Source organism: Typopeltis vanoorti, chromosome 4 (assembly GCF_054136105.1).
Source record: "Typopeltis vanoorti isolate ZY-2024b chromosome 4, IOZ_Tvanoo_1.0, whole genome shotgun sequence".
NCBI classification, from domain to species: domain Eukaryota; kingdom Metazoa; phylum Arthropoda; class Arachnida; order Uropygi; family Thelyphonidae; genus Typopeltis; species Typopeltis vanoorti.
Genome location: NC_143552.1, coordinates 76,035,011 through 77,145,912, shown reverse-complemented (window position 1 = coordinate 77,145,912; position 1,110,902 = coordinate 76,035,011). Strand labels below are relative to the sequence as shown.

Below are 1,110,902 nucleotides of genomic sequence, written 5' to 3'. Positions count from 1 at the left end.
TAAGTGTGTTATTACAATTTTCCACATCTTATTTGTGCGAATTCGGATTTTCGGCTTTGACCGATATAAAAACGAAAAAAAGATCCAAACTTTGAAATTTGGATCACGAAATGAGAGTACCATTACCATTTATATGCCCAAATATAAATGAAGTTATCAAAAAAAAAAAAAAAACATGCTCAAATTTCGCATTAAATGTAACTTATCATTAAATAAACATTTTGTTTACTTTGTAATGCAATTTCATTTTATATTTTATTGCAAATTATTATTGTATGCTATTTTTACAAAATATATTATAGGTACATGAATTAATTAACCAAGTAAAATTCTTTTAAATTTATCTTATTATTAGTATGCCACCAAATTTTAAAATTACTAAAAGTGTACCGTGACGAAAAAAAGGTTGAGAATCATTGGTGTAAGCGTTGCCGCATGGGGGAGGAGATGAACACTAGGTTGCGGCCAGAAATACCCAGGGGGTGGGGATCACTACATTCACTGCATATTTGAAAGGGTCATTGGTAAGAAAGAGATCTAGGGTATTTGGGGAGTGATTCGAGTTATCTGCTATTCTGTTTGGCTTGTGAACAAATCTGAGGTGACTGGAGAAAATCAGCAAAACGTTAATTTTCTCCAGTCCCACACTCCAAACAGTGAAATCATCCTCCTAGGTGATTTTAATGTCCATAACATCAACTTGCTTTCCTCTCCTAGTTGTAAAGATCCTACATGCAGAGATGCTGAAACATTTGCCATTACTAACGACTTACACAAATTGTTCACAAGCCGACCAGAATACCATATAACCTGAATCACTCCCCAAATACCCTAGATCTCTTCCTTACCAATAACCCCTCCAAATATGCAGTGAATGTGGTGAGCCCCCCCTCCCCAGGTAATTCTGACCACAACCTAGTGCTCATCTCCTCCCCATTCAACAAGGCTCACACAGTCATACCCACACATATAACAGTGCCAAATAGGACAGCCTCAGAGACTATTATGTTTCATTCCCATTGTTGGACTATTGTTTCTGGTTTTCCAATCAAAACATATGCACCGAACGTATCACCAAAGTAATACTGACTGGCATGGATTCAGAATCTTAACCGGCAAAAAACAAGAAGCGGGAAACGTGCAGCCTGTCCAAACGGCAGCCATGCCTTTTGGTCTCTTGCCAAAGCAATTTGTCATAACTTTTCCCTGCACTATTTCACCCCATCATACCAAGATTGCTCAATTGCAACATCACCACAGAAAACGTTATTCTCCTAGCTTCACACTTTGCTTCCAATGCATGCATAACTGACAATGGCAAACTCCCTCCCCAGTCACTCCAACTGTCCAACATACAGTGCCCCTGTATCCTTTTGCCAGAAAGATATCATAAACCTGTTGTCTAAATTAGACACAAAAAGGGCTTCTGTTCCTGATAGCTTTCCACAAATTGTCCTGAAGGTCTGTGCACCAGAACTGACTCCTCTGCTGTCTGTACATACTCTCTTACTCAACTGGTATATATAGCCCAAAGCCTGGAAATTGGCCTATATTCAACCTATTCCTAAAAAGGGTGAAAAATCACTGCCATTTAATTACGCCCTATCTCACTCACCTCAATCCTATCTAAAGTGATGGAGAAAAAACCATCAATTCTCACTCCTACTCTACCTTAAAGTTACCCAGCTATTAAGACCACAGTACAGATTATGTCGATGCCGATGAACAGGTAATCTTCTCTCATATATCACCCATCTTTGGAAAAATTCCAGGGAGAAATTTGGCGAATCCCAAGTAGTTGCACTTGATATCTCTAAAGCCTTGATCCGAGTCTGGCACAAAGCTTTACTAAGCAAACTTCAATCATTTCGACTGTCTCAGTCATCTGCAGATGGATTGCCACCTTTCTGTCTGTATGCACACTATGTGTGATGGTGCACGGCTCCCTATCCTCTCACCATCCAACTAATACAGGGGCCCCCACAAGGTTCAGTTCTCTCACTGACTCGCTTCCTTCTGTATATCAGTTACCTACTTCAGTTGACCTCTAACTCAAAGTAGTTTTGTATCTGACAGCACATTTCACTGCTCCTTTTCATTTCATAAACCTTACCCTACATAACTCACAGAACATTAATCACAACTTCCCTTACTTCTGACCAAGCCATCCTCCCTTCAACGATAATAAAACCCAGTTCTGTCTCATTTACCACAAAAAAAAATTTTTTTTCCCCAGTATCATTTTTAATAACACTCAAATTCCTAGACAAGATGAGATTTCTTTCCATGGAATTACCTTGACATTAAGCCTCTCCTGGCATAAACATATCATAAACATTGCATTCTCAAAAAATAATTCCAAAAAAATAGGATTGCTCTTTCGCTCAAGACGTTACTTTCCTCTAAACAGCTGTTAACCTTACACAAATCACAAATCTGTCCAGCTATAGAATACTGTTCTCATATTTGGAGTGAAGCTCTTAAAAGCTCCTTCAAAATGCTTGACTAAATACAGAGAAGAGCAATTAGTCTGATAAATGATCCATCTCTCACCAATTCACTTTCACAAAGATGTTTAGTCTCTGCAGTTTTTATTTATAGAATATATATATTCTATAAATATCTCCATATAAAATATTCATCCACAGCAGCATCAATAATTCCCCCATTCTGTACTAAGCATAGCTACCGCCCATCCTCCTTTCACCTCGAAACCCACAGAACAAGTTTCTTTTCCTCTTGCTACTGCTATAATGTGGAACACTCTTTCCTCTGATGTATTCCCCAAGAAATACAATATACAGACTTTTAAATCAAATGTCAACAACTCCCTCATCTCCCAACCCACTACCCATATATGGTACTAAAGTACTATAGGTTGATCAGTCAACCTCTCGTATATGAGTGCAACATTAAAAAAATAAAATGATGAATAATTCCCCAGGTTCATTGCGCGATCAATCTCTCCTGCTTAGTAACCAAACAGTCTATCTTGATTTTCGGCAAATTGTCTACGATTCCTTATCTCAAAAACACACCCACAATGCTCTACGCAAACCAAACACACCACGTGATGTCCCCGACAGAAGGGACCCCCAGCGAAATTCCAAATTCAAAAAACTCTACCTTCATCTGAATACAACACATATCGACGTCACGATTCCTTATTTTATCTTGATCTGGTCAGAAGTGTCCCACCAATCACGATACAATTCCTTATCCACTAATATATCTTCCTTTCCATTCAAAACAATAACGTCACTTATTTACAAATACAAATGACGTCACTTATTTACAACTAAGAAATTACGTCACTTATGTTCATCTGATAACAAATATCATTCACGTCACGATTCCTTATCTTATCTTATCTTGATCTAGTTAAAAGTGTCCCACCAATCACGACAGGAATTCCTATCCACGAATATATCATCATTTCCATTCAAAACAATAACGTCACTTATTTACAAGTAACAAATGACGTCACTTATCTACATCTGAAAACAACATACCATACATCCAGGACACGATTCCTTATTTTATCTTGATCTTGTTCAAAGTGCCTCACCAATCACGACACGAATCCTTCTCTAATCATCACCCATAATTCCATACGCGAACAAAACAAACAACGTGACGTCACACACACAGATGGTCCCCAGAAAAGTTCCAAACATTCCAAACTCATGACGTTCACAAGCAATGACGTCATCATCTGAACAACCAATCACGTCACGATTCCTTATCTAATCTTAACTTTTGTCACTAGTGGCTGGTCTGCTACTCACGTGGTGCCATATCAATAAATTACAGTTACTATTATAATATGATAGTGTGTTAATAAAAGTTGCCTCAATAAGATATTTTTTTTGCCCATAACTATGTCTGAATTTAAAGTTAAAAAAAGAAAAATAGATCAAGAAGGCAGAACTTTTCAAGAAAAATGGGAGAGGGCATATTTCTTTGTGGAAGTAAAAAATATTCCAACATGTTTGATATGTAGACAAAGTGTCGCCATGGTGAAAGAATATAACCTAAAACGCCATTATGAAATAAACCCTAAGAGCTGTGATAAATATACAGAAAAGATGCATGATGACAAATTTAAAGTTTTAAAAAATGAACGGAAGTTTTTACAGAGGATATTTTCGAATGTCATCATAACAAGTGATGCTGCTGTTAAATGTAGTTACCTCATAAGTGAAAAAATTGCTCTGGGTTCAAAACCTTTTACTGATGGAAAATTTATTAAAAATTGTATTTTAAGTGCAGTCAAAATCATATGCCCGGAAAAAAAGCAAGCATTTCAAAACATAAGCCTACCAGGAAATACAGTTGTGGAGCATATTGAATCATCGATAATTCAATGCTTTCTTGGATGAATTGGATTCACAATACAGCAGTTTGCTATATTATACGGAGGTTAGGTGGTTTTGTCGTGACATCGTTTTAAAAAGTTTTTTGAACTCTTAATAAAAGAATACGAAACTTACTTCATCCAAAGGAAAATTGATTCCTCAGCTCACCGAGGAAGATTGGTGCAAAGACATCCTTTTTAGTTCACATAACAAGCCACTTAAACACTTTGAATACTGCTCTGATGGACGTGAACAGTTGATATGTCATATGTATGATTCAATTAAGTATTTATGGCAAAACATTATCTTTGGCAAAGAATAATTTAGCCCACTTTCCTACACTTAAATCGATTTCTCAAAATAATAATGATGCTGAAAAGTACATTCCTCAAAAATTGTATTTGAAACAAGACTTTCTGATTTCAACCAGTTTGAAAATCAATTATTATTACTCAAGTTCACCTTTTTAAATTAATATTGAAATGTTGACGAAGATTTACAAATGGAAGTAATTGAACTCCAGTGCAATACTGAACTAAAAAATACGAAGTTGGCATACCAAATTTTTATAAATACCTTAGCAGTAAATATCCCCAAAATAAAATTTATTGTGCAAAAATGTTGTCAATCTTTGAAAGCACCTATGTATGTGAGCAATTATTTTCAATTATGAAACTTAATAAGTCAAAGTTCCGACGGATAAAAGATTAAATGCAATACTTCACATTGCAACACGAAACGAAAACGCAGATATTCACATGTTAGTACAGAGGAAAAGATGTCAGGTTTCAGGATCAAAGTCAAATAAAAAAAAAAAAGAAGTCGTGCATAAAAATCTTTATTTTTGTAAGTCAAAATTATGTATTTAAATAATTTTCTTAAAAGTATGAATAAAACGTAATTGAATTTATATTTTCTTAAAAAAAATCAGCTAACGCCTATGTTGTACCGGTATAGGGAGTAGGCGGGTCTGTTTACCCTATCTAACTTTTGGAAACTGAGTGGGCAATTCAATCTCCACTGGCCAATCAGAGAGATAGCTGGTCCAAGACCATCACTGATTCATCGGTATGCAGTGAAGAAGGCGGCAAGCTAATGCCGCCATCTCGTGGTCTCTAACCCTAACACAATATTTTTAATGTCTGAAAATAGTGTTGGATCGATTTTTTTTAATTTTTTGGGACGAAAACCCGAGTTTCCGGGAGAAAAAAACCCGCTGGCAGTGCCAGAGATCAACTAACTCGGGAACCGGCCGAAAAAAAAGGCTTAGAAAAATTTCCTCTAGTCAACGACTAGATTTGAATCACCATCCTTTCTTCGTCCGTTGAAGCGCTGTAGAGTGCAAAGGCCACTTCTACTGAGTTTATTTGTATCAACAACAGCAGCTGTATACATTTAAAAATAAATATATATACAGCTATTTACAATTTGTACATAGGCTGCTAATTCTATTAGGCATTTTCATTTACTCGTTACAATATACTTATGACAACTGTTTTACAATCACTGTTTAAATACGATACAACATGTCACATGGTCAATTTCTATTTTCCTTATTGTCCTATTGAATTGTTTGAGCTAGTATGTTTGTTAGTATGTTATTTTGTTGGTATATGTTACATAATGATTTCAGTCTATTTATAAGTTCCATCATCAGATCAGTCTATTCACGTTTATATATACATATATATATACATATACATCTACATACATATATACATATATGTATATACCTCCATATACATACATATATATGTTAGCATTGACATTTTCCATATGTACAATTCGTTATACATATATCTTCATTCTATATCTTTGTTCACATATTTTGGATGATTATTTTATTAACTTAATTTAAATACACATCTTATTCTTAGAGCCTGTGTAGCTCAGTAGAAGTGGCGTTTGCACTCTACAGCGCTTGACCGCACGAAGAAAGGGTTTGGTGGTTCAAATCTAGTCGCCGACTAGAGGAAATTTTTCTAAGCCTTTTTTCGACCGGTTCCCGAGTTAGTCGATCTCTGGCACGGGCAAGCGGGTTTTTCCTCCCGGAAACTCGGGTTTTTCGTTCCGTAAACTCAAGAAAATCGACCGCAGAACCCACATTATTTTCAGACATTAAATATATTGTGTTAAGGTTAGGGACCACGAGATGGGGGCACATTTGAGCCGTCTCTCTTCACTGTGTACTGCTTAATTAGTGATAGCCTTGGACCATCTATCTCCGATTGGTACCAGTGGAGATTGAACTGCCCACTCAGTCTCCAAAAGTTAGATAGGGCTAAATGGCCTCGCCTACTCCCGTATACGGGAATAAAAAGGCGTTAGCTGATTTTTTTTTTTTTGTTCTTATTCTTAAAATACATACATTGCTTATGTTTTTATTTACATTTATATATTTGGTAAAATATATTTTGGTAGAGATACTACCAAAATATATTGCATATATTTTGGTAGTATCTCTATACCTCATGCAGATTTTTTTTTTTTTTTTGTAGGCACTCTTATTTTTTACAAAATGAATTCCATATTGCTTTAACATTATATTGTTTGCGAGGTAAATCTGTAATTTCTTATATACAAAAGTTTTCTGAATTGCAGAATTAGTTACAGGTCTATAAATGGATAACATATAACAAGCGCCTCCGTAGCGCAATTGGAAGAACGACGGTATATTGCGCCCTTCGATTGGAATAGGCCTAAGTTCGTTTCTCGTCGCGACGGGAGGAATCTTTATCTGGTCGATTTCAATCGATGGTGAGTTAGCCGATCTCATACGGAGGTAGCAGGGTTTTTTCTCCCGGAAACTCGGGTTTTTCATCCCGCATACATACAAATCGGCCCTTCAGAACACACGCAATTTACAGACAAAAATTACTAGTTGTGGTGTTGGAAGTGGGCGGTAGATGGCGTTGATTCGTAGTAGAGGTAAGGTGTAGAGACAGTTGAAGATGTCCTCCCGCGATGAGTCTTCGGACTCCTTGGAGGTATCAGGAATAATAATAATAATAATAATATCCTATTAACATTTTGGGTTATTATCATGTTATGAACTTATGTTATCTGCATTTCTTACAATTGACATTTCTACCATCCTTGTGTCTGTATATACAATAACATATACATATTTCTGGTAATATATCTTAATCTACATATTTATTACTCGAATAGTATTGACTTATCTTAAGGAGTAATTGCTATTTACATTTACATTTTTTCTTTTTTTCCCCCCTTACACAATTAGATATACATATATATATATATATATACAGCATTCTTATCCCTTATATATAGGCGTACCTATATATTATTATTAATATTTTTATTATTTTTTTAAACTTTTATTTATTTATTTATTTTAATTATTATATATATATATATATATATATATATATATATATATATATATATATATATATATATATATATATATATATATATATATATATATATATTTTCTATTTATTTATTTTTATTTTATTTTTTTTATTAGATTTGATATCTTGTTGTCATTATTCCTCTCATTGTGGCGAAGGGGCCTACGTTAACAGCACCTTTGTCAGGGATTATGCTTTTTGTTCACATAGTAGGTTATCATTTTTGTTTACCACTAACTACGTGGGTTCCATTATCGATATAAGTTTTATTTTTCCTTCTTCTTCTTCAATTAGGCCGAGTTTCCTCCATTGCTGTGTTGTTATGCTTTTGGTTTGTGTAGTGTTTATGATAATTTCCTTTAAATAATTGTTAATTTTTGCTGGTATGTCTGGTCTGGTGTCTCTTCCGTGTATTTTGTCACATCTGTGGGATCATATTGCATACATTGTTATTATTATGATTATTAGTTCTGTTTTTTTTCATTTTTTGGTCTTCCAACCAAAATAATGTGTTTTCAGAGAATGGTTGTGTCTTATGTAGGAATTTCTGTATGGTGTTCCATACTGTGGACGTTTTGCTACAGAACATCATAATATGATATATTGTTTCTTGGTCGGGACAGAAATGACACTTCGCCGGGCCTTGTAATGGGATTTTTTTTGCTACACACCACATTTTTGTGGGGAGACAGGCATGATGTACTTTATAGAAGAATGTTTTGTATTTTGGTGATATTGGAAGTCGGAAAACTTTGCTAAGCACCGGACTTAGCCTAATTTCTCCTCTTCTTATTTCCCTGTGTTGGGGAGGTGGGAATGTCACTTGACTTAATGTTTTATATAGTTTTCTTGGTTTGATTGTCAGTAAGGTTTGGGTATCTGAGTGTTTCAATATATATGTGTACCCTTCGGCTATTTCTTTGAACATTCTCGGGCTTGGTTTTTTTATATCTGGAAGTGAGCTTATAGATCTATGCGGCAAACACTTTTGTAAGAATGTTGCCACATAGGCATGATAGGTTTTTGTGTGTGCTCGGGCTGTTGTTATTGCCCTGCCGATGAGAGTTTTCAGATGGATGTTTAGCAATGCTAAACCTCCAGCTTCAGCTTCATGGAAGAGGGTTGATCTGCGCATGGGTTCATACTGAGAGCACCAGAGGTATGTAGCGCAGAGCCTATGTATTTTTTCGGCCCACCTTCCGTGATACAGGGTGTTGTGTATCTTGTACCACAGGCGAGATGTTAGGTAGATGTTGCAAACCCGGGCCCTTCCTCTGACGGACAGCTGTCTAGGGTGCATTGCATTAATTTTCTTCTTTATGCCGTCATGGAGTTCTTTCCACTGTTCTTCGTGTGATTCTGAGCTTCCGATGTTGATGCCCAGAACCGGTATGTAATTATTGACATGTATTCCTGAAGGAACCCATGGTTGGTTTTCTCACTTTCCAATTATTATGCAGTTGGATTTTGCCAGATTCACATTCAGTGCTGAGGCTTTGCTGAAGTCTTTTATTATTTTGAGTGTTGTGTCCAAGGATTTTTGTGTTCCTAGTGTTAAAGTGACGTCATCAGCATATGCCAAAATTTTGACGTCACTTTCTTTGTGTATATGTGTTCCTTTGATATTGTTGTTTGTGTTAATGGCTATAATGAGTGGTTCTAGGGCTAGAACAAATAGTGCCATGGATAGTGTGTCTCCGAGCCGGATGGAACATTTTATTGGTAAAGAGGCTGAGAAATATTTATTAATGATCAGCCTACTTTCCGCGTTTCTGTACAAAAGCTTAATCGTTTCTTTCCAGTTTGCTCCAACTCCTATTCGGTCTAGTGTTTCAAACAGGTATTGGTGACTAACTGTGTCAAATGCCTTTTCAATATCTAGCCCCATTACAATACATGGATTTTCTGTGAGGCTGTAATAATCGCAAATGCATTGGAGGTGCATTATTGTGTCAAGAATATTTCTTCCTTTCACTGCACATGATTGTGCTGGTGAGATAAGTTTATGGAGGTGCTTTTGTATTCGGTTTGTAAATATTTTAGATATTATTTTGTAATCAGTATTCAGTAGGGTTATGCCTCTCCAGTTTTTTATGGCTTGTAACTTCTGTTGATCCCCAACCTTTGGTAGTAGTACAATGTGTCCTGTGTTGAATTTTGCTAGCGTTGTCTGTGTAGTAATCATCGTGTTGATCATTTTACTAAAAATATGTTCAAATTTTGGGAAGTATTCTTTATAGAATTCGCCTGTTAGTCCGTCATCACCTGGTGATTTGTTATCCGGGAGCTGTTTCACTATAAGACAGCATTCTGCTAAGGTGATTGGTGCGTCGATCTCCTCAGCCTCCTGCTGGGTAATTTTGGAGAGGAGTGAAAGGAATCTTGTTCTTTCTTCCTGGCTGCTGGGTTTTTCTTGAAATAGTGAAGAAAAGTATTTTTGAACACCACAAATTATTTCGGAGTCTTTGTTTAGAGTTTGGCCTTCGTATGTTATGGTTTTTATTCTCTGTTTTGCGATCCATTGTTTCTCAAACAGCCATGCTGTCGAGGTCTTCCCTTCATCATTTTCAATTATTTTGAGACCAGCACGTAGCCAGGCTCCTTCTATTTCCTGAATCTGTTTCACTGTTATGCGGTTTTCAATTTCTTCTATTTCTGTTCTGATGTTTTCATTATTTCTGTCATGGTGGTGATAAAATTTTCATAAATTCTTTGTGTCAGCGTTCTGTTTGTTCCTTTGTTGCTGCTATTTTATTCTACTAATTTTGATTGCTGTTTGTTTTGTCATGTGTTTAAATTTCTCTCAGGCTGTTACAGCATTTTCTATGGATTCTATTTCCTCAACTATTTTCTCTATGTTATTGTTGAATTCATCGTCATCTTTAAGGTGTTTATTAAATTTCCATAGGGGGAAATTTCTGTCTACTGAGCTACACCTTGTTATATTTAAAAAATTTTAAAGGTGGTGTAAGTGTTTATGAGTCGTAAAAGGCCCAGCAGCAAAGGAGCCTTTGTTAGAGCCTTTCTTTTTTTAGTTTATGTTTTGGTTCACAGAATAATTTTGAATACAGCCTACATTTCATATACATCTAATTGACTGGCAGTTTGATGCATTTCAGTATGAGACCCTTGTCTTAATTATTATTATTATTATATCGGGCAACTCCAAGGAGTCGACACTCTCATCGAGGGAGGCCCGAACATCATGTTAAGAACAACTATTCGACATTCACACAGTAACTATCACACCTCGCCTTGAACTCATTCACGGTCGTAGCACCCAGAACAGACTTTGGCAGCTTATTCCACTCATTCGCCACTCTCCAAGTAAAAAACCTACCTCTAACAGCTGCTAACCACATTCTTGCCCAGCTTCCATGGATGGCCCCTAGTCCTCGCACAACCAGTCCTATTCTCAAAATTATCTTCTGGATTAATCTTATAGAAACCCTTCAGTAATTTGAATGTCTCAATCATATCACCCCTTTTCCGCCTATCGACCAATTTTTGCAACCCACAAATCTTCAACCTGTTATCATAAGGTTCATTCCACAGACCTGCTATCATCTTGGTCACTCGCCTCTGGATCCTCTCCACCTCCTCCCTATCAAGAAGAAACCCTGGCGCCCATATATGGGCACAGTAGTCTAGATGGGGTTTTATGAAGGTTCGATACAGAGGAACAATAACTCGTTTGTCTCTGCTTGTTAAAATATTTGTCAGAAGCCAAGTGCTTTGATGAGCTGATTTAGCCACTTTTGCAATGTGCCATCTAAACTTCAATTCCCTATCCAACAACACTCCCCAATCCCCGGCCTCATCAATCTCCTGGAGTACGGTTCCACCAATGTGATATACTGCTGCTATTCTTTTCACCCCAAAATGCATAACCTTACACTTTGCCACTTTAAATTGACATCCATTTTCCCTATCCCAGTCCTACAAACTTTCCAAATCACCCTGTAAAATTTTAAACATCCTGTGCACTCACAATTGCTCTACCCAAATTTGCATCATCAGCAAACAAGTGAACACTTCCTCTCAGATCCTTTCCTATATCAATGATGATCCTAAATTGAAAAGTAGTGGTTCAAGAACAGAACCCTGTGGCACACAACTAGTCACAAGCCATCTTTTGAACTCAATTTCTGAATAAACCACTTTCTGGTATCTCTCCTTCAATCACCCTCCTATCCATATCAACAACCCCATATCCATCACCATCTGCTCCAGTTTACTGATTAGAGTTCCATGTGGTATCCTGTCAAACGTCTTTGCAAGGTCCAGTAGAATCACTGTAATCCCAATACCCTTATCCAGTTCTGCTGTCACTGTGTTATAAAACGTGATCAAGTTACTGAAGCATGATCTACCCTTCACAAAACCATGTTGTCCCCCATACAATATCCCATTTTCATCTATCCAATCCTGTGTTCTTTTTTCGACTAATTTCTCCAAACCCTTGACAACCATTCCTGATATGCAATTAGTGGGTAATTTGCAACAGCAGTCTTGGAATCTCCTTTATGCAGTGGAACTATTTTCCCCTCTTTCTACCACCTCAGGACTCACCCAGACCTGAGACTCAAATTCAACAAAATGGTCAAGGGTACTGACAATTCTTTAGCTGCTTCACGTACGACACGAGCTGGTATACCATCCAATCCCACAGATGTACTGACATTGAGGTTATGCAATAGACTACTCACCTCCACTTCATTCACCACAATTCCCGTATAATCTATTGGTTTATTCATTTCTGCAATGTCACACCACCTGTATGATATAGTCTTGCAAAGTGCTCACTCAGTAACTCAACTGTATCAACTGATTCGGTTACCTCCCTACCCTCAGCATTCTTTAAAACCGTTCTGCCATATACATTTTTTCTTTTACTTGGAACATATTGAAAAACTGTTTAGGAATCTCTTTAGCCTGCATGGCCAATGTTCTTTCGTAATCCTTTTTTCTTTTCTTACCACACTCATTACCCTTCTGGTCTGCGCTTTATACTGTTCATGTGCCAGCCAGTCACCTTTTTCCTTAAATTCCCTCCATAGTTGTTTCTTTTTTTGCAGCTCAAGTATAATGGTGATATTCATCCATTTAACCGCTACTTGATTTATTATTCGGACTCTAGGTATACAGTCAGCCATTGCTTCATGCAAATACTTCTTAACTGCCTCCCATGCACAAACAGCATCTAGCCCTTGCAGTTATCAATGCCATGGCATTGAACCAATCAAACTGCTAAGCTTGTCATAGTTACCAGCCTGATAATTCCATATGTATCCTGTCTTAATTGTAAATTCCACACCTTAGCCACCTCCCGAGTCAAGACCCTATGATCACTCTCACCAATTTATGGCAATGTGGTCATATTTGTTACAGCCAAATCCTCAGATGCAATTACTAGGTCAAACACTCTCTGACCCCTAGTATTTTCCATTACATGGTGTCGCAGATGGTTATCCCTTAATAACCGCATAAAATCCAATTCCTTTCTCCTGTGTGTTTTCTTTTCACTCCAATCAATGCGACCATGGTCGAAATCTCCATAATAATTACCCTCCTTCCACTCATTTCTTCTATTTGCTTGTGCATACTGTCACCACCATCTTTTCCATCATCTGGTCTATAGCAGAGCAGCACCCAATTGTATATTTTGTTCTGACAATCTCACACCAAATGGCCTCAAATGTGCTCTTTTCTCTATCCTGCAATTCAACTTCTATTCTACTTGGCTGCAGCTCATCAGCTATCATCAACAATACTCCTCTCCCCATTTTGTTCTCCCTGTCATTCCTAAACACACTATACCCATCCCATTCAATCCCACTAGCTATATCATCTACAGTCAGCCATGTTTCACTAATACCAATAACCTGTGTTCTGGAAGTGCCAATTATGGCGAAAAATTCTTCCTTCTTGTTTCTAATACTCCTAACATTAGTGTACATGAATTTCAGACCTCCATTATCTCCATCCCTACCTTGATGTCTTATACTAACTATCCCATTCTGATTTGTTGTCTTTATTCGCTTGGGCATATTATACTCATTCATACACTCAACTGTCTCCCTAAAGTCTGCATATCTACTCCCCCCCCTTAATAAAACTAGTTTCCCTGATTCTGCGCATCCACTTCATTCAACAGCACTTTTTCAAGTCTCCTTACACCGAATCCATTCAAATGAAGCCATCCACCTTATATAGATCCTTTCGCCCATCGAACTCACTCCACACATCCACAAATTCCACACCACTCGTCATATATAACCCACGCATAAAGTCATTTGCAATTATTGCCCTCCTTTTAAAACTTCACTGTCATACCGCAGAAAAGACTAATCATCCTAACTCTCTCTCTTTTCTTTTGCTACCTCAAACAATTCATTCAGGTCCTCTATTATTTCCATTTTATCTCCTTTCAAATCATTCGTACCTGCCACAACAATCGTTTCTTTCATCCTTTCCTTTTGCTCTCTAATAGAGTCAGTTATGTCCTTGATTGTCGCACCAGGCTGGTACGATTTTGTGAAATCCTCTACTAACACACCGCGTACTAACGAATCTAAATACAGCACTCTCTCCTTCATTTTGTTTACGTTCACACTCATACTCTTATTTTTTCCTATCTTACTTTTTTTATTGGCTGGTACACTCAGTAGACTTTTGTTCATACGCTCTAGCTGCCGCTTTGCTCTTTGTATCGCTCTGCTCAACAACGCAATCTCACTCATTGCATCTATCTCATCTTTTTTATTTTCTGTTAAACCATTAATTTGCTCTGTATTAATATAACCATTCACACTTTCTAAATTCACGCCCTCACAGTTCTCTAGTACAACCTTGCCATTTCTTGTTATATCACTATTTTCTTCATTCTGAAGTTTGACAAAAATATCACACTCACGACCTGAAATACACTTTAATTCCTCATTTTTCTTACATTTTCTACACACATTTACTCCTTTATTATCATCTAACCATACTCCAGGCTGTATGTTTGGCGTTAGTCACCAGCCATGATGATGGAGTCTGTGATGCCGAGAATGGAGTCCACGTCAGATACCAGCATTACATTGCTGGTATCTGACGTGGATTCCATTCTGTGAATTATATACAGCATAGATTTTGATATTACTAGCATTGTTGGTATGAACTTCAATGCTTGTTATCCCTAGGTTCTTGGTTTGGAGGATTGGTCAGAACATTGTGGCTTAGGTAGTTTTTAACGTATATAGCTGTTCCTCCTCCACTGCTGGTGAGTCTATATGTTTTGTACATAATATAGTTCCGTAATTTGGGATTATTAGCTGGCCTGAGATGAGTTTCATTTATCAGTATTGTCACGATTCTGTCTGTGAGAGAACTCTTGCATCTCCAGAATTTTGTTATTGAGTCCGTTGGCATTCCATGCAGTGATCATAAGAGTTGGGATGGAATTTTCTTTTATTCATTATTGAGGGCTGTCAGAATTGAGTGGGTACCTTGTAGGAATCTTTTCGTGGAGGACGGCGAAGGATTCGTCAAACTGAATTCTTGTAACATGGTAGCTAGTGAGGCAGTTAGTACTGATGTTAGATTTGAACTTATATGGTCATGAGATGGAGTAGCCTTTGTTTGTGCTGCCTCTGCATAAGTTTTAAGCATTTGTTTCCTTTCTTGAGTTGTCGAGCTGGAGATAATTTGGACTGGGGTGTGACTTGCATGGCTGTCTTGAGCATCGTTGAAATGTGTTGGAATGGTAGTTTTTCCTGACCCTTGGTTATTTGGGTGTGTAATGCATCCCTTGTAGTTAGGGGGCGAGGTCCCCCACAATTGGCGCATTTAGCTGGAGTGGATCTTGGTTTTGTACATATGACGGTCTGATGGCCCTCACCACATTTTAAACACCTGTAATGTGCCTTGCAAAGTTTTTGGGCATGGCCAAACCTTTGGCACTGCCCAGCTGTCGACTTCTGCCTTAGTGGTTCATTAGAATTTCTGAGGCCACATATCGTTGTCAGTTCATAAATCTCTTTCTGTGTCTTATCAATTTCTACGAGTACCAGTGGCATTAGCCGTTTATCTGCCCTGAGCATCCTGCTCACTTTCACTGGTGTTAGGGTCCGACGCATAAGATCAGCAGTGATTTCTTCACAGGTGACACCCTCAGTCACTCTGCGAAGCACTACCTTGAGATTCTTCTCACTGGGTAAAGCAAAAGTGTGATATGGAAGACTTGTTGTCCATTAATCTTGTCAGCTGTCTGTAGTCAGTGACTGAGGCTGGCTGGATTTTGAATCCAGCTTGATTTTTAGCCCAGGAATATGCGATTTTATGTTCCCTAAGGGCTGATGTGACAGTGGTCCATTTATCCTTGTCCCTTAGGATTACTGGTGGAACCTTTTTGGTGTCTCTCGGGACTTCTAATGTTGGTATGTCTTCATCCATCTGGTCTTCTATAGTTCTTCTTTTGTTGGAGTGCTCCCCTTGAGAGATGTTTTGACAGGGGGAATTTGGTGACAGAGCAGCAATGAGTTCATCTTGTGAGCTCTCATTCTCCTCCTCTGCCTCCTGATCATTAGAGTGAATACATTGTTTTATAAATCCTGGCCCGTCAGATTCTAACTTGCCAATTATGAGTTTGAGTACCTCTAGGGACTGCTCCTTATTAAGGATCTGGATCTGTTTTTTGATGTTTTCCATGTCAAATTGGAGATTTCCTGCCAGCAGAAATTGGTTAATAGCAGTATAAATAATCCCGCAGGGCCAGGAGCCTGCCAGCAAAGTATCCTGTAGACCTAGACGGACTATTAGCAGTGTATAATCCCGCAGGGCTTGAAGCCTGCCAGCAAGTGTCCTGTAGACCTAGACGGACTATTAGCAGTGTATAATCCCGCAGGGCTTGAAGCCTGCCAGCAAGTGTCCTGTAGACTGAGTTGGTCTACTAACAAAGTCTTGTTAGAATTTACTAATTGGGGAAAAGGAGTATCAATATCTCACTTGGCCACAGTTTAGAAACCTACCTCCCTATAAAACCTTAATTCCACCACTGGTCCTCATTGCAGGTGGGGCCTGCCAGCCATTTGACCTCTTGCACATTTCATGCAGAGGAGGAGACAGTAGGAATCACACTGTGGTAGTACCAGTGCAATGTGAGATTACTGAGAAACCTTGTATGCAATGTAATCCGGCTCAGCCCTAAAATAACACGTCCGTTCTCATCAAATCCTCATCATTCTCTGGGTTGTGGTCTGATTGTTCACCAATAATGTTTCGTATCTCACAGAAATAATGTGCGCAACGATCCATCCCCCAAAGAGCAGTGTCAAGCGTAAGCGAATATTGGCGAGTCTACCTGCAATTGGCGCACTCATCTGCAGTGTATTTGTTTCGTGTTACCATAATTGAAAAAATATAATTCTTTTCATATTTTCAACAGTGACACTCATCATTATTCAGCCTTGTATCTATAATAAATAAATATGTTATTTTAACAAAATAAAATAAGATTTGCAAAAAATAGTTTTCACCCTTTCGTATCTCACAGAAATAATATGCAATCATACGATACACTACACAAAGTGTAGTCAGATTCACAAGTTACGTGCAATTAGAAGTGCAAACGAATATCGGCGAGTCTGGCTGCGATTGGTTGAACATGATAATTCTGACACTGCGTTAGATAGCAGTGTATCTGTTTCGAAATCTAAAGCGTTAATCGAACAATTCCAATTATTAACTATTCAATCAAGCTGTAACCTTTAACATGTTATATTGCATTTATATAATGTTGTAAGCATTGTTATTTATAAACACAAATTTAATTTTTTCATTTTTTCCTTGGGGGGGGGGGGGTGCTGCAGTGTCGCAGTGCTTATGTACGGGCCGCCACTGATAAAAATACGACTTCTGCATTACTTCAACCTTGGTATCACTTCTGGGTCTGACTCCTACTGACAAGACCTCAATAAAGGTCAAAACTAGTCTGGATACTGGCCCTTCCCATAATGCATAGCATTATACATGTCTACAAGGATGTGCATTGCATGATATTGCAGGAATGAAGAACCCAACAGCTTATATGGGAATTGTGGTGAATGAAGTGGAGGTGAATAGTCTATTACAAAACCTTAATGTGAATAATCTATTGGATTGGATTGGATTGGATGCTATACCAGCTTGTGTCATACATTAAGTGGCTAAAGAATTGTCAGTGCCCTTGACCATTTTGTTTAATTTGAGTCTCGGGTCTGGGTTAGTCATGAGGGGGTGAAAAGAGGGGAAAATAGTTCCACTGCATAAAGGAGGTTCCAAGACTGCTGTTGCAAATTACCAACTGATCAGCATATCAGGAGTCGTTGTCAAAGTCTTGGAGAATGTAGTCAAGAGGAAAATACAGGAATGGATAGATGAAAATAGGATACTGTATTGTGGACAGCATGGTTTTGTGAAGGGTAAATCAAGCCTCAGTAACTTGATCACGTTTAATAACACAGTGACAACTGAACTGGATAAGGGTAATGGGTTTACAGTGATTCTGCTGGACCTTGCTAAGGACTTTGACAGGATACCACATGGAATTCTAATCACTAAACTGCAGCATATGGGAATGGATAGGAGGGTGGTTGATGGAGAGATATCACAGAGTAGAGTCCAAAAGAAGACCTGTGATTAGTGGTGTGCTGCAGAGGTCTGTTCTTGGACCATTACTACTTAATTTGTTCATTAACGATATAGGAAAGGATCTGAGAGGAACTGTTCATTTGTTTGCTGATGATGTCTAATCTTTTCACCCCAAAACATTTTGGGGTGAAAAGATTAGCAGCAGTATACCACATTGGAGGAACTGTACTCCAGGAGATTGACAAGGCCAGGGATTTGGGAGTGTTGGTAGATAGGGAGTTGAAGTTTATGGGGCACATTGCAAAAGTGGCTAAATCAGCTCATCAAATCACTTGGCTTCTGACAAACACTTTAACAAGCAGAGACAAAGAAGTTATTGTTCCTCTGCATCGAGCCTTGATAAAACCCCATCTTGACTACTGTGGCCAGATTTGGGTGCCAGGGTTTCTTCTTGATGGGGAGGAGGTGGAGAGGATCCAGAGACGAGTGACCAAGATGATAGCAGGTCTATGGAATGTACTTTATGAGAACAGGTTGAAGATTTGTGGGTTGCAGAAATTGGTTGATAGGCAGAAAAGGAATGATATGATTGAGACATTCAAATTACTGAAGGGTTTCTATAAGATTAATTCAGAGGATATTTTTGAGAACAGGACTGGTGGTGGGAGGACTAGGGGCCATTCATGGAAACTGGGCAAGAGTGTGGTTAGCAAGGGTGTTAGAGCTAGGTTTTTTACTTGGAGTGGTGAATGAGTGGAATAAGCTGCCAGTCTGTTGTGGGTGCCATGACTGTGAATGAGTTCAAGGTGAAGTATGATAGATACTGTATGAATTAAGGTAACTCCAAAGAGCCCTTAGACTCGATGAGTCTAAAGGCTCTTTGAAGTTGCCTGTCATAATAATAATAATAATAATTATGGGATAATAAGAAAATTGATGTGAAGTCAGTATCTATATACAAGTAGCCCAGTCGTGAAGTGACCTCATGTGCAAAGTTTGCTTACACTTGGATAAAGGATGAAGCCAAGAATATAATTTCTTGGCATCTTTATATTTCCTGGCTATGTCAGTGGCGTCCGGTGAAAATTTTAAGTGGGGATGCTGCATATGCAAAATTTAAAAAAAAATAATAAAAAAATAAAAAATTATTTTTTTGCTAATTAGTAACCAATTTATTAATAAATAAATTTACGTATTAAAAAATTGCTTTATTATTAAAAATATTTCATCCTCACCACGAACAAACACCTATAATAAAAGTTTCATAGCTCACAGAAATAACGCAAGGATACAATTTATCTGTAAGCGACACTGCCCAAATGAGCAGTGTCGGAATCACTTGCAACGAGAAGTGTAAACGAATATTGGCGAGTCTAGCTACAATTGGTGTGATAATTCTCCCACTGCGTTAGAGCGCAGTGCATTTGTTTCATGTAACGATAATTGAAAAAATATAATTCTTTTTCATAGTTTCAACAGTGACACTCATCATAATTCAGCCTTGTATCTATGATAAATAAATAACTATGTTATTTTAACAAAAAATAAGATTTACAAAAAATAGTTCACCCTCATCATGAACACGCACCAATAATAAAAGTTTTGTATCTCACAGAAATAACGCATGTGAGTATACAATATACTGCCCAAACGAGCAGTGTCGGAATCACTTGTAACGTGCAATGAGAAGCACAAACAAATATCAGCGTATCGGCGCAAACGAATATATAATGTTGTAAGCATTGTTATTGTTTATAAATACAAACAAAAATTTAATTTTTTCATTGGGGTGCTGCAGTGTCTATGTACGAGCCGCCACTGGCTTATGTATAACCAATGTACACTACTGAGAGGATGCAAGGCATGATTCGATGTCATTAATCTTCATTATTAATATCAAGTGCATTCAAATCAGATAGTATCCAGTCACTTATCAGTTGTGTACTTGATTACAGAGATGGTCTTTGCACTGATTGCTGTTACAGTGTTGTCTCCATTGACTTTGGTTGACTAGTTTCAGACAATCAAACTTTTAAGACTTCTGAACTCAAATTTCATCTGCGTTGAGAATTCTTTGGTGTTTGTAGTATTCTTTCTAGTACAATAATGCAAATTTGTAAATTTCCTGGCATTTGCGAATGTGATTTAAAAAAAAAAAATGCAAAACTCAAACATGGAGTGGTGAGCTTTTTTTTTTTTTTTTTTAAATGTTGGACCCATACACGAGAGGTTGGTTGGTCAACGTATAGTGTGTTAGTACTGTGTGCACAACGAGAATTGGGAAACGAAATTGTTCACATTGGATTTGAAGGCCTGTGCATTGTATTCACTGGGAAACACATGAGAGGGATGGCTGTTCTGCAATACAGCAGTGGTAAGAATGAAGGAGGAAGAAAAACTTGTTCTATGAGTATGGAGTTTGACTGTGAAAGAAATGTTGGGTGGAAACTTTTATATATTACTGCTGCCTACAGTATACTCCTGTAGCATACTGTTGATCACTTGTCTTCTGGTACTATTCCTTCATATGCTATATGGATATCTGTTCAGTCACCTCTTTTATCCCTATCACCAGCTTCATATAATCCCTTAACAGATCCAAAATAGGGACTCTATGCAGTATTTTGTCAAGTCCCTGTGCCAGTCTAGCAGTATCATCATGTAGCCCTTTCTATTATTCAACTCAACTGTCACTTCTATTACAGAAAGTGAATAAATTTCTAAAGCAAGACCTGCCCTTCACAAAACTGTGATGACATTCCCTCCCCCAACCACAGAGCTTCCTGTTTCTGTCTACACATTTCTGAATTCTACTTTTCCAATACCTTAACCAAACATTCCTAATATGCTATTAGTCCATAGATTTGAAAGTCCAATTTCTACTGTATTTGGAGAAATAACTGTCTCCAGTTATTTCTCCAAGTTATTTCTCCAGTTATCAAAACTAGGAAATGATTATCTTCAATCACTGAAGTTCATTCCTACAGTAGCTTTTTTTTTTTTTTAACCTTACAATATTTATTGTAATTATATAAGCCTTATTGATGTAAACTTTTTTTCCCCTACAATTTTCTTTGAAATAACTATTTTCTTGAACAGTTGCATAAAACAATTAGTACTAACTCGATGCCATATCATTAAACTTTTACCTATTTAAGTACTTCTGCTGTTCAAAGAAAAATAATTAGTTTGCCAATTTTAAGTATTATACTTAATTTTCTCAAATTACATTATTATAATACTAGCCTTCCATGGAGTCAACACATATCACAGGAGGCAAATGCTACACACAAGTCCAATCAAACTGTGCTTTAAACTCATTCACAATTTATCTGCATTCACCAAAATGTCTGACAATGCATTCTACTGACCAACTATTCTCCATACAAAGAACTTACAGCTTTCAGGTATGTCCCCCCCCCCCATTGTTCTATCCCCTTCTCCATTCTGTGAAAAAGTTTTTCCACATTAACCTTGTAACAATCCTTGACCAACTTATATGTATCAATCATATCCCCCCTGCCCTCTTCCTCCTATTCAGAAGGTTTTGCAAATTACATTCCTTCAACTTGTCCTTATATCCCACATTCCAATGCCTAGATATGACCTTAGTCTTCTCTGGACACTTTCCAATAAACCCTCATTACCATGAAAATCAAGGGACCAATCTGTGCACATAATCCAAAGCCTGATTAAGGCCTTGTATAATGGAACTAGAACCTTTTTATTTCAACAAGTTAAGGTCTTCCACAACATTGCCATAATCTGATGAGATGTATTCACAACTTGTGCAATGTGAGCTCTGAAATTTAGATACTTGTCCACCACCCTCCAAAGTCCCTTATCTCCTTGGCTTCCTTCAAAATTTCCCCACCAAGTGTATACTTAGAATCCAGTTGTTGCTTTCCAAATTTCAGAACCTTACACTTTGTGACATTGCTTTGACAGTTCCATACTGTTGCCACTCATACAATTTATTCAAGTCCTCCTGTATGGCCACATCTGCTTAATTCCTCATCACTGTCCCCAGTTTTGCATTATCTGAAAACAGCTGTCATTAACTACCCAACCAGCCAGGATGTGTATGCATGTCAAAGTTACCATGGATATGAAGTGCATATTAAAATTATAATACCATTGATGTTACATTGAAATATATGGTGGATACAAAGTGTATGAGGAGTGATGTATTTTATCCATATTGATGGTGAATGTGGTTAATATACAAATTAAATAACAATGGTACCAAAACCCTGCAGCACACTACCAGTGACTTTCCTCTTTTGAAATAGTAGTGCCCCCCCACCCACATAACTTGCTGATACCTATCTACTAGCCATTCACCTATCCAACTCACCAGTCTATCATCCAATCTCATCTACTTCAGTTTAGTGAATAACTTATGGTGTGGCAATCTATCAAAAGCCTTTGCAAAATATGTATACCAATGTGTATGCATCTCCCTTGTTGAATACATTCGTCACCTTGTTATAGTAAATAACAAAGTGACAAGTTTGTAAAATGCAACCTCCCTTTAACAAACCCAAGTAGAACAATTTTGCCTTCCTTCCTGGAACCTGTGATGTTACAAGGAGTTAGGCTGATGCTAACTCCTTGCAACATTTCCTTAAGACGTGTGGTGATATGTAATCAAGTCCTATTACCTTATTGACATCTATCTTACTTAACTTCTTGCATACCTCTTGTTTACTCACCATTAAGTCTTCTCTCATTTCATTCTCTACACTTGAGCTTCTGATTTCACACTAAGGATGAAACATCCTAATGATCTGTTCACAGAAAAACTCAACTATGTCTTCTAATCTCCCACTTTCATCCAGTAACATCACCTTACCATAATCATTCTTTCTACTTGCCACATATTGAAAAAAACTCAAGTTTTTCTTGGCCTGATTTGCTTGTACTGCACTTTTGTTGTCCTTACCAACTGAGTCACTCTCCTGGCCTGCTCTTTATACTCTTACCTTTTCACTAAGTGAAGGTATTTATACATTTCATCACCACCTTCCACATTCCCTGGCCTTTAGCAAAATCCAATTAAATATATCTTCCTGTCAACCTCCACCTCAAAACAACTGCCACTATTTCCTTCTTTCATGTCAACCTTGTGTGGACATAATTCCCCTGCTATCATCAGCAGCACTTCCCCCCCCCTCCCTTTTTGTCCTTTCTATCATGGCAAAAGACACTATATCTTTTCATTTCTATTCTTGTTAGGATATCACCTTCATTCACCCATGTTTCAGTTATTCCAATGACTTGGGGGTGAATAAACTATTAGGGAAACAATTTCCATCTCCTTTATTTTGGTACTCCTGGCATTTGCAAATAAAGACTGCAGTTCGATTTTAAGTCTGTAACTGATACATTACATGTAACATCTATCTCTTAAATTTCCTCAATATTTCTCATTTCTCAGAAACTTAGCATTGAACACATGCTAAAAAAGCGAGCTTTCTGCATTACAACAGATTAACAAGATCTCCAAGATGAATTATCACTATATCTAACAACTTCACCATGAATGGCTACCCTCGGAGACTCGTCCACAAGATACTTTTTCTCTGACCCCCCCCCCCCCCCACACAAAGACAACGAGACAACACACAGTATATTTCTACAATCGTCATTCCATACGTGGGGACAGTTTCTAATAAGGTTGCAAGACTCCTCAAACCCCATAGAATAAGAGTGACATTTAAACCTACAGAAATGATTAGGCAACTCTTAAGATCTCCAAAAGATAGCCATCCTTTCTTCAAATATTCTGGAGTTTACAACATACCCTGCTCGTGTGGTTTAAATTACATCGGCCAAACTTCAAGAAGCCTTGAGATTAGACAAAGGGAGCACATTGGAGATGTTAATAACAATAGAGAAGAAAAATTTAATTTATCCTTTCATTTCTCAAGAACTAACCATATCATAAAGTGGGATAAAAGCTCCATTCCTTACATGGAAGAGGATTTCCGCTCCCAAATTATTAAAGAAGCCGCAACGGTTGCTTGTTCTGTACAAAATCTTAACAGGAACCAAGGATTTATCTTGCCCAAGATCTGGAAGACCCTCATTAGATCTCTAAACATACAAGAACTGAATTATAGTGCCAATTATAGAACATTCCTAAATAACAAGTGAGATCATACACTCGCTATGCATGTATTGTACGCATTATGTTTTGTCAAATATAATTGGAATCGGCTGATTTATAGTCTGTAACAGTTTTTAGCTTTAAGTGCCTTATATCAGTTATGTACCCAGAAGATGCCAACAGCCTCAGTTGGTGAAACTAGTTGGTATAACATAGTTGTTCTAAAAAATACTTGATCAATAAATCCAAATAGAAGTCATTTCCACAGTTTAAACTGTCAACTAAATGTATGTTTAAGAATATCTCTCTTGAATTTACATTAAACATAATGTTACTACATAACTTATTCACTGATTCATGTCATGAATATACATGCACAAAAAGGAGAAATATCTAAGTGAATCACTGTTCCATTTTTTAATATAATAATAATGCAAATTGTTATTACACACAAGTCCAATCAAACTGTGCTTTAAACTCATTCACAATTTATCTGCATTCACCAAAATGATGCAATGAAATTTCTGTGAAACAGGAAAGCAGATTATTTTTCTTTCTCTAAGAAAAATAATTTTATAAGTGGACTTTATTTGATTTCATAGCTTTCACACACGTATAAAAATGATTACAACAATAGGTATCAAAATGTAAAACCACTTGCCATAAGAATCTTCTTCATAAACTAGGCTATGCAGTTCCTTAACATTGCGACCAAAAGGTGTAACTTTCCATAAGCTTTATAATGAAATAACAATTCAGTTATATACAACATTTTCTACAATGTAACTATGTATAACAAACTTTTAACTTCAAAAAATATTCAAAAGCACTGAAAAGATTTGCCATATACTTTAGGAATAGCAACAAAATTTTCCAGGCTGTCCACTATATTTGCTCTTATTACAGGCTACAGATAAAAGTAAATGTAATATTTTTTAATATCACAGAATTTCATATGAATGACAAATATATGTGGAAAATTTTTGATAACAATCTGAAAGTTCATTAAAAAAAATATATATATCAACACTGAATTGTATAAAACAACTACATTTCAAGGTGATTTATCCACATAAAAATATTTCTTATTCATGACTAGAAAACAATGTAATTCAGCAAAATTCTTATATTGATATAGTATTATTAATATACACAGCTGACTTCCATTATAGCAAACACCATCATAAGCTACTGAAAATTCTGAATCAAGTTTCACAAATACAACACTATTCTAAAGGACATTCACTACAGCAGAGCTTAATCCAAGTATTAAATTAATAAAAATCAACTCTTAACAATAAGCTTAATCAAACATTAAGAGCATTTTTAAAGATACAGATTACATATTAATTCTTTGCCTCTGAAAATCTATTTAGCTAGAATTGAATAACAATCATGCTCCATGCTTTTTCCTTATAAACTTGATTTTTTAAATGACTTATTTTTTAAGAATGTTATTATATAACTACAAAAATTTTTTTAAAAATTGATTTTCAAGTTATGACATGTTCAAAAGTATTAGTCTTCATAATTCAATATTTTTTATTATTCTTTACTATTTCATTGAGGTTAAACACAGTAAAATGAATCATAACATTTAAACAATTATTTTAAGTAATGTTTCTTTTACTGCTCCCCCCCCCCCCCAATACACACTTATTTTATAATATATAATTTATCAGTTAAAATGTAACTATCTATACTATATAACTAATAATAAATAATATACTAAAAAGAAATAAAATTAATTAATAGGCAGTTCAGCACAACAAAACACCAATGGCATTAATACAAACTTAAGGCTATACAGAAGTATATGAATCCATATCTACAGTGGTTCACCGCCCCCCCCCCCCCTCAAGTGCTACTGTATATGGAGATTAAAATGCAGATGTAAAGAGACTTATAGGCAGGCATTTACATTATAATCGCTATAAAGGTAAAACTCCCATGCATAGTGTGTAATTATACACAGGAGCTTGGAGCTTGACATTTTTTAAAAAAATTTATTATTATTAGTTTTTATACAGTGCAGTAGCTATGATGTAGTGTTTACTAGTTATTGAAATAATTTATTTTTTTGTGGGAGAGGGGAGAGAGGACAAGATAGGCTACTGAGCATAACATAAGGAGAAGGTTCAATTTTTTACATCCAGTATATTACTGGACTGTAGAAAATACTAGAATGATAATATATTTATATACACCTATGTAATATATAAAATGATGAATGAAAGAATAAAGTAAACTAAACATGAGAAAGTTTCTATATATGTACTCTGCATGCTTAATAAACAAATAGAGAATATCAAAGCAACATCATGAAATTAAAATGTTATGAAACTTATGTAACTACATCCTATGCAATAGTGTAGAAGTTGGCAAATGACACATTATGGCATTAATGAGGAGGGGATGAAGAGAGAGAGAGAGAGCAATCCAATGCCTTGCCAAATCCATGGTACACATAATTAAAAGCAGAAACTACTGGACTCCCATGTATAAATGAAATCTACTTTTTAAATATAGGTATGTAATTTTATATTATGAACTATGTAATTATCTTTGCTACAAATTTCTTTTTCTGTCTAAATATGTAAAATAATTTTGTGTCCCTAGCGCTTTCAAATATTTATATTTTAGATGGATATTTCAGAGTTAAAAATGATCAAATTTATTTAGAAAGATCTTCCCAAAAGCAAGAAAAGAATGTGGAAATTACATCGTTTCAAGCAATGAGAACAAGAAAAAAACAAAAACAAAATGTATCTAGAAAAATAGATAAAATTTATATGACAGGAATGAATTTCAAGCAACATTTAAACACAGTAAGCACTTGATATCCTTTAAAGAATAATGACATACAGAAATGTCTTTATTTATCTGGAAAGGCTTTTCTGTATGAAATATGATCTATTATTATCACAAAAGCAACAAACTACAATGTTATCAACATAGTAACAAGAAGCAAAAAAAAAATTATACTAGGTTGAGGGATGGATGAGAACAAATAAGGATGTGGCTAGGAAGAATGTACAATACTTTTTTGTACAGCTGATGGCACTAAGTTTCAAAAAATAATTACAGCAAATTTTATGAACAATAGTATAAAATATTTTTGAAGTCCAAAATATATGTAAGTCATATGGCACTTAAGTTGGCATCTAAATTTCAATTTAGCTACATGAGAATCAAAATTTTGTTGACACACGCTTTATGTAAAAATATTGTAATAACGTATTTCCTAATGATACAGCCAACTCTTGTTATAGAAAACCTTTGTAAGGAATGCAAACGCTTGTAATTTCTGTAGCCTGTAAATGTAATCACATGACCAACATCATGGTATGAATTGTTATACTTATCTGTAACTGATAGTGTTATCACAGAAATGGCGATAATCACAAAGAGAACATTTATCAAAACTTAATAATAATGTGCAAGCAGGCAAGAACTTGTGGTACTAAATGTGAGTCAAATAATCTGGAAATCCTACTTCATTTATCTGGATTCTGCTCTAAACATGGTACTTTTCATGCCACTTCAAGCTTCCAATAAGCAAGAGTAGGGGAGTAGTGGTTTCACACCAGGCAAGAAAAAAATCATCTACCACCTAACAGGAAGACAGGTGTGTGTGTGTGCACGCGCGCGCATGCACACACGACAGTGCAATTCAAAGCTGCAGCTTATTAGCTGGAGAATGGCAATCCTATCCACTCAGCAAACTAGGCTGAGCGGTGTGTTGTATACGCAAATAAAGCCAAAGCATGGTTTATAACTGGTAACTGAATAAGATAAGAGAGTAAATTGCATTAGAAATCCCACTTTCCCCAATCCAGTGTGATTTGAACTGATATGAATCACTACCACTATGTTTACTGGGGCCTGAAGTAGCTAAGAAAAAAAATACAATGTTTGGTAGAGAGTTCCTGGATTAACGAACACTTCAACACAAAAAAACTTTTTGCATTTTTTGTACAAAAAATACAAACATATAAAAATATATTTTTTTTTTAAAATGAAAATCTCTAAAAATTAATATTACTAATTAACAATGATGGCTGAATGAACAGTGTGTCTGTGCTCCAATTAACATGCTGTGGGTATGAATGTTTGAAAGTCTTGGTACATTTTTTTTTTTTTTTTTTTTTTTTTTTTTGCCCAGTGTGAGACTATCACCATCTTGCTAAATCGAGGCCTAAAATAACTTGAAAATTAGCATGTTTTCAATTCCAAACCAAGAATTAATTTTTTTTTTTTACTCTTATCCACTCAAAGTATACTAATGCACTATAGGTTTACAACCTTTCGTGGATGAGATTGTTTTTTTTTTTTTTTTTTTTTTTTTTTTAATCTATTCACTGACTACTTCTTAGTAAGTGACCTTTAATTAGTAAATGTGCATAATTATCAGATATCAATTACACAGTATTCATGTTACAGCTAAAGACCAGATCTCATGTCAAGATTATCTGGTTTTTGGTCATTTTAAGCCAGGATGAGTGGATGTTGCAGTATAATCAATGCTAAAGAGTGTGACTTGCTCTTTATCAAGCTAACATTATCTAGGTCACATAGCTAAAGTCAGTCATAGCATTAATGTAGGTGACAACTTTTTTTTGGGCATGAATCGTTTGTATCTGTCAAACTCAGAGATCAGTGTTAGTTTCCCTGTTGCATTCCAACATCTGGTTAGGATAATTGATTAGTAATTTGGAATGTCTTCTAAATATATTGTTCAAATATAAATGTTTCTATGATGCATTTAGCAGTTTACGTTCTGCAAATTGACATGGCAATTGAGCATATTCACCCAGTGACAAAATATTGTGAAATAACTATGCAGAGGACACTGACATGTAGAAGTAGGGAGATTTTGTTCCGTTGTATAAGGCTTTGATTAGGCCACACATGGACTATTGTGCCCAGATTTGGTCACCGGGTTTTCAGAAGGATGAAGAGATGTTGGAAAGGGTCCAAAGGCGACTGACTAAGGTAGTTTCTGACCTCTGGAATGTTGAGTATGAGGAAAGATTGAGAAGATGTAATTTGCAGTCTGGTGGAGAGGAGGAAGAGGGGAGACATGATAGAGACCTACAAGTTGGTAAGGGGTTGTTATAAGATCAATGGTGAAGAAGTTCTATAAGGAAACTGTATAAAGAGGGTGTGAGAGGCAGGTTTTTTTCGTGCAGAGTTGTGAATGATTAGAATGCCCTGCCTGAGAGTGTGGTGTCTGCAAGGAATTTGAGTGTGTTTAAGACACGGTATGATGAGGTGTGTGTGTGTGTGTGTGTGTGTGTGTGTGTGTGTGTGTGTGTGTGTGTGTGTGTGTGTGTGTGTGTGTGTGTGTGTGTGATAAAAGGACCTCCCAGATGAGTCTTTGACTCCATGAAGTCTTGGGGTAATAATAATAATAGCTCACAGGAAATGAAAGGACCATGTCACTGAAGTTTTAAAAGATATCTAATAGCCTATTCTATAGCATGCAAGGCAGCAGACTGCATGAACAGCTAAAGAGACTGTTCCAATATTATATTAAATATGACAATATCAGTGTTTCATGCTAAGGAATAGTCACAGCAAAGCATGCAGAATGATAATAGAATTAAAGAAAAAAAAATAGTAAGGTAGATGTTTCAAAGGAATCATGTGTGAAGAATAACAAAATTTATTAGCTCTTATATATTTCTTTTTATATTTCAAAGATATCAACAAGGAGAGAAAATCGGTTGAGTGCACTGACATCATGTAGCATGCATATACTTACCTCTGTCTTGGTCACAGCTGACTAAACAGTGAATGCACTTGAGTTCAAGGGAAATAAGTGTTAGTTTTTGCAATTCAAATTGATTACCAATTATTCCAAAAATTTGTTCCTTGGAACTTTACGACACTGTCCGAATATCCTCAGCCATCCTTATTGCACGGCTATCTTAAAGTTTTCGAAATAATCATGTTCACTTACTCTCGCTCATGAATGCATGCACACATATTTAAATAATGAACAAGTTAACGAGATATGAATAGAACGAGTTATGTATCCCAGCATTTTGAATTACAAAAATCTAACACTGTTTCCCTTGAACTGTAATGGTGCATTTTTCTATTTACTCACCTGTGATCAAGAGATATGAGCAAGTAAACACATGCTATGTGACTCTTATCAAATTTTTTTTCTCTCTCTGATGACATCCTTGTAACAATGAAAAACTATATAGGAGCTTAAAAATTCCATTATTCTTGTATTACCATTATGAATTACATAGGATATAAATGTGTTACTCGTTTTTCACTTCACATAAAATGAAATTGAGTCACATGCAAAATACTGATGTCTGCAAAGACAGGTTTGGTTATTTAAATCTATGGTGTTTTCTGAAATGAATAGTACAGAGTAAACTTGACAGGCATGCAATCACAGGCTGACAGTATATTTTATTATGATCAAGATCATTTAACTAAGTTGTTACTAGCATTAAAGAAATCCGAGGAAGTAGCTCAAAGAACTGCTTAACAATTTTGTATTTTTGGTGTACTAGCTGTAACACAGACAATGAAAGAGAATTTGTCAACAGTGTAAACGAATTGGAATTATGTGGAGAAGTTAAGCTATACTATGCTAGTTAAGTTCATACTAAACCTTTTCATAATCAGTTCCAAGGAAGTGACATGGCAAGTATATTTGTCTACATAGACAGACACACTGATCCCCCCCCCGCCTCCCCCCAATTTCATTTTAATATCTCCCAATAAGGAGTTCTGAAAACAGTTATAACGGCTTGTACCCTAATAACTGTGTTAGAGACGTTACATTTTTAATCAAATAAAAAATATTTTATTTTGTTCAATGTGCAGATACTTGTCAGCTAGCAAAATCTAGCAGGTGAATGCACTTGTGGAGCCTGTAAAATATATGAAAACCAGAAAATATTTCAAAGATATATTTGGGTATTTGAAGATGATCAGATTAGGCATGTCTAGAAAATCAAGAAGCATGGACTGAGGCAACTGAAGAACACATCACTGATGAAGCAATTAACAAAACAGACACGAGGGAAAAAAAGAAGGCATATGCTATCCTCAGTGTAAAGAATACAGAATTTACTTCAAGTGTCCACTAGAAAACAATTAAGTTTTCAAAATACCTACTTTGCCACCAACGAAGTTTTAAGGGAAGAAATAATTTAAAAAAGTCAATTTGCATTTCCTAGAGACCAAGGTTATGAAGATTGCAAATTGTAAACTTTCAAGTGTCCTCTGTAATAAGTATTACAGGGACACCTGAAGACAACAAATAATCATTCTGTTCAGTTTGTTTTTGAATTATATTGGATTATTCATTCAAACACTTTTTCCCCCCCCCCTTGAAATATGCCAGCAATTATTTAGGTGTAACATTCAAATGTTAGCTGGGAAAAAATGCAGCAACTTCACTCTTTAATAATGATTTGGGGATAAGCCAAAATAGATACTGGCCTGAAGTTTGGCTAATGACAAGAACATTCAGATGAATGTTCAAAATGTCTTCCAGTTATATTATTTTGAACTTGCTTAGGATAACGCTCAAAAGAGCCAAATAATGTTGCCAATAGCCAATTTTGGTCTTTATCTATAACATAAATAACACACTGCTGTGTACTTATTTCTACAGTCATCTTAGATGCAGGAAATGAATTTTTTTTTTTTTTTTTTTTAAAAAGTATACTATATTACTGTTCTGTATATCTCATACTGAAACAGGAATCCTTTGGCAATGCTTATATATCAAGTTTATCATATAGCATCTGTACAGGAACTGAAACAGTAACATGAAAATTTTGATAGTATAACTGTGTGATGGACAATAGAAGTAGGATAATAAAATTCAATACAAAAAAGAACAATGATACAGAAGCAAGCATCTGATCAGAACCTGTTAGTAATTTTCTGTAACTCTTGATTTAACAGTTATTTCACATGTTGCAAATTTTAGAAACAAGGTTTTTTGTTTGTTTGTTTAATTAGCAGATGGCAAAAAATTAAATGAAATTTATTCTTTCATTAAATAAGCTAAAATTTATTGAACCACTATTTTTTATTTTTTGACATAACAACAAGCGATGAGGAGAGATTTTTCAAGCTAATTACTAATTATTAATAAAAAAAAATTTCCCTTATCTGAAAATATTTAAGTTATATTAGATATATGAAATAAAAGTATTAAAGTATTTGTTTTAGATTCATAAAAATGGCAAAAAAAAGTTCATTTATAAATGATACACAAAATTACCATATAATGATAACATATGTTATTTCTTTTGTCTTTTCTTCCAGAAACATTTAGTGTGCCACTTGTAAAAAAAGCCGGCAAGTAACCTAGATGTCAGCCATATTCTAAACCACCACATAAAGAACAAAGGCACTTGATTTCGATGCAACTATAATTTCATTGCAGTTCGAGTTCAGATGATGCTGGAGATAAATGAGGACTTGTATTGCTTGATCTTATACAGAACTGTTTTAATGTGTTCTCCAAAACAGCTTGCTTTCCAGAAAAGTACGATGATACTGCATTGTTAAACAAGAGTAACAAATTCTGCATTACTTTGACCTGAAAAAAGTCAATTTAATAAAGGAATGCTGTTAAAGTACCAAATAGATTTATATATATATATATATATATATATATTTTTTTTTTTATTACATGAAAGCAAGATTGGAATGTTAAAGGGAATTTGGAATCTGATTTCATGGAAATCCTCTCCTTATTTAAATGACAAATTCTCTAAAGACAAAGGAAACAAATTCTTTGGCAAAATTTATTTTTTATTTATACTATTATTATTTTCCATTAAGGATAATTGTTACCCTTCATGAGTAAAAATTTAAAACATTAGTTTTTGAATTCTGGATTATCATTCCAGTTAACAATACTTTTTCAAAATTGTTTTAAAGTTATTTACTTAAAATACTTAAAACACTTTTCAGCACAGCAAATGTAGTTTAGCATGATCCACTGGTCATTTTATCATTTATAATGACTAATTTATCAAACAATTCTTTCCCAAACATCTCTTGACAAGGATCTAGAACTAACCACCTTCCAACTAATTTGAATAAATAATTTTTATTTATTATTATTATCACCATCTCCATGGAGTCCAGAGACTCATCGCAGGAGACCACAAATCTTAAAAACAGAAACTTATCATGTCCCCTTTTTTCTGCCTATCATCTTTATCGACTATTGCTCTTCCCAGTTTTGCATCATCAGCAAACAACTGAATATCCTCTCTTAAATCTTTCCCTGTGTCATGGATATACAAATTAAAGAGTAGTGACCCTGGTACCAAATCCTCAGACACTTCACTAATCACCATCATTCTCCTAGACTCTACTCCACTCTAGGGGGGATGGTTGACTGACACACCAGAGAGTAGTATATCAGTCAGCCATTCCCCTATCCATACTACTGGCCTCATATCTTCCTATCCTCTTCAGTTTTTGTAATAGTTTTTCATGTGGTATTCTGTTAAATGCCATGGCAAAGTGTTGAGCAGTATCATGGTGTAGCCATTACCTTTATCCAATTCTAATGTCACTTTCTTATAAAATTTTCTATTTAAAATACTTTAAAATTTAAAGGGACTGTTTAAGGATTAAAGCCAGATAACTGTGAAGAGACTACCAGATAGCCTGTATGGCATAAGAATTGGACAGGGCTTCTGACCCAACATCCAATGCTAATCTTCATATGTAATACTTTATTATGTATGCATTTGGATGGGTTAGCAATGCGGAGCTTAGCAGACCAAACTACACTCCGTATTTGACTTAAACCACACACTAATATGATAATACAATATGAAAGAAATGAAATAATTCCAGTTCCTGATGAAAAGAGCCTTGTTTTCATCAGGGTACCAATGCACAGAGAACTGAAAATACCATCGGTGTAAGAAGTATCAACAAAAATAGGTTGATAGAGCTAGCGCAGTAATACCTCAAGAACAGAGCATTTACCATAATAAAATATGAGAACAAAAGGAAGGAAGCACCTCACTTATTTCATTAATTCCCCTAACTTTTAACTAACAATTCAGCCTACAAACTATTCACTAAAAACAACCTTGTCTAAATAAGGATATATAATGCAGACTCCAAATTGCCATATTATTAAAAGAACAAACATTGGAGTGAATTACAAATATATTCAGAATATCTATAGCTTTTTAAGACTTCACAAAAGTACCTAAGGGCTTATAAAATATTCCAATTCCCATGGACTGCATGACAGAAATTGAGTTCAGGAAAAAAAAAAAAAGAAAAAAAGAAAAAAAAAAACCATTGGCCTAAACACCCATCCCTTTCATCAACCACAAGAATAAGACACATGCAAACACAAATGTCTCCAACTTAGAAAATTTTTTTTTTATCAAGATGCATCAAAAAATCTATGGAAGTTATTCATATCTATGATTTCCTTAACAGCAAGCAAGGATTATTTTCTTGACCTCCATGAAATCAACTCATTGTGAGAAATCATGGCTGGTCAAATACATAGTCTATTGTAGCACTCCTTAAACTTAACCACCAGTTGCACTTTATCCAACTTCTCAGGTAATGCATTACATGCTCCTACCACTCTCAATGCAAAAAAAGAAAAAACTTACTTATTACCATTTTACTCATGATCTCCTTTTGTAAGTTACAGAGATGCCCTTTGTCCTTGCGGACAAATCTCTCCAGTTTTAATCCAACAAAAATCTCAACCATAACCCTCTGCCCTTGTCTTTTATCCATAAAACTCTAGTCTGCATGCTCACACTCTATCCTCATAACCAACATTGTACAGTCCAGATATTATTTTTTTTATCAGTCTCTGTACTCACTCCAAGGCTACTTCATCCCCTTCAAATGCTATGACTAGATCTGAGCCCAGAAATCCAGATGTGGCCTGATTAAAGCTTTATACAATGGGATCACCCTTTTATCACTTTTGGTCAATATTCTCCTCAATATTGCAGCAATTCACTGCAATGTCTTCACAACCTTTGCAATATGTCCTTTAAATTTTTCTACAATCATCTCAAGATCCCTTGCTTCCTCTACATCTTCCAGTATAATTCCACGAAGTGAGTGAAGCATTCAATCTGTGGATCCCAAATTTCAAAGCCTTGTGTTTAACTGCATTAAGCTGACATGCCCATTCATTTGCACACTTTTCCATCTTATTTGAATCCTCCTGAAGAGCCAAAACATCATCACTATAATGTTCACATCTCTCTGCAGTCCCCCGACAATATTACTGACAAAGATTGAACAGCAAGTCCAAGTACTGAAACCTGTGGGATTCCACTTGTAATGTTTTTTATTCCAAGATCCCCCCCCCCACACACACACATATACAATTTTCTGATATCTATCAGAAAGCCAGTTACCAATCTACTGCACTAACCTGATATCCAAACTCATATATTGCAACTTAAAAACCAATTTGTCATGTGGCACCCTGTCAAATGTATTTGAAAAAACAAAAATAATGACAATGTATGCTTTATCCTCATCAGCTGCTGTTGTTACTGTATTGTAAAATAACCAGACTAAAACAAGAGCACCTCTTAACAAATCCATGCTGGCCTGCATAAATAATATTGCCCTAATCTGCATATGAGTTCTTACCAATTTATCCAAAATATTAATAGCTACAGAAGAAATACAAACAGCACCTCCATTCTACTATGACCTTTATGCAATGGCACATCTTACCCTCCTTCCACTCTCCAGAAACTTTTGTTATAAGACTTCCACTCCTGTTACAAAACTTTCATTAAACAGTCAATTAATGGCAAATCTCCCCCCCACCCACACACCTTACTGTACTTAGTATTCAAATTATGTCAATGATCATCTGAAAATATGTGAGAACAGATGACACATGCTCTGTTTACATGTATCTTTCAGATAACACTATACTATATGTATGTATTTTGTATATACATAATTAGATCCTGAGGAAGTGACCAGAATATACAGTAGTGAAGCTAGTCAGTCACTTCATCAATATCATCTTATGGTTTGGAATTTGCAATTATACAAATAAATCCAAATTTAGAATATAAAGGTTGGTCTTGCTTTAGTACTTTGTTCACATTTTATGATACAGTGGCAGCAAAATCAGACAAGGGAAATAGATATACCATAAATACTTCTGGATTTTGATAAGACAAGTGACAAGATTCCACAAGGGAAACAATCATACAAACTCATGTCAAAAGACAAAGTGGCTAACTCTACAAAGAGTGATGTATAGACGAATTGACTTTAAGAAAGCGAGGGTGATCAGTGGAGTAATGGAAGATTCTGTGCTTGAACCACTACAATTCAATTTCTTGTAAATGACACTGGTGTTGGTCTGGAGAGAACATCCAATTATATGCTCATGATGCAAAGTTGAGTCTGGTGATAAGGTATATATATCACATCCTTACATGATGACATGAGCAAATGCATTGTGTGAGCAATGTTAATGCACCAGTTTAATACTGCCAAATATAAGGTTAAGCATTTTGAACCGAAGACATCGCAAACTCTGTATTATATTAATGGGAATATGCTAGAAGTGGCTAATGAAACCAGAGGAATGATGGTGGACATTGAGGTGAAATTTAGAAGCTACACTGTTATTGTGGCTAAGTCATCAGAATGCATAACTGAAATGTTGAAGAGAAGACTAGCCAGTTAAAACAAACTATTCTTCCACTTAACAAGGGTTTGATAATACCACACTACTCAGATATAGTTATCTAAGATCCATGGAGATGAAGAAACAGCTGAAAGAACTGTGTAATGAAGAAACTATCAAGCTTGTGTAATTTGTATATGATGACAGACAGAACATGGCCTGTAAAGCTTGAGAAACAGAAGTAAGAGACGATACATTGGGAATTTTACAGCTCATGGAGGGGGGGGGGGAATTTGGCATTATCCCTCACAGTTAAATAAGAGTGTGGTCAAGAAGCATATGAAGTTCAGGTTCTTCTCATGGTGTGAGTGAATGGAACATTTCAGTGAATATTTTCGAGGAGAGGTAAAACAGGTAAATGGTACCTAAGTGATGCGTGATATATGAACTCAACTCATGGCAGGGCCAGCATAATAAGTCTGATAAAGAAACAACATGTACATATACAGGGGCTGGACAAAATAATGGAAACACTTGTTATACATAATTCTTCATTAATATGGTATTGGACCATCTTTTGCCTTTAGTACATCCCAAATTCTTCTTAAAATGGACTCAAGTTTTTATTGGTTGCTGGTGGAATTTTGTACCATTCTTCTTGAAGAAGATCTTCAAGTTGCTTAAAGAATTGGAGGTGGGAATTTGTTTCTTATCCTAGTATCCAAAACTGACCAGAGTTGTTTAATAATGTTCAAAGCTGATGATTGTGCTGGCCAGAGAAGATGAAGTTCACCTTCGTGCTTTTCAGACCATGACTGCACAAACCTAAGCTGTGCAATTGGGGGAGTGTGGTCTCAGAATAGTGCACTGTTGTTTGGAAATAATGATTGGATCATGACATACACCTGATTACCCAAAATGTCCAATAATCACTTACAGTAATTCTGCCATGAAGTGTAATAATGGGATCAACTGAATACCACAATATTGTAATCCAAGACTGTGCTTTACTGTTGCTTTCTCATCTAGATTTTATTATTCCTTGGGTGTTTTCCAAACATAAATTCATCCCAATTTTGGAAACAGTGTAAAGATCAACTCATCTGATCACATTTCCACTTTTCTAATGTTCAGATTGACACCACTATTTACGCATCTGAGAATTTTTATTCAGTAATCAGAGAGAGAGAGAGAGAGAGAGAGATTGGAATCTATAAGTCAGGAATGCCAGTCAGAAAAGGATGAATCGTTTGGAGCATCATGTATGGAGATTTGAGGATTTGGGGTGTGCAGAGTAGAGTGCCAGAGGAGTATTTGCCTGGTGGAATGATAGAGAGTGATGGAACTGGTAATGAAGAGGGATGAAAATATGGAGGAGATGATAGTAATGGTTGGAATGAATGACTTGAGAGGTAGCATAAATCACGTAGTGTGAGATTAGTGCAGCGAGAATGTGTAGGAAAAGAGGTCATTATGTATAGCGAGAATGTGTAGGAAAAGAGATCATTATGGGGGAATATGTGGATGCGTGGAGTATGTTTGAGGATAGAAGATAGTTATATGCAAGAGACGGATTACATCTGAATGCAGAAGGATGCAAGCATTTGGAGAGACTGTTGTTTTCTAGGTAAGTGAATGTATTGGGGCAGGGAAACTAGAACTGCACAAATGGAATGTAACAGGGTGTATACTATATTACAGAGTCAGGTGAAGTATGATGGGAGTAATAATAGCTAAAGCTGGGAATGCACTGGTTTTTCTATATGCAAATGCTAAGACCATTAGAAATAAAGGTTACTGGTATAAGTGAAACTAGGTTAAATGAGGAGCAGGATAGGGAGGGTAAATGTGGCAGTGGAGTGTTACTCATAAGAGATAAATTCCACACTCTCGGGGTGGAGAATCAGTAGAAATAACACTAATGGCTTTGAGAGTATATGGTGTGAAATAGAGGCTTATAAGACAAGATATTTAGTGGGATGTAGCTGCAGACCAGAAAAATATAGTCTAAGCAAATTAGTATAGCGATAGAAACTAGGCACAGGAAACAGCATGCAGTAATAAGGAACTGAATTTTTTAATTTCTTGAGGGCCAACTGTCTCAAATCACAAATCAAATCAAAACAGAAATAATAATTTATGGAATTATAAGGCAGGCAACTATCATAGACTTAGAAACCAGATTGCAGTAGTAGATGGATGAAAGAATAATTTAAAGGAAGAAGGGTCATTAGTGCACGGATGATAATTAAAAGTTGTTGACAGCAATGGCAGATTGTATACTTCGAGAGAAGAATATAAAGCAATTTGGAGTCAAATGGATGACAAGAGAAATTAAAACAGAATTGCAGAAGAAAAAAAAGATTATGGAAGACATAAAGAGAGAGAGGTGTGGAGAAGGGCTCAGGCTAGGAAAGTGACTAGTATTGTAAGGAGAAAAATTTGAATGTGAGAGGAGACTGGTGCTGCAATCAAAGAAGAATCCCAAGGAGATTTTTTTTTTGCTATGTGGCGAGTTGGAGGAAAAATGATAGTAGAGGATGGAGATGGTAATTGGGTGATCAAAGCAGATGTTATAAGTGAGCTGTTTATTGGTGTATTTCCATCCTGGTATAGCTGGCTTTATTCCTAGAAGGATAATGAGTGATGAAGTGTTAGAAGTGAAAGAAGAGGATGTATTCCGAATACTGAGTACACTAAATGATAATAAGGCAGGGGGGGGGCTAGATGGAATTTCACCACATGTTTTATGATAATGTGCAATGGCATTCTATCACCACCAAGGGTGATAGATGGAAGAAATAGGCCTGTTTGTATTTCTTCTGTTGCCCTAAGATTTTGGAGAAATTGTAAGAACTTGTATACAGCATTAGGCAGATTAAAGCAATACTATTTATGCAGGCCAACATAGAGTTATTGATGGGCACTCTTGTTTTAGTAATTTGATTGCATTTTATAGCAGAGTAACAAGAACAGTAGATAAGAGTAAAGTACAGATTATTCTTTTAAGATTACTAGGGTGCCACATAAAAGTTGATATTTAAGTTGCTACACATGGGTTTGTATTGGTTCTATGAAAAATATTAGAGAGTTGTATATGGGGAAGCAGTATCAAAAAGTAAGAAGGTTATGAGTGGTGTTCCTCAGGGTTCAATACTGGAACCACTGCTGTTCAATCTTTATGTCAATGATAATGTCACAGGACTACAGGGAGATGTTCAGCTATTTGCAGATGATGATGTGAAGCTTGAGAAGGTTATTAGTAATAGTGCTGATGTTTTGGCTCTTCAAGAGGATTTGAATAGGCTGGAAAGGTGGAGAAACGAATGGGGGATAACAGTTTAATGCATCTAAATGTAAGGTTTTAAAATTTGGGATCCACAGATGGAATGCTCTATACTCACTTGGTTGGGTTATACTGAAAGAAGTGGAGGAAGCAAAGGATCCCAGGGTGATTGTGGATAGAGATTCAAAGTTACAAGGACAGTGACAACAAGAAATAAAGGTGTGCTTATCCTATTGTAGAAAGCTTTGATCAGACTACATCAGGATTTCTGTGCTCAGATCTTGTCGCTAGGATCTGAAGGGGATGATGAAACCTTGGATAACTACAGAGATGAATAACAAAAATGACATCAGGACTGTATTGATTATGAGGACAGACTGAAGGCATTGGCAGATGACCAAACTTTGCAGTTGGCATGACTGCAAAGTTAGGTTGATAGAAGAGAAAGGAGACGTGATCGAGACTTTTAAACTGTTGAAGGGTTAATATCACGTTAGAACTGAGGAGATTTTTCATATGGTGGAACAAGGAGAATGGGTCATCCCTGGAAGATGCAAAAGGGAGTGGGGAGTAAAAGGGGTAAGAAATAAGTTTTTTGCATGGAGAGTGTTAGTAATGCATGGAATATATTGCCTGAGAGGGTAGTAAATGTGCAGAGAGTGGATGAGTTTAAGAAGTGGTATGAGAGACTGTTGACCTCCCATGACGAGTCCCGTGATTCATGGAAGTCACTAAAATAATAATGATATTTTTCTGAATTTCCAACCATCATTTTCAGAGGAACCTCTGTAGCCCAGTTGGTATAGACAAAGCCGCTTGGTTGGAAAGACCTGGGTCCATGATATGAGGAACCTTTACCTGGTCTCTTTCGATGAAAGGTGAGTTTAGCCAGTCTCACATAGAGGTAGAGTTTTATTTTTCACCCTGAAACTCTAGTTTTTCTCCCCCCCCCAGAACAGACCAACCAGCCCATCAACACACACAGATTACAGTCAGGAATCCTTAAGACCCAGCCATAGGTCTGATTCGTCAGCTATGCCAGTCCCAAACCCAGAGAAAATTTGCGGGGATTGAGATGGTGCCATACCTCCCCATAAAAGGAGCTCACAGTCGTTGTATCATCATACAAAATAAAATTTGCAGAGCACAAATCATAAATGTAGAAAACACATGGGACTTAACTGGGTTGCAAAAACAATTAAAATTTGTAAATGAAACTAACTAATGTCCTACCAATGTGCCCACCACTTGAGGACAGATAAAAATGAAGTTAATTCAGAAGTCAAATATGATCTTAGAATGATAGTCTCCCAAATCTTTGGCAAATTAATGCAGCCATGCTTGTTATGGTTGAGAGGAATACTTCACAGCTGATGCTGATTCTAAAATTAATCTCTCAGACCTATAGGAACTCCCATGCAGCACCATAAAAAAAAATAGATCTTGTTCGTCTGTACATGTCAGGACTAGCAAGTCATTTAATCCTGCATGAAGGACTATCCAGAGAATGGCTTGCCAATTCTGACATGCTATGCAGATGAACAAGATCTAGTTTTTGTATTCAAGGTATATATTAATAGATCAACTAGTCTGTCCAAATTAGAAGTTGCAAGCACAAGGAACTTCATACACTCCAAGATGTGAAAGAGAATGAAACTGATCCTGAATAAGCTAGTTGGTTTGAAAGCTAGGTAAGCTAGGTTTGAAAGTGCCATGGAGATTATATTTGCAGAAAACCTTAGCTATTTTCCCAATATACTCTGAATATAAGAGATGGGAAGTTTTGTCATCCTGTGTTTGTCAGCCACAGGAGATTGGGGAGCATGCAGTATTTTATCTATTTTAGAGGGGGGGGGGGGTTGTAGTTACTGGCTAAAAGTGTTGTGAAGGTGAGTTAGCTGGTCTCATACAGAGGAACATCAAGGGTCTTTGTCAACAAATCTAAGTTCAGTAGTAAAGGAGCTGTGTCATTTGAGCAAATAAGCCTGACCAAGTGTGTAAGTATTACTAGGATACCATACTTTTGGGACAGGTGATGTGATTATTCATATAACAACATCTAGTGTGTGTGTGGGTGGGTGGGTGGCTGTGTTGAATTTTTTCATTGAATAAAAGACCGATGATACTTGACTCTAACCAAGGTGTTCCATTAAAATTTCAGGATTTGTGAAGTGCTCCGTCGTAGGAAAAGTTTAAGAAATGCTGGTCTAGACATATTAAATACACTTTTTAGTGCACTTAAATAGCTAACATTTTAATGCTGTTTGTTTCTTTTTATACAGCAAAGTATATTTTAGAATGTTAGCTATTTAAGTGCACTAAAAAGTGTATTTAATATGTCTAGACCAGCATTTCTCAAACTTTTCCTATGACGGAGGACTTCACAAATCCTGAAATTCTAATGGAACACCTTTGTTAGAGTCGAGTATCATCGGTCTTTTATTCAATGTAAAGCTAAGCGTACACTATCGGCAAAGCAGGCTGTATTGCAGCGCAAAAATGTGACAGCTCACACTATAGGCATGCTAGGCTGCAGTGCATCGCACTGACCTTGCTTGTGACAACACATTTCCTAAAATAGATACCTCCATACTTCACTCGTGCTCGGAGGTGTCAACAACCACAGGCAGCTGAGTCAAGGCCAGTGCGTGGTGGCCTTAATAGCACAATCCACAAGCAAAGTGAGGAGCACCTGATTTTCAAACATGTTTAAACTTGTCGAAGCATTTAAAAACCATTCCAGGCACATATTAATTTTGATAATTTTTCACGGAACACTTATTCACTTTCTGCGGAACATAGTTTGGGAAACGCTAGTCTAGACTATGAGGACAAAGAGCAAACACTATTTACATAGCATAGTGAAACTGTTAGTTTATGTGCAGCTGTTCATTTTCTTGAAATTGGCTGCTATTTTTATTCAGGTTATTTTCCATGAAAAATAACCTGAATAAATAGCAACTTTCTATAATTCAAATATGTGAAGGAATGAGGCTTACGAAGGTCAAGCATCTCTGTCAATAGTGTACTGGCAAACAGTGAAGTAATATCAGAGCTGAATATGTCTGAATTGTTCAGGTTAATATTTTTTATTAAGATTTTAAAGTGAACAGAACTTTTGATAAATGAGAGAGAGTTGGCTTGTGATGGGGATAAAGGGATTCTTGCTAGTTGTTTGGAAAGTTTTGAAGTGGGATTGTCTGTTATCAACTAGTGAAGGAGGATACTGGATTTTTGACAACTTATATATCCAAGGATATTTGACATGGTAAGGTCTTTTGTTGACAATTTCTTTACGGTCTAAAATTCTCAAAAGAAAAAGTCTATAAATAATTTTTTTTTTTTTTAAAATCATACACTTTCTTTTGAGATATATTTGGCTCCTGATTTGTTATCTGTCATGCAAAGGAGAACTTAAGGTTGGTATTTTATTTTATTTTTTTTACTGTGATTCATAATGACAGTAGAATTACCTTATCTCCTTTAGTTATGATTTGGAGGTTTGGATTTTAGAATGAATTCTAGTCAGGTCCAGATAAATATTGTTATATTTGTGGTATGTGGGTTGTAGATAACACATTCAACACTGGTCATGATGTCTAGAACAGGTACTGGTCTAACAGTTATGACAAAATTATGACTGACTATGGGCATTAATAGTGTCTTCTATAAGCAGCAGCAGCAGCAATAAATTCATGTAAGTGATTCTGTTGATGGAAGTTTTTTTTTGTCACTTGGCTATGCTACTAATTATATATTTGGTTTAATTCTTTATCCAAGTGTGAGCAAACAAAGTTTGTGCCTGAAGTATTTTCAGGACTGGGGCAACTCGTGGCAAAGGTGGTATAACTTCTCATCACTTGCCTTAATATCCCATAATGCAAAGCACATCTCCTTGAGGACATGTATAATGCTATGCGTTAAGGGAAGGGTAACTACCGAGACCGGTTTCAATCTTTGAGGTCTCATCAGTGGGAGACTTGGATAATGGATTAAACCAAATATATAATTGGTAGCACAGCCAAGTGAAAAAAACTTCCATCAACTTATCTCTAATCCAGAGAATTTTAATAATAAGGTGTGGCACTTTTTGGCAACTGGTATATTGAAATATGATTTCTCCATTACTTCAACCTTAGTATCACCACCTCTGTGTCTGGCTCCCACTGATGAGACCTCAATAAAGTCGAAATTGGTCTGGGTCGTGATCCTTCCCTTAATGCATAGCATTATACGTCTGCAAGGAGATGTGCTTTGCATTATGGGATACTAAGGCAAGTGATAAGAAGTTATACCACCTTTGACACGAACTGCCCCGGTCTTGAAAATACTTCAAGCACAAACTTTGTTTGTTTGTTTGCACTTGGATTAAAGGATTAAACCAAATATATAATTGAAGTGATTCTGTTATAGTTACAGTCCTGGATGTGTTTTACTGTTGGAGGGCTTAAAATATTTTCAAGTAACAGTTTGGACTTTGAATTCTTTAGTGTCTGCAGTGTTGGAGATGGTGTATACACATCACCACAGAAGAGGATTTAGTATTTCAGTTAGTTCGCCTTGTAATGAAGTGATAGCAGCATTGATTTTTGCAAGCTCAATGTGGGTGTTTTGTTCACGGATTAATGCTCAGGTGACTGACATGTAGATATATTTTGCTAAAGCAGAATAAAATTCCTGTTTTGAATTTTAGAGACAATTAGGAATGGTATTGGTTTCCTGTCATCTTTTAAGGAAGTCAAGATTGTTGTCATACCAATTTTTGTTTCCAATAACCTAATTAATATGCTTTTTGTGCTATTGGTGTAGAATTTGAATACACATACAGGAAAATAATTTATCAAACTTACTAATAAACAGAAAAACAGGAGATTATCAGTAAATTATGCATTTAATATGGAGATGGGCTAGACATATTGCAAGATATAATATAAAATTGTTAAGACTGAGGAATGCAAAATAGAATAAATAGAGAAAACTTGGGGGGGGGGGATTTCTTTGTCTAGCAGCAGACGAGATCCAAGTTGAGAAGACTACAGTAGCGAACAAATTAACCCGAACACTCACATTTTCAAGAAAAATTTTAATTTTGCAAGAAAATTGCAAGACTAACTATTGCTTGATATAATGCCCCATTGACACCATATAACTGTAGCGTATTGAATAGCTTCTCTCTTGGCACCTTGTCACATGCCTTTTCCAAATCGACAAAACTTAAATACAGATCTTTGTTATATTCCCATGCTTTCTCGACTATTTGTCGTAAAGTGAAGATCTGATCCTGACAGCCTCTATTTGGCCTGAATCCAGCTTGTTCTTCACCAAGCTTTATTTCCATAATTCTTCTTAACCGTTTCTCAAGTATACTTGCATAGATCTTGCCAGAAACACTCAGTAGGGAAATACCTCTGTAATTCTCACATTCAGTTTTATTTCCCTTTTTATATATGGGTACTATAAGAGCTCTACTCCAATCATCGGGAATTCGTCCCTCTGTCCAGGCTTTCTGAATTATGCAATGCAGCCACTGTAAGACTCTTATACCACCATGCTTCAACATTTCTGGTCAAATATCATCTACTCCTGCTGCCTTTCCACATTTCAAGCCTTTGATGGCTTTTCTACTTCAAGTATGGATATGTATTCCTGACTGCATGCCTGGTCAGTGTTTTTTTTTTTTTTTTTATCACTGCTTGTTTCATTTAGCAAATTTTCAAAGTAATTACTCCATACTTCATGGAAATCTTTTTCTCCCGTTTTCATTTCACCTTTATCATCTCTAACTCCTTTTACAGCACTCTTTCCTCCATTCCTAAGCTTCTTCAACAACCTCCACAATATTTTGCCACCTTCTTGATATTTATTTTCTATGTTCTTGCCAAAGTCCTCCCATGACTTTTGTTTAGCTAGTTTTACACAGTGTTTAGTATTCTTGCATTTGTCTCTGTATTCTCTAAGAGCACAAGCTGACTTATTTGCCAGGAACTTTTGATATGCTTTCTTCTTTATCTTCACTGCATCTTTAACTTATTGTGTCCACCATGGAGTTCTGATTTTTCTATCCTTGCAGACAACCTCACCACATGCCTCTCTAGCTGACTCAATCAGGGCTTTTTTCAAGGCTTGCCACTGAATCTCCAAGGTTTGATTACTGTTCTCAAACTCTTTCATTTTTTCTTCAATAATCTTTGTGTATTTTAGTCTACAGTTCACATGCTCAACTTTTATTTGCTTGAAAACTTTCTTACATATTATTCTTTTCAATATGAAATTCAATTTTATTCTGCTCAAGACTAAATAGTGATCACTTCCAATTTCAAATCCTTTGTACACTCTGCTGTCCTGCACCAGGGAGAAAACATCACTATCAACAATAACATAGTCAATGAGACTTTTCTTATTCCTTGCCTCTTTTCTCCATGTGAATTTGTGCACATTTTTATGTTGAACATGGTGTTAGTAATAACCAGTCCATGTCCTGAGCAGAAATCCAAAATATTTGCCATTATTATTAGCTTTGCTCTTTTCCACAAATTTTCCTAAAATATTTTTGTATGTCTCACAATCATTTCCTACTCTGCTATTTAGATCCCCAACAAGGACCAACTTTTCCTTTTTCATTGTGTCAGTTGCTTTTTCTGAAGCCTCAAAAAATTCCTCCACTTCTACCTTAGTAGAACCTTCTGTGGGACCATAGCCACAAATAAGTCTCATTGTCCAATTCCCCATTCTCATATTTGCCCACATTACTCTACTTGAGACTGCCTGCCATTCAAGAAGATTAGCCTCGCATTTTGTGTTGAATACTATGGCTACTCCTTCTTTTCCTTGATTGTCATTGCCTGAATATAACATTTTGTATTTATTGCTCAGAAAGATCTCACCAGTTTTTGTCTTTTTTGTTTCAGTCACCTCTATTATGTCATGTCGATCTGGTACTTATCTAATTCCTCAGCTAGCTCCATTTCTTTGCCATTCAGGCTTCTTATGTTGATAGTACTGATCTTTAACTCTGTGATGTTGAGTTGGGGTGTGTTTTCAGATTTGTTCCAGTAGCTGACTTTTCGCTGTTCGCCCTGGTTCCCTGGCGAAAACAACGGGGGCCTTGTTTAACCGGGCGACGCCCCAGTTGGCATGAAATTTTGTCATGTTGTACCATCATTTTTTATTTTGGTTTAACCAATAAGAATACAATTTGGTTGGCTAAATCCCAAATTGCCAGCCCATCCTCATTTGTTCAGTATCCAAGTAGATACCCAACAGGGTGCACCACGAGAAGGTGAGGATTGGACATTAGGTCAGAAGCCCTGGTCGGTTCTCTGCATTCCTTTAAAGGCTACGTGGAGATCTCCTCTCAGTTATACAGCTTTGACCCTAAAGCACCCCTCTGCTGGAACATAGTTTTTTAATTGTTTTCTTAACCATCAGGAGAACCTGCCAATCACTCTAACTCTTTTGAATGAAGAAGGGTGACACTTTCCTAATGGCTTTTCACCTGTTGCACAGATGATTAGAAAAACTGATAAATTTATACTGGTATTGCATGTCATGTTTCTTACTTCTGTTATCAAAAAGTGTATCAATGGTATCATTACTTTGCTGGAACTTTGTTAGGGCCACTGAAACAACTGAGGATGAAAGATTCATCCTTTCCTTCATGCTCACACAGTGATCAGAATACATTATGCAAATTATGGAGACAACTACCTGTTAGAGTAAAACTTCAGTTTAATATAAACCACAATGAGCACTCGATGTTTCGAACTTCACATTAGGGTCATCATCTGGAGTATATACACATATATACAAAGAAACAAGCTGCATTACAATCTACATGGCATGCTAAAGTTATTGACCAACCGGTACAACTATTGGCCTGACCTCTGGTGAAAAAAAAAAAACTTACTACATCAAATCTAGAGTCCTATTATTATTATCAATTAGGTTACAAAATTTAATTAAGCTGGAGAACAACATGTTTATAGAAAGGAAAAAATTAATAAATAAAAATAAAACTATTACTTGTATAAGTATACATATAGATTACAGTAAACTGGTATGAGTAGTGGCCAATAAAAGCTGAAAAATTGCTTAAAGTCAGGGTTTGCTGGAAACTAAGTGGGCTGAATGTGTACCATCCAAATTCTTGGGATTTTTATGCCACCATTATTGTTAAGATTGAGGTGGTTAATCAAAATTTCACAGGCTTCTTTAAATTTCCATTCATACCAGGTTTTTGTATGATGTGATGTGCAAGTACTTTTCCAATCAATTTGGTGTAGGATGTTAAGAGCATGATCTGAGAGGCCTGCTTCATCAAAATTGTTAAATATAATGTGTCATTTGTGCTCTTTTTTTTTTTTATTTTTTATTTTTTTTTTTTTTACAGATAGAGATTGTACGTCCAGTTTCTCCAATATAAGGTAAGTTACAGGTGCAATAAACTCAATGATGTGCCAATGGGGGGAAGGATCCTTAAAGGAGTTGAATATGTTTTTTAATTTTAAAGGTGGTTTAAAAGCAGAATTAAGATTGTAATGGTGTAAGATTCTATTAATTTTTTCTGATAACCCTTTAATGTATGGAATAGCTATGGTTTTACTGTAATCTATATTATTTTTTTATAAAGTTTTATAAAGAACTTTATTAATAGTATTTTTGCTATAGCCATTATTTATAAATGTATTGCTAATAATTTTTAATTCTTGTTTAAGTGCTTGTTCATTAGAGCAAATTGTTATAGCTCTGTTTTTGAGGGAGTTAATGACTCCAAATTTTTGCGAAGGGTGGTGATATGAGTTAGAATGTATATATATTGGCTGGTATGTGTAGGCTTGCAGTGAACAGTGAAGGATAGACAGCCTGAGGAAAGATGTGTGACTAGCATATCCAGGAAAGGGAGCGAGTTCTGATTTTCAATTTCAATAGTAAATTGTATGTGCTCATGTTGTTTGTTGAAGTGGCTAAGGAATGTGTTTGAAGTTTGGCGACCTTGTGGCCAGATAACAAAAACATCGTCAACGTATCTAAACCAAACTGTAGGTTTCAGAGTAGAGGAATTAAGGGCATGTTGCTCAAATGCTCACATATAAAAGTTAACAATTGGGGGGGGGGGGAGTGAGCCCATTGCCGTACCTTCTTTTCACGCAAGGATTCATTTTTGAGTGGTTTTCTGTTCAGTGCCATCCATCCATCCATCCACACACACACACACACACACACACACACACACACACACACACACACACACACACACACACACACACACACAAAATATAACACATGAAAAACTTATTTTTCAGCACTAAATGAATGTATCATCATTTACAACTGGCATAATAATTTTCAGTGACTCAGGTCACATCACTGGTTGTTTCTTCAAAGATATTTTAGGATAGAATGATTTATACACAAAATAGTATCTTTGAAAATGGAACACAGGAAAATGGAATAGGACTAAACATTCCACAGACAACTCTTAAAATAAAGAATTATAATTCACTGACATTATACAATTTTTAAATAGAATAATTTTAGAGAAATGCTTGAGTGGTTTTCTGTTCAGTGCCAGCCAGCCAGCCACAGCCACACACACAAAATATAACACATGAAAAACTTATTTTTCAGCACTGAATAAATGTATTGTCATTTACAGCATAATAAGAGGCATAAACATATTTTCAGTGAACTCAGGTTACATCACTGGTTATAAAGTAAAATAACTTTTTTTAGTGCAACTTTTGGCTCATAGAGGTAGGGGAGTTATAATTTGCAACAGCTTGAGAGGAAACAGGATCTAAAATTCTTGAAAATGGCATTATGTAATGTATGGGTAATCTCCAGTAATGATAGTTTCAATTAAGTTTAAAAAATTGTTGATTCTAAAAAGCCAACAGCAAAGACATATGAATTTTAATATTCATGGGTGTGCTAGTTTCTAGCACACCCATGCATAGGGGACATCTAAAGAGGTTTTTTCCCTCTCCCCCAAAGGTAGATATTTTAAAATAATCCGTTAAATAAATATCTTACCTTATTTTCTTCTAATAGTTTTGCCTTTGCACGGATATCAGAACACATATTATCATATTTTTTCTTGTGAAAATCAAACTGTTTTTGTGCAGTTTCTAGCTTCATAGGATCTTTGCTTGAATTTGTAACATTCTCCAAATCATTTCTGTATGCATCATATTCTAATCTAAAAAGTTTAAAATAACTTTTTTTTTTATTTGGAATTTAAAGTTATTAAAATCTGTATCAAGAAAACTAAAAAGAGTGGAAATAATTCTTCTATCATATTTAATACCGAGCAGTCATTCAACATGTTCCATGAAACCAATGAGGTATGCTAATGTTCAATGGAAATTAACTGAAATGCTTCATGTCTAATAAATGAATTAATAATACAATTCCAATTTTATAACAAGGAATACAAGAGATATGGAATCATCCTTGTTCTAGTTAAGCTGATGTAGATTGCCCTTGTCTCTTAAAATAATCTTGCAAAGGAAACATGATGAGGTGCTGTTTCCTATTTAATAAAATGATCAGCACCATGGCATGTTAAAACTGTACAAAGATACACCAATTAGTTCTGACGATGAAAGTGCTGAATTCTATGCTGAAAACACAAAAATGAATAATAATATAGGAATATATGGAAAAATATTATAGAACAAATTAATATTTTATCTGGTTGTTTTATTTAAGATAAAAAAATCATAGGGCTACAGAACAATCTTACAACAGAAATAAACAAACAAAAAAAATGATAGAGCACTGTATAACCATACTTAATTTATCCAACTACAGTTATCAGAACAGCGGTTCGATAAACAGCAGATTACTATATTTGGGTTTTATGCACTATAAAATTGTCCATTAAAAGTGTTTTTGATACTATTTTTTTCCAAGGAACACAACTCCCAGCTGTTCGAGAAAGATTAAAAAATTCCCCTCTTCACTAACCCATGCACAGCATTGCTTTGCATTTGATATTTTGAGAACTCTAATGCACAAGGATGATAAAAAATAAATTTCAGATGCATTCAATTCCCGTTTGCTTCATCAACATCATCAAATTCCTGACATGTACCCTCAAAGGGTGTACAGGATATGATAGTATTACATGAAAAATTTACATCATTACTAACTTCCTATCTACAATTTTCCTCTAAATCAGTCTGTTACTTGTCAAGACTCTAAGGCACTTTTGTACCGTATCAATCCACCTATACTTTGGTCTTCCTCTGGGTTGTTTTCCTGCCAAACTGGTGGAGAACACTTGTTTTGCTAATCTTTCCTCGCCCATTCTATTTAAGTGACCATACCTCCTGAGATCAACTCTGCTAACGCATTCCTGGATGCTGACAATGTCAAGTTCTTTTCCTAATATCTTCGTTTTTAATATGATATTGCCATTGATGCCATCTGTTCACGCCTCTAATCTTTCTCAGGACTCTCATATCTACGGTCTCTAGTCTTTGGTCAAGTGTTTTACTTCTGACCCAGCTCTCAGATCTATAAGTTAAAACTGGTTTGAACACTGTCTTGTATACAGCTAATTTAGTGTTCTGACTAATTTCTCTCTTCTTCCATATGAATTTATTCAATTGAATTCCTACCATACCAGCTTTGTTGATTCTGGCCATAATAATATTAAAAAAATTGTTGCTTCCTGTGGGTTACGATAAGAAATACAATAAAAGGCTAACATGAAATAAAACATTACTAAAATAGAATATGTGTGAACAGTTACAACATAAGTTGAAAATGGAAACCACATGTGGTGTGAGAGCTGGCACAGGTTAGCTATTGTTCAGTAATGTGTGCAAGATAGTGGGCTGAAAAATAAGTCTCACCTGCAAAAAGATCTAATGAGCGATTTCTAAATATCACATAGGATCATTCCTTGGTTCCCATTGAGTGTGCCTTATGAACAGATGACCATAGCAGATTCTTTTATGTTGCAAGAAGTAAAGTTCTCTTCTGTGTAAGGCATGGAGCTCTTTTCCCATTCAAAGTTATGATGAGCATGGGAGAAGTGAAAAGCTAGGCCTGAGGTATCTTCTCTGTTATTATTGATGTATCCAATATGCTTGTTATATCTAATTTCCAAATTTCTAAGTGTATGTTTATGTGAAAAAGGCCACAAGAACATGTGTGGTTAGGTGAATTCAATAAGCTTCGTATAGTCAAAATGGGCTTAAAAGCGGCATAAGAGTCAAATCTCATGACTCTTATGTCATGAGATTTGAGGAGACTGGTGATTTTGAGAGAAAGTCTACCAGTATATAAGGGATGGAAACAGAAGTTCTGTACAGAATGTGTACAGAACTTCTGTTTCCATTTTTTGGGATTTGGTTGCAGGGCATGAATAAAGAATAGCATGTTTTATACCATTTTCGTATCTGTTCCCTCCTGACACCTCCCAACTTTTCAGGCATTATCTATACTCCAATTATTTCAAACAGAATAGGAAAATTTACAAGCAGAAATCTGGCCTTGCAATGAGAACCCCTCTGCCTCCTTCATGGAAAACTTGAAAAAACATTTCCTCACATCTACAAACAAAAAAAGGCCTTCAATTTGGTGGAAATACACAGATGATGTCTTTATTATTTGGAAATATAGTGTTGCTGAGCTGCCTGATTTTCTTTCATCTATCAACTCCTTCCACCAAAAAATAAATTCACTTTGGAAGTTGAAAATGATGGAAAACTACCTTTTCTTAGTTGTCTTAATTTTGAAAAAAAACCAAAGGAGGTTTCTTTTTAAGAGTATACTGAAAGCCCACTCATACAGATCATTATGCATTCTATTATAGTATACTGAAATACCCCACTCATGAAGAAATATTAGGACCACAAAATTCTAATATTCTCTACAGAACTTCTGTTTCCAGACTTTCTCTCTAGATTGCCAGACTCCTCAGATCTCATGATGTAAGAGTGGCTTTCAAGCCCATTTTGACTATATGAAGTTTATAGCATTTGCCTAAAAACCACAACCCTTTCTACAAACATTCTGGAGTTAATAATATTGTGATCTTTCTAGAGAGATCGGGCAGACATCTAGACTATTTGAAATTAGATAGAATGAGCATATTAGAGATGTTAATAACAACAGAGAAGACAGCTTTGACCTAGTTTTCACTTTTCCTATACTCATCATTGAAACATAAAAGAATCTATGGTCATCCATTCACAAGGTACATAATAAGGCCCAAAGAATGATTCTATGTGATATTGGGAAATTGCTCATTAGATTTTTCTGTGCATCAGACCAATTTTTTAGCCAACTATCTTGCATGCATCACTGAACAAAGCCAAACCCATGCCAGCTCCCATGCTCCATGCAGTTTCCATTTTTATCAGATATTTGTTGCTTCAAGTAGGTTATGATAAAAAAAAATACAATAAAAGGCTAACATGAACTAAAGCATTAATGAAATACAGAACATGTAGAAACTATTACAATATAAGCCTTTTATTGTATTTTTTTTTTTTTTTAATCTTAACCTACACGAAGCAACAAATATTTGTGGTGAAACTAGTCAGTTATCATTTTTCCATATTCTTATGACCAAATAAATAGAATGCATGGATTTCTCCTTAATTTTCTTCCTATCCATGCTACTATAAATAAATCATCTTGCATGTAGGATAATAATATTGGGTTGTTGCAAATGAAACGGCCGATTTTAAGGATGATTGAAAAATAAGAGAATAAAAAGAAGAAGAATACCTGTTTAATCAAAGTAATCTCCAGCAGCATCAATGCATTGTTGCCAACATGTGGCAAGGTTATTTATACCACATTTGTAAAACTCAGTGTCTCTGGAAGTGATGAAGTCCTCCACTACCCGATAAATTGATGCGTTGTTGGCAAAGCATTTCTTGGACAAAAAATAGCTCAAGTGCCAGAAAAAATGGTAATCTGTTGGGGAAATGTCAGGAGAGTATGGAGGATGTGGCACAATTTTGTATCCCAAATTGTTGATTTGCTATATGGTTGACACTGCTGTATGTGATCGACATTATCCTGAAGCAATAGGACTCCATGTCTATTCACAAGTGCTGGTTGCTTAAGGCACAATTTGTCTTAACTCCCAACCACTGCGACGAACATGTACGATTGTCGTAGAATATCCACTTCTCATCCACAGTCACAATTCATTGCAGGAACCTTTCTTCTTTACTTCTTAAGAGAGAACAGCACACTTCTAAAAGCCTGATGAAAACAATAGTGAGTTCGTGAGGCACCCACTTGTCGAGCTTCCTTACTTTTCCTATTATTGCCAAGTGCTGTGAAACAGTTGAGAAGTGTACATTTAGTGTCTGGGCGATCTCTCGTACAGTTTGTCGTGGATCTGATTCGATTAAATCCTTTAATTCATTCAAATCAATGGAGGAAGGACGATGGCCAAGGGGTTCATTTTGTAGCCTCAAATCTCCTGAGCAAAATTTTGCAAACCAATGGAGAGTGGATCTCTCATTAGTTGTTCCTCCACCGAATGCTTTATTGATGTTTTTTACTGCAGCCGCTGCAGAATTTCCATTTAAACTTGTAAAAGTATAGCAACCTTCATTGACTGGATTCCATGATTGATTTGATCTCAGTAGTATTCAATGTTTAATGCTCATTGAATGAAACAAATACTACAATTGCATCACCCACGTGTGACACTGTCACATGACATAAAAATTTGTATATATCTCAGCGCTTGCTTTCTTCAGCAACCACTAGAAACCTGACAGTCATTCAACAACCATTTCATTTGCAACAACCCAATAATAATAATAAAAGAAATAATAAAGTAACATGTAATTGATTCCAACATATATTCCTATCAACAAAATTTCTTCTTTATTACTTTCTACAAAGAATAAACTGTCTTCTCTATCTTTGGCTGCTGTTTACCAAATACCTTGCGAATGCGTGGTCTCTTATTTTGGACAAACTGGCCATTCTTTGGAAAAAAGAATAAAAGGACATCAATATTATATTGATTATAACAAACCTCTGAAGTTTGGTCTGGCACAGTACAGTATTGACTCTACACATAGTGTCCAGTGGTAAAGCAGTTCTCCTCCATAGATGCAGATTCGAATATGAACGCTTATTCAAAGAAAGTTGTGACACTATCTTATGCCGACCTAAGTTAAATAGAAATGACTGTATGTTTCTCTCAAAAATCTGGGAGACTTTTATCTTATGTAAAAAACCATTTATCTTAATAGATTAAATTTGTTATTTCTATTATTTCCTAGCACGTGGTAACAATTTTATTTTAATAGGTGATCCGCCAAACGTTTTGCTTGTATTCCATTCCTATTACTGACACTGAAGATGTACTATTAATTTTAGTATGAAATATCCGTCCTTTTACTAATTAAAGCTATCACTGTGATTTTTACGTGTTATTTTATTATTTAATTACTATGCCACAGGTTCCACTAAAAAATCAAAATAATAAAAGAAAATAATTCACGTAATGGTGAAAACTTGGAATGCTGTTTACAATTAAAAATCAACTTATTATGCAAACATGAGATGGTGTTGGTGGTGGTAGTATCTTAAAATTGTGTTTGTGCTTAATTCTAATTAAAAATATCTATCTTGTATTTGAATAAATGCAGAATAATAAAAATGTTCAAGGTAAAATGAGCAACCAGTGAATTGTCACCTATAGTATTGGTGACACTTCATTGGTTAGATATTGGTTAAGATAAACATTCTGGCTAGAATTTAACAGTCTGGTTATAATTTGAATTTAAAGGAATAAAAGGAGGGAAGCTGTTCTATAATCTGATGGTATGTATGTATACAACTGTGCAAGTTTACCATGTCACATACAGCTCATATGCATAATTTTTTCACTAAGTAATTTATTAAATTAAGCATGTTCAATCAGTTTTACATTTTCCAGACCTATGTTTACCTTATGTACTATATAAACTAATGCAAGGTATTAATAATAACAATAATCATGTGCTCTACACCCCAGGGAGAAAGTTACCATAACAAACAAATGCAATTTTAGATAACTATCAGAGAGAGAACTTACCTGACTGATTCCAGATGCCTTATAGTAAGTAGTGTATCCTCCATTGTCTTATTACATAACGTGTTTAATCCACTCAAAAAGAAATTTAAGGCATCTAACAAAAGTTGCCCATTTTTTATTATACGAGTTTGTGATACAGCATTATAAGTAAACTCTTTTTCTAAAGCAGGTGTTTTATGGGATAGATCAGAAAATGCCAATCCCAAATCACTCTGGCATTCAAGCAAAGAACTGAACTGAGTTGTAAAGTTTTGAACCATTTTCATAAGATTTAGGTAGCTTCTGTGGCTGTTACGGATATACTCAATTTCTGCTTGCAAAGTAGCATCTACAGTTTTTGAACTCTGTAAAGGATTACAAAATTGCTTTAAGTTATACAATACAATTATATTAATTATACATATTTTTTTAATCTAGAAAATATTCCAAAAAAAAGAATGAGTTCAAAATGAAACAAACATTCTGGAGGGTCCTGAAATGCAGAGCTGTCTTAATATAACTATAGGTTCATACTAGTTTTGAAATGGGTCACTTAGAGAGTTATGTCACACATAAAGTAATTGTGCTTCATAGAAAACTAATGATAAATAAAACTTATGTTAGCTTTGAGTAATATTTCTCTTATACACCAACAGCTCAAAGAAGTTTTACAAAGTTCATCTTTCTGAACTGATATCAAAATTGGAGATGTTAATGTCAGCTCTTTGCTTTATGCGGATGATGTTATACTTCTAAATAAATCCGCTACAAGTCTGTAGTAATTAATTGGTTTGATTTTTAGGGATTGTAAGATTTCTTCATTTGTTTTGTGGTCCCACTTGGTATATCCAGCTGTTTTTCTGAGGAACTTCATTTCTGTTGTTTGAATTCGTTTTTCATCTTTCCTTTTCATGGTCCATGTTTCGCTTCCATATAGTAGAGTTGGTTTTGACAAGACATTATATAGTCTGATTCTAGTGTGTTTTTGTACCAGGGATGGCTTAAATATACTATTTATTATGCCATTTACTTTGACAAAGTTTGATATTTTAGTGTCTATGTCTTTTTCTTCTTTGTATGATAGATCACATCCCAAGTATCTGAAAGTGTTTACTTGTTCTAGTATTGTATTATCTATCACTATTTTACTTCTTATTGGGTTTTCTCCTTTGAATGCCATTATTTTTGTTTTTTCTTTGGATATTGTCATATTATATTGCTTTGAGATATCATTTAATGATTTTAATGATCTTTGTAAGTCATCTTCTGATGTAGCTAATACTATTTGATCATCTGCAAATAGTAGTGTATCTATCTTCATTTGCGGGGTCATTTGTATACCAAATGGGTTATGCTGTTTCCAGATTGTTAATATTTCATTTATATATATATTGAAAAGCAGAGGTGAGAGGGTACATCCTTGTCGTACTCCTCTTGATATATCTTTCCATTCTGAGGTGTGTTCTAATTTAACTGCTATTTTATTTCCTGTATATATTTCTTGAATAGATTGTAAAAGTTGGTTTGGTATGTTTAAATTGGTTAATATTTTAAACAATTTTTGTCGACTAATTTTGTCAAATGCTTTTTCATAATCAATAAACGCCACATGAGTTTCTTTTTGAAATTCTCTTCTCTTTTCTATTAATAATTTTAAAGTAAAAATTGGATCTATGCAGGATCGGCCTTTTCGGAAGCCATTTTGTTCTTCTAGTAATTTGTTTTCTACAATGCTGCTTAGTTTCTCTTTTAATATTCCTGCATATATTTTATATCCTGTATTCAGCAGGCTAATTCCCCTATAATTATTGCAATTGTCTTTATTTCCTTTTTTATAGATTGGGATGACCAGTGCTTTTTTCCAAGAGTTAGGGGTTTTTCCGGACATCCTAACCATATTAAAAAATTTCAAAAGTCTTTCATTAAATTTTTCACCTGCATTTTTGTATAGTTCTATATTTATATTGTCTTCTCCTGGCATTTTCCTATTTTTCATCTTCTTTATTATATTTTTCAGTTCTAAACATTGTGATATTTTCTATTAGGTCATTCTTTGTCTTATAAAATTTTAATTCATTGTTCTCATCTGTCCAGAGATTTTGGAAATAGGTCACCCATTTTTCTAAATCTATTGTTTGTATTTTTATCTTTTCTTTTATTTCTTTATTCATGTATTTTATTACTTTATAGGTTTTGGTTTGTGGCTTAAATAAATCCTTTTCTAGTTCTGTTATGAAATTGTTCCATCTTTCTCTATGTTTTTTCCTCTTCTCGTTTTGCAATTGCACTATTTCTTTTATACTCTATTTCTGTTTCTATTGTTTTGGAATTTAGCCATTTCTGGTAACTGTCCTTTTTGGTTTTTATTATATTTTCTATTTCTTTGTTCCAGTCTCATAGTGCTCTTTTTCTAATCCATTTGTGCTTTATTCCTAAGGTTTCTGTTGCTGCTTTTGTGAGAATCTGTTTCAAATTTTCCCATTCATCTTCTATGCCACTTGATTCATGTGTGGTTTCTGTTTTTAAGTTTGTGCATTTTTGATATTGTAGTCTAACTTGAGGATCCTGTAATGAAGAAATTTTGTAGCTCGGCTGGTAAGAATTTTCAATTCTATGTGTTTTTAGCCACTTTGGTTTAAAACGAATTTTTGCTGATACCATATAATGATCAGAGTTTAATTCAAAGCCTCGATATGCTCTTACATCTAAAATTAACTCCGCTAATTTAAAATTTGTGATAACGTAGTCAATTACTGATTTGTATCCTCTGGCTGACCAAGTATACTTATGTATTTCCTTGTGTTTAAACATTGAATTCATTATTCTCATATTATTATAAATGACAAAATCGCGCAATCTGCGACCATTTTGATTACATGTATCTTCGCCAAATTTACCTATGTTTGTTTTGTATTTTTTGTTTCCTATTCTGGCATTTAAATCTCCTGCTAGCAGTAAATAGTCAGTTTTGTTTGTTTTATCTATGGCATTCTGTAATTCTTTATAAAATATATTACTGTCTTCTTCTTTTCCCTCTTCTGGTGCATATGCACCAATTATTGTTATGTGGCCTCTTAATGTCTCGAGTCTAATTTCTATTAGTCTTTCATTCAAATAGTTGTAATATACAATATTGTTCTTTAGGGATTTATGTACCATAATCATTATACCTGCTTTTGCTCTTTCTTCTTTTTTTACCCCACTGTAGATTTGTATATAGTTGTTTGTTTCTTTTGTACCTTTTTGTTTTTTCTTTGTTTCTGTTACTATACATATCTTTATGTTAGCTTGGTTTAGTTGTTTATCAAGTTCTTCTTCTTTGTGTGCAATGCTTCTCACATTCCATGTTGCAATCTTCATTATGTGTTCCTTTTTCCAATTTCGTTTACCGTTTCCTGGGTTGTGGTCTTTTCCCTGACAGTCCGTCCGGCTTTTCTTTGCATGAAACTTGAAAGTATTTTGAATTTCCCCAGGGCAGGTTACTAACCTATCGCTGGGTAAGTCCAGTGGTAGGGCTGCTACCTAACGCCTCTGGACAGGCAGATCTAACAGCATTTACTCTGTTAGGGTGTTAAGGTTATACCGCCCATACTTGGTCGCCAGTGCCTCGTTTGTACTTTTAGAACAGGATGGACCACGGGAAGGTGAGGTTGACATTTGAGTGGGAGAGGCTATGTATTGCGCTTCACCACCCCTTCCACCCCGATTGTACTAAAGTATATTCTACCCATAATGTTTCATAGTATAAACATCATGAAGAGTGAAAAAATAAATTAATTTATTGAACTTACTAATATTCACTAGTTTTGTATACTCAGCATCATCAGAGCACAAATTATAACTGTGACAAGCGCTCTACACTAAAACATTAGAAACTATTCTATCTTTAACTGAACACAGAACTAATGTCCTAACAAGGCACCCTCTATAGGCTGGTCAACAGTAAATTTAATTTAAAGAGGTCAAGCTATCTAGTCACATAATAACTCTCTCTCTCCCAGATCTTTGACAAATTAATGCAACCATACTTGTTGGCAGGGGACGGGTTCTTCATAGCAGATGTTGATTGCTGATTCTAAAAATAGTCTTTTGGACCTATAATGACTTTTGTATAAAACCAATGTCTTCTTCCATTTAATCCTATATGAAGGAATATTCAAAGCATGGTCTGCTAATCCTGACTAGCCCTGAAGATGATTGTGGATGTAATTTTTGTGTTCTTTAAGGCAGATGTCTATCGATCTAACAGCCTGTGGATCTACCAGGCAATGGAGCAGTCCTTTATCACAACTATGCTAAAAGGGATAATGTGATTTTTTTTTAATTAAAGGATTATTAATTTGATATACCTGTATGCATTCTGTTAAGGTAATAATAGTAAATAAACTTGGTTTGACTTAATTGAGATGATATATAATTAGAACTGCCAAACATAAGGAACCGATAACTGAATGTAGAAATACATATACAAGAGAGCCGAAAAAATGTGAATAAAAAAATAACAAAACATAAATTACACAAACTATGAATTCAAAAGAACTAAAAATAAAAATATGGCAAAAAAAAAAAAAAAAAACTTTAATATATACACAGCAAGCCAACAACATGATGGATACTGGCAATTTTTGTTTTAAAATGGTTATCAGAAGAAGATAGCAGAAAATCGATTATTTAAATTAAATGGTCAGCACCTGCCATGATGCTGGCTTATTGTATATATAAAACAGGTTTTCTTTTTGTTATCTATTTAGCTTTTTTTTTTATGAGTTCTTTTAAACTCAGAGTTTGCATAGTTCATTTTTTTTTTTTGTTATTGGTTTTATTCACTTTTTTTTTTTAAATCTGATATATATATTTCTATGCTCAAGGTTTATTGTCCTTATGTTCAGCACTTCTAATTATATGTGTCATCTCAGCTCTGATCAAGTCCTGAACCAAGTTATTTACCATCTTTACCTTCAAACAATGCACACAGGTAGGTAAAATTAATAATTCTTTAAATAAATTGCATTATATCTCTTTTAGCCTAATTGTGATAAAAGGGCTGCTCTACTGTCAAAATAGTTTGCTTTTAAATTTAATTTAATATAAAATTTCATTTATTTCTCTATGCAAACACAAAACAAAAAGTTTTGTTTTCTCCAAAAAGAACTTCAACTTTTAAGAAGAACCCTGTTTTTGGAAATTGTTGAGGTAAAAGGTAGAATAATAAATCATGAAACTATTCTGAAACCTATTGGAATACCATAGACTATTTGATGTGAAAAAATAAAAATGTCACATTACAAAATTCTGAATTTCCTTTAATAAATGAATCCAAAGAATATATCTCATAATTTAAAAAATAAAGTAATAAAGTAAGGAAATCTGATTGTACATATTTCAAATATTTCAATGTCATTTTGGCAACTGTATTTGGGAATGGGAGACAAAAAAAAAAAAAAAAAAAAAACTGCAACAGCACTGTTTGTCAACATTCAACAGCTCATAAAAATGCAGACTATTGCAATAACTACTTGTCTCGTCCGATTCAAAGATCAGGAAACATGCTATAATTATAAAACTGTAGTTTTTGTGATTTATGCATAAATCATCTTCAACTAGGCCAACAGATTCCCATAACAGAAAACTTTTTAATGATTTTTTTCCTTTAAATTATTGGAAATAGGATAACATTATTTTCAGTTCTGTCAAACATCAAAAACATATACAAAAACATGTATACGTTGTTTAGACTTTACAAAAAGTCGAAACAATGAAACCATCATCATCATCAACTTTCTGCCATTTACCCTCAAGGGGTGTACAGGATATAATAGTACTACATGAAAAATTTATATCATTACTAACTTCCGACCTACAATTTTCTGCTAAATCAATCTGTTACCTGTCAAAGCTACAACATTATCAGATATTATATTTATATATCTATCTTCTAAGGCACTTTTTACCATATCAATCCACCTATATCTTGGTCTTCCAATGGGTCTTTTTCCTGCCAACCTGACAGAGAACACTTGTTTGGCTAATCTTTCCCATTCCGTTTAAGTGACCATACCACCTGAGATTAACTCTTTTTTAGCCATTATTATTAGCTTTGCTCTTTTCTCCAAATTTTCCCAAAATATTTTTGTATATCTCACAATCATTTCCTACTCTGCTATTTAGATCCTCCAACAAGGACCACCTTTTCCATTGTGTCAGTTGCTTTTTCTAAAGCCTCAAAAAATTCCTCCAATTCTACCTTAGGAGAACCTACTGTGGGACCATAGGCACAAATAAGTCTCATTGTCCAGTTCCCCATTCTCATATTTGTCCACATCACTCTACTTGAAATTGCCTGCCATTCAAGAAGATTAGCCTCGTATTTAGTGTTGAATATTATGGCTATTCCTTCTTTTCCTTGATTGTCATTGCTTGAATATAAAATTTTGTATTTATTGCTCAGAAATAGCTCACCAGTTTTGGTCTTTTTTGTTTCAGTCACCCCTATTATGTTGATCTGGTACTTGTCTAATTCCTCAGCTAGCTCCATATCTTTGCCATTCAGGCTTCTTATGTTGACAGTACCAATCTTCAATTCTGGTGATATTGAGTTGGGGTGTGTTTTAGGATTTGTTCCAGTAGCTGACTTTTCGCTGGTCGCCCTGGTTCCCTGGCTAAAACAAAGGGGGGGGGCCTTGTTTAACTGGGCGACGCCCCAGCCAGCATGAAATTTTGTCATATTGTACCATCATTTTCTATATTGGTTTAACCAATAAGAATACAATTTGGTCGGCTAAATCCCAAATTGCCAGCCCATCCTCGTTTGTTCAGTCTCCAGGTAGATACCCAACAGGGTGCACCACGAGAAGGTGAGGATTGGATATTAGGTCAGAAGCCCTGGTCAGTTCTCCGCATTCCTTTAAAGGCTATGTACAGGTCTCCTCTTAGTTATACAGCTTTGACCTTTAAGCACCCCTGTATCCTATGTTATCCTTTCATGTTAAAATTTCTTTTCTGCTTATTTCCATCATAATTTCATATATAAAAAAAGGCCTAAGTTCGATTCTCGTCATCATGGGAGGAATCCTAAAATGGACGTTTTCAATCAAAGGTGAGTTAGCTGATCTCATACGGAGGTAGCAGGGTTTTTTCTCTCGGGTTTTTTCCCAGAAACTCGGGTTTTTCATCCCACATACAGACAAATCGGCCCTTCAGAACACACGCAATTTACAGACAAAAAAAAAAATACTAGCCGTGGTGGTGGTAGTGGCCAGTAGACGGTGCTGATGATTGGTGGTAGAGGAGAGATGTACAATAGGTGTCCTCCCGCAATGAGTCTTCGGACTCCTTGGAGGTGTCATGAATAATAATTATAATAATAATAATAAAATGAAGAAAGCATGTCTTCTCCAAGCAAGAATGGCCAGCAAAGAATGTAAGGACTAGATTGAAATAAAATTCTCTCACAATACAAATCACAGCACAGTAATTTATTCTAATATTAAGTTTTATTTTTAAACTAGCTTATTCTTATAGCTGATGCAGTAAATCTCACCCCGAGGATCAATGAAATAGATAACTGAGAGGAGACAACCACACAGTCAAAAGAAATGTAAAGATTTAACCTACTTTTGATAACTGTATTCTATGTTGGCTGAAACTATATACTGGTATATACAGTACAAGAATAAAACATAAAATATATCATGTCGGTCACATCACATTGGGGAACCAGAGTGAACAATAAAAAGCTACAGGAACACCACTAATCTCTGATGACTAAAGAAGGGTACCATCAACATAAGAAGTGAGTTAGGTTAGCAGAAGAGAAGTATCATGTTGACATAAGTGGTGTTAGTGAGGACAAAAAGACCAAAATCCTTTAAAAGAATAAGTATTATGATTTACTCAGGCATGGTAGGGAGAGAGTACCTATAGCAATGAACACTAAATAAAAATATAAACTTCTTGAACATGCACTAATATTAGGTGATGTGGGCAAATTCTGAATTGCAAATCAGATAATATGCTTAAGTGGTCATGGTTAGTTCTAGCAAGAAAGAAGTAAAGAATATGAGTAATTAGACAGGTCAGTTGATATAAAGGAAAATAATCTTTCTTGATGGAGACCTAAACAACAGAGTAGGAAAAGAATCAAACAGAAAAATGTTGTGGGAAATTTGGAGAAAAAGGCAAAGTTAATAATAATGACAGGTACTTGCTAGATTTCTGCCCAAGCCATTTTCTAACTCAGCATTTCCCAAACTATGTTCCGCAGAAAGTAAATAAGTGTTCCATGAAAAATTATCAAAATTAATATGAGCCTGGAATGGTTTTAAATGCTGCGACAAGTTTAAACATGTTTGAAAATCAGGAGCTCCTCACTTTGCATGTGGATTGTACTATTAAGGCCAGCACGTGCTGGCTTTGACTCAGCCACCCGCGGTTGTCAACACCTCCGAGTGCGAGTGAAGTATGGAGGTATCTATTCTAGGAAACGTGCAGTCACAAGCAAGGCAAGTTCGATGCAATGCGCTGCGGTCCGGCATGCCTGTAGTTTGCACTATTGCATTTTTGCAATGTGATACAGCCTACTGCAGGGATAGTGCGCACTTCGCTTTACTGAATATGAGACCAATGATTCTTGACCCTAACCAAGGTGTTCCGTTAAAATTCCAGAATTTGTGAAGTGTTCTGTCATAGGAAAAGTTTGAGAAACCCTGCCCTAACTAGTCATTAATATCATCATGTTTCAGTATTAAAATGTACATAAATTTATAAGGAAAGAACACACATAAAATAATGTTCAAAGCTACAAGAATGTACAGGAAATTTGAAATAAAGAAAGCCTGTATCTTCCAAAACATCTAGCGTGATATCAAGGTATGAATATCCCACTGAAAAGAAAAACATGTACTCAAGTTCTTGAAAGACTCAAACACACAAATATTACTGAAGAAAAAGAAAAGTCAGAAAACAAACTATATTTAGAGACAGTGTCAAAAATCTAAACTTTCATTACCTGGTGAAACACCACCACTCTGCTTTTTGGAGGTTGGAAGTGGCCTTTGCCTTGTTTCATCCCCAGAGTAGGATTTCCAGTTTCTGTCCCCCCTTTCTTCTTGCATGCAGTTTGGAAGATGACCCTGCTGGGCATACTCATTACATCATTATCATTTTAAACTAGGGAGTCAGTTTCTGCAGGCTGGCTGCCAGATAATGCATGGGACTGGATCTGATGGTAATGCAGCTGTTGGAGGCTTCCTGATCAGCTAGTGAATAATCCTGCTGTCGCTTCCCTGTCAGGTCATGCTTGGAGGGAGACCAGGTTAATGGTATGCAGAGGATAATGTCCAAGGTTACATTTGGACTGGAGTCTGAGCACTCTCTGTGTGAGTTATGTACACGAGTCACACACCCCAGCTGCATGCCACTTCTCTTTGTTTTCTGAATCAACCACCCTACTCATGAAAATCAATAACAAAAATAGTAGTTTCAATTGGAGATACAAAAAAAATCTAAAAATATGAAAAATATACCAAAAAAAATTTAAACAAGTAACAAAAATACACCTTAACCTACCCAAAATGATACCAAAACTTTTTCCAATAAAACACTTCTATATTCATTTCACCAACATTTGAGGCATTAATACAAAGAGTGACATAGATCACCACTTAAAGACATCAAAACCTGATCATTTTCCCAACAGAACCTCAGCTGGCATCTTCCATGACCACAGTCCACCTCAGCTATCTCAACTACATGCTACATGATGCATTTTGCAAAAAGGACGGAGGGATGTCGGATTTTGTGAAATCTGACATCTCCTGTCAAAGGCTATCCAACTTAGAATCCCCACTTTTTGATCTACTCTGGCTCAAGATTTCATTACCTCATTTAGCAAATGAAGGCTATTACTGCTCTCCTAACTGTGAAAATCCTGCTACCCTTTTGACAATCGATTACTAAAAATTGATTTTTACAAATTAATTACCCAAATTGAGATTGTCCTCGGGTGCTTAAGGGTCAAAGTTGTATAACTGAGAGGAGACCTCCACATAGCCTTTAAAGGAATGCGGAGAACTGACCAGGGCTTCTGACCTTCTCGTGGTGCACCCTGTTGGATATCTACTTGGATATTGAATGAATGAGGATGGGCTGGCAATTTGGGATTTAGCCAACCAAATTGTATTCTTATTGGTTAAACCAAAATAAAAAATGATGGTACAACATGACAAAATTTCATGCCAGCTGGGGCGTTGCCCGGTTAAACAAGGCCCCCGTTGTTTTAGCCGGGGAACCAGGGCGAAGAGCGAAAAGTCAGCTACTGGAACAAATCTGAAAACAAACCCCAACTCCACATCATCAGAGTTAAAGATTGGTACTATCAACATAAGAAACCTGAATGGCAAAGAAATGGAGCTAGCTGAGGAATTAGATAAGTACCAGATCGACATAATAGGGGTGACTGAAACAAAAAAGACAAAAACTGGTGAGATCTTTCTGAGCAATAAATACAAAATGTTATATTCAGGCAATGACAATCAAGGAAAAGAAGGAGTAGCCATAGTATTCAACACAAAATACGAGGCTAATCTTCTTGAATGGCAGTCAGTCTCAAGTAGAGTGATGTGGGCAAATATGAGAATGGGGAACTGGACAATGAGACTTATTTGTGCCTATGGTCCCACAGAAGGTTCTACTAAGGTAGAAGTGGAGGAATTTTTTGAGGCTTCAGAAAAAGCAACAGACACAATGAAAGAGGAAAAGTTGGTCCTTGTTGGGGATCTAAATAGCAGAGTAGGAAATGATTGTGAGATATACAAAAATATTTTGGGAAAATTTGGAGAAAAGAGCAAAGCTAATAATAATGGCAAATATCTGTTGGATTTCTGCTCAGGACATGGACTGGTTATTACTAACACCATGTTCCAACATAAAAATGTGCACAAATTCACATGGAGAGAAGAGGCTAGGAATAAGAAAAGTCTCATTGACTATGTTATTGTTGATAGTGATGTTTTCTCCCTGGTGCAGGACACCAGAGTGTACAGAGGATTTGAAATTGGAAGCGATCACTATTTAGTCTTGAGCAGGATAAAATTGAATTTCGTATTGAAAAGAATAACATGTAAGAAAGTTTTAAAGAGAATAAAAGTTGAGCAGCTCTCAGATGTGAACTGTAGACTAAAATACACAAAGATTATTGAAGAAAAAATGAAAGTTTGAGAACAGCAACCAAACCTTGGAGATTCAGTGGCAAACTCTGAAGAAAACATTGATTGATTCTGCCAGAGAGGCATGTGGTGAGGTTGTCTGTAAGGATAAACAAATCAGAACTCCCTGGTGGACACAGGAAGTTAAAGAGGCAGTGAACGAAAAGAAGAAAGCATATCAAAAGTTCCTGTCAAATAAGTCACCTTTTGCTCTTAGAGAATATAGAGACAAATGCAAGAATGCTAAACACTGTGTAAAACTAGCTAAACAAAAGTTATGGGAGGACTTTGGCAAGAATATAGAAAATAAATATCAAGAAGGTGGTAAGATATTCTGGAGGTTGTTGAAGAAGCTTAAAAATGGAGGAAAGAGTGCTGTAAAAGGAGTTAGAGATGATAAAGGTGAAATGAAAACGGGAGAAAAAGATTTCCATGAAGTATGGAGTAATTACTTTGAAAATTTGCTAAATGAAACAAGCAGTGACTACAGCACAGTGGTAAAAAACACTGACCAGGCATGCAGGCAGGAATACATATCCATACTTGAAGTAGAAAAAGCCATCAAAGGCAGCTGAAGTAGATGATATTTGAACAGAAATGTTGAAGTATGGTGGTATAAGAGTCTTACAGTGGCTGCACTGCATAGTCCAGGAAGCTTGGACAGAGGGAGAAATTCCCGATGATTGGAGTAGAGCTCTCATAGTACCAATATATAAAAAGGGAAATAAAACTGAATGGGAAAATTACAGAGGTATTTCCCTACTGAGTGTTCTTGGCAAGATCTATACAAGGATACTGGAGAAACGGTTGAGAAGAATTGTGGAAGAAAAATTTGGTGAAGAACAAGCTAGATTCAGGCCAAACAGAAGCTGTCAGGATCAGATCTTCACTTTACGACAAATAGTCGAGAAAGCATGGGAATATAACAAAGAGCTGTATTTTAGTTTTGTCGATTTGGAAAAGGTATATGACAAGGTGCCAAGAGAGAAGCTATTCAATACGCTGCAGTTATATGGTGTTAATGGGGCATTATATCAAGCAATACTTAGTCTTTATTTGAGTTGTAAGTCAGCAGCTAGAATTGAAGGAAGTACAGGAAGATGGTTTAATGTTAAATCTGGTGTGAGACAAGGATGTACATTATCTCCTCTGTTATTCATTATCTCTATAGATCACATTATGAAGGAAAGTGGTATTAAACATGACATCAAAATTAGAGATGTTAATGTCAGCTCTTTGCTTTATGCGGATGATGATGTACTTCTAAATAAATCCGCTATGTCTGCAAGATTCTCTGACTAAATTGAATAGCTGTTGCAATAGATATGGTATGAAGGTCAGCAATAAAAAGACAAAGACAATGAAAATAGGCAAAATCATTGAAAATGTCAACTGTGTTGTGAATAGAGAACCTGTGGAACAAGTAAAACATTTCAGCTACTTAGGCACGATTTTTACTGAAGATGGTAAATTAAATATAGAAATAGACAACAGAATCAGCAAAGCTGGTATGGTGGGAAGTCAACTGAATAAATTCATATGGAATAAGAGAGAAATTAGTTGGAACACTAAATTAGCTGTATACAAGATAGTGTTCAAATCAGTTTTAACTTATGGATCTGAGAGCTGGGTCAGAAGTAAAACACTTGACCAAAGATTAGAGACCGCAGATATGAGAGTCCTGAGAAAGATTAGAGGCGTGAACAGATGGCATCAATGGCAATATCATATAAAAAACGAGGATATTAGGAAAAAACTTAACATTGTCAGCATCCAGGAATGCATTAGCAATGCTAATCTCAGGTGGTATGGTCACTTAAACAGAATGGGCGAGGAAAGATTAGCAAAACAAGTGTTCTCTGCCAGGTTGCCAGGAAAACGACCCAGAGGAAGACCAAGATATAGGTGGATTGATATGGTACAAAGTGCCTTAGGCGATAGAAATATAAGATCTGATAATGTTGGAGTACTGACAAGTAACAGACTGATTTGCAGGAAAATTGTAGATAGGAAGTTGGTAATGATATAATTTTTTCATGTAGTACTATCATATCGCGTACACCCCTTGAGGGTACATGGCAGGAATTTGATGATGATGATGATGAGATTGTCCTCCTTGGTGACTTGAATGTCCATAACACACTGGCTCCCCTATGCCAACTTTACAGATCAAGCTGGAAGGGGAGATCAATCATTTGCCATCAGTCATGATCTAACACAAATAGCCAATCTACCAACCAGAATACAAGACAATCCTCATCATTCTTTCAACATTCTTAACCAACTCACCCTCCAAATATACCATGGATGTCTGCTCTCCCCTTGGCAACTCAGATCACAATCTTATTCAAGTCTCTTTCTCCACAGTTCATCCTCCTCCCAGCCAATCTCAGACCTGTATCCTATGGAACTCTAATTGTGCCAACTGTGATGACCTCTGGAATTTTTATGTTGCCTTTCCATGGTCAAATTACTGATCTCACTCTCATGATCCAAACACCTTCACTGAACTAGTAACCGAAATAATCATCACTGGAATGAGAGCCTTCATTTCCCCACTCCACTGTAAACTCCCAACCTGTATCCAAGCCATGGTTCTCAAATAAATTTGCCTCTGTCATCCATAATGAAAATGTAGCTTATGTTCAATGATGGCTTAAATTACAAACTCTAGCTTCTCATTTAGCTTATACAACAGCCAGAAACATGTGAAAAAGTTATCAATGATTCCAAAGCAGGCTTCATTAGAATGAAATGCAATAAACTTGCCTCCTGTTCAATTGGCAGTCAAGCCTTCTGGTCCCTTGCTAAAAGATGTTGGGTGTAACTTCTGTGTTCCATGTTGCCACTTCTCTTGCAAGCTGATAGTACATGGTACTAAGGTAACCTCACTCAAGTAAAAGGAAGACCTCTTGGCATCAGTTTTTTCCTCCGACTCCTGCTTAGATGACCAAAGCAAATCACCTCCTGTACTTCCACAAACTGCTAACTGCATACCTCCTCTGAACGTTCATCAAAAGGACATCAGAAAAACCCTCATTAATCTTGACACCAATAAAGCTCCTGGTCCAGATAGTATTCCTCCAGTTATGCTCCAGAATTGACATCAATCCTGTATCATCTATATAAACTTTTGCATTCTACTCCATCTATCCAACAGCATGGAAGCAATCCCACATCTACCCTATTCCCAAAAATGGAGACAAAAATCAGCCATCTAACTATCGTCTCATTGTTCTCTCACCTCAGTACTTTCAAAAGCAATGGAGAAGATTATCAATAACCAGCTTCTTCCTTGCCTGGAGACTCAATTGGCGATCACCAATATGGATTCCATCATTCTCATTCCACAGCCGACCTCCTAGCTAATTTCACCCACCTTTGGAATCAGACTATGGAAATATTTGGAGAAACTCATGTTATCACTGTTAATATTTCTAAGCTACGTGATGGTGTCTGGCACCTAGGCCTCCTGAACAAGCTGGCATATTATGGCCTCCCCTTCTACACTGTGATAGGATCGTCAGATTCCTCACTGGTCATTCGGTGTGTGTCATGGTAGATGGCTTCCTCTCATCAGATTTCTCCATCAGTGTTGGAATGCCCCAGGGTTCTGTGCTCTCATCCACATTCTTCCTTCTTTTCATTAATGACCCCCCCTGTCTCTGACTTAAAATTTTATTCACTGCTTCACTGATGACAGTACTCTTCATTCATCTTCCTCATTTGTTAAAGCCTGCAGTTACCCTAATGTTAGCTGCCTCAAGATCTTCCATAACCAGTCACTTGAACACTGGCTTCCTCAATATCCTCAGACAAAGTGAAGACAACTTCGTAAATTTCAATGCTAAAAACACTTGAGCCTGTCTAACTCATCCCCTCTCATTTTTGATAATGTTCCAGTTTCCTTTCAAGATCAACTTTCTCTTCTTGGGTTGACTATCACATCCAGTTTATTCTGGCAGAAACATATTACTTACATAGCCTCCTTAGCCTCTAAAAAAGTTTTTTTTTTTTTTTCCCATTCTAAACATTACTTCTCTTCCCTTCCATTCTAAACATTACTTCTCTTCCTCTCAACTCCTAATACTTTATAAGTCTCAGATCTATCCAACTTTGGAGTGCTGTTCCCACATTTGGGGTGGAGCATCCAAGACCTCTCAAGAATTCTTGATGATATTCAGAAGAGGGCAATCCATTTAATAGATTACCCTTCCCTTAAAGACTCCCTTCAGTCACTTTATCATAGGTGCTCTGTTTTAGCAGTGCCTGTTCAATAGGGCATTGCTCCTCTGAATTCGTTGCTACCATTTCTCCACTTTCTTCTAACCATAGAGGAACTAGAGCAGCCACTGGCCTGGCCAATACCCATACACTGTCCAGCTTCAAATACACTGAACATCTTCTCATCAGCTTCCTTCATTCCACTCACTTCTATTCTTTGGAACAATTCTTCCCCCCCCCCATACTGATCTTCCCACTGAGTACAACCTCCCACTCTAAGAAACATATCAACAGTCAACATTTTCTCTTTATTCACTTCCCCACACATGACACCACAGCGTTATAGGTCTTATGTCCTTTCATGTGTGGAGTCAACTAAAAACTGAGGTAATTACTTTGAAAAACTATTAAATAAAGTAACAAATAATAGAAGAATAGTAGAAATATTCAAGAGGAATGCAAATCAGAACTACATATTAATACTTGAGGTAACAAAAAAAATTAAAACACATTGCTGAAATAAAATAATATCCAGTGTGAAATGGTGAGGTATAAGTCTTGCAATGGCTGCAATGCATAATCTAGAATGTTTGGTCAAAAGGTCAAAATCCCAGATGACAGAAGTAGAACTCTCATCATGCCAACTTATTAAAAAAAAGGGATATAAAACTGAATGCAAAAGTTAGAGGATTTCCTTAATGAGTGCTCTAGGAAAGATTTATATAATAATATGAGGGAGGAAAAAAAAAGGAAGAAAGAAAGAAATCAAAACCGAAAAACTGCTGAAGACAAAACTGGCAAAGAGCAAGTTGGATTTGGACAAAATGGAGATCAAGAATTTTTTACTTTACAATAAATAGTTCCAAAATAAATAAATATATCATTGAGTACAATACTGATTTCTGTTTAAATGCTATTGTTCAAAAAAAAAAATAAATAAATAAAAAAGCAAATGATAAATTACTAGGAAAAACCTGTTCAAAACATGAACATGGTATACACAGCCAATATCGTCAATTTCACTACAGCACACGCCATTATAACAAACTATAATTTGTTATAATGTGCTATTCTAAAAAAAAAAAAAAAAATTCTCTATAGTAAACCATCCACTATAAGGAACTATTTCTGTTATCCCTGCAAATTTGCTATCACGGGAATTGACTATATACAGTTATACATAAGTTGTAAATCAGCAGTCGAAAATTAAGCATAACATAGTTTTGTGTTAAAATTTGTAAGGCATGGTTGCATGACATTCCGTTGTTATCTATCATCTGCATGGAGCACAATCATTAATGAAAGGAGTATTAAATCGGATCTTTATAAGGAGATAAGAAGATGAGTTATCCACTTAAATTAATCTCTTGCATCTTCAAGAGTCTTTAGCTAAATGAAAGAATTGCCATGACAAACATGGTATGAAAATCATCAATAAAAAGGCATGTAGGAAAATAGAAAAAAAAACTGCATTCTCAGTAATAAGCTACAGAATAGATTACATAGGATTTTTGTTACATAGGCACAATTTTTAATGAAAAGGGTAAGTTAAATATAGACATACAAGGATGGTCTGAAAAATTCTTGGACTAACAATGAAAAAATGAATTTATAATTTCAAAATTATATTTTTCAACATAATCTCCCTTAAGACTAATACATTTATTCCAGCGATGCTCAAGCACATTATCCCGTCCCTGTAGTAGTTCTCAGTAAGATCTACAAAATACCCCTGTACAGCTGCTATCACCTCTTGATTCAAAGAAAAACGCTGACCAGCAAGGAAGAGTTTTAATTTTGGGAAGAAACAGAAGTCAGAGGGAGCCAAATCTGGTAAATAGGGTGGATGTTAATTTTCCCATTGCCAAAACACCTTTGTGGGCAGATGCAGCATTCTGATGAAAGATGATTTTTTCCTTCTGCAAACCGGGTCTTTTCTTATGAATTTTTTCTTCTAGCCTGGTTAATAGATTGGAATAATATTCCCTGGTTATTGTTTTACTTTTTTTCAAGATAATTAATAAACAAAATGCCTTTAGTATCCCAAAACACCGATGCCATGACCATTCCTGCTGATGGAACTGACTGTCTTCTTTGGCTCCAAACAACTGGCTTCTGTCCACTGTTTTGACCGCTGTTTGGATTATGGTGTGTAATGGTGAATCCAAGCCTCATCCATAGTAATAAATCAACGCACAAAATCAGTTTTTATTCTTGTTAAAACGTTCCAAGCACTGTTCAGAGATTTTCATGCGAGTGCGTTTTTGATCTGCTGTGAGCAAGCGCGCCGCCCATCTTGCGCAAAGATTTTTCATTTGCAATTCTTCATGCAAAATATATCCTAAACATTCTTTTGAAATGCCTATAGTCTCAACAATTTCACACACTTTGACATGCCGGTCATCCAATACCATATCATACACTTGATCAATGATTAAGTCATTGGTGTTGTTATACTAATAATAATAAGAATAATAACAAAAATCACAATAATTGTATACTCACTTTTCCAATTTTTTCGAAGATGCTCTGTCGAGTACACTTATAGGTTGCAATACCCCATTGTTTTAATAGATCCAACTTAAAGGGAGATGTCCTGAGCACTATATGTTCATTACCATTTATAGGAAATAAATCTGGATGACTTGTTTCTTGGGATAGTTCTAAAATAAGAGCATCAGGCAATCAGCTCAGTTTCTAATGATCACTACATGAGTTAAAAACTATAATTTCAAACATTATACCAAATACATTTATTAAATTTACTGAAGAATGTAGGTTATGAGCATGACAGAATGTTATTTCAATATATTTCCTCTAGTACAATTTTTCTTTTTTAATACAGTAACAAAATAAATGAAATATTTGTTTTATGTTTTCCTTAATTTAGTGATGAGCCTATTGACCAGTTATAGACAGATAGATATAGTCTTATCAAGTGATTTTACTGAGTCCATCAAGAGAAATGACAAGTGTTTCTGTCATACACAGGCCAGCATAATTTCTACAAACTGCAGATTTTTTTTTTTAAAAAAACCTAGTTATTTTTATATTTTCAAAATGTAAAGTACAGTGAGTTAAGATAACATGTGACAATATCTGAAATCTATCATTCTAAGAATAGAATAAGAGCATGTAAAATAATGGTATTGACTAGACACCCAATACTTAATTTCATTAAATTTTTTTTATAAAAATTGGCTTAATCTCATTCAATTTATTTGTCAATGCTTTCTGCCATTAATTAAATAGTTTTGATCTTATAGCCTATCTGTACATGGGAATCACAAACAGAACATGGACCAAGTGGTTGGAAATTCAGTACAACCAGGCATCAAAATTAAGGATCTTCATTTTATACAATAGTTGTAGAAAATTATAATGCATGGATGCAAATTGTAAACAGAAGAGGAGAAGGGAACTCACTGAGTATGTATAAATGTGAGTATGTATGCAAGTACAAGCTAAATGGCATGAAGCTGAAATGTATATAATTACTACATTCAAGGGAGATCTGAGTGAATACTAGATGGTTAGGAAACAGTAACACAACCAACAGAGGTCTCATACATCTTGAATATTCATTATAGATAGGAAAGAAATCATAGTGCTTTGCTCTGTGTGCATTAAATGACTGCAGATAGATAAAGTATGAGACTTCTATAACTGGCACAGTGAGATGTTACAGGGTGATATGCAAGCCTGCTATGGACGAATGCTGCAATGTTTGGTGCAGGTAATGTCAACAGTCATGCCAGCAGCTTGCATAATCTCTTCCCCCCATCATACAAAATGGGCAAATGGCAGTCCAATGTGTGTAATACTGAGCTTACCAATGTAGAGAAAAAAATACTAGTCCATGTAAGAGCCTTTGAGTGAGACTATTTTTTTAGGGTAAAGTTAAGAGATAACTGTTTTTTTGTCAAAGTGATAGAGCAGGTTAATTTGCTTTGACATAAAGACTTTGAAAAGGCAATGCGTAAAATGTACCAGTAGCCATTTGTATATCTTGATGATGGATAGGATCCAATCAGTGGAGGGTGCTCTCCCTTGCAAAAAAGTACACATGGGACAAGCTTTGATTGAACAAGTGCACAATAAAGGCAGAGCAAGGTAAATTGATCTGCACCTCACTTTGTAAAGGATAGAGTGTGAAGGATATTTAATACTCTTTTGCACTTTTCTCTTAGTTGATGAATGTGTGCAAGGAATGTTAGCTTTCTGTCAAAGATGAGTAAGAGCTTAGCTTCTATTATTACTGGAGAAATAATTTATACTTTCTTTAACTCTGCATTTGCATGAAGAGTGTGTCTTTAGCTGAAAAAAAATTGTTACACTTTTTTTTTTCTGACAAAAGCCTGAACTCATGAAAGAGCCCATGGATAGATGAAATCAGTTACTTGAAGTTAACTTTTGATGACATTTGTGTCACAAAAATGACAGCAAATATGGAGTCAGCAACAAGAGAGCATTGCCTACTATGAGAGGAAGTGATTGAGGGTAAAGAGTATCACACTTAAGACAAAGCCTTAAAAGAGAGAGAGAGAGAGAGAGAGAGATAATGTACCTCACAGGTGTTCAGCTAGAGAAAAAGTTTTTGATAAAAACAGGAAGATTCCTTCTGAGACCTAAATTATAGAAGTCTCTTAATATGCTATATTTCCAGACTATGTCATAAGTTTTTTTTCATGTCAAAGAATACTGATACCAGATATTCTCATTTCAGGACTGAATCTCTTATACGTGTTTCTAAACAAACCATGTTGACCAATGTCTACTGAGAGCAACACTTATATTTGGAGAGAAGACTGTCACTTTCTAAATACCAGAGAAGTCTGGCATTTACCATTTTCTCCAATATCTTACAAACACATTACATTGTTCTATATATGTTCTCTTTCACATCCCACATGAACTGCAAAAGAATAGGAGGGAAGCCAATTGTAAGAATCTACTGCAGAATATGAACAGGTGGGCATACGGAAAAAAAAGGATATACTCCATTAAGATGGGAGAGGTCATTATTACAAGCTAAACAATATGGCTTCATCCAATCTTGTTGGCATTACCCCATAGTGTTGTGCCCATTTAAGTCAACAATATGAAATATGGTCTGAGGCAGTTACAATATAAGATTATCAAGGTTTATCTAACTCAGAACCCAATGGTAAATAAATGGAACATATCATAATAAGAAATCCCACTAATGGGTGAATAGGTCCAGCTTAATGCTGCACTTCCAGAGCAGCATTAAGCTGGACATGCTGAAAAGGAGTATACTGTCCCCTAGGATAGTAACTACACCATAAGCTGGACCATCTCCAGTTCTGTCCTTTATGTGTCCGGCAGAGAAACCTTGATATCACTGACACTTGGATGAAATCTATGACAGTTAAATAGGAAATCCTTAAGTTAAGGATTTCCTATTCTTTTGGCTTTAGAGACTTGTCTAATTTCCAAGAGGTTAAGGACTTACGAGGGTTGTCTGGTTTATGTTTGTCATCTGATTTTGGTAAGTATGAATAGTCACTGTCCATTTCTTCCTCTGAAAAAATATTTAATACTTTATCTGAGGTATCAAAATCAGTTGTTTAGGTTTACTTTCAGAGGATACAGAAGTTATCCATTTTTTCTGTGGGGGATTGGTTGTTTTTCTTTCAATATATCCTTGCTAAAATTTTCTTGACAAGTGGGTTCTCATTGAATGGGATTGTTTTAGGATGTGTTTCAGGAGCAAGACCATAAAAGGTTGAAACTCATGTGCTCCAAAGAGCAGCAATGAACTCATGTTCAAAAGCTCAGGCATGCTGAAATTATCAAATGATGGAATACACATTTAAGTTGCTTTTGATATTTTCTTAACTGCCACCTTCTGAGCACTTAAGGATTTCAGGACATGTTTGGCTACCTTCTTTTCCATTTACTGATATATTTTGTACTCTTTTTCTCTTTTGTATTTCTTTTTCATCCTTCACTGTTTGGTAACTTCATCCATTTTTGGTGTCACTCATGTACTGGATTCTTGGTCTCCCTTTACCATGTTTTCCCTCCATTCAAATTTTTAGTCCAATCTGAGTCCTATCATATTGGATATGACATTGGATGTGAGAGGTAAGCAAACAAAAAGAGTTGGTGGTGGCAGGAACAAGGAGAATGTAAGACAGGATATAATGAAGTTGTTGAGAAAGATAAAATATAATAGCATGATAGGAAAGGTAGTTTGTATGTTGCCCAGGTATGATAATGATGAGATGAGGAGGAGAGCAAGGATTATGAATAATATGAGATGATTGAAACATGAGGTGAATGATATAGAGGAATGTGTGAAGAGAAAGGAGTTCAGTTTGTTAATGTGTGTGGAATGAGTTTGAGGGATGAATTGAACTATATAAGAGTGATGGCTGCATCTGAATGCCAGAAAACATTCAGATGCAGAAAGGAAGGAGGGAATGAAATGGTGCTTATGAATGGAGAAAGAGAGAACCAGTGTGCAAGACAAAACAGGAAGACACAGCGTGAGAATGGTTGATGCTCAAAGTGGAGACAAATGTGTGTGTAGACAAGGATAGCCTGGGAGGTAAAGAAAACAGTTGGATTTGAAGAAGGTTATGGGATGAGTAAAGAGAAAAAGAAATAGCTCAAGGAAGGTATGGGGAAGTCGCATCTAATAAGTGATATCAATGAAACTTGTTATAGATCCAGGAAAAAGCTGTTATATTTACATACAAATGCTAGAAGCATCAGAAACAAGAGAAATTAAATGGTTACATTGATTGCATTTGTTTGCCAAAAATTGTTGGAATAAATGAAACATGGTTGGATAAGGATGACATTCTGACAGAAATAGAGATGGAAGGGTATGATGTTTGTCATGTAGATAGAGAGGGTAAAAAAGGAGGCAAAGTGCTACTAATGAGAGAGAGAGAGAGAGAGAGAGAGAGAGAGAGTTATGTCTAGAGATGCAAGGGTGATATAGTCACAGTGGTTTTTGAGGCAGTATGATGTCAGCTTAGTTGGATGATATACCTGGTAATGTGGATGGTAGTGACCATGAAATGTATAATCAAATTAGCCATGCAAATAAGAAAAGAGTATTCATTATGGGCAATTTAATTATGGTAATATACACTGGGTTAAGTAGATTGCAACTGGAAGTGAAGAAAATGAATTTCTCAAGTTTTTGAGGGACAATTACCTCAGACAGCATGTAACAGGGACACATGAGGATTGATGGTCTTGGATTTGATCATCTCATCAGAGGTTGTCATTATAAATGAGGTGTTAAATTTCCCTCCAGTTATCAAGAGCAACCATGAAGTGATTACCTGGGTAGTTGCCAGCCATATGAGGGCTTTAAGGAAATGGTATATGTGGAACTACAAAGCTGATGATTATGAGAAGCTCAGGAGGCAGCTTGCAGCTATTGCATGGAATGAGGAGTTGGGTGGAAAGGAGACCAATGTTACTTGGGTGATATCCAAGAACTGTCTAGTAGAAGCAATGCCTAAATGTATTCATGAAGGATCAGAAGGTTAAATAAGGTAGTTAGTTGTGAAATGGATGAATGAAGAGATTAAAGCATGCAATACAGAGAAAGAAGCCAATTTGAAGGTAACATAAGATGAGTGAAAAGAATCATGGAAAATGTTTAGGAATGCCTGGAAACATACATTAAAAGAAACAGCAAAGGAAATTGCAAAAAGTTATATGCTGAAGACAGAACCCAAAGAAACTGTATGAAAAGTACAAATGCAAACAATAATGTGGGAGACATAATAAAGAAGAGACTAAAGAGTATGACATTTTAAAAATGAAAATCCAGAATTAACATCTACTGGGTGCTGAAAAATTGTGATAATCACCATGAAGGAATTGAGGTAGAACCATGCAATTTACACATTATTCTACATATTCCTCATGACGTGCTATACACTTGTTATAATGTTGCTGCATTGTTTGCAATCCTCTGAGAAAAAAGTCTTTCTCTTGTTGCACAAATCAGCTCTCAGCTGCATATATGACTTCACTATCTGTGGTAAAATTTGTTCCTTTCGAGTGTTCCTTTAAATTTGTGAACAGGAAATAGTTAGATTGGGCCAAGTCTGGCAAACAGGGTGGATGAGGCAGACACTGGAAGCTCAAGTTGTGTATTGTCTGTTGGGTTTCATGAGAAGTGAGCAGGTGATTGTCCTGCAAAAGCAACACTCCTCTGCTCAGTTTCCAACAGCATTTTTTGTCAATTCCTTCAGAGCTGTTGAATAAATTGTTGCTATAACAGTTTCACTTTTTTTTGAGGTACTTGGTAAGGATTACACCATCCATTTCTATCCCAAAAGACAATGGAAAGAACCTCCTCCCCCCCCCCCTGCTGACTTGGGTTTGGAACTTCTTTGGCCATGGAGAACCTATGTGTCTCCACTCAATGGAGTGGAGACACATTCTTTGGTCTCTGGGTCATAGTGATGAAGCCATGTTTCATCAATAGTCACAATATGAGCCAAAAAATTGCAGTTGATTTCTCAAAATGACCCCAAATCACTTGAGATGACAGCATTCAAACTTTTGGGGACCCACTTCACTGAGAGTTTCTGCATGTTCAGATGCTGGTGGATAATGACCCCAACTCATTTCCTGGATATCTCTATCTTTGCAATGTTTTTGGCTGGTATTCATCTATCATGGCATGCACTGCATCGATGTTTCAGGTGTGATCACTGTGGAAGATCTTCCTGACCTGGGGGCATTTGTTGTCTCAGGATGCCCAGTTTTAAACTTGGCCACCCATATGGTAACTGTTGTATATGCTGGGGCACATCCCCTCAAGTCTCACACAAAGTTTGGTGAATCTCAGTTGCACTTTTCTTGGAGCATGAAAAACTTGATGACAGTCCACACCTCTGTGTTTGAATTTCTTCAAAACCTCTGACACGTCTTCTTATACAGGGTGTTCGGGATAAATTTGACATATTTATAATTAATTATATTTTTCCGTAAGTTACATGTATTAACACACACTTCTCTTCATTTAAAAGTTTGGACCCTTCTTCATTCATATACAAGATGTCAGAAAGGATGGATAGCTGGAACCCACCTGAATCATGGAAGAGAACAACTTGTATCATGATGATTCGTGCCCGCCATCAAAATAAGGATATTACGACTGCTGCCCAATGCTCCCTGAATACAGTAAAAACAATCAGGCATGAACTAGAGACTTGCAATGGTGACTATGAGGATGTAGCAAGAAGAAAGATCCCTAGCAGACGATCTGATTGCGTTCGTACAGCAGAATTCCTCGCAAATCTGCAGGAACATGTGTTGAAGAACCCTGGCATTGGAATTCGGGCTTTGTTCGTGGAGTTGCTAACTGTAGTCAAGCCCTGGATAACAAGGGTAGCCAATGGTAGGCCGTATGTATGGCAGCAGGATTCGGCCCCTTGCCACACCTCTGGGAAAAGTCAAAAATGGTTGTCTGAAAATTTCTACGACTTCACCAGTCCAAATGTTTGGCCTCCAAACTCCCCAGACCTTAACCCCATGGATTATTTTGTATGGGGCGCAGTTGAAAAAGACACCAATCGCACTTCCAGTAATACAAAAGCCCAGTTAATGGATAAAATTAAAACAGTTTTTGCGGCCCTTCCCAGGGAGACTGTAGCATCAGCTTGTTCGAGGTTCCGAAGCAGAATTGAAGCTGTGATCGATGCTAATGGTGGTTATTTTGAGTAAATCTTGTTGATAGTATTGTAATTAACTCTGCCTGTAATGTTTTTTTGTCAATTCATTAAATTTAATAGATACAAAGAAGATTTTCTTTTTCCTTACGAAACTGTCAAATTTATCCCGAACACCCTGTATATCCCAAAAGAAAAAAAGAACAAATTATTACAATTTGATGAAACAGGAGGATTAAAGGGTTTTAAGATATGTTCTTTCTTGTGGTTATATCGGTTGGTTTAATATCATTTTTATTCTAGTAGGTGTTTATCAGAACTATTCAGGCCCCCCCCCCCTATAAATTTCAAAATGTTACATTAGCTTAATGGAAATGAAATTAAACAACTTGCAGAAGAATGGAAAAGTACCATGTGGACATAACTGGCATTGCTGAGACAAAGGAGACAAAAAACAGATAAGATCCTACTAAATAATAAATATAGGATGTTATGTCAATAATGATCAAGGAGTAGCAACAGCATTTAACACTAAATGTGAAAATAAACTTCTTAATTGGAAGGCAATTCCAAGCAATTATGTGGGCAAACTCCAAAATAGGGAAATGGACAATGAAACTTATTAACTTATTTGTGCCTATGGAACCAAAGAGTTTTTCAGAAAGAAGAAGAATTTTTAGAGCAAGCAGTTGACATAAAAGAAAAAAGTGGTCCTTGTTGGAGTTCTAAACAGCAGATTAGGAAATTAATTCCCATCAGGAACATAGAAACATTTTGGGAAAATTTGGAGAAAAGAACAAGGCTAATAATAATAGTAAGTGCCTGCTGGTACTTACTATTACTCGTGTCTTCTCCATGTGTTCACATGGAGAAGACACAAGAAATCAGAAAAGCTTCATTCACTACGTATTTGTAGATAGAGTGATGTCTTCATGCTGGTTTGAGATACAAGAGCATACAGTGGATCTGAACTTGAAAGTGATCAACCACTTAATTTTACGTAGGATAAAAATGAATATCACATTCAAAAGAACAACATAAAAGAAAGTTGTAAAAAGAATTTGAGTTGAGCAGCTTTTACAGGTGACATGTAGACTCAACCATACAAATATTATTCAAGAAAATCTTGAAGCCTTAATGACAATTTTTTAAGAAAATATTGATAGATTCATCTAGGGAGGAATGTTGTGAAGTTGTCTGGAAGGATAGAAAAATAAAAACACCATGATGGAAACAAGAAATAATCCTGGAAAAGCAGACAGCATACCAACAGATCCTAGCAAATAAGTTGGCAGACACTTCAAAACAATACAGAGGAGAGAGAGAGAGAGAGCTAAACTACATGTAATAGCTAAACACAAGTCATAAGAAGGCTTTTATAAGAATACAGAAGTTAAATATCAGGAAGGTGGAAAAATGTTCTGGTTATTAAAAAAGCTCAGAAATGGAGGAAAGAGTACTTATTGTAAAAGGAATGAAAGATGATAAAGGCAACATGAAAACTAAAAATAACGATATTGTAGATATCTGGAGTAATTGCCAGCCTGGTTTGCTGAGTGGTTAGTGCATCTGCTCTCCAACCAATAGGCTGTAGGTCCAAATTCTGCTGTGGACACAGATGTTTGTGATTGTCTCAGTGGAAAATGAAATTCATTGCCCTGTGTAAGACCAATACCCTGTTTACTGAAAGCTAAAAAGGTCCATGTTTGGTCTCTAGAGCAGAATTTCTGGACTATGTAAAAATACATATATATATATATATATATATATATAAAATCAATAAAAATGGGGGGGGGGGAATCTTAGCCTGCCCATGATATGAATGTATGTACTACTATAGGTTTATCAATAAACCTTTCTTGGGTGGGAGCATAAAAATTACTTTTTTTTATTTTTAGAGGTACCTGTGGCATAGTATAATTATTAAAAGAACACATAAGACCACAGTAATAACTTCTAATTAATAAGGTATAGATATTGAGAAAACATATTGCCTACATTTTTGTAATAAATTTACCTGTACCTTTACCTCAACAGGTAAAGGTACAGATATTTCATACTAAAACTAATAGTACATCTTCAGTGTTACAAACAGTTATGGGAATGGAAAACAAGCAACGAACATTCAGTGGATCGCCTACTAAAATACATTGTTGCTGCATGCTAGGAAATGATAGAAAATAATATATTAATTATTATTTAAGATAATTGTTTTTTTAATGATTACATAAAATAAAAGTCTCCCAGATCTTCCAGGGAGAGAGAGACAGTCATTTCGATTTAAATTCGGTCGGTGTAAAATAGCTTCACAACTTTCTTTAAAAAGGCGTTCATATTTGAACCTGCATCTGTCTGGACTTTCTAGCGACGATGCTAATAAACTTCATTTTGAAGTTGTGACTCCATTATTTAAACGCAAATTACCTCCATGCAATTTATCAAATGCTGAAATCAAATGGCCAACTTCCTTAGGAAGAGATAATAACATATCTATTTCTAAGGCTGATAAAGGAAATGCTATTATAATCATGAATAAGGCTGACTATGAGACAAAAGTATCCAGTCTTTTAGAAGACCTCTATCTACAAAGAGATCATGCATAATCCTACAAATTCACAAATTAAACAATTAAATAAATTACTTGATGAGATTATCAGTTGAGACCCAAATTATGTGGATAAATTATGCACCTACTTTGGAAGAATTCCCTGTCTATATGATCTCCTGAAAATCCATAAAGAAGGCTGTCCAGTACAACCTATTGTGAATTGTATTGATTCTTCTACCTATCGAATTGCAAAAATCTTGTCACGTTCTTAAGTGCTCTTACTGGACATTCCACATCCTATATAAAAAAATTCAACAGATTTCCTTGAAAAAAATCAAGGATATAAAAATCAAAGAGTCTGAGTTGCTAGTCAGTTTAGACATTGTGTTCTCTGTTTATCAATATTCCATTAACCGACACAGTCAAATTATTATATGAAGATTACCCTCCAGATCAATTTGTTATCCATTCAGGTTATTTTAGTTGGAAAAACAAGATCTACAAACAAGTTAAAAGGTACTGCCATAAATAACCCTTTGTCTCCACCTGTGGCTAACTATTTTTTGAAACAATTCAAAGACACTATTTTCATCCATTCATCCTCAACCATCTCTTTGGTATCGTTATGTACAAGGGCTGTTCAATAAGTAATAAGACTAATTTTACTGTCGCGAAACCACTCATCACAATATTAATTTCTGTGGAATAAAGAAATCTTGCTGTCTGTTAACAAAAGAGGTTGATAGATGGCATATATGGGCTGATGTGCCAGAGTGTCACATGACTAAACGCAAGCCTGTTTTGGCGCGCCAACAAGCCGCGACCAGTCGCCTAAATGGAAGTGTCCTTGGAACAGCGTTATGCGATTAAATTTTGTGTGTGTTTGCAAAAATCGGCATCGGACACTTTTAACATGATACGCGAAGCTTTCCACGATGAAGCAATGTCTAGGGCAAGTGTTTTTCGCTGGCATAAAACTTTTAAGGAAGGAAGGCAAAATGTGGAAGATCTTGAACGTGAGGGAAGACCTTCAACATCCATCACAGAGACAATGATCAACACAGCAGCGATTATCATCAAGGAGGATCGCAGAATTACAGTACACCAGCTGCATGTTGTCCTGAATATCTCTGTGGGAAGTGTTCACTCAATCATGGCTGAACATTTGGGACTGAAACGTGTTTGCGCACGATGAATTCCCAAACTCTTGACACTGGAGCAAATGCAGCATCGCGTGGATGTGTGCTGTACACAGAATGGAAAGAAAGACTGAAACAAGAAGGCGACAACTTCTTAAAATGCATCATTACAGCAGATGAAGCTTGGTTGTATCACTATGACCCTACAATGAAACAACAAAGCAGTGAATGGAAGCATCCGTCTTTGCCTATCCCCAAGAAAGCAAAAACTGTAAAATCGGCTGGTAAAGTTACGACTACGAAGGCAGTGTTTACCAACACGTTGCAGAACCCGGGGATACCGTAAACGGCTCATACTATGCGGACGTTTTACAGACAATGGTACAGCACGTCAAAAGGAAGCGTCCATTGTTAAAGAATGGCTTCTTATTGCACCACGATAATGCAAGGCCACATATTGCTGGCGGTGTAGTGGACGTTTTGCAGAAGAACAACATAGATATCCTACCACACCCTCCATACAGTCCTGATCTCGCACGTGCGATTTCTGACTGTTTCCTCAGCTCAAGAAACCACCAAGAGGCCACCATTTCGAAAGCAATAAAGCATGTGTAAAAGCTGCGGAGGCGGTTTTGAAAGAACTCAAAAAAACGGACTCGTGTTTAAGAAGTGGACGCAACATTGGGACAAATGCATTGCGTCTCACAGTAGTTACTTTGCAAAAGACCATGTAAATAATGACGATTAAAGGTAATCTGTTTTCTGTATAAATATAGTCTTATAACTTATTGAACAGCCTATGTAGATGATGTTTTTGCCATTTGGTCACATACTGAAGATGAGCTTCCTACAACAGATAAATAGCCTTCACCTTCGTATCCAATTCACCATGGAAAAAGAAAATTCTAGTACTTTATGCCATTTTTGGACATCCTCCTTACTCGAACTTCTTCTGGTACCTTATCTACAAGCGTCTTTCGAAAGTCCACATTTACTGGCAGATACATTCATAAAATCTCTGCTCACCACACATCTCAAAAATTTGGCATTCTTAAATATCTAATGAGTAGAGAACATAAAGTTTGCTCTTCTCCAGAAATCTTACAACAAGAACTTTCAATCATTAAAAAGTTAATGGAATCAAATAATTACCACCCTAATCAAATCCAACAGATAACTGAATCTTATGTTCCAATACCTAAAGTTTCTTCAACAGTCCACAGAGTTCCAATCCCCTACATTCCAGGACTCTCAGAACCTAAGTAGAATTTTAAAAAAGTATCAATTGATTCCCACGTATATTCTTATCAACAAAATTTCTTCCTTATTGCCTTCTACAAAAGATAAAATGTCATCTCTATCTTTGGCTGGCGTTTACCAAATACCATGTGAATGTGATGTTTCTCATTTTGGACAAACTGGCCGTTCTGTGGAAAAAATAATTAAAGAACATCAATATTATATTGAATACAACAAACCTCAAAAATCTGGTCTAGCACAATACTGGATATTAACACTACCCATAATATCCAGTGGGATAAAGCTATTCTCCTCCATAGATGCGAGTTCAAATATGAATGCCTTTTTAAAGAAAGTTGTGAAGCTATTTTACACCAACCGAATTTAAATCAAAATGACTCTCTCTCTCTCTCTCTCTCTCTCTCAAAGATCTGGGAGACTTTTATTTTATGTAATCATTAAAAAACCAATTATCTTAAATATTAATTAATTATTATTTTCTATCATTTCCTAGTGTGCGATAACAACGTATTTTAATAGATGATCTACCGAATGTTCGTTACTTGTATTTCATTCCTATAACTGTTTGTAACACTGAAGATGTACTATTAGTTTTAGTATGAAATATCTGTACCTTATTAATTAAAAATTATTACTGTGGTCTTAAGTGTTCTTTTAATAATAAAAATTACTTTGACTGTTAAACTAAACAAGCAGCAACAGAACAGCAGTAGAAAATATTTAAAAGAAATGCAAATAGGCATACACACCAACACTTGAGGCAAAAAAGAGCCATTCAAAGCCTGAAATGTGAAAACACAGCTGGAGTAGATGATATTTGACTAAAAATGCTCAAATACAGAGGTATTAAAGTTTTCCAGTGGCTACTGCAATGTCTAATTCAGAAGGCCTGGTCAGAAAGTTGAATTCTGGATGATTGGAGTAGATCTCTCATAGTTTCCATCAATAAAAAAAGATAATACACCTGAATTAATTTGAGAATTACAGAGGAATTTCCCTAATGAGTGTTCCTAGTAAGATTTATGGAAGCATACTTGAAAAAATACTGAGAAAAATGGTGGAAGACAAACTTGTAGAAGAACAGACTGGATTCAAGCCAAACAGAAGTTGTCAATCAGATTTTCACTCTTTATGGCAAATAGTTGAGAGATCATGAGAATATAACAAGAATTTGTACTTTTACTTTTACATAACTCAAACTAGTTTAAGTTATGGATCTCAGAGATTGGTTAGAAATAAAGCACCTAATCAAAGATTAGAGACCACAGATATGAGATTTCAAAGAGAAATTAGGGGCCTGAACAGATGGCATCAAGAGCAGAATCATCATCATTATTATTCAGGCCTCCATGGAGCAAAAGACTCATTGTGGGAGGTCCTTCTTAGGAAACAGTCTATCATACCACACCTTGAACTCATTGACCATTCTTGCTCTCATCACTCTAAAAGGCAATGCATTCCAAGGTTCAACCACCCTTCCACGCAAAGAAACTACTCCTCATCCTCTTGCTCACAGTTTCCTTTCGTAACGTCCAAGGATGCCCCCCCTTGTCATCGCTCCTTCCCGTTGTTCCACCAAGCAAAAGAATCCCCCCCCCCCAATGTCCACCCTGTAACTGCCTCTCAACAGTTTAAAAGTCTCAATTCATATCACTTCTCCTTCTATCCACCAAACTCTGCAGTCCACATTCCCTCAGCCAATCCTCATAACTAATATTGTAGAGTCCTGAAACCATCTTTGTTATTCGCCTCTGTACCCTTTCCACAGTTAATTTATCCCCTTCAAATCCTGGGGACCAAATTTGAGAACAATGGTCGTGTGGTCTGATCAGGGTCTTATACAACGGAATGATAACTCTTATCTCTGCATCCTTCTCAATATGCTGGGTTACCTTCACCACCTTTGCAATATGCTCCCTGAATTTCAGTTTTCTATCAATCATCACCCAAAGATCTCTTGCTGCCCCCACTTGCTCCAGTACAGCTCCTTCAATCGAGTATGCAACCTCCCATCGATGGATCCTAAACTTCAAGACTTTACAGTTTGCTGCATTAAACCGACACTCCTATTCATTTGCCCATCTGTCTAGTTTATTCAAATCCTCTTGCAGGGCTGCCACATCTGCTCTATTACTGATAACCCTTCCCAGCTTCACATCATCTGCAAACAACTGAATATCCCTTGCAATCCATTGACAATATCATCAATATAAAGGCTGAACAATACAGGTCCCAGTACTGAGCCCTGTGGACCCCCACTTGTAACCTTCTGCCTCCTTGATATTGCCCCACCATGCATAACTCTCTGATACTTATCAGACAGCTAATCCTGAATCAGTTGACTAACCCAACATTTAAACCCATGTGCTGCAACTTAAATATCAGCTTATCATGTGGCACTCTGTCAAATGCTTTTGCAAAATCCAAAAAAAATGGCGGTGTATGCCTTTCCCTCATCAACTGCTCTTGTCACTTTATTATAAAAGGCTAGCATATTACTAAAGCAAGAGCACCCCTTAACAAATCCATGTTGATTCTCACAGATAACATTACCCTCATCCGCCCAATGCTGTATATAGTCACTCACTAATTTCTCCAAGACCTTAACAACTACTGATGACACACAAACTGGCCTATAATCAGACACTTCTAGTCTGCTACCGCCCTTATGCAATAGCACTATTTAACTTCTTTCCATTCCTTGGGTACCTTTCCAGCAGCCAGATTTTTATTAAAGAGCCAGGTCAATGGAGCTGTCAGTTCTTTAGTACATTCTCTCAAAACCCATGGTGAAATACCATCCAGTCTCACAGCTTTGCTGACATCCAGAGTACTCAGTATTTGGAACATACTATCCTCTTCCACCTCTAAACCCCAAACCTGCCCTATCCCTCTAGTATTAAAACCTTATTCTCCAGGATGAAATACTCCAATAAGGTGCTTATTGAACAACTCCATTATGTCCTCTGCATCAGTCACTCTATTCTCATTTTTATCCTGCAATGTCATTCTTCCACAATCGTTTCTCCTCCTACTGGCCACATAGCAAAAAAATTCCCTAGGATTTTCTTTGGATCTTAGTGCCAATCTCTTCTCATATTCCAGTTTTGCCTTCCTCACCATACAATTCACTCTCTTGGCCTGCGTCTTAGATTCTTTGTGCATCAGCTCTCCACCCCTCTCTCCTTATATCTCTTTTTCAACTGCAGTTCCTGTTTGATATTGTTTGTCATCCACTTTACACCAAATTGTGTCCACGTCTTCACTCATGGAATACAGCTTACAATTGCTGCTAACAAATATTCCTTCACAATTTCCCAAGTACTAATGATATCCTGGCCCTCCAGATAACTGCCCCAAGTTGATATCTAAGACTATTATAATCACCCACCTTATAATTACACATATGTTCCCTTTTCTTTAATATTCCTGCATGTCTATTCATTTTCCATGTCAAAACCACATGGTCACTCTCTCCAACTGGTGGGAGAGATGTCATCTCACTTATTATCAGCTCTTCTGGTGCTATAACCAGATCCAAAGCTCTTGAACCTCTTGTTCCTTCTATCACATGTTGCCTAAGACATCTGTCCCTCAAGAATTCTAGAAATTCCACTCCCTTATTACTTGAATCTTCCTCTTCCCAGTTTACAAAGCTACAGTGAAAATCTCCCATAACAATCATTCTTCTTGCACTTGCAAAGCTCAACTGCCTAAACATCTCCTGCTCCCCATCCTCTGTGCTCCTTGGTTTATAGTAACACTCTACTAAATATCCTGTCTTGGCGACTTCTACCTCACACCATATGCTTTCAAAACCACTAGTGTCACTGCCTTCCAAAGCCTCCGCTCTTAGAGGACATAAGTCATCGCTTATCATAAGCAGTACTCCACCACCATGTTTTTCATTTCCTATCCTGCCAAAAAATGCTCTACCCTGCTACTTCAATTCCTGTTATTACATCAACGACGTCTCCAAGATCCCAATAATCTTTGACCAGGCTGATGCTATCAGCGCCACCAATTCATCTCCTTTATTTCGGATACATCTGGCATTAGTATAAAGCATAAAAACGTCCCTGCTTCTATACCTATCATTATCCCCCCTCTAGATCAAACTGGACTCAGTGTTACCTGATGTCGTCCCCCTTCTCACAAGCGCCCATTCCCACAAGAGGCCACCCCTGCTACCATCCACCCTGGGAATTCTAGTTTCCCTGCACTGACACAGACTCAATCAGAAATCAACAATCTCTCCAGATGCCTTCATCCTTTCTCATTCAAATGCAAGCGGTGTCTCGCATACAGTTCTCTTCTGTCCTCAAATGCCCCCAAGCATCCACATATTCCAATCCTCTCTTCTGACACATTATGGCTATTATGCACAGTATTACTGCTCTTCTGCTCAGCTTGTCACTATCATACCTGGGCAACACACCACACACACAATCTTTCCTCTCCATGTTTTCTTTTGTACAACCTGAAGCAAGAATCTTAGATCTCTGGCTACCCGATTTACATTGCCTCTCAAGTCATTTGTGCCCACCACCACAATCATTTCATCCATCCTTTCACCCCCTCTTAATTGCCATAGTCACACTTTCTATCGTCCCTCCAGGCAAACACTCCTCTGGCATCCTATCTTGCACACCACAAATCATCGAATCTCCATACATAACACCTCTTACCACTCTATTCCTTGATTCTAATCCTTTCTGTGTTCTCCTACTTACCTGCTGTCCTGGCATCACTCTATCCCAGGTTGCAGCACTCCCTCACATTCTTCTCATTTCCTCTCTCTGTTTCCATTCTCTCCTCTTCTACCATTCCCATAGCTCTCTCATTCCCTCTCTTCTACTGCTCCTATTCTCTCCTCGTCTACCATTCCCATATCTCTCTCTCTCTCATTCCCTCTCTTCTACTGCTCCTATTCTCTACTCTTTTATCATTCCCATACCTCTCTCTCCTATTGTTTCTATTCTCTCCTCTTCTCTCATTCCCATAACTCTCTCTCACTCCTACTCTGATTCACCTTGTATTCATCTCTTCCATTCACCTAATCTCATCTTTCAAACTTCTCATCTCGTTCCCGAGACATTCCACCTCCTCTTTCAGCTTATCTCTCTCTCTCTCTCTTCAAGTCAGTCACTCGTACTCGCCATTCATTCTCCCAATCAAGACCATCTCCGAAAACTTCACAGTTATTCAAGCCTTCCACACTCCTGACTCTTATTTTTTCATTCATATTTCACTCTTCATTCTCTATCACACTACTCATCTCCCGACATTAATTTCCCATCCCTGACGCAACTAGGTTGGTTATCGAAATATATAATTCATTAAATTCCTCCCATTGCCTACATTTTGTGAATATACCCCCCCCCCTTTCTCTTACCCGCCACATATCCAACTCCCGGGGCACATACATGCTGCAAGCACTGCATACCACAAAATACTTTATTATATTATAAATCATATTAATCATCTATGTGGATTAAGAACGTGTGAGTAGAGTTAATTTAAGGTGTTATAGTCACTTAAATAGAATGGAAGAGAAAAGGTTAACAAAACCTTTTCTCTTCCACTTTTTTTTAGCAAAAGGCCAAAAAAACAGCTCACTTTGTTTGAAAGATTCTTTATCCATACGGTCAACTATTCTGATTTAATTTTTTTTGAATCTAAATTTTTGAATTTAATAGCACAGTCTCCACATATTTAGTTTGTTACAAAAATTTCAGGGAAGTGACATTGATTTAAGCTAATGTAACAAAAATATAAACATTAATTTTGTATTTGCATTTTTATAATTTCATGCACTTCTAGTTATTTCTTGTATATCTTCCATTATTCTCTGCATTTATACTTTTTTTTTTTTTTTTTTTAAAATCTGTTCTTTGTGTCTGGTTCTTGCAATTTTTTGTTTCTGTCATCACTGTTCTATTTCCTGCGACTTCCTGCCATTTCCATAGTGTATGCCATTACATTATTTGGCTGGAAATTCAGTTTGCAATCATTAAGGTTTTGAGCTTCTACTGTTTGTAATAGCAAGCTTAGAATATGGGACTTAGTCCAGAACTCTTTTTGGAGTTTGTTACAGTACATCATTTCATTACAGTGGCATTTACTATATTGCCTGCAGATTGCATAAAATTGACTGCACAAAATTTCAAAATTGGTGTCAAACTGCAAGATAGTTTTTTGAAAAAAGGAATCTGTTCTGAAATATAATCTGATTTATAATCTAGATAATTACATATTTTTATATTATAAAAATATTCCAGGCATATTAAATGAATTTCATTTTTGTTTAGGACATGTTTACTATAATTAAACTGAATTCTTTTACTACTGAATTAATTTACTATTGAAGTCTTAATTTTTAATATAATTTCATATAGATTTTAAAACAGCCCATTACTGATCAAAACAAAATAAATTTATAAAAATGTGCGTGTACACAAACAAGTACAAAAAAAAAAACTGAAATACCTTCCAATTCATTAATATTTAGAGAATTATCCAATTCAGACACCTCTCCTGGCAGAGAATGTGATCTTTCAAAAGATGTTCGAGATATTTCTTTCTTTTTAAAATCATCTTGCAACATATCATCAGGAAGTGAATAACGTTTAATATTTCTAATTGGGCTTTTAAATGGACTGTCAACTGAAAATGTTTCTTCTTCATTATCATTGCTTTTCATACTACAAATAGAAAAAAAAATGACAATAAATAATGATCAAGTTCTTGATGTGGGAAAAAAAAAAAAAAAAAAAATTGACATGTAAAATATACCAAGCCCATTTTTAGTAATTTCTATCTTACATTATTTGACAAAAACACACTTCCTGAGTTGAGAATCAATGTCAGCAACCGCTTGTCTTAAATCAAAAAATGGAAACCACACTTCTCTCAGAGTTCTTCAAAAAAGCTTATATAAAAATGCATGCCTTAGAAAGGGCAAGATGAAAGTAATCTTCTCTTGGTCCTCAACTGTTGCTATATACTGTGATGAGCCAACAAATCTGAGTCAGCCATAGGAATTGATCATCTGTAATAATGACACAAAGCAGACAAATGAAGGGGATGCATATGGCAGTATTGTGCTATAACAGTATTGTGCTGCAAGCGGCTATGTAGCGCCCTTCGATTAGAAAAAGGCCTAAATTCGATTCTCATCATGACGGGAGGAATCTTTATATATGGACTTTTTCAATTGATGGTGAGTTAGCCGATCTCATATGGAGGTAGCAGAGTTTTTCCTCCCGGAAACTCAGGTTTTTCATCCCGCATACGGACAAATCGGCCCTTAACACACGCAATTTACAGACAAAAATACTAGCTGTGGTTGTGGACAGTAGATGGCGTTGATGTGGGTGACTGGTGTAGAGGCTTGGTGTAGTAGTGGAGACAGAGTGTTGTATAGTAGGTGTCCACCCGTGATGAGTCTTCGGACTCCTTGGAGGTGTCACGAATAATAATAATAGAGCAGTACAGCACAACACACACAGAAATGTTATTTGGAGGATCTCAGTAGATAAATGTGAATACAGCAGTGAGACTGAACAGAATATCATGTATTATTCCCATATGTTGCAAGCGAACTGGAAGTACCTCCGACCAAGCTCTTTAAGTCTGTTCCGATGGAGCATAAAGAGCGCAAGATAATTTCATTACATAAAGGAGGCTCCAAGACAGAAAGAGCAAATTACAGACCAATCAGGATCTCAGGAATAGTAGTTATGTGAAAGTTACTTAAAAGATAACATTCAAGAATGGGTAAATATGATAAAAAAATAACATAATTTAAACAAATTAGTATGAAAACTTGTGCCTTATTACAAGGTAATAAACAAATATTTAAATGAACATATTATGTACAAAACAAATAGTAAAACAAATGTATCTTACTGAAAAGGTAATAAGCAAAAAAAAACCAAACAAACAAATTATATTTATAGACTATATACTATATATAGTATAGTCTATAAACACAAACTTTTAAAAGTGCTCAAATGGCAACTACACTCATTATTAATATGCACGATGGAAAAAGTGAAACCACAGAATTCACACAAAAGCACTGTCATCACCTCTCAAAAGGGAAGGAGTGCGCAGAATGGTTGTGATCTATGCAGAGCTGAGCAAGAAAAACTTCCTCTTTAGGATCACTGTGTAGACTGGACTGCCATAATTTAATTTCAGAGCTGATCTGGTAGAGCTGGTTATTACTCTCTCTACTCCATAATGCTTATCAATAGGATAACAGTCTGCCTGTAATCAGTGTATGGAACAGGCATGTGATGGTATCTTTGAAAATAAGTTGACCTAGCTGCAGTATTTGCAGCCTCGTTGCCCTTAATTCCAATTTAGCTTGGGATACAGGGGCACATGTCCAGTTTCTGGACCCTCCATAATTATTATTATTCTGGAACTCCATGGAGACATATGATTCAAATAAATAGATATAAATAGATAGATTACAGAGCACAAGTTGTTGTTGTTGGGCACCATACTTCTTACTACTGACAGAGCACTGTGAGTATACATAGATAATTCACCTTTAGTAGCATTTCAATTATGTGTAATTTAGTGCAAGATCTATACGGCATGTAAGACTGCATTACATACATCCTAATGCAATCCTGCCAGACATGTTCTAGCAGGATTACATTAGATGTTATGCTATGAAACAATCAGCATAGATAGTCATAAATGTAATTTTTTTTTTCACTTGGTTATAAATTAAATTAAACTTGCCAAGAAATTATATTCTTGTTTAAATTCAGAGACAAGTGATAAAGCTGTTGATAGGTCTGTGGAATGCTCACAGTAAGAATAGGTTGAAGGTGTGTGGATTGCATAGTTTTGTTGAAAGGTGGAAAAGAGGAGACAAGATAGAAAGGAAAGGAAATATATTGAAAGGAAAATTTTTAATATATGACATATAGTCAGAGAACTAATAGTAATCCATGGAAGTTGTATATGAGTGGTTAGTAAGGGTGTGTCGAATAGATTTTTTGCATGTAGAGTGGTGAATGAGTGAAGTGGATTGCCAGAATTAGTTGTGAGTGCCCTGACAGTGAATGAGTTTAAGGAGAATGAGTACAATAAGTTTAGCATGCATAAAAGTTAGTGTAGGTCTCCCACAATGAATCTCCAGACTACATGGAGACTATCCTGATGGACCTGTGTTTCACTCAGGATTTCTCCATGAGTGAAGGTCACAAACATGCCTCCAATGATCTCGATTTTGAGCCTCTCTCTTCTATGTTATACCCATAGATTTCACTAGTGGATCTTTCCATCTTGTAGGTGGTCTTCCTGCTTTTCTCTTTATTCTTGGTTGCCAGTTGAGTATTCTGTATGTCCATCTGTTATCCCTGAGTCTGGCGATGTGACCTGCCCATCTCATCTTGCTTTCATATACTACAGTTACCACATCTTTTATGCCTGATCTCTTTCTTAGTTTCGTGTTTCTAACATGTTCCATTTTGCTGATGTTACAAATCCTGCGTTCTATTGCACACTGAGTTATTCTGAGAGTTTCTTCTTCTTTTCTTGTCGTGTTCCATGTTTCTGATCCATATGTGAATGATGGAAGTATGTCACTATTAAATAGTTTTGCCTTCGCAGAGATGTCAAGATTTGGATCAGTAAGTGTTCCTTTTAGTCTGTTGAATGATAGTCATGCAGCTTTCTTTCTTTTTGCTAGTTCTTCAGATAAATCATTACTCATTTTTATTGTTTGTCCTAAATAATTGTAGGAGTCAACTTGTTCTATAGGGATGTTATGAATACATAGGTGACTGTCACTTGTGTAGATGTTTTTAATCTATTTTGTTTTTTCTAGATTCATTTCTAAGCCTATCTTACTGCTATTTGTGTATATTTTTTTCACACATTTCTTCTAGGTCTTTTGGGTTGTGGGATATCAGTACTAGATCATCAGCAAACATAAGGATTTGTAGTTTTTCACCATCTATGCTTATTCCTCCGTTTAGGTCTATTTTTTTCAGAATGTATCCTAAAGTGCTGGTAAATAGATTTGGGGAGATCACATCACCTTGACAGACCCCTCTCTTTATATCTATATTTATAGGTTGATCAAATAGGGTTATTTGTGTGGTCTGATTTTTGTTAATTTCTTTTATCATGTGGATGTAAGTAAGATCCACATTTATTTCCAGTAAGGCACTGTTGACTGCATTGTGTTCTATGGTATCAAATGCTTTTTTAAAATCAATAAAGAGGAAACATACAGGGATTCGGTATTCTTTGCATTTTTCTGTTAGTTGTGAAATGACCTGGATATGATCTATTGCGGAGAAGCCTCTTCTGAATCCTGCCTGCTCTCTACTGGAGTTGTCTTTGAGAGTGTTTTGGATTCTGTTCAGTATTACTCTGTTCATGATTTTTTATATATGTGAGAAAGTAGACAGATTGGACAATAGTGTTTTATGTCTTCCTTATTCCCTTTTTTGAATAGAAGTATGGTTTTTGAGGTCTTCCATTCCTCTGGAATCTTTCTTTCTTCAGAAGCACCACGTGAATCTGGCAACCAACGCTTTGAAAATAATTGGTCCACCTTGTTGGATTTCTTCAGCCTTAACATGATCAAGTCCTGAGGCTTTACCTTTGCTCATTTTCTTAAGGGCACGTTCTATTTCTTCTGGAAGTACATCTGGTATATTGCTTGGTTTTGGAATGATAGGTTCTGAAACTTGGCACTTAGTTGCATAGAGATCATTATAAAAATTCTGCACAATTTCTTCTATCCTTTTTCTATTAGGATGTTTTTCTCCATTTTGATCCTGTAAAGCAGATGGAATTAACTGTTTAAAATTTAAGTCTTTCTCTATTTTTTCATGCTGGTTTTTGCCTGCACTGCTTCTCTTAGTTTTTGTATTCTGAAAGCTTTGTAGTCTTCTGAAATTCTTCTTTTCCTTAGTAACTTACAGATAATTTTGTATTCTAGAAAATTTTCTTCAGTTCTTTTCTCTTTTTCAGTAGTTCTATAGTTTGAGGTGAAAGTTGTTCTCTTTTCTTTTGTTTCATAGGAATGTCTGATTTTTTCTTGCACTTGTTGAATTTATTAATAAAGTCAATATAGTCATAATTTATGTAACAGTTCTTAATAGTCCATTCAGTCTCTTCTATGTACTTCCTGAACTTGTGGTAGTTTATTTGTTGGGTTGTCTTTTGTGGTTTGATGTTGCCCTGATATGTTGTTCTTTTTTGTGGTCTATTCTTATAATGGCTCTGAGGAGTCTGTGGGTCAGAATCTATGTTGAAGTATGTTTCACCTATTGTATCAAGATTTTGTACCAGTCTTTTACAGTCTGTTAAAATGTAGTCAATCTCATTTTTTTTGTGTCTCCATTTGGTGATTGCCAAGTCCATCTTCTTCCTGGGCGTTTGTTGAAAAAAGTGTTCATGATAAAGAGTTGTTCAGCTGCAGCAAATTCAGCTAATCTCTCTCTCTCTCTCCTCTTCTATTTCTTTCTCCCAGGCCATGTGGTCCAATAAACATTTTGTTTTCTTTACCATATCCTATTTTGGCATTAAAGTCACCACCAACGAATGTGTATATTGACTTGTAATTTAATGCCTGTTCAAGGTTCATGTAAAAATTTTCTATTTCTTGATTACCAGCTACAGATGTTGGAGCATAGCAGGATATTAATTTTATTTTTATATTGTTCTCTATTCCAATTACAAGTACACCTATTCTTTCAGATATGATGTTAAGAAAGGATCGACTTGGTGAGTTTAGATTTAACAATGAAACCCACTCTGCCTCGTTTGCCATTGTTTGAGGATGCTCCAAGGAGTATCTGTGAGCCATTGTACCATCTTGCTGTCAGTTCTTTCAATCTTTTTGTTTCATTCACTAGCAGGATATCCAAGTTGATATTGGCTAGTTCTTTGATTAATAAATCTATTCTGTAGTCTCTTGCCAAAGTTCGAGTATTGAGGGTACCGATTATCATTTTTATAGATTTAAGAGGCGACCTGTTTTCATCTGTGAGATTCTTAGCACCCCTGGCCTCACTCGGTGCCTTTCTGCTGCTGTAGAAAGGTGAGTGTGGGCCGAGCAGGACTCGGGGCCATTTCTATTGTTGTAATGGCATCTTTGCTGTGGTCGCACATACACTTCTCCTAACTAGGGTTCTGAAGTGTTTGCCAGAGCTCTGTTAGTGGTGTTGGGTCCAGGTCCAATAATGGTTAGGATTCCTAACACCCCAGGGTGCACCACAGGGAGGCAGAGTTGGACTTTGCACCCCTGGAGATACCTGTATAATATAATAATAAATAAATATAATAAGTAAATATATATATAATTTATGATGTTTATATATATATATATATATATATATATATATATATATATACAGGGTATTAATATCTTTAAGATATTAATGTAATATCTTAAAGATGTTACATTAATATCTTTAAGACTTTACAATTTATACCATAATGTTCTACATTTGCTTGTGGCTTTATTCTAATTTTAACCTATACTGAGGATGGCATAATATTTTATATGAAAAACTATTTCTCATATGTTATCCATTGTTAATGCTTTATATCATGCATATTGATGAAGTGAATCTGGAAGGATGTGGGAGGTTGCCTTTATCCACATGTAACCTGTTTCTCTTTGCTTAACTTTTCATGTTTGTTGTTTGAGTTGAAATTGGGAAAGATATAAAATTATAGTAATCGATTTTTTTATTGAGCAATATACACACATGAAGAATTTTTCCCAACTCATCTGTGCTGGCTTATACTGCCACATAAACTTCCTCAAGGATACCTAGCAAAACTGTGGAAGCAAGGTTATTTTCTGGCAGACATGAAAATCTGAAGCATGACCCAGTACATTATATAGCAGCTAATCTGCATAATAAACTTTTAAAGCTCTACCTCAAAAAAAAAAGTTGTTTCTCCCCATGATATCTGATATAATTCTACATGTCTGCTAAAGGAAATATGGTCAAAGTAAAAAAAAAAAAAAAAGGTGTCTTTGCTCTGACAAACAAACTGTGAACACAACTCCCCATAGCCTGTTGGCTCTGGGAGAGTCATGCCTACTAAAAAAAACTCACTCATGAAAGCAAAGGGCAGACTAAGGTTCGAGCTATAAGACCAGTATATTTTGCTTATCAACTTGATGTTTTCTCTGCTAATTTGGTTCATGAGTAAATCTCCCTCCATATGAGACTAGCTAAATCACTTTCAATTTGAAAAGTTCTTACAAAAGTTCATAACATTCCAGATTTAATTTCAAAACTCATTCCAATTTCACCTAGAATGCGCTCCTTAGGACGATCCACGATTTGAATCAGCAGTTGGCTTTGGATATCAGATTCAAGTTTAATGCACAACACTGTTCTAACAATATCGATTATCTGGTTAAACTTATAAATGTAATATAAATGTAAAGAGTGTTATTTAATAATAATGCTCATAGTGGATATGTTTTTTTTAGACCACTACCACATTCTTAACATTTGTTAAAAATCTCTTGCTTTTTTTCATTCTCCAAAGGAAGTAAATGGCACAACTTTACTCTTATTTGTACGTAACTTATTTTAACAGTATTACAACACAAAATGAAATTATCATAAAAAAGACGTTTATTAAATGGCTTATACGTCACTGGATTTCAAATCAGCATCTTCAGAGCACAAACCAACAGATTACATTTTACACACAACAATGAGTAAATGCAACAATTCAAATTGTAATGGGCAAAAGTAGTATTACAGCTACATACAAGCTGATTTTAAAACAACAGTCTGACAAATTTTTGGCAAATTAATGCAACCATGCTTGTTCAAGTTAGGAGAATGCTTCATAGTCATGGCTAACTCTAATAACAATCTTTCTGAACTGTTACTGTACACTGGTTTTCTTCCATCTAATCCTGTTTGTAGAGGGTAACCAGACTTGCCATAATAATGGTAGTGAATACACTTTGTATACTATGTTCTCCCCAGGACCTTTTGAATGGACAAACCACCCGGCTGGTTTTACTGACCGCCTGACTAATTAATGTTATGAATTGATATGGCTAAATAATGAGCAAGAATGGAAAAATAATTTAAGACATTTTTCAATTAATAGTGATGAGAAATCGAACCGGAGAGTCTCGATACTCGTCAGACCAGCCCAATTTCTTGCATTGCAAGCCAATCTTGAGAGCTCCAGATATTCATGTTGATGCACACCAATCTGTATGTGGAAGAAGAAGACAAAAATATGGATCTCGAATACAACAGTATCGGTTGCAAAGAAGATCTTTTATGAAAGAGATACAATTTTGATGTTTGAAGGAAATAAATTGTGAAAATTGAGCGAATTCGAATTGAAGGCAAAAATCAATGTTAAAAATCTACATTTATTTTTCTTAATAATGGTTTTTGTTCGAAGATCGTGAGTCAAGTATTTAATATTTTATTTTGTAAAAGAAAATAGGCCTGTGCATCAAATATAGTTGTGATCTCGAGGAATTCTCGAAACTCTCGAGGATTATAACGTCAGTCTCGAGTGATACCAATTCCCATTCCTGGTAATTAATACTTATAAATAGTAAAATTGTGACATAACGCACATTATGTATCTCGGGTATTACTGTCAGTGCATAATTCAGTGATTTGCTCTCATTAATTTAATAACAATGATATTTTGTATTTATTAAATTACCCCATAATGAGTAAAAAGTCAAGTCAGAAAACCACACTCTTAAGTTATTTTAAGAAAGGTGAAACCGATAAGGATAGTAGCCAAAACACCAAACCAACAACAGAATCGTCGATTTCTTAGAGTCTCTTTGAAATGTAAAACGTGCGTCTAAACACTGCTTATCGGGTATTAACAGTGAGCGATTTAAAAAATTCCATTGGTTAGTGGTGAAAGATAATGGAATGATGTGTTCCACATGTATGAAATATGGAAAGAGATGACCCACAAACAAGGAAGTGACTTGGGTAACTATCAGGGGTGTAGTCCTAAAAGAAATGGTGCCAGGGCTCAACCTTGGAAACAAAAATCCAGAGCACGAAGTGGGCATTATTATTATTATTGCGACGGCTATAAGGAAGAGAGATTGCCTTGTTTTCTGAAACGAAAATGACAAGAGCAGCAAGCTGTATTTTTTGACTGAAAGCTGGAAATGCATTATAAGTCTCATTATTATAATTCTTATAATTTATTATAAGAAATTTAAAAATGTTGATAGTTTTAAAAAAAGTTTTAAAACTACACCCCTGGTAACTATGCCATGCATATGACTTTGAAAAGAAGTCTTGTGCATGGCAACAAATGTAAATTAGCAACAACATCTGAGCTCAAAGAGTCTTTTCCAAAATGTATAGTAAAGGAAACTGGAATACGGCAAATTGATAAATCAATTTCAATTTTGAATAACTTGCAGAGAGATGTTTTCTGGGAGCTTTAAGATCTATGTATTATTTAGCAAAAAATGAGTTACTACATTATTTGAACCTTGAGCACTGCAAGGCTATGGGCTGTTCCTACTTAGAACATGTTAACGTTGGTAAAAATGCACATTATACTTCAGAATGAATAATGCAAGAGCTGACTGATATTTTAGCTTCAGAAATTGGATACTGAAAAGCAGTGCCATAATGAGGGCTTGGCGAAAGAGGCGCCCACCATGGGCGTCACTAGGTTCGGGGCGCAAAACGTAAAAAATAAATAAATATAAAAGTCTGCTATTTTATATTGTATTTTTAAATTTCGTCAATACGCTGCTTTAGACACACAAATTCTGCAACACACTGCAACTGATTTTGATGGGGTTAATAGTAAGTATTTAACATATTGCATTTAGTACAATTTAACTTGGTACATTTAAATTTTTCTAAATTTTTGTCGTTTTTGGTTAGGGACACAAGTTAAACACTAGCCATAGGTGCTTCATACCCTCGTTACTGTACTGCTGAAAAATATACATTCTGCAGATTATTTCAGTGTTTATGTGATGAAACTACAGACATCTCAGTTTTAAAACAGCTGATTGTGTACATTAAATGTTTGTCAACTTAGAAAAGAGGTCAGGGTTAGTTTTATATCAACTTGTAATATCGTTGATGACGAAGTTGAGACTATAACTAACAAAGTAATTGAAACCCTTGACAGTCTAGGCTTAAAAACTTGTAATCTGGTGGGCCTAGGATCTGATGGAGCAGCTGTCATGATTGGAAAGCAAAAAAAGAATTGCAAAACTGCTCAAAGATAAAACAGATGGACTCATGGTCAACTGTCATTGTGTAAACCACCGACTGGCTCTTGCTAGTGGCCAAGCAGCTGCTGAAGTGCCTTATTTAGTCATGTTTAATAATATCTTAAGGCAACTGTTTTTCTTCTTCCAAAATTCCTCAGTCAGGATGGTTGGTTTAATCCAAATTCAAAATATACTGAACAGTCCTCATATTAAACTTAAAATGGCTAGTGACATTAGACAGCTGTCTCATGATTCTGCAATACAGTCTCTAAGAGAATGCATAGTGAATGTTATAACTGCATTGGAAAGAGAGGCCACCGAACGAAATGATATCACAGCTGAAGGTTTAAGTAAATATATCAGAACATACAATTTTGCAGCTTCACTAATGATGCTTTCAATTGTGTTACTGCCTTTATCTAACTTCTAGATCATGGCAAAGGCAAGATGTTGACTTAACTGAAATAGAGCCAGTCTTAGAAACCAGAAAACTATCCATCATGGAATTAAAAGACATTCCTGGCAGTCATTTTCAAAATCTTCATCAGCATCTTTCAGGTGAATGGTCAGACTTTCACATTGATTATTCAGATTCTAATGTTATTACGTTTAAGACTACAATATACGATAAATAGATAGTCGCAGTTATTAAACACCTAGAAGCAAAGATTTCCAGATATGCCAATCATTTCCTGCTTTTCAAGACTTTTCAATGCAGAAAGTCATGATCAATGTGAGGCTTCTGAGATTCTTTTTGATTATTATTCTAGAAATGGAAGTCCTGCAGTTTTAAACTATGAAAGTACTAAACTAGAATGGGCAGTTGCATCAAAAAATGATTAATGAACAGTCATACAAAAATCTAGATCCAAGACAAATACTGCTGAAATTAGCAACAACATCTGGGCTCAGAGTCTTTTCCAAATTTAGCAAAACTAGCTGGTGTTGTACTGGCCATACCTATGAGCACAGCTGAATGTGAAAGAGGTTTCTCTGCATTAAAAAGGATAAAAACCTGTATGAAGAATCGCATCAGTCAGACCACCCTAAATAATCAGTTGCTGATTTAACTGGAGGGACCAGATCCAACAGATTTTAATTACGAAAAAGCTGCTGACAACTGGACTTCTAAGAAAAAGAGAAGAATTAATGTATAGAATTTTAAGCTGTGAGCATTACAAGGTTTTCATTACTTAATGAGAAAATAAGAAAAATCGTAGTCTTGTTTGTTATAATAACTATATAAAATATTATCCTTGTTTCAAGTAATTTCTAATAAAATTACTATTTTAATTTATGAAAAGGGTCTTTCTTAACTCATTCAAAATTTTTGTACGCCCGCTAATGCTTCATTCCACCCGACTGGTAAAAATTTCTGGGGAGAACACTGATATCGATTGGTAGAGCCTCTGCTACTAATGGCTCAGTTAAGTAAGCTTGAGCACGGTTAATAGTTGAAAGGGGGACCAATCGTTCGATGCTGTTGACACACTCTCCCTCAATGAGTCTTTGGACTCCCTGGAGGTGTCTAATAATAATAAATAAATAAATAAATAAATAAATAAATATATATATATATATATATATATATATATATGTTCTCCAAAGTAGGTCTACTCTGGACACAGATCTTCCTGTGTCCAGAGTAGAGCAAGTCACAGGAAACTCATATACTCCAAGATATGTTAGTATTTCAAGTGCTATGGAAAGAGTTGCATCATTAGAACAATTAGCTCTAGTTCTCTGTGTAAGTGTTATTAGAATAATAATACTTGCATGATACTTCCAAGGTGTGCATAAGTTTCTCTACTTCACCAAACATGTCATTACATGGCACCTTAAATTTTGTTATTTAATAAAATAAATGAAATTAAATTAAAATAACCTAAAGAATTGTTAGGTTCAGATAAATGTAGCTTTAAACCATTTTTTGTCATTTAAATGGAATTTAGAATGATTTTATTCTGCTTCATTTGGGGAAGGGGCGCGCCAGTAGTGTCTGGCGCCTGTGTGTAAAACTTTAGTTGGCGCCCCTATTCACCCCCCCCCCTCCAATAAAAAAATCACTTAAAAAAAGTTTTTTTTAAAGTATTTCTCCTCTTTGGAGAAATACTTTAAAAAAAAACGTCGCACGCATTGCACATATGGCCGGAGCGCCCCTGGGCGGGAGGGGGAGGATTCCTTCCATCTGTTAATTGGCAGCCGCTAGCTTGCATTCGGGGCAACAATGGCAATATTAGCATTTAGAAAACCTAAAAACATGATAAGCAATACTGATCAAGCTATCAATCTCGGATTACACAATGTTCTAAACATCTCGTCTTGTTCTTATTAAATTGCGATTTCTCCGAAGAGTGAAGTTCGAATTAGTTGTTTGGAAGGGATATATAATAGGACTTAGTAAAATTTGTAATAGAAGCCGAAAACTGTACGTAATGACTTACATTACGATTTAGTACATATCCCACATACATAAAAAAATTAAAATCGAACACCACTGTACGCCGTAATTTGGAAGGCCGTTTGGAAAGCTAACTGCAAATCATTGATAACAATACCAAAGAAAACAACTTATTAAAAACATTAACCACGGAATAAAATATAAACATTTATAAACATTACGATACGTGTTGAAGCTGAAATGCATACAACACTGCCCTCTTTGGTAACATAAACGTTAATGATTTTACAACACGGAGAAATGCTGAGGAAATGTTTGAATTATTTGATTTCGTTAAAAGATATTTCATTCATTTATCAGTTTCCTAATGGGTGTGATCTCGCAACTTAATATGCAAGATCAGAAAGAGGCTCTTCTATGGGTGTGTTATTAAAATATTTCTAAAATATAATTTAAATTGTAATTCCCTATTAGCTAGCGAAATCGTTTCAGAAAAACACAACATAAAAGCGATTAAACAATTATTGTCACTGAAAAACGCATTTAAGTAAACTATATGCAAATAATAACAATAATAGTGGTGGAGGTGGGCGGTAGATGGCGTTGATGGAGATGATTCGTAGTAGAGGTTCGGTGTAGTAGTTGAGACAGTTGTAGGTGTCCTCCCGCGATGAGTCTTCGGACTCCTTGGAGGTGTCACTAATAATAATAATAATAATTTTAAGAACAATATAATAATAGCAGGCAGGAGCCTGTGTAGGTCAGTGCAGTGGCGTAGCTACGGGGGGGGGTCCTCCCGGGCGGAACTTTGAACCTTACCCTATACATCGTTTTGACTTTTTGTAATATTTTTTGTGTGTATTGAGAGGGGCGGCAATCTCATGGACCGCCCAGGGCGGCAAAAGCTCTAGCAATGCCGTGGAAAAGCATTTGCTATCTATGGCACTTCACTGCACGAAGTGCAGTCAAGTGCCGTAGATAGCAAATGCATTATTTGCCATAGATATTATTTGCCGCAGATAGCAAATTGGATTCAAATCTAATCACCAACTAGAACATTTTCTAATCCTTTTTTTCGAGTTTTCGGTTTTTCTGCAGGAAATTCAAGTTAATTGAAAATATTGTGTTTGGGTCAGGGACCACGAGATGGCGGCACTTGTTAAACATCTCTTCACTTCTTTACTGTATTTAAATTATTATTATTATTATTATGTGACACCGCCAGGGAGTCCAAAGACTCATCGAGGGAGAATGTGCCAACACATTCGAACGATTGTTCCCCCTTCTAACTACTAACCGCGCTCAAACCTGCATAACTTTTTGCGAGCCATTAGTAACAGAGGCTCTACCAATCGACCAACCTTTGTTAAATACTGTATAAAAAAATCAACTAACACCTTTTATTTCCTCCGTTTTAGACTTATATTAACTTTTGGAGACTTTGGGGTAAGTTCATTCTCTACCAGTAATTAACCAGAGATAGCTGGCCCAAGGCTATCACTAATATCATGACGTCTGGTAAAGAGGGGCAACTGACAAATGGTCCCTAACCTTAACACTGTGTTTTCTGTCTAAAAATAGTGTGGATTCTACAGTCGATTTTACTGAGTTTACGGGAAGAAAACTTGAGTTTCCGGAAAAATAAAACCTGCTTGCCCTTGCCAGAGATGAGCTAACTCGGCAACCGGTAGAAAAAAGGCTTAGTTAAAGTTCCTCTAGTGAGAGACTAGAATAGAACTTAGGACCCTTCCAGCGATCCAGCGCCGTGGATGGCACACGCCAATTCCACTAAGTTACACTTCTATTTCTTGAGCCTCCCAAGAAATAGAAGATGTATATATATGTTCAGCAAAATCTGGATACGATTCTATGAATCGTATCCAAGATTTGCTGGATACTGTTTAAATTGTATCCTGTTGAAAGAACATGGATAACAAGTGCAGTTTGGCCATGAAGCCTTTGGAAGGTGCGATAATCCTTCACGCTGAAGAGAACACTTAACTAGATTATCTCGCGTACATACTACGTTCAGTTACCGATTGCAGCAAACACAATTGTTTGTCGTTTGTCAGTAACTGGACTCTAAGTTATACAGTGTGTCCCATAAGTTCCGAAATATTATAATAATTCATTAAAAATTAGAAAAATTGGTATGTTAGAGTGCGGTTTGCACGAAAGTGAATCGAAAAAAGGAAGGTTTTTTTTTTTGAAGGGTATAAAAAATTAATTCAAATTTTCACCAACAGAGAGCGCTGTAACACATGCATTATTTGCAAATACATGCAAATGAGAGTTCTATAAAACTTAGGTGTACCGCTGGCAGGTCGTAATGAATGCGTGCAAATTACAAGTGACTAGGGCGAACAGATTTGTTTTCGTGAAAAAAAATTGTTGCAGTGATGCTTACGCACCATGAAGGACGCAGAATATTAATGATTTCACTATGCCCGTGATTTTTGCAGTTTCCCGTGCACTGATTATACCGCTTGTTGATTGTGCCGCTAGGGCATTTGCGGCACAATCAACGGAAAATGTTATTAGACTTGTCCCATAGGACTGTATGGCCAGAGTTTTCTTCATTAGAATTGGTCGAGAATAGAACATGACTAGACAAAGCACTGTCTCGCGTTATCTTGTAAGTGACGTCTCTCTTGTGCTCCTCAATGCGCAACTCAATTGACTTCTCCGTTGGGCCAAAGTAAGGTATGTCATAGTTGCACCAGATTTAGTAAACACCAGGATATTTAAGATTATGATATCTAGGTTTCGGATGGGGCACAAAGGAGCGGATTTTAGGAAGAGAAGTAAATAAAGTTGTTATGTTGTATTTTCTAAGAACCTTGGCTAATTTGACTGAGACAGAGCTTATGTATGGAATAGAAATATTACCTTTTACACTAATAGTCTCGTCATTACGGCGACCGGTAGGATTAAATAGGAATTTATCAGTAGTTTTTTGAGAATAACCATTTATTTGAAAAGTAGACTTGAGAAAATTGAGTTCTTTATTCAGTTCTATCTCACCATCAAGAAGAGAGCGAGCACGATGTCCTAGAGTAGAAATGATTCCAAGCTTCTGAGGAGGATAATGATGGAAATGACCATGGAGATATCTGTTAGTGTGTGTGTGCAGGTTTTCTGGAAATCGAGATTTTAAGTTTTTCTGTGGAACGGGTCAGTTGACGTCCAAAACGTTCAAGGAAGAGAACCATTAGCTTCAAATTAATAACATTTTCTGTTGCCATGATAAAAGGATGAAAGAATCAAAGGAAATCATTCTCAATCCCATAGATCTCAACAACAACCTGAGTTATAACCTTTCAGACTGTCATTCTGCTGTGGTCAAATACTGGCCTTCACAAGATGCTATACGCATGCATATGCCCAACAATGAAGCCAACGTGGGAACAATTTTGAATGCGCAGACTTCAACGTTATATGCACTAATTTTCCATGTTGTTTACAGTTACTTCCTCCATGTGTTTTTCACTTGTAATTTCTTTTTTCTAATGTGCACCTGATGAAGGCTGATAGAAGCTAAAACTAGTTGTGTCATACTAATAAACTTTGTTTCATTTCTCTCGAATCTAGTCATTCAATCTTTATATATATATATATATATTTATATATATATTTTTTTAAAAATAGATTTAATGACTTAAAAACCGAGATTACTTATAAAGATTTAATAAGATTAATACAACTAGTTTCGGCTTATAACAGCCTTCATCAGGTATTCTTAAAGGAAGAGAATAGTAATAAACATTGAAGTATCTAAAAACTTGAAAATACAGGTAAAATATCGCCACACATAATTGATACATAAAAAACGTTGTATTTTTTCTTATTAATCTTATTAAATCTTTATAAGTAATCTCGGTTTTTAAGTCATTAAATCTATTTTTAAAAATATATTACAACAACCGAGTTGAAGCATATAATTGCATATACAGGGTGTTCGGGATAAATTTGACATATTTATAATTAATTATATTTTTCCGTAAGTTACATGTATTAACACACACTTCTCTTCATTTAAAAGTTTGGACCCTTCTTCATTCATATACAAGATGTCAGAAAGGATGGATAGCTGGAACCCACCTGAATCATGGAAGAGAATAACTTGTATCATGATGATTCGTGCCCGCCATCAAAATAAGGATATTACGACTGCTGCCCAATGCTCCCTGAATACAGTAAAAACAATCAGGCATGAACTAGAGACTTGCAATGGTGACTACGAGGATGTAGCAAGAAGAAAGATCCCTAGCAGACGATCTGATTGCGTTCGTACAGCAGAATTCCTCGCAAATCTGCAGGAACAGGTGTTGAAGAACTCTGGCATTGGAATTCGGGCTTTGTTCGTGGAGTTGCTAACTGTAGTCAAGCCCTGGATAACAAGGGTAGCCAATGGTAGGCCGTATGTATGGCAGCAGGATTCGGCCCCTTGCCACACCTCTGGGAAAAGTCAAAAATGGTTGTCTGAAAATTTCTACGACTTCACCAGTCCAAATGTTTGGCCTCCAAACTCCCCAGAACTTAACCCCATGGATTATTTTGTATGGGGCGCAGTTGAAAAAGACACCAATCGCACTTCCAGTAATACAAAAGCCCAGTTAATGGATAAAATTAAAACAGTTTTTGCGGCCCTTCCCAGGGAGACTGTAGCATCAGCTTGTTCGAGGTTCCGAAGCAGAATTGAAGCTGTGATCGATGCTAATGGTGGTTATTTTGAGTAAATCTTGTTGATAGTATTGTAATTAACTCTGCCTGTAATGTTTTTTTGTCAATTCATTAAATTTAATAGATACAAAGAAGATTTTCTTTTTCCTTACGAAACTGTCAAATTTATCCCGAACACCCTGTATATATATATATATATATATATATATATATATATATATATATATACCAGGTGATTATAAAATAACGTCAAGTGTTCAGGGCCCTCTAGAGAGTAATGTATTGGACGAAACACACCAATATTCGGTAGACGTACACAGTGGAACATGGGAATTCGATTTAACGAAAACACAATAGTATCAAAAGTCGCCAACAGGGGAAATTTTGGCGCTGCCAAATTAATTTTAGTAGGTGTGACTAATGATGACTAAATGGCAAATGAGAGCCAGCACACATCAATTTCATGGCGTTTATTGTTAATTACAAATGAGGTTCAATATGACACCATTCTGATGTTTCAGGAACTGCATACGGTACACGCCATTTTCCACAGTGGCTCGCAACATATCGGAATTGATTTGTCTCACGTGTAACATTATTCGAACTTTCAAAGTTGGAATATCGGGTACATGTCCTTGATACACAATGCTTTTGAGAAATCCCCACAGCCAAAAGTCACAAGGATTGAGATCAGGCGATCTCGGTGGCCATGGCGTCGGAAATGCACGATTAATGATTCTTATGTCAGAGAAATGTTGTCGCAAAACACGCTGTGCCTGAAGTCCGATGTGGGTGGTGCACCATCCTGCATGAAGATGGTCGAATCGAGACATCCTCTTTGCTGCAGTTGTGGAACCACAAAGTCCTGTAGCATATTCGCATACCTTTTAGCATGGACGGAACAGGTCACTGGTCCATTTTGTCGATTTTCCTCGTAAACGTATGGACTGATGATAAAAGATGCCATAAATCCGCACCACACTGTGACTTTGGGCAAGTGTATAGGCATCTGCAGACACACGTGCGGATTAGTTGCAGCCCAAATGCGACAGCTGCGTGTGTTAATATCGCCGTTCAAATAAAAGTGCGCTTCGTCACTCCATAAAATCTGCCACGGCCATGCATCATTCACTTCCATGCGCGCTAAGAATCTCCAAGATAAGTCGATTCGTGTGGTCGCATCACCAGGGCGCAATTCTTGAACATGATTGATTTTTATGGGAGGTAAAACTTCAACATCTGATGTAGGATTTTCCACGCCGTTGTGTATGCGATATCCGTTTGCTGGGATGTTGCTCATGCACTGCTGTTACCCTCCACATTCGTCATCTCCTGTTCCACAATAGCAGTTGCAATTTGATCAACTTGTTGGATATTGATTGATTTGCATCCCCTGCCTACTTGCACTGCTAGTGTTCCAGTAGTTTCAAATTGCTGAAACAGTTTCCATAAGTTTGTTACGCTAATCAGTCCTTTTCGTAAATTTTTCATACGTTGAAAATCACGAAGACAAGCACTGGCATTATTGTTCCGCTGATAATAGAGTTTGACTAACAAAGCACGCTCATGTAAGAGGCATCGAAAAGCAGTTCGTCTACTAATGATAAGAAATCTCACAGGCTTTCCTTAAATTGCATGATCGCTCACAAGAAATGCGATAATGCAAATTAATGCATTTTACTTGGTAAACAGGCCCAAAATATTTCCTGTTGGCGATTTTTTGGTACTTTGTTTTTCGTTAAATCGAATCCCCATGTTCCACTGTGTACGACCACAGAATATTGGTGTGTTTCGTCCAAGACATTAGTCGCTAGAGGGCTCTAAACACTTGACGTTATTTTAAAATCATCTGGTATATATATATATACACCGTATATATATATATATATATATATATATATATATATATATATATATATATATATATATATATATATATATATATACAGTATGTATATACGATATATATATATATATATGATCTAATCCTGTTTCTTCCTATCTCGAGGGGGGGAGGTTGCAGCTGATTACTAGGGAGATAGTGACGCAAGGTGGTTTCTCGTTGCCTTTCTTGTCGTATATTTATGCTTGTAGCCTGTGTGTGTGGTGTTCACGGGTCTGGTTTGCCTGTTTGCGGGATGAAAAACCCCAGATAAACTGGTGGAAAAAAAACCTGCTGTCAACTCCCAAAACTGGCTAACTCGGTTATGGCTGAGGAATATCCTTAAGCGCCTCACGTCACCGATGTGAATCGAACCTAGGACACTCCTTTCCCAGGCATATGGTTGCGAAGCGCAATGCCACTCGGTTAACCGGGTGGATATACATATATATTTATATATATATATTTGTTATATATATATATATATATATATTGATAGATCACAATTATCACTACCTTAAGATAAGAGATTCACACACACACACACACACACACACACACACACACACACACACACACACACACACACACACACACACACACACACACACACACACACACACACACACACACACACACGCGCGCGCGCGATAATCGATAATTAGAAATGTCATGATCCATTGCTGGGACAAGAGTAACACTTTTATCCATCCATTCTTCCACCACTCGTATTCAGTTGGTATCATAATCACATCATATAAAGGCAAGATTGGGTTCCTTGCATCAAGAAGTCTTAACGTTTGTATAAATTATGATGGCAATGAGACAAATGTTTATCAAGAACTGCTTATTTCATATCATCCCTAATATTTAGTCAGAAAGAGAGAAATCGGAACTTCGAATGACTTTAACACCAACAAGTAATCTGATTGTGATATTACCTACTCTATTGTGCTAAAAACATGAACCGCAGAACTATTGTAAATCCTATACTGCTACATCAAGCTTTCTTATTTGATTGTCATATTCCCTACTCTATTGTGCTAAAAACATGAACCGCAGAACTATTGTAAATCCTATACTGCTACATCAAGCTTTCTTATTTGATTGTCATATTCCCAACAGCATAGAAATAAGCTTACTTTCAGCCCATTCGAAATACAATCGCGCTTACGTCGATAAGGGGTGTTGATTTGATGTTGTATATAAAAGTGTTTGAAGTGTCAAACGCGTAACGAGTTTAAATTAAAAGGGTCGTTTACTTATAAGATATCCTGAGATATACGAACCTGTATGCAAAGTTAAGTATGAGTTTAGTTTAAGGTACTTTCTTTTTATTTTGAATTTAAGAGTTTTAAACCACTGAAAATATGCGAGGTTAAAACTAAAATACATATACAATCCCTTTTCCACTATCTGTACAGTAATGCCATTAAAAAGAATCGAGCGTACCTCAGTTCCTTAATCATACTCTTAATAATTATACTTTAAGCATATAAGTATAGACAACTTATGTACGGTTAGCAGTACTACCGGCTTGACAGTATTGTAGGCCCCTGGGAAAAGCAATGCACTGGGACCCTACCCATCTACCTAAGGGAATAAAAATGTAAACGGTCAGTAAAACGAAGCCTATAGATTTATTCGAACTTTTAACAAAATCAATGTTTAAACATAAAAAACATGCTGTAAAGCGAGGGTTAATCAACACAAACATTTACGAAATTCTTTGCAAAGAACTGATTTATAATTGGCTTAAAGGCAATCGGCTTCAGGAAGTCATTTTCCATGCACATGAGTGAAAGCCAGTACAAACACTACTGCCCCTTTGTGCTGCGAAGCTGATTCTTAGTAAGTTTCAATTTTGGAAATGAACGTTCCCTAGTACTGTTTCACCGTCATACACATGAACACTTTGAGTGCAATTTCAACATTGGGAAACACGAATTTTTTAAGTTCGTCGAATTTTTTTTTCTATACAACGCAGGGAGAGTCTTACAATTTTCATCAAGAACCATGTAATATTAGTGATGCTTGCATTCATTTAGAAGGTCTCCATAATCAAGGTCCTTGTGATACACATTTGCCATATGTTTCACTTTTGTTTAGCTCATCAGAACCAATTTTTGAAGAAGGAAAACAGATTTTAAATGCATGAATAAGCTTCTGCACGATTTGTCAGGTTAGAGTTCAGAGATCCCAGAACAGGTACGAATGCTTTCATCTTGAAAAGATGATCTTCTAAAGTTCATCTTCTGATTCATCATGTCCAGTAATACGTACACTTTTTGCTTTCGTTCCCCTTTTCTTCACATCACTATAATCCGAATCTGGATATCTACTCCTTGCCTTCAGTTCACATTCATTAAATTTGTCTCTAATTCCCTGATGATACGTGTTCAGAGACTCAAGAAGACTAATGGCAACAAGTATATCCACATCTTTTGACTGCAGGACCGTACTTGTTTTGTTCACTCTTTCGAGAATGTCGTTCCAGAGAATTGTTAGAAATATCGTTTCCATCTTCTGCATTTTCTTGCTTAATCCTTATACCTATCGCCTTGCATTCACTTCCCGACGTTTCACCTTGATTGAACCAAGATGTTAACTTTGGAAGTTAACATCTTAGTGAAATAACAACTTTGGAAGTTAACAACTTCCAAAGTTGTTATTTCAATATTGCTACTGAAATAAAAATACACTTCTAATGAAGTGTATTTTTATTTCACTAATAAAAATACACTTCATTTCTGCTCAAATTTTTCCACTTGGAAAAAAAAATCTTTTTTAATTTTTATTTATAGTATAGTATGAAAAGCATTTAGTTATTGATGTATTGTGCGCCATCTCCAGTTCTCTTTCTTAGCTCAGTGTTCCAGCGAGAAGTCGAGTAATTTATACACTCTGCCAAGAGATATCTCATGAAAAATATGGCAGCATGGTGCCCCTTGGCAATTGCCCAGTGTACCCATGCCTTAAGACGGCCCTGGTTAACAGTATGATGATTATATATAAAATGTAGAATTTGAATTACCTGCAAGTAACGTTAAACAGCAGCAAAAGACAGTGTAAGTATGCATTCATTTGGAACCATTTTTAATCTCTTCGATATCCTTAATGAACTTCGTTATAATTGCATTGAACACCACTCAGTTGGAGAGCATATTTTTACACAGTTCATACTGGCAATATGCACGATATCCCACCCTACCACACCCGTGCAATTTGCCAATATCATGTCTTACTGCATTCACCACATCAAAGGGTAACCCATTCGCTTGAATTCAGATGCAGGCCTCATCTTTAGCGTCTCATAAGCTACCAAAAAAGCTCTGAGCTGTGGGCAGTCTTTCCTTTTCGTCCGAAACTGGGCGCTGCAGTGATACGAATGGGCACTCATCGAACAGTGATGGTCAGCATGCCCCACCCCTATATCCACACCTGCATGTTAGAATATGTTTGAACTATTTTTTATTTAAATATGCTCAGTCAGGGTCAAAACACGATTTCAACCTTAGCAATCATGAACATCGGACTTCATGTATAAAATATAGTTTAATAAATGACCTTTCCAAATAGGTCAATAGGCATAAAATATCTAAGCTATCTTTACGATATTACACCCGATTGGTTTCAATTCTATTGACCCACATTCTGTATTGTGTGAAGTGATATAGAAATATAATAGAATATTTATACAAGAAACTTGATACCCTAACGTTGTTTGGTATTATTGTGATGCTGTTTTATCTATCAAATAAAAAAAATCAGCTAAAGCCTTTTATACCAGTATAGGGAGAAGGCGAGGCCGTTTTAGTTCTATCTAACTTTTGGAGACAAAAGTAGACCGATTACCACTGGTAGCCATTCAGAGATAACTGGCCCAAGGCTATCACTATGTTAATCGTCACACAGTGAAGATACGGCTAAATAAGTGCCGCCATCTCGTGGTCTCTAACCATACCACAACATTTTTTAATGTCTGAAAAAGTGTGGGTTCGACGGTCGATTATCTTGAGTTTACTGGGCGAAACACCCAAGTTTCCAGGAGAAAAAAAGCAGCTTGCCCGTGCCAGAGATCGACTAACCTGGGAACCATTGAAAAAGGGTTTAGAAATTCCTCTACTTCCTCTAGTCGGCTAGATTTCAACCGAAGTCTTCATTCGTGCTGTCAAGCACCATGGAGTGCAAACGCCACTTCCACTAAATTGATTATATTTTATTTTCACAATAGCATCAATGTACATTCGGACGAACAATTTACATATATATACAATATGTGCATAGCATGCTTATTTCAGTTAAAATTTTTCATTGACATTTCATTTTCATTTACACCATGATAACATGCTCAATGTCTATTTCCACCTAAAGTCCTGTACAATGTTTTGAGCAGTTATTTTGCCATTTAGCATAAGTTACGCATTGAAATAATACTGTATTAACATCTTATCTGAAGAGATAAGTTGCTATTTACATATATAACCTCTTATTTTTATATACAACCTTTTTCATACATACACTTACATATACATACTGTATATTTGGCAGCATTTCATAATTTACATATTGGTTCAGTCTTATATCAGTAATTTATCTTAAAGATTAAATGATTGTCATATTTACAATGGCTGTTTTCATATGTACAAATACATATATATGTAATTTTAAAAATATCGTATGTTACATATTAAATTATAACAATATTGTTAACATATCTTAAGTGGGAATTACTATTAACATATTATTATTTTTATTTATTTTAACGGTGTCTCCATGGAGTTAAAAGACTCATCGCGGGAGACTTGACATTGACACACTAACCATTATTTACACAATACCTGTCATACCCTCTTCTTAACAGTGTCTCAATGGAGTTAAAAGACTCATCGCGGGAGACTTGACATTGACACACTAACCATTATTTACACAATACCTGTCATACCCTCTCCTTAAATTCATTCACAGTTGAAGCATTCACAACCACCTCTGGCAAAGCATTCGACCCATTCACAACCCTCCAACTAAAAAATCTAGCCATAACACCCTAGTTAACCACGCACATACACATTCTCCAGGGATGGCCCCTCGTTCTCTCACTTCCTGCTGTTGTCTTAAAAATATCATCAGTATCAATCCTGTAAAATCCCTTTAACAATTTAAATACCTCTATCATATCTCCTCTACTACGTCTATCAGCTAGTTTTTTGAGCCCACAGATCATCACTCTATCGTCATAGGGCACATCCCTATGACGATAGGGCACAGACCTGCAACAATCTTTGTAACCCTCCTCTGAATCCTTTCCACCACTTCCGCATCACCAAGAAACCCTGGCGACCAGATGTGTGCAGAATAGTCAAAATGTGGCCTTATTAATGCCTTATAGAGTGGAACAATAACGTTCCCTGCTTGTTAGTGTGTTCCTTAACAACCATGTAATTTGATGTGATGTTTTGGCAATCTTTGCAATATGCCCTTTAAACTTAAGTTCTCTGTCCACAATAACTCCAAAGTCTCTTGTCTCATCAACTTCTTGCAGTTCAGTTCCGTTAATATAGTAAATAGCATGCGATGTCATCCTCCCGAAGTACATCACCTTACACTTAGCCATGTTGAACTGACATCCATTTCCCTTAGTCCATACCGTCAGCCTATTTAAGTCATCCTGTAAGATATTTACATCATTTGAATTGATTATCGCTCTTCCAAATTTTGCATCATCAGTAAACAAGTGGATATTTCCATTCAAGGTATTTCCAATATCATTAATGTACAAATTAAACAATAGAGGACCAAGCACTGAGCCCTGAGGTACATCACTAGTCACTTGCCTTTTCCTGGACTCAGCTCCTTCGTAACTCACTCTTTGATATCCAAATCACCATCTTCGGATCCATACCCATTTGCTCTAATTTATGTAACAGAGTTACATGTGGAATCCTGTCAAAAGCCTTTGCAAAGTCAAGCAGTATCACTGAGTAAGGATTTCCTTTATCCAACTCTACTGTTGCTTTATTATAGAAAGTAAGCAAATTACTTAGGCAAGACCTACCCCTTCACAAAACCATGTTGCCCCTTATAAAGTATCATATTGCTGTCCACCCAGACCTGAATTCTAATTTTTACCAATTTCTCCAAAATCTTAACCACCACTCCAGATATATTGATTGGTCTATAATTTGCAACCTCAGTCTTAGAGCCTCCCTTGTGCAATGGAACTATTTCCCCCTCTTTCCACTCTATTGGCACTTTACCAGTACTGAGGCTTAAATTAAACATCGTGGTTAGAGGAGTTGTTAATTCTCTTGCACATTCTCATGACACATGGGCCGTATTGCCATCTAACCCAATGGCAGTGTTAGCATTAAGTTCTTTAATATATTAAGCACCTCAATTTCGTCTATCTCTACACTCTCATCAGTCAATGGCACATTTGACACTGCACTATCACTACCAAGATGGTACACTTTTGAGTAATGATCACAAAGAACTCAACTATTTGATTAGCTTCTGTAATTTCTCTACCATCAACACTTTTTGAAGTAATCTTTCCATGGATATTCTTCCTTTTATAGCGAAAGAACTCTTTTGGGTTTATTTTGAATTCATCAGCTAGCTTCCTCTCATAATTAGCTTTGGCTTTCCTTACCATCTCTTTGCCTGTACCTTGAATTGCTCATTGGAACGCTCATCACCTTTTTCTTTATACATCCCACACAACATTTTTTTTTATCTGCAACTCCTGTTTAATAGTATTATTCATCCATTTTTCTCCTACTTGATTTCTCCTTCTGACTCGTGGAATACAGTCTGATACAGCTTTCTTCAAATACTCCTTGAGAATCTCCCATGCACCATCAGCATCTCTCCCCTTGAAATTCTCATGCCATAGTACAACTGAAAGCTGACTTCTCAGCTTGTCATAATCACCAGCCTTGTAATTCCACATATACCCATTCTTAATAGAATATTCAGCACATCTTACAATCTCCCAGGTCAAGACCACATGATCGCTTTCCTCAAGTGTAGACATCGTAACTAAATTACTTATTGATATGTTCTCCGATGTTATGACCAGATCTAACACTGTAGAATCTCTTGTCCCTTCCATCACATGCTGTCTCTTAACAAATGTATAAACTCATTTCCTTTGTTCCTTGTGACCACATCTTCCCCCAATCTATGTCCTCAAAGCGAAAATCCCCCATAATAATTACTTGACCTTCACTCATCGTGCTAATTTGCCAATACATGCTATCTACATTCTCCCTCATTCCTCTTGTATTATAGCAACAACCAATTACACATTTCGCCTTGTTAATATCTATCTCACACCAAACAGCCTCGAATGAACTGCCCCTCTACATACCTGTCACAGTGAGGTACTTCTATCTTTTTTTTGGCTTTAATGCTTCGTCTATCATTAATAAAACCCCTCCTCCATTCTATCATCTCTGTCCTGCCTGAAAATACTGTACCTCTTACATTCAATCCCAATAACTATATATACATTTTTCTCTTCCTTATATACAAATAGATACATTTTGGCAGTATATCATACGATACATCCTAGATTAGTACAATATTATTAATTTATCTTAAGGATAAGTTGCTGTGAATATATACAATGTTTACTTCCTTTTATAGAAATAGATATACATGACTACACAAAACTATTATTATTATTATTATTATTATTATTATTAATTTTTTTTTAAAACATTTTATTATGTCTCAGTATAAATTACATACAATAATAATATTTACAATATTTACAATAAGGTTTATACAGAATTTTTGAATTTAGAATATAATTATAATAATAATAATAATTTTTTTTTTTTTTTATAACCGACTTATTTGTTTTTACAATGAAAATGATAAGGTTTACTATCACACAGAGTATATGCACACACACAATGAAAAACGTATTATATTTTCTGTACAGTACGAAAATTCGATATACAAAATGCAGAGTACATTTTATAAATATTATTATTATTATTATTATTATTCCTGATACCTCCAAGGAGTCCGAAGACTCATCGCGGGAGGACATCTTCAACTGTCTCTACACCTTACCTCTACTACGAATCAACGCCATCTACCGCCCACCTCCAACACCACCACAACTAGTAATTTTTGTCTGTAAATTGCGTGTGTTCTGAAGGGCCGATTTGTATGTATGCGGGATGAAAAACCCGAGTTTCCGGGAGAAAAAACCCTGCTACCTCCGTATGAGATCGGCTAACTCACCATCGATTGAAATCGACCAGATAAAGATTCCTCCCGTCGCGACGAGAATCGAACTTAGGCCTATTCCAATCGAAGGGCGCAATGTACCGTCGTTCTTCCAATTGCGCTACGGAGGCAAATATGAATATACATTTTTTTAAACTAGCTAAATATGGATTGGCACCAGTGTGCACGCAATTCACGATTCAATGCAGTAATGCAGCATACACACACAATTCAATAATAATAATAATAATTTTTTTTTTTTTTTTTTACATTTTATTATGTCTCAGTATAAGTTACATACAATAATAATATTTACAGTATTTACAATAAGGATTATACAGAATTTTTTTTTTTTTTTTTTTATGTCTCAGATGAATTGCATACATAGTTGCTGTTGTAATTATATCATATAATATTTATAACGCATTACAAGTGTGTATAACAGATACTTGCAAGTTAGTAATTTTCTTCCTCGAAGCTTAGCAGAGCTTATCTGAGGAAGATAATAGATGACAGAGGGTGGTGGTTTCATGGTTGTGTTCCTATAGTGGTCACAAGCCAGGTGTTGATTTTACTGTTTGTTGGTACGTGCTTGAAAGACTTCGACTGCTATTACAGTTTAACTTTTTTTTTTTTTGTGCAAATAGGGTTGGATTTAGACATGGTGTGTTTGTTTCTTTGTGTTCTTGTAGTGATAGTTTTTTGAGAGGGGGGGGGTTTGTCGTAGGTGTGTGTGTGTGTGTGTGTGTGTGTGTGTGTGTGTGTGTGTGTGTGTGTGTGTGTGTGTGTGTGTGTGTGTGTGTGTGTGTGTGTGTGTGTGTGTGTGTGTGTGTGTGTGTGGTGGGGGAGAGAGAAACAGGAATTGCTCTAATTTTCATTCTCGCTATAATATTTATATAGTGCCTATTTCAGCTCTCTGTATGTTCCTAGGTTTCTGTTGTCGAACGGCAGTTTGTTTATCATGTCAGGTACGTAGAAGTTTCGGGTGGCTTTGCCGTAGTGATTGTTGTACTTATATGTTATGTAGTTTGTTGACTGTGGTCTTGTTATTTGATATGTTGTTCTGGTTACTCTATATGTTGGGCTGTAGTAGTGCTTTAACACGACTGTGTAGTGGCATAAGTGTTTCACCTTAAATATTTTGTGTTGTGTCCGTGCTTCCTGCATAAGAGTGGGTTGTTCCCAGAATATCAGTTTTATCATTTTATCTTGAAACCATTGTAGCCTGTTAAGTCTGTAGTCTGCACAGAATGCGTATGATGTGATTGCATATCTTAAAATGTTTTCACATAATGCTTTATAGATTAGTATTTTTATGTGGTTTGGGGCAATGTCTTTTAATCTGTATAGTTTGCTTGCTATTATCCTAAGCTTGGTATGTAGGTAGTTTGTATGGCTATTCCAACTTTGATCTGCATTCGAAGTAAAGTCCAAGGTAGCGTGTTGTTTTCACCTGTGTGATGGTTGTGATTTTAGGTTCTGCACTTTGTGTATAGGAGGATGAATGTTTGATAGTGAGATATTTAGTTTCTATGGGCAGGGTTTGGGGGTTTTTGAATATCATTAGCTTTGTTTTTCCAGGGTTTATATATATGCCGTTTTCGGTTAACCAGTTAGTGATTTGATTGATGTCGTGTTGCATATTTTTGTAAGCGATTTTTGCAGTGTTGTGAATGGATACTATGGCAGTGTCGTCTGCATACTGGAAGATTTTAATTTTTAGGGGGAGTTGGCTTATGTCGTGTGTGTATATGTTAAATAGAATGGGAGATAGGACAGCTCCTTGCGGTACTCCACAGGTTACATGTACCTCTTTGCTGTGTGCTGATCCTATACGTGTGATGTGTTTCTGTTTTTCGTGTATGCTTTAAACCACTGGAGTAGACGACCTGCAATTCCGATATGGGTAAGTTTCGTTAACAAGGTTTTATGTGTTAGTGTGTCAAATGCTTTTGTTAGGTCAATGAATACCACTAATGTTATTCTGTTTTTATCCAATGCAGCGTTTATTAGATCTGTGAAGTCTTCCAGGAGTGTTGCTGTTCCTTTATTTTTTTGAAAGCCATATTGTGTTTTGGGTATGATTTGAAATTTTTCAACGTATGTGGAGAGTTTCTGATGTACAATGCGCTCCATGATTTGGTTGATTACAGGCAGCGTGGCGATAGGTCTGTAATTACTTATTATGTTTCTTTTTCCCTGTTTGTGTATGGGTGTGATTAGTGCAGTCTTCAGTGTTTCAGGTATGTGTCCCGTTTCGAAGATTTTATTTAACAGTTTTTGTATAACTGGAAGTAGGTCCGTTGAGTGTTTCTTGATGTCTTTTGGTCTGATTCCATCTATCCCCGGTCCTTTGTTAGGATTAATTTGTTGAATTGCCAGTGATAGTTCTTCTTTTGTTACTGTGGGGAACCACATCGACTGGGTTGCTCGTGGACCTAGTGGAGAATGTTCGTATGTGTGAGGAAAGGTTGTTTCTTGTAGCTTTTGGACAGAGTTCACGAAGTGCTGATTAAAGTTGTTTGCCAACTGTTTAAGGGATTTGGGGTCGCAGGCAAAGCTGTGTTTTATTGTTTCTGTGGCAGTGGTTCTGTGTATATTGTCCAGCATTTCATTAATCAGGTGCCAGGTTTCCTTCATGTCATTCTGTGCTGTTTTTAATTTGTTGCTGTAATAGTTTCTTTTTGCCGTTCGAATCTGGGTTGTTAGGAGATTCCGTTTTCTTTTGTATTCAGCTTTTAAAGCGATATTGTTCGGTGACTTCTTAAGTTGTTTCCATAGGGCATCTTTTCTTTGTATGTCTGTTAGTATGTTGTCTGTTATCCATGGATTTTGTTTCGTTTGGGGGCGTATTTTTATTTTTGTTAATGCTTTGTTGTATATTTTGTTAAATGCAAGTTTAAGATTATTATATACAGCTTCAGCAGAGTCTAAAGATGCTATCTGCATCCAGTCTGTTTTTCTGATTTCATCGTTCACTATTGCTTCGTTTACAATGCTATGATACTGTTTTGTAGTCTCAGTGATTTTTATGGGTTCTGGTTCAGTGTGTAACTGCAATGCTGTGAAATAATGGTCTGCTAGTTTGCATGTTATGACGGCTGCTGTGTGGCTGTTTGGAGGGGCCCTTATATTTATATGATCAATGCAGGTTGAGGTTGTTGTGTTTCCGATTATCTCTTCTCGTGTATATGACTGTATGGATGGGGTTATGTTATATGCCGATAATAGGTCTAGGTATTGTTCTGTGTTGTTATTTATGTTCCTAATGGTTATATTAATGTCTCCTATTATTATCAAGTATTTTGAGGTGCCTACTTTCGTGGCTGAAAGCCATCTGTTTAGTTCTTCTAGGAATTGTGTGGTGCTTAAGTTGGGTGGTCTGTATATTGCGTTTAATATCAGGGAGTTTTCTTGTTTGATGTTTTTGATTTCGATGCATAGTTTTCTGCGTATTCTAATTTATAGTTTATTTCTGTTACTTCTAGTTTATGTTTGGTAAATATTATTATACCACCGCCTCGTTTTGTTTGTCTGCAGTGTTTGTGTTGTTGGAAGTGTGGCATTTGGTAGGAGGATGCCTCTTCGTTTGTCGTAGATACTTCAGTCAGTATTAAAATGTCTATTTCGTCTATATCTTCCTTCAGATAAGCTTGCAGGGTCAGCCAGTATTTTTGAATGCTTCTGATGTTGATGTGGAGAATAGATAGTCCTTTTTTGGGGATTGTCAGTTGTTTCCATTCTGATATTGATTTCAGAATGTGGCAATTATCATGTTCCGGGGTGATTACGTCTGCTTGATGGTGTGCATTCATGTTGGTTGGGGTGCTGGTCCTTCTTTACGAGTTGTCAATATTCCTTTCAATGTGACAGCCTGTTGAGGTCATCTACGGATTTTATTTCGATTGGTTTTGAGTCTTGTGTCTTTCTAAGGAATATTTTGCTGTCTCTTATCCATATAAACTGGTAATTGTTTTCTGTTTTTACTTTCCTTGCTTGGTAGAATATTTTCTGATAGTGTGGAGTAAGGTATTCTGACAAGTATATTGGGGTGTTGTCGTGGTCTCCTTTCAGATCCTTTACTACTGGATTTTTAATCCTGCTAGCTTTTATAAGTGTAGTTTTTGTTAGGCTGTTGGTGAGTCGCACTACGACGGGAGAAGGACGGGTATTATTTTTCTCTTTTCCTTTTTTGTGGTAACCGATGCACTGACTGGATGTCTCTTGGTTCAGTGGGGGAGCCGATTTTTTGGCTTAGTTGTATTACAATGTCTCTTAGAGGTTCCGTAGCTATTTCTGGGAGACCATTGGGAGAACATATAATAATAATAATAATAATAATAATAATAATAATAATAATAATAATAATAATAATAATAATAATAATAATAATAATAATAATAATAATAATAATAATAATAATAATATTATTATTATTATTATTATTATTATTATTATTATTATTATTATTATTATTATTATTATTATTATTATTATTATTATTATTATTCCTGATAACTCCAAGGCGTCCGAAGCTCATCGCGGGAGGACACTTACAACTGTCTCAACCACTACACCAAACCTCTACTACGAATCATCTCCATCAATGCCATCTACCACCCACCTCCACCACCACAAACTTGTACACTTATATATACACATGCCCATTGTATGTGATTATTCTGTGATTATTTTTGCCTTTCAGATTGAATTGTATGGGTTTGTTTTCATGTTTTTTCTTTATGGTGGGTCTTTTATTTCCATGATTTGTATGTGTTCTTCATATTCTTCAGAGACAAGGCCTATCTGCCACCATTGGTGTTTTGTTATCTTTCTGTTTTCTGTTTATTGTGTCTGCCATGATTTCATTTAGTTGTTAGTTCAGTTTTTTGAGAATATCTGGGCATATTTCTCTTCCACAAATTTTGTCACATCGTTATGTCCAAATGGAATACATTGTTGTTATGAGTATATTTGCTTCGGTGTTTGTTATGTTTCCTTCCTTTAACCAGAATAGTGTGTATTCTGTGACGGATTCTTTGTGTTTCATGAATTTCTTAACAGTGTTCCATATTGGAGAGGTATAGGGGCAGTATAACATTATGTGTTATAGTGTTTCTGGTTCAAGGCAGAAGTAGCATTTGGCTGCGCCTTGAAGTGGAACCTTTGTATGTGTACCATATTTTTGCAGGTAGGTTTGTAGGCAAGCGTGGTGAAATTTGTAGTAAAATGTTTTTAATTTGGGGTTTATAGGTAGTCTGAATGCCTTTTTGAGTACACTGGATAATTTTAATTTACTTCTTTCAATCTCTCGGTGTTGTCGTGGTGGTACAATTTCTCGCGTGAGAGTGATATGTGCTATTTTTGGTTTGATGTTGAGGAAATCTTTTATTGCTATACGGTTGTTAATGAAGTTGTACCCTTCCGCAATTTCATGGAACATGTTTGCTCTTTTGCCATCAATTGCGGGAAGAGAACAAATTATCTGATCGGCATTAGTCTTTGCATGTAGTGTATGACATGTGCACTCCATGCTTTGTGTTCTAAGTAAGCCCTCCCTATGATTTTTGCTCTTGCATTTAAGAGTTTTTAAATGTATATTTATTAGACCAAGTCCTCCAGCTTCTATATCGTGAAATATTGCAGACCTTCGTATGGGTTCGTATTTCGACCCCAAATAAATTTTGCACATTCTCTGTGAATTTTGTCCACTTTGTTGCCATTGTAATTAATGTTAGTTACAAGGTACCATATTTTTGATAGTAAAAACTGATTACATATTTTTGCTTCGCTTCTAATTGATAGTTGTCTGGGTCTCATTTTTGAAAATTTTTTCATAATTTTGTTATGGACTACTTCCTATGGCTATGTTGGGTTTGTCTCCCATATGGTGATCCCTAAAAGAGGGAGGTGTTCATTGATTTTAATTTCGTTCAGCATGGTTGGCTTATTTACCGACCTGCTGACGAACATCGCGTGACATTTATGAAAGTTTAGTTTTGTACAGATGCCTTTTCAAAACATTTAAATATATTACAAGCAATCGTGAAGGACTCGGCTGTGGTTAGCGTTAACGTAACATTGTCGGCATAGGCTAGTACTTTATTATTATTATTCCTGACACCTCCAAGGAGTCGGAAGACTCATCGCAGGAGGACACATAAAACTGTCTCAACCACTACACCGAACCTATACTACGAATCATCTCCATCAACCGCCCAACTCCACCACCACCACTACAAATAGAATTCTATGTCTGTAAATTGCGTGTGTTCTGAAGGACCGATTTGTCTGTATGCGGGATGAAAAACCCAAGTTTCCGAGAGAAAAATCCCTGCTACCTCCGAATGAGATCGGCTAACTCACCTTCGATTGAAAATCGTCCAGATAAAGATACCTCCCGTCTCGACGAGAATCGAACTTAGGCCTGTTCCAATCGAAGGGTGCAATGTACCTTGGTTCTTCCAATTGCGCTACGGAGGCGCTTTTGTTTTTCCTTCATCTCTTATATGAGTACCCGCTATATCTGGATGTCCAGATATCGCTCGTATCACTGGCTCTAAGGAAAGATCGAAAAGATCATTGATAAACTGTCTTCCTGTGTTACTGAGCAATCAATTTTTACCTGCACAGAAGGGTAAAGGTTCTTATTTATTATTAGTCGTGATTTTGCTGTGTTGTATATGTTTGACATTAAATTTTGGAATTTCTTCCCGAAACCTGCAGCTTTATTGACTTCGTTCAGGTAGTGGTGACTAACCGAATCGAAGGCCTTTTCTATGTCGAGACTTATCAACAGGCATGGTTGATGTGTTGCTTGGTAGTGTACGTATATACATGTAATTGTCAGAATATTATCTTCTATTTTTCTATTTTTTACGCCGCAGGTTTGGGATTCTGTAGAACGGGCATGAAGAACCCGAGGTACATGATGCTGGATCATGCCTTACTTCATGTAATATACACCTGTTATATTATCTGAAGACTAGTCGTCCCTTCTTTTCTTTCCTTCTTGCTTTTCTTATTGTTCCTTCTAACCAATGCTATTAGAGTATTCCAGGGATAGGGGTGAATATTTCCTATTTTGCTATTTTATCTTATGTGGAAAGGGCCTCTGCAACCCTACCACTTTATTCTTGCAGTGACTTCGCTCCAAAGTGCTAATATGGGTGTGCCTTATAACAAAGTGCTGTATCGGCTGTCGCGCAGAATAATCAGAGCCGCATTTAGGGCATAGGCAGAGGGCAAGAAACTTACAAGAAAACTTGCGTGAAGTATATTACAGTCTCCATCAAAAGTCAGTGATGCTGTGTATGAGCAACACAGAAGGTATAAGGTTAATCTTAGAAAGGAATTTTACATAGGCGCATGGAATGTCTAGGGTCTACAGATGGAACTCTTGAGATTGTCTGTAAAGAGATGGGTAGGTATAATTTGACATCCTGGGAATTATACAGACCAGATGGAATGGAGAAAGTCATTTCAAAAGACAGGATGGTAAGCTAGTTATTTACTCAGGTGGTGACTCAAAAAATCACGGGGTAGCTGTGATACTGAAGCCAGCTCAGGCAAGAAGCCTTCTTGGTTATAACCCCATTAACGATAGGATACCCTCTATTAGACTTAAGGCTCAGCCTACCAACTATCAATTCTGGTAGTTTATGCACCCCACATGGATATGCCTAATGAAGTGAGATGAGGAATTCTATGAAAACTTACAAACTGATTTGGACTGCCTACCAAGGAGATACATACTGTACATATTAGAGGACTTAAATGCAAAAGTGGGAAAGAGTATCAGAGTCAGGCTGGAGTATGACATGTTTGGTCTAGGTGGACGTAACACCTGTGGTGAAAGACTGTCGGAATTGCCCATGCTAACAGATTAGATATTACCAATACCTGCTTCGAGAAATATCCACGACGGACCTATATTTGGACATCTAACAATGGTAGGTCAAGGCACCAGATTAAATGCATCCTGTCTCTCCAGCGGTGGAAGACAAACATCTCTAATGTGCATACTTGTCCAGGATTATGGTAGAGACCATCAGATAGTAAGACCCAAAGTAAGACTAAGTCTCCGAAAATTTCCAGGTCAGGCACATCCCACTAAATTGGATGTTAGAGTAATTCCTAGTGGATTAACAGAAGAAACATCAACTAGGTTGGATTTTTGGAGATCAATGAAGAGAACTGAACAGAAATGCTTTGGGAAGGAGAGTAGTAGTAGTCTGGTCACTTTAAAAAAAAACAAGATCAAGATCAAGATAAGATAAGGAATCGTGACATCATTGGATAATAAGAAGCTGACGTCATTGTGGGTGTCATCAAAAAATAAAAAATCACGTTTTTTTATTTTTTTTCCTCCAAAGTTATCAGTATCAGTTGGAAGTGACATCACTAAAAGATATCCGCAAATGTGGAGTTCGCTCATCTCCACTAGGCCGAGCAGACATCTTCGGGAGGAGAGAGGGATGATGTGGATTAGAGCATGTGGTGGGGGAGCATTCAGCATCAATTGAAGGTAACATGACTAAAAGAAATCCGAAAACGGTGAGCTCGCTCATCTCCCTTAGATGAGCAGACATCTTCTGGAGGAGAGCGATGGTGGGGAACCCTTGCAGGGAAGACCACTGTCAACCTCTCGACTACCCTTTCACATCCACCACATAAGGCTATTTTTTTTCCATCCCAACAATTTCGGATATCCGCAAATGACGAGATCGTTCATCTCATTGGTTATCAGTTTGAGATGACATCACTAAAAGATATCTGCAAATGGCGAGCTTGTTCATCTTCCTTTGGATGAATTCTAGCCACAGAAATAAAGTTTGCACCATAATGTCACAAAGTAAGATAAACGCACATCAACATTAAATCCAAGAGCATGCGAAAACATGTCTGTGAGTCATCTGCGCGAAATTTTCATTTTGGAAGGAATGGTCAGGGTCAAGGGTCAGGTAAATAGTACTATAAGGAAAAACAATCGAATCGAGTGTCTTTTCAGTTACTACAATTCGTTCATCCAGTGCAGCTATCGTATTGTGTTGTGTTGTGATGTTTGTGTCTAGTAAAGTAAAGTAATGAGTGAACGACAAAAGTCTTTGAAATTTTCTTTCTTCAGGAAAATAGTGTAAACTAATTATTGTGAAACATTTTTAGTTAATTACAAGTTTCGATTTTTTTTCTTTGTAAGTAATATTTCAGCAAAATAAAATAAGCATTTGTAAAACTTAAATGAAGAAATATGTGTGTTGTAGGTGTGTTTTCCACAGTGAAATTTTTACTCAGTTATTCAGTTTAGAATTTGATATTTAAATCCACAACTTTATACCTTAATGCAATTCTGTTTAATTATTGTAAAAAAATAGCTAATGTGAAATTAATGCCAGGAACATGGGAAACCTGATATTCTCTAATTAATTATTTACAAATTTGTCTAATGCTACCTATTGACATTGTTTGAGTTATCTGTAAACATTTCGTTCGCATACTCGAAAATCCTAGCTGTTAGGATTTGGTTCATTTACAGAGAGACAGCAGATAACTTTACCCAAAACATGACTTAAACTCTTAAAGTTTGGTATAGATAAAAGGTTTGTACTCTCCAGATAACAGAAATACAAATTTTACCTTTCCCCACACAAAGTAAGATAAGAATTTGGTTATTTTACAGATAGCGTGCAGATATTTTAACTCATCACGTTACCAAACTATTAAAAAAGCTTGATGTAAAAAAGAAAAGAAGGTACATTTATCTTTTCTTTTCAAATATTTATACATGATAAAAGTTTAAAAACATATACTGGTAATTGATAATTTTTTTTAAACTTGACAACACTACTTGTTTGGTGAATAAAGTACAATTGAATTGAAAAGTGACAATTTTGTTACTACATCTGTAGATACTTTCACCAGACTAGAAAAAAACAGTCGTACCAAATTCTAACAATACGACTGTTAGAATTTGGTTTACAGAGAGACATTAGACATTTTAACCCATCAAGTTACTAAACTCTTAAAAGGTTTGTTGTAGAAAATAAAAATGGTATCGTAGCATGCAGATAACAAATGAATCAACATGTACATATCAAATAACACTCACTTTGAAAGAGAAAAAATCAAAAACATTAACAACCTTAATAGCCAGACCCATTCTTCATTGAAATGATATCAAATGATGAAAACAATATTTGTATGAATTTCCAAACTTTGAAAACCTGATGAATTTCTTGGTTGCTGTGATCACAAATAGCTATTTGAAGGTAAACATTTTATTTTTCTTTACAATTGTTCATTGTTTCTTAGTTTCTTTCTTTCTTTTCATTTTGCCAACATGGGTATGAATTTCCAAACTTTGAAAAGCTGATGAATTTCTTGCTTGTTGTGATCATAAATATTTATTTAAAGGTAAACATGTTATTTTTCTTGCGAGTCAAAACTTATTTCAAAACCTTACCACTCATACATTCTAGTAATGGGGGAATTAAAAACAGAGACCATAGCAAATAACGGATTTGTAGTTTTGTGAATAAAGTACAAATGAACTGAAAAGTGACAATTTGTTACTACATCTGTAGATACCTTCACCAGACTAGAAAAAACAGTCGTGCCAAATTCTAACAATACGACTGTTAGAATTTGATTATTTTACAGATCAATAGCTGATTTTTAGCCTATCATGTTACTTAAACTCTTAAAATGCCCAAAACGTGAAAACATAACGTGTACTTTTAAATGCTTTTGGAAACATAACGAAAGATTGTGCTTTTAATAATTCTCAGAAGAATATGATATGTATTGGTTTCAAAAAATAATAAATATGTAACCCTTAATTTTACTACAGTAATAAATTCCCAACGTCAACAAATGAAAATTAACTTTCAGATGAGAGTCAGATTGTCAAAAACCACATGATGGCAATTCCACAATCAGGGGATGAACATTTGAACAACACTGCAAATTTAACAATAAGAAGATTAAGGAACAAAAAAAAAGAAAAAAGATTGCATTTTTCACTTTATTTATTATCTGTATGTTAGATTCAGTAAATACAGTTTGTAAATAATATTTCATTCAAATAAAATGTGTAAATTTAAATGAACAAATTGGGTGTCGTTGATGTGTTATACAAATTTAAATAAGACCATAGCATTCTTTTTTCTCCTTGTAAAATTTCATGCCACAAACTAACCAGAGACTTTTTTTTTAAATCCACTCAATGAAACTGTATCAATTCTTGGAAGCAAAAGGAAAATATCAAAAAATACTCGCCATTGGAAGAAAAAAATCAAAAACATTAGAGAATTTAATAGCCAGACCTGGACTAACAGATATGAGTTTTACTTCTTTGAACTATGTAAAAACCATAGTTCAACTTGTTTTGAAATTTCACATGGAGAAAAATAACATGAATCACACGTAAGCACCAGTGACATATCATACACTGTGCAAATGCTAAAGTCAACGCAAATGTTAAAGCAGAAGAATAAGAAAAACCGCTGCTCCTGGTTTTATAGGTTTAAAGTGTTAATTAACACATGTTTCTAACTCGAAAGTGCTACTATTTAATTATACTAGTCAATCTGAAGACAGGTACGTTCAAATTACCAAACTTGGATAAGTAAGATTCAAATTTTCAGTGGTGGAAGTTAGAGTGTACTGCAGTCACCAGCCAACGAAGAACAAAGGACGTCGCCATTTTAAAAGTCGCTAACGGAAAGAAAGACTAAATGTCACCGAGACAGCGAAGTTCAAGCAAAATGAGTTGTAACAAATGCAGTAAGCCATTTAGCGATGAAGGGGATTGGCCACATTGTTCTGGATGTAACAAAAAACAACACTTCCACTGTTCAGGGATCTCAGAAAGCACGTGGAAAGCAAAAGGAGCCGTGAAAGGGAACGAATGGCGATGTCAACAGTGCCGTGAAAAAACGAAGAACAAAGACCAGACACCAAAGAAAAGTAACGATGCACATCAAGGTAAGCCGCTTCCGGATTCTAAAATTACAGACAACTTTGATTCATTTAAACTCATGGTGAAAGACTTATTAGATGCACACATGGAACAAATTAACAAAAAATTCGAGGAGTATGAACATTACATACAGTTCAATAACGAGAATTCTGAAGAAATGTCAGGAACCGTGCGTGAAATAATGACGTAATTAACGGTAGCAATAGAAACGCAAGAAACTCTCCAACGCGAAAATCAAGAATTGTGGAAAGAAGTAAACACACTCTAGTGTCAAATGGAACACATGCTACAAAAAGAACTTCAAATTGAGGGAATAATGAAAGAAAATACAGAAGACTTAAGCAACATAATGCAACTGATCGGCAGCAAAATTGGAATTCATATCGCAACTACAGATATCACCTATACCAACCGAGGCTCACAAAAAATAAAGAGAGAGACCGCCACCAATCATCGCTCGTTTTACCAACAGAAATCTGAGACTCCATTCTTACAGCAAGCAAGAAAACAAGGTCGACAAAAACGATCCTAACTGATAAGAACTCCCAACACCAATCTATATAACAGAACACTGGACTCCATACTTCAAAAATCTTCTATATCAAGCAAGGAAGACAAAAACAAATAAAAACTACAAGTTCCTGTGGACAAAGAATTCGCAGATATTTCTGAGAAAGAATGAAAATACTCGAGTATACATAATCAAGAGAATCCGACTTACACAGCTTACCAATATAGAACACTAACTTTTCATATCCTTAAGAATAAGATTAGAACTTATTTAAAAACTATATAATGGAGATCTCAAACATAGGCGAACATATCCAGTCAGAAAACATAAACTTCAAGGTCTTTGACTCTTTAAAGAAATGGTCAGACAACATTTCCACCAACACCAACTTCACTATCATACATACAAACATAAGAAGTATAAAAAAAAAACACTGGCTTACATTGATAACACAGCACAATTATACCATGATAAACATAGGTGCGCTAATACTGACCGAAGATGCAATAAACGATACAGAAATTTACGCATACAACATAAATAATTATCAAACCTACAACTTATGTAGACCAAACAAAAGAGGAGGTGGCATTGTGGCATCTATCAAAGAAACATACAATGTGACAGAAAAACAAATTCACTTCGAACATGCGCAAACACTAATTTTGGAACTCACAAATAGCCACAATAGTATCAAATGCACAATAAACACAATACGCAGACCCCCAGATAATAATCCACTAGTTTTTTTCACGAGTTCGAAACAAGGCTAAGCGGCATCGAACCGTGTACAACACACAGGCTCATCCTAATAGGAGACATTAACATAAATACTCTTGACCACCCTTCTTCAACCACTAACACATATCTTGATATGCTAAGTCAGTACCACCTAAACCCTACCATTAACTCTCCAACAAGAGAAGAAATACTCAATAAATCACTAACACAATCATGCATTCATCATATCAACATACGGGCTCCCAACGTAAAAATTGCCGATCATTACTTTGTCTCAACTTCGTTTTATTACGTTCCCCCCCCCCTCCCACCACCACAAAAGTCGACAAAACTCGATCATACTAAAGAACATTGTCGATAACCAAGTAAAAAATACAGACTGGAATTCCCTTCTTAAAATAAACAAACCTGTAACATTATACGAGAATTTTCAACTAAAGTTCACAGAAATATACAAAAAAGCAACAAAACCTACACAAACGAGGCGACAAACAGACAACAATCCATGGATAAATGACGACATACTAAATACTATTATTGTAAAAGAAAATCTATGGAAAAAATCCAGTAACACACATTTACAAACTTTATACAAAAACACAAGAAATCAACTAACAACAAAAATTCGTAGGGCAAAAAGACGCTACTCCTTCCAAAAATTCATGGACTATAACGACACGACAGCATTAAGCAAACATGGACTACACTCAACGAATTAGTAACCCAAAAAAAGAAAACTTCAGCACAAGATTTTATTGCAAAAAGCTTCGGTCAGGACACAAACCAAGATGAACTAGCAGACTCATTGAATCATGCTTTCACAAACAACATCACACAACTCAAAAAAGACAAACTACCAAGGATCAACAAAAAACTACCAACACAAAGTCAACAACAAACGATGTATTTTCCATCCATAACAAAACAGGAACTGAAAGAAGCAATCATACAACGAAAACCAAAGACCACTCCAGGAATAGACATAATAAGACTCACAGACCTTATAACACACTTTGAACAAATAAATCCAATAATTTTGAGACTCCTGAACATAATATTCGACACAGGCATTATTCCACAACAACTAAAAACTGCAGTAATTACGCCAATATACAAAACGGCAAAAGAAACGATACTCAGAACTAGAGACCAATAACTACATTACCAGTCATCTCAAAAATTCTAGAAAAAATAACACACACCAGACTACAGAACTATTTACAGAAGTACAACATCATCTTACAGAACCTATACGGCTTTCAGAAAACAAAAAGCACCATTACTTTATTAGAAGACATCGCCGACACAATAAGCAAAGCTCTCTACAAAAACAAGTATGCCGTCCTTATACTGCTGGACCTAACCAAAGCATTTGACACACTTGAACATGACATACTACTCACCAAACTATACTCAATAGGTATACGAGAAACACTGCATACATGGTTCAAGAACTACCTCTCAAACAGAACACAAGTAACAAAAATAGGTACTTGTCACAGTCGGAGTATACAAGCAAAACACGGTGTTCCTCAAGGTGCCATATTATCACCCACTCTAATCATACGCCCTGAATCACTATCGATACATTGTCACACATACTGCTGCATTAGCAACACAAATACCTACCAATGTTCCGAAATCAAACCTGTAACACACGCAAAACACCTCGATCTCTATATAGATTCCCACCTTTAATGGACAAAACATATAGAATACCTACACACCAAACTCCTGATCATCGCAGCAAAACTCTTCCAAGTTAAAGACATTATTCCACCCAACATAAAAAAAATTTCCATATCACGGTATCTGCGAATCCCTACTCAGATAGGGAATAACAGTCTATGCAAATACATCAAACAGCCACCTAACAAAATTAGAAACACTACACAGTTGACAAAATCGTGTCAACAGTGATCTGGACACCTTACACGCAACAACCAATATCCGACAAGCACATGGCGATACATAGAATTCTGAGCATTAAAAACCTGAAACACTACATGACATTAACAAGAAATTACTTCAACATCACCTATCGAAACAACCTAGACACATATCATATAACACACCTACAACAACTCTCTAAATCCCCACGTGAGAACACATCAGATACCCACGCAACTCAACAATCTACCAAGAAAGTTAAAACACGTGGATAACTACAGAACATTAAAAAACGAACCTTGGAAAACATACCAACAAAGTTAAGAAACCATTAACACTAATATACACATCACAAATCACAAGCATCCAATGCTTACATTCCATACATAAACAGTAGCAACAACACAAATAGTGAAGGCTAAATCCCACTCTCTTCATAAAAGCTAACCCAAGGCTTCGAAATGGGTGGGATTAACTTGCTTCACTCATCTACAAATAATCTTCATAAGCAAATGCAGAAATTTGTATGTATAATCACTCTTTCTCAAACTTTAAAAAAAATAATAAAAATAAAATAAAAAAATAAAAAATTATATAAAAAATTCTGTACAATCTTCATTGTTAATATTAGAAGAAAATGTGTTTTAAATACATAATATAAAGGCAAAAAAGTATTATCAAAAATTTTAATTAAAATCCAATGTAGGAATTGCAGCACTTAGTGCTGAAATCTGTAAAATTATAACGCGCAATGTCATACAAGATGTTTATTGTATGTATAAATATTTTAGCAATCAAAATATATTTTTTATTAAAAAAATTATTATTATTATTTTATTCACATAATTGATACACAGACAAAACAAGATATCATAAAAAAAAAATCAGCTAACGCCTTTTTATTCCCGTATATGGTGAGTAGGCGAGGCCATTTAGCCCTATATCATATATAATAAAAATATGACTGGTGATTCAGAACAATTCAGATTCTACCCAAGAATCTAAGAATAGTCCGTCAGGTAGCATCGTAAAATATGGAATGTTCCAAGTATTGCTGTTTTTTTGTAGGTCATATGGGGTTACTTCATTGATTTTTAATTGCTGTAAATAGTTGGACAGCTTCTTTGAAGTTGCACCAAGTGCACCGATAACTATTGGAATGACTTTGGTGTGTTTAAGCCACAGTCGGCCAACTTCGATTGCTAGAACTCGATATTATTCTTATTATTATTATACAAGTACCTCCATGAAGTACGAAGACTCATCGCAGGAGACGCAATCTATCATACCTGTTTTTGAACCCATTAACAGAAAAAGTACTCACAACTGACTCATGCAACCATTCCACTCATCCACAACTCTTCAAGCAAACAATGTAGTCCTCACACCCCCTACTAACCACACCTTCTTTTAACTTCAACCAGTGACCCTGACCTTTTGTTCTTATCTATCCTATAAAACCCTTTAAGTAACTTAAATATTTCTATTATGTCCACTTTTTCTCCTGTCAACTAACTTCTGCAATCCACACACACACACACACACACACACACACACACACACACACACACACACACACACACACACACACACACACACACACACACACACACACACACACACACACACACACACACACACACACACACACACACACACACACACACACACACACACACACACACACACACACACACACACACACACACACACACACACACACAGTCTATTTTCATAGGGATCACTCCACAGCCACTCATCATCGTCACTCGCCTCTGAATTCTGTCCACTGCTTCCCTTATCTCCAAGAAACCCAGGGGACCAAACTTGAGAATGTTAATCCAGAAGCGGGTGTATCAGGACTATTCTTTTTGGCTGCAATTCGTCTGCTATCATCAGCAGTACTCTTTCCCCAATCATATCTTCTCTGAAAATACCAGTCCCCCTCACATTCAATCCCTGTAACTATAATGCAAAGAACCCTGATGATTACTGATGATGAAGTGATAGTTCCATTCTATAATTTCTAACCAGGTCTCATTTGTGGAAGAAATGACCAAAAGCAAATATATAAAACTATCGGGGGAGGATTCTGTGATGTTCAGCATGAGAAGAAATGCATTCTCTAAGGTAATATGATTGAGAGATATAAGCTGGTGAGAAGGACTTATCACATGGATACTGGAAAATTATTAGAGAGGATAATGAGTGATGGGAGAACTAGAGACCATATCTAGAATCTGTACAAAAGTCACGTGAGTAAGTAAGTGAAAAAGAGTTTTTTTTTTTTGCATGGACGTTAGTGAATAAGTAGAATGCGCTGCTGGAGTGGCTGGTGAGTGCTCTAATTCTGAATGGTTACAAGGCAACGTATGATAGTTATTGTTATACGTGAGTGTTCGATTTCCCGCGATGAATAATCAGAAAACAGTAATCTAATACTAATTTTATAATATGGAAGAAAAACATGGAACACAGAAAATAAATTTAAATGAATTCAAATAGCGGAAATTAAACTTCTAAAAAAGCTTCTGGTATAATTTATGGGATCATAAAAAATGTAGAAATTTAACGAAATCTGAATATAAAATCGTAAATTATTATAAGTGTAAATATAAAAATATATAGACCAGGTAGGTCGAATGGGCAATGTAGTAGAATTAGTAGAATGTAGTAGAATTAGCCTAGTAGTAGAATATTAGAATACTGTATTGATATAAAATAAATGAAAAAAGAAGAACTGGAAGACCAAAAAGGTATTACATTTGACTGGAAGAGGCAAATTTGCCTAGGACCATGACAGGAAGAAGAAGACATACAGAAGACATTTATTACACATTTAGCGAAATGTATTAAAAGAAAAGCTTGAGAAGTCGCAGTTATATATATATATATATATATATATGAATTTTTAACAAATTTTTTTATTTTTATTTTTTATTTTTTATGAATTTTTAACTTGGAGATATTGTATATTAGGATAACCAAGTAATTTTATAAGGTTGGTTATTTTTACTCCTAATCCCAAATAAGCAACAGTTAAGTTTGCACTTGAAATGTATTTCAAGTCTAAAGATGGTACAACACCAGCGCAACTCATTGTAAAGGTGGGTAAAGAACTGATTACTATCCTTAGTATTTCCCATAATGTAAAGCACATCTCACTTAAAGATGTATACTGCAATACATTATGTGTGGGGTCACTACCCAGACCGGTTTCAACCTTTTTTGAAGTCTCCTCAGTGAGCAGCTAGACCCTAAATACCAAAGTTTTAGTAATACAGAGCCTTATCACCTTTACCTATGCAAGTTGCTACAAGTGTTTTTATTTTTAGTAAAAATCTCTGCTTACTTGGGATTAGGAGTAAAAATAACCAAGCTTATAACATTACTTTGTTATCCTAATATATATATATATTAGGATAACATGTATATATATATATATATATATATATATATATATATATATATATATATCGAATCAAATCAAATCAACTAATGCCTTTTATTCCTTAATAGGAGTAGGCGAGGCCTTTATACCCTATCTCGCTTTTGGAGACTGAGTGGGCAGTTCAATCTCCACCAGTAGCCAATCAGAGTTAGCTGGCCCATGTCAATCAGTAATTATAGCAGCCACTGATGAAGAGGCTGACAAACAAGTGCTGCCATCTCTTGGTACCTAACCCTAACAAGATATGTCACTGTGTGCAATAATGTGGGTACTATGGTCGATTTTCTTGAGTTTACGGGACGAAAAACCCGAGTTTCCGGGAGGAAAAACCTGCTTGCCTGTGCCAGAGATCGACTAACTCGGGAACTGGTCGAAGATAGGCTTAGACAAAGTTCCTCCAGTCAGCGACTAGACTAGAACCTTGGTCTAACTTCAAGCGGCCAAGCGCAGAGGACGCAAGCGCCACGTCCACTGAGCTACACAGGCCTCTCTTTCTCTCTCTCTGTATATATACTATGTATGTTAACCGAGTCAATGATCATTCTGTCATATATATATATATATATATATATATATATATATATATATATATATATATATATATATATATATATATATATATATATATATATATATATATATATATATATATATATATATATATATATATATACATATATATATATATACTGTATATATATATATATATATATGTTTATTTAATAAGGTTAAAACACACCTTATGGTAACTTATTCTGGTAAAATACTTATAAGCTCTGTATTAATAAAATATTGATATTTCTAGCTTGGCTCCCACTGATGAGACCTCGATAGGGGTCGGTGGGGGCTGGCTTTGAGAGGATCTGCTTGTGGATAGGTTTTTGCCTGTCTCTGAGTAAGGCCACCACTGAGATTATGGCCCTGCTGGTGGTGGGGTGAGCCTGCCACTGGGTAGAGCCAACGCTGAGAAGTTCTTCTCGGTGACGGGGTGAGCCTGTCACTGAGTGGAACAACGCTGAGTTGGACTGTCTTTCGGCCACTATAGAGTGGTCTAGGGATCGTCCTAATTTTTAGAGAGGACTTGCCTTTAATATAAAGCATCATACATCTCCTCCAGGAGATGTGCTTTGCATTATGGGTAAATATTAAGATTAGTGATCAGAGCTTATTCTACTTTTACCATGATGATATATATATATATATATATATATACCAAGCTATTTTAAACCTGGCTTTACTCCATTTCCCAAGTAAGCACACAGACAAATAAGTCAAGTTTGTGCCTGCAGGTAATGCAAGTCTAGCTGACCCTGCAGGTAGCGCACGATCAAAGTAACTCATGGTAAAAGTAGAATAAGCTCTGATCACTAATCTTAATATTTACCCATAATGCAAAGCACATCTTCTGGAGGAGATGTATGATGCTTTGTATTAAATGCAAGTCCTCTCTAAAAATGAGGACAATCCCTAGACCACTCTATAGTGGCCGAAAGACAGTCCAACTCAGCGTTGTTCCACTCAGTGACAGGCTCACCCCGTCACCGAGAAGAACTTCTCAGCGTTGGCTCTACCCAGTGGCAGGCTCACCCCACCACCAGCCAGGGCCATAATCTCAGTGGTGGCCTTACTCAGAGACAGGCAAAAACCTATCCACAAGCAGATCCTCTCAAAGCCAGCCCCCACCGACCCCTATCGAGGTCTCATCAGTGGGAGCCAAGCTAGAAATATCAATATTTTATTAATACAGAGCTTATAAATATTTTACCAGAATAAGTTACCATAAGGTGTGTTTTAACCTTATTAAATAAACATATATATATATATATATATATATACAGTATATATATATATATATATATATATATATGACAGAATGATCATTGACTCGGTTAACATACATAGTTTTATGGAAAAAAATGGAATGACTAGAACCGAGATTTAATTAAAAAGGTTTTAATATAAACACACTACTAGTTTCGGCCTGTAACAGCCTTCTTCAGGTGACATTATAAAAGAAAAAACACTAAACATTGAGGGTTAAAAGACTATGAACATCATAGACAGTCTTTATACATAATTAGCAATAAAACGTTGTAGTTGTATTTGAAGCTGTTCTTTCATTTGTTGCATTATTGGGAGAGTGCGTGCTTGCTGCATCACGTGAACGCCAGTACATGATTACAGCTGAATGACTATCCGGGAGGTTGTAGCTTAAGTTGTTATTTAGATGAACAGGATTGAAGATGATATCTCTCGATTCCACAATTTTTCTCTCTATTTCGTCACTGCAACGGAAGAAGTTTGTAGATTTTTCCCAGCAGACTTTGTGACTTTGGTTATTATCATGAGGATTAGCCGAGAAGAGGATATGACTTGATAATGCACTTGCTCGCTGTCTCTTGTAAGTAATGTCTCTCATGTGTTCTTCCATACGCATTTCGACAGATTTGTCTGTCTGCCCGAAAAAAGGAATATCGCAGTCACATAATATTTTATATACGCCAGGGTATTTGAGTTGATGATGACAAGGTTTTGGGTGGCTAATTAAGGAACGGATCTTTGGAAGTGGAGTGAACAAGGTTCTGATATTGTATTTTTTTAGAACTTTTGCTAATTTATGTGAAACAGTACTTAGGTAAGGAATAGATATATTGCTTTTGAATCTATTTGTTTCTTCTGAGTGATGTCTGGGAGGATTAAGAAGGAATTTGTTAATGATTTTCTTGGAATATCCATTAACTTCGATATTCCTTATTTCGGGCAGACAGACAAATCTGTCGAAATGCGTATGGAAGAACACATGAGAGACCCTAAATACCAAGGTTTTAGTAATACAAAGCCTTATCAACTTTAATTATATAAGTTGCAACAAGGTGTATTAAGTTTTAATAAAAATCTCTGGAGGAGATATTGATGGGAATAAATTTTTAACTTGGGTATATTGTATATTAGGATAACCAAGCAATTTTATATGCTTGGTTATTTTAGCTCCTAATCCCAAGTGTGCAAACAATTAAGTTTGTGCCTGAAACAAAGTTCAAGTCTAAAGATGGTACAACACCAGGGCAGCTCATTGTAAAGGTGGTTAAAGCTTTGATCACTATTCTTAGTATTTTCCCATAATGTAAAGCACATCTCACTAGAAGATGTATATACTGCAATGCATTATGGGTGGGGTCACTACCCAGACCGGTTTCGACCTTTTTTGAGGTCTCCTCAGTGAGTAGCTAGACCCTAAATACCAAGGTTTTAGTAATACAAAGCCTTATCAACTTTAATTATATAAGTTGCAACAAGGTGTATTAAGTTTTAATAAAAATCTCTGGAGGAGATATTGATGGGAATAAATTTTTAACTTGGGTATATTGTATATTAGGATAACCAAGCAATTTTATATGCTTGGTTATTTTAGCTCCTAATCCCAAGTGTGCAAACAATTAAGTTTGTGCCTGAAACAAAGTTCAAGTCTAAAGATGGTACAACACCAGGGCAGCTCATTGTAAAGGTGGTTAAAGCTTTGATCACTATTCTTAGTATTTTCCCATAATGTAAAGCACATCTCACTAGAAGATGTATATACTGCAATGCATTATGGGTGGGGTCACTACCCAGACCGGTTTCGACCTTTTTTGAGGTCTCCTCAGTGAGTAGCTAGACCCTAAATACCAAGGTTTGAACTTGAACTTGAACTTAATTGGTTGATGGACTGAGTCCTTGACTCTTTATCCCTTCATCTGGATTTTAGATTGTGGGTGATGAGATTATTGTGGGTAATTTACCCGCTCATTGTGAGCATTGAGGCTGTATCAGCTTTCTCTTGCGATGGAGGATTTCGGTTTTTTATGTTTGAAACGATCTGAGGGCTTGTAGTCCGCTGCCTGTCGAACTAACTGATTTGGGTGATTATCCGTGATTGTGAAGAATTTCTCTGCAATGCTTGTCATGTAGGTCTTAATATCTGGAAGATTGGCTTCTTGATGTAATTGGGTGTTTCTGATGAACCATGGGGCATTAAATGCCATTCTTAGGCATTTATTCTGTATTATCTGAAGTCTGTTGATGTTGCTTTTAGTCGTGTGACCCCAGGTTGGAGAGGCATAAGTTAGTTGCGGTCTGATTACCGATTTGAAAAGTAAGATTTTGTTGCTTATGCTTAGGAAGCTGTTCCTGTTCAAAAGTGGATATAGCTGTGCTATAGTCTGACTTGCCTTAGTGGTAACACTATCCATATGTGACTTGAAGTTTAGACGTCTATCAAGATGAATTCCCAGATATTTGGTAGAATTGCGCCAAGGGATGATTTTACCAAACATTTGTATGCTTGTATTCGGTTCTGCCTTACGTCTGGTGAAAAGTACTGCAGAGCTTTTGTTTGGATTAATTGCGATACGCCACTTGGTGTACCAATCCTCCAATTCATTGACTGCTCTCTGCAGCTTGATTGTGGCCAGGTGTGGACGGAGGGATCTGGCTATAATGATTGTATCGTCGGCATACAGAGCGGTGATAGCTGGAGACAGTTTGGGGAGATCTGCCATGTATATGGAGAAGAGCAGGGGAGATAGTAGAGAGCCTTGAGGTACTCCGGCCGTGATTCTCCTCTCCGTGGATCTGATACCGTTGAGTTTTATTTTAAATTTTCTGTTGTGTAGATATGATTTGATAAGTAGCACTAGTGGCAATGGAATACCAACTTCGTGTAGTTTAAAAATTAGTCCATGATGCCATACTCTATCAAATGCCTGGGTGATGTCTAGAAAAACTGCGCCAGTGTGTTGGTGCCATTCATACCCTTGGGTTATATGTTCGATAACTCTGTAAATTTGTAGCGTTGTGGAGTGATATTTCCTAAAGCCGAATTGTTCATCTTGAATTATATGGTTCATATCTGTTGCCTCTTGAAGCCGTGTGAGAATAGCACGTTCGGCTATCTTACCTATGCATGAAAGAAGGCTGATTGGTCTGTAATTTACAGGAAACTGTGTATTTTTCCCAGGTTTGGGAATTAGGAAAACGTCGGCAATTTTCCATCGTTGTGGGAAATAATTTAGCCGGAAGATGGCATTAATGATGGCTACTAGATGCATAACCCCTTTGCGAGGAAGTAACTTGAGTACCTTATTTGTTATTCCATCTGGACCTGGAGCCTTTTTGTTATTTAGTTTTCTTAAAATCTCATATACTTCTGTTGGTGATACGGATTTGTTATTGGATTGGAATGAGGCATTTTGAGTTATTTTACGCACTTGGGTGTGAATTTTACTTATGAAATTTATATCTGTATTGATATAATTGGGGCTGCATTGTTTTTCTAAACTATCAGCAAATGCTTCAGCTTTTTCCTCGTCGTTGTAGACAACATTAGATTCACCTTGGATTGGAGGAAATGTAAAACGCTTTGAACGGAGTGATTTCATCATTTTCCATATTGATTGATCCTCTGTGTTTAATTGGAGAATTTTGTTATTCCAGAGTTGGTTACGGTGGTCCTTTAGGGCATATCGAACTTGGTTTGTTGCTCTATTGACTGCTTGTTTATCCGCTGGGTCCATTGTTCTCTGATATTGTCTTCTTAATCTGTTTTTCTCTTGGATAAGACGTTTTATATCCTGTGGAAGTTTATTTGATGGTGTACATTTGGTTATATTTGTTACCTGCGTTATAGCTGTCAGCAGTTGTTTTTCAAGAGTCTTCACTGCTTTTTCTACATCTTCAGCAGATGTTATATGCGGTATTGGACCAAGGTTTTCCTGGAAGGCTGAGGGAAGTTGTTTCCAATTTATAAATGCGGTGGTGTTTTCTGTTATATCTTGTATGGTGCCTAGTTGTAATATGATGGGGTTATGATCAGAACTTAAGTCGTTGATTGCTTGTATCTGATAGCTGTGCGCTATGTTTTTTAATATAGCTATATCTAGTACATCAGGACGACCGGTAGCTCCATAATGTGTGGGTTCAGTGGGTCCTATTACTGTTATATTTCTTGAAGTGGTGTAAGAGTTGAGTATTCTTCCATTAATATTTGAGTTTCTGCTATTCCAGACTGAGTGTTTGGCATTAAGATCTCCGGCTATAATCACTGCTCTGCCTGTATTTAGTATCACCTCTAAGTCAGATTCAAGGAGTTTTTTATTTGGGGGATTGTAGGCTGCATATATCGTAATGCTGCTTGTATTTTCCATATGTATTTCTATTCCTGTAGTTTCCATGTGTTCTGTTTGGGGTTCTGCTATTGAATTATGTTTTATGTTACTTTTCACAAAGATGGCAGTGCCTCCACCTCTAGCAAAGCATCTGTCTGTTCGGTAAGTGCTATAACTATTGATTCTGATTTTGTCACTTGGACGAAGATGTGTTTCATTTATGAGGATGATGTCTGCTTGAGTTTCTGCTGCAAACTCCTGCAGCTCCTGTAATTTGATAGATAAACCATTTGCATTCCATGAAACAATTTGTAATGATTTCGGTTTTCTTTTAGATTTATCCATTAAGAATTTCCATAAAGAGTGATTGTGTATGCCTTAAGATGATATCTTTGGCTTCTTGAGTTGGGTTGGTTTGTTGGAGTTCAGCAAGCATTTCACCTAAGTGACTTGTTATGTTCAGTAGGATAGGCTTGTTGGTTTGCTGTGACTGCTTTGGTTTTGGGTCTTTTTGGAAGGTTGATCTTGTAACTTCAGCATACGATCTTCCATCCGTTGTGGAGACTATGGTTTGATGGGAAGACGCTTGTTCTTGAAGAGGTTTACTGGTTTTGAGTTGTAATTTTTGGTTTTGAGGAAATGCTATACAGCCCCTATAGTTTGCAGGGTGTGGTCCTCCGCAGTTTGCACATTTTGCTGGAAGTGTACGAGGTTTATGGCATTCATTTGATGCATGTTTGCCACCACATTTAACGCAACGAAATTCGGCCTTGCAGCATCGTTGGGCATGCCCAATCTTCTGGCATCTATGGCACTGGGTTGTAGTTGATTTATGTTTCAATGCCTCAACTTTTATGACTAGATCACAGATGGTTTGGAGATTGTATATATGATTTTGGTCTTTGCTTATTTCTACTAGAATTAGGGGATAGGGTGTTTTATCAGCTCTCCGCATTCGGCTGACTTTAACTGGGCTAAATCCCTTAAGTTGGAGGTCTGCAGTGAGGTCTTCTATTTGTAATGTTTCAGTTACTCCCCTTAACACTACTTTTAAATTTTTTTCACTGTTGAGTGCAAAAGTGTGATATGGCAAGTTGTTGTTGTCTAGAAGTTTGGTCATTTTTCTGTAATCTGATGATGTTTTAGGTTGTATGCGAATCCCTTCTTCTGTGTTTGTGGCTTTAATGAAGGTGATATCTGAAGATTTCATTGTGGATGCAACGGACGTCCAGTGCTCCTTGGCCCTTAGGACGACTGGGGGTACCCTTTCTTTAATTACATTATCTGGTTCTATCTCCACTGTTTTGGGTGTATCTGCAGTAGAGGAGATTTTCCTTTTCTTTTTGACTGTTTGAAATTCTGTGTTGGTTTCCACAAACTGCGGAGTATTATCCTGAGATGCAGCATTCTCTGTATTCGTGGAGTGACTTGATTCTGGTTCAGTCAACATACTTCCTTCATTAGAATCATCCATCCTATCTTCTGTGACTGCTGTAGGGGGGAATGTATCTAAGAGCTTTACTTTTCCTGGCCAGTTGTCGCTCAAAAGTTTTCCTAATCTTAGGAATTCTTTGTAAACTTCTTCAAATATGCCTTCATTGAGAGGTTTTGTCATGATTAACAGAAGGCAACAACTCTATTAAAATAAAGTTTGAGAAGTGGGACCTAGAGCCCAATGTAAATATCCCGTAGATCAAGTCGATCTACCAGCAAAGGTAGTAAATGTTTCACAGAATGAAGAACACTTACCTCTATATATAAATATCCCGTAGATCAAATCGATCTACCAGCATCAGTAGCAAATATTTTACAAAATAAATAAACTTTTCTTCAGAAAATCATAACGACTATTTAAATCACTGATCACATATATAAACACTTGGCAACCGCCATTACGCCCCGCCGTTTTATATCGTGTATCATATACCAAGGTTTTAGTAATACAAAGCCTTATCAACTTTAATTATATAAGTTGCAACAAGGTGTATTAAGTTTTAATAAAAATCTCTGGAGGAGATATTGATGGGAATAAATTTTTAACTTGGGTATATTGTATATTAGGATAACCAAGCAATTTTATATGCTTGGTTATTTTAGCTCCTAATCCCAAGTGTGCAAACAATTAAGTTTGTGCCTGAAACAAAGTTCAAGTCTAAAGATGGTACAACACCAGGGCAGCTCATTGTAAAGGTGGTTAAAGCTTTGATCACTATTCTTAGTATTTTCCCATAATGTAAAGCACATCTCACTAGAAGATGTATATACTGCAATGCATTATGGGTGGGGTCACTACCCAGACCGGTTTCGACCTTTTTTGAGGTCTCCTCAGTGAGTAGCTAGACCCTAAATACCAAGGTTTTAGTAATACAAAGCCTTATCAACTTTAATTATATAAGTTGCAACAAGGTGTATTAAGTTTTAATAAAAATCTCTGGAGGAGATATTGATGGGAATAAATTTTTAACTTGGGTATATTGTATATTAGGATAACCAAGCAATTTTATATGCTTGGTTATTTTAGCTCCTAATCCCAAGTGTGCAAACAATTAAGTTTGCGCCTGAAACAAAGTTCAAGTCTAAAGATGGTACAACACCAGGGCAGCTCATTGTAAAGGTGGTTAAAGCTTTGATCAGGCGCAAACTTAATTGTTTGCACACTTGGGATTAGGAGCTAAAATAACCAAGCATATAAAATTGCTTGGTTATCCTAATATACAATATACCCAAGTTAAAAATTTATTCCCATCAATATCTCCTCCAGAGATTTTTATTAAAACTTAATACACCTTGTTGCAACTTATATAATTAAAGTTGATAAGGCTTTGTATTACTAAAACCTTGGTATTTAGGGTCTAGCTACTCACTGAGGAGACCTCAAAAAAGGTCGAAACCGGTCTGGGTAGTGACCCCACCCATAATGCATTGCAGTATATACATCTTCTAGTGAGATGTGCTTTACATTATGGGAAAATACTAAGAATAGTGATCAAAGCTTTAACCACCTTTACAATGAGCTGCCCTGGTGTTGTACCATCTTTAGACTTGAACTTTGTTTCAGGCGCAAACTTAATTGTTTGCACACTTGGGATTAGGAGCTAAAATAACCAAGCATATAAAATTGCTTGGTTATCCTAATATACAATATACCCAAGTTAAAAATTTATTCCCATCAATATCTCCTCCAGAGATTTTTATTAAAACTTAATACACCTTGTTGCAACTTATATAATTAAAGTTGATAAGGCTTTGTATTACTAAAACCTTGGTATTTAGGGTCTAGCTACTCACTGAGGAGACCTCAAAAAAGGTCGAAACCGGTCTGGGTAGTGACCCCACCCATAATGCATTGCAGTATATACATCTTCTAGTGAGATGTGCTTTACATTATGGGAAAATACTAAGAATAGTGATCAAAGCTTTAACCACCTTTACAATGAGCTGCCCTGGTGTTGTACCATCTTTAGACTTGAACTTTGTTTCAGGCGCAAACTTAATTGTTTGCACACTTGGGATTAGGAGCTAAAATAACCAAGCATATAAAATTGCTTGGTTATCCTAATATACAATATACCCAAGTTAAAAATTTATTCCCATCAATATCTCCTCCAGAGATTTTTATTAAAACTTAATACACCTTGTTGCAACTTATATAATTAAAGTTGATAAGGCTTTGTATTACTAAAACCTTGGTATTTAGGGTCTAGCTACTCACTGAGGAGACCTCAAAAAAGGTCGAAACCGGTCTGGGTAGTGACCCCACCCATAATGCATTGCAGTATATACATCTTCTAGTGAGATGTGCTTTACATTATGGGAAAATACTAAGAATAGTGATCAAAGCTTTAACCACCTTTACAATGAGCTGCCCTGGTGTTGTACCATCTTTAGACTTGAACTTTGTTTCAGGCGCAAACTTAATTGTTTGCACACTTGGGATTAGGAGCTAAAATAACCAAGCATATAAAATTGCTTGGTTATCCTAATATATATATATATATATATATATATATATATATATATATAAATTTAAATTATATATATATATAAATATATATAAATTTATATATATATAAAATATATATAAATTTAAATTATATATATATATATATATATATATATATATATATATATATATATATATATATATATATATATATATATATATATATATATATATATATATATATATATATAAATTTAAATTATATATATATATAAATATATATAAATTTATATATATATAAAATATATATAAATTTAAATTATATATATATATATATATATATATATAATTTAAATTTCTCTCTACCTTTAAATTTTGTAATGCAGGTGGAGCTTAGAGATTCTTAAAATGAAAGGTTTTAGCAGCGTGGATTTTTAAATGCTAGGTAGTGTATGGGATGTTGTTTGTAATGTGGTGTATTATTTGGTTGTAGTGCATATGTGATATGCATTTATATTTTGTAACTTGGTGCAACCTGATGTAATGTAAAAAGTGTTAAAACGTGTTAGCATGGCAAATCATATTCTCAAAGTACACAGAACTAGTATTTTCTTGACATCTATAATACTACATGTATTTCTGTCATTCAGATTACTGGAAATGTTGAAATTTCGATTTTTCGCTGCACTACCAAACATTTAATGTGCAAGACATCAATTTAAGTTCGCTCTTCAGAAGTAACCTTTTTACTTATAGTATTTTACAATACTAATTATAGTATTGTATTTCTGGTTCGTCATTAACCATGCTTACACAAATACTTAATGTTTTTAATATAATTTCTAATGCACCAATAAAACATTTGAGAGAACAATGAAAGAAAACCATAAGAAGTTCAGCGAAGTTAATTTTCATTCATTTCGAAGTGATTGTTACTACTGTATTCAGTAATGTCTACGATCCAGTTCTTGTAATATGGACACATCATCACAAGATGATGGGCTATATTGCAGTGTGGACTAGTTGGAATGGTGTATTGGATGTAGAATTGGCTCCTTTATGATGTATATGTTCGGTGATTGGTGCATTCATACATAGTTGAAAGTGGAAAAAATAACAGGTATGTACTAATATAACATTAAAACATGTTTAAACTAGATCAGCCTCTTTTGTTTATGAGATGTCAACAGAATAGCCATTTCTGTATATCATTCATGATATATAGAATATGGCCATTAGTTAAAAAAAAAAAAAAAAAAAAAAATTGGAAATCGTACCAATGTATGATTTCCTCCCTCCCACTCTATGATTCATTGTTACATGTTATGATAAACGGCTTCCTCTCATCAGATTTCTTTATCAGTGCCAGAGTATTCTCATTTATATGACCTTCTCTCTCTCTCTCCCCCTTACTTCAAATCCTGTTCATAATTTTTCTGATGACAGTACTTTTCATCCCGCATCTTCTTCATTCAGTAAATCCTGTACTACTCAAGTAATTGATACTGATCTCATCACCATTCTTACTTAAGATGAAGACAACTTACTGAACTTAAATGCTGAAAAAACTTGGGCCTATCTTATTACCAACAGGAAAGATCCTTCTTCATTCCCACTTATTTTTGATAATGTTCTGATATTCTTTCAAGCTCAGTTTTCTCTTCTTGGGATAACTGTCACATCCAGCTTATCCTGGAACAAACATATTTTGTTCAAAACACTAATCCCCCCCCCCCCCCCCAAATCCCAGATCTGGCTACCCTTGGAATATTCTTCTCACATTTGGGGTGGTGGTGCACCAAAATCCACTCCAAGAATTCTTGATGATATATGGACAGTGAAGATCCACTTAATTGGTGATCCTTCTTTTACTTACTCTTTTCAGTCTCTCATAGGTGTTCTGTTTCTGCATTGTGCCTTTTCTGTGGATAATTTCATAGCCATTGCTGTGCTGAACTGGCCATCATCATTCCTCTACTTTCTTCTAATTGTAAGAACTAAACATGTAATTCTTATTGTAATATAGGACTAATAATATCGAATAACATTAATTTTAATCATGTAAGACTAGAGTAGCCACTTGTCAACAGCCATACTGTCCGACTTAAACATACGAATAATGAACATACCATTATCTTTCTTCATTCCATCCATTTCTGTTCTTTGGAACAGTCTCTCCCATATTTTTTCCAAACGAGTTTAATCCTCAACTTTTTAAGAAACATTAATTGATTACTTCTTAACCATTTATGGCAATTTTTAAAATTTTTATTTATTTATTTATTTATTTTTTATGTTACCTCCATTCAGAAAGACTATTTGTGAACCTATAGTATATTGCGTACCATGGGTGGGCTAAGATTTTTTTATTTATCAATTTTATATATATATATTATAAAATTATTTTTTTTACAAGTCTGGAGCTTTAGAAACCAAACATGGAACCTTTTTCAAGCTCACTTTAGGTCTCCAGTAAGTGAGGCAGTGGCCTCACACTGGACAATGAAATTCATCTCCCACATAAAGACGATCACAAACATGCATGCTCACGGTGGAATTCAAACCCACATCCTTTTGGTTGGAGAGTTGGTACTAACCACTTGGCCAACCAGACTGGCAAATTGCACATTTAATAAGTTTTCTTGTAGTACAGTTAAGTATAATAAAATTAGTTTAATCCTTTATCCAAGTGAGCAAACAAAGTTTGCGCCTGAAAGTATCTTCAGGACTGGGGTAAGGTGGTACAACACCAAGGCAACTCGTTGCAAAGGTGGAGCAAGCTATCAACACTCCTATCTCAGTCTCTCCTATAATACAAAACACATCTCCTTGCGGATATGTCTAATGTTATGCATTAAAGGAAGGGCCACTACCCAGACTAGTTTCGACCTTTATTGAGGTCTCTTCAGTGGGAGCCAGGCCCAAGTGGAGATACCAGGCAGAAGCATTAGCAAGTCATCTCTACCTATAGGAGTTGCCAAATGGTGTGCCACCCTTTTTTAATAAATTACTCTGGATTTAGAGAAAGAGTGGTGTTGTACCACCTTACCCCAGTCCTGAAGATACTTTCAGGCGCAAACTTTGTTTGCTCACACTTGTATAAAGGATTAAACTAATTTTATTATACTCTAACCAAGTGAAAAATAAACTTTCAACATCTTTCTCTAAATCCAGAGTAATTTATTAAAAAAGGGTGGCACACTATTTGGCAACTCCTATAGGTAGAGATGACCTGCTAATGCTTCTGCCTGGTATCTCCACTTGGGCCTGGCTCCCACTGAAGAGACCTCAATAAAGGTCGAAACTAGTCTGGGTAGTAGCCCTTCCCTTAATGCATAACATTAGACATATCCGCAAGGAGATGTGTTTTGCATTATAGGAGAGACTGAGATAGGAGTGTTGGTAGCTTGCTCCATCTTTGCAACGAGTTGCGTTGGTGTTGTACCACCTTACCCCAGTCCTGAAGATACTTTCAGGCACAAACTTTGTTTGCTCACACTTGGATAAAGGATTAAACTAATTTTATTATACTCTAACCAAGTGAAAAATAAACTTACAACATCTTTCTCTAAATCCAGAGTAATTTATTAAAAAAGGGTGGCACACCATTTGGCAACTCCTATAGGTAGAGATGACTTGCTAATGCTTTTGCCTGGTATCTCCACTTGGGCCTGGCTCCCACTCCCACCTCAATATTCGCAGCATTATTCGCCAAGACGTGAAAGAGAGCTCCAGTTCGAAGAAGAAAGAACCTGTGCCTACCAGTCCAAAAGAGGATCCAGTTCCCGCAGCCCGAAGAAAGAGCTCCATGCTCACTTTCTACAGAAGTACCTCGGCGTTGGTAAGACCTTTTTTCTTATTATTGGCTCTTTTACCCATTCCTTCTGGTATCTCTTTGCTTGTTGTGAGGGACACCGGGCGTTCCCCCGACTTCGCCCCCCCCTTATCTCCCCCCCTTCTACAGCCAGTAGTTAGGTCTCCCCCCAACAATGCCGTTATTCTTACCCAGAACTAGAATGCTTGGCATCGAAGTCAAGCGGCTCCCAGATGAGCGGACGTTAGTGAAAGCTCTGATTGATACAGTAGGGGCAGAAAACATATACGGTTTCACACTATACTCAAAAGAAAGATTCCAAATTGTAGTCAAAAATGACCAAACAAGAAGCAAATTATTAGAGGGTTTCCCCTGTGCGGGACAAACGATCAAACCTTATTTAATAGGGAGTTTATGGGAAACGTTAAGAATAAGTAGATTTCCCTTGGAATACCTGGAGAATGACGACAACGTCAAGAAATTTTTTAGCCAGTGGGGCGATATTATTAGTATCAAAGCATTTGAACATGCTGATTACAAAGGCTGGAAAACAGGCGACGTTGAAATACAGATGGATATGAAAAAGGAAGTTCCCAACTTCATTTTAGTGAGCCAAACAAGGGTCATGGTTAACTACCCGGGTGTTAAAAGATTGTGTTTCTGATGTGACTCTGAGGGTCACCTAGGGGCAGAATGCTCAAAACTACAGTGCAGAAATTGCAAATCAACAGAGCACAAAATAGTAAACTGCACAGAAGCTTGTCTTAAATGTGGGGACTTGACCCATAAAGTGGACACATGCTCGCACAGAACACTCTCAGAAGCAGCTGGAGGGACCATAATACCGATCAGGACTATACCCCTCAGTAAACCTGAGGTATCATTAGGGAGCGATTTTCCAGAGCTCCGGCAACAGACCGAAAAAGAAACACTAGCAGAAAACACAACCTCCATGAAACCCATAACGGGTAAGACACCCAGGGCAACCTGCCACATCAAGGAAATAACAGCCAACTTCGAAACCCGCAGCAAAGAGGAAGAAGTTGTAACAACCCGCGCCCCAATAAAGCGCACAAAAGAGGCAGAAACAGAAGAGGCAAAAAAGGCTAAACAAAGCAGTCTACTCTCGTCAGAAGATGAAATGGGCAACATCCAAACTACAAACCAACGCGAAGGCACCCAGCCCCTTGAGCAGGCAGTAACAAAGACAGGAAACCTATCCCCAGTAGCAGACCAACCTGCAGAACCCCATTCACATATCTGCAGCACGGACATTTATAGCGTCACAGAAATGGAATTTCAAAACGACCTCGTTGTGGATATTCCAAACAGCTCCGATAGTGAATCACAGGTGAACATGTAGAGCAACATACAGACAACACCCCCCCCCCCCTTCCTCCAAATACCAACATGGATTTTAAAATTGCCACTTTAAACACCAACGGTTTACGCAATCCCTTCGCACAAAGCACTGTTTGGAAGCTAATGTTAAGGTACAAAATTAATATCCTCCTGATTCAAGAAACCCATTTTTATAAGCATTGGGACGTGGAGAACTTCTCGAGAAGCTACCCAGTCACCAGCTACTCGTGCTTTGGGGATGCTCGCTCGTGAGGGGTGGGGATACTAATTCGCCCCCAATCTCGGGGGGGGTTCTTCAACGTCCAGAAGGACGCCATGGGACGTCTAATAACGGTGGACTGGAAGTATGGTGGCCGTACCATCCGGCTTGTTGCAGTATACGCCCCGAACAGCCCATACCACAGAAGCGGTTTCTTCTCTGCCCTTGAAAACTACCTCTTGGGAGCAGAATACCTAATAGTAGCCAGGGACTGGAATTGTGTGGAAGACACACGTTTGGACAAAGTAGGCGGGAACGCAAACTCCGGAACCGGCGGAACCGCCGCTCTAAAAAGATGCTGTGTAAATTTTGATCTCGTCGATGTCTGGAGGAGGAATAACCCATCGAAGGTAGAAACAACGTAGTGCCGCGGCCAGATATCGATGAGACTAGATACGGTGTACGTGTCCCAAAACTTGGAACAGTATGTTCAAAGGACATGTCACAGCACACAACATGTCAACAGACCACAAATTGGTCATTTTAAAAATTACACTCCCAGAGGTTATGGAAACAGCCAGAGGTCCTTGGAGGCTTCCTCCTAGCTTTCCCAGTCTTTTAGTGACCAGCTACAGAAACTCTGTGATGAATGGACAAACATCAACTGGGACTGGGAAAACTGGCTGCACTTTAAGTGGCAGGCTAAGGAACTGTTTCAAAAATGTGGGCGCGATAGGGTCTACCAACAACGTAAATGGCTGAGGGATCTCTACAGGGAACTCGGCTGGTACCGGTCAAGTGAACGGAGCGGAGTTCCCTGCGGACATCTTATCAGACAGGTAGAAATAGAGCTGCAGCAAGAGCGGCAGAGTAGAGTCGATGACCTTGACTTTCGCACGAGACTCTATCTCAGAAATTTGGAAACACCCTCCGCCGCATTCTATAATCAACAACGGGTGGCAGCAAACGATGAAAGAACGATTTACCAGAGAAAGGCCAGATTCTAAATTCAACCCATGAAATACTCCATCACTTTCATCAGCAGTATCTCGGCATCTTCGCTGACCAGCAGGGCACGGATGACTTCAGTGAGTGGGACGTCAAACGTTTTCCTGAGCATCTTAGCACCCTGCATGACAGGCCGATAATTGCAGCTGAAATAAAAGCCACGTGCAAAACGATGAAGACAAAAAAGACCCCAGGGCCAGATGGACTGGGGATAGAATTCTATAGATCTATCTGGGACCTTGTACTGCCAGCACTAGTAAAGATCTTTAACGAATTCCTCACTTCGGGAAACATCCCCGAGGAATTCGCTAATAGCTATACAATCTTTATCCCCAAAAAAAAGACCGAGATCGGACCTTGTCAAATAACTGGCGTCCCATCTCCTTAACTAACCTAGACTATAAACTTTCACAAAAATTATCTGTACACGCATTAAGGGCGGAATAGAAAACATAATAACAAGTTCACAGGTTTATGGAATCCCAGGTAGATCTATGGAATTTAATCTCTTCCTGCTAAGAGACCTAATCAGACTGGCCAAGGGAAAAAAAATACCCCCTGGCACTTCTCTCCACCGACCTGGAAAAAGCGTTCGACAGCGTCAGCCACACGTACTTAAGGACACCCTAAAAAAAGTAGGCATAGGCCCGAGACTTCGGCGTACAATTAAACATGTACGCAGAGGCTTCGACACAACTGTCTATTAATGGGTTTCTGACAGAACCAATCCATATAAAGAGAGGGGTTAGGCAAGGCTGCCCACTAAGCCCCCTTCTCTTTTCCCTAGCATTAGAACCCCTCATCAAAAGAATAGAGAACACCCCTGCAATTAATGGTATTCCACTGCCCCAAGTCTCCAAACAGTGCAAAATAGTAGTATATGCAGATGATGTAGAGGCCACACTCAGAGACTCTGAGTCTATCTTCATCTATCTTGACATACTGCAAAACTTCAGCATAGTCAGTGGTCTCCGAGTTAATGCACAAAAAACCAAAATCAAAAATTTTGGAAATTTCCATAACACCGGACTTCCCTACGGTTTAGCGCTGCATACGCAGCCGCTAACAATACTAGGAGTTACCTTTTCTGAGTCGCTAGCTTTACCAGTTAAAAAATTACAGGAAATAAGTACGGAAAAGATAAATCTATTCAAACCGACCTTTTTCTCCTTTTATGGCAGAGCCACAGTGATAAAAACAATCATTACCCCAATGCTGATGCACACAGTCAATATCACAGGCATCACACTGCTACAAGAAAACCAATTATCCAAAAAAACTCATAGATTTCTTCTGGAATGAAAAAAAACATGAGGTTAAAAAACAATACCTGCAACTAAAATATGAAGAAGGGGGGTACGCTCTGCCTGATCTCAAAAGCTTGCTTTATGCAAATACATTCAAAACCGTACGGAAGGCCTTAAACTCAAACCATATTTCAGGCCTCCTAATTAGATATTTTATACGACTTTTCCTCCTCCTCTTTGGAACCACGGACTATGCTGGACCCCGTGCAAGGGTTGTGCCCAAGTAGTACCGCACACTAGTAAAATCACTCACAGTACTTAGAGACAAAGGAACAGAAATCCTCACACACAAACCCAAAGCAGTATACTGGGATTTCTTCCAACTCTCCAGGCATGATACACCAAACCTCGGGACAATGAAATTCTGTTTAAAAACATCAAGAATAGCTGGGGACAGCCTTTTCATCGGGATCTGGCCTGGCGAATAGCTTATGGGCGGCTCCCGGTGAAACAGGTTAAATCTAGGTACGTACCCAGTCCGTGCGATCCCTTTTGTGATGTCTGCCGGGGCGTGGAAACGGTGGAGCATTTCTTTTATTTTTGCCCACCAGCTCAATGCGTCTGGCAAAGACTGAGCACAGCACTGGGAATCCTGATGCTATCACTAGAAGAGGTCATACACCTGCAATTCCCGCCACCAGTCAACAAGACCCAAAAATTTGCCATTTTTTTAATTAACGTTTTAAAGTATCACATCTGGAAGGTACGGAAAAAATCCCAGGTACAGGACGCAAATTTAATGTACGCAGGAATAAGGAAAGGTTTCTTTTTTTATCTTCCTAAATTTCTTGTGCAAGAGAGACATCTACTAGGCGACTTTAAATTTGTGAACAAATACTGCAAACCACCGAAAATGTGCTTTCTTATACAGGGATGCATCAAGCCCTGTATATTTCTTTAGTATCTCCAAAACTCCACCTAACTCTCCCTAGGAAAAGTAACAACCACTCTGTTCTTCCTCGCCACAAAGCTTTTGCCGGCATGGTTTCCTTTACTCCAAATAAGGGGGGGTAGATCTGAGAACCCGGGCTGTGAACGCTTACTGTGAGGCGGTGCTGCTCCTTGTGAGCGGCATCTCCTGGGCCAGTCTTCTACCCTAGTCTAAGTCCCAGTGGTACCAGGTCTGTAAGTTCCTTATTTTGTTCCCTTTCAGTTCAACTGACCGGACCTTAAGTCCTTTAATTTTTATGTAATTTAAAAAAAAAAAAATGTTCTTACTGAAAATACTGTTTTCAAAACAGGTCAATGGATCTCCTTCATAGATAACTGACAAAATTATTAAGGATAAATTTATAAGTGAACTTTAGTCAAAATTTTTATGGTTAAATTTTCTTTTTTTTTGAACAGATAAATTGAGAATATGTGTCACAGACCAATTAGCTATATATGGCTAAACAGGTTGACTGAGGCCTCTTTTACCTCCTACTATCCTACTCTATCTTTCATTATTCTCCTCTCTTACTGTTTGCTGACCCTCAGCATGCTTTATTCTCCAAAAGCCTATGATGAGAGACATGAACTCCCATTCGACCTCAATGAAGGTCGAATCTAGTCTGGGTAGTGGCCCTTCCCTTAATGCATAATATTAGACATATCCGCAAGGAGATGTGTTTTGCATTATAGGAGAGACTGAGATAGGAGTGTTGGTAGCTTGCTCCACCTTTGCAACGAGTTGCCTTGGTGTTGTACCACCTTACCCCCAGTCCTGAAGATACTTTCAGGCGCAAAGTTTGTTTGCTCACACTTGGATAAAGGATTAAACTAATTTTATTATGCTCTAAACAAGTGAAAAATAAACTTTCAAAGTACAGCTAAGTATTTTTTAGGACAGTTTATATCACGATGATATAAACTGTCCTGCCTGGTTGGCCTCCAGCCAAAAGGCTGTGGGTTCGAATTCCGCCAAGGGTATGGATGTTTGTGATTGTCTGTGAAAATACTAGTGTTATTGGTGGTGGATGGTAGATCGTGTTGGTTTAGGTGATGATGGTAGTTGTGGTTCATTGTAGTTGGTGGATTTGAGTGGTGGAGATGGAGAGTTGTGGAGTAGGTGCCCCCCCCCCCCCCTTTCGACGAGTCTTTGGACTCCCTGGTGGTGTCACATAATAATAATAGTTACTTGGTTATTTATTTTTTTACCCAACTGTTACGTATATCTTATCTGATGATACTGTATTTTAAAATATATTTTATTCCAGTGATTCCAAAGCTGTTTATCGTAATTGACTGCTGTTGCTTTTTTGAGTTGAAATATTACAACTTAAGGATCCAAAGAGGAATGCTGCAAAAATTAGATTTGTATTGCATAAGCTACTGCTGTTTGCAGATTGTCTCAGTTTTGAAAACAACATGGAAAGGACTTTGTGTTAATATATTTTTGATGTATTTGTCAGTATTCATAATTGTGTGTTGGAAGGAACAGACACTGAAGTTTGATATTTTTTTTCTGTTTTTGTTGAAGTAATTCTACTAATTCTTGGATTTAGTAGAATTAATTTTTAGCCTTAGTTGCTTTTGAGTCAGAATGGAAGTGTTCTGGAACATTTGTAAATTCTCAATTGATTTGGCACTTAAGGTATGTGTTAGGAAATTTGTGTCAAAGTTCATAGAGAACTGTTCATAAACATGCACCATTCAAAACTTTAAACAGAAAGAGTGTCAAGACCTTTCCCTCTAGATTCCAGTAACATGATATTATTGGAAAAGTTTTGCTTGGAATTGGAAGTCCATCTAATAGTGCTGATGATTTAACTCTATGTATGAAGATGATATATAGATACTTGCATATCTACTAGTATTTTGGATACATAAATGTTGTAAGATTTTTTCTAACAGTAAGGTCAGACATTTTTGAAAAGTATGTGGTGTTCAAAACTAGCAGTTTAAGTGACTTTTCATATGACATCTGAAGGAAAATATTTGCCTTAATGGTATTTACATTCTTAATACAGCCAACATAGATTTCTTTGAAAAGTGGTTATACTGTTCAGTTTTGTAAAATAATATTTAGGAAAGTTTTAGTAATGTTGACTATACAGGTGATTTTTCTGCAGGACATAAATGGACTGGTGATGCACAATGTGTAGAATCTTCCAGGCAAGTTATCCCCACCTTCCAATGGCATGGCCTGTTTTTATGAGTGAGGTTTCTTTGGTATTGTGATTATTGTTGCCTTGTATGAATATCTTCGCTAGTTGGAAGACACACTGGTGTCCAAAACCTAAGAACAAACATTTTTGAAGATTACAGCTGCAAATTCAGACGAATCAGCTTGTGGCAACTTGTAACTGATGATCAAAAATGTTTGTTCTTAGGTCCAAAACCTAAGAACAAACATTTTTGAAGATTACAGCTGCAAATTCAGACGAATCAGCTTGTGGCAACTTGTAACTGATGATTTTGGGTGGAAAGTAGTACACAAAATTTTTGAATTGTATGCAGAAGTGTCATGTGGTGGCACTGAACAGGATAAAAGGCTGCACTAAGCGAATTGTTTTTGAAGGAAGCTCTTTTATGAAGAAATAAAGTTGCAAACTTGGATGTCTTGTGATGTCTCAAAGACATCACTTGGGTGATTTCATGCAGGGAAGAATTATTGGAAAACTTCAAGAAGACTGCAGAATTATTGATTTTGCCAGAGAGTTTGGAATCTCACATAACGTGGTATCCAGGCTCTGGCAGCGTTTATAACCAATGGAATGTGTTCCAGACGTTTGCTAAGAGGTGTCACCCTTGAAAGTTTTTTCCACTTGGTTAGACTATAAACAATTTAGTTTAATCCTTAATCCAAGTGTAAGCACACAGAGTTTGCGCCTGAAGTATCTTCAGGACTGAGGCAATTTGGGGTAAAGGTGGACCAAGCTCTCATCACTCCTTGTCCCAGTATCTCCCATAATGCGAAGCACATCTCCTTGCAGACATGTATAATGCTATGTCTAGGTCAAGGAGCATTTACAGGAGGTAATGGCTGATTGTATACCTAGGGTCCGAATAGTAAAACAAGTAGGGGTTAAATGGATGAATAACACCATTAAGCTTGAGCTGCAAAAAAAGAAACAACTGTGGAGGGAATTTAAAGAAAGGGGTGACCTGCAGGCACACGAACAGTATAAAGTGCAGCCCAGAAGGGTAACGAGTGTGGTAAAAACAGCAAAAGCCGATTATGAAAGGAAACCAGCTATGCAAGCAAAAGAGAATCCCAAACAGTTCATTCAATATGCTGCAAGCAAGAAAAAAACTGTACATGGCAAAATGATTTTAAGGAATGATGATGGTAAGGAGGTCACTGAACCAGTCGATATAGTGGAGTTACTGAGCGTGCACTTTGCAAAAGTATATCATCCAGGTGGTGACATTGAAAAAAATGAAGGAACCATTAGTTTATACGGGAATTGTGATAAATGAAGTGGAGGTGAATAGTCTATTACAGAACCTTAATGTGAATACATCTGTGGGATTGGATGGTATACTGGCAGGGTTCTTGCGTGGAGCGGCTAAGGAACTATCAGTGCCCTTGACCGTGTTGTTTAATCTGAGTCTCGGGTCTGGTTTAGTCCCGAAGGCATGGAAAGAGGGGAAAATAGTTTCACTGCATAAAGGAGGATCCAAGACTATGGTGGCAAATTACCGACCGATCAGCATATCAGGAGTCGTTGTCAAGGTCTTAGAGAAAGTAATCAAGGGAAAAATACAGGAATGGATTGATGAAAACGAGATACTGTACAGGGGACAGCATGGCTTTGTGAAGGGTAGATCATGCTTCAGTAACTTGCTCAAGTTTTATAACAAGGTGACGGCTGAACTGGATAAGGGTTGGGTTTACAGTGATACTGCTGGACCTGGCAAAGGCGTTTGACAGGATACCACATGGAATACTAATCCGTAAACTACAACATATGGGAATGGATATAGGGTTGGTGAGGTGGATAGGTGGTTGGTTGATGGAGAGATATCAAAGAGTAGTTTATTCAGGAGTAGAGTCTAAAAGACGGCCTGTGACTAGTGGTGTGCCACAGGGTTCTGTTCTTGGACCACTGCTGTTTAATCTGTTCATTAACGATATAGGGAAGGATCTAAGTGGAACAATTCATTTGTTCGCTGATGATGCAAAGTTGGGTAGGGCAATAGTGAATGCAGAAGATGTCAAAGTCTTGCAGGATGACTTAGATAGATTGGAGTTCTGGGCTAAGGAGAATGGATGTCAATTTAATGTGACAAAATGTAAGGTTATGCATTTTGGGGTGAAAAGATTAACAGCAGTATACCACATTGGTGGAACTGTACTCCAAGAGATTGATGAGGCCAGGGACTTGGGAGTGTTGGTGGATAGGGAGATGAAGTTTAGGGGGCACACTGCAAAAGTAGCTAAATCAGCTCATCAACTCACTTGGTTGTTGAAAAATACCTTGACAAGCAGAGACAAGCAAGTTATTGTACCTCTGTACCGAGCCTTGATAAGACCTCATCTCGACTACTGTGCCCAGATTTGATCACCTCGGTTCCTTCTTGATGGGGAGGAGGTGGAGAGGATCCAGAGGCGAGTGACTAAGATGATAACAGGTCTATGGAATGAACCATATGAGAACAGGTTGAAGATTTGTGGGTTGCAGAAACTAGTTGATAGGCGGAGGAGGGGAGATATGATCGAGACATTCAAATTGCTAAAGGGATTCTATAGGATTAATTCAGAGGATATTTTTGAGATCAGGACTGGTGGTGGGAGAACTAGGGGACAGCTATGGAAGCTGGGCAAGAGTGTGGTTAGCAGGGGTGTTAGAGCTGGGTTCTTTACTTTTACAGTGGTAAATGAGTGGAATAAGCTGCCAGAGTCTGTTGTGGGTGCTATGACAGTGAACGAGTTCAAGACAAGGTATGATAGATACTGTGAGAATGTAATTGCATAGTCGTGTGGACATGATGTTTAGGGCCTCCCTCGATGAGTCTAAGGACTCCTGAAGTCACCCGAAATAATAATAATAATAATAATAATAATAATATGCATTAAGGGAAGGGCTACTACCCAGACTGGTTTTCAACCTTTATTGAGGCCTCGTCAGTGGGAGCCAGACCCAGAAGTGGTGATACTAAGGCAGAAGCAATGGAGAAGTCATATTTACCTATATGAGTTGCCAAAAGGTGTACAACGTTATTATTAAATTACTCTGGATTTAGGGAGAGATGTTGGAAGTTTTTTCCCACTTGGTTAGACTATAATAAATTTAGTTTAATCCTTTATCCAAGTATAAGCAAACACTGTAATAAATTTAGTTTAATCCTTTATCCAAGTGTAAGCAAACTTTTTTCCCACTTGGTTAGACTATAATAAATTTAGTTTAATCCTTTATCCAAATATAAGCAAACAAAGTTTGCACCTGAAGTATCTTCAGGACTGAGGCAACTCGTAGTGTGCTTGCATTATGGGAGATGCTGGGACAAGGAGTGATGAGAGCTTGGTCCACCTTTACCATGAGTTGCTTTGTGGACATGCATAATGCTATACATTAAGGGAAGGGCCACTAACCAGACTGGTTTCGACCTAACTTTATTGAGGTCTTATCAGTGGGAGCCAGACCCAGAAGTGGTGATACTAAGGCAGAAGCAATGGAGAAGTCATATTTACCTATACGAGTTGCCAAAAGGTGTACCACCTTATTATTAAATTACTCTGGATTTAGGGAGAGATGTTGGAAGTTTTTTCCCACTTGGTTAGACTATAATAAATTTAGTTTAATGCAGGTGTTAGCAAACAAAGTTTTCACCTGATGTATCTTCAGGACTGAGGCAACTCGTGGTGTGCTTCGCATTATGGAAGACACTGGGACAAGGAGTGATGAGAGCTTGGTCCTCCTTTACCTTGAGTTGACTCAGTCTTGAAGATACTTCAGGTGCAAACTTTGTTTGCTTACACTTGGATAAAGGATTAAACTAAATTTATTATAGCATTTGCTTACACTTGGATAAAGGATTAAACTAAATTTATTATAGCATTTGCTTACACTTGGATAAAGGATTAAACTAAATTTATTATAGTCTAACAAAGTGGAAAAAAACTTCCAACATCTTTCCCTAAATCCAGAGTAATTTAATAATAAGGTGGTACACCTTTTGGCAACTCGTATAGGTAAATATGACTTCTCCATTGCTTCTGCTTTAGTATCACTACTTCTGGTTTTGGCTCTCACTGACAAGACCTCAATAAAGGTTGAAAACTGGTCTGGTTAGTGGCCCTTCCCTTAATGCATAGCATTATACATTTCCGCAAGGAGATGTGCTTTGCATTATGGGAGATACTCGGACAAGAAGTGATGAGAGCATGGTCCACCTTTACCATGAGTGTCTCAGTCCTGAAGATACTTCAGGTGCAAAGAAGTGTTTGCTTACACTTGGATAAAGGATTAAACTAAATTTATTATAGTCTAACCAAGTGGGAAAAAACTTCCAACATCTTACCCCAAATCCAGAGTAATTTAATAATAAGGTAGTACACCTTTTGGCAACTCGTATAGGTAAAAATGACTTTTCCAATGCTTCTGCCTTAGTATCACCACTTCTGGTTCCCACTGACGAGACTTCAATAAAGGTCGAAACCAGTCTAGGTTGTGGCCCATCCCTTAATGCATAGCATTACACATGTCTGCAAGGAGATGTGCTTTGCATTATGGGAGATACTGGGACAAGGAGTGATGAGAGCTTGGTCCACCTTTACCAAAAGTGCCTCAGTCCTGAAGATACTTCAGGTGCAGACTTTGTTTGCTTACACTTGGATAAAGGATTAAACTAAATTTATTATAGTCTAACCAAGTGGGAAAAAACTTCCAACATCTTTCCCCAAATCCAGAGTAATTTAATAATAAGGTGGTACACCTTTTGGCAACTCGTATAGGTAAAAATGACTTCTCCATTGCTTCTGCCTTAGTATAGAATCGCTTCTGCGGCTGGCTTCCACTGACGAGACTTCAATAAAGGTCGAAACCAGTCTGGGTGGTGACCCTTCCTTTAATGCATAGCATCATACATGTCCGCAAGGAGATGTGCTTTGCATTATGGGTGATACTGGGTCAAGGAGTGATGAGAGCTTGGTCCACCTTTACCACGAGTTGCCTCAGTCCTGAAGATACTTCAGGTGCAAACTTTGTTTGCTTTCACTTGAATAAAGGATTAAACTAAATTTATTATAGGTGTCACCCTTGCTTAACCATGGAGCGTGAAGACAGATTTTTGGTTATGACAGCAAAATGTAATTAGTGCACCAATGCAGGACAGGTTGCAAGTAAACTCTATTCAAGCATAGGTACTTGAATATCTTGACAAACTGTGGCAAGAAGTCTGCGACAAGTAGGCCTATATGCATGAAGGCCTGTAGTCTGCTCCCTTTATCCACATCTCATTCTAGAGCACGTTTTCAGTGGTATTGTATCCATAAAAAGTTGTACAAGACACCAATGGACTAATATGCTTTTAAACAGATGAGAGAGTCGTTTTAGTCTTTTCTTTGATTCTAGATGACACTTGATCTGGCGTGAAAGGGGTACTGCTTACCATCATGAGAATGTTCTTGGAAGGGATAGATACTGCAATGCTGTAGACATGGTGTGGGGAGACATTATGCTTAATGGATGCCCCGAGTTAGAATTGCCTGAAAAAGGGACTATGACTGGTGTATGATATTGCAACAAAGCTCTTAAAAACGTTCATTGTCAATCATGCGATATCGCGTGATACGAGTTCTCACCTGGTGGCCGATCACGCATTATCGCGTGGACATCACTATCAAGTTTCTAAACTAAATAAAAAAATAAAAAAAATTTGGCCACCACACGAAATTCTAATTTTCAGCTTGGCAATGAATGTGCTAATGGCATGTTCGATTGTGTGGTGCTTTAGGCAAAGAATTAATTTTTATGAATGACAATGCCCCACCACATTTGTCCATGAGCACTGGAGATACTTTTGAAGACTGAGGATATTAATTTAATCTAGTGTCCAGCACACTTCCCGGATCTCAATCCCCATAGAAAAGGTTTGGAATGCAATACGGAGAAGCATTGCTGCTTGAAATTCCTCTTCAGAAAACAAACAAGACTCTGGCAGCATTAACTCTGACAGAGGAGTTGGCCAGTTTGCCTCAAGAACTCCTGAATGCTAAGCATGGTACTACTTTGTGAGAGTTATATTGCAGTTCAGGGTGGACATTTTTCATACTGAAATGTCTCCCTGCATAGTTTTCTGTAAGCAATACACATCAATTCCTTAACTGCATCCTTAAGAAATTTGTAACTTTTGCCACAAACTTGTTGGAATTTAATTTGTATGAATTTTATAACATTTTTTATGTAATATAATTTATTAGAATGCTGGCAATAAATTTATGTCCACATTTGGCTGCAGTCATGAAAATATTTTCATATACAGGTGAAAATGTAGTTCGTCTCCTTAGCTTTTGGACACCAGTATATTAGTCTAGGTGATAAATGACTCATCGACTGGAAAAACACCACAGTGCTGCTTACTTGAAGGCTTCAAGTGGCTACTCCCATGTTTTGTCTCCAGAGTAGTCCCTAGTTTCTCTCTCTCCTTCCTCCTCCTCTCCTTTCTCGCATGCAATGCATATGATGATCTTCCTGTGCACACTGTTGCAGTATTAATAAACTAGGAAACCAGCACCTCCTTCTCTTGAGAGTATAGCAGAGGATATACAGGCTTTCAGATACTATACCTTTTTCAAGAAGGGTAGGACCTGTGCATTTGTCACTCTGCTGTGTCCCATGCCAAGGGTTATCCATCTCTCCTTCATACAATCTCCTTTGGCTTCTTTGAGTCTCTTTCTTGCCTTCCTTGGCTTCCTCTCCTGCTCTCCCAACTCTGGTGACTTGACTGTTATCTCTGAAAGTCAGTCACTTGCAGTTTAATTACCCTGACACTGAGATGATCTTCGTTGAAGATTTTGGCATCCATAATTCAGGCTGGCTTCCCTTCTCCAACTTTATAGACCATGTTCAAACTCAACTGAATTGTTTGCCATCATTTATGATTTTTTCACAAATTGTTCACCTTTCCACTAGAATTCCAAATAATCCTCATTCTCCCAACACCTGGCCCTTTTATTAACCAGGTCTCCCTCCAAATAAACTGTTGATGTTAGCTCTCCTTTTGGCAAGTTTGACCATAACTTTGTCCATCTTTCCTTTTCCATAGATTGTTCCTCCATTCATCTCAGCCCCATATCCTATGGTACTATAACAGTGTCAGTTTGGATGACCTTTGGAAATTTTCTGCCTAGTTTCCATGGTCCAGTTATTTCTTCTATTGTTCTGATCCCAGTACTTGATCCTCACTCCTCTGTTCACATCCTCCTTATACAATATCAAGGGATGGCTTCTTGTTCTACCTCAAACTCCCATTCTATAAAAAACATTTCCATGTCAGTCTGATAATAACCTGATACAAGTCTCCTTCCTGATAACTGAGATGTAAGCAAAAGCATCTCAGATATCAGGAAAGAGGCTTGTGTCAAAATGTAAACAAAACTATGTGACCTATGCAATATCTTGTGATTGATGTCACTGGATGTGACATCACTGACATGACACAGAACCACACAGAACCATTATGCATATAAATAAAAAATATCAATCAGAAAAGGACTAAATAAAAAACAACAAAAATGCCACACATTGCACACATAAACCAAAAATGAAAACATAGGGCATTTTAAAAATTTGCACAGCAAAAATAAACATGATAGAATAAAAATTACACATAGCAAACATCACAGAAAATGTTATCCATAACCAGTGCTTTTTTTGGGGGGGGAGCAGTACATAATGATATTGCATATCACCACCTTTATTGACAGTGATACTTGCCATGCTGTTATTATTATCTGACCTCCATGGAGTCAGGTGGGAAGTACTAACAATCACACACAAAAGCTCATCCAATTACACTTTAATTACCCTGATATGGTAGGAAGTCAACTGAATAAATTTATATGGAATAAGAGAGAAATTAGTCAAAACACTAAATTGTCTGTATTCAAGACAGTGTTCAAACCAATTTTAACTTATGGATCTGAGAGCCTGGTCAGAAGTAAAACACTTACCAAAGACTAGTGACTGCAGATATGAGAGTCCTGAGAAAGATTAGGGGCATGAACAGATGGCATCAATGGCAATATCATATTAAAAATGAGGTTATTAGGAAAGAACTTGACATTGTCAGCATCCAGGAATGTGTTAGCAAAGCTAATCTCAGGTGGTATGGTCACTTAAACAGAATGGGAGAGGAAAGATAAGCAAAATAAGTGTTCTCTACCAAGTTGGCAGGAAAAAGACTTAGAGAAAGACCAAGATAGGTGGATTGATAAGGTAAAAATTGCCTTAGAAGATAGAAATATAAGATCTGATAATGTTGGAGTCTTGATAGGCAACAGATTGATTTGGAGGAAAATTGTAGATAGGAAGTTAGTAATGATATAATTTTTCATGTACTACTATCATATTCTGTACACCTCTTGAGGGTACATGTCAGGAATTTTATAATGATGATGATTATCCTGGCACTGAGATGATCTTCGTTGTAGATTTCAGCACCCATAATTCAGGCTGGCTTCCCTTCTCAAATTATATAGATCATGTTTGAACTCAACCGAACTGTTTGTTGTCGCTTATGATTTAACACAAACTGATTTAATGTAACCACATTCACAATACACTCATGCAATGCATTCCACTCACCTGCCACACATTCAAATAACCTTCTCACTCCTCTGCTCATACCCTCTTTATACACTTTCAAAGAATGGCTTCATGTTCTACCCCAATCTCTCATTCTATAAAAAATTTCTTCCATGTCAACCTGATAATAACCTCTGATTAACATATCTCAATTATATAATCCCCCCCCACCTCCTATTCACAAAGCTTTGCAATTTAGATTCTTTCAATCAGTCTTCATACTCAGCATTCCGAAGACCCCTGATTACCTGTGTGAATCTTCTTTGGACCCTTTCTAACATATCTTCATTACTGTGAAAACCTGGCGACCAAATCTGTGCACAATAATCCATACGAGGCCTTATCAAGGTCTATACAGTGGAATCATAACCTCTTTATTTCTGCAAGTCAGCATCCTCCACATCATTGCCTTTATCCGATGTGAGTGGCTCCTGAATTTTAGGTCCTTGTTGACTACCACTCCCATATCCCTCATCTCTTCTACCTCCTTTAAAGTTTCCCCACAAAGTGTATACTTTGCATCCCATCGTTTGTTACCAAATTTTAAAACCTTACACTTTGCAACATTGAATTGATAATTCCACTTATTTACTCATTCATACAATTTATTCAAGTCCTGTAAGGCCATAATATCTGGTTGACTCTGCATTGCTCTCTCCAGTTTTGCATTATCTGCAAACAGCTGCATATCACCAGTTAAACCCATCCCAATATCATTGATATATATATATTGAACAACAATGACCCCAATACAGACCTCTGTGGGAAACCACTAGTGACTCTCGTCCATATTCAAAGTTGTATATGGGGGTGTGGGGGGGGTGCAGTGGCCTCCTTCAGGACACTGTGCCCTCTCCATATACAACTTTCTGATATCTATCTGACTGCCATGAAAACAATGTTTTCATCCTAATGAGGATATGTTAGAAAGGATCCATAGAAGATTAACAAAGGTAATCATTGATCTTTGGAATGTTGAGTATGAAGACAGATTGAAAGAATGTAAATTGCAAAGCCTTGTGAAGAGGGGGGGGATTGAGATATATGTATATCTCAATCATATCTGAGCTGCATATCATCAGTTAAACCCATCCCAATATCATTAATATACATATTGAACAACAATGACCCCAATACAAACCTCTGTGTGAAACCACTAGTGACCCTCCTCCTTCAGGACACTGCACCCCCATATACAACTTTCTGATATCTACCTGACTGCCAGTCACTGATCCAACTCACTAGTCTGTTATCCAATCTCATTTTTTTTCACTTTATTTAACAGGCTATTGTGTGGCAGTATGGATGTAGTATGAATGTGTGTGTGTGTGTGTATGTCATTGAAAAATCTTGACTGGAAAAACAAGACAAGAATCAACAGGAAAAAAATACCAACGATATATTCTACATGAAGGAGAATTCTAACACATGGAACAACAGAAAGAAGGAAACATCAAGTACTAGAAAGAGAAGAAACACCACCACTGCCATTGAAATCAATAGCAGCAGCAACAAGAAGAATATACAGAATACAGTATGATGAAATTAGAATATCCAGATATCAAAAAGGGATGAAGATAATTTTTTGAAACTCTTATTTCCATGTAATTTGTTACTGGAATTTGCAGAAAATTTGAGCAGAAATATTTCTGCAAATATTTCTGCTCAAATTTTTGAAAACCTACAGAAATAATAGAACAAAAAAACATAACACTATATACATTTGCTGTTGGAAGAAGTAGGGAAAAAAATGTGAGATAGTAACAATTGTAGATTTGATACCCAGATATGACAGTACCGAAGAAGTAAAGAAGGAGGGCTATGATACAAATCATTCAATATGCAGGGCATGTGGAAGAAATGGGTGTGTTAGTTTTTAGATGTGTGGAAAGCATTTGATGGCAGAAAAGACTTGTATAAGAGGGATGGCCTGCACTTGAATTCATTTAGCATCAGGAGCCTGGAAAAATGACGTATTATCATTGCATCCTCCATGGAGTCAGCACACTCATCGTGGGAGGTTCATTCAAATGACAACATATTTATCGTACTGAATCTTATAATCCTTAACACTCTTTGCATTAATAACACATTAATAACAATAATAACACATACTGACAATTCTCCATGTAAAAAATCTACTCCTCACACCTTTCTTCACCACATTTTTACATAACTTCCAGGGATAATGTCTGGTTGTTCCCCTTTCACCTTCTCCTCATTTTATAATCTCATCAGGATTAATCTGATAAATTCCTCTCACTAACTTAAATGTCTATCATATAACTCCTATCTACCAAACTCTGCAATCAACATTTTTTCAACCTCTCTCCATAGCCAGTAGTACGAAGTCCTGGTATTATGTTAGTCACTTGCCTCTGGACCCTCTTCAATGTCTCCACATCATACTAAAAACCAGGTGACCAGATTTGAGCACAATAGTCCAGGTGTATTCTGACCAGTGCTTTATACAGTGGCATAACCATTTCCTTATCCCTACATAGCTGCACTACAATGTGCAGCCTTTGCAGTACTAGCATATGCTCTCTAAACTTCTGTTAGAGTCTACTGTCAACCACTGCTCCCAAATCTCTAATCTCTTCCACTTCCTGCAGTATGGTGACATTATTATAGTATACAGCCTTATAATTCTGCACTCCAAAATGCAACACTTTGCACTTACTGATATGAAAACTACAACCCCACTCCTTTGTCCAGATAAAAGGCTATTCAAATCTTCCTGAAGAATTAACGTCAGTAGTGCAACTTATAATTCTTCTTCTTCCCAACTTTGCATCATTAGCAAACAACCGAAGATCCCCAGTCAGTCCACATGATATATCGTTTACAAACAAGTTAAACAGCAGGGATACAAGAACAGAACCCTGGGGCATGCCACCAGTTATCTTCCTTTTCTGAGACTGCTCCATTATACACAACCTGCTGTTATCATTCAGAGAGTCATTCTCCAATCCATCTAACCAATATGCTATCTGTTCCCATCCTCTATAACTTGTACACCAACTTATCATGTGGTAATCTATCAAACGCTGTTGCAAAGTCCAAGAATGTCACTGTATATGATTTTCCTTTATCCAACATACTTGTTATCTTATCATAAAATGCAAGTAAATTGTTAAAACAAGACCTATCCTTTACAGATCCATACTGACTATCATAAAGAATGCTATGTCCATCAACCCAATCCTGTATTCTATTCCTAACCAATCTCTAACACCTTAACCACAATTATACAGATTGGTCTCTAGTTGGAGACCTGTCCTAGAACCATGCTTGTGGTGTGGTACTATTTGGCCTTCTTTCCACCCCCTTAAGAACCCTACTCATTGCAAGACTTCCATTAAATAACCAGGTCAAGGGCATAGCCAACTGTTGTGCACATGTCATCCATTCCCACAGCCTTATTACTACTATCCATCAGTGTCAGCCTGCCATAATTACCATGCTCATCACTCTTCATGGATTCAATCACTTTCAACTTTTACTTCCTCCATAGCATTTTCTTTTCCAGCACAGCTTGTTTATCTCACTGTTCATCCATTTCACTCCTACTCTATTTACTCACTTAATCCTTGGAATGCAGTTATGCATTGCTTTTGTCAGATACTGCCTTATGAATTTCCATGCATTGTCAGAATCTTTTATGCCCAGCTGATATACCCAGTGTACTGATCCTGACTGACTACAGAGCTTCTTACAATCACCCACTTTATACTTCCAGATATATATATATATTCATTTCTGGCAGCAACCTTTTCTTGTTTCATCACTTCCCAAACAAGTGCCTCGTGATCACTCTCACTAACCCGTGGCAGTGTCAACACTTCATTAACAACTACTTCTTGTGAAGTTATCACCAATTCAAAAACATTAAGCCTCTAGCTGCTTCTGTCACATCCTACTTAAGATACTTATCTCTGAGAAATTCCACAAATTCACTCTCCTTGTTCTCATATACTATCTCCTCCTTCCATTCTGTATTCCTGTAATTAGTCTCCCATGATGATCATCTTCTTTTTACATGCCCAACTAATTTGCCTAAACATTTCATAATCGGTAATCTCTGCATTCCCTGGCCTATGACAGCATCCTATTTTGAATCTGTGCATGCACAGATTCAAAATAGGATGCTGTTATAGGATTCAAAAATCTGTGCATGCACTATCAACTTCCACACTTTGCAGACACAGTTCCTGTGCAATTATTAACTGCACTCCCCCCCTTCTCTTTTCACATCTCTATCCTTCCAGAAAATTATATATCCTTCTAATTCTATTCCCGACATCACATCCTCCTCAGACAATCAAGTTTTACTTATTCCAATTATTTTTGGGCAAACAGTCTCAATCAATGCAACAAACTCAGCTCTCCTGTTTCGAATACTCCTTACATTTGGGTACAAACATAACAGTCCCTGAGGCCATTCTACCAGCACCAACATTCTTTATTCTAGCTGCTGTACCACACCTCTCTTTTTGGTCTGACCACCCCCGTTTTCCTGATCCTGACTGATTTCCATTCCTTCTGTCTCATCCTCACCTTTATGCTTTCCATCACCTTGTGCTACTGCAACCACATCTTCAACATCATATCCATCTTCCTTTTGTCGTACAATCCATTTAGTTGTGCTATCCTGCTTCACAAGTAGACTCTGATAATTTGTTACATTAACTTCTTAACTCTGTGCCTTCTCGGAAGATAATAGCCCTTCTAAATGCCTAACACCAAACCCATTCAAATGCAATCCATAAACTTTAAACCATTCGAACTTTCCTTCAAATTCACTCTTCAGATTTACAAATTGAACCCACTTTGCCTTGCACAGCTAAGCCATTTCACTATTCATTATTATTATTATTATTAAGAGAAACCTCCAGGCCATCAGGAACTCATCCAAGAAATCACATACTACACACATACCAGCTATCATTCTTATTCTTGATTTCATTCATGCTGCTTGCACATAACACTTCCGGTGGCATTCCAGTCATGCACCACCCTATGAGAGAAAATTCTAGCCCTCAATCCCTTCTTAGCGGAATTCATTCTCACCTTCCAAGGATGAACTCATGTCCTTTCCCCACCCTCCATAAAATGAACAACTGAAATCCTGTATGACCCTTTCAGAAGTTTGTACGTCTCGATCACGTCTCAATCATATCGCTCTCAATTTCTCCTGTTTGCTAGTGTTTGCAGTCTACAAATTCTCAATTTGTCTTCATGATCAATATTCCACAATCCTGATGTCATTTTTCTTACATTCTCCTTTGCACACACACACACTCTCTCTACTGTATCAGAATCACCAAGGAAAAAATGAGACCAGACTTCCACACAGTAGTCCAAGTGAGGTTTTATCAAAGCCTTGTAAAGAGGCAAAAATAACATCCTTATCTTTACATGTCAAAGTTTGTTTCAACATTGCAGTTATCCTCTGAGATGTAATTGCAATTTTTGCCATATGGTCCTTGAACTTCAATTTCCTATCTGCTAAAAATTCGAAGATCCCTAGCCTGATCAATTTTGTCTAGCATAATCCTACAAATATAATATGACACTGGATATCTCATCTCACCAAAGTGCATGACTTTACATTTACTAACATTGAGCTGACCACATTTTCTCATGCCCACAATTCCAGCTTATTCAAATCATGCTACATGTACTGCATTCCTGATTACCCTGCCTATCTTTGCATTGTCAGCAAATAGCTGTATGTTGCCTGTCAAATCCTCCCCAATGTCATTAATGTACAGATTGAATAATAGTGGACCAAGGACTGATCCTTGTGGCACATCACTGATTACTTAAATCTTGCAGACTCCCGTCCCCAATTATACCACTTTTTGCTATGTCCATCACTGAAACCATTTCATGTTCCTTATTTCTGATACTTCTGGCATTTGTAAATAAACACAGTAGTTAATTTTTAGGTCTATAACCAGTCCTGTCCAAGCCACTTGTTGGTTGTGATTTCCTCATCACACCTGCCCTCACCGATCCCACCCACATCGCATTATACTCCATCTTCATATTCACTGTCACTTTCAACATCCACTCTTTCTGTGCCATGTTTTCCTGTCCACCTGGGCTCCCCTTGTTTCTCCTCTTCTTCTTCTTGCATTTCTGCTCTCTCTCTCTCTCTCTCTCTTCATCTCTTATACTACTGCTGTTTCCAATGCCAAGCAATTCTCACTCTTCAATACCACTCTCCTGATTTTTCACTTCACCTCTTATTTCTGATCTCTTGCACACATCACACACTGTATGTCTATCTAGCAACACTTTCTATAGTGCACTCATCCAAACCCATTCAAATGCAGCCCATCACACATGTATTAATTCCATTCTTCCCTCAAACACGTCATACAGATTGCTCTGTCATCCAGAGCAATGCATGTTCTATATTTAAGTTGTAAGTCAACAGTATTTAAGCAGTTTAAGTTGTAAGACAAGGATGCACATTATCTCCACTCTTATTTATCATATTTATGAATCACATTATGAAAGAAACTGATATTAAACCTGATATCAGAATCAGAGATATCAAACTTGTCTCTTTGCTTTATGCAGATGATGAAGCACTCCTAAACACATCTAGTGCGAGTCTCGAGGATTCTCTAACTAAATTGAATAATAGGTATAACAAATTTGGTATGAAAATCAGCAATAAAAAGACCAAAACTGTGAAAATAGGCAGAAAAATTGAAAAAATGAACTGCATTCTGAATGGAGAGCTTATAGAACAAGTAAAATATTTCAGCTATTTAGGCACAGTTTTTAGTGGATATGGCAGGTTAAATCTGGAAATAGACAACAGAATAAACAAAGGGAGATAAGAGAGAGAGATTAGCCAAAACACCAAACTAGCAGTATGCAAGGTTGTTCAAAGCAGTTATAAGTTATGGATCTAAGAGCTGGGTTAGAAATAAAGCACTCAGAGACTAGAGACTACAGATATGAGGGTTCTGTGAAAAATTAGAGGAGTGAATCAATGGCAGAATAATCATATTAAAAATGACAATAATAGGAAGGAACCTGACTTGTTTGCATTCAAGAGTGTGTAAGTAGAGCTAATCTAAGGTAGTATCGCCACTTAAATAGAATGTGTGAAGAATGGTTAGAAAAACAGGCATTTAATGCCAAGATGGCAGGAAAGAGATCCAGAGGAAGATCAAGGTGCAGGTGGATTAATTCAGTCAATAATGCATTAGAAGCACAAAGTGTTAAATATGACAATATTGGAGTGCTGACAAGTAATAAACTGATTTGGAGGAAAACTATGGATAGGAGGTTAATAATAATGTAAACTTAATCATGCAGTGCTGTCATAGTAGCCTGAACATCCCTTGAGGAATGATCAGGATTTGACAAAATGTTGTGGAGGCTGTTGAAATCATTTAAAAATGGAGTAAAAGAGTACTGTAAAAGGAATGAGACATGAACACTGAAGATATAGATATTCTAGATGCTTTGAAGTATTTGGAAATATTACTGACTGAAACAAAAAGTGATAGCAAACTGGTAAAATATCAGCTTTTTTTTTGATGTGGCTCCCTCACATGAAAGGTTTGTAAACCTATAGTATATTCGTACCATGGGTGAGCTAAGGTTTTTTTCCCTATTTTAATAATTTTATATATATTTTTAAAATTTATTTTTCACATAGTCTGGAAACCCTGCTCTAGAGACAAGACACGGAACTTCTTCAAAGCACTTCAGGCTCCCAATAAGTGAGGTCGTGATTTCACACTGTGTTATGATGTTCATATCTCACCTAAATACAATCATAAATATCCATGTTGGGATTTGAATCTGCAATATTTTAGTAGGAAAGTGGGTATGCTAACTACTTTCTCTTTAAATATCCATGTTTGAGAGGGAAAAAGCCATCAAAAACCTGAAATGTGGAAAGGCAATTGGAGTAGATTATATTTGACTAGAAATGCTTAAATATGAAGGTTGCAATGTATAATTCATATTGCCTGGTCACAGGATAAAATCCAGATGATTGGAATAGATCTCTGATAGTGCCCATCTTACAAACAGAAATAAAAATGAATGTGAGAATTACAGAGGACTTTCTTTACTTTACATTTCAGTTAAGATTTATGCAAGTATACTCGAGAAGAGGCCATGAAAAATTGTGGGAGGGAAATTTTGTGAAGAACAAGCTGGGTTCACACCAAATAAAGATTACCAGGATCAATTTAAGCAAACAGTTGAGAAATCATGGGAAGATAATAATATAATCTGAATTTGAGTTTTTTAGATGTGGAAAAGGCATATGATAAGTTAACAAGAGAAGGCTGTTCAGAATGCTACAATTATATGGTGTGAATGGTACATTATATTAAGCAGTACATAGCATGTATTTGAGTTTTAAATGAATAGTTGAAATTGAAGGAAGTAGAGGAAGATCGTTTGTTGTTAAACCAGGTGTAAGATAAAGATGTGCATTATCTCCACTTTATTCATTATCTATAAGAATCATAGTATGAAGGAAAGTTGCATTAGGCCTAATATCAAAATTGGACATATTCAACTTGGTTGTTTGCTTTATGCAGATGATGTACTCCTAAAGAAATCCAGTAAAAGTCTGCATGATTCCCTAACTAGATTGAGTAACATCTGTAATAAATTTTTAATGAATTAAAATAGACTATGAAAACATTAACTGCATTCTGAATGGAGAAGCAATAGAAAAAAACAAAACATTTCATCTAATTAGGCACAACTTCTAGTGAAGATGGCAAATTAAATATTGAAATTGCCAACAGAATTGGCAAAGCTGAATAAGTGTATATGGAATAAGAGAGAAATTTGCCAAAACACTAAACTAGTTGCATACACAGTGTTGAAACCAGTTTCGACTTATAGATATGAGAGCTAGGTTAGTAATAACAGTTGATCATAAGATTCGAGACAACAGATATTGAGGGATTTGAGAATCAACAGGTAAAACATGCCGGCTTGGACGTCGTACGGATCCCGGATCAACAAAGCCCATAATACCAATCAAGCGATCAGGGTTGGATCGAAAAGTAGGATACCGAAAGGAAACAAGAAACTGAAACTAACAGAACTGTTATCAGTAGGAATGTGGAATGTGCGGACACTCCGGATGTCAGGAAAATTAGAATTACTTGTGAGGAAATGAAGAGATATCGGTGTGATATATACTAAGATTGGCGAAGATGCGATGGACATCATCTGGAGAGATCCATGGATGCAAAGTAATATGGTCAGGACATGACACAAAGCAGGAGTTGGCTTTCTTCTTAACAAAAGAGCTCAAGAGGCTACAAATCAGTCATTGAACAAATCATAGTAGCAAGATTTCAGGCAAAACCATTTAACATATCAATAGTCCAGATCATAGGTTCCCAAACTTTTTCGGGCCACTGCCCACTTTGCAAAACATAAATTTTGTAATGTCCCCCCATTATAACAGTTTTCTGCGTTCAAGCCGTTTGATATTTTTGACGTAAATAGCAACTAATGATACATTACTGCTTATGCCATTAAATTTTTAAAAAGAAGTAGCCAATAGGGCCAAGAAGTAGGGGAGACAAGAGATCTGGGGTTGATGATTGATAGAAACCTGAAATTTAGGGAACGTATTGCAAAGGTAGCGAAGTTAACATAGAGGATTGCTGCAATAATGAAAAGGACACTGACCTGCAGAGATAAAACAGTTATCATTCCGTTGTATAAGACCCTGATCAGACCACACTTGGACTATTGTTCTCAGATTTGGTCCCCAGGATTTGAAGGGGATAAATTAACTGTGGAAAAGGGTATAAAGGTGGATAACAAAGATGGTTTCAGGACTGTACAATGATAGTTATGAGGATCGGCTGAGGGAATGTGGAATGCAGAGTTTGGTGGATAGAAGGAGGAGAGGTGATATGATTGAGACTTTTAAACTGTTGAGAGGTGGTTACAGGGTTGACACTGAGGAGTTCTTTCGCTTGGTTGAACAGCGGAAAGGAATGATGACAAGAGGCCATCCCTGGAAGTTACGAAAGGAAACTGCGAGCAAGTGGGTGAGGAGTGGTTTCTTTGCATGGAGGGTGGTTGAACCATGGAATGCATTACCTGATGGAGTGGTGAGAGCGAGAACGGTCAGTGAGTTTAAGGAGTGGTATGATGGACTTTGTGTTTCTTGGGGGGGGATCTCCCCTCGACGAGTCTTGATAGACTTTGTGTTTCTAAATAATAATAATAATAATAATAATAATAATAATAATTGTATATGGGGGGGACAGTAGTACATAATAGGAAGATTAGAAACAGTGTTCAGTACTGTGATGACCATTACTGTTCAATCTTTATTTTAGTGATATTTGTCATTGGACAATAAGGAAATATTCAGTTGTTTGCAGATAATGTGAGCTTGAGAGGGTTATTAGTAATAGTGCTGATGTTTTGGTTCTTCAAGAGGATTTAATTAAGCTAGAAATGAAGACAAATGGGGAATGTTAGTTTAATGTGGCTAAATGTATGGTTTTCAAATATGGGTTACCCAGATGCACATGGTTTATGTGCACTCTGTGGTCATACTTGAAGAACTAGAGGAGGCAAGTGATCTTGGGGTGATTATGGATTGGAATTTGAAGTTCCAAGAACATATTGTGAAGGTTGTTAAGCCAGCCCAGAGGATTGCCATAATATTGAAAAAGACATTGATCAGCATAGATAACTGGTGGTTCCATCATATAAAGTTCTGATCAGAGACCATATCTGGGTTACTGTACTCATGTTTCATAACCAGGGTTTGAAGAGGATGAAATAATCTTGGAGAAAAACAATATCAGGACTGTATAGTGTTTGTTTTAAGGATAAACTGAAGATATATGAACTAGAGAGTTTGAATAGAAGATAAAGAGAGAGGATATGATTTGAGATGTTGAAGCTGTTGAAAGATGTTTAATGAACTGATACTGTAAAGATTTTTCATATGACAGAATGAGCAGATGGAACAAAGCCCATCCCTTGAACAAGAGGTTAAGAAGTAAGTTTTTTGTAAGGAGAGTGGTAGTATCATGGATGAGTGTGGTTAAGGAATGGTATGATTGACTTTATTGTCTAAGGTGGACCTCCAACAATGAATCTTATGACTTCATGGAGGTTGGGAATAATAATATTATTGGTATCCTGACAGATAACAGATTAATTTGGATGAAAATGGACAATAGGAAGTTAGTAATGATGCAGCTTTTTATGTAGTACTATCGTAAGTAGAGGTTTTCTAGATATGTGTGTGGTAGACATAATAATGCTTTAAAAAACATTATGTATATTTCCATGTGTTTTTGAGACACTTGGAAGAATATTCCTGCTGTTTGACCCATTCTTGTATTAATATTTTAAATGTTGTAACTGGTTATTTTGCTTGCTATTTCAGAATGATGACATATTATAGTGAGTGAAATCTTCTTCTTTCACTATGCTTTATCCCATGTTAAGCAGAGTTGCCGTTCCCATCTTTAATCTTCTTCTTCCAGACTCTCTGGTCCAGGGCATCTTCCCAACTCCATCCTTTCTCCCTAAGATCCTCTGCCACCTTATTCCTCCATCTGAGTTTGGGCCTGCCTCTTTTCCTCCTTCCTTCCACCTCCATACGCCCCACTTGTTTACCAACATACTCCTCGCTCCTTCTCTCTCTACATGACCGAACCACCTTAGCCTGCTTTCTTGTACCTTCTTACTGATCGGTCCCACCTTGACCGTCCCTCTGATGTAGTCATTCCTTATCCTGTCCTTCTTTGTCACACCACTCATCCATCTCAACATCCGAATCTCCACCACCTCCATCTTCCTCCCCTGTGCCTTTGTTATAGGCCATGTCTCCACGCCATGGAGCATCGCCGGCCTCACCACCATCTTATACAGCTTTCCTTTCATCTTACAACTCACTCTCTTGTCGCACAGGACCCCTGCTCATCTTCCTCAAGTTCATCCAGCTGCATATTATTTGGTGCTGTATTTCCTCATCCAGGTCACCATTCCTCTCGACGACCGACCCGAGGTACTTGAATTTCTTCCCTGAAGTTAACCTTTCACCCTAGAGTCGTATGATCATATCCTCGTCACTCCCCGTTGACATATATTCGGTCTTTACCCGGTTAATTTTCATGCCTCTCTCCTCCAATACCTTTCTCCACTCTTCCAGGGTATTTTCAAGCTTCTCTCGGGATGATTCGCAGAGAACGATATCATCAGCAAACATCGTTCTCCATGGCACCTCCTTCTTGACGTCCTCCACTAGTACATCCATGACCATATCAAAGAGGTAGGGACTCAGAGCTGATCCCTGATGGAGCCCTACAACGATGGGGAACCCCTCTGTCATGCCAACACTAGATCTGACCTGAGATTTTGCTCCCTCATACATCTCCTTCACCAAGCTCACATACTTTTCCGACCCCCCCTTCTTCCTCATACACCTCCATACCTCCTGTCTAGCCACTCTGTCATACGCCTTTTTCAGGTCTAGAAACACCATATGTAGCTCCACCTGCATCTCCCTATATTTCTCTATCAATCGCCTTAGTGCAAATATTGCATCCGTTGTCCCTCTTCCTGGCATAAATCCAAACTGCTCCTCACCAATTTTTGTTTCTGAAGTGTCCTTCAATTACTCTTTTCTATATCTTCAACATGTGTGACATCAGCTTGATCCCTCTATAGTTGCCACAATCTTGAACATCTCCTTTTCCCTTGTAGATTGGGACAAGAATGCTTTTCCTCCATTCCTCTGGTATCTTTTCCTGTTGGGCTATTTTCCTTATCAGATCCCATAACATGTCTACGCCTTTGCTGCCCAAGCTTCTCGACACTTCTCCAGGTATCTGGTCCGCCCCCACAGCCTTTCCATTCTTCGCTTTTCTCAGTGCCCAATACACTTCCTCTCTGCTTATGTCCTGCACTGATCCCTCGTTTGCCTCTCCATCCTCACACCTCTCTCTCTCTCTCTTGGATTCTCCTCATTTAGTAGATTATGAAAATATTCTTCCCATCTTTCTCTGATTTTGTCCTCCTCTTGTAGTACTACTCCTGTGGCATCCTTTATCTGCTTGACTGATGTTATGTCTTTTGAGGCCTTATCTCTAGCTTTCGCTATTCTCAACAACTTAGCTTCACCGCCGTTTCTCTCCAGTTCTTCATAAACCTTTTCAACTGCCTTCTCCCTTGCTACAGCTCTTTGCACTTTTCTTCACCAATCTATATGCCTCCTTGTCGGCTCTGGTTCCAGTCATGTCCCATTTTTTCTTTGCCTCTTTCTTTTTCCTGATCTTCAATTGCACCTCCTCATTCCATCACCATGCCTCCTTATCCTCAGGTGGGCCCCCCTTTCCTGATGTTATACAGAGCACCTCTTCTCCAATTTTCTAATATTCTGACTATTTATGTCCCACCATTCTTTCACATCCTCTGGTAACTTCATTCCTTCCAATACCTTTTCTTTAAACTCATTCCTTGGCCCTTCCTCTTCCAATTTCTACCACTTTATTTTCCTATCTTTCTGCCACCATTTCTGTCTATTCTTCTTTTCCCCTTTTATATCACAGTCTACCACAACCATCCTGTGCTGTGCTGCTACACTTTCTCAGTTAATCACTTTACAGTTTTTCACCTCCCTCAGATGTTTCCTTCTTCACATAATATAGTCAATCTGACTCATCCTATCCCCGCTCTTATAAGTTATCAGGTGTCCAACTCTCTTCTTAAACCACGTGTTAGCTATAACCAGGTCGAAGGCCACAGCATGCTCTACGATTCTTTTACCTTCTCCATTTCTTTCACCACTACTCCAACCCCCGTTCACCCTTTCTTCACTACTTCATCACCTTCCTACATGCCCATTCAGATCTGCTCCGACGATCACTCTCTCTCTCACCGTCAGGGATTCCCATTACTATCTGGTCTAGTTCTCTCCAGAATGTCTCTTTCTCCTCCTCATTACAACCTACTTGTGGAGCGTGGCCACACACATTATCACAGTCATGCTTCCTCCAATCCCAAGCTTAACACTCATAATCCGATTGCTCTTCTGGCACACCTCACAGACCTCACAGACTCAGCTCCTTGTCGATGATGATTCCAACTCCATTTCTTCCATTCTCATTCACCCCACTGTAAAACAGTTTATATCCTTCCGCCAGCTCCTTGGCTTTGTTGCCCTTCCACCTTGTCTCCTGCACGCACAAGATCTTCAGCTTCCTTCTTCTCATCATGCCCACTATCTCCCTACTCTTCTCATTCATTGTACCCACATTCAGCGACCCGATTCCTACTTTACACGCTCTCTCTTTCTGTTGGACTCGCTTCTTTAGCCGAACCTGTCCTTGGTTCGGTAGCCCAAGCTCGCTTCTCACAGTCCTCCGGCGACAGAACTACACATCGCTTACGGGGGGGAGGACGCCCTAGCCATTGTCCTTTCTCCGTTATTCGACATTTCATCCCTGGTTTTGGCATGTTTTTTTTTATGGCCAAATGCCCTTCCTGATGCCAACCCTCGCCATTTATCCGGGCTTGGGACCGCCACTGAGATTATCTAACTTGCCCTCCCCAGTGGCTGGGTTACAGTGAGTGAAATAATAGGAGTTAATAAATTCTAATTTCTAGTTTCACGTATGTAATTTTTAATTATATGTGTGAAACTGTTTTTTAAAGTGTTATAATATCCTGTACTCTAGGGGTACATATTAAGAATTTTATGATCATAGGTGCTTGAATTCATCATTATTGTAGATCTGGAAAAGGCATAAGACAAGGTGGTAATAGAAAAGCTATTCAAAATTCTGAAATTATATGGTGTAAATGAAATGTTATTATGTCAAGCAATATGTAGTGTATATTTTGGGTTGCAAGCCAGCAGTTTGATTTCAAGGAGATACAGAAGGTGATTAGATGTAAAATCAGGTAACACAAGAATACACTCTACTTCCCACTGTTATTCATCACTTGTATAGATTACATTATCAGGGAAAGTGCTATTAAGACTGATATCAAAATTATAGATAATAAATTAAAGATGCCAAGAAGTTATATTTTTAGTTTAATCCTTTATCCAAGTGTAAGCAAACAAAGTTTGCAACTGAAGTATTTTCAGGACAAGGCAATTCGTATATAGAGGCTAAAGACTTCAGATCACTTTTCTTAGTATCCCATAATGCTAGGGCCTGCTCTACCAACAGTGCAACATGTGCATTTTGCACAAGGGCAACAAGTTTTTTTTTTTTTGGGTGGGGGGGGGGGGACAAAATTGGCCTAAACTATATGAAAAAAAAATCATAAAAAAGTCATTTATTCCTTCTCTGTAGAAACGAGACTTCAGGATGCCATTAGTTAAATTTTTACATAATAAAACTTCATTGTACTGTATATTTTTTAAAAATCTTAATAATTTAAAATAATGTTATTATGTTGCGGTTGATATCACACTGTCATTGTTAATATCAGACAATGTGACAATAACAGAAATATCTTGCTTTTATTTCTGATTCCATTGTGGGCTGTGAGTTGACCTTGACCTGAGGTTAAGTCTCATTTAACCATTGAGACCAAACAATCATAATGAGGTAATTGGTTAAGAGTAAGCCAATTAAAGAAATAGAATCAAAATATATAAATACGGTTGTGCAGTGATTGTTAATAACACATTTTTTGATACAGTTATTAGGATTTGGCTTTTAAAATAATTTTAGCATTCCAATATGTTCCAATAGGAAAAAGAATGCAATATTTAGAAACAAAGCAGGGCTATGCATTAATATCTAAAAACTGAAACAGCTTCTTGTACTAAAATGTAGTACAAGAGAAAATAAGCGAAAGGACTGAAACCAAAAATTCTGAGCTTCATGGCAATTACTTCTAATTGTGATCCCAGTAATGTCGATATTAGTAACAATAAGGATGAAAATGAAACTTATTTAACATCTTCCTCTTCAAAAAAATTAAGTGATGATCTTGAAATGAACATGATCCATCAAGATGGAATCCTTCCTTAAGTGATGCTGAAGGACTGGAAATCGTAATGAAAGATCTGCTGGCAAGACCAAAATAAAATTTCACTCACTGCTGAGGGATATAATGGTTGGGGACATTTGTATCTGTCCAGGCTTAAATTAGAACAGACAAACGATTCAATGCAACAAAAATTGTTAAATGCAGAGGCTCGGCACTGGAGGAGCATAATAGAATGCCTAATTGCCATTGTTCAGTTTTTATCTCAACAATGTTTGCTCTTTCAGGGAACATCTGATAAATTGTATGTTCATAATAACGGCAATTTTTTTGAAGCTTGTTGAATTAATTGCCAGATTCGATAATGCTGTCTGAACATTTACTGAGAGTATCATGTAGATTGACCCAACATTATCTTGGGAAAAACATTCAAAATGAATTGATTTCTGTCCTCTCTGGGACCATAAAAAGGAAAATAATTTCTCTGGTGTAGAATGCTAAATATTACAGCATAGTTGCAGACTGTACTCCCGACATAAATCATATTGAACAATTAACATTAATTATTAATATGGATTCAGGTGATATCAACATCCATGAGCACTTTGTTGGTTTCATTCCTGTACAAGCCACTAAAGTCTCAGTTTTAACTGATTGTATTCTTAAAAATTGTCAGATATTGAATATTCGTATCGTTAATATGCTTGGCCGTGGTTACGACAATGGATCAAAACATTCAGGAGTTCAACAATGCTTTAGGGATTTGAACTTGAGAGCTTTTTTATAGCTTGCTCTTCTCATTCTCTGAACTTGTTAATGATGCTGCTATGTCATCTAGTGAAGGGCTTTCATTTTTTGAATCCATTCTATTCAACAGAAAGATCCAGGTCCATATTGGTGGAAAAAAGAGCAGGCCTAGGTTCCTTCACAGCGGTCTCCTTCAGGGCTCTGTGTTATCCCCTTTACTTTTTAACATCTATGTGTACGACTTACCACACACCAGCTCAAGCAAGTATATGTATGCTGATGACCTAGCGATCCTACATCAATCTACCTCCTTTGCCAACCTCGAATCAAACACCTGAACATCCTGGAAGAGTACTTCAAGCGGTGGTACTTGATACCAAATCCAAAAAAAACTGTGTCCACAGTATTTCACCTGAACAATGCAGAGGCAAATTGACACCTCAACCTTTCTTTCTGTGGAAAAATGGTAGAACACGAGCCCCACCCGAAATATCTTGGAGTGAGCCTGGACAGAAGCCTAACCTATAAAAGGCACATCACCAACCTATCCAACAAAATTAAAACGAGAAACAATATAATTTCAAGGCTCGCTGGAACAACCTGGATTGTTGTGCAGAAGTCCTAACGTCGTCTGCACTAGCCCTCGCATTCTCTGCAGCAGAATATTGTGCCCCCCCCCCTCTCTGGGAAAAAAGTGCTCACACTAACATTATAGACACCCAGCTGAACTCTACCATGCGCACAATTAGTGGGACAGTGAGAAGCACCCCTCTCTCCTGGCTGCCTGTCCTATCTAACATTGCTCCACCAAACATACGGAAAAGACAAGCCTCATTTAAAGAATTTAATAAAGCAATGAGCAACCCACTCCTGCCCCTGCACCAGACGCTTATAAATTCACCTAGGCTTCGCCTAAAATCTAGAAAGCCTCTCTGGGCCATGGACGAACTCTCTTCAGTTACCCTGCCATCATCACTTGACATGTGGAGAGAATAGTGGTCCAACAATCTCCCAACAAATGGCCTCCTGGTAGAAGATCCCCATGCTCTGCAGCCTGGTTTTGCTCTTCCTAGGAAGATTTGGTCATCAATCAGCAGGATCAGAAGTAACCAGAGCAGATGTGGCTCCCTATTACATAAATGGGAGCTGTTGGACCACCTTTATTGTGATTGTTCTCCCATGGTTCAGACCATTACTCATATTGTGAACAACTGCCCAAGGTGCCAGTTTCACTTTGGTGGCCTACAGGACATCCACAAGGTGAGGCCTTGGCTTTCCAGCTGGACATTGGCCTGTAGTTGGTATGGTGGTGGTTATGGAGGAAATAGAAGATTCAAGGTCCCGTTCACCATGAAGATGTTATTCTCTTAGCCGCTCTCATAGTCCTCATCAAAGTATCAGCAGAACTCCTCCTCATGCTAGAAGATGATGATGCAAAGTGAAATGGGTTTTCTCTAATGGATCAAGATTTTCACACATCATAACTGCTCTCTAATAAAACCTTGGATACAGCTACATTTGTGTTGTGATGTGTTGAGAGAACATGCAGTCTTGTCATATTTGGTGCAGTAGGATGATAATTTTCCCTAACCTGATTATAACTTTTGCTTTTTTTTTAAAAAAAGGAATATTTGGAATGCAGTTTGTGCCTTTTATGTAATGAACTTTTACATGTTAAGATTTTCATCATTTGTTTCTGGAGATTGTGATTGTACATTTCACTTGCCAGTTTCACAAAGCCATATGCGTAAATAAATTCTTTGAAACAGTTTCGGAAATTATGTGTTTTTCTCAGCATCAACATTGCATTGGGGAATCCTTAAAAAACTATTAAAACTCCCAGGCCACTAAGTACCATCCACTGGAAATCTAGAATCAAAGCCACTTTAAGATATTATATTGACGAATTTTATGATGCATTGATAGAAATTGCTGATGACTAGTCAGTGGACAAAATGGCAAGACATGAAGCTGAAACTCTTGCCCTTAAGCTCAGAGATTTTAAATTTTTATGTTGTTTGGTTATATGGCACTATGTTTTAAATGAAATTAATGTTGCTAGTAAATTATTTGCAAAGCATAAAAATGGAATTGTCTGCTGTCATATCTACTTCAAGAAATGTTCTCCAAAGCCTTGAGAATATCAGAAATGATGAATCATTTCAAAATTTTCTTGTAGATGCTACAACATTAGCTAAAAAAAGTTGAAGCTGATCCTAATTTGAAACCATTTCTAAGTACTAGAGGAGGTTGGCAGAATTTGATTATGAAGCAAAAGATGAGCCTATTTCTGATTCCAAAATTAAATTTAAAATTAAGTTTTTCTTTCTTATTATTGATGTAGCAACGAGTTCTATCTACAAAAGATTTGGGCAGTTGGAATACCACAGTTCACATATTTTTTTATATAATATTCCTAAATTGAAATCAGGCTACAAATGAGCTTTTAAACAAATTTTATGATCTAGAAGGTATTCTAATTCATCAAGAAAATAGAGACATCGATGCCATTGAGCTATTTGATGAATTGAGAGTAGTTTCCCACTTAGTACCAGAAAACACTCTGCCAATTGAAGTGCTATGTTATATAGTTGAAAATTACTTTGCTCCTAATGTTGCAGTAGTGTTAAGAATGTTAATGTCATTAACAGTTGCAAGCGGCGAATGTAGTCTTTCAAAACTACATCTTATTAAAACTTATTTACATTCTACATTGGCCGAAACTCGATTGAAAAGTCTTGTCATGATTTCAATTGAACATGAAATCTTTCAGAAATTAGACTACACTGCCTTATTTGTGATTTTGCGAATATGAAAGCAAGAAAAGTTTTGTTTTAAAGTAGGTTTACATTTTAACAGTGAAAATGTAAATTAACTTAGGTTAAGACATGACACGTGTTCTAAAATCTAAAAAAATTATATTTACCATAGTTATGTGTTTGTGATTTAGCAGTTCTTCATTCTACATGATGTGATGAGCATTACTTACATGTAAGTTAATAGCAATACATTATAAAAACAATATTTTTTAGGTTATGTTGATAGTATTTGTGATATTAATGAATTATGGAGCATTGAAATTTCAAATTTTTCAAATAAACTCACTTTTAATAATTGCCATTTTGTTATAATTTACTTAAAATTTACAGCAGGTGCATTTACTTTGTGTAAAGTAAAATTGCTCGATTTTAATTACCCATGCAGATGCACCTTTTCAGAACAGAATTCTGCCATTAAAGGGTTAATTGTCTCTCTCTTTTTTTTAAAAAAATTGTTTATGATCATTTTTCATTAACTTATGAATTTTCATTCATATGAATGAATTTTCATTCATATGAATGAACTTATGAATTTTCATTCATTCATGCTACTATTTAGAATTTATAATCAGACATGTTGAAGTGTAGCTAACATCATGGCTTTAAAATGTCATTAAAAGAGTTTTTTAGGAGGAAGAGATGGCAAAATATGCGATTGCACAGGGCGACAAAATTCCTTGGGCTGGCCCTGCATAATCTAGAGCACATATCCTTACAGACACGAATAATGCTATGCATTATGGCAGAGATCACTATCCAGATTGGTTATGATCTTTATTGAGGTCTCATCAGTGGGAGCCAGACCCAGAGGTGATACCAAGGTTTAAGTAATGCAGAAGCCATATTTCCATATACGAGTAGCCAAAAGGTGTCACCTTCTTATTAAAATTGTTTGCTCTCAATAAAGGTTGAAACTAGACTGGGTAGTGACCCTTCCCATAATGCATAGCATTATACATGTCCATAATGATGTGTGTTGCATTATGGGATACTAAGGCAAGTGATCCGAAGTCGTTAGCCTCTATGTGCAAATTGCCTTGTTCTGAAAATACTTTAGGCACAAAGTTTGTTTGCATACACTTGGATAGAGGATTAAACCAAGAATATAATTTCTTGGCATCTTTAATTTATAGTATAACCAAGTTGAAAAGCCTCCAAAATATTGTAGATGTATATTCCTTAACTAAATTGAGTCACGGAAACTGAATTATAATGGGAGGAATGGTGAGAATCTGTGTGTTAGAGCAACAATGTTATGTTACTATGTTAATAATAGGAATGGACATTATTATGGAAATAATTATGAGGAGTGAATGATTGAAATTTTGTCCTTTCCTTCATGCTTTCATGGTGATCAGAATACATCATGCAAATTATGGAGGCCTGCTTCACCAAAATTTGGTGAAGCAGGCCTCTCAGATCATGTGCTTAACACTCTACACCAAATTGACTGGAAAAGTACTTGCTCATACAAAAACCTGAAATGAACAGAAATTTAAAGAAATCTGTGAAATTTTGATTAACTACCCCAATCTTAACAATAATGGTGGCATAAAAATCCCAAGAATTTGAATGGCACACATTCAACCCACTTACTTTCTAGCAAACCCTGACTTTAGGACTTGAAGCAATTATTCAGCTTTTATTGGCCACTATCCATACCAATTTGCTGTAATTTATATGTATACTTATATAAGTAATAATTTTATTTATTTATTTATTAGTTATTAATTTTTTCCTTTTTGTAAACATGTTGCTGTCTAGCTTAATTTAATTTTAACCTAATGGATGATAATAGGATTCTAGCTTTGATGTAGTAAGTTTTTTTTTTCTTTCACCATAGGTCAGGCCAATAGTTATAATGGTTGGTCAGTAACTTTAGCATGCCTTATAAATTATAGTGCAGCTTGTTTTTTTGTATATATCTGTATACTCCAGATGATGACCTTAATGTGAAGGTCGAAACAACCAGTATTTATTTTGGTTTATATTAAACTAAAGTTATACTCTAACATGGTAATTGTTTCCATAATTTGCATGACATATTTAAATTTTGTGTTCGTCTGGAATAAACCATTCTAGCATGTTCAAAAAATGTCTGCATGAATAAGACACTAGATAATAACAGAGATCTACAAGTTGTCCAACTGTGCCACACAGACTACAGACAAGAGTATACAAAAAAAAAAAGTATGCAAGTAGCTCAGAAACAAAATAGAATTTTTTTTCTTTGGTCAATACGTTGGTACCTCAGATTGTAGTCTGTGTGACTACAATCTGAGTGATGCAAAAAAACTACAATTTGGTGATGCAAAAATTCATCACCAAATAGAGACGATGGATGTGAAAGAGTAATCATGATGTGAGACTTTAATTATCCATTGATTGGTAGCAGTAAGGTCCCACGAGAAGAATGAAATTGAGCTTGTAAGACAACCTCTTCAGCATGTGACAGAAGGAACTTGAGATCTGAATGAATGCTGTAAGAAACGGGTGAGATCTAGATTTGTCTCTCATAGAGTGGTGTGTGATTGCCATTGGCTGTTGTGTGTTCAAGTAGTGTGAATGAATTCAATAACTATGTCAGCTGGTGCATGTAGTATGTGACCTCCCTTTATTAGTCTCTGACTCCTTGGAGGTCTCTCTTAATAATAATCTTTCTTCTTCTTCCTAACATGGATTTTAGCCCAGATGGCTTGTTCCAGTCTCATGCCATCTCTTTCTTGGTCTTCCAATTCTTCTTTTTCCTATTTTCCTATTTCTTCTTCTTTTTGTTTTATATCTGTATAATATTTTTGTTAGTCTGCTGTTGTCCATTCAATTTAAATGTTATATCCGTTTTTGTTTATACTGTCTTATTGGTTTTATCTTCAGGGATTGTAAAATTTCTTCATTTGTTTTATGGTCCCACTTGGTATATCCAACTGTTTATCTGAGAAATTTCGTTTCTGTGGTTTGAATTCATTTTTAATCTTTCCTTTTTATGGTCCATGTTTCACATCCGTATTGTGGAGTTGGTTTTGATAAGACATTATATAGTCTGATTCTATGTGTTTTTGTACTAGGGATGGCTTAAATAAATTATTTATTATGCCATTTACTTTGATAAAGTTTGATATTTCAGTGTCTATGTCTTTTTCTTCTTTGTATGATAAATCACATCCCAAGTATTTGAAAGTATTTACTTGTTTTAATATTTTATTGTCAATCACTATTTTACTTTTTATTGGGTTGTTTCTTTTGAATGCCATTATTTTTGTTTTTTCTGTAGATATTGTCATATTATATTGTTTTAAGATATCATTTAATGATTTAATAGTTTTTGTAAGTCATCTTCTGATGTAGCTCAGTATCTTCCAATGTATCTTCATTTGTGAGGTTATTTTTATACCAAATGGGTTATACTGTTTCCAGATTGTTATAATTTTATATATACACACCTTGGGGGTCCCCGCCCCTTGGCGGCTATGCCCCCCCCCCCCCCCCCCCCCCCGAGTTCCAGGCTGGTAAGCCGGTTCTCCATTGTTTTGAAACATCCAACAAATTGTTGTCTCGTGAAAGCACACACATTGTTGGAAGTGAAACGTTTCAAATTTCGGCTTATCAGCTTAACGACTTTATCGGCTTATCAGCTTAACCCAGCTCAAAACAATTAAGAGACAAAAAACGGGACATAAAATGTTTCAAATTTCGGATTATCTTTTTATATATATATATTGAAAAGCAGAAGTGAGAGGGTACATCCTTGTCATACTCTTCAAGAAATATATACCAGAAAAACAGCACTTAAATCAGAACACATCTGAGAATGGAATTCTTGAATGGATTGTAAAAGTTGGTTTGGTATATTTAAATCGGTTAATATTTGAAACAATTTTTGTCTATTAATTTTTTCAGTCTTTTTCATAATCAATAAAGGCCACGTGTGTTTCTTTTTGAAATTCTTTCTCATTTCTATTAATAATTTTAAAGTAAAAATTGGATCTATGCAGGATCGACATTTTCGGAAACCATTTTGTTCTTCTATTAGTTTGTCCTCTACAATACTGCTTAGCTTCTCTTTTAATATTCCTACATATATTTTATATCCTGTATTCAGCAGACTAATTCCCCTGTAGTTATTGCAATCTTCTTTATTTCCTTTTTTATAGACTGGCATAACTAGTGCTTTTTTCCAAGATTTAAGAATTTTTCCAGACATCCAAACCATATTAAAAAATTTCAGAAGTCTTTCATTAAATTTTTCACACATGGATTTTTGTATAGTTCCATATTTATATTGTCTTCCCCTGATGTTTTCCTATTTTTTATCTTCTTTAATGTATTTTTTCAGTTCTAACATTATAATATTTTCTGTTAGGTCATTCTTTGTTTTTTTAAAATTTTATTTCATTGTTTTCATCTGTTCAAAGATTTTGGAAATAGGTCATCCATTTTTCTCTATCTTTTGTTTGTATTTTTATCTTTTCTTTTATTTCTTTGTTCATGGTGGAAGGTTTTCCACTTTTATACCATAAATTAAAGATACCAACAAATTATATACTTGGTTTAATCCTTTATCCAAGTGTAAGCAAACAAAGTTTGCACCCTAAGTATTTTCAGGACAAGCTGTTTTTCAAAGGTTTTTCATAATCAATAAAGGCCACATGTGTTTGTTTTTATTATATTTTTATTTCTTTGTTCCAATGTTGTAGTCCTCTTTTTCTGATCCATTTGTGCTTTATTTCTAAGCTTTCTGTTGCTGTTTTTGTGAGAATTAATTTCAAATTTTCCCATTCCTCTTCTGTGTTACTTGATTCATGTGTAGTTTCTGTTTTTAAGTTTGTGCATTTTTGATATTGTCAAATATGGGGATCCTGTAATGAAGAAATTTTGTAACTCGGTTGATAAGAATCTTCACTTTTGTGCATTTTTAGCCATTTTGGTTTAAATTGAAATTTTGCTGATACTATATAATGATCACAGTTTAAGGTCTAAAATTAACTCTGCTAATTTAAAATTTGTGATAATATAGTCAATTACTGATTTGCATCCTCTGGCTGACTAGAAACTGATATTTATTTATGTTTATTTCCTTGTACTTAAACACTGAATTCATTATTCTCATAACATTATAAAATGACAAAATCTCACAGTCTGTGACCATTTTGATTACATGTATCTTCACCAAAATTTACCTATGTTTGTTTTGTATTTTTTGTTTCCTATTTTGGCATTTAAATCTCCTGCTAGTAGTAAATAGTCAGTTTTGTTTTCTTCATCTATTGCATTCTGTAATTCTTTATAAAATATATTACTGTCTTCTTCTTTCCCCTCTTCTGGTGCATATGCACCAATTATTGTTATGTGGCCTCTTAATGTCTTCAGTCCAATTTCTATTAGTCTTTCTTTCAAATAGTTATAATATACAATATTGTTCTTTAGAAATTTATGTACCATAATCATTATACCTGCTTTTATTCTTTCTTCTTTTTTTTTTTTTTTTTACCCCACTGTAGTTTGATATATAGCTGTTTCTTTTGTATCTTTTTTGATTTTTTTTGTTTTGTTTCTGTTACTATACATATCTTTATGTCAGCTTGGTTTAATTGTTGATCAAGTTCCTCTTCTTTGTAAGGGATGCTTCTCACATTCCATGTTGTGATCTTTATTATGTGTTCCTTTTTCCAATTTTGCTCCTTTTTCTGAATTGTGGTCTTTTCCCATAATCTGCCTGGCCTTTCTTTGGATGAGATTTGAAAGTATATTGAATTTCCCCAGGTCAGGTTACTAGCCTTCATCGAGTAAGTTCAGTGATAGGGCTGCTACCTAACACCTCTTGACAGGCAGATCTAACAGCATTTATTCTGTTAGGATGTTAGGGTTATACCGCCCATTGTTGTGTCCTGAATAAACTAAGAAAGAAGATTTAACATGAATTATTCAGGAACAACTTTATTTAAATATAGGCAGAGAATGTGGTGTGTTGGCTATATACTGGAAAGGTAATTTTTTTGTATATAACACTAAATTAGGAGTAAGAAATTGTATAACAAATGAAAGAAAATTGTAAGACCTAACCTGTTGTGCATAAGGGTCAGATAAAGAAATTAATTAAAGTGTTAAATTTATTTAAGAACCCCATTTCATGTGTTATAAGGTAGCAAAATCTGTAAGCCAGATTCCAAGGGTCACCTTTTGACCGTCCAGTGTTACGTATACCGGTGGGGGGGGGAGAAGTTATAAGAAAGAGAAACCAGAGCGCTTTCCAACCAAGAAAAACACAAGCGCATGTGCGATGTAATAGAGGGAGCTGGACGCCATGATGTAAACCCACGTGACCGCGTTGGCAGGCATCGCGATAGCCGAGAAACGCCGAGAAGAGAAAGAAAACAAAAGGGTCAAGCAACCCCCACTCGAGGCTTTTTTGGTTCCGGTTTCCTGATCGCTCTGACGTTTGTCCAGTCCGCACCTACGGAGAAGTTCCAGGTGGTCGTGGGAGGTATGAGGCATATGTCGTAGCATACCAAATAGGGCTAGCTATTTCCTTGGACTAGGATAACTGTGTTATGTCGTGCGACGGAAGAACCAAGCAGATGCCGTCCGTTCTGGCTAAGCTCTTAAGCCATATCGTCCTTCCCACGGAGAATCCGGCCGTACAGTTTGTGGTAGGTGACCAGACGGATAGCAGACTGAGAAGAAGCCCTGATATTCTAGACAAGGCAGAAGAAAGCATTGAGTGTCATTCCAGGAACGGTAACATAGACTCTTGTGATATATTTTTCAGTTGAGGAATTGTGTGCTTTCTAGAGAACACTTTTGTGTAGTGGACTTATTCCATGGAACTTTAAGATACTGTCTACAACTTGGCATAGGCCCATTTTGTTTGAGAACTGTCTGCCTAGAAAGGCCATGTTTATTCTATATGAATTAGTAGTAATGTGTTAGATAATATAACTAGTGACCACCTGAGTGTAGAAAGTGTGATAAGTGTTAATGAAAGCAAGTTTGTTCATGTATTTTGTTTAGTAGTATTGAACCAAAGATATTACTTGAGAATGATTCAGATTACTTAGTAGTAATGCTTACTTGTATAATTTCTTTTATTAATAAATATGTTTCTTATTACCTGCCTGACCTGATTTAGTATATGAATTCAAACAGCCACTCATAAAATTACTATCGAACTTAGCGGGAAGAACCCACGTGTATGATTAAACAAAGCGGACCACGACTGCATGTGAGAATTTAGTGGACAGAGATTAAATTTTATTATAGTTTAATTACTTTGTATCATTCTGAGAGAGCCATCCTGGATAAGAGTCTTATCTATCCTCGGTATTGGCTGGCGCAGTTAAAATATAAATTTGTCAATGCTTATCGGGTGGACTGTCTCAGAAGATATGTTAATGGTCACGTCCCATACAAGGACAAAGCCCTAAACATTAAGTAACCTACACGTGGTTAAGCTATAGAGAGGCCAAAGAACTGCTTGTTTAAAAAGGGGAGAGATTTAAGTAAAAGAAACGAAATAAGTATAGAATAAAGTTTAAAAGTTTTTACGAGAATAAAAGATTAAATTAAATAAGAATTAAAGATAAAATAAATAATAAGTTATAACAAATGGCACAGTTGATAAGATTGATATAATTAGATATAACAGAACACGATATAACACTGCCCATACTTTGTTACCAGTGCCTCGTTTGTACTTTTAGGACAGGATGAACCACGATAAGGTTAGGTTGACATTTGAGTGGAAGAGGCTATGTATTGCGCTTCACCACCCCCTTCCATCCCTCTTAATAATAATAATAACAGCTGTAACAAATTTGGCATGAAAATCAACTATAAAAAGTTGATGTCATGCTAAAAAGACTGTAAATAGGTAGGGAAGTTGAGAACATCAGTTGTATCTTAAATGGAACCTGTAGAACAATTAAAATATTTCAGCTATTTATACACAATTTTTAGTGAATATGGCAGATTAAATATAGAAATTGAAAACCAGAATAAGCTGAGCAGGTATATGTGAGTCATCTGAACAAATTGTTATTCAGTAAGAGAGAAATTATTTGAAATACTAAAATAACTGTATACCAGGCCGTGTTCAAACCAATTTTAACTTATGGGGTCTGAGAAGCATTTGATTGAAGACTAGTGACCACAGATGTGAGCGTTCTCAGAAAACGTTTGTGGAGCAAACAGATGGCATCATTGGCAAAATCATATAAAAAAAATGAAGATATTAAGAAGGAACTTGACATTGTTAGCATTCTGTAATGTGTGAGCAGAGCAACAGAACGGGAAGGGAATTTAGCAAGGATACCAGGAAAAGGATGCAGAGGAAGCCCAGGATCTAGGGAGATTGGATGCAGATTGAAATATCAAATCTGACAATACTGCAGTCCTGACAGATAGCAGATGAATTTGTAGAATAATTGTTGATGAGAATTTAGTAATGATTTAAATTTTTCATGTAGCATTATCATCATATTCTGTTTACTCCTTGAGCATACAAATTTAATAGTAATGATTGCTTTATGTTTTACAAACAAAAGACATTTTAAATGTGATTGTTTGATAATTGTAACAGTTGTTTTTATATGCTCTTTGTTTCAAAAGGATGTTGGGATTCGAAAATATCTGGGATGTAAATAATCTTTATTAAGGCCTTTTATTAAGGTATGTTATCTAAGTGCATAAGGAAATGGCAAGTTTTTTCCTCTCCAAAAAACTTTGATCATTCATCCGACATGAACGACTGACCAACTAGCCTGAGACGCACTTTGAGACACGCTAGACTATGCAGATTGGATTAACCATTGTATTAAAACTATCAAACAGTTAGGTTTCTGTTTTATTTATTAATTACAATAGGCCATTGAACTTAAAATTTTTGAGCTAAAACAAAAATTAAATGTTTTAATTTATATTTTAGGAAAGTATTTCATCTAATTTATGCAATTTGAAACTTATGGATACAACTACTGTGTTAGAGTAAAACTTTAGTTGAATATAAACCAAAATATACACTCAACATTTCAACCTTCACATTAAGGTCATCTTCTGGAGTATATGAGTGTATATATACAAAGAAACAAGCTGCACTACAATCTACGTGGCATGCTAAAGTTACTGATCAGCCGTTGAAACTATTTGCCTGACCTCTGGTGTTAAAAAAAAAAAAAAAAAAAAAAAAAAACCTCACTACATCAAAGCTAGAGTCCTCTTGTTATTATTATCTATTAGGTTACAAAGTTAAATTAAGTGGAGAGTGTTTATACAGAAAATGACAGATAAATAAACAAAACTAAAATTACTTATATAAGTATGCATATAAATTGCAACAACTGTTCCTTTACTCTAAAACCTACAGTTTGGCTTAGATACATTGAAAATGTTTTCGTTATCTGGCTGCCAAATGTTAAACACATTCCTTAGCCACCTGAACAAACAACATGAGCACATACAATTTACTATTGAAATTGAAAATCAGAATTCGCTCCCATTCCTGGATACACTACTCGCACGTCTTCCATCAGGCAGTCTATCCTTCACTGTTTACCTCAAGCCTACACACATCGGCCAATATATATATGCTAACTCATATCACCATCCTTTGAAAAAAATTTGGAGTCATCAGCACCCTCAAAAACAGAGCTATAACAATTTCCTCTAATGAAAAAGCTCTTAAACAAGAATTAAAAATTATTAGCAATACATTTATAAATAATGGATATAGCAAAAATACTATTAATAAAATTCTTCATAAAACTTCATCAAAAAGTAATATAGAATACAGTAAAACCACAACACTCCCTTACATTATCAGGAAAAATCAATAGAATCCTACATCATTATAATCTTAATACTACTTTTAAACCACCTTTAAAATAAAAAAAAACACATATTCAACACCTCTAAGGATCCTCTCCTCCCATTGGCACACCCTGGAATTTATTGCATCTATTGCACCTGTAACTTACCTTATATTGGGGAAGCTGGGTGTGCAATCCTTATCTGTAAAAAAGAACACAACGCATTAAATATAATAATTTTGGTGAAGCAGGCCTCTCAGATCATGCTCTTAACACCCTACATCAAATTGATTGGAAAAGGACTTGTTCTTTGCATCATACAAAAACTTGGTATGAACAAAAATTTAAAGAAGCCTGTGAAATTTTGACACATTCAGCCCACTTAGTTTTCAGCAAACCCTGTAAGTAATTTTTCATCTTTTGTTGGCCAGTATCCATAACAGTTGTTACAATTTATATGTATACTTATATAAGTAACTTTATTTTTATTTATTTATTTATTTATCTGTTATTTTCTGTATAAACATGTTACTCTTCACTTAATTTAACTTTGTAACCTAATAGATAATAATAATAATAACAGGACTCTAGCTTTGATGTAGTGTTTTTTTTTTTTTTTTTTTTTTTTTTTTTTTAACACCAGAGGTCAGGCAAATTGTTTTAACGGTTGATTGAGTAACTTTAGCATGCCATATAGATTGTAGTGCAGCTTGTTTCTTTGTATATATACGTATACGCCAGAAAATGACCTTAATGTGAAGGTCGAAATTTCGAGTGTATATTTTGGTTTATATTAAATTAAAGTTTTACTCTAACACGGTAGTTGTATCCATAAGTTCCATGATGTATTCTGATCACCGTATAAGCATGAAAGAAAGGATATGTCATTTACTGATTTTTAGTTGATTGGGCTGAATGTCACAATGCACAGTGAAACTCTGCATTGATTGTTCCTCTCTTCAGCAAGAAGTCCGCCAACAAAATTCCTGGGATCATGACTTTTTGGACAGTGGGAACAGTTTTGAATATTTTACACACAGGAGATTGTGGATGTTTACAGGTCATTGAGTCTTGTTTGCTCTCTAGAGTAAAGTGATGAACCCACATTTCATCTCCTATAACTAGATGGGCGACAAAATCCTCACCTTTGTTGCTGTATCTCAACAGATTCTCCAGACACATTCCCAGTGTTGCCTTGTGCTTCTCTGACAGTTGTCAGGACACCCAGTGGGTGTACATCTTTCGAAAGCCAAGGACGTCGAACAATTTCCTAAACAATGGACTTACTCAAGTTCACCACTTGTGCAATTTCACACAGTTTCAACAAAGGTGGAACAAGCTCCGAACAAGCTTGTTCCACCTTTGCCACGAGTTGCCCTGGTCCTGCACTACCTGTGGGATCAGTTAGACTTGCATCAATTGCAGGCGCAAACTTGACTTTTAGTCTGTTTGTTTACTTGGGAAATGGAGTAAAACCAGGTTTAAAATTACTTGGTATCTTTAACATATTTATACCCAAGGTAAAAATACTTCCTACATTTATATCTCCTCCAGAGATTTTTATTTAATAAGGTTAAAACACCTTATGGTAACTTGTTTTGGCGAAATACTTACAAGCTCGGTATGACTAAATCTTGGTATTTCTAGCCTAGCTCCCACTGACGAGACCTCAATAAAGGTCGAAACCGGTCTGGGTAGTGGCCCCTTGCCTTTAATACAAAACATCATATATCCCCTTCTTGGAGATGTGTTTTGGCATTAAGGGTAAATATTAAGATTAGTGATCGGAGCTTGTTCCACCTTTGCCACGAGTTGCCCTGGTCCTGCACTACCTGTGGGATCAGTTAGACTTGCATCAATTGCAGGCGCAAACTTGACTTTTAGTCTGTTTGTTTACTTGGGAAATGGAGTAAAACCAGGTTTAAAATTACTTGGTATCTTTAACATATATATATATATATATATATATAGAGAGAGAGAGAGAGAGAGAGAGAGAGAGAGAGAGAGAGAGAGAGAGAATTAATAAAAATCAGTTATATAGAGAGAGAGAGAATTAATAAAAATCAGTTACTGCAGTCACATTATGATGATCAAACATTATGAAATGCTACAAATGTCCCTAACAGTTGGTATTTAAATAAGGGGAGGAGGAAGTAGATAACTGACATTAAGGACTGGGCAGTGATCAGATTTGAAAAATTTCCATGCTTCTAAAGTATAGGAAAGATGGGCTGTTTGGTGACTGCACTTTCCATGTTGGAGAAGTCACTTGGGACTGGCTTTGATGATGATATAGTGATAATTGTATGGAAATACTGGTAATAAATTACACCTTATTTTATGGTGTTAAAAACAGCATTTTAATTATTTTAAATGTTGTTTTTAATACCATAAGTATATTTGTGATTTTTGTGGAAATTTATTGACCTAATTTTATTCTTATTTAAATCAGTATTTATCTGTATGTATATAGGGTTTTTTTTATTGCAAATTTCTTATTGGATATTGCTGAGATATTTGAATGGAAAACATCAGACTTAATATTATTGAAATATTGGAATGAAAACATTAAGCACTTGTATTAGTTATTATATTAAATACATGCATATATAACACTCACTTTATTTGGATTTTAATGAAATTCAGGATTTAGTTTAAATCAATACTAGAACACAAGGTGCCTTTTGTGATTTCTGTCCATTTTATGCTTGCTTTTGTATAAGGATTTTCTTTTTTGCAACAAACCACATTTTAAGTTGTCAATTTTACTTAACAGCGATATCATGAATAAACTATTTTTATAGATTAACAATGGACAGCGATGAAGAAGGTGAAGGAGAAAGAGAAAGGCTTTCTCTAACAGGATTCTTATTTGGTAACATCGATGAATCAGGACAGCTAGAAAATGATTTACTTGATCCTGTAAGTATCATTTTAAATATTTGCAACTTCATATGTTTTACATTAATAAACATTTTTATGAACATTATGAATTCTGATCATGAAGCTGTTGAATTTGCTATTTTTTTGCTGAAAAATTCTTATTCTTTACCATTGTAAAAATGCTGTTATCATGATGTACATGAAATTGGACTCTTCCTCGAAGAGACTTGCATGTACATTAATTTTTTGCGTATTTATAGATCATCTCATATCGAAGTTGTTTATTGTTGGCTGGTTTACGATGACCAACACAGAGCATTATTTGTGTTCTGTATTTACGCTGAAGACTTAATTTGGTTTTTCAGTGAACTGATATTTCTGAGTCCTCAAAGCTGTGTTAGTTCAGATTACTTTCTGTGATTATCAGTAAATCTCATTTTTATATTAGCAGCAGTATTGATAATACTTAGAGTTCTATCCTGTATATATGTTATGAAAAGTTAAAAGCTTCAGTGAAATTACGTAGTGCATATGTAAATGCATTAAAATTGAATTTGTTTTTAATTGAAATGTTTAAGTAAGAATGTCTGAATCTTAAGTAGTATTGTTTATTTTTGGTAACTTAGTATGTCTGTGTGATTTTTGGTGTGATTTCTGCATTATTTAAATTAGTATTTTGATAAGGTGCAATAGATAGCATAGCACATGGCACCAATGAAGAAAAACAATGGCATCCCAATCATTGCTATCTTTATTTAAGAATTTTAACTTAAGGGAGTTTGTTCAGTGTAACATCTGCGGGATGTATGCTTTTGCTGAGAGCGGCTGAAGTTTGGTTCGTTAATGATAGTTGTGGGAATGTGTGCCGAAAGTGTAAGGAAAGTGAGGATTTGAAGTGTGTCTCAGGTCGTGAGATTGATGTCATTTTTGGAAGCCAGAATGTGATAGAAAATAGTGATATGATAGGAATTTGCGATGCAATACCAGATAGCTTTGAGAGGGTTGTTGAAAGTAAGAGTGAAAGTAAAAATACAGATACCAGATAGCTTTGAGAGGGTTGTTGAAAGTAAGAGTGAAAGTAAAAATGGTTTAAAGGATAAAAAAAATGAAGAGCTAGTTGTAATGAGTAAGATAGCATGGTTGCTTGAAGTGATACATAGGGCGAAGCTGGAGCGATTGTAAAATTGTTTACCGAACGCATCAGCTAATGAAAAGCAAATGTATGATAAGAAAAATGAGAGTATGATTGGGAGTGTAAGAAAAATGAAGGAGTGAGTGTTGTACGGTGATTCATTAGTAAGAGGTGTAATAGATGAGAGTTTGTTAAAATCGTACTTACTGGGTGCAAAAATTAAGGATGTGAGTCTATTAGAGCACAAAAGCAGAGGGTGAAAGAAATGATAGTAGTAGCAGGAAATGATTTAAAAGGAGAAAAAATTGCTATGAGAGGACTTTAAGGAATTACTTGAGATAGCAAAAGAAAAGCATGAGAGAGTTAGTATACTCAGTCTGTTGCCGTGGTATGACAGAGAAGAGTTGAGAAGGAGGGCCATAATTACAAATGACTCTATGTGCAGGTTATGCAGGAGGAGTGGTGTGGAGTTTGTGGACATGTGGAGTGAGTTTGATGGGCAAAAGGATTTATATAAGATGGATGGTTTGCATCTGAATGGATTTAGTGTGCGGAGACTGGAAAAAGTGTTGCTGAATGAAGTGAAAGTGGATGTGCAGAATCAGGGAAACTACAGTTATTAAGAGGGGGGGGGATATGCAGTCTTCAGGGAGGCAGTTGAGTGTAAGAATGTGTATAATATGTCCGAGCTAGTACGAAGGACAACAAATCAGAATGGGATAGTTAGTATAAGGCATCAAGATAGGGGGTGGGACTAACGGCTTCTGCATTTCGTGTATACTAATGACAGGAGTATTAGGAACAAGAAGGACGAATTTTTGGCCTTGGTTGGCTCTTCCTGGCCACAGGTTATCGGCATTAGTGAAATATGACTGACAGAAGATGATATAGCTAGTGGGATAGAATGTGGGGGGGGGTATAGTGTGTTCAGGAGGGACAGAGAGAATAAAATGGGATGGGGGGAGTGTTGATGATAGCTGATGAACTGCAGCCAATGAGAATAGAAGTTCAACTCCAGGATAGAGAAAATAGCACATTTGAGGCTATTTGGTGTCAGATTGAGACTAGCAGAACAAAATATACAGTTGGGTGCTGCTATAGACCAGGTGATGGAATAGATGGTGGAGATAGTACATAAGCAAATGGATGCAATGAGTGGAAGGAGGGTAATTGTTATGGGGGATTTCAACTATGGTAACATTGCTTGGAAGGAGGAGAGGACACATCGTCTTCTTCTCTCTTCCATCATCTATGTGGATGATGATGAAGCCGAATGAACTCTTTCCACTTCTCTCTGTCCCGGGAGAGTCTGAACAATTTTGTCCAGTTTGGTGTCGCTTGTTGTGATTTGGTTTTCAGGTCCTCTTTTATTTTGTCTATCCATCTAATTATCGTCCGTCCTTTGGATCTTTTATCTTCCATCATTGTATTCAGGGCTTTAGATGGTAGTCTTTCTGTTCCCATTCTGGTCACATGGCCAAACCATCACATTCTTCTTTCTTGGATTTTGTTTATTATTGTTATTTCTTGTTTTAGTTGTTTCCTTATGTCTTCGTTTTTAGTCGATCCAGCAGAGATACTCCATCTAGTCGATCTAGCAGAGGACACATGGGAGGAAGGAATTGGATTTTATGTAATTATTAAGGGATAACTATCTGCGACAGCATGTATTGGAAAACACTAGCACTCTCAAACATTCGAGAGTGCTTGACCTAGTAATTGCATCTGAGAATTTGACTGTAATACGACCACCAATTAGTGGTCATATTTGATCACTATGATCAAATGTGTGTGTGATCCTATGATCACTCTCACCAATTGGTTGCCACCAATTGGTGAGAGTGATCATAGGGTCTTGACCTGGGAGGTGGCTAAATGTGTGGAATTTTCAATTATGGCAGGTTACATGTGGAATTACTGGGCTGGTAAGTATGACAAGCTACGAAGATTGCTTGGTTCAGTGCCATGGCATGTGAAACTGCAAGGACTGGATGTTGATAGTGCATGAGAGGTGGTTAAGGAGCGTTTGCAGGAGATAATGGCTGACTGTATACCTAGAGTCCGAATAGTAAATCAAGTAGGGGTTAAATGGATGAATAACATCATTAAGCTTGAGCTGCAAAAAAAGAAACAACTGGAAGGAATTTAAGGAGAAAGGTGACTTGCAGGTACACGAACGGTATAAAGCACAGGCCAGAAGGGTAATGAGTGTGGTAAGAAAAGCATAAGCGGATTATGAAAGGTAATTAGTCATGCAAGCTAAAGAGAATCCCAAACAGTTTTTTCATTATGTTGCGTAAAAGAAAAAATGTATATCGCAGAATGATTTTAAGGAATGCCGATGGTAGGGAGGTAACCAAATCAGTTGATATAGTGGAATTACTGAGCGAGCACTTTGCAAGAGTATATCATCCAGGTGGTGATATTGCAGGAATGAAGGAACCAACAGCTTATATGGGAATTGTGGTGAATGAAGTGGAGGTGAATAGTTTATTACAAAACTTTAATGTAAATACATCTGTGGGATTGGATGGTATACCAGCTTGTGTCGTACGTGAAGCAGCTAAAGAATTGTCAGTGCCATTGACAATTTTGTTTAATTTGAGTCTGGGGGTCTGGGTTAGTTCTGAGGGGGTGGAAAGAGGGGAAAAATAGTTCCACTGCATAAAGGAGGCTCCAAGACTGCTGTTGCAAATTACCGACCAATCAGCATATCAGGAGTCGTTGTCAAGAGGAAAATACAGGAATGGATAGATGAAAATGGGATACTGTACGGGGGACAGCATGGTTTTGTGAAGGGTAGATCATGCCTCAGTAACTTGTTCATGTTTTATAACACAGTGACGGCTGAACTGGATAAGGGTAATGGGTATACAGTGATTCTATTGGACCTTGCTAAGGCCTTTGACAGCATACCACAAAAGAAAGGATGATGATTTGGATAGTTTGGAGGACTGGGCTAAAGAGAATGGATGTCAATTTAATGTGGCAAAATGTAAGGTAATGCATTTTGGGATGAAAAGATTAGCAGCAGTATACCACATTGGTGGAACTGTACTCCAGGAGATTGACGAGGCCAGGGATTTGGGAGTGTTGGTGGATAGGAAGTTGAAGTTTAGGAGGCACATTGCTAAAGTGGCTAAATCAACTCATCAAATCAGTTGGTTACTGAAGAATACTTTGACGAGTAGAGACAAGCAAGTTATTGTTCCTCTGTATCGAGCCTTGATAAGACCCCATCTTGACTACTCTGCCCAGATTTGGGCGCCAGGGTTTCTTCTTGATGGGGAGGAAGTGGAGAGGGTCCAGAGGCGAGTGACCAAGATGATAGCACATCTATGAAATGAATCTTATTAGAACAGGTTGAAGATTTGTGGGTTGCAGAAATTGGTTGATAGGCAGAAAAGGGGTGATATGATTGAGACATTCAAATTACTGAAGAGTTTCTATAAGATTAATTCAGAGGATATTTTTGCAAACACTGGACTGGTGGCAGGAGGACTAGGGGGTCATCCATGGAAACTGGGCAAGAGTGTGGTTAACAAGGGTGTTAGAGCTAGGTTTTCTACTTGGAGAGTGGTGGATGAGTGGAATAAGCTACCAGAGTCTGTTGTGGGTGCCATGATTGTGAATGAGTTCAATGCAAAGTATGATAGATACTGTATGAATGATGAATAGTTGTTCTTGACATAATGTTAGGGCCTCTCTCGATGAGTCTAAGAACTCCTTGGAGTTGTCCGTAATAATAATAATGTTATACATACTTTTTCACTATTAAATATCATCAACAGAACTCAAATGAGCACTATCAGCATAAAAGAAATCAACAAAAAAAAAGTGAAACTGGCAGAAGAACTAAAGGCATACCAGGTTGACATAATTGGTGACAAAATGAAGAAAACAAAAACAAGCGAGATATCTGGGCATCCTGGTCACGAAAAGGAAGGACTAGCTTAGTATACGAAACTAAACACAAAGATTGATATTGCTTCTTGAATAGCAAGCATTGTCAGGTAGAGTGATGCAACCAAATATCAAATTGTGGAATTGAAGAATGAAATTTGTGCCCATGGTCTCATAGCAGGTTCTACTAAGGAAGAAGTGGATGGTTTTTGAGTCATTAAAGAGAGTGACACCAAGAAGAAGTTGGTTCTCATTGGGGATTTCAACAGCAGAATGTAAAATGAGCATCAGGCATACAGAAATGTTTTGGGAAAATGTGTAGAAAAGAGCAAATCTAATAATAATGGTATACACCTTGTCAATATCTTTTCAGAACATGCACTATTCATTACTAATACCATGTTCCACCATAAAAATGTGCACAAATTGATCAGGAGAGAAGACATAGGGAAGTAAAAGTCTCATTCATGTGTTATTGTTGATACTGATATCTTTATACTAATTCTGGACACAAAAGTATACAGGAGATTTGAAATAGGAAGTGATTGCCATTTAGTTTTGAGTAGGATGAAATTGAATATCATATTGAAAAGAAAAGTGTATGTGTGAGTAAGTTTTAAAAAGAATCCAAGTGGAGCTGGTTTCAGAGGTGAGCTATACTGAAATGTACACATATTATTGAAGAAAAAATGAGTTTGAAGACAGGTATCAAACCTTGGAGGCTCACTGATAAAATCTGAAGGTAACATTAATTGATTCAGCCAGGGAAATTTGAAGTTTTTTGCATCATTATCATCAATTCCCTGATATATACCCTCAAGAGGTGTTCAGGAAGCTTTCTGCAAAGAATGAAAAAATCAGAACTCCATGGGATCAAGAAGGTAGACAGTCATGGGAAAAAAAAAAGAAAACACATTGAAGATTTGTAGCAAGCAAATCAGCATGTGCTCTGAGAGAATATAGAGAAAAACGTAAAAAAGCAAAGCAGTCTGTAAAAGCAACTAAAGAAAAAAAGTTATTTGATAACAAAAATATCAGGCTACAGGTAAAATGTTCTCCAGGCCATTGAAAAAATGCTTAGAAATGGAGGAAAGATTACTGTATAAGAAATCAAAGATGATTAAATTTGATGTGAGAACTGAAGATACATCTGGAATAATTTAAAATGTCATCATCATCATCAAATTCCTGCCATGTACCCTTAAGGGGGTGTACAGGATATGATAGTACTACATGAAAAAAATTACATCGTTACTAACTTCCTATCTACAATTTTCCTCCAAATCAGTCTGTTACTTGTCAAGACTCCAACATTATCAGATCTTATATTTCTATCGTCTAAAGCACTTTGTACTGTATCAATCCACCTATATCTTGCTCTTCCTCTGGGTCGTTTTGCTGCCAACCTGGCAGAGAACACTTATTTTGCTAATCTTTCCTCGCCCATTCTGTTTAAGTGACCATACCACCTGAGATTAGCTCTGCTAACGCATTCCTGGATGCTGACAATGTCAAGTTCTTTCCTAATATCCTCGTTTTTAATATGATATTGCCATTGATGCCATCTGTTCACACCTATAATCTTTCTCAGGACTCTCATATCTGTGGTCTCTAGTCTTTGGTCAAGTGTTTTACTTCTGACCCATCTCTCAGATCCATAAGTTAAAACTGGTTTGAACATTGTCTTGTATACAGCTGATTTAGTGTTCCGACTAATTTCTCTCTTATTCCATATGAATTTATTCAATTGACTTCCCACCATATCAGCTTTGCTGATTCTGTTGTCTATTTCTATATTTAATTTACCATCTTCAGTAAAAATCGTGCCTAAATAGCTGAAATGTTTTACTTGTTCCACAGGTTCTCCATTCACAACACAATTGACATTTTCAATGATTCTGCCTATTTTCATTGTCTTTGTCTTTTTATTGCTGACCTTCATACCATATCTATTACAACAGCTATTCAATTTAGTCAGAGAATCTTGCAGACTTGTAGCAGATTTATTTAGAAGTATAACATCATCCACATAAAGCAAAGAGCTGACATTAACATCTCCAATTTTGATATCATGTTTAATACCACTTTCCTTCATAATGTGATCCATATAGATAATGAATAACAGAGGAGATAATGTACATCCTTGTCTCACACCAGATTTAACATTAAACCATCTTCCTGTACTTCCTTCAATTCTAACTGCTGACTTACAACTCAAATAAAGACTAAGTATTGCTTGATATATGTGTCCCATTGACACCATATAACTGCAGCATATTGAATAGCTTCTGTCTTGGCACCTTGTCATATGCTTTTTCCAGATCAACAAAACTTAAATATAGATCTTTATTATATTCCCATGCTTTCTCTACTATTCGTCGTAAAGTGAAGATCTGATCCCGACTGCCTCTATTTGGCCTGAATCCAGCTTGTTCTTCACCAAGCTTTTCTTCCACAATTCTTCTCAACAGTTTCTCAAGTATACTGGCATAAATCTTGTCCTGGAACACGGTAGGGAAATACCTCTGTAATTCTCACATTCAGTTTTATTTCTCTTTTTATATATGGGTACTATTAGAGCTCTACTCCAATCATCAGGAATTCTTCCCTCTGTCCAGGCTTCTGAACTATGCAGTGCAGCCACTGTAAGACTTTTATACCACCATACTTCAGAATTTCTGGTCGAATATTATCTACTCCTGCTGCCTTTCCCCATTTCAAGCCTTTGATGGCTTTTTCTACTTCAAGTATGGGTATGTATTCCTAACTGTATGCATGTTGAGTGTTTTTACCACTGTGCTATCACTGCTTGTTTCATTTAGCAATTTTTCGAATTAATTACTCCATACTTCAAGGATATCTTTTTTTCCCGTTTTCATGTCACCTTTATCATCTCTAACTGCTTTTACAGCACTCTTTCCTCAATTTCTAAGCTTCTTCAATAACCTCCAGAATATCTTACCACCTTCTTGATATTTATTTTCTATGTTCTTGCCAAAATCCTCCCATGACTTTAGTTTAGCTAATTTTACACAGTGTTTAGCTTTCTTACATTTGTCTCTGTATTCTCTAAGAGCACAAGCTGACTTATTCGCCAGGAACTTTTGATATGCTTTCTTCTTTTCCTTCACTGCCTCTTTAACTTCCTGTGTCCACCAGGGAGTTCTGATTTTTCTATCCTTGCAGACATCCTCACCACATTCCTCTCTGGCTGAGTGAATCAGGGTTTTCTTCAAGGTTTGCCACGGAATCTCCACGGTTTTGTTCTTGTTCTCAAACTCTTTCATTTTTTCTTCAATAATCTTTGTGTATTTTAGTCTACAGTTACCATCTGAGAGCTGCTCCACTTTTATCTGCTCTAAAACTTTCTTACATGTCATTCTTTTCAATATGAAATTCAATTTTATCCTGCTCAAGACTAAATAGTGATCACTTCCAATTTCAAATCCTCTGTACACTCTGGTGTCCTGCACCAGGGAGAAAACATCACTATCAACAACAACATAGTCGATGAGACTTTTCTTATTCCTTGCCTCTTCTCTCCATGTGAATTTGTGAACATTTTTATGTTGGAACATGATGTTAGTAATAACAAGTCCATGTCCTGAGTAGAAATCCAACAAATGTTTGCCATTATTATTAGCTTTGCTCTTTTCTCCAAATTTTCCCAATATATTTTTGTATGTCTGACAATCATTTCTCGCTCTGCTATTTAGATCCCCAACAAGGACCACCTTTTTCTTTTTCATTGTGTCAGATACGTTCTCTAAATCCTCAAAAAAATTCCTCCACTTCTACCTTAGTAGAACCTTCTGTGGGACCTTGTGCCTATGCAACAAATAAGTCTCATTGTTTCCCACATCACTCTACTTGAGACTGCCTGCCATTCAAGAAGATTAGCCTCATATTTAGTGTTGAATACTATGGCTACACCTTCTTTTCCTTGTCATTGCCTGAATATAACATTTTGTATTTATTGCTCAGAAAGATCTTACCAGTTTTTGTAGTTTTTGTTTCAGTCTCGCCCTATTATGTCGATATGGTTCTTATCTAATTCCTCATCTAACTCTCCATTTCTTTGCCATTCAGGCTTCTTATGTTGATAGTACTGAAATGTTTTACTGAAATTATTCCAGACTTCCTTTAATATATGACATGAAAATCTTTCTCATCTTATTTCTCATTTGGCCTGACTGGAAAGTGTATAATGGGCAGTATCTTTGATTATTATAGAGGCAGTGGTCATATGTAATGCTTTTTTTTTTTTTTTAATAATCCATTTCCTTGTGTAGTAATATTTCAGAGGAGCATTTGTTATTTTCAAAGAAAGTTGTAATTTTTCAATTACAACTTTCGTGGTAACTGACTACCCAAACGCATAGTTTGGGTAGTCAGTTCCACCGATATCCCGGACTGTTTGAAACCAGACTAATCGAGGAACTTAAATACATACAAAAAATGATAATTGGTTCCAAAAAAAATATTCTCCCTGTTTTTCAATAAATAAAACGAGACTAATAAATTCTAATGTCTTTATAGGGCTAAATGGCCTTGCCTACTCCCGTGTACGGGAATAAAAAAAGGCGTTAGCTTAGCTGATTTATCAGAAATAATTAAACAAAAAATACATGTTTTTTTTTTCATTTTTTATTCTCTAAAAATTGCAATATCGATGTCTGCACATTTTTCTTCTTTGGTTTTTTTCTCTTCATACATTTCATTGTAGCAACTAATTGAATTGTTTATCGTTCGGCAAATTGTAAGGCTACGTTCAATATTGGGATCAACTTCCATAATATGCTCTGACAAGTTTTCAACCATTCCAATAATTTTTGGTAGTTGTTCAGCTGTTAATTCTCGTGCAGACACTTCAACACAGTCGTCATTGTCTAAGTTGTCCTCCTGCTCCTCATAAGCTTGTTGTTCATCCATGTTAATAAGTGTTTCATTATCCTGTTCATTAGTGTTCGATTTAATGCACTCAATTACGTTGACTGAATCTAACTCTTTGAAACCAAATTGCTGTCCAATTTCCACTGTGTTATTAGTGACTTCAGCAAAATGAGTTTCAAAACCAATGAAATCATTTGCACAATGTGGTATGATATGTTTCCATACTGCTCTTATATTGCTTGCTGTTAATTCATGCCATGCTTCACCTATATTTTCGATAACGTTCTGATGTTGTAGCTCTTCCATAATTCCATTAAAGTAGGTGTATTTTCTCCTGTTGTAGCTTTTTTGGCTTGCGAAAAATGCGGCGCAAATAATAGGCCTTAAATGTTGCAATGACACAATGACACCGTGATCCATTGGTTGAATCACCTACGTCTTATTTAATGGAAGAAAAGTTATTTGTACATTTTCATTTAAATCACAAAGACCAGTCGAATGACTGGGGGCATTATCTAAGATCAGTAAAATCTTAAAATCTAATCCTTTTTCTCTGTTGTAGGGCAAAAATAGTTGGTGAACCAATCATAAAATTCTTGTGATCCATGCTTTCTTATTTGAATGCCACAACACTGAGAGATTATGTTTTGATACATTTTTAAGAGCTCTAGGATTTTCTGCACGGTACATAAGCATCGGTTTTAATTTGAAATCCCCTGCTGCATTTCCACCTAATAACAGTGTGAGATAGTCTTTTGAAATTTTATATCCAGGGCATGACGTTTCATTGGCTGCTATAAAAGTGCGTAACGCCAACTTTTTCCAGAATAATCCCATTTCATTAACGTTAGATATTTGTTCATCTTTGTAGCCACCTTTTTGAATGATTTGACTCAATTCCTTCGAATATCTAAAGCAGTCTCTTTATCTGCACTGGCAGATTCGCCAACAATACGATCATTGTGAGTACCAGTTTGTTGCTTAAAATGAAAAACCACCCACGAATTGCCATAAAAGTTTCACTAGTTCCCTCACCTTCGTTTTCCATGTCATCAGTAGTCCTCAAGTCATTGTAAAGACTTAATGCTTTGGCTTGAATTTCCATTTGACTAAGCAGAACTCGCTTTTGAGTTAAGTCTTCCATCCATGTGGATAATAGCCACTCCATATTTTGCATTCGAGTGCTTCTGGATTTAGTCACTATTTTTGATAAATAAGAAGCCACCTTGCGATTTGTATTGATCTTTTTTTGATAAGTTTTCAAACTGATGACTCGTCCATTCCTTTTTCAGGGCCTAATTTAGCAAAGGATGCACCTTCTTCATGACGCTTAATTTTATCGAGCTTTTGTTCTAAAGTGAGCCATTTACGTTTCTTGGTGACAGAATCACTTTCACTTTTTCTTTTTGCACTCATGTAGTTTTTTTAAATGGGATTAAAATTTAATTATCACAAATTCAACATTAAAGTTCACAAACGTCCACTGCTCACTGGTACTATACATAGCTTACACATTAAGACATTGAACATAATGCCGCGTTTACATTCTCGCCGAGTCTTGGTACATACATATACAACGGGGAACCCCTGAAAAAATTGAAATATCTTATTGCATAACTTTAAAACCGCATAAAAAAACCACACATAAAGAGACTTGACTGTATAAAGGAAAAAAAACCGAACATTTATGTATAAAAAAAATAATTTTGTGTACTAATTTTTTTAGGATTTAAAACTGGACTATAGTGAATCCGGACTGATGGAAGCCAGACTATGCGAGGTATTGCTGTACTCTATTTTTGATAGGAATTATGTGAAGAACTATTGTGGATGTCGTGCCTGGTGGAGGTGGGATTGTGTTACATGGGAAATGTTAGTCATCCACTTCACATTTCTTTACTGTATCTAAGAAAAGACAAAAGCTTCTGATTTTCTCTCTTAGGGGAAATTAATTTCTTAGTGATAATTAATTTGTTATAGGCAGATTTTGTTGTAAGCATCAAGATTAAGTAAACTTACACATTGATGAAAAAAAAAAAAAAAGGTTGGAAATAAGAATATAAGTGCAACAGTCCCTACTTGCATAAGAGTAATGTTCTGCAAACTTTACATAACTTTAATTTTATATTAGTTGGATTTATTCACCTTGCCCATTAATCACGTTCTGTTGCTTATGTACTTATACTGTACTTATAGTATGTGTATGTAGCAGTGCTAAAGGTTATTTCTCTTAGTTTCATTCATAGGATGCACCTACAAATTAGATCTCAGTATGTGATTATTAACACAAAGTAATATAATAAATTATATATGGTATGAGAAAGCAGAAAAAAAAAGAAGGTTTGATTTGACTGCTCTACCTTGCATGTAAAATTATCAAGGGATGACTGAACAGTGGTTTCTTTTTTCTCTTCATAAAGCTCTCAATATCAGTCTGAAAGCATTCGGTGATTTCTCTTTGGACTTTTTAGATGATGCAGCATTAGGATCCATCCACCAGTTGCTTTGTCCACCTTTATTGACATTAAAAACATTTTTTCTGGCACCATCCAGAAATTTTTGTCATGAAAATGTATTATGTTACAGAAGTCCACATTCAAATGTTGCTCACGCACACAGCAAGAGGAACTTATGGTAAACAATTTGAACACTTTCTTCAGCACAGTCAACTTCAGAAATTTTCAAAATATGCAGCAGGATACATTATGTACCTGATACAGAATTTTTTAAAAGATACTTATCAGATAAATACAATATAATTCTGTACTTCAGAGGTATAGGATACTGACTTACAAAATAGCAATTTTTCAGTATGGCTAGGAGTATAATCTTTTAGCATTGATTTTTCATATTTCCTCTCAATTTTTGCTGCAGATAGGTTAATTGTGAACATTCCTACTTCTAAAAGAAAGGAAATCTTAGTGCTCTGCACCTTGTGAAACATGAACACCATGTAAAAATTTGAGTGTTTATTATTATTATTATCTGAGACCTCCAGGGAGTCAAGGACTCATCTAGGGAGGCTGTAAAATACCCAACCCAGCTAATCATACCTTCCCTTAAATTCATTTACACTAGATGTACTCACTACCCCTAAGGGCAAATTATTCCGCTCACTCACTGCTCTCTGGGAGAAAAACCTAGCTCTTACCCCTTTCTTGACTGCAAATAAATTTAACTTCCATGGATGCCCCGTGTTCTCTCCTCACCTTCCATATAATGAAAAATTTCGTCAGTTGAAATGCTATAACACCCATTCAAAAGTTTATAGAACTCCATCATATCACCCCTCTTTCTCCTGTTAACCAGAGTCTGTAACCACATACTCGCAATCTGTCCTCGTAATCTAAATCCCATAATACGGATATAATCTTTGTAACTTTTCTTTGCACTCTTTCCACAGCTTCTTTATCTCCTGGGAACCCGGGAAACCAAATCTGCACACAGTAATCAAAGTGTGGTCTTATCAAAGCCTTATAAAGAGGCAAAATTACTTCCTTATCCTTATATGTCAAGGTTTGTTTCTACATAGCAATTATCCTCTGAGTTGTATTTGCAACTTTTGCTATGTGACCTTTGAACTTTAAATTCTTATCCACCAATACACGTAGATCCCCTTCCTCTTCAGTTTATTGTAGCATAACCCTGCTAATATAATATGCTGCTGGAACTCGAATTGTGCCAAAGTGCATAACTTTGCACTTATTAACATTAAACTGACAGCCATTTTCGTTTGCCCAGATTTCCAGTCTATTCAAATCATTTTGTAATTGCTGAATATCAGTAGCATCCCTGATTGCCCTGCCTCTCTTTGCATCTTCAGCAAACAATTGCAAATCAGAACTATTTTTCTCTTTATGATTTTTATTTTCATCTCTAGATTAATTCTGGTGAATTTATGCATGGTTCACTTTTCTGCTTCTGTTCCTTTTTCAAGTCATGATTGTATATTTTACTCCGGCATATACAAACACTGAAAATTATGAAAGTGTTGGAATAGAAATACAGAGTAAGCATCCATGATCAATGATAAGGAAGGTGTATGCATGCATGTACTGCATAGGCTGTCTTCCTTGCAGATCACTACTGTTAGGTGGCATGCAAGTAGCTTACATGCAGTAAGCAAAAATGTTTATAACTTGAATTATTATTTTTTTTTTTTTTCATACTCCTTTTAGAATAATTTGTGTAAGCCTGAATTTACAGTAGTCAGAGACTGCCTGTATAATATATTTTCCATTCCAGTTAACCACCACAACAAAAATAAGCATGCTGTAGCAGTTCTCTAAATGTTGTTGATTTATTCAGTAGAGAATGTTATGGCTAAGATTGTATCAATAAAAGTGATAACACTTTCACTGACTCACTTAACTGTGTTTAATGCCTATTCTGCTCTGTCCACTTTCCTCCAACTGCAACTAGTTGACTAATATCCATTCTAACTTCCAGATCACCCATTTAGTCATCATGCTGTTTATGTTCTCGGGAACAGCTGAAGGATAATAATCTAGTTACAATATTATACTAATCTACTAATTTGTTCCCTCTCTTACCACCGCCTTCCAAATTCTAATCCAGCATTGTATTAGTATGTTATAGATGTGCTCTTTGGATGAGCTTATTCATTATTTTCCAAAAACAAAAATCTGTTTTATAAGATAAGCATAGATGAGTTTCTTTGATCTTCCCCAGCATACTGAAGGTTTTAAAGTAATAAAAATGTGTCATCACTATCAGTAATTTTCTTGATATAGGTCATAATTAATTGAATAATCACATGGCAGTTTCTTATCCATATTTAATGTGGAGTTATTGATTTATTTTCATCACTGATTTTACACTGTAAGTATCAAAGCACAAAATTCACTCTCGCTTGGAGACATTATCTTTTAAAATTGAAGATTTCAGTACTCCCTTCAAATATATTTCAGATTAAGTTTTGTTAGACTCTGTGCTTTTCTTATTTATATATAATGTTATTTGAAATCATCCAGTAGTATAATTAGTGATTAGTATAATTGGCATTTAATCTTATTTCTGTCTGATGAGATATCATAGTGATATGTTTCTTGTATCACTTTATATATATAATAGTTATTTCTGTTTAGTGATAATGCATGCATATATGTTTTTTGATTCAAAGGAATCAAAACGACATCTGCATCAATTAAGTCAGCTGGGAATAGGATCATTTTTGAAAGAAATAACAGATGATGCAGAAGGATCAACACAAGAATCGCAGGGTGAACTTAGTGAAGGACAAGATACACAAAGTTCACAAAGTGATGAAGGAGGTGAGTCATTATCTTTATTAAATGTGATATAGAGCAGTAAAATAAAACTTTATTTTTTAAAAAAAATCATTAATTAGCTTTGTTTGCTGAGTTTCATTTCTTAAGATGTTATTATTTATAGCAAACTTGACTTTGCATTCCATGCTTCACCCTCACGGTAGTTTTACTATTTTTTGGATACTGTTTCTAGTCTACAGTTGAGATTAGACTTCACAGTTATAAATGAAGTGTTTATAGATTATCTTGATTTTGATTTTAAATTTAGCTTGTATCAGATATTCTTTGTATCCATGAGTGCTGGTTGAAGCTACTTTTTTTTTTGTAAAATGAGTTGGTTGAAGTACTAGCCTCGATATGCTAAGCATCAATTAATATATGGATGTGAAGCGTTCAAATTTTTTTTTTTTCTTGACTTTCACTCATAAAGAGTTGTAAATCTATAGTACATTAGTACCATAAGCAGGCTAAGGATATTTATTTATTTTTATTACATAATCCAACAACCCTGTTCGTGAGAGCAAACATTTTTTTAGTGAAAAAAAAACTTTTTTTTTTCTGTATATTTGTTTTACCACACCCTAAACAGGGTGGTGGTCTCACACCGAACAATGAAATTCACTCCTCCTAAAGAAAAGCACAACCTTCTGTACAGAATTCAAACCTTCAGTCTGTTATTTGGAAATGAGGTGTGTTAATCATTTAGCAAACCAGGCTGGCAAATGAAGTAACATGGATATGAAACATAAATTATTTGTATATTTCATCCACATGGCTGTTTGGATGGTTAATAAAATGAAACAGCACTAGGAAAACAATTATGAGGCAGCTTGATTGTTGGACAGGAGGTCTCAAAATTGATTATCCATACTTTTATCTTCTATCTGTATATTTGTTTTACCAAGTGAGGCAGTCAATATGAATAGTAAAATTTGAAAGTGAGTGATGTTGGTGGTGGGGGGGGGGGGAGCATTAGAAAACCTTTTTAATTCATGATAAGATGCCAGATAGGTAATATTGGTGAAAAGAGAAGTAATATCACAACTAACCATGGTATCAGTATTGCTTAAAATTAAATTTGGATTATAGATTTGAAATGGGTAGAATAAGCGGAGGTCGAATATTTTGCTGTTCATCTAATCTGAAGGTGGTCAATATGTAAAATGAGTTGGAGGAGGTTTTATTAAAAGCTTACACCTCTTAGTTCCCTTCTTGTCCAGATTATCAAAATCCATACATCAAATAAAAAACCTTTCCTACTCACAGTAAATGCTACTGATTGCTTCTCCTTCAGATTAGCAGAAGCAGTAAGCAAAATCTTTAACTCCTCTTATTGTTTACTCCAGACTTTAATAAACATCCGTACCACCTTGGGATTCAAATTCACAGCTTATTGGTTGGCTGAGCAGTGATACTATTCACTCAGCCACCCAGAATGGCATTGTTGTGATTACACGTTACAGTGGACTTTTGACTATTTATTTTGGTAACTTTGGATGTTTTTGGATTCATTCAGCTGCATTGTCTTATTTAAACATTCTCAATAAATATGGATTTTTCTGAATATAGTGTTGGCATGAATACTTATATTGTGTTTGGCTGGGATCCCCTGTAATTTCATGATGCAATTTATTTAATTTATTTTAAGATGTGATTTATTTAGCTAAAATTGAGAAAGTAATGTGCTTGCTTTTGCCATCTGCATAATTATGATAAATTTTTTTTTTTTTTTTTTTGTGCCTATTGAAAAATTATTTTTTAGAGTGGAATAATAAATCTCCCACTGCAGTGGATTATTCAGATATCAGTGAATTAGCTGAGGAGTCAGAGGAGCAAATGGTATTCAAGTCTGCACAAGCTACAATGAGAGCATCTTCCACAGGTACCTCAAAAATACTTTGAGATAAATCATAGATTATAATAATTGCAAATTATGATTTATTATAACTTGGTTGTATTTTAATTCTTTATATAAATTATTTCTTTTAAATTTTGCATACCTAAAAATGCATTTATTATATTAAAAAAAGTTTGAGTTCTTGCAAAAAATAGGAATATGAATTCACTTTGGAGCCATGATTATTTGGACTAAGATTCTGTTAATTTAGAAATTCATTACATACAGAGAACACCCTGTTTGTTTCAGAATTTTACCATAGCTATGTTCACTTATGCTGTACATGCATTTTTGTTGAAAAATAATTTTTGAATGTAGATGAACAATTTGTAAGTGCTAATATTATGGCAAATTACAGATTATATTTTTCATTACCTGCAAAACACACACACATACTAGTTTCACCCATGAAAGTTGCAAAACCTGTATAGAATTATCATTGCTCTGTATGGACAACAGGTTAAGGGAAAAGCAGGATCTTTTGATGTATTTCTTGAATAGCTGAATATTGGACTGAGGCAGGCTATGAGTGGAGCTTTGAAAGAATAGATCTAGATGTAATAAAAGTGAAGGAAGAGAGAAGTTGGTTTGATAGCTTTGAAGCTGGATAATAAACACATATATACTAGCAGCAGTTTGTATTCTTATCCTTAGAAGGAAATGGATGGATGAATGATGCAGACCAATTTACCTGAACATTTTCTATGAAGTTTTCAGTAGAAAACTTCATAGAGATATCTTAGACATAATTTGTGTCTTATAAGACACAAAATCTGAGTGTAATTGGATTGAATCTCTGAGAGAAAGGTCACAATTAATCCAGTTGTCCTTTTCTGGATAACATGAAACATTTTTTCTATGGAGGTTTTTGGTTCACCATCTCAGATGTATGAGCAGTATTTTAAGGTTTGGTCACTTCATAATTTGTTTTGTGTCATCACTAGGTGCAGGTGAAAAGTAGCATCTTAAGCAAAAAAAAGATACTTAATTTTTTGGAGGTTAAAGAGGCTAGTACTCAGATGTATTTGTGACAGGAAAGGCTTGAGGTGTAAGTCAGTTCAAGAAGAAAAATCATGTTTTTTTTATTTTTATTTTTTAGATCTGGATATTATTGAAAATAAAGGGAAGTAAAGTGAGATGTTTCTTTTGGGAAATAAGACTACTATGTTTTGGTACAAGTTTTTATGTACTGTGTTAGGTTTACGAGATTATCTTCATTCTGTTGAAGAATATCAAGGAGATCAGAGTTTATGGTATGGGTTATAGAAGATCTTGAAGCTTTGGATGATTATTCATTACAAAACTGAAGAAGATAAATGGAGAATACTGTCATCAATAAGCTAAATAGAGTATACTTCAGAATTGATGGGAAATTAGAGAAGAGGATGTCATTCTACCTAAGATAGTTGTTGAGCTATTCATAGCTCACCTTTGCATGTTTATTTCATTCTAACAAGTTAAGGTGGCAACATTTATTGCTTTTTTTTTTTTTTTTTTTTTTTTGGCATATATAATTTGAGTTTGCGATTTAAGTGGAGTTTGAATTTTGATGACTAATAGGCTAATATAGGGGTTATGTAAAATGTACACCCCCACCCTCTCCTTCACCAGAATCTAGTTCATCCTCACTAGGATACTGGTAATTCATTACTTAAGATTCTAATATAAGTTAAGATAATAATGAGGACTCTTAAGTCTTTACTCTTTTTTGTTAAACAGCTACTTTCAACAGTGCTCATTATATTTGTTCTCAAAATGCAGGTCTCTGTCCAATTTATTATTTAACTTAACAGCATTTTAGGTTAATCTCTTTGTAAATTACTATCTGGATATTCTTACTATTAGTTCAACTAGGTATAATTTGTGTTTTCTAACATATCATTATTTGTACCCTTCTTATTTCAGAGTTAAGCATACCCTGGTCATATGATATGTTACATTCCTTACTGCTTCATCATATAGTGAATCACTGTTTTTATTTTTTATTTACCCCCCCCCCCACTTGTAGATGCATGTAATGGTTTAATAATGTTTTTAAAGCAATCATAATATGAATGTAAATTACATAAATAAAGGATTTATTTACATTAGATATCCAAATAAAAAATTCGGAATAATTTTTGCAAATGAAAACATTGTTTTGTATAGTTTGGCTAAAGGGAATTCATCCACCAGTTTGATCATCAGTCTGCACCATTAAATATTTTTCCACCAGCAAAATGAGATTGTCATGTTACAGATAACTGTAGTATGAATTATTATCACTTTTCACTTTGCTAAGACCTTTGTCTTTGTTTTAAATAAATGTAACAACAGTAGTGTGAGGTAAGTTTGACCTGTGGCTTATCTCAGTATTAGATATGCCATCGTCAATTAAATGTAATAATTTTAATCTTAGTATCTATTATAATAAATTTAAAAGTCTTTATTTTTTTTTTTATTGGAACAGTACCCTTTACTTTTTTTTTTCTGTCATTATCAACAACAATAAATTAAAACAATAGTTATAAACAGTTTACAATTCACAGCAAAAATCATAACATAAAGATGTAGCAAGTAACAACATCGTAAACAAACAATTCACAAAAACTGTGCATTGACTGTGGGAGCAATATGTTTTGATAAACCATTGAATGTATGACTGCAGCATCACATAATTGGTCTTCTTCATAATTGAGAACTGTTGTATGAGCAAATGCAGTGTTGTATAAATGGGCATTGGTATATTTGAAAAATGTCCTCTGAACAGATTGTCATAAAGTGAAGCATCATAAGATGGGATATTTTTGTAATCTTTTTCTTACTAGAAGTTTAAAAACCGATATTTATGAGGTTAATTATTATCATTAGTATTTTGAGTGCTGACCAACAAGCTAGTTGATAATGACTGATATTAAAACTGATTTAATAATTGTTTAAAAACTTGAAGATATCATTAAATATATTTCTTATCCATTTACAGTTGACTTAGATACAAAATATATTAGAGAAAAAAAGTGCTGTGATTTTTTACATGGACAAACTATTACTAGAAAATGAAATTATTACATTGTGATGCAGTCTCTCTCTTTAAAGCCAGATAATTAGAAAAATACTTTTGAAAATATGTTTGTTGAGAAATATCCCAAACGTAAGAAGAGTAAACTTTCACATGATTCTATATCAGGGCTCAACCTTTCAGAGAGTGCGGGCTGCATTAAAAATTTCAATGAAGCCCGTGGGCCACTAAACTATACTATGGTATTTGGTATTTATATGGTATATTTATAATCTGGTATTTAGAATTGTAAGATGTTTTCCAGATTCACAAGGAACGCTGTGCATTTGATACTTTACATAAAATCCTATAAAAATAAACAAACTCAGCTTTAAGGGCGTAGGTAGGAGTCTGGTTCGTGATAAGTAAATACAATCAATACTTGAAAAAAGATAATTTAATGAAGAAAATATTAATTTTTTACAATATCAATGGGCAACTTGGCAATGTTTTTCCTTGACCAGCTTGTCGATGTTGGCATCAATGTTGGAAGTCGCTATTCGCAGAGTATTCTCGAGATGTTGGTCCATAATCTGAGTTCTTGTCTTGTACTTCACATGCTTCATTCTGAAGCAGAACTGCTCACATAAGTATGTGCTTCCTAACAAAGCGTACATCTTCAAAGCATGCCGGCAAAGATTAGGGAATGCGTCCTCAGAAATGTAGTCTTTGTGAAATGTAAGCAAGGGCACATTGAATAATTTTTCTCTCAGAGAAGAGTTGTTTTGTAGTTCAAGCACTTTGTACTGAGCCTGGCATTTTGGCAGCATTGACACTGAATGGCATTGAAAATAAATCTAAAGAAGACTGTTGGTTATGAAAATCACTAAATCTCTCTTCGAACTCACTTTGCAACATGACTAATTTTGTAGCGTATTCATCAAGAGACAAACAGTTGGACTCAGCTAGAAGCTGAAAACGAGTTAAGTCTTTTTTTGCGAGTTGTGCCCCCCAAAGTTTGAGCTTGGTCACAAAAGTTTTGATGTGATCAAACAGAGTGTGCACCAGTTGATCTTTGGATTATAGCCATGTATTTAGGTCATTCATATGCAACGAGATGTCGGTCACAATGCAAAATCTGTCATTCACTTCGGATTGTTAATTCTGCAATCGGATTCCCGTTGGTTTGCATGAACTGCTGTATTTTGCTCCTTAAGTCAAAAACTATTTTAAGAACATTCCCTCAGCTCAACCAATGCACATCACTATAATAAACCACATCGCCATTATCCATTTCGCACTCTTGGGTCAAAAACTTTTGGAATTGACGATGATTCAACCCTCTTGCCCTAATAATGTTGACGACAGTCACAATAACATTCTCAAATCCAATAGTTTTTGCACACAAATTCTCCTGGTGGATTAAACAGTGGTAATGGACGAAATCTTTTCCTTCTAGTTCCGGTTCTTTCCGTAGCAGCACAACAAACCCTTCTTTCTTTCCCACCATAGCAGGGTCACCATCAGTTACCCCCCCCCCCCCCCTCTGAGGTTGGTTAAGCTGAGGTCGAAACGCTGGAGCATTTTCTTGACAGCTTCAAGAATGTCAGTGCCTTTCATCGTTCCCTTCATAGGTATGAGCACCACCAGTTCTTCTGTCACATTGAATTGTTGATCAATGCCACGGACAAAGATAGCCAGTTGTGCTTATCCTTCCCATCTGTGCTCTCATCTAAAGCAAGTGAATATGATGTAGATTTGGACGACTATTTATTTAAAGTTCCTTCAATGTCATTGGCAAGTTCTTCGACATGTCGTGCTACAATTGCCCTAGACAAACTCTGTTTTTTAAACATTTCCTTATTATTTGGGCACAGAATATCCCCAGGAGCGATGAGACACTTTCACAAGCCCGCCGTCCAAGAAGGCTTTCAATTTTTTTTAGCTATTACATAACTTACTTTGACGCACGCTTCGCTCTCTTCCCTCTGCCTTTTGAAGTACCCTGCTGGCATTTTAAATCAATTTGGAGACGGTTCACTTTGTTCACACAAAGCCGTCCTTGAAAGTGATCGAAATTGGATGCATGCTTTGTCTCATAGTGTTGTTTTATATTGTATTCTTTTGATACTGACACCGACTCACGACAAATTAAACACTCTGGCTTATCGTCGATTGGCACAAAAAAGTACAAATTGGTCCACTTTTCATTAAAAACCTGACAAGAATCACTTGATTTACTCTTTTTACTCGTAGACGCCCTAGTGATGGAAGGTGAACCCAAAAAATGATCCAAAGTGGCGTGTAACGGTTATTATCCATTGAATATGTTTCACACTAATGAAAAAAGTCTGGCAATATAAAACCACAATAGGCTATGACTGACATGACAAACCTGCATGTGCTTATACACGAATATCACACTGTTCACGATTGACTGACTGACTGTGGATGAGATCCTCTTGTATTTATATGAAAATAACGAAGTATCGAGAACCTTCGAGATGTATCTGGAAGGCACACTAGACAGCGCAATCGAATGAACTACTGCTTCAGCCATCTACCTGCGACGTTAGTACTACTTAAGTACTGCTTGGTGCTGGTAGATGGCTGAAGAAGCATATCTATTTAATATTTATTTTTATAGGATATTATGTAAAGTATCAAATGCACAGTGTTCCTTGTGAATCTGGAAAGCATCTTACAATTCTAAATACTGCAGTATAGCTTAGTGGCCCATGGTCTTCATTGAAATTATTTTTTATTTAATCACGTTTTAATATTAAGTAGTTATTTTTTCAAAATGGCCAGCGGGCCACAGCAAAGAGCTCTGCGGGCCATGCATTGAAGACCCCCCCCCCCCCATTCTATATGTTTATGAGAATTAACCTCATATTTGATATAAGTTGAAGGGAAAAAATCACTATCCCATTCAATTCTTACAGATTTGCATCCAGAAGATTCTTTAAGATCGGCCTTATCACAATATTCTCCAAAATTTAAATATTTAAATTTAAAATGAGAATTTTATTATAAAATGGATCATTTTATAATAAAGTTGGTTTATAAAACTAACTTTTTCTAGATTAGTCTTTCATGCAGTATCTATAGATGAACTAATTTATCTCTTTTGCTATAATTTTATGAATTGGATTACTATATAAATTTGTATTTATATATTTAACATAGAAGATGGAGATGATTATGATGCTGATGAAGAAGATGAACTGACATCCAGGGATATTAAGCCAAGTGATGCTGAACTAATGCCCCCACCACCAGCTCCTCCTCCACGAACTACACATTTTTTTACTTCTGGTTCTCTAGTTACAGTTCAAGGCCTTAATCAGAATTCATCTGCTGAATTAGCTGCTGGAGATCTGAAGTCTTCACAAGAAGGATCAAACATGAATCATGAAAAAAAAGTAAAAAAACTTGACACTCCTCTGGCTGCCATGCTACCTTCGAAGTATGCAGATCTTGATGTTACACAGCTTTTTCCAGAATTTAGGCCTGGAAAGGTTATTGATTATTATTATTATAACACTATTACATTTTTAAATAATTTCATATAAATTTTTTCCCAGGAATTTCAAAGCTACTTGTTTCTCTGTAGGGAAAATTGGCTAAAGAACAGTCTGAAATTCAGAACCTTTTCATGTCATGAGAAATGTTCATTAAATATCAGATTTCCCTACTTTGATTTTGAATGAATAAGTTTATCAAATGAATGAATGAATGAAAAAGTTTACCCTCATATCTCTGGTCTCTAATCTTTGAAAAAAAAAAATCATTTTATCAAAGATTAGAGACCACAAATATGAGGGTTCTGAGAAAAATTAGGGGCCAGAACAGATGGCATCAATGGCAGAATAGTATTAAGAATGAAGATATTAGGAAGAACATTGTTTGCATTCAAGAATGTCTGAGTATGGATGACCTAAGGTCACTTAAACAGAATGGGAGAAGAAAGTTAGCAAAACAGGTGTTTGATACTAAGATGGAAGAAAAAAGATCCAGAGAAAGACTAAGGTCCATGTGGATTGATTCAGTCAGAAATGCATTAGAAGTAAGGCACTTTTGACTGATGAAATGTTAGATATGACAATATTGGAGTGCTGACAAGTAATAGACTTATTTGGAGGAAAATTGTTGATAGAAAATTAATAATAATGTAAACTTAGTCATGTAGTGCTGTGCTGTCATAGTAGCCTTGAACACCTGAACACCTCTTGAGAGTATATCAGGAAATTGATGTTGATGATGAAGTTCATCAGTAATTGGTTAAAATCTCAACCACATGTGCATAATAATTGAAAGTGGAGAAACTCAAAGAAAAGCACAAATTGAATAAAACTGTTTCATTTAAAACAAGTAAGGAAATGACTGCAGATAATCATAGAAAGGTGTTTTGTAATAGCAGAATTGAATTGTGACATCATTAATTTCACAGTCGTCAAACTTAGAGTAGATTTTGGTTTATGACATACATTTATGTTCCTGATTGTGACTTTACAAGGGTTCCACTTAAAAGCAAAATTGAAATTTGGCAATTAAAATAATCTAGTTGAAACAATCGATCTACACAAACATCTTCATGTGTACGTCCTAAATTCTACGTTCTCTTGATTTCTGTTCCCTCAGTATAGAGTGCATTGTATAATTTTGACCTGTTTTGTTTCTTTGTGATTCTTCAAATGGTCCAATTAAAAAAAAATTGGAATGCATTCATTATGTAAAAATTATGGAGGAAAAAGAAAAACACACGACGTAATTACTTAAAACTGAGACAAAATAACATTCAATGTTTCGACCTGTATATCAAAGTAATCATTAGGAATACCTTCACTCTAAAATGCAAGCTACATTATAATACACTTTAGCAAGCCAAAGCATAACTGCTCTGTTAACTACATTCCCCTAGTCTGACTTCTGATGAAGGAAAGAAAAGAGTGGAATAGATAATAATAATAAAAAAATTATTTGTTTATTTATTTATTATTATTATATATAAAATCACTCTAAAATGCAAGCTACTAAGTTTATTTTCTTAAACTTTATTAAGTTTAAGAAAATAAATAATAAAATTTAAAAAAAACATATATTAAAAGTGAAAACTACATTAGCTACTAGTTAAAATACTCTACAGTCCTATTATTTTTAGATATGCTTTTTTTTTTTTTTTTTTATCCATTGAGTTCTGCCTTCTTGCTTTTCTTTTCTATACCTGAATGCCATATGGGTTGCAGATGGGTCTCTTCCAGACTCTTGGAATTGCTAAGTCATTCTTGTTGAGATTGTTACAATGAATCAGTATCTCACAAGCTTCTTTGAATTTTCTTTAGTATCAAGTTTTGTTTTTTTTTTGCTTATGATTTGATTCTTCGTTGATTGCTGATCATAGCAGATTGTTAGGGCTCTGCTTAAGAGTGCTGATGACTCAAGTTTTTGTTTGCTGATGTGAGTCTTTGCGTATTGGCCTGTGTGTGTGTGTGTGTGTGTGTGTGTGTGTGTGTGTGTGTTGGTTTATGCTAGACCATCTTTCATGGTCTACTGTAAACCAGCTAGGATTCATCAGCAGCACCCCCCCCCCCCCAAACACCAAGTCCTAATAATTTGCTCTGATGAGCAGGCTCAAAAGAATGACTAGCAAATCATAAGCAAAGAACAGTTACAACAGGCTAACAATTAACAGGATCCTTCACAATAATACTGTCAAAGATAAAAAAAAAAAATCCATAGCCATTTCATCAATTAGGGTATTATCAGAAAAAAATAGATAACTCTGCATAAATACAATATTAAAATAACATTCAAAGCACCTACAAAATTAAAATGCTTACTTAGCTCCTCCAATGTACCTCCTTCCTCACCTTGACAACCCAGGGGTTTACAAAATCTTCAGTGCAGCTGTAATTTATCCTACATAGGGGAAAAAGAGTGAACAATTCCAATAAGTGAGGAAGAACACAAACAATACATTAAATTTCTTCATTATGTAAAAAGCAGGCCTTTCTGATCATGTATTTCAAACATGGCACAGAATTGACTGGAAAGACACCTATTCCACCAAACCAAAACTTGATAAACTTGGTACAAAAGAAATTCAGAGAAGCTTGTGAGATACTGATTCATCATCTTAATATCAATAGGAATGATAGATTACCAATTCCAAGAGTTTGGAAGATCCATCTGCAACCCATATAGCATTCAGGCTATATGGATTACAACATAAAAAACATAAACCCCAAAATAATATATAGCAAATTTTAACTAGTAGCTGATGTAGTTCCACTTTTATTTTTTCATAAAGAAAAAAAAAATTAACAACTTATTTATTTTTTTTATATACAGTCAGTCCCCAACTTATGACCACTCATCCCATTAACACATTTGCTGAATGCCATATCACTCCTACACCCATGGACCAGAGTGATATTGTCTTCAAGGCATAATTTAAGATATACTTTTTTTCTGGTTATCGCTGCTGCTAAGGATGAGAAATCCTCGAAAGACATTTGGAAGGAATATAATATCTTGCAATTGCAGCAGAAAGCAAGGTGATAGCTGAGTGTATGGAGTTAGGAAGAATCTGCTGAATCTGGAAAGTTCTGATTTTTATATGAAAAAACATTTATATTTTTTCATAAAATATAATTTCTTTTTAGGATATATGAGAGGACATAAAATTAATTAATTTTTGTTCTAGGTGTTTATCAAAACTTTCTAGACTCCCTGTACATGTTCATGCATGCACAGGGTTTAACAAAGCCTTTAAAGAGAAGTGACAAGATAGTCCTACTAACTCTAAGAGTTAGAGATTAACAGTAAAGATGTAGAGCATATGTCAGAAGCAGGAAGAAGAGGTCAAACAAAGACTTTATAAACCTAGAAGCATGGAAAGTTGCAGAAGATGAGAGAAAATGCAGAAGAGGAGAGAAAATGCAGAAGAGGAAGCCAAGTCCACAGAAAATGTTTGCAGTGAAAAAAGTGGCAGAAGCATTTGCCTCTCTTAATGAGACAGTTTGGATGTTCAACAACACCTAGAATATAAATGGATTTCAATTTTCAACTCCATATGGATTTCAATATGAAGTGACTTAGCAAAGTACAAAACAAGCTATAATTACTTGCCAAAGCAAAATTTGTGCAGAAAAGATAAGGGAAGCTTGTGAAGACTAAGTTAGCATAATGTAGAAATAATTGAAGAAGCCCACTAAGGCTATCACATCGTCCTCTGAAGATAAGATCAGACTTTCATAAGCTATCTGGTGAACCATCCTCAGAATGCTTTGTGTTTCCTGAATTTGGAGAATTTGTTGCTGATTACCTAGCCCCCCCCCCCCTCTGCCTTTTTTGATGAATTTTCCAATTAATAAAGCTGTAGCTTGAAAGAATTACTCCTGTTCCATGTGTTTCCATCTGATTATTTCACTGGTAAGTGAAATACCAGTATATTTCACTTACCAGTGAAATAATGGAGTAAGAGTAAATAAGCTCTATACACTTACGTTTCAATATTTATTATAGCACAGTACTGTACACACACACTTTGTGTTGTAATTTGTATTATTTTACTGTAAACAAAAAATTAAATTAGTTAAAAAATACAACAAAACAGGCCTATGTATTTTAGTATACAAGCATGTTTAACTGTTAACATATTTTTATGATTGATATAGTGATTTCCAACTTAACCTTTTCGACTTGCCATATAATTGTTGGAACAGAACCTGTCATAAGTTGATGACTAACGATATAATACTTTTTTTAAAAAATTATTTATTTATTGTTTATTTCTAATAATTTGTTTTTTTATTTGTTTTTATTTTTAATTATTTGTTTTTGTTTTTATATTTATTTATTTATTTTTAATCATCATCATCGAATTCCTGACATGTACCCTCAAGAGGTGTACAGGATATTATGATGCTACTACACGAAGAACTTACATCATTACTAAGTACCTATCAACAATTTTCCTTCAAATCAATCTGCTCTCTACCAAGACCCCAACATTATCAGATCTTATATTTCTGTCTTCTAAGACACTTGTTACTGTATCAATCCACCTATATCTTGGTCTTCCTCTGGGTCTTTTTCCTGCCAACCTGGCATAGAACACTTGTTTTGTTCATCTTTCCTCTTTCATTCTGTTTAAGTGACCATACCGCCTGAGATTAGCTCTGCTCACATATTTCTGGTAGCTAACAATGTCAAGTTCTTTCCTAATATCTTCATTTTTAATATGATATTGCTACTGATGCCATCTGTTCATGCCCCTTATCTTTCTCAGGATTCTCATATTTGTGGTCTCTATTCCCAGTTGGTTTGAATTATGGTCTTGTATATACAGCTAATTTAGTGTTTTGACTAATTTATCTCTTATTCCATATAATGAACACAAGCAGGTTGGAAGAACTGGAGAGAGAGAGATGGCTGGAGTGCTATGCGATAAGAGGGTGCCGATCAATCTGAAAGGCAAAATCTATAGGACAGTAGTGAGACCAGCTATGACATGCTATGGAAACTGTGGCCCTGAGGAAAAATAACATCAGCAGAATGGAGGTAGCAGAGATGAGAATGCTTAGGTGGATGTGCAGTGTGACCAGGAAGGATCGTCTGAGAAATGACTATGTGAGGGGGAACAGTGAAAGTTACGAACTTAGGAGCGAAGATACAGGAAGCAAGGTTGAGATGGTTTGGTCATGTGATGAGGAAGGAGGACGAATATGTGGGAAGAAAGGTCATGCAGATGGATTTGCAAGGAAGGAGGAAGCGTGGGTGCCCGAAGAAGACTTGAGGATGAAGAACTTGGGGGTGGTGACAGCCCAAGACAGGAGGATGTGGAGGAGACTCATCATTAACAGCGACCCCACTTAAGTGGGACAAGCTGCAGAAGAAGAAGAAGAAGAAGATAGGTTCTCCATTCGTGATGCAGTTGATATTTTAAATGTTTCTGCCTATTTTCATTGTCTTTGTCTTGTTATTGCTGATTTTCATACCAAATTTATTACAACAGTTATTCAGTTTACTAAGGGAATCATTCAGACTTGTACTGGATTTATTTAAAAGTATAACATCATCTGCATAAAGTAAAGAACTGAGATTAACATCTCCAATTTTGATATCAGGATTAATACCGCTTTCCTTCATAATTTCAGATTTCCAGATTTAACATCAAACCATCTCCCTCTACTTCCTTCAGTTCTAACTGCTAACTTACAATTCAGATAAAGACTAAGTATTGCTTGATATAATGTCCCATTGACATAATATGACAGTAGCATTTTGAATACCTTTTCTCTTGGCACCTTGTCATGTGCCTTTTGCATGCCTACAAAACTTAAATATAGATCTTTGTTATATTCCCACAATTTCTGAACTATTTGTCTTAAAGTGAAAATCTCATCTTCACAACCTCTATTTGGCCTGAAGTTTTGCTTCCACAATCTTTCTCAACTTCTTTTCAAGTATGCGTGTGCTTGCATAAATCATACCTGGATAGGATAGGTTGGCAATTTGGGACTTAGCCGAACAAATTCTATTCTTATTGGCTTAAACCACAAATAAAATGATTGTAGAAAATGACAGAATTTCATGCCAGCTGGGGCATCACCCGGTTAAACAAGGCCCCTGTTGTTTTTACCATGAAACCAGAGCAAACAAGAAAAAGTCAGCTACTGAAACAAATTCTGAAACGCATACCCCAACAAGTTTTGTAAGTTGTTTTGCAGGATGTGAGACCGAGAGCTGTTGCGGGAAGGTTGTTGCCTTCTTGATTGGCGAAACTGGAAAAGGGAAGCCAGTATGAGTTATAGACATTGAAATCCCAAAGAAAGACCTGACTATTGGAGTATTTTGACTGCAGAAAGTCGAGCTGTAGAGAGAAGATAGTTGAAGAGTTCAGAGAGTGGTTGACAAAGTTTGGAGAGCGATAGAAGGAGCATATGAAAAGGGCAGGTTGATTTGGTAGAGAAATTTTGAGTCAGAGTAGATCAAACCCAGTTCTCCGCATTCCATTAAAGGCTATATGGAGGTCTCCTTTCAGTTATACAGCTTTGACCCTTAAGCACCCCATTTTTAATCATCTGGTTTTTTTTTTTATTTTTAATCATTCCTCTTTTTCTCTCTGTCACCTCAGGTCTGGCTAGGGTAAGTGGTTACTGGAACAATTATGCTATAGTATCCTTGTGTTAAATGCTGCTGGAGAAAACTCATAATAAAAGCTTAATGATATGAAACAGAACTAGGAAATGATTAAAAGTAGTTTTTTTTTAAGTTAAGGGATATTACATCCCATATTGTTTCATATCCGAATAAGAAACTCAAAGAGTTTCATGCCGAATATAGTAAATATATAAAATTCGGCGAGTCCAAGCATAAGCAAATACCTGGATAGTGTTACAACTGACCCTTTAGGGAGTGCAACACTGAGGCAACTCATCGTAAGGGTGGAGCAAGCTCCAATCACTATTCTTGATATTTCCCCATAATGTGATACCCAGCTCCTAGGAGCTGTTTTACTGTTCTACATTATGAGTGAGAGAAGGTCACTACCTAGACCGGTTTCAACCTTTATTGAGGTCTCATCAGTGAGTAGGTAGACCTAGAAATACAAAGTTTGTAGCGAACAGAACTTACATATACCCTACTATGAGAATTGCCAAGAAGGTGTCCCAATAAATTATTAATTATATGAAGAGCCAAAGGCTTCAATTTGCTGCCATATAAACTTATTTAAGTTAAGGGATATTATAAATATGGGACGTAATATCCCTTAACTTAAATAAGTTTAGATGTCGCCGAATTGAAGCCTTTGGCTCTTCATATGATTAAAAGTAGTATTTAGTGCTTCCAGTATTTCATCTCAGTTACAGAGACACTGTCAGGGAGTACAAAATGAGATTTGTAACGTACACACACAGCAGCAGCACTAAACTAACTAAAACACATGGATGAAAGACTAGTCATAACTAAGTTGGATGCCCTCTATATTGGAAGCATTAAATACTACTTTGAATTGTTTCCTAGTGCTGTTTCACTCCAATATGCTGGCATGTTAAAGTATTAAGAAGCTTGTTTTATAGTGTGTGTGTGTGTGTGTGTGTGTGTGTGTGTGTGTGTGTGTGTGTGTGTGTGTGTGTTTATGTATTCTGATGCTGACTTTAGGACAAAATGTTTAGTGTTATTTTGTCTTAGTTTGAAGTAAAGTAATTACTCCAATACATGTATTTGTCTCTATAATTTCTACATAATGAATGCTAACCTGGAAGTCAAAATTCATTAGCATTCAGCATTCACTAGTCTGGAGGTTGTTGAAGAAGCTCAGAAATGAAAGAAAGAGTGCTGTAAAAGGAATTAGAAATAATAAATATGATATGAGAACTGGAGAAAAAGATATCCTTGAAGTATGGAGTAATTACTTAGAAAAATTGCTAAATGAAACTAGCAGTGATGACAGCACAGTGATAAACAACACTGACCAGGCATGCAACCAGGAATACATATCCATGCTTGAAGTAGAAAAAACCATCAAAAGTCTGAAATGTGGAAAGGCAGCAGGAGTAGATGATATTAGACCAGATATGCTCAAGTTTGGAGGTATCAAAGTTTTACATTGGCTACACTGCATAGTTCAGAGGGCCTGGACAGGAGGACTAATTCCAGATGATTGGAGTAGAGCTCTCATAGTGCCCATATATGAAAAGGGAAATAAAACTGATTGTGAGAATTACAGAGGTATTTCTCTACTGAGTGTTCCTGGTAAGATTTATGCCAGTATTCTTGAGAAATGGTTGAGAAGGATTGTGGAAGAGAAGCTTGGTGAGGAACAAGCTGGATTCAGGCCAAATAGAGGCTGTCAGGATCAGATATTCACTTTATGACAAATGGTTGAAAAGTCATGGGAATATAACAAAGATCTGTATTTAAGTTTTGTAGATCTGGAAAAAAGCATATGACAAGGTGCCAAGAGAGAAGCTATTCAAAAATGCTACAGTTGTATGGTGTGGATCATTATATCAAGCAATACTTAGTCTTTATTTGAGTTGTAAGTCAGCAGTTACAATTGAAGAAAGTACAGGGAGATGGTTTGATGTTGGATCTAGTGTCAGACAAGGATGTACATTATCACCTCTGTTATTCATTATCTATATGGATTACATTATGAAGGAAAGTGGTATTAAACATGATATGAGAATTGGAGATGTTAATGTCATCTCTTTGCTTTATGCAGACGGTGTTATACTTCTAAATAAATCTGCCACAAGTCTATAAGATTTCCTGACTAGATTGAATAACTGTTGTGATAGATATGGTATGAAGATCAGCAATAACAAGACAATCATCATCATCAAATTCCTGACATGTACCCTCAAGGGGATGTACAGGATATGAAGTACCACATGAAAAATTTACATCATTACTAACTTCCTTTCTACAATTTTCCTCCAAATCAGTCTGTTACTTGTCAAGACTAATATTATCAGATCTTGTATTTCTATCGTCTAAGGCACTTTGTACCATATCAATCTACCTATATCTTGGTCTTCCTCTGGGTCGTTTTCCTGCCAACCTGGCAGAGAAGACTTGGTTTGGTAATCTTTCCTCACCCATTCCGTTTAAGTGACCATACCACCTGAGATTAGCTCTGCTAATGCATTCCTGGATGCTGACAATGTCAAGTTCTTTCCTAATATCCTCGTTTTTAATATGATATTGTCATTGATGCCATCTGTTCACGCCTCTAATCTTTCTCAGGACTCTCATATCTACGGTCTCTAGTCTTTGGTCAAGTGTCTTACTTCTGACCCAGCTGTTAGATCCATAAGTTAAAACTGGTTTGAACACTCTTATATTTAGTGTTCTGACTAAATATAATTTAGTCAGAACGCTAATTTAGTGTTCTGACTAATTTCTCTCCTATTCCATATGAATTTATTCATTTGACTGCCTACCATACCAGCTTTGTTGATTCTGTTGTCTATTTCTATATTTAATTTACCATCTTCAGTAAAAATCATGCCTAAGTAGCTGAAATGTTTTACTTTTTCCACAGGTTTTCCCCGTTCACAACACAGTTGACATTTTCAACAATCCTACCTATTTTCATTGTCTTTGTCTTTTTATTGCTGACCTTCATACCATATCTATTACAACAGTTATTCAATTTAGTCAGGAAATCTTGCAAACTTGTAGCGGATTTATTTAGAAGTATAACATCGTCCGCATAAAGCAAAGAGCTGACATTAACATCTCCAATTCTGATATCAGCAAAGAGCTGACATTAACATCTCCAATTCTGATATCATGTTTAGAATTTGAGATGTTAATGTCCACTTTCCTTCATAATGTGATCCATATAGATAATGAATAACAGAGGAGATAATGTACATCCTTGTCTCACACCAGATTTAACATTAAACCATCTTGCTGTACTTCCTTCAGTTCTAACTGCTGACTTACAACTCAAATAAAGAAGTATTGCTTGATATAATGCCCCATTGACACCATATAACTGTAGCATATTGAATAGCTTCTCTCTTGGCACCTTGTCATAGCCTTTTCCAGATCGACAAAACTTAAATACAGATCTTTGTTATATTCCCATGGTTTCTCAACTATTTGTCGTAAAGTGAAGATCTGATCCTGACAGCCTCTATTTGGCTTGAATCCAGCTTGCTCTTCACCAAGCTTTTCTTCCACAATTCTTCTCAAATGTTTCTCAAGTATACTTGGATAGCTCTTGCCAGGAACACTCAGTAGACGAAGTATGGACTGGTCATGCTGCTCATACACATCATTTATGAGTAAGAGGTGATACTGCAAAGAATCTAATATATTCTGAGAGCAAGTTTCTCATTTTCTCATTTGCAGGTATTGAACTTGTGCTACCATTGTCTGTGTGCACTCTCTAAAACCAGTATATTATAGTTAAGGTAAATTTCTGATATTAGTTGTGGGACATATTATTTTCTAGTGATGCCTACTTTACTCAAGGATAACCAGTTGTGACAATACAAATATATTCTGGGCCTCATTAATCATCACCTTTCTTTTGCAGGCAACTTCCACTTCCAGTATCACTTCTTCATGAATGCATAGTGCATTTTTATTGAAAACTAGTTGGGACCACTTGTTCTAGACAGTTGTTTAACATCAGACCATTTGCTACCTACATTTTAAGCTGCCTCTTCTGTTTAGCTGCATTCCTTTCAGATCCGTCATGCGAGTCCAACATGACAGCACCCCACCTTATTTTAGCTGATATGTCAATAATACTTTGAATCTTGACATTCTTGCTGTTCTTTTTATTGGGAACATGTGAAGAACTTTGTACATCAAGCATTGTGGGATTTGTATTGCTAATATGGAGCAGTTGGGATATCCCAATTGGGATATAGTTAAGAGATCTGAGTTCAAGTTCCCTGGGCATGGTAGATCTTGAGGATTCTAATACTTGAGCACTACAAGGTTTATTGAATGAAAAGGAGGAATGGAGGGTACTGTCACTGACTATGCTATGGATAGGATTGGAATTCTGTGAGAGCAAGCCATTTATATACAAGAGGAAGAGAGTGAGTGAAAGAACAAATCCCTGGGATTGGGAAAATCTGAGGAGAGGAAACTGTCCATGACACATAGTGAGTGACCAGTGAGAAAGTTGGCATTCCAGTTGCAGAATAATTAAGGCAGCTCATAGGATGGCAGTTTAAGTAAGCCCCCTGTGCCAAACCTGATCATATACTTTTTAAATGTTGAAGGCAACCATGTGAGTTTCTCTAAATTTCTCCATGACCTGAGTCCAGAGGTGGGTAGTGACAGCAAGAAGATCAGCTGTAGATTGCAAGTGGCAGAATCCATACTGCTGGTAACTGATTAGTTGGTATGTCTGTAGGTGGTTCAAGAGTTGGTTGTTGATGACCTATATAATTTTAGAGAGAATAGAAGAGAGAGCAATTTGGACGATAGTTCGTTGGTTGACTTGGGATGCACTGGATGTGGACTTGTTTCCATGTTGTAGGATGGAGATGCTAGTTGAACAGGATAAATTGAAGAGGAAATACAGGATAGGTGTTAGTTCTGGAGCACAAATTTTTAACACAATAGGTGAGATATCATCAGAACTCAGATGCCTTGTTTATGTTCAGGTTATTAAGGATTCTTTCGATTTCCTTTTGTCGGAAGACTATGGGAGACACGAAGGGAGCCTTTCTTGGTGGAGTGGAGAGAACTTTGCCCAGGTCATCAATGCAGGATTTGGAAGAGAAGAGTGATGCCAGTAAGTTGGCCTTATCTTTAGCTAAGGTAACTACGGTACCATCAGGATGTGAGAGTGGCGGAAATCTGGGTGGATAAGTTGCGCCTGATGGCCTTGGCAAGGGACCAGAAGGAGTGTCTACCATTTGGGCAGGAGGTGAGTTCACAGCATTTGGCCGTGTTAAAGTCTCATTTGGACTTTGCAATGATTCTTTTGCAACTGTTGTGAGCTGCAGATTGGGCAGTGGGAGTTTTTGGTCTTGAGCCATTTGTGGTAAGCAGTTTTTTTATTTTTTTTTCCTTTTACAGCATTTACACACTTTTTTTGAGAGATCCAAGGCTCGGATGGTAGCTAAGAATTTGGAGTGGAATAAGGGATGAAAGCCTTTATTCCTGTGAGAATGATTTCTATTATTTGGTCTGAGCAGGTGTTCAGATCAGAACTGAAGCAGTAGTCAGACCATGGGAAGAAGCAGTGAAGTTATGGGAGATCATCTCATTTGTCTCCCTTCTAGTGCAAAGGATGTGAGACTGAGAACTTTTGGGTGAAGGTTGTTTCATGCAAAGGAGACTTATATGATGTTGTGGTCTGAGTTACCAAGAGGAGAACTGACAACCACAGTATACATGGAAGGGGAGTTTGTTAGGAAGAGGTAGTGTGTTTCTTAAATTGGAGGGGGGGGGTTGTCAGGTATTCTGGTAGGAAGATTGATGATCTGAGATAGATCATTGCTGATGGCCAACACCTCAACATCCATGCCTTCTTGATTGGTGAAACTGGAGAAGAGAAGCCAGTATGAGTTATAGACATTGAAATCCCAAAGAAACACCTGACTATTGGGGTATTTTGACTGCAGAAAGTCTAGCTGTAGAGAGAAGATAGTTGAAGAGTTCAGAGAATGGTTGATAAAGTTTGGAGAGCGATAGAGGGAGCATATGAATAGGGCAGGTTGATTTGGTAGAGAAATTTTGAGCCAGAGTAGATCAAACAGTGCGGATTCAAGTATTTGTAGTCCCTTGCATGGCCTGTTTTTATTATTATTATTATTATTATTATTTGACTTCTCCAGGGTGTCCAAGGACTCATCGAGGGAGGGCATCTGCTCTGCAACTCCACCATTCAATTACCAGTTGACTGCAACTACATCAACGGCATCTACCACTGACCACTACCATTGGCATTTCCACAGACAATTACAAACATCCATGTCCATGGCTGAATTCGAATCCATGGCCTTTTGGCTGGAGAGCAGATGCGCTATCTATTCGGCCAACCAGGCTGGCTAAAAGATAGACTTTAAAACTCAGACTATTAGCTATATATATATATATATACACATACAAATATGAATGCCGATATATATATATATATATATATCGGCATTCATATTTACTCTGTAGATAATGTTATGAAAAATAAATTAGTTTGAATGACTATAATACCGAAAATAAAAAAGAATAAAGTTTAATGCTGAGATACTAGTAGTTTTGTTGAAAATATCAACTTCTTCAGGAATCAAAGACAAAGAATTATATAAAAAATAACAGAGACATTATAAAATTACATCAACAGATCTAATATAAAAGACCGTAGTACAGTTATAAACAGGAATGCGTGCTGGAGTTCCAATTGAAGTTGACTACGTGCATGAGTTATAATGAGTGCGCCAATACCGGATAGTGGTATTGGCGCACTCATCAGAAAGATTGTAGCTAAGGCTGTTGAAAGAAAGATAATCGAATCTAAAGAAATATCCCTCGATTCATCCCTTATAAACAACAGCCTTAGCTACAATCTTTATGACGCACACATTGCCTCTGTCCAGTATTGGTGCACTCATGATAACTCACGCACGTAGTCATCTTCAATTGGAACTCCAGTACGGATTCCTGTTTAAACTGTACTACGGTCTTTTATATTTGATCTGTTGATGTAATTTTGTAATGCCTGTTTTTTATATAATTCTTTGCCTTTGATACCTGAAAAAGTTGATTTTTTCAACAAAACTAGTAGTATCTCAGCATTAAACTTTATGCTTTTTTATTCTCGGTGTTATAGTCATTCAAACTAATTTATTTTTCATATATATATATATATATATATTTGTATATATGTATATAGGTCCCCAATAATCAGGACAGTGGGTTCACACCGGGCGATGAAATTTATCTCCCACCTAAAGACAATCAAAAACATCCACGCTCGCAATGGAATTCGAACCCGCAACCTGCAGGTTGGAGAGCTGTATGCTAACCACTTGGCCAGCTGTGTTGACAAGTTACTCCTGCAGCCATAGTTGGTTTTATGAATGCACAAGTATGTCAGCCTTGTGGTGAAAAGAGATGTGTAATCTGTAGTTTGGACAGTTGATGTGGACAGTGGCTGTTGAGGTTGCCAGTTAGGGTTCTGATAGGAATAGTAGTTCCTATGACTGCAGGTGGTGGTGCATATTATTTATATTGCTGTTTAGGCCATAGATGTTGGTGAAGTGGATGTGGAAATTTTTTTTGGGGTAAGAATTAGTGTTGGTGGATTGTTTGGTTGGATTTCTGTTGTTTTTTGTGATTTTTTTTTTGGTTGGATTTTTGATGTTTTTTATAGTTGGATTTTTTTTTTTTATGGGTTTTTGAAACTATTTTGTTGTGGTACAATGTTTGAGATCTGCAGTAAAATCGCATTTCTTTGTGTTCTGGTTCATTGTGTTTGGTGAGGAACAGATAAAGAGGAAGTGGGGCATGCAGTGAAAGGTGACAGAGACTTGCAAACATACTACCCACACAGAGGGGACTCGGTTCCTGTCCATACATGGCCTCATCAGTTCCCCCTGCAGCCAGAGTATGTGGTCTCCCTCCGGTCATGAATTGGCAAAACACGGGCTTGAAGGATTTGATGCTCGCTGATTGAGAAGCCTCCAGATTCAATACCAACTGGTTCAGTCCCATGTAACCAGTGGCTGACTTGCGGAACCATTTTACTGCTGTACCCTTGAATGGAGAAAGGTCTGGACTTTATACTGTGAGATTGATATGTCAATGAGGGTATCACTCCCACTGCATGTGGGAAGAGGGGGAGAAGACAACCTTGTAAATTTCAATGCCACTAAATCTCAGTTCTGTCTGATCTCTCACAAATAAGAGTTCACATCCTTCCCCCATACCTTCAGTAATACTGAGATATCCCCAAACACAATCAAATTTCTCCTCTTAAACTGACCTGCATCTTCGATTTTTCCTGGCACAACCACATTTCAACTATAGCTTTTGCAGTCACCAATAATCTTGGTATACTTTTTTGCATAAGCCACTACTTCACAGCTGTTAACTGTATACAAAACCCGACTCCACACAGCTATGGAATATTGCTCCCATGTTTGGGATAGTGCACCAAAATCCTCTCTAAGATTGCTCAATTCCATCCAGAAGAGGGCAGTCCAGCTAATTAATTAATGATCCTTCTGTCACATATCCACTTCACACCCTCTCTCTCAGATGTTCAGTTTTTGCCTTTTGCTTCTTCTACAGATACTCTCATGGACAGTGCTCTGCTGAATTGGCCACTATTATTCCTCCACTCTCTCCTCCAATATTCTGTCAAGAGCCACTGCCAACAAACACCCCTTTTACAATCCATCTTGAAACTCACTGAACCAACTTTGCTGCCTCCTCTTTCATTCCATCTACTTCTCTCCTCTGGAACAGTCTCCCCCCCCTCCCCCACTCTGCCAAAGATTACAACCCTCAGCTATTCAAGCAAACTGTGAACACATGCCTCCTTTCTTCTATTCATCTTACTTGCACACTGTACTAATGTGCTATAGGTCTTGTGACTAAACTTTCATGTGTGGATCAGATATAAAAAGAAAATTGTGCAAGTATGTGGAATGGATTTTTTTAAAGATTTTTATTTTATTTTTAAAATCTTATTTATTTAAAAAATGTATTTACTTATTTAAAAAAAATCAGAAACCTTGCTATAGAGACCAAAAATGTAACTTTTTTTTTTTTATACGTGGAAGTTTGTTTCAGCATTGCCATTATTCTCTGATTTACATTTACAATTTTTGCTACATGGTCCCTGAACTTCAAATTTCTATCTACTAACATTCCAAGATCCCTAGCCTGATCAGTTTCTTCTAGCATAATCCCATCAGTATAATATGAAATTGGATATCGAATCATGCCGAAGTGAATCACTTTGCATTTACTGACATTGAACTGACACCCATTTTCCCATGCCCACAATTCCAGCCTATTCAAATCATTCTTTGCATCATCAGCAAATAACTCTATGTCGCCTATCAAATCCTTTCCAATATCATTAATGTACAGATCAAAAAACAGTGGACCAAGTACTGATCATTGTAGAACACCACTAGTTACCTTAAATCTTGCTGATTCACATTCCCCAGTGCACCTTCTTGATATCTGTTAGTCAGTCTTCCAATTATCCACACTAATATTTTATAATCCAAACCTATATTCTCCAATTTATGCAACAGTTTTCCATGCTGTATTCTGTCAAATGCATTAACAAAATCCAAAAGTATCATGGTGTATCCATTCCCCCTTGTCTCTCAATGGTATCATTATTATTGAATGCGAGCAAGTTGCTAAAACATAACCTTCCCTTAGTAAAGCCATGCTGATCATTGCAAATTAGACATTTGCTCTCAACCCCCTTTCGGCAAGCCCTAACCAAATTTTCCAAAATTTTCACCACCACTCCTGATATACTGATTGGACGATAGTGGGGTATATCAGTCTTTGCACCACCCTTGTGCAATGGGATTATCACACGTTCTTTCCATTCCTGCAGAATCTTCCCTGTTGTGACTCATATTAAACAGCCTTGTCAAAGGAATAGCCAGTTCAGCTGAATGCACTTTTAGCACCCATGCTGATATCCCATCAATCCCTACTGCTAAATTTTTGATTTGTGCAACAACTCTAATACCTCATGCACCTGAGTTTCTTCATTTAGTAAAGAGGTAGCAGTGAGCTCGATGTCACATATACCAGGTTGATAGCTTTTAAAAAAAAATGGGCACTCATTTGCTGAACAACCTCTTCTCCATCTGTCACCCTCACACTATCTACATTCAGAAGTGTTATTCTTTCATATTCATGCTTTGTTTTACTTGTAGCATATCACTAGAATTCTTGTAGGTTGTCTTTAGCTTGCAGAGCCAATTTCTTCTCATGCTCAGATATAGCTTTCTGTACAACAGTTGTGACTAATTCTAGCCTTCTGATTATAATTTTCATAATGGACATCATTCTTATGCACACGCTGTTCCTTCCTCAAGAGATGCGTATGAATCTCTTGCTTAAGATTACTCTTCCATTTGATTTCTATCCTATTTATTCTTCAGACTCTTGGGATACATTCTGATATTGCATCATTTAAGTATTTTTTAAATGCTTCCAATGAACTGTTGATATTCTTTCCATCCAGCAACCAATACCATTCCACCAAACTCAATATACTCCTCAGTTGATCATTGTTTCCTGCTTTGTAGTTTCAGCATGTAATCTTTTCTGAATGGAACATTCATAAACTTAGTCGCCTGCTAAGTGAATATCTCATGATCACTGTCACCAACCATGGGCAGAATAGTTACATCTCTAACTGAAACGCCATTTGACATTGTAATCAAATCTGACTCTTTTTGACCTTCTTTCTGTCACATGTTGCTTGAGAAAGTTGTCTCGCAACAGCTCAATAAATTCAGTTTCATTCTTCTCATGAGATTTTACTGCTACCCAATTAATAATTGGATAATTAAAGTCTTCTGTTATGATTGCTCTTTTTGCACCCATCATCTCTATTGGGTGATGTATTTCTTCATCACTAGCATCCGATCCATCAGGTCTGTAACACTCCACTATGTAATTGATCTTGTTAGATTCCACCTCACACCAGATGGCTTCAAACTCGCTGCCACATGAAATACTGTTAGTAGTACTACAGTCATAAGTCTCAACACTAACTGGATTCAAGTCATCCGATCATTAGCAGCATGTTCCTCCTTTACTGTCCTGTCTATCCTTCCTAAATATACTGTACCCTTTACACTCAATACCAGTTAATATGCCTGATTCTGATAGCCAGGCGTCACTAATGCCTACAATCTGAAGTCCCAACATATTGACTAAGGTAACAAACTCTGCCTCTTTGTTTCTGATATTGATAACATTCATGTATAGACATAAGAATCAGCCTGCATGTTCTTTTGTATACTCTTCTCTGCAGTCTGTATGACAGTTGTCAACTTGCAGATCTCTACCATATTTACTCGAATATAAGTTGCACATTTCTTCCCAAAATTAAAGCTAAAAAATCTTGGTGCGAGATATATGTGGGGATTTTTGGAAACTAAAGTTTTCAGGAAAACTGAAAATGGGTATGACTTACCAAATATCTCCTATTCACTATCACTACTTCTGTCCTCAAGATCGGTTTCCTTATGTGCATCATCAAAGTCATCTATCCAAATAATGTCGTCTTCTTTCCTATTATTTCAAGCAAAAATTACCAGTAATTTACAAGACTTGAGATACATAATGAACAATCCTTCACAAACTTTTTTAATTAGAAGAAATACATGTATAAACCACAGTGAAAATTATTTAATTGTAAATATTTCATCCTAAGTATCATTCACAAATGTTCTTACGAGAAGTGAAAGCAAAGCACAAAACAGACAGCAATGGTAGTCCAGTAGAGATAGAGCAGCTATGAAGACGTGCATATGATTAGTGCGATATTAACAAAAGATCGTGCAATCCAAAGACAAGCTGACAATTGTTGAGTTGAGATGTTAATTCTCTTCAACTCAAATGCAATCAAACACTTATTTCATGTAATTGAAAAATTGGACAATAGTTTTTAGTTAGATACTGTGTTTAGTGGTACAACAAATGGTTTTGCTTGAGTTTATACAGCATAGTTTCTGTGGAAAGAGTCACGTAATTCATTAGTTAGTGTCGTTTTAATTCCAGTTGTCTCTAATTGTACTATTTGTTGAGAAATATATTACACAGTGTAACTTATTCAGGATACAATAAAACTACTTGTTTTTTTTTGTGTCTACAGTATAGTGGCTGTTGGGGAGGGCATGTTGCTTACCGTGGGGAGCGAGTTACTGTCACCCGCCGTGAACTTGTTTAAACTTTTTTCATGTGTGAGGTATATGAAAAACCTTTTAATTTCTTTTTTCATAAAGTAAAATCAGTTGTATGAGTTATAAGTGAGGGCGATTTATATTAGAATAAATAAGGTATTCTTCTCTAGTTTCTTATACATGTAGACATCTTTGCACATGTTTGATGAGTCAAATCTGGACAAACACACATTCCTAATAATTTCCATGGTAATGCCCATTCCCATTATTAGCACAATTATATAACATTGTCGCTCTTACACCCATATTCTCACCATTCCTCCCACTTAATTGAGTTTACCTGACTCTCCGTGTTAGGTCCAGTAGCAGTTATTAGTTTTTCAAGATTCCTGATACCAAACAAAATTATTCATGTGTTAGGCTTACATTGTGATATCATTTTTAAAAAAATGATCTAAAATCTTATCAGCATAATGATATCCACATATATTTTATATGCTAATTTTAATAATGAAAATAGCAAAGAAAATTTTTATTATTATTACGTGACAACTCCAGGGAGTTCAAAAACTCATCGAGGGAGGGCACCTACTCTGTCTCCACCACTCAATCCAACTACAACTAACTACACCAACACGATCTACTTCCCACCACCACTAGTATTTTCACAGACAATCACAAACATCCATGCCCACGGCATGATTTGAATCCTCAGCCTTTTGACTGGAGAGCCAAAACATTGTCCATAGACAAATTATGTTAAGTTTAAACAAATTTAAAGGTCTTTGCTTATAAATCTAAACTCAGTATTCTACATTCTATATGTATGAAACCTATATTCATAGCTGTGGAACCATTAATATAGGTTCTCCACACAAGGCAAAAATTTTCTGCCATCTCTGAAACATATTGAATTTTTCAACATGTTATTGAAACAAAATTCATTCTCAAATAATAGGCACCATTTGAGAATTTATTGATGAAGATGATATACAATAATCTTTGAGGCCTTATCAAGGCTGTATTTCTTATACAATACAATAGCATCATAACCTCTTTATTTCAGCATGTCAGAGTCTTCCACATCCATTTTCTGGAAATGGAAAGTTTCCCTACCAAGTCCTTCCTTTTAGGCTTACATGGTGATCCGAATACATTTTTGAAAATTATGGAGACAACTACCGTGTTTGAGAAAACTTTAGTTTGATATGAACCAAAATCCACACTCGACGTTTCGACCTTTATATCAAGGTCGAAATATAGCGCGCGCACACACACACACACACACACACACACACATATATATATATATATATATATATATATATATATATATATATATATATATATATATACACACACACAGAGAAACAAGCTGCACTACAATCTACATGGTTTGCTAAAGTTACTGACCAACTGTTACAACAATTATTGGATTGACCTGACCTCTGGTGGAAAAAAAAAACCTTACTACATCAATGCTACCAAGTGTATACTTTACATCCCATTGTTGCTTACCAGATTTCAAAACCTTACACCCTGCAACATTGAACTGACAGTTCCGCTTACCTGCCATTCATACAATCTATTCAAGTCCCCAGTTACACTCATCTCAGTATCATTACTATACAAATTGAACAACAGTGGTCCCAATTCCGTTTCCTGCAGCACACCGCTAATGACTTTCCTCTTTCGGGACACTGCACCCCCACATACAACTTTCTTATACCTATCTGACAGCCAGTCAATGATTCTACTCAGAAGTTTGTTGTCCAATCCCATCCATTTTAATTTATTTAAGAGCTTGTCATGTGGCAGTCCATCTTGGACCATACCCTTTCCATGGCTTTTATCAGCAGTGGGTGATATCATCTTGGAGATAACTATAGATCAACAGTGACAGAATCTGCAGTGGTAGTCATCACTGATAAATTGGCAAGATTTTAAATTAGTCAAGAAGTTCTTCCTAAAAAAAAAAAAAAAAAGAGTAGTCATCTTCACCAACTTATCTCTTGAAGGTTCACAAATTAATTAATGATCACCAGTACAAATTCCATCACTTGATCTACAGTGGATCCCCTGGATAATATTACAAAGCTTTGGCACAAGCCATGGAAATGTTTGGAGAAACTACTGTGGTTGTATATTAAATTTTCAGGGCGTTTGATTAGGTGAGACATAGATGCCTCAGTCATCTTTTGCCTTTGCTATTTCTCTTATAAGTGAATTACCTCTCACTGATCTGCCTGTAGTTTTGTTTATGGTTGTACATATCATTCCTCTTTATTTGATGACAGTTGTAGTGCTCATGTATTCCAAGTGTTATCCTCTTTCCATTTCCCAGGTTGGTGAGGATGTCATTAAAATTTTCACTGCTCCTAAAACAAAATCCTTTGTTATTTCTCACAAGAAAGATGGCACTTTGCCACTACTTACCTTTGATATTATCCATATTTCCAAACAAAATTAGATATTCCCCTTCTTCTTCTTGGGCTTAGATTTTTCTTCGTTTTTGGGCTGAGTTCCTGTAAATCCTGAAATTGCTCTACTTTAAAATAGTTTTATCACATTTGGGATATTGCACCAAAAACCTCCCTAATATGCTTCATGCTGTCTGGAAAAGGGAAATTTTTTTATTAATAGATGATCCCTTCTCTCATATGAATTTACTTCATTCACTTGCTAATTAGATGATCTGTTTCTTTAGGATTTTTCTCCAGATATTTTATGGTCACTGTTCTTCTGAACTGTCCTCCATCTTCCTCCGCTTTCCTATAATGTTATAAAAATTCATTCAACTGCTGATCAGCATCCCTTACAGTTGAAAGTCAAACTTACTAAACCAATTCCCCCCCCCCCTTCCATTTTGTTCTTCTCTGTTCTTTGAATAAGTTTGACCCATAGACTATAGTGTTCAGCTGGTAGGCTCAATCTTTCATTTTAACTACTTGATGGTGTACAAATAGATCATCAGTTTGATTAATATTGTGAGCATGGTTGTTTGTGAATGTTTTCAGGTGGTAGGTAAATTTCATTGCTTTCGTCTATAGACCAGGATTTCTGGAATATCTACCAAACAGTTAGCCCACCATTGCAAGCAATTTTTGAGACTAGAGGTTGGAGTGATTAGTGGGTAAGCAGTTGACGTTTAGGAAACATATTGTGAAATTAGCCCAAACTGTCAAAGCATTACTGGATGTTGAACACACTTCAGTACTGGTTTATTAGTACTTGTACCTTATCATTTCCTTTTTTATAAGGTCTTGAAAACCGAGTCTGGACCACTGTGATCTTCATATGGGTTTTTATGGTTAAGAAAGTGGTATATGGGATCTAGAGACAGATGGCCAAGATGGAGACAGGTCTGCTTGTGGGTTACAAAATTTGGTTGATGGACAAAAAAAAAGAGGGAACATAATAGAAACATTTAAGCTACTAAGAAAAGGGCTTTATAGGATTAGATGCAAAGAAATGTTTCATTATATGGCAGAAGGGAATAGAACAAAGGGTTACCTGAAAGCTGAGTAAGAATGTCATGAGCAATGATGTGAGGTGATGTGAGGATTAGATTTTTTTTTGCCTGGCAGGTGGCAAACGAGTAGAATTTAATTACCAGAGAGAATTGTGGCTCCGTTATCAGTGAATTGGTTTCAGGAAAGGTACAATTTGGCATTGTGACGGTTACAGTGTAGTCTCATGCAATGAGGCTGAGGATTCCGCTTAGATGCCTAAATAATAATAATGTAGAAAAGTCAGGCTACCATTATGTTAAGTGATGTATATTACCTCAACTTTGATTTTGCTCTTTTTGTTTTTCCCCTCTCTTTCAGAAAGCTTCAGTTTAAAAAAAATTATTATTATTATTAGTATATTTTCAAGTTTTTTTTTTTTTTGTTTCATTTTATTGTTTTCAACATCACTGGAAGCATTTTATTGAGTTATATAATTGTTTCAGTTTTATGTTGTTTCTGTTTAAACAATCCTCCTTTGCCTGATGCTGTTAGTTTAATGAGTGTAGTATCACTATGTTACATGCATGTTTTTGCTTTGCTATTTTAATAAGTAATGTTATGTTATTTTCTTATTATATTTATTAATTACCTTTATTTATCGTTCGGAAACAACTAGAGTTATAATATTAATGTACTATATATGTATCTTTATGAGATTTTGCTGGTTTGACACATGCTGTTGATTATCTAATGCTACTCTTTTCATTTTGTTCTATGACAGTGTCAAAATCTAAATGTAAATAAAATTTTACTCATAATTTTAATGATTCATTAAATTTATTTTATTAACTTGCTCACTTCGAAATATATTTTAGGTACTTCGCTTCTCTCGTCTTTTTGGACCTGGAAAACCTTCAAGTCTTCCTCAGATTTGGCGTGGTGTGAAAAAAAGACGAAAGAAAAAGCAAAGTGATTCTGAACAGCCAGTTTCTGAGTTGCGATCATCTAAAGGATTAACTTTAGATATTTCCTATTCACCACCGTCATCTGATATGTGTGATTATGATGATGAGGTACATATCAAATATCTTTTTTATTTTAACTTATTAGCCTATTGCTTAAGCTTTTATTTTAATTTGCATTAAAAATTATATTGCACTATTTGATTTTATCTATATTTTACCAAGAGCAGCTTAATTCTTGAATTAAACAAGAATATAATTTCTTGGCATTTTTATTTAAGTTTACAACCAAGTGAAAAAACTTTCTACAATGTGCATACTTTCTTCTTATTCACTTGCAAACCCTGATGCAACAGAGGTCTTTGTCTTTTGTGTGTGTGACTTTGATATATGAAAAAAGTACATGTCCCTAGCTATATAAAGCATGAGAAATACTCCATTACAGTAAGCAAACAAAAGTTTGTTGAGTATCTTCATGACTATGCTACCTGTATATACTGTATGGCGTAAAACAAAATAGTACTGAATAACTACGATATGTGTTATGTAGTAAATGGGTTTATTAACAAAGAAATATATGTTTACACATGATGATATGTGCATCCACAACTATCGGTGGAATCTTGGTCAAATAACGCATTAATGATGTAGATTACATGCTTGAAATGGGCACCTTGTCTTTCAAGATAGGTTTTGTAGCAAATATGAAGGGTTTTCTGTCATCTTGGAGAAAAAGAATTGGGACATCTCCTGGACATATTGTGTAGTTTTATCTCTTAGTTCATCAAGGTTTGAAGGTGGTGTCATTGTGGAATACCCATTCCTTCAACACACCCCAAAATGAAGGCATCAAGTGATGTGTGATCAGGAGAACGTGAAGGTTACAGGAATTCTGTGAACCTCGAAATGAGCCTCCCAGGGAAGGGAGCCTATTCTGATAAATAGGCTCTAGAATCATGTGATGTGTGACAGGTTGCTCCATCTGTTGGAATAACTGTGCACAAAATGGAATGTTTTTTGCATGATACATCCTATACAAATTCTGGGTGAACAGAATCAACACATTCTCAATGTAGCATTCACTATTCGAGGCCATGGTTACACCACCCTCGTCAATGAAGTAGGGCCCAATTATACCATGGCTGGAAACTGCATACTATGTGGTGACCTTCTCTTGAAAAATTCAGGTCTTGAGAAACCAAGAAAACTGTAGGTTCATCTGCTTACATGACTGGCTGAACAGTATGTGCTTCATTCGAGAACCCGACATTATGGAGGAAGGACAGATCTTCATAGACATAGGCCAACATGCATGCACAGTACTCCTGCTATACAGCATAACCCATTGTTATTAAACACTGACCCATCTGAATGACATATGAAAAGGCACTCATCTCCTTAAGGATTCTCTGTAGTGATTACCTCGCTAGCTATCCCAAGTTTTACCTGTTTGGTGTTGACTGCATTTCGGAGACTGTAACACTTCTTCCAGCACATGCTCTTGATTCTCATTTGTATTAACAGTTCGCGGTCTTCCTGAATGCCCTTTGCATTGTGGCAGAACACTCCTGGTATGTTGGAACCTCTTGATTAAGACAATGATAACACTATTTTGAAATGACGAACAAACTACTCACAAGCATGTCGTATGCTTGAACATTTGTTCTATCAGCTCTGTATGAATGAAAATAATGCTCAACAATAAGTCTTTTCTTCCAACATCAACACCATTGCAGCAGCTAAATGTAATAGTGTAGACTATACACATACTCTTTTATTAATGTGCATGCATTCGAATGGCATATCTCATAGTGCGTGTAATGAAGGGGGGGTGTTGAAGTTCAGTACTTTGTTTTTTTTTGGTGCCATACCGTAAAAGGAAGAATGACTATGAAAGAATAACCTTATTGAATGTGGATGTATTAGGAAAATGTTAAATATAATAGAAATTACTGGGTTGCTGTGTGATCCTAGTGATTGGTAAGAGGAAAAGGTAACTGTTATATTAAGGTATATTCCAGATAGACCTATTAGATGAAAAAGTACAGTTCAACCTGGTAGCATACCACTGATCACTCTCTTTCTCTTCGACTTAGTACTTTCATACATCACTCATACTAGATGAGTTCACAGTATTGAAGCTATTGTAAGAACTTGATTCAAACAGCAGTGAGATTAGGTGGAATATCAGTGGGAGCACCGAAAAGATCTGCAAGAGAGTTAGCAATTTCTTCTGATGTGGTTGTTCAATTTGAGTCTCAGCATGAGTAAGATTACTAGTGATTGATAAGAGGGGAAAGGTAACTGTTATTCCATTGCGACCAGTTATACCAAGTATCTCTGGAGTGAATATACCATGATGCTTCATTTTCTCAAGGCATTTACGAGTATATCACATGGGATGGACATGCGAAATAAGCATGTGGCATGGGTATGAGTTGCTGTTATTAATAAGTATTAAAAAAAAAAAAGAATGTATATAAGTGCTAAGTCTAATAGAAGGAGAGTTATCAGTGGTGTGCCACCAGGTTCTCTACTTTGGCTATTGTTGTTTAGTTTGTATATTAATGATTGTGAAATTATTTAGAGGGTAATATTGAGTTATATGCTGAGATTGCAAAATTGAGGAGAGTTAAGGGTTATAGCTGATAAAATCTCTGCAGGCTGATTAGTTCCCTAAAATGAGAATCAATTCAGTTTTTGCCAATATGCATTTTAGATTGAGAACATTGTTAGCAAGATATTGTATTAATGGAAATTTGCCTCAAGTGGTCAACAAAGCCAGAGTCCTTGGGAGGGTTAATTTATTTACATTTGGTAACCATAGTGTTGAAGAGAACACTACCTTGTAGGAATATGTAAGGCATTGATATGGTCATATTTGGACTTCTGTGTGAGGATAAATGGAAGGAATATCTGATTATTCAACTTTTGAGAAATTGATACACTTATACATAATGTAGATATACAAGTTGGTAAGGGGGATGTTATAGTATAGCTAGTGACTACCATTTGATGCTGAGAGTCCATTATCACTAAATACAAGATATGAGAGGTAGGCATTGAGTGATATAGAAGGACCCTTCCTCAATGAGTCTGTCTTAATACTCTATGGAGCTACGTGATAATAATTTAATAGTCATATGAGGTCTAGCAAAAAAGTAATGAGATAAAATTTGTATAAAATCATGTAGGCAGTTAAGTGTCATACATTGTTGCCACCTTCAAAGTAACTTCCCCCCACTCCCTCCCACATGAAATGCATCATCAATTTCAATGTTCCTTCCATGCATTATAACAGGATTGGAAGTCCATTTCTATTAGCTCTTTTATTGCCCTTGTCAATGCTCTAGATGTTTTCTACAGTCTCAAAATTGGTATCTTTCATCTTCTTGTGCTTGAGGAAAAGAAAAAAAGTCACATGGAGACAAGTCTGACAAGTATGGTGACTGTTCCAACATTGGAATGCATTTTTTTGGCTAAATACAGTCATCCCTCGACTTATGAAACTTCGAAAGGACGTTCGAGTTACGTCCTTTCGAAGATACGTTTGTGATCCCATTAGGGAATAAATAACATTTTCGACTATATATAGAGGACCTGAACCAAAAGCGCATACCCCTTAGCACTGTGACTATAACTGCTAAGGCACTAAGTTTCTTTAATCTCTTCATCATGTTGAAGGAGAAAGCAGAACCCGATTATGACAAATTGAACGCTTCTTCCGTTTGGTTTATGAGATTCAAGCAGCGCTTTGTGCTGCATAATGTGAAAATGTATGGGAATCTGTAAATGCTAAGAATGCTGCCAAGGAGTTTGTGGAAAAATTGGATAAAATTATTACAGAGGAAAATTATTTGCCACAGCACTTATTTAATATGGATGAGACGTCCTTCTTTCAGAAAAAAATGCCTGCGTGGACATTCATTCCACAAAAAGCTGAAATCTACACCTAGTTTCAAAGCTCTTAATGCCCGTATTATGATTCTTTTACAGGTAATGTGGCTGGATATAAACTGAAACCATTTGTGATATGGCACAGTGAGAATCCACGAATCTTCAAAAACATTAAGAAGCATACTCCCAGTTCATTATCGGAGCAATAAGTCATGGATGACTCAAAAATTGTTTGAGGATGCCTTAATCGCATAACTTAATCACTGTTATGCGAGTGAAATAAAAAGCTATTGTGTGAAAGAAAATATAGAATTTAAAATTTTATTAATTCTAGATAATGCTCCAGGTCATCCGTCTTGTAAGTCTTATAGTGGTGATCTTCACCAAGTTAAAGGTCATGTTTCTCCCTCCAAACTTCATTGATTGAACCGATGGAGCAGTAAGTTCTTGCAGTGTTTAAGGGTTATTATCTACGGACAACTTTTTTACAAGCCATTTCTGCCACTGAAGGAAATGACCAGACTCTCATGCAATTCTGGAAAACGTTCAATATTAATCATGCTATTAAAAATATTGCTGTGGCTTGGTACGAAGTGACCTCTCAATGTATGAGTGGCATATGGAAAAAGACATTAAAAAGATTTGTGCATGATTTTGGAAGTTTTCAATAGTAGGCCTAGCAAACAATCTGAATATCGAAGTGAATGATGACGACATAATTCATACTCATAGAAAGTTCCCCTAAAGAGTTGACCAACGAAGAATTGGTCGAACTGGAGGAACAACAGTTGCAGAAGAGGGAAAAGGAAGAGGGGGAAAAGAGAAACAAGGAGAGGTAGTTAAACAATTCACAGTGATGGGTCTTGCAGAAATGTTCTCTGCAGTTAGCGATGTTTTCAAAATGGTTGAAAACATGGACCCCCAATGTTGAATGCTACTTATTAGTAGAAATGAAAGTACATGAGGCGTGTGCTTGCTATGAACAAATTTATGATGAAAAGAAGAAGAGGAATAAGCAAAGCACATTGGAATAGTGACACACAGTACAGTATACACACACAGTACAGTAACACACAGTACAGTTTTATAATAAGGTTTAAAAATTAAAATGACAGTATACTTATTACGGTTAAGTCCCCAACACCCTATAACCCTTTTGATTTAATGTCTCGACTTATGTCTGATTCGGCTTACGTCCTGCCTGATGGAACGGAACCCAGACGTAAGTCAAGGGATGACTGTACTTGCAAATTTACAGTGCAGAACTAGAAGGTCCATTGTTATGATGCAAGATAAAATTATTCACAGTCTCTGGATGCACCCGTAAGATGTGTTTTGCAACTGTTCAAGGATTTCTTTGTAGTAAATTTGATTGACAGTCACTCCAGGAGGTACAAATTCTTGGTGGACCACACTGTGGCTATCAAAAAAGATGACAATTGTGGTTTTCATTTTGGACTTGTTCATGCTTTCTCTCCGCTCCCAAAACATCTTTTGCCATTTAAACACTTGAGCATGTGATAAAGAATTGTTACCATACTCGCTTAATTTTATCAAACATTTCAGTAGTACTGTCATTGAGCTTAATGCACAATTTAATTGCACAATGTTGTCCAAAATTTTGCTTCTCTGTTTTTGTGACAAACACATAAGACATATGCCTACTAAAAACACATTATTTTGTGACAAACACAAATGATATACACCTACTAAAAACACATAAACTGGAGACTACAGATATGAGAGTTGTGATGAAGGTGGCATCAATGGTGATCACATGGTGGTGTGTAGTGTTTGTGGAGAGCTCCTGAACAGATAAGTGTCATTTTGAGGAATAATTGGTGAATTTGCATAGTATTTACATAGTATTGTTTACTTTTTGTATTTTAGCATGTCTGGGTGATTTTTGGGTGTTTTCTGAGTATTTTAAATAGTAAATTGATAGATACAATTATCTGTGCACCACATTTCCCCCATAAAGAGGAATACAACAAAGATGGCATCCAGGTTGCCATCTTTGTCTAAAAATTTTAATTTAAAGGATTTGATTCAGTGTACCGTTTGCGAAATGTATCCATTGAGGAGAGTGCTTGGAGTCTGGTTAAACAACGATAGTGGAGTGAATGTGTGCAGAAAGTGTAAAGAATGTGAGGATTTAAAGTGTATTTCAGGTCATGATATCGTTCTTGAAAGTGAGAATCTAGAAAATAGTGATATGCGAAGTATGAATAGTGATATTTGCAAGGTAGTACCAGATAGCTGTGAGAGTGGCATTGAAAGTGAGTATGAAGGTAAACATACAGAACGAACGAATAAATTATCGGAGAATAAAAATGATGAGACTGATGCATTGAGTGAGATCGCTCGGTTATGCAGAGCAATACACAGGGCAAATCGGCAGCTGGAGCATTTGCAAAAATGTTTACCGAGCGTACTGACTGATAAATGGCAAAAGTATGATAGAAAAAATAAGAGTAGTGAGTGTAAACAAAATGAAAGAACGAGTGTTGTATAGAGATTCCTTAGTAAGAGAGGTGTTAGTTAAGAGTTTAACAAAATCGTACGAACTTGGTGCGAATGTTAAGGATGTAAGCGAGTCGATTAGAATGCAAAAGCAGCGAGTGAAAGAATTGATAGTGGTAGCAGGTACAAATGATTTGAAAGGAAACAAAATGGCTATGAGTGAGGATGTGAAGGAATTGCTTGAGGTTGCAAAAGAGGAGAGTGAGAGAGTTAGGATGGTGAGTCTGTTGCTGTGGTATGACAGTAAAGAGTATAGAAGGAGGGCCATAATTGCAGTTGACTTTATGCGTGAATTATGCAGGTCAAGTGGTGTGGAATTTGTGGATGTGTGGAGCGAGTTCGATGGGTGAAAGGATTTATATAAGATGGATGGTTTACATTTGAATGGATTTGGTATACGGAGATTTGAAAAGATGTTGTCGAATGAAGTGGAAGTGGATGTGCAGAATCAGAAAAACTAGAGTTATTAAGGGGGGATGAGGGAAAGTAGATATGCAGACTTTAGGGAGACAGTTGAGTGTATGAATATGTGTAATATGCCCAAGCGAGTACAAAAAAAAAAAAAGAAGAATTTTTGGCCTTGGTTGGCACTTTCAGGCCACAGGTTATTGGCATTAGTGAAACATGGCTGACAGAAGATGATATAGTTAGTGGGATTGAATGTGAGGGGTATGGTGTGTTCAGGAGTGACAGGGAGATAAAATGGGGGGAGGAGTTATTGATGGGGGAGTTATTGATGATTGCTGATGAGCTACGGCCAAGGAGAATAGAAGTGGAACAGCAGGATAGAGAAAAGAGCACATTTGAGGCTATTTGGTGTGAGATTGAAACTAGCAGAACAAAATATAAAGTTGGGTGCTGCTATAGACCAGGTGATGGAATAGATGGTGGAGATAGTATGCATAAGCAAATAGAAAAAATGAGTGGAAGGAGAGTAATTATTATGGGTGATTTCAACTATAGTAACATTGATTGGAAGGAGGAGAGGACACATGGGAGGAAGGAATTGAATTTTATGCGATTATTAAGGGATAACTATCTGTGACAGTATGTAATGGAAAATACTAGGGTTCAGAGAGTGCTTGACCTAGTAATTCCATCTGAGAATATGGCTGTAATGAATATGACCACGTTGCCATCAATTGGTGAGAGTGATCATAGGGTCTTGACTTGGGAGGTGGCTAAAGGTGTGGAATTTACAATTAAGACAGGGTACATGTGGAATTATCAGGCTGGTAAATATGACAAGCTTACAAGTTTGATTGGTTCAGTGCCATGGCATGTAAAACTGCAAGGGCTAGATGTTGATAGTGCATGGGCGGTTAGGAAGTGTTTGCATGAGGTAATGGCTGACTGTATACCTAGAGTCCGAATAATAAATCAAGTAGGGGTTAAATGGATGAATAACACCATTAAGCTTGAGCTGCAAAAAAAGAAACAACTATGGAGGGAATTTAAGGAGAAAGGTTGGCCGGTATTGACCAGCAGGCACACACGAACAGTATAAAGTGCAGGCCAGAAGGGTAACGAGTGTGGTAAGAAAAGCAAAAGTGGATTATGAAAGAACATTTGCCATGCAGGCTAAAGAGAATCCCAAACAGTTTTTTTCGATATTTTGCAAGTAAAAGAAAAAATGTATATGGCAGAATGATTTTAAAGAATGCTGATGGTAGGGAGGTAACCGAATCAGTTATTATAGTTGAATTACTGAGGGAGCACTTTGCAAGAATATATCATCCAGGTGGTGACATTGCAGGAATGAATGAACCAATAGATTATATGGGAATTGTGGTGAATGAAGTGGAGGTGAGTAGTCTATTACAAAACCTCAGTGTCAATACAGCTGTGGGTTTGGATGGTATACCAGCACATGTCGTACGTGAAGCGGCTAAAGAATTGTCAGTGCCCTTGACCATTTTGTTTAATTTGAGTCTCGGGTCTGGGTTAGTCCCGAGGGGGTGGAAAGAGGAGAAAATAGTTCCACTGCATAAAGGAGATTCCAAGACTGCTGTTGTAAATTACCGACCGATTAGCATATCAGGAATCATTGTCAAGGTCTTGGAGAAATTAGTCAAGAGAAAAATACAGAATTGGTTAGATGAAAATGGGATACTGTATGGGGGACAACATGGTTTTGTGAAGGGTAGATCATGCCTCAGTAACTCTCTCACTGTTTTATAACACAGTGACGGCTGAACTGGATAAGGGTAATGGGTTTACAGTGATTCTACTGGACCTTGCTAAGGCCTTTGACAGGATACCACATGGAATTCTAATCAGTAAACTGCAGCATATGGGGATGGATATAGGGTTGGTGAGATGGATAGGAGGGTGGTTGATGGAGAGATATCAGAGAGTGGTTTATTCAGGAGTAGAGTCCAGAAGCCGGCTTGTGACTAGTGGTGTGCCAGAGGGTTCTGTTCTTGGACCACTACTTTTCAATTTGTTCATTAATGATATAAGAAAGGATCTGAGAGGAAGTGTTAACTTGTTTGCTGATGATGCAAAGTTGGGTAGAGCAATAGTGAGTGCACAGGATGTCAAAATTTTGCAAGATGATTTTAATAGGTTGCAGCACTGGGCTAAGGAAAATGGATGTTGATTTAATTTGGCAAAGTGTAAGGTTATGCGTTTTGGTGTGAAAAGATTAGCAGCAGTATATCACATTGGTAGAACCGTACTCCAGGAGATTGATGAAGTCAGGGATTTGGGAGTGTTGGTGGATAGGGAGTTGAAGTTAAGGGGGCACATCGCAAAAGTGGCTAAATCAGCTCATCAAATCACTTGGTTGCCGAAAAATACTTTAACAAGCAGAGACAAACAAGTTATTGTTCCTCTGTATCGAGCCTTGATAAGACCCCATCTAGACTACTTTGCCCAGATATGGGCATTAGGGTTTTTTCTTGATGGGGAGGAGGTGGAGAGGATCCAGAGATGAGTGACCAAGATGATAGCAGGTCTATGGAATGAACCTGAGAACAGGTTGAAGAATTGTGGGTTGCAAAAATTGGTCGGTAGGCAGAAAAGGGGTGATATGATTGAGACATTCAAATTACTGAAGGGTTTCTATAAGATTAATTCAGAAGATATTTTTGGGAATAGGACTGCTGGTGGGAGGACTGGGGGCCATACATGGAAGCTGGGCAAGAATGTGTTAGCAAGGGTGTTAGAGCTAGTTTTTTTACTTGGAGAATGGCAAATGAGTGGAATAAGCTGCCAGTCTGTTGTGGGTGCTATGACTGTGAATGAGTTCAAGGCGAGGTATGATAGATACTGTGTGAATGTCGAATAGTTGTTCTTGACATGTTAGGGCCTCCCTCGATGAGTCTGTCGACTCCTTGGAGTTGCCCGAAATAATAATAATAATGGCAGTATCATATAAAAAATGTGTATATTAGGAAAAAACTTGACATTGTTAGCATTCAGGAACGTGTTAGCAGAGCTAATCTCAGGTGGTATGTCCAGTTAAACAGAATGGGAGAGGAAAAATTAGCTAAACAAGTGTTCTTTCCAGCATGGCAGGAAAAAAACTCGGAGGAAGACTATGGTGTAGCTGGATTGATGCAGTCAAAAGTGCCTTAAAAGACAAATATAAGATCTGATATTGGAATGTTGACAGATAATAGGCTAATCTGGAATAAAATTATTAATAGGTAGCTAGTAATGATGTAACTTTTCATGTACTAAATTTATCATAAGATCCTGTACATCCCCTGAGTGTATATGTCAGGAATATGATGATGATAATGATGGGTTTACCCTACTGATGGAAAGAGCACGAGTCACTTCAACATACCACATCGTTATTCGTCTGACAGTGCTGCCAATTGTTGACAGCCAGTAAAAAAAAAGCTTTAAATTTTTGCCACATACATGTTGATCTGTACATTACTACTACTGATCATGGGTATATTTAACTTTTTTGAAGAACAGATAAGTTCTAACGACTGATGCATAGATAGTTTGTACCTGGTATTTAATGAATATTTTTTAATTCTAAGTTTTTTTTTTTCTTCTTTTAATAGTGTGACATATTGCTTTGGAAGTGGTATATCGATTCTCTCTTAGTCTGCATGTTAGTAGGGTGGTTTTTTTTTTTTTTTTTTTTTTTTTTTTGTCAGACATCTGTGTGTGTGAGGAAATGATTAGGAGGAGAGAAGGAATTTATATATATATATATATATATATATACACATACACATCTCACCCACATATGAATGGCTGCAAGATCTGTTCCATATCAGTGCTCTGTGTGTGTGGGGGGGTAAGAGGGCAATAAGAAAGGAGGAATCAGTTTACATTATTTTTTGTTAAGAACTGAAGGTTGCATTCTTTGGGGACGGTTGTACTGAACTGAGAGTTCTCTTACAAAAAATACATTTTCTAACATTTCAAGTTCCTTAGTACTGAAAAAAGAGTTTTTGCTCTCTAAAGTTCTCTGGTCTGTGAAAAGAACCAACCAGTTCGAAACAGCTGACAGGCCAGTGAAACCTTATCAAAATGGACTAATAAAAGACGAATATATAAATGCTTGGGCAGCTCCCATGTCTTTTAAGTAGTCCACACTAAGGCAACTCGTGAATGCTGAGGAATGTATTCCTGCAAGCACTGTGGTCAACTTAACGAAACTTTCATAGTTTCCACATTTAGTTTGAAATAATGTTGTTCAGCAATGTAAAATTACATAAGCAAAGTGGATATTATGTAATTTTGCATTGCTGAACTGAAGCCTTTTGGCTCTTTATTTTAGTAATTACAAACTTGAATATATGCATTTATTTGTCTTGAAGAATATAAGTCTTATATTAAATATCACGACCCTGAACAGTCTGGACTTGCTGAACATGCTCTCTCCACTAAACATAGAGTTCATTGAAAGAACACAAAAATCCTTCATAATAGTAAATTCCTCATAGAACATCTTTATAAAGAAATGTGTGAAAAATTATTTATTCCATTGCGTTAACTTAAACAGATACAATGGTCTTCATCTTTCCTCTTTATGGGAGATAGCACTTTTTAAATATGCAAATCTTTTGTAACTTTATATATTTTTTTTTTAGTTAGGAAATTATTGACCTTTTTTAATTAGTTTTCATAGTTAAGTTGGTACTTTTTAGAATTTTCTTTTATTATTTGATTGCTGTTCTGTAATTCTGTATTGAAGCTACTTATGAAACTTAAGTAGAATTTTTACAAATAAGTTTTCATGTGAGTTATCTGTTTTAATAGTTTGTTATTATTATGCCAACTCACATTATTCCAATATCAAAACAAATGGTGAAGATCTTAAAGTTTTTTCACTTGGTTATACTATAAATTAAAGATGCCCAGAAATTATATTCTTGCTTTCATCCTTTAACCAAGTATAAGCACACCAAGTTTGTGCATGAAGTAACTTCATGACTGGGCTACTTGTATATAACAGGTAATGACTTCGCATCAGTTGCCTTTAGTAGCCCATAATGCAAGGCTCATATCTTAATGGACATGTATAATGCTATGCATTATGGGAAGGACCACTACACAGACTGGTTTTGATCTTTATTGTGGTCTCCTCAGTGGGAGCCAGATCCAGCAAAGATACCAAGGTTGAAGTAATGTAGAAGTCATAAATGTCCCATATCCCATTCATGTGCCATCTCCCATCTAGGAGGTTGACTACCATGATGTGACTCATGCTTAACTACAGACATAACGACATGTAGTGAGTGCCCTATCTCTTCCACATATTGTCTTAATGATTCATAGCTGTCACTCCTTTGTGTTCACAGGGCCAGTTTGCCTGTTCTGAGGGACAAAAACACTCAAGTTTCTGGGTGAAGAAACCCTCTACTTTCATGTGAGACTAGCTAACTCACCTTTAGTCAAAAGAGACCAGATAAAGGTTCCTCACATCATGGATGGGAATTGACTGAGCTATGGAGATTCTTATATGTCCCATATACAAGTAGTCAGAAGGTGTTGCATCTTATTACAAAAATACTCTGGATTAGAGATAGGTGTTGAAACTTTTTTCACTTGGTTATACTATAAATTAATAATGCAAAGAAATTATATTCTTGGTTTCATCCTTTATCCAATTGTAAGCAAACAAAGTTTGTGCATGAAGTAACTTCATGACTGGACTACTTGCATGTAGATTCTAATGACTTCACATCAATTGCTTTAGTATCCCATAATGCAAGGCAGATATTCTTATGGACATGTATAATGCTGTGCATTATGTGAAGGGCCACTATCCATACCAGCTTTGACCTTTATTGAGGTCTCATCAGTGGGAGCCAGACCCAGAAGAGTTGGTTGCATTGTTACCAAGATTGAAGTAATGCAGAACTCATACATGTCTCATATACAAGTATGTTCCCACTGATGAGCCCTCAATATAGATCAAAACTGGTCTTGGGTAGTGGCCCTTCCCATAATGCATAGCATTATACATATCGATAAGAATACCTGCCTTGCATTATGGAATACTAAGGCGATTGATGTGAATTCATTGGCCTCTATATACAAGTAGCCCAGTTGTGAAGTTATTTCATGTGCAAAAAGTGGTGATCTATTGATATGTTTCTTGAACATGTCGATGCAGTCCTAGTGAAAAATGGAATGAGGGAAGGAGAAGGAGGATGTCAAATATGTTTAATAAGCTTCAGACAGCTGTGTAGAGATATTAACTAGAAAAACTGCTTGTGCTTTTACTTGTGTAGAAGGAAGGGGAGGAATGGTGGTGACCAGTTTAGTGAGGCAGCCTTTGCAAAAATAGATGTGGAAAAGATATAATGGAGAAATAGTGTCTGTGAGAAAGTGACTGGAGTTGGGAAGTGTTTCACACGTTTATCGTACCGATGGGACTTCTTATTATTATTTGTGTGCCGCTTCCATGGCGGGTAGGCTCAACTGACACAAAGTTATATACCATCTTAGTTGCAACTCTTTCAGTAGAATTTTATTTGAAGATAGCATTTGTGATCTGTCTTAATGACATTAAAAATTTAAAATGCAATCGAACAAACACTTATTTCATGTAATTGAAAGTTTTGACAAATGTTAGAATAATTGTTTTTAGTTAGATACTGTGTTTGGTGATACAACAAATGGTTTTGCTTGAGTCTATGCAACATAGTTTCTGTGGGAGGAGACGTGTTTCATTAGGTAGTGTTGTTTTTATCCCAGTTGTTTCTAATTGCACTATTTGTTGACGAATATATTGCATAGACTGCAAATGTCTGTGTACCTTATTCAGTGATACAATAAAACTATTTGTTTTTCTTGCGTCTGAAGTATAGTGTCTGTTGGGAAGGGCATGTTGTTCACTATGTACAGTATACACTTAGGGAGTAAAAAATGTATCTGTTCTTAACAGAAATTGAATCCTTCTATATTTTATAAAAATAATGCATCTCATGAAAGCCAACAAACTTTAAACATATGTGGGAAATCCACATGTTCTAGTGATGAATTTCCTGAGCTGCTGTCAAAAAGGAAAAAAACTTCCCCTCATGAGGTTCAAATTTTCGAAGATGTAGTAAATAATTCAGATGATTTCAATCAGGTATTGCATTTATGGAGCAGTTTCTCATCTGACGAAGAAGATATTTCACAATGCAAGGTTTCTGAATTTTATCTTTCAAACAAATGGAATCGGTAAGTAGCATGGCAGTACTGTTCAGGAGTACAGTATAGAAGATGAGTTACCACTTGATGCGGAAAATCCATCTGCAATGTACTCTGCATTTCTAACCAATGACTAGATGGAATTTATATTAATAGAAATTAACAGATATGCAGATTAGTGCTTATCTACAACTCAGGATTTTGAAACTTCAGGTAAACATGGGAATTCCAAAAAATGAATTCCCATTTCCCATATCCAAAGAAGAAATGAAGAAATTTTTTGGAATCCTATTGCTTATGAGGATAATATGTTCCCGAAATATTTGTACTGGTCGAAGAATTATATGTATACAAACTGGAGAATAAAGAATGCAAGTGCAAGGACAGATTTCTGCAGTTGCTGAAGGGGGGGGGGGAAAGGGGCCCTATCCCCCCTCCCCAAAGAAAAAGGGGAAAAAACACTAGAAAATTTTTCAAAAATCTTTTTTTTAATCGAAATACATTTTTTTATTTATGTTTTGTTGTGTCTTCTTTTTCTATACTACTTATGAATTAACGGTCACATAAGATGGGAATATCCTATAGCTCTCAGGAATCACAGCCGCTGTGAACGCAAGGCAAATGAAGTAGTGCTCAGGTGGACTGAGCTTCTTTTTTCCTGAGCTGGGCCAGAGGAGATCATGGGTATCATGTATTGGCAGTCACTGCAGATGCTCAGTCATAGGTCATATGCAATGCATAGTATGTATTCTCAAATCGTCTACTCAACTCACCCCGTCCCCTAAATCTTGAGTGCTCCTCCCCACAAGATTAAATCTTGAGTGCATCACTGCCTACCACATCCACATGAATCACCTGATGAGCATTATTAGATCATAGGATAAGCCCCTCCCAATAGTTATTTACTGAGTCAGCAATGCATAAAGTTGCTGCTTCTTATTAGTGATTTATATTTTGCAAACAAATCCCTTTCCATCTGTTCATAAGTTTTTTCAATTATGGCCATCATAAATGCAAATATGAAAGTATATAGTTTATTGGATCACGTATTCTTCACTCTGACCCCAGATATTTATAACACAATCACAGATATAATAACACAGATGTAAATTATTCATAATCCATTTTACAGTCCCGAAAGTATTTTTATTCACGCTTATTCTTTCTGTTCCTTATATCTGCTATTCTTTACATCTTTTAGCAAATCAACTATAGTAACTAATAATCAAATATATCGTTATCTTTAAATATATTTTTTTAATATATTATTGTTTCATCTATCCCCACCACAATGCAGGATTAGTTACAATTGAAGAACCCATCATGAAAGGCAAAGTGTCCGATGACATGCAGGAACAAAATTGGCAGTAATTTCGCACATTTTTCCAGATGGTTAGGTTTGCGACAAGTGAGTTACTATTGCCCTGACGTGAACACGTTAAGTGGATTGCTAATAGCATCAGCAAAAAATCCACTCACACATATAGTTAGAAATTGTACAGATGAAAAGTAGTGTCTTGAATAGAAGAGGACACCAAAGTTTTTTTGGATCTGAGCCAGCTACATGGGTGTTCAGTTTGTGCCAAGAAAGGGTAAGAATTGAGTAAGCCAGCCCAGGTGGTGAAATCTGATTTTGACCAGAGATCAGATTATCATTAAAAGTAATGGAAGAAATGAGAATTTTCTTATGGGAAATAAGACATGACTTCGTTTTGTTGGCATTGAAGTTTATTGATTAACCTCATCCAACTGGAGAATATTAAGGAGTTCACTATTTAAAACTTTGGTTTTTGGAAGGGCTTGAAGAGTTGGAACATTGGAAGGTTTATTGAATGAAGGGGAGGAGGAATGGTGTGTACTGTCATCATCAAAGTATGGTTATGATTAGAGATTTGTAATAGAATCATTATTGTACATAAAGAAAAAGAAGGTATTGGGGAAGGGAAAGCACAGAGTCCAGGTCTGGGGAGTTACTTCAGCATTGCTTGGGAAATTTGAAGAAAGAGGAAGCTATTCTGCACGATAGGCAGTGAATGACCATAGAGGAAACCAACAACTCAATTTCAAAAAGCTGAAGGCAGACAACATGATGTAACTTGGATAAGAAAGCATTTGTACCAATATCATATGCTCTGAAAATGTCGATAGACATTTTCAGAGGTTTGGAAAAACTGATGTGATCGAGTTTCTTCAATATATATAGCCTAAATATATATTTTTGTGTAAATTATTTTTGTTTTTGTAGGTTTTTCCAAATATAGAATATACAGAAACACACAAAAAATCAAAGAAACAATAGAGAAAAACTAAAATATGAAAATCTTAAGAAGGAGCATGACCACAGGACAAACACATATCATTGCTATTGAAAACAAAGATGGTACAATCACTAGGTACACAGATTGCTAAAATACATAGCATAAGGAGTGGTTTAGAAACTTCTACACGAGATTTGGTTACTTCTCTATAGATCATTTTCTTACTAATCTTTTCTGCACTCTTTTGTACACATAATCAGAAAGAAAGAACATGAACACTGTGTAATCCTGCTAGCCTGGTTGGCCAAGTGGTTAGTGTATCCATTCTTCAGCCAAAAGGCTCTGGGTTCAAATCCTGCCATGGGTATGGATGTTTGTAATTGTCTGTGAAAATACTAGTGGTGGTGGTGGTGCAAATAGATGGCATTGGTGTAGATGATGGTAGTTGTGGTTTGCTGTAGTGGATTGAGTGGTGGAAATGGAGAGCTGTGGAGTGGGTGCCCTCCCTTGACGAGTCTTTGGACTCCTTCGAGGTGTTACATAATAATAATGCACTGGCAACATCACACAGTACTGATCTGGAAGGAATCTAATTATTTCATTAAATTTGGTATGGAAGGAAGTATAAAGAACAGTTCATGACAAAAGAGAATTGATGGTTTAAAACTTTCAAAGATTTTATTGGTATATACTTGGCCTTCTCAGTAACTCACATTCACAGCCTAATGAAGAAGATTAGGCATTTAAAAAACATGCAGTTATGACAAGCTGAGGCAATAGTTTGCATCAGTGCCATGACATAAGAAGTTTGTGAGAGAGATGTTGGCAGTGAATGGGAGATGGTCAGTGGATGTTTGAAGAAAGACTATATATCCAGAATCAGGAGATAAATCAGTTAGGAGTTAAATGGAGGAATAGCATCTTTAATACTTTAGAACTTTAGCAGCTGCTTAAAAAGAAAAAGTTGTGAAAGGAATATAAAGAAAAAATGTGATCAACATACCAATGACCAGTACAAGGCACAAGCAAGAAGCATAATCTGTATGATAAGGATGGCCAAAGCTAATTATGAGAGGAAGCTAACTGATGAGACCAAAGGAAATTCTGAAGTGTTCTTTCGCTATATGGCAAGTAAAATGAAGAATTGGCTCTAGAAGGATGACTTTATAAAGTGATGATGGTAGTGAGTGATCATTTTGCAAGTGTGCATATCATTGAAGTGGTGATATTGCAGTGCCACATGGCATTGATTGATGGAAGAAGAGATGTTGAATTGAAATAAGGATTAGATGGTATGTCAGCCTATATGTCATGAGAATGTGCAAGGGAATTAGCACTTTCTCTGACCAGGCTGTTTAATTTAAGGCTCAGTACTGAGAAGTGCCAATATTTTGCTCCATACCGTGAGGCAGGCTACCTCTATGCTACACCCTGTCTACGGTACTGCCTTTATTTTGTGTAGTCTTGAGAAGCCAGTAAATTACTAGTATTTATTTTTATATTTAGGTAATTAATAGATTCACATTGCATAGAGAAATTTATTAGAGAATAACAGTATAAGAGTTATTACTTATTTAATAAGTGTGTGTGTGTGCGTGTGTGTGTGGAGGTCGGGGGGTGAGTGAGTGAAAAAGAGAGAACGAAAGAAAGAAAGAAAGGTATATGTACACAAATATCTTTTTAGAGCTTGAAAATGAAAATGGAAATTATGAATTTTGCAGTTAAGACTTATGCAACCAGAAGAATTGCAATCTGCGAACAATAAAAATGAGTTTTCTAAGCCTACGGATCAGTCTCCACATGTAGCAGAATGGCGTTATGGCCCAGCTCAACTGTGGTATGATATGCTGAATGTTCCTGAGACAGGAGATGGATTTGATTATGGTTTTAAGTTGAAAGAGGTAAAACTTCTGTGTATCATTTTAGTTGTAGCACTTTAACCTAGTACTTGCCCCTAGAACACCATAAGTTATTAAAATTTCTAATTGTGTAGCTTCTATTTTTGCTACCTTTGCTATTTATTTTTCAGTTTAAACTCATAGTTGCTTCAAGTGACCTCCAGTTATTATGGAAAGCACTACTTTCCTGTTTTCTCATGCATAGCAATATTTATTATAATGTTATGTTCATTAGATTTGAGCGATTATCATATGTTTTTTAGTTTTAACACTTTATTATTTTTATTTTTTTAATCTTGGCATCAGACTCTTAGCTCTGCTGGTGCTTGTTAGCATTTTGCAAGTCAGTAAATACAGGTCAGTAAATGTTTATCAACAGTCATTATTCACCATTGTTTACCAACAGTCATTTTCACCATACATGGTGAAAATGACATTTCACATAGCATGGTGAATAACCATCCCACACAAACAGAACTTAAAAAAAATTGAAGTCGTGAATAATATTTCATAGTTGTCAACCTTGATCCTTAAGTGACTCTATACATGTGAGATATGTAATTTTGTCAAAGGTTTGGAATTTTTTTTTTTTTAATAATAGCTCCATAAATATATGAAAATGTTTTATTGTCAGAAAACAAAATTTCTATATCTTTGATTTAAAAAAAAGCAACTTACAAATTGTACTTTGGAATTAAAGTTATTGACCAAGTCCATGACTACAGTATTTTCCTTGCTGTGAGTGTGTGTGTTTTGAGACATCCTTAGAGGATGGTCTGAGGAATGCCTGTTGCTATTTTAGTGGGATTTTGAGGGTGCAGCAATTATATTACTTAAAATTATTTTTCATTCTGATAAATTATGGAGACAGCTACCTTGTTATAGTAATAACTTCAATTTAAACCAAAATAATTACCCTACACTTTGAGCTTCATATGAAAGTCATTATCCTGGAGTGTATATATACACAGACACACAAAGAGGTAAGCAATGTTACAATACATATAGTATGCTAAAGTCATGCTAATTGGGCTGGCTATTAACACTACTGACCTCATTTCTGGTTGAAAAAGTGTTGACCATATTAGGACGACTTTAGATATTGTGTATATTGCAACATAGCTTGGCTCTTTGAAAATGCATTTATACTCCAAATGATGACTTTGATAAGAAGGTGAAAACATCAGATAATTATCAGTGGTTGTAAACAGCAGTGGTTTACAACCACTGATGTTTACAACCACTTGTTAAAGTTAAATGTTAAAGTAAACATCAGTGGTTGTCTCCATAGTTTATTAGAATGAATGCTCATCACCATGCAACTATATATTTTTTTGACTAATATACATCCATCTTGAGATGAATAACATTAATAGGATAATGTCTTTTCATAATGGGGTCTCTGTCTTAGAAAACATCATTAAATATATAACAATGCCATAGGTGCCCATTTATGGAGATCTCCACTCGTAGTAAATGGCAGTCCACCTAGTCTGTCATATAATAAGAAAGAAATGATGGTCATTCTTCAGTCTCATGCAAAAAGGCTGCAGCACAGTATTTTCAACATCAACAGTTAGTGAGGTGGGGTACAGAATTATTGTCAGATATATTTTTCTAAATTAGAGAAGTTTACCACTGTGAAAAACAGGAAAAACAAATGATCTTATTAGGAATTTGAAAAGAATGAAGATTTTTAAGAAGACGAACCTTCCTGTTATCAACTGACTCCTACCTGTATATTTGGGCAGACTGTGACTTGCGTAAGAGTTATATTCCATAAACTCTATATAACAAAACAATTTACGCAATCAGATTTAACCCATCTCCACTGTTAATCATACTTTATTGGTTATGTATTTACAGTACATGCAGTAATACATTAACATGTTAGTTTCATTCACAGAATTCACAAAACTGAATTTCAATATGTAATTATTAATGCAACATTTATGCAGAATTAAAGCAGATTATCAGAGAGACAATGTGAGAATTACAGGAAGTTGAGAGGCATTTGAATGAACATAGGGAGAAAAAGAAAATTAAGCAGTACAATAAGAAACAACAAAGCATGGAATCAGGTAAGTCAGTAAGTAATGAAAACCAGGTAAATAATGTTGTTTGTAAAAAGAAGGATGTTATTTGGTATTGTGACTCTATCATAAAACATTGTTTGATGAGCAGCTATAACTTGAAGTTTTCCTGGAGCAAAAATTAAAAATATAATGCAAGCAATTCAAAAACAGAAAAGAAAATTAAACAAGATCATAATTTAGTAGGTACTAACAACTTCATCATCAAATTCCTGACTTGTACCTTCAAGGGGTGTACAGGATATGATAGTACTACATGAAAAACCTACATCATCACTAAGTTCCTATCTACAATTTTCCTCCAAATCAGTCTGTTACTTGTCAAGACTCCAACATTATCAGATCTTATATTTCTATCATCTAAGGCACTTTGTACCATATCAATCCACCTATATCGTGGTCTTCCTCTGGGTTGTTTTCCTGCCAATTTTCTTTAATCTTTCCTCGCCCATTCTGTTTAAGTAACCATACCACCTGAGATTAGCTCTGCTAACGCATTCCTGGATGCTGACAATGTCAAGTTCTTTCCTAATATCCTCATTTTTAATATGATATTGCCGTTGATGCCATCTGTTCACACCTCTAATCTTTCTCAGGACTCTCATATCTGTGGTTTCTAGTCTTTGGTCAAGTGTTTTACTTCTGGCCCAGCTCTCAGATCCATAAGTTAAAATTGACTTGAATACTGTCTTGTATACAGCAAATTTGATGTGTTTTGGCTAATTTCTCTCTTGTTCCATATAAATTTATTAAATCGACTTACTACTATACTGGCTTTGTTGATTCTGTTGTCTATTTCCATATTTAATTTACCATCTTCAGTAAAAATTGTGCCTAATTAGCTGAAATGTTTTACTTGTTCCAATGATTCTCCGTTCACAACACAGTTGACATTTTCATTGATTCTACCTGTTTTCATTTTCTTTGTCTTTTTATTGCTGACCTTCATGCCATATCTATTACAACAGTTATTCAATTTAGTCAGGAATCTTGCAGGCTTGTAGCAGATTTATTTAGAAGTATAACATCGTCCGCATAAAGCAAAGAGCTGACATTAACATCTCCAATTCTGATACCATGTTTAATACCACTTTCCTTCATAATGTGATCCATATAGATAATGAATAACAGAGGGGGATAATTTACATCCTTGTCTCACACCAGATTTAACATTAAACCATCTTCCTGTACTTCCTTCAATTCTAACTGCTAATTTGCAACTCAAATAAAGGCTAAGTATTGCTTAATATAATGCCCCATTGACACCATATAACTGTAGCGTATTGAATAGCTTCTCTCTTGGCATCTTGTCATATGCCTTTTCCAGATCGACAAAACTTAAATACAGATCTTTGTTATATTCCCATGCTTTCTCAACTATTTGTCTCAAAGTGAAGATCTGATCCTGACAGCCTCTATTTGGCCTGAATCCAGCTTGTTCTTCACCAAGCTTTTCTTCCACAATTCTTCTCAACTGTTTCTCAAGTATACTGGCATAAATCTTGCCAGGATAACTCAGTAGGGAATTACCTCTGTAATTCTCACATTCAGTTTTATTTCCCTTTTTATATATGGGTACTATTAGAGCTCTACTCCAATCATCAGGAATTCGCCCCTCTGTCCAAGCCTTCTGAACTATGCAGTGCAGCTACTGTGAGACTTTTATACCACCATACTTCAGCATTTCTGGTTGAATATCATTTACTCCTGCTGCCTTTCCACATTTCAAGCCTTTGATGGCTTTTTTTCTACTTCAAGTATGGATATGTATTCCTGAGTACTAGCAACTTAACTAGTGATAAGTTCATTGTGAGAGGGGGGGGACATGAAAGGGTTATTGGAACAGGCAAGAATGAAGAGTGAGAAAGTAAAAATAGTAAGTATATTACCACAATATGATAAAAATGAATTAAGAAGAAGAAGAATGGCTATGATGGCAAACGATTCAATGTGTAGACTGTAGAAGGAATGAATGTGAGTTTTTCGATGTGTGGAGTGAGTTTGAGGGAAGATTAGATTTGTATAAGAGGGACGTCCTACACACCTGAATGCATTTGGTATCAGGAGTCATGAGAAACCAAAAACTGGTATGAGACCTAACGCAGAGAGTGAAGGAAACTAAATTATAATGGGAGGAATGGTGAGAATATAATGTAAGAGTGGCACTGTTATATAATTGTGATAATGACGGGAAGGGACATTATCATGGAAATGATTACGAGAGAGAACAATTTTGTCTTTGTGTTTGTTCAGTTTGGACACATCAAATGTGTGCAAAGTTGTCTACATATATGGGGCACTAGAGAAGAATAGAGATTTGCAAGTTGTCCAACTGTGTCATGCAGACTGCATACAAGAGTACACAAAAGAACATGCAAGTAGGTTATGATGTCTATATATGAATTCTACGAGTATCACAAATATAGGAGTGGAGCTTGTTGCCTTAGTCGATATGTTAGGAACTCAGATTGTAAGCATTAGTGAGATCTGGCTGTCAGAATCAGACATACTAACTGGTATTGGTGTAAAAGGTACAGTATGTTCAGGAAGGATGGGAGAGGAGGGGGGCATTCTGCTAATCATATCGGATGACTTGAATCCAATTTCTGTTGAGACCTATGATTGTAGTCTAGTAACAGCATTTCATGTAGCAGTGAATTGGAAGCCATCTGATTTGAGGTGGAATCTAACAAAGTCGATTGTTATAAATATTGTTATTATAAAGCTGTTGTTATGTAAAGATGTTGTTATAAAGCTGGTAGATTGATTGCTAATGGTGAAGAAATACATCACCAAACAGAGATGATGGGGCACAAAAAGAGTAATCATTATGGGAGACTATCCAAATATTGATTGGATAGCAGTAAAATCTCTTGATGAAGAAGAAAACTGAATTTATTGAGCTGTTGCGAGACAACTTCCTCAAGCAGCATGTGACAGAAGGTACTACAATTCAAAGAATGTTACATTTGATTATAGTGTCAGAGGGTATTTCAGTTAAAGATGTTACTATTATGCCTCTGGTTGGTGACAGTGATCATGCTGTAATCATTTGGGAAATGACTAAGTTTATGAATGTTCCATTCAGAAAAAACTACATGCTGAACTACCAAGCGGGTAGCACTCTGATCAACCGAGGAGTATATCGAGTTCAGTGAAATGGTATCGGTCGATAGATGGTAGGAATATCGACAGTGCATGGGAAGTGTTTAAAAAATACTTAAATGATGCAATATTGGAATGTGTTCCAAGAGTTTGAAGAATAAATAGGGTAGGAATCAAATGGATGCGTAATCATATTAATCAAGAGATTCATAAGAAACAGATGACGTGGAAGGAATACCATGTGCATAAGAATGATGTCTGTTATTAAAATTATAAGCAGCAGGCCAGAAGAGTCACAACTGTTGAACTGAAAGCCAAACCTGAGAATGAAAAGAAACTGGCAAGCTGAAGACAACCCACAAGAATTCTATCAATTCTGTAAGTAAAAGAGAGAATGAATATGAATGAATAATGGTGTGAGGCCGACAGATGCAGAACAGGTTGTTCAACTAATGAGTGCTGATTTTGCTAATAGCTATCAATTTGCTGCATACATTATTGAGTTCACTACTACTTCTTCACTGAATGAAGAAACTCAGAAGTATGAAGAGGCGGTATTAGAGCTGTGTTCAAACTGAATAACAATTCAGCAATAGGGACTGATGGGATATCAGCAAGGGTGTTAAAAGAGTTAGCTGAACTGGCTATTCCTTTGAACAGACTATATAATTTGAGTCTCAGAACATTGAAGATTCTGCAGGAATGGAAAGAATGTGTGGTATTTCCATTGCACAAGGATGGTGCAAAGACTGATGTATCCAACTATCGACCAATCAGTATCTCAGGAGTGGTGATGAAGATCACCACTCCTGAGATACTAGATAACCAATTTAGAAAAATTGGTTAGGGCTCGCATTCCAAAATGGGTTGATAGTGAATGTTTACTTTGCAATGAACAGCATGAGCTTACTAAGGGCAGGTTATGCTTTAGCATCCTGCTAACATTCAATAATAACGTTACCATTGAACTGGACAAGGAGAATGGATACACCATGATACTTTTGGATTTTGCTAATGCATTGACAGAATACAGCATCGAAAACTATTGCATAAATCGGAGAATATTGGTTTGGATTGTAAAATATTAGTGTGGATAAGAGGATGGCTGAATGACATATCAAAAAGTGGTACACTAGGGATGGGGGGTTAAAGGCAACTAGTGGTGTACCACAAGGATCAGTCCATGGTCCTCTGTTATTTAATCTGTCCATTAATGATATTGGGATTGATTTGACAGGCGATATGTTTATTGATGATTCAAAGGATGATTTGAATAGACTGGAATTGTGGGCATGGGAAAATGGGTATCAGTTCAATATCAGTAAATGCAAAGTCACATATTTTTGCTTGATTAGATATCCAATGTCTTATTATACTGGTAGGATTATACTAAAAGAAACTGATCAGGCTAGGGATTTTGAAGTGTCAGTAGATAGCAAGTTGAAGTTCAGGGTCATGTAGGAAATATTGCAAACAAATACAACTCAAAAGATAATTGCAATTCTGAAACAAACTTTCACATGTAAAGATAAGGATGTCATTTTACCTCTTTACCTCACTTGGACTATTGTGCTCAGGTCTAGGTTCCATTGTGATTCTGATATAGTGGAGAGAATGCAAAGGAGAGTATTAAAAATGATATCAGGATTGTGGAATACTTATTGTGAAGAGAGATTGAGAATTTGCAAACTGCAGACAAACTGCAAACTAGCAAACAGGAAGAGGAGGAATGATATGATTTAGACTTATAAACTTCTGAAGGATCATACAGGATTTCAATTGATGGAATCTTTCATTTTATGGGGGAAGGGGAAAAGGGCATGTGCGCATCCTTGGAAGCTGAAAATGAATGCCACTAAGAAGAGGGATGAGGTCTAAATTTTTCTCTCTTAGGGTGGTGTGTGATTGGAATGGATTGCCATTGGATGTTGTGTGTGCAAGCAGTGTGGATGAATTGAATAAGTATGATAGCTGGTGCATGCAGTATGTGGCCTCGCTCAATGAGTCCCTGACTTCTTGGAGGTCTCTCTTAATAATAATAATAATAATTATAAGAACTTTGGTTGAGAGAGAAACTGATTTGCTCTAAGATGATGTTCTCACTAGTGAACTTAACCATATACCCAATACCTTCTTAGACAATAGCTATTACCCACAATAGATCAAAAAATATTCATTCACATATCCTCCCTATCCAAAACAAAGCGTGTAGTATTTGGCCTCTCTCAATGAGTTCCTGACTCCCTGGAGGTCTATTGTAATAATAATAATAATAAATAGTATGAGAAAATAGAAAAAATGTTTAATTTGGTTTCTGCTATCTAAATATAACATTTTTTTGTTCGTTATTCCTTTTGAAATTATCTGGAGATGGAGCTAAACATTGGCTTTGGCTTCTTTCTTTTCATCATAAATGGTAACAGGCTAAGCATCGTCTATTTCTCTTTGGACTTTTAAACCTGCGAGGCATTAGGATCTGTCTTCTCCAGTCGCCATTCCTGCTAAAATCTAATGGAATGCAATTGTCATCTCTTTCTTCTAAAATTGTCTAGGTTCCTCCTCTGGTTCCAGAGTTTTTGCTTCTAATTCAGTGAGGTCTTCATTTGGTAATTCATCCCAAATCAATTCTTCGATATTATGTTTATCAACTTCTGATACTAGATGTTCTGTAAACCTTACTATTTTTTTTTTACTCTTCAAAAATTTCATCCTTTCCTAAGCCATGCACAAACTGGATAAATTTTTCCCAAACCAAATTAATACAATTTTGTGTAATCTTCTCCTATGATTGTGCAATGATTTGTGTAGCTTAATAAGTGTTATAGGACTTCCAGAAATCTCCAACTGTTAAGTCAGGATGTTGATTAATTTTTAACGGTATAGAGAGCACACAGACTGATAAGAAAATAACTTTATTAACTTATTGCTGATATTTTGCTGGTATTCTATCCAGCATCTTCAGAGCACAAAAACAGCTTGTTCACAGTACGTGAGACAACAACAATCCGGTATAACCATGGGACTAGTTTGAACAATTGTAACGTACAACACAAAAGACTGAAGTCCTAATTAGTAATTAGGTACCATCTACAATGAAAAAAAAAAAAAAAAAAAAGAGAGAGAAAGCAAGCAAGTATTAATTAGGTCTTAAGATGACTGCCTCCCAAATCTTTGGCAAATTTGTACAGCCATACTTGTTTAGGTTTGGAGTATGTTTCAAGGCTTCTGTTGATTCTAAGAACAATCTCTCTGACTTATAAAAACTTCTGTGCAGCACTTTTGTTTTTTTCCAATTGATTCTGTGCTCAGGGGTATCCAAGGCATTGTCTGCGTGACCTGACTTGTCATATTGTTAGTGTCAGATGTATTTTTGATCTTCACTGAGATGGGTGTCCACAGTTCTTCCTGTCTGACCATAGTAAGCTCGATCACATGAACAGGGCACTCCATAGACTCCTGGGTATGATAAAGAGGGGATTCTATCCTTGGGTGAACGGATGAGAGCTGCTAATTTGACATATGGTTTAAATTCTGGGCATAGTTGATGTTTATTGAGCATGCTAGATATCTTTTCATATGTGCCTTGAATGTATTAGATGGTGACAGTTTTGTTATAGTCTTCTGTGGTAGACAACGGGGGGATTTCTGGGAAGCATTTAGTATTTTGTCTATCTTATGGGGATTATAGCCAATGGCTAAGAAGGTGTGATGTAAGTGAGTGAGTTTAGCAGTGAGAGCCTGTCATTGGAGAAATTGCTCTAGCTCTGTGGGGTAGCGTTTTTAGGATACCATACCGTTGAGATGGTGTGATGGTGTGATCATATGGGTAAATATCTCCCTGTATGTGTGAGTTTTCTGCATACCGAAAATAGTAAGGAACCACCTGGAAGATGTGTGGTTAGTGTATCCAGGAAGGACAGACAGTCATTAACTTCCAGTTCTATTGTAAAGTAGATTTTTGGGCTTTTGCTATTTAAATGTGCTAAGAATGTATCCAATGTGTCTGGGCCATGTGGCCAAATAGCAAGCTCATCATCAACATAGCGTAGCCAAAGCCTTGGTTTGAGAGTGGCTGTATTGATGGCTAGCTTTTCTAAGTGTTCTTTGTAGAAGTTGGCTAAGGGGGGGGGGAGCCCATTGCCATCCCATCTAATTGTTTGTATATTTTCCCTTTCCATGTAAAATAACCTGCATGTACTGTGAATGTAAATAGTTCAAGTATATCAGAGGGAAAGAGTGTGATTTTAGTAAATCAAGGGTTTCAATTAACGGTGCATTTGTGAACAGTGAGGTGATATCAAAACTCAGTTATGTCTGAACTTTTTAAAGCATGGTTTTCTAAAATACATTCTAGATGGACAGAATTTTTAACAAAAGGAGGGAGAATTGTTTGTGAGAGTGGCTAGTAGCTTAGCCAAAATGTCTAGCAAGTTTGTATGTGGGACTATAATCTCCATATGGCTGTAATCCCCATAAGATAGACAAAATACAAAATGCTCCCCCAGAAATCCCCCCATCCATTGTCTACCACATAAGAGTATAACAAAACTGTCACCATCTCATACATTCAAGGCACATATGAAAAGATATCTAGCATGTGCAATAAACATCAATTATGCACCATATTTAAACCGTGTGTCAAATTAGCAACTCTCATCCGTTCACCGAAGGATAGAATCCCCTCTTTATCACATCCAGGAGTCTATGAAGTGCCCTGTTTGTGTGATTGAGCTTATTAAACTATATTTAAACTAGATTAAACTATGGGCAGACAGGAAGAGCTGTGGATATCAATCTTAGTGAACATAAAAAATACATCTGGCACTATCAATATGGCAAGTGTTATATCAATGTTCCTATCTGATTTATGCTTAATTAGTTGTTTACTTAAATCTATCCTTTCTTACCTAAAACCTTATACAGTCAAAATCCTACCGGCTGCTCTATTGTTAATTATTTATCTTTTGTGATTTATTCTCTTTGTTCACTTACTTTAATCTTACTCTTATATCTAGGATATTGGCAAATTTATATTTTGCTGTGCCAGCCAGTATCCTATAGCAGAAAAGATCCTTTCTCAGGGAGACAATACTAGAGTCTGAAGATTACTTACACAATATCTTACTTAAACTGCCGTATAGATTTAGATTATTGCAGTCGTGACCTAAATCTATTATTATATTCACTCTGTAAATCCTTCCCGCCAAAATAGGTTCTATTTTTATAAGTGGTAAGTTGGAATTGTAATCAGCCATGACTATGACTCAGGTTCAGGTACATATGACATGTTTATTGGAATATCTAAAACACAATACAAAATTCATACACTCAATTATGCTCAATACTAAATAAAACTCAAATTAAGAGGTTAACACTTTCTAAATTAATTAAATCTTATAAAGCATGCTAAACTGCATGTTGGGATAGATAGCAAATGATATGAAGTTAAGCTAAATACCTTTCAGTAGTATTATTTGCAAGAGAAAACTGACGAACATTCTAATGTTACTGAGATACTAAATTCTACTGTTCTTATCACATCAAGTTAATCCTGTCACATACAAAATTACAAAAGATCTCTTCCAAACAATTCTTCTTACTCTCAAAGGAGGTTAACTTTCTAAATAGAGACTGTCCACAGAGTTCTTTACAATACAGTTCTTAATTTAACATTCGTAAACAATCTTCTCTCTTCTAATGAACTTTCACACAAAATTAGAGTAATTGCACCTTACCGAGCTTTTTCCGCGTCGTTCTGCACACACATATGTTTGGATACTTCTCATCTATTGGCTGTCCATACGCCAACGTAGGGGTTACGCTATCTTCATTCCTTCTGCCGAAAATGGACTCAAATCTCTGCATTTCAGGAACAACTCGAGAGGACTTTTCTTCAGCGATGGCTTGATTTTGCTAGGACTGGAATTTTTACCTTCAGCTTTGCATAGAATCCTACTTCATTTTAAGAATGCTCGCAGTTCGACATCTTATCACAGACTTCATCCCCCCATACGCGAAACTGCCCGCTAACTTCCGAACCACCAAAACAGGAAAACGTTACGACCAGAGAGAATCGTCCGATATGGGCTCAACCCCTTCTATTCTTCTATAGAGTGCCCTCTTTTCTCAGTCCCCTTTTTGCACATGGCCCTTATCTTTTCACCCCTTTGGATTCATCCTTCGCTTTTATGACGCTGTTATACTTGGATTCACAGAATACATGGTAATGTAATTTTCCGAGTAAGCTATAGCCGCTAGCGTTTCGCTGTACACGTGTAGCTTTATGCATTCCAGGAATTATTACTTAGCAACTTTTTAGATGACTCACAGTAAATTTTACCTAGCTTAAGTGAGGCTTAAATTTAAATCAGATTATCTCTCTTTTTAGACATACTTAAAAATGAAATCTTAATATAATCACATCAGCTTAAATATAAGGCACTTGAAATAAAGAATGCAAATTTTACATAAAGTGAAGAAGTTTCACTTTTAATTACAGCTGATGTGCAGGTATTTCTCTTTGTCAGCAAGTTTTATATATTAGATTCCAAATGAATGATTTCTTTCCAAGATTCCTTCATTTAGGATCTAACAGAAGTCAGGGTCTAACAGACAATGCCGTGGATACCCCTGAGCACAGGATCAATTGGGAAAAAACAAAAGTACTGCACAGAAGCTTTTATAAGTCAGAGAGATTGTTCTTGGAATCAACAGAAGCCTTGAAACATACTCCAAACCTAAAGAAGTATGGCTGTATAAATTTGCCAAAGATTTGGGAGGCAGTCATCTTAAGACCTTATTAATACCTGCTTTCTTTCTCTCTCTCTCTCTCTATTTTTTCAATGTAGATGGTGCCTAATTAGGACTTTAGTTTTTTGTGTTGTGTGTTGTACGTTACACTTGTTCAAACCAGTCCCATGGTTATACCGGATTGTTGTTGTCTCACATACTGTGACAAACTGTTTTTGTGCTCTGAAGATGCTAGATAGAACACTCTCAAAATATCAGCAATAAGTTAATAGATAGCTATTTTCTTATCAGTCGGTGTTCTCATCTGTGGCGTTAAAAATTAATCAACACGTATGACGAACACATAAGCCTTTCCAGATGTTTGTTAAGCCATTATTTCTGTACGTATCTGCAAATGCCTGCATAAAATCCTTACTTAAATATGAAGTTTTAAAATTGGCAGTTGTATCTGATCTTTGAGCTGGATGAACATCTTTCTTCTTTCATATCTTCTCTGCAATATCAGTTTCTTGAAATATAAAGATAATTTCAAAGTTCCTTTTTCCTTGTGGAAACATTTTCCTTTTCCTTGAACACAAAAAGAATTCATCTCTTTCAGATTTACAGCACATTTGTTGCATAACATATCAAAAGAAACTGTCTGTTACTTCAGGAGAAACTATCACTTTTATGTAACTACAACTTAGCTTCCTTTGATAGAAATTCATTTGTTAATCTGGATAACTATTTGTTTCACCTCTTAACACTCTTTTGTACCTTTTTGACTTGAGAATTCCTTTAAACTATCTAAACTTCCAACTTTTCAGAATGTTGTCCCTGTTCTAATCAACACAACAGCTTTTCGGTTATTCCTTCTCTCTTTCAACTTCCTATTCAGAAGTACAATCTTCACACAAGTGCACTACTGCCTGACACAGTAAGCAACATGGCATGAGATGAAGGTTGCATGTTGTAAACAACACTGCAGTGCTTTAATGGTGTGAAAACATTGTTGAGAAGTTCAATATATTCTTCTCTTTATATCTTTAAGTTTACGTCACAGAAATAAAAAAATAATAATAAAAAAAACTGTAGATGAGACCTTTTTACAAATAAATATGGCATTCAAACCATTTGCGATGGGCTGTAACTATACAAAGATTTCTGTTATATGTAACATTAGTAAAGAAATTTCTGATAACAAGAAATATGCATCTTGTTTTCTTGTTATCAGAAATTTTTATTTATTCACTTATTCAAAATTGTCTGTTGCTAAAAAATAAAAAAATAATAATGTAAGATAATCTGATATTGCTAAATAGCAGATACCCTACAGCTGCTAAAGGAGATTTTTTTTCCACTTTATAATATATTTAGTATTACTTCAATTAAAAATATTCAGTTAAAAAAGTATTATATGGAAGTGAAACATGGACCATAAAAATGAAGAACAAAAAATGGATTCAACCACAAGAAATGAAATTTCTGAGAAAAACAGCTGGATATACCAAATGGGACCATAAAACAAATGAAGAAATTTTACAATCCCTAAATATAAAACAAATTAACCACTATATAAGTAAATATAAAAAAAATATATGGTTACAACATTTAATTTGAATGGACAACAGCATACTGCCAAAAATACTATACAGTATAAAATTAATGGAAAGAAGAAGAAGAATTGGTCTTCCAATTCTTCTTCTTCTTGTTCAAAGTGATGGCATGAGACTGGAACAGGCCACTTGGCCTAAAATCCATGATAGGAAAAAGAAGAAAAATATTCAGACAGTTTGGAAAAAAAAGTTGCACACATGTTGGGATATTACTGAGATAAAACTTACCTTTAATGGCTAACAAAACATTTATGTTTATACCAGACTTTTGCATTATATGTAACATATGCAATTGGTAAAAATTTCAACCAGAAAGTATGAAATTAGTTTCTGTGTGTGTGTGTGTGTGTATGTAATTATTTATTTAATTATTATTATTATTTTTTTTTTTTTTTACAAGGTGATAATAATATGCATACTGTACATTTGTTCAGTTAGCCATAATGCAGCTATATGTATAATGGCAGAGGTTAAATAAATAAATTTATGTTACTTTTTTATAAAAGACCATTTTCTGAATTTTTGTTGATAGCAAAGAGACTGCACACTAAGGATATTATGCAAAGAACACAAAAGAACGACATAAGTATGGGCAAATTGAAACTATATTAGAATAAACACAATATAAAGAAAAGAGTAGAACATTCTATTTTATACAACTGCTATTACTGATCAACTGTAATTGATAACCTGGTAACAAAAGGAAATGGGAACATTGCTAGTGTGCATAAGTTGCTTCTTGACTGGTGCCCTCAACATTCAGGAAAGGGAGTTGGGGGTTCTGGTGGGGGGGGAGACCAATTACAGACAGCTCCCATATATTGACTGTTCTGAAAAGAACTGTAACAAAAACAGATAATTTAACTTTATCCATGAGTTAAACTCTGAATTGTTATTTGACGAAACCACAAACTTTAATTATTTGTCTTATGAAACAAATGTATGTTAGATGCCTAATTTCAGTTATCCATGAAAGAAGATTATTTCAAATAAGCATCATTAGTTAGAGTTCTGATATGCTGCAAAAGCAAATGAAGAACTTGTGTCTGTGAAACTTTTTTTTTTAAGAAATAAATTTTCATAGTAGAAATTAATCAATCACTTAGCTGGATGAGAAAATGTCATAAGTACTGCATTTACCTGAGGAAAAAAAAATTTTTTTTCATCCAATTCATCCGATATATGTGTTTCAGGAATCTAAAATATGAATCAGTCCACTAAAATGTTAAATTAAAAGAACTTAAATATAGTGCATAGGAAAATAATAGTGTAAAATTGCTAATTATATGAAGAGCCAAAGGCTTCAATTCAGCGACATAAATTATTTAAGTTAAAGGGATATTACATCCCATATTGTTTCTTAGCCGAATAAGAAACTCAGAGTTTCATATCAAAAGTGGAGCAAGCTCCGATCACTATTCTTGATATTTACCCATAATGTGAACTTAGCTCCTAGAAGCTGTATTATTGTTCTACATTATGAGAGAGGGGTGCTACCCAGACCAGTTTCAACCTTTATTGAGGTCTCATCAGTGAGTAGGTAGACCTAGTTAATAATACCAAGTTTGTAGCGAACAGAACTTATATCCCTTCTATGAGAATTGCCAAGAGGTGTCCTAATAAATTACTAATTATATGAAGAGCCAAAGGCTTCAATTCGGCGACATAACGTATTTACGTTAAAGGGATATTACATCCCATATTGTTTTTTAGTCGAATAAGAAACTCAGAGTTTCACTCTTTGAGTTTCTTATTCGGATGAAATATACTGATGAAACTCTTTGAGTTTCTTATTCGGCTAAGAAACAATATGGGATGTAATATCCCTTTAACTTAAATAAGTTATGTCGCCGAATTGAAGCCTTTGGCTCTTCATATAATTAGTAATTATTAGGACACCCCTTGGCAATTCTCATAGAAGGGATGTAAGTTCTGTTTGCTACAAACTTGGTATTATTAACTAGGTCTACCTACTCACTAATGAGAGCTCAATAAAGGTTGAAACTGGTCTTGGTAGTGACCTTCTCTCATAATGTAGAACAATAATACAGCTCCTAGGAGCTAAGTTCACATTATGAGTAAATATCAAGAATAGTGATCGGAGCTTGCTCCACCTTTGATATGAGTTGCCTCGCTTGCACTACCTAAAGGGTCAGTTGCTGCAGTATCCAGGTATTTGCTTACGCTTGGAATCGCCGAACTTCATATAGTTTCTATATTCGGCATGAAACTCTTTGAGTTTCTTATTCAGCTAAGAAACAATATGGGATGTAATATCCCTTTAACTTAAATAAGTGTAAAATTAACTAAAAACACAAATAACTAGAATAATACTGTATACAATGCTCAAGTTAAAATCTGAAATTTCAGTATAAGGTACTATAAATGCATTTTAAAATTGCCAAATTTATTATCTAGAATGTCCTTTTGTATACAAAAGGGAATTCTATATAATAAATTAATTTAAATGATATTTAAATAGATTGCACTAGAAAGGAACATGCATTCCATAAATTGATGTGTTCACTGACAAATGTTATTGCCTATTGGCTTACTGCAAAATTTTACAATCATTACTAGCCAGTAAACTTGATCAGAAAGAAGAAATGGAAAAAATCATACTTTTTCTTAGGAACTGTAACGAAATGATGACAAGCATCTTCAAGAAAATATTTTTTCTTGAAAATAAAGTTACTCTGCAACTTTTCTATCAGAACAAAGAAAAGACCACTACTAATGTAGTGGTCTTTTCTTTCAACAAAATTAAGCAGGAGGAGAGGGTGATTTCATTACCAAAGTTCTACCCTTATAGGCTTTTTTGCATTCAAACTCTCAAGAAAGTTCTTGATATTTGGGCACCTAACAAACTAATATTATTTGTAGATCTTTTTTGGTTCTTTACAAAAAAAAAAATGCATGTTGTGAAAGCAATAAAATCTATTTTTATCTTCTAGTTTATTTAATTTATAATGCTCCTAACCAATGAAATACCTTATACTAGGGTGGTCTGAAATGTTCTCAGCCAAACAATGAAAAAAAGAATTTATAATTTCAAAATTATTTTTATTTTTCAACATAATCTCCCTTAAGACTAATACATTTATTCCAACAATGCTCCAGTGCCATTATCCCGTCCTTGTAGCGGTTCTCAGTAAGATCTGCAAAATATCCTCTACAGCTGCAATCATCTCTTGATTTGAAGAAAAATGCTGACCAGAGAGGAAGAGTTTTAGTTTTGGTAAGAGATAGAAGTCAGAGGGAGCAAAATCTGGGGACTAGGGTGGATGTTCCAACAATTCATAGTGCAGATCCCTTAATTTTCTCATCCAAAACACCTTTGTGGGCTCCTGATGAAAGATGATTTTTTTCTTCTGCACACCGGGTCTTTTCTCACAAATTTTTTTCGTATAGTCTGGTTAATAGATCAGAATAATATTCCCCCAGTTATTGTTATACCCTTTTCAAGATAATTAATAAACAAAATGCCTTTAGCATCCCAAAACATCGACGCCATGACCTTTTCTGCTGATGGAACTGACTTTGTCTTCTTTGACATTGAACAACCAGCTTCTGTCCACTGTTTTGACTACTGTTTGGATTCTGGTGTGTAATGGTGAATCCAGGTTTCATCCATAGTAATAAATTGACACACAAAATCAATTTTATTCTTAGAAATACGCATGGCTGAACACCAGAAAGACGTATAATACAAAAGAGAACAAAAAATGGGTCTTGCTTTCTATACCACTTCCACTGGACACGATGTACTCTGGCAAAAAACGACGATGTCATACATAGAAAACAACAGTTATATAAGAAAATTTAAAGAAGCTGCTAATATGCTAAAAAAACCCAACCCAATGCAATAAAAATCAAGATCAAGGTTTAATTCTCCATCAAGTGTGGTCAGCTTTAATAAAAAATCTACCTCAATCTGAGCTCAGACTGTATGAACAAGAACACGTGACATCGTCCAGTATTGTTCAACGTCAATAACATTTTATATCTGCATTCTGTTGAGTTTATGAATAGCCAGACGGTTATGATTTGTATTTATTAATTCTCTTGTTTTAAGTTATACTATTTACCCCCTGAAGATTTTCGTAAATCCTGTGATTTACGAAACTTGTTGGGAACTATTATTTCAGTATTTTGTATAACTGAATAATAAAAAATGTGGTGTAATCACCGAAATATATCTTTTGAAGTTTTATTCTTGTTAAAACGCTCCAAGCACTGTTTAGAGATTTTCATGCAAGTGTGTTTTTGATCTACTGTGAGCAAGTGCTGCACCCATCTTGCACAAAGCTTATTTATTTGCAATTCTTCATGCAAGATATATCATGAACGTTCTTTTGAAATGCCTATAGTCTCAACAATTTCATGTGCTTTGACTTCCCAGTCATCCAATATATATAGTGCACTTGATCAATGATTTCTGGTGGTGTTACGCTTTTTGGATGTCTTTCATGTGGATCATCTTCAAGGCTGGTACGGCCATGTTTAAACTTGACAGCCCACTTCTTAATTGTCGAAAATGAAGGAGAAGAGTGCCCATAAACTTTTATGATCTTCGAATGAATTTCTTTTGCATTAAACCTTCTTTTACAAAGAATTTTATAACCGCACAATACTCAATTTTATCCATTTCAAGGGATAGACAACACTTTTGCTTCAGACAGCTTTATAAAACAAAGTACTCGATAGATCTGTCATACGCATCAATTTCACATGGATGCTTATGACAGGTGTACCAACTTAAAAAAAAAAAAAAAAAAAAAAAAAAAATCTTGCCGATAGTGTTGCCATCTATGATTGAGACCAAGAACTTCTCAGACCATCCTTGTATTATACTTATAAGATTTACAAATGGGCATAAACACAAATACCAGACTAGGGAGAAAGGGAAATGATAGAGAAAAATTATACAGAAATAGTAATCAAATTGGAGATTTGGAGCCTTAAACAACATACTTATTATTGGGGGCAGAACGTAGGAATATAATAAGAAATAAGCTTTAAATAAGCACCAAATATTTTTTCTCTTATCATAATTAATTATATTTTTAACTATGCAAATACCAACATTCATCAGGTTCTTCATTCAAGTTACTACTGAAGATGAGTTAGCCAATCTCATATGGAGGTGACAGGGTTTTTTTGTCCTGCAAAAGAAGTAAACCAGTCAGAAACAGTCATTTAAAAGTTAATTAGAAAGCATAGATAATAGCTATCTAAGACATGGGCATATATACTATAGATTATAACACTGGAAATTTTCACAGAATTTTCAATCAAGTTCTTTGCCTGTTTTTGGTTATTGTACTGAAAATTTTATAAGCAACTAGAACTGCATAACTATAACAAATTACAATGGAATATTCTGAAGGTATTAAGTAAATGGCCTTCATGAAATTTATTACATATTATATGTAACTGTATATCGGTTTGCTTCAGTTTAATACTTTAAAAGATCCTAACTGTTAGGCATTAAGAAACAGGCATGAAAGGCATTCAAAATAAAGTAAAATATAGTATAAAAGTTAAATGTGGAAAAACTAGAATAAAACAGTTTGTCATATTTCTAGTACAAAATAAATATTCATAAATGTTTGCAAACACAAAACTAAGCCAGCACATTTTTTGTAAAGTGAAATCTGCAAAGGAAGGGAAGGTTGTAGCTTAGCAGAAGTTATAGACAATCACCAAGGAAGTGGTGGTGGTGGTAGAGAGAGAGAGAGAGAGATGAAATTACCATGGAAACTGCTTGATCTTGCATGTCTGCTGGCAAAAAGTATAAGCATCTGCTCTCTGCAGTGAAAATGAAATACTGTGTTATATTTAACTGAAAACAATAATCACAAAGGAGGTAGACATTTTTGAATATGAAAAAATCAACAAAAAAATAAAATAAAGGATGCTGAATAATAAAAATACAGTGAAATTGTTTATACTATTATCATATTATATAACAATAAAATGATTTTACTTATTCCCTTTGAGGATTAAGACATATTGAATTTATTTTATAATAATTAAGTGTTAATTACACAAATACCAACATACCATTTAATTCTGCCATTCCAAGTAAGCTATTTTTTGTTCCATGGGAGATTCTTCCATAAGTACAGTACATATGATTTTTCAGATCCTCCCCCTCTCAAAAAAATTCCAAAGAGCAGAATGTATTTCTAGCTTTCTATCACAGATTACTACCTCCTCTCTAGTTTCCTCTGATTTTTTTTTTTTTTTTTAAAGACAAATTGGATTTCATTTTCTGTTACTCACCATTTGAAATTTGTATGTCCTTGCACATTCATTTGTATATCAGAGATAGTTTTACATTTCACAAACATCAGAAATGATCAGATTATCAGGCTCATTAACAAGGTACATAATATTTAGCTTTTACAGTGAGCATTTCGTTTAATTATTGAGTAGGAAAAGGATTCACTCTTTTGTATCCACTTAGTTGGGGATAAAAATCTAAAGAGAAAATTCATTTCTGGAACTTATCTCATGTGGGGAAAGCAAATCAGTATACCTCATCTATATAGGTAGCAGCCCTGTATATAACAAAGAATGCAAATGAAGTCACTAAATGTAAGGTTGGATTACCATGTTTAGAATTTCTGCTGAAGCAGCTAAGGCTATATCTATGAGAGAAGCATATTATATGTGTTGCATGTATTCTTCTGATCCAGTTTACCTGTTTTATGTGAGATCATTGATATGACATCAGTTTTATCATCATAGCCACAAGGAAACTGATTTAATTTTGGAACATTACTAAAATGCATACAATATCCTTTGATGAATAGGATATTTCAGATTTGTTTTTGAATAAAAGTATGTTTTGGGAAATCTTACTTTAAGAACATTTGGTGCTCAAAGAGTTCATGAAATCAAATACTCAGAGTTCATCAAATAAAATATCCTCTTTCTTTTGGAAATTAGGCTATAATAATCCATTTTCACTATACTCATCATCAAATTCCTGATATGTACCCTCAAAGAATGTACAGGATACTGTTAAAATACTACATGAAAAGTTTTCATTATAACTAACTTCCTATCAACAGTTTTCCTCCAAATTAGTGTGTTATCTACTAGAACTCCAGTATTGTGAGAATTATTTATTCACCTTATCTTCCTGGCTGAGTTATTTAATTTTATATTTTATATAATTTTATAAATTGATTCAGGAGAATGAGAACTTAGCTCATATTCAATATACTAAGAAGTTTAGTATATTGAACAGCTCATGCTGTAGCACTTGAATAGTACTTTAGCATACCTCAACAACCAACAGCCAAGTATCCAATTCTTTATTGAAATGGGAAACAATAAGTGTTTATCCTTTCTTGCACTGTACTTGCTCAGTTACCAAATGGATCCTTTTTTGGTTCTGTAGAAATTAAAGATGGAAACTAAAAGCTATGTGAAAATAATGGATTAAAATTTTTGCCTTAGAATCTAAGGCATTTTCATTATGGAACACAAAGTATTTTAATAAAAGTGTCACTATAGTTTTTAAGTAAGATAGAAACAGTCAACAAATCACAAATTAAAAAAAAATATATATATATATATAGACATACAAATGTAATAAGACAATAATTAGGAATTTAAACAAGTTTAATGCAGCAATATTTCCCCTTAATGGGATAACTGAAGGCTATCTGATATGTTTAAATTCAGGCGATGTAGAAAGGCTGTGAAGCCTTTCTACATTGCCTGAAGCTGTGAAATGTCCAGACTTCTTTCCATGTTAAAAACTGTTTTAACACAGGTTTCTAATAAGAACTTATTCATGTACACTAATACTAGGAGTATTAGGAACAAGAAGGAAGAGTTTTTGGCCATGCAGGATAGGTTATAGGTATTAGTGAAACATGGCTGACTGTAGATGATATAACTGGTGGGATTGAATGTGATGGGTATAGTGTGTTCAGGAATGACAGAGAGAATAAAATGGGGGGAGGAGTATTGTTGATGATAGCTGATGAGCTCCAGCCAAGGAGAATAGAAGTTGAATTGCAGGATAGAGAAAAGAGCACATTTGAGGCCATTTGGTGTGAGATTGTGGCTAGCAGAACTAAATATACATTTGGGTGCTGCTATAGACCAGGTGATGGAAAAGATGGTGGTGACAGTATGCACAAGCAAATAGAAGAAATGGGTGGAAGGAGGGTGATTATTATGGGAGATTTCAACTATGGTCGCATTGATTGGAGTGAGGAGAGGACACACGGGAGGAAGGAACTGGATTTTATGCGGTTATTAAGGGATAACTATCTGCGACAGCATGTAATGGAAAATACTAGGGGTCAGAGAGTGCTTGACCTAGTAATTACATCTGAGGATTTGGCTGTAACAAATATGACCACATTTCCACCAATCGGTGAGAGTGATCATAGGGTCTTAACTTGGAGGTGGCTAAAGGTGTAGAATTTTCAATTAAGACAGGGTACATGTGGAATTATCGGGCTGGAAAGTATGACAAGCTTAGGAGTTTGATTGGTTCAGTGCCATGGCATATACAACTGCAAGGACTAGAAGTTGATAGTACATGGGAGGTAGTTAAGAAGTGCTTGCATGAAGCAATGGCTGACTGTATACCTAGAGTCCGAATAATAAATCAGGTAGGGGTTAAATGGATGAATAACACCATTAAGCTTGAGTTGCAAAAAAAGAAACAACTATGGAGGGAATTTAAGGAGAAGGGTGACCGGCAGGCACATGAACGGTATAAAGCGCAGGCCAGAAGGGTGACGAGTGTGGTAAGAAAAGCAAAAAAGGATTACGAAAGAACATTGGCCATGCAGGCTAAAGAGAATCCTAAACAGTTTTTTAGATATGTAGCAAGTAAAAGGAAAAATGTACATGGCAGATTGATTTTAAAGAATGCCGAGGGTAGGGAGGTAACTGAATTAGTTGAGATAGTTGAGTTACTGAGTGAGCACTTTGCAAGAGTATATCATCCAGGTGGTGACATTGCAGAAACGAATAAACCAGTAGATTATACGGGAATTGTGGTTAATGAAGTGGAGCTGAGTAGTCTATTGCATAACCTCAATGTCAATACATCTGTGGGATTGGATGGTATACGAGCTCGTGTTGTACGAGAAGCAGCTAAAGAACTGTCAGTACCCTTGACCATTTTGTTTAATTTGAGTCTCGGGTCTGGGTTAGTCCCGAGCGGATGGAAAGAGGGGAAAATAGTTCCACTGCATAAAGGTGGTTCCAAGACTGCTGTTGTAAATTACCAACCGATTAGCATATCAGGAATCATTGTCAAGGTCTTAGAGAAATTAGTCAAGAAAAGAATACAGAATTGGATAGATGAAAATGGGACATTGTATGGGGGACAACATGGTTTTGTGAAGGGTAGATCATGCCTCAGTAACTTGCTCACGTTTTATAACACAGTGACGGCTGAACTGGATAGGGGTAATGGGTTTACAGTGATACTACTGGACCTTGCCAAGGCCTTTGATAGGATACCACATGGAACCCTAATCAGTAAACTGGAGCAGATGGGTATAGATATAGGGTTGGTGAGATGGATAGGAGGGTGGTTGAAGGAGAGATATCAAAGAGTGGTTTATTCAGGAGTGGAGTCTAAAAGACGTCTTGTGACTAGTGGAGTGCCACAGGGCTCTGTTCTTGGACTACTGATTTTCAATTTGTTCATCAATGATATTGGAAAGGATCTGAGAGGAAGTGTTCACTTGTTTGCTGATGATGCAAAGTTGGGTAGAGCAATTGTGAGTGCACAGGATGTCAAAATTTTACAGGATGATTTGGATAGTTTGGAGGACTGGGCTAGGAAAAATGGATGTCAGTTTAATGTGGCAAAGTGTAAGGTTATGCACTTTGGGGTGAAAAGAATAGCAGCAGTATATCGCATTGGTGGAACCATACTCCAGGAGATTGATGAGGCCAGGGATTTGGGAGTTGGTGGATAGGTAGTTGAAGTTTAGGGGGCACATTGCAAAAGTAACTAAAACAGCTCACCAAATCACTTGGCTTCTGAAAAATACTTTAACATGAAGAGACGAACAAGTTGTTGTTCCTCTATATCGAGCCTTGATAAGACCCCATCTGGACTTCTGTGTCCAGTTATGGGCACCAGGGTTTCTTCGTGATGGGGAGGAAGTGGAGAGGGTCCAGAGATGAGTGACCAAGATGATAGCAGGTCTGTGGAATGAACCTTATGAGAATAGGTTGAAGATTTGTGGGTTGCAGAAATTGGACGATAAGTGAAGGAGGGGTGATATGATTGAGACATTCAAATTACTGAAGGGTTTTTATAAGATTGATCCAGAAGATATTTTTGAAAATATGACTGGTGGTGGGAGGACTAGGGGCCATGAATGGAAGCTGGGCAAGAGCGTGGTTGACAAGGGTGTTAGAGCTAGGTTCTTTACTTGGAGAGTGGTAAATGAGTGTAATAAGCTTCCAGAGTCTGTTGTGCATGCTACGACCGTGAATGAGTTCAAGGCAAGGTATGATAGATACTGTGTGAATGTTGAATAGTTGTTCTTGACATGATGTTAGGGCCTCCCTCGATGAGTCTGTCGACTCCTTGGAGTTTCCCGGAACAATAATAATAATAATACTCTCATTTCTGTTCTGTACAGAATAGAAATACTGTACAGCACAGAAATACTGTACAGATATCGTCCTCACAGGAATGAAGGCTTTCATCCCTTATTCACTCCAAATTTTCATCTGCCATCCAGCCTTGGTTCTCAAAAAAAGTGTGCCAATGCCTTAAAAGAAAAAAACCTCTGCTTGCCACTAATGGCTCAGGACCAAAACTCCAGCTGCCTACTCTGTATATACTGCAGCTCAAAACCATTGTAAAAGAATCATCACCAAGTTCAAGTCAGACTTTGAAAGGGCCACATGTTGCAAACATGCCTCCTGCCCAAATTGCAGTCACCTCTTGTCCCTTGCCAAGGCCATTGGATGCAATTTCTGCACGCCTAGGTTTCCACCACTCTCACATCCTAACGGTACTATATCCAACCTGGCATCACTCTTCTTTTCAAATTCCTGCATTGATGACCTGTGCAAAGTTCCTACCATCACCATCATGAATGGCTCCCTTCATGTTGTCCATAGCTTTCTGACAAAAAGAAATCTGAAGAATCCTCAATAACCTGCTCACAAACAAGGCATCTTGTCCTGATGGTATCCCACCTCTTGGGTTAAAAAAATTTCCCCCCAGAACACCTATCCTGTATCGCCTCTTCAATCTATCCTATTCAACTGGCATCTAGCCTACAATATGGAAGCAAGTCCACATCCAACCCATCCCAAAGAAAGGTGATAAAAGCCAACCAACAAACTACCATCCAATTGCTCTCACTTCTGTTCTCTTTAAAATTATGGAGATGGTCGTTAACAACCAACTCTTGAACCACCTAGTCATACTAACTAATCAGTGACCAGCAGTATGGATTCCGCATCTCGCAATCTGCAGCTGATCTTCTTGCTTTCACCATCCATCGTTGGACTCAAGCCATCGAGTCAAGGGCACCACGTGAGGAGAAACTCACGTAGTGCCCTTGACATTTCAAAGACATTGCTCAGGTTTGGCACAGGGGCCTACTCAACGAACTGCCTTCTTCACTCTGCAAGTGGATTACCAATTTTCTCACTAGGTGTCATGGTGGACAGTTTACTCTCCTGAGATTTCCATACCAATGCAAGAGTATCCCAGGGTTCCGTTCTTTCAACCACTCTCTTCTTCTTGTATATAAATGACCTGCTCTCTCAGACTTCCTATTCATAGCTTCGCTGATGACAGTACACTCCATTCCTCCTTTTCATTCGACCAACCTTGTAGTGCTGAAGTATTAGAATCCTCAAGATCTACCATGACCATTCACCTGAACTCTGATCCCTCCCACTTACCTTCAGTAATACTAAGATATCTAAACTTGATCAGATTTCCCTACTCAGTCTGACCTGCACCTGCAATCTTTTCTTGCACAGCCAGATATCAACTATAGCTTCTGCAGCTGCCAAAAAACTTGGCACACTTTTTCGCACAAGACACTGCTTCACACTTCTTCAATGCTAAATCTATACAAAGCCCAAATCTGCCCAGCCATGGAATATTGCTCCTATATTTGAGGTAGAGCACCAAAATCCTCTCTAAGATTTCTTGATTCTGTCCAGAAGAAGGCAGTCTGGCTAATTAATGATCCTTCTCTCACATACCCACTTCAATTTCCCCCTATCACAAACATTCAGTTTCCACTTTGTGCCTCTTCTACAGACACTTCCATGGACTCTATTGAACTGGCCACTATTATTTCTTCTCTCTTCTCTGAAATCATTAAAACAAGAGCCACTGGTAACCAACACCCTTTTACAATCTATCTTGAAACTCATCGAACCAACTTCTGCTTCTTCGTTCATCCCATTTACTTCTGTCCTTTGGTACAGTCTCTCAAACTCTGCCTTCCCAAAGATTACAATCTTCAGCAGTTCAAGCAAAATGTGAACATTTTGCTTGAACCTCCTTTCTTCTATTCCTCTTGCCTACACACAGCAGTAATGTGCTGTAGGTCTAGTGACCTTTTGTGTATGGATCAGATATATATATATATATATATATATATATATATATATATATATATATATATATATATATATATATATATAAATCCTCTTTATTTTCCCTACTCTCCCCCAACATGTCAGCCTTATCATCATCAGACATACACGAAGTCAAGAGACTCATCACAGGAGATTTGACACTCTCACACACACAGCTCATAACTTGACTTAAATGTATTTACTGTCTCTGCACTCACTGCACTTTCAGGCAATGCATTCCAATCACCCACCACTCTCCATGCAAAAAATATACTTTTACTATCTACTCTGGCTATTTTACTTGGCAGGGGAAACCTACAAGTAGATTGAAATCACAGTTATGGATTCCCCTTATGCTATGGATATATTAGAAATATTTTTAGGTCACCTCAGCTGCTAACACCTAAGGATCCATTTCACCATTGAGATGGAAAATAATAACTGTCTGCTCTTCCTTGGCACTCTGGTTACTAGAGGCTACCCAATGGATCTTTATATTTTCTGTCTACAGAAAACCTACCTGTATAGGAAGGTTTAATTTTTTTTTTTTTTTATTATATATATATATATCCCTTACATTTTATATATATTCTCCTTTTATAGGTTCTTTCCTCAGGCTTATATATCTGGTGTTTCACTGTGCTACATACATGAAACTAAGTTTTCATTTCTATATATATGAGGGACATCCAGAAGTTCTGTTTCTCTGACAGCCATTGGAACTTACATCAGAAAGTAAGTTCTGATGGCTGTCAGAGAAACAAAAATATACTTGCAAAAAAAAACTTTATTGGAAATTAAAGTAGACATCTTTCACTACTTTTCTACACAATTTCTGCCATTGTTCAAGCATTTATCATAATGGGGCACCAAGAGTTGCATACCTTCATCATAGAAGGTTGCTGCCTCTGACTCAAACCACGTATTGACTGCTTCTTTGACCTCGCCATTGTCTTGAAACTGCAGGCCACCAAAGAAAGATTTCAGATGTCTGAACAGGTGAAAGTCACTTGGCATGATATAAGGACTATATGGGGGATGATGGAATTGTTCCCTGCTGAAGGTGGCGAGAAGTTGTGTTATGCCGGCCATGTGTTATCATGAATCAAAACAATCCCCCTGGTAAGCATGCCACGTCGTTTATTCTGGATCGCATGTTTATTCTGGATGAAGCAGTTTCTTAAGGGTTTGGCAGTACATACTCGCGTTGATTGTGAAGCCTTGACCCAAGAAGTCTACCAACAAAATTCTTTGTCTGTCCCAAAACACAGTGCTCATGATTGTCTGAGTGTAAACTGTTGTCTTCCATTTTGTCTTGACTGGTGATGAGGGGTGCCTCCACTCCATGGACTGTTGTTTGGATTCAGGGGTTGTGTGCGACACCCAAGTCTCGTCCCCGGTGAAAAGTCTGCTCAGGAAAGCATCTTAATCCTCGTGGTAGTGTGTCAAGAATTCCGACACAGTGCCTAGCTGATTCACTTTATGTTGTTCTGTAAGCAACTTTGGCACCCAGGGTGCACACAATTTCCGATAATTCAGTTTCTCTGACACAATTTCATTTTGCATGCAGCAGGCGATTCTATTTTCTTAGACATTATAAATGCACACCAAGAAGTGCACACACACACTGCGAAAATGTCTGAAAATGGCACCAAGCCTTGCTAACAAATCAAAAACTCAGCACGCATATGCACCATTTCGATCGCATCGCTGCAGTGAAAATATTTAAAAATGGAACTTACTTTCTGGACGTCCCTCGTATTTTATTAACAAAGTGTGTGTGTGTATATATATTTATATGTATATGATATTATTTTACCTTGGGTATAATAAATGTTAAAGATACCAAGCTACTTTAAACTTGGTTTTACTCCATTTCCCGAGTAAGCAAACAGACAAACAAGTCAAGTTTGCACCTGCACGTATTGGAGGTCAAGCTGATACTCAAAGTAGTGCAAGTCAAGGCAACTCATGGTAAAAGTAGAATAAGCTCTGATCACTATTCTTAATATTTATCCTTAATGCACAGCCCATCTCCTTGAGGAGATGTATGATGCTATGAATTAAAGGCAAGGGACCACTACCCAGACCAGTTTCGACCTTTATTGAGATCTCATCAGTGGAAGCCAGGCTAGAAATACCAAGATTTTAGTAATACAGAGCTTATAAGTATTTTACCATAAGGTGTTTTAACCTTAGGGGTGCTTAAGGGTCAAAGCTGTATTACTGAGAGGAGACCTCCACATAGCCTTTAAAGGAATGCGGAGAACCGACCAGGGCTTCTGACCTAATGTCCAATCCTCACCTTCTCGTGGTGCACCCTGTTGGGTATCTACTTTGATACTGAACGAATGAGGATGGGCTGGCAATTTGGGATTTAGCCGACCAAATTGTATTCTTATTGGTTAAACCAAAATATAGAATGATGGTACAACATGACAAAATTTCATGCTGGCTGGGGCATCGCCCAGTTAAACAAGGCTCCCGTTGTTTTCGCCAAGGAACCAGGGCGAACAGCGAAAAGTCAGCTACTGGAACAAATCTGAAAACAAACCCCAATTCAACATCACCAGAGTTAAAGATCGGTACTATCAACGTAAGAAGCCTGAATGGCAAAGAAATGGAGCTAGCTGAGGAATTAGATAAATACCAGATCGACATAATAGGGGTGACTGAAACAAAAAAGACCAAATCTGGTGAGATCTTTCTGAGCAATAAATACAAAATGTTATATATTCAGGCAATGACAATCAAGGAAAAGAAGGAGTAGCCATAGTATTCAACACAAAATGCGAGGCTAATCTTCTTGAATGGCAGTCAATCTCAAGTAGAGTAATGTGGGCAAATATGAGAATGGGGAACTGGACAATGAGACTTATTTGTGCCTATGGTCCCACAGAAGGTTCTACTAAGGTAGAAGTGGAGGAATTTTTTGACGCTCTAGAAAAAGTAACTGACACTATGAAAAAGGAAAAGTTGGTCCTTGTTGGGGATCTAAATAGCAGAGTAGGAAATGACTGTGAGACATACAAAAATATTTTGGGAAAATTTGGAGAAAAGAGCAAAGCTAATAATAATGGCAAATATCTGTTGAATTTCTGCTCAGGACATGGACTGGTTATTACTAACACCATGTTCCAACATAAAAATGTGCACAAATTCACATGGAGAGAAGGGGCTAGGAATAAGAAAAGTCTCATTGACTATGTTATTGTTGATAGTGATGTTTTCTCCCTGGTGCAGGACACCAGAGTGTACAGAGGATTTGAAATTGATCACTATTTAGTCTTGAGCAGGATAAAATTGAATTTCATATTGAAAAGAATAACATGTAAGAAAGTTTTAAAGCGAATAAAAGTTCAGCAGTTCTCAGATGTGAACTGTAGACTAAAATACAGAAAGATTATTGAAAAGAAAATGAAAGAGTTTGAGAACAGGAATCAAACCTTGGAGATTCAGTGGCAAACTCTGAAGAAAACATTGATGGATTCTGCCAGAGAGGCATGTGGTGAGGTTGTGTGCAAGGATAAAAAAATCAGAACTCCCTGGTGGACACAGGAAGTTAAGGAGGCAGTGAAGGAAAAGAAGAAAGCATATCAAAAGTTCCTGGCAAATAAGTCAGCTTTTACTCTTACAGAATACAGAGACAAATGTAAGAAAGCTAAACAGTGTGTAAAACTAGCTAAACAAAAGTCATGGGAGGACTTTGGCAAGAATATAGAAAATAAATATCAAGAAGGTGGCAAAATATTCTGGAGGTTGTTGAAGAAGCTTAGGAATGTAGGAAAGAGTGCTGTAAAAGGAGTTAGAGATGATAAAGGTGACATGAAAACAGGAGAAAAAGATATCCTTGAAGTATGGAGTAATTACTTTGAAAAACTGCTAAATGAAACAAGCAGTAATGACAGCACAGTGATAAAAAACACTGACCAGGCATGCAGTCAGGAATACATATCCATACTTGAAGGAGAAAAAGCCATCAAAGGCTTGAAATGTGGAAAGGCAGCAGGAGTAAATGATATTCGACCAGAAATGCTGAAGTATGGTGGTATAAAAGTCTTACAGTGGCTGCACTGCATAGTTCAGAAAGCCTGGACAGAGGGACGAATTCCTGATGATTGGAGTAGAGCTGTGATAGTACCCATATATAAAAAGGGAAATAAAACTGAATGTGAGAATTACAGAGGTATTTCCCTACTGAGTGTTCCTGGCAAGATCTATGCAAGTATACTTGAGAAACGGTTGAGAAGAATTGTGGAAGAAAAGCTTGGTGAAGAACAAGCTGGATTCAGGCCAAATAGAGGCTGTCAGGATCAGATCTTCACTTTACGACAAATAGTCGAGAAAACATGGGAATATAACAAAGATCTGTATTGAAGTTTTGTCGATTTGGAAAAGGCATATGACAAGGTGCCAAGAGAGAAGCTATTCAATACGCTGCAGTTATATGGTGTCAATGGGGCATTATATCAAGCAATACTTAGTCTTTATCTGAGTTGTAAGTCAGCAGTTAGAATTGATGGAAGTACAGGAAGATGGTTTAATGTTAAATCTGGTGTGAGACAAGGATGTACATTATCTCCTCTGTTATTCATTATCTATATGGATCACATTATGAAGGAAAGTGGTATTAAACCTGATATCAAAATTGGGGATGTTAATGTCAGCTCTTTGCTTTATGCGGATGATATATTATACTTCTAAATAAATCCGCTACAAATCTGCAAGATTCTCTGACTAAATTGAATAGCTGTTGTAATAGATATGGTATGAAGGTCAGCAATAGAAAGACAAAGACAATGAAAATAGGCAGAATCATTGAAAATGTCAACTGTGTTGTGAATGGAGAACCTGTGGAACAAGTAAAACATTTCAGCTACTTTGGCACAATTTTTACTGAAGATGGTAAATTAAATATGGAAATAGACAACAGAATCAGCAAAGCTGGTATGGTGGGAAGTCAATTGAATAAATTCATATGGAATAAGAGAGAAATTAGTCGGAACACTAAATTAGCTGTATACAAGACAGTGTTCAAACCAGTTTTAACTTATGGATCTGAGAGCTGGGTCAGAAGTAAAACACTTGACCAAAGACTAGAGACCGCAGATATGAGAGTCCTGAGAAAGATTAGAGGCGTGAACAGATGGCATCAATGGCAATATCATATTAAAAATGAGGATATTAGGAAAGAACTTGACATTGTCAGCATCCAGGAATGCATTAGCAGAGCTAATCTAAGGTGGTATGGTCACTTAAATAGAATGGGAGAGGAAAGATTAGCAATACAAGTGTTCTCTGCCAGGTTGGCAGGAAAACGACCCAGAGGAAGACCAAGATATAGGTGGATTGATACGGTACAAAGTGCCTTAGACGATAGAAATATAAGATCTGATAATGTTGGAGTCTTGACAAGTAACAGACTGATTTGGAGGAAAATTGTAGATAGGAAGTTAGTAATGATGTAATTTTTTCATGTAGTACTGTCATATCCTGTACACCCCTTGATGGTACATGGCAGGAATTTGATGATGATGATGATGTTTTAACCTTATTAAATAAAAACCTCTGGATGAAATATAAATGTAGAAAGTATTTTACCTTGGGTATAATAAATGTTAAAGATACCAAGCTATTTTAAACCTGGTTTTACTCCATTTCCCAAGTAAGCAAACATTATTCTACTTTTTCCATGAGTTGCCTTGACTTGCACTACTTTGAGTGTCAGCTAGACTTCCAATACGTGCAGGTGCAAACATGACTTGTTTGTCTGTTTGCTTATTTGGGAAATGGAGTAAAACCAGGTTTAAAATAGCTTGGTATCTTTAACACTTATATGTGTATATATATATATAAACACAACATAAAATAAATTTGTATTAAAACAGTAGTGAGCCTTTACTTCATTCACACACACACACACACACACACAACCTTAAAATATTGGCTCCTCTGCAATGAAATACAAGATATACAAGAAGTTAACATATCTTAGAGAACTCAAACATTCACAGTAAACTTAACAAATACTACTCTGGAAAATCAGGACATAATTTTGTCAAGTTAAGGGGAAACAGCAGCAACAAATTTTCTTGCTCACAATCACACAAAATTACAATTATGTGTGATTGTGAACAAGAAGTACAGAAAATTACAATTTGTGTACTTGTTGTATCCAACAAGTACACAAATTACTTCTTTAGCATATTCAGTTAACTACTTAAAAATAAGTACCAAAAATTGCAACATTTACTTCATAAAATCCAGCTATCCAGCTGAAGTAGAAAATAATAAATGCCAGCCTGGTTGGCCGAGTGGTTAACGTATCTGCTCTCCAGCCAGAAGGCTGCGGGTTCGAATCCTGCTGTGAGCATGGATGTTTGCGAAGATACTAGTGCTGGTGGTCGGCAGTAGATGGCATTGGTGTAGATGATGAAGGTAGTTGCGGTTGGTGGAGACAGGGAGTTATAGAGCAGGTACCTTCCCTCGATGAGTTCTTGGACTCCCTGGAGGTGTTATGTAATAATAATAATATGTGGAATGTTCCAGCGTTTTTACTTAACAACTGTCATTCTACAAACAATGAATAGCTTTTCATCTAATCTTCACTCAAAAAAACCCCAAATCACAACAGTGAAGATATATAAACTTCTCAGCAGGAACGTGAACAAATAAGGAATCCACAAAATACATCCATTCATTCCTTATATTTTTCCTTATTTCTTAAAGGGAACTATTTTCAACTCTCTTCTATATTCTTTCATCCCTTCCCATTTTTTTAATGCCTCTCCACATACATATACATATATAAATCTCTCTCTCTCTCATGTGAATCAGCTGTTCGTTTTTCATATCATAGTCAAGCATATGCTGTATTCCCTCAATTGTGATTGTGTGAAATGTCACAACAGCTGGCAAATATCTCAAACAGCAAAGAGAAGTTTTTTACAGTAATGGTGGACTGGATGTCTTGTTTGCAGTGTGCTGAAGTTTCTTTTCCACTTGATTATTTCATTGCACTCAGTATGAAAAAAGTCTACAGATATTTTAATTCCAGTGGTGTAGAAAAGTATGTACATCTTGCCGATTCTTCATGCTGTTGAATAGGCTATTTCCACCGATGACTTGAACTGTGAGGCATGGTAGACTTAGCAGCCTCGCTAGTCAACTACCAGCAAAACTACTAGCACCGGTGCTATAATTCTTCTTACAGTAAATATCATTTTAACATAATTCTATCAACATAACATTTTTATGCATCTTTTATTTCATTTTCAGTCGTCTAAACTAATATTTTTCCTAAACAAAATCATGTTAAGATATTTAAACATCTTAACAAAGGTATACACACACACACACACCACTTAGTACAACCCTCCCCTCTCCCACAGCAGTTTGGTGTAATCAAAACTTTAGCATATAGATCTAGAACCATCTCCTCTGACTGCACTAGTCTCTCCACTAAAAACTAATATCACAACTAATATCACATTTGGGACATGTTTTCAGTCAATGGCTTTCTACTTCACAAAATCAACAGAGCTCTCTGCCTGATCTCCAAACTCAACTCACTACAAAATCTAGACCACAAAAAATCTATTGCCATTCCCTACATCCGTAGCACCTCAGAAAAAAAAAATTGTGTATATTTTTAAAAGCTATAGACCTCCTTCAGCCTATACCAAAGATTAGCTACTTTTATATACTCACGAAAAGATCTTCTCCGTCATGTAGATCATCTTAGTGTCTGCATTATCCCTTGTTCCTGCAAACTTACACACTTTTGACAATTGGAAGAACAGTTAATATCCATCTAGAAGAATATAGACATTCCAGGGTGATGTTATGGATACAGGTCACTGGATCCTATAGGAAAAATCTTTTTTATACAGAAGTAGATAAAAACCAGAGAGAGAGACTACTGAAGAAGAGAACCAAAAGGCTTCACTTCGCAATGAAAAATTATTCAAATTAAGACTTAATTTGAATAATTTTGCATTGCCGAAGTGAAGCCGGCTCTCTTTTTAAGTAATTTTTGGAGCCTTTTGTAATATGACACACTTTTTTTTTTTTAGCAACTCGTATCGTAAAGTACAGGTTCTGCATCACTTCATCCTGAGTATTCTTGGTCTAGCTCCCACTGACGAACCTCAAAAAAGGTCTAAACCAGTCTGGGTAGTGACCTCCCCCATAATGTATAACATCATACATCTCCTAGGAAATGTGTTTTACATTATGGGAAAATACTAAGGACAGTGATCGGAGCTTGCTCCTCATTTACTACTTCACACGGTCATGAAAGGTTGGCATACGCTTGTATCTGCTGAAGCTTTTATAGTCTCTATAAAGCTTCGGCAGATAGCTTTTAAAGTTCCAGCATGAAACTCTTGTAGTTTCTATATTCAGCTATGAAATAATGTTGGATTAAATATCCACTTAATTTGAATAATCAGAGAGACTATTTTTGAAATCCACCACAGCCCTACACCACTCTGCAAACCTAAATAAATTCATGTGTTCATTGGGCATCCACAGATGCCATATGGTCACTCCGATGCTCAGTGATGTGCCACACCAGGCCTTGCCATGTTCTGTGCTTTTCTGGAGGCTTCAACTCTCTGAAGGTCAGTCACTCTACACACACACACACACACACCATCCATCCACCTCACTGACGGTCTACCCTTTCCTCTTTTTCCAGGAACTTTACCTTCTATTACTGTCCTGAGAAGTCTCCTTCCATCCATTCAATGTGTCCAAAATATTTTAACTTTCTTCTGTCAATATTGTTAAGGAGCCTTAAAGTTCTACTGATCTTTCCTAACACTTATTCATTTGTACGCCTTTCAATATATGATATTCTCCACAGCCTTCTATAACACATCTCAAAAGAAGCTGTCCTTTTCTTATCTGACTTCTTTAGGTTCCAAATCTTGCATCCATAAGTCACTGTTGGAACAACTGCATCCGAAATCCTCAACTTTGTTTCCATGGAGATAAATCGATCCTTCCAGATTTTAGACAAGTCTCTGACTGTTGTTTAGCCATTCCTAATCTTCTGATGTCTTCTGAACAGCAGTTCTTCACATTAATAATGGATCCCAGGTACTCAAACTTTCTGACTTCCTCAGTTCTTTCTCTATTAAGGTTCACTTGTTTCTCAAGCATTTCATTGTTTGTATTTCTTTTGAGAACCAGTCTTGCTAGGATTTAGTTGAAGTCCTCTGTTATTATATTACTGATCTTGTTAACTTTATCAAAAATTTGTCCTAGTTCTTCCTTGTCATTACAGAGGAGTGCAGTATCATCAGCATATCTCAGATTACTGATCAATCTACTACCTATCCCTGTCTTGAGCTTATCGAGAATTGCTTCATGGATGATGTCATCTGCATATATAGTAAACAAGTAAGGTGAAATTAAACATCCTTGCCTAACTCCTTTTCCAACCTGAGCCAATCAGTCAATCCAACACCGTTCTTGCCATGGCTTCTTGCTCCCTGTATGAGTTGGCTATCAAAACTGATAGTGTGTCGAGGAAAACCCATTCTTTTCATTACTTCCCACAGTTTCACATGCTGTGCACAGTCAAAAGCTTTAGAGTAGTCTAAGACACACATTACCAGAGGGAGTCTAATTCTTTATATTTTTATATGATCTGTCTATGGCAAAGGATCTGATCTCTGATGCCTTTACCTTTCCTAAAACCTGCTTGTTCCTCAGGCATCTCTGCCTCAACTTTGGCCTCAATTCTTGCATGAGATATTACTATAGTTCTTGCAATCCTTCATATCGCCTCCTTATGTAGTGGTAGGAAAACCGCCTTCTTCCAGTCTCTAGGCCATGATCCTGTCTCCCATATCCTTGTAATCAATCTATGAAAGACTTATCCCTCCATCCCATGTGACCTTAATTCTGCTGAGATTCCATCTGCACCTGGAGCTTTGTTGCTGTTAAGCTGCTTAACCATTCTTTCAACTCATTTTGCATCATATTACCAAAAATCTGGGAGACCATTATTTTGAGAACTTAAAGTTTGCATTATTGCATCTTAGAGGGCACCAGTTAGGACTGTAGTCACCAAGGAGCACCATCAAGAAGCAACACAGATGGTGTGCCTTGGTGATTATGACAAAATATTGGTTAAATAATCTAATTAGCTGAATATGAGGCTTGTCCAGAAAGTAAAGCGCTGTTAAGAATTAAAACAACAACAAAAAAAAAAACTATCAAGAAGTTGGCAAGATATTCTGGAAGTTGTTGAAGAAGCTCAGAAATCGAGGAAAGATTGCTGTAAAAGGAATTACAGATGATAAAGGTGACATGAAAATTGGAGAAAAAGATATCCTCGATGTATGGAGTAATTACTTTGAAAAATTGCTAAATGAAACAATCAGTGACAGCACAATGGGTACAAAATACTCAACAGGCATGCAATCAGGAATACATATCTATACTTGAAGTAGAAAAAGCCATCAAAAAAGCCTGAAATCCTGTCGAATATCAACTCCAGCTGCCTTTCCAATGTGGAAATGCAGCTGGAGTAGATGATATTCGACAAGAAATGCTCAAGTATGGAAGTTTAAAAGGTCTTACATTGGCTACACTGCATAGTTCAGAATGCCTGGAAACAGGGACAAATTCCAGATGATTGGAGTAGATCCCTCATAATACCCATATATAAAAAGGGAAATAAAACTGAAAGTGAGAATTACAGAGGTAGTTCTCTACTGAGTGTTCCTGGTAAGATTTATGCGAGTATACATGAGAAATGGTTGAGAGGGATTGTAGAAGGGAAGCTTGGTGAAGAACAAGCTGTATTAAGGCCAAATAGAGGCTCTTAAGATCAGATTTTCACTTTACGACAAATAGTTGAGAAATCACGGTTAAATACATATAACAAATATATGTATTTAAGTTTTGTAGATCTGGAAATGGCATATGACAAGGTGCCAAGAGAGAGCTATTCAAAACGCTGCAGTTCTATGATGTCAATGGGGCATTATATCATGCAATACTTAGTCTTTATTTGAGTTGTAAGTCAGCAGCTAGAATTGAAGGAAGTACAGGAAGATGGTTTAATGTTAAATATGGTGTCAGACAAGGATGTACATTATACCCGGTGCCATTAATTATCTATATGGATCACATTATGAAGGAAAGTGGTATTATACCAGATGTCAAAATTGGAGATGTTAATGTCAGCTCTTTGCTTTATGTGGACAGTGTTATACTTCTAAATAAATCTGCTAGAAGTCTGCAAGATTCTCTGACTAAATTAAATAACTGTTGTAATAGATATGGCATGAAGGCCACCAATAGCAATACAAAGACAATGAAAATAGGCAGAAGCATTAAAAATATCAACTGCATTGAGTGAATTGAGAACCTATAGAAGTAAACCATTTCAGCTACTTAGGCACGATTTTTAGCGAAGATGGTAAATTAAATATGGAAATAGACAACAGAATCAACAAAGCTGGTATGGTAGGGAGTCAACTGAATAAATTTATATGGAATAAGAGAGAAATTAGTCAAAACACTAAATTAGCTGTATACAAGACAGTGTTCAAACCAATTTTAACTTATGGATCTGACAGCTGGGTTAGAAATAAAACACTTGACCAAAGACTAGAGACTGCAGATATGAGAGTCCTGAGAAAGATTAGGGGCATGAACAGATGGCATCAATGACAATATATTAAAAACAAGGATATTAGGAAAGCACTTGACATTGTCAGCATCCAGGAATGTGTTAGCAGAGCTATTCTCAGGTGGTATGTTCACTTAAACAGAATGGGAGAGGAAACATTAGCAAAACAAGTGTTCTCTGCCAGGTTGGCAGGAATAAGACCAAGATATAGGTTTGATATAGTAAAAAGTGCCTTAGAAGATAGAAATATAAAATCTGATAATGTTGGAGTCTTGACAGGTAACGGACTGATTTGGAGGAAAATTTGTATACAGGGAGTTAGTAATGACGTCAATTTTTCATGTAGTACTATCATAACCTGTACACCCCTTGAGGTACATGAGAGGAATTTGATGATAATGATGGGTAATAAAAAAAAACTGTTGGAGGAAAAAAAGGTTTTATTATACACTAAAATACTTACATATATACTTTATTTTTACACATAGTTGCTATTGACTCCCAAACATTGGTATCTTGGCACCAGCTTCATACCCTCAAAAAAAAAAAGTCTGCTGCCACTTAGTTCAACCACTGAGTCATGCTGTTCGTCACTTTCTCCTCTTCTTCAAAGGGCTGAGATGGAGGCCACTGCTTGATATACAGGAACAATAGGTAGTCACTATTAGTCGAAACGTTCCCACCCAAATTTCTAAATTTGCTGGACAGTTAGGTGTAGTGTGAACTTACACATTGTCATACAAAATCATGATTTCTGATGACAGCATTCCTTTTCTTTTGTTCTAAATTGCTCGTTGCATTTCTTCAGCATTTCACTATATGCATTAGCATTAATGTTCTAAATTGCTCGTTGCATTTCTTCAGCATTTCACTATATGCATTAGCATTAATTGTGGTTCCTTTCTGAAGAAAATCGACAAGCAAGATCCCTTTTAGTCCGAAGACAGTGGCCATCATTTTTTTGACCAATGGTGCCGTTTTGAATTTTTTTTTTTTTTGATTTTGGAGATGATGAATTGCGCCACTGCATTGATTGTTGTTTTCACTCGACTTTGTGTACAAAATTCACATTTTTTCACCAGTCACAATACAAGGAAAAAAAGTTCATCTCCTTCATTTTCATAATGCTCCAAATGGTCACACTAAACCTCACAACTTGTAGAATTTTTTTATCACAGCACTCATTATGAGTTATTCTTAAAAGACAAATTATAACCCGATGAAAGTCAAATGGTCAACAGCTAACTAATGAGTTACTGTATGCTACCATGCATGCATGCCCCCCCCCCCGTATCTTATTGGCCAGTAAATTCTGAACAGACCTTACTTTCTGAATGCACCTCATAAATTTGGTTAATTGGATTATCAAGTCAACATTTTGCTTTAGATATGTTTTCTTTACTAAACATCAACACAAATGATAATGTATAAGCATTCATATCAGATCATGTTACCTTACTTTTGTCATCTTAAATTCCTCTTACATTACTCTCTGCTTCATTTCTAAGCTGCTTTTTTTTTCTTTTTCTTCAATAGCTTCCAGACCACTTTGCTGCTTTCCTGATATTTATCTTCTATATTCTTAACAAAATCTTCTTGACTTGTTTACCTCTGCTTTCTTACATCTTTCCCTGTATTACATATGTTTCTCTACTTCTTTTTACATGCATTCTTTCAGAGCTGTGCTGACATAGTTGATGGAAACTTTTGATATGATTTCATCTTTTCCATAATTGTCTCTGACTTCTTGAGTACTATAAAAGTGAATTTTCTTTCCTTGCAGATGTCACCACATGACTCTGGCTGAATCAATCAATGTTTTCTTCAGAGTCTGTCAAGGATTACCTCTTGTTTTCAAACCCTTTCACTCGTGTTGATGTTTAGTAAAGAAAACATATCTAAAGCAAAATGTTGGCTTAATAATCTAATTAACTTTTCATTTTTTATCCAATAATATATATATTTTTATATATTTATCATAAACTTGAGAGGTATAAGAACATATAGCACATCAGTGTTGCATGTGTGGTACATATGAGGGGTGAGAAAAAAGAAACATTGATATACTTCTTAAAGAGCTGTAGGTTGGAATTGTTGGGAAACACATCATGAGGAAGGCTGTACTAGAGGACCAAGGTTGATGGAATTAATGAGGAAGAGGAGAAGCAGGTTCGATGAGTTTGCAGTTATACCGTAAAGGAATGTTGGGCTTTACTCTTGTTTTAACAGGCCTAACAGTAACTGGAGGAATGATGTTTGCCAATTCACTGGAGCAATGACCATGAAAGTACCTCTAGGAGAGAGAGACAGAGATGAAACATTGCGTCTGTGAGGGAAGGGTCATCTATGAGCTAAAATGCTCTCCTCTGGACAGCATCAAGAATTTTTAAGGAGGTTTTGGGTGCACTAACCCAAATGTGTGTACAGTGTTCTAAGGATAGGCAGATTTGGGATTTATATAGGGTTATTAGCTGGATGGGTGTAAAATAGCTTCTTGAGTGGAAAATAATGCCTAGCTTTGTAGAGGCTGAGGAAGCTTTGATGTGATGTGATGCGTCTTTGCCAGGAGATGCTGGAGGTAAATGTCATGCCAAGGAGAGAGAGAGAGAGCTGATCCTGTTCTGGTGATGTGTATTACTGAGGATAAAGATGAGTGAGCTGAGGTCCCTTTTCCAAGAAAATAGGCAGAACTGTGTTTTGGTGGTAGTGAAGATGCCCCACTGAAGCATGGCATGGAGATCAGTGTTTAAGGGACTGGTTGAAGATGATCTTGATGTCTTGGGACTACTTGATTTGTCAAAGGAGTTGGATGAGTGGAGAGCACTATCATCGGTAAAGCTATGGATAGGATTTGTAGTGATTGAGAATAGGTCATTTTTAAGAGAAAAAGGGAGAGAACAGATCTCTGAGGTACTTTTTGCATTGATGGCAAAGTTCAAAGAGAGGATGCCGTCCATCATGACATATAATGAGCAACTATAGAGAAAGCTGGCTATCCAGTTACAAAGGGGGGCAGGTAGATTGAAGGAAGGCAGTTTGCAAAGCAGGCCTTGATGCCAAACACGATCAAAAGCCTTGTTTATGTCAAGGGCAATACACACTTTTCTGTGAACTATTTCATGGCACATGTCCAGTGGTCAGTGATTACAGGCTAAGATATCAGCTGTGTATCTGGATTGGTGGAATCCATACTGGTGGTCGCTGATGGTGTGCTTCTAGGTAGTGAAGAAGTTGACCATCAATAACTTTTCCATTATTTGGGAGAGGATTGAAGTGATGGCAATTGGTTGGTAGTTGGATTGTAGACTTTTGTTTCTTTTTTTTTTTTTTTTTTTTTTTTTTTTTGGAATAGGTTGGATATATGTTAGTTTCCTGTGATGGAATAGGTGCCAGCTGAGTATAGAATATTGAAGAGATGATAGAGGCAGGTCTGGAGCACAACATTTGAGTACAATAGGAGAGATGTCATTGGGACCTGACAACTTTGTAGTGTTCAGATTGTTTAATATTCTTCTTATTTTTTTAGCTGAAAGGCCACAGGAGGCATAAAGTGCTCCATTACTTGTAGGTGATTGAAAGGAGGTGATTTGCCTTTGTCATCATGCAATTAGAGGAAATGAGTGATGCTAGGAGGTTGACTTTTTTTTTTTGGTGCTGGTGCCATCCAGATGAGAGATAGGCAGGAGCTCAGGTGAGCAGAAGTTGTGTCCAATGGCTTTTGCAAGGGACCAGAAGGCATGGCTACCTATCTTTTGGAAAAGAGACAAGTTTTCTGTTGGAAGTTTTTTCCCTCTTGGTTAGACTATAATAAATTTAGTTTAATCCTTTATCCAAGTGTAAGCAAACAAAGTTTGCGCCTATGAAGTTGGATTTGGATTTGCTGGCAGTTGACTTACATTTATTGCATACTTCATCACAGGCTGAGCATGGGTTCTTGCAAGCCACCTGTGGTAAGCTGCGTTTTTTTTTTTTTTTCTTCGACTGCTTTCATACATCTTCTGTTGAACCGGGGCTTGGAAAGTGGAGATGAAATGGCAGAATGATTTTGTATGCTTGAGTGTGCAGTTCACCTTTGAAAAAGCTGAACTTTGATTCTTTTTAAAACTTCATTATGTATTTTTTTTTCAATATGATATTCATTTTTATCCTGCTAAAACTATATAATGATCACTTTCTATTTCTGCTCCCCTGTGTGATCTTGTCCTGACCCAGCATGTGATGGATGATATCATCCACACACACACACATATTTGACTCGCACACAAAAGGTCACAAGACCTACATGTTCCATGTATTGGAAAAGTTGTGCACATCTTTATGTTAGAACATGGTGTTAGTGATAATCAGTGTTTTGGAAAGAAATCCAGCAGGTCAAAGTTTTTCCTCCATTATCAGTTTCACATAGCAGTGTGTTTTGTAAGATTTGTAGCAATCAAAATTTAGTATTCTCTTGCTTGCTGATTTACAGTTTGCCAAAGGTTTTTTTACTCTTGTTTATCTCTATGCAATCATTCCTTGACTTATGATGGGGGTTTCTCCAACAATTGTTGGAATTTCCATTTGTCATGCAAGCTTGCATGACAAGTGGAAAAGGTTATAAGTTAGAAATCACTGTATGTACCACAAGGATATGTTTACATGCACAGTTAACATGCATGAGCCTAAATGCTGAAATGTGTAGGTCTGCTCTTTGTTATATATTTTTTAAAACTATGTTTACTCTTAAGTTCATCAGAAGAGGCAAGAGAGGCTAGATAATTAACCACCAATTTTTCTAATTCAGGAATTGCAACAAAGCATTCTAAGCATGATGTGACAACAGGAGTGGGCATCTTTAAATATTTATACATTATCTCCAACATAGTGTGTACAGATTTTCTTTTCTGCATGATTTTTTCTGTAGCAAGCAATTGCAGCATGCATTATTTTTCTCCTTGGCTGAATCTCTCTCTCCATGTTGGGATTCATTTCTTCATACAGCCAAACTATCTTATTAACAGGCAAAATGCCTATGCTAATTTTTCACTTCAAACTTTTCTAAGCTTCCTCTTCTTGTTGTTCGATAACTTTCTGTGTTTCTAGTTCTATGTGAGATCTTCATATGAGAGCTCTTCTTCGACAGCTTCCAACAAATGTTCTGTATCGTCATTGTCAACCTCTATCTTCTTAGCTAGCTGTGCTATCTTATCACTAGTCTATTCTTAGGCTTTGACTTTGAATTCTGTGAATGTATGAACATAAATATTTTCGGCAGCTTCTTCTAACTAATCAACATTTAGTACACTCTTTTACTTCACTGCATGCTCCATCTGCAAGATATTATATCTCTTCCAGAAATCTAAGGGTTTCTTAAAGTATTTCTTAAATAATATGCCTTGAAGACAGCATTAACATTCTGATCCACAGTTCACAAGTGCGAGTTAGTATTTCGTGAATGTGTTAATGGGATGACTGTACAAGGATGGTAAGTATAAGTGGTCATCAGTAAGATCGACTGTAATTTGTTTTCATCTATATCTTTAAAGATGATTCTAAATATGATTTAGCTTCTGTCAATATGAAAGTCAAAAACAACGAAATTTTGTTTTCATTTTATTTCAAAGATATTTCATCTGAAATGTCTGTATAAAGTGAAAAAAAAAAAATCTAGTTTCATCCTTTTCATCATCATCATCAAATTCCTCCCATGTACGCTCAAGGGGTGTACAGGATATGAAAGTACTACATGAAAAACTTACATCATTACTAACTTCCTATCTACAATTTTCCTCCAAATCAGTCTGTTACCTGTCATGACTCCAACATTATCAGATCTTATATTTCTATCTTATAAGGCACTTTTTACCTTATCAATCCACCTATATCTTGGTCTTCCTCTGGGTCTTTTTCCTGCCAACCTGGCAGAGAACACTTTTTTTTGCTAATCTTTCCTTTCCCATTCTGTTTAAGTGCCCATACCACATTCGGATGCGAACAATTTCAAGTTCTTTCTTAATATCCTCATTTCTAATATGATATTGCCATTGATGCCATCGTGTTCACACCCCTAATCTTTCTCAGGACTTTCATATCTGCAGTCTCTAGTCTTTGGTGAAATGTTTTATTTCTAACCCAGCTCTCAGATCCCTAAGTTAAAATGGATTGAACACTGTCTTGTATATAGCTAATTTAGTGTTTTGACTCATTTCTCTCTTATTCCATATGAATTTATTCAGTTGACTTCCTACCATACCAGCTTTGTTGATGCTGTTGTCTATTTCCATATTTAATTTACCATCTTTACTAAAAATCATGCTTAAGTAGCTGAAATGTTTTACTTGTTCTATAGGTTCTCCATTCATAATGCAGTTGATATTTTCAGTGCTTCTACCTATTTTCATTGTCTTTTTTTTATTGCTGACTTTCATCCCATATCTATTACAATAATTATTTAATTTAGTCAGGAAATCTTGCAGACTTGTAGCAGATTTATTTAGAAGTATAACATCATCCACATAAAGCAAAGAGCTGAAATTAACATCTCCATTTTTGACATCTGGTTTAATACCATTTTCCTTCAATTTTCAAATTGAATTAATTAAAATAAACAAATTGATTTAAACCAGTTTGAAAATTGAAAATTTTCAAACTGGTTTAATTAATGGCACAGGGTATAATGTACATACTTGTCTGACACCAGATTTAATGTTAAACCATCTTCCTGTACTTCCTTCAATTCTAACTGCTGACTTAAATAGAGACTAAATAAATAAATATATAAAAAAAAACTGACTTAAATGAAGACTTAAATATTGAACTCAAATAAAGACTAAGTATTTCTTGATATAATGCCACATTGACACCATACAATTGTAGCGCTTTGAATAGCTCTTTTCTCTTGGAACCTTTTCATATGCCTTTTCCAGATCTACAAAAGTAAAATACAGATCTTTGTTATATTCCCATGATTTCTCAACTATTTGTCGTAAAGTAAAAATCTGATCCTGACTGCCTCTATTTGGCCTGAATCCAGATTGTTTTTCACCAAGCTTCCCTTCCACAATCCTTCTCAGCCATTTCTCAAGTATACTTGCATAAATCTTACCAGGAACACTCAGTAGAGAAATACCTCTGTAATTCTCACTTTCAGTTTTATTTCCCTTTTTATATATGGGTATTATGAAGGATCGACTCCAATCATCTGGAATTTGTCCCTCTGTGTAGGCCTTCTGAACTATGCAGTGCAGCCAGTGTAAGACTTTTAAACATCCATACTTGAGCATTTCTTGTTAATATCATCTACTCCAGCTACCTTTCCACATTTCAGGCTTTTGATGGCTTTTTCTACTTCACGTATATGGATATGTGTTCTTGATTGCATGCCTGTTAAGTATTTTGTACCCACTGTGCTGTCACCGATTGTTTTATTTACCAATTTTTCAAAGTAATTACTCCATACATCAAGGATATCTTTTTCTCTAGTTTTGATGTCACCTTTATCATCTCTAATTCCTTTTATAGCACTCTTTCCTCCATTTCTGAGCTTTTTCAACCTTCAGAATATCTTACCACCTTCTTGATATTTATTTTCTATGTTCTTACCAAAGTCTTCCCATGACTTTTGTTTAGCTGGTTTTACACAGTGTTTAGCTTTCTTATATTTTTCTCTGTATTCTCTAAGAGCACAAGCTGACTTATTTGCCAGGAACTTTTGATATGCTTTCTTCTTTTCCTTCACTGCCTCTTTAACTTCCTGTGTCCACAATGGAGTTGTGATTTTTCTATTCTTGCAGACAATCTCACCACACGCCTCTCTGGCTGAATCAGTCAGTGTATTCTTCAGTGCTTGCCACTGAATTTTCAATTTTGATTCCTGTTCTTAAACTCCTTCATTTTTTCTTGAGTAATGTTTGTGTATTTTAGTCTACAGTTCACATCTGAGAGCTGCTCAACTTTAATTCACTTTAAAACTTTCTTGCATGTTCTTATTTTCGCTATGGAATTCAATTTTATCTTGCTCAAGACTAATTGGTGATCACTTCCAATTTCAAATCCTCTGTGCACTCTAGTGTCCTGCACCAGTGAGAAAACATCAATATCAACAATAACATAGTCAAGGAGACTCATCTTATTTCTTGCCTCTTTTTGTCATGTGAATCATTTTCATCCTTTTTAAAATTATTATTTATGTGACACCTCCAAGAACTTATCACAGGAGGGCGCTCAACTCTACCCCGCTGCACACCTCACTGTCCCCCCCCCCCCCAGTACTTAATTCTCCATCTACACACTATGACACCACTACGATCGATTGATGCCATCTACTACCAATCATCTACAACAACAGTATCTTTTGTCTTTAAATTGTGCGTTCTTTTTTTTTTTTCCTTTTGTTTTATTTATTTTTTTCTAGTTTTAATACAAAACACACAAATTGTATGGAAAACCTTCTGCAGCATTACTTACAATAACTTCATTTTGAAGTGAAGGTGTTTATCAGCCGATTAGTGTAAACATTACACTGAGGTAGCTTCCTTTTGTTTCAAAGCACAGTGATCTCCTTTTATGTGCATTGTAAACAAAAAAAAAGTATCAACTCTGCTATTATTAAAGAAAAATGTTGATGTGTGTGTTTGTATTTTAATAATAGTGTGCAATTGAATTTCGTAAAATATTACAGTAGCCTGTTGAATGGTATGCTTATTCAATTGGTTGCTTAATGTAAAAGCTAGGTAACTGGAAATAGATCTCCATATCACTTAGAACAAATGCAGAGAATCCAAACGCATCTCATCCCTTGTTCATTCATCTTCCTTGTTGCATTCACCCCATGATTATTATTATTACGTGACACCTCCAAGGAGCCCAAAGACAAGTCGAGGGAGTGCACCTACTTCTATAACTCTCCATCTCTACCACTTAATCTGCCAACCATACTGAACCACCACTACCATTATCTACACCAGTGTTATCTACTGTTAACTGCCACCACTGACTGAATGAATGAATGAATGAGGGTGGGACTTGCAGTTTGGTACCTAGCTGCTGAAATTGTATTCTGTCTTGGCTGAAAGGATAAACGCATGAATAGTAGAACAGAATCAAAAGTCATGCCAGCTGGGACATCACCTGGTTTTACAAAGCCCCCCCCCCTGCACATTTAAAAATTCAGCCACTAGAACAAAATGAACAGAAATGTTTATAAGCCATCAATGTAAAACATTTGAAAAGAAATACAGCTAACAGGAATTTGAGAAGTATGTTGGCATAATTTGTGATACTAAGATTAAGACGACTAAAATAGGTGAAACTCTCCCAATTTCAGTTGGGACAGTTGTAAATTATGACTAATCTGTAATAAGTATTAGAAGTTAATTTCTTATTCTAAGTTATGCTGATTCATTTTAAAGATACTTATGGTTCTGACAGTGTAACTTTTAGTGTGTAGTTTATACATTTTGTATTGTGAACAGCTTACAAAGTACATAATAAAAATGACCATGTTAAATAATCTGGAAGCTCTGCTTTATAGATTAAACATTATTACTTTTTCAAGCTACTTCAGACCTCGTAATATTAAGTAAGGTAGTGGTCTCATACTGAGTAACAAAAGGTGTTTGCTGACTTAACATCAATGTCACAGTTGGGTTTAAAACCATAGCCTGTTGGATGAAAAGTGGAGACAGAGATACTCTCCATTTGCATAACCAGCTGAGTAAAATTTTTGTGTCATTGTTTATAACTTATTAATAGCAGTGACATATATTTTGGAATGATTAATTCATTTCACCTTCAGCATTAATACTGGTAGCCAGTTTTGAATTATATGAGGAATAAATCCCCAGTAAAGTACTACATACCTGAGAAATCATGATATTACACTACTGGAATCTTTTTAAACGTTATATGTAGATGCACATATACTACATATAAAATGATAATTTATGTAGTTCAAGATAACAATCTTGATTTTGTTATGGTTAACACATCATTCAGATTCAGGTTAAGGCAGTAGTAGGGTCTCAGAACTTTTCTTAAATGGCTGATCATGTTTAAAACTGCTTCTATTAATTGATGGTATAATTATGTAGTTTCAACACAGGCTAGGCTCAGACTAGTGAGGTTTAACAGTATGTATTGAATGTAATCCTGTTTATCATCAGTTTTTTCACCCCTGGTGAACAGCTAGTGTGACCAAAATAAGAAAGGTTTCATTAACATGGTATTTGATACACGCCTAGCAAAGACAGAAAGCTCAATTTACCTGGAGGAAGGCAGGAAACTGAATAGTTTGCTCTAAAGTTTGAAGGTGGTAGAGAACTAGAACTTTATCAAAATCCTGGAAATTTGTAGAAATACCTGATATATAAAAAAATAGAAACTCTGATTTCAGTTGTGGCAGAGGTTAGAGGTTGTGCGTAATTAAAAAAAAAAAAAAATTTTTTTTTAATAACTTTTGGACTGCATCATAGGTTTGATTGCCTGAGTCACTACTATTAAGGTAAGTTGTTAGAACACATGGTATGGGCTTCTTAACAGTTTTTATGATGCTCTCTTTCTGTGATGGACAATTGGCTGAAATTTTTTGCATGTGTGGATTGGCTCCGTATGGTTTTGAATCTAGACACAGAATATTTTGGGGCAACGAAAGCAGTTTTAGACATGAATACCTGTTTAAGAAAATTTCTGAAATCCTTTTACATTGTCCTGACTTTAATTGTAGTTTTTACCATGTGAAAAGTGTGGAGATACATCAATTGATACGTATTTTGTACATTTGTGCATGAATTAGCATGCTTTGCATGTGTGTATTTGTATATGTGTGTGCACCCCCATCCCCCCATAAGTCAGTTTAAAAGGATTCCTGTAGCATGATAACATATTATCGGGCATTTGTACATTCTATTATCAGTTGTTTGTATAGGTTATTCTTATACGGGTCTCCCATAACGAGTCTTCTGACTCCATTGAGCCAGAAGATTCATCACGAGAATCCTTTATAACCTTTTTACACACAGTACCTATCATACCTCTTCTTAAACTCATTCATTGTCAAGACACTCACACTAATTCTAGCTGGTAATTAGTTTACGGAATTAACAACACATACAAAGTATATTAATTAACGATAACTTTAATAAATAACTTCTATATTTCGGCAACGTCACGCTGCCATCTTCAGGAACATAAAGATATGGTATGTGCACGCAGGCACTAACAAAAGCAAATGAGGAAGAAAGCAAGAAACTAATATTGTTCCTAAAGTCCTAATGGTGCCCTCTGGTGGGCTAATTTGGTTGTCTTGGCAGTTTGGCTGAAGTTCTCAAAATGTAGGTCTCCCAAATTTGGGGTAGTTTCCTGCACCCAAATTTGCTGAGGTTAGGAACGTTTTTTAGAGCTGCTGAAGATTCCTTGAATAATCTTTTGTATTTAAACTTGCTGCGGTGTATTATTTTTGTTTTCTTCCAACGAATTCTATGGTGGGTATCTAAGGCATGGTCTGCCAGCCCAGAGCGGCTGTACTGGTGAAACCGGATGTAGTCTTTGTGTTCTGAAATCCTGATATTTGTTGTTCTGCCTGTTTGGCGAAAGTAGGACAATTTGCAGCTGCAAGGGACCTGGTATACAGCAGGTAGGTCTAGGGGAAGTGGTTGGTCTTTGGTAGAGCGGATAAGGGATGCCAACTTTTTATATGGTCTGTAACAAGAAGTAAGGTCATATTTTCTGAGGATATTGGTTATTTTCTCAGAGGTGCCCTGGATATAGGGGATGGTGATAGATTTGGTGTAATTTTTATTGTGGAGGGGGGGGAGTTGTGGTTTACTGGTTTTAGTATTTTTTGGATTTTTTTTGGGGTTATAGCCATTGGCTAAGAAAGTGTTGTGGATGTGGTTTAGTTCAGTAGTTAGGGCCTTGTCATCTGAGCAGATTAATTTTGTCCTGTTATATAGTGTTTTTATAACCCCATATTGTTGTGAGGGGGGGGATTGCTGGTGAATGTATCTGCCAGTATGGGTGGGTTTTCTGTAAACAGAGAAAAAAGATCCATCAAGCTGGCAGGTGATTAAAGTCTAGGAAGGGGAGAGTGTTGTTTTCCTCTTTTTCTAAGGTGAACTGGACTCTGGGGTGTTGGTTGTTTAAGTGTGTTAAGAAGGAGTGGAGTGAGTCTGAGCCATGTGGCCAAATAGCGAACACATCATCCACGTAACGAAGTCAAATAGTGGGCTTTTGTGGGGAGGAGTTTAAGGCTTTCTCTTCAAAGGTCTCCATAAAGAAATTGGCCAAGGGTGGGGAAAGTGGTGAACCCATGGCTGTCCCCTCTATCTGTTTGTAGAACTTTCCTTGCCAAACAAAATAGCCTGAGTTCATTGTGAACTGAAATAGGGCTGAGATATCGGGAGGAAACTTGGCTTGGATGAGCTCTAGGGTTTCTTTGAGTGGGACATTAGAGGGAGGAGACATCAAAACTGACCATTATGTCAGTGTGTTGGAGTGAGAGGTTTTCTATACTGGCTTTAAAGTGGGCTGAGTTTTTTATGTGTGATGGTGTGTTGCCAGTATAGTATGTGAGCGTTTTGGCTAAATGTTTGGCTAATTTATATGTGGCGGAATCAATGCCATCCACTATGGGACGTAATGGCACATTTTGTTTATGTATTTTTGGGAGTCCATATAATCGGGGGGTCTAGAGTTGTAAGGTTTTAGTTTGTTAGTGACTTCCACAGGCCAAGAAGTGACTTTCTTAAGGAGTCTGTGGAGAGTTCTTAAACAACCAACACCCCAGAGTCCAGTTCACCTTAGAAAAAGAGGAAAACAACACTCTCCCCTTCCTAGACTTTAATCACCTGCCAGCTTGATGAATCTTTGGTTTTCTCTGTTTACAGAAAACCCACCCATACTGGCAGATACATTCACCAGCAATCCCCCCATCCCCCCCCTCACAACAATATGGGGTTATAAAAGCACTATATAACAGAACAAAATTAATCTGCTCAGATGGCAAGGCCCTAACTACCGAACTAAACCACATCCACAACAATTTCTTAGCCAATGGCTAGAACTCCAAAAAATACTAAACCAGTAAACCACAACCCCCCCCTCCACAATAAAGATTACACCAAATCTATCACCATCCCCTACATCCAGGGCACCTCTGAGAAAATAACCAATATCCTCAGAAAATATGACCTTACTTCTTGTTACAGACCATATAAAAAGTTGGCATCCCTTATCCGCTCTACCAAAGACCAACCACTTCTCCTAGACCTACCTGCTGTATACCAGGTCCCTTGCAGCTGCAAATTGTCCTACTTTGGCCAAACAGGAAGAACAACAAATATCAGGATTTCAGAACACAGACTACATCCGGTTTCACCAGTACAGCCGCTCTGGGCTGGCAGACCATGCCTTAGATACCCACCATAGAATTTGTTGGAAGAAAACAAAAATAATACACCGCAGCAAGTTTAAATACAAAAGATTATTCAAGGAATCTTCAGCAGCTCTGAAAAACGTTCGTAACCTCAACAAATTTGGGTGCATGAAACTACCCCAAATTTGGGAGACCTACATTTTGAGAACTTCAGTCCAACTGCCAAGACAACCAAATTAGCCCGCCAGAGGGCACCATTAGGACTTTAGGAACAATATTAGTTTCTTGCTTTCTTCCTCATTTGCTTTTGTTAGTGCCTGCGTGCACATACCACATCTTTATGTTCCTGAAGATGGCAGCATGACGTTGCCGAAATATAGAAGTTATTTATTAAAGTTATCTTTAATTAATATACTTTATATGTGTTGTTAATTCCATAGACTCATTACCAGTTATGTATGACTAACGTATAAGCCTTGCTACTAATTCTAGCAATTCATTCTAATAATTCACCACTCTTCAAGGCAAAAATCTAGTCTGCACACTCTTACTGATCATGCTATGTGTCAACCCTGAATGTGTTGACATCATGTCAGTCTTATAAAACTCCTTTAATAAGTTATAAGTTTCCACCATGTCAACTCTTTTTTGCTTAACTAAATTTGCAGCTCATACACCTTCACCCTGTCCTCATAGAGGGGATTCCATAGACCTGTCACCAGCTTTGTCACTCGTCTCTGAATCATTTCCTCATCTCCTGATTCCCAAGAAACCCAGTGACTCAACCAGTGCACAGTGAGCAAGATATGGCCAAATCATAGCCTCATAACCTTCCTATCTTCATTTGTGTGTTTTTCAACATTCAAGTAATCCATTTTACTAACTTTTGCAGTATGCCCTTTGAATGTCAGCTTTGTTCACAATTACCTCTATGTCAATTTTACCTCATCAGTTTACTGCCAGTTTATTTAAATAATCCTGCAGGATATTTACATCTTTATTAACTATTGCTCTTTACAGTTTGCATCATCAGCAAACAGCTGAACATTCTCCTTTAAATCTTTCCCTGTATCATTAATATACAAATTAAAGAATAGTGCTCTGGTACAGAGCTCTGAGGCATTCCACTATTCACTCTTTCTCCTAGATTCCATACCTTATTTCTCTTTGGTGTCTGTTCCCCCTCCCCCACTTCCCACTGCATCCATGCTACCAGCTATAGAATAGATTTTCACCTCGTTATTAATTTAAAGTTGCCAATAAATTGTATTCTTGTTTAATCCTTTTATCCAGGTGTAAGCAAACAAAGTTTGCACATGAAGCATTTTCACAACAATTGCTTTAGCATTCTATAATGTAATGCACATATCCAAAATGATATGCTTCCCTTAATGCTATGCATTATGGAAAGGGCCACTACTCAGACCGGTTTCAACTTTTATTGAAGTCTCATCAGTGAGAGCTAGACCCAGAAGAGATACCAAGGTTAAAGTAATGCAAAACTCATATATTTCACATATACAAGCATAGAAAAGGTGTATGATCTTATTATTAAAATACTCTGTATTAGAGATAGTTATAGAAAACTTTTTAATAAGGTTCTCCATAGCTCACTTGATATAGACGAAGCCCTTTGGTCGGAAAGACCTGGGCTCAATTCCTGTCCATGATACGAGGAACCTCTATTTGGTTTCTTTTGACTAAAGGTTAGTTAGTCAGTCTCATATGGAGGCAGAGGTTTTTTCACCTGGAAATTAAGGTTTTTTGTCCCTCAGAACAGGCAAACTGGTCCTGTGAACACACACACACATGGATTTATAGCCATGAATACGACAGCCACAGGCCTGATACATCAACCATACGCCAATCCCAAGCCCAGATAAAATGGGAGGGGGATTGGGGAAAGCAATGGTGAATTACCCAGTAAAAATCTCACCAGAAACTCTTTGTGGCAAGAACACTTGCTTACAAAGTTACAAAGAGTTGGACATGACTGAACAGTTTAAAAAAAAAAAAAAAAGTAAAATATATGACATCAGTTTTGGTATCTATTCTGGTCTGGATGCCATTGATATGACTTCAATAAAGATCAACTGTTATGTTATACACATCTGAAAGGATGTGTGCATTGTATTATGGGATACTAAGGCAATTAAGTGAAGTCATTAGCTTTTGTATGCAAGTAGCCTAGTTATGAAGATGCTTCACTTACAAATTTTGTTTGCTTACACTTCAATAAATGATTAAACAAGAATATAATTCTTGGCCACTTTCATTTAATTCATTCAATCAGCTTCATATCCATTCCCATTTGCTCCACTTTTGTGATAGTTTTTCATGCAATATTCTGTCTAATACCTTTGCAAACTCCAACAGTATTATGGTGTAGCTATTTTCCTCATCTAATTCTACTGTTACACCAATATAAATTAAGGACTATCTTTTACAAAGCCCTTGTTGCCCACCACAGAGTATTGCATTCCTATCCGCCCACTGCTGGATTTTACCTTTAACCAACCTTTCCAATACTTTAACCACCAATTCTGAGATATTATTGGTTTGTAATTTGCTGCTTCTGTCTTTGAGCCACCTTTATGTAATGGGCCTATCTCACCCTCTTTTCATTCCTATGGAATCTTTCCAGAGGCTGAGAGATTGAACATCTTCATCAAAGGCAATGCCATCTCTCTTGAACATTTGCAGAGCACATGGGCTGACATGTCATCCATTCACACTGTTGTCCTATATTGATATTTTTTTAATATGCTGGCCACCTCCTCTTCATTTACTCCAATTCTGACATCAGTCTGCCACATCAGCAACTGCAGAATATCCACCTGAATGATATACCTTTGCAAAAGTGATCACTCAGCAACTCAGCTATTTCATTTGCTTCTGGCATCTTCTTATCATCAGCATTGATTAAAGTCATCCCTCCATAGTCATGCTTCTTTTTATTTGCTGCATAACTAAAAACTCTTTTGAATTTACTTTTGCCTTTTAGCTAATTTTCTCTAATTTGTTATTCCTTATATTATTCAAACTTAGTTGTTATTATTAATTATTATGTGAGAACCTATTGGTCAAGGACTAATTGAAGGAGGTTATATGTCACCCAAACCAGCTGTTATTATTTCCTTTAAATTCATTTACATTAGATGCACTCACCACTTTAACAAGTGAACTGTTCCACCCATTCACTGCTATGCAGGAGAAAAATTTAGTTCTTACCTCTTTCTTAAATATGAACAAACTTAGCTTTCATAGATACCTCTGAGTTCTTTCCGTATAACAATAAATTTCATCAGACAATATCGTATAATACCTATTCAGAAGTTTATAGACGTGTATCATATCACTCTCCTGTTAATCAGTCTGTCGTCCACAGACTCTCAATTTGTCTTTACAGTCTACATTCCATAATCACAATGTCACCTTTGTAACTCTTCTTTGCACCCTTTCCATGGCTTCTTTATCCTCTTGGAAAACATAGAAGACCACATCTGCACACAGTAGTCCATATGTGGTTGTATCAAGCCTTATAAAGATGCAAAATGACATTATTACATGTCAAGGCATCACAGTTATCCTCTGAGTTTATTTGCAATTTTTGCAATGTGACCTTTGAACTGCAAATTCCTATCTACCATAACACTAATATCCTTAGCCTCATCAGTTTCTTGTATCATAACCCTACTAATGTAGTATGCCATTGGAAATTTCATCACACTGAAGTGCATAATTTTACACTCACTACCATTGAACTGAAAGCTATTTGTATTTGCCCAGGTTTCCAGCTCTACAAATCATTCTGTAAATGCTGGCTATCAGTAGCATCCCTGATTGCCTTGACTATCTTTCTATCATCAGCCAACAATTGTACACCTCCTGTTAGATCATTTATAATGTTATTAATGTATAGATTGAATAACAATGGTTCAAGGATTGAAACCTGGGATACACCACTAGTCCCCTTAAACTTGGCAAATTTACGAGAGTGATCTGAAAAGTTCTTGGCCTCGACCATAGATAGCAACACTATCGACAAGATTTTTTTTTTTTCTAAGTTGGTACATCTGTCATAAGCATCCATTTGAAATTGCAAGTCATTCTATCAAGTAGTTTGTTTTATACAGCTGTCTGAAGCAAAAGTGTTGTCTGTATCCTTGAAATGGAAAAAATTGAGTATTGTGCAATTTGTAAAAGAAGGTTTAACATCAAAAGAAATTCATTTGAAGTTCATAAAAGTTTATGGGCGCTCTTCTCCTTCATTTTCGACAATTAAGAAATGGACTTCCGAGTTTAAACATGGCCGTACCAGCCTTGAAGATGATCCACGTGAAGGATGGCCAAAAAGTGTAACAACACCAGAAATCTGGTCTATTGCTAAAATTGATAATAGAGAAAAGAAGAGAATACAATTTAGAAACATATATTACATTTATTGACTTTGAAAATGCATTTGATAAAGTTAAAAATAAGAATCTTAATTAACATATTAAAAGAATGACAAACAAATACCAAATAATATTCTAAAATCATATTATAAGTATATATGACAATAATCAAATACAAATAAGATTAAATTATGACCTATCATATCCAAGAGAGAGATAAACCAAGGAGTCTGGCAGGGATATCCCCTTTCAGCAACTCTTTTAATATTTATTTAAATGAAACAATAAGAAAATGGCATAAAAATTTCCATCAAGCTATTAAACTTTCTCCTACTGTGAATTTAGACACTCTCCTTTTTACTGATGATCACACAATAATTACAAATTCTGAAGATAACTTACAGTAAGATATTTTAAATTTAAATGAAATAGCCAAAGATTATGGAATGATAATATCAACAGAAAAATCAAAAACGATGGCCTTTAAAGGATAAGATCCAATAAGGATTAAATTAGTGATAGATAACAAGATTTTAGAACAGGTGAATTCGTTTAACTACCTGGGATGTATGATTGCATATGAAAATTAAAAAGATTTAAACCTAAAAATTGCAAATTATTTAAAAATACCAGGAGTAATTAACTCTATATTTAAACCTAACCTAGTTCAAAAACAAACCAGATTAAAAGTATACAATACATTATCCCTGCCAGTCCTATTGCATGGAAGTGAAATTGGACAATAATTTCGATCAGAAAATAAATGAAATTATGAAAGAATTAAACCAGGAATCAGTAATAGAAAAAATAAAAATATATAAACATAAATGAATGGAACACGTTGAAAGAATGAAAATAGAAAAATTACTAAAACAAATTTAAAATTACAAACTGTTAGGAAAAAGCAAACCAGACATCCTCTAAAGAGATTCAACGATGACTTCTCAGGCCGGAATGGGCCACTTTAGGCCTAAATTTTTGAAAGGCGTCTTGATGATGATGATTTTTATTTATTTGTTTTAGATTAAGATGGTTATGGTAGGAAGTGATCTCTTCCTTCTAAAATGTCCCATTTCTTTTCTTCTTCTTTAAGAAGGGGAAAGAAATGGATGGCAATTGCTTCAATACTAGCAGGTTTTGTAATCTTAAAAAAAAAAAAAATTATTATGTATGTATTTATTATTATTCCTTTTATTTTATTTTTTTGTAAAGGTAATTCACATTCTGCCACTTGTTTCATGGTTGTCTCAGGGAATGAGTTTGCGAACAAGTGATTCTATGAAAATTCAGACATTTTTGGAATATACTTATTCTCTTTCAGACAAACTAAATGTTATTAACGTTGAAAGTTTTTTTCACTTGGTTATACTGTAAATTAAAGATGCCAAGAAATTCTATTCTTGGTTTCATTCTTTATCCAAGAGTTAGCAAACAAAGTTTGTGCATGAAGTAACTTCACGACTGGGCTACTTGTATATAGAGGCTGATGACTTCACATCAGTTGCCCTAGTATCCCATTTCTGGGTCTGGCTCCCACTGATAAGACCTCAATAAAAGACAAAACTGGTCTGGGTAGTGGCCTTTCCCATAATGCATAGCATTATAATATGTCTGTAAGGATATGTGCATTGCATTATGTGATACTAAAGCAATAGATGTGAAGTCATCAATCTCTATATACAAGTAGCCTGGTGATGAAGTTACTTCATGCACAAACTTTGTTTACACTTGGATAAAGGATGAAACCTAGAATATAATTTCTTGGCATCTTTAATTTATTATTGTTATTAAGAAATGTCTGTTACTAGTAAAGTTATATTCTATTAATATAGAATGTTGAATTCTGTTAATATAGAATAGAATTAATGTGATCATCAAACATTATCAAATTCCTGACATGTACCCTCAAGGGGATGTGCAGGATATGATAGTACTGCATGAAAAATTTACATCATTACTAACTTCCTATCTACAATTTTCCTCCAAATCAGTCTGTTACTTGTGAAGACTCCAACATTATCAGATCTTATATTTCTATCGTCTAAGGCACCGTATCAATCCACCTATATCTTGTTTTCCTCTGGGTCGTTTTTCTGCCAACCTGGCAGAGAACACTTGTTTTGCTAATCTTTCCTCGCCCATTCTGTTTAAGTGACCATACCATCTGAGATTAGCTCTGCTAACGCGTTCCTAGATGCTGACAATGTCAAGTTCTTTCCTAATATTCTCATTTTTAATATGGTATTGCCATTGATGATATCTGTTCGCACCTCTAATCTTTCTCAGGACTCTCATATCTGCGGTTTCTAGTCCTTGGTCAAGTGTTTTACTTCTGACCCAGCTCTCAGATCCATAAGTTAAAACTGGTTTGAACACTGTCTTGTATACAGCTAATTTAGTGTTCCGACTAATTTCTCTCTTATTCCATATGAATTTATTCAATTGACTTCCTACCATACCAGCTTTGTTGATTCTGTTGTCTATTTCCATATTTAATTTACCATCTAAATTAATAGAATTAATATAGGTGTTGCATACCCATACATGAAACAGAATTTTGTAGGATTTTTTCTCATTGTATAAGAGTTTGATTTTTATGCTTGTTTATTATGCTTCTTACTCAAGACCTATAACTAAAAGATCCTAGGATTATTTATTTATAATTATTGGAGTTTCTGTATAACAAAGTTCTTTGAGATTATTTTTTTAATTGCATATGTGATTTTTGTGTAATCTTTATCTTTGATAATTTATAAGACAGAAGAAGAGGAGGAAGTGAATATTAGCACTAAGGAACTGGAAAAACAGTGCAGCGAAGATGATGATGATAACTATGATGATGATGACTATCCAGATGATGCATATCTTATGGTAACTCAGTTACAGTGGGAAGACGATGTTATTTGGAATGGGGACGATATCAAACATAAGGTAAAGATTTTTCTGCCATTTTATTGTATTACTCCTTAAATGTCTTATATGGTAATTGTATTTATGGAAAATTCAATTACCATACAAATTTTCACACAAATTATTCATGGAAGTGAATGGCATGTTCATGGTCTGTGTATGAAAAAGGCAGATTATAAATCTTTACTAGTTATAAATAATTGAGAACCTGAATTTGTTATTCCATTTTCTGTTCTTTTTTTAGGATATAGATAGAATAAACTGATATTCACAAATGCACAACAATTTTCTCATTTTGAACATCATTCAGTATCCACAAAAAAAGAACTTAATACCAAAGATGATCATCATTGCGAACATAGTACAGATAGTGGAGGATGTCACATTTTACAAACATGACAAATTGATAACCTAAACTGTTCGATAGCTTGCGTGAAGAATGACCTTTTGAAGAACTCCCATAGTGAAAGAAATGGTGTACAAAGTCCATGATTTAGTTATATCAAAAGACTTTATCATTAGGCACATGAACAGTGCCTAATGATGAAGTGAGTTGAATATAACAGTGTTATATTCAACTCACAAAAAAGAGTTAATCACACTGCTGTCTGTGCTGGTGATGCAAAACTGTCTCCATACCGGGTATTAATATTGTTGGATGCAGCTATGAAAAAATTGCAGGGCACAAAATATCCATTTTGATGATTTGACTGTTTTGAGACAGACTCAGATAATTCTCTGAACAAGATTTGTAACTGGTAATGAAACATGGATTCGTCAGTGTTAGCCAGAATCTTAACAGTAGTCAGAAGAATGAAAACAAAGTCAAGAAGACTATCTATTAATCATCTGGAAAGGTGATTGAAACAGTCATTTGGAAGGAAGATATTGTATTTGACAATGAAAGTAGTGAATTCATCACAGTAGATACTTGGAACACTTCTTGAAGCATTTATGCAGTATCATCCAAGAAAAATTGTGAGAGAAGTTTGTTTTCTTTCATCAGGACAACATGACATCTCATGATGATCTGGTGATGATGATGACGCTGTGAATGATTGCAGCTTTAAGTGTATCAAACACACCATTTTAATCTGATTTGGCTCCATCAGACCTCTATTCCTTCCTAAATTTGGGTTGGGGGGAGGATCACCTGGCTCTTACAACTTATTGCTTAGATAATGATATCATATCTGTTTTTTAAAGATACACCTCCTTGTCTGACATAGTCAGAGCTAAGAGTGTTAACTCTCTAAAAAGGAATAGTAATATAATGTTTAGAGATTTTCTACATACATACATACATCTTACTGATGCTCCTACTCAGATTAATATGTTAAAAAAAATTCTTAGAATTAAGTCACAGGTTGGAATTCTAAATTCAAAAAGTCTTCATGTTCTCTTGAAAACTTGTCATCTAACTAAATTATATGCCTCCCTATTTCATTAACAGCTGTAGTAGACTATAATGGCTGTCTTAGTTACAAACTTGCTAAACAATTATTCATGCTATGATGGACTTTTTTCAAGTCCATCTTCTTTATATAACATACAGTATAATAGAACACATTGGATTTTAAACACACAATTTCCACTTTGTCAAGTCTCCATAGTTCAGTTGGTAAAGAAGATGCCCTTTGGTCAAAAAAACCTGGGTTTGAATCCTTTCTAAGATGCAAGAAATCATTGTAATGGCTTTTAACCTGAAGGTGAGTTAATTGGTTTCATATAGAGCAGCAGAGTTCTCTTGGAAACTCAGATTTTTCATCTAGCAAAACAGACAAACCAGCAGGAAAATATGCAATCAACAGACATAATACATTGGGTTTCAGTAAGGAAATACCATGAGTGGGCATATTACTTACTATTATAATAACGGAATTAACTCACGTAAAATATTCTTTATGTGAATTTTCATAGAATTTTTGCCTGAGTATCACAGGCATCATCAGTACAAGTAAAAAGGCTAATTAAACAATAACTGCTATATTCACAAACCACCACCTAAGTACATAAAGTTAAATTTCCTAAATTTATTAAAAAAAAAAAATTATATATATATATATATATATATATATATTCATTTATATATACTGACTATAACTGAGACTAGAATAACAATAAATTTATTCAAAACGCAACATGTTTCATCGGGTTGTCTGACTTCTTCAGGCGTGCGAACATAGAAAACAAGTAAACACTATAAGAACCATCGTATCAGATAAGATACGATGTTTCTTATAGTTATATCTTATCTGATACGATGTTTCTTATAGTGTTTACTTGCTTTCTATGTTCCCACGCCTGAAGAAGTCAGACAATCCGATGAAACATGTTGCGTTTTGAATAAATTTATTGTTATTCTAGTCTCGGTTATAGTCAGTATATATAAATATGAACATATCCCAGTACCGAGTTAATACTACAAATTGCTATATATATATATATATATATATATATATATATATATATATATATATATATATATATGTATGTATGTATGTATACAATTATAAGTTCGGAAACAATTGCTGATTTATAGAGTACTATCTCCCACAAGGGGGAAAGACATAGACCATCGAATCAGTTTAGGTTAGGGGAGTGAAGTAACGTTTCACATGTTTCTTTGTAAAGCCTTTCCATTAGGAACCGACTTTAATGAATGATTTTTGTTTTGTTCCACTGAACTCTATGTCTAGTGTTGATGGCATGCTCTGCAAGTCCAGACTGTTCAGGTTCAAGGTACTGAATATACGACTTGTGTTCGTCTAACCTGATCTGAGCAGATTTTCCTGTTTGTCTGAAATATGATAACCCACAAGAGCAGGGAATCTGGTAGACACCTGGATAGCTGAGATGTGGGAGCTTGTCCTTTGGAGACGTGAGGCATGTAGAGATTTTTCTGATGTGTCGAAAGGCCACACAAATATTTAGTGGTTTTAACACTTTAGCTATGATAGAGTAGTTATACTACTCAGATAGAGTAGTTATCAATGTGTCTGGCCGCCTGCCGCCTGCTAACAGACAGCGAATGTTTTGTTCTGTCAAAAGGTCATAATTTTGCTATTGCTCTGAATAAGGTACCCATAATAGATTTTTTTCCATAGCATGGACAAAGATATTCGATCCTTACCATGAAAAACAAGTAACAGGACAAGAATTGAGTGTGCAAAAATTGTTTTTAATGCCAAGCCTCCTTCGGCCGAACTTATTGTACGCTGAACAAAAAGCACTGAAATCACTGAAGAATAACAAGAACCTAATTATTATTAAGAAAGCTGACAAAGGGAAGGCTGTAGTCATTCAAGACAGAAGAGAATAAGATAGAAAAATGTCACTGTTACTCCACGATGTTAAATCTTGTTAAAATTGTTAATTTATTATTAGGCATTTCATTCGGGATTTAACTCAGATGCTAAATTCCCCAAAAGAAATGCTTGCACATAGATGTAAGTGATTTTGTAAATAATGTAATAATACTTTCTTAATGAAATTTTGTACGTGTTGTACTGTAAACTGTCTTACAAATAACAGACAAGAATCATAAAAGCCTTCGTAAAGGTTACACTGGAACAAGAAAGTTAAGAGCAAAGTTAACATTAGTTTAATCGGCTTATAGACATCACCCCAGGCAGCCGTGATGCGAAATCTGAGGCACACCTTGCACGTGGTGACCCATTGTCTCCTACATGGACACCCATGTAGGAGACATATTGGAGAGAGATAGCACGGAGTGCAAAAGGCTTAGGTACTGTCAGCAATTGGTGACGTAGTAGCGAGAGCACCTACGAAGGATATAAAAGATTTGTCGGCAGGAGCTCGGGGCATTTTTCTTGATTCGTGCCTCTTTCCCCTTGGTTTCTGGTTCCGGTAGAAGTCGTTCGTGCAGACGGGAAGAACAGTGATCAACGATGCCCACGCAGTCAGGTAGTGGTCCAGTCCAGGCATAGCAGCGGCACAGCTAAACAGCCAGTGAAGACCGCAGCTTAATGCAGAACCACGCGCACCCATCCGTCAGAGTAGTATCACAATATTCGGCACTGGAGTGATTCGTGAACGTAATCACTAGTTGGCAAAATCAGAGGACAACAAGTAGCAGATCAAGGAAACTAGCTGAGAGGAGTCAGCAAAGATTGATCGAGAGGAAATTCCTTCTTAGTTCACTTGGTCGGTAACGTAAAACCTTTTATTTGTCCATTGAACTGTGAACAGAGCTAGGAAGAGTTAATGTGCTAATGTAATAAGTGGTAGGACTTGCTAATATACGACAGGACTCTAGTACTTTAACCTGTGGTAAATTGTTGTAATTCTAGAAGTATATTGTAACAGATATTGTCCTTGAATCATTTTCGGTGTGTTATAATCTAATCTTTGGATATTGAGTAGTTATTCACTTGCATAGCTGTGATAAGTGAAAGAGAATAGGACAGTTTGATTTGCTGATGTCTTTTAGTGTAACTCTTTGATTGTAATTAGATCTTGTTTGATAGATTGGTTGTTACCTGCAGGAACAAAATTTTTATGTTTAGAATAACTTTGATTACTATGTACAATACCTTAGAATGAATAAACATTCTTGTTTTCTTTACCTAAGTAAATTGCCTAATTTCTCAAACCAATGCACCGCTTGCTTAAATTAGAACCTGTATAAAAAAAAATATTCAAGTGCTGGGGGAACTGGTTAGGACTGCTAATTGAAGAAAGTAATTTAAGGTCTTGTTGATTACTAGATTCCAAGATCGTGTGACAGTCTGTGTGTTAACTCTCTGACAAGGAAATTTCTCTTGTATAGGAATTAAGATGGTGCAGCTTCAGAAAATAAATTTTTCTTAATTCTGAAAGGGAGTTAACTTCAGAATTGCAACCAAGGAAAATTGGCCCTACCCTAAGGCATTCTCTTTGTAGGATTTGCACACTTGATCTATTGGAATGATAGGCCATGAAGGAATAGGTTTTAGCTAAGATACAATACTAAGTAAAGGGATGAGAAATAATATCATAACAAGTGCATAACAAAATAGTAATTAAGATAATAAAACATAAAATAAATAAATATACGCTTAAGAGAAAGAAAAGATATAACAGCGACTATTCGAACTTATAGGCCTCTCACTTCAGATCCTACCGGTAGTCAAATAAAAAGACTTAATGCTCTTATAGATAATATATCGATATTGGATGAAGATAAAAAGAAAACACTAAAAACCTCCTTTGAGTGCCCACCGAGATTATTTGGTCTTCCAAAAGTACATAAGCCAGGAATTCCATTAAGACCTGTTGTAGACTGTATAGGTTGTCCAACTTACAAAATATCAAAATTTCTGCCAAATTTACTCACTTCTTCAACACTAGAAGAACCGCTACGTATATAAAAAAATTCTTTGGATTTCAGAAATAAAATTTTCGATGTACATCTAGGCATCTCTCGATTAGTGCACCTAATGCGTTCTTTAAAACAGGGGCATTAATCGAAAGCGCACTAATCAAATATAATAACCAATGGAAAAAAGTATAATTCGTTCCTAAAATTTCTTTTTTTTTACCCTTGATTTTTTTTATAAAAGAATTAGGGTATGTCTCATGGACTACATTAAAGGAAAACTATGAAGCTGAAAGACAGTAAAACATATTCAAAATATAAATCTATTATTCTGGCGGGCATTCTGTTTCTTTTTTTCATACAACTCCTCTTCTGCAAATTTTCCTGCTTCTCTCTTCATTAGGGCCAGTCTCTAAGCATTGCTACTTAAAAGTTTCGGTTGCACAAAAAATATTTTAAGTTTGTTTCTGTGAAATCTCTTTGGGCTTGTCAGTGATTAAATTTTCTTCATATTCTTCAGGATCTTCCCGCTGTGCATCTAAATTTAGCAGGTCGGAATCACTCAGTTTCTCAGAATGAGATATAATTAACTTACATTTATTTGAAAAACCTCTAAAATCATTTGCACAAAGTGGAAGAATGTGCTTTCAAATGGATTGTATATTGTTAGCAGTAATTTCGACTTTGCAACTTTATATCCAGGCTGAGATTTCTCTGATTTAGCCAGAAAAGTCTTGGAAGGCATTGGCTTCCAAAAAAAGGCCAGTTTTATCGACATTAAATATTTGTTTGTCACAATAGCCCTCTTCTTATACAATTTTCTTCAAATCTCTGGATAATTTGCGGCCACCTCTTTATCAGCACGTGCAACTTCGCCTGTGATTAGAACATTATGTAGACTATTTCTTAAATCGCCAAGCACTAACGTGGAATTCTTCTTTTCCATCATTGATAGCCCTTTCTTTCAAGGTTGCAAAGAAACTTTATGCTTTTGATTTAATAAGGTCAGTTCTTAGCAGGATCCGTTTTTGGTTACAATCTTCGATCCGTGTACAAAGAAGTCTCTCTAATTCAATCATTATAATACTTTGTATTCAGCAGCTTTGCTTAAAATTGTTCTTATAGTTGATTCACCCATTTTTGTGTTCTTGTCTTATCTTTTCCCTGGACTCGCCTTGTTCACTTTCTTTATTATTATCAAGTTTTTCTTTCAACGAGATTACTTTTCGAATCATTTTCACAGTTTCACTTTTTTGCTCACTATTTCTTTTACTCATGATGAAAGATTGGGAAAATACTTTAAAATAAAAAAAAAAAAATGTAAGGAAAATAATTGCAAAGGAGGTACGAGATATGATCAGGAAAATGCTATGTAATTAGCAGACGACATCAATTTTGACGGTAAAAATTTGGAACATAGTACATAACGTACATGGGAGTAGTGTAGTATGCCATTAAAAATAATTTTGTAAAATGTTTTAAATCAATAACTAAATATTTCATTCTGGTGAGTGATTTTTTAAAATAGTTAGCCATAAAAAATGTATAGATAGAAAATTTTTAAAATCTGTAACATTTATTTTTAAGATGTATTTAGGCGCACTAATTGAATTTTAGAGGCGCACTAATCGAATTTGGGTATTGAAAAAAAATGACGCATTAATCAAAAACGCTCTAATCGGGGGCACATTAATCGAGGGATTACTGTATATTTATATGTTTAATTAATATATTTACAGACATTTAATTCTGTAGTCCAGGTTATTCCTGCTATTGTAAAATTAAGCTCTTGGATTTATTCATATTTGAGGGCCAGCAAATCTTTTTTTATTATACTAATTTAATAAAACCAAGAAAATGTTTTGCCCTCTTAAATATTGAAATTAGCTCTATCAGTAATGCTTTATCATCTGTCTTGTCTGCATAATTTCTTTAGCATTATTCTCTAATTTTCATCTGAATCTTACAAATGTGTTATAATATCAGTTACAACAATCCCAAATGGAAATTTGAGTTCCTTGTCATCTCTTCTAGGATGAGTACTTCTAATGTTACCAGCAACTGTTCATTCTAAGAGTGCTACCAGAATTTGCTTTGATAGCACCAAAATTCTGTTCACAGCTGAACTATCTCCTCCTAATCTTTTGTTTTCAGAACTCAGTGCTTAAGTCTTTGAATAATAATAACAGTTTGAGCAGATAAGGGCCAGATTGTGATTATACAAGATAAAATTTTACAGTATTAAGCTCTACAGTATTACAGGAAGATTTCCTTAATGCTCCATGATCATTCTACTTATTGGTCCCTCTCTTTTGATCCCACTACCAGCCATCCAGATTAATAAGCTTAATAGTCTCATCGATAATGTCTCTGGTTGGGATGATGATATTTTTAATAAAAATTGTAAGCCATTTTGTGCATTCCCCCCCCCCCCCCCCCCCAACTTCCCAAGATCCACAAATTCAGTGCTCCAATTTTGTTATTTTCCTGACATCTATAGAGTCACAAGACTTCTTGTGGGAAGTCAGCACTGGTCAGCATAAAGATCATACCACTCCTCAAAATCATCTGTAGTATGCATGTTCACTACCCTCTCAGTCAATGCATTTCATGATCTTACCACTCTCCAGGCAAAAAACCTACGTCTTACCCTTTTATTTACCACCTCCTTTTGCAACTTCCATGGATGGCTCCCTTGTTTTACCATATGAAAAACTCCTCAGTGTTAATACAATAATAATCCTTCAACAGCTTAAATGTTTCAGTTATATCCCCTGCCCCTTTATCTTCTATCCATTCAAACATTGCAGTCTGCATCTCATCAGTCTTTCCTCTTAATCAAAATTGTACAGTCCTGATATTATTTTTGTCATCCATCTCTGTACTCTCTCCAAGATTACTTCATCCCCTTCAAATCCCAGTGAACAGATCTGAGCACAGAAATCCAGATGTGGTCTGATCAAAGCTTTACACAATTGGACCAGCACACTTTTATCTCTCATGGTCAGTGTTCTCCTTAACATTGCCACATTTCTCTGTCTTCACAACCTTTGCAATATATCCTCAGAACTTCAAATCTATATTCACAATCACCCCAAGATCCCTTGCTGCTGCTACTTTTTCCAGTAACTCTACCTAGTGAGTGTGAAGCATTCCACCCGTGAATCCGAAAGTTTAAAATATTACATTTAGTTACATTAAATTGACATCCTCCATTCATTTGCCCACCTTTCTAGCTTATTAAAATCCTCTTGAAGTGCCAAAACATCAGCACTATTACTAATAACCCTCCCGAGCTTCACATCATCTGCAAACAACTGAACATCTCTCTCTCTCTCTCTCTCTCTCTGTAGTTCTGTTACAATATGATTGACATAAAGATTGAACAGCAATAGTCCTAGGACTGAACCCTCTGAAATTTTATTTGTAACCTTCCTACTCCCTGATACTGCTTCCCCATATACAACTCTGTTATCTATCAGAGAGCCAATCACCAATCCAATCGACTAATCTGATATCCAAACCCATATGCTGCAACTTAAAAATTAACTTGTCATGTGGCATCCTATTAATGCTTTGAAAAAATCCAAAAAAATAATGACAGTGTATGCTGTACTTTCATCCACTGCTCTTGTTACTCCATTGTAAAAGGTAACCAGATTGCCAAAACAAGAGTGCCCTTTAACAAATCCATGCTGGCCTGCATAAATAATATTCCCTTCATCTGTCCAATTCTGTATATGAGTGCTTACAATTTCTCCAAAATCTTAACATCTACAGAAGAAACACACACAGGCCTATAGTTTGATACCTCCATTCTGTTTCCTCCCTTATGCAATGGTAATATCTTACCTTCCTTCCACTGTCCACGAACCTGGCTCATTACAAGACTCATTAAACGGCCAAGTTAATGGCACATTCAGTTTCATAGCACATAACCTTAAAATGTGGTGAAATTCCATCTAATCCCCCTGCTTTATTGACATTTAGTGTACTCAGTATGCAGAATACTTCTAGGAATAAAGCCTGTAGTACCAGGATGAAACATTAATGAAGTGATCATTAAATAGTTTAACTACAACATTTTCTTTGGTCACCCGATTCTCCATCTCCACCTAGCAAGATAGTCTATCCACTATCATTTTTCCTGATGCTGCTGGGCACATAGTGAATAAACTCTTTGGGATTCTCCTTGAATTGCTGTGCTAGTCATTTCTCACATTGTAATTTTTCATTCCTTACAATACTAGTCACTTTTCCAGCCTGAGCCTTATATTTCTCATGCAACTGCTCTTTGCCCCCCCCCCCCCCCCGCGTGTGTGTGTGTGTGCCTTCCATAATCTCTTTTTCTTCTAAAATTACCCTTTTATTCCTTTTGTCATCCATTTGACTCCAAATTGCTTTATCTTCTTCACTCAAGGTATACAATCTGTCATTGCTGTGAACAATTTTTTTCCTAAGTATCTCCCATGAACTAACGGCCCCTCTCTTCCTTTGAATTCTTTCATCCATTGTACTGCTGCAAGTGGGTTTCTAAATCTATGATAGTTATCTGCCTTATAATTCCATTTAATTTCATTCTGTATTGATACCTCCACATGCCTGTTCATCCTCTAGGTCAGGACTGCATGGTCACTCTTACCAGTGGGGGAAGGGACAAATATGTCATCTTAATCACAATCAGATCCTTTGATGCTTTGACCAAATCCAAGGATTTTGATCCTCTTGTTCTCTCCACCACATGCTGCCTAAGACAGTTGTCCCTCAAGAAATCCAAAAATTCAGTTCCCTTATCACATGCTGTTTTCTCTGCTCAGTTTGTATCACTATAGTTTGCCCCATAATGATCACTTACTTTGCACTTGCCAAACTAATTTACCTAAACATTTCCTTCTCATCATGATCTATATTCCCTGGTCTGTAGCAACATCCCACTAAATAACTTGTCTTATAAATATCTATCTCACACCATATACTCTCAAAGTCATTAGTGTTATTTCCATTGAGATTCTCCATCCTGAGAGCACACAGTTCATCTCTTATCATAAGTAACACTCCACCACCATGTTTACCTTCCCTATCCTGCTGAAATATTCTATACCCTTTGATTTCTATTTCTGTTAAAATATCCTCCTTAGTTAACCAAATTTCACTGATACGACAACCATTGGAGAGACCGAGTCAATCAATGCAACAAACTCATTCCCTTTATTCCTAATGCTCCTAGCATATGTATACAGAAAAACCAGTGTGTTACCAGTATTGGTATAGCCATTATTACTCCCCTCATATCCCACCTGACTCTATAATACCGTATTTACTTGAATATAACTTGCGCATTTTCCCCCAGAATTAAAGTTAAAAAATTCGTGGCTCATGATATGTGTGAGGTTTTTTGGAAACTAAAGTTTTTCAGATAACAATTAAATTGACGTTTATAAATAAATTCTCAGTATTCATTATTATAATAGCTCACATTATTTATAAAACGAATGTGTTTCAATTTTAATTATCAACTTTATTTATGCAATTGGCAGCTCACTTTCATCACATGACATATTTGAATCTTTTGTGATAATGCGTCTGTAATTAAATTAAAGCAAACAGTTTCATTATTGCTTGTCCTTTTATCATTTCGGAATCACAAGATCTATGTGATTTAAAAATACTGAAAATGGTATGATTTAGCAAGAATGAAAACCCCCAGTTTATCTGTGGTTTTTCATCCCGCAAGCAGGCAAACCGGCCCAGTGAACACACACGGATTACAGTCAGGAATACTGACCCAGCCATAGGTCTGATTCATCTGACCTATGGCTAGGTCAGTATTCCTGACCAGAGCCCGGATAAAATTTGGGGGGACTGAGATGGTGCCATACCTCCCCGTAAAGGGGACTCACGGCGTGTATCATCATACGATTATTGTTATTACCAAGAATTTACTATTTGCTATCACTACTTTCGGTCTTGCATATGATTGGTGCAGTATTAACAAAAGATCAACAACAAAGGCAAGCCAACGATTGTCAAGTTGAAGTGCTGATTCTCTTCAACCAAATTCCAAAATATTTGAAACTGCCATAACAACATTCACTATCTATTTGTTAAAGTTTTAAACTTTTTTTTCATGTGTGTAAGTGTGGGAAATATGCAAAACTTTTTAATTTCTTTTTTCGTTAAGTAAATTTGAGGGTACGAGATATATGCAAGTGTGAGTTATATTCGAGTAACTACGGTATAGTGTACACCCCTCATTTCTCAAGCCACTGTTCCCACATAAGGCTATTCCTGCAACATTCTGCCTGTTCAATTCTAGTGTCCGTGTCCCAACACCCTCACTTGTCCAGAATACAGTACTCTCTGAATGTGTCCCTCTACATTCAAATGCAGAAGGATGCAGGCATGTATGCATCTCTTGCATATAGCTCTCTTCTATACTCAAATGTACTTATGCACCCACATATTCTGGATCTCATTTCCTGCACATTTTCACTGTCATCTCATTTTTTATCACTGCTCTTCTCCTCCATTTCTGCTGCACCATGTCTAACATCAACCTCAAATCTCATACTTCATGATTCATGCTCTCCTTCACACTTTCATCCCCTTCACCTGCCATTGTCACACTATCTATCATTCTGCCAGGCAAGCACTCATTTGGCTCTACTCTGCACATCCCAAATGATCAAATCTTCATACATGATACTCCAAACAGATTTTCATCCTTCTCTCACCAACATCCCCGCCTCTTACTGTTTCCAATTTCTCTCTCCTTTCTCTCCCACCCTCCCTCTCATCTTTCTATCCCTTGCTTCGACCCTCTCTTGTTTTTCTGCAGTTTCCTTTCTCTCCCACTGTCTCTCCTATTCTCTTGTCAATTAAGTCAAATTAAGTCAATTAGATTTTCATAGGCACTTGCACTGAAGCCTGCTGGCATAGCTGTCACTGTAAATGGATTCAGAACCCAGGAATTGTCCTCACTGGATTTTGGAAAATATTGCAAAAGGGTTGATTGCAAATCATGCAAGTGTTCTAAAATTACGTTAGATACTTCTTCATTTACTTTAGAATTTATTTCAGTCAAAAATTCATGCAAGGTGGGAAAACAATCAAAATTATTCTGTTCAACTGTAGAAATCCAGAATTGCAACTTCCTATCAAAAGATGCAATTTTATCTCTTGTATTAAAAATTGTAATATTCTTTCCTTTTAATGATTAGTTAATTTCATTGCACTTTGTAAAAATATCTGCCAGATACGCAAGACTCATCAACCATGAAGAATTTCTTAATAATTCAATAAAATTTTGTCCTAAATTATGTGACATGAAGAAGACCATTAACTCACTTTGAAGTTCAAAAAGCCTCAATAATGCTTTTCCTCTGGATAGCCATATCACTTCAGTATGTAATAAAAGTGCGTTATGTGCACTACCCATTTCATTGCACAAAATTTTAAATAATCTGGATTGAAGTGGTTGAGATTTTACATCGTTGATCATTTTTACGGCTTCATCCAAAATAGTTTTTAAATGTGTAGGAATTCGTTTTGTTACTAGTGCTTGTCTATGCAAAACACGATGACTTTTGGTGGCTCTTGTAGCTATTTACAGGATATGTGTTATACTACATCTTTCCTACCATTGCATGAGCACTATCTGTACAAATATCAATACACTTCTCTCAATTGATTTCCTGTTTTGTAATATAATTATTAATACAGTTGAATATATCTTCTCTGGTAGTTTTTTCTTGTAGATATTCACACATGAGTAAATCTTCTTCAATACTTTTATCAAATATGTAATGAACAAACACTAGTAATACAGCGAGTCCTGCGACATCTGTAAATTCATCCATTTGCAATGAATATTCCCTGCAAATCTAAGTCGATGAATTAGCTCTTTTCTATGTCAGCAGAAAGATCTTTGATGTGGCATGAAACAGTATCATTTGATAATTGTACTGCATCTATTTTTTTAGCAACCTGCTCGTTTAACATGCATGATACAACGGTGGTGTAGCTAGAGCTTTTGCTGCCCCTCTCAGTACATACCAAAAATACTACAAAAAGTCAAAACGATGTATAATGAAATAAATTAAAGCACTATGTTTATTTTTGAAGTAAAACTTTAATTTCAACATTCTAAGATGTTATATTTTTTGCTTTTCTGTTAGCAAAATCATTGATGACATTGGTGAAGTCTATTTCATAATAATGTAAGTAATTCTTAATTAATTTCATTAAGAAAAACTCCTCTTACAACTAGCAAAACTTACAGCAATCCTGAGGAAAATTCGTAGTAGTATTACAATATTTGGAACTGAGTTCTCGAGACTATTTTAGAATTAACTGTAAAAGTTCAAAAAGGTTCAAAGTACCGCCCAGGGTGGACCCCCCCCCCTCCGCACTCCCCTAGCTACACCACTGTGATACAATGCCTTTCACACAAGGCTTAATGAGCGTCTCACCAATTGTATGAGCTTCACCATGAAGTGCAATGTGGTAACTCACACGAAAAGACACTTATGTTGCATTTTCAGTTGTAGCAATTGTAGCCATTTGAAGTTTACATTTTTCTAGTGAGTCATGTCGTCTCTTAAAAAAAAAATGTATATCTTTTCCTTTGTAATCAGTGTGTTTCGTTTTGAAGTGACTACGAAGTTTAGCTGGAGCCAAAGAACTGTTTACTGGTATTTTATTACATAAAACACACATTGCATCAGGAGCATTTGTATTGCCAATACACGTAAATCCATAATTTAAATAACTTTCATAGTACTTCCGTTTTGGTCTGTTCTTAGGTGACTCTCGTTCTTTAATATTAGCTTTTGAAGAAACCACAGTTCGCAATTCCATATCTTCTCCAATTATATGAGTAGATGTATCAGCAGAAGTACTTGCTCCTCCTTGTGTTAAAGTTCCTGTCTTTAAACAAGAATCCATGGGTATTTTTTCAATAATATTCAAATTCTAATATTTGTCAGAGCTATAATAAAAACAAATAGAGTTGTGTTGTAAAGCTAACTTTAGTATGAAAAACAATAAAATTATAAATAAGAAATGTCTAATAATATAAAAGTAAATGAATAATGCAAAATAGTAAAAAAAGACTGCAATACACAAAAGTAAATATGAATTGTAACAATACTTGTAAGAAAAATACTAAACCGTATTGAATAATGTAAAAGCAATTGTAATAAGAATGATTTGATAAAATGTTCGGTAAAAAAAATTAAACAGTTCGAAATAAATCAGATATTAATTATAAAATTAGTTAAAAGAGTAAGAAGAATTCTTTTTTTAAAAGCCGCCTCGCCTACTCCTATATACTGGAATAAAAAGGCATTAGCTGATTTTTTTTTTCGAGGGCCCGGTCCCAACAAATTTACTCGTAAATACCTTTCCAAAATTTTTTAAAGTTCATACATTAACATAAGTATTAATTAATTATACTTATGTTAATGTATGAAAGTATAATTAATTATGGCATAATCATAAAGAGTATTAGTACACTTATGTATACTGTGTGGCATGCTGACAAATATAAATTACATTTAAATTAGTTATCAATCACTGGACTAATGAAATCTTGTAGCATGTCATAGTTTCTTCAGGCAAACATCATTAAATTAATTTGGGCTGAATTTCATTGACATATCCCATTCTGATCACCAAATATATTTATAATATTATTATAAGTACTTACAAGTGAATGCAGACTTTTTTTACAGTGTGCTGGTAATTTTCCTCTCCTTTTGTACATCCTGGAGATCTTTGTTGGCTTGAGGTGGATGACTCACTATCTGTTCCATCATAAACACCTTCAATAAGAGATTTCTTAATACTAAAATTGAACAAAGTGCCTTGTCTCTTATTCATATTAGATTTTAACTCTGTCTTCCTATTACTTTTAAAAAAATCACGGCACTCCGGTTTCTGAACAATCACTTACACGCTGCAATACGAACTTGCGAAGAAAGTATTCAGTAGTAATAGATTTGAAAACCGGATACAGACTACCTTGATCTTCAATTTCAGTGGAAAAATTTTCTTTATACTTCCTTGCTGATTGGTCACTGACATTTGCAATGCAAATGTTATTTCGTTCAGTTTTGAGAACACGCCCACCGCCCATTGTTGTAATCGGCTTGCAGGCAATTTTTATGATCGGTCATAAACGATGGTATTCTCTTTCCTGATTGTTGATAGATTTCAATGAAAATTAATGATAATTCAAGAATATTTCCATGTTTAAAAATATGCTGCTTGGTCACTGACATTTGACAGATGTCATTTCCTTCAGTTTTGAGAACAGAGGATATGACACCAATTGTTGTAATGGGCTTGCAGGTAATTTTTATGACCTGTCATAAACAGCGGTATTCCCTTTCCCAAATGTTGAAAGGTTTCGATGTGTGAAAATTAACGATACACAGATGTTATTAGGTGTTCTGGGTCTGAGCTTTCTGAATATTCACGAATATTATTCTCCTCAGAATATTTTTACTATAAAATATTTATTCATGAAAAATGCTTAGAAAACAAAAATGACAAATTCCAGAACTTCTCGCAAAACACCTATTCACCTTCCACGGAACACAGTTTGAGAAACCCTACTTTAGGTAGCCAGATTTCTGCTCGACTGGTGCCACCATGATTGCTTCAAGACCTCGAAATTGCTGTCACAGAAGAGTGGGGAAATATCCCACAAGAACTGCTTGATCCTCTTATCCGGTCCATGCAATCAAGATGTACTGCTGTTTCGGCTGTTAATGGAGACCATACACCCTATTAAAAATTAACAAAAGCATTTTTGCCTATTCTTGTTGTTATTGTTGTTAAAATTATTTCATGCTAAAATGTATAATTTGTTAAATTTGTAATAAATATCGATTATTTAAACAATATCTCATCAATTACACCCTATCCATAAGTAAGATTTATTCATGTATAAAGTACCCAATAGTTATAATTATTTGCAGAAATTTATAATTATCTGACAGAAACTAAAATATTCCCTAATTGTTTTGAGCAGTGTACTTAACGGAACACTTTGAATGATGTCCTCTCAACAATATTTCTCCCAGATGTGTGTGCTTTGGTACAGGCTTATTGACAACATTTTTGTAGTTGGAATGGTCTTCTCCTGATTAGAATATTTTATAATAAAGTAAATGAAATTCATTCCAGAATTCAATTTTAGAAAAAGAAGAAAACAACCAATTAGCCTTTTTTTGAATCTACTGAAGAATTAGTATTCTTCATCAGAGTTTTATAGGATAGATGCAGGGGAAATGTTTCAGCATTTGGCTAGAGGGAACAGAACAAGGGGTCATCCCTGGAAGTTGAATAAAGGTGTGGTCAGTGGGGGGGGAGTATGAGAACTAGATTTTTTGATTGGAGAGTGGTGAATGAGTGGAATGGGTTGCCACAGTCAGTTGTCTGTTAATAGGTTCAAGGAGAGATATGATAGATTTTTTCAATAGATTGGGTCTCCCACAGTGAGTGTTCGAACTCCATAGAGGTACCCGTATAATAATAATCATAAAGCATGCAGTTACAGCTGCAGCCTTATGACATGGTGCATTGTCCATTGTCTTGCTGAAAGAGAAATGGTCAGTTTCAAAGAAACTCCACGAAGTAGGAAGCATTGCATTGCATTGTCCAGAATGTTCAGATACCTCTCAAAATTCAGTGTTCATGGCACTACAAACAGAGGTCCAAGGCCAAACCAGGAAAAACAGGAACATACTGTTAAACTGTCACCTCTGAATTTCATAGTTGGAACTACCTACTGATAAGAGATGTTCACCGAGTATCTCCCACACCCATCCATCTACTTGGTGGGGGGGGGGGGGGGCTGATATGTTTTTTTTTTCTTTTTTTTTATGGTGCAAAGACATCAAAGGTCATGTCTTTGCACCATAGGCAGGTTACAGCAGTAGTACATATGGTAAATAGTTCGTAGGACAATCACAAATATCCATGCCCTTGGTAGGATTTGAACCTGCAGCCTCTTAGCTGGAGAGGAGATATGCTAACTACTCAGCCAACCATGCTGACACTCAGTAGAGGATGTAGTGTAGCGGGGATTCATTGCTCCATGATACAACTTTCCAAGCTTTCACATCCCATTGTACATGCTCTTTGCACCACTGAGGTGACACTGTATGAATCAGAGGTCCTATAGTATGAAACATCCTACGGTCACATTCGATGAGTGTGGTGGGTCGCTCACTACAGGTAGCATTTACAGTTGACTCCCTGCACTTCCATCTCAGTATGGCATCACTGATTGTTGACTTGGGATGACCCAATTTGCCAAACAGATAGGTATACAACATAGCATCCTATCACAACAGCTCTTTCAAGCTCCATCAGTTCCCTTCTCATAGCCATTTCACCTGGACACAGTTCCACTGACTTGTGAACATCATATTTCTCAACTTTATACCCTCTACAAACACGTGTCTTGTTCCATGGCTTAATGTACCTTGCCCATGGGGTATCCATTGACTTCTTTCCAAACAGTGTACTTCTTGGTTGGAGCAAAAAATTTCACTCTCAGAAAATAATGTTCCTTCTGGAAACACACGCACACATTTATAATTTATTTATTTATTTATATTTATATATGTTTATCTATATTTATTTATTGACTATTGAGGATGAATTTAAGAATTATGGTAGTTAAAAAATAGATGCAAAAATAGTATTTCTTTATTTATTATTATTAACAAGGAAAAAAGAATATTAATTTAATTTTATTGAAATACAAAATGGAAATAAAAGAAAAGTTTTATTTACAGAGAAGATATAAGCAGGGTGTATGTTGTAATGAATTTAAAAAATATATGTGTGTGTGTGTGTGTTTTAGATGGAGTATTATTTTCTGAGAGTGAAATTTTTTGCTACGAACCAGAATGATTTAGGAGCAAAAAAATAATTTTGCTCCTCTGGATTAAATCCTCGAAGATAGATTATTCTAGAACCTAAACATGAATTGTTTCAAGGATAGAAATATATTTGCTATTTACAAAAAAAAAAAAAAAAAATCATTCCACTCAGGAATAATTGCCTGAGGATCAAAGAGGATTCATTCTTCAGATATTTATTTCAACCTCTGTCTAATTCCATTGCTGTTAGTGGAAATAATTTCTCTTGTAAAAGAATATTAGAATGTCAAAGAAAAGTACAGTCAGGTCAGTAATAGTGCAGTTCTAAGTGGTCAGAAAAGCAGCATAGCAGAATACATAGAGCTTTATGCCCTACCACAAAAATAGATATGTTGGCAGATAACCTTACCATGTTTCACTTCTGTCAGCTAAAATATTGGCTGTGGATGCAACAGTAGCAGCATCCATCATTGGACTCATCTTTGCGCTGTGTCAGCATAATCATAGGTTAATTGAGTGTATGATGATGTGGAAATGGAAATTTTCAGGCAACATTTGGATCTTCTGATACCAGGAGCAAAGACTGCATGTCATAACTTATTTGAACATTGTTGCCAACCAAGTACATCCATTAGGATAATGTACCATATTTGAAGAATGTATTTACAGTTGTTTGTTTGTTTGTCTGCAGTCTAATTTGAGATTGTTGTGGAATGTAAGTAGTTTTAATGGGCCAGGATCCCTGGAGATCGATTTTCCACTTACCTCATGTAATCTATGTCTGAGTGAGCAGGCTGTTTTGAGTGCTAAGCTTAACAAATAAAGGAATTAAAAATATTTTAACCATAAGTATATTATGATAGAATTTTAATTTCTGCATTTTCTGCATAAGTGCTTGCTTATAAAATGTGTATCATTTTTGGACTTGTCTATAATTATATATTTATTTTTGTAGGTTTTAGCAAAATTAAATAATAAAAATAATGCTGCTGGTTGGGTTCCTTCCACTCTTAACAGAACTGCTTCAGCATTCAGTCAGCAAGGTAAGGCTTCATTATAAATTATTAGGTTGCTGCTGTGCTTGATTAAATAATATAAAACAAACATAGTGATTTTTCATATAATGGCATTTTCTCTAGTTGTATTTGGATCAGTATTGTAATATTTCCATACTTTTTTCATAACCATATTTTACAAAAAAAAAAAAAAACTACACACATTTACACAAAAATCTGTAGTTTATTTGAAGGGTGCTATATGCAGCAATAAATTTAAATTGCATTATTATTATTATTGCACCCTCCATGAAGTCAGCAGACTCATTGTGGGAGGTTCATTCAACTTACAACATATTTATCATACTGAATCTTAAAATCCTTAACACTCCTTGCATTAACAACACATTCTGGTAATGCATTCCATTCACTGACAATTCTCCATGTAAAAAATTTACTTACATCCCTCTTCACCACACTTTTACATAACTTCCAGGAATGACGTCTGGTTCTTCCCCTATCACCTTTTACTGTTTTCATTATCCCCTCTGGATTAATCTGATAAAATTCTCTCACTAACTTAAATGTCTTTATCATAACTCTCTCTCATCCTCCTATCCACCAAACTCATATACACGTTTCAAGCTACATTTAATATTTATATATAAGATAAACTACATTCAGTATTTATCACAAATATTGTGTTGCCAAAAGTATTTGATTGTCTTGAAGCATTAATGATGTAGAGAATGAAAATAGACTGTGCAAATGATGCAGGTGGTATTCTTTAAAAAGTTTTGTATATATACATATATACAGGATGAAAATGGCATTTGGAAGAAAACAAGTTCATGCTCTTGAGCTCTTTGCAGTAGCACATTTTGCTATACTGTGTTTTTAATTGGATAGTAGAACTTGGATCTGCCAGTGATACTGCAAATATTAGAAGTGTTTTATGATAATGTGAAGAGCTGTGTGTGTGTGTGTGTGTGTGTGTGTGTGTGTGTGTGTGTGTGTGTGTGTGTGTGTGTGTGTGTGTGTGTGTGTGTGGAGGGGGGAGAGAGAGGGAGATATCATGGTATGGAATTTGTTCATTGTTTCTTATTGTTACTATCTTGAATGAGGTTGTGCCTCATAAATATTCAGGTTATGAATAATTCTGTACTTAAATCATTATATAATTTTGATATAAATCAAAAGTTCTTGTCAAATAAGTCAGCTTGTGCTCTTAGAGAATACAGAGACAAATGTAAGAAAGCTAAACACTATTGTAAAACTAGCTTAACAAAAATCATGGGAAGACTTTGGTAAGAACATGGAAAACAAATAACAAGAAAGTGGCAAGATATTCTGGAGGTTGTTGAAAAAACTCAGAAATGGAGTGCTGTAAAAGGAATTAGAGATGATAAAGATGACATGAAAACTGCAGAAAAAAAAAAGATATCCTTGATGTATGGAGTAATTACTTTGAAAAATTGCTAAATGAAACAATCAGTGACAGGACAGTGATAAAAAAACACTCAACAGGCATGCAATCAGGAATACATATCCATACTTGAAGTTGAAAAAGCCATGAAAAGTCTGAAGTGTGAAAAGTCAGCTGGAGTAGAAGATATTTGACCAGAAATGCAATGGAAGTTTAAAAAGTCTTACATTGGCTACACTGCATAGTTCAGAAGGCCTGGACACAGGAACGAATTCCAGATGATTGGAGTAGAGCTCTCATAGTGCCCATATATGAAAAGGGAAATAAAACTGAATGTGAGAATTACAGAGGTATTTCTATACTGAGTGTTCCTGGTAATATTTATGCAAGTATACATGAGAAATGGTTGAGAAGGATTGTGGAAGAAAAGCTTGGTGAAGAACAATCTGGATTCAGTCCAAATGAAGGTTGATCAGATTTTCACTTTACAACAAATATTGAGGAATCAATGGAAATATAACGAAGATCTGTATTTAATTTAAGTTTTGTAGATTTGGAAAAAAGGCATATGACAAGGTGCCAAGAGAGAGAAGCTATTCAAAACACTACCGTTGTATGGTGTCATTGGGGCATCAAGCAATACATATTTGAGTTGAGTCTTTATTTGAGTTGTAAGTCAGCAGTTCGAATTGATGAAGTATAGGAAGATGGTTTAATGTTAAATCTAGTGCAAGACAAGGATGTACACTATTCCTCTGTTATTCATTATCTATATGAAGGAAAGTGGTATTAAATCTGATATCAAAATTGGAGATGTTAATCTTAGCTCTTTATTTTATGCAGAAAATGTTATACTTCTAAATAAATCCCCTACAAGTCTGCGAGATTGCCTGACTAAATTGAATACCGTTGAACATTTCAGTTGAACTAAATTGAATAATTCAACTACCTAGGTACAATTTTTAATGAAGATGTTAAATTAAATATGGAAATAGACAACAGAATCAACAAAGCTGGTATGGTAGGAAGTCAACTGATTTTATTTATGAGGAATAAGAGAGAAATTAGTCATAACCCTAAATTAGCTATATACCAGATAGTGTTCAAACCAATTTTAACTTATGTAGAGCTGGGTTAGAAATAAAACAGTTGACCGAAGACTAGAGACTGCAGATATCAGAGTCCTGAGAAAGATTAGGGGCATGAAAAGATGGCATCGATGACAATGTATTAAAAATGAGGATATTAGGAAAGAACTTGACATTGTTAGCATCCAGGAATGTGTTACAGAGCTAATCTCATATGGTATGGTCATTTAAACAGAATGGAAGAGGAAAGATTAGCCAAACAAGTGTTCTCTGCCTGGTTGGCAGAAAAAAGACCGAGAGGAAGACCAAGATCAAGGTGGATTGATACAGTAAAAAGTGCCTTAGAAGATAGAAATATAAGATCTGATAATGTTGGAGTCTTCACAGGTAACAGATTGATTTGGAGGAAAATTGTAGATAAGAATTTAGTAATGATGTAAGTTTTTCATGTAGTACTATCATATCCTGTACACCCTGTGAGGGTACATGTCAGGAATTTGATGATGATATATATATATATATATATATATATATATATATGAAGCATATATAACTTTTCAGGCAAACATCATGGGAAACTTCCATTCTTCATGTAGATATGTCTTGAGTTCTGTCAATAATACTGAATCATAAGAGCTGGCTAGTCTATTAGAGGCAAACTATCATCCTTGAATGAATAAACAGCACATTTAGCTGTGGTAAGTGACACCTGTCTTGCTAGAACAGGGCCCAATGTAAAATGCTTTAAATAGATGGACAACATCTATACATTGTTCAGCTTCATTCTTACCATTCTTACATTAAAAGAAGGTTTAATGCAAAAGAAATTCATTCGAAGCTCATAAACGTTTATGGGCACTCTTCTGCTTCATTTTTGACAATTAAGAAATGGGCTGTCAAGTTTAAACGTGGCCGTACCAGCCTTGAAGATGATCCACATGAAGGACATTCTCAAGGACAAAAAGTGTAACAACACCAGAAATCATTGATCAAGTGCACTATATATATATATATATTGGATCACTGGGGAGTCAAAGTCGTGAAATTGTTGAGACTATAGGCATTTCAAAAGAACCTGGGATATATTTTGCATGAAAAATTGCAAATAAATAAGCTTTGCTCAAGATGGGTGCCAAGCTTGCTCACAGCAGATTAAAAACACACTCACATGAAAATCTCTGAACAGTGCTTCGTGCATTTTAACAAGAATAAAACTGATTTTGTGCATCGATTTATTACTATGGATGAGACTTGGATTCACCATTACACACCAGAATTCAAAGAGCAGTCAAAACAGTGGACAGAAGCTGGTCGATCAGGAAAGGTCATGACATCAATGTTTTGGGATGCTAAAGTATTTTTTTATTAATTATCTTGAAAAGAGTAAAACAATAACCGGGGAATATTATTCTGATCTTTTAACCAGACTAGACGCAAAAATTTGTGAGAAAAGACCCAGTTTGCAGAAGAAAAAATCATCTTTCATCAGGACATTGCACCTGTCCACAAGGTGTTTTGGCAATGGGAAAATTAAGGGATCTGCACTATGAATTGTTGGAATATCCACCCTATTCCCCAGATTTCGCTCCCTCTGACTTCTATTTCTTCCCAAAACTAAAACACTTCCTCGCTGGTCAGTGTTTTTATTCGAATCAAGAATTTCAGCTGTAGAGGGATAATTTGCAGATCTTACTAGGAACCACTACAGGGACAGGATAATGGTGCTGGAGCATTGCTGGAATAAGTGTATTAGTCCTAAGGGAAATTATGTTGAAAAATAAAAGTAATTTTGAAATTATAAATTCTTTTTTTCGTTGTTATGCTAAGAACTTTTCAGACCACCCTCATAACCTCTCATCCTCTTTTTCCATTCTATTTGCCTCCTCTTCTTTCGAAGAGTCTTTCTCATTGACTTTTCAAAAGAAGAGAGGACGCAAATAGAATGGAAGAAGAGGATGAGAAGTTAAATTTCTAAGACTGAAGTTGAACCATGTATAGATATCATCCATCTACTTATGTTTTTACATGCTTAGTGGAAAGTGAATGAAAGCTAATGAACAGCATCAATGAAAATATGTATGGTAAAGGCAAACAGAATATTTATGAGAAAGTGATTAGACAGAGTTTGTGATTTGTAGGGAAAAGCGATCATCTGTTAAGCATCAAAACACACAATACTGTCCTCTTCAGGATAGCATAGTTCAGTTGTGGTTTGATGCACTATTCTAATTGTGAGAACAGTATTCTATGATTGTACAAATTTGGGATTTTGGTGTTGATGATATTCAATCCTCTATGTGACAAAAAACAAGATTTTACACAATGAAGTAAACTGACTGTTTCATGTAATTATTACAGATTTGACTAAACTGTTGCATGTTTAACATAGTTTATATTACCACTTAATGATTTTTGAATATTATATTTTTCCCTCCTTATTATTAAAACAATCGAATATCAGCAGAAATGCCACATAGGCAGTTGTTACACTAACAACAATTTATATAGTGTGCAGAGTTGCACAAGTGAGAAGTAGGTTTGTCAGTAATGCTAATTTTATTTATTTCTTTGTTTATTTTTGGACAGTGAAGATGGATATGATGTGTTTGTGCCAGAAAGGCTGGAAGTTAGCTAAACTAAGAAGAGAAAAGTGACCTTGTCTGAAGATCTAAGTATTTTCAAAAAGTAAGGAGAAGTGAAGTGAAATCTTTCTTATGAGAAATAAGAAAAGATGATGTTTTGGTGGTATATTGAAGTTCACAATGTGATGTCTTCATCCTACTGGAGAATGGCAAGGGGATTTGTTTTTAAGGCATTGGTTATGGAAGATCTCGAAATTTGTGACATTTCAGTAAGGTTTCATTTCAGTATGAAGAATATTTTTTCAAATGAAGAGGTAGAATGGAGTGTATATTATCATCAGCAAAATTTGAGATTGATGAGAGCAGACTATTGATGTATAGGCGGAAGGGTATAGATGAAAATGCAGAGTTCTGAGGTACTCTACCTTTGGAATGCATACCATAAGGTGATAGTATGATATAAATAAAGATATCTGTATACCAGTCCTAATCATTTACTCTAGAAATGACTAGAGCAATCGTGTGTTTCTACAAACCTTTTCATGACTTCTCTTTAAAGGTGTTTAATGGTAAGATTTGCTTTAAAGTAGTGGAATACATATTGCTTAGCCTTCAATTAGTTGATTATTAATGTCCTTCATTATTTTTGAGAGAACTGTGGTGATGTGAGAAAGTACTGGGATGATAGTTTAAAGGCTGAGTTATATGCTTCTCCCCTCCCCTTTTTTCTCTTGGTGTTTGCTTCAAAGCTCATGGGTTGATACCAGATCAGCAAAGATGACACAGATAATGCTCAGTTGGAAGAATACCACCATGACCATTGAAGACTTTTTATTAAAGATTCAATTCCTTCGATGTCTTTGTGGTGGAAAATTAGATGAAGCAGGTACTTAGCTATTGTTGGTATAGTGCAAAGGGGGGATGATTTTTTTTGGCCATCTGTAGAAATGTTGAAGGAAAGATAGATAACAGAAGTCTAGTTATTATTATTTATGAGAAGTGGAAGCATGAAGAGAACTTGCATTTAGAGTAGCCTTGGTGAGGGACTAGAAGACTCAACTGTTATTTGAACCAGCGAGAGAACTATTTTGTATTTAGCCTTTAAATGTCAGATTTGGATTTATTGTTTGTTTTTTTTACCTTCTGCTGCATGCAAAGCTGGAGTCTTTGACTTGAGTTACTTTTTTTAGTTTTTTTTTTCCCTCTAATTTTCACTTTTTAGATTAGTTTTTCTTCATATAATTTAGCACATTTGTTTAAGAACTAATTGCTACAGTGGACAGAAGATTTTATGATGAATGAGGGATATGGTAAGTATTACTTCAGTTATTCAGTCAGCATAATTGTTTGGATCAGGAAAGCAGAAAGTCATTTAGTCATGAAAAGTGAGTATATATCATGGCAAACAGAATATTTTGCCATGATATCTACTATTTAATATCATTGTAGTACCACAGGACATGAGACTGTAAATGGCTGGGAAAAAGGACATTCCATAGAAAAGGAAACTTTTGAGGGATAATAATTTCCTTAGTGATGTTGTCAGTGTGTTTCTTAACAGCCAAGTGATCCTTGGAGATACTTTATCCAATTTTATACTATGTCCTCTTAACTTCAATTCCCTGTCCATCATCCATATTCCTAGCATCATCATCAATTTCCTGCACTGCAATCTCATCAGCATAATACACAGTTTTCAGCCCAGATTGCATAACCTTATATTTTGTTTACATTAATCTAGTAACCATTATTCTTTGCTAACACCATGTGTCTATTCAAATCATCCTCTTTACCTTCTTTATTAAATATTCTCATTTCAATAATATTGGAAAAAACTAGATATTCTATTTCATCTCAAGCCATTCCCAATATATGCAAATAGAACAGCATTAGCCTGTGGTCTCTGGTCACCTGCTTTCTCTTTGATTTTATTCCAGTATATACTGCTCTCTGATGTCTGTCCATTGCCCATGTCATTATCTTCATGTCTGTCTATCCCTGTTTGTTCCAGTTGATTTGATAGAGTTCCATGTTGTATCCTGTCAGATGTCTTTGCAAAGTTTAGCAGTATCATTTCCATTATCCAACTTAATTGTCACTTTACTGTGGAAAGTGAGTAAATAACTAAGTCAGGACCTTCCCTTCACACCATGCTGTCCCTCCCATTAAGTACCTAATTCCTGTGCATCCATTCCTGAATTCTGTCTTTAACCAGATTTGCCAGTACTTTAACACTACCACTATTGCTGATATACTAATTCGCCTATAATTTTCTCTCTTCTTTTATCTTTGAGATTCCTTTATGCACAACTATCTTGCTCTCTTTCCACTCCCTCCCTTAAGGCTCTTCCATGGCTGACTTGCTTGAATATTTTGCTATAACACATGAACTGATATCCCATCTAATTCCATGGGTCTGTTTGCATTCAGATTTCTTAATGTCTAAATTATCTGATATCTGAATTATTTCCTATTCTGGTGGGACATTTTGGGTTAGATGATTACGTATAGCAATTACCTCAGCATTTCTTCCAGCTTGATTGGCGGAATTTGAGGAAAGAAGTCAGTTTGAGTTATGAAAATTGATGTCCCTAAAGAAGAAGACCCCACTTTTTGGCTATTTGGACTGCAGAAAATTAGGTGCCTCATAAATAAATATAGTGGTCATGTGATTATTAGAATTTATATAGCAATGAGAACAGTAATGATTGTAACAAAATGTGGTAAAGAAATTTTGAGCCAGGGCAAATCAGGAAGAGAGGATTTGCATTGTCTGATTAGTGTTCAAATATTTCTCTCTTGATGGAAAAGATCATGCAGAGTGTAATTTGGTTTAATTTTGATAGTTGTAGAAAATAGTGATTGCGAAGACCTTGCTCTGCAGACAATGGTAGGTTTGGTTTAGATGACTGCATGTGGTGGTGTATATAATTTTTGTTTGTGTTAAGGCTGTGAAAGTTGAAGTGAATGTGGAAAAAGACATTTTTGTTGACATGTTTTTAGTCGTATTTTTATTTATTATGTTCTTGCATTTTGTCTTACCAAATGCTGAACAGGTTAATGGCTGAATCTTCATCTTATGAAATAGTTACTATTTTGATATTTCGTATTCTGAGTTGGTTAGTGTTTTCTTGGCGACATATTTTTACCTGTGTTAGTATTCAGAGGATTAGGAGCTACATGCAATTCTGCAAAAAAAAAAAAAAAAACTTCAATTCTTGCTCAGAAAGGTGGTAAGGCATAGTTTAGAAAATATTCTCAGTGTTTTTGGAATGTTTGAATTTAGAATGGTCAATGATTGAATTGTAGATGTGCATATTCTACTTGTTACTTTAATACCAGCTTGGACATATCCACTGTGTTTTAGTTCCATATATTTTTCATGAAAATAGGCAGAAACATGGAGAACATAATCTGCATTCTGAATGGGAAACCTTTATACAAAGTTAAACATTGAATATTTAGGCATAATTTTTAATGAAATTGATTAATTGAATATGAAAATAGACAATATAATAAGCAAATCTGGTAAAGCTGGTATGTTCAACTAAATAAATTTATATGGAAAGAGAGAGAAATTAGTTAAAACACTCAAGTAGCTATATACAAGACAGTATTCAAAACGATTTATGAATTAACTTACAAATCTGAGAACAGGTGTAGAAATAAAACAGCTGATCAAAGACTAGAGGCCAGACATATGTTCTGAAATAAATTAGAGAAGTGAACAAATGGTATTAATGACAGAATCATATTAACAATGAAGATTATTATTATTACCTTAAGACCCCCCCCCCGGAGTCAAAGACTCATCTCAGAGGTCTCTTTCTTTGTCATACACAGAGCTCATCATACCATGCCTTAAACACATTCGAATTCTCTCGACACTACACTCTCAGGCAAGGCATTCCAATCATTCAGAACTCTGCATGCAAAAAACCTGTTGACTCCCTTGTTCATACCCTCCTTATACTTCCAGAGATGATTTCTTGTTCTCCCCTGATCTCCCACCATTTTATGAAAAATCTCTTTAACTTTGATCCTATAACAACCCCTTACCAACTTGCACTTCTCTATCATATCACCCCCTCTTCCTTCTATCCATAGACTCTGTTAACTGCATCTTTTCAATCTTTCCTCATATTCAACATTCCAGAGATCAGAAACTACCTTAGTCAGTTGCCTCTGAACCTTTCCAACATTTCTTCATTTTGAAAACCAGGTGCAAAATCTGTGCACATCAGTCTGTGTGTGTGTGTGGCCTAATCAGAGCCTTATACAATGGAAATGGAAAAAGAATCTTCTTTCTTCTACAAGTCAGTGTCCTCTGCATCATTCCCAGAGTTCATTGTGTTCTCCTCACAATTTTGGCAATGTCATATCATATCACCCCCTCTTCCTTCTATCCATAGACTCTGTTAACTGCATCTTTTCAATCTTTCCTCATATTCAACATTCCAGAGATCAGAAACTACCTTAGTCAGTTGCCTCTGAACCTTTCCAACATTTCTTCATTTTGAAAACCAGGTGCAAAATCTGTGCACATCAGTCTGTGTGTGTGTGTGTGTGTGTGTGTGTGTGTGTGTGTGTGTGTGTGTGTGTGTGTGTGTGCGCGCACGCGTGTGTGGCCTAATCAGAGCCTTATACAATGGAAATGGAAAAAGAATCTTCTTTCTTCTACAAGTCAGTGTCCTCTGCATCATTCCCAGAGTTCATTGTGTTCTCCTCACAATTTTGGCAATGTCCTCTAAATTTTAGATCCTTATCCACCATCACCCTAAGATCTCTTATTCCTCCACCAGCAACAATATATCCGTGCCAAGCATAAATTCTACATTCCATCTTTGTTTCCCAAATTTTAAAACCTTACATTTTGCAGCATTTAACTGGCATCCCCACTCTCATGCCCATTCACTCAATTTATTCAAGTCTTCTTATAAAGCCACAGCATCTGATCCACTCCTCATATTTCATCCCAACTTTGCATCATCTGCAAACAACTGAATATTCCCATCCAAATCTTCCCCAATATCATTAGCATAAAGATTAAACAGCAATGGCCTTAAAAGAGACCCCTGAAGTACACCACTAGTGACTTTCCTTTTCTGGGATATTGCTCCCCCATACACAACTTGCTGATACCTGTCATCAGATAGCTAATTGCTGATCCAATGCAGTAGTCTAATATCCGACCCCATCTGCTCTAGTTTGACTATCAACTTATCATGTTGTAAATCTATCAAAAGCCTTTGCAGAAATCTAAGTATATTACTGTGTATCTATCTCCTTTGTCCAATGAAGGTATTACTTTATTGTAATAAGTAAGTGGATTAAAACATAACCTCCCTTTAGCAAATTCATGCTGTCCATCAAAGGTAATACCATTTTTGTTAAACCAATTCTGGATCCTGGTTCTTACCAGCCTCTCCAGCACTTTATCCACAGCAGCTGACACACAGGTAGGCCTATAATTTGATGCTTGAATTTTGTCACCTCCCTTATGAACTGGCACAATCTTGCTTTCCTTCCACTATTTTGGAACTTTACCCCATGCAAGACTCATATTAAACAAATATATTGACATCAAGGCAGATGCCAACTCCCTGGCATAATTCTTCAAAATACGTAGTAATATATTATCAAGTTCTACATCCTTAGTAACATCAAGTTTGCTCAATTCCTTGTATGCCTCTTGCTCACTTACCAATAATATCTTCTCCTCCTCCTCATCAACTGCTGTCAAACTCTCCATGACATCACATTCACAAGAATGAAAGACCTTTATGAACTGTTCATTAAATATCTCAACTATATCCTCTGCAGCAGTTGTTCTTATACTGTTTTCTCCAATCAGTGTCATCCTTCCATAATCTTTTTTCTTTCTTTTTTTTTTTTGCTGGCTACATATCGAAAGAACTCCCTAGGTTTCTTTTTGGCTTTATTAAATGACTGCTGCTCATACTTTACTTTTTCTACCCTTACCAATCAAGCTTCCCTCCTTGCCTGTTCTTTGTAATCCTCATGGAATTGATTATTACTTCTCTATGCTACCTCCATAATGCCTTTATTTTTCTGTATCACATGCTTAATCTCTTCATTCATCCATTTTACACCTTCCTTATTTAACTTTCTGATGCTTGCAATACATTTAGACATTGCTTCTACTAGACAGTTCTTGAATATTACTCAAGTGGCATTTATCTCCTTTCCTACCAACTCCTCATTCCATCCTACATCTGCAAGCTATCTCCTGAGCTTCTCATAATCCCCAGCCCCTTGTAGTTCCACTTATACCCTTTCCTTATAACTTCTCCATACTTAACTTGAGCCATTTCTTTTTCTCTTTATTCATCATAGAACCTTCTTCAAATCTGTTTTCCCTTGATCACAAGTCACCCCCCCCTTCTTTTTTTTTTCTACACATGCATTCATATCCTTTTGGAGCATCAGCCTTTCTCATGCTGTGTTCCCCTGTCCACCCTGAACCTCCCTGTTTGCTTTGCATACTTGTTCTCTCATTCTCTATACTCATGCTACCTGCTTCTTCATTCATAACCAGCACTTTAATCTCTCCTTTATTACACTCCTTCTCTTTCACATCACTTCTTACTTGGATCAGATTCATGAGAAAGGTCGATGCCATTTCTCTACCTTCCAACAGCAGTCTCAACAAATGACTCACACCAAAACCATTCAAATTTAGTCCATCACTCTTATTTAGTTCAATTCATCCTTCAAACTCATTCCACATTTAGGAATGTGTGAGCATTGCTAATCTCAGGTGACATTTGCTTAAACAGAATAGGAAAGGAAAAGATTAGCAAGATATGTTTGATGCTACAGTGTCACAAAAAAAAAAAAAAACCAAGATGTGGGTGGTTGATGCAGTTAGAAGTGCCTTAAAACAAAAATATAAGATCTGACACTATTGGAGTTCTGACAAATAAAGTAATTTGGATGAAATTGTCAGTAGGAAATTAGAAATAACATACTCTTTTCATATAGCTCTATCATAGTATCCCATATACCTCTTCAGGATACCTATCAGGAATTTGATGTTGTGAGGATGAATTTTTGATATGCATACATTTTTACAAGAATGTGCCACTTCTACAGCTGATGAAGATGTGAGATTATTTATATTTCCCCAAACATTAGACATTTTTATTTATTTATTTTTGCTGTGGTCTGTTGACCAACTTAAAACTTGAGGTTTAACACATAATCATGAATTTTAATGTTTTTTAATTGCAAATAATTATTTTAAAAAATTTTATGACATTCACAAATATTGTAAATGACCATTTTTTTTTTCTTTATATCAGTCCCACATATGCAAGGTTGCACAATCCATAGCACATCATTGCTGAGTATGGGCAAGCGGTCAAAAAGAAATCTCTTACTATGTTTTTTGAATGACTGGAGGTTGTAAACTAGGGAAAAGTATATGGGCAAGACTGTTCTAGAACAATACAAGGGTATGAAAGATGGGAGGGGGGGTATGAAATTAGAGGACAGGAAGTTGGTTCGTGTGCTTGGAGCTGGACTGTGAATGTATGTTGACCAATGCCTGCTCATATAATAATGGGAGTGAGGAAAAGTAGAGAAATGGTGTCAGCTAGTTGGGTGTAACAGTGCTCATGAAAATACTTGTAGAAGAGGCATAAGGTGGAAACAGAACATCTGTTTTTATCAATTCAGCATTTTACATTTATCAGATACCTTCTGGATAACACCAACCATTTCTTGAGTGATTTTTTGGTGAACCATCCCATATCTGAGAACAGCATTATAAAATAACAATGCCTTTATATTCTAAAGTATTGTAAAGTAATTTGCTGGCCTGGTTGGCTGAGTAGTTAGCATATTCACTCTCCAACTAACATACTGAAAGTTCGAATCCCATTATGGGCATGTATATTTGTGAATTGTCTTCAGGTGGGAGATGAATATCATCACCCATTATGAGACTGCTTCCCCAATTATTGGAGGCCTGAAGTTTCTTGAAGTAGGTAGCTGCTTGTTTAATATTTAGAGCATGGTTTCTGGACACCAGGTAAAAATGCATAATAAAATACAAAAAAATTATAAATTAATAAAAATATAAAAACTTAGCACACCTTCAGTACAAAGATACTTTAAGTTTACAACCTTTTGTGGGTGGGAGTCACACAAAAAGTATGGTAGATTTGGGAGTTTTACAGTGTTAGAAGTTGTACAGGTGAGAAGCCATGTCTTGAGCAGAAAATTTCACTTAGGTTTTGTTTATTCAGAAAAGTTATAGATGAAATGCACTTCCTTGAAGAGGAGTTAGAGGCGTAATTCAGTTCTAGTAGAGATATCTGATCTTGTGTGGAGATCTGGGTGTTATGAAAGTTGGGGGGGGGTGAGGTGAGGTGCAGTATTATCAACATGTGACATCAATAAATTCCTTTCTTCTCTCTAACCCCTTGTCTGTTGTACCATAGGTCTTGGGACTTATCATATGTGGAGCCGATATTAAAAAAAAGAAGAAAAAAATGGGATGGGCAAAGTTGTGTTTTAGAAACATTGAAGTTGGCATGGTTGTCTATACCTCATTGAAATATTGCAAGGATCAGCGTGTAAGCTACTGATTATGAAAGATCTTGTAGCAGGGGATATATGGACAATGCAGGATTTGTTGAATGAAAAAAGATGAATGGCTGTTGTCAGGAGAATTCAAGGTAGGATTTCAGGTTAGTGATAGAAGGTAATTTATGTATAGGAGAAAACATGGACAGAAGTACAAAGCCTTGGGGTATTTTGGCATTGGTAGGAAGTAAGAAAGCCATCCACCATAAGCTGCAACAAATTATCAGAGAGGAAAAAAATTTGTCAACCTCGTTGCAGAATGTTAATGGTTGACCATATGGTCATAATTTGGTAAGGAGATCTTTGTGCCAAACAGATCAAAAGACTTGGAAATATCTAGAATGAAGTTGCCACATGGGTTTCACCAAACCTTTCCAAAGTTTGGGTCCATATGTGTGATTTTGACCAGAAGATCTGCTGTAGACTAAGAGTGTGTGGAATTCATATTTGTGGTCACTGATTAACTGGTGGGTTTCTAGATGGTGAAGAAGTTGAAGGTTGATAACTTTGTCTATTATTTTCGATAGAACTGAAATGAATGCAGTGTAGTAGTAATAGTTGGATGACTGGCTTTTATCTCCTTACTTTGGGATTGGTTGAATACAGGCTTATTTCTCTTTCCATGTTGAAGGAGTAATTGCCAGATAAGTATGAAAGATTATAAAGGCGATTCACAGTGAATGTGTGCACATGTTTTAAGCACAAATAGGGAAGATTGTTGAGAGTATAAAGCTTTTTATTTCAACTGAATAGGATGAATGCTCAGTATAAGATTGTTATGGGAGATTTTAACTACAGCAGTATAAATTGGGGAGAGGAAGATGCATGTAGCAATAAGGAATGGGATTTCTAGAATTCTTGAGGGACAAATGCCTTAGGCAACATGTGATAGAGGGAACAAGAGGTTCAAGAGTTTTGGATTTGGTCATAGCATCAGAAGAGTTGATAATAACTGAGATGACATCTCTCCAATCAGTTGGAGAGAGTGACCATGTGGTTTTGACTTGGAAGATGAATAGATATGCAGGAGTATCAAAGAGATGGGAACATATGTGGAATTATAAGGCAGGTGATTATAATAGTCTTAGATATCAACTTGGGGAAGTTTCATGGACGGAGGAATTGGAAGGCTGGGATATCATTAGTGCTTGGGAAATTGTGAAGGAATATTTGTTAGCAGCAATAGTAAGCTGTATTCCACAAGTGAAGAAGAGGGCACAATTTGGTGTAAAGTGGATGACAAACAATATTGAACAGGAACTGCATACGAAAAGAGGCTATGGAAGAGATATAAGGAGACAGGTGAAGAGAAGATGCATGAAGAATATAAGACACAGGCCAGGAGAGTGACTAGTGTGATAAAGAAGCAAAACTGGAATATGAGAAGAGATTTGCCCTAAGATCTAAAGAAAATATAGCTAGACAATTTTTTAGCTATGTGGTGAGTAGGAGGAGAAATGACTGTGGAAGAATAACATTTTGGGATAAAAATGGGAATAGAGTGACTGATGCAGAGGACATAGTGGAATTGTTCAATGAACACTTTATTGGAGTATTTCATCCTGGAGGAGTAAATTTTAATACTAGAGGCAGGTTTGAGGTTTAGAGGTGCAGGAGGAGAGAGTGTTCCAAATACTGAGTATTCTGGATGTCAGTAAAGCTGTGGGACTGGATAGTATTTCACCATGAGTTTTGAGAGAATATGCTGACAGCTCCTTTGACCTGGCTTTTCAATGAAAGTCTGGCTATGGGAAAGATGCCCAGGGAATGGAAGGAAGGTAGGATAGTGGCATTGCATAAGAGCGCTAGCAGATTGGAAATGTCTAATTATAGGCAAGTTTGTGTGTCATCAGTAGTTGTTAAGATCTTGGAGTGGAGAAATTAGTGAGCAACTGTATACTGATTGAACAGATGAGGGTAATGCTATCTGTGAGAGTCAACACAGATTTGTTAAGGGGCACTCTTGTTTTAGTAATATGCTAGCCTTTTATAATAAAGTTACAAGAGTAGTAGATGAGGGAAAGGCATATACTGCCATTTTCTTGGATTTAGCAAAGGCATTTGGCATGGTGTGCCACATGATAAGCTGATATTTAAGTTGCAGCACATGGGTTTGGATGTCAGGTTGGTCAACTGGATTCAGGATTGGCTGTCCGATAGATATCAGAGAGTTGTGTATGATAGGACAGTTTCAAGGAGACAGAAGGTTACAAGTGGGGTCCCACAGGGCTCAGTACTGGGACCTATATTGTTTAACCTTTATATCAGTGGATTGCAGGGAGATATTCAGTTGTTTGCAGATGATGTGAAGCTGGGAAAGGGTTATTAGTAAATAGTGCAGATGTGGTTAGCCGTGCAAGAGGATTTGAATAAGCTAGACAAATGGGCAAATGAATGGGGGTGTCAGTTTAATTCAGAAAAATATAAGGTCTTGAGGTTTGGGATACATCGATGTGACACTTCATACTCTATTGGAGGAGTTGTACTGGAGGATGTAGGGGAGATAAGAGATCTGGGGTTGATGATTGATAGAAACTTGAAATTCAGGGGACATATTGCAAAGGTGGTGACGTTAACACAGAGAATTGTTGCAATACTGAGAAGGACACTGCCTTGCAGAGATAAAAGAGTTACCATTCCATTGTATAAGACCCTGATCAGAACACACTTAGACTATTGTTCTCAGATTTAGTCCCTGGGATTTGAAGGGAATAAATTAACTGGAAAGGGTACTGAGGCAGATAACAAAGATGGTTTCAGGACTGTACAATGTCAGTTATGAGGATCGGCTGAGGGAATGTGGACTACAGAGTTTGTTAGATAGAAGAAGGAGAGGTGATATGATTGAGAGGTGGTTACAGGGTTGACACCGGGGAGTTCTTTCACTTTGTTGAACAGCGGGAAGGAGTGATGACAAGGGGGGGGCCATCCCTGGAAGTTACGAAAGGAAGCTGTGAGCAAGAGGGTGAGGAGTGGTTTCTTTGCATGGAGGGTGATTGAACTGTAGAATGCATTGCCTGATAAAGTGGTGAGAGTGAGAATGGTCAATGAGTTTAAGGAGGTATGATAGACTTTGTGTTTCCTAGGAGGGACCTCCCATGAACAGTCTTGATAGACTTTGTGTTTCCTAGGAAGGACCTCTCTCGATGAGTCTTTTGATTCCATGGAGCCTGAATAATAATAATAATAAGCTTACTGTTTAGCTCAGCATACATCTAGCTTGTAACATATTTTTGCTATGTATGTATGTAAGATTTCTGAAATAGCTATATATATAAAGCGGCTCTGATTTGTTATCCTAACTTTTATTGTGTAATCATTTTTGGTTTGTATAATTCCAGATGATATTCATAGGATTCCACAGAAAAAATAAAAATAAATAAAGAGATAAAGTTGGCCACACAGAAGTAGTCAGGAAATTTGTTCTTTTCTTTTCATTCACCTACTCAGGAAATGGGCATCCATTGATTTTATCGCTTCTTGATACAGTTATCATGACATGGATCAGCCTGATAATTTGTCTAAAATCATCACATACAAATCACTGATTTTAGTTTTGCATATATTAAGCCCAGTAAGCTTTTTGTTAAAACTCACTATCATAAAATAGTTTTTCTGCCAACTGGCCACTTGATAGAATACTGCATATCAGAAATTCAGAAGGCTTTCAGATCGGCTAGTGAACAATCATGTTGCTGACTCTTACTTTATTGTATCTTAAAGCAACCACGAAAAGCAAAGAAAAATAGTACATTAAAAAAAAAAAAAAAGCAGACCTCAGTAACATTTTCCGTTTCCATCTCACAAATATTGAGGTCTCAGTTTCCTCCATGGTGAGGATGATATCTGTCTCCAGTCTGTCATACTACACCTACTTTTTCTTACTAAAACTCAATCTTTAGCTTTTTCAGTCAGTGCTCATTTTGTGCTCCCCTTGAACTGTCATACATACCTGTACCTTTGTTTATTGATGGTGGCATTTCTGCATATGTTTGCTTGCTCTTCCTTGTATATTCAATTTTCACTGTCCTTCCTCAGGTAGTTGAAGTTTGTTTCATTGTTGAATTTTCCAATAATCATTAGCTTTTCTTCTATGCAATTATTCATTTACTATTATTTTACAGAGAGTACAATTTCAAATCCCTTCTTTTTCATCTTTTTTGGAATAGAAATGTGTTTGAGCCCTTCTATCAAATTACTCAATTGTCTATATTGCTCTACTAGTTCCACCAACCATTCCAAAGTTTAGGATTTCTTTTCTTCAAAATTTGATATCCTCCATTCAGACACTATCCTAATACCGAACACATCTTTCTCCAGAGATTTTAACTTATTGGTAATGGAAAATTTTGATCCTCCACTGATCTAGTCAGTATTTGTGAGATCCATTGATGTCATAAAACATATTCATAAGTCTCTCATAGATAATCTGACCACTCCCCAGTCTCTGTTGATCTGCTTTTCACCATTGTTCTCATTATACTGGGGATCATTTTATACTTCAGGTTATTTTCTAGACTATTCAGGTCAAAATCTTATGTTGCTTTATAGCCCTTTGTAACAACATTCACACAGCCAGCCCAGTCTAGTTTTTTGTGTTGAGTGTCATAATACCAAGTGGTGATTTTCATTATCTCTATACTTCATCTACTGTGGTCTGTTGTTTAGTTCTCACATTTGTACTGAAGGTATTGTTGATTCTGTTCTTAAGTGGAATGGAGGATAAAAGAATTTATCCTTCATTCCAATTTAAATTTTCATTGTTTATATATGCTTTCTTTTCTTCTTTTAGTAAAACTCAAAACAGATGCAATTAATTATCAATACATTCAAAAATGGTTTTGAAAAGTTAAAATGCAAGAAACTTGTATCATGTCCAAATTGAAATTATGCTTAGTCTCATGTCGAAGCCTTTTCCTGTAATTTTTGCTTAAATTCAGTTCTGCCTCTTTTGAACTTAGATGGTTCCATTGCATTACTATGAAGAGAAAAATATAATCTTTATGTTTCTCTGTTTTTCCAGTATTCTCACAATATTCATATCTCCTTTGATTCTTTTCCACAAAGAAATTAGAAAAATCTTGTCCCATCTGGATCTCTAGGTCCTGTTGATATTTTCTATGATTCTTCTAAAGGTATATGCTCTGGAATTGAATTCTTTTTTCCTGATGACAGTACATACATACTTATTTTGTTTTCATTTCACAAACTGCAACTTGCACTATATTGTATCAGCAAAACTTAAAGAATATCTACTTCTGCAATTCTCATTTTGATTTAATGTCATTGTTAACAAAACTCTCTCTCTCTCTCTTTATCATCATTAATACATGATTGTCATTATAAGAAGAATACCAAGTGGTGATTTTCAAGATCTGTGTACTTCATTTACTGTGATCTGTTGTTTCCTGTCTTCTAATCCTCACATTTGTACTGAAGATATTTTTGATACTATTTTATTGTTGAGAAGGCATTTATACTCCTTTCTACTTTAAATTTTCATCGTTTATCTAAAGTTTTTTTCCCCTTTTTTCTTTTTGTTACAATACACAGACCTTGTTCTTTCTCTTGGTCTTTTTTCATGCCCTGTTGGTATAAACAAGTGCTTTGCTAAACTTTTTTCATTCTGTTTAAGTGGCTATTAGATTAGCTCTGCTCACACATTCCTGAATGCTACCAGTGCTCCTTTGTAATATCTTTTTTTTATCATATACTTCTGCCATTGATGCCATCTGTTCACTCCCCTAATTTATCTCAGAACTCTCATATCTGTGGTCTCTAGTTTTGATCTATTAGTTCTAACCCTCTACTCTCAAATCTTTAACTTAAAACTGGTTTGAACACTGTCTTGTATACTGCTAGTTTCATGTTTTGGCTGATTTCTCTCTTATATAAATATATAAAAGAGAAATTATATAAACCTCTCATAAATTTATTCATCTGGCTCTCCCACCATGCTTGCTTTGCTTATTCTGTTTATTTTCAGATTTAATTTGTCATCTTCACTAAAAACTGTACCTAAATAGCTGAAATATTTTACTTCTATAGTTTCTTCATTAAGAATTAGATGAAGTTTTCTATTCCTGCCTAGTTTCAGTTTTTGGTCATTTTATTCCTGATTTTCATGACAAATGTGTTTCAGCTGTGATGCAATTTAGTTAGAGAAACTTGGAGACTTGCCCTAGATGTGTTGAGGAGTATATCATCATCATCATCTGCATAAAGCAGAGCTAAGTTTCATATCGCCAATTCTAATACCCAGTTTCATGTCACTTTCTCTCATAATGTGATCCATACAAATAATATATAACAATGGAGATTATCGGCATCTTTGTTTTATCTCTGATTTTACATCAAACTATCTTCTTTTACTTCCTTCAGTTCTAATTGCTGACTTACAACTTAAATATACTATCTATTGTTCTGTATAATGTTCCATTTATCCCATATAATTGTATTGTTTCGAAAAGCTTTTCTCTGGACACCTTGTCATATTACCACGATTTCTCAATTATTAGTGTTGTAAAGTGAAAATATGATCTGGCCTGAACTCAGCTTGTTCTTCTCCATGTTTTTTTTTTTTTTTTTCACACAATTTTTTTCAACCTCTTTTCAAGGATGCTTGCATAAATCTTACTAAGATCACTTGGTAGAGAAATTCCCCTGTAATTTTCACATTCAACTATTTATTTATCTATTTATTTATTATTATTTTTAATAGATAGAAACTATAAGAGCACATCCACTGCAATTATCTGGAATTTGAACCTTCTGACCAGGCTCTGTGAATTATGCAGTGTAGCCACTGCAAAACTTTTATACTTCCATATTTGAGTACTTCTGGTTGAATACAGTCTATTCCAGCTGCCTTTCCACATTTCAGTTTTTGATGGCTTTTTCCACCTCAAGCATTGATATGTATTTGTGTTTGCATTTCTCTGGAGGATTTTCTATTACAGTTCTGTCACTGCCTGTTTCATTTAACAGGCTTTTAAAGTAATTACTCCAGATATCTAGGATATATCCATATCTTCACTTTTCATGTCACCTTTATTATCTTTGATTCCTTATTACAGTACTCTTTTCTTCATTTCTAAGCATTTTCAATAACCTCTAGTATATTTTCCCCTCTTCCTGATATTTATTTTCTGTATTATTCTTACTGAAGACTTCCCATAATATTGGTTTTTACACATTTTTTTACACATTGCTTAATTTTCTTATATTTTTCTCTGCATTCTTTCAGAGCATCTACTGACTTGTCTGCAAGAAACTTTTGGCATGCTTTCTTCCTTTCCAGGACTTAACATCTTGGGTCCACTGTTGTGTTCTTATTTTTCTATCCTTGCAGATAACTTCACCATATACTTCCCCAGGATGCTGAATAAATCATTGTTTTCTTCAATTTCTGAGATTCTAGGATTTGGTTCTTGTTTTCAAACTGTTTCATTCTTTTGTTCAATAGTCTTTGTATAGTTGAGTTTGAGTCTACAGTTTATCTGTAAAAGCTGCTACAAATTTAAAATCCTCAGTACACTCTTGTATTCTGAACCAGCATGAAGATATCACTATCAACAATGACATAGTCAGTGAGGCTTTTCTTATTTCTTGCATCTTCTCTCCACTTGAACTTGTGTACATCTTTATGTTGAAACATGGCATTAATATTGACTAGTCCATAGCCTGAGCAGAAATCCAGTAGATACTTACCATTATTATTATTAGCCTTGCCCTATTCTCCAAATTTTTCCAATGTGTTTCTTTATGCCTGGTGGGTTTCATATTCTATTCTGCTGTTTAGATTTCCAGCAAGGACCACTTTTTCCATTTTCTTTGTCAGCTGCCTGCTCTAATGACTCAAAAAAATTCTTCCACTTTTTCCTTAAGAGAATCTTCTGTGTGACCAGCACAAATAAGTTTCATTCTCCAGCTCTGGGTTGCTTAAGGATCAAAGCCAAATAAATGGGAGGAGACTTCCACATTGCCTTTCAGGAATGTGGAGAACTGACTGAGACCGCTGACCTAATGTCCAATGCTCACCTTCATGTGGTGCTCCCTGTTAGTACATATCCACTGGGTACTGAGTGAATGAGGATGGGCTGGCAATTTGGAACTTAGCTGATGAAATTGTACTCTCTATTGGCTTAAACCACAAATGCATATGATGGTGCAACATGATGAGATTTCATGCTGGCCAGGATGTTACCCAGTAAAAAAAGGCTCCTCGCTGCTTTCGTCAGGGAACTAAGACAAACAGTGAAAAGTTAACTACTGGAACAAGCTCCAACTTAACATCTAGAAGAAGAAGAATAAACCCAACTTCAGATAGGAACCATCAATACAAAGAGTATTAATAGAAAGGAAACTGAATTTGCAGAAGAATTGGAAAAGTACCACGTGGACATAATTGGCATTACTGAGACAAAGAAGATAAAAGCAAGTGAGATATTACTAAATAAGTATAAGTATTTTCAGGCAATAATGATCAAGGAAAGGAAGGAGTAGCAAGCATTTAACACCAAACACAAAGATAAACTTCTTGATTGGTAGTCAATTTCAAGTAGAGTTATGTGGGAAAACTTCAAAATGGAGGCATGGATAATGAAACTTATTTGTGCCTATGGTCCCACAAAAGGTTCCCCCAAGGAAGAAGTGGAGGAGTTTTTTTTGAGTCATTAGAATAGGCAACTGATATAAAGAAATTGGAAAAAGTGGTCCTTGTTGGAGATCTGAACCAGAGTAGAAAATGAATCCCACCAGGCATATGGAAACATTTTGGAAAATTTGGAGAAAAGGGCTATGCTAATAACAATGGTAGTAGGATTTCTGCTCAGGACACAGACTAGTGATTACTAATACCATGTTTCAACATAAAGATGTGCACAAGTTCACATGGAAAGAAGACACAAGAAATATGACCTCACTGACTATGCTCTTATTGATAGTGATATCTTCATGCTCATTCAGGATACAAGAATGTACTGAGGATTTAAAATTGGAAGTAACCAGTACTTAATACTGAGTAGGATAATAATGGATATCACATTGAAAAGAACAGTTTTAAAAAGAATTAAAGTTGAGCAGCTTTTACAAGTAAATTGTAGACTCGACTATGCAAACATCATTGAAGAAAAAATTAAAAAAATTGAAAACAAGAACAAAAGTTAGAATCTCGGTGGCAAACTCTGAAGAAGTCGTTGGTTGATTCAGTTAGAGAGGTATATGGTGAAGCTGTCTGCAAGGATAGAAAAATAAGAACACCATGGTGGACACAAGAAGTTAAAGCAACAGTCCTGGAAAAGAAGAAGAAAGCATACCAAAAGTTCCTACAAATAAGTCAAAATGTCCTAAAAATGTAAGGGAGCTAAACTGTGTGTAAAAATAGCTAAACAAAAGTCATAGGAAGGTTAGAATATTGAAAATAAATATCAGGAAGGTTGCAAAATTTTCTGGAGGCTATTTGAAGATGCTTAGAATTGGAAGAAAGAGTACTGTAAAAGGAGTCAAAGATGATAAAGGTGAATGAAAACTGAACATAAGGATATCCTAAATGTCTGCAGTAATTAAAAGACTGTTAAATGAACCAAGCAATGAAAGAACCATACTAGAAAATTTTCAAGAGGAATGCAAAGAGGACTACATATCAATGCTTGAGGTAGAAAAAGCCATTAGAAACTTGAAATGTGAAAGGCAGCTGGAGTAGATGATATTTGACCATAAATGCTTAAGTCATCATCATCATCATCATGAACCATGGGCTCACAACCCGTTGGTGTTCAGTGCCTCCTTCACTATCTTCTCCTACTTTTTTTGTCCAGTGCACAGTGTTGTAGTTTCTGTAAACCCATTCCACACCAGTCCTTTATATCATCTATCCATTCTCTGTATGGTCTAACTCTTCTGTTTACACCATCCATAATACCAAACATTAATGTCTTTATCTTCCAGTCCTCGCTCATTCTGCAGATATGTTCAAATAATTGCAGCTTCTGTTGCAAAATCTTCTGCATTAGATTCTCCTTTGGTTGTATCTTCTGATAGAGCTCTTCATTTGTGATTTTCTTTACCCATCCTATTCTTAGAATCTTCCTGTAACAAGTTCTTCAAATGCCAAAATTCTTTTTCTTGATTCCTTATTTATTACCCATGTTTCAGATCCATACAGTATCCAGCTAAAGATGCATGTTTCCAGTACTTTTAGTTTTGTTTGCAGGCTGATCACTTTACTTTTCCAGATGTTATCCATGGCCTTCAGATTTGTTCTTCCCTTTGCAATCCTGATCTTTATTTCTTTTTTACAGTCCAAATCATACGTCATTTTACTTCCAAAATATGTGAATTGTTCTACATTTTCTATATCAATTCCATTAACTTGTATCTTTTGTTTCATGTTCTTCTCACCAAATACCATTGTCTTTGTTTTTTCCAAGTTCATAACAAGTCAGAATTTTTTTCCTTATCAATTTAATAGTTTCAATGTTTTTTGTAACTCTCTATTTCATCTTCTTCAATAATAACAATGTCATCTGCAAATCTCAGATTGTTAATTCTCCCATGTATTAATATTCTTTTTGCATCTCCCTTCATTTTATCCATTGCTCTTTCTAAATGTGCAACGAAAATGCTTGGTTATATTCGTTTCTCCCTGTCTAGTATCTCTGCTTATTCTAAACCATTTCCTTAAATCATCACTTATTCTAACTGCTGCAAGTGCATTTTATACACGTCTTTTAATATAGCTATTAGTTTTCTATCAATTCCATAGGATTCTAGCACTGCTAATGTCACCTTTTGATTGATACTGTCAAATGCTTTCTGAAAATCAACAAAGCCAAGTATATATGTTTTTGTTTTTTCTCCTAGCTTTCTCTGCTATTAACCGCATTGTCAAATCTGTTAAATTGTAGTTCTGTCTTTCGTAAATCCTGCTTGCTCGTCTACAAGGTATGCTTCCAATTGTGTTCTCAATCTTTTTGTCAATATCATCATCATCATCACCTTACCAAAGTGACTTGTCAAAGCAATTGTTCGATAATTTTCACATTCTAGCTTATTTCCTTTCTTGTATAATGTCACTAATATCGATTTCACCCACTCCTCTGGCATTTTTTCTTCTTTTCATACCATATTACATAGTTGGTGCATTTCTGTAATCATACTTTTGCCACTATATTTAATCATTTCTCTAGTGATGTTATCATTATCAGGACTCTTGTGTTTTAGCTGTCCTATTGCTTTTTCTACTTTTTTTCTTAAAATGTCCATATCATACTCATTACCTGGTGATATCTGCTTCAATTCTTCAATCAGTTTCCCAATGCTATCTAAACTCTAGTTTTTCTTCATATAACTCACTACAGTATCTTGTCCACTTCCAATTTTATCTTTATTCATCAATTCTTTGCCTTTTTTTCATCTTTAATTGTGGCCTGTTTTGGTTGCTGCCTTCTATTAATGGTTCTAATAATTTTGTATACCTCCCTAGTTTTATTCTCTCCATAGTGCTGTTCTATATTATTCCTTTGGGCTTTAATCATTTCATCTTATCCATTCTGACTGCTTTTTTTCACCTCATTACACTTTCTTCTATATTGCTCCTCTATTTGTTCTGATGTATCCCTTCTTATCTTCAACATTCTCTTCTCCTGTACTAACTTCAGTGTTTCCTGTCTACTTCTTCTTGATCTTCTTTCTGGTACTATTTCTTCAACGGCATCTTCTATCACCTTCATTACTCCTTTCACTCTTAAATTAGAATTTTTTTCTTTGTCCACACCTTTAAGTTTCTCTTCTCTTCTAAAACTGTTCTGTATCTTCTTCCTATTTCTGCTTCACTTATTCTTGCTGTATCTCTCTATTTCTGGTGATGGGATTTATATTTTCTTTTTAATTTCAACTTGATGTTTGTAATCACTAAACTATGATCCGAATCTATATCCACTCCTTGAAAAGATGGATAACTGATGTTATCCATCTTCTTTTAATCATGATCATATCGATCATGTTCTTGGTTTTCTCATCATTTGATCACCATGTTCATTTTCTACACTCCTTTTGCTGGAATCTTGTGTTACAGATCATCATCTAGTGGTCCACAGCAAATTCTAACATTTTTTCACCTCGTTCATTTCTTTCTCCAAAACCATATTTTCCCATGACGCTTTCCCAACTGTCATTATCTATTCCAACTTTGACATTCCAATCTCCTTCAATAATTAGTACTTCTTGCTTTGGTATTGTTTCTGTTGTCTCTGTCAGATTTTTGTAAAATAAGTCAGTATCCTCATCTGTGCTGTCAGATGTGGGTGCACATATCTGGACTATTGATATGTTAAATGGTTTTGCCTGAAATCTTGCTACTATGATTCATTCATTGACTGGTTTGTAGCCTAACAGTGCCTCTCGGGCTCTTTTGTTAAGAAGGAAGCCAACTCCTGTTTCGTGCTTGGTGTCATGTCCTGACCATATTACTTCACATCCATTGATCTCTCCAGATAATGTCCATCGCATCTTTGCCAATCCTAGTATATCATACCGATATCTCTTCATTTTCTCATGAAGTAATTCTAGTTTTACTGACATCCAATGTGTCCGTACATTCCATGTTGCTACTGATAATAGTTCTGTTAGTTTCAGTTTCTGTTTAATTTCAGCCAATGCAAATTTGGCTGTACTGCAAAATTCAGAGGACCTGATCAGAAGGTCAAATTCCCAATGATTGGAGTAGCGCTCTCATAGTACCCAAGTATTAAAAAAAAAAAAAAAATAGGGAATAAAACAGAATGTGAAAATTACAGAGGAATTTCTCTACTAAGTGTTCCAGGTATGATTTATGCAAGCATACTTGAAAAGTGATTGAGAAACATTGTCAGGATCAGATTTTCACTTTAAGAAAAATAGTTCAGAAATCGTTGGAATACGACAAGGATCTGTATTTGAGTTTTGTAGATCTGGAAAAGGCATACGACAAGGCGCCCAGAGAAAAGCTTTTTCAAACACTACAATTATGAATAGAACATCATACAGAGCATTTCCTAGTCTATATTTAAGTTGTTCGTCAGCAGTTGAATTGAAGGAGATACAAGAAGATAATTTGATGTAAAAGGGGTAAGACATGGATGCACGTTATCCTCACTCTTATTCATCATCTATATGTATCACATTATGAAAGAAAGTGGCATCAGGCCTGATATTAGAATTGGAGTCAAACTTAGCTCTTTACTTTCTGAATACAAATGATGTTGTACTCCTAAACACATGTAGTGCAAGTCTCCAGGATTCACTAACTAAATTGAATAACAGCTGTAACACATTTGGCATGAAAATTAGAATAAAAAGACCAAAACTATGAAAATAGGCAGACACATAGAAAACTTCATCTGTACTCTGAATGGAGATGCTATAGAACAAGTAAAATATTTCAGCTATTTAGACACAGTTTTAGTTAAAATGGCAAGTTAAATCTAGAAATAGACAACAGAATAAGCAAAGCTGGTATTGAAGGGGGGGGGGGGTAGCCAGCTGAATAAATTTATATGGAGAGAGAAATTAACTAAAACACCAAACTAGCAGTATACAAAACAGTGTTCAAACCAGTTTTAAGTTATGCATCTGAGAATTGGGTTAGGAATAAAGTATTTGATCAAAAACTAGAGACCACAGATATGAGGGTTCTGAGTAAAATTAGGGGAGTAAACCGATGGCATCACTGGCAGAATCGTATTAAAAATGAAGATATTAGAAAGGAACTTGACATTATTAGCATTCAAGAATGTGTCAGCAGAGCTAATCTTACATGGTATGGTCACCTAAATAGAATGGGTGAAGAAAGATTAGTAAAACAGGTGTTTGATGCCAAGATCGCAGGAAAGAGACCCAGAGGAAGACGAAGGTCTAAGTGTATTGATACAGTCAGAAGTGCCTTAGAAGCATGAAATGTTAGATATGACAATATCGGAATGCTTGCAAGTAATAGATTTATGTGAAGGAAAATTGTTGATAGAAAATTAATAATAATGTAAACTTAATCATGTAGCACTGTCATAGTAACCTGAAAACTCCTTTGGGATACATATCAGGAAATTGATGGTGATGATTGTCTAGTTCCCCATTTTTGATGTTTGTGCACATAACTCTACTTGAAATTGCCTTACAGTCAAGAAGTTTATCTTCATGTTTGGTGTTGAATGCTATTGCTACTCCTTCGTTTCCTTGATCATTAGTGCCAGAACATCCTGTACTTATTATTTAGTGAAATCGCACCTGTTTTTGTTCTTCTTTGCCTAAGTAATGCCGATTATGTCCAATTTTGTGTTACTTTTCCAGTTCTTCTGCAAGCTCAATTTCCTTTCTATTGATACTCCTTATACTGATGGTTTCTATCTTCATTTCTTCTGATGTTTAGTTTATTCTTCTTCTACACATACTGGCCACTGAATTACAAACTTTTATTTAATACCATATTGTACCTTTTTTTTAGTGACTGCCAGTATGGATTCTCTTTGAATTCATTATGCATAGGTCAGTGGGATATGGGTCAGGAACATCCTTTATTTATTGCTTCATTCAATTGCTGCACAGAGGAAGTTCTATTTGTCCATACAAGTCTTCTCAGACAATGCAGATCTCATTTCTGACAGACTTTTTTATGACCATAGTGCCTCTTAGACAAGCAGTGTGGGTTTTTTTTCCAGTAGCTGAGTTTTCACTATTCACCCTGGTTTCATGACATAAAGAGCACTGGTCTTGTTTAACTGGGTGACAGCTAGCATGAAATCTCATCATGTTTTATGTATATGTAGTTTAAGCCAACGGAGTGAATTTGAACAAGTTAAACAAGACCAGTGCTCTTTATGTCATGAAACCAGGGTGAATAGTGAAAAGTCAGCTACTGGATCAAACTCCAACTCAACATGTACACATATCAGCCACTGAATTAGAAAGCTTTATATAGATGTATGTAACTGTCACTTATGCAGTGTATATGCAAAATACTTGGTCACGTGCATCACCATGTGTTCTAGGCAACCATTTATAAATGATGCTGGTCAGCAATCATCAATAGTGTTGATCGCATTGGGAAAAACAAAGAAACTTTTGGAGTTCAATAAAGGGGACCCATGATTTTGAAAACAGTAGAGCTCACTGTTTTCTCAAAAGGTAACATATCCCATGTGTTTAATTAGTGGGAAAAACCAACTTGTTTAACTGGGTGACAGCCAGCATGAAATCTCATCATGTTGTATGTATATGTGGTTTAAGCCAACAGAGTGAATTTGGTTGGCTAAGTCCCAAAAATGCTGTCCTTGTTCGTTCAGTACCCAGTGGATACCAACTAATGAGGCGGGGGGGGGGGGAAACCACATGAAGGCGAGGATTGGACATTGGTCAGAAGGCTCGGTCAGGTCTCGGCATTCCTTAAAGGTTACATGTAGGTCTCCTCCCAGCTATCTGACTTGGACCCTTAAGCAACCCACGAGATTTCTGAAAAATAAGATGCATCATTGAAAACAGATAGTAAATAGTATTGGTCTAAGACATTTTGCATTAACCATCTCTCTCTCTCTCTCTCTCTCTCTCTCTCACACACACACACACACACACACACACACACACACACACACACACACACACACACACACACACACACACACACACACGCACGCACTCTCTCTCTCTCTCTCTCTCTCTCTCAAAGTGTATATGCTTTAAATCTTGTCATCTTCAGAGATATTAACTTTATGATTACTTTTGACAGAGTTTTCCTATTCACTAATGTCGATCCCATAAAAGAAACCTCCCAAAATAATCCAGAATTACTTTCCCCTTGATAATATCTGTATTATTTCCTTTTATCATGTGTATTAAATGTTCTGATGTTTTAATAAACTTGAATCTATTTTTGGCTTGTGTATGTTAGATGTAATTTCAGTATATAATTTGACCACTACAAATGGTCTGTTTGAAACCAAAATAGAAATAGTGAATTATGTTTGTCCTCAGTTCCAGGATTGTTGACAAATTTTAACAGAAATGAATGCTAAATACCAAATTGCATTAAATTTCACTTAGCAGTACACAATTTATCACTTTGAATAATTTTTGTTCTTAAAACTGCACATCGACATATACATTTCTTGTAGTTCTTTGTCTTCTTGATCTTGAATTATATTTAATATGTTATTTGTATAATTCTAGCTCTAGACACACTTCATAAATAACTCAAAATTGCTTGGATTGTTACAGTTTTTTAAATAATTTCTCAGTATGTATATATATATATATATATACAGTGAAATAAGAAATGTTAAGGGATTATATTTACATCCTTTTCACCACCTTTCATCTAAATTAAGGCATACAGAAGTTTGTGTACTTTTAATAGGAAATTACATTTCGTGCAAGTTACTGAATGTGTTTTATCTATGATATTCACCATCATACCTTACTCTACTCTTTCACATAGCATTTTCTAAAAGGATATGTTATTACTTCTCATTATATTGATTTTAATTATTATTTTTCTTATCCTCATCTGTTTCTATAAAAATCCTAATAAGGTCAAACGGTTGTCCATGTGCCTTTTCTATTGGTATTTTCACTAACCCAGCCTTCATTATTCTTTTATTTTTCTTTAAGCGTGACACTAGCAGTTGCTGACTGATCATTATCTGTATATTCATGTCTCCTTTATGCTTACCAAACTATTTGTAATCCTCATTAATGCCATCTACCTCTGTTCTTCAGAATGACTCTCCTTATACTGTTTTCCAAAGACTATAACTTCCAGCTGTTTCAGAAATAACATTACTTGGTTGCTACCTCTTTCACTGTATTTGTTCTCTCTCTCTCTCTCTCACACACACACACACACGGCACTGTTGTGTTATAACCTTTATGACATCATGTTTGTGGAGGATGATATTAAAAGCAAACAATAAAATGTACCATTCTCCTAAAAAGTTTGTAGTGAACACTTATAATAGTGAGTTTGCATTGTTTATGTTAGATACTAAGCATAGTTCATAGAGAAAGAAAATCTCCAGAAATATATGCAGAAATGCAATTTTTAATCATTGCAATGTGTGGTTATCCATAAGTTGGATGAAATTTTCATCCAAAGATATTCATTTGACATGTTTTGCTGTATAGTATTACTTTACCAAGCTGAAACTATTATCTTCTGCTTTTTTTAAAACGTTCAAGCATGGGTTATGTTTCATGCATGTTATGCATCAGATGGGAAATTGCTTGATATATATGTCCCTTCTGTATTGTGCAAGCAATTTTTACAAAGTTTTTAATATATATATATATATATATATATATATATATATATATTTTAAAGGGGTGCTTAAGGGTCAAAGCTGTATAACCGAGAGGAGACCTCCACATAGCCTTTAAAGGAATGAGGAGAACCGACCAGGGCTTCTGACCTAATGTCCAATCCTCACCTTCTCGTGGTGCACCCTGTTGGGTATCTACTTGGATACTGAACGGACGAGGATGGGCTGGCAATTTGGGATTTAGCCGACCAAATTGTATTCTTATTGGTTAAACCAAAATATAGAATGATGGTACAACATGACAAAATTTCATGCCGGCTGGGGCGTCGCCCGGTTAAACAAGTTGTTTTCGCCAGGGAACCAGGGCGAACAGCGAAAAGTCAGCTACTGGAACAAATCTGAAAATAAACCCCAACTCAACATCACCAGAGTTAAAGATTGGTACTATCAACGTAAGAAGCCTGAATGGCAAAGAAATGGAGCTAGCTGAGGAATTAGATAAGTACCAGATCGACATAATAGGGGTGACTGAAACAAAAAAGACCAAAACTGGTGAGATCTTTTTGAGCAATAAATACAAAATGTTATATTCAGGCAATGACAATCAAGGAAAAGAAGGAGTAGCCATAGTATTCAACACAAAATACGAGGCTAATCTTCTTGAATGGCAGTCAGGTCTCAAGTAGAGTAATGTGGGCAAATATGAAAATGGGGAACTGGACAATGAGACTTATTTGTGCCTATGGTCCCACAGAAGGTTCTACTAAGGTAGAAGTGGAGGAATTTTTTGAGGCTTTAGAAAAAGCAACTGACACAATGAAAAATGAAAAGTTGGTCCTTGTTGGGGATCTAAATAGCAGAGTAGGAAATGATTGTGAGACATACAAAAATATTTTGGGAAGATTTGGAGAAAAGAGCAAAGCTAATAATAATGGCAAATATCTGTTGGATTTCTGCTCAGGACATGGACTGGTTATTACTAACACCATGTTCCAACATAAAAATGTGCACAAATTTACATGGAGAGAAGAGGCTAGGAATAAGAAAAGTCTCATTGACTATGTTATTGTTGATAGTGATGTTTTCTCCCTGGTGCAGGACACCAGAGTGTACAGAGAATTTGAAATTGGAAGTGATCACTATTTAGTCTTGAGCAGGATAAAATTGAATTTCATATTGAAAAGAATAACATGTAAGAAAGTTTTAAAGCGAATAAAAGTTGAGCAGCTCTCAGATGTGAGCTGTAGACTAAAATACACAAAGATTATTGAAGGAAAAATGAAAGAGTTTGAGAACAGGAATGAAACCTTGGAGATTCATTGGCAAACTCTGAAGAAAACATTGATTGATTCTGCCAGATAGGCATGTGGTGAGGTTGTTTGTAAGGATAAAAAAATCAGAACTCCCTGGTGGACAGAGGAGGTTAAAGAGGCAGTGAAGGAAAAGAAGAAAGCACACCAAAAGTTCCTGTCAAATAAGTCAGCTTGTGCTCTTAGAGAATATAGAGACAAATGCAAGAATGCTAAACACTGTGTAAAACTAGCTAAACAAAAGTCATGGGAGGACTTTGGCAAGAATATAGAAAATAAATATCAAGAAGGTGGCAAAATATTCTGGAGGTTGTTGAAGAAGCTTAAGAATGGAGGAAAGAGTGCTATAAAAGGAATTAGAGATGATAAAGGTGACATGAAAACGGGAGAAAAAAAGATATCCTTGTAGTATGGAGTAATTACTTTGAAAAACTGCTAAATGAAACAAGCAGTGATGACAGCACAGTGGTAAAAAACACTGACCAGGCATGCAGTCAGGAATACATATCCATACTTGAAGTAGAAAAAGCCATCAAAGGCTTGAAATGTGGAAAGGCAGCAGGAGTAGATGATATTCGACCAGAAATGCTGAAGTATGGTGGTATAAGAGTCTTACAGTGGCTGCACTGCATAGTTCAGAAAGCCTGGACAGAGGGACGAATTCCCGATGATTGGAGTAGAGCTGTAATAGTACCCATATATAAAAAGGGAAATAAAACTCCATGTGAGAATTACAGAGGTATTTCCCTACTGAGTGTTCCTGGCAAGATCTATGCAAGTATACTTGAGAAACGGTTGAGAAGAATTGTGGAAGAAAAGCTTGGTGAAGAACAAGCTGGATTCAGGCCAAATAGAGGCTGTCAGGATCAGATCTTCACTTTACGACAAATAGTCGAGAAAGCATGGGAATATAACAAAGATCTGTATTTAAGTTTTGTTGATCTGGAAAAGGCATATGACAAGGTGCCAAGAGAGAAGCTATTCAATACGCTGCAGTTATATGGTGTCAATGGGACATTATATCAAGCAATACTTAGTCTTTATTTGAGTTGTAAGTCAGCAGTTAGAATTGAAGGAAGTACAGGAAGATGGTTTAATGTTAAATCTGGTGTGAGACAAGGATGTACATTATCCCCTCTGTTATTCATTATCTATATGGATCGCATTATGAAGGAAAGTGGTATTAAACATGATATCGAAATTGGAGATGTTAATGTCAGCTCTTTGCTTTATGCGGATGATGTTATACTTCTAAATAAATCCGCTACAAGTCTGCAAGATTCTCTGACTAAATTGAATAGCTCTTGTAATAGATATGGTATGAAGGTCAGCAATAAAAAGACATAGACAATGAAAATAGGCAGAATCATTGAAAATGTCAACTGTGTTGTGAATGGAGAACCTGTGGAACAAGTAAAACATTTCAGCTATTTAGGCATGATTTTTACTGAAGATGGTAAATTAAATATAGAAATAGACAACAGAATCAGCAAAGCTGGTATGGTGGGAAGTCAATTGAATAAATTCATATGGAATAAGAGAGAAATTAGTCGCAACACTAAATTAGCTGTATACAAGACAGTGTTCAAACCAGTTTTAACTTATGGATCTGAGAGCTGGGTCAGAAGTAAAACACTTGACCAAAGACTAGAGACTTCAGATATGAGAGTCCTGAGAAAGATTAGAGACGTGAACAGGTGGCATCAATGGCAGTATCTTATTAAAAACGAGGATATTAGGAAAGAACTTGACATTGTCAGCATCCAGGAATGCGTTAGCAGAGCTAATCTCAGGTGGTATGGTCACTTAAACAGAATGGGAGAGGAAAGATTAGCAAAACAAGTGTTCTCTGCCAGGTTGGCAGGAAAACGACCCAGAGGAAGACCAAGATATAGGTGGATTGATACGGTACAAAGTGCTTTAGACGATAGAAATATAAGAGCTGATAATATTGGAGTGTTGACAAGTAACAGACTGATTTGGAGGAAAATTGTAGATAGGAAATTAATAATGATGTAATTTTTTTCATGTAGTAGTGTCATATCCTGTACACCCCTTGAGGGTACATGGCAGGAATTTGATGATGATGATGATGATGATGATGATATATTTTAAAAAATAGATTTAATGACTAAAAACCGAGAGAACTTATAAAGATTTTAATAAGAATAATACGACTAGTTTCGGCTTATAACAGCCTTCCTCAGGTATTCTTAAAGGACAAGAATAGTAATAAACATTGAAGTATCAAAAGATCTCATGCAACTGCGTTATCCAGCCATGTTCTTTTTTCAAATAATCCTAATGATGATCAACAAAGCCACTCCATTTGCTCAGATAGATCAGAAAATATCTTTCACAGTGATGATGAGTTTGAGAGGAAAATTGTAGAATCAAGGGAAATCCTGCTGAACCCTGTCCACTTAAACAACAATCTTATAACATCCCAGATAACCACGCTGCAGTTATTCAATATTGGCGTTCACGTGAGCCTGCACGCACACTTGCAATAAACAATGGCACGCCTGTTAGAACAACTTGAAAAAATACAACGTTTTTTATATGTGTGGCAATTTTTACCTGTAATTTCCAGTTTGTTTTGATACTTCAATGTTCATTACTATTCTTGTCCTTTAAGATAATATCTGTATTATACCTGAGGAAGGCTGTTATAAGCTGAAACTAGTTGTATTATTCTTATTAAAATCTTTATAAGTTATCTCGGTTTTTAGTCATTAAATCTATTTTTTAAAATGTATCACAACAACTGAGTAAAAGCCGATTATCTCTCTCTCTCTCTCTCTCTCTCTCTCTCTCTCTCTCTCTCTCTCTCTCTCTCTCTCACACACACACACACACACACACACACACACACACACACACACACACACACACACACACACACACACACACACACACACACACACACACACACACTTATATATATATATATATGTGTAGTACCCACTCCTCAACCAGCAAGTTGCAGGTTCGAATTCTGATTGGCATGGATGTTTGTAATTGCTTTTAGGTGGAAGATGAATGACATTGTTAGTGTGAGACCACTTCCCTACTTGTTGGAGGCCTGAAACAGTTTAAAAAAGTTAGATGTTTGGTTTCTAGAGCAGAGTTTCCAAAAAATAAAAAAGTAAATAAATTAAAAAAAAAAACTGATAAAAAATTTTGAATCCACAGTGCTGATGAACCTATAGGTTTACAGTCTCTTTTAGATTGTAAAACTAAAAGAGATTGTAGGTTGGGGGAAAAAAAAATCATTTGTCTGTAACAAAATTATTTTTTTTTTTACATATATTCTTTCTCTTCCTTATATGTGCCAATTATTCTCACTTGATTTATGTCTCATTAATGTTTGTTCATGTATTTATACTTTTTGGTTTATTTAAATTGCCAAAAATAGGATTCCTCCTAATTACTGGATTTCTAATATATACCTGAAACAAATACATCCCATTTTATAGGACAGTATATAAGATAGTATATATAGCATCATTGTCTATGAAGAAGCATTGATTTTTATAGATTGATTAGATTGCTTTTAATAACATAATAAACTAATTTTTGCAACCAACAGCAAAGAATTTATCAGGATCATCATTATTTGGAAGTAGTCACAAACAGGGATCACAGCCAGGCACTTCTAAGTGTGGTAGCAAAAGTAGCTCCCAGCCTTGCTTAAGTGAGTAAATAGTTTATTATTATATAGATCACTTTATGTGCATGTTCATGTTTTGGTTAAATTGTTGTGTGCGATAATGATTTTTTTATTTTCATATTTGCAAATCGTATGAGAAAATGAGTTTTTATCATTAATCTTAGTGTAATATTACATCATTAATTCAAAAGTACAAAGAAATATTAAATGCCTTCATGGTGACCTAGAAATAAAAGAAATTGCAAATTTCAAAACAGAGAAGATTGGGGAGAATGGCACATTGATGAGGACGCATTAAATGTTACATTAATGGTACAATGTAAGACATTGGCAGGAACCATATATAAAGCACACAAAATGAAATGAAAAACAGAAATGCAAACAATAATGATAGACATAAGGAAGAACTAGCAGAGTGTGAAATTATAAAAATGAAAATCAAAAAACAATTGAATTTTGAAATGGTATGTTAGTTTCAAGTAACATTACAGAACTTTTCATAACACACTAAATATGGACGGTCTGTACCATTAAAATGAAAAATAACTTAACAATTTCATCAGCCATTCAACTTTATAATTATAATTTGATCACCTCCATTTACAAAGAGGATGGGGACATAAGTGATGAAAGTTAGTCTGCATTAGTTGGCCCAAGGGAAGAGGAGCAGTGATTGACCCAGCTGTTGTCAATATCACCTTCCTAATTGGACAGAAACCCAGTGATGTTTAGTTGGCATAAATTGATACTGTTCTCTTAGAATTATAAATTAGTAATTTAAAGAACCTACTGGGACTTAAAGAACCCTGTGTCCTAACCATTTTTAGCTCTATTTAAAAGATTGCTGTGCAGTATTTCTATGGAATATCCAAATAATTATTTTTTGTCTCTTAGTTAGCATCTTTGACAATTAATTGGAACAAAAATTTTAGTTATACATGTGGTATGGGCTCCAGAAATGGGTTGTAAGAAATCAATGTTTTTGAAAAAAATAAAAAGTTAATTTTTTATTAGTTTCTACTTATATTTACTTCTTTACTGTTCAAAATTCAACAAATTCAGTCGAAATATTGCTTAGATGTTACATAAATAATGAAAATTATAAATAAAATTTATGTGTGTTATTATTATGATGAAAATATCATTTTACATAGGGGTGTATCTCACTATAATTATCCACTATTGGCCACAAAAGTCGAGTAGTAAATTATTGAATTAGGGTATTCAGTTTTTGAAATGCGAAGCATATTACATATTTTGGGTATACATGCATTTTGGGTAATATTCAGTTACATTTTAGTATCTGCAACTAGGGTTGTCCAATATGTAAGTACAATACTACTACAATACAATCTGATGATGAATTTCAAGCATATATTATTATTTTCGGAATCTTTAATTTAGCGATGTAAACATACATCGATGGGATTCTGGGTTCACGTGCAATCAATGTATATTTACAATGATAGGACTCAAAGTGTGAAAGAACTTCATTTTGTGTTTGAAAGATTATCCATAAGGTAAAAGTCCTAAATTTCTGATTTTGAATTTAAGTTTTTGGCCTAAACGTTTTATTTTAATGGTACAGTCTGCAAATATTTGTTTCATTATGATGATTTCATGTAAGGGACATTAATTATAAACTTTTTTTTTTATATTGATCCCATACACTGAGAGTTCTAAGGACTTATAAGGACTGAAGAGTTGTTGCAGGTTGTAGCTGTTTAGAATTACTTCTTGCAGTAGGCTTTTCCTGAGGACAGAAGTGGATGGGATGAGAGAGGAAGAAGGAAAGCAGGTTTGGTGTGTTTGTGCAAACACACCAAACACAACATCCCTTTATTGTGCAGTTGCACAATAAAGGGATGTTGTGCAGAATAGAGAACAGAATATAGGACTTGAGAAATGATAGTTGCCAATTCACTGGAGCAGTGATTGTAGAAGTACCTGTAGAATAAACGCAGTGCTCAAACATTGCATTTATGAGATAGAGGCTTAAATGAATTAATCTGTAAAGTGAGGGATCATCAGTGAGCCTAATTGCTTGCCTCTAAACAGCAGCAAGGATTTTAAGAGATGTTTTAGGTCCTCTATCCCAAATATGTGAGTAGTATTCTAAGCATAGGCAGATTTTGGGATTTGTATATTGTTGAGTTGGTTGGTTGGGTGTAAAATAGCATCTTGAACAAGAGAGTCCTTTCATGGATACTGAGGAAGATATTGTTGAGATGTGTTTTGCCAGAAGAGGTTGGAGATGAATGTTAGTCCAAGCAGAGAGAGAAACCTGGTCTTGTCTGGTGAATCTGTATTACTGAGGTTAAGGGAATGCGAGCTGAGATTTCTTTTGTGAAAAAAGAGGCAAGACTGTGTTTTGGTAGCATTGAATGAAGCTTGCCCTCGCCCCATTGAAGGATAGTATATAGATCAGTGTTTAAGGCATTAGTTGTAGATGATCTTGATTTTCGGGGGGTATCTGTGCACTGCATGGTTTGTTAAATGAGTAGGATGAATGGAGAGTACTATCATCTGCAAAGCTTGGACAGGATTAGTGGTGATTGATAGTAGGTCATTTATATACATGAGAAAGATGGTAGGTGAAGACAGAGCTCTGAGGTAATCCTCCATTGGGGTGAAGCTCGAAGAGGGAAAACCGTCAACCATGACATGCAGTAAATGGCCAGAGAAGAAGAAGCTAGCAACCCAGTTATAGATAGTGGTGGATAGACCAAAGGATCACAGTTTGTTTAGCAGGTCTCAATGCCAGACATGATCAAAAGCTCTGGAAATGTCAAGAGTGACAGCACAAGTTTCACCACACCTTTCCATTGCACATGTCCAGTAGCAAGAGGTCAACAGTGGAAACAAACATCATGAAATTTCATAGTGATTTGAGCTTTGACTAGTTAAGCAAGTCTGCCACTGTCATCAGAGAACTGGGACAGACATTGAAAATTCAGCATCAACAGAATTCAAGTTAGGCACCATCACTATAACAAGTACCATTGGAAAATAAGTCATACTGACAAAAGGAATACAGATGTACCACATGGACATACTTAGTGTTATTAAGATGAAGACTGAACAGGTGATTCGGCTAAATAATAAATGTGAGATGTTATATTAAGGCAGCAGTGTTCAAGGGAAAGAAGTAGTAATGATAGCATTCAATATCAAACAAGAAATTTCAAATACAGTTATGTTGGCAAATTTCAAAATGGGGAATTGGACAATGAAACTTGTTTGTGCCTATAGTCCTAGAAGGGTCTCCTAAGGAAGAAGTGAAGAAATTTTTTGAGTCATTAGAGAAGGCAGCTGACATAAAATGGAAAAGCATGTCCTTGTTTGGTTATCTAAACAGCAAGGTAGGAAATGAATCCCAGGCATGTAGAAATATTTTGGGAAAATTTGGAGAAAAGATGAAATCTAATAATAATACAAAGCACTTGCTAGATTTCTGTTCAGAACATGAACATTATTAGCACCATTTTCAACATAAACATTTCCATAAAATCAGGAGAGATGACACAATAAAAAAGAACAGTTTTATTGTTGTTATTGATAGTGATATCTTCACACTCTTTTAGAATAAGAGTGTATAGGGGGATTTGAAATTAGAAATTATCCTTACTTAGTTTTAAGTAGGATAAAAATGAATATCGTATTGAAAAGAAATATAAGTAAGAAAGTTTTAAAAAGAATTAAAAGTTGAGCAGCTTTTACAGGTGAATTGCAGACTCATCTGTACAAACATTATTCAGGAAAAGAGGAAACAGTTCAAAAACGAGAATCAAATCTTGGAGTCTCAGCAGCAAACTGTGAAAAAAATATTGATTGATTTATCAAGGGCAGTATGTAGTGAAGTTCTCTGTAAGGACAGAAAAATCCAACCTCCATGATAGATTCAAGTTAAAGATGAAGAATTGGAACTGGCATCAGAATTGGAGATATCAGATATAGCTTTTCTGTATTATATAGGTGTTGATCTATCTAATCTCTGTGATTCCTTAACTAAATTGAATAAAGCTGTAACAAATTTGGCATGAAAATTTAGTAATAAAACAAAACAAAACTATGAAAATAAGAAGAAATATGGAAAACTCCACTACATTTTTATCGTAGAACAAAATGACATTCTCAATGGCAAATGTATAGAACAATTAAAATATTTCAGCTGTTTAGGTACAATTTTTAGTGAAGATGTTAAATTAAATTAAATTAAATATGGAAGTAGATGACCAAATAAGAAAAACTGGTGTATGATGGGAGCTAGTTGAATAAATCTATGTGGAATATGAGACATTAGCCAAAACATTAAATTAGCAATATGCAAGACATTGTTCAAACCAGTGTTAACTGATGGATCTGAGAGTTGAATTAGAAAATAAAACAGTTGATCAGAGACTTGAGACCATAGCTATTGAGAGTTCTGAGAAAAATTAGCATTAGTGGCAGAATGATTAAAATTGAAGATATTAGGAAGGGACTTGACATTGTTAGCATTCAGCTATGTGTGAGTATAGTTAATCTAAGGTGATATAGTCATTTAAACAGAATGAGAGAGGAAAGATTAGCAAAACAGTTATTTGATGGCAGGAAGAAGATCTAGAGGAAGATTTTGATCTAAGTCATCATCATCATCATACTTTTCATGGATTTAAATCTACAATGGCCTGTTCTGGCCTCAGAAGTCATCGTTGAATCTCTTTAGAGGATGTTCTAGTTTTCTTTTCCTGATTTTCTAGATCTAAGTGCATTGATGAAATCAGAATAGAAATATATATATAAGATAGAAATAGAAATATAAGATCTGACAATATTGTAGTGCTGATAAGTAAACAATTCACTACTTGGGACGAAAATTGTTGAGAGAAGATTAGGAAATTGATGATGAAATTGATATAACAGTTGATAGACTAATCAGAATTGGTTGAATAGTTCCACCCATAGATGTTTGGATAGAATTTTTTTACTTTTTTTTTTCTCCTTGGATAGAATTTAATTTTTTTCTCTCCTTCCTTCCTTTCTTTTTATTTCTCTTTCCCCTCCCCTCATATTAGTGAAATTGAGCTGACTGTTGGATGTTGAGCAGTATCAGTTTTTTTTTTGGATGAAATTAGTTGGACAGTGTGACCTGTAGCAGTTTGTCCTTAAAACTCCTTTGTTTTTCTCCAATAAACAAAGTTTTTTTTGGTATTTTTCTACAAAAAAACAAAACAAAACAAAAAAAAAACCATACAAACTATTTTTTTTATTTTCTCGACTAATTGCCTGAAAATTCTTTTGTTTCATTTCATCAGGATAATTAAATGAACAAACTAAAAAACTAGAAAACAAGTAATAACAGTTAACAACTCTAGTGGAAATATTTGAACATGATTAAACAATGGAAAGTGTGCATTCACTATTATGCTAGCTACTGGTTCATGTGTTGCTGTATACTACTAGAAGATACGAGTAGATTGAGATGAATTAATGAAGACCAAACTTGATGGGAAATCGTCCTTTTTTTTCTTTTCTTTTTTTTTTTATTTTGTACTGTAGGGGATGCTTCACCATTTCAGCTGATTCTTTGAATGCTCTTAAGAAAAAATGGTAATCTGTGTGGTATTTTTGTAAGTTGCCCTTCTATTTCATGTTGTGTTTGTTGTGCCTGATTTGTGTCTTCTGTTCTCAACATCTTTGAAATGTTCTAATCGGCATATCTCTCTCCAGATCTGCCTGTCTTTCCTATATAGCATAAACCACAGCTACAACTGATCTTGTAGGCACTTGGTTTTTTAATGTGGAGACTGATGTGGAGGTTTAGGAGAGGTTTTAGGTTCAAGAGCATTTAAAGAATCAGCTGAAATGATGAAGCATCCTCTAAAGCGCAACAAAAACAAGGAATGATTTTACATCAAGTTTGGGCTTCATTAATTCATCACAACACACTCGTATCTGCTGGGAGTATACAGCAGCCAGCTTAAATAATGAATGCACACTTTCCATTGTTTAATCATGTTCAAATATTTTAACTAGAGTTGTTAACTGCTATTACTTGTTTTCTAGTTTTTTAGTTTATTCATGTAATTATCCTGATGAAGTGAAACAAAAGAATTTTCATGCAGCTAGTCGAGAAATAAAAATATACTTTCAGTGCAATATTTTTCTTTGTGGAAAAATACTGGAATACATAATCCTAGCATGTCCTATTTCCACAGAAAACTATGCAATGATATTGTCAAAATCGTTTGAATGGTGTAACCTCTAGAGGAAGCACGTCACCTTCATTTTTGTCCAGCTAGGTTGAAATTCTCAGGGGAGGTTATGTACTGTAAGAAATGATTGAATCATCGATGTGCATTCAAAGATCTTTATGAGAAAAAAACAAATGTCCTTTGCCCTCATTTTAGTTAAGTTAAATTTCTCAGGGTATATTAAGCAACATAAACCACAATTATATTCCTAATTTGGTTATTTTACAAATTTCGTTTAGTCGACCTGAAATCAATTGAATGATATGAGCTTATACAACTTCCCTTCCTTCCCTCATTTTTGTTCGTTTGGGCCGAAATTTTCAGAGTGATGTAAGCAACTTAAGAAATAATTATATTTAAGATTTGGTCAAAATCTGTTTGGACAGGTATGCCCTTGAGACGGTCAGCAGTACAACTTTCACGTATCTGTAAAAAAAAAAGAAAAAAAAGTGGCTTTCTTGTACACACGTCCTCTTTGGTTTTGTTCCAAACAGACTGTAATTCTTAGGTAATCTTAATGTAAGAAACAAGTATATACCAGATTTAATAACCTATATCCACTGAATGTAATAAGGACACAATTGCTCCTGGTGATGGATTTGTCATATGGAATGTGATGCAGCAATTTTTCTTGTGCTAGTTCTATATTCTTCTAACACAATTGTGTATGCAGGGTACACGTGTACGCACATGCCAGAATTATCCTTGATCTGTACTGTATGGCACCACTGATCTCTACTCTCTCATAGATACTGATGGATGACTACAAAACACAGCTTTATGGACTGACTTTATGAATGTCAGTCCATTTGTATTGGTAAGCATAGTCATTATTTTCATGGTTATCTTACCAATCATAGCAACCATCATCATCATCAAATTCCTGTCATGTACCCTCAAGCAGTGTACAGGATATGATAGTACTACATGAAAAATTTACATCATTACTAACTTCCTATTTACAATTTTCCTCCAAATCAGTCTGTTACTTGTCAAGACTCCAACATTACCAGATCTTATATTTCCATTGTCTAAGGCACTTTGTACCATATCAATCCACCTATATCTTGGTCTTCCTCTGGGTTGTTCTCCTGCCAACTTGGCAGAGAACACTTGTTTTGCTAATCTTTCCTTGCCCATTCTGTTTAAGTAACCATACCGGAGATTAGCTCTGCTAACACAATCCTGGATGCCGACAATGTCAAGTTCTTTCCTAATATTCTCATTTTTAATATGATATTGCCATTGATGCCATCTGTTCACGCCTCTAATCTTTTTCAGGACTCTCATATCTGCAGTCTCTAGTCTTTGGTCAAGTGTTTTACTTCTGACCCAGCTCTCAGATCCATAAGTTAAAACTGGTTTGAACACTGTCTTGTATACAGCTAAGTGCTACTTGCTAAGCTAAGTGCCTAAGTAGCTGAAATGTTTTACTTGTTCCACAGGTTCTCCATTCACAACACAGTTGACATTTTCAACAATTTACCTATTTTCATTGTCGTTGTCTTTTTATTGCTGACCTTCATACCATATCTATTACAACAGTTATTCAATTTAGTCAGGGAATCTTGCAAACTTGTAGTGGATTTATTTAGAAGTATAACATCGTCTGCATAAAGCAAAGAGCTGACATTAACATCTCCAATTTTGATATCATGTTTAATACCACTTTCCTTCATAATGTGATCCATATAGATAATGAATAACAGAGGGGATAATGTACATCCTTGTCTCACACCAGATTTAACATTTAACCACCTTCCTGTACTTCCTTCAATTCTAACTGCTGACTTACAACTCAAATAAAAACTAAGTATTGCTTGATATAATGCCCCATTGACACCATATAACTGCAGCATATTGAATAGCTTTTTTCTTGGCACCTTGTCATATGCCTTTTCCAAATCGACAAAACTTAAATACAGATCTTTGATATATTCCCATGATTTCTCCACTATTTGTCGTAAAGTGAAGATCTGATCTTGACAGCCTCTATTTGACCTGAATCCAGCTTGTTCTTCACCAAGCTTCCACAATTCTTCTCAAGCGTTTCTCAAGTATACTTCCATATATCTTATCAGGAACACTCAGTAGGGATATACCTCTGTAATTCTCACATTCAGTTTTATTTCCCTTTTTATATATGGGTGCTATCAGAGCAGTACTCCAATCATTGGGAATTCGCCCCTCTGTCCAGGCATTCTGAACTATGCAGTGCAGCCACTGTAAGACTTTTATACCACCATACTTAAGAATTTCTGGTCGAATATCATCTACCCCTGCTGTTTTTCCACATTTTAAGCCTTTGATGTCTTTTTCTACTTCAAGTATGGATATGTATTCCTGACTGTATGCCTGTTGAGTGTTTTTTACCACTGTGCTGTCATCACTGCTTGTTTCATTTAGCAATTTTTCGAAGTAATTACTCCATACTCCAAGGATATCTTTTTCTCCTGTTTTCATGTCACCTTTATCATCTCTAACTCCTTTTACAGCACTCTTTCCTCCATTCCTAAGCTTCTTCAAAAACCTCCAGAATATTTTGCCACCTTCTTGATATTTATTTTCTATATTCTTGCCAAAGTCCTCCCATGACTTTTGTTTAGCTAGTTTTACACAGTGTTTAGCATTCTTGCATTTGTCTCTATATTCTCTAAGAGCACAAGCTGACTTATTTGACAGGAACTTTTGATATGCTTTCTTCTTTTCCTTCATTGCCTCTAACTTTCTGTGTCCACCAGGGAGTTCTGATTTTTCTATCCTTGCAGAAAACCTTACCACATGCCTCTCTGGCTGAATCAATCAGGGTTTTCTTCAAGGTTTGCCACTGAATCTCCAAGGTTTGGTTCTTGTTCTCAAACTCTCATTTTTCTCTTCAATAATCTTTGTGTATTTTAGTCTACAGTTCACATATGAGTGCTGCTCAACTTTTATTCACTTTAAAACTTTCTTACGTGTTATTCTTTTCAATATGAAATTCAATTTTATCCTGCTCAAGACTAAATAGTGATCACTTCCAATTTCAAATCATCTGTACACTCTGGTGTCCTGCACCAGGGAGAAAACATCACTATCAACAATAACATAGTCAATGAGACTTTTCTTATTCTTTGCCTCTTCTCTCCATGTGAATTTGTGCACATTTTTATGTTGGAACATGGTGTTAGTAATAACCAGTCCATGTCCTGAGCAGAAATCCAACAGGTATTTGCCATTATTATTAGCTTTGCTCTTTTCTCCAAATTTTCCCAAAATATTTTTGTATGTCTGATAATCACTTCTTACTCTGCTATTTAGATAACCAACAAGGACCAACTTTTCCTTTTTCATTGTATCAGTAAGTTTCTCTAGAGCCTCAAAAAATTCCTCCACTTCTACCTTAGTAGAACCTTCTGGGGGGGGGGGGGACTATAGGCACAAATAAGTCTCATTGTCCAGTTCACCTTTCTGATATTTGCCCAAATCAGTCTACTAGACACTGCCTGCCATTCAAGAAGATTAGCCTGTATTTTGTGTTGAATTCTATGACTACTCCTTCTTTTCCTTCATTGTCATTGCTTAAATATAGCATTTTGTATTTATTGCTCAGAAGGATCTCACCAGTTTTTGTCTTTTTTTTTGTTTCAGTCACCCCTCTTATGTCAATCTGGTACTTATGTAATTTCTCCACTGGTTCCATTTCTTTGCCATTCAGGCTTCTTATGTTGATAGTACCGATCTTTAACTCTGGTGATGTTGTGTTGGGGTGTGTTTTCAGATTTGTTCCAGTAGCTGACTTTTCACTGTTCGCCCTTGTTCCATGGCGAAAACAACGGGGGCCTTGTTTAACTGGGCGACGCTCCAGCCGGCATGAAATTTTGTCATGTTGTACCATCATTTTGTATTTTGGTTTAACCAATAGGAATACAATTTGGTTGGCTAAATCTTAAATTGCCAGCCCATCCTCGTTCGTTCAGTATCCAGGTAGATACTGAATAAACTACGAAAGAAGATTTAACATGAATTATTCAGGAACAACTTTATTTAAATATAGGCAGAGAATGTGGTGTGTTGGCTGTATATTGGAAAGGTAATTTTATGTATATAACACTAAATTAGGAGCAAGAAATTGTATAACAAATGAAAGAAAATTGTACGACCTAACCTGTTATGCATAAGGGTCAGATAAAGAAATTAATTAAAGTGTTAAATTTATTTGAGAACCCCATTTCATGTGTTATAAGGTAGCAAAACCTGTAAGCCAGAGTCCAAGGGTCAACTTTTGACCATCTAGTTTTACGTATACTGGGGGGGGGGGAGAGAAGTTATGAGAAAGAGATTTTTTTTTGTTCCGGTTTCCTGATCGCTCAGACGTTGGTCCAGTCCGCACCTACGGAGAAGTTCCAGGTGGTCGTGGGAGGTATGATTCATCTGTCATAGCATACCAAGTAGGGCTAGCTATTTCCTTGGACTAGGATAGCTGTGTTATGTCGTGCGACGGAAGATCCAAGTAGATGCCGTCCGTTCTGGCTAAGCTCTTGAGCCATATCGTCCTTCCCACGGAGAATCCAGCCGTACAGTTTGTAGTAGGGAACCAAGACGGATAGCAGACTGAGAAGAAGCCTTGATGTTCTAGACAAGGCAGAAGAAACATCGAGTATCTTTCCAGTGAAAGTAATGTAGACTCTTGTGATATATTTTTCAGTTGAGGAATTGTGTGCTTTCTAAGGAACAATTTTGTGTAGTGGACTTATTTCATGGAACTTTAAGATACTGTCTACAACTTGGCATAGGCCCATTTTGTTTGAGAACTGTCTGCCTAGAAAGGCCATGTTTATTCTGTATGAATTAGTAGTAATGTGTTAGATAATATAATTAGTGATGATGCGAGTATAGAAAGTGTGATAAGTGTTAATGAGATAATGTTAAGTTGCATATAGAGGTGGTCCAAGCAAGCTTGTTCATGTATTTTGTTTAGTAGTATTGAACCAAAGATATTACTTGGGAATGATTCAGATTACTTAGTAGTAATAATGCTTACTTGTATAATTTCTTTTATTAATAAATATGTTTCTTATTACCTGCCTGATCTGATTTAGTATATCAATTCAAACAGCCACTCATAAAATTACTATCGAACTTAGCAGGAAGAACCCACTTGTATGATTAAACAAAGCGGACCACTACTGCATGTGGTCCGCTTTGTTGAACAGAATTTAGTGAACAGAGATTAAATTTTATTATAGTTTAATTATTGTCTATCATTCTGAGAGAGCCATCCTGGTTAAGAGTCTCATCTATAATCAGTATTGGCTGGCGCAGTAAAAATATAAATTTGTTGGTGCTTATCGGGTGGACAGTCTCAGAAGATATGTTAATGGTCACATCGCATACAACAGCACTTCCCAAACTGTGGGCCGCAGCCCCCTTGGGTGCCATAGGTTTTGTTGGGGGGGGAGGGACGTGAAATAATGAAAACAAATTGAAAATGTTTTAAGACTAAGTCGATTTTTTTTATCTTAAAAGAAACGTATTTAATTTTTATTATTTATTATTTCTTTTTTTGTTATTTTTTATATTCTAATGGCAAAAATCACACATTGGTGCGGGTTCACAAATTTTTCTTCCTGCGTATTTCGGCGCTTAATGAATATTAGTAAATATATACTTATTGATATAAGTTTCATTTCAAAGCAGAAATCTAAGAATTGCAGTTTCAAATATTTCACCTGATATTGACTTTTTGTGTAGCAGTATTGAAACACATCCATCATATTAAATTGTTATTAAACTTCTTTTATGTTTTTAATTCTTACTTTGTTTATTACTAATCGTTTTTCTTTTCATGTGCTTGTACTGCAAATGTACAATAACAATATATCTATCTATATAAAAATATGAGATAATATGCCATGTCAAATGTGTATGTAAGATGCTAAAAATGTAATATTTGCATTTGATTTTTACAATATTTGCTGTGTATGTTTTGTGCAATCGAGGTGCTTGGTGAGCCATCTGGAAAGATTAGAGAGCAGAAGGAGGGTTGGTGGTGGAATAATGATGTACAAGTGGCAGTGACAGCTAAGAGGAAGGCAAAGCAGAAGTGGGATGAGTCAAGAGTGGAAGAGGACAGAGAGGTGTACAATGAGAGAAAGCAAGAAGCCAAGAGAGTTGTGGCACAGGCGAAGGCCATGGCATATCAAGATCTTTATGATCAATTAGAAACAAAGGAAGGACAGAGAAAAATTTACCAACTAGCGAAATGTAGAAATAAAGCAGCTAAGGACATCTTACATGTGAGGCAGATCAAAGATGCTGAAGGAAGAGTATTATGGAGGGATGTGGACATAAGAAACAGATGGAAAATATACTTTGAGGGACTTTTGAATGAGGAAAATGCAAGGACTCACAGAGGAGATGGGCAGCCTTCTGAGGGGATGGTGCAGAACATCAGTAGAATGGAAGTGACGGAGGCCATGAAGAGGATGAGGAATGGAAAAGCGGTGGGCACCGACAGAATTCCATTGGAGGCATGGAAGGCACTGGGGGAAGAGGGAATTGACCTGCTGTGGGACCTGTTCGTGAAAGTTTGCCAACAGGAAAATATACCCGAGGAATGGAGGTAGAGTACTCTTGTTCCCATCTACAAGGGTAAAGGGGATGCACAAGACTGTAAAAATTACAGAGGAATAAAGTTGATGTCCGACACAATGAAGATCCTAGAAAGGGTTCTTGATGGTAGATTGAGGGAGGAGGTGGAGATCGCAAAGGAACCATTTGGCTTCATGCCTGGTAGATCAAGAACAGATGCTATCTTTGGGTTACGACAGATGATGGAAAAATATCGAGAGAAACAAAGGGAGCTACATCTGGTATTTATTGATCTGGAGAAAGCATATGATAGAGTGCCAAGGCAAGAAGTCTGGAGGTGTCTTAGGGAGAAGAAGGTGCCGGAGAAATATGTCAGGTTGGTGCGGGAAATGTACAGAAATGTGAAGACGAGTGTTCGGACCTGTTTGGGACAGACAGAAAGTTTTCAAGTAACAGTTGGCTTGCATCAAGGGTCAGCATTAAGTCTGTTTAACATTGTGATGGAGGTGGTAACAGAGGAGGTGAGAGAAGATGCACCTTGCACAATGTTGTATGCAGATGACATCTTGCTGTATGTAGATTCAAGAGAAGAAGCGGAAACTAAACTGGAAAGATGGAGAAAAGTACTGGAAGAGAGAGAGGTATGAGACTGAGCAGAAGTAAGACAGAGTATATGTGTTGCACAGTGGGCGGCAGACAGGAGACAGATCTGGAGCTAGAAGGAAATGTCATCAGGAAAGTGAGAGACTTTAGATACTTAGGTTCAACAGTGGAAGAAGATGCTGAGAAGGAAGTGGGATGCAGGATACAAGTGGGTTGGAGGAACTGGAGGGAGATGGCTGGAGTGTTATGCGATAAGAGGGTGCCGATCAATCCGAAAGGCAAAATTTATAGGGCAGTAGTGAGGCCAGCTATGACATATGCTATAGAAACTGTGTCCCTGAGGAAAAATAACATCAGCAGGATGGAAGTAGCAGAGATGAGAATGCTTAGGTGGATGTGCGGTGTGACCAGAAAGGATCGTCTGAGAAATGACTATATCAGGGGAACAGTGAACGTTACGAACTTAGGAGTGAAAATACAGGAGGCAAGGTTGAGATGGTTTGGTCATGTGATGAGGAGGGAGGACGAATACATGGGAAGAAGGGTCATGCAGATGGATGTGCAAGGAAGGCGGAAGCATGGAAGGCCAAAGAAGAGATGAAGGGAGCTGGTAGAAGAGGACTTGAGGATGAAGAACTTGGATGTAGTGACAGCCCAAGACAGGAAGGTGTGGAGGAGACTCATTATAAACAGTGACCCCCCCCGTAAGTGGGAGAAGCTGTAGAAGAAGAAGAGCTGTGTATGCTTTGTATTGAATGTAAATACAATAAATATTATAATAATATATGTCTATATTACGATTTTTTTTCGAGGGGGCCGTGAAATATTTTAATTTTTCCAAAGGGGCCTTTACATCCAGAAGTTTGGGAAACACTGGCATACAAGGACAAAGCCCTGAAGATTAAGTAACCTACATGTGGTTAAACTATAGAGAGGCCAAAGTACTGCTTGTTTAAAAAGGGGAGAGATTTAAGTAAGAGAAACGAAATAAGTATAGAATAAAATTTAAAAGGGATAGATATACGAGAATAAAAGATTAAATTAAATAAGAATGAAAGATAAAAGAAGTTATAACAAATGGTACAATTGATAGGATTTATATAAATAGATATAATGAAAACACGATATAACAAATGGTGCAACCGACAGGATGTGATTCGATCCCGAAAACAAAAGTTAGAGATGATAAAGGTAACATGATATCCTTTTCCCCAGTTATCATCTCTAATTCCTTATACAGTACTCTTTCCTCCATTTTTGAGCTTCTTCAACAACCTCCAGAATATCTTGCCACCTTCTTGATATTTATTTTCAATATTCTTACCAAAGTCTTCCCATGACTTTTGTTTCAATCATAATAGATCAATCACGGTGAGTTGGTCTTTGAATTCATATCAGGCAGGCGAAAGACCAGTGAGGAAAATAGTGTAATTAGAATATTTCAGTAACATCTTATTGTGAGCCAAAATACCAACATGTCTCTGCCTACAAGTTCTAACATGGACAACGAAGAATTTTTTAGATCCATAAATTCACAGCTGGTATTCCCACAATTTTCTGGGGAAGACACTGATGATGTGGTTGCCTTCTTCGAATACATCAAAGAACTAAGAAAGATTGGCTGCTGGAGTGATTTCCAGCTACTTGTATTGCTATGCTGCAAACTGGGGGAAAGGCCAAAGCATTCATAGATCACTCTCCGTTGCTAAGGGAAGCCTTGGATTATCAACAATTCAAACAAATATTGGTCTCAGAATTTTCTAAGAAAAAAGGGAGTTCCCAGGTATTGAAGGAGCTGTATAATTGCATACAAGAGGAGGGAGAGAGTGTGTCTAATTTTCGGAACAGAATTATGTCTGTATCACAATCCATGAGGTTCTCGTTCCCAGAGGAAGAGGCCCACATGAAGTGGTTAACCTTCCAACAGTTCAGAATCGGATTATGTGATCGATTAAGAGCAGTAATATTTAAGAAAGGAGCCCAGGACCTAGATTCGTGTTTTAGCCTGGCCAGAAAAAGAGAGAGAATTTTGGATGAAATGGAGCAAGTCTCTTCTCTGGGGGAACAACTACAAAAAGAGTTAAAAGGTGAGTTAAAGAGCTTGGGGCATTCTGGATCAACTAAGAATGAAAGAAGTATAGTTGCAATTGTTGGTGGTTCAACTGAGAGAGATGATTCAGTGAAGGGAGAAGAAATAAGAATGCAAACTGTGTCTTTAGCAGAGGTGAAAGGGAAATTGCCCCTGCCTTTGGTAGAAGGTTTGATTGAGGGTATACCCTGGAAACTCTTGTTTGATACTGGGGGTCACATATCAGTAATCCCAGAAAATTTGGTTGAGGCATTTCAGGATGTAGCCTCTAATAGTTTTACTAAACTAAGTCAACCCATTAAGATCATGGGAATTGCGAAAGTTGAGCTTTCCTCAGTCTTGAAAGTGAAGGCCAGGATTTCCATATCTTGCTTCCCTATCACTGTCACGCTTGAGATGCTAGTCTTACCCGAGGTTGCTGACACTAGCAACCATGTCATACTGGGTATTGATTTTTTAGAAAATTATAACTTTGTGTGTGATTTTGCAAATGGAACACTGTCCCTGTGTGGAAAAGAGTGCATGCCAAAGTGCAGAATGCAAGATCGTGAATGGAAGAGCAAAGCCTTGAAGGTCGAATTGAAGGATTGGGAAAAGGAGTCTAGCATGTGGAGGAATAAACTGATCCAAGATAGCATTAAGAATTTAAGTTCTGAGCAGGAAAGGATACACACGATGGAGTTCTTTAAGTCTGTATTCCACAAGTATTTGAAAGTGTTCACAGAGGAGATCAGCTCGCTTTCTTGTACCAACCTGGTTCAACATGCTGTTAAAATCAATTCTGATGTGCCCGTCTATGTGAGACAATATCAGACCCCCCCCCCCCCCACACACACACTAAAGCATATGGACACACTCAAGAAATTACTCTTAGAATACGAGAAAGCTGGTATTATTGAAAAGTCAAATTCTAGATGGAATAGCCCATTTATTTTAGTAGAGAAGCCTAATGGTGGGTTAAGGTTTGTACTGGACCTGAGAGAAATCAATAAGGTCACTCAACCCATAGATTTTCCCGTGTGCAAGATTCAGGACTTGTTGATTGGCCTGGAGGGAGCTAAGTATTTCTCCAAACTAGATCTGAACTCTGGCTATTTCCAGATTCCTTTGAGGGAGGAGGACAAAAAATACTTTGCCTTCACCACAAGATGGCAGAAGTATCAGCTGTGTCGACTGCTTCAGGGAGCCAGGAACTCAGCCATGAGTTTTCAGAGCCTGATGAATTCTGTGCTATCTGATATGTTGGGAGAAGGGGTTATCTGTTTCCAGGATGATCTTCTGGTTTACTCATCTTGTGTCGAGGAGCATAAGAGACTATTAATAGAGGTCATGGAAAGACTTAACAGAGCTCAGTTATCCCTGAAGTGTTCTAAATGCCAATTTTTTCTGAGGTAGCATATTTAGGCCATGTGGTAAATGAACATGGTATAACACCCAGAGAGGAAAATGTGACTGCCATATTAAAGGCAAGAACTCCCTCAACTGTAAGGCAGGTTAGGAGGTATTTGGGAATGATCAACTTCTACAGGAAGTTCATTCCCTAATGTTCCAAACTAATGGAACCTATAGTTAAACTTACAAAGAAGGGGAGAAGATTTGAGTGGGGAAATGAACAGCAGATTGCACATCAACGCTTAAATCTGGCTCTAACTAAGTTGCCTGTCCTGACCTATCCCAAATTGGATAAAGATTTTTATATCTCCGCTGATGTTTCCAAAGATACAATCGCCTCCGTTGTAGAGCAGAAAGAGGAAGAGGGGTTTAGACCGATCACCTTTATCAGTAGGAAACTTTCATCTTCCGAGATAAATTACTCGGTAATAGAAAAGGAAGCCCTTGCTATTGTTTATGCATTAAGAAAGTTCAGGTATATGTTATTAGGACAACATCTCATCTTGCGCTCTGATCACAAACCTTTGTTGTTTATATCCTCAATGAAGGACAAAAATCAGAGAATCATTAGGTGGGCTCTGGAGTTGCAAGAATTTGACTTGGAAATAAAATACATCCCTGGCTCAGTGAACATGGTCGCTGACTATCTATCCAGATCTCTGGATATCGTACTTGATAGTGATGTCAGTGCTAAGGAAGAGGTGGTTTTCCCTATATACAAAGAAAAGTGGGGAGGAAAAAGGGGAATCAGTTCTTTGGAACAACAAGTATGGGATAAGTCTCGCATAATCGAAGAGCAAAGGAGGGATCCAGTATGGGGGGAGATTTATGAGAAAATTTTGAGAGGAGAGAAGTCCCATATTAAAGAATCCTTCAATCACACACTATACATTGATCCGAATGGTCTCATTGTCCAGATAGAGCATCACAGGGAGATGGAAGGACAAAATTGTAGTTCCAGAGAAAATGATCCCATGGGTACTATTCACCTTTCATGACTCTGATCTGGCAGGCCACCAAGGAATACATAGAACGTGGAACAGAGTTCGTGATCGTTACATATGGAAGGGTATGAGGGGAGATGTAGAATCGTATGTGACTTCTTGTCATTTGTGTCAACAGAAGTCCAGCATTATAGGTAAGGCTCCTCTCCAGTCTTTCCTAACTCCATGTGTCCCTTTCAGGCTGTAGCCATTGATATCGTGGGTCCCCTACCTATCACCAAGAAAGGAAATAGGTACATTTTAGTGGTCATAGATATGTTCTCACGATATCCAGAGGCTGTAGCAATTAAGAATCAATCTGCCCAAACAGTAGCTTATAAATTTTTCAAGCTGATTATTTCAAGATATGGGACTTCCCAGACACTTCTCTCTGACAAAGGCGCCAACTTCACAGCTGAAGTTATGTTACAGTTGTGTAAGTTGTTAAGAGTAAAGAAATTATTCACCACTCCGTATCATCCTCAAGGCAATGGAATGGTGGAAAGATTGAACAGGACTTTAAAGCTTACCTTGTCAAAGATATCCGATCTCCAAATCTCGAATTGGGATACCTTTCTGCCTCACACGTTATTCGCGTGCAGAACAGCCCTACATACCGCCATCAGAGAAGCCCCCGCAGTTATCCTCTATGGTTTTGAGCCGACATTCCCAGCTGATTTCAGGAATTCCCATGTGAATTCGGGATTTCCAGACATTGATGATTATCTCAATAGCCTTATCACTGATAATAGAATTGCGTATGAGATGGTGTACAAATCCAGCGAAGCTTGCTCACAAAGGGCAAGAAATTATGCCAACAAATTGAGGAGATACAAGGATCTGAATCCCAGCGATCTGGTCTGGTTAGAACAGAATTCCGTTAATAAAAAAGGGGGGGAGTTTGGAAGGAGCGCAACTGGACCATATGAAATTCAAGAAAAATTGTCCCCAGTGACATTTAAAATAAGAAAGAAAAAGAACAAGTGAAATCTTGGGTATACCATTCTCCATAGAATCTCCTGGGCATACCAACCTTTTTGACGAGGTCAGAAAGGTTGGTATGCCTAGGAGATTCTATGGAGAGTGTATGTAGAAAGAGAGGGTCTACAAGAGGGGATAACAGTCCTCGTCAAGGAGGAAGCCACGATGTAAATGCCCCCTCAAGAAAAGAAAAGGGTACTTATTGTCAAGGAGAGAGCAAATTTCTAGACTCAGATCGGCAGTTCTCCAGGTTCAATCAGTTTAAGCAATGCAGGGGGGGAAGGCATAGCAAACAAGCAAATGCTGACAAAAACGGAAAATGGGAGCTATAGGGATCAGAGTGAAGACAGAATACTGGAACAAATCCGATATAACCTTAGGCCCCGACAAAATGGTAAGGTAGACCACAGGAAAGGAGTTTATCCTTTAAAGATGCATGCCTCTGATAAATGGACGTCTGATGAAAAGATCCCAACAAAGGGGGTAAGTATGAGAAGGAGATCAAAAGGAGGGGGATACAGTCAGGATAAAGCACGTAACAGAGCTCGGTGCACACAATTTACAAGGTATTTTTTTAACAAGCAGTAAGTTCCTGTGGGGATGAGAGGAGAAGGAGTGGAAGGTTTATCAGATTATCAGAAAAAAAGGGAGGGGGACACCGTATATGAGAGGAAGAAGTAAGCTGTAAAAGAATTTTACAGAAGTAAAATTTTTTCTCAGATGGGAGGGACCTATGTTGTATCCTGAATAAACTAAGAAAGAAGATTTAACATGAATTATTCAGGAACAACTTTATTTAAATATAGGCAGAGAATGTGGTGTGTTGGCTATATACTGGAAAGGTAATTTTATGTATATAACACTAAATTAGGAGCAAGAAATTGTATAACAAATGAAAGAAAATTGTAAGACCTAACCTGTTATGCATAAGGTTCAGATAAAGAAATCAATTAAAGTGTTAAATTTATTTAAGAACCCCATTGCATGTGTTATAAGGTAGCAAAACCTGTAAGCCAGAGTCCAAGGGTCACCTTTTAACCGTCCAGTGTTATGTATACCAGGGGGGAAAGAAGTTTTGAGAAAGAGAAACCAGAGCGCTTTCCAAGAAAAACACAACAAGCGCACGTGCGATGTAATAGAGGGAGCTGGACGCTGTGACGTAAACCCACGTGACCACGTTGGTGTGCATCGCTATAGCCGAGAAACGCCAAGAAGAGAAAGAAAACAAAAGGGTCAAGCAATCCCCACTTGAGACTTTTTTTTGTTCCAGTTTCCTGATTGCTCGGACGTTGGTCCAGTCTGCACCTACGGAGAAGTTCCAGCTGGCCAAGTAGGGCTAGCTATTTCCTTGGACTAGGATAGTTGTGTTATGTCATGCGACGGAAGATCCAAGTAGATGCCATCCGTTCTGGCTAAGCTCCTGAGCCATATCGTCCTTCCCACGGAGAATCCGGCTGTACTGTTTGTAGTAGGGAACCAAGACAGATAGCAGACTGAGAAGAAGCCTTGATGTTCTAGATAAGGCAGAAGAAACATCGAGTATCTTTCCAGTGACAGTAACGTACACTCTTGTGATATATTTTTCAGTTGAGGAATTGTGTGCTTTCTAAGGAACAATTTTGTGTAGTGGACTTATTTCATGGAACTTTAAGATACTGTCTACAACTTGGCATAGGCCCATTTTGTTTGAGAACTGTCTGCCTAGAAAGGCCATGTTTATTCTGTATGAATTAGTAGTAATGTGTTAGATAATATAACTAGTGACCACGTGAGTGTAGAAAGTGTGATAAGTGTTAATGAGATAATTTTACATTGCATATAGAGGTGGTCCAAGCAAGCTTGTTCATGTATTTTGTTTAGTAGTATTAAACCAAAGATATTACTTGAGAATGATTCATATTACTTAGTAGTAATAATGCTTACTTGTATAATTTCTTTTATTAATAAATATGTTTCTTAATACCTGCCTGATCTGATTTAGTATATGAAATCAAACAGCTACTCATAAAATTACTATTGAACTTAGCGGGAAGAACCCACGTGTATGAATAAACAAAGCAGACCATGACTGCATGTAAGAATTTAGTGAACAGAGATTAGATTTTATTATAGTTTAATTATTGTGTATTATTCTGAGAGAGCCATCCTGGATAAGAGTCTCATCTATCCTCGGTATTGGCTGGCGCAGTAAAAATATAAATTTGTCAATGCTTATCGGGTGGACAGTCTCAGAAGATATGTTAATGGTCACGTCCCATACAAGGACAAAGCCCTAAAGATTAAGTAACCTACACGTGGTTAAACTATAGAGAGGCCAAAGAACTGCTTGTTTAAAAAGGGGAGAGATTTAAGTAAGAGAAATGAAATAAGGATAGAATAAATTTTAAAAGGGAAAGATATACGAGAATAAAATATTAAATTAAATAAGAATTAAAGATAAAATAAATAAGACGAAGAAGTTATAACAAATGGCACAGTTGATAGGATTTATATAAATAGATATAACGAAAACACGATATAACAATACCCAACAGGATGCACCACGAGAAGGTGAAGATTGGACATTAGGTCAGAAGCCCTGGTCGGTTCTCCACATTCCTTTAAAGGTTATGTGGAGGTCTCGTCTCAGTTTTACAGCTTTGACCCTTAAGCACCCCATTAATAGCAACCATGCTATTCTTATTTGCATGTAGTGTCATCTAATAGCTTTTTAGCCATACAGCTATCAGTTCACCTTTGGTAGCCTTGACAAACCAGGTGTTTGTCAAGGCTACCAAATCATCAGTTGGTAGTCTCTGTTGGAATCATTTCCATTCCTATGTTTATACACTTTTTGTCATCGGGGCCAGCAGTAGAGCACTCAGTGTTTGGCCGAACATTTTAAAATAAGAGAAAAAAAAATGTGCATAAAACTTTAATGCACAGAAATTTCATGTATGCAACAAAGTTCTGCACATCATAGTATGCAGAAAATTGAAGTTTACAAATTTCTGATTAACAGAGCACATAACATTTATTCTTCTCCTTTGCATCATCATCAAAATCCTGACATGTATCCTTAAGGGTTCTATAGGATATGATAGTACTACCTGAAAAATTTACACCATTACTAACTTCCTATCTACAATTTTCCTCCAAATCAGTCTGTTACTTGTGAAGACTCCAACATTATCAGATCTTATATTTCTCTCGTCTAAGGCACATTGTACTGTATCAATCCACCTATATCTTGGTCTTCTTCTGGGTCGTTTTCCTGCCAGCTTGGCAGAGAACACTTTTTTGCTACTCTTTCCTCGCCCATTCTGTTTAAGTGACCATACCACCTGAGATTAGCTCTGCTAACGCATTCCTGGAAGCCGACAATGTCAAGTTCTTTCCTAATATTCTTGTTTTTAATATGATATTGCCATTGATGCCATCTGTTCACGCCTCTAATCTTTCTCAGGACTCTCATATCTGCGGTCTCTAGTCTTTGGTCAAGTTTTACTTCTGACTCAGCTCTCAGATCCATAAGTTAAAACTGGTTTGAACACTGTCTTGTATACAGCTAATTTAGTGTTCCAACTAATTTCTCTCTTATTCCATATGAATTTATTCAATTGACTTCCTACCTTACCAGCTTTGTTGATTCTGTTGTCTATTTCCATATTTAATTTACCATCTTCAGTAAAAATCGTGCCTAAATAGCTGAAATGTTTTACTTGTTCCACAGGTTCCCCCGTTCACAACACAGTTGACATTTTCAACAATTTACCTATTTTCATTGTCTTTGTCTTCTTATTGCTGACCTTCATACCATATCTATTACAACAGTTATTCAATTTAGTCAGGGAATCTTGCAAACTTGTAGTGGATTTATTTAGAAGTATAACATCGTTTGCATAAAACAAAGAGCTGACATTAACATCTCCAATTCTGATATCATGTTTAATACCACTTTCCTTCATAATGTGATCCATATAAATAATGAATAACAGAGGGATAGTGTACATCCTTGTCTTGCACCAGATTTAACATTAAACCATCTTCCTATACTTCATTCAATTTGAACTGCTGACTTACAACTCAATTCAAGACTAAGTATTGCTTGATATAATGCCCCATTGACACCATATAACTGTAGCGTATTGAATAGCTTCTCTGCACCTTACACTTGGCACCTTGTCATATGCATTTTCCAGATCGACAAAACTTAAATACAGATCTTTGTTATATTCCTATGCTTTCTCGACTGTTTGTCGTAAAGTGAATATCTGATCCTGACAGATTCTATTTGGCCTGAATCCAGAATGTTTTTCACCAAGCTTCCCTTCCACAGTCCTTCTCAACCATTTCTCAAGTATACTTGCATAAATTTTACCAGGAACACTCAGTAGAGAAATACCTCTATAATTCTCACATTCAGTTTTATTTCCCTTTTTATATATGAGTACTATTAGAGCTCTACTCTAATCATCAGCAATTCTTCCCTCTTTCCAGGCCTGCTGAACTATGCAGTGCAGCCACTGTAAGACTTTTAAACCACCATACTTCAGTATTTCTGGTCAAATATCATCTACTCCTGCTGCCTTTCCACATTTCAAGCCTTTGATGACTTTTCTACTTCAAGTATGGATATGTATTCCTGACTGCATGCCTGGTCAGTGTTTTTTTATCACTGTGCTGTCATCACTGCTTGTTTCATTTAGCAAATTTTCAAAGTAATTACTCCATACTTCAAGGATATCTTTTTCTCCTGTTTTCATGTCACCTCTATCATCTTTAACTCCTTTTACAGCACTCTTTCCTCATTTCTAAACTTCTTCAACAACCTCCAGAATATCTTACCACCTTCTTGATATTTATTTTCTATGTTCTTGCCAAAGTTCTCCCATGACTTTTGTTTAGTTAGTTTTACACAGAGTTTTGCTTTTTTCCATTTGTCTCTGTATTCTCTAAGAGTAAAAGCTGACTTATTTGCCACGAACTTTTGATATGACTTCTTCTTTTCCTTCACTGTCTCTTTAACTTCCTGTGTCCACCATGGAGTGTTGATTTTTATATCCTTGCAGACAACCTCACCACATGCCTCTCTAGCTGAATCAATCTGGTTTTTCTTCAAGACTTGCCACTGAATCTCCAAGGTTTGGTTCCTGTTCTCTAACTCTTTCATTTTTTCTTCAATAATCTTTGTATATTTTAGTCTACAGTTCACATCTGAGAGCTGATTAACTTTTATTCGCTTTAAAACTTTCTTACATGTTTTTCATTTCAATATGAAATTCAATTTTATCCTGCTCAAGACTAAATAGTGATCGCTTCCAATTTCAAATGCTCTGTACGCTCTGGTGTTCTGTAATGGGGAGAAAACATCACTATCAACAATAACATAGTCAATGAGACTTTTCTTATTCCTTGCCTCTTCTCTCCATGTGAATTTGTGCACATTTTTATGTTGGAATATGGTGTTAGTAATAACCAGTCCATGTCCTGAGCAGAAATCCAACAGGTATTTGCCATTATTATTAGCTTTGCTCTTTTCTCCAAATTTTCCCAAAATATTTTTGTATATCTCACAATCATTTCCTACTCTGCTATTCAGATCCCCAACAAGTACCAAGTTTTCATTTTTCATTGTGTCAGTTGCTTTTTCTAAAGCATCAAAAAAATTCCTCCACTTCTACCTTAGTAGAACCTTCTGTGGGACCATAGGCACAAATAAGTCTCATTGTTCAGTTTCCCATTCTGATATTTGCCCACATCATTCTACTTGAGACAGCCTGCCATTCAAGAAGATTAGCCTGTATTTTGTGTTGAATTCTATGACTACTCCTTCTTTTCCTTGATTGTCATTGCCTGAATATATCATTTTGTATTTATTGCTCAGAAAGATCTCACCAGTTTTTGTCTTTTTTGTTTTAGTCACCCCTATTTTGTTGATCTGGTACTTATCTAATTCCTCAGCTAGCTCCATTTCTTTGCCATTCAGGCTTCTTATGTTGATAGTACCGATCTTTAACTCTGGTGATGTTGAGTTGGAGTGTGTTTTCAGATTTGTTCCAATAGCTGACTTTTTGCTGTTCGCCCTGGTTCCCTGGCGAAAACAACGGGGCCTTGTTTAACCGGGCAGCGCCCCAGCTGGTATGAAATTTTGTCATGTTGTACCATCATTTTTTATTTTGTTTTAACCAATAAGAATACAATTTCGTCGGCTAAATTCCAAATTGCCAGGCCATCCTCGTTCGTTCACTATCCAGGTAGATACCCAACAGGGTTCACCACGAGAAGGTGAGGATTGGACATTAGGTCAGAAGCCCTTGTCGGTTCTCCACATTCCTTTAAAGACTATGTGGAAGTCTCCTCTCAGTTATACTGCTTTGACCCTTTTCTCCTTTGCTTATCTTTTAATTTTTTAGGAAAATGACAATGTAAACTAAAATATTAATTATAAAAAACTTTAATTAATACCGTCCAATATTTTGGCAATGTTACATTGCCTTTATCAGGGATCACAAAAAGCATGATATGCACACACAGGTACCAACATTAAGCAAATGAGGCTGAATAAAGGCAACAGAAGCCGGGCCTTGAGTCCTAAAAACGGTGTCCCCTAGTGGGCTAAACTGGATTGGATTGTCTTGTCTTGGGCTGACAATCTTAAAATGTATGCTTCCCAAATTTGGGGCAGTCTCATGTACCCAAATTTGTTGAGGTTTGGAAAGTTTTACAAAGCTCTGGCAGATTCAATTAATAGTCTCTCATACATGTATTTGCTGCAGCATAAGAGAGTGGCCTTTTTCCATCATATCTTGTGGCTGGTGTCCAAAGCATGGACAGTAAGTCTTGAATGACTGTGTTGGTGGAACCGGATGTAGTCCTTGTGTTTGGATATTCTGATATTGGCTGTCCTGCCTGTTTGGCTGCAGTAGGACAGTTTACAACTGCAAGGGACCTGGTATACTCTTGATAGGTCTAGGGAATGTGGCTGGTCTTTGATGGAGCAGATAAGAGATGCCAATTTTTTATGTGGTCTGAAAATGGTTGTAAGGTTTCATTAGGATTTTTGTTAAATTTTTGGATGTGTCCCAGATATATGGAATGGTGATAAATTTAGAGTAATCTCTGCTTTGAAGAGGGAAGGGAGGGTGGGGAAGTTGCTGTTACATGGTTTTGTTATTTTTTGGATATTTTGCATGTTGTAGCTATTGGCTAAGGAAGTGTTTTGTTTAAACAGAGAAGGCCAGGGATCCATCTGGCCAGCATGTAATCAGAGTATCTAGGAATGGGAAACTGTTGTTGTTTTCCTTCTCCAAAGTAAATTGGATCCTGGGGTGTTGATTGTTTAGGTGTGTTAAGAAATTGCGAAGTGTATCCTGGCCCTGAAGCCAAATGGTCAGCACATCATCCACATAGCGTAGCCATACAGTGGATTTATATGGGGCAGAGTTTTAAGGCTTTTTCTTCAAAGGTCTCCATAAAGAAGTTGGCCAGGAGGGTGGAGAGAGTGGAAAACCCATGGCAATTCGCTCTATCTGTTTGTAGAATTTTCCTTGCCGAACTGAAATAGAGCTGAGATATCGACAGGAAATATGGCTTGGATGAGGTCTGTTATAAACCTTTGAGTGGGCAGTAGTGAAAGAGGAGGAAACATCCAAGCTGACCATTATGTCATTGTATTGGAATATGAGGTTTTCTGTACTCGCTTTAAAGTGGGCTGAGTTTTTTATGTTGGAAGGTGTGTTGCCATTATATTGTGTGAGTACTTTGGCTAATTTGTATTTGGGTGAATCAGTGCCATCCACAATGGGACATAATGGCAAATTTGTTTATGGGTTTTTGGTAGTCCATATATCTGGGGTGGGGTGGGGGGGAGATGTCTAGATTTATAAGGTTTTAGTCTAAGCTCCCACAGGCTAAGAGGTAACTTTTTAAGGAGCCTATCGGGTGTTCTGATTTGTGTGCTGGTGGGATCATAGTCTATAGGGAGGTTGGTAGAAAGATCTAGTAGTAAAGAGGTAAGCTTATCTGAGTAATCTGATTGCTTTAAAACCACAGTGGCATTTCCCTTATCCACTTTGGTAATTATCATTCTCTTGAAATACTGACTACATCCTGTCTGATGTTGGCAATATGGTCGGGAAGGCTGCAGTTACTTCATTCTACTGTGTCATTATTTCCTCTGCAGGAATTTTCTTAGGTGCTATTGCAAAGTTATGGCCACATGTGAGTGCGCTAATTGCTTCAGAGTAAGGGAAGATAGATTTTTTGCTGTGTTTAGGAGGTAGTTGAGGTTTGGAACTGAGTTCTTTTTGTAGACTTTCAAATTTCTAAATTTATTGACATCGCATTCTTTGAATTTTCTGTCTGCTGAAACATTTAAGATGTTGGAAAGGATTGTCCAAAGGTCGATGTTCAGCATTGCAACAAGCTCTTCTTCTAGCACACAGTTAGCTTTGTTGGTGTCTGCCAGAAGGAATGTGGGTGGCAGAAATCTGCTCCTGTAGAAGAGCAAAACTAGTGCATCTGTTAATGTGCAGAGCTTTCGGTGATGTAAATCAGTGTTTTAATTTAACACAATTCGGGATCACGTTATCTCGGCAGCTTTTCAAAAAGGCTAATCGGTTCAGTTATCTGGAAATCTTCAGCTTCGACTTGCTGTATTGATGGGCCTTGCATGCAATGCAATCTCTGTGGGTGATTGTAATTCTTGTAGATAAGCCTATACATTGGTTACACATAGCTTTTAATTTTTCAGGAAATGACAGTGTTTACTAGAATATTAATTATAAAAAACTTTAATTAATGCCTTCCTATATTTCGACACTGTTACATTGCTCTCATCATTATCAGATTTATTCTTCCACTTCATTTTTATAGCAAGAGCTTCTTACATTTAGAGTGTTAATGGAATTGAATATCTGCATCTCATCATATTCAAAGAATAATAGACCATTACATTTCTGTGCTAGGATACTGCAGTAGAACGCACAAAAGACAAAACTATTGCCTCTGTTTCTAGCCATTGTTTACAGGATTCTTTGTAAGCATGACGGGCCACTGTGGACAAGAGGATTAGTGAACATCAGTACTAAATTGAGTACCTTAAACCTGAAGAGAAGCGTCATCAGGACTCAAGATATCTAGAGTAATTACTTTGAAGATTTGACAGCTGTATAAGGATGTATGTATTCCATCCCTCAATGGGTTCTCAGATAAATAATAAATCAGCAATAAAAAGACTATGAAAATAGGCTGAATCATTGAAAAAATAAACTACATCTTGAATGAAGAACCAGTAGAACGTGTAAAAATATCAGCTGCTTGAGCACTTTAGTGAAGATGGGAAATTAAATATGGAATAGCAACAGAATTGGCAGAGCTAGTATTTTAGGAAATGAACTTAATACATTTTTATGTAATAAAACAGAAATTAGCAAAAGCAATAAACTAATGCAGTGTACAAGACTGTGTTTAAACCAGTTTTAACTTATGGATCTGAGAGCTGTATTAGAAATAAAACACTTGATTATAGTTGGATACCATAGATATGGGTGTTCTTAGAAAGATTAGTAGAGTAAATAGTAAATGTTGATGGAAGTTTTTTCACTTGGCTATGCTGCCAATTATATAATTGGGTTAATCCTTTATCCAAGTGTAAGTGAACAAAGTTTGCACCTGAAGTATTTTAAGGACTGGGGCAACTCGTGGTAAAGGTGGTATAAGATCTGATCACTTGCCTTAGTATCCCATAATGCAAAGCACATATCCTCATGGGTATGTATAATGCTATGCATTACGAAAAGGGTCACTACCCAGACTGGCTTTTACCGTTATTGAAGTCTCGTCAATGGGAGCCAGAAGCTCTAATCCAGACAATTTTAATAATAAGGTGTTCACATCTTTTGGCAACTGATATATGGTGATATGACTTATGCATTACTTCCACCTTAGTATCACCACCTCTGGGTCTGGCTTCCACTGACGAGACCTCAATAGAGGTCGAAACCAGTCTGGGTAGTGATCCTTTCCATAATGATTAGTATTATACACACCCATAAGGATATGTGCTTTGCATTATGGGATACTAAGGCAAGTAATCAGAACTTATACCACCTTTACCATGAGTTGCCCTAGTCCTGAAAATATTTCAGGCGCTAACTTTGTTTGCTTACACTTGGATAAAGGATTAAACCAAATATATAATTAGTAGAGTGAACAGATGTCATATTGTCCTAATACTCTTATTAAAAATCTTTTTTGCCAGGATTGCAGGAAAAAGATCCAGATGAAGATCATGATCTAAGTGGATTATAGTAAGTGGTGTCTCAGAAAACCAATATAAGATCTGATAGTATTTGAGTTCTGAACATTTTGATGTGATCAGATTGATTTGGAGAAAAATTGTCAGTAGGGAATTAGTAATGATGTAAAGTTGTTATGTAGTACTTTTCTAATAAACTGTACCTTCCCTTCCTCTTAAGGTACATACCAGAAATATAATGATGATTTTTTAAAATTATTTTTGTTGATGCTCTTTAATTATTAAATTAATTTTTATCACTATCGGCTTATGTTTAATTTAAAAAAAAAGTTCGGTATATACAGTAAAGAGAAAGGATAATGTTGCTATCCTTTAGTCAGAGGATGATTAATATGTGAGTGAGAATAGGTTTTTGATGCATTGACCAGTTACTATATTGCACAAGGGAATTCATGCATTGATGTTGAATATAATTAATTTTAAATATTATAGATACTGTATGAAGTAGTAATAATACCCTGAGACACTGGAACTCTGGGGAGTATCCAAATAATAATAATTGTAAGAGACTGATTCCATTTCTCAGTTGGTATAGATGATGTCTTCTTTGGTTGGAAAAACTTGGGTTTGAATGTCATATATAATGTGAAGAACTTTTATCAGGGATTTTCAGCTAAAGGTGGGTTAGTTGGTCTCATATGAAGGTGGTGTGGTTTTTCTTCTGGAAATCAAATTTTTCATCCAACAGACTGTCCAGAATAATGCATGAATGTATGAAAGTTATAGGTATAGATGACAAGACAGATGTGATTAATTATCCTATTATAAGCAAGTTCCTAAGAAGTCGAATTACTTGACCATAATAGAGTATGGAGCCTAACATAATATGAAGATGGAATAAATAGCAGTAATGATAATTTTCTTCCTGCAGAAAATAAGTGAACTGGCTTGATGTACACAATTCACAAACATAATATCAGTGCTACTTATAACATAATCCAGAAAATGGCTATAGAGGGATCAGTCGACAGTTCATTTGAAAATAGGAGAATGGATATTACATAAGAACTACTCAAATTCTTTGTGCAGTACTATACTTTGAGTACCACATATTTAATAAAATACCTTTATTCTCAGGTTTTAATTGTATATATATATATGTGCAGCCAACTGGGTTAACATTTTTAGAAATTTTCCCAGCATTAATAGAAATTAGATTTATTATTAAATTTAATTTATTATGTGAAATTTATTTTTTAGAATCAGAAATTCTAGAAGAGAAAGATGATACATGGTATTCTATTTTTCCCGTTGAAAATGAAGAATTGGTATATGGTTGTTGGGAAGATGATGTGATTTGGGATGCACAAGTAAGATACATTTTCTGTATTCTCTTTTCCTAAAAGCACTGAAATGAAAGAGGAATATTAACATTTTTGTTGTTGTTGTTGTCTGTTTGTTTGATATTCCTTTTGAAAAATTTTATTTTTACACAACAGCTAATGATATTTGGTATACCATATTCCAATTTGTTTGCATTAAATTAACATGGGATAGTTTTATAGTAATTTATCCCTAGACGGGGGGAATCAGCATGTGAGAATAATTGGATTTCAAGATGGAATAAAAAGAAAAATTTCAAGATAAGAACTATAAGTGTACTTGTACTAGTATACTGGAAATAACAGTTATAGTATGATTAATGAATTTCTTGCTCTGGTAACATGTTCATGCTAAATTGTGACAAACTTTTTTTGTTGTTACAGTGATACATGAGATGCTTCTCATTCTTCCTGTTTATGCATTGGTGGACATGACACAAATCATGATGATTTCTGAAATTGAAACCAAAACTGTGTAGAGGTTGTAAAAAGAATCCTGTTTATTTCAGGATATGTTAGAAACAAATAATCGAGGAGAATCCTATATATAATTAGGATATTTAAATTACTAAATGGTGTATTAATGAACTGACAATAATCAGACTTGAGCCATATAAGATTATTAGCACATATATTGGCAATAAAAGAATAGGTATAAAATGGAAATATTTTCATTGTAAAATTATTTTTCAATGTCATTATTGCCTACTTTATTGTTGAATGAATTATTTACTTACTATCACTTCCACACACTTTCTGAACATTAACATGATCTTCCTCAACTTCCAAGTTATGATGCCATGTTCCCTATTCATACTTGTAAGATACCGTTTCACTACAATAAAATTTTGTTTTGCTTGCCTGTATCAGTACAGTATCTGTGAAGGGAAGCTATTTTTCATTATGCATGGTCATTTTCATTCCATATGTCTCTAATTACACTAACTGCCACTAAATATAGCATGCCAACTAATTGTCTGTGTCATTTTATGATACTGTAAAACTACTTGTTTTTCTTTCATCTGTAGTACAGAATCTGTTGGGGAGAGGCTGTTCACTTTACATGTACCTTTTTTCATTCTAGTCTTCAGGAAGATTAGACATAGTGATCAAAAATCTGTCTATTCTTATGAATTAAAATGAATCCTATGCTTTATAAGGAAAAGACTGCATCTGGTAATCTCTAATTGTGAATTACTAAAAATTTACAATTGTGGTATTATCTCTGTCCATTAAGCTGCCTTGGTAATGGGGGGGGATGAATTACGTCATCCTCTAATCTATAGACATAGATGTGCATAATTAAAAATATGTATATGAAGGAGGGAAAGAGATTTGTTTGCAAAATTTAAATAATTAATCAATAATAAACATCACCTGTATACATTGGTAGCTTAGTGAATAGCTATAGAGAGAGAGAGAGAAAGAGCAGCTTATCCGCTGAACTAATAATGTCAGTCAGATGATTCGTCTAGGCATAGCATGAATACATGTATGTTAATGGAGCACTAAGCAAACAAATCATCTTGTACAAATTACTATGCTTGTTATGTGTATTTATTTCTATTTTTTATTTCTGTTTAGATTTATTTTTCTAAGAACTTTCTTTTATTCAGTAATGGTTATTGTGATCATTTTCACTTTTCTTTACATAGTAACATATGTAAATAATTTCTATTTTATGCAGACATTTTCTTTTAAAAACTCACAATTATTACATTATTTTACAAGTTGTAACTGGTGTTGTGTCTATGCTAATATTTTGTTAGAGATTACCAGATGCAGTCTTTTCCTTATAAAACATAGAAGGATTCATTTTAATTCATAAGAATAAACAGATTTTTAATCACTATGTCTATTCTTCCTGAAGACTAGAATAAAAAAAGAGTACATGTAAAGTGAACAGCCTCTCCCCCCAACAGATTCTGTACTACATATACAAGTAGTTTTATAGCATCATGAAATGCAGTACATAAACATTTAGTTGACATGCTATCTTTAGTGGTAGTTAGTGTAATTAGAGAAATATGGAATTTAAATGACCATGCATAATGAAAAATAGCTTCCCTTCCACAGGCTCTGTACCGATACAGGCAAGCAAAACAAAATTTTATTGTAGTGCAACAGTATCTTACTAGTATGAGTAGGGAACATGGCATCATAACTGAAATGGCAGTTGAGGAAGATCATGTTAATGTTCATAAAGTTTGTGGAAGTGATAGTGAGGAAAACAGTTCGATTGATGATAAAGCGGGCAATAATAACTTTGAAAAATAGAGTGAAATCAAGAGTAAGGTGACAAGTGGGGTTGATGATGAATAAGCGTGTGTTACTAGCGAGAGCGAATGATAGTGAAAATGTGATTCAAGATTTGAAAGTTGAGTTGGTGAAGAATAGGCAACAGATGAGGCAGATGTGGAGTGAAATGAAGAGAATTATAGCTGTGTATAAAAGATGGAAGAATACGAAAATGAATGATGTCAACATAAAAGAGGTAACAGAAAACTTACATGCCATTGTATGGGAATTCAGATATTAGAAGTGTGGTAAATGAGAAAATGAACCTTTATGTAAAATGAATAGGAACAAGTAGAATGTAAGATTGGATATCAGAGGTTATTGAGAAGGATATGAGATAAAGTGTGATAGGAAAGATAGTCAGTATGTTGCCTAGTTATATGACAGTGATGAGATGAGGTAGAGAGCAACAATTATGAATGATATGTTAACGGAAATGTGTGAAGAGAAGGGATTGCAATTTGTTAATGTATGGAATGAGTGATGGACTTTATTTGGATAGTTTTGGAAGCTGCTGGAAGGGAGAGTAATGACTACAAAGAATGAATCTGAACAAGTAAGAAGCAAAGTGAAAGAGCTGGAGAATAAGGAAGGAGAGATTGAAGCATATTTTTTGAATGAAGAAGTGGATAGTATTAGTGTAGAGAATGAGATAACAAGTGTGGAAGACAAACGGGAAGACTCAGGGTGGATGGGGGGGGGGGGGGACTGCTCGAGAAAGGTTGATGCCCAAAGACAATGTGAATGTATTTGTAGACAAGAAGGGAATGGCCTGGGATGTAGGGTAAACAGTTGGATTTGAATAAGGTTCTGGGGTGAGTAATGAGAAAAGAAATGGCTTGAGGAAGAGACGGGAAGTCACAATTAATAAGCGGTAACATTGAAACTTGTTATAGATCCAGTAACGAACTATTTTGTTTGTATACAAATGCTAGAAGTATCAGAAACAAGGGAAATGAGGTATCAGAAACAGTTATATTGATTGAGTTCATTCACCCAAAAATTGGTGGGATAAGTGAGACATGGTTGGATGAGGATGACATCCTGACAAGAATAGAGAAGGAAGTATATGAAGGATAGAATGAAAGGGTAAAAAGGAAAGTGGAGTGTTATTGATGATAGTAAAAGTTATGTTCATTCAAGGTTGTTCATTCATATGAGAGGGAAATAGTGGCAGTGGTTTTGAGGCAGTATGGTGTGAGATAGAGATAATAGAGTAAAATACTTTGTTGGATATTGCTATAGACCTGGCAATGTGGAGTATAGTGACTAGGAAATGTATAAGCCACTTAGCCAAATAAATGGGAAAAGAATGCTTTTAATTACAGCAATGTAGATTGGAATGACGAGATAGCGATGGAAATCAAGAAACTCATGAAAATGAGTTCCTTGATTTTTTTGAGGGACATTTACCCCAGGCAGTATGTAACAGAGGAAACATGGGGATTTGAGGGTCTTGGATTTGATCATCTCATCAGAGGATGTAATTATAAATAAAGTGTCAAATCTCCCTCCAGTTGATTAGAGTGACTATGAAGTGATTACCTGAGTGGTGCCTGCCATGTGAGGACTTCTATGTGGAAAGGATATATGTGGAACTACAAGGCTGGTGATTATGAGAAACTCAGGAGATGGTTTGCAGTGGCAGCACGAATGAAAAGTTGGATGGAAAGGAGATCAGTGCTGCTTAGGTGATATTTAAGAATTATTTAGTACAAGTAATGTGTAAATGTATTCCAAGTGTCAGATGGTTAAATAAGGTAGATGTGAAATGGATGAATGAAGAGATTAAGCATGCAATACAGAGAAAGAAGGCATTATAGAGGCAACATAAAATGAGTGGTAATAATCAATTCCATGAGGAGTACAGAGTACAGAGAACAGGCAAGGAGAGCAACTTATTTGGTAAAGTTAGCAATAGCTAACTGCATATGTGCAGTAGATAGCTAATGAAGCCAAAAAAAAAAAAAACCTAGCGAGTTCTTTCAATGTCTTGCCACACACACACAGAAAAAATATTATGATAGGATGACATTGATTGGAGAAAATGATACAAGGACAACTGCTGCAGAGAATATAGTTGAGATATATATATATATATATATATATATATATATATATATATAATGAGCAGTTTGTAGAGGTCTTTTATCTTTGTAAATGTGACATCATGAAGAGTTTGAGAGCAGTGGATGATGAGGAGGGGAGACTGACTGAGAGTGAACAGGAGATATATTGGGAATTGAGCAAACTTGATGTTAATAAGGTTGTGGTAATTGATGATATATTACCATGAATTTTGAAGGAATGTGCCAAAGAGTTGACATATTTGTTTAACATGAGTCTTACATTGGGCTAAGTTCCAAAGGAGCAGAAGGAAGGAAGGAAGGCAAGATTGTACTGCTTCATAAGGTACTGTTTAATTCTAGGCCAATCTGTGTGTCAGGTGTTGTGATCAAAGTATTGGAGAGGGTGGTGAGAACCAGGATTCAGAATTAGGTTGACAACAATGGTATTGTCTTTGATGGACAGCATGGATTTGCTAAAGGAAGATTATGCTTTAGTAATCTCCTTACTTATTAGAATAAGGTGACAGCTGCATTGCATAATATACTTAACTATACAATAACACGTAATACCCCAGTAAAAATAAATTTATTATGTAAATATTTCGTCTTATGTATCATAAGTTATCATCAGTACAAACAGCAAACAACAGTAAGGAATTGAATAAAGAAACAGTAGAGAGCATGTGTTAAATTGGAATCCTTCGTATAGAGTAGCAAGTTCATAGAACTCCATACTGGTGGTTACTAATTAGATTAGAGTTCCCCTTGAAGTGAAACATGTGCAGTTTATTCCTGTTGATGACCTACTTTTCTGTCATATTTGATCCTGAATTTTCACCCTTTCTTATTTTTTATTTTATAAAAAATAATGTCAGTTAGATTCATAATAATGCTTCACAGTATCAACAACACCAAGACAGGAAAAAGCACATTTATCAGACTCACTAATATTTCACTGGTTTTCTTCCCAACATCATCAGAGCACAATTATAACTGTGATGGGCACACAGCACTGAATTAAGTAATTGTTGAAAAGAGTTTAAATTTTAACTGAAAACAGAAGTAATGGTCTTACATGGTCATGGTGCCCTCTATTGGTCAGATAACCATAAAGTTAATTTAAAAGTCAGGCTATCAGGTCTTAAAATGATAGTCTCCCAGATCTTTGGTAAATTAATGGAACTATACCTGTTGATGTTGGGAGAGTGCTTTATTGCTGATGCTGATTCCAAAATTAGTTTCTCACACCTATAATGGACGACTTCTATGTAATAAAGATGTTTTCTTCCCTCTGATTCTATGTGAACAAGTATCCAGAGCATAGTTTGCCAGTCCTGACTTGCCATACAGTTGATTGTGGATGTAATTTTTGTGTTCTTCAAGGCAGATCTACCAGTTTGTCTAAAGTAGGCTAAAGTGCAAGCATGAGGAACTTTATATATTCTAGGATTCTCAAGAGGATGTAGTTGATCTTCAGGAGAATGTATGAAGGAAGCTAGCCGAATGAAAAGTTTGACAGTAGCATATTTGCAGTGAACTTAGGTTATATTTGGCTATAAAAAATGGAGGAGAGATGCATGATCAAATTGGTGAAAAAGATTCAGAATTAATATTTCCTTGAAGATTTATCATACAGTTTTCAGATATGATGTGTTGTGCTACACCCATCAAATATTCAAGTGTTTGTGTGGTGATGTATTACTAAAAATCATATTTTTCATTCATCATTCTAAAATGTTAGTTGGTTGCTCATACCTTTATACCACATAAGTCAGCATATTTCAGAAAATGTTACTAATATTTAATATAATTTTAATACCATAATAAAATTTTAATAAAATATTAAATATCAAAAAACAGTTGGAATGTTTTTAATATTTCAGTTTTAAATCTTCAGTTTTAAAGATTAAATCAGAAATACAACTAAAATTAGTCATATAATTGAGATTGAAACAAATATTTTTATCCTTTTTTTCTCTTAGCTTTACCTGGCTAATCTTTGCTGAGTTTTTAGCTTTCTCTTAGAGGGCCATGCTAGTTAATCAATAGCTGAAATCTCATTTGTGTTATATGATTCATGCTGCTGAACCTTGTTCATAAATATAAAAAAGGCTCAGAAAGTACAAGAAATAGCCTTGATGCAAGCAATAAAAGTTCTAATCAGAAAGAATCCGTGTTCTTTTCCAAACAGCACTCTATTATATAGTGAAATCTGTGGAATATTCGTAACTAAAAATTCACATATATATCACAGTAATTAAATTTTAATAATATGTAGATATTTCATCTTAAGTATCTTAAGACATCATCAGTAATTTCAGTACTGATGATGTCTTAAGATACAGACGAAATATCTGCATATTATTAAAATTTAATTACTGTGGTATACGTGTGAATTTTTAGATAGTTCCAAACAGCAGTCTCAAAATATTTGCAGAAGGCTATAGGCTACTTCCAAAGGCCAGTTTATCTACTGACCATTCCTTTTTGCTTCCAAGATGCGGAGATCATAATCCTGTTCTGTTCTGTCTTTTTAAGGAGATGCACGCTAGGCATATTTATAGAGTGAATGACAGCAAGGGTATAAAAGATTTATTGTCTAATATTTTATTTGCCACTGAGAGAGAGAAAATAAAAGCTCAGTAAAGCAACATTTAAAAATAATGTCATTCACAGTTTAAACAAAACATGTCATTATCATCAAAATTCCTCATAATGTCTTCAAAATATATATATACTCTCGTATATAAATCAAAATTTATATATCCTCGGGTGTACATGTACTATGGTAATGCTAGATGATAAGTTTACATTACTACTAACCTCTTACAGATTAGTCTTATTTGTGAGGACTCCAGTATTATCAGATCATATATTTCAGTCTTCTGTGGTACTTCTAATAGCATTGGTTCACCTCAACCCTCTCTCTCATTCCATTTTTAGCACCTACCATACCGTCTTAGATTAGCTCTGATCACACATTCATGAATGATAACAATATCAAGTTCATAATATATTTGTTTTTAGCATCATTCTGCTATTAATTTTGCCTTCTGTTAATTCCTATAATTTTATTCCTCTAACTTAATTCCTCTAACTTAACTTCAGATCTTTTCGTTTGGACACTGTCTTGTATATCACTACTTTAGTGTTCTGGCTAATTTCTCTCTTATTATATAAACATTTATTTAACTGGCTGTCCACAATACCAGTTTTGCTTACTTTTTTTTTTTTTCTATTTATTTTCTGAATATTGTAATTTTTACTAAACATTACCATCATCATGCTTTTCGAGGATTTAAGCCTTCAGTAGCCTGTTCAGGCCTTAGAAGTCATCGTTGAATCTCTTTAGTAGATGTCCTGATTTTCTTTTTCCTAATGGTTTGTAGTTTAAGGCTTGTTTTGGTAATCTTTCTGTGTTCATTCTTTCAATGTGTTCCATCCATTTATGTTTATATTTTTTAATTTTTTCTATCTATTCCTGATTCCTGGTTTAATTCTTCTCATAATTTCTTCATTTCTTTTGTGATCGAATAGAGTATACTTTGCAATTGTTCTCATAAACTTCATTTCAGCTGTTATTAATCTTTGTCTTTTTGTTTTATTATCCAGATTTCACTTCCATATACAGTAGAACTGGTGGGGCTAATGTATTATATACTTTTAATCAGGTTTGTTTTTGAACTAGGTTAGGTTTAAATATAATATTAATTACACCTGTTATTTTTAAATAATTCACAATTTTTAAGTTTATATCTTTTTAATTTTCATATGAAAATTAAAAAGATATAAACTTTTCAATTTTATGCTTTCTTTAGTATCTGTACTTAAATATTGTAAAATTTTATATACATTGGGTCTTATTTTATATAAATTATGTTCTTAATTAGAAACAAATTTGTTCCATGATTCTCTGTCTTTTTCTGACTTCTCTTTTAGCTGTGGCTCTTGTTCTTTTATATTCTATTTCATCTTCTAAGCTTTTACTGCTTAACCATTTATGGTTTGCTTCTTTTTTTTTTTGATTATTTCTTTGATTATATTGTCCCATATTTTCAGTTTTTCTTTTTATTGAATTTTTTGATCTTTCCTAAGCTTTTGTTTGCTGCTGTATTTAGTATCATTTTTATATTAAGACATTCTATTTCTTCATTTTGTTTAATTTTATCTAAATATTGGTTAATTCTTTGTTCATATAGCCATTCTATATTTGTGTCATTTAATAATCTAGTTTTATAAACAAATGTTTTTAATTTTCTTTCTGTTCTTGTTATTTGTAGCCATTTAGGTGGTAATCTTAATTTTATTTTAACGAGGAAGTGTTCACTACTTATTTCATATCCTCTGTGAACTCTAACATCTAAAGAGAACTTGGATGTCTTACTGAACATGGAAAACATCAACTGCATTACTTTGGAGAGGTGATGGAATAAATATATATTTCAGATATTTATTACCTTGTGTATTACCGGCACCTATTGAGGCTAGCTTGCCTCAATAGGTGCCGGTCGCAATCCCGGATAAATGCGAGGGTTGATGTCAGGAAGGGCATCTGGTCGGAAAACTTCAGTGCCAACTCAAACTATGATTATGAATCGAAGAGAAAATGATATAAGGGCGAGCCCAGCAGGTGGAGAGGATGTTGCGAGTGGGAACACTGAATGTTGGAAGCAAGTGACTGGAAGGGGAAGAGAGGTGGCAGACATGATGAGGAAGAGGAAGTTTGACATTTTATGTGTGCAGGAGACAAGGTGGAAAGGGGGAAAGGCAAAGGAACTGGGAGATAGATATAAATTGTTCTACTCTGGAGCGAATAATGAGGGAAGAAATGGTGTAGGAATTATGGTGTGTGGCAGAATGAAGGGTGAAGTACTGGACGTGGGTAGAAGGAACGACAGGATCATGCGAATGAAATTGGGTCTTGGAGAAGAGCGGGTGGTCGTATTATGTGTATATGCCCCGCAAGTTGGTTGTACAGCAGAGGAAAAAGATGAGTTCTGGAATGTGTTAGATGAAGAAATGAGGGAATTGGAAGAAAATGAGATGGTGATTGTTGGAGGAGAGTTGAACGGGCACATAGGAAGACAGAATAGAGACTGTGAAAGGGTGCATGGTGGCCACGGAGTGGGAATGATGAACCAGGAAGGAGAGAGGGTTGTGGACTTTGCAGTAGCGTTTGATCTGGTAATTGTGAATTTGTTTTTCTTCAAGAGGGAAGAATATTTGATAACATTTAGAAGTGGTAACAACAGCTCACAAATTGACTACATTTTGACTAGAAGAAAACATCTTAAGGTTGTGACAAATTGTAAAGTAATTCCAACAGATCAAGTAGCACAACAACACCGACTGCTGTGCGCAGACTTTAAAATAAGATCGAAGATAAGAACTTCTGGTTGCATTGGGATGAAGACAATTAAGTGGTTTCGCTTAAAAGAGGAGAGTGTTAGAGAGGATTTCGGATGGACTGGAAAGTGTACAAGATTGGTGGAAACATAATTCAAAAGTAATCCTGAGCTGTGCAATCGAAGTGCTTGGTGAGCCATCTGGAAAGATTAGAGAGCAGAAGGAGGGTTGGTGGTGGAATAATGATGTACAAGTGGCAGTGACAGCTAAGAGGAAGGCAAAGCAGAAGTGGGATGAGTCAAGAGTGGAAGAGGACAGAGAGGTGTACAAAGAGAGAAAGCAAGAAGCCAAGAGAGTTGTGGCACAGGCGAAGGCCATGGCATATTAAGATCTGTATGATCAATTAGAAACAAAGGAAGGACAGAGAAAAATTAACCAACTAGCGAAATGTAGAAATAAAGCAGCTAAGGACATCTTACATGTGAGGCAGATCAAAGATGCTGAAGGAAGAGTATTATGGAGGGATGTGGACATAAGAAACAGATGGAAAATATACTTTGAGGGACTTTTGAATGAGGAAAATGCAAGGACTCACAGAGGAGATGGGCAGCCTTCTGAGGGGATGGTGCAGAACATCAGTAGAATGGAAGTGACAGAGGCCATGAAGAGGAAAAGGAATGGAAAAGCAGTGGGCCCCCGACAGAATTCCAGTGGAAGCATGGAAGGCACTGGGGGAAGAGGGAATTGATGTGCTGTGGGACCTGTTCATGAAAGTTTGCCAACAGGAAAATATACCCGAGGAATGGAGGGAGAGTACTCTTGTTCCCATCTACAAGGGTAAAGGGGATGCACAAGACTGTAAAAATTACAGAGGAATAAAGTTGATGTCCCACACAATGAAGATCCTAGATAGGGTTCTTGATGGTAGATTGAGGGGGGGAGGTGGAGATTGCAAAGGAACAATTTGGCTTCATGCCTGGTAGATCAACAACAGATGCTATCTTTGGGTTACGACAGATGATGGAAAAATATCGAGAGAAACAATGGGAGCTACATCTGGTATTTATTGATCTGGAGAAAGCATACGATAGAGTGCCAAGGCAAGAAGTCTGGAGGTGTCTGAGGGAGAAGAAGGTGCCGGAGAAATATGTCAGGTTGGTGCGGGAAATGTACAGAAATGTGAAGACAAGTGTTCGGACCTGTTTGGGACAGACAGAAAGTTTTCAAGTAACAGTTGGCTTGCATCAAGGGTCAGCATTAAGTCCGTTTCTGTTTAATATTGTGATGGAGGGGGTAACAGAGGAGGTGAGAGAAGATGCACCTTGGACAATGTTGTATGCAGATGACATCTTGCTGTGTGTGTAGATTCAAGAGAAGAAGCGGAAACTAAACTGGAAAGATGGAGAAAAGTACTGAAAGAGAGAGGTATGAGACTGAGCAGAAGTAAGACAGAGTATATGTGTTGCGCAGTGGGCGGTGGCCAGGAGACAGATCTGGAGCTGGAAGGAAATGTCATCAGGAAGGTGAGAGACTTTAGATACTTAGGTTCAACAGTGGAAGAAGATGGAGGAGCTGAGAAGGAAGTGGGATGCAGGATACAAGTGGGTTGGAGGAACTGGAGGGAGATGGCTGGAGTGTTATGCGATAAGAGGGTACTGATCAATCTGAAAGGCAAAATTTATAGGACAGTAGTGAGGCCAGCTATGACATATGCTATAGAAACTGTGTCCCTGAGGAAAAATAACATCAGGAGGATGGAAGTAGCAGAGATGAGAATGCTTAGGTGGATGTGTGGTGTGACCAGAAAGGATCGTCTGAGAAATGACTATGTCAGGGGAACAGTGAAAGTTACGAACTTAGGAGCGAAAATACAGGAGGCAAGGTTGAGATGGTTTGGTCATGTGATGAGGAGGGAGGACGAATATGTGGGAAGAAGTGTTATGCAGATGGATGTGCAAGGAAGGCGGAAGCTTGGGTGGCCAAAGAAGAGATGGATGGAGCTGGTAGAAGAGGACTTGAAGATGAAGAACTTGGATGTGGTGACAGCCCAAGACAGGAAGGTGTGGAGGAGACTCATAACAAACAGTGACCCCACTTAAGTGGAAGAAGCTGTAGAAGAAGAAGAAGATATTTATTACCTTGTGTTTCATGATTTCTGTCTTTTCATTGCTGATTTTCACATCGGATTTGTTACAGTAATTATTCAGTTATTCTACATGCTCAAATAATCTTAAAAAATAAATAGTGTTAAATAATCTTGCAGAATTGTTCTGAATTTATTTAGGACTATAAAGTCATACTACTATGTTTAACAACTTCAAACAACTTCACTTCAGTTTTGATATTCCATATACATGATTAAGAAACAGTATGCATCCTTTTCCTCTATATGATTTTACATCAAACTATCTTCCTGCAGTTCTAACTGCTGACTTATATCTTATATATCAGTTAGGCATTGTTCTGTGTAACATCATTTTGGATCATTTTAAAAAGCCTTTCTCTTTGTGCTTTGTTGTGCTCATTCTAGATCTATGAAAATTAAATGTATATATCCTGGATTCTCATGATCTCTCAACTGTTTTTTTATGTGACCTCCTATCCATGAAAGGTTAGGTTATTTGCAACCCTATAATACTTTTGTACTGTTTGTCCATTTTTATTAATTTTATTTTTTGTATTTTTATTGATTATTTGTTGCATAGTCTGGAAATCCTGCTCTCTAGATGAAACATTTTCAAGCCAATTCAGGCCTCTAGTAAGCAGGGTGGTAGTCTCAAACTGGCAGTGAAATTCATCTCGACATATAAGAAGGGGATGGCCTGCACTTGAATAGATTTGTCATCATCTTGAAGAAATAATTTATTTGGGTGAGGTCTAATTTAGAGAGTCGGGGAAACTTAGATAAGCATGGGAGAAATGCTGATGATGTAAGTTCAGCTGAGAAATGCAAATATAATAATAATATGAATGTCAGTAAGCATTGTTATGAGTTTTGTGAAGGAATGCACTTGTAAGAGTTCAGACTTATTGCATGTCTGTGTGCATGGAGACAGGAAAGAGTAAGTTGCCCAAATTATTATTATGGGTTACTCCGTGGAGTCCTTAGACTCATTGAGGGATGAGGCCAAGCATACTGCAGATGTAAATATATGAAATAGTCAGGAAGTAGATTATTGTGTGTCTATAACGTTCCATGTAGCAGATAGTTCGAGGCGATATGGTGAAGATGTTGCTATAGACCTGGCAGTCTCTGGGATGATGAAATGCATCATCTAGTTACCCTGATGGGCACCAAATGAACAATCGTTATGGATGGCTTAAATTATGTAGGTAGAAAGAAAGCCAATGAATGATAAGAATGAAGGAGAATTTATTTGAGAATGAATGTTATATGACAACTTTTTCAAGAAGCTTGTGAAAAAAGGGACTCAGTCATTGAGTGTTAGGTTTGATTAAAACCTTAGAAGGGATCTCAGTTAAGAATATGAATGTTTTGTCACCAGTTGGCAACAGTGATCAGGCCTACTAACGCAGGAAGTAGCTCAGTATATGGATGTTCCAGTTTTAGGAGGACAGCTCACTCTCTGAATGACAGAGCTGGAAATTGTAACAAACACAGCTTATATCATTATTAAAATTAGTGATATAAAATAATAGCTATGTGTGTGTGTGTGTGTGTGTGTGTGTGTGTGTGTGTGTGTGTGTGTGTATTGCTATTATTTTATATTTATATATATGTGTATATTACAGTGAGATTATGCAGATTACAGCCAGAAATTCTGATGAATCAGCTTGTGGCAGTTTGCATAACTGATGATTTTGAGCAAAAAAGCAGATACACATTCATATTTTTGAATCACATGCAAAGGGGTCATGTGGTAGCATTCAACAGGATAAAAGGCAAAAGGCTGTGTTTGAGCAAATTCTGTTTGAAAGAAGCTGTTTTTGTAAAGGAATAAAGTTGTAAACTTGAATATCTTGTAATGTCTCAAAGACATCATCTAGATGATTTCACATGGGGAAGAATTATTGGGAAGCTTGAAGAAGACTGCAGAATTACTGATATTGACAGAGAGTTTGGAATCTTAAGCATTGTATCCAGGCGTCTGGACAATGTTTTAAACCAATGGAATGTGGTCCAGGCATTTGAAGAGGGTGACCTCATTCTACTGGGGAGATGAAGACAGTTTTTGGTTATAACAGCAAAATATAATCGACGAACCACTGCAGGTCAGCTTGCAAGTCGACTCCATTCAAGCACAGGCATGTGGATATCTTGACAAACTGTGGTAAGATGTCTGCGACAAGTAGGCCTGAATGCATGAAGGCCTGTTGTCTGTGTCCCTTTATCTGCAGCTCATCATAGAGCATGTTTTCATGGTATCATAACCATAAAAATTGGACAAGACACGAATGGGCTAATGTACTCTTTACAGATATTAGAGTTGCGTTAGTCTTTCCTCCGATTCTAGACAACACTTGAACTAGTGTGGGATAGATATGGCAGTGCTGGGGTCATGGTGTGGGGAGGCATTTATGCTTAATGGATGCACTGAGCTACAAGTGACTGGAAACGATATTGCACCAAAGTTCTTCAGTGTCATGATCAGTTGTTCTGTGGTGTTGTAGGTGAAGAATTTATTTTTATGGATGACACTGCCACACCACATTGCATGAGCCATGGAGATATTTCTGAGGACCAAGGATATTAATCAAATTCAGTGGCCAGTATGCTCCCCAGATCTCAATTTCATAGAACATGTTGGGATGCAATAGGAAGATGCATTGCTGCTCAAAATTCCCCTTCAGAAAACAAACAAGGCCTTATCCTTGCTCTGAAGGAGGAGTGGCTAATTTACCTCAAGAACTGAATCACTTGGTGCTAAGCATGATACGACATTGTGAGAGCTGCTTCACAGTTTGAGGTGGACATATTCCATACTGAAATGGTCCTCTGCATGGTTTTCTGTAAGCACTGTACATTAATTCCTGAACCATGTTCTTAGGTAATTTGTAACTTTTACCAAAAATGTATTGCAATTTAATGTGTATGAAATTTATAACACTTTTTTGTGTAATATAATTTAGTATGCTGGCAATAAGTTTGTCCACATTTAGCTTTAGTTATGAAAATTTTTTCATGTACAAGTAAAAATGTAGTTCATCCTTAGCTTTTGGACATTGTGTATTATAATAGCCTTATTTAAATATAACAAAAATATCTTAATAGCTTATGCTAATCACTTCCCAAATTTTTGATATGGACTTAAAATCTGAATGATTCAAATTCGTATACTGAAGTACTGTTTTATAGTTGTCTATGAAAAGATAGTCAGACTGTAATTGACTTTTGGGAAATATCTTCATTTGGCTCCACTGAACTCAGTGATTAATTTTATTAGCATGGTACATAAGGCTAGATTTGTCAAATTCAAGTCATTGTTCTTTATGCTCTTCATTTCTGGCTTCAGCTGATTGGTCAATGCCAAAATGGATTTGTTATTATTATTATATGGGGACCTCCATGGAGTCTGAAGACTTGTTGCAGGAGACTCACACTATCCACGTAATATATCATATTACGTGGATACTCCTTGAACCATTAACAGACAAAGCACTCACAACTTGACTCTGGCAACCCATTCCACTCATTCACAACTCTCTAAGCAAAATATCTAGTTCTCACATCCCTACTAACCACACCTGTTTTCAATGTCCAGGGATGACCTCTTGTTCTGGCACCTTTAGCCAAGTGCTGAAAGATGATCGAGGTTTCTTAGAGATAAGGCCTTATAAAGAGGAATGACAATTTCCTTCTCTCTACTTGGTAGTGTGGTCATCAGTAGCCAAATAATCTAGTGGGCTACCTTAGTAATATGCCCTCTAAACTTTAACCCTCTGTCTATCACCACCATCATTTCTAAATCTCTAACTTCATCTATTTCCTGGAGTACACTTCCATCAATATAGTGCACAGTTTGTGATTTCTTTATTCCAAAATGCATAACTTTACATTTTTTCCACATTAAACAGAAACCCATTATCTTTTGTCCATATTGATAGCCTATTTAAATTGTCCTGTAAGCACTCCACATCACCTTAATTGACTATTACTCTACCTAATTTTGCATCATCAGTAAAGAACTGAATATTTCCTTTCAGGTTATTTTTACCTCATTGATCTACAAATTAAATGATAATCATTGCATCACACAACTAGTCACATAATTTTTTTTTGCTTTGATTCTGTCCATCCATATACCACTTTTTGATATCTCTGCAGCAGTCACTCTCCTATCCCCATAACCTGTGTCATATCCATTCCCCATTTGTTCTAATTTGTGTATTTATGTGTATAACAGGAGCAATGCATAGGTGAGAAAATGTGATGTAATATGCCCTTAGCAGTAGAAAAAAAAAAGAAACCTGTTTTCAAAATGGTTTGAAGATGGTATGTAAATCGTGTTTGTAAAGATCTAATTCTATCCATTTCAATGTCCCTTTAAAGTATGGTAATGATTGAGGTTTAAATTTTATGTTGTTCTTACCCATGAAAGGTTATTAGTAAACCTATAATACATTTGTATGTGGGTGGGCTATTTATTTTTTCCATTCTTATCAGTTTTATATATTTTTTCTTAATTTTTAAAATTATTTTTACCTAGTCCAGAAACCCTGCTGTAGAGAACATTGAACTTTTTGAAGCCATCTCACGCATCCAATAAAGTGGTGATCTCACACCGGGTGATGAAATTCATCTCCCACCTAAAAACAATCACAAACATCCATATCCACAGTTGGATTCGAACCCACAACCTGTTAGTTGGACAACAGGTATGCTAGCCACTTAGCCAACCAGGCTGGTAAATTTGGAGCTGATAATAATCAGAGGTCCATTGAATGTTAACCTGGTTGTATCAGTTAACAAATGGTAGTAGATTTTATGTTATTTAGTTGCTCCGATACACTGGTGGAACTGATGAATTGATTTTCCAAATGCTCTATTTCATGGCGCATTTTCCTATTTCAGGTTTCCTATTTCAGCATTTTCTATTGCAGGTTAATCATAATGCTCTAATGCAAGAGCATTAGGATTAACCATGATTGTCCATTGAATTGTCTGTGCAACTTGTTTTTACAAACAAAGTAATCAGAATTGATAGTGAAATTAAATGGTAAATAGGTCAGTGAAATCCTCAGAAATTAATGAAGAATTTCTTGGCAGTAGAAATTTTATGTGATGTGTTTTTGGATAAAGAAATAACATTAAAGGATGTCATCCTTTCAGTGTCATTTTTTTTCCCCTCTAAAATCTGTTTTGCTTTTTTATGCAAAATCTAGAGCACCAAGTGATTTCAAAATTGATTACATAGAAGTTTAGCTAGGTGGTATGGAGGAGAACCAATGCATTTTTCTTTTGAAGTAGCATTCTACTTAATTGTCCTAGAGAAAAAGATTTTCCCTAAGAAAATCAAGAATGCATAACTTGCTAATGTTCATGTATCCCAGGAATGCACTTGGTCTAATTGTGGATGTATCTAAATTTCATTCAGACACACCTGTTTTTATATTTTGATAAATTAGTTGACATGATATACTTTGAGGGACTTTTGAATGAGGAAAATGCAAGAACTCACAGAGGAGATGGGCAGCCTTCTGAGGGAATGGTGCAGAACATCAGTAGAGTGGAGGTGACGGAGGCCATGAAGAGGATGAGGAATGGAAAATCGGTGGGCCCCCAACAGAATTCCAGTGGAGGCATGGAAGGCACTGGGGGAAGAGGGAATTGATGTGCTGTGGGATCTGTTCATGAAAGTTTGCCAACAGGAAAATATACCCGAGGAATGGAGGGAGAGTACTCTTGTCCCCATCTACAAGGGTAAAGAGGATGCACAAGACTGTAAAAATTACAGAGGAATAAAGTTGATGTCCCACACAATGAAAATCGTAGAAAGGGTTCTTGATGGTAGATTGAGGAAGGAGGTGGAGATTGCAAAGGAACAATTTGGTTTCATGCCTGGTAGATCAACAACAGATGCTATCTTTGGGTTACGTTAGATGATGGAAAAGTATCGAGAGAAACAAAGGGAGCAAGATCTGGCATTTATTGATCTGGAGAAAGCATATGATAGAGTGCCAAGGCAAGAAGTCTGGAGGTGTCTGAGGGAGAAGAGGGTTCCGGAGAAATATGTCAGGTTGGTGCGGGAAATATACAGAAATGTGAAGACGTGTTCGGACCTATCTGGGACAGACAGAAAGTAACAATTGGCTTGCATCAAGGGTCAGCATTAAGTCCATTTCTGTTTAATATTGTGATGGAGGTGGTAACAGAGGAGGTGAGAGAAGATGCACCTTGGACAATGTTGTATGCAGATGACATCTTGCTGTGTGCAGATTCAAGAGAAGAAGCAGGAACTAAACTGGAAAGATGGAGAAAAGTACTGGAAGAGAGAGGTATGAGACTGAGCAGAAGTAAGACAGAGTATATGTGTTGCACAGTGGGCGGCAGAGAGGAGACAGATCTGGAGCTGGAAGGAAATGTCATCAGGAAGGTGAGAGACTTTAGATACTTAGGTTCAACAGTGGAAGAAGATGGAGGAACTGAGAAGGAAGTGGGATGCAGGATACAAGCGGGTTGGAGGAACTGGAGGGAGATGGCTGGAGTGTTATGCGATAAGAGGGTGCCGATCAATCTGAAAGGCAAAATCTATAGGACAGTAGTGAGGCCAGCTATGACATATGCTATAGAAACTGTGGCCCTGAGGAAAAATAACATCAGCAGGATGGAAGTAGCAGAGATGAGAATGCTTAGGTGGATGTGCGGTGTGACCAGAAAGGATCGTCTGAGAAATGACTATATCAGGGGAACAGTGAACGTTACGAACTTAGGAGTGAAAATACAGGAGGCAAGGTTGAGATGGTTTGGTCATGTGATGAGGAGGGAGGACGAATACATGGGAAGAAGGGTCATGCAGATGGATGTGCAAGGAAGGTGGAAGGCCAAAGAAGAGATGAAGGGAGCTGGTAGAAGAGGACTTGAGGATGAAGAACTTGGATGTAGTGACAGCCCAAGACAGGAAGGTGTGGAGGAGACTCATTATAAACAGTGACCCCCCCGTAAGTGGGAGAAGCTGCAGAAGAAGAAGAAGAAGTTGACATGCATGTTTTGAGCAATCTTATATTAAAAAAAAATTAAGAAGAGTCTAAGATATAATTAAATGCATTAATTAATCCCCCCCCCCTCTTTCCACTCACTATTTACAGTAATGCATTTTTGATATTATGATGTGAAATTAACTTAGTGTTATAATTACTTTCACTTCTTTTTGTCTCCACAAAGAGAGTATATAAATTTGATATCTGATATAATGAATATTTTAACTAAATTCATTTTATAATATTTAAAGTTGTTGTTGTTGTAAACAGTTTGTATCCTAAGTTTATATTATCGAGGACTGCTAAAATGATGTTTTGTAGTGGTGAAAAAGAGCCTAAGATGTGAATTTGACAGTGGTAAAATTTTAAGAACATATTTCAACTAACAGGTTTGAAGAACTTATCATTCATTTGCTTAAATAGATTGAAAAACTATAATGAAGATATTTTTTCTTACCTGAAAATTTATTTTGCACGTTATTCTTCCTAGCATATAAGGAGAGTACCATTAAGTTTAACCTGTGGTTTGAAGCAAATGTATGCATTCGTATGTAGACATCCAGGAACCAGTGCATCTTGTAGTGCATCAGCTTGGAAGTTTTTGTTGTGGACACTGAAATAGGAATATTGTTTCCTATTTCAGTTTCACCATAAGGCATAAATCTAAAGAAGGTTTCTGGAATAGTCTTAAAGGAGAGACTGCAGTATAGTTTGGAGAAAGTTATAGTAACCAGACTACTTGCTGTCATTAGTAACTTGTTGCTAAGACATATTTTGAATTGAAGATAGAAGAACATAAATTCTTCTAAGGAAGAAATTTATTCAGCTTTCTATATAAGATTTCTTCATGTGATATATCCACAATTTAAAATTTCTCTTTAGTAAAATATTACTTGGGGAAAAGGAAGATATGCTATTCTGGAGTCAGAACTTAAAAATAGGTCATCATTATTATACAAATTGTCCAGTCAGAATTCTATAATAAGATTATTTTCTTTAGGGATAGAAAGATGGATGCTTGTTTTGAATTAAAGCAAGGAGTTCTCACTTGAATTGACTGCATGTGATTGTAATGTAGAACTTTGAAGTTTATTTTGCACTTGGTTAGACTATAATAAATTTAGTTTAATCCTTTATCCAAGTGAAAGCAAATAAAGTTTGCGCCTGAAAATATCTTCAGGACTGAGGTAAGGTGGTACATCCCTTGGCAACTCGTAGCAAAGGTGGACCAAGCTCTCATCACTCCTTGTGTCAGTATCTCCCGTAATGCAAAGCAACTTTCCTTGCAGACATGTATACTGCTATGCATTAAGGGAAGGGCCACTACCCAGACCGGTTTCGACCTTTATTGAGATCTCGTCAGTGGTAGACAGACCCAGAGTGGTGATACTAAGGCAGAAGCAATGGAGAGATCATATTTACCTATACGAGTTGCCACCAGTGTACCACCTTATTATTAAATTACTCTGGATTTAGAGAAAGATGTTGGAAGTTTATTTTGCACTTGGTTAGACTATAATAAATTTAGTTTAATCCTTTATCTAAGTGTAAGCAAACAAAGTTTGCACCAGAAAATATCTTCAGGACTGAGGTCAGGTGGTACATATCTTAGCAACTCGTAGCAAAGGTGGCCCAAGCTCTCATCACTCCTTGTCTCAGTATCTCCCATAATGCAAACCACATCTTGCATATTTTTGTCATCCTAAGGAAGCATAACAGTAAATTTTACTTTATTTGTCAAACTCGAGTCATATTTTTTAAAAAATTCTGAAAGTAATTCGCTTGTGTAGAAGAGAGAAAGAGTTGCTTTTATTAAATATTTTAAAATAAAATTTGTATTTGATTTAAAATGTGATAAATTTGTTTAATTTTAAAAAACAAATGCAGATAATTAGTATAAATTTTGTTAATTGAACAGTTTTTTTTCTTTTGTGTCTTATTTCTCATGAGACTAAATGTTATCATCATCATCATCATCTTCCTTATACCTTCTTTTACCTTGCGGTGTCGAGGGTCCATTGATCATCGGACCTCACTCCGTTTACAGGATAAGGTGGTCAGCCTTATGCCCCGGTGTATCCTATGGCCTGTAATGTTGAGTTCTCAAGGCCAGTTTGCCTGCATTGCGTGATGAAAAACCCCAGAATAAACTGGGGAAAAAAACCTGCTGTCCACGCCCAAGACTGGCCAACTTGGCTATGGCTGAGGAAGATTCTTCAGCTCCTCACGTCACCAACGGGAATCGAACCCAGGACACTCCTTCCCCAGGCATACGGTTGCGAAGTGCATAGCCACTAGGCTAACCAGGCGGACCTAAATGTTATCTATTATATAATTCCATTATATGGAATTATATAATAGATAACATATAATTGAATGTAATAAATGAAATAATATTGGGAAACTAATTTTCCATAATAAATAAATAAAATTTAGATACAGGAAAGAAACATATATTTTTGATATGAGCCATATTAGGTGTAGGAAAGAAAATATAAATTTATATAAATATATTTTCTTCTTTTTATAAACATAATAACTTGTTTATTATGTTTATAATAATCAGTTTATTTAATTGAATTTTTTGTAGGTCTCTACTGATCATAATATAAGTGGCTCTATTTCAAGTAAACACTGAGTTTTTGGTTGTAGTTTGTAGTGCTTAGTTTAAAAAATATCATGGATTCCTTGAAATAGACCCATTTAAAATGCAAACTGAAATTAATTTAAACATTTGAACAGATATTACAGAAGTGTCATGATAATATTCAGCTTCATTTATGTGTTGGCAGTAACAATTGGATTTTAAATTTCGCTTAGCAGCAGCTGACCCACAATAAATTTACTGTGCAGATTTTGAGCTCCCTTTTGAGTGCCATACCTAGAATTTATGGTAGTTGTGGGAAAAAAAAGGAACCAGGGATTATGTATAGATTATTCCAATAAATTAAGATTTAATGGTATTCATCTTATACAGGTTGTTTCAAAAAAGAAATATCATTTTTTTTTTTTAAATTGAAGTTCCTAGAAGTAAATAGTAAGAATTGAAATAACAAGTAAAAATGTAAGTATAATCTTAAACGCTAGTAAATCTATACTTGTTTTCCATCATTTACAATAATAAATGTACTTCTGCTCAAAATTTTCAGTGGCATTCCCCACTGCAGATGAGATTATCGTGATGACTTCCTGAATATGCTTTTTCAATTCTGCAGGTTTCTTGATTTGTTAGGGTAAGCTTTAGACTTAACGTAACCCATAGATAAAAATAAAGCGGTCCATTTTATAGGGTCTCCCTCTACCTATTCATAGTCTGGCAATGTGTTGTTTAGAAATAAAATGTTTAGTTTTGAAGTGAAGATTTAAGTTTTTGTAAACAATTATGACATATCAAAAACTAACATCTTCACTTGTTATTTTAGTTTTTACTAATTACTTTTAGGACTTTCAATAAAAAAAAATCATATTATTTATTTTTTTGGGGGCATTCTCTTTGGTCCTGTATATAAATTAAAACATAACCCCCAGATTTTACAAGTACAGTGCTCTCTGTGTTAGAGAGTGACAATTTCATGTTGAGTATAATAGAAATGTTGATGTCCAGCATTAATTCATAAGCAAAATAAACTCATTGAGTTGAGAAATACATTATAAATAGTTGTGTTATTTCTCAAATGAACTGAATAACATTCCAAACTAAGGACACCATTTAGTGTTGCATCAAAGTTTATATTCATTTGAGAATATCTAATTATAAAAGATTGTGTGAGTGAAACTGAAAGTGTATATATATATTTAAATTCACTTGCAGTTTACCATTTTATTTTTTATTGATTTTATCTAATTCAGAATTTAATATATGAATACTAACAAACTTAATTTTCTGCACTTAATAAAACGAATGTGACATTTACAATAACTGCACATCAATTGCAGTTATTGCAACTTTCTTTTGTATGTTGAGTTAGTAAGTAATGTTACTTTATCAAAGTTTGTTAAACTTAAAAAGTGGTTCAACTTATCTACCTAAACTAACATGATAACTGAATAAACATAATTTTCAAGCCTAATTTTGATTTTTAATGTTCTTGTGGGTAGGATGCACACAGAGAAAAAAAAAAGTTTAATTTTTATAAAGAAAAGATAACTAACCATATCTTGTTTAGAATTAAATAGTAATAATAATTTCCTGGTGAAATGTGCAAGGTTTGATAATGCTCACTGTAAAATTATATCACAAATGATTTGGTTTTTCAGTCTATTGTGAATTTCTGCATGATTTACATTTTGAAGATCATATTCACTCTTATTTTATATAAATAAAACAAGAGTGGATATGATCTTTTCATTTTTTGTATCCATCGTTCATATCTTTATGCTGGAAATGGTAATAATTAGTGCAATGTTTAGAAACATCTTTATTACCATTATTTTAGCTTTGTTCAAAACCTCACCTCTGTATGCTATATATATGTCTACAATATTGTAGTTTTTAAACATTCAGTGAAAAAATAATCTTTCTTTATTATCTATGTTAAAAAAAAAATCCATTATCTTTCTTGCAGGCTATGAACAAAATACCAGAACCAAAGATACTCACGCTAGATCCTAATGATGAAAATATTATCCTTGGTATTCCTGATGATCCTAATCCCAGTGATCAGACTAATTCAGAACCAGTAAAAGAGAAAAAGGTAATTTAAAAAAAAATCTTATCATTACATCATTAACATACAGTTCATTCTTATTATAACGATGCTGTTATTGTAAAATCTCTCACTATTTTGAGTGTCACATACCCATTTTTTTTTATTTGCATATCTCAGATTGAATATTATAAATGATATAGTATGTTTAAGGTTTATATACAGGTAAAACACTGCAGAAGTAAAATATTAGCTTTGAAGTGGTGGTATTATAGAAACATACATACATAATCTTATTCTGTATTAAATTCTCTGAATGAAACATTAACGATACCTACCTAATAGTGTGTGTTAGTCCTCCTCTAGCTCAAATAACAGCCTGTTGTACTCTCTGAGGCACTGACCTCACCAGATGCTGCTGGCGGGGGTTGTTGGAGGTAATTCCAGCCATGCCTGTTGCAGCATTGTCTACAAATATGCCTTACATGTCCATTCTGGGTATGCAAATCTGATGTCTCGCTCTACAGCATCCCAGAGAGATCTGATTGAATTTACATCTGGGGACCTTGGGGGGGGAACTGGATGGTCCCAAATTCATTTGGTGTTCCTCAATCGATTCCTGGGTAGTTGTGGCCCAGTGGGGTGGCACATTGTCCTGCTGAAACAGACCATCATCTGCAGGAAGCACAAAGGGCGTGAAAGTGTGTAGGTGATCAGCCTGCACATTCTGGTAGCCTGCAGTATTTAAGGACCTCCCCAGATACACTAAGGGACCTAATGTGTTGTAAAACTTGATGTAGCTTAGAAATACCAAAGCGTTTTAAATTGATTTTTACAGAGGTCAAGTCTCATGAGATAGCTACAAAAATAACCTTGTTTGTCTCTATGTATTTTATGTTAAATATTAATGTAAATAACCCTATGGAAATTGATTGTATTTACTGTTTTATTTAAAGTTTCTAGAATGTCAAAAACAAAGGCAATGCTTTGCCATCAGAACTTTGTATAATAGCTATGTATAAGAGTACAAGAAAGTTTTTGCGATTAAGTGTGTGAGAAAATTGTTTGCGAGCTCTGCACATGAACACCTTCAAAGTTAGTATCAAGGAGATCTGCTAGTTTCAGAGAAGTTTCCGCTGCCCGACAAGACAAAGAAAAATAGAGTGCATGGAGGAGAAAAAAAGAATGGGTTGGCCTTAACAAAAAGATCAAGGAGAACTGCTGATTTCTTCGGGGGGGGGGTTACAACTTTTGGTGCAAGGTCCCAAGAAGGTGAAAATAAAAGGGGACTGAGCTGAACATCGAGAGGAGAGTCCAGGTCCCATTGCCAAGAGAGGAGAGGCAAGGTCCAGTTGCCGAGAGAGCAGAGGTGAAGCGCTGTTACCGAGAGAGCAGAGGCGAAGCGCTGTTACCGAAGAAAGCCAGAGGCAGTCGGCGGAGAACCAGAAGCAGTCGGATCCAGAGGACCAGACTTTACGGCGAACCCATGCCAAAGGAAAAAATTAGGAGAACAGATGATGCCAAGTGCTGGTTGAATGTCCTAGTGTTGTAGGAAGTCAACCGAAGCCAAAAAGCCGCAGAACGGTCTTCAAGCCTGAATGCTGAAACTTTTTGCCTGAACTTTTGAGTACCGGGAAGATTGCAGTCCAAGACCCACCAATATTCCAATGAAGCGCCCCCCCCCCCCCGAAACAAGACTCTCCAGACGGAAACCTAAGGCCTGAGATGAGAGGAAAAACCATAGACTTTGATGCAGGATTTTTGGAAGGTGTCGTGACAAAGAGCCTCTGTAAGAGTGTTACATCCTTTTATGTACATTCTTTTTGTAATCTAGAAGATATGGCATAGATGGGATAAGAAATAGTAATAAGAAACTTAAATATAAAGAGCCAATAGGCTTCATTTCGGCGATATAAACATTATTTAAATTAAGGGGATATTAAATCCCACATTGTTTTAAAACCGAATAAGAATGAGTTTTATGCCAAGAATGGTGATCAGAACTTTACCACCTTTGCTGCGAGTTGCCTAGTATTGTACTACATACTAGGACTACTTTCATTAGCTCACGCTAGTAATCACTAATATTTTTATAGTTTACTATATTCAGCATAAAACTCTCTGATTCCAATCTTTGAGTTTCTTATTCGGTTTTAAAACAATGTGGGATTTAATATCCCCTTAATTTAAGTAATAAGAAATATCTATAAGAGAGTCCTGTGATTTGTTGTTAACTGGAATATAAATTGTAAGATAACTTGCCATAGCTAGCTAATCTCTTTATGAGTAAATTAGTCTCGGCAATTTGATTTTTTTAGCAGAGAAGTAACAGAATAATTATATTGTACAGTCATTTAATATTGAAAAGGGAAAGTTTGTTTCTTTATACCAAAAGTATAAGGATAGGTAGAGAGAGAGAGTAACCTCCCTATCACTTATTTAATGTACTTTATTTTTATTGTAAATAAGTGAGTTTTAATTATATGTCAATAGAGTGCTGCCTGATTGTTTATTTTACAATGCACTGTTCCTAAATAAAAGCGAACTTAAGAGCGGGAAACCAAGTAAGATAGCCGAAGCATATAATTAAGTGCAAATAGACCACGACTGTTTGTGTAAAGTTTTACTCAAGGAATTTGTGTTAGAGAAAGAGAGAGAAATCAACCGGCCTTATTACTGAGTTTTATGCCAATTAATAGATACTGGTGGTGCAGTCTTATCAAATAAATTTTCTAGTATCCATAGGCATAAAACTCGTAGTGCGAAAGGTAGATAAACTAAGTACGCAATAGTAAGATGGAATAGTGAGAATATGAAAGGAATATATATAAAATTAATAATCACAGTGGCTTATAAATAGCAAGAAATAGCACACAGTTTACAGTGTCACATAAGAAGGCTCCCCCAAACCATTACAGCCACCACCTCTTTGAACAGAGCCCTGGCATAATGGTGCTATGGCCTCATGTTGACACCACACCTGCACCTTCCCGTCAGCTCAGTACAATTGATAATGGGATTCATCAGACCACATGACTCTTTTTCACTCTGCAGAGGTCCAGTTTTGATGGTCCTGACACCAGGTGAGGTGCATGCTCAATGATGAGCTGTCAACAATGTTACACCTTTAGGGTGTTGGCTCCAATAGCCTATGGTGTGCAGGGTACGCTGCACCATTTGTTTGCTGCTGCTTGGATCTCTGACATTGAAGCTGTATGTGATTTGTGCCACCATTGCCCTGTGGTTGGGCTGTATGAGCCTGGACAGTCTATGTCGCCCCAGTCGCCAGTGGCACATGGTCGGCTACCACTTGCTTGCTGGGCACGGGTATTCCTGCTAATGGTGCACTCATGGTAAATCCTTGATATGGTTGCCCTCGAAAACCCTAGGGTTCTCACCACTTGGGCAATAGAATGATCCATTTGTCTTGTGTTGATAATATGGCTACAATTGAAGTCGCTAAGATCACATTTACCTGTGTTCATCATTTCCAGTACACTGTTGGAAAGCCCCGATGTCTGAATATTTGCTGTCTGCATTCAGTTTGGGTACATTTCACTCTGCTTGGGGGAGGGGGGGGGCATTGCCAGTGTCAACTTCCCATCACCCCTTATCTCTAATGTTTGTCCATTGAGTGTAGTCCATCCAGGCTGTGTTTAGTTGAGCTTGGCTGAATCAAACACACACTGCTATCTGGAAAAACAGTAAAAACAAGTGGTCAGGTTTTATTATATTATATTATATTAATATATTAATTATTATTTTATTATATATTAATTATATTCCGTGAAGAGTCTTCTGACTCCAAAGAGACACCCATTATAATAATAATAATAATAATAATAATAAGATATTTAAATATCTTAACAATTTCATGGTATAAATAGCACAAGAAGAAAATAAATTATTTGTTTATTTTTGCTACTGGCATTTTGCTTTATTTCTAACCAGCATCCTCAGAGCACATGTTAGTAATTCAACAAAATATCATCAGTAAGATTAGTAAATTATTTTTCTGCTGGTGTTATGATTGCACTATGAAACAGTAAGAAGCATTTCATGAATGTCATTTCATGTCAAATTTCTAGAGAGCATAATCTCTCATCCCTATTCCTATTCATATTTCCATATATACAGTCGCATCATGGTAGAGGTTGACTACCATGATGCTACTCATTGTTAACTATGGGCGAAACGACATGTGGTGAGGACCCTATCTCTTCCACATGTTGGTGTAAGTATTCATGGCTGTCGACGTGTGTGTGTGTTCACAGGACCGGTTTGCCTGTTCTGAGAGACGAAAAACCGGAGTTTCCAGGTTAACAAAACCCTCACCTCCATATGAGACTGGCTAACTCACGTTTAGTCAAAAGAGACCAGGTAAAGGTTCCTCATGTCATGGACGGGAATCGAACTTAGGTCTTTTCGACCAAAGGGCTTCGTCTATACTGATGTGCTACAGAGCCTCAATCTCTATATTATTATTATTATTATCATTATACAGGCACCTCCATAGAGTCTGAAGACTCAACGCAGGAGACCCAATTTATCCACACAATCTATCATACCTCTCCTTGACAGAAAAAGCACGAAGAACTGACTCTGATAACCCATTCTATTCATTCACAACTCTCCAAGTGAAAAATCTAAAAATCCTCATGTCCCTGCTAACCATACTTTTACACACCTTCTAGGTATTACCTCTTGTTCTTCTCCCTGTAGCTAAGTGCTGAAACATTTCCCCTGCATCTATCCTGTAAAACCCTTTAAGTAACTTAAATATTTCTATCATATCCCCTCTTTTTCACCTATGAACCAACTTCTGCAGTTAACACACCCACATGACAAGGTTCCCCAAACCATTACAGAGCCACCACCACCTCTTTGAACAGAGCCAACCTGGCACAATGGTGTCATGGCCTCATGCTGTTAACACCACACCTGCACCTTCCTGTCAGCTCAGTACAACTGATAACGGGACTCATCAGACCACACGACTCCTTTCCAATCTGCAGAGGTCTGGTTTTGATGGTCCCGATACCAGACGAGGCACAATGCCCAGTGTTGATCTGTCAACAATGTTACAGCTCATAGGAACATTCTATGGACCACTCACTATCTTGGTTGCTTGCTTCTGAATGCTCTCCACCACTTCCTCTTCCCCAAAGAAACCCAGGGGCCCAGACCTGAGCACAGTAATCCAGATGTTGACTTATCAAGGCTGTATAAAGAAGAATAACAACTTCCTTATGTCCACTTGTTAGTATGTTTTTCAATAACCAACTAATCTTATGATCTTCCTTAGCAGTATGTGTCTTATAAACTTCACCTCTCTGTCTACGACCACGCCTAAATCCCAAGCTTTATCTTTTTGCTGGAGTACAGTTCCATCAGTGTGGTACACAGCTTGTAATCTATTTTTCCCAAAATGCGTAACTTTATATTTGTCCACATTAAACAGGAACCATTACCTTTTGCCCATACTGACAGCCTATTTAAATTATCCTGCAAGTTCTCTATTGCCTTGATTCACTATAGCTCTACTTAATTTTGCATAATCATCATTAAAGAACTGAATATTTCCTTTCAGGTTATTTCCTATATCATTTATGTGCAAATTAAACAGCGCTGAACCTTGTAGCACACTAAGAGTCACCAGCTTTTGCCTGAATTCTGCTCATCTGCTATACCACTTTTTATATGTCCAGTAGCTATCCATATAATTAGTGTTATATTCATCCCCATTTGTTGCAGTTTGCATGATAGAGTTCCATGTGGTATCCTGTCAAATGTCTTTGCAATATCCAGCAAAATTGTCATAAGCAATTTCCCTTATCCAAACTCAGCTGTCACTTCATTATAAAAACTTAGGAAATTATTAGAGCATGAACAACCATTCACAAAGCCACGTTACCCTCTATCTGTCACATGTCACAACATTAACTTCACTTGTATGATATACCCTTGCAAGGTGGTTGCTAAGTAACTCAACTGTTTTATCTGCTTTTGTCACCTCGTGACTATCAGCACTCATTAAGGTTATTCTTCCTCTTACTTGCCACAGAGCAAAAGAAATTATGTAATCAAAAGAGGAAATTCCCTTGACCTGCTCAGCTAGTTTCTGCTCGTAATCTTACTTTGCCTTCCATACTATACTGGTCACCCTTCTTGCCTGACCCCCCTTGTATTGTTCATGAGTTTTCTGATCATCCTTTTCATTATTACCCAAAACTATGCCATAACACAGCTTTGAGCTTTTTTCTAAGCCTGTCATAATCACCTGCCTTGTAATTCCATATACCCCTTATTGACAGAATATTCCTCATGTTTTTCAATCTCCCCAAGTCAAGACTGTATGGGCACTTTCCCCATACAGTCTTGACTTGGAGGCAATGTGGCTTCCTTAGTTATGGATAGCTCTTCTGATCCTATGACTAGGTCCAATACTCTTGCACCTCGAGTCCCCTCCATCACATGCTGCCTCAAGTAATTATCTCTCAGTAGGTGTATAAATTTCATTTCATTCCATGTGATCTCTCTTCTTTCCAGTCTGTATCTCCATAGTTAAAGTCCCCCATAATAATCACTTGACCTGCACTCATTGTACTAATTTGCTGATGAATGTCTTCCAGATCATCCCTGGAAGACAACCATATTAATTGTATGGATCAAAATTAGTTTCACACTGATAGTGTTGCATTTGTAAGAATATGAAGGCTTTCAAGAAAACAAACTAAGAACAAATGAAGGGCAAACAAAAGAATAAAATGTTCCAGATACATTGTGCTCTTGCATTATTAACAGCTCCTGCAACGTAAAATGATGCAGAGTTGACATGACAATTGTCAGTCCACTCCCAACAACAGAGGGGTGAGAAAGAAGGAAAAATGGTGAAGGGAAGTCTGAAGAAATAGAAGCCAAAAAGGGTAAAGTGAAGATAAATGGAGAATTTTGTTAATTGTGCAGAAACATAAAATTTTTTTTAGGCACCAATCATCTGTGTATTTGAATAGTTTATACCATCATTTCATGCATTTCAAATGCAATAGGATGCAATCACCACTTCTATACTGGTAAATCTTTAGTAGATTAAGTGGGATCTGCTTGTGTAGATCCAAACCACTCAGGATTTCTCTGTTTCTGATCCATCAAGAAAATAGGCACATCTTTCAAAACTTTTTCATTATACATACAGACAAATGCTCTTCTGGTTGCTCTCTCTCTTTTTTTTTTTTTTTTTGAAATAGATCTGGTTTAACCATGTGTAATTGAAAGAGTTGCTTATTCTGCTAGTTTCTCTTGCTTTGTGGCATACTTCATCAGGAATATTGTTTATTAATTTGAAAACATATAGGAGCAGAATGATTTTTAAAACATAATAGTATTATTGTTAAAATGATAAATAAAATCATATTGATTTTGCACACACTTTATTATTGATGTGTGCTGTATAATATCCATCATTGGTAGAAAACTAACAGTGAAGTGTTTTGTTGTATATATATTTTGAGGAATCATTCCCAAAGCATTGTTTTTTGGATGGCATTGTCTATAATTAGTCATTAATTATAAATTAATTTTAAAAGTAATAGTATATGAAATAACATATAGTAAGCATATTAAATTTTTACAGGATATGGTGCGAAAATCAAGAATTTTGCTAGGAAAAGCTGGTGTTATATCAGAACCTGAACCATTAAGTCCTGTGAGTATCATGTTTTTTTTGGTTTTTTTTAAAAATCTTTTTTATGCTAGTGATAATGTATTGTGAAACCTCGTTGCATGATCATGTATGAGAAAGCCTGCCTTAGGAAACTGTAGTATACTCTCATTTACTCAGATGCGCACTTTCATGAGTAGATCATCTATACATGATTCTTTAACATTTACTGTATTTGACTAATAAAATTCTAACTATAATTCGGTCCACAAAAGATATTCCTGTGTGATTTTTCTGATAAGTGTACAAGCATACATCGAATCAGAGGTGTGTGAGTCTGTGTCTAGCTAAACGTTTGATTAGTGTATATCTTAATGTGGTAATTCAGTAATTTTTCAGATTGTATTCCTGATGAAAATGTCTTCACAATAAGAAAAATTACAGATTATTTGACTGAATGATATTCTTTCTTGCAACGTTACATGGTGATGGTCAGCATTCATTGTGCAGAATTTATGGAGACAAATACACATGTGTAGGAGCAATTACTTTATTTATAATTAAGAAAATAACACTCCTGACAGTTCAGCTTCTCTATCAAGATTATCCTGAAGGAAACGCATGAAAAGACACAAGCTACATGACACTACACATAAGTACACTAAATCTAACTGCTTTTTTTAATCTTTAAATTAGCCTGACTTTAGGGGAGTAAAAAAAAAAGATAAAATAAATAATTAAATAAAATAAAATAACAATTTTTATATATAATAAGTATAATAATATATACAGGATCAAATATATATATATATATATATTTATAGTGAAACTATATCAAGTTCATCTCTGTAGTCCTGTTATCTTAAGGTTTTCTTCTGTTACGATTCGTTCTGGATGCTTTATGTGTTGCAGATCTTCCAGACTCTTGGAAATTACTAATCCATCATTCTTATTGAGATTAGAATGATGAATCAGCATCTCGCCAGCTTTCTTGAATTTTTTTTTTTTTCAAGCCTGGTCGTGGTGTGCTTTAGGGACTTGGTGCCTCTCTAGTTAATTCTGTGGCAGGTTTGCAGTGCATAGTATGTCAGGCCATGCGCTCCAAACCTGCCATAGAATTAACTAGAGAGGCCTCATTACTGTTTTACAGTAATGAAGAAATTTAACGTGGAGTTTGTTTGTCTCATTGAAATTGTGCACCCTGTTTCCTCTATGTAGGATAAGTTGCAGGTTACACTGGATTTTCTAAATCCCTGGATGGGCAAGGTAAGGAAGGGGATCTTTGGATGAGTTGCATATACTTTTTAATTTGGCAGGAGGTTTGAGAGCCTTAATGCTGTATTTAAGTATGGCTATTGTCTTTTTGTAATTTTTTTTTTTTTTTTTTTTTTTAATCTGGAATGGCATTATTGTAAAGAATCTTGTGAACTGTTTCTTTGTTGTAGCCATTCTTTATAAAGGTTTGGCTAATAATTTCATATTCCTTCTTCAGTTCCTACTCATTGGAGCAGATTGTTAGGGCTCTATATTTGAGGATGCTGATGACCCCTAGTTGTGTTGAATGGTTGTATGAAACTGTGTGTGTATTGGCTTGTGTGTGGGGTTTACAGTAGACTGTGAAGGAAAGAAAGAAAGACAGCCTGAGGGATACTTGACAGGTGTATCTAGAAAAGGAAAGGTTACTGTTTTCTTGATTCTCAAGATTAACTGAAAAGGCACCAACTTGCAAGAGTGTGGAAGTCCCATCTGTAACCTATATGACATCCAGAATATGATTGCAGAATCTTAACATAAGAAAACCTTAAGATAACAGGACTGTAGAAATGCATTTGATGTTGTTTCACAGTAATTTTTTTTAATTTATGTATTTATTTTTAATTAATTAATTTATTTTTATTATTAATTTTTTAAATTATTTGATCCTCCATATATCCTTATACTCCTTATCATCCTTATACTCATTATATATATAAAAAATTGTTGCTTTATTTTATTTAATTATTTATTTTTTCTCAGCAGAGGTGAAGCTAGTGTAAAATTAACGGAGCAGTTAGATTTATTGTACTTATGAGTAATGTCATGTAGCTTGGGTCTTTTATGATTTCCTGATGATGATCTTCATATAGAAGTCGAAACATTGAGTTACTTTCTGAATTATAAGTAAAATAACTGCTCCAACACATTTTTGTCTCCATAAATTCTACACAATGACTGAATGATATGTACAAATATACAGTAAAAACCACTATAGTTAGAATAAGTTGTTATATTAGCAAAACATAATAAAATATATATAAATTTGGATTATCTGTTTTTTCGATTATCTGTGTTTTCAGTTATCCATGTATCCTCTCCTCCTCTATTAACTTGTAATCAAAAGTACACTCTTAGTTTCTTTTTAGATCCATATCTCAATTTATGCATGTATATTTAATTACCTTATTTGTTTACAAAATAAAATTATAATACATGCATTTTCTTTATATTAGTAGTTAACACAAGTTGATGCAAGTTAAAAACTGAAGTATGTTTTAAGGATTAAGGAATTTTCTGTGAAAGAATATGACTTGAAAGCTGAAGCATTTTTATTCAGTTTTTATTATTATTTTATTTTTTTTTCTAATTATAATCCCATCCATGTGTGGGTCTGGAAACATGTAGTACAATGTATGACTGATTCTTTTTTTTTCTTTCTTTTTTTTTAAACACACACCCTGAGTGGCCACTTTATTAGGAAAATAGATCATTCCTAAAGCCATTGAGTCATATTGCTGTAGTTTGATATATAAATCAGACAGACAGACATGCATCCCACGGTTCTGTTTTTTGTTTGATGCTTCAGAATGGATAGAAGACATGACTTAAGTGGACGTGCTGGTCCCAGTATCTCACAAACAGTATCTACTCTTCTGAGCTTTTCACACACATCAGTGTTTAGGGTGTAGTGTACTAGGAGTGGTGTAATAAGCAGATAACTTTAAGTCAGTGACAATTCTCTGGCAGAAACAGCTCATTAGTGCATGGGATCGGAGCAGAATGGCAGTTTGTGAAAAGTGACAGGAAGGCTGCAATAGCCAAATCATAGCTCAATACAATGGTGGTGGTGATGGTCAGAACAACATCCTTGAGTGCACAGTTTGTCACACACTGTCACGGATAGGGTACAGGAGCAGAGGAATATCCCAGGTCCCCAGTGCTGTTAGTTAAAAATAGGCAGATGTGATTTCAGTGGGACATGTAATCACCAACACTGGACAAATGTTGACTGGAAATGGATGACTGGAAAAATGTTGCCTGGTGTGATGTCTCAGTTTGTGCTATATTACACTGATGGCAGAACCAGAATATGGTGACAACAACATAAGGCCATGGACCTTTCCTGCTAAGTAACAACAAACTGAAGCTGGTGGCAGGACCTTATAGTGTGAGGAGTGTTTTTTGGCACACGTTAGGTCCCCTGATACCATTTGAATACCACTTGAATGCCAAAGCCTATCGTGACATCATCGCTGATCATGTTCCCTGGTACACATCATTTGTCAAATGGATATTTCCAGCAAGAGAATGTACCATGCCACAAAGCATGTAGTGAAGTGGTTTGAGGAACATGACAACAAGTTTTCTTCACATGAGAGCAGCAATGTGCCACTATCCAATCTGCAACAGTTGGGTGATGCTATTATGAAAATGTGAACAAACATTCCAGAGAAATGTTTTAGACACTTAGTTGAATCAGTTTCAATACAAGGCCATTTTTAAGGCAAATGGGGTTTTGACTCATTATGAATGCTGTTCCTAATAAAGTGGCCACCCAGTGTATACATACATGCACATATATCAGCTCCACACTTGAGAGGTCTCAAGATCTTAACACAACAGTGGCATGAGTGGGCAAGTTGATGATGATGACGATAATAAGAGAAGAATCTGTTAATGTGTTTCTTGAAGAGTTGGAGGTTGTATGAATTGGTGAAAATGGTATGGGGAAGACTGTTCCAAAGAACAGAAGTATATGGAAGGAAGAAAGAGGATAAGAAGTTGGATTGGTGAGTCTGGAGTTGAATGAGATATGGATGCTGACCATCACCTGCCAATGTTTATACATGATTAAAGGGAAGGAGTTATGATAGTGGTGGTGACCAGTTTGGTGGAGCAACATCCATGGAAATTTATTAAGAAAAGACATAATGTAGAAATGGACACTAGTTGCAGAGGATTACTAAGAGAAGGGTCATCTATTAAACAGGTAGCTCTCCCTTCTGTCAAATTTGTTGCAGCTATTATTCAGTTTAGTCAGAGAATCATGGAGACTTGCACTGGATGTGTTCAGGAATACTTCAACACTGCATAAGCAAAGAGCTAAATTTGATATCTCCATTTCTGATATCAGGTTTAATACCACTTTCTTTTAAACGCGTGGATAGGCTTATGCGTTCGTTACACATGTTGAATTGGATTTAAATGGTATTGATTCAAACACAGATTGATAAGAAAATAACTATTTATTAACTTAAAAGCTAATATTTCGCTGGTATTATATCCCGCATCTTCAGAGCACACAAACAAAGTTTGTTACAAATGCGAGACAACCACAATTCGGTGTAACAGTGGGCTAGTATAAGTAATTGCAGTGTGCAACACAAGACTGAAGTCTTAATACGGCGCCATCTAAGTTTAAAAAAAAATATATATATACATATATATATATATATATAGTAGTCCAAATAGTAGTCTTTGAAAGTTTTGAAAAATAGTAGTCCAAAGTTTGAAAAAAATAAAATAAAAATAAATATTAATTTGGTCTTAGGATGACTGTCTCCCAAATCTTTGGTAGATTTATACAACCATACTTGTTAAGGTTTGGAGTATGTTTTAAGGCTTCTGTTGATTCCAGGAACAACCGCTCTGACTTGTAGAAGCTTCTATGGAGTACTTTTGTTTTTTTCCAACTGATCCTGTATGCTGGGGTATCCAAAGCATGGTCTGCCAGACCCGACTTGCCATAACGAATGTGGACATCTGCCTCAGTGAACACAAAAAATATATCCGGCACTTTCGTTATGGAAAGTCGGGTCTGGCAGACCATGCTTTGGATACCCCAGCATACAGGATCAATTGGAAAAAAACAAAATTACTGCACAGAAGCTTCTACAAGTCAGAGCGGTTGTTCCTGGAATCAACAGAAGCCTTAAAACATACTGCAAACCTTAACAAGTATGGCTGTATAAATCTACCAAAGATTTGAGAGACAGTCATCCTAAGACCAAATTAATATTTATTTTTATTTTATTTTTTTTGAACTTTGGAGTACTATTTTTCAAAAAACTTTCAAGGACTACTATTTGGACTACTATATATATACATTTTAATTTTTTTAACTTAGATGGCAGCACATTAGGACTTTAGTCTTGTGTTGCATGCTGCAATTACTTATACTAGCCCCACTGTTACACCGAATTGTGGTTGTCTTGCATTTGTAACAAACTTTGTTTGTGTGCTCTGAAGATGCTGGATATAATACCAGCGAAATATTAGCTTTTAAGTTAATAAATAGTTATTTTCTTATCAATCTGTGTTCGCATCAATACTGTTTAAATCCAATTCAACCACTTTCTTTTATAATGTAATCCATATATATGATGAATACGAGCAGAGATAGTATGCACACTCTCTCTCTCTCTCTCTCTCTCTTGCACCTGATTTTGTATCAAGCCATCTTCCTACATTTCCTTCAATTCTAATTGTTGACTTACAACTGAAATATAGACTATGTAATGTTCTATTTACACCATATGATTATAGTGTTTTGGATAGCTTTTTGCTGGGTATCTTGTAATATGCCTTTTTCAGATTTACGAAACTAATATACAGGTTCTTGTGATATTCCCACTATTTGTTGTGCAGCAAGAAAAATAGAACATTGCATAAAGACCATATTAAGGCAACATTAAAACCTCCTACAAAATTAAAACACATGCTTAGCTTATCCAAAGATACTCTTCCTTACCTTGCCCACACAGGAGTTTACAGCATCCTGTGCACTCGTGACTTACCCTACATACATATGAACAGGATGTGCATTTCCAATAAGAAAAAAAATGAACACAAACACCAGATAAAATGTTTCATTATGATAAAACAGGCCTATCTGACCATGCTTTCCATACTTATCACAGAATTAACTGGTATCGAGTCCCTACACTGCACCAAAACTTGGTTTGAAAGAAAATGCTGGAAACTTGTGAAATGCTGATTCATCATCCTAATGTCTACAAGAATGATGTCGTAGCAATTCCAGGAGTCTAGAAGCCCCATCTACAACCCATATTGCATTGAGAAGAACATTATGCTAGAACCCCAATACAAGAAACCTTGATCAGTGGACAGAACCTAAAGATAAGAACCCTGTAGAGGTGCAATTGATGGACCAATTGCACCTCTATAGGGTGCAATTCCAGTTTTAATAAACTGGAATTGCACCCTGTAAACTTTCTAAATGTATCATTTGTTTTTTTATTTTATTAACATTAATTTTATTTAAACTTTTTTAGACATTTCCCCTCATGTTTTTCCCTTACCAGAAGTCAGGGTAGTGTCAACAGTTGACAAAGCAGATATACTATATTTTACATGCATGTAGCTTGTGTTTTGTTCATATATATTCCTGATGATGACCTTGATATAGAGATTGAAACATTGAGTGTTATTTTTCCCATTTGCAAGTAAAGTAATTGCTCTAACTTGCGTTTTTGTCCTCGTAAATTCTGTACAATGAATGGGAAGTCTTTAGTGAGAATATAGAAGACAAATATCATGAATGAGGCAAAATGCTCTGTAGACTGGTAAAAAAACTTGGGAATGGAGAAACGAGTTCTGTAAAAAAAGAATCTGAAATGATAAAGATGACATAATCACTTAAGAGAAGGATATTCTAGATGTCTGGAGTAATTACTTGGAAAGATTGTTAACAATTCTGTGCTTGACCTTGGACGACGAAATGAGAATTTTTCTTGTCTTTCTTGTTTTACATATCAGCAGGCATGCTATAAATCGTGGTGTGTGTGTGTGCTTCGATTAAAACCAAAACTGTGTAGAGGGGTAAAAAGAATGTGTCTGTTTCAGGAACCAATAATTGTGGGGGAATCCTATATTTGGTTGGTATATTTAAATTACTAAATGGCATAAATAAATGAACCAACATTAATTAATGAGACACGAACTATGCGAGAATTATTGGCATATATATGAGAGGGAAAGAGTAGGTGTGAATAGAAATGCTTGCATTAGAAATAAATGAATTACTATTAATTTACAGTTGTGGTATTATCTCTCAGTCCAGTAAGCTGCTATGAGATGGAATGGATTACATCTTATCTAATCTCTAAACATGCATATTCACATTTATGAACAAGCATGTTTATATGTTTATTTAAAAAAGTGAGCATAATGAAAAAATAAAAATTATGAGTAGAGAGAAAGAGATTTGTTTGCAAAATAGAAGTAACCGACTAATAATAAACAGTGTGTGTGTATACACCATAGCTTGATAAATTACTTTAGGGAAGGGGAGGGTGGGGATAATCTTTGAACTAATCAATGTTGATTAGATGATTCATCTAAGCATGGCATTGTGTGTACATTGATGGAGTGCTAAGCATGCAAATCAACCAGTATAGTTTGTTGTGCTTGTTATATATTTATATCTGTTTATGTTTTTTGTTTTCTAAGAATTCACTCATGATTGTTATGATCACTGTACACTTTTTTATATAGTAATAAATCCCAGAAATATCTGAGATTTATTACTCTTGAGAGCACTAGACACATTCCTTTTTTTATAAAACAGGATTCATTTTTATTCACAGATATAAATGGATTTTTATTCACATCCTTTGTTTCAGAAGACTTGAATGTAAATTTAATTAAGGTTGTAATTTCATTACATAGTTCTTATGTAGTGAAAAACATTCCCTTCCCTTCAGACACTATAATGTACAGATGCAAGCAAAACAACGTAATTGTATCACTAAATATAGTGCAGAGAGAATTAGTGCCTGTATACTATATTTAATGAAAAGAGTGATTAGCATAATTAGAGACAAATGGAATAAAAATGACTATAATGAAACCCCCCTCCCTTTCCACAGACACTAGACTCTGTAGACACAAACAAAACAAAGTAAAATACAGGCATATATAACACAGATGTTAGGTTCCATAGAAATGCTGATATTATATAAATTGCATTATGCGAGACTCAGATCACATAGAAAAAGTAAAGTTATGTTTCGAAATAATTTTTTTTTTAAATTATATAAACAACAATGACTTATCCAACAAAAATATATTATTATTTGATTCATGTAAGTTAAGAAAACATAAACTATGAAACAAATACATAGTATAAACTTATAAAAAATTACAAATTGTATGTAAACTTCATTGCACATATTGCATAAATGTTTAGCCAAAATAAAATAAAGTGCATATTTGGTTTGCCATCATTTATTAATTGTACCATTTCCTCCTCATTTAAATCTTTTTCCCCATCAATTAATTCACTGATTTCGTTTTCAACCATATTGCAAAAGCCCTCTCCACCAAAAATGTGTGTGACGTTTATTATGTGACTTAGCTCGCATCCACTGGAGGTACGAAATTTTGTTCTAGAACATCTTCAGGTCATATTTTTTTCCAGCAAGCATTCAGTGTAGAGGGTTGTAATTTCTTAATGGACAGAGAAGTAATTTTCACACAATTCAATATTGAAAACTCTTTCCATGCTTGAGGCAGTGTCATGTTTGGATTAGATTCCATTTTTTCCAAAATTAATTGGAATGTTCAACGAATATAATATGACTTAAATGTTGCTATTATTTCTTGGTTGAGTGGTTGAAAAGTGAAGTAGTATTAGGTGGCAAAAATGTTATTTTAATATTCAGATGGCTTAAATTTGTCGGGTTGCTTGGTGCGTTATTTATCTAAAATTAGTGGAATTTTGAAGAAGAAGTGACGGAGGCCATGAAGAGGATGAGGAATGGAAAATCGGTGGGCCCCGTCAGGATTCCAGTGGAGGCATCAAAGGCACTGGGGGAAGAGGGAATTGACCTGCTGTGGGATCTGTTCATGAAAGTTTGCCAACAGGAAAATATACCCGAGGAATGGAGGGAGAGTACTCTTGTCCCCATCTACAAGGGTAAAGGGGATGCACAAGACTGTAAAAATTACAGAGGAATAAAGTTAATGTCCCACACAATGAAAATCCTAGAAAGGGTTTTTTTGATGGAAGATTGATGAAGGAGGTGGAGATTGCAAAGGAACAATTTGGCTTCATGCGTGGTAGATCAACAACAGATACTATCTTTGGGTTACGGCAGATGATGGAAATGTTTCGAGAGAAACAACGGGGGCTACATCTGGCATTTATTGATCTGGAGAAAGCATATGATAGAGTGCCAAGGCAAGAAGTCTGGAGGTGTCTGAGGGAGAAGAAGGTTCTGGAGAAATATGTCAGGTTGGTGCGGGAGATGTACAGAAATGAAGACAAGTGTTCGGACCTGTCTGGGACAGACAGAAAGTTTTCAAGTAACAGTTGGCTTGCATCAAGAGTCAGCATTAAGTCCGTTTCTGTTTAATATTGTGATGGAGGTGGTAACAGAGGAGGTGAGAGAAGATGCACCTTGGACAATGTTGTATGCAGATGACATCTTGCTGTGTGCAGAATCAAGAGAAGAAGTGGGAACTAAACTGGAAAGATGGAGAAAAGTACTGGAAGAGAGAGGTAAGAGACTGAGCAGAAGTAAGACAGAGCATATGTGTTGCACAGTGGGCGGCGGCCAGGAGACAGACCTGGAAGGAAATGTCATCAGGAAGGTGAGGGAGACTTTAGATACTTAGGTTCAACAGTGGAAGAAGATGGAGGAGCTGAGAAGGAAGTGGGATGCAGGATATGAGCGGGTTGGAGGAACTGGAGGGAGATGGCTGGAGTGTTATGCAATAAGAGGGTGCTGATCATTCTGAAAGGCAAAATCTATAGGACAGTAGTAAGGCCAGCTATGACGTATACTATAGAAACTGTGGCCTTGAGGAAAAATAACATCAGCAGGATGGAAGTAGCAGAGATGAGAATGCTTAAGTGGATGTGCAGTGTGACCAGAAAGGATCGTCTGAGAAATGACTATGTGAGGGGGAAACAGTGAAAGTTACGAACTTAGGAGCGAAGATACAGGAGGCAAGGTTGAGATGGTTTGGTCATATGATGAGGAGAAAGGATGAATATGTGAGAAGAAGGGTCATGCAGATGGATGTGCAAGGAAGGAGGAAGCATGGCGGCCAAAGAAGAGATGAAGGGAGCTGGTAGAAGAGGACTTGAGGATGAAGAACTTGGATGTGGTGACAGCCCAAGACAGGTGGAAGTGGTGGAGACTCATCATCAACAGTGACCCCACTTAAGTGGGAGAAGCTGCAGAAGAAGTGGAATTTTGAAGTTGGCATTCTTGTTCGTTGTGTAACTTTCTACTTCAGGTACAACACTTGAAAAACCAATTTTCAAACATGCTGACTGTAACTTATGCCTTTTTGTTTGCCTGCCATTAAACAGGTTGTGTGGACTTGAGTCCTTTCATGGCACAAGGATTTGAGAATCAGTTAACAAACATTGGTTTTGTCACATAATCACCTGATGCATTACTACAAAACAGTAGAGTAATTCTATCTTTGGAAACTTTGAATCCAGGAGCTGATCTTTTATTTTTTGAAATATAGGTGTGTTTTGGCTTTTTTTTTTCCAATATAACCTGGATTCATCTGCATTGCACACCTGGTCTGCACTATAACCACCTTCGTCAATGATTTTTAAAAGTTCTCCTGGGTATTTCCTAGCACCTTCTACATCTGTTGACTCTGATTCTTCCTGGATTTTAAGAGGTATTATGATAAGAAAACTGCTTTTTAAAGTTTTTGAACCAACTCCTTACTGGCACAAAATCCATGCCGAGAGCTTTCTTCTGAAGAACCTTGATCAAGTTCTTTTAAATGTTTATAAACTTTGAGAGCTATTTAGTTAATAAGATTTCCATCCAAAGGAATTTTCTTTTGAGTGCAATCTTCTATCCAAATCATTAGAGATTTCTCATTTTTCCGTTAAATATCACGTACACGAGCAATGCGCTTTGCACTTACCGTTGAACCAGCAATAACACTTCCTTGGATTATATGTTCATTTTGTTTAATTGTTCAAATTGTTGATTCATTTTAATTCAGAGTCCTTGCAACAACTCCTGGTTTTTTCTCCATATTTCAACTGATCCAAGTTTTTAATTTTTTCTTTGAGAGAAATTAATTTTCTTTTCAGTGTTGTTTTTTTCCATTTCGTTTTGCAGTTTTAGTGGCCATTACTATGAAAATAAATTTTTTACATAAAAAAAAAGCATTACCTATTAGTTATGTATGTAACTCACCAGAAAATAAAGTGCTCAGCTTGAGATTAACAGAATTACGATTTTTAATGCGCTTTCCTGGCAGAAAACAAAGACAATTTTCAACAATAAATACTTTATACGGTAAGCAATCGATGTACATGTGTGCTAAAGGGTATTTCCCCTAATATAAATTTGCTACTTATAACTACATGTGCAATAATAAACACTTTATATGGTAAACAATTGATGCTACACAAAAAAAATGTGTACATGCGTGCTTAAAGGGCATTTCCCCTAATATAAATTTGCTATTTATAACTATATACTCGATACGGGTAGACACAAATTTAACTAAGATAAAATTTGATTTCAAAGTCAATCAGTGAAAAATATATGAAAAGATAAAGGGTTACTACAATTTGTAGACTGTGTTATATCGAAACAATGTTGTATACGTACCGTGCTATATGAGGGTTATCTGTACATTTTTAAGTAATTAACAGCAGGTAGCTTATATTAGCTATGAATAATAAACTAGGTCTGACTCATAGTCAAACCCAGTCTGCATGTTCTTTACTCAAGCATTGAAAAATGCTGGATTAACAGTTTAATCTGGCATATCATTAGGTGCATAATGCAAAGTCTGTATATTGTTTTGCAAACTGTAATGTGTAATGTGACTGTTGGCATAAAGAAGTTGCAAATGTTACAAACACTAATTGACTTCGAGATATCATGAATACTAAGTCCTTGTTCTTTAGGAGACACGTGTCATGAGGTATCCTTATTTCACACAAAAACACAAGGTTATAAGTAAATAATATTTATTTAAGACATATATTTCACCCCGAACAGGTGAATTACTTACTTCTGTTTATCAAAAGCCTACTTTCACTGAATGCTGCATTCAATATCAGTCTGCTCACCTTTCCTCACAGAAGACACTAGAATTATCAAAACTTTAGTATAACGTGCTCATGCTATATATATTTATGCCTCAACAATTATAGCAAGAACTCTTGAACATAAAAAAAATATATGAAACTCAATGGCTTCTCAGAAAGGATTGAACAATGTCATTTTTGATTCCTATAATCCTTAATTCTTAAGAAATTCAAAATTCTTAAGAAATACAATTTAGTGGCAACTTTTCTTCCTATCAGCAAATTATCATCGTGGTTTCCATCTTCCAAAGATAAATGCTCTCTTCTAGCTCTTCCTGGCATCTGCCCAAGTTCTTTGTGACTGTCATTGTTCTTACTTCAGACAAACTGGATGTTCAGTGGAAAAGAGGATACAAGAACTCTAATCTTATATCAGTAACAGGAAATCTGAGAAATCTGGCTTGGCACAGCATGGAACAGATACAGACCACAATATCATATGGTCTGAAACATCCTTACTTCAGTGTCGATATAAATTTGAATGTTTATTTAAAGAAAGCGCTGAGGCCTTACTTTACCATCTGAACTTAAATCGGAATAACTGCCTCTCACTATCTAAGATATGGATCAATCTTTTTCTATTCACAGATCATGAAAGTTTTTTTTTTTTTTAAATATAGGTAATAACTAATAATACAGTGTTTCCTCACTTATACCTTGCTGATAGCTTGTACTATTCAGGCCTAATCATATGGCTTTAAATAGGTATTATTTACATATTTTCTTGTGTATAAGTCCTTGGTTTCTATTTAGTCTGCTACGTGAGCAAAATAGCCTTTGAAGACTCCATGAACAATCTGAAAATATTCTCTTCTAAGTTAGATATAGAGGAAGCTTTCTAATCTACCATGTGATGTTCTGCAAGGGGGGGGGTATGTAGTATGACTTCCCTTTTATTCTTTTCTCTCTTATTTTCAACATTGTCTGCATGTTCTTTATATGGATGTCACAGTTCCTCCTAGTTTGACCCATATACACCTTTTTACAAGAACAAGAAATCTTGTATATTCCAGAATGTTTATAGAATAGAATGCTATCTTAGGGGGTGAACATAAGGAACTTTGTAAGGTATTAACTGGTTTGATGGCCATTCTAATATTGACTGATTTTAAATATTAGGCTATATTTCTTGATATGTTGCCAATCTATGGTAAGGAGACTGTGACTTTGCAGTTGATTTCTGGGACCATGGGGATTAACACAGGGGTGGTTTGGAAAATAATAATTTCTTTACTAGCTTCATTTAGAAGCCATTTTGGAAGCAATGATGAAATAGGATTTGAAGTTCTTTTAATTTCATCATTGTTGAGTATATTTAAGACTATTTTTTAAGATTCTGATAATAACTAATTTTTGTTGAGGATGATGAAAAGAGCTTGCATGTAAATACCTACTTGTATGTCTTTGTTTTCTGTAAACTCCTATATTAATCCTCCAGTGTTGTTTTTGTTGGTAAGGATAGCTAATTATGGTAATTTACTTTCATTTCCTATTTTTGATGTGAACTTGATTTTTGAATGGCGATTATTCAGAGATTTTACAAAATCTTCAAGGTCCTTCTGGGTGTGCTTCCATATAATACATATATCATTAATATATCTTCACCAGACATGTGGCTTTAGGATCATCTGCACTATAGCTTCTTCCTCACACTTTCCATATATATATATATGCATATGCATATAATTAATTTTTTAACTTGGGGATACTGTATATTAGGTATCCACCTTTACAATGAGTTGCCCTGGTGTTGTACCATCTTTAGACTTGAACTATGTTTCAAGTGCAAAACTTAATTGTTTGCATACTTGGGATTAGGAGTTAAATAACTAAGCTTATAAAATTACTTGGTAACCCTAATATATATGCATATATATATATATATATATATATATAAGTTAGTAGTGAAGAGGGGGGCAGTAGTGCTGAGCCCATTGCCAGACCACATTTTTGTTAGTAAAATTTTTCTTTCCAAGTAAAAAATAAGAATTGAAGGCAATGATGGAAGAGACATGCAATGGCAGGAAGAAATAGATCTTCAAGATTCTTCCACAGAGATGTTTGTAAATAATGAAACTATGTCTAAATTAACCAATGCGAGGTGCTACCCAAAAGTTTGGGGAATTTGAATAGCATGGTTGAACCAGTTGTAGTACAAGAGCAAGCAGTACCCTTTGTGAATCAGTATGCTAACAGCTGACAAGCTGAGCAGGTGCGTTCTTGGATTATGGGTATGCTTGGGTATGTTTTTGTAGTGTTGTGTTTTAGTTGTTCAAAAATTTTCTTCTCCAGTTGAAATGGTGAATTTTAAGGAGCAAAGCATCTGCATCAAATTTTGCTTTAATGTCAAGCAAAAAAAAAAAAAAAAAAACTGCTGCAGAAACCCATTGAATGCTTAAGGAAGCATTTGGTCATAATGTTATGAACTAAAGGGAAAACTTTTTTACAGTACTGATGCTTCAAGGACGGATGAACATCTGTTGACAAAATGAGCATTCTGGATGACAGTTGACAAGCACAACATTGGAAAATATTGCAAAGGTGTGCGAGGATATCCGTGCAAATCATAGGTGAACTATCCATGATGTTTGTGAGATCATTGGACTGTTGTCGGGACCAAACAATTCCAGACAATGCAGCCACCTACACATCACTCATTGTTTGACAGTTCCTGGCTTCCAAAAAATATGAAGTCACCCCCTATTTATCCTGACCTTGCTCCCTGACTTTTTCCTGTTCCTCAAGATGAAATTATGGCTGAAAGGGGTATCATTTTGACATGATTGAAGAGATCCAGGCAGAATCGCAGGTGCTCAACACAGTCACATACTTAAGGACTCCAGGGAGGAATAATGGAAAACCTCTGAGATTATGCAAGGGGACTTTCTTCTCTAACTGAAATGGTGGATTTTAAGAAGCAAAGAGTCTGCATCAAATGTTGCTTCAATTTCAAAAAAAAAAAAAAATAAAAACTGCTGCAGAAACCAAATGCCTGTTTGGAAAATGATACGAGCCAAAGCAAAGGAGACAACAGCCCAATGATCTCACAAACATCATGGATAGTTGTGAGATCATTGGGCTGTTGAATACCCAAAAAGGTGCTACCCAAAAATTGGTCAAATTCCCAATTTTTGGGTAGCACCTCATATCTGATGGGATTGTGTGTCTGAAAGTTTTTCTACAAAAGGTGCTGAGTTTTACAGGAAGAAATTTCAATCCAATATGAGGCTTTAGCAGCTTTGATAGGTATTGAGAAAGAAGATGCACAGGAGAGCTCCTATCATCCACTATCAGACTGAGATCAGTGTCTGCTTTATGTACTTTAGACACTCCATACAGTCTGGGAGTGATTGGTTATCTTGACTTAAGTTGTTTTTTTAGATGTTCTGTGAATTCAAATGTTTTAGAGCTGAGATTATTGATTTTTGTGTGGGATGACCAAATGCAGTGCATTTGGTAGATAAACTTTCAGGCACACAAATTACCCTCTATATATTCATATTTGTAGATTTAGGGACACAAAAACACACCTGTTCAACATGTGTGTTTTTGTGTCCCTAAATCTACAAATATGAATGCTGATCACCATGTAACCTTAAAAGAAAGTACCCTCTATACATACATATTAGCTAGTCTAGATGTAGATTTGTTGTTTACCAAAACAACAAATCTACATCTGTTTATTGTTAGCCAATTGTCAAAGAGTAGAGACCACATATATAGATGTGTTTCGAGAAAAATTTGGGGAGTGGCAACATCATATTAGAAATATGAATATTGGAATCACTTGACATTGTTAGCATTCAAGAATGTGTGAACAGACCTAATTTAAAGTAACACTTAAATAATAGTAGATGAAAGGTTTTAGCATGTTTATTTGATATCAAAATGGCATGACAGTTAACAATTAATGTGGTGAAAAATTGTAGATGGGAAGTTGGTAAAATCTAATAATGCATTACTGTCATAATATCCTGTATACCTACCTCTTTTGGATATCAAGAATTTGATTATTATATTATGTATACTATAAATTTAATGAATAAAAATTTAAGTTATAGCAAGTTATTTCCAGTTTCTTATTTGATGTTCTTTGTTTCGCCTACTTATTTCATCCACAGGAAATATATTCAGTAAGTGCATTATAAAATACTTCACTTTAAAATGAACCTATTAAAGTTACTTGTTTGTTACACTCAGTTTTGGTGACCAGTTTATTTATTTATTCATTCATATGGAGTTTCTCCCCTTTTCTCCCCCATCCCTATTGGGGCAAGTTGAGCCCCCTCGTGGGGGGTTAAGTATTTATGGCTGTAGATCCGTGTGTTCACAGGGCCAGTTTGCCTGCTTGAGGGATGAAAAACCCCAGATAAATGGAGGGAAAAATCCTGCTGTCCATGCCCAAGACCGGCTAACTTGGTTATGGCTAAGGAAGATGCTTAAGCTCCTCACGTCGGCGACGGGAATCGAACCCAGGACACCCCTTCCCCAGGCATATGGTTGTGAAGTGCAAAGCCACTAGACTAACCATGCGGACTTGGTGACTAGTGATTTTCATTGTCTGGAGTGTCATCACTACCATCTGACTTATTAGAAGCTTAAAGCTCATAATTAAATCATTTCCCCAAATATTTATTTCTTGGTTCTTGTTCAGTAACTAATGTGCTCCAGGATCTTAATTTCATGCAAACAATGAAAGTGCTTATGATGGATTGATGGCATTATTATACTTTTACCAGTTTCTTTCCCTTCAGATTATTTCATCCTAATTTTTGTTTGTTAGGGATGATAATTCTAACACTATTCTAACATTCATGATTTTTTTTTCAGCCTCCACCTCAGGCAACAGAAAAAGATCCATTTAACATATCTAATGATGAATATTACAACCCAAAAATGACTCAAGACAGTGCTCTTAAGCCAAATGTTGGTGGAAATCTTGTACAGGTAGGAGTCACACTCTTAGGATATATACTTTACTTTCAAAGACATTGGTTGATTTTAAGGCCTGATTAAAGTTTCTTTTCTATTTGGAAAGTAACGTCAAATCACAAATTTAGCAAAATCTTGGAGTTAAAGCACTCAAAAACAGAGCTATAACAATTTGCTCTAATAAACAAGCTCTTAAACATAGAATTATAACTTATTAGCAACACATTTATAATAATGGCTATAGCAAAAATACTTTCAATGAAGTTCTTCATAAAACTTCAGCAAAAAATATATATAATATACAGGGTGGCCATAAAATAACTTTCCCTCGTTGGAGGTATCTGTAGCTAAAACCAATAAATGGAATGAGACCAAATTTTATGTTGAGACTTTTGAAGGCATGGGGAGATGATTTCCACGAAAAAAAGATTTAGTACCAAAAGTTGCCGATAGGGGAAATTTTGGTGCTGGCAGAGCCGAAAACATGCGGATAATTACATTAAAGGCAGATAAAATGGAATAATAACATTTCGACAGTGTAATTTTGATATTCCACATATCAAGCTGGAATGAGTGACAGCCGCGTCACTCATTCCAGCTTGATATGTGGTGCATTACAATGATAATAAGAATAATAATAATTAAACTAAAACAACAACTTGCGAGAGACACAAAAATTAATGTAGTGATTGAACTCGCAGGAAATAATTTTTTATTCATCAGAATCAGGGTCCCCTGGACCACATACACGATTTTCAATGTGCTGACCTTTCTTGTGTACAACAAATTGCATCCGGTGTGTGACATGCTCTACAGCTGAGCATAAGGAGTCGGATTGGATGCTTATAACAGCCCTGTTTTATGTTCTCTTTCAAGACATGCTAGTTGGGAATGCAACCAACATACACAACAGATTTCAAATAGCCTCACAGCCAAAACCTCACAGGGAGCGATATCTGGGGATTGAGGCGGCCATGCCATCAGAAAGAACTGACTGATAACCCTCTCATTACTGAAATAATGAGATAAATGGCATAACAGGCACTGTACTGAACGTTCAATGTGTGGCTGTGCTCCATCCTGCATAAAAATTATGGAGTCAAAACATTGTCTTTGCTGCAATGCAGGAAAATGACAAAATTTTCCAGCATTCGTCGATAAATCTCTCCAGTAATGGAGCAGGTTACAGGACCTGTAGGGGTAATATGCTCAAAAAAGTATGGTCCTATTATGAAATCAGCTGTGAAGCCACACCACACGGTTACTTTTGGAGAATGCAGTGTTACTTGCTGGATTGCTTGGGGATGTTCAGATGCCCAAATTCTGCAGTTGTGAGTTTTGATTGATCCATTCAGATAAAAATGAGCCTCATCACCAAGGCCAGCCATTGTCGACCTCCATTTGGGCAAGAAACGTTAACGCGAAGGTCATGAGCTTATCATAATCTGCGGTAGTTAGTGCTTGCACATGACTGAACTTATACGGATCGAAGTGAAGCATTTTTTGTAATATTTTCCAGACTGTACCATAAGCCACATCAAGTTTGCGAGCAATGCACGAGCGCTTGGACCAGTACTAGTCTCTGTGTCATCGAACACCGCAGTAGCAATGTCTGTTACTGTCTCTTCTTGCACTGCTTTCTGTCCTCTGCGAGGTCTAACTCCTAGTGTTCCAGTTTCTTCAAACTTTTTAATCATAGCTCTCAGTGCTACGGCTGACTTAGGACCTGTACGAAGGTTATGAAGCCTTCTAAATTCCCGAAGGGCCGCTATGGCATTGCACTGTTTAAGGTAAAACAACTTAACAAGTAAAGCACGCTGAGGCAAGGTAGGATGCATATTGAGCACAATTTGTTAGCCATTCGAATAACTGCCTGAATGTTCCCAATCCTTTTTTAAGTGGAATTGGTGGCCCTGCTGTCATGTATGCATAGTAAAATTTGCATAATCCTTTTTACCTGTGTTTACTACAAATATTAGACTGCTTTCGACTTCACCAGTGCCAAAATTTCCCCTATCGGCGACTTTTGGTACTAAATCTTTTTTTCGCGGAAATCATCTCCCCATGCCTTCGAAAGTCTCAATATAAAATGTGATCTCATTCCGTGTATTAGTTTTAGCTACAGATACCTCCGAAGAGGGAAAGTTAATATATGTCCACCCTGTAGATTACTGTAAAACCATAGCTATCCCATACATTAAAAGGTTATCAGAAAAAAATAAATAGAATTCTACACCATTATAATATTAATGCCACTTTAAAACCACCCATAAAATTAAAAAACATATTCAACTCCTGTGATGATTCCCCCCCCCCCCTGGCTAACTTGGAGTATATTATATCTATTTCACCTATAACTTACCTTATATTAGGGAAACTGGATGTACAATCCCTATCCATAAAACAGAACATAAATGACACATTAAATTTAACAATTTTGGTGAAACAGGCCTCTCAGATCATGCTCTTAACGCCTACGCCAAATTGATTGGAAAAGTTCCTGTTCTTTACATCATACATAAACCTGGTATGAATGCAAATTTAAAGAAGCCTGTGAAATTTTGATTAACCATCCTAATCTTAGCGATAATAGTGACATAAAAATCCCAAGAATTTGGATGGCATACATTCAACTTAGTTCTTCAAGTTTTCCAGCAAACCTTGACTTTAGGACTGTAAACAATTATTTCAGCTTTTATTGGCCACGATCTATACTGTTTGGTTTAATTTATATGTATACTTAATTGAGTAACTTTGCGTGAACGTGTTACTCTCTAGCTTAATTTAATTTTGCAACCAAATAGATAATAATAATAGGACTCTAGTGTTGATATAGTAAGGTGTTTTTTTTCCACCAGAGGTCAGGCCATTAGTTTTAACAGTTGACCAAATCAATGTAACTTTATCACACGTAGATTGTAGTGCAACTTGTTTCTTTGCATATATATGTGTATACTCCAGACGATGACCTTAATGAGAAGGTTGAAGCATCTAGTGATTATTTTGGTTTATGTTAAACTGAAGTTTTTCCTCTAACAGTGTAGTTGTCTCCATAATTTTTAATAACCTGTATCATTGATTAACAACTTGAAATTAAGAGTCAAATGGTTCTGTGAAGTGCTTAAGGATCAAAGCTATATAACCGAGAGGAGACCTCCACATGGCCTTCAAAGGAATGCAGAGAACCAACCAGGGCTTTTGACCTAATGTCCAATCCTCACCTTCTCGTGGTGCACCCTGTTAGGTATCTACCCGGATACTGAATGGATGAGGATGGGCTGTCAATTTGGGATTTAGCTGTGAAGTGCTTAAGGACCAAAGCTATATAACCGAGAGGAGACCTCAACATGGCCTTCAAAGGAATGCAGAGAACCAACCAGGGCTTTTGACCTAATGTCCAATCCTCACCTTCTCGTGGTGCACCCAGTTAGGTATCTACCCGGATACTGAATGGATGAGGATGGGCTGTCAATTTGGGATTTAGCTGACCAAATTGTATTCTTATTGGCTTAAACCAAAATTTCAAATGATGGTACAACATGACAGAATTTCATGCCGACTGGGGCGTCACCCGGTTAAACAAGGCCCCTTTGTTTTCGCCAGGGAACCAGGGCAAATAGTGAAAGTCAGCTACTATTCCTCACACTCTTCTTCACCACATCTTTACACAACTTCCAGGGAAGGCCTCTTGTTCTTCCTATTTTAACATCTGCTCTTTTTATAATTCCTTCTGTATTAATCTGGTAGAATCCCTTAACTGACTTGAGGGTCTTTGTCATATTTCCTCTTTTCTTCCTATCCACTAAATTCTTTAATCCATGTTCCCTCAAATGCTCTACATAACCAACACTTCAGAGTCCCAATCACTTTGGTTACATGTCTTTGGACCCTCTCTAGTGTTTCCACATCACGATGAAAACTAGGCAGCCAAATTTGAGCACAGTAGTTAGTCTATGAGTGATCAGACCAATGCCTTATATAGAACCACCACCACCTTATCCCTATCCTACATGTTAATGTACCTTTTATCATAGCAACAATATAATGTGCAGTCTTCGCAACACTTGCAATGCTCCCATGGAACTTAGTCTGCTGTTTGTCATCGCTCCAAGATCCTGAGTTTCATCCACTTCCTGAAATACAGCTCCACCAATACATTATGTAGCCTTATATCACTGCACTCCAAAGTGTAATGCCTTGCATATATTACTATTACAATAACTATCCCACTCATCTGTCTAACCTAAAAGTCTTTTCAAATCTTCCTGTAGAGAATTAACTTCAGCATTATTCCTGATAATTCTACCTAACTTTGCATCATCAGCAAACATTTGAATCAAATAACTAAAACAGTAAGGCCCAAGAACAGAACCCTGAGAAATACTACTGGTCACCTTCCTTTTCTGACACAGCTCCATCATACACAACTTGCTGGCATCTTTCAGAAAGCCAGTTTTTGATCCATCTACCCAATTTGTTATCCAATCCCATCTTCTGCACATTATACATCAGTCTGTCATATGGTAATCTATCAAATGTCTGCAAAGTCCAAGAAAATCACTGTGTATGAATTTCCCTTATCCAATGCATTTGTCATCTCATCATAAAATGTAAGCATATTGCTAAAACAAGACCTGCCATTCACAAACCCAAAACCCATGCTGATCATCATAGAGAATTTGTCTGTCAACCCAATCCTGTATTCTAGTCCTAACCAATTTCTTCAACATTTTGCCTGCAACTGCAGATATACATATTGGTCTGTAAGTCTGAAAACTTCTGTCCTAGAACCATGCTTGTGGAGAGGTACTATTTTCATTAAATAACTAGGTCAATGGCATGGTTGACTAATTTGCACATCCTTTAAAATTTGTGGTGATATGTCATCCATTCCCATAGCCTTATTAACATCTAATTCAAGTAACACTTAATACACCTTGGATTCCATAATAAGGCATTTAAACTGTCGTTGAACAGATTCTTTTGCTTCTGTGAACTGGCAAGTATCATTCCAAAGGATCGTGTTCGGTTTCAACATCATGCTGTGCAAGAACACCAGTTGGGATTCATAGTTCCGAATATAGTATTAGTGTTCATTAATTATTTTTTCCACTGAATAGCCAGCTTCTCCAAAGTATGGTAAAATATACATTTACATGGAGTCTGATAATCATCAGCTAAAACTGTGAAAATTTGTGATGGTTGACAGGAAATTAGAAAATTTTATTAACAGTAAAAAATATAGTTATCAGATGAATTTTCTTGAAAATTTTGCTGATAGATTTCAAGATAAAGGAAGTACCCACATTCAGTATCTCCTCTATCTTCAAACCCCTATCAGCAAAATTTTAAAGTGTTTTAAAATTTAGAGAATATGTTCAGATTATAACCTATTGCTTCACAGATTTGATTGAGAGAAGCTCTTATAAAGTTGAAGACAATGAACAAGGGAAAGAACTAAAATTTTACCAGCTCTGAGAGAATGATCAGTAGATTGATAGACACCAGTGGACAAACTACAAGAGGCTGTGTGGGTAAGAAGGATGTCTAGGAATGGTACAGTCTCAAAATTCTTTTATGTGGTGCATTCATGGATGAAGATTGTTGATTTTTTTGCAAGAAAGTAGTTAGTTCATTTTTGTAATGAAGCCAAATAGAAAATTTGCATGTATGTAGCAGACCTAGAAGAAAGGTTGAAGACAAATGATGGAAAAGAAACTATTCTCTTAGATAGTCTAGATGGTAAACAGTGAAAGGATATGTAGAGGACTCCTCATGGCTATGTTTTTAGTCTGTTTATAGATCTTATTTTTTCTATCTGAAATAACCTGAATGTATGACTTCGTGTATATCTTCGCTACATCAGTAGCAAAGGCTTCTGATAAAAAGCAAATAGTTTAAGCCAAAGAGATATTTATAAATAGAAGTGATGTCAGTGCTTACCAGAATGTCAAAGTTGTATGGTACTATCTTTATCTTTCCCGAGGAAGTGTATGAAACTTTTTAAGAAATGATCTTGAACATCTGATAAGTGCACATAAGAAAAAATCTGATAAATATTTCATCACTATGTATACTTTACATGTAAGAGAGAGAGTTAATGCAGTTCACAATGGTTCTTCTTTCTGATTTTCAGGACACTATATAAATGAAGGGTCTTTATTTGAGGGATACTGTCAAAATGCATATATAGTTTTTTTACAGTGTTATTTTTCCAGCTGATAACCTCATTTAGGATGAGGTTGTGAGTTGGGACAGTAACTGTCCCAACAGTAACTTAATCTGAGCTTTGATTTGGTAATGATTGATATCTTGATTTGCAGATCTATTTCTATAGGAGGAGGAGAGCAACTTTCCTCTCATTAACTTTATCCATGAACCACTATAGCTTTTCCTTTATCAGTTTTTGAAATAATTAAATATTTTTTCTGTTTTAATGAAAGAAGACACAGAATTCAGTTTTGAATAACCTGAATGTCTGACTAAATTTGGTTGATATAGCTTGACTTGAAATAGTTTGGAAACAACTTCAGATTGAAGGCTCTTAGAATCATCACTTCAGAGACCTGACAGATTGTTTCACTCAGTGTTATGTTTAAATCTGGATATGGAATGTGATTAGATATAGTAGCAAAAAGCTTATCAATTTGAAAGATGTGGATTCAAATTTGAGATCGTTATTTGAAGCTGAAAAAAAGCTTGTCTAATGTGGGGGTGGTGGAATTGTTATCCACAAAATAGGAAAACACTGGCCTCATAACCTTATTTTTTTCAGCTCTAATTCAAAACAACCATCCTTTCACATTAAAGTTATTATTAACAAGATTACACAGGATATATCTCACAAAAAGTGCTCATATTTTAAATCCAAGTATTTTTTAAACCAAATTGTTGATATTTACTTAAACTATGATTTTGTTTTCAGAAGTTTGTGCACATATGCATCTCTACCAGGGTCAGCAACCTTTTCAGACTTGCGGGCTACATTCAACTTTTATTTTTAATAATCGGGCCACAAGTGTTTAATTAACAGAAAATAGTGAGTGAAAAAAATACATAAGTTATCAATTTTTATTATATCAATTTTAAAAAACACAGAAATATTTAAAGTACGAGATAAAGTACAGCATTCTCGTAATGACGTCTGATATTATATTCTTTCATAACAGCAACACTTTTATGACAGATAAGACAAAGGGGCTTACCCCTGTATCAATAAAGAAGTACTTGGTATTCCACTCATCATTAAACCTTTTTCCTTCATCTGCAATTTTACGTTTTCTTGAACTCATTTTTGAAATTTTTTTACAAATATATATCCTCTGAAAACAATAGTTGATGTTATTGAATTATATTAAAAGACAGACCAGGGAACATGACTGCAAAAGTGCGCCAAAATCTCGGTTGTCATCAGATGAAGTCGACTTTGTGATCCCCACTCATGATGACTCGCAGCAAGTTGCATGGGGATATCACGAAGTATAGGTATAAAATTATTTTTAATTTATTATTCATATTATAAAATGTATTATTTAAATAATTCAACATATGGGCCACATGCCATGTAAGTATTGTCAACCTTTTATGGGCCACCGAAAATGTACGTTTGGGCTGCATGCAGGCTGCCGGTTGCCAACCCCTGATCTATACCATTCTACAGTATCATGATGGCAAACAGTTCAACAAAAGCTCAGTGTATGTATGTATCATGGTATGCATAATTAGCCAGTTATTCAGGCACAAGGAGAATTTAGACAGTTATGTGACATTATAATAATAACGTCAGCCTGGTTGGCCAAGTGGTTAGCAAACCCACTTTCCAATCAACAGGTCACAGGTTCAAATCCCATCGTGGACATGGATGTTTGTGATTGTCTTTAGGTGAAAGATGAATTTCATCACCCAGTGTGAGACCACCGTTCTGCTTATTGAAGGCTTGAAGTGGCTGAAAAAAAGTTCTGTGTTTGAGCTCTAGAGCAGAGTTTCCAGAATATATAAAAATAAATTTAAAAAATTACAAAAATATATATATAAAATTGATAAAAATGAGAAAAAAATCCTTAGCGCATCCACGGTACAAATATACTATAGATTTTGTAATAAAAGTTTACAGTGATTCCATAACAAACTATTCACTATAACGAATAATGAGTGACTCAAAAGTTCTGACCAAAATCTTGTTTGATACAGTACTACATTAAAAGAAATTCACTATTGCAAACTATCCATTAACAAACTATCTTTTTCTTGTGGTTTTTATGAGTTTACTGTAGTAAGAGTTGAAAAAATATGAAAAGATGATTTGAGAATGAAGGAGAAAGAGATGAGATATTAGTAAATACATACAAGTCAACTTATTTGTGAGTGGTAAATTTTGTGGTACACAATGGCTTGGTAATGGTGGTGATTAGCAGTGTATAGTTCACCCTGTTAATCCTACCACCCCACCTGGCATTGAGTTGGGTTAGGTCTAGGAATTTTTCATTGCGATCAGTTTGCCTCTGGATGCTCCAGTTTCTCCATATACGCATAACTTACTTTGAACATATTCAATCTTCTTTTAATTTTAAAAGCACCACTATAGTATAATACCACAGATGGTCAGTAAATTCCTAATTAAAAAATAAAATAAAATTAATTAATTAAAAATAAATTAATATAACAAGTTAATAATCAGGAATTTACATAAGATTGATACAATAATATTTCCCATAAAGGAGATAATCAAAGGCCATCAGATCTGTTTAAGTTAAGTTGGTATAGAAAGACCTCATAGCTCATCTTGTATAACTGCTTTATAAGTAATCAGATAATCAAAGGCCATCAGATCTGTTTAAGTTAAGTTGGTATAGAAAGACCTCATAGCTCATCTATAACTGCTTTATAAGTAATCTAGTTTTATGTAAGAGTTTATTTTTCTTCCAAAGAACTCTATGTTTATAGGGTTCTTTGGAAGCAAGTATTTTGTGATAGCATGTTCTTCTTCAAGGCCAGACTGCTCAGGTTCATTATACTGGATATACGATTTATGTTCTCACAGTGAGTGACTGCAGATCCTTCAGACTCCAAAGTAAGATAAACCAGCAAGGGTAGACATCTAGAAAGCTGAGTGGAAAAGCTTGTGTAAGTAAAGGAAGGTAGAAATCTTCCTCACAGGATGAAAGATGAGGTCTTAGTACTTTAGCAGTACATTCAGAAATTCTTTTAATATGTAGAAGTAGAATCCGATAGATCTCCTGAAGAGATCTACCGGATTCTACTTTTTTATCAAGAAAGCTGTTAAAGGCTTTCTTGATAAAGGACTCATTAAAACCATTTTTCATAAAGTCAAGTTTGATATAATTCAATTCCTGCTGTAGAAGGTCTTCAATGGAACATATATTATGAACTCGATGTAATAAGGTCTTAATCATTCCAACGTTTTGACTGGGATGATGATGAGAAGTTGCATGAATATAATGATCAGCATGCACTTCTCTTCAAAAAAAATTGTCAACTACTGTCCAGCTAACAAAGAATTAATATATCTAAAAAGGCTAGTTGATTTTTTTTCTCCTCCTCCAAGATAAATCGAATTCTGGGGTGAAGCATATTTATTTTTGAGACAAATAGCTTCTAATTTGTTGGAGAACCATTCCATATTGCAAAAATATTATCCACATATCTGTACTGTAGTGCAGGTTTAGGAGAAATATCTTTAAAAGAGATGATCTTCAAAATGTCACATATAATAATTGGCAAGTGTAGGAGAGAGGACTATCCATGGCTGTTCCTTCAATCTTTAGATTTAATTTGTCAAACTTTTCATTTATACACTGAAATAGCCAGAGTGGATTACAAAGCCAAAATGTTTGATATTGTCTGGAGGAAAATCGTGTTTAATTAAATTCTTAGTATCTGTCAATGGAATGTTGTGAAAAGAGATACTGTATCAAGACTCATCATGATATCTGAAGGTCATGTTCTAAAAATTTGTCATCTTCTAAATGAAGATGACAAATTTTTATTTTAAAATTAAAGGAGTTCCTTGATGTGAGAAGTAGATTTTCTAGTAAATGAAAATAATGATATAGACAAATATTTAGAAACTATATGTGGAGCAGCCAATGCAATCTACTATTGGTCTTAATGGAACATCTGGCTTAAGGATCTTGGGGGAGATCATATAATTGCATGGATGAGCTAAAAGATTTTAAGCTTTTTCCTTAATTCTTCATACCAGCTGGAGATGCTATCAATCAACTATTGACTTTATTAATTTGACTGGAAGTCAGATCAGATTAGAAGGGGACAATAAGTAGAGAAATCATGTAGCATTAAGGCAGTTTTCCTAAAATATTCTCTCTTATCTTGTATGACTGTTGATTTGCCCTTTTCAACACAGGTAATACTAACATTATTATTATTTTTTTTTTAGAGAATTAAGTGAATTAAATTCTGAAAGTATTGCTAAGTTAGAAGGTGGTAGGTAGTTTTCCTTTGAAAAGAATCATGACTGTTTGAAAGTGAACTTTGTGGCAGGTGAACTTTGTCTCAGAAGGAACTGAATACAAGCCTCTGTCTGTAAGATGAAATTAATCCATAATTGGTAACCTGTTCAGAGACCACATATTCACAACCTTTGGCTAACACAGATCTCTTCCTGAGTAAGAGAATGTCCTAATAAATTTACCACTAAATTATCCAGATTGTTTGTAATATTACTAGATTGAAGTATGAAGTGGGTGACTGGTAAATTACATTTTTGCATAAGAGAGGTGTGAATAATGGCTTAAATAAGTTATATTTCAAAAATATCATTTATAGCTATAGGGTGTCCTTATCATATTTCTTCCAAGAAGTTGTCCATTGCTATGATTCCTTATGTAAGGATGTCTCTTAAGGAATAGCAAAATTCTGTAGATCAGTTGGTCTGCAGGTGTCTTTTCACCCTACTATCAAGATTTTCTGCCTTCAGCTTATCCTGGACTTGAACAAATTCCATACCAGTGTGGGTTATTGTATTTTGGCAGTACTGATAAATTAGCACATGTTTGTGCTAATTTATCATTATTTATAATGATAAATTATAATTTACTTATTTATTAAATTATAATTTATCATTAAATTACATTAATTTTATGGTACGGTATCATCGGGACTCACAGGATGTGTCATTGCCACCAAACATTCAGTCCATTGATAGAAGATTAAGGTCCCTCATAAAAGAGTAGTTATCTTATGGAACTGTTATACTAAGAGGCTCATTCTTGCTTCACTGTCCATATCTGAACAGAAATGATGTTCTGAAATTATCCCTATTATTCTTTGCACATTTTATAGTCAATAGATTTTTCCTCCTTAATTAATTAATATATTGTTCCTTGTTTAAATTTGAATTTTGATGAAGGGATATCCATGTGTTATTCATTATAATAAAGTCACACATAATGACAGTTGAATATTTAATTAACTAAGACTGATTAAGGGACAGGTATTTCAATTCATGTATTACGAACCATCTTCAACATATTACAGTTAGAAATTAAAAAAAATCACTCAACAATGGAGGTATATGGAGAATGGAATCTTCCCTTGTATTAGGATCAAATGAAGTGTGTACATGTGAGTGAGAATAAATATATGGAAATTATATTTAAAAATTCAGTATGGAACTTGAATAAAATGGAACTATACCTTTCCTAGCTGTCCTTATAAAAATGGAATTAGATAGTTCCTTGTTACCATCTGGCTTTTGCAAACCTTCCTTCCCAGATTGGTATATCTATCACACTTCTGCATGCCATCCCTTGTAGAAGTATAGTATTATTAAATGTCTTCTTTCAAGAGCTCATATCATCTGTTATGATCTCATATAATTCAAAAAGAAGTTTCTACAAGCAAAGAAATGGCTATTTTCAATGGTTATAACTCCTAAATAATAGAGAAGATTACCAACTATCAGGTACCCTGATATTATCATCTTTGCTATTTTGGACAGATTAGCTGCTCTGCTTTGATTTGAATACAAGAACATCAAGACTGTTGCATTTTTGAAATCCAACAGATCGGCTATGCTTCTCATGGTATTAACACTAAGTACTGAATTCTTTGAAACCAGACAAAGATTCTTCATTCCAGTAGGTTCAAATTTGATTGTCTTTTCCATGAAACATGTAAAATGCTTGGCCGAGCTTTGGCTACTCTGACTGTATTCCAATCTCTAAGTTTTGAGAAGTGATTACTATTAATTGTTTGTATATATAGTTTTTCACCAACCTCTATTAGACTATATGACTTACGTAGAATTCCCATCCCATACATTAAAGGCCTTTCAGAATGCATTTCTCATATTGTAAAGTATATATATATATATATATTTCAATCACTTTCAAGCTGATTAATTCAATGATCTCTCTGATACTATCTCTAAAAGATAAAATTCCTCCTCTGCTGCTCCAGAGAGCGTATTCCATCCCATGTAGTCAGGTATTTTATTTTCTTCAAAAAGGCTAGTCTGTTTCTGTATGCATCTCTAAGCATCAATCTTATATTACCTCCAAGAAACATAATAGATCTGGTCTAACAGAACATGGGATTACTAATACTAATCACAGGACTCTTTGAAAAGATACCAAATCACTATGCAAATATTCCCATAAATACAAATGTTCCTTTAAAGAAAGTACCAAAGTTCCTTCAAAATTGCTTTAATCTCAACTTTAATGGTGGACTTTGCATGCCAGAACTCTGGAAATTGTTATCAAGAGCTATATAGCTTAATATTATATAAGTTAATTTAATATATTTATTCTCTCTCTCTCTCTCTAAAACACACACACACTCTTAATTGATCCGAATAGTATCATTTTTTATCTGGCTATCTCATGTCTGCATACAAGGGAAGATTACATTTTCCATATACCTTAATTTTTGTTTATTTTTTTTAATTTCCTACTTTAATACACTGAAGATGGTTCACAATACATGAAATGAAATATTTGTGTTTTGATTAGTCTTAGTTAAATTATCTGATTACATATAACTTTATTATAATTAAATTGTCATAGTTAGGACCACCTTAATGTATTTTAGACCATGCCACCCTATATCATGTACAAATAGCTTATGTAATTTCATTGTTGAGTCTTCCAGTTTTCTCTTCCACTTGTTTAATTTGAAAGCCATACTGAAGATGCTGAAAACACTAGGGCAAATATTCTATTCTAAATAAAGTCTTATACAGTATGCTGCAAAAAAAAAAAAAATAAATAAATAAATAAAACAGTACTCATTAACTACAATGATATATGTTACAAAGTAAATGAGTTTATTAACGAAGAAACATTGTAAAATTCAATGCAGTAGGAATTTCCTCTTTTTACATCGACTTTTACAGAGGTCGCAACTCATAAACACGCTAAACTAACTTTGTATTAACGTTGTAAATCATATAAAAGCCCATGTATTTAACCCTAAGGAATTAACATGCAAGATTGTACAAAACAGTAAATTCTAAATTGTAAGGTTCAAGGGCAATGCCTTAGAAATCGGCATAGTATTGATGTAGGAATTGTATATAATGTAAGTGATTTATAATGTGCTCAGAGTCAGCCTGATACCACCTTCAAGGCCAGTGGTAAAAAGGCGGTATAGTTCTGAAGTAGTTCCGCTGTTTGAAAATAGGATGAAGTGTGTATATTCGGTGAGAACTAAAAGTGAGCTTTAACGTTAAGGTCAAGACGGTTTGTGCGGGAATGTTTGGGGTCCTCGACCCTTCGTCCAGACCCGAGAAAATTGTATAAAGCTCATCTAGGAATGAAAAGGAAGAGAGGAGAGAACTTCAGAGCAAGTTGATTCGTCGTGTTTGTCGGTCCGGTTGAAGGCCGTGATGGACAGCCACGGGAGCCATGAAACTACTGAGGGAGAACAGAAGCAGGACCAGTATGCCTTGCCAATAGGACAGTCTGCTAAGTGCTTCGAGCGTCGGACCTCTTTGGCCGATTCATAGACGTCAGGAAAAATGTGCTCCAAAATTGGATTATTAATGTATGTTAATAATCCATGATTGGACCAGACTGCAAAGCTATCATCAACAAAAGATATGCAGATACAAGGTTGATTAAAATGCTTAAAAAGCAAATGAGATGGGATTGCACATTGATGTGCCTTCCATTTGCTTATGCAATTTATTCTGCCAAGTCAAGTATCCTACATTGATGGAGGATATGACATTGTTAAACAATTTAACAATGTCATCAGGGAATCTATCTATTGAAAAGTATTTTTTTAAACTGTGTAGAGTGTGAATTCTTTTGTGAATTGTACTGCATTTTTTTCTCAGTAACACAAGTGTTCTCTGCCTTTGGAGTTTCGTTGTTATATATTGTGTTATTTTGTGGTTACCGAGAAGGTGGGTTCACAGTCGGCAGCATTTGCAGTGGAAGAGAAGATAAGTTTTCACTATGGAGTATAGTTGAATATAACATTATATTTATATATATATGTTTATATTTAGCATTATATTTATATTTATATGTTTATATTTAGCATTTACTTTTATTTATATATATACATATCTGTGATACAGTGTTTGTATATACTTTTAGCAATTAGTTTAGTTGTTACATGGCAGTAAGGAATGATGGTGGACTCAGCTGCAATCACAAATGGCATGTGACCAAGTCCTCCGCCATTTAAGAACTCTTTTATACGTAACATAATAAAGGACTTTGTGGCATGCAGTATTTGCGGCACCTATGCTTCCCGGAAGTTGGATATGTGGAGGGTGAGGGGGGGGGGGGAGTGTGTATATGCGCAAAATGCAGACAGTGGGAGGAAATAAATGAATTAGATATTTCGATAACTGACCTAGTTGCTTCAGGGTGGGAAATGAATGTTGGGAGATGAGTAGTGTGATAGGAGAGAATGACGAGCGAAGTATGAATGAGAAAATAAGAGTCAGGAGTGTGGAAGGCTTGAATGACTGTGAAATTTACGGAGATGGTTTTGATTGGGTAAATGAAGCGAGTAAGAGTGACTAACTTGCAGAGAGGGATAGATGAGCTGAAAGAGGAGGGAATGTCTTGTGAACGAGTTGAGAAGTGTTAAAGATGAGATTAGGAGAATGAAAGATGTATGCAAGGCGAATCAGAGTAGGAGTGAGAGAAGGTTTTGGGAATTATAGAAGAGGAGAGAATAGAAGCAGTAGGAGAGAGAGAGGTTTGGGAATGATAGAAGAGGAGAGTATAGAAACAGTAGAAGAGAGCGAATGAGAGAAAAGTATGGGGATCATAGAAAAGGAGAGAATGGGAACAGTAGAAGAGAGGGAATGAGAGAGAGAGAGAGAGTTATGGGAATGATAGAAGAGAAGAGAATAGGAACAATGGAATAGAGGGAATGAGAGAGAGTTATGGGAATGATAGAAGAGGAGAGAATGGAAACAGTAGGAGAGGGGAATGAGAAGAATGCGAGGGAACACTGGAACCAGGGATAGAGTGATGCTAGGAAGGCAGGTAAGTAGGGGAACACAGAGAGGAGGGATGCACGGCATCAATCGAGGAACAGGGTGATAAGGTGTAATGTATGGGGACTCAGTGATCCGTGGTGTGCAAGATAGGATGTATGAGGAGTGTTTGTCTGGAGGGACGATAGAAAGTGTGGCTATGGCAGTGGGATCACTGAGACATGGTTGACAGAAGAGGATGTAATAACAGGAATTGAAGTAGCAGGGTACAGCATTTTTCGGCAGGATAGGAAGGGAAAGCGTGGTGGTGGAATACTGCTTATGATAAGTGACGACTTATGTCCTCTAAGAGTGAAGGCTTTAGAAGGCAATGACACTAATGACTTTGAAAGCATATGGTGTGAGGTAGAGATAGGCAAGACGGAATATTTAGTGGGGGTGTTGCTACAAACTAAGGAGCACAGAGGGTGGGGACAAGGAGATGTTTAGGCAGTTGAGCTTGGCAAGTTCAAGAAGAATGAGTGTTATGGGAGATTTTAACTACAGCAGTATAAATTGGGGAGAGGAAGTTGCATGTAGCAATATCGGAATGGAATTTCTATAATTCTTGAGGGACAAATGCCTTAGGCAACATGTAATAGAGGGAACAAGAGGTTCAAGAGTTTTGGATTTGGTCATAGCATCAGGAGAGTTGATAATAACTGAGATGACATCTCTCCCACCAGTTAGAGAGAGAGTGACCATGTGGTTTTGACTTGGAAGATGAATAGACATGCAGAAATATCAAAGAGACGGGAACATATGTGGAATGTTAAGGCAGGTGATTATAATAGTCTTAGACATCAACTTGGGGAAGTTTCATGGAGGGAGGAATTGGAAGGCTGGGATATCATTAGTGCTTGGGAAATTCTGAAGGAATATTTGTTAGCAGCAATAGTAAGCTGAATTCCACAAGTGAAGAAGAGGACACAATTTGGTGTAAAGTGGATGACAAACAATATTGAACAGGAACTGCATGTGAAAAAGAGGCTATGGAAGAGAAATAAGGAGACAGGTGAAGAGCAGATGCATGAAGAATATAAGACACAGGCCAGGAGAGTGACTAGTATGGTAAGGATGGCGAAACTGGAATATGAGAAGAAATTGGCCCTAAGATCCAAAGAAAATCCTAGGGAATTTTTTAGCTATGTGGCCAGTAGGAGGAGAAATGATTGTGGAAGAATGACATTGTGGGATAAAAATGGGAATAGAGTGATGCAGAGGACATAGTGGAATTGTTCAATGAACACTTTATTGGTGTATTTCATCCTGAAGGAGTGAATTTTAATACTAGAGGGTTAGGGCAAGTTAGAAGTTTAGAGGTGCAGGAGGAGAGCATGTTTCAAATGCTGAGTACTCTGGATGTCAGTAAAGCTATGGGACTGGATGATATTTCACCACGAGTTTTGATTGAATGTGCTAAAGAACTGACAGCTCCTTTGACCTGGCTTTTCAATGAAAGTCTGGCTATGGGAAAGGCGCCCAGGAAATTGAAGGAAGGTAAGATAGTACCATTGCATAAGGGCGGTAACAGACTGGAAGTGTCTAATTATAGGCCAGTTTGTGTGTCATCAGTAGTTGTTAAGATCTTTGAGAAATTAGTTAGGGACCATATACAACATTGGGCAGATGTTATCTGTGAGAGTCAACATGGATTTGTGAAGGGGCACTCTTGTTTTAGTAATATGCTAGCCCTTTTATAATAAAGTTGCAGGAGAGTAAATGAGAGAAAGGGCAAATGAATGAGGATGTTGGTTTAATGCAGCAAAATATGAGGTCTTGAGGTTTGGGACACGTCGATAGGATGCTGTGTACTCTGTTGGAGGAGCTATACTGGAGGAAGTAGTGGAGACAAGAGATCTGGAGTTGATGATTGATAAAAATCTGAAATTTAGGGGACATATTGCAAAGGTGGTGAAGGTAACACAGAGGATTGCTGCAATAATGAGAAGGACACTGACCTGCAGAGATAAAAGAGTTATCATGCCGTTGTATAAGACCCTGATCAGACCACACTTATAATATTGTTCTCAGATTTGGTCCCCAGGATTTGAAGGGGATAAATTAACTGTGGAAAGGATACAAAGGTAGATAACAAAGACAGTTTGGACTGTACAATGTTAGTTGTGAGGATCAGCTGAGGGAATGTGGACTGCAGAGTTTGGTGGATAGAAGGAGTGGTGATATGATTGAGACTTTTAAACTGTTGAGAGGTGGTTACACTGGGGAGTTCTTTTGCTTGGTTGAACAGCAAGGAGTGATGACAAGGGGCCATTCCTGGAAGTTACGAAAGGAAACTGTGAGCAAGAGGGTGAGGAGTGGTTTTTTTGCATGGAGGGTGCTTGAACCCTGGAATGCATTGCCTGATAGAGTGGTGAGAGTGAGAACAGTCAATGAGTTTAAGGAGTGGTATGATAGACTTTGTGTTTCCTAGGAGGGACCTCCCACAATGAGTCTTAATAGACTTGTGTTTCCTTGGAAGGACCTCCCTTGATGAGTCTTTTGACTCTTTGGAGGCCTAAATAATAATAAATTATTGATATAAGAATTAGTTTGGCCAATGAGATTTTGAAGAAGATTCAAGAGATATTTAGCTAAATAATAAGTAGGAAAACTGATGCAATCAACTATTGTGTGTAACAGATAATTAGATTTCTACACCTTTAGTAACGCCATAAATACTGTACATGGGCAATGAGCATGATGAATTTGCAATTTTTTAAGTGGTTTGGTCCAAGAATTTATATGATTTGTTTGTTTGGCTTTGAGTAGGATCTCTGCTAATTATGTTATATGTTGATCTGTCCCATAATAAAACATTATTAGATTTGTGGTTATACTTTGTGACATCCATCAAACAGTGGCATTTCCTTTATTGGCTTTTTTATGTTGTTGACTCATGAGAAAGCTAATAAAAGTTTGATTCTTATGTTCATATTTTGAATGTTGTAGCAAATTCTTTTGTTTTCTCCCTTAATAATGCTCATGTTATAGTGAGTGAAAATATCTAGGAGTTTTTAATACATTCTAATTTCCCTTGTATGTGTCAGACTTTTTTTTCTTTTTTTTTCAAAGTATTATTAATCCCTTAATGTACTAATTAAAAATCAAAAAGCTGTCGTTTTTCTGCCAATTTTTTGGACGAGGGCGATTTGCTGGATCAAATTCATCATTATTTGAAAAATAATGATGAATTTGTGTAAACGCAAACAAAATAGCCGATACACGCCGTTAGCAACTTTTCTCAGCTGAAAGGAAATAGGCACAAGATTGTCTAGCATCTATATTCGGTTGTATTTATATGTGAAACCAAAATTCAAAATCAATTTTGGAGCATTAAACAAAAGACATGTCACAGACATGTCTTTTGTTTAATGCTCCAAAATTGTATGTTAAGGGGGTTAAGGCAAGAATTGCATTTTGGTGACATTGAAAGTGACTAAATTATCCTCTCTCCCTTGCAGAATGGTGTGAAGATCAGTGTTTAAAACACTGGTTGAATGAATGAATTCTTTAAGTTCGAGATGTTTCTGCACTTCAAGGTTTATCTAATTAGTAGAAAGGAATGGAGTATTCTGTCATCAGAAGAACTCTGGACAGGATTTTGAGCTCATAAAGGAGAAAATACTGAGTCACTTGGCAAACCTGTTAGTGGAGGAAACCATTCACCATTTGTAAACTGGAAGATTTTTTATTTAAAAGTTGTATATGTATCTTCTTTTTTTATAACTTTACTGATGATAAATGTGTGTGTACAAAGCCAACATAGCTACTCACTGATGAAGCCTCAAAAAAGGCTGAAACCGGTCTGGGTAGTGACCTCCCTCCATAATGTAATAACAGCATACATTTCCTAGGAAATGTGTTTTTACATTATGGAAAATACCTAAGAATAGCGATCTGAACTTCCCCCACCTTTGCAACGAGTCGTCAGGTATTGTACTACGTACTAGGGTCACTTGCATTGGCTAACGCTAGTGTCGCCGATACTTTATAGTTTTACTATATTCGGCAAGAAACTCTCTGATTCCTATCTTTGAGTTTCTTATTCGGTTTTAAAACTATGTGGGATTTAATATCCCCTTAATTTAAGTAACATATATATATTTAAGTTAATAATGACATTTTGCAAATATACTGTAAATATATGAAACAACTAAGAATTACAATAAAATTATGTGTTACAGCATTCCATTCCTGCTATTGAACTGAAAGGACCTTTCTTCCCAACTCACATGGGTCCACTGAAATTAAGGAGTTTTCATCGTCCACCTTTAAAACGTTATTCTCATGGTCTGCTTTCTCAGCCAGGACCACATGGAGTTATTCCACTTCTTAAACATATAAAGCGGAAAGCTAAGGTGAGTAACTGATACCATTTGTTGTACTGAAAACTTGTTCTGCCTATTTAAAAACATAATGTACATATACTTCTCACAATAGCAAACTTGAAGAAACCACAGAAACAGTTTGCTCATGAATTTCTTTTAGAAGTATGCTTATTTAGCATTAGTCAGGATGATATACTAAGAAAATTTGTTATAATGGTGTTTACTATAGTGATAAGCTGCAGTTGAGTGAATAAAGTAAATTAGTTCTTGAGTTTTAATTTGAAAATGTACATGATACCACAACCTTCAGCTTTATCTTGATATTTAGCAGTACATTATGCATAATATTATGTTCTGTCCAGAATAATTTTAAGATTATCTCTCTGATTTTTTTACCACTCTTTGTGAGAACATCTCTCACATTTATCCAGTTCTAGGTTTTTTTTTTAAATAAATCTCTAGTCTTCTCTTCCATATAGTCCCTCACTAAATCCTGGTTAAAATCACTTAAAAAAACTTTATTTTTTCCTTTTTTTTTATATTTTTCCCTTTTTATATAAACAGGTTCCAATGTGTATTTGGGTGTATTACTAGACGAATGTTCAAAACAGTTTGAGTTTTGTCCATGCTTGTAGTATGCCGTCAACTTAAGTTTTCCCTCCGGCATTACTTTTAGATTTTAGAACTTCTTGAGTTCCTTGCAGTGCAGTTTCATTAGTATGATACATAATGTGTATGTTTTCAATCCAATTTAAATTGCCAATCATTATCAACAGTATATGCCTCCCCCTTTGTCCATTTTTCCTGTCTTATTATTATAGTATGTAAGTAGAGTTCTAAAACATGATTCTCCTTTTTCAAACCCATGCTATTCATCAAAGAGAATTGTCATCAAACTGTTCTGAATCCTGGTTCCCAGTAGCTTCTATATCATTTTTACCACAACTCCAGACAAACAAATTAGCATGTAATTCAAAGCCTTAGTCTTATAATTTCTCTTTATGAAGTAGAAAAATTTTTTCCAGTTTCCACTCCTTTGGAACTTGGGCTAATTTACTATGTTAACTATGTGAGTTAAAGCTGTTGTTAACACCCTGGAGTATTCCCTCAAGACACGTGGTGATAGTATATCATCAAGTCCTACTGCTTATTGACATCAAGTTTACTTAATTCCCATGTATATCTCCTGCTCACTCACTATCAGTGGCTTCTCCTCCTCACTCCCCCACTGCTCTCAAGTTCTACATGATGTTACTTTCATGAGGCTAAAATATCTTTACAAATTGATCATTTAACATCTTTACTGCTAATCATTCCACCTCAGTGCTAATCATTATATCAGTTTCTCCAACTAGTATCATCCTTCTATAATCATTCTTTCTTCAACTGACCACATATCAAAAAAACTCCCTAGGATTTCTTTTAGACTGATGCTCTTACTGTACCTTCGCCACCCTTACCGAGCAAGTTACCTCTCTTTCTTGCACTTTGTACTCCTCATGTAACTGATTATTTCCACTCGTATTATGCGGCCTCCACAGTGCCTTTTTCTTCTAGATTGATTAAATTTCCACCTCCTCATTCATCCATTTCATACCTACCTTATTTGACCACTTAACTTTTGGAATGCATTTACACATTGCCTTTGCCTGTTTGCTTCCTGAACAAGTCCCAAGCAGCATTGATCTTCATTCCATGATATAGCTGCAAGTTGTCTTCTGAGTTTTTCATAATCACCTGCCTTATAGTTCCACATATACCCCTTTCTCACAGAAGTCCTCATTTGGCTGGCCATCACTCAAGTAATCATTTCATGGGCACTTTCACCAACTGGAGGGAGATTTAACACCTTTATAACTCCAGACAAACAGATTGGCTTGTAATTTGAAACCTTAGTCTTATCACACCCCCCCCCGCCTCTTATGAAGCAGAACAATTTTACTGTGTTCCTCCAAAACTCAAGAAATTCATTTTCCATACCCCCAAATGCTGTCTCTTCATTCTGATCTATATTACCATAATTAAAATCACCCTTTTCTTATTAGCTAGGCTGAATTTTTATACATTTCCTTCTCATTACCATCCACATTACCAGGTTTATAGCAAAACCCAACTAGATATCTCATTCTGTTCACTTCCAGCTCTCTGTGGAGGCAGCATAACACACACCACACTGCTTCAAACTACTGCCTCTATTTGCTTCCTGCATCTTCACCTTAGATGGGGATTTCTCCTCTGCTACTATCATCAGCACTCCTCCTACTCTTCCACCCTTCTTATCCTCATGAAAACATTATATCCATTCATCTCTATTCCTCAAGAATGTCATCCACATCTAACAATGTCTCGCTTATTTGAATGATTTTTGGATAAATATACTCTATTAATGCTTCAATTTCATTTTCTTTATTACAAATACTTCTGGCATTTGTAAATATACATACTAGCTTATTTCTGGTTTTATAATAAGCCTTAATTGCCCCACTCCTCAAATATGACTTGTCTACCTCTTGCTTAGCCAATCTTCTCTATTGTTACTTGTCATCATGATTGGAGAGACTTGCTTGTTTCCCCCACATCTCTGGTCATCCCAATCCTTTCTTGTACACACACACACACACACACACACACACACACACACACACACACACACACACACACACACACACACACACTTATCTGATCCTGTATCCATTATCCACTCTTTTCATGCATTGTCTTACCCCCATTTCCCTGTTTGTTTCATGTTTCTTCTCTCTCATTCTTTTCACTCATGCCACTCACCTCTTCATTCACAAGCTCTCCTATTTTCCTGCTCTTCTATATCACCTCTACCACCTCTTGCTTCCTCATATCTTCCATTCAATTCAGTCATTACTCACTCTTGCAGCAACAGTTTCTCCAACTGATTGGAGAAACTGTTGCTGCATAACTTGTAAAATCATTCAACAAATCCATTTGAATGTTTCTCATCTCTTTTTTAAAGCTTCATCTGTTCCTCAGATTCATCCCACACATTCACAAAATGAATACCTCTTTCTTCATACAATTTCATTAAAATTCCATTCATAATCCTTGCTCACTGTCTTAACTCATAACTAAAATACCCGAGCGATATGTCTTCCTGACTACCTCTGATTGCCTCTCCTATTACACTGTTATTTTTTACTGTCTTTAGCAACATTCTCCTTGTTGCCATTGAGATCATTTGTGCTTACTACCATTACCAACTCTTATACTAACTTCTTCCCATATCTAGTGCTTCATTCACTCTGTTTAGTCTATCCCCTGGAAATCAAACCTTATGCGCCTTCTCATTAACCACACCTCTAATAATCGAATCCCTATGCATGGCTACTCTTGAATCATTGGACACTGCTTTCACACTGTTATCTTTTATTCTGGCCTTCCTCTCTCTTCCACATATAACTGTTATTCTTCTCATTTCACTCCACATGTCTTGCCTCATCTTCACCAACTTTGCTTTCATATTCTGAATTACTTTCTCATTGCTCTTCCCTAGCTCTTCCAGGTTGGTCGCACTTTCATCCTAGGTTAAATTTTACATGCACTATCTTACCACTGCTTTCAGTCACCTTGTTTATACTCTCTTTCTCATTTCTTTAACTGTCATTTATATTCCCTTCACTACAACATTTATGGTTTCACAGCTTCCAGCATTAACTCCCATTATTTCATTTTCCTCACTTCCAACACGTTTTGCATTTCTGGCTCATGATGCATCAATAACACACTATCACAATCCATTTTCTGAAATTTTTCTTTATTGGATGTCTAAACAGCAGAGTAGGAAAGAATTTTAGATATACAGAAATATTTTGAAAGTTTGGAGAGCAAAGTCAATAATAATAATAATGAGAATAGTTTCTGATTTTCTACAGGATACAGACTTGTAAATAGTAACACCATGTTTCATTATAAAGACATGCTTAAATTCAACAACTAAGAAACATCTTGGTTGATAATGATATCTCCAGACTTGTTAAGAATACGAGAATATGCTGGGATTGGAAATAGATGATGGTCAGTATTAACTTTTATGATATTGAAAAATATGTAAGAGTTTTTAAAAGAATCAAACAGCTTTTAGAGATGAACTGTAGACTCAAATATACAAATCTTATTGGAGAAAAAATGAAAGAGCTTGAAAACAAAAACTGAACCTCAGAAATTCAGTGGCATCTAAAGTTTGCAAGGATAGAAAAATTATGACTTCACATAGTGGTCTCAAGACAGTACTGGAAGTATAAAAACCTTATTGAGCATTCTGGGAAGTAAACATGCATATAGAGAATGTCCAAGCATAGCTAAACAAACATCATTAGAGAATTTGAGTAATGATATGGAAGATAAATATCAGGAAGGTGGAAAAATCTTGTGGATGCTATTGAAGAAAGCTAAGAAAGGAAGGAGGTGCACTGTAAAAGGAATCAAATGATGAAACTGACAAAAAACTGAAGATAATGATATACTCGATGTCTGAATAAATAACTCTGAAAGATTGTTAAATAAGTGGATAGACACAATGACAAAACAGTGGTAGAAAATGTTCAAGAGGTATGCAATCAGATGTGCATATTAGTATTTAAGGTAGAAAAAGCCATCACATATCTGAACCATGAAAAGAAGTTGGAAAAGATGTTGCTTAACCAGCAGTGCTTAAATAATTTGGATAGGTTTCATAAGTGAGTAAAAGTGATCAGAAATGAATGACTGCATGGATAATTTATAGAATGAGCAGGTAGATATCATGGAAGAAATAGCACATTTATTGGCAGTCTTTCACAGGACAGAGTGTGAGCTTGAGAGATTGGAGAGACATCTCACAATTTGGAATGCTGTGTACAGATGTGGTCAGTTGAATTTCTTGGGGATGAGAAAGAAGTCGAGATGATCCAGAGATGGTTGATCAAGATTATATGGTGTGAGTGTGAGCTTGAGAGATTGGAGAGGCATCTCACAATTTGGAATGTTGTGTACAGATGTGGTCACCTGAATTTCTTGGGGATGAGAAAGAAGTCAAGATGATCCAGAGGTGGTTGATCAAGATTATATGGAATGAACCTTATGAAGATAAATTGAAGATTTGTAGGTCAGTTACAAAATTAGTTGGTTTGTGTTCAATATTGGAATACTGTGAGTTAGCATAATGATAACAACAAACTATAAAATGGAAGAAAACCCACATTAAGAGTGCTTAAGGGTCAAAGCTGTATAATTGAGAGGAGACCTCCACATAGCCTTTAAAGGAATGCAGAGAACCTACCAAGGCTTCTATCCTAATGTCCATTCCTCACCTTCTTGTGGTGCACCCTGTTAGGTATCCACCTGAATACTGAACGAACGAGCATGGGCTGGCAATTTGGGATTTAACCGCCCAAATTGAATTCTTATTGGCGTAAACCACAATATGAAATGATGGTACAACATAACAGAATTTCATGCCGGCTGGGGCGTTGCCGGTTAAACAAGGCCCCCCCCCCCCCTCCTGTTGTTTTCTTCAGGGAACCAGGGCAAACAGCGAAAAGTCAGCTACTGGAACAAATCCTAAAACTTACTCCAACTCAACATCACTAGAGTTAAAAATCGGTACTATCAACATAAGAAGCCTGAATGACAAAGAAATGGAGCTAGCTGAGGAATTGGATAAGTACCAGATCGACATAATAGGGGTAACTGAAACAAAAAAGACAAAAACTGGTGAGATCTTTCTGAGCAATAAATACAAAATGTTATATTCAGGCAATGACAATCAAGGAAAAGAAGGAGTAGCCATAGTATTCAACACTAAATATGAGGCTAACCTTGAATGGCAGGCAGTGTCAAGTAGAGTGATGTGGACAAATATCAGAATGGGAAATTGGACAATGAGATGTATTTGTGCCTATGGTTCCACAGAACGTTCTACTAAGGTAGAAGTGGAGGAATTTTTTGAGGCTTTAGAGAAAGCAACTGACACAATGAAAAAGGAAAAGTTGGTACTTATTGGGGATCTAAATAGCAGAGTAGAAAATGATTGTCAGACCTACAAAAATATTTTGGGAAAATTTGAAGAAAAGAGCAAAGCTAATAATAATGGCAAGTACCTATTGGGTTTCTGCTCAGGACATGGACTGGTTTTATTACTAACACCATATTCCAACATAAAAATGTGCACAAATTCACATGGAGAGAAGAGGCAAGGAATAAGAAAAGTCTCATTGACTATGTTATTGTTGATAGTGATATTTTCTTCCTGGTGCAGGACACAAGAGTGTACAGAGGATTTGAAATTGGAAGCGATCACTGTTTAGTCTTGAGCAGGATAAAATTGAATTTCATATTGAAAAGAATAACATGTAAGAAAGTTTTAAAGTGAATAAAAGTTGAGCAGCTCTCAGATGTGAACTGTAGACTAAAATACACAAAGATTATTGAAGAAAAAATGAAACAGTTTGAGAACAGGAACCAAACCTTGGAGATTCAGTGGCAAGCCTTGAAGAAAATCTTGATTGATTCAGCCAGAGAGGCATGTGGCGAGGTTGTCGCAGGGATAGAAAAATCTGAACTCCATGGTGGGCTGAGGAAGTTACAGAGGCAGTGAAGGAAAAGAAGAAAGCATATAAAAAGTTCCTAGCAAATAAGTCAGCTTGTGCTTTTAGAGAATACAGAGACAAATGTAAGAAAGCTAAACACTGTGTAAAACTAGCTAAATAAAAGTCATTGGAAGACTTTTATTTAGCTTTTATTGGAAGACTTAAGAACATAGAAAATAAATATCAAGAAGGTGGCAAGATATTCTGGAGGTTGTTGAAGAAGCTCAGAAATGGAGGAAAGACTGCTGTAAAAGGAATTAGAGATGATAAACGTAACATGAAAACTGGGGGAATAGATATTCTTGAAGTTTGGAGTAATTACTTTGAAAAATTGCTAAATGAAACAAGCAGTGATAGCACAGTGGTAAAAAACACTGAACAGGCATGCAGTCAGGAATGCATAACCATACTTGAAGTAGAAAAAGCCATCAAAGGCTTGAAATGTGGAAAGGCAGCAGGAGTAGATGATATTCGACCAGAAATGCTGAAGTATGGAGGTATAAAAGTTTTACAGTGGCAGCACTGCATAGTTCAAAGGGCCTGGACAGATAACCCACAAATGTTCAACCTGTTCTTATAAAGTTCATTCCATAGACCTACTACCATCTTGGTCACTCGCTTCTAGATCCTCTCCTCCACCTTCTTATCACCAAGAAACTCTGGCAGCCAGATCTGTGCGCAGTAGTCAAGATGTAAATCTGTATGATTTATTAAATTGGTAGATTTATTATTTATTAATAAATTTTGTTCTGCTGGCCTCAATTTCACATCAGTTAGCCTTACATGTGCTATTTTCACTGGCCTACTGTTGAACTGCTACTCTCTTTGGTTGCAGTTCATCGGCTATGATCGATATGTTAACTATGTCTCATTAATGCCAATAACCATTGTCCAGGATGAGCCAATATCAAAAATTCCTCCTTCTTGTTTCAAATGCTCTTGACATTAGTGTACATAAAGTGCAAAAGCCCCTTAGGCTCACCACTATCCTGACTCTTTATACTAACCATCCCATTCTGGTTTGTTACCTGTGGTACTAACTTAGGCATATTATACACATTCTTACACTCAACTGCCTCACTGTTTGCATATTCACTCAGCAGCTAACCCCCCCCCCCCCACACACACACACATACACCAAAAAAAAAGCTCTAATTTCCCCGATTCTTCACATCTACTTCATTCAACAACACTTTTTCCAGTTTCCGAACACCAAATCCATTCAGATGCAAACATCCTTCTTGTATAAGTCCTTTTGCCCATCAAACTTAGTCCAAGATATTCTGGAGTATCTCCACACTTCCACAAACTCCACATTGTAAAATATCGCGAGAAATAAGTTTTGTTTAACGAATTTTCGCTAATTATTTTACAATTAAAATTTTGTCTACAATAATAAAATATAAGAATGTACTATGTAGTTGCAATAATAAAAGAATTGTAAAGATGTGTATGCTGTTAAAAGTGCACCTGCACTATAGAAATGTTACTAAGAACTTAAAAAGACGTCGGATTAGCACCGAGCACCACAAAGATTGTAAGATCAAACGGCCTGCGGTGACCTAGGTCCATTCATTGCTCGTGGCTAATCCTGGAATGTTCCGAATTAAAAGAACTGTGATTTGAATAAAAGGGCAATACAGCACATGGTTCGGGGCTTTTTTCGACCTGTGGCTGACTTTTCCTGGACTTTAGTTTAGCACCTACGAGGGCTCCTTCTGGAGAAGAAGGATGGTTGTTTTTCCCACCGCTGATGTACTTTTGCCGCCTGCTCTAGGCTGCGGATAGCACGGCAGAACTCCAATGCATAATTCGAAGAAAGACAATCAAGGATTTGATCTAATAGAAGTGCCATGTGTATCATCAAGTAATCGAACTTTCCTCATGGGAAATTGTTAACAAGTAAGCCCTAGTTTTGTTTTGCAGTATGTGATACGATTGTGTCTAGAAAATCGTAAATAGAAAGAAAGAGACTAATTGTTAACTGGCGGCTATATGTGAACTGAATGTCTAGTTTTTTGAAGAACTTGTTTTGTTTATATTATCTGATTCTCGGGATGCTTGATACAATATCTGAATTAGCCTTAATTAAGAAGTAAATGTAATGGAAGAGAATTAACTGTCATTCTTTATTTTAGTCCTCCTTCTCAGCTCTACTCTGTCATACCGCAGCAGCAGACTCACTATCTTAACTCTCTTACTCTTTTCTTTTGCTATTTCCAGTAATTCTTTCATGCCATACTTTTCTTCTTTTAAATCATTCATTACAACCACTACAATAATTTCTTTCAGCCTACCCTTTTGCGCTCTAATAGCCTCACTAACAGCATTGATTTTAACACCAGGAAACCATAATTTTGTCAAACCCATTGATCATACCTTTTATGATTGAATCGGCATACAACACTTGCTCCCTGATTTTTCTTTCTCTCTTGGTGAAGCCCTCATTTTTCTTATCTTGCATTTCTTTCTTTCTGTTATCAGATGATCCACTTGTCAGACATTTTTGCATTCTCTCCAGCTCCCGCTTCGTCCTATGTACCATTCCACACAACCAAGCTATCTCCTTTGTTGCAGTCAACTCTTCATTCTTTACATCAGCATTACTATTGTTTTGTTCAACATTTTTACTCTCTCTCTCTCTCTCTCTCTCTCTCTCTCTCTCTCCTACAATCTTATTTTAGCTAACTTTTGCTTCTACATTCCTGCATTCTTCCACTCCATCAGTTTCACTAGGTTTTATTTCCTTTCTGTTTCTTTCATTTATGCCATCTTTTATCTTTTCAATCTGCTTCGGTTATTGCCTCGTAGTCTAATTTAATATATTGCACTTCCTACAAATTCATACCTTCCCTCGTCTCCCATCCATTCTCTCCACAAACACATCCCTTAGACTCTACCATGCATACACATTACACTCACAACATCAAATCAATTTCAGAAAGTCTATTTCGTTAATATTACTTGATTTTTCCAGCGCTCCCCCTAGTCGCACTCGCTGATGATGCATTGTTGACCCATGTGAGTACCGGCATTGTGTTCTGTTTAATAAATAATAAATCTACCAATTTAATAAATCATATAGACATACTTCATTCTCAAAAATAAATAGTATAACACTTTTTAGCAACACCTAAAGAGTATACCAACACATAAATGGTATAGAAGAAATCGCATCTATTTAAATTTAGACACCAGAGTAATGTTTGACATGTTTCTTTATAAAGATATTCTTTAAGGAAATGAATTTTATGCAGGATTCTTGTCTTGTTCCAGTGAACTCTATGTTTAGTATAGATAACATGCTGAGCAAGTCCAGACTGTTCATGTTCATAATGTTCTTGTTCTCATGTTCTTCATGATGAATATAAATAGATCTGTTTAACATGCAAGAAATCTGGTATATTTCTTGCATGGAAAACCAAGAGGCAGAAGCTTATTCATAGGAGCTATGAGAAAGGTGGAAATTTTTCTGATGAAGCAAAAGGCAAAAAAAATTTGGTGGTTTTAAAATTTTTGCTGTGTGTGTTTGGAAGTGACTTACACATAATGAATAGAAATGAAAATTATTGTTTTTGGAGTAGAAGAGGCAGAAATTTTAAAACTGTTAAGTGTTTTTTGATGAATAAATCATTAAAACCATTTGGTAATTAGGTGGATTTGATGTGTTGTAATTCTTTCTGTAAAAGTTTGTCAGACAAACATAAAGGATGAGCATGATATAATAAGGTCTTAATAGTCCCAGCCTTTTGACTATGAAAGTGGCGAGAATCAGCATGGATATAGCGTGTATGAGTCTTCTTCCAAAAATCTGATAATTGTAAGCTGCCATCTGATTGACAAAGAATGAATAAATCTAAAAAGGTTGTTTTGTTATCTATACTTCTTTTTCTAAGGCGAATTGGATCCTAGGATGGTTTGAATTATTTTTTAGAAAGAAACTGCTGTAACTCAGTGGAAGAGCCATTCCAAACTGTAAAACATTATCTGCATATCTGTACTAATGTGTCATTCTAAGTGAAATATTTGAAAGAGATGTTCAAAGTGTTCCATGAAGAAATTGGCAATGATTGGAGGAAATAGGATTGCCCATAGCTGTTTCTTCTGTCTGTATAATTTGTTTTGAAAGGTGAAATAACCATAGCATATAAGAAGATCAAATAGTTTTACAATATCCAATGGAAACTCTTGTTGGATTGATTCAGTGGTCTGATAAAGGAGTATTAGTAAACAAGGTGCAACATCTAAGCTGATCATAACAAAGGAAGGGCTGTTGTTGTGCAAGATAAACAAGAGTATGATAGAAAAATATCACTATTATTTCAAGGCTGTTCTCCTTATAGGCCTCTCTCATGTGATTCTAGTGGTAGCGAGATGAATAAGCTTAATTCTCTTAGTGATAATGTTTCTGTTTGGGATGAAGAACAAAGAAAAAACTTAAAACTTATGTTGAAGCACCCAGATTATATGGTTTACCCAAAGTTCATAAACCTGGTGTCCCATTATGACCAGTTGTTGACTGTATAGGATGTCCCACTTATAAGTTATTAAAATACTGTAATTTACTTGCTTCTTCTACTAGAAGTTCTTCAACTTATATATATATATATATTTATATATATATATATTAAAAAAAAATCACTTTTGATTTAAAAATCAAAATATGTGATCTTCACTAGTCCTTCTGATGTAGCCATTTAGTTTACTACAGTTAAAGAAGTAGTAATCGTTACATAACCTCTGTATGTTGAAAGTTTATTTTTCACTTGGTTAGAGTATAATAAATTTAGTTTAATCCTTTATCCAAGTGTGAGCAAACAAAGTTTGCACTTGAAGAAGGTGGTACAAACTTTAGGACTGGGTAAGGTGTTGTACCATCTTACCCCAGTCCTGAAGATACTTTCAGGCGCAAACTTTGTTTGCTCACACTTGGATAAAGGATTAAACTAAATTTATTATAACCTCTGTATATTTTTAATATAATTACAATTATTCTTTCTTTTCAATATTTGTAGTAATTGAATATAGAGTATTAGATCTAATTATGTCTTTATAAGCTATTCTCTAAAGAAAATTTAATATTTTCTTAATTAAAATAGTTGAATTGATTTCTATTCTATTGTTGATCAGGTAAATTTATAGAAATAATTTATTACTACATTTAAAATTATTTATATACTATAAATGTATTATTTTTTTACCATTTTTATTTATAGTATTTTCTTTATAGATACCTGTTGAATTATTCATTTTGGATTTTTCCATTTCTTGTATTTTAATCTCTTTAATATCATGTAGTAACATACGTTTTGTAATTATTCATAGAATTTAATGCTATCACCTTCTCTTCTGATAAATTACTACATAACAGTAATAATTATTGTTGAGTAGTAATTTGTCTATTTTGAAATTGATGTATGAAGCCAAATCATAATGCTTGCCTGTGCCCTTTGGTCTCTACTGACTCCATTATATATCATATCAAAGTTTCACTTTCCATGGTTCTTAATTTTTTTATATTTTCCCCAGAAATTATTGCAAATCTTCATGTATTTAGTATCATATCTGTTTTTTTCTAAGCTATTTCTCTTATGTTCAAAGGTTGAGTTTCTATTCCAGGGTCATTTTCCAAATAGTCTGTTCTTTTATTTAGTTGCTCTTCTTTAGTGACTAAATAGTAAAGTAAAATGTCAGGTTACTAGCCCAGTGATGGGTAGTTCAGTGGGGTACTACCTTTTAGGCCTCTCCAAATTTAAACCCATAAGAAAAATAGGGTATTGGCATTTCCTTCAGCTTAAGATGTTATACTTATACCAGCAGATCTCCATTGTGAGTACTCCCCCTTTTGTGGTATGACAATAGATCACAAAAAAAAGGCAGAGATATCATTTGATAAAAAGAGGCTATGTTTTGCACACATCTTTGACTGTTTAATCCCTCTTATCATTAATGACAAAATATTAGTCATATAAAAAGATTAAAAATTTTCAAATGCATTATGTGTGCATAGTTTCTCTCTCTTTCTCTCCAGAATTAGAAATATTCTACATACTGTATAAGAAACTAGATATTTAAAAAATTGAATGAAATAGGACATCTTTATATTGCTGCTTAGAAAAAAATACTATTGAACTTGGTACATAAATATAGATCAAGTTTATAATTGTCTTAGAATATTCTAGGAATATATTTTAAACTAGCATTTTCTATTTAACTAAAAATAAATTTAAGAAATGGAATAAAATTATTTTCTTTTCCAGCTTCGTGAACAAGAAAGGCAGGCATCAGGTGGTGGTGAGATGTTTTTTATGCGAACCCCAGAAGATCTCACAGGTAGAGATGGAGAATTAATTTTAGCTGAATATTCTGAAGAACATCCACCTCTTGTGAATCAAGTTGGAATGGCAACAAGGATAAAAAATTATTATAAACGGGTATGTAGTTTGATAGCCAGTTTTATTTTATTTAATTTTTTTCCTCCATAAACTTCATGTTATGCAGATTTTATTTTTTTATACTTTCATACATATAACTTTGCCTCATTCTAGCAGTCAAATATTTGCTTCAGGTTTTGCTATTCAGAGAAACTTTAATCTTAAAAATATGTTTTTTATTAAATAATATTTAATCCAATTTTTTATTACTTACATATGAATTATATTTGTACTTTATTAAAAAAATACTGCATATAGTTTGAAGGCAAGCACAAATATGTTGGGTATGTGATGATTGTTGTGCTACATCCTTTCATAATAAATTTAGTTTAATCCTTTATTGAAGTGTGTGCAAACAAAGTTTGTGCCTGAAAGTATCTTCAGGACTGGGGTAAAGTGGTACAACAAATTTATTATAGTCTGACCAAGTGAAAAATAAACTTTTTACATCCTTCTATATTACAGCTATTGATTTCATTATGAGTAACTTTTCATATTAGTTCCAGCTATGAGAGATTTCAGAACTTTATCATGTGAATGCCACATACATCACCAGAGTTTAAAGATCGGTACTATCAACATAAGAAGCCTGAATGGCAAAGAAATGGAGCTAGCTGAGGAATTAGATATGTACCAGATCGACATAATAGGGGTGACTGAAACAAAAAAGACAAAAACTGGTGAGATCTTTCTGAGCAATAAATACAAAATGTTATATTCAGGTAATGACAAACAAGGAAAAGAAGGAGTAGCCATTGTATTCAACACTAAATACGAGGCTAATCTTCTTGAATGGCAGGCAGTCTCAAGTAGAGTGATGTGGGCAAATATCAGAATGGGGAACTGGACAATGAGAAAGCATCTGACACAATGAAAAAGGAAAAGTTGGTCCTTGTTGGGGATCTAAATGGCAGAGTGGGAAATGATTGTCAGACATACAAAAATATATTTGGAAAATTTGAAGAAAAGAGCAATGCTAATAATGGCAAATACCTGTTGGATTTCTGCTCAGGACATGAACTGGTTATTACTAACACCATGTTCAAACATAAAAATGTGCACAAATTCACATACAGAGAAGAGGTAAGAAATAAGAAACATCTCATTGACTATGTTATTGTTGATAGTGATGTTTTCTTCCTTGTGCAGGACACCAGAGTGTACAGAGGATTTGAAATTGGAAGCGATCACTATTTAGTCTTGAGCAGGATAAAATTGAATTTCATATTGAAAAGAATAACATCCAAGAAAAATTTAAAGCGAATAAAAGTTGAGCAGCTCTCTGATGTGAACTGTAGACTAAAATACACAAAGATTATTGAAGAAAAAATGAAAGAGTTTGAGAAAAGGAACCAAACTTTAGAGATTCAGTGGCAAACCTTGAAGAAAACCTTGATTGATTCAGCCAGAGAGGCATGTGGTGAGGTTGTCTGGAAGGATAGAAAAATCAGAACTCCATGGTGGACACAGGAAGTTAAAGAGGCAGTGAAAGAAAAGAAGAAAGCATATCAAAAGTTCCTTGCAAATAAGTCAGCTTGTGCTCTTAGAGAATACAGAGACAAATGTAAGAAAGCTAAACACTGCGTAAAACTAGCTAAGCTAAAGTCATGGGAGGACTTTGGCAAGAACATAGAAAATAAATATCAAGAAGTGGCAAAATATTTTGGAGGTTGTTAAAGAAGCTTAGAAATTGAGGAAAGAGTGCTATAAAAGGAGTTAGAGATGATAAAGGTGACATGAAAACGGGAGAAAATGATATCCTTGAAGTATGGAGTAACTACTTTGAACAATTGCTAAATGAAACAAGCAGTGATCGCACAGTGGTAAAAAATACTGAACAGGCATGCAGTCAGGAATGCATAACCACACTTGAAGTAGAAAAAGAAATCAAAGGCGTGAATTGTGGAAAGGCAGCAGGAGTAGATGATATTCGACCAGGAATGCTGAAGTATGGTGGTATAAAAGTCTTGCAGTGGCTGCACTGCATAGTTCAGAAGGCCTGGACAGAAGGACGAATTCCTGATGATTGGAGTAAAGCTCTAATAGTACCATATATAAAAAGGGAAATAAAACTGAATGTGAGAATTACAGAGATATTTCCCTACTGAGTGTTCCTGGTAAGATCTATGCAATTATACTTAGAAACGGTCAAGAAGAATTGTGAAAGAAAAGCTCAGTAAAGAACAAACTGGATTCAGACGAAATAGAGGCTGTCAGGATCAGATCTTCACTTTACGACAAATAGTCGAGAAAGCATGGGAATATAACAAAGATCTGTATTTAAGTTTTGTAGGTCTGGGAAAGGCATATGACAAGGTGCCAAGAGAGAGAAGCTATTCAATACACTACAGTTATATGGTGTCAGTGGGGATATTAAGCAAAACTGAGTCTTTATTCGAGTTGTAAGTCAGCAGTTAGAATTGAAGGAAGTACAGGAAGATGGTTTAATGTTAAATCTTGTGTGAGACAAGGATGTACGCTATCCCCTCTGTTATTCATTATCTATATGAATCACATTATGAAGGAAAGTGGTATTAAACATGATATCGAAATTGGAGATGTTAATGTCAGCTCTTTGCTCTTATGCAGACGATGTTATACTTCTAAATAAATCTGCTACAAGTTTGCAAGATTCCCTGACTAAATTGAATAACTGTTGTAATAGATATGGTATGAAGGTCATGAATAAAAAGACAAAGACAATGAAAATAGGCAGAATCGTTGAAAATGTCAACTGCATTGTGAATGGAGAACCTGTGGAACAAGTAAAACATTTCATCTACTTAGGCACGATTTTTAGTGAAGATGGTAAATTAAATATGGAAATAGACAACAGAATTAATAAAGCTGGTATTGTAGGAAGTCAGTTGAATAAATTCATATGGAATAAGAGAGAAATTAGCCAAAACAGTAAATTAGCTGTATACAAGACAGTGTTCAAACCAGTTTTAACTTATGGATCTGATAGCTGGGTCATAAATAAAACACTTGAACAAAGACTAGAGACTGCAGATATGTGATTCCTGAGAAAGATTAGGGGCATGAACAGGTGGAATCAATGGCAATATCATATTAAAACCGAGGATATTAGGAAAGAACTTGACATTGTCAGCACCCAGGAATGTGTTAGCAGAGCTAATCTCAGGTGGTATGGTCACTTAAACAGAATGGGAGAGGAAAGATTAGCAAAACATGTGTTCTCTGTCAGGTTGTTGGGAAAAAGATCCAGAGGAAGACCAAGATATAGGTGGATTGATACAGTACAAAGTGCCTTAAACTATAGAAATATAAGATCTGATAATATTGGAATCTTGACAAGTAACAGACTGATCTGGAGGAAAATTCTAGATAGGAAGTTAGTACTGATGTAAATTTTTCATGTTATACTATCATATCCTGTACACCTTTTGAGGGTACATGTCAGGAATTTGATGATGATGATGATGATGATGCCACATATAGACATAGGTTAAGAATGAAGAAATCTATTATTATTTTAAACAGTGTGATGTCACAAGCATTTTCAAACTCTCTATTCATTATTACTTCAAGATCCCTTGCCTTTTTCATTTTGTCCAGTATAATTCCACTTATAAAATATGTAGTTTTCCACCTATGGAGATCCTAAAAGTTAATACTTTACACTCATCTACATTAAGTTACCATCACCCTCCCCATATATATATATGGGGAGGTATATATATATATATATATATATATATATATATATATATATATATATCACTTAAATTTTCATTTAAATCCTTCTGAAATATAAATTATTTGTAATAGCACTCTCCATCTTCATGTACAAACAATTGAAACAGTTTGGTTATTAAGGTCATTGACATAAAAGTGAATAAAATTGAACTCTGTGGGATAGACATGGATTCTGGTTGGGTGCTCTCTGGCAAGGTATGTCGAAGCAGATGCATGCATAGACGCTGCCCTTGGGTCGAAAGGAGTTAAAGAGTGTGGAGTTTGGATGGTTGAGGTGAATAGTGATGTAGGGAGGTGAGATTTGAGTTTCTGCCAGATAGAGTAGGTGGCGTTTGGTAGACTGCAGGTTTGGTAGACTTTGGTAGTGGCCACTATTAAAGTTGGAGTTTAGGCCATGGATGTTGGTGAAGTGGATTTGTAGGATTTTTTGTCACATGTTTGACCGCAGGGTCTTGCATATTTCCTATGTAGTGCCTGCATACTGGTCACCAAGGTGGCTGCTAGTGGCGTCACTTGGTTTTTGCACCAATTTGGCTTTTCTCTAGTCGATAGTCCAGCTGTAGTCACCATTTTGATGTTTTTCTGCAAGTTGTCTTCGAAGCTGGCATCTTTGTTCTCTTTGTTCTCCAAGGCATTTGATCGAGTCTGGTACAAGGGCTTACTAAACAAGCTGCCATCGTTTGGTCTATCTCAAGACCTCTGTAGTTGAATTGCCAGCTTTCTGTCTGGAACCACATATAGTGTGTGCCCAGACTAATATTAGAACCTTGAACTAATATTAAACCAGATATTAGAATCTTGTGGAACCCTTGCCAGGGTTACCCAAGGTTCTCTCCTCTCACCAGCCTCTTCCTACTATATCAGTGACCTACTTCAGCTTACTTCTAACCCAATACACAGTTTTGCAGGCTACAGCACATTGCACTCCTCCCTTTCTTTTGATAAACCTTACTCCACACAACTCACCTCAACTTACAGAACGGCAACCACCACTGCCCTCAATTCAAAACCAGTACTGTCTCATTTTTCATAAAAATAAAAAAAAATAAAAAAAAACTTTTTCCCCAGTTTTAATTTTGACAACACCCCAATTTCCAAACAATCTGAGATTTCTTTTCTTGGAATTACACTAACATCAAGCCTCTCCTGGCATAAACACATAACAAACATTGCATCCTCAGCTTCTAAAAAACTAGGATTTCTCTTTCTCTCAAGATATTACTTCAACCCTGAACAGCTGTTAACCTTATATAAATCACAAATCCGCCCAACCATTGAATACTGCTCTCACATATGGGGTGGGACCCTAAAAGCTCCCTCAAAATGCTCGACTCAATACAGAGGAGAACAATCAGACTTATTAATAACCCATCTCTTACTAACTTATCCCCCCCCTCCCCCCACTTTCGCACAGACGATCGGTCTCTGCACTATGTATTTTCTACAAATATTTCCATGGAAAATGTTCATCTGAAATAGCATCAATAAATCCCCCACTTAGTACTAAGCTCGTTGGAACACATGCAGCTGCTGCTCAACATCCCTACACAGTGCATCTTGAAACCCACAGAACAAGTTTCTTCTCCTTCATCCCTGCAGCAGCTATACTATGGAACAGTCTTCCCCTTGATGTGTTCCCTAAGGAATACAATATACAGTCATTCAAATCCAACGTGAATAAGTACCTTTCCCAACCTATAGTACTAATGTACTATAGGTTGATCTACCAACCTCTTGTGTATGGGCTCAACATAAGGAAAGCACAGTTTCATCATGTACTCATTTCTTATGTAATCACTATATAATGTGTCCTTGCTTTCTTATTTGTGCATTAATATTCACCTTACTCCCTCTCACTTCTCCTTTATTAATCTTGTTTGTTAAAAAAAAAAAAAATCGCTACTCCAGTCACTTTTGTTCACATTTTATTTTAAGAAGAGACCACATCTGCGTTTTCTTTCTCTTGTTAAAGTTTTTCTCATTATAATATTTAAATTATTTTTATTTATGTTAGTATCTACCTTGATATTGAATGAACAAGGATGGGCTGACAGATTAAGATTTATCCAACCAAACTATATTCTGTATTGGCTAAAACTGTATTGGCAAAGACAGTGATGACAAAATGAAATACCATTCTAGCTGGCTATGGCATCCTGCTGTTAAAAGTCTCCCCCCCCCCCCCCATTTTCATCAAGAAACCAGAGCACAAACATTGAAAAGTCAGCTAATGTAACAAACTCCATATTAGCATCAGTGGAATTACAAGGTACACATTGACAATTTTTGTTACTGACACAAAAAAATAAAAAAAAAAAGAGGCAAAAATAAGAGATTTTTCTAAATAATAAATACAAAATCCTATATTCAGACAGTTAGGGAAAAGGAAAGAATAGCCATAGTATTCAACACTAAACATGCGGATAATCAAATTGGAAAATTAGATGGTAAGACTTTCTTATGTTTATGGGCCCACAGGATGTTCTGCTAAGGAGGAAGTAGAGGAATATTTTGAGTCATTAGAGAAGGTGGCTGACATAAAGGAAATGTTGGTCCTTATTGGAGATCTAAACATTTCTAGCATTGCTGTTCAGGACATGGAATAGTATTCCATGTCCTGAATGTTCCATACCCTACTATGATTTTCTAACATAAAGATTCCACAAATTCAGGGGGAGAGAAGCATAGACAGAGAATGTGAAATAAGAAATGATCACTATTTATTTTTTTTTGCAAAATAAAGATGAATATCATATTGGAAAGAAGGATATGTGCAAAAGTTTTAAAAAGATCAAAGTTGAGCAGCTTTCAGAGGCGAACTATAGATTATAATATACAAATAATATTGAATAATAAAAAAAAGGGAAAAAAAAGAGCATGAATATGAGAACCAGTCCTCTCAGTGAATATACATAAAAATCCAAAGAAACAAAGCACTATATAAATGCAGCTAAACAAAGGCCATGGTAAGATTTTGGTAAGAATATAGAAGATATAGATAGGAAGTGGCAAGCAAGATCAGTAGCAGTCAAAGATGGAAATGGTAAAGTAGTGATGGATAAGACAGAAATCATACACAGATGGACAAGATATTGCAGCTAACTATATAAAAATCAACTAAATGATGCTGCAACAGATCTGACAATATTGGAGTCCTGACATATAACAGACTGATCTACAAGAAAAGTGTCGATGGAAAATTAGTGGTAAAGTAAACTTTTGATATAATACTATCATTATGTCCTCTACCCTTGATGTTACATATCAGAGATTCACTGTTGTTGTTGTTGCTGCTGCATTTATGTTAGTTTATTGTATACAAGTTGAAAATATTGCGTGGTATTTGTTGGCTACTAACAAATATGAATATTTTTTTTTTCTTTTCTTTAAATTTTCTGTCATCATTGAATAGATCATATCTGTAAGAGCTAACCATACTAAAATGGAGTCGTGTCATTTTATTTGAGAAATTCTTCAGTTTAAAAAAATTTTAAAAAAAGTACAAGTTACTAAGTGCGCATGCACGCACACACACACATACTTTTTATTGTTTTCAAGCAGAGGTGAGCTGGTAAATTTTTAAGAACTAAAAATATCACTACCCAAACAAAAACAAAACAAACAAACAAAAAAAAAAGACAGGATGTCCATCCATGTAAAGGAATTCTATTATCAGCAAACATCCATTTAATTCAGTTCGAGCTGCTGCTTCTTAGGGTGCTGACCTTATTGGTTTCAAGACAGTTTTAAAAATGTGAACTTTTTGAAAGATACCAAGCATAGAATGTCATTATATTAATAAAGAAGAAACCACCGTCATGGCAAATATAAATGGATGTGTGTGTGTGTGTGTGTGTGTGTGTGTGTGTGTGTGTGTGTGTGTGTGTGTGTGTGTGTGTGTGTTGACAAATAAGATTCCTGTAAAATTGCCTAGAGGAGATAATCCTTATGCAGGCTGCCATTTAGGGAAAGGGAGTGTGGGGGCTGAAAGAAAACACAAAAGGTGCCAAAATGAGTGCTTCCTGACTGTAAATTGAAGATACCATGAAATTATATGCTTGATTTAATCCTTTATCCAAGTGTAAGAAAACGAAGTTTGCACCTGAAGTATTTTCAGGACTGGGGCAACTCGTGGTAAAGGTGGTATGACTTCACATCACTTGCCTTAGTATCCCATAATGTAAAGCACATCTCCCTTACGGACGTGTATAATGCTATGCATTATGGGAAGGGTCACTACCCAGACTGGTTTCGACCTTTATTGAATTCTCATCAGTGGGAGCCAGACACAGGTGATACCAAGGTCAAAGTATTGCAGAAGTCATATTTTTCCATACGAGTTGCCAAAAGGTGTCATACCTTATTATTATAATACTCTGGATTAAAGATAGATAGTTGTTGAAAGTTTTTCCACTTGGTTACGCTATAAATTAAAAATACCAAGAAATTATATACAGTAACCCCCCCCCCCCCCCCAAGTTACGTAAGTAATGTGTTCCGTAAGCCTTTACGCAACTTGAATTTTATGTAAGTCGAATTTGTAAATTGCTTAAAGTGTAACTTCATAAGAAACTACAATATTTATTATTATTATATGTATGTTATATATATGTATGTTATATATGTATGTTATATATGTATGTTATATATATACAGATATGTATATTATTTACACAGTATTATTTTATATATGAAACATCATGCAGCAGTATTTACTCAGATATAAACTATAAAAGTATGAAAAATGTGAACTTTATCCTTCACTATCATATTCACTATCGAAATATGTTGATTTATATTCCGAGCTATTGTTGATATAATTTTACCGTCTTCATACATACAAATTATTTTCAACTTTTCTTCTAAAGTAATTCCAGACCTTTGTTTTTTAGATTTATTACCAGCGCATTCGGTTTTGCATTTCGAATCCATTTTAAGGGTAAATAAGCAACGAACACTAACAGAGATAAACAAGTGACTAAACTAACCGCGCGAAGCATGGAGTACTGATGGGTCGGGGAAAGGAGGAATTGTTTACGGAGTCCTTATTTCTAATTGGTAGGTTTCAGTTTGAATGTTACGGCTTTTGCGCACTTGCTCTCTACTGCTCTTGGCATTTACTGGTAACCTGTCACCTGCCTGTTACTATTCGTTAGATTTGCTGTGAATGCCGAGTCTAATTAACATTATGTCATTGTATACTGCAATGGATGTCAAAGATGCAGAAGCCACAAACATGTTCATACACACTAGTACATTTTCGAGATTTATTACGTAACTGCAAATTTACATAAGTCGGGGGGTTACTGTACTTGGTTTAATCCTTTATCCAAGTGTAAGCAAACAAAGTTTGCACTTGAAGTATTTTCAGGACTAGGGCAACTCGAGGTAAAGGTGGTATGACTTCACATCACTTGCCTTAGTATCGCATAATGCAAAGCACATTTGCAGACATGTATAATACTAAGCATTATGGGAATGGTCACTACCCAGACCAGTTTTGACCTTTATTGAGGTCTCATCAGTGGGAGCCAAACACAGGTGATACCAAGGTTGAAGTAATACAGAAGTCATGTTTTTCCAGTCATATGCTTCTTGACTGGATTTTCCATGTCACCTATTATCCCCACTGCTCAAAAAAAAATAGCCACTGTGGACTGAAAAAATGAATTCTGCACTTCAGTTTATAGCCACCTATAGCCGTCAGTTTAGTAACCAGCTCTCAAAATTCTGAAAATTTAACAATTAGCTCATGCATGCCAGTATGAGCCTGTTCCAGCACACCAATGTTTTTAAGTTACATGATATACTTGTGATTTACTTGTGGTGCATTGGAGACTAAAAATATCATACACATCATAATTTTATTGCTGCAGCATGGCCTGCTAGATATTTTGTATTTGACTTAATTATAATTAAAAAGGGAATTAAATGTTACAACATGCTTATTCTGTATTTAACTAATTTATAAATTTCTAGCAGTACAGAATAAAATATTATTATTCTCTTACTCAGCATTTTCATATAGGACTTCTTTGCTAGATTGTCAATTTTTGAATCATAGACTCCTGTTATCATTCCATAAATTGCACCTTGCCTGATTAAGTTCATGATCAATAAGATAATGAAGCAGAACAAATAAAAATAATTAGATCATTTCTGTACGAGGGTGGTGCGAAAAGTTCTCAGCCTCGACCATAGATGGCAACACTATCAGCAAGATGTTTTTTTTCTAAGTTGGTACATCTGTCATAAGCATCCATGTGAAATTGCTATCAAGTAGTTTGTTTTATATAGCTGTCTGAAGCAAAAGTGTTGTCTGTATCTCTTGAAATGGATAAAATTGAATATCATGTGTTATAAAATTCTTTGTAAAAGAAGGTTTAACGCCAAAAGAAATTCATTTGAAATTTTTTATGCTGGTTAAAATATGGGCACTCTTCTCCTTCATTTTCGACAATTTAAAAGTCTTTAAAAGTTTAAAAGTGGCCATACCAGTCTTGAAGATGATCCATGTGAAGGACGTCTCCAAACAGTGTAACAACACCAGAAATCATTGATCAACTTCATGATACGATAATGGATTCCCTGCCAGTCAAAGTACGTGAAATTTCTGAGACTATAGTCATTTCAAAAGAACGTGTTAGAAATATTTTGCATGAAGAATTGCAAATGAAAACACTTTGCGCAAGTGGGTGCCACGCTTGCTCAAAAACGTATTGAAATCTCTGAACAGTGCTTGGAGGATTTTAACAAGAATAAAACTGATTTTGTGTGTCGATTTATTACGTTGGATGGGACTTGGATTCACTATTACACACCAGAATCCAAACAGTGGACCGACGCCGGTTGTTCACTGCCAGAGAAGACAAAGTTGGTTCCATCAGCAGGAAAGGTCATGGCATTTATGTTTTTGGGATGCTAAAGGCATTTTGATATTCATTATCTTGAAAAGGGTAAAACAATAACAATGGGGAATATTATTCCGATCTTTTAACCAGACTAGGTGAAAAAATTTGCGAGAAAAGACCTGGTTTGCAGAAGAAAAAAAGTATCTTTCATCAGGACAATGCGCCTGCCCACAAAGGTGTTTTGGCAATGGGAAAATTAAGGGATCTGCACTATGAATTGTTGGAACATCCACCCTATTTTCCTCAGATATGTTTCCCTCTGACTTCTGTCTCTTCCCAAAACTAAAACTCTTCCTTGCTGTTCAGCATTTTTCTTCAAATCAAGAGGCGATTGTAGCTATAGAGGGGTATTTTGCAGATCTTACTGAGAACCACTACGAGGACTGGATAATGACTGCTGGAGCATTGCTGGAATAAATGTATTAGTCTTAAGGGAGATTATGTTGAAATTAAAAATAATTTTGAAATTATAAATTTGTTTTTTCATAGTTAGGCCAAGAACTTTTCAGACCACCTTCATATATAAAGAAAATGATTTTCAGATGTCCTTTCAGGTAACAACAACTTATCTATATATATGTAGACAATTTTTCATTTTTTATTATTGTTTCATTATTCCTGTATTAATTAAAAATTTAAATTTATTTCCCTCTCCCTCCCCTTATTTTTTTTTATGGAGAAATAATTTGCCTGAAATTGTGGTGGGTTCGGAAACTGCGAATGAGTTTAAAGCATGGTTTGATGATCTGGTTGCATGATGAGTCCTTTGAATCCATGGAGATTAGTATTTATAATAATAATAACTGTGGATATCCTTTGAAATAAAGAATTGAAATGTAACCACAGAATCGGCCTATGTATGAAAAATCATCTTCACTTTAGGCAGATCTAAGCAAACAAAAGTCAACATGCATAATAGTGCAAGTAATTAGTTTCTAATCTTCATTCAGGTTAATAATTTGATCAAAAAACATTCTCCTGGTTTTATAACCTTTGAAGTTCAGTAGACTTCTACTGAATAAAGGCATATTCAGAAAAGATCTCTCATTACCCTCACTATTATTCTGGACACTTGGGTCTCTTTTGTTCCGCTACCGGAACATTGCTTTGAATCTCAGCTCTCCCAAAAAGTAAGAAGGAACCTGCTCTTCTCCATGATAAGCACACCTCTGAATGACCTTTAATAAGGCTTTATCAATGGAATTGTGATAATGTGATTTAATACCAACTAGACCACTAGTTGGCATTTCCTCTAAGCACCATTACCCTGCTTATATGGGGCTTGAAGAGGTAAATGCTGTTTAGCCTGCAGAACAGAGGTTCTGGCCTCCATCCCCCTCCCCTTTCTCTGTGCAGTGTGAATGATACTTTTCAAAGGATTGACTAACATACTTAGACACCCAGACCCTTCTCCATTTCAAGGGTACACAGTTAAAATGGTGGTAATGCATGCCGGCCACTAGATAGTCTTCAGGCCCAAACCAATCAGTAACAAGTCAGGAGGCTTCCTGGTCAATTGCACATAATCCTGCTGTGACATACTATGCCATGTCATGCTTAGTGAGAGAGTCTGTGTAATGGTATGTAGCAGGTACTGTCAGGACCATGGAATGGCAAGGAGACTGGTTTTGTATATGGGTGTCATGTTCATGAATCTATCTCCCCCACTGCCTGTTCCCACTCTTTCCTATCATCTAGTAATCAACCTAAACATAAATATTTAGTTGATTACTAGATGAAATCACAGTGTTGCCATCACAAACAGTGATGTAACACTGGAACATAATAAATCTCCCTCAACAACCAGTTCATCCAGACAATGCAAATCAGTCACATTATTCTAAACTTAACAGGATTCCTACCAAAAAAATCATTTCCACATCCACTTCACAAATATCCATGGCATAAATTCCAACATAAATGACATTTATCACTACTTACAGATTTCCAAACCAGACCTCCTTCTTTTAACAGAAACCCAAAATACAGCTACATCAATCACACTTCACTTTCAGTGCCCAAATTATACTCTTCATGATTCATTTTGCCACAAAGGTGGTACTGTTCCTTTGTATGTTCTAACATTGCCTGCCAGAGAATGCCAAATTTAGAATCCCCTGCTTTTGACCTTCTCTGGCTGAAGGTTTCCTTGTCACACTTAGTTAAATTCATCTGCTGCATTTACCAGTCTCCAAACTCAGAAAACCACAAAGACCTCTTCACTATCTTCCTCCCCATGAAACTCAACCATCTACAATCCAGCTACCCAAACAGCAAAATCATTGTCTTAGGTGACCTGAATGTCCACAACTCCAGTTTGCTCCCCTTTTCCAACACTTCAGATCAAACTAGATGTAATGCAGAAGTTTTTGCTATAAGTGACAACCTAATGCAAATCATGCAGGCTACCTACCCTACTTCCAAATAATCCCCTCCATTCTCGATCTTTTTTTTAACTAATTCTCCTTTCAGATATACTATAGAAGTTACATCTCCCATCGGCAACTCTGACCATAATTTAGTTGAAGTTTCCTGTCTCACAGAACACTTCTCCTCTAACTGTACCCAATCTTGCATATTCTGGCACTACAAAGGGTGATGATCTCTGGAACCACTACTACCCTTCTTTCCCATAGCATGACTATTGCTTCTGCTCTTCTGATCCAGACACCTACACTGAGCTAGTCACAGAAATCATGAAGGCATTCATCTCTTATTCCATCCAAAATTCCTGTCACTTTCCAAGCACTGATTCAACAGAAGATACAGGAATACCTCGATTATCGAGGTTTCGAGTATCACGATTCTCGATTTATCGCAGTTTGTAATTTGATACCAAAATTCCAGTTATTGCTCTCCAAATTCAAATTATCGCAGCAAGCAAGATGTAGCCCACTACATATGCAACCAGTTTGAGTCGCCACGCTCCAGGTATCGCTCTCTTGTAGCGCTTCGTTTTTATCCGATAGCGCCTGCTCACCAGTAATTGTCTGCCTTTGCCTGAAGTACAAGTGGACATTTATTTCTCTTCTTATTTACTCCTACAATGAATGCTAAAAGAAACAAGGATGATATCAAGTCTACAGTTATCAAGAAGAAATGTAGAGTGATCAGCTTAGAAGATAAGTTGCGTATGATAAATAAGTATGAAGCAGGCATAACCAAAGCCAAAATTGCAAGAGAGTACAGTCTAAATGAATCAACTGTTTGCTATATTTTAGACCACGCTGCAGTCTATAAGCAACTAGGATAAAGTGCATCGACCTCATCTGGGTCCCAAACTATGAGAAACAGAAGCCATCTTATGATTGAAATGGAAACGTTATTGTCAGTGTGGATAGAAGATTGTAACCAAAAGAGAATTTCTCTTAGTCAAATGACTATAAAAACAAAAGCATTGAATTTGTTTGAAACTTTAAAAAGAAAACAGTTAGAAAGCAAAAATGATTCGGCATTCAGTAGTGGAAGAAACTTTCTCTGCAAGTTCAGGGTGGTTTGAACGGTTCAAAAAAAGTGATCGAGCATTCATAGTGTTCATGTACAAGGTGAAATTGCAAGTGCCAATGAAAATGCAGCAGCTAGTTTTCCTGGTGAATTGCAACAGATCATTGAAGAAGGAAATTATAGCGATGATCAGATATTTAATGCTGACGAAACAGGCTTATTATGGAAAAAAATGCCCACTAAAACATTTTTAGCAAAAAATGAAAAATCACAGCCTGGCTACAAGGTTTCGAAGGAGTGTGTAACACTTTTACTATGTGGCAATGCTTGTGGAGATTACAAGATGAAGCCTTATTTATCGTTCACAAAATCCTCTCCCGCTTAGAAGTTTAGATTAAAATTTTCTCCCTGTTCATTGGAGATTCAATAGAAAAGCTTGGATGACAAAAACTATTTTTGAGGATTGGTTTAAAAACTGTTTTTGTTCTGAAGCTGAAAGGTACTGCAAGTCATTAAATCTTGATTTTAAAATCTTGTTGGATGACCAGATAATGCATCTAGTCATCCAACAGCACCGAAAGATTTGTGCGAAAATGTAAAAGTTATTTATTTACCACCTAATACCACTTCCATCATCCAGCCAATAGATCAAGGTGTAATCGCATCCTTTAAGGCATATTACCTACGAAGAACTTTTTCACAAGCAATAGAAAAGACTACAGGAGATGAAACTATGACTTTGACAGAATTCTGGAAGATATTCAATATCAAAAATTGCATTGAGATTGTCAAGGAAGCATGGAGTGAAGTAACGTCTAGCAATCTGAGAGCGGTGTGGCAAAAGATTATTCCTCATTGTGCAAATGATTTTAAAGGATTTGAAATTGAAGTAACCCATGTTATCAATGACATAACTAAGCTTGGTTTCGATCTAGGACTAAAAGAAATTGAAAAAGGTGATGGTCAGGACCTGCTTCAGTCACATGATAAGGAGCTGGATGATGAAGACCTAATTAACCTCGAGAGAGAGAACGTGCTTACGATGCTCAAATCGATAAAAATGACAAACAAATTGACATGGCACCGAAGGAATTTGCCCTCAAAGAAATGGACGAAATGTTTAGAATTGCTGAAAATTTTAAAGAAAAGCTCTTGAACGGCTATCATTGAAAGTTTGTCTGGAAATTGAAAATTCTATCTGTTGCTACCGAGTTTTATACGAAGAAAAAAAGAAAGAAAAAATTCCACCAGACAACTCTACACCAATTTTTATCCAAGAAATAATAATTGTATGTACTCCTTATATATAAATAAAAATTAAAGAATAATCTTGTTTTTCTAAATGAACCTTCATTTTTTACTTAACTCGTTTAACACATTTCTTTTTTACTTCATATATAAAATTTAATTAAAGATTTGAAAAATCCTTGGCAACGATCACCCATTTTACACGCATTATTTATCCTGATTATCGCGGATTTGATTATTGCACTATGTTTCGTGGCAACAATAACCATGATAATCGAGGTATTCCTATATATGAAATCAGTGTTAAAAAAAATAATAAAAAATAACTCAGCTTACCTCAGGTGACTTGCATCAAGAATCCAAGCTTCATACCCAACCTAATCAGCAGCATCTAATAAATGTAAATCAGCAAATCCAAATCTTCATAATGGTCACTAGCAGAAAGCTTGTGTCTTGTCCGAATGGTAGCTGTGCCATCTGGTCTCTCATAAAAGCCATCAGATGCAATTTCTGCTCACTTGTGCTCCTACCTCATTTTCATCCAGATGACACCACTGTTACAGCACCCAAAGCTGACCTATTAGCATCACTCTTTTCCTTTAACTCCTGCATAGATAATGAATGCAAAATCACCTCATTCCATACCAACAATTGCATACCATGTGCCTCCTGTAGCCTTTTGGCAGAAAGACATATGAAGAATATTAAACAACCTGAACACTACAAAGTCAACTGGTCCCGAGGGCATCTCTCTCTCTTATTGTACTCAGGACCAAATGACCAGAAAACATTGTGCTCTACGACACCTGTTCTCTATCAGATGGAAAAAATTAAGAAATAAAGAAATTGCCAAAAAGTAATCACTTATGTTTTCTTGATATTTTAGTTAACCCAACTTTTCCTTTCTCTCTCTTAACTAATAGAATCAAACCACTGTTGATACTCCTTAGTTTCTACTGTAAGAGTTCTATAATCTACATATCTCAAGTTATTTATTTTTCTGTCTTCAGTGTTAATTTCTGCTGGGTCTTGTAAAATCTTGTATAGAAGGATTTTAGAAAAAAATTCTTCTATACTGATTTTGTTTGGAAAATAAAAATTAATTTAATATATTTGTAATTTGATTAATACTTAACTCAAATTTTTCTGTAATAAACCAGAAAAAAATGTTAGAATAAATTGTAATAAGAAGTTGTACAGACAAAGAATTAACTCAGAGGGATTAAAATGTAAGCCCTGAGGTGTTTGCGACTCGTGAAGGTCAGCGAAGTACGGGGTTTCCCGACTTGACTCAGCGACCGTCGGATTGTTGAGAAGACCCCTTCAAGGAAATCCAGGCAATTAAATGTGTAAGAGTTCCAAGGTCGGGAGAGCAAAATGAAAGGGGGACGAATCGAAGGAAAAGAGGCTTTTCGGTACGAGGATTTCAGTGCTAGGATTTTGTCGGTACGAGCCTTTCGGAGGCTAGGCTTTCCAGTTCCGGTTTTCGTTTCCTGCTCTAGCTGCGAGGAGTTTCCAGTTTGTCCTGCCGTTCCAAGGATAGGTATCTATGTATCGCCAGCCAAAGGCCAACGATGATGGGAGGTTTAAAATAGCAGTGATGATCTACTCCAGAGTCCCAACACTAAATTCCTTGACGATCTCTGCATGTGAAGTATCAGCGATGTCGTCAAAAGTACCCATGAGTGAATTTTACCAGAAAGTAGAAGGTGTCAACGATCTCTAGGATCTTGTGTAATGAACTGGATGACAAAATAACAAGTAAGACTTTTGCATAGGACTTTCCTAGATGTGAAATTAAAGGCAAAGATTGTTGAAATTTGTTTGTTAGCATAAAGAACAGTAGTAAGGACGGAAAGCCGATTTGTTGAAAATAATTGTGAAGTAGTTTGCAGAGTTATAAGGAATTAGATGATGTTATATAATGAAGAGAGGAATAGTATGTGAAAGTTCTGTTAAGCCTAATATCATATATATAGTCTTGAGTTAATTTAATGTAAAATATGTGCAAGTCTGCTCCCGTGTCTGAATTATCTGTGAGCGTAATTAATTGCATTGGTCATTGATCTTTACCGGCCATTATGGATCAAATTCTCATCCTCAAAAGTTTCGCATCCATCATATATTTCAATGTAATATCAATGGTATTTTAATTTTAATATGCACTTCGCATCCATGGCAACTTGGACATATATATATATACGTCCTGGCCGGTAGCGTGATTAAGCCTGAAATGCTATGTAATCTAGTGGAGAACCAGACACGTGAATTTTATGTTTTTTCCATTTCAATTTTGATTAATGAATTTGAGTTGGATTAATTTAGTATGTGTAGTGTAAACTTTTTTTTGTACTTTGATTTAGCAAGAATAAATTGTTTTGTTTGCCAAATAACTTGCCTGACCAATGCAATTCTTATAAAAAGACAGAACCTGTGTGACCTTAAGAGTAATAGTAGCCACGACTGATGAATAGTAGATTTTGACGTTGCTTGACTTAGAGATAATTATTAGAGATATTTCAGTGCTGAGCGCTTTTCTTGCATGTATTGGAAATATATACAATTCCTCTACACGATTTCTGATGCCGTAGTCATAAATAAAAATAAATTTTCAGAGATCAAAGCGAGAAAAAGCCAGCCATTTAGGACAAAGGAATTGGCTCCAGCCAGAGGCAATTCCTAAAATTCTAAAATACGAACATGTGAAGTAGCATAGTCACGACCTTGAGAGGGAGGGAGGGGGGGGATAGACTATTGATCTATCTGGAATTCTATATATTGATATATAGACTATTTCAAGCAATGAGATTACACACACGGCATTTATGACTTAAATAAGTAAAGAGAAGAAATATTGAACATTTAATTAAGAATTTGAAAGAATACAAAAATATCTTTATTTTTACAGTCTTTATTTAATTCAGCTATTTTCTTACATTCACTATAAATATTAAAAACATAGGGTGGCATTGCTGAATTAGAAGAAATAATTTCTTTCATCCTTAACACATTCACAGACTTGTTGCATGTCTGGTGGGAACTTATATGACTACATATTATGTCCTTTCTACATTAGACAAGCATATTTTTGTGAATTGGCCATTATATATATAAAAGTGAAAGTTTTATGTAAAACTAGAATTAGTAAACTGTCTTAATAGTATAAAAATTCTCAGAAGTAATGTTATTTTATTTCAAGTCATGATAATAAACTGTTGACAATAATCAAATCATTTCATTTCACTTTGTCATAAACTATTTACTTTTCAAAATATTGGCATTACATAAAATAGGCTGATTTCTTTATCAGGTAATGCATATATATGTGTGTGTGTGTGTGTGTGCACGCGCACACACACACACACACACACACACATATGCATTAATATTATATATTAATATATTAGTTTCTAGCATGCGGCAACCATTTTTTAAAATGGTAAAGATTATTGTGTGTACCTTGTATTCCCAGTAATAGAAAAAATTAAAAAATATAAACATAAATGGATGGAACACGTTCAAAGAATGAAAACAGAAAGATTACCAAAACAAGCCTTAAAGTACATGCCATTAGGAAAAAGAAAATCAGGACGTCCTCTTAAACGATTCAGCGATGACTTCTAAGGCCGGAACAGGCCATGCTAGGCCTAAATCCTTGATACGCATGATGATGATGATGATAATCTTGTATTTCTCTTTCTTTGATTTGCTTGTTTCTACACGCTGATGATCACAAACTGTTATTTTCAGTACAAAATATCTGTACTTTCATTTCATTAAAGTTAATTACTGTAGTTATTGTGCACTTTATTGTTTACGAGCATATATCGCAACTTGCTATCATCAAGAATTCCATCTTCCCTTACTGTATATATATCAGAGCCTGCAAAAACTGCAAGGAGCCACTGATGTATTGAAAAGTGGTTTCAAAAGAGCCAAAAGCTGGAAATTTGCATATACCAAAATGGTGGATGTGCCTTTTGGTGTCTTGCCAAAGCAGTTGGCTATAAATTTTGTCCAACACTTTTACCATCATAATTGCAACCAGATGGTTCTATTATATTCACTAACAGAAAAAGCTAATCTCCTCCTGGCTTCAAAGTTTCTTCAAATGCATGGCTAGCTGATTTTGGCTAGCTAACCATTCCAAACACCCAAAACTCAGTGTCTCCTCTGACTTTTCATCAGAAAAATCTTGCACAAATTAGATACCAGAAATCTCATGGTCTTGATGGCGTTCCTCCAATTGTCCTGAAGATTTACACTCCACAATTGACTACTGTTCTGTGTTACATTTTTTGTTATGCTTTCTTATTCCTCTGATACACACCCTACACCCAGGAAATTAATAATGTACAACCCATTCCTAAGAAATGATAAATCCTTACCATCAAAGTATCACCTAATTTCTCTCAATTCCCTCCTAAGTAATGCAGATAATAATCAACACCCAACTCCTATGCTACCTTGATGGCACTTAACTAAGTCTTGGAAGTTCTGCAACTGGGCTGCCAGCTTTCTGTTTCGATACACATTTCACTCATAGTTCTGTGAGATTAAAATCTCTCTCTCTCACCCCCCTTTCTTAACCACACACACACACACACACACACACACACACACACACACACACACACAAACCTAATTTCCATGGATACCCCATTGTAAATTTTTGATACATTTAAAATTTATGCAAAAAAAAAAAAAAAAGAAGCTAGTAAAATAATGAATTACATCAACCAATCAGAATTTTTATACTTCAGTCTTGATACTTCATATGACGATAATCATTCATTGGTTTGACCTATGGTATTTCACTTAGAATCCTTTGTGTGTGTGTGTGTGTGTGTGTGTGTGTGTGTGTGTGTGTGTGTGTGTGTGTGTGTGTGTGTTTAAAAAAAATCCTTTGGATCTTCTATTGGCTTTATGAAGTTATTTTTACTTTAAAGTAGTCATTTATCTAATTTTTGAGATCATTGTTATCTGTAGTGAGGTATTCTAGATAATCATAGGATGTGTATTGTGGGCAGGGAGTTGTATATATGTTGTCCAAACCTTGGAGATTTTAACCCATCATTTTTGTTTAAATTTGGTTATTTTATGAATATTTCACATATCTCTTTAAATTTTCTTTCATACTATGTTTATGTGTATGGTGTGAGTTGAGTGCCTTTCCACTCACTTCTGTGGAAGGTCTTCAATACATGGTAAGAAAGGCCTATTTTTCCAATGTATCATAGCCAGATACCTTGATGATGCATCTGGCTAAGATACATATGTAGACTCTTCCCTTCTCCACCTCAATAACCAGCACCACCGAATCCAGTTCATTATAGAAAAAGAAAATAATAATAGCCTGCCTTTTCTAGACAGTTGAATCGCATGTCTTCCCATTGGCTCCCTTTCTTTCTCAGTTTATATAACACTCACCACACATGTAGATACATACACAGACTTTCCCATTATCCCCCCCCCCCCCTCTAAACAGTATGGTATTATTAAAATCCTTGTCAAAAGAACCTCCAACTTCTGTTCCAACTAGGCTTTCCTTACAGGTGAATTCTTCTTTGTTCACCAGACCTTCTTGTTTGATGGCTGTAATGCCAAAAGGATTAAGAAAATAGTTGTTCACTCTCTCCCCCAATCTTCTCACATCTCTTTGACATATAGATTACAGAATGCCATTACTATTCTCTGTATCCATGGCACCTCAGAGAAAACTATAAAGAAAGATACTCTCTGCACTGCTTCCAAACCTTATTTGAAACTGGCTACCCTTATCTGGTCTTCTTAGGATTCACTCCCTCTCCTCTATCTCTCTTTCTTCCAAATGTAATCGTGCTTGTTAAAATGATACTCTGATATAATAATAATATAGCAGTAGTGTTTGTAGTTTTGCCATGGATAGATGATTAGTGAGGCCTTTAAGTCTAACTGTGCCTTATGGTTATATCACTGGTGGAAACAGCTTGGTGTTTAGTAGCAACATTTAGAATTGGCAAGATGTGTATACCTTTGTGCATTGTTGGAATTAAAATACCTGGAGAAATTTTTTAGACTGATACATGAAATAGTTATCAACAAGTAATCATATCCAGTCTACCGTTATTGAATTGTGTAGCATAGGATTATAGAAATAGAAATATAAGAAATAGAAATAAGCATAGAAATATATTCTATGCTATACTGCAATATGAAGTGAATGGCTGATGGACATGAAAAAGAGAATACTTGAATGGAGTGGAGGGAGGGAGAGAGAGAAATGTTGTTAAAAAATGGAATAGATAGGAGAAGATAATGGAAAATTTGTAAATGATTCCCTTAAGAAATAAAGAAAATAAGTGTAAGAAACATATGGTGATGATTGTTAGTGGATCCTTATTTGTTTAAGTTCCTTGTGAAAAGTTAATATATCTTGACTGTTGTGATTTTTTTTTTTATTTTTTAATTGAAGATTGGATAGAAAACTATTCTCTTTTGGAACTGTTGATGGAACTGACAGTTATCAAGTAAAAATGCAGGAACTGTTTCAGTGCTGGATGCTTGAAGCTTATGAAGTAAACTGTTAATGGTTTGTCACTTGCCATAAAAGAAACTGAATATACTTGCAGTAAAGTATATATTGAAGATACAGATATGTGCAAGGCAATCTGTTGTTGCTATTTCCCATTAGAGAATTCCATTAACTCAAAACATTAATATGAAAGTTTTTGACTTTCCAGAGCCAGATTGACCAAGTTTACTTCTGTGTCTGTTTGAGTCTCATATGAAATATATTAACTTCTGACTTTGTGGATGTTTTTGCATTTAATCTCAGAAAAATTTGACCTGGTGTTTTAAAGTTCTGAATATGTGTCACACAGTCAGTTATATTTTGTCCATAATGGGAGAATTTGTACAGTGCTAATCAACCTATCACATGTCACAAATCCTTACTTCACACATCAATAAAGCTGCAAAAAGCAACTTTAAAGTACCAAGAGGCAAACGGAAAAATACCTGGATACCATACTGGAAAGATCACAATATCGATTCGATGATTACAGAAAGAGACGATATCAATGAACAATTCAGAATTAATAAAACTGATGAATCCAGAAAGATATTAATGGACATAACACACAAAATAGAGCAGGAAATTTGGAAGTGCAAACAAGAGAATAATGGGCAGAGCTTTGCAGTAACCTGGACCCAAGAAAAGAGCCAACACTGGAACATTATTAGAATCCTAGACAACAATATCAAAGAAGAGAACCAACAGAAAACAGACTTCATCATAAATGCTGGGAAACAAGCTATTACAGATAAAGAAATTGCAAACACACACTGGCAAAAACCTATTCAAACAACTTCAACTTCAGTATAACAGAGAGGACAAGACCCTCAATAAACTCAAGTAAAATACTAAAACAAGCAAGAACATACCAAACTAATGACATCTTCTCTGAAGAATTTACACTAAGTGAACTAAATTCATCAATTCAGAAAACTGCACTTAATAAATCTCCTGGTAATGATCTTATCTTTGGTCATATGGTCAAACACCTTGGCAAAAATGCCAAAGAACAACTTCTGGACATTTTCAATACCTCTTGGTGAACAAGCAAACTTCCAAAAGAATGGAAAAAATCAGTTATTGTACCCATCCTGAAACCTGACAAAAATGCTGCAGAATGTCGCATTTTTTTGTCAGGTTTCAGGACCTATCGCATTAACTAGCATACTCTGTAAAATTACTGAAAGAATCATATACTCCAGGCTCATGCACTGGCTGACAAAAAATAAGAAAATTAACTACTACCAAACTGCCTATAGAGCCCATCATTCGAAAACAGATCAATTATTCCACTTCTACCAAACAATAATAGAGTTGTTTCAGGAAAAACCAACAAAAAAGACAACTGCCATATTCATTGATATGATTGTTGCTTTCGATCGTGTTTGGATCAAAAAATTAATACAAACAGTACATGATATTGGAATTAGAGGAAACGCTTTAATCTAGATTGCTGATTTCATTAGAGGAAGAAAGATCAAGGTTAGAATCAAGCAGCAATATTAAGAGAGCAGAGAACCTGGGCTGGTGTTCCCCAGGGCTCAGTACTCAGTCCCTTACTATTCCTTTTATATGTCAATAACATTCATTACTACCTTACAGAAGACACAAAAGTAGCTTGCTATGCAGATGATATAGCCATCTGGCACACTAGTGTTAAAATGAAAGAATGAGAGGAGATTCTAAACAAATCCATGAGAGGATTAGAAAAATGGTCAGATGAACTTAAACTCAAAATCAACCCAGACAAAACAAAAATAAGCACCTTTAGTAAGAAATCTTTAGTTTTTTTAATTACTATGTATGTTCATATGATAACGCCTACCAGTTTCGCTAGCAACTGTCTAGCTTTCTCAAGGCTTGACCGGTAAACACAAAAAAAAAAAAAAAAAATGAAAAATGCACCAAGTATAAAGAATGCAAAATCGTTAGTAACTATAAGGTAGCTAAGTTGATACGTCAGCATATTTAGCGCATCACTTTCAACTTCTAACCATTCTATAGACTGAGAAAATAGCTCTATGCCCTACATTGACGATGATTTCAGACACCGATTATTCAAAGAACAACAGTAGTCCCACAAACAGGCAACAACCTAAACAGAAACAAAGGTGTGCCATATTGAATGAGACTTGGAAAAATTTAATCCATTTGCTCAGTTTGACGGAACTACAGTATGCCAACAATCATATAACGCATGTTTAGTCCGTGTTCAGGACACGGACTAAAGATTCACAATACATGCTGACATTGTCACGCGAATGTATCCAGAGCCCAATAGGAATGTGGGTTCGACCTGCTAGAGGACAGATGAAAATTTGCCACCATAAAATTCATAAATAATATCAGAAGCTACCAAAGCGATCGTATCTCCCTAAAAACTTATGAGCATTGGAATCAAAAATGCAGACTTCACAGATCATCAACTTTACAATATGATGACACTATCAGGAAGGAAATAGGTCTTGATCAGCTAAATGCCCACATAAACAAAGATCCTCTATTTTCCAGTCCTTTACCTCCAAATATATCCATAAATCTAAACCTTACCAAACTCTGTACAAAAAAAGAATCAAAAGAAATGCTCAAAGAAAAAGGCCTAAATATTATCAACTTTCTTTCATCCTCTAAACAGGTTATTTATTATACCAATGGATCGTCAGACACCAGTATGATTAATGGAGGTGCCGGTGTTCTCCCTCTACTCCCGAAAGGTGAAAAACTTTCAATAAAAGTTGGATCTGGGAGAATTGCTTCCAATTTTACCAGCTAACTTTATGCAATAAATAAAGCACTCGGAGCCTACTTAAAATTATCATCATCTCAATAATCTGAGGGAATTATAATTTACAGTGACTTATAATTTACAATCAAAAATGGCAATACTAAGCTCACATAAGACACCCATAAACTCTTAAATCAAGTAAAGTGTTTTAGGAAAAAGTTGCATTTTACAATGGATTCCTGCTCATGTAGGCATTGATTACAATGAAGCAGCTGATAAATTAGCAAAAGAGGCCAGAGAACTCAACCAAGAAACTCACATGATAACTCTTGCTTATGCTAACGCACTAGCAAAAGCTAAACTAAATTACACTGAAATCAGTGATACAACATTAAAATCCTGAAATCAGTGCTGACAGAAAGACCTCCACCATGATAGCAAGACTACGAACAGGACATTATAGAGGAATGAAGATCAATACAGATGATACAAGAACATATAGAAACTGCAACAACTGCCCCAGTACTGAACTGACACCTGCTCACATCTTTACCTGTCCAGCAATTACAGAAGCTTTGCAAGAAATAGATCCTAATCCTGAACAACAGCTCTGTACAAACAAAATCATTGACATAGCCAAAGCAGTTCAAGGAGCACATGGAAACATCTAAGACTCTTCAAAGGACAAGACAACAACAACATGTCTCTTTGGTATGTAAAGAAAATCATTACTAGAAGCTCTGGATATGGGTAGATGCTTTTCTTTGCTTTTGCTTTTCTTTGTGCAGGTTAACCAAATATTCTACTTTGCCATAGAAAGTATAATATCTAATCAGATCCAGCTGGAATGTAGCAAGCTTATTGCTGAGCTGCATGCGATAAAGCTTTCATGAAACCATATTAAATTCTACCAAAAATTCATTATCTACACAGAGGAGCTCTACAACCAATAAGAAGTGCGATGTATTAAAAGCATCTAGTGCTCTCTCAGATCCAACATATATATTCTCTCAATTGTTTTTGGTCTCCATCTGGATGTGCACCTCTCTTGGATCCCAAGACATATTGGGATTAAGGAAAATGAGACTGTAGCCAAGTCAGCTGGTTCTCTAAAATGCCCTCTGCTTGTCTGCAATATTTGACTATAGGCAGATCATAAGACAAAAACTGTTATCCCAGTGGCAAACATTATAGTAAAGAGAGACTAACAGTGACTATACCAGATGAAGCCTGAGATTAAATTATAGCAGTCTGTTCTACACAGGGGCCATAAAGAGAAAGATGTTCTCACTCAGCTCTGCATATATCATAGTCACCTCACATATACACTCCTTCCTGTTGGGTTTGATGACATCCTACATATTCTAATTGACTGGCTTCATTTCATCAGAGTGCAGTAATTATTTTATTGTATATAAATCAAGTGGATATTCAATCCAGCATTATTTCAAAGCCGATTGTAGAACCTATGAAAGTTTTATACAAAATATGACCACAGAGTTTACGGGAATACACTCACTGTCATGGTTTCTATATTCGGCTTTGCAATAATGCTTGATTTAATATCCACTTGATTTATATATAATTGTGCATTGCTGAAATGAAGCCTTTGGCTCTTTATTTTAGTATATTATTTTATTGTTTTTTTTAATAATCTGCATAAGTCCTAATACTCAGATATATTTTGTCGTATTTCTCCAGAATTCATTTTGTTGTTAAATTTCTTTGGAGAATTAACATTAATAATCATATATAAATTATGTATAGATTGCACACATTGATCAATTTACTAAGCAAAAAAACTGTACGTTACAGTTTTTTTAATTGGATATTTTTCAGTTGTGTCTATGTGTAATTTATGCAGAAAATAGATAAATTTTTTTCTAATTAATTTCTTTTACATATGATGCTAATTATTTATATATTCATTATTTACTGCCTTGTGTATTGCTCTAGCATTTGTAATGATGCAGTATAAACTCAACCAAACCAAGCCCCAGTTGTTAATGTGTCATAAAAATACAGAGAATAGCAACTCTGTTGAAAAAATATAACCTTTAAAGATGATTAGGATGTTTCTGAAATTTTATTATTTTTTTGAGTTGCCATTCAAAATTTCATATGAATTCCATTCTTAATTTATTCAGATTTTAAATTGATTTTAAGATATGCATTAATTTGCAGTCAGAAGAGAAGAGAAGACGATACAAGCAGTATTATTTATCATTATAAACCACCATAGATCAATGGATTCTTTGTGAGAATTCATCTTTGAACTCCCACACTCATATCACACCCTACAATCATCCAGTGTTTACTTACTAGCCACATTCTCAGCCACTCATTCTGTGCACCTGCCACTTTTAAGTCCAAGAATCTTCAAGCCAGAGTTGGCACTTTTTCTTTTCCTTTCCATTTGTAAAAATGTAATAAAAATGTAGAATAGAGAATCAAATAATGACCACAAAGGACTGAATGAACATATGTTAGACATACAGTCTACTTTGTGGTGTTATTTTGAAAATTGGCACAAGAGAAGTTTTCCAGTGCTAATACTGAAGTATAGCATATCAAATATTCATTTAAATTACAATTCAGGTTTAGAAATTAACAATGTCTGGATACCTGCTGTGAAATGAGCTACTTGAAGATATACAGATAATGCATGATAATTAACAGCACACATGCAACATGCATCATATGATATTGTGAATTTTGTTGTTTTAAGAAATAATGTTTCATTATGTCATATGTTTTGTATATGAAAAGTGCTCACACAGTATTATATATATAATACATATTTATGCACAGTATTATATTCGAATATTTGGTAAACATTGTCGATTTGTAACACTGCAGAAACATAAGTATTTTTTTTCAAAATTTTGTTAATAATACTAAATGAATTTATTGTATTATTGTTTTTATAACAGTACAAGATTGATTAAGTTATTTAGACATAAGAAAAGCGTTATATTTCCTTAATTTAGATATTGATATATTGTTGGTATGACACCTATGTGTAGCAGAATAATAGCAGGCAATATGTCTTAGTTGGGTGTGGTAAATTTGCATAATTTTGTGGAGTGAAAAATTTGTGAGATTTACTCACAAAAAAGGTGAAAGATTTGTAGGAGAGCAAAACTGTTGAGAGAGAGTAATAAATACTTTGAAAGTGAATACAGAGATTACAAATTACATGATAGTAGAGTAAAAAGCATTGATACAAGTCCAGACAATGTAAATATCAGGGATAATACTGAATGTGCATTGGAAGAAGTTCAGAAGAATGTAGAAGGCCTGAAGAAAGAAATTGCATGCATGCATATAGTCCTTCACAGGACAAAGAATGATATGGAAAGGTTGCAGAATTGGCAAAAGATCAAACTGAAAACAGATAAAAACAGCCTGGGGGAAAAAAAAAAAAAAAGAATAATCATGAGAATGAGCATAAACAAATAATTATTATAATATACATGATAAAGGGAGTTTTTCGTGAAAGTGCTACAAAATATTGTTTCTCTAGTTCAAAAATTATTCATATTAGTCAGAATGCAGAAAGGGAAGGTGAAAGAATTGATTTGGCTGGAACCAATGACTTAAGAGGTGAGAAATATTATATGAGGGAGGATGTGAAACAGTTGTTGGAAGAAGCAAAAAAGTAGAGTGACAGGGTGAAGTTTGTGAGTCTGCTGCCATGCTGTGATAGAGGCAAACTGAGAAGGAGAGCAATGATAGCTAATATATCAATACACAGGTTGTGCAGAAGGAATGATAATGAGTTTGGGACTCATTATCATTCCTTTCATTATCCATCCATCAAACTGTGGACCTATGGTCTCAGTTTGATGGATGGAAAGATTTGTACAATGGTGATGGACTGCACTAAAATGAGTTTGGCATTATGTGTTTGGAACGAACTTTATTTGCTGAGAGTAAAGAAGCGCAAAGTCAGAAAAACTAAGCAATTGGGGTGGATGTAGACAAGCCCATGTGTGTGCGTGTGAGGGAGAGAAAGAGAGAGAAGGCACCCATGAAGTGAACTAGTGTTTGAACAAACAAAACATGTGGAATCTAGTCTCTCAGGCAACAATATCAAATGGGGTAGTCAATTAAAATGTAATAGTGGTTGGGGGGCCTAAGGGGATGTGACAATTTCTATATGCTAATGCTAGGAGCATCAGGAATAAGAAAGAAGAGTTTTTGGCATTGGTTAGTGCAACCTTGTCAAACGTTATAGGTATTAGTGAGACTTGGCTAACAGCAGATGACATATAGAATGTCCCAAAAATGTATACACACTTTGAATAATTATAAATACAGTGTTTATTAAAGTACATCTAAGTTTTATAATCCAAGTTAAAAAAGACAAATGTAGAATATTTTTAAGTTATCTCAAGTGTTCGAATTGATGACCCTTCTGGTCCAGCACTGCCGATAATGTGGATTAATGGAATTGCAATCATCATCATCATGAATGGTTTCATTTGGTATTTGGGTGCATTCTCTTTGTGGCCGCTTTTGGTTAATTGATTGTTGCCGGTTGATGACCATTCTGGTCCAGGCACTTCCGATAATGTGGACCAATGGAATTGCAATCATCATCATGAATGGTTTTCATTTGGTACTTGGGTGCATTCTCTTTATGGCTGCTTTCAGTTAATTGATTGTTGCCGGTTTTGTGTTATAAACGTTATCTTTAATATGTCCCCTTAAAAAAAGTCCAATGGGGTGAGTTATCCTTTGCTTTGTCCATCTGTTTGACAGATTTTTTCAGTATAGGCACTTAATATCACAATGGTAGTGGGGAGGTGCTCCAGCTTGCTGGAAATAAAACTCCTGCTCATCTCCAAACTACTCTTGAATGTGGCATGATGGATTCCTGCAACTTCAAATAAGTTGCAGCAGTGATAGTGTTGTCAAAAAAGAGTGGTCCAATTAAGCCCAATGCTGACAATCCACACCACATCACACTGTAACCTGTAAGTTCACATGGTGTTCCACCATAATATGCAGATTTTCAGTTGCCCAGTAGTTGCAACTGTGGCAATTAATCGAGCCATTTAACTTAAATGTGGCCCTATCACTCTAAACAAATGTATTTTAAAACTGTGCATCCTCTGCACATTTTGCCAGATACCACTCACAAAGTTCAACTCTCCAGTCAGGATCATCTTCATTAAGGTCGTGGACTAATGTTGGAATAAAACTTTTCCAGTAGGTGTGCTTCAGAATGCAATAAACACTCAATTTTGAAATTCCCTTCTCACAAGCCACTTGCCAAACAAATTTTCTTCAAGATTGATAATTCAGTAAGTTTTTCAGTCATTTTCTATTTTGAATGTCTGCAGTCTTTCAGAACACTGCTTCTGGACATCTTGAACAGTTCTGTCTGCTTCAAACTTATTTCTGATTTGAGTAATTGTAAGTCACATTGGGGAATCTCTTTGAAACACCCTTTAAATTGTCTTTGCACTTCACCTTACATTCTTACACTTCCAGTAGCACTTTAGGATAATTTCCTTTCTTCAAAGCTTAGCTTGTTTCAGGCATTATTTCAAATCAGTTACATCTGAAAAGAATGAAAATTTAGTGAGTTATGGGCTGTAAAAGTGTGTATGCATTTTTTTGGGACTCCCTGTAATTACAGGGATAGAATGTGATTGATTTAGTATTTTCAGGGAGGATAGAGTAGACAGGACAGGGGGTGGGGTATTGCTCATGATAGCAGATGAATTGCAGCCAACAAGATTACAAGTCAGTCAGGCAGATGGCAGCTCTTTTGAGTCAATCTGGTGTGAGATCAAGGCCAATAGGACAAAATGAAATTGGTTGCTTCTACAGGGTGTCCCAAAATTCACACAAGATTTAAATTTAGCACCATTTGTATACGGTAAAGTGTTGCCAACGAGAAAAAAAAGACAGCGTGACAGCTGACAGTTCAGGGTTATTAAAAATGACCACACACGGCGAAGAGAGTTCGTTGAATGGATTATGGAACAACAACAAGTGGATGCTTATACTTCGAACAAAATCATCTTCGGGGATGAGTCTCATTTTCATCTTGATGGCTTCGTTAATCGACAGAATTGTCGCATTTGGGGTTCAGAAAATCCACGAGTGATTGTTGAGAAACAAATGCATCCACAACGTGTCACTGTTTGGTGCGGATTTTGGGCTGGAGGCATCATCGGTCCATTCTTCTTCGAAAATGCGGCTGGTAAGGCAATAACAGTTAATGGTGCTCGCTATCGCGACATGATAATCCAGTTTTTTGTGCCTAAATTGCAAGATATGGATGTGGAAGACATGTGGTTTCAACAAGACGGTGCCACATGCCATACAACCCGAGAAACAGTTCAATTACTGCATGAGTCATTTCCTGGTCATGTAATTTCCCATTTTGGTGATCAGAATTGGCCGCCCAGATCACATGACTTAACGCCATTGGACTTTTTTCTTTGGAGTTTTTTGAAGTCTAAAGTTTATGCCAACAAGCCCACGACCACCCACACCTTGAAGGAGGAAATTGAGCGCTGTATCAATGAAATTCAGCCACATTTATGCAAAACGGTCATGGAAAATTTCGACAAAAGCGTGCGTATGTGCCAGCAAAGCTGTGGAGGTCATTTACCCGATATGCTATTCCATGCATAACCTTATACTGTATACTTTATGAATCAATAAGAAATTACAATTTTTAATTAAAAACCTGTGTTTTCTATCAAAATTACATCTTGCGTGAATTTTGGGACACCCTGTATAAGCCAGGGATGATGTGGAAGATATGCATCAGCAAATTAGTGCAATGAATGCAAGTCAAGTAATTATACTGGGGGACTTCAACTTCAGAGACATATATACTGGTAGACTGGAAAGAGGAAAGATCACATGGTAAGATGGAAATGGAATTTATAGACTTACTGAGTAAGTTTATTTTTTATTTTTTTTTTAGTGATAGACTTACTGAGTGATAATTACTTAAGCAGAATGTGACATAGGGGACTCAGGGTATGAGAGTGTTGGATCTTGTTTAAGATCTGTTCATGAGACTGTTGTTTTCTGAGAAGGCACAGAGTCAAGAAGTTAATGTAACAAATGATAAGAGCCTACCTGTGAAACAGGATAGCACAAATCAACAGATTGTACAGCAGGAGGAAGTTGAATATGAGGTTGAAGATGTGGTTGCAGCAGCAGAATGTGATGGAATGCATAAAGGTGAGGATGAGACTGATAAGAATGGAAATCACAGACAGGATCAGGAAAAAAGGGAGTGGTCAAACCGAAGAGAGAGAGGGAGAGAGATGTATTATAGCAGTGTTAGAATAGAGAATGTTGGTGCTGGCAGAATGGCCTCAAACACACAGCAATTGTTGTGTTTATACACAAATGCAAGGAGTATTCGAAACAAGAGAGCTGAGTTTGTGGCATTGATTGAGACAGTATGCTCAAAAGTAATTGGAATAGGTGAAACTTAGTTATCTGAGGAGGATGTGATGTCGGGAATAGAATTATGAGGATATATAATTTTCCAGAAGATAGAGATGTGAAAAGATGAGGGGGAGTGCTGTTAATGATTGCAGAGGAATTGTGTCAGCAAAGTGTGGAAGTTGATAGTGTATGCACAGATTTTGAATCTGTGTGGTGCAAAGTTGAAATAAACAGGTTAGCATATCTGATAGGATGCTGTTATAGGCCAGGGAATGCAGAGAATACTGATTATGAAATGTTTAGGCAAATTAGTTGGGCATGAAAAAAGAAGGTGATCCTGATGGGAGACTTTAAGTACAGGAATTTAGACTGGAAGGAGGAGTTGTGTATTGGAACAAGAAGAACGAGTTTGTGAAATTTCTGAGAGATAAGTATCTTAAGCAGCATGTGATTGAAGCAACTAGAGGCTTTAATGTTTTGGATTTGGTGATAACTTCACAAGATGTAGTTGTTAATGAAGTGTTGATACTGCTGCCAGTTGGTGAGAGTGATCATGAGGTACTTGTTTGGGAAGTGATGAAACAAGAAAAGGTCACTGCCAAAAATGGATATGTGTGGAAGTATAAAGCAGGTGATTATAGGAAGCTATGTAGTCAGTCAGCATCAGTATGTTGGGTAGATGAACTGAGTGAAAAAGACGTTGACAATGCATGGAAACTCACAAGGCAGTATCCGATAAAAAGCAATGTATAACTGCATACCAAGGGTTAAGCAAGTAAATAGAGTGGGAGTGAAATGAATGAACAGCAAAATCAAGCAAGCTGTGCTGGAATAGAATATGTTATGGAAGAGGTACAAGACAATTGGTGGTGATCAGATCCATGAAGAGTATAAAGTGCAGGCTATAAAGGTGACAAGTATGGTAAAGAAAGAAAAGGTGCAGTATGAGAGGAGATTGGCTGGTTAGGCCAAGGTTAACTTGTTGGAATTTTTCTGCTACATGGCAAGCAAGAGGAAGAATAATTATGGCAGACTAACATTGGTGGATAGTCATGGCAGCAGACTAACAGCTGCAAAGTATAGTGGAATTATTGAATGAGCACTTTATTAGCGTATATCATACTGGTATAAATGATCTGGTACAGTATGTAGAAGAGAGGCAAGTATTAGGAGAATTGAAAGTGAAAGAAACAGAAGTGTATCAGATGTTGGTTGGGTTAGATGTGAATAAGACTGTGGGAATGGATGATATATCACCACGTATTCTTAAGGAATGTGCACCACAGTTGGTTATGCCCTTGACTTGGTTATTTAATGAAAGTCTTGCAGTGGGTAGGGTTCCTAAGGAGTGGAAAGAAGACAAAATAGTACCACTCCACAAGCATAGTTCTAAGACAGAAGTCTCCAATTATAGGCCAGTCTGTATAACTGCACTTGCGGTCAAGGTGTTGGAGAGATTGGTAAGGAATAGAATACAGAATTGGGTTGATCGTCATAGCATTCTTTATGATGGTCAGCATGGATTTGTAAAGGATAGGTCCTGTTTTAGTAATTTACTTGCATTTATGATAACGTGACGAGTATGTTAGATAAGGGAGAATCATATACAGCGATATTCTTTGTGAATTATAAGTTGGTGTACAAGCTGAAGAGGATGGGAATAGATGGTATATTGGTTAGATGGATCAGAGATTGGGTAGTGTATGATGAGACACTGTTATCATCATACACTACTCTCATCATACCTGCTTGTGTATGATGAGACACTGCTCCATCATACACAAGCAGCTTGTGAATGATGGAGCAGTGTCTCAAAAAAGAAGGGTAACCAGTGGTGTGCCCCAGGGTTCTGTTCTTGCACCCCTGTTGTTTAACTTGTTTGTAAATGATATATATCATGTGTACTGACTGGGAATCTTCAATTATTTGCTGATAATGCAAAGTGCAGAAGAATTATAAGTAGCACTGCTGATGCTGAATCCCTTCAGAAAGATTTGAATATACTTTTTACTTGGATAAAAGATTGGGATTGTAGTTTTATATCAATAAGTGCAAGGTGTTGCATTTTGGAGTGCAGAAATATAAGGCTGTGTATTATATCGATGGTGCCATACTGCAGGAAGTGGATGAGATTAGAGATTTGGGAGTGATGGTTGACTGTAGACTGAAGTTTAGAGGGCATATTGCTAGTGTTGCGAAGGTTGCACATCGTAATGCTGCTATGATAAGAAGTACTCTAACATGCAAGGAAAAGGAAGTGGTTGTGCCACTGGTCAGACCATACTTGGACTATTGTGCTCAGATCTGGTCACCTGGTTTTCAATGTGATATGGAGACATTGTAGAGGGTGCAGAGATGAGTGACTAAGACAATATCAGGAGGTTGGAATGCTGGCTATGGAGAGAGAGAGAGAGGTTGAAGAAATGTGGATTGCAGAGTTTGGTGGATAGGAGGAGGAAGAGAGGTGATATGATAGAGACTTTTAAGTTAGTGAGAGGATTTTATCAGATTAATCCAGAGGGGATTATAAAAAGAGTAGAAGGTGAGAGGGGAAGAACCAGAGGTCATTCCTGGAAGTTATGTAAAAGTGTGGTGAAGAAGTGTGTGAGGAGTAGATTTTTTTGCATGGAGAATTGTCAGTGAATGGAATGCATTACCAGAATGTGTTGTTAATGCAAGGAGTGTTAAGGATTTTAAGATTCTATATGATAAATATGTTGTCAATTGAATGAACCTCCCATGATGAGTCTGTTGACTCTATGGAGGGTGTAATAATAATAATAACTAAGGTGACTACATTGTCTCTAGTTGGGGAAAGTAATTATATGGTCTTGACTTTGAAATTTCAGTTAAGAAGTGGAACTATAAAGCAGGTGATTATAATACACTTAGGAGGCAGCTTGAAGCAGTACCATGGAATAAAGATCTGCAAGGGAATAATGTTTACAGTGCGTGGGGGGGGGATAGTCAAGGGATATCTGGAGGAAGGCATATACCTAAGGTTAGGAGGGTAAAATCAGGTAAGTATTAGATGAGTAGCATCGTTAATCATGAACTGGAAAAAAAATTATTTGAGGATATATAAGGAGAAAGATGAAAAGCTAATTCCTGAACCAAGGGTCAGGCAAGAAGGGTGACCAGTATGGTAATGAAGGAAAAGTCAGATTACAAGAAGAAATTAGCAGAGTTAGACAGAGAAATCCGAAAGAGTTCTTTTGCTATGTGGCAAATACGAGGAAGAATAACCTTAATGAGTGCTGATGGTCATGATGTGACAAAACAGATAAATTAATTGAGTTACTTAGACCGCTTTGCAAGGGTATATCATACAAGTGAGATTAATGCTGTTACAGAGACATGTGGGAACAGAGGTGGATTAATTGGAGGTTCTTGGGATATTGCAGAATCTTAATGTGAATAAATCTATGGGATATCAGCTCACAAGGGAATGTGCAAGGAAGCTGGTACTGCCTCTGATTAGGCTCTTTATGCCTCAGCTCTGGAAGAGCTTCAGGAGAGTGGAAAGAGGGCAAAATCATTCCATTGCATAAGGGATGTTTTCTAAGCCTGCAGTGACAAATTAAAGACCAATCAGCATCTCAAGAGTGGTACTAGAAAAATTGGTCAGAAAGAGAATTCAGGAATGGGTGGATAGGAATATGATACTCTATGAGGGGCAACATGGCTTTGTGAAGAGTCAGTCATGCCTTTGTAATTTGCTAACTCTTTATATTGGAGTGACAGCTGAATGGAATAAGGGAAATGGCAAAGTTAAGATTCTGCTGGATTTTGCAAAGGTATTTGGCAGGATCCCACATGGAACTCTTTTACACAAACTGCAACAAATAGCGATTGATATGAAACTGGTGATATGGATAAAAGGGTGACTGCTGGACAGATATCCAAAAGTGGTATATGAAGGAGCAGAATCTATAAGAAGGTAGGTGACTAGTTGTGTGACACAACCCTCTGTGCTTGAACGGACAACTGCTGTTTAATTTATACATAAATGATATAGGAAATAATTTGAAGGGAGATATTCAGTTGGGTGCCAATGATGCAAAGTTGGGTAGGGTAATAGTTAATCAAGGTGATGTAGAGAGTTTGCAGGATGATTTGGGCATAACATAATGGATATTAATTTAATATGGAAAAGTGTTAAGTTATGCATTTTGGCATACAAAGATTGTAAGCTGTGTACCACATTGAGGGAACTGTATTCCAGGAAATTGATGAAGCCAGGTATTTGGGGGATAATAGTAGTAGTAATAGATAGAGTTGAAGTTTAGGGGGCATATTGCGAAAGTATCCTGGATAGCTCACAGGATTACTTGGTTATTGAAAAACACACCAACAAACAGAGATAAGGGAGTTATCATTCCTATTTATAAAGCCTTGATACAACCACATCTGGATTATTGTGCTTAGGTTTAGTCATCTGGGTTTCTTGGGGATGAGGAAGTGATGAGGAGGATCCAGAGGTGAGTGACCAAGATGGTGAGTGGTCTATGCAATGCTCCCTATGAAGATAGATTGAAGATTTGTGGATTGCAAAAATTGGTTGATAGGCAAATAGGTGGGATGTGATAGAAACATTTAAGTTTCTTAAAGGATTTTATAGGGCATCAGCCCTATAAAATCCTTTAAGAATTTTCAACACTTGGTTACAGGAAGCAGAACAAGCGGTCATCCCAGGAAGTTGGAGAAGAGTGTGGTTAGGAATAGCATGAGGACTAAATTTTTAGCTTGGAGAGTAGTGAATGAATGGAATGGGTTGCCTTTGTCATTTGTGAGGGCTTTGTCTGTTAATGGTTTCAAGGAGAGGTACTGTAGATATTGTATTGATAGTTTGGATCTCCCACAATGAGACTTTTGACTCCATTGAGGTGCCCCTGCAATAATCCTAATGAAGTTAATAAATTATAATGGCAAAAGTATAGGAAATGCGAGGGTTGATGTCAGGAAGGGCATCCGGTCGGAAAACTTCAGTGCCAACTCAAACTATGATTATGAGTCGAAGAGAAAATGATATAAGGGCTAGGGCGTACCCCTTAAGCGACGCGCAGCCACATCGCCCTACAGCTGTGAGAAGTGGACGAGGGCCACCGCATCAAGGGCGGGTGCGGTTAAAGAAGCGAGCCCAGCAGGTGGAGAGGATGTTGCGAGTGGGAACACTGAATGTTGGAAGCATGACTGGAAGAGGAAGAGAGGTGGCAGACATGATGAGGAAGAGGAAGTTGGACATTTTATGTGTGCAGGAGACAAGGTGGAAAGGGGGAAAGGCAAAGGAACTGGGAGATGGATATAAATTGGTCTACTCTGGAGCGAATAACGAGGGAAGAAATGGTGTAGGAATTGTGGTGTGTGGCAGAATGAAGGGCGAAGTACTGGAAGTGGGTAGAAGGAACGACAGGATCATGCGAATGAAATTGGGTCTTGGAGAAGAGCGAGTGGTCGTATTATGTGTATATGCCCCGCAAGTTGGTTGTACAGCAGAGGAAAAAGATGAGTTCTGGAATGTGTTAGATGAAGAAATGAGGGAATTGGAAGAAAATGAGATGGTGATTGTTGGAGGAGACTTGAACGGGCACATAGGAAGACAGAATAGAGACTGTGAAAGTGTGCATGGTGGCCACGGAGTGGGAATGATGAACCAGGAAGGAGAGAGGGTTGTGGACTTTGCAGTAGCGTTTGATCTGGCAATTGTGAACTCGTTTTTCTTCAAGAGGGAAGAATATTTGATAACATTTAGAAGTGGTAACAACAGCTCACAAATTGACTACATTTTGACTAGAAGAAAATTTCTTAAGGCTGTGACAAATTGTAAAGTAATTCCAACAGATCAAGTAGCACAACAACACTGACTGCTGTACGCAGACTTTAAAATAAGATCGAAGATAAGAACTTCTGGTTGCCATGGGATGAAAACAATTAAGTGGTTTCGCTTAAAAGAGGAGAGTGTGAGGAATCGTTTTAGGGAGAGAGTGTTAGAGAGGATTTCGGATGGACTGGAAAGTGTACAAGATTGGTGGAAACATAATTCAAAAGTAATCCTGAGCTGTGCAATCGAGGTGCTTGGTGAGACATCTGGAAAGATTAGAGAGCAGAAGGAAGGGCATCCGGTCGGAAAACTTCAGTGCCAACTGAAACTATGATTATGAGTCGAAGAGAAAATGATATAAGGGCTAGGGCGTACCCCTTAAGCGACGCGTTGGTGGTGGAATAATGATGTACAAGTGGCAGTGACAGCTAAGAGGAAGGCAAAGCAGAAGTGGGATGAGTCAATAGTGGAAGAGGACAGAGAGGTGTACAAAGAGAGAAAGCAAGAAGCCAAGAGAGTTGTGGCACAGGCAAAGGCCATGGCATATCAAGATCTGTATGATCAATTAGAAACAAAGGAAGGACAGAGAAAAATTTACCAACTAGCGAAATGTAGAAATAAAGCAGCTAAGGACATCTTACATGTGAGGCAGATCAAAGATGCTGAAGGAAGAGTATTATGGAGGGATGTGGACATAAGAAACAGATGGAAAATATACTTTGAGGGACTTTTGAATGAGGAAAATGCAAGGACTCACAGAGGAGATGGGCAGCCTTCTGAGGGGATGGTGCAGAACATCAGTAGAATGGAAGTGACGGAGGCCATGAAGAGGATGAGGAATGGAAAAGCGGTGGGCACCGACAGAATTCCATTGGAGGCATGGAAGGCACTGGGGGAAGAGGGAATTGACCTGCTGTGGGACCTGTTCGTGAAAGTTTGCCAACAGGAAAATATACCCGAGGAATGGAGGTAGAGTACTCTTGTTCCCATCTACAAGGGTAAAGGGGATGCACAAGACTGTAAAAATTACAGAGGAATAAAGTTGATGTCCCACACAATGAAGATCCTAGAAAGGGTTCTTGATGGTAGATTGAGGGAGGAGGTGGAGATTGCAAAGGAACAATTTGGCATCATGCCTGGTAGATCAAGAACAGATGCTATCTTTGGGTTATGACAGATGATGGAAAAATATCGAGAGAAACAAAGGGAGCTACATCTGGTATTTATTGATCTGGAGAAAGCATATGATAGAGTGCCAAGGCAAGAAGTCTGGAGGTGTCTGAGGGAGAAGAAGGTGCCGGAGAAATATGTCAGGTTGGTGCGGGAAATGTACAGAAATGTGAAGACGAGTGTTCGGACCTGTTTGGGACAGACAGAAAGTTTTCAAGTAACAGTTGGCTTGCATCAAGGGTCAGCATTAAGTCTGTTTCTGTTTAACATTGTGATGGAGGTGGTAAGAGAGGAGGTGAGAGAAGATGCACCTTGGACAATGTTGTATGCAGATGACATCTTGCTGTGTGTAGATTCAAGAGAAGAAGCAGAAACTAAACTGGAAAGATGGAGAAAAGTACTGGAAGAGAGAGAGGTATGAGACTGAGCAGAAGTAAAACAGAGTATATGTGTTGTGCAGTGGGTGGTGGCTAGGAGACAGATCTGGAGCTGGAAGGAAATGTCATCAGGAAGGTGAGAGACTTTAGATACTTAGGTTCAACAGTGGAAGAAGATGGAGGAGCTGAGAAAGAAGTGGGATGCAGGATACAAGCGGATTGGAGGAACTGGAGGGAGATGGCTGGAGCGTTATGCGATAAGAGGGTGCCGATCAATCTGAAAGGCAAAATTTATAGGACAGTAGTCAGGTCAGCTATGACATATGCTATAGAAACTGTGGCCCTGAGGAAAAATAACATTAGCAGGATGGAAGTAGCAGAGATGAGAATGCTTAAGTGGATGTGCAGTGTGACCAGAAAGGATCATCTGAGAAATGACTATGTCAGGGGAACAGTGAAAGTTACGAACTTAGGAGCGAAAATACAGGAGGCAAGGTTGAGATGGTTTGATCATGTGATGAGGAGGGAGGACGAATGTGTGGGAAGAAGGGTCATGCAGATGGATTTGCAAGGAAGGCGGAAGCGTGGGCGGCCAAAGAAGAGATGGAGGGAGCTGGTAGAAGAGGACTTGAAGATGAAGAACTTGGATGTGGTGACAGCCCAAGACAGGAAGGTGTGGAGGAGACTCATAACAAACAGTGACCTCACTTAAGTGGGAGAAGCTGCAGAAGAAGAAGATAGGAAATGAAACAAAAAGTGTAATGAATCCAGAAGCTTAATGTTATATAAGCAGTATACTTATAACTAATGAGATAGATAGCATTTGAGATTTTTTTTGATGGCATATCTTACTTCATGTTAGCATTTTTCGACATGTTTTTCAACATGTTGGACATGTTAGATTTTATTGTTTCTTTCTTGCTGCCTAATATAAAGTTAATTGCAAGTTATAGAAATTATAACAGGAAAAAATCTAATCTTATGACTATAGTTTTATTTTATTGAAAATTATCAGTGACGCATATATCCAACTTTTTCGATTATGTGTTATTAGAAAGAAGCTAATCCTCATATATTATTGCAGTTACTTTTGGATGATATATTTATTTACTTATTTTATTTTTTTCCCTTGCAGAAACCAGGTAAGGATACAGGAGCACCAGACTACAAATATGGAGAAACTGCTTATGCACATACTTCGCCATTCTTAGGTTCTTTGTCACCTGGTCAGAGCTTACAAGCTTTCGAAAATAACCTTTTTCGATCACCTATTTATGAGCACGAGATGCCTGATACAGATTTTATTGTAATCCGCACACGTCAGCAGTAAGTTTTTTTTTTTTTTTACTAAACAGACACACATACACATTAAAAAGTCTGTATAAAATCTGTAATATTTTAATATAAGTAATTAAAAACCATCCTCTCCTTGAATATGCCCTTATGGGATACTTAAATAGTGAGAGGATTACTCCAATAGTACAACATGGGATTTCATTACTAATTTCCTATCCACAGTATTCTTTTGAGTTGATCTGCCGTTGTGTAATCTGTCTGTTTTAAATATAATTATGGTGAGTGTTGTTGTTCTTCTATTTGAGGGTTCATGTTGTGTTGACACTGGATAAATCGGAATGGTACATCCGATAAGAAAAGTAGGTCATTGCCTTTCGATTTACTGCCCAATTCTGAGCTTTCTCTAATATATTCCACTGACAAGTATTGCTGGGATATAGAACTAACATTTTGGGACTTAGCTGACCAAAATATATTGTATTGGATTAAACTAAACATACACTCAGATGAAAATGTAGTAAAGATTTGAAATACAAAAAAAATTATTGACATATTCAAATTACTGTATTTTAATATTTATGAAATATTGATAAAAGAAAGGTATTTAATATTATAATGAGGAGGAATGAATGAATGAATGATTCAGAGTCCTACTGCAAATCAGAGTTACTTGTAACTCTGATTTGCAGTAGGACTCTGAATAGTTTGTGTAATGGGAAATGGAATGCAATGCGCTGATTACAGCACTATGGATAGATTTTCTGGATTAAGTATTCTAGTGTAAGTCAGAACATGAAGTAAAGCTATATAAACTTTATATATATATATATATATATATATATATATATATATATATATATATATATATATATATATATAGAGAGAGAGAGAGAGAGAGAGAGAGAGAGAGAGAGAGATTATTGGTTGCTGTTATAGACCTGGGGATCCAGAAGAAGATGCTGATGACGTGTTGGCAGATTAGGACAATGAGTGCAGCCAAGCAATTATCATGGGAAACTTTAACTATGAGGATACGGATTGGAAGGAGCAAAGGGCACATGACAAAAAGTAAATGGAATTTATACAGTTTACTAAGGGATAATTAACTGAAACAGCATGTGAAGGAGAGGAGCAGGAGTTTGAGAATGTGGGATCTGGTAATATCATCAGAAGATCTATCTATAATTACAGTAGCAACTGTACCTCCAGTTGGAGAAAGTGACCATGCAGTGTTTTCCTGGGAGGTTGCTCAACATGTGGAATTTTCAGTCAAGAAAGGGTTTATGTTGAACTACAAAGCTGACAATTATGACAAACTTAGGAGGCAACTTGGATCAGTGCCATAAGAAGCTGCAATGAATGAATGTCATTAGTTCATGGGAAGCAGTTAGGGATTGTTTGAGTGAATGAAATCTAGGTGAATGAGGGTGCCTCAGGGAGGTTCTGTCCTGGAACCACTACTTTTTAATTTGTATACATTAATGATATAACAGAAGATTTGAGGGGGGGTGGATGTTCAGTTGTTTGCTGATGATGCAAAATGGGGAGGATAGTAGTTGAAAAAGATGATACAGATATCTTGCAGGATGACCGAAATAAATTGGCAGTGTGGTCAAGGACAATGGTTATCAGTTTAGGTTGCACACTTAAATTATAGAAAATTAAAGAGGCTAGAGATCTGAGGGTGATGGTGGATAGAGATTTAAAATTCATAGAACATATTGTACACCTTTACCTGTACATGCCTGTACACCCCTTGAGGGTACATGGCAGGAATTTGATGATGATGATGATGATGATGAGAACATATTGTAAGTGCTGGCAAAATAGCTCAGAGGATTTCTTGGATGTTGAAGAACACATTAACAAATAAAGAGAGAGGGGGTTGTTATCCCTCTTTGTAAAGCCATGATTTGTCCACACGTTGACTACTGTGTACTGATTTTTGTTACCCTCATTTGTAGGGGCCAGAAGATGGTGGAGAGGATTCAGAAACTAATGACCAAGCTGATGACAGGTCTGTGGAATGTTCCCTGTGAGGATAGATTAGAGGTGTGTGAGTTGCAGAGTTTAGCTAACAAGCAGAAGAGAGGGAATGTGATAGAAACTTACTGAAGAAAGTTACTGAAGGGGATATGCTATAAGATTGACACACAGAATTTTTTTTCACTGTATGGGGAGTAGGGGAAAAGATTACACAACTGCAGATCAACTCAAAAGAACACTGTGGATAGGAAATTAGTAATGAAACCCCATGTTGTACTATTGGAGTAATTGACACACAAAATTTTTTTTCACTATATGGGGAGTAGGGGAAAAACAAGAGGTCACACTTGAAAGTTGTCTAAGCGTGGATAGTAAGGGTGTGCAGATTAGGTTCTTTACTAGTGGTGAATGAGTGGAATGGATTGCCAGAGGTGGTTGTGAGCACCCCGCCAGTAAATAAGTTTAAGGAGATGTATGATAGGTATTGTGTTAATGGACAATTTGGTTCTCCTGCAATGAGTCTTTTGACTCCATGGAATACCCCTGTAAATAATAATAATAATGATATAAATGTATATATATAAAGTGTGTTTCGCTGTCTACATTTGATTACGTTTTAAATGAAGCAAGTAATACCTGTCATGTTTCTGACTTGCCATGTATATACCATATTTTTTTTATCCCTTTTATTCTTTATTAAATTCACAGTTTGCATAATTAATTTTTTCTTATTGGTTTTATTCACTTATACATGTAATTCTACACTTAGTTATCAGTTATTTACATTTTTTTTTCATTATTTTGACTGATGATATTATTACAGTTATTGGAGGATAAATGTCACAAATATGTTGTACAACTTCAGCATTTAATTAGCAAGGAGAGTCATTAGTATGAAAATTGGCTGTGAAAGAATTTCTTATCTTAGAAAATATCTTATGGTAAAAACATATGTCTTCTCTTTTAAGCAATAGACTGTGTGTGTGTGTGTGTATATATATATATATATATATATTGGTCTTATTCAGTTGCACTGATGTTAAATAAAGTAGGTGACTATATGGAAAGAGTCCCATAGAATAGGAATTAACTTAGTAGATGTTCTGAGAAGAACTGGAGTGTCATCAAAAATACTCTATCAAAATTGACCACAATTCTTTTGTAATCTTAAAAATAAAAGAATTTAGGTTGATTAATTTAGAGCAGTGGTTCTTAACCTGGGATGTGTGCGCCCTGGGGGTGCGAGAGAAGTTTCTAAATTTTGACCCAGATTCGATGGACAACAGCTATTTAATAAAAGACGATCTTATTGAAATACGAGCCAATGCATGTATTCAAATGGAATTTGAAACACTGGACTTAGAACAATTCTGGTGTACACAGTTAGAACCTTATCCACAGCTGGCAAAAGCAGCATTACAGAACCATTTGCCATCACCTACCTGTGTGAAATGGGATTTTCATCACTTTTGCACATAAAAACAAAAGCCAGAAATCGCTTAAATGCAAGTGATAAACGTATTATTATGAATAAACAACAACAACATAGCCATTAAAAATTGAGTTATTGTTTTGTATGTATATGTAAATGTATGTGTTTATTTTTCAATAAATAAATTATCTTACAATAGATGTAATTTCCTAAATAAAGAAATAGAAGCACATTTTTCAAGGGGATGCGAGAGCTTATTTTTAGATTCAGGGGGGTGCCGATCACTAAAAAGGTTAAGATCTACTGATTTAGAGTAATCTGATTGTTTCAGGATGTGGGAATCATAAAAATGATTTGCCAAGTTTCACATTTTCAGGATATCAGTACATGTACAGTACAGCACTTATGATAATACAGCAATAAAACATTTAATAGAAATTTAATTTAGCAGTAATTACGGTATTACATTTACTGGAGCATAAATGTTGTCACAAACCTGTTGCACAACTTGAGCATGTTGAGTTTACCCATGTGAAAGAGGACCTGGTTCAATGTTGACACCGTTCTTATGGACTAGAAATTGCATCCTGTACACAGCATTCTCAACAGCAGAATGTAACATATCTGAAGGAATGTTCGTCACAGTCTGTGATATGCTGTCCTTTAAGACTACCAAATTTGAGACACTGCCATGATTGATGTTGGCCTTTAGGTAACCCCACAACAAAAATCACACAAAGTAATATCAGGGGAGTGAAGTGGCCTTGCAACTGGAAAGAAGCAACTAATCACTCTTTCTTCTGCGAAGTGATGCCGTAGAAGCTGCTCCAGTTGGGCAATGTAGGGAGGTGCTCCATCTTGCATAAAAATGATGTCATCCAGACATCATCATTGCTGAAGTTATGGAAAGATGAAACTGTTTAGCATATTATGATTTCTGCACTCTAATGGAACAAGTTACTGGTCCTGTTGGAGTGATGTCCTCAAAAAGGAATGGCCTTATAATCTGCTGTGAAGCCACATCAAATGGTAATTTTTGGTGAGTGCAATGGAAGTTCCAAGAACATGTCGGATGAGTCAAAAGTCCAAATTCGACAATTTGGGTGTTTACAGTCCTGTTCAGATAAAAATGCTCCTCATCTCCTTACAGAATTTTCTTTGGAAGATCCTGTTTCTTCACCACACTTCTGAATCACCACTCTACTGCATTAGCTGTCATAGGACCTACCAAGTTCTGGCAGGTTCTAAACTCACGAAGAGCACCTAATGCGTTGTACTCATTAAGGTAAAATAACTTTATAACTTTATAATAAACTAAAATAACTTTACAAGTAATGCACGATAAGATAAAGTGAGGTGCATATTCACATGACTATCAGTAGGAATGCTTTTATGGAGTTTTCCCTTTACTTTATAGCTCTTATGATGCCAGCAAATATGTGTTCAACTTCGTTTTATGCAAATTTTTACACTAAATTTTTTTTTCTCGCAGAATCCTTCTTCCCAGGTCTTGATTAGTTCTCTACAAAATTTGGTGCAGAATGCAATTTCTGGTCCATAAGAACAATGTACAGGATGCAATATCTGGTCCATAAGAACATACAGGATGCAATTTCTGGTCCATAAGTACGGTGTCAACATTGAACCAGGTCCTCTTTCACATGGATGAACTTAGCATGCTCATTGACATCATTATTAGATCAAATAGGGAATAGGGGACATTTAATTATGGTCACCCTGTATATATATTTATTACTGGAAATGTGTGGAAGTGACTGTTCATCCAAAGTTACTGGTCGACATAGTCAAGAGTTATGATCTGACAGATTTCAAAAATGGCATGATAGTGTACTGGTTAGATGGTGGTATTTTATAGGAAAGGGGCAATATTATAGGCTGTTTGAAAAGTGCTGTAGTTAAAATGCACCATGCGTAGAAAGATATTGGATAGAACTGCAATCACTGGGCCAATGGTGTGTCATCGATATTCACGGTGCAGTTTGTCCTACGTTGTGCAAGTCCATAGACAAAATTCTGTGGAATTTGAATATGGAATTAGGGAATAAATGTCAGTATTTCCCAAACCACTGTGTAACATATTCTCTGTATAGCTCCCCAAAGTAGAGCTTTTTTGAACAGGATACCTATACTTATGTCTGATTAGTGACAACTGTGTACAGTTTGCATCTGACACATCATTGTTATCTAATACAGCATAAAAGTATTTTATGCTTTTTCACAAGAACCTCATGTCCAGTTAAGCTGTGTGAATAGTAGGTGAAAGACTAAGCAAAAAGCTGAGGAGAGGAATGATCCTCATGTCTTAGTCCTGCAGAAACAGGCAGAAGACAGCAGCATTATGAATGTTTTCCTTGACTTGCAACCCTTATATTATTGTTATTATTATTATTATATGGTATCATTATGGAGTCCAAAGACTTATCGTAGGAGACACAAACTAACTATTATATACACACACACATACACACACACACACACAAAAAAAACTATCAGAAATCTCCTTAAACTCATTCACTGTCATGGAGCTCACGACTAATTCTGGCAATCCAGTCCGTTCATTCACCACCCACCATGCAAAAAATCTGGTCTGTACACCACCACTAACTAAAGTCTTGCACGACTTATAGAGATGGTCCCTATTTCTCTCAATATTTGTCACATATAGTAGTGTATGGAGATTCCATAGTTAGAGGATTAGTTAATGAGCAAGTCCTTAAGGTCTGCTATCCAGGAGGGAGAATGAGTAGGATAATTAAGGAGTAGGACATGAGGAAGAAATGAGCAAGAGAATTAGTAATGGTTGTGTGGAAAAATAATCTAAGTGAACATAAGGAGCATGTGAGGGCAAATATCAGGAGGTTATTGAGAAGAGTGAAAGATAACAGTGTAGTTGGAAAGCTTGTCAGTGTGTTGCAGAGGTATGACAATGATGAGTTGAGATGGAGAGTCAAAATTATGAATGGTATGCTAGTGGAGCTGTGTGAGGTGTAGGGAGTACAGTTTGTGGATGTGTGGCATGTGTTTGAGGGAAGAATAGAATTACAGAAGTCATGATGGGGCTACATTTGAATGGCTTTGGAGTGGGTGTACTGGAGAAAGTATTGCTAGATGGAAGTACAGTGTGTGATGTGTACAAGAGTAAGAGATGATTTGTTTATGTTCCTTTTTTCTGATATGCATTGTGGATCCTGTTTCTCCTATATAGGGCAAATTACAGGTGCTTTAAAGCCACCTTTAAACCTGTTGAGTAAGTTCTTCAATTTTAAAGGTGGCTTTAAAGTTGTATTTAAGGTTGTATTAAAGCCACCTTTAAACCTCCTGCAAAATTAAAGAACTTACTCAAGTCATCCAAGGATCCACTTCCTCTGCTGGCCCACACTGTAGTATACTCTATTCATTGCACTAATTTGCCCTATATAGAGAAAACATAATGCACAATTCCTATCAGAAAAAAAGGAACATAAACAAAACATTAAATTTAATAACTATGGTAAAGCAGGCTTTTCTGATAATGCCCAGAACACTTTACATAGAATTGACTGGAAAAGCACCTACTGTTTACATCACACCAAAACATGGTATGAACGTAAATTTAAGGAGGCCTGAGAAGTTCTTATCAACCACCCTAATCTTAACAATAATGATAGTCTAAAAATCTGAAGAATATTCTACCCACATAACCTTTCTCCATAAGAGTTAATTATAAAAGGACTATAGGTATTCCAGGATCTTAAATCTAATATAACAATTCTCATGTTAAATTAGGACATCATTTTGGCTGTAATAAAACTATCTGCAGAAAAAATCTCTGATGTTGTTTTAAATAGAATATAGCTTTGATGTAGTTATTTAATTTAATTTAGGTGTTGTAATTTGATGTTATTTTCACTAGAGGTCAGGCCAATGGAACAACCGCTGATCAAATCATTGTCTCTTTAGCATATTGTGTGAAATGTAATATAGCTTGTCCCTGTATATATATATATATATATGTGTGTGTGTGTGTGTGTATACCCCAGATGATGACCTTAATATGAATTATGAAACATTGGAAAATTAAAATAATTATTTCTAACATGGTTGTAGAGTCCATAATTTGTCTGAAATGAAAAAAAAAAAAAAATGGATTAGTTGGATGCCAGGGAATGTGGAGGGTGGTGATGAAGAAATGTATAAACAACTTGGATTAGTGAAAAAAGGAAGAGTAATTATTATGGGTGATTTTAATTCATTCTAATCTATATTTCCATATAGATTGGAATGAAGAGATAGCATTTAGGAATAAGGAAAATGAATTTCTAAGTTCATGAGAGATAACCATCTTAGGAAGCATGTATTAGAGGGCATACAAGGATCAAGAGTTTTAGATCTGATCATTTCATAGCTGTGGAATTATAAAGATTATGATAAGCTTAGGAGACAGCTTGGAGCTATAGCATGGAATGAGGAGTTGAGCGGTAAGGAAATAAATGCTGCTTCAGAACTGACAAAGAAAAACATAACAGTTGTTGGAAGTTTTGACACTTGGTTATACTATAAATTAAAGATACCAGGAAATTATGTACTTATTTAATCCTTTATCCCAGTGTAAGCAAAAAAGTTTGCACCTGAACTATTTTCAGGACTGGGGCAACTCATATATAGAAGCTTATGACTTCATATCACTTGCCTTAGTATCTCATAATGCAAAGCACATATCCTTATGGGTATGTATAATGCTATTCATTATGGAAAGGGTCACTACCCAGATTGGTTTCAACCTATATTGAGGTCTCATTAGTGGGAGCCACCCCCAGAGGTGATACTAAGGTTGAAGTAATACAGAAGTCATATTTTCACACGTTGCCAAAAGGTGTCACAACTTATTATTAAACTACTCTAGATTAGAGATAGTTGTTGGATGTTTTCACACTTGGTTATACTATAAATTAAAGATACCAAGAAATTATAGACTTACAGGGTGTTCGGGATAAATTTGACAGTTTCGTAAGGAAAAAGAAAATCTTCTTTGTATCTATTAAATTTAATGAATTGACAAAAAAACATTACAGGCAGAGTTAATTACAATACTATCAACAAGATTTACTCAAAATAACCACCATTAGCATCGATCACAGCTTCAATTCTGCTTCGGAACCTCGAACAAGCTGATGCTACAGTCTCCCTGGGAAGGGCCGCAAAAACTGTTTTAATTTTATCCATTAACTGGGCTTTTGTATTACTGGAAGTGCGATTGGTGTCTTTTTCAACTGCGCCCCATACAAAATAATCCATGGGGTTAAGGTCTGGGGAGTTTGGAGGCCAAACATTTGGACTGGTGAAGTCGTAGAAATTTTCAGACAACCATTTTTGACTTTTCCCAGAGGTGTGGCAAGGGGCCGAATCCTGCTGCCATACATACGGCCTACCATTGGCTACCCTTGTTATCCAGGGCTTGACTACAGTTAGCACCTCCACGAACAAAGCCCGAATTCCAATGCCAGGGTTCTTCAACACCTGTTCCTGCAGATTTGCGAGGAATTCTGCTGTACGAACGCAATCAGATCGTCTGCTAGGGATCTTTCTTCTTGCTACATCCTCGTAGTCACCATTGCAAGTCTCTAGTTCATGCCTGATTGTTTTTACTGTATTCAGGGAGCATTGGGCAGCAGTCGTAATATCCTTATTTTGATGGCGGGCACGAATCATCATGACACAAGTTATTCTCTTCCATGATTCAGGTGGGTTCCAGCTATCCATCCTTTCTGACATCTTGTATATGAATGAAGAAGGGTCCAAACTTTTAAATGAAGAGAAGTGTGTGTTAATACATGTAACTTACGGAAAAATATAATTAATTATAAATATGTCAAATTTATCCCGAACACCCTGTAGTTCTGAAAATAGTTCAGGTGCAAACTTGTTTGCTAACACTTGGATAAAGGATTAGACCAAGTATTTAATTTCTTCATCATCATCAAATTCCTGACAGGTGCCCTCAAGGGGTGTATAGGATATGATAGTTTTACATGAATAATTTAAATCATTACTAACTTCCTATCTGCAATTTTCCTCCAAATCAGTCTGTTACTTTCAAGACTCCAACATTATCAGGTCTTATATTTCTGTCATCTAACGCACTTTGTACCGTATCAATCCACCTATATCTTGGTCTTCCTTTGGGTCGTTTTCCTGCCAACCTGGCAGAGAACACTTGTTTTGCTAATCTTTCCTCGCCCATTCTGTTTAGGTGACCATACCACCTGAGATTAGCTCTGCTAATGCATTCCTGGATGCTGAATCAAGTTCTTTCCTAATATCCTCGTTTTTAATATGATATTGCCATTGATGCCATCTGTTCACGCCTCTAATCTTTCTCAGGACTCATATCTGCAGTCTCTAGTCTTTGGTCAAGTGTTTTACTTCTTGCCCAGATCCACAAGTTAAAACTGGTTTGAACACTGTCTTGTATACAGCTAATTTAGTGTTCTGACTAATTTCTTTCTTATTCCATATAAATTTATTCAGTTGACTTCCTACCATACCAGCTTTGTTGATTCTGTTGTCTATTTCCATATTTAATTTACCATCTTCACTAAAAATCGTGCCTAAGTAGCTGAAATGTTTTACTTGTTCTGCAGGTTCTCCGTTCACAACACAGTTGACATTTTCAACGATTCTACCTATTTTCATTGTCTTTTTATTGCTGACCTTCATACCATATCTATTACAACAGTTATTCAATTTAGTCAGGGAATTTTGCAAACTTGTAGCAGATTTATTTAGAAGTATAACATCATCTACATAATGCAAAGAGCTGACATTAACATCTCCAATTCTGATATCATGTTTAATACCAGTTTCCTTCATAATGTGATCCATATAGATAATGAATAACAGAGGGGATAATGTACATCCTTGTCTCACACCAAATTTAACATTAAACCATCTTCCTGTACTTCCTTCAATTCTAACTATTGACTTACAACTCAAATAAAGACTAAGTATTGCTTGATATAATGCTCCATTAACACCATATTGAATAGCTTCTCTCTTGGCACCTTGTCACATGTTCTTTTCCAGATCAACAAAACTTAAATACAGATCTTTGTTATATTCCCATGCTTTCTCAACTATTTGTTGTAAAGGGAAGATCTGATCCTGACAGCTTCTATTTGGCTGAATCCAACTTGTTCTTCACCAAGCTTTTCTTCCACAATTCTTCTCAGCCGTTTCTCAAGTATGCTTGCATAAATCTTGCCAGGAACACTCAGTAGAGAAATACCTCTGTAATTCTCATATTCAGTTTTATTTCTCTTTTTATATATATGGGTACTTTGAGAGCTCTACTCCAATCATCGGGAATTCGTCCCTCTGTCCAGACTTTCTGAACTATGCAGTGCAGCCACTGTAAGACATTTATACCACCATACTTCAGCATATCTGGTAGAATATCATCTAGTCCTGCCTTTCCACATTTCAAGCCTTTGATGGCTTTTTCTACTTCAAGTATATATATGTATTCCTGATTGTATGCCTGTTGAGTGCTATCACTATCACTACCACTACCACGGTGCTATCACTACTTGTTTCATTTATCAATTTTTCGAAGTAATTACTCCATACTTCAAGGATATCTTTTTCTCTTATTTTCATGTCACCTTTATCATCTCTAAGTCATTTTACACCACTCTTACCTCCATTTCTAGGCTTCATCAACAACCTCCAGAATATTTTGCCACCTTCTTGATATTTATTTTCTATGTTCTTGACAAAGTCCTCCCATGACTTTTGTTTAGCTAGTGTTACACAGTGTTTAGCTTTCTTACATTTGTCTCTGTATTCTCTATATTCTCTAAGAGCATAAGTTGGCTTATTTGCCAGGAACTTTTGATATGCTTTCTTCTTTTCCTTCACTGCCTTTTAATTTCCTGTGTCCACCATGGAGTTCTGATTTTTCTATCCTTGCAGACAACCTCACCACATGCCTCTCTGGCTGAGTGAATCAGGGTTTTCTTCAAGGCTTGCCACTGAATCTCTAAAGTTTAGTTCCTGTTCTCAAACTCTTTAATTTTTTCTTCAATAATTTTTGTGTATTTTAATCTACAGCTCACATCAGAGAGCTGCTCAGCTTTTATTCGCTTTAAAACTTTCTTACATGTTATTCTTTTCATTATGAAATTCAATTTTATCATGCTCAAGACTAAATAGTGATCACTTCCAATTTTAAATCCGTTGTACACTCTTGTGTCATGCACCAGGGAGAAAACATCACTATTAACAATAACATAGTCAATGAGACTTTTCTTATTCCTTGCCTCTTCTTTCCATGTTAATTTGTGCACATTTTTATGTTTGAACATGGTGTAACAATCGTCTGCTTGCCCTCTGACTTTGAGCTTTTCTTCACACAGATTATCTTTGCCATTTCTCTTGCAAGTTATTTTACATTAAAGGTAATATCAACTCTAAATCAATATTATTAACTTACACTTATCATTGGAATTTTTTTTTCCTATATATATTTTTTTCTTTTATCAAGTAAATAAAGTCAACTTGAGTTATTTCACAATTCCTTCCTTTTAAAATTAATCTTTTCAATATTATACAAAGAGCATGACAACACTTACTTAGATAAGTTATGTTATAGTAACATACTTAGAAACAAGCATATATTTAACTTTCTTATGGGGGTCTTTGGCTGTTAAACAATGATAAGTGGAATCTTATTATTCTAGACTTATCAAAGTTTAACAATAGTCCCTGGGATGCTTAAGGGTCAAAGCTGTATAACTGAGAGGAGACCTCCAAATAGCCTTTAAAGGAATGCGGAGAACTGACCAGGGCTTCTGACCTAATGTCCAATTCTGACCTTCTCGTGGTGCACCCTGTTGGGTATCTACTTTGATACTGAACGAACGAGGATGGGCTGGCATTTTGGGATTTAGCCGACCAAATTGTATTCTTATTGGTTAAACCAAAATAAAAAATGATGGTACTACATGACAAAATTTCATGCTGGCTGGGGCGTCGCCCGTTTAAACAAGGCCCCCGTTGTTTTCTCCAGGGAACCTGGGTGAACAGCGAAAAGTCAGCTATTGGAACAAATCTGAAAACACACCCCAACTCAACATCACCAGAGTTAAAGATCGGTACTATCAACGAAAGAAGCCTGAATGGCAAAGAAATGGAGCTAGCTGAGGAATTAGATAAGTACCAGATCGACATAATAGGGGTGACTGAAACAAAAAAGACCAAAACTGGTGAGATCTTTCTGAGCAATAAATACAAAATGTTATATTCAGGCAATGACAATCAAGGAAAAGAAGGAGTAGCCATAGTATTCAACACAAAATACGAGGCTAATCTTCTTGAATGGCAGTCAGTCTCAAGTAGAGTAATGTGGGCAAATATGAGAATGGTGAACTGGACAATGAGACTTATTTGTGCCTATGGTTCCACAGAAGGTTCTACTAAGGTAGAAGTGGAGGAATTTTTTGAGGCTTTAGAAAAAGCAACTGACACAATGAAAAATGAAAAGTTGGTCCTTGTTGGGGATCTAAATAGTAGAGTAGAAAATGATTGTGAGACATACAAAAATATTTTGGGAAAATTTGGAGAAAAGAGCAAAGCTAATAATAATGGCAAATATCTGTTGGATTTCTGCTCAGGACATGGACTGGTTATTACTAACACCATGTTCCAACATAAAAATGTGCACAAATTTACATGGAGAGAAGAGGCTAGGAATAAGAAAAGTCTCATTGTTTGTGTTATTGTTGATAGCGAAGTTTTCTCCCTGGCAGGACACCAGAGTGTACAGAGGATTTGAAATTGGAAGTGATCACTATTTAGTCTTGAGCAGGATAAAATTGAATTTCATATTGAAAAGAATAACATGTAAGAAAGTTTTAAAGCAAATAAAAGTTGAGCAGCTCTCAGATGTGAACTGTAGACTAAAATACAGAAAGATTATTGAAAAGAAAATTAAAGAGTTTGAGAACAGCAATCAAACCTTGGAGATTCAGTGGCAAACTCTGAAGAAAACATTGATTGATTCTGCCAGAGAGGCATGTGGTGAGATTGTGTGCAAGGATAAAAAAATCAGAACTGCCTGGTGGACACAGGAAGTTAAACAGGCAGTGAAGGAAAAGAAGAAAGCATATCAAAAGTTCCTGGCAAAAAAGTCAGCTTTTACTCTTACAGAATACAGAGACAAATGTAAGGAAGCTAAACAGTGTGTAAAACTAGCTAAACAAAAGTCACGGGAGGACTTTGGCAAGAATATAGAAAATAAATATCATGAAGGTGGCAAAATATTCTGGAGGTTGTTGATGAAGCTTAGGAATGGAGGAAAGAGTGCTGTAAAAGGAATTAGAGATGATAAAGGTGACATGAAAACAGGAGAAAAAGATATCCTTGCAGTATGGAGTAATTACTTTGAAAAACTGCTAAATGAAACAAGCAGTGATGATAAAAAACACTGACCAGGAATGCAGTCAGGATTACATATCCATACTTGAAGTAGAAAAAGCCATTAAAGGCTTGAAATGTGGAAAGGCAGCAGGAGTAGATGATATTCGACCAGAAATACTGAAGTATGGTGGTATGAGAGTCTTACAGTGGCTGCACTTCATAGTTCAGAAAGCCTGGACAGAGGGATGAATTCCCGATGATTGGAGTAGAGCTCTCATAGTACCCATATATAAAAAGGGAAATAAAACTGAATGTGAGAATTACAGATTTCCCTACTGAGTGTTCCTGGCAAGATCTATGCAAGTATATTTGAGAAACGGTTGAGAAGAATTGTGGAAGAAAAGCTTGGTGAAGAACAAGCTGGATTCAGGCCAAATAGAGGCTGTCAGGATCAGATCTTCACTTTACGACAAATAGTCGAGAAAGCATGGGAATATAACAATGATCTGTATTTAAGTTTTGTCGATTTGGAAAAGGCATATGACAAGGTGCTAAGAGAGAAGCTATTCAATACGCTGCAGTTATATGGTGTCAATGGGGCATTATATCAAGCAATACTTAGTCTTTATTTGAGTTGTAAGTCAGCAGTTAGAATTGAAGGAAGTACAGGAAGATGGTTTAATGTTAAATCTGGTGTGAGAAAAGGATGTACATTATCCCCTCTGTTATTCATTATCTATATGGATCACATTATGAAGGAATGTGGTATTAAACCTGATATCAAAATTGGAGATGTTAATGTCAGCTCTTTGCTTTAAGCAGATGATGTTATACTTTTAAATAAATCCGCTACAAGTCTGCAAGATTCACTGACTAAATTGAATAGCTGTTGTAATAGATATGGTATGAAGGTCAGCAATAAAAAGACAAAGACAATGAAAATAGGTGAATCATTGAAAATGTCAACTGTGTTGTGAATGGAGAACCTGTGGAACAAGTAAAACATTTTAGCTACTTAGGCACAATTTTTACTGAAGATGGTAAATTAAATATAGAAATAGACAACAGAATCAGCAAAGCTGGTATGGTGGGAAGTCAATTGAATAAATTCATATGGAATAAGAAAGAAATTAGTCGGAACACTAAATTAGCTGTATACAAGACAGTGTTCAAACCAGTTTTAACTTATGGATCTGAGACTTGGGTCAGAAGTAAAACACTTGACCAAAGACTAGAGACCGCAGATATGAGAGTCCTGAGAAAGATTAGAGGTGTGAACAGATGGCATCAATGGCAATGTCATATTAAAAATGAGGATATTAGGAAAGAACTTGACATTGCCAGCATCCAGGAATGCGTTAGCAGAGCTAATCTCAGGTGGTATGGTCCCTTAAATAGAATGGGAGAGGAAAGATTAGCAAAACAAGTGTTCTCTGCCACGTTAGCAGGAAAACGACCCAGAGGAAGACCAAGATATAGGTGGATTGATATGGTACAAAGTGCCTTAGATGATAGAAATATAAGATCTGATATGTTGGAGTCTTGACAAGTAACAGACTGATTTGGAGGAAAATTGTAGATAGGAAGTTAGTAATGATGTAATTTTTTCATGTAGTAATGTCATATCCCTTGAGGGTACATGGCAGGAATTTGATGATGATGATGATGATGAAGAACAATGGTCCCCCCCTTTCAATTAAAATTTTTCTTAAATTTTTTTTTTTTAAATGTTTCTCATTTCAATTCTGGGGGTGGTCAAGGATCTCTTGTTCCTTCCCTCTTCCTTCGTATTAGGAATTGCTTCTGTTATAGAATTACCGTGCACACCTTAGGTTGTTTCTTCTATTATCATGTACTTTACTGTGTATGTAATTTATCTCTCTTGACGGGTTCCCTTTACCGTTGGGTCTGGGTCTTAAATTGTATTTGGTTTGTCTTGGTTCATTCATCCCATTTCCACTACAATACTCCTCTCCTCTCACTTTGAGTGATGTTTGATCACTCAGGACAGCCTCTTTTGTGTCCTCTCTATGTCGATTGTATCTATTGAAGCAGTCATTCGAGATGGGATCCTCCTCTTCCTCTTGACAGTTATCCTTATTCCTTCTTCCTTTAGTGGGCTTTATGCTACTCCCTTCCTTCCGTATACACTGTCCAGTGTATCTCCTTGACATACTAGTCTACCTGACCTGGTCTTATAAAGGTTTAACCTGTTTGAGTGGACTACTAAGGTTTTTCCTTGTTTGGATCGTTCCCTTATCTTAAAGATTAGCGGGGACAACTTTTCTTGGATCTCCTAAGGCCCGGCTGCCTTCCTTCCAAACTTACCTCCTTTTTTGTTCACAGATCCTTGTTCTAACAAGACAATATTATCTGGATTCAGATCCTTATACCTTCTCAGTTTGTTCGCATAATCTCTTGCCCATTGGGAACAATTTTCGCTAGAACTAACCACCATCTCATATTCCATCTTATTGTCGATGACCAAGCTGTTCAGATAGTCGTCAATATCTGGGATACCGGAGTTTACATGGGAATCCCTGATATCACTGGGAAAGGCAGGTTCAAACCCATAGAGAACTTACACACTGCCATTAGGGGCCTCTCTAATGGCAGTGTGTAAAGTAGTTCTGCACACAAATAACGTGTCTGCTAAAAAGGCATCCCAATTAGAAATATGGTTGTTGGCTAATTTTGATAGAGTAAGTTTTAACGTCCTTTTCATCTGTTCACACATCCCATGTCCTTGGGAATGGTAAGGGATGGTGAACAGCTTTTTTATCCTCAACAACTTGCACAGCTGTAGCATGACTTGAGCTGTGAAGTTGGAGCTTTGATCTGAAAGGAGAGTCTGTGGTGTTCCATACCTAGAAATAATCAGCTTAAAAAATTTTTCACCCACAGTTCGTGCAGATTGGTCTCTAATTGCTACAGCCCTGGATATCAGGAGAACAGGTCTACAATCACCAGTATGTACTTATTTTCTTTCCACTTCCTACAATGGATATTGTGGGAAGTGGACCCACAGTATCCATGGCTACAGCTTGAAATGGGTGCTTGGGAACGACTGGAGGGGGGGGGCCTTGCCTAAAACACTGGACTTTTGTTGGCACAAGTGACAAGAAGCTACATATGCTTCAACATCCCCTTTCATCCCTCTCCAAAGGTATCTGTCTCGTACCCTATTCCCCCGTTCTTTGCACCCCTTGATGACCCACCAGATCGGAATCATGAAAGGTGTAGAGCACCCAGGGGATCATGATTGCTGGAACTACAATTTTGTCCCTCCATCTCCCTGTAACACTCTGCTTGGATAATAAGAGATCATCCCAGTCAATGTATAGTGTGTGATGGAAAGATTGGATGTCAGGGGGACCTCTCTCCTTTTAAGACTCTCTCATATACCTTTCCCCATACTAGATCTCTCTTTTTGCTCTCTTACGATGTGGAGTTTTTCCCGTATTTGATGTTTGAGAGGGGTGATTTCGTTTTTGTCTAACGTATCTGCCTTGAACATGGAGGAAATGTAATTACTTCTTGAACTAGCACCGTCCTCATGCGTAGTGTCCAGTGATCTAGACAGATAATCTGCAACTATGTTTGTTGAGCCCGGAATATATTTTACCTCTAAGTTAAATTCCTGCATCCCTAATGCCCACCGGATGATCCTCTGATTCCTATCTTTCATCGAGGATATGAAAGAAGAGGCTTATTGTCAGAGTGCAGGATAATTTATTGGCCTAATAGCATATATTTGAACTTTCTTAAAGCATAAATAATAGCAAGTGCTTCTTTCTCTATCACCGAGTAGTTTACTTCTGAAACAGAAAGCTTTCTGCTGATGAAGGCTATGGGCTTAAATCCCTCCTCTTCTTCTTGTTCTACAACTGAGGCTATCATGTCATTAGAGGCATCTGCCGAGAGATAAAATGTCTGACCCAGCCTAGGATAGGTTCTCACTGGTGACTGAGTTAAGGCTGAGTTTAAAAGAAGATGTGCTTGTTGTTGCTCCTTCCCCCATTCAAATCTTTTTCCCTTTTTCATTAGCCTGACTATAGGCTCCATTAATCTTGAGCTGTCGGGGATGAACTTCCTGCAGAAGTTGATCATGCCCAAGTATCTCCTAACCTGTCTTATAGTGGTGGGAATCTTAGCCTCCAAGATAGCAGTCACATTAGTTTCAATTGGTTTTATTCCATCATTGTTCACTATATGGCCTAGATACTCCACCTCTCTGAAAAAAAATTGACACTTCGAGTACTTCAGGGAGAGTTGAGCCTTGTTCAGTCTTTCCATTACTCCTGTCAGCAACCTACAATGCTCCCCAATACAAGATGAGTAAACCAAGAGATCATTCTGGAAGCAAATCACTCCTTCTCCTAACATATCAGACAGAACCGAATTCATCAAACATTGGAAACTCATGGCTGAGTTCCTGGCTCCTTGAAGAAGTCGGCACAATTGGTACTTTTGCCACCTGGTGGTGAAAGCCAAATATTTCCTGTCCTCCTCCCTCAGAGGAATTTGGAAATAACCAGAGTTTAAATCCAACTTAGAGAAGTATTTAGCTCCCTCCAGGCCAATCAGTAGGTCCTCAATCTTGCATTCAGGGAAGTCTATAGGCTTGGTTACCTTATTCACCTCTCTTTCTCTCAAATCTAGGACAAATCTTAGCCCACCACTTGATTTTTATACTAATATGAATGGGCTGTTCCATCTGGAACTTGACCTTTCTGTAATCCCAGCTTTTTCATAATCTGTCAATAATTTCCTGAGCTTGTCCTTATGATTGAGAGGTGTCTGGTACTGCCTTACATATACTGGTACATGTAAGGATTTCTTTACATGTACCAGTATTGTTGGATTCATGATTCAGTATGTTGGATTTCTTTGGTGCAAGAGATTGAACTGATTTCTTCTATAAATACTCTGGGATACCGATGGAACACTGATTCAAAAAAATTTCGATGAGAACCCTTTCCTGCTCTGAGCTCGAATGCTTAATGGCGTCCAGGATTAAATTTCTTTTCCACATGCTTGTGTCCTCCTGACCATCCCTCACCTCAATTTCCATGCCCTCACCTATCTCACTATTACACCTCATCTGCACCCCGGCCTATACCTCTTCCCACATAAGGACAGTGTCCTACTAGAAAAATCACACATGAATCAATTTTTTTTTGAGAAAATCAAGACCCAGTATGATTTGATTACTAGTGTCTGCCATTTCGGGAAGTACAAACACCCCATGCATGGAGTTAAACGGGAAGCAAGGCATGGAGATCTTAGCCTTAGCCCTCCCATGATCTTGATTGGGTTGCCCTCCCTTTAGCAATTCCCATGATCTTGATTGGGTTGTACAATTCAGTGAAGCTATCAGGACTATTGGTTTGGAATGCCTTAACTAACCATATCGGGACCACCGATATGTTAGCTCCGGTGTCAAGGAGAAAGTTACAGGGGACTCCTTCAACTGAACCCTCTACCAGAGACAGGGACAGCTCCCTTCCTACTTCTGCTAAAGAAACTGTTTGCATTTTGTAGTCTCCCCCCCCCCCATATTTGATTCCTTCCCTTTTGTTACCTCATAGGCGGGCTTTACGAATAATCGTTCGTTCAGGACCCACAAGGGGGGGGGGGTATGTGTCCCTGACCTATTCTTTAGTTGAATCCTTATGGCTAGAGTCAAGCATCCATCTAAATCCTTAGACCCTTTCTTAAATATTACCCCCCCTCCCCAAAAATCATCACATAGACCAATTCTAAACTGTTGGAAGGCCAACCATTTCAGGTGGGCTCCCTCCTCTGGGGAAGATACTCTCATTGACTTTGTAATGGACAATATTCTGTTAAGGAAACTAATAATTTCTTCACCATCCTCTTGTATACAACTGTATAACTTCCTTAAGGCCTTGGGACTCCCTTTCATCCGAGAGTATTCAGAGATTAGTATTTGCATAAATCTTTGATACTCTATGGTTTCTCTTAGCATGGGGGAGGAGCATAGGAAGGCTTTGGCCTTTCCCACCAATCTGCTACGGACCAAGCCCAGCAGTTGAAATTCAGTCCATCCCCCAGCCTTTCTCAGTTCCTCTATAAAATTAAAAAACACGATTACATCATCCATTTCCTCCCCTGAGAATTGAGGAAACACTTGTTGCTGGTTAATACACCTAAAAATTTCATTGTCATTCATCCCTGAACTGCTATTTGGGATAGACATGCTTGCAATCTAAGTTAACATAAACTATGATAATCAACCTTTGATTTGACAAAAAATTTCTGGATAGAATCCAAAACCTACTTGCTGTGATTTATATGTACTCCTGATTTAATTAAGTAAATCACATCCTGTCGGCTGTGCCATTTATGTTGTGTCCTTTTCTTTTAATTTTATAATTTCTCAATGTTATATGTAAAGCCTTTCCTATGAGTGTCACATGGTACCTCTGAAACACAAAGGGTTCTGAAACACATTGGTTTTGGCTCGACCCTGAGGTCGAGTCAAAACCAATGTGGCAGAGCCTTTGTAATCTACCTCTCTTGAAGTTCTAAGAAATTTATATTTTTACACTGTGCTACTTAAAATAAATTATGTCAAGAAGTGAGTAAGAAGATGTACTGAAATAACACTAGATTTGCAATCGTGACCTTAATCGTACTCTAGAAGTTTCCCACTCAGATTTGTAACTATTTTACTAGTGGTGCATTGGAATCCATACACAGATAATCTTGGTTAAGTATAGCAAGGTTTATTAAACACTAAATATACAGCTAGTAATACAAGAAAAATTTCCATTCTGAGTAAGTTAAAAATCAAATTAAATCAATCACCATGAATACCCTCAACAGGTATGATCATCAAGACACAATTTACCTTATGCAACTCACACAATTTATAAATCCTACATTACAATCTTACTACTAACAATCCATATCAACATTCATTCCTTAGGCTGAATCTCCTTAACATCCAATGTCATATACAATAATTCAAATTCGTTTAATGATTATCCTTTCATGATCTCCTATGAAACAAAATTTTGCTATAGTCCTGTCTTATAATTCTATCTGAGTCCTTCACTATCAAAGTTTCACATAACATTAAGTGTTCAAGTTATACACAAACAGAGAACAAATGTTCTACTTATCCACACATGATAGTTCCTCACTCTTTCTGCATCATCACCAGTTTGTCCTTTATTCAATTGGACATTCCTTCGGTACCCTCAATCTGTCTCAGGGCCTAGAATTTTCCAATCATCGATATGCTCAAGCAATCTTTTCATGATCACCCCTGTCACAATCTTCGGGACACGTATTTTTTTCCAACTCTAAGCGGCATGGCCTGCTGCTGCCTCCTGGGAGTCTGTGTCTAGGTTTCCCACAGAAACGTCGTCTGAGCGCTCAGGAATGGAGTTGCTCCCGTAACCGTCCAGCCAACAAAAAACCCAACACCAAGAGAGCCGGTCAACAACCAGGGGAAATGAAGAGAGAGAAGAGCTCTAAAGGGGGGGGGGGGGGTCCTAACCCTTTTATATCTCCTCCCTATCGGCAACCACCGTAACTTCAGTCTTTCACCCGGCACATAGAATTTTTGTCACATGGGTCTGACCTCACAACGTCTGTTCTCTCTCCGCTTGTTTTCGTCACGTGTCTTGAGCACACGACTGCCGAAGGCAACCATCTGCTTGCCCCCGAACTTTGAGCTTTTGTTCACACAGATTATCTTTGCCGTTTCTCTTGCAAGTTATTTTACATCAATGGTAATATCAACTCTAAATCAATATTATTAACTTACACTTATCATTGGCATGTTTTTTTTCCATATATATATTTTTTCTTTTATCAAGTAAATAAAGTCTCTTGAGTGTTATTTCACAATTCCTTCCCTTTAAAACTAATGTCTTCAATATTATACAAAGAGCATAATAACACATACTTACAAGCATATATTTAAATTTCTTATGGGGTCTTTGCCTGTTAAACGATGATAAGTGGAATCTTAGTATTCTAGACTTATCAGAGTTTAACAGAAGCCCTGGTCAGTTCTCCACATTCCTTTAAAACTATGTGAAGGTCTCCTCTCAGTTGTACAGCTTTGACCCTTAAGCACCCCATTTAATTTCTTGTTATCTTTAATTTATAAAAAACATAACAGCATCAAGGTGTGAATGTATTGTATTCCAAAGGCAAAAAAGGCTGAATACGGTAGGTGTAAAATGGATGAATGAGGGGATTAAGCATGAAATCTGGAAGAAGGAAGTACTTTAGAGACAGTACAGAATGAATAATAGTAATAATCAGTTACATGAAGAATATAAAGAACAAGCCAGGAAAGTGACTCAGTAAGGACAACAAAAGTGCAGTATGAGCAAAAATTGGCAAATCAGGCAAAGAAAATCCTAAAGAATTTTTTAAATATGTCGCAAGCAGAAGGAAGAATGATCATGGTAAGATGATGTTAATGAATGAAAATAGTAGAAAGGTAACTGCTGCAGAAGAAATTGTTGAGGTATTCAGTGTCAGTTTATAAGGGTGTTTCATCCTGATCAGGGTGGAATCATGATGAACTTAAGTGTAGAGGACATAGGAGAGGATGACTTAATTGTGAGTGAGCAGGAGGTATTTTAGGAAATAACCTAGATGTCAATAAGGCAATAGGATTTGATGACATATCACCATGCATATTTAAGGCAATGCTACTGCCAATTCCCTGGAATTGGCAGTAGCATTGGCATGTCTGTTTAATAAGAGTCTTATAGTAGCACAGGTTCAAAGGAAGTGGAAAGAAGGTAAAATTGTTCCACTACATAAAGGTTGTGATAAGGCTGTGGCTTCAAATTATATGCTAATCTGTATATCTGGGGTTGTGGTGAAGGTACGAGAGAGAGAGAGCGCGAGAGAGAGAGATTGGTGAGAAGTAGGATACAGAAATGGATTGATAACAGCAGTATTCTCTGTGAGTATCAGTATGGATTTTTTAAACAGAGATCATGTTTTACTAACTTATATGTTATAACAAGGTGACAAAATACCCTGAACAAGAGAGATGCATATACAGTGGCATACTTGGATTTTGCAAAAGCTTTTGAAAGACTGCCATATGACAAGCTGTTAAAGAAATTGAAACAGATGGGATTGGATAATAGACTTCTGAGTTGGATCAGTGACTGGCTGTCACTTAGGTATCAGAAAGTTGTATATGGAGTTGCAGTATCCTGAAAGAGGAAGGTTACTAGCGATGTGCCGCATGGGTCGGTTTTGGGACTGTTGTTATGGCCTTACCGGACTTGATAGATTGCATGAATGGGTAGGTAAGTGGAACTGTCAGTTCAATGTTGCAAAGTGTAAAGTTTTGAGATTTGGTAAGCAACAATGGGATACAAAGTAAAGGTGGGGAACTTTAGAGGAAGTAGAGGAGATGAGCGATCTGGTAGTTGTGGTGGTGGGCCTCAAATTCAGTGCCACTTTGCACAATTTGTGAAGATGTCACATCAGATAATGGGAATGATGTGGAGAACCCTGATGTTTAGAAATAAAGAGGTTATGATGCCATTGTATAAGGCCTTCAGCAGACCTCATGGATTATTGTGCACAGATTGAGTCGCTGGGTTTTATGATGACAGGTATATGTTTGAAAGGACAGAGAATCTTCACAAAGATGGTCTTTGGAATGTGGAATACGAATACAGATTGAGAGAATCTAAACTTCATAGCCTTGTGAATAGGAGAAAGATGATAGATATTTTTGAGACATATAAGCTAGTCAGGAGTTATCAAGTTGACATGGAAGTGATTTTGCATATAATGGGAGAGAGGAATGGAACAATAGGTCATCACCAGTCACAGTATAAGGAGGGTGAGCAGAGGAGTGAGAAGTTTCTTTGCATGGACAGTGATTGGTGAACGAAATGCATTGTCTGTGTGCGTTGTGAATGTAGACACACTGAATTGATTTAAAGCACAATTGGATGAACATGATGAGTCTCTGACTCCATGAAGGTCAGATATTAATAATAATGATATATTGAAAAATTTCCTTTGAATTAATTTTATAAAACCTCTTTAATATCTTAAAAGTTTTTACCATGTCCCCTCTTTTCCACATATTAACTAAACTTTGTAACCGATAAACCTTCAACCTCTCCTCATGGGGAGCATTCCACAAAACTGTCATCAGGTTAGTTGTAACATTTAGTTTATTTGTATTTTGTGTCAACTCTTGTTGTTACTGTTTTTGTTGTTTGTTGGCTGCGTCTTTGTATAGTTTTCCTCTTATCTTTAACAACGTTTAACTTCAAAATTTTCCCTTTCTACTATATCTATACTATAGCTTGTGCTTCTTACAGTTACTTTCCGTTTAATACACTTTATCTTATTCTAATCTGATTAACTTAGTCCCCGCTTGTAATCCTTTATACTTCCTACAAGTGTTAGCGCTCTTAGTGAAAAGGCCTCTGAAATAGGCAATTCATGGTTACAGTTCACTATCTCCCACACTATGTAATTCAAGAAAAATTTATATTATTTATTGACTGCATCATCCTGAATTAATTATAAATCATGAGAGAATTAGTTATTATACAAATAGGATAGATCACTTTCTAAAATAAATCTTAATTATTCATCATGGCAACAGGTTCAATTGTTTTTGTGAGACAGTGCATTGGTCAAAGATCAAGTGATAATTTTTAACAAACAAAACATGTTTATTTAACCTTAAGCAACTTGACAATATAATACACAATTGAACAATTTCTCTCTAATGCCTATCTTAAGCTCAAACCATAACCTTTACATTTAGACCTGCTATTTACAATACTTAAATAACTAGTTTACAAATCTAGGCAATTACTGGCTGTTACAAATGACATCGTTGGCTAAACTTTCTTTCTTAATATATATTAGCTAACACTCAGCCTTAATTATCTCTTATAGCAACTTTACAATTATTTTAACAGAGCCACATTCAGTGGATATACACACAACTCTTAATCGTTACCTTAGCATTAGTACAATAGAATCTACTCACAAATTAGCAGTATTATATACAGTCTTACCAGCTTTGAAGATTTTTGGTGGTTCTGTTGACTGCTTCCTTCCTTTCGTCCTATGTACTGCCCTTTACTGAACGGCTCTTGGCAGTCGTCCTTCTGTAATTCTTTCCTGGGAATCATAGCATTGCTCTCCATTGGTACTGGATCTACTGTAGGCGCTGTGTATCTGGTCTCACCTGGCATGTTCCGTTACTGGAAACACATCTCCGAAGAATAAACAGCCTCTCCTGGGGTTCACGCTCCAACGAAATCTCGGGAGTCTGAGCAGGCCAATGAACTGCAATAAGAGGAAAAACTAAGATTTCTGAGGTTCTCAAGACATCTTTTATACGATCTGAAGTGCTTTGTTTTAGGGTTGGAGATTCCAGATCTTCTGTAATCATACTGACGTCACCTGCCTTTATCTTCAGTTTTGGCAGCAAAATCTCCGCATCTGAGTGACCTTCAGCACCTTTGTTCACTTTCAAATCGCCAACATAATGCTGTCTGATCCTCTTAACTTGAGGCAGAAATACTTTAATATTTGGTTACTTTTACAATTTTGCATCAGAATTTTACATTAAATCAACGTTAAGTACAATTTGAACCTTTACAATATTTTATAACTTCGTACAATTCTATGTCATTCTTTTATTCAACTACTTTTATGTGTTAAGAATCAGTATTTAACCATTAAGATACAATAATATACAAACTTTGTTCTCATTATATGATTAATAACCTCTGTAAAATCGATGTCGGAGAACTTTAACAAAATTTCACTGCATTGGATTTTACATAGTCACTTGTCTCTGAATCTCCTCTACCGCCACCACCACCACCTAGTCCCCCAAAAGACCTAGGTGACAAAATCTGTCAACAGTAATCAAGATGTCACTGACTCATGAACTTATAAAGAGAGTTAATAACTTGTCTATCTTTACTTCTCTTCTTAGCTTGTTTTTCAACATCCAAGTAATCCTTTGGACTATTTTACCAATGTTTTCTATTTGCCCTATAAACTTCAACTCTCTGTCCACCGTTATCCCCAAGTCCCTGGTGTCATCAAATTCCTGTAGTCGAGTACTGCCAATGTGATATACTGTATGCAACTTTTTGAACCAAAAGTCATAACCTTACATTTGGCAACATTAAATTGCCAATCATTATCCTTTGTCAACAATGCCAATTTATTGAATTCATCATGCATGATATTTACATCACCTTTGTCAACAATTGTTCTCTGGAGTTTTGCATCATTAGCAAAGAATTGAATATTCCCTCTTAAATCATCGATATACAAATTAAGAGTATTTGCCCTAGTACAGAACCCTAAGGTAATCCACTAGTCACCCTCATTCCCCTAGATTCCCCTCCATCATATACTACTCTCTAGAGTCTATCTGTCTGTCAGCCACCTCTGACCTCTATCCATGTTAGTAGCTTCATATCCATTCCTATTGCTCCAACATTTGTAATAGTCTTTTTATGTGGTATTCTTAAATGCCTTTGCAAAAGTCAGCATTATCATGATGTAGCCATATACTTTATCCATTTCTGCTGTCACTTTATTATAAAATGTGAATAAATTACTAAGACAAGACAAGATGTATCCTTTACAAAGCCCTACTACAGAGTGGTGCATCCCTATCTACTCACCGGATTTTATTTTTAACCAACTTTTCCAATACTTTAACAACTGCTTCTAAGATATTAATTGGTCTGTAGTTTTCTGCTTCTGTCTTGGAGCCTTGTAATGGATTGGAACCTTGCCTGAGTATTTAGATTTGAACAACTTCATCAGAGGCAGCGCCAGTTCTCTTGCACAGTTCACATAATGCATGTTCAGACATGCCATCCATTCCCACTGCTGTGTTCAGATTAATATTTTTCAGTATCCTGAAACCTTTCTGTTCATCTAAATCAAATTTTGTCAGTTGTAAAATCTCCACCTGGATGATCCATCCTTGAAAAATGATTACTCAGCAACTCAACTATTTCTTTTGCTTCTCTCACCTTCCCACATGAGCATTTTTTAAAGTCATCCTACCATATTCCTCTTACTTACTACATAATGAATAAAAACTCTTTTAGGTTTACTTTAGTCTGCATAGCTAATTTTCTCTCATAATCTGATATAGTCTTCATTACCAAACTAGCCACGCTTCTTGCTTGCATTTTATTCTGCTCATAAGTATGTTGATCACCTTTTCTTTATATTCCCTCCATAATTTTTTTTTTTTTTTGCAGGTCTTGCTTTATATCTCTATTCATCCACTTAATTCTCACTTAATTTATCTTCCTGACCTTGAGTATGCAGTCTAATACTGCGTCTCTCAAACAGTCTCCTTCCTATGAACTACTGACATTCTTTCCTTGTACTTTCTGAAGCTATGGCATGGTTCAGGATGACTCCTGAGTCTGTCATAATTACCTGTTTTATAGTTCAACACAAACCCTTTCTTGAAAGAGAATTCCACATGCTTAATTTCCCAGAACAAGATGGCATGGTCACTGTCCCTATATTTGGTTACAGATATATCTGAAGCTATTACCAGATCCAACACTATCAAACCCCCTTGTCTCCTCTATAACATGTTGTTTCATGTAATTATCCTTTAGCAGCTGTATAAATGCCACTTTCATCATGCCATGCCCCTTTCCTCCCTCCAGTCTATGTTATCATAGTCAAAGTCTCCCATAATAATTATATTTTAGACTAGTGCAATGAGTCTGCGCTCATTGCACTAGTCTGCCGATACATGGCAATCTACATCTTCCTGTGGATACCCTGGTCTATTGCAGCACCCAACAATATATTTTATGCTATTCGCCTCAAATGAACTATCTCCCCAGGCCTAAAATCCTCTTTAACTTCTAATTTTGTTGGTTTAATTCTTCATCTTTCATCAGCAATACCCCACCTCCTATCCTGTTCTCTCTATCCTTCCCTTTAATTATATAATTTTCTGTCAACTAGGTCTCACAGATTCCTATAATTTTTGGCCAAGTTGAACTGACCAGTTGCAGAAATTCCTCTCCTTTATTCTTCATACTCCTTGCATTTGTGTATGTGCATTTTGACATCCCTTGTACTGATAATTACCCTTATGTAATGTTGATATCAATCCACTTGAATTGGAAACCTGCAAAATCATATAATTGCATAATTATTTCTGTACACACACTTATTTACTACATTAGTGACCAGACACATGCATGATTGCATCCCACTACTATCTCTAGTTTCCCTGTTTTGCACTTCCAGACTCTCACTAAACAACACTTTCTCTAAACATCTAACTCCAAAACTATTTCAATGTAGTCCATGAGGTATATATAAATCCTTTCATCTATCATATTAATTTCCTACATCAATCAACTGCACACCATTCCTCCTGCATAATCTTCTCATTCACTCATTAGCAATTATGGCCCTTCTTTTCAAATCTTTCCTATCATAACAAGGCAGCAGACTCACAATTTTAATTCCTTACTCTTCATTTTTGCCTTCTTTCAACAACTCTTTCATGTGACTATTCATGTGAAAATTCAACATAACTCTTTCATGTTTTCTCTCATTGCACATTTCTCTCCTTGCAAATCATTTGTGCCTGTTATAACAGTCATCTCTTTCACTTCTCCCTTCTGCAAACTATCAGTGTCACTAACATCCTTGATTTTCATGCCTGGGAAACATGCTTTCATCATTTGCTCATTAAGTATACTTCTTATCATTGAATCTCCATTATCCTTATTTCCAGCTTCACACATTTTCACATTTTCTGAATTCACATTTTCTTTCATTCTTCTGCCTGCTTACCAAATGACGATTGTTTCTCTAGTCACTCTCGCTCTAGTTCCTGTTTTGTCCTGTGAAGGTTGCAATGTAAATGCACTATTTCATTCCTTACCATTCACTTCATCATCCACATTACTTTCAGCCACTTCTTTCACACTGTCATTCACTGCTTCCAATTTGGCAGAACACTTTCTCTTTCCTTTCTCAATTACAGTTATTGAGAGATCCAGCATTTGAATTCTCCATTCCAAAAACTTGCAAATCTACGGTTATCAGTCGCAATCATGTCCTATGGCATACTTCCTGCAAAATTCAAAGCTCTTATAGAATTCATACTAAGCTGTATGATGGCAGTTCCTTTTCTTAGGATGGAGTTTGCAAACTATTAGAATGGTAGTCATAATAGTTTTACTTGACAGCATTACGTAAATAATTACAAGAACCTCTTAACACAGTATGATCATGTGGTCACTTTCCAGCCTCATTGACTGCTCTCCATGTTAGGGCTATCATTTCAAATCAAACTATTGCATGGATGGATGTTTGCAAAAGTATTTAAGTAGTAGATACTGTCTGTCATCAGTATGAGACACTGCTTTCTTGTTGCAGGTCTGAAGTAGCTTGGGAAAAAAAAGTTTCAGATTATCCAGCTACCATCAATTTTATGGGGATGGTTGGTTTACAGCCTTTCATCAGCAGGAGTTACATTTAAAAATAAAAAATAAAGATGTTCCAGTACAATAAATGTTTGATTTGGGATTCAAGACTAGCTGATAATTTTTCTTTCCTAAATTTTTTTTTCACTATATTTTCCATCATCAAGACTTTGATTAATGATTTTTTTCTTTTTTTTCTCTATCTCACTGTAATTGGACTGTTTATATTTTCAAAAAGAAATGATACAGTCTTTTAAATGTAACTGCAATTTTGGTCAATATGTTTGCTTGTTATTCTTTGTTAATCACTTAAACATCAGATATTTATGGTATGAGGCACCTGCCTTGAATAATTAGCTGACTGTTATGCATTTCTTTTTGTAGTCCTTATTTCACTGACAATGGATTGAGTAATTCTTTCCAAAATATTTTATAATTATTAAATAAATCAGTAAATAATAAATACAATGCTTATGCATTTCTGTATTAGAGCTGAAATGATAAAAAGAATTCCTTTCTCCTGCATGGATTTAATTTGGTATTTACAATCTCTATTACAAATTGTTGATCATTTCCTAGTGTACTATTTTGATTTCAAACGAGAACCAACTTTTTTCTTTGTGTACGCTGCCTTCTCAAAAAATTCCTTCGGAATTACGTGAGACAGATGACAGAAATGAAACGGAAAAGTTTGTAGTTATTGAAGATCTAAATAGTAGAGTAGGAAATGATTACCAAACATATAGAAATGTTTTGATAAAATTTAGAGAAAAGAGCAAAGCTAATAATAATAATGGTGAGTGCCTGCTGGATTTCGGTTCAGGACAAGGACATGGTTTTTACTAATACCATTTTCCAACATAAAAATTTTCACAAATTCACATGGAAAAAAAAAAGAAGCAAGAAAAAAGAAAAGTGCCATTGATTATGTTATTGTTAGTAGTGAAATCTTCTTGCTGGCACTTGACACATGAGTATACTGAGGATTTGAAAATGGAGACCACTTTAGTTTTGAGCATAATAAAATTGAGTATCATATTGCAAAGAAAAGCATGGAAGAAATTTTTAAAACAAACTGAGTAGCCTTCAGAAGGAAACTGTCAAATACACAAATGTTATTAAAAAAAAAAGAAAAAGAGAGAATTCGAAAGGTGGCAAAAAACATTTTCGAAGCTATTAAAGAGTTTACAAATGGAGAAAAGAGGACTGTACAAAGAATCAGAGATGATAAAGACAGCATGAAAACTGAAGATAAACATATTCTAGATATCTGGAGTAGTTAATTTGAAAGAGTGCTAAATGAAACAGGCAGTGATAGCATGGTAGTTAGAAGACTTTTAAGGATAATGCATCCAGGAGTACATATCAGTGCTTGAGATAGAAAAAGTCATCAAATACCTGGAAAGGCAGCTGGATAGATGATATTCAGCCAGAAATACTCAAACTTTAATTCCAATTGAAGTAGATCTCATAGTAGCAATCTTTAAAAAAGGAAATAAAACTGAATATGAGAATTACATAGGAATTTACCTACTATCCATGCTAGTAGTTTCATATTCATTCCCATTTGCTCTAACTTTTGTAATAGTTTTCCATGTGGAATTCTGTCAAATGTCTTTGCAAAGTATCATAGCGTAGCCATATCCTTTATCCATTTCTGCTGTTCCATTATTATAAAATGGGAATAAATTACTAAGACAAGACTTACCCTTTAAAAGTTATGCTGCCTACTATAGAGTAGTGCATCCCAATCCACGCACCGTTGGAATTTATTTTTAACCAACTTTTTCAGTACTTTAACAACCGTTTCTGAGATATTAATTGGTCTGTAGTTTTCTGCTTCTGTCTTGGAGCCTCATTTATATAATGGATCTATCTTACCCTCTTTTCACTCCCTTGGAACCTCGCCTGAGTTGAAATTTACATTTGAACAACTTCATCAGAGGCAATGCCATTTCTCTTGCACAATTCACATTGTGAATGTTCGGGCATGCCATCCATTCCCACTGCTGTGTTCACATTCATATTTTTCAGTATGATGAACGCCATTGACAGAGTATTCCACATGCTTAACAACTTCCTGGAACAAGAATGCATGGTAACTCTCCCCAATTGGAGGCAGAGTGCCTACCTTGGTTAGATGGCAAATTAAATTTGGAAATAGACAACTGAGTTAGCAAAGCTGGTATTGTAGGAAGTTATCTGAATAATATGTGGAATAATTAGTCAAAACACTAAACTAGCAGTGTACAAGACAGTATACTTAATCGGCTGGCCTTCCTTAAAAGGTGTAGAGACAATGGAATTTAACCATCTGTGTCAAGTTGAATGCAAATTTTCACTGTCCTAAAGCTCTCTGCATCTGCTGATGCTCCAGCTTTTCATTGCTTCATAAACAAATCACCACTACTTGTGCCAAATCATCTACTATTAAGCCAGCCTGGTTGGCTGTGTGGTTAATGTATCCACTCTCTGGCCAAGAGGCTGCAGGTTTGAATCCTACCAAGGGCATGGATGTTTGTGATTGTTCTACTAACCATTTACCATATCTACTGCTGTGATCTGTGTCCTGGTGTGGTATGACCCTTGATGTCTTTGTGCCATAAAAAAAAATCAAATCTACTATTAATACAGCCCTTAGCTCTCCTGAAATTGAACTCTCCTTTATTCTTCTCAACCTTGAACTTTGGAGTATTCTGTTGATATTTCTGAGAAATTAGCCTGTAAAAAACTTCAGAAAATAAAAGAGCAGTATATTAAAAATATATAATAATCTTTGTAGTTCTTCTTGTCAACCACAGAATCAGCCGATACAAGTTGTCATGAACTTGTCATCATAAAGACTTGAAGAAACAGCTATTAGTGTGCTTAGCCTTAGTCAGAACTTTGTAGTAACACCTAGCAAAGTTTAGAAATCATTTGGTATACAGAGCATGGTGTGTGCTCTATGTGAAACCTCATCTTACCTCGTAATGTTACCAATAACATCAGGCTCAATATTGCTAGCATCTTATCACAAATATCTTTTGCCATTAAGTAATCTCTTCAGTTGCCATCTGCATACTTTTTTATTTTATTATTATTATTATTACGGGTATCTCCATGGAGTCAGTAGACTCATCGCGGGAGACCCAAACTAGCAAAACAATATCTGTCATATCTCTTCTTGAATTCATTTACAGACGAAGAGCTCACAACTAAGTCAGGCAATGAATTCCACTCATTCACCACCCTCCAGGCAAAAAACCTTGTTCTGACACCTTTGTTAACCACACTCTTCTTTAATTTCCAGAGATGACCTCTTGTTCTTCCATCACTTTCACACAGCTGAAACATTTCCCCTGCATCAATCCTATAAAAACCTTTTAGTAATTTGAATGTTTCTATCATATCCCCTCTTCTTCGCCTATCAACCAATCTCTGCAATCCACAAGCTCTCAATCTATCAATGTAGGGAGCATTTTTTATATCACTCACCAACTTGGTCACTCTTCTCTGAACCCTCTCCACAGCCTCCTCATCTCCAAGGAATCCAGGTGACCAGACCTGAGCACAGTAATCCAAATGTGGAAGTATCAATGCTTTATAAAAGGGAATAATAACCTCTTTATCTCTGGATGTCAGTGTGTTCCTCAACAACCAAGTAATCCTATGTGCAATCTTGGACACCTTAGCAATGTGTCCTCTGAACTTCATCTCCCTATCTACCAATACCCCGAAGTCCCTAGCCTCATCAATCTCTTGGAGTACCTTTCCATCGATGTAGTACACAGCTGGTAATCTTTTAATCCCAAAATGCATGACTTTACACTTTTCCACATTGAACTGACATCCATTTTCTTTTGCCCATTTTACCAGCTTATTTAAATCCTCCTGCAAACTTTCAACATCAGCTTGATTTTTTTATTGCACTACACAACTTTGCATCATCAGCAAACAACTGAATATCTCCCTTTAAGCCGTTTCCTATATCATTTATATACAAATTAAACAACATTGGCCCAAGCACAGAGCCCTGAGGCACACCACTGGTCACCTGCCTCATTCTGGACTCGGCTCCTCCATACACCACCTTATGGTATCTCTCCCTGAGCCATTCTCCTATCCATATCACCAATTTAATATCCATTCCCATCTGCTCCAATTTGCGTAACAGTGTTCTATGGGATATCCTGTCAAAAGCCTTAGCAAAATCCAGAAGTACCACTGTGTAGCCAGTTCCTTTGTCCAACTCAGATGTTATTCTATTATGAATAGTTAATAGATTGCTAAGGCAGGATCTACCTTTAACAAAACCATGTTGGCCTCTATAGAGTATCATATCCTGATACACTATGTAAACTCTTCAAAGACAGCACCATAATTGCTACTAGAAGTGACAAAGGTGATTCCACTGTTGTCGTCACTTCCAGTGAATACAGTCAGAAAATGAATGTGCTGCTCAGAGACTATACATTTATTAACTGCTAGATGATGATCCCACCAAGTTTCAGAGGAAAACATTAAAAAAAGCTTCTAAAAAATGTCCCATCTTGGCCTCCTGAATTTGTTAAAAAAAAACAAAAAAACTCAAGCCTTTTAGTCCCCTTTCTTCTTCCCCCCACCTTCCCAGTTATATGGATTGCCAAAAATTCATAAACCTGATTATCCTCTCTGCTCTGTATCAGACTCTACTGACTCCCCTCCTTTAAATTAGCCAAATAGTTAGCTAATCTCTAATTCCAATTACTAGCCACACTTCTTATTTGAAAAATTCTACACATTTCAAATTCTTAATCCAAAATTTAGTTTCAAACAATAATAATATCATAGTGAGCTTTGATATCACTTTTATTCTTGAATATTCCCCTTTCTGACACTCTAAATTTATGAAAAACGCTTTCCTTCCAACATTTCCTCCTGGAAGGGCCTCTTATATAAACAGATAGAAGCTACTTCCATGGGCTCTTCCCCCCCCCACCACCTCCAGCCAATTTTATGTAATAATAATTTTTATATTATTAATATTACATGATACTTCCAAGGACTCATCCTGGGATGGCACTCCACTCTATTATACATATCTCACTGTTTCTCCTATTACTTAATTTTCACTACACGACTACCATCAATACCATATACTGCTCATCTCCACCAACAACAGTAGTATTTTTGCCTGTGAATTGCTGTTTTGTTAAGATATATTCATGATTTGTTCTCTATTTGGCCACATCACTCAAACACATTACAGTCTTTCCTCCTTTATGACATCACAGCATCCCAGAATCCAGTTTGTGATAGAAAAGGCAAATGCTTGCCTTTTTTAGGTACTCTAATCACACATCTGTCCAATGGCACCATTGCAGTTTACAGAAAATCAACTCACAGGTAGATATGTACACGAACTTTCCTTTCACCCCCCCCCCCCCCCCCCATCCTGAACAATATGCCTTCCAACAGAGCACTTCAACCTCAGTTCCACCCAAGTTTCTCTTTCACCTGAACTCTCTTTTATTCGCCAGACCTTCCTGTCCAATGGTCACAATGCCAAAGAGATCTTATTATCTGTCCCTTCCACCTCCTCACATACATCTCAACATGAAGACTACAGTAATGCCACTACCGTCCTCTATATTTGTGACACTTCAGAAATAGCCAGAACTTAAAAGAAATATAATGTCTGCACTGCTTTCAAGCCTCATTCGAAGCTAGCTTCTCTTCTCCACTCTGCTAAGGATCCACTTTCTCTCCTCTCTGTTCTAGGTGTTTTCAAAGTGACTTGTTCTTGCAACTTATCATATTATGGTCAGAAATAAATAAAGACACCCCCCCCCCCTCCCCTGCACAACAACAATGGTCAATCAGGTTTAGCTGACCATACCTTGCACAGAATCAGGTGGAAGAAAACTATTATGCCCCTTCATATAAATACAAACTTGACTGACTCTTTTTAGAATCAGTAGCAAATTTAAACTTAGGGGAACTTTAAGAGACTTAGGCCTTCTGCCCAACAGCTAAGGCTAGCCAACTGTACTCATAGAGGATGTCCCGCATAAGCCTTCAGTCTTTACATAGTCTAATTTCATTCTTCCACTTATTGTCTCTTGTGTGTTTCTGCATGTTACACAAGACAGTTTTCAAACCAATTTTAACATATAGATCTAAGAATGGGGTTAGAAAACACTTTATTTTGAATTTGAAAAAAATTCACAGGTGAATCATGTACCTACATCAATATAGATAGCCTCAAAATATTGGAAAAATTAAGAAAAAGTTAAGTATTTCATGAATGCATGAAATACTGGAGACCACAGATATCAGAGTTCTAGGTGTGTGTGTGTGGGGGGGGGGGGTGAATGGATTGCATCAATGGCAGTATCATATTAAAAATGTGGATATTAGGAAAGAACTTGACATTGTTAGCATTCAGGAATGTGTGAGCAGAGTTGATTACTGGTGATATGGTCACTTAAGCAAAATGGAAGAGGGAAGGGTTAGCAAAACTGCTGTTCTTTGTCTTTAAAAAAACTCAGAGAAAGACTAAGTTCCATGTGGATTAGTACAGTAAAAAGTACCTTATAAGATAGAAATATATGATCAGAAAAAAATCTGCTCATAGAAATATATGAGCAGATTGTTTTCAATAAATATATTGGAAATTTTTTTGGAGATTTGCATCAATTTGAAAAAAAACTTACAGATGAAGCGTGTAGCCTCAAAATATTGGAAAAATTAATAAAAAGTTAAGTATGTCACAAATGCATAAAATATATGTAGAGACTGATCTATTTTATCATTTACTATCATAAAATATACACAAATCTATTATAAAGAGTTAAAATTTATCAAACCTTATGCAAACAAACACTTACTTACTGTAGAGTAATTAAGTGCTATTCACAGTCAGGAGAAATGCAAACAAACGTAAAGATGCTGTATTAAATCATAATTGCACAAAATTATCTGTTATTAATTAAGTAGTTAAATTTATTTAATTAATTAGCATAAAATAAAAATTTTATAACGATTCATTCATTACTGTATAGGCTAGGCTGTAGTGAAGCAGTCATATCGATTACACTAGGCTGCCATAAAGCAATCATATTGATTGCACTAGGCTACCATAAAGCTATCATATTGCTGCTTCTTTATTATCAATGCATGAATCGTTATGCCTGTAAATAAATATGAATTTCTTTTTCACATTATCTTTTCTTTTTTGATGTCTAGTGTTAGTAATACATATAATGTCTACATTGTTTTGTATCATATATTGATGTAGGGACTGACAGACAGATGATTCATCTTGTAAACGGACGACATAAACTTATGGTATCAATAAATACAGTATTGTAAATGTATTATCTATTCCTTATGATTTTCTTAATAATATTTTCTTTTCTCTGGTTTATTTTATTGTGAGAATACAGTATATTATACATATAACTTACAAAATATGTATTAATCAACAGTTTATGTTATCAGTAAGGCTTCTGGTCAAAAGTAGTAGTAGTTAAGTTTTTGGGCAATCAAAAGTTATACGTGGATTTTTGACTGCACAGGAGTCAGCTCCCCTAACCTCCATGTTGTTCAAGGGTCAACTGTTTTAGGAATTTGATGATATATATATATATACAGGGTGTTCGGGATAAATTTGACAGTTTCGTAAGGAAAAAGAAAATCTTCTTTGTATCTATTAAATTTAATGAATTGACAAAAACACATTACAGGCAGAGTTAATTACAATACTATCAACAAGATTTACTCAAAATAACCACCATTAGCATCGATCACAGCTTCAATTCTGCTTCGGAACCTCGAACAAGCTGATGCTACAGTCTCCCTGGGAAGGGCCGCAAAAACTGTTTTAATTTTATCCATTAACTGGGCTTTTGTATTACTGGAAGTGCGATTGGTGTCTTTTTCAACTGCGCCCCATACAAAATAATCCATGGGGTTAAGGTCTGGGGAGTTTGGAGGCCAAACATTTGGACTAGTGAAGTCGTAGAAATTTTCAGACAACCATTTTTGACTTTTCCCAGAGGTGTGGCAAGGGGCCGAATCCTGCTGCCATACATACGGCCTACCATTGGCTACCCTTGTTATCCAGGGCTTGACTACAGTTAGCAACTCCACGAACAAAGCCCGAATTCCAATGCCAGGGTTCTTCAACACCTGTTCCTGCAGATTTGCGAGGAATTCTGCTGTACGAACGCAATCAGATCGTCTGCTAGGGATCTTTCTTCTTGCTACATCCTCGTAGTCACCATTGCAAGTCTCTAGTTCATGCCTGATTGTTTTTACTGTATTCAGGGAGCATTGGGCAGCAGTCGTAATATCCTTATTTTGATGGCGGGCACGAATCATCATGATACAAGTTATTCTCTTCCATGATTCAGGTGGGTTCCAGCTATCCATCCTTTCTGACATCTTGTATATGAATGAAGAAGGGTCCAAACTTTTAAATGAAGAGAAGTGTGTGTTAATACATGTAACTTACGGAAAAATATAATTAATTATAAATATGTCAAATTTATCCCGAACACCCTGTATATATATATATATTTGTTTGAATGTTTGTTTTATTTTGAACATAAGGTTGTAGGACCGAGGGAAATGGAATGAAAATGGAGTTATTTTAGAAATACTTGAAGTTGGGCTGTGAATGGTTGTTGATCAGAAGCTGATAGAAAAGACAGTTTAAATATCTGTAAGAAGCATTGGATTGAGTGTGCGAGGGAGAAATTATCATTTAACTGGATTGGCCCTCTTTAATGCAACTATGGATATAATTTGAAGACTATAAAGTTCTTTTTTGTGCAGGAGGAAGAGTGTGGATGAGAGTATATTTTTTTGGTACTTGTTCATTAATAGGAAAATCTGAAGACAGGAAATGATTTGCCATATCATGTAGTAAATAACCAGAGAGGAAACTGTAGATCCAAATCACTAAGCAAACCACATTATCATAGCTTGGTAAGGGAGTGTCTATTGCAGAGCTGATAATGGGAATATTCAATTGTTTGCAGACGATACAAATTTCGGAAGAACTATGGGGAGTAGAGCAGATGTTGTGGCCTTGCAAGACAATGTGAATAGACTGAGTGAATGGGCACAGGACTGGAGTACTAGTTCAGTGTTGCAAAATGTAAGGTCTTAAAATTTGACAAACAAAGATGGGATGTAGAATTTACTCTTGGTGAGGATATTGGTGGAAGTGGAGGAAATCAGAAATCTTGGGATGATGGTGAATAGGGATCTAAAATTTGAGTACATGTCTGCCAAATTTGTGAGGACAACACAATGAATTCTGGCAATGATGAAGAGGACACTGACTTGTAGAAATAAGGAGATTGTTGTTCCATTGTATCAAGCCTTGATTAGGCCAAGTATGGGCTACTGCACAGATTTGGTTGCAAAAGGATAAAAAGAAGATAAAGGAAAGGGTTCAGAGGTGATTGACTAAGGTAGTCTCTGGACGAAGAAAGGGTGATAAGATTCAAGTCAGAGTCTAGTGGGTGGGAGGAAGAGTGGTGATATGATAGAGATGTACAAGTTGGTAAGTGCTTATTATAAGATTAACATCAAAGATGGTTTTATAAAATGGTGGAGATGGGGGAGAAAAAGAGATAATCTGGAAGCCGTGTAAGGAGGGTGCAAGCAAGAGAGTGAGAAGCAGGATTTTGCAAGGAGAGTTGTGAATGATGGGAATGCATTGTCTGAGAGTGTGGTGTCTATATTGTGTACACAGAATTTGAATGTATTTAAGGCATGGTATGATGAGCTGTGTGTATGACAAAGGGACTTCCCTTGATGAGTCTTTGACTCCATGGGGATCTTGGGAATAATAATTATAATTATTCTTTTGAAATAGGGGACATCAGAAATTTTTTCTTTTTTTTTTTCTTTTTTATTTATTTATTTTTTTTTCACAGCAGCATTAATTATTTCATATTACATTTTTCTGGGTTCTTTGAAGATATTCTGCTATGATAGTGATCATGGTCTTGGTGTAATTCTATAATTGATCAAGGTCTTGGTGTAATATATAACTCGACTAATTGTCAAGTTATATATGTGAAGAATTTTTTTTTTTCGCATTGATTATTGCATATATTTTCAAGGTGTATTTTTGCAGAGTGAAGTATCCATCTTGTTTTCCTACACAGCTCCTCAGAATGATCTCTCTCCTTTCATACATTTTTCAGTGCCATCGTAGTAAACCTTAAGTTGGTTTTCAGAACCATTTTCTGCTTTGAGGTTTTTGCCATTTTGAAATTGGACACACACACACACACACACACACACACACACACACACACACACACACACACACACACACACTAAAAATATCAGTTTTGAAGTTGCAAAAGGAATGCTCTTCAGCTTAAACTTTTTTCCAGCAGATTTGCAGTTTCATTTTTAAAATGATGAACAGGTCAGAGCGGTGGTTAAAAAAAAAGAAAGGTTTTTGAAAACTATTTAAAGAGTTCTTCTGTGATGGAATAAATGCATTAAAAATAGGGTGGTTATGTTAAGAAACAGTGTATGAAAATGGAGACTTTAAAATGTGTTCTGTTTTTTATTTCATTGATATATATCAGTTTTGAATGAGGAGTTATCACATGCAGGTGTTATTTCTAGAATGCTACTATATATAACCTTCTTAGTCTTCATATGGTTTTTGTATAGATTCTTTCACATATAATTTAGCTTTTTTTTCACCCCCTCCCCATATTCACTAAGGATATCTGTTGACTTACTGGTTAGAATCATTCTGTATAATTTATTTTCCAGGATTGTCTTTAAATTTAACTTTTTTTTTTATTCCATATGAGATTCTAATTTTTCTGTCATTGTAGGCAACTTTACTACATATCTCTAGTTTTTCTCTAGTCAAATTTTTAGCTTTGAGTCTGCTGTTCACTTTAGAAAGTTTCACAACATTGTTTATGAAACGTGTGTGCGTGTGTTATTATTTTTTTCATTTTGATGGGATAGACACATTATTATCTTACTCAAGACTAATGGTGATCACCTCTAATTTCATAACCCCTTCATACTCTTCTATCTACTTGAAAGTTAGCACTGTCAACAATAATCAGTTAAGTCTTTTTTTTATTATTATTATTTCTTGTGCGTTCTCTCTTATGAGAATTTATATACACATCTTTAGTTTGGAACATGGTGACAGTAATGACTTATCCATGTCCTGAACAAAAATTTCACAGTTACCATTATTATTAACATTCCTTTTTCTCCAAATTTTCTCAGAACATTTTTAAAAGTTTATATAGATTTTTTAATGATATATTTTCTAATGTATTTTATTGGTTGGGTAGTATTATGCCAAGATGAATAAATAGATCATGATAATTGATTAATATATTTTGATTTCCTCAGAAATATTCAAATATTTCTGATGAAATCAAATGGAAATGGAAATATTTAATATCTGAAGTGATCATTTATGTAATAAACTTACTAAAGACAGTTCTGGGTAAAGAAGCTTATTGAATTTAATTTTGCCTATTTTAAGTGTTTTTAATTTTCATATGCCTTCAGAAGTAATTTATTTTTAGCTACTACATCAGAGAAGTTGAAACTATATATGCTGTAGGGCAAGAGTTGCCATTATATGAAGTTCCAGGACCTAATTCCAAGAAAGCAAATAATTTTATAAGAGATTTCTTGCAGGTAAATTTCAGTTTGTTATTTGGTAATTTTGATCTTTAAGTATTATACCATATATCAAATACACCTCTCTCTCTCTCTCTCTCTCTCTCTCTCATTTGTGTGTGTGTGTGTGTGTGTGTGCACGCACATATGCACACACGCACACACATATATACAATTTATACATATATATATATATATATATATATATATATATATATATATATATATATATATATATATATATATATATATATATATATATATATATATATAGTTTTATGAAGAATTAAATGACTAGAACCGAGATTTAAGTTAAAAAGGTTTTAATATAAACACACTACTATTTTCGACCTGTAACAGCCTTCTTCAGGTGACATTATAAAAGAAGAAAAAACATTAAACACTGAGGGTTAAAAGACTATAAACAACATAGACAGTCTTTATACATAATTAGCATGAAAACGTTGTAGTTGTATTTGAAGCTGTTCTTTCGTTTGTTGCATTGTTGGGAGAGTGCATGCTTGCTGCATCACGTGAACGCCAGTACATGATTACAGCTGAATGACTATCTGGGAGGTTGTAGCTTAAGTTGTTATTTAGATGAACAGGATTGAAGATGATTTCTCTAGATTCCACAATTTTTCTCTCTACTTCGTCACTGCAACAGAAGATGTTAGTAGATTTTTCCCAGCAGACTTTGTGACTTTGGTTATCATCATTAAGATTAGCCGAGAAAAGGATATGACTTGATAATGCACTTGCTCGCTGTCTCTTGTAAGTAATGTCTCTCATGTTGAAAATTTATTTATCACTAGGTTAGACTATAATAGATTTAGTTTAATCCTTTATCCCAGTGAGAGCAAACAAAGTTTGCGCCTGAAAATATCTTCAGGACTAAATATAGTGTTGTACTATCTTATCCAGTAAGTAGTGCAACACCAAGGCAACTCGTGGCAAAGGTGGAGCAAGCTACCAGGCACTTCTAACCCAGTATCTCCCATAATGCAAAACACATTTCCTATGTGGATATGTATACCGTTATGCATTAAAGGGATTGGCCATCTACCCAGACTAGTTTCGACCTTTATTGAGGTCTCTTCAGTGGGAGCCAGGCCCAGAGCTGGAGATACCAGGCAGAAGCAGTAGCAAGTCATCTGTGCCTATGGGAGTTGCCAAAAGGTTTATCACCTTTTTTAAAAATTACTCTGGATTTAGAGAAAGATGTTGAAAATTTATTTATCACTAGGTTAGACTATAATAGATTTAGTTTAATCCTTTATCCCAGTGAGAGCAAACAAAGTTTGCGCCTGAAAATATCTTCAGGACTAAATATAGTGTTGTACTGTCTTATCCAGTAAGTAGTGCAACACCAAGGCAACTCGTGGCAAAGGTGGAGCAAGCTACCAGGCCTGGTAGCTTGCTCCACCTTTGCCACGAGTTGCCTTGGTGTTGCACTACTTACTGGATAAGATAGTACAACACTATATTTAGTCCTGAAGATATTTTCAGGCGCAAACTTTGTTTGCTCTCACTGGGATAAAGTATTAAACTAAATCTATTATAATGTCTCTCATGTGTTCTTCCATATGCATTTCGACAGATTTGTCTGTCTGCCCAAAATAAGGAATATTGCAATCACATAATATTTTATATACACCAGGGTATTTGAGTTGATGACAAGGTTTTGGGTGGCTAATTAAGCAACAGATCTTTGGAAGTGGAGTGAACAAGGTTCTGATATCTGATACAAGGTTCCATATCTCATCTGATATGGAAGAACACACGAGAGACATTACTTACAAGCGACAGCGAGCGAGTGTATTATCAAGTCATATCCTTTTCTCGGCTAATCCTAATGATGATAACCAAAGTCACAAAGTCTGCTGGGAAAAATCTACTAACATCTTCCGTTGCAGTGACGAAGTTGAGAGAAAAATTGTGGAATCTAGAGAAATCATCTTCACTCCTGTTCATCTAAATAACAACTTAAGCTACAACCTCCCAGATAGTCATTCAGCTGTAATCATGTATGGTGTTCACGTGATGCAGCAAGCACGCACTCTCCCAACAATGCAACAAACGAAAGAACAGCTTCAAATACAACTGCAACGTGTTCATGCTAATTATGTATAAAGACTGTCTATGTTGTTCATAGTCTTTTAACCCTCAGTGTTTAATGTTTTTTCTTCTTTTATAATGTCACCTGAAGAAGGCTGTTACAGGCTGAAACTAGTAGTGTGTTTATATTAAAATCTTTTTACTTAAATCTCGGTTCTAGTCATTTAATTCTTCATAAAACTATGTATGTTAACCAAGTCAATGATCATTCTGTCACACACACACACACACACACACATATATATATATATATATATATATATATATATATTTATTACCAAGTTTATAAAATTACTTGGTATCCTTAATATATATATATATATTTGTTATCTTTTCCTTATGAAAAAAAAATACTCATGGAAGCTACCATTTTAATTATTATTCTTAATTAAAATAAATTTAGTTACTCAGTGTTTCAAACTTCACATTGCAAGTCATCACTACTTTGCACAGATTCAGAGATGAGTGACCAAGATGGTGACAGGTCTGTGGAATACTTCCTATGAGGTTAGATTGAAGGTTTGTGGGTTACAAAGTTTAGTTGATAGACAGAAAAGAGGGGACATGATAGAAACTTTTAAGATATTAAAGGGGTTTTATAAAATATATGCCAAATAGCCAGAGAACTAGGGGCCATCCATGGAAGTCGTGTAAGAGTGTGGTTAGTAGGGATGTACAGACCAGATTTTTTGCATGGAGAGTGGTGAGCAAGTGGAATGGATTGCCAGAATTGGTTGTGAGTTCCCTGATGGTAAATGGACTCAAGGAGAGGTATGATAGGATTTGTGTGTATGATGGTTGATTTCTGGTAGTAAGTCTACAGACATCATGTTGATGCCATAAATAATAATAATAAAAAGAAGACTGGAAGAAAATGGTTCTTTTTTGTGGGAGATAAGCTGTTTTCTGCTGGCAATGAAACTGACAAAGTTGTCCAAATCCCATCATTGAATGGTTTGGAGATCAGAATTTTAAGTTTATAAAGGTAAGTATTTCTTCTAGAGGTCATAGTGATTTTGTGTAGGGCATGGTTTGTCAAATAAGGAGTGTAGTGTGCTTTGATAGTAAAGCTGTGTATTAAGTTTGTGGTCGACTGTAGAAGGATTGAGTGGGTGAGAGAACAGAGCTCTGTGGAACTCCAGCATTGTTTGTTTAGTTGGATGATAGAGAGCTCCCGACCACCATCACATGAATGTGCATCCAGTCAGAAAGCTGCCGATCCAGTTGCAGAAGTCATAGGATAAACAAAATGTTTGGAGCTTACTTAATAGACCCTTGTGCTAAATCCTCAGACATCTTGACCTCTCAAGAGTGACTACCTGAGACTTGCCAAATTTTTCCTGATAGTTGTTCAGAGATGGGTGACATGGTAAGTAGACCCCTAGTTGGTTGACAGTGATGGAATCCATATTGGTGATCATTAGTTAGCTGAAAGACTCCAGGGTAATGTAGTTGAATTCTGATGGCTTGGTTTTACTTTAGAAAGAAAGAATTGGATGGTAGTTTGATAATAAGGATCTTTACCCATCTTAGGAATAGAAAATGAAAGTGTAAGAAGGTAACAAGAATGTGATCAATTCTGGAGCATACAGACCATTAGAATGATTGAAGAAATGCAATCTGCATCAGGAGAATGTTTTGGATAAATTTCTTCATATTTCTTTCTGACAGAAGGTTTGAGGGGGACATTGTGCGGTGAGTGTTTAGAATGGCTGAGGGACATTTTCCAGGGTCACTTATATAGGAATTAGAGGAAAAGTGAGAGGCAGAATATCAGCCCATCTGTGAGGGATGATACTATATAACCAACTGAGTGTAACAGTGGTGGAAGCTGTATTGAAAGAAGTTATGGCTGATGGCTGTGGCATGAGATCAGAAGGCTTGACTGGTTTCTGCTTTTCTTTGCTTTGATATCAAAGCAAGCAGTAATGAAAGATAGAGTTTTGGATGAGACGTAGTTAAAGATCATCCCACATGATCTTTTTATAGTGCCATATGGGTGGGAGTGAGTCTGTGCTTGTTGACTCATAGGGAAAGAGATTAGTACTAGGTGGTCTGAATTACTGAAAGGACAAACAACATTTACAATGTACATAGAAGTATAATTAGTAAGGATGAGGTGCAGGTTTTTTGGCGAGTGATTGGGTTATCTGATATTTGAATAGGAATGCGAATGATTTCTGTAAGGTCATTGGTGATAGCAAATGTTTCAGCATCTCTTCCTGCCTAATCTGTGCAGTGGGAATAGGGATGCCAGTTTATGCAATTAAAATAGGTGACAGTACAGTCACCTATTTTAATTGCACAGTTTCTTTTGAATTCTATAGTTTATCTTCCACTCTTTTTTTTATGCTATACAACATATTTTCCATCTTCACTTATGTGTTAGACTCGATGGCTTTTCATAGCTAAGGAATTTGGCTAATTTTAAATCTCTGCATAGTGTATTTTGGCTGTCAGTTATAACTTCTCCATGCTTGTCTTGTAAGGTGAAAAACAGGAGTTTCTGGGAGGGAAATCCCATCCTTTGTGAGGCTTAACAGAAAACCCCCGATAAAGGCTCTTCATGTCTTATACATGATTTGAACTTGGGCATTTCCAACTAAAGGGAATTGCCAAAACTGGCCGAGCTGTGGATGGCTTCTTTATGACATACTTTGTTGAATATTATTATTATTATGATTATTATCTTAGAGAATACAGAGACAAATGTAAGAAAGCGAAACACTGTGTAAAACTAGCTAAACAAAAGTCATGGGAGGACTTTGGCAAGAACATAGAAAATAAATATCAGGAAGGTAGTAAGATATTCTGGAGGTTGAATAAGCTTAGATATGGAGGAAAGAGTGCTGTAAAAGGACTTACGATAAAGGTGACATGAAAACTGGAGACAAAGATATACTTGAAGTATGGAGTAATTACTTCGAAAAATTGATAAATGAAACAAGCAGTGATAGCACAGTGATAAAAAAAACACTCAACAGGCATACAGTAAGGAATACATATCCATACTTGAAGTAGAAAAAGCCATCAAAGGCTTGAAATGTGGAAAGGCAGCAGGAGTAGATGATATTTGACCAGAAATGCTGAAGTATGGTGGTATAAAAGTCTTACAGGAGCTCAAAATCAGGAGATTCTAAGTAGGATACTATGGAATATCTTATACCACCTTTAAAATAGGTGAACTATGCAGTGCAGTGTTCAGAAAGCCTGGACAGAGGGATGAATTCCTGATGATTGGAGTAGAGCTCTAATAGTACCCATATATAAAAAGGGAAATAAAACTGAATGTGAGAATTACAGAGGTATTTCCCTACTGAGTGTTCCTGGCAAGATCTATGCAAGTATACTTGAGAAACGTTTGAGAAGAATTGTGGAAGAAAAGCTTGGTGAAGAACAAGCTGGATTCAGGCCAAATAGAGGCTGTCAGTATCAGATCTTCACTTTACGATAAATAGTCGAGAAAGCATGGGAATATAACAAAGATCTGTATTTAAGTTTTGTAGGTCTGGAAAAGGCATATGACAAGGCGCCAAGAGAGAGAAGCTATTCAATACGCTACAGTTATATGGTGTCAGTGGGGGAATTATATCAAGCAATACTTTGTCTTTATTTGAGTTGTAAGTCAGCAGTTAGCACTTGAAGTTAACACTTGATTATTGTGTTAACTGTGTCTGGTGTGAGACAAGGATGTACATTATCCCCTCTGTTATTCATTATCTATATGGATCACATTATGAAGAAAAGTGGTATTAAACATGACATCAGAATTGGAGATGTTAATGTCAGCTCTTTGCCTTATGCGGATGATGTTATACTTCTAAATAAATCTGCTGCAAGTTTGCAAGATTCCCTGACTAAATTGAATAACTGTTGTAATAGATATGATATGAAGGTCAGCATTAAAAAGACAAAGACAATGAAAATAGATAGAATTGTTGAAAATGTCAATTGTGTTGTAAACGGGGAACCTGTGGAACAAGTAAAACATTTCAGCTACTTAGGCAAGATTTTTAGTGAAGATAGTAAATTAAATATGGAAATAGACAACAGAATCAACAAAGCTGGTATGGTAGGAAGTCAATTGAATAAATTCATATGGAATAAGAGAGAAATTAGTCAGAACACTAAATTAGCTGTATACAAGACTGTGTTCAAACCAGTTTTAACTTATGGATCTGAGAGCTGGGTCATAAATAAAACACTTGTCCAAAGACTAGAGACCACAGATATGAGAGTCCTGAGAAAGATTAGGGGCATGAACAGGTGGAATCAATGGCAATATTATATTAAAACTAAGGATATTAGGAAAGAACTTGATGTTGTCAGCATCCAGGAATGCGTTAGCAGAGCTAATCTCAGGTGGTATGGTCACTTAAACAGAATGGGCGAGGAAAGATTAGCAAAACAAGTGTTCTCTGCCAGGTTGGCAGGAAAACGACCCAGAGATAGACTGAGATATAGGTGGATTGATACGGTACAAAGTGGCTTAGACGATAGAAATATAAGATCTGATAATGTTAGTCTTGACAAGTAACAGACTGATTTGGAGGAAAATTGAAGATAGGAAGTTAGTAGTGATGTATATTTTTCATGTAGTTCTATCATATCCTGTACACCCCCTTTGAGGGTACATGTCAGGAATTTGATGATGATGATTATTATTATTATTATTATTGCTACTATTACAAGAGACCTCTCAGGACTCATTGAGGGAGGCCTGAGAGATCTTTGTCATACACACCATGTGTCATGACTTCTCTGAAATTTATTCACACTACCTGCACCCACCACCTCCTAGGGCAAGCCATTCCAGTCATGTACTGCTCTATGAGAAAAAATCTAGCTTTCATCCCTTTCTTGACTGCATTCATTCTCAACTTCTATGGATGCCCTCTTGTCTTTCCTCACCCTCCATAAAATGAATAATTCCATCTACTGCTATTGTGTATGACCTTATGATTTCATCTATCACATCACCCTTCTTTCTTCTGTGTGCTAGCATCTGCGGTCCACATATTGTCAATCTCTTCTCATAAACTACATCTACATTCCTCACTCCCAATATCATCTTTAGTTTAGTTTAGAGAGTGTAAAGTGGTTCCACTTTTCACCCTCTTCAAAGTATCTGCATCACCTCAGAATCCAGGAATACCAGATTAAAGATGCCAAGAAATTATAATCTTGGTTGTAAGCAAAAACGTTTGCATGTGAAGTCACTTCACGACTGGGCTATTTGTATATACAGGCTAATGACTTCACTTCAGTTGTCTTAGTATCACATAATGCAAAGCACAAATCCTGAGAGACATGTATAATGTCTTTGCATTATGGGAATGGCCACTACCCAGACTGGTTTCAACCTTGATTGAGATCTCAGCAGTGGGAGCCAGACCCAGATGTGATACCAAGGTTGAAGTAATGCAGACGTCATATATCCATATAGAAGTAGTCAAAAGATATCACTCCAAATTACTAAAATACTCTAGATTAGAGATAGATGTTAAAGGTTTGTCACTTAGTTATACTGTAAATTAAAGATGCTAAAAAATTATATTCTTGGCTTCATTCTGTATCCAAGTGTAAGCAAACAAAGTTTGTGCATAAAGTCACTTCACGACTGAGCTACTTGTATATAGAGGCTAATGACTTCACATCAATTGCCTTAGTATCCTTATGGACATGTATAATGCTATGAATTATGGGAAGGATCACTACCAAGACTGGTTTTGACCTTTGTAAACTTGAAGGGGGGGGGGGGCAATCCCTTAGATCATCCAACAGTGAATGACCCAAAGGATCATTTTACTCAGCAGTAGTTCCACTCAGTAACAGGCCCATCCTGCCACAGAGAAAAACCGTCAACAGTGGCTCTGGCAGTAGTAAATTTGGCAGTAGTGACTAACATCAGTCAGTATTGCCAAATTTATACGCAGTTTATGCAACAGTTTTAGTACCTTGTACTCATCACCTGAGTTGTACCTCCAGTGTAGAGGTAGCATTGAGCTCAATGTTGCATAAGCCAATTTTCTTATATAGTGAAACCTGTGGAGTATCCATAACTGTAGAATAACACATATGCTGCAACAAATAACTTTTTTTGTTATGTAAATATTTTGTCTTATGTATCATAAGACATCATCAGCAGTTATCAAACAGTAGGAATTGAATTTAAAAACAGTAGCGTGCATGCTTGAATTGGAATCCCTCAACATGTATAGTCGCATATTCGTAGATTAAAACTAATGGGCTGAAATTAAAATTAGTGTATTATGAAAAAGTATCAACTCATTGCTACCTGTAAACCCATCAACCAAATTCATAACTTGTTACCTTCTCCAAAAGACAAACCCACACCAATGATGCTACCTGGTGTATACGAAGTGCCATGTTCGTGTAACTTGTTTTAGTATGGACAAACAGGAAGATCCATAAATAAAAATATCTCTGAACATCAAGATCACATCTTTCTTATCAAACCTCACAAATATGACCTTGCACAGCATGGAATTGGAAATGTTAACCACTGGATGAAATGGCAAAATGCTAAGCTGCTACATAGATTCATATATAAACATGAACATTTATATAAAGAAAGTACTGAAGCTTTACTTCACAGACCTAATCTTAATCGGAATGACTGTCTCACTATTCCAAAAGTTTAGGAAATTGTTATCCTCAGTTATATTAAATAAATTTATTTGTTATATTTTGATTTAGTTTTAATTTCAGCCCATTAGTTTTAATCCATTAAATTAATTAAAATAAAAATTAATTTTTAATCCTATTGTTTTTTAATTCAGTTCTTATTGCTGTTTGATAATTGTACTGATGATGTCTTTTGATACATAAGACGAAATATTTACATAATAAAAAAAGTTATTTACTGTGGCATACATGTTATTTTATAGTTTTGCATAAACCAAGTTGATAGCTTTTAGCCAAATGGGCACTCATTAGCTGAACAATCTCTTCTGCATCTTCTCTTAAAATTTAAAATACTTCTCATACACTGTGATCTTCTCCATCTAGCACCTGACACTATGAGATCGAACCTAGTATTCTCCTCAGTTGGTCATAATTTCCTTTTTTGAAGTTCCCCATATAAACTTTTCTAAATAGAATATCCACACACTTATATTCTTCCCACACCTGCACAGAATGATCACTATTATCAGATCTAATATTCTTTGACATTGAAGTTCTTCTTTCACATACTGCTTAAGGAAGTTGTCATGCAACAGCTCAATAAATTCTGTATTTCTTTTTGTGAGATTTCACTGATACCCCAGTCAACATTCAGATAATTAAAGTTGCCCATGATGATTAATCATTTAATACCCAATAGGTTTATGTGGCAGTGCATTTCATTGTCACTATCAGCTGATTCCACTAGGTCTATAGCAACATCCCATCATATATTTGATCTTGTTAGATCTCTCAACCCCACACCAAATCGCTTTAAACTCACTGCTAAATGAAGAACTTTTACTAATCTTGCAGTCATAGCTCTCTACCTTAACTGGACTTGAATCATCCAATATCATTAGTATAACACCCTCTCTCTCTCTCTCTCTCCTCTCCTATATTGCCTATCCTTCCTAAAAATACTGGACCCTTTACACTCAATACTGTTATTACATCTACCTCTGAGAGCCACGTCTCATTAATGCCAGTAATCTTGGGTTACAGTGTTTTCACTAAGACAACAAACTCAACCTCTTTATTTCTTAGACTCCTGGTATATATGCAGACATAAGTTATCTCAATGCTTTTTTTATACTCTGCTCTGTAGTCTGCATGACCCAGCTGGACAACTTTCAGATTCTTGTTCTTATCTAATGCTTCACTTATGCAGATCTCCTTACACATACTTAATATGTTCAAAACATAAGAATGCACAATAATCTTTTCATCATAATCACTTCTATTATTCATCATATTTTTTCATTAATATAGCTCCATAACTTAGTCATCACTTTTACACACATTTGTACCACCACTCCCATCATAATCTAGTTTCCCTCATTCTTGTATTAGGTCTCATACTACTAAATAAGCTTTTGAGACCTGAATCCAGATGCATTCAAGTTCATGCCATCCTTATATAAATCCTTCTTCCTTCAAACTCACTCACTCTACACATTCAAAAACTCGCAGTTATTTTTTCAACAGCCTGTTATTTGAATTGTTTGTTGTCATAGTCCTTCTTAATTTTTTTTTTTTATTATATCTAGATAATATAATGATTATTTTCAATTTCTTTCTTTTCACTGTCACTTCTTCAATTAGATTTTTCATATCCTCTTTTATGTGTATTTATCACTAGACAAATTGTTTGTCTAGTGAAGAAGTTACTTCACACGTAAACTTTGCTTACACTTGGATAAAGGATGAAACCAAGAATATAACTGCTTGGCATCTTTAATTTTCCCTACTGGTGAGACCTCAGTAAAGGTCAAACCAGTCTGGGTAGTGGCCTTTCCCATAATGCATAGCATTATACACACCTAAAAGATGTATGCTTTTCATCATGGGATGCTAAGACAATAAATGCAAAGTCATCAGCTTCTGCATACAGCTATCTCATTTATGAAGATACCTCACTTGTAAACTTTGTTTGCTTACACTTGAATAAAGAATTAAACAAGAATATAATGTCTTGGCATCTTTATTTTGATCATGCCAGAGTGCATGACTTACACTTACTGACATTGAATTGAGAGCTATTATCATTGCCAACAATTCCAGTTTATTCAAATCATTCTGTAAGTGCTGCATATCAGTAGCAGCCTTGATTTCCCTATCTGTCTTTGCATCATCAGCAAATAATTGAAATTCCTGTCAGGTCCTTTGCAATACCATTCATGTATAAATTGAACAAAAAAGGGGGTGCAAGAACTGACCCTGAGGAACACCAGTTGTCACTTTAAATCTGGTAGATTTCCACATACATGTACCATTTGCTGATAATTATCCATCCACCTACTTATCGGGGTCAATAGATTATATTCCAATCCCACATTCTCCAGTTTATGCAATAGCCTTTTATGAGGTATCTTATTGAAATCTACCAGTATCTTAGTTTATCAATTCCCTTTATTCAACTCACTAGTAATATTATCATAAAATATGAGCAAATTTGCTGACTGATTACCTTCCATTAATAAACCTATGCTGTTCTTTGCAAAGTATATCTTCTCCGAACCCATTTCTGTATGTAAGTTCCTCCTAGCTTCTCTGAAATCTTCACTACCATTCCAGACTACCTCATTTATGAAGTAGTCTGGAATACTGATAGGTTGGTAGTTAGGCACATTGGTTTTTGTGCCACCCTTGTGTATTGTAGCTATCATACATTGTTTCTATTCCCGTGGGATCTCTCCTGAGCTGAAACTCAAGTAACACACACACACACACACACGGCATACAATTATGACGAACTTAGCTGGCATCTTGCAGCAGTGCCATGGCATAAGAAGCTATAGGCAACAGTATCAGTAGTGCATGAGAAGTAGTCAGGGATTGTCTGAGAGTGGTAATATCAGACTTTATACCCAAGTTCAGGAGGATAACCTGAGTAGGGATTAAATAGATGAATAGCTATTTAAAGGGGGATAGAATATAAACAAAATGGTGATCAGATAAGAAGCAATACAAAGTGCAAGCAATAGAAATGATTAATATAGTAAGGAAGCCTAAATCAGATTTTGAGAGAAAATTAGCACAGCAGATTAAAGTAAATCCAAATGAGTTTTGTGCCATGATAGCATGTAAGAGAAAGAATGATTATGGAAAGATAACTTAACTTGGTACTAGTGATAGGAAAGTGACAGATGCAGAAGAAATAGTTGAGCCATCAAGTGATCATTTTCCAAGAGTATATCATCCATCTGAAGACTGCAGTTACTGATGTGAGAATAAGACGAACAGGAGGTGCTAATAAGATTCACAGTTAAACAAACACACTCAACTACACAGTCAAAAATAAAGAAAATACTTTACACCAATAGTGATCAATGATGTCACATATTTATTAAAAATAAAGACTTATCTGAACAACATTCATATCAGTACTGCTTCAAAGGCCAATGCTAGCATATTTTGTATACCAGTATATACATATATACTGGTATCCAAAAGCTAAGGACAAACTACATTTTTACCTGTACATGAAAAAAAAAAATTCATGACTACAGCCAACTGTGCATATAAATTTATTGCCAGCATACTAGTAAATTATATTACACAAAAAATTGTTATAAATTTTGTACAAATTACAATATGTTTTTGGCAAAAGTTACAAATTTCCTAATTTGTAACTTTTCTTACAAATGTGCTTGTTAGGAATTAAATGGAATTAATGTACAATCCTTACAGAAAACTATTCAAAGAGACATTTGATTCTGAAATATATCCACTCTGAAACTGTGATGAAACTCTCACAATGTCGTATCATGTGTAGCACCAAGCGATTCAGGAGTTCCTTCAGAAAAAGGATAAGACCTTGTTTGATTTCTGGAGGAGAATTCCAAGGATCAATGCATCTCTCTAATGTGTCCCAGATGTGTTCTGTGGGGAGCATGCTGGCCACTTGATTGGATTAATATCCTTGGTCTCCAGAAGTATCTTCACTGCTGCTGTACGATGTAGTGTGGCATTGTCATCCATAAAAATGAATTCTTCACCTACAGCACCATTGAACAATTGAACATAACATTTAAGAACTTTGTTGCAATAATCTTCACCAGTCATAGTCCCTTTTTCCAGCACTTGTAGTTTGGTGCATCCATTAAGCATAATGCCTCTCCACACCATGACCTCAGTACTTTCCTTTCAAGAACATTCTTATGATGGTAAGCAGTACTAGAATCAGAAGAAAATGATTCTCACCTGTAAAGTACGTTAGTCAATTGGTGTCTTGTCCAATTTTTATGGATACAACACCACTGAAAACATCCTGTATAATGAGCTGTGAATAAAGGGATGTAGACTGCAAGCCTTTGAGTGTAATGGCATACTTCTTGCTGATGTCTTGCCACAGTTTGTCAAGATATCCATGTACCTGTGCTTGAATAGAGCAAACTTGCTCTATTCAAGTTCGCCTCACCTGATGGGATGCATCGATTATGTTTTTCTGTTATAACCAAAAATCTGTCTTCATGCCGTGTGGTAGAGTGAGGACGACCTCTTAGTAAACAGCTGGGACACCTTCCATTGGTTTGAAATGCTTCCCAGAGCCTGGATACAGCAGATTCCACAATGTGAGATTCCACACACATACTCTTGCAATATCAGTAATTCTGTGGCTTTTTCCAATAATTTCTAGATGATTTCACGCAGGGAAAATTTCTAGATTACAAGATTATTCCTTCATGAAAAGAGCTTTCAAACTCAATTCGTTTAACGCAGCCTTTTATCCTGTTGAGTGCTACCATACGACCCCTTCACACACAGTTTGAAAATTTGAATGGGTACCCACTTCCTACTCTAAATCATCAGTTATGCAAATTGCTACAAGCTGATTTGTCTGAATTTGAAGTTGTAATCTTCAGAAATAGTATTTGTCCTTAGTATTTGTACCAGTGTAGAAAAAGGTGGTCAGCATAGATGTGAGCAGTAATGTGCATACAAAGAGGGTGACTAGTATATTAAGAAAAAGAAAATCAGATTATGAGAGAAAATTAGCTAAGCAGGCCCGAAGTAAATGTAAATCCAAAAGAGTTTTTTCACTAAGTAGCAAGTAAGAGGAAGAAGAATTATTGAAAAATGGGTTTAATCGGTACTGATAGTAGAAAGGTGACTACAGCAGAAGAAATACTTTAATTACTGAGTGATCCTTTCCAAGAAGGTATCATCCAGGTGGAGAGTTTGCAGTTACAGATGAGATGGAGACTGATGTCGGAATTGAGTGAGACAAAAATATCAATGTGAATACATTGATATTTTTGATTACTGATGAGTTGGAGACGGGAAAGCATAGCTCATGTGCACTGCACTGCAAATATGAAAGAAAATTTGCAGTGCCTCTGATGAAGTTGTATTTAAATCTAAGCTCTGGCAAGTTCTGAGGAAGTGAAAAGAGGGCAAGATAGTTCTATTACTAAAGGTGACTCCGAGATAGAAGTAGTAAATAACAGACCAGTTGATATTAGGGGAGTGCCTCAGGACTCTGTACCATGGCCACTATTTAATTTATATATTAATGATATAGGGAAATATTTAAGAAGGTTATTCAGTTGTTTGCTGACATTGTTAACTGGTGAGGGTAATAATTGATAAAGGTGATGTAGATATCCTGCAGGATGATTAAATAAATTGGCAGTGTAGCAAGGACAGTCGTTGTCAATTTAATATCACAAAATATAAGATAATGGGAGATGAAAAGGTTACATGCTTTGTATCATATCATTGGTAGTGGATTATAGGAAATTGATGAGACTGGATTTGTTGGACAGAAATTCAAAGTCCAGAGGACTTATTACAAAATATAACAAAATTGTCTAAAGGATTACTTGGATGTTGAAAAACATATTTGGCAAGTTATAAAAATATGGAAGTTATTATCCTTCTTTATACTGACATGGCTCAAAGAAATCATGACTACTGTGTACAGATTTGGTCACCTAGGTTTCTTGAGAATCATGTGATGGTGGAGATGATTCACAGATGAGTGACCAAGCTTTGGAATGTTTGAAATGGACAGGTTTGGAATGCTACCTTTAATGGTAGATTGAAGGGGTGTGAATTGCTCGGATTAGTTGACAGCCAGAAGAGAGTGGCATGATGGAAACTTATAAGTTACTAAATGGATTTTATAAGATTGATACAAAAGAAATTTTGCAATTCCTGACAAGTAGGGAGAGAACTAAGGATCAACCCTGGAAGTTTTATGAGAGTGTGGTTAGTAAGGGTATGCAGACTAGATATTTTGCTTGGAATGTGGAGAATGAGTAGAATGGATTGCTAAAGGTTGTTGTGAATGGCTTGACATTGAATGAGTTTTAGTAGTGGTGTGATAATTATTTTGTGAATAAAGGTTATTGTTGGTCTCCAGCTGCGAGTCTTTTGACTCCATGGAGATATCCCATATCTCTGTGGATGTGAATATGATATTATATAATGGATAGCAGGCTTTTGATGGGTTTATCTTTCTTAGTAATTTGTTCAATTTTTTATAATAAAGTGACAGTTGAATTGGGGAATGAAATTGCTACACACTGATTCTGCTGATCTTTGCAAAGCCATTTGATAGGATACTATATGGATATTTGGTTCCATAAATTGGAGCAAATGGGATAGATATGAAGCTGGCAGTAAGATGATGCCCTCTTTGGAATGATATTGTATAGAGGCTATATGGTTTTGTGAATAGTATGTCTTAGTGATTCGTTCACTTAAAAATGGATAGCTGAGTTGGATAATGAAAATGGAAACAAAATAAGATTGCTGGATTTTGCATAGGCATTTGACAGGACATCACACGGAACTCTACAAAAATCCAGCAAACTGGGAATGGATATAGAGCTGGTGATATGTATAAGAGGATGGTTGATAGAAACACAGGGCCCTGTGTACTCAAGGTACTGCTCTCTGTTTTTGTTCATCACTTGATATAGGAAATCATTTAAAATGAAAATATTCAATTGTTTACCAGTGACACAAAACTGGGAATAGCAGTAATCAGTGAAGATGATATAGAATTCCTGTAGATGACTTAAATAGACTAGCAGTAGGATAGAAGCTGCCAAATTAATGTGGCAGAGTTTATGGTCATGTACTTTGGGATGAAGAGCTTGCAAGCTGTGTAGCATTGACAGAGCTGAATTACAGGAAATAACAAAAGCAGGGATTTAGGTGTGATTATTAACAGGGAGTTGAAGCTTAGTGGGTATATAACAGCGGCAGTCAAAATATTGCATCCAATTATTTGGATGCTGAAGAACCCACTAACAGGCAGGGATAGGAGGCTATTATTCCTCTTTATAACTTCATGGTCATATCTGGATTACTGTGCATAGTTTTCCTCACCTGGATTCCTTGCAGTTGATGTAGTATCCAGATGCAAACTTCCTAGTTTGTGACAGGTCTGTGGAATGCTTCCAATGAGGATAGATGAAAGTCAGTGATTTACCCAGACTTTTATCTATCCTCATCATCTACTAATTAGTTCACAGGTGGGGGATATGATAGAAACATAAGTTATTTAAGAAGCTTTCTGGAATTAAAAGCAGATGTCCTTACAGTATTTGGTCATAATGGAGAAAACATTGGGATCATCCTTAGGAGTTGTGTAAGAGTATTATTATTATTATTATCAAGGGGATGAGGACTAAATTTTTGCTTTTGAGGTGGTGAATGAGTGGAATGGTTTGCAAATGGTAGCTTTGATTTCTTCATCAGTGAATGCATTCAGGTTTTAAGTATAACAGGCACTGTGTGAATAATGGTTAATAGACATTCTATGAGGAGTCTTTATCCATGGAGATGCCAGAGTAAATAATAATAGTATGTCAAAATAGAAGCTTATCTTGGTAGGTCAGTTGGCAAAAGCACCCTTTGATTACTATGGTGTTTGTGTTTTTGAAATGCCCTTAACACATGTATGGTTCTAAATGGCTCCTCTGGACAAAGTTATTTTGTCTGCGTGGTTAGCCAAGTGGCTATACGCTTCGCAACCATATGCCTGGGCTGGATTCGATTCTCGTTGCCGACATGAGGAGCTTAAGGATCTTTCGCAGACATAGCCAAGTTAGCCGATCTTGGGCATGGACAGAAGGGATTTTTCTCCCCAGTTTATCTGTGGTTTTTCCTCCTGCAAGCAGGAAAACTGGCCTGTGAACACACATGGATTACAGTCAGGAATACATAAGTCCTGGCCATAGGCCTGATTCGGCAGCTATGCTGGTCCCGAGCCCAGATAAATTTTTTTTTTTTGGGGGGGGGGGGGGGGGGGTATTGAGATGGTGCTATACTTCCCCATAAAAGGGACCTCACAGTCATTATATCATCATATGCTATAAAAAGTTATGTTTTTTTTTTTTGAGAAGACTGCTCTTAAAAAATTTAATGGAGTGAATTTATTCAAAGCCTTAGTGTTTTCATTATTGCTATATATGCAAGTGGTCCTTTAAAATAGAAGCGATCATGATTTCAGAACATTCCAGTTTTGAAGATTAATAAATTTTGCATGAGAGGTATGTCATAGAGATGTATGGATTAAAAAAAAAAATCACTATTTTTAAATGAACCTAACAATGATCTCTAAGTATGTAAAATACATTACTTCTTCTTCTTCATTAGTGAGAATTCAGTGGTTAGTTCTGAATAACAGTAACTATATACAGTGGTTAGTTGTGTAATTTAATAAGAATTATATTTATTTGTGTAATAGATTTCTAGATCGAACAAACCTATTACACACACACACACACACACACACACACACACACACACACATGTATATAAAAAAAGATGGATGTCCTCTTGTCATGTGAAAATGTTGAACAGATGTCAAACTAGCTGTAATTATTGGATTCTTGAATAACATGTTTTGTGTAGGTTGTAGGGGACAGGACAAATCTGAAAACTTCTGAGGAATTATATACAAAAGTAATTTGAAATATAATAAATTATTTGATTTAATAAATACAGTACTTTTCTGAAACTACAGTTTCATGTCACTCTTTTAATTATAGGAATAATGGAAAATCGCCAAGTTTATTTATTGATTGAGCTACCACTTACCAATCAAAGGCCAATTTACATATAATACAAAATTTAGATTATATTAAGGATAGCTAAAAGAACATACTTGTAGGACCGTACTTCACTTTTCCAAGATGGGTGGGGCCCAATGAACTAGAGTGCTCTAGGCACCCCTGCCTCATTGTTTGGGGGGCCCTTCAATAGGTAATTTTTGGGATCCCCCCCCCCAGCTGGGCATCACACACCTGTGCAGGTGTATGATGTAAGTACAGCCCCGCATACCTGGTAGTGCAGTTTCAAAAAATAGGGATGACAAGATATTTGAAGCTGAACATGATGAGTAAAGACATGACATGAGTCAGGTGTTTAGAACAAACCTCCATTATGTAAAATTTAGATATGTACATTGAATAGCAAGAAATGAAACATGAATATGAACAGTGAACATTTAAGTGATGAATAGAATGAACTATAGATTTAAAATAAAAAAAAATTGTGAAATCTAAAAATTTGGAAGAAACTAAAATTAAAGAATAAAAGGAAACAAAAAACTAGTACAGTATATACTAGATCAGCTACATGACGTTTTCCTGGCCATTTCATGGCAAAAAAATACATCATCAGATAATGAACAATGCAAAATGCAGTATACTCATAGTCAGTTTTATGCTGTTCATCAGCTGATGACTTTACATTTTTCAGGAAATGACAACGTATACTAAAATATTAATTGAAAAACTTTAATCAATACCTTCCTATATTTTGGCAATGTTACATTGCCATCTTCTGAGAACATAAAACTATGATATGTGCAAGCAGGCACTAACAACGAGCAAATGAGACAGATGAAGGTAGCTGAAGTTGGTCCTAGAGTCCTAAAGGTGTCCCCTAGCAAGCTAAATTGGGTTGTCTTGGCTGTTGGGGTATGTTCTTAGCATGCAAGCTTCCCAAATTTGGGGTGGTCTCATGCACCCAAATTTGTTGAGGTTTAGGAAGTTTTTTAGAGCTGAGGCTGATTCCAGGAATAATCTTTCATACTTATATTTTCTGCAGTGTAGTAAAGTGGCTTTCTTCCAGCGTATTATGTAGTGGTTATCTAGAGCATGGTCAGCAAGTCCTGAGTGGCTGTAATGGTGAAACTGGATGTAGTCTTTGTGTTCCGATATCCTGATATTAGCTTTCTGCCTGTTTGGCCATAGTAGGACAGTTTAGAACAAGAGACCTGGTATACTCCAGGTAGGTCTAGGGGAAGTGGTGGAGCAGATAAGGGATGCCAATTTCTTATATGGTTTGTAATAGGTAGTCAAGTCATATTTTTAGGATTTTTATTAGCTTTTCAGACTTGCCCCAGATATAAGGAATGGTGATAGATTTAGTGTAATCTCTGTTAAGAAGGGGAGGAGGGGGGGTTGTGGTTAACTGGTTTTAATATTTTCTGGATTTTTTTGGAGTTGTAGCCATTGGCTAAGAAGGTGTTAAGGATATGGTTAAGTTCAATAGTTAGGGGATTGTTATCTGAACAGATTAATTTAGCCCTGTTATATAGGGTTTTTATAATCTCATACTGTTGTGAGGGGGGGGGGGGTGATTGCTGGTGAATGTATCTACCTGTATGGGTTGGTTTTCTGTAAACAGAGAAAGCCGGGGATCCATCAGGTTGGCGTGTAATCAGAGTGTCTAGGATATGGTGGCTATTGTTGTTTTCCTTTTCCAAGGTGAACTGGATTTTGGGGTGTTGATTGTTTATGTGTGTTAAGGAGTTGCAGAGTGTATCTAAGCCATGTGGCCAAATAGCAAACACATCATCCATGTAATGTAGCCAAATAGTGGGTTTTTTGTGGGGCTCAGTTTAAGGCTTTTCTTCAAAGGTCTCCATAAAGAAGTTGGCCAGGGGTGGCAAGAATGGAGAACCCATGGCTTCCCCTCTATCTGTTTGTAGAATTTTCCTTGCCAAATGAAATAGCCTGGGATGTAATGGCACATTCTGCTTATGGATTTTTGGTAGGCCATATATTTGGGGGGAGGGGGGGTCTAGAGTTGAAAGGTTTTAGTCTGTTAGTCACTTCCACATGCCAAGAAGTAACCTTCTTAAGGAACCTTTGGAGTGTTCTGATTTGGGAGCTGGTGGGATCATATTCAGTAGGTAGGCAGACCAATCTAACAGTAAAGAGGTACGCTTACCTGTGTAGTCAGTTTGGTTGAGAACCACAGTGGCATTTCCCTTATCCACTTTGGTGATTATTATTTTGCTCTTGTTCATTTCTTGTAGAGCTTTTAATTCTTCTTTAGGTAGGTTGGTTTTAGCTTTGATAAGAACACCAGCTACATTTAGTCTGATATCGTTGGCAATATGGTTGGGAAGGTTGTGGTTACCATGTTCTACCTGTATCATTATTTCTTCAGAAGGTATTTTTTTTTTTTTTTTGGAGCTAAGGCGAAGTTGTGGCCATGTGTGAGTGTGCTGAATGCTTCAGGGTAACAGAAGACAGGTTTACTACCGTGTTGAGCAGTAGTTGAGGTTTGGAGGCAGAATTCTTTTTTAGACTTTCAAATTTTTTAATGTGCCGACCTTGTCTTTTTATTAAATTCTTTCTCTGCTGAAGCGCTCAAGACGTAGGAGAGGAGAAAAGAGTCCAAAGGTTGTCATTTAGCATAGCAGCAAGCTCCTCCTCTAACGCATGCAAGGCTCACCAGTATAGCAAATTAAAGCTGAAGATTTCAAGAATCATTTGACCTTAAAATGCTGCCAGGATAATAATGTGATCCTGAACTGTATAAAATTAAAACACCATTTCACGTCACCAAAGACTCTCCTTTGCTTTGCCCTTTACATGAACAGATTGCTGTCATCCACATTCTCTTGGCCAACACCAACAAGGCTATTCGTGTATTAGAGAAAGAGCTTGCAGCTATGCAGAATTGGGTATGCTGATAATTTTACTAGCAGGAAATGAGCAGGATTTACAAAGCTTACTAAGTACATTCAAGAATTACTAGAAAACATATCATCATTAAAAAAAAAAAACAGTCATGACCAGTGATTAGATAAACTAGGAATGACTAGATAAACCATGAGATGTAAATTTGAAATCAAAGGACAAACAATTGGACATGTTAGATAAAATATTTAGGGATAGAACTAAATAAATGTGGTATTACACAATGAAAACGTAATGAATGCTAGTTATCTGGATGTCTAATTTTATCTGAAAGAATAAGAAAACCTAATAAAAATAAGATTCTACAAAGTTTGCTTCTGTAGAAACATATGTAGAAAGTAAAAAAATTAGGAATACAAATATCACAGAAAATTATAAAATGGCCAATAAATGATGATGTCCAAAAAAGTGAAAAGTCACGTAGAAAGAGTTTGAAATAACTGATGACCAAAAAAAGTAGACTGGATCTGGATTCTCAAGGAAAGGAGCTCTACAAAAATGTAGAGCTCCTTTCCTTGAGAATTTCCTTTCCTGAAGCAAAGATGATAGCATTTTCTTTAACAGCACACTAGAAGCAACTAAGCTTAATAGTGAAAGAAGATGTTGCTTATAAATGGAAATGGACATTGCTTTATGTATGACTGAATATCTGCTTTTACTACCCTGTGCTTGTTCCAGTTGTAGTGGTGGCTAAGTTTTTTAATTTACATCTGTTAAATTTTGTTTGTTGTTTTACTTATTCACACATACACACCTATGATCTGCTGTATGTTTTAGCCTTTTGTTTAGGGGATAGATTTAGGTAGATCAAACCTGTATATAAGGTAGCATTTATCTATATTGATGATTAATAACAGAGATGGATGGTATATCCTGTATTTCACTTAATTTTACTTCATATTCTTTTATGTTATTCAGTTGTTACTTAGCTTATGCAAAGGACACATACTGATATAATTGCCATCAGCTTTAAATATATCTTCTTATTTCCATGAATTTTTAAGTTGACATGAAGTTCTGATTCTTCTGTCCTTGCAAGCAACTTTGCCATACCATATACTTATTTGCCAAAATCAATCAAATGTTTTCTCTACTTGGTAGATAGCATTGGTAGTAGCAGTGTGATTGTTCAGAGTTGGAAATTAAGTAGTAGGGAAACTGAGTGATGTGTGTAGCAGAGTGGAACAAGGTGTCCTCCTGCATTGAGTTCCTGGACTCATTGGAGGTGTCACATAATAAAAATAATAACATTTTTCCCCCCCATTGGGTTTCTGAGATTTGTACTAGGTCTGTAAAGTCTCAAAACATTTGCATATTTCAGTCTGTTTACTGGTGAAATTTGCTCATCTTTGATCCTTTTTTAAAATTTTCACAAATATTTGTTTTCAGTATGGCATCCCTTTTCATCCATCTCAAAACTAAGATGGCAGTCATCCTCATTAATTCTTCTGTTTGCTGTAGTCTTGTATTTTGTGTCAAGCTATCACTGTTAATAATAACATAGCAGTGAGGGTGTCTCATTTCTTGTGTGCTCTGTATGTGTGAATTTATACATTCTTTACCTTTTTTTTTTGTTGGAACCTGGTGTTAATTACAATTATTTCATGTCCTGAACAGAAATTCTATAGTACTTACCATGTTATTAGCTTAGCCTCTCCTTTTTGATGTTTGTTTTTATCCTTGCTCTCTCACTTACTAACCTATAATTACTATTGTAATTAAATGGTTAATAACAGACATCTATTATTTCCATGTTCACCATAAAATATTCAGTTTCATTTAAAACTTCTCCATTTGATGATCTCTATTCCATTTTCATTTAGTTTACTTTTTAAAGGAAATATTTCCTATATACAGTCCCTCACTTTCTGCAAATTCAACAAGTATTTGTTTTCTGTTATCTTTGGTCAATACCTTGCACACCTAAAGCACTTTCACCCTGATGTTTCTTGCCTACTTTACTGTTTAAGTCACCCATTGCAATGTACTATCTCTGAGAGTTTTGCAGAGATCCTCATAGAAATTGTTAATTTCTTGATCTGAATGACTGGAGGTGGGTGCATATATTTGTATTATGCACGTCCAAGAATATCCCAATTCATTTTTGCTAGTACTTTACAAAGCTCTTCTTTTTATTCTCCTTTTAAAACTCTGACATGAGTACTAGTATTCACCTTCCTTATCAGGTTGTAAAATAGCAAAGATTCACCCCTAATCCTTGAATACGCTAATAGCATTGGGAGGGGGGGGGGAGGAGAAATAAGAAAAGAAAGAAAGAAGAGTAGGGACAACTGTACAGATAATATAACAGATGTATATTAGATGAAGTAAGGCATAGTTCAGCATCAGGTACTTTGGGTTTGCCATTCTTATACTCACCAAAATGATCTCTTGAGGGTTCTCTACAATAGATCACATTCACAGTATTAACCTAGTAATAAAAAAAAGGGCAAATGAATATAATTTTCCTGCATATTTAGTGTTTGTCGATTTTGAAAAAAAGCCTCTGATATCAGGGGTCGACAACTGGCTGCTCTTCTTCATGCATGCAGCCCAAACGTGCATTTTTGGCAGCCCATAAAAGGTTGATCATACTTACATGGCATGTGGCCCGTTATGTTGAATTATTTAAATAATACATTTTATAATATGAATAATAAATTAAAAACAATTACCTATACTTCGTGATATTGCCTTGCAACTTGGTGCAAGTCAACCGTGTGAGTCATCAGGAGTGGGATTAACAAAGGCGACTTCATCCGACGACAAACGAGATTTTGGTGCACTTTTGAAGATGCATTCCTTGGTCCGTCTTGTAATATAATTTAATAATTCAATAACATCAACTATTATTTTCAGAGGATGTATATTTGTTAAAAATAATTTCAAAAATGGGTTCAAGAACAAGTAAAATTGCAGATGAAGGAAGAAGGTTTAATGATGAATGGAACAGCAAATACTTCTTTATTGAAAATGAGGGTAAGCCCCTTTGTCTTACTTGTCATAAAAGTGTTGCTGTTATGAAAGAATATAATATCAGACGTCATTACAAGAATGAACATGAAAGCTAATACACGGATTCGAACTGTGAACTTAGAAAAAATCAAATTAATAAATTACAAACTTCTTTGACTGCTCAGCAAAACATATATTTAAGAAGCAAAGTATTCATAATGAATTGATTGTTCGTACTAGTTATATCATAGGGGAACTTGTTGCGAAAGAAGGAAGGTGTTATACAGATGCAGAATTTATTAAACGATGTTTATTTGCTGAAAATGAACAAATATGCCCAGAAAAGAAGACGTTATTTCAAAATATTAGTTATCTGCCAGGACTTGTACAAGGCAAGTAGAAGAAATCGGTATCAATTTATTTGAGCAGCTTAAATTTAAAGCAAAATCATTTGAGTGTTACGCTCAGGCATTGGATGAAAGTACTGAAGTAACAGACACTGTGCAGTTGAGGATATTTATTCAGGGCATCGATAGTGACTGATGTTCATGAAGAATTGGCTAGTTTGTGTGGTTTAAAAGGTACTACAACCCGCAATGACATGTTCATAAAGGTAAAAGAAACTATTGATTCTTTAGAATTGGACTGGAAAAAAATTATATAGTGTGACAACCGATGGTGGAAGAAATATTTGTGGCTCTAACACCAGTGCAGCAGGTCGAATTTGTGCAGAATTACAGAATTTAGGTTATTGGATTATCATAACCAATGGAACACCATTGGTTATGATAATCCAATGGTGTTCCATTGCATCATTCAACAGGAAGTACTTTGTAGCAAAATTTTGTCATCAATGAAAGACATTATGGACATTGTGATATCAACTGTAAATTACATCTGACGCAACGGTCTGAAACACCGCCAATTTCAAGAATTCTTGATAGAAATAGAATTGGAGTATGAGGAGGTTATCTACTACTCAGATGTTAGATGGTTAAGCAGAGGTGCTTGCTAAAAAGATTTTTTTTAATTTATATGAAGAAATAGATATTTTCATGACAGAACATGATAATACTGTCCCACAACTATCGAATAAAAAATGGATTATGTCTCTTGCATTTATGGTAGATATTACAATGTACCTTAATGAACTTAATTTGAACCCTCAGGGCCAAGGTAAATTATTAGCAGAACTGTTTTCTGACATAAAAGCTTTTGAAGGCAAACTATGTCTGTTGAAGAAACATATGATGGAAGAAAATCTACATCAATATATTTGTTGCAAATTTGCATCTACGGTTGAACACAAAAGGAAATAATTTTTTGTTGGTACTATTGAAGATTTACAAACGGAATTTTCAACAAGATTTGTGGATTTTCACAAAAATAGCATCGAAATGCGATTATATTTGAACCCTTTTAATGTCGACATTGATGACGTACCAAACCAACTACAGATACAAGTTTTGGAATTACAACACAATGAAACATTAAAGAACGCATTTTCGTTAGAAAATGTCCAAATATTTTATTGATGTTTACCAAAAAAATTTGAAGGATTAATCAGTTTCGCAAAGAAGATGATAGTTGCATTTGGAAGCACATACATTTGCAAACAAGCATTTTCTGCCATTAGTTTTAGAAAAAAATAAATTTTTTCTTCTCGACTGACTGATGAATATTCGCATGCTTCGATTCGAATTTGCACTCAGGTTATAAAGTGGATACAGATGATTTGGCTGAGGGAAAACAATCACAAAAGGCACATTAATCAAGGAGACACATTGTGATGCATAAACTATTTTGCTTTGTTTTTAGGTGATAATTTTTCATTGAGTTTCATTTTCATGCTTGTTTCATATCTCATACTTTAAATATTTCTGTGTTTTTCAAGATTGATATCATAAATATTGATAACTCAAGTTTTTTTTTTCAGTCACTATTTTCTCTTAATTAAATGCTTGCAGCCCGATTATTAAACATAAAAGTTGAATGTGGCCTGCGAGTCTGAAAAGGTTGCCGATCCCTGCTCTATATCAATCAGAAACAATAAACAGTTTAAAACAGTTTAAGAAGGAGGCTTTAAGCCTCCTTCTAATGTAGCAGAAAACAATTTCAGTGATATAGGATCTCCTTGACTTACTCCTCTCCTGATACCAAATTCCTTTCTCTTTATGTTTTAGCTTTATACTGGCTGTTGAGTTTCGGTAAACAGTTTTTAATAATCAGATATATTTTGTTGGGATGGCTTGTTGTTTTAAACTGTTTATTGTTTCTGATTGATATAGAGCAGGGATCGGCAACCTTTTCAGACTCGCATGGAAAAACTACAAAAATTGCATTAATGAAAAAAACCTCACTCACTTATGTTTTATAGATGACATTGTTCTTTTATCAAAAAATAATGAAGAAGCTCAGGAAATGCTAAATGACCTTGTTAAAGAAAGTAGGAGAAAAGGTTTAAAGATTAACTAAACCTTTTCTTCTGCTTTCTCTATCAAGGGAGAGAGAGAGAGAGAGAGAGAAAGCAGGAGAAAAGGTTTAAAGATTAACTAAAATCAAACAGATCACAAATTCAGGTGAAATCAAACTAAAATTAACAGATAATCATGTTGAAATTGTGGAGGACTATATTTACTTTGGTCAATTAGTTAGTTTTAAGGAAAAACAAGGCAAAAATATAAGCAGAAGAATCATATAAGAAAACAAATCATTTTGGTTGTATAAAAATTATCTGTTAAGATATTTACCTATATGCCCAAAAAGAAAGCTCTTTAATATATGCATTATTCTAGTGTTTAGCTATGTAAGCGAGACATGGGCAACAACTAAAAACAGAAAGGCAGGTTGCATGTGACGCAAAGAGCCTTGGAGAGCAGAATGCTCCACATAACAAAATGGGACAGAATAGGAAATACGAGATGTAGAGAGATAAGTGGAGTAGAAGATATTGTGAAGCATTGTAAAGCATGTACAGTAAATAGAGATGGGCTTGGCCTTATTAGTAGACTGCCAGCTGAAAAGTAGGCAGAATTAAGCACAGAGTGGATACCAAGAGAAGGAAATATCACCAAAGAACAAGATAGAGGGATGATCTACAAAGGTTGGACATAGATGGTGGACATTGACTAAAGACAGACAGAACTGTAAAGTAAATGGGAAGGCCTATATCCAGCAGTGGCTGGAAAGAGGCTAAAGAAAAATTGTAGCTTTTGCTTCCTTTCTCTGATTTCTGTTGACTATATATAACATCTTATGGTTGTTAATTAGAAGTGTCTCACTGTTTTGTTTTCCTATTTTCTGTAACACTAGTTAAGATAGAATGGTATATCTGTAATTCCTCTACTAGTTTCATCCCTTTAATATGGATGTTTCTTACTTTTCATTTCTGTTGAGTTTGGGTTGTTCAGGTTGCTGACTTTTCACCGTTTGTCCTGAATCCTGAAGAAGAGTCATTGTTGAAATTCAGTGCCCCATTTTATTTACTTCTTTCTCCATGATGTGACTTTTGTAACATCAGCTTGTGATTGTCTGAATGTGTAGCATCTCTGCTCTTCAGCCTAAAGGCTGCAAATTTGAATACAGTCACGGTTGGTTTTGAATGTATTTAGCTGATTACAGATGATTTTTCATTGCCTGCTGTGAGATCATCATTGCACAAAGTAATAGACAGTAGAGTGTTCTGCCATCTTCATTTTCTAATCATTCCTACAAGGTCGGTATACTATACTATACTCCATTCTGTATAGACTATTAATGGTACTTTTATTAATTTTCTTATCAGTTGCAGACTTCCTTTCACCTTAATTTTGAAACAGGAAAGGAATTTTTTCTTCTTTTTTTTTTAAATTGGTGAAATTTTTTTTTTAGTAGTTTATAAGTATTATATACTAAAGTTTGAATCTGAAAAAAAATAAAAGATTAAATATAGTTATCATGTGTTTTTACTTCTTCAGGTATTTATATATCGTTTATTTTGGAAAAGCAAAGATAGTCCTCGACGTATTAAAATGGAAGATATTAAAAAAGCATTTCCTTCTCATTCTGAAAGCAGCATAAGAAAAAGATTAAAGCTATGTGCAGATTTCAAAAGGACAGGTAAGTAATTTCAGAATGCTGCATAACTAATAAATTACTTTAAACAAAGCTGAACCTTGACTAAAGATTGCTGTAATCTAAGATAATTTGCTTTTATTTTAATGGCTTTACCTTTTTTTAGATGTGTACTTAAATCATGGTTCAATCTGATGTTATCATTTTTATTATCTTAAGCAACTCTATAGAGTAAAACTCATTTAGCAGGATTGTACTAGCCATTATTCACACAATACTTGTCATACTTTATCTTGAACTTATTCACCGATGACACACACACATAGCTTGGCAACCCATGTAAACCATTCATCACCTCTAAAGAAAGAAAAAAAAAAAGATTGCTCAACTCAGTTTTCAGAAGTGACTTCTTGCTCTCCCTCTCTCCCTCTCTTTTCCTGCTAAATATTTGAAAACCTGTAAAATGCCTTTAATAACTTGCATGCTTCTATCATACTCTTTCTTTTTTCCACCTATCAACTAGGCTTTGAAACCCATAGACTTTCAGTTCACCCTCATAGAGAGCAGTCCACAAGCTGTCAAAACCTTAGGCACTTACCTCTAAATCATCTCCACCATCCCCAAGGAATCCAGGTGACAGATCTGCAAACAATAATCCAGATATGGCCTTATTATTATTTATATGGCTACTCCATAGAGTCAAAAGACTTACTGCTGGAGACCCACTCTATCCATTTACACAATACCTACCATACATCTTAAATGTATTTACTGTTGGGACACTCACCACCACCTCTGGCAATCCATTCCACTAATTTAGCACTCTACAAGTAAAGAACCTAGTCCACACAACCATATTAACCACACTCTTAGACAACTTCTGAATGTGATCCCTTGTTTTCCCCCTACTCCACATGTATTAAAAAATTTCTTCTGTGTCAATCTTATAAAATCTATTTAGTAGCTTATAAGTTGCTATTATACTCCCCTCTCCTCTGCCTGTTAGCTAAACTCTGCAACTCCCACACCCTCACTCTTTCCTCATAGGGAACATTCCACAGACCTGTCACCAGCTTGCTCACTTGTCTCTGAATCCTCTGAACTATCTCCTGATCCCGCCCAAAAAGTGCAGGTGACTAAATCTGTGCACATGTAGTTGTGCACAGATGTGGCTGAATCGTAGCCTTATAAAGAGGGATAATAACTTCCCCTATCTTTACTTGTCAATGTGTTCTTTAGCTTCTATGCAATCCTATGAGCTGTTTTGAAAACTCTTGCAATATGTTATCTGGATTTCAAAAGTGTGCAGTCTTTTCCTGAAGTGCATTACCTTACATTTTACAACATTGAATTGGCAGTCATTGTCCTCTGCCCATGCTGCCAATTTATTTAAATCATCCTGTAAAGATATCTACTTCACTGTTAAATAAATAAATTGTCCTCTCTAGTTTGCATCATTGGCAAACAACTGAATATCCACCTTTAGATTTTCTGATTTTCTGCTATATATATGAATGTACAAATTAAAGAGTAGTGATTCTAGTACAGAGCCCTGAGGCACTACTAGTTACCCTCATTCGTGTTGATTCCACTTCACCATTCTCCAATATCTGTCTATCAGCCACCCCCCCCCCCCCATTCCATGCCACCAGCCTCGTATCCATTTCCATTTGCCCTCACTTATCTAATAGTTTTCCATGCAGTATTCTCTCATTAAAGCCTTATAAAGAGGAATAATAACATCCCTATTCCAGTTTGTTATTGTGTTCTTACATCAAAGCTCACCAAAAACAGTATTCTGTTTTTGGCAAGCTATGCTAGTGTCCTCTTAACTTTAACTGGTTTGTGATCACCCACAATTCCCTGGCTTTATTAATATCCTGTAGTCCAGTTTCATCATTGTAGTACACAGCATGTGCATTACATTACATCTCCATATTAAACTGGCGGCCATTATCCTATTTCCATACTACTAGTCTATTTTTAAGTCAACTGTAGGATCTCTCTATCAACTTCCTTGATTATGACTCTTCCAAGTTTGATGTCATTGGCAGCTAACTGAATAGTTCCACCTAAATCCTTTCCTATATTATTAGTGTAAAAATTAAATATACAGAACCCCTGGTACATCATTGGTCACCTGCCTTCTTTTGGATTCAGTTCTCTCCATATTCTACTCTTCTGTATCTGTCCATCAGCCATTCTCTTATCCATATAACCATATTCATACCCATTCCCATTTGCTCCAGTTTATTTAAAAGAGGTTCTTGTGATATCCTATTGTAATGATTTTTCAAAGTTCAATGATTTCATTGTAAAGTCATTTCCTTTAATGCAACTCAATTGTCACTTTATTAAATAAAAAATGAGCAAATTATATACAGTGTTGCACTGTCCTCAACCCATTCCTGAATTCTAATTTTACTAGCATCTTCAGCACTTTATCTACAACTCCTGAGATATTGATTGGTTTGTAATTTGTTACCTCTGTCTTGGGAACCTCCTTTCTGCCTTAGCGCTGGTTTGTTCTCATTCCACTCACTTGGCATCTTCCCGGAACTGGGACTTGGAAACAGCTTGTTGAGAGGAGTTGCCATTTCTTTATACATCAGAATACATGGGCGAATATTCCATCTGATTCCATTTATTTGCCTTAAGATTCTGCAATTTCATAATTACCTTCATTTTATCTATCTTTTCTCAAATCAGCCAAGTTTTCTCAAATCACCTGACTCCCCAATATCTCTGACTGGATCCCATGATGCTTAAGGGTCAAAGCTGTATAACTGAGAGGAGATTCCAACATAGCCTTTAAAGGAATGCAGAGAACCAACCAGGTCTTCTAACATAATGCCCAATCCTCACCTTCTCATGGTGCACTCTGTTAGGTCTACCTGGATACTGAATGAAAAATATGAAATGATGTTACAACAATGCCAGAATTTCATGTCGGCTGGGGGTATTGCCTGGTTAAACAAGGACCCTGTTGTTTTTGCCAGGGAACCAGGGCAAACAGCGAAAAGTCAGCTACTGGAACAAATCCTAAAACACACCCCAACTCAACATCACCAGAGCTCAAGATTGGTACTATCAACATAAGAAGTTTGAATGGCAAAGAAAAAGGAATTGGATAAGTACCAGATCGACATAATAGGGGTGACTGAAACAAAAAAGACAAAAACTGGTGAGATCTTTCTGAGCAATAAATACAAAATGTTATATTCAGGCAATGACAATCAAGGAAAAGAAGGAGTAGCCATAGTATTCAACACTAAATATGAGGCTAATCTTCTTGAATAGCATTCTGATATTTGACCACATCAGTCTACAATCAAGTAGACTGATGTGGTCAAATATCAGAATGGGAAACTGAACAGTGAGACTTATTTGTGCTTATCGTCCCACAGAAAGTTCTACTAAGATAGAAGTGGAGGAATTTTTTGAGATTTTAGAGAAAGCAACTGACAGAATGAAAATTGAAAAGTTGGTCCTTGTTGGGGATCTGAATAACAGAGTAGGAAATGATTGTCAGACATATAAAAATATTTTGGAAAAATTTGGAGAAAATTGCAAAGCTAATAATAATGACAAATACCTGTTGGATTTCTGCTCAGAAAATGGACTGGTTATTATTAACACAATGTTCCAACATAAAAATGTGCACAAATTCACATGGAGAGAAGAGGCAAGGAATACAAAAAATTTCATTGACTATGTTATTGTTGATAGTGATGACTAAAATTAACACACGTGAACCACAGTAGTAGGTTTTTATTACGTAAATCACCAGAGCTGACAAAGGAAATACCACAGTGGTTCTTGATACTGTTTCATATGACCGAAAAATGAATCTATTACTCAGAGACCGAAATACTTATGCAAAACTTGACTATCATCCCACAAAAAGACAGGTAAAGAAACTGAACAAGTTACTTGATGAAATAAAGTCTTTAGATGAAGAAACTTCAAAAAAACCCGAGACATATCATGGTAGACCTCCAAGAATATACAGTTTACGCAAGCTTCACAAGAACACCATCTCACTCAGACCTATCATTGATTCAATGAGCAGCCCGACTTACAAGTTATCAAAATTCTTTTCCAACCTTCTCCGTCCCCACATAGGCCATTCAACCTTTTCAAAAAAAAAAAAATCCACAGAATTCCACACCAAAATAAAAGCTGACATGCTAATTAGCTTCAACATCGTCTCTCTCTTCACCAATATCCCCCATAAAGAAACTGTAGACCTGTTAAATCAAAAATTTCCGTCGGATATTGTTGAACTTTTCAAATTTGTTATCACTTCCGGTTACTTCACATTGAAAGGAAAAATCTTCAAGCAAGAGAAGGGAACAGCAATGAGGTCCCCCTTGTCACCCAACTTGGCAGACCTTTTTATAGAACATCTTGAAGAAAAAATTCTTGGGTTTAAACCCAAACAAAACTCTGGCTTCAATATGTCGATGATATCTTTGCAGTCTGGAGTCATTCCGAATAAGAGCTACTTCAGCTTTTAGAAAAAATCAACTTCCTTCATCCATGCATCAAATTTACATTAGAAAAAGAATCCCCACAGGGCATACCCTTTCTGGATTTACACATCCAAAGAAAAGAAGACGGTTCCATCTCCACCTCTGTCTTTTGCAAGGCGACATTTTCAGGTTGCTACATTCACCATACTTCTGCTCACCATCCCTCTCAAAAATTTGGCATCATTAAATCATTGGTAACCAGAGCACACAGATTTTGCTCCTCCGAGGATTCTCTAAAACAAGAATTGGAAATAATCAAAAACACAGCCACTCTAAATGGATACAATCTCAAAACAACTCAAAAAATCATCAGCAACTTCTCTACGCATCAACCTAGACAAGAACAAGCCCATAGAATCCTATGGGCTTGTTCTCCAAATGGCTCTCGAAAATTATGAAAAAATACAATCTTACTGCCACCTACAAACCCATCAACCAGATCCACAGCCTGTTACATTCATCCAAAGACAAACTTTCACCTATGCTACTATCTGGTGTATACGAGGTTCCATGCTCCTGTAAACTCTCTTATTTTGAACAGACAGGCAGATCAGTTTTTAAACGCATTTTGGAACATCAAGACCATATCCGCCTCATCAAACCGCAAAAATCAGGCCTCACTCAACACGGAGTTGAAAACCCAAACCACAAGATCCACTGGGAAAAGACAAAACTCCTAGACAGATCTTCATATAAATATGAACGCTTATGTAAAGAAAGTGCTGAAGCCCTACTTCACAGACCAAATCTAAACCACAATGTTATTCTGCCATCCCTAAAGCATGGGAAATTGTCATACAAAATTGTGTTAAAATAACTTGACTGTAATTTAATTTTAATTCAATTTAATTAATTTAATCTAATTTAAGTTCGGGCATAAATGCACGCAATTTGGATTCTATTGTACGTATGCACCATATCCTTTGTGTCATTCCTAGTATTGTTCTACTCTACTGATGATGTCCTAAGATACCTAGGACAAAATATTTACATAATAAAAAACCTACTACTGTGGTTCACATGCGTTAATTTTAGTCATGAATTCTCCAAGGTTTCTCTATATAATCAAATGTTGATAGTGATGTTTTCTCCCTCATGCAGGATATTATAGTGTACAGAGGATTTGAAACTGGAGATGATCACCATTTAGTCTTGAGCAGGATAAAATGAATTTCATATTGAAAAGAAGAACATGCAAGAAAGTTTTAAAGTGAATTAAAGTTAAGCAGCTCTTAGATGCGAACTGAAGACTAAAATACTCAAACATTATTCAAGAAAAATGAAAGAGTTTGAGAACTGGAACCAAACCTTGGAGATTCAGTGACAAGCCCTGAAGGAAGCATTGATTGATTCAGCCAGAAGAGAGTGAGAGAGAGGCATGTGGTGAGGTTGTCTGCAAGGATAGAAAATCAGAACTCCATGATGAACACAGGAAGTTAAAGAGGCAGTGAAGAAATAGAAGAGAGCATATTAAAAGTTCCTGGCAAATAAGTCAGCTTGTGTGTTTAAAGAATACAGAGACACATCTAACAAAGCTAAACGGAAGACTTTGGCAAGAACATAGAAAATAAATACCACGAAGGTCACAAGATATCCTGGAGGTTTTTGAAAAAGCTTAGAAATGGAGGAAAGAGTGCTGTAAAAGGAATTAGAGATGATAAAGGTAATATGAAAACTGGAGAAAAAAAGATATCCTTGAAGTTTGGAGTAATTACTTTGAAAAATTGCTAAATGAAACAAAACAGTGACAGCACAGTGGTAAAAAACACTGAACAGAAATACATATCCATACTTGAAGTAGAAAAAGCTATCAAAAGCCTAAATGTGGAAAGGCAGCTGGAGTAGTGATATTCGACCAGAAATGCTCAAATATGGTGGTATAAAAGTCTTACAGTTGGTGCACTTCGTAGATCAGAAGGCCTGGACAAAGGGATGAATTCCAGATAATTGGAGTAGAGCCCTCATAGTATCCATATATAAAAAAGAAAATAAAACTGAACGTGAGAATTACAGATGTATTTCTCTGCCGAGTGTTCCTGGTAAGATTTATGAAAAATAGCTGAGAAAGATTGTGGAAGGGAAGCTTGGTGAAGAACAAGCTGGATTCAGGCCAAATAGAGGCTGTCAGGATCAGATTTTCACTTTATAACAGATAGTTGAGAAATCATGGGAATATAATAAAGATCTGCATTTAAGTTTTGTAGTACTGGAAAAGGCATATGATAAGGTGCCAAGAGAGAAGCTATTCGAAATGCTACAGCTGTATGGTGTCATTGGGGTATTATTATTAGAGTTGTAAGTCAGCAGTTAGAATTTTAGAAAGTTCAGGCAGATGGTTTAATGTTAAATTTGGTGTCAGACAAGGATGTATATTATCTCCTCTGTTATTCATTATCTACATGGATCACATTATGAAGGAAAGTGATATTAAACCTGATATCAAAATTGGAGATGTTAATGTCAGCTCTTTGCTTTATACGGATGATATTATACTTCTAAATAAATCCGCTACAAGTCTGCAGGATTCTCTGACTAAATTGAGTAGCTGTTGTAATAGATATGGTATAAAGGGCAGCAATAACAAGGCAAAGACAATGAAAATAGGCAGAACAATTGAAAATATCAACTGCATTGTGAATGGAGAACCTCTATAACAAGTAAAACATTTCAGCTACTTTGGCACGATTTTTTTAGTGAAGATGTAAATTAAATATGGACATACACAACAGAATCAACAAAGCTGGTATGGTAAGAAATCAAATGAATAAAATTATATGGAATAAGAGAGAAATTAGTGAAAACACTAAATTAGCTGTATACAAGAAAGTGTTCAAACCAATTTTAACTTGGGGATCTGAGAGCTGGGTCAGAAGTAAAACACTTGACCAAAGACTAGAGACCGCAGATATGAAAATCCTGTGAAAGATTAGGTGCATGAACAGATGGCATCAATGGCAATATCATATTAAAAAGAGAATATTAGGAAATACCTTGACATTGTAAGCATCCAGGAATGTGTTAGCAGAGCTAATCTCAGGTGGTATGGTCACTTAAACAGAATGGGAGGGGAAAGGTTAGCAAAACAAGTGTTCTCTGCCAGGTTGTCAGGAAAAAGACCCAGAGGAAGACCAAGATGTAGGTGGATTGATACAGTAAAAAAGTGCCTTAGAAGATAAAAATATAAGATCTGATAATGTTGGAGTCTTGACAGGTAAGAGATTGATTTGGAGGAAAATTGTAGATAGGAAGTTAGTAATGATGTAAATTTTTCATGTAGTACTATCATATCCTGTACACTCCCTTGAGGATACATGTCAGAAAATTGATGATGATGGATCTCATGGCTCCCTTGCACTATGATCATTCAGTAAGCTATTTTATCTGCTTTCATCAGTACCAATTAAAATATTTCTTCCGTAGTCATTCCTCTGTTAACTTGCCATATAATGAAAGAAAGTATTTGAGATTGTTTTTGGCTTTCTCACCCAGCTTCCTTTTACAATCACAATGTATTTTCCAAACCATGCATTCTCCCATCTTGTGTCTTCTTTGTATTGCTTATGCACCTGCTGATCATCTTTCTCTTTATGTACTTTCCACAGCTTTTTCTTTTTCAGCAACTTTTACTTGATGATGGTGCAGTTCCATATTAGTTCCACTTGATTTATCCTTCTCACTCTGGGTATACAGTACTGCTTTCTTCAGATATCCCTTGTCCATCTGATGTATACTGTAATGCCTTTCCCCTCCAGATTCCAGTGGAAACCAAGCTGGCTCTTGCTTTAATGTTCTACACTATCATAACTACCTCCAATTCATCTACCTCTATATTCGCATCAGTTGATGTCATGTCTGCCACTACACAGTCATCATCTTGTAAGAGTGCACCTGGATGGTGCACTCTTACAAAATCAACGTTAACTAACTCAACTATTTTGTCTTCTTCTATTACCTCCTTACTATCAGTTCTTGTTATACTTTCCCCATCCATATTATTTCATGGCACTGCTCCTTGATGGCTCCTCAGTTTGTCATATTAACTTGATTTGTTCCAGATACAGTATATCTCTTTTTAACTAAAAGTCCTTCATTCCTATGGATTGTCTGTAATAAGACCACATGATTTCCTTCCCTCAAGGAGACAATGTTTCTACCTTGGTTCATACGAAATTCTTGACCTGTTACATGAACTAGCACTCTCAAACCCTGAGTCCTCTTCATTACCTATTACTTCAGGTAATAGCAGTTGTGTAAATTTCTTCCCTTCCTATGACCAGTCCTCATTCTGGTCCATGTTCCTGCAGTTGAAGTCCTGCATAATAATAACTTGCCTTGCACTCATTGTGCTAATTGGCTGATGCATGCCATTCACATTCCCAGTTGTACTCCCCCCCCCCCCCACAGCCTGTAGCAGCAGCCAGGCATATATTGCATTCTGTTGGCCTCCTTTTTACACCAAATAGCCTTAAATGTACTGCTCTGAGATGACCTTGTGTACTACAGTAACCTTGCCCCAATAAACCATAAACCAGCCGACCAACTGCTGTAAGAATCCTTATCCTCTTGATGAATTACTACATTTTAGCTTTAGTTCTTTTGCCATTATTAACAAATCACTCCCCCATTCTGTTCACTCTGTCATCTCTGAAAATGCTACCCCTTGCATTTATCTCTTATCATTCTCCATCAACCAAGTCTCACTAATGCCTAAAACTTTTGGTCCATTTGAAGTAACAAATGACAAAATCTCCTTCCCTTGTTCCAGATGCTTCTAGCAATAACATACGTAAATTGCTATACTGCTCCCTTTTCATCCCATCATATCCTTTTATACCTCGTGTTGACTATCCCACTTAATTTCATTACCAGAGGATCTACAGTCAGCTTCCTATGATCAATCTTCTACTCACTCACACACACACACACACACACACACATGAAGAATGACTCTACCCACACTTTCTTGTCCCCCCCCCCAAAAAAAGCACTTCCGATGCTGTGCTTCCAAACTGAACAGTACTTTCTCAAGATAACACCTAAATTCAAGTTTGTTCAAATGCACACCATCAGTTTTTATGTAAGTCCTTTTATCCATCAAATTCTCTCCACACACACTATTCCTTCTGCACAACCTACATGCTAATGCATTTGCAGTCATGGCTTTTCTTCTTCCTGACTCACCTCTGATATACAGTTAGCAAAAGACTCACAGTCTGTACTCTCTCTCTCTCTCTCTCTCATTCTTCTGATTTGCTATAAGTAATTGTTCATATTTTCTTGCATACTAAAGTTGTAAGCTATGAGATCATTTGTACCTTCTAAAATAATCATCTCTTTCACATTCTACATCCCATTTAGCATCACCAACTTTCTTAATCTTTGCTTCAGGAAAACATGCTTTTGTCACACTCCTCTCAAGCACTCAATGCAGTCTCTGTACTTTTCCATACCTTTCCTTACTGTCCCTCTTTTGCTCTTTCATTCTTCTTACTGCACTTCTATCACTTTACTTTCAAGAACAACCTTATTAACATTCTCACTTTTGTTTTTCCATCTTTTGTCATTTATATCTCCATGATTGTATTTCTTACTCTTCCTATCCTTCTAACACTCACTTTCAACTCACTTTGTATACACATACTCACCATTCTCACTCTCTTCCACAAATGTTTCACTTTTCACTATGAATCCATCTCACACATACAGGGGTAAACGCAATCCTGCATGCTGAATTCTACAGCCATTATTCTGTTTTGCATAATTGCCATAATGAACAATATATAATACAAGTAATAACTTTTCTCTCTCCCCTCTAAAAACAATACAAGTAAACAGTCATAAAAACAGGCAACTAAAAATTATTCCAGTATTACCAATTATTTTCAATATACGATTTAACTTTCAGGTCCAATGTCACCGTTGTGTCAAGGTAAATCAACTTCTCTCTCTCTCTCTCTCACACACACACACACACACACACACACGCACACACACACACACACACACACACACACACACCACAATATGCACATTATCTTTGGAAATGGTGGTCACTCTTTTTTTGTTAATTGTGATGTGTTATCATGATATTGTCTTGCCAACTTTTTCCATTGTGCTCTTCAGAGTCAGTGTTGTTTGCTAAATTATTAGATAAAGATTTCGGATTCTGACTTCTAATTAAATAACAAATCCTGCATATATAATAATTAATGATTTCCAGATATGTGCTTTTCATGTATTAACAATTAACAGTATAGGCATTTTCTTGAAGGATAAAAAGGCATTCTTTCATATTTCTAAGTTCGCTACAGAAGTGAAAAGCTTTGGTAAGCCAGAGGGATATGTTTAGTTCATTGAGTTTAAGTAGCATAGAAAGGATATATAATAGCCTAGCCTGATATAAGGTTGCCTTATTGGGTTGAGGGGCAGGAATTGATATAAATTAAATAGTTAATAAAAAATAAAATAAAATAAAAATAAAAGATGCAGATTGGGTGAACTACAACTATGGATAAATTGTGTTAAGGCTTAAATGCTGGGAGGACATCATGTTTAATGGAATATTTGCAGTACTAGGAAGTTAGTAAGCTCTTTCCTAGTGCTGTAAATATTCCATTAAAGGAATGTTTACAGCACTAGGACTTAAACATTATCTTTAGCCTCATGTTTCCAACATGAGGCTAAAGATAAAGGAGTTCTCAGTTTTTGATTTGTGGGAGTTAGTTATATCATTCCTGGTTATGTTGTATTTCGTTTTATTTATTATTATTTTTAATATGACACATGAAAGTCTGTAGACCTGTAGTACATTAATACCCTGAGTTTGCTAAGGATTTTTTTCTATCTTTATTTATTTTTACATAGTCTGATATCCTACTCTAGAGACCCAACGTGTGCTTTTTCAAGCTGCTTCAGGCCTCCAGTAAGTGGGATAGTGGCATTGTAACAAACAATGAAATTCATTTCCCACCTAATTGCAGTCGCAAACATCCATGCACCCAGCAGGATTTGAACCTGTAGCCTTGGTTGGAGAGCTGATATGCTAATCACTTTTGCCAACCAGTCTAACATTAGGTATGTGGCAATAATGCATACTCTAGTGTACATTTGGGACAATTGAAGTTCTGTTGTTCATTTTTGAAGTATTGAACTAAGTGTGCATGTGTGGTGCAGCATAGATGATTAATTGTGGATATAATTGTTTTTGGCATACTGTACAATAGATAAATGGAGTGAGAGACAGATAATTTCTTTAGGCTCAAGATATTAACAAATAGTTAATTATGCAGGTGTTTCTTCTTAAGTAGCTTCTGCAATTTGGAGTTTAGCAATAATGGTATGCCAGAGTGTCATCCTCTGCCATTCTTTTGATCTCATAATAACTCTTGTTACCCATCCATTTTTTACATCATCAACTCAAGAAGTTCTTGGTCTACCAGATCTTTTTCCCTCTAATTTTCCCCTCCAGTATTTTCAGAAACTTTTTCCTGCTGATCTTCTTAATATGTGTCCAGCCATCTTGCACATTCTCTTTATAAGTTCTTCCATGAGTGCTCTTTTGGTTCTTATTAACTTGAATACATCTTCGTTAGTTTTTTTATTGTTCCAAAAAATCTTCAGTGTTCTCCTATAGCACCACATCTCAAATGCCTGTAATTTCTTGATTTTGGATTTTGTGTGTGTGTGTGTGTGTGTGTGTATATATATATATATATATATATATCTGTATCTCCAACATCCATAATTCAATGTGGACAATACATATGATTTTATTATTCTTATTTTAGTCTGTTTATTTATTCCAAAGGTCATTAGTAATTTATTATTCCAAAATGTTTCTTTTGCTGTAGCTATTCTTGATTTTATTTCATTAACTGTTGTTCCATCATCTGTAATTATTATTACTAAATAATTGTAAACCTTTACATTTTGAATGAATCCTATTGATACTGCCAGGTCTTAACACAAGTGCTTAATTGGCCATTATAGTCCATGGTAAGCTATAAAACTGGTAGCAAAGCTATAGGAAGTTTGAGTAGCCTCAGTTCCTAAAATTTTTATTTATTTATTTATGTTTTCATTAAATACAGACAAGCCTTATAAACTCACAGAGCTACATAAGGTTATCCAGACAGGCTTATACAAACATCCATGCCATGTGCAAGATTCATACTATTAGCTGTTATTGATAAATAAGCAGCAGCTTTTACTAGCTGAGCTTCTGGGACAGACAATAGTGTAACATATTTTCATACACTACAATCTCTGTTTATAATAGCTAAGACATGAAGAACCTTCATAAAGGTTTTTCAGCTAAAGGTGAATTAGCCAGTCTCATACCAAGGTGGCATGTTTTTCTGCCAGATACTCTTGAGATTTATACAAAACAAACAAACCAACAAGAAGAACATGCTATTTACAGACATAGTACATTGGCCTCAGAGCCTCAGTTGCTTGAGCCTTAAATCCAAAACAAAAAAATTAGTCAACCGGTTTGTCAATAGTTGTGACAGCCTATATGAAACCAGAAAATTTCTGAGCTCAGCAGTGGTAAGCCTTAGTTCATTTTTTTTTGTCTTCATTTCATGATATATAACCTCAGCAGGTGTATATACTCAAGTATATACTCAGCAGGTGTATAAGAGGCATCGGACACCAATGGGCAGTGAGCCCATGGTTCGTGATGATGATGAGGTGTATAAGATACTATGATAGTATACAAACAGGTTTGTTATTTCTGGCATACTATCAACAGTTTTTTCTAAATTAATTCTTTATATATTCATTCATCTAAGGCTGGGAACAGCCACCCTAGGCCTAAATCCTTGAAAAGCATGATGATTACAATACATTTAGTACATTCTTGAATGTCTCATCTCATCTCATCTTCTTTATACCCTCTTTTACCTTGCGGTGTCGAGGGACCATTGATCATCGGACTTCACTCCGTTTACAGGATAAGGTGGTCAGCCCTATGCCCCAGTGTATCCTATGGCCTGTAGTGTTAAGTTCTCAAGGCCAGTTTGCCTGCTTTGCGGGATGAAAAATCCCAGAATAAACTGGGGGAAAAAATTCTTGAATGTAACTAATGTAATTTTTCTTTCTAATGTCTTTATTTTTAATATGATTCTGCCAATGATGCCAACTGGTCACTTCAGTCATTTTCTTCGCAACTAATATATGTGGTCTCTAGTCTTTAATCAGGATTATTTCTAAGTCACATTTCAGATTCTTATGTTAAAACTGGTTTGAACCTTTGTGTGTGTGTGTGTGTGTGTGTGTGTGTGTGTGTGTGTGTGTGTGTGTGTGTGTGTGTGTGTGTGTGTGTGTGTGTGTGTGTGTGTGTGTGTGTGTGTGTTTTCAATATACATTCTTTTTCAATATACATACCCACTTGGTTGAGTGGGGTAGTGTGCTTGCTCTCCAACTGACAGGCTACTTCACAGTAGCCTGTCAGTTGGAGAGCAATCATGGGAAATCAATTTCATCACCTTGTATATGTGTGTGAGGTCATCATCCCCTTAGTGGAGGCCTGCTTTGTCAAAAGTTCCATGTTTTGTCCCCAGAGTAGGTTTCTGGATTATGTAAATATAATATTAGCCCATCCACAGTACTAATACACCTATGTATAAGTTTACAACTTTTCATGATTGGAAATTACTTATAAAATTATTCACCTTTAACTTTGCTATACCAGTTTTGGTTTGTTTTATTTTCATTATTCACTAAAAATTTCCCTAAATATTACTGAAATGTTTTAAATTATATTTGACAAAAATTTTATTGTCGTTTTCATCCTTATTTTGACATCTTTTATGTGTTTTGTCTTGGCATATCATATACAGTGTATAGAAAGCTGGGAATCTAGCTCCCAGTGTAATTGAAATTTTTGTTCCTTTACTTAAACTCAAAAGACTTTCAGGTTTTTATCATTGTCCCACTCTGATTGCCACGTGTATTGTGTAAACATTTCTATCTCTGAGACATTCATTCACTTAGTCATTAGCAGCATATGTGTGTGCATAATTTTATAAACAATATAATATTTGATAAAATTTATACACATCTTTTGAAAATAAGAATCCATATTTTTATACCTACCCCATCCCTTTTTTTTTTTTTTTTTTTTTTTTTCAACCTGCTTCAGTGGGAGCTTTAGCACATTTGTCAAAAATGCCTCTACATGATACTAATCTGAAGTAATGCTGGCTCACATATCTTATGGGAAAAGTGTACAGTTTCTTAGTGTCATTAAAATTTTTAGAATTTTTTATTTTTATTTATTTTTTCACCAGAGGGCAGGCTAGTAGAAAAAATTAAAAAATGATTAGCTTACTTTTGTGTAGTGTCATCTAACTTGTGTCTTGTTAATAAGTATGTTTTCCTTATGATGACCTCAATATAGAAGTTGAAACACTCGATGTTTCGACTTCTGTCAAATAAAAGTTTCTGAAATTTAGTTAAAAATGGCAACTGTTATGGTTTATATTGGGTGAAGTAATAGGTTCTTCAGCATGATCTTTGAACAAACATTCATTTGCAAAGTAGCAAAAGTAAACTAGTCTTAGACAATATCTTTTTTCAGAATTCTATTTGTCCAAAGTAAAGAAATAGCAAAGAAAATAACTGGAAGGCAGTTTCAAGTAGAGGTATGTGTGCAAACTGCAAAATAGGGAAATGGATAAAGAAACTTATTTGTGTCTATGTTCCTACATAATTTTTCCTTAGCAGAAGGTTCTCCTAAGGAAAAAGTAGAAGAATTTTTTGAGTTATTAGAACAGGCAGCTAACATAAAGAAAATGGAAAAAGTGATCCTTTTTGTAGATCTAAACAGCAGAATAGAATATGACCATGGTGGCCAAACTACAGCTCGCGAGCCACATGTGGCTCTTCGTATTTTATTGCGGCTCAACAAACATATAAAAAATATTTATAATTTTTCTTAATTTTCTAGCAGACATGGGGCAATCACCTAATAAAGTTTTTCTGAATGATGATAATAATTTAAAAAAACTTGAGGCAAAGCTAAAAAAAGGAAAAACAATCGATGTTTTTCTCTAAAAATCATCAATGTTTGTTTGCCATCCCTAATACGCTGTATTTTGCTGCTCGATTAGTCATTGTTTTTGAGTGGATTGATGAAATTTGCTATCCATATGCTGTTCAGCAATGTAGTTATATTTATATTACCTTGTCAGAAAATTTTAAAAGATACATTACTGAATTTTGTGCTTATATTAATAAAAAGGTAATAATTTAAATTCCAAATGAAAGAATGACGAATTCCCAATGATTGGAGTAGAGTTCTAATAGTACCGATATATAAAAAGAGAAATAAAATTGAATGTGAGAATTACAGAGGTATATCCTTATTGAGTGTTCCTGGTAAGATATATGCAAGTATACTTGAGAAACGGTTGAGAAGAATTGTGGAAGAAAAACTTGGTGAAGAACAAGCTGGATTCATGTCAAATAGAGGCTGTCATAATCAGATCTTCACTTTACGACAAATAGTGGAGAAATCATGGGAATATAACAAAGATCTGTATTTAAGTTTTGTAGGTCTGGAAAAGGCATATGACAAGGCGCCAAGAGAGAGAAGCTATTCAATACGCTACAGTTATATGGTGTCAGTGGGGCATTATATCAAGCAATACTTTGTCTTTATTTGAGTTGTAAGTCAACAGTTAGCAACAGTTACCATGAAGTTAACACTTGATTATTGTGTTAACTGTGTCTGGTGTGAGACAAGGATGTACATTATCCCCTCTGTTATTCATTATCTATATGGATCACATTATGAAGAAAAGTGGTATTAAACATGACATCAGAATTGGAGATGTTAATGTCCGCTCTTTGCCTTATGCGGACGATGTTATACTTCTAAATAAATCTGCTGTAAGTTTGCAAGATTCCCTGACTAAATTGAATAACTGTTGTAATAGATATGGTATGAAGTGGACGGAGTGACACGAGAAGAATTATTAGATTTAATAGCATTAAAAGATAGTACTTGTGGCATTGATATTAAGAAGCTTTTGATGTTGCCCTTAAAAATGTTCCAAAAAGTAAATTATTAAGTGTGGCTACTGATGGAGCAGCAGCAATGGTGGGTAAGAATGTAGGATTAATTGGACTTTTAAAAAAAGATGAAAGCATTCTCGATTTCATTCCAATTCATTGTATTTTGCATTGAGAACATCTTGTTGCAAAACACTTTAATTTTGAACATGTGTTTAAACCACTCATAAAAATTGTAATTTTCATTCGTACCAATGCAAAAAACCACCATCAGTTTCGAAATTTTATTGATGAACTTGATTTGAATGAACAAATAAATGATTTATCATTGTACTGCGTAGTGAAATGGTTATCTACTCACGATGTATTGAACAAATTTGTAACTTTATTGGAACCTATTATCGAATTCCTAGATATAAAAAAGTGATATCTGCAATTAAAAAAATGAATGGATCCAGGATTTAATGTTTTTTACCGATATAATGGAACATTAACAAAATTTCAATGTGTCGCTGCAAGGCAAGGACAAGAATATATCAGAATGGAGTCAGAGATTTTTAGTTTAAAAAACAAATTACAACTTTTTCAAAAAAATATAACTGAAAAGACACTGAATCACTTTCCACGTTTGAAAACAGCTGCTTCAGGATGTGATATTCTTCCTACAGCCATCAACAAGTTGGATGATTTTGAAGAATGATTTGTAGAATTACAAGAATTAAAACCATCTGTCACATTTCTATTAAATCCATTTGAAATTGGTGTAATTAACAACGGTTTCTTGCTTTTAAAAGCTTACTTCTTGGAACAGCATCAGGAAAAATGGAGTTAATAGAAATGCAAGAAGACGAAGGTCTTAAAATGTTACATAAATCAGTAAATTCAATCAATGAATTTTGGAAATGTGTACCTACCATAAAGTAGCCATTTAAAAAATGCAGCATATCGTTTATTATCAATTTTTGGATCGACGTATGATGTTGAATCACTGTACTCAATGATGAAATTTGTAAAATCTAAGTATCGTTCTCAATATTAACAAACCAGCATTTGAAAGAATTAATAAAAAGTTCAATTACTAATTACAAACTAAATTGTCAAAAATTAGTTGCTAACTTAGAAATCCATAAACCTTCTACTAGTATAGAGTAAATAAAAAAATGTAAATACATGTAAAAAAAATATGTAATAATAAATATAATGTTTCAAAAACTTTGTTTTCCTTATTCCTTTTAAATGATATTGTATTTATATGTATATGTATATGACTGACATAGATCTTTGGGATGTGGCTCTTAACAATTTCTGGTAGGTAACTGGGGGGGGGCTCTTGCTGCAAAAAATATGACCACCCCTGAATATGAAACCCATTAGGCATTACGAAACATTTTGGGAAAATTTGGAAAAAAAAGGTCAAAGCTAATAATAAAGGTAAGTATCTGCTAGATTTCTGCTCAGCATATTTTTACTATTATTATTATTATTGCTTGGACCTTGGGAGTTCAAAGACTCATCGAGAGAGGGCACCTACTCTACAACTCTCTCTTCACCATTCAATCCACCAACTACAATGAACCGCATCTACCGTCATCATCATCATCTATACCACCACCACTAGTATTTTCACAGACAATCATAAACATCTATGCCCACAGAGGGATTCGGACCCGCAGCCTATTTGCTGGAGAGTGATACACTGACCACTTTGCCAACCAGAACGGCATATGGACTAATCATCACTAACACCATTTCCAGCATGGTGTAAGTGATGATTAGTTATTCCCATGCTGGTTCAGAATACAAGAGTGTACAGAGGATTTGAAATTGGAAGGAGACCATCACTTAGTTTTCGGTAGAATAAAACTGAATAACACATTAAAAAGAACAGTATGTAAAAAAAAAAAAAAAGTTATAAAAAGAATTAAAGTTGAGCATCTTTTACAGGTAAACTGTATGCTCAACTATACAAACATCACTGAAGAAAGAATGAAACAATTTGAAAATGAGATGCAAATCTTGGAATCTCAGTGGCAAACTCTGAAGAAAACATTAATTGATTCAGTAGGGAGGCATGTGGTGCAGTTGTCTGCAGGGATAACAAAAATAATATCACCATGGTGGACACAAGAAGATAAAAATATAGTCCAAGAAAAGAAGAAAGCATAACAAAAGTTACTAGTAAATAATTCGGCAAATGCCCTAAAAGAATACAGAGAAAAATGTAAGAGAGCTAAGCTATGTGTGAAAGTAACTAAACAAAAGTTATGGGAAGACTTCAGAGAGAAACTAGAATGTAAATATTAGAAAGGTGGCAAAATGTTCAGGAGGCTATTGAAAAAGTTTAGTAAAATGAGGAGAGAGTACTGTAAAAGTTCTAACTCTAGTAGGAAATTCTCCCAAAAAATGCAAACAGGAGTATATATCAATACTTGATGTAGAAAATACTATGGAAATTGAAATCTGGAAAGGTAGCTTGAGATGATATTCAACCAGAAATGCTCAAATATGGAGATATAAAAGTTTTGCAGTGGTTACACTGCATAATTCAGAGGGCCTGGTCAAAAGCTTGAATTCCAGATGATTGTAGTAAAGCTCTTGAAAATTGCAGAGAAATTCTCTATTAAGTGTTCCAGGTAAGATTCGAGAAAGTAACAGCTGTAGCAAGCGTACTTGAAGAACAGCTGAGAAAAGTTATAGAAGAAAAATTGAGAGAAGAATAAGCTGGATTCTGGCCAAATAGAGGTTGTCAAGATCAGATTTTCACTTTACAACAAATAGTTGAGAAATGAGCCTCTATAGCTCAGTCGATATAGACGAAGCCCTTTGGATGGAAAGACCTCGGTTCGATTCCTGTCTATGACTTGAGAAAACTTTTTATTTGGTCTCTTTCAACTAAAGGTGAGTTAGCCAGTCTCATATGGAGGTAGAGGTTTTTTTACCCAGAAATGCGGGTTTTTCACACGAGGAACTTGACATTGCTTTCAAGAATGTGTGAGTAAGACTAAGCTAGAGTGGTATGGTCACTTAAATAGAATGAATACTGACAACAATAGATATGAATACCGACAACAATATGTAGAAGAGATAGGATCCTCACCACATGTCGTTATGCCTGTAGTTAATTATGAGTCACATCATGGTAGTCAACCTCCTAGGTAGGAGACGGCACATGAATGGGATGAGTTGAGAAATCATGGGGTTATGACAAGAATCTGTACTTAGGTTTTGTAGATCTGGAAAAGGCATGCAGTAAGGTATCAGGGGAAAAGCTTTTCAAAACACTACAGTTATATGGAAGTAAATGGAATGTCATACAGGGTAGTACATAGTCTATATTTAAATTCTATGTCAGCAATTAGAATTGAAGGGAATATAGAAAGATGGTTTAATGCAAAATCAGGTACGAGGGTGGTCTGAAAAGTTTTCAGTCTAACAATGAAAAAAACTTATTTATAATTTCAAAATTATTTTTATTTTTCAACATAATCTCCTTTAAGACTAATACATTTATTCCAGCGATGCTCCAGTGGCCATTATCCTATCCCTGTAGTGGTTCTCAGTAAGATCTGCAAAATACCCCTTTATAGCTGCATTCACCTCTTGATTCGAAGAAAAACGCTGACCAGAAAGGAAGAGTTTTAGTTTTGGGAAGAGATAGACGTCAGAGGCAGCCAAATCTGGGAAAAATAGGGTGGATGTTCCAACAATTCATAGTGTAGATCCCTTAATTTTCCCATTGCCAAGACACCTTTGTAGGCAGGTGCATTGTCCTGATGAAAGATGATTTTTTGTTCTGCAAACTGGGTCTTTTCTTGTGAATTTTTTTGTCTAGTCTGTTTAAAAGATCGGAATAATATTCCCCGGTTATTGTTTTACCTTTTCAAGATAATTAGTAAACAAAATGCCTTTAGCATCCCAAAACACCAATGCCATGACCTTTCCTGCTGATGGAACCGAATTTGTCTTCTTTGGCACTGAACAACTGGCTTCTGTCCACTGTTTTGACTGCTGTTTGGATTCTGATGTGTAATAGTAAATCTAAGTCTCATCCATAGTAATAAATCGATGCATGAAATCATTTTTATTCTGGCTGCAATGCTCCAAGCACTGTTCAGAGATCTTCATGTAAGTGTGTTTTTGATCTGCTGTGAGCAAGCGCGGCACCCATCCTGTGCAAACTTTTTCATTTGCAATTCTTCATGCAAAATATATCCTACACATTCTTTTGAAATGCCTATTGTCTCAGCAATTTCACACAGTTTGACTTGCAGGTCACCCAATACCATATCGTGCACTTGATCAATGATTTCTGGTGGTGTTTCACTTTTTGGATGTCCTTCACATGGATCATCTTCAAAGCTGGTATGGCCACGTTTAAACTCAACAGCCGATTTATTAATTGCCGAAAACAAAGGAGAAGAGGGGCCCATAAACTTTTATGAACTTCGAATGAATTTCTTTTAGCGTTAAACCTTCTTTTACAAAGAATTTTATAACTGCACGATACTTAATTTTATCAATTTCAAGGGATACAGATGACACCTTTGCTTTAGACAGCTATATGTATAAAAAAATACTACTTGATGGAATGACTTGCAATTTCATGTGGATGCTTATGACAGATGTACCAACTTAGAAAAAAAAAAAAAAATCTTGCCGACAGCGTTGCCATTTATGGTCAAGGCCGAGAACTTTTCAGACCATCCTCGTATAAGATAAGGATATACATTATCTTCACTCTTATTCATCATCTATATGGATCACATTATGAAAGAAAGTGGCATTAGACCTGACATTAAAATTGGAGATGTCAAACTTAGCTTTTTGCTTTATGCAGATGATGTTGTACTCTTAAACACATCCAGTGCAAGTCCCCTGGATTCTCTAAATAAATATAATAACAGGTGTAACAAATTTGGCATGTAAATCAGCAATAAAAAGACTAAAAGTATGAAAAAAACGCCAGGAACATAAAAAACTTCAGCTGCGTTCTGATTTGAAAACCTATAGAATAAGTAAAATATTTCAGATATTTAGACACAGTTTTTAATGACGATTGCTAGTTAAATCTGTTAATAGACAACAGAATAAGCAAAAGGGTATTGCAAGGTGCCAGAACACAAAACAAGCCATATCGTGACAGTGTTCAAACCAGTTTTATGTTATGAATCAGAGATTGGGATAAAAATAAATCGCTTGATCAAAGATTAGAGACCACAAATTTATATGACAGTCTTAGAAAAGTCAGGGACTTGAACAGATGGCATCAATGGCAGAATCTTATTAAAATTGAATACATTTGAGAGGAACTTGACATTGCTTTCAAGAATGTGTGAGTAAGACTAAGCTAGAGTGGTATGGTCACTTAAATAGAATGGGAAAGGAAAGAATAGTAACACAGGTGTTTGATGTCAAGATGGCAGGAAAAACACCTAGAGGAAGACCTTGTTCTATGTGGATTGATTTAGTCAGAAGTGCCTTAGAAGTATTAAATTTGAGATATGACAATATTGGACAATTAATAAACTGATTTGGAGAAAAATTGTGGATAGGAGGTTAATGATAATGTAAACGTAATCATGCAGTGCTGTCATAGTAGCTTTAGAGCACATATCGATAAATTGATGATTTAATCAATTTATCGATATATATGATATGTGATATCATTGTTCAGAAAGAGAGGTGGAGGCAAGGAAGAGGATGTCCAAGAAGACTAATTCTCCATCCTTTTCTGTGACTATTGAAAATGATACAGGTGTAGGTTGTTGATTTTGGTTAGAATCATGGCAGAGAGTTTTCAGGATGGAAGCATCATCCACATGGCATATCCAAAATGATTGATGGGGTTTATGATGGAGAATGAGTCTTCTAGATGGTCAAGGTAGAAATTAGCTAAGACACGATATTGATCATCACTAAATCCAGTCCCTTCATCCAGTAGAGAATTCAGTTCCCCATGGATGAGTTTTTTTCAAGCCACCTAATGTTATTTTTTTGTAACAAAAGAGTAGGAACAGCCAATAAGAGCACGCAGAATTCAAGATAAAAAATTTTTGTTGTTTGATAAGTAAGATAGTCAATACAGTCAACAGCCAAGATCAATGCTCTATTTATGGACTTTTTCCATAGTATTCAATTTTTCAATAGTATTCTTGTCCCAACTGACCACTTCATCCAGTAGAGAATTCAGTTTATTGATCTGGAAATTAATTGATCATGATCAATTTTTTTGTAGTTAGCTCTATTCATATAACATTCACCGTATTATGCCTCAGAATGGGTTTTTCCCATGGAAGAATCAATGCATCCTTGACTCTTACAAGCTTATTCTTCATGAAACTCTATGAAAGGTTCCGATTGCTTATGTTGCTAGAAACTTTGAACACATTCTGAAGATCCTCTAGAAATATAATTTAGTGCTTATGCCTTTTTCTTTCAATGAACACTCTTGCTCATTATCTTCCACAGATAAAAAGTCTCCTCTGTCCCTTTGAGGTGTTTACCAAGTTCCTTGCAAACGCTCTCTCTTTTACTCTGGACAAACACAACATTCTCCTGGGAAAAAGACTATAGGAACATAGTCTTATTTTATTTAGTTTTATTGTTTATTTTAGACATTATAAAATAGGTTACTAGACATTTAATAGAGACGTGTGCTAGACATAGTATAATTTTTTTTAATAACGGCTTCACCCATGTAAGAGAAAACTAAATAGAATTTATTATTTCTGTATATTTCACTCAGTATGTCATGAACTTCATTCAGAGAGAAGTCAGGAACTGTTAACAACATTTAAATTCTGAATACAAGAATGAATCATACAGTGTGTGTATAATATCACATTTTGGTCACAGCTGTATAGTCGGAGGAAATACTTTTATAGTTCTGAGATGTTGGGTATATATGTTAAATGATAAACAATTAACAGCAATTACTTACCAAAACTTAGATATAGGCATACAGTCTATTCGATAAAGATTAGGATGGTGGTATAGGGTTTCACACAATTAAAAAAAAAAAAAATATATATATATATATATATATATATATATACAGGGTGTTCGGGATAAATTTGACAGTTTCGTAAGGAAAAAGAAAATCTTCTTTGTATCTATTAAATTTAATGAATTGACAAAAAAACATTACAGGCAGAGTTAATTACAATACTATCAACAAGATTTACTCAAAATAACCACCATTAGCATCGATCACAGCTTCAATTCTGCTTCGGAACCTCGAACAAGCTGATGCTACAGTCTCCCTGGGAAGGGCCGCAAAAACTGTTTTAATTTTATCCATTAACTGGGCTTTTGTATTACTGGAAGTGCGATTGGTGTCTTTTTCAACTGCGCCCCATACAAAATAATCCATGGGGTTAAGGTCTGGGGAGTTTGGAGGCCAAACATTTGGACTGGTGAAGTCGTAGAAATTTTCAGACAACCATTTTTGACTTTTCCCAGAGGTGTGGCAAGGGGCCGAATCCTGCTGCCATACATACGGCCTACCATTGGCTACCCTTGTTATCCAGGGCTTGACTACAGTTAGCAACTCCACGAACAAAGCCCGAATTCCAATGCCAGGGTTCTTCAACACCTGTTCCTGCAGATTTGCGAGGAATTCTGCTGTACGAACGCAATCAGATCGTCTGCTAGGGATCTTTCTTCTTGCTACATCCTCGTAGTCACCATTGCAAGTCTCTAGTTCATGCCTGATTGTTTTTACTGTATTCAGGGAGCATTGGGCAGCAGTCGTAATATCCTTATTTTGATGGCGGGCACGAATCATCATGATACAAGTTATTCTCTTCCATGATTCAGGTGGGTTCCAGCTATCCATCCTTTCTGACATCTTGTATATGAATGAAGAAGGGTCCAAACTTTTAAATGAAGAGAAGTGTGTGTTAATACATGTAACTTACGGAAAAATATAATTAATTATAAATATGTCAAATTTATCCCGAACACCCTGTATATATACAATCAGATTTGAACCTACTGTAGTATAACATCTTGTTATAGTTCTTGTGCATTCTATGTCTGGTGTTGATGGCTTGAGAAGCATGGCCTGAACCTTCAGATTCTGATAGTAGCAGAATGGAAAATCTGTCCAAAGTAGCAAAGATGACAAGAACAGGGTATTTGATAAACACCAGGCAAGCATGGAGGAGTTTATATATCTTTGAAAAGCAGTAAGAAAAATGACATCTGTGCTGATTTGAAGGTGGTATACAAATCATATCTATGAAGGGTCCTTGCTATTTGTTCAGATGTTCCTTTAAGGTAGGGTATGCTAATCCTTTTAACATAAATTGCAATCTGAAAGAGGGATGTTAATTATCAAATATTTTCTTTATCAAGGTCTCACTGTATCCCTTAATTAATAGAGCAAGTTTGATTTTATTTAATTCTTCTAATAGAAGAGATGCAGAAGATTAAATTGGGCATCCTTGGTGTACAAGGCTTTGATAAGATCTGTTAATTTGTAAGGAAGATTGCTGCAATACTGAGAAGGACGCTGACCTGCAGAGATAAAAGAGTTAACATTCCGTTGTATAAGACACTGATCATATCACACTTAGACTATTGTTCTCAAATTTAGTCCCCAGGATTTGAAGGTGATGAAGTAACTGTGGAAAGGGCACACAGGTGAATAACAAAGATGGTTTCAGGACTGTACAATGTTAGTTATGAGGATCAGCTGAGGATATATGGACTGCAGAGTTTGGTGGATAGAAGAAGGAAAAGTGATATGATCGAGACTTTTAAACTGTTGAGAGGCAGTTACAGGGTTGACACTGGGGAGTTCTTTCACTTGGTGAACAGTGGGAAGGAGCGATGACAAGGGGGCCATCCCTGGAAGTTACGAAAGGAAACTGTGAGCAAGAGGGTGGTGAGGAGTGGATTCTTTGTGTGGAGGGTAGTTGAATTGTGGAATGCATTGCCTGATAGTGGTGAGAGAGCAAGAACGGTCAATGAGTTCAAGGAGTGGTATGATAGACTGTGTTTCCTAGGAAGGACCTCCCACAATGGAATAATAATAATGTTAAAGTATCCAAAAAAAAGGGGGGAGGGGGAACTTACTGGATTCATGTTCTGTAGCAAACTTGTATATAAGGAGTTATTTTTTGCAGAAATTAAAGGCTTTTCATCATAGTATCGTCAATCTGCTGAAATAATTTATTATGCCAAGTAAAATAACCAGCATTGATAGTAAACTTGAATGATTTGACGATGTGATCAGAGAAATCTACTTGTAAAAGAAAGCTGTATAGCTTCTTGAAGTGCTATATTTTTAACAGTGAAAGTACATCAAAGGAAACTATCATTTCAGAATCAGAAGAAGAAGACCTATTTTTGAAGTCAAGACTATTTTTGATATAAGGATTGGTTTTTTGAATCTTGCATGAATCAACAACTTTTCAGTAGTATTATTATCTAAGGAATATGTTTGATATAACAATTTATTCAATTTGTTTGGCTGACTTCAAGTAGGATCTATGTCAATTATATTATAAGTAGATCTGTCTCGCAGTAAAACACTAAATTTGCAATTATAAGCAGTGGTATTTTATCGATAATACCATTGCATTTCCTTTTTCCGACTTTGTTATTATTTTGGCATAAAGATCGGAGAATTTGTAATTCAGGTAAAGAAATATTCATTGGAAGAGGTTTAGCATTATACAAAATCTGTACAATCTCAAACAAGCTCATAGTACAGTAGGGTCTGATGATGAAATGATAAAACATCTACCATCATCTTTTACGGATCTTCTATTAATATATAACAGAAAACTTGCAGAGGAAGAATTTCCAGATTTTTGGCAATGGTTATCATTGCTGTCCCAAAACCAGGAAAGGATCCAACACAAGCAAATAATTATCACTTATTGCTCTGACAAGTTGCTTCATAAGATATTAGTGAAAATGTTTAATGCCAGAATTCTCTGGTATTTAGAAAGCAACGATCTTTTCTCTAGCACACAATTCACCTTTCGTAGACATTATTCAACTTTAGACCATTTGGTCTGTTTAGAAACTTGTATAAGAGATACATTCCTGAAGCAAGAATATCTGGTTTCAGTTTTTTTGACTGGAAAAAAGCTTATGACACAGCCTGGAGATATGGCATATTCGTCTTCTTCTTCTCCTCCTCTCTTCCATCATCTATGTGGATGACGATGAGGCCAAATGAACTCTTTCTACTTCTGTCTGTCCCTGGTGAGTCCGAACAATTCTGTCCAGTTTGGTGTCATTTGTTGTGATTTGGTTTTCAGGTTCTCTTTTATTTTGTCTATCCACCTAATTCTGGGCTGCCCTTTGGATCTTTTACCTTCCATCATTGTATTCAGGGCTTTAGATGGTAGTCTTTCTGTTCCCATTCTGGTCATATGGCAAACTATCGTAGTCTTCTTTCTTGGATTTTGTCTATTATCATTATTTCTTGTTTTAGTCATTTCCTTATGTCTTCGTTTCTTAGTTTATCCAGCAGAGATACTCCAAGTAACCTTCTTAGCCAACCCATTTCAATAGTTAAAAATTTTTTCACTTCAACCTTTTTAAGATTCCAGCATTCACTTCCATAGAGGAGTATTGGGAGGACCATTGTTCCATAGATTCTTACTTTTGTTACTTGTTTGATGTCTCTTGATTTCCATATTTTATTAAGTCATCCATAAGTTTGGGGGATGCTTGACTGATTCATCTGTTTATATCTTTTGTAATTTCACCATTTTACTCAATAACTCTTCCAAGATAGGTAAAGTTTTCTACCTGCTCTAGATTCTTACTATCAATTTCAATTTTTAGATTGGTGCTTCTTTTTCCTATTTGCATATTTTTTGTTTTGTCTATATTTATGTTTAATCCAAATTTTATACATTCTTCCTTTATTTTATCAGAAATTCACTGCAGATTTTCTTCTGTGCTTGCAAGTAATGCAATGTCGTCTATAAATTTTAGATTTATTACATTTTTCCCATCTATTTTGATTCCAGAGTCTTCATTGTTTAACACCTTACTGGTTACATCTTCCAGTGTAAGATTGAACAGGTCTGGTGACAGATTGCATCCCTGTCTTAATCCGCTCTCTGTGTGGAACCAGTTGGTTAAGGTGTCCTCCATTCGTACTGTACTTTCAGATTTCTCGTACAGATTCTTTATTATTCTTATAGATTTGTTGGGAATTCCAAATTCTTCCATAGTTTTCCATAATTCTCTTCTACGGATTCAATCAAATGCATGACGAAAGTCTATGAAATTTATATAGCAACTTTGGTTGTACTCTAGTGTCTTTTCTATTTGGTGAATAGTTGATCAATTGTGCTTTGTCCTGGTCTGAAACCTGCTTGTTCTCCTAATGCCAGTTCTATATGTGGCTTAATTTGTTTTTGGAGTACTTTCGTGAAAACCTTACTTGGAATACTGAGGAGGCTAATATAATCTGTAATTATTGCATTCTGTTTTATCTCCTTTTTTATATATATAAGAGTTAACCGATTTGGTCCAATCAGTAGGCATTGCTTCATTTTTGTAGATCCTTTCAAATAATGTTTTTAATGGTTCCAAAATTGTTCCTTTCCTGCTTTTAAGAATTCTGCGTGTATTTGGTCAATGCCAGGTGCTTTCCTAGTTTTAAGTTTTTCTGTGCTGTGCACTGTTATTTCTTTGGTAAAGATATTTGTTTCCTCTTCCATTTCAGTGGCTGGAATAGTAATATCCTGAGAGCTGTTTCTATTATATAAGTCTCTAAAGTATTCTTCCCATCTGGCCATTCTTTTTGTTTTACTTTCAATTAGTTGTCCCTCTTTGTTTTTGATCATTATAATTTTTGTTGTCCGTGTCTTACTAAAGTTTTACTAATTTCTTACTAATTTGGTTGGTTTGTTTATATAATCCATGGATGTTATTTTCTTTTGATAGCTTCTCTGCCATTTTGCATTTTTCTTCTAACCAGTTATTCTTGTCTCTTTTAACTAGCTTTCTGATTTCTCTGGTTAATCTGTTATATTCATATATTATAGTTCTGTTTTAGTTTCATGCTTTTCCTGTGATCGCTTAATTTTTTGTGAAACCTATTGTATTTTCTGCTGATTTTAATATTATTTCTTTTAATTTGCACTAATGTTCTTTGATGTTTATATTCTGTTTTGGTAGTTCCTTCAAGTTTTTATCTAGTTCTAGTTGATATTTTCTTAGAATATTGTTGTCTTGTAGTTTATTTACATTCAGTCTCCTTTTGACGCTAAAAGTGCTTTCAGATTTTAACTTTATTCTTAGGTTTGCTAATACTAGCTTATGGTTTGATCCACAGTCTGCAGAAAAGGATGATCTGCAATTTAAGATACTTGATTTCCATCTTTGGTTTACAATAATATAGTCTATCATATTCTTGGTTAGTCTGTCTGTCTGGTGATATCCATGTCCATTTTCTTTGGAGTTTTGGTTGTTTAAAGAGAACATTGTTTATTGTTAGTCTATTATTTGAGCAGAAGTTTAGCAGTGTCTTTCGCCACGTTCATTGCTTTCTCCATACCTGAACTTTCCGATTACTCTTGGCCAGGTATCCCAGTCTTTGCCCACTTTTGCATTTAAGTCCACCATTACAATTAGGAGATCTTGACTTGATGTCTGCTGTACTGCTTTTTGCAAATCTATATAGAACTCCCCAATGCCTTCTGATGATGTGGAAGTTGTTGAGTCTACTTGAATAATAGTCAGTATTCCAATTGATGTTTTAAATCTTGCTTTAATTATCCCAGGTGAGATAGGAATTGTAGAACAATAGAGAGTTTTGAGCCTTTGGTTTTAATATAAGTGCTACTCCCTCTTGGTGTTTGCTGTCCTCCCTGCCTGAAGTTAAGATTTTGTACTGTCCATGGTGGAATTCTCCTTTTTCAGTCCAACTGGTTTTGCAGAGTCCAATCACTTCCCATCGGTAGTTGTCTAATTCATGCAGTAGTATTTCCAATGCTCCTTCCTGGTGAAGAGTTCTTACATTCCATGTTCCTATGCTTGTTATGTATTTTCTGTCTATTAGGTGATGTTTTGTTCCAATAGCATATTTTTCGCCTTCACTATCTTGGTTCCCTAATAGTGGGTGCGACCCTTGTTTGACTGGGCGATGGTCATGCTGGCATGTATCTTTGGGTTGGTTAGAGCTCATTCTTTTCAGTGGTTAGGTTTTGTCAAATGTCAACCACGACTCCTTGACCTGAATTCAGCCGCTCCTAACATAGAGTACAGATGCTGTTTGCATCCAATTCACCAAATACAATCGCTGCTTGAGATCGCCACTGGTTACCCTCAGTTTAGCCTGTGGGTCGACACAGTTTACTGGGGTGTGGCACTACCAGTTTACAGTAGCTTCTTGGAGCCATAAGTGAGAATTGGGTATCCAGTGAGAACCAATCTATCTGAACGACAATTACATACGACCATCCAAGTGGAGAGGTACTAATCTCTCCTCGACACCTCATACACCCCTGGCATATGGCATATTAAAAGACCTTTTATAACCTAGGTTTCAGAGGCCACCTTCCTGTATTTATTATAAACCTCTTAAGTGACACATTTTGCTATCAAAATTAACTATCACTAAACAGCTTCCTGCAAATGTAGAAAATGCTCTATATGTTGATGACCTCACAATTTACTGTCACTCTCATAACATGAGGGTAAATGAAAGACATTCAGCAAGCAGTTGATCATGTTTCTGTATGGGCTCTTAGCAATGTATTCAGGTCTCCAGCAGAAAAAAAGTGTCTGTCTGTGCTTTTGTCAAAAATATATTCTTCCTCCAGATCCTGAATTAAGAATGGGATGAACTTATTCCACTAACAACAGAAGTCAAGTTCTTGGGACTCATCTTTCACAGAAAACTTACATTCCTTGCACACATTCGTCAACTAAGAGAAAAGTGCAGATCAATCTTCATTATTTCATATTTATCAGGCACTTATGCGTTGAAAACAGGGTTATGGATCTCGAGTCTGTGGTTCTGTAAGGCAAAATAACCAGTGATGATTGGATCCCATCCATTATCAAGGTATATAGATAGCTACTGGTACCTTTCACACATCGCTTACTCAAAGTCTTTATGTTGAAGCAAATGAATTGAGTCTATCACTTAGATGAAAACAGTTGTCTCTTAATTATGCCCTAAAGATAAAATCTCTTCAAAATCATCCTATATGGACTAGTTTCTTTTCTCTTTGTTAGGAAGCTCAATATCACACACACACACACACATCAGACTGTCATACAGACTTTTGATATTATTATTATTATTATTAAGAGAGACCTTTAGGGAGTCAAGGCCTCATCGAGGGAGGTCACATACTACATGCACCAGCTATCATTCTTATTCTTGAATTCATTCACACTGCTTGCACTCACAACATCCAATGGCAATCCATTCCAATCACACACTACCCTATGAGAGAAAAATTTAGCTCTCACCCCCCCCCCCCTTCTTAGCGGCATTCATTCTTAGCTTCCAATGATGCCTGTCCTCTTGTCCTTTCCCCACCCTCTGTAAATTGAAAAATTATATCAGTTGAAATCTTGTATGAGTCTTTTCAGAAGTTTGTAAGTTTCAATCATATTACTTCCTCTTTCTCCTGTTTGCTAGTGTCTGCAGTCTGCAAATTCTCAATCTGTTTTTATAATCAGCATTCCACAATCCCGATATCATTTTTAACACTCTCCTTTGCACTCTCCAATATATTAGAATCTCAACGGAGACCAGACCTGTGCATAATAGTCCAAGTGAGGTCTTATCAAGGCCTTGTAAAGAGGTAAAATGACATCCTTATCTTTACATTTGAACGTTCATTTCAGCATTGCGATTATCTTTTAAGTTGTATTTGCAATCTTTGCCACATGGCCTCTGAAGTTTATCTTCCTTTCTAATAGCACTCCAAGATACCTAGCCTCATCAGTTTTTTCAAGCATATTCCCACCAATGTAATATGACATTGAATATCTAATCATGTTAATGTGAATGACTTTACATTTACTGACATTGATCTGACGTCCATTTTCCCATTCCTACAATTCCAGCCTATTGAAATCATTCTACAAGTACTGCATATCAGCAGCATTCCTGATTATCCTACCTATCTTTGCATCATCAGCAAATAACTGTAAGTCATAGATATTATTTCTGGGAAAATTCCCGTGTTACTCCTCTAAGCAAATATTATTTTTATGGCTATTTAGTCTATTCTTGTGTAGGAATGCCCCTTTTTTATAATGTCATTGGTTTTTTACTTAAAATTTAGGGCATTACTGATGTTTTATATACACAGATATATGAAGAATATCTAGGAGAAAAAATTCAGATATACCTTTGTAGGATGTTGCTGGCTGTCTTCATATTCAGCAGCATCTCGGCGTATTGCGATATACATTCATCTTCTGTTGAAGGAAGTATTATTGAAAGGAGGGGCATTGGAAAAAGTGCAGATAGAGAGATATGGGAGAATTATTGTTGAGACAAGGGGTATGTGAACTTTTTTTTAAAAAACCTTTTTTTTTTATTATTAAAGGTGGGCAGAGAATACTTTGGGAGGGGGTGAAATAGAAGACCACACCCTAGGTTCACAAACAAAATTAACACCTAGCGATAACATAAACCTAATGAAACTAGTAATCTCAGCAAACTTCTTTAAATTTAACAATAATATTTATATCTAAATTTTCTGTCTCCCTATGGGCCAAAATATCAGCAGACAGTTAGCTGAATTATTCTTATCACACATAGAATCACACCTGCTCGGCCCCACCCACCCGGCATCAACTTTTATGGCCAATACGTGGACGATATTCTATGCATTGCATCATAGCACCAACATGCATCACCACTTTACAAGCGTCCCTTAATGACTTCAGAAACACTATTAACCCTTTAACTGCTGCTGTTGAGTTAACTCGATCGAGGAAAAATCGATTTAACTCAATTTTTCATCCTGGATACAGACAAATCGGCCCTACAGAACACACCCAATTTACAGACAAAAAATACTAGTTGTGTGTGTGTGGGGGGGGGGGCAGTAGATGGCGTTAATGTGGATGATTGGTAGTAGAGGTTCGGGTGGAGACTGAGAGTTGTACAGCAGGTGTCCTCCCATGATGAGTCTCCGGACTCCTTGGAGGTGTCACGAATAATAATAAAAATAATAATAATAATAATAATAATATGCAGCACGATGCATAAACCACGTGACTGCGGGGATTTCCGTGATGTCGCAATATGGTGTCTACCAGTAAATATCCGCGTTATCTTACTGATGAGCAAATTGATGAATTGTTAACAACAAATGAGTCGGGAGAAGAATTGTCTGATTTAAGTGAATTGTGTACTTCAGATGAAGAAGATCCTGGTGATTCTACATAAATTAATGTGTGTAATTTGCTTAATCAAGTGGACACCCCCTTGATTATGCAAATTTTATAAAACACTATTATTGCCATTTTTGTGAGTGAAAACAAGTGTATATCAAGAATGTATGATGCTGTCCGGACTTCTTACTTCAGTAAGAATTTTAATTGATTTTATTTATAAATTTTTTGCAAAATTAATTCAGCACATGGGACAATGTCAGTAGAATATAAAATCAGCAATTAAAGTGTTAAATTCACCATAGAAACAGAACAGGATAAATCCATCAATTTCCTAAACCTGATATAGTCCGACCACATAAGTGAGAGCTGTCATTGGAAGACTGCCAAGAAGAGTCAGTTTGTGTGGACTCTTCTTATAAACTTTTCCAACTGTTATACAAGCAAAATAGTTACCACTTTAAAAACTATGATCATAAAAGAGAAGTTAATTTTCTGACCTGTAATAATAAACACTCATCCCACAATATGGATTGATTACCCTATTATCGGAATGCATTCTCCTTCTTTTGACATGCGTAGAAGTGTCGAAGGGTATCGTATCTGTGGGCGTATTATATTAGTTAGAACAAACAACAAAATAACCACATAAATATTCCACAAACCCACACATGTCAGAAACTACCTCCACTTACTTATACCATCCTTATTCCATTAAGAAATCAATCATCCTAGCACAGTTTATATATGGTTACAAGTTTTCGACTACATGTAATTATCTCATCACAGAAATTACAAATTACTAATAAATTACACCAACAAAACAGCAAAACCCGTCTAAACAATCCAACAACAAAAACAAACTTCCCATCACAAAAAATCAAACTGCCATATATCCAGAACACATACAAAGCTGACAAATACATTTTAACACATACTGACTATAAGCTGGTGTTCCCCATGAACAAAAAATTGGCAACACTTCTAAAACCTACAAAATCACATGCACACAAAGAAATATTAGAACACCACAATGTGGTTTACAAATTTCCTTGCAAAAAGATTGTAATATCACCTACACAAGCTCTACTGTCTTTATGGGCAAGACAACAAGAACACTTCTGTTACTGCAACATCCCTCTCCCAGAATATTTAAACAATAAAAAATGCAACAACCAAAAGAGAAACAGAATACAAAGTACAGAGAAAAACAGAAATAGCAGTCCACACCCTGCAAATCAACAAGGCCATAATAATAGATATACGAGAAAATGAAACGATGCTTAGAATATCGGAAACAATAACCATATAATGTAAAAAAACTCAGTAAATGTCCACCGGCCGTACATAATCTCTGAGAGTTGGAAGCTCCATAACATAAAAATTAGGTCATGACTCCGACCAATAGGAAATGACACAAAAGACAAAAACACCAAGCCGGAATGACACAGCCCCCCCCCCACACACAAGCTCCAATGACAATACGCTGTCAAAACAGCTTGCACCCTGTTACTCCCACCCCCCCCTGATCTTATCCCATGATATCTTTCCACTTCCCCAAAAAAATTTCTATTTTCACCCTTCCCCCTCCTAAAGTATTCTCTGCCCACCTTTAATAATAAAAAAAAACCAGGTTTTTCAGAAACTTCATATACCCCTTGCCTCACCAATAATTTTCCCACATCTCTCTACCCCCCTTCCCCCCTTTCAATCATACTTCCTTCCTTTAACAGCAGGTGAAGGTATATCGCCACATGCTGGGATGCTGCTGAATATGAAGACAACCAGCAACATCCTGCAAAGGTATGTCCGAATTTTTCCTCTTGTATATTCTTCATATATCTGTGTATATAAAACATCAGTAATGCCCTAAAATTTTAAGCAAAGAGCCAGTGACATTATAAAAAAGGGGCACTGCTAAACAAAAATAGGCTAAATAGCCATAAAATAATAGCTGTATTTGCTTGTCAATTCCTTTCCAATATCATTAATCTATTGGAATAATAGATTGAATAACAGTGGACCAGGCACTGATCCTTGTGGTGCACCACTGGTTATCTTAAATCTTGCAGACTCACATCCCTCACATACCACTTTTTGTTATTTGTTAGTCAATCATCCTCTTATCCATGCTAATATTCTATAATCCAAACCCATTTTCTCCAATTTATGCAACGGTCTATCATGCTGTATTCTGTCGAAAGCCTTAGCAAAATCCAAAAGTATCGTGGTAGATCCATTCCCCTTGTCTATTTCAATGGTAATATTGTTATAGAATGTGAACAAGTTGCTAAAACATGAACTTCCCTTAATAAACCCATGTTGCTCATTGCAAAGTAGAGATTCACTTCAACCCATTGCTGAATGTGAGCCCTAACCAATTTTTCAAAAATCTTCACCACCACTCTTGAGATCCTGAGATACTAATTGGTTGATAGTTGGATACATTGGTCTTTGCACCACCCTTGTGCAATGGAATTACTATAAATTTTTTCTATTCCTGCAGAATCTTCCCCTGTTCTGAGACTCATTAAACAGCCTGGACAGAGGAATAGCCAGTTCAGCCATCAGTCCCTATTGCTGAATTCTTATTCAATTTGTGCAACAGCTCTAATACCTCATCCTCATACATCTGAGTTTCTTCATCCAGTGAAGCGGTAGCAATGAGCTCAATGTCGCATGCACCAGGTTGGTAGCGTTTAACAAAATGGGCACAATTAGTTGAACAACCTCTTCTGCATCTGTAACCCTCCTGCCATCTGCATTTAGAAGAGTTATTCTTTCATATTCATTCTTTCTTTTACTTGCAGCATATCAATAGAATTCTTGTGGGTTGCCTTTAGCATGCAGAGCCAGTTTCTTTACATACTCAGACTTTGCTTTCCTTACAACAGTTGCGACTATTCTAGCCTGCTGCTTATAATTTTCATGATGCACATCATCTTTATGCACACACTATTCCTTCCGTATTATCCTTTTCTTACGAATCTCTTGCTTAATAAGATTACACATCAATTTGATTCCCACCCTATTTATTCTTCAAACTCTCAGGACACATTCTGATATTGCATCATTTAAGTATTGTGTAAATGCTTCCCATGCACTGTCAATATTCTTCCCATCCATCAACCGATCCCATTCCATTGAACTCAGTATACTCAGTGGGTAATGATTTCCTGCTTTGTAGCTCAGCCTGTAACCTTTTCTGAATGGAACATTCATGAACTTCACTTCCCAAGTCTTACTGCATGATCACTGTCACCATCCAGATGCAGAATAGTTACAGCTTTAACTGAAAGGCCCTCTGACACTCAAGTTCCTTCTGCCACATGCTGCTTGAGGAAGTTGTTCCACAACAGCTCCATAAATGCATTTTTGTTCTTCTGATGAGATTCTAGTTTTACCCAATCAATATTTGGATAATTAAAGTCTCCCATTTTGATTACTCTTTTCACACTCATCGTGTCTATTTGGTGATGCATTTCTTCATCACTAGCAAGCGATCCACCATGTCTTTAATGACACTCCGCTATATAATTGATCTTGTTAGATTCCACCTCACACCAGATGGCTTCAAACTCGCTGCCACATGAAATACTGTTAGTAGTAGTACTACAATCATAGGTCTCAACTCTGACTGGATTCAAGTCATCCAATATCATTAGTAGCTTGCCCCTTTCTCTCCTATCCTCTCTATCCTTCCTAAAAATAGTGTACCCTTTACACTCGATACTAGTTAATATGTCTGATTCTGATAACCAGGTTTCACTGATACCTACAATATAAGGTCCCACCATATTTACCAAGGCAACAAACTCTATCCCTTTGTTTCTGATACTACAGACATAATGATCTACCTGCATGTTTGTTTGTATACTCTTGTCTGCAGTCTGCGTTATACAGTTGGACAACTTGCAGATCTCTATTCTTCTTTAGTGCCTTATGCATATAGACATCTTTGCACACGTTTGATGTGTCCAAACTGAACGAACACAAAGTTGAAATTGTTCTCTCCTCATCAACATTTGCATGTCAAAGCCCATTCCCTTTATTCTTACACTCACATTCTTACCATTCCTCCCTTTTATAATTTAGTTTCCCTGACTCTGTGTTAGGTGTTATACCAGTTATTTATTAGTGTTTCTAGACTCTTGATACCAAACACATTCAGGTGTAGGCTGTCTCTCTTATACAATTCCAATCTTTCCTCAAACTCGCTCCAAACATCCAAAAATATGCATGTTAAAGAGACTATGCACGCTGTTGGTGTGAATATTGACTACATGGCCTACACAAAACATAACAGGATCCCTCTGTGGCTGGTTTGCACTCCATCTTGGAACCTCTTTGTCAACTACAGAAGTCTCATACTCCATCATCTGTCTACCTGCAATTGTTTATTGCACACACACACAGAGCAGCCCACTTTGATCTCTTGCTCTTCTATACTGATGGTTCAAGATCAGAGATCTCTGTTGGCTGTGCTGCTGTGTTCCTGACTCCAACCGCATCCCACCTGACAGTTGTAATTATGCAGCAGAGTCACATGCCATTCAGCTTGCAGTTGTGTATATAAAAGAAAACTGCTGTGGGAAACGTAACTGCAGATGTTAGATCAGCTTATACTTTTTCAGTGTACCTTTTAACAGTGCCATATGAATACTACATTTTATAAGATCAAAGCTAATTGCAATAATGGCAGTCATCATGGCAGGAAGCATTGACAAACAAATTACATGACAGTGAGACTGAAATTAAGTATTGGCATTCTAGTTAACACAGAAAGAGAAGAGAGGAAGTTGTTCCTGCTAGGCTCCACATAGGTCACAGTCATATTATACATTCTTATTTATTTGGAGCTGATGACTCACCTCTGTGTAAAAATGCAGCATGTATCTTACTATTTGTCATATTTTGGTGGAGTGTCAGCACTCCACCAGAATGATTTCATGATGTTTTAAAAAAGCTTTTACAAAGAATTAATTTGCAAAAACATTTTACTGTAATTTTATTTATATGTAGATACTTCATTGCTTAATTTAATTTTTATACATGCATATGTTTACTAATTTATCTTTAACTTGTAACTTTGACCTTGTGTATTGCTGTAACCTTTGCTGTTCTTGCACCAAAAAATCATAAACCAACCAACAAAATCAAACAAGCAGGTTTGATACTGTTATACTAACTACTTGTACAACTGCAACTGAGACACGTGAAATGTTGTTACCAGTTCTTCTGCCATCTCCTTAAATGAAGCTCATGATATATTGAGTGAAGTGTGTATATAGGAGTACTAAATTCTGTTTAGTTTTTGCTTACATGTATGAAGGAGTTATTTAAAAAAAATATGCTGTATCATCTAGAAAAATCCTGAGAAGTCTGGTCTAGCATAGCATGATGTTAGCAATGTGACCACCAGAATCTTCTGGTCTAAGATTTTTTTACTTTACTTTACTCATGCTATTTTACAAATTAGCATTTGTTCAAAGAGAGTGCTGAAGCACTTCTATTTCACCTTAATGTAAACCATAATGACTGTCTTTTTTTGCCTAAAATTTCCAAGACACTTATTCTTGTTAGTTGCAATCAATTTTTTTGTTTGTATTTTGGATTCCATGCACTAGCATAGTTTGTATGTTTTAAAATCCATTGTTGCTATTCTATCTTGTTTGAAAATGTCTGTTACTTGACAGTCATCTCTTATATTCAGATTAAAATATGAGGTTTAATAAAATATTGTTAAACCTCTTATGTCTATGTAATACGTGTTTCATTGGTTATTTTACTATGTCACAAGTGCCATTAAAAACTCTCTTCAATATTTCTGGTGCCTCTGCTGTTCTTTGTGACAAAGAATAGGCAAGGCCAAAATTAATAAACTCAGTGAAATTAAACATGGAGGAATCTGCTTTCTTTCAAAAGTTTAAAGAAAGCAGATTCTTTTACACTTTTTTGTGTAAACTTACAGATTATTTAGGAAATGCATGCAAGGTTTCAACAGTTATTACTCTAAATGTTTGTTGTCGTTTTGTTCAGTGTGTACAATTAAAGTGGTATCAAAATCTCATTTTTGTTACCTTGTTTTCTGTTGTGTGTATTATATGCTGTTTACAGATATCAACTTTGAAGTGTTTATCTTTATTAACTTTATAATTGGAGGTGGGGGAACTGTTCATGCTGAATGATGAAAACACTAATTAGTTTGAACCTTTCATTAAAATTTCTTTTTTAGACGTCAAGAATGATTAGGTACTGATTGCTATTTGAATGGGAATTTGCATATTTTTATGTACATTGTTTTTCTTAGCAAACCAAAATGAATTAAGGTGTTTAATTTCTTGTCACAGGTACTGATTCAAACTGGTGGGTATTAAAGCCAGAATTCAGATTACCAACTGAAGAAGAAATCAGAGCTGTAGTTTCACCAGAGCAGTGCTGTGCTTATTATAGCATGGTGTCTTCTGAACAGAGACTTAAAGTAACTATGTGCTCCATACTCAAAAGTTTATTACTTTAGTCTTAAGAATATCTGATGAATTTGAACTAATACTGGAATAAAACAGTATACCTTATATCATATATTTCATTTTAAATACTTTTATGAGTGCATTGTGCCATTTCTTTTAATCTTGCCTTTTCAGTTAATTTATAGGTTATGTGCTGTAATTTTCATGCCTTCTCAGTTAATTTATTTGTTATTTGCTTTATTTATTTATTTTATGTTGTTATTTGAATTGAAAAATAAGAAACTCCATCAGAAATGCTATTTTATCTTATATCATGATTAGTGCTATGATGTTTCCTGCTTCCTTTTTTGGCTATCTTAGTTTGATAAAGGCATTGAATCCACAAGGTAAGCCTAGATACCTGTAAAAAATTTTTGGACATTCATTCAGTAGTACTGTGTGCAGATTACAATATTCTGAGGTTGTGGTGAAGTACCCATCTGTAATAAATGTGTCTTCAGATAAGGAAGTGTTTATTTGGTTTTAATCTGTGGCCTATATGTTCTTCATATCGTCTGAGCACTGTTTTAAACCTGATAAAAACCTGATGCTTTAGGATGATAAAATAATTTTATCATCCTAAAGCAGTCAATTAATTCCTGTGGAGTAAAACAAATAAAAGGATGAAATATAAAAAGTTATTGTAGAACAGAATTAACAGGGTCCCCCCCAACACACACACACACACACACACACACACACACACACACACACACACACACACACACACACACACACACACACACACACACACACACACACACCTGCTGTGGAATTGATTATAAGTAACTTAACTTCTAAAAGATGAAAGAAAAAGAAACGACTTCTTTCACAAAAATCATCCTTTCAACTAATTATGCTGTTAACATACTTCATCACTTCCTGCTGAAGTTGCCATTCTCTTGCATTTCTGTCTTGAAGGTTGTAAACTTTTCTGCTGATGTTGTTTCTGTTAAGTTGAGCAAAGAGCATGAGGTTAACAAAGGATGTATGAAAAGGTAAAAGCTTGGAAATAGAAATTACAAAGATGAGAGAATTGTGTTTTAAAGCAGTGAGCTCTATTTGCCAAGAAATTATGTTCTCGTTTAATCCTTTATCCACGGGTAAGCAAATAAAGTTTGCGAGTGAAGTATCTTCATGACTAGGCTACTTGTATGTTGAAGCTGATAACTTCATATCAGTTATTCTAGTATCGCATAACGCAAAGCACCCATCCTTAATATTGGGTATATAGGGAGGGTCACTAAGCATCCCTGTTTCAACTGTTATTGAAGTCTCATTAGTTGGAGCCATATCCAGGAAGACATCAAGGTCGAGTTAATGCAAGTCATATATCTCTTATAACCAAGTGAAAAAACCTTTCTCCAATGTAGTGAGCTGTTTAAATGCTTTAATTGAATGTCTGAAAAGAATGACACTATATGTCATTTAAATGGTTTTAATGAAGTAGCTAAATGCATTTTTTGAATATATTGATCACAACTGAACCTAGAGTCTAAGTCAAGATACTGTGTCAAGTTGTTATAAAAGCTACTAATTTATGAAAGACACTTAAAAAATCATGGTGTGCCTATGCAAGATGATCAAGTGATTTATAGCAGCGCTTGAAGTATTTAAATATATATAATATAGGTATTCTGTAGGATTGGACCTAGAGCATGAGAACATTGTGTCAAGTTGGCAAAATTACTAATAAAAGCTGCCTGTTTATGAAAGACACTTATATTTAAATAAATATATGTGTCTACCTTTTATGAGTGCTGCTCTAAAGTAGATTAGATGCCTCAGTGTGTATTCATCTGAAGATCTTATATTTATGTTAAAAAACCTTTAATTTTCTTGACCAAAAAGCTCTGGAAAAACTTTTATTGGGATTATATTGATCAAGTGTATATAATAAACAACTAAGTTATACCAACTAAGTCTGTTGGCATCTTCAGGATGCATAACTGATGTAAGGCACTAAAAAGTAAAAAACTGTTACAAACTAAAATCAACCGATTCCAATTATATTAAACAAAGAACAGAGCGTGTACAATACATTCATAGAGCGTGGATGATCTCACTTGTTGTTATTTAGGAACGTTCTATAGTTGGCACTATAATTCAGTTCTGGCGAGTTGAAGGTCTTCCAGATCATGGGCAAGGTTAGTCCTTGGTTCCTGTTAAGGTTTTGTGTACAGCGGGCAACTGTTGTGGCCTCCTTAAAAATTCAGGAGTGGAAGTCCTCCTCCATGTAAGGAATTGTGCTTCTATCCCACTCTATGATATGGTTCGTTCTTGAGAAATGAAACGCTAACCCCGATTTTTCTTCTCTGTTATTATTGACGTCACCTATATGTTCTTTTTGCCTAATTTCAAGGCTTCTTGAAGTTTGGCCAATGTAATTCAAGCCGCATGAGCATGGTATGTTATAAACTCCAGCATATTTGGAGAAAGGATGGCTATCTTTTGGAGATCCTAAGAATTGTCTAATCGTTTCTGTGGGTTTAAAGGCCACTCTTATTTTATGTGGTCTAAGGAGTCTAGCAATCTTATTGGAAACTGTCCGTAAGTATGGAATGACGATGGTAGAAATATAACGTACATCATCTTGTTGCCTTTGTTGGGGTTCAGAGAAAAGTACCATGAATCGATTTCCTCGAAGACTCGTCCACAAGATACTTTTCTCTGAACCCCGACAAAGACAACAAGATGATGTACGTTATATTTCTACCATCGTCATTCCATACTTAGGGGTTAGCGTTTCATTTCTCAAGAACGAATGATACCATAGAGTGGGATAGAAGCACAATTCCTTACATGGAGGAGAACTTCTGCTCCCGAATTTTTAAGGAGGCCACAAGGTTGCCCGCTGTACACAAAACCTTAACAGGAACCAAGGACTAACCTTGCCCGTGATCTGGAAGATCCTTATCAGATCCTTCAACTTGCCAGAACTGAATTATAGTGCCAATTATAGAATGTTCCTAAATAACAACAAGTGAGATCATCCACGCTCTATGAATGTATTGTACACGCTCTGTTCTTTGTTTAATATAATTGGAATCGGTTGATTTTAGTTTGTAACAGTTTTTTACTTTTTAGTGCCTTACATCAGTTATGCACCCTGAAGATGCCAACAGACTTAGTTGGTGAAACTAGTTGGTATAACTTAGTTGTTTATTATATACACTTGATCAATATAATCCCAATAAAAGTTTTTCCATTGTATATTTATGTTAATTGTGTTTTATTATGTCAACCAAAAGCCAACTTTAGATGAGGTTTGAAAACAGTACCGAGATGTGCTTTTTTAGTTCTGGCTATTCTTGGCCTCCTGAAACAATTAAAAAAACTCAAACCATTTATTCCCCACCTGTGTGAGAGGGACTAAAATTTATAAACCTAATAACCCTCTCTGTCTCATATTGAATGTTACTGGACCCTCGCCCCCCCCCCCCCCTTTCTCTTTTAATTTAGCTAAACAATCAGCTAAATCTTTAATCCCACTTACTTGTCATACTTCATCTATATTAAAAATTCCATTCATTTCAAATCTTTTAATTAAAAATTTAGATTTAAATAATAATGATACAATGGTAGGCTTTGATGTCAGGTCTTTACCAATATCCCCCTTTCTGACATTTTCTTTATTGAAAAATGCCCCCCCCCCCAACATTATTGGTCTTTTCAATTTTGTCATCCATGTTGACTTCTTTTGGAAGGGATACCATATATAAACACAGATAGAGAGAGTACATCCATGGGCTCTTCCTCTCTAGCCAATTTCTTTATGGAACATTTTGAAAATCATACCCTTGATAATGCCATTCTCAAACTTTCTATCTGGATAAGATATATTGATGTATGCTATATATGGCCAGACAGATTAGACTCCTTCCTCCTCCATCTCAGCAGTCAGTATCCCAGAATTCAGTTCATAGAAAAAGAAAATAATGATAATGGCCTGCCTTTTCTGGATACTCTAATCATGTGTCTTCCCAATGATACCCTTTCTTTCTCTCTCATTACAGAAAACCATTTCATACAGAAAGATATATACACAAACTTTCCCATCATTTTCTACCCATCCCCTTAACAGTATGGTGCTTGCAAAACCTTTTTAACAAACCTTCAACCTCAAATCCACACAAGCTTTCCATTTAAGCTGAACTTTCCTTTATTTGCCAGACCTTCCTGTCTAATGGTTACAGTGCTAAAATGATTAACAAATTGTTTCTTCCCCCCCCCCTCTCTCTCTTAACATTTCTCTCAACAAACAGACTATAGTAATGCTATTATTATTCCCTATATTCAGGACACCTGAGAAAAATAGCCAGAACTCAAAAAAATATAATCTCTGTATCACTTTCATATCTCACCTGAAGTTCAATACCTTTATCTGCTCTCCTAAGGAACCACTCCCTCCCTCTCTCTCTGTTGTTTACCTTTTTCTTGCAAATTATCTTATTATGGTCAAACTAGGAAATCTGCCAACATCCACCTAGAAAAACACAAGAAATATATCTGCATCCTTAACCGTGATCAGTGTGGTCTAGCTGACCATGTTTTGAATACATTGCATAGAATCAAATGGAAAAAAAAAACTACTATGCTTCACTGCAACAGATATAAACTTGAAAGTTTATTTTTTTAGAATCAGCAGTAGATTTGTTAAATAATTCTTAATGAATATGATTGTGTTAAGCTTTCCAAGATTTGGGAAGCTTGAATTCGTAGGCCTCTGGCCCAACAGCTAAGGCTAGCCAGTATCATCTGTAGAGAATGCCCCTCATAGGGCTCTATGCTTTTAGTCCAGTTTTTTCCCACTGATTGTTTTTAGTGATTTTGTGCTTTTACAATTTTGTGCTTTTGTGATTTTGTGCTTTTACAATTTTGAGATTGTATCTGATGATGTCTCTGTGATAAAGACGAAATCTAGTAAACTTGTATTTTATTGTTCCTCTATTCTGTGTTCATTCCATTCAACCTAATAAGGAGTTTAAACCAGCACATAAGCCTAAATGCTAAACTGTTAATTCTTAATAACAAATAATAGTCTTAGTTTTAATCAGAGTTGCCCATCGTAATCAAACTTACCTTAATTTGGCATTCTTCCTGTCTAGCATGCACCTTTCAATTGATGACGTATGTTTATATTTGGCTTTTAACTTGAAATTGTTGATTTGATTTTTATAATTTTTATAATACTACTATTTTTATAATACATACTTGTTTTAGTATACAGTAGTTGTGTGTTACCATTATTAACCTGGTCAAAAAAATATTACAATCATGGTCTCCTCTTACTCTTCTGGGCATTTATCAAGTTCTTAATGATTGTAATCTTTTTTTTTCATTTTTGACAAACTGGTCATTCTGTGGAAAAAATAATACAGGAGCATCAATCATACATCACTTTATTTATTTATTTAACATAAATAAGTATTTTTAACACGTAACCACAGGAAATGTTAAAAAAAAAAAACTTTATTTATCAATATTTCAGCTTAAAACTAATAGGCTATCTTCGATGTAGGAATGGTTATATAAGGTAGAATGCTAACCATAGATTATTTAAAATGATATTATCCATATGTGCATATGATATGACAAAACTGAGATGTGATTATAGCATTAAAAAGGGGGGGAAAATGCGATCATTAAGTAAAGACATCCAGTCATTCCAATTTAAGTAGTTTGGGACAAGATGAGATTTGACTGACTGTTCCAATCAATAAACTCTCATCTCCTTCCTTTCTGCCTTTCTTCATGGTAGAAAGAAAGGATGAGAGTTTATTGATTGAAGCAGTCAATCAAATCTCATCTTAAATTGGAATGATTGAATGTCTACTTAATCATCACACTATGGAATTTGAGAAAATAAGAATTAACATGTAAAAGTCTGATCAAGAGCACAGATCTCTGAGTACCCAGAACTTATTGAGTAATACGAAGAGAGAAAGGCCATCCACAATGACATGCACTGAATGATGGCAAAGAGGAAGCGGCACTCAACTGTAAAAGACAGGAAGTAGCCTGGTAAGGAGGTAGCTATGTCAGACTCAATCAAATGTCCTGGTAATGACAAAGAAAATGGATCAAGAATGATAAAATCTATGTTATGCAGGTTATTAATTAGCAGATAAACCCCAGTTGGTGAAGTTGGCAAGATAAACCCCAGGTGGCAAGTTTTTTGGCAAGTTTAAGTCACTTAAACTTGCCAAAAAAAATTATATTCTTGTTTAATTCTTTATCCAAGTGTAAGCAAATAAAATTTATGCACATAGTACAGGTAACCCGTGCATAACATGGCATTCCTACAACACGGTTTCGCTCTAATATGGTTTGAGGGAGAAATCCCCATTTAACACGGCATTCCTACAACATGTTCTCGCTCTAACATGGTTCGAGAATTGGGAAAATCCCCGTACAACATGGGACGTGATGAGAGCTTTTAAGAGCAAGCACCATCTCATTCGATATTTTTCATTCGAGCGTGTATGTCGTGTCAGATTTGCATACAGAATTTTAGAATTTATTAGAATTTTTAATTCATTTTGTTTGTGGAGTATTAAACATATTTTGAGACTTTTACTGTTTTCTTCTTTGTACTATTCTTTGTATGTATTATTGAACCTTTTTTAAAGAAGTGTTAAATATTTCTTTTTTTTTTTTTTGTGAATTCATTTGTAGCCCTGAACAATGTCTGCCAGAAGTAAGAAAGTACCCATACAACACATCTATATCTCTTAAAAGACATTTCATCTCACTAGAATTAAAAATACAGATTTTTGAATTGTCTTAAAAAAAGGGGGGGGGGAGTATCATATGTTGCAAAAACCTTGGATTTAAATGAAGCAACAATCTGGACCATATAGAAAAATGAACAGAAAATTAGAGCTTCTGTTGCTGCAGGTTGTTCTATCTCTGCAAATATGACAGCTCATCCTAGAGCACCAATACTTGAAAAAATGGAAAAAGCTCTTAGTATTTGGATTGATGACTGCTCAAAAAAAAACGGATCCCACTGGACACCAATGTTATTAAACATAAGGCTTTAAAAATTTACAACTACTTAAAAGAAAATGGAGAATCTGCTATTAACCCCGACTTTGTTGCTAGCAAAGGCTGGTTCAGCCATTTCATTACAAAACATCAAAATACAAGTGGAAAGCACATCAGCTGATAATGAAGCTGCCGAAACTTATCCAAAGGAATTGCAAAAAATTATGGAACAGGATGGATATACAACACATCAGGTTTTTAATGCTGATGAGATGAGCCATTGGTGGCAAAAAATGCCCAAGAGAACATTTATTTCAAAAAATGAAAAAGTTGCCCCAGATTTTATAGCATCAAAAGGCTGAGGGACATTACTTATGTGTACTAACGCATCAGGCAATCATCACATGGTAAAACCCATGCTAGTTTATAAATCCCTCAATCCTGGTGCAATGAAATACCTAAATAAGAGTGCTTTACCGGTATATTGGACGGCAAATAAGAAAGCTTGGATAACTACTGATTTATTTAAAAAATGGTTTCTGAACTGTTTTGTACCAAGTGTGGAAAACTACTTAAAGCAGAAAAATCTAGATTTTAAAGTTCTACTGATATTGGATAATGCATCCAGCCATCCGAAAGATTTAAATCACCCAAATGTCAAAATAATTTTCTTACCACTAAATACAAGTTCATTACTTCAACCATTATATCAGGGAATTATAGCTACATTTAAAACTAATTACATCAGGAAATCGTTGCAATGGGTTTTGAATAAAGTCAACGACGAATCTATTGAAGTCATGGAGGCATGGAAACATTTTACAATTTTGGACGGTATTAATCTCATAACTTCATCCATCAAAGAAATAAAACTGACAGCGTTAAATGCCTGTTGGGTTTATATGTGTTAGGCCATATATTTTCAGGATTAACATCCCGAAAATATATGGTCAGAGTCATTTCAAAGTGAAAATCTTATTGAGCCAGCAGAAAACAGAATGGATGCAATAATAGAACTTGCTAAGCCTCTAGGAGGGGAAGGTTTTGACGATATGAATGTTGATGATATTCAAGAATTACTGGTGGAAGAAGAGACTGATGAAGCAAATTTGGTGGAAATGGCATCTGGGATAAACCAAATTAATTCAGAGGACGATAGCACAGATGGAAATGATGAAGTTAAACATTTTGCCCTAAAAAGCATAAAGAAAGGCCTAGATTTAGCCTAACAATTGGAGTTATATTTTCTAAATGAAGATCCTTCCACTGAAAGAAGCACAAAATTTAAAGAGATCTTCACAAGTGTTTAGTTCCATACAATGAAATTTATAACGATCTCTCAGCTAAAAGCAAACAGTCAAAAATAACAGATTTTTGCAAAAAGTAGAGCATAGAACTCAAGATGCTGCTGAAGAAAGCTCAGAAGATGAGGATATTTTTCCAGAAAGAAAACGACCTTGTTTAATGGTACTTAGTAGTTATGACGAAGAAACATTATATAATTATATAGCATTATGTAAACATTATGTAATAATATTAATATGTAATACTTTTGATCAATTATTGTTTTAATAAACATACATTTCTCTTGGTTATAAAAAGAAAATAGTATAAGTATTGTTTCTGGGAAAATTCCAGGTAGAGCAAGGATACTAAGGTTAATAGAGTACATGAAAGGATTAGATAAAGTTAAAAGAGGGATTAAATAAGGTTAATGAAGAATCCTATTGACAGCTGTGTCATTGTAAAAGAGATGTCTATTTGTATACTTTGTAATACTTATTATTTAATTACTTTATCTTTACTTTCTTTACTTTACTTCTATATTAATTTACTATTTTCTTCTGTACTTCGATTTACTTCTTCTGTATCGCTATTCTTCATTAACCTTATTTAATCCCTCTTTTAACTTTATCTAATCCTTTCATGTACTCTGTTAACCTTAGTATCCTTTCTCTACCTTCAGTAATCTTTACCTATAACAGAGACCACTAGAAATTTATTTTTGATATAACGACTGCGCCACCAGCGGTCTCCTTGTGGTATAAGAAATATCAGTACTTCTAGTAAAGTTTGCTGTCTATCTTAAGGCCCTTCTTAATAATATTTCACAGTCATGGCTAACACTTAACTTCAAGTCATAACTATTTGTAAACTCTCTGCTCACAGGATCGCATTTAGTTGGAAACAGTGCATTGCGTAAAAGATCAGGTGGCACTCTTTGTAAATAAAAACAAACATGTTTATTTATACTGAAACAATCATACAATTTACACATTAATAAATTACTACTTCTTATTCCACTCTAAGTTTAACACCTTAAAGTAAAACTTCCTTTAGAACACATATGTAAACATGCAACATAATACAAATCATTAAGCAATTTAAAGAGAAAAACCAATAGCCCATTTACAATTTAGGAATTATCATGCCTTGTTAACTATAACTATAAACTCCTGCTTTCACTTTATATAAACTTCTCTTTATGCAAATTATTTTCATACTATATACAGGGTGTCCTTGAATTAATTGCCCGAACGTGAGAGGGATGGTAGTACACACCGAAACCACCAATAGTCGTCATAGAATATGCGGCCGCAAACACAGTGAGGAGTCAGAAATGAAGGACAGACACAGATTTCGAGAGTGACATTTATTGGAGATCATTACAACAAATGCTGAAACGTCTGCCCACCAATGTTGATACATGTGGCACAATGGCAGAGTAGTGATTGGCATACCTGCTCGTAAACACCGGGCTTGTTGTGCACATTGCTGGCTGCGACGGACAGTTGGGCTACCAGATCCTCTGCAGACTACACGGGCGTCTCGTACATGACACTCTTCAAATGTTCCCACAGAAAGAAATCGAGACAAGAAAGATCGGGCAATCTGGGGGCCACAGAATGGGACCACCGTGCCCAATCCATCAGTTCCCAAATGTAGCATTAAGATGCTGATGCACGTCCATGCTGAAATGGGTGGGTGCCCCATCATGCTGGAACCACATACGGGAGTGGATGGCGACTTGAACATCCTGAAGCAATTCCGGCAAAACCTGTTGCAGAAAAATATGGTACGATCGCCCATCGAGGTGGTCCAGCAGTAGGTAGGGTCCAATTAAGTAGTCATGCACAATCCCCGCCCAGACATTGATGCCGAACCGTTGCTGGTTCAACTGTGAACGTGTGCCATGGTGGGGGGGGGGGGAATTCTGGGCTGCCCACAAATGCACATTGTGGACATTGACTATGCCTTCATGTGAGAAAGTTGATTCATCCGTAAAGAGCACATGAGCAGGGAAATCGGGCTGTACGACACTTTGCTGCAGGAACCACTGGGCAAAATCCATGCGCAGGGGAATAATCAACAGCTGTCAATGCCTGCACTCATTGCAAGTGATAGGGGTGTAGCCCTTCTTCATGCAGTACTCTCCAGACACTGTTCAGATGCACACCCAGGCTCTGAGCAGTGGATCACGTGCTTGTACCTGGGTTATCTGTCACCATACACAACATGACCTCACTCGTAGCTGGCGTTCTGACCGTCTGTACTTGTTCGGCATCATGTCGACTGATGTGGAAGGTGCCTATCTCACACAGCTGACGGTGCAGTCGCACAAACATTTTATGATCGGGCACATAAGATATCTCGTGTCCGGTCGACGCTGAGAACGTTGGGGTTTGGCCAATCCAGCACTTTTAAGCCATGCTGCTTCGTCTGCACCCCCCTCCCTAACGGCACCAGACTGCGTTTGCAGCCGCATATTCTATGACGAATATTGGTGGTTTCGGTGTGTACTACCATCCCCCTCACGTTTGGGCCATGAATTCAGGGACACCCTGTATAGTAACTCTATAAACTTATCAGTCCTAAAACAGTCTCTCATAACATAGACAAAATTTCACTGAAAATAAACTCACGTGACTTCTTTTTCTGTATAGTGCATGTGCTCACATTTCCTTTACTGAATTCTCTGGCTTCTCTTCCATATCTGGTCTTGGGCTTTTACTTGGAGATTTCAAGAACACTGACATTTCATCGATGAATGACCTGATGGAACCTGGAGCACAATTTCCTGGCGTTATAGACTCGGGCCTCTTGTAGGCTCATGCAGGTCGTCCAACTGGCAATGCATTAGGTTGAGCAGCGCTGCTCTCATAGTAATTAATCGGCTCCTGGGGCTTTCCGTCTCAACATCACTCGAACGGGATGAAAGTCGTCGATCGACGATACACTCTCCGCTTTTCCTCCTTTTTCTTCTCCTGGTGTCGCTGACGATCCTTTTTCTATGATCCTTATATTTGGTTTTTCGTGGGACCCTGGATGAAGGTTTGAGACCTCCGAACATCCCGTGCAATCTGTCTTGGCCTTTGTTTAACGCAGACTTCTAGTTCTCCTAAGTGCACACTTAATCCTTTTTAAACAATAGCGGAACTGCATCTGATGTATACCACCCTCTTTTACCATTGACCTTGAAGGTGGTATAGGACTGGCTTAGGATACAATAGGTTTCCTTTTCACTCTGTACTAAATACTAACATCAATATATTTCCCATGAACTTAACATTTTAAGATATCTTCTGTTTACACAATTTAGTATGTTAATTCCTCTGGGTTTTAATACATGGGCTTTTGGTATTACATAGACAATTGCAATATATTTCCTATTTCTACGCCATTGCCCTTGAACTTAACATACTCATATATCTTCTATTTGCACAATTTATCATGCTAATTCCTCTGGGTTTTAATACATGGGCTTTTAGTGTTATATACATTGAAAATTATAAGTTTACTTTTGTGAATTTTGGATGTGACCCCTGTAAAAGTTGATGTAATAAAAAATGGAAAAATTTCTGCTGCATCGAATTTTACAACCTATCCCTCACAAAACCGTGCTGCTCCCATACAGTATCCCATTTCCATCTATCCATTCCTGTATTTTTCTCTTGATCAACTTCTCCAGTACTTTAACAACAACTCCTGATATGCTGATTGGTCAGTAATTTTCTACATCAGCCTTGGAGCCTCCTTTATTTAATGGAACTATTTTCCCCCCTTTCCACATCCTCAGGGCTAACCCATAGCTGAGACTTAGATTAAACAATATGGTCAAGGGCTCTGACAATTCCCTCGCCACTTCACATAAAACTTGAGCTGGTATACCATCCAATCCCACAGCTATATTCACATTAGGGTTCTGTAATGCTCCTCCATTTCATTTACCTTAGTTCCCAAGTTATAAGCCTTTGTTTAGAAAGGTTTACAACCATTTGTGGGTAGGAGTCATATATTAAAAAAAAAATACTTCTACGAGAAATGGAAAAGTGGGTGGAATAAATCTGCAAGAGAGAGAGAGGGGGGGGGGGAGTGATCACCATTTAACTGGATAGACCTCTTTTGGAAACCATCATGCATTTTTGGAAATGCATTTGTGGTAATCTCTTTTAGTGTCAATGCTGAGGGAATGTTAAGTGTAGTCATTTTTGATTGAAATAAGGCAAATTGTGTCTTACTGCAAGTATGTCCATATATCCCAATGCAAATATTACATTGGGATTTATGAATACTGTAAGATTTGCCAAATGAAAAAGAGGAATGGAATGTACTTCCATAAGAAAAGCTGTGGGAAGGATTGAGGTTAGCAATAGAAGTTGATTCATGAATAGGAGAAAATGTATGGGTGAAAGTACAGATCTCTTGGAAACTCCAGCAGTCAGGAAATATTAAGGGAAGCTATCAAACTTGACACACAATGAAAAACCACACAGGAAATTGCCAAGCCAACTTGCAGAGAGTGGATGGTAGACCGCAAGTTGGTAATTAAGCAAACAACATGCATCGTGCCAGACTTGATCAAATGCTTTGAAAATATTTAAGGGAAGTGCATGGGTTTCACCAAACCATTTCCAGCCATAGATAACTGATGTTCACAATTATATCCACTGTGGATTGGGAATAAAATGGTGGCCTTCCAGGTGGTGATGGAGTTGATCCATAATAATTTTTTTCATTATTTTCCTCAGAAATGATGTGAATGCAATGGGAAAATGTTTAATGATTGTCTGCTATCTCCTTTCTTTGGGATGAGTTTCAGGAGCACAGGTTGGAGGAGTTGGAGAAAACATCACAATTAGAGGATTTGTTGATATCTAATTAATTTAGGATTCTTCTGATGTCTTTAAGACAAAATGCTAGAAGATACATGTAGAGAGCAGCAGTTCTTAGTAAAGCAGAGGTATTTCTCTTGATGAACAATCAAGTCAGAAGAGAATACGTGATGCCAGCTGGTCAACCTTGTCTTTGGGTAATGTTACAACACAGTCATCTAGATGTGAGAGATGCAGAAACATGGATTGACAGAAGGTTCACCAAATGGCCATGGAGAAGGGCTGAGTACAGTATGAGCAGAGGCCAGTTTTATGGATTTCAGACTTTTTAATAACCACTAAAAAGTGTGAAGTTAAAATAGAACATTTAAAATGCTTTCATAATATGTTATAAAAATAGTTTTCACCACATTATGCAAAAAATGATATCCTTATATTGAGAAATGATATTGTTCTTGACAATTCTTTTTCTAAGGTAAATTTTATTCTAGGGTATAAATTATTAATTTTATGCGTGGTAGCAACTCCTGAAATACGTCTTTCCAAATGACAGATATGTCATGCACATAGCATACTCAAAGAGATGGTTTTGATTAAAATTTTAAAAACTGGATAAGTCTGCCAAATTTGGGATAGTGGGTAACCTACAGGGATTCTTTCAACATTGTTTATAATGTTGAAGGTAGAACCTCTAAAGTACATTTTCACCATCACCGTCATCAATTTGATATATACCCACAAGGGATGTTCAGGTTACTATGACAGCACTATGTGATTAAGTTTACATTATTATTAATCTCCTATCAACAAATTTCCTTGAAATCAGTCTATTACTTGTGAGAACTCCAATATTTTCATATCTTATGTTTCATGCTTCTAAGGTACTTCTGGCTAAATCAATCCACCAAGACCTTGGTGGATTGATTATAATATACAAAGTATACAAAGTTGATAAGGACACAGTGGTGAAAAGAGACACAATGCCCAAAATAACCATGGTATCTAAAGATCCAAGCTTTATATTTTATTATTTTCTCAAGAATTTCCTCAATCCCTGCCTGTTTTTAAGAATCCTCCAATGGGTTGAAGGCTTTTAAAAATGATTTTTCATATATCCTTAAAAAGGTGTTTCATATCTATAAATGGGAAGTTTTAGAGTATACATTCTGCTTTGTAGTTCATTACATTATACAGTATATGTAATATGTAAGCAGACTGATGTTTTGCTGACCTTTATTTTGAGATTTTTCTTTGTGTACGATAACATATTTTCTGTCATGCCCCCGTCAATTTTGCCTTTTGACTAGTCTTTGAAGCCTTAGACCTTCAGTCTATCCTCATGGAGAGCATTCCATAGACTTTCCACAATCTTGGTCTCCAGGCAGTAGTCTAGATGTGACCTTATTAAAGTTTTATAAAGGGAAATAATAACTTCCCTATCCCTGCTTGTCAGCGTCATCTTTAACAGCATCATCTGATGTGCTATTTTAGGCACTTTAGCAACATGACCTAAAAATTTCATCTTCCTGCCTGAAATCACTCCAAATCCTTCTGCCTCCTCAATTTCATGCAGTTCAGTTACATCATTGTAGTGCACAATTTGTGATCGCTTCATCTCAAAGTGCATGATTTTACATTTGGCCATGTTAAAATAGTAGTAGTTATTTTTTGCCTATATACTGTCAGTCTATTTAAGTCATCCTACAGGATATCTACATAATCTTCACTGACTTACATCACTAGCAGACAACCGAATATTTCCCCTTCAATCATTTCCTGGATAGCTGATGTGTAAAATAAATAGTGATGGACCAAGTATCAAGTCTTGTAACACATCAGAGGCCTTCCTTCTCCTGGATTCAGTTTTCCCATATGCTGCTCTTTGATACCTATCCATTGACCACCCTCTTATTCGAGTTACCAACTTCATATCCATTCCCATTTGTTCCATTTATACAACAGCTGGCTATGTGGCATCCTATTAAATGCCTTTGTAAAGTCCATCCATTGTGTATCTATACATTTCCTTTTTTAATACATATCTCCCAATGCAAATGTCAAAAAATATTCTATTGTTGTTGCACACCTTTTGCTGTGCATTTGTACTTAAATCATTTAAAAAAAATTTTAAAATACAGTGGCTTGCAAAAATTGTGAAGTAATTACATAAACACCTAATCATTTCCTGTAGAGTAGATGTTGCCAAACTTTTATGCCTTGCTCTACTCTCTCCCCCCCCCCCCCCCCCAAGGTATATTTCATGCATATGAACAAATTTCAAATGAAATTGCTTTGAGAACACTTTTTATATTATATAGAAATTAAGTGCATTTAATTTAAATGACTGAAATAAAATATGCTTGATACCTTGGTTATTCTTTGGATGTAACATTCTTTTTCAGATATACAATAAAACATTAATGCAAAGAGCTGTGTGTTATTTTATTGGAATATTTGAAATACATTTTTAAGAATCCTCCAACTAGTTGAAGGATTTTAAAAATGTTTTTCCATATATCCTTAAAAAAAGGTGTTTCCTATCAACAAATGGGAAACTCTAGAATATGCTGCTTTGTAGTTCATTACATTATACAGTATATGTAATATATAAGTAGACTGATGTTTTGCTGACTTTTATTTTGAGATTTTTCTTTGTTTAGGATGCAGGATATGGTGAGAAATATATGTTTGCCCCTGAAGATGAAAATGATGAAGAAATGCAAATGAAAATGGATGATGAGGTGTGTGTTTTTTTATATATACTTGCATGTTGTTTGAAATCAAATTTGAGATGAATACTACTGTTTTCTAGACTGCTTCATTTTAAAGTATATTTTCATCATCATCAGTTTCCTGATGTGTACCCACAAGGGGGGGGGGAGGTGTTCAGGTTCAGGAGGTGTTCATGACATTACTATGCGATTAAGTTTACATTATTATTAATCTCCTATCAACAATTTTCCTCCAAATCAGTCTATTACTTACGAGAACTCCAATATTTTCATATCTAATGTTTCATGCTTCTAAGGTACTTCTGGCTAAATCAATCCCCCAAGACCTTGGTCACCTGCTGAGTCTCCTTCCTGTTGGAAAGAGACCCAATTGTCTTGGCATCAAACATGTTTTGCTAACTTTTCTTTATCCATTCTATTTAAGTGTCATTACCATGTTAGATTAGCTCTACTGAAATATTCTTGAATGCTAATAATATGAAGTTTCTTTCTAACATCTTAATTTTTAATATGATTCTGCCATTGATGCCATCGGTTCACTCAAATATATTTTTATGGGATGTATTAAAGGGTCTTCATCTGAATCAATTCAAAACGAATATTGTTAATATTTTATGAGTTGCTGCATTTTAAAGTATATTTCATTATAGTACACTGTTCGATGGCGTTTGAGTGGAATCACTTTTTTTTTTTTTTTTTTTTTTTACTTTGGTAGCATTTAATCATATTTAACAGATCAGAAGTTTTCAGTTAACAGGAGTAAAAAGCAAATTAAATTGTTTAAATTAAAAATCAATTTGTTTGTTTGACATAGCTAGTTTGACAGTAAGTAAAAGTGCAGATAATATTACAAGTTACTGCTGTGTATTGTATGTTTCAAAATCAGTTTTTAAAAAAGAATCACTTGATTAAAAAAAATAATAAATCATATTACAATAAAATAGCTCATGTTATGAGATAACTGTAAGGTATAAAGTAGTGTTTCAGGTTAACAAGTGCCTGCCTTGATTTATAAGCTGTGCTTAATATGCAGGCAATTTAAAGTACTATATTTGAGTTTTTAGTATTCAAAGAGAAAATTCAAGATTGTAAAACTAAGTCATAAATTGTTCAGATAGTATATCTTGGATGTTTATCTAAGTAATAAAGTAACAACTACTTATATAATTCTATTATGTAATTATCTATTGAAATTATATTCAGTATGTTTTGTACAAAGTATTGACACTTAATTGACACTGTTGATGCATATGCAGTTGTTTACATATGTTGATTAATTGAGTTTGGATTGTGCATAAGATACCTTTAGTCAGAATATTATATTATAATGTATAATATATTTATAACCATTTCAAAAAAAAAAAAAAAAAAAAACTCGCACAACAATTAGCATTTAACCACCATAAACCAAAATTCTGGAAGGGGGTACACTGATAACTTGTGAGATTACTAAATATGTGAAACTTTCAGTTAAAAAAAAGGTGTTTGTGGAAGTACAAAGCACAAAAAAATTAATTATGAAAAACTTAAGAGACAGTTTTGAGCAGCACCGTGACAAGTGAAGGATATCAATAATGGATGGGAAATGATTGGATGGTGGCAGGTATATGTATTTAGAAAGTTTTACTGTTGGATTACAAAGTTTATCATACTTGACAAGAAATTATATTCTTGTGTTAATCCTTTACCTAAGCACAAAGTTTTCTTAATGGATATAGGATAAAATGAGAGTCCTAACATGTTTTTTCTATCTTGTCAATAAGAGGAAAAAAGATTATAGAAGGATAATATTAATAAATGCTGATGATAGGATGATTAATGAAGTCGAGACACAGATAAGTGATAAGACTCAGTAATAACTTCCCAAGGATATATCAAGAAAACAGAGATAATCACAGTTATCACTGTGAAAGCCTAATGTGAGAATTGAAATAGACAATCTGGAAGTGCTTAGCGTATTTGCTAGTTTGAAAACACAGCCATAAGGTTGCTTAAGGATCAAAGCTAGATAGCTGGGAGGAGAACCTCACATAGCCTTCAAGGAATGTGGAGAACCAACTGTGAGGCTAGTGTTGTATTTTTTTATATACAAGTTGCCAAAAGGTTGGTTCTCCACATTCCTTGAAGGCTATGAGATAGTCAGTTGTTGAAAGTTTTTTCACTTGATTATACTATAAATTAAAGATACCAAGAAATTATGTACTTGGTTTAATCCTTTATCCAAGTATAAGCAAACAAAGTTTTGCACCTGAAGTATCTTCAGGACAAGGGCAACTCGTGGCAAAGGTGGAATGAATTCACATCACTGGTGAGACACCTTTTGGCAACTCGTATAAAAAAATATGACTTCTGCATTACTTCATCCTTGGTATCACATCACCTCTGGGTGTGGCTCCCACTAATGAGACTATAACATTTCTCTGTGTCTCTATTATATGTGATCTTTTCTCTTATTATATTATTTCTCTATTAATAGTTCTATTAAATTCTCTTTTCTCTAACTATATTCTCTATTAACTGTTCTCTCTTATATTATTATTGTTATTATTAATCTTCTCTACTCTATTTTTACTTTTATTAATTTCTTTACTGCTTCATTTACTTTGCTCTATGGACTAGTATTTTTCCTATACCGGGAGAACTCTGGAAATTTATTTAAGTTTTTATCGACTGCGCCACCAGTGCTGTCCTTGTGGTATTAGATTTAATTATACTTCCAGTAGAGTTCTCTCTGAAATTATCCTAAAGCCCTTCTTAACAGTCGTGACTAACATTAAATTCCTTCACTCACAGGTTCATGTTTATTTAGAAACAGTGCATTGCATAAAGATCAGGCTGTGCACTTTGTAAATAAAACAAACATGTTTATTTTAACTAAACTACAAATATACATTATCATACAATAAGAAAGGGTTCTCTCTCAACTCCACTCTTAGCTTAAAACTTCAGCAATTTAACATTTAGTAAATGCACGAAGTCATGCAACATATTATATCAACATTCAAAGAAAGCTAACAGCCCATTTCAATTCAAGGAATATCATTCTCTATGATTTATAATAGTAAGTCTAACTATATTTGTGAACAAACTATTCTTAAACTAACTTTCCAGTCATGAACTATAACCTATGTTAAGCACAATAAATGTCCCATGGATTCTCAGTCAACTTCACATATCATAATCAAACACTACAAAATTTACTCACATATCATCTTTAACGCTATTATGTACCCATTCCTAGTTCCTTCTTAGGTTCCTTTCGCTTCCCATACGTTTCAGGTTTTGACTTCCACGCTGAAATTCCGTCGTCTCACTTGGATGAGTCGTGGGGCTTTGAGCGCATTTTCCCAATGTCTATGTATCGGCTGAAGGAGTCCGATGTCGAACACTAAGCAGACTGTCCTATTGGCAATGCCTGCTGGTCCTGCTTCTCTTCTCCCTCGGTAGTTTCATGGCTCCGATGGCTGTCCCTCATGGCCTTCAACCGGACCGACGAACATGACGAATCGACTTGCTCTGAAGTTTTCTCTTCTCCTCCTCCTTTTTTTTCTTTCTTAGATGACCTTTATACAATTTCTCGGGTCTTTGGACGAAGGGTCGAGGCCCCGAACATTCTCACGCAAACGGTCTTGACCTTCACATTAAAGCTCACTTTTAGTTCTTGCCGAATAATATACACACTTAATCCTATTTTCAAAAAGGTGGAACCACATCAGAACTATACCACCTTTTACCACTGACCTTGAAGTTGGTATCAGGCCGACTCCGAGCACATTAAAAATCACTTACATTATATTCAATTCCTACATCAATACTATGCCGATTTCTAAGGCATTGCCCTTGAACCTTACAATTTAGACATTTTCTGTTTTGTTCAATCTTGCATGTTAATTCCTTGTGGTAAAATACATGGGTTTTTATATTATTTACAACATTAATACAAAGTCAGTTTAGCATGGTTATCAGTTGCAACCTCTGTAAAAGTTGATGCAAAAAGAGGAAAAATCCTACTGCATCGAATTTTATAAGACCCTTCCCATAATGCATAGCATTATACATGTCCTCAAGGAGATATGCTTTGCATTATGGGATTCTAAGGCAAGTGATGTGAAGTCATACCACCTTTGCCACAAGTTGTCCCAGTCCTGAAGATACTTCAGGTGCAAACTTTGTTTGCTTACACTTGGATAAAGGATTAATCCAAGTATATAATTTCTTGGTATCTTTAATTTATAATGTGAGGCTACTGACTTAATGTCCAAGTCCAGTAATATGACTATAAAAAAAAAGGAAAACTCATGTCAAAATTTATTTATTGTAAAATTAGGTTTCTTCAGTATTGGATTATAGAACAGCAATCAGACAATTCTAAAAAGTGCCACCTTAGTAGCTAATGTAAGATAATGAAAATGATCAATAATTTCCTAACTTAACAAATCAAAATAATATAGCTGTAAATAAATAAAGTTAGGAATCTTAAATTTAAAAAGAAATGGTTTCACACATTTCTTTATAAAGAAAATCTATGAGGAAATGACTTTTATGAAGGACTTTTGTCTTGTTTCATTGAATTCTATAATTATTACAGATGGCATGATCAACAAGTCCAGACTCATGATATTTGATATAAAACTTGTGTTCTTCGCAATGAATAAAAGCAGATCTTTCGGTTTGTTCAGAATAAGATAGCCCACAACAGCAAGAAATCTGGTAGATGCTCAGGAAAACTTTGAGGTGGAAGCTTGTCTTTAGGAGAAAATGAGAAGGATGGAGTTTTTCAGATGGAGGTGAAAAGAAACAAAAATATTCAATGGTTTTTAAAACTTTCAGAAATGTATTAGGAGAGGTAGAGATACCATAATTGTTCAAAGCTTTTTTGGTTAAAGAATCAATAGATAAAAAGACGGATTTAATATGTTGTAATTCTTTCTATAAAAGTTCATCTGAAGAACATAAAAAAATGAGCATGATATACTAAAGTATACTAAAGTCTTAATAGTTCCAGCCTTTTGATAGGATTGTGGTGAGATTCAGCACAGATATAAAAGCCCATATGAGTCTTCTTCCTAAAAACTGAAATTTTTGTGCTTCCCTCTGGTTGACAAAGAATTAAAAGATCTAAAAAGGCTATTGTCATTGTCAGCATCCAGGAATGCGTTAGCAGAGCTAATCTCAGGTGGTATGGTCACTTAAATAGAATGGGAGAGGAAAGATTAGCAAAACAAGTGTTCTCTGCCAGGTTGGCAGGAAAACGACCCAGAGGAAGACCAAGATATAGGTGGATTGATACCGTACAAAGTGCCTTAGACGATAGAAATATAAGATCTGATAATGTTGGAGTCTTGACAAGTAACAGACTGATTTGGAGGAAAATTGTAGATAGGAAGTTAGTAATGATGTAATTTTTTCATGTAGTACTGTCATATCCTGTACACCCCTTGAGGGTACATGGCAGGAATTTGATGATGATGATGATGATGATGATGAAAAAGGCTATTTGGTTATCTCTTTCTCTTTCTAAGATTAACTGGATTCTAAGATTAAATGCATTTAATTTTGAAATAAACTGCTGTAACTCAAAGGAAGAGCCATTCTAAATTGCAGATATCATCCACATATCTGTACCAATATGTAGGTCAAGGTGAAATATTATCAAAAATACATTGTTCAAAGTGTTCCGTGAAGAAGTTGGCAATGGTAGGGGAAATCAGACTGCTCATAGCAGATTCTTCACTTTGTTGATAAAATTTGTTTTTAAAGGTGAAATAACCAGAATGTATAACAAAATCGAATAGTTTAACAATTTCTAAAGGAAATTCTGCTTGAAGTAATTCAGTGATGTTGACCTCTGTTTTTATAGTTATATTATTATGCCAACATGCTGAAATTTCATCCATGCTGTTGTTGGGTATCAGCTTGTTAAAGAAGGTCTGCCTGTTTCATTAGGAAACCAGGGAGAACAGTGAAAAACTGAACTGGATATCAGTGAAATGAAATAAGCTACTAAAACAAACTTAACGTCCACTCAATTAGCCTAGTGGCTGTGTGCTTCGCAACCATATGCCTGGGGAAGGAGTGTCCTAGGTTCGATTCCGTCAGAGATGTGAGGAGCTGTAGGATCTTCCTCAGCCAAGTTAGCCAGTCTTGGGTATGGACAGTAGGGTTTTTATCCCAGTTTATCCTGGGGTTTTTCATCCCACAAAGCAGACAAACTGGCCTTGAGAACTTAACACTACAGTCATAGGGCTGACCACCTTATCCTGTGAACGGTTTGAGGTGCGTAAATTCATCTGGAATGAAGAAAAAATAAATGAGAAAAACATGAGAAAAAATGAATTTCATATCAATTGTATTATTGTTTGAATTGATGCCTTCGTTGGAAGTGATCATAATTTAGCTGTGAGCAGGATGAAAGTGAAAATTATACTAATAAGAAAAATGTGTAAGAATGTTATAAAAAGGATCTAAGTGGAGCAGTTCTCAGAAGTGAATGTAGACTCAACTATACTTGGTGGGGGGTCTGGAAAGTTCTGATAAACCTAGAACAAAAATGTTTTTTCATGTAAAAATTTTTTCATAAAATTTTTTTTTTTCAAAAATGTTTTTTGAAAATATCTTTTCTTTTAGGATATATAAGAAGACATAAAATTAATTTTTGTTCTAGGTGTTCATTAGAACTTTCCATAACCCCCCCCCCCCATACAACTGTTATTGCTGAACACATTTGAGAACAAGAATCAAGCTTAAGTTCCACTAACAACCTGTGAAGAAAACATTGATTGATTCAACTAGGGAGGCATGTCATTATTTGCATCATCATCATCATCATCATCAAATTCCTGCCATGTACCCTCAAGGGGTGTACAGGATATTATTATTATTATTATTCAGGCCTCCATGGAGTCAAAAGACTCATCGTGGGAGGTCCTTTCCTTCCTAAGAACATAAAGTTCTTAGGAAGGGGAAGGACTGTCTAATCTGTCTGTCAAGACTCATCGAGGGGAGGTTCCCCCCCCCCCCCCCCCAAGAAACACAAAGTCTATCATACCACTCCTTAAACTCATTAACCGTTCTCGCTCTCACCACTCCATCAGGCAATGCATTCCATGGTTCAACCACTCTCCATGCAAAGAAACCACTCCTCACCCTCTTGCTCACAATTTCCTTTCATAACTTCCAGGGTTGGCCTCTTGTCATCACTCCTTCCTGCTGTTCAACCAAGCGAAAGAACTCCCCAGTGTCAACCCTGTAACCACCTCTCAACAGTTTTAAAAGTCTCAATCATATCACCTCTCCTTCTTCTATCCACCAAACTTTGCAGTCCACATTCCCTCAGCCGATCCTTATAACCAAAATTGTACAGTCCTGAAACCATCTTTGTCATCCGTCTTTGTACCCTTTCCACAGTTAATTTATCCCCTTCAAATCCTGGGGACCAAATCTGAGAACAATAGTCTAAGTGTAGTCTGATCAGAGACTTATACAACGAAATGATAACTCTTTTATCTCTTCAGGTCAGTGTCCTTCTCATAATTGCAGCAATCCTCTGTGTTACCTTCACCACCTTTGCTATATGTCCCCTAAATTTCAGGTTTCTATCAATCATCAACCCAGATCTCTTGTCTCCACTACTTCCTCCAGTATAGCTCCTCCAATAGAGTACACAGCGTCCCATTGATGTGTCCCAAACCTCAAGACCTCATATTTTGCTGCATTAAACCGACAACCCCCATTCATTTGCCCATCTATCTAGCTTATTCAGATCCTCTTGCAGGGCTACCACATCTGCATTATTACTAGTAATCCTTTCCAGCTTCGCATCATCCACAAACAACTGAATATCATAGAACTACATGAAAAATTTCCATCATTACTAACTTCCTATCTACAATTTTCCTCCAAATCAGTCTGTTACTTGTCAAGACTCCAACATTATCAGATCTTATATTTCTATCGTCTAAGGCACTTTATACCATATCAATCCACCTATATCTTGGTCTTCCTCTGGGTCGTTTTCCTGCCAACTTGGCAGAGAACACTTGTTTTGCTAATCTTTCCTGGCCCATTCTATTTAAGTGACCATACCAACTGAGATTAGCTCTGCTAACACGTTCCTGGATGCTGACAATGTCAAGTTCTTTCCTAATATCCTCGTTTTTAATATGATATTGTCATTCATGCCATCTGTTCATGCCTCTAATCTTTCTCAGGACTCTCATATCTGTGGTCTCTAGTCTTTGGTCAAGTGTTTTATTTATGACCCAGCTATCAGATCCATAAGTTAAAACTGGCTTGAACACTGTCTTGAACACAGCTAATTTAGTGTTCCCACTAATTTCTCTCTTATTCCATATTAATTTATTCATTTGACTTCCTACCATACCAGCTTTGTTGATTCTGTTGTCTATTTCTATATTTAATTACCATCTTCACTAAAAATCGTGCCTAAGTAGATGAAATGTTTTACTTGTTCCACAGGTTTTCCATTCAAACACAGTTGACATTTTCAATGATTCTGCCTATTTTCATTGTCTTTGTTTTTTTATTGCTGATTATTTTGATATCATGTTTAATACCACTTTCCTTCATAATGTGATCCATATAGATAATGAATAACAGAAGGGATAATGTACATCCTTGTCTCACACCAGATTTAACATCAAACCATCTCCCTGTACTTCCTTTAATTCTAATTACAACTCAAATACAGACTAAGTATTTGAGTAGCTGACTTTTCGCTGTTTGCCCTGGTTCGCTGCCAAAAACAACTGGGACCTTGTTTAACCGGGCGATGCCCCAGTTGGCATGAAATTTTGTCATATTGTACCATAATTTTGTATTTTGGTTTAACCAATAAGAATACAATTTGGTCAGCTAATTCCCAAATTGCCAGCCCATCCTCGTTCGTTCAGTATCCAAGTAGATACCCAACAGGGTGCACCACGAGAAGGTGAGGATTGGACATTAGGTCAGAAACCCTGGTTGGTTCTCCGCATTCCTTTAAAGGCTATGCGGAGGTCTCCTCTCAGTTATACAGCTTTTATTCTTAAACACCACATCATTATCTGCAAGTATAGTAAAATAAGAACCCTATATGGATGTGTGGAATTTATTTTCTTCTGTTTTTTTCCCTCTGTGTTGGCTGCCTTCTCTGATTACTTGAAAAATTCCTTAGTAGCTTTCTTCATGACCATAGACAGAAATTAGTTTCACTGTTAAATTCCCCATTTCGAGATTTCAGTTTGAATTAAAAGTTAATTCAAATTGAAATCAAGTCACACCTTATCAAGTCACACATTAAATAACGGTCAACTTGCATTACTTGATAAAGGCCTTAACTTCGCAGTAGCACCTAGAACTGTTAATAAACTGGATTTTATATACCACATAGAAAGAGGCATTAAGTCTCTTCCTATTAATATTGCTGATAAAATTCGGTTAGAAAACAGCAATGTTCTGAATAAAAAGAAAACCTTATATAGCAATCTTACAAAAACAGAACTAGCAGCAATCAAGTCATTAAAAGCTAATCAAGATATAATTATAACAAAATCGGACAAAGGTAATGCCACTCTCATCCTTGACAGATCAACTTGCATTCATCAGATGAATCAACTAGTCTCCAATAACAGCACCTATCAGCTTGTAAACTATAAATCCAACTAACAGAATAAAGAAAAAAACTGAGAAATTACTTTAGTCCATCACTTTTTGGCTGTCAGATATTGTTAAAAAGCTTATACCCCATTACGCCCGTTCTCCTAGAATATATGCCGATCTTATAGTACACAAACAAAACATTCCACTTCGCCTGATAGTTGAAGGAATAGACAGCCCTAATTATCACCTAGCCAAGAAATCAGCGTTAACACTCAAGGAGTTGGTAGGTCATTCCTTCTCCTATATAAAGAACACACAACACTTTATAAGCAAAATTAAAAACATAACACTCGGCGAAGATGATTTGTTAGTCAGTTTTTATGTTTCTGCCCTTTTCACAAATGTCCCAATCAGTGACCAATTCTTCTCCTACAGAACAAATTTTTGCCAGACATTACAGCCCTCTTTGTCCTCGTACTATGTTCCAGTTACTTCGTGTGGCAAAATAAATTTTATCTAAAAAAAAAGAAAGTATGGCCATGGGCTCATCACTACCCCCCCCCCCCCCCCCCCCATAGATATCTCCATGGAACCAAAAGACTCTTTTTTTTTTAAATTTATTATTATTTTTTTTATGTGGAATCCATACATGAGAGGTTGGTTGATCAACCTATAGTACAATAGAACCATATATGGGTAGTGGATTGGGAAAGGAATAACTTGTTTACATTTGATTTTAAAGCCAGTATATTGTATTCCTTGGGGAAGAGGAGATGTTCAAGACTGTGACAACTATAGAGGAATCAAGCTGATGTCATACACATTAAAAATATGGGAAAGAGTAATTGAAGCAAGGTTACGGCAGGAAACGAAAATTGGTGAGGAGCAGTTTGGATTTATGCCAGGAAGAGGGACAACGGATGCAATATTTGTGTTAAGGCGATTGATGGAGAAATATAGAGATGCAAGTGGATCTGCACATGGTGTTTATAGATCTGGAAAAAGGCATACGACAGAGTGGCCAGGCAGGAGGTATGGAGGTGTATGAGGAAGAAGGGGGGTGAAGGGGATGTATGAGGGAACAGAAACTCTGGTCAGGTCTAGTGTCGGTATGACAGAAGGGTTCCCTATTGTCGTAGAGCTACACCAAGGGTCAGCTCTGAGCCCCTACCTCTTTGACCTGGTCATGGATGTACTAGTGGAGGATGTCAAGAAGGAGGCACCATGGAGCATGCTGTTTGCCGATGACATTGTTCTATGCGAATCATCCCGAGAGAAGCTTGAAAATACCCTGGAAGAGTGGAGAAAGGCATTGGAGGAGAGTGGCATGAGAATTAACCGGGTGAAGACTGAATATATGTCAACGGGGAGTGACGAGGATATCGTCATACGACTCCAGGGTGAAAGGCTAATTTCAGGGAAGAAATTCAAGTACCTTGGGTTGGATGTTGAGAGGAATGGTGACCTGGATGAAGAAATACAGCACCGAATAACATGCAGTTGGATGAATTGGAGGAAGATGAGCGGGGTCCTGTGCAACAAGAGAGTGAGTTGTAAGAGGAAAGGAAGCTCTATAAGATGGTGGTGAGGCCGGCGATGCTCCATGGTGCGGAGACGTGGCCTATAACGAAGGCACAGGAGAGGAAGATGGAGGTAGCGGAGATGCGGATGTTGAGATGGATGAGTGGTGTGACAAAGAAGGACAGGATAAGGAATGACTACATCAGAGGGACGGTTAAGGTGGGACCAATTGGCAAGAAGATACAAGAAAGTAGGCTGAGGTGGTTTGGACATGTTGAGAGGAAGGGTGAGGAGTATGTTGGTAAACGAGTGGAGTATATGGAGTTGGAGGGAAGGAGGAAAAGAGGCAGGCCCAAGCTCAGGTGGAGGGATAAGATGACAGAGGATTTTAGGGAGAAAGGATGGAGTCCGAAGGATGCCCTGGAACGGAGAACTTGGAAGAGGAAGGTTAAAGATTGGTGCGCCGACCCCGTTTAACATGGGATAAGGCAGAGTGAAAGAAGAAGAAGAAGATTGTATTCCTTGGGGAAAACATCAGGGAGAAGGCTGTTCCACAGTACAGCAGCAGGGATGAAGGAGGAGGGAAAAAATCCTGTTCTCTGGGTTTCAAGGTGTACTGTGAAAGTATGTTGGGTGACAGTTGTGCATGTTCCATGGGCTCAGTACTGAGTAGGGGAATATTAATGCTATTTCAGATGAACATTTGCCATGGAAATGTTTATAGAATACACAAGTTGCAGAGACCAAATATCTCTGTGAAAGTGTATGTAGGGGGGGGGGGGGTGAGTTGGTAAAAGATGAGTCATTTATCAATCTAATTGTTCTCCTCTGTCAAGCATTTTGAAGGAGCTCTTAGGAGCCCCCCCACACTCAAAATGTGAGAGCAGTATTCAATATCTGGGCGAATTTGTGATTTGTATAAGTTAACAGCTGTTCAGATATGAAGTAATGTCTTGAGCGAAAGAGAAATCCTAGTTTTTTAGAAGCTGAGAATGCAATGGTTGTTATGTGTTTATGCCAGGAGAGGCTTGATGTCAGGGTAATTCCAAGAAGAGAAATCTCCATTTGTCTGGAAATTTGGGTGTTGTCAAAAATAATACTGGGGGAAAATGGTTCTTTTTTTTTATGAGAAATGAGACAGTACTGGGTTTTATTTGCATTGAAATTGACTAGGTTATCTGAACCTCGTTGGAAGATGGCTTTTAGGTCTGAATTGAGGGCAGTGGTGGTTCTGTAGGTTGAGGTGAGTTGTGTAGATTAAGGTTTATCAAAAGAAAGGGAGGAGTGCAATGTGCTGTTGTCTGCAAAACTTTGTATTGGGTTGGAGGTCACCTGAAGTAGGTCATTGATATACAGAAGGAGGATAGTTAGTGAGAGAACAGAACCTTGTGGAACCCCAGCATTAATTGGATGGTGAGAGGATAAGAAAACTGTCTACCATCACACATAGTGTGTGTGTCCAGACAGAAAGCTGGCAATCCAACTGCAGAAGTCCTGAGACAGTCCAAATGATGGGAATTTGCTTAGCAAGCCATTGCACCAGACCTGCTCATAAGCTTTGGAGATAGTCATGTGCAACTACTTGAGATTTGCCATATTTCTTCATAGCATTTGTCCAACGATGGGTAATATATGAGAGTAGATCTCCTGTTGATCGGCAGCAACGGAATCCATACTAGTGGTCGCTTAATAGCTGAGTGCCTTTAAGTTAGTGTAGGAGTTGGGAATTGATGGTTTTCTCCATCACTTTAGATAGGACTGAGGTGAGTGAGATAGGGTGGTAGTTAGATGGCAGTGATTTGTTGCCTTTCTTGGGAATGGGTTGAATTTAGGTCAATTTCCAGGTGTGTGAGAGAGATAACAGTGGAATAAGAGAGTATGTACAGGTGGCATAGGATAGGAGTCAGTTCTGGTGCACAAACCTTCAGGACCATTTGAGGAATGTCATCAGGGCCAGGAGACATTTTTGTGTCTAAATTAGACACAAATGGCAGTCCTAATACAGGTTTCTGATCTCTTTCTTGCAAAAGGATATAAGGGACATTGTATGTTGGGCAGCTGGAATGGTTGAGATGCATTTACCATTATCAGTTATACATGCATTTGAGGCAAAGTGTGAAGCCAGGAGAATTGGGTTTTTTCTGTGGGTGATCATGCAATAGAGAAATCTTGGTATGATATAGGAGTGGAATAGTGTTTGGGCTGCCTGCCCAAATGGCTGCCATTTGGGCAGGCAGCAAGTTTCCTGCTTTTTACCCATTCATATTCCGTTTTGAAACATTGTTAGTTTTCTTGTATCTATTTTGAGCTTGGATATGAGCATTGAAGGAGGATGGAGTTCTTGATGTAAACCAGTTGTGATGTAAAATTATGTCTTTTGTTGTGCCATTGTAAAATTATATATATATATATTATTTAAATATATTTATTTGTTAGTTTGTTGTTGTAGTCAACTGCGCTATTGTAAAAAATTATTATGTCGCCTGTGACATTGTAAATATTTTATATATGTTATATAATTTATATCTTTGGTCTTGTTGTTGTCGACTACTGCTTTTGTACTACCTTAAGTTTTACTGTGCCTTAACTTCTATCAACACTAAACAGATGCACATTAATCTGCTTACCAGTTAATTGTATCAAGTCTGATTTCTGTCCCTCCCCACCCCTGGCGTTAAACAGACCTAAAGTTGTCAGCCTATTTAATATATGCAGTTCACCAACTCTTGCACAAATCAATCAGAAAAATTTATTTTTTTATTGACTGCACCATTCTGATTGTATTAATATACACAATGTATTAACTGTACACAATTTTACCTTAATGCAAGTCGTGGCTAACCAAAATTTAATATGCATGCAGGTTCGCTAATTTTTTTTGAAGATAGTACATTGGCTAGAGAATAGGCAGGGCAGTTACAAAACAAAATATTTTATTCTAAGCAAAAAAGTACAATATACATACAAATAAAAGAAGTACTCACTCTCTCTCTCTCTCTCTCTCACCCCTTTCACTTACTAGGAAGGCAATGTTTAAGTTCACGATTCATTCATTCGAGTTCACGATATACTCATTGCTTAGTAACCTCAATTTACAATACCAACTAACTCGACTTAAACAAATAGTAGTTCCTTATATCACAACTAAGCACGTATTCAATCGTTAAACTAACAAGTTAATATGTAAACTTCCCTTAAAGACAATGACTTAATTATGGCTTAGTTACATACAATTCCCTACAAACATACACATATACAATATCGACTTGTAAGCCCTTGACATTAACAAAAATGGTTACATAAACCCTTGATTAGACAGTCCAATCAGTTAGCACAACCTTTAGTTGGATTGATTCGACGTTGCATCCTGTTCCTGGGTAATTGTAGCAGCTTGGACGATTCTGGCAGTCTTAATACAGAGGTTTTCAGGAACTTGTTGGGGAATTGCCGTAATCTGCAGGTATCTATGCACTCTTATCGTGTTCTTGTTTCATTGGAACCATTGTCAGGAAGTACAGCCTCTCCTAAACCCACGTCAGAAGGATGTCCTTGGGACTGGACAGCACTGGGAACCTACTATCTGGAGACGAAAAAATTTGAATGCAAGCACCTCTGGTTTGTCTCAGTCTCCCTTTATACTATTTCCAGTCCTTTGTTCTTTACGAAGTAGGTTTTGGGATTAGCCGTAACGTGATGATGTCATTCTTGTCCTCTCTGTTCTTGGCACTTTTTCTAACATCACATGACCTTGCAACCTCTTGATGTTGCTTTGTCATCATGATAATCTGGGTTAATCCCTTACTTATCATTTTATACAGGTTAATATACATTTTTTTATGCACTTTTATAACAGAATTATTTACTTGTTTTAGTACAATATAACTTCTGAATTCAAAATATTCAGACAACCCTGTAAAATCGAACACAAAAAATTTTACAAAATTTAATTATGCGAGAGATTTTACAGTGGTATGCTTGATTTTTTATTTGTACAGCCTTGGCACATCTTTTGGAGAATCAAGGTTTAGTTAGGGGATGGCAGTCAGAGAAGTGTGGGGAATGTATGTTTCCATGCCAGTGAGGATTACTTTGGTGATATGTTCGTTGCATATGTTTGGATTGGAAGACTGGAAACAATAGTCCAACCATGGTAATGAGGCATAGAAGTCACATTGGCTGTCTCAATTGGCACTGTTATAATGCCAAACTACTCCTGTATGGGAGTGGCTGTATAAACATTGTTGCATAGAGGATGAGATGATCACTGGATTGTGGTTGGAGTTACCCAGGGGGCTCACTACATTCACTGTGTATTTGGAAGAGTCATTGGTGAGGAAAGAGATCTAGAGTATTTGGAGAGTGGTTTGGGTTATCTGGTATTCTGATTGGCATGTGAACAATTTGTGTAAGGTTGTTAGTGATGGCAAATATTTCAGCAAATATAATGTTGCAGCAGGTCAATGGAATGCTCCCTATGATAACAGACTGAAGGTCTATGGGCTTTAAAAACTAGCTGATAGGCCAGAAAAAGGAGACATAACAGAAGCATATAAGTTATTAAATAAATTAATAAACAGGTTTTATAGGATTATACTGAAGACTTTTTTCACTATATGGTAGGAAGAAAGAGAATGAGGGATCACCATATAATCTGATGTGTTGTTTTGGCTATCTTTGCAATATGCCCTCTAAATTTTAACTTCAACTACCTGTCTCATTGCTGGAAATCTATTATTCACAGAATACCTTCTATACCTCTCCTTAAACTTAGTCACTGATGAAGCACTCATGACCACCTCTGGCAACCCATTCTACCCTTCACCACCCTCCAAGCAAAAATTTTTTAACACCCTAGATCAGGGGGTTCCAACCTTTTTCTTTCCTAGAGCACATTCTAAAATACCGGTAGGGTGACAGGCACCATTTATTTTTTCAAGCAAATTTTTTGAATTCTTTTGTTAAATGAATGCAAAGAAAGTTTACATTATAATCAAATGTTTTATTACTTATAAGTTTACATTATATAAAAATTTAAATATATATATGTAAGTTAGTGTGATCTTTGGCATTGAATTTCATTGGCCAGTGCTTCATAATTAGGAGAATATGATGATATTCCAGTTCTTAAACTGGAATGAACAACTTCGAATGCACGTCTACTTTACATTGTATGCATTTAATACTCGTCATGTGTCATTAACGCATGCATCATATAGCATGCCATGAATTGTTGCGTGATTATTTAAAACTATACAGCACACGGTTGAACAGCGGCGGGCACACACGAATTGGTCGACGGGCGCCATGGTGCCTGCGGTCATAGGGTTGGGAACCCCTGCCCTAGATAATCACACTCTTACACAATTTCCATGGGTGACCTCTCATTCTCGTTCTTCCTACCATATATTGAAAAAGTCTTTAGTGTCAATCTTATAAAGCCTGTTTAATAACTTATATGCTTCTATTATGTCTCCTTTTTTGGCCTATCAGCTAGTTTTTAAAACAAACAGACCTTCAATCTGTTTTCATTGGGAGCATTCCTTAGTAATAGACCTTTCTCAATCTTTGTCACTCGTCTCTGGATCCTCTCCATCACTTCTTCATACCCATAGAATCTGGGTGACCAGATCTGCACACAGTAGTTCAGGCATGGTCTTATTCAAGTCTTATAAAGGGGAACACTAACTTTTCTATCCATGCTTGTTAGTATATTCTTCAACTACCATATAATCTGATGTGTTGTTTTGGCTATCTTTGCAGTATGCCTTCTAAACTTCAACTACCTGTCTACAATCATCCCGATGTCCCTAGCCTCATCATTTCTTGTGGTTCCGTTCCATATACACAGCTTGTGATTTCTTCTTCCTAAAGTGCATCACCTTACACTTGACCACATTAAACTGGCAGCCATTTACCTTTGCCCATACTGCTGATTTATTTAAGTAATCCTGCAAGATCTCTACATCCCCTTAGTTTACCATTGCTCTTCCCAGTTTTGCATTCTTAGCAAACAACTGAATATTTCCTGTGAAATCATTTCCTATATTGTTTATATACAAATTAAATAACATAGGACCAGATACATGACCAGTGATACACCATTAGTCATGTACCTTCTCTTGGACTCATCCTCTGTAAACCACTGTATGATATCCATTCATGAGCCACCCTCTAGTCCAAATCCCCAGATTCATATCCATCTCCATTTGCTCCAATTTATCAGCAGAGTTCTATGTGGAATCCTTTTGCAGCAAAGTCCAGTAGTATCAATAAATAGCTGTTTCCCTTATCCAACTCCATTATTATAAAAAGTAAGAAAATTACTAAGGCAAGATCCACCTTTCAAAAAAGCTATGTTGTCTATTATAAAGTATTATATTCCTATCCATCCAGTTCTGAATGTTGTCTTTCACCAATTTATCCAATACACCTTAAACACTACTCCTGAGATGCTGATTGGCCTATAATTTGCTACTGTTTTGGACCTGGTTTTTCAGTTTCAGTCATTTCTGACCATAGGTAACTTTGTAGGCATCTGCCCACAAAGTATTCCTGGTGAGATTTTTACAGGGTAGTTCACCATTGCTTTCTGCAATCCCTCAATTTTATCCAGGCTCAGGACCGGCATATGGCTGGGGCATATTCATGACTGTAATCCAGTGTGTTCACAAGGCCGGTTTGCCTATTCTGGGGGACAAAAAACCTGAGTTTCTGGGTGAAAAAACCTTTTACATCAGTACGAGACCAGTTAACTCACCTTTAGTCAAAAGAGACCAGATAAAGTTCCTCACATCATGGGAATCAAACCCAGGTCTTTCCGACCAAAGAGCTTCGTCTATACGGACTGAGCTATGGGGGCTACTGTCATCATCATCATCAACAACCATGGGTCCGATACCCGTAGGTGTCTGATGCCATCTTGATATGATTCTTCCATTGCATTCTATTTTGTGCAAGATGACTCAGTTTGTGTATAGAGTTTCCGCACCATTTGACGATATCATTGCCCCACTCTCTGTTTGGTCTTCCTCTTTTGTTCTTTCCTTCAATCATTCCAAACAGCAATGTTTTTAATTTTCTCTCATCATTCATTCTACATATATGGCCAAATAGACGTAGTTTCCTTTTGATTATTTTCCGGATCAGGTTTCCTTTTGATTATTTTCCGGATCAGGTTTCCTTTTGATTATTTTCCGGATCAGGTTTCCTTTTGGTTGTATTCATCTGTAGATTTCCTCATTGTTCACTTTCTGTATCCAGATTATTCTAGTGGCAAACCAATCTCCAGTCTCACCTGCTATTCTGATTTTTGATTGTGCTTGGCTGTTTATATCTTTCAGCAGGCAGATCAATTTATTGTCCATACCATAGGATTCGAAGACAGCCCACATTATATTTTGGTCAATATTATCAAATGCTTTTTGGAAGCCCACGAACCAGCAGTATATCTTTTTGTTCTTTCTTCGAGCTTTCTCTACTATTAGTCTTAGTTTCAGTATTTGTTGCACTGTACTTTGATCTTGTCAAAATCCGTCTTGCTCATCAGGAAGATGTGCCTCCATATGACCCTTCAGGTGTTCTATTAGTATTTTCATCAGCACTTTGCCAAGATGATTCATTAATACAATAGTTCTGTAATTGGTACATTCTAAAGCACTGCCTTTCTTATGAAGTACAACCAAGACCTATTTTTTCCACTCTTCGGGGACATACCCTGATCTCCATATTTTATTACATAGCTTGTGTATTTCTTTTACAACTGATTCTCCCCCATATTTTAGCATCTCACCTATTATGTTGTCATTTCCAGGACTCTTGTTGTTCTTGAAATGTTTTATAGCCTTATTCACTTCCTCTTCCAAGATGTCATTTTTGAAGATCTCTGCTGGTGGAGAGATTGCTTTTAGTTCTTTGATTACTTCTGTTGCAGTATCATTTAATTGATTTTTATATAGTTCGCTGCAATATCTTGTCCATTTGTGTATGATTTCTGTCTTGTCTCCATCAATACTTTACCATTTTCATCTTTGACTGCTACTGATCTTGTTTGCCACTTCCTATTGACATTTCTTATAAGTTTGTAGACCTCTCTAGTTTTGTGTTCTCCATAGTACTGTTCAATGTCTTTGCACTGGTCCTCCAACCATTTGGCTTTATCAGATCTTGCTGCTTTCTGTACTTCATTCATTTTTGACGGTATAACTCATCTGCTGCCTCTGAATTATCTCTTTTAAGTTTCAGTTCTCTTTTCTCTTGTACCAATTTTACGGTTTCCTGAGTTATCCATTTCTTGTTGATCTTTTCTCTTTCTGGAATGACTTCCTCTACTGCTTTTTTTTAGCACTGTAGTCAGTCGTTCTGCTCTTGTATTTATATTTTCTTTTTCACTTGGGGTCTTAAGCTTAGTTATCAATATGTTCTGATATGCTGTTCTTAGCCTGTCTTCATTTAGTTTTGAGATGTCTCTAGCTTTTTGGAACTTTCCTTTGTACTTCTGTTTCAGTTTTAGTCTTATATTCACAATCACTAAGATGTGGTCCGAATCAGTATCAGCTCCTTGGAATGATCTGTACTGTTGAACTGAGGTTCTCCATTTCTGGTCTATTAATATCAGGTCGATCATATTCCTGTGTTTGCCATCGAAGAAGCGCCATGTCCATTTACGACAATGTTTTTGTTGTAACATTGCCAAATCATCAGGTTGTTATCCGTGGCAAATTTCAGAAGTATCTCTCCACGTTCATTTCTTTCTCCATATCCAAATTTTCCCATAACCTTTTCCCATCCTGTGTTATTTTTGCCAATCTTTGCATTCCAGTCTCCTTCAAGGATGAGTATATCCTGCTTCGGCACCTCATCTATTTCTAGTTGTAGATCCCTGTAAAATCTCTCAATGTTTTCATCTGCACTCTCTGCAGTGGGCGCATATATTTGAATGGTCGTGATATTAAATGGTTGGGCACTGAATCTTGCAACCATTATTCTTTCACTAACTGGTTTGTATCCTATCATTGCCTGACAGGCCTTGTTGCTTAGCAGGAAACCTATGTCTGCTTCATGCTTACTTTCATTTCCTGACCAGAGAACTGTTCCACCATTTGATTCTCCTGACAATGGGTATCTCATTTCTGAAATACCCAATATATCACATCTGTATTTCTTCATTTCTTCTTGAAGCAACAGCAATTTTCCAGTTGCCCAGAGTGTACAGACATTCCATGTGCCAATTGATATTCTGTCCTTTACAGGCCTGAGTTTGATTTTTTTGTCTTTGTTTTCAGTAACTGATTTTTTGATCCAACCCTGATTACTCGATTGGGAACACTGACCTTGTTTGACCAGGCGATGTCTGAGCTGGCATGAGTCTTTTCTTTTGTTCTTTGGCATCAGATTTCAATCATGTGTTCTTTTTACTGTCAGCACATCAACACTTATCTGACAAACCCTTAGTCTTCCTCAAAGAGCTTGGGAGAGAAGGAGCATATAGATTTAAGCTTTGGACGGCCTAAGCTCGCCTTGACGCAGTACCATCATTGGACTTCTGTGGCATTTTATAGAGTTACTGGGGTTGTCCACTAACCCACCACGTCCTGTTAGTATTGTCGCTTCTTTATCCGGAACTGCTTATTGGCTATTTGCAGTTAGCCACAATCTCTGGTGGCCATTCTCTGATCTGCAACTTGGGGACCCGTCCGGTGGCATATAGCTTTGCGTCTGGGGGAAAGACCCCAAACTGCATGCTGTCTTGGAGCCTGCTTTATATTGTAAGACTATTTTGCCCTCTTTCCACTCCATTGGCACCTTCCCATTACTCAATTTAAATTAAACAACTTGGTCACAGAAGCTGATAATTCCCTTGCACATTCTCATAATACACTTGCCAATATGCCATCTAATTTCATGGCTGTGTTCACATTGAGGTTCTGCAATATTTTAAACACCTCCATTTCTTCAACCTCTGTCCTCTCTCTCTCTTTTGTCAATGCTACATCCAGTATTGCAACATTCACCACCTTGATGGTTGACCAAGGTGGTGATCGTCAAAATGATAATTCAGTAATTCAACTTTTTGTGGTGAGCCGTTATACGAGAGGTTGGTTGATCAACCTATAGTACATTAGTACTATGTATGAGTAGTGAATTGGGAAAGAAGGTACTTGTTCACATTTGATTTAAATGACTGCATATTTTATTCCGTGGGGAACACACCAGGGGGAAGACTGTTCCATAGTACAGCAGTTGCAGGGATGAAGGAGGAGGAGGAGAAGAAACTTGTTCTGTAGGTTTCAAGGTGCACTATGAAGGGATGTTGATCAGCAGCTGCATGGGATCCAATGAGCTTAGTAATAAGGGGGAGGGATTATTGATGCTATTTCGGATGAACATTTTCCATGGAAATATTTGTAGAATAGATATAGTGCAGACACCAATTGTCTGTGCGAAAGTGGGTGGAGGGAGTGAATTAGTAAGAGATGGGTCATTAATAACTTGATTCCTCTCCTCTGTATTGAGTCAAGCATTTTGAGGGAGCTTTTGGGAGACTCACCCCATATGTGAAAGCAGTATTCAATGGCTGGGCAGATTTTTGATTTGTATAAGATTAACAGCTGTTCAGGGATGAAATAACGTCTTGAACGAAAGAGAAACCCTGGTTATTTTGGAAGCTGAGGATGCAATGGTGTTAATGTCAGGAGAGGTTTGATGTTACGGTAATTCTGAGGAGGGAAATCCCAAATTGTCTGGAAATTTGGTGTTGTCAAAAATAATACTGGGAGAAAATGGTTCTTTTTTAGCATTTTGATAAATCTTGCTCTACTAAGCATTTTGAGGGAGCTTATGGGAGACTCACCCCATATGTGAAAGCAGTATTCAATGGCTGGGCAGATTTTGATTTGTATAAGATTAACAGCTGTTCAGGGATGAAATAACGTCTTGAACGAAAGAGAAATCCTGGTTATTTTGGAAGCTGAGGATGCAATGGTGTTGATGTCAGGAGAGGTTTGATGTTACGGTAATTCTGAGAAGGGAAATCCCAAATTGTCTGGAAATTTGGTGTTGTCAAAAATAATACTGGGAGAAATGGTTCTTTTTTATGAGAAATAAGACAGTACTAGGCTTTTATTAGCATTAAAATTGACTAGGTTATCTTAACACCATTGGAGGATGGCTTGGAGATCAGAATTTGGGGCAGTAGTGGTTGATGTTCTGTAGGTTGAGGTGCGTTATGTAGAGCAAGATTTATCAATTGAAAGGGAAGAGTGCAATGTGTTGTCGTCTGCAAAACTGTGTATTGGATTGGAGGTGAGCTGAAGTAGGTCGTTGATATATAGCAGGAAGAGGGTTGGTGAGAGGAGAGAACCTTGAGTAACCCTGGCATTAGTTCAGGCATTAGTCTGGAAGCACACATAGTGTGCTTCCAGACAGAAAGCTGGCAATCTAAATACAGAAGTTTTGAGACAGACCCAAACGATGGCAGCTTGCTTAGTAAGCCCTTATGCCAGATTCAGTCAAACGCCTTGGAGATATCAAGTACAACCACTTGAGATTCGCCAAACTTCTCCATGGCATTTGTGCCGAGGTAAGCGACATACGAACAGATCTCCTATTGATTGGCAATGACGGAATCCATACTGGCAGTCATTAATTAAGCGGGTACTTTCAAGGTAGTGTGGGAGTTGGAAATTGATGGTTTTTTTTCAATTACTTTAGATAAGACTGAGGTGAGCAAGATGGGGGAAGTTGGACTGAAGTGACTTGTCGCCCTTCTTGGGAATCGATTGAATATAGGCCAGTTTCCAGGCTGGAGAATATATACCAGTTCAGAATGATTGGAGGAATGTCATCGGGGCTAGGAAACCTTTTTGTGTCTAATTTGGACAATATTTTACTGATCTCTTTCTGGCAAAACAATATAGTGGGCATTGTATGCCCACTATATTCTTTTACCAGAAAGGATATAGAGGGGGATATTTACCATTGTCAGTTATGCATGCATTGGAATCAAAGTATGAGGCCAGGACATTGGCCTTTTCTGTAGGAGATTATGATGCAATAGAGCCATCTGGGTATGATAGGGGTGGCAATGGTGTTGGGCAGAAGTTACGACCGATTGCTTTGGCAAGAGACGAAAAGGCTCGGCTGCCATTTGGACAGGCTGCTAATTTCGCATTTTTGCTCTTTTGAACTCTGTTTTGGAAGCATTGATTGTTTTGTTGCATTTATTTTGGGTATAATCTCTAAAGCAGGATGGAGTTCTTGATTTGAAACAGTTATAGTATGTTAGGTTTTAATTTGAACAGCCTTGGTGCATCTTTTGGAAAAACAGGTTTTAGTTAGGGAATGGCAGGTCAGAGTACTGTGGGGATTGTTTGTTTCCATGCCAGTGAGGATTACTTTGGTGATACATTCGTTGTATATGTTTGGATTGGAAGACTGGAAACAATAGTCCAACCATTGGAAAGAGGCATAAAAGTCACTTTGCTGTCCCACTTGGCACTGTTATAATGCCAAACTAATCTGGTATGGGAGTGACTATGTAAGCATTGTTGCATGGGGGGGGGGGGTATTTGAGCACTAGATTGTGTTCATAATTGCCTAGGGGGCCCATTTGGAAGGGTCATTGATGAGGAAGAGATCTAGGGTGTTTGGAAAGTGGTTTGGGTTATCAGGTATTTTGGTTGTCATCTGAACAAATTGTGTAAGGTCATTAGTGATGGCAAATGTTTCAGCATCTCTGCCTGCAAGATCTGTACAGCTGGAGGAGGAAAGCCAGTTGGTGTTGTGGACATTGAAATCTCCTAGGAAGATGATTTTGCTGTTGGGAAAGTGGGACTGGAGAAAAACAATTTTTAAGGAGAGGAAATTAAAGAGCTCAGGGTGATTGGTTGCATTAAGGGAGCTATAGAGACAGCATATGAATTTGACTGAGTTGGGAAGGGATATTTTCAATCTAAGAGGGTCAAATTTGGTTGATTCTAGGTTTGGTGCTCTCTTACACGGTATGTCGGAGCAGATTTGCGCACAGATGCTACCCTTGAGTTAAAAGGAGTTAAAGAGTGTGTAGTTTGGAAGGTTGAGATGAATAGTGCTGGGAGGAGGTGAGATTTGGGTTTCTGCTAGAAAGAGTAAGTAGGGTTTAGTAGATTGAAGATGGTAGTGGACACTATTAAGATTGGAGTTAAGGCACGAATGTTGGTGAAGTGGATATGTAGGGTTTTGTGAGTCATACGTTTGACCGCAAGGGTCTTTCACATTTCCTATGTAGTGCCTGCATACTGGTCTCCATGGTGGCTGCTAATGGCATCACTTGATTTTTGCACCAATTTAACTTGTCTGTAGTCAATGATCCAACTGTTGTCACCATTTTAATGTTTTTCTTCAAGTTGTCTTTGAAGCTGGTGTCCTTGTTGATATTGTGTAAATGTTAGGTCTGGTCGAGCACGTATGTGCTATTGCAGACAAGTGTTTTTGAACTTGTTGTTGATCACTGTTATTAGTTTTGATATGCTTGTCAGCATGTCACAAGTCACTTTTATGAGGATTGGAAAGTTCATTCTGACCTTTCTTTTATTTATGGGTCTGAAACAATGGCACCTGATGATATTTTTAGAATCGATGTTGCATTCTTCTGCTAATTTGATGATGTTTTCTTTTAATGCTTTTCCTGTTACTTCCCTATCAGCATCAGTTTTTAAAGTCATCATTCCATAGTCCTTCTTCCTTTTACTTGCCACATAGCAAAAGAACTCTGCAGGCCTCATTTGCTAGTTTTCTCCCATAATCAGCTTAGACCTTCCTTACCATACAAGTCACCATTCTTGCCTGTGCTTTGTACTGCTCATGGGCATGATTATCTTTTTTTTTTATATTCCCTCCACAAATTTTCTTTTTCTGCAACTTCTGCTTAATAATGCTATTCATCCATATAACTCCTGCCTATTTATCCTTCTGATTCTGGGTATACATTCTGATACAGCTTTCTTCAAATTCCTCCCATGCACCACCACATCTCAGCCCTCCAAATTCTTAGGCCGTTACACTGCTGATAGCTGACTCCTCAGATTGTTGTAATTCCATATCATCGAACCTCATGCATAAAAAAAGTTTGCACATTAGGAAAATGGAAAAAGTGAACAAGAAAGTTTAAGTGGAAAGTAACCAAGTGTAAAAACTTTCAACATCTATCTCTAAAGTATTTTAATAGTAAAGTTTGACACCTTTTGTGGCTACTTGTATATGGAAATATGACTTCTGCATTACTTCAACCTTAGTATCACTTCTGGTTCTGGCTCCTACTGATGAGACCTCAATAAAGGTCGAAACTGGTTTGGGTAGTGGCCTTTCCATAATGCATAGAACATATCCTTACATTTCTGTAAGGATATGCGCATTGCATTATGAGATACTAAGGCAATTGATGTGAAGCCATTATCCTCTATATATGAGTTGCCCTGTCATGAAGTTACATCATGTGCAAACTTTGTTTGCTTATACTTGGATAAATTATTCAAGATGAAACTAAAAATTGTAAAGCCTCTCTTGCAGAAGTATAAACAAATTTTATTTTGCCTGTAGGAAACATTCTCGAAGCTTGCTGATGATCTGGCATTACGAAATGTATCCATGAGGAGAGTCTTGCCCACGGTCACCATCTTTATGGTTGCCATACTCTTTCCAACAATTCTCCCACTTAATGCAAACATAGAGGGAGATGACATCTGATTTGCTCCTCAAATGGGATCAGATTTTCACACCAGAAAACACTTTGTGTGCATTTTAGCTGCATACATATCTTGATCCTAATGTAAAGTTCAAACACGAATAAACCTTAATATATAAAATAACCTCTTGGAGATCTTATCACTCACTTGCATCAGCTGTGAGATAAGTACTGTGAAACAGTGAACATCCTTTTTTACCCTATCTTCCACCTCTTGGAGTATTGACAAATGTTGCTTTGATTGTACTAAGCACTGATTAGATCAAAAATTGATATGGGTGCTGGGTCTATGGTTTTACCAGAGAGAGAGTACCCTACAATGGTAGACCGTATTCGCCATCCAGCCATAAGCATTTAACTGGAGTATTTTGAACTGTATTGATTCCTAGTCTGTACATCAAGGAAAATGAACTACCTCTGTTGTTTCGACATCAACAGCTGTCTTTATTATATGCTACAAAAGTGAAATCCTTTGCCAGACCATTGCACATGGTCAACTATTTTATGCTCATGATGGGGGACACTTTGTACAACACCCATCAGACTGCTGTATGATTCTTTGGTGGATAAAAGCTCTCTTACAAGCTCTACATATTGGGGTAGACAACATAACAGAGATGCCACTAAATCACTAAATGCATTACTGTCATGGCATGGATACATACCACTTATGCAGCTTTTCTTTCTATATACTATGCAAGTTAATTTTCCACCCCCGTCCTTGTTGTGAGCAGCTGTTCTTTCAAGCTCATAGAATTGAATACTCTAATTTTTTGCCTGTTTACATTGAGTTCAGAATCATAGTCCTTAGAGGGATCTTCTGCTGTCTTCCCAGACAGCATAATATCCACTGAGATCTTATTAAAATGTAACAACTTTATTTCTGAGCTGTATGCAATAGGACTTGTATTATAATATATAAGATTGCATCACTGCGAAAGTATGTAAGATATTGAGATTCATAAAGTTCTCTAGTTCTCTGCAATTCAACATATCCTCTATCAGTTATGTAAGTTACACTTTGATATATGCTTCTGTTGGATTCCAAGCAGTAGTAAGATTAAGAGAAATGAGACTGCAGATACTACAGCTAGGTCATCTTTTTTTTTCTCAAGCTTTCACCATTTCATTTGTCTGTTTCATACACTGATTACCAGCAGATCATCAAACACAAACTTTATCCCACTGCCATCATCATCATGGAACACACTGATCACCAATAATGAGCTTCATCAAATCAAGCCTGAAAGCAAATTGACATGGCTCGAGGACACGTTGTGGTTGGTTGCTGAGTTTAGTGCTCCTGCAAAAATGGTGACTTTTGTCTATTTTATTGTGTTTTTTCCTTAAAACAATTGGTGATTTATAGTGTGTTATTGTGGATTTTAATGTTCTTGGTGTATTTGGTGTTTTATAACATTTTTATTAAGATATTTCAACAATAAGTGTAAGTTTAAAATGGCGCCAAAAACACACAAGAAAAGAAACTAAAAAGAGCACCACACGCGAGAGCAAGAAGGCTATCCCTGCTAACGAGATTATTGTAGTTCTGGAGTAGGTTAATGAAAATGAATTAACCTCCACAATAGCAAAATTGAAGCAGATCATCAGAGAAATGATGCAGGAATTGCAAAAAGTCAAGAGCCGTTTACATGAGCATAAAGAGAAAATGAAAATTAAGCAGGAAAATAAGAAACAACAAAGCACAGAAACAGATAAATCAGGAAGTGGAACGAAAATCAGGTAAGTCAGGTTGTTAGGAAAAAGAAAGAAGTTATTTGGTATGGTGACTCTATGCTATTGATGAGCAAGTTATAACTTCAAGTTTTCCCAGAGAATTTAAGAATATAAGGGAAGCAGTTCAAAAACAGAAAAGAAAAGTAAATGAGATTGTAATTGTAGTAGGTACTAACAACATAACTAGTGATAAGTTCAGTATGAGAGAGAACATGAAACAGTTGTTGGAAGAGGCGAGAGTGAAGGGTGAGAAAGTGAAAATCGTCAGTATTTTACCTCAATATGATAAAAATGAATTAAGAAGGGCTATGATGGTAAATGATTCAATACATAGGCTGTATAGAAGGAATGGATGTGCGAGTTTTTGGATATGTGGAGTGAGTTTGAGGAAAGATTGGATTTGTATAAGAGGGACGGCCTACACCTGAATGTGTTTGGTATTAGGAGTCTAGAAAAACTAATAACTGGCATGAGACCTAACATAAAGAGTCAGGGAAACTAAATTATAAAGAGAGGAATGGTGAGAATGTGAGTGTAGGAGTGACAATATTATATAACTATGTTAATGACAGGAATGGGCTTTGTCATGGAAATGTAGACGAGGAGAGAACGATTTCGACTTTGTGTTCGTCCTATTCGGATCCATCAAACGTGTGCAAAGATGTCTACATGCATGTGCCACTAAAGAAGAATAGAAATCTGCAAGTTGTCCAACTGTGTCATACAGACTGCAGACAAAAGTATACAAACAAACATGCAGGTAGATTATTATGTCTGTAAACGAATGCTAGGGGTATCAGAAACAAAGTGATTGTTGCCTTGGTAAACATGTTGGGACCTTATATTGCAGGTATCAGTGAGACCTGGTTATCAGAATCAGACATATTAACTGGTATCGAGTGTAAAGGGTACACTATTTTTAGGAAGGATAGAGAGGATAGGAGAGAAAGGGACATGCTGCTAATGATATTGGATGACTTGAATCGAGTTAGAGTTGAGAAATATGATTGTAGTACTACTACTACTAACAGTATTTCATTTGGTAGTGAGTTTGAAGCCATCTAGTGTGAGGTGGAATCTATCAAGATCAATTGTATAGTGGAGTGTTGTTACAGACCTTGTGGATCGGTTGCTAGTGATGAAGAAATGCATCACCAAATAGAGAAGATGAGGACGAAAAGAGTAATCATAATGCTAGACTTTAGTTATCCAAATATTGATTGGGTAGCAGTAGAATCTCATGAGAAGAACAAAAATGCATTTATTGAGCTGTTGTGGGACAGCTTCCTCAAGCAGCATATGTCAGAAGGAACTCGAGGGCAAAGAATGTTTTATTCTTCATTATAGTGTCGGAGGGCCTTTTAATTAAAGATGTAACTATTCTGCCTCTGGTTGGTGCAGTGATCATGCGGTAAGACTTGGGAAGTGAGGTTTATGAATATTCCATTCAAAAAAGGTTGCATGCTGAACTACAAAGTACGAAATTATGACCAACTGAGGAATATACTGAGTTCAGTGGAATGGGATCTGTTGATGGATGGGAAGAATATCTACAGTGCATGGGAAGCATTTACACAATACTTAAATGATGCAATATCAGAGTGTGTAATGAGAGTTTGAAGAATAAATAAGGTAGGAATCAAATGGGCAAATGCTGGTCTTGAAATTCATGCTTATCATTCAGGGTGTGAGAGGTGTAATTGAAGTCTGATTAGTGCAATAATGAATTACTGACCATTTAAAACTATTTATTTAGAAATTTATGTACATTTAATCATACAAATACAACATTTATTTTTCAAATAATATTCTATCTTTTTTAATTTAGCTACTTGAATAAAAATTCTATTCTACGGTTCTTCTTTATGAACTGGTCAATAACATCATCATAAAAAGTTGGTTGTATCTTAATTTTCACAAGCAACATGCACACTTGTAAAGGCTGGCTGAAGCTCGCCGGCTAGAGCTACTTTCACTGCGTATGGCCTGTGTTTAAGATGACGTGAAGGGAGAGGAAATGGCTATGTGCACATATGAAATCACAGCGCTGCAGTGAGGACCTGGAAGCTTCTACAACCGAGCAAGCATCGGCCTTCAATACACAATGCAAAGCTCAATTATTGCCACGCAAGCTTAAGACGTCTTCTGTATACATAAATAAAAGCCTGAATGGAATGCTTATAAATGCATGCATTTATTAACAAATAAATATTACTTCTTTCTCAATTAATGAGCTTGCATAGCAAGCATGGAAAATTCGCCACTGAAATCAAATGGATGTGTCATCTTATTAAGCAAGAGATTCGTAGGAAAAGGATGATGTGGAAGGAATAGCATGTGCATAAATATGATGTGCATCATGAAAATTATAAGCAGCAGACTAGAATAGTCACAACTGTTGTACGGAAAGCAAAGTCTGAGTATGTAAAGAAACTGGCTCTGCATGCTAAAGGCAACCCACAAGAATTCTATTGATATGCTGCAAGTAAAAGAAAGAATGAATATGAAAGAATAACTCTTCTAAATGCAGATGGGAGGAGGGTCATGGATGCAGAAGAAGTTGTTCAACTAATGAGTGCCCATTTTGTTAAAAGCATTGAGCTCACTGCTACCTCTTCACTGGATGAAGAAACTCAGATGTATGAGGACGAGGTATTAGAGCTGTTGCACAAATTGAATAAGAATTCAGCAATAGGGACTGGTATGATATCAACAGGTGTGCTAAAAGAGTGTTCAGCTGAACTGGTTATTCCTTTGACCAGGCTGTTTAATGAGTCTCAGAACAGGGAGGATTCTGCAGGAACAGAAAGAATGTATAGTAATTCCATTGCACAAGGGTGGTGCAAAGACCAATGTATCCAACTATCAACCAATTAGGATCTCAGGAGTGGTGGTGGTGAAGATTTTGAAAAAATTGGTTAGGGCTTGCATTCAGAAATGGGTTGACAGTGAATCTCTACTTTGCAATAAGCAACATGGGTTAATTAAGGGAAGGTCATGTTTTAGCAACTTGCTCACATTCTATAACAATATTATCATTGAACTAGACAAGGGGAATGGACACACCACAATACTTTTGGATTTTTCTGAGACTTTTGACAGAATACAGCATGATAGACTGTTGCATAAATTGGAGAATATGGGTTTGGATTATAGAATATTAGCATGGATAAGAGGATGGCTGACTGACAGATATCAAAAAGTGGTATGTGAGGGATGTGAGCCAACAAGATTTAAGGTAACCAGTGGTGTACCACAAAGAACAGTGCTTGGTCCACTGTTATTCAATCTATACAATAATGATATTGGGAAGGATTTTACAAATGACATACAACTATCTGCTGATGATGCAAAGATAGGTAGCGTAATCAGGAATGCTGCAGGAATACAGTACTTGCAGAATGATTTGAATAGGCTGGAATTGTGGGCATGGGAAAATGGATGTCAGTTCAATGTCAATAAATGTACAGTCCTGCACTTCGACATGATTAGAAATCCAATGTCAAAGTGCAGGAATTAGAAATCATATTATATTGGTGGGATTATGCTTGAAGAAACAGATGAGGCTAGGTAATCTTTGAGTGTTAGTAGATAGGATGTTGAATTTCAGTAACTATGTTGCAAAAATTGCAAATACAACTCATAATTGCAATGCTGAAATGAACGTTCACATATAAAAATAAGGATGTCATTTTGCCTCTTTATAAGGTCTCACTTGGACTATTGTTCACAGGTCTAGTCTGCTGGTTTCCTTTGTCATTCTGATATATTAGATAGAGTGCCAAGAAGAGTGTTAAAAATGATATCAGGATTGTGGAAATACTGATTATGAAGACAGATTGAGGATTTGTAGCCTGCAGACATTAGGAAACAGGAGAAAGAGGCGTGATATGATTGAGACTTACAAACTTTTGAAAGGGTCATACAGGATTTCAATTTATTGAGGGTGGGGAAAGGACAAGAGGACATCCTTGGAGCTGAGAATGAATGCTGCTAATAAGGGGATGAGGGCTAGATTTTTCTCTCATAGGGTGGTGTGTGATTGGAGTGGATTGCCATTAGATGTTGTGAGTGCAAACAGTGATTGAATTCAAGAATAAGTATAATAGCTGGTGCATGTAGTATGTGGCCTCCCTCAATGAATCCCTGACACCCTGGTGGTCTCACTTAATAATAATAATAATAATACAAATCACAGCAGTCTAGTTTTATACATGGACCTTGAAGAGGAAATTGTTCTTGCTTCTCTCTGCATATTTCATCGTCCTCTTACACTCAAATTAAACTTGACAAGAAATTATATTCTTGTTTAATCATTTATCCAAGTGCAAGCAAACAAAGTTTGCTTGTGAAGCATCTCCGTGACTAGTCTATTTGTATATGGAGGCTAATGACTGTTCCCAAAGTGAAATACATAATTAATTCTCTTGTTAAGTTCAAAAATAAACTGTAATCAGAAGTATTTGTAGTTGGAATTGTTAGCCTGATTGGGCGAGTAGTTAATTTACATGCTCTCCAACCCAAGAGAATTAATTATGTATTTCACTTTGGTAGCATGCACCAATACTTTTTTTTTTTTTTTTTTTTCAATCATGAAGTTGATGGTTATCAAATATCAATTTTAACATTTCTTCATTTCATAAAATACTATTATTGGTAAATTAGGTGAAGACCAGTATTTCATCTATAGATAACTATTTTTATCTTAATCTGATTACATCTGTGGGGCCGAGGCCACCTTGGGGGCCGTAGGTTTTGTTGAGGGGGCCCGCTAAATGATGAAAACAAATTTAAAATTTATTAAGACTAAGTGATTCTTTTTTTTTTTTAATCTTAAAAGAAACATTATTAATAATAAATAAAATAATCATTTCAACACGTGCATTTTGTGTCCCTAAATTCGGAAATATGAATGCTGATCACCATGTAACCTTAAAAGAAACATATTTAATTTTTAGTTAAGATAAAAAGCCAAACGGCTAGTTTTCTGGCAACCTTAATAGAAATTAAGGTGATTAAAACAACAAGGGATTTTTATCCCCTTAATTTATATTTAATTTTTATTATTTATTATTTCTTTTTTGTTATTTTTTATATTTTAATTGAAAAAAATCACACATTGGTGTTGGTTCACAAATAATAATAATAATAATACAAATCGCAGCAGTCTAGTTTTATACATGGACCTTGAAGAGGAAATTGTTCTTGCTTCTCTCTGCTATTTCATCGTCCTCTTACACTCAAATTAAACTTGACAAGAAATTATATTCTTGTTTAATCATTTATCCAAGTGCAAGCAAACAAAGTTTGCATGTGAAGCATCTCCATGACTAGTCTATTTGTATATGGAGGCTAATGACTTATTATGATTTGTTATTTTTTATATTTTAATTGAAAAAAATCACACATTGATGTTGGTTCACAAATTTTGCTTCCTGCGTATTTTGGCACTTAATGAATATTAGTAAATATATGTTTATTGTCTATGAATCGGTCGAAGGGACCCGACAATCGAGGCACGTAGCAGACTGTCCTATTGGCAATGCATGCTGGTCCTGCTTCTCTTCTCACTCGGTAGTTTCTCGGCACCCGTCGCCGTCCCTCGCGACTTCAACTGGACCGACAGACACTGCGAATCAACTAACTCTGAAGTTCTCTCTTTCTTTCTTTTTTTTTTTTTTTTTCATTCCTAGATAACCTTTATACAATTTTCTCTGATCTCTGGATAAAGGGTTGAGGCCCCTGAACATTCCTGCACAATCTCTCTTGACCTTCACTTAATCGTATTTTCAAAAAAGGCGGTACTACTTCAGAAGTATACCGCCCTTTTACCAATGACCTTGAAGGTGGTATCAGGATGACTCTGAGCACATTAAAATTTCACTTACATGATATAGAAACCTGACATCAGTACAATGCCAATTTCTAAGGAATTGCCCTAGAACCTTACAATTTAGACATTTTCTGTTTTTGTACAATCTTGCATGTTAATTCCTTGGGGTTAAATACATGGGCTTATTTACAGCATTAATACAAAGTTAGTGAAAAAGGAAAATTTCTACTGCATCGAATTTTACATATGTTGTAATTTCCTGAAATAATTTAAACAGAAATTGTGGAACTCACTGGTTAGTAAAATACAAAATATTAATTTCACTTTCTGCAGAATAAAAATATTTAAAAAAAAGCTAAATAAAATCAAATTAAATAAAAAATGCAGAATGAAATATATTTGTTTTTCATATATGTGTATCGTTACAATATTATTTCAGTTTTCTTGTGAAGAATTTTCTCAAGATGAATTGTCTATGAATAATTTGTGTGGACATGCTTGATGGAAGGATAGATTTGTGATTTGTATAGAGTTAATAGCTGTTTTGGATGCCGAAGGAGGCAATGGTTGTGATGTGTTTATTATAATTATTATCACACCCTCCAAAGAAGTCAGCAAACCATCATGGGAGCATCATTCAAATGACAAGATATTTATCCCACTGAATCTTAAAACGCACAACAATCTCTGCATTAACAACATATTCCAGTAATGTGTTTCATGAGCTGACAAATCTCCATGTAAAAAATGTGCTTTATATAATTATGGAGTACATTTTTTACTCCTCTTCATCATTCTCTTACATAACTTCCAGGGATGGTCTCTGGCATTTCCACTATTGCCTTCTGTTCCTATAATCCTCTCTTGATTAATCTGATAAAATCCCCCCTCACTAACTTAAAAGTCTATCATATCACCTCTTTTCCTCCTATCCACCAAACTCTGCAATCCACATTTCTTCAACCTTTCTACTTAGCCAGCATTCCATAGTCCTGATATTACCTTGATCACTTGTCTCTGGATCCTCTCCAATTTTTTTACATCACACTGAAATCATGGTGACTAAATCTGAGCACAGTAGTCCAAGTGTGGTACTGACCAGTGCTTTATACAGTGGCACAACCACCTCCTTATGCCTACATGTTACAGTACTTTGTATCGCAGCAGCACTACAATGTGCAGTCTTTGCAACACTTGCAGTATGCCCTTTAAACTTTACTCTACTATCAACCACCACTTCCTACAGTACAGCACTGTCAGTATATTATACAGCCTTATATTTCTTCACTCCAAAATTCAACACCTTGCACTTATTAAATATTAAAACTACAACCCCACTCTTTGTCCAAATTAAAAGTCTATTCAAATCTTCCAGAAGGGAATTAACATAATCAGCACTACTTTTAATTCTTCCCAACTTTACATCATCATCAACAAACAACTGAAGATTCCCAGTAAGACCACACGATACAACATTTATTACTATTATTATTATTATTACGTGAAACCCTCCAGGGAGTCCAAAGACTCATTGAGGGAGGGCACCTACTCTACAACTCTGTCTCCACCACTCAGTCTACCAACTACAACGAATCAGAACTACCATCATCATCTACTGCCAACCACCACTAGTATTTTCACAGACAATCACAAACATTTATGCCCATGACTGGATTCGAACCCGCAGCCTTTTGGCTGGAGAGTGGATATGCTAACCACTCGGCCAACCAGGCTGGCAAACAACTTAAACAGAAGGGGCCCCAAGAACAGAACCCTGGAGCACTCCACTGGTTATCCTTCTTTTTTGAGACACTGTTCCATCATACACAGTTTGCTGGTATCGTTCAGAGAGAGAGAGAGAGAGAGCCAACCACCAATTCAGCTAATCAGTATACTATTTATTTCCATCCTCTGCAGCTTGTACATAACTTATGATGTGATAATCTACAAAATGCTTTGTATACCAAGAGAGACTTTATGTCAGGATAATCCCAAGTATTTGGTTTGGTTTGAATGGCACAGGTTTCCATAACCAAGATTATAGTGTGCCAGAACATATCTCACCAGTACACAAGTTAATAAATGAGTATTGTGAGTATGATATTATATCATAATGAATATAATAATTTTCTTACTCGTTCATCACCATCTGCAGCCTCCATTCCATATTTCAAAGATCATTATTGCCAAAAGCACAACAAAGGTAGGCAATATATATGATCAGTTCTTTAAATTTTTATTATATTTTTAATTAAAAAACAAAGTTGCAATCAAAAGATACATTCTGATCTAAGGTGCTCCAACATGAACTATAAGTTCAGAGACAACATAAAATACCCATTTAATTCACTTTAAAATAACAGAGTTCATGTGACTGGAGATTCTTTTGCAAAGTTCAGCAGTATCATCATGTAGCCATTCTCCTTATCCAACTCAGCTGTCACTTTATTATAATGTAAAAATCAGTAAATTACAGAGGCATGACATGTCCTTCACAAAATCATTCTCACCCCATACATTATCGCATTCCCTGCCACTCATTCCTAAATTTTGCGCGTTTAACCAACTTTTCCAGTAACCTGACCATCACTCCTGAAATGATCAATCAATAATTTGCTACTTCGGTCTTGGAGCCTCCATATGTAACAGAAATATTTTTGGATCACACACACACACACACACACACACACACAATAATACAGTAAGAAGTAAGACTAAGATTAGATAAACAGAACCTGCTTTACAGACTAAACATTCATTTTGAAGCCACTTGAAACTTTCAATAATTAGAATGACAATGATCTCACACTGTGTAATGAAAATTGCAAACATTCACACAACATTGGGGGTTCATACTTGTAGAATAGTGATGTTCCCGGCTTGGCTAGCCTGTTCAACCAATGCATGAAGAGTAAACTCACTGAAACTAGGCATATTCTAAATCTAAACAATTAATCTACATGGTTCATCCATTACATCTGTTGCTTATTTTTTTTTAATGGGTCATAAGTGGCTGTTGGAATAGTTTAAAACCTATGCCCTTTAGATATTAATTATTATTATTATAATTAGGGTTCGGGAAATATAATTTAAATCTACTAGCCACAAAAAAATTTTACCCACTCAAGGTATCAGTTCATATTATATAAATATTGCTATAAATAATGTTTTAATAAACTAAATGCTATGATGACAAAATAAAGTAATGCATTATATAATCATTACTACACATTAAATGTAATTTTACAGAAATATTCTTTCCTTCCAATGTGATATAAAATGCATGCCACGAATACTTACATAAGGGTTTCATATATCCTGGGGTGTGTCCTTACAAGTCATGCAGACAGGGGCATTCATATGTATCATCAATATATCATTCAGGGTGGGGGGGGGGAGATTTGTTCATGACCTCAACTTGCCTTTTATTAGATTCGTTTGACTAAAAACTCGTTCACATGATGACGTGTTTGTTGGTTCACAACTTCAAGCAGTTTAAAGAGAAATTGTAACCTACTCTTATTACTCATTATTTATTTATTTTGTATGGAGTCTCCCTCCCCCTTTTCCTTCCCCATCCCTTAGGATGAGTTTAGTCCTCCTAATGAGGGATTAAGTATGTAGTAGATCCCTGTGTGTTCATGATTTGCCTGTTCCGAGGGATGAAAAAACCTTCTACCTCCATATGAGACTGACTAACTCACCTTTAGTCAAAAGAGACCAGATAAAGGTTCCTCACGTAATGGACGGGAATCGAACCCACATCTTTCCAACCAAAGGCTTTGTCTATACTGACTATGCTACAGAGGTTCATTACTCATTCTTCTTTCACTACGCATTATTCCCTCTTCCTATGCAGGGTCTGCGTGTTACTTAGATGCGACTTCTTGTTAGTACCACTCCCAACTGACCTGGGGGGGGGGGGGTATTTTTGACTGTAGTAGCGTATGTTCACGGGGTGGTTTGCCTGCTTGCGGGATGAAAAATGGCAGAAAAACCCTATAGCCCTTGCCCTAGACCGACTAACTTGGCTATGGCTGAAGATCCTCAAGTTCCTCACGTCTTCGACGGTGTTGGATCATACTTCCTTGTTTTTGATCCGCCATCTTAAACAAGTAATAAGTTGCTGGTTGATTACTAACTTAAATATAGAGAAATTTATATTTTTAGACTGCGCCACTCTATATCTAGATTAGTCTAATGAAATGTAGTGAAACCAAACATCAACTAAATTTATATCAATATTATTTCTTACGTAGACCGAGTTTATCTCTTATGTTTGAAGCTCCCACTAGGTCTGATAATTTCATGAATGGTGCAGTAAAGGAGATTCAGGCAAACACAATTTTAAAATCATCAAAACAAAACATTGAATTCTGGGTAATATATTATACATATAAACTCAATTCTGAGAACAAGATAATATAAATGTCTTAGCTTAACTGGTCATAATATCTTACAAATTCAGTCTATCGGCATTCTGCTATCAGATTTATAGCTTTCACAATATTAAAATAACTTTTAATAGAGTTCAATATCACAAAATCTCTTAGTAACAAATTTTACTATTATCACACTGTCAGTAAAGTCTCAATACATTAATGGTAGCAACAACTGCTTCATGAGTATACACTTTTATACTTCATATCCGGCTGATTTCAGCAAAAAATATTATAGTTAATGTGGGGAATAAGAGGAGGAATTATACATACATCTCTGCACTGAAGTAATATAAAATTGGACAGTTCTTACCGGATAAATCCTTTGCTCATGGTATTCACTGAGGCACTCTTAAAACTTTAGTTAACTATCACACTGGAGCTACACATTTCAAAAGTAATCTTCTTTAAAATAACTTAATCATTAATCTCTGCGCATCACAAATGTAGACACACTTTCACTAGAAAATTCACTTGTTCCTCATTTACTACTTTGCAATAAAATCAGCTTTTCACTAATCTTCCTTAAAAGCTCTGGAATTTGTCATAACTTTAGAATTCCTTATCAATATTCTGAATTGCCAATTTACATCCCGATCCTTCGTAATCTAATTACAGCACTTAATTCCTCTTACTACAACCTCTTACTTTACTCCGTGCTGCTAAATAGCTATCTCCTCATCTCTTCTTAATCTAATTACAACACTTAATTAATTCCCATTACTAGAGCCTCTTACTTGACACAGTGTTGCTAATAAGCTATCTCCTCATCTCTTCTTAATCTAATTACAGCACCTAATTCCTATTACTACAGCCTCTTACTTTACTCCGTGCTGCTAATAAGCTATCTTCTCATCTCTTTTTAATCTAATTACAGCACCTAATTCCTATTACTACAGCCTCTTACTTTACTCCGTGCTGCCATGAGTGCTCCCAGCTTCCTGCCTTTCCGCACTGTCGTGAGTGCTCCCTCCTCTTTCTTCATCACACTATCATGAATGCTTCTGGTCTACTGATCCCCTGTATACTCTCGCTTTTTGCTTATATACCTTCACTTTCTTTCCCGCCAAAACTTGTTCTCACAGTCTAGCTCATATCAATTCCATCTCCCTTTGAATACCATATCTCGCGATCCATGCACGCGCTAGCTATTTCTAGCCCGTCTCCATAGTAACAAAAAAAAATATAATAAAAACAGAAATATTGCATAACATTATACCTTTACATACTGGTAGTGATAAATAAAAATGAAAATATTATAATTCACATAAGGCATATTAATCATATATACAATTCCTCATAATATTAAATTAGGAATAAAGTAATAAAATAAATGGCATTTACTACAGAGTCCTTTCATTATTATGACATATCCTAAAATTATATAATTAATTAATAACTGACAAAATACAGAGCAATTATATGAGTAATACAGTTTAAGCAAGAGACAAACAATAAGCAATATTTACAAGTCTTGCTTATGTTATGGAAGATCATGTTGGATTCTGAAAGTAATACCAATAACTTTAATTTCTCTTCATTCAGAATCCAACAACGGGAATCGAACTTGGGACTCAAACTTGGGACACTCCTTCCCCAAGCATGTAGTTACGAAGCACAAAGCCACTAGGCTAACCGCGTGGACAGGTTCATTACTCATTATTCCTCTATAAAGAACTTGTATGTTTAAATGTTTCTCCACAACTTTAAACTCATTACCACTTGTTCATCAAATATACTAAAATTGTTTCTTTATTATTGTTATCAAAATATTTGCTGAAATATTTACCCAAAATCTTACTTTCTTCTTTTCCAAAATCTTCCCGATCTTTGGGTCAGGTAAATTTGAAGTATCTTTTATATACATTATTCCTTTATCTATTAGATTTTTTTTTTATTCAACACTGGGATAGCTCTCTGCATGCATTTATCTGAATAGAATTGTCTTGTCTTCATTTTCTTTAACAAGCTTTTGATATTGCAACATCATTCCCTTTTCCATTGCTATTCCTCCAAATCCATTACCACTGCAGAGTAGTTATTAACAAGTGTGGTCAGTGTCCCACTGTGTTAGACACTCACTTTACTGAAGGCCGATATTTGAACTTCAGGATTTTTGTTTATGACTGGACTATTACTTTTATTGATTCTTTCACTCTTTTTGGTGAATTCTGGTAAAAGGTGTATAATTGTTTACTACTGTTTCAGTTACAGCAACAAAAAGGAACATCTTCTATAGAATTTAAAACAGCCAGATTCAAATTATGTGCAATACAGTGTGTTGATGATCTGACATGTTACCATTAAATATTGCCACTAGCACATTATTTTCTCCCAGCATGTTACCTGCTGCATCTGTTCCAATGCATACTAACCAATGACAAGTTCTTTGTAAGCAAACAAAGTTTACATGTAAGCTATCTTAATGACTAGGCTAATTGTATATAAAGACTGTTCAATATTCACATTACTAGCATAGTGATGAAGATACCTCATGTGCAGACTTTGTTTCCTGGCTTGAAAGGGAATGCACTACACATTATGGGCTATTGAGGCAAGAATAACCTGTTCACTTTCACTCTAATGTATCAGGGTACCCTGTAGCTTGTAGTGGAATTGCAGTAATCAATGCCCCTTTTGGTTTATAATTTTTATCAATTTTCTTTTTTATAATGGACAAATAAATCTTTATTTGAAATATCTTTAGAAGCATCTAAAAGAAGCCTAACTATATAAGTATTCAATTTCCTTAATTGACATGTCAGGTCAGTTAAGGAAATTGGATTTAATTATTAACTTATTAAATTAAAGAAATTAAATATAAGAAATTAACTTATTAAATTAATAGTAATTTAATAACTTACTTTCTTTGTAAATACATAAGATACTATTTCCTGATTGGAAATAAAACTTCTTTAAAACACATTTGCACGACTGTATATGTGGAAAGCAGGAACTAGCTTTAGTATACATATGCCGCTTTTATACAGCTTGTTAGTTGCAACTTTTTCGTAGAATTTGATTCGTGAAATGTCTTAATTTCGAAAACATCAAATGCAATACACTTATTCCAAGTTACATATGTGTACACACACACACACACACACACACACACACACCTGCGTTCATCTTCTGAAATTATGGTTAAAATCAAGAGAATTACAGCACTACATTTCCAATGGAGCATGGAGTGAAATGGATTCAGATTATCACCAATGTTATGAAATCCTGAAGAATTGTGATATTGGAGTAACGGTAAGAGAAAGGAGAAGAAACTGTCGAAGGTTTGATGATGATATTGATCTTCTAGTGGTAAATAATTCAGATCTTCATGAAATCACCACAGAATTATCTTACACTCTTTAAAAATATAGCTAACCATAATGAAAATGAAAAGTGGTTGCTGACATTTGAAATAAGATGCTATAGACAACTCCTAAAGATACATACACTGATCACACATCAAAATTTTGAAATAAGACTAAGAATCAGTTCTTTCACCAGTTCAATTATCACAACTCTGATTTGATGGAAATAACTTAAGTGCTTTGGTAATAAATCAAAAACAATGACAAATATCTGTGTTTCGGACCAAGAAGAGTGTTGTAGCAGAAACTGAAAAAATCCTACTTGAGGATACACCCATAGCAGAAGTTGATCAGTTTTAATACCTAGGCAATATCTTTTATAAAGAAGGAAGATCAAGACAGGATATTAGAACAAAAATTGCAAAAACAACAACGAAAAAAAATAATACCACTGTGGACAAATAAGCTTACACTTTTCATATTGACACACAAGAATTAATTTAGTATTCTATACAGAAGTGAAATGGATGATCCTCTTAAAAGACGATGATGGTTAAAATCAAGAGGAATTACAGGACGTAAGTCGATACATTAAATGAACAGAGTTATAGGGGTTAGGGACCTAACTGTAGTAAGTATGCTGTAATTTTAATTTTTAAACCTCATTATAAAGTTGTTGAAAATTTATTTATCACTAGGTTAGACTATAATAGATTTAGTTTAATCCTTTATCCCAGTGAGAGCAAACAAAGTTTGCGCCTGAAAATATCTTCAGGACTAAATATAGTGTTGTACTATCTTATCCAGTAAGTAGTGCAACACCAAGGCAACTCGTGGCAAAGGTGGAGCAAGCTACCAGGCACTTCTAACCCAGTATCTCCCATAATGCAAATATCCACATAGGAAATGTGTTTTGCATTATGGGAGATACTGGGTTAGAAGTGCCTGGTAGCTTGCTCCACCTTTGCCACGAGTTGCCTTGGTGTTGCACTACTTACTGGATAAGATAGTACAACACTATATTTAGTCCTGAAGATATTTTCAGGCGCAAACTTTGTTTGCTCTCACTGGGATAAAGGATTAAACTAAATCTATTATAGTCTAACCTAGTGATAAATAAATTTTCAACATCTTTCTCTAAATCCAGAGTAATTTTTTAAAAAAGGTGATAAACCTTTTGGCAACTCCCATAGGCACAGATGACTTGCTACTGCTTCTGCCTGGTATCTCCAGCTCTGGGCCTGGCTCCCACTGAAGAGACCTCAATAAAGGTCAAAACTAGTCTGGGTAGATGGCCAATCCCTTTAATGCATAACAGTATATACATATCCACATAGGAAATGTGTTTTGCATTATGGGAGATACTGGGTTAGAAGTGCCTGGTAGCTTGCTCCACCTTTGCTACGAGTTGCCTTGGTGTTGCACTACTTACTGGATAAGATAGTACAACACTATATTTAGTCCTGAAGATATTTTCAGGCGCAAACTTTGTTTGCTCTCACTGGGATAAAGGATTAAACTAAATCTATTATACTCATTATAAAGTTGGTTGCTGACATTTGAAATAAGGTGCTATAGACAACTCCTAAAGATACCAGTGACATTAGATACCAGATACATCACAAATTTTGAAGTAAGACAAAGAATCAGTTCTCTCACCAGTCCAAGAGATAATATCACAACTATGATTCGATGGAAACAACTTAAGTGCTTTGGTCATATCAGCAGATCAAATTGTCTACTAACACAAGTTCTTAAAGGACTTATTCCAGGAACTCAAAAAAAGAGGCAGACCTAGAATAAACTGGATAGACAATATGAAAAGTTGGAATAGTGCTTCACTTACATAGCTGAAAGCAAACTGTCATTCAAGAACTGAGTGGAAGACTTCTGTGAGGAATATTTCCTAATATCTACTCTATGATACGAAGAAGAATATTCATCTTTATTTGCTTTAGAAAATTTCTTTGACATAAATTGTGTGCTTTCTGTACTCAGTGACTGAATTATAAACAGCTGTTCCACATATTTTCTGCAACTGAAAATTTTAAAGAGGATGTTAGAACAAATGTGTTTAATTAGATACATTGTTAGTGCTGCAGTAAATCTGTTTTGCTTACATGCATGCATGCAGCATAGTGTTTGTGGGATGGAAGTGTTTTTCATTATGAAGTGTCATTCCAATTGTCTCTAATTACACTAGGTTGTTGCTAAATATAGTACATAGACTGTAAATGTCTTCATACTGTATTTGGCAATACAATAAATCCGCTACTTTTTCTTGCTTCTCAGTATAGTGTCTGTTGGGAATGGAATGCTTCCAGTTTTCTAAGAACAGATATAGTAAGTAAATATTCATTCTATTCCTGAATAAAAAAATGAATTCTTCTATGTATTATAAGAAGCGGACTGTGTCTGTTGATCTCCAACAGAATATTAGAATATGCAAGATATCTATTTTTAATTAAGCCACTGACAAAAAAAATAATAAATAAAATAAAAATAAAATTATGTACATGAACTTAGGATTTGCAAAAGGGAATTCTGACAATGATTGGAAATTTTATATATATATATATATATATGTATACAGTCATTCCTCAACTTACGTCTGCGTTCCGTTCCATCTGGCAGGACGTAAGTCAATACATTAAATCAACAGAGTTATAGGGGTTAGGGACATAACCGTAATAAGTATACTGTAATTTTAATTTTTAAACCTCATTATAAAACAGTAGAATATTCACCCAAATCTTCCTCCACAATCACATCTTCATTACCTTCCTGTGTGAACGATCAGGCTGTGGCTCTTCTGGTGTAACCTTTGTTTTTTTTTGATGAAAATGTCCAATGTGCTTTGCTTATTCCTCTTCTTTTTTTCATCATACATTTGTTCATAGCAACCAAATGCATCCTGTACTTTCGTTTCTATTATTAAGTAGCGTTTAACATTGGGGTCCATGTCTTCAGCCATTTTGAGAACATTGCTAACTGAAAAGAACATTTCTGCAAGACCCTTCACTGTAAATTGGTTAACTACCTCTTCCTGTTTCTCTTTTCCCTCTTCCTTTTCTCATTTTTCCTCTTCTACAACAGCTGTTCCTCCAGTCCGACCAATTGTTCGTTGGCCAACTCTTCAGGGGAACTTTTTATGAGTTGAAATATGTTGTTTGCTAGTTGAATTATGCTGTTTGCTAGGCCCACTATTACAAACTTTACATAATCATGCACAAACCTTTTTAATATCTTTTTCCATATGCCACTCACACATTGAGAGGTCACTTCGTCCCAAGCCACAGCAATATTTCTAATAGCATGATAAATATTGAATGTTTTCCAGAATTGCATGAGAGTCTGGTCATTTCCTTCAGTAGTAGAAATGGCTTGTGAAAAAGTTCTCTATAGATAATAAGCCTTAAACACTGCAAGAACTCCCTGATTCATCAGTTGGATCAATGAAGTAGTGTTTAGAGGGAGAAACATGACCTTGACCTTGGTAAAGATCACCGCTATAAGACGGATGACCTGGAGCATTATCTAGAATTAATAAAATTTTAAATTCTACATTTTCTTTCACATAATAGCTTTTTATTTCACTCGCATGACAGTTGATTAAGGCATCCCTGAACAATTTTTGAGTCATCTACGAAATGCTTCCTAATGTTTTTGAAGATTCGTGGATTCTTGCTGTGCCATATCACAAATGATTTCAGTTTATATCCAGCCACATTACTCATAACAGAATCATAATACGGGCATTAAGAGCTTTGAAACTAGATATAAATTTTAGCTTTTTGTGGATGAATGTCCGCTCAGAAAAATATTTGCTGTGACAAATAACTTTCCTTCGTAATAATTTTATCCAATTTTCCCACAAACTCCTTGCCAGCCTTCTCAGCACTTGCAGATTCCCATACATTTTTACATTATGCAAGTCAAAACGCTGCTTAAATCTCATGAACCAACCGGGAGAAGTGTTGAATTCATAATCATAATCGGATTCAGCTTTCTCCTTCAACATGTTGACGAGACAGTGCCTTAGCGATTATGGTCACAGTGCTAGGAGGTATGCACTTTTGGTTCAGGTCCTCTATCCATGATGCAAGTAGCTTTTCCATATCACTGATAGGATCTTGACATTGCTTCATCACTATCGTCGATTTAATGGAAGCAGATCCTTTCACAGCCTCTACGATTTTATCCTTATTTTTCAAAATGGTCATCACTGTAGAATGAGACCATCCGAAGTCATGTACAATTACATTGACAGGCTTACCAGCTTCATATTGCTTTATAACTTGCAACTTTGTTTCAAGATCAATTGCTCACCTCGTTTTCTGTGATTCTTCACTAGGTTTTTTGATTGTGTGTGTAGGGGACCATGTGTTGCACAAAACATCGCAAAATGTTTAACGATAAATATACAAATAACCCATTTCTCAAACACAAAATTAATAGAGGAACTATTGAAGACACGTGTCGAGGGAGGTTGCTGCTGAAAACACTGTTGCCACTGTGCATGCTTTACCTTATGCTCGCTTGTTCAAAAGTATAGCCGAAAATGTTATTTATTCTCTTATGGGGTCACGGACATATCTTCGAAAGGACGTTAGTCGAGGGATGACTATATATTATTGTGTAAAAAAAAGTGTATACTGATCACCAGTAAATAAAGAAAAATTCCTCAAAAACCAAGCAAAATATAAATAAAATAGAGAAATAAATACACATACACAACAAATTTTACAAGATGATTTGCTGCTCCATCAACACACATTCCTACCATGCTTAAATGAGTTGTCTGATTAGCATTATTAGTTCATTGGATTAGTTCCCTCCCTGTAGTTATTTACTGAACTACCAATGTATACAGCTATGCTTATTATTGGTTTGTTATTTAAATTTTGCAAGCAAGTCTCTTTCACTCTCCTCATTAAGTTTTTTTTATTTATACCATCATTGTGTCTAGAGTTTATGGGATCAGATGTTATTCACTCCACCCAGCAACTTATAGGGCACACATATAATATTATAAATGTTAATTATTAATAATTCATTTGTCGATAATGAAAGTATTTCTATTCACACATTCTCTCTCTCTCTCTCTCTCTCTCTCTCACATTCTCACATGGCTTATTAATCATGGTTCACATATTTACACCTTTTATTAATTCTAATATATCCTAAAGCAAACACATTAGTTTTCTTCCCCTCCCATGCAGATTTGATTACAATCAAAGAACCATCATGATATGTGGCACATCTGCCTCACAAGCACAAAATTCCTACTTGGCATGGTGTTATTTTTCTTGCCCCACCAGATGGGTAGGATAGTGGTGAGAGAGTTCCAACTGTCTCAGTGTGAGCATGATAATAAATTCGTTGGTAACCACCTCTGATGAAATAACTAGACATTAAATGAAATGATGTTTTAAAATGGGTGAAATGTAAATTATGCAAAGGAAATTATATATTTTGAATGCATTCAGAATCTGGCTGAAAATTCACTCATCACTTGTCTCTGATAATTTCCCTGTGGTGAGTGAGCAAGTAAATTTCTAGAGTCGTAATTATAATTATGCTTTTGTAATCCTTCTCTACTTAAAATAACTTCTGCAGCATCTATTTTGTTTGTTCCCTCTTAAAGAACACAAATTGCAATAAATTACAAGAATAGTAAATTGAAAATATTACAAGATTATTATGAAAGCAACTATACTAAATGCAGTTTTTTGTGATAATAAAAGTATACACATACAGGATATGCTTACTGTGTTTATACAGTTTCACTCATGCTCTTGCAATCTGCCTACATTTAATCACGGTGGTTGTAGTATGGTCTCTGATGTCAGCAGGAAAATATCAGAAGCCTATAGATTTACATGGCATATAAACAATCATTACAAAATTACAACTGTCTTCTGTAGAATGAATAAAAATGAGAATAATAAAAATAATACCAATAAAAACATATTGCAAATTGAACACTGACAAAAATGAGGGTTATGACATAAATGTACCATTATAGAACATTCTGAAGTTTGTGCTTAAATATTTCAAGTAATAGGCGACCCATTTAATTTTAATCACTTTCCAGGCTGTTTTTCTAAGAAAAGTAGAATCTGTAAATAAATTAATGGAACTGCAATTGGCAGTTTTATTTATCTCTCTACTCTTGCAGATTACATCATAGAACACTGAAAATTTATCATTATATTCTCACAGCCATGTATCTCACTTCATTTTGTGGATCATATTTATGCTGTATAGTGCAAGTCTGAAATAATTACTATTTGATTAATTCCATGTGAGTAAATTCCACTTAAGTAAACTCAAAGTATAGATCACATGGAATTATATATAAGTAAAATATATAATGTAATCTTGTATTATAGATAGTTTCATCAGGTTCACTATTGAAAAGAAACTGACAGCAGGTTATTGTTCTAATATTATATTCACTTATAACACACTGCTCTAACAGATCTGTTTGGTTTTCTATGTACTAGGAACTTAAATACTGGGTACATCCATTTTCTCAAAAGAACACCAAATTTCAAGTAGAACTAAATCAGATAAAAATTAATATGCTTTTTAGTGAATGCATTTCAGCATAATCAACATACCATTGAACAGTATCATCCCTTTTCTAGACCTTTGTGATAATGAAAGAATTTTCTATTCCCTATATATTGAAGAAACATCAGAACATATCTCATTGTAATGCTTTTCAAGGCTCATATTATGTTTAATGGAATGATGACAGCACGAGGAGATTAAACGGAGGATAATGGTTGAACTTTCATCTCCATCATGAGACATCTTCAGAGATACAGTATAAGAATTGTTACAAACTGTACAAAAAATAAGAGTAATAGATTATACTGAAAATCTAAGTTTCTGAGATGGGCTACCTGTGTGAGCACTAGTAGGCAGCCTTGGTTTTTGGGTGGGGATTCTAAAAATTATTGTTTCTCATAATTTTGATTTTGTTGTTGTTGTGTGTGTGTGGGGGGGGGGATATGAAGCATGTGTAAAGATGTTACTATATTGATCCAGACATTGGCAATAAAGGATGCAAGATGCTGTGTGCTATATGAAATAAGATCTAGCATAAGAACTTGACTGAGGCTATTAATGCTTACAGCAGATTTGCTGAATCTTTTATAAGGTAGGTTGATAACAATATGAATAGACTGAATCTCTGAACAAGATTGGACAGGACTAATGTCTTATGGAAGTCATCCTCTGGGCACTAGCAGGTAGGTTTGGCATGAAGTGTAAGAATTATTGTTTCCCCACATCTTGGAAAGTTTCACATAATCTGTATTGAAGTTTGGTTGATTTTTGAATCCCTACAGAATGAAAACAAACAAACAAAAAAAAAAGCATTGGTATTTGTGTTGAGAACATCTTTTGTTCTCAACACAGAGTTTCTTTTCCATTCTGAACCCAGAACTTTGCAGCATCCTCTCTAACATTTGTGATTAATCAGCTCATAAAATGTTTTTGAAAAAAAAAAAAAAAGCATCAATAATATGACAAGCTTCGCACTTCTAATTCCCAGCTGCAGATTCATCCTGCTCAAGTTGCCATTTATTCTTCTAAAATATTTTATTATTATTATCGTCCAAAAACTTTATTGAGTCCAAAAACTCATCGAGGGAGAGTGTGCCAACAGCATCGAGCGATTGAACCTCTTCCAACTACTAACTGCACTCAAACTTGCTTAACTTTTTGTGAGCCATTAGTAGCAGAAGCTCTACCAATCTTTTTAACAAAGTAGCCATCAGCATTCTTAGCTTTGGCCACAGCTTTGCAGTTGTGCCTTAGTCAAGTCTATGCATTAGACCTCATGTTATAAAATGTGGCATTCACAACCTACCTTCAGATGTTGCGAACAAAGCACACATATCATCCTTCTGTAAGTTTCCTCACAAAAAAAAAAAAAATCTCTCTCTAAGCAACCAAGTTTTTTCTTTTTATAAATTATGTAAAGATTAAAAAAAAAGGGGGGTCATTGCTTGAGCCAATGGAGGTAATACCACTGTGTTCTTCAGTATTAGCAAATAATACAGTTGTAAAATGAATGTCCAGTTCAGAAACCATAAACTTAAAAACTTTTAGATTATGACCCCTTTAACTTACAGAAAAAATAAACATAACAAAAAAAAAAATTAAATCCTATTTCATGGTCCACTAAAATAACATCTCTATCCTTAACATATATATCCCCCAATCCCCTGAAACATGCAAATTACCCAAAATTTTTGACCTAATAAATCTAACCCATAGTGGATATTATTTATTCCCATCTTTTTTAAATTAACCAAAAGTTAGCTAAATATCTAACTCACCTTTTATAGCCATACTTCATCTTACAGAAAATCCAGTGAGGCAATTTTCTAGATTAACTTAATCATATATACAGACATACAGAAAATCAGCCTTCAGAACACACAATTTACAGGCAAAAAATAAATTAAAAACATAATAATAAAATAAAATAAAAATACTAGTGATGATGGTCGTGGGCAGTAGACGATGCCTTTGGTGTAGATCAGTGTTTCTCAACGTTGTTTGGATCATGCCCCACCTTAACGTCTCAAAGAATTTGATGCCCCCCCCCAGCATAATAATCAGCCAAGTTCTGAAAAAGTATAATATAAATATGTAAAAATATGTACATGTACATTTTCTAATTGCCCCCCAAAATATTCAAATTGCCTCACGTTGATAAACACTGGTGTAGATGATGATGGTAGTAGCGGTTCGGTGTAGTTGGTGGATGAAGTGGTGGCAACGGAGAGTTGTAGAGTAGGTGTCACGAAATAATAATAATAATATATGCTACAACTTTTTTTTTATCTGAATTCCAACGGAAAAACAAAATACATAATTCTCCCCATAATCCTTGACCTTTTCTACATAAAAGTTATAGTAATGCAGTTGCTATTTCCTATCTCCAGGATACATCAGATAAAATAACCAGGATTTTTAAAACATATAATCTCAGTGCTGATTATATACGTCACATCCCACTTGAAACTGGGTCCCTTAAGAACCAACTCTTCCTTTCCTTAATTCTAGTTTCTGCAAATTGGCTTACTGCAGGGAAATCAGCAAACAATCTGCATGGAAGAACATAAAAGTTCCATCTCTAATCATGACTACAGACATTTAAGTCTAGCAGACTAGGTCTCGGGTAAGACCAATTGAATCAAATAGGTAAAAACTACAATGCTTCATTGAAGTATATCAAATATGAGAGGCTTTTTTTAGAATCTGCAGTTGCCCTTAAAAAGTATCCTAAAATAAATATGGTTGTGTAAAAATATTCCAAAATATGGACAACAGTAATCCTTGGGCATCCTGGGTTACAGCATATGTGCTTCTTACTAGTGCCTGTATACTATTTCTCAATAGGACTCTATACGTTAGTCTGCTAAGTTTCACTTTACTCTCTCTCTCTCTCTCTCTGTGTGTGTGTGTGTGTGTGTGTGTGTGTGTTGAAATTTATATTACACTCCCTGAAGAAGTCTTTGACAGAGATAAAATATTGGAAGCATTAAATAGTTGCTTAATTCGTTTCTTTCATTCCATTAAGCATCTTACATCACAATATTTTTATCTTTAATACTTTGTAATTGTTTATTTATTTAATAAAATGACCAGGCTTAGTAATTCAAGGATCTATCCATCTCCTTATATTATCATACACTTTATACCATCACATGAATTATATCATACACCTTGTATTTTCACATGGATTAACACATCTGATAATGGACATGATTAATAACTTTAATTTTGTATCCAGTTATTTTCACAGTAATGCCTCTTCTAATGGAATTCATCATCATGGTTTTTTTGTTTTAGGATAAGTATGCAATGCATGTATTACATTGAACTTATGACTAGTTGGGTAGTTAAGAATATTTTTTTATATATTTAATCATTTGGATTTTTGTGCCCTGAACCTGACATTTTGATCTGCATTTTAGGTAAAAACTGCGCCTTGGAATACGTCCCGTGCATTTATTTCTGCAATGAAAGGCAAGTGTTTGCTCCAGTTGACTGGTGTAGCTGATCCTACTGGATGTGGAGAAGGGTTTTCATATGTTCGAGTTCCTAATAAACCTCAACAATCTAAGGCAAGTTTCATTAATATTTTTCATAAAGTATAACTTTCACACAATGATTTTGATTTTCTTTTTATAGTCCTTCATAAAATTATCTGCATAAAAAATGTTATTTATCACAATATGAGCAATTGTGTTCTATGGTCCCGATCTATCCATTTCTCTCTTCTCTCTCTCTCTCTCTGCAGGCAGTTTGTTCCATCTGCACTACTAAAACTTTCTTGGAGGGACCTTCTCCTTACTCACAGTGAACCCTCAGACCAAGTAATAATTAAATCGTTCCTCGGTTGGGACAGAATAATTATCATTATGATGATTCTTCCTAGAAATATTTTAGCCATACAGGTTACCAAACCTTTTGTGGGTGGATTAAAGATTAGATAACTGAGAAAAAAAGGATTATGTAACTGAATGTTAATTGATCTGGGGTTTTTGAGCCTGACCATGGGATGCTAAGGTTACATATCACTAAACAGAATTTAAGATTAATGACAAAATGATAATATTGATAATATAAATCAGATGTTTCAGATAGAAAATATCCACCCATCATCATCATCATAAGAATGACAACAATCTAATTAAACCTGTACAGAAATATTAAGGATATAACATATTTAAACAAAAACACGTGTTCATTGCACTTTCTGAGGATCAAAATTTCCCAAATTATTTGTCAAGATTGTATATCATTGTGATTTAAATTAGGATGATAATGACAAGGCCATGGAGATCTCTTTAAACAAACATTCATATATATGAATCAAGCGTGTCTTTACAGAGGATCCTGTGTTCCATCTCAGTTCCATTCTATGAGGAGGCCCAACTTATGCAACTTCTGGTCATGAATATAATACTAGTGTCTCCACTTAGTCTCTTCTCTACCAAACAAAATGCTTGTGAAAAATATAAAAAGATAACACTTCAATGGGATGTGGCAAACACCAAATAGAAACAGAAACAGGAGTTTATCTTTGGTGGTAGGTAGGAAATTGGGCATTTTTTAATAGGAAAACATGTCAGTATAAATTGCATCTGCTTCAGGATTCTAGCAACAGATTTTAGAAATTCAGTAAACAAATTGGCCAACTGAAGCTGTGTCCAAACTAATAATTTTTTATTTGCATACACCAATACTATTGGACTACCAAAGTTCCATAAACCTAGAGCTCTGTTGCACTCCCATCTTGGATGACATAAATTGCCTACCTATAAACTAGCAAAACACTTGGCATCCACACTCAAACAACAAAGACATTGTTTTACATAAAAAAAATAACTCCATGCACTTTAAATCCACTATAGAAAACCTTCAATTAGAGGAAAACAGTTACTTAGTAAGCTTTGATGCATCATCCTTTCTAGTTCTCCTGGACAGAATTAACCCCCCCCCCCCCCTCCAACATTTGCAAACTCTTTAAGCACTTTCTTAAATCAAGGTATTTTAGCTGGAACAGCTGACTCTTTAAACAAATTGAAGGTATAGCAATGGGCTCCCCACTTTCTCCCTCATTGTGAACTTATACATAGAATCTTTTGAATCTTTGGCACTTAATTTTGTCTCCCTCAAGTCCAAACCATGGTTGAAGTATGCTGATGTCCAAAAGCTAAGGACGAACCACATTTTTATCTGCATATGAAAACATTTTCATGACTTCAGTCAAATGTGGACATAAATTTATTGCCATCATACTAATAAATTATATTACACAGAAAATGTGTTATAAATTTCGTACAAATTAAATTGCAATAAATTTTTGTCAAAAGTTACAAAGGTCCTATGAACGTAATTAAAGAATTAATGTGCAGTGATTACAGAAACTGTGCAGCATAACATTTCAGTATGGAATGTGTATACCCCAAACTGTGATGCGGATCTCATAACATCGTACCATGTTAGCACCAAGTGATTCAGGAATTCTTGAGACAAACTGGCCCACACCTGCTTCAGAAAAAGGATAAGGCCTTGTTTGTCTTCTGGGGGGAATTTCGAATGGCAATGCATCTTCCTGTTGTGTCCCAAACGTCCTATGGGGTTGAGATTTGGAGAGCGTTCTGGCCATTTGATTTGATTATTATCTTTGGTCTTCAGAAGTATCCCCACTGCTTTTGTATAATGTGGTGTGGCGTTATCATCCATAAAAATGAATTCTTTGCCTACAGCAACATGGAATAATCGAACAAGACATTGAAGGTCTCATATGAAGACCTTTGTTGCAACACCAGTCACAGTCCCTTTTTCCAGCACTTGTAGCTCATTGCATCCATTAAGCATAATGCCTCCCGACACCATGAACTCCACCACCACCAGCATATCTATCCATTTCAAGAACATTGTTGCGATGGTAAGCAGTACCACTTTCACACCAGATCAAGTGTTGTCTAGGATCAGAGGAAATGAAGAGTACATTAACCCATTGGTGTCTTGTCCAATTTTTATGGATACAGCACCACTGAAAATATGCTCTACAATGAGCTGTGGATAAAGGGAAGCACAGTACAGGCCTACTTGTCACAGACAGCTTGCCACAGTTTATCGAGATATCTGCATACCTGTGCTTGAATGGAACCGTCTTGCAATCTGACCGGCTATGATACATCAATTACATTTTGCTCTTATAACCAAAAATCTGTCTTGATGATCTGTGGAAGGGTGAGGGTGATCTCTTAGCAAATATCTGGAACACATTCATTGATTTGAAATGCTGCCCAGAGCCTGGATACAATACTTTTCCAAACTCTCTGGCAGTATCAGTAATTCTGCAGCCTTTTTCAAGCTTCCCGATAATTTTTCCCTGCTTGAAATCATCTAGATGATGTCTTTGAGATTATAAGACATCCAAGTTGCAACTTTATTCCTTAATGAAAAGAGCTTCCTTCAAACTTGAAATTGTCAGTTATACAAATTGCCACAAGCCTGATTCATCAGAATTTGTCGTTGTAATCTTCAGAAATTGTGTTTATCCTTTGGTTTTGGACAGTATTCTTGGATAATTTAGTTACAAGGCAAGCAGATGGATATCTCATATGTTCAGTTATTGTAAGCACATGCATGCACGCTCAGGCACACACAAGCAGATACCTGCATTGCATTCACCACCATCTTTCCCAGAAACTTGGAATTTTTAACACTTTAGCCTTCAAGGCAGAGCAAATTTCATCCTTGGGATGAACACTGCACCAGAAACAACAGGCTCTACTCAAATTATTCGAGCAAAATGGATACAACAAAAAAAACTCTCTTCAAACTCCTTAAAAAGAACAACAAATCCCCATCCCCACCTGCTAAACCAGACTATACATACATACATTACATCTTTACCCTACCTCAAAGGCACTATAGATAAACTGGGCTCCCTCCTGAAAGAATACAGAATCCAAACTATATACAAACTATATACAATCCGCTAAACAAAATGTTTACCTACCTAAGACAAATCAGGGCTCACCCTCTCTCCTTCCCAGGTGTCTACAGCATCCCGGCTAATGTGGGACTTAATATTTTGGACAGACAGGAAAAACTACTTAAGTCAGGAAAAAATAACATAAAAAATACATCTGGAATGGAGAACCAAAAAAGTGGACTATTTCAACATGCTTTTAGAGACAGATCACTTCATTTCTGGAGGTATGCCAGGCTGCTTTACAAATCCCAGTTTTGATCAGATAGACTAATGTCCAGTTTCTGTAATGCAGTATAAGTTCTAAAGAATCTGGTTCATTTAACAGAATGGACAGTATTATTTTAAATAGATTTTGGCACACTGCCCTATCTACCCATCAGCAATTTCACATGCAGGGAGGGCAACCACTGTCGTCCTCCCTGTACTTGACAGTCCTTGTTTTCCAGGTCATTTTAGTTTGTGCCTTTGCTGGGAATGTTAAATTTCTTCTGATAAATGCTAACTTAAGCTGGTGAAACATTGGCTGTATAAAGTTAGTTTTAGCTTGTAAATTTATTTATTTATTGCGTTATAAATACATATATACATTCCAGTGTCCATGTAGATTTCTGTTCCAGAAACTTCTACATGAATAATTTCTTGTGCATACCTCACTGATATCAATATATAAATCTATCTGCAACATTTACGTTATTTTTTTTTATTAAGCATTATTCACAGAAAAATTTATATAACAGAATCATCTATTGTGTCTGGATTCCATCCCCACTCTTCCTCAAATTTTATTTTATCTTGAACAACGTTCACCGAAAATTAACTTATTCTCATTGCAATTATCATAAATAATCATTGTAGCTCTTAATCAAAATGATTACTTATAACATATGCATTTTTTGTACTGTTCCACAAGTTTTGAAATTTGAAAACAATTGAATTATTTGGCTTGTTGTTTTCTTTGATCTAGAGTTTGAAACCTTAAATTATTTGAATCAAATTGAGGAACACTTATGCTGCATTGTATGAGAAACAGTGGTACCATTACTGTCCATATTATGTTTGTTGGTAACATGTATTTTGAATTGAGGATTATCATCATCAGTGCCCATGGGTCAAATGTTCATTGGTGTCTGATGCAGTTTTCAATATCTTCTTTCATTCCCTTCTGCCCTAGTAATGGGCAGAAGGGAATGAAAGACAATACAAACTCTTTCCACACCATCCCTTTATATTATCTACTCACTCTTGTCTTAGTCATTCTCTTCTGTTCATGCTGTCCATTATACCAAACATCAAGGTTTTGATCTTTCTGTTGTCATCCATCCTGCAGATATGTCCAAAAAAAAAAGGTCGAGTTTCCTTCTAATTATTTTCTGCTTTACTTTCTCTTTCTAATTTACTTTTCTATAGATTTCATCATTTGCTACCTTTTGCATCCATCCAATTTCTAAGATCCTATAGTATGTTCTTTCATATGCCAATATTTTCTTCACAGTCTTTGACCAGTGTTTTGCATCCGTAGGGAGCACTTGTGAATATACTTGTTTCAAATGGTCTCAACTTTGTGTCAATACTCATTGCTTTACCTTTCTGTAACTTTTCCATGTCACTTTTGTTATTTGTGTTATTTCCTTCCTGTCCCAGTTTACTGTTGTGTGTTCTTCTCTAAAAAAAAATTTGTATAGATAAAATTAACAACTAATTGAATGATCATTTTCTGTATAACATTAATGCTTTGTTCTGGATGTTTGGTGGGAATTCACTGTGTTGGTATGTTACAAGAAACCAAATTTGGAAATGTATACTTTAATTTCTGATCATATTGTTTCTCTCAGAAGTTGTTAGTGACTTTGGCCCATAGCCAGCCTGGTTGGCCGAGTGATTAGCGTATCCACTCTCCAGCCAAAAGGCTGCGGGTTCGAATCCTGCCGTGAGCATGGATGTTTGTGATTGTCTGTGAAAATACTGGTGGTGGTAGTTGGTGGTAGATGGCATTGGTGTAGATGCAGTTTGTTGTAGTTGGTGAATTGAGTGTTGGAGACAGAGAATTGTAGAACAGGTGCCCCTCTTGATGAGTCTTTGGACTCCCCTGGAGGTGTCATGTAATAATAATATTAATAACAAACTTAAGTAAAGAGATCAATGTGTATGTTGTATGTGTGTCCTTTATCTGAGAAAGGCAATTTTTACCATAGAAAGAAAAACATTTTCAAGAAATGGTCTGATAAAAAAAGCTGAATGTTGGATCTCTATTTTGAATGAAGTTCACTTTAATTAAATTTATTGGATGTCAAAGTAAACTACACAAAATAATATCCTTTAAAACTGTTTTATTTTGTGAGATTAGAAAAGCGAGAATGTGGACCCATTTGTTACTGATATTAGTGTTATATCCACAAAATGAATTAAATTTTAAGTTGGTTAAGTTGTTGAATTCTTTAATTAATTTTCTTGTGTGTGTGTGTGTGCACGCCTTATTATTAAGCTAGTCTATATATATATATATATATATATATATATATATATATATATATATATATATATGAGGGTGGTCTGAATATGTTCTCGGCCTCAACCATAGATGTCAACACTATTGGCAAGATTTTTTTTTTTTCTAAGTTAGTACATCTGTCATAAGCATCCATTTGAAATTGCAAGTGATTCTATTAAGCAGTTTATTTTATACGGCAGTTTGAAGCAAAAGTGTTGTCTGTATCCCTTGAAATGGATAAAATTGAGTATCATGCGGTTATAAAATTCTTTCTAAAAGAAGGTTTAAATGCCAGAAGAAATTCCTTCGAAGTTCATAAGAGTTTATGGGCACTCTTCTCCTTGTTTACGACAATTAAGAAATTTATTCGAAGATCATAAGAGTTTATGGGCACTCTTCTCCTTGTTTACGACAATTAAGAAATGGGCTGCTGAGTTTAAACATGGCCATACCAGCTTTGAAGATGATCCATCTGAAGGACTTCCAAAAAGTGTAATAACACTAAAAATCATTGATCAAGTGCACGATATGGTATTGGATGACTGGTGAGTCAAAGTGCTTGCAATTGCTGAGATTATAGGCATTTCAAAAGAACGAGTAGGATATATTTTGCATGAAGAATTGCAAATGAAAAAGCTTTGCGCAAGATAGGTGCTGCGCTTGCTCACAGCAGATCAAAACCGCACTCGCATGAAAATCTCTGAACAGTGCTTGGAGCATTTTAAAAATAAATCAATGAACAAAAATAATTTTGTTCATTGATTTATTACTATGGATGAGACTTGAATTCACCATTACACACCAGAATCCAAACAGCACTCAAAACAGTGGACAGAAGATGTTTATTCAGCGTCAAAGAAGACAAAGTCTGTTCCATCAGCAGGAAAGGTCATGGCATCGGTGTTTTGGGATTCTAAAGGCATTTTGTTTATTAATTATCGTGAAAAGGGTAAAACAATAACCAGGGAATATTATTCTGATCTTTTAACCAGAGTAGATGAAAAAATTCGTGAGAAAATACCTGGTTTGCAGAAGAAAAAATAATCTTTGATCAGGACAATACACCTGCCCACAAAGGTGTTTTGGCAATGGGAAAATTAATAGATCTGCACTATGAATTGTTGGAACATCCATCCTATTCCCCAGATTTAGCTCCCTCTGACTTCTATCTCTTCCCAAAACTAAAACTCTTCCTTGCTGGTCAGCATTTTTCTTCGAATCAAGAGGTGATTGCAACTGTAGAGGGGCATTTTGCAGATCTTACTGAGAGCTCAGATCTTACTGAGCTCCAGCACCATTAACCAGGGGCAGGATAATGGTGCTGGAGCATCGCTGGAATAAATTTATTAGTCTTAAGGGAGATTATGTTGAACTCCTAACCTAACCTAAATTATGATCATCTCCCTTGTAATATTTTTATGTTTCGTACTTAATTCTTTTTCCATGCAGTTTCTGCCACCATGGCCAATAGCGATATGGACATCATGCAATATCTTAAATATTTCTTCAGTGTGAATGTGATATTTAATCAAATTGCCAAATGCATATTACATTAAACGTATATGATGTTTATATGTTATAGGCCAAGTCACTTTAGTTTTTGACTCTTTCACTTTTTGTGTCATTGTCAAATACACAGATTTTGTAAAAATTTGAGTTACCTATGCAAAAGTTCCCTTCACAACTCACAGCAAAAAGAAATCCAAAGAATCTCTCCTCCCCCAATGCCTACTACTTCTGATACTGCCAAAAAGGTATCATTATTATCACTTTGCCCGACCAGATGATAGCAGGATTCATATTGACCCATCAATATGATAAATTATGATAAACAATGTGAAACTTTTTACAGTGCCTGATTTTATTTGTCGTTATTCATAATGGTAGGGCATTATAAATAATGCCCATATTAATCATTTAGTCCATAATATATATATATATATATATATATATATATATATATATATATATATATATATATACGTGTGTGTGTGTTATTTATTATTTAATGACTAGAACAGCGCTTCTCAAACCATGGGGGCCGTTAGTTTTGCTGAAGGGGCCGCGAAATAATGAAAACAAATTTAAAATGTTTTAAGACTAAGTGTGCCATGTCAAATGTGTATGTAAGATAATAAAAATGTAATATTTCATTTGATTTTTACGATATTCGCTGTGTGTGTTTTCTGTTGAATATAAATACAATAAATATTTTATAATAATATATGTCTGTATTATGAACTTTTTTTTTTAATGGGGGTAGCTGTGAAATATTTTAATTTTTCCCAGGGGGGGCCTTTACATCCATAAGTTTGGGAAGCACAGGACTTGAACACCAAGAATTAAAAAATAATAGCAGATTTTATTCACATGACTAGTTTCGTCTTTCACAAACTTCTTCGGGTGCAAAAAACATCGAAATAACCAGCAAGATAACTGTAAAGAAACTGGCTCTGAACAGTACAAAAAAGCATTAGCAAATAACTGTTAAGGTTCAAGCCTCGATGAGTTTAAAAAAGAACTCTCTCTCTAACTGTATTATTAGGCATACGCATGCGATTAAGATCTCGACTCTCCAATATTGGATAGCAGAGTAGTGACAATCTGACAAGTTGTAACTAAGGTTACTGTTGATATGCACAGTGTTAAGGATTATTTCTTTTGATTCTATTATTTTCCTTTCTATTTCATCGTAACAATGATGAATGTTATTAGACTTTTCCCAGAGAACTGGATGTGGGAGCCCTTCTTCATTGGAATTTGCAGAAAACAAAACATGGCTAGATAAAGCGCTGGCTTGTGTTCTCTTGTAATTTATATCTCTTTGATGTTCCTCGATGCAAAGTTCAATTGATTTTTCCGTCTGGCCAAAGTAGGGTTTACCACAATTGCAGAAAATCTGGTAGACGCCAGGATATTTGAGATTGTTATGGCTAGTCTTCGGCCGACTTAAAAGGGAACTTACTTTAGGTAGTGTCATGAAGAAAGTCTGTATCTTATATTTTCTTAGAATCTTCTCCAATTTTGTTGTGACAAAGCTGATGTAAGGAATAGAAATGTTCTCTTTAAAAATTGTAGTATCTTAATTGCGGCGAGGGAGAGGATTAAACAAGAGTTTGTTGATAGTCTTCATTGAGTAGCCATTTAGTTGAAATATAGTTAGAAGGAGATTGATTTTATAGTTAAGTTCTTCTTCGTCAGAAAGAAGCGAGCTAGCCCAGTGTCTGAGTGTAGAAATAATCCCGAATTTTTGTGGAGGGTAGTGGTGTGAGTGAGTGTGAAGATACCTGTCCATATGGGTAGGTTTTCTGTAAATAGAAATCTTGAATTTTCCTGCTGAACGGGTCAGTTTGACATCCAGAAAAGACAGAGAACCATTGACTTCCAACTCAGCTGTAAACTTTATGTTAGGATGTATATTATTCCAGTAGTCTTGGAAGTTCTGGAGGGATTCAAGGCCATGTTCCCAAATTAATAAAGATGCCATCAATGTAACGTTTCCAAATCTTTGGTTTTAAAAGGACGGTTGAGATAGCCTTTTCTTCAAAATCTTCAGGTAGATGTTAGCAAGTACCGGAGATAAAGGGCTTCCCATAGCTAGTCCTGAATTTTGTTTGTAGATTGTGTTCTCAAATTTGAAGTATCCGGAATTAACACAGTGTGTCAATAAGGCTAAGATCTTCTTAGACACTTTGTCTTTTAATAGTGAAAGAACTTCCTCCATAGGAACATTTGTAAATAAGGAAATTATGTCGAAACTGGCCATGATTTCAGTGTCTTTGATGGTGATGTCCTTAAGACTGTAGACAAAATCCATTGAGTTTTTGATAAAGGATGAAGATTTGCTATAGAAACATTTTAGAGAAGTGGCAAGATATTTAGAAAGGTTGTACGTTGGAGAATCAATACCTTCAACTATAGGACGTAATGGGATATTCTCCTTATGAACGAGAGATCAGTGGATGGAGACAATGGAGGGAAAGACATTAATTTCTGGGTAATTCCATTGTAGTTCCCAAGAGATAGTTGGTGCAGTTATGAAGTTCTCTAGTAGGATCTCTTTCTAGAATGGAATAAGTGTCAGCTTGTAACAAATCTAGAATCTTGTTGTGATAATCTGCTGTGTTGGGAATAACTGTAGCATTTCCTTTATCTTCTGGAAGAATGATAATGTCTTTATTATTCTGAAGATGTTTAATAGATTGTCATTCTGAAGAGGTGATGTTGTCTGCAGGAGGTCTGGCATTGTTAATAGTGAAAATGGATTCAATGCGAAGTAAGTTCATGTCTTGGGTAGGAAGGAAAGAAGCCACCTTCTTGATCTTCGTAAGTAATAATTCTTTTGGAATAGATCTCGGCGACAAAACGAAATTGAGGCCTCTGGAGAGAATATTCTTCTCAGTAGTTAAGAGGTTGTGACTTGTCTTGAGGTCGGTGTGGTTTGGAAATTAAAGCGTTCTCTTGTTTTTTGTTTGAAAAAATTAAATTTTCTAATTAGTTTCAGTTTGTTTTCATTTTGAATCTTGGAAGTAAAAGATTCACTCACCTCTTTAATATGGTTCCACGTGACACTATCAAGCGAATATTCAATGTTGTTTGAAAGTGCACTTTTTTTAGCAAACAGAAAGCCCAAGGTATGTTTAGTGTCAAAAATTCTCTTGGCGAGGAGTTCTAATTTCACTCTGTGTCAATCCTGCTCACCCGTTCTATTTTGATGTTCTCCTTGAGAGAGATAAAATTAGGGAAACCTTGTGGAATTTGCAGCGTTTCAAGAACACTGGTCTGTTGATAAGCAGTCCAATTCTCTTCAGGGTCTTCTGGTAATTTCTGATGCTACAGTGAGTTGCCTTGTCATAAGGACTAGAAATGTTTATAGATTGAGTTTACTCGGTTTGAATACATGTTATTTATTATTTAATGACTAGAACACCAAGAATTAAAAAATAAAAGCAGATTTTATTCGCACTAGTTTATACACGACTAGTTTTGTCTTTCACAGACTTCTTCAGGTGCAAAAAAAAACATAGAAATAACCAGCAAGATAACCATACAGGAACTGGCTCTGAAGAGCAAAGAAGCATTAGCAAATAACTGTCACACCAAAATTGGCAAAGATTCTAAGAAAATATAACATACATACTTTTTCACAACACTGCCAAAGCTATGTTCCCTTTTAAGTGGGCCGAAGACTAGACATAACAATCTCAAATATCCCGGCATCTACCAGATTTTCTGCAATTGTGGTAAACCATACTTTGGTCAGACAAAAAAATCAATTGAACTTCACATTGAGGAACATCAAAGAGATATAAATTACACGAGCCAGTGCTTTATCTAACCATGTTTTGTTTTTCGCAAATTCCAACGAAGAAGGGCTCCCACATCCAATTCTCTGGGAAAAAGTCTAATAACATTCATCATTGTTGCGACAAAATAGAAAGGAAAATAATAGAATCAAAAGAAATAATCCTTAACCCTGTACATATCAACAGTAACCTTAGTTACAACTTGTTAGATTGTCATTGCTCTGCTACCCAATATTGGCGTGCTCGAGATCTTAAATGCATGCGTTTACCTAATAATACAGTTAGAGAGAGTTATTTGCTAACGCTTTTTTGTACTGTTCAGAGCCAGTTCCTGTACGGTTATCTTGCTCATTATTTCTATTTTTTTGCACCTGAAGAAGTCTGTGTAAGGCAAAACTAGTCGTGCGAATAAAATCTGCTTTTATTTTTAATTCTCAGTGTTCTAGTCATTAAATAATATCTACTCAAACCGAGTAAATCAATCTATAAACATATATATATATATATATATATATTACTATTAAGCTGGTCCATGTATAGAATTGCTGTTTTCATGACCATTCTACCATTTTCATCAGTCTTCTTTAGCCTTTGGTAACCAGTACTTTTTCTCCCCCCTTTTTTTCCAACACATCTGTCATCTTCCTCCAATTCTGTATAATTTTGACTTTTACATTCAGTTATTTATATCAGCTGTAATTCACAACTTTTTCTCTGATTTTTGTGTTTAATGTTTTGGTTTGTGCCTTCAGTATTTCTGAATGTGTTCATGGTTCATCATCATCACAATTTTCAGATATTTACCATCAAGAAGTGTACAGGATACAATAATAGCACAACATGAATAAGTTTGCATTATTGCTCATGTCCTGTCAACAATTTTCATCCAAATTGTCCTATGACTTGTCAGCACTCTCATTACCAGATGAGGGTGCTGACAAGATCTTATATTTCTCTCTTCTAGGTCACTTCTAAGTTGATCATTCCACCTACATCTTGATACTTTTTCTCCCATCTTGGCATCACACACTTGTTTTGTTCATCTTTGCTCTTCCATTTGGTTTAAGTGACTATATCAGTTTAAGATTAGCTATGCTCCAACATTCTTTTATGCAAACTTCTTCTTTCATTATGTGTTATTCCCGCTTCCTATGCAGGGTCCGTGTGTTACTTAGATGCGACTTTTTGTTAGTACCACTCCCAACCAACCTGTCGCCTGGCCTGCCGCTGGGGGGGGGGGGGGTATAATTTTGGCTGTAGTAACGTATGTTCACAGGGCCGGTTTGTCTGCTTGCAGGATGAAAAGCGCCAGATAAACTGGCGGAAAAACCCTACTACCCATGCCCAAGACTGGCTAACTTGGCTATGGCTGAGGAAGATCCTCAAATTCCTCACATCTTCGACGGGAATCGAACCTGGGACACTCCTTCCCCAGTCATATGGTTGTGAAGCACAAAGCCACTAGGCTAACTGCGTGGACTTTATGCAAACAATGTCAAGTTCTTCCTAATATCTTCATTTTTAATGATTTTGTCATATTTTTCATAAAATGGCCATTAGGGGACAAACAGTTCACTCCTACGACTTAATGTCTGCAAAAAAGGAAAAAAATAAAAATCAAGTTTTGATACTAATTGGTAATGGTATATTATAACTTTAGTGTGATTTTAGCATAATTTTAGTCTTGTTTTGTTGTGAGTGAGTGTGATGTGTTTGTGTTTTGAAATTAACTTATTTATTTGAATTAATTTGAATTAAGTGACAATGATGAGTTGCAGAAAAGATAAAGGGGGTACAATTTGTGAATGTGGGACAAGTTTGAGAGATGTTTGAAGCTGTATAATAGTGATAGACCGCATCTGAATGGTTTGAAGTTAGTCATTTGGGAAGGTAGCTGCTGGAGGGAAGTGTAATGAGTGATATAAACAAGGTATCAGTAAAAGTGAAAGATGATGTAAATGAGCAGAAGAGAGTGGACTAGGTGAGACACTGATGTGGTTGTGAATGGAGAAGAGAGTGTGACAATAGGAAATCAAGTTGGACAGGGAAATGGGGGGAGGTCAGGGGTGTAATGAGAATGGATTATGGGAAGTGGTAATGAATTCCTGGGAATCAGCAGCAGCTGATTCCCTGGAATTCATTACCACTTCTTTATACAGTTTCCACGGATGGCTTCTTGTTCCCCATCTCCCATTCTATGAAAAATCTCTTCCATGTCAAGTTATATTTCTCAATCATATCCCTTTTCCTCCTCCTATTGACAGTTGAGAGAATGTAAACTTTGCAGTTTACATTCTCTCAATCTGTCCGTGTACTCCACATTCCAAAGACCACTGACCACCTTTGTGAATCTTATCTAACATATCCTCCCATGAAGTCAGTGGGTCTCCCATGAAGACCCACTGACTAATAATCCATATGTGCACAATATGAGTGGTATCAATATGAGGCCTGATCAAGGCTATACAGTTGCATCATAACCCTTTATTTCCTCCACATCATTGGCATTATCTGTTGTGAGGCCTTCACAACTTGGGCAGTGTAGCCTCCTTAATTTCAGGCCCTTGACCACCACTCCTAGATCGTTCATCTTCTGTGCCTCCTTTAAAGTTTCTCCACAAAGTGTATACTTTGCATCCTGTCATTGTATATCAAATTTCAAAACCTTACACTTTGCAACATTGAACTGATATTTCCACTTACTTGCCCATGCAATCTATTCAAGTCCTCTTGTAAGAGCATAACATCTGTTTGACTCTGCATTGCTCTGCCAAATTTTTCATCGTCTCCAAACAGCTGCATATCGCCAGTTAAACCCATCCCATTATCAGTAATGTACAAATTAAACAACAATGGTCCCAAAACTGACCACTGCAGCACACCACTAGTGACCTTCCTTTTTCGAGATACTGCACCACCATATACAACTTTCTGATACCTATCTGACAGCCAGTCACTGATCCAATTAAGAAACCTGTTATCCAATCCCATCTGGTTCAATTTATTTAACAGCTTATTGTGTGGCAGTCTGTCAAAAGCTTTATTTCCTCCAGTGTATATGCATCTCCCCTGTCCAAAGTATTTGTCACCTTGTTATAGTACATAAGTAAGTTAGTAAAACATGACCTGTTCTTAACAAACCCATGCTGAAAACCATAGAGAATACTGCTGTTATCAACCCATTTCTGTATCCTACTTCTCACCAATCTCTCTCTCTCGTACCTACCTTCACCACAACTCCAAATATACAGATTGACCCAGGCCACTCTAGGCCTAAATCTTTGAGAGGCATGATGATGCCTATAATTTAAAGCCACAGCCTTATCACTACCTTTATGCGATGGAACAATTTTATCTTTTTTCCACTCCTTTGGAAGAACCTGTGCTGTTGTAAGACTCTTATTAGACAGGTATGCCAATGCTGCTGCTGCTGATTCCCTGGAAAACGCCCTTAAGATGCGTGGTGATACGTCATCAAATCCTATCGCCTTATTGACATCAAGGTTATTTATTTCCTCAAACATCTCCTGCCCACTCACAATTAAGCCCTCCTCTCCTACGTTCTCTAAACTTAAGTTTCTAATGATTTCACCCTGATGAGGATAAAACACCATTATAAATGGATCACTGAATACCTCAACAGTGTCTTCTGCAGCAATTACCATTCTGTGATTTTCATCCATTAACATCATCATACCTTAATAATTCTTCTTTCTAATTGCCACATATTATTATTATTATTATTAAACAAGACCTCATGGAGTCAAAGACTCATCTAGGAGGTCCTTTTATCTCACACACATCTCATCATACCGGGTCTTAAACACATTCAAACTCCTTGCAGACACCACACTCTCAGGCAAGGCATTCCAATCATTCACAACTCTGCACGAAAAAAACCTGCCTCTCACTCCCCTACTCACACCCTCTTTATACAGTTTCCAGGGATGACCTCTGGTTCTCCCCTGATCTCCCACTATTCTCTGTAGAACTTCTCCATCATTGATCCTATAACAACCCCTTACCAACTTGTAGGTCTCTATCATATCTCCCCTCTTCCTTCTCTCCACTAGACTCTGCAAATTACATCTTTTCAATCTTTCCTCATACTCGACATTCCAGAGGTCAGAAACTACCTTAGTCAGTCGCCTTTGGACCCTTACCAACATCTCTTCATCCTTCTGAAAACCAGGTGACCAAATCTGGGCACAATAGTCCATGTGTGGCCTAATCAAAGCCTTATACAATGGAACAAGAATCTCTCTACTTCTACACGTCAGTGTCCTCTGCATCATTCCCAGAAGTCTTTGTGTTGTCTTCACAATTTTGGCGATGTGTCCCCTAAATTTTAGATCCTTATCCACTATCACCCCCAGATCTCTTATTTCCTCTACTTCCAACAATATATTCTCACCAAGCATAAATTCTGCATTCCATCTTTGTTTTCCAAATTTTAAAACCTTACATTTTGCAACATTGAACTCACATCCCCCATTTGCTTGCCCAATCACTCAATTTATCCAAGTCTTCTTGCAAGGCCACAACATCTTCACTACTGTTTATGGTTCGTCCCAACTTTGCATCATCTGCAAACAACTGAATATCTCCATCCAAATCTTCGCCAATATCATTAATATACAAGTTAAATAGTAATGGCCCTAAAACAGATCCCTGAGGCACTTCACTAGTGACTTTCCTTTTCCTGGATATTGCACCCCCATACACAACTTGTTGATACCTATCAGACAGATAGCTGGTCTCCAATCCAATGCACTAATCTAATATCCAACCCCATCTGCTCTGGTTTGACTGTCGCCTAAAAATACCTAAAAAAACTTTCTAGGATTTTCTTCATCTGAAGAAAATCCTAGAAAGTTTTTTATTTATTTATTTATTTATTTATTTATTTATTTATTCATATGGCATGAATATCAAACCATGCAGTACAATACACTTTAATAACATATAAAATTAAAAGTCAAAAGTCATTTTAAAAACTAATAAAATTAAAAGGTTACATCCATATTGGTCAGATAGTTCATAGCTTCGGGTGTAGCAGTTAAAAAGTCCAATTTGTCTCCTGAATATGCTCTGAGATAACACTGAGTCACAATATGTTGAAAGTTTATTTTTCACTTGGTTAGAGTATAATAAATTTAGTTTAATCCTTTATCCAAGTGTGAGCAAACAAAGTTTGTGCCTGAAAGTATCTTCAGGACTGGGGTAGGGTGGTACAACACCAGGGCACTCCTTGCAAAGGAGGAGCAAGCTACCAACACTCCTATATCAGTATCTCCCATAATGCAAAACCCATCTCCTTGTGGATATGTCTAATGTTATGCATTAAGGGAAGGGCCACAACTCAGACTAGTTTCGACCTTTATTGAGGTCTCTTCAGTGGGAGCCAGGCCCAAGTGGAGATACCAGGCAGAAGTATTAGCAGGTCATCTCCACCTATAGGAGTTGCCAAATGGTGTGCCACCCTTTTTTAATAAATTACTCTGGATTTAGAGATTTGTTGTACCACCTCACCCCAGTCCTGAAAATACTTTCAGGCGCAAACTTTGTTTGCTCACACTTGGATAAAGGATTAAACTAAATTTATTATACTCTAACCAAGTGAAAAATAAACTTTCAACATCTTTCTCTAAATCCAGAGTAATTTATTAAAAAAGGGTTTCACACCACCATTTGGCAACTCCTATAGGTGGAGATGACCTGCTAATGCTTCTGCCTGGTATCTCCACTTTGGGCCTGGCTCCCACTGAAGAGACCTCAATAAAGGTTGAAACTAGTCTGGGTTTTGCATTATGGAAGATACTGAGATAGGAGTGTTGGTAGCTTGCTCCACCTTTGCAAGAAGTGCCCTGGTGTTGTACCACCTTACCCCAGTCCTGAAGATACTTTCAGGCGCAAACTTTGTTTGCTCACACTTGGATAAAGGATTAAACTAAATTTATTAGAGTCACAATATGGTTCACAGTTTGTCTCTGAGCTCCACAATCACAATGCAGGGATGGTCGTTTACCCCATTTAAAAAGCATGTCCGCACATACACCATGACCACTTCGTATTCTATTAAGCTGAGTCCAGGATTTTCGTGGGAGGTGTGAGCAAGCATCAAAACTTTCTTGTAATTCATTGAGAGAAAATTTTGTGATGTCATCTGTATGGCTCTCCCACTGTTCTTGCCACCTTTGCTTCAAGTCAAAGTTAGAATGTAGTAGTAGTTGGGCTAATTGTAGTGGTGGATGTCATGATCTTAATCGTCGTACACTTAAGTCTGGGAGATCTAAATGTATTGGTAGGGCTGTGTTCTCCAAGATTTTCTTATACTCATGTAGGAGAGCCTTAGTCCTGCTCAGATTCGGTGGAACAGTGTTACTAAGAGCTGGAAGCCAGTGTGTGGGTGTTGATTTAATTGTGCCAGAAATCAGTCTCATTGTATTATTTAGTTGGCTATTATTGAGTATTATTGAGTTTAACATGTGTGCTATTTAGCCACACTGGTGAGCAATATTCGGCAACAGAGAAAACTAGACCAAGAGCAGTAATCCGCAGATTATCGGCTGTTGCTCCACATGTCGTGCCTATTAGTTTTGGTATTATGTTGTTACGGGTTCTTAACTCAGCAGAAATTTGTTAGATGTTGCTTGTAAGAGAGCGTGTGATCCAGGGTAACGCCCAAGTACTTTTGAAACTTATTGTGTCATAGTAAACATCCTTCAAAGAATATATGTAAAGTGACATCTGCCATGTGATTATTAAGGTGAAAGCTTGATACTTCTGTTTTGTCTGGATTGAGCTGGAGCCTCCATTTTTTATAATATTCACCTATAGTTTTCAGATCTTTTGTAAGTACGTCTTCAGCCTGACTCATGTTTTTGTGTCGAATGGCACAAAAACATGAGTCAGGTGTTAAATCTGATATGTTAATAAAAATCTGATATGTTAATTTCTGCTTATACTGTACTTTTGTCATCCTTAGTAATTGAGCCACTTTCCTTGCTTGTTCTCTATACAGTAATATCTCTCTAATCTGAACTAATAAAAACCGTGCTTGTTCGAATTAGCAAATTTTCCCCCAAGAGACAACAATAACTAGCATTTAAGACAAAAATAATCAGATTCTAATGGTACATCAATTTAATTCTGTAAATAAATGAAGTATCTGATGGAAAAAAAGCTACTGTACTATAATGTAAAACAAAAAATAATACAGTACCCAAGTTATTTTAGTAAAAAATTTAATTTCTATCTACCCGTATTGTTGGGGATTCTGCCTTAATAAAATTGCATAGTTCAGTACGTAACTTAAAATAAAAATCCTATTGCCAATTTTCTTTTGCTTCTTGGAAGCTAAACTTTTTTCGAATGCTTCTTCTCGGAGCTGCATTGGCAATAAAATTTTGTGGAATGGTGTATCATTCTGCTTAGCCCATTCTATACGCATATTAAAATTGTCAACTGCCTCTTCATGTTTTACTTTTTTTCTTCGAGTTCTTCATCGTCTTCTAATTCATTCTGTAGCATCATATTTATCATTTAAGCATCTGATTTATATTTCAAATTCACTTTCGGTTCTACCTGTAATCCATTCCGTAACATCTGTTTGTGAAATTTCAACATCTGGATGTATATTTTTAACCAAATTATGCACGTTTTGAAGTTCCTCTTTTTGTGTATATTTGTGATTCATGCCGACAATACAGTACGTACCTGTACAGTATAAAAAAAAAAAAGCAAACATGAACACACAATAAATCAAAATAGGCCTTCAGTATAACCGTACAATCGACAGTATGAAAAAATGCTGTACTGTAATAATAATAAAATAAATAATAATAGTTAAAATAATAATTATTAAATAAAAATAATAATACACAAAATAATAATACGTAATAAATAAAACTTTTTTTTCTTTCAAACCAGAGTTCGGATTACTGGAGGGTTCAGACTAAAGAGCTTCGGATTAGCGAGATACCACTGTACTCTTAATGTAACCGATTATTAGCATTATGATCTTGTACATCTTCCAAAGTACCTAGATTTCATGATCAATCCCCTCATTCATCCATTTTATACCTACCTTATTCAATCTTTGGACCTTCAGCATACATTCGCATATTGATGTTATATGCATTTCTTGGTCAATTCCCAAGCAGGATTGATTTCCTTGTCACTCAACTCCTCATTTCATGCCATAGTTCCAAGCTGTTTCCTAAGTTTGTCATAATCACTAACCTTGTACTTCCACATATATCTTTTCCTCACAGAAGTCTGCATATGGGTAGTCACAACGCAGGTGATTACTTCATGATCACTTTCGCCAACTGGAGGAAAGTGCAAAACCCAAGTCACAATTATATCCTCTGATGAAATGATCAGATTTAAAATTCTTGAACCTTGTGTGCCCTCCTTTATATGCTGCCTGAGATATTTGTATCTCAAGAACTCAAGAAATTTATTTTCTTTATTCCCAAATGCTATCTTTTCATCCCAGTCTGTACTGCCATATTTAAAATTGCCCATAATAATCATCCTTCCCTTGTTCACTAATTTGAAGTTGTTTATACATTTTTTCATCACCACATTCCTTCACCTATAGCAACATCCAGCTAAATATGTCTTCCTGTCAAACTTGGCCTCCCATCACTACCTCCTAACCACTTCTATGCCTACCTTATGTGGACATAATTCCCCTGCTATCATCATCATCATCAGCATGCTGCCTCCCTTCTTGTCCTTTCTGTCCTCCTGAAAAAGCACTGTACCCTTCCATTTCTATTCCCATTAGGATATCATCTTCATTCGACTATGTTTCACTTATTCCAATGGTTTTGGGGTGAATAAATTGAATCAGTGAAACCATTTCATCTCCTTTTTTTCTAATACTTTGGTAAACAAACTGTGGCATTTGTAAACAAACAGCAGTTCACTTGTAGGTCCATAACCAGCCCTACCCAAGCCACTTGCTGGTTGGGATTTACCCACCACATCTCTCCTTGTCCAATCACCTTTATCACTGCTTACCACATGTATCCACTCAGTCTCAACTTCCCCACTCACATCCTGATCTATTCAATTTCTATGCTGATCGTAAGCCTGTGAATTCACCTAGCCCTACTTTTACTAGCTTTTATTGTTTGTTCGTCTTCATTTTGGGAGATGCTATACTTTTCAGCTCTAAATATTTTATTATTAGTAGTAGTGGTATATGGGTAACTCCATAGAGTCAGAAGACTCATTATGGGAGACCCATGCTAACCTTTATACACTCAATAACTATTATACCTCTCCTTAAACTCATTCCAGGGGTGACATCTAGTTCTCTCTCTGTTTATTACATATTAAAAAAAAAAAAAAAAAATGATATTTTGTGTCATTCTTAGAGAACCTCTGTAGTAACTTAAGTTTCTATCATGTCCTCTCTTTTCTGACTGCTAACTAAGCTTTGCAACCCACATATCTTCATCCCATCCTCATAGAAAGTATTCCACAGACGTGTCACCAGCTTGGTCACTCATCTCTGAATCCTCTTCACCACTTCCTAATCATCAAGTAACCCACGTAATAACATCTGTGCTCATTACCAACATGCGGTTGAATCCTTATAAAGATAATAACCTCCATATCTTTACTTGTTAGTGTTTTTCAACATCCAAGTAATCTTTCTGAGCTATTTTGCCAACTTTTAGAATATATATATATATATATATATATATATATATTAGGGTTACCAAGTAATTTTATAAACTTGGTTATTTTACTTCTAATTCCAAGTAAGCAAACAGTTAAATTTGGGCCTGAACATAGTTGAAGTCTAAAGGTTGTGCAACACCAGGGCAACTCATTGTAAAGGTGGGTAAAGCTCTGATCACTATTATTAGTAATTTCCATAATATAAAGCACATCTCATTAAGAGATGTATACTGCAATGCATTATGGGTGGGGTCACTACCCAGACCAGTTTCAACCTTTTTTGAGGTCTCCTCAGTGAGTAGCTAGACCCTAAATACCAAGGTTTTAGTAATACAGAGCCTTATCAACTTTACCTATACAAGTTGCTACAAGGTGTTTTTATTTTTAAGAATCTCTGGAGGAGATATAGATGTAAATAAATTTTTTTACCTTGTGAATAATGTATATTAGGGTTACCAAGTAATTTTATAAACTTGGTTATTTTACTCCTAATCCCAAGTAAGCAAACAGTTAAGTTTGTGCCTGAACGTAGTTCAAGTCTAAAGGTGGTGCAACACCAGGGCAACTCATTCAACTCATAGTGGTGCAACCCTGGTGTTGCACCACCTTTTAATTAATTATTAAAAGGTGGTGCAACACCCTTCTTATTAATTATCTTGAGAAGGGTAAAACAATAACTGGGGAATATTATTCCCCAGTTATTGTTTTTAACCAGACTATACAAAAAAATTTGTGAGACAAGACTCGGTTTGCAGAAGAAAATAAAAATCATCTTTCATCAGGACAATTCCCCTGCCTACAAAGGTGTTTTGGGAATGGGAAAACTAAGGGATCTGCACTATGAATTGTTGGAACATTCCCCAGATTTGGCTCCCTCTGATTTCCATCTCTTCTCAAAACTAAAACTCTTCCTTGCTGGTCAGCGTTTTTCTTCGAATCAAGTGGTGATTGCAGCTGTAGAGGGGTCCTGTCCTGTAATTTGTATCCTCAGTCTTATTCCCTCTGTTTTGGGAAGTGGAACAGTTTTTCTCACTTTCCACTGCTTCAGGAGTTATACACTGTTGCATGATTCATATTAAACAAATGTTCGAAGGGTGCAAATAATTCCCTAAAGCATTCCTTCAAGATGCTGAGTGATATATTGTCAGGTAATACTGCTTTATTAACATAAAGTTCACTTAATTCCTCACATACCTTCCATTCACCCACTATTATTCTCTCCTCCACAATGCCCACTACAATCTAGATCCCTCTTGATTTTGCATTCATAAGGATGAAATATCCTGTTAAACTGCTCACTGAAAATACTTTAAGTATATTTCTGCATCAGTTATCAATCTACCATTGTCATCAACTAACATCACTTTTCTCATAGTCATTCATTTTTCTGGAGAAATCAACTATTTATCAATGATGAAAAGTTGAGAAGAACTAGGAGTAGCAAAGCAGATGTTGTGGTCTTGCTAAAGGATCTCAATTGACTATGTGAGTGAGCGAGAGAGTGGAGCTATCAGCATAATGTTCAAAGTGTAAGGTCTTGAAATTTATTTGCAATGCTGGGATGCAGAGTAGAAAATTATTGGGGAAATTTTGAAGTAGGTGGAAGAGATGAGAAATCTGAGAGTGATGGTTGTACTGGCTGCATATTGAAAGAACTAACCATGAATTTTCTTGGCTTGATTGGCTAATTTATGCTCAAGGTGCACTCATTACCATCCAATTAACCTTCCTGGTCTTTGTACTCTTAATACAATTAATTATTACAAACATTCATCTTATGTTGCCTCCACAGTGCTTTCGGCTTCCAGATTTCACTTAATCCCTTAGTTGTCTCTAAGCTTTAGTAATCACCAGTTCTGTTGTCCACATGTGTCCCTTCTTCACACAACTTCTCACATTAACTGACTATGACCCAGGTGATCACTTCATTGTCACTCCTGCCAATTAACAGAGTATTAGACCTCCATTCACAATCACATCCTCTGATGATAAGATCAGCTCTAAGACTCTTATCCCTTGTATGTACTCCTTGACAGACTGCCTACAATAGTTGTCTCTGAAGAACTCAAGAAATTCATTTTCCTTATTCCCAAATACCATCTTTTCATTCCAGTCTATATTATCATAAATCACTATGATGATTATTCTTCCTTGGTCACTGATCCAAGTTGTTTATACATTTTTTCATCACCACATTCCCTGGCCTGTAGCAACATCCAACTAAATATATCTTCCTGTCAATCTCCACCTTGCACCATACCGGCTCAAAACCATTGCCATTATTTCCCTCTTTCATCTTCACCTTGTGTGGTCATAATTCTGTTGCTATCATCAGTAGTACCTTCCCCTCTTGTCCTTTCTGTCATCATTACCCCCTCCTCCTCTTGGCCTTTCTATCCTCATGAAAAACACCACCTTCCCATTTCTGTCGAGAAATCTTCCTCATCCAGTCATTTTTTTACTTATTGTAACAGTTTTGGTGCAAGTAAACCCAAGCAGTGAAACACTTTCATCAAACTTATTTCAGATGCTCCTGGCATTCATAAATAAACACTGTAGTGCATTTTTAGGTATATAACCAGTCATATCAATGCCTCCTGTTGATCATGATTTTCTCACATCTGTCCAAGCCCAATCATGTTTATAACTACTTACTCCATGTGTTACTTTAGACTCATCTACTTCCTTTACATTGCATGCTATCCCATTCTTATGTTGACTGTCCTCATATAAACACATTCACTACTGTTTCCAACTTTCGCTCTCCTTATGTCACATCTCCCTGTCTATCCTGACTCCTCCCTTTCATTGTGCATTACTGCATTGGCCAATTTCAGCAGCACATCTTGAACACCTTTCCTTCATTTGAAAAAAGTTAAAGAGGTGTTTTTCATTCTTTGTTTATTTCCTTCATTACATTTTCATTCTTCATCCTTCCATGGGGTTCAATTTTGTCAGAAGATTTACATGTTTTCTCTCAAAGTATAACTCTCAGCCCACCCAAGAATTCACTCTTGGAGTAGAATCCAGTAATAGTCCAACTTTTTGCTTTTTTTTAGATTTATCTTATTACTTATTTTAAGATACTCAGCTATCTGCTTACACTTTTCATTCTTCACAAAGAAAACCAGCAGAGGAAATTACATTGATTTTGTATTCTGTCATAATCCTTCTCAAAAATCTAACAATGTGAAAACTTTATTACATGCTCATGTCATGTCGTGCAATGAAGCTGTTTTACAACAGGCACTGCAGCATATTAAATCCATTTTTAATAAATTTAGTTTAATCCTTTGTCCAAGTGTAAGCAAACAAAGTTTGCTCCTGAAGTACCATCAGGACTGAGGCAATTAGTAGTAAAGGTGGACCAAGCTCTCATCACTCCTTGTCTCAGTATCTTCCATAATGCAAAGCACATCTCCTTGCGGACATGTATAATGCTATGCATTAAGGGAAGGGCTGCTACCCAGACTGGTTTCGACCTTTGTTGAGGTCTCGTCAGTGGGCGCCAGAACCATTTTTAGTAATATTAATTATATATCTATCTATCTATCTATACATATATATGTTATGGTTAAAGTGATAAATCCAGTTATTATTAATAATTACCGGTTAAAGTGAATAATTTACAAGAATTAATCACTTTAACCTGTTAAAGTGAATAATTCCTAGAGGAGTCTGGTAAATGTAATAAAAACATGTTTATAGGTTTTATATATAGGTTTTCATTCTCAATAGAAATTATAATCGGTTAATTTAGGTTAGTTTATAATGAAAAAAGTAAGGAAAGTACTTCTTTTGCACTCGATGAAATCAGAAATCATTATAAACTAACCTAGCCTAACCCCTTATCGGTTGGAAATCATTATAAACTAACCTAACCAATAAAGGTTAGGTTAGTTTATAATGATTTCCAACCGATAAAGGTTAGGTTAAGTTATAATGATTTCCAACCGATAAAGGTTAGGTTAGTTTATAATGATTTCCAACCGATAAAGGTTAGTTTAGGTTAGGTTATAATGATTTTCAACCGATAAAGGTTAGGTTAGTTTATAATGATTTCTGATTTCATTGAGTGCAAAAGAAGTACTTTCCTTACTTTTTTCATTATTAACTAACCTAAACTAACCTAACCAATAAAGGTTAGGTTAGTTTAGGTTAGTTTATAATGATTTCTAACCAATAAAGGTTAGGTTAGTTTATAATGATTTCTGATTTCATTGAATCGGTTAAAGTGATTAATTGTAATTATTCACTTTAATTTGGCTATTATTAATAATAACTAGATTTATTCACTTTAACCGTAACATATATATATATATATATATATATATATATATATATATATATCATCATCATTAGTGTTCTGTCTCTTGACAGGTCCAATGGTATAACTCGGCAGATTCTCTTCCCCCAATTTTCTCTGTCTCTTGCTTTCTCCTTCATTTCCTGATATCTTCTTGTTCCTATTATATCATCAAGCATCGTTAGTCGTCTTCTTTCTCTTGGTCGCTTTCCTTCAATTTTCCCTTCTATCATTCTTTTCAGTAGGCTGTCTCCTCTTAATACATGTCCTATCCAGTTATGCTTTCTTCTTCTTATGGTCTTTAGTAAATTCCTTTCTTCTTCAACTCTTTGTAATACTTCTTCATTGGTGATTTTTTCAGTCCACTTTATTTTCTCCATTCTTCTCCATAACCACCTCCAACTTTTTCAAATTTTTCAAATGCCTCCAACATTTTAGCTTCTTTCTTCCTAATTGTCCATGTTTCTGACCCATATAAGGTCATACTCCAAATATAGCACTTAATAAGCCTTTTCTTTAGATTTTTATTCATTTTATTAATAAACAAATTTTTCTTGCTATAAAAGGCATATTTTCCTTTGTTAATTCTTTCTTTTATTTCCATGTCACATTTTCTTGTATTATACTACCAAGGTATTTGTTTTGTCTCACTTGCTCTACACTTTCTCCATTCATCATCACCTTGATACTTCCTGGTTTCCTGGAGACTTTCATCACTTTTGTTTTCTTTGCGTTAATTTTCATGCTATATTTCTTGCATATATTTTCAAATTTTTGCATTAGGTGCTGTAGTTCATCTTCGGTATTAGCTAATATTGCTTGATCATCTGCAAATCTAATATTTTGTATTGTTCTTCCTCCAATAGTGATTCCTCTTTCCTCTTCATAAAATGCTTCTTTTATCATTTCTTCTGCAAATATATTGAAGAGCATTGGTGACAGGCAGCATCCCTGTCTTACACCTCTGTCAATCACACATTTTTTAGTTTTTCCTACTTTTGTCTTTATTATGGCCATCTGGTTCATATATAATTCAGCTATTAACCTTCGGTCTCTCCATTCTAAACCTATTTTGCGTAATATTTCCATCCGATTTTCCCATTTCACCATGTCAAATGCTTTTTCAAGGTTGATGAAACAAATATAAACTTCTTTATTTACTTCTATATTCCTTTTGCATATGGTCCTCATTACTCCAATTGCATCTCTGGTTCCTCTGTCTTTTCTAAATCCAAATTGATCATCCCCCAGAAAATACCCCACTCTATTATACAGTCTTTAATTTAATATTCTTAGCAGTACTTTGGAGGCATGTGAGAGTATGCTCATAGTTCTGTAGTCACTGCACTTATCAGGATTGCTTTTCTTTTCAATTGGTATAAGAATATTCTCTGTGAAATCTTTAGGCCATACTCCTGTTTTGTAAATGAGGTTGCAGAGGTTCTATGTTTCTGTTATATCTTTGTTCTCTAGTTGTTTTAGGATTTCACTAGGTATTCCATCCACTCCTTCCATCTTCCCACTTTTTAATTCCTTAATTGCTGTTTCTACTTCTCTCTTTAGTATTTCAGGACCTCTTTCTTCTGTTGAGATTTCATTTTGCTCTTCCAATTCAATTTTTGTTGGTCTTTCATTTTTTGCATAAAATTCTTCGATGTATTCCTTCCATCTTTCACCCTATATTTCAATATCATAAATCAGTTTTCCTTGCTTATCTTCTAATGGCAGATTTCTTATGCTTTTTTTAATATTTGTAATTTCTTTTGCTTATCATATTGCCCCCTTTTTTCCATTTCTTCAATTTCTTTGCATTCTGTTTTCAACCATTCCTCTCTTGCTTTATCAGTTTCTCTTCACAGTTCATTATTTAATACTTTGTATTTTCTTCTTCCCTCTTCAGTGTTTACATTTTTCCATCTTCTTCTTTCTTCCATTTTTCTTATCATTTCATTTGTAGTCCATGGCTTTTTAATTATTTTCCCTTCCACAAAACCTATCTCTTCAGCAGATGTTTCATATATTAAGTTTTTCAGTTGATTCCATTTTATATTAACATCCATAGTTTCTTCAGATATATTCTCTTTGTTCCTTATTTTATTTTCCAGTTCTTCTCTGAATTTCCTACCTACATCTCCTTTGAGTTTTTCTAGGTTCCACCTTTTCTTGTTTTTACCTTTGTTTATTTTTTTATATCGTATTCTTAATTCCATAACAAGCAAATTATGGTCTGGATATCAGCCCTTGGATATGTTGATATCCTTTTTACACTGTTTCTGTACCCGATTTGTATTAACATATAATCAATCTGGTATCTTGCGATATCACCTGGCATTTTCCATGTATATCTTCTTCTCTTTGGAAGTTTAAACCAAGTATTACCAATGATTAGTTTGTGTCTTTTACAAAACTCTATAAGTCTTTCACCTCTCTCATTCCTTTTTCCAAGGCCATATCTTCCTGTTATTCCCTTCTCTATCTTTTCACCTACCACTGCATTCCAGTCTCCCATCCAGGTGGTACACCTTTTAATTATGTCTTCTTCCATTATCTCTTCTATTTGATTATATATCTCTTCTACTTCATTTTCGTCATGGTCACTTGTGGGCATATATATCTGTATAATCATTATGTCCACAGGCTTTGCTTTCAGTTTAATCATAATCACCCTGTCACTTTTATATATTATTTTTTCTACTGAATTTTTAACCTTTTCATTCAAAACAAACGCTACTCCATTTCCCCCCCCCCCCCATGTTCTACAGGAATATATAATTCTATAACCATCACTTTCAAAATCTCCTATATCTTCCCATCTGACTTCACTTAGCCAGCCACATCCAATTTATTCCTCTCCATTTCTTTCTTCAGGTTCTCTAATTTACCAGCTCTTAACATTGTTCTTACATTCCAAGTTGCAACATGTATAGTTTCTATCTCATTCTCTCTCTTTATGTCTTATTTTCTTCCTATTTTCCTCAATACTTGGGATCCCATGCTCATTGTCCATTTGAGGATTTCGTAGGTTAACGACCTAAGAAGCCTCATTTCTTCTTCTGCCGGGCATGACATCCATCGTTTGCCGATAGACCCCATTTTTGCCAGTTGTGGAAACTTGCCGAGTTCACCATATTTTCTTGGAAATAATACTGAGGTGGTTTCTTGTTGCCTTCCTCAGGAAACCATTACGGTATGGTTTCAAACCTGGGAGAGCAGCAGACTCCCACTGCTTAAAATAGGCTACTCCTCTCACTACTGAAGGTAGAAAATAAAGTAAATATATCACCCCTAGCCCTCGAATTACTCTAATAGCATTTTAGGGAAGGAACAAGAAGAAGAGAGGAAGTATAAAGAAAGAAGATAGTGACCGGTCTACAGATAATATAACAGACGTACATTACATGAAGTAAAGCATGGTCCAGCATCAGGTACCTCGGGTTTGCCATTCCCGTACTCACCAGAGTGAGCCCTTGAGGACATATATATGTATATATATATTTTTTTTTTTTCATTTAAGTTTCAATTTTAATAACTGAGCCAGAACTCGTTTAAGTGCTACCTACCTCTAAATATTCACACATCTACCTTTTCATTAATATAAGACTTTAATGGAAATAGCCTTTTTTTTTATTCCTGGCACAGAACACTATTCATAAAAATTATTGAATGGATTAATGAATGGAACCAATCTCTTGTATGTTTTCACCAAATAGCTGTACATAAAATACTAATGTAGAATAAGGCATATAATCAAGTCATTACAAAATATATAACTCCTCTTTTCAAGTTATGGGAACATTTCTACATCCATTTCTCCAACTCATTTCACTCTTTGTTATATAGATGCTTTTCTGCTCTCATTTGAAGGTAAAAGTGGGTGAGGGTTTATGGCATCTCTACCCCCCCCCCTTCAGGAGATAAACAAGCATTCAAGGATGGAACCTCAAAGGTATTGAGAAAGAATAATTACTACTATTAATAGTAATAGCCGACCTGGTTGGCCGAGTGGCTAGCTTATCCGCTTTCCAGCCAAAAGGTTGCGGGTATGTGTTGTATCGACTTTCTACTCTTAAAACTATTCTTTAGTCTTTGGGTCAGTTTCCCATTAAAATTACATACGGGTATCACTTGGTACCTCTGAGGGACAATGGAATTTCCTCGAGATCGAGGTAACACCAGAGTATCAGAGATCTACCTCTCGTAAAACGCCAAGAAAATTTATATTTTGCTGCGCCACTTTAGCGCTATTAGATTAACAATATTATCAATCAAGAGGTGATCTCAGGACAGTACTTAAATGATACCAAGCAACTTTGCAGACATGGCCAAACTTTACTTTTCTCTAGTCTCCCGCATAGGTTCGTATTATTTTTATAAGAGGTGCATCGGATTCCAGAAATCACAGATAGTCTTAGTTAGATACAAAAGCAAGGTTTATTATATATCAAAAATATGTACATTCAATACTATTAGCTTAATTCCCATCTTAAGGGAGTTCCTGACAGTCAGAATAGAGTTAAAATATTACAATACTACAAATATACTTATAACTGATTATGCTGTAATTCTCTAAAGTAAGAATCTTATTTATACTCTTAAATACCTTAATCATGCATGATTATCACAATCTTTCTATTTCTCAGTAGTTCTGTCAAACCACACAAGATAGCATTTATATCTTTTACAATCCCTTTATAAATTAGCAATTCCTCACTCTAGACTTCGTAACCTCTTATAACATATTAAGGAACTTTATCACAGTGGTAGACAGTAAGATTTAAGGCAACCCTCTCTAAACCATAGCAACACAGTCTTAATCAATATCATTAATGTTCCCTTTTCTGCTTTATCAGCGTGGCACAAATCTCTCATTCACATTCAGTGAAATACAAATAAAGTCTACTTATCTGCCCTTTGGTTCTGTATCGCGTCAGTGGTCTACCGGAATCTGCCTCTCCTTAATATCCACGTGCTTCAATCTGGCTTCTATGGACTGCCGGACTCATTTCTTCTGCGGAGATATGACCGCCGAGTTCCGCTGCTGCCTTTATCGGAATCCTCCGGTATGGAGGCACTGCCACCCTTCACCACTGCCAGACGAACACTAGGAGATCCAGGAACAAAAAGCCTTTTTTTTCAGGGTGCATGACCCTTATATTTCCCTCTTTTTTCTCGACGTTTCTTGCATTTCGTGATGTCCAGCCAACATGCTCACGTGGTCTTAGGTCACGCCGTCCAGCCTTCTCCGCTATCGCACGTGCGCTGACGTGGCGCTATTTGCTTGGGGCGAGCCGCTCCCTCGCGTCATTGCTTCATGACCTTTGGACTTCACCCCCTCCAATGTTGAATTTGTGCTAACATTCTATATCTATTAATACATATTACTTTATAAAACTCTACTAAAGGTTTACACTTTCATTATTGATTTTAACTCATTTGTGAATGGTACAAAATACACACTTATTTAATCTCTCATAGTGAAACTTGCTTGATATATTTACATAGCATTAAATTTATACTCAGAGGCAATCACCTGTATTTATATTCCTTTTTTGTTTGGAAACACATGTTAGATTGTGATAAGATAGGAGTTCCTAAAATTCCACTCTATGACAATCTAACATATGGATGTTTGTGATTGCCTGTGAAAATACTAGTGGTGGGCAGATGATGGCATTGGTTAAAACTCCATTTCTTCCTTCCCCAAACTCTCACCTATGCATGGTACTGATGTGCTAGTTTTGTGACCTCTCATATTTGGGATTGATATTTTAAAAGAAAAGAGAGAGACAGAAAGAGAGAGTGGAGAGTACTGTATTACCTCTCATAGAATTTTTTAGATTTACAGAGATCATCGCTTTACATTAAAAAGTTTACATGAAATTATCCTATAGCACATAATTCCTTTCAATTTCTTGTTATTTGCTTGTTATAAGAGCTCCTTTAAATGTGTGGACTAAGCATATGACCTGCCTATATGTAAAGTTCATCCAATACTGGTACCATGTCATTTAATGTAGTTGCTTCGCTTTGCTGAAAGATATAAAATGGTTGCTTGTAAGCATAGCTATCCATCCTGTGGAACCCTCCCCCCCTCCTCAATATTCGTTATGCATTCCTGTATGCATGTAATTGCTTTTTATATTCAAGTATTATACAGTAATAAGAACAATAAAATAATAAATGATCTTTTCTTAAAATAAGTTTAAGTATTGAAATCCATGGGCTGAAAATTACATTCAAATATCATCAGTGTAAAAAAGCAGGCAAGATTGATTTTTCATTCAGTAGCTTTTAAATCTTATTTTAAATATTATCTTTCATAATGATATATAGCAATACCTTTATTCTAATAAATATAGTTTAATACATATAGGATGAAGCAAATAGTCAGGCTCCCGTAAAAAAAACTGTAACAGGAACAGATGCAGACCTTCGTAGATTATCACTCAGCAATGCAAAACAACTTCTGAGAAAATTTGGGGTGCCAGAAGATGAGGTAAGGTTATTAATCAATACTTCCTAATAGATATTTTCTCTGACAATGGAATTTCCAAAATGCTATGTAAAAGATCAGTTTGGATGAATTATAGTTTGAGTTCGCTTATTATTTTTATATATACAAGAACTCATTATTGATTTCTTCAAGATTATTGATCTTGAAGGATTCAATAAGATCAATAACAATCTTGAAAGAATCAATAAGATCAATAACAATCTTGAAAGAATCAATAAGATCAATAACAATCTTGAAAGAATCAATAAGATCAATAACGATTTTTACCTATGACAGAATACTTTGCAAATCCTGAAATTTTAACGGAACACGTTGGTTAGAGTCAGATATCACCGGTCTCATATTCAATGTAAAGCGAAGCACATACTATCGCCGCAGCAGGCTGTATCATATCGCAGAAATGCGCTACTCACACTACAGGTGTGCCGGGCCGCATGTCATACTGACATTGTTGTGACCGCACATTTCCTAGAATAGATACATCTGTACTTCACTCATGCTCGGAGATGTTGACAACCACGGGCAGCTGAGTCAAGGCCAGTGCATGCGCTGGCCTTAATAGCACAATCCAATCTACAAAGTGAGGAGTGGCCGATTTTCAACCATGTTTGAACTTGTCACAGAATTTAAAACCATTCCAGGCTCATATTACTTTTGATAATTATTCACGGAACACTTATTCACTTTTCACAGAATACTGGTGTTCCATGGAACATAGTTTGGGAAATGCTGGTCTACAGCATCATCAAATTCCTGATATTTACCTTAAAAGGGGTGACAGGATATGATTGTACTACATGAAAATTTTACATCATTAATAACTTCCTATCTACAATTTTCCTCCAAATTAATCTGTTACCTGTGAAGGTCCAGTAAAAAAACAGATCCAACATTGTCAGATCTTATATTTTTATCTTCTAAGGCACTTTTCACCGTATTAATCCACTTATATCTTGGTCTTCCTGTGTGTCTTTTTCCTGCCAACCTGCCAGAGAACACTTGTTTTGCTAATCTTTCCTCTCCCATTCTGTTTAAGTGACATACCACATGAGATTAGCTCTTCTAATACATTCCTGGATGCTAACAATGTCAAGGTATTTCCTAATATCCTCTTTTTAATATGATATTGCCATTGATGCCATCTGTTCATGCCCCTAATCTTTCACAGGACTTTCATATCTCCAGTCTCTAGTCTTTGGTCAAGTGTTTTACTTCTGACCCAGCTCTCAGATCCATAAGTTAAAATTGGTTTGAACACTGTCTTGTTTACAGCTAATTTAGTGTTTTCACTAATTTCTCTCTTATTCCATATAAATTTATTCAGTTGATTTTTCTTACCATACCTGCCTTGTTGATTCTGTTGTGTATTTCCATATTTAATTTACCATCTTCACTAAAAATCGTGCCTAAGTAGCTGAAATGTTTTACTTGTTCTAGATGTTCTCCATTCACAATGCAGTTGATATTTTCAATTGTTCTGCCTATTTTCATGGTCTTTGTCTTGTTATTGCTGACCTTCATACCATATCTATTGCAACAGCTATTCAATTTAGACAGGGAATCTTGCAGACTTGTACCGGATTTATTTAGATAACATCATCAGCAATAAAGCAAAGAGCTGACATTAACATCTCCAATTTTGATATCAGATTTAATACCATTTTCATTCATAATGTGATCCATATAGATAATGAATAACAGAGGGGATAATGTACATCCTTGAAAGTTTTTTTTTCCCCACTTAGTATGACCATTGTAAAATCATGTATAGTAGGATTTTTATATAAAAATACCTCATATACTGATTTGACTGTAAATGAAATTCGATTAAATATACTTGTGATTAATTAGCAAAATTTGTTATGTGTAGTAATATGGAAATAAAATTGTGTGAATTTCTAAGTAATGTAACCGTCAAAAGTATTATAAAAGAACAAAGAAAGTTAAATATGAATTAATTTGTATCAATAGAAACTTCCAGATGGATTATCTTATTAACTTATGACCTGGGGCGATTACAATCACGAAGGTCAAATATGTACGGGGGTTTTCCCGCCTTAATGCAATGACGAAAAAGATGTTTGGTGCAAAACCACGAAATACCCAAGGGATTAAAACATAGCAGAACCCAAGGTCAACGGAGCCAGATAAATAGAGTGTTGCTATGGTGAGTCAGGGTTCAGTTCTTTGGTCAATGAGGAGTCACAATATCACGGAGTTGAATGAGATCGCAGAGTCGAGGAGACGTGCAGTCACGGAGGTTTCTATGATGTAAGTTACAGCAACGAATGGCAAAAGGTTATAGAGTCGCAAGGGACTTTTGCTGATCATCTTCATATGGAAGGCCATGCAAAAAGGAGAGGCAGATTAGAAGAGTGTGGCAAAATAAATTCGTCATCATTTCTGTTTTGGATCCAGTTTCAGGGAAAACTGCCCAGTTCAAGATTGGTGCCCTGCATTCCTTCCAGTAGATGCCAGAAGTGAGAGAGAACTAATTCGAGTTGTTTTTGGAAAAAGCAGTTACTGTATTTTCATTCTGCCAAGTTCCTGACATTCGCAAATAGTATGAGGAAATCCCACAAATCCCTGAGAAGGTACGCGTTGCCAAGATCGGAAGGTAATAGAAATAACTGATTTCAAGAATATATCAGAGAGAACCAGACAACTGATTCAAAGTAAGATCTTTCTATTGTTTTACTAGAGACAGGATTTGTAACAGTGATTTGTTTAAAGTTTTTGTTTGTAATGATACATAAGGACTATAGGCATTTAGCTTAATCTTTGAATTGTCTTGCTCCGTTATATGTGAGAGAAAACTTAGTAGAATTTAAAGTGATATATTGTGTGCTTGATGTTGTTATTATTTGCTAAGTCTGCATTTGTTAATGTGAGATTGCTCTGAGTGTGATTAAAAGCTAACAAAAGTATTATCATAGACACGTGGTCTTATGAGAAATGTTTACATAAGAGGAGTGATTGTGATTGTATTTGAGAGTTGCTATTGAATTATAGAATCTGATTTACTTGAATCTTTAATGTTGACCTTTTTGTACATCTCTTTTAGAACATGAATAAATTGTTTTCTTGTTTAAATAATTTGCCTAATTCCTGTTAGCAATGCACTGCTCATTAAATTTGAATCTGTATGTCCTTGAATAACCACGACTGCACGACTGTAGAAAAGAAGTTTTACATTGTTAGATTTAGTTAAAAGTAAGAGAGGAAGGTTCCGTGATTAACTGAGTGTTTCTTCTTTGGAGGGATACTCATCTCCTGTCCACGAATTTTGGTGGCACAGCTAGAAATCAAATAAATTTTCCAAAATTCAGTCTAGAAAAACACCAGTTCTGACAAAGAGATTGGCTCCAGCCTGAGGCATTCTTTTAGTTTTGAAAGTTTTGCACACGAGAACAATAACATTTTCAGCCTTGAGACAAAAGTGAATTAAGTTGCGTAAGAGGATTGTGAGTTAAGAGATTAAATCAAGCAACGGATTATGTACTCGGAAAATACGACTGTTATGATTAAAGATAAAGAGTTATAAATTAAGTAAAGTGAAATTTTCAAGATAAGTTTTGAATAGTATAATATCATAGATTTTACAAAGGCGCAGACAACAAGATTTAAAAAAGATTTAATAAGACGTACTTGTAGAAAGGCTTATACGCTGGTTAAACATGATAACTAAATACTTAAGGAATTGACAGTGTACACTAGAAATATAAATTAAATCAACTTTAATATATACTTTCCGATATTTCGGCAATGTCGCATTGCCATCTTCATGGGAACTTAAGATGAAGACACGAGCACGCAAGTACTACATAACAGCAAATGAGAAACGAAGTGAGGAAGCTACCATTTTCCTAAAGTCCTGATGGGGCCCCTTGGTGGGTTATATTAGGTGTTCTTGGCCTTTAGGCTGAAGTTCTTCTGATATATGTTTCCCAAATTTGGGGCAGTCTCATGCATTCAAATTTGTTGGGGTTTGGTATGTTCCTAAGGGCTGAGGCTGATTCCATGAATAGTCTTTCATATTTGAACTTGCTGCGGTATATTTCTGTGGCCAGTATCCAGGGCATAGTCTGCAAGCCCAGAGAGGCTGTACTGGTGAAATCAGGTGTAGCCCTTGTGTTCTGAGATTCTGATATATGCTGTCCTGCATGTTTGACCAAAATAGGACAATTTACAGCTGCAAGGAACCTGATATACACCAGGTAGGTCTAGGGGAAGTGGTTGGTCTTTGGTGGAGCAGATAAGGGATGCCAATTTTCAATATGGTCTGTAACAAGAAGTCAAGTCATGTTTTTTTTAGGATTTTGTTGATTTTTTCTGAGGTGCCTCGGATGTAGGGAATGGTGATGGATTTAGAGTAATCTTTTTTGTGAAAGGGGGGTTGTGGATAACTGGTTTTAGGATTTTTGGGGGGGGGATAGCCATTAGCTGAGAAAGTGTTAAGGATGTGATTTAGTTCAGTAGTTAGGGCTTGGTCATTTGAACAGATTAGTTTTGCCCTGTTGAATAGTGTCTTAATAACTCCATATTGTTGTGGGGAAGTTGGCCAAGGGTGGGGAAAGTGGTGAATCCATGGCTGTCCCCTCTATCTGTTTGTAGAATTTTTCCTGCCACATGAAATAGCCTGAGTTCATTGTGAACTGAAATAGGGCTGAGATATTGGGAGGAAATTTAACTTGGATTAGTGCTAAGGTTTCTTTGAGCGGGACATTTGTGAATAAGGAGGAGACGTCAAAAACTGACCATTATGTCATGGTTAGGGCTGGTCTGGGTGGTGGCCCTTACCTTGATGCATAGCATTGTGCCTGTCCACAGGGGGATGTGCTTTGCATTATGAGAGATACTAAGACAAGGAGTGATGAGAGCCTGGTCCAACTTTACCACAAGTTGCCTCAGTCCTGAAGATGCTTCAGACGGGAACTTTGTTTGCTTACACTTCATTAAAGTATTAAACTAAATTTATTAATGTTTATCCTTGTTTCATACCAGATTTAAAATTAAACCATCTTCCTGTACTTCCTTCAATTCTAACTGCGGACTTACAACTCAAATAAACACTGCGTATTGCTTGATATAATGCCTCCACTGACACCATACAACTATAGCGTTTTGAATAGCTTCTCTCTTTGCATCTTGTCATATACTTTTTCCAGATCTACAAATCTTAAATGCAGATCTTTGTTATATTCCCATGATTTCTCAACTGTTTGTCGTAAGTGAAAATCTGACCCTGACAACCTCAATTTGGCCTGAATCAAGCTTGTTCTTCACCAAGCTTCTTTTCCACAATCTTTCTCAACCGTTTATCTAGTATACTGGCATAAATCTTACCAAGAACACTCAGTAGAGAAATACCTCTGTAATTCTCACATTCAGTTTTATTTCCTTTTTTTATATATGGGTATTATGAGTGCTCTACTCCAATCATCTGGAATTCATCCCTCTCTCCAGGCCCTTTTGAACTATTCAGTGTAGCCACTGTAAGACTTTTATACCTCCATACTTCAGCATTTCTGGTCGAATATCATCTACTCCAGCTGCCTTTCCACATTTCAGATTTTTGATGGCTTTTTCTACTTCAAGTATGGCTATGTATTCCTGATTGCATGCCTGGTCAGGGTTTATTACCACTGTGCTGTCATCACTGCTTGTTGCATTTAGCAATTTTTCGAAGTAATTACTCCATCTTTCAAGGATATCTTTTTCCCCAGTTTTCATGTTACCTTTATCATCTCTAATTCCTTATACAGCACTCTTTCCTCCATTTTTGAGCTTATTCAACAACCTCCAGAATATCTTGCCACCTTCTTGATATTTATTTTCAATATTCTTACCAAAATCTTCCCATGACTTTTGTTTCGCTAGTTTTTCACAGTGTTTAGCTTTCTTACATTTGTCTCTGTATTCTCTAAGAGCACAAGCTGATTTATTTGCCAGGAACTTTTGATATGCTTTCTTCTTTTCCTTTACTGCCTCTTCAACTTCCTCGTCCACCGTGGAGTTCTGATTTTTCCATCCTTACAGAAAATCTCACCACCTGCTTCTCTTGCTGAATCAATCAGTGTTTTATTCAGGGCTTGCTGAATCTCCAAGGTTTGGTTCTTGTTCTCAAACTCTTTCATATTTTCTTCAATAATAATGTTTGTGTATATTAGTCTATAGTTCACATCTGAGAGCTACTCAACTTTCATTCGTTTTAAAACTTTCTTGTATGTTGTTCTTTTCAATATGAATTTCAATTTTATCCTGCTTAAGGCTAAATGGTGATCACTTCCAATTTCAACCCTCATTACACTCTAGTGTCCTGCACCAGAAAGAAAACATCACTCTCAACAATAACATAGTCAATGAGACTTTTCTTATTCCTTGCATCTTCTCTACATGTGAATTTGTGCTCATTTTTATTTTGGAACATGGTGTTAGTAATAACCAGTCCATGTCCTGTGCAGCAATCCAACAGGTATTTGCATTATTATTAGCTTTGCTCTTGTCTTGAAATTTTCCCAAAATATTTTTGTATATGTCTGACAATCATTTCCTACTCTGCTATTTAGATCCCCAACAAGGACCAATTTTTCGTTGCATCAGTAGCTTTCTCTAAAGGCCTCAAAAAATTCCTCCACTTCTACCTTAGTAGAACCTTCTGTCAGACTTATAGGCAGAAATAAGTCTCACTGTCCAGTTTCCCATTCTGATATTTGCTGACATCACTCTACTTGAAATTGCCTGCCATTCAAGAAGATTAGCCTCGTATATTCAGTGTTGAATACTATGGCTACACCTTCTTTTCCTTGATTGTCATTGTCTGAATATAACATTTTGTATTTATTGCTCAGAATGATCTCACTAGTTTTTGTCTTTTTTGTTTCAGTCACCACCTATTATATCAATCTAGTACTTATCCAATTCCTCAGCTAGCTCCATTTCTTTGCCATTCAGGCTTCTTATGTTGATAGTGCTGATCTTGAACTCTGGTGATATTGAGTTGGGGTGTGTTTTAGGGTATTCCAGTAGCTGACTTTTTGCTGTTTGCCCTGGTTCCGTGGCAAAAACAACGTTGGCCTTGTTTAACCTGGTGACCCTCAGTCGGCATAAAATTTACTTCATTTAATTTTGTGGTTTAAGCCAATAAGAATACAATTTTGTTGGCTAAATCCCAAATTGCCATCCCATCCTCATTCTTTGATTATCCAGTTAACAGTGTAACACCTAACAGGGTGCACCACGAGAAGGTGAGGATTGGGCATTAGGTCAGAAGTCCTCATTGGTTCTCCACATTCCTTTAAAGGCTATGTGGAGTTCTACAGTATTTTAAAGGAAAAGTTTTTCAAACTTAACTTGCCCTTAAAATAATTAGCTTCAGTATTATACTTCCCTTATCTTTATTTGTAGAAAGATCCTTTTCAGGTGAAATAACTTGTCTGCACAGCCAACAAATTGTCTCAACTGCATATTATCAGGATAGAGGTGACATCTTCATAATTCTATATCCCTACATCTGAAAAGCTGTTTGCAAAATGTGAAATAAGATCAAATCTAATCATTGTAGCTGAGAATAAGATTAGTATTTTTTTAAACCTTGGGATGAGTCTACCAGACTTCAGGGAAATTTGTTCCTTTATAGATGAAGAGACACACACACACACACACACACATGCATTTTGACTATGTGTATCATGGCATATTTATGGAATCTATTCTTTACAAGTATTCATGGAGCTTGTAAAACAGTGTTCTCTCATTTATTATTGAATTGAACTTATTTACTGAAGTGTGCCTACTGAGTCTACAAACATGGAGTGTTCTTTGTCTGCTAAATTTATGTATAGTTTGGATAATGGCCATGTGAGAGCTGCTATTGAGGAATGTCAACAGTGAGTCTTCCATCATATCTCAAATGTGAATAGGAATATGTGAGGTTAGTGGAAGAAGAGTATTGACAAAAGTACAGCCCTATGGCACTCTACTCCAGCATAAAACAACAACGGAACAAAGGAAACAACATATCCATGATGCATAGTGAATAACCAGAAAGAAAACTTCTGAGCCAGTTGTAAAGGCCGGAAGGCCCACCATAAAATGGTAGCTTGGTAATGTGCCAGACTCACTCAAATGTCCTGGAAATATCAAGAGCAGCCACAAATTTCTCTACCCTTGCCATGGATTGTGTCTAAAGGTGAGTAATATTGGATAGTTTTGCTATAGAACATGAGCAGCAGATTCCTTAAATGGCAAACACTGATTAATTAGTAGGCCTCGGGTTAGTGCAGAAGTTGGCTAATTAATGACCATTTCCATTTTTTTTTTCTAAAGAACTGAGCTGAAATGAACGAGACAGGACTTTGATACAATGACTTTTATTCTCATGTTTTTGTTATGGGCTAAACTTAGATTTGTTTCCATGCTATCAGGTAGATTCTGGCCAAGTAGGAAAGATTTTCAAGATGTTGTAGGATGCAGGAGGGATAATTCTAAAACCCAATTAGAGAGGATATAATCAGAAGCAAAAAGCTTATGTTGCAAGTTATTAAGAGTTCTGATGTTTTACTGATAAAAAATCAGATGAACCTTTTTGGTATATTGGGGGGGGGGGTGATATGCCTTAGTTGTCTGTGCAAGAATTACAGGAGATGATTTTATTTAAAGGAGAAGATGTGCATTTAAATGGATTTGGTGTGAGTCAACTGGAGAGACTATTGCTAGAAAGAAGAGCAATGAGTGATGTGAGAAAGAGGTCAAAGGAAGGATGATGTGAAGCGAAAGATCAGTAGAGTGGAATTGGTAAGAGTGAACTGCTTGTTAATAGAAATAGTAACAGGAGTGCAAGGTGGAAAGGGAAATGTGACATAAGAAGTGTGAAAGTTGGAAATAATAGTGAATGTGTGTGTATGTATATGAGGATGGTCAACATAGGAATGCAATATCCTGGGATGTAAAGGGGTTAGTCGAGTCTGAAGTATCATATGAAGTATGTGATGATAAATGTGATTGGGCATGGGTAGGTGTGAGAAAATCATGATCAACAGGTGGCATTGTTATGATGGTGATATAACTAAAGTGAACTACAGTGTTTATTTATGAATGCCAGGAGCATCAGAAATAAGGGAGATGAAAGTGTTCACTGATTGAGTTTACTTGCACCAAAAATATTACAATAAGTGAAAACATGGCTGGATGAGTAGAACATCCTGATGCGAACAGAAATGGAAAGATACGATATTTTTCATGAGGATAGAAAGGACAAGGGAGAGGTGCTACTGATGATAGTAGGAGAATTATGCGCACACAAAGTGGAGATGAAAGAAGGAAATAATGGCAGTGGTTTTGAGCCAGTATGGTGCAAGGTGAAGGTTGACAGAAAGATATATTTAGTTGAATGTTGCTACAGACCAGGGAATGTGGTAATGAAAAAATGTAAAAACAACTTGGGTTAGTGAACAAGGAAGAATAACCATTATGGTGATTTTATTGTAATATAGATTGGAATGAAAAGATGATATTTGGGAATAAGGAAAATGAATTTCTTGAGTTCTTCAGAGACAACTATTGTAGACAGTCTGTGAAGGAGTACATATAAGGGATAAGAATCTTAGAGTTGATCTTATAATCAGAGGATGCGATTGTGAATAGAGTGGCTAATATTCCATTAGTTGGCAGGAGTGACCATGAAGTGATCACCTGTGAGTTCTGTGAAGACAGGACAAGTGGAACTACAGAACTGGTGATTACAAAAAGCTTAGTAGACAACTAGCATGGGAGGAAGAGTTGAGGGAAGAAGATACATTCTGCTTGGGTTCTGATTAAGAACTTTTTAAAAGTATCAATGGCTGAATGCATTCCAATGGCAAAAATGGCTAAATAAAGTAGAAATAAAATTGATGAATGAAGGGATTAAGCATGAAATCTGGAAGAAGGAAGCACTGCACAAGCAATGCAAGATGAATGTTCGTAATAGTTAGTTATGTGAAGAGTACAAATAGACCAGGAAGGTTACTTGGATGATAAAGAAGCACGAGTGCAGCCCGAGCATAAACTAGCCAGTCAAGCCAAGAAAATCATGGTCAGTTCTTTCAATATGTATCAAGTAGAAAAAAGAATGACTATGGGAAGTGATTTTAGTTGCTGACAATAGTAGATTGGTAACCGATGCATAAGTATAATTTAAGTATTTTCAGTGAGCAGTTTAACATCATATATCATATAATGCAGCATCAAGAGAAGCTAGAGAGCAGAAACTGTTGTGGTGGAGGAGGGACTAATAATGGGTGAATAGGAGGTATGTGAGGAATTAAGTAAACTTCATGTTAATAAAGCAGTAGGACCTGAAAATATATCACACTGCATCTTGAAGGAATGCTTCAGGAATTAATTGTGCCATTTGGTACATTATTTAGCTTAAATCTTACAACAGGGCAAGTCCAAAAGGACTGGAAAGTGAGAAAAACTGTTTTCCACTACACAAAGGGGGGGGGGGTAAGACTGAGACTACAATTTACAGGGCAGTCTGTGTGTCTATTATTGTCATAAAGATGTTAGAGGTTGATGATGACTTGGATTAGAATTATGTTGATAATTAATTATGGTAATGTAGATTGAAAAGAAGAGCAATAATTTGGGAATAAGGAAAATTAATTTTTTTAGTTCTTGAGAGAAAGCTGTCTTAGGCAATTTATAAGGGAGGCACCGAAGGATTTAGAGTCAAATCTGATCATTTCATCCCCTGATGAAATGATCAGATCACACCATTAGTGTTTTGCAGTTAACTGAGTTCTGTAGAATTTTTTCCACCTCTTGGGATAGTCTATCTAATTTAAACTGGGATTTATGAAGTAGCCTGCTTTCTTCCATCTGATGAAATGGCCTTCCTCTATGCTAGTGTGGGACTCTATATTGAGTTCCACACTGGCAGTGAATGCTATAGACATCTTGTAGGGAGAGAGGATCCTAGAGATTCCTGATTTGTCTCAGGAAGGTAGACACTTTTTTTAGGGGATTTATACCATTCTCTTTTTGTGTTGTTTCAGGAGGGAATCCAGTTTATCCATTCTTTCTTTGATGTAAGGTAAAGATATGGTGTGTGTGTGTGTGTAGTCTGGTTTTCGGGGGGGAGGGGGTTCATTTTCACAGAGCTTGGTGAAGTTTTTTTTTTTTTTTTTTTTTTTTTTTTTAACCAATTTTCTTTGAAATGGATAAGTAGAACTTTTAGTTCCAGGTGCAATTCTGGTACTGATGATGAAATCATCAGTACCAGAATTTGCTCTGCACTTAAGGCTAAAATTTTGAAAATTCAATGTTTTTGTACTGGATGGTGATTTGAAGTGACATGTAGGTATTTAAGTGTGTCTGTGTGTGTGTACTTATGGTAGAGAGAGAAAAAAAAACAACGAAAGATTGAGCCCCTTCTTTTTTTCTCCTCCACAGTAAAACTAATTTGGGATTGAATATTGTTGAGAAAATGTAGAACGTGCCTGTGGCCCATGTGCTTTCTATAGGACCTACTCTTTCCACAAGTTGTACAAAACCCCCTTAACTGCACCAGAGCTGATGGTGCGATCTTATGTAGATTTTGGCACATCACCCTATCTACCCATCACTATTAATAACAGAAATTATCATGAAGAGGGCTATCATGCTCTCTCCATGCATGTTATTACCCTTGTTCTTCAGTTCATTTCATTTCATTCCCTGTCTTTACTGACTGTGTATTGCCTCTGATAATGCTAGCTGAAGCTACCAAAACATCTGCTTGTAAATAATTAATTTTAGTCAGTAAATAATTTATATTCATTCCATTTTCTACATAGTGTTTTGTTACAGAAATTTAGCCATGAGTCAGAGTGAGGTTCATTTTTAACCAACATACTGTACTTAGGTACTATAAGAAGATGACAAATGCACTGGACAAGTGAGATTCATATACAGTGGTATATTTAACTTTTCTGAGGACTTTGATAGATTGCCACATTACAAGTTAGTAACTAAATTGGAACAGATGGGATTGGATTAATTGGATTCTAGATTAGTGAGTTGGATAGGTGGCTGACTATCAGATAGGGATCAGCAAGTTGTGTATGGGGGTGGTATCCCAAAAGAAGAAAGTTACTAGTGCTCTGCCAGTGGGATCTGTTTTGGGGCCATAATTGTTTATCTTGTATATTAATGACATTGAAGCTAGTTTATCTGGTAATATGCAGCTGTCTGCAAATGATGCAAACTTGGGAAGATTTGAATATATGGTATGTGGTGGCAAGTGAGTGGAACCATCACTTCAGTATTGCAAAGTGTAAGGCTCTGAAATTTTGTTAGGCAATGAGGAGACAAGTGATTAGGGAGTGGTGGTGGACAAGAACCTTTAGTTTTTTTTGTTTTTTTTGGGGGGGGGGGGAGAAATCACATAAGTTTTGAAGTAATTGCATTGAATGATGGTAATGATGCAGAGGCTCTTAATGTGCAGAAGGAGTGTGCACATATTTGGTCTGGTTTTGATGGTGATGAGAATAAATTATAAAAGATCCAGAGAAGATTGACTGAGGTGGTAACTAGCTTCTGAATATGTAGTATGAAGATAGATCGAGGAAATGCAATTTATAAATTCTCATGAATAGGAGGAGAGGGGATATGTTCAGTATATTTAAGTTGATAAGGTGTTGTTACCAGGTTAATGTGGAAGAAAAATTTAATAGAATGGCAGAAGGGGATAGAACAAAAGTTCATCCCTGGAAATCAAAAAGTGGTATATGGGAGTTGTGAGTCTGCAAGATTTAAATTAACCAGTGGTGTACCGCAAGGAACAGTTCTTGATCCATTGTTGTTCATTCTTTATATTAAGACATTGGGAAGGATTTGATAGGTGATATATGGCTGTTTGGTGATGCAAAGATAGACAGGGTGATCAGGAATGTAGATGATATGCAGCACTTGCAGAATGATTTGAATAGGCTGGAATTGTGCATGGGAGAATGGCTGCCAGTTCAGTGTTAGTAAATGTAAAGTTATGCAGTTTGGCATAATGAGATATCCAATGTCATATATATTGTTGGAATTATGCTAGAAAAAAACTGATCAGTCTAAGGATCTGAGAGTTTTAGTAGACAGTAGTAGTTTAGTAGTTTTAGTAGGAAGTTAGAGTTCAAGGATCATATAGCAAAGATTGCAAATATTACTTAGAGGATAATTGCAATGTTGAAACAAACCTTAACGGGTAAGGATAAGGAAGTCATTTTGACTCTTTGCAAGGCCTTGAAATGACTTCACTTGCACTGTGGTGTACAGGTCTGGTCTTCTGGTTTCTCTGGCAATGCTGGTACAGTGAAGAGAGTGCTAGTGTTAAAGAGGATATCGAGATTGTGGAATAGAGATTATGAAGACATTGTCTAGTATCTGCAGTCTAGTGTCTAGTATCTGCAGCTCACAAATTTGTGAGCTGCAGATTATAGTAAACAGAAGAAATTTTTTCTGTTTACTAGAATTTGGTCACAAAAAAATGCCAATAGATTGAAGTTTAATTTTATGGAAGGTGGGGAGAGGACACCATGGAAGTTAAGAATGAATGCAGTTAACAAAGGGGCAAGGGCTAGATTTTTCTTTCATCGAGTTGTGCAGGATAGGAATGGGTTGCCACTGGAGGTTGTTATGAGTGCATTTAGTGTGAACGAATTCAAGAAAAGATTTGATTACTGGTGTGGGTGATATGGGATGTTTCTTAATAATAATAATAAACATTTATAATCATGGTTATAGCATGAAAACAGCCAACAGAGGTTTCTCCAATACACCCAGAAATAAAAATATTACAATAAAACCATAGGCATTGCATGCATTAAAAGAATATCTGAAAAAATAAACATTATAAGTGCCACAAAATTCATTGGAAATTGATATCCAAAAACTTGGTATAAATAAAAATTTAAAGAAGCTTGTGACATAATAACTAAATCGTATAGTTAATGATGCAGTTTAGATTTTTATTAGTTTATGGTTTTTTTTTTTTTTTTTTTTTTTTTTTATATGTTGCCAAATTTTATTTAGTGGTGTTTAAGGTTTAAGGTGGAATAACTCTGAAGAAACCTCCACATGGCCATTTGGGGAGTGCAGAGAATTGACCATGGCTTCTGACCTGATGCCCAGTCTTTACCTTCTCATGGTGCACCCTGTTGGGTATCTACCCAGATACTGAACAAATGATGAAGGACTGACAATTTGGGATTTAACTGACCAAATTGTATTCTTATTGACTTAAACCATAACTTAAAATGATGGTACCACATGATGGAAGTTCATGCTGGCTGGGGTGTTGCCCAGTTCAACAAGGCCTCCGTTGTTTCTGTTTAAGGATGCTTAAGGATCAAGGAGGAATAACTCAGAGGAGACCTCCACATGGCCTTTTGGGGGAATGCAGAGAACTGGCCAAAGCTTTTGATCTGATATCCAATCCTTACCTTCTTGTGGTGCACTATATTGGGTATCTATCTGACTTAAACCATAACACAAAATGATGGTACAACATGATGGAAGTTCATGCTGGCTGGGACATTGCCCAGTTAAATGAGGCTTCCCCCCATTGCTTTGGTCAGAAAATCAGGGTGAACAGCAAAAAGTCAGCTACTGGAACAAACCCCATCTCAACATCAGCAGAGATCAAGATTGTCATCAATGGAAAAGAAATAGAATTAGCAGAAGATTTGGACAAGTACCAGATTGACATAATAGGTCTTACTGGGAAAAAAAAAAAAAGGTGACATCTTTCTAAGCAACAAATACAAGATGTTATATTTGGAAAATAACAATCAGGGAAAAGAAGCAGTAGCTATAATATTAAACAGTAAACAGGAGGATAATCTTCTTGAATAGCAGGCAATGTTAAGTAGAGTGATGTGGGATAATATCAGAATGGGGAATGGACAATTGGACTTATTTGTTTTGTGTATGATGATACAACGTATCATCTGTGAGGCCCCTTTTACAAAAAAGTATGGCATCATTTTAATCCCCTTATTTTTATCCTGGGTCTTTAGTATTCTTGACTATAATCCGTGTGTTCATGGGACCAGTTTGCCTGTGCTGAGGGATGAAAAATCCAGGTTTCTGGGTTAAAAACTCTCTACCTCCATATGAGACCAGCTAACTCACTTTTAGTAAAAAGAGACCAGATATAGGTTCCTCACATCACAGACAGACAGGAATTGAACCCAGGTCTTTCTGACAAATGGCTTTGTTTATACTGACTGAGCTACATCGAAGGTTCTACTAAAGAAGAAGTGGAGGAATTTTTTGAGGCATTATTGAAAGTAGCTGACACAACAAAAAAAGAAAAGTTGGTCCTTGTTGAAGATCTAAACAGCAGAGTAAGAAATGATTACCAGACGTATAAGAATGTTTTGGGAAAATTTTGAGAAAAGAGCAAAGCTAATAATAATGGTAAGTACCTGCTAGATTTCTTCTCAGTACATGGTCCAGTTATTACCAACACCATGTTCCAACATAAAAATGTGCACAAATTCACATGGAGAGAAGAAAGAAGGAATAAGAAAAGTGTTATTGACTATGTTATTGTCGAAAGTTATGTTTTCTCACTGGTTCAGGACAGAAGAGTGTACAGAGGATTTGAAATAGGAAGTAATCACCATTTAGTGTTGAGCAGGATAAAATTGAACTTCATATTGAAAAGAAAGGTGTATAAGAAAGTTTTGAAATGAAACAAAATTGAACAGCTATCAGATATGAACTGTACACTCAAATACGCCAATATTATTTAAGAAAAAATTTGAGAACAAGAACCAAATTTTGGAGATTCAGTGGTGGCAAACACTGAGAAGAAAACTGATTGATTCAGCCAGAGAGGCATGTAATGAGGTAAACTTTAAGGATAGAAAAATCAGAACTCCATGGCGGACTCAGGAAGTTAAAGAGCCAGTGAAGGAAAAGAAGAAAACATATCAAAAGTTCTTGGAAAACAAGTCAGCTTGTGTTCTTACAGAATACAGAATAAAATGTAAGAAAGTAAAGTGTTGTGTAAAATTAGCTAAACAAAAGTCTTGGGAAAACTTTGGTAAGAACATAGAAAATAAATATTAGGAAAGTGGTAAAATATTCTGGAGGCTATTGAAAATGCACAGAAATTGAGGAAAGAGTACTGAAATGGAATTAGTGATAAAAGAAACATGAAAACTGAAGATGAAGATATTCCAGATGTCTGTAGTAATTATTTTGAAAGATTGCTAAAAGAAACAAGCAGTGACAGTAAGGTGATAAAAAAAACAAAACAAGAATGCCATCTGGAATATATCTCAGTACTTGAAGTAGAAAAAGCTATTACATACACAACTGAAATGTGGAAAGGCACTGGAGTAGATGATATTTGACCAGAAATGCTAAAATATGGAGGTTACGCTGCATAATTCAGAAAACCTGGTCAGAGAGTCTAGTTCCAGATGATTGGTGTGGAGTACTCATAGTATCCATCTATAGAAAAGGGAATAAAGCTGAATGTCAGAATTACAGAGGAATTTCTCTACTGACTGCTCATAGTAAGATTTATGTAAGTATTCTTGAGAAACGGCAAAGAAAAATTGTGGAGGAGAAGCTTGGAGAAGAGCAACCTAGGTTCAGGTCACACAGAGGCTGTCAGGATCAGATTTTCACTTGAAGACAAATAGTTCAGAAATCATGGGAATATAACAAGGATCTGTATTTAAGTTTGGTAGATCTGGAAAAGGCATGACAAAGTGCGAAGAGGTAAGCTGTTCAAAACACTTCAGTTATATGGTGGAAATAGTACATTATATAAAGCAATACAATTCAAATACAAATACTATTTGAGTTTTAAATCAGCAGAGATAGAATTGAAGGAGATAGAAGATGGGCTCAAGGACTCACTTTAGTGAGTACAGGAGTGGTGAATCCGAGGTAACTGATGCTGGACCATGCCTTATTTCATGTAATATATATCTGTAAACTGGTCCCTACTCTTCTTTCTTTCTTTATTTCTTGCTTCTTCCCCCCTCCCCGAATCTTTCCTATTTTATTTGTCTTCATCTCTTGCAGTTTGTTTAACCTTATTTAGTAGGCTAAACAAACACAGAAGAAGGCAATGGCAAACCACTTCTGTACCATGAGGTGATTATCTGGGTGGTTGCCAGCAGTGCGAGGGTCCCTGTGAGAAAAGGATATATGTGGAACTACAAGGGGGAGGGGGGGTGATTATGAAGAGCTCAAGAGACACCTTGCGGGTGTAGCGTGGAATGAGGAGTTAGCTGGAAAAGAGATCAATGCAGCTTTAGGGATTTTCAAAAACTATCTAGTAGATGCAATGTCTAAATGTATTCCAAGGGTAAGAAGGTTAAATAAGATAGGTGTGAGATGGATGAATAAGGAGATTAAGCATGCGATACAGAGAAAAAGGGCATTGTGGAGGCAGCATAAGAGAAGTGGAAATAACCAATTTCATGAGGTCTATAAAGACCAGGCAAGGAGGGTGAAGTGGTTGGTGAGAGTAGCTAAAGAGAGGTACGAACAGCAGTTAGCTAATGAAGCCAAAAAGAATCCTAGGGAGTTCTTTCGATATGTAGCCAGCAAAAGAAAGAATGATTATGGAAGGATGACATTGATTGGAGAAAATGGTATAAAGACAGCTGTTGCAGAATGCGTGTGGTGGAGACACTTAATGAGCAGTTCATAAAGATCTTTTAATCTTGTGAATGTGACTTCATGGAGAGATTGAGAGCAGTTGATGATGGGGAGGAGAGACTGACTGTAAGTGAGCAAGAGGTGTTTGGGGAGTTGAGTAAACTAGATGTAAATAAGGCTGTGGGACTTGATAATATATCACTGCATATTCTGAAGGAATGTGCCAGGGAGTTGACACCTGCCTTGACATATTTTTTTAATATGAATCCTGCAATTGGTCAAGTTCCAAAGGAGTGGAAGGAGGGCAAGATTATGCCACTTCATAAAGGAGGTAATCGAACTCGAGCATCAAATTATAAGCCTATCTGTGTGTCAGGTGTTATAGTTAAGTTGTTGGAGAAGCTTGTGAGAACTAGGATCCAGAGTTGGGTTGACAACAATGGTATTATCTTTGATGGACAGCATGGATTTGCTAAAGGGAGGTCATATTTTAGTAATCTTCTTACTTATTACAATAAAGTGACAGCTTCCTTGGACAGAGGAGAAGGATACACAGTAATATACATGGATTTCGCAAAGACTTTTGATAGAGTATCTCATGATAAGTTGACAGTCAAACTAGAGCAGACTGGGGTTGGATATTAGATTAGTGCATTGGATTGGAGACCAGCTATCTGATAGGTATCAACAAGTTGTGTATGGGGGTGCGATATCCAGGAAAAGGAAAGTCACTAGTTGAGTGCCTCAGGGGTCTGTTTTAGGGCCATTACTGTTTAACTTGTATATTAATGATATTGGTGAGGATTTGGATAAAGATGTTCAGTTGTTTGCAGATGATGCAAAGTTGAGACGAACCATAAAAAGTAGTGAAGATGTTGTGGCCTTGCAAGAATACTTGAATAAATTGAGTGATTGGGCACAGAAATGGGGTTGTGAGTTCAATGTTGCAAAATGTTCGGTTTTAAAATTTGGAAAACAAAGATGGGATGCAGAATTTATGCTTGCTGAGAATATATTGTTGGAGGTAGAGGAAATACGAGATCTTGGGGGGGGGGGGGGGTGATAGTGGATAAGGATCTAAAATTTAGGGGAACACATCGCCAAAATTGTGAAGACAACATAAAGGCTTCTGGGAATGATGCGGAGGACACTGACGTGCAGAAGTAGGGAGATTCTTGTTCATTGTATAAGACTTTGATTAGGCCACACACATGGACTATTGTGTCCAGATTTGGTCACCGGGTTTTCAGAAGGATGAAGAGATGTTGGAAAGGGTCCATAGGCGACTGACTAAGGTAGTTTCTGACCTCTGGAATGTTGAGTATGAGGAAAGATTGAGAAGATGTAATTTGCAGAGTCTGGTGGAGAGGAGGAAGAGGTGGGAGATATGATAGAGACCTACAAGTTGGTAAGGGGTTGTTATAAGATCAGTGGTGGAGAAGTTGTACAGAGAATAGTGGAAGATCAGGGGAGAACCAGAGGCCATCCCTGGTAACTGTATAAAGAGGGTGGGAGTAGGGGAGTGAGAGGCAGGTTTTTTTCGTGCAGAATTGTGAATGATTGGAATGCCTTGTCTGAGAGTGTGGTGTCTGCAAGCAGTTTGAGTGTGTTTAAGACACGGTATGATGAGATGTGTGTGTGTGATAAAAGGACCTCCTAGATGAGTCTTTGATTCCATGAGGTCTTGGGGTAATAATAATAATAATAATAATATATTTTGCCAAGAAAATCTTATGAACAGAGGCTTAAGTTATTGTGTAAAAGTGCTGGAAGATGGGATACCCAGGTCAGAAGGCACTTCAACGGTTACTGGGGAATAGTAGAGAGAAACTTTCAAAGAAGTTGACAAGAATGATGAAGATGGATGAAAGCCTTCTAGAGGTTAAACTTCTGATAGAGTTAATCTCAGAAGACGACGCCTCTGTTTTACTGGTTTACATCCTCTGTCTAAAGAGAAACCGAAACTTTTGATAGAAAAAAAAAACATAGGTCAATTATAATTATTCAAATAATTTATTTCAATCAATATACTCTCCCTCAACTTTGATACAGCGTTTGGGAAGGTCAGTTAATTTGTTAAAAGAGTTTTTTATATCGGTTTTTGGGATACTGTTGAGGGTCGTGGTTACTGCCACTTGAACGTTTTCAGTGGTGTCGTATCGCTTTCCTTTCATCGGGGGGAAAGAGAAAGATGTCACAGAGTGCTAAATCAGGTGAATACGGCAAGTGATCCAACACACAAACTTGGTTTTTGCTCAAAAACGCTCTCACAATGTTCGAATGATGAGATGGTGCATTATCATACAAAAGTGACCAGCTGTCTGCATCACGATATTCATGCCATATGCGACGAATTCTCACTATCATTCGCTTCAAAACTTCGAGATAAAATTGACCATTTGGCCAGGCAGAATGAATTCCTTGTGGATAATGCCCTTGGAATCATAGAAACAAATCTGCATTGTCTTTACTTTTGACTTCTCCAAGCGATTTTTTTTTCGAATGTCCCTCTTCTGGTGGTCTTCAATCAGCATTCTGGTGCTTTATTTCGGGCTCATACTCAAAACGGCACGTTTCATCACCAGTAACGATTGTTTCAAGGAAGTTTGAGTCCTTATGAACAGTTTTAAGGAGGTCCTTGCAGTGTTCAATTCGATACATTTTTTTGGTCATCGGTCAACTTGTGGGGAACAAATCGCGAATTCAATTTACGAAGGCCCAGACTCTCGGTCAAAATGTTGTGCACAGTTGATTGTGGAATCCCCAATTCATCTTCAATCAATCTTACGGATGATTTTGGGTTTTTCTTTGATGAAATCATGCACTTTTTGGATGTTAACTTCGCTCAGTCCAGTTTTTGGATGGCGTGACTTTTCGTCATCCTCAAGCCTCTCACGACCACTTTGAAATCCCTTAAACCACTCATAAACTCAAGTATAAGCATTCATTCATCACCGTATGCTTTTTGAAACATTTGATGCATTTCGGCAAAACTTTTACCAAGTTTAACACAAAAGTCAATCGCAGCTCTCTGTTTGAAACTCATTTTCCGACCATTCGTCAAAACACACTGTCACTCTTGGCACTATAACTCGCCGTCTAATGAAACAAATGTCATTAACAGTTGACACAACACTGATGAAGGTTGCTGCTTTCAACAACAAAAAGATACACCAGGTGGCGCCACTAGTTTTTTCTATTTTCAAAAGTTTGGTTTCTTTTTGGACAGAGGGTGTACATAAAATAGGAACATGGAATGTAAGAAGTATGTATCAAGGAAAATTGGAACTAGTAAAGAAAGCAATTAGTTGAACTCGAATTGAGATGTTAGGAATCAGTGAACTGAGATGATCAGGAATGAGTCACTTTGATATTGATGATTTCATGATGTATCTCTGTAGTTTTTAAAGTGAACTATTTTGCTTGTATAACAGTTGGAAAAATGTACGTAGAGTATTAACAATATGAAAAAAAAAGGTATAGCAGAAAACAAAAATTTAACGAAATTTATTTTTAAGAAGGTTTTCTATAAAATAAAAATAATTATGCAGAAAATTTTTTTCAAATGAACTTAGATATTCTAAACTTACAGTTGAGAGAACTGAGACACTTTAATGTCCTAAACCAATTAATTATTTATGACTTGTTGTGACTTAACAAACCCATGCAAAAAAAAAAGGTTGGACAAAAATATCATTATCAAATCCTTTTAATCTTCATAGGCATCTGAATTGGTGTCCGAATCGCCATCACTTTCACTTAAACTGATCACTGAAGGTTCGCATAATTCTTCGATAATTCCGTCTCTGTCCCAATACATATTTTCCAATGAGGTGACATGAGAGCAATATTTTCCCCAGTTTTCAACTATAATACTTTCAATCACCTGTTCTGAAAGCTTAAAAATCCTTTTTTTTTAAGGTTACACGGTGATCAGCATTCATTTTAAAATTTTATGGAATTTATAACCGTATTAAAAAACTTTTTTATTATCCTGATGTTTCGATCTTCACATCAAGATCATCATCTGGAGCGTAAGTGTACAAAACAAGCTGAGTTACATCATTGAATATAAGCCAGAGAAACAATGATTTGATCACATGTTATTCTACTGGTGTGACCTCTGGTGAAAGAAAAAAAAAATTTTTTAAATATATATATATATAAATAATAAAATTAATTATTTTATTTTTTTTATTTTTTTTAATTTTTTTTTTTTTTACATCAAGCTAAATTCTATTTTTTACAATGACAGGAATAAACATTCTTTTAGATGGTTTTCTTTCAGAAACAATTGGTGTCCTATTTTTAGTATTACAATTCCTATTTTTGATTTACAGTACTGGATTTTCTACAGTCCTGTTTATAGTTGTTCTTGGTGAGGAAGATCGAATACATACCTTCCATATGTTTGGGATTTTTAAACCATCATTGTTGTTCAGATTGGGGTGGTTGCTGATAATCTCGCGGGCTTCCTTGAATTTCCATTCATACCATGTTCTAGTGTGATGTAGACAGCTGATGGTTTTCCAGTCAATTCTGTGTAAGGTATTCAGGGCATGATCAGAAAGGCCAGCTTCACCATAATTATTATATTTAATATGTCGTTTATGTTCTTTTTGTCTAATAGGAATAGTGCGTCCTGTTTCTCCTATATATGGTATGTTGCAAGTACAATAAATCCGGTATACTCCAGGGTGAACTAGTGGAGGGAGTGGGTCTTTGGATGAGTTGAGTAAGTTTTTTAATTTTGCAGGAGGTTTAAAGGTGGCTTTGAGGTTGTACTTTTGTAGTACTCTGTTTATTTTGTCTGATATTCTTTAATGTAGGGAATGGTTATAGTTTTATTGTAGTCTGGTTTGTCTTTGTTTTTTATTGTGGTTTTATAGAGAATTTTGTTTATAGTATTTTGGCTGTATCTGTTTTTTTGTAGGTTATTACTGATAATTTTAAACTCATCTTTCAGTGCCTGTTCACTGGAACAAATTGTCTGAGCTCTGTTTTTTAGTGTGTTGATGACACCTAGTTTTTGTGTTGGGTGGTGGTAGGAGTTTATGTGTATATATTGTCCCGTATGTGTTGGTTTTCGGTAAACAGTGAAGGAAAGATTGCCCAAGGGAAGACGTGTGACAAGTGTATCTAGAAACGGAAGTGTGTTGTGTTTTTCAATTTCAGTGGTGAACTGTATGCGTTTGTGTTGTTTGTTTAGGTGGCTAAGGAATATGTCTAATGTCTGGCGGCCATGGGACCAGATCGTGAAAAATAAAATTTAAAAAAAAAAAATTTATTTTATTTATTTTTTTTATTTATATTTTTTTTTAATTTTTTTTCCCCACCAGAGGTCATGCCAGTAGAATAACGTGATCAAATCATTGTTTCTCTAGCTTACAGTTAATGATGTAACTCAGCTTGTTCTGTATACTTATGTACGCTCCAGATGATGATCTTGATGTGAAGATCGAAACGTCAGGATAATAAAAAAGTTTTTTAACACGGTTGTAAATTCCATTACATTGTGATGGCGAATGAAACTTTTCACTTTTGCCCAAACACACTCAATAGCATTAATATCAAAATGATATGGTGATAGCCTCAAAGCTAGAAATCCATGCTCTTTGAGAATCGTGTTGAATTTAAATAGTTTAGTTGTGGGCGAGTTTCTTTTAACCAAATTAAGCAATTCAATTTTTTGCATATCTGGGGAATGAGAAATGTTATTTGCAGAGAGCCAATCCATAATAACTTGCTTCTTATTAGACCAATTTGGAACTTTGTTTAATCGAATAGAGTGATATGAAGCATTATCAATTATAACAACAGCATTTTTAGGAAGGTTTGGAATCAGTTTTTCTTCTGCCCACTTTTCGAAGATTGTAGAATTCATTTGCCCATAGTAATCTCCAGTAGTTGAATTGGCTTTGTATAGTAAGTTTGAATTCAGTAAAAAACCCATTTCTCCACCTGCACACAAAATTATTATGCGCTGCGAGCATTTCCCGTTTATAGTACTTCACATTCTTCTTTAGACTGCCAACATTTTCCATAAGTTAAATTACTATCAATCCAAGTTTCATCTAGATACACAATCGGTCTTTTCTTCTCCCTGAAACGTTGTATTGCTATCAAATACTGCGTTCTAGATAAAACAATGTCACTTTAGCTCCATGATAAGTTTCCTTTTATTCTGGGACTTTTTAAAACAAAATCTGATTTCTTGAAGTATTTTCCTTAAAGTTTCTCTTTTCCAAGGAAAATTAATTTTTTCTTTAAGCACAGGAATCAATTTCGGAACAGTTGGCACTCTTTTCTCGACACCACATAAAATTCGTGAATAGTTCTTATAATGTCTACATAAAAATCATTCAAAGCTACGGTTTCGATGGTTTTCTTTCTCTGGCGCTTTTTTTTTAGGAGATTTAAATTTTGGCTTACCTTCATCTTTTGATACCCTACGAATTCTTTTAACAGTCGACCCTGATATATCCGCATTTGCAATTGCACGTTTTATGACTTGAGAAAGGGGAACAAGGAGACTGCCTTTTAACGATTCTTTTTCGCAGAATGTCAGCACATTATTCAATATTCTTTTGCAAGAGCTACTGAAACGTTTAACAACAGAACTTGTTGACTGTACTGGATCCATCATAAAAAAAAAAAAAAAAAAAAATCAGCTAACGCCTTTTTATTCCCGTATATATGGGAGTAGGCGAGGCCATTTAGCCCTATCTAACTTTTGGAGACTGAGTGGGCAATTCAATCTCCACTGGTACCCAATCAGAGACAGATGGCCCAAGGCTATCACTAATTAAGCGGTACGCAGTGAAGAGAGACGGCTCAAATGTGCCGCCATCTCGTGGTCTCTAACCCTAACACAATATATTTAATGTCTGAAAATAATGTGGGTTCTACGGTCGATTTTCTTGAGTTTACAGGACGAAAAACCCGAGTTTCCGGGAGGAAAAACCTGCTTGCCCGTGCCAGAGATCGACTAACTCGGGAACCGGTCGAAAAAAGGCTTAGAAAAATTTCCTCTAGTCCCGACTAGACTCGAAACCAAGACTTCCTTCGTGCGGCCTAGCGCGGTGGTGTGCAAACGCCACATCCACTGAGCTACACAGGCTCCTGGATCCATCATACAAATTAATAATAAAAAATAATACAAAAAATCAATATTAAATCAGTATTAATCAATCTGTCGCTGTACTAGTAGTAGTACAGCGACAGACAAGAAATCACGTGATTTCGCATGTTAGCGACCAATTATTCTATCAGACAACCCAGTGTCTGATAGAATAACTCTAGTCAGAATAAAGGAATACCCAGTGGATGTTACCATCATACAGGTGTATGCACCCACTACAGATTCAAGTGAAGATGAGGTAGAAAAATTTTATAGCAGCCTACAGCAAGTAGTATACAGTAGTACTGATAAAACAGACTTTCTTTTGGTGTTAGGTGATTGGAATGCAAAAGTATATGAAAATGAGGAATGAGGCATTACTGGAAAATTTAGTTTAGGGCTGAGGAATGAAGCAGGAGAAAGGATGTAGGAGTTTTGTGTTGTGAACAGTTGCTTTATTGCAAACTTGCTTCCAACAACATAAAAAAAGATTGTACACATGGACTTCAGCTAATGGAGAATACAGAAATCAGATAAATTAAATTGTTGCCAGCAGGAGGTGTAGGAGTGTGTTACGTCTCCGTATATGTCTCTTTTGTCTTTTATTCTTATCTTTTACTATATTCTGCTTTACTTATCTCTCATGCATATCAGTTATTTTATTGCTGACAAATTTGTATTTTTTTGAATGACTGCGCCAGCCAGCAACTAAATTCTGATACTCAAACAAATAGCATTAGTTTAATAGGGATCACTTGGTATGCAGTTCGTGGCTCCCCCCCCCCTTTTAATTTTTATATGAATTGCTTCCTCTTTCACTCACACCGGTCCGAAAGTTTTATAAGTGGTAATTCAGTCTCAGTATAACAGAACTCATGAACTTTGATATAAAAGAATACATTTATTAAACCACTAATATAGATACACTTTAAGTAACAATCTCAATGCTAAATTACCTTCCTTGGATTAAATTGAGAGTCTGAACTCCCCCCTCCCCTTTTAGATTAAGATATCCAAAATTACAGTCTCTTTGCTTAAGTAATACAAATCCTATATATCTCTGTCATATTATTAAGCTCGAACTCAACTTATCCTTATAGGGTTACTCAATGCTCACTTCCTACGCACAGTTAGATATAAACTTTATACATGGCATATCAAACTCATTCTAACTTATATTTTAACATGGAATACAAATTCTAATTTCGCAATATCTCTATCCCCCAAAATTTAAGTGAAATTCAGGCTAATATCTAACACTACAGCAAATAGCTTCTTCCTGACAAACAGTTCAAAGATCAGGTTCCCTTCTCGGCACAAGCTTAGATGGCACCAGCTTACTTGACATAGACAATTAGTCCAAGCAGTCATTAAGGCACTATGGGTAAGTTAATGTGTGGAGCTTCTCATATCCTTGGCTCCTATTCCTCTTTACATCTACAATTCTATAATATGTATGATAAGGTTGTACATTACCATCTTGTCTTTGTTCAAGGGATTTCCGTGACTTCCCCCACGCTTTCACTTCCGATATGGCAAGACTTCTGTACTTGCCATATCGGAATGCTTGCCATACCGAGTCACGTGTTTCTATGGCCTCTGCGACTTACTTATGCTCTCTTCGAAGGTTGCCCTTCACTGACTATACATTGGCGTGGTTCACCAATGGCTCTTTACTGAAATTAAAGGACAGATTATTATACAAGCTTAGGAGGTATCTTGAAACAATGCCATGGCATAAGAATCTGCAAGAGAAGTGTGTCAGGAGAGCATAAGAGATGATCAAGGAGTGTTTGTAAGAAGCAGATTCAAATTGCATACACAGCATCAGGAGGATAAATCAGTTAAGAGCTAGATGGATTGAGTAGTATCATAAAGGAGGAGTTGCAAAAAATAGCTGTGGGGGATTCATTCCTTAGGTGGCTTTATTCGACTCGGTACAACAGCAACCGGGAGATTGTTGCTGGGCACCGGCGACGAGCTTCCTCAGCTATCCGGGATTTGGACGGGAATGCAGGAACAGAAAACAAGAGCCCATTTGAGTCTCGCGCGGCGCCTTATATTTGCCTTCCGAGCGCCCTCTCTCGTTGACTACGTCACATACTTAGCTGCGGCCAATTGGTCACCTTAACTCTGAACTATTCTAACATGGTTCTAAAACACTGATGTCTTAAACATATTTAATACCAACAATTTTGGTCCTGTAACACAGTTTTCCTTTGCTTATTTTACAGAAATAATATTAGTTTTAAACACAGATTTCCTTAGCTTACTCAGTATTAATAGTCTCAATCAAGCTGATATACCTTTGAGTGAAATTATATACAATACTCCCTTAGCCCTGTCCTTGGAAGCATAAGCATGTCCTTATCCTTAGGTCTTCATTGTCTCTATGTTGAGTCGGGAACAAAATGGCTTATGAATGGTGAGTCAGCCCTTTTTCTGACACAACAAGTGCTATCTGAGCAGCAAAAACACTACCTGGTGCAGACTGTGAGACAGATCATGAATCATTGATAGCTGAATTTAAATTGAAATTAAGGGCTAAGAAGAAACAAAAGGACATTATCAGATTTGATTTAGATCCTATAAATGAAGCGTTTAAAGTAGAAATCGGAAAGAAATTAAAAAGCTTGGAGAAGACAGGAAGAGAATTAGAAGAACTGTGGGAAGAAACAAAATGTACAGTAATAGAAGCAGTAAAGCATACTCTTAATAAATCAACAGGAAAGAAAGATTGTAAATGTAAAGAAGCTATTCAAAAAAATTAGAAAAATGAAACTTTAGAGAAAAACAAAGAAATGGTTAGATAGCATAGTGCAGATTGACAAAGGCAGGCTAGGAAAGATAAGGAAAAACATCTAAGCAAAAGGTGCAAGGAAATTGAAGAAAGCAATATTATGGGTAGAACAAGAGATCTGTTTAGAAAAATAAATGATGCTACAGGGAAGTTTATCCCTAGATTAGGAGTTGTAAAAAGAAATTCAGGTAAATGTCTGATTGAAGAAGAAGCAGTGATTAAAAGAAGGAAAGGGTATGTAGAGGATTTGTACAAGATAACAATATTGAAGGAGAATTTGTCAGTGATGCACCGAGAGGGGGGGGGGGGGAAAGGGGCCCGGGCACCCCCCAAAGAAAAGGAAAAAACACTAGAAAATTTTCCGAAAATCTTTTCCTAATTAAAATTCATTTTTTTTTTAGTTATGTTGTGTCGTGTCTTCTATTTCTATACTACTTATGAATTAGCAATCACTGCAGATGCTCAGTCATAGGTCGTATGCGATATGTAGTGTGTATTCGCAAATCGTCTACTCAACCTGGCCTTCCCCCCTCCCCCCCAAGGTTAAATCCTGAGCGCTCGGCCCCCTCCAAGATTAAATCCTGAGTGCGCCACTGGAATTTGTTGAGGAAGCCATGATAATGAAAATTGAAGTGATATCAGCAATGGAACAACTGCCAAAAGGAAAAGCTCTGGGAGCTGATGGTGTCAGTGAAATTATTGAGAGCAACTGGGGATGAAGTAGTGAATATATTGATTGAAATTTGTCAACAGGTTTGGAAGAAAATATACTGGCATAGAGATTGGAAAACATCAGTATTCATCCTAATCCCAAAAAAATCAAATGCCAGAGATTGTGATAGTTATAGAACCATCGCTTCAATTTCACATACAAATAAAGTTATGCTGAAAGTGATCCAACAAAGGTTGGAGCCATATATGAATAGAGAAATACCACAAGAACAGGCAGGGTTTAGGAGAGGAAGAGATACTAGAGACCAAATAGTAAACATGAGATCGGATTATGGAAAGAACAAGAAAATTTCAGAAGGAAGTATTCATTTGTTTTATTGCTTATAAGAAAGCTTTTGATTGTGTGGATCACAACAGGCTGTGGATTGTAATGATATTAATGGGAATACCTGAACATCTAATTCTCTTGATAAGAGAGCTGTATGACAAGCAAGAAGCTTTAGTAAAAACAGTCTTTGGAAAAACACACAGTGTTTGAGTGGGAAAAGGGGTGTGGCAGGGTTGTATACTGTTGCTCTACCTTTTTTAATATTTATAGTGAAAATGTTATGAGAATGGCTGATTTAGACAAAGATCCAGCTGGAATTGAGATTGGTGACAGGAAAATAAATTATTTAAGATATGCAGATGATACAACTCTCATAGCAAAAACTAAAGATATGGAGTGGGTGATTATATTGGTTAAGATGGAAAGTAACAAAGCTGAGCTTAATTTAGAAACATTGAAAGTTATGATTTACTGGAGTCCAGAATCAGAAATGAAGATAAATGTGAAGACGAAATTAAAAGAAGAATAGTCAAGGGGGAAAAAAGTGATGTTGAATCTCAAAAATTATGAAAGATAGAGGTGTGAGTAAGGCCATGAAAGTTAGAATTGTCAAACCAATGATATTTCCATTAGTGATGTATGGATGTGAAAGCTGAATTATTAAAAAGAAAGATAGGAAGCGAATTGATTCATTTGAATTATGGGTGTGGAGGAGACTGTTAAGAATCTCATGGACTGCAAGAATGACCAATAAGAAGTTTTTAGAGAATATGAAGACAGAATGCTCCTTGGAGGTGATGATCATTAAACAGAAGTTGATGTACTTAGGACTTATTATACGAGTTGATGAATCGTCGGAAAAAGCAGTTATATTGGGGAAGATTGAGGGAATGAGAAGAAGAGGAAGACCACAAACGAGTTGGATGGACAACATAAATAGAATAAATAACAACATAAATAGAACCCATAGAACAGTAAATATGGCCAAGCAGGATGGAGAGCCTTTGTTTTCACAAGATCACCAAGAGATGAAAATGACTGAATGGCACATAGCACAGGAAGATGGTTTGATGTTGAGTGAGGTGTGTGACAAGAGTGTACATTATCTCTACTATTATTCATCATCTCTATGGATCAAATTATGAAGGAAAGTGGTATTAAACCTATATCAAAATTAGATATGTGAATCTCAGCTCTTTACTTTATGCAGATGATATACTTTGAAATAAACCAGAACACCTTTACAGGATTCCCTTACCAAATTGAATAACTGCTGTATTAAATTTGGTATGAAAATCAGCATTAAAAGACAAAGACAGAAAAATAGGCAGAAACATTGAAAACATCAACTGAATGGAGAACCCATAGAACAAGTGCAATATTTCAACTACTTAGACACAACTTTTAGTGAAGATGGCAGATTGAATATGGAAATAGACAACAGACTTAGCAAAGCTGCTATGGAAGGAAGTCAACTGAATAAATTTATATGGAATAAGAGAGAGATTAATCAAAACACTAAACTAGCTGTATACAAAACAGTGTTCAAAACAAACCAATTTTAACTTATGGCTCTGAGAGCTTGGTTACAAATAAAACTCTTGATCAAAGACTGGAGACCAGATAATGAGAGTCCTGAGAAAGATTAGCAGACTGAACAGGTGGCCTCAATATATCATATTAAAAATGAGGATATTAGGAAAGAACTTGACATTGTTATCATTCAGAAATGTGTTAGCAGTGCCAACACATTCCTGTTATGGCCACTTAAACAGAATGGGAAAGAAAAGATTAGCTAACTAGTGTTCTTTGCCTGGATGGCAGGAAAAATACCCAGAGGAAGACAAAATGTAGGCGGATTGATACAGTAAAAAGTGCCTTAGAAGAGAGAAATATAAGATCTGATAATGTTGGAATGTTGACAGATAACAGGCTAATTTTTAGGAAAATTGCTGATCAAAAGTTTGTAATGATGTAACTTTTCATATAGTATTATCATAATATCCTCTACAACCTATGAGGGTATACATTAGGAATTTGATAATGATGAAATTTTATTTATTTTTAATATTATTTTTCCCCTCATCAGAGGTCAGGTTACAATGAACACTTGACCAAAGTAGTAATGCAGTGAATTACAAAAAGCTTACATTTGTGTTCATTATGTGAATGCTTCTGGTGATAATCCTAATGTAAAAATTGAAATTTGGAGTAATTATGTTATTGTGTTTTATTAACTTCAAGTATTTCTCCAACACAGTAATTGTTTTTATAATTTTGTATCATGACTGTTGGTCATCCTTTAACGATGAAAGCAAGAATTTTGAAAAATCTCAGCCAAATTTTCAAAGTCTTCTTTTTGTCTTCACAAGTATGCTATAACAAAGCTGACTGTATGTGTATTGTCACTGGCTCATCTTATCAGTGAACTGCCACTGTGCATATAGTCTATTAGATGGCAAATTAAATATTTGCCATCTAATAGACTATATTAGATGATTAGAATATGCATATGCATCAACAGAATTAGCATAGTTAGTATGATTGAGAATCAATTGAATAAATTTATGTGGAATATAAAGAGGATATTAAAGAGAATTATTCAAAATACTAAACTAGCTGTATACAAGACTGTGTTTAAACTAATTTTATTTTATGGGTCTGAGAGCTGGACTAGAAATTAAACACTTTAATAAAATACTGCAGGTATGGGAGTTCTGAGAAAAATTATATGTCATCAATGGTAGAATCACAATTAACAGGATTAATCAGAAATAACAGGAGATTATCAGAAAAGAAGTTGATATTGTTACCATTCAAGAATGTATGAGCAGTACTAATCTAAGGCACTATAATTACTTAAACAGAATGGGAGAGAAAATGAAAGGTTCTTAAAACAGATGTTTGTTGCTACGATGGCAGGAAACATACCCAGAAGTAGACCAAGACTTATATAACAAGATGTGTCCTAGAAGCCCATAATAGAAGATATGACAATATTGTAATCTAGACAGATAACAGATTAATTTTTAGGAAAATTGTTTATAGGAAGTTAGTAATGATGTAAAATTTTCATGTAATACTCACGAAATATCCTGTAACATTCCCTTAAGGTACATATCAGGAATTTGATGAGTATATTTATAGATTTGTTAGGATTGCATGGAACTATATTAGGCTGAACGTGTGGACAGACTTATGTGTTCGTCGAACATGTTGTTTATTATTTTAACGGTATAATAGAACACAGAAACTAAGTAAATAATTGATTTATTAACTTGATGCTGATATTTCGCTGGTATTATAACCAGCATCTTCAGAGCACAAAAACACTGTTTGTCACAATACGCGAGACTAAAACAACATGGTGTACATTAACAAAATTGTAGCAGCAACACAAAGACTAGAGTCCTGATTTTGGCGCCCTCTATCTGAAAAAAAAAAAAAAAAAAAAAAACACTATCATATATTGCTAGAGTCCTAGAAAAGTGCTAGTTTTTCCTTAATATGACTGTCTCCCAGATCTTCGGCAAGTTAATACAGCCATATTTGTTGAGATTTGGAGTGTGTTTTAGGGCTTCTGTCGCCTCTAAGAACAATCTCTCTGATTTATATGGGTTTCTGTGTAGTACTTTTGTGTTTTTCCAGTTGATCCTGTGTGCAGGGGTATCCAGAGCATGGTCTGCTAGGCCCCGACTTCCCATAATGATATTTCCGGACGTATCGTTTATGTTCGCTGATGCGGATATTCACAGTTCTTCCTGTTTGACCGTAGTAGGCTTGATTGCATGAGCAGGGTACTTGGTAGACTCCTGGATGTGATAAAGGAGGAATGCTGTCCTTGGGTGAGCGGATGAGGGTGGCTAATTTGCTACATGGTCTGAATGTAGTGCGTAGTTTATGTTTAATGAGAATTCTTGAGATCTTTTCGGATGTGCCTTTAATGTAAGGGATGGTGACTGTTTTGTTGTAGTTCTCTGTGGTGGATGGTGGGAGGGGTTTCTTAGGAGTGTTTAGTATTTTGTTTATTTTTTGTGGATTGTAGCCGTTGGCCAAGAAGGTGTGGCGTAAGTGAGTCAGTTCAGCAGTAAGAGCCTTGTCATTTGAACAGATTGCTCTCGCTCTATGGGTTAGCGTTTTTAATATGCCATATTGTTGAGAAGGATGATGGTGTGATTGTTTGTGTAAGTATCTGCCTGCATGTGTGGGTTTTCTGAAAACTGAAAATGATAAGGAACCATCTGGGAGACGTGTGATGAGTGTATCCAGGAAGGGCAGACAGTTGTTGGCTTCCGGTTCCATAGTAAAGTGGATTTTTGGGTGTTGGCTATTTAAATGTGCTAAGAATGTTTTCAATGTCTCAGGGCCATGTGGCCAAATGGCAAGCACATCATCAACATAGCGTAGCCAAAGTGTTGGTTTGAGAGTGGCTGTATTGATTGCTTGTTTTTCCAAGTGTTCTATGTAAAAGTTGGCTAGGGGGGGGAGAAGTTGAAATTGGCGCGGCAACTAAACAGGTTAGCCTTCTTAAAGAGGTGCCGAGACACCAAATTAATACCGAACTGTTTTAAAATCAAAAACAAGTTCCACTCGGCCAAAGCCCAACGCATCTATAAACGAGTGAGTGTAGCGCTTTTACGCGAACAAATTAACACCACTCGCCGGGGAATTAGCACAAGCAAATACAACCATCAGCGCATTACGAGAATCACTGCATAATATTCTAAATACGGAACTTTGGCAGATATTAGAGAACATCACCGACGCAACGGCAAAAAAAGAATTCGACAGAGTCAAAAACCGGCACCAAAAGAAGTTCGAAAATCTACAACAACGGAACACCATACAACGACCGCAATTACAACAAGACTTCGTCGTTGTGAATCTATCGTCACTCACCTTAAGCAAAGAAGCCACAACTGCTTTAAGTCGAGGGCACAACTTTGCCATAACTCCCAAGCAAGTTCCAAAAGCCGAAATAATGGCGTCCATCGAACGAGGAATTTACGACCTGCCTCCAACAATAGCTAACAACATACGTTTAGATGTGGCCAACATCCTAATCAAGTCCAAGCCTCCAAAAAGTAATATCCCACATAAGGAATTCATTGCTATAAAAGAGCTACACAACAACAGCCAGATTACCATAACAAAAGCAGACAAAGGAAATGCAACCGTGGTGATGGACACAACTGAATATGAAAACAAAATGCACACACTATTACAAGATCAGTCAACATACAAAATTATAGATCGCAATCCCACCAACACACAAAAGAATAAGGCACGAAAATTATTAAAAAAAGTCACTTCCTGGCCCAAAGACACAGTTAACAAACTCAAACCCTTCCATGTTAGAACACCGAGGATCTATGGATCACCAAAAATTCACAAACCAGGCACACCCCTACGCCCAATTGTGGACAGTATAAATAGTCCCACATACAAACTGGCTAGACATTTAGCAAAGCTACTAGCCACTCTCACTAACAATTCTCCCTCCTTTATCAAAAATTCAGCACACCCTAAAAAGCATCTTACAACACCTCACCCTAAAAAGCTCAGACTTAATAGTAAGCTTTGACATCACTTCACTATTCACAAATGTACCACTAATAGAAACCCTCAATCTACTGAAGTCACACTTCCCCCCTGATATATTTGAACTATTCAAATTCACAATACATGCAGGATATTTCACATGGAAAGGGAAAATATACAAACAAATTGATGGGACAGCCATGGGCTCCCCCCTTTCTCCCCCCCCCCCCCAGCCAACTTTTACATAGAACACCTGGAAAAACAAGCAATCAATACAGCCACTCTCAAACCAACACTTTGGCTACGCTATGTTGATGATGTGCTTGCCATTTGGCCACATGGCCCTGAGACATTGAAAACATTCTTAGCACATTTAAATAGCCAACACCCAAAAATCCACTTTACTATGGAACCGGAAGCCAACAACTGTCTGCCCTTCCTGGATACACTCATCACACTTCTCCCAGATGGTTCCTTATCATTTTCAGTTTTCAGAAAACCCACACATACAGGCAGATACTTACACAAACAATCACACCATCATCCTTCTCAACAATATGGCATATTAAAAACGCTAACCCATAGAGCGAGAGCAATCTGTTCAAATGACAAGGCTCTTACTGCTGAACTGACTCACTTACGCCACACCTTCTTGGCCAACGGCTACAATCCACAAAAAATAAACAAAATACTAAACACTCCTAAGAAACCCCTCCCACCATCCACCACAGAGAACTACAACAAAACAGTCACCATCCCTTACATTAAAGGCACATCCGAAAAGATCTCAAGAATTCTCATTAAACATAAACTACGCACTACATTCAGACCATGTAGCAAATTAGCCACCCTCATCCGCTCACCCAAGGACAGCATTCCTCCTTTATCACATCCAGGAGTCTACCAAGTACCCTGCTCATGCAATCAAGCCTACTACGGTCAAACAGGAAGAACTGTGAATATCCGCATCAGCGAACATAAACGATACGTCCGGAAATATCATTATGGGAAGTCGGGCCTAGCAGACCATGCTCTGGATACCCCTGCACACAGGATCAACTGGAAAAACACAAAAGTACTACACAGAAACCCATATAAATCAGAGAGATTGTTCTTAGAGGCGACAGAAGCCCTAAAACACACTCCAAATCTCAACAAATATGGCTGTATTAACTTGCCGAAGATCTGGGAGACAGTCATATTAAGGAAAAACTAGCACTTTTCTAGGACTCTAGCAATATATGATAGTGTTTTTTTTTTTTTTTTTTTTTTCAGATAGTGGGCGCCAAAATCAGGACTCTAGTCTTTGTGTTGCTGCTATAATTTTGTTAATGTACACCATGTTGTTTTAGTCTCGCGTATTGTGACAAACAGTGTTTTTGTGCTCTGAAGATGCTGTTATAATACCAGCGAAATATCAGCATCAAGTTAATAAATCAATTATTTACTTAGTTTCTGTGTTCTATTATACCGTTAAAATAATAAACAATATATTAGGCTGAACCAAACTGTTCAGCCTTAATACACTTCCAGATAATCCTGATTGCTGCTGTGACTAATACAGCAGCATTTCCTACTAAATTGTTCAAGAATGAACAATCATTCAACATTGTAGAAAGTTTTGTTACCTTGGGTATATATTATTAAATACCAAGCAATTTTATAAGCTCAGTTTTTAATCTTTTTTCCCAAGTAAGCAAAGAGACAAGTAAGTCAAGTTTGCAGCTGCATGTAGTGCAACACTCGGCAACTCGTTGTAAAGGTGGAGTAAGCTCTGATCACTTTCCTTAGAATTTTCCCCTAATGCAAAGCACATTTCTTTGTGGAGATGTATGATGCTATGCATTAAGGTAATGGTCACTACCCATACCAGTTTCGACCTTTATTGAGATCTTGTCAGTGGAAGCCAGACCTAAAAAAATGCCAAGGGTGAAGTAATACAGAGCTTATATATGTTTTCCCTAAACATAGTGTTGCACTACATGCAGCTGCAAACTTAACTTACTTGTCTGTTTGCTTACTTGGGGAAAAGGATTAAAAAACCAAGCTTATAAAATTGCTTGGTATCTTTAACAATCATTCAAGATTGTTCAAGAATGAACATTTGAACATTCATAACAGGAGTTATGAATGTTGAAATCTGAGGAAAATGATTTTGCAATCAAGAAATTTTGTTTTTAGAAAGTTGCCATTATAAAAGAATGTCCAGAAATTCATAATTAACATACTTGGAGGAATGATAGAAAATAGCAAAGAAATTTAACAAAAGGAAGTAAAAAAATATTCAGATATTAAAGACTAAATAAACTATATATGAGGAGACTCAAGAGTAGGTATTTTGGATATGAGATATTCCAGTGTGTGTGTGTGTGTGTGTGTGTGTGTGTGTGTGTGTGTGTGTGTGTGTGTGTGTGTGTGTGTGTGTGTGTGTGTTAAAGATACCAAGCTATTTTAAATCTGGTTTTACCCCATTTCCCAAGTTAGCAAACAGACAACCAAGTCAAGTTTGCGCCTGCAAGTGATGCAAGTCTAGATGACCCTGCACGTAGTGCAAGACCAAGGCAACTTATGGTTGCCTTGGTCTTATCACTCTGATCACTAATCTTAATATTTACCCTTAATGCAAAGCACATCTCCTGGAGGAGACGTATGATGCTTTGTATTAAAGGCAAGGGGCTACTACCCAGACTGGTTTTGACCTTTATTGAGGTCTCATCAGTGGGAGCCAGGCTAGAAATACCAAGATTTTAGTAATACAGAGTTTATATATGAGATATTACCACCCTGATACAAAAAGTACAGAGGAGCACATTGTTTGTAAAGTAGTGGTTATGTTAAAATAATAGAGAGAAACAAAACTTGGAAAGGTATAGTTCACAAATACTCTGGGTGAAGGGTTCGATATGTTTGAAGTAGGATAAAAGTTAATTTTATCTCACTTCAACTTTTTAGTAATTAAAGTGTTGTTGCTGAAAAATCATTGCCTGTATATTCATCATCTGCCTCCAGTTGGATTTGAAAGTGACACTTTGAAAGGTTTTTGAGGTTTGTATTCCTCACCACCTTTGCAAATAATCTAAAGGCTGTTACTTAAAAGATATTCTATAATAATTGTCCTGATTAAAAATGACTTTTAATTCATTATTATCAATAATTATCATTAAAATTTTAGCTTATAAAAAAAAAGGGGGGGAGGCAGCCCTGCTGAATTTAAGTTATATAATCTTATGGAGATTGAAGTACAATTGCCCTCAGTTTATGCCTCGCTTCCATTCCTGAAAAAACGAGCGTAAACCAAATCCGCCTAAAACAAACCCAAATTTAATGGTAGTTACAAAGTTTTGTTCTGCTCAGTCAAAAAATATGCATATGAAGTATGTGTAACATTATTATATTTAAAGCTTTGATATACATACATATATATTTGTTAAAATAAAATTATTACTAACGAAAAAAAATCAAAATTATATACAAAAAATATGAAACTTCAAGAAGATATTTCATATTTCTATGTTGAAGTTCCTGGTTTCGGATCACCTGCATTTTTTTTTTGAAAAAAGTATCCAGTGTTAACTGCCTAGATTTTCCTTTTCTTTCTTTAACGAGTTCAGTATAAGGTCAAATAGATGCGATTACACTCCTTTTTATATTCGCACTCCTTTCCCAATCATGGTCCATTTCGCAGAGTTCATCAGTCATTGTCTCTATGCTTGCAAGGATACGCTGTAAATCGGCCATTTTTATATCTCTCAGAGGACCTTCTTCGTTTTCTTTCTCCTCCTTTGGATGTTGACTTAATTGTTTGGCTAATACTTTTAAGTCTTCGTTGGAAAACGGTTTATCATGACTCTCTAAGCCTTCTGTCACATCTTCAGCTGTAATATCGTCTAATCCCACCTGTCACGCAAGCTTGGTAACGTCTTCAATAACATTATCCTCTTGCTCTAATTCCTCGAAGTTGTGCATAAATGCTGGAAGAAGTGTTCGCCATGCTCCTTTTAAACACTTTGCTGACACTTCTTTCCAAGCTGCCTTGATGTTTTTAATGCCCTTCAAAATATCGAATGACTGTCAATAGTCTTTAATAGTTTTTCCTGATGCGTCCAAGACTTACCATTTTCATAAATGTTATGCGGAAGTAATAGGCTTTGAAGATTGATATAATCCCCTGATCCATCGGTTGCAGAAGCGATGTTGTGTTTGGGGGCATGTAAACATCCAATGGTGTTCTTACTTCAACAAGGTTTTGAGGATGTCCAGGAGCATTTTCCAAGAGAAGCAATGCCTTGGCTGGCAAATCATTTTCTTTACAGAAGCAAAGCATGGTAGGACAAAAATAATTTGTGTACCAATCTGTAAAAACATCTGTAAAAGCTTTCTTGTTCCATTTCCAATAGACTGGTAGCATGGCTTTTAGACCCTTGAAGGCACGTGTCTGTGAATGGTACACCAACATTGGTTAATCTTAAAAGTTCCAGAGACATTTGCACCCAACAAAAGCATAAGTCTATCTTTTGCAGCTTTAAAACCCTGAGCAGAATGTTTTTCACAGGAAATGAAGGTGCGTGATGGCAATTTTTTCCAGTAGATCCCACCCTCATCAACATTAAAAATGAGATCAGGAGGATAACTTCCTTGTTCTACACAGTCTTGAAATTCTTTAGGAAAAGTGCAGCCACTGCCACACCATCTGCACTTACTGCCTCACTGTTGTGTCCTGAAAGGGCTAAGAAATATTTAATGTAAATTATTCAGGTCACAACTTTAATACAATTTAGGCAGAGAATATGGAACGTTGGCAATAGGATAAGTGTAAGCTGTTTACAAGTGCAAAGCAATTAAAATTTAGCAATTACATAAATTTGCATAATAAGCTTTTATATATAATCTGTATTAAGTGTGGACCAGATGTAGATCCATGTAAGCTGACAAACCACTTGAAAAAGACCAGTCTCTAGTACTAAATTAGCAAGGCCTATGAGTCAGGGTTCAAGGGTCACTTTTGTCATCCTGCATTATGAAAGAGAAGGGAGGGAGAGAAGTACTGGAAAAGAAAATCTAAGCGTTTTCCAGGAAAGGAAAGCAGGCTCACGTGCGATTAAAATAGAGGGAGCTAAGGAGATTGACGTTAGCTCACGTGACTGCATTGGCATGCATCGTGAAGATTGAGAATTGCCAAGAGGAGAAAATTAAACAAAAAGGCCTTGCAAGCACGATTCGAGATCTTTTTTTCCTGGATTCCTGGTTCCTGATCTCTCGGACCATGGTCGAGCTCGTCGTCGGGGAAGTTTCCTGGCCAGTTGGGGAAGGCGTTTGGTTCGTCTGTCGTAGCGTTCGTATTGGGCCAAGCTATGGCCATGCTCTAGGATAATTGTGCGTTGTCGTGCGACGGAAGGACCAAATCGATGCCGGCCGTACAAGGCAACGTTACCGTGCCACCTCCCAGTTTTTCCGCTGAGATTCTACTCGCACAGATCTACAGAAGATATCCTCTAAAAGGACTATATTGAAGGCCTTGATGACCAGACAAGGCAGGAACAAAATTTAAGAATTCAAGTACAGAGATGGTAATGTAGACTTTTAAAATCCAATTTCCTGTTATAGAAGAGAGTGAATTCCCCGTGAGAACATTTGTAATGGACTAAACTTTAAGGGACTGTAAGAATAGCCTACAACTGGGCATAGGCCTGAAATAGTGCTAAGATTTGTTTGCCCACGAGGCCGAGTAGATATCTGATTACACTAAGCTTAATGTATAAATTATGTTATTGTGTTAACTCATGGCCATGTGTTTCAGAATGGCATGATGATTACCTATGAAATTATACAAAATTGATTGTATTAGTGGTTATTGCAATTTAATATGTGTAATTAGTATAAATTAATTAGAGCCTTTTGATCTAAATTGAGTGCAACCACATTAACCTGTTTGAATTGTATAATTGTATATCTCCTTAAGGCTCATTAAATTGTTTCATTTATGTACTTGCCTGCTTGTGTTATATGAATTCAAAACCACCACTCATAAAAAAATCAACGAACTAAGCGGGATAAACCCAAGAGAATAAATATATTAAGCGAGCCACGACTGTGAGAAAGAAATAAGCAAGCGGAGGGATAAGATTAATCTTGATTCTAATTATCATATATCACTCTGAAGGGGTCACCCTGAGCAAGAATCCTTCCTATCCTAGGTATTAACTGGCGCAGTAAACAAATAAATGTGTTAATACTTATAGGGTGAAATCCATCAGATTGTTGTGTGATAAGATGATGTTTAGAAAGTAAAGAGGCCAATAAGACTGCAAAGATCCTAAGAAATAAATTAATTTAATAGGAGACCAGCGATTTACTTGCATATACGAAAGAACTAAGATAATAGTAGCCATGTATTAAACACATAAAAGAGGGACAAGGTAAAGTGAAAAGGGGGTACAATGCAATATATAAATAGTATAACAAATAATAGTGTGGCCAGTAAGATTTGATAGAAGAGAGAAAGGATATTTAAGTAAGATAAGGTGTCGTGGTAAGCCAGCTATAAAATTCAGAAAGACAGAAAGGAAAGTAACGAATAACATCACCACATAATTTGACACTATGGCACTTACTTCGAGACTTAAATCTTGTGAACCAATCTTTGCTACCTAAAAATCTTCACCTCCATCTGTGTTTTTAAGATCCTCAAAACTTGTTTTTGCTTTCTCAGTTATAGCAGCCTGTGTCAGAGGAATCTTTTTCTGATTCAAGCCATCCACCCATAATGATAATAATTTTTCCATGAAGATGGGTAACAGTTTCTTGGAAAATTTTTTTCATGAAGTTTACCCCTGCTATAACAGGGATAAACTTCATGAAAAAGTTTACATGTTTTGCATTTAGTACTGCTGTAGATTGTTGCGCAGACTGTTTTATTCTATCTGCATTTTTCATAATTGTAGTAACAGTTGATGGAGGTAAGGTCATACTTCTACAGACATTAGCACCTGTCTGACCATCTTCCATTCTTTGAATAATCTCCATCTTCTTTTCAAGTGTGATTGATTTCCGTGCCCTCTGAACACCAAGTTCTGCTAACTTTTCTGCACTTCTTTTATCAGACATGGCATGCAATTACGTACTTTATCAATTTAAATACGTATGTATGTAAAAAAAAATTAAATAGAACAATTAGGTAGATTCAACAATAAAACGAGGTTTGATACATATACGTCGTAGTAGCTTGGTAAACACTCAAACACTAGAGTGCCTGCTAGTGTCGTTTCTCAGTCAGATCACACTACAGTAAGAAAGCAAGCGCAGGCATCCGCCGTTATTATGAAATCACCATAAATTGAACCATCGTAATCCAAGGGCTGCCTGGATTTTACAACCTTTGCTATAAATATCTGGTGGCTTTTATGAACAGGTCTGTTAAAGCATTCATTCTGTTTTAGCATAGGACTAAACTATAATAACACACTCTTATATAGCTTCTTTAACATTCACTATAGCAAACTGCCAAAAAAAAAGTTCCAACTGAATTGCCTAAAGCACGGTATTTTTCTCCAAAAAATCACAATAATAGACTATCTACTATAACAAACTTTCTATGATCTGTATGAGCTCTCTGAGTCAAATGTGTAAGGTTTGTCTTTTTAAGGGGAAAAAAAATACTTTATGCTAATTATATACCATTAATATACCATAACCTGTTGTTAGTGCATGCCATAAAAACTGTTCTTGTTGCCAGATTTGTGTTGAACAACCCAAGCCAGTGGCACTCTCATGTGCCTTGTACATCCTCTTATACTTGATATTATCTCATTCAGTCCCACATTCTTATTAACATCAAGCTTAGTTAAAATTTCAAACATTTACTTTCCACAACTGCTGATATTTTCTCACTGTTATTCAACGATTCTTATAACATACCAACTGAAAATGTACTAGCAGAATACCTTTATGAACTCTTCTGCTATGACTTCTGTGGATGCCACCTGTGTATGCCTTGTCCAGCAACTAAATACAGTCTTCCATATGCACTTTTCCTTCTTCTAGCTATATAATTGGAGAATTCCCTAGGATTTGGCTTTATTGCCTTAGCCACTCTCCTTTCATATGCCAATTTATCCTTCATCATTACTGTTATTTTTTGTTACTACATCTACTCTTCCTTCCTTCCTTCCTGGCCTTTGTTTTATACTCCTTATGCTATCAAGGGATATATTGTTCTTTTTTTATCTCCTGTATATTGTTTCCTTTCTCTGCGGTTCCTACATGATTCTGCAATTCATTCATTATAGCCTCATGCTGTTTATACTCCAAATCCTAGGAATGCAATCTACCATTACAATCATTAACTATCTCAACCAAAGTCTCAGGCATTGGTGATTCTCCCCCTTCAACTAATCAAGTCATAACAGGTTATCAGTTTCCTTAGTTTTTCATAGTCTGCTGCGCTATAATTCCACACAACTCTATGAATCTTTTCTCTGTCTAGCTGCTACTATTCAGCCATGTTTTTTCCTACTTCTGATCAGTATGTGCATAGGTAATGTCACCCATTATCACTTCCTGTCACCATCTATCTGAGTGACTATTTTTGAATTTTCTCTTATCTCTCTCTCTCTATCTATCTACCCCCCCCCTAATATTCTGTGGCCTATCTCATTACCTCACTGTCTTACCTAAATTCCTCATCCTCACACCAAATGGCCTTAAAACTATATCATTGCTTAAGGTTCCAGCCGGAGGTGAGGAGGCAACTTTTTTGAAATCATTAATAATACCCTATTCCTGAAAAAAACTAACACAGCTAATATATTGCTGTTAGTATATACCAGGGGTGGCCAGAGTTTTTGCAGCAAGAGTCCCCTAGTTACCTACCAGAAATTGTTAAGAGCCCCACATCCCAAAGGTCTATGTCAGTCATATACGTACACATATAAATACAATATCATTTATAAGGAATAAGGAAAAAAAAGTTTTTGAAACATTATATTTATTATTTCATATTTTTTTACATGTATTTACATTTTTTTATTTACTCTTTACTAGTAGAAGGTTTATGGATTTCTAAGTTAGCAACTAATTTTTGATAATTTGGTTTGTAATTAGTAATTGAACTTCTTATTAATTCTTTCAAATGTTGGTTTGTTAATTGAGAACAATACTTGGATTTTACAAATTTTATCGTTGAGTACAGTGATTCAACATCATAATCGATCCAAAAATTGATAGTAAATGATATGCTGCATTTTTAAATGGCTGTACTTTATGGTAGGTTCACATTTCCAAAATTCATTGATTGAATTTACTGATTTATGTAACATTTTAAGACCATCGTCTTCTTGCATTTCTATTAAATCCATTTCTCCTGATGCCATTCCAGGAAGTAAGCTTTTTAAAAGCTGGAAACCGTTGTTAATTACATCAGTTTCAAATGGATTTAATAGAAATGTGATAGATGGTTTTAATTCTTGTAAGTCTACAAATCTTTCTTCAAAATCATCCAACAGGTTGTTTAATTTGGCTTAATAGTTACTGATGGCTGTAGGAAGAATATCACATGGCTGTAGGAAGAAGTACCTTTTTTCAAATGGAAAGTGATTGAATGTCTTTTCACTGATTTTTTTTTTGAAAAAGTTTTAATTTTTTTTTTAAACTAAAAATGCTCTGACTCAATTCTGAAATATTCTTGTCCTTGCCTTGCAGCGACACATTGAAATTTTGTAAATGTTCCATTATATCGGTAAAAAAACATTAAATCCTGGGTCCATTCATTGTTTTTTAATTGCAGATATGATTGCTTTTTTATATCTAGGAATTCGATAATAGGTTCCAATTAAGCTACAGATTTGTTCAATACATCGTACGTAGATAACCATCTCACTATGCAGTACAATGATAAATCATTTATTTGTTCATTCAAATCAAGTTCATCAATAAAATTTCGAAACTGACGGTGGTTTTTTTGCATTGGTCTGAATAAATTTACGATTTTTATGAGTGGTGTAAACACATGTTCAAAATTAAAGTGTTTTGCAACAAGATGTTCTCAATGCAAAATACAATGAATTGGAATGAAATCAGGAATGCTTTCATCTTTTTTTAAAAGTCCAATTAATCCAATTAATCAATTCTTACTCACCATTGCTGCTGCTCCATCAGTAGCCACACTTACTTTTTGGAACATTTTTAAGGGAACATCATAAGCTTCCTTAATATCAATGTCACGAGTACTATCTTTTAATGCTATTAAATCTAATAATTCTTCTCGCATCACTCTGTCCTCAAGAATGTAACGAATAAAAATTGGTAATTGTGGTTGGTCTGTGATGTCAGTTGATTCGTCAAGCTCCAAACTAAATGCTACACAATCTTTTATATATCATTTTCTAATTTTGGTAATAAATCCACGTTTATTTCTGAAATTCGACGTTCAATTGTATGTCATGAGGTAGGAATGTCTGTAATTAACTTTAAAAGTTTTGGATTATTAGGGTCCAGTGACTCAGTTGTATCAAGAATGTTTTGCTTAATAAATTCCTCTTCGGTATAAGGCAGTTTTGCACGTGTGATGTTCCGTGATATTTTAAAACTAGCCTCTATTACAGTTTTAGATTCTTCAGTAAATTTTGGCATGAAGTTAATTTGGTTATTAACTTAAGATTTCAATGATTTAAGCTTTCTAATTTTAAATTTAAAATTTAATTATCATAATTCCAAAAAACTTTATTAGGTGATTGCCCCATGTCTGCTAGAAAATTAAGAAAAATTATAAATATTTTTTAGTTGAGCCGCAATAAAACTTAAGAAGAGCCACATGCGGCTCGCTAGCCACAGTTTGGCCACTGTGGGTATATACCATCTGCTGTCAACCACATCTCATTTTCAGCAGCAATTTGTAGACAGACAAATTTTATCAATACTACCATCTCTGTTCCTTTATTCTTAATATGGCTGGCATTGGTGTATAAACAAAGGAGCTTGCTCCTGGTATCCATTTCTATTTCTCCATGTGAGACACTTGTTTGTGGTGGAGAGACCTCCCAGTGTTGGTACTGGCTCTTTTCACTTTTCCTCTTTTTGTATACTTTTCTTCCTATATTCTTCTCAATTCTCCTGAATAGTTTTTTTTTTACTGTGCTATCTTTCTGACCACCATCACTGAGATCCAATGCCCTGCTACTGTGTATACTGGGCAGTGTGACCCGTGGATATCCAGAAAGTGTCTTGGATGTTCCTGCCTGGATCAGTTGGCTAGAGGACTTGCCTATAATGGTCAGTGATGTTGTAGATCATGGGGAAATTTCCTTCCCTGTGATCACAGGACAAGGCACGAGGCTTGCTGCAGTGCTGGTACAGCATCGGGAGGGCGGGGGGTAACCTTGGCGTTCCACTTCCAAGCACATTTATTCCTTCTGAATGGTGGGTGGGATCTCTGTTGACTGAAATTACCTTTGAGCATGAATCCTTATTCTCAAATTTTTCAGGGAATGTCAGAATCCCCAGCCAAACATAGATACTGTAGACATGGCATTTGATAACAGAAATAAGAAACAAAACACATCTAACATACATATATACTTCTAGCAAAGAAGCCAATGGACACCCTCATGGGCAAATTGCATTGTTCCATGTAACAAGTCACATGTTTGTGGCCAGTATAAATTGGAAGAATGTGATGCCCCCAAATCAGTGCAACTATGTCCTATTGAAATGACTGTGGGAAAGGAACTGATGGAATTTGAAAGAGGTGTTCTGAAATGCCATGTTGCAGGCCTATCTGTTTGGCAAATTGTTGACAAATTGGACCATCCAAGGTCAACAATTAGTGATGCCAACTTATATGGAAGTGCTGGGAGTCAACTGCAAGTTCTACCTGCAGTGTACGACCCACCATATTCAATGAATGTGACTGTAGAGTGCTATGAAGGATAATATGTAAAAACCACCATTTGTCAGCTGACATGTTGAATATGGACTCCGGGAATCAATTGGAACACTGATCTGCACAAAAACAATCAGAACTGAGGCTCACACATGGGTTTCCATGGTAGGACCTTTCACTTTGTAACATTAAACTGACATCCCCACACTAAAAGCATAATAAAGATTCCTGGGGATATTGGGTCTCATGCCTCTTGTTGTCCAGAACAAACTTCCTAATTCTTCACAGTTTCTCACAGCAGCCTCTTCATTGTCTTTGATATTCTGCAAGAGATATATCAGGTTCCTGTTCACTCCATAAAGTTTAAGTACAGTCCATACTTTTTGCAAGCATTCAGGAATGCTTTTTGAAAGTAAATAAATCAGGTATTTTAATTTTTACCTAGAGTTTCTCAACAATTAATTTTAACATTACTATTCAATGCACAGTGGTTCTGTTTCTTCTAAATCCTGCTTGCTCATTTTCCAGATTTTCTTCCATTAGTTTCCTTATCCTCATAAGTACTTTTCCCACGTGACTCATTAGAGCTGATGTTCTGTAACTTTTGTGGTCGATTTTGCTTCCATTTTTTGTGGATGGTCATTAGGATTGATCTTGTCCAAGCTTTTGATGTTTTGCCCTCCACCCATGCCATGCCATGTTACAGAAGATGTATAGTCCATTATCACCTCACCACCATGTTTCAACATCTATCAGTGATCCCATCATTTTCCCTGAGCTTTTATGGTTTTTACAGATGTTTTACTGCCTTTACCATCTCATTCCTCAGTATATTTGTTTTTCCCTCTTAGCTTGGTGGTGATATTTTTCTCAAATCATCAGTTAACTTCTTTTGGACCTCAGCATCTCCTTGTGTCTTATATAACTCTGGTATCTTGTTCATCTAGATTTAACCATTTTAATTTTCTTATGGTTCTCTGCTTTGGACTCCATTTCTTGCTGATGTTTCTGATCATCTTATATAGTATATATACTTCTCTTCTATATTCACCATAGCATTTATTGATATCTTCAACTGTTCCTCTAGCCATTTTGATTTGTCTCTCCTAACTGACTGTCTTCTTCACTTGGTTGCATTTTTCTCTATACTGTTCTTCTGCTGATCTCTCTCTCTCTCTCTCTCTCTCTCCTAATCTTCAGTGCTCTTTTTGTTCTTGAATTATCTTTAATATCTCCTGTGAGATTCATCTCTTCTTTGGCTTTTTTGTCATTGGGAACATTTGTTCCACTGCTTTTTTGATTTCAGACATTATTTCTATCTTCCAGTTTCTTTTTCCATGATGAATTTCATTTCTTCCTCAAGGAATTTCCTTTACACTTTCTCTATAATTTCCTTGCTCGATGTCCTCATATCTCTCTAACCCTAAAACTGTGCCTTTGCTTATCGCTTCAGTTTCAACTCAATATTGGCAATCACTAATTTATGATCCAATTTCATGTCTGCTCCTTGAAATGTTCAACACTGCTGAACTGATGTGGCCCATCTCTTATAAGTATCATATCTAGCATATTCATAGTTCTTCCAGCTGGTGACTGCTATGCCCACTTCCTGCAGTCTCTCTTCTTTCTTTTTATTTGGCTGAAATTGTGTGTTGCAAATTACCATGCCATGCTTCAAGGCAAATTCAAGCATTCTTTCTCCTCTTTCGTTGCTTTCTCCATATCCATATTTGCTCATTGTTCTTTCCCATTCTTCATTTTCTGATTTGATCTCCTCCAATATCTTTCTTTGGTACTGATTTCAAAATTATTTCCAAGTTGTTATTGAATAATACTACTTCTTCTTTGGTACTTTCTGAAGCAGAAGACACTCACCACTGCGATGATAAATGGTCTTGCTGCAAATCTTGGCATTGTTATTCTTTGTGGATATATTGACCTGTAAAAGTTGGTTTTCTGTAGATTGGTATGAAAATGGATTCATTTTGTTTCCACTAGATGTGTACATCTAGGAAGGAGATTCCCTTTGATGATTCTTTTTTTAGCAGGAACCTAATACAAGGATGTAGGGTGTTGATTTTTTGATGAAACGAATGGAGTTCTGGTTCTGTGCAACTCCAGACTGCAAAGACATCATCTGTATGTCTTTGCAGCCAGATTGATGGTTTGGGATTAAGAGAGAGCAGTGAAAAAAAGGATCTTGTATTCTCAAGGTGTTTTTCTTTAACTAAAAATTATTTTATTTAATTTTATTTTCAGCTGGAAAGTCATAACCAACTTACACATGATGTACACATAGAGTTCCAATGTAACACATGCTCTACTGATTCTTTTATTTAAATTCCTTATTGTTGTTCACTGTCCACCTCGATGATGAATTACAACATATAAAATGAAATATCTGAATAATAATAAATTTTTTTACTATGGGTTGCATATTTAGATGGATTCAGTTATAACACGCTTTCTACTGTTCTTTTGTTTTCACTTATACTGATGATGACTTCTGATACATAAGATGAAATATTTGTGTAATAAGTAATATTTTTTACTGTAGTATATGTGTGTTTCTTTTATTATGGAAGTACCACAGGTCTCTTTTTACAAGAAAATTATTCACCGCTAACATTGTGGCTCTCAACATATAAAGTGAAGACTTTGCCTTCACTTTATATGTTGATGGATTGGTGTCGAACTTTTTGGAAACACGAGAGGAATGATATTTCCATATCAGTATTCTGAATCCTCTTCTGTGGAGTATGATAGTAGATCAATTACTCATCTTCTGTGACATAGTCATCCAAAAAGTCAAGCACATCATATTAAAAGCACCATAGATATTCTTGGTGTTGGTGTTATTCAGTTAGTTGATGCTCAGTGAGATTTTTTGTCATTTACCATGCGGCCATCCTTCCACACAAATTATGAAGATCTCAGGAACATCCTTAATTATCTTTTTTATCTTTCTGAGTGGCAGCAGTATTGTCCACAGTGGTGGTGGAAGAAGAAACGTTTTTTGGATTAGACAATAAATTGATGGTGAAAAAAACAGTACCACATACACACAAAAACAAAACAAAACAACAGCAAAAAAAAAAAAAAAGCCGAAGTATCTTTTTTGCTTTTCTTATACTACGTTTTGAATACTGTCATACAGCATACCATCTCGACCATTATTCTAATGTGTTAAATTTAAAATGTTGCGCAGAAAATTTTCAGTTTATTTGTATATACTGGCTGGATGTTTATTGTTGAACACTACAAAAACTTCTTAACATATGTGTTATGTATAAAAACTATTTCTTAAAATTTTAAATATAAAAACTATATATAAAAATAAAATCTGGTTATATATTGTACATGTTGTGTTTTTTCAATTTGAGAAAATTTGTTCTCTGTGTCCATTGACATTCTAGATCAAGAAGCTGTCACGATGGGAGATTATTGATGTCATTCGCACTTTATGCACTGAGCAAGCTAAAGCAGGAGAAGAAGGTAAATATATATTTTAGTATCATACGAAAGTTTGCATAAGGTTTTTCATCTCATGAATACCTTAAAAATTATTTGAAGTGTATTGTTCAGATTAGTGGTAATTGTCGTTGTTAATTCATTTTTAACCCTGCGGATGTTGCGGCTGATCTGACAGATAGAAACAAATTGTTTAATATAAATATTCTTACATATATCCAGTGTATAGCTTGGAGGTCACGACTAGCTGCGCTTGCATATATTACAAGTGATATTGCCTCCGTAGCGCAATTGGAAGAACGACGGTACATTGCGCCCTTCGATTGGAATAGGCCTAAGTTCGATTCTCGTCGCGACGGGAGGAATCTTTATCTGGTCGATTTCAATCGATGGTGAGTTAGCCGATCTCATACGGAGGTAGCAGGGTTTTTTCTCCCGGAAACTCGGGTTTTTCATCCCGCATACATGCAAATCGGCCCTTCAGAACACACGCAATTTACAGACAAAAATTACTAGTTGTGGTGGTGTTGGAGGTGGGCGGTAGATGGCGTTGATTCGTAGTAGAGGTAAGGTGTAGAGATAGTTGAAGATGTCCTCCCGCGATGAGTCTTCGGACTCCTTGGAGGTATCAGGAATAATAATAATAATAATAATAATATTTCACACTGTTTATGCAATCAGTTTTGGTTTAACACGTTTTATTAAAGGTGTGTGATATTTGATAGTAAATTGTATCTGAGAGATATCACGAACTCCGATGTCAGTATAGTATTGGTTTAGTTTTTTTTTTCTTTGTTTCTTTGTTCAATAATTTCTAGATTGTAACTGAAAATAAATAAACCATCATGTATTATATTTGCAGTGGTTTTTTTTTTTTTTTTAAGTTTTATTGCATTTTAGCACATACTAGTAATGAATGTATCTCTCAGATACATGCGACCTACACTGCAATTCTTTTGACTGCGACCTCTGCAGAGTTAAGACACTTTAAATTTATTGCAAAAGAGATGTTTTTTATTGTCACATCTAGTATTGTTTTTATCATGCCATTGGTGAATCTGAAAATACCTGAGTGATCTATTTCGCATATTCCCTAGTGAAGGTGCTCACTGTGTGATGAACATGATGGTGATGTGTATATATATATATATATATATATATATATATATATATATACACACACACACTCACATACGGAGGCTGTTCAATAAGTTATGAGACTATATTTATACAGAAAACAGATTACCTTTAATCGTCATCATTTACATGGTCTTTTTCAAAGTAACTACTATGAGACGCGATGCATTTGTCCCAATGTTGCGTCCACTTCTTAAACACATGTGAAAGTCCATTTTTTTGAGAGTTCTTTCAAAACCGCCTTCGCAGCTTTTACACATGCTTTGTTGCTTTCAAAATGGCAGCCTCTTAGTGGTTTCTTGAGCTGAGGAAACAGCCAGAAATCGCACGGTGTGAGATCAGAACTGTATGGAGGGCGTGGTAGGATATCTATGTTGTTCTTCTGCAAAACATCCACTACACCACCAGCAATATGTGGCCTTGCATTATCGTGGTGCAATAAGAAGCCATTATTCAGCAGTGGACGCTTCCTTTTGACGTGCTATTGTCCGTAAAACATCCGCATAGTATGAGCCATTTACAGTATTCCCGGGTTCTACAACGTGTTGGTAAACCAATGCCTTCGTAGTCAAAAAACATTATGGTCATAACTTTACCAGTCGATTTTACAGTTTTTGCTTTCTTGGGGTAGGCAAAGGTGGATGCTTCCATTCACTGCTTTCGTTGTTTCATTGTAGGGTCATAGTGATACAATCAAGCTTCATCTTTTTTAAATAACGAAACCTGTGGTGCGTTCATAATTAGAAGAAACACACGTATAAACCACAGTGAAAATTATTTAATTGTAAATATTTCATCCTAAGTATCTTAGGACATCATCAGTATAGTATTTAAACAAAATTAGGAATAACATACAGTAAGGGCGCATGATTACAATAGAATCTCATGAAAACGTGCATAACGTGTTAAAGTAGTAAAAAAAAAAAAAAAAAAAATCATTAATTATTTAACACAATTTTGTATGATAATTTCCCATACTTTAGGAATAGTAAGAACGTCGTTGCGGTTTAGGTTTGGTCTGTGTAGTAGGGCTTCAGAACTTTCTTTGTATAAACATTCATGTTTAAATAAAGATCTATGTAAAAGTTTAGCCTTTTCCCAATGGATCCTATGGTTTGGATTTTCAATTCCGTGTTGAGGTTTGGAGTTTCAATTCCGTGTTGAATATAATCCCAAAACAACTCAAAAAATCATCAGTCACTTCTGCATACATCAAACCAGACAGGAAGAAGTGCATAGGATTCCCATACCTTACGTTAAAGGCATCTCAGAACGTCTTTCTAAAATTATGAAGAAATACAATTTTGCCACTACTTACAAACCTATCAACCAAATTTACAACTTATTACCTTCTCCTAAGGACAAATTCTCACCCTTGATGTTACCTGGTGTTTATGAGATTCCATGCTCATGCAAATTATCTTACTTTGGACAGACAGGTAGGTCTGTTCTGAAACGCATCTAGGAACATCAAGACCACGTTCGTCTTCTTAAACTGCAGAAATCTGGCCTCTCTCAACACGGAATTGAAAATCCAAACCATAGGATCCATTGGGAAAAGGCTAAACTTTTACATAGATCTTTATTTAAACATGAACGTTTATACAAAGAAAGTTCTGAAGCCCTACTACACAGACCAAACCTAAACCGCAATGATGTTCTTACTATTCCTAAAGTATGGGAAATTATCATACAAAATTGTGTTAAATAATTAATGTTTTTTTTTTTTTTTTCTGTACTACTTTAACACGTTATGCACGTTTTCATGAGATTCTATTGTAATCATGCGCCCTAACTGTATGTTATTCCTAATTTTGTTTAAATACTGTACTGATGATGTCCTAAGATACTTAGGATGAAATATTTACAATTAAATAATTTTCACTGTGGTTTATACGTGTGTTTCTTCTAATCAAGCTTCATCTGCTGTAATGATGCGTTTTAAGAAGTTGTCGCCTTCTTGTTCCAGTCTTTCTTTCCATTCTGTGCACACATCCACTCAATGCTGCATTTGCTCCGGTGTCAAGTGTTTGGGAATCCATTGGGCGCAAACACGTTTCAATCCCAAATGTTCAGCCATGATCGAGTGAACACTTCCCACAGAAATATTCAGGACAACATGCAGCTGGCGTACTGTAATTCTGCAATCCTCGTTGATGATAATTGCTGCTGTGTTGATCATTGTCTCTGTGATGGACGTTGAAGGTCTTCCCTCACGTTCATGATCTTTCACATTTTGCCTTCCTTCCTTAAAAGTTTTATGCCAGCGAAAAACACTTGCACTCGACATTGCTTCATTGTGGAAAGCTTCGCATATCATGTTAAAAGTGTCTGATGCTGATTTTTGCAAACGCACACAAAATTTAATCGCATAACGCTGTTCCAAGGACTCTTCCATTTCGATGGCTGGTCGCAGCTCGTAGGTGCGCCGAAAGAAGCTTGCTTTTAGTCACGTGACACTCTGGCACATCAGCTCGTATACACCATCTGTCAACCTCTTTTGTTAGACAGCAACATTTCTTTATTCCACAGAAATTAATATTGTGGCGAGTGGTTTTGTGGCAGTAAAATTTAGTCTTAAACAGCCCTCGTATATTGAAAAAGTTGGATACCTGTAGCATATTAGTACCATGTTTGGTCTGGTGTTGGATTTCCAGACTAAGGATTCATTAGTCTAGGAATCCTACTTAGACACGGAACATTATCTTCTTTAAGCAGTTGTCATTATTGATCAAATAGGTTTCAACAGAACAGTGAATAATTTCCTGAAAGACTCCTCTACTTGTAAGTTGTAGATCAGATCCCACTAATTCTTAAAGCATGTTAATTATTTAGAAAAGCTACATCTTGGTCCAAAAAAATTACTGTAAAAACTGAAACCATACCACATTAAACCACCTTGAATATTTGGGATCCCAAAAATTCATAAACCTAATATCCCTCCATCCCTTATCCTGTAGTTGATAACATAATAGACAACCAACTCCAACTCTAGACTTTCCGATGAGTATAACAAAATAATTTTTGCCTTCACAGGGAACTCTGTCCATCTCTCTCTCTCTCTCTCTCTCTCTCTCTCTCTCTCTCTCTCTCTCTCTCTCCTCTTCATTAAAAGTTCTGTTACTTCAATTCTTTTTAGTATAAAAATCTGATCCTAAAAAATTCACTCATGATCAACCTTGAATATTACTTCTCTGTTAACTGCTATGCCCCTAACAGAGACTTTCACCTTATTGAGTCACATTTTTCTCTTAATATGTTTGAATTATTTAAATTTGTCATATACTTTGGTTATTTTTTGGAAAAGGGAGAAAAAAAAAGTATTCTTCCTTCTCTTCCTTTCCAACCAATTTTTATACGAAATATCTAGAAAAGCAAGCACTCAACTCCACTATACACTAACCATTTGAATATGCTATATAAATGATGCTTTGTCCCCATTTCATCTAGAGACATTAGACCCCCCCCTCCGTGTGAGGCACCTGTTCATGGTGGGCCCTCCCACTAATGGTACCGACCTTTTTGTCCTTATTCTTTTTCTGTGCTATTCTTCTTCCCATAATCTTTGCTCCACTTCTCCTGACTATTTTTTACTGTTGTATCTTCCATACAACAATCACTGAGATCCATTGCCTTGCAACTGTGTTTACCATGCATTGTGACCCATTGACATCTGGAAAGGGGTATCCTGATAGTCTTGCACTACTTTGGCCTCTGCTTCGACAAGACAAGTAGTCCTGGATGGCCCAGCCAGGATCAGTTGGCTAATTGGCTTGCTTATGAGAGTCAGTATTGTATTGTGGTTAGTCTCCTTCCCCATGGGGTGGAGACAAGGCTCAAGATTTGTTGTGGTGTTGGTACATCATCTGGGGTAGCTCTGGCATTCCACACCTGAGTGCATTTATTGCTTGCCAGGGAGTGGGCATCCATTTGTTGCTCCATTTCATCTAGAGACATTAGACTCCTTCCATGTGAGGCACCTGTTCATGGTGAAGGGGACCTCCCACTGATGGTACTGACCTTTTTGTCCCTATTCTTTTTCTGTGCTATTCTTCATCTCATAATCTTTGCTCCACTTCTCCTGACTATTTTTTACTGTTGTATCTTCCATACAAACAATCACTGAGATCCATTGCCTTGCCACTATGTTTACCATGCATTGTGATCCATTGACATCTGGAAAGGGGAATCCTGATAGTTTTGCACTACTTTGGCCTCTGCTTCGACAAGACAAGTAGTCCTGGATGGCCCAGCCAGAATCAGTTGGCTAATTGGCTTGCTTACAAGTGTCAGTATTGTATTGTTGTGGTTAGTCTCCTTCCCCATGGGGTGGAGACAAGACTCAAGATTTGTTGTGGTGTTGGTACATCATCTGGGGTAGCTCTGGCATTTCACACCTGAGTGCATTTATTGCTTGCCAGGGAGTGAGCATCCATTTGTTGCTCCTTGGTGGGTAAGAAACTGGCACTAAATCATACTCCTCCTGAGAATGAATAATTGTTCATTCCCTTGTTATATAAACTTGGGAAAATGTCACTTTTTTTTTCTTTTTTTTTTCCATCCAGAAAGGTTGACAGGGTCTCCAAAATCTGTTAAGAAACTTCATTCAGGAGATATTCTTTTTGAAGCATCAACAATGATGCAATCTGAAAAATTACTTCTTGCAACATCTACTGGAGAAATACTAATTTCAGTTACTCCCCACAAAACTTTAAACTTTTCTAGGGATGTAATATTGGTGTGGAACAGCCTTGATGTGCCCAGTGAAGCATCTCTGAACTATAGAATCAAGGAGTAACAGCCATAAGAAGAATCCTCATACATACGGATGGGCACCTAGTTTCTATCAGGAAAGTTTTCTTAACCATTAAAAGGCCAAAACCACTAACATGTGTCAAAGCAGGTTATTCAGCTGTCCATTAAGGCAGCTCTACATTCCAAACCCTCGCACTTCTTCATCATCATCATCATCATCATCAAATTCCTGCCATGTACCCTCAAGGGGTGTACAGGATATGATAGTACTACATGAAAAAAATTACATCATTACTAACTTCTTATCTACAATTTTCCTCCAAATCAGCCTGTTACTTGTCAAGACTCCAACATTATCAGATCTTATATTTCTATCATCTAAGGCACTTTGTACCATATCAATCCACCTATATCTTGGTCTTCCTCTGGGTCGTTTTCCTGCCAACGTGGCAGAGAACACTTGTTTTGCTAATCTTTCCTCTTCCATTCTATTTAAGGGACCATACCACCTGAGATTAGCTCTGCTAACGCATTCCTGGATGCTGGCAATGTCAAGTTCTTTCCTAATATCCTCATTTTTAATATGATATTGCCATTGATGCCATCTGTTCACGCCTCTAATCTTTCTCAGGACTCTCATATCTGCGGTCTCTAGTCTTTGGTCAAGTGTTTTACTTCTGACCCATCTCTCAGATCCATAAGTTAAAACTGGTTTGAACACTGTCATGTATACAGTTAATTTAGTGTTCCAACTAATTTCTCTCTTATTCCATACGAATTTATTCAATTGACTTCCCACCATACCAGCTTTGCTGATTCTGTTGTCTATTTCTATATTTAATTTACCATCTTCACTAGAAATTGTGCCTAAGTAGCCGAAATGTTTCACTTCTTCCACAGGTTCTCCATTCACAACACAGTTGACATTTTCAATGATTCTGCCTATTTTCATTGTCTTTGTCTTTTTATTGCTGACCTTCATACCTATTACAACAGCTACTCAATTTAGCCAGAGAATCCTGCAGACTTGTAGCGGATTTATTTAGAAGTATAACATCATCCACATAAAGCAAAGAGCTGACATTAACATCTCCAATTTTGATATCACGTTTAATACCACTTTCCTTCATAATGTGATCCATATAGATAATGAATAACAGAGGGGATAATGTACATCCTTGTCTCACACCAGATTTAACATTAAACCATCTTCCTGTACTTCCTTCAATTCTAACTGCTGACTCACAACTCAAATAAAGCAAGTATTGCTTTATATAATGCTCCACTGACACAATATAACTGTAGCATATTGAACAGCTTCTCTCTTGGCACCTTGTCATATGCCTTTTCCAAATCAACAAAACTTAAATACAGATCTCTGTTATATTCCCTTGCTTTCTCGACTATTTGTCGTAAAGTGAAGATCTGATCCTGACAGCCTCTATTTGCCCTGAATCCAGCTTGTTCTTCACCAAGCTTTTCTTACACGATTCTTCTCAACCGTTTCTCAAGTATACTTGCATAGATCTTGCCAGGAACACTCAGTAGGGAAATACCTCTGTAATTCTCACATTCAGTTTTATTTCCCTTTTTATATATGGGTACTATGAGAGCTCTACTCCAATCATCGGGAATTCATCCCTCTGTCCACGCTTTCTGAACTATGCAGTTCAGCCACTGTAAGAGACTCTTATACCACCATACATCAGCATTTCTGGTCAAATATCATTTACTCCTGCTGCCTTTCCACATTTCAAGCCTTTGATGACTTTTTCTACTTCAAGTATGGATATGTTTCCTGACTGCATGCTTGGTCAGTGTTTTTTACCACTGTTCTGTCATCACTGCTTGTTTCATTTAGCAGTTTTTCAAAGTAATTACTCCATACTTCAAGGATATCTTTTTCTCCAGTTTTCATGTCACCTTTATCATCTCTACCTCCTTTTACAGCACTCTTTCCTCCATTCCTAAGCTTCTTCAACAACCTCCAGAATATTTTGCCACCTTCTTGATATTTATTTTCTATATTCTTGCCAAAGTCCTCCCATGACTTCTGTTTTGCTAGTTTTACACAGTGTTTAGCATTCTTGCATTTGTCTCTGTATTCTCTAAGAGCACAAGCTGACTTATTTGACAGGAACTTTTGATATGCTTTCTTCTTTTTTTCCTTCACTGCCTCTTTAACTTCCTTTGTCCACCAGGGAGTTGTGATTTTTTTATCCTTGCAGACAACCTCACCACATGCTTCTCTGGCAGAATCAATCAATGTTTTCTTCAGAGTTTGCCACTGAATCTCCAAGGTTTGATTCCTGTTCTCAAACTCTTTCATTTTTTTTTCAATAATCTTTGTGTATTTTAGTCTACAGTTCACATCTGCGAGCTGCCCAACTTTTATTCGCTTTAAAACTTTCTTACATGTTATTCTTTTTTTTAATACGAAATTCAATTTTATCCTGCTCAAGACTAAATAGTGATCACTTCCAATTTCGAATCCTCTGTACACTCTGGTGTCCTGCACCAGGGAGAAAATATTACTATCAACAGTAACATAGTCAATGAGACTTTTCTTATTCCTTGCCTCTTCTCTCCATGTGAATTTGTGCACATTTTTATGTTGGAACATAGTGTTAGTAATAACTAGTCCATGTCCTGAGCAAAAATCCAACAGATATTTGTCATTATTATTAGCTTTGCTCTTTTCTCCAAATTTTCCCAAAATATTTTTGTATGTCTCACAATCATTTCCTACTCTGCTATTTAAATCCCCAACAAGGACCAACTTTTCCTTTTTCATTGTGTCATTTGCTTTTTCTAAAGCCTCAAAAAATTCCTCCACTTCTACCTTGCACTTCTTTAAATGTCAAAAGTATGGTCATTCTCAAACTGCCTGATGTAGCTTTTGTAGCTAACAGACCTTCAATCTGCTCTCCTGACAGATCTCTGCAGATTTGTCAAAATCTTCATTAGCATATGAATCTTGACATCATTTTCTCATTCCTTTAATTAAATTGCATCCATCTATATGGCTGTCCTTCTTAAGACTTCACATGCATTGTATTATCCTCCCTGTCCCTCACTTGTCAGTGTGCTCTTCAATACTCAGTTAATCTGATTTTGGCCACCTTTACAGTTTGTCCTCTAAACTTCAACTCCCCATCTATCTCTAAATTACCTCCTAAATTGCTCTCTCATCAATGCAGTCCATTTCTATGTAGTAAACAGCTTGTGATCTCTTCATCTCAGAGTGCATTACAATACACTTTGCTACATTAAACCGGTAGCTTTTATTCTTTGCTCTTACTGCAAGTTTAAATCATCTTGTAGAATCTCTGGATTATCCACATTAACTATCACTCTATCCAGTTTTGCACCATCAACAAGCAACTGGATTTTTCTTCTTAAATTATTTCCTCTATCTTTAATCTCAGGGCAAACAACAATAAGGAAATTGAATAAAGAAACAGTAGAGTGCATGTGTGAAATTGGAATTCCTCCATGTATGCAGCCATGTGTTCATGCATTAAAACTACTGAGCTGAAAATAAATTAAAACAGGTTAGTTAAAATAAAAATTTACAAATTTATTATTATTATTATTATTATTAACATCTGACCTCCATGGAGTCAGAGACTCATAGTGTGAAGTACACACTATCACACACACACACACACAACAGGTCATCCAGCCATACCTTAAACTGATTCATTGTGTCTACATTCACAACATACTCAGGCCAATGCTTTCCACTAATGAACCATGCTCCATATAAAGAACCTTTTTCTCGCTCCTCTGTTCACACCCTCCTTATACAGTTTCCATGGCCTCCATAGCTCAGTCAGTATAGATGAAGCCCTTTGGTCAAAAAGACTGGGGTTCAATTTCTGTCCATGATGTGAGGAACCTTTATCTGGTCTTTTTCGACTGAAGGTGAGTTAGCTGGTCTCATACAGAAGTAGAGGGTTTTTTGTCCCTCAGAACAGGCAAACTGGACCCAGAACACACACTGAATTACAGTCATAATATATTTATATATACACATATATATATATCTAATCCCCTATTAGTAGGGATCAAACCCCCCCCCCCAAAGAAAGGAGGATGGGGAAAGAAAGGGGAGAAAACGCAATATGAATAAATAAATTTTTTCCAGTTTCCAGGGATGGCCTCTTGTTCTACCTCTCCTCTTCCATTCTATGAAAAAATTCTTCCAATTCACCCTGATAATAGCCCTAACTAACTTATATGTCACAATCGTATTCCCACCTCCCCACCTCCTATTCATGTGGGTTTGCAATATACAATCTCTCAGTCTTTCCTCATACTCCACATTGCAAAGACTGTTGACCATCTTAGTTGTCAATAGTCTTTTCTAACATATCCTCATCATATCACCAGTTAAACTCATCCCAATATCATTAATATACAAATTGAACAACAATGATCCCAAAACTGACCCATGCAACACATCACAGTGACCGTCCTCTTTCGGGATACTGCAACCCTAAACACAACTTTCTGATACCTATCTGACAGCTAGTCACTGATACAACTCAGTAGTCTGTTATCCAGTCCCATCCATTTCAGTTTATTTAACAGCTTGATGTGTGGCAGTCTATCAAATTCTTTTGCAAAATCTAAGTATACCACTTAATGTGCATCTCCCTTGTCCATGATTATTTATTTAATAGATTATTATATACAGTCAAGAATAACAATTTCCTACACTTTTGGAATAGTAAAAGTCATTACCATTGAGATTAGGTTAATGAAGTAGGGCTTTAGTACTACTTTCTTTGTATAAACATTCATGTTTATATATGGACTTATATAGAAGCTTTGTGTTTTCTGTAGAATCACACTATGACAGTAAAAATTGAATTGTAATTTATTAAATTTATTATACAGATATTTTGCTCATACCCTCCTTATACAGTTTCTATGGCCTCCATAGCTCAGTCAGTATAGATGAACCCTTTGGTCAAAATAACTGGGTTCAATTTCCGTCTATGATGTGAGGAACCTTTATCTGGTCTTTTTTGACTGAAGGTGAGTTAGCTTGTCTCATACAGAAATAGAATGTTTTTTCACCTGGAAACCCAGGTTTTTCATCCCTCAGAACAGGCAAACTGGACCCAGAACACACATACGGATTTACAGTCATAATATACCTAATCCCTTATTAGTAGGGCTCACCCCCAAAAAAAAAGGGGGACGGGGAAAGAAAGGGGAGAAAACCCCAATATGAATAAATAAATACAGTTTCCAGGGATGGCCTCTTGTTCTACCTCCCCCTCTTCCATTCTATGAAAAATATCTTGCATGTTAACCTGATAACAGCCCTAACCTACTTATATGTCACAATCATATCCCCCTCCCTTCTGTTCATAAAGAAGCAGTAGAGTGCATGTGTGAAATTGGAATCCCTCTATGTATGCAGTCTCATCTTCATGGGTTAAAACTACTGTGCTAAAAATAAATTAAAATAGATTAGTTAAAATAAAATATTATAATTTTATTATTATTAACATCTGACCTCCATGGAGTCAGAGAATAATTATGAAAGTACACACTCTATCACACACAAATCTCATCCAAATGCACCTTAAATTGATTCAGTGTGTCTAGTCACAACACACTCAGGCAATTCATTCCATTAACCAACCACTCTCCATGTAAAGAACCTACTCCTCACATCCTCCTTACAAAAGATTACAAATTTATTTAACCACCTTACCAGCCATTAAAGATCAAATACACATCCTCAAAAGCTTCGTATTCATCATAAATTTTAATGTAATATCAATGGTATTACAATTTTAATATGCACTTTGCATCCATGGAAATGTGGATGTGTATATATACGTCCTGGCCGGTAGCGTGGTTAATGCAGTTGAGGATAACAGTTTGGAATAGTAATGCAGCCATTACGGCTGAGGTTAGGTCAATGAAGTAGGGCTTCAGCACTTTCTTTGTATAAATATTCATGTTTATATATGGATCTATATAGCAGCTTGGTGTTTTCCATTGAATCCTGTGGTTAGTGTTTTCAATGTCATGTTGTTCCAGGTCAATTTGCAGAGTTTGATTAATCCGTATGTGGTCTTGATGTTCAGAAATGTGTTTATTGACAGATTTTCTTGTTTGTCCGTAGTAAGACAAATTGCACATTGTATATGCCAGGTAGCATCAGTAGTGAGAGGTTGTATTTTTGAGAAGGTAGCAAGTTATGAATTTGGTTGATGGGCTTATTAGGGAGCAATGAGTTCATATTTTTTCATGATTTTTGATATTTGTTCAGAGATGCCTTTCTTATATAGGAGTTCTGTAGGCTTCTTCTTGCTGTATAGGAGAGTTAATTATTTTTTGAGTTATTCTTAGATTATAGCCATTTAGTTAGGCTGTATCTTTGATAGATTCCTGTTCTTGTTTTAGAGATTCTTTGGAAGAACAAACTAAATATAATGGCTGTATATATTCATTTCTGATAGTTGTGCATCATAGATGACCTTGGCTACTTCAAACCAGAGTCTGTTATCTTCATTGCTAGACAGATGACTGATATTCTCAGAGCCGGCACTAAGGTCTTTGCCACCCGCGTGCAATATCTATCTAAGTGCCTCTGTAACAATCTGGACACGTGTGGTTCTTTTACGGTAATAAAAATTTAAATTATTTGAAATTTCTTAAATAAATTTTGACAGAACAGCCACACGTTGGTTTGCTAAATGTAACGAACCGGGTGTGTTGACTAGGCCGGATAATCGTTAAAAACCTGTATATTCAAAAAATTCTCAAAAGTTAAAGCAAATTTTGATAAAGCCATTCATTTTAATCGTTGAATATATAATGATACAGGGATTTTAGCCTTCTCACCAAATCGGATCGCTAAAAAATTAGAATGAATTTTAATTAAAGTTAAAATTTATTTGAACTAAAGTTTAAAAAATTCTTGCATTTTACAAGTTACTAAATTCTTAGTAACTTGTAAAAAATTTTTAATAATTTTTATAAGTGGAACTTTCTTTTAGGAAAATAAAAGAAACTCAAAATAGATGAGAAAATCAGAAAAGAATTCAGAAATAATTAGAACATTTAATATAAGTATCCAAAAAATAACATCTTTACAGAATAACAGAAAATAAATTAAATTACATAAATATACTTGAAATTTTTTTAAATTAAAATTTTAGGGTTTTTGATTCCATATTCATAAAATTAGAAATAATGGTCTTAACGTCTAATTCCACACATATATCATTTTCAATAGCTATTAACGCCAAACTAACAAGCCTTTTTTTGTGACATACTTGTTCTTAAGTAGGTTTTTAATCAATTTCAACTTGGAAAAGCAACGTTCACCGCTTGCTACACTAACTGGTAAGGTTAATAGTATTCTTAAAGCAATTGAAAAGTTAGGGAAAGATAAATTATTGGATACAATAAAATTAAGAATATCGAAAGGTTTCTGAATATTTAAATTATCCTTCCGAAAAATATCCCGGAAAGCACATAACTCGTCATATAGTTCTGTTGCATTTACGTCTTTATTGTCGCTGGCCTTCAAGAGAATCTCTAAATTGTCACAATTTTTTCGTAAATCTTTGTATTAATTTGTAGTAATCTATACAAGAAATTGAAATTATTATAATATATTTTAGTTGTTCAAAACATTCTATTAACGAACGCATTGCAACATCTAGAAGTGTATAAAAGACATTCACTCTAATTTATCTTCTGCCGATTGTGGCGTTTCGTCATGATACTCGTAGTCAAATTGTCGTGTCTTCTTTCATCGTCAGACTTCTGTACCAGTTTTAAATTCTTGTTCTCCATCCTCCTCTTCACTCAGTTCTTTTGCCGTTTTAGAACTTCTTTAAAATTTGTATCTGATCGATACTCTTGTAAGAATATTTTTAAGTTTTCAATAAATTCTAAAGCAAGTGTAATGTTCATATTTTTGTCTTGAAGCATTTTACTCACAGGGTTTATTCTGTTAAGTAAATCATGCCAAGGAGAGCAAATAAATTTGTAGTCCTTTATTTTAGCACATAATGTTTGTGCTTCATGCTGAGTTTCTTTATTAAAAATTTCAAAAAGTGCATCGTAAATTTCTCCTAACTGATATCATAGAGGGCGGATTGCATTAATTTTACTTTCCCATCGCGTTTTTGATGGCTGTTTCAATGTTAAAATTTTTACGAACTTTAAAAGGATTGCCCAATGTTTGTAAGAGAATGAAAAGAAATTGTATATTTCTTGAATAATTGCAAAGAAACTAATTGTATCTGCATATACTTTGGCTGTATCGTTAATGATTAAATTTAGAGTATGAGCAGCACATGGCATGTAAAAAGCTCGAGGATTTTTGTTCAAACGGAAATTTTTGAACCCATTTTTTTTCCCTTTCATATTTGCCGCATTGTCATACCCTTGACCTCACATGTCTTCAATGGGGATGTTCCATTTTTTCAGTTGTTCCATTATTGTTGCACATAAACCACGTCCTGTGGAATCTGATATATCTGCAAAACTTAAAAAGTTTTCGCTAATCTTGACAATTCCATTGTCACAGGAAACAAAGTGAATAATAATGGTCATTTGTTCTGTTTTACTTGCATCAGGTGTGCAGTGTAAAATTATGGAATAATATTTAGATTTTCGAATTGATAATAAAATTGTATCCCTGATTGCGTTTCTTAAAGTTTCAAATATTTCATTTGTCTGGCTTTACTCAAATAGTGTACTTTATTATTTTGATGTAGGGCCCTTTCAACATGATTTTTCCATAATGGGATCAAACTTCACAAAGAGTTCGACTAATTTTAAAAAATTGCCGTTATTCCTTTCATATAATTTATCAGATGATCCGCGAAAAGTTACATTGGCTACCAAGGAATTTTATGATTTCAATCAAGCGTTCTAAAACACGCGTCCAGTGTTTCTTTTCCATTTCATACTGCTTTGAGTCTGGCAATCAATAGTAGTTTTGTTTTTTAAATTTTCATCAAGTTCCTTCCATTTTAAGAAATTTTTCATGTGAGTTAAATTAGTCTCGTGTCTATGCAAAGTTGTACTTACATTTCTCCAATCATTATAACCTTCTACAAAACTACTTGATTCAGTAGGTGCAAAACGTTTGCAACAAAAGCAAAAAACAGAAGTTAAAGTTTCAGAATAAATGAGCCATGTTCTTGGCACAAGCTCCCTGTTTTCCATTTTTCTATTATAATACGTGTCACCAAATTTACGACCATATGTATCTCTGGGATATATTATATTTTTCTTTTCAACAGGCCCCATTTCAGTTAAAGCAACTCATAACTTTTCATCAATGTTTCACCATTCACCTGGATCTTATAAATTTACAGAGACTAACGATGTGTTAATTTCGTGGTCAACTACAACTAAATCTTCTCCTAACTGTTTTTCACTTAAATCATGCGTCTTGTTATCTTGTTCATAGTTTCAATAGTACTTTGATGCAAACTGGATGATGTGCACAGTTCTTGAACTCTGATTTCTGAGGTATCGAGTTGGTTACAATCTGCATCAGAATATTTTGATATTTTAACAAATTTATTAAGAGCCCCAGTTTGTTTCTTAACATCTGCTTCTTTCACAGCATGTCGTTTACGATTTTGTGCACTGGATAACTTTTTTTTTTTAATTTTTGATTCCATTTCTATTTTATACCCACAAGAAATTATTACACAACACGACACAGAGACGAAATAATAGTCTGCACTGTGCTACGGTCAGTAGCCTACTGAGATGCATACCATATGACTGGTTAACTAGCAACAAATGTTTTGTACAAAAATTCGTTTCTGCACATAAAAACTGTTCACCATTTCACTTTAGATAGACTGCAGTAGACACAACATTCTCTACGCAAGTATTTAGCCTGCTCTCGCTGCAAAATTGTAAATAGCCGGCTGACCAAAGAGGTGGCAATATACAATTTTTCTTAATTTTTATTCGGTATCCGGCCTTATTTATTTATTAATATTGATCATTCTAAGAATTTTTTGTTTTTTTGATAAAAATTTTTTTTCTTAAAAATGAACTTATGAATGGTACCCCAGTGGCAGCGCCCCCTTCGTAGCGGCACCCGCATGCACCGCATGCTCTTCATGCCCACTTCCACCGGTCCTGGATATTCTTTTTAGTATTGTGCATGAAATCTAAATAGGAAATTCATTTGAGTGAAATTGCAAACTTGTGGCACCATGCTAGTACATTCAGTTCATCTTCAGTTAGAGGATGGTTGGATAAGTTAGAGATTCTTTGAAAAAACAAACTAATATAATGACTGTATATTCAGTTCTGATGTATTCTGTAGGTAATTTGATTATATTTTTTTTGCAGTCTTTTTAGTAAGATTGAGTATTTCTTATCAAGATTTACAATACTACGACTGAGGTTTACAATGAATATCCAGCAGTCAGAATTAAAAGTCCTGAAGTCCTAAAAATGAAATGGTAACATAGTTTTCACCAAAGCTGACAATTGGAATACCACTGTAGTCTTAGATGCCAAAAAAATTGAATCACTTCTTTGTAATTGCAGTATATACTCCCAACTTATTATGGATCCTACCAAAAGTCAACTAAAAAAACTCAAATTGTTGAATAAATCAACATCTGTAGATCAAGAAACCAACAAAAAGACTCAGAACATACCAAGCAAGATCCCATAGAATATATGTCTCACTGAACTGGCATAAAATCAACTGTCCACTTACACTATTGTAGATTCTATGGGCAGTCACATCTATAAACTCTCACGATTTCTCTCTAACTTTCTCTATTCCCTTATTGCCCACTCAGCTTATTCAATAACTAATTCCACAGAATTTCTTGCAAAAATAAAAGACATTAAACTGGCTGATACAAACATGTTGGTAAGCTTTCACGTTGCCTCTGTCTTCACATGTATTCCTCATTGTGACACAATAGAATTTCTAGTCCAAAAATTTCCAACTCAAATTGTGGACTTGTTCAAATTTACAATTATACCTGGTTACTTCATGTGGAAAGATAAATTATATAAACAAGAGGAAGGGACTGCAATGGGTTCACCCCTATCACCTAACCTAGGCAGCTCTTATCTTGTGAATACCTAGATGAAATAGCTTCTCTCTTGAACCAAAACCAACAATTTGGCTGTGGTAGATTGATGATGTCTTGGCATTTGAAGTCACACAGAACCAGATTCTTTTTCCAAAGAATCTCTAAAACAAGAACTGGAAACTATCAAAGAAACAGCCTTACTAAAATGGATATAATCCAAGAATAAATCAAAAAATAATTAGCCACTCTCCTATACATCAACTCAGACAAGAAGTCCACAGGACTCCTATACCATATATTTAAGGCATCTGAATGTGTGTCAAAAATTACAAAAAAATATCAAGTCATTGCTGCCATACGTAGCAATGACTTGATACAGAATTTTTTTTATACAAATATAGATACAGAAGTTTTTTTCCGGTGAACTGGAAATAAAATTTCATGAATAAATTTGTTGGTAGCCATCCACAATGAATGAGATGATGCTTTAAAATGAAAAAAAAAAAAAAAAAAAAAAAAATGTAATTATGTAAAATATATATATTGTATGCATTTAAAATGAAGCTGAAAATTCACTCACATCTTGTCTCTCATAACTTGTTTGTGGCAAGTGGATTTCTGGAGCCATGCTTTATTTGAGATTTTGGATTATTTCGAGATAGTTATGTTTACCACTCATTCTATGGAGGAAAGCTATACCTGATTTACATGCCCTTTTTATTCCACGTCACTAATGTGTTCTCATATGCAGCTTTCACTTGAGCAGTGTGTCTGTCTACCAGGGGCAAACATTCCAGGTGTGCAGGGCTCATCCACCGAATAGCAATATCACCAATATTATATTTTTGCATTTATCCCCATTAAAGACTCCCCTAATTGTTTCCAGTTGCATGATTCCTAAAAATAAACACTGCTTCATGAAGAGGACCCTTTTCAACTCGTAAACGTTGCATCGTATTCACGTTAATAACCTGGGTGTGCGTTCAAAATACATACACCTTTCAGCCTTTTGAAAAGAGATGTACAGGTGGCACAATGGGTCAAATTCTTAGCATTGCTGTAGTTATAAACTGCTCAGAAGGCAAGGTAGGGTGTGCTCTGAGACAATAACACCTTAAGCTGTGATTGGTTAGTGTCATCCAATCCAGTTGAATGTTGTCATTTGTCATGAGTTGCTGTTTTTGTTACCTGAGTTTCAAGTTTTGCATTAAAGTGGTAAATGACATTTTTATGTATAATATAGACAAGTTGTAAATATGTAATTTTCAATAAAATTATAACTTTTTTTGCCGATATTTACAATGGGAAACAGTATTGTAGTTGAAGGAGTTTTAAGCCTATTGTAATATTGTAAGTATTGTAGTTAAGACTCATCCTCCTCTTCCAAATTTTACACCTTTGAGTAATTCAAATATACCAACCAAATATAGCGTTCTCCTTCATTATTGTTTGCTAATATATAGTATCTTAAAACAAACACATTGTTCTCTGCACACATTTGATTACAATTAATTGATAAATTAAAGTATTCCAAGTTATTATTATAATTATTTTTATTATTATATAACACCTCCAGGGAGTCCAAAGACTCATTTAGGGAGTGCGCCTACTCTACAACTCTGTGTCCAACCAATTCTCAAACTACAATCATCATCTACACCAACGCCATCTACCACCCACCACCACCACTAGTATTTTCACAGACAAACATCCATGCCCATGGCGGGATTCGAACCCGCAGCCTTTTGGCTGGAGAACAGATATGCTAACCACTCGGCCAGCCAGGCCAGTCAATTAATTGCATTTGACCAATTGACATGGGCATGTGTGTACTATAAACTCTTAAAACTTTCATATGTCAATAAAAATGCAATCATACAGTCAAACTGATGTGAATTTTTGGACTCCATGATAGCACGTCCAACCAATTCTCAAACTACAATCATCATCTACACCAACGCCATCTACCACCCATCACCACCACTAGCATTTTCACAGACAAACATCCATGCCCATGGCGGGATTCGAACCCGCAGCCTTTTGGCTGGAGAACAGATATGCTAACCACTCGGCCGGCCAGGCTAGTCAATTAATTGCATTTGACCAATTGACATGGGCATGTGTGTACTATAAACTCTTAAAACTTTCATATGTCAATAAAAATGCAATCATACAGTCAAACTGATGTGAATTTTTGGACTCCATGATAGTACGTCCAACCGAAATCGGCACGTGATGCTACTTCTGTCTACATACATACATACGTAAGAAATACCACACACACACACAATATCTTATAGACACAAGGATATATCAAGGACTGGTCTATGCTTTTCAAAATTGATGTTCTACCTGATTTCTACTTTTCTTTTCTTTTTTTTAATATTTATTGAGTCATATTCTATATCTTCTTTAAAATTGACTTTAAAAGGGACTGCCGCTAGAGGGACTCGTGGTCTGTAGTATTAGTTGAGAACTCCTGATAAGATAAGTGTTATTTTAAGTTATCATTGACAATTTTGCTTAAATATTACGTAGTTTTGTTTGCTTTTCGTATCTTAGTGTGTCTGTTGTGTGTTTTTGGTGTTTCAATTATTAATTTGATAAAATATGATAGAAGTGTGCACGTCTCCAGTAAGAAGGAAAATGGCGGCTAGTAATAATGGTTCGCCATCTTTGTTCAATAACTGTAATATAATGGAGATTATTCAGTGTACTGTCTACGAAACGTGCGCCTTGCAGAGAGCAGTTGGAGTATGGTTAGATGATGATAATGGAGTGAATGTGTGTAGAAAATGTAAGGAAAATGATGAATAAAAGTGTATTTTAGGTCGCAAGTGTGATATTTTTGTCAAATTTTAGAATGTAGAAAATAGCGATTCACAGAGAACTGTGAGGGCATGAATGTAGAAAGTGTGAATGAAGGTATTAATACAGATCACATTAATAGTTTAACAGATAATAAAAAAGATGAGATAGATGCAATAAGTGAGATCATGTTATTGAGCAGAGCAATACATAGAGCAGCAGCAGCTGGAGCGTATGCACAAATGTCTACCGAGTGTACCAGCCAGTAATGAAAAGTATGATAGGAAAATAATAGTATGATTGTGAACGTAAACAAAATGAAGGAGCGAGTGCTGTATGGAGATTCATTAGTATGAGGTGTGATAGTAGAGAATTTGACAAAATCGTACCAACCTGGTGCAACCATTAAGGACGTAAGTGAGTCTATTAGAGAGCAAAAGCAAAGGGTGAAAGAAATGATAGTGATGACAGGTATGAATGATTTGAAAGGAGATAAAATGGAAATGATAGAGGACCTGAATGAATTGTTTGAGGTAGCAAAAGAAAAGAGTGAGAGAGTTAGGATGATTAGTCTTTTGCAGCGGCATGACAGTGAAGAGTTTAGAAGGAGGGCCATAATTGCAAATGACTTTATGCGTAGGTTATGTAGGATGAGTGGTGTGGAATTTGTGGATGTGTGGAGTGAGTTCAATGGGCAAAAGGATCTATATGATGGATGGTTTGCATTTGAATGGATTCGGTGTTATGAGACTTGAAAAAGTGTTGTTGAATGAAGTGAGTGTGCAGAATCAGGGAAACTAGATTTATTAAGGGGGGGGGGGAGTAGATATGCAGACCTTAGGGAGGCAGTTGAGTGTATGAATGAGTATAATATGCCCGAGCTAGTACAAAGGACAACAAATCAGAATGGGATAGTTAGTATAAGGCATCAAGGTAGGGATGGAGCTAATGGGGGTCTGCAATTCATGTATACTAATGCTAGGAGTATTAGGAACAAGAAGGAAGAATTTTTGGCCTTGGTTGGCACTTCCAGACCACAGGTTATTGGCATTAGTGAAACCTGGCTGACTGAAGATGATATAGCTAGTGGGATTGAATGTGATGGGTATAGTGTGTTCAGGAATGACAGGGAGAATAAAATGGGGGAGGAGTATTGTTGATGATAGCTGATGAGCTGCAGTCAAGGAGAATAGAAGTTGAATTGCAGGATAGAGAAAAGAGCACATTTGAGGCCATTTGGTGTGAGATTGATGCTAGCAGAACAAAATATACAATTGGGTGCTGCTATAGACTAGGTGATAGAAAAGATGGTGGAGAATAGTATGCACAAGCAAATAGAAGAAATGAGTGGAAGGAGGGAATTATTATGGGAGAATTCAACTATGGTAGCATTGATTGGAGGTAGGAGAGGACACACGGGAGGAAGGAATTGGGTTTTATGCGGTTATTAAGGGATAACTATCTGCGACAGCATGTAATGGAAAATACTAGGGGTCAGAGAGTGCTTGACCTAGTAATCGCATCTGAGGATATGACCACATTGCCACCAGTTGGTGAGAGTGATCATAGGGTCTCGACTTGGGAGGTGGCTAAAGGTGTGGAATTGACAATTAAGATAGGGTACATGTGGAATTATCGGGCTGGTAAGTATGACAAGCTTAGGAGTTTGATTGGTTTAGTGCCATGGCATGTAAAACTGCAAGGGCTGGATGTTGATAGTGCATGGGAGACAGTTAAGAAGTTTTTGCAGGAGGTAATGGCTGACTGTATACCTAGAGTCTGAATAATAAATCAAGTAGGGATTAAATGGATGAATAATGCCATTAAGCTTGAGCTGAAAAAAAAAGAAACAACTGTGGAGAGAATTTAAGGAGAAAGGTGACCTGCAGGCACATGAATGGTATAAAACCCAGGCCAGAAGGGTAACAGGTGTGGTAAGAAAAGCAAAAGCGGATTATGAAAGAACATTAGCCATGCAGGCTAAAGAGAATCCCAAACAGTTTTTTCAATATGTTGCAAGTAAATGAAAAAACGTATATGGCAGATTGATTTTAAAGAATGCCAATGGTAGGGAGGTAACCGAATCATTGATATAGTAGAATTACTCAGTGAGCACTTTTACAAGAGTATATCATCCATATGGTGACATTGCAGAAATGGAAGAACAAACAGCTTATATGGAAATTGTGGTGAATGAAGTGGAGGTGAATAGTCTATTACAAAACCTCAATGTCAATTCATCTGCGGGATTGGATGGTATACCAGCTCGTGTTGTACAAGAAGCAGGTAAAGAATTGTCAGTGCCTTTGACCATTTTGTTTAATTTGAGTCTAGGGTCTGGGTTAGTCCCAAGGTGGTGGAAAGAGGGAAAATAGTTCCACTGCATAAAGGAGGTTCCAAGACTGCTGTTGAAAATTACCGGCCGATCAGCATATCAGGAATTGTTATCAAGGTCTTGGAGAAAATAGTCAAGAGGAAAATACAGGATTGGATAGATGAAAATTGGATACTCTATTGGGGGACAGCATGGTTTTGTGAAGAGTAGATCATGCCTCAGTAACTTGCTCACGTTCTATAACACAGTGCCGGCTGAACTGGATAAGGGTAACCGGTTTACAGTGATTTTACTGGACCTTGCTAAGGCCTTTGACAGGATACCACATGGAATTCTAATAAGTAAACTGCAGCATATGAGAATGGATATAGGGTTGGTGAGATGGATAGAAGGGTGGTTGATGGAGAGATATCAGAGAGTGGATTATTCAGGAGTAGAGTCCAAAAGACGGCCTGTGACTAGTGGTGTGCCTCAGGGTTCTGTTCTTGGACCGCTACTGTTTAATTTGTTCATTAATGATATAGGAAAGGATCTGAGAGGAACTGTGCATCTGTTTGCAGATGATGCAAAGTTAGGTAGAGCATTTGGAGGACTGGGCTAAGGAGAATGGATGTCAATTTAATGTGGGAAAATGTAAGGTTTTGCATTTTGGGGTGAAAAGATTAGCAGCAGTATACCACATTGGTGGAACTGTACTTCAGGAGATTGACCAGGCCAGGAATTTGGGAGTGTTGGTGGATAGGAAGTTGAAGTTTAGGGGACACATCGCAAAAGTGGCAAAATCAGCTCATCAGATCACTTGGTTGCTGAAAAAACACTTTAACGAGCAGAGACAAACAGGTTATTGTTCCTGTGTATCGAGCCTTGATAAGATCCCATCTAGACTACTGTGCCCAGATATGGGCACCAGGGTTTCTTCTCAATGGGGAGGAGGTGGAGAGGATCCAGAAACAAGTGACCAAGATAATAGCATGACTATGGAATGAACCTTATGAAAACAGGTTGAAGATTTGTGGGCTGCAGAAATTGGTTGATAGGCAGAAAAGGGGTGATATGATTGAGACATTCAAATTACTAAAGGGTTTCTATAAGATTAATTCAGAAGATATATTTGAGAATAGGACTGGTAGTGGGAGGACCAGGGGCCATCCATGGGAGCTTGGTAAGAGTGTGGTTAACAAGGGTGTTAGAGCTAGGTTTTTTACTTGGAGAGTGTTAAATGATTGGAATAAGCTGCCAGAGTCAGTTGTGGGTGCCATGACTGTAAATGAGTTCAAGGCAAAGTATGATAGATACTGTGTGAATGTCAAATAGTTGTTCTTGACATGATGTTGGGCCTCCCTCGATGAGTCTAAGGACTTCTTGGAGCTGCCCGTAATAATAATAATAATTTGTGGTTTTCACATGGTTTATCATGAAATTCTTTTGAAGGGATTAAATTTGCATTCCTATCTTTGTACTGCATATCTTATAATTGTTACATTTCTGAATATTTTGAACTAATTTGTTAGAATTCTCTTCTCTTTCCATCCAGTATTTGATTTGGTAAAAGTAAGTGAATTATTGGTGATATTTTCATTGTACGAATTTTCATTGTATGTATTTTCATAAATATGAAAATGTTTCTTTGAATTGGAGTTACTGAGTATTATAGGATGGTTGTCTAATTCATTATTCTGCATGTCAAAATAATAATTACGTGCCATCTTGATTTTACCCCCTGAAATTTTATGTATTTTATCAAGCAAAGTACATTTTCAATTAATATGATATTTTTGGTTTAACAATCACATTACAGGTAAAACAGTTCAATTGTTTAGGAACATTAATAACAGAACACTTAGATACCATGACCACTATTAAAATAGAATATTGGCTGCATGGTCATCATTTAATAAGCTAGGAAAAATCTGGAAAAATAATAAAATCTCCAAAACTCTAAAAATAAAATTATATAATGCAATTATAAAACCCACTGTGCCATATGCTTCAGAAACTTGGACACTCAAGAAGACAGAGGTACGAAAACTGGAGGCTTTTGCGATGAAATGTCTCAGAAAAATAAATAAAACAAAATGGACAGAAAAGAAAAAAAAATGAAATTGTAAGACAAGACCTAAAATACACACACACACACACACACACACACACACACACACACACACACACACATATTCATTAATAGAAAAAGATCAAAAGAAGACAGCTTCAGTGGTTTGGACATGTCAAGAGAGTGCCATCAAAAAGGCTACCCAACCTTGCTCTGTATGCAAGATTAAAAGAAAAAAGAAAAAAAGGAAGAGCAAGAACTAAATGGATAATATCAATAAAGGTCAACTCTGGATTACAAACATATGGACAGCTCACCAGCCACTCAAGAAACCGAGACTCCTGGAGGTTGTTGTGGAAACACGGAAGACTCAACCCATCCCCAGTGGAAGAGGACAGTAAGTAAGTAAGTTTTGGTTTAACACTTCACAAGTAATATGTAAAAAAAAAAAATGTTTAAAAGCAATTACCTTATTTACCTGGCATATAAGACACACCGGCATATAAGACGCACCCCTTTTTTTTTGTACACATTTTTTAGGAAAAAAATTTTATCCAAGTTTTTCTTATCGTTTTCTCAGTTTGGGGTGGCCCAAAATGACTCTCTGCAGCACTGTTTCCATATTCTTTAGCATATGCAATATTGTAGCAATGCCGACGTTTTTCAGCCATAATTTGCCAAGAAATTTAGAGAAAATTTAACGGCAGAGATTTGTTACCATTTACAACAACCGTGACAACAATTGGAAAGTTTAAACAAACAGGAACACAGCTGTGATCTTCGATGACAGTGCATGCGCATCCACTGAACTCTACCTAACTGGAATGCTCTCACACACCGCAAGGAAGCAAGAAAGAAATTGCGTAACTCGGAACAGAGAAAATTTCCAGAAATGAAAGTAATAAAGAAACTGAGTGTCGGCGTATAAAACGCACTCTATTTTTCAGACCTATTTTCAAAGAAAAAACGTGCGTCTTATACACCAGCAAATATGGTAATTATTCAAGCACAAATCTAATCTCAAATACTGTAAGCAGATTTCACAATACACATCAATTATAGACAACTGCTGACAGCAAAGAAGAGATTATTGAAATGGCTTCAGAAATATGTTAATATGTTATTCAGAACCCATACATGGTTCTGCCATCTCATGGTGATTAATAGAATTATGGAAGTTAGGCCATTTGGTTTCTGACAGTTAAACATTAATCATGTGCTTGGGTACTAAAATTGAGAAATGTTCAGAATGTGGAATTGATCAGTTTAATTTCTGAGAGTGTCTCACATGATAGCCAATATATCAATATACCAGCTGAATAGTGACACTTGCATGTGATGTTGGGTACAGGAAGTCTGTTGTAGAGTTTTTTACTTTTAGGTTGTTACGTGACATGTTAATTTTCAAATGATGTAGCTCTTTCATTTAACATTCTTTAAGTTTATTGTCATCCCTTCTTTCTGAAGAATCAGGTAGTCTGAAAAATTTATCTAGTTAATAATTTTTTTTTTCATTGCGGATATACTGGATAATTTCTTTAATTATCCACACTCACTCACTCATACATACACACAAACACATACTCTGACTTCAGCTATTGCCCAGCCTAGCAAGCTGCGATACAGATTTTAACTCTCGACTTGCTTACATGCTGCTGTTACCACTAAACTTGTCCTTAAGCTCCTGCTCTTATTTCTATTTTTGGAAAGCAATGTTTCAATTTTTTATAATTCTATAACTGTACCACAGATATCAAACCAGAATTTTCCAAGTGCTGCAGACATCGGGATTTGCATTCATTTATCCTGTCTATATGTTAAAATGCTCTTTGAAGATGTATGAACTCTGCTTGGCATTTTATAATTCTTGCAACATAAAATAAACAGCTATTAGAAGACAGTTGTGGACTCACAGCTATCATGTTGTATTCATGCATGTCTCTAAATGTTGATGTGATTTATTTTGTATTCTTTTCCCGTTTAGCCATGAGTAAATTTGCTAGAGGTAACAGGTTTAGCATAGCAGAACATCAAGAACGATATAAAGAAGAATGTCAGCGTATTTTTGATCTTCAAAACAGGTAATATTTTTAAATAGAAAATGTGAAATTTTTATACTTAACCAGACTTTATTTTTGATGTTTTAAATGTTATTCTAATTTATCATTAAAAAAAAAAAAGAAAGAAAGAAAAGTACTAGGTACTGTAAAATCTGATTGCAAATTCAATATTTCAATGTCTGTCAGTCTGTTTTTTAGTGTGACAGTTAAATTATTATTAGTAGTATTATTCTACTAACTTGACTACACTTTTGAGTTTCTTTTGTGCTTTTGTTCATTATATTCTGATCTCTCTTTCTCTCTCTCTCCCCATTTTTAGTCTGTTTGTTAATCATCTGAAATTGACATTCAATTTTTTTTTTTTTTCATTTTATATTCTGTAAAATGCTAGTTATTTTTTTTAATATTTTTATTTAATATGAGGGATTTTTCAGGTTTCAATGTTTGAGAGATGTATTCTTTATGAAGGGTGAAAGATTTGTGGAAAGAAAGTGGGTCTGATGAGCGAGTATATTAGAATTATGTTGAATGTGAATACCAGCAGTATGGGGGAGAGTAAGAAGCATGACAACAGAATGGTAAACGACAAAAGACAGGAACATGTATCTGTGTGACTGTATAGGTGAAAGTGCAATGTATGAGGGATAGCATGAAAGAAATAGTGGAGAGGTATAGCATGCTTTCATGGGGTCATTCACAGCTGAAAATGAGAGAGTGAATGATTGGAAAATTGTCTAGTGAGAAGTAGAATAAGAAGAGTTATGAAGTAAAGGAGAGTAGAGTGTGAAAGAGCAAAAAAGGAAATTGTTGTTGTGAATTGCAGCCAAAGCAATCAAATTATGTTTGTTAATTCTGCGTTCTCCTAGTCAGTTTGCCTATTTTTGCAGCATGAAAAACCTCATTTTCATTAGAGAAAAACAGTGCAATACATTGAGACCAATTAAAAAAGGCAAAATAAGAGAATGTTGTAAAGTGATTCTGTGATGAAATGATTAAGGATGTTAGTGAGCCAATTAGGATGTAGAAGGGAAGAAAGTGAAAGAGATTATTGTATGGGGAGATATGAATGCTCTGGCAAGTGGTAAGCAAAATGATGTAAAAGAGTTGCTAGTAGAAGTGAAAAAGCATGAGAAAGAAGTAAAGATTATTAGTCTACTGCCCTGTTATAGAGGCAAGTTAAGAACAGTCATGATCACAGAGGAGTCAATGTATGATTTATGCAGCAGGAATGGTGCATATACTATGCAGCCTGTGGGTGTGTGGGTGTGTGGAGAGAATTTGATGGATGGAAATATTTATAGAAGTGATGAATTGTTCTTGAATGGATTTATAACAGGAGTCTAAATCTTGAGAAAGCATTGTTCATTTACATTGGGAGTGCAAAATGATAACTGAGAATGATAACAAATAAGAATAATAATTGGGGCTGATAACAAAAGAATTAAAGCCAAAACGTATAGGGATTCAGGAGAAGAATCCATATACGTTTTTGAATTCAGGAAGGAGAATTCCTCCTTGTATTCTATGACCCAATACAATGGGTCATGGAATACAAATGGAATACAAATTCCATTTGTATGGAATTTGTATTCCATAAAACTACATGGAATACAAATTCCATGCCTGGGTCATGGAATTTGTATTCCATGACCCAGGCAGTGTCATGGAATACAAATCTGCAAGGGAACGATGTTAGCAGTGAATGGGAGATAATCAAGGGCTGTTTGAAGGAAGCAGCATTAGACTGTATACTCAAGTTCAGAAAGATAAATCAGATAGAGGTTACATGGATGAGTATCCTCATTAAGAAGAAACTGTTTAATGATGAAAAAAACCAGAAAATTGTAAGTGGTGTATACGAGGGTGTTCTAAAAAGTTCTCGACCTAATAATGAAAACATGAATTTATAATTTCAATTTTATTTTTATTTTTCAACATAATCTCCCTTAAGACTAATACATTTATTCCAGCGATGCTCCAGTGCCATTATCTCGTTCCTGTAGTGGTTCTCAGTAAGATCTGAAAAATACCCCTCGACATCTGCAATCACCTCTTGATTCAAAGAAAAACGTTGACCAGCAAGGAAGAGTTTCAGTTTTGGGAAGAGATAGAAGATTTCCCCAGTCAGAGGCAGCTGTCCCCAGATGGCTGCCTCTGACTGGAATAAATAGGGTGGATGTTCCAATAATTCATAGTGCAGATCCCTCAATTTTCCATTGCCAAAACACCTTTATGGGCAGGTGCATTGTCCTGATGAAAGATGATATTTTCTTCTGCAAACCAGGTCTTTTCTCATGAATTCTTTTGTCTAATCTGGTTAAAAGATCAGAATAATATTCCCTGGTTATTGTTTTACCCTTTTCAAGATAATTAATAAACAAAATGCTAAAGGCATTCGTGCCAAAAAATTTGTGCCAAAAATGCTAAAGGTCATGGCATTGGTGCCAAAACACCAATGCCATGACCTTTCCTGCTGATGGAACTGAATTTGTCTTCTTTGGCACTGAACAACCAGCTTCTGTCCTGGTGTGTAATGATGAATCCAAGTCTCATCCATAGTAATAATTGATGCACAAAATCAGTTTTATTCTTGTTAAAATGCTCCAAGCACTGTTCAGAGATTTTCATGCGAGTGTGTTTTTGATCTGCTGTGAGCAAGTGCAGCACCCATCTTGCTCAAAGCTTTTTCATTTGCAATTGTTCATGCAAAATATATCCTACACATTCTTTTCAAATGCCTATAGTCTCAGCAATTTCACTCACTTTGACTCACTGGTCATCCAATACTATATTGTGCACTTGATCAATGATTTCTGGTGTTGTTACAATTTTTAGACGTCCTTCACGTGGATCATCTTCAAGACTGGTATGGCCATGTTTAAACTTGGCAGCCCATTTCTTAATTGTCAAAAATGAAGGAGAAGTGTGCCCATAAACTTTTATGAACTTCGAATGAATTTCTTATGGCATTAAGCCTTTTTTACAAAGGATTTTATAACCGCATGATACTCAATTTTATCCATTTCAAGGGATACAGACAACACTTTTTTTGCTTCAGACATCTGTATAAAACAAACTACTGGATAGAATGACTTGCAATTTCAAATGGATGCTTATGACAGATGTACCAACTTTGAAAAAAAAAATCTTGCCATTAGTGTTGCCATCTATGGTTGAGACTGAGAACATTTCAGACCACCCTTGTGTAAGGAGAAATGTGATCAATAAGCTTATGAGTAATATACAAGCAAGGAGTGACTGCAATGGCAAAGAAGACAAAGCAGATAATGAGAAGAAATTAGTTGAACAGGCAGCTTTATTAACATCACTTTTGTTCAGCTTCCCATATACATCTTGCTCAATCACAGTCAGTCTCTCCTCTTCATCATCCACTGCTCTCAAACTCTCCATAATGTCTCATTCACAAGGATGAAAAACCTTTCTGACCTGCTCACTAAATATCTCAACTACATCCTCTGCAGTAGTTATCCTTATACCATTTTCTCTAATCAGTGCCATTCTATCATAGTAATTCTTATTTTTGCTGACTACATATCGAAAGAACCCCATAGGATTTTTTTTTCAGTTTCATTAGCTAACTGCTGCTGATACTGACATTTTGCTACCTTGACCATCTGAGTCACCCTCCTTGCCTGTTCTTTGTATTCCTCATGGAAATGATTATTACCACTCCTCATATGTTACCTTCATAATGCCCTTTTTTTTCCCACTGTATTGCATGCTTAATCTCTTCATTCATCTATTTTACACCTACCTTATTTAACCTTCTGACCTTTGGAATACATTTAGATATTGCTTCTACTAAATAGTTCTTAAGTAGCACCCAAGCAGCATTGATCTCCTTTCCACTTAATTCCTCATTCCATGCTACAGCTGCAAAATCTCTCCTAAGCTTATCATAATCACCTGCCTTGTAGTTCCACATTTACCCTTTCCTTACAGAAGTCCTCACATGGTTTGCAACCACCCAGTTAATTACTTCATGGTCACTCTCTCACCAACCAGAGGGAGATTTGACACCTTATTTATAATACCATTCTGTGATGAGTTGATGAAATCTAAAATCCTCAATCCTTACTGTGTCCTCTGTTACGTGCCGCCTGAGGTAGTTGTCTCTCGAAAACCCAAGAAGTTCATTTTCTTTAATATTCCAATGTTTCATCTGTCACTCAGATGAAATACTAGAAGAATTAAATAATATTTTAATCCTTTCTTCACTCCACTAAGCTTCTAACATCAGTTTCTCCCAGCACTTAAGCCTTAACAGACAGATATATTTAATATATATAATACATACATGTGGGGGGGGGGGGATCTGAAAAGTCCTGATAAACACCTAGAACAAAATTCATTTTAGAAATTATGGACTTTGGAATTTTGGAAATTATGGACTACAACCGTGTTATAAATAATTATTTTAATTTCCCGACGTTTTGACTTTCATTTTAACATCATCTGGAGTATATACAAATATACAAGAGCAAGCTCAGTTACATTTCACACAGTATGCTACCGAAACAATGATTTGATCAAGGGTTATTCAACTGGCATGACCTCTAGTGAAAAAGAATATAAAAAAAATACAGGTAAAATTAAAAATTAATTATTTAGAAACTACATCAAAACTGAATTCTATTTAAGATAACATAAGAGAAACATTCTTTCATATAGATAGTTTTCTTACAGTAACAATGATATCCTATTTTTAACATGACAATCGTTATATTAGATATAAGATTCTGGATTATCTACAGTTCTGTTTATAGTTAACCCTTAGGGAGAAAGGTTCTATGGGAAGAATATGTGCCTTCCATTATGCTTGGGATTTTTAGACCATCATTATTTCAGATTGAGGTGGTTGATAAGAATCTCACAGGCTTCCTTAAATTTACATCTTTACTAAATTTCCTGTTTTAAATTTACCTGTTTTCCCTATATATGGTAGATTAGAGGTGCAATAAATACAGTACACTCAGGGTGGGCCAGTGGAGGGAGTGGGTCTTTGGATGAGTTGAGTAAGCTTTTTAATTTTACAGGCGGTTTAAAGGTAGCTTTGAGGTTGTATTTCTGTAGTATTCTGTTTATTTTATCTGATGTAAGGAATGGTTATAGTTTTATTGTAGTCTGGTTTATCTTTGTTTTTTATTGAGGTCTTATAGAGAATTTTGTTAATAGTGTTTTGACTGTAACCATTTTTTAGAAAAGTATTGCTGATCACTTTAAATTCGTCTTTCGGTATTTGTTCATTGGAGCAAATCTTCAAAGCCCTGTTTTTTAGAATACTAATGACACCTAGTTTTTGTGTTGAGTGGTGGTAGGAGTTTATGTGTATATATTGGCCAGTATGTGTCAGTTTCTGGTAAACAATGAAGGAAGACGTGTTGATAAGAACACACTTCCGTGTCTAGAAACGGAAGTGTGTTCTGTTTTTCAATCTCAGTTGTGAACTGTATGCGTTTGTGTTGTTTGTTTAGGTGGCTAAGGAAAGTGTCTAGTGTCCGGCGGCCATCAGGCCAGATCATGAAAACATCGTCAACGTATCTAAGCCAGACTTTGGGTTTTAAAGGAGAGGCATCTAGAGCATGGTGCTGAAAATGTTCCATATAAAAGTTAGCAATAGCGGGGGATAATGGCGAGCCCATGGCTGTGTCTCAACTCATCCAAAGACCCACTCCCTCCGCTGGCCCACCCTGGAGTAAACTGTATTTATTGCACCTGTAATCTACCATTATATAGGGGAAAACAGGGCACACAATTCCTATCAGACAAAAGGAACATAAACGACACATTAAATATAATAACTATGGTGATGCTGGCCTTTCCTGATCATGCCCTGAACACTTAGATCTGATTTCTGATCATGCCCTGAATACACAGAATTGACTGGCAAAGTACCAGTTGTTTACATCACACCAAAACATGGTATGAACATAAATTTAAGGAAGCCTGTGAGATTCTTATCAACCACCCCAATCTGAACAATAATGATGGTCTAAAAATTCCAAGCATATGGAAGGCACCTTTCTCCCTAAGAGTTAACTATAAACAGGACTATAGATAATCCAGAATCTTAAATCTAATATAACGATTGTCATGTTAAAAATAGGATATCATTGTTACTGTAAGAAAACTATCTGTATGAAAGAATGTTTCTCTTATGTTATCTTAAATATAATTTACCTTTGATGTAGTTTCTAAATAATTAATTAATTTTTAATTTTATCTATATATTTTTTTTTCACTAGAGGTCATGCCAGTAGAATAACCTTTGATCAAATCATTGTTTCTGTAGCATATTGTGTGAAATGTAATTCAGCTTGTCCTTGTATATTTATATATACTCCAGATGATAACCTTAATATGAATGTTGAAATGTCAGGAAATTAAAATAGTTATTTATAACATTGTTGTAAAGTTCCTAATTTCTAAAATGAATGCTGATCACCATGCAACACTAAAAGAAAGGACCTAGAATGAAGATTACCATATTTTTCTGTGTAATGGTTTGTGGAGAGCTCCCGAAAACAAGAGTTATTTTGAGTAATAATTGGCAATATTGCTTGAATCTTAACGTGGTATTGTTTACTATTGGTAACTTAGTGTGTGTGTGTGTGATTTTTGGTGTGATTTCTGCATTATTTAAATTAATATTTTGATAAGAAAGACAGTGGCGTCCAAATCATTGCCGTCTTTGTTTAAAAATTTTAATTTAAGGGAGTTTGTTTGGTGTAACGTCCGTGGGATGTATTCTTTTCCGAGAGCGACTGGAGTTTGGTTCAATAATGATATTGGTCTGAAAGTGTAAGGAAAGTGAGGATTTGAAGTGTATCTCAGGTCGCGAGATTGATGTCATTGACGAAAGCCAGAATGTGATAGAAAATAGTGATATGATAGGAATTTGTGATGTAGTACCAGATAGCATTGAGAGCGGTGTTGAAAGTGAGAGTGAAAGTAAAAATACAGAGCGAGAGAATGGTTTAACGGATAAAAAAAAATGAAGAGTTAGTTGCAATGAGGGAGATCGCACGGTTGCGCGGGGTGATACATAGAGTGAAGCAGCAGCTGGAGCAATTGCAAAATTGTTTACCAAGCGCATTGGCTAACGGAAAGAAGCAAATGTGAGATAAGAAAAATAAGAGTATGATTGGGAGTGTAAGAAAAATGAAGGAGCGAGTGTTGTATGGTGATTCATTAGGAAAGAGGTGTAATAGATGAGAGTTTGACAAAATCGTGCTTACCGGGTAATAAAATTAAGGATGTAAGTGAGTCTATTAGAGCGCAAAAGCAGAGGGAGAAAGAAATGATAGTAGTGGCAGGAATGAATGATTTAAAAGGAGAAAAAATTGCTATGAGAGAGGACTTGAAGGAATTACTAGAGGTAGCAAAATAAAAGAGTGAGAGAGTTAAGATAGTGAGTCTGTTGCCACATTATGACAGAGAAGAGTTGAGAAGGAGGGCCATAATTGCAAATGACTCTATGCGCAGGTTATGCAGGAGGAGTGGTGTGGAGTTAGTGGACATGTGGAATGAGTTTGATGGGCGAAAGGATTTATACAAGATGGATGGTTTGCATCTGAATGGATTTGGTGTGCAGAGACTGGGAAAAAGTGTTGTTGAATGATGTGAAAGTGGATGTGCAGAATCAGGGAAACTAGAATTATTTAAGCGGGGGGTGGGGGGATATGCAGACATCAGGGAGGCAATTGAGTGTAAGAATGTGTATAATATGCCCGAGCTAGTACGAAGGACAACAAATCAGAATGGGATAGTTAGTATAAGGCATCAAGGTAGGGATGGGGCTAATGGTGGTCTGCAATTCATGTATACTAATGCTAGGAGTATTAGGAACAAGAAGGAAGAATTTTTGGCCTTGGTTGACTCTTCCTGGCCATAGGTTATTGGCATTAGATTAGATCTGTATCTAATGCCAATAACATAGGCTATTGACATTAGATACAGAAGATGATATAGGTAGTGGGATAGAATGTGAGAAGTCTAGTGTGTTCAGGAGGGACATAGAGAATAAAATGGGAGGGGGGGTTTATTGATGATAGCTGATGAACTGCAGCCAAGGAGAATAGAAGTTGAACTGCAGGATAGAGAAAAGAGCACATTTGAGGCTATTTGGTGTGAGATTGAGACTAGCAGAACAAAATATACAGTTGGGTGCTGCTATAGACCAGGTGATGGAATAGATGTTGGAGATAGTATGCATAAGCAAACAGAAGCAATGAGTGGAAGGAGGGTAATTATTATGGGGGATTTCAACTATGGGAACATTGATTGGAAGGAGGAGAGGACAAATGGTAGGAAGGAATTGGATTTTATGCAGTTATTAAGGGTAACTATCTGAGACAGCATGTAAGGGAAAACACTTGGGGTTCAAGAGTGCTTGACCTAGTAATTGCATCTGAGAATTTGACTGTAATGAATATGACCATGTATCTTCTCTCCAGCCAAAAGGCTGCAGGTTTGGATGTTTGTGATTGTCTGTAGAAATACTAGTGGTGGTGTTGGTGGGCGGTAGGTGGTGTTGGTGGATTGAGTGGTGGAGGCAGAGTTGTAGAGTAGGTGCCCTCCCTCAATGAGTCCTTGGACTCTCTTTAGGTGTCACATAATAATAATTCTATATACAAGTAGCCTAATCATGAAGAACATGCAGATTTTGTTTGCTTCCATGTGGATAAAGGATTAAACAAGAATATAATTTCTTAGCAAGTATAAGGTGCTTTCTAACCAAGTGAAAAAGCTTTTTATATATTTAAACACAATTACTCAGTAAGCCTTTCCTCTTCTATGTGATATTTGTTTGTCAGTACACTCATAGAACTGCATGATTGTTAAGTCATGCAACTCACCAACACTTTGCAGATACATTTTCTTGTCTACTAATGAAATAGTTTGTCTTTTTAATAATTTGTTTGTGTTTAGAATTCCGATTATTCTGAATCCTAATGGGAAATCATTGTAATCATGTTATGTACTTTTAACAGGGTTCTTGCATCAGGTGAAGTTCTCTCAACTGACGAAGATTCCAGTTCTGAGGATGATTCAGATATTGAAGAAATGGGAAAAAATATAGAGAATATGCTTTCTAATAAAAAAACTAGTTCACAGGTTAGTCTTATGAACATTGTTTGTTAAAAACTGTCCATGATTTATTAATCTCATTTTTACAGCTTGCTTCAGATACTTCTAAAATAGAGAATATGTTTGGATGCTTGCCTAGAGTTAATTTTTTGGTTTAATCTGAAGAACCTGGTATCACATATTATTACATTTGATGAGTTATAGTTTTTTGCTTGATGTACAACCTTTTAGATTTATTCACTGTAAGTTTCAGCAGCTCACTGTGAGTTTTCTTTTCTTTTCCTTTTTTTTTTTCTTCAGAATGTTGTATGTGTCTGGTATGTATTCCATATGAAAACGGTTTCTTAATGATTTAAGTTTTAATCTCTTCTGTTCATTATAATTAATCACTTAACACATATAAAACCAACAGTAATAACTTTATTGAATTAAAGGTACAAATATTTCGTACTGAAAGTAACAGTACATCATCAGTGTAGAACAAACAATTAAAGGAATGGAATGCAAAGTACAGAACAGTCGGTGGATCACCAATTAAATTATTGCCACGTGCCAGAAGATTAATTAAAATAATATTAAATAATTCTTTAAAGATAATTATTCATTGATGGTTCCATAAGATAAGAATCTCCCAAACTTTTGGGGGAGAGAGAGAGACGGTCATTTCGATTCAAATTCGGTCGATGCAAAAGGGTTTCGCAATTTTCTTTAAAAAAGGCGTTCATATTTAAACTTGCATCTGTGGAGCAGACAAGCTTTATCCCACTGAATATTATGATTAGTGTCAATGCTATGTTGTGCTAGACCAGACTTATGAGTTTTCATGTATTCGATATAATATTGATGTTCCTTCATTCTTTTTTCCACAGAACGGCCTGTTTGTCCAAACTATGATAAGTTACATTCACATGGTATCTGGTAAACACCAGCCAATGATAGAGGTGCCAGTTTGTCTTTTGTAGATGGCAAAAATTGAGAAATTTTGTTGATGGGAAAATATGTGGGAATAAGATGGTACTTCTTCAAAATTCTGCCAATAGGTTCTGAGATGCCTGAAATGTAAGGGATTGGACGTAGGAGTCAATTATCTGTTGGATTTGATTAGGGTTGTAACCATTAGATTCTATTAATTTTTTTATAGTGAAAAGTTCTTGTTGTAAGCTTAAAGAAGAGAAGCACACTTTATGTGCTCTATTAATTAAAGATTTGATAATGCCGAATTTTTGAGAGGTGTGATGAGCAGACTTTTGATGAACGTATCTGCCAGTAAAGATAGGTTTTCGATAAATACTTGTAGACATAGTACTAGAGGATGTGCATGTAAGAAGAATGTCCAAGAATGATAAACTACCAGAATTTTCTTTTTCCATGGTGAACTGAAGGCTATTTATCTGTTGTAGAAATGTGTTAAGTTCCTCTTCAGCATGTGGCCAAATAGCAAAAACATTAGTAGAAAGTATTTTTAACTTGGGTTTGGTAAAATACTTACAAGCTCTGCATTACTAATCTTGGTATTTCTAGCCTGGCTCCCACTGATGAGACCTCAATAAAGGTCGAAACCGGTCTGGGTAGTGGCCCCTTGCCTTTAATACAAAACATCATACATCCCCTTCTTGGAGATGTGTTTTGGCATTAAGGGTAAATATTAAGATTAGTGATCAGAGCTTGCTCCACCTTTACCACGAGTTGCCTTGGTCTTGCACTACCTGTGGGATCAGCTAGTCTTGCATAAATTGCAGGCGCAAACTTGACATTTTGTCTGTTTGCTTACTTGGGAAAAATGGAGTAAAACCAGGTTTAAAATTGCTTGGTATCTTTAACATAGCAAAAACATTATCGACATAACAAAACCAAAAAGAGGGTTGGGGATGAATGGATGAAAATAAGGTGTCTTCCAGATGTATCAAAAAATAATTTGCCAAAGGTGGAGACAGAGGGCTACCCATGGCAGTACTTTCAACTTGTTTATAGATTTGTTTCTCCAGCTGAAATATCCTGAATGTATGACAAATTTAATATTTTTTGCAATATCTGAAGGGTAATCATCATATAGTAGGTTGACCGTGTCAGCTAATGGAATATTGATAAAAAGGGAAACAATATCAAAACTAACTAATAAGTCAGACTCTTTGATTTGAACATCTTTGATTTTTTCAAGAAAATGTTTTGAATTTTGAGGAATGATCTAGAATGTCCAGTAAGGGTAGTTAATGAGCGTGACAAAAATTTAGCAATTCGATATGTGGGAAAGTCAATACAATTCACGATGGGTCTTACTGGATAAACTTCTTTATGGATTTCTGGGAGGCCATATAATACCTAATATCTAAACGCATTCCTTATCTTGATTTTATGCATAATATCGAACGTATTCTGTCAAAACTTTCTAGCAAAGATGTAATAAACTACGATTTGAAGTTGCAGCCTCATATTTCAAAAGCAAGTTACTGCCATGTAATTTATTGAGTGTTGAAATACATGCCCTAACTTCATTAAGAAAAAATAATGTAATATCTATATCAAAATCTGATAAAGGAAAAGCTGTAGTGATCATGGATAAGACTGACTATGAGAGAAAGGTTAACCAGCGTTTTATGTACCTCCATTTATCAAGAAATCAATCATAATCCTACAAACTTGCAAATTAAAAAACTAAATAAGTTGCTTGATGAAGTTATTAGTTGGGATCAAAACACTGCGGATAAACTGTGCACTCATTTTGGAAGAACTCCTCGCTTATATGGCCTTCCAAAAATCCATAAAGAAGTTTATTTCTGCGGGCCTAGGGGTGGGAAATACCAAAATACATCACTGGGTAGATGGCGTTGGTGTAGATTATGAAGGTAGTCGTGGTTGGTGGAGATGGAAAGTTGGAGGTAGATGCCCTCCCTCAATGACTTAAGAATAAAATTAAATCTGATTTTACAGATTGTGAGGGATTTTATTTGCAGAATTTTCAGCTAGATTTCATAGCCATTATCAACACAATTGAAAAGAGATATAAAAAGAAAAGAAATATTATTATTATTATTATTGTTATTACATAACACCTCCAGGGAGTCCAAAGACTCATTGAGGGAGGGCATCTACCTTCAACTTTCCATCTCCACCAACCACGACTACCTTCATAATCTACACCAACGCCATCTACCCAGTGATGTATTTTGGTATTTCCCACCCCTAGGCCCGCAGAAAGTGCCCCCCCCATATTTAATGAACATGTTGATTTACATGCATAACCTATTTATATCATAAATTCGTAATATAAATATAATTACAAAAATGAGAGCCCGCAAATTTCCGCTGCCCCCTCAAAATTTGCTGCTCTAGGCCTGGGCCTATACGGCTTATACCTAAATACGCCACTGCATCTACCACCAATCACCACCACTAGTATATTCATAGACAATCACAAACACCCATGCCACGGCGGGATGTTTAATATAAAAAGAACAACACTTGAATTGCAAGCATGTGACAGTATATGCTATCAACCGCAACTGCAGGAGGATAACTGCCTCTTATCTGTGTTATTCTTATTTTAATACTTATCATCTAATTACATCTCAATCTTTAATTTCTTTCCAATGACTCTTTGAATGTTCTGAAAAAAAAAAAAAAAATTGTCGTCAGTATAGGCCATTTCTGTATAACACCATAATACTTTATGATTTTTTTCACTGTTATATCTACTGCTAGTTCTAATTTATGCTTTATTTTTTTTTTTTGTCTCGATGTCTTTGATTTGTTCCGATGTGTGTATCTTTCCTAACTGTCCCATATTGCAAACTCCACATCAGTTGATTTTGTATACTCCTGGATTTTTTTTTGTGGTGATTTATGAAGTTTTGGAGAGTGAAGGTGAACTTAAGAGTGATTTGATATCTTGTTTACAAGGATGAAAGCCATTTTTATGCCTTGCTGATGCAATATCCTTGATGGAAAATACATTGTCCATGACAGATCATATGTAAAGGAGAAGTTCTGCTTCTCTATGTTTCTGAACGTTTGGTCCACCTGTGTGCATAGTGTGACTCGTTTAGAATGAGTCCCTACCATTTTTTTAGAAGGCTAAAACTGAAGCATTTGAGTTCTTAGCACTCCATGCTACTAGAAATGTTATATGCCCTCTCTTGTACAGTTTTTATGATACCAAATTTTTGTGACAGATGGTGGTAGAATATTCCATGCAGGTATCTTCCAATGTATATTGTATTCTATAGATTGAATAGCTAAGTTTATTCTTTCAGAGACTTTCAAAAGAGTGTCTAAAAAAGATATAATTAAAAAAAAGGCAGTAATCTGTTGTTAAGATATTCAGCGAAGTTTTGTAACTGTATTGTTGAGATGTGCCATATGATAATACATGATCCACATAGTGTAGCAATGAAGTTGTTGTATTTGGCGATCCCTCAAGGTCTATATTAACCTTTTGACCAGTAAATTAAAAATAAATCTCATCCCCACCCCCACCACCACCAACAGAGTAGCTTTTTTATGTCTCACAAAAATGAATAAAAATGTGTGATTAAATGACCTCATAAGCATCAAATTCCTGACATGTACCCCCATGTATCCATAATATTCAGGATATTATGATAGTACTGCATGAAAAACTTTCATCATTATTAACTTCCTATCAACAATTTTCCTCCAAATCAATCTGTTACTTGTCAAGACTCCAACATTATCAGATCTTATATCCAACCTCGCAGAGAAAACTTGTTTTGTTAATCTTTCCTCTCCTATTCTGTTTAAGTGACCATACCACCTGAGATTAGTTCTGTTAGCATATTCCTGGATGCTAACAATGTCAAGTTCTTTCCAATATTCTCATTTTTGACTTCCTACCATACTGGTCTTGTTGATTCTGTTGTCTATATCCATATTTAATTTACTATCTTCACTAAACATTGTGCCTAGGTAGCTGAAATGTTTTACTTGTTCTCCATTAATTATAAGTTCTCCATTTGCAATACAGTTGATATTTTCAATATTTCTGCATATTTTCTTGAAAGTTTATTTTTCACTTGGTTAGAGTATAATAAATTTTCCTTTAACCAAGTGTGGGCAAACAAAGTTTGCGCCTGAAAGTATCTTCAGGACTGGGGTAAGGTGGTACAACACCAGGGAAACTCGTTGTAAAGTTGGATCAAGCTACCAACATTCCTATCTCAGTATCTCTCATAATGCAAAACACATCTCCTTGCGGATATGTCTAATGTTATGCATTAAGGGAAGGGCCACAACCCAGACTAGTTTTGACCTTTATTGAGGTCTCTTCAGTGGGAGCCAGGCCCAAGTGGAGATACCAGGCAGAAGCATTAGCAGGTCATCTCTACCTATACGAGTTGCCAAATGGTGTGCCACCCTTTTTTTAATAAATTACTCTGGATTTAGAGAAAGATGTTGAAAGTTTATTTTTCACTTGGTTAGAGTATATTATGAGAGATACTGAGATAGGAGTGTTGGTTGCTTGCTCCACCTTTGCAACGAGTTTCCCTGGTGTTGTACCACCTTACCCCAGTCCTGAAGATACTTTCAGGCGCAAACTTTGTTTGCTCACACTTGGATAAAGGATTAAACTAAATTTATTATAATCTGCATATTTTCTTTGTCATTGTCTTGTTATTATTGCTGATTTTCAGTTTTCTTACCAAATTTATTACAACAGTTATTCAGCTTAGTCAGGGAATCTTGTAGACTTGTACTGGATTTATTTAAAAGTATAACATCATCTGCATAAAATAAAGAGCAGAAATTAACATTTCCAATTTTGATATCAGGTTTAATACCACTTTCCTTCATAACGTGATCCTTATAGATAATGAATAACAGAGAGGATAATGTACATCCTTATCTGACACCAGATTTAACATCACACCATCTTCCTGTACTTCCTTCAATTCTGGCTGCTGACATACAACTCAAATAAAGACTAAGTATTGCTTGATGTACATTGACAAAATATAACTTTAGCTTTTCTCTTGCCACCTTGTCATATGCCTTTTGCAGGTCTACAAAACTTAAATACAGATTTTTTAAAAAATCTCTCCAACGCTTCGAGTTCCTTAGTACTAAGAGATTTTTGCTCTCTTAGGTTTCTGCCTGGTCCCTGACAAAAACCAATGAGTTAGAAACAGCTGTCGGGCCAGTGAAATCTTATCAAAATGAACCAATAGGAGGCAAATATATTAATGCTTGGGCAAGCGTGCATGCCACCTATAAAGTTCACCTAGGTCAACTCGTAGTATGGCGGCGAGTGTATTCCTGTAAGCTCTCTTGTCAAATTTCACACGAAACATTTTATTCAGCTCTGAAATAATGTTGAATTTAATATCCATTTAATTTTTGTAATTTTGCATTGCCAAAGTGAAGCCTTTTGGCTTATTTTAGTAAATACTTTTATGCACCGACCGAGAGTTTGCTTATGGAAAATACATCTCTCCGACGCTTCAAGTTCCTTAGTACTGAGAGTTTTTGCTTTCTTAGGTTTCTGTCTGGTCCCTGACGAGAACCAATGAGTTTGAAAGAGCTGTCGGGCCAGCCGAAACCTTATCAAAATGAACCAATAGGAGGTGAATATATGGATGCTTGGACAAGTGTGCATGCCACGTATAAGGTTCATTTAGGGCAACTCGTACTATGCCGGCGAGTGTATTCCCGTAAGCTCTCTGGTCAAATTTCGCATGAAACTTTTACAGTGTCTCTATTCAGCTCTGAAATAATGTTGGATTTAACATCCACTTAATTTTTGTAATTAAATACAGATCTTTGTTATATTCCCACGATTTCTCAACTATTTGTCATAAAGTGAAAATCTAATCCTGATAGCCTCTATTTGGCCTGAATCCAGCTTGTTCTTCACCAAGCTTCCCTTCCACAGTCCTTCTCAACTCATTCTCAAGTATACTTGCATAAATCTTACCAGGAACACTCAGTAGGGAAATACCTCTGTAATTCTCACATTCAGTTTTATTTCCTTTTTTTTATATGGGTACTATGAGAGCTCTACTCCAATCATCTGGAATTCGTCCCTCTGTCCAGGCCTTCTGATCTGCGAAGTGCAGCCACTGCAAGACTTTTATACTTCCATACTTGAGCATTTCTGGTCGAATATCATCTACTCCAGCTGACTTTCCACATTTCAGACTTGTGATGGCTTTTTCTGCTTCAAGTATGGATATGTATTTCTGATTGCACCTGTTGAGTATTTTTTACCACTTTGCTGTCACTGTTGTTTCATTTAGCAATTTTTCAAAATAATTACTCCATACATCAAGGATATTTTTCCCCACTTCAGTTTTCATGTCACCTTTATCATCTCTTATTCCTTTTACAGCACTCTTTCCTCCATTTCTGAACTTCTTCAACAACCTCCAGAATATCTTGCCACCTTCTTGATTTTATTTTCTATGTTCTTACCAAAGTCTTCCCATGACTTTAGTTTAGCTAGTTTTACATGGTGTTTAGCTTTCTTACATTTGTCTCGGTATTCTCTAAGAGCTCAAGCTGACTTATTTGCCAGGAACTTTTAATACGGTTTCTTCTTTTCCTTCACAGCCTCTTTAATTTCATGTGTCCAGCATGGAGTTGTGATTTTTCTGTTCTTGAAGACAACCTCATCACATGCCTCTCTTGCTGAATCAATCAATATTTTCTGCAGGGCTTACCACTGAATCAACAAGGTTTGGTTCCTGTTCTCAAACTTTTTCATTTTTTTCTTGAATAATATTTGTGTATATTAGTCTATAGTTCACATCTGAAAACTGCTGAACTTTTATTTGTTTTAAAACTTTCTTACATGTTCTTATTTTCAATATGAAATTCAATTTTAACATGCTCAAGACTAAATGGGGATTACTTCCAATTTCCAATCCTCTGTACACTCTAGTTTGCTGCACCAGTAAGAAAACATCACTGTTAATAATAATATAGTCAATGAGACTGTTCTTATTCCTTGCCTCCTCTCCATGTAAAGTTGTGCAGATTTTTATGTTGGAATATTGTGTTAGTAATAACCAGTCCATGTCCTGAGCAGAAATCCAAGAGGTGTTTGCCATTATTATTATCTTTGCACATTTCTCCAAATTTTTCCAAAATATTTCTGTTTGTCTGGCAATCATTTCGTACTCTGCTATTTAAATCTCCAATGAGGACCTTCTTTTTTATTTTATTTTATTTTTTTACTGTGTCAGTTGCTTTCTCGAAAGGCCTCAAACAATTCCTCCACTTCTACCTTAATAGAACGTCTGTGGGTCCGTAGACACAAATGAGTCTCATTCTCCAGTTCCCCATTCTGATATTTGCCCACATCACTCAACTTGCCTCAAGATTAGCCTCATATTTAATGTTGAACTATAGCTACTCCTTCTTTTCCCCTGATTGTTATTGCCAGAATATAACATTTTGTATTTATTGCTTAGAAAGATCTCACCAGTTTTTGTCTTTTTTGTTTCAGTCACTCCTGCTATGTTGATCTAGTAGTTATCCAATTCTTCTGCTAGTTCCATTTCTTTGCCATTCAGGCTTCTTATGTTTTACTGGTGATGTTGAGTTGGAATGTGTGTAACGATTTTTTTTTTTAACATTACTAGAAATTGGTATTAACAATAGTGGATGGGTTTACCAGTATTTTTACACGTGTCATCAACATCATCAAAGCAAAAAAACATATCACTATCCTCTGAACTTTCAACTCTTGGATCAGCAACTTTAGCAACAGCATTGTTGTCGAAGTTGTTAGCACTATCTGAACCTCGTTTACTTTCCTGTGAATATTCATAATTTGACTTCACAGCCTTGGTGAAGATGCCCATTTTGGTGAATGGGCATCCTCACCAAGGCTGTTGTTTACTGTGAACCTTTTATGACTTAAGGATACATTAAAAATAAAAATTGGTAAGGCTGCTGAGATGGCAGTGGATCCTGTCATTTGGAAGCCAACATAAATTTACAGCTTTACTGCAGTATTTAAAAGTTGATGAGGATATTTATACATCTACTGTTTCATGGATAGAAGAATGGTGAAGTATATATATATATGATATTACTGTTCAATGGGTTAAAACAATTCCATAAACAAGTTGGCTAAAAGTGGAGTTAGTGACCAGCCAACTACTGGGCCTCCATTTTTGCTCATAGAATTTGTCTTGAAATAGGAATAGTGTGCTTAATGTAGTGTTCAGATATATTCATAGTGGTTAAGTAAAATAGTTTTTGTTATAGTCCTACAGTTTCTCTTTGGTGTACATTATTGAACAAGTTGATGTCCAGGTCTTGCTAGCAGATCAGAAATCTCCATAGCTCAGTTTTGATGATGCCTATTGTTTGGAAAGACCTCTGTTCAAATCCTGTCTAGGGCTAGAAGAACCTTCGTGAAGGCTTTTTCAGCTGAAGTTGAATAACCTGTCTCATATGGAAGTGGCAGGATATCTTGTTGAATAGACATACTGTCTAGATGAACACACAATTTACAGATGTAATACACTGTTCTCATAGATTGGTTGCTTTAGCCGTAATCCAGTAGTCCAGAGGATTCTATTACAATATCCTTAATTTGTTTTTATGTAGGTATTTGTCTGTGCCTATAAGTGGAGCTACCAGCTTGTGAGGTATTTAGAGAGAGAAGAGGGAAAATAAATATCTGGCATCTACTGTGCTACATGGCTGTATATCTTGCTTGTGTATCTCTGGAATTCTGTAAATTATGAGAGCTAGTTGATGCTTAGAGGTGAGATTCTTCTGGGTATCTACAGTCGAGTCTACGAAATCTTTAAGCAAATAAAATTGTTAGTCATGTTGTGGTCATGTCAGGTGAACTTGTGGTCCAGTTGATTGTAGGTGTTTATAGCATTACCTTTGTGTGCTGCTAATACTACAATCTTCATGTTGTGTCATATTTTCTGAAGCATTCACTGTTCTATTTTGAGATATTTCTGCGTGGCTGTTTGCATGCAGATAAATCTGTAGGGTCTTGTGGCAATTTCCTTAGTCCCTTCTCTACATTAGCAATAAAGTCAGCCTTGGAGATGTTACATGGAGATAAGGCAAATAAATTATAATAGACAAAAAATTCTTGATTTAATCCTATACCCAAGTGTAAGCAAATAAAGTTAGCTCATGAAGTATCTTCGTGAATAAGCTACCTGTATATATAGACTGTTGTGGAGATAGAGAAAGCTTTAGACAAAATATTAAATTCATTGTTTATAAGCACAAGTAAAGAAGTATTAATCACAGATTTGTGAGCTAAGGCAGTGTTCTTTCTTAGCCAATAATTTTTTTGAATTTTTCCTTTAGTTTGTTTTTTATTGACTGTGGAAATTGAAAAAGTTTTATTTGAAGAGAGTCTTTCTGTGATGTTTCATAATTCTGTAGGTAGGGAAGTCACTAGCAGAAAGAGCAAGTCTCTTCATCAGTTTGGAACAATTGAAAACCAGTAGCACTAAAATCCTCTGTTTGCGGGTAGATTTTAGATGCTTGCTTGGAATTAAATATATGGTTTAATCTTAAGAACCCAGGGATCATATCATTTGAATATTTCACTGTGAGTTCATTTCTTGTTTTGTAGACTTCTGTAGATAGAAAACAAACATGGAAACTGTTTGTGGAACAGTTTAAGTTTAATACTCTACCAGTTCCATATGCATTATTGCTGTCCTGATTGGTCGAGTGATTAACGTATCCGCTCTCCAGCCGAAAGGCTGTGGGTTCGAATTCTGCCGTGGGCATGGATGTTTGTGATTGTCTTTGAAAATATTAGTTGTGGTGGTGGTGGTGGTGGGCAGTAGATGATGTGGTTCGCTGGGTATTCGTTGGTGGATTGAGTGATTGAGACAGACTTGTGGAGTGAGTGCCCTCCATCGATGAGTCTTTGGACTACCTGGAGATGTGATGTAATAATAATAATAATTAATTTGAAACATACTAATAGCAATGCATGCATGCACTCAAACCACATTATGATCATCATCATTATTACATTGCATCTTCATGGACAAGAACTTATTGCAGTAGGGCACTCCACCCACCATTTTCACATTTCTACAAACCATGCATACCATTTATATTATGATGGCTAGAAATGTTATGATAAGGATGCCTGAGATCTGCTTCCATCAGGTTTTTTTATGAAAGACAACCAAACCTGATGTAGAATCATACTGTTTCTTGTTATGTTGATTAGGTTTTTTTTTTTTAACATTTCTGATGTCTCTTTGAAGGTACTCTGATGAAAAAATTTCATCAGAGCACATTGTTGTCAGTTACAATTTAAATTATTTTCCTCAGTTGTGTAGTTTAGTGCTGTGTGCCTATCACAGTTATAATTTGGCACTGATAATAATACTGGTAAAACCAGTGAAATATAGGTGATTTTAATAATTTGTGCCCCCCCCCACCTCTCTTGGTGCTGTTCATACTGCAAAACATTATTATAAATCATCAATGCATTTCTATACTATTTACTCTATGGACTCTGAACTTCAACTTCCTATCTACTGAAACTCTGGGATCCCTAGCCTGATAAGTTTCTTTTAACATAATCTCATGAATATAATATGACATTGACTGTATCATTACATCAAAGTGCATAACTTTAAATTTACTAACATCAAGCCATTTTGACATGCCCACAGTTCCTGTCAATTAAAATTATTCCACAAGTACTGCATATCATCTACATTCCTGATTATCTTGCTTATCTTTGCATCATGAGCAAACAGCTGTATGTCACCTGTCAAATCATTTTGAATGTCATTAATGTAAGGATTGAATAACAGTGAACCAAGGACTGATCAGTATGGTACACCATTGGTCACATTAAATCATGCAGACTCACATCACTTCATAAGCCATTTATTAATATCTGTCAGTCAGACATCTCTTATCTACGCTAATATTTTTTAGTCTATTCCCTTATTCTCCAATTTATGCAACAGCATTCCATGTTGGATCCTGTCAAAAGCCAAGAGTATCACGGTGTATCCATTCTCCTTGTCTAACTCATGATAACATTATTATAAAATGCACATAAGTTGCTTAAACATGACCTTCCCTTAGTAAACCCATGTTCATTGCAATTTATAAATTCTTTGTCATTCCATTTCTGTATGCGAGTTCTTTTCATTGGAGGATATCCAATTTTTCAGAATTACATTTTGAAAAATTGGATATCCTCCAACTTTTCAGAATCTTCATCACCACTCCAGAGATACTGATATGCCGATATTTAAACACGCCAGTCTTTGCACTACCCTATTACAGTGGAATTATATATTCTTTCCTCTCCTGTGAAATATTGTCTTTTCTGAGGTTCAAATTATGTTATCTGGCCATTTAAGTTGAATGCCATTTCAGCATCTGTGCTGATAACTCATCAGTCCTTATTGTCAAATTCTTATTCAGTTTCTGCAATAGTTCTAATAACTTCTGATAACAGATGAACCATCTCTACTGCATCTCATCTGTATACCATCTGCATTCATTTGAGCTATTCTTTCATGCTCATTCTTTCTACTGAAACTCTTGGATCCCTAGCCTGATCAGTTTCTTCTAGCATAATCTCACAAATATAATATGGCATTGGCTGTATTATAATCAATAAACTACCATTTATTTCTTTTCAGTTCTGTTAAGAAACTGAACTTCCTGAAAAGTTTTGATAAAAAGTTTTGAATAGGTATAAATTTTGATGTATACCTATTATTGAATGTTCCTAGGATTTTAGACTATTCTGCTCAACTATGTTATCGTGATTCCATATCTGCTCTTAATCTTTCTGTAGTCTGTGTGCTTTTGTTCCTTCTCTCAAGTCATACTAATATACTCACAACATGCTGATTGAAAATTCATTTATTTTTAATTATAGCTTAACAATAAAATTCATTCTGTTTTTTTTAGATGGCAGAGCCAGTTTCTTTTCATACTCAGACTTAGCTTTCCATACAGTTGGTGTAACTCTTCTGGTTTCCTCCTTATAATTTTCATACCTTGATATCATCCTTATGCACAGTATTCCTTCCACATGATCTTTTCTTTATTTTTTCCTTCATAAGAATCTCTTGCTTTTGCTTAATAGGATTGCACATCCATTTTTATTTAACTTCTACTCTATTTATTCTTTGAACTCTAGGGATATTCACATGCACTGCCAATATCCTTCCCATCTATCAATATATACTACATTATTTATTACAAAAACCACCATTGTTCAGAAAAAGTGATATTGGTTTAAAATTATATCGTATGACATTTCAACCACCATATCACGATTATCCTTAGGAGCATATATTCTGTATGATATATATAACTTATATGAAAATCATTTGACAGTAACTATACGTACTGAAATGTTATGGATAATTATTATATGCTGTGAAATTCCTGATAAATATATGAGAATTATAAAAAATATATATAAAAAAGAAAAAGTTGGATATCCTCCAAAAATTATGATATGTATCATAATTAATCCAAAATAAAGTTCTTCAGTAGCAGTGTGAAACACCTTGATGTTATATCGATCAGAAACATTGAAATTAATTCACATTATCACTACAACATTATAATTTGAATCAGTGTACTACTGTTTATTTTATTCCCTTTGTAGGAAATTCTGTTTTTAACACTGTTTATTAATGCTAAATTTTGATGTATACCTATTACTGAATGTTTCTAGGATTTTAGACTGTTCTGCTCTACTATATTATCATGATTCCATATCTGCTTTTAATCTTTCTGTAGTCCATGTGCTTTTGTTCCTTCTCTCAAGTCATACTAAAATACTCACAACATGCTGATTGAAAATTCTTTTATTTTTAGGTTATCCCATGATTTCACAATGTTTGAAATAATATATATACTTTCAAAAAGCAGTTGGTATTTATATTTTCATAATGTAAACATATCTTAATTAAAAACAAATATTCACACTATCAAGTTGGGATTATCCTCTCAAATAAATTCTGACCATTTATTTTGCTGATATGATTTGCTCTAATGATTTATTTATAAATATAGCTTGAACTATTTTGTTTCATATTTATTATTAAAGGACTTAAATTTGGTTCCTGTTGATTTCATAATATTCTAAGAGAATTCTACACCAATAGAATCCATAAGAAAGAACTTGAAAAATTTGTATCGTTGAAGTTAGATCTGCTTATTAATTAGATCTGCTTAATTTACTGTACTAATGTTTATTTTTATTGCACCTTAGCCTGTTATGCATTTCATTTACAAGCACTTTCAGAAATAGTGGGGGTGGACTTTAGACTAATTTTTTTTAAGGAAATATCTTAAATTAATTTTTTATTATTATGACTAATTTTGGCAGTTAATACTTCTCATCTTTTGGATAGTTTGTTCTGTTTTGCACATTTTAACTCCATTCTTGCAAAAAAAAAAAAAAAAAAGTATTTATTTCATTTTATTTTATTTTTAAGCTATCCCATGAGCGTGAGGAAGCAGAGAGAAGAGAACTGCAGAAATTAATTATGGGAGAGGATAGTTTTAATGATGAGAAGAAAAAGAGGGACAGAGGTAGTAACAGCAGAAGAAAAAAAAAATTATTAAATCTAAATATGAATTTTTCTTATCTCATATGTTTGATATTTTCATCAAACCTATGAGATAAATGAATTTAAAACTATAAGTTTCAAGTTAATTTTATCCCTATGAATATATTTATTTGTATGTATTATTTGTTATTCTGCTTCATAGTTTACTTGCAAATCAATAAAAACTTTTATCATGGCATTATTTATAAGTAATTCATGTGAGCTTGACTTCAGTCTTTTAGGAGTTTAGATAAACATGAAAATAGACTAGACTTTATGTTATTATTATTAAAACATTGCAAATGGATTTGATCAAATATATTGCTCATATTTAACTACATAGGACAAGTTGATAGTGTATAAAAAATGTTTGACTGGTTTCATAAAATAACTATTTCACATCTTCAGGAGGTAATAGTGAATAAAACAAATAATTAAGCTACAAGCAGTTAAAGATTCACAATGCTAAATATCACCTTCTTGTAGTTGTGTGAAAATAAACATTTTTAACTATAAACTTGTTCTGTGTGGTTAAATACTATTATATTTGGTCATGTCCTAGAAGTCTTTGAAATTAAATTGCAAATGGATTATTAAAAGAAAGGATAATAAAATCCATTGATATCCATATAATAAAATCCACAGTGCTTTTGACAACACTTAATTAAAATTTATATAACTGCTGTTTCGAAATATTTACCAGAACAGAAACAAAGAATACTAGGTTATATCATGTTTAATAGATATGTTTTTTTGCTAGTAGATCTCATTTGGTGCACATATAATAAATATAATAAAAGAACTAAAAATGCTTTGACTTTGATTAAAATTAAACCTTATTTTCCTGCATGGCTATAAAATTTGAATGGATACTCTCCTTTCTTTTAATAATTTTCAGAGTTTGAGTCTTTTCAGCTGTGTTCTTCAATTTCAAATGGATACATTCAGTTTAAGTTTTCTTTTACACATTTGTTATTTCATTATTGCTACTGCAATAGTAAGTTTTTTCTTTTGAAATTTAACTTTCACATATATAAATTAAGAAAGCTAGTTTAATTACATAACAGAAGAATAACAATGAGAGAGGAAATTTTATTAGTTATTAGATTACATTAGAGAATATACTACTTTTTTGCACATCTGTATTCTGGCTTCTTCACAGCTATAATAGAACAAATCAAGAAAATAAGTGATGTTAAAACAAAAATTGTTAGCACAGAAACAAAGAAATTAAATGAGACTGCACTGATGCGTGGCATCAACTGTCTCTTTGAGAGTCTATAGGTGATTGTTGAATAGTAAACTAAATTCTGATATCAAGAGATCTAATTAGCAGTTTCTGGGTATCATTCAGGATGAGACCTCATTCTCTGTTAAGGGACCACATGAATGCATGACTGTAGTAAATTTCTTAATTTTCTGAGGAAAAAAAATTTTCTTCTAAATAGAGCAAATGACTTATTGACAGACTTTTCTTTTCTTTTTTTGTTATCAGCATTGCCGATATGTTCCTTTTTTTCTCAATTTAAAACAACTTGTCTGATCTATGTAGGCTAGACCACAGGCACATGGGATCCTATAAGCACACTGGTTATGATATATTTGGCTCTCAACTTGTATGCTACCCAAATGTTCTGATTTTTAAGCAAGGCAGCAATCTTGATGGCTAGATTTTAAATATATAGGATGAAAATCAAGTCACTGTACCAGATATCTTGATTTTTGCAAATAGGATTCAGTATACATTATAATTTCCTCAAAAATGATAGTTTTAAATAACCAACATATAACCCTTCCTACCAGAAAAGTTTGACATTCTTCTTTAAATTTGTCATCATTATTTAAAATAGAAATTGCACACCATTTGTAAGAGTATGGATTATGTCCAGTTTTTGGGGAGGGTGGTGAAGGGATGAAGCATGAAAGTAACATCTACTCCAGTATGGGTGGGCTTATGGAGTACCTCTAACAAAACACCATTATTCTTCTTTGTTTATTTTTGCGACTCAAACATCCAAAAAAAGGTAGTGCCTTCATTCTCCAAATCCAATATGAAATGTATATTGAGATGAAAGAAATTAAGAGAATCAAAGAGCCATTATAAAAAAGCAGATGTCATGCTTCCAAACTAAAAATACCAATAAAATATCATGAGTCAGAAAATATAAAAAGAATCTGTGAATTATAGGGAAAATACTGTTTTCTCTGGGAGACTTCAATGGAAGTATTTAAAATAATTCACAGCATGTACAATTTGTGATATTGGTCTTGATAATACTAGTATTGTTTTGTTTAAAAGCCACTACCTCTAAAGATTCCATATTGTTGCATTTTATTAGTGCTTTCATTCTACTCTGTCTTTTTATTTATTTATTTTTATATATCATTTCACATCATACCTAATTCTGACTCTTTTTTTTTTTTTTTGTCTCAGGAATACTCCTTTGTACCTAAAATAGTAGAAATATGCGATAGGAAAGAGATGGAATAAAGGCAGAAGTGAGAGTGGGCTAAAAACAAGTGCTTGTGAAGAAGAAATTGCAATTAATGAAAAAATATAATCATGAAAGAAAAATGAAAGTGCCCAATCCTTTTAATAGATTGAGATGAAAATACTTGCAGGCAGTTGTTTTTTTTTTGTGTGTGTGTGTGTGTGTGTGTGTGTGTGTGTGTGTGTGTGTGTGTGTGTGTGTGTGTGTGTGTGTGTGTGTGTGTGTGTGTTGTTGTTTCTTTGTTTTGTTTTGTGTGTGTGGACATGCTTTTACTTCTAAACAGAACTATAATGTACTGCATTGAACACGTGCTTTTTTTTTTTTTTATAATATTACATATACAATAACAAATCACAGTTAAGTTGAAATAGCACACTTATTCCCAGCATATGTGTGAATAAATAAATAATTAGTGTACCTAAGTATTGTAAGTTTTTTTGTTTTTTTTTTAATATATGAAAGAGTTGTTAGAAGAAGCAAAAATGAAGAGTAAAAAAAAGTAAAGATTGTGAGTTTTCTGCCTTGGTATGATTGGGTGGAATTGAGAAGAAGGGCCATAATTGCCAATGAGAAGATTGTGCAGTTTATAGATGTATGAAGTGAAGTGAATTTGATTGAGGTAAGGACCTTTATATGCCTGGTGAACTGCACTTATTTGGTTTTGGAGTTAGATGTTTGGAGAAAGTGTTGTTTATTGAAAGTGCGGAAGTGCAAAACCAGGGAAACTAGAGATATTAAGGCAAAGCAATCAAGCACGTGTTTACCCACTCCTGGGACAAATGAGTGCGAGTGCAAGAAGGACTGTGCAGAAATATGGGTGCAGGAATGATTGTGAAGAGCTGGATCAAGTTTCCCAGGTTTCAAATTTGAATGGGCAGGTGATAACATTACATAAGGGTAAATGTAAGCCCAAGGGGAGGATGCATGTACACAAATGCTTGAAGTATCAAAAATAAAGGAGAATAGTTTTTGGCATTGGTTAGCTCGAGTTGTCCCAAAATTATTGCCATCAGTAAGACATAGTTGTCAGAGAATGATTTAGTTAAGGGATAGAATGTAAAGGATATTGTATTTTCAGAAAAGAAAGAGGAAATAGAGCAGGAGGAGTGTTATTAATGATAACTGAAGAATTTCAACCATCAAAACTAGAAGTTAAGAAAGATTGTTGATCTAGGAAATGATTCACTTGAGGCAGGACAAAATATATTGTTGGTTGCCACTATAGAATTAGGGATCCAGAAGAAGAAGATGTGGATGACATGCATCAGCAGATTAGCACAATGAGTACAGGCTGAGCAATTACCATCGGAGATATAAATTGGAAGGGGAAAGGGCACATGGTGAAATGGAATTTATGTAGATACTAGGGGATAATTATCTTAGTAATTATCCCTTAGTACCTCCAGCACGTGATGGAGGGTACCAGGAGTTTGAAAGTGTTGGATCTGGTAATAGCATCAGAAGATCTATCTATAACTACAGTAGGAACCCTACCTCTGACCAGGTAACATGACCATGCAGTCTCTTGTCCTGAGAGGTTTCTTGACATTTGGAAATTTCAGTCAAGAAATGTTTTCTGCAGAACTAAAAAAGTTGATGATTATGACAGACAGGAGGCAACTTGGAGCAGTGACATGCATAAGAAACTATATGGAATGAATATTATTAGTGCATGGGAAGTGGTCAAGGATCATTAGGCAGTATCAGAATGAATACTTAGGGATTAAGTGGATGAGTAGCAATATAAAACAGGAGCTGCAAAAAAAAAAAAGAAAGCATTGTAGAAGGAATATAAACAAAAAGGAGATCAGCATGCTCATGAGCAATATAAAGCACAAGCAAGAAAGGTAACTAGTATAGTAAGGAAGGCTAAATCAGATTTTGAGAGAAAATTAGTTAAGCAGGTCAAAGTAAATTCAAAAAAGTTTTTTTGCTACATAGCAAGTAAGAGAAAGAATGATTATAGAAAGATTACTTTACTCAGTGCTGATGGTAAGAAAGTGATAGAAGCAGAAGAAATAATTAAGTTACTAAGTGATCACTTTGCAAGGGTATATCATCCAGGTGGTGTCATTGCAGTTACTGATGTGATGAGACTGGTGTGAGAATTGGGTAGATGAACTGGAGGTACTCAGTATATTGAAAAATATTAGTATGAATACAGCAGTGGGCCTGGATGGTATGTCAGCTCGTGTGCTATGAGAATATTCCAGTGAACTGGCAGTGCTTCTGATGAATTTGGTTAATCTAAGTTCCAAGGGAGTGGGAAAAGGGTAAGATAGTATCATTACATAAAGGTGGCTCCAAGACAGTAGCATATTACAGACTAATTAGCATCTCTGGAGTGGTTTAAAGTATGGGAAAAGTTGGTTAAAAGTAAAATTCAGAAATGAGTAGATAGGAATATGATACTCTATGGGGGGGGGGGGGCAGCATGTAAAAGGCAGGTCCTGCCTCAGTGATTTATTCACATTTTATTATAAGGTAGAAGTGGAAAATTAGATAAAAGTAATGCCTACACTGTGATACTGCTGGACTTTGCAAATGCATATGACAGAATACTGCATGGAAAACTACTACAGAGTTGGAGCAAATGGAAATGGATATTTGGCTGGTGGCATGGATTTGGGGAGGGGAGGGGGTGATAAACAGATATTTCAGAGTAGTGTATAGTGGAGTGGAATCGAGGTAAATGAGGTGACTAGTGAAATGCTCCAGGGCTCTGTACAAGGATCACTGCTCTTTAATTAGTACATTAATGATACAGTGGAAGATTTGAGCTGGTATATTCAGTTGTTTGCTGATAATGCAAAACTGGGGAAGGCAATAGTCAAAAAAGTGATACAGATATCTTACAGGATGACTTAAATAAATTGGCAGTGTGGCGAAGGACAATGGTTATCAGTTTACTGTTGTAAAATATAAGGTAATGTATTTATCACCTTTCTAGGCCAGGAAGGTGACTCAGTTGGTAAGGACAACAAAAGTGCAGTTAGAGCAAGCAGATATTAAGAATGAAGTATGATTATGGTAAGAAGATGATAACGTATGAAAATAGTATATTGATTGCTGTTGCAGAGCACATAGTTTGAGCCATTCGGTGATCATCAGGGTGTTTCATCCTCATCAGTATGAAATTGTGAGAAACTCAAGTGTAGAGAAAATAGTAGAGGATAGCTTAATTGTTAGTGTGGAGGAGATATAAAAGGAATTAAATAAGCTTGATGTCCATAAGGCAATAGGATTTGATGATATTTCATGTGTTTTAAGGAACTGTACCAGGGAATTGGTGATAGCATAGACATACTGTTTAATAAGAGTCTAACAACAGCACAAATTACAAGGGAATGGAAACAAGATAAAATTATTCCATGCAGAAAGGTAGTAATAAGGCTTGACTGCAAATCATTGGTCATTCTATGCCTGGAGATATGTTTAAAGTATACTGAGGAGAATAGCAAGAGTTAGAATACAGAAATGGGTTGATAATAGCAGTATATTTTCTGACATTGTTGCATGAGTTTGGTAAAGAGAAATTGTATTTTACAAATTTGCTTATGTTCTCTAGCAAGGTGACAAATGAATAGAGCATGGGGAGATGCATACACAGTATTATACTTAGATTTTGCAAAGTCTTTTTGATAGATTTGCTACATGACAAGCCATTGACTAAATTGAAATGGATAGGATTGGATAAGACTGTTAAGTTGAGTAAGTGACTAGCTGTCAGATGTGTAGCAGGGGGTCTTTTTGGGGAGCCATTGTTTTAAACTTGTATATTAATGATATTGGGATGGGCTTAACTGGAGATTTGCAACTGTTTGCAGATGATGCAAAAGTTGGGAAGAATGTAGAAGGGTCAAGCAGATGTGGCCTTATAGGAGGACTTGAATAGATAGTAGTGGGTATGGAATTACTAGTTCAGTATTGCAAAGTTTAAGGCTCTGAAATTTGGTAAGCAATTATGGAATGCAAAGTATACACTTGTTGGAGAAACTTTGAAACAGGTAGATTTGATGAAAGATCTGGGAGTGGTGGCCAAGTATCTGAATTTTAGTAGCCACATCGCACAAGTTGCTAAGTTGTCACATTGGATTATAGTTATGATGTTAAGGACTTTGGCATGCAGAAATAACGAGGTTGTGGTTCCATTGTATAATGCCTTGATCAGGCTTCGTATGGATGATTTTGAACAGATTTGATTGTCTAGTTTTTATGATGATGAGGATATTTTAAAAAGGATACAGAGAGGTAAGGAAAACTTTATATGAGTTCTGATAGTAGGGAGATGATAGAAAAAATTACAGAAAGAATAATTGTAGACAATATGAAAAGAGTAAATGATAGTCCATAAAATATGAATAAGAGTATAGAAGTAGCTAGAAGAATTGACAGAAAGGCGTGAAATAGTGTGCTTCCATATCAACCTTTACAGGACACCTTAACCTAGAATGACTGGGGGAACAATTGTCATTTGTTCTCTTTCCTGATGTACCTCATCAAGAAGGAGAATAAAAGAAAAAGTGGATGGGACAAGTATGAAAAACCGAGAAACTGAAAGTAAGCAGATGGTATTGCATAGAGATTTGATAAGAGGTGTATTTTAATGAGAAAGTGATGAAAGCACGTGTCCCAGATCTGATGATCAAGGATGGTAGCAAAGCTGTTAGTTTACAGAGGGAAGAAGTAAAAGAATTGATCATTTTGGCTGGCATGAATAATTCAAAAGGTGAGAAATATGCAATGAGAGAAGATATGAAAGAGTTGTTGATAGAAGCGAAAAAGAAGAGTGATAAAGTAAAGATTTTGAAACTGCTGCCTTGGTATGATAGAACTGAATTGAGAATGATCATGATTGCTAATGAGAAGATTGTGGGAGGAAGCGTGCAGTTTATAGATGAAATGATTGGAGTAAATTTGATGAACAAAAGGATGTGTATATATATATATATATATATGTATATATATATATATATATGTTTAGTGAGATGTTTAGAGAGAGTGTTGTTCATTGAGGGGTTGGAAGTGCAAAATCAGAAGAAGTAGAAGTATTAGGAATGGGTGCAGTCAAGTGTGGCTTCAGCCATCCCTAAAACAATTGGGTATGTACAGAATTGAGTATGCAATGTTGAATACAGTTTCAGATATTTCAAATCTAAATGGGTTCGTAATGACATTACACAAGGGAAACTGCAGGTCCAAAGGATGTTTGAAATATATGTACACAAATGTCAGAAGTATCAGAAATAAAGGAGAAGAGTTTTTGGCATTGGTTAGCTCGATTATGCAAAAAATTATCAGCATCAGTGAGACCTTGCTGACAAAATATGATATGGTTACATGGATATAATGTAAAAGGTATTGTGTTTTCTGAGATAACAGAAGGAATAGGACAGGAGGTGGGGTATTGCTGATGATAACTGAAGAATTCAACCAACAAAATTAGAAGTTAAAGAGGATTTGGGAAGATAATTCATTTGATATGATCTGGTGCAAGATAGAGGCCAGTATAACAAAATATATTGCTGTCTGTTATTATAGACTAGTAGGCACACAGGAAGATGCGGATACCATGCATTGGCAAATTAGCACAATGAGTGCAGGCTGAGCAATTATTAGTGGGGTGGGGGGCTTCAACTATGGGGACATAGATTGGTGGGAGAAAAGGAGGGCACGGCAAGATGGAAGTAAAATTTATATAGTTGCTAATGGATACTTACTAGATATATATCATTAATCGATAATTGGAGGAACCAGGGAAATGCTGGATGTGGTAATAGCATCAAAAGATATATCTATAACTGGTGTAGACACTCTGCAACCAGTCAGGGAGAGTGACATGAGTCTTGTTCTGGGAGGTTGTAAAATATGTGGAATTCTCTATCAAGAAAAGGGCTATGTTGAACTATAAAGCTGATAATTATGACAGACTTAGGAAGCATCTCTGAAGGAGTGCCATGGCTTGAGAAGCTACAAAGAAAGAATGTCAGTAGTGCACTTGAAGTGGTCTGGGATTGTTTGAGAGAAGCAGTACCAGATTGCATATCCATAGCAAGGAGGATTAACCAAGTGGGGGTTAAATGGATGAGTAGAGATATAAAGCAAGAGCTGCAAAAAAAAGAAAACATTATTGAGGAAATACAAAGAAAAAGGTGATCAGCATACTCATAAGCAGTACAAAGTGTGGTAAGAAAGGCCATATCAGATTATGAGAGAAAATTAGCTAAACCAAAGTAAATCCAAAAGATCGTTTTCATTTTGCAGCAAGTAAGAGGAAGAATGACTACGGAAGGTTGACCTTAATCAGTGCTGATGGTAAGAAGGTGACAGAAGCAAAAGAAATAGTTGAGTTGCTTAGTGATCACTTTGCAGAGATTTTGCAGTTGCTGATGTGACAGACTGATGTGCAGAATTGAGGTAGATGAACAGAATGGCTCAGCATATTGCAAATCAGCAAGAATCTAGCAGTGGGACTGGATAGCATGTTGGTCTGTGTGCCACACAAATGCACAGGTGAACTGGCAGTGTTCCAAGGGAGTGGTAAGAAGTGATAGTTCCGTTACATACTGGTAATTCCAATTCAAAAGTAGCAAATTACAGACCACTTAACATCTCAGGAGTGGTGGTTAAAATATTGAAAAAATGATTAAAGATAAATTGGCATATGGGCAAAGGATATTGATTGTTAATTTAATGTTGCAAAATGTTAGGTTATGCACTTTAAGTTGAAAAGTTTGCATACTGTGTATCACATTGATGGTACTGAATTGCAGGAAATTGATGAGGTGCAGAATTTAGGGACTTGGATGTAATGGTGAAGAGACAGAGAGAGAGAGAGAGAGAGAGAGAGAGCTGACATCTGGTTCATATTGCAAAAGTTGCTAAAATAGCTGAAAGGATCAGTGTGTAGTAGTTTGGAAATTAGGAGGTAGTGAAGAGGATTCAGAAATGAGTGACCAAGCTTGTGACTGTTCTGTGGAATGCTGCATATGAGGATAGGTTGAAGATGTGTGGTTTGTAAAGTTTAGTTGATAGGTAGAAAAGAGGAGCAATGATAGAAATTTATAAGTTATTAAAAAGGTTCTATAATGTTGACAGATAGGAAATATTTCACTATATGACAAATTGAATGAGAGAACTAGAGGTCAGCCTTTGAAGTTGTGTGGTTAATAAAGGTGTACAGGCTAGATTTTTACCTGAGGCTAGACTTTTATCTTCTTGGAGAGTGGTATGTGAGTGGAATGGATTTCCAGAATTAGTTGCGAGTGCCCCGACAGTGAATGAATTTCATGGGACGTTTGATAGATATATTATGGGCATCTCAATGCAGACAGAAGACTCTCCCAATGAGTCTTCTGTCTGCATTGAGAAGCCCTTATAATACGAATAATCGAATTACTGAATGATCACTGTGTGATTGTGCATCATCCAGGTGATGATAATGTGATGACTGAGACATTAATTGATATGAGCATAAATGTAGAATTGAATTGTAGGTGTTTAGAATAAGAAGTAATTTCAACATGAATGCATCCATGGGTTTGGATGGGATATCTGCCCATGTGCTGCAAAGAGTACCAGATAGTATCCCTAACCAAGCATATAAGTCATCTGCCTCAGTAGCCTAATTGACAAAAGTAACTTCTTACAACATAGGCTGCAGATTCAAATCCCTCACAACACATGGATGTTTGTAAAGTCAAGTTTTGATCAAACTAACATAACAGCTTCTTGAGTTTGTGAGGTTTCTTTTAATTAAAAGAAAGGGAAAAAAAACTTACATTATAGAAATGAAGCTCCATGGATAGGTAGCAAATTATAGTCCAGTTATTTTTATCATTTTCAAAGTAATGGTTAAAGTATTGAAAAATTGGTTAAGGGCAGAATCCAATGTGTGGATAGAAATATGATACTCTGTAGGAGACATCATAATTTTCTTTTCTTTTTTTATCCCCTTTTGCAAAATTTAAACATTAAAAGTTTGGTTTGAACCTCAGTTGAGTTGTAATGACATATTTTAGTAAATACCTTGTATATCAGTATGATGAAAGATTAAGATGCAATAGGCATTGCAATTAATGTTAAAAATAGAAAAATATTTTCTTAATTTTTTTAACCAGAATTTTGAATAATCATTACTGTATACAAGATATCCAAATATCTTTCTTTAGGCTCTTTATGCCTTGTAAGTTAGTTACTCCTTAAAAATTTCTCATTATCACATAAAAAAATCCAGTTATGGAGATTGTAAAAAAAAAAAAAAAAAATCTCTAGTATTAGTTCATTGTTCCACTATAATATTTCTATACCTTAGAATTATCACAGTTTTCCTAAACATATGAAATTATTCCATTTATGTTAGTAGCTGTAATTATAAGCAGTGATCAGATTGAAGGAATCTCAGCAGGTTTTCCAATCTCTTTGACCTTAGATATGCACATCTTGAACCTGCACTCACCATTTGTCCATGTGGTTACATTATGTGGATGTCAGCAGTTATTGCATTCATGTCAGGACGATCAGAACTCTCTCACCATCACATCACTGTAACTATCTGGCAAGGCAAGAGAAAATACTGTGCCCTGCAGAAATTTCCACTTGAAAAAGGGAAAAAAAAACATTTTTTTAGAGGTCAGGCAAATAGAATAATGGTTGATCAAATCATTATCACTTTGGTATACTTTTTAAATGTAATATAGCTTGTCTTTGTATATATATATATATGTTTCGATCTTCATATTAAGGTCATCATGTCAGGAAATTAAAGTAAATATTTCTAACAAGGTTGTAGTCTCCATAATTTGCCGAAATGATTGCTGATCACTGTGTAACACTAAAGGAAAGGATTCTCATAATTGATGGAGATTTGACACACAAGTGGTATAATCACTATGGCAAACTAAAGATATGTATTTCTGTTTTGATTAATCGACTGACATTTTTGAAATAATGTAGAGATAGCAATCTTATTCCCAACTGCAGCTAAAAAGTTAATTCACCTCGGCAAAAGCACTAAGAATTTATAACCGCATGGAGAATGCAATACTCAGAAAAGCAAATTCAAACTACTGTCAAAAACTTAGCATTTGTCAAAATCAGATTCTGAATTTAAAATTTTAAAACTTTTCAGTTGTACCATCATTTAATATTGTGTTTTATTTTTTTTCCTGCCAACCTTGCAGAGAACACTTGTTTTGCTAATCTTTCCTCTCCCCTTCTGTTTAAGTGAATATACCACCTGAGATTAGCTCTGCTAACACATTCCTGGATGCTAACAGTGTCAAGTTCTTTCCTATTAAAAACGAGGATATTAGGAAAGAACTTAACATTGTTAGCATCCAGGAATGTGTTAGCAGAGCTAATCTCAGGTGGTATGGTCACTTAAACAGAATAGGAGTGGAAAGATTAACAAAACAAGTGTTCTCTGCCAGGCTGGCAGGAAAAAGACTCAGAGGAAGACTAAGATGTAGGTGGATTGATACAGTAAAAAGTGCCTTAGAAGATAGAAATATAAGATCTGATAATGTTGGAGTCTTGACAGGTAACAGACTGATTTGGAGGAAAATTGTAGATAAGAAGTTAGTAATGATGCAAGTTTTTCATGTAGTACTTTCGTATCCTGTACACCCCTTGAGGGTACACAGGAGGAATTTGATAATGATGATGATGATGAAATTTTTCATTATTTAAATCCAGATATTTGGGATGTTCTTGGGATGATTAATGACAACTCAGTTAAACATATCCTAGAAATAAAGTAAAACTTATAGCCAAATTTCTTAGACTGACATGCCAGTGATAACAGGAGCAACGAACTACTAACAAGAGGATAATAGCCACCAACCAGAATTAAGTGATAATAGGAGCAATCAACTGCCTTCAAAGAACAGTCATGTGATTAACCTTTCTAGCCATGACCTGAACGATGAACTCTTGCTACTTAGGCTTAAACTTTGCTGTGGCACCCAGGACTGTTAACAAATTGGATTTTATACACTATATAATTGAAAGAAACATAAGATTTCTTTCAACCACCATAGTTGATAAAATACAATTAGAAACCTCTAACATTTTAAGCACTACTAAAGCAATAACTACCAACCTGACCAAAACTGAATTGGCAGCTATGAAATCTTTAAAAGCAAGTCAGGACATAGTAATTAATAGGGGCAATAAAGGCAGTGCTGTGGTTATTTTAAACTGAACAACTTAATTAGAAAGATGAATCAGCCTCAGACAGCAGCACCTATCAACTTGTGAAATATAACCAAACTAATTGGATTAAAAAAAAAAAAAGTACAGAAGAATTACTTAAATCAGTCACATCCTGACCCACAGATACAAATAAAAAAACTACTTCTTCACTATGCTTGTTCCCCCAAGAATTTATGGTTTGCCCAAGTTCACAAGCAGAACCACTTTCACTGATAGTTGGAGATATCAACAGCTCCAATTCTCATTTAGCCAGAAACTAGTGTCAACACTCATGGAGCTGATAGGTCATTCCCCCCTTCTATATTACAAATGCACAACACTTTGTAAACAAAATTAAGGACATCACACTTGAAAAAAAATTATTCATTAGCCACTTTTGATATCTCTTCCTTTTTCACAAATGTCCCAATCAGCAACACAATTCTTCTTTACAGGACAAATTCCCACCTGATATCATGGTGCTCTTTGCCCATTTACTACATTCTGGCTATTTTGTGTGGCAAAATACTTTTAACCTGCAAAAAGAGGGAACAGCTGTGGGCTCACTGTTATTCCCCAGTTGCTTACTTTTACATGTAAACTTTTGAGCAATGTGCTCTAGATTCCTTTACTTGAAAACCAAAACGCTGGTTTAGCTGCAATATAAATGCATATAATTCAACATTGAAATTGGAAGTCAGAACATACTTCCTTTTCTTGATACGTTCTTCACATGTCTTCCTTCCAGCAATCTTACCTACACTGTTTACCGTAAGCCTACACACATAAACATATACACATAAATTCTTACCACCACCCAACAGAAAAACTTGATGCCATTAACACACTAAAAAACATGGCTTTAAAGATTTGCTCCAGTGAGCAAGCACTTAAACATGAATTAAAGGTTATCAGCAATACCTTCCTGAAAAATGGCTACAGCAAAAAATCAACTAAATTCTTCACAAGGCTCCACTTAAAAATAAAATAAATAAATAAATTGCAATAAAACTGTAGCCATTCCGTGCATTAAAGGGATGTCAGATAAAATAAACAGAATACTACAAAAATACAATCTTAATACTACCTTTAAAACCTCCTGCAAAATTAAAGAGCTTACTCAACTCATCCAAGGATCCACTTCCTCCACGGGCCCACCCTGGAGTATAGTACACCGTATTCGATGCACCTAATTTGCCCTATATAGGTTAAAATTCCTATTCATACATACAATTCCTATCCAGAAAAAAAAAAAAACATGATTGGATTGGAGGAGCTATAGTGGAGGAAGTAGAGGAGACAAGAGATCTGGGGTTGATGATTGATAGAAACCTGATTTTTAGGGGTCATATTGCAAAGGTGGTGAAGGTAATGCAGAGGATTGCTGCAATACTGAGAAGGACGCTGACCTGCAGAGATAAGAGTTATCGTTCCATTGTAAGACCCTGTTCAGACCACACTTAGACTATTGTTCTCAAATTTTGTCCCCAGGATTTGAAGGGGATAAATTAACTGTGGAAAGGGTACAGAAATGAATAACAAAGATTGTTTGAGGACTGTACAATGTTAGTTATGAGGATTGACTGAAGGAATGTGGACTTCAGAGTTTGGTGGATAGAAGAAGAAGAAGGAGAGATGATATGATTGAGACTTTTAAACTGTTGAGAGGTGGTTACAGGGTTGACACTGGGGAGTTCTTTTGCTTGGTTGAACAGCGGGAAGGAGTGATGACAAGTGGCCATCCCTGGAAGTTACAAAAGGAAAGTGTGAGCAAGAGGGTGAGGAGTGGTTTCTTTGCATGGAGGGTAGTTGAACCATGGAATGCATTGCCTGATAGAGAGAGAGAGTGGTGAGAACGAGAACGGTGAATGAGTTTAAGGAGTGGTATGATAGACGTGTTTCCTAGGAGGGACCCCCCCCATAATGAGTCTTGATAGACTTTGTGTTTCTTAGGAAGGACCTCCTGCGATGAGTCTTTTGACTCCATGCAGGCCTGAATGATAATAATAACATTAAATTTAATAAAGATGGTAAATCTGGCTTCTCTGATTGTGCCCTGAATACTCGACATAGAATAGACTGCAAAGGCACCTATGGTTTATATCACACCAAAACATGGTATGATATAATTTAAAGAGGCCTGTGAAATTCTTATTGCCCACCCTAATCTTAACAATAACAACAGTCTAAAAATCCCAAGAATATGAATGGCACATATTCTACCCACATTACCTTTTGGTCTAAGAGTTGATTATAATTAGGACTGTAGTAATGTAGGATCTTAACTTTAATATAACAAATACATGTGTTAAATAATTGATTTCACCATGAATTTTGCTGGATTAAAAGTATTTATATGAATTTGGTCTATAGCTTTGATGTAGTTTTTTTTTTTTTTTTCACTAGAGATCAGGCCAGTTGAGAATAATGGTTGATCAAATCATTGTCACTTGGGCATACTGTTTGAAATATAATATAGCTTGTCTTAGTGTGTGTGTGTGCTCCAGGTGATGACCTTAATATGAAGGTCGAAACATCTGGAAATTAAAATAATTATTCTTAACACAGTTGTAGTCTCCGTTATTTAGTGAAGTGAATGCTGATCACCATGTAACACTAAAGGAAAGGACTGGTCTTCTGCTTTTCCTCCCCCATGGTATCCAGTTCTTTACTTACCATAAAGAGCCAAGAGGCTATTTTTCTAGCAGCGTAAATTAAGTTAAGGGGATAATAAATCCTTCATTGTTTTAAAGCCGGATACGAAACTCGGAGATCGAAATCTAAGAGTTTCATGCCGAAGAACTATCGTCGAGTCCAAGCATAAGTCATCACGTGGGTAGTACAACACTAGGGCAACTCGTTGCAAAGGTGGAGCAAGATCCGTCACTATCCTTAATATTTTCTCATAATGTAAAACGCAGCTCCTAGGAGATGTATTACTGTTTTACATTATGAGGAGAGGTCACTACCCATACCGGTTTTGACCTTTATTGAGGTCTCATCAGTGAGTAGGTAGACCTGGAATACCAAGGTTTAAGTGAACCGAACTTACATATACCCCTCTTATCTCTTTATTGTAGTAATAATAATATATGGGTACACCGGTCTATCAAGGCGTTAGTATATGTAAGTTCGGTTCACTTAAACCTTAGTATTCCAGGTCTACCTACTCACTGATGAGACCTCAATAAAGGTCGAAACCGGTATGGGTAGTGACCTCTCCTCATAATGTAAAACAGTAACACATCTCCTAGGAGCTGCGTTTTACATTATGAGAAAATATTAAGGATAGTGACGGAACTTGCTCCACCTTTGCAACGAGTTGCCCTAGTGTTGTACTACCCAGGTGATGACTTACGTTTGGAACTTGCCGATAGTTCTTCGGCATGAAACTCTTAGATTTCGATCTCCAAGTTTCGTATCCGACTTTAAAATAATGAGGGATTTATTATCCCCTTAACTTAAGTTCTTTACTTACTTTGCCCATTCTGTTAACTTGCATTCTTTCTATTTTATTTATTCATTCTTCTTTTCATTTTTCGATCCAATCATTTATCGGTTTTATTTTATTATTTTCTTTGATTTGTTAGTTCCTAAGGCTGAGAGAAAAGTACATCTTAAACACATTATATAATTTCATTCAAATTAGCACAGATATTTCATACTGAAACTGACAGTAAGAAACATTAGTGTGGAACAAACAAATAAGCAAGCAGATAATTGAGAGAGACAGAATACAAGGCAAATACAATGATGATCTGTTAACAGCAAGTCCTGCTTTTTAAAAGGATTATATGAAACATATAATAAATCATTTGTGATATTTACCCAGGGATAAGAATCTCCCGAACTTTTGGGAGAAAATGAGGCACTCATTTAACACGTTTGCTGGCACGCTACTTCGGCATAGTCTGTTTCTGTACGCTGAGCAATTTCACTTCTTCAAGGTCAGTACGGTAATCTCATTGCCAGCGGTAAACGTCATATGAATATACTCATAGTTGGCTTGTGCAGAGCATATACCATCTATGAGAATACACAGTTTTGATGCTAGCTCCACAAGCCAAGCATTTTCACTTCTTCAAGGTCAGTACAGTAATCTCGTTGCCGGCGGTAAGCGTCATATGAGTATACTCGTAGCTGGCTTGTGTAACTGGTTTACCAACTATGAGTATACTCGTAGTTGGCAGCGAACGTGTTAATCAAATTAAGTCAGTGTAACAGGGTTTCTGAACTTTCTTTGAAGAGGCATTCATATTTAAAACTACTTCTGTGGAGAGGTGAGCCTTGTTCCATACCTTTCAGCCATGTATCAACTGGTTCACTCTCTTTTTCTAATTATGATAAACCAACTGCACACTGGAAGACACTTGTGTAAATAGTTACCTCATCATCAAGCCCAATAGTATGGGCTTCTCAAAACACTAACTCATAGAACCAGGACTATATGTTCTAATGACAAAGCTCTTGCCTCAGAACCCAACTACCCTGCCACACTTTAAGCTAATGGCTACAAACCCCTATAAAATAAATAAAATACTGCATACTTATTCTTTTCCTAATACACAAGGCCAATGCACTGTTATTCCTGTTCCATATGTTCGGGACAGAAATAACACTTTAATAGGCCTTAAAAAAGTAAATAAGTACTAAATAAATATGACGTTCACATCACATTCAACCCAACCTAGCAATCCTAATTTAGTCACCAAAGGACAAACTCCTTCCTGAGTCATATCCTGAAGTATTAAAGCAATTAGAGTCAGACATGGCAATGATGCATTCTCTGAATCTCAGCAATTATTGTTGCATTCATTCACCTACTTAAAATTTGAAATACAGTATTTTAAAATCAACCCATCAACTGCAAAAACTTCTGTTTAAGTAGTTTTGAAAGACACAAAAGTCGGGGCTTACTGTATTCTGTCCGTTACAAATTTAATTCTTTTCTGCACTCATTCTCACTTGTGTATTATGACAAGTAGTTTGTCCTGAAAATGCCAAATAAGGAAGTAACAGCCATTTAATAAATACCTTATTCATAGTTTTGGTATTGTGTAATACTGTTCAGATATGATGACCTTCAAGCACCTAAGCCCTTCCACAATCTGTAGATCATTAAGACTTATAAAAGGCTTTTAATTATATACTAATGCTAGTAATTTATTCTCCTGTAACTCTAGTTTACATATCCAAAAGAAATCTCCTCACAATATGCTTTCTCGGAATTTTTTCCAGAGGGACATTAAAAAAATACTTACTAGGATACTAATAGATCCACCCATTCTATGTGACATCTCTCCAATTGTATTAAGAACTTTTGCTCAAGGACTAACTTCCATTCTATATTGCCTTTACAAACTGTCATACGCATCTGTCTTCTATCCAACTGCATGGAAGTAGTATTTTATTTAGTCTTTTATTATTCTTACAAATGGGGATAAAGTTCAGTCCATAAACTATCATCCCAATATGCTTCAAATAATGAAACATCAACATCCAGCTTCTTCACTACTTAGAGACATCAGCTAATTAGTTACCATCAATATGGATTCTACCATTCTTGTTCTACCTTCTACCTACTCAATGACCTTACCCACCTCTGGACATAGATCATGGAAAGATTTGGAGAATGTCATGTAATTACTGAGGCATTTGAGTCCTGCATTGTGACCTTCTTAGGAAGCTGCCATCTTATGGCCTCCCTTCTAGCCTTTATGAGTGGATTTCCAGCTTAATCTCTGGTCATTCATTGAATCTCATAGCAGATGGTCTCTCTCTCTCATTTCATATTTGGAATGTGCACCAAAAATCTTCCTCAGAATGTTTTGTATCCAGCAGGAGCTATTTGTTTCAAAGATGACACATTCTCTTTCTCTCCCCCAGTTATATTCCCATCAAGCTGTCCTGGCTTTACATTCTACTTTTTATAAATATTTCAATGGATACTATACCACTGAACTGGGCACCACCATTGTTCCACTTTCCTATAATCATGTACAAACACAAGCAGCTAAACTCACCAAACCAACTTCTCATCCTCTTCCTGCATTCCACATGCCTTTGTCCTTTGGAACAATCATTCCCAGTGAATACAATCCCCCCCCCCCCTTCCCAACTCTTCAAGAAATGCACTAACGATTCCTTTCTTCCATCTACTTGTCCACACATCACTTCATGCTTATGGGTCTTGAAATCTCTTGTGTGTATGTGTTTTGGAGGGGGGGGGGAGTATTTGGAGGAAGGGATTACCATGTGGTGCCTGGATGCATGTTACATGTATCTGTGTATTGTTTACTGGTACAGTTAATGGCATTTCCATTTCAAAAAAATATTGGCAATAGCAATTAAATTGTTTTAGTTTATCATAATGGTTATCTCCCTCTTGATAATACAGACATAAATGCAATGCTGTTCTAATTCAAAAAATAAAAAATGAAAATTTTTATTTATATTAATTAAGTTTAGGCAGTGTTTTTAAGCTTATTCTTGATATCAGGATACCTTGCTATACTTGTTATGATATAGTTTCAAATCCCACAATTTCCTCTAATAAACTGAATGCCTTAGGTATTGTGTGAAATTTTCATACATTACTTTTATTCTGTTAATGCTTTTCCATACACATTAATTAGTAATTGCTAAATGTGTGTTTTAGACAAACAACAAAAGATTGATAAAGAGAAGGAAGATGATAGTGCTTCAATGGCCAGTTTAGGATCAAATTCAGTAAGAATGTTTTACTCTAATTTTATATATCAATGAATATAAACATTTTTATTATATATTTCAGTAATAAACAATATCTTTTGGTAGTGTATTAATACACTAGGAATGCTTTCATATATTTACACACACACACACACACACACACACACACACACACACACAGTTTGGTACTTTTGATAGATGAGATACATGTAGAAATCAGATTAATCCACTAGTAATGGCAAAAGCTTGGAAAATTAGGATACTAACTGACCAGTGGGATGCTAAAACAAGAAAATTAGCATAACTAAAAAAGGAGATGGAAAAAATTTAAGATTGAATTATTGGGAGTTAGTGAAGTAGGATAGAATGGCACTGCTAGAATAAATTGTCCCAGTTGAATGTATTTCTTATTTTAGCAATGACTAATACACATAAACATGGAATTGAAACCCTCATGAACAAAATATTTAGTCAAGCAATGATTGGGTTAACACTAATTTCAGAATGAATAATAACAGTAAATCTTAAAACTGAATTTGGAAGGCTAAGAGTTGTGAATGCTAATGAATGCTACAAACATTCATAAACCGATGTTTGTGGAGTGTAATTTGAATTTGGTGACCATGAGTTATTACAAATGAAGATCTCTGGAAAAAAACAAATCAGCAAAAAAGTCAATCTGGAAATCAGAAAGGGAAAATTTAGATGGATTGGACTTGGATATATACTTAGGAAAGAACATCAAGGAATCTGTCATACAATCATGGAATGGAATCCAATCCACAAGGAAAGAGAAAGCTGGCCTTCCTAAAATTATATGGAGGAGATCAACTTTAGTGGAATGTAAGAAGAAGAGTTTGCTGAACTAAGTCTAGTAGCAAGGATAAGGAACTAATAAAAAGTATTTACAGACTCCCAATTTTTGTGATGGAATTTGACAAAGAGAAGAAGTGGAAATTCTGTAAATAATGAACACCCTTTTCCTATTTGCTTGTTTAATTTGTTTTTAGTAAATATTTTACTAAAATAATTTAGTAAAAAATTCTGTAAATAATGATTGCCCTTTTCCTGTTTGCTTGTTTAATTTGTTTTTACATTTCATGGTCACTACCCTCCATATTACTATGTCTATAGCACTATCCTATGAAGTATTTTATTCTATTTATCTCTATCTCACCTCAAACCACTCTACCTTGTATGGGCATAACACTTTTTCTATCATCAGTAGCACTCCACCTCCCTTTGTACCCCTTTCTATCTTCATGAAATACATAATATTCTTCCATCTCTATTCCTGTCAGGATGTCATCCTCATCCAACCATGTCTCACTTATTTAAATAATTTTTGGGTGAACGAACTCAAGCAATGCAACCATTTCATTTCCCTTGTTTCTGATACTTCTAGCATTCGTATACAAACATAATAGCTCATACCTGGAGTCTAGAACAGGTTTCTTTGATACCACTTATTAGGTGTGACTTCTCCATAATTTCCTTGAGCCATATCTTTTTCTCCTTACTCATCCTATAACCTACTTCAAATCTGACTTTTTTTCCCTATATCCCATGTCATCCTCTTTCCTTTTTGAATACACGTGCATTCTCATTTTGGAGCATTAATCCTTCACACACTATGTTCCCCTATCCATCCCCATTACTTCTCATTTCTTTCCCTGTTTGTCTGGCACACGTGTTCTCTCATTCTCTACACCCATACTACCCACTTCTTCATTCATAAGCACCACTTCATTCTCTTATTTCTTACTCTCCCACTCTTTCACATTGATTCTTAATTGCTCAAATTCATTGTCTGCACTCATTCCTCTCCTTTGCAGAAGCAGTACTCTCTCTCTCCAAATGACTCACACTAAAACCATTCAAATGCAGTGAAATCACTCTTATACAGTTCAATTCATCCTTCAAACTTGTTCCACACACATTTACAAATTGTACTCCTTTCTTCACACATTTCTGCTAACATGTCATTCATAATCTTTGCTGTCTGCCTTATCTCATAACCACCATACCTGGGCAACACACCAACTACCTTTCCTATTACACTATTATCTTTTAATCTTTTCAACAACCTCCTGATATTCATTCTTACATTATCCTTGTTGCCAATCAAGTCATTTGTCCATTCTACCACTACCAATTCTTCGGCTCACTTACTCCTCATATCTAGTTCTTCAATCACTGTACTGATTTTATCTCCAGGAAAACAAACCTTGTGCATCATGTCTTTTACTGCACCTGATAATAGTAATTACCAACATTATTCATTTTCGTCTTATTCACTCTTCCATACATATCTCCAATTCTCTTCATTTCACTCTGCATCTGCCTCATCTTCACCAACTCAGCTTTCAAATCTTTCTTCGGTCTTTCACTATCATTCACTCTCACTATTTTATCACCAGTTGCACATGCTTCTTTGCCATCAACTCTGCTCAATACCTACCATTAATTGCACTATTTTTTTTTCAACTTCCACTACATTCTTATCACTTTATCATTCTTGCAGATTGCTCATATGCTTTTTCTAAACTTTTTACTACTCTTTCATTGCTCTTTTACACACTCTCTCTCTCTCTCTGCTATCAGATGAGCATTCATCCTTCTCATTGCATTCTTGCTATTATCACCTTCGGTTACCAATATGTTACTACTCATCAAGTCCACATTCAAATCACACTTTTCCCACACCCTCTTTCCATCCATCTTAAAAATCCATAATTTATTGACATAATCTAATGAATACATATAACACACCTCACATTTCACAAAATGACTAAAATCAAAATTTAACTCTTCTAAAGACAAAGCTGCTGCCATCTTTCCCTTGCTGGCTAACAACTGTTTAGCAATTTTATAAACAAACTCAAACAAACAAGCCCACACACTACAAACACTGCAAGTGCACAACTTTTCCCATAACTCTTACACGTAAACACGCAATTATCTACAATTAATTAGTCAAAAAACTTATCAATTGGAAATCTCTCAATTTTTGCTGTTTTAACCTGGCTTCCTAACATTACAGGAGTTATTATGTTACCTTGGAATATAAAACCCTGTAGTAGTTTATCCCTTGTTTCCACATCTTTAACTAGAATTAAATATTTCCTTCCCTCATACAGTGTGAAAGAATAAACCTTGCTAGCCTCAACTATCTCTTTTAAAATTTTAGTCACCTGTCATGCTTCATATTCTATAATTTCAACCCCTAGAGTTCATACTCTTGGAGGAATTGGTACCATTATCTTGGGGTGGGGGGTATTAAAATAGCTGTATTTGATTATAAGAAAACCCTTTCATTCACAAGACTGAAAATTAAATAATTCCATGATATAGAAATAATTCTACACCACCAGCAAATGCTATAGCTTAGCTACTATAAAAGGGCTGCTGTGATACAACCAAAAGTAATCTCATAATGTAGATATTACCTGCAATACTAGCAATCTTAACATTTACTTAAATAGTCCAGTGCTAGTGGGAGAGGAGGCAGAACTACCACTAGCATCAGTTAAATAAAATTAGAATATCAAAGTGAAAAACAATGGAAAGAAAACCATAGTATTTACCTTGCCAAAATCTCAGTCATCAGTGGGAGAGCCAGACCCAGAAGAGGTACCAAGGTTGAAGTAATACAGAAGGCATATATTTCCCATGTACAGGTAGTATATATCTCCTTATTATTAAAATACTCTAGATCAAAGATAGATGCTGAAAATTTTTTTCACTTGGTTATACTATAAATTAAAGATGCAAAGAAATTATATTGGTTTAATCCTTAATCCAAGTGTGTGCAAACAAAGTTTGCTTGTTAAGTATCTTCACGACTGGTCTAACTTCTATATAGAGGCTAACAACTTCACATCAATTGCCTTTGTGTTCCATAATGCAATGTACCCACCCCTTCCAATGTATATAATGTTATGCATTATGGGAAGATATCAATAAGACCTCAATAAATGTCAAAATCCATCTGGGTAGTGGCCCTTGGAGAGAAAAATGAACAAACAAAAGTATCCTAGAAGAACTGAATATCCACACAAGACTGACAAACATAATTGACAAGAGAATTTTGCAATATTTTGGACACGTGCAGAAGGGAAGGCAACTGCCTGGAAAAAATAATCATCTAGGGTAAACCATGTGGAAAAAGAGGGGGTGACTGGCTGTCAGATAGGTATCATTAAGTTGTGTACTGGGATGCAATATCACGAAAGAGGAAGGTCACCAGTGCTGTACCAAAGGAATCATGATGGATTAACCAAATATCAAGAATCACCAGACTTAAACTAGAACAGGCAATGAGATAAGCACAGGGGAGAAAGAAAGAAATGGCAAAGCATCATGAGGAAGGTCACGAGTCCTGAGACATGAGATCTGAGAGAGAGATTGGGATGGGTTTAACTAGTGATATGCAGATGATGCAAACTTGAAGAGAGCAATGCAGAGTCAAGCAGATATTATGGTCTTACAGGAGGACTTGAATAGATTGTATGAATGGGCAGGTAAGTGGAACTGTCAGTTCAATGTTGCAAAGTGTAAGGTTTTGAAATTTGGTAAGTAACGATAGGATTCAAAGTATACGCTTGGTGGGTAAAATTTAAAGAAGGTAGAGAAAATGAGAGATCATCTTGCACTGGTGCTAGACAAGGACTACAAATTTATGGGGCCCATATTACACAAGTTGTGAAATCTTTGCATTAGATAATGGCAATGATGTGCTGAAATAAAGAGATCATGATTCCATTGTAGAAAACCTTTATCAGTCCCATATGGATTACTGCACACAGATTTGGTCAGCAGGTTTTCATGGTAGCAAGTGTATGTTAGAAATGGTCCAGAAAAGATTCACAAAGATAGTCTGCATTCTTTAGAATGCAAAGTATGAATCCTTGAAAGAATGTAAATTGCAATGTCTCATAAATAGGAGGAGGAAGGGGAATATGAATGAGACATAGTCAGGGATTGTTATGAGATTGATATGGAAGAAAATTTTCATAGAATAGGAGAGGGGATAGAACAAAAAGCTTTCCTAGAAACTGTATAAGGAAAGTGTGAGCAGAGGAGTGGGGAGAGATTTTTACATGAAGAGTAGTTAGTTAGTGGAATGTTTTTTCTGAGTGTATTGTGAATGTGGACACATTGAATCAGTTTAAGGTACGATTGGATGAGTTTTGTGGGTGATAGCGTGTACCTCCCATGATGAGTTTCTGACTCCATAGAAGTCAGATGTTAATAATAATAATAATAATGAAGTAAAGATTGTGAATCTTCTGCCACAGCACAATAGGACTGAATTTAGAAAAGGCCATGATTGCTAATGAGTCGATGAGAAGATTTCCAGGAGGAATGGTGTACAGTTTGTAGGTGTATGAAAAAAATTTGATGGATGGAAGGATTTGTATATGCTATAAATTAAAGATGCCAAGAAATTATATTCTTGGTTTAATCCTTTATCCAGTGTTAATAAACAAAGTTTGCGCCTGAAGTATTTTCAGGACAGGGCAACTCTTATATAGAGGCTAATGACTTCACATCACTTGCCATAGTACTTACACTTGAGATAAAGGATTAAACCAAGAAATATAATTTCTTGGCATCTTTAATTTATAATATAACCAAGTGGAAAAACCTCCAACAACTATCGCTAATCCAGAATATTTTAATAATAAGGTGTGACACCTGTTGGCTACTTGTATATGGAAATATGACTTCTGCATTCAACCTTGGTGTTACCTCTGGGTATGGCTCTCACTGATGAGAACTCAATAAAGGTCGAAACCGGTTTGGGTAGTGACCCTTTCAATAATAAGAATTACGCTGAGATATTTGACTGTATTCTGCCATGGGATCTTAACTCCTAGTAAATGTATACCTTTCTTAATTTGCTCACACTTGGATAAAGGATTAAACTAAATTTATTATAGTCTAACCAAGTGAAAAATAAACTTTCAATATCTTTCTCTAAATCCAGAGTAATTTAATAAAATTGTGGCATACCATTTGGCAACTCCTATAGGTAGAGATGACCTTCCTAATGCTTCTGCCTGGTATCTGCACTTGGGCCTGGCTCCCACTGAAGAGACCTCAATAAAGGTTGAAACTAATCTGGATAGTGGTCCTTCCCTTAATGAATAACATTATACATATCTGCAAGGAGATGTGTTTTACATTATAGAAGATACTGAGATAGAAGTGATGTCAGCATGCTCCACCTTTGCAATGAGTTGCCTGGTGTTGTACCACCTTACCCCAGTCCTGAAGATACTTTCAGGCGCAAACTGTGTTTGCTCACATTTGGATAAAGGATTAATCTAAATTTATTATAGTCTAACCAAGTGAAAAATGAACTTTCAGCATTATGGGATACTAAGACAATTGATGTGAAGTCATTATCCTCTATGTATGAGTTGCCCTGTCATGAAGTTACATGATGTGCAAACTTTACACTAGGATACATTTTTGGAAATTATGGAGACAACTTCCGTGTTTGAATAAAAACTTTAGTTTACTATTACTAAAATTTTACAATTCGACGTTTCGACCTTTATGTCAAGTTCATCTTCTGGAGCGTACAAATATACACAAGAAACAAGCTATACTGCAATCATACTGGTTCGTTAAAGACACTGACTAACCGCTACCACAATTGTTGGCCTGACCTCTGGTGAAAAAAAAAAAAAAAAAAAAAGGGTGAAGCAGGCCTCTCAGACCATGCACTTAACACCTTACACCAAATCAACTGGAAAAGCACCTGCTCCTTACACCGCACAAAAACATGGTACAAAAGAAAATTTAAAGAATCCTGCGAAATCCTGATAAACCACCCAAATATCAACAATAAAGATGGTATGAAAATTCCAAGGATCTGGATGGCACACATTCAGCCAACCTAATTTGAAAGATTCAGCATAAGTCAGGACTTTAGCCAATCCGCTAGTATTAGAAACCATTCCACTCAAACTGGCTGGAATGATGTTAATATATGTATATAATAGACGACACAAATAATGGGACTCTAGCGTTGATGTATAATTTTTTTTTTTTTTTTTTCACCAGAGGTCAGGCCAACAATTGTGGTAGCAGTTAGTCAGTGTCTTTAACGAACCAGTATGATTGCAGTATAGCTTGTGTATATTTGTACGCTCCAGAAGATGACCTTGACATAAAGGTTGAAACGTCGAATTGTAAAATTTTAGTAATAGTAAACTAAAGTTTTTATTCAAACACAGTAGTTGTCTCCATAATTTCCAAAAATGCATTCGGATCACCGTGCAAGCCTAAAAGAAAGGATTCAGATCATCCATGGAAATGATACCCACAAGCGCTGCAATCGCTATGATAAGCTAAAGATTCGTATTTCTCTCCTGATCAATCGGCTGGCCTTTTTAAAGAGATGCAGAGACAATAACCTCATTCCGATCTGCATCAGGCTAAAAAAGAAATTTACGTCCGCTAAGGCACTCCGTATCTATGACCGCACAGAAAAAGCAATGCTTAGAGAACAGATTCAAACAGCCCGCCGAAACCTAGCTACAACACAAAATCTAGTTTCTACATTACAATCAGAACTATCAAACTATGTTAACCCAGACATTTTACAAACACTTGAAAGAATTACTGACAATTCGGCCAAGCATACCCTGAAAAAGAACAAAGAAAAACTCAAGAAAAAATTCCACAGGCTGAAACAACGGCAAAATATGGCGGCCAATCAGAGGACTTCCTCCCTGAGAAACAACAATGAACAACAAACAAGGGAGACAAGGAGCGACCAACCACCGACAAGCAAGAACCATGTGATCAACTTATCAAGCCACACCCTGAACAACGGCGAACTCACGCTGCTGAATAAAGGACTGAACTACGCAATAGCGCCAAAAAAGGTAAACAAATTAGATTTTATCTACCACATTGAAAGAGGCATCAGATCCCTACCTAACAACATAGCAGAACAAAATACGACTAGAAACCAGTAATGTCCTAAATACCAAGAAAACCATACAGAACAACCTGACTAAAACAGAATTAGCAGCAATTAAATCATTAAAAGCCAAACAAAACGTAATAATAACGAAAGCTGATAAAGGCAGTGCCACTGTTGTCCTTGACAGGTCAACATACATACTACAAATGAACCAACTAGTAGCTGATAACAACACATATAAAATGGTAAATTATAACCCAACAAAGAGGATAAAGGACAAAACAGAAAAACTACTAAAGTCCGTCACTTCTTGGCCACCAGACACAGTTAAAAAACTCAAACCCCACTACGCCTGCCACCCCAGAATATATGGGGTTCCGAAAATACACAAACAAAATGTGCCCCTTCGACCAATAGTGGAAGGAATAGACAGTCCCAATTACCACCTAGCCAAGAAATTAGCGGCAACACTCAAGGAGTTGGTAGGTCATTCCCCCTCCTACATAAAAAACACACAACACTTTATAAACATAATCAAAAACATAACACTCGACAAAGACGACTTATTAGTCAGTTTTGACGTTTCTGCCCTTTTCACTAATGTCCCCATCAATGACACAATTCTCCTACTACAGAACAAATTTCCGCCCGACATTACGGCCCTCTTTGCCCACGTACTAAAGTCCGGTTACTTCGTGTGGCAAAACATATTCTACCTACAAAAGGAAGGTACAGCCATGGGCTCACCATTATCCCCCCCAATCGCGAACTTCTACATGGAAACCGTTGAGCAAAGGGCTCTTGATTCCGCCATGCTTCGACCGACAATCTGGCTCAGATACGTTGACGACGTGTTCGCGATCTGGCCGCACGGGCGACAAACGCTAAACACATTCCTCAGCCACCTAAACAAACAACACGAACGCATACAATTTACCATCGAAATCAATAACCAAAATACGCTCCTGTTCCTAGACACACTAGTCACACGTCTTCCTTCAGGCAGTCTATCCTTCACGGTCTACCGAAAACTGACACACACGGGCCAATACATACATGCGAATTCATACCACCACCCAGCACAAAAATATGGAGTCATAAACACCCTTAAAAACAGAGCCACAACTATTTGCTCTAACCAGCAAGCCCTGAAACAAGAACTAAAAATCATTAGTGACACATTCATAAACAATGGCTATAACAAAAATACCGTTCAATAAAATACTCTATAAAACCACAACAAGAACGAATCTAGATTACAGTAAAACCATAGCCATCCCATACATTAAAGGGTTATCAGAAAAAATCAACAGAATCCTACAACATTATAACCTCAATGCCACCTTTAAACCACCCACTAAACTTAAAACCATATTCAGCTCCTCTAAGGATCCTCTCCTCCCATTAGCACATCCTGGAGTCTATTGCATCCGCGGCACCTGTAACTTACCGTACATTGGTGAAACAGAACGGACAATCCCTATATGCAAGAAAGAACACATTAGACACATTAAATGTAACCATTATGGTGAAGCAGGCCTCTCAGACCATGCACTTAACACCTTACACCAAATCAACTGGAAAAGCACCTGCTCCTTACGCCGCACAAAAATATGGTACGAAAGAAAATTTAAAGAATCCTGCGAAATCCTGATAAACCACCCAAATATCAACAATAAAGATGGTATGAAAATTCCAAGGATCTGGATGGCACACATTCAGCCAACCTAATTTGAAAGATTCAGCATAAGTCAGGACTTTAGCCAATCCGCTAGTATTAGAAACCATTCCACTCAAACTGGCTGGAATGATGTTAATATATGTATATAATAGACAACACAAATAATAGGACTCTAGCGTTGATGTATAATTTTTTTTTTTTTTTTTTTTTTTTTTTTTTTTTTTTTTTTTTCACCAGAGGTCAGGCCAACAATTGTGGTAGCGGTTAGTCAGTGTCTTTAACGAACCAGTATGATTGCAGTATAGCTTGTGTATATTTGTACACTCCAGAAGATGACCTTGACATAAAGGTTGAAACGTCGAATTGTAAAATTTTAGTAATAGTAAACTAAAGTTTTTATTCAAACACGGTAGTTGTCTCCATAATTTCCAAAAATGCATTCGGATCACCGTGCAAGCCTAAAAGAAAGGTTTACACTAGGATAAAGGATTAAACCAAGAATATAATTTCTTGGCATCTTTTACTTATAGTATATCCAAGTGGAAAAATTGTATGTCTAATTCATTTCATTTGAATGGTTTTGGAGCTCGATGTTTGGCAAGAGCATTGTTCATTAAGAGGTTAGAAGTGCAAAATCAGGGAAACTAGAAATATGGGGGGGGGATGCAGTCAAGTGTGGATTCAGCCATTCTTAAAACAAATGGGTATGTACTTAAGTGAATGGGCAATGTTGAATGCTCATTCTAATTCTAAAAATGAGCAACAGCTATGCAATTAGCTGTTCATTAATGAGTAACTAAATAGAGCACTTTTACTGTCTCCTGTCAGTGTGATGTGGCCTGATAACATCCGTTATGAAATTCCACAATTTTCAGTTCATCTCCTTCACTGTACAACAGAACTCATACTGAGGGAGAGTTTTTCAGATTCACGTAATAGGTCAATTGCCATTGCCATACCAAAACCATGAAAAGATCCAACAATAGAAGCTCAAAATTACTGGCCTGTCTCTCTGAGCGGTGGTCTTTAATAAATTTTGGAGAAATGGTAAATGCCAGGCTTCTGTATTACTTTGAAAACAGTTATTTGTTATCCATCACACATTGTGGCTTTCATATATGTCACTGAATGTCGAACCATTTGATTCCTTTAGAAACACATAAAAAGCACATTTCTGAAATGGATTTCAGTTTTCTTTTTGGAAAAAGCTTATGACAGCCTGGAAGATGGTGCATTAAAAGATCTCTATAATGTAAGTCTCAGTGAACATCTTCCAGTCTTTATGAATTTTTTTTTTCTCTTTAGCCAAATCTTCCAAATCCATGAGGAAAGAACCACATTATCCTGTCATTTTGCCAATAAGAGGATGTTCCTGAAGCTCTATCTTAAGTGTTATACTCTTAGCTGCCAAAGCAAACTCAGTTACTGAACAAATTCCTCTCACACTGATCATTGCTTTATATGTTGATAACTTCACAATATACTGTATTTTCTTGTAATGTAAGAGTTGATGAAAGCCATCTTCAGCAAGTAATCAATCATATCCCTTCTTGGTTTGACAGAAAAAAGTGTATGTGTATACTTCTGCTGAAAATATCCTTTTCACCCAGAGTTAAGGGTGGACATATTATTATTCCAGCTGCAACAGAAACCAGCTTCTTTGGACTCATTTTTGACAGAAAGATTTAAGATTTTCTTGTCCACATTTATCAACTAAGAGAAAAGTGCAAAAGAGCGTTGAATATTCTTTGCACACTGTCCTCTATAGTGCAGGTCAGTTTTTCTTTCCTCTCCTATACTCTTTCAATCAAAGCTTGATTATGGGTCCAAAGTTTACTGTTCTGCAGAGGAGAGCACACTCTGATGTTTGATCCTATCCATCATCAGAGTATGCGAATTGTTACTTGTGCATTTCACATATCACTCATTGAAAGACTTTACTAATGAACCTGCTGTTTAATTCTTTTGATAATAGTTGTCTCCTTACTATGCCCTAAAAATAAAGTCTCTTTGAAAACATCCTGGACTAGTATTTTTTTCACTACATTTGGAATCTCAGTATTTACACATATCAGATTGCCATTCACATGTATGCATAAGAACGAATTGCAAGTTGTGGGCATGAATGTGGACATTATTACTTGTACCAAACATAACATTTATTACTTGTACCAAACATAACAAGGAGGAATGCTATGTTTGTACTAAACATAGCATTCCTCCTTGGCAGGTGTGCAATCCATCATGCAACGTATCAGTATGCCAGCCAAGGAAGTTCCATACTACATCATCCATTTATCTGCAGTTGTTTAATGTGCACAGAACAGAGGTATTCTGATTTCTTATTCATCTATACTGACAGTTCAAGATTTTAGACCTCTGTTGGTTGTGTTGCTAGTTTCTGATCGTATTATATCCAATCTGATCCCCCTTGAATGGTAGTTATACAGCTAATCTGAATGCCATTCAACTTTTCCTTTTATACATAAAAGAAAACTGCTATCATTACAAATTTCTTTATAGGATATCTCTCCTATGTACAATCCACATCCAGTGCTTTCTTGGGCTCTACAATTATTGTACAAAATGAAGATCCTTAATTTTGATGTTCATTTGTGCTGGATTCTCAGCCTCATTGAAATTAAGGAAAATGAGACTGCAGCTGCTATATAAGCTCACACATCCCCCCCCCCCCAATGTACTGTTTGTCAGTCTCATATACAGACTTCAGACAGTTAATAAGAACAAAGCTGATTAACCAATGGGCAGTCATCATGACAGGAAACATTGACAAATAAATTGCACAAGATTATGCCTGAAATAAAGCATTGACATCCTAGTCAATGTGACAACAGAAGAGAGAGAGGAAGTTTTTCTTGCTAGGCTCCAGTTACAGTCATCTTACACATTTTTTTCTATTGAGGGTTTATGACCTATGTGTGCAAATGCAACATGTATTTCTCCATTTGCAATATTCTGGTGGAGTGCCAACACTTCATTTGAGAAAGGAATGAAATTCTTATTAATCTGGCCAAGCTATATACACTCAGACAGAGCTTATCAATTTGGACAAATTGCATGAAGTTTTTAGCTTTTTACAGACAGTTAATTTATACAAATTGATTATTAATTCTAATTATGTGCAGAAAAACTTTTTTTAAATTTGCTGTTTGCATAATATGTAATTTACTAATTTATTTATTTATTATTATTTATCATTACCTTCTGTACTGCTTTAATCTTTGGTGTCCTTGCATAAACTATCGACCAACCATAATCATTCCTTTTATCCAACTCATCAGTCACTATTATATATATCTATATATAAAAAAAAAGTAAGTAAATTGCTAAGGCATAGTATTATTATTATTATTATTCCTCCTGATACCTCCAAGGAGTCCGACGACTCATCGTGGGAGGACACCTACAACTGTTTCAACCACTACACGGACCTCTACTACAAATCATCTCCATCAACGCCATCTACCATCCACCGTATTTTTTGTCTGTAAATTGCTTGTGTTCTGAAGGGCCGATTTGTCTGTATGTGGGATGAAAAACCTGAGTTTCCGGGAGAAAAAACCCTGCTAACTCTGTATGAGATCGGCTAACTCACCTTCAATTGAATTTGTCCAGATAAAGATTCCTCCTGTCTCGACGAGAATTGAACTTAGGCCTATTCCAATCGAAGGTGCAATGTACCGTCGTTCTTCCAATTGCACTACAGAGGCGCTAACGGTATACCCTTCACAAAGCCATGCTATCCCTCATAGAATGTAATGTTCTTAAACTCGCAATTTATCAACATTCCTGGGACACTTAGTGTTCTATAATTTACTGCTTCTGTTTTGGAACTGCCTTTATACAATGGAATTATTTTGTCCTCCTTTCATTCACATACAAAGTTAAACAGCCAAGTCAAAAGCAATGTCATTTCCTTTGTACATTCTTATAATACTCAGGCTGATATCCCAAAAATCCCAAAGTTTATTTGCATTGAGATTCTGCAATATAAGTATTTTCATTTCACGAATATCTGTTCCTACACCAGTTTCTATCGTATTGGTCTCTGCATTATCTTCACATGGTGAACCCTTGCATTGCGCTCACTTAGTAACTCTGCTTCTGTGACCTCCCACAGCATTTTCTTGTTTTTTACAGCTTCTACTTAATGGAGACTTCTACTTACATTAAGAAGCTTCTACTTAATGATACTTCTCATCCATTTGAATCTACCAGATTTATCTCCTGATCTGGATTATGCAGTCTAATATTGCTTTCTTCAGACTCTCCTTGACCATCTCCTGTACACTACTAACATCCTTCCCTTGCAGATTCATATGCCATGACACTGCTTCAAGCTGCCTCTTAAACTTGTCATAGTTACCTGATCTGTAGTTTTGGCTAATACCTCATCTTAACTGAGAATTTCATGTTTGACAAACATTCAAATTAAGACTATATAATCACTTTCTGAAATCTGAGGCATTGTTTATCACCTATAATATATCTGCCAACCACATCAGAAAGTCTGATATGGTTACCAGTTATATTACTCAACGTGATGTTTCAAGTGATCATATTTTAATAGGTGAATAAATTCCATTTCTTTCCCCATATGTGATCTGTCTTCCTTCTAATTTGTCATGGCAGTTGAAGTTCTCCATAATGATTACTCACTCTCATGTTAATTTGCTAATGATGTCATCTGTTTCTTTCCTTGCATCTTGCTGACCAATTTTTAAGCAACCAACTATATATTTTGTCCTGTTGGTCTTTATCTCATATAGATTGCCTCAAATTCACTGCATGCAACTCTTCTTTTCTGTTAACTTCTGTTTCCTTTTTGACTGCAATTCATATGCTCTCACCAGCAGTATCCCTTCTCTCATCTGTTCTCTGGCCTCCCTGAAAATGCAATGGCCCTCAAATGATCTAATCACCGTAATACCCCACATCATCTAATGTGAGCCAAGTCTCAGTATTGCCTGTAACTTTGGTGAGGTTGCATCTACCAGTGCCAGAAATTGCACCTTCTTATTCTTAAGCTCAGATTTGATGTCTCTGGCATACATAAACTGCAGTATCTACTTAGGGCAACAACAATTAACTTTACACTGTCTGTTGACTACTACATACAATTTTATTCATGGGAGACTAGGTTCTGCATTTTTTGGTCTTCTCACAGACCAAAAATTACCTAATGAGTTCATGTTTTTCCCCATCCCAGCACACTCACATATTGCAGAAAATGAAACTATTGTAAGTTATTAGATTGTCTGTATGTGCGCGTGCATGTGTGCACGTATGTATCTTCATGGCATGCTACTTGGCAGCTGAATGTTACAGGTTAGCAGAGTCCCTGTGCATATATATAAATGGAATATATGCCATTACACTTGTGTTTTTAACTTGGCATCGTAATATAACCATACTGCTCAATAAAATACACCTTTCATTGTGAGATCAGAATGAAAGAACATCAGAATTTATTTAGATGGTAGAAGTTTTTTTTAAAAAAAACTTCTACCATCAGATGATTAAGGAAATAATCATAGATGATTATTTCCTTAATCATCTGTTTGCTCATTGTGGATTTTTCTCTCATGAAGCATTATCTGTCAGTATGACTGTGAGCAGTCTTTTCCAATCTCAAAATAATGCATTCATCTTTTCTTACACTAGGAATGGGAGACTAACATTTCCTCAGTTTTTAGTTTAATGCATTACTTTAAAAGAATTGCTTTTTGTAGGCATCAAAAAATGTGAAAGATTTGTACACTGCTAGGACGAATGAAAAGAAGAAAAGTAATGTACAGGGTGTTTCAAATTAAAGTATTTCTATTCAGAGCAATTTGTATAAAAAACCCAGTAGACGAAATTTTCTCAAAGTGGTGGGTATCCTAACCAGATGGGAAAGGGATTTTGACAATAAAAAAAAAAAAAAAAAAAATTTCAAAAAATTACCGATTAGGGAAATGTAGTATTGTGAGAGGAGAGAAAATTACATTTATATGAACCATAATGTAATGTGATTGTGAATGATTCAGAGTCATTGATAAATGAAGTTATTCAGTGATGCTTATTTCACTCATTTCATAAAATAATGTGATACAAAAAAAATATCATATAGAGTTGACATGCTGCAAGGAGATCCAGATGATCAGTGGAGGTGACGTTCACTGTGTTGTCTTTGTTTGGCACCAATAGCTGATACTGCCATAGATAGCTGATAGAGCATCATTGTCTACAGCAGAACACAACTATCTGTTGAAAAGTTTCACACATGATGTGTAATTTTGTCTTTCAAATCCACCAGGTAAAGAACTTTGCCCCATTCTTTTGAGGTAACCCCAAAGCCAAAATGTCACATAGGTTAAAGTCTGATGAAAGTGGTGGCCATTTTATAGAACACGAGTTGATTGATTACTCTATCCTCTGTGAATAGGTGTTCCATCTTGCATCAACAGTATTGTGTTCAGACATCCTCTATTCTGCCATTTCAAGGTGACAAAAGTACTCAACAAGTCCCATTAGCATGCAGTTGTGACTGTGCAGGTCACTGGTCCAGTTCAATGGATTTCTTCAAAGAAAAAATGTTCAATAATGAACTTGGCCATAAATCCCATCCATATCGTGACCTTTAGTGACTGTAAGGCTTATTGTAATGCACAGGGATTCTCTGTAACCTGGATTCAGCAGTTTTGAATATTTATTGTTCCACAAACATGAAAATGTGTTTCATCACTCCATAGGATGTTTCACGGTTAATCCTCATCCACCTCCATGTGTGCCAGAAATGTCAATACAAAAGATTCTCAGATGCTGACATCTCCCATTTACAACTCTTGGCTTTAACTGAATTTATATGGGTAGCATTTCAACACTTTATGCAAAGTTCTCCATACCATTGTGGAGAATTAATTGTGCAGATTTAATTGTCTTGCTATGACATGTGCACTATTATGAACCTACAGCATTCTCATTTGACTGCTCAGCAACTGCAGTTGCAACATCTTCAGCCAGTTATGGAATTTCAGATTTATTCCCTCTTCCTGGTTGGATTATTAAACAGCCTGTCTTTTCAAATCGACGAACCATGCATTGCATGCATTTGATGTCATTGAGCCTTTTCACAAAGTCTTTAGACACCTGTACTCATGAGATGCTGCTACAGCATTTTCCCCATTCCTATAGAAATACTTAACAAGTAAGGCATGTTCAGGCAATAACTCAGGTAAGAATTCAATCTCCAATCAAAATATATGGAGAAGAAGTGAGATCAAAGAGTACAGCCCATGATTTGGTTCGAGTATCCACCAAATTTGAGGGTATTTCATCTATTGGTTCTCTCTCTTTACAGATAGCTCTCAATAGGGGTACTTTAATTTGAAATACCCTGTATGTGAAAAGTGTAATGATAAGTTAGAGTGTTGCGAAATGGGTGTTAGCATTGCTGATACTAAATGGATATCAGATAGAAAGGTTAGTAATGATAACAAAGGAAACAGAGCGGAAGCACTTAAGCAAAACTTGATGAAAATGAAAAGTGAAATGAAACATCTAGAAGATCAAATTAAACATCTAAAGAAGAGGTTGGCTGATGTGAATGAGGAGGAAGGAATTAGTATTATAAAGAAAGAGTGAAAGCATAATTGTATAGAATTGTATGGGGACTCCATCATTAGAGGTGTGATGAATTACAAAATACACAAAACATACTTTCCTGGTGGAATGCTGAAACAAATAACTGATGCTTTGCAGAGAAGGAAAGAGTGAGCATCAGAATTAGCATTCGTTGCAAGCACGAATGACTTAGATGGTGATAAAGGAATATTGATATGGACTTGAGTAAGCTGTTATGAATATAATATGGATTTAATGGATAATAGTGTTATTATGAAAGTTGTTAGCATGTTGCCCAGATATTTTAATGGTGAGTTGAGAAGAAGAGCAGAGATAATGAATAGCAAGATGGCTGAGTTCTTTCTTTTAAGGTTACACGCTGGTCAGCATTCATGGTTAAGAATTTAGGGATATATGACACGTGTGTCAAAATAATTACTTTACTTAATATTAGGAAAGTAACAATTGATGTTTCAACCTCTGTATTGAGGTCATCATCAGAAAAATACATATGTACAAGAACCAAGCTACATGCTACTGCACTTTACAAAGGTAAAATGAATCTAAGCTGCTTATTAATCTTTTATCTAGCCTGACCTCTAGTGAGAAAAGAACAAAAAAGTTAATAGTATTAAAAAATAATAATAATAATAAAAAATAAAATAAAGTTTAAAAAAAGTAGATATAAAAATTAATTAAAAACAGAACTACATTAAGCATTTCTAAAGTCCTCTCGTATTGAGATTTCCTTCTGAGCTTGTTCCACTTGCTATAAGGATTGCAAATGGGTCCTCCACATTCTTACAAATTACCACTTAGCCAGAAATTAGTAGCCACACTCAAAGAGTTAGTAGTTCATTCCCTTTCCTACATAAAAAATACACAACATTTTATAAACAAAATTAAAAACATCACACTCAATAACCAAGATTTGTTAGTCAGCTTTGACGTAACTGCCCTTTTCACCAATGTCCTGATCAATGATACTATTATTCTCCTACAGAACATAATTCTGCCTGACATCACAGCCCTCTTTGCCCACATACTCCACTCCAGGTATTTCGTGTGGCAAAACAATTTTTACCTACAAAAATAAGGTATGTCCATGGGCTCACCACTTCCTCCCCAGTAGCTAACTTTTACATGGAAGATTTTGAACAACGAGCTCTAGATTCGGCCAGCCTAAAGTCTGGCTCAGATATGTCGATAATATTTTTGCCATTTGGCCCTACTGATGCGAAACATTCAAAATTCCTTAGCCACCTGAACAAACAACACAAACGTATCTAATTCACCATTGAAATCGAAAACAACAACTCCTTCCTTTTCTAGTCACACTCATCACACGTCTTCCCTCAGGCTGTCTCTCCTTTTTGGTCTACTGCAAACCTACACACACAGGCTAGTATACACAAAAAATTCATACCACCACCCAACACAAAACTAGGAATCATAAGCACCCTCAAACACAGCACTAACTATTGGCTCGAATGAAGAAGCTTTAAACCAAAAATTCGAAATCATATCCGTACATTTGGAAAAAACGACTATAATAAAAAAAAAACAGTTCACAAGATCCTCCATAAAAACTCCACTAAAAACAAAAAAGAATATAAGAACACCATAGCCATATCATATGTTAGAGGCATTTCACAAAAAAATAGGCAGAACACTACATAAATACAACATCAAGACTACTTCAAACCCCCGACACAATTAAGAAATTTACTCAGTTCTTCCAAAGATCCTCTTCCACACTGGCCCACCCAGGGGTTTACAAAATCCAGTGCACATGTAACCTACCCTACATAGGGGAAACAGGACGCACTATCCTAATCAGAAAAGACGAACATAAACGACACATTGAATACCACCATTATGGAAAAACAGGCCTATCAGACCATGCACTCTAAACATACCATAGAATTGACTGGAAAGGTACCAAGTCCCTACACCTGGTTTGAGAGAAAATTTTAAAGAAGCTTGTGAAATGCTAAAACACAATCCAAACCTGAACAAAAATGGACTAATCATTTCAAGAATGTGGAGGAGGACCCATATGGAACCCTTATAGCAACCAGAACAAGCCCAGAAGGAAATCTCACTAAGAGAGGACTTTAGAAATGTTTAATGTAGTTCTGTTTTTAATTTATTTTTATATCTACTTTTTTTAAACTTTATTTTATTTAGAGATTGTGTGTTGGCAAAGAAAATTTTTTTGAGGAAGTACAAGTGACAGTTGTGATGATATCCATGAGGAGTATATAGTGTAGGGAAGGTAGGTGATGAGCATTGCAAAGAAAGTGTAGCATGAGAGGAGATTGGCTAGTCAGGCCAATGATAATCCAAGGGAATTATTTTGATATATGGTAAGCAAGAGAAAGAATAATTATGGCAGGTTGACACTGGTAGATAGTCATGTTAGTACAGTGACCATTGCAAAGGATATAGTTGAATTATTGAATGAGCACTTCATCAGTGTATATCATACTGGTGTAAGTGATGCTGTGCAATATGTAGATGGGAGGCAAGTATTAGGATATTTTGAAGTGAAAGAATCAGATATATATCAGGTGTTGATTGGGTTAGATGTTAATAAGTCTGTGAGAATGTATGACATATGACTAGATATTTTTAAGTAACTTGCAAAATAGTTATCTATGCCCTTGAGCTGGTTATTTAATGAGGAGTATATAGTTTGTGAAGCCTATATACTCTTACCTGCACAGCCTTGCAGCAGGTAAAATTCCTAATGAGTGGGAATATAGTACCACTCCACAAGCATGGTTTTAGGATAGATGTTTCCAATTATAGGATCTGCATAACAGCAGTTGTAGTCAAAATGATGGGAAGATTGGTTAGAAATAGAATACAGGATTGAGATGATGGTCAGCACTGGTTTGAAAAAAGGCAGGTCTTGTTTTTTTTACTTGTATTTTATAAGATAACAAGTGTGTTGATATGGGAGACTTATAGGAAGTGGTATTCTTGGATGTTACAAAATTGTTTAATAGATTACCTCATGAGTTAGTGTAAAGATACAGAGGATAAGAATGGATATGTTGGTTAGATGAATCAGGGATTGGCTCTCTGATTGATACCAGCAAGTTTTCTATGATGGGGCAGTGTCTTAGAAAAGGAGAGAGTAACTAGTGGTATACTCCAGGGTTTTCTTGAGTTCCTGCTGTTTAACTTCTTTGTAAATGATATGTTATGTGGATTCTTCAGATCTTTGCTGATGATCCAAAATTGGGGAGAATTATAAGGAGTACTACTGATGTTTATTCCTTTCAGGAAGATTTGAATAAGCATTTATCTTGGACAAATGAATGGGTTGTAGTTTTAATATTAATAAGTGCAATATTTTGTATTTTGGAGTGCAGAGATATAAAGCTGTGTACTGTATTGATGTCATTGTACTGCAGGAAGTGGATGAGATTCAAGATCTGGAAGTGATGATTGACAGTAGACTGAAGTTTATAGCAATATTGCAAGTGTTGCAAAGACTGCATATCATTTTGCTGCTATGATAAGAAATACACAAACATGGAGGGATATAGTGGTGGTTGTACCACTGTATAAAGCACTGGTCAGACTACACTTGGACTAATATGCTCAGATTTGGTAACCTGGTTTTCATTGTGATGTAGAAACATTGTAGAAGGTCCAGACGAGTGACAAAGACAATATCAGGGCTCTGGAATGTTGGCTATGGACAGAGGTTAAAGGAATGTGGTTTTACATGGTTTGGTAGATAGCAATAAAAGAGGTGATATGATAGAAACATTTAAATTAGTGACAGGATTTTATTGGATTAATATAGAAGAGATTATAAAATGTGTAGAAAGGAGAGAGGAAGAACTAGAGACCATCCCTAGAAGTTGTGTAAGAGTGTAGTGAAGAGAGGGTGTGAGGAGTAGATTTTTTACATGGAGAATTGTGAGTGAATGGAACACTTTACCACTGTTAAGGGGAGCATTAAGGATTTTAGATTCAACATGATACCTGAAGCTGAAGACTCTCTGTCAGAAACTTAAGTTTTTAATTCACTTTTTAGTGTGCCCTTAAGAAATGTAGGTAGACCTGCTTCACTGAATACTTAGTAAAACTGCCAACTTGCTTTGAAATAATATCTTTCTTGAGAATTTGAAGCAAGAGGGAAAATGTGAAAATTGTTGTATTACTTAAATCTCTCAAACATTCCTCTCCACTGAGGTGCTTTATTGGTAAAGCTCTCAAATTAGCCCCATCACTCAACATCATTTCTGAATTTCTTTCTCTTCTGAGATAGCTGATGAGCTCCAAATGTTGTTCTTGACAGCAAGCTGGTTTTGGTAATTAAGTCTACTTTCCGTCCAATGGTGTAGCAATGCTATGGCGAGTTGCTAAGAGTACTAGTCACAGGATATTTTACCAGTTATTGAAAGTGCCACACTAAAATAAAATAAAATGCCTTTCTACAGATCTGTCAAGAGTGTCAAAAACTAACTATGCTACTGTTTCTACTGGAAGGCAGTATGGGTTGCTCTATCACTGAACATTTTTTTTTTTTTGCCATTATCTCTCATTAATATCATGAACGTACATTAACTAATGTACTGCCTTGCTAAAATCATGCTCACTAGAATTTCACAAAATGTTGTGAAAATTGTTGTATTACTTAAATCTCTCAAACATTCCTCTCCACTGAGGTGCTGTATTGGTAAAACTCTCAAATTAGCCCTATCACTCAACATCATTTCTGAATTTCTTTCTCTTCTGAGATAGGTGATGAGCTCCAAATGTTGTTCATAGCAGCAAGCTGGTTTTGGTAATTGAATCTACTTTCCACCCAATGGTGTAGCAATGCTATGGCATTGATGGAGTTGCTAAGGGTATTAGTCACAGGATATTTTACCAGTTATTGAAAGTGCCACACTAAAATAAAATAAAATGCCTTTCTACAGATCTGTCAAGATTGTCAAAAACTAACTATGCTACTGGTTTCTACTGGAAGGCAGTATGGGTTACTCTATCACTGAACATTTTTTTTTTTTTTGCCATTATCTCTCATTAATATCATGAATGTACACTTTCTAATGTACATTAACATATGTTTTAGTCTTACTTCCATCCCTCTATTGCTATGTAATGTTAGCAATAGAGTAAAAGTCTTCTATCCCTGCACGTATTAAGTACACAAGTCTGTCATCTTTTCTTTTTATTTTAGCGGATATCCAGTAAATGATGGTGATGATTATTTTCATTAGTCATGTGTTTCATTTCACCATTCTATTTGAGCAGGGTGAAAAGAGGACTAAAGACTACATGTATGATGTGGAATGTGGACAAACAAAATGAAGAAGATATGTCATTTGCTTGGTTTCACAAAACAAATTTGCATATTTGCTTGGCTTCATAAGTGTAATGTTTGGTGATGTGAGATGAATTTAGTGCGTTATGTTACCTGCCTTGCTATGTTATGTTAAGGTATGAAACTTAACAAGCAGAGATGGCCACTTTGTGCCAAGCATTCTGAAATTTGGAAAAAAACATGGCAGATTTTTTAGAGACTTCCTAAAATCATGCTCACTAGAATTTCATCAAAAGTTCTTCTAACATTGTAGAAAGTAGTGCATTAAAGTTTTCATTATAAATTTTATTATAAAAGATTTAATTATGAATTATGCAAGTAAGAACCATGATAGTTTTGTGAGGTATTAAGCACTATATCTTCCCAATAAGTACTCTGATAATTTTGATACATATTGATCAGTATACATTTATTGCTGATTCTCACTATAGTAAACTCATAGTGCAGTGTTTGTTATGATGAATTTTCTTGAGAAAGGCATTATGCCTATAGGACTTATGTTGGGACTTTTCAATAGTTTGCTACAGTGAGAATTGACTGTATTGTATTTTTTGAAATCAGTTTAGTTGTTTGCAGCATCTGTTTATAATGAAATATGGTTATTTTAGACTGGAAGAATTTTAAAGATTTATCGAACTTTTCGAAATGCAGAAGGCAGAGAATATGTTAGAATTGAAACTGTGAGAAAGCCAGCTGTTATTGACACATATGTGCGAATTCGTACAACAAAGGATCCAGCATTTATGTAAGAATTCCTTTGATTTTACCTAACGTATTCTTGCATGTATTGCAAAATGCATGATTTAATTGTAGCCAATTTATTTGTACATATTATTGTTACTGATTTATGTAAATGTAGTTTTTTTTTTTCTGTCATAGTACTAATGTACTATATAGGTCCTACAACCTTTTGTGCATTAGAATAAATAATTATATAGTAATGTACATTTTCACAGACTTCATTTAGTCTCACATTAAAAGTCACATAACATACTTCTGTTTATAATTCTGCTCTAATAAACTGGAGAATAAATTTAAGATTAAAACTGTCTTTTGCTTGTTTGATTCTGACTTTGAATTAGAATGATGTCTGAATATTACTTTATTCTGAATGACAAATAAAAAAACAAAAAAAAATTTTTATCATATGATACTGTATTTTCAGTAAGAAGTCTTAAGAAACATTGCAGCATATAACTATAATTTTTCAAGAAATTACAACATATGCTGAATATGAATTATAATAGTAGTAGTAGTTTTAGTACACAGGAAGTTGAAGTTCAAGGGTCATATAGCAGAAATTTTAAATATAACTCAGAGAATACTGGCAATTCTGAAACGAACCTTGACATATAAAGATAAGGAAGTCATTTTGCCTCTTTAGAAAGCCTTCATAGGACCTCACTTGAACTTTTTCATGCAGGTCTGGTTTCATGATGATTGTGATGCAGTAGAGAGAGTGCAAAGAAGTGTTAAAAATGATATCACGATTGTGTAATACTCATTATGAAGACAGATTGAGAATTTGTAGGCTGAAAATACTAGCAAACAGGAGAAAGGAGGGATAATATGATTAAGACTTGCATACTTCTGAAAAGGTCATACAAGATTTCAGTTGATGGAGTTTTTCATTTTATGGAGGGTGGGGAAAGAACAAGGGGCATCCTTGGAAGCTGAAGATGAATGCTGCTAAGAAGGGATTGAAGCCTAGATTTTTTTCCTCATAGAGTCGTGTGTAATTACCATTGAATGTTGTGTGTGTGCAAGTAGTGTGAATGAATTCAAGAACAGGTATGAAAGCTGATGCAAATAATATGACCTTCCTTGATGAATTCATGACTTCCTGGAGATCTCTCTTAATAATAATAATAACTTTAATTAATACTTCCTGTATTTTGGCAAAGTCTAATTGCCATCATCAGGGATCACAGTTCTGCCTAGAGTCCTAAATGACCCCCCCCCCCTCCCCCAGTGGGCTGAAATGGATAGGCTTAGCCATTGGCTTGAAGAGCTGAGGATGTGTGCTTCCCAAATTTGGAGCAGTTTCATAATCCAAATTTGTTGAGGTTTGGAAAGTTTCTCAGGGCTGAAGTAGATTCCAAAATAGTCTCTCATATTTGTATTTTTTGTGGTGGAGAAGAGTAACCTTCTTCTGATGTATCCTGTGGTTAGTGTCCAGAGTGGCCATAATGGTGGAATCAGGTGTAGTCCATGTGTTCAAAAATTCTGATATTGGCTGTCCTGCCTGTTTTGCCATAGTAAAACAGTTTGCAGCTTCCAGAGACCTGGTAAACACCTGGCAGGTCTAGGAAATGTGGCTAGTGTTTGAATACCACTAGTTTAAAACCAAAAAGATTACACAGGTAAGCTTGCCTCCTGACTTCAAGATTGCTCTACCTACCTTCCTATAATTTTTCATGATCCCACCAATACACAGATCGGAACATTTTACAGACTCCTTGAAAAGGCAATCTCTTGACCTATGGAAGATACCAATAAACTTAAACCATATAACTCTAGACTTCCCTCCATCACCACCACCAATATATGGGCTACCAAAAATCCATAAACAGAATGTTCCATTACTACCAATTGTGGATGGCATTGATTCAACCCACATGTAAATTAAACAAAAATTTAGCCAAGGTGCTCTCACAATATACTGGCAACACTCCTTCACACAGAAAAACTCAGCCCACTTCAAACCCAGTATAGAAAACCTCACATTCCAACACACTCACATAATGGTTAGTTTTGATGTCTCCTTGATATTCATTAAAGACACCTCGAACCTTATCCAAGCTATATTTCCTCCCAATATCCTAACAGACCCCAACTCAACATCACCAGAGTTAAAGATCGGTACTATCAACATAAGAAGCCTGAATGGCAAAGAAATGGAGCTAGCTGAGGAATTAGATAAGTACCAGATTGACATAATAGGGGTGACTGAAACAAAAAAGACAAAAATTGGTGAGATCTTTCTGAGTAATAAATACAAAATGTTATATTCAGGCAATGACAATCAAGGAAAAGGAGTAGCCAGTATTCAACACAAAATACGAGGCTAATCTTCTTGAATGGCAGTACTGTAAAAGGAGGTAGAGATGATAAAAGTGACATGAAAACGGGAGAAAAAGATATTCTTGAAGTATGGAGTAATTACTTCGAAAAACTGTTAAATGAAACAAGCAGTGATGACAGCACAGTGGCAAAAAACACTGACCAGGCATGCAGTCAGAAATACATATTCATACTTGAAGTAGAAAAAGCCATCAAAGGCTTGAAATGTGGAAAAGCAGCAGGAGTAGATGATATTTGACCAGAAATGCTGAAGTATGGTGGTATAAGAGTATTACAGTGGCTGCACTGCATAGTTCAGAAAACCTGGACAGAGGGATGAATTCCCGATGATTGGAGTAGAGCTCTCATAGTACCCATATATAAAAAGGGAAATAAAACTGATTGTGAGAGTTACAGAGTTATTTCCCTACTGAGTGTTCCTGGCAAAATCTATGCAAGTATACTTGAGAAACGGTTGAGAAGAATTGTGGAAGAAAAGCTTGGTGAAGAACAAGCTGGATTCAGGCCAAATAGAGGCTGTCAGAATCAGATCTTCACTTTACGACAAATAGTTGAGAAAGCATGGGAATATAACAAAGATCTGTATTTAAGTTTTGTCGATTTGGAAAAGGCATATGACAAGGTGCCAAGAGAGAAGCTATTCAATACGCTACAGTTATATGGTGTCAATGGGGCATTATATCAAGCTATACTTAGTCTTTATTTGAGTTGCAAGTCAGCAGTTAGAATTGAAGGAATTACAGGAAGATGGTTTAATGTTAAATTTGGTGTGAGACAAGGATGTACATTATCCCCTCTGTTATTCATTATCTATATGGATCACATTATGAAGGGAAGTGATATTAAACATGATATTAGAATTGGAGATATTAATGTCAGTTCTTTGCTTTATGCAGACGATATTATACTTCTAAATAAATCTGCTACAAGTCTGCAAGATTCTTTGACTAAATTGAATAACTGTTGTAATAGATATGGTATGAAGATCAGCAATAAAAAGACAAAGACAATGAAAATAGGCAGAATCATTGAAAATGTCAACTGTGTTGTGAATGGAGAACCTGTGGAACAAGTAAAACATTTCAGCTACGTAGGCACAATTTTTAGTGAAGATGGTAAATTAAATATGGAAATAGACAACAGAATCAGCAAAGCTGGTATGGTGGGAAGCCAATTGAATAAATTCATATGGAATAAGAGAGAAATTTGTCGGAACACTAAATTAGCTGTATACAAGACAGTGTTCAAACCAGTTTTAACTTATGGATATGAGAGCTGGTTCAGAAGTAAAACACTTGACCAAAGACTAGAGACCGCAGATATGAGAGTCTTGAGAAAGATTATAGGCGTGAACAGATGGCATCAATGGCAATATCATATTAAAAACGAGGATATTAGGAAAGAACTTGACATTGTCAGCATCCAGGAATGCATTAGCAGAGCTAATCTCAGGTGGTATGGTCACTTAAATAGAATGGGCAAAGCAAGATTAGCAAAACAAGTGTTCTCTGCCAGGTTGGCAGCAAAACGACCCAGAGTAAGACCATGATATAGGTGGATTGATACGGTACAAAGTGCCTTAGATGTTAGAAATATAAGTTCTGATAATATTGGAGTCTTGACAAGTAACAGACTGATTTGGAGGAAAATTATAGATAGGAAGTTAGTAATGATGTAATTTTTTCATGTAGTACTATCATATCCTGTACACCCTTTGAGGGTACATGACAGGAATTTGATGATGATGATGATCCCTAACCAGTTAGAGAACTGAAAATTCTTCCTTCATTTGGCCACATTGCCTGTATACTCACAACATTTTCTTAACACATCTATATGCAATCAACATCCCAGGATCCAGTTTACCCTAGAAAAGGAAAACAACATGTAATCAGAGTGTCTGGGATACTCTGATTAAATGCCAGCCTAATTGATCCCTGGCATTCTTTGTTTTCAGAAAACACACATGCTGGTAGATACAGTCACTAACACTCACTTCCCCCTCCCAACAATATGGAATATAAAATCCCTGTATAACAGGACAAAATTTCGTTTGATTACTGTGCACTAGCTACTGAAGTTGACCACATTCTCAACATTTCTTAGCCAATGGCTAGAAATCCCACAAAATCTAAAAAATATTAAAACCCCTTAACTACACCCCCCACACACACACTTCAGAACAGAGACTACACAAAATCTATCACCATTCCATATATCCAGAGCACATATGAAAAATTAACAAAAATCCTAAAGAAATGCAACCTTACAACCACATACAGACAACATAACAAATTTCCATCCCTTATCTCCTCTACAAAGACCAGTTACATTTCTTAGATCTGCCAGGTGTTTACCAGGTACCTTGCTCTTGCAAGCTGTCTTACCATGACTAAACAAGCAAGACAGCCAATATCAGAATTTCTGAACACATGGACTATATCCTGTTCCACTATTATGGCCATTCTGGACTTGCTGACTATGCTTTGGACTCACCACAGGATATGCTGGAAGAAGGCCACTTTACTCCACCATAGCAAATATGAGCAGGTGTTCTTGGAATCTGCTTCATCCTTGAGAAGCTCTCCAAACCTCAACAAATTTGAATGCGTGAAATTGCCCTGATACAGGTACAGGAAATTGATACAGGAAAAGTTGACGCTATTACTGACTTCCTTTTGACAGATTTCCTCCAAAAAAAAACGTTTAATTTTCTTGACCAAAAAGCTCTGGAAATACTTTTATTGGGATTATATTGATCAAGTGCATATAACAACAACTAAGTTATACCGACTAGTTTCACCAACTAAGTCTGTTGGCATATTCAGGGTACATAACTGATGTACGGCACTAAAAAGTAAAAAACTGTTACAAACTATAATCAGCCGATTCCAATTATATTAAACAAAGAACAGAGCGCGTACAATACATTTATAGAGCGTGGATTATATCACTTGTTGTTATTTAGGAACGTTCTATAGTTGGCACTGTAATTCAGTTCTGGAGAGTTGAAGAATCTGATAAGGGTCTTCCAGATCACGGGCAAGATTAGTCCTTGGTTCCTGTTAAGGTTTTGTATACAGCGGGCAACTGTTGTGGCCTCCTTAAAAATTTAGGAGCGGAAGTCCTCCTCCATGTAAGGAATTGTGCTTCTATCCCACTCTATGGTATGGTTCGTTCTTGAGAAATGAAAAGCTAATCCCGATTTTTCTTCTCTGTTATTATTGTTATTATCGGCCAAACTTCAAGGAGCCTTGAAATTAGGCAAAAAGAACACATAGGTGATGTCAATAATAACAGAGAAGAAAAATCGGGATTAGCTTTTCATTTCTCAAGAACGAACCATACCATACAGTGGGATAAAAGCACAATTCCTTACATGGAGGAGGACTTCCACTCCCGAATTTTTAAGGAGGCCACAACAGTTGCCCGCTGTATACAAAACCTTAACAGGAACCAAGGACTAATCTTGCCCATGATCTGGAAGACCCTTATCAGATCCTTCAACTCTCCAGAACTGAATTACAGTGCCAACTATAGAACGTTCCTAAATAACAACAAGTGATATCATCCACGCTCTATGAATGTATTGTACGCGCTCTGTTCTTTGTTTAATATAATTGGAATCGGTTGATTATAGTTTGTAACAGTTTTTTACTTTTTAGTGCCGTACATCAGTTATGTACCCTGAAGATGCCAACAGACTTAGTTGGTGAAACTAGTTGGTATAACTTAGTTTTTGTTATATTCACTTGATCAATATAATCCCAATAAAAGTATTTCCAGATTTCCTCCAAATTAGTCTATCTGTCAGGATTCCATTATTGTCAGATCTTATATTTCAGTCTTCTAAGGCACTTTTAACTGCATCAGCCTCCCCAGATATTGTCTTTCTGGCGTCAGACATCTTTCTGCTAATCTTTCCTTTCCCATTCTGTTTAAATGACCATACCATCTAAGATTAGCTCTGCTCACATATTCCTGAATGCTAATAATGTCAAGTACTTTCTCAATACTGACAGACCCAATTTACATAAGAGTTACATTCTACAGACCTTTACATAACAAGAACTTGACCCAAGTTGAATTTTTTAATTCACCTCACCCCTTCTTGTAATCACACCCAATTGCTTACATATTTACACTATGTGTATATTGAGATGTTTTAAAGGTTATTTGTCAGTTTCACTCACAAGATGTAAACACATATTAGATTTCAACATGTAATTATTAATATATAGTAAAATAATATGGTAGAAATAGTATGATCAAAATAGAAAATACAAAAAAAAATTAATTTGGCCATTGAGCTTTCTGTAATAATCAACAATTGTTCCATGTCATAAACAGCATTTAAATGCATATATTTTTTAATATATTATTAACTTTCAAGAGGAAGATCCTTTCATATGTTCCTGTATACTGACAGTATCCTTTACATTTGTATTCAGATTACAATATATTCTTAAATACATTATAAAAATTTTACTTAATATGCCTGGGTTACTTGCACACCATAGAAAAAGAAAATAACAATTGTTTTTCCTTTCTAGATACCCTAGTGACACAAGTTCCTAATGACTCATTATTCTTTTTCATTTCTGCTCATACAGAAAAGTATTTACATAAACAGTCACATCACTACCATTCTCAACAGTATGGCATCCTCAAAACACTTACTCATCAAGCGCTATTTATTCAAATGATACAACCCTTGAAACTAAGCTTAGGTTCCTTTGCAGCATTTTTTAATCAATTACTACAGCCCATATAAAATAGATAAAATACCACATGCATCTCCATCCCCTATGCCCAACACACAGGATCACATCAAAACTGTTCTCATCCTACATGTTAATGGTATATTAGAGAAAAAAAAAATTCAGTGTGCTCTGCATGCCACTTTCAAACCTTTCATTGAAACTTTCTTGTGAAGATCAACTGCATCCTTTTGACCATCCTGAAGTGTATAAAGTTCCTTGTATCTGGAGTGTGACAAACTTTGGACAGACTGCTAAATCAGTTAATGTTCACCTTGAAGAACACAAAAATTACATCCTCAATCATCTGTATGAGTAGTAGGGATTGGCAAAGTATTCTCTGCATACTCCTTCACATAGGATTATATGGAGGAAACATCTATATTACATAGAAATACATTAATACAACAATAAACATATATTATAGGTCTGAGAGACATATTTTTAGAATCAGCATCAGATATGAAACATTCTCCCAATCTCAACAAATATGGTTGCATTAATTTGCCAAAGATCTGGGAGACTGTCATTTTAATATCTGTAGCATGACTTTTATATCAGATTTAATACCACTTTCCTTTATAATGTGATCCATATAGATAATGAATAACAGAGGGGGATAATATACATCCTTGTCTGAAAGCAGATTTAACATTAAACCATCTTCTTGTACTTCCTTCAATTCTAACTGCTGACTTACACCTCAAATAAAGACTAAGTATTGCTTGATATAATTCCTCACTGACACCATACAACTGTAGCATGTTGAATAGTTTCTCTCTTGGCACCTTGTCATATGCTTTTTCCAGATCTACAAAACTTAAATACAGATCTTCGTTATATTCCCATGATTTCTCAACTATCTGTCGTAAAGTGAAAATCTGTTCCTGATAGCCTCTATTTGGCCTGAATTCAGCTTGTTCTTCACCATGCTTCTCTTCCACAACCCTTCTCAACCGTTTCTCAAGTATACTGGCATAAATCTTACTAGGAATACTCAGTACAGAAATAGATCTGTAATTCTCACATTCAGTTTTATTTCCCTTTTTATATATGGGTACTATGAGAGCTCTACTCCAATCATCGGAATTCGTCCCTCTGAACCATGCACTGCAGCCACTGTAAGACTTTTATACCTCCATACTTGAGCATTTCTGGTGTCGAATATCATCTACTCCAGCTGCCTTTCCACATTTCAGACTTTTGAAGGCTTTTTCTACTTCGAGTATGGATATGTATTCCTGATTGCATGCCTGGTCAGTATTATTTATCATTGTGCTGTCATCACTGCTAGTTTCATTTAGCGATTTTTCAAAGTAATTACTGTATACTTCAAGGATAGCTTTCTCTCCAGTTTTCATGTCACCTTTATCATCTCTAATTCCTTTTACAGCACTCTTTCCACCTTTTCTGAACTTCTTCAACAACCTCCAGAATATTTTGCAACCGTCTTGATATTTATTTTCTATGTTCGTACCAAAGTCTTCCCATGACTTTTGTTTAGCTAGTTTTACACAGTGTTTAGCTTTCTTACATTTGTATCTGTATTCTCTAAGAGCACAAGCTGACTTATTTTCCAGGAACTTTTGATATGCTTTCTTCTTTTCCTTCACTTCTGTTTAACTTCCTGTGTCCACCAAAGAGTTCTGATTTTTCTATCCTTGCAGACAACCTCACCACATGGCTCTCTGGCTGAATCAATCAATTTTTTTTCTTCTTCTTCTTCAACAGCAAATATAAAGAGAGTTAAATTCACCAGACTGTTAGATTTTTATTCTTAAGATGTTAATATGATCATTACATTATCTATTTGGCCTTAAACCAGACTGCACTCTTCTCAGGCTTTCATTAAAAATATTGAAAATTCTCGAAAGAATAATTTTTCAGAAAAGTTTGCTAACACATTGTAGGTTTATGCCCCTCCAACTATTACAATTTCTTAAATCAAATTTCTTTGTTATTTTATTATCCCTGTATTCAAATCACTAGGGAATGTTTTTTTTCCCAACCATTTGAAATAGTGGGTAGAGAATATTTGTGATATCAGTTTTTAAAACCTCTGCAGTGTGATACCATCATGTATAGCAGCTATCCCATTTTTCATTTCTTGAATGGCTTTTTTTTTCCAATTTTAGATGGCAGGCTGGTATCGATTTTTAATTCATCTATTATATATATATATAAGGATAACCAAGTAATTTTATAAACTTGGTTATTTTAACTCCTAATCCCAAGTATGCAAACAATTAAGTTTGTGCCTGAAACAAAGTTCAAGTCTAAAGATGGTACAACACCAGGGCAACTCATTGTAAAGGTGAGTAAAGCTCTGATCACTATTCTTAGTATTTTCCCATAATGTAAAGTACATCTCGCTAGAAGATGTATACTGCAATGCATTATGGGTAGGGTCACAACAAGGTGTTTTTATTAAAAATTAAAACACCTTGTTGCAACTTCTATAAGTAAAGATGATAAGGCTCCGTATTACTAAAACTTTAGTATTTAGGGTCTAGCTACTCACTGAGGAGACCTCAAAAAAAGGTTGAAACCAGTCTGGGTAGATTTTATAAACTAGGAGTTAAAATAACCAAGTTTATAAAATTACTTGGTTATCCTAATAATTAATAATGCCAAGTTAAAAAATTTATTATATATATATATATATACAGGGTGTTCGGGATAAATTTGACAGTTTCGTAAGGAAAAAGAAAATCTTCTTTGTATCTATTAAATTTAATGAATTGACAAAAAAACATTACAGGCAGAGTTAATTACAATACTATCAACAAGATTTACTCAAAATAACCACCATTAGCATCGATCACAGCTTCAATTCTGCTTCGGAACCTCGAACAAGCTGATGCTACAGTCTCCCTGGGAAGGGCCGCAAAAACTGTTTTAATTTTATCCATTAACTGGGCTTTTGTATTACTGGAAGTGCGATTGGTGTCTTTTTCAACTGCGCCCCATACAAAATAATCCATGGGGTTAAGGTCTGGGGAGTTTGGAGGCCAAACATTTGGACTGGTGAAGTCGTAGAAATTGTCAGACAACCATTTTTGACTTTTCCCAGAGGTGTGGCAAGGGGCCGAATCCTGCTGCCATACATACGGCCTACCATTGCCTACCCTTGTTATCCAGGGCTTGACTACAGTTAGCAACTCCACGAACAAAGCCCGAATTCCAATGCCAGGGTTCTTCAACACCTGTTCCTGCAGATTTGCGAGGAATTCTGCTGTACGAACGCAATCAGATCGTCTGCTAGGGATCTTTCTTCTTGCTACATCCTCGTAGTCACCATTGCAAGTCTCTAGTTCATGCCTGATTGTTTTTACTGTATTCAGGGAGCATTGGGCATCAGTCGTAATATCCTTATTTTGATGGCGGGCACGAATCATCATGATACAAGTTATTCTCTTCCATGATTCAGGTGGGTTCCAGCTATCCATCCTTTCTGACATCTTGTATGTGAATGAAGAAGGGTCCAAACTTTTAAATGAAGAGAAGTGTGTGTTAATACATGTAACTTACGGAAAAATATAATTAATTATAAATATGTCAAATTTATCCCGAACACCCTGTATATATATATATATATGTATGTATTTATTTTCTGTTTTCATTCTATCACTGCTATTATATGTGATGTATTCTATCACTTTTGTTATTTAAGAATTGACTGAAATGTTGTCTCCACCTGTCCAGTTGTTTTTCTGTTGACACTAGAATTTTTCCATTGAGATCCTTCACTTGGAAATCATGCTTTTGCATTTCTTTTCCAGAAAATCTTCTTACAGTATTGTATAACTTTCTATTATTGTACTTGTCTGCAGCTTGTTATGCTCTTGGTGACAGTTCTATGAACCACTGTCGTTTATCTTTTCTAGCAATTCTGTTAACTTTTTTTTTTATTTAAAATATTTTATTTATCTTTATGTTCATTTCCTTTTCGAAGTATTTCTTGCATATATAGCCTATCCTGAAACATGATCTACTGTATCATTAACGAAAAAATATTTTTTTTTAACTTTTTTTGTTTATTCTCTATGTCGGTGTTTCTCAAACTTCAGATATCTGTGTACCCCTTCTTAAATTTTCATTATTACCAAGTACCCCCTCATCAAAATAATAATAATAAATAAATAAATAAAGTATTATTTCGTTGTAAATGTCTATTTTATTTGAATTGATATGTTCATGTAAACAAAAAAAAGAGATTTATTTTTAATAGGACAAAATTTGGAATAGATTCCTCTTCATTGCCCTTCCATGAAAATCCACATTTCAAGTAATTCATATCATACTTATGAAGTTTTTCATCTTCTTTCTAGTTGGTTCTCTAGAGATGTCAGACGACACAGCCTTATCAATTTCATTTGATCCTGATACAATATCAACGTTTTCCTGTTGCTTACAGCTACTTGTATTTGCTATATTGCTCTCTTTTTTGTGTTTTATAAATCCAGTGTTTAACCAATGATCCATACTTAAGAATTGAAAGCTAAAAAAATTACCACATTTACTTGAATATGACTCGCACTTTTTACCCAAAATTAAGCTAAAAAATTGTGTTGTGAGATATATATATATATGTGTGTGGATTTTTTCTGAAAACTGAAGTTTTCAGAAAAAACTGAAAATGATGTGACTTATCAAGAAGCTCCTATTCGCTATCGCTACTTTTCACATCGAGAACAGTTTCCTAGTGTTCATCTTCAAAGTCATCTACCCAAATAGCTTCATATTCTTTTCCATTATTTCAAGCAAAAATTACCAGTAATTTTCAGGGCTTGAGATACGTAATGAACAGTCCTTCACAAATGACTAATGAGAAGTAAAAGCAGAGCGCAAAACAGACAGCAATGGTAGGCCAGGACAGATAAAGTAGCTATGAAGAAATGCATATGATTGGTGCAGTATTAACAAAAGATCGTGCAAACCAAAGACAAGCCAACAGTTAGGTTTAAGTGCTAATTCTCTTCAACCAAATTCCATAATATCTGAAACATATTCACTATATATTTCTTAGTTTTAACACATTCACGACAGGGTGGTGTCACGCAAAACCATATGTTATTGCACCGTCAACATATGGTTTTGCTTGAGTCTATACAGCAGTTTCTGTTGGAGGGGAGATGTGATTCATTAGTTAGTGCCATTTTTATCCCAGTTGTCTGTAATTGCACTATTTGTTGATAAATATATTACACATACAGCAAATGTCTCTATCTTATTCAGTGATACAATAAAATAAATAAATTCTGTGTGATGATACAGCGTTCCCCCTTTTTATGGGAGTTCACGGTACCATCTAGTCCCCCCCTCCCAAATTTTATCTGGAATCAGCATAGGCTGACGAATCAGACCTATGGCTGGGTCAGTATTCCTGACTGTAATCTGTGTGTGTCCTCAGACCGGTTTTGCCTGCTTGCAGGATGAAAAACAATAGATAAACTGACGGAAACAACCCTGCAGTCCACGCCCAAGACCGGCTAACTTGGCCTATGGCCGAGGAAGATTCTTGACGAGAATCAAACCTAGGACACTCCTTCCCCAGGCATATGGTTGTGAAGCGCAAAGCCACTAGGCTAATCGCATGGACAGTGATACAATAAACTACTTGTTTTTCTTGCATCTTCAGTATAGTGATGCTGTTGGGGAGGGCGTGTTGTTTACCACAGGGAGCAAGTTACTATTGCCAGGTCGTGAACTTCCTGGCGATAGTTACTCGCAATTTGAGTAGGAGAATTCATACATAATATATAATTTATTGAGAAATATATACATTTAAAATAATTCTTTTTTTTTTTCTGAATAATGATTCCATGTGTTAATAATGCATAGCTGAAAATTGCAACGTACCCCCCCTCCCCCGGGGGGTACACGTACGACACTTTGAGAATCACTGCTCTATGTTATCATTTCTCATATTCGCTTCTCCATCAGAATTACTATCAACATTTCCCCTTAACTTAATTTTAAATTTGTTACAGACTTGAGCATTTTGTAATTTAGCAATATCAAATGTGTATCTATTAACTGTATTTCCCTGGTAATTTTTTCGGATATATATAAATACATTGGACAAAAAATTATGGAATGCAGACTTTATTCCTTAATATGGAGTTATATCACCACCTGCTTTAATTACAGCTTGGATTTTTTTTTTTTTTTTTTTTTTTTTTTTTTTTTTTTTTTTTTTTGGCATATGCTTTCAGTATAACTTATTATTGCATGCACGTGAAGTTTATTGCATTCCATATGCATGTGATAATACTCATTATCGCATATTTATGGAGCTTAAGATCCCTTAATTCTGTCAAATTTGCAGGGTGTTGCTGTTTCTTCTTTACAGCCCCTTTCTAACATGTCCCAGATTTTTTCAGTAACATTCAGATCAGGTGAATTGGCTGGCCATTTGAGATATGGAATGTCTTTCTCATTCTCTGCAAGCTATTCCAGCACAGTTTGAGTTGAATGGACATGAGAGTTATTTAAAAGTCTCAGATAATCCATGGATTTCATGTCATTGGACACCTCAACAAATTCTAGCACTTGAAATACAGCCCAAGAACATGGCAGCTTCTTTTTTGCTCAGCTTTTTTTGGACATGTTCAAAGTTAAATGCTGCTTCTGCCTTCTTCATGACCTTGGAGCAGCTATTATTATTATTATTATTATTATTATTATTATTATTATTTCGGGTGACTCCAGGAGTCCTTAGATTCATCGAGGGGAGGCCCCTAAACATCATGTCCACACAACTATGCGATTACATTCTCACAGTATCTATCATACCTTGTCTTGAACTCGTTCACCGTCATAGCACCCACAACAGACTCCGGCAGCTTATTCCACTCATTTACCACTCTAAAAGTAAAGAACCCAGCTCTAACACCCCTGCTAACCACACTCTTGCCCAGCTTCCATAGGTGTCCCCTAGTTCTCCCACAACCAGTCCTGATCTCAAAAATATCCTCTGAATTAATCCTATAGAATCCCTTTAGCAATTTGAATGTCTCAATCATATCTCCCCTCCTCCGCCTATCAACTAGTTTCTGCAACCCACAAATCTTCAACCTGTTCTCATATGGTTCATTCCATAGACCTGTTATCATCTTAGTCACTCGCCTCTGGATCCTTTCCCCCTCCTCCCCATCAAGAAGGAACCGAGGTGACCAAATCTGGGCACAGTAGTCGAGATGAGGTCTTATCAAGGCTCGGTACAGAAGTACAATAACTTGCTTGTCTCTGCTCGTCAAGGTATTTTTCAACAACCAAGTGAGTTGATGAGCTGATTTAGCTACTTTTGCAGTGTGCCCCCTAAACTTCATCTCCCTATCCACCAACACTCCCAAGTCCCTGGCCTCATCAATCTCTTGGAGTACAGTTCCACCAATGTGGTATACTGCTGCTAATCTTTTCACCCCAAAATGCATAACCTTACATTTTGTCACATTAAATTGACATCCATTCTCCTTAGCCCAGAACTCCAATCTATCTAAGTCATCCTGCAAGACTTTGACATCTTCTGCATTCACTATTGCCCTACCCAACTTTGCATCATCAGCGAACAAATGAATTGTTCCACTTAGATCCTTCCCTATATCATTAATAAACAGATTAAACAGCAGTGGTCCAAGAACAGAACCCTGTGGCACACCACTAGTCACAGGCCGTCTTTTGGACTCTACTCCTGAATAAACTACTCTTTGATATCTCTCCATCAACCAACCACCTATCCACCTCACCAACCCTATATCCATTCCCATATGTTGTAGTTTACGGATTAGTATTCCATGTGGTATCCTGTCAAACGCCCTTTGCCAGGTCCAGCAGTATCACTGTAAACCCATTTCCCTTATCCAGTTCAGCCGTCACCTTGTTATAAAACTTGAGCAAGTTACTAAAGCATGATCTACCCTTCACAAAGCCATGCTGTCCCCTGTACAGTATCTCGTTTTCATCAATCCATTCCTGTATTTTTCCCTTGACTACTTTCTCTAAGACCTACCATTGGAATACAAGCAGAATCTGGATTTGTCGGACCATATTATTCATCTCCATTGGTCAATAGTCCAGTGACGATGCTGTTTTGCTGAAGAAAGGTGATTTTTTTTTCTGGACAGTTGTTATCTTCTGTATCCGAGACATATCCGGGCAACACAACTGAAAATGACTAACCCTTACAATTCTCTCCATAGTGTTCATTCTGAAACTGATTTACTGGGTCCAGCATCATCCTGTTGAAGCAGTTCTTGACACGTCTGAAAATGTTCAACTGTTGCTAGTCATCCCAAATGCCTGCAGTCCTGATTTGTAATAAATTTAGTTTAATCCTTTTTTGGCAACTCCTATAGGTAGAGATGACCTTGCTAATACTTCTGTCTGGTATCTCCACTTGGGCCCAGCTCCCACTGAAAAGACCTCAATAAAGGTCGAAACTAGTCTGGGTAGTGGCCCTTCCCTTAATGCATAACATTATACATATCCGCAAGGAGATGTGTTTTGCATTATGGGAGATACTGAGATAGGAGTGATGTTAGCTTGCTCCACCTTTGCAGCGAGTTTCCTGGTGTTGTACCACCTTACTCCAGTCCTGAAGATACTTTCAGGTGCAAACTTTGTTTGCTCACACTTGGATTAAGGATTAAACTAAATTTATTATAGTCTAACCAAGTGAAAAATAAACTTTCAACAGTCCTGATTTGTCATCATAGAAGTTCTACCACAGTTGCTCGGCCTCTGGTGATAGCTTCCCATACTTCTTCCACTTTAAATAAACACTATTGACTGTTGATTCAGACACTCCAACAAACTTTGCTGCCTCTTGCAAGAAATGTCCATGTTCTCGGCCAAAAACAATGGCACCCTTTTCCCACTCAGTAACGTCACTTTTACAAGCCATGGTTATACCTGTAAAAGAGAATACAGCATGCTACAGATGCATTGAACACACACACACCTCAGACATCCACAATCATATTCCAGCAGTTTTACTCTACCTATATGTACCACTCTTTACGTTCATCAAGTTTAAAATTATGCATGTTTCAATCAGCATTCCATAATTTTTTATCCAGTGTGTTTATATATATATATATATATATATATATATATATATATATATATATATATATATATAGGGGCGATGCTAGCATGTGAAGAAGGATGCAACGTGTCTCGAGCTGTTAAAAAAGATAAATATTAGTGATAGTAAGGAATGATATTATTTGTTTTTAATTCCTGCTAGTACTGGTTTTTAAGTTTGTGCTATCTAGATTGGCAATTTTTTTGTATAATTATGTGGTATTTTGTTAGGATTTTACTGTCTCAGCATTTTCTCCATATCTATCAATTATATTTAGCATAGTGGCTGAATTTACTACCACACCTAGCTCCTCACCATTTAAAGACTACAGTATTAGTGATCTAGTTGATAATTTTGTAGTTTGCTATGCATGTGGTATGTATGCATATTGTGTTTAAAAATGTGGCAGGTACAAGACAGGAACATGTATATGTATGCCTGAAATGCGGGGCAGTGGGAGGTGCTGGGAGACATAAGTGATCTCAAGCTTGGGATTTAGCAGTGGCAGAGATGGTGCTTTGGAAATGGGTAATTTTCAGTTTGTGGATGCCCGTAGTGTCTTGGAGCATGGAGAAAATGTTAAAGACCTACATATAGATTTAGCCTTAAGCAGTTTAGCAGATGGAGATGGTTGGTCTGATGGCCAAAATTGTGTTTGTGAATGTCATTTGAAAGCAGAATGTGTGGAGAGAGAAATAGAACTCCTGAGAAAGGAGATAGAAGGAATGAAGACTGAGTTGAGAATGTCACATGAAGATCTTGGGAGGATAGAGATTGGCTGGTATGAGAAGAATGAGGGGTAAGTGTAAGAGAATGGCATCAGAGAGCTTAAGAGAGGAAAACAAGAGAATATGAGCAACAGCAGAAGAGAGGAAATTGCAGAAGGTCTTCAGAGTGTAAAAGCAAGAGATAGAGAGGTGAGTGGGAAGAGTGCAAGAGAAAGGGGGGGGAGAGAGAGATTGGAATCAATAAGAGTCAGATAGGCTTGTGAAAGAAGGATGAATAAATCTATTCAGAGTATCATGTATGGAGATTCATTGATTGGGTTGTGCAGAGTAGAGTGCCAGAGGCACTCTACTCTGCACAACCCAATCACTCTGCTCTGCTCTACTCTGCACACTGCTCTGAACAGCTATTCCCTAACTAAACCTTGTTTCTCCAAAAGATGCGCCAAGGTTCTACAAATGAAAAAACCAAACATACCATAACTGGCTCAAAGCCAAAACTCCATCCTCCTTTAGGGCTTATAGTTAAGCCTGAAATGGATGCAAAGAAACAATCAATGCTTCCAAAACAGAGTTCAAAAGAGCAAAAAGCAGGAAACTTGCAGCCTGTCCAAACAGCAGCCAAACCTTCCGGTTACTTGCCAAAGCAATTGGTCGTAACTTCTGCCCAACACTATTCCCACCCCTATCATACTCAGATGGCTCTATTGCATCATCACCTACAGAAAAGACCAATCTCTTGGCCTCACACTTTGCTTCCAATGCATGCATAATTGACAATAGTAAATGTCCCCCAATTATTCCAGATGCCCCAACAAACAATGCCCCCTATATCCTTTGGCCAGAAAGAAATCAGAACAATACTGTCCAAATTAGACACAAAAAAAAAGTCTCCTGGCTCTGAAGGCATTCCTCGAATTGTCCTGAAAGTTTGTGCACCAGAACTGACTCCTATCCTATGTCACCTGTATATACTCTCTTACTCCATGGTATCTGTCCCAGCCTGCATATTCAATCCATTCCCAAGAAGGGTGACAAGTCATGGGCATCCAACTACCACACTATCTTGCTCACCTCAGTCCTGTCTAAAGTAATGGAAAAAATCATCAATTCCCAACTCCTAAACTACTGTGAAGGCACCCACCTAATAAACAACCGCTAATATGGATTCTGTCCCTGCCGATCAACTGAAGATCTGTTTACATAAGTCACCCATCTCTGACAAATGCCATGGAGAAGTTTGGCTAATCTCAAGTGGTTGCACTTAATATCTCCAAAGTGTTTGACCTGTCTGGCACAAATATCTCCAAAGTGTTTGCTTAGTAAGTCTAAGCAAACTACCATCGTTTGTCTCAGGACGTCTGTAGTTGGATTGCCTGCTTTCTCTCTGGACACACCATGTGTGGTGGTGGATGGTTCCTTATCCTCTCACTATTCAACTAATGCCGAGGTCCACAAAGTTCTGTCCTCTCACCAACCCTCTTCCTGCTGTATATTAATGGCATCTTCAGTTGACCTCCAACCCAATACACAGTTTTGCAGATGACAGCACATTGCACTCCTTCCTTTCATTTGATAAACCTTACTCTATACAACTCACCTCAACCTAGACTTAATAACCACATCAGTTTCAGTGATAATGAAACCCATTTCTGTCTTATCTCTCATAAGAAAGAATCATTTTCTCCCAGTGTTATTTTTGACAACACCCAAATCTCCAGACAATTTGAGATTTCTCTTCTTGGAATTACCTTGACATCAATCCTCTTCTGACATAAACACATCACAACCATTTCATCCTCAGCTTCTAAAAAACTAGGATTTCTCTTTCACTCAAGATGTTACTTCACCCTGAACAGCTCTTAACCTTATAGAAAAATCACAAATCTGCCCAGCTATTGAATACTGCTCTCACATTTGGAGTGGGGGGCCCCCCTAAAAGCTCCCTCAAAATGCTTGACTCAATATAGAGGAGATTAATTAGACTTATTAATGACCAATCTCTTATCAACTCGCTCTCCCCCACACACACACACTTTTGCACAAATGTTTGGTTTCCGCAATATGTGTATTCTACAAATATTTCCATGCAAAATATTTGTAGCAGCAGCTGCTGCTCAACATCCCTTCACAGTATACCTTGAGACCCACAGAACAAGTTTCTTTTCCTTCTCCTTCCCTGCAACTGCTATACTGTGGAACAGTCCCCCCCTCCCCCTGTTGTGTTACCCAAGGAATACAATGTACAGTTATTTAAATCAAATGTAAACAAGTTCCTTCTTTCCACTACCCATACACGGTACTAATGTACTTTAGGTTGATCAACCAACCAACCAACCACTTGTGTATGGCTCATCATTATAAAAAAAATAAAAATAAAAACTACACCCCACGCTAATAGATAGTGTTATGTATCTATTGCCCACCACCACCACCAGTATTTTTTATCTGTAATTTGCATGTGTTCTCATGGCTGATTTGTCTATATGCGAGATAAGAAAAAAATCCTGCTAACTCTGTGTGAGATTGGCTAACTCACCTTCATTTGAAAAAAACATATAAAGATCCCTCTTGACATGGTGAGAATTGAATTTAGACATTTTCCAATTGAAGGGTGCAATGTGCTGTCATTCTTCCAATTGCACTATGGAGACACTTAAATGAGGAGAAAGATGAACAATAAGTTCACAAACAGCAGATAAGAAGGGTGATGAGCATAGTAAGGTAGTTAAAAATTCAGAGAGAAAATTACCCATGCAGGTAAAAGGAATCCAAATTCTTGTTTCACTGCATAGTGAAAGAGTTCTTTCACTATGCAGTGAATAAAAAGAAAAATGGGTATTGGTGATAGGGAAGTGACAGAAACAGATGAAACTATTGAGTTGTTCAGTGATCATTATGCAAGGGTCTATAATCCAGATGAAGATACTGCAGCAATAGCAAGTGATGTGGAAATAGAGGTCAATGTATCGGAAATACTTAGGATATTGCATAATCTTGAAAATCTTGCCCATGACTGTTTAATCCCAGATAACACCTATTTGTCCAAATTATAAAAAATAAACCATGATGTTCAGGTATAACTATTGTTCTTCTTCTTCTTCCTTTATTAAGTCTACTACCTGTTCTGGCCATCATACTCCCCCCCACCCCCCAGACACTGAAAGAGATTCCTCTGTTTCTTTTTCCTTTAGGTTTATATTTTGGTAGTAGTTCTTTTTCTTAGCCTTCAGTGACATTCTGTTCATCATGCCAAATCCATGATGTTTCTTTAATTATCCATTGCTTGTTAAAGTTGATTCTCATTGTAGCTCTTGTGAAATATTTGTGTTTCTTTTTTATCTAGTGTATGCTCTCTTGCTGTTCTTAAAAATTTCATTTCTGTTGTTTGTTTGTCTATTTTTTTTTTCAGGATTCTTGTTTGACTTCCAAATAAAACAGATTTAGCTAAAACAATGAATATTCTTAATCTTATATTTCTTTGTACTAAGTTTGGTTTAAAGATATTAATTATATCTATAATTTTGGTGAATTTGTTAATTTGTTTTGGATCTCTTTCTTTAATGATAATTAAATATAAATATAATTAAAATTATTAACTTGTTCAATGGTTTCTAATTCAGAACAGTTTTGCTTCTTATTGGTTTTACCCTTTCTTTACATATAATTTTTTTTTTTTTTTTTAAGAAGACAGTTTCAGAAAGATACTAGTAATTATTATTATTATTATTATTATTAAACAAGACCTCATGGAGTCAAAGACTCATCTAGGAGGTCCTTTTATCTCACACACATCTCATCATACCGGGTCTTAAACACATTCAAACTCCTTGCAGACACCACACTCTCAGGCAAGGCATTCCAATCATTCACAACTCTGCATGAAAAAAACCTGCCTCTCACTCCCCTACTCACACCCTCTTTATACAGTTTCCAGGGATGACCTCTGGTTCTCCCCTGATCTCCCGCTATTCTCTGTAGAACTTCTCCACCATTGATCCTATAATAATGTCTTTAATTGTAGTGTATTTATTAATTTAATGTTTTGGATTTATTCTTTATTGTAGCTTGCATTGTGCTGTTTCAGGAAATTGACAACCAAGAGTAGATAACTAAAAAAATTTAATAATCTGCTCTACATTCTCAATTTCCTGAAACAACACGATGCATGAGAATCAATATATAAGTCTAAACACGAGGTTTAGTGTAGCTTATATTACAACCAAGGTAATTAAAATTATTAACTTTTTCAATTGCTTTGTTATTAAGAACAATTTTGCTTCTTATTCGTTTTCCCTCCCTTTTCATTTCATATCTGGTAACAATTATTTTAGTGATTTAAAGAAATTATGAGTTTAAACAATTTAAAACTTGTTATTAAAATTAAATGGTTTTTGAATTGTATCATTAGTGTAATGTGTTAAATTATCGAATGGAAAACTTTATTAAAATTTCTAATAATGAAATTTTTTTTCTCATATAATTGATATGAGACTAAATGTAGATTGCTGTATTTCCTTATTTTATTTCAGCATTTTTCCAACTAAATGAGCAAAAAATGTTATCAGTAAAACATTTAATTGCAATTTAGCCCATGAATAAATTTCCTTTCATCTCATGCGCTAAAATATTTTCCAAACCATTATGATGACATCCACACTTTATGTTAAATATTACATGAGTTGCTTGATTTGATATTTGTAGTTGCTGCAAACTTCTCCATTCCATTTAGAGCAGACTATTATTATGAAAGAATCTGCAAGGTTATCGCAACTTGTGCTACCTTGAATTGGATCCAAGAAAAGCTACACAGCATTTGGAAGGTCCTAATAAAACACCCCAAACTAACAAACTTAGATAATGAAAACCTGTTTTTTTTTGGTACTCCATCAATGAAATCATTAGATATTTAATATATCAATCTTGGTTATCATGCTATTATTATAATGGTGTGGAAAATGCATTTGCAAGAGATAAAAGAAAAAATATTTTTGCCTTAAATTGGTCTTAAATGGATTTTTTTTTTCTAATGGCTTTCTTATGCAGTTGTCCTGAATATACCCAATTAAATATGGCAAAAATAGCAACTTACATTTATTTTGCTATATTCCTTTTAAAAATGTCCCGTTTATTAGAAATTTATTTAAATCATGTCTCACTAAAATTATATGTTATTTCAAATATGCTGTTCAGTTAATCAATGTATACTGATAAAAAGAAGTCAGCAGACACCTTACGAGCAAAGTGCATCATTCCATGTAATGAGTCATATGTCTATAGTCAATATAAATTGGAAAAATATGATGCTCAACAGTCAGTACAAGTTGGTGTGAAATGGCCACAAGAAGGGAACTGACAGAGTTTGAGAAAGGCTTCGTGATAGGAGTCTATGTTGCAGGCCTATCAGTTTGGCAAATTGCTGACAAATTGGGCCATCCCAGGTCAACAATCAGTGATACCATACTGAGCTGGAATGCAGGGAATCAACTGCAAGAGCAACCCGCATTTGTGATCCACATGCTCACTGATCGTGATGTAAGGTGCTATGAAGGATAATTTGTGAAACTGCCATTCATCAGCCAACACATTGACTGGGAGTTCTGAAAACTAAGGTTCAAAATGTGGATTTCCATAGTATGCCCGTAATATGCAAGCCCCACATTACCCGAATCAATGTGGGGCATCATAATTCAGTGATGCAAAGAGTGTGTGTACAATGAAACCTGGAAGCTTGGAAGGATGTGTTATGGAGCGAGGAAGCATGCTACACCTCTACCTAGCAGGTAGAGTGCGTGTGTGTGGCGAATGCCCAGTGAACATCTCTTACCAGAGTGCATGATCCCAGCAGTGACATTCAGAGATGGCAGTGTGACGGTATGGTCAATGTTTGTGGTGCCACGAACATGGAACTCCAAGAGGCATCTGAACATTCTGCACAAAACAATGCCTCCTACTTTGTAGCATTTCTACAGAACTGACCATTGTCTCTTTAAGCAAGATAATGTACCACATCATAAGGCTGCCTCTATAACTGCATGGTTTGTGGACATGAATGTCACCACACTTGGCTGAGCCTTGATCTCAATTCCATTGAACATATGTTGGATGAACTGGGGCTTCGGGTGAGGTCAAAGGACCTCACCCGGTGCTCCAGAACCCTTCAGGACTGCATTATATGCATACAGGAAGAATCACCCAAAATTTCTAATGATTGCTATCATGTGCTTGTGGAAAGTATGCCTCATAGGATTGCTGCAGTCATAGCAGCAAAAGGAGGTCCTACATCTTATTAAAAAATGTGAACAGACACTACAGTGGTTGACTTTTTTTCCAAGCAGTATATACAGGTATCTCAGACAAAAAATTGCTATAAAATTCAGTTTTTTGATTAGCCAGATTTGTTTTGTCAAAATGGAAACAAAATTTTTGTTATTCTCAGTAGAAAATTCTTCTTTCAGAATATAACATTTAAATTGTCTTCAGAACCCCAACCTTTAATTAATTTCAGAATTCACTTGTAGTCATAACAGGGCATCATTTTCTTATTTGCATGCTCATTAATCTTAATTTCATGATTGCTATTATCAGTTAATGAACAGCTAGGTTCAGTAGTAATGATTCAAAAGTTTTCTCACTAGCTGCTGTGTTATCACCAATAAATGCATATGCAAATAAAGTCAATTTTGTTATGAATAGAAATAGTCAAAATGCAAATAATTTTATTTAAAATTCATAAAAATTTTCAAAATCATTCTTTCAATCAACTTTATCTGTTTCTGCCATTTTCCAAAAACTTGTGTCTGCAATTTAGACATATTCACTTTTAAGAAATGGCTTAAATAAATCTATTCTAACTGAATATCTATTAATATAGCAATATGGTGGGTGAATGAGACAACATATAATCAAAAATCCATTATAAGCAGGCTATTGTAATTGAGATTGGATTTTTGTATATATTTTTTAAAATAAGTATAAAGTATATTATTGACAATGAGTGTCCTATTAAGTGAAAACAAAAATTGTTTTTTGGTTGAAAGTATCTCAGATTCTTCCAGATTATACCTGTCTGTTTGTTTTGTGACTGTTTCATTCTACATCTTTTTATTACCTATGTAATTTCTTTGCATGTATTATATTTTCTAGTAAGCAGTTTGCTTCTACACTTGATGAACACCAAAAAGAAGAAATACGGAAGGAAAGGCGGAGGTGAGGTGCTATGGTTATGTACTTATTCACATCTTGTATTTATGTGTGTGTTGATTAAATTTTTCTCACCTGTAAACATATAAAGAATGTCATTGCTGTTTAATTACTCAGTAATCATAAGGTTAATTATGAAAGACTTATTTTTGCACAACATCTATATACCTCTGAACTTATATATTGAAAATGCACTTTCAACTTCCTGTGGTATTTTGTTCCCCCCCCACACACACACAGAGAGAGAGAGAGAGAGAGAGTCTTCATATCCTTGTTAGCCACTCTTGATCATCTTTCAGGGTATCTCTCTCATATATTGAGAAATATCTTCTGCTTCAATTAGCTTTCACTGAACTATTTTTGATGTGATATTATTATTATTATTATTACATAACACTTCCAGGGAGTCCAAGGACTCATCGAGGGGAGAGCACCTGCTCTACAACTCTCTATCTCCACCACTCCACTAGCTGCAACTACCTTCATCATCTACACCAGCACCATCTACTGCCCACCACTACCACTATTTTCACAGACAATCACAAACATCATGCCCACTTTGGGATTCGAACCTGTAGCCTTTTGGCTGGAGAGCGGATTTGCTAACCACTCGGCCAACCAGGCTGGTTGGTTGGTCGAGTGTTTAGCTTATTATATTTAATTTATTATACTTAAAACAAAGTGATGATTACTTCTGATTTTGAATCCCCTGTACACTTTTATATCTTAAACCATGAGGATATTACTATCAACAATAACATAGGTAGTATGACTTTTTGTGTTTTCTTGTGTCTTTTCTCCATGTGAATTTGTGCAGATCTTTTTGTTGAAACATGATATTAGTGATGACTAGTGCATGTCACTAACAGAAACTCACCAGGCACTTAACATTATTATCTGCTTAGCCATTTTCTCCAAATTCATTTCCCTTATACATAACTTATTATAACTAATAACACATAAATTCATTTCCTTTTCGCATAACTTCACTTATATCAATTACTCTATCTTAGTAAAACATATGAGTAACACTCTTGCTATCTAACCAACACAAAAATATTCTTCACCTGTCTTACTAGGTTTTTATACCAACACTTAAATTGAAATCAGTGTCTAACATGCAATAAAAGAATCCTGCTTATTAAAATCTTCCTGCACAACAAATTTATCTACTAAATGCCAACTTTGTTCACCTATTTGCCAGCATAATCTGTCCCCCTTTGTGTCACTCGCAATACCAGAACACTTATCCTCCACTAAACTGCCTTCTGCTGAATTTATCAATTCCTAGATGAGTGAGCCATTGTTCCTCTTATTCTCAAGCAATTTTTTGAAGTGATATTTTCAAGTAATGTGATATATGGAAAAACGTTTACATTTATCACATTGAACCATGCCAGACTTACTTAATCTGAACTATAAGTTTTGCCTTAGTTTGGCTATTTCTAAGCAATGCATACCACCACTGGAAATGTAATATTTCCTTCATCAGACTTCAGCTATCTAAATATTATTCAAGAAAAAAAATGAGAGTTTGAAAACAAGAACTAAGTCTTTGAATTTCATTGGCAAACTCTGAAGAAAACATTGATTCATTTAGGATGGCATGTTGTTAAGTTGTTTACAAGGATAGAAGAATCCAAACTTCGTGGTGGACACAAGAAGTTAGAGGCAGTCCTGAAAAAGAGGAAAGCATATTGCAAGTTCTTAGCAGGTAAGTGAGCAGATGCCCTGAGAGAATGCTGAAAACAATATGAGAGAGCTAATTTGGTAAAAGTGACTAAACAGAAGTCACAAGAAGAGTCAAATATTGAAGAAAAATATAATGAAGGAGCCAAAATATTTTCATGTTTTAATTTAGAGAAAGCATAAAGTTACTTTGCATATATTTTCTAGTTGTATTTTTTCTGCATAACTATCCACATCCTCTTGTAAAAATACAGAAACAAATTTCACACTTTCTGATAGCATTTTATTTTAGTCTGCATGCTTTCTATACCTTGTTCTACTTTAAGATTACAGGAAATCACTTCTTCACAGAAAATGGCTAATTCCACCAACAGAAAATACTCCCTTATTAGGATGCAGTTAAAATATCATTTGGACATAAAATTATGAGTATGTTTAATCTTTTTTAAATTAAACAGAAAGTTTAAATAATTAGTACTACTATAAAAAAAACAAAAATAAATAAATAAACTGGCTAATTGTTTTGACCAGTCACATTGCTCCATGGTCACACCACAGTTTCATAAACAGAATAAACAACATGTCAAACAAGACAGGTGTTTCAATTGTGACTTCAGATTTTTTATTTCAAATTCTCATGGAAACCATTGACAAGTCAGACAAAGCATATTTTGATGAATGTTTACTGCAAGCTTCACGCCCTGTCAGAACCGAACAAGAGAGCGTAGTGATGGTGAGCAAGCTGACTGGTGTTTCGGAGAGAACTCTCTTCAGTGTAATACCCAATAAAAAGAGATCACACATGCTGAAGACAACATTCGAATTTGAAGAGTGTTTCTTTGTCTTGTTTACTAGAAAAAAAAAAATTGTCATTTTCATCAAAACATCTGTTAATGAAAGCAGGCAGTGAGAGAGAGAGAGAGAAAATGTGAGGAGTAATATGCATCTTCATTGCATTAAACAGACTGCAGAGTCTTATGGTGGAATAAAGTATAGTTGCATTTTCTCCTAAATTGCCTATCCACATACCCTTGTAAAAAAAACACAGAACTAATAGCATGCTTTACATTTTACGTAAAGCCAAACAGTAAGCCTCACCCTCCATACTGTGCATTGCTTTCTAACCAAAGGAAGATTATTATTATTAAGGGTCTAAGCTATATAACTGAGAGGAGACCTCCACATAATAACATAATACTTAAGGAATTGACAGTGTACACTAGAAATATATATTAAATCAACTTTAATATATACTTTCCGATATTTCGGCAATGTCACGTTGCCATCTTCATGGGAACTTAACAAAAAAGACACGTGCACGCAAGTACTACATAACAGCAAATGTGAAACGAAGAGAGAAAGCTACCGTTTTCCTAAAGTTTTGATGGTGCCCCTGGTGGGCTATATTAGGTGTTCTTGCCCTTGAACACCTAATATACTGCGAGTAGTGTTAATTTGCTCCTGAAGTAAAGCCTGGCTCGCCCGGCTGTAGATATGGAGAGCTTTCTGTGAAACAAAACGGTGCTTAAATTTTACACAATTTGGGATTACCTGATTAACCCGGCAGCATTTTAGGAAGGTCAGATGATTCAGTTGTCTAGATAACTTTAGCTTCAGTTTGCCGTAATGGTGGGCCTTGCGTGCGATGGAATATCCGTGGATGATAGTAATTCTTATAGAAAGGCTTATACGCTGGTTAAACATGATAACTAATTACTTAAGAATTGACAGCGTACACTAGAAATATAAATTAAATCAACTTTAATATATACTTTCCGATATTTCGGCAACGTCACGTTGCCTTCTTCATGGGAACTTAAAATAAAGACACATGCACGCAAGTACTACATAACAGCAAATGAGAAACGAAGCGAGGAAGCACTACATAACAGCAAATGAGAAACGAAGCGAGGAAGCTACTGTTTTCCTAAAGTCCTGATGGTGCCCCCTGGCGGGCTATATTAGGTGTTCTTGGCCTTTGGGCTGAAGTTCTTCTGATATATGTTTCCCAAATTTGGGGCAGTCTCATGCATCCAAATTTGTTGAGGTTTGGCATGTTCCTAAGGACTGAGGCTGATTCCATGAATAGTCTTTCATATTTGCCATGGGTTCACCACTTTCCCCACCCTTGGCTAACTTCTTTATGGAGACTTTTGAAGAGAAAGCCTTAAACTCTGCCCCACAAAAACCTACCATATGGCTTTGCTACGTTGATGATGTGTTCCTTATTTGGCCACATGGCCCGGATACATTCCTAACCTTCTTAACACACTTAAACGACCAACATCCCAGAATCAAGTTCATCCTGGAAAAAGAGAATAACAATAGCCTCCCCTTCCTAGACACACTAGCCACCCGCCAACCTGATGGAACCTTAGTTTTCTCAGTTTATAGAAAACCCACCCATACAGGCAGATACATTCACCAACAATACCACCACTACCCCCTCACAACAAGGAGTTATTAAGACACTATTCAACAGGGCAAAACTAATCTGTTCAAATGACCAAGCCCTAACTACTGAACTAAATCACATCCTTAACACTTTCTCAGCCAATGGCTCCCCACCCCCCCAAAAAAATCCAAAAAATACTAAAACCAGTTATCCACAACCCACCTCCTCCTTCCCCCTTCACAAAAAAAGATTATTCTAAATCCATTACCATTCCCTACATTCGAGGCACCTCGGAAAAAATCAACAAAATCCTAAAAAAACATGACTTGACCTATTGTTACAGACCATATAGAAAATTGGCATCCCTTATCCGCTCCACTAAACACCAACCACTTCCCCTAGACCCACCTAGTGTATACCACGTCCGTTGCAGCTGTAAATTGTCCTACTTTGGCCAAACAGGCAGGACAGCAAATATCAGAATCTCAGAACACAAGGACTACATCTGATTTCACCAGTACAGCCACTCTGGGCTTGCAGACCATGGTCTGGATGCTCGCCACAGAATAAGGTGGAAGAAAGCCACAGTAATACACCACAGCAAGTTCAAATATGAAAGACTATTCATGGAATCAGCCTCAGCTCTTAGGAACATGCCGAACCTCAACAAATTTGGATGCATGAGACTGACCCAAATTTGGGAAACATATATCAGAAGAACTTCAGCCCAAAGACCAAGAACACGTAATATAGCCCGCCAGGAGGCACCATCAGGACTTTAGGAAAATGATGGCTTCCTCGCTTCGTTTCACATTTGCTGTTATGTAGTATTTGCATGCACATGTCTTTTTTATTAAGTTCCCATTAAGATGGCAACGTGACATTGCCGAAATATTGGAAAGTATATATAGTAGCCATAGTATTCAACACAAAATACGAGGCTAATCTTCTTGAATGGCAGTCAGTCTCAAGTAGAGTAATGTGGGCAAATATGAGAATGGGGAACTGGACAATGAGACTTATTTGTGCCTATGGTCCCACAGAAGGTTCTACTAAGGTAGAAGTGGAGGAATTTTTTGAGGCTTTAGAAAAAGCAACTGACACAATGAAAAAGGAAAAGTTGGTCCTTGTTGGGGATCTAAATAGTAGAGTAGGAAATGATTGTGAGACATACAAAAATATTTTGGGAAAATTTGGAGAAAAGAGCAAAGCTAATAATAATGGCAAATATCTGTTGGATTTCTGCTCAGGACATGGACTGGTTATTACTAACACCATGTTCCAACATAAAAATGTGCACAAATTCACATGGAGAGAAGAGGCAAGGAATAAGAAAAGTCTCATTGACTATGTTATTGTTGATAGTGATGTTTTCTCCCTGGTGCAGGACACCAGAGTGTACAGAGGATTTGAAATTGGAAGTGATCACTATTTAGTCTTGAGCAGGATAAAATTGAATTTCATATTGAAAAGAATAACATGTAAGAAAGTTTTAAAGCGAATAAAAGTTGAGCAGCTCTCAGATGTGAACTGTAGACTAAAATACAGAAATATTATTGAAAAGAAAATGAAAGAGTTTGAGAACAGGAATCAAACCTTGGAGATTCATTGGCAAACTCTGAAGGAAACATTGATTGATTCTGCCAGAGAGGCATGTGGTGAGGTTGTGTGCAAGGATAAAAAAATCAGAACTCCCTGGTGGACACAGGAAGTTAAAGAGGCAGTGAAGGAAAAGAAGAAAGCATATCAAAAGTTCCTGGCAAATAAGTCAGCTTTTACTCTTACAGAATACAGAGACAAATGTAAGAAAGCTAAACAGTGTGTAAAACTAGCTAAACAAAAGTCATGGGAGGACTTTGGCAAGAATATAGAAAATAAATATCAAGAAGGTGGCAAAATATTCTGGAGGTTGTTGAAGAAGCTTAGGAATGGAGGAAAGAGTGCTGTAAAAGGAATTAGAGATGATAAAGGTGAAATGAAAACAGGAGAAAAAGATATCCTTGAAGTATGGAGTAATTACTTTGAAAAACTGCTAAATGAAACAAGCAGTGATGACAGCATAGTGATAAAAAACACTGACCAGGCATGCAGTCAGGAATACATATCCATACTTGAAGTAGAAAAAGCCATCAAAGGCTTGAAATGTGGAAAGGCAGCAGGAGTAGATGATATTCGACCAGAAATGCTGAAGTATGGTGGTATAAGAGTCTTACAGTGGCTGCACTGCATAGTTCAGAAAGCCTGGACAGAGGGACGAATTCCCGATGATTGGAGTAGAGCACTCATAGTACCCATATATAAAAAGGGAAATAAAACTGAATGTGAGAATTACAGAGGTATTTCCCTACTGAGTGTTCCTGGCAAGATCTATGCAAGTATACTTGAGAAACGGTTGAGAAGAATTGTGGAAGAAAAGCTTGGTGAAGAACAAGCTGGATTCAGGCCAAATAGAGGCTGTCAGGATCAGATCTTCACTTTACGACAAATAGTCGAGAAAGCATGGGAATATAACAAAGATCTGTATTTAAGTTTTGTCGATTTGGAAAAGGCATATGACAAGGTGCCAAGAGATAAGCTATTCAATACGCTGCAGTTATATGGTGTCAATGGGGCATTATATCAAGCAATACTTAGTCTTTATTTGAGTTGTGAGTCAGCAGTTAGAATTGAAGGAAGTACAGGAAGATGGTTTAATGTTAAATCTGGTGTGAGACAAGGATGTTCATTATCCCCTCTGTTATTCATTATCTATATGGATCACATTATGAAGGAAAGTGGTATTAAACCTGATATCAAAATTGGAGATGTTAATGTCAGCTCTTTGCTTTATGCGGATGATGTTATACTTCTAAATAAATCCGCTACTAGTCTGCAAGATTCTCTGACTAAATTGAATAGCTGTTGTAATAGATATGGTATGAAGGTCAGCAATAAAAAGACAAAGACAATGAAAATAGGCAGAATCATTGAAAATGTCAACTGTGTTGTGAATGGAGAACCTGTGGAACAAGTAAAACATTTCAGCTACTTAGGCACAATTTTTACTGAAGATGGTAAACTAAATATAGAAATAGACAACAGAATCAGCAAAGCTGGTATCGTGGGAAGTCAATTGAATAAATTCATATGGAATAAGAAAGAAATTAGTCGGAACACTAAATTAGCTGTATACAAGACTGTGTTCAAACCAATTTTAACTTATGGATCTGAGAGCTGGGTCAGAAGTAAAACACTTGACCAAAGACTAGAGACCGCAGATATGAGAGTCCTGAGAAAGATTAGAGGCGTGAACAGATGGCATCAATGGCAATATCATATTAAAAATGAGGATATTAGGAAAGAACTTGACATTGTCAGCATCCAGGAATGTGTTAGCAGAGCTAATCTCAGATGGTATGGTCACTTAAATAGAATGGGAGAGGAAAGATTAGCAAAACAAGTGTTCTCTGCCAGGTTGGCAGGAAAACGACCCAGAGGAAGACCAAGATATAGGTGGATTGATACGGTACAAAGTGCCTTAGACGATAGAAATATAAGATCTGATAATGTTGGAGTCTTGACAAGTAACAGACTGATTTGGAGGAAAATTGTAGATAGGAAGTTAGTAATGATGTAATTTTTTCATGTAGTACTGTCATATCCTGTACACCCCTTGAGGGTACATGGCAGGAATTTGATGATGATGATGATGATGATATTAAAGTTGATTTAATTTATATTTCTAGTGTATGCTGTCAATTCCTTAAGTATTTAGTTATCATGTTTAACCAGCGTATAAGCCTTTCTACAAGACCTCCACATAGCTTTCAAAGGAATGCGGAAAACCGACCAGGGCTTCTGGCCTGATGTTCAATCCTCACCTTCTCGTGGTGCACCCTGTTAGGTATCTACCTGGATACTGAATGGACGAGGATGGGCTTGAAATTTGGGATTTAGGTGACCAAGTTGTATTTTTATTGGCTTAAACTAAAATTACAAATGATGGTACAACATGACAGAATTTCATGCCGGCTGGGGTATCGCCTGGTTGAATAATGCCCCCATTGTTTTTGCCAGGGAACTAGGGCAAACAGTGAAAAGTCAGCTACTGGAACAAATCCTAAAACTTGGCCAGAGTCAAAAATCACCAGAGTTCAAGATTGGTACTATCAACATAAGAAGCCTGAATGGCAAAGAAATGAAGCTAGCTGAGGAATTAGATAAGTACCAGATCGACATAATAGAGGTGACGGAAACAAAAAAGACAAAAACTGGTGAGATCTTACTGAGCAATAAATACTAAATGTTATATTCAGGAATTGACAATCAAGGAAATGATGGAGTAACCATAGTATTCAATACTAAATACGAGGCGAATCTTCTTGAATGGCAGGCAGCCTCAAGTAGAGTGATGTGGGCAAATATGAGAATAGGGAACTGGACGATGAGACTTAGTTTTGCCTATGGTCCCACAGAAGGTTCTACTAAGGTAGAAGTGGAGGAATTTTTTGGCGCTTTAAAGAAAGCAACTGACACAATGAAAAAGGAAAAGTTGGTCCTTGTTGGGGATCTAAATAGCAGAGTAGGAAATGATTGTTAGACATAAAAATATTTTGGGAAAATTTCAAGAAAAGAGCAAAGCTAATAATAATGGCAAATATCTGTTGGATTTCTGCTCAGGACATGGACTGGTTATTACTAACACAATGTTCCAACATAAAAATGTGAACAAATTCAAATGGAGAGAAGAGTCAAGGAGTAAGAAAAGTCTCATTGACTATGTTATTGTTGATAGTGATGTTTTCCCATGGGTGCAGGACTCCAGAGTGTACAGAGGATTTGAAATTGGAAGTGATCACCATTTAGTCTTGAGCAGGATAAAATTGAATTTCATATTGAAAAAAACAACATACAAGAAAGTTTTAAAGAGAATAAAAGTTGAGCAGCTCTCAGATGTGAACTGTAGACTAAAATACACAAATATTATTGAATAAAAAATAAAGAGTTTGAGAACAGGAACCAAACCTTGGAGATTCAGTGACAAGCCCAGAAGAAAACACTGATTGATTCAGCCAAAGAGGCATGTGGTTGAGGTTGAGTGCAAGGATAGAAAAATCAGAACTCCATGGTGGACACAGGAAGTTAAAGAGGCAATGAAGGAAAAGAAGGAACCATATTAAAAGTTCCTGGCAAATAAGTCAGCTTGTGCTCTTAGAGAATACAGAGACAAATGTAAGAAAGCTAAATACTGTAAACTGGCTAAACAGAAGTCATGGGAGGACTTTGCAAGAACATAGAAAATAAATATCAAGAAGGTGGCAAGACATTCTGGAGGTTGTTGAAGAAGCTCAGAAATGGAGGAAAAAGTGCTGTAAAAGAAATTAGAGATGATAAAGGTGACATGAAAACAGGAGAAAAAGATATCCTTGAAGTATGGAGTAATTACTTTGAAAAACTGCTAAAACAAACAAACAGTGATGACAGCACAGTTGTAAAAAACACTGACCAGGCATGCAGTCAGGGATACATATCCATACTTGAAGTAGAAAAAGCCATCAAAAGCCTGAAATGTGGAAAGCCATCAGTAGTAGATGATATTCGACCAGAAATGCTTAAGTATGAAGGTATAAAAGTCGTGCAGTGGCCGCACTGCATAGTTCAGAAGTCCTGGACAGTTGGACAAATTCTAGATGATTGGAGTAGAGCTCTCAATTGTACTCATATATAAAAAGGGAAATAAAACTGAATGTGAGAATTACAGAGGCATTTCATTACTGAGTGTTCCTGGTAAGATATATCCAAGTATAATGAAGGTTTATTTTCTTGATCCTGAGAATTAGTAATAATATTTTTGGTTTACAGATCAAGTGTTGATCAGTTTTATCAACTTAACACGTTCGCTGCCACGCTATTGCAGCATAGTCTGTTCCCATACGCTGAGCAATTTCACTTCTTCAAGGTCAGTATGGTAATCTCGTTGCCGGCAGTAAGCTTCATACGAGTATACTCGTAGTTGGCTTCTGCCGAGCATATACCATCTATGAGAATACACAGTTTTGATGCTAGCTCCACAAGCCAACCATTTTCACTTCTTCAAGGTCAGTACAGTAATCTCGTTGCTGGCGGTAAGCGTCATACGAGTATACTCGTAGCTGGTTTACCGACTACGAGTATACTCGTAGTTGGCAGCGAACGTGTTAACCAACTAGTTTCGCCAAACTTTAACTGTTGGCGTCTTCAAATCACTTACATATACATGTGTAAGTGCCCTGAAGATGCCAACAGTTAAAGTTTGGCGAAACTACTTAAGTTAATAACACTTGATCTGTAAACCACAAATATTATTATCCAAGTATACTTGAGAAACGGTTGAGAAGGATTGTGGAAGAGAAGCTTGGTGAAGAACAAACTGGATTCAGGCCAAATAGAGGCTGTCATGATACGTGTCTGGAGAGTTCATCGCAGAGGAAAAGTCACTGCCAAGACTATTCTTCACTGGAAATTTAATTGTGGGGGAAATTAATCACATGAAAATTCATCGTGGATATGTGTGAGCAAAATATTTTTTAAAATAATTTATGTATAAAATTATTCATATTCTTTCTTACTACAGGCTCTGTAAATGGAATATTAATTGTTACAGAAGTGGGATAGGATGGTGAGGGAGAAAGAGCACCATATTTAAGAATAATTAATGAGAATAGTTATATCCAACTAATTGCTGATCGTTGTCAGATTTCTGACAACAATCAGCAGTTGTAATAATCAAGACTTATTTTTAAGGGGTAAAAGAACACCCTAAATGATGTTATACATGAAAAGATAACATGAAGTCTATTAGTGAAAATTAAAATTATTTCAACTGTTTGTTATCCACTAAAACAAGTGTTGTGCACCTAGAAGGCATGAATGTCGTGATGTTCTGTTTTTATTTTATTCTTTCAAAATTGTACTATTAGCCACTTCAAGGAATGAGCAATTATTACTCTGTTGTTATTAAAACAACTTAAAAATTTATCTTCAAGAGGAAGTGGAATCAGTACAATCAGGCATCTCTATCAATATTTGTATTCCTGAAAAGGACTGTTTTGATGATCATGAAAAGGAACACTTTTTATTTCATACTATTCAAAATTGAGCAGTATGGAGAAAAAAAAATGAAACAAAAAAAGTGAATGCACAGCCACAAAGTTTTCAAAATAAAAAATTATAGGCAACTCCTCTTAAGTAACCAGGAGTTTCACGATTTTTATTATCACTAATTAGGAGCTGAAGCCTTTTTGCAGTATCTCGATAGCGTTTCTTACCAAGAGGAGGTTGGGTGCCAGCTATATATTGCTCTATTTTCTCCTCATTGAAATGTTGCTCATCCTTCAAAGTTTTTAGAAACTTCAATATTGTCGGATGAGAAGCACCAATTAGTTCACTGAACGCATGATACGAAACTGATACGAATCAGTTTCGTTTGAATTTTTTTTGTTTAATTATTGTTTAATTTGAAATTTCCAGTGCAAAACTTCACTTTCAAATATCTAAGCAGGAATGTATTCACAGTAGCAGCTCCAACATAGTAGTGAAACAGCAGCTTTTATACTCTGGGAACCATTGGTTAAATTCAGCTGGGGCTCTCCGGGTCCCGCCCCAGAACTTTTTTATGCACCGAACCTGGAACTTTTTTCTGTTTTGTGACTTTTCTCCCTTTATGGTAACTAAGCCTAACTCAAAACAGACAGCAGTGACAAGTTATTAAGAATTACATATGATTGGTGTGGTATTAACAAAAGATTGTGTCATCGAAAGGTAAAAGCAAGTCGCCAGTTGAGTTGAAATGCTCTCTTTAACCAAATTCCATATGTGAAACTGTCATAACAACATTCACTATATATATATTTCTTAGTTTTAACACATTTACGAATTTGAACACGTTCGGTTGAATTTCATTGCCGAAATTTGTGAACTCACACACATGTAATTAATAACAATAGTTTTTAGTTAGACACTGTGTTTGCCATATGGTTTTGCTTGAGTCTATGCATCATAATTTCTGTATGAGGGGACATGTGATTCATTTATTAGTGTCGTTTTTATCCAAATTATCTCTAATTACACTATTTGTTGAGAAATATATTACACAGACTGCTCATACCTTATTCACTGACATAATAAAAGTAATTGTTTTTCGTACCTCTGCAATATAGTGGCTATTGGGGAGGGCGTGTTGATTAACGCAGGAGCAGTTACTATCGCCTCCAACGTGCATGTGTTTAAGCTTTTTTTCGTGTGAGGTATATGCGAAACTTTTTAATTTCTTTTTTTGAAAAGTAAAATCAGACATGGTGCGAGTTATGTGCGAGGGTGAGTTATATTCGAGTAAGTATGGTATTTCAACTATGGATAAATACATTGGTACCTTCTTTAATCCTGCGGAAGTCGCGATCGAAAAAATTGCAGCTTAGGTCGCATGTATCCGAGAAATACATTCATTGCTAGTATGTGCTGAAATGCAATAAAACTTTTAAAAAAAACTACAAATAAAATACATTATGGTTTATTTATTTTCAGATGCAATCTAGAAATTATTGAAAAAAAAAAAAGAGAAACAAATTAAAAAAAAAAACTAAACCAATACTATACTGACATCTGAGTTTGCGGTATCTCTCGGATACAATTTATTATCAAATATCACATACCTTTACATAACACGTGTTAAGCTAAACTAACTTCAATTTTTTAGCGAATAACGCTTTCAGCGAATTTTTTCTGCGATGATTTTTTCCTCTTGATGAATTTTCCCCGCGATCAATTTTCGCACAATGAATTTTCCGTGAACCATCAGGATCAGATTTTCACTTTATGACAGATAGTTTAGAACTCATGGGAATATAACAAAGATCTGTATTTGAGTTTTGTAGTTCTGGAAAAGGCGTATAACAAGGTGCCAAGAGAGAAGCTATTCCAAACGTTACAGTTATATGGTATTAATGGGGCATTATATCAAGCAATACTTAGTCTCTATTTGAGTTGTAAGTCAGCAGCTAAAATTTAAGAAAGTACAGGAAGATGATTTAATGTTAAATCTGGTGTCAGACAAGGATGTACATTATCCCCTTTCTTATTCATTATCTATATGGATCACATTATGAAGGAAAGTGGTATTAAGCCTGATATCAAAATCGGAGATGTTAGTCTCAACTCTTTGCTTTATGCAGATAATGTTATACTTCTAAATAAATCAACCACAAGTCTATATATGGTACAGATTTCAGCTTTTTCTAAGCATGTCATAATCACCTACCTTGTAGCTCCACAAATACCCCCTTCTTGATAGAATATTCCTCATGTTTTGCAGTCTCCCAAGTCAAGACCACATGGTCACTTTCTCCAATTGAAGGCAATGTTGTCACCATGGTTATGGATAGCTCTTCTGAACCTATCACCATGTCCAATACCCCCCCCCCCTTTAGTCTCCTCCATCACATTGTGCCTTAAGCAGTTATCTCTCAGCAGGTGTACAAATTCTATTTCCTTCCTACCATGTGATCTTTCTTTCTTCCAGACTATATATATCCATAGTAGAAGTCCCCCCATAATAATTGCTTGATATGTACTCATTGTACCGTATTTTTCGATAGATAACACGTGCATTATATACAAAAAAATCTAAATTCATTAAAAATGAACATGCGCGGTATACATTAGAAAGGTATGAGAGGTAAATCAAATGCAATAACAAAACTAAGGTAGAAGTATTACTTAATATTTATTGAACATTACACTATTCAAATCCAAAAAATTCTTCATCAGACTCAATATTGAAAGAATCAGTTGCATTAAAAATTTTGTTTGGTGTTTCTTCAGCTTCATAATCATTGTCACCGGACACCACTGCATTCTCTTGTGCTTTATGTGCTTTAATGAAACTATTTCCAACACAGTTTTCACTTACAGCAGCCCAACTTTCTACAGTCCATGTCACTATATCTTTATATGACGTTCTTTTCATCTGCCTTGTTTTGTTATATTCATGGATGCCATTCATCATCCAGTCTTCCCACTTAGCCCACAAATGGTCTCTGAATGGTTTATTTACTACAAGATCAAGGGAGTTGGAGTTTTTTTGTTAAACCACCTGGAATGATGGCCAATTTGGAATATTTACAATTGTTTTAACTTCTGCTGTCGTGTGTGCCCTACACGAATCCAATACTAACAAAGATTTTGGGTTGAAAAATTCCATTTTTCTCTTTCGCCACACGTTCTCCAACCAAAATTTCATAACCTCGGAATTTATCCAATCTTTATCATTAGCAGTAACAATAATATCTTTGGAATCACAACCTTATGGTACAGTCTTTCTTTTGAAAATTACTATCGGTGGCAGTTTGGAAACCATCTGCAGTTATGCAGAGAACCACAGTAAAGTTAGACCTTTCGTGCCCTGGTGTAGCAACTGAAACCTCTTTTACTCCCTTCAGATTCACAGTCCTAGAACTAGGCATGTCAAAACTTATGGGAACCTCCTCCATATTCCCAAAGTGACAAGCATCAACCCCCATACAAGTTTACTCTCAGAAACAAACGAAGTTTAGCTACTTTCACTTCCCAGTCGCACATCAAATTTTGTCCAGCACTAGTGGAGGAATGCACACTTAAATTTTTCTCTTCATAAATCCAAAAACCCAAGATGGGTAGGCCTTGAAATCCTTTATATTATCATTTTGCGCAATTCTTTTCGATTCCTGCAACACACGGACAGTAGATATTCTCATACCTTTAGCTCTTTCACTAACAACCCAATCAAACAGTTTTTTTCCTATGGTGGCCACAAGCACCTTCTAAACCTGATAGCACGTTTCCTCTTATGTAAACATTTCAGGACTGTTTCAGCCTTTCGCTATTCACGAACACTACTTTCTCCAACACTGAACAATCTACCAGCTTCATGATTCCCTTTGTCCTCTGCTACTTCTACCACTTCAAGCTTGAGCTCTGCTGTGTAGGATTTTCTCTGAGAAGTACTTCTGTCTTTCATGGGTAATTCAGATCTAATAACAAAATATAAACAAATAATGATTTACTTTATGAAATATTTTAAAACATTTTAAAATAGGATGTACGGAATAATCGACCACTGCTACTAGCAATGTACATGCTTTTAAAGAATTCCTCTCCTCTGTCTGTACTTCCTAACTATACCGCTAGTGGTGCATGCACGTTACCTATACATCAAAAGGAGTGATGAAAATGTTGGGGTGCGCGTTATCCATCAAAAAATACAGTAGTAATTTGGCAATGCATGTCTTCCAGCTCGCCTATGGAACACCCTGGCCTATAGCAACAACCAACTGTATATTTTGTTTTACTTGTCTTAATCTCACACCAGATTTCTTCAAATGAACAGCTTCACTCTCGCCTCTCTCTCCTATTCTATTTGATTGCAATTCATCTGCTATTATCAGCAGTACTCTTCCACATTCTATCTTCTCTATCATTCCTGAAAATACTAAATGCTTCACATTCAGTCCCTGTAATTAATCATCTGCTGTTAGCCAAGTCTCAGTAATGCCTATAACTTTTGGTGAGGTTGTACTAACCAATGCCAAAAACACCTCCCTCTTGTTCCTGATAATACATCTGGTATTAGTATATAGAAACTGCAGCATCCCTTTAGTCCCCCACCCACCCACCTTTTCTTTCTGAATTAACTACCCTATTCATTATTTTTGCTTGAGAGACTAACTGGATTCAGGCCAAATAGAGGCTGTCAGGATCAGATTTTCACTTTACGACAGATAGTTGAGAAATCATGGGAATATAACAAAGATCTGTATTTAAGTTTTGTTGATCTGGAAAAGGAATATGAGGTGCCAAGAGTGAAGCTATTCAAAACGCTACAGTTATATGGTGTTAATGGGGCATTATATCAAGCAATACTTAGTCTTTATTTGAGTTGTAAGTCAGCAGTTAGAATTGAAGGAAGGTGGATTTAATGTTAAATCTGGTGTCAGAGAAGGATGTACATTATCCCCTCTGTTATTCATTATCTATATGGATCACTTTATGAAGGAAAGTGGTATTAAACCTGATATCAAAATTGGAGGTGTTAATCTTTGCTTTATGCGGATGATGTTACACTTCTAAATAAATCCGCTACAAGTCTGCAAGATTCCCTGACTAAATTGAATAGCTGTTGTAATAGATATGGTATGAAGGTCAGCATTAAAAAGACAGTGACAATGAAAATAGGCAGAAGCATTGAAAATATCAACTGCCTTGTGAATGGAGAACATCTAGAACAAGTAAAACATTTCACTACTTAGGCACGATTTTTAGTGAAGATGGTAAATTAAATATGGAAATACACAACAGAATCAACAAAGCTGGTATGGTAAGAAAAATCAACTGAATAAATTTATATGGAATAAGAGAGAAATTAGTGAAAACACTAAATTAGCTGTATACAAGACAGTGTTCAAACCAGTTTTAACTTATGGATCTGAGAGCTGGGTTAGAAATACAACACTTGACCAAAGACTGAGAGTCCTGAGAAAGATTAGGGGGCGTGAACAGATGGCATCAATGGCAATATCATATTAAAAATGAGGATACTAGGAAAGAACTTGATATTGTCAGCATCCAGGAATGTGTTAGCACAGCTCATCTCAGGTGGTATGATCACTTAAACCGAATGGGAGAGGAAAGATTAGCAAAACAAGTGTTTTCTGCCAGGGTGGCAGGAAAAAGACTTAGAGGAAGATCAAGATATAAGTAGATTGATACAGTAAAAAGTGCCTTAGAAAACAGAAATATAAGACTTACTTTAATATTGGAATCTTTACAGGTAACAGACTGATTTGGAGGAAAATTGTAGATAGGAAGTTAGTAATGGTGTACATTTTTCATGTAGTACTATCATATCCTGTACATACACCCCTTGAGGGTATATATCAGGAATTTGATGATGATGATGATAGATTTGGAAGCTGGCTGAATTCTCCTCATCCTGAGTTTCGTTTGTACAGGACAAGTTTTGACACAAACGCAGAAATAACAACTTTTGTTTTTATTAAATTCAGCTCATCTCCTTGGAGCTGTAGATTTGTTTTATTAAATTTGTTAAACAAGTCGATCAAATAAGCTATGTCACTTTTGAAATGAATCAAGTTGGCTCGTAAAGGATCATCTCTGTTTTCTAAAAACTGTATCATTGAGTCAAAGAGTTTTTAAAGGCAATTCAAATAGTCACCCTTTGGTAGCCAACGAACTTCTGTATGGAGCAGCAAGTGATTGAATTCTTCATCGTTTTCAATAAAAAGTTGTCCAAACAATCTGTTATTCAATGAATGACTTTTGATTTTGTTGACTGCTGCAATTACATAATGTAATGACCTGTGTAGGTGATCACTCAGGTATTTGGCAACTAAATGTTGACAATTAATCACACAGTGTACAGAGAATACATTTGGCCCCGCCTCTTTGAAATATGCAATAAAACCATGTTAGCACCCTGCCATTGCTGGAACACCATCCCTCTGAATAATTGCTGACAAGTTATTATTCAGAGGGGTTTTCTTTAAAAACCCTTCCAATGCATGAAATGTTGATTTTTTTTTCCTTCAGTGTCAGTTAGCAAATTTTTAGCAAATAATAATTCTTGGCAAATTTTTTCTTCTTTAATGTATTGTACTCATGCTAAAAGTAAGGCTTCATTTCCTGGTAAAGTAGACTCATCAAGTTGTATGGAGAGCTGGGTTATTTTTAAATACTCACATAATGAGTTTTCAGCATCCTGAAGACTCATTATGTGAGTCTTCAGTATCCTGGGCCATTTCATCAATTCTTCTTTGCACTGGATTATTGCTCAAAGGAATTTTCTCTTGATAATATAAGATGCTGGCCTGTGCAGTACAGTGCATATGACCTCACTAACAGCTGGTAGGATTAGTTCTTCACCAACATTATGCAGTTTTCCCGATTTAGCAATCAGTAAGGAAATTTTGTAAGCAGATCGCAACTCATCATCATGTAGGTTGGATACTGCTGAAAACATACCTGCCAGTATCGGTTGTTTCAAAAAAAAAATTTTAAGTGCTTGAAAAAACAATAAATCATTATCTTTATCAGCAAGAACTTTTGTCAAATGTTCTTCTAGTCTTGGCTTCATAGATTCATTTGAATAAATTTTTGGAAAATCAGGCACATTGGCAATGTTTTGTTTGTAGGCAACTGAATAAAGCTGTATTTCAAATATTCGATATTATATTGTCTACATTTCTTCTTGGGTTCAGCGATGATATTATTATCTGTAAAAAAAAAAAAAAAAGCTAAATTTACAAAATTGCTAGAATGCAATTTCTCACATACCTGAACCAAATTATTTTTTACAAGAATAGGTATGAAAATACTCACATGAAACTTGCTGTTTTATTGGAACAACAATAATTTGCTTTGTATGTAATCCATGTAAGTAAAGTACCGACTAAGTATCAAATATGTACTACATCAATTTGCTAATTGCTTATCACATAATTCAGAAACAATCTAAAACTGATTTTATACGTCTCATGTATTTATAGTACTATACCGTGAACAAGTCATAACATGCACATGTTCCTTCCGATGCATACTGGACTTGTAAAATCCAGATCACTCAAAAGTTCATGCCCGTCTACACTTTGCCTGTTAAGACCTGTCGTCGGACTTCAACGCTGATCATCTGTAACTTGCATTTCATATGTTTCCTTGGAAAATAAAGCAACATTATGACCTTTACTTACATTATATAATAGTTATATCATCAAAATTGTTGATGATAAATTTTTTCAGAATCTAATTTTTGAACTTTATGCTTTCACCCCCCCCCCCCCACACACACACACTTCATTCAATGTAGTCTCCTTTTGCTCATGAGGCCACTACCAACCCCCCCCCCCCCTGGATCATTTCAGTGTGCTCAAGGAGTTGGGACCATTCTCTTTGGGAACCACTGGTCAATGCAGTAGTAAAAGATCTTAAAAGTTTATTTTTCATTTGGTTAAATTATAATAAATTTAGTTTAATCTGTTATCCAAGTGTGAGTAAACAAAGTTTGCGCCTGAAAATATCTTCAGGACTGGGGTAAGGTAGTACAACACTGGGCAACTCGTAGCAAAGGTGGACCAAGCTAACATCACTCCTACCTCAGTATCTCCCATAATGCAAAATACCTCTTGCAGATATGTATAATGTTAAGCATTAAGGAAAGAGCCACTAACCAGACTAGTTTCGACATTTATTGAGGTCTCTTCAGTGGGAGCCAAGCCCAGAAGTGGAGATATCAGGCAGAAGCAATAGCAAGGTCATCTTTACCTATAGGAGTTGCCAAAAGGTGTGCCACCTGTTTATTAAATTACTCTGGATTTAGAGAAAGATGTTGAAAGTTTATTTTTCACTTGGTTAGACTATAATAAATTTATTTCTTTTAAGGTTACATGGTGATCAGCACTCAGATTTGTAAATTTAGGGACACAAAAACACACGTGTTGAACAGATTATTTTATTAAGACATGTCTAAAGCCCAAAATTTGGCTCGGATAGGTTGACGATATTTTTGCCATTTGGCCCCACGGCCGCGAAGCTCTAAATACGTCCCTTAGCCACCTAAACAAACAACACAAACCTATCCATTTCACCATTGAAAGGAAAAAACAACTCTCTTCCTTTCCTAGACACACTTGTCACACATCTTCCCTCTGTCTGTCTCTCCTTCTCAGTTTACCGCAAACCTACACACACAGGCCAATACATACACAAAAATTCTTACCACCACCCAACACAAAAACTAGGTGTCATAAGCACCCTTAAACACAGAGCCCTAACTATTTGTTCTAATGAACAGGCTCTAAACCAGGAATACAAGATCATCAACCAAACATTTATCAAAAATGGATACAGTAAAAAACTATTCACAAGATCCTCCATAAAGATGCCAGTAAGAACAAAAAAGATTTCAAGAATGCTATTGCCATTCTTTATGTTAGAGGCATTTCTGAAAAAATAGACAGAACACTTCGCAAATACAACACTAAAACCACCTTTAAACCCCCAAATAAGTTAAGACACCTACTCAGTTCTTCTAAAGATCCTCTTCCACACCTAGCACACCCAAGGGTATACAAAACACAATGCACATGTAACATACCATACATAGGGGAAACAGGGCGAACTATCCCAATCAGACAAGACGAACACAAACGACACATTAAATACCTCAATTTTGGTAATAAAACCGGCCTTTCTGACCACGCACTCCAAACATACCACAGAATTGACTGGAAAAATACCAAGTCCCTACACCGCACCAAAACCTGGTTTGAAAGAAAATTTAAAGATTCATGTGAAATGCTCAAACACAACCCAAATCTCAACAAAAATGATGGCCTAACCATTTCAAGAATGTGGAGGATCCATCTACAACCTGTATAACAACCTAAACTAGCCTTAGAAAAATCCCACTACAAGAAGACAACCTGGTGAAGTGTTTGTAACATTCAACAGCAACTGAAAGAAATCATTTTATAACAATCAGAACTATCCAGAGGAATATTAATACATGAGGACTTTAGCAGTTTATTGTAGTTGTATTTATTTATTTATTTATATATATTTTTTTTTTTTTAATTTATTTTATTTTTATTTTTATTTTTTTTATCACTAGAGGTCAGGCTAGGAAAAAGGATTTATTAACTATGTAGATTTAGTTAACCGGTATACAGGGGGGCATGAGCATGTAGCTTGGTTCCTTATACAGTTGTATTCTTCCGATGATGACCTCGACATAGTGGTCGAAACGTCAAGTTTTATTTTATTAGTAATTAATAAAATAATCTGTTCAACATGTGGATTTTTGTGTCCCTAAATTTACAAATATGAGAGCTGATCACCGTGTAACCTTAAAAGAAATAAATTTATTATAGTCTAACCAAGTGAAAAATAAACTTTCAACATCTTTCTCTAAATCCAGAGTAATTTAATAAAAAAGGTGGCACACCGTTTGGCAACTCCTATTGGTAGAGATGACCTTGCTATTGCTTCTGGCTGGTATCTCCACTTGGGCCTGGTTCCCACTGAAGAGACCTCAATAAAGTTCGAAACTAGTCTGGGTAGAGTGGCCCTTCCCTTAATGCATAACATTATACATGTCCGCAAGGAGATGTGTTTTGCATTATGGGAGATACTGAGATAGGAGTGATGTCAGCTTGCTCCACCTTTGCGACTAGTTGCCCGGTGTTGTACTACCTTACCCCAGTCCTGAAGATATTTTCAGGCGCAAACTTTGTTTACTCACACTTGGATAAAGGATTAAACTAAATTTATTAAAAGAGCTGAATGCAGTAGTAAAAAGGTGGATATCCATATTATTAAAATAAAATACTCTGAATCAGATACTTCACATGAATTTATATTCTTCTTTAATCCTTTATCCAAGTACAAGCAAACAAAGTTTGCATTAAATATAGATTCATGACCAGGCTACTTTTATGTAGAAGCCGTTGACTTCACATCATTTGCTTAGTATCAATTGCCTCAGCAGTCTCTATATACAAGTAGCCTATTATATATTTGGTTTAATTTTTTATCCAAGGGTAAGCAAACAAAGCTTGTGCCTGAAGTATTTTAAGGACTTGGTCAACTCGTGGTAAAGGTGACATAAGCTCTGATCACTTGCCTTAGTATCCCATAATGCAAAGCACATATCCTTATGACTATGTATAATGCTATGCATTAAAGGAAGGGTCACTACCCAGACCGGTTTCGACCTTATGTATAGGTGAAGTGGGCTTTAAAAATAAGATGATCCTGAAAGATCGACCAACTCAGCGTTGTTCCACTCAGTGACAGGCTCACCCCCGTCACTGAGAAAAACTTCTCAGCATTGGCTCTACCCAGTGGCAGGCTCACCCCCACTATCGAACAGAGCCATAATCTCAGCGGTGGCCTCACTCAGAGACAAGCAAAAACCTTTGGTTTAATCCTTTATCCAAATGTAAGTAAACAAAGTTTGCACCTGAAGTATTTTCAGGACTGGGGCAACTTTTAATAGGTCTTTTTTAGGCAAAGCCAAGATAACTGGTGATGAAAACATTTTCTTCCTACAGAAACAATATTAGCTTTTATTTCTCACCTAACAAACTGGCTACATATATACATTTGAGAGGCATATACTGGATATTGGTACTTTATCCTGTTTTGATTAAGTTCACTGTTATGCCTAGTTGTGAAGATACTTCATCCATGTTTGGTTCAAGGTTATCTAGGGAAAAGATGTGCTGTTACAATGCTCCTGAATGATTGATGATTTTTTGACTGATTTATTAAGTGTTTGCTTAGATTAATTAGTGTATTTTTAGAATATTATTGTAGTTTTTAGTGTATTTATTGTTCTAGAGCAGATCTTCCCAATCAGCCGTGGTCCCCTTGGGGCCATGAAATAATGAAAACAAAATTTTAAATGTTTTAAGACTTAAGTGTGCCATGTCAAATGTGTATGTAATATTTATTTTGAAATATTTTAATTTTTCCAAGGGGGGCCTTTTATACATCCATAAGTTTGGGAAGTACTGTTCTAGAGCATTTAATATCAGAATTATTATTGGTTTTTAATAGTCTTAAGAATGGCACCAAAACTGATCACAGTGCATTGTCACACAAACTGATCACAAGTTAAATTAGCTATACTGACGAAATTTTTGTCCCAGTGAGCAGAATCATTGCTACAATGATGATGATAAGATAGGAAGTAGAATCCTAGGAAAATCTGATATTGGAAATATCCTGATTAAAAGAAATTATCAGAAAATCAACCAGAGAATTGGAAAAAGTGGAAAAGTGTTTAATGAAAAACGTTTAATAAGAAAAAAGGATCAGAACAAGAAGAAGCAGGAAAGCACTGAACTGGGATAATAATTATAACATCAAAGTAAGTCAGTTAATATCGAAGAAAAAGGAGGTGATATGGTATGGTGATTCAGTCATAAATTTTGTGCTTGCCGAGGGAGTCACTACTTCTAGCATCCTGGGGATGAAAATTAAAGCTGTGACAAACATAATTGATAAACAGAAAACAAAAGTCAAAGAGATGACAGTTCTTGTAGTAATTAATAATTTAAGTAGCGATAAATATAGTATGAGAGAGAGTAAAAATTATAGGTTTCCTATCAAGATATGACAGCATTGAGTTAAGGAGAACAATGATAGCAAATGATTCAGTGTGCAGGTTGTGTAGAAGAAATAAATGCTAGTTTTAGATTATGATGAGTGTGTTTGATGGCAAAAAATGACTTTTATAAGAGGGATGGCTTGCACTTAATTCATTTGGCATCAGGAGACTGGAAAAATGCTTACCGGGTGAGACCTAATACAGAGAGTCAGGGGAATTAGATCATCAAGGGAGGAAAGGGGAAAATATGTGTGAACGTTCTGCTATGGTATGCAAATGTGATAAAGATATGAATAACTTTAATCATGGTCATACAAGGAATGACAGAAGAGATAGGAGAGGAAGAAGTACTACTAATGATATCAGATGACTTAAGTCCAGTTTGGGTAGAAATGCAAGAAAACAGTGATGTTACCATCACCGTTTTCTTGATGTCCCATGATATAGCATTGTTAGCCTCCACTTCACACAATCTAATGTGAAGTGGAGACTAATAAAATGAAATATATGGTGGACTGTTGCACAGACCTGGTGGCTCAGTTGCAGGGGATGATAAAATGCATCACCAACTTAGTTTCATGGGTACTAAATGGGTGATCATTATGGGTGACTTTGATTGTCCAAACATTTATTAGGTAGAAGAGAAATCTCATGATAAGAAAGAAGAGGAATTTATTGAATTGTTGCAAGTTCCTTCTTTCACATGCCACTTTCTCAAGTGGCATGTGAAAGAAGGAACTCAAGGTCAAAGAGTGTTAGATTTGTTCATATCATCAAAATGGCTCTTTGTTAAAAATATGACTATTTTACTGCCAGTTGGTGACAGTGATCATGCCGTGCTTTCTAGGGAAGTATTTAATTATATTGATGCTCCAATTAGAACAAGTTACATGCTGAACTATAAAGCTGGAAATTATGATCAACTTAGGAGAATACTATCTTTGGTCCCATGGTAACAGTTATTGAATGAGAAAGATGTCAGCAATGCATGGGAATCTTGGAAAAAGTGTTTAAATTAGTCTGTATCTGAATGTATCCCTAGTTTGAAGAATAGATAGGGTGGGAGTGAAATGGATATGCATCCTTATTAAGCAAGATATCCATAAGAAGATGATGTGGAAGGAATATTGTGAGAATAAGAGTAAGAGGAATTATGAAATATATAAAGCACAAGCCAGAAAAGTAATGAGTATTTTGCAGAAAGCTAAATCGGGCATATAAATAGAAATTGGCTATGCATGCAGGCAGTTCAATAGAATTTTATTGTTGTGCTCCAAGCAAAAGAAAGAATGAATGTGGAAGAATAACTGTACTGAATGTAGATGGTACTTGAGTATCAGAAGTTAATGAGATTGTTCAATTAATAAGTGCTACTACTACAATAGATGAAGAGATGGAGGTGCACAAGAATGAAGTTAAAGAGCTGTTGCATAACCTGGATAAGAATTTGGCAATAGAATATCAGCATGTATACTAAAGGAATGTTCAGCTGAATTGGCTAGGCCTTTCACATGTTTGTATAACTTGAGTAGCTCTGGAATGATACCACAGGAATGGAAGGAATTTGTGATAGTTCCATGGTACAAGGGTGTGCAAAAATCGATGTGTCTAACTACTGACTTATCAGTATCTCTGGTGTAGTGGTGAAAATTTTAGAGAAGTTGGTAAGAACTCATATACAGAAATGGGTAGACAGACAAGCTATACTCTGCAAGAAACAGAATGGGTTTACTAATGGATGATCATGTTTTAGCAATTTGCACATATTTTATAATGTTACTACCATGTTGGATAAAGGGAATGGATACAATGTGTTTATGCTACAGCCCTTTGGATTGGCATCCAAAATGCTGTTGCATAAACTGGAGAATATGGGATTGGAATATGAACTTTTGACTTGGATCAGGGGTTGGTTGACATACAGATATTAAAAAGTAGTATAAAGTGGGTGTGAATCTGCCAGATATGAGGTGACTAGTGATGTGTTTCAGGGTTCAGTCCTTGGGCCATTGTTGTTCAATCTATACATTAAGGACATTGGGTGGGGATCTAACAGGATATATACAACTGCTTTCCAATAAGACTATTGGATAACAAAGAAAGGTAGGGCAGGGATGCTACTGATATCCAGCACTTGCAGAATGATTTGAATAGGTTGGATATTTGGGCAAATGAAAATGGCTATCAGTTCAATGTTATAACTGCAAAGTTATACACTTTGGCATGATGAGATTTCCAGCAGCATAGTTTATTAGCAGGGTTATGCTACAATATGAGGTGGATTGAACAAGGTATCTTGGCATAATGGTGAATAGGAATTTGAAGTTCAAAGGTCATAAGCAAAAATTGCAACTACAACTCAGAGCATAATTGCAATGCTGAAGCAAATCTTTTGTCTCTTTATAAGGCCTTGATAAAACTGCACCTGGATTATTGTGCACAGAGTTTGTCTCCAAGGTTCCAAGGGAATAAAGAAGCTGTGGAAAGAGTGCAAAGAAGAGTTACATAGATTATACCAGAATTATTGAATTTAGAGTATGAGGACAGATTGCGAGTATGTGGATATTACAGACTCTGGTTAACAGGAGGATATGGGGTGATATTTTAGAGATCTATAAACTTCTGAATGAGTGCTATAGGATATTGTCTGATGCAATTTTTCACTTTAAGGAAGGTGGGGAAAGAACACAGGGGCATCCATGGAAGTTAAGTTTGATTGTGGTCAAGAAAGAGGTATGAGCTAGGTTTTTCTCTCACAGATTAGTGAGAGAAAAACCTAGTGGAATAGTTTGCTTTTAGAGGTAGTGAGTGCATATAGTATGAATGAGTTTAAGGGACAGCTGGTTTGGGTGATGTATAGCTTCCCTCACTGAGTCCTTGACTCTCTGGAGGTCTCAGATAATAATAATAAAATTTCTTTGTTTACACTTGGATAAAGTAGTAAACAAAAATATAATTTCTTGTCAAGTATAATTTACCCTTTTAGTAACTTAAATATTTCTATCATATCTCCCCTTTTTCTGCCTATGAACTAAATTTTGTGATCCACAAACCCTCAATTTGTAGTCATAGAGAGTATTGGCCTCTGGGTCTTCTCCATCACTTCCGCATCCCCAAGAAACCCAGGTGACTAGACCTGAACATACATAGTAATCCAGATGTTGTCATAGCAAGACTTTATAAAGAGGAATGATAACTCTCCTATCTCTGCTTGATAGTGTGTTCTTCAATAACTAAGTAGTCCTGTTAGTTTCCCTGGCTGTGTTAGCAATATGCCCTACAAACTTCAACTCAGACTGCTACTACTAAATCGCTGTCTTCATCAATATCCTGAAGTATGGTTCCCTCAATATGGTACACAGTTTGTAATCATTTCATCTCAGAATCCATAACTTTATAAACTTTTCCACATTAAATTGACATCCATTATATTTTGCCCATACAGTCAGCTTATTTACATCATCCTGCAAGCTCTCTACCACATTATCTTCATTAACTATTACCTATCCAATTCTGCATCATCAGCACACACAACTGACCAAATATTTCCCTTAAAATCATTATCTATATTTTGTTTAAGTTAAGGAATATTACATCCCATATCGTTCTTATCTAATAATCTAATAGTTATCTATATTGTTTATGTATAAATTTAACAGCAGTGGTCCAAGCACAAAGCCTAGCTGTACACTATTGATCTTTCGCTTTCTCCTGAATTACGCTCCTCCATCTACTACTTGAGGTATCTGTCCATCAGCTGCCTTGTATACATATCACAGTGTGATATCCATTCCCCCCCCCCATTTGTTCCAATTTTGCATAACAGTTATATGTGATATATGGCCAAATGTCTTGCAAAATCCAGCAGTATCATTATCTGTCTCAGCTGTCAGTCTATTATAAAAACTTTGTAAATGTGCTGACCCTTCATAAAGCCATGCTGATACTCTCATAGAGTATCATATTCTTATCTACCCATTTCTGAATTCTGTCTTTAACCAACTTTTTCAATACTTTTTTTTTTTATCACCATTTACAAGATTCTGATTCTACCACAAATTATATTGGTATATTTTGCTCTCCTCCCTTGGGACTTTACCAGAACAACTGATAAGTTAAATAGCCTAGTAGAAGCAAAAGGAACAAAAGGAGCATTCCTTTGCTCCTTTTGTTCCTTCGTTCATGCTCATATTAGACGTGCTGATATCCCATCTAATCCTACAGCCATATTTGCATTGATAAATTGCACTTTCAGTTTATCAGCATCTGTTTTCATATCAGTTACTGTCACGTCTGTCACAGCAATATCTTCGCTCAGATGATAGGCTCTTGCAAAGTGGTTACTCGGTAACTCAACTATTTTGTCTGTTTCAGTTATCTTATTGCAGTCAGCACTTATTAAAGTTATCCTTCCATAGGCATTCTTCCTTTTTTTACTTTCCAAATAGTGAAAGAACTCTTTGGGATTTCCTTTGGCCTGCTCATTAATTTCTTTTTATTATCTGATTTGGTCTTCCTTACATGCTCATCACCTTTCTTACTTGAGTGTTGTATTTCTTGTGAACTCGCTGATCCATTTTAGCTCCTGTCTGATTTATTCTCTTAACCTTGGATATACAGTCATATTACTTCCTCCAGATACCCTTTAACTATCTTCCATGCACTGCCAACATCCTTCTCTTAGCATTGAAGCAGTGCAATAGAACAAGAATATGCATTCGATAAGCTTGTCATAATCACATGCTGTGTAGTCCCACACATACTCTTCTTAACTGAAAATTCTGTTTCGTGAGCTCCCAAGTCAAGACCACATGATTATTCTCACTAATCAGAGGCAACAACTTGGTTATGGACAGATCTGATCCTATGATGAGATCTAACACTTACATACCCCAGTTACCTTCCATCATGTGCTGCCCCAAGTAATTATTGTTTATTAGATGTATAAATTCCATTTTCTTCCTGCCATGTGATTGAAGGTAATTGGGGTAAGTGTCAGATCTGATCCTATGATAAGATCTAACATTGTTGTACCCTAATTACCTTCCATCAATCACATGCTACTCCAAGTAATTATTGTTTATTATTTCCTTCCTGCCATGTGATATTTCCTCCTTCCAATTTGTGTCTTCATAGGAGTCCCTGTAATAATTCTTCAACTCATCCTCATTACACTAATTTGCTGATGCATATCTTTCACATCATCCCTTGCACCCTATGGCCTACAGCAGCAACAAACTGTATATTTTGTTCTGTTAGCATCTGTCTCACATCATATTGCCTCAAATGAATTGCCATCCATATGGCTACTTTCTTATCCCCTACTCTTTTGACTGCAGTTCATCTGCTGTCATCAGCACTATGCTCTCCATCTTATCTTCTCTCTCCTCTCTGAAAATACTATACCCCCTCTCATTAATCCCTGTAACTACATCATCTGCTGTCAATCAGGTCTCACTAATGCCTATAACTTTTGGTGTAATTTCACTAACCAATGTCAAAAACTACTCTTTTATTCCTGCTTATATTATATTACACACACACACACACATATATATATTTTGAAAGTTTATTTTTCACTTGGTCAGACTATAATAAATTTAGTTTAATCCTTTATCCAAGTGTGTGCAAAGAAAGTTTGCGCCTGAAAGTATCTTCAGGACTGGGGTAAAGTGGTACAACACCGGGCGACTCCTTGCAAAGGTGGAACAAGCTACCAACCCTCCTATCTCAGTATCTCCCATAAGCAAGGAGATGTGTTTTGCATTATGGGAGATACTGAGATAGCAGTGTTGGTAGCTTGTTCCATCTTTGCAAGGAGTCGCCCGGTGTTGTACCACTTTACCCCAGTCCTAAAGATACTTTCAGGCGCAAACTTGGTTTGCACACACTTGGATAAAGTATTAAACTAAATTTATTATAACATATATATATATATATGCAGTCATACCCCGACTTACGCGAATCCGGAGTTACGCGGTTTCTTATATGTACGTATTCCCGTCCCGCTTCACGCCTCACCACTAGTCGTATCTTTCAGGCGCCGGCTGTATTCGCCAGTGTTGCACATGCTGTGAACAAGCACTGATGTGTTTCACGCGGTCTCCATTCATACACGATTTTTATAGTCTACAAACCTATTGTTTATTGTTATGTTCTTGATAAAAATTTTATTGCATTAAAAAATAATAATGTCATCCAAAAGAAGCAAGTCCGATTCTTCTACAGTTAGCAAGAAAAGAAAAACATTGACTTTGGAAACAAAACTCGACATTAAGGATTTTGAAGACGGAATGAAAATTTGTGAGCTAGCAAAGAAGTTCGATCTACAGGAATCCACAGTAAGAACAATCATAAAAGAAAGGTTTACAGATTTTGGAGGACATAGATTCTAATGAGGAATGAATTGTAGCCACAAGGCAGGGAATTAAAAAATCATCAGCTTCCTATGAAGAAATTTTGCATGACAAGAAAAAGACATTATGCCATCAGATGAATCTGTTAGATTTTATGAAACCATCGACATCGAAATAACTTTCTTTTTTTTATGTACGAAAAACTACAATTATGATTATATTTCTTAAGAAATATAGGTGTTTTTGTAAATCTTTGGTCCCAATTGTATGTTTGTATATATAAATTACATGCAAAATTATACCCCGAGTTATGCGAATTCGACTTATGCGCTTTTTGGTCTTGTTGGTCCCACCTACCGCGTAACTTCGGGGTTTTACTGTGTGTGTGTGTGTATATATATGTATATATATATATATATATATATATATATATATAAATGTAGCATCCCCTTATATCCTAACCATCTTTACACACTATATTGCCTATCCCATATGATAATATTGTTACTTGATAGTGAGACTAGATTCACTTTTTTTTTTTGGTCATTCTCACATTTATTTGCCTCATGAGCACCTGCACACACACACACACAAACACACACACACAAATCCTCCTTATTTGCTTTTTTTAGTTTTCCTAACTTTGCACTTCCACACTGTCAATGAACATGGCTCTTGACACCAAACTCAAAAAAGTGCAGTCTTCTTCTTCTTCAACCTTTTGGTTCTGTCCACTGCTGGACAAAGGTCTCCCCCATGATTTTGCAGACCACTCGGTTTTCTGCTTCTCCTATCCATCTCACTCCTGCAGTTTGTTCCAGTTCATCCCTCCACCTTCTTCTCGGTCTTCTTCTTTGTCTTGCTCCATCCATTGGTCTCCACTCTGTTGTTTTTCTAGTCCATCTCCCGTCACTGCATCTGGCAATATGGCCAGCCCATCACCACTTAGCCTGTTTAATGTATTTCAATATCCCTGACACCTGTTTGAGATCTTATCCAGGTATTTGTCTTCCTATCTCTTAATGTTATTTTTAGCATACTTCTCTCCATGTGATGTTGTGTTGTTCTCAGCTTTTTGTTTAGGGCTTCTGTTAAAGTCCAATGTGTCTCCTCCGTATGTTAGGACAGGAAGTATGCACTGGTCAAAAGCTTTCCTTTTTACTCATAGAGATGTCACTTCTGAATATGTCTCTCATTTTCCCATAAGCCATCCATCCAAGGTGAATTCTTCGTTCAATCTCTTTCCTTTGGCAATCCTCAAAAGATAGTAATTGGCCTAAATATGCATATAAAGTAACTTGTTCTATTTCATGGTTTTCAACTTTGACAGTTATATGGTTTATGTATTTATTCATCATTATTTTTGTTTTTTCTCTATTTATTTTTAATCTAGTTACTTTGGAAGCTTCATTTAGCTGAATTTAGCCTTTCTTCCAGATCTTCAAGATTATCTGCTATTAGGACAACATTATCTGCAAATTTCAGATGATGCAGCCTTTCTCCATTTATGTTTATTCCTTTTGTTTCCCAATCAAGGCTTCTAAAGACTTCCTCTAGTGCAGCTGTAAATAATTTGGGAGATATGATGTCTCCTTGCCGGATGCCTTTTTGTATTGAGAACTTTTCACTGTTTTTATATAATTTAATTATAGAAGTTGCATTATTGTAAGTATGTTTTAGTGTTTCAATATATGGTTTCTCAGCTCCCTGGGTTTCAAGTGCTTTTAGTGTTGCAGATGTTTTAACTGAATCAAATGCTTTTTCGTAATCTATATAGGCCAGACATAAGGGTATATTGTATTCAATTGAGTTTTCAATGAGCTGTCTTAATGTATGAATATGATCCAAAGTATTGTAATTCTTTCTAAATCCAGCTTGTTCACAGGATTGCATTCCCTCTAGTTTAGATTTTATTCTATTATTTATAATTTTTGTGAAGACTTTATATATGATGGGGAGTAGGCTTAAAGGTCTGTAGTTTTTAATTTCTTCCTTATTGCCCTTTTTAAAAATTAATATTAGAAGTGAATTGTTCCAATTTTTTTGGAATTTTTCCCTGTTTTAGGCATTTATTAAAGTGTTATATCTTTTTTGCTTTCTTTTTTTCTTATTATCTTTATCTTAGTTGTTATTTTATCTCTATCTTATTATCAGTTATTTCGTTTGCCGACAAATTTATATTATTTTATGACTGCTCCAGCCGGCAACTGAATTCTGATATACTATTCTAGGATACTAAGAAAAAGAATTCAGGGATCAAGAAGTTTGCAGTCGTGGTCCCGTTTCTTATGTTACTAATGGATTTCCCTCTAATACACAGTTTGTGATTTTCCAAGTGGTAATTCAATCCACAGAAACATGACAAACTCATTTGGTTTACACATAAGAAATACATTTATTTTGACATAAGCATTTAAATACATTTTAGTTAAACCTTCAATTCTAAAAGAGTCTGAGTTCCATCCCTTTTCTTAAATTAACACATCCAAAAAAAAAAGTTCTACACTATAATTTCTTATACTGACAAAATCTTACACTTCTATATATACCTGTTCTCAGACTCTGTTAAACTTATACTAAATTACCAATTACTATTACACATATAGATTACATATATATACAAGCCAATTCTACAACTCTGGCATAGATTTCATGAGATAACATTCTTTCTTATATTCAAACTTTGCCCCCCCCCCCCCAGAATTTTAGCTAGCATTTAAATTAAGTTTTAACATAATAACATTAGTTTCCTTCTTTCGATACAAGCAGTCCAAACCCTCGGTTCCTGTTCGGCTCAATTATTCCGTAGATGTAGACAAAATGCCCAAATGCAGACAGTTCTTTAGGCACTGCACAGAAATTGGCTGTTTTTTCAACGTTCAGTTCTCTTTTCTCCACGGCTACTCTAATTTAATATAAAAGGTTTCGGCTTACCATTCTTGCTTTATCTGGTGGATTTAGGACCTTCTTATCTGGATACTCGGATCTTCTCACTGTATTTTCTTCAATGGCGTCTTTGCTATTCTTTTGTTCTACTTGAAATGGAAGCACTCTTTTACTGACTTCTACACTGGCGTAATTTCACCAGTGGCCCTTTCTTCTAGGAATCTGGGTGCATTATAGCTGCAGCTTTGATCCGTGTAGCACACATAGCAAGGGGAAATTCTTGTTATGCATGGCAGCAAGCTTTCCACAACTACTCAGCTCTCCGCTCAGGAAACCAGGAACCGATGAAACCGAAGCGATTCAAATCCCCGCTGAAACCTATATACTCCAAAACAGTGCTTTCACTCGGTGGTGTCATCATGCATACGGTGGCAGCCGATTGGATACCGTGGCCACGAACTGTCTTTGACATGGCCTAAAACTTGTATTAGCTTATACACATCTCTTTAGCAATTATATATGATTTTCTATCTTAATAAATTTACAGACATTCTCTATTTAGTTTATGGGCTTCTTTAACATTACTTAAATTTTACAAAACTGAATATATATATACATTTTCTAGGTCATTAATAGGCACATTTTCTATTTGGAAGCATAAGTATGTCCTTATCCATCCCTTCTGAGGTTACCTTATGTTGGGTCGGAAAAAGGATGACTCATCAAAAGTGAATCAGCACTTTTTCCGACACAACAAAAAAGTTTAGTCAGCTGTTTGATGACAGGGCTTCCTCCCAGTTTTAAGAAGTCTGCCATAATTCCATCTTCTCCTGGGACTTTTCCATTCTTCATTTCCTGCAGTGCCATTTCCACTTCACCTTGTAAGATCTCAAGGGCATCGTGTTCTTCTTCATTCGAGTTATCCATAGATGATTCTTGGATGTCTCGGTCTTTGTCTTCATAGAGTTCAGTATAAAATTCCTCAATTATTTTGATTATTGCATCTCTATTTTTTTATAAGTTCACCATTTTTTTCCTCTTACAGCAACTATTTCCTTTGTTCCAGCTGATAATGTTCGTTTTAGGACATTCATATTACTATTATTTTCTATTGTTTATTTAATTTTCCTAGTATTGTATGATCTAATTTCATGTTTCATCCTTTTACGTATAGTTTTACAGATTTCTGTATATTCTATTTTATTGGTATCATTCAAATCTCTTTTCATATTCACTTCTTTTTTTCATCAGATCTAAGGTTTCCTGTCTTAGTTTTTCCCTCTCTTTGGTGCCTTTTTACACCTTTTATTTCTAGTGTACAATTCAAGATAGATTTTGTTAAGATTTCATTAGCATCATTGATGGTAGCAGCTGTGTTTTGATAGTAGTAGCTGTGTTTAACTTTTTTAGTTCATTCTTGAGTGATTCACTATAACAGCTGTTATTGTGGTAGAGGTTTTGTAGATTCATTAAATTGGACTTTTTTCTTATGAGCTTATTCCATTCCCATTTTTTGTTGATCCATACTTTTGCCCTTACTAGTCTGTGGTCACTTCCTGTATAAAATCTATTAAGCACTTTGGTATTATTTATTATATATCTTCTGTTGGAGAGGATGAAGTTCATTGTAAGTTTGTCCATTTGGGCTTCTCCAAGTCCATTTTCAGTTGATTTTCTTCTGGAAAAAGCTGTTCATAATAAAGAGGTTATTTTCTTCTGCGAATTCAATAAGTCTTTCTCCTCTTTCATTCCTCTGTCCAAATCCAGATTTACTGGTCATCTCTGCTTCCAGTCTTGCATTAAAATCACCCATTATGTGGAATTCTTTAGAATTATTTAATGTGGATTCTAATATTTCATAGAAATCTTCTATCTCTATATAAGTCATACCAACTATCAAATTCAGCCCATAGGTCTATAAACTCCATACCACTTCTTCTGCACAACCTGTACATTTATTTATTTGCTATCATTGCCCTCCTCCTCAACTCATCTGGATCATAACTGACAATAGACTTATAATCTTCCCCATCTCACTTTTCTTTTTCACTTCATCCTATAACTCATATCCTCTCTTATACAATATTTTTCCCTTTTTAAGTGGTTAATGCCCGCCAAAATAGTCCATTTTTTGCAGCTTACCATTTTTTTGCATCCTGACAGTTTCACTTCTATTAATAAATTTTGCACTAGGAAAAGAAAATTTAGTCATGCTTTGACTAATTACTCATTTTATGGACATATCTTACCTCACACCTCTTACCTTTTTTTCTCTTCTCAGCTCTATTGTGTTTCTGCAATCCTTCAGTTTCACACTTTGTCCTGTGAAGGACTTAAATATTACTTTCATCAAGCTCTTTTAACAGATTCTCTCACCAGTATCACTTTCCTTCCAAAAATCTTTCAACTTTCATGATGAATATATCTCACACATGCACTAAACATTATCTTGCATAGGCAACTCACTCAGCAAGGATGTCTTGGCTGCCATCATTGGTGCCATACCAACAATATCTACTTTAATAGAAATATACAAGTTTTTCTCAAATTGATGTAACTCAAACTATCACAATACCAATATATATTTATAAACCTACAATAAATTAATATTATTAAAAAAAATTGCTTGATGTTCTGCAGCATTTAAACATTCAACTATTATCAGTTTAATCTTGAATCCCAATTCTGTTTAGTGTAATTATTTCGAAAGATTGCCGAGTGAAATAAGAAGTGAGGGAACAGTGGTAGAAAATATTTAGGAGTAATGTATTCAGGAACACATATCAGTATTTCAGGTATAAAAGGTCATCAGAAACATGACAGCACATTGGAGTAGATGATATTTGACCAGAAATGCTGAAATATGAAGGTATGAAAGTTTTACAGTGGCTACACCGTATAATTTAGAAGGCATGGTCATCAGGTCAAATTTTGAATGATTGGAGTAAATCTCTCATAGTATCCATCTAAAAAAAAGATAAATAAGAAATAAGAATATGAGAATTACAGAGGAATTTCCCTGCTGAGTGTTCTTGGTATGATTTATGCTCACACTTGAGAAGAGGCTAAGAAAAGTCATGGAAGGAAACTTGAAAAAGAATAAGCTGGGTTCGGGTCAAATCCATCTAAAAAAAAAAAGAGAAATAAAAATGAATATGAGAATTACAGAGGAATTTCCCTGCTGAGTGTTCTTGGTATGATTTATGCTACCGCACTTGAGAAGAGGCTATGAAAAGTCATGGAAGGAAACTTGGAAAAGAATAAGCTGGGTTCAGGTCAAATAGAGGTTGTCGAGACCAGAATTTCACTTCACAACAAACAGTTAAGAAATCATAAAAATATAACAAGGATCTATGTTTAAAGTTTATTTTTCACTTGGTTATAGTATAATAAATTTAGTTTAATCCTTTATCCAAGTGTGAGCAAACAAAGTTTGCGCCTGAAAGTATCTTCAGGATGACTGGGGTAAGGTGGTACAATGTGTGTGCAAATGAGGTGGTAAAGTGGATGTGCAAATTCAGGGAAACTAGATTTGTTAAGGGGGGGGGGAGTAGATATACAGTCCTTATGGAGGCAGTTGAATGTAAGAATGAATATAATATGCCAGAGCAAATAAGGACAACAAATCTGAGTGGGAGTTAATATAAGGCATCAAGGTAGGGTTGGGGCTAATGGGGGTCTTAAATTCATGTACACTAATACTAGGAGTATTAGGAACAAGAAGAAAGAGTTTTTGGCCATGGTTGGCACTTCCAGACCACAGGTTATAGGTATTAGTGAAACATGGCTGACTGTAGATGATATAACTAGTGGGATTGAATGTGATGGGTATAGTGTGTTCAGGAATGACAGAGAGAATAAAATGGGGGGAGGAGTATTGTTGATGATAGCTGATGAGCTCCAGCCAAGGAGAATAGAAGTTGAATTGCAGGATAGAGAAAAGAGCACATTTGAGGCCATTTGGTGTGAGATTGCGGCTAGCAGAACTAAATATACAATTGGGTGCTGCTATAGACCAGGTGATGGAAAAGATGGTGGTGACAGTATGCACAAGCAAATAGAAGAAATGGGTGGAAGGAGGGTGATTATTATGGGAGATTTCAACTATGGTCGCATTGATTGGAGTGAGGAGAGGACACACGGAAGGAAGGAACTGGATTTTATGCGGTTATTAAGGGATAACTATCTGCGACAGCATGTAATGGAAAATACTAGGGGTCAGAGAGTGCTTGACCTAGTAATTACATCTGAGGATTTGGCTGTAACAAATATGACCACATTTCCACCAATCGGTGAGAGTGATCATAGGGTCTTAACTTGGGAGGTGGCTCAAGGTGTAGAATTTTCAATTAAGACAGGGTACATGTGGAATTATCGGGCTGGAAAGTATGACAAGCTTAGGAGTTTGATTGGTTCAGTGCCATGGCATGTACAACTGCAAGGACTAGAAGTTGATAGTGCATGGGAGGTAGTTAAGAAGTGCTTGCATGAAGCAATGGCTGACTGTATACCTCGAGTCCAAATAATAAATCAAGTAGGGGTTAAATGGATGAATAACACCATTAAGCTTGAGCTGCAAAAAAAGAAACAACTATGGAGGGAATTTAAGGAGAAGGGTGACCGGCAGGCACATGAACGGTATAAAGCGCAGGCCAGAAGGGTGAGTGTGGTAAGAAAAGCAAAAAAGGATTACGAAAGAACATTGGCCATGCAGGCTAAAGAGAATCCTAAACAGTTTTTTAGATATGTAGCAAGTAAAAGGAAAAATGTACATGGCAGATTGATTTTAAAGAATGCCGATGGTAGGGAGGTAACTGAATCAGTAGAGATAGTTGAGTTACTGAGTGAGCACTTTGCAAGAGTATATCATCCAGGTGGTGACATTGCAGAAACGAATAAACCAGTAGATTATATGGGAATTGTGGTTAATGAAGTGGAGGTGAGTAGTCTATTGCATAACCTCAATGTCAATACATCTGTGAGATTGGATGGTATACCAGCTCGTGTTGTACGAGAAGCAGTTAAAGAATTGTCAGTACCCTTGACCATTTTGTTTAATTTGAGTCTCGGGTCTGGGTTAGTCCCGAGCAGGTGGAAAGAGGGGAAAATAGTTCCACTGCATAAAGGTGGTTCCAAGACTGCTGTTATAAATTACCGACCGATTAGCATATCAGGAATCATTGTCAAGGTCTTAGAGAAATTAGTCAAGAAAAGAATACAGGATTGGATAGATGAAAATGGGATATTGTATGGGGGACAACATGGTTTCGTGAAGGGTAGATCATGCCTCAGTAACTTGCTCACGTTTTATAACACAGTGACGGCTGAACTGGATAGGGGTAATGGGTTTACAGTGATACTACTGGACCTTGCCAAGGCCTTTGATAGGATACCACATGGAACCCTAATCAGTAAACTGGAGCAGATGGGTATAGATATAGGGTTGGTGAGATGGATAGGAGGGTGGTTGAAGGATAGATATCAAAGAGTGGTTTATTCAGGAGTGGAGTCTAAAAGACGTCTTGTGACTAGTGGAGTGCCACAGGGCTCTGTTCTTGGACCACTGCTTTTCAATTTGTTCATCAATGATATTGGAAAGGATCTGAGAAGAAGTGTTCACTTGTTTGCTGATGATGCAAAGTTGGGTAGAGCAATTGTGAGTGCACAGGATGATTTGGATAGTTTGGAGGACTGGGCTAGGAAAAATGGATGTCAATTTAATGTGGCAAAGTGTAAGGTTATGCACTTTGGGGTGAAAAGAATAGCAGCAGTATATCGCATTGGTGGAACCATACTCCAGGAGATTGATGAGGCCAGGGATTTGGGAGTGTTGGTGGATAGGGAGTTGAAGTTTAGGGGGCACATTGCAAAAGTAACTAAAACAGCTCACCAAATCACTTGGCTTCTGAAAAATACTTTAACATGCAGAGACGAACAAGTTGTTGTTCCTCTGTATCGAGCCTTGATAAGACCCCATCTGGACTTCTGTGCCCAGTTATGGGCACCAGGGTTTCTTCGTGATGGGGAGGAAGTGGAGAGGGTCCAGAGACGAGTGACCAAGATGATAGCAGGTCTGTGGAATGAACCTTATGAGAATAGGTTGAAGATTTGTGGGTTGCAGAAATTGGACGATAGGCGAAGGAGGGGTGATATGATTGAGACATTCAAATTACTGAAGGGTTTTTATAAGATTGATCCAGAAGATATTTTTGAAAATATGACTGGTGGTAGGAGGACTAGGGGCCATGCATGGAAGCTGGGCAAGAGCGTGGTTGACAAGGGTGTTAGAGCTAGGTTCTTTACTTGGAGAGTGGTGAATGAGTGGAATAAGCTTCCAGAGTCTGTTGTGGGTGCTATGACCGTGAATGAGTTCAAGGCAAGGTATGATAGATACTGTGTGAATGTTGAATAGTTGTTCTTGACATGATGTTAGGGCCTCCCTCAATGAGTCTGTCAACTCCTTGGAGTTTCCCGGAACAATAATAATAACAATAATAACAACACCAGGGCAACTCATTGCAAAGGTGGAGCAAGCTACCAACAAGCTACCCAGTCGTCCTGAAGATACTTTCAGGTGCAAACTTTGTTTGCTCACACTTGGATAAAGGATTAAACTAAATTTATTATACTAAAAATATAAAAATAACCTGGTACATAGAATACTTCAACTGCATTCCTAATGTCACAATTTTTTATTGAAGATGGCAAATTAAATATGAAAATAGACACATTAAAGATATCAATAACTTATATACTTGATTTTATTCTTTTACCCAAGGAAGCAAAACAATGTTTTGCACATGAAATATATTCACGTCTGAACTTCTTGTATGTAGAAGCTAATGACTTCACATCACTTGCCTTAGTATGTATCCTATCTCTCCTGGGTCTGGCTCCGACTGATGAGACATTAATAAAGGTCGAAACCGGTCTGTGTAGTGGACCTTCCCATTATGCATAGCATTTTACACATCCGAAAGGGAGGGAGGGTGTGTGTGTGTGTGTGTGTGTGTGTGTGTGTGTGTGTGCATGCGTGCACGCTTTGCATTATGGAATACATACTAAGTCAAGTGATGTGAAGTCATTGGCCTCTATATAAGTAACTCAGACATGAATATATTTTGCATGCAAAACATTGTTTTCCTTGCTTGGGTTAAGGATTAAAACCAAGTATATAATTTCTTGGTATCTTTAATGTACAGTAGAACCAAGGTAAAAAAAAACCATCATCATGAAAATAGACAATATATTAAGCATTTCTGTATGGTAGCGATAAATTTAAATGGCATGAGAGAAATTAGCCAAACACTAAACTGTGATCTGAGAATCAAGTTAGCAATAATATGGTTGATTAAAGACTGGAGGCTACAAATATAATATTTCTAAGAAAAATTAGGTGAGTAAATAGATAGCACCAATGGCAGAATCATATTAAAAATGAATATATTAGAATGCTACTTGATATTATTAGCAATGAAAAATGTGTGGTTACAGCTGATCTAAGGTCAGCTGTGATCACACATTACAAGGTTGTATGGTTAATTAAACAGAATGAAAGAGAAAAGATTAGCAAAACAGGGTTTGCTACCATTAGAGAGTGAGATCTTTCTTGTATGGAGAAAAATTAGGTGAGCGAACAGGTGGTATCAATGGCAAAATCATATGAAAAATGAGGATATAAATACTAAGAAGAAACCTGATTTCATTAATCTTTCCTCACCCATTCTGTGTATGTGACCATACCACCTTTCATCACACTAATCACACATTCCTGAATACTAACAATATAAGTACCTTCCTAATATACTCATTTTTAATGCCTCTGTAGTGCAATTGGAAGAATGATAGTACTTTGTGCTCTTCACTCAGAAAAGGCCTAAGTTTGATTCTCATCATGACAGGAAGAATCTTTATATGCAATTTTTCAATTGAAGGTGAATTAGCCGATCTCATATGGATAGCAGGGTATTTCCCCCTGGAAACTTGGGTTTTTCATCCCGCATACAGAAAAATGGGTCTTTAGGACCGTGCAATTCAGAGAAAAGACTAGTGGTGGTGGTGGTGAGCAGTAGATGGCATTGATATAGATGATGGAGACAGAGAGTTGAGAGTTGTAGAGCCAGTGCTGCCCTCCCTCAATGAGACGTTGGACTCCTTGGAGGTGTCATGAAATAATAATATAAGTCTGCCATTGGTGCTGTCTTTTCACTCACTCACTTAAATTTTTCTGAGAACTCATATTATTATTATTAACATCTGACCTCCATGGAGTTAGAGACTCATCGTGGGAGCTACACACTATTCACACAATGCTCATCCAACCATGCCTTAAACTGATTCAATGTGTCTACATTCACAACACACTCAGGCAATGCATTCCACTAACCCACCACTCTCCATGCAAAGAACCTGCTCCTCACTCCTATGTGTGCATGCACACACACATCTTCCTTATACAGTTTCCAGTGATGGCCTGTTGTTCTATCCCCCCCCCATCTCCCATTCTATGAAAAATCTCTTCCGTGTTGATAACAGTCCCTGACTAGCTTATATGTCTCAATGATATCCTCTCCCCCCCTCTTCCTCCTATTCACGAGGCTGCAATTTACATTCTCTCAATCTGTCCTCGTACTCCACGTTCCAAAAACCACTGTTTGACTTTGCATTGATCTTCCCAATTTTGCATCATCTGTAAACAGCTGTATATCACCAATTAAACCCATCCCAATATCATTAAGATAATTGAACAATAGTGGTCCCAAAATTGGCCCCCTGGGTTCACTACTAGTGACCTTCCTCTTTCAGGATACTGCACCACCATATACAACTTTCTGATAGCTATATGACTGCCAGTCACTGATCCAACTCTGATATCTCATCCAACATTAAATAAATCAATTTATTTAACAGCTTGTTAAATAAATTGATGTGTCATTTTTAAACATTATTTTAACTGTTCTCCCTGCTTTCATTTTGTTCATTATATATATATATAATTGCAGGATTCAAGAGCAGTTGAGAAGATTAAAACGAAATGCAGAAAAAGAAAAAACGGCCCCTCAAAAGAAAAAAACTAGGAAAGAACAACCGTTATTGAAGGTAAGTAATATATTATTAATTATATTCATGTTGGTTTTTAATATAAATATATATAGTATGGTATAATCACACTCAAGTTTCTGTTATATATTTAAACAGATTTCACCTCCAAAGAAAAATCCAAGGAAGGAGCAGCCATTGCTTAAGGTATTAGCAGTATTTTTATATGATTCACTCTTTTGATTGATGTAATATTATAAATAATACCTAAATTTAATGATAATTAAAAACTTATTAAAAGTTATCAGATATGCATATACACTTATGTTTTTAAATTTATTATTATTATCATCATTCAGGCCTCCATTGAGTCAAAAGGCTCATCGTGGGAGGTCCTTTCTAGGAAATACAAAAATCTATCACACCTCTCTCCTTGAATTCATTGACAATTGTTGCTCTCAACACTCTATCAGCAATGCATTCCATGGTTCAACCACCCTCCAGGCAAAGAAACCACTCCTCACCTTCTTACTCACAGATTCCTTTCATAACTTCCAGGGATGGCCCCTTGTCATTGCTCTTTCCCTCTGTTCCACCAAGCGAAAGAACTCCCCAGTGTCAACCCTGTAACTACTTCTCAACATTTTAAAAGTCTTGATCATATCACCTCTCCTTCTATCCACCAAATTCTACAGTCCACATTCCCTCAGCGGATCCTCATAACTAACATTGTACAGTCCTCAAACAATCTTTGTTATTCATTTCTGTACCCTTTCCACCATTAATTTATCCCCTTCAAATCGTGGGGACAAAATTTGAGAACAATAGTCTAAGTGTGGTCTGAACAGGGTCTTACAATGCAACGATAACTCTTATCTCTGCAGGTCAGCGTCCTTCTCAGTATTGCAGCAATCCTATGCATTACCTTCACCACCTTTACAATATGTTCCCTGAATTTCAACTTTCTATCAATCATCACCCCCAGATCTCTTATCTCCCCTACTGCCTCCAGTACAGCTCCTCCAATCAAATATGCAGCCTCCCATCGATGTATCCCAAACTTCAAGACTTTACATTTTGCCATTAAACTGAGACCCACATTCATTTGCCCATTTGTCTAGTTTATTTAAATTCTCCTGCAGGGCTGCCACATCTGCACTATTACTAATAACCCTTTCCAGCTTCACATTATCTGCAAACAACTTAATATCCCTCTGCAATCCATTGACAATGTCATTTATATAAAGGTTAAACAATACATGTCCCAGTACAGCCCTGTGGAACCCCACTTGTAACCTTCAGCTGCCTTGATATTGCCCCACCTTAGACAACTCTCTGATACCTATCAGACAGCAAATCTTGAATCCAGTTGACTAACCTATCATCTGCTGTGCTGCAACTTAATCCATGTGCTGCAACTTTAAAATCGGCTTATCATGTGGCACCTGTCAAATGCCTTTGCAAAATCCAAAAAAATGGCAGAATATGCCTTTCCCTCATCAACTGCTCTTGTCACTTTATTATAAAAGGCAATCATATTACTAAAGCAAGAGTGCCCTTTAACAAATCCATGTTGATTCTCACAGATAAAATTACCCTTATCTGCCCAATGCTGTGTATGGTCCCTCACTAATTTCTCCAAGATCTTAATAACTACTAATGAAACACAAACTGGCCTATAATTAGACACTTCCAGTCTGCTACCACCCTTATGCAATGAAACTATCTTTCCTTCCTTCCATTCCTTGGGTACCTTTCTCATAGCCAGATTTTCATTGGAAAGCCAAGTCAACGGAACTGTCAGTTCTTTAGCTCGTTCTCTCAAAACTCGTGTTAAAATACCATCCAGTCCCACAGCTTTACTGACATCCAGAGTACTCAGTATTTGGAACACACTCTCCTCTTGCACCTCTAAACCTCGAACCTATCCTATCACTCTAGTATTAAAACTTACTTTTCCAGGATGAAATACTCCAATAAAGTGTTCATTGAACAGCTCCATTATGTCCTCTGCATTGGTCACTTTATTCCTATTTTTATCCTACATTGTCATTCTTCCACAATCATTTCTGCTCCTACTGGCCACATAGCTAAAAAATTCTCTAAGATTTTCTTTAGATCTTAGTGCCAATCTCTTCTCATATTCCAGTTTTGCCTTCCTCACAATACTAGTCACTCTCCTTGCCTGAGTCTTATATTCTTCATGCATCTGCTCTCCATCCTTCTCCTTATATCTTTTCCATAACCTCTTTTTCACCTGCAGTTCCTGTTTCATATTGTTTGTCATCCACTTTACACGAAGTTGTGTCCTCTTCTTCACTCGTGGAATACAGCTTACTATTGCTGCTGACAATTTCCCAAGCAGTAATGATATCCTGGCCTTCCAATTCTGCCCTTCATCTAACTGCATAAGTTGATATCTAAGACTGTTATAATCACCTGCATTATAATTCCACATACGTTCCCTTTTCTTTGATACTCCTGCATGTCTATTCATCTTCCAAGTCAAAACCACATGTCACTCTCTCCAACTGGGAGCAGATTTGTCATCTGTATTATCAGCTTTTCTGATGCTATGACCAAATCCAAAACTCTTGGACCTCTTGTTCCCTGTATTACATGCTGCCTAAGACACATGTTCCTCAAGAATTCTAGAAATTCCATTCCCTTATTACTACATGCATTTTCCTCTTCCCAACTTACACTACTGTAGTTAAAATCTCCCATAACAATCAATCTTCTTGCATGCCAAGCTCAACTGCCTAAATTTCTCCTGCTCCCCACTCTCTGTGCTCCTTGGCTTGTAGCAACACGTCCACTAAATATTCTGCCTTGCTCACCTCTACCTCACACCATATGCTTTCAAAACCATTAGTGTCACTGCCTTCCAAAGCCTTCACTCTTAAGGGACATAAATCATCACTTATCATATGCAGTACTCCACCACCCCGTTTTCCTTTCCTATCCTGCCCAAAAATCCTGTACTTCTATTCCTGTTATTATATCATCTTCCGTCAACCACGTCTGAGAGATCCCAATAATCTTTGGCCAGGCTGATGCTATCAGCACCACTAATTCATCTCCTATATATATATATAGAGAGAGAGAGAGAGAGTTATGGGAATGATAGAATGCAAGGGAGTGCTGGAACCAGGGATAGAGTGATGCTAGGACAGCAGATAAGCAAGGGAACACAAAGAGAAAGGGTTAGAGGAGAGAGAGAGAATGAGGTATGCATGTGAGCAATCAAGGAACAGAGTGGTAAGTGGTGTGATGTATGGAGACTTGATGATCTGCGGTGTGCAAGATAGGATGCCAGAGGAGTGTTTGCCTGGAGGAATGATAGAAAGTGTGGCTAGGCAATTAAGCAGGTGTAAGGGTGGATGAGATGATTGTGATGGTGGGCACGAATGACTGGCGAGGCAGTGTAAATTAGGTAGCGAGAGATCTGAGATTCATTCTTGAGGTTGTACAAAACAAAATGCAGAGAGGAAAGATAGTGTGTGTGCCCAGGTATGATAATGAAGAGCTGAACAGAGGAGCATTAATAATGAATAGCATAACAGCCAGAATGTGTCAGACGAGAGGATTGGAATATGTGGATGCTTGGAGGGCATTTGAAGACAGAAAGGAACTGTATGCAAGCATCCAATTGCATTTGAATAAGGAAAGACATAAGCATCTGGAAAGATTGCCGTTTTCTGAACAAATCAGTTGTCAATGCAGGGAAACTAGAATTCTCAGGGTGGATGGTAGCAGCGATGGCCTCTCGTGAGAATAAGTGCTTGGGGGGAAGGGGGAAGATGACATCAGTTAACACTGAGTCCAGTGAAGGGAGATAATGATGGGTATAGAAGCAGTGACAAAACATAACTTTTGATATTTTAGTGTTATTTGTAACATTAATATGTCAAAATGAATAATGTGACCTTCTCATAAATATCATGATAGTTTTCTTGCAAAAACAACAAATTGAGAATTCTTCTGGACAATTTCAATCTGGATTATCTTCTTCTTCCATCTAAGATGGGTTGAATCTTCTCTTGAGTAGGATCTTCCAGTCTTCTGTATTTCTTGCTGTTCAAAAAAGTTCCTTCTTTGTTCTGCATCCCTAGATCTTCTTTATTAATTTCAGCCAGGTAATTCTTGGTCTTCTGGGGTCTTCTTTTTTCAGTTGGAAAAGTATTGATTAGGACATTAGGAAGTCTGTCTGCGTCCATGCGTAATGTACAGTGTGGCCAAACCATCTCAGTTGTTGTTTTTTTCTAATTTTTTCTATTATTGTCTTTTTATACAATAATTCTTGTCTGACTGTGATGTTTGTTTTCTTTTCTATCCAACTTGTTCTATTTATTTTTCTTAAGTATTTCATTTCAAATGCCAGCAGTTTTTTCTCCTCTCTTTTCTTAACTGTCCACGCTTCTGCTCCATAGATGACTGTTGGTATATAATTATTGCTTCATATAATTTTTTTGGCTTGCTTAGATATCTTGTTTGTTTTCCAGATTTTCTGTAATTTTCCCATGGTGGTCCATCCTATCGCTATTTTGTGTTTGATTGTTTTGAGTTCATCTATTGTTTCTGTTAGTGTTTTCCAAGGTATATGAAGTTGTCTACTTGTTCTATTTGTTTTCCGTTTAGGGTGGCTGAGATGGTAGTTCTGTTCCTTTCTATTTTCATCACTTTTGTCTTTTGTATATTTATTGTCATGTCATATGTTTTACAGGTTTCGTTTAGCTTGTTTATCAACTTTTGTAGTTCATTTGGGGTTCTCTCAATAAGGACGAGATCACCCGCATATTTGATATTATTTAAGTTTAAACCATTGACATTGATTCCAGGCTCATTGTCTATTGCCTTCTTCTACATATATGTTGAATAGGCATGGGGATAATGTGCATCCTTGGATCTCTATGGATCCAAGGATGCCCCATTATCTTTGGATCTCTATGGGTTCTGTTGTGAGTGTGTCCTTTTTAATTATTTGCATTTGTCTTAGAGTAATATTTTATCAGAAACTGTATTATATATTTGTCTATTGCTTTTTCTAGTAGAATTTTAAGAAGGATTTCTCTGTTGATGCTATCGAAAGCTTGTTTAAAGTGCACAAAACAACAATATAGTTCTTTATGGTCTTCCCAGCTGAACTCTGCTAGTTGGTGCAATGTGAAAATTTGGTCTATTGTTGAATAGTTTCCTTGGAAACCAGCTTGTTCTATGCCTATCATTTCTTCATAGGTGTTTTTTAAAAATCTGGATTATATGTAAACAATTATAAGAGTTTTCTAGCCCTAATGTTCTTCCTTTTTTTCACAGTATTATAACACTAAAACAAATTATTAAAAAAAAAGATATTAACTGGCTTATTTTTTGTTATATTTCAAATCATTATCTCTAGAGGATAATTTCTTGTTACTGTACATGAGTGACAATGAGTCTAGCAAAGAGTTCAATTTGTAACAGACAAATCCTAATAGGTCATTTTTTAATGTTGTTTAAATGCAACATTAGAGAGTGACATATAATCAACTTCAATTTAACCTTCAAATTGATTTTAAGATTGAAGTTAGGTGGGTGTTTCACATCTATTTCTGAATCTAAAAATAGCCTCTCTGATGTGTAATGACTTTTATATAGAAAACTGGTTTCTTCCATTTGACCTTCTGTAATGGGGGTATACAGGAAGGTCTTAGAGTCCTAAATTGCTACTTGATTAATAAGAGAGGAAACATTAGGAAGCAGTGTTTAATGCAAGGCTGACAACACAAAAAGACTCAGAGGAAGACCGAGATCTAGGTAGAGTGATGTAGTTACCAGTAACTTAGTCAAAATAAATAAAAATTAACTTAATCAAAAATGTAAGATCGAACATACTGGAGACTTTACAAATAATGGGTTAATTTTATTACTATTATTTGGTGTAGGCACACGGTGATATCACTGCTCTTGTTTTTATAGTTTTAAAGTGGTTCTAACTCCTGTCTTTAATTTGAAAGTGTTGCAAAGTAATTCTACTTGTCAAGCTGAAGTGATATATAATTCATCAAAATTGGCTAAGTAGAATCCAAGTTTTGAGTGCTGAAAATTGAAGACAGAGTGGACCGTGGTCAACCACAAGTGAAGAACAAAGGACATTGCCAGTTTTACAGTCACACTGCAGTTGCTCAAGGGAAGAGAGGTGAGTCATGAAGTAACAAATGCCTGAAGGATCTGTTGTGTGATGGAAATCATATAACCTGTAGATACACCTGGATGATACACCTTTGCAAAATTATCACTCAGTAACTGAACTATTTCTTTTGGTTCAGTCACCTTCCTACCATGAGCATCATTTAAAGTCATTGTACCATAGTCATTTTTCCTCTTACTTGCTACATAATGAAAAAATCTCTTTGGGTTTACTTTGGCATGGTTGGCTAATTCTCTCTCATAGTCTGATTTGGCCTTCCTTACCATACTAGTCACTCTTCTTGCTTACACTTTGTACTGCACATGAGTATACTGATCACTTTTTTCTTTATATTTTCTCCACAATGTTTTCTCCTTTTTTTTTTTTTTTTTTTTTTTTTTTGCAGCTTTTGCTTTATATCCCCTGATCCACTTAATTCTAACTTTGTTTATCCTCCTGACCTTGGGTACTGCTACTCTCAAGCAATCTCTGACCACTTGCCATGCACTGCTGACATTCTTTCCTTGTAGCTTCTCAAACCATGGCACTGTTCAGATGACTCCTGAGTCTCTTATGATCACCAACCTTATAATTGAACATAAGCCCCTTCTTGACAGAGAACTCCACATGTTTGGCAACTTCCCAGAACAAGACTGCATGTTCGCTTTTCCCTATTGGAGATAGTGTCTGTCTTCGTTATGGATACATCTTCTGATGCTATTATCAGCTCCATCACTTCAAATCCCCTTGTCTCCTGTATAACATGTTGTTTCATGTAATTATTCCTTAGCAGCTGTATAAATCCCACTTCCATCTTGCCATGCTCCCTTTCCTTCCTCCTATCAATGTCCCCATAATAATTGTTTGGCTTACACTGATTGTACTTATCTGCCAATACATGTCTAGCACCCATCAAAAGTATTTTGTCCTATTTGCCTCTGTCTCACATCAGACAGCCTCAAATGAACCATCTCTCTTAGACCTAAAATTCTCTTTAACTTTTAATTTTGTTGGTTGTAATTCTTCAGCTATCATCAGCAATATCCCACCTCCTGTCCTGTTCCTTCTATCCTCCCTGAAAATACAATACCCTTTACATTCCTATCCCTGTAACTATATCATTTTCAGTCAAACAGGTCTCACTGATGCCTTTAATTTTTGTCCAAGTCGAGCTTACCAATGCCAAAAACTTCTCACCCTTATTCCTGATACTTCTTGCATTCGTGTACATTCATTTCAACATCCCTTTGTACCCATAGTTACTCTTGTGTAATGTCATTACCAATCCATTCGTATTGGAGACCTGAGGAATTCTATTTGGCATTGCATAATCATTACTGTGCACATACTCAGTTATCACAGGGGTGTCCAGACTCATGCTTGATTTCCTCTTCCCTAATATCACAAGTTTCCTTGATTTTGCACTACCACTCTCATGAAACAACACTTTCTCCAAACATCTAACTCTAAAACCATTTAAATGTATCCTGTTGGGCATATATATGCCCTTTTGTCCATCAAATTCACTCCATATATATCAATAAACTGCACACCAGTTCTCCTGCACAATCTTCTTATTGACTCATTAGCAATCATGGCCCTTCTCAGTTCTGTCCTATCATACCGAGGCAGCAGACTCACAATCCTTACTTTCTTACTCTTCACATTTAGAAGAAAATTATTGATAGGATGATGACAAGGAGTGCATAATAACTGTGCATGCATGGGTTTCCAGTCTTGAGTTTCCATAATGATAGTCAAGAATTATTTCTTGTTCTCCAAGGCATTACCTGATCTTCCTATCTCTATCCATAGAAGGCCATGTTAGAGTCACAGGTCACTTTATTATTATTACTACTACTGCTAGCAGAAATGTGTGAGGAGAAAGGAATACTGTTTGTATAACATGTATTGACAGAAGAATGGAATTATACAGACATGATGGATTGCATTTGAATGGCTTTGGAGTGAGTGCACTGGAGAAACTGTTACTAGATGGAAGTGCAATGTGTGATGCAAGCAAGAGATCAGAAGTAAGAGGTGAAGTCAAAGATCAGGAAGTGGTATTTAAGAGACAGAAATACCTGGCATTGGAAACAGTAGTAGTGTGAGAGATGAAGAGAGAGAGAATGGGAATGCAAGAGGAACAGGGAAACGGGAGAGCCTGGGCGGACAGAAAGACATGGCATAGGGAGAGTGGATACTAGAAGCAGTAGTGAAAGTATGTATGAGGATGATCAGCATAGAAATGGAATAGATTTGGATGTGAGTAAGGAATTTGAGACTGATCAGATATATGTGGTAAGCAGTGATAAAGGTGATTTGGCAAGGGCAGATGTGGTGGGGAAATCCCAACTACCAAGTGGCTTGGGTATGACTGGTTATGGACCTACAAGTGAATTGCTGTGCTTGTTTAGAAATGCCAGAGGTATCAGAAATAAAGTGATGAAATGGTTTCACTTGATTGAGTTTATTCCCTACAAAATCATTGAAATAAGTGTAACAGAGTTGAATGAAGATGATATGCTAACAGGAATAGAAATGGAAGGGGCAGTACTTTTCAGGAGGATAGAAAGGACAGGAAAGGAAGTGGGGAGGGCGAGTGCTGCTGATGATAGCAGAGGAATTATGTTCACATAACCATTGGCCACTAGAGGGCCATAACGTGTGTAGTGTTGGTAAGGAGCTTCAAAAAAGATAAGTGTATTTTGAGTAATAATTGGCAGTATTTCTTGAATTTTAGTGTTGTGCTATTTATTTTTGAGAATGAAGTGTATCTGCATTATTTATTAAATTATTAGATTTATTATTTTTTAAACAGAACACAATGGTGGTACTCATGAGATCACCACGCATGCATAGACAGGTGTGTCTAGATAAGCACCACGAAAATCAAGTAGCAATAATGAAATAGACTTTTTCAAAATTGATTTGATGCCATGAGTGTAATATATATATGCATGGCGGAGTGAAAGGGATGTGTTTGTGGCGAGAATGGATGGGAGACAAGGGAAGGTATGGATTTGTAGGAAGTGCAGTATATTATTAGACCATGAGGCAATAAATGCAAAACAGATTGAAAAGATAAAAGATGGCATAAATTAAAGAAATGGAAAGGAAATGAAAACTAGTGAAATTGATGGAGTGAAAGATTGCAAGCATTGAGAAGCGAAAGTTAGTGAAAGCAAGAATGTAGAAGTGAAAATAAGAATATAGAAGAGAGAGAGAGTAAAACTGTTGAACAAAAGAATAGTATGACTGATGTAAAGGTAGATGGATCAGTTGCATGGAGTGATACATAGAGTAAAGTGTGAACTTGAGCAAATGCAAAAATGTCTGGCAAGTGGATCATCTGATAACAGAAAGAAACAAATGCGAGATAAGAAAAACTAGAGCTTGATCAAGAGAGAGAGAGAGAAAGATCAAGGAGCAAGTGTTGCATGGTGATTCAATCATAAAAGCTGTGATCAATGAGAGTTTGACAAAATTGTGCTTTCCTGGTGTGAAAATTAATAATTCTAGAAAGGCTATTAGAGCACAAAAGGGTAGGGTAGGGTGAAAGAAAGTATCATAGTGGCTGGAATGAATGATTTAAAAGGAGAAAAGTATGGCATGAGAGAGAACATGAAAGAATTACTGGAAGTAGCAAAAGAAAAGAGTGAGAGAATTAAGATAGTGAGTCTGTTACCATGGTATGACAGAGTAGAGTGAAAAGGAGGGCTAAAATAGCGAATGACTCAATGTGTAGGTTTTGCAGGAGGAGTGGTGTAATATGCTGTCTGCTGCATTATTTATTATCTTTATTATTCTACATGTTTTCCTTTCTTACTTTACTTCCTTTATCTTACTATTGTTTATCCACCTTCCGTATTTATTAGTTGTATGCCTATGAACACTTAAAAATTTATTTGTCAGACTGCGCCATCAGTATATTCGGCATAAGACTCAATAAACCTTTTGGTAGATCTCTCTCTCTCTCTCTCTCTCTCTCTCTCTCTCTTACTAGCGTAACTTCAACAAAGTTTACATAAACAGTCGTGGTTTTTAAGTAATAAAACTGCGCTTTTAATGCCTTAGTTGTTTCCCACTCACAAATCCGATTTATTTAGGAACAGTGCGGTTGGAAAATAAAGGATCAGGCAGCACTCTTTTAACAAATGATTAAAACTCATTTATTTACATTAATATGAAATATACATGAATCAAACAACAGGTAGATTGCTTTCTCTACCCATCTAAAAAATCTTTAGCATAAAATTAGAACCCTTTCACTTCAACACTAAATAATCTCTTTAACGCTAAAACTTATTTACTCTCTGCTTACAAATTCAACTTATTAAACTTCTAGTTTACTCGCAAAGAGATTATTTTTACAAATTAGATATCAACTTCTAACATGCCAATTGACTCTCTTATGGACACTTCTTATTACTATTAAACTAATTCTTAACAGTCCATATACAACATATCTCCTAGATTATAAAAGAAAATATACATATACAAAGGGAAGTAACTTACAGAGGCTCTGTATCGCACATTCAGTCAAGAGTCTTTTACTAAAGTCTTTATGGCTTTTCTTTCATCTCGAGTTTTAGGCTTCCTTCAGGAGTATCTTGCTACAGCGGTATCACTTCGGGATATTAGCGGGCTTTTTGACTCATTCTGCGATACTCGAATAGCACATATTCAAGAGGTTTCAGCATATGGGCAAATTCTCCTCTGGATCCTTACTTCGGGAACTTCTGCTTCTTATTGCCTTTACTTCTGCTACTAATCGCCAATGACTGTAACTGCCGACCGGCAGTGACTGATCTGGCTCTCCTTGGTAACAGTGCTTCGCCTTTTGCTCTCTCGGCACCTGGATCTCGGCTCTCCTTTTTAGTAACTGGGGTCTTGTCTCACCTCTTTTCTCTGCCGCCACTGCTCTGGTTCGGACTCCGCTTATGGTCTGCAGTCCGCTTCCGCTCTGGTTCCGACTTCTGATGACCCTCTGCTGACAACTGGAAGCCCCCTCTGCTCAGCTCTGTCCCTTTTTATAATGCCTTCTCTGAGACCTTGCACAAAGGGTTGTAATCCCCTAAGAATTCAGCATGACTCTTTCATTTTCTTTTAAATTCAACCTGCTCTTTGTTCTTGTCCGTGCATCCTTTTGATCATAAGTTGCTGACCAGCGGAAAGTTGCTTGAACCTTTTAGACTGACTTTGGAGGTGTTTATGGCTGAGCTTGTAAGCACTTTCTCATGCATAAAAGTCGTAAACAACCTTTCTTATGCCCTCATAGAGAGCTATTAAACAATGCTCCGGCAGCAAAACATTGCCTTTGGCTTTAACAGTCTAAAATATTTCTTGTTTAAGGAGTATATACAGTTAATTTCCAAAGGATTATTTACAATAAAATCTAGCACAAAAAATACAGAGACACAAACAAGGTTATTTACAGTTCTCATGGGGCTTGACCTATGTAAAAAATCGATGTAAAGCACTTTGATATTTTTAGGCTACAATTGAGTTTTACAGTGGTGTAGAGTTTGTATATGCATTGAGTGAGTTTGGCAGACAAAAACGACTTATACAAGAAGGATGGTTTGCATCTGAATAGATTTGATGTTCAGAGACTGGAAAAAGTGTTGTTGAATGAAGTGAAAGTGGATGTGCAGAATCAGGGAAATTAGAAATCAGAGAAACCAGAATGGGATGGTTAGTATAAAGAATCAGGATAGTGTGGGCCTAAGGGGCTTTTGCACTTTATGTACACTAATGCCATGAGCATTTGGAACAAGCAGGAGAAATTTTTGGCATTGGTTGGCTCATCCTGGCCAAAGGTTATTGGCATAATAATAGTTAGTGGAATAGAATGCGAAAGGTATAGTGTGTTCAGGGAGGATAGAGAGAACAGAATGGGGGAGGAGTGTTATTGATGATGTCCACTGAACTGCAACCAAAGAGAGTACAAATTCAACTGCAGGACAGAAAAATAGCACATTTGAAGCTATCTGTGTGTGAGATTGAGGTGAGCAGAACAAAATATACAGTTGGATGCTGCTAAAAAACCACGGGATGAAATAGATGATGAAGATGGCTTGCCTCAGCAAATAGACTCGGTGAGTAGAGGACAGGTAATTATTATGGGTGATTTCAACTATGGGAACATATATTGGAAGGAGGAGAGAGAGAGAGGAGACATGGAGGAAGGAAATTGATTTTATTCAGTTACAAAGGGATAATTACCTGAGACAGCATGTAATGGAATATAATAGGGGTTCAAGTGTGATTGATCTAGTAATTGCATCTGAGAATTTGTCTGTAACAAATATGACCACATTGCCACAAATTGGTGAGTAATCATATGATCTTGACCTGGGAGGTGGCCAGATTTGTGGAATTTTCAGTTAAGACTTGATATATGTGGAATGGTAAGTAAGTAATCATACAGGGCTGGTAAGTATGACAAGCTTAGGAGATTGCTTGGATCAGTCCCCTGGCATGTAAAACTATGAGAGCTGGATGTTTATGATACATGGGAAGTGGCAAAGGAGTGTTTGAGAGATGTAATTGTAGACTGCATACCTGTAGTCAGGAGAGTAAATCAAGTGGGAGTTAAATGGATGAATATCATCATCGAGCTGGAGTCGCAGATAAAGAAACAATTGTGGAGGGAATTTAAGGAGAAAGGTGACCTGTAGGCAGTGGTGGCTTGAAATCGTGGGGTTGCTGCAACTTTCGAAATATATATACACACCGTAAGTACAGTGTATACGTGTTTGGATAAAATATCAAAATTATGGGAAAAATTTTTTAAAAAATTAAACATGAAAAAATATTGTTTAGTGTCGATAAAATTATACAGTTTGGTATTATTATTATTATTCCTGATACCTCCAAGGAGTCCGAAGACTCATCACGGGAGGACACCTACAACTGTCTCAACCACTACACCAAACCTCTACTACGAATCATCTCCATCAACGCCATCTACCATCCACCTCCACTATAACTAGTATTTTTGTCTGTAAATTGCGTCTGAGTCGTAAATTGTGTTCTGAAGGGCTGATTTGTCTGTATGCTGGATGAAAAACCCGAGTTTCTGGGAGAAAAAAACCCTGCTACCTCTGTATGAGATCAGCTAACTCACCTTCGATTGAAATCGTCCAGATAAAGATTCCTCCCGTCGCAACGAGAATCGAACTTAGGCCTATTCCATTCGAAGGGTGCAATGTACCATCGTTCTTCCAATTGCACTACTACGGAGGCGCTTATTCAAAATGACTTAAAAATAAAATATATTCTTCTTGTTTTGTTTCATGAAAAAATATTGTTTATTATTGATAGAATTATAGTTTATCATAATTCAAAATTACTTAAAAATGAAATCCATTATCATAACCCCAATAATGTTCTAAAATAAAAACTATAACAAATGTTATGTCTTTAATTGTAATGTCCAAATATTTAAAGAGATGGAGTAAACATGATAAGCACTACGAACACTCTACTACTGGCGCAAGCTGCATGTAAACAACAGTGGAACTGCGCAATGGACAGGGCCGTATTACGCTAATAGTTTGCATCTCACTATGACATGCATATGCTTGCGTGCGTAGCAAATACTAGCAATATGACACTGTGGTAAATACAATGCTGCTAGCGTCCTTCACCCGCCTTATTTTATACAAAATAAGAGAATTGTATAGGATTGTTGATGATAAAATTAAATATTACAAGCAAATATAAATAAATTAATAAATATATTTAGATATCGAAAAAAATTGGAGGTGCTGCATTTTCGCAGTGTCTATGTACGAGCTGCCCCTGCCTTTAGGCACATGAACAGTACAAGGCACAGGCCAGGAGGGTAACTAGTGTGGTAAGAAAGTAAAAGCAGATTATGAAAGGAAATTAGCAATGCAGGCTAAAGAGAATCCCTTACAGTTCTTTCGATATACTGCAAGTAAAAGAAAGAATGTATATAGCAGAATGATTTTAAGGAATTTCGATGGTAGGGAGGTAACTGAATCAGTTGAAAAAGTAGAATTACTAAGTGAATACTTTGCAGGAGTATATCTTCCCAGTTGTGATATTGCAGGAATGAGAGGACCAAAGGCTTATACAGGAACTTAGATAAACGAAATGGAGGTACATAGCATATTACAGAACCTTAATGTGAATGCTGGTGGTAGAAAGATGATAAAACATATTCAGAATATAAATTTATTATTCTACTTCTTAACAAAGAATTGAGCCAACGTAGTTTGGCAGGCATTCTGTTGCTTCTTTTTTTTTCCATACAACTGATGGTATGGCTCCTATTGCCTCTTCTACTACTTCTGCAAAGTTTACTGCTTCTCTCTTCATCAGGATCAGCCTCTGAGCATTGCTACTTAAAAACTTCGATTGTATGAAACATATTTTACAAATGGTTTCTGTGAAATCTCTTTGAGCTTGTCAGTGATTAAATTTTCTTCATATTCTTCAGGATCTTCCTGCTGTGCATTTAAATTTAGCAGGTCAGAATCACTCAATTTCTCAGAATGAGATTTAATTAACTTAGATTTATTATTAAAATAATAAAATAATAATAATAATAATAGATTCATTTGAAAAGCTACTAAAATCATTTGTACAATGTGGAAGAATGTGCTTTCAAATGGCTCACATATTGCTAGCAGTAATTTCTTTCGACTTTGCAACTTTATAACCAGGGGCTGAGATTTCTCTTATTTGGCCAGAAAAAAGTCTTGATAGGCATTTGCTTCCAAAAAAAAGGCTGGCTTCATCGACAAATGTTTGTTGGTCACAATAGTCCCCCCCCCCTTTCTTCCACAATTTTCTTCAAAATCTCTGAATAATTTGTGGCCACCTCCTTATCTGCACTTGCAACTTTGCTTGTGATTAGAACATTATGTAGGTTATTTCTCTTTTTGAAATACTCAAACCACCCATACTGGGTGGTAAATGCATGGGATTTACCATGCATTTACCACCTTTTCCATCATTGATAACCCCCTTTCTTTCAAGTTTGCAAAGACACTTAATGCTTTTGATTTAATAAGGTCATTGCTTAGCGGGATCTATTTTTGGTTACAATCTTCGATCCACTTAGAAAGAAGTCTCTCTAATTCATCCATATTAATATTTTGATTATGACAAGGTAAGTGCTCAAGTTCATGCATAATGAACTTGAGCACTTACCTTTCTCTTTGTATTCAGCAGCTTTGCTTAAAATTGCTCTTATAGTTGATTCACCCATTTTTGTGTTCTTGTCCTGTCTTTGCTCTGTACTTGCCTTGTTAATTTTTCTTTATTTCAAGTTTTTCGTCCAATGAGATTACTTTTCGAATCATTTTCACACTTCCACTTTTCTACTCACTAATTCTTTTACTCATGATTAAAGGTAAGGAAAATACTTTAAAATAAAAAAATAAAAAAAAGTAAGGAAAACAATTGCCAAGGAGGCACGAGATATGATCATCAAAATGCTCTGTAATTAGCAGACAACATAAATTTTGGTGGTAAATTTGGAACATAGTGTACATGGATATATGCAATATGCTATTAAAAAATAATTTTGTAAAATGTTTTAATTCGGTATCTAAATTATTTCATCTTGGTGAGTGATTTTTTTAAAATAGCTGTAAAAAATATATAGATTGAAAATTTTTAAAATCTGTAACATTTATTTTTAAGATGTATGTAGGTGCACTAATCAAATTTTAGAGGCATACTAATAAAAAAAAAGACACTTATCGGAGGCGCAGTAATTGAAGGATTGCTGTATGTGGAAGTACAAGGCTGTTGATTTGACAAGCTTAGAAGTCAGCTTGGAGCCAAAGCTTCGAATGAGGAGTTGAGCAGTAAGAATATATATGCTGCTTGGGAATTGACAAAGAAATAAATAACGTCAATGTGTGAATGCATTCTGAAGGTCAAAAAGTTGAATAACTTATGTGTATAATGGATAAATAATTGGATTATGAAATCTCGAAGAAGATACTTTGCAGACAGTTCTAGATGAATAATGGTAACAATCAACATGAAGACTATAAAGAACAAGTCAGGAGAGTTACTCATTTAGCGAGCACGACCAGTGTGCAGTATGAGCAGAAATTAGCTTACTGCACTTCGAGGTATTCGGTGATCAATTTATAAGGGTCATCCTCATTAGGGTGGAATCGTAAGAAACTTTAAGTTGTCGAGGACATAGGAGAGGATGACTTAATTGTGAGTGAGCAGGAGGTATTTGAAGTAAAAAATAACCTTGATGTCAAAAAGGCGGTAGGATGTGATGACATATCACCAGAATGTTCTATGTAATTGACAGTAGTATTGGCATGCCTGTTTAATAAGAGTTTTACAACAGCGCAAGTTACAAGTGAGTGGAAGGAAGGTAAAATTGTTCCACTGTATAATGGTGGTGATATGGCTGTGGCTACAAATTATAGATTAATGTGTATATCTGGTGTTGTGGTGAAGGCACTAGAGAGAGATTAGTGAGAAGTAGGATGCAAAAATGGGTTGACAACAGCAGTATTATCTGTGGTTATCAGCATGTGTTTGTTAAAGGAGATCATGTTTTACTAACTTACTTATGTACTATAACAAGGTGAAAAATATCTTGGACAAGGAAGATGCATATACAGTGGTATACTTATAAATTAAGGATGACAAGAAGTTATATTCTTGGTTTCTTGCTTGCACATGAAGTCACTTCATGAATGGGCTACTTGTATATATAGGCTAATGACTTCACAACAGTTTCCTTAGTTCTAGTAGCAAGGCTTTTACATTGGTCATACATAACTGGTAATTAGCTTACGGAATTAACAACACATATGAAGGATATTAATTAAAGGCAACTCATTAAAGTTGCCTTTAATTAATATCCTTCATATGCGTTGTTAATTCCGTAAGCTAATTACCAGTTTCCTTGGTATCCCATAATGCACATATCCTTACAGACATAAATAATGCTATGCATTATGGGAAGATCCACCACCCAAACTGGTTTCGACCTTTATTGAGGTCTCATCGGTGGTAGCCAGACCCAGAAGTGATACCAAGGTTGAAGTAATGCAGAAGTTATATTTCCATATACAAGTAGTCAAAAGGTGTCACACCTTATTATTAAAATAAACTGGATTAGAGATAAATGTTGAAAGATTTTGTTTCAATAAGGAAATACCATGAGTAGGCATATTTCAATAAATTGTAATACCAGAATAAACTCATGAAAAATATTATTCTATTAGTATAATTTTTGCCTTAGTATCAAATGCATTTTCAGTAACTTAGTATCAAATACATGTAAAAAGCTAATCGTACAATAATTTAAAATTCCTAAATGCACCCCCTAAGTCACTAATGTAAGATAACAAAAAAGGTCACTAAATTTGCTAACTGATTAATAAAAAAAAATATATATATATACACACACACACACACACACACACACACACAGTTGATCTTTGAAGAATGCTGGTTTGAACTGCACGGGTCCACTTATACACAGTTTTTTTTACTTAAATATATTGGAAATTTCGACAATTTAAAAAAACTCATAGATGAACCACATAGCCTAGAAATATCGTAAAAATTAAGAAAAAGTTAGGTATGTCATGAATGCACAAAATATATGAAGTACTAGTCTATTTTATAATTTACTACCATAAAGTATATACAAATCTATTATAAAAAGTTAAAAAATTCATCAAAAATTGCACAAACACCTACAGACCGTACATGGCCATTTGCAGTCGAGAGAAATGTAAACAAATGTAAAGATGCAGCATTAAATCATAACTGCATAAAATTAATTTGCATAAAATAAATATTTGATAATGATTCATTCATTCATTAGTGTATAAGTTAGGCTCCTGCAAAACAATCATACTGATTGCACTAGGCTACCATAAAAAACCATATTGCTGCTTTATCATTATCAGTGCATGAATTGTTATACCTATAAATAAATATGAATTTCTTTTTCACATTATCTTTTCATTTTTATGTCTGGTATTAGTAATACATATAACATCTACAGTGTTTTATATATCATATAAGACAATATTGATGTAGGTACTGACAGACAGATGAGTCATCATGTAAACAGATAATGTAAACTTATGGTATTATTCCTTTTAGAGTTACACAGTGATCAGCATTCATTTTAAAAATTTATGGAATTTACAACCGTGTTAAAAAAAAACTTTTTTATTATACCGACGTTTCGATCTTCACATCAAGATCATTATCTGGAGCATACATCAATATACAAGACAAGCTGAATTACATTATTAACTGTAAGCTAAAGAAACAATGATTTGATCACATGTTATTCTACTGGCATGACCTCTAGTAAAAAAAAAAAAATTACATCAAGCTAAATTCTATTTACTATACAAGATAAGCTGAGTTACATTATTAACTGTAACCTCATGACCATCATCACTCATTAAGGTTAATCTTCCATAGTCATTCTTCCTCTAACTTGCCACATAACGAAAGAACTCTTTGGGATTTACTTTGGCCTGCTCGGCTAAATTCTTCTCATAATCGGATTTTGCCTTCTTTGCCATGCTGGTCACCTTTCTGTCTTGTATATGTTTAAAGAAACATATACAAGACATAAAAAACACAAGAAACATAAAAAAATATTTTTTTTTATTTATTTATTTTATTATTATTTTTTATTATTATTATTATTCATTAGAGGTGATGCCAGTAGAATAACGTGATCAGATCATTGTTTCTTTAGCTTAGGTTAATAATGTAACTCAGGTTGTCTTGTATATTGATGTATGCTCCAGATGATGATCTTGATGTGAAGATCAAAATGCCAGGATAATAAAAAAGTTTTTTTAACATGGTTGTAAATTCCATAAATTTTTAAAATGAATGAATGAATTATGGTATTATTATTTTTATTATTATACTTGCACCTCCATGGAGTCCGAAGACTCATCGCAGGAGACCCAATCTATCCAAACAATCTATCATACTTCTGCTTGAATCCATTAACAGACAAAGCACTCACAACTGACTGTGACAACTCATTCACCACTCTCCAATCAAAAAATCTAATCATCACACCCCTACTGACCACACCTTTATTCAACTTCCAGGGATGACCCCCCTTGTTCTGGTCCCTCTAGCCAGGTGCTGAAACATTTTCCTTGCATCTATCCTATAAAATCCTTGAAGCAACTTAAATATTTCTATCATATCCCATCTTTTTCTCCTATCAACCAACTTTTGCAATCCATACACCTTCAATCTATCCTCGTAGGGAAGAACATTCCAGATGCCACTCATCATCTTGAGCACTCGCCTCTGAATCCTCTCCACCGCTTCCTCATCCTCAAGAAACCCAGAGGACTAGACTTGAGCATAGTAATCCAGATGTGGGCATATCAAGGCCTTATAAAGAGGAATTACAACTTCCTTATCTCTACTTGTTAATATGTTCTTCAATAGCCAAGTAATCTTATTGGCTACCTTAGTGATACGTCCTCTAAGCTTTAACTCTTTGTCTGCCACCACCAACACCCATAAATCTCTAGCTTCATCTATTTCCTGGAGTACAGTGCCATCAATGTGATAAACGGCTTGTAATCCATTTATCCTAAAATGCATAACTTTACATTTCTAGACATTAAACTGATACCCATTATCTTTTGCCCATACTGACAGCCTATTTAAATCGTTCTGCAAGCTCTCTACATTTCCTTGATTAACTATTACTCTACTTAATTTTGCATCATCAGCATACAACTGAATATTTCCTTTCAGGTTATTTCCTATATCATTTATGTATAAAATACAGAGCAATGGTCTCAGCACTGAACCTTGGGGCATACGACTAGTCACCTTCTTTTGCCTCAGTTCTGCCACTCCATATACCACTTCTTGATATCTGTCCAGCAGCTACTCTCTTATCCACTTAACCAGTGTCACATCCATCCCCATTTGTTCTAATTTGCATAGTAGTGTTTCATGTGGTATTCTGCCAAATGCCTTTGCAAAATCCAACAAAATCATCGTGCAGCCATTTCCTTTACTCAGCTGTTACTCTATTATAAAAAGTTAGTAACTTACTAAGGCATGACCGACCCTTCATAAAGCCATGTCACCCCCTCATGTGGTATTCTGCCAAATGCCTTTGCAAAATCCAACAAAATCATTGTGCAGCCATTTCCTTTATGCAACTCAGCTGTTACTCTATTATAAAAAGTTAGTAACTTACTAAGGCATGACCGACCCTTCATAAAGCCATGTCACCCCTCATGCAGTATCATATTTTTATCTACAGATTTTTGAATTATCTTTTTTACCAATTTTCTAATACTTTTACCGTCATGCCTGAGATACTGATTGGTCTATAATTTGCTGCTGTAGTCTTAGAACCTCTCTTATGCAAAGGTCTAATTTTGCCCTCTTTCCATGCCCCCCCCCCTTGGCACTCTACCAGAGCTGAGACATAAATTAAACAGCTTAGTCAAAGGCATTGCCAATTCCCTTGCACATTCTTGCTAAAAACCTAGCCGATATTCCATCTAATCCATAGCTGTAATTACATCGAGATTCTACAATATCCTAAGAACATCCAATTCATCCACCTCTGTTCCCACATTAGTATCTGTCATATAGATTAAAGCAGATTAACCTCACTAGGAAGATATATGCTTGCGAAGTGGTCATTCAGTAACTCAATTATTTTATCTGCTTCTGTCTCCTCGTGACCATCATCACTCATTAAGGTTAATCTTCCATAGTTATTCTTCCTCTAACTTGCCACATAACGAAAGAATGCTTTGGGATTTCCTTTAGCCTGCTCAGCTAAGCTCTTCTGATCCTATGATCAGGTCCAATACTCTCCCACCCCAGGTCCAATACTCTCCTATCCCCTTCCATCAGATGCTGCCTTAAGTAATTATCTCTCAACAGGTGCATAAATTCTATTTCCTTTCTTCCATTCTATTTCCCATCTTTCTTCCTTCCAGTCTATATTTCCACAGTTGAAGTCCCCCATAATAATCACTCAATCTGTATACTCATTGTACTAATTTGGCAATGCATGTCTTCCAGATCAGCTATGGAACTCCCTGTCCTGTAGCATTAGCCAACTGTATATTTTGTCTTACTGGTCTTAGTCTCACACCAGATTGCTTCAAATGAACTGCCTCCCTCCTGCCTATCTTCTATTCTATTTGGTGGCAATTCATCTGCTATCAGCAGTACTCCTCCCTCCTCCCCTCCCTCCATTCTATCTTCTGTATCTGCCCTGAAAATACTAAACCTTTCACATTCAATCCCTGGAACTACATCATCTGCTGTTAGCCAAGTCACTAATGCCTGTAACTTTTCTCGAGGTTGCACTAATCAATGCCAAAAACTCCATCATCAAAAAATCATTTGTACAAACCAAGACAATCATTTCCTTCAACTTATCTTTTTGCATCCAGATGGCATGGCTAATATCATGGTTTTTTGCACCCAGGAAACACGATTTTTTCATACTTTCATTACGTACTCCCCTGATTATGGAGTCTCTGTACATAATTTCTCCTTAACTTATTTTTCTTGTTTGTTCGGTCACTCTTTATTATTGTTTTGGGTCACCTGTTTCTTTCTTTTATCATTCCTGTTTAACTCTTTTTCACTTCTGCAGTTTTTCAATTTAACATTTATAGGATAACATTTAAGCATGCTACTTCTTTATTGATATCCATTTCATTCTCCTCTATTTCCACGGCCACACGTTCAACATTATTAAACTAATTTTCCATCTTATTGCCAGTATTTGTTGCATTCTCTCACTTAATGAACACTCACTTTTAAACCCTTAATACATATTCTCTCTCCAGTTTCAGTTTCCTTCCACATATTCTTTAATTTTCACAACACATACATTTTGTATACACTGCACTGAATAATATCCTGCAAATTCAAATTGCAGACAACGTGGTCTTTCCCACTGTTGTTTGTCATGTTGATGCCATGCCGACAATATCACAATAAAGATGTTATATACTAATACTCTAAAAACACAAAAATCTACACTAATACACTATAATACTCTAATTTTCTGATGAAAAAAAGAAAATGAAACAGATGATAAAAACTCTAATTTTGCACAAATGTCAAATCACACTGCTGCTCAATTTAACCTCGAACCGAACTCAATAAATACTATACTGTAAATGTATTTTATCTTCCTATGATTTTCTTAATAGCATTTTCTTTTCTCTAAGTTACTTAATTGTAAGAATACAGTTTATAATACATACCATACAATATGGCTTCTGGTCAACAGTAGGCTATTAGTATTTAAGTTTTTTTAGGAATCGAAAGTTATGCGAATTTTCGAACAATGGAGGGGGGGTGGTTGGCTCCCCTAACACCCCCACGTTGTTTAAGAGTCTATTGTGTGTGTGTGTGTGTGTGTGTGTGTGTGTGTGTGTGTGTGTGTGTGTGTGTGTGTGTGTGTATACACATACACAGTTAAATAAAATAAAGTTAGAAAAGATTAGATGATTTATAAAGTACTATCTCCCACAAAGGGGACGTAGACCATTGGATCTGTTGATGTTAGGAAAATGAAGTAAAGTTTCACATGTTTCCTTATAAACTTGTTTTCTTCTAACTGAATAAAAGCAGTTCTTTCTGTATGTCCAAAATAAGATAACCCACAAGAGCAAGGAATCTATTAGACATCTGGATAATTGAGATGTGGAAGCTTGTCCTTTGGAGAAGGGAGAAAGTTCGACATTTTCTAATGGGACAAAAAGGCAACAAAAATACTTAGTGATTTTAAAACTTTTGAAGAGGTAGAGATAACAAAACTGTTCAAAGCTCTTTTGATGAAAGAAGTCTTATAACCATTAGATAAAAATATGGAAATATGTTGTAATTCTTTCTGTACTAGTTCATCTGAAGAACATAAGGGGGGGGGGGCGATGAACCAGTATCTTAATAGTCCAGCCTTTTGAGTGGGATGTGATGAGATTCAGCATGAATATAATGCCCTATATGAGTCTCCTCCCAAAAAACTGAGAAATGTAGGTTACCATCTGGTGGACAAAGAATTAAAACATCTAAAAAGGTGAATGCTTATTTACTTCTTCTTCTAGGATTATTATTATTATTATTATTCAGGCCTCCAAGGAGTCAAAAGACTCATCGAGGGAGGTCCTTCCTAAGACATAAAGTCTGTCAAGACTCATCGAGGGGAGGTCCCCCCCCTGAGAAACGCAAAGTCTATCATACCATTCTTTAAACTCACTGACCGTTCTCGCTCCCACCACTCCATCAGGCAATGCATTCCACGGCTCAACCATCCTCCACACAAAGAAACCACTCCTTACCCTCTTGCTCACAGTTTCCTTTCGTAACTTCCAGGGATGGCCTCTTGTCATCACTCCTTCCCGCTGATCAACCAAGCGAAAGAACTCCCCAGTGTCAACCCTGTAACCACCTCTCAACAGTTTAAAAGTCTCAATCATATCACCTCTCCTTCTTCTATCCACCAAACTCTGCAGTCCACATTCTCTCAGCCGATCCTCATAACTATCCTTGTACAGTCCTGAAACCATCTTTGTCATCCGTCTTTGTATCCTTTCCACAGTTAATTTATCCCCTTCAAATCCTGGGGACCAAATCTGAGAACAATAGTCCAAGTGTGGTCTGATCAGAGACTTATACAACGGAATGATAACCCTCTTATCTCTGCAGGTCAGTGTCCTTCTCATAATAGCAGCAATCCTCTGTGCTACCTTCACCACCTTTGCAATATGTCCCCTAAACTTCAGGTTTCTATCAATCATCAACCCAAGATCTCTTGTCTCCCCTACTTCCTCCAATATAACTCCTCCCACAGAGTATGCAGCACCCCATCGATGTTTCCCAAACCTCAAGACCTTACATTTTGCTGCATTAAACTGACACCCCCGTTCATTTGCCCATCTATCTAGCTTATTTAAATCCTCTTGCAGGGTTACCACATCTGCACTATTACTAATAATCCTTCCCAGCTTCGCATCATCCGCAAACAACTGAATATCCCCCTGCAATCCACTGGCTATGTCATTGATATAAAGGTTAAACAATATAGGTCCTAGTACTGAGCCCTGTGGGACCCCACTTGTAACCCTCTGCCTCCTGGAAACTGCTCCACCATACACAACTCTCTGATACCTATCAGACAGCCAATCCTGAATCCAGTTGACCAATCTGACATCCAGACCCATGTGCTGCAACTTAAATATCAGCTTATCATGTGGCACCTTGTCAAATGCCTTCGCCAAGTCTAAGAAAATTGCAGTATATGCCTTTCCCTCATCTAATGTTCTTGTAACTTTATTATAAAAGGCTAGCATATTGCTAAAACATGAGCGTCCTTTCACATATCCATGTTGATTCTCACAGATAACATTACCCTCATCTGCCCAATGCTGTATACGGTCCCTCACTACGTTCTCCAAGATCTTAACAACTACTGATGACACACAGACTGGCCTATAATTAGACACTTCCAATCTGTTACCACCCTTATGCAGTGGCACTATCTTACCTTCCTTCCATTCCCTGGGCACCTTTGCCAAAGCCAGACTTTCATTGAAAAGCCACGTTAAAGGTACTGTCAATTCCCTAGCACATTCTCTCAAAACTTGTGGTGAAATACCATCCAGTCCCACAGCTTTACTGACATCCAGAGTACTCAGTATCTGAAACACACTCTCCTCCTGTACCTCCAGACCTCGAACCAGTCCTATCCCTCTAGCATTAAAACTGACTCCTCTAAGATGAAATACTCCAATAAAGTGTTCATTGAACAATTCAACTATGTCCTCTGCATCAGTCACTCTATTCCCATTTTTATCCCACAATATCATTCTTCAACAGTCATTTCTCCTCCTACTGGCAACATAGCTAAAAAATTCCCTAGGATTTTCTTTGGATCTTAGGGCCAATCTCCTCTCATATTCCAGTTTCGCTTTCCTTACCACACTAGTCACTCTTCTGGCCTGTGTCTTATATTCCTCATGCATCTCTTCACCTGTCTCCTTATATCTCTTCCATAGCCTCTTTTTCGCATGCAATTCCTGTTTAATATTGTTTGTCATCCACTTTACTCCAAATTGCGTCCTCTTCTTCACTCATGGTATACAACTTACCATTGCTAATAACAAATATTCTTTCACAATGTCATACGCACTGTTGATATCCCGGCCTTCCAATTCCTCCCTCCATGAAACTTCCCGAAGTTGACGTCTAACACTATAATAATCACCTGCCTTATAATTCCACATAAGTTCCCGTCTCTTTGATACTCCTGCATGTCTATTCATTTTCCAAGTCTCTCTCCAACTGGTGGGAGAGACGTCAACTCAGTTATTATCAACTCTTCTGATGCTATAACCAAATCCAAAACTTTTGAACCTCTTGTTCCCTCTGTTACATGTTGCCTAAGACATTTGTCCCTCAAGAATTCTAGAATTTCCATTCCCCTATTGCTACATGCATCTTCCTCTCTCCAATTTATACTACTGTAGTTAAAATCTCCCATAACAATCATTCTTCTTGCACTTGCCAAACTTAGCTGTCTAAACATCTCCTGGTCCCCATCCTCTGTACTCCTGGGTCTGTAGCAACATCCCACTAAATATCCTGTCTTGCCTACCTCTACCTCACACCATATGCTCTCAAAATCATTTGTCTCACTTCCTTCCAAATTCTCCACTCTTAGAGGACATAGGTCATCACTTATCATAAGCAGCACCCCACCACCACGCTTTCCCCTCCTATCCTGACGAAAAATGCTATACCCAGCGACTTCTATTCCTGTTGTTATATCCCCTTCTGTCAACCACGTCTCAGTGATCACAATAATTTTTGGCCAGGCTGATGCTATCTGCGCCACCAATTCCTCTCCCTTATTCCGGATACTCCTGGCATTAGTATAAAGCATATAAATGCCATTGTTTCTATACCCAGCATTATCCCTTCTAGACTCCACTGGGCTCAGTGTTACCTGACATTGTCTCCCTTCTCCCAAGTATCCATTCCCACAAGAGGCCACCCCTGCTATCATCCTCCCTGGGACACACTGACTCGTTCAGAACAGCAATCTCTCCAGATGCCTACGTCCTTCCTCATTCAAATGTAAACGGTCTCTCGCATACAATTCCTCTCTTTCCTCAAACGCACTCCAAGCATCCACATATACCAGTCCTCTCTTGTCACACATTCTCGCTATTATGCCATTCAATATCACCGCTCTTCTGCTCAGCTCATCATTATCATACCTAGGCAACATGTACACTATTTTTCCTCTCTCTGTCTTCTTCCGTACAGTCTCAAGCAAAAATCTCATATCTCTCGCTGCCCGACTTACATTACCACTCAAGTCATTCGTTCCTACCATCACAATCATCTCATCCACCCTTTCACCTCTCTTAATTGCCATAGCCACCCTTTATGTTGTTCCTCCTGGCAAGCACTCCTCACGCATCCTATCTTGAACACCACGGATCATTGAGTCGCCATACATTATACCTCTTACCATTCCCTCGCTCCTATTGTTTCCATTCTCTCCTCTTCTTTCATTCCCATACCTCTCTCTTCTACTGTTTCCATTCTCTCCTCTTCTAGCACTCCCATACATCTCTCTCATTCCCTCTCTCCTACTGTTTCCATTTTCTCCACTTCTAGCACTTCCATATCCCTCTCTCATTCTGTCTCTCCTACTACTGTTTCCATCCACTCGTCTTCTAGCATTCCCATACCTCTCTCTCATTCCATCTCTCCTAATTTCCATTCTCTCCTCTTCTAGCACTTCCATATCTCTCTCTCTCTCATTCCGTCTCTCCTACTGTTTCCATCCTCTCGTCTGCTAGCATTCCCATACCTCTCTCTCATTCCCTCTCTTCTACTGTTTCCATTCTCTCCTCTTCTAGCACCCCCATACCTCTCACTCATACTCCCTAAATTCTCTCTCTCTCCTACTCTGATTCGCCTTGCATTTATCTCTTCCATTCTCCTAATCTTATCTTTCATACTTCTGCTCTCATTCACAAGACATTCCACCTCCTCTTTCAACTCATCTATCTCCCTCTGCAGGTCAGTCACTCTTAATCTAAATTCACTCTCCCAAACAAAACCATCTCCTAAACTTCTACAGTCACTCACACCTTCCACACTATCAACTATTATTTTCTCATTCTCTCCTTTCATACTACTTGTCTTCCTACATTCATTCCCCGTTCCTGGAGCAACAAAGTCGGATATCGATATATCTAATGTACTTATTTCCTCCAACTGCCTGCATTTTGCGCATATACGCTCTCCACTCTCTTTAACAAGCCACATATGTAATTCCTGAGACGCATACATGCCGCAAGTACTGCATGCCACAAAGTCCCTTATGATATTGCTAATAATTGAGTTCTTAAATGGCGGAGGACTTGGCGTTACGCCACTTGCGACTGCTGCTGAATCCACCATCATTCCTTACTGCTGAGTAGCGTAATCTTTAATAATTATTCAATTAATAAATAAGAGGGGAAAAAAAGTACAAACATCAGAACATTTAAGTACTAAATATAATTAAATAAAATGAAATATAACTAAATACAGTAACTTAGCTTTGTTTTGTCTTCCACTGTTACGCGTTCGATTCCGACTGTACCAAAATATATTATATCGCGACAGCAACTAACTTCCAAAAAACAACCACTGAAGTACACTCGTATTCAGAGAAACAATTTAGCACTCCAAAACGTAGAAAAAGGGGGGGAAAAGTGGACTATTCACCGATTAAAAATCACTTTCTTCTGCACAGCTCAAATTCACCGCCACGTGCTACGGCGATGCTAGCGCCACTCAAGGATGAATTGGATCCTTGGATGAAATGCATTCAATTTAGAAAGAAACTGTTGTAATTCATAAGAAGAACCATTCCAGAGAGCAAAAATATCATCTACATATCTGAACCAATGATATGTTGGTTCAGATATGTAGATGATATATATATATATATTGTTTATAGTTCTCCATAAAGAAGTTGGCAATTGCAGAAAAATAGGATTGCCCACTACTGTTCCTTGGTGATAATTCTTTTACAACTGTTGTTGGCTGTAGTATAGGCAGAGTGAGCAGCTGAAGTTTTGTCTTGAGCCATTTGTGGTAAGCAGAAGTTTTTTCTTTTACAGCATTGGCATACTTTTTTTGAGAACTAAGGCTTGGATGGTAGCTGAGAATTTGTAGTGTAATAAGGGATGAAAACCTTAATTCCTGTGAGGATGAGTTCTGTTATTCAGTCTGTGCAGGTGTTTGATCAGAAGAACTGAAGCAGTAGTGAGACCATGGGAAGGAGGAATAGAAGTTATGGAGGTCATCCCATTGACATCCAGAAATACTCAGTATTTGAAACAGACTCTCTTCTTGGTTTTCTAAACCTTGAACATATCCCATCCTTCTAGCATTTAAGCCTACTTCTCCAGGATGAAATATCCCAATAAAGTGTTCGTTGAACAACTCCATTATGTCCTTTGCATCAGTCACTCTACTCTACACCAATTTTTATCCAACAATGTCATTCTTTTCCAATCAGTCCTCCTACTGGCCACATAATCGAAGACCTACTTAGGATTTTCTTTGGATATCGGGGCTTTGCATATTCCAGTTTTTCCTTCCTTACGATACTAGCCACTCTCCTGGCCTGAGTCTTATATTCTTCATACATCTGCTCTCAGCCACTTTCCTTATATCTCTTTCGTAGCCTCATTTAACCTTCAGTTTCTTTTTAATGTTCTTTGTCATCCGCTTTACACCAAATTATATTCTCTTTTTCACTCCAAGTATATAACTTGCTATTGCTGCTAATAAATATTCCTTCACCAGTTCCCAAGCACTGATGATATCTTGCCCTTCTAATTCTCCATCTATGGAACTGCTCCAAGCTGATTTCTGTGATTATTATAATCACTTGCCTTATAATTACACACACATTCCTTTCTGTTTGATATTCTTGCATGTCTGTTCATCTTCCAAGTCTAAACCACGTGGTTACCTTCTCTAACTGAGAACAGAGATGCCATCTCAGTTATAATCAGATCCTCTAATGCTATGACCAAATCCAAAACTCTTGAACCTCGTATTCCTTCTACTACATGTTGCCTAAGACATTTGTCAATCAAGAATTCCAGAAATTCCCATTGCCTTATTACTACATACAGTTTCCTCTTCCTGATTTATACTGCTGTAGTTAAAATCTCCCATAACAATCATTCTTTTTTTTTTTTTTTTTTTTTTTGCACTCACCAAGCTCAACTGCCTAAGCCTCTCCTGCTCTTTACCCTCTATTCTCCCTGTCTTATAGGAACACCCCACTAAATATCCTGTCCTGCCCAACTCCACCTCCACTTCACACCATATGCTCTCAAATCCATTAGTATCATTGCCCACCAAATCCTCTGCTCTGAGAGAACACAACTCCTCACTATCCTCTCCTGTCCTGCTGAAAAATGCTATACCCTGCTACTTCTATTCCTGTCAGTATATCATCTTCCATCAACCATGTCTCAGAGATCCCAATAATCTTTGGACAGGATGATACTATCAGCACCACCAATTCATCTCCTTTATTCTAGATACTCCTAGCATTTGTATAAAGAATCATCAGTGCATTGTCATTATTTCCTCCAGACTTCACTGGATTTAGTATTCCACAATATATTCATCCTTCTTCCAAGTGAATATTCCTACAAGAGGTCACCCCTACTAACATCCATCTTGATAGTTCTTGTTTCCTGCATTGACACACTGGTTGTTCAGAGAACAGTGTTCTCTCCGGATGCCTACGTCCTTCCTCATTCAAATGCAAGTTGTCTCTCGCATACAGTTCCTTTCTGTCCTGAAAGGCCCTCCAAGCATCCACATAATCCAAGCCTATCTTTCGACACATTCTAGCTGTTATACTATTTATTATTGATGCTCTTCCCTGCAACTCTGCATTATCATACCTAGGCAACACACTCACTATCTTCCCTCTCTCAGTCTTCTTCCATACAACCTCAAGAATGAACCTTGGATCTTTTGCCATTCAATTCACACTGCCTTTCAAGTCATTTGTGCCCACTATCAGAATCATCTCATCCATTCTTTCACCTTGCTTAATTGCCATAGGTACACTGTCTATCATTCATCATGGCAAGCACTCCTCTAACTTTCTATCTTTCACACCAATAATCATAGAATCTTCATACATCACACCTCTTACCACTCTGTTTCTTCCTTGCCCACCTGCATCCCTCACACTGTTTCTTCTGACGCTTTCTCACCTTGTTTTCCCACTCACCTGCTCCTGTCCTCTCAACCTCCATGACTCCTGAACTGTGTTGCATTTCTCTCATTCCTCTCTTCCACTGGTTCTCTTTTCTCTCTCCTTCTATCATTCCCATAACTCTCATTCCTCTCTTCCACTGGTTCTCTTTTCTCTCTCCTTCTATCATTCCCATAACTCTCACTCCTACTCTGATTCACTTTGCATTCATTGTTTTCAGTCTCCTAATCCCTTCACACTTCTCAACTTGTTCCTCATGCATTCCATTTCTTCTTTCAGCACATTCTCTCTCTCTCACTCTCACAAACTATCTACTCTTGCATGATATTCATCCTCCCAATCAACACCATCTTTCAAATACTACACTCCCTAATTTTATATTCTCATTCACATGCCTCTCATTTGTCTCACTCTCGATTGCATTACTCGTCTCTCTCTCTCTCTCTCTCTCAGTCTATATTCACCCATTTCTGATGTAATGCTGCCAAGGTCCATTATGCTAATTTCTAAATCACAAAGTTTTTCCCATTTTCTACATTTTACATAGACATGCACTTTCCTGTCCCTCACCTGCCACATTTCTAACTGCCAGGATGTATACATGCCATAAACACCACTTACCACAAAATCCCATAGTATGCTGTGCAAAATGCAGTCCTTAAATGACAGAGGACTCAGCAATAAGCCATCGGCAAACTGAATTGTGACTGCTGCCATTATTCAAATATTGCACAAAGAGCAAAGGTTAGTCGATTAGTAAAGCCTCTACTACTAATGGCTTGCAAAAAGTTAAGCAAGTTTGAGCACGGTTAGTAGTTGGAAGGGTTCAAGCATTCGATGCTGTTGGCACACTCTCCCTCAATGAGTCTTTGGACTCTCCCTCAATGAGTCTTTGGACTCCCTGGAGGTGTCACATAATAATAGCTAATAATAATAATACTAACACAGTATAATAAAATGTTACCTTGAGTACAAATTCATTAAGTGCAAACTACCAGCAGACTATACGTTATATCTAGTTAGATTTCCCATAAATTTAAAATAAAACTTTAATAAATTAGAATGAAAACTTATCATTGTTTTGCTGCTGCCTTGTAACACACCAACTATAACCTCACCCTCTAGCAATCTCAACATTTCTCTTCCACAAAAAAGCACAGGTTTATATTTATAAAGTACTTACACTCAGGTTGTTTAATTCTGGCATGTACCTATCCAGTGTCATTGCACTCACTTGTACACACACACACGATGATGATGCCAGCAGAGAAATATGAAGTTAAAACAATTGAACTTCCATTTTTTTTTTTTTTTTGCTGCTGCCTTGTAACACACCAACTATAACCTCACCCTCTAGCAATCTCAACATTTCTCTTCCACAAAAAAGCACAGGTTTATATTTATAAAGTACTTACACTCAGGTTGTTTAATTCTGGCATGTACCTATCCAGTGTCATTGCACTCACTTGTACACACACACACGATGATGATGCCAGCAGAGAAATATGAAGTTAAAACAATTGAACTTCCATTTTTTTTTTTTTTTTTTTTTGTCTCATTAACGTTGCCATTATTCCATAAGTTACCTGTATAATTTGTATGCTGGAAATTATTAAGTCAAATTTATTTGTCGATGTTTTTGTATTTTACTTTCATAAGTGGATAGATTTTAATATAATTCCACTATAAGAAAAATGGGATATGTGAATTTCCATGGTGAAGCTATGTAGCATATAATTTGTATAGAACTTGCTACATAACAAAGTTCATTAATATTTAATCCTTTGAATGACTTTGAAAAGAAATCTTGAACACGTGAATTGTACAATAATTTTTTTTTAAATGAATAAAAAGTATCATTAGGGAAGTTGCATTCATTATGCTGTCATATAAAAAGGAGTATACATGAAACTAGAAAGCAGGTGATTATGACAAACTTAAGAGGAAGCTTAAATATGTGCGGTGGCATAATTGCAAGGAAAGGATGGTAGTAATGCATGAGAGATTGTTGAGGGCTAGAGAAAGTAATATTAAATTTTATACCTAAGATAAGGAGGGTTAATCAGGTAATAGTTAAATGGATGAGTAATATCATTAAGCATGAACTGCAGAAAAAGAAAATGATGAAGAAGGTATATAAAGAGAAAGGTGACCAGCAAACTCATAAACAGTACAAGGAACAGGCAGGAGAGGTAATCATCATGGTAAGGAAGGAAAAACCAGATTACAAGAAGAAACTAGCTGAGCAGGCCAAAGGAAATCCCAATGATTTCTTTTCTTACAGGGTAAGTAAGAGAAAGAAATACTATGTAAGAATAACCTTGATGAGTGCTGATCATCACAGAGTGGCAGAAGCAGATAAAATATTTGAGTTACTGAGTGACCACTTTGCAAGGGTATATCATGCAAGTAAGGTTAATGCTTTAACATGTGTGAAAAAAAGACTTATGTGGGAACTAGGAACCTCCAGTTCATCCACAGTGGGATTAGATGGGATATCGGCTCGGGTTTTGCGAGAATGTCAGAGGAAACCGGTAATACCTCTGACTAAGTTCTTTAATTGAAGCCTCAGTTCTGATAGAGTTCCAAGGGAGTAGAAGGAGGACAAAATAAGAACTTCCCTTGCATAAGGGAGGTTCTAAGACTGTAGTACCAAATTATAGACTAATCAGTATCTCAGGCACGGTGGTAAAACTACTGAAAAAATTGGTCAAAAAGAGAATTCGAGAATGGGTGGATAAGAATATGGTATTCTATGAGGGGGCAACATGGTTTTGTAAAGAGTCAGTGATGCCTTAGTAATTTACTAACTTTTTACAATAGAGTAACAGCTGAGTTGGATAAAGGAAATGGCTATGCAATGGTTTTTCCTGAATTTTGCAAAGGCATTTGACAGAGTGCTGCACGGAACTCTGTTATGCAGATTAGAACAAATGGAGATGGATATGACACTGGTTGTATGGATAGAAGGGTCGCTGCTGGATAGATATCAAAAAGTGGTATATGGAGGGGTAGAATCAAGGCAAAAACAGATGACCAGTTGGTTGCCATGAGGTTCAATGCTGGGATCACTACTGTTTAATTTGTAAGTAAAGGATATAGGAAATATTCAGTTGTTTGCTGATGATGCAAAATTAGGTAGAGTAATAGTTAATCAAGGCAATGTGGAGAGCTTGCAGGATGATTTAAATAGGCTGTCAGTATGGACAAAAGTTAACGGGCATCAGTTTAATGTTGAAAAATGTAAAGCTATGCATTTTGGGATAGATTAGATTACAAGCCATGTATTGTAAAATCTCAATGTAGCTTAAAAATATCAAAGCGCTTTACATCGATTTTTTACAGAGGTCAAGTCCCATGAGAATGTTGCAAAAATAACTTGTTTGTCTCTGTATATTTTGTACTAGATATTTTTGTAAATAACCCTTTGGAAGTTAACTGTATATATACTCCTTTAATGAGAATATTTTAGAGTGTTAAAACAAAAAGTAATGTTTTGCTGTCAGAGCTGTATGTAATAGATCTACATGGTGGCATAAGAAAAGTTGTTTATGAAATTTTGTGTGTATGTGAAAGGCTTACAAACTCTGTACGTAAACATCTCTGAAGTCAGTCAGAAAGGTTCAAACAACTTTCCGATGGCCGGCAACTTACAATCAAAAGAAAGCAGAGGAGAACAGAAAGGGGCCGAACTTGAAAGAAGATGAAAGAGTCATGGCGAGTTCTTTGGGGGTTACAAACTTCATGCGAGGTCTCAGAGAAGGCATAATAAAAAGGGACAGAGCCAAGCATAGGGAGCTTCCCCGATCGAGACGTCGCTAGAGAGAATGACTTCTAGGTCAGAGAGAGGGTTTCCCAGAGGCCGCAGATGGAGCTCTCCACTTCCAGTAGTTGCAGAGACAGAGCTTCAGACAGGGCTTCAAATTCCTGAAAGGAGAAGTTCCAATCACCGGAGAAAAGTTTCCAGTCCAGAGAGAGGATCCTGGTTGACATTTGGCTGCAGTTCGAGCTATTTCGAGACGGCAGACAAAAGAGGCAGTCATCCAGGCATTTTCTGTGAGCCTAAGCAGAGGAGAAAAGGCGAGGCAATTTACCCAAAGCATCTTCGCTTGGAAGTTTTATTCTTTTCGCTGTGGGAGAATAACCATTACTGGAGCTGTATGAATCCACAGCCTGCTATGTTCCCGATGAGATATTTCTGAAGCCAGATTTCCTGAAGGAAGCTCAAGATCTGCGATGAGAGAAATGCCTTAGAACGTTTTGTGCAAGACCCCTGACTGAATGTGCGATACAGAGCTTTTGTAAGTTATATACCTTTGTACAATTCCTCTTATAATGTGTTTTAGTTGGACAATTAAGATTTAGATTAACAGTAACAAGAAGTGTTATTAAGAGAATCTATTGACATATTTGAAGTTGATATAAAGTTTGTAAAAGTAACTTAACAGAGAGGTAGCTAACCTCTTTGCAAGTATACTAGGAGTTTAATAAGTGAAAATTGTAAGCAGAGAGTAAATAAGTTTTTGAGTTAAAGAGATTAATTATTGTTGAAGTAAAAAGGTTCTAATTTATGCTAAAGAATTTTTACAGATGGATAGAGAAAGCAACCTCCCTAATGTTTAAATTCGTGTATATTTCATAGTAATGTAAATAAAAATGTGTTTTGATTTTTTTGTTAAATGAATGCTACCTGTTTGTGTATTTACAACTACACTGTTTCTAAATAAATCGGACTTGTGAGCGGGAAACTAAGTGAGATAGGTGAAGCATAAAGTTAAGTAAAAGTATAGACCACGACTGTTTGTGTAAAGTTTTACTGAAGGAAATTGTGTTAGAGAAATCTACCAGCCGTATTATTGAGTTTTATGGTAGTTAAATATATTAATGGTGCAGTCTCATTTCAATAAATTTTCTAGTATCTTAGGCGTAAGACTTGTAGTGCGAAGGGTAGATAAACATAGTACGTAATAACATAAACAAGGAAGATTCTGAGAGAGAGAAAGCACACACAGCAGATTAGAATAACGGTAAGGTATAGAATAAAGATAAATTAATAATAATAAGAAACAGCAATAGTTTACAATGGCGCAGCAGATAGCTTCGATTACAGTATCACATTGATGGCACTGTACACCAGGAAATAGATGAAGCTAGAGATTTAGAGGTGGTGGTAAACAGAGAGTTAAAGCTTAGAGGACCTGTTGCTAAAGTACACCATAAGATTACTTAGCTATTGAAGAACACACTAACAAGTAGAGATAGGGAAATTGTTATTCCACTTTTTAAGGCTTTGATATTACCACATCTAGATTACTGTGTCAGGTCTGGTCTCCTGGGTTTCTTGGGGAATGAGAAAGCGGTGAAGAAGATTCATAGGCAAGTGTTGTGTCGAGAAAATGTGATGAGTCATCCCCTTTTCCGACCCAACATATGGTTAGCTCAGAAGGAGTGGATAAGGACATACTTATGCCTCTAAACAGAAAATGTGCTCATTAAAGACCCAAGAAACGCGTATATCCAGATTAGTAAATTCTAAGCAATGTTAAAGTATCCCATAAACTAAATAGAGAAGGTTTGTTAAATCTATTAAGGTAGAAAATCATGTATAAATTCTAAAAAGATGTGTACAAGCTAATAATAGTTTTAGGCCATGTCAAAGATAGTTCGTGGCCACGGTATCCAATCGGCAGCCGCCGTACGTATGACGACACCACCAAGTGAGGGCACTGTTTTGGAGTATATAGGTTTCAGCGGGGATTTGAATCGTCCTCTTTTTCTTCTCGTTTCGTCGGTACCTGGTTTCCTGTGCGGAAGGCTGTATAATTGTGAAAAGCTTGCCGCCATGCGTAGCAAGAATCTCCCCTTGCTATGTGTGCTACGTGGATCAAAGCTTCAACTATAGTGCGTCCAGATTCCTAAGAAGAAAGGGCAACTGATGAGTTAATGTCAGTGTATAAATCAGTGTAAAAGTGTTTCGTTTCATGTGGAACAAAGGAATGGTGAAGCCGCCATTAAAGAAAATACAGTAAGGAGATCCGAATATCCAGATAAAGCAAGAACGGTAAGCAGAAATCTTTTCATATTAATATCGGAGTAACCGTGGAGTAAGGAGAACTGATCTTTAAGAACACAGCCCATTTCCGTGAAGTGTTACAAGAACTGTCTGCAGTTTGGACATTTTGTCTATATCTAAGGAAAAGGCATTTTAGGCTTGAGCCAAGTAGGAGACCGAGGCTATTTGTTTTTAGACACTGTTTGTGTCTAAAGAACAATAATGTTATGTTGTTAAAACCTAATTGAATGCTAACTAAAATTTTGGGGGAGGATTAAGTCTAAATTATAAGAAGGAGCATTGCCTCAAGAAATCTATGTCAGAGTTACTGAATTGACTTGTATATATATATGTAATTTGCATGTGTAATAGTAAATAGATAATTTAGTATATGTTGTCAGAGTCTGAGGATAGTTATATATATAGAAGTGAAGGATTTTGTGTCAGTATAAAGGATTACAGTGTAGAAATTTTGGATGTGTAAAATTAAGAAAATGGAGGGAACCCAGACTCTTTTAATTTAAGGTTTAATTAACTTGTATCGTTATGTTTTGTGCTAAAATAAACGTATTTCTTTATGTGTAATCAAATGAGTTTGTCATGCTTTCTGTGGATTGAATTACCGCTTGGAAAATTACTAACCGTGCATAAGAGGGGAATCCACTAATAATATAAGATACGGGACCACGACTGCATACTTCATGATCCCTGTATTTTTCTTTCTATGTAATCTTGGATAGCATATCTTCATTCAGTTGCCGGCTGGTGCAGTCATTAAATAATACAAATTTGTCGGCAAATGAATTAACTGATAATAAGTAAAATACAAAATTAATAATAATAGATAAAGAAAGTTTAAGAATAAGAGATAACATACAAAGACGAAGATATAACACAAGCAACCAAGATTGTGAGTGGTCTCTGGAATGTTCCTCTGAGGATAAATTGAGGGTGTGTGGAATGCAGAAGTTGGTTGATAAGAGAAAAGGAGGGGGGGGGGGTTGGAGACATGACAGAAACATTTAAGTTGCTGTGATTAAAGAGTAAAAGAGGTGTGGTTAGTAAGAGTGTGAAGACTAGCTTTTTTTGCTTGGAGAGTTGGAATGAGTGGAATGGATTGCCAGACTGCTTTGTCTGTTACGGGGTTCAAAGAGAAGTGTGATAGATTGTGTGGATAGTTTGGTTCTCCCACGATGAGTCTTTGGACTCCATGTCTGTACAATAATAATATATTTAGAATGTGAAAAGACTAGCTGAATTCATTCTTTATTAGTCACAATTACTTAATTTTGAGACCAGTATTTGTGATTTGTAGCTTTATTCCTTTTTTTTTTTTAATTAGATGTATTCCTAATAAGAAAAAGAAAGATCATTTTTTCATCATGCATTCTTTGTATCATGTTTGGAGAGACTACTTGAACTACTTACTGTAATGGTGACTTTCTTGTATCTTGATGAGCTAAATGGATACCCAAAGTATTGTGTGCATTTTTGAGCATGTGTGAACAAAGAAAATAGTTGATGTTGTATATGAGCTATTCTTATGAAAAATTTGTTTTTGATTATAGAAGATTATTAATTCTGTGGAAATGGTACATCTTAAAAGAAGAAATGAAGGATAAGAATTTATCAGTTTCATAGAAAAAACACAGATGCAGATTTATTAGACTATCTGAGTTGAGTCTCCACATAGAACATTTTCTTTTAAAATATAGATAACAGGAGCCCATTTTAGCAAGACAAGGTTTATTAATATTTATTTATATAAAATAGTTGAACATATTCCCAATTGAATTTGATTCTTTTCAGCGGCCTAATTTTGTGCTGTGTACTCTTAATGAAATTTTAGGAATAACAAATTAAATGATTTTATAGCATACATGAAAATCATCATCATACGTATCATGATGATTTTCATGTATGCTTATGATGATGATTTTCATGTATGCTATAAAATCATTTAATTTGTTATTCCTAAAATTTCATTAAGAAAATTTGAATGCATTTTTTTAAAGTTTGGTACAGAAGTATATATTCCCTGACTTATTGACTTCAAAACTACAGTTATCAGTTTAAGATATACACTGTTTAAAAGAAGTTAGTGGACCCCCCCCCATGGACAATCTGCATTATGCTATATAACGAGTTGCATGTTGATTACTGATATAAATTGGAGGAATATGATGTTCCCAAGTCAGTGCAACTGTGTCCAGGTGAAATGACTGCGAAAAGGGAACTGATGGAGTTTGAAATAGGCATTATGATAAGATGCCATGTTGCAGGCCTATCTGTTTGGCAAATTGTTGAGAAATTGGGCCATCCCAGGTCAACAATCAGTGATATCATACTGAGATGGAAACACAAGGAATCAAGTACCCATAGTGGATGACTCACCACACTCATCGAACATGATCGTAGGGTGCTGTGAAGGATAATATGTAAAATTGGCCAACATGGAATCTGGGCATCGACTGGAACATGAATCTGTACAAAAACATTCAGAATCAAGGCTCACATTATGGAGTTTCCATGGTAGGACTGCATTATGCAAGCCCCATGTTAGCTGCATGCAGTGTCATCTTCAGTGGTACAAAGAGCATGTACAGTGCGATGTAGAAATTTGGAAAGCTGTGCTATGGAGTGACAAATCATGCTACACCCTCTACTGATCAGATGGTAGAGGATATGGGTGTGGCAGTGTGATGGTATGGTCCTATTATGACCTCAGATCTCTGTTTGTGGTGTTCGGATTCTTCAATGTTCATGAACATTGAACTCTCTGAACAGTCTGAACAATACAGTGCTTGCTATTTTGCATTTCTACTGATCTGACCATTGTATCTTTCAGCAAGATAATGCATCATGTCATAAGGCTCCTGCTGTTACTGTGTAGTTTGTGGACATGAATGTTATTACATTTGACAGGCCTCACAGAGCTCAGATCTCAACCCTATTGAACATCTGTGGGATGTCAGGTGAGGTCAAGGGACATCCATTCCACAACAGTCCAGGACCTCATTACATACCCAGGAAGAATGATCTAAATTCCTATCGATCATTGTAAACTTGTGGAAAGTATGTCCCATGGGATTGATGTAGTCATCACAGCGAAAGGAGGTCCTACATCTGAGTGATATGGACATTATGCATATGGATGAATAGATGTGCATTGATATGTGAAAGGCATTCAAAAATGTGTAGGTGATGTAGCATAGTCTCACACGAGTCTTTGGACTCTGTGAAATTGTTACATAATAATAATAAAAGTGTCTATTTTATTTTCAGACACCATAATAAAAACTCTTTCAGAAACTCTTTTCTCATCTAATGTTTGATCTATTTCTCATTTTCAAAATGGACACTCTTGAGATACATCTTTAGTGGAGGAAATAACCAGGTCGAATAGTGCTACAGGTAGGATGTTTGAATCTAGTCATTTCAATAGCCATTGTAGTAAGTGTACTCATGTGTAGCTTCACATTTTCATGTTGCAAAAGCAGTGACTCTTTCTCAGCACAGACATAATTAATTAATTCATTGTTTCAAATATTTAAAGGTCTTTGCATAATCTTTTAAATTTATTGTCATCTCTCTCAGCATACAGTTAAGCATATTAATTACCTTTGCTGCTCCAAAAAGGTAATTAATATGCTCTGCTGAAAGGTTCAGTTTGAGCTTTTTTGGTTTTCACTGAGGCAGGACAGTGATATTTCACAGGCTGAATTTTCATTTCAGCATCATAATAATGAACCCAACTTTCATCTCGAATAAATACTTTTATGAAGAAAAGCATTGCATTTTCTTTGCTAACAATGAAGCAATCTGCAACAGACTTTGCCCTGTCTGTTTAATTTTGCTAATCAGTTGATATGATACCCAACATGCAAATACTTGATTATAGCTCAAATCTCTAAAAATTTTGTTGGCCTGTACTAATCCAATGTTCAATTTCTTTGCTGGTGGTCTTTGACTCATTTGCTAATATTCAATGCTTAGCTGCTCCCTGCTTATGGAAATTACGAGTTGCATCTTTTTGCTGTCTACTTCATGATCTGTCAGTAATGCCATCTCTGCCATTATGTTCTTGTTCATGGCAAACCCATACAGTATTCACATTTACAGTTGCTTCACCATAAAAAAACTTAATTGGCAATCTCAGTAGCATTCATGTTTATGTGTGAAAATTTTGATTACTGCATGCTTTGTCATAAATATATTTTCTCATTGTAAGAAGTGATAAATTTTCAATTTCTGACTGCATTTCAACAGGGTTATCAAGCCCTGCATCTTGTAATAACATGTACTAAAATTGATTGAATAAATTATGCTGCCATATGATTTTTTTTTTTTTTGATATAGTTAAAATGTGGTGCTTGTGGAGCTATTGGACACATGAGGACCAATAAAACATGCCCTCTCTATCAGCCAGCAGCCCCTATTCCACCAGTTCAGGTTGCAATGACAGAAGAACAGGAAGAGGAAGAAGAAAGAGCTGGATTAGAGGATGATGATCTTGTTAAAGTAGATGAAACCAAAGTTGTTCTATCTAAACAGCTTGTTAAGCATGCCGATGAAGTTCGCCGAAAATCACTTGTGCTAAAATTTCCAAAAGATGCAGTTGCTGTAAAGAAAAGAAGACGAGCTGGAACTGTCATTCATTGTGATTATTTGAAAAAACCCAACAAATCGGCTAACAGAAGACGTATTGATCCTGTTGTGACGTTATCCATTATTTTAGAAGAAATTTTAAATGAAATGAGGGATTTACCAGATGTAAGTGATTCACGATAAATGTTTTTTTAAATATGATGGTACTTTTTTTTTTTTTGTTAATGAATGAATGCATTTAGTTTAGTATATCATGTCATCAGATTGATCTAAAATAATTTATATGAAAAAATATATTCAGTTAAAATATAAATATTATTATTATTATTATTGTAAACATATGAATTCTACTTATCGGATGACAACACAAATGATGATTATATAAACATTATATATGAGGTGTACTAAAGGATTGTTTTACTATTTGGTTGCATTATCATGTATATATAACTAAGATAATATGCTGTTTTGCATAATGCCAGTGCTGTTTTAAATAATACCATGATTGTAGATCTGCTTCATGGATACCAATTTGCTTCTTATTGGAATTTTGAAAAAATGTTAAGGAATAAGATAGAGAACTCAATGCAGCAATAACTTATGGTAGAAATGAATAGATTCCTTGTTTTGGATGAAAATGAGTTCATTCTTTTTGATATCCAACAAACTATTGGGTTGGCAAATAAGTTTGTTCAGTTTTTCAGAGTGGAATGAAACACATTTAATTAATATATATATAATATATACTAATCAGTTATATATTGACCCTCTTTATCAATGACCTCTTGCCATCTGTTCACCAACTTCATTATGCCACGTTCATAAAACCCCTGAGGTATACTGGCAAAAAACTGATCCAGGTGTCTTTTGACAGCCTCCTCATTAGCGAAGGTTTTCCCGTTCAGAGAATTGCGCAATGATTGGAATAAGTGGTAATCAGAAAGAGTAACAATTTACTCTGGGTTGTTAACGATGTGTGGGGTCTGGTATTGTCGTGGTGAAAGAAAACTTCTTTCCGATTTGCCCAATTCAGAACGTTTTGTGCTAATTGCATGGGCCAGTTGTATTAACTGTGAGCAATAGACAGTTGAATCAATCGTTCTGCCTGACGGTAACACCTCGTAATGAACAACACCTTTATAATCCCGCCACACAGAGAGCATAATCTTCTTTGGGTACAATCCCACCTTTGAGGTTGTTTGCAGCGGTTCGCTCTTGTGCCCCCATGATCTTTTACGTACCACGTTATCGTACATGATCCATTTTTCATCTCCTGTAATCATCTGCTTCAAAACTGGGTTGTTTTCTTGGCAATATCACAGATGGATGTGCGAGCAGTCATATGCGGCATCCAAACATTGAGTTTTGAAACATATCCTAGCTTGTGCAAATGTTTTCAATGCTTGTATCGGATATGTTCAGTGCTGCAGCAATCTCCCGTGCTGTTTGTGACGGATTTTTGTCGATGATATCCTTCACAACACTCGAATCAACCTCAGTCGGGCGACCGGCACATCACTGACGTCGAAATCTCCAGAACAGAATTTGGCAAACCACTTTTGGCATGCGCATTCTATTAAGGCACCATCCCCATATACGCTGCATATTTTTTTATGGGCCTCTGCAGCTCGTTTGCCTTTTTTGAAATAAAAAAGCAAAATATGCCAGCAATGTATGTTATTTCCTTTCATTTCTAAAAATATGTTACACACATGCAACTGAAGTAGGCCGAACAAAAATTCACTGAAAGGTTGTCTGAAATATCGCCTTTCAACTGCGCAATAGCGTTGCACGATAGCAAAACAATAGCGACAGGCAAAGCAGCATAAACTTGTACTAATGCATAAACCGAACAAACTTATTTGCCAACCCAATAGTTTGTACATGAAATTACACTTATTATTCTATACTAGATGTTGAAAGTTTATTTTTCACTTGGTTAGAATATAATAATTTTAGTTTAATCCTTTATCCAAGTGTGAGCAAACAAAGTTTGCACCTGAAAGTATCTTCAGGACTGGGGTAAGGTGGTACAACACCAGAGCAACTCCTTGCAAAGGTGGAGCAAGCTAACATCACTCCTATCTCAGTATCTCCCATAATGCAAAACACATCTCCTTGCAGATATGTCTAATGTTATGCATTAAGGGAAGGGCCACTACCCAGACTAGTTTCAACCTTTATTGAGGTCTCTTCAGTGGGAGCCAGGCCCAAGTGGAGATACCAGCCAGAAGCATTAGCAAGGTCATCTCTATCTATAGGAGTAGCCAAATGGTGTGCCACCTTTTTAATAAATTACTCTGGATTTAGAGAAAGATGTTGAGAGTTTATTTTTCACTTGGTTAGAATATAATAATTTTAGTTTAATCCTTTATCCAAGTGTGAGCAAACAAAGTTTGCGCCTGAAAGTATCTTCAGGACTGGGGTAAGGTGGTACAACACCAGGGAAACTCCTTGCAATTAAACTAAAATTATTAGACATATAACATTATACATATCCACAAGGAGATGTGTTTTGCATTATGGGAGATACTGAGATAGGAGTGATGTTAGCGTGCTCCACCTTTGCAAGGAGTTGCCCTGGTGTTGTACCACCTTACCCCCGTCCTGAAAGTATCCTGAAGATACTTTCAGGCGCAAACTTTGCTTGCTCACACTTGGATAAAGGATTAAACTAAAATTATTATATTCTATACTAGATGATTTTACGATAAGCTTCTCAGCACTACCAGTGAGTTTTAAAGATCTGTTCCTTCACTCACACACTTATTCATTCATTCATTAACTATACTGATTTCAAAAAGCTTGCAATGTAAAAATCTCTGACCATTTCTTTAATGTTACTCTTCATTCCATTCTCCAGTTTCATTTTCTCTCAAAAACTCAATCAATTCAGCTGGGTTTGTAATGTTGATTTTTATTCTTCTTTTACAAACAGCTGTAAATCTTCTGGATTGGCCAAAGCAAGATAAACCTTGGCTGGAAATGATAAAAACAACAACAAGAAATGACAATAGAGGAAACTTATCTCTGTGGAACCTGAGAAAGAATGCTTGCAATGTAAAAATCTCTGACCATTTCTTTAATGTTACTCTTCATTCCATTCTCCAGTTTCATTTTCTCTCAAAAACTCAATCAATTCAGCTGGGTTTGTAATGTTGATTTTTATTCTTCTTTTACAAACAACTGTAAATCTTCTGGATTGGCCAAAGCAAGATAAACCTCGGCTGGAAATGATAAAAACAACAACAAGAAATGACAATAGAGGAAACTTATCTCTGTGGAACCTGAGAAAGAATGCTTTCAGATAAGCAGAATATCAGTTGAATATACATTGTTCTTAAATATTGGAAGTGTCTTGGAGATACATTGCACATAGGAAATTACCATACAGTTAACTTCTTAAGAGGTTAAAGCTGAAAGAACCCTCTATATCTTCATGTTTTTGTTCACTGAAGTATCACTGAATACCATCATTTTCCTGTTATGTACATTCAAGAAGTATACATAATATTATGACAACACTACAATATTGAGTTTATAGTATTATTAATCAATTATCAACAGTTTCCCTCAAAATTAGACTATCACTTGTCAGTACTCCAATATTTCCATATTTTATATTTCTGTGAACAGACTGAAGCTAAACATCTAGAAGAAGAATAAACTCAAAGTGAAATGAAATGAAGATACCAACCATCAGGTATATAGGGAGTATTAATGGAAAGGAAATTGAGCTTGCAGAACTGGAAAAATACCACATGGGCATCACTGAAACAAAGAAGGCAAAAACAGGTTAGATCTTACTATATAATAAGTATAGGATGTTATATTTGAGGCAACAATGATCAAAAAAAAAGAAATAGCAGCAATAGCATTTAACACCAAACATGAAGATAAACTTCTAGATTGGAAGGCAGTTTCAAGTAGAGTTATGTGGGCTAACTTTAAAATGGAGAAATGGACAATGAAACTTATTTGTGCCTATGGTCTCACAAAAGGAAGAAGTGGAGGAATTTTTTGAGTCACTAGAACAAGCAGCTGACATAAAGAAAATGGAAAAAGTGGAACTTGTTAGAGATCTAAACAATACAATAGGAAGTGAATCCCACCAAGCATATAGAAATGTTTTGGGAGAATCTGGAGAAAAGGGCAAGGCTAATAATGTTGGTAAGTATCTGATGAATTTCTGTTCAGGATATGGACTAGTCATTAATAACACCATGTTCCAACATAAAGATGTACACAAGTTCACATAGAGAGAAGACATGAAATAAGAAAACCTCATTGACTATGTTATTGTTGATAGTGATATCTTCATGCTGGTTTAGGATACAAGAGGATTTGAAATTGGAAGTGACCATCATTTAGTTTTAAATAGGATAAAACTGAATGTCACATTGAAAACAACAGTATGTAAAAGTTCCGAAAAGAATTAATGTTGACCAGCTTTTATAGATGAACTGTAGACTCAAGCATACAAACATTATTGAAGAGAGAATACCAGTCCTTGAACTCATTGACCGTTCTTGCTCTCACCACTCTATCAGGCAATGCATTCCATGTTTCAACCATCCTCCATGCAAAGAAACTACTCCTTGCCGTCTTGCTCGCTTTTGTAACTTCCACGGATGTCCCTTGTCATCGCTCCTTCCCAGTGTCAACCCTGTAACTTTTCAACACTTTAAAAGTCTCAATCATATCACCTCTCCTTCTATCTACCAAACTCTACAGTCCACATTCCCTCAGCTGATCCTCATAATTAACATTATATAGTCCTGATACCATCTTTGTTATCTGCCTCTGTACCCTTTCCACAGTTTATTTATCTGCTTCAAATTCTGGGAACCAAATTTGAGAGCAATAGTCGAAGTGTGCTCTGATCAATGTCTTATACAATGGAACGATAACTCTTTTTATTTCTGCAGGTCAGCATCCTTCTCAGTATTGCAGCAATCTTCTGGGTTACCTTCACCACCTTTGGAATATGTTCCCTGAATTTCAGCTTTCCATCAATCATCACTCCCATATCTTCTTGTCTCCCCCCTACTTCCTCCAGTACAGCTCCTCCAATTGAGCATGCAGCCTCCTATCGATGTATCGCAAACTTCAAGACTTACATTTTGCTGCATTAAACCGACACCCCCATTCATTTACCGAAATCTGTCTTGTTTATTCAGATCCTCTTGCAGGGCTGCCTCTTCTGCAAACAACTGAATATCCCCTTACAATCCATTGATGATGTCATTGATATAAAGATGAAACAATACAGGTCCCAGTACTGAGCCCTGTGGAATCCCACTTGTAACCTTCTGCCTCCTTGATATTGCCCCACAATACACAACTCTCTGATCCTATCAGACAGCCAATCCTGAATCCGGTTGACTAACCCAACATCTAAACCCATGTGCTGCAACTTAAAAATCAGCTTATCATGTGGCACCCTGTCAAATGCCTTTGCAAAATCAAAAAAAATGGTAGTGTATGCCTTTCGCTCGTCAACTGCTCTTGTCACTTTATTATAAAAGGTATTCATATTACTTAAGCCTTAACAAATCCATATTGATTCTCACAGATAACATTACCTTCATCTGCCCAGTGCTGTATATAGTCCCTCACTAATTTCTCCAATATCTTAACAACAACTAATGAAACACAAACTGGCCTATAATTAGACACTTCCAGTCCGCTACCACCCTTATGCAGTAGCACTGTCTTACTTTCCCTCCATTCCTTGGGTACCTTTTCCGTAGCCAGACGGTCATTGAAAAGCCAGGTCAACGGAGCTGTCAGTTCTTTAGCTCATTCTCTCAAAACTCGTGGTGAAATACCATCCAGTCCCACAGCTTTACTGACATCCAAAGTACTCAGTATTTGGAACACACTCTCCTTTTGTACCTCTAAACCTTGAACCTGCCCTATCCTTCTAGTATTAAAACCTACTTCTCCTGGATGAAATACTCCAATAAAGTGTTCATTGAACAACTCCACTATGTCCTCTGCATCAGTCATTGTATTCTCATTTTTATCCCACATTGTCATTCGTCCACAATCATTTCTTCTCCTACTGTCCACACAGCTAAAAAATTCCATAGCATTTTCTTTAGATCTTAGTGCCAATCTCTTCCAATATTCCAGTTTTATTTCCCTCACCATACTAGTCACTCTCCTGGCCCAAGTCTTATATTCTTCATCCATCTACACTCTGCCCCTCTCCTTATATCTCTTCCATAACCTCTTTCTTACCCACAGTTCCCATTTGATATTGTTTGTCATCTGCTTTACACCACATTGTGTTCTCTTCTTCACTCAAAATATACAGCTTGCTGTGGCTGCTAATAAATATTCCTTCACAAATTCTCAAGTACTGATGATACCCCTTCCCTTCCAATTCTTCCATCCATGGAACTTCCTGAAGCTGATATCTAAGACTATTATAATCACCTGCCTTGTAATTCCACATACGTTCCTTTCTGTTTGATATGCCTGCATGTTTATTCATCTTCCCAGTCAAAACCACATGGTCACTCTCTCCAACTGGGGGGAGCACAGACTATCTCAGTTATAATCAGATCTTCTGATGCTATGACCAAACCTAAAACTCTCGAACTTTGTGTTTCTGCTAGTACATGTTCTCTAAGACATTTGTCCCTCAAGATTTCCGGAAATTCCATTCCCTTATTAATACGTGCATTTTCTTCTTCCCAACTTATACTGCTGTAGTTAAAATCTCCCATAACAATCATTCTTCTTGCACTTGTGAAGCTCGACTGCCTAAACAGAGGTTGGGGGAGCTCCTGCTCCCCCAACCTCTGTGCTCCTTAACATCCCACTAAATATCCTGTCTTACCAACCTCTACCTCACACCATAGGCTTTCAAAACCATTAGTCTCACTGCCAGTGGTGGCTCGTGGCTTGAAATCATTGGGGGTGCTGCAACTTTTAAAATATACATACACACTGTAAGTACAGTGTATACGTGTTTGGAAAAATATCAAAATTATGGTAAAAAATTTTTTTTAAAAAATTAAACATGAAAAAATATTGTTTATTATCGATAAAATTATACAGTTTGGTATAATTCAAAATTACTTAAAATTCAATTAATTAACAAGTCAATTAATTTACAATAATCATGCATGTCAGATCTACTGTAGAATACTTGATGTTCAGTTTCAAAATTTTCTTTGTTGATCATGGGATATGCTTCAGTGGTCAATTTTATTTTTTCTGTAGGCAATTTATTCTTAAAATTAGCTAATTTATCCTTGTTAAATAATTTAGTAGCTACTAAATGTTTAGTGAAAGAATACCTTGCATTTCTGAGGTCATAATTGTCAATAACTCCAATAATCAGGGGCAAATTCTCCATGTTTGCTATGCTGGCTGCACAAGCTCATTACTTGAGAAAGAAGTAATATTTATTTGTTAATAAATGCATCCATTTATAAGCATTCCATTTAGGCTTTTATTTTTGTAGACAGAAGACGTCTTAAGCTAGCGTGGCAATAATTGAGCTTGGCATTGTGTATCGAAGTCCAATGCTAGTCAAGCTACCTTGGCTTGCTCAGTAGCTTGACTAGCATTCCAGGTCCTTACTTCAGCACTGTGATTTCATGTGAGCACATAGCCATTTCTACTCCCTCCACGTCATCTCACATCGTTGCTTAAACACAGGCCATACACAGTCAAAGTAGCTCTAGCCGGTGAGCTTCAGCCAGTCTAGTGTGCGTGTTGCTTGGTAAAATTAAGTTACAACCAACTTTTTATGACGATGTTATTGACCAGTTCATAAAGAAGAACTGTAGATCACCTAGATTGAAAAAGGTAGAATATCATTTGTAAAATAAATCTTGCATTTGCATGATTAACTGTACATAAATTTCTAAATATATAGTTTTAAATGGTCAGTAATTCATTATTCCGCTAATCAGACTTCAATCACACCTCTCACTACCTGAATGATAACAAGAGCAAGCGTGAATTTCAAGACCAGCATTCGCCCCTGTCAATAATGTTCTAAAATAAAAACTATAACAAATGTTGTCTTTAATTGTAATGTCCAAATATTTAAAGAGACGGAGTAAACACGATAAGCACTATGAACACTCTACTACTGGCGCAAACTGCATATAAACAACAGTGGAACTGCGCAACGGACAGTGCCACATTACTCTAATAGCTCGCATCTCAGTGTGACGTGCATATGCTTGTGCACGTAGCAATATGACTATGGTAAACACAGTGCTGCTAACGTCCTTCGCCCTCCTAAGTACCATAAGATGGATTTTTATTATTTTTTATACAAAATAAGAGAATTGTATAGGATTGTTAATGATAAAATTAAATATTACAAGCAAATATAAATAAATAAATTAAATATATTTATATATCGAGAAAAATTGGGGGGGTGCTGCAGTTCTGCAGTACCTGTGCATGAGCTGCTCCTGGTCACTGCTTTCCAAAACCCCCACTCTTAGAGAACATAGGTCATCACTTATCATAAGCAGTACTTATGATAGGAAGGGAAAACACCACCTCGTTTTCCCTTCCTATCCTGGTGAAAAATGCTGTATCTTGACACTTCTATCCTGTTATTATATTCTCTCTAAGAGATCCCAATAATCTTTGGCCAGGCTGATGCTATCGGTGCTGCTAATTCATCACCTTTATTCCAGATACTCCTGGCATTAGTATAAAGCATAAAAATGTCACTGCTTCTATACGTATCATTATCACCTCCAGTCCCCACTGGACTCAGTGTTACCTGATGTCATCCCCTAAATAAACTAAAATGTTGTCTGCTACGATAGAAAAATAATGCCATGGTGTACACAAGAAGTTAAACAAGCAGTCCTGGAAAAGAAGAAAGCATACCAAAAGTTCCTCACAAATAAGTTGGCAGATGCTCTAAAATAATACAGAGAAAAATGCAAGAGTGCTAAGCCATGTGTGAAAGTAGCTAAACAGAAGTCATGGGAATACTTTGGTAAGAGTATGGAAAATAAATATCAGTAAGGTGGCAAAATGTTCTGAACGTCATTTAAAAAAGGTTAGAAATGGAAGAAAAATTACTGTAAAAGGAATCAATGATGATAAAGGTGATATGAAAACTGAAGATAAGGATATCCTTAGATGTCTGAAGTAATTATTTATAAAGACAACTATAGTTGAAATTTTTCAAGAGAAATGCAATCAGGAGTACTTGCGGTAGAAATAAATCATCAAAAACTGGAGTAGATGATATTCAACCAGAAATGCTCAAATATGGAAGTATAAAAGTTTTGCAGCAGCTACATTGCATAATTCAGAGCACCTGGTCAGAAGGTTGAATTCCAGATGATTGGAGTAATGCCCTCATAGTGCTCTCCCATCTGTGTAAAAAAACGGAATAAAGCTGAATGTGAGATTACAGAGGAATTTATGAAGTAAGATTTGTGCAAACATTTTCAAAAAGAGGTAGAGAAAAATTATGGAAGAAAAGTTGGGAGAAGAAAGTGGGATTTCTTCTCCATTTGGCTGGAGAAGAAAGTGGGATTCAGGCCAAATGGAGGATATCAGGATCAGATTTTCACTTTATGACAAATAGTTGACAAATCATGGGAATATGACAAGGATAAACATCCTTTGTTGTTTTATAGCCAGTAAGCGAAACTAACGATCGATAACTATGATCTATAAGTTTCATGCCGAAAAACTATCGGCGAAGGCAATTCGAAGTAAAGGTGGAGCAAGCTCCCTCACTATTCTTGATATTTTCTCACAATGTAAAACACAGCTCCTAGGAGATGTAATACTGTCATTACATTATGAGGAGGTCACTACCCAGACCGGTTTCAACCTCTTTTGAGGTCTCATCAGTGAGTAGGTAGACCTGGAAGATATCAAAGCTTAGTGAAAAGAACTTGCATACCTTCACTATACGAATGCCATAAAGGTGTTATTATATTTTAGTTAAGATAAAAAGCCAAATGGCTAGTTTTCTGGCACCTTAATATAGAAAATAAGGGGATAAACATCCTTTGTTGTTTTATAGGCTATAAAACAACTTACTGGCTATAAAACAACAAAGGATGTTTATCCCCTTATTTTCTATATTAAGGTGCCAGAAAACTAGCCATTTGGCTTTTTATCTTAACTAAAATATAATTACACCTTTATGGCATTTGTATAGTGAAGGTATGTGTAAGTTCTTTTCACTAAGCTTTGATATCTTCCAGGTCTACCTACTCACTGATGAGACCTCAAAAAAGGTTGAAACCGGTCTGGGTAGTGACCTCCTCATAATGTAATGACAGTATTACATCTCCTAGGGTGTTTTACATTATGAGAAAATAACAAGAATAGTGAGGGAGCTTGCTCCATCTTTACTTCGAATTGCCTTCGCCGATAGTTTTTCGGCATGAAACTTATAGATCGTAGTTATCGATCTTTAGTTTCGCTTATTGGCTATAAAACAACAAAGGATCTTTATCCCCATATTTTCTATATTAAGGTGCCAGAAAACTAGCCATTTGGCTTTTTATCTTAACTAATGACAAGGATCTGTTTCAAGATCCTTGTGTACAACACCCTACGCCAGGCATGGGCAACCTTTCCTAGTTCAGGGGCCAAATTATCATTCTGTCTCTGAGTCAAGGGCCGGACCAGATTATTAAATAAAATAAATTAATATTAAATGAATTAAAACAAGTTGCTACTTCATATTTCATTTATTTATAATATAATGAATGGCATAATTTAATGTGAAGATTGGCCTTGTACTTCAACTACAAGACTATCAATATTGACGTTAATATTACTTAAGGATAATCGCATAGAATTTTCAAAGTTTTTGTCCATTATTCTTGTCCGAATTTTTGATTTATTGTATTTCATCCTCGAAAAAAACTGTTCACACATATGTGCTGCCGAAAAAACAAATGATTTTTCTTGAAAAGGTACGTAAATTTGTATATTTTTCTTCCACCAAATAAAATTTATAAAATCGTCAAAGCAATGTTGTTAAATTGTGATTTTAGCACTAAATCCACCTGAAGCTCAATAAGTTCCATCTGTAAGTTTTCTGGCACATTATTTACTTCAGCATCCATTGGACGAGCAAATATAGCGAATGTGGAGTCTTTGTTTTTGAAGTATTACTCACTTATTAGTGCCTTCAGTTCATCTCCATAACAATTATAAGGGATATTTTTATGAGTTGCTAGAGTAGGAAAATGATAACAATTTTTAGCTCGTATCTGACTTTCCAACAATCTTAGTTTATTACAAAAAGCTTTGACATGTCCATTATGTTCATGAACCAATTGTCCTTGTTTTTGCAATTTAAGATTCAGTTCGTTTAGGTATCCGGTGACGTCTACAAGGAATGCTAAATCACACAGCCACTTTTTTTATGTCCATAAAATCTGCAATATCTTGTCTCAGATCATAAAATTGTTTTCACATTTAACCTTTACTCAACCACCTCACTTCACAATAATAAGACACATCTTCATAATCCGAAAATAGGTCTGCCAAATACTCCCTAAATTGGCGGTGATTAAGTGCACGTGACTTAATAAAGTTAATACTGGCTACTACAACTTCCATAACATTTGTGAATTTAATCGATTTTGCACACAGATTTTGTTGGTGGATAATGCAGTGAAAATTTGTTAAATTTTCCTGATGGATCTGTAGTTCAATTGCTCTTTCATGAACTATTCCAATAAATCCCTTCTGTACACCAACCATTGCAGGAGCTCCATCAGTGCATATGCCAGATAGTGAACTCCATTTAATCCCAAATCTCTCGAAGACTGTGTCGACTGTTTCAAATATATTTTCACCGGTAGTTGTTCCTTTTAATGGCCGAAGTGAGAATAATTTTTCTGTGGTGTTGAAATTCACATCAACTCCTGGAATAAATATTGCTAGTTGTGCTGTATCGGAGGCATCGGTGCTGTCATCCAAAGCAATTGAAAATGCTTCCAATCTAGCAATCTTCTCTTTTAAACTTTTTTTGATATATCAGCCATAATTTCTATCCATCAGACAACAGTACGTCTCGACAAACAAATATTCTCAAAGTCTTTTTTCTTTTCAGGACATATTATACTTGCAACATCCAGCAGACATTCTTTGATAAATTCTCCTTCACCAAATGACTTAGAATGCTTAGCGATTTTTTCGCTTACCACAAAGCTGGCTTTGATAATGCTGTGGTGCTGTGTTCTTTGCTTGTTGAACATTTGCTGCTGGGTATCCAAGTTCTTCTTCAACTTCTGTATTTCATCTTTTCATAGTTGTCCATCAATTTTTGGGTGATCCGCATGTCTCTAAGTAAAGTATCTCTTCAAGTTGTATTCTTTGTTGACGGATATGGATTCGTTGCACAGAAAACATACAGGCATACCTTTATTCAGAATAAAATAATGATCCTCTGTCCAGTTGTCTTGAAATTGACGATTCTCTGCATCTACTTTTCTTTTTTTTTTGCAATAATCCCTGATGTTGTCCCAAATTTATAAGCGATATTCAGAACTGTCAAACAAAACTGTCTTCTAAACTGTCTGCTGTTGCGTTCTGTCCTCTGAACAGAACACAACAGCAACATAGGCACTGAACAGAACATAACATCAATGCAGGTACCAAACAAAGCACAATACCAACGAACTGACACGTTCACACACGGTGCGAGTCAAAGTGAGACCTTAGTTGGAGAAAACATAGTGTGTTTTGTGCAAGTCATATGACATCAGCTTAATGTGAGTTAGTAGAACACAATGTTTTCTCCCACCACGAATCAGACAAACTTCGCTGAAATAAATTAGGGCCGGATCAAAAGAAGTAGAGGACTGATCCGGCCCGCAGGCTGGGGTTGCCCATATGTGCCCTACACCAAATGGAAAAGGCATATGACAAGTAGATATTCTTCTTCTTCTTATTATTATTATTATTATTACTTGACATCTCCAGGGAGCCCAAAGACACATCGAGAGAGGGCACTACTCTACAACTCTGTCTCCACCACTCAGTCCACCAACCACAACTACACCAACGTCATCTACCGCCTACCACAACAACTATAAGTATTTTCACAAACAACCATGTCCATGGCAGGATTCGAATCCGCAGCCATTTGGCTGGAGAGCAGATACGCTAACCACTTGGCCAACCAGGCTGGCATATTAAAGATCCAACATCATTTCACAGCCAAATGTTTGTAGAAACGATGACAGCTTCATGAATTTGATCCAGAGAACTTATGAGAATACAGTCCTTGGCATTAGAGTTGTCTTAGCTTACACAACTTAAAAGAACATGACCACTACCCAAGCATCCATATATTTGCCTTTTATTAGTACACAGCTGTAACAAATTTGGCATGAAAATCAGCAATGAAAAGACCCAGAACTACAATACTAGGCAGGAGCATAAACTTCAGCTGCTTTCTGAATGGAGAGTTTATTGTTCTATAGGCTCTCTATTTTGGCTATTTAGGCACAGTTTTTAGTGAATATGGCAAATTAAATATCAAAACAGAACAACAGAATAACCAAAGCTGGGATGGTGGGTAGCCAACTGAATAAATTTATATGGAATAACAGAGAAATTAGTCAAAACACTAAACTAGCAGTATACAAGACACTGCTAAAACCAGTGTTAAGTTATGGATCTGAGAGTTGGGTTAGAAATAAGCATTTGATCAAAGATTAAAGACTACAGATATGAGAGTTCTTAGAAAAAAATTAGGAGCCTGAACAGATGGAATCAATGTCAAAATCATATTAAAAATGAAGATATTAGGAAGGAACTTGACTTTGTTATTTTTCTGTTGTCTAGTGCACTTCTTTTTACCTGTGTGAACAGGGCTAATCTAAGGTGGTATGGTCACTTAAATAGAATTAGTGAGGAAAGTTAACAAAACAGGTGTTTGATGCCAAGATGGAGAATAATACCCAGAGGAAGACAAAGGTCTAGGTGGATTCAGAGGTGCCTTAGAAGCATGAAATGTTAGATATGACAATACTGGAGTGTTGACCAGTAATAGAGTAATTTGGAGGAAAATTGTTGATAGGAGATTAACAATAATGTAGTGCTGTCATAGTATCCTAAACATCCCTTGAGAACACATATCAGGAAACTGATGATGATGAAGATGTTTATATTTCTTTGTCTAGGGCACTTCTGGGTGGTCTGACTGAATCAGACCACCTAGATTTTGGTCTTCCACTGAATCTTTTTTTTTTTTTTTTTTTTTTCATTTTTTTTTTCCTGCCATCTTGGCATCAAACATGTTTTGCTAACCTTGACTGTCCCATTTTTATTGTATTTCTGCATCTACATTACTAAATGCTTCTTCTTCTTCAATCTTCATTGTTAATATGATTTTGCCATTGTTGCCATCTATGTCATAATCAATTCCCTAATCTTTCTCTTGTCTAATTTTTCTCAGAACTCTCATGTGGTCTCTAGTCTGTCTAATTGCTGTCTTATTTCATATAAATTTATCCAACTTGCTTCCCATCATACCAGTTTTGCTTATTTTAGTGTCTATTTCCATCTTCAATAAAATTTGGGTCCAAATAGGTGAAATTTTTTTTTGTGTTCTATAAGTTCTCTGTTGAGAATACAGATAAAGTTTTCTTTGTTTCTACCTATTTTCATTGCCTTCATACTACATTTGTTACAGCTGTTAGTAATGTTAAAGAAACTGAAGATTGCTCTGGATTTGTTTAGGAATGCAACATCATTTGCACAAAGTTAGGTTTAATTCCTTTTTTGCTATATGATCTATATGGTTGATGATTTCTCAACTGTTTGTCATAACGTGAAAATTTGATCTTGACAACTTCTATTTGTTCTGAACCCACTTATTCTTCTCAAAAGTATTCTTACCACAATTTTTCATGGCCTCTTCTCAAGTTTGCTTTGATAAATCTTACCTGGAACACTAATTAAGCAAATTCTTCAGAAATTCAGTTGTATTCAATGGGAACTGTGAGCTGTTCTCTCATCATCTGAAATTTCACCTTCTGAATTATGCATTGTAGCCAATGCAATACTTCTATAAGCTCCATATCTGAGGTGTTTCTGGTTGAATGTCATCTACTCCAGTAGAAGATATTCAACCATAATCACTTCCTATACATCTTTCAGTTCTAACTGCTGACTAAGTATAGGCTATAAGTTAATGTGTGTGTGTGCCATTCTTTTTGCACCATATCATTATAGTGCTTTCATTTTATACTTGGATTTTTTTTGGATTTCTGCTCAGGACATGGACTAGTTATTATTAACACCATGTTTCAACATAAAAATGTGCACAAATTCACATGGAGAGAAGAGACAAGGAATAAGAAAAGTCTCATTGACTATGTTATTGTTGATAGTGATGTTTTCTCCCTGGTGCACGACACCAGAGTGTACAGAGGATTTGAAATTGGAAGCGATCACTATTTAGTATTGGGCAGGATAAAATTGAATTTCTTATTAACGAATAACATGTAAGAAAGTTTTAAAGCGAATAAAAGTTGAGCAGCTCTCAGATGTGAACTGTAAACTAAAATACACAAAGATTATTGAAGAAAAAATGAAAGAGTTTGAGAACAGGGACCAAACCTTGGAGATTCAGTTGCAGGTCTTGAAGAAAACCCTGATTGATTCAGCCAGAGAGGCATGGGGTGAGGTTTTCTGCAAGCATAGAAAAATCAGAACTCCATGGTGGACACAGGAAGTCAAAGAGACAGTGAAGGAAAAGAAGAAAGCATATCAAAAGTTCCTGGTAAATAAGTCCACTTGTGCTCTTAGAGAATACATAGACAAATGTAAGAAAGCTAAACACTGTGTTAAACTGGCTAAATAAAAGTCATGGGAGGAGGACTTTGGCAAGAACATAGAAAATAAATATCAAGAAGATGGCAAAATATTCTGGAGGTTGTTGAAGAAGCTTAGAAATGGAGGAAAGAGTGCTGTAAAAGGAGTTAGAGATGATAAAGGTGACACAAAATTGGGAGAAAAAGGTATCCTTGAAGTATGGAGTGATTACTTTGAAAAACTGCTAAATGAAACAAGCAGTGATGACAGCACAGTGATAAAAACCACTGACCAGGTATGCAGTCAGGAATACATATCCATACTTGAAGTAGAAAAAGCCATCAAAGGCTTGAAATGTGGAAAGGCAGCAGGAGTAGATGATATTCGACCAGAAATGCTGAAGTATGGTGGTATAAAAGTCTTACAGCATAGTTCATGTCCAGGCTGCACTGCATAGTTCATGCCTGGACATGAACTAATGCCTCGATAGAGGGACAAATTCCCAATGATTGGAGTAGTGCTCTCATAGTACCCATATATAAAAAGGAAAATAAAACTGAATGTGAGAATTACAGAGGTATATCCCTACTGAGTGTTCCTGGTAAGATATATGCAAGTATACTTGAGAAATGGTTGAGAAGAATTGTGGAAGAAAAGCTTGGTGAAGAACAAGCTGGATTCAGGTCAAATAGAGGCTATCAGGAACAGATCTTCACTTTATGGCAAATAGTTGAAAAATCATGGGAATATAACAAAGATTTGTATTTAAGTTTTGTCGATCTAGACAAGGCATATGACAAGATGCCAAGAGTGAAGCTATTCCAAATGCTACAGTTATATGGTGTCAATGGAGCATTATATCAAGCAATACTTGCTCTGTATGTGAGTTGTAAGTCAGCAGTTAGAATTGAAGGAAGTACAGGAAGATGGTTTAATGTTAAATCTGGTGTGATACAAGGATGTACATTATCCCCTCTGTTATTCATTATCTATATGGATCATATTATGAAGGAAAGTGGTATTAAACCTGATATCAAAATTGGAGATGTTAATGTCTGCTCTTTGCTCTATGCAGATGATGTTATACTTCTAAATAAATCTGCTACAAGTCTGCAAGATTCCTTGACTAAATTGAATAATCGTTGTAATAGATATGATATGAAGGTCAGCAATAAAAAGACAAAGACAATGAAAATAGGCAGAATCATTGAAAATGTCAACCGTGTTGTCAATGGAGAGCCTGTGGAACAAGTAAAACATTTCAGCTACTTAGGCACGATTTTTAGTGAAGATGTTAAATTAAATATGGAAATAGACAACAGAATAATCAAAGCTGGTATGGTGGGAAGTCAATTGAATAAATTCATGTGGAATAGGAGAGAAATTAGTTGGAACACTAAATTAGCTGTATACAAGACAGTGTTCAAAAACAGTTTTACTTTATGGATCTGAGAGCTGGGTCAGAAGTAAAACACTTGACCAAAGACTAGAGACTGCAAATATGAGAGTCCTAAGAAAGGTTATAGGCGTGAACAGATGGCATCAATGGCAATATCATATTAAAAATGAAGATATTAGGAAAGAACTTGACATTGTCAGCATCCAGGAATGTGTTAGCATAGCTAACCTCAAGTGGTATGGTCACTTAAACAGCATGTGCGAGGAAAGATTAGCCAACGAAGTGTTCTCTGCCAGGTTGGCAGGAAAACGACCCAGAGGAAGACCAAGATATAGGTGGATTGATACAGTACAAAGTGCCTTAGACAATAGAAATATAAGATCTGATAATGTTGGAGTTTTTACAATTAACAGGCTTAATTGGAGGAAAATTTCTTTTCTCTTAAAGTAAAAATTCTGAGATCTGTTTGAATGAACACACTTTGTTCTCTTCACTCCCCACCCCCCCAAAAAAAGAGAGAAAAAAAAAAAGAAAATTACTTCAACAGTTTTTCTTATTCATTTCTTAAGTATGCTTGCATAAGTGTTATTTGAAACATTAAATAGGAAAACTCCTCCTTAATTCTTTCATTCAATTTTAGTTCCCTTTTGTAGATGGATACTGTGAGACCTCTGCTCCAGTTATCCAGAATGTAACCTTCTGAACTTATGTTTGAAATTATGCCATGCAGCACTGGATTTCTGTTCTATTTCTATGTGAGCACTTCTGTTTGAATATCATCTACTTCAGCCATTTTCAACATTTAGTTTTCTAACTCCAGTCATTCCATTGCATTATAACTCCGAATGCATTTTTATCTGGGATATTTTTATCACTGTTCTGTCACTTTTTAGAATATCCTTATGTGTTCAGTTTTTGTTACCATTATTATCTCTGATTTTTTTTTTTTTTTTCCCTCTTGAATGCTGTTTCCTCCTATTTGAAAAACTGACTAAGATTAGGTTGGTTTTTCAAATCTGCTACTGATTCTAAGAGAAGTCTTTCAAGTTTATATTTGTTGCAGTGAAGTTAGAATCAGCAGTAGATTTGAAAATCCAGCCTAATCTTAATAAATATAGTTGTGTTAAACATGTGGTTCATTATCTACTGCTGGTGACCTGCTGTTGATATTTTGTGAAATGAATAATTTTCTGATAGGAGTAAGCTTATTTAAACATAAAGACATACATAAAATGACCTGGATATCACTATATAGTAAAACCAAAACCCAAATTGATCATATTGCAATCTAGAGTAATTTTAGGAGTTTGCCCTTAGATTTTGAAGTTAGACTAGGAGCTGATGTAGGATCCTATCATTACCTAGTAACAGCCAAAAGTAAATTAAAACTGCATGGGATTAAAAAAATTAGAAATCAAAACAGAAGGATACAATATTATATATTGGTTGTATGAGGAGGACGTGATGTCGGGAATAGAATTAGAAGGATATATAATTTTCCAGAAGGAAGATGTGAAAAGAGGAGGGAGTGCTGCTGATAATAATTGCAGAGGAATTGTGTCTGCAAAGTATGGAAGTTGATGGCAAACACACAGATTTTGAATCTGTGTGGTTCGAAATTGAAATAAACAGATTAATATATCTGATAGGATGCTATTATAGGCCAGGAAATGCAGAGAATACTGATTGTGAAATGTTTAGGCAAATTAGTTGGGCATGCAAAAAGAAGGAGATCCTGATTGGAGACTTTAATTACAGGAATGTAGACTGGAAGGAGGAGATAGTGTATGGGAACAAGGAGAGTGAGTTTGGGGAATTTCTGAGAGATAAATATCTTAAGCAGCTTGCGATTGAAGCAACTAGAGGCTTTAATGTTTTGGATTTGGTGATAACTTCACAAGATGTAGTTGTTAATGAAGTGTTGATACTGCTGCCAGTTGGTGAGAGTGATCATGAGGTACTTGTTTGGGAAGTGATGAAACAAGAAAATCACCACCAAAAATGGATACATGTGGAAGTATAAAGCCCTGTAGTTAGTTAGCATCAGTACATTGAGTAGATGAGCTGAGCAGAAAAGATGTTGACAATGCATGGAAATTCACAGGGGTATCTGACAAAAGCAATGTATGATTGCATACCAAGGGTTAAGCAAGTAAATAGAGTGGGAGTGAAATGGATGAACCTTGAAATCAAGCAAGCTTTGTTGGAAAAGAAAATGTTATGGAGGAGGTACAGGACAGTCAGCGATGATCAGATCCATGAAGAGTATAAAGTGCAGGCTAGAAAGGTAACAAGTATATAAAGAAAGAAAAGGTTCAGTATGAGAGGAGATTGGCTGGTCAGGCCAAGGTTAACTCAAGGGAATTTTTCTGCTGCATGGCAAGCAAAAAGGAGGATAATTATGGCAGACTAACATTGGTGGATAGTTATGGCAGCAGACTAACAGCTGCGAAGGATATAGTGGAATTATTGAACGAGCAATTTATCAGCGCATACCATACTGGTATAAATGATCCATTACAATATATAGAAGAGAGGCAAGTATTAGGAGAATTGGAAGTGAAAGAAACAGGTGTATCAGATGTTGGTTGGGTTAGGTGTGAATAAGGCTGTGGGAATGGATGACATGTCACCATGTATTCTTAAGGAATGTGCACCACAGTTGGCTATGCCCTTGACCTGGTTATTTAATGAAAGAGGTTGCAGTGGATAGAGTTCCTAAGGAGTGGAAAGAAGGCAAAATAATACCACTCTACAAGCATTGTTCTAAGACAGAAGTCTCCAACTATAGGCCAGTCTGTATAACTGCAGTTGTGGTCAAGGTGTTGGAGAGATTGGTAAGGAATAGAATACAGAATTGGGTTGATGGACATAGCATTCTTTTTGATGGCCAGCATGGATTTGTATAAGATAGGTCCTGTTTTAGTAATTTACTTGCATTTTATGATAAGGTGAAGAGTGTGTTAGATAAGGGAGAATCGTATACAGTGATATTCTTAGACTTTGCAAAAGCGTTTCATAGATTACCACATGATAAGTTGGTGTACAAGCTGCATATGATGGGAATAGATAGTATATTGGTTAGATGGATCTGAGATTGGCTCTCTGAATGATACCAGCAGGTTGTGTATGATGGCACAGTGTCTCAAAAAAAAGGGTAACCAGTGGCGTGCCCCATGGCTCTGTTCTTGGACCCATGCTGTTTAACTTGTGTGTAAATGATATATCATGTGTACTGAGGGATCTTCAGTTATTTGCTGATGATGCAAAGTTGGGAAGAATTATAAGTAGCACTGCTGATGCTGAATCCCTTCAGGAAGATTTGAATAGACTTTTTACTTGGACAAAAGAGTAGGGTTGTAGTTTTAATATCAATAAGTGCAAGGTGTTGCATTTTGGAGTGCAGAAATATAAGGCTGTGTACTATATCAGTGGTGCCGCACTGCAAGCTATGGATGAGATTAGAGATTTGGGAGTGATGTTGACAGTAGGCTGAAGTTTAGAGGGCATATTCCTAGTGTTGCAAAAGTTACATATCGTAGTGCTGCTATGATAAGAAGTGCTCTAACATGCAAGGATAAGGAAGTGGTTATGCCACTGTATAACACACTGGCCAGACCACACTTGGATTACTGACCACACTCAAATCTGGTCTCTAATATGCAAGGATAAAGAAGTGGTTGTGCCGCTGTATAAGGCACTGGTCAGACCACTCTTGGACTATTGTGCTCAGATCTAGTCACCTGGTTTTCAATGTGATGTGGAGACATTGGAGAGGGTCCAGAGACAAGTGACTAAAACAATATCAGGAGTTTTGAATGCTGGCTATGGAGAGAGGTTGAAGAAATGTGGATAGCAGAGTTTGGTGGATAGGAAGAAGAGAGTTGATATGATAGAGGCATTTAAGTTAGTGAGAGGATTTTATCAAATTAATCCCGAGGGGATTTTAAAAAGAGTAGAAGGTGAGAGGGGAAGAACCAGAGGTTATTCGTAGTTATATAAAAGTGTGGTGAAGAAGAGTGTGAGGAGTAGATTTTTTTACATGGAGAATTGTCAGTGAATGCATTACCAGAATGTGTTGTTAATGCAAGCAGTGTTAAGGACTTTAAGATTCTATATGATAAATATGTTGTGAGTTGAATGAACCTCCCACGATGAGTCTGTTGACTCCATTGAGGGTGTAATAATAATGATAATAATAATATGTTTAAATTAAAAATTAATGTAATTAAGAAAAAATTTTCTTAATTTTCATATTTTGGAAAATGAGAAGCTAGAAGATTAGAAAGTAAAAAGTCCAGATAAAGGTTGCAAGAAACTGTTTGGAATGCTAAGAAGAGGAAAAAGAACAAGGACTGGTTTTCAGATAAGACTTGGAGACTCATATAAGAAAGACATAAAGTTAAAATGATGTTTGAAAATGCTAAGTCCCAGAGAGCTAAAGAAATTAATTTCAATAATTATAGAAAGACAAGTTAGTTCAAAACTCTGCAAGAGAGGATAAAAGGAATTATGTAGACAATTTGACAAAGGAAGCACCAAAGGCTGCAACATTAGGGCACACTGGAAGACTGTATGAGATGACTAGGAAAATATACTCTGAAGAAAAGAAGCAAGTAATTTGCTATAAGAGATAAAGATGGTTTGTCATTAACTGAAGAAGATGGGCAGAACACTGATGAGATTTTAAATGTAGAAAACAATATAACTGACATAATTAGATGTTTAGTAATGGAAGAACCTCCTGTAAACATGGATTTAAATATTACATCAGAACCTTTATCTAAAAAGGAAATGATGAATGTAATAGAGAAAATGAAAATAGTTTGCACAATGATAATATAGCAATATAAATGCTTAAGACAACTAAAGAAACTACTGCCGATAAACTGCAACTGATCTTTAATAATATGCTAGAGAATGAAACAATACCTAAACAGTGGAAACAAGCAGTGATAGTTATAACCCCTAAGAAAGGAGATCTCTAGATGTGAGAATTAGAGGGGAATTAGTCTACTCTCAGTGCCTGCAAAACTTTTCTGTAAAATATCGATAATTAAGATTAAAAATGAAGTTGAGAAGATATTAAGGCATGAACAAGCTTGTTTTAGAACAGATTTAAGTACTGTACATCAAGGAACATTGTTGAACAAAGCATAGAATTTAGAAATTCATTCTGCCTAAATTTTTTAGATTTTGCTAAAGCATTTGACAATATTGACAGAAATGTGTGGTTAATTATTAAAAATTATGGAATCCCAGACAAATACATGAGAATAATCAAAGAAATGTATAAAGGAAACAGACAACATCTGAATGGTTTGAGATAAGATTTGATGTAAGGCAGGGTTTGTAATGCTGTGTTATTGTTTAATATAGTCATTGATTGGGTTATGAGAAGAGTTACTGGTGCAAGAAGAGAAATTAAATGAAATCCTGCATCACACTTAGAAGATATAGATTAATTATGCTGATGACAGTTTTGGTTAAATATCATCAAAATACAATGACATGCAAATGTCATTGGTTGGCTGGAAGAGCTGGAGAGAAGCTGAACTGGTGGCTCAGGACAGAGATATCTGGGGAAAAAAAGGATCTCAGCCTTTTGTGCTGTGGGACACAAAGAGTATGTTATATATATATATATATATATATATATATATATAATTCTTATATATATATATATATATATATATATAATTCCTGCGCAAACAGCTAAGGCTCGCCAATAGCATCCATAGAAGTCACTCATCATAGAACTTTAAGCTTTTAGTATTCCACTTATTGTTTTGAATGTTTTGTGTATTCTTTTATAATTTTAAGATTGTATCCCTGATGTTTCTGTGACAGATACAAAATATAGGATTCATTAAACTTCTGTTTAATTGTTTCTTTCTGCTGTATTTATTCCATTAAACCTAATAATGAGTTTAACCCTCTCATGCATAAGGGCTTCATATGAGGACACATATATTTTCACTCATAATAATTATTCATTTATAATTTAGTGTACTGTATGCATGTAGGCCTCATCTGGGGAGACTGAAGTGTTTTTAGAAACCACACCAGATGGCAGGAGTTTCAACAGGAATGCCAAGAGAGTTACTGGAATACCAATTTCTCTGCAGTGCATGTTGATATAGAAGTCACTCCATAGAAGTCTGTTGAAGTCCATAGAAGAATGTTGATATCAAGGAGGAAGTGAAAAGCTGCTGTTTAGTTGATTTGAATTTGGTGATTTTACGAGTCTTCTGGAAAGGTTAGTATGGTTTTATGTATTGTTATACCTTGTAGATGAAGTATGAATATTTAATTTGTTCATGTTTATTACCATATTCATAAAACGAACTTGAAAACAACCTGTCCTCGCACAAGGACAATATGTTTATAAGGTAATCTATGCGGCAAATAGTTTGAGGTTAGAAAGTTCTTGTACAATATTTTTATGATTTTATTTATTTTATTTTTGCAAACATAAATGAATAGTAAGTGTGTTAATTGGCATTGTCATCTCTTTTACAGATGGATAACCAAAAGCCAGGTCCATCCATCAGACATAAAAAAAGGCCTATTACCACAAGAGACTTACTGAAGAGGAGATTGAAAAACTGTTGGCGAAATCTGAAGATGGTTTGGAGCTGAGTGATTCTGATTATGACCCTACATACCAGCAGCCACAAAATGATCCTACAGAAAGTGACAGGTCAAGTGAAGACAGTGATGTTCAGTGTTCTTCCTCTGTGGGTCAGACTCACAACGTTCAAAGTCCAGCTAGTGTGCAAAATACAACTGTTATTGGCCATATACCATTGCAGAGACAACCAGTGTAGTTTAGTGAGAGAGAGATAATCCCTTTGCTAGTACTGAACCACAGTTTAGAGGAAAATGCCAAGTGAATATTCATGGAGAGAGCACTGTAGATTATTTTTCACAGCTGTTTCCAGATGAATTGATGAATGAAATTGTGAAACAAACTAATCTGTATGCAATGCATGCCATAAAGGCAAAGATAATTTAGCACTTACAAGGTAAATTTTGACTGAACTCAAAATTTACCTTGGAATTATATTTGTCATGACATACAATAAATACCCATGTGTAAGGCAGTATTGGTCTTCTGAACATGGACTATGCAATTGAATGTTATAGCTGATACTATGTCGGTGAACAGATGGGAGGACATAAGGCGATATTTGCATTTTGTTGATTCAGACACAATACCTACCAACAATAAAAAGAAAGAAATACGTATAAGACCAGTGCTGCAAAAGTTTCATGAAACATTCCATGCTGCTGTCAGCCCAGAAGAATTTCAGAGTGTAGATGAGATGATGATTCCGTTCAAGGGACGTTCACAACTCAAACAATACTTACCTAAGAAACCAAAAAAATGGGGTTTCAGAATATGGGTGAGGGCAGACATTTCAGGCTATGTATATTGTTTTGATCTTTATGTAGGTGCAGATCCTGGAAGACAAAATTCAGACTCTTTCAGTTCAAGTGAAAATGTAATACTTAGGCTTTGTCACGATCTTGCTGGTAAGAACTTCAAGGTATACACAGACAACTTCTTCACGAGCATCCCCCTAATTAAGAAACTAAAGGAAGATGATATTTAGTATATGGGTACATGCAGAAGAAATCAACTTCAAGGTGCTGACAAGAAACTGAAAAATGAAAAGGATTTGCAGAAGATGGGATGAGGAAATATGTCAGTTACCACGTCCTCTGATGGCATTACTGTCACTAGATGGGTTGATAACTCAATAATACATGTGGTATCTAGCTACTTAGGAAAGGAGCCTGTCAGTGTATGTTAGAGGTTCAGCCGGAAAGAAAAAAAAAGTATGTTGAAATTCCACTACCTTGCAGCATAGCTGTTTATAACAAACATATGGGTGGAGTGGACCTTATGGACTCCCTTGTGGCTTTGTATTGAAATGATACCAGGAACAAATGATGGTATATGAGAATTTTTTACCATATGTTGAACGTACTTGTATGTAATGCACGGATCATTTGGAAATGGGAAGAAAAAGAAAAATTGGATTTGTTGGAATTCAAATCAAGAGTGGCAACTGCTTTGATATTTCAAGGTTTAGCTCAGCTAGGTACAAAGAAACAAGGACACCCTTCAAGTCAGACACCACCAGCACTAAAGATATGCAAAACTCATTTTGTGCCACGTGAGAAATGTTTTGACGGCAGTGGACACTTCCCAAAGAAGGCAACAGGTGCTAATGCCAATCGTTGCAGAGATGTACACTGCAAGAGTAAAACAAGATACATCTGTGGTAGATATGAGGTTCCAATCTGTCTGGAATGTTTTCAGTCTCTCCATACAAAATGAGGCAAGAGAATAAGACTGTTCTTGATTTACATAGCTCTACTGCAAATTCTAATTGTTCTACTTTTTTGTATGTACTAAGTAATCCAAATTTTAATCATTCATGCAGTGTTTCAGCAAAATATAAATTGTTTATAATCTGTTTTATTATATTTGTAATGTCTTTCAATGAAAATAAAATCCTTAGTCTAAGTCATTTCCATAGAAATATGTCTGTAGTCTGTAGGTGTTTAGTGCATGATGTCCTCAGATGAGGACATCATTTTTTACATATACAGGACACAAATTTAGCAAAATTAATGAATTCATTAATACTGTAAGGTTAAATGGTACCGTATCACGCCATTATAATTTTTTATAAATGAATATAAAAATTCATGCATGAGTGGGTTAAATCAGCATATAAGGCTAAATACTTGAATGTTACTTATCTTGAGCAACTTAGCAGTATCAGCAAATAACTGAATATCAACCAATCTGTTCCTAATATCGTTAATATACAAGTTACTGTATTTTTCCGTGTATAAGAGGCCCCATGTATAAGATGAACCCTACTTTTTTTGAACCCAAAATTAAGAAATCAATATTTTAAACATAGAACAGAACACATTTGATATTTTTTTAAATATTCAAAGTATATTTAGTAATTAGATAATATTTTTAAGATACATACTAAGAAATTATGCATCATTCTCAGTTTCGGGCATATCATTTTCTTCATTGTTTTTTATTTTGGACATTTTTATGGGCTAGTGCTCAAAATATTGTTAATGCATTAACTTACCCTGCCAACGAGTTGCAGATATATGTGAATGCTTTCAGAGTTCTGATTTGGTTTATTCAGAATCAGCTGTTTATGACATCAGTCAACAAAGTTAACGAAGGCTAGTGATTGGCAGAAGCCTGTTCGCGGAGACAAGGTACCGGCAGTTTTGCCTGCAAATATGGGTCTCTCAACCAGTTACCCCCCCCCCCCTGTGTATAAGACGATCCCCAATTTTTGCTTTAAAAATTTTAGAAAAAAGTATCGTCTTATACATGGAAAAATACGGTAAGTATAAAATACAAAATCTTGTGTGTACCACTAGTCACCTTCCTTCTCTTAGACTCAGCGCTTCCATACGTCATTTTCTTATACATGTCTGTTAGTCCTTTATCCATGTCCAAAGTTTTACATATCCATTTTATTGTTTGCATATATGGGGAATCATGTTAGATGACTTGGCAAGATCTAGAATTATCATGGTATGTTCATTCCCCTTCTCTAACTCTGCATTCATTATTATAAAACATAAAGCAACACCTATCTTTAACAAAACCACACTGTTGTCTAGAGAGGATCCCGATGCTGTTTATCCACCTTTTGATGCAGTTACTAATTACACTGGGCAACACAATTTGCCTCTAAAATGAAAATAGTGATTCTTTACTAATTTCGATGTGCTGAAATACGAAAATGACAATAAAATCTGTTGATTGGCTCCTGTTTAGGAGAGACTGCATTGCATACATAGGTACAATTTGGCAATGTTGTATTTCAGTCTCCAGGTTGCAACATATTGCATTAGCCAGTCATACACTCCCCCAGGAGCTATTGCATCATTGGCTGATGCAATGCAGTTGAGTCATGACATCACTGTTGTAAGCTGATGCAATCATTACTATAAAATGAAGTCTCATAGGGTGAGCAAGTGTTTGTACATCTTCATGGGCTACACTTCCATTTACTCCTGCATCATAAGTACTACACAATTAAACCCTGCAGTTTAAATCCAGCAGTAGTGATGCCTCATACTTGTGTTAATAATGCAAATAACTTTTGTTACATTTGCAGGGCAGTGATGTTTGCAAGCCAGAAAGAGGCCATCATTCCATTAGTGAAACAGGCATGTCAGCTTTATTTTGGATGTAAGATCACTGGCCAAGACAAGGCCTGGGTCCCATACATATGTTGCAGTATGTTTGCTAGAAATCTTCCAAAGTGGCTGAAAGGCAGTAAAGTGTCAATGCCAATTGCTGTTCCTATGGTTTGGAGGGGCCAAGGCGATCATGCAAATGACTGCTACTTCTGCATGGTACAACTGTTTCAGGAGGCATCATGAGGAAAAAGAGGTGGCTAATAATGTACCTGAATATACCATCTGCTCTCTCTGACCAGTTCTGCACTGTGAAAGACTTCTTGTTCCTGAAACTCAAAAAGAATTTTCTATCGATTCAGAGAATGATGAGGATGGAGGCAAATGGATGTCAGGTTCTCCTGCGCCTTCAGTGTCTAATGATGATCCATATGTTGGCCACGGTGCATTATTTGCAGCAAACATTCTAACATAAGAAAAACTGAATGATCTTTTTTGTGATCTGGAGCTGTCAGAGGCCAAAGCAGAGTTACTGCGATCAAGACTTCTATAATGGAATCCTCTCAAGGAAAATTTCCGAGTGACTTCATTTCACACTCATTGCGAGTAGTTTGTGCCTTACTTCTGAAAGGAAGATGACCTTGTGTTCTGCTACAATGTAGATTGCTTGATGAATGCCCTTTGAATCAAACATGATCCACACGAATGCAGACTATTCGTTGACTCATCGAAATTGATTTCGATGAATCTATGAATGTGGTTGGACTGTCTTCAATGCAGAAAATATTATTATTATTAGGTAACACCTCCAGGGAGTCCGATGACTCATCGAGGGAGGGCACTCTACAACTCTGTCTCCACTGCTCAATCCACCAACTACCATCATCATCATCTACACCAGTGCCATCTACCGCCCATCATCATCACTAGTATTTTCACAGATAATCACAAACATCTATGCCCATGGCAGGATAGATGGCTGGCATCTCTGTGGTGACTTGAAGGTCTGTTGATGGGCCTGCAGCTGGATTATATGAAGTACTGCTGTTTTTTGTGTGAATGGGACAGCCAAGCAAAGACTTTGCACTGTGTGAAGAGAGACTGGCCTGCAAGGAAATCTCTGAAGGTTGGAGAGAAGAATGTGCAACACCCAGCACTAGCAGAAACACACAATTTTCCTATATGAGTTGCAATACAAGTGTAGGAAAATATGACTTAAAAATACTTTGTTTGCTTACACTTGGATAATGGATTAAACCAAGTATGTAATTTTTTTGTATCTTTAGTTTATAGTATAAGCAAGTGGAAAAACTTTCAACAACTATTATTAATACATAGTATTTTAATAATAAGGTGTGACACCTTTTGGCTACTCATACAGGAAAATATGACTTCTGCATTACTTCAACTTTGGTATCACTTCTGGGTCTGGCTCCCACTGATGAGACCTCAGCAAAGGTTGAAACCAGTCTGGGTAGTGACCCTTTCCATAATGCATAGCATTATACATGTCTGCAAGGATATGGGATATTGAGCATTATGTGATACTGAGGCATTAGTTTCTATATACGAGTTACCCCAGTGCTGAAAATATTTCGGGTACAAACATTGTTCTTACACTTATACCAAGTTTATAATTTCTTGGTATCTTTATTTTAAACTCATCACTATGGGAGGTGATGAGTTTTCAGACATCTGGACAGTACCCTCGCTGTCCTCCTCATGCTGACATTGATTTTAAATCTCTTATTCACACTGCCTCTAGGTTATTCATACCAACCACCACTATTGTCTTGAGATGCTAAATAAGTTGAAAGAGCAAAATTGGAATATAATTTAACTATCATAATCTAATTTAATTAAATATAATATAATTAACAAATTAATTATTTGTCCTTCAGCAATATGGACTAGAAAATGCAGTTGATGGAGTCTTGTGTAAATATTTGTGAACACTATTATAAACAGTATTATGAACATCATTGTGAGCTGAACAGTATATTGCTATGAGAGGTGACCACATTCATTATTGAGGCACTTTGACAATCTCATTGTGATATCTTGTTTTTGACTATTGCTTGACCAATTTTAAAAATAAGTCAAAGACATTATGTGATTTAAACTTCATATTCTTTTAATATTCTAATGCTCCTTTTTTTCTGGGGGGGGGGGAATTCTTCCCTCCTTCAAATTCAATATTCAGTCGGAATTCAATGCTTGTGGCAGCACAAACAGAGGTTTGAGGCTAACCCAGAAAAAACAAGCCTGTACCATCACGCCACCACTCTCGAATTTCATAGTTGGGGTTACACAATCTGGTAACAGATCTTAACTGGGCATCCGTCACACCCATCCACATGCTCAGTAGAGGGTGTAGCATGATTTGCTTCTCCATAACACAGTTTTCTGTATTTCCACTTCCCACTGTACACGCTTTTTGCACTACTGAGGACAACACTGCATGTTGGTTCATGTAATGTGGGGCTTACATATTGCAGTCTTGCCATGGACACCATGTTGTGAGCCTTGATTCAATGTTTTTGTGCAGATTCATATTCCAGTCGATGCTTGGAACTCCTCCTTCAATGTGTCAGCCAATGAATTGCAGTTTATACATATTATTTTTCACAGAATCCTATGAAGTTGTGTTCGGTGAGTGTGGTGGGTCGACCATTGTGGGTTACACTTGCAGTTGACTCCCTGCAGTTCTATCTCAGCATGGTATTGCTGATTGTGACCTGGGATGTTCCAATTTGTCAGCAATTTTCCAAACAGATAGGCCTGCAACATAACATCCTATCACAATGCCTCTTTCAAACTCCGTCAGTTCCTTCCTCTCAGCAATTTCACCCGGGCAAAGTTGCACTGACTTGGTGAGTATCATATTCCTCCGGTTTATACCGGCTACAAACACTTGACTCATTACATGGCATGATGTACCTTGCCCATGAGGTCTGTTGACATTATTAGCTAATGATTTCATGAACAATTCTAAAAAAAAAGACTTAAAACTTATAATAAATTTAGTTTAATCCTTTATCCAAGTGTGAGCAAACAAAGTTTGTGCCTGAAAATATCTTCAGGACTGGGGTAAGGTAGTACAACACAGCCCTGTGTTGTACTACCTTACCCCAGTCCTGAAGATATTTTCAGGTGCAAACTTTGTTTGCTCACACTTGGATAAAGGATTTAAACTAAATTTATTATAGTCTATCTAACCAAGTGAAAAACTTTCAACTTAAAATTTAAGTTTTCTTCTTAAATTTATTTGTCAATATAAATTTTAAATATTATTCTAAAAGAACCAGTGTGTACATCAGTCAAAAGTTGCAGTAAATGATTTTATTGTATTTATTTTTTTTTTATTTTTTTTTTTGAAAAATATAAATATTTGCCAAGTAGGCAAAACTGGATTTTGCACCAAGAAAGCACAGTTTGTGAAAGCAAAATATCTGGAATTGTCTTAATTTTTGCCCTGAGGTTTCATGTTATTGCACCTTTAAAAGATTTCTGAGAAACAAGACCTAAGAAAGAATTCCAGAACATTTTTTAGATTGTAGCTGAAATGAACATTATTGACCTTCCAAGATTAAGTTTTTTTTAAAACTTTTCTTCAAAATAGTGATGTAAAGTATCTTTCTCTGTAATATAAGAGAAAAATGAGAGAGAGAGAGAGAGTTATTAAAACTTGTATTTATAATATATTTTTATAAAATCTCCCCCCCCCCCTCTCTCTCACTACCAGACCCAGCCCTTTTGGTTTCCAGTAAGTGCCAAAGTTGTGCCTGATTATCACAACATAGTTACTAGACCAATGGATTTGCAGACAATGCGAGAGAAACTGCACCAGCGTAAATATCAAAGCCGTGAAGAATTTTTGCAAGATATTAATCAGATTGTTGAAAACAGTACTTTATACAATGGTATGTATTTGCATATTTTTTTGTTGTCATATTTTAAAAATATTCTAAAATTGTTATATAGCACCTTATGAAGATTATACTATAAGGAAACATAGGAGAGCAAATAAGGGAAAATTAGCTTAAATATTGATTTATAATTAGTTTGTAATTTGTGTTTGTTGAATACTTTTTTAAAGTTTGTCAACAGTTCCTCTAATATAAGGAACTAGTGTTTTGATCTAGTGATCTAATTACTTTCTGTTAGTTTGCATAGTATTAACTGTGATGCTTAATAATCTTTTTATTTTTTCAGATTATATCAATTATTAATAAAATTTCATCATCAAATTCCTGATATGTATCCTCAGGGAGTGTACAGGATATTATTATTATTACAGCAATGCAATCTACTGCCCACTACCACTAGTATTTTCACAGACAATCACAAACATATTATGATAGTACTACATGAAAAAGTTACAGCCTTAGTAACTTTGATTAACAATTTTCCTCCAAATTAATCTGTTATCTCATTAGTCTACAATATTATCAGATCTTATATTTCTATCATTTCTTACTGTATCAGTCCACCTACAACACCTTGGTCATCCTCTGGGTCTTCCTGCCAGCCTGGCAAAGAACACTTGTTTTGCTAACCTTTCTTCTCCCTGGAGGGGATAATGATAAATATAGAAACAGTGACAATGCCTTGATTCTTTATACTAATGCTAGTAGTATCCAGAATAAAGGAGTTGAATTGATAGCATCAATTATATCTTTGGCAGGCTGATAGCATCAGCTCCAAAGATTATTGGGATATCTGAGGCATGGTTGATGGAAGATGAGGTACTGATAGGAATAAAAGTAGCAGAGTATTTACAGGTATCCCTCAATTAATGCAGTTAATTAATCCCTCGATGTTACCACATATATCAAAATCGCGTTAATCAAATCTAATAATCAATGGCAAAAATTACAATTCGTCCATGATCGATTACTGTATTAATAATTTGTTTTATATGGTACTCTTTTAGGAAAGATAAAAAATGAATGCAAAGTAAATGTTTAATAAATACTTGTACCTACATTATTTACTGCAATTTTTTTATCAAAAGAAGTTATCAAGAGTCGTTTGAACAGTTTTAGTTTTTTTCTTCTCGACATAAATTCTACAATAACAAGCAAAATGACTCTCCAGACCTCAGCAAACAAGCAATAAAACATAAAGAAAAACACTGCAAATATAATACATGGTGGTACAAATTAAGTGGATATTGAATCCAATATTATTTCATAGCTGAATATAGAAACTACAAGATTTCCATGCCGAATATTTAGAAACTAAAAGTTTCTGCAGATGCAAGCATAAGCAACCTTATGGGCAACTCGTAGTAAAGGTGGAGTAAGCTCCAGATCACTTTCCTTAGCATTTTCCATAATGTAAAACACATCACCTAGAGGACATGCAGATAAATAAGCCTTTGGCTCTCTATTTCAGTAATACATGATGGTTTATTTATTTTCAGTTACAATCTAGAAATTATTGAACAAAGAATAAAAAACAGCAACAACTAAACCATACTATACTGACATCGGAGGTCGTAGTATCTCTCAGATACAATTTACTGTCAAATATCATAAACCTTTACATAACATGTGTTAAACCAAACTGACAGCAAAAAAACAATGTGGAATATCACGCATAACATATGAATGCACAGCTACTCATGATCGCCAAGCTATACACTGAATTGTGTAAGAATATTTATATTAAACATTTTGCATGTATCTGTCAGATCAGCTGCGAGCTCCGCAGGGTTAAAGCACATTAATCAAAACTCTTGCCACGTATATCAAGGGATTGCTGCAATTAATTTTGCCGCGTTAATCAAATCCCATGTTAAGCAAGGGATACCTGTATTTATTTGGAATAGGCTGCTTTGTTCATATATATATATATATATATATATATATATATATATATATATATATATATATATATATATATATATATATAAATAAGGATACTAGTAGTTTCTTTTTTCATATGTTTTCTTTAATAGCTGTATGTAATTTTGGTTTATTCCATATTTCTTTATTGTCACTAGAATTGCTTGCTCTTGTTTTCAACTGAATCAAATGCTTTCTTATAGTCTGTAACACCTAAGTACAATGGTAAGATGTATTCTTTACATTTTTCTCTTAGTTGATTCAATGTCTGCAGATGTTCAATTGTGCTAAACCCCTTTCTGAATCCAGCTTGCTCATTAGGCTGAGCTTCATCCAATGATCTCTGGAGAGTGTTTGTTGTTATTTTTATAAACAATTTGTGTACTTGTGATAGCAAACTTATAGATCTGTAATTTTCTTCTTTTTTTTTCTTTCTTCTTTTTTTTTGAACAAGAGTATCATGATAGCATTGTTAGCTTTGGTATATCTTTTTGGGCATTTATTAAATATATATTTTTAGTTCTTCTGTTAATATTTTTCCTGCTGCTTTCATCATTCCTAATATAATTCCGTCTTCTCCTTGCGTTTTATTATTTTTCATATCCTTCAGTGCTTGTTTTATTTCAAAATGTTGTATTTATGAAATACTTCTTCCTGTTCTTCTGGCTTCCCATGTAATAGTATTTTCAACAGTGCTTGTGGTGTTATACAATTCTGAAAAATACTCTCTAGCTCTTTCTACTACTCTTTTTTTATCTTTGATATCTCATCCATTTTCATCTTTTCTTATTATTATTCCTTTTTTTTTCTTATTGTGAGATTGTTTTTATAATACTTTCATATTTTTTTGTTGTTGTCTATTGTTTCTGTGTCATTTTATTTTCTCTTTTCTTTTTACTTTATGTTTTTTCTGATTTTTTTTTATTTCTGTATGTTCTACTGTATTTCTTTTTCCTTCTCCAATTAGTTGTCTTCTTTTCTCCAGAAAATGTATTGTTTTCTCTGAGATGTGTTTATTTTTAACCTTTTTATCCTTTTCAATCTTATGTGTACTTTCTATAAAGATTACATTACGACTTCGTGTATATTATCCATTTGTTAATTTTACTTTTCAGTTATGTTATTTCTTTGATTGTATAATTTTTTTTTTTTTTTTTTTGGCTACTAATGTGTCATTATTTAGCTTTACATATTTTGTTTTATTCTGTTTCCTCTTGTAATTTTTTTTCTTCTATTGTTATTTTCTCTAACTATTGTCTGATCACTTCCTATGCTTATTTGATTGATGACAGAAACATCTTTAAATATTCTTATATGAGATGATAAAATATAATCTATTTCACTTTTTATTTGTCCATTTTTAGTTGGGTCTTTTCTTGTAAAATATGTTCATAGCATTCAGCTGGTTCCTCACCATGAAGTTTAACATCATATTTCCTCTTTCATTTCACTCTCCTATTCCCTCTTTTACTAGTCACTTTTCAAGTTCATTTTTATTTTTTTTCCTGGTCATGCATTAAAATCTCCCATCACTATTGTGTAAGCTGTAGGATCCTGCTATATTGTATTGGAAACTGTGTCATAGAATTCTTAACTTCTTCACCTTCGTTGCTGCTGGTTGGTGCATATATTTGTACTATTTAATGGTTTTCTGTTATGGTGTTATAATTATGATATATGCAATCCCATCTGATATTCCTGCATATTTAGCAATCTTGTTTGCTATATTTTTGTTTATAAGGAAACCTACTCTTCCCTACATTTGGCTTCTACATTCTCCATTTGGCTTTGAAATAATTCTGGAGTTATTATTATTATTATTATTATTATTACGGGTATCTCCATGGAGTCAGTAGACTCATCGCGGGAGACCCAAACTAGCAAAACAATATCTGTCATATCTCTTCTTGAATTCATTTACAGACGAAGAGCTCACAACTAAGTCAGGCAATGAATTCCACTCATTCACCACCCTCCAGGCAAAAAACCTTGTTCTGACACCTTTGTTAACCACACTCTTCTTTAATTTCCAGAGATGACCTCTTGTTCTTCCATCACTATCACACAGCTGAAACATTTCCCCTGCATCAATCCTATAAAAAGCTTTTAGTAATTTGAATGTTTCTATCATATCCCCTCTTCTTCGCCTATCAACCAATCTCTGCAATCCACAAGCTCTCAATCTATCAATGTAGGGAGCATTTTTTATATCACTCACCAACTTGGTCACTCTTCTCTGAACCCTCTCCACAGCCTCCTCATCTCCAAGGAATCCAGGTGACCAGACCTGAGCACAGTAATCCAAATGTGGAAGTATCAATGCTTTATAAAGGGGAATAATAACCTCTTTATCTCTGGATGTCAGTGTGTTCCTCAACAACTAAGTAATCCTATGTGCAATCTTGGACACCTTAGCAATGTGTCCTCTGAACTTCATCTCCCTATCTACCAATACCCCTAAGTCCCTAGCCTCATCAATCTCTTGGAGTACCTCTCCATCGATGTAGTACACAGCTGGTAATCTTTTAATCCCAAAATGCATGACTTTACACTTTTCCACATTGAACTGACATCCATTTTCTTTTGCCCATTTTACCAGCTTATTTAAATCCTCCTGCAAACTTTCAACATCAGCTTGATTTTTTATTGCACTACACAACTTTGCATCATCAGCAAACAACTGAATATCTCCCTTTAAGCCGTTTCCTATATCATTTATATACAAATTAAACAACATTGGCCCAAGCACAGAGCCCTGAGGCACACCACTGGTCACCTGCCTCATTCTGGACTCGGCTCCTCCATACACCACCTTATGGTATCTCTCCCTGAGCCATTCTCCTATCCATATCACCAATTTAATATCCATTCCCATCTGCTCCAATTTGCGTAACAGTGTTCTATGGGGTATCCTGTCAAAAGCCTTAGCAAAATCCAGAAGTACCACTGTGTAGCCAGTTCCTTTGTCCAACTCAGATGTTATTCTATTATGAATAGTTAATAGACTGCTAAGGCAGGATCTACTTTTAACAAAACCATGTTGGCCTCTATAGAGTATCATATCCTGATCCACCCATTCTTGAATTTTGTCTTTAACCAACTTTTCCAATACTTTTACCACTACTCCTGAGATGATGATTGGTCTGTAATTCAATACTTAATATCCTCTTGATTTATATTATTCTTCATTGCCAAATTGAAGCTTTTTGGCTCGTTATTTTAGTAACTACTCTTCCCTGTTTAACAGCATCTGGTCCTTACCAGTAAAGCACATTTCCTGATTTTAGTGAATTTGGATGAGAAGATTGCATAATCAGAAGATTATGCAAACTTTTGATTTTCTTTTCACTTCACTTTAGTCCTATTATATCCCATTTCATTTTGTTTATTTCATATTCCATTTCCTCTACCTTTTCATCATCTGGTAATGCTGTTACGTTGTATATCTGTGTATACACAGATATACCTCATCTGTAGCTCAGTGGAAGTGCTGTTTTCACTCCTCAGCGCTAAACTGCCCGAAGAAAGAGCATCACGAGTTTGATTCTAGTCACCAAATAGAGGAACTTTGCCGGCCTGGCTGGCTGAGTGGTCAGCATATCCGCTCTCCAGCCAAAAGGCTGTGGGTTCGAATCCCACCATTGTCATGAATGTTTGTGATTGTCTGTGAAAATACTAGTGGTGGTGGGTGGTAGATGGCGTTGGTGTAGTTGTGGTTCGTTGTAGTTGGTGGAGACAGAGAGAGAGTTGTAGAGTAGATGCCCTCCCTTGATGAGTCTTTGGACTCCCTGGATGTGTCATGTAATAATAATAATATATGGCAGTCATGAAATTTGTTTTCTTGTATTTGCTTTTATCATTTTGCTTCAGAGTAGCATGTCCAATCCAGTAGCTCAGTTTCTCTGCTGAATTAGGTTCTCTGGGGATTGTAAGGCCCAAAATGCCAGATACTGTGGGCTCATTCTTCTATGTATTCATGGTATTAATGGAGGGGCGGGGATCTTTTCTCCCACAATGACAAATCAGCTTGTGAGAGGATTGGCAGTAGCCCATCTAACTAGAGCTGTGGAATGCTATCACTCTTGCTTTCTACAAGATAAGTTACTTGGCTCTTTTCCTACCCAGCCCACACCGATCCACCTCAGAATATATCTGAGTGACCAAGTAAGCTCTATAGGCAGCTGTCCCCCCCCCCAAGGGGTAGCAGACACTGTTGGAAAGCTACTCCTCCAGAGTACCATCGTGCCCATTCAAAATCCTCTTAGTCTGGTTCCTCAGTATCGACCTGTCTGGCTTGAGGGCCCTGCTGGTAGAATACACTACCACCAGCATAACCCAATACATCCTTGAAACACACATGCACCTTCACCACATCAAGGTGAGGATTCCAGCAAAGGGCAATGATCAACTAAAAAAAAAAAATCCCACATCATGATAGACAATTAAATTTTCAATTAAGTAAAGTAGTGATTGTGAGCAGTTTAGACACTAAACAGAAATCCTATTAAAATTAATTTATTCAATATTTTAGAGAATTCAGGAGAGAAAGGGAGTATAAATGAGGAAACAGAACAAGAGGTAGCAAGGCTATGGAAGTGACAGGGAGAGAAGTCAATATTTTATGAAATAGTTATTCAAAATGAAAAATGAAATGAGGAATATGCAGAGTGATATGAGACATTTATGGAAAAAATAAAAGTGTGCAAATAACTAGAATGTAAGAAAAACAAGTAAAAGAGGTGACAAGTGATTCAAGAATAGCAGTATATGGAGATTACATTGTTAGAGGATTGGTTAATGAGAGAGAGAGAGAGAGAGTCCATAAGGTCTGCTATCCAGGAGGCAGAATAAGAAAGATAATTCATTATTTGGACATGAGGAGGAAATGTACAAGAGAATTAGTGGTGGTTGTGAGGACAAGTGGACATAAGGAGAATGTAAGGGTAAACATTAGGAGGTTATTCAGTGAAAGATAACAGTATAGTGGATAAGGTTGTTAGTGTGTTGCTGATGTATAACAATGAGAAGTTGAGAACAGAGAACTAGAATCACAAATGGTATGCTAACGGAGCTGTGTGTGGAGAAGGGAGTACAGTTTGTGGATGTATGGCATATATTTCAGGGAAGAATGGAATTATACAGATATGATGGATTGCATTTGAATGGCTTTGGAGTGAGTGCACTGGAGAAACTGTTATTAGATGGAATTGCAATGTGTGATACAAGCAAGAGATCAGAAGTAAGAGGTGAAGTGATAAATGGAGTGTGGTATTGAGGAGACAGAAATGCTTGGCAGTGGAAACAATAGTAGTGTGAAAGATGAAAAGAGAGAGAGAGAGAGAATGGGAATGCAAGAGGAATAGCAAAATGGGGAGAGCCTGGATAGACAGGGAGACATGGCATAGGGAGAGTGTATGTTGGAAGCAATAGTGAAAGTATGTATGGGGATGATCAGCACAGAAATAGAATAGATTGGGATGTTGACACAGCAGATATATGTGATAAGTGATGATAAAAGTGATTGGGCAAAGGCAGGTGTGGTGGGGAAATCACAACCAATTTGTTAGGACTGGTTAAAGACCTAAAAAAATATGTGTTTGTTTACAGATGCCAGAAGTATCAGAAATAAGGCAGATGAAATAGTTTCACTGATTGAGTTTATTTGCCTCAAAATTGTTGGAATAAGTGAAACATGGTTGAATGAAGATGATATCCTAACAGGAATAGAAATGGAAGGTACAATGTTTTTCAGGAGGATAGAAAGGACAAGAAGGAAGGGGGAGTGCTGCTGATGATAGCAGAGAAATTATGTAGACATAAAAGAGGGAAATTGTGGCAGTGGTTATGACGCAGTGTGATATGAGGTAAAGGTTGACAGGAAGACATATTTAGTTAGATGTTGCTCTAGGCCAGGGAGTGTGGAGGGTGGTGATGAAGAAATGTATAATCATCTTGGGTTAGTGAACAAAAGATGGATGATTATTATGGGTGATTTTAATTATGGCGGTATAGATTGAAATGAAGATATAGCATTTGGGAATAAGGAAAATAAAGTCCTTGATAGACAAATATCTCAGGCAACATGTAAAACAGAGCAAACGAGGTTTGAGAGTTTTAGATCTGATCCATTTCATCAGAGGATGTAGTTGTGAGTGGGGTTTTTGCACTTTTTTTTCCAGTTGGCGAGAGTGATTATAAAGTGATCACCTGGGTTGTGCCTAGCCATATGCAGACTTCTGTGAGGAAAGAATATATGTGGAAGTATAAGACTTGTGATTATGACAAGCTTAGGAGACAGCTTGGAGCCAAAATATGGAATGAGGAATTGAGTGGTAAGGAAATATATGCTGTTTAGGAACTGGCAAAGAAATACCTAACAGCATTTCTAATAAATGTATTCTGAAGGTGAAAAAGGCTGAATAAGGTACATGTAAAATGGATGAATAAGGGGATTAAGCATAAAATCTGGAAGAAGAAAGCACTTTTAGGCTGTACAAAATGAATAATGGTCATAATCAGTTACATGAAGAGTAGAAAGAATAAACCAGGAGAGTGACTCGGTAAGGGCAACAAAAGTGGTATATGAACAGAAATTAGCAAATCAGCAAAGAAAAAGAGTTTTTTTTTTTTTTTTTTTTTTTTTTTTTAGATATGTGGCAAGTAGAAGGACGAATGATTATGGTAAGATAATATTAATGGATGAAAATGGTAGAATGATACAGAAGAACTGCTACAGAAGACATTGTTGAGATATTTGGTGATCAATTTATATTCCACCCTGATAAGGAATTCCATCCTTATCAAGGTGGAATCCTGAGAAACTCAAGTGTAGAGGACATTGGAGAGGATGACTTAATTGTGAGTGAGCAAAAGGTATTTGAGGAAATAAATAACCTTGATGTCAATAAGATGATAGGATTTGGATTTGATGATGGGGTGCAGCCTCCCGAAGGAGGAAAAGCCACTAGTGGTTTGCCAGAGGGATCTGTATTGGGACTATTGTTGTTGTTCAGTTTGCATATTAATGATACTGGGAGGCTGTCTCAAGGAATTGGCAGTAGCATTGACATGCCTGTTGAATAAGAGTCTTACAACAGCACAGGTTTCAAGGGAGTGGAAAGAAGATAAAATGTTTCTGACTGCATAAAGGTAGTGATAAGGCTGTGGCTACAAATTATAGGCCAAACTCTAGAAATGAAGTTGTGGTGAAGGTATAGAGAGATTAGTGAGAAGTAGGATACAGAAATGGGTTGATAACAGCCATATTCTCTGTGGTTATCAGCATGGATTTGTTAAAGGAGATCATGTTTTACTAACTTATGTACTATAACAAAGTGACAAATGTCTTGAACAAGGAAAATGCATATACAGTGGTATATTTACTTAGATGCTTATACTTAATGGTAAGCTTTTCATAGACTTATTAAAGCTGTTAAATAAATTTAAACAGATGGGATATGATAACAGACTAGTAAGTTAGATCAGTAACTGATTGTCAGATATATGTCAGAAAGTTGTATATGGGAGTGCAGCATCCTGGAGGAAAGTCAGTAGTGGTGTGCCACAGGGATCTGTGTTGTGACCATTGTTGTTCAGTTTGTATATTAATGATGTTGGAATGGGTTTAACTGGCTATATGCAGCTGTTTGCAGATGATGCAAAATTGGGGAGAGCAATGCAGAGACAAGCACATGTTATGGACAAAAGGACTTGCATAGATGTATATTAAAGCTGACCCAAACTGAATAATGAATTCAGCAATAGGAACTGATTGGATATCAGCACATGTGCTAAAAAAGTGTTCAGCTGAACTGGCTATTCCTTTGACCAGACTCTTTAATATGAGTTTCAGAACAGGGACGATTCCACAGGAATGGAAGGGGAATATATGGTGATTCCAATGCAGGAGGGTGGTACAAAGACCAATGTATCCAACTATCAACCAATTAGTATCTCAGGAGTGGTGGTGGTGAAGATTTTGGAAAAATTGGTTGGTGCTCAAATTCAGAAATGAATTGACAGTGAATGTCTACTTTGCAATGAGAAACATAGGTTTACTAAGGGAAGTATTTTACTAACTTATGTACTATAGCAATGTTACCATTGAACTAGACAAGGGGAACGGATACACCGTGATACTTTTGGATTTTGCTATGGCTTTTGACAGAATACAGTATGGTAGACTGTTACATAAATTGAAGAATATGGGTTTGGATTAGTAGAATATTAGAATATTAGCATGGATAAGTGGATGGCTGACTGACAGATATAAAAAAGTGGTATATGGGAGATGTTAGTTTGCAAGATTTAAGGTAACCAGTGGTGTACCACAAGGATCAGTGCTTGGTCCACTGTTATTCACTCTATACATTAATGACATTGGGAAGGATTTGACAAGCGACATATAGCTATTTGCTGATGATGCAAAGATAGGTCAGAAATGCTGCTGATATTCAGTACTTGCAGAATGATTTGAATAGACTGGAATTGTGGGTGTGGGAAAAATGAATGTAAGTTCAATGTCAGTAAATATAAAGTCATTCACATTGGTATGATTAGATATCCAATGTCATATTATATTGGTGGATTATGCTAGAAGAAACTGATAAGGCTAGAGATCTTGGAGTGTTAGTAGATAGGAAGTTGAAGTTCAGGGGGCTATGTAGCAAAGATTGCATGTACAACTCAGAAGATAGTTGCAATGCTGAAATGAATGTTCAATCTAAAGATAAGGAAGTCATTTTGCCTCTTTACAAGGTCTTGATAAGACCTCACTTGGACTATTGTGCTCAGGTCTGGTTTATGTTGTGATTCTGATATAGTGGAGAGAGTGCAAAGGAGAGTGTTAAAAATGATATCAGGATTGTGGAATACTGATTATGAAGACAGATTGAGAATTTGTAGACTGCAGACACTAACAAACAGGAGAAAGAGGGATGATATGATTGAGACTTACAAGCGTCTGAAAGGATCATACACAATTTTGATGAAATTTTTCGCTTTAAGAAGGGTGGGGATAGGACAAGAGGGCATCCTTAGAAGCTGAGAATGAATTCTGCTAAGAATGGGGTGAGTGCTAGGTTTATCTCTCATAGGGTGGTGCATGATTAGAATGGATTGCCATTGGATGTTGTGAGTGCAAGCAGTGTGACTGAATTCAAGAATAAGTATGCTGTTGCGTGTAGTATGTGGACTCGATGAGTCCCTGACTCCCTGGACGTCTCTTAATAATAAGAATAAAAGATGAGGAATTCAAATATATTGAAGAGCATTTGGCCTGCACAGCACTGGTGACAGAGGTGCTTGACATACCGCAAGGTGAGATGGATATTTAAGATGGAATTCTAGTGTCATGTTTACTTGCCTTAAGACAAAAACTTTATCCATTATTTAAAAAAATAATACTCATATTGAATCTTCATGTCAAGAACACCTTATAAATTTTTTCATATTGGCTGTAATGAAATAAGCTACTTCTGAGGCTGAGCACTCTGCCTCCATTGAATCACAAACCTATTAGGTTATTTGCTGCCTCTAGATTCAAGAAAATGTAAAAAAAAAAAAAAAAAGTTATGGTTGCACTATAATTTTGCTCGTTTTTTTTCCACTCACAAACTTGCCACACCATGACATTGCCTTAAGTTGCTTGGTGGGTTAAAAGAGCCCTGCATGTGTGCAAGGAAATTACTAGCAGAGATTCACAGAGAATTTCCTTCATTAAAGCATTTTGTTGAGTATAGGGTAAAATTTTAAGAATTCAATTTTTTCCAGAAAAAAAAACAATTTTGAACGGAAGATGAACTTGATGAACTGGAAGATAAAGATGAAATTAAAATAATAATTTATTTTAATATATATTTTAATAATAAATTTTATTATATTTTAATATTTTAATAATAAAATAATAAATTACATTATAAATCTTTTTACTACTTGGTTATTAGAATTCTTGTAATTAGTTTCAGTTATCATAATTGCATACTGTTGGCACTCACCACAACATCTAAAAAAAAAGTTCTTTTTAATTAAATTGTACTTACAAGAGATCTAATATGGGTAATAATTTCAATGGCTTTTGTTTATTCTACTGACTTGATAATTGTTGTACTCTGTTCTTCATTGTAAAGACATTTTCATTTTGCTATAAACATTATGGCAGCTGGTATTAGCTCTTGCCAATGAGGGGTACTGGGGGTTGGAGAGTATCGGACCTGGTCATAGGATCAGAAGAGCTATATATAACCAAGGTGACAACATTGCCTTCAATTGGAGAAAGTGACCATGTGGTTTTGACCTGGGAAATTGTAAAACATGAGGAATACTCTATCCAGAAGGGGTATTTGTGGAACTACAGGGTAGATGATTATGACATGCTTAGAAAAAAGCTTAAATCTGTGCCATGATATAAGACACTTCAGGATAAGGATGTTAGTAGTGCATGGGAAATAGTTAAGGATCATCTAGGTATTAAATTGTATACTTAGGGTATGGAGAGTTAATCGGGTGGGAGTTAGATGGAAGAGTAATATTATTAAGCACGAGCTGCAGAAGAAGAAAATGTTGTGGAGGGTATATAAAAGAGAAAGATGACTAGCAAACTCATGAACAGTACACAGCTTAGGCAAGAAAGGGGACTAGCATGGCAAAGAAAGGCAAAATCAGTTTATGAGAAGAATCTAGCCAAGCAGCCCAAAGTAAATTCCCCAAAAGTTCTTTCGTTATGTGGCAGGTAGAAGGCATGAGGAAGAATGACCATGGAAAATTAATCTTAATGAGTGATGATGGTCCCGAGAAGACAGAGGTTAGTAAAATAGTTGAGTTACTGAGTGACCACTTAGCAAGCATATATCTTCCTAGTGAGGTTAATCTGCTTTAATCTATATGACAGATACTAATGTGGGAACAGAGGTGGATGAATTGGATGTTCTTAGGATATTGTAGAATCTCAATGTAATTACAGCTATGGATTAGATGGGATATCGGCTAGGTTTAAGGAAGAATGTGCAAGGGAATTGGCAATGCCTTTGACTAAGCTGTTTAATTTATGTCTCAGCTCTGGTAGAGTGCCGGGGGGGGGGGGACATGGGGCGAAATTAGACCTTTGCATAAGAGAGGTTCTAAGACTAAAGTAGCAAATTATAGACCAATCAGTATCTCAGACCAATCAGTACCAATCAATCGGTAAAAGTATTAGAAAATTGGTAAAAAAGATAATTCAAAAATCTGTAGATAAAAATATGATACTGTATGAGGGGACATGGCTTTATGAAGGGTCGGTCATGCCTTAGTAAGTTACTAACTTTTTATAATATAGTAACAGCTGAGTTGCATGAAGGAAATGGCTGCACGATGATTTTGTTGGATTTTGCAAAGGCATTTGGCAGAATACCACATGAAACACTACTATGCAAATTAGAACAAATGGGGATGGATGTGACACTGGTTAAGTGGATAAGAGGGTAGCTGCTGGACAGATATCAAGAAGTGATATCTGTCCAGCATCTACCCTCTGATGGGTTAACTATTACTCTTGATTAACCATTACTCTACTGAGAGTAATGGTTAATCAAGGTGGTGTGGACAGCTTGCAGGACGATTTAAATAGGCTATCAGTATGAGTAAAAGATAATGGGTGTCAGTTTGAGAAATGAGAAATACATTTTGGGATAAATGGATTACAAGCCATTTATCACATTGATGGTACTGTACTCCAGGAAATAGATGAAGCTAGAGATTTATGGATGTTGGTGGTGGTGGCAGACAGAGCATTAAAGTTTAGAGGACATATTGCTAAAGTTGCACATAAGATTACTCGGCTAGTGAAGAACACGTTAACAAGTAGAGATAAAGAAGCTGTAATTCCTCTTTATAAGGCCTTGATACGCTCATGCTGGTCCCCCTGGGTTTTTTGGGGATCTGGAAGCAGTGGAGAGGATTCAGAGGTGAGTGACTAAGATGGTGAGTGGCCTGTGGAATGTGCTTTTCTATGAGAATAGATTGAAGACATGTGGATTGCAGAAATTGGTTGACAAGAGAAAAAGAGGGGATATGATAGTAATATTTAAGTTGCTTAAAGGATTTTATAGAATAGATGCAGGGAAAATGTTTCAGCGCTTTGTTAGAGGGATCATCTCTGGAAGTTGAATAAAGGTGTGGTCAGTAGGGGTGTGAGGACTAGATTCTTTTCTTGGAGAGTGGTGAATGAGTGGAATGGGTTCCAGGGTCAGTTGTGAGTGCTTTTTCTCTTAATGGGTTCAAGGAGAAGCGTGATAGATTAGGTCTCCTGTGATGAGTCTTCGGACTCCATTTAGGTGCCCATATAATAATGAATAATAATATAGCATGTAGTTCACTGTTGTATATGTGCATCCAGGAAATTCATGGAAGTTTACAGGTTATGCAAAAAGAAAGTATCATTAATTAAGAAATGAGAAAAAAAGCAAAAAAATAAAATAATGCGATCAGAGGATTGTTTCGGAAATCCACAGAATGTTTTCATCCTGTCAAATGTAATGCGATATTTCCACTAAAGAACTTTTAAATAAAAAAGTGAATACTGTTGGTTGACAGATGGAGAATTTTATCACATGCTTAATACCAGAAGGAGCCAGTTTGATGGGTGGGGGGGGGGGGGAGAATTTCCTGTCATCCTAATTCAGCATTTGGGAAAAAAAAAAAAAAAAAAGAATCTCTCGCTCTTTAAGCAACCTAAGTGACAATAAGAAAAATCTAAAGAAGTGAAGATAGAATTCTGATTTTTAAATCAAGATTTAGCATTAGAATAAACTGCATCATCATCTGCTAGTTGGTGAAGATGCAGTTTATTCTAATTTATGGTAAGAAAAACTAATTCACTTTTACATCTCAAAATGGAACTTCATGGTATAAATAAAGTTCCTTCTTGAAATTTTTGTCTGTCAATAAATTCTAGTTCAAGAGCTTTTGTGGTAAGAGATTTGTTCTTAGTAATCCAGTGGGTTTGAAAGGAAATTAGCACAGGTCCACAGAAACTTTCCTTCATTAACAGCATAATTGTGAAGGAACAATCACCAAAGCTTAAGCTTTATTCACAAAGTATAGCTTAAGCTTTGGTGATTAGAAAATAAATTTTATGAGGAGTGACCTTGAAAAGTACTCAGTTTAAAAAATGAAAATAACTTGTAATAATTATTTCTCTGTGATAGTTTCAAACTCGTAGATATACTGTATGTAAATTTTATGTAGAACAGTTCACACTTCCAATTAATAATCACGAAGCAACTGTAATGCGACCTTTGCTTCAGCTACACAGCACAATTCAGAATGCCTTCTTCATAATATTGAATTCCAGTAGATTGGAGTAGAGCTCTCTTAGTTGCCATCAATAAAAAAAAAAAAAGTGGGGGGGGGGGGGATGATAAAGCTGAATGTGAGAATTACAGAGGAATTTCTGGACTAAGTGTTCCAGGTAAGATTTATGCAAGCATCTTTGAAAAGAGGCTAAGAAAAATTGTAGAAGAGAAACTTTCAGGCCAAATAGTTTGTCAAGATCAGATTTTCACTTCAAGATATATTTGACAAATCATAGGAATATAACAAGGATATGTATTAAGTTTTGTAGATCTGGAAAAGGCATATGACAAGGCTCCCAGAAAAAAGCTTTTTAGAACATTTCAATTATATGGGGTAAATGGAAGTTATACACAGCAATACATAGTCTATATTTAAGTTGTCAATCAGTCATTAAAATTGAAGAAAATAAAGGAAGAAAATTTTGATGTGACATCGGGATGAAAAGAAAAATGCACATCTCCATTCTTATTCATCAGCTATATGGATTGTGTTATGAAAGAAAGTGGCATTAAATCTGTTAAAATCAGGGATGCAAAACTTACCGCTTTGCTTTATGCAGATGATGATGTACTCCTAAATACGTCCAGTTCAAGTCTCCAGGATGGCTAACTTGAATTATGGCTGTAACCAGTTTGACATGAAAATCAGCAATAAAAAGACCCAAAACTATTAAATTGGGAAGAAACATATAAAACTTCAGTTGCATTCTGAATGTAAAACCTATAGAACAAGTAAAATATGTCATCTATTTAGGCATTGTGTTTAGGTGAAGATGGCAAGAAAGCAAAGCTGGTATCATGGGGATGGGAAGGCAGTTGAATAAATTTGTATGGAATAAGAGAGAATAAGCATGAATTAGCCAAACACCAAACTAACAGTGTTATACAAGACAGTGTTCAGATCAGCTTTAAGTTATGGATCTGAGAATTAGGCTAGAAATAAAGCACTTGTTCAAAGACCCACAGATATGAGAGTTCTGAGAAAAATTGATCCTCAGCAAATGACATCAGTGGCAAATCATGTTAAAAATGAAGACATTAGGAAGAAACTTGACATTGTTAGTATTCAAGAATGTGTTAGCAGTGCTGAACTAAGTTGTTGTACAATTAAACAGAGTGGGTGAGGAAAGGTCAGAAAAGATAACTAGAAAAAGACCCAAAATGAAGACCAAGGTCTAGGTCAGTGATGGCGAATCTTTTTACCCAGATGTGTCAAACATCTTTTTTTTTTAAATATTGACATTGTTGATGTGCCACTTGCATACATGCATTATAAATTTAACTACATAATCATAGATGGTGACTTATACATATCATATTAAACTATTTATTTAATAGGACATTGATATAAAATCTATGAATTCATATTATATAATTAATTTAATAAAGTGAAATTACAAACTTACATTACATTTAATGACTTTTCTGTTGCTGAGTACTGGTAGAAAGTTGTTTTATAGAAGGGCTATAGTGTGTACATTTTAATGCTACACAGGCAGCGCTCAAATCATTGCTCAATCTATTTCTCCCTTTCGATTTGATATTATTTAAGGCAGAAAATAGAATTTCACAAGAGTATGTAGAAGAGAAAATTGTTAGAAGAGCTTTAGCAAAGATTTTAAGAGCATGAAAGTTTTCGGGAAGGCTATTCCACATGCTTAGCATTTCACAGTCTGAATTTTTACACGCGGTATCATGCAGATGTTCCTACTCAAGTTCTTCTAATTCATTTCTAAGAGCAATAAACTTTCTTTTCCAGATAGGATTACACTGGAAGTCGGCTAGTTGCATTTCTAGATCCTTTAAATCCAACCACTCAAGGCCATCTAATTTAAGATCCATGAATTCTGTTTCATCAGGATACGTTATGAATTGGATTGTTTGTTCCAACATTCGAAATTGCTCAAATCTAGAAGAAAACTGCTCAGTTACTGACTTTAGAACTCCGATAGATTGGTTGATATGCTTTTCACGATTTTTGTGGCTGGTTTTGTTAAAAAAATTTTTACTCTTGGGAAATACTTAAAATTGTTACTTTCTAAATCATGTTGAAATATTTTGGGTTTATTCTCAAAGCTCTTGATCGTGCCAAACATAACATTGACAGATTTCCCGTTGCATGCATGCATGAACAAATTTCACACAGAAGTCAAATGAAAACTTTAAATTTATAATATATAAAGCATGTATTTATAAGTTTGTATCGTATAATATTGATAATAAATTTTATAAGTTTGTATCATATAATATTGATAATTTTTATAATATCATATGACTATGCAGAAATTATAATGATTAAGAAAGAAAACGTAAACTTAAAACGCTCGTTGTTTATAGGCTAGTTACAAAATAAAATAGAAATAAGCTAACTACAAAATAAAATAGAAATAGGCTAACTATAAAATATAATTCTTTCAATGAACCAAAACCTGCCTTTGCCTTAATTGAGAGCGATCTTACAATTTATTACAATTACAATATTACAATTTATCGAAATGTTGAAAGATATTGATATTTTTTCATCAGAATATTAATATCTTTCAACATCCAAGGTGTGTCACCTGAAACCCTCAAGTGTGTCGGTGCTGACACCCATGTCATAGGTTTGCCATCACAGGTCTAGGTGAATTGATTGTCATAAGATTGTGTTAGAAGAACAGAATGTTAGATAGAAGAGTATTGGAGAGCTGACAAATAATAGACTAATTTGGAGGAAAATTATTGATAGGAGATTAATAATTATATGGACTTAGTCATATAGTGTTTTTAGAGTAGCCTGAACACTTTTCGAGGGTGCATATCAGGAAATTGATGATGATGAGATACACACTACTTAGTGTGCTTGAACAGAGCCATTCATTTTTATAAAGTCATAACATATAACCATTTTATTCATTGCAGATTTTGATGTACTTCTGCCTCTTTGACAAGCAGAAATTAGTATTAGTTTTTAGAGAAATAAAACTGCTTATTAAAGCTTTTAAGTTATATTGCTTGAATTATTAGAAATTTGTTAACAGAATTGGAGGATTTCCATCACTGCTAGTTTTACTAATTCAGAATTTTTATACTTTCCTTGTCAACAGTAACGACAACATGTTGGTTGAAATGCACACTTTTCATATAATGAAATATTGGTGAATTACTGTATATAAATGGAGAAAAGTGGAACATTCCTTGTGAATTATTTTTAAACATATGGAATGAACTCTGTTAATTCTGTTGACACTTATTCATCCACAACTCCTCCTCTTTCTCTCTCTCTCTGAAAAATAATGGTGAACATTAGTTTTAGTAGCTTCTGCATTAAGAAGCTACTTTTAGTAGTTTCTTAATGCAGAATATTCTATGCTTTAATATGTTTAAATAAACACTGATTTTATACACTGTAAGTATGAAATTATTGCAATACAGAAGAAACAAGAAAGAATGAAACATGGGAGATATATTACTACTCTTTATAAAGCCTTGATATGACCAAATCTGGATGAGGAAGTGGTGGAGAGAGTCCAGAGGCAAGTGATCAAGATGATGATGAGTCTGTGGAAATCTCCTTATGAGGAATAGATTGAGGGTTTGTGGATCACAAAATTGGCAGATAGACGAAAAAAGGGGGGAAATGATAGAAATATTTACTTACAAATTTACTTTAAAACTTTTTTAGGATTGATGTAGGAGAAATGTTTCTGCACTTGGCTAAAGGGGGAAGATACAAGAGGTCATTCCTGGAAGTAGGGTAAGAGTGTGGTTAGAAACACTGTGGGTGTATGAGGACTAAATTTTTCACTTGGAGAATGGTGAATGAATGGAATGGGTTGCCAGAGCCAGTCGTGAGTGCTTTGTCTGTTATTGGTTTCCAGGAAAGGTATGATACATATTGTGTTATGAGTTTTAGGACTCCATGGAGGTGCACAGATAATTATAATAATATATTTCTGTAGAATAATAAAAACAGTAAATGTTTCTTATAATGGTAACTTATTGGTAAAATAATGGCAACCAAATTCACATATGCTATTGCAGTTGATTAATTTGACTTAAAAACTTTAGAAAAAGTTAACTAGCTATGTTTGAACTAATTTCTCTTGCTAAAGAAATGTAATATAATACCTTGAATATGCCTCTTCTTATTTGTGTTTTTTGGCTTATGGAAAAAAAAAGTGCTTAAATTAATTATTTAAAAGTCTAGATTTTTATTTAATGACAAACACAAAATTGTTTGGAATTTTTCCTGTGGGTTTGGCTGAATAAAATATATATATATATATATATATATATATCATGCAAGAGATGGGTTTAACAAACTAGATTTTCTCCAAACTGATTTTCTCATTTTCAAACTGCTTGTAAGAGATAAACAATGCACACTACACTTTGCTTTTATAGATTGTCAAGCAGGTGATAAAATCTTTATTTGACTACTGGTACCTGTGGTGTTATACTGTGGTTTGCTTGTGAGGTCACAGCGATTCATGTGCTGCTGTGACCAACTTAAAAGTTGATCTAAATATGCCTGGTTATATAAGCTTAATGTACATATTCAAATTATTTTTCTGTATTTCAAGTTTTACTTTCTTGAAAAGATAATCAAGTATACTAATAAAACTATTAAAAGTATACTAATCTAATACTTGATTAGTATACTTTTAAGTCAGATTAGTTTAGAAAGAAAAAGTATTCTTGAATTTCTTCAATGTTTAACACAAAACGTGAAGCATGAGATTTTGTTCCTCTGCATTGAATTAAAAAGAAATTTTCAAACCTTTTGCAGTAACATATCTTTAAATCTTACCATATGTCATTTGTGATATAAAATTTTAAACTTTGTTAGCTGTATTTCACAGTCAGAATGAGTAATAATCTCAACCACACTGTTCATTGTTATTAATGGCTGAAGAGAAGAGGAGATGGGGTAGTGGGTAATAGTTTGTTGACGTATTGTTAAATTTTTCAGTCAGTAAACAAGATATGCAAAAACCATTCATTACATAAAAAGCAAGAAAAAAAATGCACACAAATCTTGATAAAATTATTATTGCAATTAACAACAGTACAGTCATACCCCAACTTACGCGAATCCGGAGTTACACGGTTTCTATATGTATGTATTCCCGTCCCACTTCACGCCTCACCACTAGTCGTATCTTTCAGGCGCGGGCCACATTCGCCAATGTCACACATGCTGTGAACAAGCACTGACGTGTTTCATGCAGTCTCCATTCATACAAGATTTTTATAGTCTACAAACTTTGTGATTGTTTAATGTTATGTTCTTGATAAAAATTTTATCACATAAAAAATAATAATGTCATCCAAAAGAAGCAAGTCTGATTCTTCTGCTACTAGCAAGAAAAGAAAAACATTGACTTTGGAAACAAAACTCAACATTATTAAGGATTTTGAAGGCGGAATGAAAATTTGTGAGCTAGCAAAGAAGTTCAATCTACAGGAATCCACAGTAAAAACAATCATAAAAGAAAGGCTTGCAGATTTTGGAGGACATAGATTCTAACGAGGAATGAATTGTAGCCACAAGGCAAGGAATAAAAAAATCATTAGCTTGCTATGAAGAAATTTTGCATGACAAGAAAAAGACATTATGCCGTCAGATGAATCTATTAGATTTTATGAAACCATCGACATCGAAATAACTTTCTTTTTTTTTATGTACAAAAAACTACAATTATGATTATATTTCTTAAAAAATATAGATGTTTTTGTAAACCTATGATTTTCATACCAATTGTATGTTTGTATATATAAATTACATGCAAAATTATACCCCGAGTTACGCGAATTCGACTTATGCGCTTTTTGTTGGTCCCACCTACCGCGTAACTTCAGGGTTTTACTGTATATCTAACTGTAAGCATTAATAAAAAGTGGCACACCATTTGACAATTCCTATAGGTAGAGAGGATCTTGCTAATTCTTCTGCCTGGTATCTCCACTTGGGCTTAGCTCCCACTGAAGAGACCTCAATAAAGGTCGAAACTAGTCTGGGTAGTTGGCCCTTCCCTTATTGCATAACATTATACATATCCGCAAGGAGATGTGTTTTGCATTATTGGAGATACTGAGATAGGAGTGATGTTAGCTTGCTCCACCTTTGCAACGAGTTGCCCGATGTTGTACTACCTTACCCCAGTCCTGAAGATACTTTCAGGCGCAAACTTTGTTTGCTCACACTTGGATAAAGGATTAAACTAAATTTATTAATGTAAGCATAATAACAAGTCATGGTGGAATTTTGCAAGAAAAGAAAAAATTTTCATATATTTCAACAAGTGTTATTTGAAAACATGTTTTTCATATATATTTGACATAATAAAAACTAAACAAACAGAGTGAGACTGTCATATATGCCGACTTTTCAGTGGAACCATTTAGGATTCGTTAGTGATTTTCATACTAATTCATTTTTAGGCACTTCCATAATGCAGTTGAAAGAATGACAGTACATTGTACCCTTTGATTGGAAAACTTAACTTTTTTTTTTTTTTTTTTTTTTTTCAATTGAAGGTGAGTTAGCCAATCTCATGCGGAGGTAGCAGGGTTTTTTCTCCTGGAAACTTGGAGTTTTTCATCCCACATACAGACAAATCAGCTATGAGAATGTGTACAATTTACAGACAAAAAATAGTAGTGATTAAGCAGTAGAGACTGACAGTTATAGAGTGCCCTCCTTCGATGAGTACTTGGACTCCTTGGTAGTGTCATGTAATAATCTAATAATAACAATAAAACAAATGCTTTTTGGATCTGTAATTTGTTATCAGAAATCATTAATTTACTGATTTATACCTGTAATGGATTGTTCTGTATAACAGTTCACTAATGGGATATGTCAGTGAATGAATGATTTATGATTACAAATTACAGATCCAAAAAGCATTTGCTTTATTTAATTGAAAAGACATCTGATCCAGTTAGTTTATAATTATTAACTGAAAATTTTTAGTGTGTGTTATATATATATATTATTTTTATTCTTTGTTTTGTTTTATTAAACTGATATAGTTCTTTAAATTTAGTTCCGAGTCATTTGTTTTCAAGATTCTAAGTCATCCAAGTTCCGATTAGAAACAAATCCACGCCTGAAATTTCTTTACCACTCAGTATGAAAATATAAAAATTACATGCAAATACAGAATGTATTAATTCACTTATCTTTCTTTTTTTACCCCTACTTTGGAACTAGTCCACATGGAGAGAAGAGACAAGAAATAAATAAATTAATAAATAAAAAAAAGCCTAATTGATTATGTTATTTTTGATACTGATATCTTCTTGCTGGTTTCAGTATACAAGAATACGGCGCTACCCTGTGAGTAAGAGGTACCTTTGTTCAAAGTTATATTTCAATGCACCCATAAAATAGAATTTGCAAATTAAAATGAAGTTAATTTCAAGAAATTTTTATTTATTTAGTATATAAATACAAGATATATGCATGTGTACATAAAAATAGTGCATCTAAAAAAATTTTTTTTTTCATTTATCACAAAAAAATAATGCCTTTTGGTTGTTGAGTTAACTGTTCATTTTTTATTACCTTACTGTTTATTTTAAGTCATGCAATCTATATAGTAAAGTTTCCCTTCATGAATAAGAGCACTGTATAAAAATTTACTATTACTTATCATCTTAAAATGGCACCCCTCCTAATCAGGCACTTTTGTGCAGGACACATCTGCATGGAGCAGCCTGCAAGAGTATACAGAAGATTTGAAATTGGAAGTGATCATCACTTAGTTTTAAGTAGGATAAAAATGAATATTCTTCATTGAATAGAACAATAATATGTAAGAAATTTTTTTAACAAAAAAATAAAAATAAAAAATGAGCAAAAAGGGAAAACTGTAGACTGAACTATTGAAACATTATTCAGGAAAAAATGAAACAGTTCAAAAACAAGACCAAACCTTGTAGTGTCGGTTGCAAACTCTGAATAAAACATTCAGTGAGGAACTTGGTGAGTTGTCTGCAAAGATAGAAAAATAAAACAAAAGTCAGGGGAAGATGTCAGTAAGAATATAGAAAGAAAAAAAATATCTGCAAGTTGGCAAAAATGTTCTGGAGGCTGCTGCAAAAAGTTAGAAAAGGGAGAAAGAGCACTGTAAAAAGGAATCAAAGATGATAAAGTAACATAAAAACTGAAGATAAGGATATTCTAGATGTCTTGAGTACTTACTTTGAAAGATTTTTAAATTAAACAAGCAGTGACAGAACAGTAGTAGAAAATAAGTTAAGGGGATAAAAATCCCTTATTGTTTTTCAGCCAGTAAGCGAAACTACGATCGAAAACTACGATCTGTAACGTTTCTTTGCCAACGAACTGTCAGCGTATCCAAGCGTAAGTGACTGCTTGGTAGTATAAAAATCCCTTATTGTTTTTCAGCCAGTAAGCGAAACTACGATCTGTAACGTTTCTTTGCCGACGAACTGTCAGCGTATCCAAGCGTAAGTGACCACTTGGTAGTATAAAAATACTACCAAGTGGTCACTTAAAGTATAAAAATACTACCAAGTGGTCACTTAAAGTATAAAAATACTACCAAGTGGTCACTTACGCTTGGATACGCTGACAGTTCGTCGGCAAAGAAACGTTACAGATCGTAGTTTCGCTTACTGGCTGAAAAACAATAAGGGATTTTTATACTACCAAGCGGTCACTTACGCTTGGATACGCTGACAGTTCGTTGGCAAAGAAACGTTACAGATCGTAGTTTTCGATCGTAGTTTCGCTTACTGGCTGAAAAACAATAAGGGATTTTTATCCCCTTAACTTATTTTCTACTACTGTTCTGTCACTGCTTGTTTAATTTAAAAATCTTTCAAAGTAAGTACTTGGTAGTATAAAAATACTACCAAGTGGTCACTTACGCTTGGATACGCTGACAGTTCGTCGGCAAAGAAACGTTACAGATCATAGTTTTCAATCGTAGTTTCGCTTACTGGCTGAAAAACAATAAGGGATTTTTATCCCCTTAACTTATATCAACCTCGCCAGAAAAAAATAGCCATTTGGCTTTTCATCAGTAGTAGAAAATATTCAAGAGGAATACAAACAGGAGTACATATCAATTCTTGAGATATAAAAAGCCTGAAATGTGGAAATACAGCTGGAATAGATGATATTCAACCAGAAATTCTCAAATATGGAGGTATAAAAATTTTGCACTGGCTACACTGCATAATTCAGAGGGCCCTGTCAGAAGGTCAAATTTCAGACGAATGGAGTAGAACTCCCATAATCCCCATTTATTAAAAAATAAAAGGGGAATAAACCTAAGAATTACAGAAGAATTTCTCTACTAAGTGTTCCAGGTAAGGAGCATTTATGGAATATTTGACAAAAGGCTAAGAAACATTGTGAAATAGAAACTTGGTGAAGAACAAGCGGGATGCTTGCCAAATGAAGGTTGTCAAAATCAGATTTTCACTTTCTGCCAAATAGTTGAGAAATCATGGGAATATAATAAGGATCTGTGCTTACATTTTGTAGATCTGGAAAAGGCACATGAAAAGGTATCCAGAGAAAAGCTTTTCAAAATGATACAATTATATTAGGTAAATAGAACATTAAAAACTGAAAGAGAGGAATAATGCTAGAACAGGTTGACTTTAACTGTTGTTTCATCCAGGTGAGGGAAGATTTAAGCACTGGTGGATAGAAATTGTACCCAGAGGCCTTTGTATGTGTCAGAAGAGACAGCTGCCATTTGTGCAAGAGAGATGTTTTCTGAATTTAGCTCTTTCATAGTTAAATTTAGAATCATGAAGTTTATCAATCTACTTATAATATGCTGCTTTTCTTGGATTTCCTCTTACTAGGGAATGAATAATTTCAACATGATTCAATCCAACATGGATAATTTCTGTAATGCAATCAGAGCAAGTATTTGGCAAGTGGAAAAGAATTCTAGCTATCATAGAAAGGGAGAGTAGAAGTTCTAGAGGCTATCTCTCTTTGCAATGTTGTAATGCTCTCCATAAAGCTGAGAAAAGGATGAAATAGTGGAGACTATCTGAACCCCTCCCGCTTTGCCAAGGTGAAGCTATACTGCCAGTGGTTCACTGAACCACTGGGTATTTACTCGAGTATTTAGTGCTGGTGCATGTGCTGTAGAACCGTTACCGCTTTAACTTCTTTGTAAATAACATTAGACTTTTCATCATCCTTGACAAAAATAATTCGATTCTAAGGACTGCTAACTCGAGAACATGCTACATATAACTGCCTGTGTCTGAAACATTCACCTCTTGAATCTAAACCTGCATATCAAAGGGTCTGTCCTTTGACTTACTTTGTCTGCCTGTTTCCTCTGGATAATAATGCGCAGTATTTGTCGAAAATCACCAGCAAATAAAATAGTTATTGCACCCATTCTTCGATTATCTGATCTGATATCCCTCAGTGTTTTGTCAACCACAACAGATGTTTTATAGGACATTGTACATTCATCCCAAACAATCGAAGAAACCTTTAATATCACAATATCTGACAATAGAATTTAACAATATCTAAAAAATGGCCACAAAATAGTGGTCAAATATTGTTGAGGGAGATAAAAAAAAATGTAATCACTGTTCCATAATCTGGTATACATCGAAGAAAATGCTCATAAACCATCTTTGGAATATCCTTTATCTCTTAGTGAAGAAATCATCAAAATTTGTCAATTTGTTCTCGAGTTATAAACGAACATTGAAAATGGACTTTGCTTTATATATATATATATAGAAAGAGAGAGATTATGGTCTCAGTTACTGTATCGAAAGGAGAACTGATTTAAAAAATGATCTATAGCAATGTTTCCCAAATTGTTGGGGGGAAAAAATGTCAATCTCCAGAAAAAATAAAATTTCAAATATGGTACATGTCAGTAGAAAAAAATCAGGCTATAACTGATTAAAATAATAATAATAAAAAGAGAAATGTGTAAGTGTTTTTTTTTTCCAAGTTTAAATACATTTAACTTCTGAATATTCATTTCAGCAATACATCCAAAAAAAAAAAAAGTAATAATAATATAATAAAGAAATTGACTGAGTTGTGAAATAGCATTCACAAATGTCTGAGAAAAACGGTCATATTCTTAATTCCTTTCATTGTATATAAATGTGAAACTGGCTTCTTGACTTTGGTTTTCTTAAAACACATGTACAGTAAAGATTGGATGTCATTAACATTACAGGATTAAATTGATTTCTTTATTGTTATTGTTTAGAGTGGAATAGAGCCTCCGTAGCTCAGTTGATATAGACGAAGCCCTTTGGACGAAAAGACCTAGGTTCGATTCCCATCCATGATGTGAGGAACCTTTATCTGGTCTCTTTTGAGTTAGCCAGTCTCATATGGAGGTAGAGGGTTTTTTTCAACCAAAAACTCGGGTTTTTCGTCCCTCGGAACAGGCAAACCGGCCCCGTGAACACACACAAGGATCTACAGTCATAAAAATACATACTTAATCCTTCATTAGGAGGGCTCAACCCATCCTAAGGGATGCAGGAGAAAAGGGGGAATCCCACACAAAATAAAGATTGGAATACAGTTTGTATTTAATTCATTTCTAGCATAAAAATTGATGTGGAATGTATAAATCTTAATCAGTTTTCTTATCACCAATAAATAAGCCTACTTTTTATATTTCAGGTGCAAAGAGTATCCTTACACAAACTGCCCAGAGAATGTTGGAGATGTGCTTGAAAAGATTTGCTGAGGAAGAAGAAAAACTTATGAGATTAGAAAAAGCCATAAATCCACTTTTGGATGATGATGATCAAGTTGCTTTATCTTACATCCTTGAAACTATTGTCACTAAACATCTCAAGACAATACCTGAATCATGGCCATTTCATAAACCTGTCAACAAAAAGTTTGTGAAAGATTATTATAACATTATAAAAAATCCAATTGATCTGGATACCATAATAAAGGTACAGATTTGTTTCTTAATATCATAATTTAGTGGTATAAGTATACACTGAGTAATACATAGTAAAAACATTTTGTTTATTGATAAATGTAAAACATTTATCAAGATTACCAGGTGTCTTGAAAGTGAATAACTTTTACAGCAACTTTTCAACTGAAGTTGAATAAGCTGGTCTCATATGTTGTTTTTTCATTCCTGGAAACTCAGGATGTTCATTCCTCAGAATAGATAATCCAGTCAGAAGAATGCATTATATGCTGACCTAATAGTCTTAGTTTTTTTGACAGTAATTCCAAACAACATCAACAGCATCTATATATTCTTTCCTTTTCACACTAACTATTAGTTTGTGTATCATTAAAATCTATCATAAAAATCTACAAAAAATGGACCCCCCTCTCCTCCCTTCCCTTTAGTTAAATTTTACATGGAACACTTTGAGAACATTTGTAGTTTGGCCTCATGAAAAGACACTTTAGTTTCTTTTGTAAACTTCCTTTAACAGTAATGCTCCAAAATTCACTTGATATTAGAAAATTAATCAAATAACTGTTTATCTTTTCTTGACACATTAGTCACTTTAGTCACTAAAACACGTGCACGCGCGCACACACACACACACACACACACACACACACACACACACACACACACACACACACAGAGAGAGAGAGAGAGAGAGAGCTAAGGCTATTTGTTCTAATGATGCAATTCTTTCCACAGAACTCAACTATCTTCACCACACTTTCTTGGCCATTGGCTACAGCTCCTACAAAATAGATAAAACACTATGTGGCCCTTCTACTTCCCCTCCCCCAAACACAAAAGAACAAAACTTCTTCTATTCCACATATCTGAAGTACATCTGCAAAGATAGCCAAAGTACTGATAAAATATAACCTTCACGTGACATGTCCAGTTAGCAATTTTGATCCACTCTCCTAAGGATAAACTCCATCCTCGAGCACATCCTGATGTATATGGAGTTCCCTGTGATTGTAACTTAGTCTACTATGAACAGACAGAAATATTTGTTAACATCCACCTTGGAGAAAATGAGAAATACATTTGCTATCATTATTATGATAAGTCAGGACTGGCATGTCCTGCTTTGGACACTCCTTCACACAGGATTAGATAGAATAAAACCAGTATGCTATAGAGAAGTCAGGTTATATCTATTTTTTGAGTCAGCAATTGCTGTGAAGTGTTCTCCTAACCATAACAAGTATAGTTGCATTAATATGCCAAAAATTTGGGAGACAGTCAAGATCAATTCCTATTCAGTTATAATTCTTCTTTTATGCAATATTAGACACAGTAGGACTTTAAATCTGTTGTCTGTTACAGTTTGAATTCATCACTTACGCATTGTCATGAGTTACAGTTTACACATGACAACCCAACATTTTTTTTTTTTTTTTTTTTTTTTTTGTTGGGCCCATATACAGGAGGTTGGCTGGTCAACTTATAGTACGTTAGTACTGTATATGGGTGATGGGTTGTGAAAGGAGAAACTTGTCTACATTTGATTTGAACGCCTGTATATTGTATTCCTTGGGAAATACGTCAGGGGAAGACTGTTCTGCAGAAGCAGAGATGAATGAGGAGGAGAAGAAAGTTGTTCTATGGGTTTCGAGGTGTACTGTAAAAGGATGTTGGGTGGCAGCTGTACGTGTTCCAATGGGCTTGGTACAGGGTGGGGGAATTATTGATGCTGTTTCAGATGAACCTTTCCCGTGAAAGTCTTTATAGCATATACAGATTGCAGAAACCAAGTGTCTATGTGAAAGTGGGAGGAGCAAGTTGGTGAGGAATGGGTCATTTATTAGTCTAATTGCTCTACTCTGTATTAAGTCATGCATTTTAAGGCAGCTTTTTGGAGCCCCACTCCAGATGTGAGAGCAGTTTTCGAGAGCTGGGTGGATTTGTGACTTGTATAGTGTTAACAGCTGTTTAGAGGTGAAGTAGCGTCTTGAGTGAAAGAGAAAACCTAGTTTTTTGGAAGCTGAGGATGCAATGGTTGTGATGTGTTTATGCCAGGAGAGGCTTGATGTCAAGGTAATTCCGAGAAGAGAAATTTCGTCTTGTCTGTGAATTTGAGTGTTATCGAAAACAATGGTGGGGGGAAAATGGTTCATTTTTGTGAGAAATAAGACAGAACTGGGTTTTACTAACGTTGAAGTTGACAAGGTTGTCTGAGCCCCATTGGAGGATGGCTTGGAGGTCGGAATTAAGAGCAGTGGTGGTTGATGTTCTGTGGGTTGTGTAGGGTAGGGTTTGTCAAATGAAAGGCAGGAATGTAGTGTGCTTTCATCTGCAAAGCTGTGTATTGGATTAGAGATCAACTGAAGTAGGTCATTGACATATAGAAGGAAGAGGGTTGGTGAGAGAACTGAGCCTTGAGGGACCCCAGCATTAGTTGGAGGGTACGAGGATAGGGAGCCGTCTACCATCACACATAGTGTACATCCAGACAGGAAGCTGGCAATCCATCTGCAGAAGTCCTGAGGCAGTCCGAATGATGGGAGTTTGCTTAGTAAGCCTTTGTGCCAAACTCAGTCAAAGACTTTGGAGATATCAAGTGCAACTACTTGGGATTTGCCGAATTTCTCCATAGCGTTTGTCCAGTGATGGGTGAAGTATGAGAGTAGATCTCCTGTTGAATGGCTTTGGCAGAATCCGTACTGGTGTCGCTTAATAGCCAGGTACCTTCAAGGTAGATTAGGATTTGAGAGTTGATGATTTTCTCCATTACTTTAGATAGGACTGAAGTGAGTGAGATAGGACGGTAGTTAGATGGCAGTGATTTGTCACCCTTTTTAGAAATGGGTTGAATATAGGCCAGTTTCCAGGCCAGTGGAGTAAGAGAGTGTGTACAGGTGACATAGGATAGGAGTCAGTTCAGATGCACAGACCTTCAGGATAATTGGAGGAATTCCATCTGGCCCAGGAGACTTTTTTTGTGTCTAATTTAGATAGGAGGTTTGTGATGTCATTTTGGCAAAAGGATGTAGGGGCATTGTATGTTGGGCAGTCAGAATGACTGGAGGGCATTTGCCATTGTCAGTTATGTGTGCATTGGAGGCAAAGTGTGATGCCAGGAGGTTAGCTTTTTTTATGGGTGATGTTGCAAATGAGCCATCTGGGTATGATAGAGGTGGGAATAGTGTAGAGCAAAAGTTGTGGCCAATTGCCTTGACAAGGGACCAAAAGACATGGCTGCCATTTGGACAGGCTGCAAGCTTCCTGCTTTTTGTCCATTCAAAATCTGTTTTGGAAGTGTTGATAGTTTTCTTGCATTTGTTTCAGGCTTCAGTGTAGGCATTGAATGAGGATGGGGTTCTTGATTTGAGCGAGTTGTGGTATGCCTGATTTTTCATTTGTACAGCCTTGGCACATTTTTTGGAGAACCAGGGTTTAGTTAGGGGACGGCAGGTTCTGATAAGTGTGGGGAATATATGCTTTCATGCCAGCGAGAATCACTTTGGTGATGCGTTCGGTGCATATGTCTGGAGTGGAAGACCGGAAACAATAGTCTAACCATGGGAATGAAGCATAGTAGTCTCTGAGACTGTCCCATTTGACACTATTATAATGCCAAACCACTCTTGTATAGGAGTAACTGTGTGGGAATTGTTGCATGGGGAGAAGATAAGCACTAAGTTGTCGTCAGAATTACCCGGGGGGGGGGGGGGGACTTACTACATTCACTGCATATTTGGAGGGGTCATTAATAAGGAAGAGATCTAGGGTATTTGGGTAGTGGTTATCTAATATTCTGGTTGGTTTTTGAACAATTTGCGTGATGTCGTTAGTGACTGCAAATGTTTCACCATCTCTGCCTGCAGGATCTGTATGACTGGAAGAGGAAAGCCAATTGGTGTTATAGACGTTGAAATCACCCAGGAGGATGATTTTGCTGTTTGGGGAGTGGGACTGGAGAAAATCAACTTTTAAAATCAACATAGACTCCATCTATCATCTTGTTTTGCATCTGAGGATACAAAACTAGATTTCAAACTAGCATCTGAGGATGCTAGTTTGAAATTCAGCAAAATATAAGCCAGTTAACAAATATACTTTGATAATTTTAAGTGTTGTTTGGTGTTGTTGTTTAATACTATTAAAATAAGTTATCAATAATGTTCAACACCTAAACCTGTCAATCAGCATGCTTAAACTATGTTTTGAACCATAAGTATCCCTTAAAATATATATATCAGTGTAATTTACTTTTGATCCTTATTAATTAAATGAAACTTAGTTATATATTAATTGTTTTTAAATTATTTATTGCTACAAATAAATTGAATGTAGAAAAACATGCATTTATTATTGTTAAAAATAATTAATTGTTTATTATCCATAGTTTATTGTACTTCATTTCTGTATCATAATTTTTACCAGGCATTTTATGTATAGTGCCTTGATAAACCTACTTAGATATAATATCAGATAATCTGTCAGAACAATAACTCACCTTTATTCTGATTTCATTATTAATTATTGTAATTATTATTATGATCATTACTCCTTCAGGGACTCATCAAGGGGGATGGGGGTCCTTTTTAGTTACTCATGCCTAAATACCTAATATACTCTCTTTGAATATATTAACTAAAGAAACACTCACAACATTTAGTGGTAACCCATTCATGCACTCAGTTCATACCATGAGAACCTTACTTAGCTTCCAGGAATGGACCCCTGCTTCCAAGGTTCCAAGCTGGAGAATTTGTCTGTCTGGCTCCACATTTATCAGATTTCTGTTTTCAGACAAAGTGTTAAAAAATTCTAATTTCATAGTTATAAGTTGAGGAGAATGGCATTAAGGACTTCATTGCTGCATCAGTAAGTCCATTATATTCAAACTGTATGTGGAGTCAAAAGTCCATCAAACATTTCTTTCCTCTTCAGTGACATGTCTGAAGCTAGTTCTACCAGGTTATCTTGTCTCTTTCAATGAAAGTTTACCCCTCAATATTTTTATGTATTCATTGATGTATTAAGATTTATGATCTACTCAAATCCTGTCTTTGGTTCTGGAAAATAGTTTTTAAATTGTTCACATAGACCTCATAGGTGCAGTTTGAAGTCTTTGATAATCAGAATAATAGTAATTTTTCCATGTAGTACTGTCATATCCTGTACACCCCTTGAGGGTACATGGCAGGAATTTGATGATGATGATGATGATGATGATGATGATAATCAGAATTTTTTTCTCCACACATAAGCACAAAATCATTCCAAGTTGTGAAACTCTCAAAATCTTGATTATCAAATAATTTCTGCCATAGTTTCATTTTTATGCAAATTGCTCTTACTTTATTATGAATATTTTCTTTGCCAAACAAGGCTCAAATCATTCAACATGCTGAAAATATCTGGTAGGTATGTCATTTGGGCAAGCCAACAGAAATCATGCATGTGATAAAGGTAAGATACTGGACTTTCACTATGATGGACACAAAGTTGGACACAATGTGTCATAGGCTGACACATCGTGTCCAACTTTGTTACATACCAGAAAATCATTTAATACTTCAAAAATATCTACACCTGTGGTGCATACATACATAAAAGTACATACTTTGATGTAAATGTCATTATTATTATTATTATTATGTGACACCTCCAGGGAGTCCAAAGACTCATCAAAGGAGGGCACCTACTCTGCAACTCTGTTTCCACCCAATTCTCCAATTACAGTCATCATCTACACCAATGACATCTACTGCCAACCACCATCACCACTAGTATTTTCACAGACAATACAAACATCCATGCCAATGGCAGGATTCGAACCCACAGCCTTTTGGCTGGAGTGGATACTCCAACCACACAAAAAAAAGGAGTGCTTTTCAAATAATATTCTTTCCTTTTTTTTTCCAAGCATAATGTTTGCTATTATTTTTACAGCAGGTCTGATTAAGTTTCATGCCTCATTATTGTCTTTCATGTTCTTAGATACCAGTAGCGAGTCTCTATATGAAGCCTCTGCAGCATTGATTTTATGTTCATTAAGTTATTGCAGTAATTGTATATGTGGAAATTCATTTCCTCTCAAAAATCAGATGCAACTATTGCAGACTATGCCATGCACTTTACAACTCTTCATGTGGATCGTGAGGCTGTGCATTTTTCAGCACACTACAGTGCCATAGTGGCTGATTTTATATACCATTATGCACTCCCGTGTGCTTTAGACAACTTATGGTAAAATATTATGCATATTATTACTATTATTATTATCATCATCATGAGTCTTGTGATTCCATGGAATCACAAGACTCATCGTGGGAGGGGCACACCTAGAAAACACAGTCTGTTATACCACTCCTTGCAGTGCATGCCAAGGTTCAACCATCCTCCATACAAAGACAAAGAAACCATGCCTTACCTTCTTGCTCACAACTTTTGTAACTTCATGGGATGGCCCCTTGTCTTTGCTCCTTTCACTTGTTCTACCAAATGAAAGAACTTCCCAGTGTTAACCCTGTAACTACCTCTCAACAGTTTAAAAGCGTCTCAATCATATCACCTCTCCGTCTTCTATCTACCAAGCTCTGCAGTCCACATTCCCTCAGCCTGTCTTCATAACTAACATTGTACAGTCCTGATACCATCTTTGTTATCTGCCTCTGCACTCTTTCTATGATTAATTTACCTCCCCTTCAAATCCTGGGGACCAAATTTGAGCACAATAGTCCAAGTGTGGCCTGATAAGGACAAATGAAATGACAACTGTTTTATCTCTGCATCATCCTTCTCAGCTATCATTATATAATATATCATTATTATTTATTCAGCATCCTTCTCAGTATTCCAGCAATCCTATGGGTTACCTTCACCACCTTTGCAATATGTTCCCTGAATTTCAGTTTTCTATCAATCATCACCCTTGCCTCCTCTCCCCACTTCCTCCAGTACATTTCCTCAGAGTATGCAGCCTGCCAAACTTCAAAACTTTTAATTTAGCTGTGTTAAACTGTTATCCCCATTCCTTTGCCCATCTGTCAAGTTTATTCAAATCCTTTGCAGGGTACCACATCTGCACTATCACTAATAACCCTTCCCAGCTTCACATCATCTGCAAACAACTGAATATCCCCCTGCAATCAATTCACAATATCATGAATATAAAGGTTAAACAGTACAGTTCCGAGTACTATGCCCTGTGAGATATACTACTACTCCTTCAAACCGAACTCTCTGATATCTATCAGACTAGCCGGTCTGGAATCCAGTTCACTAACCCAACATCTAAAGCCATTTGCTGCAATGTCAACTTAAATATCAGCCTTTCGTCATGTGGTACCCTGTGAAATCATCATCATCATCAAATTCCTGCCATGTATCCTCAAGGGGTGTACAGAATATGATAGTACTGCATGAAAAATTTACATCATTACTAACTTCCTATCTGCAATTTTCCTCGAAATCAATCTATTACTTGTCATGACTCCAATATTATCATTATCAGATCTTGTATTTCTATCATCAAAGGCACATTGTACCGTATCAATACACCTATATCTTGGTCTTCCTCTGGGTTGTTTTCCTGCAAACCTGGCAGAGAACACTTGTTTTGCTAATATTTCCTCACCCATTTTGTTTAAGTGACTATACCACCTGAGATTAGCTCTGCTAACACATTCCTGGATGTTGACAATGTCAAGTTCTTTCCTAATATCCTCATTTTTAATATATATTGCCATTGATGCCATCTATTCATGCCTATAATCTTTCTCAGGACTCTCATATCTGCGGTCTCTAGTCTTTGGTTAAGTGTTTTACTTCTGAACCAGCTTTGAGATCCATAAGTTAAAACTGGTTTGAACACTGTCTTGTATACAGCTAATTTAGTGTTTCCAACTAATTTCTCTCTTATTCCATATGAATTTATTCAATTGACTTCCTATCATACTAACTTTGTTGATTCTGTTGTCTATTTCTATATTTAATTTACAATCTTCACTAAAAATCATGCCTAAGTAGCTGAAATGTTTTACTTGTTCCACAGGTTCTCCATTCACAACACAGTTGACATTTTCATTGATTCTGCCTATTTTTATTGTCTTTGTCTTTTTATTGCTGACCTTCATAGCATTATTTATTACAACAGTTATTCAATTTAGTCAGAGAATCTTGCAGACTTGTAGCAGATTTATTTAGAAGTATAACATCGTACGCATAAAGCAAAGAGCTGACATTAACATCTCCAATTTTGATATCAGGTTTAATACCACTTTCCTTCATAATGTGATCCATATAGATAATGAATAACAGAGGGGATAATGTATATCCTTGTCTCACACCAGATTTAACATTAAACCATCTTCCTGTACTTCCTTCAATTCTAACTGCTGACTTACAACTCACATACAGAGTAAGTATTGCTTGATATAATGCCCCATTGACACCATATAACTGTAGCGTATTGAATAGCTTCTCTCTTGGTACCTTGTCATATGCCTTTTCCAAATCGATAAAACTTAAATACAGATCTTTGTTATATTCCCATGATTTCTCCACTATTTGTCGTAAAGTGAAGATCTGATCCTGACAGCCTCTATTTGACCTGAATCCAGCTTGTTCTTCAACAAGCTTTTCTTCCACAATTCTTCTCAACCGTTTCTCAAGTATACTTGCATATATCTTACCAGGAACATTCAGTAGGGATATACCTCTGTAATTCTCACATTCAGTTTTATTTCCCTTTTTATATGTGGGTACTATGAGAGCACTACTCCAGTCATCGGGAATTTGTCCCTCTGTCCATGCATTCTGAACTATGCATCCACTGTAAGACTTTTATACCACCCTACTTCAGCATTTCTGGTCGAATATCATCTACTCCTGCTGCCTTTTCACATTTCAAGCCTTTGATGGCTTTTTCTACTTCAAGTATGGATATGTATTCCTGACTGCATGCTTGGTCAGTGTTTTTTACCACTGTGCTGTCATCACTGCTTGTTTCATTTAGCAGTGTTTCAAAGTAATTACTCCATACTTCAAGGATATCTTTTTCTCCTGTTTTCATGTCACCTTTATCATCTCTACCTCCTTTTACAGCACTCTTTCCTGCATTCCTAAGCTTCTTTAACAACCTCCAGAATATTTTGCCACTTCTTGATATTTATTTTCTATGTTCTTGCCAAAGTCCTCCCATGACTTTTGTTTAGCTAGTTTTGCACACTGTTTAGCTTTCTTACATTTGTCTCTGTATTCTCTAAGAGCACAAGCTGACTTATTTGCGAGGAACTTTTGATATGCTTTCTTCTTTTCCTTCACTTCCTTTTTAACTTCCTGTTAAAGAGGCAGCGAAGTTTTTTGCAACTCAAATTGCAACTCCATTGTGGACGCAGTTTAATTGTGTCCACAATGGAGTTGCAATTTTTCTATCCTTGCAGACAACTTCACCACATGCCTCTCTAGCTGAATCAATCAGGGTTTTCTTCAATGCTTGCCACTGAATCTCCAAGGTTTGGTTCCTGTTCTCAAACTCTTTTTTTTCTTCAATAATCTTTGTGTGTTTTAGTCTACAGTTCACATCTGAGAGATGCGCAACTTTTATCTGCTTTAAAACTTTCTTACATGTTATTCTTTTTAATATGAAATTCAGTTTTATTCTGCTGAAGACTAAATAGTGATTACTTCCAATTTCAAATCCTCTGTAGACTCTGGATTCTTGCACCAGGGAGAAAGCATGACTATCAACAGTAACATACTCAATGAGACTTTTCTTATTCCTTGCCTCTTTTCTCCATGTGAATTTGTGCACATTTTTATGTTGGAACATGGTGTTAGTAATAACCAGTCCATGTCCTGAGCAGAAATCCAACAGATATTTGCCATTATTATTAGCTTTGCTCTTTTCTTCAAATTTTCCCAAAATATTTTTGTATTTTTCACAATCATTTCCTACTCTGTTATTTAGATCCCCAACAAGGACCAACTTTTCCTTTTTCATTGTGTCAGTTGCTTTTTCTAAAGCCGCAAAAAAAATTCCTTCACTTCTACCTTAGTAGAACCTTCTGTGGGACCATAGGCACAAATAAGTCTCATTGTCCAGTTCACCATTCTCATATTTGCCCACATTACTCTACTTGAGATTGCCTGCCATTCAAAAAGATTAGCCTCATATTTTGTGTTGAATACTATGGCTACTCCTTTTTTCCTTGACCCTGTGAAATGCCTTTGTAAAAAAAAAAAAAAAAAAAAGCAGAATATGCCCTTCTCTCATCAACTGCTCTTGTCACTTTATTATAAAAGGCAATGATATTACAAAAACAAGAGCTCCCCTTAACAAATCCATGCTGACTATCACAGATAACATTACCTTCATATGCCAAAATCTTAACAACTACTGCTACCATCCATATGCTGCAATGTCATTATCTTCCACTCCTTGGGCAACTTTCCAATGGCCAAATTTTCATTGAAAAGCCTGGTTAATAGAGCTGTCAGCTCTTTAGCACATTCTCTCAAAACCCATGGCAAAATCCCATCCAATCTCGTTGCTTTATTGACATCCAGAATACTCGGTATTTGAAATACACTCTCTTCTTGCAATTTTAAACCTCGAACCTGCCTTTCCCTCCAGTATTAAAACCTACTTCTTCAGGATGAAATACCCCAATAAAATGCTCATTGAACAACTCCACTATGTACTTTGCATCAGTCACTCTATTCCCATTTTTATCCAACAATATCATTCTTCCACAGTCATTTCTTCTCCTACTGGCCACATAGCTAAAGAATTCCTTTTGATTTTCTTTGGATCTCAGGACCAAATCTCTTCTCCTATTCCAGTTTTGTCTTCCTTACCATAGTAGTCTCTCTCTTTTGGCCTAAGTTATATATTCTTCATGCATCTGCTCTTCACCTTTCTCTTTATATCTCTTCCATAACCTCTTTTTTTACCCATGGTTCCCATTTAATATTGTTTGTCATTTGCTTTACACTACATTGTATTCTCTTCTTCACTTGAAGTATATAACTTGCTATTACTGCTAATAAATATTTCTTCTCAAGTTCCCAAGCACTAATGATATCCCACCCTTCCAATTCCTCCATCCATGGAACTGCCCTAAGCTGATATCTAAGACTATTATAATCACCTGCTTTATAATTCCACATACATTCCTTTCTGTTTGATACTCCTGCATGTCTATTCATCTACCAAGTCAAAAACCACATGGTCACTCTATCCAACTGGGGAAGCGATGCCATCTCAGTTATAGTCAGATCTTTTGATACTGTGACCAAATCTAAAACTCTTGAACCTCGTGTTCCTTCTACCACATGTTGTCTAAGACATTTGTCCCTCAAGAATTCCAGAAATTCCATTCCCTTCCTGTTACATGTAGTTTCCTCTTCCCAATTTATATTGCTGTAGTTAAAATCCCTCATAACAATCCTTCTTTGTGCAATCACTGTGCTCAACTGCCTAAGCAGCATCCACATGTTGTCTCTCATTATAAGAATGGAAAGTGGCATGATTTCTGTGACTTGTGTGTTTATTTTCTTTAGCAGATTATTGGTCTTCTGATCTTAACATCTGCATTGACTATATCACAGAAGTAGTTCAAATTAATATGGGAACATTTTAAATTCTTATTCTTTATCTAAGACTGCTAACATAAAAACTGCTCAGTATATGACAGCAACATAAATCATTCAAATTCACGTTGCATCTTAAAATCACAGAGCATTGAAGAAAATTATCTTGTCTTCATCCAGGACACTTCAATAACTTGATTCACTTTTTGTATGAAAATAATAAGCTCCTCCTCTGAATAAACTACTGAACACACATCAACAGTTTCATTTTTTTAGAATGAATTCACTTTCTATATGAAAGTATCAGCATACTTCCTTGAAGAGATTAAAAAAAAGAAAAAAGTAGTTCCATATTGCTTTTCAGACTGAGAATCCTAAATAAAACAAACTTTACTGGGTCCATTTCTATATGAATAGTCAAGCAATAAAGTTCCTTTCAGCATTAACTGAATTAAATCCTATATGGATTAAAGACTACTCTAAAAACTGCACACTGATCTCTTTATACAAGGATGTCCTCACTCAGTCTTCAGTCAGTTTTCTATCCATTCTTTATATATATTGAAGACACAGAATCTTATGCTTTTGAGTTCCTTTCCTACTTCTGAATTCATGAATACTTGGCAACATTCCATAACATCTTTTTCACTCCTGTGCACGCTTGGAAATGCAATTGAGCAACTTCTACTCCGGTCCACCATTGTGTGCTGCTATTATTGCTTTTAGCACTGTACTTGAAACAATAAGAGCTCTTTTGAGAGTGCCTGAAAATTTATTTAATTATTTTAATTTAATTTATTATTTTATTTTAATATAATTATTAAAAAAAAGTAGAGTTGATAACATTTCTTCATTTCACAATGTTTTATTCAGTGAGGTAAGTTCACTTAATCACTTCCAATAATATAATAGTAAGCAATCTTTGCTTCTCTTGTCAATGGTATGACCAATAGTCTTGATACAAGCAGCAACATAACACAGTCAAATTTTGACAGCTCAGAAAAAATTTACAATTAAGTTGTAATATCTAACTTAAATAGGTTTTCTTTATAGTTAAGCAAGATTTCAGCAGCTAAAAGAGGAAATTAACATTTCAAAATGTCTTGCTTGTGATATACAGAAAGAATCTATTATCTAACTATATTTATAAAATGCTTTATTTCTAACTTCTTAACTTTAAATGAATTCATTTTTATATTTTAATTTATAGGATATCTGAATTTTAATACAAATATCTTACAAGATCATATATTTGCTGTGGGAATCAAACATGGTTTTTCACTACTTCAAGTTTTCACTAAGCATAATGGTAGCATTACATTAGTCAATAATATTCATTTACCAGTTAGTGGTGGTGCATAATATAAGCTTGCCTTTCCTCTGAGGGGTTTGGCCACAACACCTTGACCCCTGCCTGCATTAGTTCACTCCAAGATAGTTTCCTCTAGTTTGATGGTTTAATGCCTTTTGGCTGGATGGTATATGCAGGACTATATTTACTAGCTGGGCAGTCCAATCTCATCTGCTTTGGCTGGTTATTTTGAGGAATGTTATTGAGTTTTATGGAAAACCAAATCTTCCATACCATTTATCACTTGACCTTGTATTTGGCTTTGTTTCATTGATGATGTCTTTATAGTTTGAACTGTCTTCTTTTTTTACTATCTGCCAAGGACAAATTACCACCTCTCTCTTTATCAGGTGTCTATGATGCCCTGTTCCATAGTCAGCTTTATTACTTTGGAGAGACTGGTCACTCTGCTAAGATTAGGATCCAAGAACTTGTTCTTGGCTAGCTGGAAACCAGCCAAGAACAAGTCTTGCCTAGCTTCTCATACCATTTACTCTGGACATAGAGTTCTTTGAAACTAGACCAAGATACTTCATTCCACAAGATTCAAATTTGATCACTTTTACCTTGAAACATGTGAAACACTATGAAATTGTCTGAACCATAACCACTGACTGTATGCCAGTTTCAGAGTTTGGGACGTGATTATTATTAACTGTGTGTATTTTTTTTAATAATATTGATTAAATTATTTAATTTTAGTTGCAGAAACTATTCTATTTGTTCCTTTGAACTGTAACTGATATCTTATGATTCATTTTTGAAAGTGTTCTTCCTTTTCTTGCTGATGTCCATGTTACACTGGATGAAATATATTGGAGTTTTAAATAAATTCTGTATTCTTTCTGCATGTTAGTTGTGTAAGCCTTTAGAAATAAAAAAAAAAAATACATTTACTATTCATTATTTATGAAAAACAAGTTATTCAAAAGAAAACCAAAGTATTATAATATACAGGTTAATTTTAAAAATAATCATTTTTAAAATAATAATTTTAACATAGCATCATTCACATGTTACGGAACAGAGCCAAAAAGTTTATTTCAGACGAAAAAGGGGTACAGACAGAGCTTTCTCAAATTGCTATAACACTATCACAGAATGGTTTTCCTACAAATATCATCAACAAGCTCCTTTATAAAGACAACCTCCAACAACAAGGAACAGTCACCCAGTATGCTTCAACAGTAGTCATCCCTTATGTAGATTCAGTCTATTCAAGATTAGCGAGAATGTTAAAATCTCGCAACATCAGAGTGGTATTTAAGCTTACCACTACCATCAGACAAGTATTAAGCTCTCCTAAAGACAGTGTACCATTTTTCAAATATCCAGGTGTTTATAGAATTCCATGTACGTGCGGCCTTTCATATATTGGGCAAACTTCAAGAAGCCTGGAAATCAGATAGAAGGAGCATGTTGGGGATGTCAATCACAACAGGACAGTCTCTTCAGGCTTAGCACATCACTTTGCAACTTCCAACCATGCAATTGACTGGGAGAATAGCTCTATGCCATATTTAGATGATAGTAATTCTGTACTATCATCTAAATATGGTTACAGAATTTTCAAGGAAGCAGCAGTGGTATTAAGAACAGGTAACCTCAACAGAAATCAGGGTGCCATACTGAAAGATATGGAAAAACTTAATCAACTCACTCAGTTTAACGGAACTACAATACACGAAAAATCATGTAACACATGTGCATACAACATGTATCCATGATATTGACTGAAGCTTCTCAACACATGCACGCATTGTCACACATAGTTTCAAACTTAACTGCCTAACAGTTAGCAACATTTCTGTATTCTCTCATATTTTTTGTGTGTACCGTTCAGCCTTGACAAAGCTAGACAGTTGCTAGTGAAACTAGTAGGTGGGATTATACTAATATATATATTAATAATTTATTTTAATAGTAATGAATATTCTGTATCCAGTGATGTATTCTGAGAACATTTCATGAGTGTTCCACTGTTAAGATTGAATGTACTGTTCAGTCACAGTGTTACGGACAACTGCTCCCTCCCCCTTTCTTGCTGATAAAAATGCCACTATGCAGCACAGCATCTCCTCTATAAGCACTTGGAACATTGCAGGGGATATGCTGTCAGGATTGCTTCCCACAGAACTGCATATATTTGTGGGAGAATACAGTGGATCTCTCAATCCACAATAATATTTGACATAATCGCAAAGATGCTCTATTGGATTCAAATCTGGCAAATTCAATAACCACTATGTCAAATTTGAAGTCACTGTTGTGTTTAGCAACCACTATAATACCAGAAACATGGTGTGCCACATTATCTTTCAGGAACTTATCTGTGCCATTTGGAAAGTCACTCCCCCCCCCATCCCTTTGGGAGGATAGTACCGAACCTGTAATAATGAATAGATAATTTGTACCATTCATAATTTAGTCTGCAGGTGACAATGCCACAAGAGATTCTCAGGAAATCATCTTCCTTAAACTAGTACTCTCCTGTCAAAAGATATCTTGCTTGTTTCTGCTGAAACCATTACATTGAGAGATTCATCTCCCCAGGTTTTTGTCTAACCATTCGTGCATCATTGCTGGAGACAATATGTGGGGGGGGGGCAACTTTTTTCCAGTCATCAGTGGTTTAGTGACATCTCTTGGATGATTAAGTGTGGATATCTACTTTCATAGTCAGCTGGTCTGTATTCAATGAAGACTGATGAGGTGTGTACACCCACCATTGGTCTAGCATCTGTGATTCTTCCCAGTATCTTTCCACTCTTGAAGCACTCTAACTACAGAATTCTGCAAACATCCCCACTGGCAAACCAGTAGCCTACAATCTCACCTTATATTGAAGTCCATCAGATCGCACCTCATGTCTATGTCGATCAGCAACTTTGAATGAACAGTACCTCACACCTAAATCATGGATGATACACAAATAGTTTATCCATTATTGTGTGTATTTCATCATTTTATTGTTAGTTGATAATATATTGATAAGTAGTAGTATAAGAAAAAAATTTCCATGCACTCTAGCCCTATAGCTAAATCAAATCTGACTGATATTATCTTAAAAAAATTGAATGTCTCTATCATGTGTGTGTGTGTGTGTGTGTGTGTGTGTGTGGTTTATCTCCTTCATAATAAACCTCCTTGAATTCAAATTTAATATGATTGATTTTTTGTTAATTTCATTAGAATATCAAGGCTCATAAATATCATACGCGGGAAGATTTTTTATCTGATGTGGAATTGCTCTTAAAGAACAGTCATACATTCAATGGACCAGAAAGTCAGTTCACAAAGAAGGCTAAAGAAATAGTTGAGGCATGTAGAAATGCTTTGGATGATGTAAGTATCTTGTTGCATTATTCAATAACTGTAATAGTTTTGTATTTCAAGTACCACAGAGGAACAGATGAGATAGGACTTTGAATGTGTTGTTTCGGTATGATAATTTAATGTAGAGTCAGCAACCTTTGTACTTGCAGACCATGTTCAATCCTGCTTCATAATGGGACATAATGACCATAATAATATAATAAATTTAGTTTAATCTTTTATCCAAGTGTAAGTAAACAAAGTTTGCACCTGAAAATATCTTCAGGACTGAGGTAAGATGGTGCAACATCAGGCAACTCTGATGAGACCTCATTCAGAAGCAATAGGAGAGGTCATATTTACCTATTCTGCCAGAGCGGCATGTGGTGAGGTTGTCTACAAGGATAAAAAAATTAGAACTCCCTGGTGGACACAGGAAGTTAAAGAGGCAGTGAAGGAAAAGAAGAAAGCACATCAAAAGTTCCTGGCAAATAAGTCAGATTGTGCTCTTGGAGAATACAGAGACAAATGTAAGAAAGCTAAACACTGTGTAAAACTAGCTAAACAAAAGTCATGGGAGGACTTTGGCAAGAACATAGAAAATAAATATCAAGAAGGTGGCAAAATATTCTGGAGGTTGCTGAAGAAGCTTAGGTATGGGGGAAAGAGTGCTGTAAAAGGAGTTAGAGATGATAAAGGTGACATGAAAACAGGAGAAAAAGATATTCTTGAAGTATGGAGTAATTACTTTGAAAAACTGCTAAATGAAACAAGCAGTGATGACAGCACAGTGGTAAAAAACACTGACCCGGCATGCAGTCAGGAATATATATCCATACTTGAAGTAGAAAAAGCCATCAAAGGCTTGAAATGTGGAAAGACAGCAGGAGTAGATGATGTTCAACCAGAAAAGCTGAAGTATGGTGGTATAAGAATCTTACAGTGGCTGCACTGCATAGTTCAGAAAGCCTGGACAGAGGGACGAATTCCTGATGATTGGAGTAGCGCTCTCGTAGTACCCATATATAAAAAGAGAAATAAAACTGAATGTGAGAATTACAGAGGTATTTCCCTACTGAGTGTTCCTGGCAAGATCTATGCACGTATACTTGAGAAACGGTTGAGAAGAATTGTGGAAGAAAAACTTGGTGAAGAACAAGCTGGATTCAGGCCAAATAGAAGCTGTCAGGATCAGATCTTTACTTTACGACAAATAGTCGAGAAAGCATGGGAATATAACAGAGATCTGTATTTAAGTTTTGTTGATTTGGAAAAGGCATATGACAAGGTGCCAAGAGAGAAGCTATTCAATATGCTTCAGTTATATGGTGTCAATGGGGCATTATATCAAGCAATACTTAGTCTTTATTTGAGTTGTAAGTCAGCAGTTAGAATTGAAGGAAATACAGGAAGATGGTTTAATGTTAAATCTGGTGTGAGACAAGGATGTACATCATCCCCTCTGCTATTCATTATCTATATGGATCACATTATGAAGGAAAGTGATATTAAACATGATATTAGAATTGGAGATGTTAATGTCAGCTCTTTACTTTATGCTGACGATGTTATACTTCTAAATAAATCCGCTAGAAGTCTGCAAGAATCTCTGACTAAATTTAATAAATGTTGTAATAGATATGGTATGAAGGTCAGCAATAAAAAGACAAAGACAATGAAAATAGGCAGAATCATTGAAAATGTCAACTGTGTTGTGAATGGAGAACCTGTGGAACAAGTAAAGCATTTCAGCTACTTAGGCACGATTTTTACCGAAGATGGTAAATTAAATATAGAAATAGACAACAGAATCAGCAAAGCTGGTATGATGGGAAGTCAATTGAATAAATTCATATGGAATAAGAGAGAAATTAGTCGGAACACTAAATTAGCTGTATACAAGACAGTGTTCAAACCAGTTTTAACTTATGGATCTGAGAGGTGGATCAGAAGTAAAACACTTGACCAAAGACTAGAGACCGCAGATATGAGAGTCCTGAGAAAGATTATAGGTGTGAACAGTTGGCATCAATGGCAATATCATAATAAAAATAAGGATATTAGGAAAGAACTTGACATTGTCAACATCCAGGAATGTGTTAGCAGAGCTAATCTCAGGTGGTATGGTTACGTAAACAGAATGGGCGAAGAAAGATTAGCAAAACAAGTGTTCTCTGCCAGGTTGGCAGGAAAACGACCCAGAGGAAGACCAAGATATAGGTGGATTGATATGGTACAAAGTGCCTTAGATGATAGAAATATAAGATCTGATAAAGTTGGAGTCTTGACAAGTAACAGACTGATTTGGAGGAAAATTGTAGATAGGAAGTTAGTAATGATGTAAATTTTTCATGTAGTACTATCATATCCTGTACACCCCTTGAGGGTACATGGCAGGAATTTGATGATGATGATGATGATGATGATATTTACCTATACAAGTTGCCAACAGGTGCACCACCTTATTATTGAATTACTCTGGATTTAGAGAATTACACTTGGATAAAGGATTATACTAAATTTATTATAGTCTAACCAAGTGCAAAATAAACATCCAACATCGGACATAATGACCAACTATTAGGTGTTGGGTGGTAAGAAAAGAAATAATAGGTTAGTCCTGTATGCATCTTACTTTTTTGATTCCATTCCTACCTTCCTAATTTGTTTGGTTTTTTTTTGCTATTTTTCATGTTTGTTAAAAATTATTATTCCTGGTACTTTGTTATAAATTATTGATAGATCTTTTGAATTAAAAAAAAGTGCATGAAAATGTTTAATTACTCTGGTTGTTAATTTTATTATTTTTTATCATTATCCATGCATTTCTGTAGAATCCATTTCCTCAGTAATCTTTCTTGTTTCACCACTTCCCAAACAAGTACCTCATGATTGCTCTCACCAACTGGCATCATGTGAAGTTATCACCAATTCCAAAAATTAAAGCCTCTAGTTGCATCAGCCACATGCTACTTAAGATATTTATCGCTCAGAAAACTCACTCTATTTGTTCCCATACACTACGAGGGTGGTCTGAAAAGTTTTCTGCCTCAACCATGGATGGCAACACTATCGGCAAGATTTTTTTTTTCAAAGTTGGTGCATCCATGTGAAATTGCAAGTCATTCTATCAAGTAGGTTTTTTTTATACAGCTGTCTGAAGCAAAAGTGGATATCATGCGGTTATAAAATTCCTTGTAAAAGAAGGTTTAATGCCAAAGAAATTCATTCTAAGTTCATAAAAGTTTATGCACACTCTTCTCCTTAGTTTTCGACAATTAAGAAATGGGCTGCCGAATTTAAACACGCCTGTACCAGCCTTGAAATTGATCCACATGAAGGATGTCCAAAATGTGTAACAACACCAGAAATCATTGATCAGTGCACGATGCGGTATTAGATGACTGGCGAGTCAAAGTGAGTGAAATTGCTGAGACTATAGGCATTTCAAAAGAACATGTAGAATACATTTTGCATGAAGAATTGCAAATGAAAAAGCTTTGCGCAAGATGGGTGCTGCACATATCAAAAATGCACTCACATGAAAATCGCTGAACAGTGCTTGGAGTGTTTTAATAAGAATAAAGCTGATTTTGTGCATCAATTTATGGATATGACTTGGATTCCCCCAGTATACACTAGAATCCAAACAGCAATCAAAACAGTGGCCGGTTGTTCGGCGCTAAAGAAGACAAGGTCATGACATTGATGTTTTGGGATGCTAAAGGCATTTTGTTTATTAATTATCTTGAAAGGAGTAAAACAATAACTCGGGAATATTATTCTGATCTCTTAACCAGACTAGACGAAAAAATTTGTGAGAAAAGACCAGGTTTGCAGATGAAAAAAATCATCTTTGATCAGGACAATGCACCTGCCCACAAAGGTGTTGTGGCAATGGGAAAATTAAGGGATCTGCACTATGAATTGTTGAAACATCCACCCTGTTCCCCAGATTTGTCTTCTATCTCTTCCCAAAATTATAAATCTTCCTCGCTGTCAGGTGATTGCAGCCATAGAGGGGTATTTTGTAGATCTTATTGAGAACCACCACAGGGACGGGATGATAGTGCTGTAGCATCACTGGAATAAGGGTATTAGTGTTAAGGGAGATTATGTTGAAAAATAAAAATAATAAAAATATAATTTAAAAAATTAATTTAAATTATACATTTTTGGTCGTTTTATAATAGAAATACAACTTTATTAATACAGACCAGTTTACAATAAAACCTTTATTAAAACCTACCAGTTTCGTCAGCAAACTGTCTGGCTTTTTCAGCTATGGTTACAGGTGTAACCATAGCTACTAGTTTGGTTTACGACGTTTTTTATGTTCCTTTTAATTTGCATTTACTAACTTTCATATCTCCGTAACGCCTTGAAAAAGCCAGACAGTTTGCTGGCGAAACTGGTCTGTATTAATAAAACTGTATTTCTAAAAAAATTAATTTTGAAATTATAAATTCGTTTTTCATTGTTAGGGCGAGAACTTTTCAGACCACCTTCATACTATCAACTTCCACACTTTGTGGACACAGTTCCTCTGCAATCATTAACAGCATTTCCCCTCCTCTTTTCACATTTCTGTCCCTCCAGAAAATTATATATATGTTCATTTCTATTCCAGACATTACATCCTCTTCAGACAACCAAGTTTCACTTATTCCAATTATCTTTAGGCATACTGACTCAATCAATGCAATACTCTCAGCTCTCTTGTTTCAAATACTCCTACATTTGTATACAAACATAACAATCCCTGTGTCTTTGAAGCCATTTTGCCTGCACCAGCATTCTCTGTTCAAGCTACTATACCACACCTCTCTCTCTCTCTCTCTCTTTGGTCTGACCACTTCCTTTTCCCTGATCATGAATCTGATTTCCATTCCTACCTGTCTCATCTTCACCTTTATGCATTCCATCACCTTGTGCTGTTGCAACAATACCTTCTATGCTATCCCGCTTCACAAGTAGACACTGATCATTTACTGCATCAACTTCTTGACTCTACCTTCTCAAAAAATAATAGCCTTTCTAAATTCCCAACACCAAACCCATTCAAATGCAATCCATCAACTTTAAACCATTTCATCTTTCCTTCAAGTTCACTCCATAGATTTACAAATTGTGAACCCCCCCCCCCTTTGCCTTCACAATTCAACCATCTTACTATGCATTATCTGTGCTCTCCTTCTCAGTTCACTATTGTCATATCTAAGCAACACACTAATGAATTATTATTACACACCTCCAGAGAGTCCAAAGACTCATCGAGGGAGGACACCTAATCTACAACTCTCCATTTCCACCACTCCACCAACCGCAACTACCGTCACCATATACGCCAACGCCATCTACTGCCGACCACCAGTACTTCACAAACAATCACAAACATCCATGCCCACAGCGGGATTCGAACCCGCAGCCTTTTGGCTGGAGAGTGGATATGATAACCACTTGGCTAACCGAAAACACCTTTCCAATATCAAAAATTTTTCATAACTACAGCCAAATGTCGACATAAATTTATTGCCAACGTACTAATAAATTATATTACACAAAAAATGTGTTATAAATTTCATACAAATTAAATTGAAATACATTTTGGGCAAAAGTTACAAATTTCCTAAGGATGTAGTTAAGGAATTAATGTACAGTGCTTACAGAAAACTATTTCATACATTTTAGTGGATTATGTCTACCTGAACTGTGATGCAGCTCTTACAATGTTGTACTACCATACTTAGCACCAAGTGATTCAGGAGTTCTTGAGGCAAACTGGTCCATCCCTTCTTCAGAGCAAGGATAAGGTCTTGTTTGTTTTCCCCTGTGTCTCCCTATTGCATCCAAAATGTGTTCTATGGGGTTCAGATCTGGAGAGCATGCTGGCCCTTCAATTCAATTAATATCCTGAGTCTCCAGAAGTATCTCCACTGTTCATGTAAGATGTGGTGTGGCATTGTCATCCATAAAAATGAATTCTTCACCTACAGCACCACGGAACAATTGAATAAGATGTTGAAGAACTTCGTTACAATATCTTTCACTAATCATAGTTCCTTTTTCCAGCACTTGTAACTCAGTGTGCCTATTAAGCTTAATGCCTCCCCACTCCATGACCCTAGCACTACTGTATCTATCCCTTTCAAGAACGTTCTTGCAATGGTAAGCAGTACCACTTTCACATCAGATCAAGTGTCATCTGAAATCGGAGGAAAGACAAAAACGACTCTCATTTGTAAAGAGTACATTGGCCATTGGTGTCTTGTCTAATTTTTATGGATACAAGACCACTGAAAACATGTTCTACAATGAGCTGTGGATAAGGGGGTTGCTGACTACTGGCCTTCAGGCATATAGCCCTACTTGTCTCAGATGTCTTGCCACAGTTCTTGGAGATATCCGCATACCTGTGCTTGAATGGAGCTGACCTGCAATGGCGCATCGATTACGTTTTGCTGTTATAACCAAAACTGACTTCATGCTCTGTGGTAGTACAAGGACAACCTCTTAATAAACATCTGGAACACATTCCATTGGTTTTAAATACTGCCCAGAGCCTGGATACAGTGCTATGTCAATATCAGTAATTCTGCGGCCTACTTCAAGTTTCTGATAATTCTTCCTCACGTAAAATCATCTATATGATGTCTTTAAGACATTATAAGACATCCAAGTTTGCAACTTTATTCCTTCACAAAAAGAGCTTCCTTCAAACACAACTTGCTTAGCCTTTTGCCATTTATCCTGTTGATGTTACCATGTGATCCCTTTGCACGTGATTTGAAAATTTGAATGTGTACCTGCTTTCATCTGAATTTGCAGTTGTAATTTTCAGAAATAGTGTTTGTGCTTAGTTTTGGACATCAGTGTATATGACTTCTGCATACTCAGATATCTTTTCTTAGTCTGGCTCCCACTGATGAGCTAGAACCAATCACTTCTGGGTGTGGTCCCACAGAGCTGTTTCAATAAAGGTGAAACTGGTCTGGGTAGTGGCCCTTTTCATAATGCATCGTATTATACACATTCGAAAGGGTGTGTCATTTGCATTATGGGATACTAAGGTAATTGATGTGAAGTCATTAGCCTCTATAAATAGCCCAGTCATAAAGATACTTCACATGCAAACATCGTTTGCTCACACTTGAATAAAGGATAAAACCTAGAATATAATATCTTGGCATCTTTAATTAATAGTATAACCAAGTGAATAAAACTTCCACCTGTACTCATCATGCTAATTTGTGAGTGCATGTAATCTACATTTTTCCCTTATACTCACTGGATTATACCAGCAACCAGTTACATATTCAGTCCTGTTTGTCTCTAGCCTCAAATGAACTGCCCTCTGAATACTTGTCCCTACTCAATGCACTTCTACTCTTTTTGGCTTGAATTCCTATGCCATCATTAGTAAATCTCCTCCCTTATCCTGTTCCTTCTGTTCCTCTCTGAAAACTTATTATCCCTTGCATTCTATTCCTATGACCATATCATCCTTGGTCAACCAAGTCTCAGTAATGCCTATAACTTTTGGCTAAGTTGTGCTAACCAATAAAAGTTGAAACTGATCTGGATAGTGGCCCTTTCCATAATGCATAGCATTATACACATTCAAAAGGGTGTGTTATTTGCAGTATGGGATACTAAGGCAATTGATGTGAAGTCATTAGTCTCTATATACAAGTAGCCCAGTCATAAAGATATTTTGTGTTTTGATTTTGAATAATTCTGGCATTAGTGTACATAAACTACAATCCCTCCCCCTTCATCCCACAACCTCCCTTACACATTGTGTTACTTAGCCCACTAAAGTTCAGAACCTAGGTACTACATTTCACATTGTGTGATCACTCTCCCACTTACCAACTTGTAGTTTGCCTGGACCTACTCTGACCTGCATCCCCCCCCCCCTGAACATTCCAGTTTCCCTTTCTGAACTTTTGCTGAACAACACTTTCTCAGGACTCCTTCTTTCCATGATATTCACTTCACATATCCACAAATTCCACACCATCCCTCTTGCACAATCTGTGCATTGACTCGTCATATTGTGGCAACAGACTCGCAACTTTTAGTTGTTGCTCATCTTTTTTGCATGCACTAGCAACTCTTTTGTGTCTTCTTGCATACCACACCTATCACATGCTAAATCATTTGCACTAGCTAAAATAAATATCTCTTTCACCTTAACTCTCTGCAACTTTTCAGCATCACTGACATCCTTAGTCTTGGCACCAGGAAAACATGATTTTGTCACACTCTCCTCAAGGATTCCTCTTATCAACAAATCACTATACAAAATCTGATCTTTTTTCTCATATTTTTACTCTTTCATACTCTGTTTTCTCTCCCCTTTCTTTTGCTTCTGTGTCATACCATCTGCCAGGCATTTCTTGTGCTATCTTTTCCATTACCATCTGGTCATTCTCTTAATTTTCCACCTTGTCATTTGTACAGTCACTCATACTGCTTGTAAACGCTAACTATGCCAGTTGCATTGTCATGCATTTCATCTTTCAACTCACCACTATCATCACATTTCTGGCCTTTGCTCTTGAAATGTTTTCAACAAACCTGCTCTCCAGTTTCATTCTCCTGCCATAAATCTCTCATTCTGCAAAAGTTATACGTTTGGCACATGCTGCAGAAAAACATGATCATGAATGTTAAAATTGCCTGCCATTGTTTTGCACATCAGCAACATGACACACAATACAGTGTACAAGAAAATAAATATTAAACCTTTGAAAATCAGAAAAATAAGCACACTACCCTTATAGTTAAAAAAACAAACACTCATAAACATATAAATGTTGTAAAAAGAATAACTTAATTGTTGCCAGATACTTCCAAAAAGAACTTATCTTTCAGCACCAAAAATCGCTACATCAATATTGTTATTCATTATGGAGAGATTCACTACTGAGACCAGTTTCTTGTTATTGAAGGCACTTCATCAAGAGCACTCATCGAGATACTAGGACAATTTGGTAGGAAGTCATCTACTTCCAGATACAAGTAGCCTGTTGTGAAGTTACATCATATGCTCACACATTGGTAAAGGATAAAAACAAGAATATGATTTCCTGTTAGGTATAATTTACTTTGTAACCAAGTTAAAAAAAAAATTCTACAACTATATCTCATCAGTATTTTAATACTATGGTGATACACTATTTTCCCGTTTATTTATGGAGCCATGACTCCTATCATTAATTTAGTTCTCATTATCCCCATGGGTCTAGTTCATTGATGAGACCTCAAAAAAAGGTCAGAACTAGTAATGATTCTTCACATAATGCATGCCAATATACACTTCCAAAAGGAAATATTGCTGTACATTATGGATAATTGAATAATTTGATATGAAGCTATCTGCCTCCATATACAATAGTCTATCATAAAGTGAGTCCATGTACTCATGCTTGGGAAAGGATAAAAAAAAGAATATAATTTCATGTTAAGTATAATTTGCGTGGTTGGTCTGAAAAGTTCTCAGCCTCGACTATAAATGGCAACACTATCGGCAAGATTTTTTTTTCTAAGTTGGTACATTTGTCATAAGCATCCATGTGAAATTGCAAGTCATTCTATCAAGTAGTTTGTTTTTTTTATTCAGCTGTCTAAAGCAAAAGTGTTGTCTGTATCCCTTGAAATTGATAAAATTGAGTATCGTGCGGTTATAAAATTCTTTGTAAAAGAAGGTTTAACATCAAAAGAAATTCATTTGAAGTTCATAAAAGTTTATGGCCACTCTTCTCCTTTGTTTTAGAAAATTAAGAAACGGGCTGCCGAGTTTAAACGCAGCTGTACCAGCCTTGAAGCTAATCCATGTCAAGGATCCAGAAATCATCGATCATTGCACGATATGGTATTGGATGACTGTGAATCGAAGTGCGTGAAATTTCTGAGACTATAGGCATTTCAAAAGAACATGTAGGATATATTTTGCATGAAGAATTGCAAATGAAAAACCTTTGTGCAAGATGGGTGCCATGCTGATCAAAAACGCACTCACATGAAAATCTCTGAACAGTGCTTGGAGCATTTTAACAAGAATAAAACTGATTTTGTGCATTGATTTATTACAATGGATGAGACTTGGAACACCAATACACACACCACAATCCAAACAGCAAACAACAGTAAAAAAAAAAAAAAAAAACAGAAGCCGATTGTTCAGCTCCAAAAAATACGAGGTCATGGCATCGGTATTTTGGGATGCTAAAGGTATTTTAATAATAAATTTAGTTTAATCCTTTATCTAAGTGTGAGCAAACAAAGTTTGTGCCTGAAAATATCTTCAGGACTGGGGTAAGGTAGTACAACACCGGGAAACTCTTAGCAAAAAAGGAGGACCAAGCTAACATCACTCCTATCTCAGTATCTCCCATAATGCAATACACACCTTCTTGTGGATATGTATAATGTTATGCAATTAGGGAAGGGCCACTACCCAGACTAGTTTCGACCTTTATTGAGGTGTCTTCAGTGGGAGCCAGGCCCAGAAGTGGAGATACTAGGCAGAAGCAGTGGCGAGGTCATCTTTACCTATAGGAGTTGCTACGAGTTGCCCGTGTTGTACTACCTTATCCCAGTCCTGAAGATATTTTCAGGTGCAAACTTTGTTTGCTCACACTTGGATAAAGGATTAAACTAAATTTATTATAGTCTAACCAAGTGAAAAATAAACTTTCAACATCTTTCTCTAAATCCAGAGTAATTTAATAAAAAGATGGCACACCTTTTGGCAACTGCTATAGGAAAAGATGACCTCGCCATTGCTTCTGTCTGGTATCTCCACTTCTGGGCCTGGCTCCCACTGAAGAGACCTCAATAAAGGTCGAAACTAGTCTGGGAAGTGGCCCTTCCCTTAATGCATAACATTATACATCTGCAAGGAGATGTGTTTTGCATTATGGGAGATACTGAGATAGGAGTGATGTTAGCTTGGTTCTCCTTTTTTGCTACAAGTTACCAGGTGTTGTACTACCTTACCCCAGTCCTGAAAATATTTTCAGGCGCAAACTTTGTTTGCTCACACTTGGATAAAGGATTAAACTAAATTTATTATAGTCTAACCAAGTGAAAAATAAACTTTCACATAAAGGCATTTTGTTTATTAATTATCTTGAAAAGTGTAAAACAATAACCAGGGAATATTATTCCGATCTTTTAACCAAATTAGATGAAAAAAATGGTGAGAAAAGACCCAGTTTGCAGAAGAAAAAAATCACCATTGATCAGGACAATGCACCTGCCCACAAAGGTGTTTTGGCAATTGGAAAATTAAGGGAGCTGCACTATGAATTGGTGGAACATCCACCCTATTCCCCAGATTTGGCTGTCTCTGACTTCTATCTCTTCCCAAAACTAAAACTCTTCCTCGCTGCTCACCGTTTTTCTTTGAATCAAGAAGTGATTGCAGCTGTAGAGGAGTATTTTGCAGATCTTACTGAGAACCACTACAAGGATGGGATAATGGTGCTGAAGCATCACTTGAATAAATGTATTAGTCTTAAGGGAGATATGTTGAAAAATAAAAATAATTTTTAAATTATAAATTTGTTTTTTTATTGTTAGGCTGAGAACTTTTCAGACCGCCCCCATACATTGTAATATCAAGCAAAAACTTAGTTGTACAATTTTTTCGAAATCCAGCATAACTGATCATTCCAGTGTCCAGTTTTGTGGTTTTACCAGTATACGTGTCAAATACCTAAAAAGTTTGAAAAATCAGTCATTACATTGTTCTGTTATTTGTAGCTTTACTGATTATTTCAGCATCACATCCCTGTATAACATTGAAGAAAAAAAAAATCTGATGCCCTTTGTTTGTAGTTGTACTGATTAGCTGAACAGTGTGCAGACTGGCATTAGTAATTTGATATGCAGGCTTCTGTGAAATGAGAACATAATACAATTGTGCTTTTGGTGTTCTTACCAAATAAAACCAAAATTCTTTCGAAATAGTTTATTAATTACTCAAGTAGTTTTGTGAAATTCATATCTTTCACATTATCAGGAGAAATAAGTGAATAAACTAAAAAATAAAATAAAAATCGGAATACAAATCGGTAACATTACTGTGAAATATCTGAAAACAGAAATAACAGTGGAAAAACACGTATGTGCTATGAAGGTATTTACTGGTTCATGGGCTTCTGCAAACTACTGGCAACTGTGTGCCTGTGTTTAATGAGAGAAGACTAGACCTGATGTAAAATCATCCCTTGTTTCTTGTTGCACTGTTGAGAGTCAGCTGAACTCCATGAACTTCAAATAGATTACAGATTCTTGAGAAGAATCTGTAATCTATTTGAAGAATTAAGTTTGCTGTCAAAAGCACTTAATGCTTAGTTTCAGTTGTATGTACTGCCATTTGTATTTATGTATTTGATTTGATTTGTATTTTTTTAGTTCAAATCCTATCGTGAGTGTGGATTTTTTCCAACATGTTTGGGTGGAAGAGGAATTTCTTCACTCTATGTGAGACCACCACCTTCTTATTGTTAACGTGATACAGCTTGCAATCACTCCACGTTTGGTCTCTAGCTTTCTGGAGTATTTGACCCTTAGCTCACCCATGGTAGTGATGTATGATGGGGGTTCTGGAACATTCTGATAAATACAGAGAACAAAAATTAATTAATTTTATTTCTTCTTATATAGCCTAAAAGAAAAGATATTTTCTGAAAAAACATTTTTTATATGAAAAAACAGTTTTGTTCTAGGTGTTTATCAGAACCTTCCAGACCCCTCATATGTTATACAACCTTTCATGGGTAGGATTCACTATGCATTATACGCACATTTTTATTTGCTAGCTTATGCTAGGATAAAATATGGATGAAAATAAAAAAATAATTTTTGTCGGGTGTAAAAAATTTGCTACAAATATCTGAAAATATCTACGTTAAAAAGAGAGTTACATGCTATTTTTACTCATTTTACTATTGAATATGCTTACTATCAAGTTAATCTCATATTGGCAGATTGCAAATAGGTCTTGTTACTCACATATGAAACCTCAATAAAGGTCAGAACCACTCTAGGAAGTAACTGTTTTCATAATGTTTGGCAGGAGTGACTGTTAATAGTAGACAATGATTTGGATACCTGCCATTAATTTGTAGAATTAATCAGTTAATTACCACAGTTATAGACAAACTGACAAATTCCTATTCATGATAAAAGTTTAAAGGAGTGAAACAGCACTAGGTTATGATTAAAAATAGTATTTAATTAATGCTTCTAATATTTCATCTCATTTGCAGAGACCTCATCAGGCAGTACAAAATGAGACTTGTAACACACACACACACAAAGGCAGCACAAAACTAACAGAAACACATGGATGAAAGACTAGAGTCTTAAGTGATATGCCTTCTGTGGACACGTCAGTGGCCTAAGATGTAAACTGGGATCTCCAAGTATTAGTGTTTCCCATATTTTCAGAAGTTTTATGAAACCAAATTTATTTAAATTAGGCTAATTTTTTGAGCAGCAGCAGATTCTAAAAACAGTCTTTCTGTTCTAAATTTACTATGATGGAGCATGATGGTCTTTTTCCAGTTTTGAGACCTCTCTTGTAACAGAACTCAATCATATACACTGCACTTTTCTATCTAATGGCTACAGTTCCCACAATATCAAAAAAATAATCACTCCTTCCCCATTTTTTATATGAAATATGGGGGTGATAGCAAAATATCCAGAATCAGTCTTAAAGAAATACAATCTTTGCACCACTTTCAAGCCACACTTAAAACTAGCTACCCTTATCTGCTCCACTAAAGACAAACTCCCTGCCCTCTCAGTTCCAGGTGTATATAGAGTTCCTTGTTCCTGCAAGTTGGCCTACTATAGACAGACAAGAAGATTCAGCTACCATCCAAATAGAAGAACATAAAAAATGCATTTGTAGTCATGACTATGATCAATCTGGTCTTGCAGACCATGCTTTGGATACAGCTCACAGAATCAATTGGAAAAAGATCATCATGCTCCATCATAGTAAATTTAAAACAAAAAGACTGTTTTTAGAATCTGCTGCTGTTGCTGCTCTTAAAAATCAGCCTAATTTAAATAAATATGGTTGCTTATTAGTGTTTCCCAAAATATGGGAAACACTAATACCCCAAGATTCCAGTTTACATCCTAGGCTGCCAACAGGTGTCTATAGAGGGCATCCTGATGTAGTTAGGACTCTAGTCTTTCGTCCACGTATTTCAATTAGTTTGGTGCTGCCTTTGTGTGTTTGTTGCAAGTCTCACTTTGTACTCTCTGTTGATGTCTCAGAAACAGAGATGAAATATTGGAAGCATTAAATATAATTTTTAATCATTTCCTAGTGCTGTTTCACCCCATTAAACTTTTTTCATGAGTTTTTCCTAGCACTTAATCCTTAACACACTCAAAGAAATCCCTGTGTGCCTTTCCAGAATTAACTGGAAAGGCACACCTCTACTGCACAGTCACCTATCTCTATCAGAAGACTGTGCAGTAGAGAGACTCAGAAAAGGGTTCCAAGAAATGTGGGGTTAGTTGGTTGACTCTCAAATGATGGTGTGCTTGTTAAATCAGGTTGGTGGACTCAGTGGGATGATGAACCGTAGGTATAGATGCTAAAGATGGTAAGTTACAAAAATATCCCAATTAGAAATAGATTGTGGCTGTAAAGTGCAGAGCAGTGCATGTACACAGAGGTAATGCAGTGAAGATTATTCATTGTGTAGAATTTATGGAGATAAAAAACACTTGTTAAAGCAATTACTTTACTTATAATTAAGAAAATAACACTCAACATTTTGACCTCTATATCAAGATCATCAGGAAAACATACATGTGAACAAGACAAAGGCAACATGACAGTACACAAAAGTAAAGATAAACTGACTGTTTTGTTAATCATTGTTTGTACTAGCCTGACATCTGATGGGAAAATTAATTAAATAATAAATAATTAAATTTAAAAAATCATACATGATAAATATAATAATATATGATGATTAAAAAAATTGATGTGGTTACACTGTAATCAGTGTAATAACCACATCAAATGCATCTCTACTTGCTATTATGTTCTGAATTCTATATAGGTTGCAGATAGGTTTTCCAGATTCTTCAAATTACTAATCCATCTTTCTTGTTGAGATTAGGATGATGAATCAGCATCTCACAAACTTCCTTGAATTTTCTTTCAAACCAGGTTTTGGTGCAATGTAGGGATTTGGTGTGCCTTTCCAGGCATGTCACAGAATTAACTGGAAAGGCACACCTTACATTCCCTACATTGGAATTTAGTGTTCCATTTGTGTTCATCTTTTCTTGTTGGAATGGTGTACCCTGTTTCCCCTATGTAAGGTAAGTTGCAGGTGCACTAGATTTTGTAAACTCTCGGGTGAGCAAGGTAAGGAAGAGGATCTTTGGATGAGCTGAATATACTTTTTAGTTTTGTAGGAAGTTTGCCTTAATATTGTATTTATGTGGTGTTCTATTTTTTTCTGATATTCCTCTTATGTATGGTATGGCTATAGCATTTTTGCAATCTTTGTTACCTTTTATGGCATTATTGTGAAGGAGCTTATGAACTGTTTTTTTGGTGTAGCCATTTTTCATAAACATTTGGATAATAATTTCATATTCCTTCTTTAGGGCCATCTCATCAGAGGAAATTATTAGGGCTCTATGTATGAATGTACTGATGACCCCTAGTTTTTGTGTTGAATGGTGGGAAATCTTTGTGTATTTATTGACCTGTGTGCATGTGTAGATTTGTGGTAGACTGTGAAGGACCATAATTGTAAGTAAAGTAATTGGTTTACACTTGCATTTTTGTCTCCATAAATTCTACACAGTGAATGCTGACCACCGTGTAAGCATGAAAAAAAGAGTAGTGAAAGTTAGATTAAAGTAGGTTAAGAAGTGATCTGAAATTACATGCTTGATTAGATAAAGATGCACTTCCAGTAGCAATAGACATGACTAATAGCTGCAAGAGTAGGCATGGAAGCTATATGTGTGTGTGTGTGTGTGTGTGTGTGTGTGTGTGTGTGTGTGTGTGTGTGTGTGTGTGTGTGTGTGTGTGTGTGTGTGTGTGTAGCTCATAAAAAACTAGCATAATCTAAGAGTGTTTGCATTTGTGTCTCCATAAATTGTACATGATGAATGCTGACCACTGTGTAAGCATGAAAGAGTAGTGAAAGTTAGATTTAACTTTCACTACTCTTTCCTGTAAGTTAGATTAAACTAGGTTAAGAAGTGATAGTTCAACTAGCAATAGCCATGGCTAATAGCTGCAAGAGTAGGTATCGACACTGTATATATGTGTGTGTATGTGGAACTTATAAGCTACTAGCATAATCTAAGATAGGAAAGAATTGACTGAATTGTCCCCAGGTCATATTCTAGCAGTCAAGGACTAAATGTCTTTAGGTCCTTATCTGTGGAATTATAATGGAATATCTCTAGGTCAGAATTCTATCTAGCTACTGGAATGATACCTTTATGCCATAACAATACATTTATGTCTCACACATTGAAAGGTAGCACTAGCTGAATTTGCTTTAGTACTGTTATCATTATCAACACTTATGGAGACACACTACCATGTTAGAGAACTTACTTTAATCATATCAAAATAAAATTTGACATTTCAACCTTTATATGAAGGTCATTTTCAAGAACACACACACACACACACAGAATCACAAGCTACATTAGTGCATACCACAGTGGGCTGAGAATAACTGTTTTGGTCAACCACTGACCATAGCCTGATCTCTGTTAAAAATTAATAAACTAAAATGAAAATGAAATTGAAAAAAAAATTAATTGAAACCTATAATTACATTGTTATAAACTTCATCGGCAGTTTCTAGTTTCTTGTATTCGCATTAATTTAAATGTCTGTTTATTGTCTGAAGGCTTACTGTATGGTTATCCAATTTAATCTTTTTTCTATCTGCCATATGGGTTATTCTTGCTTGAAAAAAGGCCAGTTTTCTTCTTTTCCCAGATACTGTGTGGTTTGTAGGTGAGCTATCCAAATCCTTGGGAGTTTTAGGCCATCATTTTTGCTGAGATTTGGTTGGTTGATAAGCATTTCACTGGCCTCCTTAAATAGAAGAATTTAGTAATGTTATGGTTCAGTTGCTCTGGCAATAAAGCCACTAGAACAGAGGCATTAAGCAGCTATTGAGATTATACAGCCACCGTTTCCTACACTGCACTGCACCATTCACTTACGATCTGCATGTACCAAGTTATTTGCAGGCGACCTAAGTACTTGTCTGGGAGTTGTGCTTAGAAGAGCAGCCACCATATTAAAATCAGCCAGCATATCAGCCATCTATTAAAACTTCCTCTAAAGATATGTACCAGTATTGAAGATCATCTACTCATTATGCAAGGCTGGCCATGTTGGCAAAGTGGATAGTTTCTCCACTTTTCAACAAACAGGATATGGATTTGAAACTGATGTGGCATAAATATTTCTAGTCTTTAAATAGTAGATAGTTTTGGTTGCCTAGCATCGGACCATCCTTGCTTATTGTAAGCCTAAAGTAGCTTGAAAAAGTGTTATCTTTGGTCTTTAGAATAGAAAAACCTTAGGTTCCAGTAGCTTGTCATGATATGCTAACTTGACTTCATAGAAACTTTATTAATGCTCCAATAAGGTGGTTAATCCTGTATTCAAAACCAGAGTTTTCCAACTAAAGGGCATCATGTGTTTTAACATTGCTTACTTGAAGGTTGCTGTAACTTGGAAAAAAAAATATAGATGAAAATATGAATATAATTTCTTGTCTGGTATTAGTCATCCTATTAAAACTGACATTACCTTTCTTTGTATTTATAAATAAAGTTAGTTTATTTGTTAGAGGAATTTGTTTAATAGTTGATCATTCTCAGTATAAATGAACATTTTATCGGAATTATTATTTCTGAATATTTAGGAAATATAGTAATTTAAAACAAAAATATAACGGAAATTGTTATGATTTATGTGTTTATAGTATGATGAACAGCTGACACAACTAGAACAAGCAATTAGAGCAGCCCAAGAAGCTGCACTTGAGGCTGCAGAAACTGATTCCATAATGACAAGTAATTCTGTTCCTCAAGATGAAGGGTTTCTTGGAGAGGGTGATATTACTAAAGAAGAAATAGGTGAAGAGGAAGAAATTGATATTGAAAGGATTAAACGTATACAAAAGGTAAATTCAAAAAATAAATCTGTATTTATTATTATTTTTGTTCTTTATATATGATTAAAATGTATGTTACTTTTTTTTTTTTAATGATAATTCCACACCAGAATTTTGTTCAATGTACAGTTCCATATATGTACAGAAATGAGAAGAAATAAGAAATCTGTTAACATTATATTTATACAATATTATATTTTGGAATTACAAAAACGAAGCAGCGCCTACTGATTGGACCAAATCAGTCGTAACTCCTATATACAAAAAAGGAGATAAAACAGAATGCTATAATTACAGAGGCATTAGCCTCCTCAGTATTCCAAGTAAGGTTTTTATGAAAGTACTCTAAAAACAAATTAAGCCATATATAGAACTGGCACTAGGAGAAGAATAAGCCAGTTTCAGACCAGGGTGAAGCACAATTGATCAACTATTCACCTTAAGACAGCTAATAGAAAATACACTAGAGTACAACCAAAGTTGTACTCTAGTGTCTATGACGAAAGTCTATGATGGAATCATAGACCTTCGTCAGGCATTTGATTCAATCCGTAGAAAAGAACTATGGAAAACTATGGAAGAATTTGGAATTCCCAACAAAACTATAAGAATAATAAAGAATCTGTATGAGAAATCTGAAAGTACAGTACGAATGGAGGACACCTTAAGCAACTGGTTCCACAGAGAGAGCGGAGTAAGACATGGATGCAATCTATCACCAGACCTGTTCAGTCTTACACTGGAAGAAGCAACCAATGAGGCCTTAAACAATGAAGACTCTGGAATCAAAATATATGGGGAAAGTGTGACAAATTTAAAATTTGCAGGTGACATTGCATTACTTGCAAGCACAGAAGAAAATGATAACTAATAATTAAGGAATTGACAGCATAGACTAGAAATATAAATTAAATAAACTTTAATATATACTTCCCGATATTTCGGCAAACGTCACGTTGCCATCTTCTTGGGAACTTAATACAAAGAGCTTAATACTTAATCACAAAAGCAAAACCTCCAAAAACCAACATATCCATTAGTGAATACAGTTACTACAAGAATTGAAGAAAAACAAAGAAATAGTTATCACCAAAGCGGATAAGGGGAACGCCACTGTGGTACTCAATCTTAATGACTACACAGGTAAGCTTAAGGCATTACTATTAGATCGAGCCACTTACCTCCCTATTGAATACAATCCCACCAACTCTCAAATTAGAAAACTCCATAGGCTCCTTAAGAAGGTCACTTCTTGGCCTGTGGAGATTACCAACAGACTAAAACCATATAACTCTAGACCCCCCCGCATATATGGGCTCCCAGAAATACATAAAGAAAATGTGCCATTACATCCCATAGTGGATGGCATTGATTCCCCCACTTACAAACTAGCTAAGCATTTAGCCAAAGCGCTCTCACACTATACTGGCAACACGCCATCACACACAAAAAAACTCAGCCCACTTCAAAGCCAGTATAGAAAACCTTACACTCCAACATAATGACATAATGGTCAGTTTTGACGGCTCCTCCTTATTCACGAATGTCCCCCCTCAAAGAAACCTTAGAGCTAATCCAAGCTAAATTTCCTCCCGATATCTCAGCCCTATTTCAGTTTACAATGAACTCAGGCTATTTCGTTTGGCAAGAAAAATTCTACAAACAGATAGAGGGGACAGCCATGGGTTCACCACTTTCCTCACCCTTGGGCAAATTCTTTATGGAGACTTTTGAAGAGAAAGATACTTAAACTCAGCCCCCACAAAAACCTACCATATGGCTTCGCTACGTTGATGATGTGTTCGCTATTTGGCCACATGGCCCGGATTCACTCCTCTCCTTCCTAACACACTTAAACAACCAACACCCTAGAATCAAGTTCACCCTGAAAAAAGAGAAAAACAATAACCTCCCCTTCCTAGACAAACTAGTCACCCGCCAACCTGATGGAACCTTGGTTTTCTCAGTTTATAGAAAATCCACCCATACAGGCAGATACATTCACTAACAATCCCATCACCCCCCCCCCCTCACTACAATATGGAGTTATTAAGACACTATTCAACAGGGCAAAAATAATCTGTTCAAATGATCAAGACCTAACAACCGAACTAAATCACATCCCTGACACTTTCTCAGCCAATGCCCCCCCCCAAAAAAAAAGAATCCAAAAAAAAACTTAAACCTGTTATCCACAACCCACCCACCCCCTTCACAAAAAAGATTACTCTAAATTCCATCACCATTCCCTACATCCGAGGCACCTCAGAAAAAATCAACAAAATTTTAAAAAAACATGACTTGACCACTTGTTACAGACCATATAGAAAATTGGCATCCCTTATCCGCTCCACTAAAGACCAACCACTTCCCCTAGACCTACCTGGTGTATACCAGGTCCCTTGCAGCTATAAATTATCCTACTTTGGCCAAACAGGCAGGACAGCAAATATCAGAATCTCAGAATATAAGGATTACGTCCGATTTCACCAGTACAGCCACTCTGGGCTTGCAGACCACGCTCTGGATACTCGCCACAGAATAAGATGGAAGAAAGCTACAGTAATATACCGCAGCAAGTTCAAATATGAAAGACTATTCATGGAATCAGCCTCAGCCCTTAGGAACATGCCAAACCTCAACAAATTTGGATGCATGAGACTGTCCCAAATTTGGGAAACATTTATCAGAAGAACTTCAGCCCAAAGGCCAAGAACTACCAATATAGCCTGCCAGGGGGCACCATCAGGACTTTAGGAAAACGGTAGCTTCCTAGCTTCAGTTCTCATTTGCTGTTATGTAGTACTTGCATGCACTTGTCTTTGTATTAAGTTAGCAAGAAGATGGCAAAGTGACATTTGCCCAAATATCGGAAAGTATATATTAAAGTTTATTTAATTTATATTTCTAGTCTATGCTGTCAATTCCTTAATTATTAGTTATCATGCCAGCGTATAAGCCACTCTACAAGAACAGAAGAAAATCTACAGCGAATTCCTGATAAAATAAAGGAGGAGTGTATAAAATCTGGATTAAACATAAATATAGACAAAACAAAAATTATGCAAATAGGAAAAAGAAGCACCACTCTGAAAATTGAAATTGATAGTAAGGATCTAGAGCAGGTAGAAAACTTCACCTACCTTGGAGGAGTTATTGAGTACAATGGTGAAATTATAAAAAATATAAACAGACGAATCAGTCAATCATCCCAAACTTTTGGACGACTTAATAAAATATGGAAGTCAAGAGACATCAAACAAGTAACAAAAGTAAGAATCTATGAAACAATGTTCCTCCCAATACTCCTCTACTTTGTAAATGCTGGAATCTCAAAAAGGCTAAAGAGAAAAAATGATTAGTTACTGAAATGGGTTGGCAAGAAGATTACTTGGAGTATCTCTGCTGGATCGACTAAGAAACGAAGACATAAGGAAATGACTAAAACAAGAAATAACAATAATTGACAAAATCCAAGAAAGAAGACTGCGATGGCTTGGCCATGTGACCAGAATGGGAACAGAAAGACTACCATCTAAAGCCCTGAATACAACGATGGAAGGTAAAAGATCCAAAGGACAGCTCAGAATTAGATGGATAGACAAAATAAAAGAGAACCTGAAAACCAAATCACAACAAGCGACACCAAACTGGACAGAATTGTTCGGACTCTCCCGGGAATCAGAAGTGGAAAGAGTTCATTTGCCCTCATCATCATCCACATAGATGATGGAAGAGAGAAGAAGAAGAAGATATTTGGAAGGCTGCAAACTGTATCCTATAAAATATGTGAGAAGGAATGCTGTTTCAGAGGACAGCAGGGGAGAGAGAATGAATGAATGAAAAGGAAGAAAACTTTTTATTCTCTGAGTTTGGAGTTGAGCTGTTAAGGGTAATGACTATCTATTGCACTTATCTTAACAAATTTTAAAAAAGAGTGAAAGAATCATCATCATCAATTTCCTAATATGTACCCCAAGGAATGTTCAGGTTACTATGACAGTACTACATAGTTTCGGTGGTATTGCTAACATATTGGTTCTGGAACCAATATGTTAGCAACATATTGTCCAACAGATAAAAATATCTGTTGGAAATGTATGTAGCAGACCTATTTGTGAGTAAGAGAGTTTTGATGAGTGAGAGAGAAAGAGAAGGAGTTCATTAATCAACCCTGTTGTACTCTTTCACTCTCCTGTATTGAGTCAAGATTTTTAAGAAGACCCCCCCCCCCCCCAAATGGAATGGTATTTGGACCAATTTGTATTGAGTTAATGGTTGTTCAGAATAAAGTATTCCAGGGGAGGAAAAAACCTAATTTCTTGAATGCTGAGGACAGGAATACTTCTGATATATTTATGTCTAGAAAGAGTAGAAGTTAGCATTTATGTCAAGAAGAAAAATCTTGTCCAAGAAATTAGTTATTGTCAAAACTCAACTTGAAAGAAAAGGGTACTTTTTTTTTATTGCAGAACTGATTTTTCTAAGATTAAATTTAGCAAGTTTATCAACCCACTGAAAAATGGCTTGGAGAGTAGATTTAGTGGTGTGGATATTCAAGAAGTTTTGTTGATTTATAGTGCAAAGAGTCTCAAATGAGAAAGAAATGTGATGTACTTTGTAGTCAGCATTAGAAAGTCAGTGATATATAAAAAAGAAAAGAAAAGATGAATGAATGCAGCTCTGTGGTGAACTGCCATTAATTGCAAAGTTTGAAGATAAAATTCAGTCTACTATCACAAATAATGCATGATTGGAGAAAAAAGTAGGCAGCCTGAGTTTAAAAGTTAAGTGACAGTGAGCTTTTGTGTCTAACACAATCAATTAGTTTAGAGCAGTGTTTCTCAAAGTGGAGTACGTGAAAGGTCTTCGTGGGGGGGGGGGGGGTATGTGGCAATTTTTGGCTATGCATCGTTAACGCGTGGAATCATTATTAAGAAAAAAATAGAATTATTTTAAATGTATATATTTCTTAATAAATTATATATTATGTGTGAATTCTCCTACTCAAATTTCGAGTTACTATCTCCACAACACTCATGTCCTGGCGATAGTAACTCCTCCATGCAGTAAACAACAGGCCCTCCCCAACTGCATCACTATGCTAAAGACAACAAGTAGTTTTATTCTGTCACTGAATAAGGTACAGAGACTTTTGTAGTCTATGTAATATATTTCTCAACAAATAGTGCAATTAGAGAAACTGAGATAAAAATGGCACTAACAAATGAATCACATCTCCCCTCCAACAGAAACTGCTGTATAGACTCAAGCAAAACCATATGTTGCTGGTGCAACATGTGGTTTTGCTTGACACCACCACCATTGTGAACGTGTTAAAACTAAGAAATATATAGTGAATGTGTTTCAGATATTATGGAATTCGGTTGAAGAGAATGAGCATTTTAATTCAACTGTTGGCTTGCCTTTGTCTCTTTGGTTTGCGCAATCTTTAGTTAATACTGCACCAATCATATGTGCTTCTTCATAGCTGCTCTATCTCTACTTGCTTACCATTACTATCTGTTTTGCACTCTGCTTTTACTTCTCATTTGTACAGGATTGTTTATTATGTATCTCAAGTCTTGTAAATTACTGGTAATTTTTGTTTGAAATAATGGTTAAGAAGATGAAACTATTTGGGTAGATGACTTTTGACGATGCACACATGGAAACTATTCTTGATGCCAAAAATAGCAATAGCGAATAGGAGCTTCTTGGTAAGTCACACTATTTTCAGTTTTTTTCTGAAAACTTTAGTTTCCGAAAATCCCCACATATATCTCGCACCACGATTTTTTAGCTTTAATTTTGGGGAAAAAAAAAGTGCAAGTTATATTCGAGTAAATATGGTAAATTTTTTTTAGCTTTCAAATTCTTAAGTATGGATCATTGGTTAAAGACCGGATTTATAAAACGCACAAAAGATAGCAATATAGCATATACAAGTAGCTGTAAGCAACAAGAAAATATTGATATTATATCTGGATCAAATGAAATTGATAAGGGTATGTCGTCTGACATCTCTAGAGAACCAACTAGGAAGAAGAAGAAAAATCTTCGTAAGTATGATATGTATGAATTATTTGAAATGTGGATTTTCATGGACGGGAAATGAAGAGGAACCTATTCCAAATTTTGTTCTATTAAAAATAAATCATATTTGTTTGTTTACATGAACATATAAATTCAAATAAAATAGACATTTACAATGAAATATACTTTATTTATTATTATTATTTTGATAAGGGGGTACTTGGTAATAATGAAAATTTAAGAAGGGGTATGCGAATATCTGAAGTTTGAAAAACACATAGTTAGAGATATCAAGAACAACCACTTGTGTTGCTCTTAACTTTTCTATGGTGTGTATCCAAGGGTGTGTGCATAAGCATGATTTCTGTTGATTGACACTTAGCTGTTTATGAGATGAGTTTTAAGACAGCATAGAAGTCCACTACTTTAGAAAAGATTGATGTGAGAGCAATCGGACTATAAATTATCGATAAATATTTTTTCATTCTTAGGCTCCCTCCAGTGATTTTACTGAATAGTGCTAACATGAATGGACAAGGCTATATCATGGAGCGTATGCTTGACAATTTCTCCTCTCTTAATAATGGATGCAGTACCTTCTTCCATATGTCTGTTCATTCATATTTGAATGAACAGACATACGGAATAGATTCTGCTTCCCTGCCATTCTTCTTCTCTTGTTCATGTGGGATATCAAAGAGATTTTATATGGAAACAATCATTTTCTTATTGCAGTATATCCTCGCAGGAACCATGTTTTCCTATATGAATGTTAATGTGGAAAATTGAGCAGATTGACTGGAATACTTTTTCCATCTTGCAAAATTTAATGCTAAAGTAGGTCTATCAAACACCTGTCAGTGAAGCAGTGATATATGTCACAGATATTGTTCAGGAAGCAACAACTGCAATTCCGAAAACATCACCTGAATTTCCACTCTATCCAAAAACCATGGTGGAACCCAGAGTGCCAAGCAACTAAAAAAAGTTCAAGAGCATGGATCATATTTTGCAGATCTCATATCTTTTAAATGTGCTTGCTCCAAAGCATGCTATATTAGATATCAGAGTCAAAAACAGTCATGAATCAAGTTTACATCATTTGTCAGTTATGCAACCAGTGCAAACGTTGGGTGGTATAAGATCTGGAAATCTGGATCTTTATTTTTATATTTAAAAATTAATTTATTTTTATATTCACTTTTTTATAAACTTTCTTTTATTTTATTTTAATATTATTATTTTTTTTTTTCCCGCTAGAGGTCAGGCTAGATAAAAGATTAATAAGCAGCTTAGATTCATTTTACTTTTGTAAAGTGGAGTAGCACGTAGCTTATTCCTTGTACATGTGTATTTTTCTGATGACAACCTCAATACAGAGATCAAAACGTCAAATGTTACTCTCCTAATATTAAGTAAAGTAATTATTTTAACACTGTGTGTTGTGTTTCCCTAAATTCTTAACTATGAATGTCGTTCTTCTATAATCATTTCTCCTCCTACTGGCCACATAAAAGAATTACTTAGGATTTTCTTTGATCCCATGACCAATTTTTTCTCATATTCCAGTTTTGCCTACTTTACCATCTTTACCATACTAGTCACTCTCCTGGCTTGAGTCTTATATTCTTCACGCATCTGCTCTCCACTCCTCTATCTTTTCTATAACCTGCAGTTCCCATTTGATATTGTTCATCATCTGCTTTACACCACTTTGTGTTCTCTTCTTCACTTGAGATATACAACTTCCTTTGGCTGCTAATAAATATTCCTTCACAAGTTCTCAAGTACTGATGATATCCCACCCTTCCAATTCCTCCATCCATGGAACTGCCCTAAGCTGATATCTAAGACTATTATAATCACCTGCCTTATAATTCCATATACATTCCTTTCTGTTTGATACGCCTGCATGTCTGTTCATCTACCAAGTCAAAAACCACATGGTCACTCTATCCAACTGGGGCAGCGATGCCATCTTAGTTATAGTCAGATCTTTTGATACTATGACCAAATCTAAAACTCTTGAACCTCGTGTTCCTTCTACCACATGTTGTCTAAGACATTTGTCCCTCAAGAATTCCAGAAATTCCATTCCCTTCCTGCATGCAGTTTCCTCTTCCTAATTTATATTGATAAAGGTAAAATCTCCCATAACAATGATACTTTTTTGCACTTGCCAAGCTCAGTTGTCTGAATATTATCTGCTCTTCACCTTCTGTGCTCCCTGGGTTATAGCAACACCCTACTAAATATCCTGTCCTGTCTATCTCTACCATTACCCTCCAAATCTTGTACTCTGAGAGTACATAAGTCATCACTTATCATAAGCAGTACTCCACCACCATGTTTGCCCTTTCTATCTTGTTGTAAAATTCTGTATCCTGCTGCTACTATTCCTGTCAGTATATCATCTTCCATCAACCATGTATCAGAGATCCCAATAATCTTTGGACAGGCTGATGCTAACAGCACCAGCAAATTGTCTCCTTAATTACAAATCCCCTGACATTAATATGAAGAATCATCAGTACATTGACACTATGTCTATACTTATCGTTGTATCCTCCTGACTTCACTGGATGTAGGATTCCACAATGTATTCCTCCTCCTCCTCTCCCAAGCAAATATTTCCACAAGAGGCCACCCCTGCTACCATCCACCTGCATTGACACATTGATTGTTCAGAGAACAACATCTCTATCTCCAGATGCTTATGCCCTTCCCCATTCAAATGCAATCCGCCTCTTGCATACAGTTCCTTTCTGTCCTGAAATCCCCACCAAGCTTCCACATAATCCAAGCCTCTCTTTCGACACATTGTTGCTATTATACTATTCATTATTGATACTCTTCTCTACAATTTTGCATTATCATACCTGGGCAACACACTCACTATCTTCCCTCTCTTCCATACAACCTCAAGCATGAACCTCAAATCTCTTGCCACCCAATTCACACTGCCTCTCTAGTCAATTATGCCCACCATCACAATTATCTCATCCACCCTTTCACCTTGCTTAATTGTCATAATGATACTATCTATTGTTCCTCCAGGTAAACACACTCTAAAAAGTTTACTGGAGAAACTGGTAGGCTCTAATGTAGTTTTGTTTTTCGTAAATGGTCAGTAATTAATAAATAAGTTTGTATTTAAACACACCTCTGGCATTCTATCTTGTACACCATAGATCACTGGTTCTGTGTTCTAGCACTGTCTCAACTTTCTCTCATTTCCTCTCTTTTACTGGTTCTTCTATTCTCTCCCCTTCTATCATTCCCATTATTCTGATTTGCTTTGCATTCATTATGTCCAGTCACCTAATATCTTCTTTCAGCACACATCTCTCTCTCTTTCTCTGCAGGCTATCTACTCTTGCTTGGCATTCATCCTCACAGTTAACACTATCTTCAAAAACTTCACAATGCTTCATAAACCAGTACACTCCCAACTTTTATTTTTCATTCACATTCTGCTCATTTTTTTAACCCTCGAATGCTCTACTTTTTTTTTTCTTAGTCAGTATTCACCTGTTTCTGACATAAAACTGCCAATGTTCCTTATGCTAATTTGTAAATCAAATAGTTCTTCTCATTTTCTACATTTTCCACAGAAATGCACTTCCTGCTCTCTCACCTGCTACATACTACAGGATTTTGTGCACCATGTGCCACAAAATCCTGTAGTATGTCATGTAAAATGTAGTCCTTAAATAGCAGTGGACTTGGTGATAAGCCATTGGCAAACTGAGCTGCAGCTGCCACCATTATTTAAACACAGCACAAAGAATACTATACTGACATATTACATTTAAGTACAAATTCTCCAACTGCAAACTACCCAACAGACTATATGTTGTACTTAGCTTATATTCTCACATAATTTAAAGTAAAAACTAATAAATAATAACAAAAAAGTTATATTTTTTTGTTGTTGTTGCTACCTCATAACACATCAGACTATATCCTTGCCCCCCCCCCCCCTGGCATCCGAAAAACATATCCTTTGGTAAAATTAACAGAGACAAACGTTATTCAAAATATTAACCAATCTAAATATACCACACCAGCTCTTACAGTCTATTCAAGAAATATACACAGAAATGAAAGAGCAGTCAAATTAAAACAAATATCAGAATGGAAAGACATATCAAGAGGAGTACAACAAGGATGTACCCAATCACCTCTACTTTTTAATATATATATATATATATATATATATAAAAAAGGTTTAATGACTATTACCGAGAGAAAAGATGACAAGATATATTTAAAATAGTCATTAAACCTTTTTTAGGTTTAATGACTTTTACCGAGAGAAAAGATGACAAGATATATTTAAAATAGTCATTAAACCTTTTTTATAATATTCCAACCGAGTAAAAATGAATTTTGAAAAAAAAAAAAAAAAAATATATATATATATAAAATTATAACAGTCTAGAAACAGCATAACCCATTTGGTATAAAAATAAATCCACAAATAAAGATAGACACACTATTATTTACAGATGATCAAATTATATTAGCTACATCAGAATATTATTATGATTTTATTGATCTACAGAGATCAGTAAAATCATTAAATGCGATTTCAGAACAGTATAATATGAGAATATCAGAAGTAAAGACAAAATGGATGGTTTTCAAAGAAGAAAATCCAACGAGAAGTAAAAAAAAAATGTGATAGATAATAAAATATTCATTGTCATCATCAATTTCCTAATATGTATCCCCAAGAGGGGTTCAGGTTACTATGACAGCACTATATGATTAAATTTATAGTGTCTAGCTGTCTTTTCTAATATAATAAAATATTAGAACAAGTAAATACTTTCAAATACCTGTGATGTGTGCCATCATATGAAGATGAAAAAGATATACACATTAAGATATCAAATTTGTTAACATAAATGTCATTATAAATAATACGAAGGTAGTGAGAAAAGTTCTCAGCCTAACAATGAAAAAACGAATTTATATTTTTCAACATAATCTCCCTTAAGACTAATACATTTATTCCAGCAATGATCCAGTTCCATTATCCCATCCCTGTAGTGGTTCTCAGTAACATCTGCAAAATATCTCTCTACAGCTACAATCATCTCTTGATTCGAAGAAAAACGCTGACCAGCGAGGAAGAGTTTTAATTTTGGGAAGAGATAGAAGTTAGATGGAGCCAAATCTGGGGAATAGGGTGGATGTTCCAACAATTCATAGTGCAGATCCCTTAAATTTTCCATTGCCAAAACACCTTTGTGGGCAGGTGCGTTGTCCTGATCAAAGATGATTTTTTTCATCTGCAAACTGGGGTCTTTTCTCACAAATTTTTTTGTCTAGTTTGGTTAAAAGATCGGAAAAATATTCCCCGGTTATTGTTTTACCCTTTTCAGAAAATTAATAAACAAAATGCCTTTAGCATCCCAAAACACCGATGCCATGACCTTTCCTGTTGATGGAACCGACTTTGTCTTCTTTGGCGCTGAACACTGGCTTCAGTCCATTCTTTTGACTGCTGTTTGGACTCTGGTGTGTAATGGTGAATCCAAGTCTCATCCATAGTAATAAAATCAGTTTTATTCTTGTTAAAATATTCCAATCACTGTTCAGAGATTTTTATGCGAGTGTGTTTTTGATCTGCTATGTGCAAGCGTGGCATCCACCTTGCACAAAGCTTTTTCATTTGCAATTCTTCATGTAAAATATATCCTACACATTCTGTTGAAATGCCTCTAGTCTCAGCAATTTCATGCACTTTGACTCACCAATCATCCAATACCATATTGTGCACTTTATCAATAATTTCTGGTGGTGTTACACTTTTTGGACATCCTTCACGTAAATCATCTTAAAAGCTGGTATGGCTACGTTTAAACTTGGCAGCCCATTTCTTAATTGTCGAAAACTAAGGAGAAGAGTGCCTATAAACTTTTATGAACTTTGAACGAATTTCTTTTGGCATTAAACCTTCTTTTATAAAGAATTTTATAACCGCACGATACTCAATTTTATCCATTTCAAGGGATACAGACACTTTTGCTTTAGACAGCTGCATAACAAAAAAAAAAAAAAAAAAAAAAAAAAAAACTATTTGATAGAATGACTTGCAATTTCACATGAATGCTTATGACAGATGCACCGACTTAGAAAAAAAAATCTTGCCGATAGTGTTGCCATCTATAGTCGAGGCTGAGAACCTTTCAGACCACCCTCGTATATTTAAGCCTTCCCTGGTACAAAAGCACACAGAATCAGACTATATAATGTGCCTAAAGTAACTTTATTCAATGGAAATGAAACATGAACTATAAAAAAGAATGAAAAAACATATACAAACAGCAGAAATAAAATTTCTCAGAAAACCAGTTGGTTATACCAATTGGTCCCTAAAACAAATTAAGAAATTTTACAATCCCTGAATATAAAACCATTTAACTACTATATAAATAAATATAAACAAAACTTGGTTAGAATCTAAATTGAATGAGCAATAGCAGACTGCTTAAAATACTATACAGATATAAAATAAATGGAAAACGAAAAATTGGAAGATCAAGGAAGTGACAGCATGAGACCCAAACAGCCGCTTGGCCTAAAAATATGATAGGAAGAGAAGAACGTTGTTCTAATCCCTTTCTGCAAAGAAGCATTATATATAGAAAAGGAAGAAAATATTTATCGTAATCTAAATAGATAAACTGAAAAGGATTTAGAATGCCATAATATTATATTGCATGACACTTCCATATGGCCTGCTTTTGCATTTCCTTGATATTTTTAAAAAGTTTTGCTGACTTACAGTACTGCTTCAGTACTTCAGCCTCTTTTGTTCTTTTCAAAGGACAATAATGCTTTACAGTAGTTCACATCAAAAGTTTTCAATGCGTCTACTATTTAAAAAAAAAAAATGAACCATATGAAAGTATGAAATATATGAGGAGAAACCTTCTCTTTCTCTCTCTGCCTTATTTGCTTCCACACCTTTAAACAAACTTACATAGAAGAATACGAGGGTTGTTTGAAAAGTTTCGTAAATTTTGAATAGACGGTGACACAATTCGTTCATTCATACTAGTGTTAGCACATATCGTCTTTTCGTGACCCCTGGCAAAATTTTTGCCACATGCAATACGTAGTTCTCATTTGGCAAACATTTAAAATGACAGTGCTTGCATTTTTCATAAACATGGAGAAAAACAAGTTTCGTTCAGTGATAAAACACTTTTGTTTGAAGAAGTGGATTGCCATGCGTAGATCAAAGCCGAGTTAGATGCAGTTCATGGGGGACTCTGCACCAGCATTAAAGACTATTTATTTTTAGATAAATGAGTTTAAGCATGGTTGTAAGTCCATCGAAGGTGAAGTGTGCTCTGGATGCCTGACTGAGGTCACTACAAAGGAAATGATTGACAAAATCCATCATATCATTATGGAAGATCGCTGCGTGAAAGTGTGTGAGATTGCTGAGATTGTAGGCATCTCAACTGAATGGGTGTATAATATCCTGCATGAAAAATTGTGCATGATGGATGCCATGATTGTTGACTGTCGATCAAAAATGCATGCGAAAAGACATTTCAGTTCAGTGTTTGGTGATGTTTAATGGCAATTCGCAGGATTTTTTGTGTCGATTCATGACTGTAGACGAAACTTGGATATGTTACTACACACCTGAGTCCAGGCAGCAATCAAAACAGTGGACAATGCCAGGTGAAAGAGCATTGAAAAAAGCAAAGACTGTTTTTTTGTCAGCTGAGAAGGTGATAGCCACTGTTTTTTGGGATTTCCAAGGAATTATCATGATAGCCTATTTGGAAAAGGGCAAGACAGGTAATGATGCAGGAGTCTATTATGCATCATTGTTGTCCCGTTTAAAAGACGAACTGAAGAAAAAACGGCCAAGATTGGAAATCACAAAAAAAATGCTCTTTCATCAAAAAATGCACTGTACCACACATCGGCTGTTGCAATGGAAAAATTGCAAGAATTGAGATTTGAATTGGTTCCACATCCACCATGTTCTCCAGACTTGGTTCCATGTGACTTCTTGTTCCCAAACTTAAAAATTCAGCTCGGTGGTAAAAAAATTTATTTGAACGAGGATGTCATCAAGGTGACATCCTCGTTCTGGAAACTGGAAGCAATCTGGAAACTTGCCAATCCAAATGGGTAGACCTCAATGGAGACTATGTTGAGAAATAAAGATGATTTTTTTCCAAAAAAAAATGTGTTTAACTTATTTTTTTACCAAACTTTTCAACCAACCCTTCATAGTAGGTGATCTCTTCCTGTTTCTCCCTATTTTACCTATTAAAATCTAATATAAATATAGCTGCATCCACAATACATTAGCATTCTTTTTTATTTTGTGTATATGATATGCAGTTTGAAACTGCTCAAAATTTAAATTTCTGTTTGTCAGTATTTCTGTTGTTTTTGCATGAACTATCAAATGTTTGTGACAGGTTTACATTATTCAGAAAACTCTTAGTTTCTGTAACTTCTGCAAAATTTCAGAAAACAGATCAATAGTTATCCTGCATTGCAAACATGTAATTTATTTTTTTATTTTGCTTCTGTACGTAGAATTTTATTTTGCCTAATTTTGTAACTAAAATGATCCATTAAAACCTAAATGGAAAATTACAAAAGTTTTTTATAAAGACTGTAAATCTAAATTAATTAAATTTCATCTCACCAGTCCGTGAGAGACCCAAACTATCCCTACAGTATTAGTCATACCTCTCCCTGAGCCTATTAACAGACAGAGTACTCACAACTGACTCTGGCAACCCATTCCACTCATTCACCACTCTTCAGGTAAAAAATCTAGTCCTCGCACACCCCTACTAACCACACTCAACTTTCAGACATGATCTCTTGCTCTTCTCCCCATTCCTAGCCAAGTGCTGAAACATTTCCCCTGCATCAGTCCTATAAAGTCCTTTAAGTGACTTAAATATTTCTATCACATCCCCTCTTTTTCACCTATCAACCAACTTCTGCATTCCACAGCCCACTTATCATCTTGGTCACTTGCCTCTGAATCCTTTCCACCACTTCCTCATCCCCCCCCCCCAGGAGACCAGGAATGAGCACAGTAATCCAGATGTGAATGTATCAATTTCAGCATATTCAGTGCTTCCGTTAATTAGTCCATTAATTAATTGGACTATTAAATGGTCCAATTAATCACTGATCCAGCTCATTCTCATCAGGATGAAATCTCGAGAAACTCAGGTGTAGAGGACATAGCATGAGTTTGTTAAGGGGAGATCATGTTTTACTAACTTATGTACTATAATAGGGTGACAAAGGTGACTAATTGAGGTTCACTCTCTCAATTCCTTCATAGTGATTATCACAACTTTTCAGCACACCCTCATATACTTGGATTTTGCAAAACTTTTGATAGACTGCCTCACGACAATCTGTTAAATAAATTGAAATGGATGATATTGGATAGACTTCTGAGTTGGATCAGTCAGTGACTGGTTGTCAGATAGGTATCAGAAAGTTGTAAATAGGGGTGCAATATCCCAAAGGAGGAAAGTCACTAGCGATGTGACCATTGTTGCTCACTTTGTATATTAATCAGCTGTTTGCAGATTAAGTGGTGAGTGGAACTATCAGTTTGGAAACTCGAAAGAAGGCAGACACAATGAGAGATCTAAAAGTGGTAGTGGACAAGTACCTGAAATGTAGTTGTTGTACTTGTGCAACATTACACAAGTTGTTAAGACTGATGTCCATCAGATAATAGCAATGAAAAGGAGGATCAGAAATAAGAGGTTATGATGCCATTGTATAAGGCCTTGATCAGGCCTCATATAGAGTATTGTGCACAAATTTGGTAACCAGGTTTTCGTGGTGATGAGGATATTTAGAAAGGCTCCAGAGAAGATTCACAAAAGTGGTCAGTGGTCTTTGGAATGTGGAGTATGAAGACAAATTGAAATAATGTAAATTTCAAAATCTCATGAACAGGAGGAGGGAGATATGATTGAGACATATAAATTAGTTAGGGATTGTTGTCAGGTTGACATGGAAATGATTTTTCATAGAATTGGAGATGGGGGTAGAACAAGAGGCTATCCCTGGAGACTGTATAAGGAAGATGTGAGCAGAGGAGTGAGGAAAAGATTATTTTCCTCACACTTTCAGGCAAGGCGTTGCAATCATTCACAACTCTCATGCAAAAAACCTTCTCACTCCCTTGTTCACATCCTCCATATACAGTATCCAGGGAAGATCAAGAGGTCATCTTCCCTGATCTCCCACCATTTTATGATGGGTGCCATGACTGTGAATGAGTTCAAGGCAAAGTATGATAGATATTGTGTGGATGTTGAATAATTATTCTTGACATGATGTTTAGGACCTTTCTCAATGAGTCTAAGGACTCCTTGGAGTTGCCCATAATAATAATAACATTCAATCCTATAACAACCACTTACCAACTTGTACATCTCTATCATATCACTCCTATCCACTAGACTTTGTAAATTTCATCTTCTTAACCTTTCTTCATATTCAAAATTCCAGAGATCAGAAACTATTTTGGTCAATTGCCTCTGGACCCTTTCCAACATTTCTTCATCCTTTTACAAACCTGGTGACCAAATCTGTGCACAGTAGTCTATGTGTGGCTTAATCACACATAGACTACTGCTTTATACAGTGGAACAAGAATCTCCTTACTTCTACAAGTCAGTGTCCTTTGCATCATTCCCAGAATCTGTTGTGTTGTCCTCACAATTTTAGATCCTTATCCACCATCATTCCAAGATCTCTTGTTTCCTCCACCTCCAACAATATATCCCCACCAAACATAATTCTACACCCCATCTCTGTTTCCCAAATTTTAAAACCTTACATTTTACAACATTGAACTGGTATCCCCACTCCTTGCCTATTCACTCAATCTATTCAAGTCTTCTTGTAAGGCCACATCTGCTCAGTTCCTCATAGTTCTTCCCAACTTTGCATCATCAATTTCCTGGGGTGCAGTTTCCATCAATTGGTACACACCTTGTAATCTATTTACCTCAGAATGCATAACTTTACATTTCTCCAGATTAAACTAATATCCATTCTTTTGCCCATATTGAAAACCTATTTAAATCATCCTCCAAGCTTCTCCACATTGCTTGATTCACTATTACTCTATTACTGTACTGTCATTCCTGTTTCTTCATGAATTAAATCATCCTCCAAGCTTCTCCACATTGCTTGATTCACTATTACTCTACCTAATTCAACAAATAACAATATTTTCTTTCATTATTAGATATATGAAGAGCCAAAGGCTTCAATTTGGTGACGTATGACTTGTTTAAGTTAAGGGATATTACATCCCATATCATTTTCTTTCATGTTATTTCCCATATCATTTATGTACAAATTAAACAATAGTGGTCCTAGCATTGAACCTCACAGCATATGCACCTCCTGTTTTTTGCCTGGTCTCTGCTCCTCCATATACCACTTTTTGATATCTGTCCAGCAGCTACTTCCTTATCCACATAACCAGTGTCATATCCATCACCATCTATAGCAGAGTTCCATATGGTATTCTGTCATACGCCTTTGCAAAATCCAGCAGAATCATTATGTAGCTTCCTTTATTCAACTCAGCTGTCACTCTATTATAAAAAGTTAGGAAATTACTAAGGCATGACTGACCTTTCACAAGGCCATGTTGCCCCTCGTATAGTATCATATTCTTATGCACTCATTCTTGAAATCTCTTTTTGACTTTTTTCCAGTACTTTTACCCTAACTCCTGAGATACCAATTAGTCTGCAGTCTTAGAACCTCCTTTAAAGGAATTATCAAGAAACTGTGGAATCCATTAAGAGATAGATTCCATCTCTTAATGGTTTCCAGTAGATAAAATATTCAGGAAATATAAGTCATACCTCTTCAGAATCATAAAGGATATATATATCAAACTGGAATCATTCCCATAAACTTTACACAATGCTCTGTCATTCCTGTTTCTAAAATAAACAATGCAGACAAGTATAAAAATCATCAAACAATAAGTTTAATATCACATACTTCAAAAATGCTACTAAAAGTTATATACAAAAAAGATTAACAAACTAGGCTGAAGAATATATTGGCAATGACCAATTTGGTTTCAGGAAACAACAGGAGACAAAAGACACAATCCTAGCTCTTAGAACAATTATAGAAATATGATCTGAAAAGAATAAAAATACTCTGGTAATTTTTCTTGCCCTGGAGATAGACTTTGTTAGTCTTGATTGGAACCAAATGTTTCAAATCTTAAAAACAACGAAGGTTGATTGAAGAGATAGAAGATGCCTATTTAATCTCTACTAATAGAAGCCCAAATGGAAACAGCAAAATGAAAACAGTAAGGATACATAAAGGTGGAACACAAGGATGTTCGTTTTCTTCAATACTGATTACTACATCGAAGAAGCAATAAATAAATTAACAGAGCTAATAGATATAGGAATTAAAATAAATGGAAATGAAATTAACTGTCTATGCTGATGATATAGCAGTTATCACTAATAATGAGGACAAACTGAAATATACCCTGACAAAGATGGAAGAAATTTTCACATAGTATAGCCCAAAAATTAAGAAAACTAAACCACTAATACAAGTAAAGTGAATCACATGAAAATAAACTGTAACTAAATAACAATCCAATACAACAGGTAACTGCCTTAAATACCTTTTGGAGTCTCATCACAGAAAAAAGATGGAAGAAACCAATCAGAAATAAAAATAATGCCAAAAAAGGCATTCTACGATAGAAGAAACATTTTTACTAGTAAAGGACTCAGTATTCAACTGAAAAAGAGACTTGTAAAAACATACATATAAATCATAGCATTACATAGCTGTGAGGTTTGGACTTTGCCAAAACAAGACACCAAAAAATTGGAGTCATGTGAACTTTGTTGCTGGAGAAGGATGATGAGAATTAGTTGGATAGAAAGAAAGAAAGACTAGTGGAGTTCTAAACATGGTCCAAAAGAAGAGCGGTCACTAATAAAGCACATCAATAAGAGAGGAAAAAACCTAATGGTACACCACCTGAAGCATGAAGGGCTGCCTATAAATAAAAATATAATTAATTAAAAATGGTTAGTTCTCTTTTATACTCATTCTGCATGAATAAAATATAAAACTCCAAAAAAGTTATAATTAGATATCTGTATAATTGCCAAGGATAATCCAGGGTCTTTGTCTAAATTTTTGTGTGGCATATAAGTAAATATATATACAGGGTGTTCGGGATAAATTTGACCGTTTCGTAAGGAAAAAGAAAATCTTCTTTGTATCTATTAAATTTAATGAATTGACAAAAAAACATTACAGGCAGAGTTAATTACAATACTATCAACAAGATTTACTCAAAATAACCACCATTAGCATCGATCACAGCTTCAATTCTGCTTCGGAACCTCGAACAAGCTGATGCTACAGTCTCCCTGGGAAGGGCCGCAAAAACTGTTTTAATTTTATCCATTAACTGGGCTTTTGTATTACTGGAAGTGCGATTGGTGTCTTTTTCAACTGCGCCCCATTCAAAATAATCCATGGGGTTAAGGTCTGGGGAGTTTGGAGGCCAAACATTTGGACTGGTGAAGTCGTAGAAATTTTCAGACAACCATTTTTGACTTTTCCCAGAGGTGTGGCAAGGGGCCGAATCCTGCTGCCATACATACGGCCTACCATTGGCTACCCTTGTTATCCAGGGCTTGACTACAGTTAGCAACTCCACGAACAAAGCCCGAATTCCAATGCCAGGGTTCTTCAACACGTGTTCCTGCAGATTTGCGAGGAATTCTGCTGTACGAACGCAATCAGATCATCTGCTAGGGATCTTTCTTCTTGCTACATCCTCGTAGTCACCATTGCAAGTCTCTAGTTCATGCCTGATTGTTTTTACTGTATTCAGGGAGCATTGGGCAGCAGTCGTAATATCCTTATTTTGATGGCGGGCACGAATCATCATGATACAAGTTATTCTCTTCCATGATTCAGGTGGGTTCCAGCTATCCATCCTTTCTGACATCTTGTATATGAATGAAGAAGGGTCCAAACTTTTAAATGAAGAGAAGTGTGTGTTAATACATGTAACTTACGGAAAAATATAATTAATTATAAATATGTCAAATTTATCCCGAACACCCTGTATATATATATATATTTACTGCTTTCAACAACAAAAAGATACAACAGGTGGCACCACTGGTTTCTTCTATTTTCGAAAAGTTCGGTTTCTTTTTGGATAGAGGGTATATATATAAGAGTGTGATTAAGTAAACTAGAATTAAATAAAATAAAGTATAATTAAAACAGAGCAAAAATTTTAATTTTCACAGATTAAAATTTATTTACAAATGTAAATTATATACATTTGAATTATCTTCAAAGAAGAAATTTTTTAGTTTAGTAAATATTTTTACATTTTTTAGACTCATACTTGACATCTAAGTTAGACTTAGCCTCCGACTCGTTGCATCTGAAAACACCAAGTCTTCTCCAAATCCTAGCTCTCTCTTTCCCCGCCAGATCAAAACAATAGGAAAGTATTGTCTATGTAGTGTTTTCAGTGATGAGGACATCATCAGAGCAAATCGATTTTGTCTGTTGACTAAAATTTCTATAATGTCATACTGCTGGAAGGAGTGATAGTTTGTGATTGTTAATGGTTATTTCTGTAATCAGGGTATCTAGGAATGGCACACTATTGTTGTTTTCTCTTTCTAAAGTGTATTAGATCCTTGAAGTTGAAAGGGTTTTTTTTGTTTTTGTTTTTCTTGGTTATAAATTAAATTGCCAGCTTGGTTGGCCAAGTAGTATCTGTTCTCCAGCCAAGAGGCTGCGGGTTCAAATCCCATCTAAGGCATGGATGTTTGTGATTGTCTTTCACCTTCATACTTTCATTCATACAAATATGTATACACTCTCCCAAGATGGACTTGGGTCACCATGGGAGAAGTAGACCTAATCCTCCCACAATAGGAGAAGCCTTCACCCTGTAATGGATGAAAATACAGAGCTGATCATCATCATATAAATTAAATTAAAGATGCCAAGAAATTATATTCTTGTTTAATCCTTTATCCAAGTGTAAGCAAACAAAGTTTGCATGTGTAATATCTTCATGACTAGGCTACTTGTATATAGACACTAGTTACTTCACGTTAATTGCCTCAGTATCTCATAATGCAATAATGCAAAGTATACATCCTTTTGAGTGTGTATAATGCTATGCATTATGGGAAGGACCACTACCCATACCATTTTCAACCATTATTAAAGTTCCATCAGTGGGAGCCGGACCATAAATTAAATTATAATTTACTACAAAAGAAAACCATCTTTGCATATCAAAGACCTCCATAGCTCAGTCAGTATAGACAAAGTCCTTTAGTCAGAAAGACCTGGGTTCGATTCCATCCATGATGTGAGGAACCTTTATCTGGTCTCTTTCGACTAAAGGTGAGTTAGCCCCTCTCATGTGGATGTTACCACAAGATTTGTAGGCACCCATAAATTATAATTTAATACAAATGAAGACCATCTTTGGTTTTCTTTTGTATTAAATTTCATGAGCCTCTGTAGTTTAATTTGTTTATAGACTAGGGATGTGCTGGCCGCATGCAGCCCTCCATTGATTTGCTGGTGGCCCACCTCACCATGTATTATTTTAACTTTAACAAGTTACACGATAGGTAATTTTTAAAAGGGTACATATGCAAAGCAAAGTAGCTTTGGCATCACGATTGCCTGTCTACTTACGATAATCGGTTAGTAATAATGTTAACAAATTTTATAATTCGTCTATTTGTCATATGAGTATTTTGTTTTCGTAGGTGCGGTTGCTACAATTAATTATCACCCCTAGGAAATGGTAAAAAATAAATTCTACAATGGATAAAGCAGGGCCAAGTAGGAAACGCAAACTATAGGATGAAAAACGGCAGTTTCAGGATAGCTGGACCGAAAAATATGGTTTTGTGCAGTCGTTTAATAATATCATGTGCTTGATTTGCAAAAGTGCTGTAGCCATACCAAAAGAATGCAGTATAAGGATACACTATGAATGTCATCATTCTACATTTTCAAATCTACCTGAAGAACTACGTAAACAAAAGATTTCATTTTTGAAACGAGAATCGACAGGTCAGCAAGTGATGTTTACAAAACCTATTCAAGATTTGGAAATCGCAACAGAAATAAGTTTTAAAATATCTCGCCTTATAGCAAAAAAGTGCCGACCATTTACAGACAGAGATTTTGTTAAAGATTGCCTTGAGATTGCTGCTAAAAAAATTTGTCCTGAATCAGCCAAAAATGTTGAGAAAATTCGGTTAAACAGGATGACTGTGTAAAGAAGAATTACTGCAATGTTAGAAAATGTAAAGGACCAATTAACATCTTATTCAAAGAAATTTGCCTATTTTTCATTAGCTATTGATGAATCAACTGACATTACTTCCACAGCCCAGTTGTTAATATTTGCATGTGGAATAACGCATGAGTTTGAGGTAAGTGAGGAGCTGATTGGAATGAGTTCATTGCCAGATCAAACGAAAAGTAATGACATGTTCACTAGGCTTTTGGAACAGTGTTCCAAAATTGATTTAGATCTGACAAAATTATCAGGTATCACGACTAATGGAGCTCCTTCCATGATAGGAGCTAATTCTAGATTGGTAACATTATTGAAACAGCATTTGGGATGGCACGACGATGAGTTGATACATTTCCACTGTATAATCCAGCAGGAGAGCTTGTGCCTTGAGAAACTTGGATTTGAACATGTCATGAAAGTTGTGGTTTCAATGATTAATTTTATAAAATCCCGTGGCCTTAATCACCGAAAATTTAAAACGTTTCTTGAAGACATTGAAAGTGAATATGGTGACTTAATTTTTTTACACAGAAGTGAGGTGGCTAAGTTGTGGACAAACATTGGAGCGGTTCCTAAATTTAATTGATGAAATTGAAATCTTCATGACTGAAAAAAACAAAAAACCTCCCTGACATAAAAAATCCGGATTGGTTATGTGACTTAGCCTTTCTGGTTGACATTACTAATCATTTAAATACGTTAAATACGCGACTTCAGGGCAAAGATCAATTGGTTACTCAACTTTATGGCCACATTTTGTCTTTTCAGTGCAAGTTAAATCTATTTCAAATTCAACTGAAGTCAGGGAATTGCATCCATTTTCCTCATTATAAGAAAGTTTCTGAAAAGTTCAATGTCAACTTCAAAACTGTGTATGTTGAAAAGATTGATAACTTGATATCAGCCTTCTAGGATCGGTTTTCTGATTTTAAAAAAGTGAAACCGTTGCTAGATTTATTTAGCAATCCTTTTGCCATTTTGCATGAAAATGCACCCGAATCAGCACAGCTTGAACTCATCGACATTCAAAACAATGAGAGTCTGAGAAATAAATTTAACGAAGGCAATTTATTAAACTTCTATCGTTGTGTCAATAAAAACAATTATAAATGGTTGCTAGTAATGCATTAAAATGTGCAAGCCTCTTTGGCTCAACATATATTTGTGAACAAACTTTTTCAGTCATGAATATTAACAAATCGAAAAATAGGAACTGCTTGACTGATGAAAATTTAGAATCAATTTTGTGGTTGGCTACTACAAAACTCGAACCAAATATCAAAACAATTGTCAAATCAATGCAATGTCATGCATCAAATTAAATTCACTTAATTTTTATTACCTTTTTTGTAACAATTACGATAGGTATAAATAAAATAAACAATATATGGTAGATAACTTTGAAGATTTTTTTTGGTGGCCCTCCCATAAGTAACAGTGGAACTATGCGACCCTCAGCCTTAACAAGTTTGTGTATCCCTGATATAGACAAAGCCCTTTAGTTAGAAAGACCTGAGTTCGATTCCCATCTGCAATGTATGGAACCTTTATCTGGTCTCTTTTGACTAAAGGTGACGGATGAGGAAAATTGGGGTTAATCCCACACGATAACTAAATTTCAGCATCAGTCTCAGTTTATCTTATTTATTTTGATGAACTTATAGAATGATTACTTGGAGTAGTATATGTATAGAAATAAACTCAAACTATACTACAGAAAAATATATATATTTACACAAATAATTTGATTTTCATTGGAATTCAAGTGTTGATTACCTAGAAGTTTGTTACTTTTGGTAGTTAGAAAACATTTTGAGTATATGAACAGTAAAGGAAAGGATTCAGTTTATTTTATTATCATCATGGGAGGACCCACTGCCACACACACACACACACACACACACAGCTCATCATACCATGCCCTAAACACATGTATTGTCTATGCATTCACCACATTCTAAGGCAATACATTCCAATCGTAACTTCCACACAAAACACCAACCCCCTCCCATCACAGCCTCCAGAGATGGCTGCTGGCCCTTCCCATGTCTCAGTTATATCCCCTTCCTATCCACTAGACTTTGTAAATTACATTACCTCAATCTTTCTTAATGTTCAACATTCGAGAGATTAGAAACCAACTAGTTTACAAAAGGGTTTCCATCCTTTTGTAAACTAGTTGACTCAGATTGGAATATTGGAACCATAACCTCCTTACTTCTACGTTTCCAGTGTCCCCTCAATATTAGAGAACACATTGCTTATCTACCATCCTCCTACCCTCCAGATTCCCTTATCTCCTTCACTTCTCCTAAGTTATCCCTGCTAATTGTATACTCTGCATCTCATCTTTGCTTCCTGAATTTTAAAGTTAACGCTTTTCAACAGAGCTAGAAACTTTCTCTTACTTGCTCATGCACCCAGTATTTTCAACTCTTGTAAAGCCCCAACATCTGTACTGCTCCCTCATAGTTCTTCCCAACTGTGCATCATCTACAAACAATTTCATATCACTATTCAAATATTTTCCAATAACATTAGCATAGCAGCAATCCCAAAATGGACAGTGAATGATAGCAAAAAAAAAATGATTCAAGATTTGAAAGCTGAGTTGGTGAAGATGATCAAAATATTCCAAAACCAAGCAATATACCAGATGTACTTCCAGAAGAAATAAAACATGCCCTTAAGAAAACGAATAAATGAAAAACCTCAAGACTTGATCATGTTAAGGCTGAAGAAATCCAACAAGGTGGACCAATTATTTTCAAAACCTTGGCTGCCAGATTCACATGGTACTTCAAAAGAAAGATTACAGAGGAATGGAAGACCTCAAAAACCATACTTCTATTCAAAAAAGGGAACAACATGGAAGACATAAAAAGCTATCGTCCAGTCTGTCTACTTTCTCACATATATAAAATCATGAACAGAGTAATACTGAACAGAATCCAAAACACTCTCGAAGACAACTCCATTTGAGTCGTCTTCTGAATCCAGCAGGCAGGATTCAGAAGAGGCTTCTCCACAATAAATCATATCCAGGTCATTTCACAGCTAACAGAAAAATGCAGAGAATACCGAATCCCTCTATGTTTCCTCTTTATTGATTTTAAAAAAGCATTTGATACCATAGAACACAATGCAGTCATTAGTGCTTTACTGGAAATAAATGTGGACCCTACTTACATCCACATGATAAAAGAAATTAACAAAAATCAGACCACACAAATAACCCTATTTAATCACCTATAAATATAGATATAAGGAGAGGGATCTGCCAAGGCAATGTGATCTCCCCAAATCTATTTACCAGCACTTTAGAATGCATTCTGGAAAAAATAAAATACACCTAAACAGAGGAATAAACTACAAATCCTTATGTTTGCTGATGATTTAGTACTGATATCCCACAACCCAAAAGACCTAGAAGAAATGGGTGAAAAAATATACACAAACAACAGTAAGATAGGCTTAGAGATGAATCTAGAAAAAATAAAATAGATCAAAAACATCTACAGAAGTGACAGTCACCTATGTATTAACATCCCTATAGAAAAAGTTGACTCCTGCAATTACTTAGGACAAACTTCTCACGTATATAAAATCATGAACAGAGCAATACTGAACAGAATCCAAAACACTTGAAGACAACTCTACTGGAGTTGTCTTCTGAATCCAGCAGGCAGGATTCAGAAGAGGCTTCTCCACAATAGATCATATCCATAAAAATGAATAATGATTTATCTAAAGAACTAGCAAAAAGAAAGAAAGCTACATGACTATCATTTAACAGACTAAAAGAAACACTTACTGATCCAAATCTTGACATCTCTGTGAAGGCAAAACTATTTAATAATGACATTCTTCCATCACTCACATATGGATCAGAAACACAGAACACAACAAGCAAAAAAGAAGAGACTCTCAGAATAACTCAGCATGCAATAGAACATAAGATATGTAATATCAGCAAAATGGAACACATTAGAAACATGGAACTAAGAAAGAGATCAGGCATAAAAAATGTGGTAACTGCAGTATATGAAAGCAAGATGAGATGGGCAGGTCACATAGCCAGACTCAGGGATAATAGATGGACATATAGAATACTCAACTGGCAATCAAGAATAAAGAGAAAACCAGGAAGACCACCTACAAGATGGGAAGATCCACTAGTGAAATCTGTGGGTATAACATGTAAGAGAGAGAGGATCAAGATCGTTGAAGGCATCTTTGTGACCTGCACTCATGAAGAAATCCTGAGTGAAACACAGGTCCATCAAGGTATAAGGCTCTGATTAGGCCACGTATAGACTACTGTGCACAGATTTGTTCACCTGGTTTTCAAAAGGATGAAGAAATGTTGGAGAGGATCCAGTGGCAATTGACCAAAGTAGTTTCTGATCGCTGGAATTTTGAATATGAAGAAAGGTTGAGATGATGCAATGTGCAGAGTGTAGTGGATAGGAGGAAGAGGGGTGATATGATAGAAACATACAAGTTGGCAGGTGGTTGTTATAGGATTAATGTTGAAGAGATTTTTCATAAAATGGTGGGAGATTGGGGAAAAGTTAGGTTATATCTGGAAGTTAAGAAGCAGGTTTTTTTGAATGGAGAGTTGTGAATGATTGGGCATGGCGTTTGCAGAGAATTTGAATGTGTTTAAGGCATGGTATGATGAGCTGTGTGTATGACAAAATAGGTCTCCCGGATGAGTCTGTGACTCCATGAGGTCTTAGGATAATAATAATAATAATTACCAGCTTGTCGTGTATTAACTCTCAATGATCTTTGCAAACTCTAAATATTCCACTGTGTATGCAACTCCCTTGTCCAATGCATTTGTCATCTTGCTATAATAAGTAAGGAGACTGCAAAAAAACATTGACTTCCTGTAGTAAATCCATGTTGTCCATCAAAGAGACAAAACTGCTGTTATCAACCCAGTTCTGAATCTTAGTACTCACCAACCTTACTTTCACTTTAACCACAACTCCAGAAACATAGATTGGGTGTTAAGACTAACACTTTGAATTATAAGCCATACATTGAATAATCTCCAGCATAGTGGAATGTAGGCAAGACTGTTTCACTTCGTAGGGAACCTATGTTAAATTAGTACTTCAGAGCTATTGCTAACTCCTTGGAACATATCCCTCAAAACATGCAGTGATATATTATCAAGTTTTATCCAGATTTATTCAGTTCATTATTATAATTACATAACACCTCCAAGGTGTACTTGCACTCATCATTGGAGGACATACCACTCCATCACACAATATTGTTTAGCAGAAACTGCAACAGTTATTTTAGATGCAAAAAGATCTGTAATCATGTTGTTACTTGTTAATTTTTTAATATATTTTGAAAACATTTTTTTCAAAATATACGTTAATATATTTATAAACTGATTTTTTTATTTTATTTTATTTTTATTTTTTTTTACAGGAGAGACTTGCAAGATTTGAGGATGCAGATTTTGTAGATGTTGAAGGAGACTTTGAAGATGAAAATTTATTTCATCAGTCCGAATCTGCTGAAAAAGAGGATGAAGGTAGTGTTCTTGCTAAAGATCTTCAGATAACTCCAGAAAACAGTGAAAATGAAATTAGTGATAATGAGGGAGAAAAAATGAGTGAAGATAGTTATGATGATGACATTCGGGATTGTACCTCTATAAATGCTTCTGTGGTAACAGAGAGATGTATGAAATATTCAGAAGCAATGTGTGTGGAAAATGATAACTCTGAAATGATTGATGAAAATTATGACCCATCAGAATTTCTTCTTCAAGGAAGATATGGCTTTCAGCAACATAGAGACTTAGTAGAACATAATGATTCTTCTGAAAATGTTATTAATAATGATTTGGCAGTTTCTGATTCAGATGATGATGGAGGACAAGGAATTCATGATATAAATGAAAATTCAAGAAGAATTTTGGAGAGTAATGATTATGAAGATGAAGATGATGAAGATGAGGAAGATCTTTGGTTTTAAAGTTTGTATAAAGAAAAAGTATGTTGTACTTAAAACATTTTGATATTTTTCAAGCATGACTTTCAAGACAACAGCCTTCCTTGCTCTATGGATCTTAGTCACTGTAAAAAAATTGTGTCCTACTAAAAAATTAATATTATAAAAAAGTTGAAATTTATGGCTTTCATAAACTCTTGTTATTCTACTTATTTTTTTATGATATATTGGTTCTAAAAAAGAAATAGAAAAGCATTAGTCCTTCAAGCGGTTATTGTTTTTACCAGTTGGCTGAAGTATCCTTATTTTAATAAGGTGTAAAATTTTCCCATTAGGTAATATATAATATTTTTTTTCCTACTTGTATTATTTCATCATCATTATATGATAATTCTTATAATATGAGCAGTATCATCATGCATAATGTAAACCATAAGATGTATGGTCTTTGATGATCATTTGATCATTTGTTTCACTGAAAAAGTTGAAATATTAATCTGATTTTTCACATTTCATATTTTTTTAATCTGTTGCCCATTACAGTTATTTAAAAACATATTAAATGAAATTTTGTAGCTTTAATTTTCACCTGTTTTTTTTTTTTTTTTTAAATTTGTTTAAATTTGTTAAGTACAATGTACTTAGAGACTGAATACTACAAAAAGAGACCCATTATTCTTTGTTTAAACAGAGAAAAGCATTTTAATGCTTATATAAAGAATGTAGATAGGATTTTTTTTCTTTATTTATTTCATTCTCCTAGACTTATTTATTATTTTATGCAAAATTCCAATAATTTTTTTTTCTTGATAATAAATTATAAACAATTGAAAAAATCACAGAATTCCTTTTTTTTATTTATGCATCTGTACTATCTGTCTGAAAAGAGCTGCAATAAGATGCATGATGACCATTATTGTATACTTTTTTATGTTACTTTTATAAATTTAGTATATACCTATAATCAGTTAGTTTGTTATAGATTTATTTAAAAAGTTATAAATATTCTGAGTCCTTCCATGATGACAATGGATATTTACATTATTCTTGTTATTGTTTATTAAATATATGGACAATTTAAAATCTTAATCACTTTAGGAATAAATGATATGCAGAATTTGCTTTTATTTTGTGATCATGGTACATTTGGTTATTTATGGCCTATTTACTCTTGTATTTTTTAGTGGAGATAGTACTGTCCTTCTGAGTGGCTATTCAAGATTTTATTGTGGGGGGGGGGGGGGTAAGGATCAGAGAAGCTGAACATTTAAGGAATTAAGAGTTGAAAATTTAGGAAAATTTAATATTAATAGTAATAACTTATTACTATGACATTAATATGAGATCATAATACAATAGAAGATCAAAAGTGTTATTTAGGGTACAATGATTGCATTGATTATAATAATTTACAAGAGAATAATTATTCTCTTGTAAAAATTTACAAGCTGTGATACTCCATATTGTAGAAGTAATTTATTATTATGAAAGATGAAACTGTTTTACAACAAATATTATAGTTATTAAAGTTTTTCACCTACTCAGTGTTATGTGGCTTGTAGATTGGTCTTTTTTAAAGTCAGTAATAGAGAAATGTACTCTTTTTTTTTTTTTTTTTTTTTTTTTTTGTCATAAGATAATATTTATTGAGAAAGGAAATGAAAAATTTTAAAACTACTGCTTTAGTATATTGTTATTATTTCGTTATCATAGGTAGACCTTATTTATCACAGGATCTATCATGCCATACCACACAATTGAATTACTGTCATTGCACTTGCTTTTCTCTCTCTGACATCTAGGAAGCAAAGAATTTTTATAAAGTTTTTTCAACTGAAGGTGTGTCACCTGGCAGGGTTTTTTTATCTCACAAAACAAATAGACTAGCCAGAAGGATACACATACTGGGTCTTACAGCCTTAGTTGCTAAAAAAAAAAAAAAAATAATAATATAATATAAATCTGCTAAAGCCTTTTATCCCTTTCCTTCCATTTTAACTCTATCT

The 1,110,902-nt window shown here is 36.0% G+C and overlaps 2 protein-coding genes across 2 annotated transcripts; one reads left to right on the top strand and one right to left on the bottom strand.

Moving 5' to 3' along the window:
• Positions 1-24,855: 24,855 nt before the first annotated feature.
• On the bottom strand, positions 24,856-105,377 carry LOC150107423 (arfaptin-1-like). The gene is made up of 6 exons (XM_090391877.1): positions 105,208-105,377; positions 92,998-93,212; positions 74,393-74,550; positions 56,481-56,824; positions 50,444-50,609; positions 24,856-33,051 (listed from the first exon to the last, which is right to left on the bottom strand). Exons 2-6 carry the CDS (start codon positions 93,209-93,211, stop codon positions 32,887-32,889), a joined length of 1,047 nt encoding a protein of 348 aa, XP_090248003.1. The 5' UTR covers position 93,212; positions 105,208-105,377; the 3' UTR covers positions 24,856-32,886.
• A 43,684-nt stretch (positions 105,378-149,061) lies between these two features.
• LOC150107422 (transcription initiation factor TFIID subunit 1-like) lies at positions 149,062-1,109,433 on the top strand. The gene is made up of 39 exons (XM_090391850.1): positions 149,062-149,752; positions 200,224-200,341; positions 215,374-215,524; positions 217,284-217,403; positions 223,585-223,916; positions 247,108-247,305; positions 265,211-265,417; positions 323,707-323,880; positions 343,034-343,121; positions 378,970-379,074; positions 409,405-409,514; positions 432,964-433,092; positions 437,425-437,439; positions 440,678-440,749; positions 457,899-458,015; positions 477,672-477,845; positions 490,672-490,845; positions 531,384-531,574; positions 572,437-572,551; positions 600,210-600,351; positions 639,557-639,687; positions 655,479-655,559; positions 706,712-706,861; positions 738,429-738,551; positions 787,962-788,040; positions 814,158-814,254; positions 823,248-823,371; positions 837,792-837,888; positions 857,250-857,320; positions 880,516-880,652; positions 904,714-904,776; positions 946,276-946,372; positions 946,472-946,519; positions 987,230-987,643; positions 1,018,627-1,018,804; positions 1,045,724-1,046,007; positions 1,062,121-1,062,273; positions 1,080,273-1,080,473; positions 1,108,369-1,109,433. The coding sequence occupies exons 2-39, from the start codon at positions 200,231-200,233 to the stop codon at positions 1,108,918-1,108,920; spliced, it is 5,805 nt and encodes a 1,934-aa protein (XP_090247976.1). The 5' UTR covers positions 149,062-149,752; positions 200,224-200,230; the 3' UTR covers positions 1,108,921-1,109,433.
• The last annotated feature ends 1,469 nt before the right edge of the window (positions 1,109,434-1,110,902 follow it).

Coding starts and splice junctions, on each gene's coding strand:
- LOC150107423 (XM_090391877.1), bottom strand. CDS start 93,211: ATGAAAAGCAATGATAATGAAGAAGAAACATTTTCAGTTGACAGTCCA. Junction 56,825..74,392: donor TCTTCGAAAAAATTGGAAAA/GTGAGTATACAA, acceptor AATCCTTTACAG/AGTTCAAAAACTGTAGATGC. Junction 50,610..56,480: donor AGGCATCTGGAATCAGTCAG/GTAAGTTCTCTC, acceptor TAAACTTTTTAG/ATTAGAATATGATGCATACA.
- LOC150107422 (XM_090391850.1), top strand. CDS start 200,231: ATGGACAGCGATGAAGAAGGTGAAGGAGAAAGAGAAAGGCTTTCTCTA. Junction 200,342..215,373: donor AAAATGATTTACTTGATCCT/GTAAGTATCATT, acceptor TTTGATTCAAAG/GAATCAAAACGACATCTGCA. Junction 440,750..457,898: donor AACCTGAACCATTAAGTCCT/GTGAGTATCATG, acceptor TTTTTTTTTCAG/CCTCCACCTCAGGCAACAGA.